Source organism: Hyperoodon ampullatus, assembly GCF_949752795.1.
Source record: "Hyperoodon ampullatus genome assembly, chromosome: 3".
Taxonomy (NCBI): domain Eukaryota; kingdom Metazoa; phylum Chordata; class Mammalia; order Artiodactyla; family Ziphiidae; genus Hyperoodon; species Hyperoodon ampullatus.
The window spans coordinates 117,575,247-118,625,576 of NC_136916.1; the positions used below are offsets into that span (position 1 = coordinate 117,575,247).

A 1,050,330-nucleotide genomic window follows, 5' to 3' on the forward strand; every position below is an offset into this window, starting at 1 on the left:
GTATCTGTTTTTGTTTTCATTAAAGCATCATCCTTTTGGTGAGTCCACATTTGTTTTCTGAACCTCAGGTTCTAAAGTATGGGATCCCAATTCTCTAAATTCTCTCAGGAGGACCCTCCTTCTGGGATCCCAGCTAGTTTTATGTTCAAAAACTATAGTCCCTCTTCATGTACATTTTTAGCTAAATGGACCAACTTAACCAAAAGTAATTTACAACTCCAGTGGCCATTATGGGGAACTTTCAACATCCCAAAACTTGTTTTTCTCAGAAATAAATTAGAAGACTGCAGCTATAAAATTAAACAGATGGGAATAAAGACACAGACCTACTAGAGAATGGACTTGAGGATATGGGGAGGGGAAGGGTAAGCTGGGACAAAGTGAGAGAGTGGCATGAACATATGCCAAACGTAAAATAGATAGCTAGTGGGAAGCAGCCACACAGCACAGGGAGATCAGTTTGGTGCTTTGTGACCACCTAGAGGGGTGGGATAAGGAGGGTGGGAGGGAGGGAGATGCAAGAGGGAAGAGATATGGGAACATATATATATGTATAACTGATTCACTTTGTTATAAAGTAGAAACTAACACACCTTTGTAAAGCAATTATACTCCAATAAAGATGTTAAAAAAATTAAGTTAAACAGACCGAATGGGATCCCTATTTTAATCAGAAACTGGAGCTTCCAAATGCATTCAAAAATAGAATCTCCTCTTTACAAAATACCATTTCTAAATTAACCAATGTAAGCAAACAATTGAAAGAAAACAAGAAAGCTTCTGAAGCTTCTTTTCCCTCTCCCCCACCCTCTTTGTCTCTGGTGCCATCTTCTTCTTTCCCTTCTGTGCCATCCTCACCTCCTCTATACCCTCTGCTTCCTCATTCTAAATGTCTCATTGAACTTCCATTTTTCTTCAAAGATCTCCCCACTTCCTCCTCCCTTGAATCTATTAAAACCTGTCCCTTTGAAATCAGACTCTCTAAGAATCCAAATGCTAAACCCCTAATTTCTTATGTTTCCTGAACTAAAACTATGAGCCACAGTCAAAATTTTTCCTAAAGTATCTAAGGATCCCCACAGATTTGCTGAGGAATTTAATATAGTCATTCATACATATCAACTTGGTTTCTCTGACTTATATCAGCTAGTTCATATGCTTGTCAGTGAAGGCCAGGCCCAACACTGAATGAAAACTGCTAATTGGGATGATCTCAAGAAGTCTTTAAAATTACAATCTGGAGAAAAATCACCATTGTTTTATTATATGGTCAGGATCAGGGAATTGCCGGGTAACTCCATTTGGCATTCGCTAGGGCTTTCCCAAACCCAGCTGATAGAAACAAAATTCAGGCTTGTCCTCAGAAGCCTAATGAGCTGTGCATGATTATTATGGCCAACTCCAAATTGTCTTTAAAAAATTCTGGTCTTCCTTTGAAAGTTGAATCCGCTCGGGTAGCCTTTAATTTTATGTTAATTAATGAGGTGAACCAGGATCTTTCTCTTCTAGTTAAAAGGATCAGGATAGAATGGAAAACTACACCCTCTCCAGATTTAGTTAATTTAGCCAACCGGCTCACCCACATCCTGGATGATTCAACTAAAGTAAGACCATGAAAATCCTAAATTTTCAACTCTAGCAAATGGAGGCCCCTAAACAAAATTAAAACCCTCTTGGTCTCTGCCATTATTGCAAAAAGCCAGGACATTAGAAGAAAGCCTATTTCAAGCTTAAGTGCCCCAGGTGTCTTCAGTCCTCTAGCCAGTCTTTCCAATGCCCTCCTAACCCCCAATGACAGGACCCTGAGGAACTACAGAGGTTTTCCCAAGCCTTCCCCTTAGTCAACTTGGAGAAACCACTCTCCAGATTGGGAATGGATCTCTCTGTGTTCTTATTGACCCTGGAGCTACACTCTTGGTGCTCAACCCCACTGTTATTAAACAGCTCCTACTTTGGGTATCAAAACTGCCCAAATAGTGGGGTCTCAAATATCCTTCAACAGGCTCCTGTTTCTAAACTTATCTCCTTTTACTTAGGCCCTCTAAGAGACACCCACCATTTTCTCCTTAGTTCTCCTTCTCCTACACATTTACTGGGCCAAGATTTCTTAGAAAAATATCATGCTGGAATTTCTTTCTCCAAAAACGGGGAAATAATTCTAGAATTTGATAGCAGCAAACAAAATGGACAACTAGGCAAAACAAATGATCCTTCAACAGCTTTTATTTGTTCCATCTCTTATGGCACTAGAGCTAATTCTAAAGACACTAGTTATTTGTCTCTATTGATCAGCTACCACCCTCCTTAAGGGCAACATCCTTAACTGACACTGGCACAATCCACAGTGCACCTTCTATTAAGATCCGAAGAGATTCCTCAAAGCCTTTCCTCAGAATTAATAAATACCCTATAAATATGGAGGCCCTCCAGGCCATTAAGTCAATAATAGAATACTAGAAGGTCCTGGGCCTCATTTTCCCCTGCACTAGTCCCGGCAACACCCCTATTTTACCTGTCAAGGAACCCAATGGTTGGTGATGGAGATTTGTCCAAGACCTCTGAGCCATAAACAATATTGTTACCCCTCATCACCTTGTTGTTCTCAATCCCTATACATTACTAGACTCCATCCCCACTGAAAGCTAATTTTTCACTGTGATTCATTTATGTAGTGCCTTCTTTAGCATCCCAGTGGACAAAGAAAGTCAATATCTCTTTGCCTGTATTTGGGAATGACAACAATACACCTGGATGGTAATGCCCAGGGTTTTACCAAAAGTCCTTCTTACTTCTCACAAACCTTAAATGCTGATTTAGATGATATAAAATTTCCTGGAGACTCTTTATTACAATGTGTAGACAATTTGCTTCTCTACCCTGCTTTCCATGTCTCCTTATAGGAAGACAGCATTCACCTGTTAAAACTTTTAGCCTCAAAGGAACATAAAATTTCTAAGGAGAAACTGCAGTTTTTTCAGACCCAAGTTTGTTTTTTGGGGCCTGCTCTCAGAACAAGGGCTGAACCTAGATCTAGATAGGCTTCATGGGATCCTGAATTTCCCAAAACCCCAAATCAAACCCCAACTACAAGTTTTCTCAGATTGGCTGGCTACTGGTAGAACCAAATTTTGAACTTTTCTCTCATGGCCCAGTCTTTATATGCATTACTAAAGAACACCAAACCTGACCCTATTGCTTGAAAAGATCAGGATGACCTAGCCTTTAATACCAGAAAGGAAAGCTTGATAAATTCCCCTGCCCTTGGTCACCTTAATTATCAACTTCCCTTTTTCCTCTTCATATATGAGGATGGAAGCACTCTTGGAGTACTTACCTAAAAACATGGGGATCATTATTGCCCCATAGAGTACTACAGTCAGCAGTTAAGTACTGCTGTTAAGTACACTGTTAAGTACTACAGTTTAGCATTGGTTCAAGGATACCCTCCTCACTTCAGAGCCATTCCTGCCACTGTCCTTTTAGTTAAGGCCACTGGAGAAATAGCCATGGGATCCCCTCTAACCATCTTTGTACACCATGCAGTAGAAGCCCTCCTGAATTCTCAGCACACTCAACACCTTTCAGCCAGTTGTCTCACCTCTTGCTAACTGCTCCTTATATAGCTCTTTCTCACTGTAATAACCTTAGCCCTGCCATCCTTCTTCCCTCCTATAAAAATGATACTCCTCACGACTGTTAGACTTTGACAGATCACTTTTTGACCACTCGCAATGATTTACAGGAAACTTGGCTAACCAATGCTGAGTCCTCATGGTTTACCAATGCTTCTTATTTAGAGGATGAAAATGGTAAACTTTGTCCTGGGTATGCAGTGCAACTCCTTTTGAAGTCATGGAGGCAGTATCTTTACCTTTGGCTACCTTGGCCCAACAGGCTGAATTATGTGCTCTTACTTGAGCTTGTACTCTAGCCCAGGGCAAAGCCACATTTATACCAGTAGTCAGTATGCCTTCGGAGTAGACATAACTTCAGAATGCTATGGAAACAAAGAGGTTTCCTTATCTCTAATGGAGATAAAATGAAAGAATGCACTTATGTCCAAAATTTATTAGATGCCATACTCCTACTAGCCATTTTGACTATTATTAAGATCTCTGGGCATTCCAAACTTGACTCCCTGGAAGCGAAAGGAAACCACCTCACTGATATTTCCACCAAGAATACTGCTCTCAAAGGAACCAACAACCAAATTCTGTTATGGTCCAAATTATCTAGATTTTCTAGATAATCTAGAAAATTTGACTAGATATGCCCAAAAATAAGCCCCAGCAAAGGAAAAACAATATTGGAAATCTAATAAAAAGAGAACCCTGGCTTGAGGCAAATACTAATCTAGTCCTTCCAGAGACTCTAAAATTCCCATTTCCGACCACTGCACATGCATTAAACCATTAGTCTGTGGATAAAGTGATAACGTTTATGAATCAATACTGGTGGGGAAATATTAATAAGGCTGAAAGAAGTGCCTACTTTGCTAGCCCTACCTGCCCAAAATATAATCCAGGGAAACCAGTCCCCACTGCTCCTGGACACTTTATTTATTTATTTATTTTTTTATTTTTTCGGGTATGCGGGCCTCTCACTGACGTGGCCTCTCCCATTGCAGAGCACAGGCTCCGGACACGCAGGCTCAGCGGCCATGGCTCATGGACCCAGCCGCTCCGCAGCATGTGGGATCTTCCCAGACCGGGGCACGAACCCGCGTCCCCTGCATCGGCAGGCGGACTCTTAACCACTGCACCACCAGGGAAGCCCCTGGACACTTTAAATTGCCAAATGGACCATTTGAAGTTTGGCAAATGGATTTTATTCAGCTTCTTTGTCTCAGGGATATAAATATATGTTTTAGCCATGGTTTGTTTTGTTTTTCCACTTGGTCTAAACCTTTCCATGTAGATAAGCTGCTGCCACTTCAGTGGCTAAAATACTATTATAAAAGATTATTCCTACCTGGGGAATCCCTCTTGAGCTCCACAGTGACTGGGGAATCCATTTTACTAGTCGAAGGGTAAGCTGGGACGAAGTGAGAGAGTGGCATTGACATATATGCACTACCAAATGTAAAATAGATAGCTAGTGGGAAGCAGCCGCATAGCACAGGGAGATCAGCTCCGTGCTTTGTGACGACCTAGAAGGGTGGGATAGGGAGGGTGGGAGGGAAACACAAGAGGGAGGAGATATGGGGATATATGTATACATAGAGCTGATTCACTTTGTTATACAGCAGAAACTAACACAACATTGTAAAGCAATTATACTCCAATAAAGATGTTAAAAACATTAAAAAGTCTGCACTGTTTGGCCAGTCTTATAGCATTTTCACTGTGCTTATCATCATCCTCAAATTAATCTTTAGGACTAGTTGAAAGAACTAACGATGTCATCAAAACCCAATTGGCAAAATTTGTGGAAACCCTCCAAATACCTTGGCTAAAGGCATTGCTGTTGGCCCTTCTAAATCTCAAATCCACCCCCTTTGTAACTAATAAACTACCACCCTTTGAGATAATTGCTGGGTGCCCCATGCATCTAGCTCCTGTCTCTTTTGGTCCACAAATAATAAAGAGCATACTTCAATATTGCAAAAGTCTAATTACATCCAGTGAAAATAACCATGCTTTAGTATTACAATCTTTTCACAGCATGCTTCCAAGAGATGAAGACCTCAAACACCAAACTTTGCAGCCTAGAGATTTCATCTATTGGAGAAGATATCTCCAGAAAGACTCTCTTCAGCCCCATTGAAAAGACCCCTATCAGGTACTGTTAACCAATCCTTGTGCTGCCACACTCCTAGGAGTAGACTCTTGGATTCATGTGTCACATCTAAAGAAAGCACCAAACCTTGACTGAGCCTGTACACCAACTGCTGACCTGAAAATAAAGATTTCCAGAAATTAAAGCAGACAACAGATGAAGGAGATGGCTTTTCCAAGATGACTGGACCAGACCTGTATACCTTCTTCTCACTGTTGCTTCTTAGCTTATTTTCTCTCTTTCTTTCTTGGAAAGGCTATGCTCTTATCCGCATTTCCCAATCTACTGCAAAAGGGGGAAAACTTTCTGAATGTTAGATCTGTCACCAGAAACTCCAATCTGTTCACTATGTCATAGACTGCTTGGTCTTACCTGTAGCCAATTTCTCTTTAGTCCCAAATGCCACTGCTGTGAGCCTATGAATGTTAGCTATTGGGTTAGACTGTTATGACCATACCTTGTTTCAATCTTTCCCCAGTCAAAACCGTACTAGTTCAGCTAAGCACCTCCATCCTCATTAATTATATGACCGTCACTCCCCCACATTCTTTTCCTTATCTAAACATGATATGTCCCCTGTATCCAAGGGAAATACAAACAGGCTAACTCCTATTTGCAAGGCTTTCAGAAAGGACTCTTCTAGGATGGAATGACACATTACAGAATGTCATCCCAATCCCTCTGATCTTTGGCTTAAAAATGTCAATCAGGAAATTCCAGCTAATGGATCTATCAATAACTAGATCTCAGCTAGAGTTCTCTGCACTCCACCTGCTTTCCTTTTTGTCTTCAGTGAACAGCATTTCCCATGGGGATATGAATGTTTAGATAGCTGGCGAATTGGAAGTCAATGCTTATTGGGACATTTAATTGTTCCTGTTAACATACATAACAAACCAGAAGTCTCCCATTAAGCTTTTGTGGCTGCCTTAAATGGAAACTTCTAGGAGGTATACATGACTCCAGGTTTGCCTCCATAGGGAGAGCATTTCTCCCTTGGGTTGGAGTATGTGCCAGTGAATACATTATCAGAAGTATTTCCCTACCATTAGGAGGGCTATCCAATTCCCCAGCCAAGGCAGTAGTGACCCAACAAAAATTACTTGACTTGTTGGCAAAAGTATTTTTAGACAGTCACACAGCTCTGGATTACCTGCTTTGTGAACAAGGAAGCATTCATGCAATAACAAATACCACCTGTTGCACATGTATAGATGCTCCTGGAGAGGCAGAAACTCAGTTACATAAGATCAGGGAACAGTGCACTGGTTAACACAAATATAACCCGACTCTCCATGGCCCTTTGACTTTTTCAGTTGGTTACCTTCAAGTCTAGAGTCCTGGTTTAGAACCATGATACAATCTGGATTTGTCATATAACTTTAAATTTTGCTTTGCATAATTATTTTTAAGTTTTGTACCTATTGCCTGTCAACCCCTTGTAGAAACAATGTACTGATAAAGTGATGCTAGCTCAATGCCTCAAGATGATCTCCAACACTTACGACCTTGATAAGATATAGAATTTAGATGAGAAATGCCTGAGAGTTCTCTCTCCTACCCTTCCTTTTTACTCAAGTGTGGCTTCAATGGTTTCCAATCTGTATACTTTCCCTCCAGTGTGGGACATGACAACCAGGAAAGGTTCTTCCTGGCATCAAAGGGATAAAACCACTAAATATGGGAAAACTGACTCTTGATCAGTGATGCTTTAGAGGAAAGATCTTGATCAAAAGGGTGAAATGTGAAAATGAATAAAGGGAAACCTCATTCAAAATTGAGTCAGGAAGTCCTGAAGGGGAGCTCTCACAAACATACCACTCATTGCAGCATACCTCAACAGGAAGCTTACTTTACATACCCTAGCAGAAAGAAGGAAGATATTCTCCTTGCCAGCAACAGCCAGCCAATGAAATCCCCTGCAACTCAACCAATAAGAAGCTGCCACAACCCTGAACTCTCATTCTCCTCCAATGAACTTTAACTCAAAACAGCCCCTCCCATCTTCCTCCTTTCCTATATAAAAGAGCACTCCTTTTCTTTGTTCTCTGGACTTGCCTATGAATTGGCATGGTTTGCATGTCCCAAATAGCAATTCCTCTGTTACTCCCAAAAAAAGTTGATTTTGCTAGCTAAACCACTTACCTTTTTGTTTTAAAGGTTGACATTATTTTAATATCTTTGTCTGTTAGTTACATCATCTCTTATTTCTGGGTCTGTTCCTACTGAATGATTTTTGTTATGGTTATGGGTCATATTTCCTGATTTTTTGATTGCCAGACACTGTAACTTTTACATTGCTGGTTTCTGGATTTTGAAGCATTCGTTAATTAGGGTTTTATTTTGATATGCAGTTAATTTACATATAATAAGGTTTATGTTTTTGAGGCTTGTCTTTAAGCTCTGTCTTGGCATGTCCAGAGCAGCCGTAGGCCAGGGCTAATTTAGTCCCACAACTAAGGTGATACCCATCCTGAGTATTCTAATCAATGCCCCTTATATCGCAAGAGCTTTCCACTCGTGTTGGTGAGAACACAAACTATTTACATTCCTGTGTGAGCACTGGTAATTGTACTGCCTGTTACTTTAGAAACTGCCTGTTACTTTAGAAACTGCCTGTTACTTTAGTTTTCTTTCACATGTACCTGGATCAATACTCAGCCAAAGATCTGCAGATCTCCAGAACTCCCCTTCTCTGCAGAGCTCCCTTTTCTCTGGTTCTCTGTCCCACAAACCCTAGCTGCCTTGCCTCCCCAAACTCTGATCACTGTCTCTTCAACCCAGTGAGACAAACAGACTTTATTCGCATTCCACCTCCCTGAGCTGCCAGTAAACTGGCACAATTGTAGGGCTCAACTTGTTTGCTTCCTTTCAGGGATCACAGTCCTATGATTCCTACTGTCCAATGTCTGAAAGCATTTGCTTATTTTATCTGTTTTTTATTTTTATTTTTTTTCTAGTTGTTTACTTGGCAGGATAGATCTGAATCCTGTTACTCCATCTTGGTCAGAAGTAGAGATCTATCATGGCTTTTATTGACCTTTTAGTTCTCTTAGGGGTCATGCAGTGGTTGTGACACTCTCCAAAGCAACATTCTCCAGAACTGAGAAAGCTAAATTCCTGCTAAGCCAATAGTACCAGCCAGGCTACATTTTCATATGGGCAGGAAGAGGGTGCTGGGCAAAGCACAGATGTCCCAGACAATGACTTTACCTCTAATTTTCTACTGTTCCGAAAAGTTCATTCCCTGACTTTGAAGCAAGTTTGCTTGAAGAACTACAATTGCAAATCCACTTCTCCAAACATCTTAAAGCAAGGATCTGTGGGTATTAAAGTTTCTATGTTCTTATGTATCTGAAAATGTGTTTGTCATCACTCTTCACTGATAGTTTGACTTGTTAGGTTTTTTCTTAGAACCTTGTTAGGTTCTAAGGTTGTTTTTTGTTTTTTTTCCTGCCGTACTTTGAAAGTATTTTTCTGACTTTTTTTCTAGAACTATTGTTACTGATGAGAAATCTAATGACAATAGTTTCTCATTCCTTATAGTGTTCTGTGTCTTCTTTATGGAAGCTTAATGATTTATTTTACTTTTCACAAGTTTCATCATGGGTTTAGACATGAGTTTTAAAAAATTAATGTTGATTAGCATTTGATAAGCTTTTAAAATCTGAAGACATTGGTCTTTAAAATTTTTTTTCTGCCAAATTTTTAGTCAATTTCTCTTAAGATATTGCCCATCCACCATTCTATTTTTTCCTCCTGAAAATATGTATCCCAAGTGTCTCTTAAAATTTCTTTTATATTTTATGTCTTTTAATAGCTTGGTTCTGGGAGTTTTCCTCAGTTCCATCTTCCTGTTCATTAATTTGCTTTTCATCTGTATTTTGTCTGCTATTTAGCCCATCAGCTGAGGTTTTAAAATTTCAAATATAGTCTTTATTTCTAAGATGTCTAATTGGTTACTTTTCTTAACTACTAGGTTAATGTGTGTGTCTCATCAACTCTTTTTGTTTTTATTGATTTTCTCCTTTTTCTCTTTCAAAATATTAAATGTATTTATTTAATATTTCTAACCCAGACTTCTTTTTTTTTTTTTTTATTAGTTTCTGCTTTATAACAAAGTGAATCAGTCATACATATACATCTGTTCCCACATCCCCTCCCTCATGCATCTCCCTCCCTCCCACCCTCCCCATCCCACCCCTCCAGGCGGTCACAAAGCACCGAGCTGATCTCCCTGTGCTCTGCGGCTGCTTCCCACTATCTATCTACCTTACGTTTGGTAGTGTATATATGTCCATGCCTCTCTTTCCCTTTGTCACAGCTTACCCTTCCCCTTCCCCATATCCTCAAGTCCATTCTCAAGTAGGTCTGTGTCTTTATTCCCGTTTTACCCCTAGGTTCTTCATGACATTTTTTTTTTTTAATTCCATATATATGTGTTAGCATACGGTATTTGTCTTTCTCTTTCTGACTTACTTCACTCTGTATGACAGACTCTAGGTCTATCCACCTCGTTACAAATAGCTCAGTTTCGTTTCTTTTTATGGCTGAGTAATATTCCATTGTATATATGTGCCACATCTTCTTTATCCATTCATCCGATGATGGACACTTAGGTTGTTTCCAGCTCCGGGCTATTGTGAATAGAGCTGCAATGAACATTTTGGTACATGTCTCTTTTTGAATTATGGTTTTCTCAGGGTATATGCCTAGTAGTGGGATTGCTGGGTCATATGGTAGTTCTATTTTTAGTTTTTTAAGGAACCTCCATACTGTTCTCCATAGTGGCTGTACCAATTCACATTCCCACCAGCAGTGCAAGAGTGTTCCCTTTTCTCCACACCCTCTCCAGCATTTATTGTTTCTAGATTTCTTGATGATGGCCATTCTGACTGGTGTGAGATGATATCTCATTGTAGTTTTGATTTGCATTTCTCTAATGATTAATGATGTTGAGCATTCTTTCATGTGTTTGTTGGCAGTCTGTATATCTTCTTTGGAGAAATGCCTATTTAAGTCTTCTGCCCATTTTTGGATTGGGTTGTTTGTTTTTTTGCTATTGAGCTGCATGAGCTGTTTATAAATTTTGGAGATTAATCCTTTGTCAGTTGCTTCATTTGCAAATATTTTCTCCCATTCTGAGGGTTGTCTTTTGGTCTTGTTTATGGTTTCCTTTGCTGTGCAAAAGCTTTGAAGTTTCATTAGGTCCCATTTGTTTATCTTTGTTTTTAGTTCCATTTCTCTAGGAGGTGGGTCCAAAAGGATCTTGCTGTGATTTATGTCATAGAGTGTTCTACCTATGTTTTCCTCTAAGAGTTTGAGAGTTTCTGGCCTTACATTTAGGTCTTTAATCCATTTTGAGCTTATTTTTGTGTATGGTGTTAGGGAGTGATCTAATCTCATACTTTTACATGTCCCTGTCCAGTTTTCCCAGCACCACTTATTGAAGAGGCTGTCCTTTCTCCACTGTACATTCCTGCCTCCTTTATCAAAGATAAGTTGGCCATATGTGCCTGGGTTTATCTCTGGGCTTTCTATCCTGATCCACTGATCTATCTTTCTGTTTTTATGCCAGTACCACACTGTCTTAATTACTGTAGCTTTGTAGTATAGTCTGAAGTCAGGGAGCCTGATTCCTCCAGCTCCGTTTTTCGTTCTCAAGATTGCTTTGGCTATTCGGGGTCTTTTGTTTTTCCAAACAAATTTTGAAATTTTTTGTTCTACTTCTGTGAAAAATGCCAGTGGTAGTTTGATAGGGATTGCATTGAATCTGTAGATTGCTTTGGGTAGTAGAGTCATTTTCACAATATTGATTCTTCCAATCCAGGAGCATGGTATATCTCTCCATCTATTTATATCATCTTTAATTTCTTTCATCAGTGTCTTATAATTTTCTGCATACAGGTCTTTTGTCTCCTTAGGTAGGTTTATTCCTAGATATTTTATTCTTTGTGTTGCAATGGTAAATGGGAGTGTTTTCTTGATTTCATTTTCAGATTTTTCATCATTAGTGTACAGGAATGCCAGAGATTTCTGTGCATTAATTTTGTATCCTGCTACTTTACCAAATTCATTGATTAGCTCTAGTAGTTTTTCGGTAGCATCTTTAGGATTCTCTATGTATAGTATCATGTCATCTGCAAACAGTGACAGCTTTACTTCTTCTTTTCCAATTTGGATTCCTTTTATTTCCTTTTCTTCTCTGATTGCTGTGGCTAAAACTTCCAAAACTATGTTGAATAAGAGTGGTGAGAGTGGGCAGCCTTGTCTTGTTCCTGATCTTAGTGGAAATGGTTTCAGTTTTTCACCATTGAGGACAATGTTGGCTGTGGGTTTGTCATATATGGCCTTTATTATGTTGAGGAAAGTTCCCTCTATGCCTACTTTCTGCAGGGTTTTTATCATAAATGGGTGTTGAATTTTGTCGAAAGCTTTCTCTGCATCTATTGAGATGATCATATGGTTTTTCTCCTTCAACTTGTTAATATGGTGTATCACATTGATTGATTTGCGTATATTGAAGAATCCTTGCATTCCTGGAATAAACCCCACTTGATCATGGTGTATGATCCTTTTAATGTGCTGTTGGATTCTGTTTGCTAGTATTTTGTTGAGGATTTTTGCATCTATGTTCATCAGTGATATTGGCCTGTAGTTTTCTTTCTTTGTGACATCCTTGCCTGGTTTTGGTATCAAGGTGATGGTGGCCTCGTAGAATGAGTTTGGGAGTGTTCCTTCCTCTGATATTGTTTGGAAGAGTTTGAGAAGGATGGGTGTTAGCTCTTCTCTAAATGTTTGATAGAATTCGCCTGTGAAGCCATCTGGTCCTGGGCTTTTGTTTGATGGAAGATTTTTAATCACAGTTTCAATTTCAGTGCTTGTGATTGGTCTATTCATATTTTCTATTTCTTCCTGAGTCAGTCTTGGTAGGTTGTGCATTTCTAAGAATTTGTCCATTTCTTCCAGGTTGTCCATTTTATTGGCATAGAGTTGCTTATAGTAATCTCTCATGATCTTTTGTATTTCTGCAGTGTCAGTTGTTACTTCTCCTTTTTCATTTCTAATTCTACTGATTTGAGTCTTCTCCCTTCTTTTCTTGATGAGTCTGGCTAATGGTTTGTCAATTTTGTTTATCTTCTCAAAGAACCAGCTTTTAGTTTGGTTGATCTTTGCTATCGTTTCCTTCATTTCTTTTTCATTTATTTCTGATCTGATCTTTATGATTTCTTTCCTTCTGCTAACTTTGGGGGTTTTTTGTTCTTCTTTCTCTAATTGCTTTAGGTGCAGGGTCAGGTTGTTTACTCGAAATGTTTCCTGTTTCTTAAGGTGGGATTGTATTGCTATAAACTTCCCCCTTAGAACTGCTTTTGCTGCGTCCCATAGGTTTTGGGTCGTCGTGTCTCCATTGTCATTTGTTTCTAAGTATTTCTTAATTTCCTCTTTGATTTCTTCAGTGATCACTTCATTATTGAGTAGTGTATTGTTTAGCCTCCATGTGTTTGTATTTTTTACAGATCTTTTCCTGTAATTGATGTCTAGTCTCATAGCATTGTGGTCAGAAAAGATACTTGATACAATTTCAATTTTCTTAAATTTACCAAGGCTTGATTTGTGACCCAAGATATGATCTATCCTGGAGAATGTTCCATGAGCACTTGAGAAAAATGTGTATTCTGTTGTTTTTGGGTGGAATGTCCTATAAATATCAATTAAGTCCATCTTGTTTAATGTATCATTTAAAGCTTGTGTTTCCTTATTTATTTTCATTTTGGATGATCTGTCCATTGGTGAAAGTGGGGTGTTAAAGTCCCCTACTATGATTGTGTTACTGTCGATTTCCCCTTCTATGGCTGTTAGTATTTGCCTTATGTATTGAGGTGCTCCTATGTTGGGTGCATAAATATTTACAATTGTTATATCTTCTTCTTGGATCGATCCCTTTATCGTTATGTAGTGTCCTTCTTTGTCTCTTCTAATAGTCTTTATTTTAAAGTCTATTTTGTCTGATATAAGAATTGCTACTCCAGCTTTCTTTTGATTTCCATTTGCATGGAATATCTTTTTCCATCCCCTTACTTTCAATCTGTATGTGTCTCTAGGTCTGAAGTGGGTCTCTTGTAGACAGCATATATATGGGTCTTGTTTTTGTATCCATTCAGCCACTCTGTGTCTTTTGGTGGGAGCATTTAGTCCATTTACATTTAAGGTAATTATTGATATGTATGTTCCTATTCCCATTTCCTTAATGGCTTTGGGTTCGTTAATGTAGGTATAGTCCTTCTGTTGTGTTTCTTGCCTAGAGAAGTTCCTTTAGCATTTGTTGTAAAGCTGGTTTGGTGGTGCTGAACTCTCTCAGCTTTTGCTTGTCTGTAAAGGTTTTAATTTCTCCATCAAATCTGAATGAGATCCTTGCTGGGTAGAGTCATCTTGGTTGCAGGTTTCTCTCCTTCATCACTTTAATTATGTCCTGCCACTCCCTTCTGGCTTGTAGAGTTTCTGCTGAGAGATCAGCTGTTAACCTGATGGGGATTCCCTTGTGTGTTATTTGTTGTTTTTCCCTTGCTGCTTTTAATATGATTTCTTTGTGTTTAATTTTTGACAGTTTGATTAATATGTGTCTTGGCGTATTTCTTCTTGGATTTATTCTGTATGGGACTCTCTGTGCCTCCTGGACTTGATTAACTATTTCCTTTCCCATATTAGGGAAGTTTTCAACTATAATCTCTTCAAATATTTTCTCAGTCCCTTTCTTTTTCTCTTCTTCTTCTGGAACCCCTATAATTCGAATGTTGGTGCGTTTAATGTTGTCCCAGAGGTCTCTGAGACTGTCCTCTGTTCTTTTCATTCTTTTTTCTTTATTTTTCTCTGCATCAGTTATTTCCACTATTTTATCTTCCACCTCACTTATCCGTTCTTCTGCCTCAGTTATTCTGCTATTGATCCCATCTAGAGTATTTTTCATTTCATTTATTGTGTTTTTAATCGATGCTTGATTCATCTTTAGTTCTTCTAGGTCCTTGTTAACTGTTTCTTGCATATTGTCTATTCTATTTCCAAGATTTTGGATCTGGGAAATAGAATCTTGGATCAGCTTTACTATCATTATTCTGAATTCTTTTTCAGGTAGACTGCCTATTACCTCTTCATTTGTTAGGTCTGGTAGGTTTTTATCTTGCTCCTTCACCTGCTGTGTGTTTTTCTGCTTTCTCATTTTGCTTATGTTACTGTGTTTGGGGTCTCCTTTTTGCAGGCTGCAGATTCGTAGTTCCCGTTGTTTTTGGTGTCTGTCCCCAGTGGCTAAGGTTGTTTCAGTAGGTTGTGTAGGCTTCCTGGTGGGGGGGACTAATGCCTGTGTTCTGGTGGTTGAAGCTCGATCTTGTCTTTCTGGTGGACAGGTCCACGTCTGGTGGTGTGTTTTGGGGTGCCTGTGGCCTTATTATGTTTTTAGGTAGCCTCTCTGCTAATGGGTGGGGTTGTGTTCCTGCCTTGCTAGTTGCTTGGCATAGGGTGACCAGCACTGTAGCTTGCTGGTCGTTGACTGAAGCTGGGTGCTGGTGTTGAGATGGAGATCCCTGGGAGATTTTTGCTGCTTGATATTATGTGGAGCTGGGAGGTCTCTTGTGGACCCGTGTCCTGAAGTTGGCTCTCCCACTTCAGAGGCACAGCACTAACTCCTGGCTGCAGCACCAAGAGCCTTTCATCCACCCGGCTCAGAATAACAGTGAGAAAAAGTAGAAAGAAATAATTAGTAGAAGAAAGAAAGAGAGATTGAAAGAAAGGAAGAAGGGAAGTAAGGAAGGAAGGAAGGAAGAAAGAAAGAAAGGAGGGAGGGAGGAAGGATGGAAAGAAAGGAGGGAGGGAGGGAGGAATGAAAGCAAAAGGAAGAGTGAATGGAAGAAGAGAGGGAGGGAGGGAGGAAGGAAAGAAAGAAAGAAAGACAGAAGGGAGGGAGGGAGGGAGGAAGGAAAGAAAAAGAAAGTGGAAAGAAGAAGGGTGGGAGGGAGGGAGGGATGGAGGAAAGAAAAAGAAAGAAGGAAAGGAGGAGCGGAGGGAGGGAGGGAGGGAGGAAGGGAAGGGAGGAAAAAAAGAAAGAGCAGGTAAAGTAAAATAGAATAAAGTATGAAATATAGTAGCGTTATTAAAATTAAAAAGTAATTATTGAAAAAAAACACGGACCGAAAGAACCCTGGGACATATGGTGGAAGCAAAGCTATACAGAGAGAATCTTACACAGAAGATTACACATACACATTCACAAAAAGAGAGCAGGGGGAAAAATAAAAAATCTTGCTCTCCAAGTCCACCTCCTCGATTTGGGATAATTCGTTGTAAAAAGAGGAAAAGGGCGAAAAGTCTGAAATCTTGCTAAGTCCACCTCCTTAATTTGAGATAATTCGTTGTAAAAAGAGGAAAAAAAAGGGGGGGAAAGTCTTAAATCTTGTCCTCAAGGTCCACTTCCTCAATTTGGGATGATTCGCTGTCCATTCATGCACTCCACAGACGCAGGGCACATCAAATGGACCGTGGAGCTTTAATCCGCTGCCTCGGAGGCTGCACAGAGAGATTTCCCTGTCTCTGCTCTCACAGCTCCCGGGTCTCAGCCTTGGACCTAGCCCCGCCTCTGCGCGTAGGTCGCCGGAGGGCGTCCGTTCTTCGCTCAGACAGGACGGGTTTAAAGGAGCCGCTGATTCGGGGTCTCTGGCTCACTCAGGCAGAGGGGAGGGAGGGGAATGCCCTCTCCTCGCGCACCAGGCAACAAAAGGGAAAAAAGTCTCTTGCCTCTCCGGTAGCTCCAGACCCTTTCCCCGGACTCCCTCCGGGCTAGCACTAACCCCTTCAGGCTCTCTTCCTGCCGCCAGCCCCAGACCTCTCCCTGCGCTCCGACTGAAAGCCGATACCCGAGCCTCAGCTCCCAGCCCCGCCCGCCCTGGCGGCCGAGCAGACAAGTCTCTCGGGCTGGTGTGTGCCTGAGGGCACCGATCCTCTGTGCCAAAATCTCTCTGCTTTGCCCTCCACACCCCTGTTGCTGTGCTCTCCTCCGCTACTCCGAAGCTTTCCCCCTCCGCCACCTGCAGTCTCCGCCCTCGAAGGGGCTTGTAGTGTGTAGAAACCTTCCCTCCTTCACGGCTCCCTCCCACTGGTGCAGGTCCCGTCCATATCCTATTGTCTCTGTTTATTCTTTTTTTCTTTTGACCTACCCAGGTATGTGGGGAGTTTCTTGCCTTTTGGGGGGTCTGAGGTCTTCTGTCAGCGTTCAGTAGGTGTTCTGTTGGAGTTGTTCCACGTGTAGATGAATTTCTGATGTATCTGTGGGGAGGAAGGTGATCTCCGCGTCTTACTCTTCCGCCATCTTCCTCCGGCTCCTAACCCAGACTTCTATACTCTGTCAAGCATTTGCTGGTCGGTTTCTCCCTTGGATTGTGTGGGGATAATTTCACCCACTTTATAGAGTTGCGAGCATAAAATTAGGAAATATAAAAATTTTCTCAGATCAGTGGCTAACACATACAATCGGGCTACTATGTTCTTTTAAACACTTTTCTCAAGTTATTTGACTATATTCCTTTCTTTGATTCTCACTGGTATTCCCATCCTAACCCTTCTATTTTCAGCCATATATTACTTTATAAAGAAAGAAATGAAAAGTACACATGTCACTCATTCCTTCTCCCAATTGTTTTCCTCTCCCATTTTTAATGGCCTCTGAGAGGTTCTACAACATTCCTCAAGATGAGAAAGTGTCTATTGGTATATCTACTGGTTGACTAGCAGCAGTTTTTCTTATATTCTACATTTATTTAAGGGAAACCTAAACCTACTTCCTGCGTTGATAAATTGGCTCACCACGCCTAGTTGTTGAGGTGAATTACTCTTCATCTTCTTTCTCAATCATGCAATTATCTTTATTGAGTTAATGCATGTAAAATGCTAGAACATGGTGCCATGCACATAGTGAGTTCTCAGTAAAGTTGGCTGCTATCATTATTACCATCTTTATCTTTTTAAAGAGAATGATCATTAAAATTAATAATATTCTTTAACTATCTTATTCTACTAAGATAACAACTAGATGTTTTCTTTCTTCACCAGAGAACATAATGAGAAGAGTGATCTGAGGGTTTCTGTCTCTAACACTTAAGAGAGATGCAAAGAAAAATTTCTATAGATTTTTAAGGATTATAAAAATAAATAGAATTTTTCTCAAAGGCAATAAGATTAACTACATAAAATCAAATCCCTTCTGATCCTATGGCTGCTTCTAGTATTTGGTAAATATAATCTTGTAATCTACCCTAAGAAAGTATTCTGAAACACAAAAAGTGTTTTGAGCATAAAGATATCCAAAATATATTTCTATTTATACATGTTTAAAAATTAGAATTATCTTATGCAGTTATTCAAATGATATTTAAAGACTCAAACAAAATGGGAAAATGCCTGTTATAATGTCAAAAGAAAAAGATGGTGTAATAAACTGTATAGAGTGTTAGCTTAAATACTGGAATTGTACATAGAAAAAAAGACTGAAAGGAAATTCACCAAAATATTGACTGTGATTGGTTTAGAGTGATCTTTTTCTATATATTTTCCTGTATTTAAATTCTCTACAATGACTATGAATTGCTTGAATAATCAAGGAAATAGAAAAAAATCAATGGGCTAGTACTAGCTGCATTACTTAAGTTGCTCAAATCAGTTGAAATAGAGTATGTGAAAGTATGTTGTAAACTAAATACTAAAGTAGTAAGGTAAATTATTGTTATTATCAATAACTGAAGGGTAATATAATTCATCTTTTGAACTCTCATATGGAGAGCTCTCTTTTCAGTCAATTTCATCTAATTTATTTTTATCAATACAAATTGGGTTCCAAAACACTTGGAAAATCTCCCTGAGGATAATAAAAATGGTATTACCTGTTTAGTTATTGCTTTAAACTATTACAGTGATGATAATAAACAAAACCCTTTAACCTGGTTTTACCTCCTGTTCTTACACTCAGGCAGCAGCATTATCCCCCTAAAAAGAAAAGCTAAAACTATTAAGATTTAAAATATAATTTTACAACAGCTTTCTCTGAAAGATGAGTTAGTTAAATCATGGGCAAAGAAAATACCAAAATTTACACGAAGACATATATGCCTATTAAGCAACACATTAACTGCAAGTGATTTCATATGTAGATTACCTATAATTTGAATGCAATTTTCTAAATTTTTTTAATGTGAGTAGTTCCAGAAGTTCTTTGGTGTTTAATAACATGTGCTATTATTAAGACAGTTGTTAAAGTGCAGATGTTTTGTTCAGTGCCTGATCCATTAAGATACTGCCTAAGAGAATGTTATTACTTGAAATTGAAGGTAACTATTTCTGGATCTCCTGGCTTCCTTCCTTTTCAACACCAATTATATGTCAGATACTTTGGTAGGTAATGGAGATGCAGCTGTGAACAAGCCAGATACAGACCCATCCTTGGGTTGCATGGAGACTAGTCACACAATATTTGAGTGTCTGGTATGAATCCAGTCCTATCCTGAGAATTTGAGGGTTCCCAATGGAAGGATACTCCATATACTTGAAGAGTTCTTGAGTTCTTATCCTCTTGAATGTTATTTTCTTGACCACTACATAACAGTTTATATTGACCACCTACCTGGCTTTCTAAAGAGAGAAATTGAGAACAACCAGAGTCAGTCAGCTTCTTTCCATCTAAGACTAAGAACCCATCTAAACAGAGGAAAATCCAGGTGTCAGAAAATTGGTTTAAAATACAAGATACTAATTCTGCCATGGAGTTTAGAGCAGTGATGTATTCAATCATATCATTTTTGAATAAGCTAATGCCATTTTGTCATATTTTCTTATAGTCGTTTCAAATATGCAGACACATGGGATATGTAAATTTGACTAGATGACAAGCAGCATAAATGAACATGATAGTAACTAAATCAGTAGAGGCTGTTCTTTAATTTGTGCAGATTTAATGTCCTCTGAAAGTGTCTCCAATTTATTCAAAAAAAGATTTTACAGGATTTATAGTATGGGATTTCCAAAATCTCACAATGAAAAAGTAAATATTTATTTAATATTAATTTTATAACATCTTGCATTCAACATTTGTATAGTTTTATGAAACCTTAAGATATGAGTCTATCATAAAAGGACACTTCTGTGGACATTCTGATACAAATAAAACAATTCTAAAACAGGTTTATTGATGGTATAACTATTTCAGAAGTCATGTTGGAATGCAATTTTAGAATAGTCAGTTTAGAATAAAGTAATTAATTTTTATGGGTTAAGAACATAACGGAAATATCACATAACACCAAATCAAGTTGTTTGGGGGACAGAGGGCTTGCCTTCAGTGAAAGGAGAAACTCTACTTTGCATTCATTAAACCTCTATCTTTCTGCCACACCAATCCTCACCTTCAGTCACCACCCTACCTCTATGTGGTTCCCTGATCATTTTCCTGTACTATAGAGAATTTTGTTAAAATTATATTCTTGGAGAAAGTCATACCACTACGTGTACCCCTGGCCCACTGCAAAATCAATCTGTCCTACTCCAACTGGGTTCTCATTGCTGCTTGACAGTCTTGATATTGATCTCCCATTTATTCCCCAGCACACTTCCCTTATAGCAAGTGCTTCAGACCTCTCTGCTCACACATCTAATTCACTACTTACCCTTTCCATTATCACCAGATAATAACCATCCTACTTTACAGAGAAATTCACAGATAACTGGTTGTGCCTTCTCATTTTTCCTTATTTCTACCTTAAAGCAGCAAAATTTTATTGAGTATCAACCATATTCCTGGCACAGTGCTTGGGCAATGGTATGCCAGAAATGATGTAGCTGGCAGATCTTTGTATGCACCATGCCCAGCACAGTTCCTGGCACACAGTAGGTGCTCAATAAATGTTGAAATGAATGTATGCACTGACGAAAAGATAGGTCTAAAGGCTAAGATACTTTAGGAGGTATTTCCTAAAGAAAATACTATTCAAGAAGAGGGGGAAAGTATGGAATAGATATTATGACCTTAGATAATCTTTCTTAGTAAAGAAGGATGATTCCTATCTCAAAGGAAGAGGTGTTTTTTATTTCCAAGTCTAAATTCCTCATACCATTGCTTTCTGCTTCCTCTGTGAACTTGATTCGACTCTCTGAGAGGAAGACAACTTCACTATACCTAAACACACCTCTCCCCACCGAAACCTTCATCACCATCGTTAACAAAAACTAAATTCTGACTCTGCTGACTACAAACATCCTATTTTCATACTTAATGAAGTGGTCCGAAATTACTACAGTATACTCATTTCCTTGCCACCCATATTGCTCTCTTGCATTCATTTTGTCTGTTTTACTATTTTTATCTATACCAACTGAAATCTCACCTATCTTTCAAGACTCAGCTTAAGACTCACCTTTCTCATCAAGCCTTCTCTGGGCCCTGTAACTGGTAGCTTCCTTGAGCAAGCCAGCATTGTCTGTGCTGATCCTATGACATATATCCTAACCTGCCCCCCACTTCTGTGCAATGCCATGGGTTTCATTTCCCTAACACAGTCTGGGTTCAATAAATATTGGTTGAATGAGCATTGATAAATAGAATAGCTTAAAAGGGAGATGGCAAAAGAAAAAAATGGTTAAAGTTATCTTTTTACAAAAGAAACTTTTTCTATAATCATTTTAATAAACAATTCATTTCAAATGCTATTTCTATTCATGTCTTGCTACTCAAGTGAATGAAATGATCAGCAATTTGGCTAGCTTCAATCTGTAGCTAGCAGGATATTGTTAGAAATGGTGATGGTGATATAGCCTTAGATCCCTTCCTCTACTATGGGAGGAAACTAATGCATTAATATCATATGTGTTACTAAAGTCTCGATTTCTCCAATGAAACATCAAGGGAATTGCAAGACACCTCTGAAAGACTGGTTTCTAAGCCAATTCCAAGGAGGATTACTTAGACTACAAATGGGGATTTCTGGTTTGCTTTTAAATGGTTCTGATATTTTTCATTTTGCATGCATTTCAGCTGGTACTGGTTATCACTGTATTTATCAAATAGCATCCCCATTTCAACTGAGAATGAAGAGGTTCTTAGATAAAGAATTTGTAAAAGTCAGGTATATAATAAAGTCATGGATGGTTCTTGGAACTTGCTAAAATGAAATGCTGCATCTAAGTGCAATATAAGTGCAACATCTTAGCCATATAAGATCATTATCATAAAGTAATCATCATGATTAAAAAAACTCTAATTGAATCATTATTCTTTCCAAAAGATCGGAATTCTAAGAATACTTCTCAGAAGCTCTCAAACTTAATATGGAGCAGGAAATATTGCAATGAGTCCTCAAGAGTGAGAAATAAAAAACTGTTGTGCTCTTCTTTCATTATACTTTTTAATCATTTCATTATTCATAACTATACAGTCCTTATGTGTGGTGAAGAATGTATTCATAGGGGAATGTATCTGTCAGCATGCTGGTATATAAAAAAGAATAAAAGTAAAAACAAAATAAGCAGACTTAGTAGGTTCTCATATTTCATATTTGAAACTTTATATGTTTCTTTTTTGAAACAAATATAAGAAAACAATAAATATTTTAAAATGTGTATTTAGGCCATAAGTAGGTGAAAGCAACTCTTAAGTAGATTAGTAAAGCCAGATCTGTGATTTCTTATTTTGACTCCCTGGACAGTACCAACAGCAAAATAATGCCAAAATATGCATATTATTTTGCAGCTGGACCTACAAGGACACAAATGATATTTTAATATTCAATCAGAAATATTACATATATAAACATTATAGCAATCTACCACTAAACTTTGTGGTGATTAAGATTTTAGTGGAGTCTGTGATCACTATAAAATTTCAAAATTTCAAAATTTCAAAATAATGTGCAGAGTTTGAAGGTGAAATGGATACCAAAGAGGAGGAAGGAAGGAAACTGTAAACAACTCAACAACAAGATGTTTGAAGGATCTATTGAGCTTGATTCTTCACCCATCAGTTTAAGAAATGAAATAACTAATCTTACATACTTCTGGTTCCTATTTGAAGATGCTTTAATTTAGCCACTCATTCTGTTCTTTCAGTCTCCTTATAATTTGACATTCTGAGCCCCATCTTGACCTTAGTAAGCTATTATACCAGGCAGCATAGGATAGGCTATGCTGCAGTAATAAAACTTAGTTGGTTAAAACAAGTGTGTTTATTTCTCTTGTTACATGTACAGCATGAGCTGGCTAGGGACTCTGCTGTATATTATCCTCATTTAGGGACCTTGGCTGAGGAAAGGGCTCCACCTCCATTCTTCCACAATTACTGCAGAAAAGAAAAAGTAAAATGGCAAATAGCACAAACTATTAACGCTTCTCCTTAGAAGTGATATTTGTCACTTCTGATCACATTTGTTGACCAAAGCAAATCATACGGTCATGCTAACCTCAAATGGGGTCATGGGTAATCCTCTCATGTGCCCAGTAGGAGAAAGCCAAAAATATTTAGTGCACAGCTACCGAGAAAAGATTGGAGATGGTAACTCTTCTAACTCATTCTCTGTTCAAGCCAGATTGGACTGTGGATTCCTTTTCTAGTTGTAGAAGTAGAAAGATATCAATGGATGATAACTCTTCCAGTACCAAGTGTGAGAGAATATTATACGGAGCATTAGGATAAACTGTTTTACTCTTCATTCATTTGTCTATGGATTCATGGTCTTCTTTTGCCCCCAAGGAGGCTATCGTTTGGTGGAAAAAGGAAAAAAATTATAGGTTTAGGCTCCATGAAACAACTCAAGGATGAGGCAAACTATCATATCATTCAAGTGAATGGTGATAATCCACATAATAAAGTAATAGGGGCAGATGAAATTAACTTAAAGATCAGTGTTGAGTGCAGTGAGTTAAGAAAATTTCTTTGGAGAATGTCTAACATTAGATGGACATAGAATGTTAGGTTTAGATTGACAGAAAGAAGGAAAGAGGGTATGTCTAGTAAGAAACAGAGCAACTAAGAGGCCAGATATGGGAATGAGCAAGGAAGAAGGAGAGGTGAGATTTGCTCAGCTGGAGTGAAGGGTGAGATTAGGGGTTGAAGAAGCAGTTAGGATCAGTTTTCTATGAACTTGAACACCAAGCTAAAACATTTATATTTGACCTGATGGGCAGCAGTGAGAAACTGTGGCTTCAACCGAAGAATAAAAGTGATTTATGTTGTTGGAATTTTTAGGATACAGATAAAGAAGAAATTCCTAAGAGGTTATGTTTTGTCACAAAGAAATCTTGAGAAAGCTGACAATCGACAGGGTTCATCTTAGACCTTAAGGAATTTCCATCTGGTTGGGGAGATAGACTATGCCTATGAGGTAAAAGTAGTCTTTGGTTAAATTTTTCAAGTATAACTTTGGTCACTGATGGAAACTCTTTCCCTAAATAATACAATAAATAAAACTCTAATTCAACTATCTAAAAAAGTTTTGGTGTTTCTACCTGGAGACAAGAGGTTGATTTAACTTACATTACAATGATTAAACACATACATACATATATAATAAAATAAAAATATGTATATATACTACCTAATAAAAGAGAATATTGTGTTTTCAAATCATGAATAAATAAAAATGTATTGTGTTCTACTAGTTAAAAACATGAATCAGGGTTTCATAGGCAAAGCATGGTCTTTAGAAAGAGACAGATCTGTGTTCAAATTCAAGCTCTACAACTTTTAGAGAAGTACAGAAGGTAAACTATTGTATCTTGCAGCCTCAGTTTCCTCACCTGTAAAATGGTGAAAATTATTGTAGAGAGAGAGTTATGAAAATTAAACAATTAAACCATAAAACATATATAATGCCCCTAGCACATTATAGGCATGATAGCAATAATGGCAATGATTACATATAAGCAATTACTAAATACTGAACTGTATTAAGTTTAAGGAAAGTTTCCTGTCTTTACATTGTAAGGATTATAAATTAATAAATCAATGCATTAACTATTAACTAAAGCCAACCTCATAATTTTATTTTTATTCTAGAAATAAATAAAAAGAAGAAATAAAGAAGAAAATAAATTTTAATTCAGAGAATGCAGTGTTATATTTCTAAAGTGTTCATTATCCTTGGTTCATTTCATTCCACTTAGCAGATGTTCTCTCTTCTTACCTCAAGGGCAGAAACTTTCAACAATGACTACTTCCCCAAACTGGGGTGAGCAATGTGTTCTATTTTACAGATGAGGAAGCTATACAAAATGAAGTAGCACTCAAGTAGTTGAAAAATTGGTACTTTAACTCAAGGCATTTTCTTTATAGATCCTGTTGTTTCCCAGTAGTTTTACAGTACTTGGCCTTTTGGCTGAAAAGTTATGGTTACAAGTATGTCAATCTTCAAATTGTATCCCAAGGACCATATTTAGTCAATCTTAGGTCCCTGAGGATTTAATTACTTTGCCAAATTGTGTTCCTGGTTCTTTCCTCATATCTGCTCCATACTTTGAGTATAGGAGATCTGAGAGTATGAAAATAAGTAAAATGAAATGAGAAAATAAAATAGAAATTCATAGTTAGCAACTTTAATGTAATCATAAAATTTTAATTTGAAAATGTCTTACTAAATTTTAATTTAATTTTTAAATGTCCTATATATATATGCTAATGGGGCTATTGGAATACTGAGGTCTGATACTTCCTCTGACTGGGTAGATCAGCAGAGTGTGAAATTAATGTTCTTAGTCTAAGCAATTATGAAGAAATGAACAATGGTAATCATTCTCCTGAAGTATTTATCTTAGTGGTTTCTCAGGAGATGGTCTAGAGTTTCTGCTTTACTGGAGAATCATCACCCAATAACAATTTTCACATTATTGATCACAGATATTGAAATGGAATGTGTGTGTGTGTGTGTGTGTGTGTGTGTGTGTGTGTGTAGAAAAAATCTGCTTACAGTGACAAAGTAAATTCTTTGTGACTCGGTTGTACCAGGTAAGTATTTCAGTGTTAAAGTGTGAAGGGGTTTTCACACAAATATATATGATAAGCCACTGATGAAAAAAGACCTTTGTAATTAGACATGAGTGCTGCTATGTCGTACAAACAAACAAAAAAATCTACGTCTCCCCCCCAAAAAAAATCAAGAGGAAAGGAAAGGGAAAAAACACCACAGCTTAAATGACAGGTTTTGTAAATGTTCTGCTGTTTTATATTTTTCAGTTGAAACTACAGTTTCCTTTTTCTTCTTTCTACTTTTATTACACAGCCCAGAAGATGGACATTTGGCAAGCCATAATAGACTGCTCCTTTCCCAGGTATCTCCTGCTTGTTTCCTTTATCTATGAATAGGAAATGGCTTAAAGGCACCTGTGTGATGAAGGTCCCGGGGGCAGCTGCCTGACTAGTGAATGCCTGATTCTGTGTTAACATGCTTTGTCAGATATTGGCAGAATCTGTTCTCTTCTTTTGCCTTTTCAGCCAGGGTACCATTGACAGCCTGGCTACCCATTTATAGAAATGTTGTCCATCAAACTGTGAGGAAGGACAATAGTGTTTTTCTGTGGCCAGTGACTGTGGGAAACTTTTCTTTGGCTATTCAGGCAATTTTTGTTGCTTGCTCTGAAGAGGAGAGACTGATGAGTGCAAAAAGTACAATTAAGCAAAGCCAGACTTCAATTGAAGGCTCTAGTGTAGTCTGCTGTTCTCGTTTTTTTTTTTTTTTTTTTTTTTTTTAGAGGGGGGAAAAAACCCTATGGGTTTTCACGTTGCTGTGTGGCATTCAGCAGGGGGCTATTACAATCCTAAATTTTTTTTCTAGACCACCTAATTCTAAGTTAAAATTAAATGTAATGAGAGCCACTTGGAGTTCTGAATATTTTAAAGCATAATTCCCACAGAAGGGATTCGACCTAAACTGCAGTGAGCATCAGTTGGCTAATTATAGCTCCATTTTATATTACAGCAGGTGTCAGATGCAGTCATCTCAATAAAGTCCACATAATACTCTGGGAAATAACAAAGACTTTTCTTTGAATGTGGGTACTAATTTCTGCTAGGTGTCATATGAGCCTTGATACTTCTTGGCATTAATAAGAGCACTGCAGCACTCAGAAATGCTCTTTGCTTGGGATGAATTGATACTGTAAAGCACTTACCAGTCAGACTTGGCAGATGTCAGTAGTTAATACTTATGTTGCAGAGGTCGGAATATAATGCAAAGAGTCTTATGTAAATACTCTCAGATGATGGGCTGGTTTTGAGAAAGCGCCAGAGCACCGCACCAACTCACTTAATGAAAGTTAAATAGATAGCAGTGGGGTATCTGCATTTACTATGGCTCCTGCTTTATTGCAAGTCCTCCAGAAGTGAAGGGCAGATGGTAAGGCAGTAAACTAGGTGAACAAAATACACTGGACTTGGATAAGGACTTGTTATGTTCACAGTACTTTCCTTGAATTCATGTGGGTGATTCAAATTACTGAAGTGATAGGGCAAAAGCATGCCTGAGGATAAGGACTCCTGTACATATCCAACAGATAAAAAATAATTTTAATTTAGAAAATATGTCCACCTTTGAAATATAATTGGACAATAGGATAGGCCAAAGGGATGTCACTTTAAAATCATGACAATTGTCCTGCACTTTTCCATTCTTCTAGGAGATTTAGAGTTCATCCAATCTTTTGTTGTCACATTGGATCAGAGCAAATGAGATCAAAATGGAGGACCTATTAAAATCTTATTATGAAATACCAAGTAGAATATGACAAATGTGAATGCTTTACATGCATTCCACTCCGGAATCAACAGTGTTTACTTTAAATCTAATTCAGAGCTAACAAAGCAAAGGCAGTGTCCTTAATTATAATCCCCCAAATCAGCTCTGGGTTCTCATTTTGGCATGTTATGGTTTATGTACATCTCATAGCAAACCCTGTAGGGTGCTGTCGGCAATTAGGCAGGACTTCAGGGAGTTTAACATTCATTCAACATTGATTCAATCAAAAATTGAGCACTGGTGTGAACAAAGCACTGTTAAGCCTAGCATTGGAATCTACAATGGGAAAGAGGACACAGAGTCTGTCCCCAGAGTGCTGACCATCTACTCACAAAAACAACATCTCTCCAGGCTCTTTTGAAGATTTCTGCTAATTTTCATTTAGATTAGATATATCCATGGATTTTGATATAGTCCAGGACAAAATTGTGAAGTAGTGTGAAAAGTCACACAGAAATCACTAAAAGGAGCACAAGTAATCTGCTAATGACAATTGTTTTCTTATAGTACTCAATAAAGTCTCAATTAATTTCTTTTTTCTCTTACAATAAATATAGTGTTTTTTTATTACAGAAAATTTAGGAAACACATATAAGATAGAAAAAAGAAAATAATCCATAATTCTACTGCCTCTTAGACAACATTATTAATATTTTAGTGTGTATAAAGTTTATTCTTCATTCTTCATTTATATACATGTAAAATGTATATGTCCATTTTAAATTATGGGATTAGACTATTTGGTAAATATATTTTAAAGCAAACCTTATGATATATTTAGAATATCTTTTTGTATTATAATATATTCTTCCAAAACATAATTTTTACTGATTACATAATAGTCTAGTACATGGATATGCCATACTTTATTTTTAAATTTTATATTATTGTACCTTTAGCTTATTTCCAATTTTTTGCTGGTATAAACCATGCTGTAGTGAACACTCTTGTAGCTAGATTTTTTTTCTAAATCCATGATAATTTGCTTATTCCTCGTAGTGGAAATGCTGGATCAAGTGCAGTTTTAATTAAAGATATAGATTTTAAGACACTTGTAATAAAAAAGAAAAATATATTTCATAGGAAATTCTTTATTGCTTTCCATCTAGGTATGAGATTTTAATTGTTGAGAGAATTTAAAGTAAAAAAAGCAAGAGCTTAGTTTAAAACACTAAATTGTGAATAAAACAAGGTATTTCCATCTAACTAGGAAATTGATCAGCTATTATCTGATTAAGAAACAGGCAGCCATAGGTAGCTTCTGTAAGCCATAAGATTTTCAGTATAAACAGGATCTACACAATGAACTATAAATACGCAGTGCCTGGCAGCACAGTGTGAATAGCCAAGGTACTGGGGCCATTATTTAAACTTTTATGTGGAAAGAGTTCTGCTATATGTTTAAACATTATATATACATAGAAAGAGAGTTCTGGTGCACACTGAAATATTATGTATATATACATTAATTGGTAGTGTGGCTATAATATCATGAATTTAAATAAGGAGTTAAAAGGCCATTGCTCTTGCACTGCTTCCAATTTAAGCCATCCAATTTTAATTGGCCTTCATAGTGGCTTAGAAATCTTTTGGTACATCAATGTTTACCATGCTTCACATAATGATTATTCCAAGCCTTCATCCTCCCCCAGGCTAATCCAAGAAAACTCAGAAGAACCAGAGAAAGACTAAAGGCACTAAATTGTATGTTTTGCATTGATAGCAAAATAATGTATATTTTACTTTAATAGAAAATTAGGGACAGTTAGTGATCTTGGAAACACTGTTAGGCTTTAACTGTTTTCCAAGTAGAGTACTGTAACTGTAGTCATTGAACCTAAAGAAGTGGGAGAAGTTAGATGATCATATTAATCCTTCATCTAATCCTCACTGAGAGCTGAGAGTATTCCTGCTTTGGAATATTTTGTTAAGTGTCTATGTCCTACCTTAGTGGTGCATTCCGTAATTTAATAGAGTCTCTTAAGTCCCTTAAGTGTTTTCACACAGTAGACACAAATTGGTATAGTTGCCTAATATTTGTCATTGCTACAGCAGCCTGTCTGGGCTACCTGTCTACCTGCTTTTGGGAGACCAGTTCTCTTCCACTCCTAGACATTAGTGGATTTTAATAGCTGGGTGTAGTCATGGAAAGAGTAACTCTGGGCATACCCTGAGATACGGTCCCTAAGGAGTAGCATCAGAGGCTTCACACTGTTGGGGAATATAAACTTTACTAAAATAATCCAGCCAGTCCAAATAAACAAGCAAATAACAATAACAGACTCCAGAGAGGGAGACCATTACCTGTATTATGTAATCCTCCTTCCTAGACATGATGAGTGATTCAGGGAAAAATACCCAAGCAGGACCCCAGAAAGCCATCCCTGGTATGTTTTATAATGGGAGATATTGGATAAGATTTCTCTCCTCTCTGAGAAGATTTGAAGATGTGACCTTAGGCTGCTGGCAGCCATGCCCCCTATCCTACACAGAAACTGCCTGCAATGGGAGAGAACAAAGCCAACATGGAAGAGAGAAAGAGAACAAGAGGCAAAGAGTAAGGGGTAAGATCAAGAGAGGGAATGCATGTGAGAAACAGCTGGGCAGACAGACTGACTCACCTGATTCTAGGTATCCTGAAGGCCAGCTTTAGTGCCTCTCCTCTTGTGGTATAGTTATATAAGCACTTAACATCTTCTTTTTTTTTCTTTTACATGAACTAATTAGAATTGGGGTTCTATTACTTTTGTAACAGAGCAGGACCCTATGGGGCCTTCCCAGGACAGAAAGACCCTCCCCATGCCCTCTGCCTGCCTCCTGTCTGTAGAAAAACTTTAGCTAAAAATAAATTTAATCAGAGAAGTGAGAAAATGCAGAAGCAAAGAAAAGCAGTCAAACAAGACAAAATAATAATAGTTTAGCCATTAAACAAAATCAAGGACCTTTAGTTCCTCCTCAAGGGTATTCTGAGGCATATCTGTTGAGCAGATTTGCAGATACTGAAACCCTCACAAGGTGGAAGAATTTAACTACATGATGACCAGATTGTAGCTATGACCTAAGCTGCTCCATCTTACACAATTCCAAGAACTGTCCTCAAAGACATAGGAACACACCAAGCCTGGAAATGAAGATTGATTGTACTAAAAAAAACCAAGATGACACTGATCAGACCACTGCATGACCAATTTCAAGATGACTGTCAGAGCTGACTGTGCCATTCTACACATAGCCCCCTCCATCTGCCTATATGTCCCTAAAAGCTCTGGCCCCCTGGCTGGCAGTGGGGAGTTGGCTTTTGGACATGAGTCTGCCTTCTCCCCAGGTTCCAGGCCTCCTGAATAAAACAAGCTTTCCTTTCCTACCAACACTTCTCTCTTGAGTATTGGCTTTCCAGCAGCAAGCAGCTTAACCTAAGTCCAGAACACTTTCATACAGAGTCCTCGCTAAAACACATTCTAAATTTGTTTCTTACTTGTGTACCCTCAGTAAAATCTCTAGAGTTTACAATGAAAAATTAGAAATGGATTCCTCTCCCCAGAGCTCTTAGTAGGGAACTGAAGAGAAATATTGACAAAAAGTTTACACTTGATAGTCCAAAAAACCTTCTAGTTTTTGTTTTAGTCACTATATAGTCCTCATTTAAATTTTAGTTTTCAGATTAATTAATCCTGTTATGCATTCTATAATCACTTATTGATGTTTTTCTATGTGCACAAGGTAGTCATAAGTACTGTAGCTCCCCAACCTTGAAGAGGCTTCCAACTTGGTAATAATCATGATAGCAAATACTTACATAACTGGGAATTGTTCTAAGTGGTTGACACATTTAATCCACACCATAACCCTATGAAACAGGAGTTATTATTGCCTCCGTTTTATGGATAAGGAGGCTGAATCACAGAGGCTATGAGTAGCTTGTCCACTGTCTCACAGCTACTAAGTGATAGAGCTGGGGTTTGAACCTGAGCTGTGCAGCCCGAGCCCAAGCTCTTAATCTCTACTCTGCCACCTCTTCTAGTAGTAAAGACTAAAACTTTATAACAAGACGTCTTTACATAAGAAAGTAAGGTAGAGTCATCCAGTCATATTCTTTATATAGTAAATTTCAGCTGCAACAGATCTTAATTGTGCTGGCATAAAATGAATGTATAAGTTAAAGTATTTACATATGCAGAAACATCCATAACATGTAGATAAACAGCTTTATTTACATGTTTAGCAATTAAACCTTCTCCTTATGAACACAAGCTTCTCTAGTGTTTTCTAACATTTAACCACTTATCTTCTGATTCCAAAAAGGATGCATTTATTTTAAATATATAGAAAATACAGAAAATCTTTAAAATCACCCAGAATTTCACCACCAATATATACCCAGTGATAACATTTATTATTTAGTTCATGGTATAATCTTATAATTTTTATTTCTGTTAGGTAGGACAGTAATACTAGTGAGTGCTATTTCTTTATTTCACCAAGTATGAGAATGTTGGTTCTAATACATATCATGAAGTTTCTATTCCAATTTGGCTTTAAAGGGATGCTTTTCAGTATAGGGTTTTTTGATAATTTGCATTGAGATTGGTTGATGTAACACCCAGCTGCATTAACATAATTCCTAGAAATTAAGAGTGTGCACTAACTGTACATTTCACAGCTGTTATACCTCATTTAATTCAGTGCATGTTGCCCATAAGCAAGGCAAATAGGCCACTCCTTATTTGAGAAGCACCAAATTTCTTTAAGAAATAATTCTCTCTACCTTTTGTTAGAAATATTACTTTTTTAAAAGCCTGAAGGCATTTGATTTTTAAGACTTCATTATTAAAACGTGAGTATTATAGAATCTTAATAATCCTAACTAGTGTCAACAAATGTCTTTTTAACATGTTAACTGGAATTAGTTGAGTTAGTGCTCTGGAAAGGAAACCAGTATCTGGGAGTGAGAAGAATGGAAATTTAATCTAACAGTGAAGTGGCTTGGGTTCAAATTCAGCCTCTACTATCCTGATTGCATTCAACTTCTCTGTACCTAGTTTCCATGTCTAGAGAGTAGGAAGCATTGTTATTAGTTATTAACTATTATTACTATTTTTGATCATAGATCTACATTAGATGATTTAACACATGTAAGGTGCCAAGAATATTATTTTAACAAAAATTTTTAGTGCAGGACACTTAAGGTACTGAAGATTCAGCAGTGAACAAAAGAGATTTTTTTTTAAAGTCCCTGATCAAAAAAAATAATGCAAAAGGTGGATACGTTTGGGGGTGGAGAATTCAGTGTTAAGTAGGGTGGTGAAAGAAAGTCTTGCTAAAAAGATGATTCTTGAGCAATCATCTGAATGAGGAGAGGGAGTAAACCATGCAAATATCTGGGGAAAGGGAGTTCTTTCTAGGCAGAGGGAACAGATAGTACAAAAGTCCTGGGAAAAGTTGCAATTATGGATAATGTAAAAGAACTCTGATATGTAGAAGCTCAGAAATGTATATGGGCTATGGGTCATGCTTATTAAAAAAATGCAGCTAAGCAGTTAAGAAGTTAAAATTTTAGTTTAAAATTTTAAAATTTTGTGAGATTAATTTCTGGTGTGACAGCATGAGAAGCTCTGTTGACTTGCTCTCCAGTGAAATGGTCAAAACTGGTCAAAATTATTATTTAAAACTGGTCAAAATTACAAACAACAAAGAAACAAACAAAAATAGACCATTCAAAGCCTCTGGAAATGGTCTTAAGGGCAAATGGCAAATGAAAAAAACATTTATTCAAGAAAATCTAGGTTAAAAAAAATTAGATAAGAAAGACAAGTCTGCAGTATTTGAAAGAGACCACACTCTTCCTCTCTCCTCCCAAATCAGTGAGGCAAAGACTCCACTCCAGCCCAGAGGACAGGGCTTCCTCTCCTCCCAGCTCCCAGATGGAGGACTTTCTTCCTGGGACTAGCAGGACTTCAGCATTTTTCACTCTGCCCCTAACTGCCTGTTGCTGAGGCTAAGTCCTGAGTCTGTGCAGTCAAGAGGTGAGGGATCCCTTCTGCCCAACCCGCAGCTGTGGAACACAGGCTCTACCTTCAGAGTGGCATGCTGGAAAATGCTAGGGCCCTCATAACTCTTCCCCCAGTTCCTGAGGTGATGGTTCCATACCAGAAGAAGCAAGTTAAGAGGACCTCATTGTCCCTATGCCCAGGCCCAGAGCCCTGGCTCAGAGAGTTTGCCTCAGGGGGTCGGGGGGAGAGGCAGGCCATGAACCAGATAGCTCCTAATCTCTTCCCAAAGGAACAGAATTCATTTGCCACAGAAAGTGGAAAAGTTAAGCCTAAGGGTGCTCTTAGGAATAGTAGAGGGGTAATGGAAGGCAATTGGGAGGAGATCTGATTTATGAATCTAATGAAGATACAGCCAAGACTGAGGCTGGCTAGTGTGCAGGGGAGAAAGGAGAATAAAACAGCTGGAAGGAGCCCTCCTGGAGTCAGAACAAATATCAAACACTGACATCAGAAACTACTCCTTCAAAGGAGCCACAATTTGATTGTATTCATTTGTACAGGAATTAATTCCCCAGGGCATTGTTGAAAACAGTAGAGTAATCAGCTAGCAATTAGTGAAGTATAACAGCTGGGTGTACTCAGAGAAAGAGGGGCTGTGAGCATCCCCAAAGTTGTACTTCCTTGAGAAGCAACATCAGCAGCTTAACACTGTGGGATGAAAACAGATTTCACTAAAATAATCAGCCTACCAATAAACAAAGAAATAAGCAAATAACAAGCACTAACAAGCCCACTGGGTGGGGGAAGGGGGGACGAACAGTACCCAGAGTTGCTGCAATATGTTATCTAAAATTTACAGTTTCAAAAAAAAATTGTGAGGCAGGGAGAGATACAGGAAAACATAACTCATACACCAAGAAAAAGAAGCAGGAGCCATAAACTATGTGTAAAAGTGACTAGATATCAGATTTAATAGAAAAATATTTCAAAGTAGCCATTACATATACATTCACAGAACTAAAGGAAAGAATGACTAAAGAAGTAAAGGAAGGTATGATGACAGTGCTTATTGCTATTTCATATTTGATACCAAATATTTCATATTTGATACAATATGGTATCAAATATGAAATAGCAATAAGCGAAATTATAAAAACAAGAACCAAATGGAAATTCTGAAGTTGAAAACTAAAATAACTGAAATAAAATATTCACTAAAGGGGCTGTAAAGAATTGAATTGGCAGAAGTAAGAATTAGTGACCTTGAGGATAGACTGATAGAGATTATGAAGCTGAAGAACAGAGAGAAAAAAGCATGAAGAGAAATGAATAGAACCTCCAAGATGTGAGACACCATTAGATGTGCCAACATACAAGTAATGGGAGTATCAGAACGAGAGGAGAGAAAAGAGAAGAAAAAAATTCAAAAAATAATGACTGAAAACTTCCCAAATTTATTGGAAAACAATAACCTACACATCCAGGAAGCTCAACAAACTCCAAGTAGGATAAACTCAAAGAAACCCACAGATACAGCACAGTAAAAATGCTTAAAGTCAAAGACAAGGAGAAAATCTTGAAAGCAGCAAGATAAAAGAGATGAGTCAGTTGTAAGGGAACATCAATAACATTATCACTAACTTCTCAGCAGAAACAAAGGAGGCCAGAAGGCAGTGAGATAAATAGGTAAAGTACTAAAAGATTAAAAAAAACAAAAAAAGGATCAACCAAGATGCCTATATCTAGCAATGCTACCTTTCAAAAATGAAGGTAAAATAAAGACTTTCTCAAATAAACAAAAACTGAGAGAACTTGCTGCCAGCAGACCCACCTTACAAGAAATACTAAAGGAAGTTCTTCAGGTTGAGAGCAAGTGACCCCAGACAGTTATTTGAATCCACACAAAGAGCATTGGTAAAGAACTCCTTGGAGTAATGGCTGATTTCAGCATTTGTGCCAAGGAAAGTACATGAGTCTTGATATCTTATTGTGTCAGAAAGGAAGAAAGTGCTCAAAGAATGATGGAGACATATTAAAAGAACACACAAGCCAACTCGAAGGAACTTGCACTGGATAAATCTGGGGCAATTTGAGTACCAGAACAAATAATTTTAGTAATTATTTATAACATATTGATTTAAATAGTAAACCATGAGTCCACAGTGATTAAATAAATAACTGAATTATTAAATTTAGTTATTAAATAAGTTGATTGATTGAAAGTGAGATGAGGAATGGGATATTTACATAATTTTAAAGCATCTCTCCACAAAACACTTATTAATCCCACAACAGAAAAGAGTAACTTTACAGTGAAGAAGCCCTGGCAGATATTACTTAATTCAAATGATCAATGTGAATATCAATAATAGGGCAAACATAAATCATGAGACACCAAGCAATGTGAAGAGTTCAACATCTCTGTTATTCTGGAAGAAGATTCCTTACCTGATCATGATTGAATCATAAGGGAACATTGGACAAATCCAAACTGAGGAACATTTTATAAAAACCCAACATGAGGAATATTCCATAAAGTAATTTTCAAAAGTGTCAAGGTCATTGTCATGGACACAACCTAAGGTGAACCCCCCTCCATGATCCCCCTCCTTTGGTGTTCACACTTTTGTGTAATCTCCTCCCTTTCAGTTTGAAAGGGCTATGACTTGCTTCTAACCAATAGGATATGGCAAAGGTGATGGATGTCACTCCACAATTACATATGATGTATATAAGATTCCATCTTATTAGCAGAGGTGCTGGAGACATTTCCCCTTATTGTCCCTGAAGTAAGTTGCTGTGAAGCAAGTGGCCATGTTGGAGAAGCTCACATGGCCAGAACTGTGGACAGCCTCTAGGAGCTAAGAGTGGTTTCCAGAAACTAAAGCCTCAATCCTGAAGCAGCAAGGAAACGAATTCTGCTAACAATCTGAGGGAGCTTGGAAGCAGATATTTCTCTGATTGGACCATAGCACTGGCTGACACATAGAATCCAGCCTGGTGAGACCCTTAAGCATAGAACTCAGTTAAACTGGACTGGATCCACATAACTTTGAAATTTTAAATTAGTAGAGTTTCAAGCTGCTAAGTTTGTGGCAATTGCTACACAGTGTAGAAAACTAATATAGTTATGAAAGTCAATTAAAGACTGAGAAACTGTTCCGGATTAAGGGGGACTAAGGTAATAGACAACTAAAAGCATTGCATGATTCTGACCTGGACTCTTCAGACAATTGGGAAAACTTTAAAGGCAACTAAGAATTAGATAGTAGTGGTATATCAATGTTATTTTCCTGATTTTGATGGCTATTTTGCAGTTAGGTAGGAGAAAACATGGTAGGAAATAAACATTGAAGTATTGAAGTGTGAAAAAAATTAGTTAATGAAGGTGTTTTTTCTTCACTTTGCCTAACAAGATTGACCATTTTTTCTCCTTAATTAAAGAAAGGAAGCATTGTGTCCTTCTACCTTTCTCCCAATGGTTAGGGAAGGGGATAAAATAGGGGGAATTAATATTTGGTGATCAATTACTAGGTACCACAATGGTAATATTCACTTCACACAAATTCTCTAATTTAATCCTTATGACATCAAATATCCGTAAATATCATTATCCCTACTTTATATAACAGGTAGATTGGATTATCATTCTTAATTCTTCACTGCCTCCCTCTGCCATGTGACTTTTCAACACCTCCCACAAAAGTAGGTAGGGTATATTTCCTCACCCCATTCACATGGAGATTAGTTGATGCAACTTACTTTGACCAAGGATATGTGGGCAGAAGTGAACCAAGAATTAAATGTGCTTTGTGTGAGTTGGTTTCTTTCTTGTGCTTCTACTATTCACCATGAAAAGAACCTGCTACTATTCCAAGGAAAATAAGGAGAAACTAAAGTAAACCTGAACCTAACTTCAAGTCTGGAGCCAAACCAAGCCAATCCTGGCTGAGCCCAGTAGAATCATAATCTGTCCAAAGACTTTGTGAACAAGAAATATATGTGTAAACCATTGAAATCTTGGGGCTATTTGTTACATAACACTATTGCAGCAATAGCTGACTGACACACTGGCTCATATTCAAACTCTCAGTTAATGGGTTTGTCTGATTCTAAAACCTATCCTCATTATTACTTACTATATTACTACAACTCAACTAATAATATATTCGTGGGGGAAAAAAACCAACCTACTAGTGTTAATTGAAATCTTTTCAAAGTGCCTTCATAAACTTATTTTTGCTTCCTACATTACAAATGTGTACTTTTTTTTTTTTTTTTTTTTTTTTTTTTTTTGCGGTACACGGGCCTCTCACTGTTGTGGCCTCTCCCGTTACGGAGCACAGGCTCCGGATGCGCAGGCTCAGTGGCCATGGCTCACGGGCCTGGCCGCTCTGCGGCATGTGGGATCTTCCCAGACCGGGGCACGAACCCATGTCCCCTGCATCGGCAGGCGGACTCCCAACCACTGCGCCACCAGGGAAGCCCCAAATGTATACTTTTTAACCATCATCTTTTAATAGTGTCCATGGGCATTTGTCACAAAGTCGAATAAACTTGATATATCTAAAGTGATAACTTTAGGACTGAGCTATCTTGGTATAGACTATATTGGTCACAGTTCTTAAATGGGAAGTTTTTAAATGATTAGAATCTATACTGTTGAAAGTATGTTATGATTAGGATATATACTTAGATTAGTTAATATATTTTAGGATAGTGCCAAAGAGTTATGATCCAAAGAATTAAATCTTCAGGTGGTCCGTGGGGATTTTAAAATTCTTCAGGTAAATTTCAATAGGTAGAAGAGAAGCCTGTGGTGCCCTGTGTTGCATACCCTCAGCCTACCTCTGGTTATAACCATGGCTATGGCGGACAGTAGATGCAAGTTCAGACTCATATTTCTCACTTCAGCATGCACTGTGTTTCATCTTTCTGCTCCATTGTCTTCTCCAAAAATACAGGAGGTTCCTGGACTGATCTGCAAAGGCAGTCCAGAAGTGGGGGGAGCTAATTCCTCCAGGGCATTCTCAACCAATGGGGGCAAGGGCAGTGGATAAATGCTCTAGCCTTCTGCCTTTGGGATGGACAATTCTGGAAAGCATTCTGTATATTTCTCAAAGATCCAGGTGTAATGGATCTACATTTGCCCAGCAACCATCTTGATAACACATCTTTTACTGCCATCTTCTCCTCAGTCCCACTCTCACCATTCCTTTACTCTTTCCTAGAATCATCTCCCAAGTAAACTACCTGCACCCAAATTCTTGTCTTATCTGGGGGGAACCCAAACTAAAACAAAGGCATTTCCCGGAAACTAAGGATCAAATACTCCTCCCCCAAACCAGTATGAGTTTGCATAGGGCAGGGGAGATTAGAAAGGCAAGATTAGAGCTCAGTGGGTGCGACTCCCGTATTTTGTTACTTGGGTCACGTTGCCAGATCGCCAGTTGGCACCAAGAATGCACTAGTTTCACACACTGATCTTGAAAAGCTCCCTGGCTACATTTCCACTTATTGGCACCTACTTGCCTCTGTTTTTATTGTGTGGACATACGGCTATGACCCCTTACAGTACTAAGGAGGAATGACCTCTAATGCTCAAATCCTCACTCTGTGACTCACTAGATAATTTTGGACCTGCCACGAAGCCTCAGTTTCCACATCTGGAGAGAGAGGATAATAATTCCAACCTCATTAATTTATTTAAAGACAAAATGAACATCATGTAAGTAAAAGTGCTTTATAGATTGTAAAAGACTTAAAAAAAAAAGAAAACACTGGAGCTGGCATAGTATATTCATTAAGAGTAATAGGAGTAAAACTACCTGAGTCCAACTTACTAGTTGTGTAAGTTTGTGCAAATGACTCTTTGTGCCTCAGATTCCTCATCACTTAATGGGGACAATAACAATACCTACTCCAGAGGGTTCTTGAGAAGATAAAATGAGGTGATGCAATGTAAAGAATTAACACAGCACCTGAATCACAGTAGTTAATAAATGTTAAATATTAGTATTGTTATTACTAGATACTTGTATAATTAAACAAGTTATTAAGCGTCTAAAATAAGCAAAGCTCTGCACAGGAAACAATATTGTGTTATTGTATTATATTATAAGCAGCTAATGTTACATATCCTGATGAATACAGCCATGTACTCAGATATGCACGATACCAAACAGTATGTATAGAATGTTGGTGGAGGGCTAGAGTTGAACTGGGCGGGCATTGAGGGGTGGTTACTATCTTGGTATATGAGATGGGGGGCTGAGTGTTTTAGTCAGTGAGAGGTGTATAAGCAAAGCCAAAGATGTGGGAGTGTCGTGGGATTTAAGGCTAGACTAACGTGTTGGGTTCAGGTTGTGAAGAGCCCAGAATGGCAGGCCCTAGGGTCTGGATTCTCTCTGGAGAGAGCCACTGAAGGACTTCTGAGAAAAGTGATGAACAGAGCACCATGTTAGGGAAATTAATTTGGTGGTGGTTTGTGTAAACGAACAACAGTGAGCAGGCTTAGATACCAAGACATCATTGGGAAGAAAAGTGCGGTACTCCAGTAGTGAAGGGATAAGGGCCTGAATCAAAGCAGAGCAGTGGAACCAGAAAAGTCAAGACAGATGTGAGAGGCACGTTGTGGAACAAGAGGGTTAGGTGTCCTTTACCTTTTACTCGTAGAAAAGAGCTTACCTACCTGATTCACCTCAACACATAGCAACCAATATACAAATAACCAGAGATTTGTACACAGCTATGCAGTACATTTATCCCTATGGTACACTTTTGTGGGGTTTGCAAAAGGTCACCTTTCCACTGTAAGGCTGACGCTTTATCATTCTGAAGTGCTTTGAAAGGTGACTCAGAAACATAAACAGTGAGTTAATAATAGATAGTGGCATGTGTACACATTCCTTGAGAAGTAACTACTACTTCTGAACTATCCATGAAGGTAGATTGACCCTGTAACCATTACTGCAGAATTGCCTGTGAGAAGTATTATTATCCCTGTTTTACAGATGAGAACATAAAGGCACAAGATGAGAATTTTACGAATCCTGTCCATCCTTCCAGTCTTAGCTTGAATGTCATCTCTCCCTGAGGACTTTTCAGAGCCGAGAAGCAATCTGAACTCCTAAACACTTGTTTAGAGTCTTTTATGATATTTAGAGTTTGTATTAGATTCATTTATGTACATGTTTGATCTCATTTATTGGATCATAAGTTTTTTTAAGATAGAGGCTATTGTCTTCATCTCTGTATTCCCCGTAGAGCATAGTCCTAGTGTCTGACACATAGTAGGGGGCTCAATAAATGTTTGTTGAATTGATTGAAGTATGAACACTAATCAGGCCTTGTCTGCTATGGGTATGGTTATTTGAATGTGTAATTGGTAGCTTCCCCATGGATCCCTTCAAGAGCGTGTTGATACCTTAGCAGCTCTTTGAAGTTCTGGTGCATTTAATTAAATGTGTAATCTTTTTAGAGTTCTTATACCAAGAAGATAGATTGCATATTATAATGTATTCACTGTTCATTCCAAAAAAGACCTATGCATTTATTTAAGTATTCAGTTAACAAAGACACTAAAGATGAGAAATAACTGAGCTTCAAAGTATTAACCAATTCCAGTCTCCCTAAAATTAGATATTTTAAGATCTTCTCTGATCTATTTCACATTCCCTTTTTCCCCCGTTTTGGTCAGAAAGGATCCCTTCCTAGGTAATTCCACATGATTCTATTTTTTTTGTTTGTTTTTACTTTGTGTAAGAATTTTTTTTTTCTTTTAATGCTTGGGTCTGGTTCTCTGGACCATGGTTTATCGAGAAGATCTGTTTTAAGCCAAGGAGAGTTTACTTATGTGGGATGGAGCCAGGAGGCGGAGTGTGTCTTGCAGACAATAGTGCAGCTCCAGCCTCATGGACTGATGTTGCTGTTGGGGCTCTAGGCTCCCAGCCCTCTTTAAGGGTAAATCTTCTGTACCTTCCATCATACGGCCTTCCAGCTGCCAGAATTTTCTAGGCTTTGGGATACAGTAAAACTGGTTTCCTAAAAGGCATTGTGGTATTAGGGCACTGTTTCTCAAACAAGGCTGATCAGAAGACTGACTTAAGAGTGCTTGTAAAAAATTGTATTCTCAGGCTCCATCCTCCAATCTACTTCCTAGAAGCTTCAGAGGAGGAGCCTGGAATATCTGTTTTTTAACCAAACACCTCAAATTTAATCTTGTGATCAGGCAAATTGGGACACTTTCATGTAGTGACTGAAAATAACTGGCTCTAGTAGCTTTCACTTACTGGCTATGGGACTCTTAAGGAAGATACTTTTCCTCTCTGATTTGGTTTCCTCAACTGTAAAATGGGGATAATTATAGTATCTACCTATTATTAGAGAGGATTAAAATAAATGATAACGTATATTAAAGGTTTAGCATAGTATCTGGGACATAGCAAGCACTCAATAAATGTCAGCTATGTAGTAATAAACCTTTCTCTCCTTTTATTATAGGCAATCTTTTTTTTCATTTTTCCAGCTTTACTGACATATGATTGACATACAACACTGTACAAGTTTATGGTGTACAGCATAATGACTTATGTATATTGTGAAATAATTACCAAAATAACTTTAGTTTACACCCATCATCTCATATAGACACACAAAAATTTTTTTTAATTTTTTCCTTATGATGAGAACTGTATCTACTCTCAACAATTTTCAAATATTTCATACAGCAGTGCTAAATATATTTCATCATGTTGTACATGAAACCTCTAGTACTTATCTATCTTATAACTGGAAGTTTGTACCTTTTGACCATATTCATGCAATTTCCCCTCCCCCCCATTCCCTGCCTATTGTAACCACAAATCTGATTACTTTTCCTATGAATTTTGTTTGTTTTTTAGTTTTTACATATAAATGAGATTGTACAGTATTGTCTTGCTCTACGTGATTTATTTCACTTAGCATAATGTCCTCGAGGTTCACCCATGTTGTTGCAAATAGCAGGATTTCCTTCTTTTCATGGTTTAATAATATTCCATTCTTATTATAGGCAATCTTGCTTTCGAGAGGATGTTGTACATCCCTAGGTCACTTTATCCAGGAAATCTTTCCCGTCTAATTAGAAGAGACTCTCTCAAGTTCCATCCTTACTAAACCTGCAGTATCTCTCCTAGGAGACCATAGTATTTTAGAATTGGAAAGGACTTAGAGATGTACTATCTTATACCCTAATGTCATTTGCTTATTTCTCATCCATTTCTTAATCATTTTCAGTGAACTGCCTATTTATGTGTTGCTGTAAATTACCCTTCTAGGGACATCTCCCGCCTACTTTCCACTTAGACTGGGAGACCTGAGTGACCTCCACACCCAGAAAATGCCTCGATCTGCTTGTTCCTTTTATGGTTATAGGGTTTGCCCCTCCACTAACATCTTTTCATGGTAGCTTTGCCTCCCCTGCCCAAAGAGACGTGTATCCTGAACTTTAAACCAACACGTTTTCCTCATTACTAGTAATGTGAGAGTCAACGTTAATAAACTTTTGTTATATGTTTGCCTAGTTTTCTGTCTATTCATCTAAATCAATGTTGCCTCTATTAGACTGTATATTCCTGAAAGTCAGGGATTTTCATTTTTTCACATTGTCTTATGGAAAAATGCCACACAGCTGCATATTAAATGCACAAAAAATATGATCTGATGTTGGAGACATGGAGTTGGAGTTGACTTAGACTATGATATTGTCTTTGTTTCAGTAAAATTCTCTTGATCCTAAAGTATAGTTGCCTGATTCCTTTTCACTTTAAAAACAATTTAATGCACAATCTTTGTCTCTGCATTTCTCTAATTTTAAGAACTTTGGGTGTGCTAATTTGTCAAGCAAAACTGTAACAAACATCTCCTGGAAATTTAGAACACAGAATTTTGAGGCATTCATTTGCTTTTCTTGGCATTTACTTCCTTAAAGAAGTCAAGAAATTATTGAAGCATGACTTTTTCATTCCAGAGACTCTATTGGCTATCCTTAATCAAGCTGTGCTTTTCTCAGTGTTCCCCATTTAATCTCCTAAAATACTTCCTAAGACTTTGCCCCCTACAATGGAATCAAAACTAAATGGTCTGTAATTTCCTCAAGTGTTCCCAGATCCTGTTGTAAATAATGACATTGTGCTGGCCACTTTCCAGTCTGAATGAAGTGACCTTGTGAAAATGTCTGCTCACTCTTCTAAAATGTCTTTTTCTACTTTCTGTAGGGCTCTTGGATACAGCTTGGCAAACAATACCTATTCCAAGAAACACCATTCTTCACCTCAGTCATGTTATTTCCTTCACATAGACAGTACTGTATCCAGAGCTAAAGGACTTATGTTTAAAAGTTAATTAATATTTTAAAATAAGGAATTATAGGTGCACTGTGGCAGAAGGCCAGACCAGACGACCTCTGAATATCTGAATTAACAGAAAGAAAATCTATTGTTGTTTTGTAAACTCTAAGAAGATGTGAACTTCCATCCAGTCAGGTAGTTTTTATTGTAATCATGTTCAATACCACATTTTTTTAAGGAAAGAAACCATTTCCTACTTTATAATACAAAAACATTTAAAATTATTTATTTCAGGCTGACACAAAAGGAGTATTTCACCTTACTGGTAAAGATAGATCTTTCTGAGCAATTATGTTGCACTCAAATGAGAAATATGTGATGTTCTGGATGTCCCGATGCTTGCCCTCTGCACCCCGCCACAGGTCAAAAAAAAAAAAAAAAAAAAAGAATTAGGACATCTGGCAAGGCTCAAGGAAAAGCAGCTAAACTCACTGAAGGGACAGGGTACTTCTCACATGCAGACAGACTAAAAATACAAAAACCTATTAGTGTGAAATAACAAAAGCTGAAAGGAGAGAAGTAACTGGGACCTCTGCTGAATTCCCAGCTATGCGGGACCACCGGCTTGACGAGCTAATTAAAATTAGAAACCCCATTTTTGTTTATGGCCTACATGTGTATACAAGTTTTATAAGTTAGATACAAGTGCTGCAACTAAGAGTAGTTTAACAGATGGAGATATTGGGAGTTTTCAACCAGATGGCAGTGATTTTATTATTTTCTTTAAGAAAAACCAAGGGGTAATAAACTTGGGAGAGTGTTTTGAACTTCAGAAATCAAATCAAAATTTAATGACATTTTTGGGGGAGTTTGTAAAACTAGCTAACAAGCCGGCAAAGTTTTTTCCTCATAAAATAGGAGCAAAATAACAATTTAAAAAAAAATTTGGTTGTTTGTTTCCGATTTTGAGGAAAGCAATTGCTTCTGCTTGTGCTTTCATAACTATAAACATCACATGCATTAGTGGCGGGTCAGTGTGCACTCATTTACCTTCCCTCAGCACTGTACAGCTCTAGCAAACACCTACAACACAGTATGCTCCATTGTAGGAGACTGGCAGCAAGGTCCTATTTAATTAACTAATTAAATGACTACACCTAAATTAGCATTATTAGGTCTTTTATAATGACTGTCGAAGCATTGTAAATTAATTTTCTTACTGGCTATGACCATCATTTGCTGCTATCACAGTATTAAGAGATAATGCCATGCACAGTAGGAAATCTCTATCGGCAGAAAATGAACATGGTCATCCTTGGATCACCAATTAGGAAACCTATTGTGTAGCAAAAACATCATGTCTAGGCTGTAATATGATCAAATAACCATTAATTACCTTCACTAGCGAGAATTACCTTCTTTGTTGAAGAAATATTGCATTCCATATTATAGTTCAAAAATGTCGGGAGAAACCAGCAACAAAAACATCAATTTCTAAAAATGATACATGTAATCCAAATCACATTAACCTAACATGCTCCATGTCAGGTTAAATTAACATAAGCTTTGTTACTGAGCCCCAATAATATAACTTACGTCTTAGCCTTTAGATGTATTGATTAAATGGGTCATCCTCGCCTGCCTACACATACAAATATAATCCAACTGTACTGTTCTCTAGGGAACCAAATGGTAAAAATCCCTGATAAATATCCAATCCAGATTCATGATAACTGAGAGCCTGTTTCCTTGACTAATACAGAGATGACAGAATGAAGATAAGCAAGTCCCTGGATCCCGTGTACGTGTGCGTGTCTGTGTGTGTGTGTGTGTATCCATGTGTGTGAATATGCATGCTTCCTATGACCAGGGTCCAGGAACTTTCATGAGATCCTCAGGCCATCTGTGACAGAAACCCCTCCCCCTCTCCCTCCAAAGGGGCGTTGGAAGGCTCACGTGCACTCACTGTGGAGCAGAGGAGTTGTGCACGACTGCACTGTTTAGCAGCCATGAATGAACCTGAGTGCCAACGTGAGGCCTCAGCCTTGATCAGCATGGCCGTTACAGTTCCACTGGGCAGGGGTATGGTGTAATGGTCAGGAGAGGGGGCCCTGGATTAGGTTGCCAGGGTTGGTCCCAAGTCCTACCCTTTACAAGCTGTATCCCCTTAGATAAAGTACCCGAACTTCTCTGTGGCTCAGTTTTGCTCATCTTTAAAATATTACCCACCTCGGGGGGACGGAGGAAGATGGCGGAAGAGTAAGACGCGGAGATCACCTTCCTCCCCACAGATACATCAGAAATTCATCTACACGTGGAACAACTCCTACAGAACACCTACTGAACGCTGACAGAAGACCTCAGACCCCCCAAAAGGCAAGAAACTCCCCACAGACCTGGGTAGGTCAAAAGAAAAAAGAATAAACAGAGACAAAAGGATAGGGACGGGACCTGCACCAGTGGGAGGGAGCCGTGAAGGAGGAAAGGTTTCCACACACTACAAGTCCCTTCGCGGGCGGAGACTGCGGGTGGCGGAGGGGGAAAGCTTCGGAGTAGCGGAGGAGAGCACAGCAACAGGGGTGTGGAGGGCAAAGCAGAGAGATTCCGGCACAGAGGATCAGTGCCCTCAGGCACACACCAGCCCGAGAGGCTTGTCTGCTCGGCCACCGGGGCGGGCGGGGCTGGGAGCTGAGGCTCGGGTATCGGCTTTCAGTCGGAGCGCAGGGAGAGGACTGGGGCTGGCGGCAGGAAGAGAGCCTGAAGGGGTTAGTGCACCACGGCTAGCCCGGAGGGAATCTGGGGAAAAAGTCTGGAGCTGCCGAAGAGGCAAGAGACTTTTTCTTCCCTTTAGTTTCCTGGTGCGCGAGGAGAGCGCATTAAGAGAGCTGCTTAAAGAAGCTCCAGAGACGGGCGCGAGCCGCGGCTAAAGGCGCGGACCCCGGAGACGGGCGTGGGACGCTGGGGCTGCTGCTGCCGCCGCCGCCACAAGGCCTGTGTGCGAGCGCAGGTCACTGTCCCCCCGCCCTTCCGGGGAGCCTGTGCAGCCCGCCACTGCCGGGGTCCCGGGACCCAGGGACGGCTTCCCCGGGAAAGCGCACGGAGCGCCTCGGGCTGGTGCAACGTCACGCCGGCCTCTGCCGCCGCAGGCACGCCCCGCACTGCGTGCCCCTCCCTCCCCTCGGCCTGAGTGAGCCAGAGACCCCGAATCAGCGGCTCCTTTAAACCCGTCCTGTCTGAGCGAAGAACGGACGCCCTCCGGCGACCTACGCGCAGAGGCGGGGCCGGGTCCAAGGCTGAGACCCGGGAGCTGTGAGAGCAGAAAAGAGACAGGGAAATCTCTCTGTGCAGCCTCGGAGGCAGCGGATTAAAGCTCCACGGTCCGCTTGATGTGCCCTGCATCTGTGGAGTGCATGAATGGGCAGCGAATCATCCCAAATTGAGGAGGTGGACTTTGAGGACAAGATTTAAGATTTTTTCCCCTTTTCCTCTTTTTACAACGAATTATCCCAAATTAAGGAGGTGGACTCTGAGAGCAAGATTTCAGACTTCTCGCCCTTTTCCTCTTTTTACAAGGAATTATCCCAAATTGAGGAGGTGGACTTTGAGAGCAAGATTTTCGATTTTTTTCCCCCTGTTCTCTTTTTGTGACTGTGTATGTGTATGCTTCTGTGTGAGATTTTCTCTGTATAGCTTTGCTTCCACCATATGTCCCAGGGTTCTATCTGTCCGTTTTTTTTCAATAATTACTTTTTTATTTTAATAATGCTACTATATTTTATACTTTATTCTATCTTACTTTATCTTCTCTCTTTTTTTCCTACCTTCCCTTCCTCCCTCCCTCCCTTTGCCCCTCCCTTCTTTCTTTCTCTCTTTCTTTCCTTCCTCCCTCCCTCCCTCCTGTCTTTCTTTCCTTCTTTCTTTCTTTCTTTTTTCTTTCTTCCTTTCTTTCTTTCCTTCCTTCCTCCCTCCCTCCCTCCTGTCTTTCTTCCTTCCTTCCTTCCTTCCTTTCTTTCCTTCTTCCTTTCTTTCTCTATCTCTTTCTTTCTTCTACTAATTCTTTCTTTCTACTTTTTCTCCCTTTTATTCTGAGCCGGGTAGATGAAAGGCCATTGGTGCTGCAGCCAGGAGTCAGTGCTGTGCCTCTGAAGTGGGAGAGCCAACTTCAGGACATGGGTCCACAAGAGACCTCCCAGCTCCACATAATATCAAGCGGCGAAAATCTCCCACAGATCTCCATCTCAACACCAGCACCCAGCTTCAGTCAACGACCAGCAAGCTACAGTGCTGGTCACCCTATGCCAAGCAACTAGCAAGACAGGAACACAACCCCACCCATTAGCAGAGAGGCTGCCTAAAAACATAATAAGGTCACAGGCACCCCAAAACACACCACCAGACGTGGACCTGTCCACCAGAAAGACAAGATCGACCCTCAACCACCAGAACAGAGGCACTAGTCCCCCCCACCAGGAAGCCTACACAACCTACTGAAACAACCTTAGCCACTGGGGACAGACACCAAAAACAACGGGAACTACGAATCTGAAGCCTGCAAAAAGGAGACCCCAAACACAATAAGATAAGCAAAATGAGAAGACAGAAAAACACACAGCAGGTGAAGGAGCAAGATAAAAACCTACCAGACCTAACAAATGAAGAGGTAATAGGCAGTCTACCTGAAAAAGAATTCAGAATAATGATAGTAAAGATGATCCAAGATTCTATTTCCAAGATCCAAAATCTTGGAAATAGAATAGACAAAATGTAAGAAACAGTTAACAAGGACCTAGAAGAACTAAAGATGAATCAAGCATCGATTAAAAACACAATAAATGAAATGAAAAATACTCTAGATGGAATCAATAGCAGAATAACTGAGGCAGAAGAACGGATAAGTGAGGTGGAAGATAAAATAGTGGAAATAACTGATGCAGAGCAAAATAAAGAAAAAAGAATGAAAAGAACAGAGGACAGTCTCAGAGACCTCTGGGACAACATTAAACGCACCAACATTCGAATTATAGGGGTTCTGGAGGAAGAAGAGAAAAAGAAAGGGACTGAGAAAATATTTGAAGAGATTATAGTTGAAAATTTCCATAATATGGGAAAGGAAATAGTTAATCAAGTCCAGGAGGCACAGAGAGTCCCATACAGAATAAATCCAAGGAGAAATATGCCAAGACACATATTAATCAAACTGTCAAAAATTAAACACAAAGAAATCATGTTAAAAGCAGCAAGGGAAAAACAACAAATAACACACAAGGGAATCCCCAACAGGTTAACAGCTGATCTCTCAGCAGAAACTCTACAAGCCAGAAGGGAGTGGCAGGACAAAATTAAAGTGATGAAGGAGAAAAACCTGCAACCAAGATGACTCTACCCAGCAAGGATCTCATTCAGATTTGATGGAGAAATTAAAACCTTTACAGACAAGCAAAAGCTGAGAGAGTTCAGCACCACCAAACCAGCTTTACAACAAATGCTAAAGGAACTTCTCTAGGCAAGAAACACAAGACAAGGAAAATACCTACAATAATGAACCCAAAACAATTAAGGAAATGGGAATAGGAACATACATATCAATAATTACCTTAAATGTAAATGGACTAAATGCTCCCACCAAAAGACACAGATTGGCTGAATGGATACAAAAACAAGACCCATATATATGCTGTCTACAAGAGACCCACTTCAGACCTAGAGACACATACAGACTGAAAGTAAGGGGATGGAAAAAGATATTCCATGCAAATGGAAATCAAAAGAAAGCTGGAGTAGCAATTCTTATATCAGACAAAATAGACTTTAAAATAAAGACTATTAGAAGAGACAAAGAAGGACACTACATAATGATCAAGGGATCGATCCAAGAAGAAGATATAACAATTGTAAATATTTATGCACCCAACATAGGAGCACCTCAATACATAAGGCAAATACTAACAGCCATAAAAGGGGAAATCGACAGTAACACACTCATAGTAGGGGACTTTAACACCCCACTTTCACCAATGGACAGATCATCCAAAATGAAAATAAATAAGGAAACACAAGCTTTAAATGATACATTAAACAAGATGGACTTAATTGATATTTATAGGACATTCCATCCAAAAACAACAGAATACACATTTTTCTCAAGTGCTCATGGAATATTCTCCAGGATAGATCATATCTTGGGTCACAAATCAAGCCTTGGTAAGTTTAAGAAAATTGAAATCATATCAAGTATCTTTTCCGACCACAATGCTATGAGACTAGACATCAATTACAGGAAAAGATCTGTAAAAAATACAAACACATGGAGGCTAAACAATACACTACTCAATAACGAAGTGATCACTGAAGAAATCAAAGAGGAAATTAAAAAATACCTAGAAACAAATGACACTGGAGACACGACGACCGAAAACCTATGGGACGCAGCAAAAGCAGTTCTAAGGGGGAAGTTTATAGCAATACAATCCCACCTTAAGAAACAGGAAACATCTCAAGTAAACAACCTGACCCTGCACCTAAAGCAATTAAAGAAAGAAGAACAAAAAACCCCCAAAGTTAGCAGAAGGAAAGAAATCATAAAGATCAGATCAGAAATAAATGAAAAAGAAATGAAGGAAACAATAGCAAAGATCAATAAAACTAAAAGCTGGTTCTTTGAGAAGATAAACAAAATTGATAAACCATTAGCCAGACTCATCAAGAAAAAAAGGGAGAAGACTCAAATCAATAGAATTAGAAATGAAAAAGGAGAAGTAACAACTGACACTGCAGAAATACAAAAGATCATGAGAGATTACTACAAGCAACTTTATGCCAATAAAATGGACAACCTGGAAGAAATGGACAAATTCTTAGAAATGCACAACATGCCAAGACTGAATCAGGAAGAAATAGAAAATATAAACAGACCAATCACAAGCACTGAAATTGAAACTGTGATTAAAAATCTTCCAACAAACAAAAGCCCAGGACCAGATGGCTTCACAGGCCAATTCTATCAAACATTTAGAGAAGAGCTAACACCTCTCCTTCTCAAACTCTTCCAAAATATAGCAGAGGGAGGAGCACTCCCAAACTCATTCTATGAGGCCACCATCACCTTGATACCAAAACCAGACAAGGATGTCACAAAGAAAGAAAACTACAGGCCAATATCACTGATGAACATAGATGCAAAAATCCTCAACAAAATACTAGCAAACAGAATCCAACAGCACATTAAAAGGATCATACACCATGATCAAGTGGGGTTTATTCCAGGAATGCAAGGATTCTTCAATATACGCAAATCAATCAATGTGATACACCATATTAACAAGTTGAAGGAGGAAAACCATATGATCATCTCAATAGATGCAGAGAAAGCTTTCGACAAAATTCAACACCCATTTATGATAAAAACCCTGCAGAAAGTAGGCATAGAGGGAACTTTCCTCAACATAATAAAGGCCATATATGACAAACCCACAGCCAGCATTGTCCTCAATGGTGAAAAACTGAAACCATTTCCACTAAGATCAGGAACAAGACAAGGCTGTCCACTCTCACCACTCTTATTCAACTTAGTTTTGGAAGTTTTAGCCACAGCAATCAGAGAAGAAAAGGAAATAAAAGGAATCCAAATTGGAAAAGAAGAAGTAAAGCTGTCACTGTTCACTGATGACATGATACAATACATAGAGAATCCTAAAGATGCTACCAGAAAACTACTAGAGCTCATCAATGAATTTGGTAAAGTAGCAGGATACAAAATTAATGCACAGAAATCTCTGGCATTCCTGTACTCTAAGGATGAAAAATCTGAAAATGAAATCAAGAAAACACTCCCATTTACCATTGCAACAAAAAGAATAAAGTATCTAGGAATAAACCTACCTAAGGAGACAAAAGACCTGTATGCAGAAAATTATAAGACACTGATGAAAGAAATTAAAGATGATACAAATAGATGGAGAGATATACCATGCTCCTGGATTGGAAGAATCAATATTGTGAAAATGACTCTACTACCCAAAGCAATCTACAGATTCAGTGCAATCCCTATCAAACTACCACTGCCATTTTTCACAGAACTAGAACAAAAAATTTCAAAATTTGTTTGGAAAAACAAAAGACCCCGAATAGCCAAAGCAATCTTGAGAACGAAAAACGGAGCTGGAGGAATCAGGCTCCCTGACTTCAGACTATACTACAAAGCTACAGTAATCAAGACAGTGTGCTACTGGCACAAAAACAGAAAGATAGATCAATGGAGCAGGATAGAAAGCCCAGAGATAAACCCACGCACATATGGCCAACTTATCTTTGATAAAGGAGGCAGGAATGTACAGTGGAGAAAGGACAGCCTCTTCAATAAGTGGTGCTGGGAAAACTGGACAGGGACATGTAAAAGTTTGAGAGTAGATCATTCCCTAACACCATAAACAAAAATAAGCTCAAAATGGATTAAAGACCTAAATGTAAGGCCAGAAACTATCAAACTCTTAGAGGAAAACATAGGCCGAACACTCTATGACATAAATCACAGCAAGATCCTTTTGGACCCACCTCCTAGAGAAATGGAACTTAAAACAAAGATAAACACATGGGACCTAATGAAACTTCAAAGCTTTTGCACAGCAAAGGAAACCATAAACAAGACCAAAAGACAACCCTCAGAATGGGAGAAAATATTTGCAAATGAAGCAACTGACAAAGGATTAATCTCCAAAATTTATAAGCAGCTCATGCAGCTCAATAGTAAAAAAACAAACAACCCAATCCAAAAATGGGCAGAAGACTTAAATAGGCATTTCTCCAAAGAAGATATACAGACTGCCAACAAACACATGAAAGAATGCTCAACATCATTAATCATTAGAGAAATGCAAATCAAAACTACAATGAGATATCATCTCACACCAGTCAGAATGGCCATCATCAAGAAATCTAGAAACAATAAATGCTGGAGAGGGTGTGGAGAAAAGGGAACACTCTTGCACTGCTGGTGGGAATGTGAATTGGTACAGCCACTATGGAGAACAGTATGGAGGTTCCTTAAAAAACTAAAAATAGAACTACCATATGATCCAGCAATCCCACTACTAGGCATATACCCTGAGAAAACCATAATTCAAAAAGAGACATGTACCAAAATGTTCATTGCAGCTCTATTCACAATAGCCTGGAGCTGGAAACAACCTAAGTGTCCATCATCGGATGAATGGATAAAGAAGATGTGGCACATATATACAATGGAATATTACTCAGCCATAAAAAGAAACGAAACTGAGCTATTTGTAATGAGGTGGATAGACCTAGAGTCTGTCATACAGAGTGAAGTAACTCAGAAAGAGAAAGACAAATACCGTATGCTAACACATATATATGGAATTTAAAAAAAAATGTCATGAAGAGCCTAGGGGTAAAACGGGAATAAAGACACAGACCTACTTGAGAATGGACTTGAGGATATGGGGAGGGGGAAGGGTAAGCTGTGACAAAGCGAAAGAGAGGCATGGACATATATACACTACCAAACGCAAGGGAGATGGATAGTGGGAAGCAGCCGCAGAGCACAGGGAGATCAGCTCGGTGCTTTGTGACCGCCTGGAGGGGTGGGATGGCGAGGGTGGGAGGGAGGGAGACGCAAGAGGGAAGGGATGTGGGAACAGATGTATATGTATGACTGATTCACTTTGTTATAAAGCAGAAACCAATTAAAATATATATATATTACCCACCTCAAAGGTTTGCTGTGATTATATATATTCTCAGGGAGTTTCTGGTGATCTACACAACAGAAACCATAAAATGAAAGACTAATAAATTTGTCTATGCAAAAATTAAAGTCACTGCAGGACTAAATTATCAAAACATAAAATGACATATTTATTTAAAAATAATCCAGCAAGGGGCTTCCCTGGTGGTGCAGTGGTTGAGAATCCGCCTGCCATTGCAGGGGACACAGGTTCGAGCCCTGGTCTGGGAAGATCCCATATGCCACGGAGCAACTGGGCCCGTGAGCCACAATTACTGAGCCTGCGCGTCTGGAGTCTGTGCTCCGCAACAAGAGAGGCCGCGACAGTGAGAGGCCCGTGCACCGCAATGAAGAGTGGCCCCTGCTCGCCGCAACTAGAGAAAGCCCTCACACAGAAACGAAGACTCAACACAGCCAAAAATAAATAAATTAATTAATTAATTTATTAAATAATAATAATAATAATAATAATCCAGCAGGGCACAGGGATAGAAGTAATGCAGGGAGGGGTGATAGTAAATGAATTGTTTGTGTACATATTGATAATGCTGGGTATTTGACCCATAAAAATTTGTTAATCTATTCTATTTTTGTATATGTTTGAAATTTTCTGAGATAAAACATTAAAAAAATAAAAACATAAAAATACCATAGATAATATCAGAAAAATATGACGAATTAAGGGAAAAATGTTTGTAAGACATATAATACTAACGGGCTAATTCCCCTAATATATAAAGGGGTCAAACAAATTGATTTAAAAAGTCAAGAAAAACCAACATAGAAATAGAACCAGAACAGAAAATAAACACAATTATAGAAAAAAGGAAAATTATATATAATAATAATATATAAAATATATTATTTTATCTTTATAAAATATTTTATATTATTTATTTTAAACTATATTTAAACTTTAAATTAAATTTTAACTAATTTAAATATTATAAATTTTATTTATATTTTATGAAATAAAATTTGATTATATTTAAAATATATCAAGTAATGCTCATTATAAATTAAAACAACAGTGAAAATCCATTTTTGACCTATCAAATTGGCAAAGGTCAGAAAGTTTGATAATACATTGTGGGTAAAAATATAAAGTAGAATAACTTCTTTGGAGAGCAATTTTACAAAATCTGTGAAAAGTTAAAATGCACATTCCATTCAATCCATCAATTCTACTTCTAGAAATTAGCTTACAGATACACTCACACATGAGTTGAAAGCAAAACATGTAAGGATATTAAATATAGGTGACTGTAATGGCAAAAGATTTACAACACCCTAAACGTCTATTGGGAAGGAACTGGTTAAATAGATTATAGCACATCCATATAATGGAATACTAAGAAGCAGTTTAAAAGAATGAGGCAGCTCCAGAATATGAGATGATCTCTAACACATTGAAAATGGACAAAAAATCCAGGAGTAGAACAGTATATTAGTACATGACCATCGGTGTAAAAAGAGTATATATAACATATATATATATACATGTTTATATATATATATATATATATATATATATATATATACTTCCATATACATAGAATAGGACTCTCTAGAAGGATATACAAAAAAACAGTAGCAATGGTTGCTTCAGGAGAGGGAAACGAGGTAGAGGAAAATATAGGCAGGGGAAGGAGTCCTACTCTTCACTGTATACCCTTCTGTTTCTTTAAACTTTGTTACCATGGGCATGTACTAGCTATTTATATATGTATTTTTCACATTTAAGTGTTTAGAACTGTGTTGGCATGTACTGAATGCTCAATAAATGTTATCTACTCTTATTATTGTTACTTCACTGTTACTCCAGCCTCCATTTCAGGCCTTCCACTACACCATGGCACATACCTTTTTACAATACCAAAGTCGACAATAACCAACCCCCAAATATGCCCCATGCTTTGCTATTTCCATACTTAAATTCATGTGCTTACCTCCTCTTTGAAGTTCCCTTGTGCACCTGTTGAAATTCTACTTACCCTTCAAGGCCCAATTCAAATACTGCCTCCTCCTGAATTATATAATAGCTGTGTAATCTTGAGAAATTTATGTAACTGCTTAAGCCTCGGTTTTCACATCTGTTAAATGGAAGGTAACCATAGAAACTGTAAGGATTAAATGTGATAAGACAAGTAAATCTACTCATGCATTTATCCAACATCTAGTTCTTGATCACCTATTTTGTGCAGGCGCTGTGATATGCTTTAGGGCTAGAACCAGGAAAAAACTGACAATATCTCTGCCCTCATGAAGCTCACAGTCTAGAAGGGAAATTTCCACTCTTGATAGATGCTATGGCACAGGGTGTGAAAGTACAGAGGAGGGGTACCTATCCAAGAAAGACAAATCCTCGGGGGAGAAAGAGTTGAGTTGGAAGGAAAGTCAGAAACAAAAATCTTCTTTTAGGGCTTCCCTGGTGGCGCAGTGGTTGAGAGTCCGCCTGCCGATGCAGGGAACACGGGTTCGTGCCCCGGTCTGGGAAGATCCCACATGCCGCGGAGCGGCTGGGCCCGTGAGCCATGGCCACTGAGCCTGCATGTCCGGAGCCTGTGCTCCGCAACGGGAGAGGCCACAACAGTGAGACGCCCGTGTACCGCAAAAAAAAAAAATCTTCTTTTAACTTTGAGCGACCCCAAAGAAGTTATAAGCAGGGAGGAGCAGAGAATTTAGAAAGATTAGTCTCGGCACCGCTCATGTTTGTGACCGTCTTGGGTCATTGGTCTCTATGCTTCTGGTAAACGAAAACTATCCACAGATTGGAGACAGTGTTCCTCCTGCCCTTAGCCCTGAACTCTCAAGGAAATAGTCCTCCTGCTGCCCCAAGCCTACAAGCCTCCATGAAACCAAGCCCTCCAGACCACAACACAGAAAAATTAAGTTCTTAACTGAAGAATCAGGCAGTTCTCCAAATGGTGCCGCAGGAAGAAATAAAAGCTTAATTTAGAGCTTCCCTTGTCACCACCAAGGGACACTGCCTTCAAGAATTAAGAGTCCCAAAGGGTAGTGCCTCCCACCCCTCCCACCGGCCGCTCCTGCCAGAGGTGCACTCCCCGCCTGAGTTCTCTCTCCTCGCTCTGGTCACCCCACCACAACCCCATCTCCAACCTCTCTTCAAGTCTTTCAGCTGCATGATCCCCACTGCTCTCTCTGGGGCCAATCCTCCCTTACCTTTCAGGAAGAAGCTTCTTCCTCTGGCTCCTTACGGCACTTGAAACTCATCAAGCAAGGCCTCAGGCGTGACCCAGGTGTGAGTTGAAGTTCACCACTCAGTCCGTAGCATTTAGAGGAGTATTTTTGTTCCCTGAAGAAAATAGAATGACAGTGTCGTCTCCCCACTGGTGCGAGATGTGTCATCGATGAAGTCAGGTGTGGCTTGTAATAACAATCACTCACTTTCTTAGGCTAATTCTCCATAAAGGAAATAATATTTCTCCTATCAGCCAGGTTTTGGCTTTGATCTTCAAGGACCACCACTACCGTCAACCCCGGCTATCATTATGCTGAGAAACATGTTCTTACAACTGAGGCCTGACAGCTGTACGAAAGCAACCACTTGAACTAGTTGGAAGTATGGATGCTAGTTCCAATAAAAGCCAATAAGATCCTTTTGACTCTAGATATCTTTCTGATGGAGGTAAAGAGAAAGGTTTGCCAGTTCACACAGCCACAAATTGAATAACATCTCTTTCAAGAATTTAATTTTGGTTTGCCTTTTTTTTTTTTTGAGGGAAAGTCAAACACACACACACCAAAGATAAAAAGTAAACGAATAAACAAAATACCCACCTTTGAGCCAAAAATGAAACTGTGACTCTCCAGAGAATCCTAGAGTAAGCACAGGGGTCTCCACCTGATGTCTACAACCATGCCCAGCTGAAACAAGAGAGACTTTTTGATCAAGTAGTACGAACTGGAGATATGATCAGTTTTCACAGCACACAGAATCATGTGTTGTCACAGTGATACCTGCCTGGGTAGGTGGGGAGAGCCACACCCAGAAGCACCGGTCTGTCTTTAGAGGTGGGGAAAACCCAAAGCCTCTCTGAGCATGTGCAAGGCAACAGATTTATGCTGCCCTCTGCTGGTGAGCAGCTCTACTGCAAAGCTTTTACAGGGGAACAGGGCCTGGGTAGGCTGACTACTGCCCCATTCCCAGCCCCATTTCCCAGCAGCCTCAAAGAGAAATAACCTGCTAACCTTAGAAGATGAGGAGGGTGGGGCTGAGGTGAGAGTGGAGTGGGGGATGATATAGGCCAGGAGAAGCAGAAAGACCACACACCAGGGATATGTCATTATTAGAATCCAATTTAGCCCACAGGGTTATCTTTGCTTTGTATTTGCTTTGTGGAGGGAAATTTTCATTCGGACTCTCTTGTGACATTCGAGTTACTTAGTACTGAATGCATTCTGTGATGTACTCAGAGAATGCATTTCACTAATGCTTCCCTAATTCATGAGGGCTGCTGTTTTACCAGTCACCATGATCCTTAATCAGTGGAGTTGTATAGCATGTAGATAGTTTGTAAAAGTGCTTAATAAAAATCATTTAATTCTAAATGACATGAGTGCACTTAACCCTAAAGATATTAAAACTGATTGTTTCATGTATTGCCATGAGTAAGTAGAAATTCAAAAATAAAAGCTTCCTGCACTTAAATCAAAGAGCACCAAGCTCATAGCCACTCGCTACCAGCACATGCATCAGTGTCATGAAGCTGGGCTATGATAAATTAACCCATTTCAAGCTTTTAAACTGTAAATATGAAGTACTTGAATTTGATCAGTGATGAGATACATAAGTGAGTTTTTCCAAGCAAAGTACTGTGTGTGACCTGAGAGCCTATTGGAACCCTGTAGAGATCACCTATTGCTTATTTGCAGAGTTGGTGAGGGCAGCGGTAGGGCCAGCCACTGGCGTTTGGCAGGGCCAGTATGAGATGCTTGTCCAGACTCTAGACTAGAGGCAGGTCTAGTCTGAGCCAATAGGAAGGCAGGTATTTTCATTGACTGCACTTTTCCCCTTGGGATTTCACCGTAACTACATTCACACTTGCTTGACGCCTTTAGTATAGCCCTCAGCACAAGACCATGTCTGTAAGGAAACTTAATTATGGGCTTGATTACAGATCGAAATAAATTTTGGAGGAATATGCCTGTCAAATTTGCATTTGTCTTAACTAATCCTCCAACAATTTGCTAATTTTTTCTCAAATTGCCTGGTTAATATGATGCCATCAATACAGTGAATCCATATGATGTTCTGTGGAATATCCTCATTTTCTAGGTACCTTCGGATTATATTATGACAGAGGGTGGGAGAGTTAGCATAAGTCTTGGCCAAGAAGGTAAACGTATGCCATTATCTGTCCCATGCAACGCGCACCACTTTGATCCCACTCGCCAGGTCACTGGCTTCCTACCATGTACAAGGCTGTGCTAATTTCCCCTAGCAAGGATACTACACCAGACGTAGCAGCTGCAGTTGATACTACTATTTGATTGAGTTTGTCATAGTCCACTGTCATCTTCTAGAATTCACCTACTTTTTGTATTGAGCCAGACTTGGGAATTAAATGGAGATATGATGAGGGCCACTGCCCCTGCATCCTTTACATCTCTAAGGGTGACATTAATCTCTGCCATTCACCCCAGGATGTGGTAATGCTGTTGATTAATAGCTTGGTAGGGGAGGAAGCAGGTTCAGAGGCTTCCACTTGGCCTTTCCAACTATGATATATCTTATTCCACAGAAGAATGAACCAAAAAGAAGGTTCTTCCAACTCCCAAAGATGTTCATTACAAATAAACATTCAGTGACTAGCAAAATGACCACTGGTTAGATCTCAGTTCCTGCTCAGGACCCCATTCTTCGTCTGGTTTTTACACATTCCCCATTAATAAGAGGGTTATTCAAACACTTCAGGTCACCAGGTATTGGTATCAATTGAAACCCCGTGTCCAACTGTCATCAAAATGTCTGGGTGTTCTGCATTATCCACACTACATTTACCTTAGTAAATGGTCATAGGTCCCACTAGAGAAGGCCTAGGGGGATCATTACTCTATATACCAGCCATGATGATACAGGGTCATAACCTCGAATTCAGTGAATGGATTCAGGATCTGAGAACCAGCTCAGGTCCAGAAAACAGGCAGAGAATCACTGTTTTTTGTTTTTTTTTATTAGGGTGGCTGCTCTTAGCATCTTGATTATTTATCCTTGATTTCTTTTGAGTGTATAAATTAAGAAGTATCTTTGTCAGCTGTCCATCCAGCCAGCCCCTGGGAACACCACGTGCTATGAACCATCTCTATCACTCTCTGAATGTCAGACCATGCTGGCTGCCACTCCAATCTGACTGCTCATTACAAGAACTGTGTTCATCTTGCTTCTGACAGTTAAGTGCCAACATCCTGCCTCAGGATACTATCAGCCCCATTCTACTATGACCAGTTTTGTAAGAAATTTTCTACTATGAGCTGTGGCCTACAGAGGACAGCCATCCCTGAGCTTCTCAGTAATGCTAATGGCCTCCCCACCAGCACATTCCTTATCATTTTGGTAAATAGAGTGTCCTCCAGACCCTATCCATCAGTGCTTATTTCCAGTCTTACAGAGAATATCTGTTCTGGAATGCCCATTTCTCTGTGTGTTTTGTTTCCACCTGTCCTGGACTTATTTAAATGTGGGCTCTTGCTTTTTTCAAGCTTCCTAGAGCACACGAGCACTGTCTCCTGGGGTCCTTGCCAGGAATAAAATAATCTGTGTCCCAGGCAAGTGTTCTTCTACTGAGAAACTCTTCTTTATCCAACTTAACATTCCACCCCCATTTTATCCAGAATCTTTAGGCTCCAGTCTCATAATACCATACTGGCTTCTGTCAATACATTTTGGCTAGGTCCCAAAGATCCTTCTGCATCTAATTCCTTTCCTCCCTTATAGGTCCATCACTTCCCCAGCTGGGTTATGTTCGTGACTTGATCCTAGTGATTGGTCTGATGGCCAGGAGGGAAGGTGAGCATAGATCCTGAGCAGGACCTGTGTGATCTATTGAGCAGAGACCTCTGAGTCATCTTTAGGGGGTGGGAAGGGACACTAGCCTTTAGCAGGGAGGAGTGGCTCTCTTATGTAGGTCTAAAGGGTTCAAATTTGTCTGTGTTTTGAAAGTTCTTTAGTGCAGTGACCCAGGTGTCCCCATCTCAAGTCCCAGGATCCCACTCCTTCTCAATCAGGGCCCTGATGTTGGTGTAGGAGATTTGTTGGGGTTAAGAAGTCAGCCTTCATCTTTTACACTTAAAATTAAGTCCTGGTTCTGATCCTCAGCACTGTCTGCCCTGCAGCTGTGGGAACAGCCAAGGAGGCCCTCCGACTTTCACATTTTGCCCTTAACTGATGATTAATTATCCCTCTACCTTTCATTGTCTTTCTCAAAAATATTGATAACAACCGGCAATAGTCAACAGATTCCACAGTCCTTAGAGGAGTACTTTTCCTGTTCCTCGCAAACACCTGAGAGTTTGTACCTGTCAGTACATTCCCTTCCACTGGCACCTTCTCCAGTTCACTCCCGGTAAAAGTTCTAACAATTGCATTGATATAGCATGCCAGGCTTATCAGTCCTTCGCTTAGCACCAATCATGGGGTCCTAATTACCAGCTGGACACTGCATAAACCAGCCTCAAAATCCTATTGTACAGTCAGTTTCCTGGACCATTCCTGGTACCAACTGTCTTAGGTTCCTGAGAAATAAACCCTGAGCTAGAGATTTGCTTGCAAGATGTTTATTGGGGAATTTATTGAAACAACACCTGTAAGAAAGTGAGGGAATCAGGACTGGGCAGAAGAAAAATTGAACTGCAATGTAGGTGCCACAGAGACTTCAGTCCACAGTTATCCCAAAATGAGGCAAAGGGGCCAGGGTTTTGTAGCACTGCACTGGACGTGGACTGGCACTGGGCAGGGGGTATAACATTAGACGAGACAGCTTCCCTTGGCTAGGTCAGGATTTCTCCACAGTGGCACTATTATCATTTTGGACCAGATAATTTCTTGTTGGGGCAAAGAGCTGTCCTGTGCATTATAGGATGGTTAGCAACATCTCTGGCCTCCACTTACTAAATGCCAGTAGCACTCCCCTCCTCACCACCAGCTAATCAAAATGGCTCCAGATATTGCCAGTGGCTCCTGGGGGTATAACTGCCCCCAGATGAGAGCCACTGAGCTGAGGGCATTTCACACAAGGAATGCAGCTGTGAGCCATTAGCAGTCAACAGCCCCAGGAGCCAGAGGAACAGTGCCTGCATCCTGGCATCCACTACATGCCCCAAGCTAAATCAATCAATCAATAAATGTAAGAGGAAAATATATATTTTAAATAATGTAAGGTTTCAATACTTTAATACTTAAATTTTTAATCTTTTTGGAATTTATTTTGGGTGTGATGTGAGGTAGGACACTAATTTCATTTTTATCAAAAATTACAATTCATTGTGTAATATTTTTAATTAAATATTGTTTCCTTGCTAGTTTGAAATGCCTCTCATCATACTGTAATTTCCAATATACACATGGGTCTGTTTTTGGACTTCTCATTCAGTTCTGAAGATCCATGTATCTATTTTGATACCAATACCCTGCTATTCTGAAATTATGAAGTTATTTTTCTTTTCAATGTATTTTTCTTCCTCAGAATTTCTTGACTGTTATCACCCATTTATTCTTACAGATAAAACTTAACATTAACTAATAAATCCCCTAATCTCCAAAAACAATGATTTGGACGTTTATTAAAATTATATTACATTTACAGACTATTTCAGAGAGTGTTGATATATTTACAATATGAAGTTTTTCCTTCTAGGAACCTGGTATTTCTCTCCAATTATTCAATTTTTATTTCATGTACTTTAGTAAAGTTCTGTAGTTTTCTTCAGTACAGATTCTGAAGTCCATTTTTGCACGTGTATGGGGGCTATTGTGTGTGAGTTTTTTTCTCATGTACAATAGCCCCCCATGTATTTTTGGACATTTTGACATTTTTGATGTTTTACCAGAAAATGATTGATTTTTATGCTTTTATTGTTTGTTCCTCTTACTGAATTTATTAGTCTAATTGCTTTTAGATGATTCTTTTAGACTAAATAAAAATATCATCCTTCCCTCTGCAAACTTTATGCATCTTTTTAAATTTTTTTTCTTGTGTGTTGCCTGGACTCTCCAGAAGAGCGCCACCTTCCTGACTTTAAAAGGAAGGCCTCTAATGTTTTCTATCGTTAAGTTTGATGTTTGTAGTCCCTTTCTGATAAATACGCTGTATCATTTGATCAACATTTTCTTCTCTTTCTAGTTTATTAGGGTTTTTAATTAAAATGCATGTTAAATTTGATCAATTGCCATTGGGATATTAATAAATTCATTACTGACCTAGAAGGTGGCTGGCAGAGTACCATTCATCTGGGGGAAGAAGTATACTGAGCATTGCATTGGGAAAGTAATTATCTCTGTCTTTCTCAAATGCCTACCATATATAAAGCCCCAAATATGAAAGGACATGTACTCCAACGTGAATGCTAGTGGGAACAAACTTTTAAGGAACACACTTGGGAAGGTTGGAGAAAATCCACTGTGCAACCACAGCCCTGTCTGAGGGCAAAGGAACCCCAAGAGGTACAGGCAGCAATGGGAGCAGCCCAAGATGAAGAAAAAGGGCCAAGTTGCAAGAATATTCTTTTGTAAGTACACTGGGTGCCTGGCCAGAGAAAGGGCTCTGGGACTAGTGGGGAGAGAACCTGCATGCATTTATCATGGTATTAGATGTAACCATGGCAGCCACATATAGAGCAAGTCCCCAAATAACTGGTAAGTTTCAAAACTCCAGTTCCTCTCCTTAGTGTCAGAGTCCATTGCCTGGAGAAAACAAACTTAGAAATTGAGATCAAAGACAGCCCTCTCAAGGAAATAGCAAATAGAGGGCTTCCCTGGTGGCACAGTGGTTGAAAGTCTGCCTGCCGATGCAGGGGACACAGGTTCGTGTCCCGGTCCAGGAAGATCCCACATGCCACAGAGTGGCTAGGCCTGTGAGCCATGGCTGCTGAGCCTGCACATCTGGAGCCTGTGCTCCACAACGGGAGAGGCCACAGCAGTGAGAGGCCAGCATACAGGAAAAAAAAAAAAAAAAAAAAGCAAATAGAAAGTGAACTTTCAAGAAAACAAAATAAATAAAATATATGTGGGCATGATTAAAGTATCCTTGGTTGAAGTCCACTTGAAACTCAGGTCTTTATTATCTTGCTAACATTTCCATTTACTGTTTATATCATGTGTCAGTACTTAATAAGCTTGTATCTTTCTATGACTAGGTTATGCGGGCATATGAATTTCCACCAAATAAATAAATAAATAAAAGCTGTTATGTATAGGGCTTATATATATATATATATAAGCCCTATACTACCCAAAGCAGTCTACAGATTCAGTGCAATCCCCATTAAATTACCAGTGGCATTTTTCACAACATTAGAACAAAAAGTTACAATTTGTATGCAAACACAAAAGACCCTGAATAGCCAAAGTAATGTTGAGAAAGAAAAACAGAGCTGGAGGAATCAAGCTCCCTGACTTCAGATTATACTACAAAGCTACAGTAATCAAAACGATAAGTTACTGGCACAGAAACAAAATATAGTTCAATGGAACAGGATTGAAAGCCCAGAGATAAACCCACACACCAATGGGCACCTAATCTATGACAAAGGAGGCAAGAATATACAGTGGAGAAAAACAGTATCTTCAATAAGTGGTGCTGGGAAAACTGGACAGCTACATGTAAAAGAATGAAATTAGAACACTCCCTAACATCATACACAAAAATAAACTCAAAATGGATTAAAGACCTAAGTGTAAGGCCATATACTATAAAATTCTTAGAGAAAAACATAGGGAAAACACTCTGACATAAATCACAGCAGTATCTTTTTTTTTAAGCAGTCATGTTGCTTTTTTTCTTTTATTTATTTTTTTATGCAGCAGGTTCTTATTAGTCATCAATTTTATACACATCAGTGTATACATGTCAATCCCCATCTCCCAATTCATCACACCACCAACAAAAACCCCTGCTGCTTTCCCCCCTTGGTGTCCATACGTTTGTTCTCTACATCTGTGTCTCTATTTCTGCCCTGCAAACCGGTTCATCTGAACCATTTTTCTATGTTCCACATATATGCGTTAATATACGATATTTGTTTTTCTCTTTCTGACTTACTTCACTCTGTATGACAGTCTCTAGATCCATCCAAGTCTCTACAAATGACCCAATTTCATTCCTTTTCATAGCTGAGTAATATTCCATTGTATATATCTTCTTTATCCACATCTTCTTTATCCATTATCTGTCGATGGGCATTTAGGTTGCTTCCATGACCTGGCTATTGTAAATAGTGCTGCAATGAACATTGGAGTGCATGTGTCTTTTTGAATTATGGTTTTCTCTGGGTATATGCCCAGTGGTGGGTTGGCTGGGTCATATGGCAATTCTATTTTTAGTTTCTTAAGGAACCTCCATACTGTTCTCCAGAGTGGCTCTATCAATTTACATCCCCACCAACAGTGCAAGAGGGTTCCCTTTTCTCCACACCCTCTCCAACATTCGCTGTTTGTAGATTTTCTGAGGATGCCCATTCTGACTGCTGTGAGGTGATACCTCATTGTATTTTGATTTGCATTTCTCTAATAATTAGTGATGCTGAATAGCTTTTCATGTGCTTCTTGGCCATGTGTATGTCTTCTTTGGAGAAAAGTCTATTTAGGTTTGCCCATTTGGGCATTGGGTTGTTTGTTTTTTTTAAATTGAGCTGTTTATATATTTTGGACATTAATCCTTTGTCCGTTGATTTGTTTGCAAATATTTTCTCCCATTCTAAGGGTTGTCTTTTCAGCTTGTTTATGGTTTTCTTTGCTGTGCAAAAACTTTTAAGTTTCATTAGGTCCCATTTGTTTACTTTTGTTTTTATTTCCATTACTCTAGGAGGTGGATCAAAAAAGATCTTGCGGGCTTCCCTGGTGGCGCAGTGGTTGAGAGTCCGCCTGCCGATGCAGGGGACACGGGTTCGTGCCCCGGTCTGGGAAGATCCCACATGCCGCGGAGCGGCTGGGCCCGTGAGCCATGGCCGTTGAGCCTGCGCGTCCGGAGCCTGTGCTCCGCAACGGGAGAGGCCACAACAGTGAGAGGCCCACATACCGCAAAAAAAAAAAAAAAAGATCTTGCTGGGCTTCCTTGGTGGTGCACTGGTTGAGAGTCTGCCGGCCAATGCAGGGGGCACAGGTTCATGCCCCAGTCCAGGAAGATCCCACATGCCATGGAGTGTCTGGGCCCGTGAGCCATGGCCGCTGAGCCTGCGCATCCAGAGCCTGTGTTCCACAATGGGAGAGGCCACAACAGTGAGAGGCCCACATACTGCAAAAAAAAAAAAAAAAAAAAAAAGACCTTGCTGTGATTTATGTCAGAGTGTTCTTCCTATGTTTTCCTCTAAGAGTTTTATAGCGTCTGGTGTTAGATTTAGGTCTCTAATCCATTTTGAGTTTATTTTTCTGTATGGTGTTAGGGAGTGATCTAATTTTATTCTTCTACGTGTAGCTGTCCAGTTTTCCCAGCACCACTTATTGAAGAGACTGTCTTTTCTCCATTGTATATCCTTGCCTCCTTTGTCATAGATTAGTTGACCATAGGTGCGTGGGTTTATCTCTGGGCTTTCTATCCTGTTCCATTGATCTATATTTTTGTTTTTCTGCCAGTACCATATTGTCTTGATTACTGTAGTTTTGTAGTATAGTCTGAAGTCAGGGAGCCTGATTCCTCCAGCTCCATTTTTTTCCCTCAAGACTGCTTTGGCTATTCGGGGTCTTTTTTGTCTCCATACAAATTTTAAGATTTTTTGTTCTAGGTCTGTAAAAAATGCCATTGGTAATGTGATAGGGATTGCATTGAATCTGTAGATTGCTTTGGGTAGTAGTCATTTTCACAATATTGATTCTTCCAATCCAAGAACATGGTATATCTCTCCATCTGTTTGTATTATCTTTAATTTCTTTCATCAGTGTCTTACAGTTTTCTACATACAGATCTTTTTTCTCCCTAGGTAGGTTTATTCCTAGGTATTTTATTCTTTTTGTTGCAATGGTAAGTGGGAGTGTTTCCTTAATTTCTCTTTCAGATTTTTCATCATTAGTGTATAGGAATGCAAGAGATTTCTGTGCATTAATTTTGTATCCTGCTACTTTACCAAATTCATTGATTAGCTCTAGTAGTTTTCTGGTGGCATTTTTAGGATTCTCTACATATAGTATCATGTCATCTGCAAACAGTGACAGTTTTACTTCTTCTTTTCCGATTTGTATTCCTTTTATTTGTTTTTCTTCTCTGATTGCTGTGGCTAAAACTTCCAATACTATGTAGAATAATAGTGGTGAGAGTGGACAGCCTTGTCTTGTTCTTGATCTTAGAGGAAATGCTTTCAGTTTTTCACCATTGAGAATGATGTTTGCTGCGGGTTTGTCATATATGGCCTTTATTATGTTGAGGTAGTTTCCCTTTATGCCCACTTTCTGTAGAGTTTTATCATAAATGGGTGTTTAATTCTGTCAAAAGCTTTTTCTGTATCTATTGAGATGATCATATGGTTTTTCTTCTTCAATTTGTTAATATGGTATATCACATTGATTGATTCACATATACTGAAGAATCCTTGCATCCCTGGGATAAATCCCAATTGATCATGCTGTATGATCCTTTTAATGTGTTGTTGGATTCTTTTTGCTAGCATTTTGGTGAGGATTTTTGCATCTATATTCATCAGTGATATTGGTCTATAATATTCCTTTTTTGTAGTATCTTTGTCTGGTTTTGGTATCAGTGTGATGGTGGCCTCATAGAATGAGTTTGGGAGTGTTCTGTTCTCTGCAAATTTTTGGAAGAGTTTCAGAAGGATGGGTGTTAGCTCTTCTCTAAATGTTTGATAAAATTTGCCTGTGAAGCCATCTGGTCCTGGACTTTTGTTTGTTGGAAGATTTTTTATCACAGTTTCAATTTCATTACTTGTGATTGGTCTGTTCATATTTTCTATTTCTTCCTGGTTCAGTCTTGGAAGGTTATACTTCTCTACAAATTTGTCCATTTCTTCCAGGTTGTCCATTTTATTGGCATAGAGTTGCTTGTAGTAGTCTCTTAGGATGCTTTGTATTTCTGTAGTGTCTGTTGTAACTTCTCCTTTTTCATTTCTAATTTTACTGATTTGAGTCCTCTCCCTCTTTTTCTTGGTGAGTCTGGCTAATGGTTTATCAATTTTGTTTATCTTCTCAAAGAACCAGCTTTTAGTTTTATTGATCTTTGTTCTTGTTTTCTTTGTTTCTATTTCACTTATTTCTGCTCTGATCTTTATGATTCCTCTCCTTCTGTTAACTCTGAGTTTTGTTTGTTCTTCTTTCTCTAGTTCCTTTAGGTGTAAGGTTAGATTATTTATTTGAGATTTTTCTTGTTTCTTGAGGTAGGCTTGTATATCTATAAACTTCCCTCTTAGAACTGCTTTTGCTGTATCCCATAGGTTTTGGATCATTGTGTTTCCATTGTCATTTGTCTCTAGGTATTTTTGCTTTCCTCTTTGATTTCTTCAGTGATCTCTTGGTTATTTAGTAACGTATTGTTTACCCTCCATGTGTTTGTGTTTTTTACATTTTTTCCTTGTAATTCATTTCTAATCTCATAGCATTGTGGTCAGAAAAGTTGCCTGATATGATTTCAATTTTCTTAAATTTACTGAGGCTTGGTTTGTGACCCAAGATGTGATCTATCCTGGAGAATGCTCCGTGCGCACTTGAGAAGAAAGTGTAGTCTGCTCTTTTTGGATGGAATGTCCTATAAATATCAATTAAATCTATCTGGTCTATTGTGTCATTTAAAGCTTGTGTTTCCTTATTAATTTTCTGTTTGGATGATCTGTCCTTTGGTGTAAGTGAGGTGTTAAAATCCCCCACTATTTTTGTGTTACTGTCAATTTCCTCTTATATAGCTGTTAGCAGTTGCCTTATGTAGTGACATGCTCCTATGTTGGGTGCATATATATTTATCATTGTTATATCTTCTTTTTGGATTGATCCCTTGATCATTATGTAGTGTCCTTCCTTGTCTCTTCTAACATTCTTTATTTTAAAGTCTATTTTATCTGATATGAGTATTGCTACTCCAACTTTCTTTTCATTTCCATTTGCATGGAATATCTTTTTCCATCCCCTCACTTTCAGTCTGTATGTGTCCCTAGGTCTGAAGTGGGTCTCTTGTAGACAGCATAACATGGGTCTTGTTTTTGTATCCATTCAGCAAGCCTGTGTCTTTTGGTTGGAGCATTCAATCCACTCATGTTTAAAGTAATTATCAATATGTATGTTCCTATTACCATTTTCTTAATTGTTTTGGGTTTGGTTTTGTAGGTCTTTTTCTTCTCTTGTGTTTCCCACTCAGAGAAGTTCCTTCAGACTTTGTTGTAGAGCTAGTTTTGTGGTGCTGAATTCTCTTAGCTTTTGCTTGGCTGTAGAGCTATTGATTTCTCCATCAAATCTGAATGACATCCTTGCTGAATAGAGTAATCTTGGTTGTAGCTTCTTCCCTTTCATCACTTTAAGTATATCATGCCACTCCCTTCTGGCTTATAGAGTTTCTGCTGAAAAATCAGCTGTTAACCTTATGGGAGTTCCCTTGTATATTATTTGTCATTTTTCCCTTGCTGCTTTCAATAATTTTTCTTTGTCTTTAATTTTTGCCAATTTGATTACTATGTGTCTTGGCACATTTCTCCTTGGGTTTATCCTGTATGGGACTCTCTACACTTCCTGGACTTGGGTGGTATTTCCTTTCCCATGTTAGGGAAGTTTTCAACTATAATCTCTTCAATATTTTCTCAGGTCCTTTCTCTCTCTCTTCTCCTTCTGGGACCCCTATAATGCGAATGTTGTTGCATATAATGTTGTCCCAGAGGTCTCTTAGGCTGTCTTCATTTCTTTTCATTCTTTTTTCTTTATTCTGTTCCGCAGCAGTGAATTCCACCATTCTGTCTTCCAGGTCACTTATCCGTTCTTCTGCCTCAGTTATTCTGCTATTGATTCCTTCTAGTGTAGTTTTCATTTCAGTTATTGTATTGTTCATCTCTCTATGTTTGTTCTTTAATTCTTCTAGATCTTTGTTAAACATTTCTTGCATCTTCTCGACCTTTGCCTCCATTCTTTTTCTGAGGTCCTGGATCATCTTCACTATCATTATTCTGAATTCTTTTTCTGGAAGGTTGCCTATCTCCACTTCATTTAGTTGTTTTTCTGGGGTTTTATCTTGTTACTTCATCTGGTACATAGCCCTCTGCCTTTTCATCTTGTCTTTCCGTGAATGTGGTTTTTTTTTTTTTTTTGACAAAGGATCCTTTTTCACTTGTTTCCTCTATATTTATTTATTTATTTATTTATTTCGGTACGCGGGCCTCTTACTGCTGTGGCCTCTCCCGTTGCGGAGCACAGGCTCCGGACGCGCAGGTTCAACGGCCATGGCTCACGGGCCCAGCCGCTCCGCGGCATGTGGGATCTTCCCGGACCGGGGCACGAACCTGCGTCCCCTTCATCGGCAGGCGGACTCTCAACCACTGCGCCACCAGGGAAGCCCTGAATGTGGTTTTTGTTCCACAGGTTGCAGGGTTGTATTTCTTCTTGCTTCTGCTGTCTGCCCTCTGGTGGCTGAGGCTATATAAGAGGCTTGTGCAAGTTTCCTGATGGGAGGGACTGGTGGTGGGTAGAGCTGGATGTTGCTCTGGTGAGCAGGGCTCAGTAAAACTTTAATCCACTTGTCTGCTGATGGGTGGGGCTGGGTTCCCTCCTTGTTGGTTGTTTGGCCTGAGGTGACCCAACACTGGAGCCTACCTGGGCTCTTTTGTGGGGCTAATGGTGGACTCTGGGAAGGCTCAGGCCAAGAAGTACTTCCCAGAACTTCTGCTGCCAGTGTCCCTGTCCTCATGGTGAGACAGAGCCACCCCCGCCTCTGCACGAGACCCTCCGACACTAGCAGGTAGGTCTGGTTCAGTCTCCTATGGGGTCACTGCTCCTTCCCCTAGGTCCCAATGTGCCACTACTTTGTGTGTGCCCACCAAGAGTGGAGTCTCTGTTTTCCCCAGTCCTGCCAAAGTCCTGCAATCAAATCCTGCTAGCCTTCAATGTCTGATTCTCTAGGAATTCCTCCTCTCATTGACGGACCCCCAGGTTGGGAAGCCTACCATGGGGCTCAGAAACTTCACTCCAGTGGGTGGACTTCTGTGGTATAAGTGTTCTACAGTTTGTGAGTCACCCATCCAGCAGTTACGGGATTTGATTTTGTTGTGATTGTGCCCATCCTACCGTCTCATTGTGGCTTCTCCTTTGTCTTTGGATATGGGGTATCTTTTTTGGTGAGTTCCAGTGTCTTCCTGTCAATGAATGTTCAGCAGTTAGTTGTGATTCTGGTGTTCGCACAAGAGAGAGTGAGAGCACGTCCTTCTACTCTGCCATCTTGAACCAATCTCAGCAATATCTTTTTTGATCCACCTCTTAAGAGTAATGAAAATAAAAACAAACAAAAAAAATTGGACCTAATTAAACTTAAAAGCTTTGGCACAGCAAAGGAAACCATAAACAAGATGAAAAGACAACCCACAGAATGGGAGAAAACATTTGCAAACAAAGTGACCAACAGGGATTAATCTCCAAAATATACAAATAGCTCATGCAGCTCAATATAAAAAAAAACCAACCCAATTAAAAAATGGATGAAAGATCTAAATAGACACTTCTCCAAAGAAGACATACAGATAGCCAATAGGCACGTGAAAAGATGCTCAACATCAGTAATTATTAGAGAAATGCAAATCAAAACTACAATGAGGTATCCCCTCACACCAGTCAGAATGGTCATCATCAAAAAATCTACAAATAATAAATGCTGGAGAGGGTGTGGAGAAAAAGGAACCCTCCTACTCTGTTGATGGGAATGTAAATTGGTACAACCATTATGGAGAACAGTATGGAGGTTCCTTAAAAAACTAAAAATAGAACTACCATGTGACCCAGCAATCCCACTCCTGGGCATATATCCAGAGAAAACCATAATTCGAAAAGATGCATGCACTCAGTGTTCATTGCAGCACTATTTACAATAGCCAAGACATGGAAGCAACCTAAATGTCCATCAACAGAGGAATGGATAAAGAAGATGTGGTACCTATATAAAATGGACTATTACTCAGCCATAAAAAAGAACAAAATAATGTCATCTGAAGCAACATGGATGGACCTAAAGATTACCATACTAAGTGAAGTAAGTCAGAAAGACAAATATCATATGATATCACTTATATGTGGAATCTAAAAAAAAATAGTACAAACAAAGTTATTTACAAAATAGAAATCAAGTCACAGATGTAGAAAATAAACTCAGGGTTACCAAAGGCGAGGGGGGTGCGAGGGATAAATTAGGAGACTGGGATTAACATATACACACTACTATATATAAAATAGATAACTAATAAGAACCTACTGTACAGCACAGGGAACTCTACTCAATATTCTGTAATAACCTGTATGGGAAAAGAATCTAAAAAAGAATGGATATGTGTATACAGTAAGTCCCCTACATAAGAATGAGTTCCGTTCCGAGAGCACAATCATAAGTCCAATTTGTTCTTAAGTCCAACAAAATTAGCCTAGGTACCCAACTAACACAATCAGCTACACAGTACTGTACTATAATAGGTTTATAATACTTTTCACATAAATAATACATAAAAAACAAACACAAAAAATAAACATTTTTAACCTTACAGTACAGTACCTTGAAAAGTACAGTAGTAGAGTACAGCAGCTGGCATACAGGGGCTGGCATTGAGTGAACAGACAAGAAGAGTTACTGACCGGAGGAGGGAGAGGAGGTGGGAGATGGTAGAGCTGAAGGATTGTCAGCAATAGGAGACGGAGGGCAAGCTGCAGTTTCACTCATGCCTGATGGTGATGGCACAGGTTCTGGTTCCTTGCTGGATTCAATTCTATCTACCCTCTTGAAAAAACGATCCAGGGACGTCTGGGTTGTAGCTCTTTTTTTCTTGTCATAGATGACACAGTAGCACTGGATTGCATTTTGAACGGCTGCTGCAACCTTCCTGTACAGTTCTACACTCGGGTCCTGAGCCTCAAAAACTCACAGTGCCTCCTCAAATAAAGAAAATCCCCTTGCCATTTCCTGCATCGTGAATCTCTTCAGTTCTTCAGTTACTTCTTCTTCCTCTTGTCTCTCTTCATCCTTTCTCTGGGTCTCCAATTCCTGCTGCTTCTTAGCAGTACCAGCTACGTCACCGCTGCTTTTACGCTTGCTTCCGCACATCCTGGGCTTGAAATAAAGATACTGTACTACTGTACTCTATACAGTACTGTACAGTAGAGTACACAAAAGCACAACCAACCACTTGTAGAGGATGCACGCATGTGACAATGTACACCAGATACGTGAACTAACTTACTTGATTGGACACGTGAGAGCACATTTGCATCTTTGAAAGTTCGCAACTTGAAGGTTCATATGTAGGGGACTTACTGTATGTATAACTGATTCACTTTGCTGTACACCTGAAACTAACACAACATTGTAAATCAACTATACTCCAATTAAAAAAAAATGTAAGCCAGCCTCGTCTTTTCTTCACTTGGTGAGGAGTCAAGGCAGCCGGGAAGCTCTGGGAAGGCTGGGACACCTCCACTTGGTTCTGTTCATTTTACGCAGCTGTGGTCAGGAGTACAAGAGGGAACTTAGAAAAGGTGTTAGAGGTAGGTATGCTTTAGATCCCCTAAAAATGCCTTTATAATAGGAAACTGAAGCCTCTCAGAAACTGAACCCTCTCTCAACTCCTTTTTGGAAGTTCTCACTAAGAAGACTTTTGTGTTCGAAAGTGAGGGATAATAAGCAAACAACAAAACCAGTGCTCAGATGTGATACTGGGGCAAGAAACAAGGGCACATGGAAGGACCAAGTCAGTCAGCGAGGCCTGATAGTTTGACTCTCTAAATATCTCTGGCAATCATCTTCCCTTCCCGTTTGAATTTCCACCACTCTACTTCAGACCCTCCTTACTTCTCACCTTGAAGTTGAACAGCCAACACTCTACAGGCTCAGGAGAACTTTCCCTGTCCACCTGCCTTGTGTTCTCTGAGTATCTTCCTTAAATGCAGGCATGATCACATCACCGCTTAACAAACACCTCCCCACTTAACTGCAGTAGCATTTTCCAGAGTGGGGTCTGCATTAGTCATCAAGGGGGCTGCTGATTTTAAAATGCTGATTCCAAGGCCTAACGCAGCAGGGTCAAAGTCTCTCTGTGTGTGACATTTTCAAAACTCCCCAAGTAATTCTTCAGCGCATCACGATGAGAGAATTCCTGAGCCACAGTCTAAGTGTAGACTCCTCAGGGCAGGAGAGACCTATCAGAACCTGAAGGCTTGGCCTGTCTTCACAGCTTCCTCTCCTCCACTCACCCATTTTTTGTTACAGCTACACACAACTGAATCATATGTGTTGTGTTGAAACAGGGCAGGCATGCCCGCCATCTGTGCCTCTTCACGTCATTGCCTTCTTTTCCTCTGATTGCTAAAAGCCCTGTGTATCCCACTCCCTCCTCCTTGAAGCCTTCCCTGATAATGCTCTCCACCAGGGTGTCTTTCTTTCCTTGGGGTTCCCACAGCACTGTGCACACTCTCCTCTTCTAGCACTCACCCCAGGCTATGACTCTATAAATACCTGCCTCTCCCCTAGACTGGGAGTGTCTGAGAGCAGAGTCTGGGTCTTATCTATTTCAGCACGTTAGCTGCTCACGGAGTAGGAAGGTACTCACTCCAGACCAGTGCTGTCCAATCGAAATATACGTGTGGGCATGTATATAATTTTTAATTTTCTAGTAACCATAGTAAAAAAAGATTTAAAAGTGAAATTAATTCTCATGATATTTTCATTTAACTCAATCTATTTAAAAGATTACCATGTTAACATGTAATCCATATAAAAAACTATTGAGATAGTTTACACTTTTTTCTCATACTGTGTCTTTGAAACGTCAGTGTGTATTTTACACTTACACGTCTCAAACCAGTCTAGCCACATTTCAAGCATTTCATAGCACATGTGGCCAGCGGTTACCATATTGGGCAGCACGGTTCTAGACTAGAGAGGATGCTTATCCAGGTCTACGTGGGAACCTCTGCACATAAAGAAAGCTACAGTCTAGTCCAGGGTTCATCCTTCATGGTTACATGGCCCTGGAATGGCTTTTACCAAGACCTTGTTACCCTTGGTCTCCCTGTGCACTGCACAGAGCTGTGAGGCCAGATCTGGCTGGGAGGGTCCTGCCTGTGAGCTGTGCCCGTCCAGCAAGGAGGCTTCAGCACTGTAGGCAGTGAACAAACCTTCGCTACCAGGCATTTGGAGCTGACATGCACAGATATGCTGCTACCTCTCTAGGGAACATTACAAGTCTTAAGTGAGAATGCTGCATTCTTTGGCATGCAAAGCCACACCTTCCATGTCATCATCATGGAGGCTCCCGTCACCAAAAGAAAAAGCCACAGAAGAGTAAATACAGCTCATTTGTAGATGCTTTGGTAAAGGTAAGTTCCAGATATCCACGCCCTCTAGGGACATCATTCCATCTGAGGGAGGAGATTTTTTTAAAATGCCTTAAGCAGGAAACTTAGAACACTTCCAAGACATGAGCTGTTTGTCTTGCTCAGGCCTGTCTGCTGGCTTCTTCTAACTCAGACAGCAGTGAGTGTTTGCTGGGCCCAACCTCTACTCTCTTAGGTCAGAAATAAGAAAAGAAAACGAGTCTCTGTCTCCTGGCCCCGTACTCTGGTGACCTCAGTTGAGAAGCCTGGCGCCAGCTGGCACCAAGTACAGGGTAAAGCCAAGTCGACTTGGCACCCTCAGCCTGGCATCCTCTTAGCGGGCAGTAACCCAAAGCAGTCTTTCCCTCTGTTCTCCCTCCCCTAGGCCCCATTTTCAATTAAAACAGTCAGGTACACAAATTAGCATCAGAACCAAAATGGTTTCCTGGGAAACTAATGACAAAAATCCCAGTTTTAAAACATTTTCTTTGCAACCTAGAGAGCAAAGCCATGCCTTTCACGAGGACAAAAGCCCTGAGCCAAAGAACTCCATCTCATATAAAGAAATGTCATTGACCAAAGACTCTGGAATAGATGAAAAGTGCTATTTGAGGCTGTCAGGACATGCTTTATGTATTTTCCTATACCTTGCTCCCATATAATCTTTGCCTACCATTCACTCATGCCTGTTTTCACTGAACTGAAACATTTCCTTGTTAATTTCTTTTCCCAGCAGTCCTCCTTCTTGCAAGAAGTTGAACTCTTTAGAATGCAAGCAGATAGAGGATGGGTCAGACATTTTTGCCATTGTCAGGGAGAGAAGACACAATATCATACCTGCACCCATTAAAATATACCCCTCGAGTAGATGGACCTAGAGTCTGTCATACAGAGTGAAGTAAGTCAGAAAGAGAAAAACAAATACTGTATGCTAACACATATATATGGACTCTAAAAAAATAAAAGTTCTGATGAACCTAGGGACAGGACAGGAATAAAGACGCAGACATAGAGAATGGACTTGAGGACACAGGGAGGGGGAAGGGTAAGCTGGGACGAAGTGAGAGAGTGGCATGGACATATATATATTACCAAATGTAAAATAGATAGCTAGTGGGAAGCAGCCGCATAGCACAGGGAGATCAGCTTGGTGCTTTGTGACCACCTAGAGGGGTGGGATAGGGAGGGTGGGAGGGAGACGCAAGAGGGAGGAGATATGGGGATATATGTATACATACAGCTGATTCACTTTGTAATACAGCAGAAACTAACACACCTTTGTAAAGCAATTATACTCCAATAAAGATGTTAAAATAAACAAATAAATAAAATAAAAGGGCATGTATTATGAAAATGTTAGAACAAGAGGAACCTAATAAAAATCATTTACATTTGCTTGTTATATATATATATATATATATATATATATATATATATATATATATACCCCTCCAAAATTATCTGAGAAAAATAATTTGCCAGTAACAATAATCATGTGCATTTGTGTAGTAATTAATAGTTTACAAAATGCCTTCACATATATTTCCTCAATTCAACTTCACAATAGTTGCAGTAGAAACAACAGGTTCAGCCTTTATGTGATGACTTTCCTAGGAGCGTTCATTCAACGAATGAACATACTGAGAGCCCTCTGTGTGCAGCATTGTGGAATGCACTGGGGAACAGAGCTGTCAATACATGGTTCTTTCTAGGAGGAGCTGAGTCTTTGGGGCAAATAGGAAATAGACAATTAAAATCAATATAAACCATCTGACACAGGTATACAGCATGCTGTGGGAACACATAAGAAGGGTCCTTAGTGCAGAATTTTAATATTAGATAATCCCTTAACCTGAAGAAATTAAAACACTTAATAATGGAATATCTGGCATCCTAACAAGCCAGTAAGGGAGGTATTGGCAGAGAGGCCTACCCAAGGACCCCCGAATCGCACAGCACTGGCTGTCTTACCTAGAAGGTATAACTATAGTATGCATGTAATATGTATGTATGTATTGTATATGTAGTGATAGTATGAAACTAGAGTAGTGTAGTAGTCATAACATTAGGTATGGCTTCATATGGGCAGGCTTGATTCTTTCACAATATACCAGGATCCATATGCTCTCCAAACGAGCATTGGACTCCCAAAGCCAAGCAGTAACTTCTGAATGTAGCCATTGCTTAAAATATTTTATAATTCCCTTTTACTGGCCTTTTCTTCAGAATCTGGAGGTAATAACCCCCTCACCCCTCTTTTTCTCTTGTTTTCTAACTACAAAAGTAATACCTGTACATACTCATGGTAAACAATTCAATATTACACAAATATGCAATTAAAAAATGAAAGTCTCCCACAACCACCAACCACCAAATACTGTTACTTTGAGGCATATCCTTCCAAGGTTTTTTAAATATATGTGTTTACATACATATTTTAACAGGAAGGGGACCATATTATACACAGTATTCAACAACTTGCTTGAGAAATAGCTCTCTTAGGTATCTTTCCATGTTGGCATAGACTTAGCATTCATCTATAACTGCATAGCCATTCACTGTATAGACGCACCATAATTTATTTAAGCTACCTTCTACTGACAAACACTGGGCTGTTTTTATAATTTTTCAGTCTTATGAGCAATCTATAACTGATATCCTTATAAATATTAATTTGTACATTGTTTGAGTATTTCTAGAAAGTGGAATTGATAGCATATTCTTTACAGATCCTCAAAAAGGCAAAGATTTAACATTTAAGAATGATAAATAAGTTGCCTGAAAATATTTTTGGTCAGAATAAAACCTTACAATAAGTGAGGAGGAGAAGGAAGATTTATTGAGCAGCTGCCAACTATGTGCCAACCACAGTGATAAAAACTTGCATTATCTCATCACTCCTAGAAATTCTGAATATTTTGACATTATTATTCCCATTTGAGAGATGAGAAAGGTGCAATAGAGAGGCTAAACTTTTTCAAGGTTACATAGTTAGCAAATGGCAGAGCCAGGATTGGAACTTGGGTCTTTCTGATTCTTTCTACTATACCACTGCCTCTAAGTAGTGTAATATCACATTGCTGGTTTCTTGGTTTAAACTCCAACTGACTCTAAGGAAAATCTCAAAAACATTTTGAGCAGTTTCAGAAATGCTAAAATAAATATATACCTTCTCAAACTTATGTATCAAAGACACTACTCATCTGAAATATACAAATTTTACTATGTTAATTATAAAATGTCTCATTAATTTAGTCTCCTCCCTTTTCTTACTGAATAACAGAGCTCTATATAAAATTAATGCATCCAAAATACATACATTTCTTTGTTCATAAATACTTCTGCTCTGGGTTTATGCAAATTCTATTATTTAAAATAATAGTAAGGAAGCAAGCTCATTATGAAGTCTATTTGTCTACATGCTTCATTGTACTCTAAAGAGTCTATTCCTAGCTTATCAATTAATCACCTCTTTCCTTTTAACCTGCTTTTGAAAACCCACCAATTCTATACTATTTTAAAGGGTTTTTTGCTGGGCCAGTTTCCTCTGGAAACAAAATACAGAAACCATGACACAAGATGTGTGGGGAAAAAAGTGAAACCAGGAGGCCAAAAGAATAATATTCAGGTACTTCTACCTCTGCTCTGAAAGGTTGTGTCTCAGTTGCTTCTTTTTGGATGGTCAACTCACCATAAGGCAATACTTATATTTTCCAACGAAATGTTTTACTCATAAATGATTTGCTCATCAGCAAATGAGCTTGACCTTTGTTCTAGAGTCTTTTCTGGCACCATTCTTCTGTACTCCCATAGCACATTCTGCATACTCCCATCACATCACTTGTCACACTGTTTCTTATCCTTCTTCCTGATTAGACTGAGAGTTTTTTGATAACAAAGACCACATTTCTGTTAACATTGTGCATAGCACCCAGCACAGCACATGGAAGTGCTCAGTAAATATCTGTTGCTTGAATGAATAGCCTCAAGGGCATTGCTTCCCCTAAACCTTCTACCTGATGCACCTTCAGTCAAAGAAGCAGACTCTCAAGGTGGCCTGATTTAAGGCATGGATGTACAGTCACAACAGAGAATCTCAGGAAACTCAATGACAGCTTCCCCAGATGCAGTCTCTGTTTTCACCTTTCACCAATATTAACAAAGAGCTCAGCACTTTACATTCCCCCTAAAGAGATTCATTCACAACCCAGGCATAAGTGGGCAGTGCTGATTTCCACAAAGATTTTGTAGCAATATTAGGGAAGGGTAGACTACTTAGCATTCCTGATCAGACACATTTACTCCCTGAGGTTCTTTCTTCCCCAGTGTGCTTCAACCTCACAAGCTTCCTCCCTATATCACACAGAACAATTTAGCCATTCCCTGGCTTATTTCTCCAAACTTCCATGCTCACACCTATCAGGGCCCATAGTAGACACAAGCCTTTCAAAGATGGTGGGTGAGTGTATGTGTTAAAAATAACATTTTCCTCTTACATCAGCGTTTGCAGTTGTTAGTATTTAAATTCGATTTTCAAACAGTTTTAAGCAATCTAACATAAGCAAAAATCATGCCTCTTCCAAACAAACCATTTTTAAAGTTGTCCTCTACCTCGCCATCCCAAGGAAGAACTAGTCGTTTCTTGTTGGTGACTTCCATCTCATGGTTCAAGTAAGGTCCTTCCTGCTTGGCCCTCAGGCTGTACTCACCCCATCACCTCTTGGTGCTTCACGGTTCCTAGTCCTTGGAGAAGGGACTTCCTCACCCAAGGCCCTGAGGTCATCACTCCAGCTGAGGCAGAAACTTTTCTCACCTGACAGCTGGTTTCTCCCCACTCTGTGGTCTCTAGGAAATCTTCTTCTCCCTTACTAACCTTAATAATTATAATGCAACTGCAAATTTATGGATCCACTACTATGTGCCAGGAGCTGTAGGAAGCACTTTTTTGCCTGTTACCTCATTTAATCTCTAGGACCACCCTATAAGTGGTTATTATAGTATTTTCATTTCACAGAGAAGAAAGCTTAGGTTAAGGGAAGTTAAGTCATTTGTCTAAAGGTGCTGAACTCACATGGGGTTTGAATGCAACTCTGATTCTAAAGCCTATACATCAGCTTTGTTCCCACGCTCTCTAATTATGGATCCAGCGTTACCTCCTTGTGATTGAGGCAATCCGAACATCCCCTTCTCCCTTGCTCTCTTGTGTTGACCTCAGGTTACTCAGAGGCCTTAACCTTACTCTTGCCCTACAGGCCACCTATGCCCCGGTCGACTGTCTTGCTCTTAACTCAGGCTGTCCACATTCCCAACGCTAGTCTTGGAGAACAGATAACCTGCCCCAACCCAGCCCCACAGAGCTCCCAACACAAGTGACTTGAGAAAAGTTGGAACCAGTTCTCAGGGAATCTGAGAACTTTGCTAGCTTTGTCACCTTAAGCACATCCTAGGGTAGAATAAATCCCCAAGGGCATCCCTAGAAGTGGCCGGCCTTCTCAGTTTTCTTTGGCTTGGAGATGACCAAGGGTTGACACTCCCTGTCCCCCACCCTGAGATCAGAATGGATTGGACATGACTTTAGGCCTTCTAGACATTCAGATCCATTTACTTGGCATCCTGGGAGCTGGGTAAATGGCAGCTCTTGTAGCAGATGGGATTTCATCTAGAGAATATTTTAAGCCTGATTTTAGAAAGCTTAAAGTGGCTAAAAATGATAGGAGCAATGTGAAACTAACGATCAGCTTTCACCAATTCTAAGAGTTGTAGACAAATTCCAGTGGATTCGCTGAGTCCCAGGTTATTCCTGACTAGGATCACGGCAGCTGCCAACGGATAGCTAGGCCCTTTCATTCCAGGAGCCTAAATCTGAGCTAGTCATTATAATGTCTGTTCAGTAATCTGAATTTTTATGTTTTTCTTTTAAGACAGACTTTAAACATTAAAAAAAAGATCTTCTAAATCTACCTTAGGTTGCATGCAGGTAGTTTATTTGGAGAATGTGATCAGTAACAAAACCTGTAAGGGAGTGAGGGAGGCTGGATAGGGCAGAAGGAGAGTTTGAACTTAATTCAGTCACAGCAGACTTGAGCAGATCCCCTGGGGAGCTTTGAACCTGGAGTGGCTATTCCAAGCATTCCAGAACTGAGACAGAGGGTGGGCCTTCTATCCCTGCACAGACCAATCACTGGATAAGGACTACCAGAGGGAAGGGCTGTGACCTGTCTGAGGTGCCTTCCTTAGGCTGACGGCAACTCCTGGGGAGGGACTCAGCTACGGATCTTCAGCAGGGAACAGTCCTGGCAGCTGAGAGAATAACTACCTCGGACCTCAAGGGGGACCTGGGCAGTGCACAGTAGCACCTCCTACATAATCAAACACCAAAATTAATACCAAACAAATACATCACAGCTCTGAAAGTAGCGTGCAGTGAGCCCAGGGAATAGGGTACTATAAAATTTGATGGAGCCTTGTCCTGGCTGAATTCGTTAGGAAAGTTCTTGAAGCCATAACTGTCTGTGTATGATTACCTTTTGACTCTGAAATTGCCAGTTCAGTAAGCAAAAGGAGGCTGATTAAAAGTCATATGTTTTCTAAAACCCTCAGAGGCAGGGCCTACTCAGGGCCAATTCAAATGGAGAATTCTTACTACAGATTCTTCCACATTTTTTCCATTTCTGTGTATTCCCTGAGCAGGTGGCCACTACCTGCAGCTGATAATTATAGGCTTCATATATGCTGCACTATGAAAGGAACTTGTCTGTGGTGCCAGGGCTGACGGGGAAGTATACAGCATAGGTTTGACCCTGTAAAAGGGGGAAAATATCCTTTTGTTATGGGCTACAGGGTTTTCAAGGCTGCTATCCATGGCAAATGTTCACCATGCTTAAAGGCTAAGGGCCAAGCATACAACCTTTTAAGAGCTTGTTAGCGGAAAGTCCATTCATTGAAAGCCTTGGCTGTCCTACGCAGTTGGCAGGGAATCAGAGCCATATTGTGTTCCTCCCTTTGTAAAAAGGTAAAAGTTCTATCGCTTCCACTGCTGAAAACATTTAATATTGCACCTTTAATTTTCAATAATAATAATATTAATAATAATAATAGAGAAAATGTTGCTGTGGACTTTGTAGATAAAGATTGATATTTTGATCTTTGGTGAAACATTTTCTCTTCTGGGATGGAGCAAGGCAGCCATTTGGGCAATACCTACAAAAATGACAGTGCAGTTCTGGGCAGGAATATTGCAGAAGCTCCACTGGAATTACAAAAACAACTGAGACAAGGGATTGGACCCAACCTGGGTGATTATGCCCTCTCCTCTCTCTCTCCACTCCCAATTCACATCCACTGACAGCTGCCAAACAGATGTTAATTTGATGATTATGGGTATTGAACCATACTGCATCATTATATTACTATTAGAATTTTTATTCACTATTAATAGTCCCTTAGATAATTTATAACAAGATGCTCATAATCTAAATTAAGTCACAAAGTGATAATAAGAAAAAGTGGAGTGAATGTTTTCCATTACGATAGCAATAATTTTGATCTTTCTAATTTCAAAAATGATTACTTGAGGATACTCTAAAAAAACATATTATTTGTTCAATCATATGAATATTTTGGTATTAGAGACAAAACTGTAGAATTAGAGGTTACCCCTGAGGTTAATGGGTACAAGTCCACCTTTTACAAATGAGGAGAGAGGCCCAGAGAGATGGAATTGCCCAGGATCTTACCTTCAGAACAAAGATCCAGGTCTCCTGAATCTCTGGCAGTCTTCTTTCCACTAGAAGAAATATATGCTCTGGTTACTATTATATGTATATGTAAGTGGTAAATTTTTATTAGCTAAAAGAAAAGGAAGGCCTAGATGTCTTTTGACTAGACCAGATTCAAGATTGTTTCCTATGTCCCAGAGAAAACTAGATTTGATACTGTGAACCCCAACTTGATTTGAGCTGATTACTTATCAGCTTATGAAGCTTGTTGGCATATAACCACCCAGGCTGGGAGTTTCAGCATTTTGAGCTTTAATATCACTGTGCCCAGAACATGTGCAGACCTTAGAGGGTGGTATGACAGCAGTACCCAGTGAGATTTCTAAAACCCCTAATAGATACTGATACACTTGTGGTTTCCAGTGTCCCATTTTGTTCAGATTCCCACATAATGGCACACATTCACAAATCGATGGCTTGGAGACATTCTCCTACAAAGAAGAGCTGAATCATTGTGTTCTGCTAAGACTAACCCTACAGGTCTGGCCCTACATACTCCAAGGTCTTAGAAGAGTGGAAAAAGCAGCTACAGAGGTCAGAAGGCAAGTCACTTGTGTGAAAAAGCTCCAATCTTTATAATGTAGCCTTGCAAGTGGTATAGAGATTTTCAAAATAAAGCACCAACCTTTCTTACTTTTATTTCACCAGGCTTTTCCATGACTGCTAATTCCTGGGGATGGAAATCTATTTCCCAATTCTCTACATGTCTTGAAAATTTCAGTTTGGGTGATGGAGGTGTGCATGAAGATCAGACCTCTCCTCTAGAATGACACACAGCCCATCCTAACTAGTCCAATGCAGGATATTGATATATGCTGATTTGTAAGCAATGTGTTTATTTCTTTAAATGAGAGTGTCGCAGATCTGTGTTGCTGGAGACAGATGCCAGGACCTACCAGCTGATGGCTGGCACAATACCAGTTGAGTTCGTGTTAAGTATGAAAATACTGCCTTCACATGCACCTCCTTTCTGAAAGGCTGTAGACCCTCACAAATTTCCTTTCTTTTCCCTTCCCATCTTGCTTAGAGATATTCTTCATGATGGGTCTCCATCATGGAAAGGAGGGGTCCCTGAGAGAGTTTTATGACTTGGAAGTGTGATTCACAGCCCCAGACCTTTCAGCCATACCTAAGTTGGGGACGGAGTTGGGATCTTGGCATTAGGTTTTGTATTAGTTATCTGTGCCTACTGTAACAAAGCACCACATGCTAGGTGGCTTAAACAACAGAAATTAATTGTTTCACAGTTCTTGTCGGCAGGATCGGTTCCGTCTGAGGGCTGTGAGGGAGAAATTGTTCCATGGCTCTCTCCCAGCTTCTGCTGGGTTGCTGGCCATCTTTGGCTTTCCTTGGTTTGTAGGTACATCACCCCAATCTCTGCTTTCATGTTCGTGTGGAGTTCTCTTTGTATGTGTCTGTCTCTGGGTCTAAATTTCCCATTTGTAAAGCACAAAGTCATACTGGATTGGGGCTTACTCTGATAACCTCATTCTTACTTGATTATATGCAAAGACCCTATTTTCAAATAAGGTCACATTCACAGGTACTGAGGACCAGGACTTTAACATCTTTGGGGAGGGATACAAGTCAACTCATGATAGGGCTTCAAATGTAGATACCAGCATTGTATTGGGCAGATATAGCACTAATCTCTCCCCTGCTTTCCTGCCCCACTGGGTGCTTCTTCATTCTCCAGCCCTGCCTAACATTCCCCTGGTTGGGCTTTCTTTTGGAAAGCCTAGCCCTATTGGCCTAGGATGGAGAGGAGCTTCCCTCTGTCTACTGAGGTCTTGGGCCTGTTACTCAGATTGTAGGCCTGGATTTCAGTGCTTCTAATACCCAGAATCTGCTTGGGCTTCTGATCCCTAGGAGCATAGACAAATTGTCTGTGCTCCTGGTCCTTTTCATGTAAATTAGTAGATGAGGCAATATTATATAAGGGTTAAGAACACAGACTCTGAAGCCAGACTCAGCTCTGAAACTTAGATGTGTCTCCTGGACAAGCTGCTTAAACTGTGTGTGCCTGCTTCCTTATCTATAAACCCATCACTCAAAGAGTTGTTAAGATGATAACATGAAATAATTCATGTAAAGCACTTAGAACAGTGCATGGCACATAGTAAACGTTCACAAAAGTTAGCTGCCATTATTATTAGCATTTCCCTGGCACAACGAGCTAGTCCTGATTCTTGGAGAGACAGGCAGGGCAAGGGTGATGGGTGAACTGACAGATTGGGAACTGGGCTCCAGGGACAAGCAATGGAGGAAACAAGCCCCTATAGGGAAAACATCTACAGTGGGGATGGGAGGAAGCCAGGACTCATCAATAAAGGAGTAGATAAGAGGGAACCAAGGGGTCAGGAATTATCTGGGCAGCACACCCTTAGAGGCAGTCAAGCAAAGAATCTGGAGAAATATTTCAGGGCCTTTTGTCTGCATCCTCCCTGGAAGCAGAATGATTTTAGAATGTGGGCAAGCTTGAGCCTCAGCAGGCACACAGGGAGGTAGACCAGTAGTACAGGGGTGTGTGTGTGTGTGTGTGTGTGTGTGTGTGTGTGTGTGTGTGTGTGTGTGTGTGTGTGTGTGTGTGTGTGTGTGTGTGTGTGTGTGTGTGTGTGTGTGTGTGTGTGTGTGTGTGTGTGTGTGTGTGTGTGTGTGTGTGTGTGTGTGTGTGTGTGTGTGTGTGTGTAGAAGTCACCAGGAAGTTCTTGGCTCCACTGCACTATTCCCTAAACTACTGCACTATATTCTAAACATACAGTCTAAGAAGACTTTGGGGACCATCCTCGCCCTCACCCTTCAAGCCTCCCCTCTGGTTTCTCAGTGTCCATGCCTTTCATCCAGAACAGCGGCCACCCTGGGCTGCTGCTGCCAGCAGAGGTGCTCTGCTTGCAAAATTCTGTTTGGTTGTCACTGTTTGGCTATTACCCCACTGCAAAGGAACAACTCAACAAATGAGTTTAAACTATTCCCTTTTCAAATATTAGGTTAAGGCTATCTGAAGTTTGATCAAGATACGGTGGATAAGAAATCACTGCCCCTCCTAAAAATTTAGGTTATGATTCAAGTGCTGTTTCAAGAAGCCTTTCAGAATGTTGACTGTATGCATTATCCCAGTGCCCAGCAACCGTGGCATAACTACATTTCGTCAGTCTTTAGTGATGAAAGATATATATGGGTGAAGCATTTGGTCATTCAAAACAGCATCAACCTTCTCCTGACCCTGCTATTCCTTTAAGGAACCACCCTACCTCTTGCTTTCCCTCTACTCCCCAAATTGTTAAGAAGCTAGCCCATACTTGTTTCTACTGCTTCACCACCCAAATCACATTGGATTGTATAATACTTAGCTCTTTGCATCCTCACCACTCAGCTAAAATTGCTCTTTGGAGGTTGTCATTGCCTTTCACATCACCAAATCCAATGGCTGCATAACAACTTTTAACCTTCCTGGATTCTCTGTAGCATCGGATACATTTAAGAATTTTCTCGTCCCAAGGCTTCCATGACCCTGAGCCACTCTGGGCTTCCTGTCTCTGTGATGGCTACTCCTCTGGATCCTTCTTTAATCTTCCTTCTTCCCCCTAAATGCAGGTATGTCCAAAATGTGTGTCTTCTTCTCCCTCCTTTACTCTCTCTTTGGCTATGTCTAGTTCATTGGATATGGAAGGGCCTCCAGACAGTGGGTTGTTGGAAACAGAATATCCAAGGCTAGGTATGTTTAGCAATGGGACTTTGCAGAATCTCCCACCAGGAAATGAGGGCAGGCATTGGCCCAAGCACCAAAACAGGAGGGACCAGCTTAGCAATGAAGCACTAGGGTTCCACACTTGTATGCAAGGTAGGATAGGGGATGGGCACCAAGGTGTTTGACCACAGGATAAAGGAAGGGTTCAAAGCAGTTTGTAGGCCAACATGCTTGAAGAAACTTATTTCTGATGGTTGTATGTAGTATCTTTAACGGTGTTTCTGATCTCTCCACGGGGGTTAGATATCCCTCTTATACTTCCCATCAAGTCCTTATCACATTGGATATGGTGTGTTGTATATTTACTAGTCTATATCCACCTGTAGACTGTAAGATCTCAAGAGCAAAGACCATAGATATCATTTTTACCATTGTATTTCTAACACCAAGACCCGTGCTTGTCCCATAAAAGGGGCTAAATAAATATTTGTTGAAAAAAGTGAATGAACTGTATTTTTCAATTTGGAAATCAACTAAGTGGAAATTATGGGGAAGAAATCATATGTAAAGCAAGATAAAATCTGTACAAGGTACATACCATAGAGTCATGTAGCATTGTTCAAGGTGGGCTGCAAATTTCACTCTGAACTCCCTAGCAGTCAAAGCAAAGGAAAAAACTCAGTTACAAAATTGATAGTGCCTATAGGATTTAAAAAGAAAAGTTACTCAGATGAAGCACAACCATCCCTGTGTTGGCTTAAAAGAAATGTCTCTAAGCAGTCTCATAAAGAGTTCCTGGCTGGGCTACAGACAACATGTTCCAGGATTTCCCTGTAATAGATATAACAGTAGGTTCTGTAGGTCTATTTTTTATAATGTCCTTCAATATAGGCTAATCACATACAGTAAATTTAAAGTAATTCTGTGACAGGGAGACCAGAATAATAGCCAAGTACCCAGAATTCTGATGAACTGATTTGATCCAAGGATAAAATTTAGAATATCTAGAATAAGGTGTGTTCTGAGGAACATGATTACTCCCTGTGATATGATCTAAAACAAAGATCTCTGTGGTCAAGTACATTTGGGAAATATTGCATACTCATATTAGACCTATCTTTTTTGGCTATTTATATATACATTAACATATACTAAGTGCTCTAAGAAGTCCTTCAGTAAAGAAATTGTAACCCAGAATTTTACCAAAATAATAATTTGATCCTTTCATCATATAATAGCTGTTTACATTTAAGGGAAATTTAAAGATGACACTTTGGGAAACAATCATCTAGGGAAACTATGTACTGTATATCTTCAGGCAACTGTATGTGAATATTGTTTTTCATTAAAAATTTTTTAAATTTATTCTATTGAAGTATAGTTGATTTACAATGTTATGTTAACTTCTGCTGTACAGCAAAAGGATTCAGTTATACATATACATATGTACTCTTTTTCATATTCTTTTCCATTATGGTTTATCACAGGATATTGAATATAGTTCCCTGTACTATACAGTAGGACCTTGTTGTTTATCCATTCTATATATACTAGTTTTCATCTGATAATCCCAAACTCCCAAGCCATCCCTCTCCCAAGCCCCCTCACCCTCGGCAACCATGACTTTCTCTATGTCTGTGAGTCTGTTTCATAGATAAGTTCATTTGTGTCATACTTTAGATTCCACATGTAAGTGATATAATATGGTATTTGTCTTTCCCTTTCTGACTTACTTCACTTAGTATGAAAATCTCTAGGTTGATCCATGTTGCTGCAAATGACATTATTTCATTGTTTTTTATGCCTGAGTAGTATTCCATTGTATATATATACCACATCTTCTTTATCCATTCATCTGTCGATGGACATTTAGGTTGTTTCCATGTCTTGGCTATTGTGAATAGTGCTGTTGTGAACATAGGGGTGCATGTATCTTTTTGAATTAGAGTTTTCTCTGGATATATGCCCAGGAGTGGGATTGCTGGATCATATGGTAACTCTGTTTTTAGTTTTTTAAGGAACCTCCATACTGTTCTCCATAGTGGCTGTATCAATTTACACTTCCACCAATAGCTAGGAGGGTTCCCTTTTTTCCACATCCCCTCCAGCATTTGTTATTTGTAGATTTTTTAATGATGGCAATTCTGACTTGTGTGAGGTGATACCTCACTGTAGTTTTTATTTGCATTTCTCTAATAATTAGTGATGTTGAGCATCTTTTCATGTCCCTGTTGGCCATCCGTATATCTTTTTTGGAGAAATGTCTACTTAGGTCTTCTGCCCATTTTTGATTGTGTTGTTTTTTTTGTTATGAATATTGTTTTTATGAACAATAAAGTTTAAGTTCTTAATAAGAATCTGTCCACTGAGTGTTCCAAGTTACTTCCTTTAGCAAGAACTTGGAGTAAGGATATTCTGTTCTGTCAAATACAAATACACCTTTTGCTTTGACAGTGAACTGAATCTCAAGGCAGGTCATCTCAGAAAAGTAAAAGCTCCTAATCAATCTCTGTGTCCACACCCTCCCCAGGGAGGACACAGAGTCAGGACAAATATTGTCCTTGGAAACAGTCATGACTTCAGTCTATTTGAACCCAGTGATACAATCTGAATCAACTTAGTGTAAAGCAATCTGAAAAATCAAAGTTAGTGTGAACTGTAGTAATGGGATTCTTCCCAAGAACTTCTAGGTGATTGTAGAAGTGGTGAGGAACAGAATGCTATTGTTATTGAAAATAACATCTATAGATTATCTTCCCAATGACTCTACTCTCTATAGGTTAACATGCCAATAATTCTGGCTGCTTGATTTTCTCCACTGAAACTTAAGATTTAAATCACCAGATAATAAAAGAATCATACAATGCACATTCTATCTGGGCAGGCATGCTTCAGCCTAACAATAGTGGGTAAATGTAATTTCTGTGCCAAGAGGGAGCATAAAAGAAGTTTGTGTCCTGGTATATTCCTTCTAACCAAATGAAGACTTCCCTTTGTAGTATGTCAGAAAAATATTAACTACATGAGGGACTAGAGACACTCAGAGTCCAAATCAGGAAGGCTAAATGAGAGAGAGTCCTAAGAAGGAAAAGGAAGACAAAACTTTTGTTTCTTTTTCTGTTACTAAAAAAGAAATCCCTAAAATATTTCCCACCCTAACTTACCAGGTTTTGTAGAATCAAGAAAGATAAAAGCATCATATAAACCTATCAGATAAGTGAGCTAATATCAATTTCACATTTCATTCTGGAGTTCATTTTATTTTTGGCAGCAAGTTTGTCTTCCTAATTATATTTTACTTAGGTTGAAATTAATTTTAAACGGCGTTCTCTGTGAACACACTGAATAGGAAGCAGGAAAATCTTCCTGAGATTAAAAATTGACCTTGAACAATCCAAAATTCACACTCACCAGGGATGACCTCATGCATGCCATGAATTTACCTGTCTCTGATGCTTTGAGGGCTTCCAAGTCAACATCTCTCCTCCAACCTCTCTAGGCACTGACTCCCACTGACTCCTGGGCAACACAGGTCTGTGACATGTGCAACATGAGTTCATCTTCTTTCCTACCATCTGTCACCTCTGCTCCCTCCTCCCCATCATCCCAACCTCAGTGATTGGAACTACCTTCCACCCAACCGTCCAACCAAAAATCTGGAAGCCACTCCAGACTCCTTATTCTCATCACCGTCTTTCTTGGGACTAAAATCCAAATTCCTTGGCATGACTTTGAAGGTCCTTCACGATCTAGCCTAGTGTTTCTCAATGAAGGCCCTATTGGCATTGGGACAAAACATTTTTCTTCTTTGTGCACAATGTCCTTCTTATTCCTAGTCCCACTTACTAAATGCCAGTAACGATGCCTAATAACCATTAAAAAAAAAAAAAGATTTCCTAATGCTCCTTGTGGGGTAACACTGCCTTGAGCCGAGAATCACAAATCTCACCCTCCCTAACTTTCCAGCCTCATTTCTCACTATGCTTCTCCACAGACCTGGCATTTCAGCCACACAGGACAATTCGCTCTTCCCCAGAATGCTGTGCTTTCTCAAGCCAAGTCTCTGTGCCTTTGCATGCACTGTTTCCTCTGTCTATAACACCCCCCTTTCAGCCTTCTCCTTCCTAGGCCAGCTAAAATCTATACATCAAGATGCAATCCAGGGACTTCCCTGGTGTCTCAGTGGTTAAGAATCCGCCTGCCAATGCAGGGGACACAGGTTCCAGCCCTGTTCCCAGAAGGTCCCACATGCCGCAGAGCAACTAAGCCCATGCACCACAACTACTGAAGCCCACAACTACTGAGCCTGCTCTCTAGAGCCTGCGAGCCACAGCTACTGAGCCCATGTGCCACAACTACTGAAGCCCGCGCACCTAGAGCCCGTGTTCCACAACAAGAGAAGCCACCGCAATGAGAACAAAGAGTAGCCCCAACTTGCCGCAACTAGAGAAAGCCTGCGTGCAGCAACAAAGACCCAACACAACCAAAAATAAAAAAACGATCCAGGAAGGTTCCCCTGGTGGCGCAGGTGTGCTGCAACTACTGAAGCCCGTGCGCCTGGAGCCTGTGTTCCACAACAAGAGAAGCCACGCAGTGAGAAACACGCGCACCGCAATGACGAGTAGCCCCCGCTCGCCACAACTAGAGAAAGCCCATGCGCAGCAACAAAGACCCAACACTGCCAAAAATAAATAAATTAATTTAAAAAAATCCAAACCAAACTCCTTTGTCCTTGTGAAGTCTCCCAGCCCCACCTCAACCAGAATGACCCCTCATCCCTGTAAACTTAGTGGTAATTACTATAAGTCTCTCTCCTTTGGACAGGTCTAGACAGACCACATCTCAAAATACCTGCCATACCTACATCCCACTTTGAGAAAAACTGCCCTCCCCATAGCCCTGCCCTAGGGAGATTTGTTCTTCATAGATCCTATGATTATCTCACAACTGATGGACCAGCAGTGGCACCTAGTCCAAGGCAGCCCACTCATATCAGTAATCCATGATATGTTCCTGTTTAAAAAAGACAAACTACATAGCAGCACTATTTACAATAGGCAAGACATGGTCCAACCTAAGTGTCCATCGACAGATGAATGAATACAGGAGATGTATACACACACACACACAGGAATATTACTCAGCCATAAAAAAGAATGAAATAATGTCATTTGCAGCAACATGGATGGACCTAGAGATTATCATACTAAGTGAAGTAAGTCAGACAGAGAAAGACAAATATCATATGATATCACTTACATGCAGAATCTTAAAAAAAATTATACAAATGAACTTATTTACATAGAGAAATAGAGTCACAGACATAGAAAACAAACTTATGGTTACCAAAGGGGAAAGATTTGTGGGGGGCAATAAATTAGGTGTTTGGGATTAGCAGATACATGCTACTATGTATAAAATAGGTAAACAAGGTCCTACTGTACAGCACAGGGAACTATATTCGATATCTTATAATAAACTATAATAGAAAAGAATATAAAAAAAAATATATGTATAACAGAATCACTTTGCTGTATAGCAGAAGTTAACACAACATTGTATTGATAAGTCAACTATACTTCAATAAAAAAAAAGATGAACTAGGCTCATTAGATTCTCTCTCTCTCTCTCAAATTTATAGTAAGAAATACAAATAGAATGAGCTGTTTTGTATTGTCAGGAGCTGATATCACTGAAAAGGCACAAGGGAGAGATGACCCGAGGAAAAGGTCAGAGTAAAGTCTGTGTGGACCATGAGAGGGATGGTGAGAACAGCAGAGTCACAGAGGTGGCATGTGGCCTGGGCTCCTCTCCACCATCAACCCACCAGTCCTGGCAGCACAGGCAACAGCACTGGGGAACCTCAAGAAGAAGCACAGAGAGAAAGCAGGGCACCAGGAGAGCTGAGCAACAAAGTGACCCCTATGGCAGAGGCAATGCGTGTCGCTGATCTGCCTCCAAAGAGCCTCACAAACCCAAATGTGATAGGTCTTTTTTTTTTTTTGCACCACACTGACGGAAAGGGAAAAGCAGCCCAAAGGGAAAGGCTGCTTCTTAGATCTGCCTCCACTGATCACAATCCCCATGGCCTCGGGCAAGTGTTTCTGGAGCACTTTTTCTCATCTGTATGAGGGAGATTTTAGTATCTACCCTGCCTGAGATCCTGCTCAATGATTAATTAACTGTATGACCTTGGGCAAGTCATTCGGCCTCTCCGAGCCCAGTTCTCCCAATTTTAAAACAAAGTCAATAAAACCTATTTCACAGGACTTCCCTGGTGGCGCAGTGGTTAAGAATCCACCTTCCAATGCAGGGGACATAGGTTCGATCCCTGGTCCGGGAAGACCCCACATGCCGCACAGCAACTAAGCCCGTGCACCACAACTACTGAGCCTGCGCTCTAGAGCCAGTGAGCCACAACTACTGAAGCCCATGAGCCTAGAGCCCGTGCTCCACAACAAGATAAGCCACTGCAATAAGAAGCCCGTGCACTGCAACGAAGAGTAGCCCCCGCTCGCCACAACTAGAGAAAACCTGCGCACAGCAATGAAGACCTAACACAGCCAATAAATAAATAAATAAATAAAAGAAAATTTAACAATAAAATAAAATAAAACCTATTTCACAAAGAGGACACAATAATCAAAATAGATAATAAATGTAGAAAGTATCTTGTAAACTGATAACTGCCACTTATATATGGCTATTATTATTATTTCCTTTTTCCAAGCCTTGCAAGTATCACAGAAGACATTTTATTGGTATTTATAATTATACATATAGATATAACATATTCATTGGCATTATTCTAAAATCTTACTCAATTCTACTCACTTAAATCTTAAACCCCCTTTTACACTATTTTGTAACTGAAGCTTACTTAAGTTCAGCAATCTCAATCAAATAAGGGATTGCTGTCCTTCTAAAAACCATTTATCACTTGCCTTCTATCACCACACCTTTTTTTCTGTTCTCTAGGAATTTATTCAGAATTTGAGTACAGTAAGCATTAGGGGAACTACAAAATCTGCTGGACACGTTTTGTAAACCATTTCAGAATAAAGTGTATCACCACGCTTTGCATTTAGATTCCTTGAGACCCAACCATAAAATAATAACAAATGTTATGGTTCTGAGCAGAAATGCCATGAAGTGATGTGAATGCAAATTAATGATTTATTGTCAACCAGTACCTCACACCTGACATTTTGCTGTATAGTGTATAAAGAAAAACACAAGAGCATGATACAGCAGCTGTCTTAGGTTACTCGCATGATCTGAGAAGCCTGCTTGCCTTCACTCTGGTAGGAAACCACTTCAATGGTAAATTCCAGAGGTGTATTGTAAGAGATATTCTTACTGAAATGTCAAGTTTCTCACATTAGTTCTGAAGTCATCAGCAGCATGAACCCTGTTTATTTTAAGTATACCTTACTTGTTCTAAGAAATAATTTGAGGTGATAGACATATGTATGCCCCAAGATCAAAAGTAAAATAAATAAGGAAGTAGAAGCAAAGGGATAACAAGGGTAGAAAAATAAGATGAAGCTGCGAGTGAGCGATTACGTTGTTTCCAATGTCTTCAGTTTCACTGCTGTTGGGCAGAATGCAATTTTTATATGTGTATTAGGGAGATTTGTTATTATTTCTACACTATGCATACCCTCATTTTAAAAAAATAACTCTAGAATTTATCCATATTTTTTCTCTAATTTTCTTTCTAAGGTCCTAAAAGTGGACCCTAGCTGATTCTACTGTCAGTATCTGGGTCATTAGGAGTAAATATTCTTTTAAATTCTTCTATATTTAATAAATACAGTTAATAAATTTAACACTGATAATAGTCTCAGTCACCTGAATGACATTCCCTGGTAAGGGTAGAAAAAAATGTGACCCTGTCAGCCAAACAGTTTGATTCTCCCGACAAAACTCCACAGCTCACAAATCCTGCCATGTGGGTATGGCCCTCTGCGGAGCAAACGCCTCTGTGCTGCCCACAGTGTAGCTTCCCAGGCTAACTTTCCTAACCCACCATGGCTCAAAATTGTGGCCAGGTTTAAGGCACCCATAATGGCAATATCCTAGGAAGCCACTAGGTGGAAGGGATATTTTTCTTATTTCACAAAACCTTTGTTTTCTCAAATCAAAACTATACCCCAAGTGGAGTGGACAAGCGTTTTAAATTATTTGTCTTCATTTTTTGTCGCTGCATCTTCCAGGTAAGTTTGTTGTTGTTTTCTCTTACAAAGAGACTTATTTTAAAGGGCACATCGTCACATTCTCCCCAGTTACCTGAAAGTGCAAACGTTATATTTGAAGTGAGAAGGGGTAATTATTCAGATCTGTTTCTCATGTGTTGGAGCTGTGGTCAGGAGGGTCTGTGTTGGGTTAAAGATCAGCAAGCAGGTGTGTATGTGTGACCTGGAGAAGGTGGCATCCTCATGGTCACGGAACCAGGAAGCAGTATCCTAGAAACAGTGGAAAATTGCTTCAGAGTACTTATTACCAGTGTGTTCAAGAACCTTGATTGATGTGAATAGTATTAAATAGCAACATGAGGACAAAGCAAGAGCAAGTAACAAAAGTAGTTACTCTTCAGCGCAGGAAGGGAGAAAAGAAAGATGTTGCCCATCCCCCATGCCCCCTTCCCCACCAACATTAAGAACCCTGAGGCAGCAGCTAGGTTTTAGGGTAACTGTATTGGATTGTATGATTTGGTTCAGTGTTTAACCCCCAGTCTAAGGAAGCTTCATCTAACTGGTTCAGAATACAGACCTTTTCCCCAAAGTCCTGCTCTACATCCTTACTTTTTACATTAATGGTGGTCAACCTACCTCTTTAAAAAAAGGGGGATGAGGACCGGGAGTTAGTGAAGAGTTAATGGAGAAAGAATGGCAAGGCTGAGAAATGTTTAACGATTTTTGCAACCTGCTGAAAGCTGTTGACACTTTCCTTAAAAATTCACAGCCTCCCAGTTTACCTGATTGAATCAGAAATGACTGGGTAGTGGACTTTTGTTATTCTTTTTAAAATTATTTATTTATTTATTTAGTAACATCTTTATTAGAGTATAATTGCTTTACGATGGTGTGTTAGTTTCTGCTTTACATCAAAGTGAATCAGCTATACATATACATATATCCCCATATCCCCTCCCTCTTGCATCTCCCTCCCACCCTCCCTATCCCACCCCTCTAGGTGGTCACAAAGCACCGAGCTGATCTCCCTGTGCTCTGCGGCTGCTTCCCACTAGCTATCTATTTTACATTTGGTAGTGTATATAAGTCGATGTTAAGTCACGTCATAAAAATAGAGAACATACTCTTCTTTTTAACATTTGACAAGCTGAGTGCATCTAGCAGGGTACTTGAAGATCAGTTTGAGATGATTTCATAGAATAATTTAGTTTTAAAAATTAAGACAAGATATGAGAGACAAAGGGCAGATTATTATTCCCCTCTGGCCCCAACAAGTGTCCTGACAACTACTCCCTGCCTCCCTTCCATTTCTGTAAAATAAGGGAATCATGTGCCTACCTTACAGAGTACCGTGAAGTTTTATTGACTTTGGAACACTAGTAAGTAGCAGCCTGAGCTGGTTCCTTGGAGAAAGGTGGTGTTATCATTACTAAGACCCCAAAGTCCTGAAAGACCAACATGAAGGGCTGAGGTAGGAAGAAGTCCACTTCTTTCTTCAAGGAAAGCAGTAGAGAGGATTAAAATTGTGGCTGGTGTGAACAGAGTACCCTAGCCAACCCAGACAGACTTGGGGCTGAGGTTTATCCAAAAGTCTGATACCACGTAGAAAGCTGCCCCAAAGCCCTTACTGAATCAGAGAATCCTGAGTCCTGTCGAATTCAGGGGTGTGACAAATCAAATGAGCTCAGATACCAAGTCTAATGAGGCTCGCTTTGTATGAATGTCCTGTGGGTAGCAGAAAACAATCTCCTTTCTTTCTCCTTCTCCTTCCAAGTATGGGAAGTGAATTTGGCTAAGAAACAGGAAGGAAGTGGAGGAGGGGGGAGAGAGTGGATGGGAGCCTCCCCTGCAGCGAGGCCTGTGCAGGGAATAGCTCGAACTGTGCTGCTGCAGGCTTTTCCACCACTGCCTGCATCTGGCTGGTGTGCTCTGTCTTTCTCTGCTTCACCTCAGAGGGGTACAGGGCTCCTATGTTCTCACAGGCCAGGGGAAGTGGGGGGGCATCCAAAAGCTGACCAAAAGCACCCAAGAGCTCACTCTAGTCAGGGCCTGCAGGCCACTGTCCTCACAAGAGCATCACATATATATGGAATTAAAAAAAAAAAAAAAGTCATAAAGAACCTAGGGGTAAAACGGGAATAAAGACACAGACCTACTTGAGAACGGACTTGAGGATATGGGGAGGGTGAAGGGTAAGCTGTGACAAAGTGAGAGAGAGGCATGGACACATATACACTACCAAACGTAAGGTGGATAGATAGTGGGAAGCAGCCGCAGAGCACAGGGAGATCAGCTCGGTGCTTTGTGACCGCCTGGAGGGGTGGGATAGGGAGGGTGGGAGGGAGGGAGACGCAATAGGGAAGGGATGTGGGAACAGATGTGTATGTATGACTGATTCACTTTGTTATAAAGCAGAAACTAATAAAAAAATAAATAAATAAATTAAAAAAAAAAAAAAAAAAAAGAGCATCAGCTGTTCTGGCTTACGTTCACCAAACTTTAGAGAGATACAGAGGTAGCCTAAGGCAAAATGCTTGCTCTGTAGGAGTTACAATCCAGCTAGTGATGCGGGGTATGGCAGAGACCACAATCTAGGACCACGTAAAGTTAATGCAAACAGTGCAGGCAGGCTAGTCCATACATGCAAACATGACATGAAGTTAATCACAGGAAAGTTTCTTTGAAGGTGTGAGTCTGAGCTATGCTTTGGGGGAGGACTCAGATGGGAGCAGGGAACTTCTTGGGGCCCAAATGGACATTGCCAGCATCAAATAGAGGAAAGGTGGGGGGTGGTTCATTCGGCCATGGCACAGAGCAACTGTTTCTGGGGTGGAGTCAAAATGGGCCCTAGAAACAAAGCTCCAGCCCTGTTGACCACAGCCATGCAAGTTCAAGGGAGAAGTAGGAAGGATACCAAGGTCTAGGCAGAGTATCGTCCTGCATTAAGCATAAATAAGAGTTCTTGGCCTGGTGAGGAGGGAGAGATGTCTATGTCGAGGAGCAATAAAAAATGGTGGTCACTGTGAGGGTTAGAAGGCTGGCCTGGATAGATGAATTTAGATCTAAAATGATTGACAGCAGGAAGCCCCTGGAAGTTCCTGAGAGAGAAGTGACATGATGCAAAGGGGTTCAAAGAAGCCAATTCTGAAGATCGTGTCTGGTGAATTGAAGAGGAGAGACTATGTGCGTGTGGGACTGGGTGACGGGGACACCAGTGGCTCACAACTGGGCTGTGTCTGTGTGATGCTAAAGCAAGTTGGCTGATGTGGGACTAAACCACAGGATTAATCTTCCTGGTCTATTATAGTAGGCATCACCTTTTCAAGTTAAAAAAAAATTGATGCCGTCTATTAAGCTCTTGTCTCAAGAAATAGTTCATGATCAAACAAACAACAAGAACAACAAAAATCACTGAAATTGTGGCCTCTCAGATGTCTCCATTATGTCAAATGAAATGTTTTTATAGGGCCCGAGCTATCCAGAGGAGCTAAATGACCTCACAAAGAGATTAAATGCATTACTTAAGACAGAGTTCTACCTTTGCTGGTGTTAGCAGTATTTTGGTCAAAAGTAGCACTATTTTAGGAATAAACCCTGAGCAGAGAATTTACAGACCCAAGAAAGTGATGACTATACTCTATATATGCAATCAACCTGTCCGACACCTTGTCACTACAGTTCGGCATGCAGCTGATTGACACTCAGCAGGGTACAAAAACCACAAAAGCCAAAGATATTATGATGAGGGCCTCCAGTGCCTGTTTTTGCTTAGACTAGTGATTCTCAGCCTCACTGGGCATCCTAATCTCCTGGGGAGCTTTTCAAAGAGGAAGGATGCAAGGCTCTCACCAGGATCTGAATCTCAAAGGATGGAGCCTACATTTATTTGTATCTATATCACTTTTTTCTTAGGTTCCCTGGATACTCCAGATACTTCTCAGATACTACAGTTGTGAGCCACTGGTTCAGATCTTGAAGCTGAAATGGTCTCTCTCTCTCTCTCTCTCTCTCACACTCACACACACACACACACACACACACACACACACACACTTCTGTGATAGCCAGTCAAGCTTGCCCATTTTTTCTTTCAGACAGAGGTGTAAGAATATTCACAGATATTCTGGGATTATTGGGGTCTCAGAATCTCTAAATTCTTCAGTCAGTCTCCAGGGTTTTCTTAAATCTGGTACTATTGCATTATAGTACTTTCCCAACTACCATGGCATTCTTAAAAAGCAGTTTTCCTAAGTGAAGATGAGCCCTCACTCACCACCCTGTGGGACAGCTGGAAACTCTTCCCCTTGCAGTCCTCATTTTAAAGCCAACCCTTCATTTGTGTTCCGTCCTCCACCCAGCAGTATTCGCTGAGATCCACATTCCTCGTTGATCCCTCTTCCAAGAAATAAGAAGGGGGGAAGGGAATCATTTCTGGAACCCATGGGGAAGAATTAGCCTCCCAGGAACAAAGTCACAGAAGAGCCCCTGAATTCCCTGAGGTAATCTCCATTGAATCAAAACACAAAGAGGGAGGCTAATTCAATTAGCAAGTGATGCCTTGTCCTAGAATAAACTTCTTGGACTAGAAAGGGCAGGGGACCCTTAAGGACTGGTGCCCAGACTGCCAACAGGGAAAATATTGGCAATGCTTGGAGCCTGCCACACAAGGGACAATGGCTGTTCACTTGAGAATTACTTATTGAAAAAGTAACAAAGTGTTAGGCTCTTTAGGACACAGAGTTGTGTTCACAAGATAAAGTACACTGATAAAACATGGAGAAAGGGGAGAGATAAAAATATTCTTCAGGGAAATGGGGGTCTAAAGTACAAAAGTTAAGAGCTTTGGGGGAACATTTCACGTTCTGACTTTTAAGTGAATTGAAAACACAATTCTTGAAAGACATGCATCTTGAGAGTGCACTCAGCGTAGAGCAGGGAGTTCGTATAAGACAATTTTGGGGGGAAGGGGAGGTTATATATTCAATCTCCAATGTGGTGTCTTACATGTAATAGCACCAGAGAAATGTTTACTGGATAGAACATTATTTCGGTATAGACTGGGGTCATATTTTCACTCTCTCGAATTTAAAAAAGATACTCAGAATATTAGAGCTGATGCTTTGATCTTGACATTGTCAAACATCTTATCCAGAGTCCCAGTATTACTCTATTTAGATGGGGTGAGCAGCTCATGGTGAGTCCGGGTTCTGTTGCTAGGCCCTTCCTCTGTAGTGGCCCCTGAGCAATCTTGAAGAAACCCAAGGGCTTGGGGTGCATGGTTTGGAAGCCTCCAGTCTAGCACCTCTGTTTTTATAGGTGAGGAAACTCAAATTCAAAGAGTGTGGGAGTCAGAGCCCAGTGCTCTTTCCACCACACCGAGGTGAGGTCCTACGAGGAGGTGTTCCTGTCCATTTCTTTTCCATGCCTGTGAATGTTTTGTCCCGGGCCCGTGATGTACAGTGAAAGATCATGGGACTGGAGGTCAGACAGACCTGGGTCTGAATGCTGGCTCTACACTTATTTGCCTTGTATTCTTGGCAGATTACTTAATTTCACTGAGCTTCCGCTTCCCTTACCAAGTGGGGATAAAATGCACATTTTAGATCTTAGCAATGTACGGAAAGTGCCTGGTATGTGTCTTGGGCTCAGTATATGTTAGTGCCCTCTTTCAGGCAAGCAATCGAATATTTGAATACAGAGACAAGAGAGGTAGAGGGCACTATCAGAATAATAATAATAATAATAATAATGGTACATAGCACTTACTACTTGCCACATTCCATACTTGGCACATCACATATGTTAACTCATTTAATCCTTAGAATAACTCCATGCAGGAGGTGCTGTGTTTTATCCCCATTTTACAGGGAAGGAATCGAAGGCACAGATGGGTGAAATAAGCTGTTCAAGGTCGCAAAGCTAACAAGTAGGGAAGTTGGGGTGTAAATCCCAATGACATGATTCAGAATCATGCTCTTAATCAACATACCATTACTGCACAGGATAGGAGGCAGGGGAGGACCAGAGTGGAGGGATATGGGAGGGGCTCGTTGGTTTGGGTAAGAGGACCATGAAGATCTGGCATTAAGGGGTGTGTTTACATGGACAGAGATATCTAGGAGAAGGCATCTCAAGGTTCTAGAGCGAGAAACTGAGGTCTCTCTCCCTCTTTATATATAAAGAGGGAAAGAGGGAGAGAGATCTTTATATATACATATATATATGTAAAGTTTGGGCTATTGCATATATATATATATATGTGTATATATATATGTGTGTGTGTATATATACACACACACACACACACACACACACACACTCACACACACACTTTCATGCATTATCTTATTTAATCTCCACAATAGCATCCTATGAGACAGGGCTGTTATCCAGAAAGTAAAAGAACTTGCTCACAGCCATATGCTTTTTAAATCATGGTGCTAGTAAGTGAAACAGCTGGTGAGCCTTTACTGCTGCATGGGTCCCCAAGCGTTTTTTCCTACACCAATTATAAAACTACTTTTCATAACCCTTCCCTACCTTCAAAGGATTTTTACCCACCAGCACTAAAGTCATCTATAGATGTCAATGGTTATGTAATTCTTCACTTGTGGCCTTTCAGGGCTCTTTTCTAAGTTCACAAACGACATCTTAGTATTTTCCTCTGCAGGGAGAACCTCTCCTAGGGAGCCACAGCGACAACCCTCTTTAAACATATGACCTCTGCCCTATTGTCACTCTTTCGTATAGCACCACAGTGGTTCAAATCCTCTCGGCTGTCCATAAACAACTGCACTTGTGAGGCAGAAATGACTACTAAAAAGAGTAGTAGAGACCCCCTGTTGAGAGCTCTAATAGGCTCAGCCAGGGACGAGGGAACATTCCTATCCCATCCATATGTGTCCTCTTACAGGGTCAGCTGCATGGTAACAGGCATAATAACAGCTTCAGACAAAAGCCGGGGATGATATTGAACTCACTTTCCCAGGAGAAGCCTTTCTCAGAAGGCCACCACGTTCTTGATTATGGACAGCAAGCCTAAGGGGAGGAATGGATTTGAGATTTTCTTTCCATTTATAAAACTAGTGAAAAAATTTTGTATACACTCCCCCGGGGATCTTTTTTTTGTTTGGTTAAACTGGGCCTTTAATTTGGAGGCGCAAAGTGAGAGGATCATCATTACGCACAAAGCCTGTTCCTTTCACTGCAAAGAATATAGCAGAAAGTGTTCTTGCTATGTATTGTCTGAACGAGGCAGGCAAGCTAAAAGCCCTGTGTGTTTTTGACTTGAGTGATCAGATCCCAGGTTTCCAAAAAGTTTTTGAAAGATAAAGCAAATTTTTTGCACCCTGGTTAAAAATGAGTATTTGTTATACGCTTAGGATGTTAATGGTGACAAACAGACTTAGGATGACTTAGGATGTTAATGATGACAAATAGACACCCTGGTGACATCTCCATTTCTATGGAACACTTGAAGCAGTTCCACAAGGGCATTTTCTCTGTGGATCCAGTTTTCTTTTCTGTTGCCAATGAGTGTAATTTTAGTGGTAGTGTGTCAAAGTTTATACTCTTGCTTTAAAGCATCTCTTCAACTTGAACGGCATAAGTGAAATCACCCAAGTGTATGGCCTCACTGGTAATATGGCTTTTAAAATATAAGCCCTTCTCCTTTATACCCCTTGTCATTAACTGGTAAATTACTAATTTATTTCCTATTAGAATTTATATAGTTTTCAGCAATTAAGAAGAAAGGCATAATTGCTGACAAACCCAGGGCACTATTTAAATCACTTCCTTGTTGACAACATATTTCTCTTTCCTCAAACTGAATGCCACTGAAATCTGATTTGTGCAGAACCCTTGTGGACGAGCACGCTGCACCTGTCACCTGGGCGCTAGCATTCTGCTGAGGATCAATTTACATAACCTCATTTAATGGTTCATAAATCATACCCATTAAGCCCAGCTAACAGGAACCGAGGGTTCTAATTTATGCTGCCTTTCATAGCAGAAAATTGGGAGGCTGGAGCCTGTGGATAAAGAACCCAGGTCTTGCCTTTGATTGTTGATTGTGATGGTAAATGTATGGATGATGAGAACAGATTTTCACTTTATTGATTTCCTGCCAAAGCACAGCATGCTTTATTGTGAAAAGGCGCCTTTTGGCAGCAATGCTAAAAGTGGCAGTTGTTTAGGAGCCCTTTGCCAAGATGAGGTCTAAGACAATACAGAGTGGTAAATACTAAAATAATATCAAGCTGAAATGTTATTCTTTGAAAGAAAAAAAGAATCTCTAACCTTTTGGAAATCAGTGACCTTTTCTCCTCAGGAGCACCTCCTCCGATTACCCCCCCCACCCCAAAGCACGTGAAGCCAAGAATCGGGACAAGATATTTTTAAGAAATGAAAAAAAACAATGCTTTTCCTCCCCGCTCTACGTCACTTGCTGATGGAGGCTCATGCAAAATAATGCAGATGTCTAGAATCCTTCAGATAATGACATTTCAGCCAGTGCACTCTACTGGGCCAAGTTTGCAGCTTCTGAACTCTCTCTTCTGCCATGTACTGCTTTTTGGTTGAAAACCCGGAAATACCATTTTTCTATTTCATTTTTCCCCCTGTAGGTCAAGATATTGTATCCAACTATATATAGTTCTCTGCAAAATGCAATATATAAAGGTCATCTTCTCACAAGTGCTTGGGCTGGATTTCAAAATAGCAAAAGTGGTCCTAAGATCATTTTCCAGACGAAAAACATCTCTTAAGTATTGCTGAGGCATATTGATTCCCTTCTCTCATCTCAGTTCTGCCCTATAATGGACATTGTATATTCTCATTTTACCTTGTTCTCAAAATCTTTGTTAAACATGGTGATTTTTTTTCCAATAAAATGTAGTTTCTCCCCACTCCGCAGCCCCTACCCCCAACTCTCTCCTTAAGGCAGGGCTTTCTGAAACACCACTTTTATTTCAGGTTGTGGATGTTGCTGTGGAGGCTTATTTAACAAGCACTACAGATACCGTGGACCCTTCCCACCCCCATCTTTAAATTCTAAAGCTGACATGTGGAAAGCCAGTTGGAGCTAGGCAAGAGAATCAAAAATCTTGGCAATCATTCTGTCTGCTTTTCCATCCGACATGACATGTCTTCTCCTTTGTTACTGATCCTTCTTCATAAGGGAAAAATCAATGGTATCTGTGTCTTTTCTACTATCTGGGAGGGTTTGTCCACAGTCAGATACACAGTGCTACTAACAGAACGTAACTGGACATGTTGGGTGTAAGCCTATCTGGAACACATTACCTCTGCTCTCCTGGTAACAGAACTCTCCTTTCCCAGGGGCACCCAGCCCATATGATGATGGGGTTAACCCTGCTCCCAACTCTATCCAAAGGGATAGGCCCACAATGTGGGCCTGGCCAGTAGGAGGATAACCATGTCCCTTGTCCAGCAATCGGTTCAGCAATGGTCACTGGACACAATCCCAGGAGTTGTCTGGAATTGCTGTCAGAAGAGACTATCTCTGTTCTCTGGAGATATTAACCTGGTAGTGGATAGAGTGTCCAAGAAATGGAGAGAGAGTGACAGAGCTTCAAAGATGTCATTTGAGCCCCTAGATCCAGCCATGTCTGAAATCAGATGTACCTTTGGGCTTGTACCACATGATTGTGGTGTCCCAGTATTGTGATGTACCAGAATACTGGCCATATTTTTCAATCTATTATAGGTAGGGTGGCCAGAGAAGGCCCCATTGAAAAGATGATCTTTATGTAAAGACCTGAGGGCCTGAGGGAACAAGCCATGTGTGTATCTGGGCGAAGAACATTCCAAACAGAGAGAAGAAGGGTAAAGACCCTGAGGCGGCAGAAGGAGGAAACTCAGGGAGCAGAAGGAAGGGGCCCTTGTGGCTGAAGTGGAATGAGTGTGTGGAGAGCAGGAGCAGGTGAGCCCAAAGCCATCATGGGCAGCTGGGCCTTGGAGAGGGTTTTAAGGCCTCTGGCTTTCACCCCGAGTCAAAGGAGGGGCCACTGGGGGGTGGGGCAGCTTGAGCAGAGGAGTGACATAATTTCACTTACAGACTAGATCGGGATCACGCTAATTGCTGAGTTTTGAAAAGACTAAAGGGTCAAGAGTAGAAGGGAGGTGAGTAAGAAATAAGCTCAGAAGATAGTCTGTGAAAGACCTAGAATGCCAAACAGTGGGTTGGGGTAGTAGTGGGTTCCTCCAGATGGGTATCCAGGATTTCTTATCATCCACAGAGGAAGTAAAGGAGGAAAGGAAATGGGGACTAGTTTCAGCCTGTGAACTATATTCACTGTTCCAGAAAGTTTAACTAAAACATTAAGCTTCTTTGCTTTTGTTTAGAAGCACATACCCTCTTCCTTAGGGAAACCTTGGTTAGACCATACTGATAAGAAACTTGGCTTGACTGTCGCTGGTATCATAGGCATTTCTGGGATGTGGTTAGGATACCTGGCTCTGTTTTCAGACCTATAGGCCAGGCAGGCACTGCACAGAGACCATTTCACAAAGACATGTGATTGTGTGGCAACCAAAATTATGGGATACCTATGAACAAACTGTATTTAACTATACTTTCTTAACTTCATTCCTTTTTCACACTGTAAATTATTGATCTTGAAATATTATTGTGCAACCCTTATAACCATTGATTACTGATGAAAACTCAATATTGAAGTGGAAATTATGCTAACACTTACAAAATGCTATTTGTTTGGTACATAGGTGCTTTCAAAATATGCTTTCCATAGGCAGGCTGTATGTTGATTGCTTTCAGTTTAAAAGTACTAATGAAAGATATAGGCCTTTTATTGTAATTCTTTTTGGACATGGATTGGGCACAAGTTGTAAATAATAATGTCCTATATTTTGATTTTTTTTTAGTTGATATGTAGTTTTGGTATCACAGGGGAAAAAAAAGAGGGAGAAAAAAGTTTTCCTGATTTTTAATTTTGAACTTTGCTATGACCTGTTTCTTAGAGTCATTAATCTGGAATTAGTTTTCAAGCAACTGAAATCTTCAAAGGTCATAAATATTCAACAATCAGAGATTAGTTGATATATTATGGAACATCTGTAAATGGAATATTATATAGCCATTAAAAATGATATTATAAAACATTTATTGAGTGAACAAATTTAAACTGTAAAACTATGGACATGACATGATTACATTTTTTAAAATGTGTGTGTGTATGTGTATATACACATATGTGCTTAGTAAAAAACAAGAACATAGACAAAATCTTTTAAGTTATTTCAGTGTGGTGAAACATGGGGTCTGTAATCTAAAAGTGCATCTATATTTTATATAATTAGTATGCAATTGTTTGCATGACTTTTACTGCTTGACACAAGAATTAAAGGATACATAAATATGGCAAAGTTGGGCTTCCCTGGTGGCGCAGTGGTTGAGAGTCCATCTGCCGATGCAGGGGACGCGGGTTCGTGCCCCGGTCTGGGAGGATCCCGTGTGCCACGGAGCGGCTGGGCCCGTGGGCCATGGCCACTGAGCCTGTGCGTCCAGAGCCTGTGCTCCGCAATGGGAGAGGGCACAGCAGTGAGAGGCCCGCGTACCGCAAAAAAAAATGTATATATATATATATATATGGCAAAGTTACTTTTTATACCAGACATACTAACTTTGGCTCATCAGACAAGATGGGTTTTTGCAAAAGGCAGTCTGAGACCCTTCCAAGAGTTTCCTTGAATAACTTTTTCTGTTGGGTGTTTGAGGGATATCTTTTGGTCATACTGGGTCTTACATTGAACTCTTTTTCATGGAACACCAATTAACGTCATCAAGGACTGAGGTTCCAAGAAATCCAATTTGTGAAACCTGATCTAGACATTTTCAAAATTACAAATCACAGCCATCATTAAGAACCTTCTAGAAAGTGTCTTTTTCACAATTCAAAACATTGGAGTGGGCAGAGAAGGACTGACAGAGGTGAAGGAGATGAGGAATTGTTAATGGAAATTATAAATGAGCAACTTGAGAAATAGAAACCCTTTTCTTTTTTGTTCTGATCTTATATCTTGTAAAACAATGAAACAACATGTCAATAAAAAGATTTGGTTGCATCTGTTAGATTGAACTCTTCAAAACTTTTATTTGGGAGGACTTTTAATAATAAGAATTCACTTATATCCCATGCTTTTGGATTGGAAGAATTAATATAGTTAGAATGGCCATACTACCCAAAGCAATCTACAGACTTAATGCAATCTCTATTAAATTACCCATGACATTTTTCACAGAACTAGAACAAATAACCCTAAAAGTTATATGGAACCACAAAAGACTCAGAATTTCCAAAGCAATCCTGAGGAAAAAGAACAAAGCTAGAGGCATAACCCCCGCAGACTTCAGAAAATACTACAAAGGTACAGTAATCAAAACAACGTGGTATTGGCATGAACCCAGACATATAGATCAGTTGAACAGGATAAAGTACCAGAAATAAACCCACACACCTATGCTCAATTAATCTTTGACAAAGCAAGAATATATAATGGATAAAAGACAGTCTCTTCAGCAAGTGGTGTTGGGAAAGCTGGACAGCTGCATGTAAACCAATGAAGTTAGAACACTCCTTCACACCATATACCAAAATAAATTCAAAATGGCTTAAAGACTTAAATATAAGACATGACACCATAAAACTCCTAGAAGAGATCATAGGCAAAACAGTCTCTGACATAAATTGTACCAGTGTTTTCTTAAGTCAGTCTCCCAAGTAAATAGAAATAAAAGCAAAAATAAACAAATTGGACCTAATCAAACTTATAAGTTTTTGCACAGCAAAGGAAATCATCTACAAAACTAAAAAATAACTTCTGGACTGGGAGAAAATATTTGCAAACGATGTGACCAACAAGGGATTAATTTCCAAAACACACAAACAGCCCCTACAACTCTATAACAAAAAACCAAACAACCCAATCAAAAAATAGGCAGAAGACCTAAATAGACATTTCTCCAGAGAAGACATCCAGATGGCCAATAGACACATGAAAGGATGCCCAACATCACTTTATTAGAGAAATGTAAATGAAAACTACAATGAGGTACCACCTCACACCGATCAGAGTGGCTATCATTAAAAAGTCTACAAATAATAAATGCTGGAGAGGGTGTGGAGAAAAGGGAACACTTCTATGCTGTTGGTGGGAATGTAAATTGGTACAGCCACTATGGAGAACAGTATGGAGATTCCTTTAAAACTTAAAATAGAGTTACCATATGATCCAGCAATCCCACTCCTGGGCATACATCTGGAGGAACCTCTAATTCTAAGAGATACATGCACACCAATGTTCACAGCAGCACTATTTACAATAGCCAAGACGTGGAAGCAACCTAGGTGTCCAAAAGGAATGGATAAAGATGTGGTGTGTGTGTGTATATACACATATACACACACACACACACACACACACACACAATGGAATATTACTCAGCCATAAAAAATAATGAAATAATGCTATTTGCAGCAACATGGATGGACCTAGAGATTACCATACTAAGTGAAGTAAGTCAGACGAAGAAAGACAAATATGTGATATCACTTATGTGTAGAATCTAAAAAAATAGTACAAATGAACTTATTTACAAAACAGAAACAAACTCACAGACACAGAAAACAAACTTACAGTTACCAAAGGGGAAGGGTGGGAGGGATAAATTAGAAGTATGGGATTAACAGATACACACTACCTTATATACAAGAGATAAACAACAAGGATTTACTGTATAGCATAGAGAACTATAGTCAATATCTTGTAATAACCTATAATGAAAAAGAATTTTAAAAGAATATATATATATATGTATAACTGAATCACTTTGCTGTACACCTGAAACTAACACGATATTGTAAATCAACTATACTTCAATACAAATAAAATAAGAATTTACTTCTCTCTCCCTTTACAATAGAAGCACATTCTTAGATTTAGACTTACTGATGACCCTCTTTATTCATGACCCTGTTCTGTTGCTATCTATGAAATCTGGAGAGTATAGTTATGGGTTCCTCTGAGTCAAGAGGCTGAAGAAGCTCCTGTAGGCCTGAGGGGTTGAGTCGCATTTCAGGAACAATGCGGAAATAAGTTTCATATGCTTCACCTTTACTCTCGTGGCTTTCACTTAGAGCATTAGCACTATGTTTGATATTATCAAATAAATAACATTCTATATCAGTACAGATGTTATTTCATTAATGTCGATTTTCCTTGATCATGGAAAATGCATTCTTTCTCTTTAGGGAAGGATTTTTGGTCAGCTGATCTTGTGAGAATGTAGAGATTTGAGAACACTGAGTTGTCTGTATTTCTTCTTTTAAATAAAGTAGCCCTGATATCATTTAGCAGTTGGATTATATGAAAAATCCCAACACAGCATAGCTCTTCTATTGAAATTGGATTGATTTCTTTAGAGAGCATCTGATCTCAAAAGCAGTCTGTAAAAAATCCTCTGGACCTTGAAAGAAACTAAAATTAATGGACTTTTAAAAAATCTAAGCTCTCAGTGTTTGGAGCATGAAGATTCCTTCTCCCAGTAATTTGCATCTAAAAACAAAAATGAAATTGTGCGTGTCTGTACATATACAAAAACCTAGTACTCCATTCTTGTGCTGAACTTTCTGATTTCTCTATTTACTAAAGAGAATTACCATATTTTCAAACATGCTAAAATTTTCTTTGAAATATCTCATCAACCCATAAACCCAAAGTTCTCCAGACTGCATACACTGTTTTAAAATGTGCATAGTTTTTAAAAAAGGAATTGTAATGCGCTTCCCATGTTTATGAGCAGAAACTCATTAGCTCTCTCTCCAATACTGTGTTACGGTTCTCAACTGGAATACATATGTCTTTCTCTTGAAGCAACTTGAAGCCAAAACATGAAATTTTGAGATCTTTACAGTAATGAATAATTATATTATGGCGATGATTCAGTTATGAAAAGATTCATTTTAGGGTTTTTTAAATTAGTGACTTTCTCTAAAAGTTTTAAAGCAATTTATTTTGAAAACATTTTGTACTTTTTTAGAAATACCTATATTGTATGGAGCAACATTTCCCAAATCTTGGTCTTTTGTATACCACATTTTTTGCCTTATCTGCACATCAACTGTTCATTATTCACTTTACGGTTCTCTTTAAAAGGACATTAAATCAAATTACATTAGTTATTGTTTTTTATCTTAAAACTCATCCTAAGAAACAATATTCATGTTTAATATATTGATCATTAATTTTTCTGATACAAAATAAAGTTATAGCCATTGAAATAAATATCTTTATGCACATACCCTCAAAGACCAGTGGTAAACATATCCCAGTTTGGGAATATTGGCATCAAGAAGTTATTACAATATCTCTTTGATAGTTGATTGTATATGTCAACTTGACTGGGCTAAGGGATGCCCAGATTACTAGTAAAACACTATTTCTGAGTATATCTGTGAGAGTGTTTAGGCAAAGTAAAGAAGATCTCGCTTACCAAGGCAGGTAGGCATCATCCAATCCACTGGGGACCTAAATAGAACAAAAAGGTGGAGGAAAGGTAAATTCTCTTTCTTTTCTTGAGCTGGGACAACCGTCTTCTCCTGCTCTCAGGCGTTAGACATCAGAGCTCCCGGTTCTAGGCTTTCAGACTAGGACTTATACTAGCAGCCCCCTGCTTCTCACGTTTTTGGCCTCGGACTGAGTTATACCACCAGCTTTCCTGCTTCCCCAGGGTGGACAGAGATGAAGCTATGAGCAAGTCCTCTCAAGGAATATATTTTTACATAATTTTGATTTTTGAACTATATGACTGTACTGTCTACTCAAAATGAATAAAATCCAGCCAGAGATTAAGGGAAAAATAAGAAGATTGTCTCTTTGAGGGGGATGAGGGACAGGAGGCAGGAGGACTTGCAGGTGGCACAGTATCAGTCATTTCATCACAAGGTGAGGGAATTATCAGACAGCTAATTTGATGGACAGGATGTGGCCACTTAGGGTCTGGAGGTCAATCTCAAAATTTGATGAGACCTTATTTGGTATCTTACCAGATGCTGACCCTTGTTCCCAGCCAGGCATTTGAGACTAGAGAAGACATTTAGCACCTGGGATACAGTCTACTGATCTGCAGCTCTGGGATGCATAGAACCTGGGGCCTGGCTAAAGCAGAGCATCTGTAGCTGGACCCAGAGAACAGTTCTATATTAAGTGGCCATGACCTGTGGCTTTCCCTGCTAATTCAACAGCCTCTGGGGGACCTGCTACTACTAACGTGTCTTATGTACTAATGCATTTATAGGCATAACGGGATTGGAAAATATGACTCATATATCTGTAGGTATATGGGTTATGGATACACTCAATTCTTGATTATCCACAAGTGGAATTGTCCAGCTGGCAAGGATGGGCTCAGTCAGAAGGCTGGGGCTGGGTACAGAAAATTTGGATATGTGCACACAAAGGACAAAAAGTGAGTATACAGAGAAAGGAGAGAGGAAGAGCGCCAAAAACAATAGGAAGTGTTCTGCCTCTCTTTCCACTAACCTGGATATGGAGAGGTCAAGCAGAGGCCGTGAAATTTTAGGGCTCAGAATGACATTAGAAATAAGTTAGTGGAACTGCTTCTATTTACAAACAAGAAAACTGAATATAAAGCCTCGGGGTGGTAGGTGGAGGGAGGTGCATATACTCACACAGACATAACATGCATGTGTTATCTACACACACAAAGATACATCTTGGAATTCTTTTGTACTTCTCGGGCTTAATTTAATTCAGTTTCCTTTAAAATATTATTATTAGCTCATTCTCATTGCTAAAATGAGTCATGAACATAAGGCGTCTATGTCCATTTATTATTTTGAAGCAACCACTGTGAAAATGATTCCATTTACCTCCAGAATTTGCCCGAAAAAAAAAAAAAATCCAATGATGACTGAAACCAGTAATGACTATTTTCTGTTTTCTTTTCCCTAAGTAATTGACCATTAATTATAATATCAATAGGCAGTGGGTAAGGAAAGCAGACCCACGTTAGAGCTATATTTCATTTGTAACTGTTTTGTATATATCATAAATCTCTAATATTGGGCTATTGTCACCCATGATGAATTATTGTAAGCATGTCAGCACATGGTGGAAGTCAAGTACATTCAAATACTACTCAGTCAGAATTGAATTTGGCATGATAGTCTCATAAAAGGGGACTCAATTGAGAGTTTCCACTTGCCTGCTCTAAACTTGTCACTTGTAGGTGCTAAAGAGCTTGTTGTGTTGGTTTAATTAGTCAACAAATCGGTCCTTACTTGATTGCGTGGTCGTATCACATATGTTAACACTTCAGTGTTTGATGGAGATATTAACAAGTGACAAGAGTCTCTTGGTCTGTGGACTTTAAAGAAGAGAAGCTCTTCTATATTATTTCATTTGGCCCTGCCAATATTTATTAGATCATGCAGCCCGCAGGCTGCCAGTTAAAGAAAGACAACACAAACATTTTTCAGGGTTATGCTCATCTGTATCCCAAAGAAGGGTCACTGAACAATCGATGGGAGAAGAGCATAAGTAAGATAAGTGTTTTCTTCCACCGCTTACAGATTCATTATTTGATACAGTTTGCTGCAGACCTCTTTTGAGCTTTTTTCACTTAAAGGTAATTTATGACAAGAACAGAGAGGTTCTTGAAAATGCTATAGCAACTGAAGCTGAATGATACCATGCTGGTGCAAGACGCCGAGTCACCAGAGGCGGGTAAAAAGGATGTTTGCATTTGTATGAAAAACTGTATTAGTTAACATTCATCCATGGTGGATAAAATTCTCATATTAATGGTCAATAAGACATTCAAGGAAAAAGATTCAAAAACCAAAATGATTATTCCAAGGAGTGGGGGAAGGAGATAAAAATTTGGTACCCTGAAAGTTTGCAAAAGACCCGTCTATTCACTTTTTCTATAGCAGAACAAACAAAGGGCCGTACTTGCTTTGAAGGACAGGCTTCATTTGTTCTGTCACCATTCCGTTATGGCTTTTATCTGTGCACTAGCAAGAATCAGGTCTCCATGCCATGTGCAGGAATGATGTAAAGCCCATGAACCAGAGCCATCAGATAGTTCATTTTGGTTGGACATTGCTTTGAAAAAACATTTAAATAACTGTTACCAATTCAAAAATTCCCAGCAGTGACTTAACCAGTGAATATGGCAGGATGTAAAATTATGAGTGAAAGGTTTTCTGTCAAGACTCTCTAGTGGGGACTTCTATAATCTAATTGATTTTTATCTTTCTTAGGAAACTGAAAACCCCCAAAATCCTTGTCTCTTTGCCTCACAAAGGATAAAAGTTGCCATTTCTCTTCTTAGAAGAGCTCACATTGATTTATTCAGTATCTAATTATGTGGTGGTCACCATCTTGTTAGCCAGAGACCAACCCTTGTCTCTTCCTTAGCTACCACTGCCAGCTGAAGCCCTGTGGGGCCGGCCTAAGTATTCAACTACCGACCAGCTGACAATGGTCTTGAAGTTATGGCAAAGCAAGCGGGGGGTGGTGCACATGAAGAGTTGCAAATTCGGAGAGCATAAATAGCCATGGGTTAAGGAAGATTTAATCTGAATAATTAAAAATACTCTTCAGATAGTTATAGCAGCTTCCTTCCCGAGGCCACTCCAGTTTTAGCCAAGCCCTGGGACTGAAGCAGCCGCAGTGTCCATGACAAAGCCGTTTCCACTCTAAGGTCAGCAGAGAGAGCTGAAGACGAGGAATGTACTCTTTCTTGTTTACTTTCACCTCAGCTTTTGCTTAGCCTAAGCACCGAACGAAATCACCTTTGGATGATGATCCAACTTCATAACTTCCTCATCCTATCCCCCACCATCATAAATGCTATTCATTCGAGTTACAAATCAACTCCCAGAACCAGCCAATCAGGTTTTGCTGGCAAGCAGGCCTTCAATGAATGCTCGTTGATGAATTGATTGACTGACTAGAGTAAATTATGAGTGTTGGTCTACCCAACAGAAACAAAAAATAATTTGACTGAATCACAGTGCTAATAGTGCAAGGTTAAAGGGGGCAAGATGGGGTGTCCTGTGGGGTAGCACAAATTTACCTTCAGAATGTGAAAGCTTTGACAGACTATTTTCTTTTGAGGAGTAGGAGGTGGGAAATGGGTTGGTTGGCTTGCAAAAGATATGGGTGCTCTCAGGGCAAGAATTTTCCTGCCTGAACTCTGAAGAAAAAAAAAAAAGAAGAAAGGGAAAGGATGCAGAGAATGAAAAGCCAATTGATGTGAGGTGAAGAGGGAGGATAGGAGGAGGGGAGGGCGAGTAAAAGCTGTTATAAGGGAAGCAAAGGAAGGATGAAGGGAAACAGCAACATGTGTGACTTAATTTAAGGCTCAAACTCCCAGAGCTTCCAAGTTTTCACTACTACCACAATGCTATAAAGAACATCCTTTGGAAACTTATTGGGAGGAATGGAAATACAAGGACCTTCCTTCCTACATTTTTAAATTCTGTAATGTTGGAATTTCATATAATCAAAATGGATTGATTTTATAGTCAGAAAAAAATAATTCAGAAACATAAAATGAAAAAACAATTCTTGGAGCTGTGACTATTTTCAAAGAGAAGAAAATATCAGCCTATGAGGTTTAGTGATTTAATAACAAGTTATGAGTATTAAGTGTTTTTCAGTTCATTTAAGAATATTTTCCTCAGCTTTTTTCAGTTCATTTAAGAATATTTTCCTCAGCTTCCAGAAATGGTTTGATCTCCTTAAGCATTATCTACTTTCCAAAAAGCTGTAATCTTATTTTTCAGTTCTCAGAGATTACTTGCCGTCCCAGTCGTATAAAACCATTTTTTCCTGTACTGGTAGAAAAACCTTATTTCAATTATTTTTCCAGTCCCGTACTTCCACAGGATGGGAAACTGTTTTTAAAAGTGAAATGGGTTGACAGAAAGCAGATCCATGTTGCCTGGGGCCAGGGATGAAGGGCGGGGACCTCCTGCAAAAGGGAACCTGGGAACTTATTGGGGTGATAGAAATGTTCCATATCATTTTTGCAGGGGGACCTTCGTTGCAGTGCGCGGGCTTCTCACTGTGGTGGCTTCTCTTGTTGCGGAGCACGGGCTCTAGGCGCGCGGGCTTCAGTAGTTGCGGTGCGTGGGCTCAGTAGTTGTGGCTCGCGGGCTCTAGAGCACAGGCTCAGTAGTTGTGACGCACGGGCTTAGTTGCTCTGCGGCATGTGGGATCGAACTCGTGTCCCCTGCAATGGCAGGCGGATTCTTAACCATTGCACCACCAGGGAAGTCCCGAAATGGTCTATATCTTGATTGAGGTGGTGGTTACATGACTGTATACATTTGTCAAAATTCATCAAGTGTACATTTTAAATGGGTGAATTTTATTGTATGTAAAACATACCTCAATAAAGCTATTTTTTAAAATAGCTTTACAAATAAAGTGAACTGGTACTTTTTTATGTGATCATTTACAAGAATATTCCAAATTCTTGGAAGGTTTCAGGAGGTTTCTCTTTTCAAAAGTCCTAGAACTAGTATCAAGTTTTAAGTTAAAGAGCTAAAAAGACTTTACATATTTAAATGTCATTTTTATCTACTTTAGGCTAGCATAAAAAGAAGAAATACATTTTTTAACCACAGATTCTTATTCAGTAATTCTTGTAGCTCTTTTCTCCTTTAATTTCCCTTGGGGGGAGGTATTGTCATTTTGGTATTGATATTTTGATTAAGACAAATATCCACCCGTTCATTAAAAGTTTCTGTCATATAAAGGAATTCAAAATTTTTTTTGATTGGTGCTAGACTCACAGACAGACAGAAATAAGCTGTCCTTCTTCCATTTGATAGCCAGACGCTGCCAGTTGTAGCCAGGGCAGTCATGCTGTTAAATTAGGTCTAATGAAGGAGTAATTGCTTTAGATATAGTGAACCATTTCAAAGAAAACAAGGATTCTAATTGATTTGCAATTTGTTTGGCACATTGCATTGTCTGCGGCTATTGATTAGTCTTCTGGATTTCACACTGCATGTGTTTCCCTTTATTAAGGGAATAACAGGTTGCTGATTACTTTCTTTCTGGGTTTAATGTAGCGGTTAATGTCTACTTTGTTCTTGTGTCATGTCACAGGCGAGGAAGGAATAATAGGCAAGTGGGTGGCCCTTTGCTAAGCAACTTCCCTGCTGTGCTGAGCTGTGTGCTCCGAGACAGGCTGAAAAGCAGATCAAGAGAAAGGGTTAGAATAGCAGGACTCACAAGTTAGGGCCTGAGTCAGGCTAGACCTGGCTCGAAACTTGGCTTTCCCCTTCCAGTCAAAGCATAGCATGGGACGAAGCAGCTGGTGGTAGATTTGTTCTTGTATCATTCGATTATTTGTAGACAGGATATGAATCTATGCCCATCGTTTTCTTTAATAGGTATGTATACTAAATGGACGCAAAAGAAGAATATTTGAGGTTGAGTCCTTTGGGTCCATTTAACCCTTTGAAGAGTGACATTTAGTTGGCACCTGGGAAGCAACTTGTTGCCGAAGTGTCGATATGATCAAAATGGCTCTTATGTTTATACCAACTGCAGGGGAGGGAGAAAAAGTTCTCAGGGCTGCAGTCATTTCATTGCCCTCAAAGCACAGCGGGAATTATTAGCTTACCCCGGCGTGCCCCTTTGTTTTCCTAGGGCTTTGCTCCTCCAGCAGATACTCATTTAAGGCGAATCCACTGCTTTCTGAAATGTGTTTAGCAGTGGTGCACAGAACAGGCTCTCACTTAGCGGATCTAATCCTTTCACAGCTCAGCTTGTTAATGTAGCAAACTGCTGAAAATGGGAAATGGATTCTTTAATGAGACTGGTTCCTTCGTGGCTTTATTCTCCCAGTTCAACCCTCAGGCATTCATTCGTGTCCCCCCACCCCGCCCCGCTGCCCCTCCAAGCCACGATCGGGCACCCCCGCTTCCCACCCAGCAAGCCACCCATTTTCCAGCACACAGTCCCCCATCTCTAGGCCCCTCGCCTCCTCTCAACCTTCCCAGAGCCCTCGGACGGAAGCTCACAAATAACAAAGAGGTGTGGGCAGCAAAGGCTCCCTTTTCTCTGCATCGGTTCCCTCTTTCCTAAGCCGGAGCCCATCTTTTCCTGAGCTCCCAAGCTCACCAACAAGGCGGTAGAGAGGAGTTGCAGTCAAGGGCACAAATGCCCAGGGATTGCATCTAAATGTATCAAATAAACACAATTTTGCTCTCCTACCCAACATATTTCTATATTTAATATTTTTATGTCCTATAGTTTTTGTGCCATATTGGCTTTTATAGTGATCCTAATTACAAAGCGTTTGAAAATGGAGCCAAGAAGTGAAGGCAACCTTGGGCTCTGATCTTAATTCTTTTTCTTTTACCATTTATAATCCCCTGAAAGACTTTGTACTTCTCCTCCAGAAATCACACTCCCTTGAAAAAATTCTAAGCAGGTAAAATTCAGGTTAAGAGGAATATTAAAAGCAACTTGGAATTCATAACAAGGCAGTCTTCAGTGGGTAGTATGCATTTGGAAGAGAAAATGAGGAGAGTTTGGCCCATTTTGCTTTGGAGACAATGGATTTGGGAAAGTAAATTATATCTACATGAGCTCAGATCTTCTTTTAGTCCAAATTCATAACTTTTTCTTCTGTGTGTGCCCTCTGGCAGTCTGATGAAGCCTGTGGACCTCTTCTCAGAATGTCTTTTTTTTGGGGGGGGGATACACAGGCCTCTCACTGTTGTGGCCTCTCCCGTTGCGGAGCACAGGCTCCGGACGCGCAGGCTCAGCGGCCATGGCTCACGGGCTCAGCCGCTCCGCGGCATGTGGGATCTTCCCGGAACGGGGCACGAACTCATGTCCCCTGCATCGGCAGGCGGACTCTCAACCACTGCGCCACCAGGGAAGCCCTCAGAATGTCTTTAAATGCATAAAATAAAATACCCAGGATGACAAAGAAAACCAATTATACTGAAATAAAGTTATCAAAACATTTAAAAAGCAAATTTATATATACGCGATTTTATGATGATTTATTGTTAGTGAATTTAATACTTTAAATAATAAGATCTATGGACAAATCTGGCAGCTCCTGCAATTTTGAAGTCTTATGGAGTAATTAAATTTTGAATATCCGTAATAACCTTAATGTGTTATTACAGACACAAAGTCCTGTGATCTTCCTTGGTGGCACAGTCCCAGGTACTGATAGTCATCGTTTTGATTGCCTGCAGCCCTGAAAGGTGTTATAAACATAAAGATGTATTTTTTCCCATCCAAATTCATGGACCCCTATAGGACCCCTGCTTCCTGCAGTAGTGGCCTCCCCCAGTGCCCCATCAGGTGCCTAGCAGCCTGGCACTGCAGCCCTAGGCAGGGGAAAGAGAGGAGGAATGGGCCCAGTTGGTGGTGCCCGGATCTGACCCCACCACACATAGGACCACATTGAATTTCGTGAAGCACAGATGTCCTGCATGCCTTCCTCAATTCTGGCTCCTCCCCATGGCCCATCTACAAAACTCATGTCTGTATCGGTCAAGGCCATACACCTGGGACACATGCAAAGCGGAGAGCCCGGCAAAAGCAAAGCAGAACAAGCATGCAAATGCTCTTTGCATTATACGAGTCTGATTATAGACAGATACGTTTATAAGACGTACTATTCAAGAAATAAAATCTGGGGAGTGGTAAGCTGTGAAAGTAACAAAGTCAAGATATTATCAAGGAGAACTTAGATCACATTTAGTTAACTAGGGTTGCCAGATTGAGCAAATGAAAATACAAATATTACGTAGAACATACTTAGACTAGAAACTTATTTCTTGTTTATCTGAAATTCAGATTTAGCTGGTTCTGTATTTTAGCTGGAAATCCTGAATCAAGGTCTTGTCTAAGGCAAATAAATCCAAATGTAGATTATAATTAAGTGATGGGAAAGAACTTCTGCTTTTACTGGTCAAGTAATTTGAACTAAACTCAGAAGTGGCAAGTTTTCAGATCAAAGAGGATTTTCAGGATTGAAAGGGGAGTGAAGAGAAGGAAGGAATTCCGTGGCAGTCCAGTGGTTAGGACTTAACCCTTTCACTGCCGGGGCCTGGGTGGGGGAACTAAGATCTCTCAAGCTGAGTGACGCAGCCAAAAAAATAATTAAAAAAAAAGAAAGAGAGAGAAGAGAAGAAGTTAAGAGGTGAGGAGGAGGAGTGAGACGAGTAGAAGGCAGGAGGCAGTGCAGAGTTATCCTGGCTGAGAATCCAGGGCCAGTGGGCTTCTAGCAGGACCTTACTCAGTGACTTCTTCCCCTCTCTGTTCTGACTCCTTTGAAATGGATGAAGCCAACACAGCTTGGGCTTGGGCCTCATCCTCATAAGGCATAAATGAACCAAAGCTCAGGGAGGTTAAGCAGCTTGCTGATAGCTGTAGAGCTGTGGCTCAAATCCAGGGCTGACACACCAAAGACCTCATGCTCCCCACCAGAGCCCGCCACCTCTAGCCATTAATACCCCAGGATCTGCTTCTCCCTGCTCCTCTGTCACCACCTCTCCTGTTTCCGACAGAGGACTGAAACTGTCAGGGCCAGTAGGTTTGTGTTGTATGTCAAAAACCATGAAAGCCCCACTCTCTGGGGGCCTTTCCATTGTCCAAGCGAGAGCAGGTAAATGAACCAGCTAGAAAGCGCACTTCCTGAGAAGGAAAAAACAAGCTCAGTCTAGTTCCTTATTAGCAACAGCAATGGCAGCAACAACAAGCAGAGCCCCAGCATGACAGTATATCCCAGCCTTTCCTTTCGTCCCTGGTCATGGGAATTTAGACTTGGAGTTTTTAAATTGAGGAGGGCACATTCAGACCCCAATAGCTGCCTGGGGACCCAAGTGCTCTGAAATGACTCATCTCTCCCAGGCTGGTCCTACATCCCAGAAATGTCTGGGGTGCCACATTCTAGAGGCCCGAGATAAAGAGCCTTTACACAAGAAGGTGTTATTTTATGAATTCTTTTTATGCTGCAGAGCGCAGGGGCAAAGGCAGCCACAGGCAAACTTCAGACACTCTCTTTGGAAGTCCAGACTTGCTATAAGTCACCTGAGATGGTGATGCCATGTCAGCCCAGCCAGGGCCCTGCCACTCTCGCCAGGCAGCATGCCTGTGTTTAAAGCTGCTCCACTTCCCTGAGTGAAGTCTCAACCATCAACCCCTGGAAACCCAGGAGCCCACCATCCCATGTCGATATTCAGATATTTCCCCCCCTTTTGCAAAGGTGTTTTCTCGTGCTTTATCAAAGTGGTATCAATAGATGATTTATATTTTGAACTCTGCTAAAAAGAGGATTATACCAGGACATTTAATTTTAGTTAAGAAAATATAGAAATTACTCCCATGTATGAAAAGCAGTGCTTTAAAATGAAAGAAAATAGTTCACTTCTCGCTGTCACAGCAGTAGCACTGGTAAGTACTTCTAAATTGCTCCACTTTCCTATTGTCTGAGGTCCTTGATAAGCATTCTGCATTTTAAGCTTTATCTATTTCTCATCATTAAAAAGCTCATTAGTTAGTCAGCATACTGGTATTTTCTTTACAGTTCATAAATTCAGATTATAACCTTGTGGGCTATAAATGGTGCCACTCATCAGATCATCCAAAACACTAGTGTGGAGACATTTAATGGGTAAAATTTTAAATTAGATTTCTACATTTAGAAGTCTCAATAAAATACCCAGACTCCCTAAAGGTTTTAATGAGAAACATAAAATTAATAGCATTTTATTGTATGACAGGACTCTGCTTCTCACTGAGCTATTGCAGTGATTAGATTAGATAGCCTGCTATCAACACTGCCCATATAGTACTTAAATTAGGACATATGGACTTAGTGCACCTAAGCGTCAATTTTTTTTTTTTTTTTTTTATGGTGGTACGCGGGCCTCTCACTGTTGTGCCTCTCCCGTTGCGGAGCACAGGCTCCGGACGCACAGGCTCAGCGGCCATGGCTCACGGGCCCAGCCGCTCAGCGGCATGTGGGATCTTCCCGGACTGGGGCACAAACCCGTGTCCCCTGCATCGGCAGGCGGACTCTCAACCACTGCGCCACCAGGGAAGCCCCCAAGCATCAATTTTTGATGCCAAGTTCTTCTTTTCCCGATCTAACATAAGTACCATTTCCTGTTTCCACAGTTGGTAAAGCTTTGCAGGGATGTCCCTTCTGATATGGCTTTATTGTGAAGTGAATGTATCTTCATTTGAACCCGGGATCCTGAACACTATTTGCACAGTCTATACACTAGAAACAGCCCACTAGTCACAGACTGCCAAGTCACGGGTCAGATAAGAAACCAATGACCTCCACGCCCAGGTAACCTCAAGATGTGGAGAACCTTCCTAAGGATATGGCACAATGCTGGATATCTTGATCTGAGAGCAGTAATTGGGAGGAAGAGGAGAAAGTGGCAAAGTGTGTTGGAAAAGTGGAATCCATACACAAGACATTGTTCTGTCATCCTGGCTTCAACAAAGGAGCAAATGCAATCTTACCAAACTATGTTCTAAACGGAAGCAGAGGAAACTAAGCGCCAATAAAAACTGGGAACGACACCAAATGAAAAAAGAACCAAGAGCAAGCATTTCTGAGGGTCCCTAGAAAACACAGACACACCCCACTACAGCCTCTTCTGTGTTATTTTTTTTTTTACCGTTGAAAAAATATTTATTCAAATATAACATGCACATATACACAAATTATAGTCATTTAGGCCGATGAATTTTCACAAATTGAACATCTTCAAGAAAACCAAAATTCGGATCATGAAACAACACTGCCAGCATCCCAGAATTCCACTTTGTCTACTTCTAGTCACTGTTCCAAAAATAAAACCCACTGTCCTGTCTTCTACCAGTATATGAGTTTACCTGTGTTGTAAATATATATACTGTGTTATGATTCTTTCCACTTGATATTTTGCCCTGGACTGAATACCGTTGATCTGAATGGACCCATTATACATTCATACTGCTATCTTTCCCCAAGGTGACCCACCCAACTTCCAATGCCTCTCTGGGTGTTGTAATAGTGAACTATCTCCTGGTGCAGAGGGTGAGAGAATGAGGCTGAAGGGTGATAGCAGAGCAGTTTGGAGGTGGGGGGCAAAGGTGGGCTTTGTTCTCCTTGCATATCTGTGAGGCGTGGCATTACCCAGTTAAATGCTCTAGGCTGGGTCTGAAGTCTCTTATGCTGGAGAACTTTAGGAATTATGCTTCCTGTCCTGTGCTGCACTTGACAAGTAGGCACGTTAAGTAAGTTTAGCAAAAACACGCTGGACTCTTTGCTCCACTTACAAAAACTATCTAGATTGAGGAGAGTGGTCTCTTTCCTGGCTACTTAGCCCCTTGCTCCTCCATTTTCTTTGTAGTGGCTTTTTACAATTTCCCTTTCCTCAGCCATCCCTGACCACAACGTAGCATCTGGTTCAGTAATTTTTATTCACTGAAGCCTTTTTTTTATTGGAGTATAATTGCTTTACAATGGTGTGTTAGTTTCTGCTTTATAACAAAGTGAATCAGTTATACGTATACATATGTTCCCATATCTCTTCCCTCTTGCGTCTCCCTCCCTCCCACCCTCCCTATCCCACCCCTCTAGGTGGGAAGCCTGTCTTTGAGAATCTTCCGTGATGCCCAACACCTGAGGTTGCATGGGCCCTTGCTCCTGAAGAAGCATATATGACTCATAGTTTTCTCAATACCAGCCTCGCCCTCTCCCGCGCCGTTCCCGCCTGCCCACCCCCGCACCTTCCATGTCCATACCCCCCTACCTTCCGCACTCCACTCTCTCACCCACACTGTGCACACACAGCCCCAAAACAACAGCATCAAGAGCACGATTCAGGAATTCTAGGTTCTATTCCCAACTTTACCAGGCCTGCCTCTAGGAACTTAAACTATTTTCTAACACCGTGTGTCTTGGCATCTGTAAATCAAAAAGATAATGACCTAAATACTAAATACTGTTTTAAGAAGCCAGAAGTGAAGAAAAAGTGCAGGTCATAGAGAAAGAAGGTGGTACTCATGCTCTAAGCCAGCATATTTCCTCCATGGAAGCTACAGCTGTTCTTAAAGTGAGACAAAGACAATCCTCTGGTGAGATGCCTCCTTCTTAGAACACATTTTCCCTTAAACATATTGCCATCATTCTGATGACCTTGCCGCACCACTGAAAACGTCATCCCTTTATCTTGACCGGCCTCTTGAGTTGAGGCAAACACCTTGAAATTTTTAGCAAAGCATTTTAATCCTTTGGCTCCAAATTTCCCTTGGTCCACGTTTTTCAAGAGCTTTAGCTTGTGTGCTTGGCACACTTTATACAACAGATATACCGTTGGGGGTGGACAGTACATTTTTTTTGTGGCTAGGATCCTGTTTAAGATACATGCAAGGAGCTCACTATATCAACAAACCAATTGGATGAATTATTTTGTAAAGCAAAAAATACAACGCATTTCTATTTTAAAGAGTAGAGTTTCTTAAGACAAGGCACACCTGAATACGCCCATCTCTTCTGCTGCCTGATCAGGAACACCTGCGACTATGTGAGGTCTCACCTTAGTTCAACTTGGTAGCAATTTGTTCTCTGGATGTTTGACTCCTGCCTGCTCAACTCTTCTGGGCAGACTCTGCTCATTCCAGTTTCCTCCCACTTAAACAAACAGTACGTTGCTACGTTTTACCACCGCAAGTCTGGCCCCGGCCTCTGCCGTGGCTCACCTCCCTGACCTCTCCTTCTGAGCCAGGCCCTCCTCAGCCTCTGCAGCCCACAGCCTGTCCAAAGGCCCAATTCCCCAGGCTTATCCTCATCTCTGCAGAAGCCTTTCTGAGCCCTGACAATCACCTCGCACCCTACACAGACAAGGTCTCAGCACCTCTCAGGAATCCAGCTGCTGGGCTGCACCCCTCAGGCCTACAAGGCCTGTGCTTGTCCAGCTCCAAGACCAAAGAAAGAGCTCAGAGTCAGCGACAGGGACATCTGGGGTTTAACGGGCAGCAGGGGCTTACATGTCAGAAGCAGGTCCTGGAGCAACACCCCACTATGTGCGTCAGGCGGCAGGCAGGACATGGCGGCTGTGCTTGCTCCCAGGGCAGGGGGAGGTTACCAGTTAAGGGGATTGATATCAGGTTGGCTCATCGGTTACCAGGGAAACCAGCAGAGTGGCACGCCCCTCACCACCCCTTGATAAACATAGCGAAGAGCTCTGATCTAAAGCTAGAACAATCATCAGCTGGGGCAGGGGCAAGTAGGTAGGAAGGTCAGTCAGGTGAGTAGGGTGTAGGTGAAGCAGGCACTGGTTAAGTGGGGGGGATGTACAGAGAGCAAGGGAACAGCCACCTTGGGTGGCCTGACCATACACCAGCACTTTGCCTCTCCCATCGCTGCATTTTATAATTCAGGGCTGCAGTGGGTGGTGCTTCTTGATGTAATTCAGAGTTTCTGTGGACAGCAATCTGTTTCACTCATTCACACAGTAAACCAGCATGCTACAGCCCAACACCGTAATAAAGCACAGTACACATGATGATAGCTCTTAGCCAGGCCAAGCCTGCACTCTAAGAGGCAGCCCTCTTACTAAGAGGCTGAAAAGGCCCTCCAAACTCAGGAGCCTGGGAGAGAGGGACAGGACAAAGCCTGGCCTACACTGGCTCTGTGCATTAGTTAAGACACCTAGCATGGAAGGGCCAATACAGAGTTACTATCTATGAAAGCCACGGAGATCCACTGCCCCCGGCCCCCAATCTCCACCAGTCCTCAAGAGTCCGATTCCCTGACACTAAATGTGTGATGACTCACAACTGTAGAGAAACACAAATTTACCATATGTACATATTTCATTGGTGTGTGTGATAGGCAGAATAATGGCCCTCCAAAGATGTCCTTGTCCTAATCCCTGGAACCTGTGGATATGTTACCTTACACGGCAAAAGAGATGTTGTGATTAAGTCAAGGATTTGCGATGGGGAGAGTATCCTGGATTATCCAGGTGGGCCCAATGTCATCGCATAGGTCCTTAAAATTGGAGAATCTCTCCCAGCTGTGGTCAAAGGGAGACATGACTAAGGCTGGACAGTGAGAGGGGGAAATATTGCCGGCTCTGAAGGGTCACAAGCCAAGGAGTATGGGCAGACTCTAGAAGCTGGAAAAGACAAGGAAAGGAATGCAGCCCTGGTGACACCTTGATTTTAGCCCAGTGAGACCCATTTCAGACTTCTGACCTCCAGAACTGTATGAAAATAAAATTGTATCGTTTATATCCCTATGTCTGTGGTGATTTGTTGGCCAGCATAGGAAACGAGTACAATCTGGAATAGCAGTTTGCTAAAGTTGTGGCCACAGTTTATCTTACTTAAATGCTGTAAGAGCTTTCATCACATCTCTCCCTCCCAGAGGTTTTCTGGAAACAAATTACTCCCTTGCCATTTAATTTTTCTTTTTCTTTTTTCTTTCACACATAGGCTGAGGCTTCACCAGGCTTATTCCACTGGAAGGCTCTAGCGATATTATCCCAGAGTATAGTCCCTGACCAGAACAATCCACACAGTATGCTGCATTTTCTCCCTCAGTAAGGGGAGGAGGAGTGTGGAGGTTATTGTGTGAGGACAGTGAATGCATTAACCAAAGACACACTCCAGGGAAGAAGAATGAAAAGAAGATGTTTTGACCGGCTTGACTATGGCACTTCAGCCCTGGAGTCGTTCCCTCGAGTCTAAATTGCCGCTGACTGGGCAGTTTTCCCTGTAAAAGCTTCAGGATGACCAAGTGTGCTGCGCTGGGGGAAGGCCCGAGGGGAGAAGACAATAGCTGTGAAAGAATCAGAGATCTTATCCCTATAACCATACCCTCCCCAACTATGAAAAGTTAAGATAAACCACCAAATGTGGCCTCAGAAAAATGCCTAGTCAAGCAGTTGTTTTGCCCCTGCCTGTTGAACATTTGGGTCGCCCAATGCAAATGTTAAAGCTGTGTTCAAACCATAAAAAATAAAAATAATAAGCTGTCAGAATAATTACTAAGAACATGCAAGGATTATACAAAGTAAACTGCAGCCTGCAAAAAAGAGAATTGCATGTTAGCTAATTGTTAATTTTAGCAATCGCTGTGGCTAATTACCACGGCTCACATTGACTATTAGCTTGATGCCCCAGCACCTGCTTTCTCCAATGAACAGATTTCTTCATCGCTAGCACAGGAGCAAAATGTGTAATTATTGGCCATCATTGGGGCGATTTTTCAGTGATTCTTTTGTGCGATGTGAATAAAGCATAATGACATATTTTATTAGAGGGCAAATAGCTGTTTGTTAATGGAAATGATTTGAAATCCAAAAAACTAGAAGCTAGGAGCATGTTTTCGGTATCAGCGTGAATTCAAATGTATTTTTCTTTTAACTCTTTATAAAAGGAGCATAGAAATCAAATCTAAACTGAGTATAATATATTTAATGATATGTACAAACACAGCATTGATTAATTACCTCAAATGCTTTCACTGGTACACCATTTATTTTGTTTCAGTCATGTGTTAAATTTTAGTATTTCATATTTAAATTCTTATTTCTTGGTCCGAGAGTCTTGGTGAAGCTGGCCTGCGTCACACCTCACTTCCTGCAGATCTCTCTTTTTATTGGTATACGTGGCACTTTCGGAGAACGCTCTGAAAACCCAGGCTCATTGCTTTGAGCGCTGGGCACACCAGCGTTCACTGAAGAGACAGGCATGAATTAGGTTATCAACAGCCAACTGTCAGTCACTGGGTGGATTGTACATTGTAAAGAAGGTGCCCTGAGGACAAGACTGGAGCTCTTTCAGGCTTGGAAATGACCTTCTTTTCTCTTTCATGACAAAATTGATAGATCTACTACAGAAACCTATCAAAGAATCAAAGTAATGTCCATCTTCATCTAAGGGATAGAAATGATCATATATGTGTGTGTGTGTGTGTGTGTGTGTGTGTTTCTCTACTGGAAAACAGTACTTCCATTGGCAATGATGCAACATAGCAATAGGGTCTTTTCTTTCAACTTTGTCCCTGACAAGGTTCTCAAACCTCTGTCTACAGCCTCCATTTTCTTCTCCCACCCCCACCCCACCCAGTCTTTGTATTCTTATAATGGGATAATAGTTCTAAATATGGTGCTATGGAGTTGGAGTGTAAAACCCTCTGGAACTCTCAAATGCAAAAACATCCATTTAAGAATGGATTAATGAAGAATTAATACTAACATGATCAACATATCCCTGTTGTTTTGATCCAGCTCAGGGGTAAAAAGCTGGTTTGAAGACAGTGTTTAATTCCGCCACATATTTATACCTTATTTGTGTGTCTAACTCTGAACACTCTGTGCTGAAGTCTTCCTAAACCATGACACAAGAAAAGGCGCCTCTTGTTCTCCACAGCAAAGATTAAAGGGCTGTGCTTGAGATGTGTGTTTGCTGAGCTTTCGTCACTCCATTCCACTCAGGTTGGGTTATGAAAGTTGTGTATTTTCAAAGGTCACTGGAAGGCAAGCCCTTTCTGTCTTCTGAGTGTGGAGAACTGGCTCCTAATTGCCAGGCTTATTGTTTTATTACCACTGTTTACAAACAGGGAGAAACTCCCTTTCTTCCCACAAGCCTCCCCACTAGTTTAAGATGTAGATAAGTTCAGTATTCAGGTTCACTGTTTGACCCATTAAACTGGTATTGAGGTATAATTTGTGTGTTTTCCCAGTACCGTTGCACATAGAATGGGGTTCATTTCCACACGTTTGAATAAATTTATCCAGTTCAGTGAACCTGTTGTGAAGCTCAGCAAAACTCAGTAGGTGGCTTTAAAGTCCTGTAATTAGCCCATTACAGAAAATCTGTACTTTGGATTTTTGCACGTTGGTTAATAAGCATAACATGTTTCATATATAAATAACATTACATTAAATGATGTAATATAAAGGAATTAAAGGCCAATGGAGTTAAACAAAATACTTGAAAGAGACCTCAAATTAGCATGTTTAATTCCAACTCACTGCACAGGAAAAGCCCCTGGCTCTTACTGTACCAGTTCCCCAAGAGCTCAGGATACCGCAGGCAGTGCGCAAGGGGCCGGGCTCTCCGTTTGCACGTCCTACCTGTCATCTGTCGACTTTGTGAAGCTTGGGATGGGTTTACATTTACCTCATTTCCTTTCGTTTCTGATCATGGACAAGGAGACGAGTTGAAGGGGTAGACAAAAAAAAGAAAAGAAAAAAAGACTTCAGCCCAGCTGTGACTTCCTGGGATGGGATTTGTGTGAGCACTTCCTCCATGATGAATGGGGGGTGCAGGGTGGGGGAGAGGACTGGCTGGCTCTTCCTTCCTCTCTGCTTGCTTTTCTCTCTCTCTCCCTCTCTCTCTCTCTCTCTTGCATCTGTTTGACAATCACTTCAGAATGAAGTGCTGTGCGAATGTCACGTAGACGGAATTTACCTTTAGAGTTTCAATCATTTTATCAGAAATTGTACTGCCAAACAAGGCTGTGTAATATTGCCTCACTCTGGCCTATTTGAAAAAGTTTTTCACCTTTCTATGGAATGAAGTTCTATTTCCATTTAAATACCAAATGTAGTGTAACGGTACAGTAAACCTGCCCCTATGAATCAAGAACCAGTACAACACGAAGATGAAGTCGCTCTACAGTTATATAAAGATTATAACCGAAAAGAGTTGAACTATACCACTCAGTGGAGAATGTAAGCTTCACGAAGCCAAGAACCCTGATGGTCTTATTTGCCTTTATATTCCCCTGCCCCAGCACAGTTCATCCATTCATTTATTCATCCACTGTTTATCAAGCATCTTCTGCATACCAGGCACTGCAACAGGTTTTGGAGATGGTAAATAAAAGAAACTTTGAAGAAAGAAACTGGCTAATTGGCCAAAAATCAACCCTCCAAAATGAATGCATCAAATGGTCGATTACTGAATCACTAATTTGTCAGATTTACCAAATGTAACTATCAAAAACAAGTTTAACTATACAATTTACAATTTTTACAGGATGGTCTTAGTCAGTTTTTTTTTTTTTTTTTTAGTTTTTGTTTTTTATAGCAGCATTTTGAAGAACTATAATTTGTCAAAAGCTATGGATAGTTTACTCTTCTTATGGATAAATTTTATATTCATGAAATATTTCATATGTTACCCCAAATTTGTTATTTTTCTTAGAAATATTCAGTCTGAAACAGATTTCTTTTTTAAAGCCATTTACAGTTTTGTCAACTCTTTAGCACTTAAAGGATTATTTTTTACCATTTTTCTAAGAGAATAATGGCCTCAGTATATGATGTTGTTGCTTCATTATTTCCTATTATTATATTTCCTTATAATAATTATTACATTTCCTTCATTTTTTATTTTACCTATCTTTTTAGCATTTTTAGAATTTTTAACTAATCTTTTAAATTATTTTTTGTAAATTTTAGTTTTATGGTAATATGTAAGTCAAATTTAAACTTTTGTCATTCATTTAATCATGCCAACCCCTCACGAGCCTCCTTACTTCCTTAATGTATCATTGAACACATTTGCCCTTTTATTTCAAATTTTTTGGTGCACTACAATTATGTAAAAGTACCTCAATTTCTCCTTGCTAGAAAATAAAAATTGAATCTTCGGCTACTTCTAATTTCTGTAATTGTCTAATATTTTCAAATTATAACCATGATTAATTAATATTCTTTTTACAATTGCTTGGTGGCATGGTGGACTTAACTTTTGTTTCTGGCAATTAAATTTTTAAATTACAGCATTATACATGGAATGAGATTGTTTCAACTGACTTAGTTTCCCCATCTTTCTGAATGCCACTTAGGATTTCTCTTTAAGCATTTTTACATTCTTTCACCAATGCCTCAAATGGCATATCAGCCTTGATTTTATATGACTAGCAGTTAGCGTCTAAAACCCCTGTGTTTCATGCTAATTTAGTTACTCTGAATCCCTCTTTAGCAATTTCATACTTAAGGGAATGAATGTCAGAATTAGGGTTCTAATCTTTAAGTTTTGGTCACTGGTTACTAAATACCCTTTCCTGAATATTTAATATATACTCTAAAAGGCTAAACCATTCTATGATCCTTAGCTGTTAACAATCAAACTTTCCTTAAAATGCTTTATGAAGACAAAATTAAAACCAATGAACTAAACCTTCATAGACATCATCAAAAGCTGTTAAAACATTCTCTTTAATACAATTTGCTGTATAATTTATAACAGCAAAATAATCCACTCTGTTAAACTGGTACATTGCTAAGTGCAGCAGTCATTCTGAAAACTGGATTTCAGCAAATTATTTTTGCTGAAACCCAGTGACTCAGAGATAAAAATATTAAAAAATAAAAGTAAAATAACATGGCCCCTGCCCTCATGGAGCTTACAAATGAGAGAGACAGGCCTGAATCAAGGAATCCCATTTCCCAGGTTAATGATAACATGAGGGCCTATCCTGGGGGAACTGGCCTCATTAGGGAGGCCAGGTCTGGAAAGAGAAAATTAACTAGGCGAAGCTGGGGGATATCGGCCTCCCCGGAAGAGAGAAAAGCATGTGCAAGTCCCAGGCCTACCGCGTGGATACATAAGAGGCCCCTACAACTGTCGAATGAATGAAAGATCTGTTGTTCGAGACTTCAGATTCGCTGAGCCCTCCCTCAGAAGATGATCCTCCTTGAAGCTTAGGGGTCCCTTGACCTGCCTCCTGCAGAGTGCCTGGGAGGCCTGCCCAGCTAAGACCAGCAGGGGCACAGGTGCTCCCTCTCACCCACACAGGGACAGCTTCTCTGCCCCTCACCCCACCCTCAGTCCTGTCTCAAAGTTTTCCTAGAACAAGTTTTCCTTGTTGAAGGAGAACAGGAAACTTTCTGGCAGTAGCTGAAGGCACTGTCAGCCGTCACCAGCTCTCCAAAGACAGCATTCCTGGAGAATGTTATTAATAAGCTTCATCCTAAATAACCCCACAGAACGTCAGCTCTCAGAGCACTTGCCTACATTTCAGACTTGTTTTCTTAGAATTTACTTCTCTGATGAGGAACACGAGAATCTCTTTGGATGTGGTCTAAAATTCAGAGCCCAGGAGCTCACCCTAAACCCACAGAATCAGAATTTTAGGGGAAAGGATCTGGGCCTATTCATTTTAACAATCCCCCCAACCCCAGGTAATTTTACATCCTAAAATTTGAGAACCACTAGTATAAATGCTGAATAAATAAAACCTGAAGAAAATATTCTGGCAGGGTTTATCAGATGGGTTTTTACCTTTTTCTTTGAGTAAATGTTTGGTTTTTCTCTCACCTGTGTCGGAAAATTTGTATTGGATGAAGGGCATTGCTGTTCTTTCTCTCCTAACACCAAGCAGAAGGTTTCTCCAGGACCTCTGTTCTGGCTCCATGTATCAGCATGGATTTGCCTTGCAAACACTGGGGCTTGGGGTATCTGGACCTTGGTGTATCCCAGGCTGACAGCCACAGCTCCCAGGTGGGCTAGGGGATCATCTCTTTCACACCTAAACGCACCTCCCTGGTATAAACCCATTTCCATGCTCAGCTGTGTGAGAGCACCTTCCCTACAAGTGAAGAGAAACGTTTGTCTTTACTCAGCCTCCTTTCATTTCCTAACTGCACCCCAAACCGCCCATACCATATAGAATTAGGTAGAAATGGGATTTTCAGTAAATTATTTTCGGTTGAAGGTGGGTGTTTTTGCTGGACACACAGAGCATCATTGTCTAGAGCCCCTAGAGTTGGGTTTGCTCTGGGTAAGCAGTTCCCACAAAAGTGTACAAATAACCCCTGAGTTCAACTGTTCCATGGGAAGTTCACTGAGGAGAGGGGGTGAAGAAAACTGTGAAGCTGGAAAAAAGGAAGAAGAAGGATTAAGACCGCAGATCATGGATGTAAACAGACCTGAGTCCTGCTTCTGCTCTTTCCCAGAATCGTAGTATAACTGGGAAAGACATCCAGCCGCTCAGCGCAGTTCCCTCCCAGTGATGTGTGGGTAATAATAGCTTCTCCCTCATGTCTGGTTGTGAGGCTCAAATGAGACAACGTTTATAAAGTCCTCAGTACATCTCCTGGCACACAACCCTCAAAAAATGTCAGCTTTTATCATTTTTTAAAATAAACTATTTCTGCTTGATAACCTGAACAGCAAATAGGCATCCAGGAAAGAGGCCAGGGTTGATTAGAGTTTATCTTTAACCAGACAAGGGGACAAAGTGAGAAATCCCATGATGTCACCCATTTTGCACACAACTTTTTTTTGCCATAGGAGGAGGGGGACTGTTGGAATCTGGTCATTTCTCAAGGAATGAGGCACAACAGAAGCACAATGGACTTTCTGTATGTGTACCTGAAGGGTTTTGGATTCTATGTTTGGAACTCTTTGCCATCATAATGATGGATCAATGACCAGAATCCTCTTGGTAAAATTTATTCACTCGAGATATTTATTGAATACTCACAATGCGTAAGGCACTAGAATTGGTTCAGACTGGATCCTACTCCCAAGATGACTACAGTTAAGCAGGGGTGATGAAATGTATATAAACAACTGAGAGGTAGAGAGACAAATTGCTTTCATAGTTCAGAAGAGGGAGAGATTCCTTCTCAGTAGGACAGTAGAGAAAGCTTCATGGAGGAGAGAGCATTCGACTTAGGCCTTGAACCAGGAAAAGGAATTGGACAACCAGATTCGGGAGTGAGGAGATCCCCAAAGAGAAGGCCCACCCCCAGTAAAAGCGGGATGTAGGAGAACAGATATGGAAAACGGGGAGTCATCTAGTTTGAGTGAACTACAATGAGGCCCTCTTCGTTGAAGTTTCCCAAGGAAACTAGGAGTTTACTTGGGAGTTTCCTTGGGAAACAGGAAAAGAAAGTTTCTTTCTTAATGTAGACACTTAAAACAGGAAACATCCCCTACATAGGTATTCTACTCAATTTTTGAAAGAGAAAGGTTATTTCTTGGTAAATATTCCGGGTGAAAATATTGTCACTAGATTTTTATGGCAATGATATAAAACCTCCAATGATGCAGAGACTAACAGTTCAACATACAACAGATCTTCACATTTGTGCCATCCTTTTTTTTTCTTTCTTTTTTAAATTAACTATAAAGACCCCTGCTTACCTCTCAGGATGTGGTGAAGATTTGTTAGTTGATCACAATGACAGGAAATAGCTTAAGAAAAGAATTATCCAGCAGTGTGCTCAGCGGTCCCCCAGATCTGTCTCTTGCTTCAACAGTGTTTGGACAGAACAGACCTAGGTACGCCCCTTGCTCCAGACTCTGACCACCCTCCAACCTTTTTTCCAGTTGCAACCTTCGGAATCAGCCATCAGCTATCCTAGGCCACCGGGACCAGCCAACACTGTTTTTTTCTTTGTTTTTTTTTTTTTTTTTTTTTTTTTTTTGCGGTACGCGGGCCTCTCACTGTTGCGGCCTCTCACTGTTGCGGCCTCTCCGGTTGCAGAGCACAGGCTCCGGACGCGCAGGCTCAGCGGCCATGGCTCACGGGCACAGCCGCTCCGCGGCATGTGGGATCTTCTTGGACCGGGGCACGAACCCGTATCTCCTGCATCGGCAGGCAGACTCTCAACCACTGCGCCACCAGGCAAGCCCGCCAACACTGCTTTTTGAGCTTAGCTCCTTATTACTGATCAACCATATGCTCCCAGATCATCAGAATTATTCCACCGATGTGGAGGCCGAAATCAACCACCCAGTTAACATGCACCTGTGGGGCCTCCCACACCTACCTCTCTCTGGGCGTCTATTTCCACCTCGACGATGTGGCTCTGGAGAGCGTGGGCCATTGTTTCCACGAATTGGCCAAGGAGAAGCGCAGGGGCGCCAAGCGTCTCTTGAAAATGCAAAACCAGGGCTGCGGAGGCGCAGAAACCACCTCAAGATGAGTGGGGTAAAACCCAGGACGCTGTGGAAGCCGGCATTCTCAGGGAGAAGAACCTGAACCCGCCCCTTTTGGATCTGCATGCCCTGGGTTCTGTCCACGCAGAGCCCCAACTCTATGACTTCCTGGAGAGCCACTTCCTAGAAGAGCAGGTGAAACTCATCAAGTAAATGGGCGACCACGTGATCAACCTCCGCAGGCTGGCTGCTCCCCGGGCGGGGCTGGGCGAGTATCTCTTCCAAAGGCTCACCCTCAAGCACGACTAGGAGCCTCCGAAGCCCAGCCGCCTTTGAGGAGCCCCTCTGGTGTCAGGGCTTCTGCCTGAAGCCCCGCTCTGCAGCCACCAGGCAGCTTTTTAACCACCCTGGGGCCCTCTCCCAAGTCTTGGAGCAAATGGAAACAATTAAGCTTTTTGCAGAAAAAAAAAGAAAAATTAGCCAGGTGATCACCATGACCAGAGCATTTTTAATAACAGTTAATATGAAAACGCAGTTGACATTCTCTCTGTTCTCACACACCAGTATCTTTACTTATACAGTTATTTATACAACACTTGCCTGTACCACACAAAGACAGGAATGAAATCTTACCCTTAGTCCACCACATTCTCCTTCTTTGGAAAGTCTCAGGAGGAACATTTCAGGAAGGGATAATTAGAAAAGTGTTATAACTCACATTCTTGGGTTTACTGTGAATCATTTCAAATGGTAAAACTCTAATTGTGACTTCTTATTTGTTCTATCGGTTTAAAAAAAATCATGAGGAGCTAAAATAGGACAGAAATCACGTACAATTCTTTCTGGGCAGTGGCTATGCAGTTTGTTAAAGTTCTTAGGCATGAGCACTGGGCAAAGGCAGTAATACAATGACCCAGCACCCTCCCTGGGGCTTGTTGTGAGGGAGTGTAGCAAACAAGCCTTGTTTGTAGAGTGACAGAGGACTGCTATCTGCTTGCTATGCGAGAACATCATTTACCCAGATTAGACTAACAGTAACGAGCTGGGGCTGTTTCCAACTCTGCAGTGTCACAGGCTGGATTTAACAGATGAGCTGTGTCATTTGCTAATGAGTTGCCTTCATTAGAGCGTTTGGCAGAGGAATTTTGGGTGTCACTCGATGGTCTGAATAAAAAGTTGCATGTGCTTAGGTCTCAGGTAAAAAAATAATTAGGATAGACTGTTCTTTCATTTCGCTAAAAAATAATCCCAAAACATAATTTTAAAGACTAAAAAAAAGTTCTTGAGCTAGAAAAGTTGCCTAGGAAAAAATAAAATGCTTGAAACAAGATATGTAAAATACATATAATTAGAGTATGCCAGTAAAATGCGTGAAGGACGGTAATGAGAAGAAAGGACTTAAAAGTGTGGGAAGAGAACATGTAAGAGACCTGCTAAAGTAGTTACCTCTGGTCAGAGAACTTTGCATGGTGGTCAGTGGGTGAAAGGAAATTTCTTCTTTGACTGTTTGAATAGTGAGCCTTTAAACGACTATATATTACCTTAAAATTAAAAAAAAAATAACTTTCAACATGTTAGTCAAGCGTTCTTAGTATCTGTAGTGTTTGCTTTATTATTATTATTATTATTCACTCTGAGCTTACCGCAAATCAATTTTTTCACGTTGTTGCATTACAAATAAGTGAAAAAATAAATACATAAAACCCCATGAGAAAGCAGTTGGGGTGGGGAGGGCTGAGGGAGATTAAAACAAAGCACTTCATTGCTCTGACTTTTACTCATTCCTTTCTTATATTCTACCTTCTAAACCTCATAGAATCTCTCTGCAGACTTCATAATTTCAGTTTTACCCAACTCATCCACCTTACAATTATGAATATATGGACATAATTAACTGAATCACTTTGAGAGAAGAAAAAAGATACCCTAGTTAAGGCTAATTGGATGAATCATGAACGCCTGGAAGAATGCATTTCAATAAGGTGAAAAACTTTGGATAAAAATTTAATGAAGTTTCCAATTGCATTTGACCACAGAGAACATTGATAAACATTCATTCCATGCAGATTATTAAACTGTATTGATTTAGAAACTCAAAGTCGCAACACCGCCATTGCCTCCAGAGGAGACCTGATTGCACTTATATGTCACATTCATAAAAAACATGATGCACTAATTGGGAGTCTCCCGCCATCTGCACACTGCTTCCAGGCGCACATGAAATGATCAATGGGAAAGCAGGGTCAGTCCAGGCAGACTGTGAGTGAAATTAAAATAATAAAATGTCTAAACATTTAACTGCAAATAGGAAATCTTTATACCCACCCACACCCTATTCTGTAGCATAAAGCTAAGGCACAATTATTCATATACCTCAAGTAATTTGCAGGCTCCATACAAAATCTCATTTAAAATAAGAAATTGCTATTTCTGCACATTTATTCTACCAAATGCCAGCTAATTGCTGCAATGGCCATTATAAAGAATAATTTTCGCTTAGTGAAAAAAAAAAGGAATGAAGAGAACATTTTCTGGTTTTGTTCCACTGCGAAGGCTCTATTCAGTGAATACTGAATGCACAGCGTTTCACTGCTACATTTATTATGCTGAGAGGTCAAGTATTACACAGCATCTTGTATTACGCTTTGCATGCTAAGTATTTCACTTCACAAATTGACCCTCCGGTGTACTTACTACATAATGCTTTAAAAACCCAGCTAAAACGCAGGACAATTAGCAATACTTTCACTCCCGGTTAACAATGGGAACACCAATGTAGGTGATTGCATTTACAGTGTAGCTTTCTTCACAAAACATTTTTGACACATTAAGGTACTTTGGAATTGTGCAGTACCAGTCCTCTCTTGTGAATGGCTTTCCAGCATTTGCAGAGAGAAACAGTTACTGTATGTTAACGCTTAATTGAAAAGAATTCAGCCACGGCCTATGAAGCACCAATTAGGGTGATATTATATCATAAAAAGCTGTAATATCCATTTTCAGACTTGTGCATCAGCCAATACAAAGTAGGACACAATTAAAAAGGTATACAGTTTAAACTCTTGAAACTGTTAAATTTAATTAGGAGTTCAGTATGGGGGGAAAAAAGTGGGGGCATGGTACAGAGAAAAGGAAGTTTGATGCAGAGCTGGAGGACCGAACATGCTAGACACACAGGAGGACCACAGAAGATGGTCTTTTCTATTTAAAACACCTTTCGTTTGTAAGTAGAAGGTCTTTGCTTTGCCCCAGCGACCAGTTTCTGAGGTCCGATGAATATTCATGCTGGTCACCAGGAAGTGCTGCTTTCCAGTAATTCTGGCGTCTGCCGATGCCTGCGAGGGAGAGAGGCAAAACCTGCTCTGGGCCAGGGAAGTGGAAACACGGTATTGATGGTCTCTTGCCCGCACAGATCAAACACAATTAAAAGGGAGTTAACTGCATTGCTTTCCACGAAGAAAGTCACAGATAATTGTGAAATAAAACGGACATGGCCAGATTGGTATAAGTGTCTTGGCAGGCTTGGCTCCAAATGTAATGTTTAAATACAGGAACCTGCATGAAATCCCACTTTGAGGTGACAGCCGGCAGGTAATTATCAGTAAAACAACATTATCAAAGTTCTCGTGCATAGCATGTTTGACTGACTGGAGTGCTTCTCCTTACAAATCCCACTAATATCCATTTCAATCTGCTTTAATATGTTCACAAGCTGGGGCTTATTCTGAATTCCACTGGGTAAATGAGGACAGCACACTGAATTTGCATCCTATACATATTTCTTTCATTTATAGAGGGTTTCCAGAGTAATTTTTAAAGGAAACTGCTAACATCCAGAATCCAAAAAAATTCCTCCCCTGTAACTAGAATGAAAATAGAAAGCAGCTCATTTACCTATTTATTCCATTTGAAGCTATACAACAGGTCTATGAAAATGGTCTTTATTATGTCTGAAAAAGAGAAAAGTTATTTTAATAATTTATCAGTGATGATGTAATTTTCTAAGGTTTCAAGGTGTTGAAATGAAAAGTTAATTTATTATTTTTTTAAGTTTGTGTTTGAAAAATGCAAGTGAAAAAGTCCTCATCTCTGATTTGAGAAGGTCTCTCTTCAATCCACAAAGTTACTCCAGGCCTTTTTAAAGTTCCACCTCTTTCCCATCCAACAAATAAGCAGAACTGAAGTGACATTTTATTGATGAGATAAGTTTGGGATGATCTAAAACTAGATATTCCATGCTCCCTTCTTTCTCAACCAACTCTTCGTGACCTTTAAAAAATCAGCAAACAGAAAAGAGGTGTCTCATTAGAAATCCAAGGTTACCTCCCCCTCCCAAACCCACAGTCAGCCCCAGATAATTCAGAAGACACAGTATTGGATATTGGAGCAATATCTGATACTCACCTTGGTTTCTAATACTTTGAATTAAATTAAGACATTAATAAAATATTGATAGGTATTGTGGAAGTCTGCAGTAAGGTGACATTAAATTGTACAGGCTAGTTTTGTTTTATTGGTTGTACATGTAACAAGAGACATATTTTTACTAGAAGATACTGCCTTTGAAAGCTGGGTCGGTCAGCAGATTCTAAGATAGTACTAGTATGAAGATATTTTCTCTTTTAATGAAAATGGAACCAAAATGATGAATGTGATTAACATAAGAGGAATTTTAAGGGATATGATAATGCTCAAGCAATTGCATAGCAATTTTACCTGAACAATCTAGATTCTAGACCTTTTTATCCAACCCATCTTCTGTGTTAGATCCCCCTTCCTAAGTGAACAAGATGGGGAGGTTCAGTTTGTATGTTTTACTGACAATTCAGTAGTTTGTTGTATTAAGATCCTTCTGAGATGACAAGAGATTTTACAAATGTTTTCCTAAGTTCATTTCTGACTAATGGTATTTCTGAAATTCTCACCCTCTGAGGGGGCTGAAAGAATTAATCATCCCATGTGGTCTGGAACTGATTTGATGATGAAAATTGCTGCTGAGGTATTGAAGATCTATTTTTATTTTTTTCTTCAGGAAGAGAAATGTCTCTTCCTCCACTAATCAGTTCTATCAAAAAGATACCAAATGATTTAGGCATCTGTACCTCACGTTTCCTTTCATTGTAGTGTTTTATCTTCTTTGTACCCAGAGTTCACTCCGCCCTACTGCTCAAGAAATAATCAAATTTTCATTCACTATAAATACCCATCGACACCATAGAAGTAGTAGAAGTAGAACTATACCAGTTAACTTGGAGACATCTTCCTGAGGTATTTCCCAGTGAAAGGGGTATATAATATGATCTATTTTTCAAAAAACATGGCCCCCAAAACCCATTCATGGGAATTTATATATATTATTGTGTACATATATATACTTACACAGGATTATATGAACATAGATTAAAAATATGCAAAGATAGAAGCTAGTTTGAAAACAAGGATTGTGGTACAGGTGGGGGTAGAAGGAAGAGAGATGAGGAGGGAAGAAGTTTACAAAAGGAGACTCAAGGAAGCTGCTGAACCTGGTTGCAGCCTAGAAATTTTAATAATAATACAGGAGTCTTGCTGTAGCTACTAAGTGACTGTTTTTCTTTAATTGCAGACTTTGTTACCTCTGCAAACCATTTTCAGCCTCTTGTCAACCATATTGGAAAGAGATACCTTAAAACAATTATTTTTTAAAATTGTTAAAAAACTATTTTCAAAAATTTGAAGCTTCCATTCTTAAGTGCAGATATTTAGGTGTCTCTCAAGGTTGCCCAACATTTCAAAGTAGTGGAGATGCCAGAAAAGGAACTCATAGATTTCTGATTTCCATCACTTAGCCCTTACTATTGGCCTAAACTTCCACCGCCAAAGTGGTGAGATGGAGGGAAAACATGACTGAGACTAGTGTCAGCTCTTCAAGCACAGCTTAGTGACCTGAGGCTACTTTCTCTCCCTACAGCCTGGTGTTCTCATGTATTCTCTAATATATGACCTCAGAGAAGCATATTCTTATACTTAAGAGCACTTCTAAAAATGTGTAGTTATATTCTTACGTGTTTGATTATTTGTTTAATTGACCGTGTCCTCCACTAAAACATAACCTCTTTACAGATAGGACAGTATATATTACCCCAACACCCAGCATAGTAGCTAACACATTTCATAAAAATTTACTGATTTAATTGATGAGTGAACACATAAAATGAGGAAAGTGATCTCAAGGTATCCTCCCAACTTTTATAGTGTATGATCCTCTAAATGCAAGAGACTTTGATTTTTAAAATTAGGCCATAACTCTGTCATTCTGTCCAAACATCACCTAGTAGATTAAGTGCCTAAGTGAGCTTGGCTCACTGCATAGTTGCTCTGAAAAAAAAGAAAAAATTAGACCTATTCACCATAGCCCCAATCTCTGTCGGGGTCTTCAAGATGCCATTTTATCCACAGCTTTGCATCTTAGCAGAACTACAATTCATACAAGATAGATATTTGTTGTGTGTCCTAAAAAATCTTCAACCTCCCTTGCTATTTTGTTTTTGGATCTTAAAATTCTAACAATAATCAAAGAATTACTAGAAGGAAGGAATTCATAGAAGGAAGAGGACTTAGAATTGTCTAGTTTGGTGATTTTCAAACTATATTTGAGCAGTGAGACCCTATTTTTCAAAAAGAAATTGTCTACAGAAACTCAGTATTTCTATGTGTTAATTTATATCTATGTAAATAGATATAAATTTTGGAATGAAGGACGAGAGAGAGAGAAAAGAAAGAGAGAGAGAGAAAGGAAGGAAAAGAGGAAGGAGGGGAAAAAATGCTCTGTCCAGGTTGAAGTGAGAAAGGGAACTGCAGAGCCCTCCCCCGCAGCTTTGCCTCCACCTTCACGTTTGGGCTGCTGCTCCACGACCCTCTCTGCCCTCTCCACCTGCCCTGCTGGTCCATAATGACCCTTAGGTACCATTAAGACCAGACATTACAAATAGTTCGAAAGTCACCAGTTTGAACGAACATCTCCTTTTAACAAACAAGGAAACTAAGACTTGATGACCAAGTCACATTCTTCTTTAGTGTTCCAAATCCTTCTTTCTAAAAGTAAACCCATTTTTTTGTTTCTTGTTAGTAGATTACTCTGTATAGTTTTCTCCAAGATAATTTTGTATGACTCCAGATCATCATTGTTCAGCATATTCTTCCTTTACTTAAACCACCATAATTTAATTTTACTCATATAATTTTTATTTCAATGAAACAATTTTTGAAAATATAAAAACCTCATACGTACTGCTTTCCTGTTACAAAAATATAAAATTTGTTTTAAAATAAAAAATAATATTGACCATTATAATCACAAATCTAAATTTGTCTCATGTTTATGATGAAGATACAGAGGAGAATTAAAATAATAAACATTGTCAAATGAAACAAAGATCTCCTTATCCAAATGGAGAGGATGTAGATATGGTTACTTAACATAAAGCAAAAGCAATGTCTACCAAAGCACAGACGTGAAGTTATTGATCTGGATTTGGCACAATGACAAACTACTCTCAAATATTCCCCTTCCCAATTAAGGTGTCTCTCTTGAACTGATTGAAAGCTGTTTGATAAGTATACTTTTTTCAAGATAGTGTGCTCAGTTGGGGGTCTTTTTATTAAACTGAAATTCCATCATTACCTTCGACTAGCACCAGCTGCTGTATAAATTCTGTATTGATGTAGACCTCCACTGGTATTCTAAATATTGCAGGTGAATCTCTGACTCCAAAATCCTCAGTCATGCAGTATGAATAATTAACATCTGATAAATGCGGAATAGAAAGAGCTCTCATTAGAAGACACAGTAGTAGGTTCATAATCCCATCTCAGCTCCTCAGAACACTGAACCAAACAGGACTTTAGGTGTGGCATTTCAACATCTCTCCACTTCCTAATATTTCCCTATGCCCGATCAGAAATTAGGACACAAGATGATATGTCTTAATTTTGCAGCAAAGTTAAAGACAGAATCCAAGATTTAGAACGGTCCAACTAATGTTTACTTGAGCATTCTAATTGCAGACAAATTCCCAAGGATTTTGGGCTCATACCAGCCATAATTGTTCGCCCTTCTAAATAGTTTACAGTTCATCATTACTTTAACACAAGAGAGAAACTTTTGTATTCATGAATCTAATATTATATCTATGAGATATATGGTAATAATGCAGCACAAAAGAGTTTTAGGAAAGTTCCTTGTAATGTTGAATTTTTAAAAATATCTACTTTATATACCAGGGGTACCTAGTAAGACTTTTCCTAAAAATAGTTGGTATGTTCAGGAGATAAGTTTTAAATCATGATAAACTTGAATCCATGAAATAATAAAATATATTAAAATGAAACATGCCATCACAGTACAGTGGTCGAGAGCAGAATGTTCTGGAGTTCAATTTCTGAGCCTCAGTTTCCTCATCAATAAAATGGGAATAATATTAATATCAGGCTCATGGGGTTACTTCAAGCACTGAGAGAGTACATGCATGGTAGCTAGCATAGCACAGTATATTCATGATTATGTGATTCATGCACAGGAAACATAATTAGTAAAATAAAGTTGAAAAAAGTTTAGATCTAATATGGATGGAGAGAGGACTTACAAACAAAATAATTTAAAGTATCAACCCATAATTTGTGGGGTTTTTTGATGTCTAATTTCTTTTTTCTTTTTACTGAAATATACTTTATTTACAATATTAGTTTCAGATGTACTGCATAGTGATTCAGTATTTTTATAGATTATACTCTATTAAAAGTTATTACAAGATAATGGCTATAATTCCCTGTGCTGTACAATATGTCCTTGTTGCTATAATTTGTGTTTTACTAGCTGATCATTCTGAGAGTAAGCAGTAAAATAAATTGCATTACTATTATTCACCAAACAACTGCCATAACTTGTAACTCCCCGTCAGCGGATGAATATTTGGTGATAATTACCTCTTAGTTAGTCAGTGGTAAGGATGACTGCATACCCAGATAATCAAAAAACTTATTTTCAGACCATAAGTTCGTATTAGCATGAAGCCAACATGGGGGGGGGAAGCTTTTTAAAGTTCTTTCTAATTTACTTCTACTATACTCATAGCTGAAACACAGTAAAAACAGATACAGATTAGACTCAGGAAGAACAAGAAAACTAGGTAAAGGGATCAGTTGCTTCACAGGAAAAGCATCTGCCCAAGAATGAAGTCAGTGCCTTTCTTTTAGTGAATATTCTTCTTAACAACACCTTGGCTTCTGATGACCCCTTTCGTTGTGACTAGTCACTGGAAGCAGCAGGAAAGCACCATTCCTGGACTTGGCACAGAAGCAGCAAGACAGGTAGGGGTTTTGCTTTTCCCTCTCCCTTGGGCCTGTTCTGGGTAGACAGGCGTATTAGCTTTAATGCCAGTGATACTGTGCTAATATATTTGTCCACATGTGTCACCAGATCTCTTCAGGAGTAACTTATAGCATGTCTCTTGTCATGGCCAGGAATGGAAGGACCAAAACAATTAAAGGAATAATAATAAGCACTCACTAAATGTTTTTTGTTGCTATTAGTGTTATTTTTATCTTCGGTGGGAATGAGGCAGACAAGGGAGGATTTGTTCCTAGAATCTAGACTGGGCTCTCGTGTCAGGGAGGGCGGCACTCATAGGACACCTGCAGCAGAGGGTGGTAAGAGGAGGCCCAGACCCATGAGCACAGTACCTGAAGCTGATGATGACAGACAGGCAGCAGATGGTGTCTGGGAGGGCTGACAGCCACGGTCAGGACCTGTGCTTTCCAAACACAACTCCAGGCTGACAGGAGAACCGGTAAGCTCTTCAAACCAGTGCCACCCGCCACCCCTGCTGATAAAGGGCAGGAGTAGTCTGGGACCTGAGGCTGGGAGACAGAAAGGTGACATGGGAAAGGTAGGTCAAGAGGGAAAGGGGAGAGGAAGTTAAAGGCCAAGCAGGTGATGGTTACAGTACATTTCTGAGAGCAGCCACTTGGTATTATGCACCGGAAGAGAGAAGTAGGTTACAACAGAGACTTTTAGGGGGAATGAGCAGGCTACACATGTGGTCCAAGTGAGCGCTGGGTGTCCCAGCCAGTCCCCACTGATCTCTTCCCCCTAAGTCTATGTAATAAATGTCCTTTGGTCTTGATCCTTTAAATGTGATTGCCCTAGACACACTTGGAGGTCCATCCATGATGTAGTTTTAACAGTTTCTGTCTGATTCTGGTGAATCTTAAGGATGCCTGCCTGCATGGGTATGTCTCGCTTAGACTGTAAACTTTTAGAATGTAAGGATCAAATCTATACAATTCCCTCTGAACAGTGTGTAACACTATAGACAAATAGATGATTAATATTTTTAAGATGAAAGAAGATGATGCTACTAACAAAATATAAAAGATGAATGAGATTCATAAAGCCCCCTTTTTCTGGTGATAATATCAACAGGACTTGAAAAGATAGTACTTTTCAAGTACGAAAAAGATAGTCCTGTGAGAAAACAGCAGTATCACTTCCAATCCTTAATATGAAACTAGCTTTCTATTCCCCTTAAAATGTTTACTGTTGTAATCTCACTTCTAGAAGCCTAGTGTAGAGAAATAGTCAGCAATATGAACAAAGATTTGTTTGTAAACACATGAGCACCTAGATGCTAACTACAGAAAAACGGCCAAGTGAAGCTTGGTACATCTGTAAGATGGGAATATCTAGCAGTCATCAAAAATCATAGTTAATAATAATAACAGAAAAATGCTCACATTAAAATAGCAAGTGAAAAGAGCACATACAGTATGTTTTCAACTGTGTTTTTCTAAAGCATAGAAATATTGGAGAGAAATACACCAAAATGCTACAAAAAAAAAAAAAAAAGAAAAGAAAAGAAAGAAAATGTAGAGAATTCCCTGGCAGTCCAGTAGTTAGGACATGGTACTTTCACTGCCGGGACCTGGCTTCAATCTCTGGTTGGGGAACTAAGATCCCACAAGCCACCTGGCGCAGCCAAAAAAAAAAAAAAAGTAGGAGACTGAGAGGAGAGGAGGTGACAGCAGAGGAATGGCTTGAAGGCAAGCAGTGAGGAAACAGATACTAGGTAAAGGGAAACTAAATTTTTTAACACCTACTCTGTGCTGATCCAGCTTTAGAGTCACATGTCTAGCCACTCAATGGACATCCCACAGCTTCTTTGAACCTCAAATTCAATATGTTCAAAGATGTACTCATCTTCCCCCCAAACTACTCAAGTTTCATGTGCTCTATGTTGGTAAACGGCACCACCACCAAAGCCAGAAACATTTGAACTTTAACCAGGTCTTTCCTCTCTCCCTCACCCCCAAAGCACTCTCCCTTGCCCCCTATAGCACTACATTCAGTTGAGATGCTACCATGGCTCACCTGTATCACCATCCCTCTGCTGCCCCACCACCATCTCTAATCTATCCTTTGGAATGCAGTCCAAGGAATCTTTCTAATATGCAAGTCTAGTTATGTCAGTCCTCCTTAAGACTTTTCCATGGATTTCTACTGTCCCTAAAATAAAGTCTAAACTTCTTAATGTGGCTTGCAAGATCCTCTTCAAGCTTCGTTTTCAACACATGCCCTTCTGCACACCACAGCCCAGCCATACTTCCTGCTCTTCCTCTACTGTAGGTGCTCTCTTTTCTCTCTGGGTGTTTGCAGTGCTTGAAACACCATCTCCTAGCTTTCTGGTTAGATCATTCCAAACCTTTAGATCTCAGCTTATAATTACTTCCCCAAGTTCAGGTTAACATCCTTCTTACGGGCATCCATGTACTGTAAATGCTCTCAGAACTGACCTCCACATAACCAACTCACTTGATACACATCATTTCCCCTGTAAAACATAGTGACTATAGCCCTGGCCTCACCACTGATCAAACATGGTAAACTACTCTCTAGTACACCCATCTAACTCTGCTGCCACTAGTTGAATTGAATTGTATGCCTAACAAGAGCCAGATGTGTTTGTTCCAAACTTATACCTGTTTTATTTGTTGTTATATTATTCAATGAAATATTAGGTAAATTCATAAAATATGAGTACAGAAGGAAAGTTGTTTTTCTATGAAAAATAATGTAGAAAGACACAAATGTGAGATGCTAAAAAAATGCTGTCACTTTATATGTGTATGTAAAATCTGTAAATGAGAAAAATCATAAATCTAAACAGACTCTCAGATAGATTTTCAGGTATTTATTTTTTTTACTTTTATTTTTATTTTATATTGGAGTATAGTTGATTAATAATGTTGTCAGGTATTTAAGTTCTTGTCCCAATTTAAAGAAACTAAAACTGGAAATCAAAATATATATGTTATGGGAGTAGTTTATGCCAGGAAGATGACCTGGGACTTCAGTTATTGGACATATACCTAAAGAAAAGTCCTTAGCCCTATTTCAAAAGGTTGGCAAAAATAAGGTACATTTAGGGCTTCCCTGGTGGTGCAGTGGTTGAGAGTCTGCCTGCCGATGCAGGGGACACGGGTTCGTGCCCCGGTCCAGGAAGATCCCACATGCCGCGGAGCGGCTGGGCCCGTGAGCCATGGCCACTGAGCCTGCGCGTCCAGAGCCTGGGCTCCGCAACGGGAGAGGCCACAGCAGTGAGAGGCCCGCGTATAGCACACACACACAAAATAATAATAATAATAATAATAATAATAATAAGGTACATTTATATGCTTTTTTAAAATTGAGGTGAAATTCACATAACATACAATTAACCATTTTAAAGTATACAATTCAGTGGCACTTAGTGCATTCACAATGATGCACAACCACCACCTCTCTCTCGTTTCAAAACTTTCTCATCACCCCAGAAAAACCCTGTACCCTTTCAGTAATCACTCCCTGATCCCCTTCTCCTGTCCCCTGGAAACCTCTAATCTGCTTAAGTTGAAATAGAACATTTAATGCACGTAGATCATATTTTTTATAATTCTCTACTTTACTGACTTGTTGGATTAATCTATTAACTACTGATCCAACTCAAGGTGGAAAAATGTGCTTTCCTTACAGTTCTGTATTATTATTTATTTAGCTGCCTCTCCCCAGTCCCCAGGCACTGAGTGCTTGGCAGGCAGTATCCATGTTTGAGCTGTTCTCCATGGGTCTGCAGCACCTGGCACAATGTCTGGCACAAAACGTACTCCAGATTTGTGGGGTTAATTCACATTACCAAGAAGTTAATTAATTTGTTCAAGAACATATAGCTAGTACATGGTGAGTCACAATTTAAACCTAAGTCTCTCACAGAGCACCAAGCAGAAAATGGGGCCTGTTTGGGAGGTGAATTTAGACAGTAATCATGCTAGAGTTGATACTGAGGAGGGCTTACCTTTGCCCAGTGTTGTTCTAAGCCCTTTCCAAGTATTACGTTGTCTAATCCTCCAACAACCCTACAAGATAAATAGTACCATTAGCCCAGAAATTCTGGAGTGGGAGACAGAGAGGCCTAAGCCCAATCCAAGAATCACAGAAAACTAGAGGAAGGTTGTGAGTACAGGAGTAGTTTAGTCAAATACCAGGAAAGGACCATCATTTTATCACTTTAGTAACAAGTTTTAGGACTGGTTTTAGGGAAGAAGAAGTTGGGTAAGATGGCTGAGATGGAGCCTTCTCTAGAGTTTGCCCTCATACACATATATACACTCACACACACACACATACATGCACAGGTCTTGGGTTGTGTCTCACATGTGCTTGGTTAAATAATTCTTGTGGAAGATGCCACTTTTATGCTTTTTGCTCTGTTGAGTACCACTGCATCTTGCAGGTACAGTCACATCTACTGTACACTGGAGGATAGAATTAGGGATGATTGTCTCCTTTTTGCTTATCCATATTCTCTAGTTTTCTGTAACACATATATATTGATCATGAAGTTAAAAATGAAGTAAAATTAAGCAAGGATAAATATTCTTCAATCAGAGTTGGTACCCAGTGCCCTGATGGCTCAGTCCTCCTGAAATGTTCACCCTTCTTGAGCATAGGATGGAAGTGCTAAAAGGGAATCAGGGGACCTCTGGTCCCATCTGTTCTTTTGCTCTCTCTGCTTTATCTCTCAGCAGATGGATACACTCAACACCTAATGAAAGATTCCTCTGTGCATCAAAGACTCCAACCTGTAATGTTAAATAGTAATAACAATAACAACAGCAACAGAAACAATAATAATGTGTCTGAGGCTTGTACAAAATAAATAGGTTGGTTGTTGAATGAGTATTGACACAAAATAGAAGGCTTTAAACAAAATGTTTCTTAGACTGTCGCTCCATTATCCATTTTTCAATGTGATGCCACATAAATAAATTATACTCTAAAAATCCCACTTGTCACCATATACAAAAATAAACTAAAAATGGATTAAATACCTAAATGTAAGACCTGAAACCATAAAACTCCTAGAAGAGAACATAAGTGGAACAGTCTTTGACATAAATCGTAGCAATATTTTTTTGGCTGTGTCTCCTCAGTCAAGGGACAGAAAAGCAAAAATAAACAAATGGGACCTAATTAAACCTAAAAGCTTTTGCACAGCAAAGGGAACCATTGACAGAGCAAAAAGACAGCCTACAGAATGGGAGAAAACATTTGCAAATGATATGACTAACAAGGGGTTAATATCCAAAATACATAAACAGCTCATAGAACTCAGTATTAAAAAAATCTCAATTAAAAAATGTGCAGAAGACCTGAATAAACATTTTTCCAAAGAAGACGTACAAATGGCCAATAGGCACATGAAAAGATGCTCAACATTGCTAATTATTAGAGAAATGCAAATCAGAACAAAAATATCACCTAACACCTGTAAGAATGGCTATCATCAAAACATCTACAGATAACAAATGTTAGAGAGGATGTGAAGAAAAGGGAACCCTCCTACACTGTTGTTGGGGATATAAATTGGTGCAGCTACTATGGAAAACAGTACGGAGGCTCCTCAAAAAATAAAATAAGAGCTACCATATGATCCAGCAATTCTACTCCTGGGTATATATCTGGAAAAAATGAAAACTCTAATTTGAAAAGATACATGTACCCCAATATTCATAGCAGCACTATTTACAATAGCCAAGATATAGAAGCAACCCAAATTCCCATCAACAGATGAATGGATAAAGAAGATGTGGTATATGTACTTGCAATAGACTATTACTCTGCCATAAAAAAAAATGAAATTCTGCCATTTGAAACAACATGGATGGACCTAGAGAATATTGCTTAGTGAAATAAGTTAGATAGAGAAAAACAAATACTGTTTGATATCACATATATGTGGAATCTAAAAAATAATACAAATGAATATATATGCAAAACAGAAACAGACATACAAATATAGAAAACAAGCTAATGTTTACCAAAGAGGAGAGGGAAGGGGGAGGAACAAATTACAGGTATGGGATTAAGATGTACAAACTAGTATGTATAAAATAGATAAGCAACAAGGATATATTGTATAGCACAGGAGATTACACCTATTATCTTGTAATAACTTTTAATGGAGTATAATTTTAAAATACTGAATCACTATGCTATACATCTGAAACTAACATATATTTTAAATCAACTATACTTCAATTTTTTTTTTTTTTGCGGTACGCTGGCCTCTCACTGCTGTGGCCTCTCCCGTCGCGGAGCACAGGCTCCGGACGTGCAGGCTCAGCGGCCATGGCTCACAGGCCCAGCCGCTCCGCGGCATGTGGGATCTTCCCGGACCGGGGCACGAACCCGTGTCCCCTGCATTGGCAGGCGGACTCTCAACCACTGCACCACCAGGGAAGCCCTATACTTCAATTTTTTTAAATCCCCTTTTTAGACACAAAAGATTTTAGTAAGCTTTCTTCTAAAAGCGTATGGAATTGGGTTTTTTTTTTCTTTCCCAAACCATATAAGAACTATACTCTTGTGCATATAAATCCTGTGATCTGAGTAGGTATTAACATTTTTAGGGTCTGAATTAAAATCTCTCTTTAATAAATGACTTCCTGTAATGTCTCTTTATGTCTTGGCCGTCATCTTCATCATCATCATCACTACAAACATCTAGATTGGACTTGAAGTTTACAAATCATTTTTATACACAGTATCTCTCTCCATAGTTCACCATCTCTCCCTCCATTCATCGGTTTATTTAATTGCTTCCCCGCCCCCTGCCCCGACCCATATCATTTAGTCTCTCAGGTGGTCTCAAATCAGTCCTGTGGTAAAGGATCTGAAAAATCCTGGTGACTTGGGAACAATGATTATGGTCACTTCATTTCTCCACTATCCCCATTTTTATTGAGAAGGAAACTCAGGTTCATGGAGGCTGAAGGACTTGCTTAGGATCTCACAGCTGGTTCAGGTACAGAGCCAGGCCTCAATCTCAAATCTGACAGCCCTCCATCTGTTGTTCTTTATTCTACCACACTGCTGTTCATTTCCTTAGCTGCTGGATTTTAATAGTGGTGGCATTTGGCTTGACCTAGAAATTTTAAAATTAAACCTTTGAGTAGCTACCTTTACCACAACCCCTAGAAACCAACCCAGGTGTACAAACTTAGTCTGAAAGGAACCCTCCTATCTTATTCCATATCTGCCCACCCTTTTAAATCTAGCACTAAACCTTAAGGACTTGCCTTTGAAAAATCAAAATTGGCAGACAGAGAGAGAAAAGAAAGTAGGTTTTAGTGTTTTCTCTGTAGTACAACTGGTGGGAAGGCAACGATGTCTCTCTCCAATCACTAATGTTTAAAAAATTCTTTGAAAATATGCAGTATGAACAAAATGTTCTACTAGGAAGATGCAAGGTTAGGCAATAGAGGGTGAGGGAAGTACACAATAAGAGAACCAAGACTATGGTGCTAGATTGAAGTTCTGGATTTGGGGGTTTCAAACCTGTGAGGCATCTTGCCTCAGAGAGTAAGCACATCAGAGCTACAGCATATGTCTGCCTAAGTATGTCGCATGCAATGTTTGGGACATATTTATACTAAAAATTATTCATTGTTTACCTGAAATTAAATGTAACTGGGCATCTTGTATTTATCTAGGCACCCTACCCAGGCGCTGATTCCCTAGGGCAGCCTTGGGCCAGGTGCAGAGAATGCTTGTTTGGAGACATTCCTGATAAGCCAAGAGCTAGAGCTGAGCTGATATGAGACATCTGAATTAAGTCCTTGGTTGTATATATACATCTATTTTGTGTGTTTCCTCATCCTCTTGGGCCTTTTGTCTTTGATTGAAAGTCTCTGTAAACTGTGCCTGAATACCATGGCGTTAATCACAAACCTCCTGAAGTATTTTCATATTGTGTGTAATAAATGCCCATATACTTAGGATCTCAAGTAAGAAATACTCACCACAATATTTAGTGAAAATTACAAAGGGAGTACAAATTAAGCATCGTTTTGTTAAAGTGTATATTGTAAGTCTTATTTAATTTCCCCATGTTCTTACATGTGTGTTTGTATAACTGTCGTGTCAAGACTTTCACTGATAAAGTATTTCAATTAGCTGCTAAAAGAAACACATTTACGGAGTTACAACTGATGTACATTTGGGCTAAATACCTATAATCAAAGTTGTTTCTCACCTGAGTCCCTCTTACTGATGCTATGTAACAAGTAGCCCTGATTGCTGGCAATAGCTGCTTAACGTGTTCACATTTGTGTGGGAATCGCATAAAAATGGTGAGTCACTAGTACTTTGAAAAAGAACCTGATACTAGGTTTAGGCTGAATACATTATATGGTCACTTTATCATATCTGGAAGCCTTGTTCCCAGGTCACCAGGATTATTCAGATCCTTTACCACAGGACTGATTTGAGACCAACTGAGAGACTAAATGATATGGGTCGGGGGAGCGATTAAATAAACTGGTGAATGGAAAGTGCTGAGTCACCTACCTTCATGCTCACCCTCCTCCATGTTTCCAGCCTTGCCACTAGCTCCCTGGGTAACCAGGGCTTATCACTTGGGTGTAGTCCTATGGATAAAAATGGCTAAAATGAGCTGAAAAGGTAGGAGCAGCAGCAGCAGTAGCAGCTGTAGTAGTAGTAGTAGTAGTAGTAGTAGAAGTAGTAGTGAGGAGATTCAGTGCAGAAACATACAAGGAAGTAAAATCCCCCTCATCCACCAGCAGTCTTTTCTGTCCCTGTGTGGTTTGTGTGATGCTTATATCACTCTTCAACAATCTCCTAACACTGTCTTTTATTATTATGAAATTATCATCAACATTTTTTTCTCACAAGCTATTTATTCTCTACCTCCTTTTTTCATAACCTCATAATCTCAGTTCATGGAAGTGACCAAAGAATTCTCAAGACCTAATTCTATCCTATTATTTTTCCCCAAATCACCTTAATGTGGTGTTCTGAGAAATTTAGGGAACACATCCTTGTCAAAGAAAAGTAGCATTTCTGCATAAGACCTTTATTTAAAAGTTAAAGAAGAAAATTTCCACATTGCTCAATTTCATGACTTAAGCAGGTCAACTCAAGATATGGGCAAATCATGCCTTTCTTACAAAGCCATCATGGGAAACCTGAGGTGGCCACTCTGAACTGCCTGGCCTATAGGACGTTTAAAGAATGAAATCTACTCCATGTCTTACATATGTCCTGTTTATAAGAAATCTTATCTCTGAGAACTTTGCAGAGAACCTTCCTCCTAGCTCTGCTGAAAATAATTTCAGTGAGATAGTGGGTCTAAGACTATAGTATGAAAAACTCAGTGGTCTCTAAAAAGGCTTCTTTCTCTTGTTCAGTCTCCTTGTCCAGTCCCATGTAATGATCTTTATCCCAAATCAATGCAGCTAAGCACTCCCAAATACCTCAGAGAATACAGAGCTTTGAGAGGGGGGAGTTTTATCTTACAGTGTAAATTTACTTAATATAATTTTTGAATAGACAATACATTCACATTGTTCAAAAACTAAAATGACATAAAAAGGCATGCATTGAGAAGCTGTGCTTCACCCCCTTTTCCCATCCACCCTACTAATCCCTGATGCCCCCTAGAGGTGAGCACTTGCATTCGTTTCTTTTGGGGTCTTACAATGTTTTTATGCATATACAAGCAAACATTAATTTTCCTATATTTCCTATCTCATTTTCCTATATTTCATATACAAAAGGCAACATATACTATACATGTTCTGCAGCTTGCTTCTTTCATAGAGAAATATATCCTAGAGATCACTTCCTATCAATACATAGAGAGCGTTTATTAAAACCACGTAAAGTGTCCTTGTCGACAGACACTCAAAATGTTCCTTAACATCACAAACAACACTGCAGTGAACAATTGGTCTACGTGTCCTTTTGTACATATACAGATATATCTGTAGGATGCATTTCCAGAAGTGGGACTTCATAGAACTTTTATTAAATACCTCAGGCTTAACACTTATCAAAGAGTAGCCTGTACTTTAGTTTGTGCTGTCTCTTCACTATTTTATGAGGTTCTGGAAGGCATGAACTCTGTTTCATTCATCTTTGCATCCACAGCCCCTACATAGCACCTAGCATGTTAATGCTGAATACAAACTAAACTTCCTTGTGTGACTATAACCTTGAGAAGATTTAAAGTAACCCTCAACTTAAAAGGCTGAAATCTAGGGTGTAAATTAAGAGGCACTTCCAAGTTTCTATTTAAGGATAAAAATGGGACTCATGAGATAACCAGGCCAAACGAAAATATTGAATAAGGAGTAGAAGTTTCAAGGATGAGGATGTCTCTTCAAATCCAGTGATTGGGACATGTCATGTAAATGTTCTGGGTTTTTTGAACACAGAGAAGCTGAATAGTAAAATGGAGAGGAAGCCTGGAGGACTCCTACCTGATGAAGATCAGCCATGAGTGACTGAGAACAGCACTTCCTTAGAAGCCTGGCCCAAGTTGGGAAAAAAAGGTTAACCACACACCTGGATAAGAATCTGAGCAGATAAAGAAACTATACTCCAATAAAAAATAATTTAAAAAAAAAGAATCTGAGCAGAAAGAGAGGTTGTGCGAGAATGTGTATGTGTGTGTGTGTGTGTGTGTGTGTGTGTGTGTGTGTCTCACATGGTCCTAATTCTCCTCCATCTCCATTCTCATAATAGCCTGTGGGAATGACTCCTGATCTGCTCTGCAGCCCTCACATTTGCCAGGAAGGCTGCTAGCAAGTCATGGTGAAAACTCAGACCCGGTCCTAAACTGAGGCAGCTGTACTTCCCAGCTGGTTCCCTCACCGTCCCAGGGCTGCCCCCATCCAGCCATCGCTGCTACCCTAGCACATAGGCCACAGAAGGGTTCTCTTTCTCCACTAGGCCATCAGAAATCACCCCAGATGCCACTGAACTATGTTAAGCCAAGCCTGAAGAGATAGAATAGCAGGCGGATGTGTCACACACAGAACTCACCTCAGCGCCTGTTGAAATACCTGCCTCTCAATCGTAAAGTAAATTGATACAACCTCTTTTGTTGTATCAATAATATGACAGTATCATTCAAAAACTGTAACTGTGTTTTTACCTAGCAATTTCACTTCAAGCAATTAATTCTACAAATACATTTATAAAAGTACACAAAATACATGTTTGTTGCAGTATTATTTGAAAAAGCAAAAAGTCTTAAAAACTCTAAATATTAATCAATATGGGGATCATTATATCCATACTATCTTATTATCTGATACCCTGTGCAGCTGCTAGAAGAATGAAATAGACCCATGTATAAGGCAATATGTAGCCAAAATATATTGCTAAGTGAATAAAAATAAGTTTCAAATAGTAAGTATATGTGTGATGTTATTTGAGATTTAAAAGAGGATGCACTTGCTTATGAATAAAAATGTCTGTTAAAATATATGAGAGGGAGTTCCCTAGTGGTCCAGTGGTTAGGAATCAGCGTTTTCACTCCTGGGGCCGGGTTCAATCCCTGGTCGCGGAACTAAGATCCCACAAGATGCCAGCGTGGCCAAAAAAAATTTATATATATATATATGGGATTGAGGGGCTAGGGGAAAAGAAAGGAAGGTTTTTTAACTTTATATCCTGTTTGTATTGCTTTTATAATTAAAAAGTTCACTCACAGCCAATCTATTATTTCTTAGGTTTCTATGGTGTATAGATTATATGGTGTTTAGTGATTATTTTTGACATTTTGGTTATAGTGAATAACCACCACTTTAAAGATCCTCCAAAAGAGTTCCTTATGGCTGAGGGAAGAGCTATGGTTGATCTTGTGGATCACAAACGCTACTGCAACTTTATGGACATACACTCAAAACCCAACTCATGCAGAGAGGTTAATAAAATTTCCTGTGATTATAAAAATCAGTGTGTTGAGCCTTCAGACTGTTGATGAGGTTATCGATAATTTTAATATCACTCTTGACCATCCCCAAACTTACACTTGACACTTACCTGCACACATCTTTCAAGGAATGCATTTTAGTATTTATATTGTATTTGCAGCAAGATTTCACATGAAGTAGACTTTAAAAATTATGAAAAAAATTATATCACATTTTACAAGATCAGGGAGAAGTGAAGAAGAAAAGATGCTCCTATATTATGCAAGTGTCCTGTTGCTAAAGAATAGATTGCTCAGGGCAGACTTAAACCAAGTGGTAGATTCTGATTTTAGGTTTTCGAATCCTGATCAGCTGAGCCACTCAGTCAGTTAATGTGTCTGATTCTGAAGAAAGAAAACCTGAGACAAGAAGCAAGGAAAAGAGAAAATGTCAAAGCAAGAAAAAAAATTGGCAATACAATTGGCAGTAGACCGAAGTATAGGTTCCCTTGAGGCAAGGCTTTAATCAAGAAGTTTGAAAGTAGCAAAATTTCATTTGGAACATCAATTTCAGAGTCACCTACCTTTTCCAAGATTTCCTGTTGCTAAAATGATGATATCTTTGGTTACTAATCTAACCAAGTTTTCCAGTGTCAAAAGTTTTAGCAATGCCTTTCTCTCTGCAACACAGAAAAAAAAAAGTTGTGGGGTATACAACATTAATTTTAATGCCTTATATGATTCCTTTTCTCTCTGGAATAGTATTCTGTGTTTGCAAATGTAGAGAAACCTACATTCTCTTGGTACTAAGATGGTAGGTCTAGACTAGAAGCTAATAGACAAACATACCAAGCAAATAGACAATTTATCTTGCTGTAATTATAACCGGGTCTTGTTTATGGAAGTAATCCAAGCCTGAAATTCATAAACAATCTTAAGAGATCTTCAGAACCAAAGCATACTTTTGAGGTTAGCCCCAAAACTTTTGAGAACTTCCATTTTACGACTGAATGCTAAAGCACAATAACGCTTGAGATAAGGAAAAGAGAGGTTAAAAGACCAGCAATTGAGGAAGAAGTAACAGAAATTAAGAGAAAAATAAAGAAAGCAGTAAATGTATGAATAATTGTACCTTTATTTGCCTAATTCACTTATTACCAAGCAATTAATCCTCAATTGCAAAAATGAGTGTAACTGTTTAAGAAATGTTTGCTTCCACAAAGTAAATAGGTTCTAAGCATGTTTGGTAATTTTAAATATATGTTGTTGTATTTTGTGTTTTTAAGGCACTGGCCTCCAATATTTAGATCCAGGAATCTAGAACTGAATTATCTTGTCAACTAATATTAAGTCCAAATGCACATTGCCCCAATTTTTGAAATGATATGGGTGAAAGTATATTTTTGAACTCAATTAGCCAGATAACTTGCACATAAATATCCAACCAAAGTCCACAGAGTTGGGAATGCCTCTCCAAATTCGTTTTGGTATACAGTGTTTTCTCCTTTGAACCACTAATCACGTTTATTATGTGCAGTTTCTATAATACAAGTCTATTTGCCCCAAAGTCTTAGCATCATAGAACCCTCTCATCAGAATATTGGTTAGATTCCCTAGTGTGAATCACTTATCCAGTTGCTTGCCTGATTATTCATATGTTTTTGAGATTTGTGAAATGTGGCAGATAAACAGGTTTATGCTGTGTGCAGCTTGGAGGGCAGCCAATGTCTGTCTGACTATACAGTGTATTGACTCTCCTGCCTCAAATCTCTCTCCCATACAGAGAAGCTGTATTTTAAGACTAAAATCAGTGTAAAATGCAATCCAGTAATGTCACTGCAGAAAACAGCAGGTGCTCATCCACTCATTTGTGGTGATTCTTGCAGTGAAGAAAGTTAATCAATGATTCACCCAATGGACAAAGGAACGTCACAGTGAATATTTGAAAAAGTCAAACGCGGGAAAGGAATATTCTCATCTAAAAATGTGCTCTTATTTTCGAAAAGAAAACCTTCCACAAGAAAATCAGGAATTTTGTTGAAGTGCTCTGATTGTACCTGCAGTAAGCAATAGCATGTTCCCTTCTCCCTGCTTTTCCTGTTTTATTGCTTTTGTGTTGTACTTCTAAAATAAATATCAATAAATCATTGCAGTTAGATACTCTAATATAGAGAGAAATGTACTTGACACCCTACAGTCATTACAATTGGAGGGGACTCTGATTAGGATGCTTTACTTAATTAAGTGATATCGTCTAAAGAGAGTTCTTCCCTCCATTTTCTGTTTAACAGTCTTATAAAACACCAACACAGGAAATTCATTCTGTTGTTTGCTTTCCTTATTGTAAATGGTTTCTTCTCATTCATAGTTTACAGAAGATGTTGTGTTAATGAAATGGCTAATAAGCCAAAGACTGTGGTTCAGCTATACACACAGCCTTTTTCAAATCAGCCCAAACCACACTAGACTTGAGAACATTTTCTCTCTCTGCCCTAAAAATGTATTTTAAAATTTATTTTTACAACATCTGTAACCTAAAATTAAGATGATCCAAAGGAAATTTTTTTTCTGAGAAATCGTGCTTCATCTAGTTTATGTATGGTTCAGCAGAGACCTTAAAAATCTGTTTCTTTGGAAAAATAGAGAAAATGGGCAAAGAATAAGCAATCCTTATGCATAAGATGCTATTTGTGAGGCACTTTAATTTTACTGAAAGAAGTCATTAAATTTGGATTGCCAATACAAATATGATTATATATGTTTTCTAAATAAAATGTTATTATGTTGCAACTGAACTCATCCATTTATTGTTTGTTTACCTAATGCTCAAACACATGTTTTATTCATAGATGTCTGGGAGAAAAAAATTTTGCTTGATAATCACACCAAGCATATTTAACAAAAGCGATTCTCCTTTTATTAGTGAACAAGTTTAAGCAGAATGATTTCATTTTTTTTTCCATTTGGTTAATTCAGACTTGCAGAATCCTCGGTATACAGCTTTTGTTTCTCCCCATGCTGCCTTTTATGCCTTTAATGTATGCATGCCTATCCACTGATGGGAAAATATCATTTCCTGCAAGTCTTCCTTTTTCCTTCTTGACTATCCTCTCAGTTGATTTCTGGTTTTGGTTAGTTAGTTTTCACTAGCTAGTTCTGTCAAATCATGTACATGACAGACAAACTGAAGCCAAGTAAATAGTTCACTATCCTGTTGGAGATTTTAAACTCTCTTTCATTAAAGTGAATTTGAGTTCTAAATATATTTACTCATTCCTTTGAAGATAAATATTTTTATTTTAAAATAAATTAAAAATTGATAGAAAGTCAAGAAAGGGAAGATTTATTAATATCTATGGAATTGTTTTCATTAAAAAATAAAACATTTTAACAAATGTTTTTACATTTAGCAACTTTCCATTAAAAAGCAACATAAGAGTAAACACTCTCTTAAATGAACTCAATCAGTTTACAATAGATTTTTTTTTGCCTTAACACAACATGCAGCTAAAATCATTTAATGATCTTAAATTTTTAAATTCATTTGAGTCTCAAAATATAAATATGAATATTAATGAAGCATATGTAAGGGGCTTTTAATTAACTGCTAACCTATCAAAAGAACTTTAAACCATTGCTAGGAACGTGAAATTCCTGGCTTGGTCATTTTTCAAGCAAAATAATAATAGCAGTAATAATAATCCATAACTGATAAATGAGTTAATTAATGTTATATGACTCTAAGGTTTTTGTTTTTGTTTTTAATTGCATAAAACTAGTCCTTCATAAAACCAGTCCAGCATAAAACAACTACCTGAAAACATTCTGAAGTTACATAGGTTTTCTTAACTCCCAAATTAAATCAGCTCTACCATAGAAAACCATAGAAAAACAGTAAATGTGCCCCCTGGACATGTTACCCAAAATGAACTCCAGAAGTTGCTTGCAATTGCTTTTATTTTTTTTAAGAATGTTCTTTATTAAAGATTAACTTTATATTAGTTCTAAAGTTCATTAGATATTAGTTATTTTCTAATCTGTAATGTAGATAATTTTTATAACCAAAAGCTTAGTTAGCCTACTTTCTATTAAACGAACTTCTTTATAGATTTTCTTTAAGCTCTTCATTTAAAAAGGTGTCTTTGTCCTGAAACTAAACATATGACATTCCTGTCCCCTAGGAAAATGTTTAAAGAATTGAATAACAGCAAGTAAAGAGATTTTATTCCATTCTCCTGCATTTGTTTACTTCTTTAAAAATAATTTTTAAAAATAAAGAACGTGGCTTTTTTCTTAAGACTTCAAGATGAATGAGAATTGCATCTAATGAAGTACCACTGAAGTTAGAGTAGCTGCTGAATCATTATCTGGCAGAAGAATGTGAGTCCCATTTTACGCGAACCAATTATTTTTATCAAATGACTTTTCTATTTAAATTGTTTTCTTTTAAAAATAGTGATGTTAGAGATACGCAGAGTTATTTTAATATGAATTTTAGAGCATTATTACTCTAATTCCTATAAACCAAACTAACTGCAACACAGCCCATTTCAGGCTGTTATTTATTGAAACTGCTTTTCATGGAGCAGTGAACATTTGTAGCAACTGCTCCAATCCTGACAGGCAAATGGATCAGATTTTTTTAATGTTACAAATATTACTATGCATTTAATAGGCTCTATAGTCAGAAAAAAAATTTACATCCTAACAGTCTTTTCTGTACTTGTAAGATGAGCATTCTAAAGTATTTGCCATTAAAGCTATTTGTCTCCGTAAAGCAATAGAAAGAGTAAATTTCCTAGAGAGAACCCAGCTAAGAGACACCCTCCTGCAATGAAGTAGATCAAATCTGTGACAAGAAGAGTACAAAGAAAAAAGTTTGGTTCTGAAGAGAAGATAGTTCTTTGAAACTATTATTTTTTTCTTTCTACAGAAATATACAATGAGTGCTCAACAAAGAAAATATTCAGCAGAAAGCTTTTTTGGGGAGCAGAGAGAGAAAAAAACATCTTGTGTGATATGATAGGAGAAAACATAGAGATTAAAACAAAACAAACAAACAAAACCCAAAAATGGTCAAAAGCAGGCTGTATTTGTTTTCTTCTAAAGCACGTCTCTTTTCCGCAAGAGATGACTGCAGTCTGAAGAGTAAATTACTGCCGTCAGCGAGTTGTACTTTATAAATATAGGAGACCGGATCATCTACTCGTTTGGAAGACAATTCTCTTATTAATAGCACCAGTTTCAGAGCTATTTTTGCCTCTAAAAAAGGCACCTGCTAGACATTCACAAATTAACTTTTATAAGGGAGAAAAACTTATAAGCTATTGTCAAGATGTATATATTTCTGATTCAAGTTAAACATTTTTAACAAGCCATCTTATGAATCTGTTTTGAAGCACCTCAGTGGCCCAGAGGGAGCTCTACCTTTAATGTGAGAAGACAACAAAGCATCTGTCTCACTCACACACACACACACACATACACACACACACACACAATAACATTATAAAATAAAATCAAATATAGGATGCAGGGGGCAAAGAAAAGGAAAACAAATGTTGTTTATAATGAACAAACTATGAACTTCATGAAAATATGGCAAAAGCCCTATTTTTGCCCTCGTAGAACAATTCCTGATGTATAATAAATGAAACTAAAGTAAAACTTCTGAGTAGAACCAAGCATTGAATAAACTGTAGAAATATAATAGTGTTAAGTATTGTGTATTCTTTTAAGACATATATGATATAAATGTTAATGCAATTAACTTAGTTCAGTATCCTGTTAATGATGTAGTACTTCATTATTTGTAATTAATCACTTAAAATATAATGGCTCAACAGTCCAGGAAAAGCTCGGTTATCTTTCAAAAGTACAGTAATCATACATAAATCATATAAAAACTCAAATTCATGCTTTAAGTTTTATTTTCAAAATTTGATATTTTTTTTCTCATGTTCAAACACATATAAAATTAAAACCAAAAAAATGTAACTAAGATTATCCCCCTAAAACATATAGAAAAACATGTGGGGATTTTCAAAATCTTACTTTCATAACAATGACCTAAAAATAATTATTGAAAAAAGCAATTGAAATACATCATATATTTTAATGACTCAAATATTTATTTCTAGTCCTTTTTGCATCAAGGCTGTGGGAAATTCGTATTATGAAGATCAGATGGTGCACTGATGTGAGAAATGTTGCAAAGCATCCTGTTGATTGGTTCTAATTAACTGCAATGCTCTTGTGTTCTCAGTTTTAGCCAGCACACACTACACAATGCCTTTTATTTTGCTTTGAATGGATTTTTACTTAAAAACAGCTGATCTCAATATCAAAAGCATTTTGGCTTTTTTTATCTCTTAAAATTTTCTTGCAATATTTTCTTTTCAATTTTAAAAGATAAATTTGAAAATATTTCTAAAGCATAAAGTATAATCAGTTAAATTAACAGCACTCGTGTGGTCTTTCACATGTATTTTGCATGTTCTATAGTACGTGATTACATTCTCAAACCACATTTCAATTCCTCTTTAAAAGTTATACATCTGAGTGACGGTTTAAGCAGGAAATTCTGAAAAGCAATTTAGAGCATGCTGCTAATTTTTTTTTTTTTCGTAATCAGTCTACTAAATAGAACAGAACTAAAACGTGGGATCACAAGGAATGGGAAGGATTCCAGAATTTAAAGTATTAAATAAAATTCTTTACACTCACCTTTCTCTGATGACTTAAACTCAAGCAGCCCTGACAGAGAGAAGTCATGAATTTTCATCAACTTCACACATGTCATACATTTAAAAACATTTTGATTTGCCCTGGGACCCCTGCACGTCTCTGAAGCACAGAAACAGTGCTGTGCTGTTTTGTAGGTACAAACCCTATGAACTCCCAGAGCTCTGGAAGATATATTACTAATGTAAACAGGCCCTTAAGTGAAAAAAAAGAGCAATAACAGAAAGTTTCCAAGGAAATGAGGAATTTAAAATAAGGAAAGTATTATTAGAAGCAGTACATTTTCTATAATTTTAAGGGCCACGATTTTATCCATACATTAGTTTTCTGACAATATACAATTATCTGACCCGAGAAACAAATCATTTTGGAAAGGAAAGTCCACAACCTAAAAATTAGAGCTAAATTATCAACTTAACCTAGTAGACGTTGAAAGTGATTAAATAGTCATCTTTTTGTTCATATGAGGATAAAAAGTGACTCATTTGAGCAGAAAGGCCACAGTTTCAAAACGGCTACCAATATCCCGCTACTTCCAGGAGGAAGGCTAATTGTGTTAAAAGTAGTGCAATAAAAACAGAATTTTGGGGGTTCCCTGGTGGCGCAGTGGTTGAGAGTCCGCCTGCCGATGCAGGAGACACGGGTTCTTGTCCCAGTCCGGGAGGATCCCACATGCCACGGAGCGGCTGGGCCCGTGAGCCATGGCCGCTGAGCCTGCGTGTCCGGAGCCTGTGCTCCGCAACGGGAGAGGCCACAACAGTGAGAGGCACGCATACCGCAAAAAAAAACAAAAAACAAACAAACAAAAAAAATAGAATTTTGCCCTAAATAACACATCTGGAATTATCTTCCAAACATTTCTGTCTCTCTTAAAATTGTGAAAAAACATTCAGATGAAGTAAGAAATAAACATTAGGAGAGGTTAGTAAGTGCAAACAGAGTCACAAGTCATAGAACAATATAAATAAAGTGGCATTACAAACAACTTATGCTGTGCCCCTCACTTTATGACTAAGAAAACTGAGACCCAAAGAGGTAAAGTGACACCCCCAACGTCTTACGAAGACTAGGAGGTAAAGCTAAACTAGAGACACAATTGGTAGCACAAATTCTACAACCCCACCCAGTCTTCCAACACAGTAACAGAAATGGCAGCTCAGATGGATGCCAATCACACAACTAAGTAAAACAATGAGCAACATATCCTTGACCCTAAAAGGTATACACAGGGCATACAAAATTAACCAACGACCTTTACCCAGTGTCAATAGTCATTTTTCTTTAAAAGATGCCTCTTTGGAAGCTATCTTTATGCCTTTATTCTTGCCAGGGTTTGAGGATTTGTATCTATTTAGTGAAAGGTAGTTCTCTTTAGCACTCATACCAAGCAGGCAGGTAAAAACAACCACCATATATTCTCACTGTCGCCAATTTGTCCCCACTTCCAATCCATTGTCCAGTCTGCTGACAACATGGTCTTTCTAAAATGCACATCTGATTATGTTTGAATTTTTTCTATGGCTTTCCATGTGCTACAAGATAAATCTACAGTTCTTAGTCTGGCCTTCAAGGGTCTTCAAAACATTTAGCCAGTACCACCCCTTCAGTTTCACTCCTAACCCTCTCTTTACACTTTCTGCTTCGAGACTACAAACTGAGTATGACTCCCTAAACACAGTATGCTCCTCATTGCCTCCAGACCTTTGCACATGCTGCTTCCTCCACCTGGAATGCCTGACAAACTCTGCTCTTCCTTCAGAAGTCAGGGCATTACTTTTTCTCCTCCTGCCAAATATACACGCTTCTTCCCGTGGGATACTGCTGCATTTTGCACAGAGCTCACGTTACTCCACTCATGGCATTGAACTCTGCCTATATACATGACTGTTTCCCCAAACACATTGTTTCTGAGGTCAGAGGCACTGCTTTTTCTCCATGCCTAGTACTTTGCCTGGTGTAAGCACTCAGTGAATGTTTACTGACTGAATGAAAAAAATCAATAAATAGACCACCATATTTTTTTCCTTATCACAAAATCTTTAAGTCTTAGGGTGATATCCCCTAGTTCTTCTATATAATGTCTAAACTGGATGTACACTGACAACAGGATATTTGAGTCAACCTCTGTTTTTGGTTTCTATCAACTGTTTGCTCTAAGCACAATTTTATAATCACCCTCTCACCGTAGAAAGTTGACTTTGGCATGAAGGTGGTGATGAAATTCCAACTCCTATCTAACTGGGAATCAAGAGGAGAATGCTTGGATAAAGAGTGGGTCACCATTATTCCAGACATGGTATAGAACAGTTGGTAAAGAACTGTTCCTTTTGTGACTCTGTTTCTCATTAGAAACACAAGTTGAAGGATAACCTGTAACCCACTAAAAATGTAAATGCTTGTTTGGATATAAACTGGAAGTAATATCAGTATCTTCATGCCAAGTGAGTGCTTTAAAAGAGGATTTTTAGTCTGAAACAAATGGAATTTAGATTTAAGGGTCAGCTTATTTGGGGTTCTATTATGGTTTAACTCCTTCCAGTTTTCCTCATCTTGCTGAGAAAATGCTGCCGACATGCAAATGTCTTCTAGGACAGCTCAGCTGAAGCGGGGGATGTCCTTGGTACATAAACACACATTTTCCTCTTGAAATAATACCCTCACAGTCATTGATGAAAGGCTCCATATTCAAAATAGAGAAGAATTTGCCAGTACAGTCTTCCCTTAACGTGTATATCATCTTGAGCAGGCCCCAAATCAATGAAGAGAAGCTCTAGTAGCTGCTCGGGCCAATAAAAGTCACAGGGCCTCCCAACTCTGAAGCTACTTCCAATCTTTTGATTATCCCTCCCCGAATGACATCACTCCAAGGTTCCACTTTGCCCCAAAGCTACAGTCCCTACACAAATGTGAGGGGTGCTCACTAAAGAAAGAAGTGGGGAATACAGCAATAGTAGCCATTGCACCTGCATCATGGATTCCTCTTGGCCATCAACGACCTTCCATAGAGCAGCCCTCTGCAGCATTATTATTAAAAATCAACACGATTTCTAGTAGGTGAGACCACACTGGCACTTTCCTATCCCCACCCTTTAACAAATGATAGGATTTGTGACCTCCTGGTCCCCTCACCACTTCAGAAGATGGCTACCCTTTAGAATTTTAAAGGTCTTGAATGGTGGGTGTGCCATAGAAAGTTTAAATCTGGAATGTAAAAAAGAGATTAACTCTGTGGATTTTCCAAGTCATTAATTTTTAGGGTTCATTTTGTGCTACATCTAAGCTTTGGGGGGTTTTGTTTGTTTTAAACATTACAGCATTACCTAAAACAGTTTTCATTTGAATAGGCAGAGAAATGTGAGTCAGAGATTCCTCTCTTGTTAACTGACATAGAATGGGGACACTTTTCTGTCATTCTGAGTCAAACCCACATAGAACTTTAACAATTTTTTGTTCACATTTTTGAAAAGAAAAATGTTAATAATACTCCTTTATCTTTACATTTTCATATATCAGAAAAAATTACAGTCAGGGAAATAGTGAGTTTCATAAATTTATTCATTCAGCAAACTTACTGAACAACTATTATGCGCCAGTCACTACACAGGTATTGACTAACAGCAGATATACAAAAGGAAAATAAAACAATATGGTTCTTTACAGCTCTAAATTTAAGAATGTAAAATGTGACTACTATCAAATCACAGAGGCTTGAAATCTCCTTTTGTCCACTTGATATCTGTTTTCTTGAGAGAAAAACTTCTCTGGCAGGAAGTGTTAGTCAAGATGGAAAATGTTCATCAGCATAAATTCCAACTTTTAACTTAAAAAGCAGGAAAAAATATATCTACGTCTTCAACTTGGGTGGGACCAGTTGAAAGTTCCTCATAAACTTATAAAAAGACATAGTCTTTGGTTTTCTTGAGGGTCTGAAATGAATCCATTACATTAAAATGGCTCTTAGTAGCAAGAGCAAGTAATGATTTGCATTATAAGCTAATAAAATGAGGGATTAGGCATATCGGTACAATAAGATCTTTTTTATTCACTTTTATAGAGGTTCTCTCCCTATTCCTGCTTAAATGAACTTGGAAGATTGTTCACCATTCAGTATTGTTTAAATTATAAGGCTGGTCTGTCATCTGGTTTTTAAATATTTTTCCCCTTTGGTAATGTAGATGAGTAACGTCTATCTCCATTCTTTAAGAATACGCTAATGTAATGATAGTCTAATTTTGAAAAAAATTAGTTTTTTAAATATCTTACATCTAGAGACCACCTGACATATTAGAAATATAATATTCTTCCAAAAATACACTTTTCTAGCCATCCTGAACACTCATACTTCAATGAATTGTACTTTTCTTTCCTGTTCAAAAAGTGCTATAAGTCCTCTCACACAAACAAATCCCCTGGAGAAGACTTCATTATGAAGTCAGTTTACTTCTCATGGTACCCACTGGCAAAAGTGATGGCTTTATCGTCAGTCATGATAGTTCATTCTAGATCCCAGAGCCACTTCCAATGTAAGAGTATGAGAAAATGGCCTATCCTGCCTACAAAGGGAACTTAGAAAGTCTTGTTTCACGCTTATGATTCTTTCATGTTATATACTCCTAGATTTTACATCTTCAAGGAAAGAATGCTAATACTAGTGAGAGATGTATTTTGCTTTTGCAATGTTCTTGTATGCCAAATACCTGCTTGTTTCAGTTTAAGATAGGAAAAAATTATTTTTATATATTTCAATTCCACATTTCCCTGAAAGTTGAGTACCTAAATCTTATCAAATTAGCACCAATTTCTCTATTAAAGCAAATGTGAACAGCCAGAGGTTTGTTCTATGGACAGGAAGTGATAATCCTCCAGATTTCATTAAAAGCTCTTAATTTTTCCCTACTCCTATCTGATAAGGGACACTTTTCCTGATTGTTGCTCCCTGTTAGCAATGAAAATCGTATTTCTGTTTGTGGCAGTTTTCAAAACTGGAGCTATCAAGTAATGCACTTACAACTTACTATCCAAAGAAACTGCTTGAGAGTTCCCGTACCTAAGTCACTTCTTATCATTCCCCTCCCTGACCTTCCTATGAGTGAATTCCCCAGAGTAATTTATTACATATATGAAGTGAAGAATTTAGAAACAGCGCTGATAGGTGGATCCGCCTGCTGCCACTAAAGTTTTCCTGGTACCTTCTAGCTACTGCAGGCTTACAGGACTGATTCACCCCTCTCCTTGTCTCCTGGCAGCTAAATGGGAATATTGGAGAGCTGCCAGAAGGGTAGGTAGCCAACCTGCTTGCCCTTGATTGCGCCTGCCAGCTTTTTAATAACAGAAGTAGGGTCAAGTAAGTGAAATCACAAACTGAGGAGAGTATTCTGAGTGCAAAGGCAGTTAATGTCCTTCCTAAGCCTCAGATGGCGGGCAACCCTTGGCAGAGTAATCTATGATTTGTGGCACCTGACCCTTCCACTGCGACTGTTATCTGTGTATTCACTAGAAACATATTTACAGAATCTCTCCATTAGCAAAGATGCCTTGTGTGTGATTACCCAATTGTCATGGTTGCACTAGGATTTTGATACAGTCCCTATTCACAAATGAAAAACTGCACTAAACTGCACACAGGAGTCATTTAGAGCAGCGATCCTCAATCAGTAGATCAAGACTTCTCCTGGTAGATCTCAAAGAGATTATCACAGTCTTGCTCCCCCTTCCTCCCCACCCCCAAGACCACATTCCCACCTCCCCCCATCCAACGGCAAGACAGAATCTCCTTTATTCCTTTGAACCCTTAAGAATTCTTAATAAAGTTAAGAATAATTAGCTATAAGAATTATCCAAAGAGATGAGCCTCTTTAAAATAGACTCCACCGCAGAAAATACTGGAAGAGAACACCACTTGCTTAAAGCAGCTAGCACTGCTCACATTTATATAAGTAGTGTCAGCAAAGTACTTTCTCCTCATTTAAAATGTTTTAGTTACAAAGGCAGAATTAGGTTGTAGGCTGGCTTCCTTCCTGTGGAATCAAGTACAAAGAACATCTTAATTTTTTTTTTTCTGCCTGAGACAAGTGACAATGAGAGCACTTGCTATTAAAAAGTTTATTGGGAAGTTTCAAAAGTGGTATCTCCCTCTTCCCCCCGCAAATATATGGCATTGAGGTCCTCCATGCTAGAAATTTTTTGTTTACATCGTTGGCTCGCTCGATAGTGCTAAGAAAGGTGAAGCAGTCAGGGAACCGAATCAGACTCACTGGGAGCAAATAAGTGGTTGTGAATCAAAGTAGAAAAATCCCGATAACCCGGAGTCATTGTCATGTGTCTCCCAAATGAGATGTTCTGAGGAAATAAAGTGACAAAGTCGCATTGGATAAATAAACGAAGGCGATAAAGTCACCACAGATCAAGAAATGCTACGAAGGTGACCTGATTTGACAGTAACTGCAGGTGACCCTTTGGGAACCGCGGCGGGGTGAAATGCCCTGCGAATCGCTGAGAGCCTGACGGCCCGGCAGGGGGACGCCCGGAGCCCCGCGCTCTGGGCCGGGGCCCGGCGAGGAGAGGCTGGAGGCCGCCCCGGGCGCTTCGGGCCTAGACATTGGCCTCAGCCAGGCCGCGAGGCCCCACGCCCGCCGGGCCGGTAGAGGCGCGGAGGAGACCACCCTCCCTCCCCCCACGTCCTGGCGCCGAGGGACCGCAGTGGGTCCCGGGGGCAGCTCCGGACCCACGCGGCGGTCGCAGTAAGCGCGCCGCCTCGCAGTCGCCGTGCGGCCGAGCGGGCGCCGGGCGCCTTAGAAGCGTCTGCTCCGCCGCGGGAAGCCGGACCCCCGACCCGACCAGCGCCGGCTGCACGGAGCTCACGCGGGGACCAGCCCGCCAGCCAGAGAGGGTGGGCAAGCTCCGCGCTCCAGCGGGACGGAGGAGCCCAGTCGGGGACTTGGGGACGCCGGAGTTTGGGCGCCCCTGGAAGCAGGGAGTCATCTCCAAGCGGTTCTTCCCAGGCGACCTGAATTCAGTCCCCGAGAAGATGCTCCGGGCATTAGCGTGGCCACAGGGGAAGAAAGAAGAGTTATTTAAATGGGGGAGGGGCGGGCGGGAGGACTGGGAGGAAACCGTACCGAAAAGAAATCCCCATCGCCACCAAAACCGTTTCTAAGAAGTCCTGAGGTTTTACGCCTGGAAATTTCACTTTAAAAGCTGAAGGAAAAAATGTATATATATATTCCACTACTTTTAACTGAAGTAAACAATGTGCAACAAATCCTAACTCAAATATGATTGCAGTGAGATTAGGGTCTAATTGCTTAGAGTTCAGGTGGAATCTGCGGGCTAAATCCTACAGGGCCAATCTGAATTTCACAATCATTCTGTCAAAAGGAGAGCGATGAGAGCCCACACGCTTCCTAACAAGTCATTTTTAACAGTTACAAGCTTCGCACAAAGACCACACAGGGCGTCTAAGAGATGCAAATCTAATCCCTGGTCATTCTACAGGCCTTCAACAAAGATGTGCTAAACCCTAATAGAAAAGAAATCAGTTCTCTGTCACCAGCCCCTGGTAAAAATCTATTAGAGAATGGATAGAGCCGCATCTACAGCAGTTGCTGCAAAGGTTAAGGACAAGTACAAATAAGAGGGACCCAGTTTTGTTTTCCGTGTGAAATATCGGGAGAAGCTAACCCCAAATGAGTGACGGGATTCGATCCGTGGCTTCGCATTCATTTGAATGCTAGAAAGAAAACTAAACACGTACATTAAGACTTTTGAAGACTCCGTTTCTGAATTTAGGAGAGATGAAACGAATTCCCCCCAAACTTGGACATCTTTGCCTCCGAAATTAATGAAGAACATTAACGGGGGAGGGAGGCCGAGCGCGCGGGTCCAGGAGGGAGGACCTGGGAGTCTGGAGCCGGCTTGCCTGCCTTTGCTCTGCGGTGCCTCATCCTTCCCGGAAAAAGCCCCGACGGCGGAGTCGCCGAGGGGCCGGGGACCGAGATGCGGGACGCCTCTGGCCGCTGGGGCCGAGCGGTGGGCGCCAACGGCGGGAAGGCTAGGCGGCCGCCCTCCGCCCCGACGGGCCGCTGCTCGGCCTGGGTCCCTCTCCTCGGCCTCACGGGTGGGGAGGGGAGCCTATGCCTCAATGGCGGGGAAGAGTCTCAAATGTGCCCTTCCGCGGTTACCAACCACATGAGGTCCTCACTAAGAGTGTCATGCTAGGGTATTAAAAGGGTTAATATGTTGCAGCTAAAATATATCACAGTGTGCACGAGACCCTTCAAAAGGAAGGGCCCCGGGGATTCAGACCCCTGGGAGAAGGCTGCAAGCAGGCTGGGCGAGGGTAGGAGGGGATGACTGGTCGGTCGTTGAAAGTTGGGGGGTGGGGATTTCCTCCCCCTCTTCCCAGGGGCAGAGACCCCGGCGGCGGGGCAAGCCCTGGCCTCCTCCCGGGCCGCGGCTCAGAGGCTGCGAGCGCCCCACAGAGCCGGGCGGGCCCGGGGAGGGCGTGAGGAGCGCGCCCGGCTCTGCGAAGGGATCTCCAGCACCGACGCGGTTCTGCCCGCAGCGCGTCCTCCAGGGTCGCGGGGAACCGGCCGCCCCCTGGGGACCCGCCTTCCACCAGAGGAAGCGGCTCAGGACCCGAAGGTGAGGGCTGCGGGGCGGGCTCGGCTCCGAGTCCCAGCGGAATCGCCCTGCCTTTTTCCCAGGCGGCTGGGACTCCCTCCACGTGGCGCCTCCTTCGAGGCCGCGCCGACAGGGACGAAAGGGGGCGCTGTCCAACAGTCAGGGTCGGCAAAGACCAATCTTTCTAAAGTCCCTTCTCCAACTGCAGAGAGGAGGGTTGGGGCACTTGTGTGAAGGAACGGGTTTTTGTATGTTTCCACGGAAGTTTCCAGAAGCCACTATTTCCTCACCGGGTGGTTCCGCCCTCTACCACCATCCTCCCCCCGCCGCCATCAGGTTCCCAGGAATTCGCTCCTCCCCGGGGTAAGCCCGGAGCTGGCCAGGCTGGAATTTGGGAGGCGAACTCCAGTCCCTGGTCCCTCAGCTCCATAACCCTTTAATTGTCTCTGGCATAAAGTCCCTTTTCTTAAGGTCTGGCAGGAGGGAAGGAAGGGGTGGCTAGATTCGCCCCTCAGCTCAAAGACGGACCACCATACACAGACATGTTTCCTCTTCAGCCCGTTCTCTGCCTGCCCAGGCCAGGCGTACGCCTTAGGTCGGGGCTGTATTCCTTCCTTCCCATCTACTGACATTAATTGAATTTCTCTGCGCTGCTGCCTCTCTTTGCTTTCCTCATTTTTCTCGCTAGTCCTCTGATAGGCTGACCTTGGCGGTTCTCTGGTCTTCTTACCCCCCAACTGGCCTCCCATATGGGCCTTGCTGGCTTTCATTCTCTATGGCTTAGCGCATCCACTTTATCTGCTTTTCCTTTTAGTTCTGACATTAGGAAAATGATACCGAATTGCCTACAAAGTAATACTGCAGCTATGAGGCTGGAATTGGACAAGTAAGCAAGTAAAATGTAGGCATTGAAATGAAAAAATAGAAAATGAGGAGGATGAGGAAACAAGTGAAAAGTAGTTAATGAAGTCACTTCGGGCTATAAATACAAGAATATGATGCTTCCGCAGGTGATCTTTGGGTCCTAATGAGGGTCTCCCCCATCAGCCTTGGGAGCCAGGGACAGAACTTCCTGAGTAAGGCAGGTTGAAGTTTCTTCCCCCAGACTAGGATTGCTGCTGAAGGCGGGCCAGCAATCCTAAACCTGTGAATGCTTGGTCCCCAGAGAGGTCCACGAGGGTGGGAAGGAATCAGCACAATTCAACCGGCACTCCTAGAAATGGTTATGTAGTCACCGTATCGCTATGGGGCTGTCAGGTGGCTGAAACTTCCTGCCTGGGAGCCTGCTCTGGCTCTCTGATTCTTTGCGGGACACATTCCTGTGCACCCCCTCTGACTACCCAGACGAGCCTAGGCTGGGGCCCTGCCCTCAGGTGGACGAGCTAGCTCCCCTACGCCCGAGCAGATTGGGTCCTACTGGTCCAGCCTCACCCTCACCTCCTGTCAGTTGTTGGAGTTCCGTCCTCCAGCTTTGCAGAAATAGGGAGTGTGGAGGCTCCCCGTTGTAGGAGGCCTGACCTGCTCCCACCCCTTGGCTCAGGGTGGACCTGTGCCTCAGGACCACTCTTGCTTATCCACAAAACGGGTCCTAGAGAGGAAAACAAACAAACTAGAGAGTTTACAGCTGGTGTGTGTATGCGTGAAGGATGTCTTTAGATCTTTGTGGTCCCTGTAATTTGACATCTGTTAAAAAGAACACCAGGGCTTTTAGGACGAGTTTTGCAGAAAACTGAGTAAGCCAGCAGGAGCTGTGCAGCATCTCCCCCACTTGCCCCCGCTCCATCTATTGGTTCTCCTGAGATCTTCCCAGAGGCGAAAATGCTTTGCAAGGACGTCCAAAACCACAACACCTGCCTAAGAGGCACTAACTTGAGGAGGTTAATAAAGTATCTCCTTTCGAAATAAAAACGGAATCGACATTAAGCACATGCTATTATTAGATTGAGTTTCAGCCTACTAGAAAGTTCGTTTGATGTTGGTATCTGGGCAGAGACGGAATCTCTTTTCCTTAGGAACACTCATCAGGGAAAACAGCAGCAGTTCGCTGGCTTTGTTTGATTTTATTTGTTCAAAGAAAGGTTGTGTTTTAAGGTCGTTTAAAAAATCCCTTCAGGTTAGGGTTTGGATCATCGTCGTGACCCAGTGAACTAATATATTCACTATATAATCTGGGGTCAAAATTCACGGGAAATTTCTTCTCAGCCACACACCAGACTTCTTGGGGAGGTTTCCAGAAGGGGCTGGAGGCCGGGTGGGCAGGCAGCGCGGAGCGGAGGTTGCTCCTTTCCCCAGCTAGGAACCCGGTGGAGAGTCACCGCTGGTTTGGGGGTGGTGGGGGATGAGGCTGGGTGGAAGGAGAAACTGAGGCCTCGGACCCGGGTTGGAGGGGAGGCCGAGGGGGTGGGGAGAGCTGAGGCCGCCGGCGGGAATGGGGAGGTCGCGGACAGTTGCTTCTCTTGATCCTGGAAACCAAAACTTTCTACGAGAGACCTTAAAATAGATCGAGATTTTAAGTGCCCACACTTTAGCTGAGACCCCTGACAGCCAATATGAAACCGCGAGGCCGGGAGGGGGTCTCAGGCCTCTGGCGGTGAGGCTGGAGGCCGCGGAGCAGCCCCCTGGGCTTCGGTGGCAGCTCACCGCCCCCGCCCCGCAGACGCCCCGCTGGCCCCCGCCGCACCCGCGCAGGGCTTCACGGCTCTAACCCTCGAATTTTAGCCCCAGACAACCTCTTCTGGCGGCCCTAACTTTAAAAACAAGCTTGAATTTTTCATCAAATCTTTTTATCCGTGTACTCTTCACTAAATAACTGTTAAGCAGCACCTGGGAAAAGAACTAACACGGTTTCTCTCACCTTTCTTGCCGGCTTTTTCCCCCTCCAATCATTGAGTCTCGATTTTCTAAGCAATTAAGTTATATATTCAACAGGAATATTCGATTGAAAATACATTGGAACTGAAGGTTGATGCATAAGGTCTGAGGCTAGAAGAAAATATTTAGTGCTTGCCTGCAGATTCTGTCACCCATCATCTGCTCGGAAAACGCTCTGAATCTTTCAGCGTGTCCAGCTCTTATGATTGCAAATGGCCCTGTTTTCAAATGGAAATAAGACTTGCAAACTGATTATGTGTATTGAATCGGAATCACTTGCTAGATCCTCTTGTTTAAAATGTATTGAAAAAAGGATGGTGGCTGCAGACCTCTGTAACCAGCTCCCTCTCTTCTCAGGGAGGTCATCTATTTTGCAACTTTTTGCCATTTGAACATGTTTAAGCTGGATAATTACATTGCCACTGTGTTACTGGCCCAGCGCAAAGACATGGTACACACGCTTCCTCCCATGCTGCCCCCCAGCCCTCCTTACTAGCATCACCCCTAAAGACCAGACACCATACACTCACTCATCCACCCGGCCCCAACGCTTCGACCCAAAGACCAGCTCTAACCGGGGAGACTCAGCTGTCACAAACAACAACAGAACCTCACACACTTCCACTGGGCACAGTTGTTCCTCTCCTCTTCCCTCTCCTCTTTTCCACTCTCCTCTCTTTTCCTCTCTTGTCTTACCAGTGAACAGAACAACAAACACACAAACCCCCAGCTTCCACAGACACCCAACCAACAGAATCTAAGTATTCAGCCATGTCGAGAATTTTCAACAACTAATTTGGGGTTGGCGTGGCATTGTAGTTGTTAGAAAACAGTTCACACTGGAAGGTTAATGTCAACTGTTACGGATGCATGATGGTCCTTGTATGGCACCATCCTTGTCAAAGATTTTCTCTTTACCCCCCACCCTGTGCTAGATTATGGCTGTGGGTAAGTTGGCTTTTGTTAAATATTTCCAACGGCTCTCCCATTTGATTTCAACATGAAGCCAAAGTGACATGCAGACAGCTATCTGAGTTTTACCAGCTGTGTGAGTTGTAGGTATGATACACTGCAGCACTTCCAAAATTTACTACACTCTGGCGCCAGCCTCAGCAGTCCTGCCAGGGAGCAGTAACCAACATTTCGGTGACTATTGCAGGTTGTGAGTAGTAATGAACTGGCTACAACTTCTGTTTGCCCTGGCCAGAGGCAGGGATGTATGCTCTGTGCACACCCGTGGTGCAAGAGTTGCAATTCTATCTGAAGCACACTCACAAGGGAAGGAAGACACCACCACTGGCCAGAACCACCGACCCCCTTAGACTCCACCCAGAAAACAGTGCCTTGCAGACCCCAAGGCACCATTGAGTGGCCAGAAGGGGAGAGAGAGGTTTAATCCTCTAGGCTTCAGAGTCTCCTCTGAAAAAGTCTGTTTAGAAACCTGGTGCTCTGCGGGCACCTGAAGGGACCCTAAATTGCGGTGTTCCCTCTATACACATAGCCAGATTTGTTAAACCGTTGACCTGGTCTCCTAGGTTAGAGGAGCCAGCTCTTAGTCGTCTTTGCGTCATTAAGGTAATTCCCAGGTTTACATCTGCGAGGCCCGCACTCAGCCTTGTGTGTGCCTGTGAGATCAGGTAAATCAGTCACACTCAGACCAAATAAACCCTTGTTTTCCTAGAGCTTTGGACACCTTCACACAGCAACATTGGGAGGGAGAATTCTAGGTAAGGTGGAGGCCAGGCCGTTCTGAGTGATTTTCCACAGAATTGCTCCAGGACATAGCAACTGGAAAAGGGTATCCAAGTACACTTTTCAGGCCCCGACATCTTTTGTAGAAATGACATTGTCAACAATCACCAGAAACCCTAGAAATGCAATGTTTAACACTCCACCGACAGCCTGGCGTTACTGACAATTTCATGTAGCAATCAAAGACAGGATTCCGGAAAATGTACAAAATGCGGGGAAGGAAGAGAGAAAGTTTGTCTTTTTCTTGTTGTCAGACTACACTGAGACCTGCCCTTTTATTTCCACTACTCTGTGAAGGCCAGAATAGGGGGGACACTTGCTACAAACAAGGGGCAGCAACACTTCCATTTGTTTTTGTTAGCTGGAAACGGTGTTCATACTAACGAGTTCTACTAGTGGGTAATGTAGGTGCAGCACATGACAATTTTTGTTGTAGATTGCTTCAAGAAGTCTCATCTACAGCTGTGTGTCTCAGGCAACAAGTTCATTTTCTTTAAGGACAAATTTTAATATTTTCCCCAAACATAATTAGTTCTCTGGAGTTTCATATGAAAATAAATTAATATTCCAATTTAAAGTGGGAAAAACTAAAGAAGGTTTTCGTTTACTTGATTTTCTTAAGGAAAACTCGGTTTCATGTGACATCTTACTTGAGGCAGTAAATGCATTCAACTTTCTTGCATCTAACAGGTTCTGTAAGATCCCCTACTAAGAGAATCCTATATTAATTTTTTTCTTTTTGACTATCTTAATAAAATAGATATATTAGATACATATGTGTATATATTTCTATAATACACACACAGACAGGTGTCTGTATGCAACCACTTACACCTACATACAGAGTGGGCAGAATCAGATGTGAATATTGTATTGGAAAAAAGAGCCCTCTTTAACAAAGCCTTTTATTGCTTGTGATTTTTTTTATGTTGGTTCTCATTTCAAGCAGAACATTAATGGTGACCAATTTACATTGCAGTGTCCTGCAAATAACTAAAAAAGAAATAAAACAGGAAAGTCAATTTAAATCTCACCCTTTCCAAAACTTTGTTACAACTCAACTAATAACAAACATCTTACATGTTTAGGAAGCAGAGACAAAATGGGAAACATTATCAAATGAGGATCCTGGGGCTGTGCCTAGATGCCCTCCAAGTAGGGCATTAGGTCACTATCAGAGAGAAGTACAGCCAGCCACTTCAGCTGTGGCTTCAGATGAGGCAGAAGCTGTGCTCTCGAGATGCTGAGCCTGTCCTTCCTCCGTTTCTTTGAGAACCATCGAGGAAAGTTTAGAAATACAACTACATGGAGGGGAGGTGACATTCAGACCTTGGCTCTCCCCTTCAATAAAAAGTTCTTTCCTCTACTCCCATCAACACCCAATTCCTTCAGCCACTTGGATGAAGAGGCTTGCCACAGAAGGTGATTGGGGGATAGGATGCTTTTTCCTGAAGCTACTGGCCAAAGAGGCACCAGGAAACTTTCTGTGCTCCAAGTTGAGGCATAAGACCAAATTGGGCCCCACAGAGGGTGGCCCGAAGTCACAGAACACAATTGCACAACCACAAGCACACCAGTCAGGAAGGCAGGGAGGGCCAGAGGAAGGTGGTACCCAGCATCTCCTAATAGGAACCGATCAAGGAACACGTTCAGGCTCATCGCTCCCAATACTCAAGTCTGTTGCTTTCCATCCATTATAAAAGACAGCAGCATTTGAAACAAACAAGCCAGCAAACCATGCCTAAGAGCCATATCATCTTAGATTCACATTTCCCAACCGGCTTTCTAGTTCTCCGCAAACAATATCCTCCATCACCTGGCTCCGCACTCCACACACACACCAATAATTGCGGGGGGGTAGGGAGAGCGATGTCTAGAGAGATTGGGGACGTTAGATCAGAAGTCAAGGCAGCTTCTCACAGCTCTCTTGTTTAAAGAAAATGAATGTCTGCCTGGCTTGCTTTTAGTTCAGGAAAGGGGTCAGTCTTATCAGCATGGTTCACACAGATCCTGGATTTCCACCCCCCACCCTTATCTTAAATTGACCCGCTTTTAAGATAAAGCCATAATAGAGAAAGCATTGACCTTACCTGGTCCCTAATGAGTTGGAAGTCAGAAAAACCCGCTCTCCTTTCCTCTTATCCCGGGTCGCCTGAGAAGAGACTCGCGCTACCTTTTGTGCACTCGCGCCCGGAGAAAGCCCCTCACCGGCGCCCAAACGCCCGCGAGCGCGCTCGGAGAGTGTGCGGCCTCTAAAGTATGAGAATTCTTCCCTGAGGTCTCAAAATCGGGGACCTCAAGCCCAGACCTAGGCCTACCCCTGCCCCAGGACGATTAAAATCCCCTGGAAAGCTCCCGAGACAGTCTTGTCCTTAGAAAGGCCAAGCCCTAAGCAGTGGGAAGAAGAGCTGCCTCCTGCGAGGCCCTTGGACTGGAGCGCGCGGGGCCGCCCCCGCCTCCAGGAGTAAGTGCCCTGAGCGCTTCTCGCCGAGCCGGCTCCGGCCTGCCTCTGATTTCGCTCGTGGGCCCCCAGCTACTTCCCACCGTGCCGGCCCGGTCCCAGAGCCGGTGCCCTGGCTGGTGACGCATCCCCTGCCCCCACCCACCTCCTGGGCTTGAGGACTGCAGCTGTACCCGCTTCTGTTTCTGTTGGGGGCGGCGGCAACCCGGGCTCCCTTCTTTCCGGCTCGGAGCATCTCTTTCCCGATCTTGTCGCCTCCCATAAGCCCGGCCCAGTCCCTGGCCCGGCCAGCTGAGAGGGCAGCTTTCCTGCCTCTCCGACCCACATCTCCGGGTTCCCAGGCTGGGGCGGGGTTGGGGAGCCGCTTTGGGATGCTAAACATCAAACAAGCCAAGCCTGGGGTTTCAGGCCCTGAAGCCACTAGAGCCGCTCTCCAAGGCTCTCGAGAAAGTCCTCGTGTTTACATGGCGGGGTTGGAGGTGGGGAAGAGGAGGAAGGGGGGGGATGCTGTCTGCAAAATCTCCCCCACTTCCCGAAGCCATCGGGGCCTAGGGATGGATGGGGTGCTTAGGTGGCGGCGTTCAGCTGCTCCTGGACCTCGGGGCGAACTGCACTGCCCCCGCGCGTGGAGAAGCTTCTGGCTCTTCCAGGCACTTCAGCGTCAGGGACATCACCAGAAGTCTTTCTCCATCAGAGGAGACCAGAACCTCCCTGGGCCAGAGATGCTGAAGACTTAGGGGAGGTCCACTGCTGGAGAAGACAAAGATCGAAGAGGCTGACCGGGATGTGGGGATGAAGTGTGTCTCCGTCTTTGGTCTTTCGCTGCACCCAGCGCGCACCCTTTTCCCTACCAGGACGCTTCGGATTGCCTTCCAGGGCCGCTTCCTGCAGCTACAGCGATGTGCGGCCAGGGACCGGAGCTGGTGGACCCCGTGTGATGGATGGAGAGAAGGGGCCAAGGCCCTGTTTGTCTCGGTCCCATCTGCAGACCCGGCTGAATTCACCTTTTCTCGGGACCAGTAAACAGACTTCAAAATTAAGCCAACTCTAGACGGCAGGGTGAAGAATGTATTTGGTAGAAACTCCAGCCAGTGCAAGGGTGATAAGACTGAGGGTACCACAGCTCACTAAAATTGCTACTCTCCGGGGCCGGGGCCGATCCGGGCGAGATGGGTTGGGGGGACAGCCCCCCTGGCCATTGTCAGGCACCTCCCGCCCAGCCCCTCCCTTGTGTCAGGCATGGGGGCAGATGGAGCGGAAGCTCCCACCCCACAGAATGCAGACCTTAGCATTAACATCTCCCCTGCCAAGCCGGGCCTGAGCTGGGTGACTTAACTACCTACACACACTGTCCCAGGACCACTGCTGCCCATTCCAATACAAGTGTTCAGACTTCCCGGGTTTTTTCTTGTTTTTCAAAACGTGAGGCCTGCTGAGACTTCCCCCAGCTAGCACACTCTCTAGATCTAACCAACTGCCCTCTCGAAATCTCCGAGTCTCTTTTAGATACTGAAAACAGTATCTCAGCAGCCAGACCCGAGGGAGGAAGTCCGTCCTAGTCCCCAGTCAGGGCGCCACGGAGAAGAGCCCCCAGGAAGTCAACAGAGAGGACTGCTGGTGCCAGCACACACCCCCTCCGCGCCCCCCCCCCTCATTTTCCTTACACATTTCTGGGGGGTGAGGGTGGAGGTCTGGGAAGAGAGAGATGGAGTCAGAATGAGCTGCAAAGAAGAGGAAGAAAAGGTGGTGACAGGCAAGAAGGGAAAAAAGAAAGTTGAAATTCCAGGCGATAAATGAGTACATGCCAAATATGAATCAATCCTCCACAATCAAACACTTTCAGGCCTAGAGAAAAGGGCTGGGAGGGGCATCTGTCCACAACCCACCCGGCCACTTTTCCTGTAGGTTTGTCAGAGGTGACACGGAAGGGGCAACAGCCCATCAAGGGACGACAATTTCTCTCTGTCCACAACCACTCCTTCTTCCTCGCCTCCCCGGGGCAATTAAGACTTCCCCAACAACTATATCTGTGTACCAAAGAGACCAAGAAATTCAAGGTAGCGAGAGAGGTCAAAGTTTTTTGTTTGTTTGTTTGTTTTGTTTTCTGTTTTTGCTGGGATGGGGGCGGGGGAGCGCGGGGAGAGGTGGGGAGTTGGAGACGGGAGAAAGATTCCTTCCTACAAAGATTTAGGAGACCAGGAGCCCAGAGACGGAAACCTTGGACCAAAGAGCAGAAAGGCCAGCTTCCAAAGTCCTGCCAGGGGTGTCCCCAAGGCCAGCAGCCCAGTCGCGGAACACCTCCCAAGGCCGGAGGAGCCATGAGAAGCCGTCGGCCAGCCTGTGCGGGGATAACTGTTTTAGAGCAGAAACGAAACCCCTAACAACTTCCTCGCTTTTGAAAACAGCCTCCCACTGAATTCTAGTCCCAAGGAGGCTCCGCCGAGGATTAGAAAGAAAGAATTAATGTTGAAATCTACAGGCATGATCCATCTAGTAAAAATAATCGTTCATTCAGGGTTATTTAAAATGAATGTCCGAGGCCGGCTGCTTTAAAACACTGGCTCAGCTGTATAAGATCACGGTAGATACTTCTGAGGTTTTAAGAAACAGAAGCCTGGCTTTGAAAACTAGTCCTTTGGTCTCTTTCTCTTCTTTTCTCCCTTTCCTCCTGGTGGAAGGAGTTTAGCTTTTCTACTCTCTATTGCCAAGTCCCAGGACTGCTCAAGGTTTGGTTCTACTTAATTCAGAGGCAGAACAAAACTCCCTCTTCCCGTGGGGCAAAGACTCTGCGCCCGGCCTCCTTAACTGGTTCAGGATCCTTTGAGCCCCCAAACAATTCGAATCTCATCAGGCCAATGTTGAGCCACACCCCCTACCACCAAAAAAGCCAAATCAAAACCAAACAAAAGATGGGTTTTTTAATCAGAAAAAGAATCTTTTTAATTTGTATAATTTATTAGAAGCTTCTTAGGAACTATACTCAAGCCAGATATCTACATAAGTTACAACAGAAAAAGACTGACGCTGCAAATACCAAACTGCCAAATAATATACACAGATTTGTCAAGGCCCATAAAAAATATGATGGGCTGGGGACGGGGACTGGTTTTTTGTTTTTGTTTTTTACAACAAAATGTACAGATTACTAAAACTAAGCATTTAGTCCAACTTTTGACAGCGTTTTACAGCTACAAGTTCACATCAAACATAAAACAATTTTAACCAGGGCCTGTCTCAGCTGAGCCTGGGTGGCCAGAGGGGGCCAGGAGGGGGCATTTCCTTTGTGTCAGTGGCAAGCGGAATCTGTCGAGGAGTCTTTTCCTCTCCCCAGTCCCCGTCGCCCCTTCAAAGAAATCCTGGTATTTACAGGCAAGTCCACTTTGCTGGCACAGTGTACCCAGAGTGAAGTTTTCGAGTTTTAGAGTCCAGAGGCATGTCAGCGTAGAGCCCTCTCCAAACTGCGCCCCACCCGAGCGTGGGAAACCCATCGGAATCACCCAAAAGACATCCCCAGAGCGGTTCTTGTTATGTCCTTCTCGGTTTAAGACTCCTTAAAGAATTGGATCGCTTGGTTGTTTTATTTTCTTTTTTAAAAAAAAAATCCTGCAAATTTTAGAAAACGAAAAGAAAAGAAAAGAAATACGTCCAGCAGTTTGGTCGTTGTGTTTTTTCCCTTGGTCTTATTGGGACAGGTTCTTTAGAAAAGTCGAAGCGCACGGTGTAGTGGGTGGTTGGTGGTGTGTAGCGGGCAGTAGGGGAAGCGATGAGGCAGAGCGCTGGGCTAGGCCCGGCCCGGCGTCCTCTCACCAGGTCCGACCATATAGCAAGGTGGAGCAGGACATGGTGCCGTAGTCCGAGCCCGAGGAGTTCAGGTGGGACAGGCTGGAGACCTGGCCCTGCAGCGCCGCGGGACTGGTGGCGTGGTGCGCCAGGTCCGGAGACTGGCCCGCGCTGCCCGGCTGGTGGCCCGGGTGCGCGCCGAGGCCGGGGCCGCCGCTGCCCACTGAGATAGCTGCTGCCGCCGCCTGAGCGGCCTGCGCTTGCTGCTGCGCCTGCTGCTGCGCGTGGCCTTGCAGGCTGGCGGCGCCCGGCGCAGGGGCGCCCGCCTGGCAGGGTTTGCCGTCTTTCACGAGGACCGGCACAGCCACGCGGCGCGGTGACTGCTGCTGCGCTTGCTGCTGCTGGCACCCGGCGCCCCCGCCGCCGCTATCCTGCTGCAGTTGCTGCTGCGCCGCCTTGTCCTTGGCTTGGCGCTTCATCTTGTAGCGGTGGTTCTGGAACCAGATCTTGACCTGCGTGGGCGTCAGGTGGATCATGCTGGCCAGGTGCTCGCGCTCGGGCGCGGACAGGTACTTCTGTTGTTTGAAGCGTCGCTCCAGCTCGTACACCTGCGCCTGGGAGAAGAGCACCCGGCGCTTCCGGCGCGGTGCGCTTGGTAGTGGGGCCATGTTCTTGCTCACGTCCCCCAGAGAGCCCAGGCCGCCCATGCCGCTCATGTTCATGCCGCTCGCCGGGCCCATGAAGCGGGAGACTGTAAGCGACAAACGCACAGCGTCGGCAGGGGCCGGGCCAGACCACCTCTGCGTTCTGCGCGCTTGGCCGGCCCGGCCCCTGCCCCGACGGCGCACTCCTCACCTAGGCCGCCTCTACCCTGAGAGGCCCAGCCGCGGGATCGCCAGCGCCTGCCCCAGGCCGTGCCGTCGAGGGGTTTACTGCAGAGCTCCCCGCCTCAACCCCGGCTACCTCCCTCAGTCTCTGTGCTTCACCCAAAAAGCAGAGCGGAGAAAGACTGTTCCTCCTGTTCCTTTCGTGCCCAGCCCACCAGATTCGTTCGGTTAGTGGGCCACGGGCAGCAAACTGGGCCCAGGCCAGGAACTGGGGTCTAGCTGTAGGCTCCAGCTTTGGGAGCTTAGGAGAGGGAGGTGTTCGCTTTCGAAAAGCTAGAGACCCCGAGACCCCAGACTCTTTGCCTCTTGGCCGCTCTCTCCGGTCAGCCCCAATGAGGGCACTCGTTCGGCCCATTTAGAACCCCCTCTGGAGCCACAAGCCCTCCCTCCAGCCTAGACTGGAGAGTGGGCCAGGCCAGGGGCCTGAGCGCATCATCCCAGCAGGGCAACCTCCCTCCCGGCCAGGCCGCGCCTCTCCGCGCTCTGCTCGTCCCGGCTCTCTTAGTTAGGGGGCCACCTCCCTCCGCATTCCGAGGTCTCCCGCGCGGAGCAGAGCGGCCACTTGGCCGCATCTGGCAGACGCCAAATACCAGCTCCTGCCCTCAGGACCCCAGAGCTCCCAAGTGCCTCTTCTTGGACCCCTCAGCTCAACAAGGGAAGACTCCCCAGCTCCTGCGCCCGACTCGTTGGCGCCACTGCCCGGCCGCCCACCCTGATGATGCCCAGAGCGCAGCCGGCAGGCGCCGCGCCTTCCCGGCGGCTCTCCCCGCGCCTCCGGCGCTCAACCCGCGGCCCTGCAGTGGGGCGGCCTCACTTACTGGCCGGGAAGCGCGGGTCCGGGTTGGCGCCGTACCATCCGGGGCCCGAGGTGCTGTTCCGCATGGTGTCCTGGTACGGCGGCAGCTCGCTCATGTTGCCCAGGTTGCCGTTGCAGTAGCCCCCCACGGCGGAGTGCGAGAGCTGGGGCACCCCCGCAGCCGTCATGTGGTAGGCGGCAGTGACGGCGCCGTGGTGCCCCACGGCGTGCTGCTGCATGGCGGCGGCCGGCGGTGCCGCCTGGCCCTGCCTGTAAGCCGCCAGCGGAGCCCCGAGGCCGCCGCCCTCCATGCCCACTTTCTTGTAGCTTTCCTCCAGGGGACTCAAGATGTCAGACACTGAGAACGGAGTCGTGTGCTTTGGACTCATCGACATGATTCGGCGGCGGCTGGAGGAGGAAGGAAGAGGAGGAAAAAAAAGGGAGAGGGGGAAGGCGAAGCCTCGCTGCTTTTTTTTTTCTCCCTTTGCCAAATATTCTGGTGTTACCTTAACGCCGATCTTGTTGGATGTACACGTAACCGAGTGGACCGAGTCCGCCTTAATTGGCTTGAGTGGAGGCTCGGGGGCTGCCTCGCGTTTGTTTTAGCCCGGCGCCAGGTTTTAGGCAGCCACCAGAGGCGGGGCGTAAGCGCTAAAGCAACAAGACAATAGAAGCCTACATCTTGCCCGAGATAATTAGCTTACATGCTGATGACAAGGTAAACACCTTTAAGTTTCACTTGTCAGGATTTTTAGGTCTCAAAGAGGGTGAGAGAGAGAGAGAGAGACAGAGAGAGAGACGGAGAGAGAGAGGCAGAGACGCGACCCAAAGCATTTCTTTCCCCCTCCCCCGGAACCCCTACCCCCATTTTTGTGGGGTGCGGTGGCGCGCGGAGGTGGGGGAGGCGGGGGGGGAGGGAAAGGAGGAGGGAACCGAGAGAGGGGAGGGCAAGAGGTGGGATGGGGAGTAGCCGAGGAGGAGGGATGTTGGGGAGGAAGGAAGGTGAACGCCGCTTTGCAACCAACTTGCGGAGTTACAAAGTGAACCACTTTCCAGTTCGGTCGGGGTTCCCCGGGCGGGGACGGGGAGTGGGCCGAGGGGCGGGTGGGTTTTCACCTGAGCCTGCCGGGGCTGGTCCTCCCTCCCGCCGCGGCCTCCCAGCCCCGCGCCTTCCCACCGCCTCCGGACCACATCTGGCTTCGCAGCGCCGAGCCCCAGTCGCCACCAAAGGAGCTCGGGAGTCAGGGGACGAACCCTGGGGCTCCACTGTTGGTCTGCGTGTCTGTCAGTCTGTCTGCCTCTTCTGCCGCCGTCAGAAGGACACCTCTGCTCCCCGCCCCCTTTCCCCCTTCCCGAGAGAGAATCCCAGCGGGCGGAGGAGGCGCTGAGCAGGGGATCGGCTGCCGCCGAGAGGCTGTCCCAGATCCCCGCGCCGCCCTCCCCCCAGCTCAGGGTCTTCCCAGAGGGCTAGGGCCCCCTGCTTCACGCCCCCCCCCCAACCCACACTCGGCTACCCTTCCCCACCCCCATCCCCTGCTAAGGCAAGGACACCGCTGGCCGCCCGAGCTGAGAAGCTGGGGGGATTAACGCGAAGGGCCATCGCTGAAGTTGCTCCACCTCGAACAAACCTGGTGTCCCCGACCCTCGCCCATCGCCCGGACACGCGGGGTTCTGGGACTGGAGCTGACTTTCCGAGGACATCACAGCCCCAGCACCCGAGCCCAGGGTCACGCTGTTTTCCCCCCTGATGCTTCAGGGAGGGCTCGGGCAGGGAGCGTCGTGAGTGCCCGCCCGCCTGTTGCCGGGTGGAACTGAGCCTGAACCCCGGCGGGACGAGCTGGCCGGGAGGGGGCGAGTCCCCGGGCGTGAGCAGCCGAGCGGGCGGGAGGCTGGGTTGAGGCTTGCCTCCACCTGGAGCTCAGCCATGCAAAAGTGCACTTGCTCCCCCGGCAGTAACCAAATATCTTTGTTTAAAGCGCCGGCATAAATGGCCAGTCGCTTTGTGGCCACTCTGGATACTAGTAGGTGAGGATCATTCTGCTTCAGTTGGGCGCCTCTCATCCGGGTGGCAAGAAACTGCTTAGGAGGAAGTGGGTTTCCTGTCTGCGCGTTCTCAGGCTTCAAGTGTGAGCCCCGCGCCTTGAGGGTCCTTGGGCGCCTGGAGAGGAGAAACTGTGGGCTGTGCTCCCCAGCCCGGCCGGAGGCATCCGCTGCGCTGCTCCGGCCAGGCCCGGGCCTCCAGCAGAGTGGACTACGGAGCTGAGCCCTGTGCGGTGCAGATCCGGAGACCCACTCCGACTTTTCCCCTTGGATATTAAACGTTTTGTTGTTGTTTTGTTTTCTCTTTAGCTGTTTTAGCCTCCTCTCCGCGCCGGGGGCTGGGAGGGAGGAGTGCTCTTAGGTCGGGCAGGGGCCTCCAAGACACTGCGGGGGCCGGTTAAGGAGGCTTCTCTATTTTGGTTTTGTTTTCACATTTTCTTTCCCCTCCTTGTAGAGGAGCTCCCGATGATGAACGGGCTCTTTCGAACGATTTAATTCAGCAGGTTAGGCGCCTTTTCCATTAATAGCAATCGTTGTAGGGAAAGTTGTTTTGTTCATTGGCTTTTTATTTCAAGATTTCAATCCTCCCCTTGAGAAGTGCTCGGCACTCCCTCAATACAAAGCCAACTTACATACTACATTCAGTTTCCTCACCACCTATGCCCCTTAAGAGGGGAGAGAAAGCTCAGGGCACGCCCATCTCCTGCCTACCGCACGGGCCCATGTTTCTGGGCCCGCTTGTTGGCTTTCGGGCAGGCAAACCTGTGTATGAGCGCCGAGATGCACTCATCGGTCGTGCTTCGAAAGACGGGCGCCAGGTCGCTCATTGCCTTCCTTCCAAGGGACTTCTCTGGGGGGCGCTCTCAGGAAGGACTCAGACCCCCATCAACTGCGCCTTGGTCAATGCGATGCCTAAGTCCTGGGAGCGAGGAGGGAAGAGGACGACGCTGGGCTCAAGTGAACGGACAAAGGACAAAACTGAGGAGAGCGGACAAAACTGAATACAGATCTTGTTTGCAGTTGGGCCCCCAGCCCGGGGCCTGCGTCTCATCTGGGGTCTTAATGCCAAGGCGGGATGGGTCTCCCAATCTCCCATCTTCTTTCTCTCTCTCCCTCTCCATTATTTTATATTATCAGTAAATGTAAGAAACACTCGGTGTAGAACGTTGTACGTCTCTCCCAGTCTCAGTGCCATTTAGAAATAGAGGTAATTCTTCACACGGTTTTTGCAAGATTCAAATAAAATCGGGCACATGAAAGTGCTTTGAAAGCTTTGGAAATACTTAAAGTTCGGTGCCAGCGCTCGAGATTTCTGTATTGTTATTATTAGCAAATCCCTCTTCCTCGCGTTAAAGCCCTGAATCTGAGTGAAGGGAAGAGTTGGGTGAATCTTCCGCAGTCCTTGAGCCATGCCTCCTCGGCCTTGGTCCCTCGGAAGCTTTCAGCTCCGAAGCAGGCACGTGGCTGGCAGCTCCCCGCCCCCAGCCCAGGCTTGCGGACGGGACGAGGACCCGGAGCCACGCAGGCAGCTGGCAGGCGTTGGGTTGGGGCCCTAAGCAGCAGCGGGAGCTCGAAGTAGGGGGGGTGGAGGGCAAGGGCTCCTGCTGCACGCCCCCTCCCCTCCGCAACCAAGATTGTGCTCCATGCTCCCCCAGCACGGCACACGCCAGCACCTGCTCTTCTCTGGACCTCGTCTGGGCCACTGTTGCACCTTGAGGCACCTGCCCCTGCGCCTCTTCCGCTTCTGCCCCTTCACACAGGCACCGCTCCGCACCTTTTCCCAGATGCGCTGCACTGCCAAGAATAAGCCCGAAGACCAAAGCACCTTTTGGGGAAAAGGTGGCTACCCGTATCTCCGGGCTGGTCCAAGCAAAGGCCTTGAGAGTCCCTCTCCTGGGTCCAACACCTCTTCCGGACCAAAGTGTCCTTTCTTCTAGCCCCGCCCTCCCCACCCACCCACCCACCGCCGACTCATCTTAAATGGGGCAGACCCCAGTTAAACCAGTAGTTTCTCCATGATTGCAGGGGATTCTTGGGAAGCCCAAGTCCACCCTATGGGGCCCGCGCATCTTCCCTTAGCTGTCAGCCAGCTCGCTCCCGGGCGAGGTGGCGCGGTGGGGCGGCCGCAGAGCGAGGTCCAGCTCAGGCCTCTCAAGGAGTTTTCCCGGGCACGGTCTCCCACACCCGCCTCAATCTCGGCCACGCTCTGCTTTGCTGGCTGTGGCTTGGCACGGAATCTAGGAGCCCGGGAGGTGCAGGCCCAGGCCGGGTCCGAGACACGCGGAGCTGTCATCAGCCTTTGCTCACCACCCTCCCGGCCAAAGGGAAATGACCTTCTTTCCCTTCTGGACCACTTCTTTGAGAACTTAGAAGGCTCATACGGAAGGCTAATTCGGGGCTATAGCTCGGACCAGGTGGGGGATGATGAAATGGGAAAGCCTATCTTCTCCCCTCCCCCCATTTTTCTAATTCCCTTTATGGTCCTTCACACTCTCTAGGGAAGGGAGCGACCTGTTTCCTGGTGGTGTTATTTTGCTCTGAGTTATTGCAATTTGTGATTCATTCAACAAATATTTATTAAGTGTGGGATCTGTGCCAGGCGCCGAGCTAGGCTTGAAAATTCAGCCTTAAATAAGCTAGATGAGGCTCCTACCTATGTGAAGCTTACAAATTAGCAACAAATCCCTCAGATAATATGTAGCTTGTGACAAATGTTAACTTCAGGCTTCAACCGAGATAGAGAGGGTCGTAATGAAGGTTTGTGTGTTTATGCACCATTTCCTGATCTTCAAGAGGTCAGGGGTTGTGGGCAAGGCTCTTGAATGTAAGTCAGAAGTCCCGGTTCCAGCCCCAGCTTTGCCACTTTTCAGCCACGTCGTATAGCTCTTGTGGACGCCTGTCACAGTCTGGAGCCGCTACCCTTACGGCCAGAGTAAACTAGGGTGTTATTTTCAGCCCTCCCTACCCCCTCCTCCAAGAGCTAGTCCTTGCTTTATTTATCCTCGAATCCTCCATTGCCTCAAGAAATATTGAATTAAGGAAACAAAGTCTCTTAGCACCTGTTTCCTGGGCTGCAAAAATGATCCTAACCTGTCCGGTGTACCTCCCAGGTTGTGCTAGGGATGTACATGAGTTTGTAAATCATAAAATTCGCTAGCACATGGAAGGGGTTATTACTTCTGGCTCTGTATCTTGGGTTTATAGAAACTGTGAATCCAGGCCTCTTACTCTGCATGAAGCTCTTTGCCCCCTCGGAGGCTCCCGCGCCCAGGCCAGAGGCAGGCGAGTCTTCCTCAGCCAGGCGCAGACTCCCGAGCCAGGCTGAGCTGGGTTTCCGGGTGCCTTCGAGGCAACCCCGCCCAGGGAGCAGAAAGCAGGAACGCAGCTGGGCGCTGGGGGTCGCTGGTCTCCAATCCCGAGATGCAAGGAACTGAGAGAGTACCCGGAGCCCCCTCTGGAGGGCGTCTTCCTCTCCCTGAAGGATCTCACAGGACCCCTCTGTGCCCTTTTCCCAGGCACCAAAATTGAGAACCTCTCGAGAAGCGAAGCCCCAGGGAATACAGTCTGGCAGCTTTCCGGAGGAGGATTTCGCAGACGCGGGGCAAAGAAGAGATTTGGAGATTCCTCTAACTGCTCTCCATCTCACCTTGATCATCTAGGGTCTTTGAGGGTGGCCTTTCTTTGGGGGATGCTCTCCTCAAACCGTGGCCTCTGGGCAGGTCCTGAGAGCAGGACCGAGGAGAGGGATGACACTAGGACGTCCCGGCGCGGCTCCTGTGCAGCCCTCTCCCTGCACTCCACTCGGGACTCTGGGGTTGGAATGAGAGGCGAGATTGTGCATGTGAAGGCCAGCATCCTCCAGGAAAAGAGGAGACTCCCACCCTCAGCTCTTTGGTGTCAAAGAAACGTGTCCTGTCAGGTCAAGCCCTCCAGAAGTCGACACCTGTGGTCTTGAAACCCTCCTATTTTCATGTCACACAGCCTAGATTCAACTCATCCCAAGTTATAGTCAGAACCCTTACCCTCTCCACTAACTCCAGAGGCGCCCCCTGGCAGGAAGGGGCTTAGGGTAAGGAGAGAATTTGGGGACTGGGTTACAAAGCAGAGAGAAGGGGGACTCAGTGCTAGCAGCACCCTTTGAAATGGGGAAAACCGAGATTTGGTGGGTGGGAAGTGGGGGACGCGGGCCTGCAGCTGCTCGGAGACTCAGCAAGGCCGATGTGGGGCGACGCAGGAGACAGATGCAGGATCCGAGCCTGAGCTTCACAGCGAATCGGCTTCTGTTTCTTCCCAGTTCTTCATTACTGTTAAAATTAAGAGCCTCTAAACAGGCGAGAGAGTGCATAGTGGTGATTCCACCATGCTCAGGACAGATACGGGAAGCCCCCATGCTAAGGAGTAGCGGCACCCGCGCAGGCGCCCTGGGGCGCGGGCAGCTCGCAGGAAAGTTTTGTAGCTGCTGCTGAGACCTGAGGCCTAAAAGACAGATTCGGGAAGGATCCTTGTGGCGGCACCGCTGTTTCGCCCCAGGGTCCGTATGCGGCCGCATTCAGCTTTAGACCGCCGAAACCCGCAGCTCTTTCTACCTTCTTTCAGCAAACCACAGCCCCAGCAGTCTGCTCCCATGGGTTTTCAGCGTTCGCGTTTCCCGCGGAGTCAGCAACAGCGCTGGGCTTTCTTCCTCTGCTCCTTTCTCCTCTCCAACCTCCCACCATTCCCCCGCCCCCAACACTTGGCCCGGGCAGTTTCAGGTAGCCGCAGTTCCAACCCCAGGAGCTCTCTGGGAGATGTCTGCAGCTCTGGGGTTTCCGGGACGTGACCACGGCTAGCTTCCCCTTCGCGGCCCAGGACTCTGTCGCTGACAGCTGCAGATCGAGACTATCCGCAGCGCCCTCTTCCGGCCATCTGGAGAACTGCACCCTCAGGGCGGCCCTGGAGAAGCTTTAATTAGTTCCCCGGGCGACGGGTCCTGTCCGTAGTGGTTCGTCCGCCACGAATTTGTCCATCTAACTATTCACCGTATTATCCATCCGGCCACATATCTACTTGCCAAACCCATTGCAATATAGGTTATAATGGACTCTTGGGATCACCCAGCCTCACACACCCACTATTTGAAAGGGCCACGGAAGGTGCTGTGATACCTAAAGCCCTCTTCTAATTATGCTTCGCCTTGGAATCTCGTTATGAAAGTTCTCCCCACATGCATGACGGCAACTGTACTCGTATTTGGTAGCCAGTGAAGCAGCTTGTACTTTCTGCATATCCGAAACCTGCAGAAAGCAGTGACCCTACTTGCTCGACATGAGAAGGCTCTACTCGATGTTGCAGCTGTAGGTGCTGGAGCAAGAATACTTCTGAGACTAGCTATACTAGGGTGGGCACCCCACAGTCTTCTAATCTCTGGCACCAACTCACCCATCCAGGCTTTCTCCCCAATTATTCTCCCCTCCTTGGACTCCTGTCAAGACTGGATCCTCTCCATCTCGTCCCATATACCTAAATTACTCTGCTTTTGTTCTTTTCCACTTCACCAGAATATCATTATTTGCGTCCCCATAATTCAGTCACACCCTTCTTTTTAAAAAGCCCAAGTGGAATATTACTCAGCCATAAAAAGAAACAAAATGGAGTTATTTGTAGTGAGGTGGATGGACCTAGAGTCTGTCATACAGAGTGAAGTAAGTCAGAAAGAGAAAGACAAATACCGTATGCTAACACATATATATGGAATCTAAGAAAAAAAAGCAACGGTCATGAAGAACCTAGCGGCAAGATGGGAATAAAGACACAGACCTACTAGAGAACGGACTTGAGGATATGGAGAGGGGGAAGGGTAAGCTGTGACAAAGTGAGAGAGTGGCATGGACACATATACACTACCAAACGTAAAACAGATAGCTAGTGGGAAACAACCGCATAGCATAGGGAGATCAGCTTGGTGCTTTGTGACCACCTAGAGGGGTGGGATAGGGAGGGTGGGAGGGAGGGAGGGAGATGCAAGAGGGAAGAGATATGGGAACATATGTATATGTATAACTGATTCACTTTGTTATAAAGTGAATATCTCCAGATATCTCCAGATATCTCCCTATCTCCAGATACAGAAACTAACACACCATTGTAAAGCAGTTATACTCCAATAAAGATGTTAAAAAAATAATAATAATAAAATAAATAAAAAGCCCAAGTGCCTCATCCAGCAACTAAACATCAGATACACAGTAGGAGCTCAACACATTTGTAGAATGAATGGACAAATCTTTATTGCACTTCTCTGTCACACTAATAAGACAATTTACCCTAGCTGAATGATTTCCTAATTGTTTCATATGCATTTGTATTCTCTTTTCATCTAGACTGTAGGGTCCTTGATGCCAAACACTTAACATGTCCCTAGAAACATGTCCCTAGATACATGTCCCCGTGTGCTGCAGCATTTGATACTGTTAATCAACTCTTTTCAAAATTCTCTCATTGGTTTCAGAATCATCACTCAGTAATGGTTCTTCTCCTCTGTCTCTGGCCATTTCTTCTCTATTGCTGGACTTTCCTCCCCAACTATATACCCATCTCCATGGTTTCAACTGCCACTGATTGCTGATGGTTCCCAAATATGTGCCTCCAGCCAATCTCTCTCCAGAGCTTCAGACCTATGCTTCCAATTGTTTACGTCCTCATGTGAATGTCCACCAAACATAACATATCCCAGTCTGAACTCAAAACACTGCTGTGACTTGCTTCACCTTCTGTGTTCTTGATCTAGGTGAGTGGCATGAACGTATCCACACCCCTCCCCCGACCCAACTACCCCCCAAAAGCTTGTGTTAGTCTTCTTAGGCTGCCATAACAAATACCATAGACTGAGTGGCTTAAACAACAGAAATTAATTTTCTCACAGTTCTGGAAGCTGCAAAGTCCAAGATCAAGGTCCTGCAGGGCTCAGTTTCAGGGGAAGATGATTTCTGGCTTGCACACAGTTCCTCCTCACCATGTCTTCACATGATAAAGAGAGATTTCTATTTCTTCCTCATCTCATAAGCCTACAGTCCTATTGGGTTAGCGCCCACCTGTACAACCTCATTAACATACTTAACATTAATTACCTCCTAAATACCCTATCTCCAGATACAGTCACATTGAAGGTTAGGGGTTCAACATATGAATTTGGGGGAGCAAAATTCAGTCTAAAGCAGCTTCCAAGCCAGATATCTGAGTATCAGATATCTGATAAGACCAGCTGGTCATAAAGCAATATCAATTCCACATCTTAGATGTCTCCCAGATCCAGCTCCACTTCTTCATAACCAGTTCTTCTCTCCTTTCACTGCCTTCGTCAATGCAGTATATCACCTATTGCCTAATCACTTAGTTCTTGTTTCTACCATTAGGCTTTCTCTAGTCTAGTCCATGATCCTGTCCACAGGACAGGCTCCCACCTATCTCTTCAAACTAATTTCTCCCTGCCTTCCTACCTTCCCCTTTACACTCTAGCCCCCCTAAACTTCTCACAATTTTGTTCATTTTATATAGATTTATTGAAGTATAACTGACATACAATAAACTGCACATGTATTCAGCATTAAATGTTCTGATGCATGTATACACCCATGAAACCATAATCACAATCGAGATAATAAACACGTATAACACCCCAAAAGTTTCTCATGACGCTTAGAGTAAGCCCTCTCTCTTATTCCTCTCTGTACTCATCCTGATTACTAGGCAATCAGACTAGTGGCTTTCAGTCCCTATAGACTAGTTATCATTCTCTAGAATTACACATAAATGGAATCAAACAGTATCCACTCTATTTTATCCGGCTTTTTGTACTTAGCATAATTACTTTGAGATTCATCAATGTTGTCACATGCATCTATAGGTTGGTTTATTATTATTGTTGTTGTTATCATTGCTGAATAGTACTCAATCGTATGGATATACCAAATGTGCTTTATCCATTCACCTGTGGATGAACATTTGGGTTATTTCCAGTTTGGGGCTATTACAAATAAAGATGCTATAAACATTTATGTTATACATAATGCTTTCATTTGTCTTGGGTAAATACCTAGGAGCAGAATAGCTGGGTGAGATGTTACATGTATGGCTATCAAAGCATTCAATCTTTTGTCTTAAGCATGATGTTAGCCATAGGCTTTATGTAGATGGCCATTTAACAGTTTGAAGGAGTTCCCTTCTATTCCTGTTTACTGGAGAGTTTATGTCAGGAATAGATGTTGGATTTTGTCCAGTGATTTTACTGCATCTCTTGAGATATGACCACTTGATTTTTCAATTTTGGTCTGTTAATTTGTTGCATTACATTAATTGATTTTTTAAAATTTATTTATTTTATTTGTTATTATGTTGGGTCTTCGCTGCGGCGTGCGGGCTTTTCTCTAGTTGCGGCGAGCGGGGGCTACTCTTCCTTGTGGTGCATCAGCTTCTCACTGTGGTGGCTTCTCTTGTTGCGGAGCATGGGCTCTAGGCATGTGGGCTTCAGTAGTTGTGGCACACAGGCTCAGTAGTTGTGGCTCACGGGATCTAGAGCACAGGCTCAGTAGTTGTGGCACACGAGCTTAGTTGCTCCGCGGCATGTAGGATTTCCCGGACCAGGGCTCAAACCCATGTCCCCTGCATTGGCAGGCGGATTTGCAACCACTGAGCCACCAGGGAAGCCCACATTAATTGATTTTTGAATGTTAAACCAATCTGGCCTTTCTGAGATAAACTCTACTTGGTCATCATTTGTTACTCATTTTATATACATTGTTGTATTTAATTTGTTAAAGGTTACTTAAGAACTTTTGTATCTATGTTCATGAGCACGTTAATCTGTAATTTTCTTTCTTGTAATGGCTTTGTCTATTTCTGGTATCAGAGGCTGGCTATACAGAATGAGTTGAGAAATATTCCTACCTCTTCAGTTTTCTGGAAGAGTTTGTGAAAAATTTGTATGTCTTCGGCAAATGCTTGAATGTCTGGTAGACTTTGCCAGTGAAGCCATCTGGCCTGGAGTTTCCTTTCTGGAAAGATTATATATTTATGAATATAGATATTCAGATTATCTATTTCTTCCTGAGTGAGCTTTGGTAGTTTGTGTCTTTCAATGAATTTGTCCATTTCATCTTAGTTGTTGAAATAAAAGTATTCATATAAGCTATATCCTTATTATCCTTTTAATACCTGTAGGGTCTAGAGTTATGGCATCAACTCTTCTATTGTTGATATCAGTAACTTGTATCTTCCCTCTGACTCTCTTTTTTGAGAAGTCTAGCTAGAGATTTATCAATTTTATTGATCTCTTCAAAGACTCAACTTTTGGTTTCATTGATTTTCTTGTATTGATTTTTTGCTTTCCACTTCAATGATTTCTGTTCCCATCTTTATTATTTCTTTTATTCTGCTAACAGTGTGCTTAATTTGCACTTCTTTTTTTAGTATTTAACATGGAAAATGAGGTCACTGATTTGAGACTATATGAGTTTCCTGTGGTTGCTGTAACAAATCACTAAAAACTTGGAGGCTTAACACAGAAACTTATACTCTCACAGTTCTGGAGGCCCGAAGTTGGAAATCAAGGTGTCAGCAGGTTTGCATTCTTTCCGGGTCTCTAGGGGAGATTCCGTTCCTTGCCTCTTCCAGCTTCTGATGGCCGTTGGCATTCCTTGGCTTGTCAATACATTACTCCAATCTCTGTCTCCGTTTCACATGGTCTTTCCTTCTGTGTGTGTTTCTCTTTGCCACTCTCTTATAAAGATGCTTGTGATGGCACGTACAGCTTACCCGGATAATGACGATATCCTCATCTCAAGATCCTTGATGATAACTCCAAAGACTCTTTTTCCAAATAAGGTAACATTAACACGGTCTTGGGGCTAGGATGTGGACATATCTTTTTGGAAGTCACAATTCAGCACACTATAGAGAACTTCTTTTCTAAATAGGCATTTAGTGCTACTAATTTCCCTTATAAGCACTGCTTTAGCTGTATCCTGTACATTTTGATAGGTTGTGTTTTCACTTTTATTTGCAAATCAGTTAAAATATTTTCTAATTTGTTTTGAATTCTTTTTGACTCTTGGGTTACACAGATTTATGTTTTTTAATTTCCAGAAGTTTGGGGATTTCCCAGACATCTTGCTGTTATTGATTTCTCTTGTGATGTATTGTGATTCTGTCGTACTCTTGATTCTACTGTGATCAGAGTACTTACTGTACTTACTTTGTGCGGCTCAAATATTTTTATTGAGACTTGTTTAATAGCTCAGAATATGGTTTCTCTTGGTAAATCTATGAGTACATTTGAAAAGAATTTTTACTCTGCTAAAGCTGAGTGGAGTGTTCTATAAATGTCAATTAGGGCAACTTTCTTCATAGTGTTATTCAAGTCTTCTGTGCTCTTATTGTTATTCTGTCTACTTGTTCTATCAAATGTTGAGAGAGAGATATTGAAATCTTCAACTATAATTGTAGGTTTCTCTATTTCTTCTTACAGGTATATCAGCTTTTGCTTCATGTATTTTGAAGCTCTGTTACTAGGTTCATAAACATTTTGGATTGTTATGTCCTCTTGAATTCAACACTTTACCCTTATGAAATGACTCCTTTTATTTCTGGTATTATTCCATGTTCTGATCTCTTCTTTTTCTGATATTAATATGGCTTTACTTTGATTAGTATTAGCATCATATATCTATTTTCTTTCTTTTACTTTTAGCCTATTTGTGTCTTTATAGTTAATGTGGTTTCTTGTAAGCAGCATATAGTTGGGTCTTGCTTTTAGTCCAACTCTACAATTTTTGCCTTTAATTGGGATATTTAGAGCAGTTGCATTTAATGTGATTATTGCTATTGTTGGGGCTAAATTGACCATCTTACTATTTGTATTCTATTTGAGACTGTTCCTTTGTTCCCCTTTCCCTCTTTTTTGGTCTTCTTTTGTATTAAATGAGTATTCTCTCTGATTCCATTTTACCTCCTTCTTTTGGCTTATTAGCTATATTTTTTTGTTGTGTTATTTCAGTAGCGGCTTTAAGATTTAATTTAACTTATTGCAGTTTACCTTCAAATGATGTACCACTTTATGTGTAGTATAAGAACCTCACAAATGCATACTTCCAACTCTTTGCCTTCTGTCCTTTGTACTATTGTTGTCATACATTTTATTTCTAAATATATTATAACCTCCACAGTAAATGTTTAGTACCTTTGTTTTACATAGTCAGTTATCTTTTAATGAAATCTAAATACTAAGGGAAAAAGACTTTTCTATTTCACACATAGTTACTATTTCCAGTGCTCTTCAGTAGATCCATATTTCCACCTGGTATTACTTTCCTTCTGCCTAAAGAATTTATTTTAAATATTTTTTGTAGTGCAGACCTGATGGTGATAAATTCTTTCAGCTTTTGCATATCTGAAAGTCTTTATTTTAATCTCCATTTTCCAAAGATAGTTTCATTGGGTACAGAATTATAGGTGTTCAGTATTTTTTTTTCTTGCAATATTTTAAAGATGTTGTTCCACTGCCTTCTGGCTTACATTGTTACCAGGGACAGCACAAAGTGAGAAGCATTGAGACGGCTTCACCTCTTCCCCAACAAACTCTAAAAATTCCCTCCAGCCTCTGATATGGAAAGTTTATTTTTATTACCTTGTGTAAGCACAGTTTCAAGGCCCTGCTTACCATCTGCCTGAAGGCACACAAGATTGTCACCTCTCACTGTATCCTATATGAAAATTATAGAACTACCACTGATTGCTCCCAGAACAGCAGGCAGTATATTTATAAATGGAGATATCAGAGTTAGACATTCTATAATCATTAGTTTAAGCCCTTTCTGGGATGTAATTGTCATTATCATGGTTATTCTTCTCTTGACTAAGCCTCTTATAAATTATCCATCAAGTTGCATTCTTTTGGGAAAATGAGCAGGAAACTATAAGTTTTCAAAAGGTTCCCTTGTGTTTAAGTTGAAGTTGTTCATTGAAACCTTGCCCCCTTTAAAAACAAGGTATTGGGAGAAGATAGACTGAATCCAAACCAATCATCAGAAATGAATTTGCCTGGGTCTTTTGAGAACAAAGCTTGGGGAATACTCTTAGATAAAGGGAAAGTCTGGGACCCTCCCTTCTGACATGTCCTAGGAAATGTTCCAGGCATTTTCGCATTCATATTACAAAAGAAGGGTTCCCAATTTTTATAGATGAGGAAACCAAGACTCAGAAAGGTTAAGCAAATTGCTGAAGATTACATAGCTACTAAGTAGTAGAACTAAGTTTTGATTGTCAGCATGGCCTATTCCAAAACACAAGAGAAGTCATAGCCTAGAAAAACAGGGACGTTTTGTGTTTTTTTTAATATCTTTATTGGAGTATAATTGCTTTACAATGGTGTGTTAGTTTCTGCTTTATAACAAAGTGAATCAGCTATATATATATATATATATTCCCATATCTCCTCCCTCTTGCATCTCCCTCCCACCCTCCCTATCCCACCCCTCTAGGTGGTCACAAAGCACTGAGCTGATCTCCCTGTGCTATGTGGCTGCTTCCCATTAGCTATCTATTTTACATTTGGTAGTGTATATATGTCCATGCCACTCTCTCACTTTGTCCCAGCTTACCCTCCCCCCTCCCCGTGTCCTCAAGTACATTCTCTACGTCTGTATCTTTATTCCTGTCCTGCCCCTAGATTCATCAGAACCATTTTTTAATTTTTAGATTCCATATATATGTGTTAGCATATGGTATTTGTTTTTCTCTTTCTGACTTACTTCACTCTGTATGACAGACTCTAGGTCCATCCACCTCACTACAAATAACTCCATTTCATTTCTTTTTATGGCTGAGTAATATTCCATTGTATATATGTGCCACATCTTCTTTATCCATTCATCTGTCGATGGACACTAGGTTGCTTCCATGTCCTGGCTGTTGTAAATAGAGCTGCAATGAACATTGTGGTACATGACTCTTTGAATTATGGTTTTCTCAGGGTATATACCCAGTAGTGAGATTGCTGGGTCGTATGGTAGTTCTACTTTTAGTTTTTTAAGGAACCTCCATACTGTTCTTCATAGTGGCTGTATCAATTTACATTCCCACCAACAGTGTAAGAAGGTTCCCTTTTCTCCACACCCTCTCCAGCACTTATTGTTTGTAGACCTTTTATTTTTTTCATTTGTCCTTTTTTTTTTTGCGGTACGTGGGTCTCTCACTGTTGTGGCCTCTCCCGTTGCAGAGCACAGGCTCTGGACGGGCAGGCTCAGCGGCCATGGCTCACGGGCCCAGCCGCTCTGCAGCATGTGGGATCTTCCCGGACTGGGGCACGAACCCGTGTCCCCTGCATTCTTACCATTAGATTGGTTATAGCATTCAAGAGGTCCAATAACTCTGCCAACAGTATGGCAAGCACCTCACCAGCATAATCAGTCCATTAATTTATGGATGCCTTGATTAAGCTTCAACAAAACAACACACTTCTGGACAAAGTGTCTCAGCAGAGTTTCTTCTACCTGTCTCACCAGCTAACCAAACACAGGTCATTATTGTTTGGCTTGACTTCTCCCTCCAGCAGAATATTTATCAGAGCCTTTGTTAAATAGCTGTATGTTCCTCTTTTTTCCAGGGGATTGGAGAGAGTGTTGTAAAAGAAAACCGTATCGTCTTTTTTTTTCAACTTCCTTTAGTTGAATCTCATATTTTTGAAATTAATGAAATGCTTCTTTTACTAGTTTGTCTAGATCTACTTTTTGTCTTGAAAGTCTGGCTGAAGATTTCTTTCAAGTATGATGGGTACAGCCATTAATAACTCCACGATGATCTCTCTGTTCTTTGGCTAGTTGCTCTTTTCCAATATGTCTTCAAGAAGGAGAAAGAAATTCCTCTCATACATGATCATGTCTGACAAATTGGTTGCTATGGCAAATGCCTCTTAGGTGCAATGATACCATTCAGTGTCTTTTGCAGGGTCTGCAATGCTTGGTCAGAGAACCCAGTTGAAGTTCTATTCAAAGACTCATTGATCTGATGCCTGCTTAGTCAACGTCTTCCATGCTGTTGAGGCTGCAAAACATCCAACAGAAGTTGCTTAAGTTCACTGGGCATGGGTTGAGTCTTGTTTAAACTGCTGAACTTTAACATCATGGTGCATGTAGCAGTAGAAAATACCTCTCATACATTTTTTAGCCAAGCTCATAGATCTTTCTTTTGTCACAATCAGTGTGACTACATGTAAGGTTTAAAGGCCCAAGCTTCAGAAGCATAGTGTAGGCTATACCAGATCTTGGTATTCTAGTCATCATTACACCTTTTAGTGAAAAAGAGACCCATTGTTGGACCTTGAAACAGCAGCAACATTAACTTGACAATTCTGTAATAATGATTTGATTTATCCCACAGGGCTTAATTATCAGATCTTAGAATATTAATACTTTTAAGAGGTTCATAAACTGAGAGGAACCTTAAGAAATTGGATGAAAAGGACAGGACTGCATCAGGTGAACTTGCAATTGCAAATTATTGATTCTAATTATAAGCATCACAAGCCAAACTTAATACTTGGCCTGGACTTTCTCTGCCCCAGCGCTTTCCAGCTCACTTTGTCCATGAGCCCACAACCTTACCATGTGCTCAAGCTGCTGCCTTGTCATTTGGCTCTTATTTATAGTTTCTATTTGTTCATTTATTATAAGCATATTAATTTATTACAAGCATATATCATTGAGCATAGCTATAATAGTTGCATTAAAATCCTTGCCTGCTAATTTCAACATTTGGGTCATCCTAGGGTTGGTATCCACTGATTATCTTTTGTGTATGAGTCTCATTTTCTTTTTTCTTCATAGTAATGTTGGATTTTGTCCACTGTGAATGATTCATTGTAGAGGCTCTGTAGGCTTCTGAGTTTTATTTTCCACTGTGGACTCTCTCTAAGAAAAAAGCCATAAAAGTCTGAAACTCCTCCAACGATGTCCTCTTCATCCAAATGTTAACTCCCTTCTAGATTCTGCCTGCTTTTGTTACTCTCCGGGACTTTTAGGTAGTTGTTTTTATATTTTGTCTAGAATTTATAGTTATCTGTTGAACATTCAGTTAAATAGAAGCTATGTTGCCATTACAAGAAGCAGAGCCCCATTTTTTTTACTTTTGATCTATTTGTGACTTTATATAACTCTTTTTCTTGTAGACAGCATGTAGTTGGATCTTGCTTTTTTATCCAGACTGATGATTTCTGCCTTTTTTTTTTTTTTTTTTTTTTTGCGGTATGCCTCTCACTGTTGTGGCCTCTCCCATTGCAGAGCACAGGCTCCGGACGCGCAGGCTCAGCGGCCATGGCTCACAGGCCCAGCTGCTCCGCGGCATGTGGGATCTTCCCGGACCAGGGCATGAACCTGTGTCCCCTGCATCAGCAGGCAGACTCACAACCACTGCGCCACCAGGGAAGCCCTGATTTCTGCCTTTTTATTGGGATGTTTAGACCATATCTAGCTGAAGTAATTTTTAATATGTTTGGTTTAATTTTACCATACTGCTATTAGTCTAATACTTGTTCTCTCTATTCTTTGTTCTTTTTCCCCCCTCTTTTTTCAGCCTTCTTTTGGTAGTTGAGTATGTTTTAGTATTTCATTTTAAAATCACAATTGTTTTATCTATTTTAATTCTTTAAAAAATGGTTTCCCTAAAAAAAAAAAATGGTTTCCCTAGAGTTCATAACTTATAAATAAGTATAATGCATATTTAATTTACCATAGTTTACTTTCACATATTATAACACATCATACATAGTGTAAAGAACTTACAGCAACATAATTCAATTTTTTCTTTATGTTATTTCTGCTATTGTCATACATTTTACTTCCATATATTGTAAACAGTGTATTATTTAAAATATAAAATTTAAAACCAAGGAAATTATCTTTTATATATACTCATATGATTACCATTTCCGGAACTCTCTATTCTTTTGTGTAGGTCCTATTTTCCATCTAGTATTATTTTCCTTCAACGTGAAGAACTTCCTTTAACATTTTTTTGTAGTGTTAAGTCTGCTGGCAATGAGTCTGTCATTTTTTTATTGGTCTGAAAATGTTTTATTTTGCTTTCTTTTTTGAAGAAATTTTTGATATGGAATTATAGGTTGATAATCTCTTTTTAAACCATTTTATTGAGTTATAATTGTCATTACAAAAAAACTGTACATATTTAATGTATCCATTTAATGAAACAATTTCTTTCCTTTCAGCATTTAAAAGATGTTATTCCATTGTTTTTTGCCTTGCATTAATTTTAATGAGAAGTCTCCTACTTAAGTGAGTTTATCTGATACATAGTCTTTTTTTTCCCTTTGTTTAAAAAAGGTGACCACAATTCCATCATCACACCTAATAAGACGAATACCTCCTTAGTACATCTAATACCCAGACCATATTCAAATTTCCTCAATTGTCTCAACAATTATTTCTTCAAGTACTTGTCTTATCTAGTCAGAAACCAAACCAGATCCACACATTGCCTTTAAGTAATATGTCCATAATGAACTGAACCAACCCCAAAGGAAACCAAATTAGTAATATGGAGAAAATATTTGAGAAGCTTGCTAAAATTACAAAGAAAAGGATTTAGAGATGAAAATGACAAGCAAGAAGCTAGTAATAGTGGAAGACAGAGCAGAGAGAGCCTACATATGGATGGTGCACTTGGAATGGAGGCAATAAAGCTATAACAATGAAAAATAATTTTAATAAGCTAAATAAAGAACTGTATCTGCAGATGGAGAGGGTAAACTGAAAGTTAATGAAAATATACCAATACTCAAGCCAGGGATTCTTAACTTGATGTTCTCCATGGATGAGTTTCTGGTTGTTAATGAAATTTTTAAATCAGAGCAAAAAAATGTGTGATCATATTTAATCTACCACATCTTGACACTAAAAATTTTATTGGGATATATTAAGATCAGAGGTTCTTAATCTTTTTTGTAGGCCTTATATCCTTATAAGGATTTAATTAAAATTATTCATTCTCTCCCCAGGAAACTGTACATATATTTACTATTTACCAAATGCCATATGATTTTGTTACAACAGCACCCCACTTCCAGGTATCAATTTTTCTTTTAGTTAAATATCACTGTATAAGAACTGAACAAAATTTTTTAAGATTTATATGGAAACACAAAAGACCCTGAATAGCCAAAACAATCTTGAGAAAGAAGAATGGAGCTGGAGGAATCATGCTCCCTGATCTCAGACTATACTACAAAGCTACAGTAATTAAAACAGAATGGTACTGGCACAAAAACAGACACATAGATCAATGGAACAGGATAGAAAGTCCAGAAATAAACCCATGAACTTATGGTCAATTAAACTACAACAAAGGAGGCAAGAGTATACAATGGAGAAAAGACAGTCTCTTCAATAAGTAGTACTGGGAAAACTGGGCAGCTACATGTAAACGAATGAAATTAGAACATTCTCTAACACCATATACAAAAATAAATTCAAAATGGATTAAAGACCTAAATAGTAAGACTGGATACTATAAACCTCCTAGAGGAAAACTTAGGCAAAACACTCTTTGACATAAATCACAGCAATATTTTCTTGGATCCGACTCCTAAAGCAATGCAAACAAAAGCAAAAATAAACAAATGGGACCTAATTAAACTTAAAAGCTTTTGCACAGCAAAGGAAACCATAAACAAACCAAAAAGACAACCTACAGAATGGGAGAAAATATTTGCAAATGATGTGACCTACCAGGGATTAATTTCCCAAAATATACAAACAGCTTATACAGCTCAATATCAAAAAACCAAACAACACAATCAAAAAATGGGCAGAAGACCTAAATAGACATTTCTCCAAGGAAGACATCCAGATGGCCAACAGGCACATGAAAAGATGCTCAACATCGTGAATTTTTAGAGAAATGCAAACCAAAACTACAAGGAGGTATCACTTCATACCAACGAGAATGGCCATCATCAAAAAGTTTAGTCTACAAATAACAAATGCTGGAGAGAAGGTGGAGACAAAGGAACCCTCTTACCCTGTTGGTGGGAATGTAAATTGGTGCAGCCACTATGGAGACAGTATTGAGGTTACTTACAAAACTAAAAATAGAACTATCATATGACCCAGCAATCCCACTCCTGGGCATATATCCAGAAGAGACAAAAACTATAATTCAAAAGGATACATGCACCCCAACATTCATAGCAGCATTGTTTACAATAGCCAAGATATGGAAGCAACCCAAATGCCCATCAACATACGAATAAATAAAGAAGATGTGATATATATATATATGAATATTACTCAGCCATAAAAGAGAATGAAATAATGCCATTTGCAGCAACATGAATGGACCTAGAGATTATCACACTACGTGAAGTAAGTCAGACAGAAAAAGAAAAATATCATATGATATCATTTATATGTGGAATCTAAAAAAATGATACAAAGGAACTTATTTACAAAACAGAAATAGAGTCACAGAGGTAGAAAACAAACGTATAGTTACCAAAGGGTAAAGGAGGGGGAGGGATAAATTAGGGATTTGGAATTAACAGATACACACTATTATATATAAAATAGATAAACAACAAGGACCTACTGTAGATCACAGGGAACAATATTTAATACCTTGTAATAACCTATAATGGAAAAGAATCTGAAAAAGTATATATATATATATATATATATTATTTTTTTCCAGCTTTATTGGAATGTAAAAAAAATATATTACTGTGTAATGAAATGTCCAAAACTTAGTGGATTAAAAAAACAGCAATTAATTATTTATCATGATTTTGTGGGTTGGCTGGGAAGTTCCTTGTTGGTTTCACGTGGGCTAAGTCAGTAAGAGGGCTGGCTGGACTGAAAGGGCACAAATCATCTCACTCTTATGTCAGACAGTTGGTTTAGATTGTTGGCTGGGGTACCTCAGTTTTCCTCTGTGGGGCCTCTCATCCTCTAATTCAGGGGTGGGCAAACTGTGACCCATGGGCTAAAGCCATTCCATAGCCCGTTTTTGTAAATACCACACTTATTGGAACACAGCCACACTCATCGTATACATGTTATCTATGGCTACTTTCACACTACAACGACAGAATTGAATAGTCACAACAGAGGCTAAATGGCCAACAAAGCCAAAAATATTTACTAAGGGGATCTTTACAGAAATCGTTTTTGGATTTCTGTTTTAGTTCACTAATCTTTAGATCATGGGTTGCCATATGGGAGGAACCTTATCCATATCTGAACTAGATGCAGATAATGAAATATTGCATCTGATGCTATAGTTCTATCAAATTTTTGGAGGTCTTAGGAGGAGATAAGTGTCTTATGCATGGGGGAGGAATGTAAATAATTATGTGGCTAGAGGGTAAATATAGCCACAAATTCTTGGAAGCATCTTCCATCAAGAAGTGTCGTCTATTTCCCTACCCCTTCAATCTGGGTGTGTCTTATAATGACCAATAGAACATGATGGAAGTGATGCTCTGTGAGTTCTGGAGCCTAGGCCTTAAGAGGGAACCCAGCCATGAAAAGAATCCAGTCTAATCTAATGGGGGAATGAGAGGCCACATGGAGGAAAACTGAGACTCCACAACTGACAGCCAGGACCAACTGCCAGACACAGGAGTAATGTCATTGTGCATCTGTCAGTCCAGCTGCCCATCCAGATGAATGCAGTTGTACAACAGTGCCACATGAAACCAGCAGAGAAACTGCCTAGCTCCCCTTATAGAATCATGACAAATAATAATTGGTTGCATCTTTAAGCTACTATATTTAACCAATAATAATTTGTTGCATCTTTAAGCTAAATATAAAATATTTGCTAAATATAAAACATAAACAAAAATTCTAGAAGTATCTAGATAGAATAATTAAGTTGTCTTTACAGAAATAAAAATCATGTTATTCCCAGATATAAAATATCAGAGTGATAGCTCCACAATTTAGTGGAAAATAGTAAATGTTAAAATGTAAAAAATTTTAAGAATGTATCTTAGAATCAATGAAACACAGCAAGTCTGTGAAAAGCAGGATCCACTCAGCTCTGAGAATATAAGAAGTAAATGTTTAAGGACTTTCTCCCTGGGGTCTTGTAATTTGAATATCAGGATATTCTTGTTGTCTAAGAGAAACATACATGCCCCTGTTAACTTAGGGACATATAAGATAAAAAATAAAAATGTATTCTTTAAGGATGATGAACAGCTTCAAAGCAGTATAGTGCATGCTGGCAAGATTTAAAGTTAAAGAAAATAAAAAAAGGAAGTTTCATTGTGAATATATTCTTCCTACATGCTTTATACAGTATATAATATTCTAAAAGCTAGTGATATTTTTAAAAGATGGCAATGAAATCTAACAGTTCTAATGGTTTTAATATTTTGCTTTTCGTTTTTGGACATTTAAGAATGTTTCTGTTTTCATTTTTTAAATGCCTCCAACACATCAAACAGATTATAAGTGATAAAGTAATAGTTAATATCAAGATTAATAAAGTTAAGAAAACTTGTTTTAGTCAATATAAAAGGTTTATTTGTAAACCCACTGAGTTTTTCTTAAAGGAGCATTGTATTAGAGACATATAATAAAAGCTTAATTAACCTGATGGTTTTGAGATAAACAATTAATTTTATTATCTTCCTACTTTAATAGTATTTTATTAAGGTAATTCTTGACAGTTCATTTTTAGACAGTCTCAAACACGGTGCCATATTTTTGTTTTGAGAAATTTTATATCATACTGGTACATAGCTCTGTGAGAACATTCCTTGTTTGAACCAGAAATATAGCCCATCAATTATTAATTCTTAGCCTGCAAAAGTATCAAAAACTGAAAACATTATACAAAACCATAAAGGTATTGTATCAGTCAAAATACATTATGCAGTGGTAACAAGCAACCCCCATAACTCAGGGGCTTAAAACATGATCAGCAGGGGGCTCTGCTCATTGTAATCACTCAGGGATCCAGGCTATGAGCAGGCATGTCCCTGACATAGCCCATCTCCATGCCAGAGGACAATTAAGTACTGGGCTGAGAAGTATCCCAGTTCGTTTCAGCTCACATTTCACAGGCCAGAACTAGACACATGACCACACCAAACCAGAAAGGGGCCAGGATGGACATTCCTAACATATTTCAAGAAGTGTGGAAATATTTGATGAACAGCATTAACGAGTACAACAGACATTCTTTCCTGTAGGCTTGGGATAGAACTTCAACTTAAAAACACAGCTCTTATTTCATTCAGGCCCAGTTCTACTCCATCAGGGACAGATGAATAGTAGAGACTGCGGAACCCCAAGAGTTGCCTGGAAGACTGTAGCGAAAAGCAACTCAGATCTGTACATGGCAGACAAAACATTCAGTCACAAAGCTTACTCATCACTTTGACTCCTACTTTTCTCCTGGAATAAAAATGGGGATAAAACTTAAGGCTATAGAGGATGAGCTTTAAAGACTTTGGCCTGGATGTTAATTCACCAGATTGATTAACCAGAGACCTAGCTTTTCCGATGGTAAGCAGACTCTGAAAGCTTAACACAATGAATGCATAAGACAAAGCAATGACAGTTTCCTGGTGGTTCATTGTTTTATTTCATTGCCCTTATCCTTCTCACTTCCTTAAGTTTTTTATCCTTTGCTTCTGCCATCCTGCCTCCCCAGACTCCAGAGAATTTCTCCCTCTCCCAGATATACCAGCTAAAACTCTCATCAGTGAAGCCAGAAGGAAAGTAGGCTACAGGGGATGAGGGTGGTCTGTAGAGAGAGGCACCATGACCATTTACATGGGAGGGCAGTCAGAGCCAATAAAAGACTCCAGGTCCACTATTTGCCTGTATAGCACTTTTGTACAAATTGGAAAAAGACACTTACTTCCTCCTTCTTCCAGGATAGATGTAGCTTCATATTCAAGGTACAGAAAATTCTTGTGACTCTGCAATGGGAAAGAAAGGGTTAATAACAAGTCTATGAGTCAACTCTCTGTGTTCAAATAAGGTGGGATACAGTAAAGCACAGAGTTGTCTAAGTTCATTCTCAGTGGATTACTTAATCACTTTGAGCCTCAGTTTCCATATGTGTAAAACGGGAATAATAATATCTTGGTTTGGAAAGCTGCTGTGATGATAAAATGAGATAATATGTGTGAAACTTCTTATCTTCATATCCTTCAGGCACCATAGTAAGAATTCAATAAAATGTTAGTTTTTCCTTTCTTTTTTTCCCAGAGAAGCCCTAATGCTAATGCTGCAGCAGCTGGGCCCATTGTCTTTAGGAATGCAAGAGATCCTTAAGAGGGAGGAGACACCACTTAAATGACCTCCAAACCGATTCCTCCAGGCACTCTAAACCCGTTAAAGTGGTTGTTTTTCAGGGTCATCCTTGTGGGAACCATGACTCAACAAAATGTATCCAGTTGGTTTGCTATTGCCTGAAACATCTTTAACAAGAGATATTTGTTTTATGAATAGCAGGGTAAAGGTAGAAAGATGTAGAGATAGAACTACTCAATATTGGAAACAATGCCAGACTAGTCTAATGACCTTGAGCAAGTCACTTATTCTTTTCTTTTATGTAGAGTAAAACCCACTCTTTTTGGCACACAGTTCTATAAGTTTTGACAAAGTATGTATAGTCATGTAACCACCACTAGAACCAAGATGTGGTACAGTTTTGTTGTCTCAAAGACTCCCTTGTGCTGCTCTTTTGCAGTCAACCCTTGTCACCCCTGGCCTCTGGCAACAAAGGATCTGTTTTCTGTCCCTATAACTTTACCTTTTCCAGAATTCCATATAAATGGAATCATATAATATATAGCCTTTTGAGGGTGGCTTCATTTACTTAGCATAGTGTGTTTGAAATTTATCAATTTCGTTGCATGTATCAGTAGTTCCTTTCTATTGTTGAGGAGCAGTCCACTGTATGGATGCACCATGATTTGTTTATTCATTCACCAGTTGAAAAGCATGTTGTTCTATGTCTGGGGGCTTTTGTTTTTGTTTTTGCAATTAGGAATAAAGCTACTAAATGCATGCAAATAGACTTTTTGTGTATGAACATGTGTTCATTTCTCTTAGGTAAATCTCTAGGTGTGGGATTGCATGCTGAATCATATGATAGGTTTATGTTTAGCTCCATAAGAAATTGCCAAGTTGTTTTCCAGAGTGCCTGTACCATCTTGGATTCCCACCATCAGCATGTGAGAGTTCCATTTGCTCTGTAACCTTGCCAACAACTCTTCAAACCTCAGTTTCTAATCTTTGCAATGGGAAGAATAAATAAAAGAATATAGTGACAATAAAAGTGAAGAGTAATGGGACTTCCCTAGTGGCACAGTGGTTAAGAATCCACCTGCCAATGCAGGGGACAAGGGTTCGAGCCCTAGTCCAGGAAGATTCCACATGCCACGGAGCAACTAAGCCTGTGCCCCACAACCACTGAGCTTGTGCTCTAGAGCCTGCGAGCCACAACTACTAAGCCCGTGTGCCACTACTGAAGCCCGCACGCCTAGAGCCTGTGATCTGCAACAAGAGAAGCCACCACAGTGAGAAGCCCACACACCACAACAAACAGTAGCCCCTGCTCGCCACAACTAGAGAAAGCCCACGTGCAGCAATGAAGACCCAATGCAGCCAAAAATAAATAAATAAAATAAATAAATTTATTTTAAAAAAAGTGAAGAGTAGTGGTAAAATGTTTTGAAACTTATAAAAGCACTATATATATGGAATCTAGAAAAATGGTACAGATGAACTGGTTTACAAGGCAGAAATAGAGACACAGATGTAGAGAACAAACATATGGACACCAAAGCGAGAACGGGGGCGAGTGTAGGATGAATTGGGAGATTGGGATTGACATATATACACTAATATTTATAAAATAGATAACTAATAAGAACCTGCTGTATAACACAGAGAACTCTACTTTGCTGTACAGTAGAAACTAACACAGCATTGTAAAACAAATATATCCCAATTTTTAAAAAAGTACTATATAAATATGTATAGATATATGGTGATATTTTTAAGGTAAGTAATTGGATGAATATATAAATATATGAATCAATTCCTAAATAATTTTTTAATTTTAATAATTACAATCCAAAAAAGGTTAAAAGTAGTCAGTAGAAGATAAAAATCATCTATAATTCCATCACTCAAATTCAATTATTGATAGTGCTTGAAAGTAAATTTTTTAGTCTTTTATTCTTATAAATATTTTTACTTCATAGTAACTATAACTGACAAAGAATTTTATGTCTTTATCTTTCCAATTTACATTAAATCATAAGCATTTCAGAATGTTATTTCATGATATTAAAAACAATGACTGGGACTTCCCTGGTGGCACAGTGGTTAAGAATCTGCCTGTCAATGCCGGGGACACGGGTTCGAGCCCTGGTCCAGGAAGATCCCACATGCCGTGGAGCAACTAAGCCCATGCGCCACAACTACTGAGACTGTGCTCTAGAGCCCGTGCTCCGCAACAAGAGAAGCAGCCGCAATGAGAAGCCCTCGCACCACAATAAAGAGTAGCCCCCGCTTGCCGCAACTAGAGAAAGCCTGCACGCAGCAACAAAGACCCAACACAGAAAAAAACTAGATAAATAAATAAATAAATAAATAAATAAAAACAATGACTGTATAATATTCTGTAAAGGAAATAAACCTCTATTTAACCACTCCTTTCTGGATATTTTCCCATTCTCCTCAATTTTTTACTATTATAAAAATTGTTGTAATAATCACATCCATGCCTACAGATTTTGGGTTTTGTTTTTTATAGTTTTTTTCCTTAGGATAGATTCTTAGAGGCAGGATTACTGGTTTTAAAGGATTTTTAATATTTTAGTGGATTCTAATGCATATTTATAGATTGCTTTCCAAAACGTATCAATTTACGTTTGCTCCCAATAAAGCATGTTTCATCATACCTTGGCAATTGCTGGATGTTATAATTTTTAAAACTTTAATAATATAAACAATTTAAATGATACTTTGTTATTTTAGTTTGTGTTTGATTATTAGTGAGGTTGGATATTGTGGTAGGCAGCCTGTAAAGTGGTCCCCAATGATCTCCACCTTCTGATAGTACTTATTCCCTTGTATAAGCTCCTCCTCATGAGGGTTGGCTGGACTTACTGACTTACTTAGTCTAATGAGAGAATATGGCAGATATGATGTGGTAGATATCTACCATAGAACAGGCTTCTTTCAGTTCAGGATAATTTGAATCAGCCCTTTTGTAACAAAAAATATATAAATTAAACTTTTTACCAAATTTTAGATAAAACTGTGAGTTTTTTAAAAGTCTGACTGCAGAAGCTGCCTACCTTTGGTGGATTGCTCCCTTGACAGGCTGGAGAATTATTTGCTTGTGTTCTAAGTAAAAATTTAAAATAGACTGACTAACTCATAATTCAAATTATTGGAGGCCTGGTTTTAGCCATGGAAGCCTGACTACACGGTATTCGTCAGACCACAAAGTTTGGTTCAGGTTCAAGGATGGGCAAGAACAGTAACTTAGACTTGGTTCAGGTTTGCTTCTACTTTAAGTTACTCCTAAAGCAGTCGATAAGCATATGAAGTTTACGCACATGATAGAGATGCAAGTAGATAGATGTGGCTTCCCACTGTCTCCCTCACATCTCGGCGGGGGGACGCTCAAGCGTAATGCATCTTGTCAGCCTGCCCAGAGTCAGGTATTCCACCCACCACACCCCCGCTGGAGAAGCGAGGACCTTTACACCTCCAGCCACACCAGCACACTGTTTTCCACCACATAGAAGGATAGTTCAGCTACATCCTCCATGCCTAATGTCTAAGTTCCAGGCCTTGAAGTTCTTTTTACGAGGACACTGGGGGCAATCCCCTTATTAATCCTTGTTCTTCTGTCCATCAAGTCTGTTGGGCAAATCTAGCCCTAGGCTACCCCATTCACCCTGTCCCACCCTGTCTGTCTCCCCCAGCTGACAGTGAGCAGCTTAAAGTGACCACAGATCAAGTCTTTTTCTGGACTCTCTTGGGATACTTCTACCCATTTAATGTATATGAGAGTGCTTTTTAATTAAAAAAAAAAATTCAGAAAGCACGTAGTGCTGTTGTTGTTGTTATACATAGTTATTTTAAGTTATCCTAGTTCTGATACTGATTTGGATAAATCTCTTCTTTGTACCTCAGCCTCTTCTGAAGGACTGGGAAAATCCGACTAGATTTTAATATTATGTGTAATTCTTAATCATTTGGAAAATAAATTGAAACCAGTCTATGAACATTACTTGTTTTGAATTTCCTGTACATGAAGGATTATTGCAGTCGTTTCCTTTATAATCCAGTCCAATGGCACAGATTTTAATGGCCTCATCACATCCTAGATTCAGCAGAGTTAAGTGTTACTTAGTTTATTTTTGTAGCCAAAAACCCTGTTAGTTTGAATGACAGTCTTTCCTCAAATCACACCCCTAAGTTCAGAAGCTCATTTCATTCACTGATCTTTTTATTTTTTTGTAACATTATTTAAATTTAACAAATTGCTGCATGTGATTTATTTTGAATTTAATTACAGAGCCAAACTGCCACATATAATTATGGATATAAGTAGCAGTCAATTCTTTACCCTGATGGCTTGAGAAAGGCTGAAAAGTGTAGCATAGTCTTTCTACATAATCTCCTATGAGGCTTCTCTCTCTGCCATTGAATCAGTGCTGACAAATAAAGTATCAGAATAGCAACTAATAAGAGGTCATGCTTTTGTGCTGAGCCCACCCCTCACTCCTCATTCATGATGATGCTAATGGGATGCTATTTAACACAGCTCAGGAAAATTCATAAAATCAGACTGCTTGGGAAGAACCTTTGATCCAACATGGACACATCGCAGCACTCCAGGGGTTAGTTTAAACTAAGTTGTAATATGACACACTTCCCTTTCTCATGGGTTAAACCTCTATCGTGCATTTTTATACTTTGGGGAAGAGGCTCAGCAATTTGGAAAAGAACAGGCAAATATGAAGAAAACAACTGCCTCATTGATGATAAAACCAGTCTCAATTCTATACCATACAACTGTGGCTTCCAAAATGGACAAGTAATTTTCTGGGGTTCTTTACTCCATGAAAGGTCTGATATCTTCTTAACATTACATATATGGAGATTAGTTTATAGCTCTGAGACCTTGGGCAGGTTATATAACTTCTCTGAGTCTCAGTTTCTCTATTTGTATTTTAGAAATAGGATTGTTGTGTGGATTAATTGAATGTGTGTAAAGCACTTAGCACAGTGCCTGGTGCATAGTGATGGCCAATAACGGCAGTTGTTATTATTAATTTACATTTGGCTTTCCTCTACTGCTTCTGTTTCACTTCAGATCCTGCAGGCAGACAAATAATATATGTTTAGGGACTGCTTATGTAGCCAAAATTTTGATATTGGCAGCAACTTTGTCCCAGTGGCTGTGGACCCTGGGGAACTCTGGCTCTGCTGACCCTAGTACTCCCACTCAGCAGCTGTCTGAGTTCAGGCTGCTATAACCAATACACCATAGGCTGGGTGGCTTAAACAACAGGTATTCGCTTCTCAGCCTCAGTTCTGGAGGCTGCAGTGTCCAACATCAAAGTGCTGACAGATCTGGCATCCAGTGAGGTCTGCTTCCTGGTCTGCAGATAGCCATCTTAGCATCATATCCTCACATGGCAGAGAGAGAGGAAGCAGGCTCTCTTGTGACTCATCTTATAAGGGCACTAACCCCATTCATGAATGCTCCACCCTCATGACCTAATTACCTCCCAAAGGCCCCACTTCCTAATACTATCACATTAGGGATTAGGGTTCAACATATGAATTTAGGGAGGACACATTCAGTCCACAACAGCAGCCCTATTTTGGGACAGCTCCTTCTCTAACCCTGCCTAGGTATTTTCCATAAAACAAGTAAACTTTCATAAGAGCTTAAATAAACATTTCATACATATAGGCATATTTAAAATTTATGAGGCAAATTTGCCAATTTAAAGAAACTAGGGAAGATTTCATAAAACAAATCAAAATTTTATACTTTAATAATTGTCTCTGCTCAGATTTTTTATGTATTTAATGCATATCTTTTAAAAGAAAATTTGAGATGTTCTTGGTTCTAAAGTAACAGGATATGTTTTAGAAGGCTACTCTAGAATGAATAAAAATAGAAAGTGAGTAATAAAAAATTAAAATTAAAAAAAATAGAAAGTGACAAAAAGAGATGTGAAAAAGACAGGAAACTGGAATTAAGATGTATATGTTCAACAGAGGATCATATCTGTTGATTTTATTTTGTAAAACCACTTGAGATATAATTTTCATACCATAAATTTCTCATTGTAAATTATAACTCAATAATTTTAGAATATTTACAGAGTTGTACAGCCATCACAACAATGCAATTTAGAACATTTTCATCAGCTCAGAAAGAAACCTCCTGTCCATTAGTAGTAACACCCCATTCCTCATCCTCATCAATCATTAATCTACTTTCTGTCTCTATAGATTTGTCTATTCTGGACATTTCATATGAATCGAACCATACAATATGTGATCTTTTGTATCTAGCTTCTTTCACTTATCATAATGTTTTTGACCTTTGTCCATGTTGGAACATGTATCATTGATTTTTTAAAAGAACAGTTTATAATTTTATTTTATATTCAGGTGAAACTTCTGATTTTAGTCTCTGCTGAGAAATGTAAAACATAAGATACAGTTACTTATAAAAGAATAACTTATAAAATCTGCACACTAGTGCATTTCAATCAAGCCCTAGTGACTTGTATAAAAAGGAGAAATAGTTTCAAACAGACAGTAGAATTACCATTAAAGGGTAAATAGGGTTGTTTGGCACTAACATTAGTTGAGAAAAAATACCCTGGAGAGAGGAATCAGAAAAGGTAAAGGACAGAGAATCTTTCATTGGAGAGTTAAAACAGAGCTTAGGGAAACGAAGTCCTCCTTGTGCGTGCTACATAGTGAAATCAATGCTGAGAGTTTCCAAGGACTCTTGAAAGAAATACGATGAATCAACAACTAATATAAGATGTAGCTACAATCTACCCAAGGAAGAATGATGGGCAAATATGTCAAGGGAACAACCCAATGTTCCTTTAAAAAAAATAAACTTTACCTTTTAGAGCAGTTTTAGATTCACAGCAAAATTGAGGGTAAGATCCAGAGATTTCCCATACATCCCCTGCCTCTACACTTAGTGCTTAGCCTTCCCCATTATCAACACCCCCCATATGAGTGGTACATTTGTTAGAATTGATAAACCTACACTGATACACTGACACATCATTAGCACCCAAAGTCCATAGCTTATATTAGGGTTCACAGTTGGTGCCCACTCATTCTATGTGTTTGAACAAATTTATTATGACATATATCTACCATTATTCTATCATACACAGTAGTTTCATTGTGTCCAAATTCATCTGTACTCTGCCTATTCATCCTTACCACCCCCCAACATCTGGCAACCACTAATCTTTTTAGTATCTCCATAGTTTTACCTTTTCCAGGAGGTCATAGAGTTGGAACCCTACAGTAGGTAGCCTTTTCAGATCGGCTTCTTTCACTTTGTAATATGCATTTAAGTTTTCTCCATATCTTTTCATGGCTTGATAGCTCATTTCTTTTTAACACTGAATTTTATTCCATTGTCTGGGCGTACCACAGTTTATCCACTGACCTACTGAAGGACAGACATCTTGATTGCTTCCCAGTTTTGGCAATTATGAATAAAGCTGCTATCAACATCTACATGCAGGTTTTGTGTGAACATAAGTTTTCAACTCCTTTGGGTAAACACCAAGAAGCTTGATTGCTGAATCATATGGTAAAACAATTTAATTTTGTCATGTTTTACATTTAGTACCTTTAGTGGCACTGTTTTCCTGCTTTTGGAATGAAGTGTCCAGCATTTTTGCACTGGGCCCTGCTAATTACGTAGCTGCCCTGCCAGGAACTCACTTAAGGGGCAAGGAACTGGGCTGGTGGCTAGGAGCCATACCTTGGTTGGAAGGGAACAAAAAGCTAAATAAAGGCCAGGCTTGGAAGTCATGATGCCTAAATGATGGATGTAGGAAGCAAAACTTGTGGGAGGTGAGCTGATGTGTGGACATGAACTTACAGGAGGGTTAATATTCCTGGGAACACAGCATCACATGGGTGGGGAGTCCTTTCTTTACTTTGAGGGTGTATTTTATTTCACTTTACTTTTTGCAACTAAAAGATTTTTTAAAAAGTTAACAAAGGTACACAAGGATAAATTATTCCCATTTTACAGATGAGGAAGCTGAAAGTCACAGTTATTAAGTATGTATTTCAAGGTCAAGGTTAGAAAGTGACAAGTTTGGCCTTAATCCAAATATTGATGCCTGATTCAGTGGTATTTCTAACTGCCTCTTAGCACCATCCATTTTGTTTGCCACTGTTAATCATGATGTGTAACATTATTAGTTCCTGATAATCTTCCACTTGCCAGGTGGTTTGTCTACGATGTCATCTGATTCTCGGGCAATTCATTCAGATGGTTGGTTTTATACACATTTTATAAAGGAAGAAACTAGAATCAGAGAAGCTAAGTAATTTACCCAAGATCACACAACCAGTAAATCTGTCTGACTCCAAAATGCAAACTCTTTTTACTCCACCACAGCTGGGCTTCAATTTGATAATTCAAAGGGAGAAGGAATCTGTTTTAAAGTCTATGATAATGTATATGAATTTTTCAGATTTTTAAGAACAAACCTTCTCATAATTTTTTACTTACATTAATACTATTTAATATATGTTATCAAAAATTAAGTAGATAAAAACTAGAGACAGAAAATGGAATTTTTTTTTAACTCAAGGTAAAGATTTGGCATAGATTGATCTATCACTCAACTAGCTAGTTAGCTAGTTAGCTTCTAGCTAGTTGACAGCTAATGTGCACAGAGATGGGAAAATCAATGAATATACTAAACTTGGTTATTGATCAGATAATTATCATTTGTTTTATATCTTCGCCTGTCACATATCCCTGTCAGTTAAGATGGCAATTTCATGCATATACTTTACTGATTTTTCTCTACAGGGACCCAGACTCAATATTTCACACAGTGTTGCCTATAATTAAAAGTATTAGAAATTCCTCAAGATGATAATGCTTCTTCATATTAAAGGCCTCTTCAAAGTTATGGCTCAATAATTTCACCTTTGTTTTTTTTTACTATTACTGCTATAGTTTGTCATAGCTTATAAAAAAGAAGATCTTTTGCAGGATGACCAACTGTCCAGTTGCCCAGGACTAAGGGATTCCCTGACATTCAGGACTTTTCAGTGCTAAAACCAGACAGGAGGAAATTTTAAAACAATAAAGTGTTGCATAATTGAGTATTGAATTTTTAAAATCTGGGCTCTAGACTCATTTTTGTCCGCAATTATCCATGTTATTTAGAATAAGATAATTTAACAATTCACCTAAAAAGTGAGAATATTAGTGTCTATCTTTTATATCTTTTTAATAAGATATAAATATTTATTTTTTAAGGGAAAGAGAGGTTTCAACTAGCAACCTTATACAGAAGATTCTCCTAGCCCTGACCTCTCTTGCTACAATCTATATATTAAAAAGCGAAACACTGAAATTGGGGATTCCCAGTGATTACTGAGAATTAGTAAAAATAACCCTAGACAAATTTGAAAAATTTTTGCAGGGTGTGTGATAAAGACCTAACTTCATTTTCTTCTACATGGGAGATGATTTTTGCTGGGACCATATATTAAACTACTCTTTTCTCACTGAATTGAAATGACACATTTATCATATGAACTTAGATCCATGGTTAACTTTCTAATGAGTTCTTTGCCTATTCTAGCTATGCATCATTATCATACTGTTTCCATTCAAGAAAGCAGGAGTCTTAGGATTGAAGCCAAGCAAAGATGGAATGTGGGAAGAGGTAAGAATGGCCAGAAAAAGGAAAGGGAGCCCTCAATTCCCTGCAGAGTGAACAGATAAGGACTGTGGTTTGGGTAATTACGGCTTTTGATGGCTAAAGAGGAAAACAAGCAGTATAAGGGCAGTGGGATCAGAAAGGAACCAAATATATCAGTAAACTCCATTTTAGGGAGCACGATTTAAGAGAGGTTAAAAAGGCCAACGTCTTTCCTTTTTAATCTAATATAAGGATGCCAGGTTACCTAAACTTTATGGAGGCAGCTGTGTGTGGTTGTGTGTCAGCAAAGGGGTGGAGGGAGAATCAGCATTTCTCTTCTAGTCAAGAAAAGACTTGTCTTGACTTTAGTGCAGATGTTGGCCAAGCTGTATCATCTCTTAATAGACATAATACAACTTGAGACCATCATCCTTCCTGAAGAATGCTTCCTGGCCTGCCTAGGGACCTAGGATATTCCGTTACTCATGTCAGACAACAAAAGTGTAGTGTTTTAAACCACTTTCACCGTCCTGTCAGTGTCCTGCTAAATAACATAAAACACTTGATATCGGTGAACTGTGAACATCAATCAATATAATAATTAGTCCCTGAATTCTATATTATTCCATCCTGTAACACCTAGAGAATTTGCATGTTACTTTAAGTGGTCGTGTTAGCATCAAAATATGTGTAGAATCCTGAAATAGCTACACCATAGGGGAAAAAAAAAACCACCCACCTTACTAATAAGTTGAGCTCTGTGTCCTGCAGATGACAGCCCCCTCCACCAGGGGTCTCTAGCTCACTGACATTATCTGAATCCAACTCTTCTTTGGGATGTACAATACTACAATACTAAACCCGTGTTGTCCAATATTATAGCCAAGAATAAATAATGAATAAATAAAATATAAAATTTAAAATTCAGCTCCTCAGTTGCACTAACGACATTTTTAGTGCTCAATATCCACACGTGGCTAGTGATTTCCATATGGGACAATACAGATAGCTAACACTGCAGAAAGTTCTAGTGGACAGTACTGTATGAAATCCTGTACGTATAATTCATCAATGTAGAAATACAAGTTCAGGATCACACTGTTAAAAGGACAAAGAGGCAGCACCTCTCCTGACAGCCCCAGCTAAGTCTTCAGTATGGTGTTTGAATTGTCCCTTTATCCAAGTGGGGTCCTGGGTGGATGATGAAAACATTCTTCATGTTCACATTCAACTTACTCTCCCTGCACAGCCAGCATATTCTACCTCTTTAATAATTCATAGATATCACTCCATTTTTTTCTCTTACGGAGAATATCAGGGCCAGCAAATTGTAAGAAACAGTTGTGGCTAAAAAAAAAAAAAAAAAAAAAAAAAAAAAGTCCCCACCTCTGCCCTTAACAGCTAAACAGAGTTGCTGAACTTCTCTGGGCCTGCATATGCTCCTGCATAAAATGAGTGGGGCGACCAGATGTTCTCTAAGACCTAAGACACTCAAGTGCAGCAGGATTATAATGTGTAAAACTAATCTCTGGCCCATACAAGAGATTTCAATATGCTTAGACTGTGTGAGCAGCTTCTGCCACATGTCACAGATGAGTTTTAAAGTCACAGAATGGTGTGGCTTCAGAACCGTTTTGGTAAATAGCATTAGCTAAATGTTTAGACCATAGAAGGATAACTATTACTTTTAGTACAAATAGCATTTTTCCTTTTATTTAAGATGAGATTGTGACTTTAAGATAACTGTGACCTCAAGAGATGTTTATTCCATTCTTTATTGTGAAGTATCATGAGTACTTTGCTAGTCAGTGAGAATACAGTATTTCAAAATAATCATGTACTTTATTCCAAGGATCTCAATGATAGACTTAATCTAATGTTGTGGTCATTAAAGAAATAATCGTTCCTAGGTGGCTCCCTGAATTATTCCTCTCTGTAAGATGCCACTCTTTTAATAGATAAAAGATATCACTCTTTTAATAGAAACATATACACGGGCTCTATTCTTTGTTCTATACACTCACATTTTGAACAAGCGGTTCAAAAATTTTTTTATTTTAAAGAAAAACATGAGCTTCTTTTCAGGTTTAATGTTGCCACTTCTCTCAAACTCGAGATGAAAATATGTTTGTACCTGGAGTTTCTCTTGCAGGTGGCATTCAGCCTTCAGTGCATGGGCCAAACCCTCACCCATTTGTATGTAGTTCATTGCTTATCATGTCTATAATTCATAGTGGGTTGAATATGGGGAAAATCAGTGATAAAATGGAGTTTAAGGAGAGAAAATAGTGGGCAGGAGGAAGCAGTGATTAAAATGGAAATGGTGGTCAGGAGCTTCAGTTGTTTTCTCCAGGTGCTTTGTTGCCAGAAATTAAAAAAAAAAAACTTTTCTATCAAACTCCACCTGAATTCTTTCAACTACAATGATGCAAAGAAAATACACGCTAATTATGAGCAGGAACATTATCTATTAATATGTTAATGAAGCAGGTTTGCTAATGGTGAAAGACCTGAATTTTAATAAAATTTTAAGAGCTTCTTGATTACCTGTTTGTTAGTCGATATGATCATTTAAAATTATCTCTAGGCGGCTTTACATGGAATAAAACCTACATTAGAACTGTATTCTAAACAGGCCTTAATGAAGCAGGTGAGGATACCATCTGTGACATAAACACTGTCAGCCAGAAATTCACTTCAAAAGAAATGTAAACTAGTTAACAAGAAACATGTTATCATACCTGCCAGTAACAGCTTTCAATGTAGGTAATTTATTTATGCATTTACTTGCTAATTTTTTCAAACATATTTGCTTATGAAAATAATGGTCGATTGAATTAATGGATACTGCCTTTTAATACTGGAAGGGTTATTTTTAATTAAAAAAACAATTCTAGTGTCCTGTTTTGACAACATCCCATACATAGATGAAAACTGTTTTAGCCACCCAAAACCAGACATTGAGAAAAAAACGGAGTCACCCAAAATCCAAAGTCAAACCAGAATCAGTATAGAAACCTCACTGACGTGTCTTTATGAATAGGAGAAATTGCGTTACCTGTTATCCAAGACGATTTTGGCATCAAAATGGCGGCTAATCCCCATCTGCCTCTCCAGAACGCAGGTGAAGGTGCTTGGCATCAATCTCCATTCGGCACATTGGAAGCCTGAGGACCCTGATTAGAGGTTGGGCCTGGATTACAAGCCAGGGCTTCTGAAGAGGGCGCGCCCGAGGAGGCCGCGTGGAGCCCAAGATGCACAGCTCCAATTCGATTCGCCGGGGCGGAGCCGCCGGGAGTGTCTGAAGGGTGTGGGCCGTGGGCCTGTTTATATCGCTGGGGGGGGTTGTGGTCTGGGTGTGGGCGGGGCCTGCGTCTTCCCACTGTGTCTGAGGCAGTGATGAAGCTATCAGTGAGGGAAGGCGAAATTTAATCCTAGAATCCTCGGAAGGGCGGCTAAGAACCGCGTCTCAAGTGCTTGAAGCGCCCTTAACGCTGCATGGGCCAAGAATGAAGGAAAGCAAAGAGATTAGGTGGGTGGGATGAGGGAGAGCAGAGACCCCTTACTCTCCCCTTGTCCCTCGGAGACACTTTGAAGAGAGAATGCAGCGGAGAGGTTATTACAGGAAATCACTTCCTAAGAAGCAACCCCGTCTTAGAAACTGGAGGTGCTTCCTCCCGAGCAGAGTTCCTTTAGTAAATGTGGCGGGGATTCAACCACATTTCTTAATTTCCCAGGGTCTGTATTGTGATGGTGTCAATGGAACATATTTCTGTGGTAGTTATTGGAAATTGATAATATTCTCCTAAGTTCTTGATAGGGTTTCTAATGAGATTTTCAAGGGTCTCTTTTAAGGTTGATAAGAAACAATTCAAGAAGGCAATTGGCCATTTCCAGGGCTTCTAATTGGGCCCTGGGTGAGTTTCTTTGAGTGCATGCTGCCCTCTAGGGGTTGAAGCACTTGGCATAGAGGAGGATTTCAGAGTTTTAAGAGCCTTATTTGTTTGAGGGAATGAAGTGCTTTCCTAGAGTTTTGATAAAAATGATTCACCCTTTTCATCCAATTGTATTTAACCTCTAGAAATATTTTATTTCACAGAAAGTATCACCTATTCTAAAGGCTATTCTAAATAAAGCAGTATTAGATTCAATATAGTACTTTCTCTTTTTTCAAGAGTCGGTATTTGCCATGATGTGGGGTACGTGGGGACAAAGAGAAAATGTATAGGCATTTTAAAACCATAATACTCCAATTCCTGATTATTCAGTGCAAAAGTCTCTTAGCCTTTACAGGTGGCTCCTCTCAGTAGGGCCTTCCACGTGCAGCCACATTAAACTCAGACTTCAATTTTACTGAGTTGTTAATGGCCAGAAGTCAAGAAACAGCAGAAACTCTATTTGAACCCAAGTTTTCCAATTCCAAAATCAGTGCATTTCTCATTTTGCCACCAGAGAAAATACAACTGGCTATTGCTTAACTTTTAAACAACTTGTAATTTGACACTTTTCTTTTTATGCTCCTCTGATCTTGTACAATAATCATGGCTTTCGTTTTAAATGAAAGGATTTACAGATAGGTGAGTAAATATGTGACAACCATACATTTTATCATTTGGCAATACATTCATCCAAAACCTCAGTGTTGCTAACATAGCCTAGAAAGAAAACCAAATATGAAAATTAGCGTTGTGGTATAGGCCAGGGGCCAGAGAGAAAGGCAGGTCCTAAAGACTTAGGGAGTGGGCCAGAGAAACTTAAAATAACAATAGAAAACAAAACTAGAGGCACAGGGTAAATGATAAGAAAAATGGCATAAAATAGTTAAACAGTAGAATTCTGACCTCCTATAGCTGGGGTGCTTCATACATCACAGGAGGACCACTCAGAGAATCACAGGCCTTTCCAGGTGGGATATGCGCTCCCTCTCTGGGGGTTGCTCCCAACTGGACACTTCTCTCCCTTTCCCTGCCTCACCACGCCTCCCACACTAAACACCACCAACAACAAAAAGGTCAGGGCAGGCTGTAAAACCATTCTTGCTGCTACAGATTCTGTGTTAGCGGAGGGGGAGTTTGTGGAGTGGAAAGCCACAGCACAGAGAAGGGTAATTCTCAGAGTTATAAACAGCTGCAGATGGCACTTTACACACAGTATGCCCTGTATACACACACACACACGAATAAATAATAGCATCACATCATAAATTTGAAAAGGACTTTACCAATTGGTTTTCTAACCCAATTACCTAAAATGCACAAATCCTCATCTGAGCTTCCCTACTAATCCTCTAAGTTTTAGCAGGTCCTTTTTTTTTTTTTTTGCGATACGCGGGCCTCTCACTGTTGTGGCCCCTCCCGCTGCGGAGCACAGGCTCTGGACGCGCAGGCTCAGCGGCCATGGCTCATGGGCCCAGCCGCTCCGCGACATGTGAGATCTTTCCAGACCGGGACATGAACCCGTGTCCCCTGCATCGGCAGGCGGACTCTCAACCACTGCACCACCAGGGAAGCCCAGCAGGTCATTTTAAATTACATTCATTTAAATCTGCCTTCATCTTGAAATCCACTAGTCCTAGCTCTGGTGGTGCTGGTGAATTTGATAGCAAATATTTACAGTCACTTACATCTTTCCAAACTTCTGGCTCAATATACATAATAGCAAGGAAGAACCCCACCCCACTCCCACTCTTGGTGACCACGCCCTGCCCCATTCCCACCATCTATTCCTAATATATTGTACAGAGTGCATACATACCAGCGTGGTTGCTTTTCTAATGATGGTGTTGATGTTATCAGTGATTTTCACTCTTTTTTCATAACTTCTGAAAATGACTCCTTGAAGTGGAATAAAACAACGCTGACAAGGCTCTAAACAAAAGAAATCAAACTGTGTACGGTCCTCTTCTTTCACAAAAGGAACTACTACAGAGGGAGGGGAAAAATCTGTTGTTTAATGCTTGAAGTTGCCTTAGAAAGCAGTCTGGCATAACCTTTTCTTTTTTAAAAGGAGCTTCTTTAAACAACTAGGTATAAATTGATCTGCGTGTGTGTGTGTGTGTGTGTGTGTGTGTGTGTGTGTGTAGAGAAAGAGAGACACTCAATTGCTCACTTTCCCTGCTGTCTAACTTAATGCATCCTGCTACAATTGCAGCCAGTTCCTCTAGTCCAGACCTCAATCAAATGGACCACAGCTACTCAACACCTCCCCACCCTCCTCCTCATCTCTTTTTCCTTGGTGGGCATTTGAGTAACTTCTTTTTCTATAGAAAGGTTTCTTTAGCTTTGGGGATTTCTTTCTCAAATCTTTTATGAGCTTAATTATCTTTCTCTGGAAAACATGGCTTAAGTTATAGGTTCAGAAAAATAGAGATGTAATATTCATCACCTCTCTCTAATGCTGAAATTAAAGAGGATTCTCACAAGGTTTAAAATTTTTATTGTTTCTTAACAATAATGGGTTGCTCATGACTCACCTTCTTTTGTCAAGTATAGTCATCCCTGTCCTCATTTTAAACCAGCTTAAGATCACAGCACTCACTGTTACTGATGGATGGATTAACTTGTTTGGGCAAAAAGAACTAAGTGACCCCGAGTGAACTTACTGAGAAGAAATTTCCCAAGAAAATGCTGTACTTCCTCTTCCCTCTTCCCCTGGAGACCAGTTTGGTTCCAATTCAGGGTCAGGAATGAAGGTTTCCGATCTCCCCAACCAGTCATCTCAGCAGAAAAAGTGTTAGAAGCCTGGGGCACTTCTCAAACCGATGTCTCAGCTCAGATGCCTCAATTGAGGAGGAGCTCAATACTTAGAGCTCCTCCTTGCCCCACCCAGGCCTGGTCCCAGAGCGCTGCTGATTCATTCATCCATACACATTTACGTGGATTTCCTGAAAGACTATCATGTACCAAGCACCATACTAAGTGCTGGTACTACAGAGGTGAACACAATTTATATGGTCCTCCTCTTCATACCAAGTGAAGAAGTAAGTAGGCAGTTATAGAAGTGTGGCTAGGGCTGTGATGGGGAAGCAGAGAGTGCCACGTGAAGACGGAGCAGGTCCCTGAAGCTGACCTATATTGGAGGACAGATAGGAAAAACCTCTCTGAGGAGGGTACACTTGAATCAAAGTCAGAAGGGTCCTCTGATGACAGAACAAGAAGGAATAAGTGTGAAGAACAAGAAAGAAGAGCTTGATGTCTTTAAAGAACTGGATGAATTAAGTATAATTGCCTATACTGTGTGTGGCGTGAGGTGAGGTGGGAGGATTTGGTGAATGAGTACAGGGCATTAGAAGGCAGGAGTGGTTCACAGCAAGAAATGAGACTTTGAGGCTTCCCTGGTGGCACAGTGGTTGAGAGTCCGCCTGCCGATGCAGGGGACACGGGTTCATGCCCCGGTCCGGGAAGATCCCACATGCCGCAGAGCGGCTGGGCCCGTGCGCCATGGCCGCTGAGCCTGCGCGTCCGGAGCCTGTGCGCCGCAACAGGAGAGGCCACAACAGTGTGAGGCCCGCGTACCTCAAAAAAAAAAAAAAAAGAAAGAAAGAAATGAGACTTAATAATAGCTATATCCCATGTTAAGAAGTTCAGGCTTGATTCCACAAGTAGTGGGTAGCCACTGCAGGGTGTTAAGCAGATGAGCAAACATGATCACACGTGCATCATATAAACATCACTGAATACAGTGTGGAGGAAAAAAAGCAAAGCAAGATGCAAGGAGGAGACTGCAGGAACTCAGGTGAGAGAAGATGGTGGTCCATACATTGCAATGGCTCTGCTGCCTGGCCCCTGGACCCAGGACTGGACCAGAGTCTCCATGAATCACTATATCTCCCCTTTCTCATTCCCTGATGAAGAAAAATCACTGTGAGGTGGGTTGGTTTGTTATTGTCGTGTATTAATAACGTCTTTTATGATTTGTATTTTATGATGCTTTGATATCTTGGGGCCTTGTGGACAGAGGAAGGAAAGTCCCTCCCAGGGTTAGCGAATTCCTAGAGATAGCAAGCAACTTGCCTATGAGCATGCCTTCCATATGCAAACTAACCAATCCAGTGCCCATACTCCAAGCTACCTTCCCTATCTGACTTTTACACTCTTGGAGGCAACATTCCTCTGCTCTAATCACCCCACAGCCAGGTACTGGATGACTAGGGACCACCCCTATAGCCCAGAGCCCACTGAAATTATTCAAACTATGCAGGCCTATGATCAGCTGCCTACCCTGCCTTGCTCATTTCTTCCCACAAAAAATAAAAATAAAAAATAAAGGCCTTTGCTCATGCTTTCCCCTCACTCCTTCTGCCTCCTGACTGACCCTGGTGCTTCCCCATGTGGCCCTGTGTGGTGTGGCATGCCCTGCCTCCTTGGAAACAGTAATTAACAAACTATATTTTCAATAGCAATTGTCTCCTGTTCTGTTGTCCTCACCAAACCTGAATAAGAACAAAATCTCAGGTACATTTTAAAACAAGTCGCATTTCACCTAGGTTCTGGAGGAGAGTTAACAGTCTTTTGTGAATCTTAAATACAAGTAATATTAGATTTAGCAACCTGGAAATCATTGGAGGCCTTAATGTAAAGAGTTTCAGCAGAATGGTGCAGCAAAAGCTTATTAGACTAAGTTTACAGGAAACTGGGGGATTTCTCCTTTGGCCATGAAGAATTAGCGGCAATAGGAATTACCTTTCAACTGTAAACAACTATAAACTTGATAAAATAGATGAAACAATAGTTTTCAGACATTGGACAGTAGGTAGCGTAGGACTGTGTTCACTGAGAGAAGGGAAACAAATGAGATGAGCTTTAGGATTTCCCAGCTTACCGTTTGGAGCCAGCGTCAGGCCACACTGCAGGGGAGGGGAGCCCAAAGAACCTAACACTCCTACTGAGCTGAAGAGAATAAAATCAAAGTTTGTGGATACCAAGATGGCTAGAATTTATAAGGCAAAGTACTGAAAAGAAGAGTGCTTCACAGAGAAAAAGCTCTGAAGATCATTAGATGAGTCCTCTTGAGTCTTTGGCTGAGTACTGATTTGCACATAAATGAGAGAAAATTCCCCAAGGCTGGGAAGAGTAGCCAGAACAATTCCCAGAGATCACACAATGCTAGAAGGAGTTCTTGTCCTGAACCAAAATGGAGAGATCCCAGAACACATTGGTTAGAGTTCTCAGAAGGATCATGCCTTAGTGATGGAACTAAATTAGTTCCCTCCACCAAAAAAAGGCTGCTCTGGACTCAACCTAACAAAGCTTAAAATCAAGCCTCAAAAGGATCAAAATGATGTACAAGTACCTTAACTGGATGGTAGGGAAAAAATCAATAATCTTTAAAGGCATACAACAAAATCCAGTAGCAAATAAAACAAATTCACAATTCTGAATCCAATTAAAAATTACCAGGACTTCAAAGAAGCAAATAAATAGGACCCATAAGCAGAATAAAAAGCAATTAATAGAGATGGAACCAAAAATGACAGAGATCATGGAATTCATAAACAAGGACCTTAAAACAAGTATTATAAATCTTACAAATATGCTCAAGGATTTCAAGAGAAATATAAATTTGATGAGGAAAGAAGGAAGATATATATATGTTTTAAAGACCCAAATAAAACTTCTGGAGATTAAAAAATATAATACTAGGAAAGATAAGTGAATTTGAAGACACTGAAAAAGAAACAAACCAACATGAAGCACAGAGAGAAAAAAAAAAGAACATTGAAAAAAAGAGAAACAAAATCTTAATGAGCTATGGGACTAATCAAAGTATCTAATATATCAGTAACTGGAGTCCCAGGAGAGGAGACTTAGGGAAGAGAAGGGGACATAAAATATAATTGAAGAAATAAGAACCAAAAAAATCCAAATTTGTTGAAAATTATAAACCCATATAACCAAAAAAGATCAAGAAACCCCAAAAGAATAAACATATTTAAACCACTGTAGGCACATCATAATCAAATTGTTGAAATCCAGTGATAAGGAGAAAAATCTTTAAAGCAGCCAAGGGAAAGAGGCATTACATAAAGAGGAATAAAGATAAAGAATGACAGCAGACTTATTATCAGAAACCACACAGGCCAGAAGACAACATAACAACATCTTTAAAGTGCTTAAAGAAAAAATCCTTCAACCCAGAACCCTATATCCAGTGAAAATATCTTCCAAACAAAAGGGTGATCTATAAGTTCAAAGTAATCCCAACCAAAATCCTAGCAGGCTTGTAAAAAAAAATACAAGTTGATAAGCTGACTCTAAAATGTACTTGAAAATGCAAATTACCTAGAATAGCCAAAACAATTTTGAGCAAACAAAAACAAAAGCAAAGTTTTAGGATTCACACTACCACACTTCATGACTTACTATAAAACTACAGTAATCAAAAGAGTGTGGTATTGATCTAAGTATAGATATAAATCAACTGATGTTTAACAAAGGTATCAAAGTAATTCAAAAGGAAAGGATAGTTTTTAACCATGGTGCTGGGACCATTCATCTATGGTAACAGTTGGGAATACAGAGTATAAGGAAACACTTATACTGATAAAGGAACTAAACATCTAGATGGAAAAAAATGAACCTTGACCCTTACCTCTCAACAAAAATTAACTTTAAATGAATCACAGACTTAAACTTAAGAGCTAAAAGTATGAAGCTTCTAGAAGAAAAGCTTCTAGAAAAAAAATATTCATGACCTTGGGTTAATAAAGATTTCTTAGAGCAAATAAGCTTGAATCAAAAAAAAAGAATCAATAGGGCTTCCCTGGTGGAGCAGTGGTTGAGAGTCCGCCTGCTGATGCAGGGGACACGGGTTTGTGCCCCGGTCCGGGAAGATCCCACATGCCGCGGAGCGGCTAGGCCCGTGAGCCATGGCCGCTGAGCCTGTGCGTCCAGAGCCTGTGCTCTGCAACGGGAAAGGCCACAACAGTGGGAGGCCCGTGTACCGCAAAAAAAAAAAAAAAAAAAAAAAAGAATCAATAGATTGGACTTCATCAAGTCTAAACTTTCATTCTTCAAAAAATATCATTAAAAAATAAAAGTGCAAGTCACTGACCAAAAGAAAACATTTGCAAAACCCACATCTGATAGAATAGAGACTTCTGTCCAGAATACATAAAGAACTCTTATAACACAACAAGAAGACAAACAACCTGGTTTATTTTTTTAAGTGGGCAAAGGATTTGAAGAGCCACTTCACCAAAGAAGATATTTATGATGGCAAATAAGCACATGAAAAGATGTTCAACACCACGAGTCATTAAGTGAATGCAAATAAAAGCATCACGAGATACCTCCACAACTCACTAGAATGACTAAAATGTAAAAAGACTGACAAACCCGGTGCTGTTGAACATGTGGAGCAATTAGAACCCTCATTCTAGTTGTTACTGAGAATGCAAAGTGCTACAGCCCGTTTGGAAAATAGTTCAGCAGTTTCTTTTATGGTTCAATATATACTTCTATATGACTCAACAATTGAATTTGTAAGTATTTTCCCAAGGAAAATGAAGACTTGTAAATGTAAAATCAAAGACTTGTTCCTGAACAACAAGGTCCTACTGTGTAGCACAGGGAACTATATTCAATATCCTGTGATAAACCATAATGGAAAAGAATATGAAAGAGAATACATATATGTACAACTGAATCACTTCGCTGTACAGCTGAAATTAACGTAACATTGTAAATCAACTATACTTCAACAAAATATATTTTTAAAAAGCCATTTTTTAAATAAATAGAGCCTTAAAAGGACTTGTTCATGAATGGTCATAACAGTTTTATTTGTAATAGTAAAAAATTGGTAGTGAATCATATGCCCATCAACTGGTAAACTGGTAAACAAATACTGTGATATATCAATATAGTGGAATAATACTCAGCAATTAAAAGAAAAAATATACATAGATCAATCACAAAGTATTATGCTAATTGAATGAAGTCTTACAAAAAGGCTGCATACTTTAGGATTACATTTATATAAAATTATAGAAAAGCAAAATAATCATTACAGAAAGCTGATCAGTGGTTCCCAGAGGTTGGAGGTGAGGGTGGGGAACTGACTACAAAGAGGCAGTGAGAACATTTTTGGAGTGATGGAAATGTTCTCTATCTTAATTGTGGTGGTTGTTACATGACTGTTTACATTTGTCAAAACTTGATGTCAAATAGATAAATGTTATTGTATGCAAATTCTATCTCGATGATTATAACAAGAGTGAATGGAAGGAGAGAAACTGAAGATTGTGAGTTTAGGCAAGTGTCCTAGGAGTTTTGCTAAAACGGATAATAGTTGGCAAGGGAAGGAGGGTCAAGAGAAAATACTTTCATTGTTAACCTGGGGGAGATAGCAGGATGTTTGTATGCTGATGGGAATGATGCAGGAGAGAGAAAAAGATTGATAATGTAGAAGCAAGAGAGCAAAATCACTGGCGTGATATTCTTGAGAAGATCAAAGCAGGGGCTGCTCATCTATGGTAACAGTAGGGAAGACACAGCATAAGAGAGCACTTGCTTTCAAGGCAATGATGTGGTGGCAGACGTCTATGGATGATCTCTCTTCTGGTTACTTCAGTTTTCACAGTGAAGCAGGAACCCGAGCGTAAGGACGAGGGAGGAGGTGGGAAGTTGAAGAGAAACAAAATGGTATGAAACAGTCAAGGAGGATAATGGGAGGATGAATGGTCTAGAGACATCTAGCATGATGGCCTGGCAACATTAAGGGCTCATTTGAGGTTAATGGTCATAAATTTAAAGTCAGACCAGTCAATGTGGTTGTGTGTTTTTCTACAGCCATACTGTGCTGCCTGGGTACAGGTGCAGACCAGAAGGAGAGTTAGATTTAACAAGAGTTATAGTTTTGCCTTGTGTACAATGAAATGAGAGAAGGTCAAGGGGTTGAGGGTATGTTCAAAGGAATGATTATAATGATTGTTCATGGTAGGGTAAGGAGGGAAGTGAGGGCATCAAAGAACTGGGCAATAGTGAAGGGTGGTAGGACCAATGGCTTGGAATAAAAAGCCTTAAAGATGTGCATACCACTTCGGTAAATGATCCATATTAGGAATTTACCCTTGAGAAATACTGAGGTAGATGCACAATGCCTGAAAGAATGTTCATTTCAGTATTTTACATAACAGTAAAAATTATACTATGTATAATACAATTATATAAATATTGAGAATTGGTTAAATAAATTATGGTCCTAAGTTAAAAACAGGTTTTGTGTGATTGTGTGTTTACCTGTCAGGTAATATGTGAGGCTATGCTGTGGATTTATCTGGAAGTTGGACTGAGAAACTTATAATCTGACACTTCAAATAACTGTTGTTTGTCCTTCCATTATTCTGATATCCAAATAAGTGGACTTCCTGGAATAATCAGTAATAAAGTAAATGAAAATGCAACTGGTCCTTGCAGAGGTTTTTTATCACCTACAGATGAGTCATGGCAGAAGAGTCTCCATAGGAATAACCTCACACTAAGCAGTTAAACACTGTGTCCTGATGATCACTGCTCATGGTGTCTTCAGATGCCCCCCTACCTGCCTGTAAATTTGGATGTTGACCGTTCTCCCAAATGTCACCAAGAGCATGTGGCACAGGTACTGTTCAAAGTAATGGGAACAGGCATACTTCCTACTCTTCTGAAGACTGTGGTATAAAATATACTTTATGGTATCAAATATCACATTGTGATATTTCTTCTGAAAGTTTAAAGGAATAATTAACATTGTAAGCATGTATAACATGTGGTCATAAATTAAACATTTAAGAAGAACACAAATGTAGTAGATTGTATTATTATTCAAAATATCCACCTTCCCTCCTGCTCAGTTGGTATTAAGCTTGATCATGTGACTTTGCTTTAGCCAATTAAATGCAAGAAGTGATATAGACCTTTTCAACCAGAAGCTTTAACAGCCATGGTATGTCCTCTTTCTCCTCTGAAACGTCCTATATAGGGGATTGTTCCTTCTGCCTAGGTCTCAGGATGAAAATGAAATGGTGCAGGCTGCAGGGACATGGCACACAGATAAGAAACAAACCTTTGTAGCTTAAACACTGAGATGTTGGGCTTGTGTGTTTTGTAAACAAAACTTAGTCCTAGCTGACTGCTATGATAAACTAAAACAAACTGAACATAACATTGGATGCATGTCTGTAGAATGGAGTAGGGACTACGTTCATGCACTGCCAACTAGCAGGCGTTATTCATGCATTTAACACTCATGTTAATCAAGTGTGGTAGGTGGTATTAGCTCTAGATGATGGTCTAAGGGACTGAGGTGAAAAATAATTTTATACAATTAATGTGACAACCAACATTCAGTTCTCTCTTTCCACATCAAGGATTGCTCAATTCTCAAGTCCATGTTCTTTCCACTCTATCCTACTGCACTCAGAATGAAGGAGTCCTGAGTTTGTTGCAGCTGTACATAGGATGGACCCAGGTGACTTATATTCCAATCAGTTAGGGAAAGCTTTACAGACAAGGAAGGAGCTCTGCAACTGTAACCATGTGCAGAAAGAAAAAGAGGTAGTGACTTGTAGACTAGGGCATTTCTGAGCAAAACATTAGTCTAAAAAAAGTTCTAAGGCAGGAGGACGACGGCTGGATGATGAAGCACAGTGGGCTTCCCTGAGACAATAAGAGGGCTCAAAGCCTTAGTGTGCAAAGAGATGTGGGAAGCAAGGAGGTCTTGGTGAAGACCTCCTAGAAAGAGGATGAAGGAAAGTCTTCAATAAGTCATGAGGTTATGGGAAAGAAGAGCCTTGTTAAAGCAGCCATAGATAGCTATGTTCATAGGGGTAAGGGTCAATTTAAAGAGAATTAATTTGGATTTTTGGTAGACATTTTGGCTTTTGTCTTCTTTATATGCAATGATGTGCTGTTATCACATCTGTGCAGAATTGGGCCCCAGAGTCCCCATGGAGTCCTTAGTTGGTAAGAAGTTAGAGTTCTCACCATCCTGGGAATCCCCACACCTAGATGCCTAAGATTAGACAAGTTTCGCAGCCTCCCTCTGTTGTCTGAAAATTAGCTGGCTGAGGCATCATATAGTGGCAATGAAGGAAGAAAGTTAATGTTAAACTGCAAAAGTGCCTTTTCAGAGGGATTGGAGGCAACTAAAAATTCTAAAATCAATTGATAATTTCTCTACCTTCTAAGGCTTCACAGACATGGGTTTTGGGTAGTGGAGTTTTCAGAAGTCCATGATTTACCAGAAGCTGGTGAATTACATCTCCCCTGGAAACCGTATTGCCCTGTTTGAACTCATATCAAGTAAGAAACAGCCAGCTCCTCCTGTCTATGTCCTTTTGAACCACTTCACAGTCTGGTTTTTACCTTGTTAAAGGCAGAAATGGTATGATTCCCAGTGCATGACTCTTGGTACAGGAAACAATCTGAGGCTGCAAAGAAGAGGAAACTAAAGGATAGAGGACAATTGTTCTTTCCAAGCCAGTATGATCTGGGTTCTCTTTGTGGTTGTAATTTGCAGTGATACAAATGAGATGTATCCCTGCACTTTCAATAGCTTACCTCAATCTCCTAATCATCATATCACTACTATAATCATGAGAAACCAAATGTCATATGAAAATAAGTGTCCTTAAGACCATAGCTTATTTATACATTCCTGTATTTTCCATATTATTTTACAAAGAAAATATTTTTAGATTGAGAATAACGAACTATCCATCCTACCTGGGTCTGACAAGTAAGACTATAAATTAGAGGTTTTCTTTCTCATTAAAAGAACTGAACATTTCCAAAATCTGCTTCTATCCCACTTATATGTATATTATATGCATGTATAGAATATTTACATATTTAAAGATAAAGGGACTGTTGTGGAATCAGGTTGCTCAACTGTTAGGCACACCTGAAGGAATCTGAGCACATGTTCACTTTCCTCTCAATCAGTGACAAGTTAGGTGAAGAAGATTCTTGTAATGTTTTCTGGAAAACAAAATTCTGGGAGCTCCATTTCATTCTGTTGGTTGCCTCTGCTCCCACACACCCCCAAACTGATAAAATGATTAACATTACCTAAGATAATATTTCATCCCCAAATATGGAAAATAAGAAAATCCTACTCTATCTCTATGTTTTGACTTGAGTTAAATACAAAACGTCCCTACAGTGAATTAGGAGCACCGTTGAACACCTGGCCAGATAGATGACTGAATCCATCAGTGTGATTAGGCAGGAAAAACAGTTTCTCAGAAAAGCAGTCACTTTCTCAGAAAAGCAGAAACTAAACCAGGTTTCTTTTGTCTTTTCCTGGTGTTTTGTGTCTCTTGCTCTGAATTTCAGTTTTGTTGTTAAAAAAAAAACCCAATGTTTCCTGTAATTTCACTGATGCTTGTTTGACTGTCAGACCCTGATATGTTACAATGACTCAGGGTTGCCTCTGGTTGAGAATTTACCTCCCAAGAGGTAATTTAAACCTAAACAGATAACTTCTTTAGGAGGAAGCACTGCTTAAAACACTAGCGTTGAGCAAAGCGGGAGAAGATGGGTATAACAGACGTCTCAGGTGAGAGATTCAAGGGCCCTTTTAATGGATTGTTGGGCACTTTAGTCTCTGGTTTAATTTGTGAACAGCCTCCACTCCTCTTCCTAGTGAATTCTGCCAAGTGTCCTGTCCAGCCCCTAGGAAAGGAGAAGGAGGGGGTAGATGGTACTGCAAGAAGAGAAAAGGGACGGTCCAGTTCAGAGCTTGTAGCTGGGGAAGTGCATTTGAAAACCTGCTGACTCATAAAGGACCACCCAGTCAGAATGCAAGGGGAAATGAAGCATGACCAAGGTCCCCTTAACATGTTCTTTCCATAACACCCTACTCACAGAAACTATACTGAAACTATGGCAGCTTTTGAAATGGCATGACCTAAATAAAGACCTAGGGATTTTTATTGGTCCATAGGGCAGGGTACTGAAGAGAATATGATCTTCTGCCTCTAAAATCTGATGTTACTTTTCTGGATAAACAACAGGAACTCTCTGCTAGACATACTTGGGAAAACTGAGAACCCCTATGCTTAAAATTTGGGGGAGGATGTGTGACTGTTTAATAGCCTAACTGATTCTTCCTGGTTAAAACACTGCTCTATGGATCAGCATTGAAGGGAATACTGTTCACATCTTCAGTGAGCTTATAGACTGAGTAACACGAACGTTGGGAATACAGGAGAAAGGGGAATGTCACATACCTTTGGTTATTAGTCTGGGCAGGGGCACTGGAGGGGAGTTAGGGGCAGAATTGGACTTCTGAAAATAAATCCACTACCAGAAATGATGGTGAGTGACCTGGAGGGATACAATTTCTCATGCAAATTTTGAATACTAAGTGATACAATCATATCCATAGAAATGATCATGCCCTGTGGTAGGGACAGTACTTCCTTAGCCTTCCAAAAGCTCTTTTGACTGTCTGTTATTCATTGAACAGATAACCTGCCTAGACTGGTTAACTGAAACACCCAGAACAGGTAAACATGGTTAACAAACAATTTAACCATGCCGAGTCCATAGTTATCCTGCCTGGGCATTCTATTCCGAAGTCTAAAACGTTTTAAAGGTAGTGAAGTGCGTGGGGGTTGAAGAGGCAACAATTAATTGTGTTAATGCAGGAGAATAATAAACAACTAAACACCATTGTCAGAAGGGAAGGTATAGGTTAAGCTGAGCTCAAATAACTTCCAACCCATCAGTAGCACATTATCTAAGATTCTAAAGTGCTAAATTGGTCAGATAAGAGATGTGCTAAGATGTAAGATCCTCTGAACAATGAAGAAAATTGAAGTGAAAATTGCTATCTCCACCCACAAGAGACTTAAGTGAGATGAAGTAAAAATGTTTACAATAGAAGAAGAGAGAGAAAATATGAAGAGGATGATATTTAATAATAAAGATAACACTAGAGACATAGGAAGGAAAAAGATGACTGGGGAAAGGGCTAGGGAAGCCAAAGTCATAAAGTTCCCCAGGGATCTGGGCCTTTCCCCAGGGATCTGGGCCTGGGGGTTGGGAAAGCTTAGAGGAGCTTATCAGAGTCAGCAGCAACCAAACGCTCAGTGGACAATTGGTGTCAACAGAGTGTCAGCAGATGCTTTTCTGGAAGAAGAATGGTGGAATGATAGTCACAGGAAAATATTGTGACCTGCAGACAAGAGCTGTGTTTCATTGAGAGCTGAACAAGCATGCACACAAACAGACATAGGGGAAACACAGAGGCTGTGTCCAAAAGCTGGAGGTTTGGTAGATGGAGAAGGAGGGAGGGAGGAGAGAAGGGCAGAGAGAGACTAAGAGACACAAAGATGCTAAAAACATGTCTCTCTGCCAACAAACACATGAAAAGATGCTCAACATCACTAATCATTAGAGAAACGCAAATCAAAACTACAGTGAGGTATCACCTCACACTGGTCAGAATGGCCATCATCCAAAAATCTAGAAACAATAAATGCTGGAGAGGGTGTGGAGAAAAGGGAACCCTCCTGCACTGTTGGTAGGAATGTAAATTGATACAGCCACTATGGAGAACAGTATGGAGGTTCCTTAAAAAACTAAGAAGAGAACTACCGTATGACCCAGCAATACCACTACTGGGCATATACCCTGAGAAAACCATAATTCAAAAACAGCCATCTACCACAATGTTCATTGCAGCACTATTTACAATAGCCAGGACATGAAAGCAACCTAAATGTCCATCGACAGGTGAATGGATAAAGATGTGGCACATATATACAATGTAATATTACTCATAAAAAGGAACGAAATTGAGTTATTTGTAATGAGGTGGATGGACCTAGACTCTGCCATACAGAGTGAAGTAAGTCAGAAAGAGAAAATCAAATACCGTATGCTAACACACATATATGGAATCTAAAAAAAAAAATACTGATGAACCTAGTGGCAGGGCAGGAATAAAGACACAGACATAGACAACGGACTTGAGGACACAGTGGGGGAAGGGGAAGCTGGGACCAAGTGAGAGAGTAGCACTGACATATATACACTACCAAATGTAAAATGGATGGCTAGTGGAAAGCTGTTGCATAGCACAGGGAGATCAGCTCAGTGCTTTGTGACAACCTAGAGGGGTGGGATAGGGAGGGTGGCTCAAGGGGGAGGGGATATGGGGATATATGTATACATATAGCTGATTCACTTTGTTTGTTGTACAGAAGAAACTAACACAACATTGTAAAGCAATTATACTCCAATAAAGATATATATATATATATAAAAGAAAGCTGGAGTATCTATCTATACCACTATGAACATAAAGTTAGGAAGGATTCCTAGAAATAAAGGGAAATATTTCATAAGAATAAAGGGTCAATTTATCCAGAAGATATTTTTTTAAGATTTTTTTTTGATGTGGACCATTTTTAAAGTTTTTATTGAACTTGTTACAATATTGTTTCTGTTTTGGTTTTTTGGCCCCGAGGCATGTGGGATCTTGCTCCCCAACCAGGGATTGAACCTGCACCCCCTGCATTGGAAGGTGAAGTCTTAACCACTGGACCACCAGGGACATCCCCAGAAGATATTTTTAAAAATCTAAATTTATATAATCCTTTAATAACATTGCTCTAAAAAAACAAAACAAAACATGTCTCTTACAGAAGTGTCTATAAGGTAACCAAGACTGTCAACTGGGAGAAATAAAACAAAGAATGGGAAATAATTCCCACCATGTGGTTAAAGGCATGAGATCTAGAGCTAGACTGCTTGGGTTCAGATCATCTCTGTCACTTACTAGCTGTGTGATCCTGGACAAGTTACTTATAACCTCTCTGGCCTTCAGTTTCCTCATCTGTAAAGTGGTAACAGTAGTACCATCTTATGGGGTTGTTGTGAAGATCGAATGAGTTAATATAATTAAATAATTTAGAATATTGCCTCATACTCAGGAACATCAATAATGTTAGCAACTACTGTGATATCCCGTTATCAGTTTCTGTGAGCGGCCTTAAGCCATGTACGGTACTTTTAGCATGCTTTCCCATCCTTCCAGACCATCCATAAGACAAGCTTATGATGGCTGGGTAGTATACGTGCTGTCGCCACATCAAGATTCCAACTGTCCGCTTTAATGGCAGTTTACAGGGCGGCTTAAATGTAGGCAGCCGAGGACAATGATAACATTCTGTGAGGTTTACAACTGCTTTGCACAAGTCACTCCTACACATTGAGCCTCAGTTTCTTATCTGCAAAATGGGTGTATTATATATGCCATGCATAAGGTTTCTGCGAGATCAGCTGTGAAAGTGCCTAGGACAATGCCTGGAACACAGTAAGTTTCAATAAAAGTTTACTGAGTGTGAATCTGCCTTGTGATATTGGTGATGGGTGACAGGTATGAAATAGTCTCATCTGGGGAGGGAGATTCTAACAGTTCTCACAGCTGCTGGGAGAGGCCTTGGGTTTAGCTTCTCTCATCAGAGCCCTGGAGGAACTGATCTTTTAGATCAGAAAGGAAGTTGACATTTATTATTTCTAGCTTATCACAGGTGTGAACAGAAGATAAATGACAGCCTGAGTCTCTAAAATGGGTGGGTGGTCATGGCAGTACATTAATAACTCTCCCCTATGGCTTTTCCTCTCTAAAGGAAGGAGCCTAAAGGAAAAGGAGCAAAAGGAAGTGGGTAACAGTGTAGACATGAGGGATCCTGATGCTAATGCCATAAGAAATGTCTGCCCTTCTCCTGCACAGGACACAGGCTGGATTGCTATGGCTGTGACCACCTCTCTGGGAAGCAAAAAAATGGTCTTTCATATTGGTTAGACCTCTGGGTGAATTTGGTTGAGGACATGCTCTCCCAAAGAGCCTCCTGAGAAGAGTCTCTCCATAGTCCAGATCCCTTAGTTCTATGGGCCTCATATTTAATAGACTCTCCCTGCTTTGCATACCCAAAGTCCTACTTTCTCTGGAGCTCCAGGAAAGAAGAGGCCAGAAACTGAACAGGTGGTGATTTTGCACTTTCTCTCCAATAATATTCAGGTCTTTGTCACCACCAATAGCAGAGAACGAGCTACAAATCTTTACCTTCATTCTTGGAGAAACACCCCTTCAGGAGGAAGAGCAAGGAAGAGCCAAGCCAGCTAACAGAAGGGACACATTCTGAGCCCGGACTTCTTCAGAAATCTTTCCCTCCTTTTCTTTCCCATCTGCTCTGCCAGGGCTAACTGGGAAGTCCCCAGGGCAGTTTCCAATATATGTCTTACAACATCCAGGCTCCCACACCAGCAATCATTTATTAGAAAGAGGTTTTATGATACAAATTTGATAATCTCCCAGGCACACTGGCACTGTTCTAATTGAAGTTGTAAGCCCATGAAATTCAAGCCCTTTGTCTTCCTGAAGGCCACAAGGTTTAAAAAGATACTATTGTCCACCCTAACACCCACTACATTGTCACCAGGGACTGATTAAACAGAGTCCTGAATCGGAACAGTGCGGATTTTGTCTAGGTCCTTTTCAGGGCTGACAATGCCCTTTTCAGCTCCCAAGACAAAAGGAGGTTTAAGGATCGAGATTCTTCTAAGATAACCGCATCCATATGGAAGGCAAGGTGGCCAGCAGCTGAGACCCAAACACCCCTCTCCCTTCCCCCTCTGCCCTCCTTTCTCTCTCCACCCCCCAAAATCCCAGGTGATAACACTGCCTCAGCTACCCACCCCCTACCTCCTCCTCCATTACCTCCTGGGCCCAGAAAGCTAAAGCCCCCCAAAAGACCCAGTGCCTACTCCTCATAGACCTCATCGAGCCCTTACTCCCTCCCCTGGATCTGATACCCAAGACTGCTCTTTTCACTCGACTCTCCCTTCAGTGGCTGGCAGAGAGGAAGGTCCTCACTTCTCTGAGAGAGTGACCACTGCACTGCATGGGAGGCCCTGCGGCTACTGATACCGAGGGGATACCCAAGCGAAGAGCAGTTACAAACCCGAAGAGTAGAACACTAGGTCCCCCACCCGGGTGTACATTGGGACCCTGGGTGAAATGAGACCGACCAGCGGATCCCACACCTATGTCAGGCCCCCAGGGCTGTCCTCCCTCCGCTGGCAGCCCTGAACTGGGTCATTCCCCGCCGCCTTTTAATTTCTTCACCACGTCATCCACTCCCCATCCCACCCTGGCCGGGTGTTACACCAAGAAGAAGCAGAAAATCACAGCTGCCAAGTGAGGCACGCGCAGGCTCCACTGGGGGTTACAAGATCCCCGCATACTCCTCGGATCCCTGAGACCTCGCTGCCGCACTCCGGAAACGAGTGGCTAGCAGTCAGGCCTGGGCTGCTCCCCGGCGCAGCACGCTCAGCCCGGGCCCCGCTGGCACTTCTCCGGAGAATCCTAAGGGAGAAGCTCATTACGCCCTCTCGTTATGCCCTGTCGTGGCCGACTCGGTTGACCTTTGGTGTTAGAAGCTCCAGCAGCTCCGGGAGCCCAGAGGGGCCTCCGTCTCGCTTCGGGGGCAGAGCCACCTCCCGCTAACAGGTACTCCAGAGGTGCCTCTGCTTTCCCTTCCCCCCTTCCCCCAGTATCTTCCTAAAGCCGTGTGGGGACTGCGATCTGCCCTTCGGCCCAGCTCGGAGTGGGCCTTAACTTGGCCGGTCAAGGAGTGGGCCGGCGCCCCGAACTCCGGTCGGGAGAGCACAGCTCCCACCTACGTTCCCGGCAGGTACGCAGGGGGACCCAACCCTACACATTTTATTCTCGCACCACAAAGAGGAAAAATACTCTATTTCTTTTAAAATACGTCGCTCCCCATACAAATAGCTATTTTTAAATGTACAAATAAGGTTCAAGCAATAAAATCTAGCTCTGGGTCTGGCGGTCGAGGGAAGAGGAGAGGGGATATCTTGGCGAGAGTTCCGGGTGCGCTGGCTGATGAGGGCGGGGCAGGGGACCCCCGCGTCGAAGGAGGAGGGGCCCGGGACGCGCTCCAAGTCTCCGCTCCAGCCCTGCTCCGGCCGCAGAGCGCACCCCAAGTCCGGCATAGCCCCAGATGCCCGCGCCCCGCGGCTGCCTCACCAGTTCCAGGAGACCAGGGCGGGGGGCGCTAAGTGCTGGTAGGCGGGGAAGAGGCCGAACGCCGAGCCGGGACTGAAGGCGGTGTAGCCTGGCAGAGGGCAGGAGGCTGCGGGGGGGGCGCCGCTCTTGTCCCGGGCGTCGGCCGTGCCCACTTCGCCGCTCCCGACGCACGGTTGCCCGTCGCGCACCAGCACGGGCACCACCACGTGGCGCAGCAGGCCGGGCGCGGCGCGCACCTCGGCCGCCGCTGCCAAGTCGGGCGCCTCCGCGGCTCCCGGCGCGCGCGCGCGCTTCAGCTTGTAGCGATGGTTCTGGAACCAGATTTTGACCTGCGTGGGCGTGAGGCGCAGCACGCGCGCCAGCTGCTCGCGCTCTGGCGCTGACAGGTAGCGCTGCTGCCGGAAGCGCCGCTCCAACTCCAGCGTCTGCGCCTTGGAGAACAGCACCCGCCGCTTCTTCCTCTTCTCGGCGTCCGAGCCCGGAGACGCAGGCCGAGCGGACGGCCGCTGCGACGAGTCCCGCGGGCTGGCCTCTGGGCTGCTCTCGTCCGAGGCTAGGGACGCAAAGGAGACACGGCCTGGTGAGACGCCGGCCCCTCTGCGGGCCGGCCGTCTCTCGCGTGCGGGCGCCGACCCACTCGCCCGCGGCTTTTGGGATGAGGCCGTTTCCTTCCCTGGGCCCATATCTGAACACCCACCTCTCCGAATTCGATAACCTTTTACACCACAACCTGGGACCGCGCCCCCAAAGAAACCCACCCCGGGTTAAAACAACTCGGCCCTGGTCGCTGCGCTGGCAGACGCATTCACTACAAGCTGCCTCACCAAAACGGGCCACTTCCAGGTCGACTGCACTGCGGTTTGCCGAGGTTTGCAAAGCCCTGAATCCAGGCTCGCCAGTACTGCCCATCCCAAACCGAGGCCGGGAGAACGTAGCCACTGTTTCAGGCACTTAAGGGCGGTGTCTTAAATATTTAAATATTCTGACCCCTAGAAACAGAAACCCAAACCCCGGGCGTTAGTGCTAGGAGCAGGGATCTGATCTCAAGATGTGCCAACTGGCATAGGGGTTCGAAGAGGACAGAGCCTCTGGGACCGACCGACACTGAGGAAACCCAGACCCTGGGCTGGGGGTTCCGCTTCCCAGCCCCGCGAGGGCCGGGGGCTTGGCTCTGCGCTCCCCACTTCCCTCGCCTCCACCCCTGCCGCCGTCCACCGCTCACTCACAGGGGTAGTGGCCGCGCTCCGATTCCAGCCAGGTGGCGTAGGGGCCGGGGGCGCGTAGCTCGGGCTCCCGCCTCCGCAGGTGCTGCGCGTCCTGCTCCGGTAAGTCCAGGAGCCTGCGCACGGTGAAGCCGAGGCGTCCAGAGGTAGCCATGGCCGAGGAGGGGAAGGAGGCGGGGGCAGGGCAGTCTGGGAACCGAGGGGCGGCCGGGGACGCCGCTCCTATGGGTGGGCGTGAGAGGCGCACGCCATGCACTGGCTGCCGAGATATTAGGGCATCTACCGTGGAATCCCTGTTTATATAAACAGCTCTTCCCACCCGGGCGAGGTCCGGGACTCCCGAGTGTCAAGTACCTGAATGCGTGCGGGACCAAAGCCCCGGCGAGCCCGGAAGGTGCCACCTCCGCCCCCCGCCCCGCCCCGTCCCCCGCCCCTCGGACGCCCCGTTACCTCCCAGAGGCGGCAGGAAGCAGCCCTCCGCATTAGCGATTCTGTCTGATTAGCCCAAAGTGGGGACAGATAATGGGGATTGTTGCCAAAGAATAACATCTTGGGTGGCGAGCGGTGGCCACCGACCGCCGGCCCCAGCTTCCTCCTCCTCCAGGGCTGACATCGGGCCTGGCCCCGCGGGGGCGCTGGGAAGGGTGGGGGCGGCATGGGTGGGTTTATGAGCACCCAGGAATTTATTCCCTGTTTGCTTTATTCCTCGAGCTTGTTTGCTGGAGCGTTCGTTTCCCGCAATTATCCGGAAAGTGATTTACAAGACGGCGTTAAACTCTGGCGGGCTCTCTTTTTCTTTTTGGTTGGGCCCGTCTGAGGATTCAGAGGCGAGAAGTTTCAGGCGGGCACAGAGGAGTGGCTTGGCCCCGCCGGCGTCTGTGCCGAGGGTTTTGAAGGCCGCTAGGAACCTCCCACACCCCAAACGTCTCCCACAACTTCAGGGGTGCTGGGGAAGTGCTGGCAGCATCCGGGGGGCCCCAGCTCGGCGCCGGTTGCTCCAGACCAGCAAAATGGAGACGGAATTAGGCCACACTGTTCTCCTCCCAAGTGCTAGCCTCGTTTTCCTCCTCCCGCCAGGTGGCTGGCCTTTGCGGGGCCAGGCCCCCCTCTAGGCCCCATGGGCGGCGGCGTTTCCAAGGGCGGCCTACGAGGGCGTCGCTGCCTCCTTGGCGTCGCCAGGTCCCCTGGCGCCCCTTGTGCGCCTGGGTTCCATGGCCTCAGCGTTAGGCTGGGGGCTGGAGATGCAGGCCTCGGGTGACTTGGGCTCTCTGCTCCGCCAAAGCTGCCCGGCCTGGTCTGGTAAGGGACCGATTGCCGGAATTAGGACTGCGCCCGCCGGGCAGAAAAGACTGCCCGGGGTTTCCCGACATCTTCTAGTTCCCCACCCGAAGAAATGACCCGGGTAGAAGGTGCCAGGAGCCGGTCAGGGCATGGATACGTTTTGTTGGCCCATGGCTTCGTGGTGGCCACGCCTCAGACGAGGGCTGAGAGAGCGCGCTTCCAGAGGCCTCCCCTCCTGCAGCCAGTGGTTCGGGTAGTAGGTTGTTTAATTTCGGTGAGGGCCGCAGCACTTTGGTGGCCGCCCCTGAAATCCTGGCTCCACCTGAGCCGAACTCGGACCTGGCTCCCGTGCAGTTGCTGCTGCCCCGCCCGACCCGGCGCACCCTCCCCAGCAGCCTCCCTGTCAAGCGTGCCCGAGGCGCCCGGGGCTGTGCTGCGCGCTGGGTGGTCGGGCGGAGGCAACCCCAATACAGGCCAACTGCTAGGCCGCGGACAAAGGGGAAATGGAGCTCGACGTCCCGGACCTGTTGGAAGCATTTGTTCCAGTCAAGATTTTGCATTTGTTCAGTGCGAAATAATGCGTGATTGACGCCTGCTCACAATGCGCTTTAGCGCTCCGGAATAAATCGGAGCTTGTCCTGTGTTGTCATGGTTTTCAATGGGGTTCAATGGGATTGGGAGCACGATCGACTCTGCTGGCCGTCTCTCCGCGGTCTCGGGAATAGATTTATTAGTTATGTCTTTTTTTTTTTTTTTTTGCGGTACGCGGGCCTGTCACTGTTGTGGCCTCTCCCATTGCGGAGCACAGGCTCCGGACGCGCAGGCTCAGCGGCCAGGGCTCACGGGCCCAGCCGCTCCGCGGCATGTGGGATCTTCCTGGACCGGGACACGAACCAGTGTCCCCTGCATCGGCAGGCGGACTCTCAATCACTGCGCCACCAGGGAAGCCCTAGTTATGTCTTTTTAAAGAAGATTAAATTGAAATGACTTGGTTGTCCTCTCTGAGATGGGGCGGAGGAGGGAGCAGGAAGTAGATGGGGAACGGCAGAAGCCAGAAACCCGGTGCCCACAGTGCCCAGCACCCAAGCTCCAGCGTCCTAGAGTTGGGCAGGTCACAGACAGGCGCAGGGCCTCGTGGACTTCTCTCTGGATGGTGCCCGATGCCTGGCAACCTCTGCCAGCTCGTCTCCTGTGAGACGTGGAAGGAAGGCACCGACAGAGACTGTCCTAGGCAAGTATTAGGACAGACTCCCAAATTTGGGACTGAACTCGAGGCTGCCTCAGGTAAGAAGGAGCTCTGGCCTGGGAGTCACTTGGCATCCCCGCTCGGTCCCTAACTAGCTCTAATCACCTCATCACTCTGAGGCTCTTTTTTTTCATCTGAAACAGAAGAGATTTACTAACTTCTAAGGACCCTACCAGTTTCATGATTACATCTCTCTGGAATTTTTCTAAAACCATCTTCATTGTATTAACCAGCAGAGTTTGGTCTCCCTCTTCCCTCCCCTTCTAGACCTCTCATCCCCAGGACTCTGGCTCCACACTCTCCAGAATGTTCTAGAAGAGGATGTGACTGACATCTTTTGAGTTTCCGAAGGACCCTCCACAAGAGTGGTGAGGGGTAGATAATTTTGGAAAGAGAACCAAGTCAGGAGAAGCAAAAGAAGCGTCTTTCCTGGAATGACTGACCTCTCTTAGCCTTTTAATCTATTTAACATCCTAAGCCCACACTGATGTGTAGAAATAAGTAAATGGCACTCTTCAGTTCTTCAGCATCAAATATTTGCAGAGCTCTTCAGTATCAAATATTTGCTTTTACTCTTAGTATTTGGCTACCAAAGAGGAGATACATCCCCCATCTAGCAGTCGTGCTCTAGGAAGGACCTGTGTCTGGGATTAGCTCCAAATATTACTTCTGGCCTCACCTTCCCCAATCTGGGAACAGTGTTCCTGGGCCCCAGTCTGTGTTTTGAATGTCCCAGGGAAACTCTGTACCTTCTGGTTCTGGAAAGCACTGCAACTTCCCTGCTTCATCGTGGACTCTACCCTCGTCCAATCTTCCTCTCAACTCTGCTCTGGGACTGTACCTAAATTATCTCCAAGAGCTAGAGCCTGGGGACTCCAGGAGCTAGTTCCATTTAAACCATGCCCTCTGAAGAAATGCAGGAAAGAAGGCGGGAGAGCCAGAACTATTAGACAAAGGTGCTTTTTTAAAAAATTGCTTCTTCACATTGAATAAGCTCAAAGACATAGGAGGAGAAAATTATTTTGATGTTGAGTCAATAGAAAAAAGGTAGTCAAGATATTAAGTTTTATACACATTAGAAATATGCCTATGAATTGCCTCCAAATCACAGGTAAACATCTGACTGGATATTCTTTCCAGGTTTTAAAATATTGTTTGGTGCTCTGGACACTTGAACTTATTTTGAAACATAGCTTGTGAATATTATTATCTAATTAGATAAGTATTTGTTTCCCTGTAATTGGATGTAGTGTATCTCAATTCCAGTAAGAGTTTTTAATCTTAAGGCATCTGTGCCATAGTGAATATATTTAAGCAGTCTGCACTAATCACCCTTTCAAAAGTATTATCCAAGATGATCATCACTGCTGCGTGATTGAGAATTTAAGACTAGAAAATTCTGAAATAAAACTAAAGTATCTTGATTTTTTAAAAAATGATTGCATCTATATCTTGCATTCTGCTTTTAAATCCTTCCATTTTGGTTAAGTGTTTCACAAAATCCTGCAAATCTATACAGTCTTGAAGAGAGGCAACATTGCAAATTCCCCTTGATAGATGGAGGGCCCTCAACTGCCAGGACATTTTTCTTTGCCTCACAGCAACTGCTCTCCCCTTTTTATCAGTATTCTGGTTAAAATAGCAAAAGGAAAATAAAAATGTGCTTTTGACATTTCCAAGAAGAAGTGAATGATCTTCATTGGCCTTAGGATGGAAAGAAAAGGCAGCATTTAAAATCAGACCTCTTTGCCTTTCCTTCTGAAAACTACTTGCCATGAATAAGTAAACATTTCCCTTTTAATGGTTAATAATCAATTGCTTGTCGGTGGTCCAGGCCTGGCTGCAATTCTTTCTTAGTTGTACTGATGATATATATACATGGGACAGGGAACAGCAATTACTTTCAGACTGGGAATTTAGTACATCTTTGAAATGGGCTTTAGATTTTATTGTTTAATGTCAAATGACAAGATTTGAAAGATGCCACCTTAAATTCCTTAAAATATTGACTTTACGTGGACTTTTTTGTTGTTGTGCTTGATCTCTAGGAGAAAAGTTTTTCTGTCCAAATGTTTATCTAGTTGTTTAGTTATATACATAAAAAAATGTAGGGGGTAAAATGGTTCAATGAATTAAAAAATAAATGTATTTAATTAAATATCTATAGTCTCCATTTCTTAAAGAGCTAGCAAATAACTTTTTTATTTTTCAGCTAGTTTATTAGGTTATTAAATATGTCTGGTCTTTCCCATGCCTTTCCATGGTATAAGAGTAGCATGGAGTGTAAATTGTCAGAATAAAAATAATAATACACTTCGGGGAGGGTGCCAAGTCTTATTTGTCCAGAGCTGCACTTCTCATTTTTATCTAGTCTTTTCTTTTTAAAAAGGTAACAACTTATACTCCTTTGCTTGACTGATATAGTTATAATTTATACAATACAGAACCCTTACTGTGTTTAAGGGTCCAGGCCCTAAGTCACATTCAATGTCACACCCAGACACTGACAAAGTAGACTAACCCCAGGAACATATTTTCTGATACTTGCCCCAGTACCTCACAGAGGCCTGCCTGCAGGGCATGCTTATAACCAGCAGCACTTCAGTTCAAGCCCGTTGTTATTATTTTTCCTTACATTATCCAAGCATTATCATGAGGTCTTTTTTTTTTTTTTTTTTTTTTCAAGAGTTTCTAGAATTTGGCTTTTCTTCTTTTCTTTTAAATTTATTTATTTATTTTTGCTGTGTTGGGTCTTCGTTTCTGTGTGAGGGCTTTCTCTAGTTGTGGCAAGTGGGGGCCACTCTTCATCGCGGTGCGCGGGCCCCCCACTATCGCGGCCTCTCTTGCTGCGGAGCACAGGCTCCAGACGCGCAGGCTCAGCAGCCGTGGCTCACGGGCCCAGTCGCTCCGCGGCATGCGGGACCCTCCCAGACCAGGGCTCGAACCCGCGTCCCCTGCACTAGCAGGCAGACTCGCAACCACTGCGCCACCAGGGAAGCCCGAGGTCTCTTTTTTAATATACCTTTACTTTGTCTGAGATTAGCTTTGGGATTTTAAAAGGGTTGCATTATTAAGATGAGATACTATTTGTCTTATTTGACAGCAATTTGAACATTAAATCAATTATTATTCTGGAGGAGTATCTGTTAATATTTGCTGAAAACAAGGACCACAGTTTCTCAGAGGGCTAAAGAATCAAATACTCCATTTTCTTATCAGTGATAATGATACATTAGTAAGAAAATATCACTTTTTGTTTTATACATTTGAGAATGTTTACCGTGTGCACTCACCATGGTTATCACATCCTGAGTCAGGACAGATTACCTAGAAGAAGCAAAGCTTAAGGAGAAACTTGAAGGCAGACAGACTGTGATATCCCTAGAACTGAAGAAATTAGAGAGGAGAATGAAGAGGGCCTAAAGAAGAGAAAGAGAGTCTATTGTAATAGAAGGTGTTAGAAAAGAATGATTAAAAGGTGAAAGAGAAAGAGAGCCTGTGCTAGCTTAGAGCTATGGGTTCAATTTGATCTCATGAGCTCAAAGAGAAAAAAATGCCTGAACCAGAAAGTCCCAATCAATAGTGGCTTATATATTCTTCCCCAAAGTCTTTATATTTCTAAAAATTAATGACAATAGCTTCCAGTTTAAGATGAATGAATCCTGAGAATGTAATGTACAACGTGGAGACTATAGTTAACAGTACTGTTTTGTATATTTGAGAGTTGCTAAGAGAATAGCTCTTAAAAGTTCTTACCTCAAGAAAAAAAAAATCTGTAAGTGTGGTGATGGTTGTTAACTAAACTTATTCTGGTAGTTCTTTTGCAATATATACATATATCAAATCATTATGTTGTACACCTAAAACTAATACAATGTTATATGTCAATTATATATTTTTTTAAATGACAATAGATAAATGTCAGCTTTTAAAGCATTTCAAGTTTTTCCAGGTTCGATTTATGAAATGTTCCTTTGGAAAACATCTTTTTCCTCTTCTAAGAGGAGGCAAAAGTGCGCAACAGGAGCATGAAATGACAACCTCACAGGAATTTCCTCATGAAAAAAGGAAAAGAGCTATATATGTTTACTGCAGTCTCTGGAAATCCCTTAGCTAGCAAAGGTGGCTGTCTTTGTATTCTTGATTAAATGGGTATTTGCACTGAAGTCAAATACCACACAAAGGAAACAAAACAAAATAAAAATGTCCTTCGTGTTCTGTTTTTCAATCATTTGTGTGAAGGAGGTTCTTGGCCTTTATCACTGTCAGTGAAAAGTTCTTTACTGGAAGGAGACATTCCACTCACCCTGCTTCTTGTACACAGGGAGCTTACCATGGAAACTACCTCTGGAGCCATCAGACAAATATACAAATGACAAAGCTCAACACTGGGCATTTTAGGTTTGGCTTTATCTCAACAACAGGATACGAGGAAGGGTGCTTAGAATTTCTTGAGAAATTTATTGCTCTATTTGTCTTTCTCTGAATCTTAAAACCCATAAATTGGACTTATTCAAGTTAGGAAACAACTAAGAAATGACTTTATCTAAGGGATTCTGATACTAAAATATGTATGCTGTATATTTAACATAACTATGTATAGTAAAGCTGCACTTTTTTACAAGATTATTTAATGACAGCTTGAGTATCCCCAAGATAGGAACTTCATCTTTAATATATGTTTATATTTTTTAATTGCTTATGACCTTTAATTAACTGAAAGGAAAAAATTTCTTCTACTGAACAAGATTTTTTTTGGTTGTTTAACAAGATCTATCCTGAACTGTTGTTGATTTATCCCTAAAATATAACATTTTGCTCTGTAATGTGGACCTGAAGAAATTTTTTAAAACAGTGCTTCACAAAAATTATATTGTATTTTTTAAAATTCCATCTGCTTGTCAAGTTCTCATTTAATTTAGAACCAATCCCAGGTCATTCCCTTACAGTTTCCATCAAGTCTGTTTCCAGCTTCCCTCAGTCCATGGTCCACGTGAACCAACTGTAAAGACCATCTGTGGCTGACGGTGTGTTTCCATTGCTTGTTTTCTTTACCAGCTCTTCACATCAAATCAAGGCAGTTCACAAAAACTAGCTTGATATATATTCCTGGATGGCTATGGCATCAGGAGCTGCACATTTCTTTGGATATGTAATTGGAACTCAGTTCTTGCCTTAGGCAATGGAGCAGGTGTGTGTTTGGGTGGTTTGTGGTGTGAGAAAGAAATGGATGTAGAGCACAGGGAACTCTGCTCAATACTCTGTAACAACCAAATTGGGAAAAGAATTTGAAAAAGAATAGATACGTGTATATGTATAACTGAAATAACTGAATCACTTTGTTGTACAACTGAAACTAACACAACACTGTTAATCAACTATACTCCAATATAAAATAAAAAGTTAAAAAAAATAAAGTTAACTTCGAGAAAGAAAAGAAAAAAAAGACTGGATAGGACCACCGGAGGGAAAATAAAGAAATGGATGCCTACACATTGGATTTTAGTTACTTCTTTGGCTTTGGCTACTTTTAAAAAAAGAAAGAAGGAAAAAAAAAAACGAACCTTTTTTCCTTAAGCAAAAGGATTGGGCTGTAAAACAAATTTAGAGGGGGGAAATCAAAGAAATAATATTTATGCCTAAAGTTAGACATTCTATTTCTTACATATTATTAAAATGACTATTAAAAGTGATGAACTTTGTGAAACCTCAGATGCCAGAATGCAGGGGGTTATACAATACAACTGGCAGGTCACCTCTGCTGAATTTAGTCCTCTGGTTTCTTCTATAGTAAAAATAAAATAAAAGCCACCCAGGCTTCAGGAATTATCATCTTAATCATTTCTTTTATAGAACCACTAGGAAAAGTACATGAATATCTCTTTTTATCACGTACACTCATTTTTCCATTATTGACATTTTCTATTATGCAAATCCTAGAGAAGCCAAATCCTAGAGATTTTCTATTATTCCAGTCCTAGTAGGTTCCTGATTCCCCCACCAGCTGATTGGTCACAAGAACATTCCCAAAGGGCAGGCAGCATAGAGGAGAAACTGCTTGAGTCTAAAAGTGAATCGAGATGTTTGCTGTGAATGGAGGTGGAAGCAGCTGGGCAAAGGGAGGAGAAAGTGAGAGTGAGTGCCTGTGTCAGCTTGGTGATCGCCCATCTCCAACCAGCCCTGGCTTCTACCAGCTGGAGGTTGGTAAAGGGCAGGCCAGTGGCAGGGAGTGGGTTTTATCACCTCTGGAGCAGCACACGGGGACCTGTAGAGGAGAAAGGGTGGTTTTGTCCAGATGCCAATTAAGGGACCCAAAGGCCTGCAGCATTTCAAAAGTCCTTGTAGGGAACAGAGACTAATTTCTAGGAATCCTCTGTGATTTGTTTTTCAGCAGCATCTCAGTGACTAGCAGAGTGTGATTTCATCTTGTCTAAGTTGTATTTGTTTCCAAACCGCTTAACCATGGTAACTGGGGGCACCGACACTCTTTGCAAGTTGCATTTTTTGAAAAAGATAACTCATCCTAGCAAGGGACATAGATTGAAAACCAGTTAAAAGCCAGTGAGAACAAATGGGCCTTAAATCGAGGATGGAACAAAGGGAAGGTGGGGACACATCCCCTAATGTCAACAGGGAGAAAGCCGCACGTGCATAATGGGCAAGGGAGCGACCACCCAAGGGGATCCGAGTCACTTCCAGAGACAGACAGAGACCTGGAGCCAGAGGCCAGGCCAGCCACCCAGAGTCTTGCTCAGGAGGGAGCTGAGGTGGCCGGAATTGTCTTATTCCTGTTCCATGCCCCACGTTTACCCACAGCCAGTTTTCTTCCTCCAAATATAACCCAAAGGCAGGAGGTAGGCACTCTGGCAGCTGTGGTCAGCAGCCACGCTCCTGGTGGTCCAGAGGCCGTTAATGCGGGTGAGCACTAACTAGAGTCAATTGAATCACACAAATATATAACCCCTCCCGTTCCCCACCGAAAGGCTGCCCACCCAGTCAGCTTTATGATCATGCAAGGCCCTCAGGAGGCAGAAATTTTGTGAAAGTTGTAATCCACAAATATACAGCGGTCTATATCATGAGCACCAGGCACTGAGCTAGTGCTGAGGCTGATCTGGGCAAGCAGAAGGCCTAGCGCAGGAGAAGCAACCTGATTTTTCTTTCCAACATGCACCAGATTTGGGGGTTAGAGAGACAGAACCAGACCTGGGTTTGAAGTCTGGCTCTCCCAGTAAGACCTGAGTGACCCAGGTCAAGTATAATTTCTTGGTGCTTCCGTTTCCTCATCTGTAAAATGGAAGTGACAATTTCTTTGTGTGTTGTGATGACAGATACTTTGTGTGAAGCACTCGGCACAGTGCTTACCCACAGTTAGTAGGTGCTCAATTAATAGTGGCAGTTATTGCTGTGATGATACTACATCTTGGGGAGGTGGGATACACGTGGAGAGGCTGGGTTTTAACCTCATATAGCCAATGGGAGCAGTCCTATAAGTTTAGGATCATCAGTCACAGAACTGAAGCGAACTTTATCTAGTTCACAGAAGAAGAAACTGAGGCACAGAGAGAGACTGGGTGACTTGCCCAGTGTCTCACAGAGTCTGCCTTGGAGCCCAGATTTTCCTCATCTAAGGTTCTTTCTACTTCAGCACATCCTGCATTACTAGTCCCTGAAGTAGCTTTTCTTCTCCTAACAGTTAGGAAAAAACTGCCTATAGAAGAGATTTCCTTAAGCTCAGCAGCATTACCCAGACCCTCCAGTTTCAGATTTTTGGCCTCAGGCCTACTTGCTGCTGTGGCTTTCACATCTCCGCTGGAGATGCAAAGGCTCTCATTGCACTTAATGGAAGGATAGAGGCTCAGCCTCCCAAGTCCTAATGTTGTCCTTGCTGGGTGCTTCTATAGCTGCCTCAGGTGTTTTCCCCCCAGTCTCTATGCTTCATTCTTCCCAGTGTGTGAATCCCTGAAGTAGCATTTGAGTCCTCTCAATTCAGCCAGAGCATCTTGTAGTAAAAATTCACTCTCTTCAGCACATGTGAAACACCATGTAAGAGAATCAGATGAATCAGAAACAAATGCATTTGCCGGGAGAGGACCAGAAACAGGGCAAATGTTGACTGCTTTAAGAAAGCAAAGGGAAATGCATTAAGATTTTTAAAAAGGGAGTGGGCGTAGAATTCTTCTCCTACTGGGAAAAACAGAGGAGAGAATGGCACTTCACAACAAGGCTATGTCTCTCACATCAGGCCCTTGGATTTCCCTGTGGGCCTGCGAGTGAACACGGTTGGGAAGACAAAGTTGTGTGTTGGACTCTGCAGGTCCTGCCTTCCTCATCTCTGGCTGCCTTACAGAGGTGGGACAGTCCTCACTCTGCAGAGAGGAGTGAGTTAGCCCCCAGAGTCCTCAAAACCCAGGCCACCCCACCCCAAGCTGTATGTCCTCCTGCCTTCTTTTCTTTTCTAAGCTCCTTTAGCTCTTACAGTCAACACCATCTGCTTTTCCTCTTAATTGCTTTCTGAACATTTCAGATGTGCTCTTTTCATCTTCTTAATCTGATTGTCAGCCTCTTCAGGACAGGCACTGTACTCTGTAGTTCTTCTGTATTTTCAAAAGAAATACTTGCTTTTCTTGATCGACATAAGAATACATTGCTAACTATGAGACAACTGGACTTTTTAGGTTTAAAAACATTTCATTAGAAGGAACGTGTTTCTTCTTTGCCAAAGGTGTATCTAATCAGTTAATAATCTGAGTCAGGATTAATTTCCCACCCAACCAAAGTGATATAAAATCATTTCCTGCTTGAGGTATTGTGGAATGCCACAGGCCAGGGGTATGTCGGGAGAGGTCACCCTTATTTGACAGAACTGGTAATGCTTCTGATCTCAGAACAGATTAAAAGGGATTTTACTGTTTGTATGAAAAGTTCTCTTTCCTTGGTCTGTATAAGACACAATAGATAACAGCTGATTCAAAACAGTTATACTCTAGTGTATAAATATGTAAACATGGGTAAGTATGTATTTAGACAATTTAAAAGTGTGTCTCATTTACCCAGTTATAAACAGCTGTCTGAGAGCAATTATGATTTATCATGTAAATGCTTATTTGCATAATTCAAAATATGAATATTATTTGCTCCATAAAGACTGTAAATAAAAGGCAACCTGAACTTTCTCATGCTTAGAGTTTTATGCTAAGTTTTATGCTAAGTTTTTACCTTACAGGAGACAAAAGCATTTTGTTCAAAATGGCACTTAAGTTTGTTAATTCTAGCAGGTCCAGATAATAGCTAATTTAATAAGAAAAGAGCAAGAGTTTTAAAGTAAAGGTGAGTGGCTGAGAAATAATGAGAGAAGTCACACTACTCTGCTATTTTTACTCCTGAAAATTTACTATGTAGGGATGATGAATTGCCTTACAACTGTTTTCACTGAATATGAATGTTTAATGGTGAATTCTTTCATGGTATTTAGCATATTATTTTATGTACTACAATTTGATATATACATAATTTTTCAGTAATATATCATTTTTTTTAAGTGTAAGATTATCTAATGAGTATGCTTCCAAGTGGACTAAAGTTCATTTCTCCTTAAAATATAACTTCTACTTTTATGTGTACAAGTAATAAAATGTGGACATCAAAACTTCTGCTCAGGTATTGCCTGATATATTAGTTTTCTAGGGTTGCCATAACCAATTACCACAAACTCAGTGGTTTATAACAACAAAATTTTTTGTCTCCCCACTACCCTCAGAGAAAACTAATATGCAAAGTAATGTCTCTCAGCACTAAAGGATCCTAATACTATCTGAATTATCCTTCCTTTAAGAGTGATTTGTATGTTGCATGGTTTTGACATTATAGACAGTATATTATTTGAAAAACTGGGAATTCATATGTGACATATACTATATTATTATATAGTATATTCAAGGAATATTTATTGAGTTTCCATTATGTGAAGAACAATGTGATGAGAACTCTCTCTTAACCAGATTACTCAGTTAACCAGAACATCGCATTCTTCCACTATTTTTGACAAGGAAAACCTCATGATCTTTCCTTGATATTAAGCTTCTTTGCAAGGACCTTATTGCTATTATTGTACCACTAATTGTGGACAAATCTTCCCAGATGGATTAAGTCTCTCTCTGCAACTCTCCTTCAAGTGGAGGGGTCAATCCCTGCCTCCTTTATGCAATTCTTTTCATGCTTCCAGGAAGGAAGTGTGCCAAGCAGAGTGCTAAACATTTTATAAAAGGCAGCTCATTCGGATCTCATAGTCCTGGGAGTTATGTTTCATGACATTCCCATATTACAGATATCAATACTGATACTCGGATGGGGTCCAAGATCAAACAGCCGTTAAGTGACAGAACCAGGATACAAATCTGAACATTACTGTCTCTAATGCTTGTACCTTTGCCGTAGATCTTTGGAGGATGTCACAGTGTGCCTGGCTGCATGCTGTCACTTCCTTGGCTCTCTCACACTCCCAGACCTGTCCAGGAATGCTTTTTGTGCTGCTTCAGCTCTGCTGGTGTTGCCATGTTTCTACAACTCTAATAAGTGGCTTCTCATTCCTAGGAGGATGCATTGCCCAAGTGGCTGGGTTAAGAACTTGGAAACTGGGGACTTCCCTGGTAGTGCAGTGGTTAAGAATTCGCCTGCCAATGCAGGGGACACAGGTTCGATCCCTGGTCCGGGAAGATCCCACATGCCGGCAACTAAGCCTGTGCGCCGCAACTACCGAGCCTGCACTCTAGAGCCCGCGAGCCACAACTACTGAGCCCGCGCACCACAACTACTGAAGCCGGCGCACCCTAGAGTCCATGCTCTGCAACAAGAGAAGCCACCGCAATGAGAAGCCCATGCACTGCAACGAAGAGTAGCCCCAGCTCGCTGCAATTAGAGAAAGCCTGTGCGCAGCACAAAAATAAATAAATAAATAAAGTGGACAATAAGGTTTCTTATTTTTTTAAAAAAAGAACTTGGAAACTTACACTGATCAGGAGAGGGAAGAATAGATCATCTCTTAAAAGACCCTTATCATGGGCCCCCTGAAAAAAATCAAAGCAAGAGAAATCAGGGCACCACAGCAGTTCCGGTGTGAGAAAACAAGCCCTAGAATCCAAGCACAGGCACAGAAGTTGGTTATAGACTTCCTTGAACAAGACCAAAAATTTGAATGAGATAATCAGAGCTGAGATGAAGTGGCAGGCAAGGGGCCTGTCCCAGCCCAGGGGCTGTCTAATGATACTCATCCGGTAGGAAAGGACTACTGAAAATATCTCATGCTTAAATTTGCAACTATCATGGCCCCAAAGCATTACACCTTCTCTCGCTTGTTTGGGTAAGAGCAATGGAATGGCTGTCATCTCCACCTTATGTCACTACCTCTCTTCTTACGTCTGTGTCCTGTCAGCCCAATTAGACAGCAAGCTTACTGAGGAAAGAGTCTTCCTCTCTTGCCCTCCTTGTGTTACCAACAGTAACCTCATCCAATCTCCAGTTCTTGACATTCAGAGAGGAGCATGTCTGATAAACATAAATAAATGGGAAATCCAGTCATTGACAAGCTGGCTGAATTTTAATTCTTCCAAGTTAAAAATTTTGCTTCTAAAAGGAAAGGCATGCTTTTCTCACACCGAATATCCCGTCACTCAATGAAAGATCCCATAGCCTTTATAATTTCTGTGGTGGCTCAGCTGCCACAAAATGCTAGGTGACTTGTTCAGGACCAATTCCAGTGTTAGGAGAAATATGCAGAATCATTATTTAGTGCTATTTATTTGAGATTCCTGCCTTTTTGTCAGAATCTACTTTTTTTTTTTTCTTTTTAGTTCCGGTTACTGAAAATCAAACCTGATGACGGAAGTCGGACCTCTCTGCTTCCAAAATCATACATACACACACAGGCTGAAAACAAATTCACTTCTATGCTTTGTTTTCTAATTGTACTTTCTATTTCCAGTCAGAAAAAATGATCAATTCACATTTCATGGTGCCTATTAGTGGTGAAAAAGTTAGGTCATAAAAGTGCACCCAGGGGGCTTCCCTGGTGGCGCAGTGGTTGAGAGTCCGCCTGCCGATGCAGGGGACATGGGTTCGTGCCCCGGTCCGGGAAGATCCCACATGCCGCGGAGCGGCTGGGCCCGTGAGCCATGGCCGCTGAGCCTGCGCATCCGGAGCCTGTGCTCTGCAACGGGAGAGGCCACAACAGTGAGAGGCCCGCGTACTGCAAAAAAAAAAAAAAAAAAAAAAAAGTGCACCCAGGCAGAGGAATTTCCACACTGGCATAAACAATCAACTTCTTTGGGTCCTAAACTGCTCCTAAGTTAAACAAGAATCAAGAAATCCAGTTTGAATCACCAGCCTAGCTCAGTACTGTGTAAAAGTTATGACCTTTACCAGAAAACCAGGTATAGTAGGTCTTGCCTCTCTAATCACCGGTCAGTCCTGAAGTTACAGAAAGGGCCAGCTTGTACGGACCTGCTTCCTTGTGTCACCTTCAGCCATTCTTCAGTCTCATTTACCACTCACCCTAATATGTTTCAATTATTTATTTCCTTGCTAGTTCTCATACCATGCCTATGGGAGACGTTCGTTTTGCTATCTTATCTATAGATCACCTTCAAGGTAGGATTATAAATCAGTTTTGATTGCTAAGTGTAGCATTCCAATTTTTTTAACATCTTTATTGGAGTATAATTGCTTTACAATGGTGTGTTAGTTTCTGCTTTATAACAAAGTGAATTAGCTATACATATACATATATCCCCATATCTCCTCCCTCTTGTGTCTCCCTCCCTCCCTCCCTATCTCACCCTCCCTATCCCACCCCTCTAGTTGGTGTAGCATTCCAATTTAAGGAGAATCGATCCTTTCCCCACTGAGGTTTGAGGTTTGCTAACGTATTACCACAGGTTTATTCATTCTGTTCCTTCAACTAACAAGCACTTAGAAATGCTTACTATGTGACAAAAGCTGTGTTAATTTCTAGAAAATTACATTTGCATAATGTTTTACAATTTCCAGAATGTAAAATCACTATTTCCTTTTATTTGTCTGCAGTTCTAGAAGCAGTGTTATCTCCAATTTACAGATCATTAAAAAACTGAGGTTCAGATTCTAGGGCCTTTACAAGGGCAGGACAGTCATCCGAGGTAAAACTATGGAGAGTACAGAAGACTATCAGATGCCTCTCCTTGGCACTGTCCTGGAGATTTAATAATAAAAAATGACCCAGTCCCTGGCTTTGAGAAGCTAAATGTTTAATATACATGTGACCATAGAATTTGCATATAATTTATTATCCAAACAGGACATTTTTGAGAGGAAAAAGAGGCACTGTGATAATTATGCCAGGACAACCAGTGCAAACTGGGAACGATGGTATTCCCTTTCTCCCAGCCTGTCTGTCCAAGGAGAAGACAGTGCATCTCTGGAGACATACTTGCTCTTAAATTCCCAAGATCTGTTTCAGAAAAAAAAAAATTTGTCTGGTTTTTTTTTAATACACTCCCACTCCCAGGAATTTATTCTCTAACTAAATAGTTCTATGTTATTAAAAGAATTGTTCCCACTGGGTGGATGTTAATCATTAAAAGCCCCAAAAGGCAAGAAAGATGCCTTCCTTTGGTTATTGACACGAAGCTAAGTGGAAGGGGTTGTGTTACTTGAGACTGTGTGCCTAGGATTGAGACTGCTTTTGTTGGTTCTCAGGTGGGAATCATGTCTCAGAGCTGGAAGGAACCTGAGGAGATTATCCATTCAGCCTCCTGCTTCCGACAGTTAACTCCGAACACCTCCAAGGGAATTATGGCTGTCAGGGTAAAGTATGTCCCATCCAGAACATTATAAAGGGCTTTCGTGCACTGACCCTTCTGCCAGTCTGACATTTCCCACCACTTCCTCATCTGGACTCGGTGCTTCTGCTGTGATGATGATGGTGGTGATGATATCTGACATCTCTGGAGCTCTAACGATGCACTGAGCAGTTTTCTTAGCACCTTACCTGTGTTATCTCAGTTGTTCTTCGCAGCCCTTTGAAGCAGTTTATATTAGTAGTATTTTTATAGATGAGGAATCTGAGGTACAGAGAAGTAAAGTAACTGTCCCAAGGTCACAAGTCTCCAAAGGTGACTCTACCGTGTGCAGTTCGCTTCAGGATGTTCCCTCTGTGTAGACTGTTGACATCTCAGGTCTTCTGTCTGGCACCTTCTTCGCCCTTGAAGATACAGTTTAAGTGCCATGTCTTCTTAAAAGCTGCCTGTGTCTGCAGAGGCTGAGTTCCATGTGCCTGGGCTGGGCTGCACACAGCCTGTGCAGACATCTACTGCAGCAGCATCCATCACTCTGTACCCCCTGCTGGCTTCCGTGACTGTCTCCCCCTCTACACGGAGAACAAATTGAGGCTAGAAACTCGGTCTTTTACCTCTGCTCTCGAGCACATGGCCCACTGTCTGTCACTTAGTAGGCTTTCAGATACATTTAACACAGTAAAATATACATAGTCAGAAAGCGGCTGACTTCCTTTTGCAGTGCCAGGGTGGGCATGTGGCTGACCCATATGGAGCACCAACAATCTAAAGAAACATAGTCACAGAGGGGGCTGGGAGTCCAGTTTGCAATTTTAATTTAGAACTGGTGTTCGGCAGCAGCTACTTTAGACCATGGACTAGTCAAGACTGAATTGACGAAAAAAATGAGATACATTTTTTAGAAAAATACTCTAAAAAGTACTGTGAAGCCTGTTGGTAGGTGTGTCAGTTGGCATAACCTACCTGAAAAGCAACTGGATAAAATGTATCAAGGGCCTTAAAAATGTAAATAGGTTTTGATCCACTTCTAGGAATTTTTTTCAAGGAAAGATCAGAAATATATATAGAAATATGTACGCATAGGTATTATTTATTGCAACATTGCCTTAAAAAGTGGAAAGTTGGGATGGAACCTAGATGCCCAGGGTTAGGGGCATGGTTAAGAGCACTGTGTTACCGTCAAAGGTGGGCCACAAGGAGCTGCTCATATCACGTACAAAGAATTTGTAATGACAAGGTAAAGGCTTATGATATGTTAAACAAGCAAACAAGAAATCTTAGAATACAAAACTCTGTAAACAGCATGATTTCAACAATGTAAGAAGTATATGAGAACTAGAGGGAAATATACTAAAACATTAGCAATGATTTATCTCCAATTGGTGAAATTGGGTAATTTTTTTTTTCTTTATAGGTTCCTTTACTTCTCAAGTTTTACACTTTGAGCATGTATTACTTTAATATTTAGGGGGGAAATTAGGGTTTTTTTTAAAACACTGCGTGAGACATAACATGTTTTATAAATAAAGTTGAGAGATAACATGTAATTTCTTAATTAAATGACAAATATGCCTTTATTTCTAAAATTTAAAAAATGTTTAGAACTAGACAAATATCATTAAAATGGAGTTGTAATAAGTAGAAGCTGAATGGTTTCATGGGGGAGAAAAAGCACTTTGGATGGCAGAAGATCTGGTTAATAGTATTTGTGTCAGAAATTGTATAACCCAGGAGAGTCATTTAACCTCCTAAGTTTCTTCATTTGTAAAAATGAATTGTTTGAATCAGATGATTTCCACATTCCCTCCTGGCTCTAAAAAGCCTATGGCCTTTATCCATTGATTGATCCACTGTTTATCTCATATGTACAAAAATCCACATTTATGGGTGATTTGACTGCACTAGATGAGGTGCTGAGTGCAAATCCATGGAAACCTCCCCTTGTCAGCAGAAAGTTGGTGACTAATTCCTGAGATTAGAGTCAGTGTGGCTGTAAGGACCAGGGAGTAAAAAGGAGGAAAACGCGGTAGAGAAAGAATGGTGGGAAAGGCATGGAGGTGCTGGGAGAGGCCAGATGGGTTGAGGAGGAAGATTCCTGTTTTGACAGAGTCAGCGAGGGCTGCATGGTAGGCAGTCTGCCGTCTGGGTTGATTGATCAATGGTTGAGAGGCTGCCTGACAACTCACCAAAGGAAGAACAGGGGCTGGAGAAGGGGATGACCTTTCACCCTCAGTTTCCCAGCACAAATTCCCCGGGAGACCCAGTGTCTTATCACCCTGTGGAGTTAGAAGTGAATGACTGAAAACAAAGTTCCACCCAGGAGATGGACAGAGGGTAGGTTTTTGACTTGTGGTTAAAAACTAGTGAAAGACATGCTTTTAACCAGAAAGAAAGCAAGCATTGGCCCAAAATGTAAAAGAGGGGTAAAGAGAAAGGAGGACTACTGTGGAATTCAAAAGGCCTGTGTCCTAATCCTGGCTTTGCTGTGGTCTTGCTGGGTGGCCAGTGAGCCATTCACCCTTTCCTGCCTCACTTTCTCTCAGAAAATGGAGCCGGCAAGCCCTGTTCCCAGCATCATGGAGGGTGTTAGGAGAATCACAGATGCCAAGAGTGATGGTGCTGTGTAAATACAGTGTCCAAAGTCCTGTTTTTCTTTCTCTTTGGACCAAGTGAATCTGTCAGGGACTAGAGGGGAAGAGACAGAGACAAAGTAACAGAGAAGAGAGGCTCAGTCTCCTCTCAGCCTAAGGGAGCATCCCTCTAATTGCTGCTTAAAAAAACAGCAGATGTTACATAATGGAAATCCTACAACCTAAACTGTGCCCCAAATTATCTAAGCTCTTCTGAGTCAAAGAGCATTGAAATTCTAGGAGAAACACTGAATACTTGGAACATTCACATGACTCGTACGTGTGGCAAATAGTAATGCTATTTATTTCCTTCTAATGTTATTTTTATCTGCAACTGCTATTAGTCACTGTTGCATTTTGTTTTGCCTATAAAGCCTTCTAGTTTAGTGCTTTAAACGTTGGTGTAGCGCAGTCATATTTGATTAACACGGCCTCAAGGGTAGAGGCTATGTCTTCCGCTCCCCTTGTACTTTTAGAAGGGCAAAACAGATATTCAAGTTCATGTTTCACCTGAAACCCAGTGCTTCCCTTCCCATGACGGTTACTCCCAGCATCTGCATTTAGCTGTGCCCCTTCCGGTGCAGCAAGCCTGTCTGTCACTCCTGCATGACCCAGGAGTCGGCCAGGTGAAGGTGTTGGTGTATCATTTTAGGATTAATAATGGCAGCTCATTTCTATTTATCTATTTGATGGATTCTAATCCAGAAGCTCTGAAATCACATTGATGCTGTGCCAAGTACTTCCCATGAAGGAAGACCTCTGTCAGTCACCCAGCAGAGGAGATGAGTGCCCAAGTGTTTCTGATTTTATGGAGCCCTCTAATCCAATCACTTTCAGAGAGCTTTACTTCCCCTGAGCCCTGCATGGATTAATTCTACAAGAGCACCTTTTCCATTAAAGAAACTGATTGCAAACTTCCCTTCTAACTGTGAAAATGCCCATCTTCTCCAAGTAAACAGTTCTGGAAAGATACCTTCATTCTGCTTCAGTTAGTGGGCTGAGGAGAGTGGAGTTTCAACAGAAATTTAAGAAGTTAAAATTCAACACCCATCCTCACTCTCCGAGCAATGTGTGCCTAAGGTGAGTGCAGAAACTACAAAATGACCTTGATCCCATCAAGCACTTTTCAAGGACCTCAATTATCTGGTTTTTTTTTTTTTTTTTTTTTTTTTTTTTTTTTTTTTTTGTGGTACGCGGGCCTCTCACTGTTGTGGCCTCTCCCGTTGCGGAGCACAGGCTCCGGATGCGCAGGCTCAGCAGCCATGGCTCACGGGCCCAGCCGCTCCGCGGCATATGGGATCCTCCCAGACCGGGGCACGAACCCGTATCCCCTGCATCGGCAGGCGGACTCTCAACCACTGCGCCACCAGGGAGGCCCAATTATCTGGTTTTGACAACAACAAGAACAAAAATCCCTAAGTAAGGGAGCAGTGGGAATGATGAGTGTAAGCAGCTGTTGAGACGATCATTAAAAAGGAACAATTATCAAAAATTGAAAACCTAAATAGCCAGCAATTGGAACACTATTAATTTTAGTATATTTAATGCTGCAATGCTATGAATAATTAAAATCATGTTTTCTGAAGAACGTATAATGAGACGGAAAAATATTTACCACCTATGTGAGATGGAAAAAGCAGTATGCAAAATTGTATGTACAATTTTTTGAGAATCCCTAGTCCTAGAGAAAAGACTATGCCCTGAAGCAGTTCAAAAGGACAAAATGGATCTAAATTTACTAACATGGAAAGATTCCTAAAATCTGACATCACCTCATGAAAGCACATTTCAAAACAATGTAGAGCACAATCCTACTTGGGAGGGATTTTGGATTAGGAAGGTTAAAGGGGACTTTAATGTCATCCGTATAATTTGAATATCTGTAACGAGAGTACATTTATTTATTATGAAATTTAAAATCATAGTTTTGAAATTTAAAGTGGGGGAAGAAAATGAGAAAAAGTACAGGAAGAAAATACTCCTGAAATGTTATTAGTTGGCTATCTCCAAATGGTGTGATTGTAGCTAATTGATGAAACTGAAGCCCTTGCAGGATAAATCACTCAACAACTGATCCAAGATTCAACCTTGGTTCTCTGTGACTCCAAAGTTCATGTTCTTTTCATTCCACATCACCTTTCCAGTTATGTGTCCTTAGGTGCTACTGAGTCAGATTACTGTTAGGGGAAAAGAAGGGATGAGCAGGCACTGGGAAATGGGGGGCTACCTTTATTCTTGAACTTTAAGGCTCCAAGTTCAGCAGTGAAAATCAGGCACCAGGCCAGTAAACCAGAGGCAGCAAAAGAGATGGAAATGGCGCCACCAGCTGCTCAACAAACCCCACAAAACCCAAAAAAACGACAGCTTCCTTGCAGCTGTGGCTCACAGCACAGTCTACTCAGGAGCTAACAGACAAGTTCCAGGATCCATCCCCAGAGATTGTGACCTAGCAGGTCCCGAGTGTGGCCCAGGAGTTCTGCATTTTCCCAAGTATCCCACGTGGTTCTTAGACCATTTCTTGAGAAACCCTACTTTAGAGATGTTATAGATCCAGAAAACAAATGCATGAAGTGCCACTCTCTCTCCATTCCCAACTTAGACCATCCTCTGAACCCTTTTTTCTTTCAGAACAGTCCCTTATGCCCATTTAAAGCTGATTCCACTGAGTTAAAATATTGGGTAGGGCACCAGGGTGAGAGAAGGGGGCAGGTGTGGCTGGGCTGAGGAGAACAGGGAGGGGTTGCTCAGTGAAGAGGAGGTGCAGGAGCCACATGAATGCTATGAAGTTTACAAATCAATAAAATGCTCGAATCTCTAGATATGACCCTGCCAAACAGATGACATAATAGAGTATGACCTGTTAAATAACTCATTGTCAGAGGATTATAACGAAAATAATTATAGCATCTAAAAAGTGAGCATCCAAGCCCTGATCATCAGCTTAGCCAAGAGAAAATGCCATTAGTCCACCAGGGTCAAGAAGGGCCGCAATAATAAGGTTTCTTCCTCAAAGATTTGTCCAGATTGCTGCCGCTCCTGGAAATCAAAACAAAAGTCCTATGTTGCCACCTAGAGTCCAAAGCCTAGAAGTATGGGCTGAGGAAATTTGAATTGATCTGGTTCTTTGGAGAAATCTCTCTGTCCATGTTTAATTACCACCAGCTTCAGACTTAGGAATGCCCATCAGTCCTTTTTTTAACAGGACTTGAATATGTGTTTGAACTCAAGCCTCCAAATGACCAAAAAATTTCAGAATGGATTTCTAGAACCTTGATTAAATGTTAGAGAGAGCATGCCTGTGAGTGTGCGAGGGTGGGGGAACAGGCTTAACTGCCACTGTCTAACTAGATGGCCTGGGGAAAATCACTTTACCCCTCGGGGCCAAGTTCCTCTTAGGTAAAATAAGAGGACTGAACACACTTCACAATACTGCAGGCCTTTTAAGGCCTGAATTTCCATATTTCTTTAATAGTCTAGACTCTATTTAAACCCAGACTTCAGTCAAACCACAAATTACATCCTGCCACCCCCATCTCCTTCAGTAGCACTTCTGAACGCTTCAGAGACAAAGACTCCAGGAATTTGTCTGGGGACAGACAGAGCTTTGCTCATGTTGATCTCCTGGATTTAGCTAGCATTCTGCTCTAGAGAGCAAAGAGAGCTTGGAGGTGTCTCTTAGTGTCCTGCCTTGGAAGGGTCCATTGTTCTACCTGCCAGACTCATTCTCTCAGGATGAGTCCACCCTTCTACCCATCCTAGGCTTCATCCAGCCAGCCATCCCTGAGCTGGGTTGTTGTGTCGTGGATAAAGAGCCGTGGGGCTGGAAGGGTCTTGGTGCTCCGGCCGGGTGTCAAGCCTGAGCCTCGGAGGTGGCAGAGCTGAGTTCAGGACACTGGACCACCAGAGACCTCCCGGCTCCACGTAATATCAATCGGCAAGAGCTCTCCCAGAGATCTCCGTCTCAACGCTAAGACCGAGCTCCACTCAACAACCAGCAAGTTTCAGTGCTGGACACTCCATGCCAAACAACTATCAAGAAAGGAACTCAACCCCACCCATTAGCAGAGAGGCTGCCTAAAATCATACTAAGCTCACAGACACCCCAAAACACACCAGTGGACACGGTCCTGCCCACCAGAAAGACAAGATACGACCTCATCCACCAGAACACAGGCACCAGTCCCCTCCACCAGGAAGCCTACAAAACCGACTGAACCAACTTTACCCAATAGGGGCAGACACCAGAAACAACGGAAACTACGAACCTGCAGCCTGCGAAAAGGAGACCTCAAACACAGTAAATTTAAGCACAATGAGAAGACAGAGAAATAGCAGCAGATGAAGGAGCAAGGTAAAAACCCACCAGACTAAACAAATGAAGAGGAAATAGGCAGACTACCTGAAAAAGAATTCAGAGTAATGATAGTAAAGATGATCCAAAATCTTAGAAAAAGAATGGAGAAAATACAAGAAAAGTTTAACAAGGACCTAGAAGAACTAAAGAGCAAACAAACAATGATGAGCAACACAATAAATGAAATTAAAAATTCTCTAGAAGGAAACAATAGCAGAATAACGAAGGCAGAAGAACGGATAAGTGACCTGGAAGATAAAATAGTGTAAATAACTACCACAGAGCAGAATAAAGAAAAAAGAATGAAAAGAATTGAGGACAGTCTCAGAGACCTCTGGGACAACATTAAATGCACCAACATTCGAATTATACGGGTCCCACAAGAAGAAGAGAAAAAGAAAGGGACTGAGAAAATATTTGAAGAGATTATAGTTGAAAGCTTCCCTAATACGGGAAAGGAAATATCAAGTCCAGGAAGCGCAGAGAGTCCCATAAAGGATAAATCCAAGGAGAGAAACACACCAAGAAACATATTAATCAAACTATCAAAAATTAAATACAAAGAAAAAATATTAAAAGCACCAAGAGAAAAGCAACAAATAACATACAAGGGAATCCCCAAAAGGTTAACAGCTGGTCTTTCAGCACAAACTCTGCAAGGCAGAAGGGACTGGCAGGACATATTTAAAGTGATGAAAGGGAAAACCTACAACCAAGATTACTCTACACAGCAAGGATATCATTCAGATTCGATGGAGAAATTAAAACCTTTACAGACAAGCAAAAGCTAAGAGAATTCAGCACCACCAAACCAGCTTTACAACAAATGCTAAAGTAACTTCTCTATGCAGGAAACACAAGGGAAGGAAAAGACCTACAATAGCAAACCCAAAACAGTTAAGAAAATGGTAATAAGAACATACATATCGATAATTACCTTAAATGTAAATGGATTAAATGCTCCAATCAAAAGACATAGACTGGCTGAATGGATACAAAAACAAGACCCATACATATGCTGTCTACAACAGACCCACTTCAGACCTAGGGACACATACAGACTGAAAGTGAGGGGATGGAAATAGATATTCTATGCAAATGGAAATCAAAAGAAAGCTGGAATAGCAATTCTCATATCAGGCAAAATAGACTTTAAAATAAAGACTACTACAAGAGACAAAGAAGGACACTACATAATGATCAAGGGATCAATCCAAGAAGAAGATATAACAATTATAAATATTTATGCACCCAACATAGGAGCACCTGAATACATAAGGCAAATGCTAACAGACATAAAAGGGGAAATAGACAGTAACACAATAATAGTAGGGGACTTTTTTTTTAATTTATTTATTTATTTTTTATTAGTTTCTGCTTTATAACAAAGTGAATCAGTCATACATACACATCTGTTCCCACATCCCTTCCCTATTGCGTCTCCCTCCCTCCCACCCTCCCTATCCCACCCCAATAGTAGGGGACTTTTAACACCCCACTCTCACCAATGGACACATCAACCAAAATGAAAATAAATAAGGAAAAACAAGCTTTAAATGACACATTAAACAAGATGGACTTAATTGATATATATAGGACATTTCATCCAAAAACAACGAATACACTTTCTTCTCAAGTGCTCATGGAACATTTTCCAGGATACATCATATCTTGGGTCACAAATCAAGCCTTGGTAAATTAAGGAAAATTGAAATCGTATCAAGTATCTCTTCCGACCACAATGCTATGAGACTAGATATCAATCACAGGAAAAAAAACTGTAAAAAATACAAACACATGGAGGCTAAATAATACACTACTAAATAACCAACAGATCACTGAAGAAATCCAAAAGGAAATCAAAAAATACCTAGAAACAAATGACAATGAAAACACGATGGCCCAAAACCTATGGGATGCAGCAAAAGCAGTTCTAAGAGGGAAGTATATAGCAATACAATCCTACATCAAGAAACAAGAAAAGTCTCAAATAAACAACCTAATGTTACACCTAAAGCAGTTAGAGAAAGAAGAACAAAAAACCCCCTAAAGTTAGCAGAAGGAAAGAAATCATAAAGATCAGATCAGAAATAAAGGAAAAAGAAATGAAGGAAACAATAGCAAAGATCAATAAAAGTAAAAGCTGATTCTTTGAGAAGATAAACAAAATTGATAAACCATTATCCAGACTCATCAAGAAAAACAGAGAAGACTCAAATCAACAGAATTAGAAATGAAAAAGGAGAAGTAACAACTGACATTGCAGAAATACAAAGGATCATGAGAGATTACTACAAGCAACTATATGCCAATAAAATGGACAACCTGGAAGAAATGGACAAATTCTCAAAAAAGAACAAACTTCCAAGACTGAAGCAGGAAGAAATAGAAAATATTAACAGATCAATCACAAGCACTGAAACTGAAACTGTGATTTAAAAATCTTCCAACAAACAAAAGCCCAGGACCAGATGGATTCACAGGCGAATTCTATCAAACATTTAGAGAAGATCTAACACCTATCCTTCTCAAACTCTTCCAAAATATAACAGAGGGAAGAACACTCCCTCATTCTACAAGGCCACCATCACTCTGATACCAAAAACAGACAAAGATGTCACAAAAAACAAAAACTACAGGCCGATATCACTGATGAACATAGATGTGAAAATCCTCAACAAAATACTAGCAAACAGAATCCAGCAGCACATTAAAAGGATCATACACCATGATCAAGTGGGGTTTATCCAGGAATGCAAGGATTCATCAATGTATGCAAATCAATCAATGTGATACACCATATTAACAAATTGAAGAATAAAAACCATATGATCATCTCAATAGATGCAGAAAAAGCTTTCAACAAAATTCAACAGCGATTTATGAGAAAAGCCCTCCAGAAAGTAGGCATAGAGGGAACTTACCTCAACATAATAAAGGCTATATATGACAAACCCACAGCCAACATCGTTTTCAATGGTGAAAAACAAACCACTTCCACTAAGATCAGGAACAAGACAAGATTGCCCACTCTCACCACTATTATTCAACATAGTTTTGGAAGTTTTAGCCACAGCACTCAGAGACGAAAAAGAAATAAAAGGAATCCAAATCAGAAAAGAAGAAGTAAAACTGTCACTGTTTGCAGATGACATGACACTATACATAGAGAATCCTAAAGATGCTGCCAGAAAACTACTAGAGCTAATCAATGAATATGGTAAAGTAGCAGGGTACAAAATAAATGCACAGAAATCTCTTGCATTCCTATACACTAATGATGAAAAATCTGAAAGAGAAATTAAGGAAACAATCCCATTTACCATTGCAAGAGAAAGAATAGAATATATAGGAAGAAACCTACCTAAGGAGACAAAAGACCTGCATGCAGAAAACTATGACACTGATGAAAGAAATTAAAGATGATACAAACAGATGGAGAGATATAGCATGTTCTTGGATTGGAAGAATCAACATTGTGAAAATGACTATACTACCCAAACCAATCTACAGATTCAATGCAACCCCTATCAAACTACCAGTGGGGGCTTCCTTGGTGTCACAGTGGTTGAGAATCTGCCTGCCAATGCAGGGGACACGGGTTCGAGCCCTGGTCTGAAAAGATCCCACATGCCACAGAGCAACTAGGCCTGTGAGCCACAACTACTGAGCGCATCTGCAGCCTGTGCTCCGCGACAACGGAGGCCGCGACAGTGAAAGGCCTGCACACCGCGATGCAGAGTGGCCCCCACTCGCTGCAACTAGAGAAAGCCCTCGCACAGAAACGAAGACCCAACACAGCCAAAAATAAATAAATTGATTAATTAAAAAAAAAAACTACAAGTGGCATTTTTCACAGAACTAGAACAAAAAATTTCACAATTTGTATGGAAACACAAAAGACCCCGAATAGCCAAAGCAATCTTGAGAAAGAAAAACAGAGCCAGAGGAATCAGGCTCCCTGACTTCAGACTATACTGCAAAGCTACAGTGATCAAGACAGTGTGGTACTGGCACAAAAACAGAAATATAGATCAGTGGAACAGGATAGAAAGGCCAGAGATAAACCCACGCACAAATGGTCACTTTATCTTTGATAAAAGTGTTAGGAGTAAACAATGGAGAAAAGAAAGCCTCTTCAATAAGTGGTGCTGGGAAAACTGGACAGCTACATGTAAAAGAATGAAATTAGAACACTCCCTAACACCATACACAAAAATAAACTCAAAATGGATTAAAGACCTAAATGTAAGGCCATACACTATAAAACTCCTAGAGGAAAACATAGGCATAACACTCTATGACATAAATCACAGCAAGATCCTTTTTGACCTAGAGAAACGGAAATAAAAACAAAAATAAACAAATGGGACCTAATGAAACTTAAAAACTTTTGCACAGCAAAGGGAACCATAAACAAGACAAAAAGACAACCCTCAGAATGGGAGAAAATATTTGCAAATGAAGCAACTGACCAAGAATTAATCTCCAAAATATACAAGCAGCTCATGCAGCTCAATATCAAAAAACAAACAACCCAATCCAAAAATGGGCAGAAGACCAAATAGACATTTCCCCAAAGGAGATATACAGATTGCTAACAAACACATGAAAGGATGCTCAACATCACTAATCATTAGAGAAATGCAAATCAAAACTACAATGAGGTATCACCTCACACCGTCAGAATGGCCATCATCAAAAGGTCTACAAACAATAAATGCTGGAGAGGGTGTGGAGAAAAGGGAACCCTTTTGCACTGTTGGTGGGAATGTAAATTGATACAGCTGCTATGGAGAGCAGTATGGAGGTTCCTTAAAAAACTAAAAATAGAACTACCATACGACCCAGCAATCCCACTACTGGGCATATACCCTGAAAAAACCATAATTCAAAGAGTCATGTGCCCCAATGTTCACTGCAGCACTATTTACAATAGCTAGGACATGGAAGCAATATAAGTGTCCATTGACAGATGAATGGATAAAGAAGATGTGGCACATATACACAATGGAATATTACTCAGCCATAAAAAGAAACAAAATTGAGTTATTTGTAGTGAGGTGGATGGACCTAGAGCCTGTCATACAGAGTGAAGTCAGTCAGAAAGAGAAAAACAAATACTGTATGCTAACACATATATATGGAATCTAAAAAAAGAAAACGGTTCTGAAGAACCTAGGGGCAGGACAGGAATAAAGACACACACATAGAGAATGGACTTGAGGACACGGGGAGAGGGAAGGATAAGCTGGCAAGAAGCGAGAGAGTGGTATTGCCATATATACACTACCAAATGTAAAACAGATAGCTAGTGGGAAGCAGCCTCATAGCACAGGGAGATCAGCTCGATGCTTTGTGACCACCTAGAGGGGTGGAATAGGGAGGGTGGGAAGGAGGGAGACGCAAGAGGGAGGGGATATGGGGATATATGTATACGTATAGTTGATTCACTTTGTTATACAGCAGAAACTAACAGAACACTGTAAAGCAATTATACTCCAATAAAGATGTTAAAAAAAATTGGCCATCATATGCAAAAAATGTCAGCACCCTCCTTTTTTTTTTTTTTTGTTTGCAGTACGCGGGCCTCTCACTGTTGTGGCCTCTCCCGTTGCGGAACACAGGCTCTGGATGCGCAGGCTCAGTAGCCATGGCTCACGGGCCCAGCCGCTCCGCGGCATGTGGGATCTTCCCGGACCGGGACACGAACCCGTGTTCCCTGCATCGGCAGGTGGACTCTCAACCACTGCGCCACCAGGGAAGCCTGGTACCCTTCATTTTTTAATGTGACCTTCTTCATCAAGGAAACCATACCTCTACTGTCCTTTACAGCTCTGCCTGAAATCTCCATGAATTTAATGCAAAAATCCCACCAAATGGGGGCGGGGCCTGCTTGAGATTTAGAACCTGGCAGATCCCTACAGTCCCAAGCACTTTTTTTTCTCTTTTTTGCAACATATTATTCATTCTTTCCATTCTTGTTTCATACATCTTCTGACACAATTCAGTTCCATCCAACCGTTTACTCCAGAATTCTTTTCCAACTCTTCCTATTTATGGCTTTTGGCTGTTGGAAGTGAAACCCACATTATTTACTTGGAAGAAGGGGCCAATTTTTCGAGAGGATTCTCCACTCCGTTATGTGTGTCTCCTCTGAGTAGGTTGTACAGTGGCACCAGGGAGGATTATCTGTTCTAGTTTCTGGAGTCAATGCTTCTAAAAGTAATCTCAGGCTCTTTTCTTGTGTGACTTCCAAGAAACCTGTGAACCAAGACCTCCACTGAGCTGACAACATGAGAATCCTGCTACCGAACAGCCAAGGAAACACAGGGCTGCTGAGTGGACAGTCTGCAGCCAAGTCAGCAGAGGACCCCCGTTTTCAGTCTTGTTTGGAATTATAATTCAGTTCTGAATCTTTCCAGAACTACAGGCAATCTCTGATCCTTGCAATCTGCTAGTTGGTGGGCTGTGCATAAAGGACAGCTTAGAGAAAAGTGGAAACAATGCCTCTTACCAGCTGTATCTTAACACCGGCAAAATCTCCATTAAAGGCAAGAACATTCCAGTTCAGTTGAGATTTTTACCCTGAGTGGGACTCCCGCTGTTGATAGAACAGGAAAGATATATTTCAAAATTTATGCCAGAAGTTGAAGTGTTGATAGTGACCTATTATAAACTCAAATACTCCATGAAGCCAGTTCTAGGAACCTAGAGGTTATTCAATGGCCCTTTCAGGGTTACTGCTGCAGAGGAGACCCAAGACCCCTCCTCACTTGATCTACAGCCTTGTTCAAAGTCTAATCCACTCCAGAGTCCAGACCTCTGCGGGGTGTGAAGTGAGGCACAGTAGAGAATCCACAAAGCTTTTTAGGCACTACTGTATCAGGAAGTGGATGAAGCATTGGGGAGAGATTTGCAGAGCTGCAAATGTTCTTCACTGTTCAGAGTCGTAAAGGAATTCCCAGTGGTTAATCTTAAGGGATTATTAATACTTGTTATAACTCTAAAGGGACTGTCCACAAATTTGGCTTTTCTAGTTACCTGTAAAGCAGCAACTGGAACAACCTAGCAACATAGCAGTTTCCATTGTTTAGCCAAGGCACAGCATTCTTAAATCCCCAGGGAGCAGAGAATAGTAAATAACCTAGTCTGTTCAAAAGAACCTGCTCTCTGTTGCTGGCCATCTGCTCTGCTTTTAAGCTCCTGGAGCCCCGCCCCGCCCCCACCAAAGACCTGCCCCCTTTGCCCTGGCATGGTCCATGGGGCATCCTTCATTCTACCCACATAGACCATGATGACTGGGGAGGACCGAGTGGAGGGGTAATCAAACCACAGAGGCTCCAGAAGAGGTTCCATACACTCAGAAATAAAGGGTCAAATGAGAACCCTCTGTTTACTATATCTTCTCATTGTACATGACCTAAAACCTTGTCCCAAGTGTCAGGAAATGTAGGTTTGTAGCAGAATTGAGAAAGGAGGTAGAGATACCTTATGATGGGCATTAACGCTGCTCACTCATTTTTCTAAGCCCCTCTTCTTCCGCATGCTCAGGAGGACTGTCCCTTCTGACTCCCTCAAAGTAAGGGACCCTGTGACTTGCTTTGGCCAGTGAAATGTGAGAGGAAGTGAAGACTAGCATCACTTCCATGTGGGAACATTTGAACCATGTGAAAATCCCCATGCCCCCCATCCCCTGCATGGAAGCACATGTCAATGTCACAATGCCACAAGACCAAAGTCACCTGGCATGTTGAACCAACATACAGAGAGCAGCTGCCTAGGGAATTGACTGAACCTACAAAGGACTTTACGTGAGTGAGAATTAAACCTTTGTTGTTTCACCCACTGATTTTTTTGGCGTTGTTTGTTACTGCAGCATATCCAGGCTTTCCTGCTGGTACATGCCTCTGTGCTACTGTAAATTCAGTCTTTTCAGTCTGCATGTCATTCTCCTTAACGAGGGAGACAGACGCAATCAGAAGTTCATATTTCTCTCTGATCCCCATAAACATGACAACAACAAGCTATATATTTGGCCTACCCCGCCTTACTCTTTCTTGCTCTAAAACTAATTTCCTTACTCTAAACATTAATTTCCCTTTTAGCTATCTTTAGTACTTTTTGCAAGACTTGCCTCACTTGGGACATCAACTTTTCTAGCCCTGTCATTGCACATCTGTGCCACTCTCCTAAGTTGTTTGTACTTAATATTATGTCTCCCCCCTTACCCTGCCCACACACATACTTTCCATCATTGGTGCATGTTGTTTTTCAGTCTGGACTTAGTTGGGTTTCTTTGTGAACTTCCCTTTATCCTTCCACACCAGGATCATGTAAAATTGCATTTTTGAGAGTTCTCAGCAGTCTTAATGGTCTTCCCCTCTAGAGCTTCTTGTGATGGAACTGTGTCTCTTTTGCCTTGTGCTTTAAAATCAGTTTTCCACAAGTCTAAGACCATGGTTCCCCAACTGTGTGCTGGGGTACCCTGGACACTACAGCAAACTTACAGGCTTGCTGCAAAATATTTTCAACTTCTGAGGAAAACACAAGGATACCCAACGTCTCTCAGACATCATATGAACTACTAGCTCAAGATTGTTTATAATTTCACCATTATATCACATCACATTCCTTTGTGGACATCATATTTTTGCAAAGTTGGATTTTCAGTGGATACTGTAATTAAAAGCAAGTACCATGAAAAAAAAATCAATATAGAACAGGAAAGGAAGGTGGCAGTGTCCTATCTGATTCCAGAGTTTGAAAAGTTGTGCAGTGCCAAACAGGTATACGCATTTAGTATTTGTCGGTTATTTAAGAATGAAATAAAAATATTGTCTTTCTTTCAATTAATGTGTAATATGTTTGCAAACAGCTACTAAGTTGTTAGAACAGAAATACTTCTGAAGGTTTTGGCCCTAAACATTTCTAATACATTAAACTGTTACATATTTCTTTTGGCCTAAGAGCACCACGAAAAAATTACTGAGACATCGAGGGCATCATGAACTGAGAAAATGTGGGAACCTCTGGCCTAGGAACACACACAACCATACTCAACATCTTGTTACAGCCTCGAAAAGACATGGTCCATTTTCTTCAACAAATGGTGCTGGGATAACTGGATATTCACATGAAAAAGAATGATGCTGGACCATTACCTCACAAACATTAACTCAAAATGGATCAAAGACGTAAAATTAAGAGCTAAAACTATAAAACGCTCTGAAGAAAATGTAATGGTAAATCTTCATGACCTTAGATTTAGGAATGGTTTGTTAGATATGACACCAAAAGCACAAGCAAAAAAAAAAAAAAAGATAAGTTGGACTTTGTCAAAATTTTGTGCATTAAAGGACACTATCAAGATAGTGAAAAGACAACCCACAGAATGAGAGAGAATATTTGCAAACCATATATCTGATAAGGGTCTGGTACCCAGAATATATAAAGAGTTCCTACTACTCAGCAACAAAAAGACAAACAACCCAATTTAAAAATGGGGGCTTCCCTGGTGGCGCAGTGGTTGAGAGTCTGCCTGCCGATGCAGGGGACACGGGTTCTTGCCCCGGTCCGGGAAGATCCCACATGCCGTGGAGCGGCTAGGCCCGTGAGCCATGGCCACTGAGCCTGCGCATCCGGAGCCTGTGCTCTGCAACGGGAGAGGCCACAATAGTGAGAGGCCCGCGTACCGCAAAAAAAAAAAAAGGTCAGAGGACTTAATCAGACATTTCCCCCAAAATATACAAGTAGCCCACAAGCACAAGAAAAGATGCTCAATATCATTAGTCATTAGGAAAATTCAAATCAAAACCCAGTGAAATACCACTTCACATCCACAGGTTGGCCATAATGAAAAACAGAAAATAACAAGTTTTGGCCAAGATATTGAGAAATTGGAACCCTCGTTCACGGCTGGTAGGCATTTAAAATATGCAGCCATGGTGGAAAACAGTTAAGCAGTCCCTCAACAAGTTAAACATAGAGTTACCAAGTGATCCAATAATTCTACTCCTAGATATATATCCAAAAGAAAACAAGTATTCAAACAAATACTTGTACACAAATATTCATAGTAGTACTATTCACATAATATTCACAAAAGCCATAAACAATGCAAATGTCCATCAACAGATGAATGGATAAACAAATATGGTGTATCCATACAGTGGCATATTATTCAGACGTAGAAAGGAATGAAGTACTGACACATGATACGATATATATAAATCTTGAAAACATCATGTTATATGAAATAAGCCACACACAAAAGATCACATATTGTATGATTCCATTTATAGGGAATATCCAGAATAGCTATATCTATAAAGACACAAAGCAGTCCAGTGGTTGCCAGGGGCTGAGGAAGAAGGACTAGGAAGTGACTGCTTTATGGAAACAGGGTTTACTTCTGGGGTAATAAAAATTTCTTGTAACTAGATAGAGGTGATGGTTATACAATATCATGAGCGTATTAATTGCCACTGAATTGTACACTTTGAAATGGCTTAAGGTTAATTTTATGTTACATGAATTTTATATGTCTCAATTACATACATATAGTACATGTGTATACATATATTTAAAAGCATGGTCTTATGCCAAGGTTTCTGTAACTTCTGCTCTGCTGGTGATTCCCACTTGCTTGTAGAATTAGGGTCATCTTATCTCAGTCATCCTTCTACCTTGTAGGACAGCGGTTCTTAACCTTTAGTTCACCTTCAGGGGGTCAAAGGATGCCTCAAAACTCTATATGAAATTTGGTGTCCATGTGTGAAGGGAGAAGGTGAACGGCAAGGCAGTTGCCACAGAGGTCTCAGCCAGTCCCACTGGGAGTTGTGAAGCTGGGATGGTCTTCAGGTATACCACAGGGTCCAGCAGTGCTTATAAAGGAAGTTGGGCCCAGGCTGCTTCCAGGGAGAGGACAAAATCTTCTGCCAAGAGCAATTTCAGGGGAAGGACTCAAATGTGAGTTGGGGAATGAGTGCCTTGGTCCTGAAAGAGGGATCTGAGAGCACACACCCACATCCACAACAATTGTTACAGTTGCAATAGGACATTAGCACCATCTGGGTGTGGGAGATTCCAAATGCTATTTGCTTCTCTTGCCTGGGGCTTCTTGATTCTTGATCATCACTGGGAATCTCGACTTGGGTGATACTTCCTCCAGCTAAAGTTGCCTGACAACTTTCCTTTCAGCTCCCAGTTTCAGGTGCGTGTCTCTGTTGGGGTCTCCTCGCCCCTCCAGGTAGCCTTCTTGGGCTGAGCCCCTCTCAAGTGACCCAGTCCAGCTCCCTTGCAGAGACTTTCCTAGCATATTCTAGAAGTGGTCTCAAAAAATTTTTTTTGATCTTGCTATCTAAATGTTACCAGAAGGAAAGATCAACTTTTCCAAACCAAATTCATTATCCTTGGCAGATGTGCTCTGTGTTTCGTGTGGCTTGTATCCAACAGTTCCCTACAACTGGTCAAATCATTTCACTATCTAAGAATATGATTTGCAACTAATTCATCTTGAAGTGTTTGACCAGAACCTACACTGCTTAAAACTAGAAATGCTACGTGTATTTTATTGAGATTTTTTTCAGTGCCCGTGGTGGGTGATTGCTAACATCTGCTTTGAAATTTTTCCAGACTAAAATCATTATGGCCTTACACTATAGCTTAGAACTTTGGATCTCGATTGCCTGTTCCTCAATGCGTCAGAGCAGGCTCTGGGACTGTTTCTTAGGAGTATTTTTTACCCTGCCCATAGTTTGTCCCTCATCCCACTGCCATGCAGAGGTGGATTTCGGTTAGACTCTTTAATTTTCAAAGGATCTTAACTCTACTCTTAGCCAGTGACAGTCTTTTCCTTTCATTAACAATTCAAAATATTCACCCTTCAAATTCTTGCCAGAAATTACAATTTTGAACTCTCTGCTCTCCAACACTTATCAAAAATTTCAAGAACTATTTATGGGGGCTGGCTTGAAAAGACATGCAAACATTCCTTTAGATAGTTAAAATTTTTACCTTAGGATTATAACAAACCATGTGAGTCTCATGCTTTTTGTAGAGGTGTAGATCTGTGCTTTGGCCTACACTGAGGGATTTTATAAGGAACTCACTTCTGAATTTATGGGGGCTGTGGTTGAGAAACCATCCACTTCATGACTGTGCTTCCTCTGTATGAGGTCTCTTGGGTGTAAGAAAAATATGTATTTCTCCTCATGACCTAGCTCGTTGGTAGCTAGTGGAAAGTCTGAATCTTGAAGCTAAGCATATCTTCCTTTTTACATTGAATTATCAAAAATTTCAAAGCCGAATTTGTGACTCATCCCTAGCAACTACCAGCACCTTAGGACAGGCATTTTCCTCACAACCTAGCTTGTTTGTAGCTGGTGGAAAGTATGAATCTTGAAACTCAGCATATCTTCTTCTTTACATTGAATTATCATAAAATTTCAAAGCCAAATTGTGTGACTCACCCATAGCAGCTATCAAGATCTTCAGATATGCATTTCTTGGTATTGCTATTACTATTTTTCTGCCATTTCCTTGTCATAGGCTCCTTCAATTATTTATTTTTATCCTTTTATTTGTATATAATTTGCCTTAAATCCTTCATAGAACAAGGCTTGGTTATAAATAAAATGAAATAGCCATCTCAATTTCAGTTTGACCTCTTCCTTGCCCAACCACATATTTCATTTGATTTTTTTACAGCACTCTTTATCAAGCCTAATTAAATAATTAATAATAATGATGATAACAACTGTTGGCTGAGAAATTCTATATGCTAGATTCTTGACATGTTAATAAAGGTCTCATTTAATGTTTACAGCCACCTCCCAAGCTGGGTATTATGTCTCTATTTTACAGAAAAGGAAACCAAGACTCAGGAGGTTTGAAGTATTTGCTCAAAGCTAAGATCAGTAAGTGACAGATCCAGGACTGGAATACTCTGAAGCCCCTATTCTTTTCTCTGAGCTAGTCTGCCCGCTCTGTGGGATGATGTTTTACTTTTCATGAGTCATCATTCTTTGGGTTTGAGCTGATACAATGACAGGTACCAAAAAAACAAACAAACAAAAAACCCAATGGTTCATTTCTCCAATGGGGATGGGAAAGTGAGGGCGGGTGTGATCTCTTAACCATTTAACATTATTGTCCTGCCTAGCGAAGTCAGTGAGCAGAGCTCCACCATCATTTTCTCTACCCTTTGAAGGAAGTGGAGGCTAGAGCTTAGACCAGAGGTGGAGATGGAAGTGGAAGAAGGAAGAGACAAGAGCTAAAGAGAAATGTTTTACTGGATCTCCAACATGGACTAAAGAAGGAGAAAGGAACTGGGGGTTGGGTTTTCATTAGCTTGTAAGAGTAGTCAATTTGGCTAGATTTTAGTTGAGTAACAAGCAGAAACCTGTATTTTATTATTTTGATAAAGTTAGATTTATTGAGGAATAGTTTATATACAATAAAATGTATGCTTTTAAGTGTACAGTTGGATGAGTTTTGATAAATGTGTACAGTCATGCAGCCACCATCATGATCAAGATGCAGAATATTTCCATCACCCCCCAAAATTTTCCTCCTGCTCCTTTGCAGTCAGTCTCTTCCTTCTGACCCCTTAACTGCTGGCAACTACATAGTATTGCCTTTTCTGGAATATCATATAAATGGAATTTTTCAGTATGTAGTCTTTTGTATCATCTTCTTTGACTTAGCACAATGCTTTTGGAATTCATCTATGTTGTTACATGTATCAATAGCTCATTCCTTCTTTTTGTTGATTAGTATTCCATTGTGAATGGAAGTCACGTAAGTGGATGAGGTACCAAAACTCATTTACCCACTCACCAGTTTATGAACATTTGGTTTGTGGCTTTTATGAATAAAGCTGCTATGAACATTTGCCTGCAAGTGTTTGTGGGGAAATACCCAGGAATGGGATTGTTAGATTGTATGGTAAATAGAAGTTTGACTGTATAAGAAACTACCAAACTGTTTTTCAAAGTGGTCATACCATTTTGCATTTACACCAGCAATGGATGAGATTTTTAATGGTACCACATTCTGTGTACACTTGCTACTGTCAATCTTTTAAATTTTAGGCATTCTAGTGGGTATGAAGTAGTATCTTATTGTGATTTTAATTTGTTTCCCTAAACACTAGTGATGTTGAGCACCTCTTCATGTACTTATTTGCTATTCATATCTCTTCCTTGGGTAAAGTGTGTGTTAAAATCTTTGGCATTTTTTATGGGTAATTCATCTTTTAATTATTGACTTGTAAGTGCTCTATATTTTTGGGATACAAGTCCTTCAAAAGATAAGTTTTTGAAAATACTTCCTCCTAGTTTGTAGTTTTCCTTTTCTTTAGTGGTGTCTTTTAAAAGGGCGTTTCTAATTTTAATGAAGTCATAATTTTTGCACTTAAATTTAGTGCTTTCATCCATTTCAAGTTGGTTTTTGTATGTGCTACAAGGTAAGGGTTGAGATTCGTTTGTGTTTTTTTGCATGTGGATGCCCAATTGTTCCAGTTGTCCAGCATCATTTTCTAAAATGTCAGTACTTTTTACATTCAATTACCTTAGCACCTTTGCCAAAATTCAACTCACTACATATGTGTGGATCTATTTCTAACTCTCTATTGATATGTGTATCCGTTCTTACACCAATACCATCCTGTCTTTATTACCATAACTTTATATTAAGTCTTGAACTCAAATATTATTAACCCCACATCTTTGTTCCTCTTTTTCAAAATTGTTCTTGCTATTCTAGATCTTTTGCATTTCCATACAAATTTTAGAATCTGCTTTTCTAAAAAAGAGTAGCTTCCTGGGATATTCACTGAGGTTTGTTCAATCTGTTGATCAATTTGGGGAAGAACTGATATCTCAACAATATTGAGAATTCCAATCCAAAAGCACAGTGTATAGGTCTATTTATATAGATTTTCTCTGATTTTTCTCAGCAAGGTACAGGTATTGTACATAGTTTTTAAATTTATCTCTGAACATTTCTTTTTCATGCTATCATAAATTGTATATTTTACTTCAGCTTCCAATAACTCATTGATAATACAGAGAAATATAATTCATCTTTTATATTGACTTTGTGTTGTCTCAACTCACTAAACTCACATAGCAGTTCAGTAATTGTTATGATTCCTTGAGATTTTTTAATGTAGATAATCATATTACCTGCTAATAAAGATAGTTTTACTTTTTCCTTTCCAAGATATATGACTCATTTACTTTTCTTGCCTTATTACTGGCTAGGACCGCCAGGATGACTTTGACTAGAAGTGGTGAGAGTAGACATCCCCACTGTGTTCCCAGCCTTCAGGCTAAAGCATTCAGTCTTTTACCATTAAGTATCATGTTAACTGCAGGCTTTTGTTGATTCCCTTTTTCAGGTTTGGATCTTTCCTTCTATTGCTAGTTTATATAAAGTTTCTATTATGAATGGATTTTGGACTTTATAAAATGCTTTTTTCCCCTGCATTGTTTCAGGTGATAATATGATTTTTCTTTTGGGCTTACTGATATGGTGAATTACATTGAATGATTTTCAAATGTTGAAGCAATCTTGTACTTCTGTGATAAATCTCCCTTTATTGATGGTCCTGATTATTATTTTTATATATGACTGAATTTGATTTACCAGTATTTTGTTAAGGATTTTACATATACATTTATGAGGATTATTGTTCAGTAGTTTTCTTGTAATGTTCTTGTCTAGTTTAGGAATCAGGGTAATACTGGCTTAATAAAATGGGTTGGAAAGTATTTGTTCCTCTTCTATTTTCTGGAAGAGCTTGTGAAACCTGCATTTTTTTTTTTTTTTTTTTTTTTGCAGTACGCGGGCCTCTCACTGTTGTGGCCTCTCCCATTGCGGAGCACAGGCTCCGGACACGCAGGCTCAGTGGCCATGGCTCACGGGCCCAGCTGCTCTGCAGCATGTGGGATCTTCCTGGACCAGGGAACGAACCCGTGTCCCCTGCATCGGCAGGCGGACTTTCAACCACTGCGCCACCAGGGAAACTCAAAACCTGCATTTTTAAACTCGTCTGTTTCTATTCCTTTTACCCCTGACCCTCTATCCTCACCTCAGGGTCTTTGTACATGATTATTTGAAGTACTTTAAAGCTGTCTTTATTGAACTAAGAAGGCAAGGATTTTCTACACACAGGAGAGGTTCAAAGGCCCTGAAAAGGCCAAGTGTGTATGTGTTCCTATGCTTCTTCCCAAGAATTATTGTACAACATGAAAGAAAAATAGGGAAGAGTGTTTTAAACCTCGAGGAAACTAACATAAGGCCCATGTGTCACAGCCTCACATGGACCATGGCTACTAATCAGAGGGGAAGGACATTATATCAAAATCCACTCCTTCAAGCAAGCGAGGGTGAACAATGCCGAAGCAAAAACCTTCTCTCTAAGTGTGGTTCCCTCCACTCATATTACCCTCCAGAGCCTTCTGCCTTGAAATCCAAAACCTTCCAGTGAGCCCAAACCCTTCAGGCCTAGAACAAACCTACATTTGAACATGGGTTAAACACACAGGGCAGTTCTTTGAGAATCCATATGTTTTTGCTAATGTCTCATAATCTGCCAGAAGGTAGACAAGTGACAGAAAGCCATCGAAGAGGACGAAAGGAAAGGGCCTCGTGCAAGCCTGTGATTTTACCCTCTTTCATCTTCCAGCCTTTCTCACCTGGTGGGGAGGGGACTCCTGGAGGGTCTGGGCCCATCTGTTCCCTCTGGCATGGTGAGTGTGGCTCCCCTCTGCACACAGCAGTCTAGGTCCCAATCCTGGCCGATTTCCTCACTGCTCCCCAGGAAAGGCAGCCCTGTTCTTGGAGCTCTGGTTAGGGAAGGATAGCTGTATCAGTCAAGGTTCTTGCAGGAAACAGCTGGCACCCTCAAATGAGGATAATTGAGAGTTTAATAAGCACACTCTTTGCAAAGGTGTGGGCAGTAATGGACTAGTAATGACAGGGCTCCGTTATTGCTCCATGTCTGAAGGGAAGAGAGGAGGACCCAGTTTCCATAATCTGAATGGAGCAAGCTGTATGAAGAGGGTCTCCTGACAAGAGCTGCAACCCCAGGGGATGCGGGCCAGGGAATGATACCCTCACCTCAGTCTCCTACTGCTGTTCCACACCGGCCAAACCCCAAGGGAAAGCAGAGAACCAGGGAGCAGGTTGCTGTGGTCCACACAGATGAGCCTCGTCGGGTCCAGAGCAGGGAGGAGGAGGGTAAAGAGTGAATCCACATGGACACAGAGACATCCAGGGAGTATCTGTGTACCTGAGAGCCTTTCCTGTATTCTCAGCCCCTCATCACGGGGCCGATGTACTTATCCACGCCCTACATGACATCTCAGCCCTGGGAGGAAAAGCTTCACCGTCTTTGGAATGGAACCAGGGGCCTAGCACTGGGATCTGGCTCTTGCCGCTGGGCCACCAGGTGGGGCAGACTGGAAGGGGCGAGAGCCGTGCCCATTCCCTCCCCCAAGGAGAAGAATCAGGCCCCCGGAAAAGGCTAACTGGTTGTGAGCAAAGTTCAACGCTACTCATTCCTGTTATCCTCTGGCAGCCAGGGGCACTGAAAGGAGGCAGAAGTCAGGAAAATTCCAAGAAACTTTTACTAAAAATAAAGTAAATAGCCATTTCTTACAAGATGCCCAGCCACTAATTAGCCACAGTACTTCTGTATGAGGAGAGGCCCTTTGGCTACAGAATATGAATTTTAAAACTACACTTCATCCAAAGTGGCAATTAAGGGCTTTATCCAATCATAATAAACCTTGGTCTTCCTTTCCTAAGCAAGCTCTGCATCTTGCTGCCAGAGCAAACCCATAAGCTCATTCCTGGTTTCCTTCTTAAAACAGAGCAGAGCCATGACACTCCACAGAGCAAATGTTCTTGGACTGCTCTCTCCGGGCTCCCCGTGTCACCAGAGCAGCTTCCAGGGTCCCTTCACAGTGTTGACATGGGTGCAGCCGACCCCAAGTGTCCTTCAGCCCCTGGCCTCAGCCCAGACCCACAGGACACCTTCCACAAAGGCCATGCTGCCTGGTGGTGAAGGACACAGGCTTTGCGGTCACTGTCATGGTGTTGGCAGGAACTGAGCAAGAACCTAGACTTTTCCTTCACGGCATTTATCAAAGTTTGTAATTTTACATATAACGGTGACAAACATTTTTACCCTGTGTGTATTCTCTGCCTCTTTCCCTCCCTCCACTCTGCCTCCTAAAGAAAATCATGGCCTTGTCCACTTGGCATACTCCTTTCTCTTCCATCTTGGGATCAGTGCAGGGAGCTGGGCGTGAAGCTAGAACAGGAGACACAGAATGAAACGCGGGCAGGGCAGGGATGCAGGGGGTGAGAGGGCGGTGTAAAAGCAGCAGAATTGGGGCCTGTGAAGCAAAAGCAGGTGAGGCGCTGCCAGGTGCTGGCCAGCTGCTGCCAGGCCAGAAGGAAGCCCCCTTGTGGTCAGATCTAACCCTTTCTCAAGTCAACCCAAATTTGGATTTTTGTATAAAATTTCTTGATTGTTGTAGAAGCCAAACAAGACAACCCACAGGCGGTGTGGCCCTACATGCCTGCCAGTGTGTGACTCCTGGACAAGAAGATGTCCATCAGAAAGGAGTAGGAATGAGGGTGAGGGGTGGGGTAAAAAGCTGGTTTTAAAGGGTCCTAAATCAGGAGTTGGGAGGGAATTAGGAGGAGCAGCTGCCAGTAGTGAGGAGGAATTTGAGAGTGGCTGAAATTGAGAGAGGTGATTTCAAAGATGTTTTGCTAGGCATTAAGAATGGACTCGTGCAGCCACTATGGAAAACAGTACGGAGGTTCCTCAAAAAAATGAAAAACTGGGCTTCCCTGGTGGCACGGTGGTTGAGAGTCCGCCTGCTGATGCAGGGGACATGGGTTCGTGCCCCGGTCCGGGAAGATCCCACATGCCGTGGAGCCGCTGGGCCCGTGAGCCATGGCTGCTGAGCCTGCGTGTCCAGAGCCTGTGCTCCGCAACGGGAGGGGCCACAACAGTGAGAGGCCCGCGTACCTCAAAAAAAAAAAATGAAAAAAATGAAAAACTGAATTGACGTATGATCCAGCAGTCCCACTACTGGGCATATATCTGGAAAAAACTATAACTCGAAAAGTTACATGCACCCCTATGTTCACAGAAGGACTATTTACAATAGCTAAGACATGGAAACAACTATGTCATGTCCATTGACAGATGGATGGATAAAGATGTGGTACATAAATACGATGGAATATTACTCAGCCATGAAAAGAATGAAATAATGCCATTTGTAGCAATATGGATGGACCTAGAGATTATCATACTAAGTAAGCCAGAAAGAGAAAGACAAATACCATATGATATCACTTATATGTGGAATTTAAAATATGGCACAAATGAACTTATCTATGAAACAGAAACAGACTCACGGATATAGAGAACAGACTTGTGGTTGTCAAGGGAGAGGGATGGATTGGGAGTTTGGGATTAGCAGATGCAAACTATTATATATATGTATAATGGAATCACTTTGCTGTATGCCAGAAACTAAGACACATTGTAAATCAACTATACTTCAGTAAAGTAAATTTAAAATAAAACTGAAACCTTGGGCTAGTCATCTAGATGAGTGTAAGTTGCCTATAAAATGGGACTCCTAATAATATCTGCTTTAAATACCTTGGAGCTGTGAATTTCAAATATGATAAAATTATTTGAATCCTCAAAAAAAATAAAAAAGAATGGACTCCCCACTTGGATGTTACCTCGAGAGACTGAATAAGGTTTTAATTCTTTGAGGTTATTCTTTGGTTGGCAGACTGTGTTGTGTTGAGCTGACTCTACATCATGCAGGGTCACACGGCTGTAGGCCTTCCCTAAGGTAACTCACACCTGCATATTTGGGGCTGTGACCGCCATCACACTGTGAGCCACCTGAGGGCAGGATGAGGGTCTGTTAAGCTTCTCACAGTTTGCTGAGTGAACTCCTCTCCAGGCCTTAGACCTGGTTCCTTTTTCAAGAGGTACAAATTTAGTTCAAACTCACTTTCACTTTCTCCTGGGCCAATCAGCATAATCAAATGCTGATATAATAAGCAGGCTGGGGGAAGCTGAGCCATTCACCCATTAGCAAAGATAGAGTGGACTGCTCCTGAAGCTGCATCCTGGCTCCAGCTGGGCTGGTGTTCCAGTGACAGGAAATGGCCTGAAGAAAATATTTTGTGCCCCACTCTTTGGACCAATGTTCTCTGTCAGCTCTCCCAGAGGTTACTCACAGAGTGCAGGCTTTACTCTCCTCCCTTTACCCTTAGGAATTATATTAGTTATCTGTGCTGTGTAAAAAAACTACTCCAAAGCTTAGTGATCTAAAGCTACAAACAATTATTATCTGAGTTTCTAATTGTCAGGAATCCAGAAACAGCTTAGTGGGGTACCTCCGACTTAAGTTCTCTCACAAGGCTGTAGTCAAGGTGTCAGCTGGGGCTGCAGCCGTCTCAGTGCTCAACTTGGGGAGGATCCACTTCCAAGCTGGCTTTCCTGGCTGTTGGCCAGAAACATCACTTCCTGGCCAAGTGGGTCTCTCCATAGGGCAGCTCACAGCATGGCAGCAGGCTTCCTTCACAGCCAACCAGTGAGAGAACGAGTCTTTTGTGGCCTAATCTCAGTAGTGACAGCCCATCAATTTTGCTCTATTTATTAGAAAAAATCACTAAGTTTATTCCACACTCAAGGGGAAGGGAATCCACAGGGCTTGAATGCCAGAAAGTAGGGATCCTTGGAAGTTTTAATCCAGCCTTGTTATTCAGGGTTCATAATGGGTACAAGCAGTGATGTAATGGTCATATCCCTCAGACGTAACTCTGCTCATCTCTTTGAATAAGCTGGGATATACACATAACTGTCTACATCAACCAACCTTGCTAAGAAAGTCAAGCACTGATGTAGTTATGCACATGCACCATGGACATAAACCATATACAGATCCTGGGGAGAGTTGTTATACTGTAGTTTGTTGAGGAGAGTGAGCCTGAAACATAAATACAGCATATTTTTTCCACATTCTCCTGTGACCCCTGGGTTTGAGTTCTGGTTCTACCTTTTACTAGCTGTGTGACTCTGGGCAAGAAACTTCCCTGAAGCTCCATTTCTTCATCCCTAAACTGAGGGGTAATAATAGAATTCATGCCACTGGGTTTGGGGTAGGATTAAATAAAAACAATTACATATGTAAAGACCTAGCATTGTGCCTGGCACATTATAGGTACCAAAGAAATCATGAGGCTTATGATCATCATTATTATTCCATTACTATTCTTTAATCTAATGTATTTTGTTTCAAACTTTCTGCTCTTAAAGCTTGGCTTGCCTCCCCTTAGGATTAATAAAACTAGTCAATGCTAAAAACTCATGGACAGTTTTTTATGACACCAATATGTGTAAGTTATAATCACAACCTTTGGATATCTGATGCTGGTAGTCAGCATCAAAATAAAGCATCTCAAAATTAGAGCACGTTATTGCAGAAGTTTGCAGAAAACCAAACATTATAGATTGGGAGAAACAGAGATGAATCTTCACATTTCACCTCTTTGATCTCACCCATATTTTGAATGGGTGATTTCTGGGTGAACCTCCACAGAGAAGGGAACTATGGTCTCATATCTTGTGGCTGGGGTCAAAAGCCCCAAGTGTTTCAGAAGGAAGATGGCCCACAGGTGCCCTGCTTACTGAAGTTATATTCTGGAGTTGAACAGAGTAGATTGTCTTTTACTGCTTGCCTGAGGCAATGCCAGTTGCATTCCAAAAGTTTAGAAATACATAGGTAGACACATGATCTATGAAATAACTGTTGACTTTTCCATGTACTTTGGGCAGGGGCTAAGGAAGACAAAGGCACTTTTTTCCCTTTCTCTCTCAACTTTTTTTTTTTCTCTGAGAAGCCGCAGAATCTTGACCCACTTCACATCTGCCTCCTGCCTCTGGTTTTGAAATCTGCAGCCTGATGGCTTGTTTGCCTGTTAGCATGAAAGGCTTGCTCTGGGTCTGTGCTTGCTTGTTAGTAAAGAACCAACAAGCGTTGCAGTCCAAAGGTAATCACAGCCTGAAATCACTTCCAGATGCCAAACCCCACTCCTGATGGTGAAAGCAGACTTTACAATTGCATGAACCAGGTACTCAGTGGCTCTCACCCAATCCTGTTAGGGCTTTGAACATGCACATGTGTTCTCCTCCTCCTTTTCTTTCCCTCCCCTCGCTCCCTCTTTTCTCCTTCTCTACCATTCCTTGCTTTCCTCAACATGGATCAATTTTAATCTGAAGAGCAAAATCAAAGCCAGATATAACCCCGTCTCAATTCTGCCACGAGCATCTGAACTGCTGTTACTCTGGGATCTGTTAGGTGATGATAGCTCCCTGTTAGAGCTGCAGCCACCAGGGAGATGAGTGGCTCTTTCCTCCAGCCCCATCCTCGCAGGATTCTAGAAAGCCTATCCCAGGCAGGGTGCAAATATGGAGAATACTGTTCCTTGGGCAGTTGGTAAAGTTGGTACCAGAGGGATTATCCTACCTCCAGAAAAAAGATTACTGCCCATACGCAACTCAGAATTGGCACAGAAATGAGACTGGCTGACAGAGCTGGAACTCACACTGGTAGAATACGCAGGATTCAGCAGTGACTCGGAAGACTGTGATTTCGATCCCGACATGCTGAGATATATGAGAGCTTCCCACAGAGAGTCTGAGAAAAGAAAGAAGGTAGAGAAGGAGAGAGGGAGAAAGCAAGGCTAAAGGAAGAAAAGGACGTAGTACTAACAGAACATTTTTAGAGTTACGTAATTAAAGTACTGAAGTCTGAGAAAATAGAATCAAGAAGACTTTCAAAAGAGGAACTCATCATAGACATACAGTAAGTCCCCTACATGTGAACGAGTTTCATTCTGAGAGCATGTTCATAAGTCCAATTTGTTCCTAAGTCCAACAAAGTTCGCCTAGGTACCCAACTAACACAATCAGCTACCATTCTACATTCGGGTCCTGAGCCTCAAAAACTCACAGTGCCTCCTCAAATAAAGAAAATCCCCTTGCCATTTCCTGCGTCGTGAATCTCTTCAGTTCTTCAATTACTTCTTCTTCCTCTTGTCTCTCTTCATCCTTTCTCTGGGCCTCCAATTCCATCAGGTCTTTATTAGTAAGCTCCATGTTCTCATCTTTGAAAGTTCACAACTTGAAGGTTTGTATGTAGGGGACTTATTGTATTGACTTTCTCCCCTCAAAAAGTGAGTATCATCGAATCCAATTTCAAGTTCCATCTCAGTCTACCCACTGAAAGGACTTAAGTGGCAGAATCTTACCTTCATTCACTAATTACTCTCATGCTCCAGGTAGACCTGGCCATTTATGAAAACAAGAATCTGTATGATTTGATTATATGCGTGTAGATAAAACACAAATGAAACATTTGTATACAGCCAGTAGAAGAGGTTTTTTTTTTCAATCTCTAATTTTGGCTTATGTGTAGTTAGTATACTTAAGTTATTACTTCCCTTATGAATAATTCATTAAATTTTAAATGTAATACAAATGTATTTCTTCCCAGGCAAAATACCATATAGCTCGCACTCAACCACTTATTCCCAGATGTTTATACCAACAGGGTCCAAGAACTCCATAAAACTAAGATAATAGCACATTGAAAATATCTGGCCACAACTCATAAAAGAACGTGCATGATAAAACTGCTCCCAACGCCCCCATCCTCCCTCCAATGCAAAATTTCCAAATGTTTCAAAGTAATTTTCCAAAGGTGTAGTGGAAGTGGACCCCCCAAATCCAATATTCTCATATTACTGACATCTGAGTTCAAGATCAAATTGAATAAAATAAGTACATGTATTCAACCCCTTTAAAAAGAATCTCTTAAAAATGAACCCTGGGGCTTCCCTGGTGGCTTCTTTATTGGAGTATAATTGCTTTACAGTGGTGTGTTAGTTTCTGCGGTATAACAAAGTGAATCAGCTATATATATACATACATCCCTGTATCTCCTCCCTCTTGTGTCTCCCTCCCACCCTCCCTACTCCACCCCTCTAGGTGGACACAAAGCACCGAGCTGATCTCCCCGTGCTATGAGGCTGCTTCCCACTAGCTATCTATTTTACATTTGGTAGTGTATATATGTCCATGCCACTCTCTCACTTCATCCCACTTACCCTCCCCCCTCTCCATGTCCTCAAGTCCATTTTCTACGTCTGCATCTTTATTCCTGTCCTGCCCCTAGGTTCTTCAGAACCATTTAAAAACAATTTTTTTAGATTCCATATATATGTGTTAGCATATGGTATTTGTTTTTCTCTTTCTGACTTACTTCACTCTGTATGACAGACTCTAGGTCCATCCACCTCACTACAAATAACTCAGTTTCGTTCCTTTTCATGGCTGAGTAATATTCCATTGTATATATGTGCCACATCTTCTTTATCCATTCATCCGTCAATGGACACATAGGTTGCTTCCATGTCCTGGCTATTGTAAATAGAGCTGCAGTGAACATTGTGGTACATGACTCTTTTTGAATTATGGTTTTCTCAGGGTATATGCCCAGTAGTGGGACTGCTGGGTTGTATGGTAGTTCTATTTTTTAGTTTTTTAAGGAACCTCCATACTGTCCTCCATAGTGAATGGCTGTATCAATTTACATTCCCACCAACAGTGCAAGAGGGTTCCTTTTTCTCCACACCCTCTCCAGCATTTATTGTTCGTAGATTTTTTGATGATGGCCATTCTGATTGGTGTGAGGTGATACCTCATTTTAGTTTTGATTTGCATTTCTCTAATGATTAGTGATGTTGAGCATCCTTTCATGTGTTTGTTGGCAATCTTCAACAGACATTCTTGAGCATTAAACTATACCAGATTCTGCCACATTCTACGAATACTGTGGTGAATAAGACAGATCTGACCTTGTGCTCATAAGACTTATAGTCAAGTTTGTTAAGCAAATGACCTGCAAAATGAAATAGGTAAGCCCAGTTTTTGAAACCACAAATATTTACAATATTCCACTTCACGTACCCTTAAACACAAAAACACAGAGTCAAGAATGTTTAGTAGAAAAATAACTAGACAAGAAATTAGGAGATGAGGATTTGGTTTCAGATCTTCAAAGGTACATTACTCAAACTCTTTGCATCCCGTTTTTCCATCAATAGTATTGGGCTAGTACAGGTTCTATGTGCTTCAAAGGCATTCTCTTAAGTGGGTAGGTGCCCTTATTCCAAATCTGATAGATTAAAAAACTATTGCAAGATAGACTACTGGACAACTTATCTAATTTCTTTACCAAGTCAGTGGCATGAAGAAAAAAGAGCAAGGGTATCAAAGGATACTTGAGAGATATAACAACGAACTAATGTGTAAATTTTAAACAGCCACCTGTAACAGATATTTTTGAAATAATTGTGAAAATTTGAACATTGCCTGAGTTTTGGATGATACAACAGAAATATCAGTAATTTTTGTTAGGTATGATAACAGCAGTATGCGTTTATAAGAAATGTCCTATGGGGCTTCCCTGGTGGCGCGGTGATTGAGAGTCTGCCTGCCGATGCAGGGGACACGGGTTCGTGCCCTGGTCCGGGAAGATCCCACATGCCGCGGAGCGGCTGGGCCCGTGAGCCATGGCCGCTGAGCCTGCATGTCCGGAGCCTGTGCTCCGCAATGGGAGAGGCCACAACAGTGAGAGGCCCGCGTACCGCAAAAAAAAAAAAAAAAAGAAATGTCCTATGATTTTTGGCATGTGTAAGAATGAAATGGCTTAACGCCTGGACTGCTATAAAATACTAAATACTCGAAAGGTTAATTATATAGCAAAAGAAAAGAAATTGAAGTCTTCCACAAACATGTGTGTATATAGGCACATCTTACAGCCATATCTTAAAGCCAGCATTACTCATTTTTTTCCCTCTCATCTGATACATAAAATATATTATAAAACTCACCGAGGTGGAAACACTTTCCTAATTATTTGAGTTAATTCTGGAGTGGGGAAAGAACATAGGAAGGAAAGTTTCCAAACTTATTTCTTTGCAATAAGATTTCATTAAATTCATGGATGCTAGACTTGAACTCGGTAAGTGAGAAACTTGGGTGCTTCTAGCACTGCACCTGGCTTTGATATGTTTGCAAAGCTGTGGGTGGAGAGGGATATAGGTAGTCAAATTCTTCCACAAATGTTCTTCTGACTCAGTAGATCTAAATCAGTAAGGCATTTTTTTTTAGTTTGTATATTTAAGCCAGGCGTTTGTATGTCTTTGCTTATCTAGGGCCAACTGGCTGCTGAAATAGAGTAATTTGCAATGTCTTAGACCCTCACTACTCAAAGTGTACTCCTCTCACCAGCAATGTTGGCATCACCTGGGAGCTTGTTAGAACTGCAATACGTCTGACTCCACCCCAGAGTTATTGAATCAGAATCTACATTTTATATCAAAAAAACAACTCAATTAAAAAATGGGCAGAAGACCTGAATAGACTGTTTTCCAAAGAAGACATACAGATGGACAACAGGCACATGGAAAGATGCTCAACATCACTATCATAGAGAAATGTAAATCAAAACCACAAGGAGAGGGCTTCCCTGGTGGCACAGTGGTTGAGAGTCTGCCTGCTGATGCAGGGGACATGGGTTCGTGCCCCGGTCTGGGAAGATCCCACATGCTGCGGAGCAGCTGGGCCCGTGAGCCATGGCTGCTAAGCCTGCGCGTCCGGAGCCTGTGCTCCGCAACGGGAGAGGCCACAACAGTGAGAGGCCTGTGTACTGCAAAAAAAACAAAACAAAACAAAACAAAAAAAACACAAGGAGATATCACCTCATACCTGTCAAAATGACTCTCATCAAAAGACTACAAATAACAAATGTTGACAAGGATGTGGAGAAAAGGGAACCCTCCTACGCTGTTGGTGGGAATGTAAATTGGTGTAGCCACTGTGGAAAACAGTATGGAGGTTCCTCAAAAAACAAAAAATTGGGGACTTCACTGGTGGCACAGTGGTTGAGAATCCACCTGCCAATGCAGGAGACACAGGTTCGGATCCCTGGTCTGGGAGGATCCCACATGCTGTGGAGCAACTAAGCCTGTGAGCCACAACTACTGAGCCTGAGTGCCACAGCTACTGAAGCCCGCATACCTAGAGCCTGTGTTCCACAACAAGAGAAGTCACTGCAAGGAGAAGCCCGTGCACCACAATGAAGAGCAGTCCCCTGCTCTCCGCAACTAGAGAAAACCCGCGTGCAGCACCAAAGACCCAACACAGCCAAAAAATAAATAAAATTAAAAAAAAAATTGAATTGACATATGATCCAGCAATTCCACTCCTGGGCATATATCTCAAGAAAGCAAAAACACTAATTTGAAAAGATACATGCACCCCAACGTTCAGAGCAGCATTATTTACAGTAGCCAAGCTATGGAAACAACCTAAATGTCCACCAACAGATGAATGGGTAAAGAAGATGTGGTACATATACAATGGAATATTACTCAGCCATAAAAAGAATGAAATTTTGCCATTTGCAACAACATGGATGGATCTAGAGGGTACTATGCTTAGTGGAATAAGTCAGACAGAGAAAGACAAATAGTGTACATTACCAGTTATATGTGGAATCTAAAAAATAAAACAGATGAATGAATATAACAAAACAGAAGCAGACTCACAGATATAGGGAACAAACTAGTGGTTACCAGTGGGGAGAGGGAAGGGGGAGGGGCAAGATAGGGGTAGAGGATTAAAAGGTACAAACGACTATGTATAAAATAAATGTTACGAGGATATAGTATACAGCACAGGGAGTATAGCCAATATTTTATAACTTTAAATGGAGTATAATCTTTAAATTTTTTGAATCACTATGTTGTATACCTGAAACTAATATAATGTTATAAATCAACCATACCTCAATTTTTAAAAAAAAAGAATCTACGTTTCAACAAGATCTCCAGTTGACTTATATGGTAATTAAAGTTTGAGAAGCTTTGTCTTAGAATCTAAGCCTTAGAAAATTATCAGAAAGAAGACAAAGAACCATGTCATTATTGTTATTTGTGTGAAAGTAAGGAGAAATGACACAGCTTTCAACAGAATCATTTCAAAATAGCTTTTGGTTTTGAAACAGTGCAAGCGCGAAAGAGTTTACCATATATGCAGTTTCATAAAATCATCCACGCATATTTATGGATGTAGCTGCTGTCTGTGGTCTCCCTGCCCGCCGAATACCAAACCACTTCAGCATTCATTACTTCCACCCCAGGTGTCTTTCTTTCTTTTTAATGTCTGAAATCACCGACTCCTCTGAGAATTTAAAGGCACGAGCACCCACAGTCTCTCAAAGCCTCATCTCTTTGTAAACTTAGAATTTCCCCCAGAAGTGTTCTTAAAATATCCTGATCTTGATTTATTCAACCTTTTCAGTGACTGAAGTTGTGTTCCTTATGGATTTTTTTCTGCACTACTGCAGCCTGAGAGCCTGTGGGAAGGGGCTGCTGTTGCCATGCGCTCAGCAATGATGCCTCCACCTCAACACTGTCGTCACTTTCTCCTTCACCCACCACCTCTGGGCATTTTGTATATTGCTCCCCTCCACCTACAGCCCCTCCCTGACCTTCCAAAGGGTGTAGCTGTGACAATCCCCCAGACTTGATGCCCTGAAGGGAGGGTCCTCTCTGCACCCCACCAGCTTACCAGATCTCACGTACCCTGCTACGCTCCATTGTGCAAGCTCTACATGTTATTCTTTGTCTGGTGACATTTATTAAGTGAACCATATAGCTACCAGCCCCTTAACTCCACTTAAGGCCTTCTCCAGTTCTGTCTCTCCATATTAAAATGGATGAAGCATACTATAAGTAGGCCTAATGCCAAGAGTTCAAAACTGGCTGACAACAATGCAAGCCTGATCATTTGTGTTATAGGGAAAAGCACACCCCCCTTTTAAAATACCACAGGTCTTTTGTTTTCTGTGGTCCTGGAAATCTGGAGGTTTGAATGGTGAGTATAACAGGAACATCCTAGGCGCCATAACAGCCCCATAAATATCTCCTCAGCAGAGCTGTGCATCTCCCGCTGGACTCCGAGAGCTTTCTTTGAAGTCACAGGGCAGAAGTTGTGCACGTGGAAGAGGTATGCAACTTATTATTATCATTATTCGCCATTGCTTTAGAAGCTTTTAAGTAATACTAGATTTATCACATTTTTCTTACAGCAAATTTTAGTTTCATCTAGTGTTTCTTCTGAAGCCTGAACCAATAAACTGGTTTGTCTTTGTAATTGATCTGCCACAGTAGTTCCCATATTCTTCTGCCAAGAAGCCCTTTTGGAATCCTATTAAATGGGTAACATGACATTTATGGTCTCAGAAATTAGAACACCTGGAAGGAGGCCCAGAATTTACCCGGTCTCTTGGGGGATCTTCTAGTACAAAGCAGACTGGACCTTGTTGGATGGATCTAACTCGGAGCTGGCCTTTTGCTACTGTCTTCTGAGGTCCACCCTCATCTGAAGCAGCCCCGTTAGGTTGCATTGCCTAGCATTGGACAAAGTGCGCAGTAAATAGCTCATATTCTTGATTTGATTTTGCTGAGGGGCTGACATAAAGTTAGTGTGCATGTAAATAGCTTGGATCGCATTGTAGGGGAGGAGAAGGATACTTACACACCAGCTGAAAACCTCCCTTCCTGTGTAGGTTTATACCCTTGAGCTCTATCTGTATTTGACAAAGCCATCATTTCCTTCTTCACACACACACACACACACACACACACCTTGTTTTATCATTACAAAAGTAAATCATGCTCACTGTTACAAAACTTAATAAAAATAAATAAGCATTTTCCTACGACCGAATAACCACCGTTATGTTTTAACCACACTATTGTTCCAATATTTCTCTGTATGTGTGTGCATATATGTACACACTCTTCTGTACTTTTTGGTCTACAATGTGTCTTGCATTTACACATCTACCCACTCTATCCCCAAAGAACCCATTGAAATGGTAAAAAGGTTATTTTAAAAATTTAAACCATTACAGCAATGAAAAACAAGAAAACAAGACCAAGAGTCTTCAATTAGCCACAAAGTTTGAAGGATTCTCATCAATAGAAAAGAAAAGGCAAATGGTAAGTGGAGGAGTTACAGTAGAGGCAATAAAAGCCCAAACTCCAGAGACAAAAGCTGACTTTTGCAGGGCAGTCCCTCAGGTGATTCTAGCTCCGAATTGACAGGTTAGTCTGGGATGTTAAAGAACTGCATTTGGGACAGCTGGGATGCATGGGGCTTGCTCTCTCTCCCTCTCTAAATAGAACGGCTAATGAGACTGCTTTTGTCTTCCAGAGGACTAGGGAATATGTCTGGAAGGGCTACTGGTGAACGAGTTGGGGGCTAAGAAAAGCAACACGATGTTGGAGATAAATCTGTACTCCCATAACAGCTCAGTAAAAGAGGCAGAGCCACCAAGGAGTAGATAACGCTGAAGACCTTCACCCTGGAGAAAAGCCCACCTGCCCTTTGGCAATTGTCAAGGAACCACAGCCAAACAGCAGACTCGCACTCGCCTCATGGAGCTCCAGACAGCTATGGAGCAGCGTCTCCAAAGTTCTCAGGGGAAACTATTTTGAACCTACTTTTCTACACTCAGCGAAGTTTCAAGTGTGAAGGCTAAAGAAAGGCACTTGCAGGTACGTAAGAATTCAGCACATTTAGTAATCACACAGCCAGGAAGAAAAAAATTACTTCTGAAGCAACCCAGAAAAATCTAAAAATAAGCCAAGAAAGAAGAAAACATGAGATACAAGAAGCCGCAGCTACCTGATATGATCCAAGAAGATTTATAGATGTGAAAAAGAAAATTAAAGGCAATCCTTTAGACAAGGGTGTGTAGAAGATTCTTGTTTGAGTGACAAAAATGTTCAAAACTGGGGATTACATTTTATTCTCTAGAAAGATTTGTATTCCTGTACTCATTTTACAAATGTTTCACATTGGTTTTTTAATATCTTTATTGGAATATAATCGCTTTACAATGTTGTGTTAGTTTCTGCTGCACAACAAAGTGAATCAGCTATACATATACATATATCCCCATATCTCCTCCCTCTTGAGCCTCCCTCCCACCCTCCCTATCCCACCCCTTTGTGGTAAGAGCATCATAAAGCATCGAGCTGATCTCCCTGTGCTATGCAGCAGCTTCCCACTAACTATCTATTTTATGTTTGGTAGTGTATATATGTCAATGTTACTCTCTCACTTCATCCCAGCTTCCCCTTCCTGCGCTGTGTCCTCAAGTCCATTCTCTATGTCCGCGTCTTTATACCTGCCCTGCCACTAGGTTCATCAGTACCATTTTTTTAGATTCCAAATATGTGCATTAGTATACAGTATTTGTTTTTCTCTTTCTTACTTCACTCTGTATGGCAGACTCTAGGTCCATCCACCTCACTACAAATAACTCAGTTTCATTCCTTTTTATGGCTGAGTAATATTCCATTGTATATATGCGCCACATCTTCTTTATCCATTCATCTGTTGATGGACATTTAGGTTGCTTCCATGTCCTCACTATTGTAAATAGTGCTGCAATGAACATTGTGATACATGACTGGCTATTGTAAATAGTGCTGTAATCAACATTGTGGTACCTGACTCTTTGAATTATGGTTTTCTCAGGGTGTATGTCCAGTAGTGGGATTGCTGTGTCGTATGGTAGTTCTATATTTAGTTTTTTAAGGAACCTCCATACTGTTCTCCATAGTGGCTGTATCCATTTACATTCCCACCAACAGTGCAGGAGGGTTCCCTTTTCTCCACACCCTCTCCAGCATTTATTGTTTCTAGATTTTTTGATGATGGCCATTCTGACCAGTGTGAGGTGATACCTCATTGTTTTGATTTGCTTTTCTCTAATGATTAGTGATGTTGAGCATCTTTTCATGTGTTTGTTGGCAATCTGTATGTCTTCTTTGGATAAATGTCTATTTAGGTCTTCCACCCCTTTTCGGATTGGGTTGTTTGTTTTTCTGATATTGAGCTGCATGAGCTGCTTGTATATTTTGGAGATTAATCCTTTGTCAGTTGCTTCGTTTGCAAATATTTTCTCCCATTCTGAGGGTTGTCTTTTCATCTTGTTTATGGTTTCCTTTGCTATGCAAAAGCTTTTAAGTTTCATTAGGTTCCATTTGTTTATTTTTGTTTTTATTTCCATTACTCTAGGAGGTGGGTCAAAAAGGATCTTGCTATGGTTTATGTCATAGAGTGTTCTGCCTATGTTTTCCTCTAAGAGTTTTATAGTGTCTGGCTTTACACTTAGGTCTTTAATGCATTTTGAGTTTATTTTTTCACATTGGTTTTTAATTATTATAATCAACCTTTAGACAAAGGATAGAAGACTAAGTTATGGTTTAAGAATCTTGTAATCACTATAAATACTAATGCAATTTTAAAATAGGAGTTAAACAGAAGGAGAGATGAGAAGACATTCAAGTTCCAAATTCCTCACACTTTGTACCTAGAGGCCAGTGTATAATGCCCGAATTTGATAAAAATAAGAAATATAAGAATAATTATATATTTTAAAATTACAGTGATAACTGTTAGAAGCAGAAACAGACATTGTTGGCAGGATGGAAGGACACCGGGGATTAAGGAAAGGGAGATTTTACTTTTTATTTTATATGCCTATACAGTGTCATTTTTTAGAAAGCCTTGTGGGGCTTCCCTGATGGCACAGTGGTTAAGAATCTGCCTAAAGCCACAGGTGGGAAGGAGATCAGCCAGGGAGGATGTGTAACATTAAAAGAGGAATGTGGGGACTTCCCTGGTGGCACAGTGGTTAAGAATCTACCTGCCAATGCAGGAGACATGGGTTTGAGCCCTGGTCTCAGAAGATCCCACATGCCACGGAGCAATTAAGCCCGTGTGCCACAACTACTGAGCCTGTGCTCTAGAGCCCGTGAGCCACAACTACTGAGCCTGTGCTCTAGAGCCCATGAGCCACAGCTACTGAAGCCCGTGCACCTAGAGCCCGTGCTCCCCAACAAGGGAAGCCACCACAATGAGAAGCCCGCGCACTGCAACAAAGAGTAGCCCCTGCTCTCAGCAACTAGAGAAAACCCGCGTGCAACAGCAAAGACCCAATGCAGCCAAAAATTAAATAAATGAATAAATAAATATTAAAAAAATAAAAATAAATAAAAAACCATGTGCATGCATTACCTTTATGGTTATATATCTTGAAATCTTTCCAGGTGTAACCCAAATGTTACCAGCCTGTGGATATAACTGAGATCACATTTATATTTTTGCTCAAATTGTAATGGTCCTAAGTCTCCATTTGCCCATTTGGGAAGTTAGCTCCTATTAGTATCTCCCTATTATTTCTGGGAACTTCCAAAAGGATACCTCTCACATGACCAGAGTAAAATCTTTCAGCTCCAGTCACCACGATCCCTTTATTGTGTGCTTTCTCTCCTATTTCTTGGCACTTGATATATTCTTGAATATCATTCTTAATGACAGTGTTTTCTTGATCTTCACAAAATCTCAGGTATTTGTTGTCTCCCATTCCAAACCTTCAAATCAAAATCAAACTTCCAACTTAGAGGAGACATAGAGGTAGAGGAACAGGCTAAACAACCTCATGAGGAAACAGCCAAACACAACCAGTAAGTCCAACAGTTTGCAGGACCACTGGCTTAGTCTCTGTAATCAGTCTGTATTGTAGCTCTGCTGCATTCAAATTGAGGCTTAAGGGACACAGCCAGATGCTAGAGGGGTACTGGGGGTACCTCCTGTAAAGAACATTTGGAGTCACTGGGAAATTTGAATTAGATCTAGTTATTTTATGAGAGGAAAACTGAGAACACCCTAACATGGAAAAGCAGAGATTATTGACTAAAAAAGCAAGTACACTGTGATCTCATTTAGCAAACACACACACATACACACACTCACATACATATACAGAAAGACATCTGGAAGAATATACACTGAAAATTAACAGTGGTTGTCTCTGGTTGGTAGGAATATGTTTTAATATTTGTTAATTGAAATATAGTTGATTTACAATATTGTGTTACTTTCAAGTGTACAGCAAAGTGATTCAGTTATATATATATATATTTCAGATTATTTTCATTATAGGTTATTATTAGATATCGAATATAGTTCCCTGTGCTATATAGTAAATCATTGTTGCTTACCTATTTTGTGTATAGTGTTTTAATTTTTTAAATGTATGTTTGTTTTCATTTTCTAATTTGCTACCATATGTACCGCTTTTGTATTGTAATAATGAGACTTGATTTTAGAAACTCTTGTCTCTATTTCCTTTGCCTAGATCTTGGATCCCTTCCTTTTCTATCAACATCTAACCCTTGAACAACAGAATGGCTCCTCCCCTCCGTCAATATTTTCCCTTCTCTCCATTAACAGTTTACTCTTGGAAATACAGAGGTGGTATAGATAAGTAACCTGGGTAATTAAGGCTGGTGAGTCACACCACTGGGAGTCCCGAAATTCACCCTGGTCTGGGTAGACTCAGATGTGCACACCTTGTGTTTCTAATTTCTCAACCTCACCATGGGAGATGAACGAATATCTGAGGGTCAAGACACAGCACATTCATCCCTTGGATTATAACAATGCACCCAAGTTAAGATGGACTTTAACATCTCTGTGGTATTGCTGACAAATAGCTGATCGAAACCTTAAGGCTTCCTCTTTAGGAGAAAGTAACACTAGTGCTGAATGGCACGTGAAACTTAGCAAGAGGTCCTTCTCACCTCACAATGTGAGCTGCATGTGTGCACCCACACTCGACTCTGACCCCTAAGCATTTCCAACACCATGGATCTTAAGGGTATGCTTTTCTGAAACAGCTCTTTCCCAGGTATTCACAAAAGACAGAAAGAACAATGGTGTATTTATAACTCTGTGAAACCAATGAGAGTTCCACATGGCGAGAAAAAGGGGGGAAGTCACAGAATTAATCAGAAACCTTTTATATTATGCACACAAATGTTTGGTCTTCTGGGAATATGTGTAAGTGAAGTCCCATAGCTGAAAGCAGCAACACATAATAAATCCTGGAAGATGTGTGCTGGATGGTGGGGAGGCTGGGAGGGACAGAAAGGGTAAGAATGATTAAAGAATTTTAAGAAAATTTAGGTCTAAGTGAAAATAGACATTCCATATGAGAAAAATAATAGTAAGAGAAAAACACTTAATAGACAGGTTTTCCGAATCCTCACATTTAAAGAACTCCTACAGCATAGCCCTCCTCTGCAAAGGTAATGTACAATTCCAAAGAATTAAGACCGAGTTGAAATACAGGTAACCATGGGATTCTTTTATAGCATCCCTTGTCTTACCATGATTCAGGTACATCCTGATTCAGGCTATTACAGCTAGAACCAAAAAAGATTTTTGATAGAACAGCTAAGCAATAGCATGGAGAGCATGATCTCCAACATCTCCATATTTTCCTCCATTCTCAACATAAGTAGTCAAATCTAGGGAACTTACAGGATAAAAATGTCTCTCAATTCAAACCTTCCTTTTCCCACATCTTTCTCTCAAGATAATCTCACAGCATTGGAGCTTAGAGGACGCTTATGGATCATTTATTTAAGCCTCAGATTTTATAGATGATCCAGAGAGGGAAAACGGCTTCCCAAAGTAACTGGTGACAAAACCCAGACCTGTATCCAGATCTCTTAAATCCCAAGTCCAGAGCTATTTACAATGAACCCCACACACTTCATGACCACTTACAGATAGGACATCTTACACTGTGCTTAATTTAGTCCTCTTTTCAGTAAAGCAATGCAAAGCAAAACAAAAATGAACAAAAAAATCCCAAGAACCTCCCCCCCAAACCCTTCCCTTAAGAACAGCCCTAGGACTCTGCCACAAGTATCTGTAACCAACAAATACTTAAACCTGAGAATATCCTTAGATTTATGTACAGATTCCTTTTATTTTAGCCTGTCAGCATTAATCATGTCCTATACTCTCTCACATAAACATTTAGCATATTGTTTGTCTCTTCAAGATAAACACTGCATTCTATATTACCCTAAAGGTTTGCACTCATCATTGCATTATTTCTAATTAGTTGTTTGCATGGCTATTCTTTCCATGTGTTGTAAGACCTCGAATAGCAGGCATCTCTCAAATTCATCTCTTTGCCCTCTTACACCCTGCACATAGGAGAAAGAGTGAACAAATTAGATCAATGAGTAAACTGGCACAGTCACATCTTTTGGGTGGCTCTTCTTTCCCTTTCAAGAAGACAATCTATTGTAGTCATCAAGACATTATGTTATACACAACTCTAATTTAGAACCTTATGTTTTTGCCACTAAATATTTCTAAAATAGGTGAGATTTAGTAGAAATTTTGCTACTACTGGCATTAAAAAAATAGAGGATGTAATTACTTGTCAACTGCAAGTCTTTTCTATCTTGTGGATTGTAAAATGTTTTTTAAACCACCTGAATTTAACTTTTACTCTGCCTGGCTTCTAGCAAAGAGTAGGAGTTCAAAATGCTGAGGTAACACATTAGCTTTTTTTTATAGCCAATAAGTAATCAAGCCATGATTCCAATCAGGTTGTCTGTTGCCAGAAACCACACTTCTAAAATATTTTTTCACTTCATCTTTCCTTAGGTTCCTCAGGTCCTGTGCTTATAGCATTGGGCCTAGAAGTCTACGCAGTGGTGTGCTGGTCAATGTTAACAACTGGCTGTCTGTGGGGGAAAGGCCCTGTTTAGAGCAACTGCTGGTTTCTGCGGTGTCAATATTCCACTATAGCAAATTTAAAGCTACCAATGTGATGTCACTGAACACAGAATTGGAGAGAGATAAATAGTAGCATGCCATTACATTAATATAAGTTATTTTTATGGTATTTCTACCATATGCACATAGGAGACACAGATAACTGCCCAAACAGTGATAACAGTAAAATGTAGAAATATAATTAGGAAGTAATGAATTTTAAATATTTATTACCTTGTTTTAAAACAATTTACTTAATTTTAAATTTATATAATTTGGTGGTAAATAATGGCTGAGTTTAACAACTGCCTCATTAGATTCCTAAAAATGTAATAACTGTCTCTCCTAAGCCTACAGCACACAATTAGGTCTACGCCCAAAGTGCCAAAATGTGTTGTGTGTGGACTTGGATAAGCTATTTGATCTTTCTTGCCTCTGTTTCTTCACTTGTAAAATGGGACTAATAATACCTACTTTGTAGGGGTTTTGTGAGGATTAAATACATAAAGTGCTCAGAATTGTGCCTGGCATAAGGTAAGGACTGCATAAGAGCTATCTATTACTGCTATTATTCTTATTAGTAATAAGCCAAAGGTACAGCTTTTAGGATTCAGAAGACTAAGGGCAGTTTGGCTGTCTTAAGACCACTGACACTGTGTGATGATGGCCCAGACAGAAAAACAGATACAAAATGTGATGAGCCTGGATATTACTTCACCACATCTAACACTTTCTGGCCAGAATTACATATTACGGAATGTATCTTCTCGAGGGAGCTGGATCACCAAGAAGTCTGAGTAACTGGAACCAACTGAAATAAAATATGAACTCTACTATGTAAAAATATCTTTTAACAACAATAAATTTTTAAATAAAAATAAAATAATGGCTTAAAAACAAGTTGCACTCCTTTGGTTTGCATCTCTCTGTGATGCCAGCATCAGCCAAGAATAAGAAACAAGTTATCTTCACCTGGTAATGAAGACACTTTGAATTATTAGTTCACCACATAACACCTATGTGACCTCAAACAAGTTACTTAGCTTTCCTGCATCTGAGTTTCCTCATCTGTAGAATGAGGATCATAATAGCCTGTCCCTCATGGCTTTGTTTTGAGGATTTAATAATAAATGTTATGTGCTTAGCACAATGCCTGGCACAGAGGACACCCTAATTATATTCGCTTTTATTACAATTATCACCTGTGTGTCTTCTCACTGAGATAGTTACACGGCATTTAAGCAATTGTTCTGATAACTAATTCTGTGCATTGGGGGAGACGGGAAGGAGAGAACAACAAAATATTTCACTCTCAGCAAAGTGAGCTAATGATGTCTTTTCCTGCTCTCCCTCAATTCTAATGTTAATCCTCAAACATTTTAAGTTGCTCCATAGAAAGCAAATGTTACTGCTTTAGGGGGCAGACAATGGAGGAGCTGATGTCTGACACATTTCTTGACCTTGGTAGGATGGAGAAATTAAGTGAGCATTCTAAAGTCTGGAATTTGGCATCCCTTGACAAACAAGGAACATTCCTCATCACCTCTCCTCTGACTTCATGAGCATAAGAACTAGCAAGCCTCCAAGATATGCTGGCCAACTGCAACATATCTAGTTTAAGGGAGATGCTATTTGCTAAAACTCTGAATAAAGACCAGTAGAGAGAAAGCAGCAACATATAGCTGATGAGTAAAAAATCAGCATTTGGGGTTTGATAAGAGCTAGAAGTTCATTCCACCGAAACTGAACTTCCTTTCCAAACAAGTGAGTGCTGGTTGAAATTAAAAATCTGAATCATGCATCTGTAGTTATATTGATGATCCTAATTAATAGCCAAATTAGTTGACTTCATTTGTCACCCAACTTTACACTTTGGCCCCTGAGTCTCACGTGTGTCCTTTGGAGCCACATGGAATAATTCATTCATTTGTTCCTACAACAAAATTTCTTTGGCTGCCCTCTAGGGCAAGGGATTGGAGTTATCAAGTGAACAAGACAGGCATGGTCCCTATTCATGGAGTATCTACCAGGAAAGGTCTGTCAAGCTCATAGAGGATGGCTTGCTCCATCAACTTCTGGATTACCAACTGAGAAAACCTTGACTGCATTCCTTTGACAGAATAAGTTCAACATCTTTTCTGTATGAGAGTCTTTCTGGTATTTGAGGACAGCTATGCCGTCCTTCCTGAGTCTTCTGGTCTCTATCAACAATCCCAGTTCCATAAGCCATTGCTAGACTTGGCTTAGGGTCTTTCCCCATTCCAGTGGCATCCCCTACACATACACTCCCATTGTCAACCTCCCTCTTAAATGTGTGGAGCCCAGAACTGAGACATGTTCCAACCTCACTGGAGCTGAATGATCACCCTTATGCTGGATACTCTACTTCTTTAGCACAAACCAAGAACATTAACATTCTAGGCTCATGTCAAGCTTGCAACTAACAATTAATATAAGCCTTGAGGGGACGAGGGAAAGATGGCGGAAGAGTAAGACGTGGAGATCACCTTCCTCCCCACAGATACACCATTAATACATCTACACGTGGAACAACTCCTACAAAACACCTACTGAACACTGGCAGAAGACCTCAGACCTCTCAAAAGGCAAGAAACTCCCCATGTACCTGGGTAGGGCAAAAGAAAAAAGAAAAAACAGAGACAAAAGAATAGGGACGGGACCTGCACCAGTGGGAGGGAGCCGTGAAGGAGTAAAGGTTTCCACACACTAGGAAGCCCCTTCGCGGGCGGAGACTGCGGGTGGCGGAGGGGGAAAGCTTCGGAGCCGCGGAGGAGAGCACAGCAACAGGGGTGTGGAGGGCAAAGCGGAGAGGTTCCCACACAGAGGATCGGTGCCGACCGGCACTTACAAGCCCGAGAGGCTTGTCTGCTCACCAGCCAGGGCGGGCGGGGCCTGGGAGCTGAGGCTCGGGCTTCGGTCAGAGCGCAGGGCGAGGACTGGGGTTGGCGGCATGAACACAGCCTGAAGGGGGTTAAAGCGCCACAGCTAGCCAGGAGGGAGTCCGGGAAAAGGTCTGGAACTGCCGAAGAGACAAAAGACTTTTTCTTACCTTTGTTTCCTGGTGCGCGAGGAGAGAGGATTAAGAGCGCCACTTAAAGGAGCTCCAGAGACGGGCACGAGCCGCGGCTAACAGCGCGGACCCCAGAGACGGGCATAAGGTGCTAAGGCTGCTGCTGCCACCGCCAAGAAGCCTGTGTGCGAGCACAGGTCACTATCCACACCGCCCCTCCCGGAAGCCAGTGCAGCCCGCCACCGCCAGGGTCCCCGGACCCAGGGACACCTTCCCCGGGAGAACGCACGGCGCGCCTCAGGCTGGTGCAACGTCACGCTGGCCTCTGCCTACGCAGGCTCCGTAACCCTCCCTCCCCAGGGCCTGAGTGAGCCACAGCTCCTGAATCAGCGGCTCCTTTAACCCCGTCCTGTCTGAGCGAAGAACAGACGCCCTCAGGCGAACTACACGCAGAGGCGGGGCCACATCCAAAGCTGAGCCCCAGGAGCTGTGCGAACACAGAAGAGAAAGGGAAATCTCTCCCAGCAGCCTCAGAAGCAGCGGATTAAAGCTCCACAATCAACTTGATGTACCCTGCATCTGTGCAATACCTGAATAGACAACGAATCATCCCAAATTGAGGAGGTGGACTTTGAGAGCAAGATTTATGATTTTTTCCCCTTTTCTCTTTTTGTGAGTGGGTATGTGTATGCTTCTGTGTGAGATTTTGTCTGTATAGCTTTGCTTCCACCATTTGTCCTAGGGTTCTATCCGTCCATTTTGTTTGTTTTATTTTTATTCTTTTTCTTAAAAATTATTTTTTAATTTAATAACTTTATTTTATTTTATCTTACTTTATTTTATTTTACTTTATCTTCTTTCTTTTTTTCCTTCCTTCCCTCCTACCTTCCCCCCTCCCTCCTTTCTTTCTTCTTCTACTAATTCTTTCTTTCTACTTTTTCTCCCTTTTACTCTGAGCTGTGTAGATGAAAGGCTCTTGGTGCTGCAGCCAGGAGTCAGTGCTGTGCCTCTGAGGTGGGAGAGCCAACTTCAGGACACTGGTCCACAAGAGACCTTCCAGCTCCACGTAATATCAAATGGCGAAAATCTCCCAGAGATCTCTGTCTCAACACCAACACCCAGCTTCACTCAACGACCAGCAAGCTACAGTGCTGGACACCCTATGCCAAACAACAAGCAAGACAGGAACACAACCCCACCCATTAGCAGAGAGGCTGCCTAAAATCATAATAAGTCCACAGGCACCCCAAAACACACCACCAAATGTGGACCTGCCCACCAGAAAGACAAGATCCAGCCTCATCCACCAGAACACAGGCACTAGTCCCCTCCACCAGGAAGCCTACACAACCCACTGAACCAACCTTAGCCACTGGGGACAGACACCAAAAACAACGGGAACTACGAACCTGCAGCCTGCAAAAGGGAGACCCCAAACACAGTAAGATAAGCAAAATGAGAAGACAGAAAAACACACAGCAGATGAAGGAGCAAGATAAAAACCCACCAGACCTAACAAATGAAGAGGAAATAGGCAGTCTACCTGAAAAAGAATTCAGAATAATGATAGTAAAGATGATCCAAAATCTTGGAAATAGGGAAAATGCAAGAAACATTTAACAAGGACCTAGAAGAACTAAAGATGAAACAAGCAATGATGAACAACACAATAAATGAAATTAAAAATACTCTAGATGGGATCAATAGCAGAATAACTGAGGCAGAAGAACGGATAAGTGATGTGGAAGATAAAATAGTGGAAATAACTACTGCAGAGCAGAATAAAGAAAAAAGAATGAAAAGAACTGAGGACAGTCTCAGAGACCTCTAGGACAACATTAAATGCACCAACATTCGAATTATAGGGGTTGCAGAAGAAGAGAAAAAGAAAAGGACTGAGAAAATATTTGAAGAGATTATAGTTGAAAACTTCCCTAATATGGGAAAGGAAAGAGCTAATCAAGTCCAGGAAGCACAGAGAGTCCCATACAGGATAAATCCAAGGAGAAATACACCAAGACACATATTAATCAAACTGTCAAAAATTAAATACAAAGAAAACATATTAAAAGCAGCAAGGGAAAAATAACAAATAACACACAAGGGAATCCCCATAAGGTTAACAGCTGATCTTTCAGCAGAAACTCTGCAAGCCAGAAGGGACTGGCAGGACATATTTAAAGTGATGAAGGAGAAAAAACTGCAACCAAGATTACTGTACCCAGCAAGGATCTCATTCAGATTTGATGGAGAAATTAAATCCTTTACTGACAAGCAAAGGCTGAGAGAGCTCAGCACCACCAAACGAGCTTTACAACAAATGCTAAAGGAACTTCTCTAGGCAAGAAACACAACAGAAGGAAAAGACCTACAATAACGAACCCAAAACAATTAAGGAAATGGGAATAGGAACATACATATCGATAATTACCTTAAATGTAAATGGACTAGGTGCTCCCACCAAAAGCCACAGATTGGCTGGATACAAAAACAAGACCCATATATATGCTGTCTACAAGAGACCCACTTCAGACCTAGGGACACATACAGACTGAAAGTAAGGGGATGGAAAAAGATATTCCATGCAAATGGAAACCAGAGAAAGCTGGAGTAGCAATTCTCATATCAGACAAAATAGACTTTAAAATAAAGACTATTACAAGAGACAAAGAAGGACACTACATAATGATCAAGGGATCGATCCAAGAAGAAGATATAACAATTGTACATATTTAGGCACCCAACATAGGAGCACCTCAATACATAAGGCAAATACTAACAGCCATAAAAGGGGAAATCGACAGTAACACATTCATAGTAGGGGACTTTAACACCCCACGTTCACCAATGGACAGATCATCCAAAATGAAAATAAATAAGGAAACACAAGCTTTAAATGATACATTAAACAAGATGGACTTAATTGATATTTATAGGACATTCCATCCAAAAACAAGAGAATACACATTTTACTCAAGTACTCATGGAACATTCTCCAGGACAGATCATATCTTGGGTCACAAATCAAGCCTTGGTAAATTTAAGAAAACTGAAATTGTATCAAGTATCTTTTCTGACCACAATGCTATGAGACTAGATGTCAATTACAGGAAAAGATCTGTAAAAAATACAAACACATGGAGGCTAAACAATACACTACTTAATAACGAAGTGATCACTGAAGAAATCAAAGAAGAAATTTAAAAAACCCAGAAACAAATGACAATGGAGACATGATGACCCAAAACCTATGGGATGCAGCAAAAGCAGTTCTAAGAGGGAAGTTTATAGCGATACAATCCTACCTTAAGAAACAGGAAACATCTCGAATAAACAACCTAACCTTGCACCTAAAGCAGTTAGAGAAAGAAGAATGAAAAATCCCCAAAGTTAGCAGAAGGAAAGAAATCATAAAAATCAGATCAGAAATAAATGAAAAAGAAAAGAAGGAAACGATAACAAAGATCAATAAAACTAAAAGCTGGTTCTTTCAGAAGATAAACAAAATTGATAAACCATTAGCCAGACTCATCAAGAAAAAAAGGGAGAAGACTCAAATCAATAGAATTAGAAATGAAAAAGGAGAAGTAACAACTGACACTGCAGAAATACAAAAGATCATGAGAGGTTACTACAAGCAATGCTATGCCAATAAAATGGACAACCTGGAAGAAATGGACAAATTCTTAGAAATGCACAACCTGCCAAGACTGAATCAGGAAGAAATAGAAAATATAAACAGACCAATCACAAGCACTGAAATTGAAACTGTGATTAAAAATCTTCCAACAAACAAAAGCCCAGGACTAGATGGCTTCACAGGCGAATTCTATCAAACATTTAGAGAAGAGCTAACACCTGTCCTTCTCAAACTCTTCCAAAATATAGCAGAGGGAGGAACACTCCCAAACTCATTCTATGAGGCCACCATCACCCTGATACCAAAACCAGACAAGGATGTCACAAAGAAAGAAAACTACAAGCCAATATCACTGATGAACATAGATGCAAAAATCCTCAACAAGATACTAGCAAACAGAATCCAACAGCACATTAAAAGGATCATACACCATGATGAAGTGGGGTTTATTCCAGGGATGCAAGGATTCTTCAATATACGCAAATCAATCAACGTTATACACCATATTAACAAATTGAAGGAGAAAAACCATATGATCATCTCAATAGATGCAGGGAAAGCTTTCGACAAAATTCAACACCCATTTATGATAAAATCCCTGCAGAAAGTAGGCATAGAGGGAACTTTCCTCAACATAATAAAGGCCATATATGACAAAGCCACAGCAACATCGTCCTCAATGGTGAAAAACTGGAAGCATTTCCACTAAGATCAGGAACAAGACAAGGTTGCCCACTCTCACCACTCTTATTCAACATAGTTTTGGAAGTTTTAGCCACAGCAATCAGAGAATAAAAGGAAATAAAGGGAATCCAAATTGGAAAAGAAGAAGTAAAGCTGTCACTGTTTGCAGATGACATGATACTATACATAGAGAATCCTAAAGATGCTACCAGAAAACTACTAGAGCTAATCAATGAATTTGGTAAAGTAGCAGGATACAAAATTAATGCACAGAAATCTCTTGCATTCCTATACACTAATGATGAAAAATCTGAAAGTGAAATCAAGAAAACACTCCCATTTACCATTGCAACCAAAAGAATAAAATATCTAGGAATAAACCTACCTAAGGAGACAAAAGACCTGTATGCAGAAAATTATAAGACACTGATCAAAGAAATTAAAAATGATACAAATAGATGGAGAGATATACCATGTTCTTGGATTGGAAGAATCAACATTGTGAAAATGATTATACTACCCAAGGCAATGTACAGATTCAGTGCAATTCCTATCAAACTACCACTGGCATTTTTCACAGAACTAGCACAAAAAATTTCACAATTTGTATGGAAACACAAAAGACCCCGAATAGCCAAAGCAATCTTGAGAACAAAAAACGGAGCTGGAGGAATCAGGCTCCCTGACTTCAGACTCTACTACAAAGCTACAGTAATCAAGACAGTATGGTACTGGCACAAAAACAGAAAGATAGATCAATGGAACAGGATAGAAAGCCCAGAGATAAACCCATGCACATATGGCCACCTTAGCTTTGATAAAGGAGGCAGGAATGTACAGTGGAGAAAGGACAGCCTCTTCAATAAGTGGTGCTGGGAAAACTGGACAGGGACATATAAAAGTATGAGATTAGATCACTCCCTAACACCATACACAAAAATAAGCTCAAAATGGATTAAAGACCTAAATGTAAGGCCAGACACTATCAAACTCTTAGTGGAAAACATAAGCAGAACACTCTATGACATAAATCACAGCAAGATCCTTTTTGACCCACCTCCCAGAGAAATGGAAATAAAAACAAAAATAAACAAATGGGACCTAATGAAACTTCAAAGCTTTTGCACAGCAAAGGAAACAAGACCAAAAGACAACCCTCAGAATGGGAGAAAATATTTGCAAATGAAGCAACTGACAAAGGATTAATCTCCAAAATTTATAAGCAGCTCATGCAGCTCAATGACAAAAAAACAAACAACCCAATCCAAAAATGGGCAGAAGACCTAAATAGACATTTCTCCAAAGAAGATATACAGATTGCCAACAAACTCATGAAAGAATGCTCAGCATCATTAATCATTAGAGAAATGCAAATTCAGAATGGCCATCATTAAAAAATCTACAAACAATAAATACTGGAAAGGGTGTGGAAAAAAGGGAACACTCTTGTACTGCTGGTGGGAATGTGAATTGGTCCAGCCACTATGGAGAACAGTATGGAGGTTCCTTAAAAAAGTACAAATAGAACTACCATATGACCCAGCAATACCACTACTGGGCATATACCCTGAGAAAACCATAATTCAAAAAGAGTCATGTACCAAAATGTTCATTGCAGCTCTATTTACAATAGCCAGGAGATGGAAACAACCTAAGTATCTATCATCAGATGAATGGATAAAGAAGATGTGGCACATATATACAATGGAATATTACTCAGCCATAAAATGAAACGAAATTGAGCTATTTGTAATGAGGTGGATAGACCTAGAGTTTGTCATACAGAGTGAAGTAAGTCAGAAGGAGAAAGAGAAATACCATATGCTAACACATATATATGGAATTTAAGAAAAAAAAATGTCATGAAGAACCTAGGGGTAAGACAGGAATAAAGACACAGACTTACTAGAGAATGGACTTGAGGATATGGGGAGGGGGAAGGGTAAGCTCTGACAAAGCGAGAGAGAGGCATGGACATATATATACTACCAAACATAATGTAGATAGCTAGTGGGAAGCAGCCGCATAGCGCAGGGAGATCAGCTCAGTGCTTTGTGACCGCATGGAGGGGTGGGATAGGGAGGGTGGGAGGGAGGGAGGGAGGGAGACGCAAGAGGGAAGAGATATGGGAACATATGTATATGTATAACTGATTCACTTTGTTATAAAGCAGAAACTAACATACGGTTGTAAAGCAATTATACTCCATTAAAGATGTAAAAAAAAATACAGATGACACTGACAACAATTTAAAATATATATATATATATAGGCCTTGAGTTTAACTATGCTGCCATCCATGACCATCCCTTCATACATTCATGCAATTATTTTGTATCTGAACGTAGAATTTTATACTTACCTTACATTTATTAGTCTTAGTTATGGTCAATTATTCCTATCTACATAAGGTATTTTTGTATACTGATTGTGTCTCCTTTCAAATTTCTTATCCTTTGTAAGTGTCATGATTTTCCACAAATATGAGAGCAGGCCAACAGTCCTGAAGATCAGCTTTGGTGCCTTCTTGCATTCCCATAGCATTTTATGTCTAACTCCACTGCAACATCATATTATTGCCTATTATATTTTGACATGTCTCTTTCTTCACTTAACTGTGAGCTCCCCAAAGACAGTGTCTCCTTTGTCTTTATATTTCCAGTACTGAGTCCAGCTCCTGACATATAGATCCAGCTCCTGACATATAAAAGATGCTTAAAAGAAAACTCTTGGTTTTGAAGAATGAATGAGTGAATGATACATTCAACCAATTATATCACCAAGGTCATATTTCTCTATCTTAGCCCCAGGGCTGCCATAAAGAACTTTGTCAAGTGCCTTACTGAAATACAAATCTATAGCTGTTCCAGTTCTGCTACCTTCCATTTTGGATAAAAGTCACCGTGTTTCTCTGAGCCTCAGATTCCCCACGTGTAGATTATCAAAGTTTATCAAGATTAATAAATGAAATATTATGTGTAAAAGTGCTTTACAAAACTGCACAATGTGCAAATGTCAGATGTAAGCATTCCCTCATTCTAGCAGCCTTATCAAAAAAGGAAATTATGTTTATTGACCTTGCAAGAGCTTGTGGCTTGTGGCTTCCATTTAGGGGCAGGAAGTGAGGCCTCTTAAAAGACTGGCAGGGAAAGGTTCAAAGGATGAAGTCTGGAGTCAAATTCACCACAACCCTCTGGTTCCCTGTGGAGGAGGGCTCTGAGAGAAAGCTGATGCCTCTTGTCCAAAGCCTTCCCTCTTGGCTGGTCTTAGGGGGTTGTCCAAATTCCATGCTGAAGGGTCCAGAGAAGGTCTCCTGCAGATCTTTGTTTGGGTGGGCCTGTGAAAAATCTTTAGTAAGCTATCAAAGTTTACACCACGTGAATAGGGGAATGGTCCTTTGCCCTAGCAAGGAAGGAAGGGAGAAAAGCTGGGAGATGAGCAGGGAGGTGCTCCTGCTCTGCTGAGTGGATACCAGCACATGCAGGTTTTTCTCTGTTACAACAGGATATCGTGAGGAAACAGCTGTGCGCCACTGTTTTGGGGTATCTCTTTTTCTGTCTGGGCATTTCACTGCCTTTGATATTATTGTCTTACCTAAGCTATTAAAAAGACCACATCGTGTTGGGTGAATCATCCAAATAAGGAGCAGGTCCTCAGCCACCTGGGTTCTGGAATTTGGAAGCTAGGCTTCAGCTTGGCTGGAGAATCCACTTGTCTTGTGGCCTCCCTCTCCTTGACTTACAAAGAGGAAAATTGTATTTGAGGACACTTGAAGATGGAAAAAAAATGCCTTTGCCAGGAGAAAAGAGCCAGCCCTATAGAGAATCCCAAACTGAGAGCAGTATTTTATCAGCCAAATGGTCCAGCTATGAGGCCTTGTCTTTCTTCTTTGTCATTGTACCCCTGGCACCTAGCACAGTGCCTGGCATATAGCAGCTGCTCAATAAATATGTGTTGAATACATGTGTGCCATTCTACATTAATGAGGATAGGTACCTGTGGTCCCTTGGCCAGAGCTTTAAAAGGGCAGCAACACCTCCCCAGGCCAGTGTTAAGATGGCAAGATCATTACAGCAAGAACATGACCCAGAGCAGTTCACCAGAGAGCTTGGACAGGAGGATTCAGCTCCTGGATTCCACCTTGAGATTCTCCCTTCACAGCCATCCTTGGTTGATTTTAATAAGGTGGGCTTACAGTAGCTAATTGCTAATGTATAAAGAGAAATGACCACTGCTCTGCTGTAGTTCTGCTCAAGTGACCAGTGCTCACAAACAGAGAAGCCCACGTTTTTAAAATGAGACAAGGATGAAGCCATAGAAGGGAACTCAGGAATAGTGTGCCCCTGAAAGGCGAGGCGTGGCGAGGCGAGGCGAGGCAGGGCGGGGCGGGGCGGGGGATAGGCAGGGGGGACTGTAATTGACGTCAGAAACGTAACTCTGAAAAATGTTCTTTCTGTATTTCTCAACGTTCTGTTCCCACCTTCTGACTTAATCTCTTTTTTAAAACGTTACTTTCAAAAATTTCTAACCGAGTTGGTAGATATGGAAAGGAAAGGCTTTCTTCCCGTGGTGGTGCAGGAGAGGCTGGGTACGTCTCCGGGGAGGGTGTGGAAGTGACCGCAGACAGGCTGGCTCTGCTCAAGTCCGCTGAGCAGAGCTGGATCCCTTCCAGATGGCTGGACCCCACTGCAACCTGGAGCCTGCCTTGCGGGGCCACAAACACCCGCAACCTCCAGTCATCTCCTCCTACTTCTTCTTGCTGGAGTCTTGAGGACCTGGCTCTCATGCACTTGAGGAGGGTCCTATATCCCGTAGTAGCTGATACAAGGCAGTCGCGTCCAGGGAAGGCTGCAGGCTTCTGTGCCTTCCCCAGGCAGGGGCATAGGAGCCGGGGCGCCTGCGTGGGAGTGTGCAGATCATCCCCGGGAGCTAGGACCTTCCTTTCACCGCTTGCGGAGGATATCCACCGACGGCTTAGTAATTGTTACCGCAGGCGTTTCTGGAGGCATTTCGGGCCGTTATTGGGGGAAATCTCGCGGACTGGGAGTCGGGGACACTCGCGCTACCGCCAGCAGCAGCGGCGCGGGCCACCCGGGGAGCCGCACTTCCTGCGACGTTTCCTCGGGAGGTGGCGCCACAGCCCGTCGCTGCGCCGCAGCAGCAAGCCTTTCCCCAGCGGAACTCTGGCAGCGCAAACACCAGCTGGAGCGAGTCGGTGGCCCCAGCCTGAGCCGCGGCCGGACCCCAGCAGCGCGGCTTCTCCGGCTCTCTGAGCTTTGGCGCGTGGCGATCGGAACCCCACCCCGCGGCTCTCCAAGGCACAGAGGGCGCACGGGGCGCGGGACCTGGGAGCCCTCGACTTGGGCCAGCTCCGCCGTGATGACCCAGGAGCCACTTGTTAGGCCACGGCTGCTCTTGGTGCCTTAGTGGGAGCGCCCAGGGGAGGACCTCGGCTGGTGACGAGGAACCAATTCCCCCACGACATCCCTCTGCCGTGGGGAGCCCCGAGTCCGCTCGCGATGGCCACCGAACAATATAAAGAAACTCTTTTCTTTAGAGATTCGGAGCGGGCAGTTCTTAAGTCCTAAAATGTCTATGAAGTTTCCCGCTTGCGGCGCACTCAGCCGTCTGGCCCGGCCGCGACTGAGATGCTCGAAAAGCAGAGCAGGGTTCGGGGCGCGTTGCACAGGAAGGAAAGTCGCGTGTGGCCGCGATCTCTCCGCGGCCAAGCTATGGGTTCCAGCAGGAGCTCGGGCCCTCTTAGCCTCGCAGACCTGGCTCAGGGCCCGGGTCCGGGATCCGACGCTCTGGAGTCCTCGGCCCGCGGGAAGAGGACTCGCAGCCCGCGCGGTTGCATTGGGCTGGAGGTCCCCCGTCGCTGCGCCTGCGGGACGCCGAGCCTAAGGAGGAGCGGATTCAGCGCGCTGGAGAGAGTTTCCCGAGAGCCGGGAGAGGGCGATATTCACCAATCCCTTCCCCCCACATCAACAGTGCAAAATGGGGATGACTCGGGGTGGAGGATCTGCACGTGTCGGTAACGAAAAAGTCAGGAGCCGAGGGCCTTCCCACTCGGGGGCCTGCTAGACACAGGTCTGGGAATGGGACAAGTGCGTGCGGCCACTTTTTTCCAGGTTTCGTATTGCCTCTCCTTCTCCTGTCACCATTCTGACAAAACTCCTGCCACTCTCTCCCAGGGTCACAACCCTCACCCTAGTCTATAAAGGAGTATAGCTGTCTGAAGAGCGCATTACAGCAGAGGCTTCGTTTTGCTCAACTTTTCGTTACAGCTCTCTTCATCCAAATCGCAGGCCATTATTCTCGGCTTCATTTCCACATAACAGTTGACAGCAGACAAGGAAGCACTGGTGTAGGTGAACTTGAACCTGAACCTGAGAGGTGACGCTGTTAATTAGACATTTGGAGTTCTTGGTTCAACCCTCAGGAGCGTTTCTGGGAATGTGTTTGGGGACAGTCCCGCAAGCAAGAGTCCCGGTTCAATCCTTTCCCTCCTTTGGCACAGTTCAGGGTAGGATGAAATGTAAGGTCTCCTAAATCGTTAAGATTCTCTGGTCTGCTAGAGGAGCCTTAAGTCACTTGTTACTTTGTCTTTGAGAACCATTATCCATCCCTAATCACCTATTTAATGTCTGCTCTCTGGGGTATGCAGATATCCATAGCCTAGCATTCAAAGACTTGTTTCTGGAGTAAACTATTGTCAGACACCCCCCCACACACACACACACACCCCACTGTCATTTATTTTATCAAGTCTAGTTTAAAATCTAATTTTTAGAAGTCTTATTATATATTCTTGCAAGTTTAGTCCCATATATCATTTAATCATGAATAAATAATTTCCATGTAGTCCTTGAATTGCCAACTGATGGGGGAGAACAGACTTCAGGACTTTTCAACCTTCAATCAAAGGAGGAGGACTTTACATCTGGGGTGAAAAGGGGCTGGGGAGCTGAGCCAATGGGGCAGCCGGCCTTTACAGTGTGCAAAAGCATTCAGACACATGGAGACCCTTTTGCAATAAAACTTTATTGATGATCGTTTGAAAGTTATGGCAACTCCAAGGTTATAAAACTTGTCATAAAATACCAAGCAGTCATTAGTTTACCTGACCTCATTTCAATATAAACTTCCACAAAACATTTTATTTTGTTCCTTCCTATATGTGGGGAAAAGAAGTTGAGGCAAGATACAGTGGCACATTACTGAGGATCCAAGATCTGCAGTTTGACACTCTCTGACCTTCATCCGTGCAAACAGAGCAGTGAAATTCACATTCTGTTCTTTCTTGTAAATATTATTGTAGAAAAGATGATAATAGCAATGTTTTTGTTCAATCATCCATTTTTAGCACATATCCAGGTTCAAGTTAGAATGGAGTGTTGTTCCTCTTTGGAAGATCTTGTGAGATACCTTTAACAGTTGTTAAAGTGTATTTGCTCCCTAACCTATGCATAAGAAGCCTAAGAAGGGCAGCCCCTATGGAAAGCAATATGGAGGGTCCTCGAAAAAATTAAAAATAGAAATACCACACCTTCCAGCTATTCTGTCTGGCTATTTTTCCCCAAAAAACCCAAAAACGCTATTTGAAAAGATATATGGGCCACTATGTTCATTGCAGCATTATTCACAATAGCCAATAGCCATATGGAAGCAACATAAATGTCCATTGATAGATTAAACAAGATGTGAGATATACATATCTCACATTTTATCTAAAATATTCCATTATATATATGCATATATATAATGGCATATTACTCAGCCATAAAAAAGAAGGAAATCTTGCCATTTGCAACAACATGGACAGACCTAGAGGGTATTATGCTAAGTCAGAAAAAGACAAATACTGTATGCTTTGACTCATATGTGGAACCAAAAAAATTAAAAAACCCAAATGAACAAACAAAACACAGAAACAGACTCTTTGATACAGAGAACAAATTGGTGGTTGCCAGAGGGTGGCCGGGCGGGGCGGTGGATAGGCAAAACTGGTGAAGAAGATTAAGATGTGCAAAATTCCAGTCATAAAATCAATAAGTCACAGGGATGTAATGTACAGCATGGGGAACACAGTCAATAAAATTGTAATAACTTTCTATGGTGACAGAAGGTAACTTTACTTATCATGGTGATGAATTAGTAATGTACAAAATATTGAATCACTATGTTGTATACCTAAAATTAACATAACATTGTAAGTTAGTTAAAATTCAATTTAAAGAAACAATTTGTGTCTTCCCCCAAATAGTTCCACACTGAGGGCACAGATCAGGCTGCTGTTGCTGTTTTACAAATAGCATTCTAGAGACACAAGGAGTAGTAGCTGAAGAAGAGGGAAGAGGAGGATGGGGGGGTGGGGCGCGGGAGGGAAGAGAAGCAGGAAAGAGCCACACTTTATTTGGCATGTGACCTGAGGAGTGCATTGTGTGAAATAATCAATTTGTATTTAGAGTTATTGAGAGGCCAGATGAATAATTAATCCCCCACCACAAAATCATGAGCTTAAAAAAACGCAGCTGCCTTAATTAAGATCAGCACTTAGAATTGTGCTGCAGAAAAGAACCCAAACTGGTGTTGCAAGAAAGCTCCAGGAGATAACTAGCCTGAGCTCTGTCATCATTGTTTCTGGTACAACTGTATATGTGAACTTATACCACTGATCAGAGAAAGAACCAGCCACAAAACAGTGATAATTTTGAATAGCTTCTCATCTGCCCAAACTCCACTTTGGATTGACTGAAGCCCATATTCTCCTAATGCTGTATAACTAAGGTCAATCTACCAGCTTTTAGGGCGAAGAGATTTGTGAGCAAGTACAGATGGCAAAGGTTGGCCTTGTGTTAGCTGTGTGCTAATTTACCCCAAACATGTAAAAGTCTGGATATACTTTTCACGGATTGTTTAAAATATAAGCTTCAAGATAGATCCAGGCATACATGCATTTATGGTGGTTTAGGAATCTAATATGTAAAACGCTAACTGCTTTATGACCTCACTGAAACTCATCTTGGTAATGTTATGCTTAGTTTCCTGGTGTGCCTTAAAATATTTCAGGGATTTCATGGAATTTTAACTAGAAAAGAACATTTTAAAAATCAAAATCTTATGTAAAATGCTGCTTTCTTCTAGAGAGTGTATCGGTGTGTGTGTGTGTGTGTGTGTTTGCGAGAGAGAAAAATAGTATATCAGAGAAAGGGAAAGAGATTGAGCTCAAGGGAAAGAGAAGTACAGGATACAGTACTAATTAAAGGGCAAACTCTCCTGGTGTCCATAGCTTTCCTTAGTTGGTGAGTACGAGTTCCAGTAATTTGAGTTACCATTTCATAGTCCCAGGCACAGTGGTGCCACGCACCAAAACAAAGATTCTGTTTCCCCAGTTTAGCACTGACTTCCAGGAAGGATAGGAGAAAATGGGCTGTGGATCTACAAAGCGGCCGACACGCTGAACACAATGTCTTTATTGGACTTTAGAAGCAAATAAGAGATCTAAATTCAGATCTTTGAGGTTAGGACATTTTCAAAGAGCTCATGCATTTATAAGAGATAACTTATTTGGAGATAAGTTGGCAAATTGTTCTTATAATTGAGCTCATTAAATTTATTTGTTGAGACACACACATACACAAATGTATTATCAATATATGTTGTAGCAACAATAGCAATGACTTTAATCAATAATGTTTGTATCTCTCTGCTATTGTATTAATCTCATTATTCATTGTGCTTTTCCTAGATACCTTAAAAGGGTGATATAAAGGAGAAAAGTATCTATTTTAATCAGCTATAAAAATATTTCACTCTTATTCTATCTTCCTTCTCAAAATAACTATTCTTCACCCAAAAAAAGGTCATTTAGACTTTCTATGGTGATGTTCACTATCTTTCACATTCACACAAATGATCCCCACTCAGCTCTATTTAAGCATATTTACCAGGGAGGCTTGGTTACCAAGGAAGCATCCATTTGGATTCACCTTTCTGAGCTCTCCCTTATACCATATTCTGGGAAAGGCATGGGAATTACCCAAGTGGATTTTTAAATAGTTTTCACGTCAAAAAAATGTAAAAGGACAGCACATCATGCACACACTTCTTTTTCTTATATTCTCCTCTGTTTAGAGATGCGCAGGTCATTAGAAAACGTTCCCAAGACTCTATGTGCTCCTTCAAATTTCACCCACACTTGTTTTCCTAGGTGATCTGGTTTATTAAGGCTTAGCTACATAATGAGAAATATGTCTTCAATGGTGTGGGGGGTTTATAAATATATTTTTTGAAGTTTTTTTGGACAGCTGGGTGATAGGATTGTGAAATCCCAAATTATGCCTTGAGTTCTGTACAGATGACATGTACAGACTGCATAGCTTTGCCCTCATCATTTCTGTCGACACAAGAAACTTTCCTTCATGAGGAAAAAAAAATGCAGCTTTTATGTAGCATCATCCAAATGTACGTTACTCATTCCTCTTATATAATTCAATATATACCTTACCCCAAGGGTATCTTTTCCCCAATGAGACTAATTTGCTCTAATAGGAATAATAATGCCTCCAAGTACCTAATACCTTTATCCCAAAAAACCCTCATGTGACTTAGCAGTTCCATGATAAAACACATAGATCATGTGCACGTGTGGCCAGAAGCTGTGGTTCATCTTACACAGAACTGTACAAAGTTAACCCTCTAGTTTCTGTTTGCCTTATTTTGGTCCTCTTTGACATAGGGAGCCCCTGAGAAAGAGAAAGTCTTTTTTGTTTCACGGCTAAAATACAAAAAAGTCTGATTCCAAAGGAAAACTCATGCACACTTTTTGTTCACCCTTCACTGAAAGAGGACAATTTGGAGGAGACTCTGGAAGTCATAATTCATACATAACTTAGCAATGACTGAAATTCCAGCACAGAACTTAAATAACACATCTTTCTACTGTATATTCTCTTGGGGAAAAATGTAGATGGACACACACATTTAGTTCTAAAATAAAAATTGAGGAAATGATGAGGAAGATACAACGTACTCATATCAGTTCCCATTTGAGGACTTCATTTTATGTCAGAGTTGGAGAAATGCAGGCTGGTTTTGAATGATAAAACTCTCTGGATTTAGTATCTGGGAGACCTGAGAGGCATGTAAACATTTAAAGCCTGTCTCTCTCGTTTTGAGTTGGCTTTTTGTTACCTACAAGTTGATTTGCTTTCTTTAATCTTTAAACCCATTTACCAATACATACATGCAGTACTTCCACCTACCAAGTAACCACTGAAATCTACTGGTGTGAAACATTAAAACTGCAAATGGAAAATCTACCCCAGTCAAGTACAGCACTCTCCCTTTAAACACAGCAGTGGCAGTGCCTGGTTGACCTCGCTGGGGAGGCTTGTAAGAGTACCCTGTATTATACAGCCTGCGCAGCGAGGGTGATTTAATCTAACTAAAAGAATTTTAACTTTTCTATTTCCGGACTTTCAGGGGTTTAAATTTTTAGCCTTATACTGTCATTTTTGAAGGTTTTTTACATTGAGTAATGGGATCATTATTTCTCCCCCCACTGAAAGGGATGTATCCAAGAACAGAACCATGCAGCTGGGCAGAATGCAATCCCAAAGGGAACTGTATAGGAATCGCTCAGGCAATAAAAACTGCTAAGGGAATTTGTGCTGTCAGCTCGCCAGAACGTCAGATTCACACCTCTGGTCCTGCAAGAAGGTGCTAGGGGGCTTTTTAAAGGTCCCCTCTTGCCGTGACCTTGGCTTTCTATCCTTCTAAGAAGTGGCTCCCAGGCCAGCCACTGTCATAGGCTCCCATCTTGATCCTGCAGAAAATGGAACCAGCCTGTTCTCCCAATCCTCTACACCCTGGGAGTCCATCAAGAATGGCAGCTGCACTGTTGTAACCTCCAGGTCATACACGAGACCCTGGTCCAGCATTTCTGGTGCTAATCTCTGGTTGGTGCAATCCTCTCCCCTGCCCCCCAACCCCCACAGACATTAAACCTAGACGCTGGATGTGATTTAGCAACAGAACCAAAATTGTAATGCCTTTATACGTAAGAACAGAAATAACACAAAATCATAGGAAGTGCGATAAAATACAATGGGTTGGTATTGTCTAAAAACCCTTTTTTATTTTCCTAAATTCTCCCCTCAAGAAGTTTCTTTCTCCTTTGTTTTCCCTATGCCCATCCTTACTAATTATAATGATTTTTGTTAAAAGCTCTACCAAAAAAATGATTTTTTATTAAGTGCACTAGCAAAATAAATCTACATAATTAAGATATGCACTTAAACATCTTTGCACACATTTTAAAGTGTGAGTAGCTTTTAAATGTGCAAATTCCTTACAGCATTAAAAAAAACCTTAAATTTTTTTCACATTTGCACAAAGGATATACGTGTACAATAGCACTTACTTGGGTTTTCCTGAAAAAAGAATTGGACTAATTTATATGAATTTTAAAACGTTTCATTTGAATGAAAAAGAAAGTCAACCATATAAAGACAGTGATTTTTCCCCCCTCCTTGTCTTCTTAGAAAAAAAAAATTGAAATTCGTTTACTCTGCAAAGATGTACTATGTTTTATCTCTCTTGGCTTAGAAAAGAGATGCTTTTGAGAGGTTAGGTTTATTTCTTTTTTACATTTCTCTTCCTTAGTCTCTATGTACTCACTGAAAACCACATTGTTACCTCCCTCCTCAATTTCCCCAGAACTATTTTCCAGTCGTGTCTGCGAAGTGGTTACCCTGTGTTCCCACTGACTCGGCACAAAACTTGTCTCAAATGCCACTGCGGAGGAGGTGGGAGGCCAGCTCTTTCGCTGGCCGCGGGGAGGGTAGAGTTTTTAGACTGACGGGACGCTATGCTGGCAGACGGAGGAAGAGCGAGCTGAGGAGCCTACCTGAGCCTAACCAGCGGGGAGGACGGGCACAGCCAGGAAGATTTGTGGCGTAGGACCTTCGCGCCCCACGCCGAAGATTCCTGGAATACCGGCTCTTGCTGCAAGAATAGAGTCAGGCTCCTTCTGGCCTGCAGAGCTCTGGTGACCCTAGCAAAGACAGATCCTGGTGTGGATTGCAGTTTCTTTCCAAAACCTGAAAGCACCAGCTTGGGATTTCAAAGTCCAGGTCCTTGACTGACTGGGAGGCGTCCGCCTAGCACATGGCCCCCCAACCTCCGCTCCGCCGTGCCCAATACCCACTCAGTGGACAAAGAGCGAATTCTGTGTGGGCCACGGCTAGAGAGCATTTCCGCAACTACTAGAAATGACCCCTGCCCATAACAACCTGGCGGCTTTCTCTTCTGGTTACCATCTCTCCCAGGGTGCGCTGAAATCCCTTTATCACTATGGTTTTTTTAAATGAAATGATTGATTTCTCCGCTGTACCTAAGATGATGAAAACAGTTGAGCCGGACTTCAAGATGCACTCCAGAGCAAGGGAAACCTAATTGTAACCCAGACTCCTGCGAGAAAGCCAGTCTAGCTACCACCTGTAATTCCGACGCACTTGGGCCCAACTAGCTGTGATCATTACGAGTTCTAATTTTATTGCATCTCGGCTCCTCCCGGTTTGTCCCCCACTATAGTGGTCTTAAAAAGAAACACCCACAGGCACACACCAGAATGAATTCCCAAGAAAGGTAAACGTGGATTTCTCTGCCTGTAGACTGATTTGAAAGCGCACGGGGAGCCAGATGGGCACGTCCTGGCAGCCGGGGAACAAATCTCAGCGAAGAGCAGCTTCCCATTCTTCCAGGTCCTCGCGGTGCCCCTCTCCCTGCGGTTCCGCCGCGGCGTTCCAAGGGGACGCTGCGGATCCCCGCGGTCGCTGCAGCTCCCGCTTCCATACCCTGGGGTAGCCTGGGCCGGTGCGGGGTTGAGAACAGTGCACGCAGCGGACCCTGATCCAGGTCTCCCGCCCTCGCCCCGTCAGTCCCGACCTCCTCGGCGGGCGTGGAGTCTGTACCCACAGTGAGGAGACATCGCGTGCGCGTCCTCTTTGCCGCAGGCTCTCAGTGCGGCCTTACGCGGGTTTGTCTCCTCCAGGTAGTGGAGGGGGGAAGGGGAATGTCCACTATACGTGCAGACACCTACGGTAAAGGGGCTTCTCTTGGGGCTTCAACGTGAGCTGTCCTTGCAGAATAGGGAAATTCGGAGAGCGACACTGGGGACACAGTTGGGTTCATACACAGTGTGATCTCACTTAATCTAAGTGTCTTGTGTGCTCTTATTTAATCTAAGTCTCTGATTTACCTGTTGTTTGAAACGGGAAAGACAATACCTCCTTTGAAAGTTTGTTGTGAATGCTTGGACGTTGGGAGCCCTCAGCAAATGGTAGGATGAGCTGGTGAAGGGTGGGCCCATCACTCCCCTTCCAGGCGCGGAGCCTTTTGCAGTTTCAGGCTTTCCCCCCAGCGCAGGAACCGTTCATAGCCCAGGGCTCTGAGTACCTCCTGGGGACCGCGAGAGGATCCAGCGCGGCATCCCGTGGAAGACGGGCTTTTGGTGAATCATGAAAAGACTGATGCTCAGGTTCGCCTTGGAGCATGGTGGGAAAAGGTACGGAGGTTTGGAACCCAGTGGAGAGTTGAGGCTGGAGGAGGAATTGGAAGAGAGAACTAAAAATTTCGGGCTATAAATTTCTGCGGATTTTCAATCTTCCCCAACCTTGGCAAAAATTACTAGGGGAGCGCGATCAAACCTGCACCTGTAGGTGGCGCTATGACGAGGTGACTGCGGGGAGAGAGGTAGCCAGGGACTCAAAGACCGCGGGAAAATTTCCGTGAATCCGACCCTAACTACCTGCTCCCAAACCCGGATTCCTGTTTTCGGAGAGACAGCGGAGGACAGTGCATCACGAGTCTCCGTCCTTGGGGTCAGCGTGGGGCTGGTTGGTGGAATTAGGCCGGAGAAGGCGACAGGTTGGAAATTCTGCACCTCGAAGGCAGCGCGCCAGCCGGTCCCACCACCATGTCCATTGCCCGGGTGCGAGGACTCACGGAGCTGCGCAGGACCCGAGGCGATTCATGGGGACACTGTGCCAGCTGCAATCCGAGGGGACTGCGAAGTGAGCGAATCCCGGTTCTCGGCCTCACTGAAAACGAAGGGAACGCCGATGCTTAGCACCAAGACTCCAGTCCGCACGTTGATTCCAGCCCCTTGAAGCCTGCAGGCAACCCCAATCACGCTGCGTTCAACAGAACCTGGACCATGTTGGGGGACCCGAAGGGTCTGTGTTTGCTTGAGACCAGAAACCTAGTCTTATAGGCAAGGCCTGGCTCTCGTTTCTCTTTTCTGGGAGCCTTTAGGCCAACTGGGTCTTCAGTAGGAAGCAGCCCCACTGCCCGCACATGGACCCTGAGGGCAGAATCTTTAAGAACCCCAAAGCCTGCTTTTCCCACATGCAGCAGCAATTCTCTTGAGTCACCGCAGCTCAGGGCTGTAGAGTGACCGCGGACAGTGCCCTTCTCTCGTCACCGAGCTATGTGCCTTCCACAAATGCTTCGAACTAGGCAGGTCGAAGTCCCCCCTCCCTTTGGCTGGACGCTCAGCCTGGCATCCCTGCAGGGCTCCTCCCTGCCCGGGTCCTCCCTGCCCCTGCCCCCGCCCCCAGCCGGGATCCGACCCTTGATCGCACTTGCCGTTCTGCAGCCTAGAGTTTTGCCCCTTGCCCCAAAAATGTGTTCTCTTTCATTTGTGGATTTAATAAACAAATATAACCATATCACATGGGGCACCACGCCGTCCTTCTGAAAGCAATTCCGCTGTTGAAAACTGAAAAATGGGTGTAATTTGCGTTCAGAAAGTGATGTTAGGGTCACAGCAATTTCCCGGGCCGTTATTTATTTTTACTTTAAAGTCTTTAGGGAAGATTTGCTTATATACTCGGGAACCTTCCACTGCGAGGGTACCAATAATCCCGCTTGCCTTCAAAGCGGGGGGGGGGGGGAGGGGGAGGGGTGGAGAACAATTACTGAGTGACGCTAATATGGGGAAACTGAAAAGAAATGTGGATTGTTTTTATTGTAACAGAAGGAGTGTGCAAACAGAAAAACCAACCCTGGGTGATCGGAAACAGGCAGGCGGAGAATTAAAAGTGGGTTTCAGGCGGCAACAAGCCCCTCCCCTGCCCTCGGAAGGAGAAAGAGGGTGAGGAGCGCTCGCACCCCCAGGGCGGATCCCACGGCCAGCAGCGAGATTTCCGCGCTCTGGCAGGACCCCGCGAGCTGCTGCCCTCTGGGGAAAGGGTCTTGAATCGTGAGCACCCCCAGCCGGAAGGCAGAGAGGACGCGGAGAGGCCTTAGAGGCTTTCGGAGAATTTTCCAGGCTCCTCTTGGGGGCCCCAGCGGCCTCTACTTGGGCTGGTGGGTCCCGCTGCGTCCGCAGCCCAGCGAAGTACAGGCTGGCAGGTCAGTGTCTGGACACTCCCTCCCCCGCTATCACCCTCCCCCCGCCCCCCCGGCCTGGCTGAGGCTGAGGGCCCGTGCGGGCTGTTTCTCCCACACCGCCTGGCTCTTCCCTGTAGCTGCCGCCTCCGACCTCGCCCGCGGCTCCACGCGCAGACAGAGTCCAGCCCGCAGCTCAGGGTGGACCTTCCCTCTCTTTAGGCACCGGGTGCGCCTCCGGCTGCCACATGCTGCAGCAGACGCTGGGAGGTCCAGTGGGCAGAGGGCGGCTGCTGACCCTACCGGGCCGGGACTTAGCATTGGGCCGATCCGGGTTGGAACCCGCGGCCCGGGCTTTAGCAGCACGGTTTGGCGAGGACTGGAGAAGTCTGGCCTCTTTTTCCTCTCTACGCGGCGCGCAATCCTTCACTTACCCTGGAAGAGACACTCCCGTGGGGGAACAGGATCGGAGGTCTTGCCTCTACCATATTCTCCCTCAGACGACTGGAAGAAGGAACTGTGCTCTCAAAACCCCGTCCGGGAGCTCAGACTCTGGCTACTTTCGATCCCCGGAACTCCCCGGGCAGGGCGAGAGGCGGCCGTCGTCGCCTGGGCCTCTCCCTCGGTCCTGTCTTTTCCCGACAGAGGGGCAAGCTGGAGGAATCTGCTTCTTAATATTCTCCTCGGCCAACTCTAGTCTTCCTAAAAGCGACTGGAAACAGCAGGACCCCTCTCCCGCGCATACACACGCCCCTCTCTCGCTATACCCCCTCCCGCCCCCCGCCCCCCGTCCCGTCTGCAGTCGTAGCTGACCTGCGGGACGCGGGAAGCAGGCGCCCGGCGGAGCAGCCCAGGACATCGCTCCGCGCTGGAGGGCGGAGGCTCCCCACTCCCTGCACAGCCTGTTGCTCTCGGGTCCAACATCGGCATTCCCCGGGCGCCGTCTGCCGGGTCGCGCTGGGGCGGCCTCGGAAGGAGCTAGACTCCTGTTCCTTCTCCGCACCTCTCCTCAGACCCCGCTGGTGCCGGGAGGGAAGGGGGTGGGGCGCAGGTGACCTCCCGCAGCACTGGGACCGCTGACAGATTTATGAAGACTTTACAGCATCTGGCCTGGGCCCGCAGGGGCAGGGAAGGAGTCCAGCCAAAGAGGTGCAAGGCAGGCTAAAGTTCCCCAGCCGAGACCCCGAACCCGGCCGCCTCTGGGGTCCCGGGCCCCGTCTGCCCTCGGGCCGGTGTACACGTCTGTCCCCGCCAGTGTCGAGCGTACGGATTCTCTCCACCTCGTGTAGCCCCCTCCTTCACACCCTCCCGCCCTGCCAGCTTCCAGTCTCCCACTGAGTAAATATTTACCCGGAGAACGGGTCGCTCCTCAGAGGAGGCCTAGACAGCGCCCTGGGAAGGGCTTTTGGCTTCTCCCCGGCCTGTGTCAGCTGCAGACCTTACTGGTTGTGTTTTGGTTTTGGTCTTAAATTTCTTTAGTCGAAATTCTTCCGATCTCTGTGTGATCTCCCGGGTTCAGAGCAGGCAGTAACCAGGGGGCGCTGACCTCAACTGACCCTTGCTTTTTCTCTGCATCCCTACGCCCATCGTTCGTCGAGGCTTACTGGCCCTTACTGTTTCTCTCTCTCTCCCTCCCCCCCATCCCTCTCCCCCTCCCCCATCCCTCTCCCCCCCCAACCAATCCCTCTTTTCCCCCCACCAATCCCTCTTTCCCCCCCTACCAATCCCTCTTCCTCCTCTACCAATCCCTCTTCCTCCCCCTTCAGGTCACTTGTCTCTCATCAGGTCGCCAGCTCATCGGGTGTCGAACTACCTGGCCACAGCACTCAGTGTGCGTCCTGGGAGGGTTCTGCATCAGCCCCTTCCTCTAGGGTTGGGCGCCTCTGTCTGTCCCCTGAAGCTACGACTCCTTTTGCCCCTGGAGCCCGGGCCTCAGGTTGCTGCGGATACACAGTGTCCCCAAACAAGATCCTTTGCCTGCTCTCGGGAATGCGCTGAGCTCACCGGCGTAAAGAGGGCCTGCTGGGCCCTGAGGGGCGCGGAGCAGGGGATCCACCCAGACAAGACCGCGTGCTACCACAGATGGAAATGGAGAGGCATCAGCAAACCTGTGCGGGAAATATGAGGCAACTGAGGGAGTTGGGGGCGAACGAGAGGGAGTTGTGTGTTAGGTCCTCCTAGCCAGATCTCCAAACAATACGAGTCTCTGGATCACTCCAGGCTGGTGCTGGTGCTAAAGCCCTCACAGAGCACATAGAAACACATCACAGCACTGGGTCTTGCCAGTCAGAAGGCGAACAGCCTTTTATCAACTTCGCAGCCCTGCATAGTCTGAGAAGCGATCACTGGGCACCCAACAGCTGGGAACAGAGTCCGCGCAGGGGTCGCTACTCAGTGTGTCAGCGAGGGGGAAGAGGGGTCGGGGGACTCTTGATCAAGATGTCCAGCACGTTCATTCCTTCGCACAAGCCTCAGGCAAAATCGTATACTCCCCTCAGATACCTCAGACTCAACTAAATTGCCCCAAGAAGGAGCTGCTGCTTTTAAAATCTGGGATCCACAAAGGACCTCCGAGTTGTAGAGCACCAGGGGGTGCCACACAACAGGTACTGCGGGTCAGACCGGGGTGAAATCGCTGTCAAGTCAAACTTCGAGATTTTAAACAAATGAAACAGCAACAACAACCAAAAAGGCAGATAAGTTCAAGTATATCTAGTTGTGGGACTTTCCACAAGAACCTGATTGTAAAGAATTAAGGATGGTTAACTTCATAGTTCCTTTATCTTTCAAATCTTTCCTACCTGTAAATTTCAACTTAGAGGGCACCCCCGCCATAGAAACCTGAGGATCTGGAGATTACTGTTCGTTTCAAAAAGCGCAGCTGATCATGAGTTTTTCCTGGGCTCTTGTCACTTACTGGCCCGGATCGGGGCCCAGTCAGCTTCCCTATGTGTAAACCAGAGCCCATCCCTCGGGATTGTGGGACAATCAGCCCGAAACCTGTGTGCACAAGAAAGAGCTAACGTATGACTGTCAAGTAGCTGTATCAGTATCATCGACCAGAAGCAGTACAAACTCCCAAGTTCATTAAAAATGTTCCCCATCTTGCTTTTGATTTTGATTAGCATTCTCCATAACCGGTACTCAAAATGTGAATAACTTTGACTGCCAAAAAGAATACTGTACACTTTGGATTAGACTTAGCGTGAATGAAAGTGAAAATTCAGAAGGTAGGCTGAACTGCAGGGCCTCTGGCAGCTAGTCAGAAGACGTGAGAATCACACACATGTGCAGGCTCAGTGTTCACCTCCTTGGAACCAAGTCTTTCTCATATTTAAACAAAAGCCCTTTGCAGTGGTTCACTGGTGGGGGAAAACCGGAGGACCTCGGCCGACACCAAGGGCCAGCGGACCAGCAACACGGTTGAGCCCTGCGGCGCGCTGGCTTCCGCAGAGAGTGCCCCATGCGCTGGCAATTGATCGACGTTGGCTGTGTGCTTGCTTTAGCCGCGCGTGGGCCGCGTGTGGCTACGTTCCTGCTTGGAGTCTAGGCTAGGGTTTTGCCCCGCGCTCCTGGATGAACTCCCTAGAGACTGTTGCGGGGCGTTAGTCATGAGGCCGGGGGAGAGGTCTCCACCTGGTGGAAACAAAGGCCTCCATCTCTGGCTTGGTCTCCCCTAATTCTCCTCGTCTCTCCGACGGGCCTACCTTCTCACACCTGGGCTCTGGCCACCTGGCGTAGGCTGGAGTGCTGTAAGACCCGCCGGTAACAGCCATCCTCTCCTGATATCCCCTCGAGGCTTACAGGACAGGCTATTCTAAGAACGCTCACCATCACCACCATCAAAGACGGTGGCGCTCACCTCCCACCTAGAGTTTGAAGTTAAATTCTGAGATGTCCGTCTTTCCCCCAAAGAAGTATTCTCAGCCCCTTCTCCCTTCGAGTCTCTCATATTCAGACCAATCGCTTTCATTTGCTTATTCAGCATTTTTAACAGCCTGACTTTGCTGTCTGTTTGCGCTGCCCCCGGGAAGGTGTCAAACACCTCTTTTCATTGTATTTAGTCACCCAGGTGCAGAGCAAGATTGAAAGAGACAGCGGAAGGACTTTCCCGGACTGTGCTGTCGCTCAACGGACCAAACCAATCATCATGCAGCTTGCCTTCGGGCCCTCCTCTTTGGGGGCGTGTCCCTAGTGAGTGATAGACGGAGCCGCCCGGCCCCGCTCAGCCCAGCCCACGTTGCTGCTTAGATTGAAATGCAGAACTCAAGCCTCTTTCATCGGGGCACAGACTTCCTTTTACTCCTTCCTTTTGCACTCTCGCCGCCTCCTCCCGGGGAGAAGCGGAGGCACCAGCGGCCCGGGGGAGCGACACACCGGGCCACTGAGGCCACGCGAAAAGTTTCTTTCTGGGAGTGCGGAACTGGGGCCCGGCTGGTGTACTGCTCGGAGCAATGGGTGAGTGGCGGCGGGGGACGCTGTCAGAACCGGGAAGGGAGGGAGGGCGAGGGAGGGAGGGAGGGCGCGCGAGGGCGCGCACCACTGAGCGCTCACACTCTCCTTATTGACTTTGCTCGTGTTCCTACAACTTGTAGGAACACGCTAAGGGTCAGCGACGCACAGCAGCTCAGTCTGAACGCGGGCTACTGGGTTGCTGCTGTTGATGCCATTTTCTGATTTCAAGAGTAGGGAGCGGTTGCATCAGCAAGCCCCGCGGTCCCAGTTGCGGACCAAATTTTGTTTCACATACACGCAGACACGGGGGGGGGCGGAAAAACGCCAACCAGAAAAAAAAGACTAGACTTTGTCTAATTGCGCAGGTCCCAAGGCGGGGCGCTGGGGATCAAGGGGGAGCGGCACAAGGACCTTAGCGCCGAGTGGGCGAGAAGGAGCCGCTTGCAGGCGTCGAGACCGATTTCCCCGCCTGCTTCGGAGACTTTTGAGCACTCGGAGAGGCCCTGCGTCTCACCACCACATTTGCGTGTAGCGGCCGCAGGCACTACCGGAATGAGGGAGGAGGGTCTGACTCGACCGCGGTGATTTGCGGCCGTTCCTCAAGGCTCGGGGACCTTACGGTTTGGTGAAAGCCCGGGTCCTTAGTCCGAGGCGGGTGTATCCGCCTTGTCCCATGACGCGCGCGGAGGCCGAGTGGCAAGCGCTTGTCCCAAACTGCGGATGCGCGTCCCCGCGCGCCATGTGTTCGTTTTGCAGAGCCAGCCTTCGGGGAGGTGAACCAGCTGGGAGGAGTATTCGTGAACGGGAGGCCGCTGCCCAACGCCATCCGGCTTCGCATAGTGGAGCTGGCCCAACTGGGCATCCGACCGTGTGACATCAGCCGCCAGCTACGGGTCTCGCACGGCTGCGTCAGCAAGATCCTGGCGCGCTACAATGAGACAGGCTCGATCTTGCCAGGGGCCATTGGGGGCAGCAAGCCTCGGGTCACCACCCCCACTGTGGTTAAGCACATCCGGACCTACAAGCAGAGGGACCCCGGCATCTTCGCCTGGGAGATACGGGACCGCCTACTGGCGGACGGCGTGTGTGACAAGTACAACGTGCCCTCGGTGAGCTCTATCAGCCGCATCCTGCGCAACAAGATCGGCAATTTGGCCCAACAGGGCCATTACGACTCATACAAGCAGCACCAGCCGGCGCCGCAGCCGGCGCTGCCCTATAACCACATCTACTCGTACCCCAGCCCCATCACAGCGGCCGCGGCTAAGGTGCCCACGCCGCCCGGCGTGCCCGCCATCCCCGGCTCAGTGGCCATGCCGCGCACCTGGCCCTCCTCCCACTCCGTCACCGACATCCTGGGCATTCGCTCCATCACCGACCAAGGTAAGGGCTCGGGGACCGGATGTGTGGATGTGCAGAGCTTCCCTCCGCACCCTCTCTGGGGTCTCTGTATCTGAGGCCTCCGGGGGGGCCCGCGTCTATCCCACCGCCTGAGGCTTCTTCCTTTGGGAACGTAAGGGGCCCTCCCATGGGGTGTCCTGATCTCATTAACGTGAAATTCATGCCCTTCGTTTCCTTGCCACACGCAGTCTACTGCCTCATCTCAAACGACCAGACCCACAGCATCCCCCCATCCCCGACACATGGTTCGCATTTTCCACCCTCCCCCGCCTCGCGCGCCGCCGCAGCCTCAGACCAGCTCGCTCACTTGGAGAGCGCCGCCGGGGCCGGACTTGGGGCGCAGCCGGAGAGGCCAGAGCAGGCGTGGGGCTGCCGGCTGCAGACACTGCTGCGGGCAGCTTGTTTGGGGATCAGATGCGGCCGCGAGGAGTCGGGCACACTGTGGAAACTGCAGTGTTCTTCTTGCATTCTGGCAATCAGACCAAATTTGCTCAGGCAGGAAGTTCAAATGTCACCTAATTGGTTTCATTCTTATGCTTCACTTCATTTTCCTCGGAAACGGAGGTCCTGAAGTTACTACTAGTAACTTGCGTGTTACAGCATTGCTCATTCTGGGACTAATTTTCTGCTTTATTTCTCTCTTTGTCCTCCCCCTCCGCCCCCCTCCTCCTCCCCCCACCCCCGACACTTTTTACCTTAACAGATTTCACTACATATATGTCTTAGGAAGTGGCACCAACCACCGCTGTGACGAAGAGAAAATTCACGGCGATTCCGTGCTGTCCTCTTTTCTGTTCTTTCCCGTTTTTCCCGCGCCTGCCGCTTCCCTTTAGGGTCCCCCAGTCCCCGGGAATGTGAGTGGACATCTAGTCCCTGCACGTTTTCAGTGGTGCCTTTCCTTTCTCACCCTTGACCTTGCGTGTGGTGAGTGTCTTTTCTGCTTGCTAAGAATGATTCCTCGAGCCCTTGTGCTTAGTCGGGCTTCCGCAGGAGACCCGAGGTTGTTTTCTTTTACTGCGTTGTTAAAACGGGAGAAAACAAAACAAAAACAGCGTTAACTTCTTCCTCGGTAGGGAGAAAAAAAAGTAAAAAACGCCCTAGACGCAGAATTTAAATAATGCAGAGATAAAGAGCCTACCTTCTTAATTTCTCAGCCAGAAGTTTAAAAAGAGCAGAGGAAAAATTAAATAGGAAAAGGGGAAATAGTTCCTTTAATTGTTTCCTGCCTTTCTCGGTTGCCACCACATTGGCACAATTATCTTTTTAAATAATTAAAGCATAGCCCTGATTTCTCATCTTCTTGTTTTCTGACTGTGACTTTACAAGATCCTTCTAAGAGCCTGGTTTTGTCTTGTTCGGAGCTGGTTGGAGCTTTAGTTGGAGAGAGTTTGCCCTTGATTTATAGGATAAACTGACCTCACTGACACTTAAAGGAAGCCCCGGTTCATGGGAAAGTGTGAGATCAGCAGAAATGGGGGCGCGCAGGGGGATCTCAATTTCTTAAGATAACTTCAGGCTTGTGCCCACCGATTGCCTTTTGTCTGGGAAGGCAAGAAGAGACTGGCAGTTCTGGGCCAAAATACAGTTTCCTGGTGCAAATTGGAACACAATCTAATTCTTTGGAGAGGGGGGGGCATAGTGAAAAAAAGACTGACAGAGTTGAAAAGAAAACTTTTCTTCCCTAGGGAGCCTACAATCAGACCAAATGTCAGTTGAAAAAGTATTAGATTATGGAGAGGAGCAACTCTTCATTCTACATGTTGTTGATTCTGGATGCCAGCTTTTAACAACCTGTTTTCTGACAAATCCGTGAATATAAAATGATTAGTTCTACCAATGATCGTTTCTACAAAATGATTGCCCCTTGGAAGCACTGTATCAGATGGAAGTATTTAAAATCAAGTCGTAGTAGCGTTGTCAAACTTCATTCAGTCCTCCACCCATGGGTCCCAAAGACCAACTGCTCATAGTTTTCAAATATCTTCTCTTTAAAATTCTACTTGCTCACTTAAAGGTGCCAGTGATTCAATATGTACACCTCTAGGTATCGTGGTAATCAGTTTACGCCCGTATAATTTTCTTTGCATCTCTATTAAAAACATAAAGGATAGCTGATGGCTTTACTTCTTTTCCAAAATACTTATACTTTAATTATCCTAACCTTTTGTTTCATTGAAAAAGAAAACCTATAACCTTACCTCTGACACTGGTGGCATTTACAGTGGTAACTGTAGTATTTATTTTTTAAGTCATATGCACATAACCTCATGTATTTAATGTGTAGAGATAGAGCATCAAGGGTAGTCTCACACAAGGTAGGCACATACGGAAGGCAGAAACCTGTGCACCTATGTTTTGCATGTATATTGTGGGCATCCTTTAGTTATTTGTTTGCAAAGGACCTTGCAGGGTTTTTGTTCCGTCTGCTGACCTAAGTACTAGATCTCCACCGCACAGTGAGCACTTTTCTGGATGTCTCTCAGAGCCAGCATAGGCGCGGTTAGGCCTGGGAGACCCTCTCTCCCTTTTCAGTTAGCACCAGTCTCAGAATTTTGTCGAACCCCAGTCGACCCTGGGTCAGGATTGGGACCGTGGCTTAGGAATGGGGAGAACGGTGCATCCAGTTTCACGGGTTCTTTCCCCGATTTGGGAAACCTGGGGGGAAATTCTCAGATTCCTTCCACTCGTTTCCCCGGGGGAGCGAGGAGGGGAGGAGGTAATCAAAAGCCGGATGAAAAAGAAAAACGTATCTTCCCGCGGGCGTGGGGGGAGAGGGCGGGGAGAGGCCTACTTCGAGGCGAGTCACCCTTGGCCGGGCCCTGGGCTCCCGGCCTGAGGGGCCGTTCCCGCACCCCTGGGAGGCGGAGGGCAGGGGGCCGGCAGAGGTCGCAGCCCTCGCGCTCGCGGGTCGCGGGTTCGCAGCCGGTCTCAGGAGGGGGCGCGCGGTTGGCCCTCCAGCCTGACGCCCTCTCCTCCTCCCCAGGAGTGAGCGACAGCTCCCCCTACCACAGCCCCAAGGTGGAGGAGTGGAGCAGCCTGGGCCGCAGCAACTTCCCCGCCGCCGCCCCGCACGCGGTGAACGGGCTGGAGAAGGGGGCCTTGGAGCAGGAAGCCAAGTACGCTCAGGTGAGAAGGCGAGGGCCCCGCCGGGTGGGCCGCTGGGGTTCGGGCGACGGAGGCCCCGGGCCCCTCTCGGAGCCTCGACCGAGGAGAGGCCCAGGTCCACTCCCCGTGGCGGCCACGAGCCCCAGGCCGGGGTGATGGGGGCGGGACGGAGGCCCGGACCCGCGAGGGCGTAGTGAGGCCTCGACCCCCGCGGCCCTGGAAACGCCTCCGGGCCTGCTCGGCCGCTGGAGGCGCGGGGAGGTCGCGCCAGAAGCCCTTTCCGAGGCTCGCGTCGGGGTACACTTACCCGGGAAGGCGCCTCCGAGGGGCCGGGAGAGCGTCCGTGGGTTCCCAGCTGCGCGCGGGACGAGCGGTCTGCACGCCCCTGGGCGCGCGCCGCTGCGGCTCCTCCCGCGCGGGCGGTCCGCGCCTCCCAGAGAACGGGCGCGCGTGGCTGGTCCTGCGACGGCGAGGAGAGGGCAAGCAGATGAACTGCGTAAAGTTACCATTTCCCGATTAAAGGTCACGTCGTAATCTCCCCAGGGAGGTTAGTGAGAAAACCTCAAATTATACGGACCGGCTGTGGACCGTTTAATTTTTCTTTCCCTCTCTCCCTCCCCCGACTCTCCAAAAGAAAAATTAAAACACCCGTGTTTTTTTTTTTTCCTTTGAGAAAAACTAAGCAACCACAACAACAAAAGCCCAAGAGTTTTGAGTCTATATTCATCACCACGGTAGAGTCAGGAGTTCAAAGCTCTCAAAACAAACAACAACAACAAAAACAAACCTGGACCTTAAAACAGCTTAAGGTTTCTTTGAGCAGACCTGTGTAGGTTTGCAAATTTAGTCATACTAAACTCCAATTCCAAAGCCTCAAAGTACCCAGTTTTCATTTTATTATTTTGAAATCTTAAAATTTTTAATGTTTTCTTATCTGTTAAAATAAACTTTTTAAGCGCAATGGAACTTGCAACGTTTATTCAATTGGGAAAAAAAATCCTAGTCTTTATTTTCCCTAACAAACCCCATTTTCAGTTCCTCTTCCCTCCCTTATTTTGTTAAAACAGAATCCCATATATATTAGTAGCTCTCCCATGACAAATATCACAGAAAATAGCAGCAAGGAAGGAGGGTCCCTTTCCTGAATCTCCTTCTACTGTAAAGAATGCCAAAGAGAAATTGTAAGAAAGAACAATTGTAAGAAAGAATTACCTTCCACAGAAGAGCAGGTAATTCGTAAAGAAGAGGCATTATGTACAATGGCACCATTGCCACTTACTCAAGTTATTAACCTTTTAGAGCCTCCATTTTTTTCATCTATAAAACAGGGAAATAATAGGGCCAACCTCAAGAGATGTGAAATTTCAATGAGATAATGCAACCATAGGGCACATAGTAGGCATTCATTAAATATTACTATGATAGAAATGGCGTTAGAGATTGACTCAAAAAACAAGAAATTTTTTCTTTTGTCAGAATATACTTTGGTCAGCCAGCTCATAGTCAAAAAGTGTCAAGGTATTTTGTTACAAACAAAAGAGCATCTATAAAGCACCTAGCGTACAGAGTAGTAAGCATTTAATTGGTGCTCAGTAATGTTTATTAGGTCTTCATTTCCTGGAATAACATTGTGAAGTACAGAGTTGAAAATAAAGGTGTCTAATTCCCACATGTAGTTGATGAACCCAGTTTATATATAAAGCAGTGTCATAATCCAAAAACCTTTATGATTACTTTTATTTTTACTCCCTTGAATTACAGACCTAGTGTATTATCTTGTTTAGAAATGGTTAGTTAATACATACACTTCAAAATGAAACTAATCAATTTAAAATAAAAATAGAACACTGTGTCAAGTAATCTATCCTGTATATTCTGAACATTAAAAATCTATTACATTTTATACAGTGAATATCAAGTCATTTAATTATCAGATTTATAAGGGTAAGTAACTTAAATAAATGGCCAAATAATTATTGTTCTAAGTGCTTGAGGACAAGTTAAAATTTTTTTGCAGAAAGACATTTGTATCAAACTTTCATTTGGAAAGTTCTTAATGACAATATGCTAATCTTCTGCATTGCCATGTAGCAAGATAATACAAATGATGTAAAATATCAAAACTTGAAAAATTTCTGTGCATAATTAAATCAGCAGCTACTCTATTATAATTATCAAAATAGTGCTTAATGCTGAAGGTGTGCTAAGTAGACACATACACTTAGACTGTGTCATTTTGTGAGCAGTTTTGAAATTTAGATGTTGATTTCCTTGGGGGTAACATTATACATTAAAACTTGCTCATAAACAAACATGCAAATGTAAGGTGTGTTGTGTGTGTGTATTCCATACATATATGCATTTCTCCTACAAATATTCAAAGGGTAGTTTTATTTTTTTTAAAGTTATTTTTCAAAATGTTATCAGCATATGTACATTTCCACAACCCTAGTGTAAACTTAGGTAAAACTTTTCTCTATTTGTATTATAAACAAAAATTGAAAGTCTTTGGCAAAAAAAATTCTCAACATTTTTGCACATAATACTTTTAGTGCATTTATGGTTGTTATTAAATAGTGTAGTATTATATAATCTCAGTTTCATTTTAGTATATAAAGGAGGAAATCAAGGGTTCAGGATTATAGGATTTAGAGCATAATCCTTTGTCAGAATATACCTGTAAAATTACCAGAGGGGCTGACTTGACAACTGATCATAGGTTCTATTGATTACTGTAATCTAGAGTTTCTATTTTCAGCTTAAACTGCAAAGAAAGATGCCCGATTGCTAGTAATTAGAACCTTATGCACACATCTATCTTGTTTTTAAAACATTAGTTTAGAATATACAAACTGTACACTTTAATATTACACTGCAATTGATATTTTATAGTGCCATTCTGAAGTCCTTATTGTCTATCTTTGAGGATAGAAGAAAAAGGATATTTATTTTGGCTTTTTTCACCCATATTTAATATTGAGCTAGAACTCTTTAATCTCATCTAACTCTGAATGACAATAATGTACTCTGGTTCCTAATCGCTGGTCCTTTTCTGTGGAAAGTGTAAAACCTCTCTTGAATGCAACTGCATGGCAAAAAAATAAAAACAAAAACATACAGAGAAACATGAGGTTGGAATAGATCTACCCTTATACATGGTACTTAGTGAATTAATGCCTCATTCTAACAGTTTATAAACAGTTGTATAGTTCTTGAAATTTTCTTTGTATAATTGGGCATGCTTTCTCAGAAAAAAATGAATATCTGGTACTCTAATTAAAGTAATCTGAATGGTAGATTTATAATCTTTGGGTATCTTCATTTTGGGGTAGTATACATCAACTCAGACAGCAAGTTTAATATAAAATTAGCTACAAATTGAGATTTCAGGAATGGAGAATAGTCTATAAATACTTGAATTTATGAAAAAGTTCAGAGTTAAATGAGATGCAAAAAGAGTTTAATTTGGAGACATAAATTAATCTGAAATTCTTATGAAACATTCATTTGTACGTTGTATTTGAAATAAAGATAGTATTTCAGCATCCTGAATATAATTTTCTAGTGCATTATTTAACAGACTGGCTGTCCTTGCAGACACACTGTTCTTGTGAAAATATAACTGAAGTTGCCATGGATTTTTCTTCATATCAAACAAAGTTAACTTTGTGTTAAATAATTTATAATTTTGTAGAGAATGCAATTTTAGGCAAATGCCAGTAGTCTTTGAAATTCATGTTATTTATTATGAAAAATATTCTTTGACCTGATTAACTTTTAACTATGTTTTAAAACAAAATTAATGATTATGTATTGCTAAAATGTGTCATATAAAATACAAAAAAAAGCGATTTAAATTTTTTTCAAGGCTACATCAATTTTAATAACATTTTGGAAAAATAAAGTTTAGAAAAACATTTTAAATAGCAGCTTTCCATTACCTAGAGACATTTAGATCTGCAATTATCCATAATTAAGATCCTTTTGGATGAATGTTGAAACCATATTTACAACCGTCATTTCATTTTGTCAGATTTATTTTACTAGGTTATCGAATAACGAATTAAGAAGGGTAGAACAGCAGTCAGAAAAATGATTTTACCAAAAAAGAGAGAGAATCTTGTTTATTTTCAGATATGAAGCTTTTTCTTATATCGAGGTTGAAATTCTAGGTGAAGCACATCTCTATTTGTGGGTGAACCTACTTTATTATAAGGCCAAGGTAAACTGATTTTGTCATAAGGGAAGAACCAGGTAGAACTGATGAGTGGATGAAAGACTGTGGATAGAAGACTTGGCACTGCTATTTGCATTTTCTTCAGGAGAAAAAATGTTGAGTAGACAACTACCAGCATCTAAAGAATAGTCTATAACATCTAATTGCCAGATAGTTGTCATACCAGTTTTTCACGGTCACAAGTGTTTGGATACTAATGCATTTCCATTTTCTCTGGGGGTGGGGGTGGGGAATAAATGGAATGACCATAAATCAAATAATGAAATAGCTAGGTTACTTTTATTTACCTTTTCACCAGCTTTACTCATTTTGCTTACTTAAAGTGTAATGCTTGTTCTGTGATAAAGGGTGCCCAGTTTTGTTTTTTTTTTCTTGTTGTTTTTTAAAAGCAAGAGCAACACATCTTTTGCTTTGAAAAGGCTGCACTAACTTAAGTATACAAATGATTATGAAACGCCTATAATGTGTCCCATTTTGTGGGGATATGAGATGATTAAAGATAAGTCCCTGTCCTCAAATTGTTTACAGTCTAGCTCTCTGCCACTATAGCTTCTCGACATATTCACTTAGGAATATTTTTGAAAACTAGCAAATCTGTATTTCTAACATTTTAGGGCAAATGCAATGAAAACTCATACTTGCATTCTCTCTTGTGATGACCTTAACTAGACTACATTGCATCTTATGTATTTTTTCCAGACTCTCGTTTAATGTCAGTGGGATAAAAATCCATCTTTTTCTAGAAACATTCAACAGAGCAAAGAACTTACTTTTTCCAGGGTATACAATTTGGTCTATTTTATTTTGTATTAGTAAATCTCGTTCTCAGCATTAGGTAGAAGATAGTTTGCCTTAGGGAGGACCCTTGTACAGTTCTTTAGAGGAAAGGATTCTCAGGGCTTTCATGGAAGACCCACATGAAAAAGGGGTTGATGGATTGAGGTTTTATTTATGGAATCTTTAGGTAAAGTCATTTTCAAAAATGAGATTTCCATTACATGCCCATTGCTGGGGTTTCATTTGGAAAATTTGTTTACTCTTCCCTGGGGATTCCATATGTTGGTCAATTTATAAATCATATTTACAATCCAATTAAATAGAGTAATTTAGCATGTTTGCTCCCACTATATTTATGGTGTACATTTGGTAATCTCTACTCAGCCTAACTAGCTTTTCAGATTAATTACATGCCCTTCACTGAAAACATTAAACAGATTTGGGAAGTTTAAGTCATACACTCTTTTATTGGAAAGAATAAACAAACATCAATGCTACCTGTAGTTGTTTTCCTTTGTGGTGGAAAATTTTACTCTTTCAGTGATTGCATCATAAATAACAGTTACTTTACCTGGTAGAGATTTATACCTGTTACTAATGTCCTGTTTCAAAATTAATAGTGAGAAAACTGATGTGTTTATTGAGTTACTAGAATGAATGAATAGTGAAGGTGGCAGGTACGTTTTAGTTAAAGCATGTTTGTTCTCTTGCTCATGCCATTTTAAAAAATTTCTAAATCTGAACTTTGAAAGTAAAAAGGGAAATTAAGACAAAACTTTTCCACCCCAAGTCTAGGTCATAATTTAACCTGAGGGAAAGCTAAGAGCTATTTTTAAACTGTTTAAGTTTAAAGATTTCTTTTTTCTTTTTTTTTTTTTTTTGTGGTACGTGGGCCTCTCACTGCTGTGGCCTCTCCCGTTGTGGAGCACAGGCTCCGGACGTGCAGGCTCAGCGGCCATGGCTCACGGGTCCAGCCGCCTCGCGGGATGTGGGATCTTCCCGGACTGGGGCACGAACCCATGTCCCCTGCATCAGTAGGCAGACTCTAAACCACTGCGCCACCAGGGAAGCCCTCTTTTTTCTTTTAAGCATACACTTTATTAGCCTCCCCTTGCCTTTTTCTACAAGACGAGGATGTCAAACCTCTCTGAGCTTCCCTTCCCAACTTTCCTTTCTGCAGTACACAGGGGCCCACATCACTAAAATGACTGTAAATATATTGCAGATTTTAGAGAACTTTGAAATATTTCATACTAATAGGACTAATAGCATAAAAAACAAGTTTGCCTTAATAGAAAATGGACAAATCTGGAAAGAACTCTTAGTGTTTTTTACACCTGACAAACAAATGTAGTTATGGAGTAAGTAAGGCACCTGAAGGTAACAGGGGCCTAAATCCAACATTTTCCCTCCCCCCAAATCCTAGGAGCATTATCTAAAATGAGAGTCCAGTCCAGCCTGGCTTCTCAGGGAGAACATCTCTGCGCAAAAAGAAGTGGACCCATGTAAGGGATTGTGGACATTACATCAGAATGGCTGAAGAGCCCCAAATAAAGGGGTCACATCAGGGAGCAGTGGTTACAAGGGCAAGGGTGTAAGGAAGGGAAAGGCACTATAACAAAGCAAGTATTTCAGAGAGAAATGTAATGTTGAATGATAGAAAAATTATAAAGAAAACAGAAGGAGTAAGAAAAACTTGGCTGTGATGAAAAATAGAACTCACCAATACATTTTTTTCTGCTAGTGTATTACTAAACAATACGCTGTTTCTGTATTATACTAAATAATCTAACCTATGTACTTGGAAAATGTTAAGCAAAGGTTTTCATTGTTTTAAAAGTAATTTCAACCTTAACATTCTTATTTTATGATTCTTGGTGCACATGGGCACAAATAGTATAAAATATTAATTAATGCTAGAATGGAAGAGGCCAAATATAGATGCAAACACCTTTCCATAACTGAATTGGATCAATCCCTTTCCAAACTAATTTCTCTTAGGTTATTGGGAAAATTCTAGATAGTAATGATCAGAAATAAAATCTCTATGCAATGCTAAATTTCTTCTGCAATTTGACAGTTGTCTATCTTCATATTCATCTGTTGAGAGCCTTGAAGTGTATCTTTTTTGAGCCATTTTCTAATGAGCCATTTTCAGAAAGAAGGAAAAACAGTTTCTTTTAGAAGTTAAGAAACAGAATTAGGATCTAAGAATGAGAATCAGGTTCTAGAAGAGGAAAGAGTCTTTTACCAGAAAAGATGCTCTAGTTTGAAATTAAATTGTATCTATCTTTTAATTGTCTGGGAGAGTAGCATGATTTGCTACAGAGGATCCTGCAGCAGACAGGGATGATAATTTCTTTTAACACATGGCCATGGACTTGCTGATTGGCCTAGGGTAAATGGCTAAACTCCTTAATCTATATTCTTTTGTATAAAAAGGGGATAATATTTCATTTATATTCAACAGGGATGTGCAATGGCTTCTTTGTTAAAAAAGCATCATCCTTTGTAATACATTTTAATTTCAATTGAACATCGCATTGTACTCATTATAAATTATCTTGTAATTATTATAAACTCAATAGGTTAAAATGAGATACAATTTGTCAGTTCCAATTATTCGATAAAATATGTTGGATATTTCTTAGTGCTTGGGACATAGGACAGATTCAGGAAACCTCAGTTTCCTTTCCTCTTCCCCATTTTTCAAATAACAAGCACTCTGACAAAAAGAACATGAGGTGTGTCTTCTTATAGAACTACGCAAAGTTAACTCCTCTTTTATTCTTATTTTGTCAGAAATCTACAAGTAGTGTTAAATCACATTCATGTATATATTCTACTCCATGCATTACTCTAAATTGAGAAAATCATTTTTGAGACCCTACTGTTACATTCTCATAGATGTGGAAGTGAAAATAGTAACCAAATGAATTAAATTAGAAAACAATTTCTGTGTTGCAATTGAATTGGAAAAAGTATCCAACATATGTCTGCTTTTCTTACCTCTAATGCTTAAATTGGTTTTATTAATAATATTTCTATTATTTACATTATAGTTTCATTAGGAAATATGGTGATATGTTTATTTATTCACATCACTGCCAGGAAACAAGATTTTCTTTATTTCTAAACAATGTAGAAATGTTTTAAAATTTTTAATTAATTTTTGGCTGCATCGGGCCTTCGCTGCTGTGCGGGCTTTCTCTAGTTGTGGTGCACGGGCTTCTCCTTGTGGTGGCTTCTCTTGTTGCAGAGCACGGGCTCTAGGCGCGCGGGCTTCAGTAGTTGTGGCACGCGGGCTCAGTAATTGTGGCCCGTAGGCTCTATAGCGCAGGCTCAGTAGTTGTGGTGCATGGACTTAGTTGCTCTGCCAGGTGTGGGATCTTCCCGGACCAGGGCTCAAACCTGTGTCCCCTGCATTGGCAGGCGGATTCTTAACCACTGAGCCACCAGGGAAGCCCCAACAATGTAGAAATTCAGGGGGAAAAATGAAGTTAGTTGAAGAAGGATGCCGAGTATTCATGCCAGAATGAGGATTAGAAATCAGGGTGTTTTTGGTGTTGTTAATAGTAACGATACCAACAATAATTTATTGGTTGCCAAGAGAACACTGGCTTCTAGGCAGACTTGCCTGCCAGCGTTGCTGCATTTTGTGTGCAAACTAACATTTTACATTTAAATTCATTTCAAGAGATTTATCCATGTGGCTTCTAAAAATTCAGATCACAGGGCCCTAAAACTTAGCAAGCAAATTTTCCAATTTCAAAACCATGCATATGCGATTCTTTTATATTCTGACAGTTTCTTTTTTGATAAAATAGCTCTGGAAAATATACCCCCAATTGTCATTAAAAAACCCTTCTAGACAAACTGCCTGATTTTGCATGTCCTTTGTCCAACAAGCATTTTCAACATGGTGTTTTAAAATATGGCCCACGTTTTACTTAACAAAGGTCATGCTCATTTTGAGTTTCTAAAGTGACAGCCCATACTCTGCCCTTCTTTACTGGAAATGAAAGCTATACCAACCAGGCCCTTCACAAATGCCTCAACAAAAGAGTCAAACAAAACTGAAGTATGGGGAGGGTTGACAAAGGCAGATAGAGAGCTGAATGGATTCTAAGAGTACTTAATCACAATTAATTCTTTTCTCACCCTGCATTTCCTTCCTATAATTCCAAGTAGCAAAAGCAAATACTGTGAATTTTCTGGTTGTAGCCTCCTCAAAATCTTTGTGGAAAGAATATGTTTAAGTAGCAAGACTGTAAATGCATTTAGAATATAAAAAGAGTCAAGTCTAAACAACAACAACAACAAATCAGAAAGTAGGGTCAGAATATTGTTAGTTACTACTCAGAACTGACATTCTGCTTCTTTCTGAGAACTCGTGAAATGTCAACCGCTCTAATGTGATTATTTTCACCTCTTCTCTTTTCCTACTCCTCTTAGGCACCAAATGGTCTCCCAGCTGTAAGCAGTTTTGTGTCAGCATCCAGCATGGCTCCTTATCCTACCCCAGCCCAAGTGTCGCCTTACATGACCTACAGCGCTGCTCCTTCTGGTTATGTTGCTGGACACGGGTGGCAACATGCCAGTGGCACCCCACTTTCCCCCCACAACTGTGACATTCCCGCGTCGCTGGCGTTCAAGGGAATGCAGGCAGCCCGAGAAGGTAGCCACTCTGTCACGGCTTCTGCACTCTGATGGGAGATTACGTCTGCCGCAGCTTCACCCGAGTCCCCCCGCCCCATCTCGGCACACCCTCCCCTTCTTCCCTGGTCTCGGATCCCACCCCTCTGCCCTCCAACCTCGAAAGGTTGGCTTTACGGACTCACATCCTCTGTGCTGATGACCCTTAAATATCTCTTACCGTAACTTCTCTCTCACAGAACACCTGACATGACTGTAGGAGTTAAAAACAAAAGCAATGTTAAGGACTGAACGAGACGTTTGTGTTGGCCACACACTGTTTTAACGTAGTGAAGAAACCTGCACCCCTCAAAGGGCTTAAGGAACTTTTAAAACTAGTCTTTGGTGAAACCACATGTATATATTTATTCTAAATCAACCTGAACTTCTGAAACGTGCAATTGTTGAGATTTTGCAAAATCAATAAAAGAAAATAGGTATAGAAAAAGTTATGCTACGCCCTCTAATCAAATAAGGTAACAAAATCATCCTTAATTCCTCATTAGGAAACCAATCAATAATTGACTTGAGTGATCCGTTGTTTATTTTTAACAGATGGCATATTTTGTTGGAAAATATATGTATAACTTAAGCAATATCTGAATTTAGCTCCTCCTGGTGTTTTGACTTGGTTCCAAATACAATAATGTTTATACTTTCTATTAGTTTGTAAATATGGACTCTGGTGCATTTGTGTTTTCATTCCATGGGATAGGCCCCTCCTCTTCCCCCACCCCTCTCTATTTTTTTCCTTTCTTTTTGCAAAGGTGACTTTCCGGCAATGTCTTTGTCTCTGTTTGGTGGTGGGCTGCTCAGGCTCCTGGACCTGGACTTGCCCCAGATTTTGTGTGTGCAGTGAAGGCTTCGACATCTCATGAAGGACATTTTCTTTCTACAGCAGAGGACTCAAAACACAGATAAAACAAGCCAGTCTCCCATTTTGTATCCCAATCAAACAACACACATGCCAAGCATATAAAGACAAGAGGGTGGAAAATATCTGAACAAGGCTCTACAGGAAGTCACTTAGAAACTTAAGTTTAATGTGAAATGCTTTGCAAAGACACTTAAAATGAACTTTATGTTAAGAAAACCACTGTGAAACTAAATTGTACTGTTATTGTTGGCTTACCTGTGTGTTCAGCAATCTCAGCCCAAAATTACATTGTAATTTAAAGACAATGGAAAATTCTGCTCTAATGAATGTAAAAATGGCTTGCTGTGAAGTTTACATTGTTGTACAGAAGCATGTTTCACGTGTAGGTAAACTGGTGGTGGTATTAGAAATACAAATGCTATTTAATTTTTAAAAATTCCCTTTATTCATTTCTGGAGTTACAGGACACAGTTTAACTGATGGATCTTTCTAAACCAATTTGTTTTTCACTTTAGTGTTAATCATAGAGCTGAGAGGGGTGTGTGTGTGTGTGTGTGTGTGTGTGTGTGTGAGAGAGAGAGTATGTGGTTATGTGTTGTATTTTAAAACAGTTGATTTTCTTGGGCAAAATTCTACAGTTTTAATTGCTTCTGTTTAGAAAGTTCTTCCTGCTTGGCAATATAGGCTTGAAAATACGTTTTTAAAACATTGGTACAATTCATTTATTGGAAAATTAATATATTGCGCGTTTTTTGGTATTAATTCTGTGCAATAACTAACAGGGCACATCACTAGATATGGATGTTAAAGATGCGTTCGTTAGGTGATTTTGATTTCTTCCGTTCTGTGCTGTGCACAGCCCACATGGCAATCCAGTTCTGTCACATCGGTTTCATGGCCTCATCTAAAACTCAGATGGCTAGATTAGCTAGGTTTTCAAATCACCAGGATATAAACAGTAAGCAGATTTCTGACACACAAGCTATGTTCGAGGAACTGCTTTTTTCAAGCAGCAGATATCTCGTAGAGAGCTTTGGACTGCATTTATTTCTAAGGCAACCGAAATTCAGTGCTGCAAACAGAGGATTATAACTTCAGGAGAAGAATAAGCAGAATGAGCAGATGAACTCTCAGGGCCGTAGTCTTCCTTTGATCTTGTAAAGCTCCTATTGACATCTGGAGTTCCCAGTCTGGTGAGAAAATAGACTATAAACCAAATGGAACAAAATACCAGTCCAATATTTTGGTGGAGACTTTAAAACCACACTGTACAGGGACTCTCCTGCCATGCAGAAAAACTGACATAAGGTACAGAATTATTCCTTATCAGATGTTTTTAGGCGGCTATTAGGAGTCTTTAAAAAATATCAATTGTTTGTATGGAAACATAACTAAATGTTATTTTCTTTATCTAAATTAAGAAATCTCTTGTTATTATGCTATTTATATATTTTTTCCGGTTCTTGTATCTTTAAAAATCTAATATTAATAGTGTCAAAGTTTTCCTTTTCTTTTTTCCCTAGGTTTTAGCAACAGTGAATTCACATGGAGTAAATTGAAAAAGAGAAAGCCCCAATACAATTGGCTATTTAAAGCACATTATGATTTAAAGCTACTTTTAAAAATGAGAGAAGAAAAGTGGGATGGGATATGGGGTTGTTTGATTTTTAAAACATTATTATTATTGGTTACTGTTGACATGTTTCCTCTGATTCTTAGGGGGTAAAAGTGTTTTTAACCTGGCAAATGCACTCTTCAGAGATCCTTTTCCATCCCATCCACATGGAGAGGTTAAAGGTTCAATTTCATGGCCTCTATGCAGGCAGTGCTCTCTTTCACAGAAGGCAAGAGTATTACCTGAAGGATAGAATGCAGTTGGACAACAGACACATTCTTATTTCTCTTGTTTTGTCCTACTTTTAACGACCCTCATTAAATACTGGGCTGAAATATAAATTAAAAAACACGTTGGAAAGGATGTACAACCGAAGGCTGTGTATGTATATACAGTATGTCAAAAAGCCTTTATTTTTATACTTTAAATGCTCTAAATTAATAAAAAGTAATAATTACTATGTTATCTTTCATTTTTTATTTTCAAAATGTTTTAGTGACACAGCTTCATGGTAGAAATATCTTGTAGTAGTTAAGAACAGGTGCCATCTAGAACATGCAGATATTTTTGTTGACTCTAGCTACTGAAGTAGCATCATTTCAGGATGCATATATAAAATTAAGTTTGGTTATATCAATGCCAAGGAGATAATTTTTGGAGTGCATGTTAGTACAGGAATCTTTGGAAATGCTAAGAATGTACTTCTCCTTTGAAACATTTTCCCCTTCATAATACATATTTTAACACTGCAGTTAGTCGACTTCACACCTGAAATCGTCACTTAAAACTAATAACCTAGAAATGTAGTTTTATTCTAAACATCATTTTTACGAATGGCATAGGTAAGAGTTCTGAACAAAGGTATTTGATGCAAATACAGATAGCACAAACGGGCCCAAGGAGTGGTTCGAATTTGTGATTTAGCATGAAAATATTTCAGCGTTAAAACTTGTTTTCAAAGGGAGAGTAGTTTAATATAATTTCATGTTTTATATTTGTCATAAAAGACTTCAAATATGATTTTAAAATATTAACCAATAGTGCAAAATATAAAGTAGATTTAGGAAAATATAGCTGAGATGAGTATTATTACTTAAAGAAACAAATTCACATTTTAACATAAAATTTTAAAAGGTCATTTTAATACACTTTAGAAATATTTTCCTTGTATATGATTAAATACTATTTATGGAAGAATTTAATTCCTTATAAAAACTTTAAATTTTGGCTTAATTTTTTTTCACTTTTAAGCACTTCTTGACCTTTTGGGAAAAAATAATCATCAACACAATGAATTTTCCTTGTGAAGCCGTGTAAGAGGAACATAGGTCATAAAATTTATATTGCTCTTATGAAATATATCTGATTTCATGCTATTTTTCTATATTCAGTTTATATACCTCATTGCTTCATAGTAGTAATTTTCTTCTCACAGTTTTATGGATATGACCAAAACGACAGTTTCTAATTGTCTAGAGATCATTTTTGAAGTATCAAAATAGGTTTTGTTCTTGAACAAACTGTTTTGCCCTCTATAATTGTGTATAATTGTATAATTATAATTTATCATTGTATCAGCTCAGCTGATCGATATTCTCTTCTTCTCATGGTGCTGTATAATGAATATCCATTATCACAAGGGGGAAAAATACTCTGTAGGCAATCACCAGTTCTCCTGAAGCCATGAATAGGTGTATTCATAAACCAGCAGCATCACTGCACCACCTAGAAAAGAAAAGAGCTGGTTTTTATCCCAAGTCCTGTGAACTTGTGCTGTCTGTCCCACTGGGTTTCTGAATCCCTGGAGTCCGATGCAGCCTTTCAGGCAGAAGCCATTCAGAATCATCAGTTCTCAAGCTCCAACACACAGAAAACTACTGTGGAAAATTCTCAGAGCGAAATCAAGACCATCTTGAGTCTCTAAATACATTTTTTCCCCATGAGTTTCTGTAACTTTCATCATTTCTCATCAGATTCTTTTTCAGGCACTTTTAATTTTTAAAAGTAAGTAAATACAGACACATTTAGTCATGTAAGGGCATGTGGCTTTCCCGCGAACAGAAACCTTCAGATTTGTCATATGTAGGGAAAGGATTTATCTTTTTCAGTTTATAATTAGCATTGCTGTAGTTGCATTCAAGAAGGAAATCTCTAAGATGGTGCTTGATGGATGAGCCTGGTTTTCTCTTACAGCTTTCAAACTGGATTACAATGTGAAAAATAGCTTCTGAGTACTTTTAAAATCTGTATTTCAAAACTTAGATAGCTTTCAACCTCCTTTTGTTGCCTTCATTCCTTTCATCTGCCTCAGATATATACGGATTGCACTTGAAAATTTGGTAGTCTGGGTTGAGTGTCATAAGACCATCATTTATCTTGGAAGAGAAGAGTTATATAACTGGCTGCAAAAGAGCTTGCTATGTAATATGTCAACAGGACTATGATATGGAAAACAAGCACTGAGGCTGCTGAATACTTAGACATCGGGAGAAGCATTTGCATGTGGATGATTTTGTGTTCTGTCTGATGCAGTAAATAGCACATATTCTGTGCCAAGATATTCTCTATCCTTTCATGTCTATGTGAACAATATTACAAAATCAAAGTGTGGACAAACAGCAGAAACTAACACAACATGGTAAAGCCCAATTTTTAAAAATGTGGACAAATATCCAGAGTACAACTTAGAGAACACTTGGCTGCATGAACAGAAGACTGACTTCTGACAGAAAGAAACAGAACTTGATTTTGATCTTATTTTGTACACACTACCATATGCTTTTTTAAAAAATCTACAGGCTGCACATGTTTGTGTAACCTTATACTAAAGATAATTATCTGCCTGTAATTTTCATTTTTAACCCCTGAAGATACTCTAATAGCCCCCTCTCAGCTGCTGTAGCCCTCTTGGCTCTGGCAAACAAAAAGGGATGCACTACAGAGGGTTGTTAATATGTATGTAATTGCTCTGTTTACTCTTATTAACTGTTCACCATATAAGACAAGAACACGCAGAATCGGGTTAGTTTGCAGCCTAGTGATATTTGGAGTTTAAACCACAGACTTCAAGATTCTTCTTTCATGGGAGGTGCTGATCATTAGCCACATAGAGCTGCTAAGGCTGTTATAAAAATAAGATGGGGGCTTCCCAGGTGGCGCAGTGGTTGAGAGTCCGCCCGCCGATGCAGGGGACACGGGTTCGTGCCCGGGTCCGGGAAGATCCCACATGCCACGGAGCGGCTGGGCCCGTGAGCCATGGCCGCTGAGCCTGCGCGTCCGGAGCCTGTGCTCTGCAACGGGAGAGGCCACAACAGTGAGAGGCCCGCGTACCGCAAAAAAATAAGATGGGATGCTTCTCTAGAATGAAGAATGAAAATGCCAGGTTCACCCTTCTTTTCTTTTTTACTGTCTCTCGCTCTCCCTCTTTCTCTCTCTCGAAAAAATCTTATCCTTAACTCAAAAGTCTTACCTTTCTCTCTACACCTTTCTTTCCTTTGAGGTTGCTAGGACCTGTATGTTTGGGATGAGAGTGAAGGCCAGGTCCTTGAATGAGATTTCCAGTTATTCACAATTTTGTTCAGCCTGGACAGTATGTTCACAAGAACCCTTTTCATTGGATTTAACGCCACAGCAACTCAGGACACCTCATGCAAAAAACACTTAAAAAGCCAACCAAACATTTGCAAGCCTCTAACAAAACTTCGGGTCAGATTATTTAAGAGTTTTGGATTAAGGTTTCAGTCAATTACCGTTTTAGCTAAACTCTCCCTGATCGCTCTCCCTTTTCAGGCCCATGCCGTCCTGAGGAAGCTGGATTAGGGCCAGTCCTATGATTTTCTCTAATACTAGGTCTACTAGCAGGTTTTTACTGTGTGGTGAAGGAAAAACACCACATTCTTGAAGAGAGAGTGGCACAAAATCACCAATATTCTTTATCATTGGGTTCGTGTTGACACACGGGCCAATAACAAATAGAAGGCAGGTCTGAATCTCAAATGTGAAGCAAAAATCCATGCTTAAATGCCTAGAAAGGCTGGGATAGATGGATTGGGAACTGTGGAAGTGTTTTCAAAATATACAAAAGTATGAACTGTTCACTAGCTTCAATTTACAGACTGCTGTTCTATATCTCAGGTTGGCAGAAATGCTCGTTCACTGGGCTGAGATTTAAAGGTAAATGTGCATGTGTGTGAGTGTGGCAGGGGAAGGGGACATCAGTGTTCAAAGGGAGGATTGGGAAAGGGAGAAAGGGTAGGAGTAGGAGACAGTTCTGGGGAAGATTTCCAGGATGTCTAAGAAGGTGAGTGTAGCCTGGTTAAATAATATGTGTGGTCCTAGTGCATACTTCTGTACTTATTCACAAGGTTGCTTATAATCCAAGACTATTTGCCCAGGTGGTTGAGTCTGCAGCAGTTGCCTTCTTATCTATTTACACAGAGGTAGCTGACTCTCCCTGTGGGAATGACAGCCGGCTTTTTGTGGGCTGGCATCCTGAGGTAAGGCCCTGAGCCAGGAGCCTCCACCATCATGCTGACAGGAGCTAGGAAGGTGAGCGCCAGGCTGCAGCTTCTCCATTCTTGCTCCCCAGAGGCGACAGTGGGGAGAGTGGCTCTGGCGGTTCATGGAGACTAGCTGTCCTCCTTTTCTCTTTCTGAAGCGAAGCGGAGGCAGGAGCAAGAATGAACTAGAAGCACCAGGGAAAGTTTTATTGGGCTGGTCCCTCACTCAGTGAAAAATCCTCCCTTTCAGCCAGAAGCGACTCAAACTCCGACTGGCTGTGCATCCTTTCCTATTGACTTAAGGTGGGCTTTGGCTTCTATCAGCCTCCAGTAAGGCCACAAATAGTACCTTATAAACAAAGGTAGAACATTTCTAATGGATGCCTTTAGTGTCTTGAATACTCCTAGACAACTTTTATATCCTTAAGGTTTCCATGTTTCACAGTGTGACAAACTTTAGTTGTGTTACATATAGACACAAATAAGAAAAAAGAGATACTAGAGAAATAAGGAAGGAAGGATATAAGTAATGAAAACATTATTACCTGGTCCAAGCCTCATAATCTTGGGAAGCAGGCCTTTATACAAAGCTAAAATGCTAGAACCGGAAGGGAAAGAGCAACATTCTTATTCTGAAAACAAAATGGAGTTGTACCTCAGCTTTACTGAGATGCTGACCCAGCATTTACCCAAAAAGTCATTTGAGAAAAATTTTCAAATCCCAAAACAGACAGTATCGGGCTAAGTATTCTCTGCAGCAAATTGGATGAGAGGAAAGAATTAATTCTTTAATACCCAAGCTATGCTGACCTTGTCCCATCACAAATAGGACTTTCATCAGCGAGATGGTTTTTGCTATCCAGACAAGCCTTACTTTCAAGACAGCTGTGTATATGGACAAAATGACTCTTGTAATTGAGTTTAAAAGACCATAAACTCAGTCCTCACAGAAGGAAACACGATGCAGTTTAGATCAAAATAATAAAATACTACTTGCTTACTTGAGAATAAGACCTGCTGAGGAGGGATGAAGAGACAAAAATAAGACTTAAAAAAAACCAAAAAACAGTATAAAAAGGCACATACTTTAAATTCTTAAAAGAAAACTACCTTCACAGAACTCTCATGTTTAATTCTCTCAGGAGAATATAATTAGGTGACATTTTGATTAGATGTATAGTCAGAAGACAATTACTCTCCTGCCCACGTGGCAACAGGGCATATTATATGCAATAGCATACAGTGCAAACTGACAAGCAAAAAGTTCACCTTGGCATTCTAGGACAAACACACAGTATATTGAATGATCGTGGCTCATATTTCTTGATGGCGTAAGAAGGTTTTGCCAACATCTCATTACTGTGTTATCTCACAAAGTTTCTCATCTATTCCCTAGAGCTTCTCAGACACACACCCAATTCAGGAGGGCTTAATGGCTCTCATCAAAATGGAAGTACAACATGGTTTTAGCAATGCTTTAGTCTTGCACATTTATTAAAATAAGAATGTGTTACCCTTCTTCCTGATAGACCGTGGCCATTGTTTTAAAACAGGTTCTGTACTTGATCTCTCCAGGAACTGGCTGAGGCCCTTGAATCCTACTTTTGGCAACATCAAAAGGGATGTTAATGACTGAGGCTATTGTGCCCGAGAGAAGACCAACCCCAAATTTTCTCAGAAACTCCAAGGTTGGATCCTAAAAGAAAAGAAGAATAAAATAACAGAAAGGGAAGCGTAAGCCCCTAAGTCGGTTAAACACTATAAAGCAATATGTATTTAAGCAGAGCGTTGCACTCCCCGGCACCCTCCTGTTATTCCAGCGGAACACATTAGGATTTCCTAGGCTGGAACTTGTTTTCTTGACAATCCCATTGGCTATGTTTTTACACATGGTCTAAATTGCTGAAGTACACATTTCCTCACACAGGATTTATAAACACAGTTCATAAAGAAAGACTGGTATGGCATATGGGGATGATTTGTATAATTGGGCTTCACAATGTACTTAGTATTACTGTATCAAAACAGGAGAAATCCAAGCACACTATTAGCTAATTGGCCAGAATATTTTACAAATGACAGCAACTTCCACCATGAAGCCTACTAAAATGCTCATTTGTGTGTGGACCCCCAAATGTTAAATTAAATCAAGGCTACTCTCGGTCTGCTGCTATTCCCCTCCAGGTTTTTTGCATTTATTTTCACGTGTAGCTGATCCACTGTACTGAGAAGTGCTAGCTTCCTGTTATTAACAAACCAACTTGGGAAGGCTGCAAAACAGCCTGTGACATTCTGTGCATTTTAAACGGTAGTAAGTCACTGGACTGTTGGCTGAAGAATTTTCAACCCATTGTTCCTGAATCTTATTCTTCCTTCAATGGCAAAGGAAGAAAAGGAGAGAGACAGAGACAGAAGAGAGGCAGGGAGAGAGAGACACACGCACACAGAAAGGGAGGAAGAAAAAGAGAGAAAAATATTTCTTCTTTCCATTTGAATTTGGGTCCTTCCCTTTGGTCTGATTTGATTTTCCACCCCTCCCTGCTCTGCTTCTGACATCAAAGTATTTAATTAGGTCTTATGTGGAAGTCACTTTCCTTTTGCCTATTTTTGTGCCTAGTGAGCTCACATTATGCTTTGTTATAATGAATTTGCTGGAAAGTTCTCATTTTGCTGTCAACCTCAGTTCTTGCCCTGAAGAGAGGTCATCTCACAAACCGTAAGTTGCTGACGGAGACCTCCCCTATCCTTCCCCTGGCCTCTCTTTTGGTCAATATTTCAGAGGGATCTTCACAGAGGAACAATACAGGGTAGTGCCATGATGCTATTTTTATCCAGCAGGAGAAGTAAATGTGGGAACTATTCTCTGCCTAATTAAAAAAAAAAATCAGTTCTGAGCATTGCATGCTTATAGCTTTGATGGAAGAAGAAAAATTCTGGAAGCTCTGAAATTTTCAACTGAACCAAGAGCCAGATACCATCACAGAACTCCTATGTGGTTAAATATAAAAAGTGAGGGGTTCGGTAATAATTCTTGGATCTGGGCCATACAGGTGTCGGGTAGGTTTAAAGGGATTTAAAAACCAACAGGGTGTTTCAACAGGAAAAACAATGCAGTGATTGCAGTATGAGTGAGGTGTGTTTAAATAATTTCCCCTCCCCCCATTTTTTTCTCTTTTACAAGGAGAGAAAAATGCCTTTATGTTACCCGTCTCCATTCTGGCACAGAAGCAGAACTGGAGCTCGGGAGGATGGCAGATTCAGGACCAGCTCTGGTTGTCTGACCTTGCACGAGTCACTGAATCCCATGGAGCCCAGCGTGTAGAAGGGATGTTTTTAACACCCACCTTAACTTTGTACTGCATGGTTTTTCTGAGAAATAAAAACAATAATAGTAGTAAAAGTGCTATGAATATTGTACAAGCCTGGAGAAAATGGGTAGTATTTTTATGTAACCTGTTTTCTAAAGTCTCAAAACACCTGTGACGAGACCCTCTCATGGTGCTCCTGCGACACAGCCAAGGACAAGGGTGAAAGTGATGACTTGTATGCACAATGACCTTTTGGGAAGTTCAGGGGACACTGTCAATCACACAGCTTCTCCCACCTCCTGATGTGTTTGCTGAGGATTGGAGTTGGGGAGGGAGGAGCAGCTAAGACACTCAATGAAGGTCATTATGTTTGAGATGCTGTTGGGGACCAAATCCTAAACTCTTCAAGCCATCATAGTGTTTGCTAGCACAAGCATACATCGAACCCATGTTTTCTATACATTTCCCAGCTCAACAGTAAGATCCCACAGTAGTTCCCAAATCCAGTTGTGCATCAGAGTCACCTGGGAGCTTTACAACATATGGATGCCCAGCCCCACCTCAGACCCACCTTAGGTTCCCAGATCAGAATCACCTGGGAAAGTACCTAAAAGTTGTTTTAAAATAAGCCCACGCACATATGGTCACCTTATCTTTGATAAAGGAGGCAAGAATATACAGTGGAGAAAAGACAGCTTCTTCAATAAGTGGTGCTGGGAAAATTGGACAGGTACATATAAAAGTATGAAATTAGAACACTCTGTAACACCATACACAAAAATAAACTCAAAATGGATTAAAGACCTAAATGTAAGGCCAGACAGTATCAAACTCTTAGAGGAAAACATAGGCAGAACTCTCTATGACATAAATCACAGCAAGATCCTTTTTGACCCACCTCCTAGAGAAATCAAAATAAAAACAGAAATAAACAAATGGGACCTAATGAAACTTCAAAGCCTTTGCACAGCAAAGGAAACCACAAACAAGACCAAAAGACAACCCTCAGAATGGGAGAAGATATTTGCAAATGAAGCAACTGACAAAGGATTAATCTCCAAAATATACAAGCAGCTCATGCAGCTCAATATCAAAAAAACAAAAAACCCAATCCAAAAATGGGCAGAAGACCTAAATAGACATTTCTCCAAAGAAGATATACAGATTGCCAACAAACAAATGAAAGAATGCTCAGCATCATTAATCATTAGAGAAATGCAAATCAAAACTACAATGAGATATCATCTCACACCAGTCAGAATGGCCATCATCAAAAAATCTACAAACAATAAATGCTGGAGAGGGTGTGGAGAAAAGGGAACCCTCTTGCACTGTTGGTGGGAATGTAAATTGATACAGCCACTATGGAGAACAGTATGGAGTTTCCTTAAAAAACTAAAAATAGAAATACCATATGACCCAGCAATCCCACTACTGGGCATATACCCTGAGAAAACCATAATTCAAAAAGAGTCATGCACCAAAATGTTCATTGTAGCTCTATTTACAATAGCCAGGACATGGAAGCAATGTAAGTGTCCATCAACAGATGAATGGATAAAGAAGATGTGGCACATATATACAATGGAATATTACTCAGCCATAAAAGAAACAAAATGGAGTTATTTGTAGTGAGGTGGATGGACCTAGAGTCTGTCATACAGAGTGAAGTAAGTCAGAAAGAGAAAAACAAATACTGTATGCTAACACATATATATGGAATCTGAAAAAAAGAAAAAAAAAGGTCATGAAGAAACTAGGGGCAAGACGGGAATAAAGACACAGACCTACTAGAGAATGGACTTGAGGATATGGGGAGGGGGAAGGGTAAGCTGTGAGAAAGAGAGTGGCATGGACATATGTACACTACGAAATGTAAAATAGCTAGCTAGTGGGAAGCAGCCACATAGCACAGGGAGAAAAGGTTGGTGCTTTGTGACCACCTAGTGGGGTGGGATAGGGAGGGTGGGAGGGAGGGAGACGCAAGAGGGAAGAGATATGGGAACATATGTGTATGTATAACTGATTCACTTTGTTATAAAGCAGAAACTAACACACCATTGTAAAGCAATTATACTCCAATAAAGATATTAAAAAAAAAAAAAAAAGAACTTCAGGACTTCTGACATTGCCAGGCTGAGGGCCCATTTCTGGGAATCACTGATTTTGATATTCCAGGCAGGCAAAGCAGATGGTCAATTGCTACCCCTCTGGGCACTCTAGGGAGGAGAAAAGTCTTTTGGGGATGGCCAAGAGCTATCCCTCACCACTCGGCCTCTGGGCCCCTTTTCAGCCTCTTCCTCTGAGTCCATGGTCTGCTCTAGGCAGCAACCCAGACTGGGATCGGATGCACCAAGGAGAGCCCTGCCAGCTCACCTCTGCTTTCTTTGCTGCATGTCATCAACCACCCTCGGAAGAACGCAGTCCCTCAAATGCCCCTCCCCTTCTTCCCCCTCCGGCTGCTCTTGCTACTTCTCTGGCTTTAGCTCAGGTTCCCATTACTTTCACCAAGTCTTGCTTGCTTCTTGCTTCTATCATCTGTTCTTCACAGTGGCACCAGGGTTTTTTTTTTTATTATAAAAACATATCTGCTTCTGGCGCCTCCCTACTCAAAGACCCTCAACCCTTCCCCACGGCACGGAGAGTAAAGCTAAAGCTCCTCATTGGCCTTTGGTTTGTTTCCCACGATACGCTTTCAACCTACGTTTCTAGTCTCAAAATTCTACACCTCTACCCCCAAGCCAAACTACACTCATGCTGGTTAAATCATAATCATGCACATTTCTACCGAACATTTTTCTAAGTCCATGTTTTTTTTCAAACAATTCCCACAACCTAGAGTGTCATTCTCCATCAAATTCACAGATAGCAGCCCCACTCTTTACGGTCCAGCTTAAATCCCACTTTGCCCAAGAGACTTCCGTGGATCCCCATCACAATTGATTTCTCCCTCTTGGGCACTCCTGAAACACTGATCCGCGATCATTGTCCTTGCTCTGGCTCTCTTTGTGTCTGGTTTATTTTTGTGTGTATCCATCTTCCCTGCTGGAATGTGAGCTGGCACAGAACAGGAGCATGTGTTATTCCTCTTTGTTTCACCTACTACACACTGTGCACAGTAAGTGCTAAATAAATGTCTGCGGATTGGCCTATCACTGTAGTTTATCTTTGTAGAAACAATGAGAATCAGGCTTTGACCTTAATCACTATTTCTCAAAACTCAGTATCTTCTACCCTGTAAATGAACCCCTATTAGAACTTTATGTTTCTGTCTTTCTGCCAGGAGGCGTTAACATGGGGACATGACAAGGCATAGGACATTTGCAAAGTGGAGTATTTCCAGGCAAATGAATTGAGACTCTCAGGTCATAGAGCCAGGCCTGGGCTTGCCAGACCCCATTACTCAGGGACTCACAGAAAAAAACATGATATGGCATCCTGTGACCAGATTTTAGCAAAAGAATGCAGTGGGCACAGAGTAAAGTCTTGAAATACTACTCTTTGGGCTGGCTCTTCTTTCTTACACTTCCTGATCTTTCCCCTAGTAGGGAGAGGCGTCCACTCGCCTCAAGAATGAGGATTGCTGTAGCAGGACTATAAAGAGAGAGCAAAAGGTAATATTTAGTGTTTCTGGTTTTCAAATTAGGCTCTTCAGTGTATTATATCAGTTAATCTTCACAGTCTTTGAGGTAAGAACTATTATTTTTATTCCTATTTTACAAATGAGTGAACTGAAAGCTTAGGTGTAAGAAGGGAATTTTTGTTACATCCAAGTGAACCCATGACTTTGCCTTAGGGGATAGTTTTTCTACTGATACTCCTAAGGGTTGGTGGGTGGGCTGTTGGGGTAGGTGCCTGAGAACCTCCTGAAATTATAAGCAATGGTTCTGGGTATGTGCAGATGGGCTTTTCAGGAGAAAATGTCTATAGATTTTATCAGGCTCATAGAAGCTTAAAAATATCTTCATCAAATCATTTCCCCTGCCAATAAATTTATAAAGTAAAAAAAGGACAGTGCAGTGTTGAAAACATTGGGGCTGAAAACAGAAAGCCCTTATTTTCATGGGTGTTATCAGGCAATTCACCTTAGTGAAAAGATTTCTGCAAATATTTCCACTCTGGACTCAGGTTACTCATACCTCAACCATATCTATGAATTCAATGGTTCTCAAAGTGTGGTCCCTGAACCACCATCATCAGTATCATGTGAGAACTTAGTAGAAATGAAAATTGGGGTTTTACCCTAGGCCTACAGAACCCAAAACTCGGGATGGAGCACAACAATCTGTCTAAACAAGTCTTCCAAATTATCCTGATGGATGCTTGTCTGAGAACCACTGCTAAACTGAAGCTTATGGTTCATCTTTTTGGATACTTGGACTGGATAAGTGATGCTCTAAGAGGATCTGGATGTGCTGGGAAGCATTTTAAAGCCTTCTTTGGTGGAAGCAGAGCTTTGTTTTTTAAGGCTGCAGAACTGAACACAATACTATTAACTTTGTTCACCTTTTCCTACCCCAGGTCCATCCAAAGCAAGAATGCACATCTGTGAGGTTGTTGGGTCTGAGTGAAACCTATCACGTAGTTTGAATGGGTCATGCTGTACTGGCAATCAGTGAATCATGCCAGCATTTCTGTCAATACCATAATAACAAATAACAATAAAACTAATAGTAAAAGTAAGAGAAGTAATAAAATAATGTACATGGTATGATATTTGTGCTATTTTTCATAATTTTCATTAAGAAAGTTAATGGTACTGTTAATAATACTTATTGATAGACAATTTTATATGCAAAAAACATGTACAAAACCTATATATAATATAAGAACCCTATGAATTAAGTACATAACACCATTTTACAGATAAGGACATGGAACTTAAAGAGTTAAGTCACTTGATCAAGATCACACTGCTGGGCTTCCCTGGTGGCGCAGTGGTTGGGAGTCCGCCTGCCGATGCAGGGGACACGGGTTCGTGCCCCGGTCTGGGAAGATCCCACATGCCGCGGAGCGGCTGGGCCCGTGAGCCATGGCTGCTGAGCCTGCGCGTCCGGAGCCTGTGCTCCGCAATGGGAGAGGCCACAACAGTGAGAGGCCCATGTACCGCAAAAAAAAAAAAAAAAAAAAAAAAAAAAAAAAAAAAAAAAAAAAAAGATCACACTGCTTATAGGAGGTGGACCTTGGATTTGAACTCAAGTTCTTCAGACTTCCAACCATTGTTATATTATATCCCATTCATTAGGTTATATTCCTTCTCATTCACAATTCATCTGTCATATATTCATCCAACATACATTTATTGTATGTCTACAAATGCCTGGTCCTACAGTGGGTGCTAGAATTGAGTGTGAGGGTAAATGGTCCAGAGAGGGGATAGGGTGGCTTTATAATGAAGTATCATAGTACAATGTGATGAGTACTGAAATGGGGGTGTGAACAAAGTGCAGGGGTAAACATGCAGTAAAGAGAAGGGAGTTACTTCTGGACTTTCACTATCAAAGTTCAATGAGATAGTACCTAACTTCTGCCTCTTAAAAACTCAGTCACTTGTTGGGTTTTATGAACTCAACGGAAGACATCTCATTATTACAAGTCACCATGCATTAGCTGAATGGTTAGCCTTCTGGCTTGATTATCATATTACTTGGAATGTCATTTTGCCCTTTCCATTAGTTTATTTTAAAAACTGGAAAAAGATGATGATGATAATGATAAGACACAATGTGCTAGGCACTGTGTTAAGCACTTTCTGTATATTTAAGCCTCACAATATTGCTGAGCAGATGAGGTATCTGAAGCTTACAGAAATTGTCTACCTTACAAAGGAATATAATTTTATTATTTATTTATTTATTTAAAGTCTTATAAGTATAAAAGGTTTTTTTCAAATTTTATTTTATTTTTTTATACAGCAGGTTCTTATTAGTTATCTATTTTATACATATTAGTGCATATATGTCAACCTCAATCTCTCAATTCATCCCACCACCACCACCCCACCCCACGCTTCTCCCCTTGGTGTCTGTACGTTTGTTCTCTATATCTGTGTCTCTATTTCTGCCTTGCAGACCGGTTCATCTGTGCCATTTTTCTAGATTCCACATATATGCGTTAATATACAATATTTGTTTTTCTCTTTCTGACTTACTTCACTCTGTATGACAGTCTCTAGATCCATCCACATCTCTACAAATGACCCAATTTCGCTCCTTTTTATGGCTGAGTAATATTCCATTGTATATATGTAGCACATCTTCTTTATCCATTCATCTGTCGATGGGCATTTAGGTTGCTTCCATGAACTGGTTATTGTAAATAGTGCTGCAATGAATATTGGGGTGCATGTGTCTTTTTGAACTATGGTTTTCTCGGGGTATATGCCCAGTAGTGGGGTTGCTGGGTCATATGGTAGTTCTATTTTTAGTTTTTTAAGGAACCTCCATACTGTTCTCCATAGTGGCTGTATCAATTTACATTCAGACCAACATTGCAAGAGGGTTCCCTTTTCTCCACACCCTCTCCAGAAGTTGTTGTTTGTAGATTTTCTGATGATGCCCATTCTAACCAGGATGAGGTAATACCTCACTGTAGTTGTGATTTGCATTTCTCTAATAATTAGTGATGTTGAGCAGCTTTTCATATGCCTCTTGGCCATCTGTGTGTCATCTTTGGAGAAATGTCTATTTAGGTCTTCTGCCCATTTTTTGATTGGGTTGTTTTCTTAATATTGAGCTGCATGAGCTGTTTGTATATTTTGGAGATTAATCCTTTGTCCATTGATTCATTTGCAAATATTTTCTCACATTCTGAGGCTTGTCTTATTGTTTTGTTTATAGTTTCCTTTGCTGTGCAAAAGTTTTTAAGTTTCATTAGGTCCCATTTGTTTATTTTTGTTTTTATTTCTATTACTCTAGGAGGTGGGTGAAAAAAGATCTTGGTGTGATTTATGTCAAAGAGTGTTCTTCCTATGTTCTCCTCTATGAGTTTTATAATGTCCGGTCTTACATTTAGGTCTTTAATCCATTTTGAGTTTATTTTTGTGTATGGTGTTAGGGAGTGTTCTGATTTCATTCTTTTACATTTAGCTGTCCACTTTTCCCAGCATCACTTATTGGAGAGGCTGTCTTTTCCCCATTGTATATCCCTGCCTCCTTTGTCATAGATTAGTTGACTATAGGTGCGTGGGTTTACCTCTGCGCTTTCTATCCTGTTCCATTGATCTATATTTCTGTTTTTGTGCCAGTACCCTATTATCTTGATTACTGTAGCTTTGTAGTATAGTCTGAAGTCAGGGAGTCTGATTCCTCCAGCTCCATTTTTTTTCCCCTCAAGATTGCTTTGGATATTTGGGGTCTTTTGTGTCTCCCTACAAATTTTAAGATTTTTTGTTCTAGTTCTGTAAAAAATGCCATTGGTAATTTGATAGAGGTTGCATTGGATCTGTAGATTGCTTTGGGTAGTATAGTCATTTTCACAATATTGATTCTTCCAATCCAAGAACATGGTATATCTCTCCAACTGTCTGTGTCATCTTTGATTTCTTTCAGCAGTGTCTTATAGTTTTCTGAGTACAGGTCTTTAACCTCCTTAGGTAGGTTTATTCCTAGGTATTTTATTCTTTTTGTTGCAGTGGTGAATGGGATTGTTTCCTTAATTTCTCTTTCTGATTCTTCATTGTTAGTGTATAGGAATGCAAGCGATTTCTGTGCATTAATTTTGTATCCTGAAACTTTACCAAATTCATTGATTAGCTCTACTAGTTTTCTGGTGGCATCTTTAGGATTATTTATGTATAGTATCATGTCATCTGCAAACAGTGACAGTGTTACTTCTTCTTTTCCGATTTAGATTCCTTTTATTTCTTTTTCTTCTCTGATTGCAGTGGCTAGGACTTCCAAAACTATGTTGAATAACAGTGGTGAGAGTAGACATCCTTGTCTTGTTCCTGATCTTAGAGGAAATACTTTGATTTTCACCACTGAGAATGATGTTTGCTGTGGTTTTGTCGTACATGGCCTTTATTGTGTTGAGGTAAGTTCCCTCTATGCCCACTTTCTGGAGAGTTATTTTTATCATAAATTGGTATTGAATTTTGCCAAAAGCTTTTCCTGCATCTATTGAGATGATCATATGGTTTTTGTTCTTCAATTTGTTAATATGGTGTATCACATTGATTGATTTGTGTGCACTGAAGAATCCTTGCATCCCTGGGATAAATCACACTTGATCATGGTGTATGATCCTTTTAATGTGTTGTTGGATTCTGTTTGCTAGTATTTTGTTGAGGATTTTTCATCTATATTCATCAGTGATATTGGTCTGTAATTTTCTTTTTTTGTAGTATCTTTGTCTGGTTTTGGTATCAGGGTGATGGTGGCCTTGTAGAATGAGTTTGGGAGTGTTCCTTCCTCTGCAATTTTTTGGAAGAGTTTGAGGAAGATGGGTGTTAACTCTTCTCTAAATGTTTCATAGAATTCACCTGTGAAGCCATGTGGTCCTGGACTTTTGTTTGTTGGAAGATTTTTAATCACAATTTCAATTTCATTACTTGTGATTGGTCTGTTCGTATTTTCTATTTCTTCATGGTTCAGTCTTGGAAGGTTATACCTTTCTAAGAATTTTTCCATTTCTTCCAGGTTGTCCATTTTATTGGCATAGTGCTGCTTGTAGTAGTCTCTTATGATGCTTTGTATTTCTGTGGTGTCTGTTGTAGCTTCTCCTTTTTCATTTCTAATTTTATTGATTTGAGCTCTCTCCCTCTTTTACTTAATGAGTCTGGCTAAAGGTTTATCAATTTTATTTATCCTCTCAAAGAACCAGCTTTTAGTTTTATTGATCTTTGCTATTGTTTTCTTTGTTTCTATTTCATTTATTTCTGCTCTGATCTTTATGATTTCTTTCCTTCTACTAACTTTGGGTTTTATTTGTTCTTCTCTAGTTCCTTTAGGTGTAAGGTTAGATTGTTCGTTTGAGATTTTTCTTGTTTCTTGAGGTCGGATTTTATCGCTATAAACTTCCCTCTTAGAACTGCTTTTGCTGCATCCCATAGGCTTTGGATCATCGTGTTTTCATTGTCACTTGTTCCCTAGGTATTTTTTGATTTCCTCTTCGATTTTTTCAGTGATCTTTTGGTTATTTAGTAACGTATTGTTTAGCCTCCATGTGTTTCTGTTTTTTACGTTTTTTTCCCTGTAATTGATTTCTAATCTCATAGCATTGTGGTCAGAAAAGATGCTTGATGTGATTTCAATTTTCTTAAATTTACTGAAGCTTGATTTGTGACCCAAGATATGATCTTGATGATCATGATGATATGAACATCCTGGAGAATGTTCCATGTGCACTTGAGAAGAAAGTGTAATCTGCTGTTTTTGGATGGAATGTCCGATATATATCAATGAAATCTATCTTGTCTATTGTGTTATTTAAAGCTTGTGTTGTCTTATTAATTTTCTGTCTGGATGATCTGTCCACTGGTGTAAGTAAGGTGTTAAATTCCCCCACTATTATTGTGTTACTGTCGATTTCCTCTTTTATAGCTGTTAGCGGTTGCCTTATGTATTGAGGTGGTCCTATGTTGGGTGCATATATATTTATAATGTTAAATCTTCTTCTTGGATTGATCCCTTGATCATTATGTAGTGTCCTCCCTTGTCTCTTGTAATATTCTTTATTTTAAAGTCCATTTTATCTGTTATGAGTATTGCTACTCCAGCTTTCTTTTGATTTCCATTTGCATGGAATTTCTTTTTCCATCCCCTCACTGCCAGTCTGTATGTGTCCCTAGGTCTGAAATGGGTCTCTTGTAGACAGCATATATATGGGTCTTATTTTTGTATCCATTCAGCGAACCTGTGCCTTTTGGTTGGAGCATTTAATCCATTCACTTTTAAGGTAATTATCGGTATGTATGTTCCTATTACGATTTTCTTAATTGTTTTGGGTTTGTTTTTGTAGGTCCTTTTCTATTCTTGTTTCCCACTTGAGAATTTTCTTTAGCATTTGTTGTAGAGCTCGTTTGGTGGTGCTGAATTCTCTTAGCTTTTACTTGTCTGTAAAGCTTTTGATTTCTCCGTAGAATCTGAATGAGATCCTTGCTGGGTAGAGTAATCTTGGTTGTAGGTTCTTCCCTTTCATCACTTTAAATATATTGTGCCACTCCCTCCTGGATTGTAGAGTTTCTGCTGAGAAATCAGCTTTTAACCTTATGGGAGTTCCCTTGTATGTTATTTGTCATCTTTCCCTTGTTGGTTTTAATAATTTTTCTTTGTCTTTAATTTTTGTCAATTTGATTACTATGTGTCTTGGTGTGTTTCCCTTGGATTTATCCTGCCTGGGACTCTCTGCACTTCCTAGACTTGGGTGGCTAATTCCTTTCCCATGTTAGGGAAGTTTTTGACTATAATCTCTTCAAATATTTTCTTGGGTCTTCTCTCTCTCTTCTCCTTCTGGGACCTCTATAATGCGAATGTTGGTGTGTTTAATGTTGTCCCAGAGGTCTCTTAGGCTGTCTTCATTTCTTTTCATTCTTTTTTCTTTTTTCTGTTCTGCAGCAGTGAATTCCACCATTCTGTCTTCCAGGTCACTTATCCGTTCTCCTGCCTCAGTTATTCTGCTATTGATGCCTTCTAGTGTATTTTCCATTGCAGTTATTGTATTGTTCATCTCTGTTTGTTTGTTCTTTAATTCTTCTAGGTGTTTGTTCTTTAATTCTTCTAGGTCATTGTTAAACATTTCTTGCATCTTCTCAATCTTTGCCTCCATTCTTTTTCCGAGGTTCTGGCTCATCTTCACTATCATTATTCTGAATTCTTTTTCTGGAAGGTTGCCTATCTCCACTTCACTTAATTGTTTTTCTGGGGTTTTATCTTGTTCCTTCGTCTGGTACATAGCCCTCTGCCTTTTCATCTTGTCTATCTTTCTGTGAATGTGTTTTTCGTTGCACAGGCTGCAGGACTGTAGTTCTTCTTGCTTCTGCTGTCTGACCTCTGATGGATGAGGCTATCTAAGAGGCTTGTGCGAGCTTCCTGATGGGAGACACTGGTGGTGGGTAGAGCTGGGTGTTGCTCTGGTGGGCAGAGCTCAGTAAAACTTTAATCCGCTTGCCTGCTGATGGGTGGGGCTGAGTTCCCTCTCTGTTGGTTGTTTGGCCTGAGGTGACCCAGCACTGGAGGCTACAGGCTCTTTGGTGGGGCTAATGGCGGACTCCAGGAGAGCTCATGCCAAGGAATACTACCTAGAACTACTGCTGCCAGTGTCCTTGTCCCTATGGTGAGCCACAGCCACTCCCCACCTCTGCAAGAGACCCTCCAACACTAGCAGGTAGGTCTGGTTCAGTCTCCTGTGGGGTCACTGCTCCTTCCCCCGGGTCCTGATGTGCACACTACTTTGTGTGTGCCCTCTAAGAGTGGAGTCTCTGTTTCCCCCAGTCCTGTAGAAGTCCTACAATCAAATCCTGCTAGGCGTCAAAGTCTGATTTTCTGGGAATCCCTCCTCCCATTGCTGGACCCCCAGGTTGGGAAGCCTGACATGGGGCTCAAAACCTTCACTCCAGTGGGTGGACTTCTGTGGTATAATTGTTCTCCAGTTTGTAAGTCACCCACCCAGTGGTTATGGGATTTGATTTTATGTGATTGCGCCCCTCCTACCATCTCATCGTGGCTTCTCCTTTGTCTTTGGATGTGGAGTATCTTTTTTCATGAGTTCCAGTGTCTTCCTATCGATGACTGTTCAGCAGTTAGTTGTGATTCTGGAGCTTTTGCAAGAGGGAGTGAGCGCACATCCTTCTACTCTGCCATCTTGAACCAATTTCCCCATCTTGAACCAATCTCCTATAATTTTAAATTAGCCAAAAGAGAGCCAAGATTCTATTATTTGGAAGTGAAGATGCCAAAATACTGAGAAGCTCTGAGACTGTCAGGTGTCACCAGCAGAATTAGAGATATACACTTGCCTCTCAGGACTGTACTCCAATTCAACATTCAAGGAGATCACATCTCAGTCCAAGCAAAGACTTAAATGGTAGAGAATGAAATCTTAGAATCACAAGACTGGAAGTAAACTCAGAATGTCGCCTAACCTAAAGAGTGACATCAGCAAGGTGGCAGAGTAGGAAGCCTTGGATCCTCCTTTCTCCCACAAATACAATTCATGGACAAATTCTCTGCATGAGAAATCTAGAAATTGGTGGAAAGTCTTCTGCACCCTGGGTGAACATTAACAGACTTACAGAATTCAGTAGGGAGATTCAGCACAACCTCCCACCAGAGTGCCTGCCCCAAGTGTTTCACCATATAATCAGGAAGACTCCCTCACTTCCAGCTTCTCCCAGGTTTGGGTGGGGAGAAGGAATTGGTTTGCATGTCCAACTTCTCTGGGACTTCCCAAGGAACTGGTATATTCCTTGCCAGTCTTGGAGTTCTGATGGGTCCTGCAGAGTCTAGCCATCTGGGGGAGAACTGAGATGGAGGTATGGACTGGTAGAAGCAATATCTCTCCTCTTGCTCAGTATAGAGTGAGCAGAAAAAAATGACAGCTGCCTACTTTTCCCTGAGGAGGGAAAGAGTTGGTACAGGTCCCCTGAATCTCTAGTCAGACTGAATCATGGGCGTCTTCTCCTGCATAAGGCCAGTCCATGAAGACTGCCTTGTCTAATGTACAGACACCAACACAGAGAGTCAAGGAAAATTAAGAATCAGGCAAAGATGTTCCTAACAAAGGAACAAGATGCAGCTCCACAAACTGACTATAATGAAAGAGAATTACATGATTTACCTGATATAGAATTCAAAATAACTCTCATAAAGATGCTCACTGAGGTCAGGGGAACAATGCATGAACAAAATGAGAATTTCAATGAAGAGAATTTTAATGAAGAGTTAGAAAATGTAAAAAATTACCAGACAGAAATCATGGAGCTGAAGAACACAATAATTGAACCAAAAAATTCACTAGAGGAATTCAGCAGCAGACTAGATCAAACAGAAGAAGGGTTTAGCATACCCAAAGACAGATCATTGGAAGTAATTCTGTCAGAGGAGCAAAAAGAAAAAGGAAGGAAAAAGAGTGAAGCTAGTCTAAGAGATTATCAGATAGTACAAAGCTCCAAATAAGCATTATGTGAGTCCCATAAGGAGAAGAGAGAGAGAAAGGACCAGAAAGCTTATTCAAAGAAGTAATGGCTAATAACTTCCTAGATCTGGGGAAGAACATGGACATCCAGATCTAAGAAGCCCAAGAGAAACCATGTAAGATGAACTCAAAGAAATCCACACTGAGACACATTACAATCAAATTGCCTAAAGTTAAAGAGAGGATTTTGAAAGTATCGAGAGAAAACTGACTTGTCATACACATGGGAAACCCCAAAAACTATCAGCAAATTTTTCAGCAGAAATCTTGCAGGTTGGAAGGAAATGGGATAATATATTTAAAGTGCTGAAAGAAAAAAAAAAGCTAACAAATAATACTATCCCCAGCAAAATGTTCCTTCAAAAATGAAGGTGAGATAAAGGCTTCTGAGATAAACAAAAGCTGAGGGAGTTCATCACCACTGGACCTGTGTCACAAGAAATGCTGAAAGGAGTTCTTCAACTTAAAAGGATGTTTGTTGACAGCAACATGATAGCATAAGAAAGTATGAAATTCACTGGTAAAGATAAACATATAGACAAATCAGAACACTGTATTACTGCAATGTGGTGGGTAAATCACTTTTAAATCTAGGATAAAAGTTAAAAAACAAAAATATTAAAACTATAACTAAAAAAGAGGTTAAAAGATATACAATATGAATATATGTAAACTGTAACAACAATAACATAAAGTATGGGGAGAGAGAAGTTAATGTGTACACTTTTTGTATGCAATTAAACTTAAGTTTTTATCAGCTTAAAATAGACTGTTATAATTATAAGATATTTTATGTAAGCCCCCCTCCAACAAAAGTACCTATAGAAGTTATACAAAAGAAAAAAATACAGGAATCAAAGTATATCAGTACAAAAAAATACAAAAAAAATTTTTGTATCAACAAAATACAAAGGAAGACAGCAAGAGAGAAAAAAACAGAAAAAAAGATCTGCAAGCCTAACAAAGAACAATTAACAAAATGGCAATAGTAAATTCTTCCCTAATTAATTACTTTAAGTATAAATTGACTCAATTTGCCAATCAAAAGACATACAGTGGCTGAACGAGAAAAAAAAAAAAGACCCAACTATACATTGTCTACAAGAAACTCACTTTAGATTTAAGGACATAAATAGGTTAAAAGTGAAGGGATGGAAAAAGATATTCCATGCAAATGGTAACCAAAAGAGAGCAGAGGCAGCTATACCTATTTCAGACAAAACAGACTTTAAGTCAAAAACTGTCACAAGGGACAAAGAAGGACATTATATAATGATAAAAGGGTCAATCAACCAAGGTAACAATTATATATGATTTCAACATCAGAGCACCTTAATATACAATGCAAAGATTGACAGAACTAAAGGGAGCAAAACAATCATAGGAGAATTTAATACCCTACTTTCAGTAATGAATAGAACAGCCAGACAGAGCCAACAGGGAGAGAGAGGACCTGAACAACACTAAAGACCAAATGAACCTAAAAGACATATACAGAACAGTCCACCCCAAAGCATCAGATTACATATTCTTCTCAAGCACACATTGATTTTTCTCCAGGATACATCACATATTAGGTCACAAAACAAGTCTTAAGTTTAAGATGACTGAAATCATTCCAAGTATCTTTCTAAACCACAATCGAATTAAACTAGAAATTAATAGCAGAAGGAAAATGGAAAAATTCACAAATATGTGGAAATTAAACAACACACTCTTTTTTTTTTTTTTGCTGTACGCGGGCCTCTCACTGTTGTGGCCTCTCCCGTTGTGGAGCACAGGCTCTGGACACGCAGGCTCAGCGGCCATGGCTCAGGGGCCCAGCTGCTCTGCGGCATGTGGGATCTTCCCGGACTGGGGCACGAACCCATGTCCCCTGCATCGGCAGGCAGACTCTCAACCACTGCGCCACCAGGGAAGCCCAGCACACTCTTGAATTACCATGAGTCAAAGAAGAAATAAAAAAGGAAATTAGGAAATACCTCAACACATATACACTAATATGTATAAAATGGATAACTAATAAGGACCTGCTGTATAAAAAATAAATAAGTAAATAAAAAGTAAAAAAAAAAAGAAAATACCTCAAGTGAAAGGAAAAGAAAACACCACATACCCAAATGTATGGGATGCAGCACAAGGAGTACTAAGAGGGAGGCTCATAGTGATAAACACCTATACTAAAAAAGAAGAAAGATCTCAAATAAACAATTTAACTTTACAGCTCAAGGAGCTAGAAAAAGGAGAGTAAACTTAGCCCAAAGTTAGCAGGAGGAAGGAAGTACTAAGATTAGAGCAGAAATAAATAAAACAGAGACGAGAAAAACAATGGGAAAAAAATGAAACTGAGTGGGGTTTTTAAAAAGATAAAACTGGGCTTCCCTGGCGGCGCAGTGGTTGAGAGTTTGCCTGCCGATGTAGGGGACACGGGTTCGTGCCCTGGTCCGGGAAGATCCCACATGCTGCCAAGCAGCTGGGCCTGTGAGCCATGGACGCTGAGCCTGCGCATCTGGAGCCTGTGCTCCGCAAAGGGAGAGGCCACAACAGTGAGAGGCCCGTGTACCGCAAAAAAAAAAAAAAAAAAAGATAAAACTGACAAACCCTTAGCAAGACTCATTAAGAAAAAAAAGAGAGAAGACTCAAAGTCAGAAATAAAAGAAGAGACATTATAACTGACATTATAACTGATGCCACAAAACTAAAAAGGATCATAAGGGGCTATTATGAACAATTAGGTACAAACTCACTGGATAGTCTAGAAGAAATGGATAAATTCCTAGAAATAAACAACCTACCAAGCCTAAATCACAAAGAAATAGAAAGTCTCAACAGACCTATAACTAGTATGGAGATTAAATCAACAATCAAAAACCTCCCAACAAAGGAAAGCCCAGGACCAGATAGTTTCATTGGTGAATCCTACCAACCATTTAAAGAAGAATTAACACCAATGCTTCTTAAATTCTTACAAAAAATTGAAGAGGAGGGAACACATCCAACTCGTTTTATGAGGCCAGCATTACCTTGATACCAAAGCCTGACAAAGACACCATAAGAAAAGAAGACCACAGGAAAAGATCCCTGATGAATATGGAATGTAAAATTTCTCAAAAAATACTAGCAAATCAAATCCAACAGCACATTAAAAGGATCATACATTATGACAAAGTGGGATTTATCCCTGGGATAAAAGGATGGTTTGACATATGACAATCAATTAATGTGTTAGAGCACATTAAGAGAATGAAGGATAAAAAGAAAAATTACATGATTATCTCAATATTTGTAGAAAATGCATTTGACAAAATTCAACATGTTTTCATGATAAACACTCAGAAAGAAAATACCTCAACATAATAAAGTCCATATAAGAAAAGCCCACAGCTATAACATCATACTCACTGGTGAAAAACTGAAAGCTTTTTCATGAATATCTAACAAACAAGTAATAAATAACTTGTCAAAGATACCTACTCTCTCATAATAACATAGTAACAGGAATCCTAGTCAGAGCAATTATGCAAGAAAAAAAAATAAAAGGCAACAAAGTCAGAAGAAATAGCACCTCAATACAGAAGGCAAATGCTAACAGCCATAAAAGGGGAAATTGACAGTAACACAATCATAGTAGGGGACTTTAAAACACCACTTTCACCAAAGGAAAGATATTCCAAAATGAAAATAAATAGGGAAACACAAGTTTTAAGTGACATATTAAACAGATGGACTTAATTGATATTTATAGGACATTCCATCCCAAAACAACAGAATACACTTTCTTCTCAAGTGCTCATGGAATATTCTCCAGGATAGATCATATCTTGGGTCACAAATCAAGCCTTGGTAAATTTAAGAAAATTGAAATCATATCAAGTATCTTTTCCAACCACAATGCTATGAGAGTAGATGTCAATTACAGGAAAAAATCTGTAAAAAATGCTAACACATGGAGGCTAAACAATACACTACTTAATAACCAAGAGATCACTGAAGAAATCAAAGAAATAAAAAAATAACTAGAAACAAATGACAATGAAAACACGATGACCCAAAACCTATGGGATGCACAAAGGCAGTTCTAATAGGGAAGTTTATAACAATACGATCCTACCTCATGAAACAAGAAACATCTCAAATAAACAACATAACCTTACACCTAAAGCGATTAGAGAAAGAAGAAAAAAAAACCCCAAAAGTTAGCAGAAGGAAAGAAATAAAAAAGATCAGATTGGAAATAAATGAAAAAGAAATGAAGGAAACAATAGCAAAGATGAATAAAATTAAAAGCTGGCTCTTTGAGAAGATAAACAAAATTGATAAAACATTAGCCAGACTCATCAAGAAAAATAGGGAGAAGACTCAAATCAATACAATTAGAAATGAAAAAGGAGAAGTAACAACTGACACTGCAGAAATACAAAGGATCATGAGAGATTACTACAAGCAACTATATGCCAATAAAAGGGACAACCTGGAAGAAATGGACAAATTCTTAGAAAAGCACAACCTTCTGAGACTGAAGCAGGAAGAAAGAGAAAATATGAACAGACCAATCACAAGCACTGAAATTGAGACTGTGATTAAAAATCTTCCAACAAACAAAAGCCCAGGACCAGAGGGCTTCACAGGCGAATTCTATCAAACATGTAGAGAAGAGCTAACACCTATCCTTCTCAAACTCTTCCAAAATATAGCAGAGGGAGGAACACTCCCAAACTCATTCTATGAGGCCACCATCACCCTGAAACCAAAACCAGAAAAAGAGGTCACAAAGAAAGAAAATACAGGCTAATATCACTGATGAACATAGATGCCAAATCCTCAAAAAAACACTAGCAAACAGAACCCAGCAGCACATTAAAAGGATCATACACCATGATCAAGTGGGGTTTATCTCAGGAATGCAAGGGTTCTTCAATATACGCAAATCAACCAATGTGATACACCATACTAACAAACTGAAGAACAAAAACCATATGATCATCGCAATAGATGCAGAAAGGTTTTCAAAAAAATTCAACACCCATTTATGATAAAAACCTTCCAGAAAGTAGGAATAGAGGGAACTTACCTCAACATAATAAAGGCCATATATGAAAAACCCACAGCCAACATCATTCTTAATGGTGAAAAAATGCAACAATTTCCACTAATATCAGGAACAAGACAAGGTTGCCACTCTCACCACTATTATTCAACATAGTATTGGAAGTTTTAGCCACAACAATCAGAGAAGAAAAAGAAATAAAAGGAATCAAAATCAGAAAAGAAGATGTAAAGGTGTCACTGTTTGCAGATGACATGATACTATACATAGAGAATCCTAAAGAGGCTACCAGAAAACTACTAGAACTAGTCAATGAATTTGGTAAAGTAGCAGGATACAAAATTAATGCACAGAGATCTCTTGCATTCCTATACACAAATGATGAAAAATCTGAAAGAGAAATTAAGGAAACACACCCATTTACCACTGCAACAAAAAGAATAAAATACCTAGGAATAAATCTACCTAAGGAGACAAAAGACCTGTATGTAGAAAACTATAAGACAATGATGAAAGAAATTAAAGATGATACAAACAGATGGAGAGCTATACCATGTTCTTGGACTGCAAGAATCAACATTGTGAAAATGACTATACTACCCAAAGCAACCTACAGATTCAATGCAATCCCTATCAAACTACCAATGGCATTTTTCAGAGAACTAGAACAAAAAAATTCACAATTTGTATAGAAACACAAAAGACCCCAAATAGCCAAAACAATCTTAAGAAAGAAAGACGGAGCTGGAGGAATCAGGCTCTTGGACTTCAGACTATACTACAAAGCTACAGTAATCAAGACAGTATGGTAGTGGTACAAAAACAGAAATATAGATCAATGGAACAGGATAGAAAGCCCAGAGATAAACCCACACACATATGGTCACCTTATTTTTGATAAAGGAGGCAAGAATATACAATGGAGAAAAGACAGCCTCTTCAATAAGTGATGCTGGACAGCTACATGTAAAAGAATGAAATCAGAACACTCCCTAACACCATACACAAAAATAAACTCAAAATGGATTAAAGACCTAAATGTGAGGCTAGATACTATAAAACTCTTAGAGGAAAACATAGGCAGAACTCTCTATGACATAAATCACAGCAAGATCCTTTTTGACCCACCTCCTAGAGAAATCGAAATAAAAACAGAAATAAACAAATGGGACCTAATGAAACTTCAAAGCTTTTGCACAGCAAAGGAAACTATAAAGAAGATGAAAAGACAGCCCTCAGAATGGGAGAAAATATTTGCAAATGTATCAACTGACAAAGGACTAATCTCCAAAATTTACAAGCAGCTCATGCAGCTCAATATCAAAAAAACAAACAACCCAATCCAAAAATGGGCAGAAGACCTAAATACACATTTCTCCAAAGAAGATATACAGATTGCCAACAAACACATGAAAGAATGCTCAACAACATTAATCATTAGAGAAATGCAAATCAAAACTACAATGAGATATCATCTCACACCAGTCAGAATGGCCATCATCAAAAAATCTACAAACAATAAATGCTGGAGAAGGTGTTGAGAAAAGGGAACCCTCTTGCACTGTTGGTGGGAATGTAAATTGATACAGCCACTATGGAGAACAGTATGGAAGTTCCTTAAAAAACTAAAAATAGAAATACCATATGACCCAGCAATCCCACTACTGGGCATATACCCTGAGAAAACCATAATTCAAAAAGAGTCATGTACCACAATGTTCATTGCAGCTCTATTTACAATACCTAGGACATGGAAGCAACCTAAGTGTCCATCCACAGATGAATGGATAAAGAATATGTAGCACATATATACAAAGGAATATTACTCAGCCATAAAAAGAAATGAAATTGAGTTATTTGTAGTGATTGTATGGACCTAGTGACTCTCATATAGAGTGAAGTAAGTCAGAAAGAGAAATACAAATACCATATGCTAACACATATATATGGAATCTAAAAAAGAAAAAAAATGGTTCTGAAGAACCTAGGGGCAGGACAAGAATAAAGACGCAGACGTAGAGAATGGACTTGAGGACATGGGGAGGGGGAAGGGTAAGCTGGGACAAAGTGAGAGAGTGGCATGGACTTATATAAACTACCAACTGTAAAACAGATAGCTAGTGGGAAGCAGCCTCATAGCACAGGGAGATCAGCTTGGTGCTTTGTGACCACCTAGAGGGGTGGGATACGGAGGGTTGGAGGGAGATGTCAGAGGCAGGATATATGGGGATATATGTATATGTATAGCTGATTCACTTTGTTATAAAGCAGAAACTAACACACCAATGTAAAGCAATTATACTCCAATAAAGATGTTAAAAAAAAAAGTCAGAAGAAATAAAATTGTCCCTGTTACATATGACATGGTCTTATATGTAGAAAAACCTAAAGACTCCATAACAAACCATTTAGAACTAATAAACTACTTTAGTAAAGCTGCAGGATACAAAGTCATCATATGAAAATCACTCGTGTTTCTACACTGTAACAGTGAACTATCTGAAAAGGAAATTAGGAGAACAATCCCATTTACAATAGCACCAACAAAAATAAAAATACTCAGTAATAAACTGAACTAAGGAGGTGAAAGACTTGTATACTGAAAACTCCAAAACATTGGTGAAAAAATTTAAAAAGAGAAACAAACACAAAGACATTCCATGTTCATGTATTAGAAGACTTAGTGTTGTTGAAATTTCCATACTACCCCAAATGATCTTCAGATTCAATGCAATCCTTGTAAAAATTTCAATAACATTTTTCATAGAAAGTAAAAATATATATAATTCATATGGAATCACAAAAGACCACAAGTAGCCAAATTAACCCTGAGAAAGATGAATAAAGTTGGAGGCATCACACTTCCTGATTTCAAAATATATTGCAAAATATATTACAAAGCTACAGTAATTATAACAGTATGGTACTGACATAAAGCCAGACATACAGACCAATGTAACAGAATAGTAAGCCCAGAAATAAATCCAAGCATATATGGTCAACCAATCTTCAACAAAGGTACCAAAAACCCACACTAGGAAAAGGACAATCTTCAACAAATGGTGCTGGGAAAACTAGGTATCCACTTACAAAGGAATGAAAATGAACCCTTATACCATACACAAAAATCAACTCAAAATGAATTAAAGACTTAAAATAAGACCTGAAACCATAAACCTCCTAGAAGAAAACATATGGGAAAAGTTTTATGTTATTGGCCTTAGCAGTGATTTCATGGATATGACACCAAAAGCACAGGCAATAAAAATGAAAGTAAACATGTGGGACTATGCCAAACTAAAAACTTCTGAACAGCAAAGGAAACAAAAGTGTAAAAAGGAAACTTATGGAGAAACTTATGGGAGAAAATATTTGCAAACCATATATCTGATGAGGGGTTAATATTAAAATATATAAGGATCTCCTACAATTCAATACAAAGAAAACTAATAAACCGATTTAAAAATGGGCAAAAGACTTGAATAGACATTCTCCAAAGAAGACTTACAAACGGCCAACAGGTATATGGAAAAATGCTGAATGTCATGAATAACCTGGGAAATGTAAATCAAAACCACAGAGAAGGGGCTTCCCTGGTGGCGCAGTGGTTGAGAGTCCGCCTGCCGATGCAGGGGACGTGGGTTCGTGCCCCGGTCTGGGAGGACCCCACATGCCGCAGAGTGGCTGGGCCCGTGAGCCATGGCCGCTGAGCCTGCGCATCCGGAGCCTGTGCTCCGCAACGGGAGAGGCCACAGCAGTGAGAGGCCTGCGCACTGCAAAAAAAACAAAAACAAAAACAAAAAACAACCACAGAGAAATATCACTTCATATCTGTGAGGATGACTATTATTAAAAAAAAAAAAGACAAGTGTTGGCAAGGATGTGGAGAAATTGGAACCCTTGTACACTGTTGATAGGAATGCAAAATGGTGTAGGCTTTATGGGAAATAGTATAGAGGTTTCTTAAAGATTAAAAATAGAACTATTATATAATCCAGCAATCCCACTTCTTAGTAGTTCTCCAAAAGACATGAAATCAGAATCTCAAAGTGATATTAGCACTCTTATATTCATCACAGCACTATTCACAACAGCCAAGATATGGAAACAACCTAAATGTACATTGACAGATGAATGGATAAGAAACGTGGTATATACATACAATGGAATACCATTCATCTTTACAAAGAAGGAAATTCTGCAATATGTAACAACATGGATGAACCTTGAAGACACATGTAAAGTGAAATAAGCCAGTCACAGAAGGATAAATACTGCACGATTCCACTTATATTGATGTATATAAAATATTCAAATTCATAGAATCAAAGAATGGAACAGTGGTTGCCAAGGGTTGGGAGAGGGGGAAATGAGTTACTAATCAACAGGCATAACAATTCAGCTAAGCAAGATGAATAAGCTCTAGAGATCTGATGTACAACACTGTACCTACGGACAACAATGATGTATTGTGCACTTAAAAATTTGTTGTGTGTAGATCTCATGTCATATGTTTTTACCACAATAAAATAAAAATTAAAAAAATTGATTGGTAAAAAAGGTCACCCAGCCTAAGTAAAATATTTTTGATGGATCACACCTTAATTATGTAAATAGATATTAATGTTGATAAAAAATCTATTGTTATTAAACACTTCCAACTAACTTCCATAATTTGCTCCAACTGTAATCAATCAGGGAACTTCCTTTGTTCCTGACCCACATTCCTCATGCATATGCCTGAACTATTTTACTCCAGTTTTTTGCTCACTTGCAAGGGTAATCAACTGTCACCATTCATCATGATTTAAAAACCATTATTGCAATAATCTTTTCTTCCTCGTGCTTAAAAATCACAGTTCCTTTTAAATATTTATTTTGAGTAGTAGTGTGTATTATCTCCCTATCTACAGATGAGTTTTATTCTTGTCCCCTAAATATTTTCTAGTTTTTCTCATAAAATATGGGACTTTAAACTGGAGCTGAGTAGCTTTAAGTATTAGAGGCTATTACATGAATTGACCTTATTTTGCAATAGCAATTCAAAATCCAACATTCATAATTTTTAAAATTATTCAATTTTCCTGCAAACATTTTAAGGATGCTGTTAGCATTTTCATTTTACAAATGAGAAAACTGAGACAGAGAGACAGGTATAATTTGTCAAAGAGACATGGCTAACTAGTAAGTATCAGAATTGAGATTTAACATCAGGTCTCTTACTAGAACTCTCTGGCTGTTTCTATCACATTGCAATCTTTGTGTGAGTGCAGAGCTAAAGAGATGTGTTTACCAGCCCTTCTTTGGGAAGATCAATGAATTTCCTGACAGGACATATTGTTTATCGACTCTACAGCTTAACAAGAGACACTAATAAGTGATCCTAAAACACTGGCGGCAGTGATGTTCCACAACCTCCAAAAATTCAACAAAAGGCACCAAGTCCTCAGAAGTGGGAACATATGACTTAAAATAGTTAACAATCAACACACTACATATTTGTAACTAATTTAAGCATCCAATCCAAACATTATACAGCAGCTAAAGACTGCACCAATAGTTTAAAGCAATGGCACTTAAGGAGTTAATATGCAGAGAGGCAAAATATCTTCATCAAAAGAAGCATGTGCCTCCCTTTTTACCTTCCCTGGCATGGACTTTGATGTCTTGGTTAGTGACTGGCCAGCTGGCTGCTAGCTTGATAAACAGAGAACCTTTGCCCATCGCACAGGCCTTTGTGATTAGGGTCTGGCATCTTTAAGAAGACATTCCACACAGAGGTATGCCAGAAGGAGGGGGTTAAGGAAGAGGGGGAAAGCAGGATTTGTTGGCTAGTGAGAGGTAGGGGTGGTGAGGGAGACCGGCCAGGAAGCCTGCTGCTCCTCACAAGGTTAGGCTGAGCAAATTGCAGTGATGGGCTTCTCATTTAAGGGAGCTCAGCATGAATGTACACATTAAAGTCTACTCTTAGAATCTTCCTACCTCATGTCAACCCAAATCACATTTCTTTTGCTGCAATTCACTCATCCTTTAATTCCTCTTGGTACCACACCAAATCTGAGATCCTCTCTGATTTTAGCTTTGAGTCATTTTAACAGAGTTCCTAATGACCCAACTTGAAGTCAGTATATCCTGCTTCCTCAGACAACATTAAAATGAGCACACTGAGAGGACTGTTCAGGATTGTTCAATCTCTGCTCAGGATTGGCCTTGGATGATTCTAGAGTGGATTTCATGTTCCTTGTCAAAAATTGCTAAAATGGGTTTGCCATTTGAAGAACTAAAGTTATTGTTTAGAAGTGACTAAAAGAGACTGCCATAAAATGCTTCGGATAAGAAAATTAAAGACAATATGGTGGTTGTACAAGGAGTCACATGATTTTCAGGGTATTGCAAAGTATTTCTTTGCAGAACTCTTCTTTTCAGCTCCCTCCCCCGACCAGCAGGTAAGTAAATTGTTTGATAATGAGAATGTTATGACCATAACAAGGGTAACTAAAAAAGAATCGAACATTTTAGCAAATCAATTAATTAGTAATTAGATGATATATAAACATGTGGTCAAAACCAATTTCAATAGGATCTATCACAGTTATTTCCATAATTTTACAAATGGTCAGTTTGGGCTATTAGCATACATCAATTCTATACTTAATCCATTCCATCCCTTTTGTAGCACATCATCATCAATAGTTGAAGGGGTGGTCATGATACAGTCCTTCATTTCTCAAGGCTGCAAGTAAGAGGTGATACAAGCATAAAGTTCATGATTATCCCCATGTGATGAAATTGCAGAAAACCCAGTCTAGTAATAAATGTCACTCCAAAGCCCAGAGCCTCTTAAAGGAAGGGGCTGTGCCATGTCACATTCATCCCTGTAGGTATACCGGTCCTGACACATCACAGGTGTTTAATAAATGCTGTATCTCTCCTTTATAAAGACATAATACACAAAGAACCAAGGTCTAAGAAGCAAATTGCAAAGGAGGTAAATACACACACTGGTTAAGCACTTGGTGGCAACCGCAAGGCAAATAATGCAGCTTAGCATTGCCTTCCCCACAGCTGACCATGCTTGTCATGAAAATGATGTGGTGTGTTGAAATTATAGTTGCCTCCTGGTAACTGAACAAGGAGGCAGCTTGAGGTGAGAGTGAACTGCCTTTTTGTTTTTTAAAAGAAGAAATTTGCATTTTAGATATTGTTAGTTTTAGTGGATCCAAGTCAACTAGGAGTAAATTCAGCTCTCAGTGTGCACCTTTCATTTTCTCTAATCTTGGCTCTCTTTTGTTGTTTTGATCATAAACTTTGACAAAAACATTTTTCCCCTGACGTTATGGTATCATGCTGTCTTGTTCCCCAATGAAAATACCTACTATTGGAGCTTAATTAAAAGTTAAATTGTTTCCACTTCACAGCTATCAGTAGAATCTATTACAGTGTTTGTTTTTTCTTCATGTGAGATAATTTGGGGAAATGCTAGGTCCTCACTCCACAGAAGGTCACTAACTAAAATGAGATGGTTTAGTTGATAAGCATTCTTTAAGGAATGTGGAGTGTTCCCAAGATCCTATCCTTGTAGGGCTCTGGGCTCTGGAATGAAATCAAAGTCTTGTTAAAAGCTCAGCATCTAAATGTAGCCATTCAGAAAATAGGCATGAAAATTCCTTTCCCCTTCTAAGATATCTGTTCTTTAAAGGGTTGTGAAATATAAAATAATTTTAAAGGTCTTACCCACTTAGCTCAAATTATAAAATACATGCAATGTCAAAATGGGCTAGGATTTAAGCCTAACAGTTATCACTTGATTATTTCATATACGTATATATATATGCACACACCCCTCTCTATATCTAATATTTGTAAGTATCTCTCTACAAATAAATAAATAAATATAGATAGGTAGATAATACCTTCTGAGAGTCACTTATATCACTGAGTGTTATCAGACAAAATGCAGGAAAGTATTAATATATTTTCTTGGGAACCCAGTAGGATTTTTCTGTTTTTGTGTACTCTATTCCTTGCCTTAATAAAGGCACTGACCCCAAGGAAAACTAACAAACCAGGATCCCAGAACAAAATCCTAAATGTTGAGAACTCAGGACAAGGACACACTGAGATGCTTTGATGTGGGGGTCGGCAGATGATCAAGAAGAAGTCTTTGAACCATGTTTATTTCATGAGCCTCCACCTCTGGACTTCTATAAATGAAACTTTCCCATGCCCATTTAGTTCCACTTATGTGATACGTTTGTTGGACATGCCCCTCAGTTAAATCATTTAAGGGGAATCAACTGCCTTAAACATGCCTAAAACATTCTGGCCCAGCTACCCCCTGCAGCCTCCACTGCCTCCTGTCCCCGCACCCGTTCACCATACACCAGCTACCCTCGTTCTTTATCTTTTCCGAGGTTCCCCAAGCCTCCTTCTGCCTCTGTGCACTCACACATCCTGTTCTCTCTGGTCTCTGCTCATCCTCTTCATCTTGGCCTGGCTAAGCCTCATCCTTGAGCTCCAGCCTAAACATCTTTTTTAAAGGAAAGCCTTTCCTATATCCCCACCATGCCCTGCTGTGGGTCTAATTAGGGTCTTTGGTTAAAACTTCCCACAGCTTCACAGTTTTCTTTCATGGCACTTATCACGATTCAGTTCCCTGTGTAATGACTTGTTTATTGTCTGTCTCCTCGACTAGACTGTAAACCCCATTAAGGCAGGAGCAGTGCTGACACTTAGTGAGATGGTGCCCGACCTATGATAGATGTGCCATGAACACTTCAGGAATGAATAAATAGAAGGCACCCACTAAGAATCTAAAGCCACTTGCACCTCATTTCCATCCACTTGGGTGGTACCTGACTGGAAACTTTTGGCCTGAAGTTTATTTAAGAAAGTGTCTGAACCCCTGTCTCGCTTCCCTCTGCCCTCCCCCATGCCCTCCTCTCCTGAAACACACACACACACCCCAGGGAGTCTGTGAAAACTGCCAATGAAAGATACCACTTTTTACCGCAGAATCTTGTCACATGTCCTGGAATTTTATAGATAATATATACTTGTTGTTTTACCCCAGTGGTTACCAGAAAGGAGACTTGTTCTTAATGAAACTTTAATGCTCTTGCCCTTCCCATTACCGGATGATTGGTAAGACTAATGATCAAGTAAGAGAGAATCAGAAAAATAAATGGTCATAAATTAAATCCTACTATGATCTAATTCTACTGAGATTCTTCTTTTCAAAATATAAACAGCTCTGTCTAAGTTCTCCACTGGAACCCAAAGGTGCATTTTTCATTCAGCCCAGTGCACACCTTAGGGAAGGATAGAGTTCTAAATCATGAAACTAACATATTTCCACATTTCTTCTGATAAACTGAAGTGCATCTGGCACCACCCTCAGACTTTCTACAGAATTTACAAAACAAAGATAATATTAAAAATCAAAAGTAAAAGAAAAACATTTGCATTTCTAAAAGGCAATCTTTTATGGATATTACCTTAGGAGAAAATAAAATGTTTGACTTAATACCGTCTGTAGTAAAATGACCACAGGGACAGGTCTAAATGGTTTATTAAGTAAGAAGGATTGAACCTATGAAAAATTGTTCTCTCCTAGAATATTTCTAACCCACACATGTGATTTATATCATGGCAGAATTCAACACAAAAGGTCTATTGTTTTTGGCAAAATAACCTGCAAACATGCTTAATTAGGATGCAAAGTGAAAGCACAGTTTAATACTGTTGACAGCCATGAACATTAGACATCAATTTCTACTATTATTATTGTAATTATTTTACTTATGGAAATATAGGAAAAGCAGTAAATATGGAACTAGAAGACAGAGTTATCAAAGAGATGTAACATTTAAATCTTACCATTCTCATTTGTGTGTCAACATCACAAATAAAATGCTCTGAACACCCTACCTTGGAATGGAAATGAAAGAAATCGGTTTTGCAATCAAAGCTTACCTTCATTGATATTTGAAAAAGATGTCAGCATTTAAGTTAATCAATATCTATTTCTAGAAGGCTTTACTTTAAGAAGTGATGGCCTCTTTCTGGGGAGAAGGGATAATTCTTTATACTGACATTCCATTCCATTTACTGCAAGATGAAAATGAATGCCACCATTAAATGAATTCCATGGTCAGTTAATATTCAAAGCAAACTTTTCTATTGTAACCACTTATTCACCATTCTATAGGAATATTTAGATTCTAAAAATATGTCTGCAAGAATATAACACAGCCCCATTTTCAAACTGGTAATGCCCAGCTCTTCCAGGGTCATGTCTCATAATCCTTTGTTTCTATGGATCAGAGATTAAGGATGTGAAAAGGGAAGACCAGGTTCCAGGTCTGAATGAGGCAAAAGCAGAATCTGGTTACACTGTCTGGATATTGTAGCCAGTTCACTTATTTAAATTTTAGTAATCATTTTAAAGTGACAATTTATGTGTGACAAAAGACAAGGTAAGATGTAGAGTTAAAGCATTACATGGTATAGCAGAAAGAGTTCTGGCCTCTGGTTCTTTCCTTCCCACTGCTGTATACCTGCAGATAAATTATGTCAGTAACTTTCAGTTCTGGGCCTTTACTTCCTGTTTTTCTTTCCTTATCTGAAAATGACAGTTATTGTGACAAGGATCAGGCAAAATCATGAAGTCTACAAAAATGGTTTTAATAGTACAAAATGGCACAGGTCAGGATATTTCTGTGAAGCTTGAAAAATGTATCTACCAGAGATCACCAATCTGAAGAGTTAAAGTTAAAAACTTCAGGGTGGGTATCTGACCTGAGTTATCCGAACTTACTGTTTCAAGTTCTATTTTACCTCTGTAGACATAGTCTTAGAGTTAAGTAAAGTGTTAAAAAGTTAACTAGGTAGTCTATTTTATAAGATTCTATTAAAATTTTCACGGATTTATTTCCCATTTATAAAATTAATACATGCTTGTTGTAGAAGCTTCCAACAGCTCAGGATGCTGTAAAGAAAAAGTACTTTCCCTCCACTGCTCCCTGCTTTTTCCTGCTCTCCCCACCGCTCCACACAAACACACACGCATAGGACTCTCCATTTCCACTTCTCAGACATGATCATTATGGACAGTTTCTTGTAAAATTAAATACTTTGAAAATGGAAAATGCTGGTAGACAATTTATCAATTTTAAAAATGTTAAATTAAAGAAAAATCTAGAATTATCCCATGCCAGTCAGAGTTGTTGAAATCTCAAATTCCCTTGGGACAACAGAATGACCAATTGCTGGGTGAGGGAATAGAAACAATAACCCTGTAAACAAACTGTCTGGAGCGTATGGCTAGAGCCAGCCTAGAGCAAAGATGGAAAAAAGCCTTCAAGGAACACCACCTCCTCCTCGTGGTTAACAACTTGATGACGTTCTTCAACATGTTTTAATGATTATCATATCTTCCTCTTCACAAAGGACTGATTTATTATGGTTTAAATTTAAAGAATACTGGTTTCCCAGTTTTGGATCAGGCTTAGATTACAGAACACATAAGATCAATGACTTTCTTCTAGGCAAAAAACCCCTGAAAGCAAAACCCACAACTAACCCCACAGCGTTCATTTAAGTGCAGAAGGAACAGTCCTGGGGAAAAGTTCTTCACACAGTTCTAGATGCTAACTGCTTCCACCACCCTCCATGCCATCTCTACTCCTCCTCCCATACCTGTCATTAGCACCTCCACACTTAACACTTCCATGTCACCTTAAATGCACAAGCAACTTCATGTATTATTTATCTTAATCCTCAAAACCATTTTGTCAGGTAGAAAGGACAATCTTAGCTTTTCAATTTACAGATTAAAAACACTGAAGCTCAGAGCAGTAAAGTGATTGGCCCATGATCATTCTCCAGTAAAAGTATGTTCGCCCGGGTATACTACTGCTGTCTAGATGTCTATCTCCATTTCAGAGCTCTCCTCTCAAGATCCCACGTGCAATCACTGATTCAACATCTGCACTTCAGAGTCCAAATGTGGTTAAACTCAGTTTTCCAGGCTCAGCCCATAATATTCTCCCCCAAACTTGTTCATTCTCAATGAATGGCACCATTATCCTTTCAGTTGTTCAAGCTCCAAACCTAGATACCATCCCTCCCCACTACCCCTTTTATCAACATGCATGTAGACTCGATCACCACATCCTATAGATTTTGTCTTCTCAACATTTCTCAAATCTGTCCACTTCTCCTTGTCTTCACCATGAACACTGTAGTCCAAGACCCCAGCATTGCACATAACAATCATTTCCATGTTACACTCTGTCTTTTGCACACCACCCCCATTCCACCCATTCTCCACGCTGCAGCCAGAATGATCAGGTAATTCCTCGGCTTAAAATCTTTTGTTGGCTTCCCAGTGCTCTTCAGATAAACAGAAGAAACCTTAGTGTGGCCTATAAGGGCCAATATAATCTGACCCTTGTAAGCTGGCAAGATAAGTGAGCTCTTTCCATAATTTCAGAATACTATGATGTCTTTTAAGTAATAAATAAATACTTAAGCTTTTTTTTCATAATGCATAACATTTAAAACTTAAGTGTATTGATTAATTGTAGAATGAAGTTTGCATTCGTGGATTTTTTTAAGCATTAGTAACACGATCATATATAAATCTTATTGATCTTTCTGAAATTCTTCTTTAAATATAACCAAGTTCATATTATTGTAATAACATATGCATTAAAATACATGCACAAATATATATAATAAAATATATATTATTTATATGATATTTGTAAATTATATCATTCATTTCATTGTGTGTAATTTCTGTCTGCTGCAAGCCTTTGGATAGCTGGAGAGATAGAGGCATGGACATTTCTCCCACGTTGTATAAATCACTCATCTCAGAGTTTAAAAAACATCAGCTTCATGGGTGTGTGACTTGTGCAGTTGCCCAGAGCCTGCACTTAGAGGAGCCCCATGCTTGGTTTATTGCTCTACAGTTGCTGTCTTGAAATTCTTAATTTTTGAACATTTTCATTTCACCCAGGGCTCCAAAGATTATTAAACTGTTCCTGCTAAAAACATTTTTTTAATGTATGTAGAGTTGAACTCTGTCATGTCATCCACAACCAAAGTGTTTATTGTACTCTACTTCTGTATTTCAAGAACTCAACAGGAGAAGAGCTCTGAGGACCACCAGAGTCAGAATTGTCAGTCAGTGGGGGGATCTATATATTCTGTGGCCATTCATAGATTTCAGACCAACAAAACATGAGGTTATACTCAGAAAGTGAGGTTTCTAAATAGAGTGAAACCTGGTTAACAATTTTGGCGAGTGAGGCAATGTCAACAGATGGTTAAATAGGGAACATGCCTTGGATTTAGCTGTTACTTGAGATAAGTACTGGCCTAGGTTACAGGGGATAGCTGGAAAAAGGCAACTGTAACCAACATTACCTTATAGAATCAGGTGATAGCCATATTAGAAATATTTTTATTCTTTATAAAAAGTTCTTCAATACTTTTGTACTAAGCAAAATGAAGAACTGAATCCCTGTGGGAAACTGCCTGCATGTGAAAAATGTTTCCCCAGCTGGTGCTTTCAGAATTGCAATTTTGATTGCAGGCAAGCAGTATGATGGTGGGAGAAAATTCTGTGATGCTCTAGTAAAAGATGCTCATTTTAAAACACATCATGTGTTACTTTTATCTTGTCAAAGTTGAAAGGCTGCTGACATCTGTAAGTTACCATTAAAAATTATTATTATTATTTTATATCAAAAGTGAATGATCCTAGAAGAGTTGATTTACTACTTACCCTAATTAACTTAGGTGAATTTAAAAATTACTATCTGGGTAAAATTTAAATTTTAGGCTGATAATTTTCCCTCATGAACTCAAAATTTATTTACACTATGAAAATTTCAACTTTCTTGAGAAAGTTATGCTTCTGAGATAAAAATTAAGTAATAACAGTTTCTAGAAATTCCTATTAGTGATAAATGTGAAGCATTCAGGTGTAATGGTGCATTCTTCAAGAAGATGAGTTTTGGTGTCAGACTCGGGTTCAAGGCTCTGCTTTGCTCTTTATTATGTGACTCTGAGCAATTTACTTTATCTTTCTAAGCCTTTGTTTCTGAATTCAAAATAGGGATCACAACGCTCAATAAACAAGGCTGATGTGGAGATCAACTTAGATAAGAGACATAAGAGTTCAGCACAGTGACTTGGAAGGATAAATACTCTACAAATGCAACTATCATCATTGATAGGATTTTTCCTCCAGTATTTTAATCTATTAAACAGTTACCTTATTGACAGGAATAATGTTTTTGACATTGTAGTAGAAGCCGAAATAAACCATGTTGAAAACTCCGTGACGTCCCAAAGTTGCTGTAAATCCTTTGTTGAGGCCCTGGAGTCCCAAGCCTTCCTTCTTAATGATGTGTCTTGCATAACTCATGGTGGATGGTTGCTGCACGAGAGAGAAGAAAGGTCATCTTTGGGACCGTGAAACAGAATAAATTACTGTTTTAACTTCCCTTCAAGCCCAAAATTATTAGGGACTTATTTTTCCCCAAAGATGAATAATCATGCCTAGATTCATGCTTTTTAAAATTAGGAAACCCCCAAAGTAAACAAAATTGCATGCATAACAACAGGCCTTAAAGGGAAGATTGTTGGCAAAGAAAAAATATCTTTGATGGAATTAGTGAAACTAATGTCATATAATAACTAACATCATTTTCAACATGTCAATAGTTGCATCCAATCCTGGATCATCCACACTAATAGAGGGGATTAACCATATAGATAAGCTAGTAATCCATACTGGTAATCCATAACTGTGCATAATCCAGAAGGAATGTATATTTGGCTCCTGAATATTTACCTTTCTAATTATGTTTTTCTAAAGTGAATGTTACAATTAGTCCCGATTCCATTGCCTCAATAGTATAAACTGGTGTTAGGTTAGAAATCGGCTGTGGATAAATAGCAGTTGATTGTAGACTTCCTCAAGAAAGTGGGCAATCAGTGTGTGTAACACTTGCTATGATAAATGATAAATCAATGGTGTTGAGAGTACTGGGTTACCTTTAATTTATTTCTTTCCAGCCCTTTGATTGATTACCCAAGGTTGAAATACCTTGACTGCTGGAATCCAGTCAGTGCTACTTTTGGAACTTGCTAAAGAAATCACTGTAGTTTGCCCTGAGTTTTATAATTCATTACAGTACAATTACAACAATTCATTGTGGGTTTTTAAATAAGGTTGAGTGACTGTTTCCTTTTTGGAGGTACAGCACAAAGGATCTCTCTCCCTCTTAAAATTTGAATACTGAATAATAAATAAGGGGAAACGTTCAGCATTTAATTTTTTTCCCATAAGGCAAGCACTGACATGACGCTTGTTTGAAATTTCACAGGAGAAGGTTGCTGGAGTGATCATGGCAGTCTGATGCACTCACTGACTAAAAGTGTTTTCTTATCATGTGCAATTAAGGCTGTGTCAGCAGAACAGAACAAATCCAATCAAGGCTTTTCATCCAACTTTGTAGCCATGTAATTAACCTGATACATTTAAATGAGCTTGTTTAGAGAGTAAACCCTATAGCTTTTACTGATAAATGTTTTAAAAACTCTAGCTACAATTCTACACTCAATTCATCTTTTCATTTAAGAGGATTAATTACAATAAATTACATTAATCCCAAGAAAACCCTTTTTTTGTGACATGAAAGAAACACATGGGAACGTACCTTAAAACCATAAAAGACATGTCATATCGGAAAACCAAAAATTCTCAGAAGGTTAAAGTTCACTCTCTCTGCTACAAAATGGGATTTTTTTGTTTCTGTTATGGCACATTGACTATTAACCCCAGTTATTTATTTTGGTTTTCAAAAGAGACTTGAGGACAAGTTGAGCAGAAGTTCATTTCTGTTGGAAAGACTCTGAAAGTGCTGAGCAAACTCCTAGGCACTGCTCTTTTGTTGTGAGGAAGGCAGCCTAGAAGGCAAAGCAAGGAAAGGAGGCAGCTCTCCTGGGGATGAAAGAAACTAGGCTGCCTGGGTCCAGACTGACCAACACCAGTCCTCCCTGCTTCTAGCCCAAGCTTTCTCTCCATCCTCACCCACTCTGAAGCCCTGAGGGCAGGAGAGATGGGGAGGCCAGAGGCCATCTAGATTCTTCAGCAACAGAGGAACCAATGACTTTGAATGAAAGTGCAGATTAGCATGGCTTTCCCTAAATAAAACAGGTATAAAGATGTGTCTATCATTTAAAAATCTAGTGTGCTAAATCATCAAAATTTAAAGAGAGGACTTCTATTAGATCTTTTTTAAAATGAATTTTTATTGGAGTACAGTTGATTTACAATGTTGTGTTAGTTTCTGCTGTACAGCAAAGTGAATCAGTTATACATATACATATATCCCCTCTTTTTTAGATTCTTTTCCCATATAGGTCATTACAGAGTATTGAGTAGAGTTCCCTGTGCTATACAGTAGGTTCTTATTAGTTATCTATTTTATATATAGTAGTGTGTATATGTCAATGCAAATAGCATTTACTGATGGCCCATTGCCTAATTTCTATCAGCTTGGATGTTAGGTAGGTACAAAGAAATGTAACACATGGCTTTTTGACTCAAGTGCCTTGTTGAGTTTGAACTCAGCTGTGAATAATTAAGCAAATCAGGGGGTAGTACAGTAGTTAGAAATAGGGGGTCAGAGCCAGACAGTCCCAAGCTTTGAATCCCAGCAATACCACTTGCTAGCTTAAGCCGGTATTTTATCCTCTGATTTATCCTCACTTTACTCATCTGTAAAATAAGGATAATAACAGAATCTTCCTCATAGGATTGTTGTTGTGATGATAAATAAGTCAATGAACTTTGCCCTCTGTAAGCATTTACTATACATTAGCTGTTAATAATAATGGCAATTATGATGATAATAAAACTAGTTATAATAGTAAAATAACAGGTAATTTCTTTGGTAGTTGAAGGCAATGACAATCAAAAGGTGGAGGCTGATTTGAGGGGGAGGAAGGACATGAATAACTAGCCTCTTCCTGCTCATTCCTTTTGGCTGTGGTTTCCTTTTCCCAGAGCCCTGGACCCTTGTGACATGATCCTTCCTACAGAAATGCATCCAGAGTGCAAGATCATAGGTCTGCTTTTTCTGGGAGCCAACCATATCCAACTCCTGGGCTAGAGATCTCCTAGGTCATCACCCCAGGGCTTTCCTCTCAGGAGCAGTAGATCCTGTAAAATGGTCTCTTCCCTACTGCTTGGTAAACATCCTCGGTAAGAACTCTTCACTTGACGGGTCTATGGACTGTAGAAGCAAGGCCACCATGCGGGAGCAAAGGTTGGGAAAGGAAAAGCACACTAACCAGGCCTCCACCTGACACAGTTTATTTATACCCTAGAGAGCATATACATGCATGTTACCAGGTACCTGAGACACAGGAAGTGCTCATCAATGTTAGTCATTATCATAGATACTTGGTACTTCACATACATCTTCTTACTTAAGCCTCTGAACAAGTGTGTGGGATGGGTATTATCTTTATCCCCATTTGACAGATGAGGAAACTAAAGTTAAGTTACTTGCTCAATATCACAGAGTTAGTGGAAGGTCCAGAGCTCAAACTGAGGCCCCTCAGACTCCAAGTTCATGCTTTTATACTCTGCATGGTTCTGCCATCCTATCATATCTGATTGCCTCTCTCAACAACCTGTAATATGGACAGCAGGTACATTATCCTCATTTTACAGGTGAGGAAACCAAGGATTAAGTAATATTCCTAAGGGAAAAGTACTGGAAAATGGCTTAAGCAGAATTCTACATCTCATCCAGTGGTGCTCTCATGCTTGTTGACTCATTCTTGTTATACACATGCTATAAGATTTTCAGAGTTTGATAATCCAACTGATACAGGTAACAGATAAATAAATATATTTTTCTGGCAACTTGGGGCCTTGAGACAAAGAAAAACCTAAACTCTAATTCCCATAAGAATTAGAAGTGTCCTTTTTGCTTCATTCAGAGACATTGTATCACACACATGTAAGCAAATATTTAATTAGAAAGGCAAAACATGACTTCCACTAGGAAAATACAGAATCATTTTGACTAGATCTCTGTAAACACAAGTTTTACTAAACTTATTTGATTACTGGGCTTCCATTTCAAAACGAAATGGTGACTGATTAGCATCATCAGCCAAATGATTCCAATACTATCCAACCCAGCAGGTCACCCACAAATTCAGTTTCCTTTCAATATTTAGATTCACTCCAATTTTCATATTTAGTTACCAGCTGTGGACCAAATTGCATTCTAACTTTCCTAGATATACCTTTCATTGACTGCACCAGAGCTGCAAGCATGGAAGAATAAGTGGGTTGGAATGGAGCTAATATTGCAATATCACACTGCTCTCCACGTTGATTTAGAAAAATCTTCAGTTCACTGGTACCTGCCAGAAGTATTTCCATTGGAAGGAACTCAAAGTCTACTTTAACTCTGATGTCAGCTATTGCCAATTGTTAATTCTGGGAACTCCATGTTCTTTTTTGCATTTATTTATTCAACAAACACCTATTGAGCCCTACTAGGTGCCATGCACTGTGTTAACTATCTAGTACGATACTTTGTTCATATTCGAGAAACATAAAAATACTTTTGCTTTGCTTTTTATTTGGAGAGATATACTGAAAAATTTTATATCTACCCATGAGAATATTCTATAATGTTTATGAAACATGAAATCAAATTTCTGTAATTGATGAAGCCACTATGGAAAACAGTATGGATGTTCCTCAAAAAACTAAAAATAGAACTACCATATGACCCAGCAATTCCACTCCTGGGCATATATCCAAAAAAAATGAAAAAAAAATTTAAAAGATACATGCACTCTAATGTTCATAGCAGCACTATTTATAATAGCCAAGATATGGAAGCAATCCGTGTCCATCAACAGACTAATGGATAAAGAAGATGTGGTATACAATGAGAAATCACCTCACGCCTGTCAGAATGGCTAACATCAAAAAACCCCACAAATAACAAATGTTGGAGAGGATGTGGAGAAAAAGGAACACTCATAAACTGTTGGTGGGAATATAAATTGGTGCAGCCACTATGGAAAACAATATGGATGTTTCTCAAAAAACTAAAAATTGAACTACCATATGACCTAGCAATTCCACAGCTGAGTATATATCTGAGAAAAACTAAAACACTAATTCGAACAGATACATGCACCCCATGTACATAGCAGCATTACTTAGAATTGCCAAGATATGGAAGCAATCTAAGTGTCCATCAACAGATGAATGCATAAAGAAGATGTGGTGTATATATACAATGGAATAATACTCATCCATAAAAAAGAATGAAAGCTGATATCACTTATATGTGAAATCTAAAAAATAAAGCAAAATAGTGAATATAGCAAAAGAGAAACAGGCTTGTACAGAGAACAATCTAGTGGTTACCAGTGGGGAGAGGGAAGGAGGGAGGGGCAAGATAGAGGTAGGGGATTAAGAAGAACAAGCTATTATGTATAAAGTAAATAAGCTACAAGGATATACTGTACAACACAGGGAATATAGTCAATGTTTTATAATGATTATAAATGGAGTATAACCTTTAAAAATTGTGGATCACTATGTTTTATACCTGTACTTTATATTGTACATCAACTATACCTCAATTTAAAATAAATGATGTGCTATATATACACAATGGAATATTACTCAGCCATAAAAAAGAATGACATTCTGCCATTTGCAGCCACGTGGATGGACCTAGAAATTATCATGCTTAGTGAAATAAGTCAGACAGAGAAAGATAAATACTGTATGATATTACTTGTATGTGGAATTTAAAAAATAATACAAATGTATGTGTATAACAAAACAAACAGATTCACAGATATAGGGAACAAACAAGTGGGTACCAGTGGGGAGAGGGAAGGGGGAGGGGTGCGTTAGGGGTATGGGATTAAGAGATACAAACTACTGTGTATAAAATACATAAGCAGCAAGGATATACTGTACAGTACAGGGAATTATAGCCATTATCTTGTAATAACTTTTAATGGAATATAAACTGTAAAAATACTAAATCTCTATGCTGCCTACCTAAAACATAATATTATAAATCAACACACTTCAATAAAAAATTCTTTAAAAAATTAAAAGTCCTGGGCTTCCCTGGTGGCGCTGTGGTTGAGAGTCCGCCTGCCGATGCAGGGGACACGGGTTCGTGCCCCAGTCCGGGAAGATCTCACATGCAGTGGAGGGGCTGGGCCCGTGAGCCATGGCTGCTGAGCCTGCATGTACAGAGCCTGTGAGAGGCCCGTGTGCCGGGGAAAAAAAAAAAAAATTAAAAGTCCTTAAGAGGCTTAAATAAAAGAGAAGATCCATTGCCTACACAATGCTCCCAGGCACCACTCTGGGACACTGATTCCTTACTCTCTGAGAGCCCAGAATTACCAACAAATCACCGAGATGACTTATGGCAGCCTCAGCTATTTTTTCTGGAGCTCTTCCATCCAACTACTGACCATAGCTGGTTCTGATTACCTTGTGAGATCATGGACAGAGGTTTTAGGCATTGTTCCTTGGGTAAATAGCTATCAGAGCATGGCCGGTAGGCACAAGCGTGGGGTATGTGTCAGTGGATTTCCTCTCTCTCTAAAGCGAGAGAAGAGCTCTAGGCACACCATGTCCAAAGACAGCACGCTCCACATGCGTCCCTTTACTTGCTTCCCATGGCAAGGGGAACTTGGGTGCATTTTAGAGCCAATGGAATAAGGTGTTGCACTGGATTTCATCACATGACTGGAAAGCCAACCGGATGAGACCTTTATACAGTGAAGTGAGTGTCCATATCTGGGCCTTAAGAAAAATACTGCTTTGTTAAGAGGATATCCAGTTGCTACACTTAGGAAGGAAAATACCCTTGCTCATTAGGAGATAGATCACTTAAGCTCTTCATTCCTCGAAGTCCTGAAGCATTTTCATAAATTTGAAAAAAGAAGAAAACTTTTCCGTTTATTTGAGAACAAAATGTAAGTGAAAGAAGAGGAATCGGGCTCAAAATTCCACAGTTACACATCTCTTTTAGCTTAGGTATTTCACTAATTTGTCGTTGCAGTTTATTTTACTAAGGCATGATTAGGGACAAAAAGACATCCAAAATATAATTATATTCTTTCTAGAATTTACATTTGATGAGCAGGCCTATTTTTAAACAATCTGTGAGTGGAAAATAATTTGCTTTAAACAAACTCTTTCAGATGCTGAGCCACAAAGCTATGTCAACACCAAGTTGCTGTCCAATAACCGCCTGGAGGAACACGGGGCCTCGGGGTGATGGGACGAGACGCTGACCCTGTGCTTTGCCCCCGCACTGCTGGCAGAGCAGGAGGGAAGGTGACTGCGCTGTGGACACAGGGGTGACTACTCAGAGGGGACTGGCAACATGGAAGGAGCCTTTGCTTCTTCATGGTTCCAGAAACACAACGATTTTCCCTTAAGCGTCTTCATTACCCACTTTTCTTTATCCCAGTGAAAACAGTGTGGTTTCTATAAAGAGGCCTCTATGTTAATGCTCAGTTCCTTAGAGCTAATAACTGCATTAGGTTTTATTTCCCCTATCCATAACATAGAGATAGAGCCACTGACCTTATAGGGATAATGGGAGGATTAGGTATCAGGTGCGCGTGAGCACTGTAAAAGGTAGAAGGAGACAGAGCAGTTACCAGAGCGATGCGATTGCAGGGCGGTAGTGGCAGCAATCACCAATTATTTTTTCTTTACGTAGCCCTGTACTACCTGATTTGTGAAAATAATTATTTTTTAATTTACAAAAACGATATAACTTTAAAAAATCAAATAAAGGAAAAAACATGTAAGGCATCTTGCACAGTATCTGACCTATAGTGGATGTTCTGTAAATGGTAGCTATTATCATTACTTCAAAGTCTCAATTCTGAAAGCAAAAATCTAGGGTTTCTGGCACAGCTGAGTGGAAGACTGAAGTCTATTTTCTGTAAATGATAATAGAGAGGCGACTTGGCTGCTGCCTTAGGTACTGTTGAAAGGTAACTATAGGAATGGATTCATACACATAATTCACTTTTCTGCCTACAAGAATCACAGACTGGAAAGAAATAATTTAGGTACTGAACAGCTTCCTGGCAGGATTTCACATGGTAATGCAGGAAAAATTTGAACTTAACTCAGTACGTCATAATGAATGTTGACATGCCCTTGAAGCTAGCTTCTCACACGTTCTGAAAACAGAGCCACACATTCACTCCCTATATAACTCAACTTCTCTTCTTCTGGAAAGAGAGGATCGCAAAGTACCGTCATATTCACTTTGTGTTGTCTCTACATAATATAACTAAGTTTAAGCATTTTTTAATTGCCTATGGAGAAAATAATCACTAAGCTTTGTGATACTGTACATGATCTACCTGGTCTCTATTAGATTATTAAGTTCCCAGGATAGAGTGTGTAGAGCTATATTTAGTGGTGTTATCCAAAACGAGAATCAAACCCTGAACTAATTTTTTAAAAATTCCTATCTTTAAAGATTCTACCATCGATGATACATTTGCTATCAGTTCATTGATCCTTAAGTTTTAATCATAGAGCATAGGTGGGAGACTATTCCCTTCTTGGGCTGAACATCTTTAAAGATTAAATAGAGGTGAAACAGGCTTTTGCAATTTCCTAAAGGTTTAGTTTCATATTTGGGGGTGAGAATGATTATGTTCATATGTAACGTGGATAAAAATGACAGAGTAGAAGGATAACCTGTGCCCCATCCACACATCAGAGGCAAATCCTATAGACCTCAAGGGAAGGAAAACATAAGCCGTTAGCCAAATAATAACTTTGAAGTAGATTTCAAAGTGGAGAGAAAAACTGGGAAACAATTCATACAAGATTTTGCTCCTGGAGAGAAATTCACATTTTCCAGGCTAGCAGAGAGCATGCCAGCAAAACACCACTTGGCTTAGCATAATTGATAGGGGACTTCTCATTCTTATAAGTGTACAGAAAAAAACGATGCACCTAGTTAGAAGGGAGCAGGGTCTTATAAGGACGACAAGTTACAAAGTCACACTTTTGGCAAGACCGGGTATACACACCATCTCCAATGGAGAAATCCTTGGGCAAGCCTAGTCCTAAGCCAAAGAGACTACAAACCAGAACAACACTTTGCTTGGGTTTAGTTTGAAGGATGAGGGGAAATTTGGATCTATCCTGATTTTATCTGAACATGTTTTTATACCCACTGAACCAAACCAGAGCATGACAAAGCTGTGATTACTTTGCTCCCCACAGAAGGTCAAGCGTATTTAAATTAGAGACCGGTTTTCTTTATTCACTGTGAATTTTAAGATGCTGGCCAAGATTCTGGTATTGGAATTGAAGGAAGTGTGGCAGGGATTATAGTCTTTGACTGATATGGTGGTAATTTTAAAAGTGGAGGCAAGACAAGTACACCTATTGAAATACTTTATACAGAAGCTGGAAGGATATAAGGGAAGTATCAATAACCAAATTAACCACAATTCCCTTTACATTTCTAGCATAGTTTAGGGCTAACTGGGAGGGAAGGCATATTTTATGGATAACATACCTCTGACTGGCTAGAAAATCAGTCCTAGACCACAGAGGGGGAGAACACAGGCAGCTGGAGCCAGCAGCGTACCTGCCATTCCTGGGAAATCCTGTCAGGAATTTCACTGAGGGCCCCAAGAACATAGCATACACAGCCTCTGCTCTCAGCCAGTACTGCCCTTGGATCCCAGCTAGAGGGGCGCCTTTCCTGGACCCCATGCTTCAGAGGGCCCCATTCTGGCCCTTTGCCAGCCATTCCCTCCCCACAGGGCCAAATGGACATCTACCTACATTCCACAACCTCCTTCTAGACCATGCTCTGTGCACCTGGGACCATGGCAGTCCTTTTGTTCCATCTTTATCACTCTACCACCGCCTCCAAGACTTTAAGTGTAATATTAAGAGTCTTTTTTTTTTTTTTTTTTGCGGTACGCGGGCCTCTCACTGTTGTGGCCTCTCCCGTTGCGGAGCACAGGCTCCGGACGCGCAGGCTCAGCAGCCATGGCTCACGGGCCCAGCCGCTCCGCGGCATGTGGGATCTTCCCGACTGGGGCACGAACCCGTGTCCCCTGCATCGGCAGGCGGACTCTCAACCACTGCACCACCAGGGAAGGCCCTTAAGAGTCATATTGACTACTGTTACCCTAGGCTGTCTTCCACTACAGATAACTTCTTGGGAAATTTTCATGTTTAAAGGACCATGCAGACTTACCTCCTCAGGCTGATGAAATAGGAAAATCCACAATTACTGTGTATGAATCCGTGGTGGTTCAAATCTAAGGCAGGAAGGTAGAAAGGCTGAGCCACAGACCTGGGGCCTGAGAAACTTATACTATTGGCGGAGCAGCAAGAGTTATCTCCCTGCAAAATAAGCCTCTGGGGAAACTGCTCTGCTTTTCGTAAAGGTGTTGTTAAGCCATCTGGCCATTCTGCATGCAGCCCATCTAGTTAGCGTTTCACCACAGCTGGAAGCTGTAATTGACTGAAAAGGCTGAAAATGAGCTTAGTTCACAGCCTCCAGGTGAAGTGGCCCCGAAGGCTTGATCAAGAATCCACGTTCAATTTATATGACTATTCTGGAGGAAGAATATCTTGATTGTGGTAGAACTCTTTCCAAAGTGGCTTCAAATGTTTTTAGCTTCCTCTTGAACTTCTGCTGCTATATGCAAGTTATTTATAGCAAACAGGTACCCAACTACTATTGTTTATGATAACAGACCTGCATCTAAGTTTAAAGATCTTGTCAATAGGCACTGTAACTAGGCTGCCAGCCCTTAAGCCCTGATTAAGAATTCAGGCTGAATGGATTGCATTGGTAGTTGGGAACGACCTAAGGTGAACCATTGTTCAGTAAGCTGTTTTTGAGCCCACAACTGGGAGTCAGGTGTGACTGTTCATTGCAGCAATATCTCAAGATAGATCTGTCTCTAGTCAACCTTAAGGATTTATAAGATCAATTTGCATCTAGAAATAGTTACCATTGGTTGAGTGCCTATCATGTCGCAGGCTCTGTGTTAAGACCTTTGGGTATACTATCACTTTTAAATTCTCATAAAAAGCCCGTCGTAATAATAACTACTAACACTTATTAAACCACCACTACATGACAGACTGTATTGACAGCTTTATATGCATGTCTCAACTAACCCTATTACACCATTTGATGTGGCCATTACTATTATCTTTCCCTAACAAAAGAGGAAACTGGGCTATGGTCAGAGTAGGAAGCAGGGGGCTGTCACAAAGTCAGTAACTTAGATGGCCCTGTGGGGCTTGTGTTTCTATCTCCTTATAGAAATACCTTGTTGTAATGTAGTTGGACTGATCACCATCATTTTACCACAGAGGGAACTGCAAGTAACTTGTTCAAGGCCATACTGTTAGGAAATGGTAAAGAGCTTGATGGGTATATCTCTCCGCAAACTCTTATGGGTTTTTGCTCCCCAAACCAATTGCCTTTCTGTTCTAGACAGCTTTGTTTATATATGTTCTTTGATAATTTGCACATAAGGTTTAAGCTCTTTAAGAAATTATAGAGCAGGAAAAAATGGGGGTTCCTGCTACTATAAATGAAGTACTAGAACCGGAATTACACAAGGTTGAGTCCTAAGATGGGTCAGCAAGTCATTCCCACCTGAATTAGCTGAGAAGATTCTCCCTGAAGTGGGTTTGACCCGGCAGAGCCATTAGAACATTTCTTTTGGATTACTTACTTTTCTTTATACGGTTCTGTATTTTCTAAATTTTCTATAGTGAGCAAGTGTTACCTTCTAATGTAAATGTTCACAGATAATACTGGATACATTCTCATGTTAAACATTCAAATGCACCAAGCTCTTCCCTTAAGCTCTTATCTTCCTCTCCCCCCTTCCAGTCTCCTTTCCAGAGGCAGCCACAGTGAGAAGTTTGTATGAATTCCTCCAGACCTGCACTGTCTTCTAAGGACATCACCATCGACATGAGGCTACTGAGTGCTTGAAATGTCCTAGTTTAAACTGGAACGTGCTTATAAGCATAAAATACACACTAGATTTGAATATCCAGTATGAAAAAAGAGTGTAAAATATCTCATATAATTTGTTTATTGATTACATTTTGAAATGATAATATTTTGGATATACTGGGTTAAATAATATATAATTTAATTTCATCTGTTTCTTTTTACCTTTTTACATTTAGGTGGCACATGTTATATTTCTATTTTTGGACAGCACTGCTTGAGAGTCTAGATCATTTTTAGTACATCTGTACACTTATATGTACATACAGAAATATGTAGTTTTTTGGTGTCTCCTAACATAAATATGCATTATCTATACATAATTAAAACTTTATACCAGAATTAAAACTTTTTTTCTTAAAAAAGGAAGCATAATCTTTAAATGCTTTAGGCATTAAATTAATTCCTAAAAAAAAAAATTAATTCCTTTCTTCCTCCCTTTCTCTTCCTCTTCCTCTCCCCGCACCACCCCCCATAGTTCTTGACAACCTACAAAGCCTCAGAGTGAAGAAAGTAATAATTATTCTTCGCCATACAGATGCTGAAGTGAGCGCACCTAACATTGTTTTGGATTAATTCAACACAGGTACAGATTAACAAAAGGGTATCACTTGTTGGATAAAAGGACATGCTAGTCAATAGACGAAGGCTTTGGAGTTAATGAGTCCTCGACAAAAGAAAACAGCTGCACTTGCCCCAAATGACTGGTAGGTTTTTTAAAATGTCTAGATCTGAAATTTGCTATTCTTTTTTTCTTTTTTAAACATCTTTATTGGAGTATAATTTCTTTACAGTGGTGTGTTAGTTTCTGCTTTATAACAAAGTGAATCAGCTATACACATACATATATCCCCATATCTCCTCCCCCCTGCATCTCCCTCCCGCCCTCCCTATCCCACCCCTCTAGGTGGTCACAAAGCTGATCTCCCTGTGCTACGCAGTTGCTTCCCACTAGCTATCTATTTTACGTTTGGTAGTGTATATATGTCCATGCCACTCTCTTACTTTGTCCCAGCTTACCCTTCCCCCTCCCCATGTCCTCAAGTCCATTCTCTATGTCTATGTCTGTGTCTTTATTCATGTCCTGCCCCTAGGTTCTTCAGAAACATTTTTTTTTTTAGATTCCATATATATGTGTTAGCATATGGTATTTGTTTTTCTCTTTCTGACTTACTTCACTCTGTATGACAGTCTCTAGGTCCATCCACCTCACTACAAATAACTCAATTTCATTTCTTTTTATGGCTGAGTAATATTCCATTGTATATATGTGCCACATCTTCTTTATCCTTTCATCTGCTGATGGACACTTAGGTTGCTTCCATGGCCTGGCTATTGTAAATAGAGCTGCAATGAACATTGTGGCACATGACTCTTTTTGAATTATTTTTCAGGGTATTTTCAGGGTATACACCCAGTAATGGGATTGCTGGGTCATATGGTAGTTCTAATTTTAGTTTTTTGAGGAACCTCCATACTGTTCTCCATAGTGGCTGTATCGATTTACATTCCCACCAACAGTGCAAGAGGGTTCCTTTTTCTCCACACCCTCTCCAGCATTTACTGTTTGTAGATTTTTTGATGATGGCCATTCTTACTGGTGTGAGGTGATACCTCATTGTGGTTTTGATTTGCATTTCTCTAATGATTAGTGATGTTGAGCATCCTTTCATGTGTTTGTTGGCAATCTGTATATCTTCCTTGGAGAAATGTCTATTTAGGTCTTCTGCCCATTTTTGGATTGGGTTGTTTGTTTTTTTGATATTGAGCTGCATGAGCTGCTTGTATATTTTGGAGATTAATCCTTTGTCAGTGTGAAATTTGCTATTCTTATCACGTCATTCCTTTCACTCAGATTTTTTTTGCAATAGGCATAGTCCCATGACCTTATGTTGGGTGACTGACTATGCACTAACTCCTTTTCAGTTTGATCAGTATTGGCACCTTTGACCAATAACGTGCCACCTCTGATCAGCTACTGAATCCTGATAGTTGCTGGAAACAAAATGCTGACATGTGTGACCTATGTGATCTCTGTTTTACCAAGTTCTGACTAGTTGAAGTAATATGACAAATATTTTATAGGGTACCTAATAGATTTTATTTTGTCTAAGTAAATATCTGACAATGAATCCAGTTCAGTGGATTCTGCAAAAGAAACGACCTCAAACAAGTTCCCCATCCTCCCCCACTTAGAAAAATGGCTGTATATACATAAACTATTTACACAGACCACACTCGTGTCAATGAACTAGGAGCACGTGCACATGTAGCATTCTTGTGTTGGGCTGGAAGGGTGTTTACCATGTTCTAGCAAGGCCTCAGCATGTGCAAAACATTAGCAGCTCTTACGTGGCCTCAGTGTAGAACCTCCCTGAGGGCAGAGGAGAGAAAAAGAACATTAGGCATGAGCAGGGGTGCTGTGATACTTCGTTCTTTTCATTCCTGTGAGTGCTTCTTGGTGCTCTGTCCCATTTGTGTTCCTCTGCTTACATGCTGTCTTGATAAAGGACTGCAGTTCAAAGGCCTGTGTATTCTTTTGCTCACTCCTTGCTGCCCTGAGACAAGCTTCCCAATGGGTAAAAATGGGACACTGAATTGGGAGCCCCAAGTTTTCTTCTAGCTGGTAATTCTCCCAGCCAAATTTTCCTTGAGCAGATTCCATGGGGGCTGTCTTTAATGCTCCATATTGACAGGACATTTGAAAAGTGTTTCTTTTTATTTCTTCCTGGTCCTTGCCATCTTTACCCATCATTCAAGGAAGAATAGAGAAAAAGCAAAACAGAAACAGAGACTAGGGCAATACAGGAATTTTCAACCTTTTCTGAAGTGCTATATATCTCTGCAATTAAGACAATCTTTTGAAACTTAAAACAAAAAAATCTTCCTTAATTAGGATTGACGTCCTCTGAGTAGATACCATCTGCTGTAGCAGCCCAACCCTGTCCTCCGCAGCTCTTGGCAGTTACAGGTGAGTAGAGGCCCCTTCTCTGTTCCCACACCCCTGCTCAAGAAGCTGACAGGGAGCTCTCAGGCAGTAGCAGCAGGCAGGAAGTGGGGTGGGAGTGAGGGGGGTCTCCACCCATTAGCAGATGCTTAAGAAGTAGGCAGGGGAACTTTTCTATGGAGAAATTCAGGTCAGCAGATACTCCAAACCAATTTATACCATGTGCTACCCAGTTGTGGAAGCAAATTCAAATGCTAAGAAAGGACCTGGACTGCCAATCCCCTTATTTTTTCCGTACCTTGGGCTTGGCACCCAAAAGAATAAAACAAGAACAGTTGGACTTGGTGGTTTAAAGGGAATTATTCGGCAACTTCAAGGAAGTGAAGGCAACACAGACCAAGGCAAGCTGTCTTCATGGAACATCATGTACCAGTGACTAAATGTCAAGACCCATCATTGTCCAAGTGGTGATGTCTACACAGGTTTAGTAGTATGCTTATCCAGATTTAACCAAAAGACAAGCATGACAGATTATCAGAATCTTTGGGGGAGGGCAGTGTGTGGAGTCAGGGAAAGTGTGAGGTAATTTTACAAATGACTTCATAATTTTTTTTTAAAAGCACAGCAATATTATCATCCTAGTGGTTTTTGCTATAGTCTATTCTAGTAAAATGTGAAATAGAAGTTCTGCCAAAAGTACAGAAAACATTTCCAAACAAGTCATTATAGATTACATTACAACTCTAAAATAAAAATGTCTAAACATGTGTTTGTCTATTAGACTTTTTTTTAAATTAATTTTTATTGGAGTATGGTTGCTTTACGGTGTCCATCAGACTTTAGTGCATTTTTGTTAACGCTTTCCTTGTGGAAGAAATTTGACTTTTTCTTATGCTACTTCCTTAACAACAAGTTACTATGGCTTTAACAAGTGGCTATGGGCTGGGTTCATAATTTGACGTTATATTCTGAAAAATAATTTTTATATTCCATCAACAACAGGAAAACATTAAATGATTACCTCTGTAAATTTGTTCCGATTGGCTTGCAAGCCAACTTTTACTACCTCAAAAGGGTTGACCACAATGGCTTCTGTTAGTCCAGATCCCAATCCAGCAATGATAAAGGTCTAGAAAAATTAAGTCAATCAATACTTTAAAACAAGTCATCATGTGTATGGGGTTAAACATCCTACTCATTACACTATGCAGCTGAATGTTATAATGAGAATGGAGAAACTCACATAAATGCACCATATACCATTACTAAACAGTTTTAGATCTTGATTAGATGCTGACAATTCATGAAGAAGAAATTACAGAAGCCACAAACCACATCCTAACAATTCAAAATAAAATGTCAAAGCCCCATCAACAATGACTTTGTCCTTTAATGAAAAGAAAGGTTGTTTTACTTATTTAAGGTGGATACTAAAACATCTGCACATGTAACAACTAAAAGAGAGTTTGACTCAAAAAAGGAGAGCTTCATTTTTAAACATCTACTTAAATACATTTATTGAGCATATAAGAAATTCAAGGAGGAGAACCACAAATAAAATGCTTATAAAAAGCTAAATTTCAGGTAACCAAACAGTATAGCCAAAAATATTTAAATGTATAGCCATATTCTTAGAGTCATTATTCTAGGAAATTAAGAAACAAAAAAAACAGTTTAAAATTAATCCTTTATCTGTCTTTTTAAACTGATAATTGCCCTATTCTTCTAGACCTAGAAGCTGAGGAATAAAAGTTGAGGTCAGAGATAAACAGGTTGTCTTAAAGGGCTCAGATAAAATCTAGCACATTTATCAAAAGGTGGCTGTGTATCAGATTCTTATTTGTTATCTGTTAAGAACTTCTGCAGTAGGAAAGAACAATTTTCTAGAATTTTCCACTGAGTAGAATGCTTAAAGGATTTTCAGAAACTTTGAATCAAAAATAACCACAGGGCTTCTCTGGTGATGCAGTGGTTGAGAGTCTGCCTGCCGATGCAGGGGACACGGGTTCGTGCCCCGGTCCGGGAAGATCCCACATGCCGCAGAGCGGTGAGGCCCGTGAGCCATGGCTGCTGAGCCTGCGCGTCCGGAGCCTGTGCTCCGCAACGGGAGAGGCCACAACAGTGAGAGGCCCGCGTACCACAAACAAAACAAAACAAAACAAAACCCACAACTATTAAAACACACACACACACACACACACACACAAACACACACAGCAGAAAAACAAAATGAAACAAAGCCTCAAACCTTCAAAACAGATGCTGAAAAAAATAATTCTTTGGTGCTGAAGCTCTAATTCCAGGGGAAGAGGTAATACTGTATACAACTAGGGGGGAAAAAAAGTCAATGAAGAGTAAAGAAGAGAAGCTCTTATTCGGAGTCTCTAATTTATTCAGAGTAGGAGACTAAAAGAGAAAAGGGAGAAATGAATGTTCTATAACCTTAGAAGGGGAGGCAATGTGGAAGCAGGGCAGGATCCAGAGCCAGGAGGTCTGGGTTTAGGTTCTGGTTTTGCCACTTTATTGGCTGTGTGACCAGAGATGCCATGTACAGTAGTTTGGGCACAAAGGTGCATGTGGAGGCTGAAATCAGCCTGCACCCTACTTGCCAAGCCAGAAAGGCATCAGTCAGGAGAAAGGGGCACCTTTTCATAATCCACACATAAACGCCGTGTGTGTTAGCTGCAGCTCTGTGTTTAAATCACTGACTCTTTTAAAGAAGATGTGGTACATATATTCAATGGAATGTTACTCAGATATTAAAAAGAATGAAATAATGTCATTTGTAGCAACATGGATGGACATGGAGACTATCATACTAAGTGAAGTAAGTCAGACAGAGAAAGACAAATATCATATGATATCACTTACACACAGAATCTTAAAAAAATGATACAAATGAACTTATTTACAAAACAGACTCACAGACTTAGAGAACGAATTTATGGTTATGGGGGGGAGGTTAGGGGAGGGGGATAGATTGGGAGTTTGGGATTGACATGTACACACTGCTATACTTAAAATAAAATGCCTTTCCATGAAAAAAAAATCACTGTATCTTTTATAAGCCACTGTTTTCTCATCTGTAAAATGGAGACAACAATATCTAATCTTTGATTTAATAAGGTTATTATGAGGATCAAAATAATGTGTGAAGGCCTTTTGTAAAGTGCTGTACAAAACCATTGTAACTGTTGCATGACGAGGAAGAATGGGATTGTATATAGATTCTAGGAGAGAGGGAATAACTAATGATGCTTTCCTTTCATGCCCCTTTATTACAATTTTAAACATATTTGTATAGGGTAACAGACAAAATATTTTATTCATTTACCTCAGACTTCCATCATGGAATCCAAAGGCAGAAAAAAAAAATACTAGTCCCAAACTCTTCTGACTGAAAAAGCTAAAATCCAGATGTTCAAGTTTTTATTACTATATGCAATCTTCCAAGTAATTCACTTTTTTGTTCTTCTATAAAACTCAGCTACATTTGCTGTCAGAACTAGTGTTCAGCAGTCCCTTGTCAAAAGAATTGATCAGCTATCAGCAGATCATGTTACTCAGATTGTTCCAGAGACCTGTGGTAACTGTTGGGTCCCCAGCCTCCCAGGCTTTTCACGTGAGAGCACCAGGGGACATTTAATGGCTGTTTAAGTGTCTAGCTGTATCAAAAAGAAACTGTAATAAATGAGTTCAAGAAAAGAGAAAAACTGTATACAGTTTGCATGAATTCGGTGAGAGGAGCTGAAGTAGCCAAATGCTTTTCTGTTTGAATTCTCAAGACAGAAGTGCAGTCTCTCACATGGTACCAATGCTTGACACAGGATCAGCCACGGCCCTCTGGAAACTGTATTTTACTGTCCTTTGCTAGGAAGTTTTTTTTTTAGAATTGGCTTCTTCTTTTTTTTTATTTGTTTTTTTATTTTTGGCTGCATTGAGTCTCTGTTGCTACGCGCGGGATTTCTCTAGTTGCAGAGATGGGCTACTCTTCATTGCAGTGCACGGGCTTCTCATTGTGGTGGCTTCTCTTGCTGCAGAGCATGGGCTCTAGGCGCACGGGCTTCAGTAGTTGTGGCTCGCAGGCTCTAGAGCACAGGCTCAGTAGCTGTGGCGCACATGCTTAGTTGCTCCGCAGCATGCGGGATCTTCCTGGACCAGGGCTTGAACCCGTGTCCCCTGCATTGGCAGGCGGATTCTTAACCAGTGCGCCACCGGGGAAGCCCTGCTAGGAAGTTTTTAATCCTCTTTTTTTTTTTTTTGCGGTACGCGGGCCTCTCACTGTTGTGGCCTCTCCCGTTGCGGAGCACAGGCTCCGGACGCGCAGGCTCAGCGGCCATGGCTCACAGGCCCAGCTGCTCTGCGGCATGTGGGATCCTCCCGGACCGGGGCACGAACCTGTGTCCCCTGCATCGGCAGGCGGACTCTCAACCACTGCACCACCAGGGAAGCCCTAATCCTCTTTTTAACAAGATGTTTTCAAAGTAAAGGGAGACAGTCGGGGAAGACACTGAGGAATTAAAAAAAAGTCTCAGCTAATTTCAGGACTCGTGCTACCACTTCTCCTTCCATGAGAGGCCGCTTCACAGCCCCCCTGTTTAAGCAGGAGGCTGGACCAGAGGTTTCTTTGTCACAAAACAAAGTGACACTATTAGGTTTCTTAACTGGATCCTTCCTAGAAAGGGAGTATGTATGATTTTTTAAATAGCAGCTACTTCTTCTTAATGAATCTTTAGAAATAAAGTAATGAAAGAGTTGAAGCTCAGAACTCTGCCCCTCTGGCTGAGTTCTAAGGTGCATTCCAGCAGGTAAACTGGGGGATTTTCCTGGACGTTGGAAGGCACATTGCCAATTGGAGGGCCAATACAGATTTAGTTTAGTTTAGTTTTGTTTTGCTTTGCAGGTTTGGGGGAGAAATTAGTGCATTGGCTCTCTCTGGGGCTCTCGCTGCACGCATATTGATAGAACCTATTTGGTCAATATTATTTAACTTGTTTTGTGAAAAGCAGCGAAATCACGAAGAAGGAAAGGAGTGGCATCGGCAAATGTTCAAATCAGCAAATGACTTTCATGTAATAGTTGAGATGTATCATTGTAAGATCACTGTTCTCCCCAACTATAAAAGGCCCCTCAGCCTGCATCTGACCACAGGGTGACCTGAGGTCCTATACTTAATACAGCTTGAGCAAAAGCTGCAAAAGTGACCTGTTAGGAAATAATTTTAGGTACAGTGACTTTCACATAAATAGATATGTGCAGTATGTATGTAAACATACGCATGTTTTGGCTTCAAAAGAGTCTTTGACAAATGTACTCTTTATATTCTTGACCATATCTCATATGGGCCTTTCCACACATATCATTATTATCATAAATTCATCACTGGGAGCTATAAAATGGCCAAATTGTGAGTTATTAGGAAGATGGCTTTCAACAAGTAGCTGAACATTGAATAACTCGAATTCATATTTTAGTAGCTGAGCCTGGGGAATCAAAAGGGTTTTTGTTTCCAGATTTTGCTGTATGAAATAACACACACACTTAAGTATAATAAATACTCTCACTTACCAATGCTGGTGACAGTGACACATATCCTAGCAATTTCTTGTACTGCTCAAAGGTGAAAAACTGTGAAACAAAACCAAACCCAGAGATTTATAACAATTTCCTTCAACAAACCTTTTAATTGACTCAAATTTCTTTAGTAAATCATTATATTCACCAGCATTCTAAAAAATGATAAACCATCAAACACAGTTTTTAATCCAGTCTTGGGTAGTTGCTATGGAATCTTACTTGAACATTCACATTTTCAAATGCAGCTATAATAACCTACAGAAGAGCTGATGGAATCCTTTATAGCAGTAAATGAACCATACAGCTTCCATTTACCATGACCATTTTCAGTTTCCCCAGACATCAATAGACTCCTTTTTTATGGCAGCGATTCAAAATTATAGGCATAGAGACCTGAAATCTTTGGTCTCCTATGTTTTCTCTATGGCCTGCTTTCCCAGTGAATGCCCAATTTTCTAACCCATTTGTAAAAGACATACATTTCTCAGCTTTAACTCGCATTTATACTGCTGTGTATCTCTACTGTTCCATGGGATTTCTAAACACTCAGTGATGATGAAGATGCCATGATAAACTAGGGAAGGACCCAACAAGGACATCTAGTCCATCCCCTGCCTGAAAGTAAGACTGTCCTCAACCTCAGTGAAGAAAGAGAGCTGCTTATTCCTCCCTTAAAAATCTGATGATGATGAAGATTTTGTTGGTTCCTTCAGCAGATGATGTTTAATATAATTTTCTCTGTAAATGGATTTCAATGGAGGCAAATCTAATCAATCACTTTGTATAATATGTTCCAAATAACGTTTTCTCCTCTCTTTCTATATTATACATTTTGGACAACGATCTGCTTGAACATGATGGTTTGCTCCTGGGGTACTCTGTTAGGTAGCTACCAACATCACTGATAAAACACACTCTTAGGTCCTGCTGGGGTCTGATTCTCAAGACCTCAGAAACGGCTTGGGTATTTTATGGTCTTGTATGTCTTCTACTTTATTACTTTATAACCCAGTACTATGGGGCAAGAAATAAATATACATTTGAGAGCCAAATAATATTCTGTTGTTAGAAAGAGGTAGTTCCATGTAAACATGGCTCTCATGAGTCTTTGGGCAGTTCCAGAGTCATTGCATCACCAGATAGATTGATTCTCTTGAAGACTCAGGAACTATTTTTGTGCTATGTTCCTTTAGACCAACTATGGATGTAGATTTCTGTAGAACAGGAATTCATTCATTCACTCATTCAACAAATATTTATTGGTTCTATGCACTGGGGATGCAGCAGTAAACAAAGAGAAACCCCTGCCTTCTTGGTCTAACATTCCAGTGGTTGGTGATAACCCTGAAACTATCCTAGTGTTCAAATAATACCACCAGGAGCCACAACACGTTTGATGAGAGATGCACTAGAAACGATTAAAAGGAAAAGGGTTACGATCTTGGGTTTAAAAAATAATTTATTTTTTCTTCTTTTTCATGGTCATCATCGTAATTATTCTTTGATAATCACCCTGTGTGGATTTTGACACAAGCAGCCCTAGGTTTGAATCCTGACTTAGCTATGGAGGCATAGCTTAACCTTTCTAACCCTGAAGAACACAAAACTTCTAGAGTAGTCCTTAAATAAGAGAACTTGAGTAAGATTTCTTGACATTCCTGGCACATAGGAGACTTTCAGAAAATCTTAGTTTCCATTTCCTTTCTTCACTTTGGATACTAAAGGAACCATTGATCCCTTATGTACATGTATCATTCATGAGAGCTTGCTGTGGTCTAGGAAACATGCTAAGGCCTTTGGATGTGCTACTGCATTTAATCCATACATCACCAGGTAACAGGTTAGAGTACAACCATGATTCCCACTTGTAGATACCTGTCCTGCAGCTAATGAATGGAAGGATTGAGATTTCTCCCTAAGTCTAACTCCAAAGCCTGGGTATGCTCTTAACCACTACACTACACTGTACTGCTCACTGCTGAGCCATGATTTTTAGTGGTTTGGGAAGAGGTTCTCTGTGCTAGAGTTTTCTTTCTGCTGAGGTCTTCTTGCCTTCCCTGACCTCGGAAGCTGAGTCCCTTAAGGCAGAAGATTTCAAACTTTTCTGACCACAATCTACTATTTACCATATTTACCATAATCTATTTACCCAGCACAGGTGCACATGCACATGTAGTACACACTCATATTTATAACTGAAACAAAACATTGCTGTAAAACAATGTTTAGCTCTTCACTATGTGTAATGCATTCTGTTTCTACTCTATTTCATCAAAAAATTTTCTGGTGAACCACTACATCTAGTGACCCATCAAATTGATTTCAGGACTCACAGGTCATGACCCATACTTTGGAAACACTGCTCTAAGGGGTCTATGTGGGTTCGGGAAAGTTCTGGGAGATGATGGACCTCACAGAATCCCTCACTACCTTGTTCCTTTCCAGTGTGAGGATGCATTTTTTTTTCCTTCCATGACTTTCTGTCATGACATAGAATTAAGGAACAAACTGAGATCTCAAAGGAGAAGTGTGGGACATAGACTTGATCTGTCACTCTAAGCAATTCTCACAGGCAATTCCAAGTCTACACTTTGGGGCAATTCTAGGCTTTTCATTTCCCTATCTCTAAAACTGTTTAAAAAAAACTACCACCAGCTGGTTGGTACTCAACAGCAGTCTGGCTGGAAGATTCTGGTAAATGGCTAGGATGAAGTGATTCAGGTTCCTGGAAATAAAGAAGCCTCACAGATCAGAGATAAGTTGCTAATGTATTAAATTCAAAACTAATGAACAGGGACTCCCCTGGTGGCGCAGTGGATAAGACTATGCGCTCCCAATGCAGGGGGCCTGGGTTCGATCCCTGGTCCGGGAGCTAGATCCCACACGCATGCTACCACTAGGAGTTTGCATGCCACAACTGAGGAGCCCGTGAGGTGCAACTAAGGAGCCCGCCTGCTGCAACTAACACCCAGTGCAACCAAATAAATAAATAAATATTAAAGAAAAGTAGTGAACAATTTATATTACATATTCTAATAAGCAAATAGTGCTTCAAACTAAAAATTAAAAAATCTTGTTTTAATTTCTACCTTTGCAACCAAAGTCTAATTTACTGAATATAAAATAAAATATTATCTCAAGAAATGAAATAGTAAAATCTTTTAAAATGGATTTTCAATAATAGTAAATAACATAATGTCATTATAGTTTGAAACCAATATTAAATAAAAATATTCATTCATTCAACAAATATTTACTGGATGCCTCCCATGTGCAAAGCTTAGAAGACATTATATTACAACTATATTCTTAAGAACTAGTAGATTAGTTGTTACTTTAATTCCTTTCTATACAGCACTACTCCTCTTTTACTTCCTTCATGATATTTCTTTTTTTTTTCGGTACGCGGGCCTCTCACTGTTGTGGCCTCTTCTGTTGCGGAGCACAGGCTCTGGATGCGCAGGCTCAGTGGCCATGGCTCACGGGCCCAGCCGCTCCGCGGCACGTGGGATCTTCCTGGACCAGGGCTCGAATTTGTGTCCCCTGCATCAGCAGGCGGGCTCTCTCTCAACCACTGTGCCACCAGGGAAGCCCCCTTCATGATATTTCCTAATATTTCTCATCCACAACACTAGTTAGTGCAGAGATGTGATAAAGGTACCCTATCACATAAGACATGAGGTTACACTCTAAGGATGAAATTAGGTGGGTCAACGTGTAATAATGTTACCTACCTAGAGTCATGCAAATGTGTGACTAATGAGGTTTGAAAACATTCGTAGTCAGTCAAGGCTTTGGGAATCTTGAATACCAAATTAATATGCTATATATAACCTATAAAGTGGAACCTTGAAATTGGTAGTCTGGTTGGATTTATCCCAGGAAGAGGGGCTGGACCTCGGGGACAGGCTGTATGGTCCCTGGAGAAGTGTCAAGTTGTGCTTCGGCAGGGGAGGTGGGTACAGTTTGCCTGGGTGACCCAGCCCTCCGGACGGCACTTACCCCTTTGCTTTCATCCATGCTCACTAAGCAGTCTGATCACTAAACTGACCACCCAGATCGTCTATTCTGGGAGGCAGTTAAATTACGTGGAAACAGTTTGATCCATTTGGGTTTTACTTTTAACAAGTGGGACCTGAGCAGTGCTCAGACTAGGGTTAACTATTCTGCAATACAGAGGCAAACACCTTCTGGGTACCCCTCTCAATACCTGTGCATTTCTTCTCTTTTGTTTTGCATTACAATTTTTTTTAAACATCTTTATTGGAATATAATTGCTTTACAATGGGGTGTTAGTTTCTGCTTTATAACAAAGTGAATTAGCTATACGTATACATAAATTCCCATATCCCCTCCCTCTTGCGTCTCCTTCCCACTCTCCCTATCGCACCCCTACAGGTGGTCACAAAGCACTTAGTTGATCTCCCTGTGCTATGTGGCTGCTTCCCACTAGCTATCTAGTTTACATTTGGTAGTATATATAAGTCGATGCCACTCTCTCACTTCATCCCAGCTTCCCCTTCCCCTTCCTCGTGTCCTCAAGTCCATTCTCTATGTCTGCATCTTTATCCCTGTCCTGCCCCTAGATTCTTCATAAACTTTTTTTTCTTTTTGAGATTCCATATATATGTATTAGCATACGGTATTTGTTTTTCTCTTTCTGACTTACTTCACTCTGTATGACAGACTCTAGATCCACCCATCTCACTAGAAATAACTCAATTTCATTTCTTTTTATGGCTGAGTAATATTCCATTGTATATATGTGCCACATCTTTTTTACCCATTCATCTATTGATGGACACTTATGTTGCTTCCATGTCCTGGTTATTGTAAATAGAGCTGCAATGAACATTGTGGTACATGACTCTTTTTGAATTATGGATTTCTCAGGGTATATGCCCAGTAGTGGGACTGTTGGGTCATATGGTAGTTCTATTTTTAGTTTTTTAAGGACCCTCCATACTGTTCCCCATAATGGCTGTACCAATTTACATTCCCACCAAGAGTGCAAGAGGGTTCCTTTTTCTCCACACCCTCTCCAGCATTTATTGTTTCTAGATTTTTTCATGACGGCCATTCTGACTGGTGTGAGGTGATACCTCATTGTAGTTTTGATTTGAATTTCTCTAATTATTAGTGATGTTGAGCATTCTTTCATATGTTTTTTGGCAATCTGTATATCTTCTTTGGAGAAATGTGTATTTAGGTCTTCTGCCCATTTTTGGATTGGGTTGTTTGCTTTTTTGATATTGAGCTGCATGAGCTGCTTGTTTATTTTGGAGATTAATCCTTTGTCAGTTGCTTCATTTGCAAATATTTTCTCCCATTCTGAGGGTTGTCTTTTCGTCTTGTTTATGGTTTCCTTTGCTGTGCAAAAGCTTTTAAGTTTCATTAGGTCCCATTTGTTCATTTTTGTTTCTATTTCCATTTCTCTAGGAGGTGGGTCAAAAAGGATCTTGCTGTGATTTATGTCATAGAGTGTTCTGCCTATGTTTTCCTCTAAGAGTTTGATAGTGTCTGGCCTTACATTTAGGTCTTTAATCCATTTTGAGTTCATTTTTGTGTATGGTGTTAGGGAGTGTTCTAATTTCATTCTTTTACATGTAGCTGTCTGGTTTTCCCAGCACCACTTATTGAAGAGGCTGTCTTTTCTCCATTGTATATTCTTGCCTCCTTTATTAAAGATAAGGTGACCATATGTGTGTGGGTTTATCTCTAGGCTTTGTATCCTGTTCCATTGATCTATATTTTTCTTTTTGTACCAGTACCATACTGTCTTGATTACTGTAGCTTTGTAGCATAGTCTGAAGTCAGGAAGCCTGATTCCTCCAGCTCTGTTTTTCTTTCTCAAGATTGCTTTGGCTATTCGGGGTCTTTTGTGTCTCCATACAAATAGTGAAACTTTTTGTTCTAGTTCTGTGAAAAATGCAACTGGTAGTTTGATAGGGATTGCATTGAATCTGTAGATTGCTTTTTTTTTTTTTTTTTTTTTTTGTGGTACTTGGGCCTCTCACTGTTGTGGCCTCTCCCATTGTGGAGCACAGGCTCCGGACGTGCAGGCTCAGCGGCCATGGCTCACGGGCCTAGCCGCTCCGCGGCATGTGGGATCTTCCCTGACCGGGGCACGAACCCATGTCCCCTGCATCGGAAGGCAGACTGTCAACCACTGGGCCACCAGGGAAGCCCTGTAGATTGCTTTGGGTAGTACAGTCATTTGCACAATGTTGATTCTTCCAATCCAAGAACATGGTATATCTCTCCATCTGTTTGTATCATCTTTAATATCTTTCATCAGTGTCATAGTTTTCTGCATGCAGGTCTTTTGTCTCCTTAGGTAGGTTTCTTCCTATATATTTTATTCTTTTTTTTGCAATGGTGAATGGGAGCGTTTCCTTAATTTCTCTTTCAGATTTTTCATCATTAGTATATAGGAATGTAAGAGAGTGCATTAATTTTGTATCCTGCTACTTTACCAAATTTATTGATTAGCTCTAGTAGTTTTCTGGTAGCATCTTTAGGATTCTCTATGTATAGTATCATGTCATCTGCAAACAGTGACAGCTTTACTTCTTCTTTTCCTATTTGGATTCCTTTTATTTCTTTTTCTTCTCTGATTCTGTGGCTAAAACTTCCAAAACTACATTGAATAATAGTGGTGAGAGTGGGCAACCTTGTCTTCTTCCTGACCTTAGTGGAAATTTTTTCAGTTTTTCACCATTGAGAACGAAGTTGCTGTGGCTTTGTCATATATGGCCTTTATTTTGTTGAGGTAAGTTCCCTCTATGCCTACTTTCTGGAGGGTTTTTATCATAAATGGGTGTTGAATTTTGTCAAAAGCTTTCTCTGCATCTACTGAGATGATCATATGGTTTTTATCCTTCAATTTGTTAATATGGTTTATCACATTGCTTGATTTGCATATATTGAAGAATCCTTTCATTCCTGGGATAAACCCCACTTGATCGTGGTATGTGATCCTTTAAATGTGCTCTTGGATTCTGTTTGCTAGTATTTTGTTGAGGATTTTCGCATCTATGTTCATCAGTGTTATTGGCCTGTAGTTTTCTTTCTTTGTGACATCTTCATCTGGTTTTGGTATCAGGGTGATGGTGGCCTCGTAGAATGACTTTGGGAATGTTCCTCCCTCTGCTATATTTTGGAAGAGTTTGAGAAGGATAGGTGTTAGCTCTTCTCTAAATGTTTGATAGAATTCACCTGTGAAGCCGTCTGGTCCTGGGTGGTTTGTTGGAAGATTTTTAAATCATAGTTTCAATTTCAGTGCTTGTGATTGGTCTGTTTATACTTTCTATTTCTTCATGCTTCAGTCTCGGAAGGTTGTGCTTTTCTAAGAATGTGTCCATTTCTTCTAGGTTGTCCATTTCATTGGCATATAGTTGCTTGTAGTAATCTCTCATGATCCTTTGTATTTCTTCAGTGTCAGTTGTTATTTCTCCTTTTTCATTTCTAATTCTACTGATTTGAGTCTTCTCTGTTTTTTCTTGATGAGTCTGGCTAATGGTTAATCAATTTTGATTATTTTCTCAAAGAACTAGCTTTTAGCTTTACTGATCTTTGCTATCATTTCCTTCATTTCTTTTTCATTTATTTCTGATCTGATCTGTATGATTTCTTTCCTTCTGCTAACTTTGGGGGTTTTGTTCTTCTTTCTTTAAGTGCTTTAGGTGTAAGGTTAGGTTGTTTATCTGAGATGTTTTTTGTTTCTTGAGGTAGGATTGTATTGCTATAAACTTCCCTCTTCGAACTGCTTTTGCTGCATCCCATAGGTTTTGGATTGTCGTGTTTTTTTTTTTTTTTTTTTTTTTTTTTTTTTGTGGTACGCAGGCCTCTCACTGTTGTGGCCTCTCCCGTTGCGGAGCACAGACTCCGGACGCGCAGGCTCAGCGGCCATGGCTCACGGGCCCAGTCGCTCCGCGGCATGCGGGATCTTCCCGGACCGGGGCACGAACCCGTGTCCCCTGCCTCGGCAGGCGGACTCTCAACCACTGCGCCACCAGGGAAGCCCAAGATTGTCGTGTTTTATTGTCATTTGCTTCTAGGTATTTTTTGATTTCCTCTTTGATTTCTTCAGTGATCTCTTGGTTATAAAGTAGTGTATCGTTTAGCCTAAATGTGTTTGTATTTTTTACAGATTTTTTCCTGTAATTGATATCTAGTCTCATAGCATTGTGGTCACAAAAGATACTTGATACAATTTCAATTTTCTGAAATTTACCAAGGCTTAATTTATGACCAAAGATATGATCTATCCTGGAGAATGTTCCATGAGCACTTGAGAAGAAAGTGTATTCTGTTGTTTTTGGATGGAAAGTCCTATATATATCAATTAAGTCCATCTTGTTTAATGTATCATTTAAAGCTTGTGTTTCCTTATTTATTTTCATTTTGGATGATCTGTCCATTGGTGAAAGTGGGGTGTTAAAGTCCCCTACTATGATTGTGTTACTGTCGATTTCCCCTTTTATGGCTGTTAGCATTTGCCTTATATATTGAGGTGTTCCTATGTTGGGTGTATAAATATTTACAATTGTTATATCTTCTTCTTGGATTGATCCCTTGATCATTATGTGGTGTCCTTCTTTCTCTCTTGTAATAGTCTTTATTTTAAAGTCTATTTTGTCTTATATGAGAATTGCTACTCCAGCTTTCTTTCGATTTCCATTTGCATGGAATATCTTTTTCCATCCCCTCACTTCCAGTCTGTATGTGTCCCTAGGTCTGAAGTGGGTCTCTGTAGACAGCATATGTACGGGTCTTGTTTTTGTATCCATTCAGCCACTCTAGGTCTTTGGTTGGAGCATTTAATCCATTTACATTTAAGGTAATTATCGATATGTATGTTCCTATTACCATTTTCTTAATTGTTTTGGGTTTTTTTATTGTAGGTCTTTTCCTTCTCTTGTGTTTCCTGCGTAGAGAAGTTACTTTAGCATTTGTTGTAAAGCTGGTTTGGTGGTGCTGAATTATCTTAGCTTTTGCTTGTCTGTAAAGGTTTTAAGTTCTCTGTCAAATCTGAATGAGATCCTTGCTGGGTAGAATACTCTTGGTTGTAGGTTTTTCCCTTTCATCACTTTAAACATGTCCTGCCACTCCCTTCTGGCTTACAGAGTTTCTGCTGAAAGATCAGCTGTTAACCTTATGGGGATTCTCTTGTATGTTATTTGTTGCTTTTCCCTTGCTGCTTTTAATATTTTTCCTTTGTATTTAATTTTTGATAGTTTGATTAATATGTGTCTTGGCATGTTTCTCCTTGGATTTATTCTGTATGGGACTCTCTGCATTTCCTGGACTTGATTAACCATTTCCTTTCCCATTATAGGGAAGTTTTCAACTAAAATCTCTTCAAATATTTTCTCAGTCCCTTTCTTTTTCTCTTCTTCTTGTGGGACCCATATAATTCAAATGTTGGTGCATTTAATGTTGTCCCAGAGGTCTCTGAGACTGTCCTCAATTCTTTTCATTCTTTTTTCTTTATTCTGCTCTGTTGTAATTATTTCCACTATTTCACTGACCCTTTCTTCTGCCTCAGTTATTCTGCTACTGATTCCTTCTAGAGAATTTTTAATTTCATTTATTGTGTTGTTCATCATTGTTTGTTTCCTCTTTAGTTCTTCTAGGTCCTTTGTAAACGTTTCTTGTACTTTCTCCATTCTATTTCCAAGATTTTGGATCATCTTTACTATCATTACTCTGAATTGTTTTTCAGGTAGACTGCCTATTTCCTCTTCATTTGTTTGGTCTGGTGGGTTTTTACCTTGCTCCTTCATCTGCTGTGTGTCTCTCTGTCTTCTCATTTTGCTTATCTCACTGTGTTTGGGGTCTCCTTTTCGCAGACTGGAGGTTTGTAGTTCCCGTTGTTTTTGGTGTCTGACCCCAGTGGCTAAGGTTGGTTCAGTGGGTTGTGTAGGCTTTCTGGTGGCAGGGACTAGTGCGTGTTCTGGTGGATGAGGCTGGATCTTGTCTTTCTGGTGGGTAGGACTGCGTCCATTGGTGTGTTTTGGGATGTCTGTGACCTTATTATGATTTTAGGCAGCCTCTCTGCTAATGGGTGGGGTTGTGTTCCTGTGTTGTTAGTTGTTTGGCATAGGGTGTCCTGCACTGTAGCTTGCTGATCGTTGAGTGGAGCTGGGTCTTAGCACTGAGATGGAGATCTCTGGGAGAGCTTTCACTGTTTGATATTATGTGGAGCCGGGTGGTCTCTGGTGAACCAATGTCCTGAACTCGGCTCCCCCACCTCAGAGGCACAGACCTGACACCAGGCTGGAGCACCAAGACCCTGTCAGCCACACGTCTCAGAAGAAAAGGGAGGGGAAAAAAATAATAAAATAAAATAAAGTTATTAAAATAAAGAATAATTATTAAAAATTGAAAAGCAATAAAAAAAGAAAAAAAACGAAAGAAAGAAGAGAGCAACCAAGCCAAAAAACAAATCCACCAATGATAACAAGCCCTAAAAAGTATAGTAAAAAAACAAAACAAAACAAAAAAAACAACACAGACAGACAGGACCTAGGACAAATGGTAAAAGCAAAGCTATACAGACAGAACCACACAATGAAGCATACACATTCACACTCACAAAAAGACAAAAAGGAAAAAACATATATATCGTTGCTCCCAAAGTCCACTGCCTTAATTTTGGGATGATTCGTTGTCTGTTCAGGTATTCCACAGATGCAGGGTACATCAAGTTGATTGTGGAGATTTAATCCGCTGCTCCTGAGGCTGCTGGGAGAGATTTCCCTTTCTCTTCTTCATTTGCACATCTCCTGGGGTTCAGCTTTGCATTGGCCCCACCTCTCTGTGTAGGTCGCCTGAGAGCGTCTGTTCCTGCCCAGACAGGATGGGGTTAAGTAGCAGCTGATTAGGGGGATTTGTTCACTCAGGCTGGGGGGAGGGAGGGGTACGGAATGTGGGGCGAGCCTGCAGCGGCAGAGGCTGGCGTGACGTTGCACCAGCCTGAGGCCCGCCATGTGTTCTCCTGGGGAAGTTGTCCCTGGATCGCGGGACCCTGGCAGTGGCAGGCTGCACAGGCTCCCAGGAGGGGAGGTGTGGACAGTGATCTGTGCTTGTACACAGGCTTCTTGGTGGCTGCAGTAGCAGGCTCAGCATATCATGCCTGTCTCTGGGGTCCGCACTGATAGCCACAGCCCGCGCCCATCTCTGGAGCTCATTTAGGCGGTGTTCTGAATCCTCTCTCCTCGTGCACCCTGAAACAATGGTCTCTTGCCTCTTAGGCAAGTCTAGACTTTTCCCGGACTCCCTCACGGCTAGCTGTGGCGCACTAGCCCCCTTCAGTTCACGCAGCCAACCCCAGTCCTCTCCATGGGACCTGACCTCTGAAGCCTGAGCCTCATCTCCCAGCCCCCGACCACCCCAGCAGGTGAGCAAACAAGCCTCTCGGGCTGGTGAGTGCTGGTAGGCACCGATCCTCCGTGCGGAAATCTCTCCACTTTGCCCTCTGCTCCCCTGTTGCTGCGCTCTCCTCCGTGGCTCCGAAGCTTCCCCCTCGCCACTCCCCATCTCCGCCAGTGAAGGGGCTTCCTAGTGTGTGGAAACCTTTCCTCCTTCACAGCTCCCTCCCACTGGTGCAGGTCCCGTCCCTATTCTTTGTCTCTGTTTTTTCTTTTTTCTTTTGCCCTACCAAGGTACTTGGGGAGTTTCTTGCCTTTTGGGAAGTCTGAGGTCTTCTGCCAGCGTTCAGTAGGTGTTCTGTAGGAGTTGTTCCACATGTAGATGTATTTCTGATGTATTTGTGGGGAGGAAGGTGATCTCCATGTCTTACTCTTCTGCCATCTTGAAGATCTCTTCCACCCTGTGCATTTTGAGGCCTCCCAGTTTGGCTGGTGGGAACAGACACTGCTCCCAGCCCCACATGACTGCCCAGCGCTGATCCCTTGAATCCTTTGGACGGCTGTTTCCAGCCCTTGCTCGTTTCCTCATATGTGCTCAGGTCAGCTGAATACTTGAGGCGTCCCTCTGCAGACCTTAGGTGTCTCTCTCTGTGCAGCTCTCTCCTTCTCTGGTGCCATGGCCTGCGAACTCTAGGTGCCTTGCCCTCCCTGGCCTCTCACCTCCTTCTCAACCCAGGGAGTCCACTTGTTGAGGGAGTCAACTGGACTTCTCCTGTGTGTCCCTGGAAACTCTCTCAAGCCAGTGAGCTGGGGCAATCCATAGGGCTCATCTCATTTGTTTTCCATCTCAGGTATGACTCTCCCTCCTTGTCTTATGTCCAGTGTCTTAAAAATTGTGGTTTCATATATGTTGTTCATTTTCTGTTCTTGCTGTTTCAGGCAGGAGAGAAAATCTGGTCCCTGTGACTTCATCTTGGCTGGAAATACAGTGGTGAACAAATAGACTTCACAGTAAATCAGTATAATCTTTCATGAGTTTGGTTAGCATTAAGCAGTCCTTGAGAATCTGACCATGGAATAATGGTGTTCCTGGACCTGTGAAGCTCAAGACTAGACCCTGGAACCTGGCACGTTGTTCCTGCCATCCCTGAGTAAACAGCTGGTCTCTTTCTGAGGTCTTCATTTCCTTTTGCTAACTACAATACTAATTCTGTCTTCATTTGTGAAAGGGGAAGTTTCACTTATTTAGCATAAATGAATCTTATTATTTTAATGATGAATCTCATTTCAAAGAATAAAGTACAGAAAAAACAACATTATCTGTTTCTAGGCATTGTCTGTTTATATACACACACACACATAATATTCAGAGAGCATATATACATATGTATGTGTATGTATATATCTATGGTCTCTAAATATTTTTTCAAAGTAAACTTCCATGACATACAATGAAGCAGTTTATGATGTATGAAACGGTTGCAATCAGATGATCATTTTCCTCACAAATCCTAAGATAAAGTATCTATAAAATGAGTGTTTTCATAAATTGTATTGAAAAACTAGTGCTAGCCATCTGGCAAAGATACACTAAACTCGAAGTTATACTTAAAAAGCCAATGTACTTACCATATGTCTCAATAATTTTAAGGTAAAATCTACTTGAAACAACATGTCCGGGACACATACACCATATCCAGTTGCCCAAAAGTTCATCTGTTAACCATTGTTCTGGCAGGGAGCATTGCTTTTTTTAAGTAGAGACTAATTCAGTTTTGTAAAGCTCAAGTTTTTTTTTTTTCTTCTGTAAAAGACTGTTCAACATTGATAAACCTTAATCCTCTTAAAGTTTAAATTGTCTCCAACATACAGTATTAAGAAAAAATATTCCATGGAAAACTAATTATAGTTTACTTTATTTATACACGTAAAACTGAACAAATGAATATATTATTCCATGGAGACAAAGTGACTTTCCCTTTGAACAGGAACTGTGCTCTGTTTGTTTACTTGGGCAATCTTTTATCAAGTGAAGCCATTTCATAATTCAACTCAGCCCTCTTGTGTACTTTGGTGAACTTTTTCCAGATTGTCTATTGCGATTCAGATCCTTTTCTTTTTTTTTTTTTTGATTCAGATCCTTATAATCAAATTTGTATTGAAGTAATAATATAAAATCACAAAAACTATGGCAATGAAGAGGATGAATTTACAGAGAAAACATGTTTTAAAGCTTTGCTTTCTGAATTCTAGACCTGAATTAAATCCTATTAAAATCACCATTTTCACAGGATGTAAAAGTTTGGTGTCTGTGTATATACGTTGGGGTTTTTTTAATCATAATTTTTAACTCAGTCACCCTCTTAATTAACTGATATAAGTATATAAGCTGTTTTTCTTACCTTTCAGGAATGTTGGGAATACAAATTGAGTAATGTATGTGAAAAAAGCTTTATGTCATTAGCTGGAAAGGAAGTCTTTCAGTCGAAGTTTATGTTATCCTTATTATGGAAAGACAAAGCCATATTTGGTGATGTCAGTAGTGTGGGGGGAGGGGCAATGCCAGTCAGAGCCACTGGGATCAGGACTTTTGTCTGAAAGAACTTATAAAAGCGCAATCAGATTTAGTTCTTTCTCCCCGGAGGTCCTGCTAGATCTCCATGTTCTTATCCAGATACTGAACCAGCAGGTAGTACATAAACGTCCATAGTTATAAGATTATGTAGAAGCCCCATAGCACAGGGAGATCAGCTCGGTGACCACCTAGAGGGGTGGGATAGGGAGGGTGGGAGGGAGACGCAAGAGGGAGGAGATATGGGGATATATGTATATGTATAGCTGATTCATTTTGTTATACAGCAGAAACTAACACCCCATTGTAAAGCAATTATACTCCAATAAAGATGTTTAAAAAAAAAAAAGAATGGAAATCAGTGTAGTGGAAGTAATGATTTTGTGAAAACCAGAATAGAGAATTTTAACAGAGGAGACCAGGGGGAAAAATGAAGTTAGCACACCAAATAAATGTGCTATATGAGAATCATACACAAAGAAATATAATGTCTTAGTGTGCTCTGTTCATAAAATGAGACTGATTTAAGGAGAAAGGCTTTTCTACCTCGCCTCTCTCCTCTCCTCTCCCTCTCTCTTTCTTTAATAATTATTGCTCCAAAGGTAAAGTTATAAATTGCCTTGAGAAAAAGTCCAAGCTCTTTTGTGGCTGCTGTGGTTTGATTACATGAATTTCATTCACCACTGTGCTTTTTGTATAATTTCCCCATTAGAAGGGAATGCCTTTACCTGGAAAAAAAATCCACAAATCAATATAGCAATATTTGAGAGACTGACCAAGTATAATTATGATAAAAATTGTTACAATTTAAAAAATTTAAGATTTTTTAAAATTTTAGAAGTTTTAGGATTTTATGTTTAATTTCCATTAAGTCCCATAGTTTACGGTGGGATGTGTTGATGCTGAAGCTCTTACTACAGTCTATTTTCAGTTGGTGGGAAGGCAAACAATGTTTACCTTCACTGCTCTTTTTGGTGTTTCAGCCAAGATGGGTGGCAGAATTCCCTTGTAAAAACCGAACAACCTATTGGAGAAATAAAAAGATTTATATAAGTAAGGGAATTAGGAAACAGGTGATTGTGCCATTGTTTATGGATAAAGCAACTAATCTTAAAGTATTCCCAATTATTCAATGTAGCACATCAGTCATGAAATCTTCCTTTGTTTTAATTCTAAAGTGAAGAGATTATGAATTCTACATCTATATACTATGACAGTCAGAAGAGGAATAAATGATACTGAGACTGGAACCCCTTAGGTAAGTTGCTAAACATAATCATGAGTTGTACGTTAAAGCTAAAGTCAGCCCTCCTTAATCTAAGGAATCTTGAATTTATTTTCCCAGTTGTGTGGTTGGTAGTAACCTCAAGCTGTCTACCATCTTGCATCTCCTCCCTGTGGTCACCAAATGAGGTTAGTGCTATACCTAAGCCCACTAGACTGAAACTTCTGAGGCTAACCAGGTGATGAAAACCTCAATTTTAGGTTTACTAACACAGGGGAACTAACAAACTCTATGGCTGTGGAACTAGGGCACCCAGCTCTGTCCTGAATTAGTCATAATTTTTTTAACTTCCTTGGTGGAGATGGAAGGAGGTCAGGGAGGGCTAATTACAGGGACATATGTTGCTGACAGAAGAAATGTCAAACTCCCCTGCTGATATGCAATCTCACAGGGCATGGGACAGCTATTGTTGCCAATATTGAGAGACTCATGGTTACATATTCAGACATTTTTAGGAAAAAAAAGAATGAGTGCCATATGCTTATGATAAGTTTTATAAAAAGTCACCACTTACTTCTCATTAAAATTTAAGATTCAAAATTTTATATTTGTCTGCCCTGGAATCTTTACATATATATATGCTATACCCTCATTTAAACCTGAAAATATTTCAACAGAAGAGAATATTCTGCATAATTTTCTGAGATAATCAGTTTCCCTGGTGAACCCATAGGTGGCTACAGATAAAGGCAGGACTCAACGTGTTCCTATTTTAGGATATACATATAATATCCTAGAGAAAGCTGGAGCTTCTCTGATTGACCCATCAAACTTCACTCCAGCTCCCTTATTTGGGTTCTGCTTCTAGCTGAGCTTCTGGAACAATAACATTAAGAATTTATTCAGATTAACCCACTGTGCCACCCAATCCAACATGGTGACCTCTTGCTCTTCCTCGATTCACTGGCTTACACAGCACCCTTCAGTGAGGGAAGCAAAAGGATTTTCTTACAGCTTCTAATTGTTAGTTCCTTGAGGGCTAGGTGTGCACTACAGTGCTTATCCCAGAGTGTGTGTGTGTGTGTGTGTGTGTGTGTGTACGCATGTGTATGTAACCAGGACACAAATATTTGTTAAGATTATGGATTTTATGAAGAGGAATCAAATGATCCCCTGATGTGGGCTTATTTTGCCCACTATTTTCAACCTGATGAATAGTACTAGCATTTGTATATAGGAAGTAAAGCAGAATCTGCTTTGAAGAACTATGGGAATTCATGAACTCCCCCCACCTCCTTTCCATTCCAACTACTGATGCCTGAAATTCACTTGTAAAACGTAAATACTCTTTGTCATTTAAATTTCATTATAAATTAATTATTATATAATTTTCAGCATGAGAGTGACTAAGCATAGGTTTGGTCTTCCTAAAAGATAAATGTGATTTTCCTGAATAGAAGTTCTATATTTATAATAAAAGACATTATTAGTTCTGTTCTTCTTGGGCTGATTTTTTCACATCTGGAAGATTATGTCTTGTTATAGGGGGGAAACAAAGAAGAACATTTAAGTAAGTAAAGCTTTTAGGACAGAGTGTCCTGATTAATAGAGGTACTTGAAATCCCATACAATGGAGAACAGATATAGGTCGAACAGTTGCTCAGCCTGGAGAAGAAAGAGCTTAGGGACAAACATGATGAACATGATGGATCTTTTGAAAAATGAGCATGTAGGAAAGAGATTAGACTTTTCTCTTTGTTTCCAGGTGGTAGAACTAGGACCAACAGGTTCAAGCAACAAGGAAAGACACATTTTTGGCTCAGTGGGAGCTTAATACAAGGAAGTACTTCTAATAATCTGAACTATCTGAAGATAGAATGGACTCTTGAAAAGTGTGAGTTCCTTTTGGTATGTGGTCAAGTGGTCTGGATGGCCACTCATCATGGATGCCAGAAATGGACACAGCAATGAAAGGATTTGAGGGACCTCAAGCTTGGTTTACTCCAATCCTCAGATTTTGTTATTCTAAGAAAAAGAACAAGAAGACATGGGAAAGCACTTTTCTGAAGAGACAAACTCTGCATTACTTTAAACTTTTGCCTAACGTGGAGCACTGCTTCTCTGGAGGAGGACAGAAGTCTTATAAGCAACACAGAAGGTCTTCATTTTAAAAATGATGAGAGAAAATATTAAAAAGAGGTGTAAGGCAGGAGGGAAGAAAGGCAGCTGGGAGAACCATAAGGATTTAATCTGAAAAGAGCTGGGAGGTCCAGAGCCCTCTGCTTCATGTTGGCGATGCTTCCTTGATGCGTCCTCTTTCTCCTCTCTCTGCTCTGCTCCTTTCATGTGCAAGCATCTTCCCCTCCCCCACCAGCTCCAGCCATCCCACCATCCTGAACTCTCTAATGAGGACTGAAGAGCTTTAAAGGGAGATTCTCAAGGACCATGGGCAGCGTTTGCTGGCAAATGGGAAGCTAGAACTATGTATTTCCTTGCATTATTTTTACAGTATATCCATGCAATATTGGGCAACTATGGAATAGCCAGGCTGGCACCTCTTCTGCTGAGAATTGCCCCACCCAATTTTTTTTAAACCACTGGAACCAATGTATTAGTACAATATGATACTGCTTGTAGGCAGTGGTTGACTGGGCATCTCGCTAAATGGATCCAAGTGGTATTCTGCCTCTGTGCCCCAGTTAATCTGACCCAAGCAGTGCTTTTCTCCAGGATTTTAGCATTGGAATTGAAAAGGTCAGCCTCACTCTGTATGGTTGAAGCTCTAAGATATAAAGCTAGAATATCAACAGCAGTCATGTTTTCTGTCAATCTGCAGTGATAAGAAAGAAGGAAGCCATCGTTCAGGGAAACAAAGAAGAAAGATAGAGAAGTTCTGATACTGTGAGTGTGATCCCGATGCCAGGATTTCTTTAAGCCTAGTTACACCTTGACGCTTCTTAAATACTGACATTTCCCTTTGCTTTTGATCCTTTGAGATACCCAGTAACATTTATAATAAATTCCTTTATCTCCTTACAACCCAAAGTCCCAGATCAGGAAATTGGTCCCTACAGCAAAAGTGGCTGCTGCTGTACCTCTGTACCATGCCCTCTTCCTTGAAAAGCCTTTGGTCAGGTAAGAGTGGCACTTGGGCCAATCCAAAGAGTCACACCCAAAATGTGAGCAAGAATGCAAATCAAAACTACAATGAGGTACCACCTCACACCAGTCAGAATGGACATAATTAAAAAGTCTACAAATAATAAGTGTTGGAGAGTGTGTGAAGAAAAGGGAACCCTCTTACACTGTTGGTGGGAATGTAAATTGGTGGAGTTATTATGGAAAACAGTATGGAGGTTCCTCAAAAAACTAAAAATAGAGTTGCCGTATGATCCAGCAATCCCACTCCTGGGTATATACCCAGACAAAGCTATAATTTGAAAACATACATGCACCCCTATGTTCATAGCAGCACTATTTATAATAGCTAGGGCATGGAAACAACCTAAATGTCCATTGATAGATGAATGGATAAAGAAGATGTGGTATATATGTACAATGGAGTACTACTCAGCTATAAAAAAGAATGAAATAATGCTGTTTGCAGCTACATGTATGGACATAGAGATTATCATGTAGCGAAGTAGTCAGAAGGAGAAAGACAAATACCATACATCACTCATATGTGGAATCTAAAATATGACATGAACATATCTATGAAACAGAAACAGACTCATAGGCAGAGAATGGACTTGTGGTTGCCAAGGGGGAGAGGGGGTGAGGGAGGGAAGAATTGGGAGCTTGCAATTAGCAAACTACTATTTATAGGATGGATAAACAACAAGGTGCTACTGTATAGCAAAGGGAACTATATTCAATATCCTGTGATAAACCAGAATGGAAAAGAATATGAAAACAAATATATATTGATATATGCATAACTGAATCACTATGCTGTACGGCAGAAATCAATACAACATTGTAAATGTAAATCAACTATACTTCAACAAAATTTTTTTAAAAATGTGAGCAAGAGAATGTGGGTAAGGCCTCAAGCTGATGACATATTTTTCTGACTTGGTCAGAAAATTACTGGAAGTTTTCCTAATGTAAAGTAGGATATACAGATTCTAAAAAACCAAAAGAACTTGTTATGTTTTATGAAGAAGATACTTCTTTTTTTGGCTAAAGAACTGATGTTTGTACTCACATGCACTGTTCATTCTGCCAATTTTTTCTGTGTTCATGTAATTTTGGCTTGAAATACAGAGCATATAGCTTACCAGGACAATAAACAGGGAAGTTAAGAGATTTGTGACACCCATATCAACATGCTTTATCCTGCTTACTTCCCAGGACATTCAGTCGACTCCCTGAATGAATGGAAAGTGAGACGCTAATGTCTACTGGAAAGACAGTAAAACCACCACAGTGTTTTTTTGTTTGTTTGTTTGTTTGTTTTGCGGTACGCGGGCCTCTCACTGTTGTGGCCTCTCCCGTTGCGGAGCACAGGCTCCGGACGCGCAGGCTCAGCGGCCATGGCTCACGGGCCCAGCCACTCCACGGTGTGTGGGATCTTCCCAGACCAGGGCACGAACCCGTGTCCCCTGCATCGGCAGGCAGACTCTCAACCACTGCGCCACCAGGGAAGCCCCATCACAGTGGTTTTAAGTTTTGACCCACATCAAGCCAACCGGAGAACTCTTTGGAAGACACAGAAGAACCAATGCAAGACCTCCCATAAAACTGTTGTATGAACTGTATGGAAGCCCTCATATCATTTCTCAGAGTTGTTTCTTCTAAAAGTTGTGAGTTCGATTTTAACTATCCTGTGTAGGGAAATGTTAATTTGGATGTGTATAGACTTTTGTTGACATTGTTATAAGTAAAAATAGTCAAATTTGTTGAATGCTTAATATGCACTAGCCACTCTGTTAAGAATAAATATATGAAGGCATATGGACATATTTAATCTCATCCAACTCTCACAACAATCCTTTGAGGTAGCAATAATTATTTTCTTCATTTTGCAGGTGAAGTCTGTGAGCCTATCACTACCGAACAGGGGACGGCGACTCAAATCAAGTTCCACTGTCCTCACAGTCTCTTTCCTTGACCACTGAGCTGTAAAGGTATTGTAGTTTTTCTTAAAATAAAATCATTTTTACAAACACCTTTGAAAAGTCAAGTTATTTCTGTTGCAAAAATATTTTGTCATTTCTTATTTTAGGAGGAAGCAGAAGAAGCAATTAAAAATCAGGTTTCTAGTCCATTTCCATTCAATTCTCTTTTAAAGTAATATACCACACTACCTGCATAACTGATAGATCTGGGCTGAGATGAACAGGATCATTTTCTGGGAAAACTTTTGGGTTGTTTATTAAATATTTTCTAGGTGGATCAGATGAGAAAAAAAAAGTAGGCCCTAGGATCAACTTTTTTTCCCCATAGGATAAAGTTTTGCCCTTAAGAGAGACACCAGGATAATTCTGTCAGTGTGGGAAAAAGTCAATGCATAGTTCAGTAATATAATAAAACACAGAAATATTAATACTAAATATTAAAATAAAAACTGTTGTTATCCAAAAAGTCAGTGGGGAGCACCTTTGGCTGTTGACTTAACAGACACCCTCCTCACCCCTCCTTGTTCCTTGAGGCGCAGGTATTCACTGTCCCTTTCTCCAGTCCAGGGGGTGAAGCAGAGTTCTTCAAACCTATCATGGTGGTCCCATTCCCTTACTAGTGAGTGGGTTGAGTATGGACATATGACCCAAGCCTAGCCCACTGTACCAGCAAAGAGGGAGGGATGCATGCTGCAAGTCTTGGATTTCTAGCCTAAGGAAAAGAGCACATAGGAAGAAAAGCCCCTCTTTTCCACTAGAGGTTGTCCTCACTGCATGAGATCCCTGTGTACCATGGCCAAGTGAGATATCATTGCCCACAAGCTGAGCATGGCCATCAGAGGCAAATAAGACCTGGACCTTGATCACATCACTGGGCTGCTCAATTAACCAATCCTGGCATCCTACATCCAGATTTCTGGTTATGTGAAATTAAAAATAAACCTTTACTATTTGAGCTGCTTTCAGTTACATCTTCTGTTAACCTACAGCTAAAAGCATTCTGATACAAACAGCTTTAACACCACCATTTCTGAAAAAGTCTTAAATTGTAATTCTTAAATCATAATCATGGTGAAGATAGTTGTTAAATGTTAAGCAAAGCACTTAGAAGGAGACTGTGAAAACCATTTTGAAAATGTTTTTAGATTATTTCTTTCCGGAGCCTATCACGCATCAAAACGCTATCCCATTCAGATGATTACTTGTGAAAGAGCCCCTACCCTGCAGATGGAATGTGGAGAAGTTCACAGGCAAAAATGAGGACGGAGCTCCAGGTCTCCAAAGCCATTCGATCACGATGGTTCCCATACTGATTGAGAGTTGTTATTCAGGAATATCGGTGACAAAGAGTATTACAATACTGGATCACATTTGTTTTTAATTGTATGATCAAAACAGGCCTTGTATTACTTATGTACATCTATAAAATGAAGATCAAAACTGCATTGCACGTGTTCTTCTCAAAGACGCAGCTCACACATAGCTTATGTGAAATACAGATTTATGCCAAAACCCGCAAAATAATTTTACCCCTCATTTCCCCCCCATCCGCCTTTTGAAAGTGTGAAGCTATTTAACGTATTGGGTAGCTCCAAGGTCATACACCAACCAGTAAAAAAAATGTTGGGCTTCCCTGGTGGCGCAGTGGTTGAGAGACCGCCTGCCGATGCAGGGGACTCGGGTTCGTGCCCCAGTCCGGGAGGATCCCACGTGCTGCGGAGTGGCTGGGCCCGTGAGCCATGGCCGCTGAGCCTGCGCGTCCAGAGCCTGTGCTCCACAGCGGGAGAGGCCACAACAGTGAGAGGCCCGCGTACCAGAAAAAAAAAAAAAAAATGTTGATTGTACAAAGCAAGGAGATGTGCAATTTTCTTTGAGCTTCAGTTGGTGGTTCATTTACAAACCCTGGAAGAAGCCTTCCTGCTGTCTCTCATTAATAGGGACCAATTTTAGGTTACCTTGTCTAAGGCCCAAACTTTAGACCCCCTCAAGAAACCAGACAGATCCTTAATGAAATATCTTGTACCTGACAACACCTTTAGACCATTTGGAAGGCTGAAAAAAAGTTACCTGCTTTAAGTCAACTACTGAAATCTGAAGACTTTGTGGTAAATAGTGGGTAGAAAGGAGAGGGCTTAACTTTCTCAAAATTTGACTCAGGTAAAGAAACCAAAACGGAGTAGATAAATCACATGTCCCATCTGCCCCCTCCTTTTTTCCCTCTGAGTCACCTCCTTGTTGGTTTTGCTGTTATTTTTCCAATTTAGTATGTAGAAAATGTTTGTTTGGAAGTCATTTGTACTGTAGAGTTGGACTGCTCCTACAGGTGGGCTGGGAAATTTCCGAAGTTGCTAGGCTGGTAAGCAGGGTTTTGGCCTTAGGAGCCACAACATGGAATCTATTCTTCTTTGCAGCTCCCAAGGAGAAAGGGAAAGACTGCAGCTGCTTCACACGTGAGCTTTAGGGGGAGTCATACCTGTTGTCCATCAGAAAGGTTATCATAAAACTCAACTGATAGATTCCTGAGAAATGAGTGTGAGGAAACTGTGAATAAATTATTTCCCTCTTAAGGGAGGAAAAGATCAATGTACACATCTGCTGCCTGTGGAAACCAAGGCTTTCCCTAGTTGTTGGAGATGAAGGGTTCTGGGGCTCAAACTGCTGAGATTCATAACCTGGGTCCAGCAACCATCACACACCAGGATGGAGGTGCACATCATCCAAGCATGAAAAGGTCAATTAAAGAAATGATTTCCAAGTTGAAAAGCCGTTTTCACAGCCACCTGCAGCACACTCACATGCAGTATGAGATGGATGTTTTCACCTGGATCCCACTTCTTTGCCAAAAACCTGGCATTCAGTAAAAGTCCAGAGCAGCAATAACTCTCACCACTGAAGCATGAAATAGGAGCAACAGGGAAAGTGACACCAGATCCCCAGTTGGGGAAATTGGAAAACATTAACATGTCTGTGTACCTAACAGAGCACAATTACTACGTTTTATTTTGTTTCAACAGTCAGGACCTAAATGAACATCACCATTCAGTTCTGTTCTGGGCAATGATCCAAGCTCATCTTTGGTACAGTTGATTTTGAAGCCTTATAGTCAATCATATCTTCACAATTTGTTCTACTTTCAGGCTTCAGGCACCCTCCTGATTTCCATTTCTTGTTTGGAAGCCTTGAGTCATCTGTTCTGGCAACATGACCAACCCAAATCAGTCATTTTCTCCAAATTATATTGAAATAGGGATCTTGCTAGTTTGTTTACTTCCTCCTTCTTTCTTTCACATAATTTTCCCTTTAAGGATCTCCTAATACAAGCTGATTGAAGGCATACAATATCCTCTTTCTTCTGCTGTTGTCAAATCCAAATTTCTTACCCACATGCTGTAGCTCTGTAATTAAAACAATGAGGGTGGCACTCAGCCCTGGGTTATGAGTGTATGGCTCCCATTGCTCGATGGGTCCTGTATCCCAGGTTAGAATTCTGGCCTTGACACGACACCTTTAGGGCATAATTCTGACATCATTTACACTCCACAAGTCTTAGCGGCTCACAGAATCCAAACGAAAGAGCGCAGTTCCATGGCTCTATTATTTGAATTATGTAGAATCTGCAATCTGAAGTTCTCAAAATTGCACACATCTTGGGGCCATTTTCATTTAGGCAAAGGAAAACTAGATATCCTTCAACGGAGAGGAAAAACAGCTTACAGAGAGTAAGTGACACAGGTTCTTCTTTTAAAAGCAGTGACTGAGCTTCAAGAAAGGGCAACATAAGGAAAATTTCAGCTAAGATTCTAACATAAAACTAACAAAAGTTCTCCCTGCTTCAACTCATATCAGGTCTCCAGGCACAAACAATACAGTTATTATTTTTCATTACAGAGAATTAATTGAATTGAGTTTCTGCATATGGACCTTGGATATATTTGTTACCCCAAACCCTACCACTTTCATTACATGCTGTATGGAGGAATTCTTTAAAGTTCTCCTCAACACACTTTTTAACTGAACTTTCAGTATGCTTTTACCACCACAATTAAACTTTGTTGATGTGTCTAAAATAAAATAGAACTTTGATTTTCTAAGATACAAAAAATTAGTCTAGCTGTCAGTATCATTTAGGAGGTAGGTCCATGGCTCCATTCGCTGGAAAGTTGGCAGAATGCTCAACGCACCAAAGATGTTGCATAGCTCAGCCCAAGAAAGGCATTAGCGTGATATAAGAACCAGAACCCTGACGGAAAACGCTAAGGAAAGAAAAAGCAAAAGAGATATTTGAGAAGCAACTCACATGGTAAATAATATGGGTAGAATGTGGTGTTAATTGCTCCATGAATCTATAAGTGAAGAGACACATTTAGAACTGACCATGCAAGAAGTGTAGTAATTTTCAGTTACAGCAGATTACCTTGCTTATAAAGATGAACATGTTTCCATTAGGGAATAAGAATCATGTAAGGGAAGTCTTTCGCTCATGTGGATGGTAACTCTGAGGAAAAAGATTCAAAAAAAAAAAAAGCAACCAAAACAACTCTATTTCTTAGACTGGGACTGAAAACCAGGAAAAAAGGACCTGACTGTGGAGTCAGAAAGTCCTTTGCCAGCCAGCTTCCAGCTCTCTGCTAAATAAGTCCTGCTGAAGAAATTCCTTGCTCCATTCTAGTCACCCCCATCCTCTCACCAATCCCCTTTTTTTGTACTTCCTCTGTTTTCAATGTCTGCCCTCCCCATTTGTGAAGTCATCATTCATTTATTCACTCACTTATTCTTTCAGTATATTTTGTTCCAAGCACTAAGCTAAACACCTTTTTCTAGGGTCAAATGTTGATAGAGTAGTTCTGTTGTCCCCAAATCAACTAAGACCTTAATTTTCTCCAGGAAGCTTTCTCTGGGATGTAGACAAATATCTTGATATTGCTCCTGCTTGCAATATTTGACCAAGATGTTGCCTTTCATGTTACACTATGTGCTTGGCACTTGGTAACACTCAGATATTATATTGAATACACTGATATTCAAATAAGAAATGTATATACTTATGCATATATGTCTATACATATGCATATGTATGTATATAGTCCATATACATAGATATGACATGGTATCCATATTAAAAGTCTGAATGACTTGTATATTTTTAACTGAGTAGGGTATGTATTATTCACATGATTACCATATTTAATCCAGATTATAAATTGCTTTTTAAAAAAATATGTATTTATTTGGCTGCGCTGGGTCTTAGTTGCAGCATGTGGGATGCGGGATCTAGTTCCCTGACCAGGGATCGAACCCGGGTCCCCTGTATTGGGAGCATGGAGTCTTAACCATTGGAGTCTTAACCACTGGACCACCAGGGAAGTCCCTATAAACTGCTTGACAATGGCCACTCCTGTTCTTTATCACCACCCTCTAGCATTTAATATTCATTTGATTCTACCTGTCAGTAAAGGCAATATGATGTAGTGGAATGTACGCTCTGGAGCAACCCTCCTTGGGTTGGAATTCTAGCTCAACCGTGTGTTAGCTGCTTACCTAGCATGAAAAACTGTTGGCACAAAAGGTGAGCAAATTAATTCCAAAAGATTACTGCCAGAATAGAGATGTTTTTTATGCCAGCTCTCTCTACAAGTGCTTATGGAAATGAGTTAGTACATTGTTGTAAGTTGCCTGATTTTATAGCTTGACCTAGCTGCAGGGCTGTATACGACCACAGCTGGGTCAGAAAGCCTCAGTATTCAGAGATGTCCTTTACAAATGGAACCTTACCTAAGTGTGTGACCCAGTGCCTTAGGAATTCACACCCCATTGTGGAATTCTGCTACAACCAAGTCATACATGTTTGAGACCAAAGATGTGCACTAAGTAGGCTACTCCCAAAGTATAAGTCACATTTGGAAATGTATTAACTCTTTATGACCACCAGTTGTTACAGTAGGCTCCAAATTAATTTCTTGAAGTGCCCCCTAGTGGTACCAGAGTTCAATGCAACTCAACAACTGTCCCAACCCTGCCAAAGAACAAAGCTTTGGACCAGGGCATTTTGTAGGTTACAGATTACAGTCTGATTTAGCAGACTTTCAATTCACTAAATTAGGCTCCAAAGGAACAGTATTATAACAGCTTGGACTTCTACTGGAATTGAGATTACTGAGAGAAACTTTAGAAGGAAAACCATCAATCACTGTGCTTAATGCTTTACAACTATTATCTCATTCAACTTTTACAGGAAATAGATTGTACTCTTTCCATTTCATAGACAAGGACAAGAGTCCATGAAGTTAAGCAACTTTCCTACTGGTCAAACAGCTTGTAAGTGGTGTAGTTGTGATAAGGACGAAAGTCTACTTGACTCTAAAACTTCTACCCTTGAATGCTGTGCTTGACTCCCGCGTCCTCAGGGAGAGAGAATCAGGTCACTGAGAAATGTCATTCCACCTCCTGGCTCTAGTGCTCCTTCTGTGCCTGTGTCTCCAGTACTTGGGCCCCAGGTTCTGCTTGGTTTCTGGGAGGGGCTAAAATGCTGGATTTTGAACGGAAGAACAGCTGAGCCAGGGTTTGTAGCCCCTCTTGTCATCCAAGTCCTCTGCATCAGTTTTTTAAGCACCTGAGTTCTTAGTTAATTGATTTAAACACAAGATAAACGGGTAGTCACCGAGCTTTCTGGATTTAATAAATCAAAGTCTATCTGTACTCTATGGATTTCTGGATGTGCACAGTCTTCCAGATCGCTCTGAAAAATTGTTTCCTTCATATCACATTATTATCAATGAATAATTAAGGGTTAACTGTTTTCCTAACGAACTCTTTCAGTCAGCGTTCTAGAAAACTACAAGTTGGATAAACTACATAGAATTCAAGACATCTGAAAAACAATGCAGAAGCCAACCCTAGGGCTCCGTTTCTGGACCGCATCTATCTCTCCCTGGTGATTTCATCCAGTCATATGACTTTAATTATCATCCTCATGCTGTTAACTGTCATCCATCTCCAGTTCACCCAGTCATCTACTCAACACCTCCACTTGGATATTTAGGAGGCAACTCATAATTAGCATGTTCAAAAGAAACTCCTGATTCTTCCACCACAAACTTGCTCCACCCACAATATTCTCCGAACCTCTTAATGGTAAGTCCATCTTTCCAGGCACGCAGGCCAGAAACTCTGAAAGTATACTTGAGTTCTGTCTTTCTCGTATTCATCTCTATCACCCTGGCCCAAGCCCTAATCATATTGCACTTGAACCTTTGTGCTAGTCTCCTAACTAGTTTCTCTACGATCTATTCCCAAAGCAGTGACAGAATAGTCCCGTTAAGATGAAAGGCAGATCATATCGCTCCTTCGATCCCAATCTGCCAGCGTCCTCCCATCTCCCTCAGAACAAAACCAAAATCCCTTCAAAGGCCCCAGGCAATCTGCTTCCACACACTGCATCATACCTTCCCCCTCATCTCCTATTAGGCCTTCCTTGGTTCACAGCCCTCCAGTCCACTGACCTTGTTCTCATTCTTTGGAGCAGGCACGCTCCCACCCCAGGGCCTTGACACTTAGGGCATCTTGCCTGGGATCCTCCCCGCCACTTATCCCCATTGTCTCACTCCTCACCTCCTTAAACTGCACAAACGTTACCTTCTCAGTGAGGCCTGACCTCACCTCTCTTCTACTTAAAATTGCAACACCCTCACCTGAGCACTACCTATCCTTTCTGCCTGCTTTATTTTTCTTTATAGAACTTATCCCCTTCAAACATGTTTGTAGTTTACCTGCTTGCTTTATTGCCTGTTGCCCCCACTAGGATGCCAGATTCATGAGGACAGGGCAGGAGTTTTTGTCCATTTTATTTACTGATGTATTCCCCTGGCTAAATATGGGAACTGACACATAATAGGTGTTTGGTAAATTCTTGCTGAATGAAAGAATAGATGCATTATATTCCCACTGATCCAGTGTGATGGTGTTGTGAATAGAAAATTGTACCTAGCATTTTGAACTATTCCAAGATCAATCTCTTACACTTTCCTACCAAATGTCAATTCTTCCTGGTTTCTTTGGAATCACCTAGACGTCACCAAAATGGCTATCAAAGAGGAAAGTTTCGGGCATTTGATCTAGTGCACAGGAGTGGAATTCAAGAAATAGCAACTGAGGAAGCTTAGACTTTGTGTGAGTTATTATCCCCCATCAGCTGGCAAGCCATGATAGCAAATGGCATTTTTACCCACCAAACCCACCCATCCCTTCTCCCTGCTGGCAGAATCTAATTCTAGTGTTCACACCTTTGACGCCATGTGCTCTGGAAAGGGAACTCTCTCCAGCCCTGGTGTGATGGAGTAAATCATCTGGTCTTATTCTCCTGGCTCATAATAGAATGAGACATGAGCATGCAACTTAATTCTAGCCAATAAAACTTGAGGGGGCTTTTGAGAGAGGATTTTTCCTCCTCCTAAAAAAATAGGATTCTTGTGCCTCACCTCTAGAAATTTGGATTTGGTAGGTCTGAGTGGAGGTTCGGGAATTTGCATTTTTAATACCACCCCCAATTCTGATGTGGAAAGTCCAGGAACTGCATATCGAAAAATAGAAAACAAAACAAAACAAAAAAACCTTCCCTATAAGTTTAGTGACCTGAAGCTGCTCTTACCCAGATGTCTATCTGTTAGGAAGCAGGCCAAATACTCAGTGCCATTATCAGGTAATTCCTCCAGGAAGGTCATGAAATTATTCTCACTTTCCTCCACTTTCTAGTCTAGAATGTACTCACTTTTTGAGCCAAAGACTGCTAATTGAAGGTGTGCTCCATCCTGGCCTCCAAGACCAGGAAGGTACAGGTATTCTTACCATCAGTCACTACTAAATAGGGGACCAGGTTGCATGCCCCCAAGACATGCTGGTTAGAGGTACTTTGTTCCTACCTCTTGGTTTCCTCTTTGGTTTATTTAGGAACAACACTGAGACATGCAAAAAACAGATTATTATCTTACCCACATCTTTTCAGAAGAGGTTAATATTTCATTCCACCTCCCACAAGAGTAGCAGAAATCTTGGTTGGCATGAAGCACATTTTTACTGTTTGAATATAAGAACAAAATTCAGATGAGGGTACTTTTCCTTCATTCCTAAATAGTCGTGCATTTTGCAGAACAGGTACAACAGGAAGTAGCCCCTGGTGTAAAGCAAGCAGGACCACACCTATGGCTGTTTAAGCTGAAGAATAGGAAAATGCTTTCCTTATGCTATAGGGAGTGAACCAACAAAGAAGTCAGGCTTCTCTAGGGTTCTGCAGGGGACTGATTTTTAGAGAGGCGGTCTTGCATGGGGAGTGTGGCTACAGATTTAGCTTCTAAGGTAATTACTTATTTGAAGAAAAATGACCTCTGAATTACCCACTACTCTTGATGCTTAGACCTCCCACCAAAGCCACTAAGTGTCTGGGGCTCTTTTGTTCCAAGGAGTTCCACATCTCTTACATACAGTCTGTATTTTTAGTTACCATTTTGTTACCATTTTCAAGAACATTTACTTATTTATCAGCAAGTATTTCTTGAGCACCTACTATATACCTAGTACTAATTATCAACAGTACATTAAATTTGGTCATTGAAATAGCAAACATGCTATAATTTTGTCAAGTATCAAGTCCATAAGCTAGAGAGATCCAGCCACAGTATTCTATTAACCTGTGTAGTTTGTCCATGAGGCAGGAAAGGCACAAGTATATTTTTCTCCCATTTTTCAAGGAACACTGAGTCATGGAAAGGTTATATTTACTTATCATCTCGGGCAAAAAGTTGAGTGTTTGAAGATTAATCTAGATTCCATATATGGAGTTTGAATATTTCTCCCTAGTAAATCTATCTATTCATTCATTCAACAAATAATTGAGTGTCTGTTACATTCCAGTCACGGCTCTCTGGGTTAGAGATAAGGCAGTGAACAAGTCAGACACAATTCTCAGACTCACAGAGCCTGTGTCCTGTTCAGGGAGCCAGACAATGAACAGGCAAAAAACAAATGAATAAAATGATGTCAGATCAACACCACTAATCATTAGAGAAATGCAAATCAAAACCACAGTGAGATACCGCTTCACACCCATTAGGATGTCTATTATGAAAAAGGCCGGAATATGACAAGTGTTAGGGAGGATGCGTAGTAACTGGAACTTTTATGCATTGCTGATGGGAATGTAAAACGGTGAAGCTGCAGAAAACGGTATGGTGGTTCTTCATAAAAGCTAACCATAGATTTGTCTTATGATCCAGCAATTCCACTTCTAGATATATACCCAAATGAACTGCAAGCAGAGGCGCAGCTATTTGTATACCATGTTCACAGCGGCATTATTTACAGTGGCCCAAATATCCATCAACAAATGAATGGATAAACGAAATGTAGTATATATACATAATGGAATATAATTCAACCTTATAAAGGAAGGAAATTCTGATACATGAGACAACATGGATGAATCTTGAAGACATTATTATGCTAAGTGAAGTAAGCCAGACACAAAAGGACAAGTATTGCTATGATTCCACTTAAATGAAGTACATAGAATAGAAAAATTCATAAAGACAGAAAGACAAATTCACAGAGACAGAAAGTAGAGGGGTAGTTGCCCAGGGCTGGGGGAAGGGGGGAATAGGGAGTTAGTATTTAATGGGCACAGAGTTTTAGTTTTGCAAGATAAAAAGAGTTCTGGAGGGCTTCCCTGGTGGCGCAGTGGTTGAGAACCTGCCTGCTAATGTAAGGGACATGGGTTCGAGCCCTGGTCTGGGAGGATCCCACATGCCGCGGAGCAACTAGGCCCGTGAGCTGCAACTACTGAGCCTGCACGTCTGGAGTCTGTGCTCCGCAACAAGAGAGGCCACGACAGTGAGAGGCCCGCTCACCGCGATGAAGTGTGGCCCCTGCTTGCCGCAACTAGAGAAAGCCCTCGCACAGAAACAAAGACCCAACACAGCAAAAATAAATAAATAAATTATAAATGTCATAGTCTTAAAAAAAAAAAAACGAGTTCTGGAGATGGATGGTGGTGATGGTTGTCCAACAATGTGAATGTACTTAATGTCACTGAACTGTACACTTAAATATGGTTAAAATGGTAAACATTATATTGTGGATATTTTACCACAATAAAAAAAATAAAACAGGAGGATACCTGGTTGCTATATGGAAAGGAAGAAGGCTACAGATTCTGATCGGTCCTCCAGGGAAGGCCTCATTGAGAAGACACCTGCTGAGCTAAGAGGGTTTCTATTTAGCAGGGGTACAATCTACTGGAAGGGGAGAGAAATTTTTAGAAATGGAGAGCTTTAGGAAAAAAATCACTATATCCTGGGAGAATCTAAGGCGGCAGTTTATAAGCTTTTGCTTTACTCTTCATGTAATCATGGAAGAAACCATGATTTCCAAGGTAGTCTCTTGGGATGTTCTAAAAACTAATTTTAAAAATAGTTCCTGTGCTTTAGATTCATTCTTATCCCTATAGGGAACTTAACTCATTAGTCCTCTCTTCTGAAGTTTGAGTTCTCTCTACAATGTCCCTGCCAAGTTATCACCCAGCTTCTGATTAGGCACCTCTAGATGCCAGGATCCTATATCCTTTCAGAGTGTCCATCTGATCCTGGGATGATTTTGTAGTTGGAAAGAGAGACCCTCCTGCTTTGAGCCCAGTTCTATTTTCAGGTGACCTTCAGCTGATTCTACTCAGCAGGTGAGATGGTTAATTTTACGTGTAACTTGACTGGGCCAGGAATAGATTGAGTAAAGCGGATTGCCCTCCATTATATGGGCAGGCCTCATTCAATCAGTTGAAGGACTAAAGAGAACAAAAGGCTGACCCCTTCCCAAGTAAGAGAGAGTTCTTCTGCTTGATGGCCTTTAAACCGAGACATCAGCTCTTCCTGGTTCCAGCCTTTGGACTCAAAGTGGGACATCAGCTCTGCAGTTTTGGACTTGCCAGCCTCTATAATCTTGTGAGCCAATTCCTTAAAATAAATCTATCTAACTATCTATCTGTCTATCCATCTATCTATCCATCCATCCATCCATCCATCCTATTGATTCTGTTTTTCTGGAGAACCCTGACTAACATACCAGGCCACACAAAATAAGTTTAAGGCCAGTCCTCTTGAGGAACTTCAAAATATTTGAACGTGGTTATTGAGCACCCTGATGCCTCTCTTCCATAAGTAAAACTCTTCAGCTCTTTATATAACAGGGTCCCTGACCTCTCATCAATCCACCTCGGATTCCCTGGACCAAAATCCACATTTAATGTGGGCTGATCTGAGCACAGGAGAGCAAGACCATTACCTCCTTGTTCTACATGTTATATTCATGTGACCAAAGACCAATTGAGCTTGATTTCATCCATGCCATTCTGTTGTGTATATGTGTAACACACACACACACGTACTACCTGCTGCTGTAAACTTACCCCTCTTCCACTTCCTTAAGGCCATGATAGAAGGAAAGGTGGATGAGTAAGGATAAATATGTTCTAAGTACATTAAAGGGGAGGGAAATAAGATTTAACAAGAGTTGCTTGACATACATAATCTTTTTTCTCTTTATTGACAGATGCAGGGAAAAAAAGACTCTTGGAGCCTAAGTAACTTATCCACATCCTCATAGTTAGGAAGTAATTAAGATGGGATTGAAGTCCAGGGCTTTCTGATCCTGAAACCCATGGTCTGTCCACTGCCCCACACCATACAGCATGCACACTGTGGGCACTTAAAATAATTTCCAGAGTAACATAAGGTGATGGTATGAAAATATGAGAGAAAGACAGTGCCCAAAAGAGGAAAAAGGAAGATAAGAAAAATGCAAGGAAAAATTAAATTTAATAGCAAAGGTATTATTAATCCATCTATTAGTTCTTTGTATACCTCCCTACAGAATTCAAGAATTTTCATAGAAAAATTCTTATCACCAGTAGCAGAATATGTGGCAAAGGAGGAATAATTATATGTTTTTCAGGTGAGCTAAGGGATGAGGAAATGGAATTAAAAAATACACACTCAATAATCATGACTGTTAACTTTAAAACTGGTATTTATGATGGAAACTATAAGTGCTGGCAGAACAACAGTGTAGGAAAATAAAAGTTTTAAATTAAAATAATACAAACTCCTATCTACATTTCTAAAATAAAGAGAAAAAAAAGGAAATAAAATAGAGAATGTCATTTAGTCTTGACCCTTGAAAATCATAGTAAAAAACATACCCCATTTATATTAAGCAATAATGAATGGGGATAAATCTGCTATCTGACTACCTTTTAGAAAAATCTGACACTGAACAGTTTTCATCCAGCCATAGGCATGGAAGTTCCCTATTCGCTGAAGGAAGCAACAGTGTAATACCTGAGAAGAATTCAGTTACCACCCATCATGAAAAACCAAAATCATATTCAGAAAGTGGGCATTTTGCACATAGAACAATACCATGAATCACATGTATGCACACATAGGCACACTCACATACGTGGGGGGCTTTTCTCTCCATCTCTATCAGTGCCCTGTTGTGATGATCACTGAACACTATGTGTCCCACTCCCACGTAGGCTGGCAACACATCTATGCTACAGAGTTACCAGTTGATGTTCCTGGTAACAGCCTCAGAGCTGTCCCTCTCTCCCTGGAGACCAACTGGATTCCATCTAGAGGCCTGGCTTCTCTACCAGGACAGCAAATGAGAGCCTGGGACTCAGGGCTGAAAGTGGATTTCCTGCACAACTGAGCCAAGAGCTTCCAACCGTCCAGCCAGATGTTTCTCTATATGGTCCTGGCAGCGATGGCTTGGGACAGAGCCAGAATTTGGCCTGATTTCTACACTGAAAAGCTTTTTGGAATGCTGGGGTGGTGCCATCCCATAATAAAAGGGGTGGTCCTTCAGATTGGCACACCATTCCCATTTGCTTTGGGAGTCTCTCCAAAAGGAAGAGGTGCTGGAATAAAAGTGGGTGTGTCCACCCAATCCATGCCAGGGCCTGGGCAGAGGAGGGGAGGGCAGGGGCTGGGAAGGTGGATGAAGTAAAGTTCTGAGAGATTGGAAGTCGGTGACAGATGGAGCTGTAAGATGGCTCTTTGCCACCTTCCTCTGCACATGTGTGGCCACCAGGGGATTGCCTGGCTATGCACGCTGCTTCACATCTGTCAGCTAAATCAAAGATGCATAATTGAAGATGCAAATCGAGAAACATTACGTGGTTCACAAGGCTCCCCGGAGGATTTTGGATCTGTAATCCCGTGAGGAGATTTTAATGAGACATGAGCCTAGTGCTTTCATCTGTGAGAGAGGATCTCACTTCAGCTGTGTTCATGGATGTGGAAAACTTCTTTTGCAAAATACAGGCAGTCTGTCTTGATTGGTCACTGCCTGCCCATTTCTCCTAGAACCCTTTGGCCTTTCTGCCAAAGAAATGCTTCTTTTGAAGCTTGGGTAATTTCTGAATATAAGGAAGGCTCGAGAGATGCTATGATTGAGGCTTTAGGACAAATATGTCAAGGAGGGCTCTGCTAGATAAGACCACGGACCTGGTGTAATTTCTTAGACCCAAATTTAAACATTTCCAAATGTTTAATCATAAAAGTAATTCAAGGCTTGAATTTTTTACTCAAACAATACATAACTATGGAAAGTGTGAAGCAAAAGTGTAAGTAGGATTTCTTGCTCACATTCCTAGAACAGTGCTCCCCAGATGTTCTGAGGTAAAGGAATAAATGTTCCTTATCTCCAATCCTCATGGACCAGTACTTTTGTAAAATACAATAAAAATGAATTACTAGAACAATTACAAAAAAGCACCTAAAGGCATACAAAATACAAACCCATCCAAAAAAAGTTTAAGTTCAACAGATCACACACTTGGATGTAGTAAAAATATCAAATTGCTGTAACATTTCTAAACACTCTCAATTTCTGTACTTATTGTGGGCCACACATTGACTACTCATTTTCCACTGGAGATTTTTAAAAAATTTCTACACATATCAAACATATGTACATACAGATACATTTTTTTAAACATAAGAGGAATCATAGTATACGTATTGGTCTATAACTTGTCTTTTGTACTTAATATATTCTTACATCTTTCACATTAGTTCTTAAAAATCCACCTCATTCTTTTCTTCTGGCTGCCAGGTATTCAACATTATGAATATAGTACAATTATTTTTATTTAGCCTCAATATTTATGGACATGCAGATGGTATCTAGATTTTGTTTATAGTCCAAATTTGATGGCATGACCTCTAGAAACGGAGTGGTATTAAATCCATATGCCTTGTGATGCCAAAGTCACCATAAGCACTTGTTAGAACTTAGACTTTGTGAGCAAAAGCAAAATGTCTTGCAGTCCAAAGGTTCTTTTCCTTCAAACCAGCTTGTTGAGCTCTCAGAGTCACAATGGTGGTGAAATGATTGGAATAAGCATTTGTCACCACGCATGGCATAAGGCACCTCCTCCTTCAGAGGCTGTAAGACTGAAGGAGGTGGGGATGAATACTTTAATGGACAGGCTTTGCCTTTTCCATTGAGTAGCAGAGAAGTGAATATGCAACCAGAATACAGGCTGCGCGGGGGTCCCGCACGCCACCACCACTCAGCCAACGCTCAGCTCTTAACTTGGTGGCTCAGACTTTACCAGACAGCCTGCATGAAGGGGAGGTCTGCCTGGTGACTAATCTCAGGCTAGTGCCCAGGTCCTCTCTGGCAGTCTTTTTGCTGAATTTGGGGCTCTACATGATTGCCTGCGTGAGTTTTCACATTACTGCTCGGGCTTCAAGTGGCCCATTGAGGGAGCAGTCAGCTTTGTGTGGGTAAACCACACTCCCAGGCAGGCAGGTCTAGTCAAGATGAACCTGAGCATTTGGCTCCGATACTCTCACTCCAGGCACAGGGCATGACCCAGGGAGGGGTGTAGTGTTTCTGATGTTTATATTGTGGATGTCTCCAACACAGCCAATTATGTTAGGTCTCCAGGCACGTATGGAGATCCTGGAAAGGATTTTGTGTTGAAGGCAAAACTGCTCAGGCAGAAAGATGAGTTTTCCTTTCTCCTGGGTTAGCCAGGTCAAAAGGAAAAAGAGGTTCTAGGTTTGTACCATGAAGTTCATCAACTTGGGTTTGGTTAACCCAGATGGGGGAAATCCAGCAATAACTTCCCTCTGCATTTACAATTGAGAAGAAAAATGATTTTGGATACCCCGAAGGCTCACAAGACCTGAAATTCTCTTGCATGAGAACTAAACGCATACTGAAAGGCAGTGAGGGGAACTAATTCTTTGGTCTTGCTAAAACCTCAAGTGGTCCTGAAGAGAGCAGCCCTGAGTGAAAGCATCCAGGCTAACAACCGAGTTTAAGTTACATGGAGAATGGATGTGTTTCACCAAAGGCTGATTCAGTTTCACTTCTGGAGCGAGCATTACCCACGTCAAAGGAGGCTGAAGAGAGGTTTGGTAACAACCCAGAGATGAGGGAGCATTTTCATTATGAATCTCCTGCTCAGTCTGGGCTCTGACATGGCACCCTGAGTCCCAGGCATTGCCTGAACTGGGAGAGGACTCAGGGCTTGGCATTTCATCAGTGACCTGCCAGCTTCTAATGCAGCTCCTGTAGGATTTTTTTAAAACCCTGCAAAGATCCCTTTGAATGGAAACCTGCCCCAGCAGGCCTGCTTTACTCATCCCTTCTGAAATGTTTTCTTTTTCCTCTGAATATGCTCTTTTGAGTGGGCAGCCTTCCCGCTCTCAGCCTCTTTTATATGAAAGTGAGGTTGCCATCTAAATCCAGGGAAAGTATTTTTTAAATGTGTATCTAGTTTTCTTCTCAGAAAGCCAGAAGACACTTTCTCTGTAAACATCATCTCCATTTCAAAGTTCTAAGAGGGACATTTTGTTATGCTGACATGGAAATGCTTATTCTTGTCTTCAAACTCCCTCATTGTCCAAGACTCTGTGCAGATAGGCTCTAAATGTTTTGCGTTGCTGACATAATCCCTTGGCTACAAGTGAGCCCTCATAGCCCTCATGTTCTCTCACTGCTGTTTGGCCTAAGATGACCTCGTTTATGTCTTACAGAGGAGAAAACCACGTCCCAAAGGGGGAAAGGCCAGGATCAAAGAGTAACTCGGTTAATATGGGTAGAAAAAGATCGCCCATCTCTCCCTCACAGCATATAGCTCTCATCTCCAGATAATAATGACTAAAGCAGTTACAAAAGTAAACTGCTAAGTTCCTGGGCAATTTTTTCCTTACGTTATTTCAGTAAACAATTAGTTGACATCTTCCCGGGCATGTGTTCAATCTGGATGAGTGAGGAGAGAACCTGGCTGTTCACTGGCAGCTTACTGAGGACTCATACTCCTGGGATGTACCCAAGAGATGTGGACCCTATAATCCAGGGGCAGCAAGGTCTGCCTCCCCTGTGATGGACACTTCGCAGTGCTTTGTTCTGCATCATCACAAGCCATGGCAGAGTCAGTCCAAGTCACATTTTACTAGGTGTGACTAAATAATTACTGTGACATTATTACCATGCTAGGGGGAAAAAAGACCTTGTAGATGATAATATCTGGAGAAGAAACTCTACAATTTTTTTTCTTGCATTGTCTTACGAAGGCAAGGAGAAGCTTGGTCCCAATGAAATCCTCTCAAATTTGCTAGGAGTGAAAAATTAAAATTAAACACAAAACTAAGCACATTCCCTGCCTGTCACAGGGAAGGAACTGTCAGCTCCACACCGGCACACCCACAGTTTGTCTAAGCACCCACGACTTTTCTGTGCTAAAGGGAATGGCTTAGCCAGAGATGTCTGAGAGCAAAAAGCTACTTTCATTGATTTTTTTAACCGTCTGGGAAATTTATTGAATTTATAGATTAATTTTGGTAGAGTTGATATCTTCCCAGGATTGTCTTTATTTATCTAAGTCATCTTTAATTTCTCTTAATATCTTATAGTTTTCAGTGTAGAAATCTTGCACAGCTTTCTTTAGTTAGGTTTTTTACTAGAAATTTAATGTTTTCTTTGATGTTACTATAAATGCCATAATTTTTAAAGCTTAATTTTCTGATTATTGCTGCTACACAGAGATACAATTGAATTTTAAAAAATAAATTTAATTATTTTATTTATTTTATTTTTGGCTGCATTGGGTCTTCGTTGCTGCGTACCGGCTTTCTCTAGTTGCGGCGAGCAGGGTCTACTCTTCGTTGCGGTGTGCGGGCTTCTCATTGCGGTGGCTTCTCTTGTGGAGCACGGGCTCTAGAGCGCAGGCTCAGTAGTTGTGGCTCGCAGGCTCTAGAGCGCAGGCTCAGTAGTTGTGGCACACGGACTTAGTTGCTCCGCGGCATGTGGGATCTTCCCAGACCAGGGCTCTAACTCGTGTCCCCTGTACTGGCAGGCGGATTCTTAACCACTGCACTACCAGGGAAGCCCTGAGTTTTTACCATATTGATTTTATATCCAGCACTGATTTATTTCATGCTAAATTAACCTTTCATTAGGTTCATGATGTGTGATCTTATTTATAAGCCACTGGTTCAGTTGGCTAATATTTTATCTAAACCTTTTGCATCTAATTACACCAGTTATTTAGAATAGTGTTTTTAAATTGTTAAAATATCTACGTTTGTGGATTTATCTATTTCTCCTTTAAGGTCTGTCAATTTATGCTTTATGTATTTTGAGGCTATGTTACCAACCCATTTAAACCTTATTAATTTTTGAAAATGGTTTCACCTCCTGCCTAACTCCCTCACTGATTTCCGTACCTACTAATGACATGGACTGCCAGTGTGTGTGTTGAGAATATCCTGCAGGAGAATACTTGGCTCCTTCCCAAAGAGAGAGGGAAAGAGGAAGGGAGGAAAGATGATCACAAGATAAGAGAAAGAAGGGATAAAAAAAAGAAGAAGAGAATGGAAAGAAAGGAAAAGAAAGAAGAGGGTATCAAATGGTTTCTGCCTCATTATTTCTCATTGCTGCCAAAGTTGCTGGCAGATTCTTAGAGACTGCAGAGCCTGTTCCTTGAAAACCAACTGGATGTATAGACCAGGCTTAAAGGCATCTCTTTAATTACAGCCACAGACATGTTCCTCTTCCCTTTCATCTCAGGCCTTTCTGGGGCTCGGCTCTGGCCCTCGCCATTATCTCCCAAAAGGTTATACGTGCCATGTCACCATTCAGTTTGTGCATCCAAACAGAAGACTTGAAGCATTTTTCTCTTGCTTAGGTTGGCAAGGCCAGGCCGCGGGGTGTGACTTTGCTACTCTCCCTCGCCCTGTTTTTGTTCTCCTCTTGAGCACACATCACATTAGTGTCCTGCCCTGTGCCAGACATGTCCTTATGACAGCATTCACTTCAGACAGCTTTCTTGAAGGGGCAGCAACCACGCGCCTCTCTCTTAAAAGATGCAGATCAGGAAAATATCTGCCACTCTCTTTATAGAGTTGGCTCATTTTAAAGCTGACCCAATCAAGTTGCAGAGCCTGCTAATGAGCATTTTAAAATGATTTGCAACAATTACTGAAAGTCAGTTCATCTGCACAAATTTTCATGGAGGATCATAAGCTGTATTTTGTAAATAAATTAACAAGCCAATAATCTTGACTTCTCAGAGGTCACACAGCCAGTTGGAAAAGAGCCGGCTTAAAAGCTCAGTTTGTGAATCACTCTTCTGGTCTACTGACATTAGGATATATCTGCATAGAAGCAACTTAAGAATTAAAATGGGGTTGATCTATAGCAACAAAAAATGATACATGAAAATGCGGACTATTATATAGCATTTAGTAGTTTGATCAGATTATCAAGTCAACCACAAAGATATGCAAATTGATACATAATAGATCCGGATTCAAGGACATGGTGAATTCTGGTTATTAGGTGCTAATTATTCATCTTGTATAGATAAGATCTGGGGTCTATTTTTAGTTTTTGTTCTTTGTATCTTTCCTGCTGCCAGATTTCTGTTTAAACTCTCACTTAAAAATGGGGTATAGACAAGAGAGGAGAAATTGTATAGCTCAACTCTGCTCACTTTTATTGTCAAAATCTTTCAAAATGTAGGTACCATAAGGGATTATAGGTAGATTTGAATAACACGAGCTATATTTGCATGTGTAAGATGGTATCATGAGTGACACTTAGCAAAGGCAACACCACCAATGCTAGTTAGACCTCTTACAGAACGGAGGTGCTCTCTCCGCCAGGGATGGTTCAGAAGAAATCCGTTATGTATTCAGGAAACTTTGATCTCAACAGTAAAAATGATCATATCAATACCAGTTCATGTTGGGGGGCTGATTACCTATCAGACACTGAGTTAGTTATTTTATACATATTATGTCATCTAATTCTCATGATAAGACATTAGATTTTCTTTTTTCTTTCTTTCTTTTTTTTTTTTTTTTTTTGCGGTACGCGGGCCTCTCACTGTTGTGGCCTCTCCCGTTGCGGAGCACAGGCTCCGGACACGCAGGCTCAGGAGCCATGGCTCACGGGCCCAGCCGCTCCGCGGCATGTGGGATCTTCCCGGACCAAGGCACGAACCCGTGTCCCCTGCATCGGCAGGCGGACTCTCAACCACTGCGCCACCAGGGAAGCCCTAGATTTTCTTAATTCCATTTTTTCCAGCGGAGGAAACTGAGCTAACAGTGCCAGCAGCGGGGGGTGTGGGTGGGCGCAGGGGAGCCTGGGTCAGCGCGCTGCCTTTCACTGCTCGCCTGGCCCCGCCCTCAATGGAAACTGTGTCTTCATTCTGGGAAGGGCAGCTCTGAGGCTTGTCCAGAGTCACATAGATAGCAAGAATGTGAAACTACGTGTGTCACATCAGAATCATGGGGTATTTAGGAAGCTCAGACTTCCCTGAATGTTGCAAACTCATCTGAGTTTGAAAATGTAAACCATAATCAATTCTAGTGTAACATGTGGTTATCAAGCATTTAAAATCTGGAATTGGATCCTAGTTCAAATCCTAGCTCTGACACTTCGCAGCTGTGTAACCTTGACATGGATCTCTCTAAGCTTTAGTTTCTTCATCTGTAAAATGAGACATTATGCAGGTCTCTTTGAGTTGGTATGGTGATTGAGATAATGTCTGTACAGAGCTTACACCTTTGCCTGGTGCATAGTAAGCCCTTAATAAATGTTAGTATTATTGTATCTCTGTAGCATAAAGTAGAGTTTAAGAATATGTCATTGAATTAATCCAACGTACTTAGACAATTTAGCCAAAATAAACCCATTACCTAAATTACACAGACCCTGGTAGTTATGTGAACGCAGGAGCTTATAACTTACTGTAAGGTGAACATCATGTGATAATTATCTTCATCTAAGTTTAAAGAGCCTGCATTAAACCACGCAAAGCAAAGAGATTAGATCTTGAAATTTCAAAAAGTAACACTGTAATTTTACAGAACAAGTGAGACATGCTAATTAAATTATATTCCATGTAGGCTTCCAAACACCAAATAAAAAAATGGACATACTGATTCTAGGATGGGATTGAATTAGTACTGCAGAGGCCCAGACCTGGGTTTTTCTCTGGAAGGATTTAGGACAGAAGAGAACATTCATTTGTTTTTTTTGCTCATTCATTCAGTCATTCTTTTGTTCATGTGACAAATATTTATTGAGTGTTACTAAGTTGTGCTCGGGTGGTGCTGGAAATACTGGGGTGAATCACAGGAGCTTTCCCCCTGTCCTTGTAGAGTTTATAGTCCATTGGGAGGGAGAGGATATTCTCATTAACAAATAACTGATTTATTAGAAAGGTGATGAATGCTTTCAATGAGAACTACACGTCTCTTAGTCATTCCCCACTGGATGTGAGACCAGGAAGAAATTTGAGCTGCTTGTGCTGGATAAGAAATGCTTGCTAGCCTACCTCAGGTATTTGGGTAGGAGTGGTGAGCTTGAAATAACATATTTTCACTGTTGGGGTGTGGTCCCTGCTTGATTCAGAGTGGTACTCACATAGGAGTCAGACAGTGGAGCACATTGAGAAGATCAGAAAAAGAAGCCACATCAGGTTCACTACAATAGACACTGCGTAGCCTCTCAGGACTAAATGCATCCCAAGTGAGGAGCCATCTAGGAATCTTCACTTGATCCAATAACAATGCCCCAGCCCTGGGTCAGTGCTGTGTTTCAATGAGATTGCTCCCCAGGTCCAGCCCCCAGTAGGCACTAGGGCTGAGTCCTGGGGACTCCTATTAAAAATGGAAACAATGGAGAAAAAAGTTAGTCCAAGAAGAGTGTTTTTCATATACAATGTCCGTGAGACTTTAAAGAACAAGCTGCATTGCCTGGAGACCAAGGTAATAGTACCAAAAGTGATTTTACATGCGGGCGTGTGTGCGCATGCACACACACTCTTCTGGCATAGGACCCAGCATGGCTTTGATGTATCTGGAGCTCCAATAGTTGATGCAGTGGCCCAACATGAAGCATTCCACCAGCAGGGGAAGCAGTGACCAGAGCTTTCTCAGTAATTGGAGACAACACCGTTAAAGTGTTGTTTTGATGGCAGGCCCCCTAGCAGGGTCCGTGACAAGCCATCCCACATGGCTTCACATGTTGCAGGAGCCCTTCTACACAGGGGACCTGAACCCAGAGGAAGAACACAGTGGACCACAAAATAACTCGCCAGCTTGCTCTTGAGCACATCTGAGACCCTTTGTGCAGACTTCGGGAACTAGTTGAGTAGGAGAATCTGTGTCCCTTCTATTTAAATCTGGGTGGGCTCTGTGACTACTTTGACCGATAGAATGTGGTAGAAGTGATGTTGGACCAATTTTGGAGCTCAGGCCTTATGCAAACAGAAGCTTCCACTTCTTGTGTGTTGAAATGGTTGCTCTTGGTGCCCTGAGCTGCCGCATCATAAGTCTGACTACCTTGAGGCTGCCATGCTCTAAGAAGAGGCCCTGGAGGATGAGATCCCACGTGGAGAGAGATAAATGCCAAGGAGCCTGAGGTACCAGACCTGTCAATGAAGAAACCATCTTAGAAGGGATCATTTTGCTCCCACTGCCCCAGCTGACGAAGTGGACCCTTCCCAAATTCCTGACCCACAAAAGGTTGAAGTAAATATTGTGGTTGTTTTAAGCCCCAATGTTTTGGGGGTAGTTTGTTACACAGCAGATGACTAGAACCTGAGGCCTGAAGGAAAAGTACAAATACCAATGATTTTGCTGTCGGATGTGAGAGTAGAAGCCAACTTTGTTCATCATTTTTTACTGTTTGGGGCCAGTCTGCTGTGGCCTGTCAAAACTCAAGTTGTACTAGAAAAGATGAAAAATTAAAACAGGAATAAGTTACACACTGTGGTGTCTGGGTTTTCTTCCTGTGTTTTGGTTTTTCTGGCTCCTCTTGTGTGTCCTTTTCCTCTACTACACCCCAAACATATGTGTTCAAAAGGATCTGTCCTTGGACTTCTCCCTTCTCTCACTTGGATATTATTTACTCTCTTCAACTTCAACTACTCCTCTGTACAGATGGCCATACACAATATTCAATACACACTACTCAATACAGAACACTCAGTACAGAATACTCTAGTCCCAAAGTTTCTTCTGGCCTACAGGTTCTTACTCAACTGCCTGCTTGATACCTCTTGGAACCTGAAACTGTCTTCTTGGAACCCGAAACTCAGCATATCCAAAATCAAACTCTCATCCCACACAAAGCCAGTTCCTCCATCCATCTTTCCAACTTCTGTTAATGGCCGTCAGCCTGGAGACTCTTGAACTGCCAAGTCATTCCCTTCTGAAATATCTTTTTTATGTTCCCCTCCCGTTTCCCTGGACCTAGCCTCCACTCTTGCCAGAATCTAGAATTGGTTTCCCCACCTCGTTCCATCTCTCCCAACTATGATCTAAACCACTGTTTTTCCTACTGTGGGTTGAAACCCGTGGCTGAGTTATGAAAATCAATTACAACTAGTACTATTAAAAAAATAAAAACAGAAATAGAATATAATACAACAGAATAGAAAGTATCCGTATTCTGCATACAGTAGAAGTATCTTACACAATTTTTGTTTCAATTAAAAACATGTTTTAAATATGCATGCACTAGGTTGCAATGCCAAATGTATTTCTTTTTCTTTTTTTTTTTTTTTTTTTTGCGGTACGCGGGCTTCTCACTGTTGTGGCCTCTCCCGTTGCGGAGCACAGGCTCCGGATGCGCAGGCTCAGCGGCCATGGCTCACAGGCCCAGCCACTCCGCGGCATGTGGGATCTTCCCAGACCAGGGCACGAACCCGTGTCCTCTGCATCAGCAGGCGGACTCTCAACCACTGCGCCACCAGGGAAGCCCCCAAATGTATTTCTTATCGTGGGTTGTGATCAAAGAAAAGTGAGAAAACACTGGTCTGAACTGTATATTCCTTTCAGACTAATGTTCCTAAAGTACAGTTCTGGTCATATTGCTCTCCTGCTCAAACGCTTTTGATGGCTAACTATTGCTGACCAAAGGAAGTGCCACTCTCACTCTGGGTTCCACAACCTTCCCGACTTGGCCTAAGCCCCTTTGTAGCTTATCTCCTACTACTTGTCTTCATAAGCTCCATCCCAGAGTGGGCTGTGATCTGTTTCCTGAATATACTCCAGGCTTTCTGTCCTCTGAGTCTTTGCTTCTGCTGCTCCCTTTGCCTGCCCTGGTCTCTCCAACATCTCCACATGTTGACTACATTTCAGTGGGTCCACATTTCAGTGGTGTCTGGTGGAAAGGGACAGGCCTTGGAGTCACACCAACCAGAAATTGATTCCAGGCTCTGTCACTTACTCTGTGGACAAGTTATATAATCTTGAGACCAGATTTCCTCATCTCTAAGAGGGACCTTGTAGGATTGGCATGAGGATTACATGAGATAAAGCACATAACGCATTCAGCACAGTGTGTAGCAGCTGGTAGGTATCTATGAATGTCTCCAACATGCCAATATTGTGTGATGATATTTATGCTTCTAATGAAATATAGCTACCACTTACATTGTTATACGTGTAAACAAATATAACAAAATATCAGGCATATTGGAGACACTCAACTATTAGTTCTTTTTTTGTTTGTTTGTTTCACTCCAAGCGTTCTTCCTAATTTTATTCTGTTTTAAATTCAGTGATTCTCGCACTTGTTAATCTTTCAGCGGACTTAATACTCCTAGATTAGGGATAAAAAAAACTATCTGCTGTATCTCATAGTGCTTAGTAAAATGGATTTTATATAAGTAGTGTTAAAAAAAAATGGAATGGAATTAGAAACAGAAACGCTACCACGCTGTATTCTAGCCAGAGAAAAGTTCTACATCTGTGGGCCCTGTATAAACGAACCGAGAGTGAATCCTGACTCCTTATTCTGATTTTGTTCTGAACTCACAGGATGGTTGCATACATATAAAACTTAAAGTCTATATACATGAGGACCTCTTCTTAGAGTAAAGAATAGATTGTGGTATTACGTTTTGCCTTAGAGAGAGGCTATGACGATCAAGTCTATAAATTCTGTGTGGTACTTTGGGAAAGTCCGTATAAAAGTAAAAACTGTGAGAATCTGAAACTAGTTTTTTAAGGAGAAAAAGGAGCCATCAAATCTTGAAAAGTTGGAGTGCGTCAAACACACCAAAGATCAAATGTGTAAATCCCAGGACTGCACCTACTCACTTCTTGTATTGAATGCTCTTTTCCTCCTAATCCATTATGCTAATACATATGCCACATTTTATGAGGCCAAGGTGAAAACTAATCAGGCTCTATTGTAACTAAGCCTGTTTAGCTGACACATGACACCCAAAAGGATTTCTAGCCCAGCAAATCAAGCCCACTGGTATCTGCTGGGAGGTGATGAATAGTGAGGTAATCACAAAGGATTGTCTCACCAGGGCACTTTGTGAGGAGGTGGCAAAACAGGCTTCAGATCTGAAGTTTTAACCCTTTTTTACTGGACATCTGGTGCTGCAAATACTGCTGTGACGAGGCTGCTGTAATCCTGACACACATCTGGGCCCACTCCGGCGGCACTGTTTCACTGAAATTTGCAGTGTGGAAAAACATGTAGCAGCCCACAGAGCTGCACTCTAAGAATTTTCAGGATTCCAACTGACTCTTCACATTTCTGTGGCCCTGGAATCACCCATTAGCAATAGCCTTTGTTTAATGGCTTCAGTGCATTTGGGATGGGCTTGGTATTGTAAGTATCAAAGAAGGAGGGGCCCAGTAAGTTCCTGACCTAGAGAAGGTGTTGGAAGGGAGCCAGCTACAGTTTGAGAACCAGCAAGAGAGATGCACCTAACATCAGTGTCAGGGGCAAAATGATCAAGGAGAGAAGCAATTGTGTCACTTTCTATTAGTGCTGACAGCCTTAAAAGAGAGAGAAAACCCAATCAGTAAACTGACAATGACTGAGGCTTAACTACCAATTAATTTATTTTTAATAAATTAATGATTAAAATTATTTTAGTGTCCATCCCCCCCCACCTTTTTTTTTTTGCGGTACGCGGGCCTCTCACCGTCGCGGCCTCTCCCGTTGCGGAGGACAGGCTCCAGACGTGCAGGCCCAGCGGCCATGGCTCACGGGCCCAGCCGCTCCGCGGCATGTGGGATCCTCCCAGACCGGGGCACAAACCCGTGTCCCCTGCATCGGCAGGCGGACTTCCAACCACTGCGCCACTGGGGAAGCCCCATCCCCTTTTTTAGGAGTAGCATTGCATGTCTCTCGTATTCTGACACTGCTTCTGACTTACCCAGGCTTTCTAGCTGTGGCTATAGCATCCTTACGACTTCCCTAATCCCTCTGGCTAAGGCAATAAGACACAAATTGCTTTCAGCTGACCAAAAGTTGCTTTCAGACAGACCTGGGTTTAAATCTCTCCAGATTCTATGACAATGGGAAGGTTACTTAACTGCTCTAAATCTTAGCTTCTATGTCTGTAAAATGGGATAGTAGTAGAAGCCATATTTTAGGGTTATTTAGAAGATAAAATGGGTAATGCATGTTCAAGCCAGCACCATGCCTGGGGACATACCCAATAAATAGTAGCTACTATTATAATTGCTCAAGGTGATAAAAATCCATGTGCAAGATATTCTTTATACTCCTTCACACAGCAATATGATATCACTTAATGCAATGTCACCTGGTATTGTTGCAGTCAAAGATAAGGGGAACATGATGATGGGCCATTACTAAATGTCTGTGGATAAAACAGATTTGTCTGGAAGTGTAATAATGGGGTTCTTCTCAAGTTTCCTCTGTCTTTGTTTTCTATCTTGGTTCTAGTTAACATTTCTATCACACTTCCAACAATTACAAATTTTTCCTCTCTCTGGGAATTGTCAGGCAGGCATACATTCTCCCTCTCTCTTCAATATCCTCATGAATGGAAGAGCTTGTTTTTGAAGGAGTTTTGTTTTCTCATTTCTTTTTTTAAACCACTTTATTGAGGTATGATTGACATACAGAAAGCTGTACATATTTGATGAGTTTGGAGATAAGTACACACCCATGAAACCATCTCTACTATCTATGCCATAAACATATCCATCACCTCCAAAAGTGTCCTCCTGCTCTCTTTGTTTGTTATTATTATTTTTAAAGGAGTTTTCCACAGCCCTTCAAGTATTACTGGTTTTAGAAACTATATACATTTTGAAGGTCATTCATAATTTGGAAAGTTTTCATCTATCAACATTGGAAGAGTATTTTAAAATAAAATACCAGTGATTACAAAACAGAGCTAAATTTCTAAAAATCCCAAGGAGAACTACTCTCATCACATTATTTCCATATTATCTAAATGCTTAACAAGGATGGCAATTTATCTTTGGATGACCCATGTTTACATATTTCTTTTCCCAAGGGTATATTAAAAATTTTAAACTTTTCTTAGTTGCTTAAAATTCTTTTTAAAATACGTAGACCCATGTTTTTCCTACAAAAATATTAATTCATAACAAAGAAACCGAACACATCTCTCAATAGGAAACCTCAAGTGGCACAGAACTACTTAAATTGCTGCGTCATCTCCATGTTTACATTTCTTTAATGGAGACTTCTTACTCTTAGACTCCTTCTGGGGCCACCATTGTCTTCTACCTTATTTAGTATTGCATCCTCACAGGGCGTGGCTTGGTGCCTTGTTTGAAGAATGAAAAATCCACATTTCCTGGCAGGTCAGAGACTGGCATCTTTGAACACAGCAGCTACATGTGTTCAGAGAGCTGTCTAGAATTCATCCTCATCCAAGTTAAGAGGCTCCAGTCTAGACAGAGCTTGTCTCTAAGACTGGAACCTGAAGGATTGCCCAGCTTGGTTTATATCTATTTCAGAAAGCATTACACTATGTATACATAGCATTTGTTGTTGATTATTTATGATTTCTGGTGATTTCTAGAAAACTTTAGACATCATGCTCTTGGTGAGGCATATAATCCCCTATTATAACAGTTTCTATGAGGAAATCAGATTTGACTTATGTCTTTTTTTACTTACATTCCCTTTACTGGGAGTGTACGTAGATTTGGAGACTGCCTGTACTTCATTTTGCCATATGTAATTACGTTATATATATAATCAGTCTTAAAAATTTGTTGGCTATATTCTATTTCTCTTGTAACCCTCTTGACTTTCTGCATATCTGTTTCACTTAGATGTTGTTTAACTTATGCTCTGCTGTCCACCTTACACTCAAGTCTAAATTTAAAGGCCCTTCCTGGGGATCAGGTCTAAGGTGCAGAATTCTGACTCCACAGAGCAGTAACTGATATGTCAACATTCCACTATGATAAACAACAGGTGAAGATGTAGGTCTTCAAGAATAATCTCTTGTTAGCTCGAGTTTTGTTATCTGACAGCCCATCTGGTCTTTAGTCTGCTGCTAAATTTAAATCTTTAATATGCTTTTTAAAAAATTACTGCCTAAAATTTTGCTTAATTTGTAAATCTCACCATTCCTCAAGTACTGTATGAGTCCTACAAAAACAGAAAGACTATAACCAAAAGAAAAAAAAAAGGAAACAAAAGATACAAAAATAAATCATTGATTCAATCTTATCTTTTGCAATTGTCATTTTTGGATGATAGCCAAGGATGGATTTTTTTTTGATGCGGCTTATGAATTCAAACTCCTTCCATTGTTATCAGAACAAAGATCACTTACTTTGAATGGCTCAAGATATGTAAACACAGCTGGTCTAATAGCTTGAGTGGCAATGAAACACACTGCCACAGAAGAGCTGGGTTCAGGTGTGACCCGAGGACTCAGATGCTCTTGTGCAAAAAGCCCAGAGGCCATACATACTGTGTCTATTCCTGATTGAGAGGAAAAACCTGTGCTCTCTACAGAAGTTTCCTCCTTGCTTAACCTTAGAATCTTAGAACTAGATAGAGCCTTTTGGATTTCCCAGATAAGTAAAATTTCAAAAAACGTTGGGGGACTTCCATAAAATTGCCAACTTTTAATCATGCTAAGTAAGAAACAAACAAACAAAAAACCCTACCATCTACCATCTCTATCATCTTATTAAAAAGGACATTTTAACATAAAAATATTAATAAAGAATGGCCTTTTATAATTGAATATATTTAAGCTTTACCAAAAAACCCTGTCTTCTTATTCTGCGGGGTGTGAGAGAACAGTTTGTTACACACAGCATGGTATTTGGGCCCAGTGGCCTCGCCCCTGTCTGATAAGTGCTGATTACAGATGCTCAGATGTCTGACTCCACAAGCACCATCAGGTGGGGCAGCACTTTCCTCAGGGCCAGGCGATGGGAGAGCTTGTCAACCCTAAGATTTCCAATTCCCAGAATGTGCCACCTCAAGGCCACACTTTGGCCACAAAGCACTGCTCTCATGCTGCCTGGGCTCCTTCAGGAGCAAGTCATGCCACTGAGAGCCTTTGTGGGCAGTGAAAAGAGAACTCTTGTAGCCTGGCACTAGGCACTCATATTTCAGCTTTACCAGAAGCAAAGCAAGGGAAATTTTTTATTATTTTAAAATCTTATCTAGATCCTCCAAGCTACATGTTTGGAAATCCTTGATATTTGCAAGGGATAAATCCTGAGACACACAAAAAATCTCCAAATCTGTGAAGATGGAGATATTTTCACAGGCTCCTCATGCTTTAAAAAATTAGTTTGGGTTTTTTTTTTTGAAGACATATGTATTCCCAAAGTATATCATCTTCTGAAACCAGGCAAATGTTTTTGAAAGATTTACTCATCTTATCTTTCATAAGATGACTATTTCTCTTTTTCACTGAAACCAAGGTTTTAATCACCCAAGAGTTACTGCCTAGGTCAGGAGTGGAGGAGAAAAAAGTCTGATTGGAGAGGACTGCTGAGTGGCTGAGACGAGGCTTACTTACTAGCTCCTCAATCACCCCCAACACTAACTTCAAAGTACATGTGATTCGAATTTGAACCTCAGCAAAACTGCCAATTAACACATCACAAACCTTCATGGTCCATTGCAAATATTCAAAACCTAGAGTGTTAAATCTGTGGATTCCAAGGGTCTCCTGCATAGTTCTCTGGCAGTTCAGTGTTATATAATTTGGGGTGAGAAACCCAGGCTGCTGTTGGAATGGTAACGATCACTAACAACATCATCTTTTGTTGCAATTCAAAGCACAATAGAATACAAGCAAAATATATTTTTAAAAACTAACACACTAATTGCTGACATGAGCTTCTCTTGTTTTCACTATGCACTGGCATGGCGGTAAATGGGTATTATGAATTAAGAAACTGGGAGATAGCTGAACACTGTTCAGGAGGAAAAGCTGGTTAAAGGTTTCTTTAGTGCCGAGGTACTATGTTAAAGAAAAAATATCTCACATTTACCAGCATTCTTGAGGATTTCATGTTCTTTCAAAATAAACTTAAAATACTTTGCCTGGTTGCATGCATGATGACAGATTTTGAGAAGAAAAAAAGTCACCTACCAGCCACTGGATGGCTAAACAACAGTGTGGTATGTTTATGTCTTTTCAGCTGTGAGTGATGAGTTAGTCCTCCCAGACACTCCTGTGATATAGGGCTCACCATCTAAGGCGCCCATGTCACCAAAGGCCACATCAATTCACGTTCATCTGGAAAGGCCCCTAATCGGCATATAAGTGATAAGTCAGAAATAGAATATGTGATGGAAAAAGACTCCCTGTTTGGCTCATCCTCAGATTTCATCAGTCTCAGAGGGATTATGTTCAAAAGTTTAAAAGTCCAAGCAACATACATCTATTAAGTATTTATTCAAAATCTAGAGCTGTTCTGAATAACTTATAAAAGAAGAAAAATTAACAGTCCCTGTCCTAAAGGAGCTCCAAATCTCATTGTGTTGACAAGAAACAGCATACTAAGAGCAAATATAACAGTGCCATTTACTGAACGCTTACCAGATGGCTGCTGCTGTGCAGTTTCATTTAATTGTCATGATAATCCTATATGGAAAGTTCTAAGTTTGTCAACAGGGTGTAGATGAGAAAACTGAGGCTTAGAGAAGTTAAATGATTTACCCAATCAGGTCTCTCTGACTCCAAAGCACATGCTTTTAACCACTACATGATTTACACATACATACATACATACTTACACACTCACACACACACACCAGTGGGGAAAAATAGAATTGTTACAAGGTGAAGAGTCAGTGGTGTTCATTGATGGTTTCTGTAATGAATAAACATGAACTATATTAAATGTCCATCTGATGGCCATTGGTAGATGTCTTGGATTACTATGCCTACCTCTGCTAAGCAGGTGAGGGGAACACCTAGATACCAGCTCAAATTCCTCCTTTCCTCCGTGGGAGACCTTCTAGGAGTCTTTCCTCATCCTCCCTTAATAATGCATGTCACTCTTTTGCCATTTATTATAGTGATTTATGTATTTATTATAATTCTGTACTAGACTGTAAGCTCTTGAATAAAAAGGATTTGGTTGCCTTCTTAACAGGTAGCAAGTGTTTTATATATGGTAGGAACTTGACATTTGTAAATTCTAACAGTTTCATCAATTACTCAGCAGGTATAGGGAATAGTTACCTCTATATGCTCTCGATTGCTTATATTGTTAGTTTCTACAAAGTGCTTTAGCTTGCAAGTTAGCAGATATTATTCCAAGTGATGTTGGAAAAATACTTTAAAAGCAAACAAAAATAAGATGTTTTTTCAGTTATTTTTCTTTTCTTGAGATTACTTCAGGTAAAGCCGGTAAAAGGAAAAGAACTGATAGCTTGCTAGATAGATTATGATAACAATATATTCTGGATTCCAAGTTCTAAGATGAACAGAAGGATCTATATCCATCTTATTAACAAAAGTTGAGTTTTTTAAAAGCCTAGTTTTAAATGGAAAATAAAAAGGTACAGTAAGAACTCACATTATCTGTTGCTCTTTGAGGACGTTGACTAACTCTAGAAACCTTTCTTTCCTTAATAGTATAAATTTCCTCAACTATCCTGTCATCTTATTTAAGCAAATTGTTGCAAGTTAAAGGGAAAAGCTGATGTTTCTATTTCAGAAATCACCACTACTTAAAATATTTTCATAAAAATTTAAGTAATTTAAAATTGATCCCAACGGTACTGATGTGCACTATTATTTTAATCACCTTTGCTATACTAATAAATACAACCACAGTAATCACATACTTCATTCTAATCATTCATAAGATTTTACTCCCCTCACTCAAGAGTTGCCTATGGAACATTCTGTAATTGCTCATTTCCAACTAACTGTTTGAATAGAAATTAATTCCCATAGGACTTGTAAGAAGAAGTAAGTCAGCTTTAGTGAAAGGTAAACGATTGCCATTGAGGAAATCAACAGCAGAAGAGGGGAAGAGTAGAAACTCAGTACCACATTTCAGTTTGGTTCCCAGAATACTTAGATAGATTTACTCTTAGAAGCTACACATAAGAATGATTGAAAGGAACCAGGGATGTGAAGTTTGTACAGAGCTCTGGAAAAGATCTATTCCCAGCTAATTTGTATAATTTTACAAATTGTCAAATATTTAAGGGCTTTGCAAGTCAAAAACAGTCAACTCTGGTTGTGTAAAAAGAAATATTGGTTTCAGTGTTGGGTTGCAGGGAGGGCAGAATATTTAGCTAAGCAAGGGGTTCTGCACTGCTGAAGTCGCAGCATAGACACTGAAAGCAAGGTTTGGAAGACTGGATGTGTATAAAACCCACTGAGGGCTTCCCTGGTGGCGCAGTGGTTAAGAGTCCGCCTGCCGATGCAGGGGACACGGGTTCGTGCCCCGGTCCGGGAAGATCCCATATGCTGCAGAGCAGCTGGGCCCGTGAGCCATGGCCGCTGAGCCTGCGCGTCTGGAGCCTGTGCTCCGCAACGGGAGAGGCCACAACAGTGAGAGGCCCGCGTACCACAAAAAAAAAAAAAAAAAAAAAAAACCACTGAAAGAGAAAGAACCTTCTATACTCCATAATCAAGCAACCAATAAATAACTGTTTCTTGACTGTCCGCAAGCAGAGGGGTGCTCATTCTGCTTTCTCCATTGTTTAGGGCTGGGAGTGACCTTTGTTCCAGGGGCCCACATTCAGTGAGGATTGAAGTTCTTTTACTTTGCACTCATTAATACTAGCCATCACACTGAACAGTTCCCTCACCCCTACCCAAACGCCCTAGCCTAATATTTCCTTGACTTCCTCATTTCAAAATTTTTTTTTTACCACCACCTCATTTTAGCAACCTGTTCCCAAGGCCTGGAATGGAGATAACATTACATCACCTGGAATGGAGATATTCTGTGCCACCAGCCCATTTTTCTATCCTTGCCCTGCCCCTCTCACTGTCTTGGTTCAGTAATACCTGCCTTTCAACCTCATCTGGACTTGCTCCTTTCATCTCTCCCACTCATCCCAGTCTAATGGAACTTTTCTTGTGTTCTCCTCTTTCCTTATTCTTGGTATGTTCTTTTCCTTTTTTCAATCACACTCAATCTATCATTTCTTAAAAACTTCCAACAAGTGCTTTCTTTGCCCCTATCTTCAGGTTCTAGCATCACTGGAGAATATCACATGATCTGAAAATTGGTGCCACCCCAAATGTATGGTGCCCCATGTCAACTGGGAACTCAATGACTCAATTCTGCTATGAGTTCCTGGTCTTTTCTCTTTTCTATTCTCACAGGTGCTATTTCTAACCCTCACACCACTTTTCTCAAGTTCCCTCTTCACTAACAGCAGATAATCTTGCCTTCCATTTCACAGAGTAAATAGTGGTTATCAGGGAGGATATCTGTCAACATCCAGCTCCCCACCTTTAACGCTATTTACCTTCACACATCCTGTCTCGGAGAATTGGAGACAGCTCATCCTGTTAGAGTATATTTCTCTACCAGCATCATCAACTCCTGCCTCCTTAGAGATTTAGATCTGGAAATTACCTCATTCTCGCATAAAACCTAGAATAAATCCCTCTCATCTTAAAAAAATGACCTCTGTAGTGGATTGAATAGTGGTCCCAAGAGGTATGTCCAAATCTTAATACCCAGTACCTGTGAATGTGACCTTATTTGGAAATAGGGTCTTTGCAGATATACTTAAGGATCTTGAGACGACATCATCCTGGGTTAGAGTGGGTCCTAAATCCAATGATGGATGTTCTTAGAAAAGACAGAAGAGGAGAAGACGCACAGAGGAGAAAGCCATCTGAGGAGGAAGCAGAGAGTGGAGTTATGCAGCCACAAGCCAAGGACTGCCGGCAGCTGCCAGGAGCCAGGGGAGCGGCACGGAATGGATTCTCCCTCAGAGCCTCCAGAAGGAACTGACTCCAGATACCTTGATTTGGGCCTTCTGGCTCCCAGAGTGTGAGAGAATAAATGTCTGTTGTTTTAAGCCATGCAGGCAGCTTATGGTAATTTTTACAGCAGCCCTAGGAAACAAATATATCCTCCATTCTACAAGCCCTGCTACTTATCAACGATTTCATTATCTTTATTCCCTTCTAAGAGAAGAGTCTATACTTATTATACTCTGTCTCTTACCCTGCCTGTGACACAGGAAGTGTGCTCCCCAAAGGCATTATCTTCCACCACCCGCATCTAATGGGAACTCCCAGTCCTTCCCTCACTGAGCTCTCTGGTGCATCCCATACTGTTTGTGGTCCCTTCCTTCATTCTTCACAACCCACTTCTCCCAAGCCTTCCATGATACCTCCTACCCCTGGAGTACTTCCTACTTTTTGGTTGTTCCTTCAAGGTCCCTTCAGTGCACTTGTTTTTTATCTTAAATTTCAGCTTCTTCCTTGGCCCTCTTCTCACTCTCCAGAGCATTCTGGCTCCATCTCCTACACATACTTCATATTGAATCTTTCTAATATGGTCAGAAGAGGATGGTGTGCAGAAAGATTCATATGCACAAATCTCTCTGAGCTTCAGTTTCCTCCTTTATATTATGATGAGGCCACCAACTTGTAGGGCTGCACCCAGGACATGAAAAGTATGTAGTACAAGTGATTACTCAACATAGATTAGCTCCTTCCCCTGTCCATCTCCTTAGCTCAAGTTCATTCACTAACTCATTCACTCCAGAAATACTTACTGAGCACTACCATGAACAGGCCTGTTCTGGTAAGATAGACAAGGTAACTTACATACTAGTGGAAGAAAAAGAAAATGAACAAATAAACACAAAGGAACATTTCAGATAGCAATGACTTCCATAAAGGATAAAAAAAAAACCCAGACTGATATATTAAAGAATGACCAGGAAGTGGGGTATTTTAGCTAGGGTGGTCAGGGAGTATCTCTCTGAAAGGCTACATTTGAGCTGAATGCTGAGTGATGAGAGGCCAGCCTTGCAAAGAGCTGGAAGAAGGAACATTCTGGGTAGAAGGAACTTCAAGTACAAAGGAATAAGGTATGAATGAGCTTGGTGGGGTTGAGAAGAGGAAGGAGGCCACAGCATCTGGAGAATAGTGAGCAAGGAAAGGCCACAATCTCTCATCTGGATCATTGCAATTGCTTCTGAAAGGAGCTGGTCCCTGTGAGTCTCTTCCCACTTTGAATCCTTCCTTTTGTTGCCAGAGTGATCTTTTAAAAATAGTAATAATAGGGGCTTCCCTGGTGGCGCAGTGGTTGAGAGTCCGCCTGCCGATGCAGGGGACGCGGGTTCGTGCCCCGGTCCGGGAGGATCCCACGTGCCGCAGAGCGGCTGGGCCCATGAGCCATGGCCGCTGAGCCTGCGCGTCCGGAGCCTGTGCTCCGCAACGGGAGAGGCCACAACAGCGAGAGGCCCGCGTCCGCAAAAAAAAAAAAAAAAAAAAAAAAAAGTAATAATAGATAACCTTATGGAACATATCAAATGTATCAGACACTGAGTGCCTTACACATAGCGAACAATTTAATCACATCACAGCAACCCTCTGAAGGTAGGTATTATTATTATCTATTTTCTCCATTTAACAGATGGGAAAATGAGACACAAAGAGATTAAGTACCTTTTGTGAGTCCCACAGACAGTGAGTGATGGAGCCAGGATTTGAATCCAAGAAATAGGGTTTGAACATAAATCTGAATGTGTCACTCTCCTGCCTTAAATCCCTCAGCGGCTCCCCAGGACTTTCAGGATTAGAGTGTGAGCTATTTCATCATCTGCCCCTGCCCCCCTCCCCAGCTTTGGTTTCCTCTGCATACACCTTGTACTCTGGATACACCAGATCACTTACTGTCCCGGAACATGCCATGTATTCCCATATGTCATGCCTTTGCACGTGGTCTTCTCTCTGCCTAGAACACTCTTTCTCCTCTTCTCACCTGGCTATTTCAACCATTTGGTCAAGACTCAGCTCAGGTGTAATCTACTCCTTCATAGTTCACCCAACTTTCCTGTGGACACAGCTATCATAACACGCATCATTAAGTTATGTATCATTTCCCTGATTAGACTGGGAATGACTTAGAGGTGAACACTGTCAGATTTACATTTTTATCTCAGCACTTAACATAGTAGCAGACACATAGATGACTCTCATTAAAACACTGTTGAATGGATGAATGGGGTCAGTGAGGGATGTACCATATTTTGAGCACTTTGTGCCAGGAACTGAGCTAAGCTTTTTACATACTGTTATGGACTGAATGTTTATGCCCCCCCCTCCATATCCATATGTTGAAGCTCTAGCCCCCAATGTGATGATATTTGAAGACAGGGCCTTTAGGTAAGTAATTAAGGTTAATGAAATCATAAGGGTGGGACCTAATCTGATGGGATTAGTGTCCTTTTAAGAGGAGGAAAGACCAGGGAGTTCTCTGTCTGCCTGTGCACAGAGGAAAGGCCATGTGAGCACACAGAGAGAAGGTGGCCATCTGCAAACCAGGAAGAGAGCTCTCACAAGAAACCAACCATACTGGCACCTCGATCTTGGACTTCCAGATTCCAGAAATGCAAGAAAATTAACTTCAGTTGTTTTGTAATAGGGATGAACATTTTGTATTCTATTACAAGTTAATCACTAAAGGGATGTTGCCTATAAGCTTAAATTATACATAATGGCCCATCTCTGGGAACCCTGCTTCCCAGGTAATGAGCATTAAGCTAAAATACCTTTGTTTAGGTCACAGGAAACATCCTGACCAGGCCCACCTGTGAATGACTGCAGGGAGGAAGAAATTAACACATCCCCTCCAGAGGCTGATGGGAACCAGGAAGTGTTTGACTTTACTCCCTCCCCTTTTAGTATAAAAGGAGCCTGAATTATAACTCAGGCAAGATGGTTCTTTAGGGCACGAGCCCACAATTTTCCTGGTTAGCTGGCTTTCTGAATAAAGTCACTATTCCTGGCCCCAAGAATTTGTCTCTCGATTATTGGCCTGTCGTGCAGCGAGCAGTATGAGCTTAGACTCGGTAACAATTTAAGCCACGCAATCTGTGTACTTTGTTTGGCAACCCAAGCAGACAAACACACACATACTGTTCAATCTGATGTTTACAGTCACCTGATAAGATAGGTACCCCACCCTTCAGAGAGAAAAATGGAGCCTTAGAGAGAATAACATACTTTTGATCGCACACAGTCGTAGAGCCATGATTTGGATTCCCTGAGCCCAATGCTAAGGAACAAGAAAAGTAAAAGAGTCTGTTCATCAAGACCTTAAAAAATTAGCTTTAGGTCATACCTAAACCACCTGAGCAAGACGATATGGGCAATGCCCAAATCTGTCCCTTAATTTCCTGTTTTGTGCTTCTCATGACCCAGAGGACATGTCCACTTTTAATGTCTCCTTTCCCCCCAGCTCAATCTAACACCGCTCTCTCCCAAAAGTTTTCTTTGCTCTTTAATGACACTGTATCTCTCTTTGTTGCCCCAGTAGAAGCCCTTGGGATCACAAAGCTGATTCATTTCTGTCTTTTATCACTTCACTCCTGTTAACTGTCCCCCTACAAGCCCCATAATTTCTTCCTTCCTGATGTTCCTTCATCAGGTCCCTCTTCTCCACTCTCCCAGCACCCACATCCACTGTGGCCCACATGACCTCTCTCCTGAGTTACTGCAGAAGCCTCCAAAATGTAGCTCTGCCCTTAGCTCCCCCCAGTCAAGCACTAAATTATAACTCTATTCAACTGTTCCATGTGGGGTTATGTTTAGCTTTCATTAAGACTCCAGCAGCACCAAGGGCAGTGGCTGCACCCGACCATTTCCTTCATATCTCCTAACAGCAGTAGTGCTTCTAACATTATTTTTTTTTCCATCCTATAAGGACTATTTTGAGATTCTTCCTTTAGAAATGAAGACAATGGACTCTCCCCAGAAAAACACGTGTACACACAAAAATTGGCTGACACCATCACACCTGTTGAGGTCTATGAACCCTAAGTTAAAAAATCCCTGCTCAATGAACATTGATCACCAGGCTGGTCAGTCAGCACATGTGCACTCCACTTCCTGCTCTCAACCTGGGTGAATGTAACTGAAAAGCTACTTTGTGTATGAAGGTTAGTGAGGGAAGAAGCCATTTGGCAAGGCTCAGTTAAGGTGGGGCTTGATCTAGATTTTCAGGTATGGTTAGGATTGAGTAAGCAGAGGGAAAAGGGTATTCAAGGCAGGGGGAAAGGCATGAAAAAAGGCATGATGTGGAGGACATCAAGGTGACCCACTTGAGGAGATGTTAGAGCAAGCTTGAGCAGAGCAAAGGACGTAAGAGGATAAGGTAGCATCAAATCTGACCTGGCGCAGAGAAAGCAATGAGGAGCTGGTATAAATTTCTGAGCAGAGGAAACCTGATGCTAGTGATGTTCAGAAAGTGGACACAGAAGAGAAGAGCAAGGGGGACAGGAAGCAGAAAGGCTGGCAGAAGTGGCTACAATGGTAACAGTGGGAATGGAGAGGCAGAGGAGAATCATTTCAGAAGCACAGCCAGGATTTGGCAAGGGATGGATTAAGGAATCTAGAGTTGGAAAGAGACTGGTAGATGGGAGGACCAGTGGAGCCGGGGGCAAAACCATCGGTGATATCTTCCTCACAGGATAGTGTGGGTGCACCAAACTAAAACCAGCACAGTTGTTCCCTTTACCAACTTAGAGTCTAAACCAGAAACCAAGGTATGGATCCAACAGGCTTTCCAGAAAACTTGCAGTCAGTTCTACCAAATTTTATTAAGTGAAATAAATACATGGGTAATGTTTCCAGGATGTACATCAAAATGCCCACATTGAAAACATCTCAGAGAACCATCTCTTTTTAGCACATGGTCCTGCATGGAATGTGCTTTTAATGCAACAGCATCTCATCATTAGTCATGTTTCCATTCTGCTCCCTAAAGCATTCTCAACAACAGCAGCATTAATAATGCCCACTGGCATTTCTATTGGCCTTGCAGAGCTCCGAGGGTTTCTGATCTTGGCATCATCTAAAGATGCTCTCACAGGAGACAGTCGCTTGTCACAAGCCTTTGCATAGGCACAAAAGTGTGTTTAAGCAGTAGCACTGCTCATCTGGTTTCCCCACACACATCAAAACTGCCCTTCAGGGCCAAGCTCTGTGTGTGTGTGAGTGTGTGATTGATAACAGTTAAAAGTAGAAATTAAGTGATTAGGTAACTTTATTGACTCTAGGATGATGCAAACTATTTCAGTGTCTAAATCATTCTCCATTGTACTCAATCATTTTAAGTTAAATTGAGCATGAACTTAAATTGGGGGCAGGAGGTGGGTGGGGAGATCAATTCACCATGGCTGTGAAATAATGAGTTCTAATTGTTCAGAGAAGACCAGATTCAATAAAGACACATACAAAGCAAGGTTGGAGGGGAGGGTGCAGCCTTACCATTAGAATGGAGGCTCAAGGGAGCACAGAACTAGTCCCAGACTGAGGGAGGAATTAACACAAAGCAGGAACTACCTCCTGGGTTCTGCTCTCCACCTCCCACCCCGAGAGCATTCACCAGTCAGTGAGGCACACTGCCCAAACCTGTATTGTGCTCCTGGGATGAGTAAATTAAAAAAAACTTTTAAAACTCAAAATATGAAAGAAAGTTTAAGGGCTTAGACCTTCTTTTCACCGTTTTTTTTGGTGGAAAGTCTCCCTGCACTGCCCAAAATGATTACTCAGGTTGCCAGATACTTTGTTGATGAAAGTTACTAGTCCTTAGCAGAGGAGCCCAGGCACCATAGATGTGCTCTTAGTGACAGATTTGAATGTTTAAGTCAAGCTGTGGGGCATTTTCCAGCACAGAATTCAGGAGACAGATTTGATCTCCACAACTATTAGCACAAGAGATAGTGTTTTAAATTAGGCTTGTTATGCAAGGAAGTCAATAGTTCCCAATAGAAAGGTATTACTTTCATGCAGTCTGGATGATCCATGTGCCACCAGAACATTGGCCCTGGTTTTTCCTATTGTCTGGGTTGGAGAGTTCTTAAGAGTTAGCTCATTGGTGGCAATAGTTCTATGTGAGAGAGGTCTGGGACCTCCCCTAAGAAGAAAGCTGTCTTTTCTAGAACTAACCTCACCCTCCCCAGTCAGCTTTAGGGCCAACCATAATCTCTTTCAGGGTTTGAGTGAGCTAGACTGGGTTAGTAACCTCAGGTGTCCCCAGATAGGAGCATATCCCTTCCTTTTGGAAACAGACCTATAAGCTAAGGCCAGCCAGACAACATCTGGAGACAAGAGCAAGAGTAGCAGAATAAGGGGCTGAACTGGATGAGTTCAGCTCTGTGTCTCTCTCCTGCACAAGAGCAGAAGAGAGGTGGGGATGGAAACATCACTGAGTACTTACAGGTGTCACTTGCTATCTTACCCCAAGAGCTGGCTATCTCCATTCCCACTTTATAGATAAGAAAACAGAGTTCCAGTATATAGAATACGCTTGCTATGCTATCTATGTTTGGCAGTTTGCTTTTAAAAGCTGTTTTATATCGGAAGCAAAGGGGTGTGACATTGGAACAGAAAGCTAAAATGAACTCTTGGATGTTTTGGAAGTGACCTCTATCATTACTATTCCTTGGCCTGAGCGGCTCTCAGAAAGGGTGGTAGCCAAGGAAGGATGGTCCAACACAGTGTCTCAATGAGTTTCTGTTCCCTCATGGGATGCAAAATTGACTCAAGAATATGTGGTCAGTCCTCTTACAGGAATGGATCAGGGAAAGTCATTTAAGACCTGACCATTCCTCTCTGGCATGAAGGTCAGTGCTCATGAAGGGAGCAGAGACAATCACATGCTCTCGGGCTGCATTGTTCTTTCCCGTGAAATTTATTCCATTTGACCACCAAACCAAACCAAACCAAATCAACTTGCAAACAAACAAACACACAAAAACATGTCTGTTGGATTCATCAACACCCAGTTAATAGTCCGACATGTCCCTCTGCCTGTCATCTAGAGAGTAACCTTGCTGTGCTAGACTTTCTCCATGTGGAAAGTGGAGATGTATACATTTTCCCTCATCTACCCCAGGAATGGAGAGAGGTTTACTGAGGCAATAACCATAAAGCCATTTGAGCTTCTTACCAAAAGGTGCTACTGGGATACAAATTATTATTAGCATTACCATTGTTATGTGGTTTAAAACTACAATATGAAAAGCAAGGTCTTTAGATCAGTGTGTCAGCATCCTGCATAATTTAAGTTCAATTTGAAGTTGGTTGTCTTTGCACGCTCAGGTCGCATATTAAAGCATTCTTTTGATGAAAGTACATTTAAGGGGCCAGATGTAGTCACCCTGCAAGAAGAATAATGAAGATGCAAGAACAGACATGCACAGGTAACACCTGTGCAAAATGGATGTTTGAACTCTCATGTCTTTAATGCATGTTTATATTACAAAGTCCCACTGCAGTGAAGTTGGGAGACTCTTACAAGTCTTTATTAAGTGCTTAATGTACAGATTATGTGACCTGAGAACAGCTGGAAACAGATACTGAAATTTTGCTTTGATAAGTGAAGAATTTTTTTTTTTTTTTTTTTTTTTTTTTTTTTTTTGCGTTACATGGGCCTCTCACTGTCGCGGCCTCTCCCGCCGCGGAGCACAGGCTCCGGACGCGCAGGCCCAATGGCCATGGCCCACGGGCCCAGCCGCTCCGCGGCATGTGGGATCCTCCCAGACCGGGGCATGAACCCGCGTCCCCTGCATCGGCAGGCGGACTCCCAACCACTGCGCCACCAGGGAAGCCCAAGTGAAGAATTTTGATAGAAACTAAAGATGTGGTATCACAGAACATTCATCTTGGGGACAAATGTGAGTTTTCTAGTCATTTAAGACCCTGCCCATTGGTTTGATCCTCAGGAGGCACCCTGGTGTACAGGCAAGAGCATGGGCTCTGGAATCAGACGCGCCTGGATTTATTTATTAGCTGTGGGACCTCAGGCACCTTGGTTTCCACCTATAAAATGGGGACAATAAATCTACCTCAAAGATCACATATTGTAATGTGTATAAAGAATCCAGAACCACAGTAGACACTCGTTAAAGATTATTCCTGTTCCCTGCTGTTTAGCACGTTTCAAGCATCTATATTGTTCTTCAAATATAATCGATATACTGGCATGTAAAAAATACCTAGTTTTGAATACCTGAATCTAAATGCTGAGCAACCCAGAGGTGCTTTTCTTTTCTATAGATAACTCATTAAAAAAGATGTTCTGCAGTATTTCTGCAATTAGGACAGGCCCATTCAGAACAGGCTGATTAGAACAGACCCATATGGAAAGTAATCACAAGAATTGCCACTAAATGAATTCCAGGAGATTCCTAATTTGTGTTTAAATTGCCAGAGACATCATTCTCCAGGCAGAGTCTAAATTCTTAGACAGTTTAATCCTCCAACAGCGTCTATGCAAAGTTCTTCCTCTGAGTCCTGAGATGACTCCAATTCTATTCTCTTGGACCACAGAGGTCCTGTACAATTTTTGCTCCCTTCATCCTACTGGATGGCCCTGCACTTTAAAATGCCTTTTAAGGGCCATCTAGAAAAGCAGGAAAAAAATGTCATGAAAATGAGGGTGGGGTGGGGAAACCTTGAAAGAGTACGGGCATATCGCCCTGGGCCATGCCGTGGGCCTCAGTAGAGGCCCCCAGGCTTTCACAGCAATTACAGCTGTCGGAGGTGAGGCCCCTCACCTCTCTGACAATTATGAGTCTGTGGTAATAAAATAAACACATGCAGCCACTGTCCTCTATATGTTTTCTTGCTCGAGGGTTGCAGAATCAACACGGAGAGTCTTGATAATGAAAGATGTCAGGGCTGGGGCTGGGACGGTGTTCTTTAACATTTACTCAGTGGCCCTGATGAGAGGGATTCACACATAACTCCAGGCACCTTCTCGCAGTGAGGTGAAGGAGTTTTGCGTAAGTTGGCAAAAGCAGTGGGGGGGAGAGTGGCCATCAAAACAGAGTCAAGGAAATAGCCCTCCAAATACACTCTGCTGAGAATAGCCTGAGATGCCATGAATACCATGGTGGGGTGGGAGAGAGTCATGGATTCTAATCCTGCCTGGGTTCTCATTTATTATAGCATTACCTCAGGACTGTCACCAATAACTTTCCTTTTCTTTACAAAGTTGCCAATGGCATTTTCCAAAAACTTTACAGAAATGATAGATAAGAACACAAAGGTTTTTAAAGCATACTTAGCATGCCAGTTCTAGAATTTAATTTCTGGATATTTTCAAAAAGGACAAACTTTCTTGAAGAATCTCAAAAATTAATGGTGTGGGCTTCCCTGGTGGCGCAGTGGTTGAGAGTCCACCTGCCGATGCAGGGGACACGGGCTCGTGCCCTGGTCCGGGAAGATCCCACATGCCGCAGAGCGGCTGGGCCCGTGAGCCATGGCCGCTGAGCCTGTGCATCTGGAGCCTGTGCTCCGCAATGGGAGAGGCCACAACAGTGAGAGGCCCGCGTACCGCAAACAAACAAACAAACAAACAAAATTAATGGTGAAATTGACACTAATTTAGAAAAGATGAAAAGAGTGAAAACACTGCCCATTTCATAGTAAACAGAAGTCACATCATTCCAAATAACTGTATACATATATTAACAAGACAGATGCAAATGTTGTATACAAAATAATATTAAATACAAATATCATTTTCTAGAAAGTTTTTCTTCTTGAAATATATCAAGAAGTTTTAAAAAATTATTCTTTCTGTGATGCAGAAACATGTCTGCCTAACAGAGGAATAACTAAGATGGAGAACTGCTTTGGCCTCATGCTCTTTTTAACACCTAAGTTCCCTGTTTGGGTTTTTTCATGCAGGAACAAATGGTTTCTTTGACTAGTTCTTTGTAAGCATGCCTGTTTTAATCAGAATGCTGTACAACGCATAAACTTAGCTGTATCAAATCAAGGTGAAACACCATGCAGACACTCTGAGAGTAATTTGTTTGATGTGGACCCTAGGTAGCTACAAACACTAACTTAAAGTGCATTGCTCTCTGTACTTTGAAAGGAAAAGACTAGCAGTTCTGGGGTACTCAGCCTTTATTTCTAGAAATGGAAGAAATAGAGCAGCCATTTTTATAAGTTTAGACATATTTACAACGTTGCTTTATTTTCTTAAAGCATAACAGCATCCATTCATCACTTGAGAGTAACAAAGCAGAAACCTGATATATGACAAATATTACGAGCTTAATGGCTGATGTCCATTACTGATGGGTCCCGCTCACTCTTTGCAGGAGATTGGCACTGAAGGATTACTGAGCAAACAGAGCACCTGAAAAAACTTGCACTCCACAGTCTGTCATCAGGGGCCCGGATCGGGGGCATTACCTGAGAATAGCGGCTCTTATCTGAAGCTGCAAACTGCTGCCATTGCCAACAATTCTCAACAAAGAGTGGCGGTCATGGAAGGCTGAGCCACCGAGGCAGGGGCCCAGGGACACTGCCTCCCCATAGCCCACCCCCTTTATGGATCACTTGAGCCCAAGCACGGCACCACGCTTTAATTGTGGATGACCACAGCAATTGAGGACAGGCATCCCACATCTGTACGTGTTGAAAAACAAAAAGGCTCCAAACATTCTCTTGTAACACTATAAAATATTTAGTGTTTTAACTGCATCTTTAATTTCACAACCAACTAAGGAATGAGTCTGTGCATATGTTTAAAATTCTGATGGAAATCTTTGGATTCTATCAATATTGAAAGTATGTGCTTTGCTGTCATCTATCATTCTTCTCCTTTCCTAAGAGGACCTCATATTCCTGAGAACTAAACTTGTCTTACTGGTTTGGCCCTCAAGAAAAGTAAGTCACTGCTTTCTCTCTAGTTATTTTACTTACCTAGAAAAGATCAATTTTCCAACCATAAGGGTTTATGGTTTAATGGACTTTTCAAATTTATAAATTTCAGGTGAAAATAGGGTTTTTGTAGATTTGATTTTACGCATTTTATTGCTCCTGCAACCAAACAAAATATCTACAGATTTCCCAGAAAAGGGTATTTACCTAATGTTTCTTTGTTGCTTTTGTACGTGTATTTTATTTCAGTCATGTATTAACATTTGACTTCTTTGTTTATTTTCAATAAATTTCATTTATGAGCTGATAAGTATAATACATGCAAACATTAACTTTATGACAGAAATAAAAAGTACTAACTTTATAAGAGAAGTTTTAAAAACTCTATAGGAAGCTGAATTATTTGGAGTTAATACTGACATTGCATTACTATGATAATCTCTCATAAATAATTAAATTCAGTGAAATGAGTAGAAGTCCTTTGAATTTCTGCTACCGGCAATCTGTTTTCCTTAAAGTATTTTATATTTTTTTGGGGGGATGGTGGTGGGAGGAGAAGGAAGCAAGTATCTTCAGGGAAGAAAGGAAGAGTATTAGAGTGAAGAAAGAACCTGCCATTTTGTTTTGAGAAAACCATTGGGAGTTTGATATACCTATGCTGTGCTTTTGTTTTACTAACAACTTTCCTTCCTGAAAAAATTTAATTCTTTCAATCTTCATCAAGGAAACCAGGCAACACTCACTACACCCTGCGTCTGTCATTTGGCACAAACACATATGAGGCAGGGTCAGATAAAAATACAACGTTTAAGAAAATATATAGAAAACTAAAATGTAAGCAGGAAAAAAATGTTCATCTTGTTCATATAAGAATTCATCTTCTTACTAGAGTTAGGTTTATATACATATTTTTTCTAGTAGAGAAAAGCAGTCCACCTAAATTAATAGTTGATAAAAAGAGAAAGGTAGGTACAAAGTACTGTTTAGGAGCATTCAAGGTGAGATCCACGGCTTCATGGGGTGGCATTTAACATCTGTTGGCCCCAGGATCTAGAAGTGTTTTTGTTAAGGTTAATTTTTCTTTCTAAAGTGTGGCAGCATCTTAGGATAGAAATATATTTACAGTGATAATTCAAAGGTAATAAGTAGAATAATAATTATTAACTATCTCAAAGGAAATTTCCAATCCAAAATAAATCATCACCATCAAAGTTTCTGATCTGTGCAAAAATTTCAATTATTTCTAAACCTAATTTTTGAGGGTTGGTGCCATATTCTGTTTAAATCTATAAATTGTCTGTCTATATCTCTCCTCCTGCCTTTGAAGTTTTACCACATCTGCTCTTGCCAAGTAAAGTGCTGAATTTATTCTACTTTAGCTCATTAAAAAAAAGAACTATGTATTTCATGTTGTGAATTCATAAAATTCTTTTGTTGATGAACCTATATTGTATACTCAAGATGGTCTCTGCTCGGCTCATATTTAAACAGATCACTAAATTATGGATTATTGAGAAATGCTCTTCTCTAAAAAAGCCTGCAACACTTTTGAGGGTGTAAAAATAAGTCCTGTGTTAGAAAAGCCACAAAATAATGGGATTTGGGAAATCTGGTTTAAGATGAAAGGTTAGTGAGCACACACAATTGCATGGTGATGACTGCCTTACGTTTTGAAAAATAAACTTTTGAAAGCAGGAATTTGGGAAGGTTGGGCTATTATAAAATTACACATATAATGGCATCACAGTACTGGAAACAAGGGGATGTGTATAACCAAAATCTATATCACATCTTCCAAAGAAAGTATTTCAGCAATAAAAGGAACATGCTATATATCAATTGTCATTTAATAATAGAGTTCAAAATTAAATGCAGCAAAAAAAAAAAACCACCACCAAAAGATTTGTCCTTCCTTTTTGAAAATTTCAAAATAAATAGCAAGAAGTTAGTGAAAATAAGCAAATGACTACAGGCTTCAAAACTACTGTTTATGCTTATAGTAGAATGGTTAATGTAATTAAACTACAGTATATTTCTAAAAGGATCCTCTCAGAATTATTTATATCTAAAAAATTTTAAAGAGAAAGTTATGCTAGAAGTTGCTAATTAATAAGTACGCATCTTATTTCAAACTGAAGTATTCCTGTGAGGCAACATTTTATAAATGCATGCGTTATTTTGAATTTAACTTAAAACTATACCACTAAATCACCTTTCACGGGGAAACGTTCTGCCCTTTCCAATAATATTCTTATTCATTAATTATTACTTCCTCCCTCTAAACAAAAACACTTTACCTGCCTTTGAAAGTCTAGAAATTTCTTTGACAAATCTCAGTGAAAATCTCTAGGTTTTAGCAACTAATGTCTATGGAGAAAAACCTGGCTTAATTATAGTTAGCTCCACGAGCAGCCATTTTAAGCAGAAACTGGTTTAGTTGTGTTGACAATCACATTTTAAACTGATTCTTTCCAGATGAAAAGATACTTTTTCAAACAATGTAATAAAAATGTAAACTCAGCTGTTTCACAGACATAAAAGTGATTTATATCACATGTACTGTGCTCATGGAGTTTTTCTCCTTACACAATGGGAGTTTTATTTTAAGGAAAAGTTAATAATTAACAGCTAGGAAAATCCCACAATGCAAAGAAGTCAGCTATAGGGGATTAACCACCCCCCTTTGCTCTCCCACAAAAATCAGCCAATAAACCTGGTGAGAAAACGATGTGATATTTGAAAATTGAAAAGAGTCAACATCGGGATGGTCCTTACCTTTTGGGGGTGGGGTGCAACAGTGAACAGAGGGAGACACCCAGGAGGCTTCTGGGAGCTGAAAATATTCTGTTTTTTGATCTGAGCGCTGGATACGTGGGTATCTAGCTTGTGAGAATTCACTGAAACTAGACACATATACTTGCTGTATTACACTATACTTCAATGAAAAGTTTTAAAAAGAGATTGCATACTTTCTGTTTTAATGATAGTATGAAAAAAAATTAGTGTAACTAGATAAGTACTCTTTTTTTGTACTCTGAGGTATAGTTGGACCATCAACTCTTCTGCTACAAAACTGTGTTACTAGAACTAAAAATTATGCCAGTGGCTTATGTGATGCATACCATGCTAGCCCTAAAGAAGCAGAGAATAGGGTAATATTTTACATTTTAGGAGACAAAAATACGTGTGAGAGAGAAAGAGTGTGTATCAGAGGTCTCATATATGAAATCTCCACAAAAACATGATCTTTTTGAAAAAACTTTAACAGAGGCTTATAAATTTCATATTTCTAGCAGAATTTTTCTATGGCTGTGAACCTGTATTCTGTACATCCAGTTTCCAATTATTCTTGTTAATGGGAGGCAGGCCACATGGGTAATTGAAACCCACAGTCAAGAGTTGGAATATCCTCCTCCCCCATCCAACTAGGGGCCCAAGTATTACATAAATAGAAAAATTGGTCTGTGTTTGAGTTGCTAATAAACTGTGAAATGTCCAAAGTTTAGGCAACTGTAGGGCAAGTAAAGAACACCATCCAGCTGATGATCCCCTGAAAAACTCTAGAACTAGACACATTAAGTAGATACTTTTATGTAGCAAAAGCTTAATTTGCACATTTGCTCTATTGTGAATTTTGGTATTTAAGACTCTAAGGTTTAGTCCATCAGCATAAAAATATTTACTACTTCCATTTTTTCAATGTAATATTTCTTCTCTGATTAAAAAATTAAAAACAACGTGTAGGATTGATTTTTGGTATTGTGCATGCTGAAGTAGTGCCCAGTTGCCCAACACAGCCAGGACTTGTCTGAAGGAGAAATATTTTTACCCCTATCACAGAGCCTACTCTACCTTACACCCCACATCCTAAAGGCAGTCCTCTCTGGTTCTCTCTTCCTAAAACTCCTCTTTCATGTTCTTATTTGCTAATCCTTGTCTTCCTGTAGTGCTCTTACCCTCTGAAATGGGGTCTTATACTGGCTTGACTTTTGCGTTTTTGTTCAAATCTGAGTAAAATAAAAATATCATCTTTAAACATACATGCATGTACACAAGATGTGGATGCAAATAGGCAACGTATAGGCAAAGATACTGTGGTCTGATTGCCTCTCTACACTGTGTGGGGAATGCAAAAAGAGAAGTTCCTCATAATTTAAAACCTCCTAACAGCTATTTACTGAGAGAAAACAGAAGTAGGGTTGGGGGGGTGGTGAATGGGGATAGAAGAGGTAGGTAGGCAAATTGTTTTTGATTCTGGCAAAGTTACTAATTGGAAAATTTGAACAAATCGAACAAGTGGGGAAACTCGGGTTCTTACTTCTAAGCAACAAGGAAGCTAACACATTATTCTGTACCTCTCAGTCATCCTGAAGGAGAAGAAGCCTCTTCCCACATTGCTTTACCCTCTGCTGCCTCCTCTGCCCCAAAAGACACACACAAAAATCCCCCAGCATGAATACCTTGATGGTCTCATCCACATCATGCTAGGAGTTAAGGAGAAGGACAAGCATACGTATGCGACAAACCCAAAGTTCAGGGATCAATTGTTTTCAGAGTTACTCGTGTACCCCAGGGTCAAATTCAACCCTCAAAAGGCCACGTGCAGTTTCCATAGAAATAAGTATAAACATCAAGCAGGGGAAAAGAGCCGCAGTCAGTCTCTCTCTGTATTGACATGTGGCCTTTATTCTCTTCTGGTTTTATCTTGTGAGTGGCAAGTTTTGGCTTGGTTTTATTTATACAATGGGACTTCATCAACTCACACACATCTTCAAGAGAACCAGAGTAAAATACTCATTGTGAAGTTCAGTAAAGAAGTAGAAAAAACTTGGCAAGAAGAAGCAAATCAAAGAAGTTCATGAAACACATTTATCTTATTGGGCTATGAAAAAAATACAGACTTGGAAAGTGAATATGATATAACCTCAAAGGCAAATAAATAGTTAATAGAGATGAAGGTGTCAATCAACAAGCATAAAGCATCCAGGCAAATGCATAAAAATAAAGGTCTTCCAAAAAAAAAAAAAAAAAAAAAAAAAAAAAAAAAAAAAAAATAAAGGTCTTCAGCTAAGGCTAGTGGAGATAAAATACCACGCGGTAATGATCACGTACAACCAGGGGCAGGTGCATGGAGTGTTAACAGGGGTGTAGGACAGAGTAAGAAGTGTTTCCTAGTTAGTGATGTTCACTTTTTAATTTCTCCACAAGAATGGTTTTATTTCCTCTAAAGAAGAAAATAATTAACCCTTACCTTTAATAAAATAATAAAATAAATTGCAACGACTCTTTTAACAGACACACAACGCCAGTATCTAATATGCTTGCTTCAGACTGAAACAGGGTTAGAAAATATGATTATGGAATGAATCAAAAATCTAACTGTAGACCTGGTTATTGATGATGTATTATAAACATACTAGTAAAATAAGGGTCTTGACCAAGTAGTAAAAACTAAAGGTATGTTTATGTCAGTAGCTCAGTGCCTAAAATTGACTCAAAAATCAACAATATAAAAATCTCATAAATTTCAAATAATCTAAGTTTTACTTGCAGCATGAATTTATGCATTCACTATATTTGTTTTTACCATACATCATGCTTATATTATTGGAGGCCACTAGACCATTATGGTGAAGACTTTATTTATTACAACTTCGTGAATCAAAGGGAAAAGAGGGAATTCCCAGGTCACCCTATATGACTATAACTTATTATAATAACCTTAAAGATACAATAACAAAATAATCTATTTAAATTGCCCTTTTTGTTATGGGGGCTTTTGGGGAAACTGCTTTAAAAAAAAAACAAAACTAGAACATGATTTTAAAATGCTGCTGAGTGATATACAGCTTGGAAATGATTTTAACTTTGTTATTGTCCTAGGGATCATAAATAAAGTGGTCAGTTTGGTCAATTTGTTACAGGCAAACCGATCCATTCTGAGCACAGCTTTGTTTGGAGCAGGATTTTGTTGTGTTCCATGGTTCCTTAGGTTGATTTCTGAAGTCCAGCTTCTTGTAGTGAGAGTATAGCACACCTGGCACCACAATTCTGTTTGCCTGGCAGATTCTAACAAGGGTCCAGATATCTTCAAGAAAGTGTAAAATAAAACGCAAATCACTTAGACTTAGCATGTTGCTAGAGGTTTTTGGTTTGGGTTTTAAAGGAAGAATAGATTTACAAGTGGTTATGGTAATCTCTAGGTTTCTAATCATAGAAGCCCAAGACTGAGGAAGAATTTATTTCTAAAACTGGGGCTAGTGTGGATATAAGACTGAGTGTGGGTGTGTGAAGCATCTGTTCAGTGTGACTCACATGCCCTAATGAAGCCCATCAGTCCTTCTTGGGACGACACGTAGTAGCTGACTGTTTGCCAAGCTAAGATTCTTGTCACCAACCCAGAGGAGGAACCAAACTCACAGAATGAGTTAGAGAACCATGGCGGTACCATAAGCAGGGCCTGAAAAGTAATAGGCAGTTCATGCAGACTGATCCGGAGGGCGTGGGGAAGAGGAACAGAATTCAATACATGCAACATAGCATGTACATAATCTCCTCAGATCAAGCACAAGCTAAATGCCAAGGAGTTGTTCCAGTGCATCAGAGTCATGGGAAATGTGACAAAGGACAACAGTGTGTCTGATCAAGGGAGGAGATGCCCTCCCTCATTTATTAAGAAAGTGAAATGTTTCACAGTGTAAATCAAAAGAAGGGCCCACAAGCCTCTAAGCCTCATGTTAATGCTCTGGAAATGAAATGAAAATTCCACAGACACCATAACTAGCAACTTATAACTTCTGCATGACAAGACATTATAATGCTTTAAAATGTAGGCAGTCATCACCACCATGGAGATGAGGCAGAAAGGAATTAAGAATAAATTAAACCTATTGAGGAATAAATTATGTGTTCTACTTAGTAAATTTTATTTTTTTTAAAAGATTTTTTCCCGGGCTTCCCTGGTGGTACAGCGGTTGAGAGTCTGCCTGCCGATGCAGGGGACACGGGTTCGTGTCCTGGTCCGGGAAGATCCCACATGCCGCAGAGCGGCTAGGCCCGTGAGCCATGGCCGCTGAGCCTGCGCGTCCGGAGCCTGTGCTCTGCAATGGGAGAGGCCACAACAGTGAGAGGCCCGCGTACGGCAAAAAAAAAAAAAAAAAATTTCCCCTTTTGTTTTTAATTAATTTATTTTATTTCTGGCTGCACTGAGTGTTCGTTGCTGCGTGTGGGCTTTTCTCTACTTGCGGCGAACGGGGGCTACACTTTGTTGCGGTAGGCGGGCTTCTCACTGTGGTGTCTTCTGTTGCTGCCGAGCATGGGCCCTAGGCACGTGGGCTTCAGTAGTTGTGGCTTGCGGGCTTAGCTGCTCCACAGCATCTGGGATCTTCCCAGATCGGGGATCGAATCCGTGTCCCCTGCATTGGCAGGCAGATTCTTAACCACTGCGCCACCAGGGAAGTCCCCCACTTAGTAAATTTTTAAAAATAGTAGGTTCTTTTCTTTTTTTTTTTTTTTAGAAAGGCCAAATCTATCTTTAAACAGACCTAAAAATTTAATACGGTTTAGTTGAGTTAAACAAACATTGGTTGAATTCCATCTCTGATTCGGGTCCCAGGGACATCAAGATAGTTTGATAGGATCCTGACCCTTGAACACCTCATACTGCCTAGAGGTGATGTGCTAATTAGCTTTAGATGCATACTTGGTATAAGATTCCTTGAAAAAACTTCGTCTCAACTGCTGGAAGATTCTGACATTCCCAGAATCTCTTTGGTCTATTCGCATGTATGATACACAGCACACTTGTCCCAAAACCTGCCCATATCTGTGGGGACGTTTAGTTCCGGTGATAAAGTTGAAAACTGAGCCATTTTAATGTTCACATATCAGCCTTGTCAGGAGATAAGTAGATTTTTCAAAGGGAAAAAGCTGAAGCACTTTAATTACCCTGGGGCTCTGGACTCAGCTAGTAAACCTGGTTTCCATTTCCAGCTCTGCAGCCACTCCTTAGCAAGCGACCTTTAACAAGCTGCCTAATTTTTCTCTCCCTTTTATTTTCCTCAACGTAAAATGGGATCAGGAGAGGGTAAGGGTCGGGGAGCACAGTGAAGAGAGGAGTAGTAAGAGCCGACCTCAACACTGCTAGGGGAGTTGGATGAGTATAAAATTCTTAATTTTCGAAGGAAAGATGTTAGGAAAAGAGATATTAATAGTAATTATAATTAACATCAAATTAAAAAACTAAAGTCAAGCATTGTTAATCTAATAATAGCTTGATGAACTACTTTAAATTAAATAAATTATTTCCAAATGGGTAATATTTCCACTAACAGAAAGAATAATTTATTTTTAAAACATTTCAAAAAGCTCATTTAAAATAAAGATAACAATCTAATGCTGCTGATACTCGGCTAAAGGCAAAACTGAAAACAAACAACTCCTTAACAGTTTAAAACCAGTTTTGAAACAGTTTAAAGCTATTTCTGTTCCCCTTCCCCACCTACAAGTATTAAAAATAACAAAACAGGGCTTCCCTGGTGGCGCAGTGGTTGAGAGTCTGCCTGACGATGCAGGGGAAACAGGTTCGTGCCCCGGTCCGGGAAGATCCCACATGCCGTGGAGCGGCTGGGCCCGTGAGCCATGGCCGCTGAGCCTGCACGTCCGGAGCCTGTGCTCCGCAACGGGAGAGGCCACAACAGTGAGAGGCCCGCGTACTGCAAAAAATAATAATAATAATAACAAAAACAAAAAAATGTAAGAACTCTTACTATAAGTAAGCTATAGGAAACAGTAGGAAAAGACAGTTTATATTATGAGCAATGTGGTTTAGATTTTGCTTTACTGTTATCTAGCAAGTTTGCATGGCTCATGTAAATTCTACAGCAAAGAATCTATGAACGGTAGCATCTTCCCTTTCAAAGTTTTACTCAATTCAAAACCCCTGTCGTAAAACATCATTTGAGGTAGCGAAGTGGAGGGGAGTGAGTAGTGGGACAAATCAAGGGAAGAGCATTAAAGAAATTAACACAAAAAGTTTTTATGTAGTTGATCCCAAACCTTATTTGAAAAGTCTGAATAGGATGAATATGTTTTCTCTATTCGGTAGTTTCACTTAATCCTCCGTCCAAACATTTGCCCCAATAAACATTAGATTATTTTTATGTTAGCCATAAAGCTGTCAGTCCTCAATAAACAGATACACTCCTGGTGGTTTTACCTTTGCTGTCAAAGAATTGTCAATATGCATACTGGCTCTTAAATTAAAACAAACACACAGGAAGAGAAATGTAAAATAGAATCACGCAGCAGAGTTTAACGGGAGGCTGTTGAAATCCTAAATAGTTGGTGGTGACTAGAAGTTCAATATACTGTGATATAAAGTAGTCAGTGCGTGTTAGCGCCTTGCTGTCTCCTTAATGGAATGCTGTGACCTCTCCTATTCAGGTAAGCCAGGTCTTACTTTAGTGTGTCTCAATTAAATTTTATGTCTGATGTGTCCATTTGTTGTAAGAAAAGAAACAAGTCCAATGACAGGGACACTTTGAAAATTTTTATTTCCTATTAGGACAGTTTACTTCTGTCTGGAAAGTCCCTATGCAGTTTTCGTGCGTCTTTTCCCTGTGATTGAGAATGGTTTTGTAAGAGTGTTAAGAGATACGGAGGTATTGAAAATGCAAATCTATTTTCCAACTGGTCAAATCTCTACCTGTTGCTTTCGGAAAACTTTTATCACAAAGGTTAATAGAGTCATGTGACTGAAATAAGAATTTTTGCTCATTACAGTCACTGCATTGCAGAATTAAGCTTTTAGAAGGCCAAAGCTGTGTCTCTTTTATATACTCTGTGCTGCCTAACAGAGGGCTGTGTATACATGAACAGCCACTAAATACTATTAGCTTGGTGGGTTACAAGTGTTCCTCTAAGCTGGCAAAGAAACAGCATAAATATAGAAAAGATGTAGATATCTGTTCTTAGCTTGCATAATGTTCATTGCCTATATAAAAAAGCTTTGTAAACTTTAGGGAATTGGCCCTCACACCAGAGAGGAATAAGGGATACTTAATAATATGATTGTCTAATATCACAAAAAAGAGTTGTTTTTAAAATTTTATTTACTTTAATTCTGTCTGAAATGAGTAGCTCTTTTTCCAAGAAAGAAAAGAAAGAAAGAAAAGAAAGAAGGAAGGAAGGAGGGAAGAGAGGAAGAAAGAAAGGGAGGAAGAGAGGAAGAAAGAAAGGGAGAGAGATAAAGAAAAGATCTTTTATATTGGAGGGTCCAAAAGAAGAGATCCAAATAGGATGCAGGACACTTAGAACTGTAACCTGGATGAACAAAGAGTCTGAGGAAAAGAGAGCTGAAGGCAAATATATCGGGACTCTTAAGGTCCTGATGAATACTCCCTTTGTTCTGTGTACTAAGTGTATGATCTTCCCTGCCAAGGCTGAAAGAAAATGGATTTCCCCAAGGAATGTCCCATCATTGGAGAAGACATCTGCCATCAAAAGCCAACATGCTCTGAGGTGGTACAGCAAAAAGATTAAACATTTAAGACAGATGATGGGGTAGAGAGAGGAGTGAAGACAGGGATGTAGAAAAGGTAAAATGTCAGCATCCTGCAAATGAGATCCACAAACATGAAAGGAGGAAATTGAGAGCGTCAACTTTAAACCCACAGTTTGTATCTTATGGCCCTGAGCAATTTGGAGTTTCAGGAGAAAGAAGGGACATTCTGTTCATTATCGTGGTGTTTCTTATATGTCAAACATGCATAACAGAGCCCATGCCAAAATACATTAAGTAGTGCCCTGTTGTCCAGAAGAAACATCTGAAAAAATGTAAAGGTCATATTACAAAAAGAGTTTAGTGCCCTAGCAGATGTCACTATGCAATCTGGTGTCTCAATTTTCCGTTTATTTTCTAAAATTTGCACCTAGCTAGTCAGCCAAAGCAGAACAAACTATGTTTCTTTAAAAAAATTCTTTTTAAATAATGTAGAGGTAAAGATCTGGATCCAGATCACGTGGGTTCAAATTTCTTCAAGCTATGAAACATTAGACAAGTTACACAAACTTTTGGGCCTTGGTTGACTCATCAATAAAATGGGAAGAATAACAGTTCCTCCCTATAGGTTGTGAGAACTAACCGAGTTAGTGCATGCTGAGTTAGTCACTTAGCAAAGTGACTGGCCTCTGGTAAATTTTAATTTTTTTTTGGTTGCTTAAAATGAGTTTTTAAAAAATTTTGTGATTTCCCTCATCAAAAATATATGTATAATTATTATTACTCCTGTACTTATTCAATCAAGTAATTGTAATAATGAGTACCTACCACTGCACACTGGTAGGATAAAACACAGTCCCTAATATTTAAGAACTTATCAAACAGTTAACAAGTTACATGCTGACAATATAACATGTGGGTTGAAAACCCACCTACTGCATTCTTATTTTCTGTTAACAGTATTTTTCAAGATTTCCATTTGTCTTTTTTTAAAAACAGATTTCAAATCTCTGGTGAAATTCTCCATCTTTTCTTTTACTTTTCTGAACATATTTATTACATCTTTAAAAGTCTCTATTAAACATAGAACTACCAAATGATCCAGCAATTTCACTTCTGCATATATACCCAAAAGAATTGAAAGGAAGGATGTTGTTATGAACATGGGTATACAAATATTTCTTCAAATCCTTGACAATAGTCAAAAGGTGAAAACAACCCAGTGTCCATTGACATATGAATGGATAAACAAAATGGGATCTGTACATACAATGGGATATTATTCAGACATAGAAAGGAAGGAAATTCTGACACATGCTCCCATGGTCGAATCTTAAAAGACTTCATGCTAAGTGAAATAAGTCAATCACACAAAAGACAAATGTGATATGAATCAAATGTACGATTCCACTTATATGAAATACCTAGAGTAGTCACATTCATAGCCACAGAGAGTAGAATGGTGCTTGCCAGGGCCTGGGGGGAGGGAAAAAGGAGGAGCTACTGTTTAATTGTTACAGAGTTCAATTTGGGAAGATGAAAAAATTCTAGAGATGGATAGTGGCAATGGTTTCAACACCAATGTGAACGTACTTAATGCCACTGAACTGTATACTTCAACATGGTTAAAATGGCAAATTTTATGTTATGTATATTTTACCACAGTAAAAATTAGATTAAATTTAAAAATTCCTGTCTGATAATTCCAAAATTTGAGTCACTTACTGTCTTTGTTTCTCTTGCTATTTGGTTATTTGGTCTTTTTTCCCCTAAGATCCTGTAATTTTTTAACTGAATACAGGACACTGTGCATAAAAAAAAATCAAAGAGCCTCTGGATGGTGCTATCTCCCCCCAAACAGGAATAATTTTCTCTTAGTAAGTAGATCACCTTAATCTTGCTGAGGGCTGGATTTAGGCTTTATAGGGACAATGATTCCTAAGGCATAGCCCTTATCTGAGGAGTGGACATTCTGGGTCTCAACTGAAAACTCAGAGTGTTTACCAGAACTCTTCCACCTGGTTGGGCTTGAACGCCACACCTTGTCTCCCCAGCATCATGGGGCTGCTGAAATCTCTGCTCATCTCTAAGCTTCTCAACTTCTGGGGCTTTTTGTTGTTGTTGTTTTTGGGTTTTTTTTGTTAGTCTGTTGTTTGTTTGTTTGGTTGTTTGTTTGTTTTGTGGTACGCGGGTCTCTCACTGTTGTGGCCTCTCCCGTTGTGGAGCACAGGCTCCGGACGCGCAGGCTCAGCGGCCATGGCTCACAGACCCAGCCACTCCGCGGCATGTGGGATCTTCCTGGACCAGGGCACGAACCCGTGTCCCCTGCATCGGCAGGCGGACTCTCAACCGCTGAGCCACCAGGGAAGCCCCTATTTGTTTGTTTGTTATTGCTGGGTTTCTTGGAGTTTCTTCCTGCTCACAGGCAGCTTAGGAGTTAGCAAATGCCTCAAGGGGAAATTGCTTATAGATCTTTGGGTTCACTCCTCTGCAGTTTCCCTCTTCTCTGCGATTTTTGCTTCTTAGGTCCCAGCTGTTTGCCAGCCCTGAACGCCAGCCTCCAACTCATCTCTCTCCTCAACTAAGACTTGATCTCATCTTCCTCCCCCAACCTTTCCTGTAAGACTTAGCAAAGCTTTTACAGAAAAAGCCAGAGTGAATGTAGAGCTCACTGAAATGGGCTTCTTTCCCTCAGGTCTTGTAGCCCCTCACAAGTTCGGCCTGGTTTGGTGGCTCTCTATTGCCTTAAAAAAGTAGTTTGTATATTTTGTCCAATGTTTATAATTGTTTTCAGCAAGCTCTGAGAAAATGATACAAGCTACTATGGCTGTTGGAACCGAAAGTCTGTTAATATTGTCTTTTAAAATTCTAACTCTTGATTCGCCTCTCATTCTGTTTCAAACACTCTTTTGCTTTCATTTTAATTCATCTTTTTATTGACCTGAGTATTTGGTTTTTATTTGTACTGTTTTAGCTTCCTGGGCTTACTAAACGCCAGTCAGGCAGTGTCGTAAGTTCAGTGGTGAAGACGGAACACATTCTAAGCAATGGGAGTAAATTGTTTGTCCTTGACTTGGGTCATCAGCCCTTCCAATTTCCCTAACTAAATCCCCCAATACCACCCAGCAACACTTGTGAATGGTGAGTCCCCTGAATCTAAAACCCACATGCCAAAATCCAACCCCCTACCTTCAGCCACCACATGGCCATTAAAAATATTCTACTGTCTTCCCAAGGCTGTTAAAAGAGGTTACTCTGGAGATAGAGACAAATTATAATCTTTAGAATCTTGGTCTTAATGATATTACCAGAGCCATAAATTTTTCTTGGTATTTGCTTTGATTTGACCATATTTATTTTCTATATTAATGTGGCCAGAAGAGTATAAGAAAATAGCAATCATTCAATTAAATTCAGCAAACATAAGCTGGATGATGATTATATACAAAGAACTGTGTGATATATTTTAGAAGTCCCAAAGATGATTTCATCAGAGTTCCACACATTTAAATAATTGTGAATAGTTACAAATAATTAGCTATAATATAAGGAACTAATAATGGAACTAGCTAACAATGATTGTGTGCATATTTATATACCTACACTTAGTGCTGGCAACATAGTAAAGTAGATATTACTATCTCCATGTTACAAATAAAGAAACTGGAGTATAATGAGATTAAGTAATCTGCCTGAGGTCCCAAAACTTATATATAGGGTTCGAATCCAGGTTTCTCTGACTCTGAAGGGAAATGTTACAGTAGAAAAAAAGTGCCATAAGAGAACAGATGGAGAAAACTGTTTCCATTTTGGATGATGAGAAAAAGTATCAAAGAGAAAGTAGCATATGAGCTGGGCATTTATGGATGACCAGAATATCCATAGCTGGACAAAAGGCGAAATGCCATTCTGGCTGATAAATGTGCATGAGAAAAACAAAGAAAATTGTTTCAGCAGTTATAATTGGTCCACAGGGCTTGAACATAAGATGCATGTGATGACACTAGATAAGATAAAGTTTGAAAGGAGGGCCCCAAATAAAAATCATAACAAGTATTTTGGATTTGCTTTTGTGTATTGTGTTAACTTTTTCTGTGTAACAAATTTCCCCAGAACTTCGTGGTAAAATTTATTGTCACACACTTTCTGTGGGTCAGGAACATGTGCCTCTGAGTCAAGGTCTCTTAAGGGGTTGCAGACACACTGTCAGCTGGGCTGGAGGTCTTATCTGAAGACTTCACTGGTGAAAGATTCATTTCCAAGCTCATTCATGTTCTTGGTAGCACTCAGTTCCTTCCAGGTTGTTGTTGAACTGAGGGCCTCAGTTCCTCACTGGCTATTGGCCAGAGGTACCTTTAATTCCTTGACACATGGGCTCCTCCATAGGGCAGTGACCTCAAGGCAATAGATAGGCAAGAAACCAAAAGAGCAGCAAGAATAAGAAAGGGGTACCATGATGGAAGCCAGTTTTCTTATACGCTAATCTCAAAGGTGACATCTCATCACTTCTGCCATATTCACTTCATTGAAAGAGAGTCAATAAGCCTAGTCCATGCTCAAAAGAAGGATATTATACAAGGACATAAATACAAGGAGGCAGGGTCATTGGGGCCATCTTAGTGATGGCCTACCACATGGATCAACGGGAAATCATAAAAGATTTCTGAATGTGCAAATGACATAACTTGGCTATCACCAGTCATCCATGCTCAAAACTAGGAAGTCATTCAAAATTTCTCCTTCTCATTCAACACCCATATCCCTTGTCACATCACTCCAAGGAGTTTAATGGTCAGCATTTTTTCTTTCTAATGGTACATAAAATAATAGCACATCTAACGATCATTAGTGTCTCAGATTCTATGGAAGAGGATACGGGTCCCGTCGTGGCTTCTGAGAGAGCAGTTTGTAAACATGGGTATCGACAGAAGCCAGATCATGAGGATTAAGGAGTGAACAAGCAGTTAAGAAACATTCTGTAATCTAACACATATTCTATTTTACACATGAAGCCAGATCTTTAGTAACTGATATGTCTTATTGCTTAGTGGATTACATTGAAATACACTTTTAATTTAGGTTCCTTTATAAATAGTGCCAACTTCTGGGAATTTTATTTAAATTTTGAAATTCATGTTGACCTGTTCACTGAAAACTTGAAGGATACAAAATGGTAATGACAGCAGAGAATGGCCTTTTCTCTTATTGTGGTTCTTGATTCTTCTAATTTAGGAAAAGCTTTATGTAAGGAAATCAAAGAACTCATTCACTTAACACAAACTTACAAACTCTCTTTAACAGTTTCCAAAACTCATCCCATACTTTATCTCATTTTTTGTTACTACTGAGACTGTGCCTACATTAGAATTCCTGGTACCTATGGCTTTGTTTTCCCATGAGTTCTCTGTGGCCAGAGAAGAATTATGAACATAATGTTTATCAGCAGGAGAACTAGGCCACTGCATATGGCTGTCATCTGCTCTAGGTTTTGGTGACCACATATTTCAACATATATTGCAATCATATGATGATTTCCACCCCATCTGACAAGTCATCCAAGGAACTTTGGTTACATGCCTTATCTCGTGTTTCATGAGGTTTTCCTGGTTATTACCCAATATTCAAGTTGAGTTAGGCAAAGGCGTCAACAGGTCAAATAACTGAGTTAGTTCATGCAGTGAGCCTTAACCTTAAACTGCATCCTGTAACTTCCTTTTGGAGAGGGCTCTGTCCTAAGGATCAAGAGCCTCTACCTTGGTTTCATGAGATGATGGTGCCACACTTTAGAATATATATTTTTTCTAATTTCATTTGCCTAAGATGCCATTAAAAAAATTAAACCTTTGTATTCTTTGCATGCTGATCTTAGGATCCAATCTCTTATTCTGGGAATCTCAATAGATTACTTTCTGCTGAAATTTTCTGATTTGTAGAATGTAACCAACCATACCATCTCTTCTCTACCTCTCCCAGATGCTATTCAGCCAAGTGAGATAAGATCTGTGGCAATGCTTTGAACCCACAATGGGAACAGTGTAAATCTGAGATGTTGCTTCTATTATTACCAATACTACTATTAAGTTATTGACAGAATGGGGAGCATGACATAGAATGCAGAAGACCCTGGATGAATGCCTGCCCCAACAAACAATAGCTATGAGCTGCTGGGCAAGGCCTTTAACATCTCTTATCAGTTTCCTGACCAGAAAACTAAAGATCATACTCCCCACCTTTTTACCTGCCAGGGTTCTTGTGAGCATCAAGTGAAGTAAGATATGTGGACACATTTCACAAAAGGGCCAAAATGGCAAACATTGATTGGAATATAATCACTATTATGAAAACAGCATCTGAACCTTCTCCTTTATTCCAGTTTCAAACCACCTGAAAGAGCTGGAGGAGAGGTACAGCTAGAGTCATGAGACTAGACAAAAAATTCATGGGCTGCTGATGAAAGCATTGTAACTGGGTAACTAAACAGATTCCTAAGCAGGAACTGAGTAGAAGCTTATCTAAGTCACACTCATGGATGCTCCAATGGCACTTGACTCGTGGGATTTACAGAGAAAATGTAGCAATCTAAACCATAAGCAATTAAATTTAGTTTAAATGCATGTATGCGTGCATATGTATGTATGTATCTTGCCAATGCTTTTACCTTCTTAACAGTGCTCTAGAATATTAAAAATCCATGTGACCTTTTTCTTTCTGAGGAAAATAAAATGAGATCAAATATGCATACGGCCAGGAATAGAAGACTTCCTACCAAAAAAGATAGTATATTGCAAGATGTAATTCTACAAAGTCAGAGACACTAGCTGAAATCAATGATGAAGATAAAATATTAACTCCTTTAGCCTTGTCTATGTCAAATCATCCCTAAGTTATTTTCTACAATAAGAGAATCAGACAAAGGTAGAAGAGTTTTTGGAGATTTTCTTTCTCATTCTCATCAGAAAATGTTCAGTTCAACAACCTCAAAAAAGGATTCTGGTTTTTGTAAACACATTTTCCCTCCCAAGATGACTATGCATCCAGCCCATCAGAAATCCAGAATAAGTTAAAATAAAGGCCTGGAAATATTTTCAAATGGACATCTCCCACTGAGATGTGAAATCCCCTCACCCCCCATTAACAGTCTATAAAAACATGAAGAATATCTGCTCAGGCTCTGAATCGAGACACCAACCTTCCCAAAAGACAACTACTTCCACCCAAACAACTGGTCCTCCCTTCCTTCTTGTCAGCGCTGCTCGCTGAGAGAGGCCGTGTTTGGTCTCTTAATCAGACCTTGCTGACGGGCTGACATCACTGCAAACGTTTTCACTTACTCTCTGGCAACACTTAAATCCTTGCCAAAGGCCAGTCAGTTAAGTCAGAAAGCATTGTTAGTGTGAGGCTGGGGGAGTGTGAGTGTGACTGTCAGCTAGCAATCTGTGGTGATGACAGGAGGGAAATCTAGGAGCTGAAACCATTTTAAAGGTCACTCTGTGGGCAGAACAAAAGACCTCTAATTTAGAAAAGGAAACAGAACTCTGGGACATGGAAGCACCAGGATGCTGCTATTTGAGCACTCTGAAAATTCATTATCCACTCCCTGATTGTAAAGACTACTTTACAACCCAATACAGCTTAAACCAACAACTATTTGCTTTAGTAGCAGTATAAAATAATTTGGTAAAATAGAAATGCTAAATAATGTACTAGTGGGTTCAACTGCCTGTTTTTTAATTTATTTTTTATTGAGGTAACATTGATGTTAATGATAATTACGTAAGTGTCCTGGGTACAACATTATATTTCACTTCTTATACACTATAGCATGCCCACCACCAAAAATTTCGTTCCCATCCATCACCATACAGTTGATCCCCTCTACCCATTTCATCTTCCCCCCATCCCTTCCTTTCTGGTAACCACTATTCTGTTGTCTGTGTCTACATGTTTGTTTTTGTTTGGATTGGTTTGTTCATTTATTTTCTTTGTTTGTTTTTTATATTCCACATATGAGTGAGATCATACAGTATTTGTCTTTCTCTGTCTGACTTAGTTCACTTAGCGTAATACCTTCAAGGTCCATCTGTGTTGTTGCAAATGGCAATAATTCATCTTTTTAAATGACTGAGTAGTATCCCATTGAATATATATATATATATATATATATATATATATATATATATATATCACATCTTCTTTATTTTAAAAAAATGTTCTTCTTTAGTATTTTTTTTCTCCTTACTCTGAATTTTTAAAAAGTTTTCAACCTTGAATTGCTAAATAGTGTTTAAAATTCTTAGCATAGCTTTCCGTGAAAAGCTGTTACATATACTTTATGACTAAAATTTTAAGAGTATAATATACTAAAGTATTGATAAATGATTTTTAAAAGGAACACAGATCATCAGAGAATAATAATAGTAGGCCCATGCCTGGATTGAGATCATCTCTTTTCTGTCTTTCTAAAACTGGAGAAAGCTTGGGAGAAGACAATGGCTTCAGTCTATTGAACACCGTATTCTGGACCTGGGTCCATCACTTATAAGATTTGCCAGATGGATTTGCTATAGTTTCATTCTCCAAACTCTCACCTGCTATGTTTTTTTTTTTTTTTCTTGTTTTCCTTTTTTCCTAACTAAAGAGGACGTTTGTTCTGCCATCGTTAAGAAGCCCAGGCAGTCCAGGGCTGAACTCCGCAGTGTGGGAGCAAGAGCAGCGGGGACTGTCTGCTTTCCTTCTCATCACCACTTAAAAACAAGGGAGCAGGGATGTAATGTACAGCATGGCGACTACAGCTAAAAAGACTGCACTGTACCCTTGAAAGTTGCTAGGAGAGTAGACCTGAACGTTCTCACTGCACACAAAAGTGGTAATTACGTGAGGTGATGGGTGTGTTAACTAGCCCTACCGTGGTGATTATTTTGCAATAGATGAATGTATCATACCATCATGTTGTGCACTTTAAACTTACATAAAGTTATATGCCAATTACACTTCAATAAAGCTGGAAACAAAAGAAAACAAAACAAGGGAGTACTCAAGGGAGGTCCAGTAGGTACCAGGAAGGGCCTCTTTGGAAAAGTAAAAAGGAGAGGAGAGAAGGTACTCAAGGCACCAGGAAACTCATCACAGAAGGCACACTGCACATCTGGCACCCACCAAAGATCAAATTCATTTGGGTAAACCAAGCTTGCAAACCCAGTCAATACCCAGTGATCTATACATAATTGATTTATACTGTGGATTATCTGCTTAGGGCTCTGGGGTATGGTCTGTAATTATTCATCTGAGTAAAAATTCTGCATTCATTAAGTGGCAGTGAATCCTCCACTGGATCTGTTGTCAGATAAGAGGGACCAGCCCGAGGATCCAGGGATCGGTGATGCCAAGAATCACCTGCTCCACTCCAACTTGGCAACACTGGGTAGATGAGTGGGTTTCTGTTGGATGAGAAGTCGGGTCGAAAGGAGAGAGAAAAAGTAGCAGCAACTACTGGGCCTTGTGAAGTTGGAACTTGATTTAGGTGGTGAGGCTGCTGATTGCTCAAATAACAATTCCTGGTAGTGGGAAGAGTTATCTCCTCCACTGTCTCTTCAAATCCAATGCTTGCCCTCACTTCCATGTGAGAGTGAGAGACAGTTTCCAGACACTACTTTACTTAGGGAGGGTTTCTAGAAGAGCAGGGCTTTCTATTTACAGAGGTTGCTTTAAAATTACCTGGCCCTGTTAGACTAGGTAAACCACTTTTTAAAGGGCAGACCCACCTAGACACCAAATTAAGCTAAAGATCTTGGAGTGAGTCCACCTGTAAAAAGAAAAATGTCCAAATCTTAACCAAGTTGTTGATTTTTGAGTCGTAGATGCCCCGCTTCATTTGTCTGTGTCACAAGCCACTCATTCCCCTTCTTAATGAAAACAAGAGGGAGTGATTATACCTCCTGGGGCTGTGCCATTTATGCCGTCTGAAAGGCACTTAAACGAGTGGCACATTATCTCACACATCTGGAGTTTACCAAATTAGCCAATTACTCTGGAGCTCATAAAACGAGGCCTTAAATGTCATTTAACTAGAAAATATTATAATCACCAAGTGGTCTGATTGTAAGATGATACTTGGGGCAGCATCAGTGGTTACAGAAAACAAATCGTGAAACAAAACACAGTTCGAATGCCCCCCAAATGCAACCACATATTTTCTACAGTAATACTTTCTGAAGAATACCATATTTCCGAAGGCACCAGCAATCAACATGTTTCTCATTTGAAACTAAGTTTAATCTGACCTCCTGTTTCCTAGTTATTTGCCTTGGGCAAACCAATGCCCAAGAATTTTCCTCATAAGAAACCTAAGGAACAAGCAGGATGAGAGCAGACTGATGTAAAACCATGAATTCATCAGAGATATGGAGCTCTCTGCAAGAGATGGAACAATGGTTGGATTAAGAGTCTGGAGTTGTCAGAGGTTTGTGGTGCTGCCTCAGAATCGACAGGATTTGGTTGACTGACCATATACTGGTCTCCCATACTTTACTTGAAGGAAGAGATAAAAGCTGCTTTAAATTAGTATGTGATTTGAGGGTAGGAATACCAAAGGTTTTAGAATAGCTATTTAAAAATTAGAGGTTTACAGCCACTACTTCCACATTGTCTTCTTTTCATTTAATAAACAACAAAATTTGGTGTTTAATGAAAGGTGATACAGTGTAATGGAAAAACCATGGTATGTCACTAATACCTGTTTGACTTTGGGGAAGTTGTTTAACTTCTCTGATCATCCGTTACCTCACACAAAATACAGACATACATAATGATGCTGAGCTGTGTTGAGACTAGTGCCGTGCTGAAATGAAAAAGTCCCTAGCACAGTGCCTGGTACGCTGAAGAAAATAAATATTAGTTTCATATCTTTCTTTACCTATGTCACCAGAATATCTTAAGTTCTGTTTAACTCTTTGTTTTCTCTTCATTTCAGAAAGAATGGCCACTAGATATTTTCAGAGAACGGAGAGTGAGGAGGTGGGCAGTCCTGGTTTTATTTTAGCATAATTTATAATACCCTCACCCATCTGTGAACATCTCAATCACTCTCTTTAAAGGAATGATAAGTACAAAAGAGACTAGAAGAACTCTCATGAGATACTCTGAAGCAAAAGGAAATTAGGTGTGATGCATGAACGCATGGTAAATAGAGATACCAGCTGCTATTTGCCAGGGGAGTTTACAAAATGAAGCTTACTGGTTTTGAAGGCACCTAGTCAACTAGGCTAAATCTTCATGTCTTCTGGGCTCATGATTATAGTAGATGGACCTGTTAGTGTATTTTGTCAAACCAGAGAAAGATGAAGAATCATGGTGACGATGGAGGTACTCTCAACAGTGACAAATTCCTTCCCTGTCAGTTTTCTGCAATGACGACCTTTTTGGTAAAAGCTAAGTAAATATGACAATTCCATATAACAGAAATCCTTACTCAGAATTTGGAAGGCCTGGCTTTAAAAACTTAAGTTAATTTCACCTCTGTAAAGCTGGGTTGAAAAACTATGTCCTTAATAACAGCACAATGTATCTATGCTTTTAAGAAGAAAAAAAGTCTTAGAAGCAGTAAAGGGATTCAGACCCATGTGACTGAGCTCTTGTCTCTTAGAAATGTGAATTCTGGGCTGAGAGGTGGGGAACTGCATCTCTAAGAATGGTGAAAATACCACTTCACTTTCTTACAGTGAGGAAATGGGAGCTCTGTGCAAATTCTAAGTGTATTAACAGACTTTAATGTTTTTAAACAACAGAAAAGGACTAGCTTTCAAAACCTTTAACTTGCGGGGCTGGGGGAGTTAGATAAGAAGAACCAGGAGAGATGAGCTCTCTTAATTGTTACTAGTCAAACTGACTAGCGCTACCCTCCCTGCAGGCAACAGAGCAAACTGGCCTCTATGCACCTGAGTGAAAAACCATCTTTGGAAGCAGAGTATACTCTAAAAGCTAACTAAGAAAATCATAAGGAACTGTTTTGCTAGGAAAAAAATTCAACACAGCATGTGTTAAAAGGTATTTTTTTTCTTTTTCTTCCTCTTTTTTTTGTTTTTTTAAACTTAAGGCTATGAAATGCCCTTGCTCTGTATAAAAAATAACAGGCAGCTTTTTCTTTTGTATTTTTACAAATATTTCCATCTTTAAGACTGGAGCTTTCTGACTTTTGCTAACAACATGTCCAGATCTAAAGGCATTACAGAAAGAATGTCAATTTGCTTTAGAAGCAATTAAACATACAGTCGAGGAAAAGGCCAATTTTACTATGCAGGGACCACACATACTGTATGTTTGCTACATTACTTGATATCAAAGCAGAAACATCAAATTCTTCCTAGAACACACTTGAAATGAAGAGTCTGGCTAAGGAACTCCCACATCCAATTCAGAGATATCTGTTACAGTTTACAGAACTTGGCAATGCTGACACTATTGTTTTACTGGAAAGAGATAATTTATTGACTATATAATACACTATGGTTTCTTTACTTTTATATATATGTACTGGGTAAAATGAACATGATTTTGATCCCAACTGCCATAAATGCGGGCATATTATCAATGACACTTAGGTACCACATCACCAGAGGAATAGCAAGAATTTGCTGATTCTGTGTCACTAGATGACCTCAAAATATTTAATCAGCCTTCGGGATCATTATCATAGCTTCAGAGGGAGTGGTCTATAGCAAGAATTATCATCTTTCTTTTTCATTTTGCATCATCATGATGTTGGTGTGATGACTTTCATTCATTTGTTCAACATGCATTTACTGAGTATCTCTACTCAGTGCCAAACACAGGGATACGGAAAACAGAGGGAAATGAGACGTGCACCTCAGGGAAATGTATTCTTGGGGCGGGAGAGGGGAGATAGACAGAAAACAAGCTCAATAAATCAGAGTGGTGCACGCTATATAACAGATCTGTGCACGGGGAATGAGCCTGGAGAAGCAAGGGCTGTCCTAGGAAGGGCTCTGTACACCTGATAAGGAATTTAGACTTTATACTGCAGGCCATATTTTTACATATTCCTGAAACACTCTAAAGATAAAATAATTAAAACAGTATGGTACTGGCATAGAGATAGATAAATTAATGAAACAGAATAGGAAATAGAGAAACTGAATAGAAAATTTAGCTGATATATATGTGGAAGTTTAATACACAAAAAAGCTAGCATTTCCAATTAGTGAGTAAGGAATGGATTTTTTCACCAGTGGTGTTTCGACAACTGGATAACCATTTGAAAATAAAATTTAATTCCTATATGCCATACTGCACATTAAAAAAAGAAATCACAGATGGATTAAAGATTCAAACGTAAATGTTTATAGTCTTGGGGTTAGAGGATGTCCTTCTTTTTTAATGTGTCATCAAGGTCAGATATCACAAAGGAAAAGATAAATATAATCACAAAATCACAATCTTCAAAACTCACAAACTTCTGAAAGGTGTAAGACACTATAGTTGTAAGACAACTGACAAGTTGGGGAAAATATCTGTAATTTATGTAATAGTTAAAGGATTAGTACCTATAATATATACAGAACTCCTACAAATTAATAAAAAAATCTAACCTAAGAGAAATGGGCGAGAGACACAAAATAAGCAATTCATGAAAGAAACAATACCTAATGATATAAAAGTATGCTCAACCCCAGTTACAATCAAAGGAATACTATTAAGACACTTTTATTTTTTACCTATTAGATTATAAACAGGAGATGCATATGAGTGACAGATATATCAAATAATGATTGATAATGTCCAGTGTTTGAGAGGGTGTGGAGAAGTGAGAACTCTCAAATACTAAGGATATAAGTCAGTACATACTTTTTGGAAGATAATTTGGCAACATCTATGATATAAAATGTGCATATCATTTGATCTTATAAGTCCATTGCTAGCAACTTTTAAAAACAGAAATATATATATATATATATACATACACACATAAATGCAAAAAAATAGTATGAGAATATATACTGTTTTATTGTTTATAATAGTGAAAATATGGAAACAACCTAATGGGCCACCAAAGGGATTAATTTAATAAACTGCAGTATGTAGATAAATAAATTACTATGCTGTTGTTAAAAAGAATCTATTGGCATGGAACAACATCAATGATATATGTTTAATTAGCAAAATAGTAGCCCCAGTATAATCTGCTAAGAGAGGTAATGAACTACAGAGGTTAGGAGCATGGGCTTTGGGGTCAAGCTCACTGGATTTGAGTCCCAGCTTCAAGATTTACCAGATATGTGAAAATTACTAACTTTTCTGAGTCTTGGTTTCTTCATCTGTCCAACATGAATGGATCCTAACAGAACCTACCTCAAAGAGTTATATGGAGTATTCCTAGTACATACTAGAGGCTAAACACGTACTAGTTGTTATTATTACTGTTATCTTTTTGGTATAATTATTATTTTCAACCAATTCTCTTATGAAAACAACTTCAAAAAGCACATCTAATATCCTTTGGAAAATTATGCTCGATAGAGGCTTTAACTGAATCTATACATCAAAGACAATTTTAGTTTATGTAACAAAAATATTCTATTTATCTGATCATCTAATAGGATGATGAACTTGACACATCAATTTTTGATAAAGATATGTTTTGATTGAATATTCATAAACCAGAATGCAAACAAGGAACCCATTTGGGCGCTATATTTAAGAATCAAAATAAAGAACTATCACATTTAGATATCCCCAGTTATAAGAACTTTAAAAAGCCTCAATAGCACAAAATAAAAATTGTCCTCTAGTCATCAAACTATTATTAATAAAGGATATTATTAACATCCTTTTTGTGGTAGTTTCTATCATATACATATTTAATTTTTAACTGCATTATCAGGAAAAACACACACAAAAATAGGAAGACACCCTTTTAAATATTTTTCCCTACTAAGACTAGGAAAAGAAATCATTCAAAATGAGAAAACATGTTACGTAGTAATATATTAAAATGCCCACATCAACATAGAGACTATATATAAAGAACCATACATACCCTTCTGTGCGGAAAATCATTCGAAAGCTGTCTCCTAAGCTTTTGTAACTGTTTGGATCAGTTGCACATCTCTGAATCTGGAACCTAGAAACAAAATCAAACAAACAAACAAAAATCCAAGTTAAGGATTTTGCCAAATGGCTTTTCTCATTTTTCAAAGTCTTAGGAGTCTCAGCCTTTTCAGATTAATCTAAAATATTCTGGGTTTTGCTACAGATTTTACTGATTTATTTGTCTTGTATAATCTTTACCTTATTTTTGTAGCCTTTAAAATTATGATATTTCTCTGTACTTTAATAGAACTGCAGAAAGAGTTTTTTTCATCTGTTTCTTAGCTAGGCAGATGCACCCTGAGGCATTTATGCTTTTTTCTTTTGCGAAAAGCACACACAGATGTCATAGATTGTTTTAATGCATAATTCAGAAATCTGAAGATGCATATGAAACAAATAAGTAGCTCTATTTCTTATCTTAATTAGTGCTCTTTGATGGTAATTTAATACAAAGTTTAAAAATACAGAGCAGCTAATATGGCCTAACTTTGATCCTGATTATGAATTTGGAATTCATTCTGGCAGACAGGAGCCTGCGTTTAGAGCAAGAATTCGGGTCGTACCGTGATACAATTTATTATCAGTACTTCATGATAGAGCAGAGTTGGTCACTAGGGGTAGTTCAGGTTACCTGGACCTTCACAGAAGCACAGTGCTCTGCATGTAGTTTGTGCGCAATAAAAATGTATCCCATTTTAGAAAGCCAAATTCTTTTTTTTCTTCTTCTTCTTTGCTATGATCATGCATCTCAGAACTCTAACCTTCAAAATGTGGAAGTTCCCAGTATGAGGGTCTTACGTATTTTGTATCTTATCCTGGGGTCTGTTTGTAATGAGATTTATGACAAGTATTGTCATTTCCCTACACCCCAGTTCTCCAGTTTCGCTTTTCTTTAGGCTGCCTACTCCTTGTGTTTAACCTTCTTGTCCCAATTCTAAGTTAAGCCCTTTCTTCCTTCTGTACTTCCCTCCACAGTTTTAGCAAGCCTTTCAGAATAGAAATTCTCAGAAACACCTCTAATATTGTCTACTCTAAGATGCTTTTCTCAGATTGTTAGATTTATGACATGAACACAACTTCTAATTCTGAGAATGATTTATTTTATAGTTCTAGGCCCCAGGGAATTATGCTGAAAACTAACACATATATCACAGAGAAGTGTGAACATTTTGCTTTGATTGAAGTGATTGGGCATATGAACAGAATAAGTAGACTGTAAGACTGAAAAGTGAGGCTGGATTACATTTGACTTTGTAAAGTGGAGAGGTGCCGAACCTGATTGGGCAGGAGAGTAGCCATCCTGAGATGAAGGAGTTGATTCTTCCAGTAGAGTACTTGAAACATACAAATTCCTAATAAAATATTTATTGTCTGATTGGGTGGATTAGAATGGGAGTATGGAGGGCAGAATAATGACGAAGGCAATTATGATAGTCTGGGTGAAGATAATGATGCCAGAATATGAATGGAGGAAACAGAAATGTAATAAAAGAGGTGTGCTTGCTGGGTGATCATTTTTCTCTTTAAATCAATGGGTTTTTTTTAATGATACATTCAACATGATCCTCTCTTGATCCTCATCAACCCAACAAGTAATATTCCACTGCCCTAGACTTACTATTGCCAAAGTTTAAAATGTCATAAATATTCATAATGTTTTTGCTTGTCAAACTTACATCTCTATTGGCATGGTCATTTTTAGGAGGTTAGTTTCTAGGCAAGAACTATATTCCTAAAATTTAAATTGCATGGAGTTTATCAGAAGATCATGAAGCATTACAACTAACTCATTTAAACTGTTCTGGATCCAGAGGTGCATTTGGTGTGTGTATAACCACTGGCCTAGAAGACTCAGTAAGCAGTTCTGTCTAGAATCGAGAACATGATTTGATGGTCAGGTAGGTGGACCACATTTGGTATTTCTGGACTACTGTATGTAGATGAGATAATGTTGGACTTGGGATACAAATGAATTAACTAATGCTAAACACAAAATAGTACAATGGAATAACTACAGGTAAGTTTATACAACAAATAATTTTGGAACATAGAGAGCGATTTCCAAAATACGACTTTGATTCTAATTCAAAAAAGAATCTCCATCTCTGCATTTGCATATTTGTAACCTATATTCATTGCTGAGTATGAAAATTTTCTTATGTCTAACTTTCAAGAGAATAACTTAAAATAGTTTTATATATTATAAAAACATTACATGCTTATAGATTTTTCTCATAATATCTTTCATTAAGTTCATTTCCCTCTGTCAAATTCCTTTCTGGATACTTTTCTCCCAAATGACCAAGTATTTTTAAAATATTTGCCATATGAAATAAGATGCTATAGGTTTTACAAAAACCAAGGGCATTATCCCCACTCTCAAGAAACACAATAAATAAATGAGAAAAAAATTTTTACAATAAAAGGGAAAATATCCAAAATGTCAAGTAGCATCAGCACAAGTTGCCCAGGTGTTCATCAGAAGGAGCCATTACTGCTTTCTGCAGAGGATCAGGAAGGATCTCAGGAAGGAGAAGGGATTTAAGCTGGTCCTATAGGACTCAGAGAGGCAAAAAGAGTAAGCCAGGAGGAAGCATTTCAGGTGGGGAATTGAGAGAGGGAAAGATGTCTTTTTAATAGAAGTGAAAGAAAAGATCTCCCACCATGACAACCTCCAGTGTTTCGTTCAGGATGGATGTTACAGCACCCTGCTGGTGGCATTCAGCTGCTCAGGGTGGGTGGAGACCTGAGCGGGTTAGAGGAGGGTGTTTATGAGATAAAGTCAATGACCAATATAGAGCCTTTGGCCTTTTCCTGCTCCTCAGAGGAGCATTTCAGATTAACTCTGTGGCCATCTCACAGTCATGTGACCCGTTCCTAGAAGGAACTGTGAGTCACCAGAGGGACCAAAGCAAGTGAATTCTAATGGCAAGAAAATTGACCTTAGCTCCTCTTTTACTGGTGGGGTTAGAGACATCAGCTTTGTCTATGATGTCTGCATGTTTCAGTAATACCAAGGTGGGTCCTCTGTCAGCTTACACAAAAATGAATACAGAGTACAATTACTTCTTAATTAACTAGTTATCTAACTTGGCTATTGGAAGTCTAGGCACTTCACTCATTAGTTGCAATTTCTTTCTTTTTTCAGAATCAGATGATAATATTTCCAATCCACTATTCTCAGTTATTGAGTTCTTGAATACTTACTATGTATTAGGTACTCCACTAGTTGGGGCATTACGAAGAAATAAGATATAATCCTGCCCTTTAGAAGCTTATAGTTATGTGAAGGAGATGTACAAATAGATGATTACCATATGCAAGGAATAATGTTTAGGAACAGTATTTCAGAGTATCAGATGTCAGCCAATGAGTTTTACTGGCACTGAATAAACACTAGTATTACTTTTACTGGAGATGATCTTATCTATGGCTGACAGAAAATAGTATCAATATAATGCAGTGACATTAGAGGGAAGAGGGAAAACGGGAAGGATATATTTGGGCTAAATATCTGTGATTAAACTTTACCCTCCCACTTTAAAACAGGCAGCAAGGACAGTCAGTGGAATCTTTGAGGAGTGTTCCATTTAGAAGCTGACTGTCTGATGAGTGATGCCGTGTTCATTAAAAACAGGAGCGGCAACATCAAACAGCATCACACGAGGAGAGTCCACAAGCCGTGTTGCAGAGCAATGCAAAAGGATGGGCAGGCATGGTACATACTAATTCCTCTGTAAAGCCTCCCACCATTCCTTACTATCCTAAAGCAGCTAGAGGTCCCATTAAACAGGCTAAGGCAAGTACAGCTGTCTCTTCTACTGCACATCTCACTTACGGTGTGTCTGCACTCTGCAGAGAAAGTCCATGCTGTATTTAGTTCCACTACACATGACTTATTCTGATCACAGAGTTATCAGTTCTGCTAAGGAATCTGTTTCAAGTTGATATAATTACAGTGCATTTTGGTCAATCATGTAAAACAGCAATTTCCTTCTTCGTCTCCATTACATTTCAGCAACTTAAAAGGTTTCTCTCGAATTGAGGCTTTACATCAGCATTTTCCAAGGTGCGTTCTGTGCTAACAAATTCTCTCTATGCTCGAGGAGACAATTTTCCAGTTACGTAATAGAACTCTTTGTAAAATTACAAAGGCAAAGCCACACTACTCTAAATACAATCAAGATATCTAGAAGAAAAGATTGGACTTTCCCATTGTCCTAATAAAAGCAGTTTAGCCACATCTGGAATCTCCATCTGAGGAACTTCTTTTATTAGAATGAAAACTTGCTGCCAAATGGGCAAATTGGACAATGGAGTAATACTTAAGAAATATTCGGTGCCTAATATCAGGTCAGAAAGAAACACAGGGAAAGGAGTGTGGCTCAAACCCTATGCTCCATTGCCCAGCAGCCAGTGGTCCCATCTGCCATGGAGCCAGGGAGCCTGGTACTACACACTCTTAAAATTGGGAGGGAACAGCCCTACCATCCACCACACCATAAATATGAAGCAAGTTATTGCGGTTACGACAGGGCAAGGAAGAGCTGCTCAATGTTCATAAGCAAATGTACAAGCATATTTTTAGAAGCAAAAGAATGTTCTCACTCACTGAAATATTTTTCTTTAAACTGGTCAAGACCATTACTGCACTATTTCCTCCGACTTGATTGTGTGCTTAGTCAGTGATACCAAAGTCTGTTGTTGACTCTTAGCACTGTTAGAAATGTCACTTTAGGCATTCAGCTTGTCTGAGCACTTCCTAAGATATCATAAGAATGATACGTGTTGAGAAATACAATGACTTTATTACAGCCTTAAAAGCTGTAGAATGAGGTTGTATGAAAATTCCTAAATCTCACATTTATGCAATGCCTTTATTTTCCAAAGTAGATTTTACATCTATCATCTTCATCTACTGTTGGCTGATGGAGTCTATACTGGGAAGTGGAGGCTTTAGGGCACACACACATGCACATATATATAGGTATATATACATGTATATGTATATGTAATCTATATATTTATATGAAGGGCAGCAATTGAGTTGCAAAGAGTCCGATTGGGGTAGGTGATAAGATTTGTCCTGAAGCTATATTTGCATAGCACATGCTCTGCTTTTTAGTTAGATCATATGATTATTTGCGATGCTTTAGGGTTGGGAACTGATGGAGATTTGGGAATGGGGGCAAAAGCCATCCTAACCCATCCCTTTGGCATTGTCACCAATCCTAAGCAAAGCAGTGAGATAGGTGGGTTTTATTTCTAGCATCATCTCCAGATCATTTTCCAGCCCAAGAGTATTCTCATGCTCTCTCTTACCTTCCCCTATTCAACCCTGCTCTCAGAAAAGCATTCACACCAATCATTTATCCTTATCGTGGCTTTTAATTTGATACGCCGTCTTCCAGAACTTGTCCCCTGTTAAAGGGATTTCAGCTCTCAAGTAGGTGGCACAAAGCTCTGGTTTTGTTTAGGGTGGGGATGCAGGGGTACCTTTACCACCAGAGACAGCCCTCAGTGGTTCTTTTTTTCCTGAGTGGAATTTTATGCTACCATAATGCACTGCTACATAAAAATTACACCTTTGTGTCAAAGGAGGTGAGGCACTTGGGAAACTGAGACATTGACTAGGAGCCACCAGTTTCAGCTCCAGTGCTGTCACCGATAAATAGTGTAAGCTGGTGAGAACTGTAATTTAACCCGTCTTTGCCTTTCTCCTCAGCGGTAAAATGGCACCACAGACATTAGAGGACACTGATTTTGAAGGGATGGTGACACACTGACTTAATATTTGAGTTTGTTAGCCATAACAAATGTCTCTTCTCTTGAAGAGACATTTCATTGTGTTTTGTAAAGCTCCAAATTCCATATTTTATAAGGGTGGGAGACCGTTAATAAAAATTGTACACTGACAATAACTGGTGATGAGCCTAATGAAACTCCCTGCAGAGATCTTTGTAAATGTGCTATGAACAAAGATTATTAGTAATTACCAGAATGTTACATGTGCTCCTTAATAAACACTTATGAAACCCACCAATGAATCAGAGATTAACAGACTAAAGGTTTGCAATTACAGAACACATTAAAAGGATAACTGTAGGAAGATTAAATAAAGATTTTAATTCACTGTAATTAGTCTATCTTACTGAAATAAGATGTTGCTCCTACAGAGTATTTTTGCTTGCTTACTGGTTCATTGAGCATGGGCAAAGTCACTGAACACGCAAAGACACGTTTGAGCCTTTGAAATTTAGGTGTACACGCCTATGTTACAAACTTTGGAAAAAGGCTCTAGAAAGCACATCTTTAGAAAAATTCCCATCATGTATATTTGTTTCTTGTACTCTGAAAAATCACCTTATACTGAGGCTGCCCCAAGAGAAGAAATACCCCCTTCCCATGAAAGGCTAACTACTGAACTGAAGGGGGAAGGAGGCTTTGTATTTGTCATCCTTGTAGAAAGAGCATCGGATGGTGGGGAGTTGACACTGCTGTTGTGGGAGATGATTCTATCAGTTTTCTTTAGCAAGTAAGTGCTGGGGAGAAAGCTGGGGAGAAACATTTTTCTATATCCATAGCTTTCTTGTTCTAATTTTAAGTCCCTGGTGATTGTGAATGGTAATTAAAAAAAAAATCTTAGCTATGGGTATTTTGTTTTACTCCAGATTAAATATAACAAAAATCCATATAATGTTGCCTTAGCCCTGATAAGCACAAGAGTCCTTTAATCATGTTAGAAGGGTGTGGTTTACAGTTCTAGATGCAGATTTCTGTCTCAACATTTCCTGAGATACCCATCTGCACAAGGGGCAAGGTTAAGAGTTCTGGAGACCCAACAATGAAACAGGTGGGGGGCAGGGAAATGTTAGTAATTAATTATAAAATAAGGCAGAACACAAGTATTAAATAGAGATTGTAGGAATTTAGTTTATCTGCAATTTAAGCATTGCCTTTGCTTGGGTTCACAGTCTAAGCCTGGCATCAATTAACACCCTAAAATAATGTTAACAAATCCACAAGGGTCATGAGTTTGGCTCTGCCTCAGCAGTGATCACTGACTGAAGTTCAAAAGCTGTACTCACATATTTGGCTACTCATCAAATTATTCTGAAAATTCATGGAAAAGAAATATACTTTTCCTGATTGTTGCTCAGTCATTTCCCTAGGAGAGTCTCTTTATAAAAGAAATAGGTACCTTTACCTGGTAAAAATTAAGATAAGATGTCCTTTGTCTGTTTAAAAGTCTGAATGTCTTTACTAGGAGTAGGTGGGCTGGGCTATGCTTTGGCTTAGCGTTTATGATGTTGTAAAGAAGACCAATAAATTTCTCTATGTTATTATAGAACAGTTTATAATTTGAAGAAATATGTAACCTGGAGTGCTCAGTCAGCCTAGATAATTACTACAGATAAGGTAATAACATCTTGGCAAGGCCACAAAAGCAAGGGAAATCTTCTGTGCCATGTAATTTCGAACACATTTTTGAACAGAGCCGCAAAAATATTATCTCTCTGAACTATCAGATCAACCCAGATAGCCTGATTATACTTTTGGTAATTTCCTGTGATCCTAGACACATCTAATTGCAGTCTCATTTCACAAGCCAAGAAGATTTAAAACCTGATAGTCTGTGACTGTACATTTTACAGTTCACACTTTAACAGTGCACTTAAATATCCTGTAAATGGTTCATCATTTTGCTAACCACAAATTTTGTTACAATAAACATTTACCTACTTGTCCCGAATAGTGTGATGAAATAGATCTAGTTTTGTACATCTTAACACAATTATAAGACATATAGTATTCCTAGTATTTAGAACCTGGGTAAAATTTGACATTGTAAAATGAATCATGATAAGAGAGTTTATGCTACCATCTGGCACAAGTTCTTCCAGTTGTTTATATTACTTAAGGGATAATAACTAAGTACACTGACAGTATAATTCTACAATTTATTTTAATGACGATATGCTAGTTAACAAGTCAGAGACAAATGATCAGTAGATATAACAACCTAAATCTAATAATGTTAAACCACAAGCAATAAAACAGGTTAATTGACAGAGCTGTATGATTAAAATGTTCCAAGCATAAACTGGTCTCAATTAAACAAAAGCTTGACTAGCATGTCTTTCAGTCATTTTGCTTTGTAAAATACCAGTCACGTTATAAAACTAAGCTTAATATCAGATTATATGCTGCCACTCTTTGAAAATACATATGTGTGTATGTATGCCTACATTTTTTTTTTTTTGCGGTACGCGGGCCTCTCACTGTTGTGGCCTCTCCCGTTGCGGAGCACAGGCTCCGGATGCGCAGGCTCAGCGGCCATGGCTCACAGGCCTAGCCGCTCTGCGGCATGTGGGATCTTCCCGGACCGGGGCATGAACCTGTGTCCCCTGCATCGGCAGCTGGACTCTCAACCACTGCGCCACCAGGGAAGCCTTGTATGCCTACATTTAATTAAAATTCACATTTAATGTCAACAAATGACCTCACACCCCGATACACCCATCTACATTTTCCCAAGTACACTAACCTAGGCTGGCCATTAGACTGGTTGATTAGCATGAATCCAACTCATACTTGGGAAATGAGGGAAGGATGGATCACAGATTGGAAATAAAACCCATTACCAAGGTGATGAAAATAGAGAGGGCTAAATCAACGTCAGCAATCAAATATTAAAATAACCACAGCCGGGCTTCCCTGGTGGCACAGTGGTTGAGAGTCTGCCTGCCGATGCAGGGGACACGGGTTCGTGCCCCGGTCCGGGAAGATCCCACATGCCTCGGAGCAGCTGGGCCCGTGAGCCATGGCCGCTGAGTCTGCGCGTCCGGAGCCTGTGCTCTGCAACGAGAGAGGCCACAACAGTGAGAGGCCCGCGTACCGCAAAAAAAAAAACCAAACAGAGTCATGACAAGTATCATAGTTTTCCCATATTCCCAAAATAATAACAGTTTTTCAAAATTTAACCCCCCTAAAAAAAGTTAACTATGTTCTTTCTCTCTCTGATCCTCCCTTTCTTGCCCCCACCAACTTGGGTTCACAACTTTCCCTAACGTTCACCAATAGCACCTACTATCTCATGACAGAGGACCATATGGCATCATTCTTACCTGTTGAACCTCAGCTCATTGCTCTGGATGAGACTCAAATTCTTGGTTTCTTGTCTCCATAAAAGATTTCCAGAACAGGGGATTCAAAAGCAGTCAAATCTACCCGAATCTTACTTGCCCTGGGAACTGAGCCACTTGACAAAAATTAATTATGCACTAGAGACCATAAGCCTGGGTCCCAGTGAGGGGAAATGTCAGGCAAGACAGAGTCTCTGGAGACCTAATATATACAATCCATCTTATTTTAACTGATCAAATGTGCCTATTTTATAGTTTATTTAGTACTGATAAGAAAGGACGCTTTTCAATAATGTCAAAGAAAGAAAGATGAAAAGAGCGGGTGGTTTCTTTGTATTCATAAGCATAAATGCTTATTCTAGAAAAAAATTTGAAGAATGGAGATAATAAACTTGGCTATTAAGGAAGTAAACATGCTTATGCTTATCAGAGTTGAGGAAAATTTCAAGGGAAGTTTATTTTTTTATTCCAAGATTGACCTCATATGTTACCAAGATTTGGGTGAGTTATCGGATCCAAGTGAGAACACAGTTTTCAAAAGCATTTCATAGGTGGACAGGACCTGAAAATGACCCCAAAATGGTAATAATCCTGCTGATTTGTAAATCACTTTTAACTTAGATTGCATTTTTACATTTTTCATCTCATCTCAGGGTACCCCTTAGTTTAACAGTTCCTTCTATTTGTAGGGTTAAAATCACTTAAAAAAGAAAAAGTAGCAGCTTGGAGCTAGAAAGGCAGCAGACTGGAGGGAGTAGGTTTCCCTGAAGTCTCCCAGTTGTACCAGAAATTTGTCTCTCGAGTTCAGTGAAGGACCAGTAAAATCACTATTCTGAAGCCAAGCTTTTTCATTTGTTAACAAGGGAATAATGTTACTTACACATCACCAAATGAACGGCAATTGTGTTCATTTAATATGCTCTCTCCCTGTTGGGGTATACACTATGGATGGAGAGAGATCTCTGCATGGGGAAGGTGGGCAGGACATCTTTGGTAGAAGAATTTAGATGCAATGTTTTTTGAAGAGCAAAAGACATCATGTGATTCCTTTCAGCCCTCTCATTGTAGACAGTTGGATTGATACATTCTGGACCAAAAAAGCACATTTCTGTATTTACCTAGCATCTATGCTGTGGGACTTCTTTTCGAGAATTTTTTTTTTCACATCTTTATTGGAGTATAAATGCTTTACAGTGTTGTGTTAGTTTCTGCTATACAACAAAGTGAATCAGCTATATGTATACATATATCCTCATATCCCCTCCCTCTTGAGCCTCTCTCCCACCCTCCCTATCCCATCCCTTTAGGTCGTCACAAAGCACCCTGTGCTATGCAGCAGCTTCCCACTAGCCATCCATTGTACATTGGGTAGTGTATATACGTTAATGTTACTCTCTCACTTCATCCCAGCTTCCCCTCCCCCCCGCCCCCCACCCCGTGCCCTCAAGCCCGTTCTCTACATCTGAGTTATTCCATATTCCAAGTGTTTTAAGTGCCTACTGTGTGCCTGGGGAATATTGTCAAGGCCACCATCTAATAACTCTGTAAATTCTTTTGCTCGCTCTCTTTCTCTCAACTAAATACTTTTAATAATGACTATACCATTATGTCATGAACCCACACTCGAGACAGCCCCAGTGGAAGGGTGTGGTTTCATTATTATCATCAAATAACATGCTAAAAATAATTAAAAATCACTTAGAACACTGGCAACAGAAAAGATGTGTGAATTAGTCCCACCCAGGAGCAGGCCTAACTTGTCCACAGAACTTGTATAGGAATCTATGCTTCACTAATTAACCAAATGTTTAATAAAAGACAACTAATGTTTTTGGCTGAATTATAGATGGGTACTTTGGCAGCTAACAAAGCACTTCAAGACAGTTCAAGTCATTTAATTTTATAAAATGCTCATCTAATTCCAACCAGCAGCTTTCACATAAATGTAACTTTGCATTTTAAAACAATTAGTTTTTTAAATAATAGCTCTCTGTTCTACAATTTAAGATACAGATAATCGGATATCTTGGTTAACCTAGGCTCCCTAAAATCTTAAGGACTAAACATGACATTCGTATAAAATGACACCCAAGCAAGAAACCTATAGTAAATACATGAGTTTAAAACCCCTCCTTCAGGGCTTCCCTGGTGGTGCAGTGGTTGAGAGTCCGCCTGCCGATGCAGGGGACACGGGTTTGTACCCCAGTCCGGGAGTGTCCCACATGCTGCGGAGCGGCTGGGCCCGTGAGCAATGACCCTTAGTAGGGACTGGAGGGGCCAGACTATGAGTCAGGTCCATGAACATCAGAGCCTTCCCTGCACACCATGCAATTTGGCTGTCCAGAGACCATTTTTGCATGTGTTTTGTTTCTCAGCTCTGCGCTAGAGCTGAGCTTCTGATATAAGTGGCCTCTGGCTGAGTTTGAACTTTCCTTGAAAATGGGTTGTCCTGAGAGGAGGAAGGGGCAGGCAGCCTCCAATGTCCTTTGGTATTGTCTCCCCTGGTACTGTGGTCATGGTGAGGTAGAGCACCTCAGGCAGGTACAGTCTCTCCTCCTGGTGGGAGGATGGCCCTGCTGCCATGTGCCTATCTCTCTGGGATTCCTTCACTTTGAGGGCTTAATAAGGAGCCCTATTGCTCCTGGAAGCCAAACAAGAACTAATATTAACATGATGAGGATGATGAGGACACATAGCACAGCTGACCCCAGCCATAACGATCCCTTCTTCGTTCTGTTCCCCTATTTATTTTGTGGATTTAGTTTCTGTTTGTTTCTTGAAATAAAATGCCCTTCTTGTTTTCTTGTGTTTGATTTCCACTTCTGCATTATGGACTAGTGGTAAGTGTCTGTTATTTAGATTCTCATAGATGCATGTTTAGTTTGAAAACTTTGAGAAAATATGAAAATTTCTTTTGAAAAATGTATATATTTTCAGAAATCTGGCCAAATCACTGTGGCTTTCTGTTGGCTCTGGTGGTACTACACTAGCCCTTTTGGAGGAGGAAAGAAAGAAAGGAAGGAAGGGAGGCAGGGAGGGAGGGAAGGGGGGAGGAAAGAAAGAAAGAAAGGGAAGAACCACTGTAAAACACTCTACTTCCCAGTACAAATACTTTTGGAACTCTTACTCATGCGTGTTAGGTCAAATTCTGGCAGAAATCGCAGGACAGCTGCAATTCCATACTCTGAAATGTCTATTAAAAGAAATCTTGATATAATTTATAGAAGAGTTAGAAGGTATTCCTTGTTTTTTTCATTCCCTTGAATATAGACAACTTTTGAAATAAAAGAAGGAGAGAAATGAGTATTTTTTATGATGAAGTGAGTATATTCACAACTTTAAATATACGATGCCAAGAGAACTTTCTGCAATGAAGATTGGTTCAAATATATACATATATATGTATATATTAATATTACTTGTGTCAGGTTGAGTTTCAGCTAACTATCATGAGAATTAAAAAGCTGTACAATTTCTGAAAGTTTTCATGTATACAGATAAACAAGTACACAATTCAAGACACCACACTTTTTTGGGCCTCTCACCGTTGCGGCCTCTCCCATTGTGGAGCACAGGCTCCGGACGCGCAGGCCCAGCAGCCACGGCTCATGGGCCCAGCCGCTCCGCGGCACGCGGGATCCTCCCGGACCGGGGCACGAACCCGCGTCCCCTGCATCAGCAGGCAGACTCCCAACCACTGCGCCACCAGGGAAGCCCAAGATACCACACTTTTATATACAAATAAGATAAACAAAATTTTCTTTAAAATCCCAAGTTTAAACATTCTAGAAATTTGAAGGCATAAACAGATGCCTTTTTTTATGTTGGCTTCACCGAGGGCTTTGGTTGCTAGCACTGCCATGTGACATGTGTCATATCGGGGGGGGGGGGTTATTGCAGAGACCATGTGTGACAAGTAGGTGTAATGAGGTCTCCTGGTCTCCTGGGAACTGGGACTGGGACATAGGAATCAACCAGGGACTGTTGCAGAAGTGATTCCTTGTGTAAAGTTGATGCTGGGAGATACCCACACAGCCAGATAGTAAGTGCATCCCCAGCCCCCTGTACAGCCAGGTGTAGGTCATGTGACTAGTTCTTTTCTGTGGAATCTAAGCAAAGTAATGTATGTTACTTCCAGACTGAGGTTGTTTTTCTTTGCTTTGTTTTTGTTTGTTTTTTATACATCTTTATTGGAGTATAATGGCTTTACAATGGTGTGTTAGTTTCTGCTGCATAACAAAGTGAATCAGCTATACGTATACATATATCCCCATATCCCCTCCCTCTTGCATCTCTCTCCCACCCTCCCTCTAGGTGGTCACAAAACACCGAGCTGATCTCCCTGTGCAATGCGGCTGCTTCCCACCAGCCATCTATTTTACATTTGGTAGTGTATATCAGTCTGAGGTGTTAAAGAAGTGAGTGGGGCTCCTCCATTCTCTCTCTTGTTGCTCCTGCGAGAGGTACTTTGCAAGATACCTTTATAGCAGAGACTAGCTGCATCTTACATCAAATCTGTATCACCTGCGAGAAGAAAGCAGAGGACTCCAGAGCTCTAGTGGGTGCAGAGCCACTAGACGGAAGGAGCCTGGATCACTAAATCACACACTGAGGAGAACCTCCTACCACCTGGTAATACTCACATTGTACTATTATATGAGTATATTTGATTGGGGGTAAACCACTGAAATTTAGGGGTTTACCTGTTACTGCAGCTCGATTTGCCTTAACTGACCAAGGATCAACCCTGTACTGTATCTGTCTCTCTCCATGTCCTCTCTGTACACCAGCTCATGCTTCCTGCTCCTCCACAGCACTGACCTTGACAGGGCAACCCCAGCCCTGGTGCAATATGACACAAAACCAGTGCCCACCACTTACTCCTTTCTGCCCCTACATGTGCCAAATACCTTTCATTTGCTCCTGCGGATCCACTCTCTACTCTTCTCCACCCTGTTTGCTGCCCCGAAAGGCCATCTGAACTGATTACATCAAAGACTACTATGTTCTCTGCCTTCCAGTTGGATTTGGTCAATGAGAAGCCATGGCAGTGACAAGAAGAAGGGAGGAAAATGCATTGGGGATATTTATCTGTCTGGTTCCTCCCTGTGAGGCTTCCTCAGGCTTGTCTCTATCAACAGAAGTTCACTGCTCCTCTCAAGGAGCCCTTTCTTTGTGACTTTCATCTTTCAAGTTTTGCTAACCTTGCCCTTCACATACACCTTTGAGCTTAGGCATAGGAGTGGCTTTACTTCCTTTTGCTGGTAGCCCCAGGATCCTGAGTTCTTTCTTGTAATTTCCTTACACCCTGCCCATACTCTTATAATGAATCCATTTATAAACCCTCTTCAAATTATCCTAATTTGAGAGTGCTTTCTGTCTCCGGTTGGTTTTCTCACTGCAAAAATCACATCACAATTGAAATTCTCTAGGGAGTCAGCTATCTATCCCTGGCTCACTTAGCCACGTCCAGGGAATGGAGTCATTGTGCAAACATGGACGGCAAGCCCACCCTTTCAGCAAACCCTCTGAATGATGGCAACTTGCAGAGCAGGAACTTGCAGGTGCCTCAAAACATGTCTACCAAATAGTACACCTTCATTCCTTACAGTAACAGCTTCCCTTCTTTTCACTCCTCTTCAGCTATATGATTGCCATCACATGTTGTTGCATTTTTTCCCCTGTGGATTGCTTCACTGCTGAGAGAACACATTATTGCTTTTCATAGGATAGTACACTGTGAATAGTGCATATTCCTAGTACACCATTTAGAATCTAAGTCTTTACATTTAAAAATGCAAATGTTGGGCTTCCCTGGTGGCGCAGTGGTTGAGAGTCCGCCTGCCAATGCAGGGGATGCGGGTTCATGCCCCGGTCCGGGAAGATCCCACATGCCGCGGAGCGGCTGGACCCGTGAGCCATGGCCGCTGAGCCTGCGCGTCCGGAGCCTGTGCTCCCCAACGGGAGAGGCCACAACAGTGAGAGGCCCGCATACCGCAAAAAAAAAAAAAAAATGCAAACGTTCATAAAAACTAAAAGGGAGAAACAGGTAGAAATCACCACAGAATCATGCATTGCCATGTTATTTCTTAGGGCAAAAAAAAACACTCTTTGTTAACAACCTGGATATGCTATGAATATGTCATACAGAATTTGCATCCAAGGAACGAATCACAGTTTTCTCTTTCACATTTTTCTGGTATCATTCACGTTCTTTTACTGCCATTAGTTCCCAGCAAAAGATGCTACACAAGCACCAAATCGAATGGGAAATTATTAATATTATTAAACCAAACATCTCATCACTTCCATTCAGTGTGAAAAGTGCCTCACATGTGGGGCGGGGAGACAGGTAGTTTCAGTAAAGTATGTAACCTGAGGCATTATGAAAATTGTGTGAATATCCAGGTACAGAATCCATACATTCCCTTTTAAGGGCTTATTTTTCTCTAAATATTTTATTCTAGGATACTAGTAAGACTTTGGTGATAACAGTTGTATCCTTTTTCTTATTTCAGGAAATAGGGAACTAGAAAGCACTCACACTCCTCCTCTGGGAGAAGACAAAATGGGAGAAAATATGTATTTTCACTCTACTTAGTTTTAAAGTAGCATGTCTTATACAAGGCGAAAAAAGGTTAATATTGCAAGATAGTTATTTTTCCAAGTTAATATATTCTTAAGGAATATTACCACTGACCTTCACCATACATATGAAAACCCACACCATTCCCTCCTCAGTATCCTATGTCATCAATTTCATGACTTGGGATGTAAGTGAAAGCTTAGATTTACTAGAATTTCATGATGGGTTTCGAAGTGGGAGATGGTTATCTGGTTTTAAAAGTCATAGATTGGGCTTCCCTGGTGGCGCAGTGGTTGAGAGTCCGCCTGCCGATACAGGGGACATGGGTTCGTGCCCCGGTCCGGCAAGATCCCACATGCTGCGGAGCGGCTGGGCCAGTGAGCCATGGCTGCTGAGCCTGCGCGTCCGGAGCCTGTGCTCCGCAACGGGAGAGGCCACAACAGTGAGAGGCCCGCGTACCGCAAAAAAAAAAAAAAAAAAAAAAAAAAAAAAAAAAAAAAAAAAAGTCATAGATTGATAACATGGCCACAATTTCTATCCCTCTATCCCCACAAACCTCCCAGTACACATGTGCAGTGTATAACTAAAATAATGGGAAATAAGTGTGCTTAGAAGTCAGTCCAGCACAAAAGAATTTTATTTACGTTGATTTCTAGTGGATCTATAGAAAGCAGGTTATCTTTGTTTTATCATGTTTCTTCTAAACAGTAACTACATACAAAAAGACCATTAAAATAGCACTAGAATTTTGGCTTAAAACTGCATTGTCCAATATGGTAGTCACTAGTCACATGTAGCTACTGAGCAGCTGAAATGTGGCTAGTGCAGCTCAGGAAATGAGTTTATTTTATTTTAATTAATTTAGATTTAAATTTAAGAGCTCAAGAAGTATAAAATATTTTCCCATTAATCATAACTTCATCATTTTGCTAGGACTATGCTTTAACCATTGGATCCCATAAGATATATTGTAGTAAGAATGTACTTTTTACTTTTTAAAATGTGGCTAATAGCAAATTTTGAATTATATGTATGGCTCACATTATATTTCTATTAGAAAGCTTTGGCTGAAAAGCTAAGATTTAAGGCTAAAATGCTAGTTTATCTTTTGCACACAGCGGCACCCAAATATATGTAGCAGTATCAGAGTTCATGGGGGAACATCTCTAGTACATACAGTAGGTATAAAATGAGGAAAAAATCCTGAATTTTAAATTCAACTCTCCTCTTATAAGCTTAGTATTACTTGTTGTATATAGCCCCTCCTTACTTCAGTTGTTTATCTAGGTTTAAAGTAAAATGAGTTTCCACCACAAGATAAATTTATTATGCCAGTTTTGAACTGATTAAAGATGTCTCTTTGGTACTTCTCGAACAATCTTTCATGAGATGCATCAACCCTTAGAATGAAGCCACGGTGCCCATAAGGCTGGCAAAAATGTTTTCTGAGAAATCTAAACTGGAATCTACTGAATTAAATTCCAAACCAAATTAGAAACATTGAAAAGACTCTTAAATACACAATGTACTTTTCCTTCAAGCTATTTGAGTCCCAGCTGAAGATAGCAGTGTAGTCTTTTCCAAGTATAAAATTTGAGAAAGATCAATACATAGATATGCTCAACTAATTTTCATGCTGTGTCTTTGCTAGTTTGATAAAAAATTAAACAGAATCTTTTAAATTTAAGGGATTGTCAGTATAGTCTTAAAGAAAACCAAATCCCTCACTCAAAAACAGAAATAGCCAGTTTCTCAGGACAGTGCTGGAGAGAAGCTGGAGCTATTTATGGAGAGACAGTGACTTGAAAATCACCAGAGTATAATGAAAATTAAAAGTGCTTTTTTCTTCCAAATCAACCGACTGACTCTATAAAATAATGCACTTATCTTCATTACAAGTCATAACAATGATTTGAGATCTTCCAATTTAAATTTTATGCCTCTTTGTTTTTCCTCAGGCAGGACAAGAGACGAAAACTGGAAAGTTTGGGTCGTATGGATCATGGCAGCACTGCTATGTCTGGAATTTTCTTATAAATATCCTATTGCTTTGAGGCTCACAGGCCTGGCTAAAACAGCAGGGACAATCTCATTTGCACTTTTATAGTTGTAGAGGGATTTTCAAGAGTTAAAACAATTTTCCATAATATTCTGTATTAACTTAATGGATATGAAGTGTGATTATTACAACTTTTCATGCTTTTCTGCAGGCTGACAGTTTGGAAGTAATTTTAGAAAAACAAACAAAGTTATAAACAAATGCCAAGAGGAAGGCATTCTTGGGTACTCAAAAGAATCTATCTACAACAAATTTTTACTGCCTATTTTCAGATTTATGCCTTTTTAAGTTTTTTTTTTAATACTATAAATGACTGTTTCTACCCTTAAGAAAATCATCACTTCAAAGGAACATCTTGTGGTACTCTACAATGATGAAACAAATTTCAGAAAACAAAGCAGACGCCACCCCTTTTTGTGTGATTAAACAACAAAGAACATTTTATCAGAATCTATAAACTTTACTAAATACTCATTTAACAGAGTTTGAATAATTTTGCTTTGCTTAAAATTAGAAAAAAATACTAATTTCATTAAAAAGTAAAACTTCCATATAAGTCCATCAAAGTTAATTTTTCAGTCCATCTATAAAGTGCATAGCAAACTATACCAGCCATAAGAACACAAAGGTGAGATGCAAGGAAGTTTGAAAATCAGAGTCAGTGAGAAGGGAATTCAAAGTAAATATACAGCACTATTAAAATAAATTTTATACGCACACACAGAATATAAATAAACACTTAAAGGAGATAGGTTATACAAATTGAGTTGATGGATTGGAGAAAATATGGGGTTAAATGGAGAAAACTTATTTGAAGCAGTTAACTTGTGAAGCCAGGAAGGACAGTTCTGGGGCAGTGAGCACAGTGTTTTCCTGGGTAAATGGGAAGTTAAACCACCACAGAAAAGAGCCTGGCAGAGAGTTTTAAAAGGAGGTACGGGTACATCGGAAAGGACTCATAACTTTTTCCTAAGAACTAAACTTATGATTTTTGAAAGCTTAGGAGGAATGTTCTAAAAGTTTACGAAAAGGAATATTTAGAGTCAGAAAGAAGTAAGTACCTAAACAATAAGCTGAAATGGGAGTAAATTAGTAAATCAAAGAGTTGATTTGTGTCTACTCAGGAAAGGGCATTGGCTTCCACTGAACTTGGCTCTATGAAGGGAAAATTGTGCCAGACCAATTTAATTTCCTTCCACAGCAGAGTGATAGGCAATGTCAACCAACAGGAAGCAACAGCAAAAAAGGATGTTAAAATAGGCCAGGCACGAGGGAACCAATATCTGGAACACTAATTTGATACGGGTTTGGCAAAGTAAGGATACACACAGGGACAGCTGTAATTCTTTTAAAAGTCCACCTTCCCTATGTAAAAATCATTTAAAATTGTGGAGGTAGATAATGAAGCAACAGTAGACTTCTAATAAATGTGCATTTCCTGGATTAAAATAGCATGTCAGATGTAGTTCCTAATTTCAGGAGACCCTCGATTTCTTTGAAATATCTAGGAATAAAGAATTCTGTGAATTCTAGGGTACACTTAGCCCACACCCTTGAGCTTTTTGGGCATTTATCTCACAACCACTTTTTAAAGTGTTAGGAGTGAAGGTATGAACTAATTTTGTAATAATGCAGTATATGGAACTATGAGCAACCTATAAATATGGTAAAAATAAGTCATCATGTTGCATTAAAAGAAAACACAAATTAGCACAGAGGAACATTAATATTCTACACTGCAACTAGGTAAATTTCAAGGATCTCTTGCATTTTGGGGGGAAAAAGACTGAATTTCAATCAGGCAAGGTTTCATTGATTTTCCAAATCTTTGATCTTTTCATTGATTTTCCAAATCTTTGATCTTTTCATTGATTTTTCAAATCTTTGATCTTTTCATTGATTTTCCAGATCTTTGATCTTTTCTTAGGTTCTGTGATACAGTGGAAATAGAAAAGACTTTGGAGTTGCACAGACCTGTATTCAAATCCTGACTATGTCACTTACCCACTGTACAAACCCCAGCAGGGAATTTAAAACTTTCTGTTTCTTTATCTGAAAAAGTGATACCTACCTTGCCATTTGCAGTGAGGATTAAGTAAGACAATGTGTGTAAAATGCTTGGTATGTATATTTCTCAGTAAATATTGGCTCCTTTCCACCACTTCTCAGTCCTAATCTTTCCTTCCTCTCTCTCCCTAACAGGTACATACACCTTGGAAAGAAAGATATACGAAAAGGCTAAGAATAAAGCCCTGTCTTGTGAAACAGGAAAAGGGACACAGCCTTACTTCCTTTTACTCTTAAACACTTGTTAAAGGTTTCCTGACCCCACAAGGAACCATTCACACTTATTTGGCATTCTCCCGGTGTTTCCCAGTTTTTCCATGTCAAATGTCAATAAGCTGAATGAAAGTCTCCTTGTCAAGTGATTTTTATTTTTTTAATTCTTTATTCCTGTACATATTAGGGAAAACATAGAGCAAACATGAGTATGATCACCAACAAATGGTAACTCTATTAGTGCTTAAAATATAGCCATCCCACCATGTCAGGTTTACAACTGCAACCTTGAACTGGGAAATCAGTCTCCTTGTTCTTATAGATTTGTCCAGTTTTCTCAAGTAAACAAAAATCAACTTCCTAGTGTGCTCTATAACATCTTGATAACAATTTAGCACCTACGCAATAAAGAGAGAGTCAGGGATTATAAAATCACTTAGAATGTATTAGTTTTAGCCTGAGCTAAAGGCATAAGTCTTTGAGGATTAATTTCATGCTGAGGGTTAAATTTCACTTTCACGATAGGCTAACCACTGCCTGGGGCTGCACAGATAATGAACCTGCCAAGGGATTAGTAAGGAAACACTTGTGTTATTATAAAGCGGGTACACTTCCCTTTCTAACCAAGTTCATCCTACATGACATTAACAAATTACTCCCTCTCTCTGTCCACATTTCAATATAATGTGAGCCAGCAAGTGACCCTGAACCAATAGGACACAAGATAAGATCTTCTCAGTGCATGAATGGCTATTACACTTGCCTGAGAGAGCTAGACCCCCTGCAGGGAAACATAAGGCATTTTATCTCCATAGGGCCCCTGACTCCCTGCAGAAGCCTTTCTTTGGTCATAAAGCCTCTAAATGGACACAGTGTCATGAGGTAGGAGCCCACAAGAAAGGCACTCTCCAGAAAACACAAATGACACAATTCAATTTTGACAAACTCACAAGGACCTATTATCTTCTAAGTACAAATTTAATAGGTTAGCATTTGTGAAAATACATGTTCAGAGAGATTTCTGATTTTTCAGATAAAAGCCTCCTTTTCTCAACAGAGCCTTTCTTAAATAACAGGTATGGTTTGTTCATAGACATCAAATCTGTTGGCTTTTTCTCAGTCTTCATTTGCAGAGGACCATCTTCTCCTGCTGGGGGTTAGAGTGGGGCCCCCCTCCTTTGGAGTGGTCCCTGCCTCCTCTGAATAGCACTCACTATTTCCTCTCTCCAGTTGTGGTCTCCAGGTACTTGTCCTGTTTCTACTACTTGACTGTAAGCTCCCTGAGGGTGGGGAGTTCATCTTAATTTACCTTTGCATCCTCTCCCTCCAGAGTCTGACCAAATATCTTCACAGAGTAGACACTCAGCTTCTTTTGGCGAAATTGAATCTAACCAGTCTCTACATTTGACCATATCCCGATTCCCTTGTACAATGTTTGGAGAAAATAAAATATAATGGATCTGCAGAACATGTGGTCCCTGTTATCTATGAAGTTAAAATTTAGGAGTGTTTAGCATAAATTAAGAGCGCTTTTGTTAGGAAGCTGTTCTGTTATTTAATGGACCAACTTCTGCCAAAGTGAGACTGGCTACTTCTGTAACTTGCTAATAAACAGCAGGAGGAGAAAATGTGGAATGCTTAGGACATCCATCGGTATTTGCTACAACCCAACTTGGTTCAAACCATGAATCTTATGGGAAAACACAATATAGTCTTCTTATGATGTATCAGTATGCCTCTGTTCACAATATTGTCTTGTGAACAGTAGATAATGTTTCTATACATTCACATTCTTATTTGCCAGCTTGAAGGCTTTAGAATTGGGCCCATAATGATCCTGTTGCATTTCATGTGTATTCTTAGACCAGTAGGGTAGGTACCTCTTAAACACAGGTGTGTTGAGGGCCAACAAGGAAGCTTTATATAATGGAGATGGAGGGATCTAAGCTTTGACCCTCGAGCTCTGCTGGAGTGAAACGCTACAAGAGCCACGTTTGAGAAGGCGGCTTCTGTAGAATGGTGGAGGTGGGCATCAGAGTAGCTGCGTAAGGAAATGAGCAGGTGGCGGAGAAAAACAGATATAGACAATATTCTTCGTCAAAAAGTTTGGTAACTTAGAAAAAGAGAGAGAGGACAACAGCAAGAGGAACCAATAGGAATTTTCTTTTAAAGGATGGGGGAGATGAGCATATTTGTAGTTAGAGGGGGAAACTGAAGAAGCAAAAGAAAGAGGGATAAAGTAAATTCTAGAGGAGGAGTAGAATCAGGAGGAACTAATCTTAGAAAAGAGGCCAGATACTTCCTCTTTAGAAATAAGAATAAAGAGAAACAGCCCAGGTGAAAGGCCAAGTAGAGGAATTTAGAAGGAAGTCATGTCAGATGTTCCCAGTTTCCTCAGGAGAAAGGAAGGCAAGTTCACCTGCAGAGTGGTGGGGAACGACTGCAGGCTTATGCAGTGGGAGGGGGCATGGAGATGCTGCTGTGGGGATGAGATGGGGACTTAGAAAGAAACTAGTCAGAAGTGACTAGTGACTCCCCCATATAGCTAAAGCTTGCCAAGTTGCAGTAGGACCAGAAAACATGGAGCTGGGGTTACATTTGGCTGAAAAGGCCAGCTATGGGCATCCAGATTGACAGCCAAGTGAAGTCAGAAGGGAATGGAAGATACGGGGAAGAAGAAGGAGTTGAAGGGCATCCTGAACAGGATGAAGAGGAGGTGCAGGGGCTTCCCTGGTGGCGCAGTGGTTGAGAGTCCGCCTGCCGATGCAGGGGACGCGGGTTCGCGTCCCGGTCCGGGAAGATCCCACATGCCGCCGAACGGCTGGGCCCGTGAGCCGTGGCTGCTGAGCCTGCGCGTCCGGAGCCTGTGCTCCACAACGAGAGAGGCCACAGCAGTGAGAGGCCCGCGTACTGCAAAAAAAAAAAAAGTGGGGGGAGTTGCAGCACACACAAGAGAGCAGAGCAGTGGAAGAGCAAGAAGAGGGAATATTTCAGATCTGACATTAGGGAGGTGAGTTTCCTGTCACCGCCTTGCATGGAGAGTAAGGCGAGGGTTGGTGCAGGAACTGTGAGGACTGAGGTTCAATGCTCGGTAGCACTGAAGTTGATGCTACCAGGGAACAGGCTCTGGAGTCCTGGAGGTTGTGGAGTCATGTCCAGGCATCTGGTAAATGACCAGGGAATGAAAGAGATGTTGACTGAGGGTCAAGAACAATGGCAGGTGAGGAACATGCCAGCCCCTTGTGTGAACTGAGGAGAGAAGGAGCCTCTTCTGAAGAGTTGGGAGGAGAATTAGAGAGAATCAGGCCAAGAGGTAGAAAGAGGGGGTAGGAAGCAGCAGCTAGAGGTGGAGCAAGTTCAGGGTGACCTAGGGCTGGCCTAGTCTGGAATCCAAGAGCATGGGGACACCCTGGCTTTGTAGTTCCTTGGGTTTCTCAGCTGCAGTGCCCTCTGTCTCCTCATGTCACTCCCGTGACCCTCCCCATATAGCTAAAGCTTGACCTCATCACACTGGGAGACTTTCCACTACCATGATCTCAGACATCGACTTGTTGCTGTCTTGTCCTTCCGATTTTTCTGGGGAATGAGCTCTTCATTCCCGGGACCCAGTGCCTGTTACTATCTCCCCCACCCCATCCCTGGGCAGCAGGGCCTGCACATGGGCTCCAGGTTTGCACTAGCAACAAGCACCAGGAACCAAGTCATCACCCCAGAGTCAATGAAGGGATTAGAGCTCCAGGTGTGCCTCAGCTTTCCCCATGGAAGGTTGACATGGGCAAGCAGTTTTATGATCATGGTCCTCAAACTAAACTGGTACCACAAACACCAAGGTTACTCATTCAGGGAATTAAGTCAGAATCAAGAGGCGGGACTGTGAAGAAACTGAGACGGCCAGAGATGGGCAAAGTGCTCATGGCTGCCAGGGCTCTCAATCAGCTTTCTCCTATGGGTGAGGATTTGGGCTTGCTGATGTGGAGTTCAGATGGAAAACAGAGGGGCCCAGATGACTATAAAGATGTGCTACCTGCTTCAGGAAGAGTGAAACAAGTGCAAATTATAAGAGAGCTGTAGTACAGCATACTGGTACCTTCTCAAACACTGGTACTGGCAGCTGCACAGCCCCATTGAGGTCTTTGGGCAGCTACACTGGGACACGCTGCACCTGCTCTGGCTGGCCACCTAGCTTCTACCGGATCATGTAGCTTTTTCTCAATAAATCAGGACTGTAATACAGACTCACAGAGCATGATTGTATGTCTCTTCCTGACAAGCTACAGCCTACTTGAGGTAATGTAGGTGGGGTGTAAAGAACAGGACATGACATCATAAACCTGACATCCCAGAAAGATGGCCTAGTCTTCAGAAAATCAATTTTACAGATGGGAAAAAGTAAATTTCAGGAGGGCTGGAAGATGGGGAAAGATCATTGTCAGAAGCAATTTACATTACTTGGACTGATATTCTAGGCTACAGTGTTAGGGAGATATTATTTGACACATTAGCCAGCGTTTTGTTCATGGTAGCGTGAAACAGTGATGCTGGGCTTCCCTGGTGGCGCAGTGGTTGGGAGTCCGCCTGCCGATGCAGGGAACACGGGTTCGTGCCCTGGTCTGGGAAGATCCCACATGCCACGGAGCGGCTGGGCCCGTGAGCCATGGCCACTGGACCTGCACGTCCGGAGCCTGTGCTCCGCAGCAGGAGAGGCCACAGCGGGAGAGGCCACAGCAGTGAGAGGCCCGCGTACCGCAAAATAAAAAACAAAAAAAAACCAGTGATGCTTACCTCTAGACTTGAGTGGGAAGCCTTATTCATTTGTGAGTAGTCAGTAGTTGCCAGAAGAAACACACCTTTCCCTTTTAATAAGCATTTTAATTGGCTAAGTACATTATACCCAGTACATCTACTAGTCTCTGAATGGAAACCTCAAGCTGTTACAAGGCTGGTACCTTCTTCAACATCTCACTTGCTAGGGAGTGTGCATTCTACAATCTGCCAAAAAGCATGAAGCTGAATGAGGTTCTTTAATCTACATAATTGCTACATAAAATATATTTGCTATATTTTTATTTGATGTTCCCTTTAAAGGAGTCACTGGAGTTTATCCAAGATCACTTTCTTATAGTAATTTTCCATTTTCTGAAGGTTATTAAACGTTAATTAAAATGCATTTACAGTCAACCGTGAGACTCTCAGGTTTGTCTTTCCCCTCATTCAAATTATATTGACAAATTTTACTATAAATCCCCACGGTCTTAACACATTAACTCATTTCTCAAACCAAATTCTGGAAACAGATAGCATTTGCATTTGTATGTACTAGGGTAAATTTAATAAACTTTTATTGGGTATTTACTATGATGTGGATGTTTTTTTCCAGGGAACACAAAACTGGGAATGAAAACAACCAGTTTCGTTTAAATAGCAACTGGCAGGTAAATCATCCCCATTGCTTAAATGGAACTGACCAAAGGGAACTAAATTAACTTTCCTATAGCTCAGTTTAGTAAAAGGCCACACTGTAAGTCTAAATTGCTCTGAAACATTAATGTGACATATCTGAAACAAATTTCCCTATCTGCTCAAATCCAGTCAAACGTTGACAATTATAACTGGGACACAAAGCTCCTAAGCAAAAGAAGCTCCTAAGCAAAAGAGATTTAGAGGATCTAGCTCACTTCTGGGAGATGGTCAAAAGTGGGTGAGAAATGGACTGTGACTTGAGGGGAAAGAGGTGACTCATGCCCTAACTGTCCCACAGCACCACAGAGGTGAGCTTCAAGGAGGGAAACTGGGGTTCACAGAGCTAACTCCACAAGAGCATTCTTTGATAGGCTTCACTGCCACATGTCAGAGTAAAACTGAATTTACAGAGTCAAAACAAGAGTTTTTAAAGAAAAATTATTAGCCAAGAAGTCACTGGGGAAAACTCAGGAGAGTCAATCCTCAGTGATTAGAGGTAAGAAACTTTTCTAATGGACGATGAAAGGAAGAGTTTATTTCAACCACAAATATATTTGTTTGTCTTTATCTTTTGAATTTCTCAAGCAAAAGAACTGTTATGCTATCCCTACTTAAAATTATCTTTTATCTTTTATCTACCAAATATTTCCGTGTTCTCAACAACATTAAAAAAATAAGGTCTCCAAATGAGTAACTTGAGCAAATTCCTTACTTAGCCTCACTAACAACAACAAAAGAATCCATTTGTTTTGGACAGACTTTACCCGGATAAACTTTCTTGAAATGTATTGTCTTTCAAATGGCTTGACAGCATCGATCTCCTTAGCTTAGGCTGTGAACAACCAAATGTTGCTATTTGAAAGTTCTTCCACTGAATATTATAAAATGAACTGTGTAACACATAAGGTATTCACAATCTTTCTAAATTTTAATAAGCTGTGACTTCCAGAAATCGTAGATGAGTAATTTTTCAATAGATCTGCAATCTGATGCGCCAGAAAGAAGGAAGGAGTAACTAAGAAGACAAGCAGGACAGTATGGAAAAGAGTGAGTGGCAGCTTCGACATTAGTATTTTGGGGTTTGAATGCTAGTTCCACCACTTAGCTGTGTGACCGAGGACAGCACTTACCTGCTCTGAGTCTAAAAATAAGCATGTTGGAGGTTGAAATGAAATTATGTCTGGCAAAGTGTTAAATGTTAATTTATATTTTAGTTTATTATTATTATAGCACAAATTAATGAGATTTCCTTTTTGTGAAGAATTAACATAGTAAGCCTTGCATTTTTTGAAGCATATCCAAAGTATCAACACAACCTTAGTTTGCCTACTATATGGAGTACATAAGGATTTCAAAAATGGTAGTGGTGGGCTTCCCTGGTGGCGCAGTGGTTGAGGGTCCGCCTGCCGATGCAGGGGACACGGGTTTGTGCCCCGGTCCGGGAGGATCCCACGTGCCGCGGAGCGGCTGGGCCCGTGAGCCATGGCCGCTGAGTCTGCACGTCTGGAGCCTGTGCTCCGCAACGGGAGAGGCCACAACAGTGAGAGGCCCACATACCGCAAAAAAAAAAAAAAAGGTAGTGGTCTCTCTCATGAAAACTTTACCCTTAAAAAAAAAACAAAAACACAAACTACTGGATATGTTCTAACTAGAAATACACATAGGTAAACACAAGAGCATAGTTCAGGTCTCAATTAACTCAATAGAAATACATTTGGGACTTTCAACTGTATAAGAATTACTTAATGACCTTTGTTATATCTCTTCTATCCACTCTTTACAGTTCTTCCTCAAATGTACAAAGTCTTCCAGAGTTCACAACTATCCCCTTTGGCCAAAGGCTCCACTAATCTCCCAGGCTAGGAACCTCAGAATCATCTTGTATTTTTTTCCTTTCCTCCATTCCTTGAGCATCATTCTACCTCAATTTTTCTTTCAAACATCTTGCAGGTTTGTCGTTTCCTCTCCATTTCCGTTGATTTCTTCACACAAGGTCTATATTAAATCACAACTGCACTCATTTATTAACTCCAGCCTCTACCTACTTTTATTTGCAACTAGCAGTCTTCCTAAAAATATCACTTTCACTTCATTAATATCCCGCTCAAGAACCTACAATGGCTCCCTAGTGCCTAGTCCATCAGGGCCAAACACATGTCTTGGGTTCAATCACCTCCATAATCCATCCCCATTCCACCTGTCATTTTAGTTTCTGCTTTTCTCCAAACCATCCCCTCCATCCAGTAATGAGGCCAAGGCACTGAACTCCGACTAGTCTGACCATTTCTTCTTCTGTGCTTTGCTTCTGTGTTCTTGCTTTCCCTTGGAAATTCTCTTACCAAATCTCTCATCTAAATCTTATGCAAATTCAGAAACTTTGCCTGAAGACTTTGGCTCTCTTTTCTCTGAGTTCCATTTAGATTAGCACCAAATTTTCTTCTAATTTTTCCACACCTTTTGCCTCCTCTAATAACTATAAGCTTCCAAGGGATTAGGTGGTATGGGAGACGTCTCCTATTTTTTATGCATCCCCCCTCAGCCCAAAGTCTATACTCAAACGTCTGACTCAATGAATGACACCCTAAAAGATGCTGGAACACCAGGTTGCTAGCTGCCTAGCCAGTGTTCTTTCTCCTCTTCTTTCTAATAGATTTTCTGATTTTAGTTGGGGCAGCAATGTGCCCAGGGGAAAGACTACATTTCTCAACCTTCCGTGCTACTTGGCAAAGTGCTGGCAGAAATTATTAGGTAAGACTCCCAGGAAACTACTTTGAACAGGGCTGACTCAGCTGGGAAGCATGCTCTTTTTGCCTGGAAGCTGGACATATAGGTGGAGTTCTGGCAGCTATTTTGTCCTATGAAGTGACTGCAAAAATGATGGAAGGTACAAAAAAGAGAGGAGCCATAGACAGAAGGAGCTTGGGTCCCAGATGATATTGTAGGACTACAGTCCTGATTCATTTGGGAAAGAGGGCTTCCTATTACTTACAGCTAAGTACAATTCCTAACTTATTTGGGGCCAATAAAGGAGAAAGAGGCTTGGGTGTAAGGTATTATAAAGTGAGGAGAAAATCACAATCCTTGGTATTAGCAGGAAAAGAATAAAGCAGAAAAGGTTTAAAAACTGGGTAGAAAAACATGGCGTATCAAGAGGTCCACCCACATGGCACTCCATCCCGATGCTACAGAAGTGGAAACCTGGGCTGAGGAAGGCAGCCAAAGGGGGTTAAGGGACCAATGCACCAGGGTCCATTATTCTAAGAGGGCTGACCCTGCGGTATTAAACGGAAAGAAATTGCCAGGGGACATGTTTGGTACCATAAGGGTTTGAGCCTGGCTAATATTATAAAGAACCTTGGTTAAAAATTCATATGTCAAGTAAGACATTCACAATAGCTGTCAATCAGTCTGAGAATTCTAATCAGGGAGGATATTGCATGATAGAAACTCGACGGCTGACATAAGGAAGGTGAGGCTATCAAGACTTTACTGTTAACACCACTAGAAATAGTAGCAGAGACCAGTCATTTTGCTAATCAGTGTGCTAATCATCTTGCTTACATAATTTTTAATTATTAAAACAGTTCTATGAGGTAAATATTATATACCTCATTTGTAAAACTCATCTAGATTTATCCGTTTTCAATATTTTGCCACACATTTTTTTTCTCTCCCTCTCTCTCTCCATATGTGTGTGTCAATAGATATAGACTTATAACAGGAATATTTTGCTGAATCACTTGATATTAAGCTGAAGACATCATGCCACTTCACCCCTAAATACTTCACAACGTATCTCCTAAGAACAAGGACATTCTCCAACGTAACCAAATGCTATCATTTCATTCACAAAACCTAGCATTGGTACAATAATATTATCTAATATTCAATCAACATTCAAATTTCCCAGTTGTCCCAATAACATCATTTGTAGTTTGTTTGCTTGTTGCATCCAGTATCACAAATTATATTCAATTGTCATGTCTCTTTAATATTCCTTAATCTAAGAAAGTTCCCTGACCTTTTATTTGGTCTTTCAAGACATAGACCTTTTAGAATATAGACCAGCTATTTGTAAAATGTCCCATAATTTGAATTTGACTGACTGGTTCCTTACAGATTTTTAGGTTAAACATATCATTTTTGATAAAAATACAAATTAGGTGATGTTCTGCCCTTTTCATATGTCACATAAGGAGGCACACAATGCCAGTTTGTTCTATTAGAAGTGGGCAAAGCTACAGATTTTAATGCTGTACAATACTAAAGAAGTCAGCTATTTCAAAGGCATCTAACTTATTAGGATGCTAATCCAGCATTAACCAGGTTACTAACAATTTACTCAGCACTCATTTTCTCATCACACCTTAAGAACACATCCTTCCTAATTTACAACCCCCCTTTCATTAGAGACAAGAGTGTTTTCCTATTTCTGACAAGCATTCTTTCAAGGAGAATTGTGTCCTGCTCCTGTGGACACAGCGTCACTCACTGTTTCCGTTCCATGTACCCTTACTAGTAGCTGGCAACAGACGGGTACCAGCAACGTCAGCAGCACACAGGGGGAGAGCCCAGCAAACCAGATCATGTAAAACTGTGTTGCCCAGAGAAGGTGTGAGGAAGAGACAAAGCCAAATCTGAAATACGATCCCTGAGTACTCATTTTCACTTTATTTTACCTAATGAGGCAGGAGTTTAAATGCTGGCCTGATCAGAGTCAGATGGAAGCCTTAGAGGAGTGGGAACCCCACTGCCCTCCTGTCCCGACGCTCTTTGTTACCTCCAAGTGAGCTGAGACCAGGCTGTGAACCATGTAAATGGAAGGCTTCCAGGTTAATGAAAAGCTTCAGCACCATTCAAAAATCTGGACAGAGGGTCATGCCGTCTCCCAATCCAGAGAAACTTCATGCAGCTCAGCAATAAAGTTTAATGAACGCTGGTCATTTTGAATCATGAGCCTGAGAGACTGGCCAAAGGCTAATAGTTTCCTTATAGAATCTCTGCTTTAGCTGGGATACAGCAAGTACTCAAAAAATGCTTGGGAAGACAGAGTCGCACATGAAAGGTAATATTCCGTATGCCCAAGTCCAAGGGGAAGTTTCTGAAAAGGGCAGTAAACATTTCTCACAAGCTGATGTTTTTATTAGGTGATGGCATGCTTTGTGCTGCATTTCATTAATTATCTGCAAAAGGAACTTTCTTTCAACGCCATGTCAGATTTGACCTACTGCAATCATGTAGCATTGTAGAAAGCCAGCTTCCAAATTAGCTACTCCATCTTTCTAGGGGCATAAGCACATAAGGCAAACTAACAATTTCACTAAAACTGACCCTAGAAAAATTCACATCTCCCAGAGAATCAAGCGTGGATTCATTTTACATTATTTTTAAAATCTGTCTTAATTGCTTAGAATTGCAACACAGAAATGACTGGCTTTCTGAAAAAAAGCATTATCATTTTCAGAGTGCAAGAAAAAGCCATACAGAAAAATGTAAAGATCAAATGCCACTTTCATGTGGATGGATGCAAACCTTATATCCTTTAGATTTATTTTAAAATATAGTAGCACTTATATTCCAGTTACCTAGTACATGGACTTAGATATGCCATAAGTCAAATCATATTCTAAAAATGTTCTTGCTTACACACAGCAGAAGCCTAAAACATGCCAAGCCATGTATGAGGCAGTGGGATTTTCAGGAATGCAGAGAACATTTACACATTTTAAAGAGCCTTAAATTGAACTATTTCAAGTAAAACTTCCGTAGAAGTATATGATTCAATTGATGGCCAAATTATTGTATTTGCCTCAAACTCCTCTTTCAAGAAATAGGTCTTGCTATTAGTTTCCACCTATTCTTGCAAAACAATTAGCCAGAATTTTAGGCATTCTCTTGCCAGGCAAGTCTGGGAATTCAATGTAAATAATGAATTTGAAGATTTATGGGGCGGGATATTGTGATCGCACACCGGCGCTTCTCCAGTTTTCCAGAGATCATAATTCCTGCCTCTGTTTATTATTCAGTTTATGGTTGGAGCATAACAGATGATTCATTTTTAATGTGATAAATGTTTGGGGGTTTGTTTGAGGGAAATAAAAGTTTATAGTTCAGCACTGGACATGGATAGTAAACTGGAGAGTAAGGCAATATATTTCTAAAACATGGTGATTAGGATATTTATTTGCTTCTTTATACCCAGGGCTCCAGTGAAGAGTGACTGATAGTGTTTACTTTTAAACCCCTAAACCTCATTACTCTGTTTTGTAACTTAGTGAACTTTCTAGAAGGAATTTTAATTTTCTCAAAAAATCCAAACTACCACTTTCTAGTTGTGAAAGGAATTTATAATTCCTTATACGTAGGCAACACTAACTAAATCTATACAAAGAAACAGAGAACAAGATGTGGTCAAAATGAAGTATGCTGACCCACAAGAACTCACAGTCCATGAAAAAAAATGCATAGAAATACACAGTAGTTTCCATTCTTTGGATTATATCTATATTAAGCTAGGCTTTTGTCTAATTCATATATTCATCTACTCATCCATTCATTCAACAAAAATTTATTGAGCACATACTAGACGTCAGAAACAGTCCTAGAACTAGAGATACAGGAGTGAACAAGACAAAGTCTGTGGCCCCAATGAGTTTATAATCCAGGGAAGGAGATGAACAATAAACAAATAGGCAAATTCGTAAACAGGTCCTAATCCCTTCCACTATTCCCAAATCCAAATGCTCAAAACATTTTAAAAAACACATTTTTCCCCCGAGTTTGTGGCAAACTCATTTAGTGGCAAAACCTCACCTAAAAAGAAGTGAGGCTATCTGTAGTTTTTCTGCCATTCGGTATGAACAGTTATATGGTAAGCTGCAGAATTATTGTATTTGATTATGGAGTGCTGCCCCAGACCCTACCGGGGCATTTGTAGGACACATGATAAGTAAGTGCACCATATTACTTTTACAAAATACAAAAATTTCTGAGTTCCAAAACATATGTGTCCCCAAGAGTTTTTTTAAAGACACTTTTATTGAGGTATAATTGATCTACAAAGAACTGCACATATTTAACGTTTACAGCTTGATAAATTTGGACATATGTAAACCTGTGATATCATCAGCGCAATCAAGGTAATAGATGTAGACAACACCTCTGAGAGTTTCCTTGTGTACCTGTGTTTTTGTTTTTGTGATAAGAACACAACATGAGATCTACCCTCTTGAATTTTGAAACGCAAAATTGTTACCGTGTTGTTAACTACAGGCACCATGTTGTACAGCAGATCTCTAGAATTTATTCATCTAGCAAACTGAAGCTTTATTCTTATTGGACAACTCCTCACTGCCCCCACCCCCTAACCCCTGGCAACCACTATTGTAGTCTTTGATCCTGAACTTGACTCTTTTAGATACCTCATATAGATGGAATCATGCAGTATTTGTTCTTCTGTGACTGGCTTATTTCCCTTAGCATAATACCCTTCAGGTCCATCCATGTTTTTTCAAATGGCAGGATTTCCTTCTTTTTCAATGCTGATAATAGTCCGCTGTATGTATATACCACATTTTCTTTAGCCATTCATCTGTTGGTAGACATTTGGGTTGTTTCTGTATCTTAGCTATTGTGAATACTGCTGCAAAGAACATGGGAGTGCCCATAACTCATCAAGATCCTGATTTCAATTCTCTTGGATATTTACTCAGAAATGCAATTGGTGGATCATATGGTAGTTCTATTTTTAATTTTTGATGAGCCTCCATACTGTTTTCCATAGTGACTCCACCATTTTACATTTCCACCAACAGTGTGCAAGAGTTTTGGTTAAGGAATTTGGTTAAGAAATTTAGATCTGTAAACCACAACATCTGGAAGTGAATGAATAGATGCATAGATGAATGGATGAATAAATAGATGTTTAGAATTGTTTTTTTCAGGTGAATCTGATAATGCAATTAAAATACTTAGGCATCAGCAGATTTATACATTTTGCAATGTCTACAACCTAAACCCAGGTTATTTGGTATTTACTGGCCCTAATTTTACTGGTTCAGTTATTACACCTACTTGGTTTGCTGAGGAGACTAAAATGAATGAGGCATAGTCTTTGTCTTTGTGAACTATAATCCAGTAAGGGAAATAGATATAAAAACAGAAGAATGTCACACACTGTGATAAATGCCACAATCACCTTATTTTGCCTGGGAGGACTGGACAGAGGAGGTGACATCTAAGGAGCGTTGAAAGATGAGTAGCTGTTTTCCAGGCAGAGGTGAGAGAGGACCCTCCAGGAGGTGGATTTCTATGTTCAAAGGCTCACAGAATTCGAGAAGCATAAGGCATGTTTGAGGAAAAGGTGAGAAGGTCACTGTGGTGGTAGCAGAGGGTGCACAGGGTAGACAGCTCCAAGGTGGAAAAGACTGGAGGAAGGCCTGTCTGGGGCTTTGCAAAGGGGCAGAGATGTTTTTTTTACAGGATATTTTACAGGCATGGAGGTAAGTAAAATGCTCAGCTTTTTGCTTTGTTTCATTTATTGTTTCAGGAAGATCACTCTGTGAGCAGTATGAAGGTTAGGTTTGATAGGGACCAATACTGGAAGGTAGGCCCTGGGGAAGAGGAGATAAAGGCTGAACCAAGGCAAGGGCAGTGAGGGCAGGAGGGTAGATGTAGGAGACATTTCCAAGGCAGGCCCAAAAGGGTGCGGTGACCAATGGATGTGTGCAGGGAGGGAGAGGGAAGAGTCAGGGTGTTTAACCTGGAACGCTAGTGAGAAAAACAGCATAAATTAAGATGCTCTTAAGGGCTTGCTATGCATTATCCATCAACACCCAGATGTTGTCCTTTTTATCACCCTACCTTGAAAGGTCAATTATATTCTGTTTTACACCACTGTGGGTCCTATTCATAAGGCACAATAAGATTAAAAAATTTTTTCTTGTACTTGGGGACTTTCTAGTGGAACAAGCAGAAGAATGAGACATTAAGTATATTCTCCATACTGTCAAGGCCCAGATTCATTTCCAGTGTCATAAATCATCATAATTAACAACCTTTCAACCGAATGGATCCCAAAGCACTTTCCAAATTATGCAACTCTGGAGGTGAACTGCCTCAGCTGCCCAACAGCTGTCAGCAGCACTCTGCCACGGGGACAGAACAAGAGAGAAGAGGCACAGTCTCCATGGGGCTCCCCGCAGCATTTAGGTTTGTGGAACGCAATTCCCCAAAATGGAACTTGGCCCAAACAGAGTCTCATCTACTTTTAGTAGAAGCGCAGCAGAAATGCATTCTTATCCCCAAATGGTCAACAGATTTCTTTTCTTACAAAAAAATACCTGTGAATGGAATCAATACCAGTCTTTTGCCTAAGAAAATCAGTTACATTATATATTTCAAATTACATTTCTTATTTTGGAAATGACTTCCTTAATAGTTGATCAGGACATGGTGGCTTCAGGTGGAACCTCATTTCTTTTTCACATATTAAAGAGATCAATAAACAACTGTGGGGCTTCCCTGGTGGCGCAGTGGTTGAGAGTCCGCCTGCCGATGCAGGGTACACGGGTTCGTGCCCCGGTCCGGGAAGATCCCACATGCCATGGAGCGGCTGGGCCCGTGAGCCATGGCCACTGAGCCTGTGCGTCCGGAGCCTGTGCTCCGCAACGGGAGGCCACAACAGTGAGAGGCCCGCGTACTGCAAAAACCCCCCCAAAAAAACAAAAAACAACAACTGTGGAATTGAACTGAATCAGGCTGTTTGGAATCTCATGTGCTCAAATCCACTGTTTTTTCATCTAAGTTTGGATTTTTTGAGGGGTCACTTTTGCAACCCAATCAAATCCTAACTTTTCATCTCTCTTCCTGTTAGCTCAGGCCCAGCTGATCATAGTAAACCCCCTAAAATATTCTCATAATTCTGTGCTTTTCCAACTAAGGAAGGCAGGGGATTTGCAAAGTCATAAAATCAACATAGTGAATACGCTTGGAGCTTCTAATTTATTCTAAGATTTGGGATAAATACCAAAATTGATATACTGTGAAGTGTAATGTAACATTAAAAGTTTTAAAGATAAAATATGGGAATTTGAGTTTGCTGTGTACTACTCAGGTACATCCCTAGACAGTTCTCTTATTCCTCCTGTCCCTATCTGCCCATCTGTATTTGTTCCCCTTTCATTTGATATGGAGAGGAATCTGGGGAGTAATTTTATGAGACAATGCCATAATAAGTACTTCTATTTTAAAGTATGGCTCTTCTGGATAACAGGAGGATAAAATACATTTTGAAATGACTCCCCAGTTCAGCAAATCTGACGTTAAGGAAATAACGGTGATGTAAAGGGCTTATATGTTTCATAATAAACAAAAACTATTACTACCAGTCTGAGAATAATTCAAAACAATCTAACTCCAGTTGACATAAATTATTTTACCAATACCATTCTAAGGGGAGAAGTAAGAAGGTGGTTCTTTTCATATCAATTCAATGAAATAAAAATTTCTGTGTACAAATAACTCTAAGTGATACAAAATGCAATGAAATGGAGATGGAATTTCTAAAGCTTTGGGCTATGCTAATATTTAGAAAAGTCTATCTCTGGTGGATCTTGAAAATCAGTTGCCCAGAGATTATTTCCTGCTAAAATTCATGCCAGAACTGTAATGGATTCATTAGGATCTGTTATCATGCTCAGTTAATTTTTCAGAATCAAAGGCTTAAGCTTTTTTTTTTTAAATTAATTTATTTATTTAGTTAGTTAGTTTTGGTAGTGTTGGGTCTTTGTTGCTGTGTGCGGGCTTTCTCTAGTTGTGGTGAGTGGGGGCTACTCTTCGCTGTGGTATGCAGGCTTCTTGTTGTGGTGGCTTCTCCTGTTGCGGAGCACGGGCTCTAGGCGCACAGGCTTCAGTAGTTGCGGCACGCGGGCTCAGTAGTTGTGGCTCGCGGACTCTAGAGCGCAGGCTCAGTAGTTGTGGCGCACGGGCTTAGCTGCTCCGTGGCATGTGGGATCCTCCCGGACCAGGGCTTGAACCCATGTCCCCTGCATTGGCAGGCAGATTCTTAACCACTGTGCCACCAGGGAAGTCCTAGACTTCTAAAAAGTTGCACTTATTTTACTTCTAATTATTTGTTAATTGACCAGTTACTTAATTAATTCATCTACTCATTATTTCAAACCTTGTTTGTTCTCCAGCAATGTGCCAATCTCTGGGGATCAGTGGATGATGTACAGCTCCCACAGCCACAGAACTTTCAGTCTCAGGTGGATACAGGTAAGTGACCAGGTAATTGGCAATACTTTGCATATGAAGTGTGGTGATGGGGGCGTGGGGACAGTAGCAGATGGGTACCTGACCCTAACATCTCAGGGGGAGAAGGCCTTCAAGTGGAAGTGATGTGTAAACAAAGACCTAAAGGATGAGGCGTTTATCCAGGGGGAGGGGAAGGAATGCAGTGGTGGGAGAAGAGTGTTCGAGACAGAGGAACCAGCATCCGCAATGGCGGAGTGAAACAAGAGTGTGGTGTTTGGAGCAAAGAGTTCAGGATGGGAGAATGGCAGGACAGGAGGAGGAAAAAGACACAGGGGCTAGATTTGACAGCCCTGTAAGTAGTGCTGAGGAGTGTGGGCTTTATCTGAGGGTAAGGGGGATCAGAGCCCCAAAGATCAGAGAGGAGCCTGAACTTTATCTAAACAGAGTTATCCTGACTCCCTGCTTACAAAGCAAACAAGATATTCATGCAGGCTTCCAATCACACCAATCCGTGTTTGCAGAGAAGTAATGACTGCTACCAGTGACTGACTCTTTAGCAGAAATTGCACGGCATTTTACATATTTCATAGCATCTAATACAACTATTTCATTAGATGGGTATCATGATTTCTATTTTGCAGATTAGAAAACTGGGGATCAGTTAAGTAATCGGTCAAGTCACGCTGTTAGTAAGCTGTAGTCAGGATTCAAACCCAGGCCTGTCTTGCTCTAAAACTCAAATTCTTTCCATACCTTAGCTTGCCAGCTACAAAAAGCAGTAGAAGAAGATGAAAAGAAAGGCCCCACGTGCAGTCTCTGTTAAGAAAAAGGCTCATGATTACAGAAAGCTATTTAATCAGAACTCAGATCTGACTACCTTTTTTTTTTTCAATCTCTCAAAAATGATGTTCACCAGAGTACTTTGTAACCACCTTGGAAAATTGGCTGATAATTCATTGCTTTGTTACAACATATTACTTTCTCCGTATTACCTGTAATTTCCAGGCATCTAATAGGGCCATAGCACAGGGCACAAAAGCCTACTAAAGACTCTGAATGGATTTCAACACCATTCAGTGAAAAAGGAGAGTGGGGATTTAGCATCTATTTAGGAAGCAATATTTTGGTCTTGATTATGCTCCATGGGACTCCTTCATTCACTACTAGAAATTCAGATTTAATGCATAATACAGGCAGTTCACAGGGCAACCATAGCAGATGACAGAGAATCGTGTTTTCTACCTATTCCTTCCCTCTACTAAACATGTAGTGGTAAAAATGGTGATTAAAGATTTTGACATTCTATAGTCCTCTTTAAATAAGAGATACAATTTAAGATTTTAAAGGATAACGTATGTTCAGTACAGGGAATTGCTTGATATCTCTATTTAAAGGAAAATATTCTAATTATGAACAAGCTCACAGATGCTGGAGTCATTATTAGTTTATTAAACGTACTCTTTACTATGCACAAAGTAAAGTGTGCATGATAACCTGGGAGCCATATGCGTCACATGATTTGTTAGGGCCCAATCACACCTAATTTCAGTGGCTGAAGAAAAAGAGGTAAGCAATTAAGGGAGAGTTTGGTCAGCTTCTGTTCAACCAAGGACGGAAACCTGCACAGCTGGAGACAATTCTGAGCAAATTGATCAGAATTCCTTTACCTTAACTAGAGCCTGGCTAACAAGTTGATACCCCTGAGTTTCTACAATCAAGCAGCAAGAATTTAAGAACCCAGAAAGGCAAGTCACCTCAGAATATTCAATAGCTCTAAGCCATGTTACTTCAAGGAGCTGGGACACCTGTTAGCTTGGGATAAGGCAGACTGTTTTTCATGAATAATATCATTTTCTGGGTAACAACATGCTCACTCTGGGTGTCAGGAGAATTAATAGTTGATCGTGGCTGATTATAAAATAAATTGGTAAACTAGACAAAAAATGGGGACTAGAAAAACAATGGAAATTATTACTCTCAATGGCATAATATCTGGGTATTCAAAATGCTGTGTCTCCTATTACAAAAAAGAGAGAGAGAGACTTACATTTTAATGTATGTTCTCCTGAGCAGCTAAGTGCCTTCTCTGAGTTAATCCCCAGAACCTCACGAAGTGTTGTTTTATATATACTAACGTTTGCTTGCTCGCTTGTTTGCCAATATGATGACCACATCTAAAAACAAAGTCTTTTCCTGGGACAGATCAGCTACTTTAAGGAGGTTTCCCTAATTCTTAAATAATGAACATGGTATTCTGGAAGGATACCAAGGACATTAAACATTTGGAAGAGTTAGTGAAAACAGTTACATATTTTTTTAATAATAAAATAGATTTACCTCCCCTCAACCTTATGATTATTTTTGCAGTTGCAGACTAACTCAAAGCCAAAAAGTACTGGAAACACACTCGTTGCTATCCAAATGAGTGTGCTATGGACCCTTTCCTCTACTGCGTGGAGCAGGAAGAACCTACCAAGCAAAACCACCTACATACAGAACAACAACAAAGATAAGGTCCAATCTGTTACCACTAGCCAGCAAAAGTGAACCTGGTTAGTTTGCTTTAGCGCTGAAATACTCTTCTTGGATTCTAATCTTTTCTTAAATATACAGTTGCTATTTGGGAAAAAACAAAACACACCTGGTTAAAGTATCCTGCGCTCTGTTCACACTTCACAGTGTATCTTAAAGTGACAGCATATTAAAATGTCAATGCAATTCCTGTGCATTATGTGGCTAAAACTGCTGAAAGTACAGTTAGAGTTCCTAGCATTATGTAACTGAACTTGACCCTTTTGGAGTGCCAAAAAATCATATATTATGTGAAATACGTAATTTTCACAAGATTATAAAAACCTAGAGAAATTGAAGTCTACCTTCACATAAATTTATAAATTCCTACTGGCTTTTTTGTTTGTGCATCTAGAGCATGGTCATAGCATTCTTTGGGAGTCTACCATCATGTGTTAGGCATAATACAGGAAATTCTGGATAACAAAATTGTCATTCGAATATTTCCAAGACAAACACACAGCTAACCATATTCAGCTTTAAATACATATATTAAAAAACCATACAGGAAACACTCCTAAAATCTTACATGGAAACCAAATATACCAAATTTGAATATAACGAATATCATAAACATGAAATGGGATCAAATTGCTTCCATGCACTGAAAAAGGAAAATTGTAAATCTGTTAGAACATATATCCCTGGTAATAAATTGTGACATTCTTATTGTGAAAACCAGGAGTGCAGCAAAGTACTTATACTGTATGATTGTTTCAGTAGCCAAAATAAAATAGAATATTACAAAGGAATTTGGCACAAAATGACAGTTGTTCAGGGGGAAACAGTATAATTAAATTGTTCTTTTGAAAATGGTAATGATAAGATATGAATCACATATTCCAGATAAATGTTTTGGCAGGTCTCTGCTTCCATTAAAATCTCCCAAGGACAACCCCAAAACTGCAAAATCTGAGATCCAACCAAGTAAATATTGTACTCAAGTAAAGCATTTCACAGCAGATTGTCTGAACACTTCTCAGCATAACACTCCATACTTCAATTTATTAATCTCTTATAAACAAAGAGCCCTCTCTGAAGTGCGGTGTGGCTACGGCACACTGTTTTTTATATCTAAGCATTCATTTCTAACTTCTAGAAATCATTTCCTAATATGCCAAGCAGTGCCAGGGCCATCTTAATTCCTCACCTCCCAAGACTCCTGCTTGCAGCCCAAGTCATCAGCACCCAGTTCCTAGGCAGGGCCTGCCTGCTATCTCACTCCTCCGAAGCCCTTCCTCTGCCCATGCGGACATGCAAACTAGCACTTACTCCAATAAATAACTGGTTATAACGGGGAGACGTGCTTTGACGGCTGCAGTTGCTCCAGCTTGGCTACTCCTGGTTCTGCTGGACCAGTGACGAATGCCACAGCTTTTTATTTTTTTATTTTTATTTTTTTACATCTTTATTGGAGTATAACTGCTTTTCAACAGTGTGTTAGTTTCTGCTTTATAACAAAGTGAATCAGTTATACATATACATATGTCCCCATATCTCTTCCCTCTTGTGTCTCCCTCCCTCCCACCCTCCTTATCCCACCCCTCTAGGTGGTCACAAAGCACCGAGCTGATCTCCCTGTGCTATGCGGCTGCTTCCCACTAGCTATCTATTTTAAGTTTGGTAGTGTATATATGTCCATGCCACTCTCTCACTTTGTCACAGCTTGCCACAGCTTTTTAATGGTCTGATCCCTGGGACTTTCATCAGCCAACACCCTATTTTTCAGAGGTCTTAGGTGTCCTCTGAGACCCTCCAACAAACACTGCTGCATTATGCATCCAGTGCTTTTGTTCCACTTGGATTAGAGAGCACAGTTCATATATGGTCTTATTTTTTCCCTCTTTTATACAAGACTGCGTAGGGTGAAATCTTTTAAACTATAGAAACCAGAAATATATGTTTCAGTCTTCACTTCAACTCATGTTTGACAATGGGTAGATTGATGTGGACTGTGTACACTGAAAGCGGTATTTAAAGTTGGGATATATCATTCCTTTACTTACTCATTCACTCCTTCAGTTAGCACATATATCATATCTATACAGTACCAGGCACAATGTTGGATGCTAGAAGTACAAATATAAATGTGACATGATCTCATATTTTAACAGAGGGGACTACAAAAATCTATTAATGCTATGATATGAAACGTGCATATTATATATACTGTAGACACACATGCACATGGCACATGTGCCCTCATACATACATATACACACGTACAGAGCTTTATTCAGTGTCAGAGAAAGGAATGGTTCATTCCATTTGGAGATGTAGAAGAGGATTCATGGAAGTAGTTATACTTGAGTCACGTTTTGAAAGGATGACAGAATTTGCCCAAGGAGAAGCTGGGTGAGAGTAATCATTGCAAATATAAATAGTGCGTACAGTGCTTAACACAGAAAATTAAAGATGAGAGAAAGAATGCTTAAAACAGTATACTGTCCTCATCTGTAGCTACCTCACCATTGGCAGGTAGAGTACCAATCCAGAAAGGTCCAATGTATAGAGTCAGATTGCCTGGGTTCAAATCCTGACTCCCTTCTTTACTCATTTCTTTTTTTTTTTTTTTTTTTTTCGCGGTACGTGGGCCTCTCACTGTTGTGGCCTCTTCCGTTGCAGAGTACAGGCTCCGGACGCGCAGGCTCAGCGGCCATGGCTCACGGGCCCAGCCGCTCCATGGCATGTGGGATCCTCCCGGACCGGGGCACGAACTCGTGTCCCCTGCATCGGCAGGCGGACTCTCAACCACTGCGCCACCAGGGAAGCCCATTTACTCATTTCTTGACCTAAGTTCCAGGTTCCTATCGGTAAAATGGGTATAATACTTCACAGGCTTGCTGGAAGGATTAAAATAGACAACATGGTAAAGAACGGTACATAGCACACAGGAAATGTTCAATAAGGTAGTTGCTAATTATTTTTACTACTATTATCACTATTATGTGTAGTTACAGGCCATGTTTGGGGAAGAATAAATGATAGGCTGGTGCAGATAGTAGGTATATGGATCAGAGTCAGTGACTACAGTGGATTCTGAAAAAGGTAAGTTGGGGTCTTCCACAAAGGGCCTCATATGTCATGCTAAGGAGTCTGGATTTGATCTCATCAACAAAGGGGAATGATGAATGGTCACAGAGTTCAGTAAAGCACCTGCTAAGAAACCTACAGCATACAGAAACCTCTAGTGCAGGAAGAGTAATTGGTGTCTTTTATACTTTTCTAGGGCATGAGGCTGGGGAGGTGTTTTGCTGTCCTTGGAAACTACCAAGGGGAAGTGATGACAGCCGTCTGCCTGGGGTGCAGACAATAAGGAGGTGCGCTGTCTGTACAGAATTTTGAAAAAATAATAAATTTTGGTTTGCTTTTTATTATCACCATGCCCTGGCAATTATGAACAATGTCAGTGATAAAATACATCCTTCTCTGCTGGGCAAGCCACCTTCTTGGTATGCCACGGCTTGGTAGTGTGTTTTGTGAAATCTGAGGAGGATTAACAAGCACCCAGAAGTGTCCATCAGTACTTCCTGACACGTTAAGTATGGGCTAATTCAAGAGCAGGAAGTAGACCTGAGGAACAAACAGCCAAACTGAAAGTTCTAGCTAGCCAAGTAGTTGGGAAAAATTGGGGGCATCTTCCAAGGAAAAATGGTCAAAGGGGGAAGCACCATCAAGTAGAGCCTGGGAGAAAGAAGTCATGTGATACCGGACGGTGGGTGACGAAGAGGAAGATACAGACACAGAGAAGGCTGCAAACAATGTAGCTTCCTCATCTGTAGCTACCTCACCGTTGATAGGTCAAGGGCCAATCCAGAAAGGTCCAGCCCTGTGGTTTTCAGGCGCACCAACATCAGCATCCTTGGAAGGGTGCTGGGAAGGAAAGGCAGGCAAATTACTGGCTCCCACCCAGACCAGCTGAATCAGTAACGCTGGGCTGGAGTTAAGGCGTCTGTGTTTTCACCAGCCCTCCAGGTGACTCTGACACATACTGAAGTTTGAGAATCACTGCTCTTCCTGTCTGCCGAACAACTCCCGAAGTACAGTACTGCATGTTCTGGGTTATAACATTGTACATATTCTGATGCCTCACTGGTATTTGTCACATATCGATATTTAAGCCTATCACGCATGAGACCAATGAACTCGATCCTTTGTTTAACCCAATGGCTCTCAAAGGGGGTAGAGGGTGATTTTTGTCCCAAATACCAAGCGGTATTTGGCAATGTCTGAAGACATTTTTGGATGTCAGACTGGGAAAAAGGTGCTTCCTGCATCTAGTGAGTAGAGGCTGTGGATGCTACTAAAACATTCTACTAATGCCCAGGGCAGAGCCCCCTACTACAAAGAATTAACCAGCCCACAGTGTCAGAAGAGCTGAGATTGAGAAACCCAGGTTAACCTTACAAAGAAAGAAGTTTATTTAGGATCCCTATTACGTTGGGGGAAGGGAAAAGCAAGGTGGGGAAGTCGGCGTCCAATCTGGTGTCTTTGAACACAAATCCCCACTCGTGTGTGAGGAATGTTTACTGATTGGTGACTGACTCTGTTTATTGTTGGTCTGTAAAGGAAGTAGGAGCTTTATGACCCTAACCAGGAACTGCCGGCTTTGTTTGCTCTCCCTCTCTTGAGCTTGTCCTTCTGTATATTGTTTCTACCCTGACTTCATTCTTTGATTCCAAAGCCGTCAGGCCAGTCCTGATCTGGATCTCAGCCTTGAGTCCTGGCTGCTCAGACATGGCTTGTAAAAAGAGAGGGGGGGATTCTGGAGACTGGCAGTTCCGGTAGTGGGTGCTGGGGGGACAAGCTCCCTGAACTGCTGACGCCAAGACTCCCTCCCTTCTTAAGTCAGGAGAAGCCAGTGGAAAGGGGGCCACTAGCACCATTTTGGAGAGATCGGGAGCTGGCTAGGGCTGTGCCAGACACAGAGGGTGATCCATATGTGGAAGAAGCCCTGGGTTCCCCACACCTTGGCACATGTCTGGTACAGTAGAGGAGGGCACACAGGGCCACTTACTGAGTGAATTTGGCTAGAATCTGAACGAGGCAGGAATTGCGCTTAATTGTGGGACAGAGGGGCAGGAAGGAGACAGATCTGTGGAGACTGAAAGCTGGACGCTGGAAACATGTCCCACACAAAAAATGTGGAATCAGAACGAGCATCACAAATACTTGGCTTGTTTTTTCATGTAATCTGGGGGAGGCTTTTCTGCTGTGCGGTCCAAGGAAGCTTGCCCCTGGTGCAAAAGGCCATTAAATTCCTGCGAACAACTCTTGGCTTCTTTTTTCACAATGATTTTTACAGCCCTCACATTGCCACGGGTTCTTTTCACATTTATTACTGTTTGACGACTCTATAATCCACTCCAGTAGCAAATGGGATACAGTTCTATTTTAATTTTAAAGGTAATTCTTTGTATTTAGAGTCTAAAGCGTGCTTTATCTTAGACCTGGGGTCTGAATCTGCCTGGGTTGGGTCTCCAGATTTCTTATCATCAACTGCAGTGCAGATGGGCAGTACGAAGACTCCTCGGGAGGCAGGACCCACACAGGAAGGCTCACTTCCTAAAAGACAGCTAGCGAGGCAGCGAGAGGCCCGAGGATGGAAACACCTTTCAGGCAACTCTCTGGGAGTCTATTTAAACAGGTGACCTTGCAGAGAGAGGCTCCAGATCCCATTACCGACTTGCCGGCTGAGAGGCAGATTTGTTTTTATGAGCTCTCAAGGCACACACTGGGGGCCAGGAGTAAATATGGAAGAAACTTGCTGAGATCTTGCTCCTTTTACACACAATGGAAAGAAAAGAAAATTATGCAAAGGCTTTTTTTGAGCACGACAGCCTACCAGTAAACGGCCAGTGAGCAAATTGGTCATCGTTCAATTAAAGTTTTAAATTTACGTTATGCAAGAGGGATTAAAAAAAAAAGAGTATCAGTTATTTCAGCCCTCTTGCTTCCTTCAGGGAATGGTGAAAAGAGGAAAACAGCTGCTTGTATATGAAGGAGTTTAAGGGTCAAATATTGTGCCCAGCGGTGCTGACATCTCTTAACTCTCCCCAGGAGAAGGGCACTGGCATCACTTGCTCAGCTGGCCGGCTGCAGGCCTGAAGATGGGCCGCTGCAGCTCCCATTTTGTTTCTCATTGAGCACCTGCAGGGTCAACAACTGCAAATGAATATTGCAATTAGATTCTAAAACTTTGTTTTTATTGGCTTTTGGGGACAAAAAAATTTTTTTTCACTATTTATGAAAACACAATGTAGCCAGTAAGTTACAATGTAACTGTGAGTTTCAAACTTTGCATAGTCATTAGGCTAATCATTAGTCATTTGTGGTTGACAAGGAGGGTTATAATTTGACACCTGGCAAAAATCAAGCAGATTTCAGAGAATTTGGAGCTGGGAAATGAGATGGAAAAAACACCCTCTTTTTTCCTAGGAGGTCCCATGAAGTAACGTTTGCAATCCTCTTTTCTCTCCATAGAAGTGAATTGCCCATGATTCAGGGCTGTGATGTCTCTCCATCTCTGATTGTTGGACCCCCGCCCCGCCAAGAGCCTTGTAAGCACTGGCCAAAGAATCGCCTCAGAAGGTTCCCAGAAGTGAACCTCTGGGAGTTACGAGAAAGAGATAAATAATTCCTCAACCTGACGCTTAAGCAACAAGAGACCACCAGAAAGTTTCAGTGTCAATTCTGAAAATATTTTTTGAAACATCATAGAGTCATGGGAGAAAGGAGTTTTAGAACGGCAGAGTCCTTAGTTCCTAACTTCTCCATAAAATTCCAGATTTTCTTCTGTCCACTATCTATGACCATTTTCTTTTGTGTAATGTGATCAAAATAGCAAACCCTGAGTTTGTCTTTTCTGACCCCCGACCTCTCACAGGTGTTCTGGCTCATTTCCTGAGAGTTATGTTTGATTTGGGAATGCTTCCCTCTTTTCTCCTGCTCCCTTGTTACAGTTTGAAACCTGGAACACCCGCATACAAGACCCTGACTATCTCCCTGTGCTCCCCAAAAACACTCTTAAGTGTTCTCTGAGAACTTGGCAAGCATCTGGACAGGGACAGTTTTCTCACACTCTGGGAAATCAAAATGTAAAACAATAGTTCTTTTCCAATTCTTCAACCTGAGGATAAATTTCGAGGTCATTTCTTTTTCTTTTTTTCCTATTTAACCTAAAAGTTTCTCTGTTTTTGTACTAAAAGGAAGTCAGATAAATAATCTACTTAAGTTTTCAGTATGTAACAAGGAAACAGAAATGCTAATTTGAGATTCTTTAGGACCAAGCATAGCAAAAAGCCAAAAATTATTCCAAGATTATTACTTCACAAGCAACGATTAACATTTTCTTAATAAATCTCTCCCTCTCCCTCTTCCTCCACGCACCCCCCCCCCACCTCTGCCTCTCTCAGATTCCAGGAGAAGAGACTAGAAAATATTACTTTTGGAAGTCATGCATTATTTTTGTTTTGAAATGGAGCTAGAGCCCTGCTTGACACTACTACTCTATTAATCCTGGTTGCTTTGAAAAAGAAAAGGCTTAAGATCCCTAGCAAATCCTGATCAAAGAGAGATTTCTATATTTTTTAATTCAATAAGAGGTAAGGCCAATCTACTGAGCAGTGCAATAGTCTCTCCCTACTCCATCTGGCATTATTCATTAGAAACAAGCAAACAAAAAACTAGCCTCATAAGTTGTGCAAGTAAAAATAAGATAACTGTGTGCACTAAAAACACTTCCTTAAGGAGTGTCCAGGCTGGCCTCAGGAAGCCCACCAGTCCCTAGAATCATGCCCACCAGTCCTCGCATCACCCACGAGAGTGAGTCCTTCTCTTTCCACTGTAGTGGGTAGGGGTCGTCCCTGCACTGCACCGGAAAAAAAGAGCCTTGAACCTTGTCAGAGAAGAATGGACAGGACTGAGAGAGACACAACTATCCTGCATCTAGATGAAAATTTCGCAGTGTCAGGAGTAGTAAAGGAGCGTCTGGTGCAGAGGTCTTGGAAAATTCACTGACACAGAGCGAATATATGAATATCATTTCTAATTCTCTGTGGTATAAAGCTATAAACCACAAGTTGAGCACTGAAGAAAATACAACATGTGCTGTATAAAATGCCCAGGCTACGAAGCCAAAAGAAATATGTGAATTGCATAAAGTATGTGAATTGTGTGAAGCTTGGCTCATGACTGGAGCAAAAGACAACCTTAGTGTTTTTGTTTGTTTTATTTTTCCAAATATATAATTTAAAAATATACATGCATCAATTTTTAAACTACCTTCATTCAGTAAGTACTTATCGAGCACCTACTTTGTGCCAACACTCTTCTAGACACTGCATACATACATCAGTGAACAAGAGAAAGAAGGTCCCAGCCTACGCTCCAGGGGAGGTGGACAAACAATTAATGAGTACACAGAAATCAACGTGATGAGATCAGAAGACTAGAGCAAAAAGATCAACAGGGTAATGAGAAAGAGAGAAACACAAGAGGCCACTTTGGATGAGGCGGCCAGGGAAGATTCTCAGAGGAGATGACAAGTGAGCCGAGGTCTGAAGGTTGAGAAGGAGCCAGTCATTCCAGAAGACGGGATACCAAGCACACAGGTTCTGAGACAGGAGAAAGCTTGGCAGGTTCAACAGAGAAATCCCACTGCTGGACATGTACTAAGATCACGTTATTTTTGAGCAATGAAAAGGTGGCTTTGGAAACATAGAATATCAAACTGGAAGAAGACTCTGAGATCATTTAGGAGAACAGCCTCCATTTCCAGGTGAAGAATCAAGTCCCAGAGCGTTCCATTGACTCCCATCACTGGAGCCGACAGCATTGAACCAGAATGCTGGGCTCCTGCGTTCATCTTCCTGCTTGATTAGATGTCTCTCGGAGTTAATGTGTTAATGACATTCTCGCTTGACACTTAAAGCCTGTCTACAAAGGGATCATTTCTGCTAACCTGTTCTTTTGGAAGGAAAATGGGTCAGAATTCTAACCAGATCCCACTTTAGAACATCTGAAAAAAAAATTTTTTTTAAGTATACTGGTTACTGGTTACTTTTCAGAATTTAAAAGGACACAAATACAGAGATAATTTAAATTCTAAAGGCTTTTTTTTCTTGAGAATTTAACAGTACTGAATTAGATCTGATAGACATTTGCCGTATGTTGTGTTTCTTCATAAAAAAGAGAAATGCATATCCCAGATAGAGTTTGATTACCAAAAATTGAGGATAGTCAGTTTAATTTTGGATTGTTTTTGCTATGAAAGTATGTAACCTATTCAGTACTTGCAAAAGTTTCACTGGAGAAAATATTATTCAATAAGCCCCAAATGGGAAAATTTTATTCTGTAGGAATTTGGCCCAGAGCACGTAGAGTTGCATCCAGAGAATATACAGCTCTATTTATCATCTTGCAAACTTCTTCATTATGTCAAAACTAAATCTCAGCTGTGCCCTGACTGCAAAGCAAAAGCAATACAGGCAATTTAAGCCATCTCAACAAGAATATTTTGAGAATTAATCGATTTTCCAGGAATGTTCAAACAACTTTTATCAATTTTGGTCAAGGTTCACAGTTATGGTATTACATTATCAGCCTTGGATTTATGTTTGTCTAAAGAAATTTATGATTTTTATTCTTGCTTCACAAAAAGGAAAAACAATCTTCTAGCATGCCCATGATAACCATAGTTTTCAGCTGTGCTACAATCCCAGCAATTCCGATTTCATTCGGCATCATTCCCACTATATGCTCAACTCAAAAGCAGCTCTCCCATGGGCAGGGCCCGAGGTTCCAAGGGTCAGCTCACAGTTGTGCTTTCTCTTCTCAAGCAGCTCCTTTCTCAACACTTTTGGTTCTCTGGTGATACAGGAAGCACCCAAGTAAGTAACCTAAAGCGTTTCCTGCACGGCACATGACTTTTAAGGAATATTCCAGCTCTTTGAGACAGGCTCTTTATAAATGCAGATGAGGAGCAAACACCTCTGATAAGACAATTTTATTTTCACTGGTGACACTGCTTAGAGTTTAACTAGAAATCATTTAAAATAAAATAAGTGTTATAGCCAAATAAACAGCAAACATTTTGAACTTTACTTCTTGAATTTAGAGCTAGAGCTTATCTCAAAATAGACATGGTTATTAGTTTCAGATTCTCTCTTTCCCCCAAAACCTGTACTTAAAATAGATGATTATCTGAGAAAAGTTTATGACTGCATTAAAAAACACTTAAAAATATCCCATTTGTTTTTTAATTCAAAATAAGCCCAAATCAGTTTATTTTATTCCTATATTTTATAGGCATATTCTATTCTAATAATCCAAAATTGGAATCTAAGCCATGGTTAAGGCAAAATATCTCATTATAGGGGAACCTGTGATGGGCATTCGCTAAATGAAGTTGCTGAAATTTTTAAAGCAATTGGGATAAAACCCTGGATGGGGATGGGGAGGTGGGGGGAACAGAGGAAGTAGTCTTCATGCTGACACTCACTTTAGAAGTAAAGAAAGCCATTTAAGAATTATTTACCTTTCAGCTTAAAAAAAAAAAAGGACGTCTGGAGAAGCCCATTGGCAGGCATGAAGAGTGGACAGATGCTTCTCTTCATCCTCCAGGCTGGGCTCCTCTAGAAGGAGAAGCCTTTGCAGTTAAGCAGAAGGAAGACAGAAGTGTCAAAATAGAACACGCCTTACTTATTAGCTAAGGGAGAATCTTCTAAGCCCATTTCATTAGTTGAGCAATAATAGCTACTGCCCTTTAAACAAACACCAAATCTGTATTTTAAAAATTTAGACAAAAACACAAATTAAGGAGAGAGGAAACATTTTACAAAGGTTCCACAATGTGAGTCATAAAAATAGTATGCTCCTCTAGGAAGTAATTTTAAAAAGAACTCCATTTACAAAAAAGAGAAAAGAAAAGAAAGGAAAGAAAGAAAGAAGGAAGGAAGGAAGGGAGGAAAGAAAAAGAAAGAAAGAAAGAAGGAAAGAAAGAAAGAGGAAGAAAGGAAGGAAGGAAGAAAGGAAGGAAGAAAGAGAAAGTAAGAAAGAAAAAGAAAGACAAAGAAAGAAAGATTAGAAATATTTCAAGATTATAAAGTGAATTACAGTTGATTTAACCTAATAGAACTATGTTATTTTATGTAGGGAGAACTGGCTGGATTTTTTTTTAAAAGAAAAGTTGTTTTCCTTATTAAGAAATTTGAAAAATAATTTTAGTCTATGGTAGCAAGATTATTCTGCATAAGATCTTTGGGACCAATATTTTCTCCAGTGCCTCAGAGCAACAGGTCCTTAGATGTCCTCTCTTTCTATCTCCTCCTTATTATTGGGCCACTGGAGAAATGATTAAAACTGTTCGGTAGCAGCAAAGGCCCATGTACATGGAGGGTTTCCTATGGATCAGGAAGCTTTTGCAACCAGCCCCGCCAATGGCCTGGGTTTATGTTCAGTGGGCTGTCTACTGTGGGCCCCTCTGAGTTTTCCACAGTGTGAATATAACCCTCGTTTCCCAAAGAGGCAAAAGATTGTCAAAGTAAGAATCCCAGGAGTAATATTAATGAAATCTCTTCATGGGGTTATGGTCTCTCATCCCCAAACCTTCTGTCTTTCCCCAGAAAGTCACGTATCTAGAACGTCATGCAGCATTCTTAACACTGCACAAAATAGGATTATTTTCTCTTGTTTTAGGGTCAAGCTTAGATTATATTAGTCTTTTTAATTAAATCACTATACAAATGTGGGACCTTTTAAAGTTTGCATGAATTCATTGGCAATGATGAATTTAATTTGTAATAAAGAACTTAGGTGGGAGCAAATGGCATTTTAAAGCACACATTTATTCACTTAACACATATTCACTGCAGCCCTACAATATGCCAAGGAGAGCAGAGTTAATTGTCACCTCTACCCCTTCCAAATATATTATCCATCCTGTGCACCATTTTTATTTGATTATGTTAATAAATAAAATCTTTAATGATGACTACATGGAAAGAATGACATACTCAATCAATGCAGAGCTGCAGTGTGCCCACCACCCAGGACTTCCTTGCTTTGGCTCAGTAAGTACAGAAAGACATTTCAATTAAATAAAACAAATCCCAGAGAAACCCAGATATGGTCATGCAACTTCAAAAGCAAAGTTGAAGTTACACCAACGTTTTTTGGGATTCTGTAACCATTTTATACTATTATGAGTTGCCATTGATTGATTTAGCTAAATGACAAAGACGCAACAAAAATATAGTTTATAAAAATGTGGTTCTACTCCTTGCTTGCTTTACTTCAGTCACATTCTCTCCATGGTTAGAAACAAGCCATGACAGTGATCTAGCCCTGGATTTCTATGCACGGTGAGAAATCAGGCATAACCATGGTCTAACCCTGAATGTGATCTCAATGTTTTATACCACGGACAAATCGTTAACATATGGAAATAACCCTCTCAGCTGCTCTGTAATTTTTTTTAATCCTATAGACTCTACTGCCTTGACTTTATACTCCATCCTGAACTTTTTCCGCTGTTCTCTCCCCATTATAAAAGGATTTTTTTTCTTTTCTTTTCTTTTTAAAGGATCTACTGGGGGGAAAAAAAAAGTTTTGTTCCTTGTTTCCACCCTGCTGTTCTGTTGGCCCCAGTGGTTGCTCAATGTCCCCTCTCCAACCTCTAAATTAAGTGTTCATTTTCAAGTTCACTGCTGTGCTCCCCTCCCCCTGTAAAGGGAGCCTGTGGATGCTCCCCAGCCCCAGGTCCTCGCTCTCTGCTGGGCTCCCCACAAAGCAGCCTCTCACCATAGCCTGTCCTCAGATTTCTCTTTTTAATAAAGTTTGTGGTGGGCTTATGCCTCTAAATCATTTTCACCCATCAGAGCCATTTACGTTCCCTCTGTAACAACCAACGCTCACTCCTCTCCCATCGCCTGGCACTGATTTTTTGCCCCGGTAACCTCACTCAGTATGACAGAATGTGTTTTCTCTGGCTGTAGATAATATATTCCCATATCACTCTCACAAACCACAGAATGATCTCCACAGGGAAACCTCTGCCCTTCCACTTCCCATCATTGCTAACAAAGCGGTATACAGAAAAAAACCCCAATGAGAACCACAGGTTAATGAGATGTTTAACACACACACAAAAAGAATTCTCTGCATGAAGACTTTTTACATAACTGCCTATGGGGTATTCAGCCATGGTTCCCAAAGGCTGACACAGTGACCAGTCAGGCTTAAGATTCACCCAGGAGGTTGTTACACGTAAATATCCATAGCCCCCACCCCCAGAGTTTCAGATTCAGCAGGTCTGGGGTTTGGGAGCCACTGAGAGAGAGTGTGTAAATCAATCTCAACAGCTTCAGTAAAAGCCCCATAAGCAATTATATAATGACATGTGGATGCCAAATTTTCAAACCATGTGAGTCTTTAGAATTCACACAGTAATTAACATGTTTGGAGAGAAGTATGATAAGACTTCTTTCTCAGTGCAAGTTAAGTCCTAATGTGAGGAAGGATGAAAGCCAAGGTGTGTATTGGCCTGTCCACTCACCAGCAGCCTATAACTGCATCTGTAAGGAGCTGTGAGGACAATCCTCACCCCCACCTCTCCCCGCCTTCCCCAGCATCCACCAAAAAGAGTGCCTCACAGCTCTTTGACAGGACAGGCTTTTAAAAGTTCAGTCTTTACAGGATGGGTAATTTAGTTCATTTGCACCTGATTTATGCTCCATTCAAAAATGAAACAAAACAAAAATGATGGGGCTTCCCTGGTGGCGCAGTGGTTGAGAGTCCGCCTGCCGATGCAGGGGACACGGGTTCATGCCCCGGTCCGGGAGAATCCCACATGCCGCGGAGCGGCTGGGCCCGTGAGCCATGGCCGCTGAGCCTGCGCATCCGGAGCCTGTGCTCCACAACAGGAGAGGCCACAACAGTGAGAGGCCCACGTACCGCAAAAAAAAAAAAAAAAAAAGATGAAAAATGACTCTGGGCCAAAGAGAATGAACACCTCAGTAATTCCGTCTTCCTGAAGCACAATGAGCTATTTCCCTTCCTGGGAATAAAAGTGTGAAGGGGATGTAAGCTAAAACCCCCTTGGACTGTGACTTTCATAAATCTGTGGGGTTTTGAATACCACTCTCTACACACCAGTACAGACCATCAAATGCATATGCAGTAAAATTCCCTCCCACCTAGGACCTTGCTTATTTGCAACTGTCAACCCATTTTAAGCAACAGTATTTTTCTTACTAAGGAGCCACTGGACCACCTCTCTTTCCCCTTAAAGAAGTCCTTTCCCCATTGCACTCTAGGCTTGTGTTGTCTAATCCCATAACCACTAACCCATGTGGCTACTGAGCATTTGAAATGTGACGATCAATATGTAGATGTGCTCTAAGTGTAAAATAGGCACCAGATTTCAAGGACTGAGTATGAAAAAAAATAATGCAAAATATCTCAATAATTTTTATATTGATTAACATGTTGCTATGACAGTGCTTTAGATAAATGAGCTCAAATGAGATATATTGTTAAAAGTAATTGTATAAAAAGTTTCTTTTTACTTTAGAAACTGTGGCTATTAGAAAACCTAAATTTATGTATGTGTCATGCATTGTATTTCAATTAGCCAGTGCTGTCCTAGATGAAGTCCAGCATTTTGCTTTTCATCTCCAAGCTTGTCACTCGTGCTGACTCCGTACCTTCAATGCCGTGTGCAGGTTCATTCCACCCAACTTTCATCTTGACACGCCTACTGGAAACACTCTCATCTCACTCTTCCCCAGTCCAGTCTCCAAAACTCCACCAAAAGTTTGAAATGTTTTTGCCCACCATCCTATCAAGTCATTTCTCCCTTTTCATTTCAACAGATTCTCACTTCCCATCTCTTTCATGAAATCTTAAGTTTTTCAATGAAGACAACACAGCTGCATATTACTCATTTTCTAGACATTCCAATTTGGCCATAGAACTCATAGGGCTATTATTTCTGATTGTTTCCCAATACTCATTTATTCATTTGTTCAACAGCATTCACTGGGCACCTCCTGGAGGCCAGGCACTGTGCTTGCCACGGGGGTTACCTAAAAACATCAGCACACAGCCCTAAAATGATGTGTGGAATGATGTCAACAGGAACACACAGATGAAACTGATGCTCTCCTGCCCTCAGAACCAGAAGGACTCTCTAGTTGCAAACACCCTTCTGAGGAAGGATTTAAATGCAGTGCTCACATAACACAAGTCTTCCAGCTTGGAAAGTTGAAACCTTCTGACTCCATATTAAATACTTCCCCTCTCTCACACTTTGTATTCTCCCTCATGTTTCCCTGACTACCTTATAAACTCCATTTGTCTTTGTAGTTCCCATTTCCTTTGCTGACACAGTATTAAACACCATGCTTTCATATAAATATATATACATATATAGGTATGTATGTGTGTGTGTATATATATATATATAACTATATATATGTAACTATATATATATAACTATATATATATGCATAGTCATTTATTTCCTACAATAATGTAGGTACCACATTATTCCTATTTGAAGATGAGAAAAACTGAGGCACAGGGAAGTTAAGTAACTTCCCTGTAGCTGCTGTTACATGGATGATAAAGAAGCAGAATTTGAACCCAGGCAGCCTAACTCTAGAGCCAGGGTTCTTAAATACTAGGTAATCCTGTCTCAGAGAGAATACAAACACACACCAAGGACCATGTAAGCTTGAAGCTGCTAAGGCCACCTGCTGCCAAGTGAGAGAAGCCATGCCAAAACTGAAGCCCATGTAGGGAAAGGAAAGCTGAAGGGAAAGGGAGAGAGACAGAGAGACAGGGAAAGAGACAGAGAGACAATATGAGAGATGTATGAGATATTACTGATTATTTAATATGAATCTCTGGAGGATATAAAGTGAGAAACTAAACTACCTTTGGTCTTCATAGTTGTACAAGTGAACAGTCTTTTGTCATTTGTAGGTATGGGTTCTTAACTGGGGGTCCAACGGAACTGCACACAAAGTTCTTGGTGTATAAACAGAACTATAAAACAGTGTATATGCATGTCTCTGGGGAGAATCTCAAAGGAGATTCTACCTAACTACCATGTTTACGGCATCTTAGCCAAATCTCTTCTGCAAAATCAGGTGGGGACATTTAGAACAAGGCTGTTGTCATGTGGTTAGCCTATGCTCACATTAAGTCTATCCCTAGAGCCACACTCACATGGAGGAGAATAAGATATTTCTTATCAGTTACAACTTCTAATCATCTTTTAAAATGCAAAGTGAGTTCCTGTTAAACATGCTGAATTGAAAATGCATGCTTGTAACCTAAGTGTCCATCAGTGGATGATGAATAAATAGAGAAAATGTGATATATCATATACATACAGTAGAATGCTATTCAGACATAAAAAGAAGGAAATTTGCAACAACATGGATGGAATTTGAGGGCATTAGGCTAAGTGAAATAAATCAGGCAGAGATAGACAAATACCCATATGATCTCACTTATATGTGGAATCTAAAAAAAAATCAAACTCATAGATGCTGAGTACAAATTGGTAGTTGCCAGGGGATGGGGATGGGGAAAATGGATGAAGATGGTCAAAAGGTACAAATTTCCAGTTATAAAATAAGTAAGTCCTGGGGATGTAATGTATGGTTAATAATATTATATTGTATATTTGAAAGATGCTAAGAGAGTAGATCTTAAAAGTTTTCATCACAAGAAAAAGAAATTCGTGGTTATGTGCTGTGATGGATGCTAATTAGACTTACTGTGGTGATCATTTTGCAATATATACAAACATTGCATCATTATGTTGTATACCTGAAACTAATATAATGTTATATGTCAATTATGTCTCAATTTAAAAAAAGAAAATGCATGTTTATGTCAGCTCTTTCTCCAAATCCCACTAAAATAACAGTGTGGCAGTTCTGTTTGTTTGTCTTCAGACCATTTCTCACTCTTCCCTTGTCCTGCTCTGTTCTGTTATGCAGAGGGACAGCCCTCTGCCAGGCTGGGCCTCCCAGTCTTCATTGGGTTCAGCATATAGGAGCACTGATCGGAGACTAAAGGGTAGAGAAAAGAGAGAAACCAGAGGATTTCCCCTCTCCCTGTCTGCCTCAGGCAGGAAATCTGGCAGTGGCTGGGGTTCCTCTGAGACCAGCTACCACTCGACAGATCTACTGTGGTTCTGGCTTTCACCAGGTAGTCCTGGTGCCTGGGCTTAGGTAACACCACCACCTCCCCTCTCCCTCGAGCCGGGTGTAACAGAATCGGTAATTTAAAGAGTGCAAAAAAAATGATGAAAGAAAAATTCCTGTGAAGAAAGAATCTGGAAGTACACTTTTAGAATCTATTTTCTTTCCTTCCGCAGAGAAAAGGATTAGGCACAAATAGAACCCCAAAAGACTAGACTTATTGATTTTGCCATACTCCAGCACATGAGATGTTGTGGGAAATAAGCCATTTCCATTCTCAGATTAATTCATTGTCCCATTCTTCAAGGAAAATATCCAAAGAGAGGCTAAAACAGCCCACAGAAAACTGAAGCAAGTGAGGTCATGGGGCTCATGGCCTGGTGTATCTCATGCCCCACTTTGACAATGCCTGCTACAACTTAGAACCCAATGCCCTTGGACGTCATTAAGCAAAGTAACCTGCTAAAATCACTAATGTTACATGGTTTCATGAATTATCCTTTATGGTTTACAGTTTGTCTTATTTAGAAACGTGGTCATCTCCGGTACTATAATAGTGAAGATTTCGGCAATAATTTAGTCTGTCCTGTCCACTCCCTACCACCTGTGCGTTAGTGCCCAGTGATAAATGCTACCAATCTTGCATATTCTACTTCTGATTCAGCCAACTGCAAAAGTTTGGGGCTTTCAGTTTATTCTATGATTGTGAGTCTTTATTCAATACAGTTTTTATTGTTATGCAGGTCAAATACCATCCACCATCCAGTTGCCTTCTCCTTCAGGGTCCCTGGAAGGATTGTACTTTTCCCTCTCCCTTGAAGTTAGGTAAGGGTGTGTGACTAATTCTAATCAATGAATGCCCTTTTCATAAAAATATCTATATAACAAAGAAGACATAAAGCCCCAATAACCTGGCACATCCATTTCAAGAAATATCTGATTCATATCCAGTACCATGAAATGATATTGTTTTTGAAATTCATTGTGATGAGATTCCTATTAACTCATCAGATTGTGAGCTCTCTGAGGGCAGAGCTAACCTAGAACCCACACGCACTAGGTGCTCAATACATGTTGCTAAATGAATGAATGAAGGATTGAGGGAATGAATGAGTAACCGTAATGTCAATATTGTCTTGTTTAAATCATTCTTATTTCTCCTTGCTCATTTGAACACTGCACTAATTTAGGAAATTACCATTAAATGAAAAAGACAATTTATTCCTCAGAGAGATTAACAATAATCTGGCTTTTCAAAGAAGGTTAATATGGAAACTAAGAAGGAAAGGCCAGTGAGTTTTGCTTTCTGTTTCTGAACTCTATATAAAAGATGCTCCAGGAAGTACACCCACCTTACATTTGAATATAATTTTGGATTTCCTTCTTTCTCTGTTTGGGTTTGGCGACTTGAGGCTGCTATGGACTGAATGTTTGTGGCCCCTCAAATTCATATATTGAAACCCTAACCCCCAGTATGATGGCCTTTGGTGGTGGGGGGTTGATTAGGTTTAGATGAGGTCATGAGGGTAGAGCCCCATGACGGGATTAGTGTTCTTTATAAGAAGAAAGAGAGACATCAGAGCTTCCTCTCTCCATCACCACATGAGGATACAGCAAGAAGGTGACTGTCTACAAGTCAGGAAGAGGGCTCTCAACAAGAACCAAATTGACTGGCACCTTGACCTTGGACTTCCCAGCCTCCAGAACTGTAATAAATGTCTGTTGCTTAAGCCACCCAGTCTATGAAATTTTGTTATAGCTTCCCAAGCTGACTAAGAAAGAAGCCAAATTCTCATCTTCTCTATCTCTATCAGAAATGTAATATTATTTGCATGTCACAGACACCTTCCCTTGCTTTCAGCAACCAGCCTAACTAAGATTCTATTGCCTCTGTAGGTAAATTAAGCAACATGTCCCTTCAATGACCAGCCTGACTCATCAAATATTTCCTAACTGTGGCAGTAAGGGCTTGTTTGACCATCACTGTTGCATGGCACTTTTTGCTGTTAAGCTCCAACCTAGGTAGGGTGTTGTTGGATTTTACACAATGCAAATAAATGGAAACTTTCACTATACTTTCAGAGCCTTTAATATGAAAAAATAGAGTTCAGTAATTTAGCCATGGATTTAACTTTTAAAAAACTGCTCTAGATCATATTAAAACCCACAAGATTTTTTTTTCTCTTGGTAAACAGGTTTAATACATTGCCCTGATTTTAAGGCATTTAAGAGCAAAGGCATTTTCCAGGAAATATGGCACTTTGTATTGGCAAACAGTTGTAGGAATAAATTCTTTAAGTACCATTTAAGAAGTTTACTTGAAATTTTGGAGTTTCACATCAAAATGCTCACTATTAAATAGCAATCTGTTATATGCTATATAACATATATGTTATATGCAATGCCAAATGAAAGTCTGCTGTCATAATTCACTAGATAGAGTTTAGTTTTTACATCACTTTGATAAATTTCCCTTGCTTACCAGTTTAGTCACAAATTATACCTTACGGTTGTCATGTGAAGGCAGTAAACTATTATATACTTTCGGATGACCTGTATCCAGAAATGCTTTTCACTGCTTACATTTTATCTGTCAAATAGTATTTTCTTTAAGAAGTAAATATAAATGCCATTATTGGGAGAAGCTACCGGCCTAGGACAAGTTCTAGCATTTAGTGTTCTGACAGATCTTAATTTGGATATCAGCCAAAGTCAATAAAACTTGTTCATGCAGAACCTTACCTGGTTTTCACCACATCGAGAGGGTGCATCAGGCAAATTTCTACAAGACCTGGAAGATGATAAAGAAAAGTCCAATAAACACTTATGTAAACACTGGTTCTTATTTCCTTGACCCTATTGGTTTCTCAAGTATGAACCTTCAAATTAAAAACTCGGGACTTTGGACATGACAGGTAATAGAGGCTAATAGCAAAAGACTAATGAATAACATGATTTTATTTCTATGGGAGCAAGATACATGAGTGATTACTTCTTTATAAGTGCTCTGGCACAAACGGAGATTTTAAACAGAGGAATGATATTAACTTCTATTAATATGTTCTCCCAACAATCTAATCATCCGTCCATTAACCCTCCCACTGCTCCCAATCACATTTATTAACATGAAAACACATGAGCAGTGATGCTCCAACCCTCTCTCCTTTGGTAGATGCACCATCTCTCTCATCACAGCATGGATGTACTGGTGTCACAAGCACCTCTAAGTCTGAAAGACTTCTTCAACTAGAAGAAGCGCACAAATACTATCATCTGAGGAGAACAGTTTCTTTTCAGTGTTCAATTCCCTGAGCTTTTCCTTCTCTTTGGAATGTTGTCCTCCTGTGAGGATACACACACATACACTTCTTCTGAGAATCCTACTTACCTTCAGATCTCAATTTGGGCAACTATTTTCCCAGAAGTCCTGGGGCAGAGACTGTTAGTTGCCCCCTAGTATTCATCCCCTTTTCTTCCTGGTTGCTCAGAATAAATACTACATTTCCCAGCCTTCCTTGCTGCTAGGTCACATGTGACCAAGTTCTGGCCAATGGGAGGTGAGTACAAGTGGCTCGAGCAATTTCTAGGAAGTCTTTTAAAGTTAAGGAGGCTGCTCCTCTCTTTCCTTTTCCTACTTCCTTCTGGTGGAATGTGGACCTAGGGCAGGAGAAGCCATTTTGCACAATGAAGTGATTTTGGGCATGGAGGTCACATGTAGCACAGCAACAAGACAGAAGTAGTCCCTGACATCATGGAGTTCTGGTCTACCTCCAGACATTCATGTTGAAGAAAATTTTCATTTCGTTTAAACTACTGCTATTTGGGTTTTCTGCCACTTGTACCTGAACCTAATTCTGATACAGGTACCCTTTGATGTGCTCCCACAGTACCCTGGACTTGTGTTATTACATGGCACTGTAACTGTTTTCTTGTCTAAAAGCTCCACAAGGACAGAGATTCCACCTGCTTTATTCACCTTTATATCCCCATCACTTTGCACAATAGCTGGCAGTCAGCTCAATAAAAATTTGTTGAATAAATAAATTAATGCTGATTAGGGTTACTGCACATGCCACTATGTCAGCTAATTCTCTAGATGAACTGGCAGCAATTTATTCTACATTTATTTCATTAGTTTGAACATAACCCAAATAAGCAAGCAAGGACAGAGAAATGCTGGTAAATATGATATGAAATAAAGCACAGGAAGTACTTGAATGCAGAATTGCAATATTGTTGATCACATATCCAGATGTTCAGCAGCTATGTAAATGTGAGAAAGTGACTAATGATTCAACACCTAATAGACTGACAAATGATTCTTGAGAGGGGTGTGCATGCAGGGTATTGTATTCAGTGCTGGGACATAGCCTGATGCAGTATCAAAGGTGCCTGAAAGAACGAAGAATTTCAAAAGTGGGCACAGAAGTGACACACTGAGAACAACCTTACATGTAAAGGGAAAACAATGAAAAGAGAACAGCAATATGCATAAAACTAAGTTTTAGGTCCAGTGATTTAGTGTTGCTATTTACAGTGTGAAATGTTGCTATTTATGCTCTGTACCAATTCTAGTCTTGCATAACAGTTTACTTTTATTGTCAAATTGTCAACTGTCTTCAAGGAACTATGCCATGGTTCTCATAAAATGAATGACAGAAAATACAAATATTTACAATTTTTAAGTAAAATTTTAATTCAGCTGTGGCCTGGGTGTGCTTTATATTTGAGATTATTCATCCTAGGACACAAGGCTGATTTTTGTAAGGTAAAGACCTTGCAAAAAATTTTTAAACATATATATATATATATATATATATATATATATATATATATATATATAGAGAGAGAGAGAGAGAGAGAGAGAGAGAGAGAGAGAGAGAGAGAGAGAGAGAGAGAGAGAGAGAGAATATATATATTTCACCAGGAAGCGTTTTCTACAATTTTCACCTACTTTGCCAATAACCACTGGTTGAGGACTCAAGGGTATCCTTAAAGTTGGGAATAGAAAGTCACATTAAAGGCATCACACTTCACAGAATGGATGGTGGGTGGGATGGCTGTCTTTTTATTTTGGAGATTTAGAATGCTTACAATGTAAAGCAGAAGACCCTTTTTTTTTTTCCAAACTATCCCTTTACAACCTAAGCCACAGAAAAGAGACAATGGAAGGTACAGGACCACATTGATGGACTGACCATGGGACACACCACCCCTGCTAACTCCTAACAGAATCCTCAAGTATAGAAACCTAGAATGCTGTTGTCATTCCTGTGCCTTCCTTCCTGGTCCACCTTCACCCATGAACAGTGCTGCAATGGCTTCAGTAACCTTTTTAGCAATAAAATGGGGGAATGCAGAAGACAAACTAGATGTCCAAAGGTAGACTTGAATATAGGTTATTAAAGGACAATGTCAAGTGATCCTTCAGTTCAGGTCTTAATTTTGATTTTAACTATACACAATGCTATTATACATTAATCTGTTCTAAGATAAATTACTTGAGAACAGAGTCTTCTAAATTTACTGACTTCTTATCACTGAGTCAATTCACATTTCCTTTCTCTACAATTCCATGACATATACCAGTTATATTACATTTTACATTACCAATATTATATTACAATTCCATTACATATATCAAGAATAGCATTTATCACACCATACTATGACCAGTAATATACAGAAATATATAACTGTCTCTCCACACCACTCCCCCCATCCCCATACTGGCCATTTCAATATTCATCTCCAGACACTGTAGTCTACGTGAATGGCATCTCCTGCACTTGTGAAAATGTGTAGTCAAATACAAACCATGAGTTCTTAGAGAAGAGGGAGTATTTAACTTTATCGGCCCACTGAGTAAATAACGCTAAATATATGAAATTAACTCAGGAAGGTCTCTATCTACACTCACTCCCTTGGTGATCTCATTCCAGCCCATGGTTTTAATTACCATCTATATGGTAACAACTTGCCAATTTACATTTCCAGTCCAGACTTCTCTTTCAAAGTCTAGACAAATATCTCATTGCCTATTTGACATCTCTACTTGGATATCTAACAGGCATCTCAAAATTCACATGTTTAAAACGGGACTCCTGAGTGTCTTCACCAACACCCCTACTCAAAAAACAAAACAAAACAAAATAAAACAAAAACCAAACCAAAACAAAAGCCAACCTGTTCAACCTTAGAGTCACCCTGGACTCCTCTTTCTCTCAAAATCCTCTTCCAATCTATTGGCTCTACTTCGAAATATAACCAGACTTCTACCATCTCTTACTTCCTTTACTGCCTGTGCCCTCGCTCCCTTTCTGGTTAAGTCATGGTCACCGTTTCTCAGCTGATTAACTGCACCTCATTAACACGTCTCCCTTCATCCACCTTTGACTCCTTCCATCTATTCTCACCCAACAGCTCAAGTGATCCTTTTTAAGATGTAAGTCATTTCATGTCATTCCTCTGGTCAGCAATGACTCCCCATCTCACTCAAAGAAAAGCCATACATAATACGGGCCTGCATTACTTCTCTCACCAACTAACTCTCTTACTATTCTCCCCCTCACTGATTCTACTCTGGCCACAGTGGCCTCTGCTGTCTCCCAAATATGCCAGGATTATCTCAGCTTTTGGCCTTAGTGCTAGCCATTTCCTCTGCCTGGAATGCCCCTCCCCCAGATTCTACTTGGCCAACTTCCTTCACATGGTCAACAAGTAGTCTGACCAGTCTAACACAGAGGTCTGCTCCTCCCCACCCCAGCACCAAAAAAAATCCTCATGCTGCTCTGCTTTTTCCTTTTTCCATGGTACTTATCAACTTCTAACATGCTACATTATTTACTTCTTTTTTATGTTTATTGTTTCCTGTCTCTCCCAGTAGAATATAAGCTTCACCAGGGCAGAGATCTTTGTCTGTATTGTCCACCAATATGCACTAAGTACCCAGAATACTCCTGACACCTAATAGTTGCTCAATAAATGTTTGTTGAAAAAAGAAATGGAATGATATAAAATAACGAACCTGACACAATAATGGGATTCCTTTACAGTGGTATGTAGAAGATGAAGTTTTAAGAATTTAGTGTACACAAAGAGAATTCACCCAGTCATTCAAGGAATCCATGATAATGTCTAATATAGGGAGTAAGTCGACTGAAATGTTATGAGTTCATTTGTAGAATGAATGGATTATTCCAAAGATAATTTTGTTAAGTAACATTTTACAAATCAGAGAACATCTCAACATCTCCGTGAAGACACAATGGAATAGCAGTGCAGACAGAGAATTGAGGCATTCAAGCATCCCCAAGATATCAGTTACAAGTAAGACCTATATTTTCCTTTTATCAAACCAAAAATTTTTGCACTGTACTATAGCCCCTTCCTTGGCATTTTCAAATTAAACCTAAGACTTCTCATTTGTTCTCTGAAATTCACACTATCCTGTTACCTTAACTGATTTCGTGTGACATGTTTAACTCTTTAAAACTAGAACTCTTTAAAATATAAAAGAATCTTTTTATATTTTAAAGAGAACCACAGAGGGAATAAATGGTTTCAAACTGTGTAAATCTGAAATTCAAAAATAGAACAGCTACAGACAGAACTGATATTTTTTCATCTACTCTACTAGTCAAGCAAATCATTACAACATCCTATTTGATAGCCTGCCCAGAAAATGTGGTAGCCCTACTGAATTACAAGCAATGTGAGACTCATAAATGGAAATCAAATATATTATACTTTCCCCTAATAATAGTTAAAGTGCACTACCTTTGCGGCACAGTAAATTAATATTATGCACACTGAATTGGCTAAATAGGCAATGTGATTTGGCAGGCTTGAAAGATGTTGTTAAATGTTATGCTTTGGGGCAAGCCACAGCCTTCCTTGAAAATTCTGAAGCAAATATTTTCATGGAAGTTTACTGTTAGCATGTATTTTTCTAAAGAAACTAACCCTAAGCAATGGACGCTAGCATGAATCTAAAAGGAGTGCAGTAATTTTCCTGGTGCATACTTCTTGCTCTCATAGAGTTTATTATCTCATTGACTTAAGAATTTAGGAAAATACATTTCAGTTATAAACATATGCATACATTATGGTCTAGAAATCATGGTAGATAGAGCATGTACAAGGGAGGAAGAAAAGTTTAGGCAGAGTTTAAAACTAAGTGAGTTTTTTTTTGGTACGTGGGCCTCTCACTGTTTTGGCCTCTCCCGTTGTGGAGCACAGGCTCCGGACGCGCAGGCTCAGTGGCCATGGCTCACGGGCCCAGCCGCTCCGCGGCATGTGGGATCTTCCTGGACCAGGGCACGAACCCGTGTCCCCTGCATCGGCAGGCGGACTCTCAATCACTGCGCCACCAGGGAAGCCCAAAACTAAGTGAGTTTTTAAAATCACACTTTGAATGCAGAGACAGAAAGTTTGAAAATGATTAAACTAATGAAAATGTCACTTGTAAGCAAAGTTTGTATATATTTTTTAAACTCAATTTCACCTCAGTGTAATACACACACACACACCACACATATATTTTTTTTTGGCCATGCCATGTGGCATGCAGGATCTTAGCTCCCAACCAGGGATCGAACCCGTGCCCCCTGCATTGGGAGCACAGAATCTTAACCACTGGACTGTCAGGTAAGCCCCAATGTAATGTATTTTAAAATTGTTGTTTGCTATTTTAATTCAATGGAAGTTATCCTTTTATTTTCCTTTTTTGTTATTAAACTTTATATTAGACTCCAAGTAAGCTCCAAGTGCACTTAGTTAAGTGGTCCGATTTTCAGATATGTTGGTCTTTTATGGAAAGTTAACTGCTATATATGGGCCTTAACACAATCAGTAATGCAATGAGAAACACCAGGGGAAAAATAAGCTGTGGATTAGGTTGGCAGATGGTAAAATACCTTTAGAAATGTATAAAATGCTTTAAAGGAAATGTGAAGAGAGAGAAAGAGACTTATCACTTGTTTTACAGATTATATGTGTGTATAATACATATACATTCACAAAAAGTTTGCATTGCATTTTGTTTATCTTGAGTGAAACAAATGTTCAAGCTGACCAGCATTTCAGCATTGGAAGTTTATCAAAATGCAGAAGGGCAGCTGAAGAAGGGATTAGGAATCTATGGTACGTCTGCCAAGTACCAGGACCTCTCTTTCCAACTCAGCAGAAGACTTGCCCAATTCTGGGGACTTCTCTATCAACCAGAAAGGAAAAGACATTTGCTCTGCCTCAGGATTTCTTTTTTTTTTTAATTGAAATATATTTGACATATAACATTATGTAAACTTAAGGTGTCAACATGATTTAATACATTTATGTATTGTAATATGATCGCCACTGTAGCAATAATTAGCACTTCTATCACATCACATAATTATCTTTTCTTTTTAGTGGTTGGAATAATTAAATTCCACTCTCTTCAAAAGTTTGATAGCTTTTTACAGGATTGGTCTTCCTTTCTTCTTTTATTGAATTGCCTGGAAAGAAGGATCCCTCTACTTTTCACAAGACTCAGGAACAGAACACAGTCCCTCCCTGCCCACCCCTCCAGTCCTGCGCAGAAGCTGGCTCTCACAGGCCAGACACTATGCTTCTCTTCCCAACGATGCCTTCAGCGGCATCATGTTCGTAGCTTGAAATTGGCCATGCTGGGAGTATTTACACTAAGGAAAATGGCAAAGGCTACAAATCAGAGATTTTGTTTATTTGTTTGTTTTCCAGACAGCCATGTTAAACATTTACTAGCACAACGCTGCCCAAATCTAACCACAAATTCTGTTGCCTATCCTATTAGGTTCAAATAATTTTAAAAGTATAGTACATGGAGAGTTTTAAATTTCCAGTAGTTCTTTAACTCTGCTTGTCACGAATTTCCAAAGGTGCCATAAATTAATCTTTGGCTTATATTCTCTGTTCATGACAATTTAACAATAAGAATTATGATCCTACCCCAGAATTTTAAAGAAATCCTTAGGAACTGATACCCAAGAAAACCAACCAACCCACCAAACTACCAACCACACCTATGATTTGCTGTGCTGTTGTGCAGATGCTTCTATTCTCTAGACCACATAGAGGTTTGGTAATGAGCGCAACAGTCTTCCACTTCTCAGGAAAACAGCTTCTTGCCCCTGCCCTCCTCCAAGAGCGTGAGCACCTTAGAAGAGAGGAGAGGAAATGTGACTACGAAGCCAGCTTCGCCTTAGTCACCGGACAGAAGTCCAGAAACAGGAAGAAGGCCTTGGGCAAATAACACAGCATCTTGCTAAATGAAGAATTCAGGTTTTTAGGTCACAAGTAGCCAGTTCTTCCTTAGAAAATAAAGTCACTAGTACCAATTACCATCAAAGAAAAAGAAGGATGGGATTATAATGTTTTTCTCCCTATTCTAAATAGTACTACTTCTTGCAATCATATTGTTCATCTTGACAGAGTTAAAAATTTAGAACTTTTATAATATTTGCCACCATTGCCTTAATTAATATATAGCCAAGTTTTCTGCACTTAATCACACTGCTTTACTACTTGCCTTTAGGTGATAGCTCTTAATTTTTTATTTGCCATGACCTAGAGCCATAGTTACACAAATTCTTATTTTTGAACGGTTATTCCACACCAGCCTCTGTACCATGCTCCCAGGAAATCCAGCTTACTGAGTCAAGTATTCTAGGTAAATCCCAATACACCATATGCTTTATCAAGGTCTGGCTTATGGGGAAAAAAAAGAAGAAAGCTGATTCATTTTCAGCCATACAGTTTAATCACAAAGAATTACTACTAAGTATGGATTAAGCTAATCTTTATTTCCACATGAAAAACTTGCAAAAATGAAACTGCACTTCAAGTAAAATAAGTACCAGCTGAAAAACAATATTTGGATACTAAAGTGTGAGACATTACATAAACACAATGGCAGGTAGATTTCATAACACAAATATTTAGCTGTAATAGCATTGAATATATTACTACTCACAGAAACATTATCTAAATAATAATCAATGTTTGATTTCAGTTAATATTCTGAAATTACTAACTCACTAGAAACAATATTTGCCTCCATGGCTTCCATCCCAACAAGCACCATGGTATGTGTCTTTGCTGCTGTGTAACATTAAATGTACTTAATCTCAGTTTTCTAGGTGTTGGACAAGTACATGTCCAGAAGGGTTTTCATTCACCAATTTTTTTTGAGTGCCTACTGGGTACCTAGTTATTCCAGCATATTTCTAGATGTTGGTTCTCTTCTGCTTGCTTCCATTTTCCATTTTCTCAGAAAGCAAGGTCATCAATTGAGAGTGATGATGAGAAAGAGGATGTTAGAGAGAGCAGAGAGAAGGTATGAAACAGTTGTCAGTAGGAGGGAGGGAGGCGATGGATCAGGGAAACGTAGTATGATTAGTAGGTTGCACTGAGGGTCCGCTTGAGGCCAGCAGTCATGAATATAACGTCATTTTCTGTAGCCACGTTCAGCTGTGTGCGTGCAGGCAGAGTAGGCAGGATAATATTTAACCAGGATGAGGTTTTGCCAAACGAATATGAGGAAGTGACAGAGGGCAACGAAAAGAATGTGTGCCAGAAAGTGATTATAATGGTTGACTACGGAAGCTAGGAAGGAGGGAAGTGAGGACAAATGGGGATGAGGACATGGTGGTAAGAGCAGAGGCTTGCTGGTCCTGTTGGAGACAAGATACTAGAGGAGAGAGCTGGAAAGCTAAGAGGTGGAGGTAACATTGAGATGACTACTAAGTTCCATTTTTATTAATACATAGTAACTAAAGCTTGGTTTTTGTTTTTCTCTTTATCTCCAGTATCTAGCACAAGGTATGGTACATCATCTATATACTGAATGAAAGTGTTGAATGAACAAAATGTTGATCCTATTATTGAGTAATACCAGGTATGTGAAGAACAAACACACTGATGGACATTCACCATTCCCTGAACTAGATTCAGCAGATATTCTCTTTGTTTCGTTTTGATCTTCAAGGTTTCTTTGAGTTTATGGTTTGACAAATATTTAACTAAGATCCTTATAATGACCAGAATGTGTACACCTTAAGCAGTTAATATACTTAATAGCCAATGTACATCATATAGAAATGTAGAAAATTTGAAACATCGACTAAAATAATTATACAAATAAACACAGGCCTCTAAAGATGGGTCAAGAACCCAAACAAAACTACTTTAAGAGATTTTGAATCTACAGTATTAAGTCCTCAAAAGTAAAAGGACACATTCATATTTATATTCTGAAGCAAGGTTAGATAGTAATAAATGAAACATTGTAAATGAATTAATCATCTTTTCTAGGGAAGGCAGCCCTAACTTTCTGTCAAGCAACTTAAGACGCATCCTCACTAGAAGAATCTCTTGATGGATGAAATTTAAAACTATGACAGTCTACCCTGGAAATCTACAGGGTGCCTACAAAGTCTGAAAATATAGACAAATAAAATTTCTTCATGTGCTACTTTGATGCTCCAAGGATCAATGTCTTCATTTTTTTCCTATGCACTAAAGTAATATAGGGGACATATGAAACAATGGCAGAAACTAAAAGGGTACTATAATTCTGGGAACAACACCAGAGCTCCACCAAAATCCATTTTCTCTTTCTTCCATGATCCATGATATCTCAGAAGGATGGCATTTCCCAGCATATCTTGTGTGTGACCATGTGACTAAGTTCTCACCCACAGAATGTGAGTGGCATAGAGCTTAAGACCGTGAGTATGCCTCTTTACTACCCACTTTCCCCTTCCCACTAACTGGAACTTCAGCGTGGTAGTAACTCAAGTTATGCCTTACAGATGACAAAACAGTGCCCTAGGGGATGGTGGAGCAACAACTGGAAGGGACCCATGTCCCAGAGTGACTATGAGGAGCAGAGATTTCATGATGAACTGAACTATCACCATCAGAACTGTCACATGGGGGATTCCCTGCTGGCGCAGTGGTTAAGAATCTGCCTGCTAGTGCAGGGGACACGGGTTCGAGCCCTGGTCTGGGAGGATCCCACATGCCGTGGAGCAACAAAGCCCGTACACTACAACTACTGAGCCTGTGCTCTAGAGCCCGCGAGCCAAAACTACTGAGCCCACATGTCACAACTACTGAAGCCCGTGCACCTAGAGCCTGTGCTCCACAACAAGAGAAGCCACCACAATGAGAAGCCCGTGCACCGAAATGAAGAATAGACCCTGCTCCCCGCAATTAGAGGAAGCCCGCGTACAGCAACAAAGACCCAATGCAGCCAAAAATAAATAAATTTATATAAAAAATTTTTTTTAAAGTACTGTCACATGAAAGAAAAATAAACTTTTTTCTTTAAGCCACTGTATGGTTGGGTCTCTTTGATACAGCAGTTACAAATGCCAAATCAATTAGCACCATCACACAGTTGCTAGCTGTATTATGAATTCATAAATGGCACCTTTTCTGAACTAAATTCAACTTATGACCATGGAGGAGAGAGGATTCCTCTGTCTCCCAAGAAGAAGAAGAGTGACATTATGAAGTGTGCTGAGACCAGGGCTGTGAAATTACAGTGGGTTCACTCAAGCTGCACCTACGGCTTTCTCTTGCCTTGGAATGGGTTTTGGAGCACTAGTAGTTGAAACTGAATTTAAGAACGTGAGACTTAAAGTTGATATGAAAGATATGGCTCAAGTTGGACCATAATACAATTATTAAAATGAGCAAAGAGTCTAAAATGTCATTGTCTAAAAAATGAAACAATACTGTTTTTTCCATTGCAGAGTTTAATTTATTCAGTATTTGTTTCACACAGCTTGAAAGATATGCCTACAAGGAGCTGTTTGTGTTTTAAAATGGTGTTTTCCAGAATGAACACATATTCCACGTTTTCTGTTTTATCTTACCAATGAAAAGCTGGAGGAGTTGGTATGAGAGAAACAATGCTTTCTTATTCATGCAGGTAGTCAATTCCAACAAAAATCATTTGTCAGGGCTCTTTTGGTTGTTTAACTCAAAACTCAACACAAATCAGCTTAAACACAAAAAGGGAATTTGTTGGCTCATAATTGAAATGATGGAATTGGCAGCGATGCTTGGCTCCAAGGCCTTCTCTCCCCTTCCCTCATGGGCTTGTCTCTGCTTGTCTTTATTCACTCCTGCTACAGAGGTTTCCTAACACAGAGAGGTAAACTGCCTCTGAGAACCCCTGATTCCCATCCTGTCATCTTTCAGGTGCAAGAGGCAAGCAGGACTCTTCTCTGAGGGCTCCAACAGAAAAATCCTGGGAGGGCTTTGATAGATCTCACTTTGGTCACATGTGAATCCTTGGGCCAATCACTGTGGGAAGGAGGTTGTGGACATCTGATTGGCGGGGATTTGGTCACATGTGTACCCCTGGATGGAAGGCTATAGAAAATAAAATTTCAGAGTTTTTAAATCTCTTTGTAACATCTTTTTCCTTGTACTTTGGAAAATAAGACTGGGTTTGGAATACTTAAACAACACTCTAGCTGCTTCCTTATCTAAATAATAAAGTTTTCATACTAATTAACTGACCTCTTTTCCACACTGCTAACCATCCAATGACAATGGTACTGGGATTAATTAATTGCACTTCATTTCAAAAAACACTTTTCTACTAGGAGCCCTAGTTTATGGTTTGGTTATTCTATATTCCTGTGAGATGAGCAAACTTGGAAAGAAAATGAAATGTCTCAGGTTTTAAATATACATATATTTCATAAGATGTTATGTTCACTTATGGATAAGGCCCGGCTCACCTAAACTTGTCATGTATAAAGTATTTATTGTATCAGGAAAGGTGTGCAGAAACAGGGAAGACATAATCGCTGCTTGAAAGGTGGCAATCCCTGCTTGCAACGGCTTCCATAATAACTCTGGAAGCCATTGCAATAGGGTATCATGGTTATTAAAACTGTACACTGCTTCCTGGAGGGGCAACAGAGGTAACTTTGGCTGCATGTTACAATCCACAATTCAGTTTGGCATAGCATCTTGCACGAAAGTGTATCCCAAACCACTTTACAGAAGTGAAATTTCCATTCTCAAGCCAATATATGCTATATATTACAGAGCAGCTGTGTGCAAACATTGCGTCATGGAAAAAAAGAAAAAAACCTAAGGCATTAGGTCATGAGATAGAAATCCAAAGAAAAACTTAGGAGGCATGGACCACTAGGGCAGGAAGGAGGGAGAAGAGGAAAGAATGATGAGGAAGGAAACAGGTTAATTTGCAAGTTTTAGAAATGGATCTGTAATAAGCTAAAGACACATCACACAATTTTTTCCCCAGAAAAAGTTGAGAGTGAGACAATATTTTATATGATCCAAAGGAGTAGTAGCAGAAGTTAAATAAACATAAAAAGTAAGAAGTGAGGGCTGACAAACTTTCAAAGTAGTGGTATAATTATACAAGATTAGTAATCTCAACTAATATGGGATAAAGGCAATACAATGACATATTTTGAGCTAACTTGAATTATGGTAAACTATTATCTAGAAAGGTTAGGGGGTGAGAAGTACTGTGAAAACTAATTTCATAAGCATAAGCGTCATACATAATTGTGCATTTAAAAATAGAGTTTTATAAAATATTACTAATACAATAATACTAAGACAAACCAAATAGAACACATACTTTTAGAATCTCACCTGGTTTTAAGAAACCATAAAATATCCATTTTTATTTTATTTTTGAGTCCTAGAGTACCAGTTAATGGGGAATTGTATTTAACAACTGACAACAAAGAGTTTGCTTTACTTAAACTGGATTCCCAATATAAAATCTTGTTTTTAAACCTAAATAACTTTTTAAGTGGAAATTACTCCCAAGAATATAGAGCGACCAAAAACTTTGACTCTTTATTTACATTTCCCATCATATAAATAACAGTAAAATATTTTTTAAAATTCAAATTCTCCATTTTAGATGTTCACTTGAAGCTTAAGTTTCTATTTTGAGTATTATCCACATAGCAAATTAATCTTCTATACACTGTGTGCATAACAAATATTATTCTAGTTCCATAAACTCCAAGATTATCCATTTATCAAGGGGTTTATAGAACTCATTAAAAGTTATGCACTTCTTTTAAGGGGATATACTCTTGGGTACTGAAGTTTTCCACATAAAAATATGATTAATTCTGTATCTTGTCTAAGTTATTCATGTTTGGCATCTGCTCATTTTAATTTGGCAAGTATCCCATTTTACATGACTCATATAACACTATACATGAAAAGTGAAGAAATTAAATCCATAATGTATTATTTCCCCAAATGTTTAGAAATACTGGATACTCAGTTGCATTGTAAATGAATTTGGTATCACTGGCCTTTAAGGGACACTGAAGATTACATAGATTATCACTGATTTTGACAGCTTAACAAGGGTTTAGCAATGCCGGATATATATACATGAAAATTCCCACCAGACTAGGTACAATTAAAGTTTTTCCTTTACCTTCTTAAATGCACAGTATTTTTTGTTTAAACCCATGCTATCTGAAAAAAAAATCACTGTGTCTTAAAAGGAAAAACAACTTTTCAGGAATTTTTGTACTATCATATATCTTAAGAATGATGACAGAATAAAGGATCCTCCCCTGCACCTTCCTCTCCCTCATATGCTCACTCTACAATGAAAAACAGTATAGCAGAGTGGTTATTGGTGTCAGATCGAGTCAGGATGATAATCTTGGTTTAGCAGTTTCTTCTCTGTGTGATGGAGGTAAAAACTGTACTGACTTTAGCACTCAGCACAATGCCTGGCATATTAAAACATGGGAAAAATAGTGGCTACTTTTACTGTTGCTACTACTATTTGTAACTCTGAGACTTCTTAGACAACCCTAAGAAGGTTTCCAGAGACTACAGTGATGAGGGTTCCAGCTGCACTGCTGATGTCGTCCTCCCCAGTCCCAGCCTCATCTCAGAGTCCAGACATTCCAGCAGTGGTGGCACTGGTGGGACTGCAAATGATTCTTCAGCCTGGGAAGGCTCTACTCTGGTGCCTGCTGTCTCAACTATACCCTTCTCTAAGGAGGGAAGAATCAGGTAGTAGAAAAAGACATACAAACACACACACACAGGGCTCTGAAAACCTCAGTTTGAGTTCTGTATGAAGTTTCACAGATCACTTATTCCAAGGTTCTTAGCCTGTAGTTGGACTTTGGAATGAGGAAGGTGTCCACGAACTCCCAGAAATTTTATGTTAAATTTTGATTTTAATGTCCAATTTTATGGCAAGAGTAGTCTGTGACTTGCAACAATTTCTACACAGATTCTGCATCCTTAAAATGATCAAGAACCTCTCATTGAGCTTCAATTTCCTCCTCTGTAAAACAGGAATAAAATAATAGTCCTACTGGTCCCACAGAGTTGTCCTTAGGACTCCTTTAAACAGAATATGAAAGCACACTGTAAGTCATCACCGTACAAGCGTTTGTTATTCCTAACTTTGCTGTATTTCTTTTATCAGTTTCTATGAACATTTCTGATTACTCAGAGTCACCCACAAGGACCTCAAAATCTTCCATCTACTTTTTGCAAGCATGTCATAGCTTGCCCAAGCAGTAAGCATTGAAAAGAAGATTGAGGCACTACCTCCAGAAAATAGTCTATAGATGTGTTTTGTTCAGTTCACATAGCATTCTTTTTAAAATGAATTAGTTGTCAACATTTAGCAATCAGAAGTTTTCATATTAAAAAAATCAGATTTCCCGGTTATTTGAAAACTGAAATATCTGGCAGCCCTGAGTCATCTTCCTGCAGCCAGCACTGAGTACAGGGACATGTGCCACACCCCCTCTCACCCCCCCACAGTTGAATCTAGTTCTCCTGTTCCTGTCCTTTGACTAACTAGGCACATAAGGGTCCCTATCCTATAGATGTCAATTCTAAATCTTACCTGAGTATAATCATTCTGCTTTGAAAATATATAAGGTGCCACCTCCCCCTTTTTTGTTCTTAGAAAGTCCTTTCAAACTGCAAATATAGAATAGTCAGCATAGACATTCAGGCAATTGAGGACAAAGTATCTATATTTTCCATATACATTGCTTTTTCTATTAGTGAATTCTTGTCCTTTGAAAGAACGTCCTCTAACAGGAATATTGAAGGGCAAGACCCATGATGTGATTAAAAGATCCAAAAAAGAGGCATGTGATGCGATTGAGGAAAAGCCATTTTAGCCAAGGGGAAGTTCTGACCATGACTCATAATTTGACCATGCACAAGTCAATAGGTACAGAGAAATAGGCAGACTGCTGACATATCATTTGGGAGAACTCGAAGTGAATCAGCAACTCAAAGGGCCTCCTAGTTTTATCCTCAGCAAAAATGTGACTTTCAAGGATAAGAAAATTTTGAAATATAGGATGGTGTTCCTTTCTCTTAAATTTCATAGGTTACAAGAGATTGCATAAGACTGACTTTTCTCTGGAACTTATGAGGAGGAAGAGCCACTATAAAAACTGAACATGCACAGTGAAAAATGAAGGGTTAGGAAGTACCCGGTCTTCCTTTTCAAATCAGATGTTCTCTCATGTTATTAAGGGTCCCCAAATAATGATGCTATGGGTTATAATAAAGAAGAAAAAATGACAACAGGAAACCCACTTAGATATGGTTAGAATGGACTCCTTTCCAAAATAGTTCTTAAGCTCTAGTTCAAGATTATTTGCTCTAAGAAACACTCTATGTTTTAAAAATTGGTGATATTGGCATTGGAATTTTAATTCAAATGAAGATTATATCAGTTAGCTTGACTTGTGAAAGATTTCAAGATTTATACAGTCATTACCAAAGTAAAATTTATGTTGGATCATGTACTACATAGTAGATGCTTCAGCAAAAACGATATGGTGTAAAAGAGGCCATCCATTCCAGCAGTATAGACCACAGGAAGTTTTTTTAAACCTAATAGCAGGGGCCATTTGGGTTAGAGCAAGGTTGCACTGTAAATCTGCCATTCTTAGAGGGCCAACTTTCTCAATGCATATTGAACCAATATTCCTGCTATGAAACTGTGTAAGCTAGATTCTGTGCCACTGTAGTAAAATGCTCTTCAATAAACTTGTTTTCACAAGAAGTTTGCCCACTCATGCGTCCCAAAGCTGTTGTAATCTTCATTGTTGAGGCTGATCTAACAGCAGGAACATTATTCTATTTCTTGACATGTTTAAAATTCTCTAATGAATAAAGCTAACAGCTTATGGCTGCTTCAACTGTCACTTGATTACCCCAGAGGGATTTTCTTTTCTTTTTCTTTTTCTTACTTTTTTTTTGTCTTTAAAATGGCCTCCTAGTTTGTTTTTAACTACCTTGTGCGCAGAGGTCTGAAGGGGAAAGCAGATCAAAGATCAGCTTGCAACATAAAAAGCAGCTGTAGTTAATTAAGGGCAAATGAAGGACATCTGACCAGATTCTTTATGAGCCGCCTTGTCACACATTCAACAGTCTATAATCTCTGTGACCTTGTCCCTTGGTCCTGAACTGTCGCCAAACCTGAGAAATGGATACGTCTCAAATTATATACAAATGGAAAAAAGGGAGGAATGTTCAGGGTGTGGCTTAAGAAAGAGGAAGTGCTGTGGAAGAAGAATGCAAATGACAGTGAAGTTAACTGGAATATGTAGAAGTCACCTGGAGTTTCCATTGGAAAGCAGTGAGTCTTTCCTCACATTAAAAATACAATGGTTTGTTATAAAGAGGTAGTGGTAGATAATCAGATTATAAAAGGTAACATTTGAGAGGTGATAGTTATTCTGCTATGATTTGAAAGAAAATGAACTAAAAATACTCTTATGTAGTATTTATATTTTTTAAAAACTTACAATTGTTCTGATTTTTTTTAATGTTATTAAATCTAAATCTCCCAAGTGAAACAATAACTTCTTATAATTTTAAAAGCAATGCATACTCATTCTAAATACTTGAAAAATCCCAGAGACATGGAAGAAAGAAAATGAAATTCTCCCAAAACACAGCCTCTGGGAGAATCTCGTTAGGGTTTATATTTAAATCAAGAGAAGAAATTTGATTACTACTAACAAAAACACCCAGTGAAATTGCACAGTACCTATGTCTGTAGATGGCCAAGATGGCTACAAAGCATGGATGATGGAGCAAAAAGTCTGGTTTTTGGCAAGTCATTAACCCCTATCAACACCAGAAAAATGGCTGTCAGGGTCTTCACTGATCTCTTAAAAGTACACCTCCAGCATGGATAAAAGAAAAGCCACTGTATAATCCCCAAAGTGACTGGATAGCTCTTAGGTCTGCCTGTTAGCTTACTTGTTATAGGCCCAGAATGGCAAGCTCCATACCCTGACTTCCACTTTCTCTTGACTGAAGATTAAAGATCACAGGAAAAAAGTCTACTTCACAGGACTTTCGAAAGAAATAGGAGATCGTATCTCTGGGAATGCTTTGGAAACTGCAAAGTATTCATTAATTAATTAACTATTATTAGCAGTAATTGAGGTGCTGTGGAAGACACTAAAAATGAGTAAGAACTTACTTTCAAGGAGTTTTTTATCATGTACTTACAGGTACAATATATAAACAAATAATATATTAATTAAAATTTGAAAATAGGTTCAAATTACAATGCAAGCAGTGTGCCAGATAACCATCAAATGAACTGTAAAAATTTGAGAAGGGATGATAAAGTATAGGTTTTTATTTGTTCCTAAACACACATATCAGAACTAACCAACAAAAATGAGTGTTACCCTTTTCGAAGTCATCACCTTCGCCATCCACAAGCATACTAAAAAGGTATTGTTGGGGCTTCCCTGGTGGCACAGTGGCTAAGAATCTGCCTGCCAATGCAGGGTACCCGGGTTCGAGCCCTGGTCCAGGAAGATCTCACATGCCATGGAGCAACTAAGTCTGTGTGCTGCAACTACTGAGCCTGCACCCTAGAGCCTGTGCTCTGCAACAAGAGAAGCCACCGCAATGAGAAGTCTGTGCACCACAAAGATGAGTAGCCCCTGCTCGCCGCAACTAGAGAAAGCCCTCATGCAGCAATGAAGACCCAATGCAGCCAAAAATAAAATAAATTAAATAAATAAATTTATAAAGAAAAAAAAGGTATTGCCATTTTTGAAACATTTTTGAAGTTTATGGGATTGCCTGAGCCTATGGTATATAGTTTTTAAAAATCTAAAGTGATAATTTTGAAGATAGATTCAGTTTCTGGAAAGAACCAAGCATCAGATGGAACCAAGAGTGGTGAACGCAGAGGCTAATCAGACTGGATCATACTACCTTAGATAGCAGAAACATGTGGCCACAGAATAATGAAATTAATCATTGTACATAAGACATATTATTTCTGAAGAGTATTCTCCAACAGTGGGTATCCCAAAAATACTTTGATTAAGGCAGTGCCTTAAAATAAGCTATTGGTTACAAGGGCAATATTAAATGGAGTGAATAAATTCTGATTTCTTCTTTATTTAAAAAAGAACTAGTTACTTTATATTCATACTCTGTAATTACACAGGACTTTAGAGGAGGGAGATATGGGAAAGCTTTACAATCTAATTTGGGTTTGATGTTACTGAAGGATAGACAAGATAGGGTTGGGAGAGCAGACAAAGAGTGGATTTCAGGGAGGTGGAATGGTGTGTAAAAATCAATGGTGGGCTTTGTGTCCACCTAGAGAGGTGGGATAGGGAGGGTGGGAGGGAGACGCAAGAGGGAGGAGAAAGGGAATATATGTATATGTATAGCTGATTCACTTTGTTATACAGCAGAAACTAACACACCATTGTAAAGCAATTATACTCCAATAAAGGTGTTAAAAAAAAAATCAATGGTGGAGCACAGAGGATTTTTGTGGCAGTGAAACTATTCCTTATAATACTTCAGTGATGGATACATGTCCTTATACATTTGTCAAAACCCATAGATGTATACCACCTAATATAAATATGGACTTTGGATGATGATAATGTATCAATATAGGTTAACCAATCATAACAAATACACCACCCCGGTGGGGGATGTTGATAAGTGAGAGATGTTGTGTGTGTGCAGGGGCAGAAGGCCTATGGGAATCCTATGTACTTTCTCCTCATTTATACTCTAAAAAATAAAGTCTACTTAAGAAAATGATGGTGGGAAAGCACAAGGCATTAATGGGGAGTGTGAGGAAATAAGAATTAGAAAGCATTCCAGGAAAAGGATAAAAGACTATAAATGAGAAAAGAAGGCAAAGTTCCAGGAAACAAAAGGATTACAGTATGCATACTACTATCCAACAGAACTTTCTGCAATGATGGAAATATTTTATAATCTGGGCAGTCGAATATGGTAGCCACTAGCCTCATGTAGCTACTGAGCACATGAAATGTGGCTAGTATGACTGAAGAAATGATATTTTGTTTTTATTTGTTTTTAATTAATTTAAATCTAAATAACCATATGTGGGTAACAGATACCATACTGAATAGGGTAGGATAGAGCATGGATTTGCAGTGAGCCTGCACTCTAGAGCCCGCAAGCCACAACTACTGAGCCCAGGTGCCATAACTACTGAAGCTTACGCACCTAGAGCCCAAGCTCCACAACAAGAGAGGCCACCACAATGAGAAGGCCGCGCACCATAACGAAGAACAGCCCTGCTTATCGCAACTAGAGAAAGCCTGCACGCAGCAATGACAACCCAATGCAGCCAAAAATAAATAAATAAATAAATTTATGGAAAAAAAGAAAGGCTATTGATAGAAATGCAGATTACTGTAAAAAGGAACTAGAAACTACAAAGGGGAGCCAATTAAAATTAGAAAACTCATTTGCCAAGATGAAAGCTGAGCTAAAGGCAATAGTTAGCAAACTGAATAATGCAGAAGAACGAATAAGTGATCTGGAAGATAGAATAATGGAAATCACCCAATCAGAACAGCAGACAGAAAGACAAATGAAAAAAATGAAAATAATATAGGAGACCAATGGGATAATATAAAGCATGCCAATCTACACATAATAGGGATCCCAGAAGGAGAAGAAAGAGAAAAGGGTATCAAAATGTATTTAAAGAAATTATGGCTGAATACTTCCCAAACCTAAAGAAAGAAACAGATATCCAGGTATAGGAAGCACAGAGGGTCCCAAACAAGATGAACCCAAACAGACCTATACCAAGACATATTATAACTAAAATGGCAAAAGTTAAAGAGCGGATTCTAAAGGCAGCAAGACAAAAACAAAGAGTTAGTTACCAGGGAACCCCCATAAGGTTATCAGCTAATTGCTCTACAGAAACGTTGCAGGCCAGAAGTGAGTGGCAAGATATATTCAAAGCCCTAAAAGGTAAAAACCTGCAACCTAGGATACTCTACCCAGCAAGATTATCATTTAGAATAGAAAGAGACATAAAGAATTTCTCAGACAAGAAAAACCAAAAGAACACAATACTAAACCTATCCTAAAAGAAATATTGAAAGGTCGTCTCTAAATAGAAAAGAAGCAAGAATCTATAGCAAAGAGAAAAACCACAACTGGAAAGTAAATCACTTAAATAAGCCAGTACACAGATAATAGTAATATAAAAATTTCTTGTGAAAGTGATGATAACTACAATGAACAGCAAAAGGATAAACATGAAGATGTAAAAGAGGACATCAAAATCATAAAATGTGGGGGAGGAGAGTAAGGAAATGTAGATTTTTTTTTTTAGAATGTGTTTATGCCTATGTGACTATCAGTCTAAAGCAAGTAGATATAGTAATGGGTTAACATACTTGAAAAATAGGGTAACCACAAATCAAAAACATACAATAGGTTCACAAAAACCAAAAAGAAGGGAACACAAGCACAAGACAAAAGAAACCCATCAAACCACAAAAGAAAAAAACAATAAGAAAAAGTAAGGAACAAGGAAGAAATACAAAATCAACTGGAAAACAAGGTTTAAAATGGCAATAAATATCTATGAATAATTACCTTAAATGTTAATGGATTAAATGCTCTAATCAAAAGACAGAGAGTGGTAGTTAGATAATAAAACAAGAGCCTACAATATGCTACCTAGTTAGATAATAAAACAAGAGCCTACAATATGCTCCTACAAGAGACCCACTTCAGGGTGAAGGACACAGATTAAAAGTGAGGGGATGGAAAGAAATATTTCATGCAAATGGAAATGACAAAAAAGCGAGGGTAGCAATACTCATATCAGACAAAATATACTTTAAAACAAAATCCATAAAGAAAGATAAGAAGGCCACTATAAAAATGATAAAAGGATCAATATGAGATGAAGATATTATACCCATTAACATATATACACCCAATATACGAGCACCTAAATACATAAAAAAAAAATACTAACAGACATAAAGGGAGAAATTGATAGGAATACAATATTAGTAGGAGACTTTAACACCCCACTGACACCAATGAACGGATCTTCCAGACAGAAAATCAATAAGGCAACAGAGATCCTAAATGACACAACAGAACAATTAGACTTAATTGATATTTTCAGGACAGTACATCCAAAAAACCAGAGTACACATTCTTTTCAAGTGGTTGCACAGCACTGTGTATATACTTAATGCCACTGAATTGTACACTTAAATATAGTTAAAATGATAAATTTTATGCTACGTATATTTTACCACAATTTAAAAATAGCCCCCTAGGGCTTCCCTGGTGGCGCAGCAGTTGAGAGTCCGCCTGCCGATGCAGGGGACACGGGTTCGTGCCCAGGTCCGGGAAGATCCCACATGCCGCAGAGCGGCTAGGCCCGTGAGCCATGGCCGCTGAGCCTGCGCGTCCAGAGCCTGTGCTCCGCAGTGGGAGAGGCCACAACAGTGAGAGGCCTGCGTACCGCAAAAACAAACAAACAAACAAAAAATAAATAAAAAAATAAAAATAGCCCCCTAAATGTTTGATAGCTATAACGAGTATGTTAAAGCAGAAAGAAAAATTGACTTAAAAATAAGTAAATAAAATTTAGAAAAAGTAAAAGTGGAAGCATAATACAAACTCTCCTAGATAAATACAAACAACAATGATACCATTACAGACAACTATACTATGCTTTGCTTTATCAACAGTTTTTATTATGCAAATAAGAGCCTTAAGAGAGGGTGCCACTTCTCCTACATAAAACTTGTAATCATGCAGGATAGGGGACTTCCCTGGTGGTCCAGTGGTTGGGACTTTGCTTTCCAGTGCAGGGCGTGCTGGTTCCATCCCTGGTCAGGGAGCTAGGATCCCACATGCCTCGAGGCCAAAAAACCAAAACATAAAACAGAAGCAATATTGTAACAAATTCAATAAAGACTTTAAAAATGGTCCACATCAAAAAAAAAATCTTAAAAAAAAATCATGCAGGGTAAAGGTATGTAAGTACTATTTTCAATTATGTAGGTGGATCAGACTGTGAAATGCTCTTATTTGGGGAAGCACAGCTAATGTATTAACTGAGACATTATTTATTGCACCTCAAATATTCATAAAAACTATCAAGCAATGCAAATATAAATCTAGGGACTATTAATGGGTCATTCTTATTTCAAGAATCCAACTGACACATAAATAGATCATGATAGACCCTATGTTGGGCTATTTTATTTCACAATCTCTTATTAAGCATTTACTAAGTATCAAATTATAGAGGATTTGAGCATTATGTTGAGCAGTTTGGACTTCATAGGTATGAGAAAAGAAGGCATCAGAGTGTTGGGAGATGAGACATAGTGTGGTAGTGACAGGATCTCATCTATGTCTTCAAAGAGAGAACACTGGGAGCAGAATTAGTGCAGAGAGACTGGCCTCATGAGCCTCCTAAATGGAGGCTTTTACATTAACTTTGATGAGAAAAGATTAGTGCCTGAAATTGGAAAGCGGTAGTGGGGATGGAGAGAAAGGGATTAATCAGAAAGATATTTAGAAGTTTGGAAATTGAGAAATAATTCCGAGGTTATTATCTGGGAGGATTGGGTAGACATTTTTGATCTCAGGAGGTGTCTCTAAAGATATTAATTATTTCTCAGCCTCTATTTGTGGTACTCCCCTAGAAATACCATGGAAGTGCTAAGCACTCATTAGTGGCTTATTTTGGAATTTTAGCTATTTCTTCACTGAACAGCCCTGTCAAGAAGTTAATGATCTGTAAAACTCTTAACTGAACCAGGAAGAGGTCTTTAAATTAATTCTTTAAATCAAAGATCCTTTTATTGGATTTTCTATATTCTGATTTGCTTCTCTAAATCAATTGTACCTATCTTTCAGTGTGTGTTTTCTATTCCCTGAACTGTGAGGAAAATTTCATTAGTCTTTAATATTATCAAATGGAAACTCAACCTGTTAGTTTTCTAAGCATCAACATACCATAGACATTTAAAGCTCTAGTAAAATTAAATCAGCAGCTGTCATGAAGACTCTATTCCTAAGATGATATTTCTTCTATACTACTATTACTGCTACTACTAATAATAATGCTACTATTACTCTTACCATAACTACTACTATCATGATCATCACTACTAAAACTGGCTTACTTTAAGTGCTTTTATGTACCAGAAACTGTTCCATGTCTTTTCCGTGTATTAATTCATTAGTAAGTCAGCTTAATTAGTAAGCTGACTTACTAGTATTCACAACAGCACTCTATGGAAAGTACCGCTATTTCCCCTATTTGATTAATAAGAAGATTGAGCCACAGGGTAGAGAAATAACTTGCCCAAGGTCACATAGTTATTAAGGGGCAACCCTGTTGGAGACTATTGCTTAGGTGGTCACCAATAAACCACTCCTCCGGGGATTCCTGCCCTGGTGGAATGCCCTCTAGCACTGAGGCCAAGCTTGGTCACATGACTTGCTCTCAACAATGAGGCATTAGCATGTGTTAGCAAGCAAGGTCTTATAAGTTGCTTGCACATTGGTGTTTGCTCAGCTGGTACACTTCTTTTGGGGACCCAGTTGCCATGTGCTGAAAAACCCAGCCACTTGGAGGACGCTAGAGGCCCTCCAGTCCCAGCCAACAGCCTGAACCAACTGCCAGCTGTGTGAGGGAGTCATCCCAGCCACTAGAGTCCCAGCCACCACAGTCCCAGCCACCATCTGACTGTAACTACATGAAAGACTCCAATCAAGACCAGCAGAACTGCCCATGTGAGTCCAAGCAACCCACGGAATCGTGAGAGATAATAAAAATGGTTGTTGTTTTAAGCTACTAAATTTTAGGGTGACTTATTATACAGAAATAGAAAAACAAAACAAAACCCAATCAAGTTTGGCTCCAAATCTGTGCTCTTAACCACTCTGCTATCCTGAGCTGAAGATACCTTCCTAAATAATCATTTAAAATATATAAATATATATAAATAATCACTTAAAATATATTTAAATATATATAAAATACATATATATGTAAATAAGTTAATGAGTATTTATTTACTGTATACTTATCATAACTACTTATTTTAAATTTATATTTATAAAATTTGTCTTTTCTGTGTGGTATACTATATTACTTATTATAAATTTCTACTGTAAATCCAAAATGTAACCTGGGAATTAAAACTAACAAACTTCCTATCCATTGCCAAGCACGTTCAGTTTAACCACAAGAACCAATCTGCAGAAAGGATTACATCTCTTTCACTAACTCTGCTAAGAATTTATAACAATAATATTCATTCACTTACTCAATCATTCAACAAATAATTAACATTTATTGCACAAATACTATGTGCTGGTAACCACGCTAAGCAGTCTACATACATTTGCTCCTCACAGCCACGAGGTTGTCCAAGAACTGGGGATGTACCAGGAACTATGCCTGAGGTCACAGCTGGTAAGTGGCAGAGCCTGGGTCAAGGCTCAAGTCCGTCTAACTTTCGAGTCCAAGCCTTTCCCTCACATGCTGCTGCACTTGATGCTGCCATACAGGCACTGTAAATTATGACAGCTAAGAATCTGACTGAAAGCATCACTGAATACCTAGTCTCATTAAAAAGCATTCAGGACTTCTCTGGCAGTCCAATGGTTAAGACTCCGTGCTTCCACTGCAGGGGGCTCACAGGTTCCATCCCTGGTTGGGGAAGATCCCGCATGCCACGCAGCATGGCCAAGGGGGGGGGGAAAAAGCACTCCAAGCGCCTATTCCTAGTTTTCACTTAAACTGATATAGTCTACAATTTAAGATGTCTATAGATTATCTTCAAATTAATATACAAACACAAATTAGTGTTTGATGCATAAAACTCTTTTTCATGGATAACAGTTTACCCACACGTTAATTTGCAAAGATTTTAAGACTTTGCCTAGCTAAAGTCAGTGCTTAAATTATTAGTTCAATCTTCTACTCCAGGTAACTGACCAACCTGGACTACCCCAGTCTAGTTAGATGCAATCTTAACTCATGCAATGTATCACAGTGAATTCTAATGTTCTAGTCACCAATCTACTTCCTAATTCTTTCCCACTCATACTGGACTGAGAAGACTTTGAGAACAAGAAATATATATTTTTAAAATCTATGTTATTGCAGCATCTTTGGCAAAAGAATAAATCCTAGGGTAGAAGGAGGCCTCCCTCCAACTTTTCTCCTTCCTCTCCCAGCAGCCACCCACTTGGGCTGCCCTTCCACTGGCCAGTGGCTGAGAAAATCTGTTCATCCTACTGAGAAATAACAGTAATAACATAACTTTAAGTTATAATGAACAAAGTTTTCATTATTTTAAGTCATTTTTTTTCTTTCCATTGTGAAAGACTTTTAACTTACATGGTATGGGTTTAAGACTCGGAAGATGATATAAAAAGAAAGGAAACTTCCTAACACAAGGGCTACTGTATGATCCTCTGTTAAAATCCAAAATTAAAATCCAAAACATATCCTGGGAAGGAAAACACCTTAAGGTAGAGGTAGAAATAGTGATGTCTGAACTGAATTTTGAAGGACAAGAATGAGTTAGTTGTATGAGTAGATGTTTACAATCCCTTCCACCATTAACGGTAGAAGAACAAGGGTTAAGAAGTCTAAGTGAAGAGATTTCTTAGTCTATAGTAAATCATATATTGTCAAAAGAACCTTTTATGGATCATTTCATTGTCATCAGAGTAAACTAATCACAGCAAATGTTAAACATTAATTTTCTTAAATACCAAGTTAAATATTTAAACATAAATGGAAAGTGCCACATGAGTATGCCTTTGATAAACATGGAAATTTGGAATCAGATAAATCAGAATACTTTGAATTATCACAATAAAGCAAGGCTTGAGGAGTCTTCTAAGAAGGATCAAAAGACTCCTAGAGGGGCTTCCCTGGTGGCGCAGTGGTTGAGAGTCCGCCTGCCGATGCAGGGGATACGGGTGCCCCGGTCCAGGAAGATCCCACAAGCCGCGGAGCGGCTAGGCCCATGAGCCACGGCCGCTGAGCCTGTGCGTCCGGAGCCTGTGCTCCGCAACGGGAGAGGCCACAGCAGTAAGAGGCCCACGTACCGCAAAAAAAAAAAAAAAAAAGACTCCAAGAAATATTAGGCTTTTACAACGTGATTATGCAGAATGTTACTAAGTTGCATAATAACAAGTCATAATAATATGATACAATTGCAATTATATAAGGATTCCCCTTAACAAGCAACTTTTCCAAGGCAGATTTTCTACCTATAAGCTAAATACATTAATATCGGTGGAAGGTGAACAAGAACAAATGAACATAAACATAAAAATCAGGAAGAGTTTAAGGAAATCATCCAACTTAGAATAAATATGCATTTAATTTGCTTCCAGATTCCCTTATACCTGAGTGGTTTTAATCACCACAATGAAAATTAATAAATGATTTGTCAGTGCTTTAGGAGACAGTATAGTCTCCATCTGGTATACCCAAGGCTTGTGAAAACATTTTCCAGCACTACCCAGTGACAGAAAACATTGGTAAGGTAAGCTCTTACAGCTGAAATGCAGCAGTTGATTGCCAATGGAAGCTACAGGAAAGGATGATTAATATAAACAGGTTTATGCCCGTGCTTCACAGCAACATTACATAAAGCAGTGCTATTTCAGGAGACTTTTATATTTTAATTTCCAAGAGTCCATAGGGTAATGGATTTTTTTTTCTTCATCTTGTTTGATCTTTGATATTTAAGACCAACTCCTGTGTTTTGTTTATTTTTTCTTTGCATTGGAAAAAGAACATAAAGTGAGTGACAACACATAATCAGGGCTAATTGGTATTTTTCAGAGAAAAAAAGAAGACACCTTTTATGATGAGCCAAATGCAAACATTTTACAAATAGGGTATCTTGCACCAAATAATCATGTCAGAAAAAAAAAGTGGTTATGTTGCATGCATGGAAGTATTTGTTAGTTTCAGATTTAATCACAGCAAGTGGTTTTAATTTATATTTCCCTAAAATTTGGCTATTACACAAAGCAAGAACTTTAAAGGACTAAATGATTGTCTTTTCCCTGAAGGAAAGAAACTGAAAGTTGATTTCAAACTGCAAGGAGTAATAGAGACAAAGCATTTTAAATAAAAATAAATAAAGTGGGGTAAGTAAACCATCCGATGGCCAGCTTGTTTCATACAAGATGATTTCGTTTCCTTTTTTAAAAAAAACTTACTATTTTTGCACTCGATAAAAAGATCAGGATGATGCAAGCTAACTATTCCTCCTTAAAATATTATCAAATATGTAGGGGTCTTCTTGTTGCATTTTTGGTAAGATCTGTGTTGTCGAAACAGGTGATGACAGCAGTACTATTTTGTGTTATTTTAGCCGTCACTAGCCTTCCTAGTATTTTTCACCACTCCCACTCGCTGGCAGTATATCATGGCACAGTTTCAACAGAATTCTACTCTGAGCTGTAAGCTAACTGGGAAATGTCAACATGTAAAGCCATGTCTAGAATTAACCTGTCTTTAACAGGGGCAAACTCCCACATACTTTCTTCTCTCTCAAAACTTAATTACAGCAGAAGTACAGCAAAAAGGAGTGGAGAGAGTTGGATGAGGAGAGGCTAGAGACAACTCTACAACCAAAAGGTAAAATAATCATGCAAAATCCACCATGAACATTTAACTATGGAACTGGAAAACAATACTGTTTGTCTTGTCAGGGAACAAACTCTTCTAATTAAGAACCACATGGCCGTCTGAGTGAGAGTCGCGATCCCTCCAAAGTGAAAGGATCATGCCCTTCAGCTTATTGTGATGCATGCCACATCCCTTCCTCTGTGGAACATCTGACTCTAATTGAACAGCTATTGAGGTTCCTGCTGTGACATCCTAGAGGCATCATCACACTTTGAGGCATCAGCCTTGGCCGTGATCTGCCCCATGTCCCTTTTAATGACAAGAGGTCAACATTCTATCCTTAGCCAAGTTACGCATTATCTGATGGCTTCTCTTAGCACTGCCCCATGCCTGTTGACCTTGAAAAATGACCAGCAACCACAGGACAAATCGGCCAAGCCCCTGAAGGTCATGGCCCCCATGTAACCTAATCAGCATCTCTAAATAATTTGTCAGAGTCAAGTTGAGAGGCATACACTGGAGGGACATTGCTGCCCACATACCTGAAACCTTTCTCAGATAAGTGGATCCATAAGGATTTATGTGGAAAGACCATGGAAACAAAAAAGAAATGTTCAAAACTTTTGGTAAGATTTGAGAAAACAGAGAAGTAAAAGGTGATTTTCAGATTAAAAAAATTGATTAAAGCATTTCTTGGATTCTCAACAATATGAGAAAATTTCACTGAGAAAAGAACAGAGATCTAAAGATCTGGACTGTCTTCAATACAAATGGCCTCTGACCATGCTAATAGCATCCTGGGGATCATAAAATGACATGAAAAAGAGCTCAGATGTTGTCTGTTGAGGAGCTCACTTCTCATTTGGGCTATTTATCCTGTGTTCCCTCAAAAATTAATTTGTTTTATACCCCACTGTCAAGGAGAATAAATATTTCTCATTCTCTCTTGTGCATACATAGTCCAAAGCTACTCATACTGTTCCAGCACAAAACAAAACAAAACACAATGTATTTCCAATCTAGTTTTGATTGAGGTTTCATTTAAATCGACTTTTTAACAACTGTGGATAATGTGAATATGCTGGTGGGGTCCACTGAAACATCAGAAAAATGCTATCTAATTGTAGGCCACATGGTGTAAATTGTTGATTTTGTTTCAATAGTACAGATTTAGAGTTAAATTAATTTAGAAAAATGGACACGGACCCTGACAGAATTATAGGAATTATTAAAGTAATTAGCTTATAACTACTGCCTTCGAACTGTTGACTTTCAGATCTGTATTATCTAGATTGGATTTCTCTAAGGCCCAGACCCGGCTTTTGAATTGTCTCCTGGGCAGCTCCACCTAGATGTCTCAGGAGCCCCCGAATCTCCATGTGACCAGAACACATCTCTCAGCTCTCTTCCCAGCCCACCATCAACCTGCTCCTCCTTTGGCTTTTTCCACACACTCTACATGCAATAATTCAAATCAGAAACTGGACTTCATCCTAGATGCCTTTACCCCTCACTTCCAAGCAGTCTCTAAATTCTGGTATTTATAACACCTTGACTTCTCTCAAATCTCTTCCCCTCTCTCCATTTCTACTATCCTTATCAAATGTCAGGCCTTCATTATTTCTTGACTGGACTTTTTTGTTTTCGTTTTTGGTTTTTTTGGCTGCATTGGGTCTTCGTTGTTGCATGTGGGTTTTCTCTAGTTGCGGCAAGTGGGGGCTACTCTTCGTTGAGGTGCGTGGGCTTTTCATTATGGTGGCTTCTCTTGTTGCAGTGCGCAGGCTCTAGGGCATGCGGGCTTCAGCAGTTGTGGCGTGCGGGCTCAGTAGTCATGGCTCATGGGCTCTAGAGTGCCGGCTCAGTACTTGTGGTGCACAGGCTTAGTTGCTCTGTGGCATGTGGGATCTTCCTGGACCAGGGCTCAAACCCATGTCCCCTGCATTGGCAGGCAGATTCTTAACCACTGTGCCACCAGGGAAGTCCCTTGACTGGACTTTAACAATATCCTCTACTATGGCTCTTTCTGCTTCAAGTTTCTCTTCACTCTTCATGCATCTCTAATATTACTACTCCATTACCTCAGTGGTTACCCACCACCCACAGGACAAAGACTCATCCAAATGCCATCTCTTTATCCAGGACTTCACCTATAACCTTCAACTCTCTCTCCTTGGTGGGCCTCCTGTTTTCTGGCCCTAGAAAAGTAACTGCAGGTCCTGTTTGACCCTGGCCCTCTGGACACCAGGGGTTGGAATGCCCTGAGTCCCTTGTCTGCCTTCTGAATGCCACTTGGGTACCTCCAAACAGAGTGAAGTCCCTTTTCCATAGTTCCATGTTTATACCCTGTTTCTTATAATTTTATACATATCTATTCCCTTTCCCACCAAACTGTGAGCTCCTCAAAAAACAGAATCCATGTGCTGTCCATATTTCTGTCTTAGCATCTATCACAATGCATGGTGTATAGGAGGAAACTTAATAATGTTGAGTAGATAAATAAATGAACCAATCAAGCACTGAAAGATGCTTCAACTCTTAGATTCAAAGCCACATAAATAAGGCAGAAAATATAGAGGCAAAACTGATGGCATCTACAGTTTGAATAGTCCCTAATCAAACATTAGTGAAATATTATTTATAAGGAAGAAAATTAAGTCCCTGAGAAACATAATGCTAATTATATAAAAATCCAGGAGGTGCCTTGCATTTGTATTATAACATTAGTAGAAAAGAGTAAAAACACTTACAGATAAAGGTGAAATTTCAGGAAATCTGAATTTTATTTTCAGTCAATTACAACCTAAGGGCAAATTAAATGTTCTCATCTGAAAAACTAAAAATGACATCATAATCCTATTACTTTTTACCATTTCATGATTATACAGTGTTATCAGAGTCTGAGGTGTGTGGTTTAGCATCACTTTTTTTGTATGAATATCTAGAGTGATCAAGGCACTAGACCTCGGGGAAGAGACAAAGACTTCTTAAGTGACTGTGATGTAGAAGTACACTCTCTAAAAAGGAATATAAAATGGAAAGCCCCATAAGTTCCTTAGCTCAGGCCAGCTTTCTTATTGCATAAGATTTACTATAAAGATTGAGCTGAAAAGTTGCAAAAAATCTTAACATCAGTATAGCAGATGTTAGACATACTTTGAGCTCCAGATGTCCACAAATAGCCTTGCTACACTGAGTCAGACCCATGGGTCACCCATCCCAGAATCACATGTCTTTATAGAGATCAAGGGATGATTGTGGGTTGCCATGATTTTCCACCAAAATGCCAAACTCAACATGATAAGCAAGTATTTCTCAAATATCCTCAGTTTCCTAAATAAATTATTGAAAAGCTATCATCCTCAAGTTGATTTAAATCCTTCCTGAAAAACAAAATTTACTACATACTCCCGATCTGGACCTAGGGAATTGGCTGGACTTGAATCAGAATTGTTCTCAGAATTGCAGGATGAGAAAGTCCAACACAGAGGGCTTTAAAGGGATTTCACCAAGGGCAGGGAAATACTGTCCACAATAACTGTGTAAATCTAGAGCCATTTTTAGAAGTTGCCTTCAATTTAATATAAATTTCATGTTTTCTCATTGTAAATGATCAGAAACCAACACAACTGTAAATGTAGAAAAAAATGCAGAAGCTATAACTTTGTCACACATCTTTATTACCTTTAAAAATAACTAATGAAAAACACTCACACACACACACACACAAAAATCAAATGGGGGGAAAAAAGAGAGAAGCTGTAAAAGGAAAAGCCCAGAAGATCCTTTTAAGTGTAAGGCACATAAATTTTTCTTTCTCTCTTTTTTTTAACAGCCCTCCTCTGTGGGAACAAAAAAAAAAAAAAAAAAAAAAAAAGGTTTTATGTGATCAGTCAGAACTTCTAGATAGTAACTAAAACAGAGAGAAACAGACACTAAAAAGAGTTAGGTCCAACCTTGGAGACCGAAACAGAGTTCATGTTCTTCCCATCGCTCCTAGAAATATTCACCTCAAAAAGATAAATAAGATACATTTATTCTTATAACCTCAGATGCTAAAGTCCTCTCTAAATCTTCTGAAACCAAAATTCTTTACCAAATCCACTTTAGCATCAGGTATAATACTTTATTTTAAACTGCTTCACAATGAGATTTAAACAGCTATTTCCATGCTGGGAACTAGGAAATTGCTTATTAGGTTATATCTTCATTAGGTTTGTTTATCCATGTTTGAACATGATTTCTTTATGGAGTCATCTTTTTGGGTAAAAACTCCTAATCCATCTTTAAAAGCACTGAATTATTTCTAAGTACAGTTTAATCTTTGTATGAATACTTGCTAAGAGGTATAGCAAATTGACGTTGGTATAATATATGACTCTAGAATTAGAACTTCATAATGGCACTTCCTATGTCCAAAGAAATTTCTCTATCTCCTGAAATGAAAAAGTTTCTCCTTGATATTCCTTTCATGGAATGGGAGAAATATATGTGTGTGTATGTATATGTATATATATCAGCCCAAAGACTTGAAATGTCCAAGGGCTGAATTTTTGGTAATTATTCAGGAGAACAGATAGTAGGAATTTTGATTGAATCAGAGGTATACACTCACTTGATTTGCAATCAAAATGTTTCCTTAGTAAAGACCACAGACCACATTATTATATCACATACTTAAACACGAAGACAAATAATGGTGATGAATGAAAGTAAAGATCTTGCCAATGAATTTCATTCTCTGTAAGTGAAATTACACCACCATAAAAAGCTCTTATTCTGTATACATGTCCTGAAGATATTTTGTTTTGTCAGTTCTCCAACCTTTTCTTTTCTGATTACTAATCTCAACTCTGGAAATCAGTCAAATAAATAAAAACAAACACACAAAATGTAGTCGAAGAGGCAAGTTTTGAAGTTTTTCTGCATTGGGCAAGTAAACCAGTTAACCTTTCTTCTAGATACTGTGTTAATCTTAAGAACTTTTTCTCCTACTTACATTTATGGAAGGGCAAAATGTTCTTTAAACAATGTATCTATCCTCTTACAGAGACACATATGTGAGAAAACTATTGATTCAGGTAAAATAATTCTTGGTATCAATTATAGTTTTATTTCCATAGAAAATTTAGAATTATAAAACAGGCTCCCGTTAAAATTTTATGTTCACACACAGGTGGTAGGAATGTGATATAATTTTTTAAAATATGGATTTAAGTCAGTTTAACTATGTTTATATTTACATCATTTTAAAATCATGGCAGGTTAAATATTCTTTATAATCAGGACAGCTACCACCTAACAGAATCTCTAAACAAACTAATGTAAATATTATTTGAGAGGCTCCACATGCTGAGAAGGTATCATGTGTCTTAAAAAAAAATTGGGCCATTCCCAAGTAGAAACTTTTCATCATACCTCCTTTAACTGTCCCTGGAAGAAGTGTCACGAGAGAAAGAAGACAAACGTGTTTTATGTAGTAATGCTACACTGAATGAAAATTTTAATATTTTTACTTCCATTTTTGCAGTCTGGGTTTCACAGTTAATTATAGTAGATTAAAGTTACAAAAACAGAAAAGGAAAAGCCCTAGCAATTCCATAGATCTCATGGGAACTGTTATGGCACTTAACCAAAAAGGAATTCTAAAATTAACCAAAGTTAATTCACTCATTTTTGTTCAATAAATATTGGTCACATACTACTTGTGTATTAGGAAAACAAATTACATTGATAATTACTGATTCATGATTTACAATCAATCATATGGGAAAGTGGATCTGTTTGCTTTCAACGGTTACATAAAACAACTTTTAGATTTTTAGGTCTAATGCATTCTTTTTTTTTTTTTTTTTGTGGTACGCAGGCCTCTCACTGTTGTGGCCTCTCCCGTTGCAGAGCACAGGCTCCGGACACGCAGGCTCAGCGGCCATGGCTCACGGGCCCAGCCGCTCCACGGCATGTGGGATCCTCCCAGACCAGGGCACGAACCCGTGTCCCCTGCATCAGCAGGCGGACTCCCAACCACTGCGCCACCAGGGAAGCCCCTCTAATGCATTCTTAAAAATTGAGTCCTCCTTTAAGATTGTTTAGATACTAACAAACAAGCTAGAAATTTTAGCCCAGTAAACTTTGCCCTAGACTGACAGTGAATTGTCCTTGTTTCTATGTGAAATTCACTGAGTCATAACTGGTGAATTTGTACCATATCTGTACCATACTCAAAGGAGATCTGTACCATACTCAAAGGAGATAACAGTAGTACCAATGATTTTTCCATTAAAGAGGATAATATTTCATTTGTTCATTCAATGAACATACATTGAGCACTTTTTACATGCAAGGCACATACTGGGTTCTAAAGATACAAAAATGGAGTCCTTTACCCTCAGTGAAATGACAATATAATAGAAAAAATTACAGTATGTTTATGGAAATTGACAAGCTAATTCTTCTCATTAAAATGCAAAATGCAAAAGCTAAGGTTAGTTATGTCTATCGTGATAAGGCACAAAGTTAGAGGGCTTACACTACCACATATCAAGATGCATGATAAAGCTATAGTAAGATAATGTGATATTGGCATACGAATAAACAAATATATCAATGGAATAGAATTTTAAAATCCACAAGTAAGTCTATGCGTATAGGATCACAGGATATATAGCTAATGCACCACTGAAGAACTATAAGGAAAGGAAGGTCTTTTTAATAAATGGTACTAGGACAACTGGATATCCATATAGGAAAAAAAAGAAATCTTGACTCTTATACCACATTATATACAAAAATCAAGACCAGATGGATTGTACATCTAAACATCAAAAGTAAAACAATAAAACTTTAAAGAGAAAACATAGAATATAATTTTCAGATATTTGGGATGGATAAAGATTTATTAAACAGGTTACAGAAAGTGCTATATAAAAGAAAAAATAAATTCGGTTACATTAATTTAAAAAATATTTTCACCAAAAGAATAATTACAAGAGTGAAAAAGAAAGCCACAGGGTGGGGGAAGATATTTGCAATATGTATATTGACAAATGACTTTTCTCCTGAACATGTAAATGACTCTCAGAAATCAATACGAGAAAAGGGGTACAAGTCTTAAAGTCATTTCATATAAGTAAATATAAGAAAAAGTTCTCCAATGAATTAGCCATCATGGAAATGCAAATTAGACCCACAATGCAATATCACAATACACCCATCAGAATGGCTGAAATGAACAAACACACACACACACACATTACCAAGTGTCATTGAGAATGTGGAACAACTGAAACTCCCATATATTGCTAGACTATAAATTGGTAAAATTAGTTTGGAAAACTTACAGGATCTCCTATAGTCCACTCTTGCCACTATTATTCAACAACAGTTTTGGAAGTCCTAGCCACAGCAATCAAGGAAGAAAAGTAAATAAAAGGAATCCAAGTTGGAAAAGAAGTAAAATTGCCAGTTTGCAGATGACATGATACTATACATAGAAAATCCTAACGATGCCACCAGAAAATGAGAGCTCATCAATGAATTTGGTAAAGTTGCAGGATATAAAATTAATACACAGAAATCTCTTGCATTCCTATACACTAACAAGGAAAGATCAGAAAGAGAAATTAAGGAAACAATCCCATTTACCACTGCAACAAAAAGACTAAAATACCTAGGAATAAACCTACCTAAGGAGGCAAAAGACCCGTACTCAGAAAACTATAAGATACTGATGAAAGCAATCAAAGACGACAAACACAGATGGAGACATATACCATGCCCTTGGACTACAAGAATCAATATTGTGATAATGACTATACTACACAAAGCAATCTACAGATTGAATACAATCCCTATCAAACTACCAATGGCATTTTTCACAGAATTAGAACAAAAAAATTTACAATTTGTATGGAAACACAAAAGACCATAAATAGCCACAGCAATGTTAAGAAAGAAAAATGGAGCTGGAGGAATCAGGCTAGCTGACTTCAGACTATACTACAAAGCTACAGTAATCAAGACAGTATGGTACTGGCACAAAAACAGAAATATAGATCAGTGGAACAGGATAGAAAGCTAGAGATAAACCCATGCTCATAAGGCCACCTAATCTATGACAAAGGAGGCAGGACTATACCATGGAGAAAAGACAGTCTATTCAATGTGTGGTGCTGTGAAAAGTGGACAGCTACATGTAAAAGAATGAAATTAGAACACTCCCTAACACTATACACAAGAGTAAATTCAAAATGGACTAAAGACTTAAATTTAGGCCAGACACTATAAAACTCTTAGAGGAAAACATAGGCAGAACACTCTGACATAAATCACAGCAAGATCTTTTTTGACCCACCTCCTAGAATAATGAAAATAAAAACAAAAATAAACAAATGGGACCTAATTAAGCTTAAAAGTTTTTGCACAACAAAGGAAACCAGAAACAAGATGAAAAGACAACCCTCAGAATGGGAGAAAATATTTGCAAATGAAGCAACTGATGAGGGATTAATCTCCAAAATATACAAATAGCTCATGGAGCTGAATATTAAAAAATCAAACAACCCAATCAAAAAAATGGGTGGAAGACCTAAATAGACATTTCTCTAAAGAACACAAACAGATGGCCAAAAAACATATGAAAAGATGGTCAACGTCACTAATTATTAGAGAAACGCAAATCAAAACTACTATGAGGTATCACCTCCTACCGGTCAGGATGCCCATCACCAAAAAAAATCTACAACCAATAAATGCTGGAGAGGGTGTGGAGAAAAGGAAACCCTACTGCACTGTTGGTGGGAATGTAAATTGGTACAGCCATACTGGAGAATGGTACGGAGGTTCCTTAAAAAACTAAAAATAGAACTACCATATGACCCAGCAATCCCACTACTGGGCATATACCCTGAGAAAACCATAATTCAAAAAGATACATGCACCCCAATGTTCATTGCAGCACTTTTACAATAGCCAGGACATGGAAGCAACCTAAATGTCCATCAACAGAGGAATGGATAAAGAAGATGTGGTACATACATACAAAGGAATATTACTCATCCATAAAAAGGAACGAAATAGTGACATTTGCAGAGATGTGGATGGACCTTGAGACTGTCAAACAGAGTGAAGTAAGTCAGAAAGAGAAAAAGAAATGTCATATAATATTGCTTATATGTGGAATCTAGAAAAATGGTATAGATGAACTTATCTGCAAAGCAGAAATAGAGACACAGATGCAGAGAACAAACATATGGATACCAAAGTGGGAAAGGCGAGGTCGGATGAATTGGGATACTGGGATTGACATATATACACTACTATATATAAAATGGATAACTAATAAAAACCTACTGTATAGCACAGGGAACTGTACTCAGTGCTCTGTGGTGACCTAAATGGGAAGGAAATCCAAAAATGAGGGATATATGTATATGTATAGCTAATTTACTTTGCTGTACAGCAGAAACTAACACAATATTGTAAAGCAACTATACTTCAATAAAAATGAATAATAAAAAAATGGCTAAAATGAAGAACATACAAACACACACACACACTTATACACACACACAAACATTACCAAGTATCATTGAGGATGTGGAACAACTGAAACTCCCATATATTACTGGACTATAAATTGGTAAAATTAGTTTGGAAAACTGACAGGATCTGCTATAGCCAAATATGCACATACCTTATGACACAACAGTTCCATTCTAGGAATATTTCCAACAGAAAGATATCTATTCACCACAAGATATGTATAAGAATGTTCATAAATGTATCAATAGTATCTTCAAATTAGATCATTAGGAGTAAAACAAATAAATTATTTTACTGTAATACTATACTGAAGTTAAAGTGAATGAACTATAGCTACATAGAACAAAATGGATAAATCTTCTAAATATATTCAATTAAAGATTACAGACCCACACACACTATATGATTCCACTTCAGTAAAGTTCAAAGGAAGGCAAAACTAATCTAGGGTGGTATTTTTTGGGAATAGTGGTTACCCTTCCTTGGAAGAAAGTAATATCTTGAAGGGGAAAAAAGGGGACTTCTTGGGCGCTGATTATGTTCTGTGATGTTAGTTTAGATAGGTGTGTTCACTTTGTGAACATTTTGTTAGGTTGAACATTTACCGATTTGTGCACTTTTTATATGTATGCTATACTTTAAAAGTCACTTTAAAAATTACAGTATGAAAACTTTCAATTCTGGCCGTGATTTTGTCTCCCACTGTAAACAAATGAACTTGCCCTCCCACCAAAAAACAACAAGAAAACTGGACAAAATACAAAGCAGCTCTTTTCAGAAAATGGATAAGCAGCAGTGCAGGGCTGTTTTCCCTAAAAGAAGGGAAACAAATGAAATTATCTCTATGATCGCCTCTGCATTTCTCCTGGAAATAATTTCTAGACTGTAGTGCAGGAAGGGGCAGTCCAACCAAAGTACAGTGGTCTGTTCAATTAGGAGACAGATTAGAACTCAGGAAGGCCAAGGCAGCTCTAATTTGGAAGACAGAATACCAGAGAGGAATCAGCTATGCAGAGAAGGAGCTCCAGAAATCTTCATGAGGGCGTCTTGGTTTTTTGCTAAATGTAGGATGCACATGTATATAATAAAATTCTACAAGACCAAGTGAACAACTATGAGGGAATTGGAGCTAAAATATTCTCAGAGCTCACATAGAGCTGGAAGACATTCACATGTTTTAAACAGCCAGAGTAGAGAGATACCATTGAAAACATGGAACATTCAGTAGAGACTGCAGAACGGTCACAACTTTGTAGCAGGGTTAAAGTAGTGGTGAAATAAGAGATACTCTAGATCCATCCTAAATAACTTAAAAACAAGCTTTGAAAGAATCACCATGATCCAAAAGTAACTTAACTACTTGAAAGACAAACTAAAAACACTTTAAAGTGGAACAGTGATATCCAGACATTCAACAATGTAACATTTACAATGTCCAATGTCCCATCAAAAATAACAAAGATGGGCTTCCTTTGTGGCGCAGTGGTTGAGAGTCCGCCTGCCGATGCAGGGGACGCAAGTTCGTGCCCCTGTCCGGGAAGATCCCACATACCGCAGAGCAGCTGGGCCCGTGAGCCATGGCTGCTGAACCTGCGCGTCTGGAGCCTGTGCTCCGCAACGGGAGAGGCCACAATGGTGAGAGGCCCGCGTACCGCAAAAAAAAAAAAATAAAAAAAAATAAATAACAAAGATGCTGGGAAACATGACCCATATCCAGGAGAAAAATCAATCCACAGAAACAGACCCACAAATGACAGAGATAATGAAATTAGCAAAGATTTTAAAGCAGCTATAGCAAATATATCAAGAGTTTAAAGGAAAACTATGAATTATATATTTAATAAGCACAAAAAATCTCAAGTAGAATAAAGAAAAAGACCATTCAAAGCTAAATTATATTCAAATTGCTGTAAGCAATGATAAAGAGAAAATCTTAATTTCAGCCACCAAAAAAAGATATTATGTACAGAAGAACAAAGATAAAAAATGACAGTGGAATTATTATCAGAAAATTATTAGACAAACATTTTTAAAGTAATGATAGAAAAAAATGGACTTGGGCAGGGAATCCTGCTAGGCTCCCACATCAGGACCCCCACCTGCAAAAGCCCACTCCAGCCTGTGGATCCTGGGGGGTGTAGGAGGGAGGCCTGGGGAGAGCAAGAGAGGCAGGCAGGAGGGGTCCTCTAGGACCAGGGGAGTGGGAGAGGAACAGAGGGTGTTTGCCCCGCCCACTTGGGCCCAGGAATCCTGATGGGCTCCCAGGTGGGGTCGCCCACCCTGTGAGACCAGAGGCACAAGGCACAGCTGGGCCCCTTCTATTCCTGCTGAGCCTAAGCCCAACACTCCACCCTGCCCCCCAGGGCCTTTTCCAGCCTTGTGGGTCCTAAGCATAGGCTCCGCCCTCCACAGCCAAGGCCTTTACCATCTTTTTTTTTCTTCTTCTTCTTCTTCTCTTTTTTACTACGGTGGTTCTGTTTTACCTTCCAGTTCTTGTTTCATCTCTATTTTTACTTTTATATTTTTTCTAACATATCTGTTAGTTTCCTAATGTAATTTTATTTTTTACTCTTTGCTATTATTCCCCCCCCCCTTTTTTTTTTGGCTACCCCAGGTGGCTTGCAGGATCTTGATTCATGAGCCAGGGGGTGGGTGGAAGCTCCTGCAATGGGAGCTCCAAGTCCGAACCACTGGACTAACAGAGAACCTCAGACCCCAAGGAATATTTATCAGAGTGAGGTCTCCCAGAGTTCTTCATCTCTGCACCAAGACCCAGCTCTACCCAACAGCCTACAAACTCCAGTGTTGGAAGCCTCAGGCCAAACAACCAGTAAGACAGGAACTCAATCTCACCCATTCAAAAAAAAAAAAAAATGAGATTTAAAAAAAATATGTCACAGATGAAGAAGCAAGGTAAAAACCTACAAGACCAAATAAATGAACAGAAAATAGGCAATCTACCTGAAAAAGAATTCAGAGTAATGATAGTAAAGATGATCCAGAATCTTAGAAATAGAATGGAGGCACAGATTGAGAAAATACAACAAATATTTAACAAAGATCTGAAAGAACTAAAGAACAAACAAAGAGAGATGATGAACAGAATAACTGAAATAAAAAATACACTAGAAGGAATCAATAACAGAATAACTGAGGCAGAAGAATGAATAAGTGAGCTGGAAGACAAACTGGCGGAAATAACTGCCAAGGAGCAGAATAAAGAAAAAAGAATGAAAAATTTGAAGACAGTATCAGAGACCTCTGGGACAACACTAAACGTACCAACATTCAAATTATAGGGGTCCCAGAGGAAGAAGAGGAAAAGAATGGGTCTGAGAAAATATTTGAAGAGATTATAGTTGAAAACTTTCTAACATGGGAAAGGAAATAGTCACCAAAGTCAAGGAAACAGAAAATAAATAAGGAAACACAAGTTTTAAATGACACAATAGACCAAATAGATTTAATTGATATTTATAGAACATTCCACCCGAAAGTGGCAGCATACACTTTCTTCACAAGTACACATGGAATATTCTCCAGGATAGATCGTATCTTGGTTCACAAATCAAGCCTTGGCAAATTTAAGAAAATTGAAATCATATCAAACATCTTTTCTGGTTTTTCCACAGAGCTGGAACTCCTGGCTCAGGGTCTCTTCCCTCTGCCATCACAGAACTGCCCCAGAGCCTGAGGGGAGGGTGGCCTCACTGAGGCTGCCGGCTCTGGAGGGGCCCTGGCAGCTGAAGCCATGACAGTCCTGGGGATCACAGGCTGGAGATATATCAATAAATACTTTTTAAGAGTAGTTGAGGAAGATGGCAGAAGAGTAAGATGCGGAGATCACATTCCTCCCCACAGATACATCAGAAATACATTTACACGTGGAGTTGCTTCTATAGAACACCCACTGAATGCTGGTAGAAGACCTCAGACCTCCCAAAAGCCATGTGGATAAAAGGCTCTTGGTGCTCCAGCCAGGAGTCAGTGCTGTGCCTCTGAGGTGGGAGAGCCAACTTCAGGACACTGGCCACAGGAGACCTCCCAGGTCCACGTAATATCAAATGGTGAAAATCTCCCAGAGACCTCCATCTCAACACTAAGACCCAGCTTCACTCAACGACCAGCAAGCTACAGTGCAGGACACCCTATGCCAAACAACTAGCAATACAGGAACACAATGCCACCCATTAGCAGAGAGCCTACCTAAAATCATAATAAGGCCACAGACAGCCCGAAACACACCACCAGATAAGGACCTGCCCACCAGAAAGACAAGATCCAGCCTCATCCACCAAAACACAGGCACTAGTCCCCTCTACCAGGAAACCTACACAACCCACTGAACCAACTTTGGCCACTGGGGACAGACACCAACAAAATGGGAACTACGAACATGCAGCCTGCAAAAAGGGGACCCCAAACACAGTAAGATAAGCAAAATGAGAAGACACAAAAACACACAGCAGATGAAGGAGCAAGATAAAAACCCACCAGACCTAACAAATGAAGAGGAAATAGGCAGTCTACCTGAAACAGAATTCAGAATAATGATAGTAAAGATGATCCTAAATCTTGGAAATAGAATAGAGAAAATACAAGAAACATTTAACAAGGACCTAGAAGAACTAAAGAGGAAACAAGCAATGATGAACAACACAATAAATGAAATTAAAAATACTCTAGAAGGGATCAATAGCAGAATAACTGAGGCAGAAGAATGGATAAGTGACCTGGAAGATAAAATAGTGGAAATAACTACCACAGAGCAGAATAAATAAAAAAGAATGAAAAGAGCTGAGGACAGTCTCAGAGACATCTGGGACAACATTAAATGCACCAACATTTGAATTATAGGGGCCCCAGATGAAGAAGAGAAAAAGAAAGGGACTGAGAAAATTTTGAAGAGATTATAGTTGAAAACTTCCCTAACATGGGAAAGGGAATAGTTAATCAAGTCCAGGAAGCACAGAGAGTCCCATACAGGATAAATCCAAGAAGAAATACACCAAGACACATATTAATCAAACTATCAAAAATTAAATACAAAGAAAACATATTAAAAGCAGCAAGAGAAAAACAACAAATAACACACAAGGGACTCCCCATAAGGTTAACAGCTGATCTTTCAGCAGAAACTCTGCAAGACAAAAGGGAGTGGCAGGACATATTTAAAGTGATGAAGGAGAAAAAACTACATCCAAGATTATTCTACCCAGCAAGGATCTCATTCAGATTTGATGGAGAAATTAAAATCTTTACAAACAAGCAAAAGCTGAGAGAGTTCAGCACCACCAAACCAGCTTTACTATAAATGCTAAAGGAACATCGCTAGGCAGGAAACACAAGAGAAGGAAATGACCTACAATAACAAACCCAAAACAATTAAGAAAATGGTATTAGGAACATGAATGTCGATAATAACCTTGAATGTAAATGGATTAAATGCCCCAACCAAAAGACACAGACTGGCTGAATGCATGCAAAAACAAGACCCATATAGATGCTGTCTACAAGAGACCCACTTCAGACCTAGGGACACATACAGACTGAAAGTGAGGGGATGGAAAAAGATATTCCATGCAAATGGAAATCAAAAGAAAGCTGGAGTAGCAATTCTCATATCAGACAAAATAGACTTTAAAATAAACACTACTACAAGAGTCAAAGAAGGATACTACATAATGATCAAGGAATAGATCCAAGAAGAAGATTTAACAATTGTAAATATTTATGTACCCAACATAGGAGCACCTCAATACATAAGGCAAATACTAACAGTCATAAAAGGGGAAATCGACAGTAACACATTCATAGTAGGGGACTTTAACACCCCACGTTCACCAATGGACAGATCATCCAAAATGAAAATAAATAAAGAAACACAAGCTTTAAATGATACATTAAACAAGATGGACTTAATTGATATTTATAGGACATTCCATCCAAAAACAACAGAATACACATTTTTCTCAAGTGCTCATGGAACATTCTCCAGGATAGATCATATCTTGGGTCACAAATCAAGCCTTGATAAATTTAAGAAAATTGAAATCGTATCAAGTAACTTTTCCAACCACAACACTATGAGACTAGATATCAATTACAGAAAAAGATCTGTAAAAACTACAAACACATGGAGGTTAAACAATACACTACTTAATAACGAAGTGATCATTGAAGAAATCAAAGAGGAAATCAAAAAATACCTAGAAACAAATGACAATGGAGACACGACGACCCAAAACCTATGGGATGCAGCAAAAGCAGTTCTAAGAGGGAAGTTTATAGCAATACGATCGATCCTACCTTAAGAAACAGGAAACATCTCAAACAAACAACCTAACCCTGCACCTAAAGCAATTAGAGAAATAAGAACATAAAAACCCCAAAGTTAGAAGAAGGAAAGAAATCATACAGATCAGATCAGAAATAAATGAAAAAGAAATGAAGGAAAACATTGCAAAGATCAATAAAACTAAACGCTGGTTCTTTCAGAAGATAAACAAAATTGATAAACCTTTAGCCAGACTTGTCAAGAAGATAAGGGAGAAGACTCAAATCAATAGAATTAGAAATGAAAATGGAGAAGTAACAACTGACACTGTAGAAATACAAAGGATCATGAGAGATTACTCAAGCAACTCTATGCCAATAAAATGGACAATCTGGTAGAAATGGACAAATTCTTAGAAATGCGAAACCTGCTGAGACTGAACCAGGAAGAAATAGAAAATATGAACAGACCAATCACAAGCACTGAAATTGAAACTGTGATTACAAATCTTCCAACAAACAAAAGCCCAGGACCAGATGGCTTCACAGGCGAATTCTATCAAACATTTAGAGAAGAGCTAACACCTATCCTTCTCAAACTCTTCCAAAATACAGCAGAGGGAGGAACACTCCCAAATTCATTCTACGAAGCCACCATCACCCTGATACGAAAACCAGACAAAGATGTCACAACGAAAGAAAAGTACAGGCCAATATCACTGATGAACACAGATGCAAAAATCCTCAACAAAATACTAGCAAACCGAATCCAAAAGCACATTAAAAGGATCATACACTGTGATCAAGTGGGGTTTATTCCAGGAAAGCAAGGATTCTTCAATATACACAAATCAATCAACGTGATACACCATATTAACAAATTGAAGGAGAAAAGCCATATGATCATCTCAATAGATGCAGAGAAAGCTGTTGACAAAATTCAACACCGATTTATGATAAAAACTCTGCTGAAAGTAGGCATAGAGGGAAGTTTCCTCAACATAATAGAGGCCATATATGACAAACCCACAGCCAACATTGTCCTCAATGGTGAAAAACTGAAAGCATTTCCACTAAAATCAGGAACAAGACAAGGTTGCCCACTCTCACCACTCTTATTCAACATCGTTTTGGAAGTTTTAGCCCAGCAATCAGAGAAGAAAAAGGAATCCAAATCGGAAAAGAGGAAGTAAAGCTGTCACTGTTTGCAGATGACATGATACTATACATGGAGAATCCTAAAGATGCTACCAGAAAATTACTAGAGCTAATCAATGAATTTGGTAAAGTAGCAGGATACAAAATTAATGCACAGAAATCTCTGGCATTCCTATACACTAATGATGAAAAATATGAAAGTGAAATTAAGAAAACACTCCCATTTAACATTGCAACAAAATGAATAAAATATCTAGGAATAAACCTACCTAAGGAGACAAAAGACCTGTATGCAGAAAATTATGAGATACTGATGAAAGAAATTAAAGATGATACAAATAGATGGAGAGATATACCATGTTCCTGGATTGGAAGAGTCAACATTGTGCAAATGACTGTACTACCCAAAGCAATCTACAGATTCAATGCAATCCCTATCAAACTACCAATGGCATTTTTCACAGAACTAGAACACAAAATTCCACAATTTGTATGGAAACACAAAAGACACCGAATAGCGAAAGCAATCTTGAGAACGAAAAATGGAGCTGGAGGAATCAGGTTCCCTGACTTCAGACTATACTACAAAGCTACAGTAATCAAGACAGTATGGTACTGGCACAAAAACAGAAATATAGATCAATGGAACAGGATAGAAAGCCCAGAGATAAACCCACGCACATATGGTCACCTTATCTTTGATAAAGGAGGCAAGAATATACAGTGGAGAAAAGACAGCTTCTTCAATAAGTGGTGCTGGGAAAACTGGACAGCTACATGTAAAAGTATGAAATTAGAACACTCTGTAACACCATACACAAAAATAAACTCAAAATGGATTAAAGATCTAAATGTAAGGCCATACACTATCAAACTCTTAGAGGAAAACATAGGCAGAATGCTCCATGACACAAATCACAGAAAGGTCCTTTTTGACCCACCTCCTAGAGAAATGGTAATAAAACCAAAAATAAACAAATGGGACCTAATGAAACTTAAAAGCTTTTGCACAGCAAAGGAAACCATAAACAAGACGAAGAGACAACCCTCAGAATGGGAGAAAATATTTGCAAATGAAGCAATTGACAAAGGATTAATCTCCAAAATTTACAATCAGCTCATGCAGCTCAATATCAAAAAAACAAACAACCCAATCCAAAAATGGGCAGAAGACCTAAATAGACATTTCTCCAAAGAAGATATACAGATTGCCAACAAACAAATGAAAGAATGCTCAGCATCATTAATCATTAGAGAAATGCAAATCAAAACTACAATGAGATATCATCTCACACCAGTCAGAATGGCCATCATCAAAAAATCTAGAAACAGTAAATGCTGGAGAGGGTGTGGAGAAAAGGGAACACTCTCGCAGTGTTGGTGGGAATGTAAATTGATACAGCCACTATGGAGAATAGTATGGAGGTTCCTTAAAAAACTACAAATGGAACTACATACGACCTAGCAATCCCACTACTGGGCATATACCCTGAGAAAACTATAATTCAAAAAGAGTCATGTGCCAAAATGTTCACTGTAGCTCTATTTACAATAGCCAGGACATGGAAGCAACCTAAGTGTCCATCAACAGATGAATGGATAAAGATATGGCACATATATACAATGGAATATTACTCAGCCATAAAAAGAAATGAAATGGAGTTATTTGTAGTGAGGTGGATGGACCTAGAGTGTGTCATACAGAATGAAGTAAGTCAGAAAGAGAAAAACAAATACTGTATGCTAACACATATATATGGAATCTAAGGAAAAAAAAAAGGTCATGAAGTACTTAGAGGTATGACGGGAATAAAGACACAGACGTACTAGAGCATGGACTTGAGGATATGGGGAGGGGGAAGGGTAAGCTGTGACAAAGTGAGAGAGTGGCATGGACATATATACACTACCAAATGTAAAATAGATAGCTAGTGCGAAGCAGCCACATAGCACAGGGAGATCAGCTAGGTGGTTTGTGAACACCTAGAGGGGTGGGATAGGGAGGGTGGGAGGGAGGGAGACGCAAGAGGGAAGAGATATGGGAACATATGTATATGTATAACTGATTTGCTTTGTTTATAAAGCAGAAACTAACACACCATTGTAAAGCAATTATACTCCAATAAAGACATTAGAAAAAATAAAAAATCTTTTCTGACCAAAATGCTATGAAACTGGAAATCAATTACAGGAAAAAGACTGTAAAAAACACAAATCCATGGAGGTTAAACAGTGCGCTAATAAATACCGAAGAGATCACTGAAGAAATCAAAGAAGAAATTAAAAAATACATAGAAACAAATGACAATGAAAACATGATGACTGAAAACCTATGGGATGCAGCAAAAGCAGTTCTGAGAGGGTAGTTTATAGCCATTCAACCTCACCTCAAGAAACAAGAAAAATCTCAAATAAAGAATCTAACCCTACACCTAATGCAACCAGAGAAAGAAGGACAATGAAAACCCAAAGCCTGTAGAAGGAAAGAAATCATAAAGATCAGAGCAGAAATAAATGAAATAGAAACGAAGAAAACAGTAGCAAAGATCAATAAAACTAAAAGCTGGTTCTTTGAGAAGATAAAAAAAAATTGCTAAACCCTGAGGCAGACTCATCAAGAAATAAAGGGAGAGGATGCAAATCAATGAAATTAGAAATAAAAAAGGAGAAATCACAACTGACACCATAGAAATATGAAGGATTATAAGAGACTACTACAAACAAGTATATGTCAAGAAAATGGACAACCAAGAAGCAATGCACAAATTCTTAGAATGGTATAATTTTCCAAGAGTGAACCAGGAAGAATTAGAAAATATAACCAGACCTATCACAAGTAATGAAATTGAAACTGTAATTAAAAATCTTCCAACAAATAAAAGTCCAGGACCAGATGGCTTCACAGGCGAATTCTATCAAACATTTAGAGTAGAGCTAACACCGATCCTTCTCAAAATCTTCCAAAAAATTGCAGAGGGAGGAACACTCCCAAATCTATTCTACGAAGCCACCATCACCCTGATACCAAAACCAGAAAAAGGTACCACAAAAAAAGAAAATTATAGAGCAATATCACTGATGAACATAGATGCAAAAATCCTGAACAAAATACTAGCAAAACAGAATCCAACAACATATTAAAAGGGTCATACAGGATGATCAAGTGGGATTTATCCCAGGGATGCAAGGATTCTTCCATATATGCAAATCAATCAATGTGATACACCACATTAACAAATTAAGGAATAAAACCATATGATCATCTCAATAGATGAAGAAAAGCTTTTGACAAAATTCAACACCCATTTATGACAAAAGCTCTCCAGAAAATGGGCATAGAGGCAACCTACCTTAAAAAAATAAAGGCCATATATGACAAACCCACAGCAAACATCATACTTAATGGTGAAAAACTGAAAGCATTTCCTCTAAGATCAGGAACAAGACAAGGATGTCCACTCTCACCACTCTTATTAAACATAGTGTTGGAAGTCCTAGCCATGGCAATCAGAGAAGAAAAAGAAATAAAAGGAATACAAATTGGAAAAGAAGAAGTAAAACTGCCACTGTTTTCAGATGACATGATACTATACATAGAAAATCCTAATGATGCCAGCAGAAAACTCCTAGAACTAATCAATGAATTTGGTAAGGTTGCAGGACAAAAAATTAATGCATAGAAATCTCTTGCATTCCTGTACACTAACGATGAAAAATCAGAAAGAGAAATTAAGGAAATAATCCCATTTACCATCACAACAAAAAGAATAAAATACCTAGGAATAAACCTACCTAAGGAGACGAAAGACTTGTACTCAGAAAACTATAAAACACTGATAAAAGAAATCAAAGATGACATAAACAGATGGAGATATATACCGTGTTCTTGGGGTGTAAGAATCAATCTTGTGAAAATGACTATACTACCCAAAGCAATCTACAGATTCAGTGCAATCCCCATCAAACTACCAATGGCATTCTTCACAGAATTAGAACAAAAACTTTTACAATTCGTATGGAAACACAAAAGACCCCAAATAGCCAAAGCAATCTTGAGAAAGAAAAACGGAGCTGGAGGAATCAGGTCCCCGACCTCAAACTATACTACAAAGCTACAGTAATCAAGACAGTATGGTACTGAAAGAAAAACAGAAATATAGATCAATGGTACAGGATCAAAAGCCCAGAGATAAACCCACACACATATAGTCACCTAATTTATGACAAAGGAGGCAAGAACATACAATGGAGAAAAGACAGCCTCTTCAATAAGTGGTGTTGGGAAAACTGGACAGCTACATATAAAAGACTGAAATTAGAACACTCCCTAACACCATACACAAAAATAAACTCCAAATGGATTAAAGACCTAAATATAAGACCAGACTCTTAGAGGAAAACATAGGAAAAACACTCTTTGACATAAACCACAGCAAGATCTTTTTTGACCCACCTCCTAGAATAATGAAAATAAAAACAAAAATAAACAAATGGGACCTAGTGAAACTTAAAAGCTTTCGCACAGCAAAACATAAACATAAACAAAACATAAACAAGACGAAAAGACAACCCTCAGAATGGGAGAAAATATTTGCAAATGAAACAACGGACAACGGATTAATCTCCAAAATATGCAAACAGCTCATGGAGCTCAATATCAAAAAAACAAGTAACCCAATTAAAAAATGGGCAGAAGACCTAAATAGACATTTCACCAAGGAAGACATACAGATGGCCAAGAGGCACATGAAAAGATGGTCAACATCACTAATTGTTAGAGAAATGCAAATCAAAACTACAATTAGCTATCACCTCACAGTGGTCAGAATGGCCATTATCAAAAAATCTAGAAACAATAAATGCTGGAAAGGGTATAGTGAAAAGGGAACCCTTCTGCACAGCTGGTGGGAATGTAAATTGATACAACCACTATGGAGAATGGTATGGAGGTTCCTTAAAAACCTAAAAATAGAAGTACCATATAACCCAGCAATCTCACTACTGGGCATATACCCTGAAAAAACCATAATTCAAAAAGAGTCATGTTCATTGCAGCACTATTTACAATGGCCAGGACATGGAAGCAACCTACATGTCCATCGACAGATGAATGGATAAAGAAGATGTGGCACATATATACAATGGAATATTACTCAGCTATAAAAAGAAATGAAATTGGGGGCTTCCCTGGTGGCGCAGTGGTTGAGAGTCCGCCTGCCGATGCAGGAGACACGGGTTCGTGCCCCGGTCCGGGAAGATCCCACATGCCGCGGAGCGGCTGGGCCCGTAAGCCATGGCCGCTGAGCCTGTGCGTCCGGAGCCTGTGCTCCGCAATGGGAGAGGCCACAACAGTGAGAGGCCCGCATACCGCAAAAAAAAAAAAAAAAGAAATGAAATTGATTTATTTGTAGTGAGGTGGATGGACATAGCATCTGTCATACACAGGGAAGTAAGTCAGAAAGAGAAAAGCAAATACTGTACGCTAACACATATATATGGAATCTAAAAAAAAAAAAAAAAAAGAATGGTCATCAAGAACCTAGGGGCAAGATGGGAATAAAGACACAGACCTACTAGAGAATGGACTTTAGGATACAGGAAGGGGGAAGGGTAAGCTGGAACAAAGTGAGACAGTGGCATGGACATATATATACTACCAAATGTAAAATAGATAGCTAGTGGGAAGCAGCTGCATAGCTCAGGGAGGTCAGCTCAGTGCTTTGCGATGACCCAGAGGGATGGGATATGGAGGGTGGGAGGGAATCTCAAGAGGGAGGGTATATCGGGATATATGTATGCATATGGCTGATTCACTTTGTTGTACAAGAGAAACTAACACAGTATTGTGAAGCAATTATACTCCAATATTAAAAAATTAAAATTTAAATATTAAGAAGAAGAAAAAAAGAAAAAAATGACAACCTAGTTTTCGATATCCAGAAAAAAAATCTTTAAAAAATGACAGTAAAATAAATATTTTTTCCACACAAAATTTGAGACCATTCATTGCCTGTACCTCCTTTTACTATAAGAAATATTAAAGGAAGTCCTATAGGCAGGAGGAAAATGATACCAGATGGAAATTTGGATCACCCACAAGGAAATGAAGAACATCAGAAATGATGTGTGAGTAAATGTAAAATAATTTTTCTTATTTTTAAATTTATTTAAACAACAGTAGATTGCTTAAAGCAAGAAAATAATAACATGTATTGTGGGGTTTATAACATATGCAGAAGTAAGACGCATGACAGCAATAACACAAAGAACAGGATGCAAAAAGTGGAAACATTCTGTGGTGAAGTTATTACATAATATGGAATGTGGTACAATATTAGTTTAAGGTAGACTAAATTAAAGTAAGAATACATATTGTAAACCCTTAAGCAAGCACTTAAAAATAAAGCAAATTCATAAACACAGGATATCTTTTTATTTATCTGTGTCTTGTTAATTTCTTTCATCAATGTATTGTAGTTTTCAGTGTGCAAGTCTTTCACCTTTTTTGTTAAGTTTATTCCTAAGTATTTTATTCTTTTTGATGCTATTGTAAATGGGATTGTTTTCTCAATTTCCTTTTCATATAGTTCATTGTTAATGTATAGAAATGCAACTGATGTTTATATGTTGATTTTGTATCCTGAAGCTTTGCTGAATTTGTTTATTAGTTCTAACAGTTTTTTGGTGGAGTCTTTAGAGTTTGCTTGTAAAAGATCATGTCAACTGCAAACAGAGTGTTTACTTCTATCTTTCAGGTCTGGATGGCTTTTCTTTTTCTTGCCTAATTGCTCTGGCTATTACTTCCAGTACTATGTGTAATAAAAGTGACAAAAGTGAGCATCCTTTTTTGTTCCTGATTTAGAGAAAAATCCTTCAGTTTTTCACCATTTTAGCTGTAGGTTTGTCATGTATTACCTTTATTATGTTGAGGGACATTCCTTCTACAGCTAATTTGTTCAGCATTTTTTATCAAGAAAGGTATTAAATTTTGTCAGATGCATTTTATGCATCTATTGAAATAATTATATGATTTTTATCCTTCATTCTGTTAATGTGATATATCACATTTATTGATTTGTGTATCTTAAACCATTCTAGCATCCCAGGATTAAAGCGTTCTTGATCATGATGTATGATGCTTTTAATGTATTGTTGAATTTGGTTTGCTAATATTTTGGTAAGGATTTTTGTATCTATATTCATCAGAAATATTGGCTTGTAATTTTCTTTTTTTGTACTGTCCTTATCTAGCTTTGGATTGATGAAAGAAATTAAAGAAGACACAAATAAATGTAAAGACATCCCATGTTCATGAATTGGAAGACTTAATACTGTTAAAATGTCCATACTGCTTGAAACAATCTACAAATTCAATGCTATTCCCATCAAAATCCCAATGACATTTTTTACAGAAATAGCCAAAAAAGAATCCTGAAATTCATATGGAACAACAAAAGATCCAGTGGTCTTTAGAAAGAGGACCAAAACTGGAAGCACCACACATCCTAATTTCAAAATATATTACAAAGTTATAGTCATTAAAAATTATGGTATTGGCATAAAGACAGACATACTGACCAATGGAACAGAATAGAGAGCTGAGAAATAAACTCATTCATACATGTCAACTAAACTTCAACAAAGATGTCAAGGATACACAATGAGGAAAAGACAGTTTCTTCAACAAATGCAAAAGGATGAAATGGAACAATTATCTTACACCATACACAAAAATCAACTAAAAATGGATTAAAGACTTAAATAAAAGACTTGAAATTGTAAAACTCCTAAAAGAAAACATAGTGGAAAATCTTTATCACATTGGTGTTGGCAATGATTTCATGTATATGACACCAAAAGCACAGCAACAAAAGGCAAAAATAGTCAAGTGGGACTATATCAAACTGAAAAGATTCTGCACAACCAAGAACCATTAACATAGTGCAAGACAACCTATAGAATGGGAGAAAATATTTGTAAACCATGTATCTGATAAGGGGTTAATTTCCAAAATATATAAGGAACTCTTACAATTCATGAGCCCAAAAAACAAATAACCCAATTTAAAAATGAGCAAAGGAGGGGACTTCCCTGGTGGTCCAGTGGTAAAGAATCTGCCTTCGAATGCAGGGGATGCAGGTACAATCCTTGGTCGAGGAACTAAGATCCACATGCCGTGGGGCAACTAAGCTTGCACACCACAACTAGAAAGAGAAAACCCATACACCACAACTAGAGAGAAGCCCACGTACTACAGCTAGAGAGAAGCCCACGTGCTGGAACAAAGAGCCTGTGTGCTGCAACTAAGACCCGATGCAGGCAAAAATAATAAAATAAAAATGAGCAAAGGACTTTGAATAGACATTTCTCCAAAGAAGACATGCAAATGGCCAATAGGTATATGAAAAGGTGCTCAAAATCACTAATCATGAGGGAATGCAAATCAAAACCATAATGAGATATCACTTTCCACCTGTTAGAATGGCTATTATCAAAAAAACAAAAGATAACAAGTGTTGCCGAGGTTGTAGAGAAATTGGATCCTTTATACACTGTTGGTGGGAATGTAAAATGGTGCAGCAGCTATGGAAAATGGTATGGAGTTTCCTCAAAAAATTAAAAATAGCACTACCATATGATCCAGCAATCGCACTTCTGAGTACATATCCACAAGAATTGAAATCAGGACCTCAAAGAGATCACCTGCACTTGCATATTCATTCTACCATTATGCACAATAGCCAAGATATGCAAACAACACAAATGTCCATCAACAGACAAATGAATAAAGAAAATGCAGTATATACATACAATGGGATATTATTCTGCCTTCAAAAAGAAGAAAACCTACCATCTGTGAGAACATGCATGGAACTGGAAGACATTATGCTAAGTGAAACAGGTCAGTCACAGAAGGACAAATAATGCATGATCCACTAAAATAGTCAAAGTATCTAAAATATCTAAAAAGTCTCTTTTCCTTACAGAAACAGAAAATAGTTTGGTGGTTGCCAGGGAATGGGGGGAGGGGGAAGTGGTGAGTTGTTCAATGGGTATAAAGTTTCAGTTATGGTAGATATAAGTTCTAGATATGTGCTGTATAACCTAGTGCCTATAGTTAACAATGTGGTATTGTGCACTTAGAAATTTGTTCATAGTGTAGATCTCATGTTAAGTGTTCTTACTACACACACACAAGGAAACTTTTGGAGGTGTTGGATATGTTTATTACCTTGACTGTGGTGATGCTACCATGGGTGTATGTATATGTCCAAATGCATCAAATTGTATACATTAAATATGTGGTTTCTGTATATCAATTAAAACCAAATAAAGCTATAAAAAGTAAAAATGTAAAAGCTAATGAGGTGATAAAGATGGTAAAATACAACAGTAAAAAATAATCCTGGGACTTCCCTGGTGGCACAGTGGTTAAGAATCCGCCTACCAATGCAAGGGACATGGGTTCGATCCCTGGTCCCAGAAGATCCCACATGCCAAGGAGCGACTAAGCCCATGTGCCACAACTACTGAGCCTGTGCTCTAGAGCCTGTGAGCCACAACTACTGAAGCCCACGTGCCTAGAGCCCGTGTTCCTCAACAATTGAGAAGCCACTGCAATGAGAAAGCCCGTGCACCCCAACGAAGAGTAGTCCCTGCTTGCCACAACAAGAGAAAACCCGTGTGCAGCAACAAAGACCCAATGCAGCCAAAAATAAATAAACAAATTCATTAATTAAAAAAAATAATGATCCTAATGAAAGCAAGGATAGAGAGATAAGGGAACAAATTAAAGTGGAACAAAAAGAAAACAATGAGCAGAATAGTAATCTTCAACCCAACTATATCAATAATTATATTAAATGTGAAAGGTTTAAACCATTACATGGCAGATTTTATCCAGTTAGATTAAATTAAAACATAAGCCCCAATTATATGCTATCTAGTAGATATCCACTTTAAATATAACAACACTGATAGGCTAAAAAAAACAAAAAAGATATATTGTACAAACACTAATTATTAAAAAAACCAGAAATGACTATGTTAATATTAGACAATGTAGACTTAAGAATAAGAATATTATCAGAATAAAGAAAGACATTTTATGATGATAAAAGGGTAAACTCATCAAAAAACCCCACAATAATCCTAAATATGCATTCACCTAATAACAGAGCTTCAAAATACATAAAGCAATGACAGACAGAACTGAAAAAAGAAATAGACAAATTCACAAATGTAGTTATTAGCTGAAGACAGAAAATCAGTTAGTATAAAGAAGAGGTGAATATCATCAACCAACTTGACCATACTGACATTTATAAACCCCTCCATTCAAGAACTGCAGGATATATAGTCTTTCAAGTGTATGAGAAACATTAACAAAACAGACTATATGCTGGGCCATAAAACTAGTTTCAATAAATTTGATGAAATTGAAATCAAAAAGAGTATATTTTCTGACCATGACTGAATTAAATTAAAAATCAATAATTGACAAATATCCAGAAAATCCCTAATTATTTGGAATTAAAGAACACAATTCAAAATAACTCCTGTCACAAAGAAGAAATTATAACAGAAATTAGAAATATATTTAGCTGAATGATAACAAAAACACAGTGTATCAAAACTTGCCCTTGGGGTAGGCAACAATCTTTTAGCAGGGCACAAAAAGCATTAATCATAAAAGAAAACAAAAGTAATAAATTTAACCAAAGACATTTGAGGGAGAACAGAAGAAGAAGACCCTTGGAAGAGGGAGAAGAAAGATAAGTCAGTTGCAGTAGGGAACTTCTCAGAACTATCTAAGGATACAGGTGGAATGACATTTATCTTAAGATGCCAAATAACAAAACCAAGAAGTCAGGTAAAAGAGAAAGCAGAGAGGGCAACATAGGTAATGAAACACATTAGGATTAGTACGTGAAAGAGCACCTGGGTGAGGATCAGCTTGGTGGATTTAGAAGAGATCATGGCTTAGAACACTGACTCCTACAGTAGTTTGGATATTTAACTACACTGGCACTCATATATTAAATACTTTGGAATACATTCATAATGTTTGTATGGTGCCCCATCCCCCCCCCAAAAAAAAGAATTGTAAAGACTATCTGCTGTTTCCAACTAAATCTAAAGATGGCATTGTGTACTAATTCCATACCACTTGAAAAGTTATAATAACCAAGCCCTTGTAGAATATGTCTCATTTCTTCATTTTGGCACATTAGAGAAATTTCTAGGTTGTACTGATGCCACTAATGACTTTTTTTTAAAGCACGAAAAATTATTGAATTCATAAAATGATATTTTAGACATTTGAATAAATCAGAACGTTTTCAACACATCTTTAGGTAACTCAATCCAGAAATAGCCTGAACCTATTCTTTATCACTTATTCTCTCTACCAAGAGTCATCTCTATGTTTGGAGTTCTAAAGATTGAAAGGTGAAACGACAGAGGGGCTTCTTTCTATTTCATTTTCCTGGACAATGCTAAGGAAATTGACAGCTCTGCAGCAGGGCTAGGAATTTCCCATGGGAGTCTGTAGCAACACTATGCATTTGAAATGTTTGACTGTGTCCCTATTTTACTCGATATAGATTCTGATGCTAACTCTAGCTAGATGACCAGGAAATAAGCAACTCTAGTAGTATGGAGAACCAGCCCAGTATATAGTTTGTGTGGGGAAAAACTTTATCTTTTATAGCAAATTCATTATATCCACAGTGCCCTTGCCTTATCCAAGCATGGAAATAGCAACCAAAACTGACTTGAATCCAGCTTTGTACATGTCCCCAAAAATATGAATAATGAACTCTGTGGTGTCTGAAATCACAGATTCAACAGCTAATAGCCTCAGCAGTAGACTATAAGCAACTATTTGGGGGAAAAAAATCTTCCTATTCCCTTTACTGTGTAGAAACCAGCCTTCATTAGGAATTCTTGGGACCTAGAATAAAACCTGAGGCAATGGAAGCTAGGGCCCTAAAACACTGGCTCCTTTAATGATACCTCAGAGGCCCAGAAGCATTAATGCTGACTTCCTAAAGCATCTAATCTTTCCCAGGGAGTGGTTTTGCCTCCTGGTATAGTTTGCCTCATTATGACAACATCGAGTTGATACCCTTATCTTTAAAACAACTCAGAATAATTCATAAGTCCTGGCAATAGTCACAGCATAAGAATTTATAATAGTCACATGTGAAAAATAAACAGATACTCCAAAGAGGACTAATTTACTTAAGGAATAATGCCAGAAACATTAAACGTGATAGTTTTGCGTTTAAATAAAATGTGGTTAATTTGATTACTATTTATTTTATTTTTTGCCGGATTTCAATCAATTTTTATGGTAGGATTAAGCTTCTGAGTGTTGTGTTTTTAAAAAAATAATGGAAGCACTTTTCCAAACTTTACCACGGTTAACTAATGGGAGGTTAATGTTGTACGTTATGGATCCATGTTTATCCTCCGATGTATTTATCCACAATGCATGCACATTTAGGTCTCGGTTAGAATGAGTAGGTATGTGTATTGCAGGCTCTCATTAATTCATAACAGCTTACATTGTGATTTTTATTTGGCATCCTACTGTGGAACCCAGTTGAGAATGCCGAACTACTCAGCTAAACATTTTCAAATCCGTGACTCTCCATCTGGTTATGCAATCAGAACAAAATCCCTGCAAAGAAAATCCTCTTCCTAAAATGTACCCCATTTTCCATTTTCCTGTCTAAGAATCATTCTGGAGAAATGTGAACAGTTTACTCAGTTGTTCAAGGAGTTTATCTGCAGGAAAAACTAACACTATAAATATCAACAGCACTTAAATGGAAGTGAAGAAAGAACTCCCTCATCCTGCATAATGGCGGGCTTGTTAGAAATAACTACACAGAGAAAATGGAAATGGAATTTATTATTTTGGAGCATTTTTTCAAAACTTGAAGTCACTATAAAACAATCTCATATGACTCCATTGACATATAAGGAATAGCTACATTAATAGCATGCTATTTTATAAAAAGTTCAAAGTAATGGTAATTTAGTACCTAACACCATGTAAGGCCTCCATAAAAAATAAAATCTGCTCTAAACAAGCAAGCATATTCTTGTAAAACTAAACAACTCTAGCAAGCAAGATGCTTGGACACAGTCATCTATAATAAATATGTGTCAAATGAATACTGAAATATCTCACTCACAGTTCGTGGGACTTTTGTTCCTATCAAAACGGTAGAGAATTAGATTCCCATCTTAAGTAGTTTTTAACAGGGGCTTTTATAGAGATACTCTATTATGTTTTAAATGTGTTTTTCATTGCTTTAGTTCATTGACTATCCCTGTCTTGGAGAAGAATGGGAAAAGTAGACCTTGCAATTATTTTTTTCTTCTTAAAAGATAAGTCTGTTTCCAATTAGAGACTGTTAGATAAGAGAAGATTTGGGGGGTGTGACCAAGGAAAAGTGATAGGAATTGTATGGGTTAGAATTAGAAGGCTTGGCTATAATGCTAAATAGAATAAACATCGTGTAAACATTGGATGTTGGAAAACATCTTGAGTTTCTAAATAAAAAGTGGTTCTGTAATTCTTTTACCATTAGGATAGAGAAAAAAGTATTTAAGGGGAAAGGATGAAAGTCACCTTGATTGACTTAAAAAGAATTATGACAAGAGGTTATAATATAGCTTTTCTCCAAGATGCTTACCATTAATTCTTTCCTTCCATGTATGTACAATCATTCCTCCTTTGAAAGCTAGAATCTATTCTACGCTCGTGAATCTAGGCTGGTCTAGAACTACCATGATCAATAGAACATGACACCGTATAACATCCCAGATTAGGTTATAAGAACACTTGTAGCTTCCACCTGGCTTCTTGGAACACTCACTTCTGGGGGAAGCAACCACTATGTAAGAAGTCCAACTACTCTAAGACTACCATGTCGTGAGAAAACCCAAGACAGCCACATGCAGAGGCCCCTTGAGAGAGAAATGTCCAACCAGTCCTTATAGCCTGGAATGTGAGTTAAGAAGTCTTTGGATGACTGTAGCCCTACCTGCATCTAGCTGCACCCCAATTGAGAACCACCTTGCTGAGTTTATCAACCCCCCAAAACAAGAGACATATTAATAAATTGTTGTCTTAAGCCATTAAGTTTTGGCAAGCGAAAGAAGACCACACAAAACCACCATCAGTCAGGTTTTTCAGAATAACATTGAACATTATTCTATTGCTGAACATTAAAAAAAAACAGTGAGATTTTAGAATAATATAAAGTAGAAACCAAACTAATGTTCACCATTCTACAACTTGCTAAAATCAGAAGACTGAGAGTCATGATAAACTCTTCCCTTTCATTCAGTCCCCTCCTCTAGTCACCAAGTTCTCCAGTTAACCTTGTTAATATCACTTGATTTTCTGTACTCTTCCTCATCCACATTGCCATTGCCTTATATAACATTTGAACGTCTCGTTTAAATTACACAACTAATATTCCTTCTTTCAGACCATCTAAACCCTCTGCAAACCCCTGCTCTACCATTCATAACACAACCTCATGTCTATCTATCCTTCACATTACTACCCTAATAATGTTTTCACAGCAAATTCCTCTCACCTTTCTACCTAAAATCCTTCAATGGCTCTCAATAACGGTTACAATGAGTTTTAACTTCCTCAGTCTAACACATGAGGGCCTTCATGATCGGGCATCCTCCTGCCTCTCAAGTCTTGTCCTCTACCATCTCCTCCCCATACGCACATCCTACCATATCAAACTCCTTGTAGCCATCTGAGGGAGTCAGGTACCTCTGCAATGATTTACCCAAATGCTCTGCATTCTGCTGACGACACCCATCCCTCTGCTTTTTGATCTTACTCCTACTTGTTCTTCAAAATTCAGCTCAAAAATCACCTCTTTTAGGAAGGTTTCCCTGAATTGATCTATCTAATTTTGACACCTCTCCTTCAGACTCCCATGGACTCATTTGCTTTTCCACTTGTAAGTTCAGTGCACCCTGAGATAGTTTCCTGAGTCCCTTATTTAAAGTATGGGAGACTGCGATCATACCTGACACATATCTGGCCTCAGTAAACATTCCTTGAGGGAATAAATGGACTATTGAAAGCCATGATATTTTCATTTACACAGTGAAAATCATAAATATTACTTCCAACTGTGAGTATAAAATCGTTTCTCTGAGGAGGGGCACGCGATTCAAACTAGAGGTAAATGAGAAGCTTCTCAGAGGTCACTGTAACAAGGATGAGGATAACTTGCCAGACAGAGTGGAGAGCAAAAGTGTCCTAGCAGAAGGAGAAGGCTTCACAAAAATGTAGAAGTAGATTAACAGAGTTCAGGAAGCATAAATAGATCAGTGTGGCGAATGTTTGTGAGGCTGGTACGATGGGCAGAAGCCAGAAGATGGGGGGTTGGGGCAGGGGGGGTGCTCTGAGAAGGACATTATACATTATTATGTTGGCAAGGGGAAGCCAATATAAGATTTAAACCAGAAGAGAAACATTGGGGTTACATGTTAGAAAGCTTAGTTGTGGCAAATTGATTCAAGGAGGGATATAGAGAGCAGAGAGGTGTGGTTAAGAGTCTAATTCAGTAATTCAGGTAAATTTAAAAGACATGGAATTAGAATTCACAAGATTTGTTAACTGTATATAAGGGAGGGGCAACTATAAGTCTTCTCAGAATTTTGCTCTGTGTCATTTTGTGGTTGGTGATGTCAAATTTAAATAAAGTTAATTTTCAAGGATTTTTGAGAATTTAGTCATGTATTTTGAGCTAATTAGAGATGTTTTGTAATATGAAGCATGATGTTTTGAAAGGGATGTTTCTGACACTAGTGTCCATTTGCTATGAAATAGTCATGAAATATAATTCTTTTGGATTATGCCATGGATTCTCTGTGTGATCCCAAAGAGTCATTAAACTTTCTGCACCTCAATCTTGCAAAATTTTCCGTATAAGTAAGAAAAAATATATGCCTCCCAGATAATTCAATGAAACAATTTAAAAGTAAATTTGCCCGTGTGGTAATTTCTGTTTCCAAAAGGCAAAATGAAATACAATCTCAATTTCCTCCTCTATTAAAACTTTTTTTTTTGAAGAGAAGGCTTAAATGATTTCAAACGGCCCTTTCAGCTCTAAGATCAATAACTCCATAAGTCAAAACACTTGGTTGGAGCTACAGTCTACCCAGATCAGCGGCTGATCCTCAACAAGAACCAAGGGATTTATGGTGGAGGTAGGTTGTCCTATTTAAGCACTTCCTGCTGAGTGAAGTAGTACTTCCTTTTATTTGTCTTAATAGTCTAGCTCTTTATCGTGCTACTTTTCAATGAGGTGTTTTCATTTGTTTAACAAATATTTATTGAGTGCCTACTATGTGCCAGGCACCACATTAGTTGCTAGAGAAACAAAACGAAATGAGACATGCTCCCTTTTGTTACATTTTTAAACTGTAAACCATGTTCAAGCCAAAATCCATCATCTTATAAAGTAATATTTATCATGTACATGATCCTGCTCTAGGAACCATGCCAGGCTACCCCATTAAACTTGATGGGCCTGAGAATAGTAAAACTATACACTGTATAATGTATTTATAGTATATAGCAAGGCAACAAGGTCCCCTGAGAAGGGAAGGCAGCAAAACTGAAAAATCATCATGAGTGTACTAGGAACTCATAGAACATTCACAAACTCCCTTACTACTTTGTGACTCCATTTCTTTACCTATAAAATGGAGATAATAAGGCCTACTTCTAATATTCCTCACAGGATATTTTAAGGATTAAATAAGTAAAAGCACATTAACTACTTCAAGCCTTAAGAAAAAACACTAAATAAATATTAGGTATTGTTGTTTGGTAGCATTACATAAAATTACATTAAAGTTAAAAGCCTATTGTAGTTATTCTAATGGAAGTTTATGTCCCAAGATGAAAGCATGGTTAGTTGAATAAGTAAAATCAGGACACACCCCAATCAGATCTAGTTAAAAACTAAAATTAAAACTGGAATTCACTGCATGACTAAAAGATGGTTCCTCACATAGGACAGAACTTACAAGATGTGTAGTTTGTGTCTATAAAGTTGGGAAGGCGAGCATGAGCCCCACCTGGGTTGACCACTCTTGGATTTTAAAAATGAATCTTCATCTGGTTGCAGCTTTCATAGAGAAACTCAGCTGGTGGGGATCATGCCTCCATTGAAGATTATGCTACCAGCTCTCCAGTGCCAAAACAGGGACACCTCCAAACCAGGGTATTTGATGTATGTCAACTTCAATAGCCGAATCATTTGTTAACCTTGAGAGGTTGACTGTAATGGAAATCAATGGTCTTTGCTCAAAAACTTTACTTAGGTTTTGTTCAAAAGCTCTATTATAAAATATCCAGGCTCCAGAAGAAGACAATTTCTCATGAAGTTTTTCTGGCTAATATACCCAGAGCTAAGGCAGACACTAACACCAAACAGAGAAGCTAAACTAATAAAACCTCCACCCACCTCCACATTAGACCTATCTCTAAGCTCAGTAAGAGTAATCATAAAGCTATTTAGTGCCCTCCTCAAGTCCATCCTGGGATGGAAAGCTTACTGATTAGGGAAACAACGGACTTAGCAATATCATGGTATCTCTCTCTCTTTTTGCTTCTGTGCTGTAACTAGGAGGATAAAAAAGAGCAGGGTGGGGTTTCTTTTTTTTTTTTTTTTTCATCTTACTCACAATTCTTCTTTTAGTTACCGAAAGAGGAAATGAATAGAAGAGATGGGCGAGAAGACATTTGGAACCTAAGATTTTAGCAGCATAAAGTTCTGTGATGCTAAGCATGGCTGAAAGATTAAAGCAAATCTTCAGAAATGGCTTCTGACTACAAGCTAGTATTCAGGGAAAGTAAATAAAGGGAAAACATTAGTTAGAAAAACACAAAACTTTAACTAGATTCTTTAAACTTCAAAATAGTGTTTTTAAAATTCCTATTTGTTTAAACCCAAATTGTTTTAAAAAGAGGCTTATTTGGACAAGTGGAAATTACATTATTATTAATCTTTTAGGACATGAGTTAAGAACTACTGTCTAAATCTCAGGCAAAACTATGCCTTTTCTATTCATTATAATCCAGGGAACCTCACACAGTTTTTTTGAAAGGTGAATAAATCCCTTACAAAAGGTGAATCTCTAATAATTAAAGTATCTAAGCAAAAGCAAGCCCACAAATTCTTGAGTTCCACAACTTTCTGAGCAACACATTCCAGAGTCTCAAAATTCTTAGACTCAAATTCTCCCTTACACCAAATCTGTATCTGTTTTATCTTGGGAGATAAAAAAATTAAAAATATAAAATCCCTTGGGAATTAACTCTTCACTTATATTAAAGCTATAAATCACCAGCCACCAACCACTGACTGAAATTAATGATACTAGTTCTTATGCCATTTCCACTTAACTTCTAATTCTCCAGGACTTACAGGGTGAAAAGAAGGTAATAGAACTCTCTGCTTTTAGTTTACAAAATACAATTGTGGAAATTCTCACTCTTGGTCTCTAATTAGATTTTACACACACACAAAGTAGAGGAGCTGAGATTTTGAAACTTTTTATATGCTTAGTGTCTTTTATTCCCAAAACTTTAAGATTTATTTATTAACATTTATTAAGCACCTACTATGTTTTCTAGGCGCTATCTCCATCTTAGTAGCCTCAAATTTTCACTTTTATGAGTTTCACTCCACAAGATACTTCAAACAGTCTACCCAGCACTACCCCTGACAAATGAATGAATTACTTAATGAATCAATATCCAGCAGCTAAAACCTCACGGTTCCTCCCCTTTCTCCTGAGAGCCATCACCAGGACTCTCAGTAATCTGTGAGCATATTTTAAATAGGGAAATCCAGTCTAAATTCCCTATTTTGCCACTGACACCTACAAAGAACTCTTCAGGATCCTAAAGCCTTGAGCTAGTGTAGACTTTCTAGCTGCCTAGACAGTATGCAGAATGCTGTTTTAGCTAAGTCCCTTAATGTTCCACAGGGATCTCCTAACAGGATAATTCAGAATCATAGTTAAATTTCTTCATTCCACATCTTTCCATTTCAACTTGTCCTGGCATGGAGCAAGCTGTTGACAAACAGGGGGTTGACCCAGAGCTTGACTTAAGAGGTCCCCCTATTCCCCAGCCCCACCTCTAATATGGTAACTGTTTTCAAGGTATTCTCTCACCTGGACTATGTGAAAGATGATGTCACTGTGCACACTATGATTCTCTTTCTGAGAACTAAAAATTTTGTAGAAGCAAACAGGATCATATGGGAGCCACCTAGCATCTACATTCATCACTACGTCTTAGTGGAATAGATGCACATTATTTCATTATTGTCACTCTTTAACACTGATTAGATGATTTAACTCCAAGTTTTCCTCACTGCCATCTCCTTGAATATATCAGATTATAGTATATTTGATACACAATAAAACACTGTTTGCAAAGCTAGCAAAGAAACCTGGAAGTGGGGGTGGGCACCCTTCAAGTACCATCAGGATAAATGTTGTTTGTATCTATTTTGAGATTCTGCCACCCACCTCCCCAAAAAAGGTGATAGATTTTTCATCTTCTCCATTTTAAGTTTCAGCGTCTGTAAAATAACATTTTTAAGCTTTTCTTTTAAAAGACAAATATATCTGGATCCTCTATTTTTAAAAAGGCCACCTTAGAGAGTCCTAAGAGTTTAATGAGTAGAATTCTGCACGGTGTGGATGTCAAGAAAGAAACAGTTTGTCTCTAAATGATGGGATAGTTACTCTAGGGTAAATTATTCCACACTTCCTTCCACTACTGGTACTAGGTTTTTATCTGTCAATACCATCAGTTTTGCAAACCTCAGGCCAACAGTCAACAGAAGTTGAGAGAACCCCATCAGGGGAAATCAATCCTAGTCAGGCTAAAGAAATCTTTAGCACCTACATTTCTTCCAAGCTGAATCACAAACAGTCCACACCCATCATGATCCCTCTTCAAATAATTTCTTCATTTGTCTGTGTGGCACTTCCTGAAAGTAAGGAATGGGCTTGACTGGATGAGCTATTATCTCATTAGGATTTGTGAAGGACCCAAACAGACTGGAATGCTTTTCAGGAGCCCCCCTCCCACATCCCGTCTCCATTTCCCATACCCTGGCCACCGTTTGTCCTGTTTGCCTTTTCTCAGTTTCTGTGTTGCTCAAGGCAGACAGATAAGCCTTTAAATGATTACTACCACCCTGCATTAGCTTTCAAAGCCTCTGACAATTTTTCCATGTTTGGTAACTGATTTGTGATAGAAGTGTTGACAATGCAAAGCGATAACTCAATCACACACCAGAACTTCTCAGAATAAATGGAAATCACGCAAAGGCTCTCTGGAAATCTTTTCCTAAGGATTTCACCCACAGATCTGTTCAAAGCACATGTGGAAGGCAAGATCTATTTTCATTGCTGTTTAATCTGCAGGAATACCAGGAATAGTAATAAAGGTATACATACTGGGTTTTTTTTGGGCGGGGGTCAATATAATAGTTTTAAAATTGCTTTTATTTTTTCCACTTTCTCCTTTTAGATTATCCAGAAGAAAATCATACAATTTCTCAATCTGATACCCTAGAAGAATTACAAACTTTGATTTTCATTTAGAAACATAATAAATGCTTAAATGAAGGGAGATCAAAGCATAACACTTCCCCTCCACCCGAGGTTCAATAATAGTATAACTCAGGGATCCCCAACCCCCAGGTCGCGGACTGGTACCGGTCCACAGCCTGTTAGGAACCGGGCCGCACAGCAGGAGGTGAGCGGCGGGCAAGCAAGCAAAGCTTCATCTGCCGCTTCGCATCACTCTCATTACTGCCTGAACCTCCCCCTGCTGCCCGTGGAAAATTTTCCTTCCACAAAACCGGTCCCTGATGCCAGAAAGGTTGGGGACCAATGGTGTAACTGGAAGTACAAGGACACAGCCAGAACTCTTTCTATGGTACGATGAGGACAGAGAGATACTACATTTCAGCTTGAGAGACAAAGAAAAAAAAAGGGCACAAGAGTTTACTAAATATTTGCTTCCTTCTCAGACCACTGCTAAGTTTTTTTTTGCTAGTTGATTGAATGCCTGTCTCTGAACAAAAACCTGAAGTTGCATTGTAGAAACTGCTGTCTGACTAAACTGGAGCGATGCTGAAGGGCATGTTGTCCCACATTGCCCCACATTGTCCCACAGTGTCTGGGGGCCCTAGGAAGAACAGGGCCACCGAACACCCCCCAGAAGTGGGATTCCCACTTGGGCTAATTTGGAGTGGACAGGTGTGGAAAGTAGGAAAAAATAAAGGAAACCATGTCAATATAATTTTGGATCATGAAGGAAACAAACAAAAAAAATGACATGATAGAGTAATGGGGCAACGAGAGGACGGACTATTATAGATAAAATACTCTATCAAATGGAAAAAGAGTTAGCCATGCAATGAGCCAGAAGAGCAATCCAGGCACAGAATAAAGCAAATACAAAGTCCATAAGGTAAGAAAGAATACAAAATGCTCAAAAACTCATGGTACAGAGGAAAAAAGTTTTTTTTTGTTGTTTTGATGATTGAGTTTCTAATGGATAGCTAAGAAATAAACAAAAGTATATAATAAACAAGCATGGATTAACTAAATATGTTTACTTTTAAAATTAATCTATTATTTCAGACATTTTCTGGAGAGAACACTTTATTATTATTGTTGTTGTTGTTGTTATTATTATTATTTTACTTATTTTTTTTCCAGGGACTAAATATGTTTGGCTTGTTTTTTCCTTTGAGAGCCCAGGAAAATACTGTGATAAGGCCTGAGCAATCTATATTTCTACTCTTGATTTAGATTATTTTCTCAAATACCCCTGAAAACATGTTGTTAAGCTATAAATACAGGTCCCACTGTTGAATTTTTTTTTTTTTTTTTTTTTGCTTTATCTTTCTTAGAGAAGCCTTCTCCTGGCAACACCTAGAAGTTTATTTAAACTGAATGATGGATGGCAACAAATCTGGTCCCCATGGCACAGGGTGGATGGTGCCCTGGGCTTTGACCAAGACTCCACAGGAGTCTACTGATGTAGGACTCTCATTAGTCAAGTTTACTTGATGCCGGATGACACAGCTCTTCACAAGGCCAAGGCCACCTTGTTTGTACGTTGGGGAAAAGTACTGTTGGAGACTATCAGGCTCTGGACAGTGTTAGAGGAGCAAGAAGGTTGGGATCCTTGGCACCTCTGTGTCAGCCCCTTCTATTCTGCACCCCACTCGGCTTTTGTCTAAATGCAGGATCAAAAAGGCTTTCTTCTGCTTGATGGATTTTAATTTTTCAATACATAATAATAAACGATTGCCAAACAATCAATGGGATCATTGCACAGCCAATCCAATTTAATCACCAAGATCACATCTGGTTATTTTACTCATTTTAATGACCAAACAGGATCAACCATGAAGAAATTTTGGCTCTTTAAGCAATCAGTTAATCTCATAAACTTCTAAACAAGAACCTGATGAAAAACAGTCAAGTTGGGTTGTGTGTGTGTGTGTGTGTGTATGTATGGCTTATGTGATGAGTAAAACATAAATTTATTTAAATAATAAATTATTTCTTTCATTGCATCATGGAAATAGATTAATCTGTATTACATTCAGATTGAATGCTCTTGTGCTTAGATAATAACAGATTTGTTCACTTCTTTCAGCTTGCATTTCTGAAAAGTTTTATGTAAACCAAATTTTTGCAAATCTAATCATGCTTTAAATATATTAACAGAATTTACTACTTAAATTATGAATCTGTGTATAATCAATGAATTTCCCTCAAACACGTCTCTTGTGTAGAGCTGGAATTTCATATGACAGATTTTGCTTAATAGTGAGTTTTGTTGCAAAATTCTGTGTTTCCCAGATAACTTGTAACAATTTTTAGTAAATCTAAATTTGTGGTCAGACTCATTTATGGAAAAATACAAGAAAGTCATGTTTCTCTGTTTCAAAGAAGTGAGGGTGGGGATAGCTTGTTTTTTCCTAATCCAGTAAGTTGGAACCAGAGGGGGGAAATGTAAATATGAATTCTCTATCATGCATATTTCCTTCTGTGAGGGGTTTCACTGCAATATGATTGAAAAGAATATATTCACATGCATTGCTTGTTAAGATAGCATTTTTGTTAAATGGTTCTGTCAAGTAAACATAACTTATGCCTCTCTTTCTCATACCCATAATCTTCTTGTTGTCCACCTAAACCTTCCTGACATACCATCTCCAGGTTACCTGAGTTTTCTCAAATCTCCCACAACCCAGTCTCTCTCCTTTCTCTCACTTTCACAATAATCTGCCTCCTGTTGTCCTATGCGAAGAAACCTTTTTAAGAAAATGTATTTTATATCAAATAGATCAATGGGTTCTTTGAGGGGTAAATATTCAATATGTACATACACATGTAAATAAGTTGTATACGTACAGTTTTACTTACATTTTATTAATCTTACAAAAGGGAAAAAACAGATTCAGAAGACACAGGGAAATTTAAAGGATCAGCACCATTAGCAACACTTAGCTAGAATCGTAAATGAATGAACAGAAAACATGGACACTTTTAGTGACTAAGAATGTGAACTATAAGAAATAAGGAAATCTAGTTCCTGATTATTGTGCTTCTCTTTTTTATGCTCAGTGTTCTTTTTCACTTCAGACTTTCCTAAAGAGATCTGGGTCACCAATAGCTATCCACAGGGTACAGAAGTAGACGTTAAAAATCACCTTAGCTCTCTCTGTACATACCTACTTTCCCACATGGTTTTATAGAAAGGGAATCTAAGAAGAAATTTTAAAATGTATACTCTAAAATGCTTATTGCAAAAGTTTCATAATTATACTTAAATTCAGCCAACTTTAAAAAACTACTATCGACAGTCTCTTTGATTGAATATGTTAAAACGTATTTTCCCACACAACTAAGCTAGTTTGGAGTTGAAAAAGAACAAAAATGCATTCAAAACCACTGACAGTTTTTTCATTTGGTTTCTTCCAAATTTAAAATGATGAAACTACATAGATTTCAAGTTTTTAGTAAAATTTTCTCTCAGATTAAAAAAAGAAATATACTAATCTGAGTGTAGGTTTTTTGTTTGTTTAACAGTTGAGTTATAAACCAAAACTCCTAAAAACAGGAGTTTATGGTGGAAATGACAGCATTTTAACTATAAAGGCATGAGTGGTGTCCTTTTTCAGACGCCTAAATCAAACACAGAAAAAAAGTGATGTGTTGCCAGGACATTCAGTGCACTTTCCTTTAATTGCCATATATAGTTAATAGCCTGACTTTTTTTTAAGAAAATAAATTGCAAAGATGGAAGCAATGCATAATGTCTTCCCATGCAACATATCAAAAACAATGAATTTAATCATTCTGTGGTCTGGGTTGAATTCAACACTGAAATCTTTTATTGAACTTCACAGCAACAAAGAATTTCAAACTTACAGATGACCATTTTGAAGTTGGAGAGAATGCTGACCATACTATAATGGTCTGATACTAAAAATGGACAAAGTACAGAATACAGTATTCCAACCAGGATTTGGGCTGATCTGAGAAATTCAAGAAAAGTACTGTGAAAGAATTACAGATATAGAATGACTGGATAGGTCATTTGATCTTGCTTCTGAGACTGAACTTAAAAACCTCTGTTTCAGATTAAACAGTACTTCATTGCTTTCCTTTTTCTTTTTTTCTTAACACAAAATTACTTCTACAGATTAAAAGAAACAATCAGAATGGAGTAACAGAATTATGCAGGATGTATTATACCTACATAGGTCCAGAAGGTTCCTGAAATTTTAATAAGCCGAGCTTTACTCAAAATATTGACACTAAGTAGTATCAAACCAAACTCTGGGAGCACACAGTGGTCTTTTCTACAATGTGTGTGATCAGTAACAGCAGTGACCCTATCCCATAATATACCATAAAACAGGGGAAAGAAATCGTCTCACATTTTTAGAAATGAAACTGCCCTATTAGCCTAAATATACAGTGTAGGCAGTCAACATTTTATGGCTTTCATCATTTTCAAACATTACGTTGCACAAAATTGTACAGAGAATGTTTTAACTATATATTTGACATTTAAAAAAAATAGGAATGATGGCAACAATAGTACTGACTATAGCTTTAACTTACATTATTAAGATAACTACATCAAATAAATTTGAAATTCATATAATTTTGATATATATCTTGAATTTTACAGTTCCCACCATTTAAGTAAATATTTTTACCAGGTTAATTTGCGTTTTGTAGTAAACAACAAGGACCTACTGTATAGCACAAGAAACTATACTCAATATTTTGTAATAACCTATAAGGGAAAAGAATCTGAAAAAGAATACACATATTATGATATACATATATTTATCTACATATATAACTGAATCATTTTGCTGTACACCTGAAACTAACACAACATTGTAAGTCAACTATACTTCAATTTAAAAAAAAGATAAAATTTTTTTAAATTTGCATTTTTGATCATATTTTCTAGGTAGAAGATCTGCAGTATATACTTAGTTATGGCATGGACTTTTTTATTGTGCTTTCTTATATAGCTTAGGATATACAAAATTAAATATACCTATGCTTTCGTTCAGAGAATAATTTTACATGCTAATATTCATTTGTAGTCAAAATATTAACTTCTAATTATTGAAAAATTCAAAGTTTTTATTTTTTAAAAATTAGTTTAAGAATAATGAAACCTGTGAGAGTAGGTGAACTACGAAGTGCTTAAATACATAATTTTAGAGCTTGTTACATACATAGAATACTATAACAAGTAAAAGACTGAGTGCAAATATGGTAGTGTTATCTTCATTTTGAAATGTATAAGAATTCTCTCAAATAAATTTAAAACATGTAATTGAATGAAGCAAAACAAATGATACATCAAATTACATATACAACACTGAAAGAGGAATAATTATATCAAGTTGAAAAACTAATTCTTGAATAACAAAACTGGTAAACATCTAAAATTTTGTTCTTATTACTTTAGAAATACACTGCACCACTTCAGAATTATTTATATTACACAATTGTTTAGTTTTCAATTATTTTGACTATCAGTTATTCTTTCACAATTAATACTGAGCTTGAAGGCAAGAGTTCAGACTAAAAATAAAAGATCTTGCTGCTTGTATCGACCTATATTCATCATACTTTGAATAGTTTTTGAACATGAAATTCTTAGTGATTAGAAAACCAATCTAATGAAACACTTTTTGGTTAAATTTAGCCAAAATTACCAAACCAAACCAACCAAACAAAAATACACCGTACACGCAAAGTCCATGTTTTTAAGGAGTCTGAAATAACCATCTGCAGAAATGAACAAAAGCAGGGAGCAGTGCTGTGCTGGCACCTAGTGGACAAGGCAGTAGAAGAGTCATTACCTTGGGTCTCAGAGTCATGCTGGGAAAAGGACACATTTTAATTATGAAAAATCTATGCTTTCTATCACACACATCTGAAAAGAAGACAAATGAAAAGTATCTGTGGTAATTCACCTTAAGTATGCAACCAAATGTTATGATTTTAATTTTCTGTAAAGACAAAAAGAAAATTTGGAGGGATGAGGGTGATAGAGAGGAACGTGACTAGCTATGGTGAAAAATAAAACATAGTAGAGACTGTCAGGGTGAAGTGAGTCAGAAAGAGAAAAACAAATATCGTATATTAACGCATATATGTGGAATCTAGAAAAATGGTACAGATGAACCGGTTTCCAAGGCAGAAATAGACACACAGATGTAGAGAAAAAACATACGGACACCAAGGGGGGAAAGCGGTGGGGCGGGGGCCGGTGGGATGAATTGGGAGATTGGGATTGACATGTATACACTAATACGCATAAAATAGATAACTAATAAGGACCTGCTATATTAAAAAAATAAAATAAAATTCAAAAAATAAATTATTTAATGTAAAAAAAAAGAAAAAGAAAACATAGTAAAAGAAAAACTTGTGCAATTTTCTTTTCCCTTGATAAATTCTGCCAAACCTGGTCACACTAGTCTATTCTCCGTCAAGCAAAGAATTTTTATGAAATCAACTGACAGGCTGTTTGTGAAGATCTGTCTGTACTGGGGACATACGTCACCAAACATTACTTAACACACACCTCTTAACATTAAATTCGGAATTTTCAAATGTCAGTATTACATGCAGAGGTATAGTTATTTTTCCTTCACAGCATTTTTAGGAGAAGGACACATTTTAAGTTGAGCCCTGCCTCCTCTGTCTTTTGGGACTGGGGACAGGTATGTTTCTGGTGGAGAGCTTCTGCCTCAGAAGGCAATGTAGTCCCCAATCCAACGAGAGCAAGTAAAGGCAGAATTACTACAACTTGCCGGGGGGAAATCATACAACTAAACTTGAGTTTAGTTCCTCAAGTGCCTCTACAATCTCTTCCAATTGGGAGACTCTATGATTTCCAAAAGAAAACTTATATTTTTCTACACTAGGAAATGGATTTTAGTTCACTGTCCCTATTAGTGTCCCAAGGACTGCATCTATCTCCTTATTTCTTGTTATTCTTGGAATGGTTGGTAATTATTTTATGATAGAGACACAGAAGGATCAAATCATACTAAAGTCAAACCAAGACTGTCTTATGGTAGGTTAGGAGTCAAGTTTTCCATAACTGCATAACTTAGGTTACTAAAATACAATTACCCCATTATTTACTCCAAGTCTCCTTTGCTGTATCAAGCAGTTACGTTGTTTTAGGAAGCTAGTTTAATTTTTAACTAATATATACATGATGAGAGAAGTTTACATACACAGTCTTTTCTATTAATAACCTTTTCCTCATTTTTAATCATGGAGAGCAACCTGTTTTCATCCTGTTGTATTAACCTGATATCTCACACCTAATCATGTGCCTAAGGCTTTATCCTATATATGTTACTGATGCTTGACTTTAAAAACTGATATTTTAGCTAATATAATTGGTTTGTTTCATGTAATGTTTTAGACATCTAGAAATTCATTTCAGAGCACATGGATCACGGGTCCCCAACCCCCGGGCTGCGTACCAGTAGCGGTCCACAGCCTGTTAGGAACCGGGCCGCACAGCAGGAGGTGAGTGGGGGCGAGCGAGCGAAGCTTCATGTGCCGCTCCCCATCACTCGCATTACCACCTGAACCTCCCCCTGCCACCCACTGTTCGTGGAAAAACTGTCTTCCACGAAACCGGCCCCTGGTGGAGGAGCTACTCCGAGTACCACACCATTCCCAGGGCTGGTTCTGCCCTCGCGGCCACTGCTTTGCTGTAACATGAGACAACAAGATCAACTGTCCCTTGTGACTTTGGTTCTCCTGAAATTGCAGGGAACTGTCGGACAGCCCACATTCACAGCAGCATAACTCCTCTGGCTCCATACAGCTGATATCGTACCTAACCTCAAAGCTCTGCCAGGTCAGGTCAGAATTATTTCTCAAAACTTAGAACAGGACTCGTGTCCTAGGCCACCTGACTATGCCTTCCAGTTGGCAAGTATCCTTTGGCTGGCTAGTAAGCCTCCTCGTGACAAGCATGACTGGGAAAATATACAGCAACTGACTTTTTATATGAAGTTTGACATTATCACACTAAATTTATGAGAAAAAATAAGAAATTTATAAGAGAAAAGAATTTTTTTTGCAGGTAGACAAAAGTTTATTGGCAGAGCTGCAGCAGAGTCCTCCCTCTCTCTGGGATAGCCAAGGGCACAGCGCCAACAGAGTGACGGACAGACAGACCCCAAATGGACACATGGATGGTCCTAGTTCACTGGCAAGAGAAAGCTCCCTGCAAAGACACCCGAATTCCCTCTGAAATCCCCAATTCACACAAATATAACCTCTTCCCTAACCCCACTCCAATCACATCACAGAACCATGGTCTTCTGGCCACGTTCCTACTTTTTCAGGTGACCTTGCCTAAGAGTGACCAGAGGTAAACGATTCTGTCCCCAGAAGGCCAGTTGTTAGGATCATGTCCTGAAGCCTGTCTGCATTTGGGACCTTGACCCAACTGTGGGACAAGGAGAAGATGAAAGAGCTAGAGCCTGCCATGAGTGGGAGGGAAGGACATGTGGACAAGTGGCAGAAAAAAGCGATAGCCACAGTGGGCTCAGATAGACTGTTATGGGAATTCAGAGGAAGGGACCTGCCTGCAGCTCAAGGAGGGGATTTGGGGATGATGGGATCAAAGAAGATTTCCCAAAGGAGGTGGCTAAGACATGAGACATGGTTAGGACTTGGGAAACCATCACACTGTGTATGAGGATACACTGCAGATGGTGACAGGATCTCCTCTCCCCCTCAGCCAGACAACCTGAGGAGAAAGCCATCTGCTCCAGCGTCAGAAGGGTGGAGGTCCCAGCAGCCAGCCTGGGCATAGGCATGAACAAGTGACTACGACTGCCCTAGTTAGTCCACAAGAAAACCACTGCACCTTTGTGGAGTATTTCTAAGCCCATTGAGTTTACCCATGGCCTCAACAGCAATGATAAATTCCACTTTTCTCTTTTTCTCCCAGCCCTTTCCATCTCCTGTCATTTTTAAAGTATAATGAGCATTACTTCAGAAACCAAACCAACAAAACAGAGAACCAAGACTGAGTGCCCAAAATTAGGTCCACAGCCTGCAGCTGATTATCCCATCGTAGTTCATTTTTGTTGTGTGAATCAATTCTAATTTTTGAATTGAAATATATCATGCTTTGTCATCATTTTGTCCTTTTCATAAAAGCCCTGGAAGAGTTGCTAAGGACATGTCAAATCATGTTTCTTTCTCCAGAAGTGCCCTTACCAGCCAAAGTTCTCAGGACAACCAAAATCAAACCAAACAATAAACCTTCTTTCCTCTGATCCAGATTATTATTTTTAATTATTAAGGACTGACTACCTGTGAGTGTAAGAGGACGTAATTATTCATTCTGCCTCTAAAATGTTCCCATAATCATCTCAAAACTATCAGGCAAGGAGCAAAGTTATCTTCATTTAATGAAGAAAGTGAGACATTGAAGTTAAGAACACTGCTACAAAGTAAAAAACATGCACCCAAATGATATATCTTATTTTTAGCCTATTTAAAACGAATTTCAACCATATGACCCAGTTAATACACCTCTGGGCATTGGCCCAGAAAAACTGAAAGCAGGGAGTAGAAGAAATATTTGTACACTCATGTTCATAGCAGCACTATTCACAATAGCCAAAAGGTGGAAGCAACCCAAGTGTTCATCAACAGATGAATGGATAAACAAAATGTAGTATATACATACAATGGCATTTTATTCAGCCTTAAAGAGGAAGCAAATTCTGACACATGTTACAACATAGACGCACCTTGAGGACACTGTGCTAAATGAAACAAGCCAGGCACAAAAGGACAAATGATATATGATTCCACTTATATGAGGTACCTAGAGTAGTCATAGAGATAGAAAGCAGAATGGTGGTTGCCCAGGGCTGGGAGGAGGGGAAATGAAGAATAATTGTTTAATGGGTACGGAGTTTCAGTTTTGCAAGATGAGAAGAATTCTAGAGATGAATGGTGGTGATGATTGCACAACAATGCAAATATAATTAATGCTGCTGAACTGTACACTTAAACATGGTTAAGAGGGTAAATTTTATGATATATGTATTTTATCATAATAAAGAACATACCTAATATTATTCAATAAAGAAAAAAGCTGGAAAAAACATATCTCACTGTTCAAACTATAGGAGTTTGAACATATGAATGTAAGCAAGCTAGCAACATACTCTCTAATCCTATGATGCACCTATGATGTGAATGATGCTCATGCTTCTGTTAGTACAAGATAAAGACATCCAATAAATTAGTGAATACCTCAAGAATGTTGTGAATATAAAAATAATATTAGATTCAGAACAAGAAACCAGCAGAATGATGATATCAATTATGAATAATACATGAAACAAGTTTGCAAGTGCCAATTTACTTCCTTGTTTTGCACTGTACTAATATAGTAAAAGTTTATTATTAAAATACAATGTTAAAAGCTTCAAACAGGGTTTGGGATCTCACAAACTATAGGTGCATTCAAGGATTAAGTCCTCTTTCTTCTAAATAATTTCTGTATTTACTAGCCACTAGCCATTATCAAAGCAGGAGAAAGAAGTGTGTGTGGTTACTTTAAATGTAATTCATTGAGTTTAACCAAGCATATCATAAATAAACTCCTATTTTGTCAGCTATTAATGCCAATAAATATATAACCCCATCGGTAAATAATAGCAATTTCAACAAAAGCTTAGTGTCTGTGTTTTTAAATCTTTCAATAACATGAACATGTGCCCCCTTAAACTTCTATTTTATACTGCATCTGCCTGCCTGATATAATCAGCATTAAGAAAAAGACCTGCTAAATACTGAGTAGGTGAAATTTTTCTTCCATAAATCATTACTTCAAAAGTGTTGTCACAATTCTCAAAAGTCCAATTAATTAAAATCCAAGTAACAGTTGGTTTTGCTCAACAACTGTCCAGCCTAGCAGTCCTATGAAAGATGGCCACCCCTATAATCTTACTAATACCTCCAGGCTGTCAGCCTGTCATGGCCTGAGCATGAAATCTAACTTGACAGATAATGGAAATGAGCTATTAACACAAACCAACCTGTGCTCAGACCACGTTTTAGTATTTTATATGTGTTTATTTGGCATAACATTACGACTTTTCTTCAGTGTGTCTTATAGTAACCCCATTCTGGAAACGATTTCTCTTTTGTAACAATTTTTTTTTTTTAATGCTGAGAAATTTCTTAAATCTGTATCCTCCAACCCTTCTTGCCCCACCCCACATGCTCAGCAAAAGTTAAAATTTATTTAGTTTTTTACTCTTAGGCTGTTTCAACTCTGGCCTTTTGAAACAGCCCATAAGTGATAATGAAATGCATAAAGGAATGAGAAAGAGAATCCAATTACATCTACCTGCATAGCTCAGCTGCACACCAAGTAACAATAAACAGGCATTCTTAAGTCACAGCATTTCACTGGAAATGGGGCAGAACTTGTGTATTTTAACAACTTTTTACAACTAGTAACCACTACAGCATTTATTTTACTTTCTCAAAGAAAACCAGAGAAGGTTCATAGTTTAAACTAAAGGGTCTTTTCAGCCTCGAAGACAAAAAGCACTTCTGCTTAGCACCTGAGTAATAATGTGGGATGTGTACAGGTGAATTAAGAAGACTGGACTCAAAGATAGTTTGTCTTTGGCCAGTCTGAAACATATGACTCCTTTCCAGTCCTGCAATCATTTATTATCCAGCAAAGAAAGGCTGGGTTTTTGCTCCACAAACACAGTGGTGGTCCTCAGCTTATGATGATTTACCATGTCTGCTCTGAAATCCATGACACAGACTGTTCCAAAAAGGTCTCTCTCATATACAGACACACACATCTGATGATATTTCAGTTCTGATTTACTTTTATGCCACTAAAACCAGAGAGTTTTGGTCACCTGCACACATTTTCCCTCTCAAACGTGACACTCAAAACAAATTTTAGGGTGTACTTAATTTTAAATGATATATATCTGAACATATATAGCAAAAGCATCTCAGGTTTTATTGGGTTAGTAACCTGAGATTCATTTTTCCTCTTAGAAGGGACTATTTTTAAGACTTAGAAGTACTGCACCCAAAACACATTTTAGGCATTACTCTATTTTAAATGATGTGTATGTGGAAATAAATAGCAAAAGCTTCTCAGGGAATGTTGGATTAGTAACTAGATATTTATTTTTCTTCTAAGAAGGGACCATCATTACTCCAAAGTATGAATATTTTATAAGAGCACAGAAAAATATATAGTATTAATAAGAAGGAGCTTTAGTGCTGATGGAAGTTTGGACACATCAGTTTAGAAATGCATTCCTAAGTGTGCAATTGTGACTTTACATCTACATCATGCATACATTCAACTATAGACACAGCTATAAGTACTGCCTTATGTATGACATACATAGGTGTGCAGAATATGTAAGTTAAAGGCTCCAGTTTTTAAAAATTGCCACCCTAGTTAGCTGGTATAATAACACAAGTCAGAAAACAATAAATTTTTAAAGTTAGCTGGTATATAGATTTATATACTTTCCTTAGATATACATGGAAGCATGAGTTCAGATGCTAAATTAGAATATGAATGGATTCAGTTAGGCTTGTTATGCTCAGCAGGGAAGAGTTACAAATCCATCACAGTTTGGCATAAATGACAAGTCTGCACTCAAAGAAAACTGTTCCATCATGAAAAACGAAAAAGAGGCAGGAAAAAACTAATAAGGAATCATTTAATGAAAATCTGCTTGAAGATAATGGAAGTAACTAGACATCTAGTAGTATATAATAAAATAATCAACATTGAAAAGCAGAATAAAGTTACTTTCTTTACCAAATACTGATGAAAAGTTTGTCTTTCTAATGCTCTGAGTCTAAAGCTGCACAGCCAAATACGAGAGCCACGAGGCCTAAGTGGCAACTGAGCACATGATATATGGCTAGTCTGAACTGAGATGTGCTGTAGGTGTAAAATACACATCGACTTCAAAGACTCAGTATTAAAAACAGAATGTAAAATCTCATTAACATATTAAATGGATTCCATGTTGATAGGTTAATATTTCAATTAATTATATTAAAATAATATAATCAATTTCACCAGTTTCTTTCTACTTTTTAAAAATGTGGCTACGCGGGCTTCCCTGGTGGTGCAGTGGTTGAGAGTCCGCCTGCCGATGCAGGGGACACGGGTTCGTGCCCCGGTCTGGGAAGATCCCACATGCCTCGGAGCGGCTGGGCCCGTGAGCCATGGCCGCTGAGCCTGCGCGTCCGGAGCCTGTGCTCCGCAACGGGAGAGGCTGCAGCAGTGAGAGGCCCGCGTACAGCAAAAAAAAAAAAAAAAAAAAAAAAAAAAATGTGGCTACGCAAAAATTTGAACTTACATGTGGGGTTTGCAACCCTTGATCTAAAGGATAAAGTTACAGAATGTGAAAACCGGCTGAGAACTTACAAATCATATTGTTCAACCCCCCCCCCCCCCCATTTTACAAACAAAAAAACCAAGGCTTAGATAAAATGATGGATTCTGGTTAAGCCCAGAATGAGCTATAGATTCTTTCAGAGGCCAGTGTCTATCAATCCACCTTTCTTTCTGTGAGAGTATCGTGAAGGAGGGATAACGATTCATCTCTCAATCAAAGGGACTCTACTTTCAGGAAGTTTCAAAACCCTTCTCTCATCTTTTGAGCTGTAATGTAAGAAACTTTGATCTTGACTTACAGTCATCTATGCAATTGTCTTCATTCTCTGCTTGACTCCGGTGGTGGACACTTACCCCAAGATGTGTCTTTTACGTACCATTAACATTATTTGTATGTATTTCACTGAAGATTTTTAATTCATGTCATAAACTAAGATTAATTAGAAGATGAACAAGTTTGTAAACCAAACCAATTTAAAATATGCTTTCAACTTGTCTTTAAAGCACAAGAAAGGCTAAGTCACCTTTCACATGAGCTCCATTTTCTATCTAAGGAATTTTCCACCGGCTCCCCCTCCCCCTCTACCATCCCTCGCTCGCTCCATGCCCCACGCCCATACAAAGGGTTTCTCCTTTCCACAATTATTTCCATATCTAAGAGATTTTTATTTATTTATTTATTTTTGGCTGCATCCGGTGTTAGTTGCAGCATGCGGGATCTTTCCTTGTGGCGCACGGGCTCTTTGCTGCGGTGCGCAGGCTCCAGAGCATGTGGGCTCTGTAGTTGCAGTGCCTGGGCTTAGTCGCCCCGCGGCATGTGGGAATCTTAGTTCCCCAACCAGGGATCGAACCCACGTCCCCTGCATTGGAAGGCGGATTCTCAACCACTGGACCAGTGGGGAAGTCCCGAGATAATTTTTTTTTTTAATCTCAGTAAAACAACTTTTATTTTTATTGTTCTTGCCATGATACCAAGTTTAAATATTAATGTCCATTTCTAGATTCCAATTTCCTGAGAGTCTGGGGTTGAGGTGAAATGGTAAATAGAAAACAGGATGGACCAGAGATCTCCATTTGCCTCTCCCCTCCCACCTCTGAGCCTAAGGATATTACCCTTCAGCATGGTTTGAAGCATTTTTCAAAGTGGGCAATAAACAGCAACAGGTTTCAAAAAAAAATTGGAGGGAAGGTTCTGTATCCAATATGTGGGAGGAAACCCTGGGCTAAATACAGTTAAATGGTTTCTTTTCTGAAGTACACATCACACACTTTACTATGCTAATGTGTCATCTGACTCTCCAAGAGAGGGATATAGCTACAGAGTTCTCCAAACCTATTTAAACCACGTAAATCCTATTTTCAGAGAGCATCTTGAGAGACTAGTATCCCATAGAACACATTTGGGGAAACCCTGGACCGTGGAATTTGCTGCAAGATACTTTATAAAATTACATATCACCCTTAACCTTTATATTATTGCTGAATAACTACCATTTATTTTATCAATTCATGTATCCAATAAACTTTTATTAGCTTGTTATGGATTGAATTACATACACACTCACACACACACACACACCTGCCCCTGCCCAAATTCATATGTTGAAGCCTAACCCCCAGTGTGATTGTATTTGGAGACAGGGCTTTTAAGGAGTAGTTAAGGTTAAACGAGGTCATGGGGGGGGGGTCCCTAATCTGATGCAACTAATGTCCTTATAAAAAGAATAAGAGATACCAGAGATCTTTCTCTTTCCAAAGGCCATGTGAGGACACAGCGAGGAGACAGCTGTCTACAAGGGGGGAAGAGACATCCCACCAGAAACCAGCTCTGCTGCACTTTGTTCAGGAACTTCTGGCCTCTAGAACTGTAGAAAATAAATTTCTATTGCTTAAGCCACCCAGTCTGTGGTATTTTGTTACTGCCACCTTAGCAGACTAATCATAGCTCGTATCATGTTTTAGAGGAGGCACATGGTGAATAAACAGAAATGGTCCCTGGCCACTAGGAGTCTGCATTCTATTTCAAGGGCAGTGTGGGAAACATCGAGTGACCTTCTGGTGTTAGACTAGTCAATTACTTGACTTGGAATCAGCAACAACTTGCCCCACAGCTCAACCTCCAACTTACATTCTCATTTCAAGGGATAATCAAATGATTTGTTTTGTAAGTTCTTACTTGAAGGAGAAATGGGCCGATTGGACCTCTTGCCTCCCTCTCATTTTCAGGAAAAACCTGGAATCCCAAGAATCAAAGCCTGGGTCCCTTCACCCTTGTTTTAGAGTGTGGAAGGATATTCCAACCAGCCAGCAATATACATTCCATGTTCCCCACCTCACACCCCAACAGCTCTACAGGAGCCCAAACGCTAGGCTCCATATCTTAACCCCAAGATTTCCTCTGCTATGGTGCTGAAACCACACCGTGGACACCCTCTGCCCTGAATCTACAAAAGAAAAAAGGCGGCAATCTGAAGCCAGCCCCATCCACCGTACCTCACAGATGCAGCCTCTTCTATGTGTCTCAGCGACAAGGTTTTAGTAACCAAGCCACACACCATGAACTATATGCCTCTCCTTTAAAATTACACAAAAACAGCAATAATTTGACTTCTCTCTTGCCATTATATAAAAAAACAAACAAACAAAAAACAAACCTAGTTATTACCAAGACAAATACCCTATTTTTAAGCAATCAATAATTGTGTTCAGAAACATGGTGTAAACAATATAATAACTTAAAATAGTAATAACGTTTAAAAATATATAACTTAGGGAATTTGGGGACTACTGATTAGTTACATTATTTCTACTACTTTTTCCACTGTGCTATCTCTGAATCATTGCAACTCTCTGTATCTCAAATGCCAAACTCCCTACTAAGCAATGCACAGACCTTGTCAATTCCTCTAGTTATGTCACTGGAGCAAATAAAAGAAATGGGGCTTTCCTTAGTCACACACCTGTCCATTAGACAGAGTTAATTATTTTGTCTAAGTATTTGTTCAAGAAATAGATTTTTTTTCAAAGAATTGTTTTGCAAAAGTATAAACAAACAATTAAAATGTAGTAACATTCAAACAATTCCAGTGGTATTAAGATGATCTAGTTTAGATCTGGCTATCCCATCTTGAAAAAGTCACTTACCCTCTCTGAACCTGCTTCCTCAAACTCAAAATGAAGGGAAAAGTTTATTTGATCTCTAAAATATCCCTAAATGCCGTTATTGAATAAAAAATGATTTCTTGAAAAAAATTGACTGCAGAACTATCTTTAAAACTCCATTCCTGGGCCTCCCTGGTGGCGCAGTGGTTGAGAGTCCGCCTGCTGATGCAGGGGATACGGGTTCGTGCCCCGGTCTGGGAGGATCCCATATGCCGCGGAGCGGCTGGGCCCGTGAGCCATGGCCGCTGAGCCTGCGCATCCGGAGCCTGTGCTCCGCAACGGGAGAGGCCACAACAGTGAGAGGCCCGCGTACCGCAAAAAAAAAAAAAAAAAAAAAAAAACTCCATTCCTTTTATATTTTGCAACTCTAAAGTTTAGTCAACTCATGATCCACTAAGAAAATAGGCTAGTTCTATTTAACTTTTCGCCGTTGCAAAACTACAGTTGAGATGTGGTTTTTATTTAAATAGCAAGAAAAAGCAAAACAATGCCAACTGTGTGCTGCTATTTTTTGTCTAGAAATAGAGACAAGGCCAATCTCTTGGAAGGAATGAATATGAGATTTGTACAAATTAATTACGTGTGTGCTTGTATAAAAACAGTTAATATATTTTTGTATACCATTGTACACACTCACATTGTTTTAAATACTCTGCCTTGTGATCGAGTAACAATTGGCAATTTAGTATCAATGCAGACAGAGTAAAATCATTTCCTTCAGGACATATTTATTGCTCTTAATCCCTGTTCTTTACTGGACATGCCCAGGACCCAGAGGAAGTGGGGCTCTGGGGCCTGGCCCTTCTGTTCGGGCATTTACTATCTGCACAAACCAGGGCTGTGGATGTGAGGCTCATAAGCATTTGGTTGTGTCTCCAGAGTTCTGCCAGGGGTGCAGATCACAGTGAGGAAAACTCTTGACTTTTCAGATAGGTGGTAGATGTTAGGAAATCTCATTCAATTCAGTGGTTCCTTATCAATGAAGCAGACAAATTTGGAGTTTTTTATAGTTATAGTGGAAGCACAAACATGTCCACTTATTACAGGACTATATCTCACTGAAGCAGACACTGGTCCATGCTACAGAATTTTCTGTCTCTGATGTTGAACCAGGGTCAATTTTGTGGTAACGCATAGCTGACCAACATGAGTTCACAAAGAGGACGAGAAAAGGAACACTTGCCAAAAGCTTATTCACTGATGACTTTGCCTCTTAAAAACTGTCCGTGAGGACACTTTATGCTCTTTAAAACTAATTATCTTTTCAGATTGTCTTACTCTTCAAAAAAATAATATTCTTGGATTTACTAGTTACTAACTATTGTCAGGATTTGGAAAATTGGTAAACCTAAGCAAAAGCTGACTTCAAATACTGTCTACATGGTTCTTAAATTACCAGATTTCACAGACCAGTAAAATTTTTTTAAAAAATCTTGAGTAATAACAGAGTTGCCAATTTTTATTTTGCCAAGCAAGAAAATTTTTTAGATTACTATCATCTACTCTCACCATTGTTTCACAAAAAAAGGACATTTTAATAGCACAGAAGTAGAAAGAACAGAATCTTTAAAATGACAGTTCCTTAAATTGATTAAAATTAATTTTACTTTTCTTATTTCACAAACCAGCGAAGACTCTATTATGAACAGGCATGAATTAGGGAACAATATTTGGGAATCACTGATTTATACTGTAAAGCCTTTCCTTAATCCTACCCTATCAGGGTATTTTCTCTCTCCATTTCCCTTAAGAATTTGCTCATATTAGTCCTATTATAGAAGTGATCACATTGTATCATATAGTTGTTCATTTGTGTGTGTCCCAGTAGACGAGGTTAAGGATTATTTTATTCATCTTCTGACTTCAATGCCTAATCTAATAAATTCTGAATATTTTTTTATGAATGAATGAATGAGAGAATGAATAAGAGAATAAATCAGTGAAAGAATAACCAAATGAATGAATGAAATCCAGGCACAGCAAAAACACTTACTCAATTCCACTGGTTAGCCTGTTTTTCCCTACTGGGAAAATAGATGGCTGAGGGATCCTGATATTTCCTACAAAGAAAGTACATCGCTAAGAGATCAGGCTTGATCTGCCATCGTGGATGTACAGTACAGTTCTACCCACATACATAACATCAATTCAGAGCTTCTGATTACAAAGTTTTGGGTGTTATCTAGAGATTTCACCAGGTAAGACTTTGCATTCTGGAACCCCAAAGAATGATTCACTGGTTACACACACCCTAGGCAGGGGAGTCCTGAAATGGCTTCATTTTTGCTCATGCTTCAGGTACAGCGAATGCAGGGTAAACTTGAACCAAAAAAAGGGGGATCACAGTGGAATGAACAATTTTCTTCCTTTCAGTTCTTGGCAGTACGGGTATTGAAGCAGGAAATAGAGTGTCAATTTTTTTTGGTGGGGGGTGGTCTATTATTTGATGTTCTTAAAGATTCCTATATTTACATATCTCTATGACTATTATTGTCTCTGTGGATACGTTTCTTAAAAAGTGGAACTCTTTTCTTAACTTTATTACTATATTATCACATGCCAACATTCACAGTGAACTAAATAGTTCACTGAATAAATGTTCACTAAATAAATACTCAGTACCAGAAGTGACATCAGGATTAGAAGCAAATCATAGACCAAAGAAGTCTAGACTCAAAAGGTCCCACCATTTTCCTGATACTTAGAGTTCAAACTGACAGTTCTTGGGAATTCTGTGCTATAATAATTAAGGGTAAAAATAAAACAAAACAAAAAAACCAGTGATGGCTTAATGTTATAACAATAAATCCTAAAAAGACAAATCTCCAAAGTATAATACAAATAAACCCCATTTTTATCCAGTCCACAAGACTATGGTCTTGGGCAAAAAGACTACACCTTCTAGAATTTGGGCTCAGTCTCCAAGTTGTCATGTTTCAGGTATTAAGAACGGGATATTCAAGAAGACTTCTCTCAAATGACTGGGTATTTACAGAACATTTAGATCTGGTTACTCATCTATCAACAAGCTGTGGCCACCCAGTGCTCTCTGAATCCTTCAGCGGTGTTGTGGAATTTGATTTTTATCATTTTGCTATTCTATCTCCACCTCTACTTATTTAGTTTTGAAGTATCAATTGCCTGCATTATGGTCCATGTCTAAACACTGCTTTTGGTTATAAGGGGTTGAATGTCAGAAAATATTTGGTTAATGATAACATGACATACTACATATAAACTATTACTAATCAGCAATGTGCTTGAACTTTAAGATGTTTCTTAATCATCGACTTTTGAATTTAATGTAAATACAGTGGGATACTTTTGGGCTACTTTGTGTAAATGGCAGGCTGGGCTAAATAACAAAGATTGCATTAATATTTATATTTTGTAACCCATAAGATTTACATTGTTCATAACATGAAAATAGCATAAACAGCTGGAAAAATCAAATCAGAAATCTTAAAGCATATATAAAGTCAGGGATATGGAATACCAAGGAAAAATCAAAACAGAACAAAATAGGATATAAAAATTTATAAGTGGTTAGCTCCAAACTGAAAAATGTAAATCCATGCCTACTAAAATTAATATTCAATAGATGGTAAAACTAATAGAGGTAAAAACTTTTGGATATTTTCTTTATTTGTATTGCAAGCAAATGGCTGGCAGTGTCTTTTACTGGAAGAAACTAATATTGGCACCAAGTCTTTTGGTATAAAATTTTTCTCAGCATAAGGCCACATATTTCAAATACTGTGATTTGTATTAACTGGGAAAAGAAGGCATAAATCTATCATTTTGCAAATTATCACAATAAGAAAGAAATTTATTCAAAAATATTTATTTACTATTATTCATTTTAACCACTCTTATGGCTAAGAAATAAAACTTATTAGATATTTAACACATGCTTAAGTGTATTCTACATAACAGGCACTGTGAAGAGAGAAAATAAATTGTGACTTGCCTGATTTTCCAGCTGTCTACTGGACATCTTCATATGAGGTAATTTGTTTGTCAAGTAACATTCCAACTTTATTCAGCATCCACACTTTGTTAGAAATTGGGAATTCAAAGATATATATGCATATAATATGATTCTGTAGAACCAGGTTATCATACTGGTGTCCAGAAATTAACTTGGCATTCCATCCCTTCTAAACCTGCCCCATTTTTACTGACTTTCCCAGTCACTCAGCTGAAACCTTGATGCATCAGCCTCCCAAACATGTCTCTGACCCTCTGATGTGACCTCTGCCTCATGTTTCCACTCCACTGCCCCCCTCTTTCTCTCCATATTCTTTTACAGGAATTCTCTCCCTCTCATCAAACTTGCCTCCTCACCTTTGGTCTCCTTATCCTCCACCCCATTCTAGAGAACACTTTCCTAAGCACAGTGCTAATCAAGTCTGTTTCTGCTAGACTTTCAATTCTCCCTCCTGACTAGGGAAGAAGGCCTGAAATCCTTATGTTCATCTCTCAAGGTCCCTGGTGATCTGGCTCCATCTTCTGTTTCCATTATTCTTTGGTTAATCCACTTCTCCCTTCCTTCCCTTCCTCTGTGCCTTTATTCATTTTCCTTGTGCCTTCAGTGGTTTTCCTCTACTTCATCCTGTTCTCTGGAGGTGCAAATTCTAGGCACCCTTTAAAGCCCACCTCAAATACTGTCACTTCTAGGAAGTCTTTCCAGAGCCCTCCAGCAAGAACTAATGATCATGCTGTGGAGCAACAAAGCCCATGCACCACAACTACTGAGCCTGTGCTCTAGAGCCCACGAGCCACAACTACTAGCCCGTGGGCCACAACTACTGAGCCCACACACTGCAACTACTGAAGCCCACGAGCTCTAGGGCCCGCATGCCACAACTACTGAGCCCGCATGCTGCAACTACTGAAGCCCGCGTGCCTAGAGCCTGCGCTCCGCAACAAGAGAAGCCACTGCAGTGAGAAGCCCGCGCACCGCAATGAAGAGTAGCCCCCACTCGCCACAACATTGCCCGTGCGCAGCAATGAAGACCCAAGACAGCCAAAAATAAAAATAAATAAATAAATTTAATTTAAAAATCTAAAAAATTAAAGGAAAAGAACTAATGGTCATCCCTGCATCTTCACCTCCCAATGCTATCTGTAACTTTCTAAGGACATGTATCACATTCTACCTCATATTTGGGGCATTTTTGCACCTGTTTTATTTACTCTACTACCTTTTTTATATATATATAAATTTATTTATTTTCCTTTATTTATTTTTGGCTGAGTTGTGTCCTGGTTACTGCGCGCGGGCTTTCTCTAGTTGCAGTGAGCGGGGTCTACTCTTTGTTGTGGTGCGCAGGCTTCTTATTGAGGTGGCTTCTCTTGTTGCGGATCACGGGCCTTACGTTTGCAGGCTTCATTAGTTGTGGCTCACGGGCTCTAGAGCGCATCCTCAGTAGTTGTAGCGCACGGGCTTAGTTGCTCCGCCGCATGTGGGATCTTCCCGGACCAGGGCTCGAATCCGGTCCCCTGCATTGGCAGGTGGATTCTTAACCATTGCACCACCAGGGAAGCCCTACTCTACTACTTTTTTTTTTTTTTTTTTTTGCGGTACGCGGGCCTCTCACTGTTGTGGCCTCTCCCGTTGCGGAGCACAGGCTCCGGATGCGCAGGCTCAGCGGCCATGGCTCATGGGCCCAGCCGCTCCGCGGCATATGGGATCCTCCCGGACCGGGGCACGAACCCATATCCCCTGCATCGGCAGGCGGACTCTCAACTACTGCGCCACCAGGGAGGCCCCTCTACTACTTTTTAAACCACTGAAAGTTCCTTGTCTGAGGCATTTTTGCCTCCTCCTAAAAACCTGGCACAGTGTAGCCTTTAGAAATATTTATTGAATAAAATGAATAAGTAAAAGAATGAACAAATGAGCAAACAAACTAAAAGTGACTAAAGACGGTCATGGTAAACTTAACTTGAAAGGTGTAACCATTGAGAAAAAAGAATGTACAGCATTGCTCAAGAGGTTATAATAACTAGATATGATGGCTGACATTATGAAAGAAATAATTTATGCTAAGTACTTGGAAAATTTTCCCAAAGGAATTATTTTTGTATAGTGATAAGTTCCTACTTAGTGGTGAAAGGAAATTATCACTTGGACTGATTCGAAAAGTTTTTCCTATTTTTTATTCTAACTCTGTGTCCATCCACACGGGAAAGGGCACCATGGGGACAAGTCTATGCTGTCATTGAAATGGCTTGGTTGACTTGTTGGTCTCTTATATTTGTAGACTTCGTGATTTTATCTACAGGCATTCTCAGTAGCAATTCACCATTAACCATGGGAATTTTAACCATAGACACATTAGAGATGACAAACCAAGATTCAAGATGTATGATAAATGTGTTAAAAACCTTCTGTGATTAATTTTTCATATTTACCCATCAAAAATTGCACCTTTGGTAATGAATACTTAGGCCTAAGATATATTTTTTAAAAGAGTAATCCATCTTGTGGAATGATATCTGTGAAACAACTTAAGAACTGTTGCCTGTGAGGGGGTGGGATACAGAAAACAGTTTCCACAAAAAGAAAAAAGTAGACACTGTTCAAATCCCAGCTTGGTCCTACCCTTTGGTGCTGGTCAATAAACCCGGTACCAGATATAAACAAAACATTCCATTCAACATTATGTCAACCTTCAGCAAAAAGTTCATCCATCACTGTACATTAATGTTCTGAGCACCTGTAAAATCCGATGTACATTCTTTCAGGCCATTTTTTTTCAACTTTGTGTCTGTCAGAGATACCCCCCACCATATACATATTATTTATGTTGGGAGTAGCTTTCTAAATGTCACCCAAATGAATTAGTATCACGCTGAGCCTTGGAGTTAAGAGAGTTGCCATGTGCATTTATGTGTTTTCTCTCCCTGAATACTGACACATTTATATCCTTTCCCCGTCTGCTCTGGCTTTGGCAGGGATGCATAGTACAAGCAGTTTATTTTACTATGACATGGTGACAAAATAGAACTTTATTTATGTGAAGCTGGTTAAAAATGCCCTGGCCAAAAAATATGACACCAGTTAAGGAAATCTAATAAAACCTCTTGTAGAAATGGTATAAAGTATAGAGTTTTATTTGGAACTTAATGAGGTTAGTAATGCATACTGTACCTTACTGTGTCTACTAAATAACATCAGTTGCCAAATGTTTTTTTAAAGCAGCCCAATCTGTGTTAATTTAGCCAGCCACTTTTAGCTCCCTAGCATTCCCTCATTCATTCATTCATTCTTTCAACAAAGAGAATATTTATCACATACCTACCTTATGTAGCTGGAGGGGAATTATGTTATTTTTTATATATATGGAAACTCAAACAATTTTTATCAATATTTATGTGTTCCCCTAAGGGTCTCAGCAGAAGTAACTCACTAAACACAGGGATATCCATCAAAGCTGAAAGGAAAAACCCTGAAATTTATAAAATTTCTGTGCTAAATGCCTTATCATCTAACAATTATTTTTAGAGTGACAAAAATAGACACCTTCATTTACATATGATGTCACATGGTTTGGTCATGGTCGTAAGGAGAATGTACAAATAATGCAAAAAAGTTCTTAGGTACCCCTAAGTTCATGTCTCTGCATGCATACAAACAGAAATGGAATCAGAGTTTTTCATCCAAATTTCTATTGTTTTTGAAAGGCACCACACTGAAAGGCTGGATGCATATTCAAATGATGCTATCAGCTGCTCAAAGCATTTTTGGCCCTTGTCTTGAATTTGGCCATCAGAGACACTTTGCAGTCACCAGAGAAAGTCTATCTTATTATTTTAGAAATCAGGACACTCTTCCATGGTCATCACCTCCTTTCTTCTTTTCTCCTCTTACTTCTTGCTTCCTCCTCATTCCTGGGCCTGGTGCTGCTGGTGGCAGAGATCCAGAGACTCAAAGAAGGGCAGCAACCTGGTGAGTCTAGGGAGTAAGAGGTGTCTTCCTCAGTGTTCACCAGGATGCCTATGGGAAGCATTCAAAGCTGATGCAGGGGTGAACCAGGCTGACCGTGGCTGGAACCCTGTGTTCCCGTCCTGGTCCACTCACTAACATGCTACTTTAATAAGGGAACCCAACTCAGTGGATTTTAATTTCCTCACTTACAAGATAAGGTGGTTGGGTGTGGGGATGGGGGTACCACAGGTAATCTCTATAGATCCTTCCTGCTTTTACAGTCTTATGACCCCCTCCCAGACAACCACCAAAGATCAGAAAGCATCTTGCATCAGCCACAACTAAAATGGCATAAAACCCCCAAATCTGAGAAACCAATCACATTGCCTGAACAAAATTTAACTTTGATTAGGATTTCAAATGCAGCTGCCAGTATAAATACCAACTGAAACAGCAATATTTCTGTTGAGAAAAATGTACCTGCTAAACTATTTCTCTTTCAATGTAATGCATTATGTCTACCTTAACAATCAGCATTAGTAGAGACTTCTGGCCAGGTCAGGAAAATGGTTTTATTATACAAAACTTGTTCTTTAATGATATTCATTTATATTCAATTTTGCTTAGGTTTCATTGTTAATATATCTCTCTTTTCTGGGTTACTCTAGGTAAGAGTCTAATCTTTCCACTGGAAGTGATAAAATATAATGTTGACTAACTTGAACATATATAATAACATAGGGCATGACTGGGTTACATGTTAGCAGAGAATAAACGAAGAATGTCTTCAGACATTACTTTTTAAGGGCTTCCCTGGTGGCGCAGTGGTTGAGAGTCTGCCTGCCGATGCAGAGGACATGGGTTCGTGCCCCGGTCTGGGAAGATCCCACATGCTGCAGAGCGGCTAGGCCCATGAGCCATGGCCACTGAGCCTGCGCATCTGGAGCCTGTGCTCTGCAATGGGAGAGGCCACAACAGTGAGAGGCCCGTGTACAGCAAAAAAAAAAAAAAAAGAAAAAAAAAGAAATTACTCTTTAAGGCTCATTTTTTCACTCAGCCATTAGGCCATTATCATACACATAAACAGCTACTGAGGATAATGCAACTAGGCATTTCCAGATGTGTTTGCCCAGAACAGCCTAACTGTCAAAACACCTCCATTATCCTACTTTGACTAACTGCCTGTGTGCCATAGGTACAAGCAAGTAACCACACCTACCTCCCTGGGCCCTCCTGCTTAAGACAGACAACTCTCAGAAGCACAGACAACTACAGCTCTGGCAACGTTCAATTTTATATTTTGTCTCATTTAATCAGCACACACATTTATTCCACATAATGAAATATAAAATGAGTCTGAACAAAGTTTCATAATTAAGAAACCATTCAACCTTTTAGGAATCTCCAAGATTAAACTCCTTTGAAGTCTTCCTGTAGGTATGTTTCATTATGGTCCTTTATGCAATGAACACCCAGCACTAGTTCAGAAGCAAGGTTCCTGACATCAGAGATATTAAGAGTTATTAACTGTGCCCTGTGGAAATTGGCCTTGTCACCAGGTATTAAGGCCTTACCCAGATATGGGAGACTGGCAATCTCCGCCCACATAACACTGTCAAGTTCATACATGCATGTGCATGGACACACATGCACACGCGCGTGTACAAAGGAGCCAGAGGGAAGAGGACACTGAGTGAAGCCACTTGTTTTTCAAGAGTTTACACGGGGCTGCCACACAAATGAATCAGAACAGAGTGGAAAGAGCCAAACTCACCAAAAGATGCCTCTAGAAACAAGACCATGCTCCAAATCTGTCTTCTGCAACCAGCTTCTTGGTAGATTTGACAATATACTGCTTCAGGCTTCTTTGTTTAAACTTTATTGCTAGACTGTGCATATTGACTCCACAAACTCTTAGCCCTTTAGCTGCCCAGTAAATAAATGAATCTGCCATACACAAACATGGAGGGGGGAAAACGCTGTCATGTACTTCTTTTTTTTTTTTTCATATCAACTCTTTTTTAGATTCTTTTCCATATAGGTCATTACAGAGTATTGTGTAGAGTTCCCTGTGCTATACAGTAGGTCCTTATTAGTTATCTATTTTATATATAGTAGTGTATATATGTCAATCCCAATCTCCCAATTCATCCCACCCTCCCTTCCCCCCATGGTATCCACAAGTTTGTTCTCTACATCTGTGTCTCTATTTCTGCTTTGCAAATAAGTTCATCTGTACCATTTTTCTAGATTCCACATACAAGCGATATTATACGATATTTGTTTTTCTCTTTCTGACTTCACTCAGTAGGACAGTCTCTAGGTCCATCCACATCTCTGCAAATGTCACTGTTTCATTCCTTTTTATGGCTGAGTAATATTCCATTGTATGAATGTACCACATCTTCTTTATCCATTCCTCTATTGATGGACATTTAGGTTGCTTCCATGTCCTGGCTATTGTAAATAGTTCAGTGCTGCAATGAACATTGGGGTGCATGACTCTTTTTGAATTATGGTTTTCTCAGGGTATATGCCCAGTAGTGGGATTGCTGGGTCTTATGGTAGTTCTATTTTTAGTTTTTTAAGGAACCTCCATACTATTCTCCATAGTGGCTGTATCAATTTACATTCCCACCAACAGCGTAGGAGGGTTCTCTTTTCTACACAGCCTCTCTTTTTGGCCGTGCTATGTGGCATGTGGGATCTTAGTTCCCTGAGCAGGGATCAAACCTGCACCCCCTTCAGTGGAAGCGAGGAGTCTTAACCACCGGACTGCCAGGGAAGTCCTGTCATGTGCTTCTTGTGGTTGCTTTGACTATAAGTTGAAAATGTCTTATGAGGGTGTTCAGAGTGTGTGGCACGAATTCAAGGCTCAGTTTGCTTTCAGTGGGTGTCGCTGCCACAACAAATGTGCCCCACTCTTCCAGGGCACACGGCCTGAGGGCAGCTGACTCACTGCTTCCTCCTCCAACTGCCCCACTCTCCTCCCTTTCTCCCCTCCATCAGGAATCCTATGATGGAGTGAGGGCAAGTGGAGCTGACTGGTTTGATTGCTAGATCCCAAGCCCTTTGTATCTGATCCTACTCACTCAAACCAGGACATTCTTCTCTCTACTGTCTCTAAAAACAAACCCCAAGAAATGTCTTTAAATATTCTAATCCCCTATAATCCCCCACTGACTGCAGGTGGAGGAGGTGATGCTTCACCTGCTTTTACAACCTGACAAATAAGGTCTCCAAACCCAAGCGTGCCCAGTTTTGCCCATGTTTCTAAGGGCCCTTAGAAAGGGAGGCTCTCCACAAAGCCAAAGAGATGGAGAAGAAAGGGCTCAGGCCACCAACTGACCTGAGACACCTATAGAAAAAAATGAAAGTAAGGAAGGGCAACCCAAGTTTTGGTTCATTTCCACCTTCACATTTTTGTTTGAATTTCCTAAATCTAGACTGCACAATTTAGACCACAATTCCTCTGTCTTATCCCAGTAAACAGACCAACACATGATGGATGTTCCAGTACCTATTTAGTAATAATTTAATCAGTGACCAATAAGCAGTCTGAACATCTATCTTTTCCTGGAATATTAAGAGAAAAGGAAGCACATGGAAGGATCATTGAACTCGGAGCCAAAAGAAATGGACTTGAGTCCTCCTTATGTTACTTGCTGATCATAAAATGTCCAACAGGTCACATAAGCTCTCTGGCTGTTAGGTTCTCCATCTGTACAATTAGGGCAAGAATTCACTTCCCGTTTCTCTGCAGACTGTTCAGAGCATCAAATGAGATGAGGTGGGTGTGAAACCCACAAAAGTCTAATGTGGAGAGCTCCACAAGTGTCTTTTTTTGTTTTTTTAATTTAGAAGGGAAAATGGGAATCTAATCATTTAATCCAAAATATACCAAAATACACCAAGGTGTTTATATAACCATAAGCTATTTTCACTGGCCAATTTATGTCATCCCTATTTCTAGTCTTGTGAATCCTATTCCTATCGAATTCCACCTTTTTCATTTCAGTAGTTTGACCACTTAACCACACAAAGACATATGTTTGTGACTGAGAAAGCTATGTGGAATTTCTAGGATAACAATAGTGAATAAGCCAGGGTTGAGAAAATTTGCTTTCACAAAACAGAGCTAGATTTTCATGTTCGGGGTTTCATGTTATGAGGAGTAGAGAGAGAAGAGGATAGGTAGAGATAATATTAAACTGCTACGTTTTTCAAATCATAAAAATATCAATAATTATTTCTATTCTCAAGAATGGCTTTTCCATGTAAATTTCCTACCTTACAGTGCAGACTCTGTGCTGGTGTCATGCTCTTGCCATCTCTTTTCTTTTGTTCTTTTTCCTCCTTGCCCCAACCTGCCACCTCAGTCCTTTCCTTCCCTCCCTTCTCTGATCCACTCTCCCTGAATATGGCCTCACCATTATTCTCTGGTTTCTTTGCTGGCCTGTATCCTTACAGCAAATCCCTCCTGAGTGAGAAATGTAAAGCTATGGGCTGTAGTTCTATGCACAGCCCTGCTCAGCAGCACCAAACACAGTTACAGCCAAAACAAGCAAGAAAGTTCGTGGGAACACCTATCTAAACAGCAGTGGTGATTCCGCTCTCCAAGCCACCCCAAGTAATGGAGCCACTCTCATTAGATGTAACTCTTGCTTTTTGCCAATAATCAGAAAAAGGAAGGTTCACACAATATAGAACACAACAGCCTAACTGCTCAAATGGAATTCTGACAGCAATAACACTGTCATCACTGTACTAGTTTTTAAACTAATCACAATCTGATAAGGTGAGGAGGTTTAAGACAATGGTTCTCAAACTTTCATGTGTGGAACTGAGTGAGCTTGTAAAAACCCACCCCCTGAGAGTCTGTTTCTGAAGGTTTGGGGTAAGACCTGGGAATCTATAGCTTTAGCAAGCCTTCCCCAGGCATTCTGATAAAGAACATCCAAGGGCCACACTTTGAGAAACATTGCTCTAAGGTTTTGCTGAGAAAGTGGCCACTATTATATAAGGCCTGAAAATCTTCTAAGGTGGCATGGTCCCAAGAGGGTCACTTTGGCACCAGGCCTAGTGTTTACCCCTTACTATCCTTAGCCTCAGTCTTGACCCACAAGCTCAGGGGCCATTCCTCTTCCTGCCATCCCTGCTCCATTGCCGGTGAGGGGCAGAGGGCAGCTGGGCTCTCCAGTTGACTCCCAAAGCTACAGGCTATGCAGGGGAAGAGCAAAGGAAATACAGGCCCTTCCAGAGTGATGAAAAAGTGCCTTACAAATGCCCTTAGCACACAAATGTTGCATCAGAAGTAGAGAGGCACGTCCCCTCTCTGGAGTGGGGGAGGTAAGAAGTATTCGCTGAACCCCTACTCTAAACTCCTTGAGTCTACTAGATGCTGAAGCAGTTGTGAGAGCTCCCTCCAGGACAGACATGTTCCCTCTTTCCTGTATGTCTTAAGACATAATTTCCCATACAAACAAGAAAGAAGGAGAATTAGAGCCCCAGGCCAGCCTATGAACAATGCCACCTCTTGGAAGTATTTCAACTGCAGCTCCACAGTCCCGGTGTGAGAACTCCTCATCTTTGTCTGGATAATTGCAGCTACTTTCAAGGTGGCTCACTGCCTCCACTCTCTTCTACCACTTGTCCTTTCTCTATTCTTCTACCAAAGTTATTTTTCTCACATATAAATTGTTATTAGTGTTAATATTCTTGCTTCTGTCTATTAGGCTCCATGCTATTCCTTGGTGTAATGTTTTTAAAACACAATCAAATAGCATCAAATTTAAGTAAGTAGCTGAAATATCTGGAAAACAACTGCAAAGGGTATTAATAGTGTATGTTTCTCCAGAAAGGAATCAAGAAATTTTTCAAAAGTTGAATTAAAGGTCATAGAATGCCATGTAACAATCCAGTCTTTCTTGCCTCTAAGGATAACAGTCTCATTTAGGGGTTAGACATACAAACACAATGAAATTCACTTCTAAAAATTTATAATTTTACTGCTTTCCTTGATTCTAGAATTTGAGGTGGAGGTAGTAGATATGTAGTTTTGGTTGAGCCAGAAATTTTCTTTTTGGTAGTGGGGTAGAACTATTAATATGAATAGCAGTAATTTTAGTTTTTGGCAGAAAAGTTATTGTGAGACCTGAGTTGGCAGCCTTCAAGCTTTTATTTTATTATTCCATATTTCTTTTGAGTCATTTAAGAGGTTGAAAGAAAGTCAAAATGTTCCAGAAATATTTTCCACTTTCTTTTGGTTACAAAATAGGCCCCCCTTTCTACCAAAGGTTAGTACATATCCCCCCATAGTATATTAAAGTGGTTAAAGAAAAGATAAGTGAAAAAGCCATTAAGCTTATTCTATTTTTAAAATTCCCCCCTTTTTCCTGTTTTATTCCCCAAAGCCATGCAAAAATGCTGCTTAGATCATGTGAACAGAGGATATAAAATGGCCCTTCCCCAGATTATGGTGATCCTGAACAGCATGTTAGCAAAGAAGGTATTTATGGCTGACAGAGTAAAGGGAAAATTTATATTTGAAAATAATAGATTATTCATGCAGGGACCATAATAATAATCACTCTATCCGCCTTCAACACAGAGAGATACAAGACCATGCATGGGGTTGTGATCAAAATAAACAGTTGAATCAATGTGCATGACCAAGCAGGCTATTCTTGCTGGTATTCTGCACCCACTTGTAGAAGCCATGTTTTAACTCTTCACCAATGGAAAATGGAGTTGCTACAACCTTTAACCCTGCCTGCAAAATGGGCTGCCAAAGGTACATGCACAGAAGTGCATCTACCCTCATTCCAAGCCAGGCCAGTCTTGCTCCAACTTTGCAAGCCTGCTCAAAGAGTGCCAGGAGCACCTGGCGACCTCTCATTACATGGCAAAATCCAAAAGAATCACAGATAGAACATCACTGTTTTTTGTTTGTGAAGAAAGTTGTTAACTGAAGCGGAGGGACACTCAAAAGTCTCAGTGAAAAATGGCTTTTTCTGTCTACCAGGATTGCTGTATTCACAATTCCACAATACTCTTCTCCATCTCTCCCTTGAAACCTCTTTTAGAAATTGCACTTTTGCTATATTTGCAAAGGCTATTTAGTGCTTTCATTTTCCAGGACTTCTTATGTATATATACAATTTCCTAGTCTAAACTCATGAAAAGCCAAAATGAGTAAATATGTTTTTAACTTAATATAGTTTTACTACCTTCTCATTAATACTAATTATCATGGACTCAAACCAAATACCAATAAAATGTTTCTAAGTATATGCATCTTAATTTATGAATCAATAGCTTGTTTATAGTCAGCATATTGAGTCTAAGTCAGTACAGATGAAATGCTTGGCAATCTTTCGATGCAGCAAGTTAATCATTTTTTCTCTGTATTTCTATTACTTTGTTTGCTCAGCAACCCTTTTCTGTATGGACTCTGCACAGTGGATCCCTCATGCATTGTTCACAAATTCTTAATTTAATGGGGTCCACATGACCATACTCTGGGTGAAAGCCATCACAGAATGCCTCCTTCAAGTGTTAATCTCGAGGGTGGAACAGTCAAGCCCTGGAATCAGGAGCGGCTTTGTAGCAACATTAGAGACTTGGTTTGCAGCCTTTGAACAAGTTACTTATATCCATGGGAAGCAGTTTCCTCAGTTATAAAACAGGAAGAATAATCCTGGGAATAACACACTAATGTGAGTAAAGCTCTTAAACATCCTCTCATGAGAGGTGCAGTAAAAGGACAAAGTAACATTTTTGGTACCTTGTCAACACTCAAACAATACGCTTAGGTATTAAGCAAAAGTGAATATAAATATAAGTCGCATCAGTGCCTGCAGTATAATCACACAATCCCACCCAGTGTGCTCACCCAGAACTATAATTTGGTTATGCATTTCAAGAAGATAAACTATTTAACATGGACATATCTATTCTAATATCGGAATTACAGACTTGCTTGTGATGGGGAGGGTAACAATTTCCTTATATCTGTCTTATCAGTTTAGTTCTGATTTGTGTGATTAGATGAGTTTGTTTTTTCTACCCATGTGGATGTTTCTAAGATTGAGAAAAGGCTTTTCTAAGTTAAAGGAATGGTTGTGGTTGGGATCTGACTTTGTCTTCCAATTACCTACTTCATGTTCAGTCAGTTTTAAATGTTTGTGGTTCCTTTCAAAGGATAGGGATCAATTGGCTAGCAGATGTGCTAATTTGATTTTTTTAAAAATATTTGCTAGCTTTGTTTCTCTTTTGGAATCCTCAGAACTGATCAAATTGAAGGTGAAAATGCTGCCTTTTGATCCTGACCTATGGAATAGATTTATGCTTTAATCAAAGGACATCATTATTTCATATCACAATCATCATGACTTTCCACGTAAACATAATAAATTCACAATTCTACAGCTATTATCCATCTTTTCCACTCCACTAAATTTAAAATCTTAGGCTATATTCTTTTAAAAATGAATCTCCCCTCAACCAGATCAGTGACTTTTGGTTATGATTTTGGATAATTTAAGATTCAAATGTTTATTATTTTTGAGGATTGTCAATAGACCTTTAAATTTCTTAATTTTTAACAAAGAACAAAGACCCCATGAGACTGAAATTTACAGAGAATTTTATAATATCTAACATTCCAATGTTTGAATAATCTCACTTGGTTTTGGTATATAAATATACACACACTATATATAGACATACTTTCCAAGTAAGAACTATAGCATTCCTATTTATTCCTATCAAAAATAAAAGTAAAATATTCTGGAGCAAGTCCAATAATTTTTAGAGTATACTAGACAAGAAATATTTTCCTTCTGAGTTTATTCCCCACTCTCTTACTCTAACAGATTCTCATTAAATTATGACAAATAATTTTCATATTCCTATGAAATATTGTATTTTTATTTAATATATTTTCATTTAGTTTAATATAATTTATTTTAGTTAATATAATATTTTAATATGATACTTAAACATAAAAATAAATCATAGCCTCTAAGAGAGCCCTAATTGTCTGACAACAATTGTAAACATACTTTTGGTTTGGGATAGCAACTACATAGAACATAAGAAAGTGGATGGCTCAGAGGTGTCACAGTCATGAGAAACAGCTGAATCTCCATTTTCTCTTTCCTCTGCTCTTCTGCCTCATTTGCTATCTCTAAAGAAACGTTTCAAGTATCCAAAAAAGGGAAGAGGGGGAGTTTCCCATCAGCACAGCGATCTATGACTTCCCAGACATTCCAACAACTCCCATTTCCACCATAGAGAATGAACCTCTAAGCAACGCGAGGCATGTTAGAGGAAATTCCCGAGTTGATCAAAGGAATTGCTCAAGAGTCTCTTTCTACTCAATTCAGATACCTCAAAGAAGAGCCCTTGTGTGTGCTGGAGTAGATTCAGCACAGCCTGACCTAAAGTCCTCACTGATCAGTGGATCAGTGTTACGATCTTATCAATTCCTTGCTTTTCTTATAGGACATGTGACTACGTCTCTCTTTGTCTACATATTATACTCACACCTCCCAGCTTACTAACATTCTTGTCCTCCAACATTCAATTCACTGACTACTGTCATTTGCCCTGCGCAAGAATTCTTGAATTCTGCAGTTTAAACAAAAGTTAGCGAATCATGGCAGCAGAACTCTTTCTTCTAATGAGATTCTAAAATTCTAAAATGGAGGTTTCAACACAAAGCCCTTCTGGTTGGAGGACTGGGGGGACCAGACCTTTATCCCTTGCATTCCTCCTTTCCTGACCTCTCCTTTAGAAGCTCCTGCAGGGATTTCACAGGGAATGAAAAGCCTCTAAATCATACAGCAAGAGGAAACCTCTGTGTGAATTTTCATTTCCCTAAATACTTAACTCCTTAGCTCTGGCTAAATACAAATGTCAACAAAATGCACCTGCTGCCACCCCCAAAATCTTTTAAGGAATCTTGACTTTTTTTCCTTCTGAATATTGGGTTAATTTTAGAATGAAATGACAAGATTTATGGGTTGTAGGTCTATATAAATCACCACTAACCAAGGGTCAGTCACATTTTTATCTTTCTTGAGTCCACAGATCTGACCCTGTAGAAGGAGCGAGAAACTTTCCTCTCCTTCATGTTTGTGATTCTCTCACATTCCCACAAGTGAACACTTTCTTCTCTGGTCTTTATCTGATGTTTCCTATTTAGATGATAAGCCTCAGGAGGGCAGGGATTTTATCTAGGTTAGTCATCTCCATACAACAGCAAAGGACTGTCCTAAACAATAACCAGCACTTGGTAACCGTTATTTGATAAGGTCAGTAAGAGAGAACTTTATTTGAAATATGTACCTCATACCATGAATGTTGTGTTATCTGTTTATGCCTGTGGAAAGGATATAATGCCAAGTTTCTGCTTTCCCAATGACAGAGAAATTATCTGTATAATTTCACTGTATCCAGCCACAACAAACATGCATTGAGTAGTGGGCAATGGAAGTAAAAATGATGGAGACTGGCAGCCACCATCCCTGTCCTTGAGGAACCTGAAGTTGGGGCAGAGAGGACAGGCATTGTGCAATGGTGGGGGGGCCAGGCGGGGAGAGAGAGAGAAACAGACAGACAGACACATAGTACTTAATAACATAGAGAGTGAGAAAGACATCCATTGAATGGTCACTGAAACTCTGCGGCCAAGGAAGGGACATTGTCCTATGGACATCTTGAGCTGGGAGCTCTGACCTAAGCAAGAAGTGGGCGGGGAGGAGGGATTCTCTCATAATCTGAGAATGGAAAGATGAGTAGAAGTTAAGAAAGCAAAGCAAGGAGGGAAAAGCATGCATAGTCAAGGGAACAGCCTGTACAAAATCTTTGTGGTAGGAGTGAGCTTGGCAATTACCAGGGCCTGAGAGAAGGCCAGGGAGGAATAATTTCTTTGCATGAGGTAAAGTGAAAATGCGTCTGAAGGCAAAGGAGGTCAAGCAAACGCTGAAGCCACTTCTTCTTCTGTTATTTGACCATATGCAACCTGATTCTTTTCCCTCACAGAGCTTCTCCCCTGCACAGACAGCACAGCTAAGCCCCTTGTCTGAGAGTGGGAGGTCCTGCTGATTGACAAGCAGTCACTGGTAAGTCACAGTCAGTCATTCCTGAAAAATCCAGGTTATTATTAAATGTAGTGGAGCAGTGAATTCAATGGTTAGAAACGGAACGGAGAGAGCCTGAGAAACACAGTGAGGCAGCCTTAGAGGAAAGCCACCTCTGTGGAACAGGAAGTCTTTTCTCTTTTCAGAGCATCATCCATCATGCTGGGGGAAACGGCAGGAACGTAACCTACTACTTCTTAATAGGCTTCTGCACAGAGAGTGGCTTTGAAGCAGCAGCTGCCCACAGTAAATTTCACTGACCCTTAGAGCCTTTCCCCAAGTTTTCCAACTGTTTTGTCTCCTGAGCTGCAGCTCAGTGTTGGGTCCAAGTTACAGCACCTGACAAAACTAAGGAGGCTCCGCTGAATGAGAATGGATAGCGTTCAGTGATGTTGTCCTTTCTGTGCTACCCCAGCAGTGAGACATGATGCCATTCCATCTGGCCATAAAGTGTATTCTTTCCCAGGGAGAAGAAGCCCAGCAAGGGATTTTATTTTAGGGTCTGGTATTTTACTGTACATATATCAAAGAAAATATAGTGAAATATATCCTGATCCCAAGATAATGCAACCACAGTGTCAAGTCTTCTCAATAAAGCAGGATTAATAAATCTAATATGAACAAAGGCCTTTAGAGTTCATTCAGCCTTGATTTTTTAAAATTACGAAGTTGCAGAGACATAAAAATCAAAGGATGGCATCAGAAAAAGTATAAAATTTAAGAAAGTATATTGGAAAATTTAGCTTTTTCCTCTTCTGAATAATCTCATAACAATCACAATTAAATTGTGGAAAACATGACTTATGTACAAAGCAGAAACTAATTAATTAAATAAATAAATATGTGGTCTTTCACGCCCAAGGTTGGTGTTCCAGGGTCCTGCTCTAGAGCTTGCGGGCTAAGCTGCTTTTCCAGGAGTGGGAATAGGTTTGTTTAGCTTTTGCTATCTTGTCTCACAATCTGGTTTCCTCTGTGGGCTACGGAAGACCTTTGTGAAATGAGGGGCTGGACCACAGTGAATCTACTTGACACCTGGGGGCCTGAAATCACACTCTAGTTTTTATTACCACCAACCAAGCTCAGTATTAGAGTCCAAAGAAGCCCTAGACACTCACTTCTGTACTTCAAATCTTCTATCCCAAGCAGGCGACAGAGGCAGATGCAAGCAGGACCGTTTTGGTGGTACAGGTTTTGAGCCTTGCTCTCACAGGGGAAATACTTCTCAGGTGCTTTAGTACCCAGCAGGGGAAGAGCAGAAAGAGGGAAGAGGCTCCAGATCCCATTGTCTCTGCATACCTTGAGCAAAGATCCAAATGAATTCCTATAAAGTTGTCACAATTGAGCATTTACTTAATGACACCCCCTCTAGATTCTTCTCACTCTCCTTAGTCATGAAAATGTCAGAAGGAAAAAAAAAAGTAAAACAATAATCTTAGCAATTCTTAAAATATAGCTAACTATCAGTTGGGTTTGTGACCACCATCACAATAACGATTATCACAGCGACTGTCAGTTGAGCAAAGATCGTAGGCCAGGCACTTTTCATACCATCTCTCTCTGAGGCCAGGAGCCCTATGTTGTTTGAGGTGGTATGCCCAGAGTAGGTGCTCAAGAAACACTTGCTGATGGAATCGTCAATGAATGGATGAGCTTAAGAGAATAATTCACCAACATGCATGAAAGTTACTGAGTCAGAGTCATGACATGGCATGTATATACCTTTAGGCCAACATCAAAGAAAAGGAAATACTCAATTAATTTTCTATTCTAATTACTGGTGTAATAAAACCAACTAATTATGAACTAATATGAACCTATAACTGCAGGCAATTAAGCCAATAATTATCAGTAATGACTAACAAGTAGCATTATTAATTAGCATTTTGTCTCTATAGGCTGAGTCAAAAGTAAAATAACAAACCAGTTTAGGGAGAAGAAAGAACCAGATGTACACAGATCCAAAGTACAAACATTAAGTTCTAGAGATTCAAGACTGATCCCACTCCATGCCTCCATAGGTCGAGCCATGTGAAATTGCTGTTTTTGTTAAAATGCTCAAACATCATCAGTTTCATATAGTTTAACCTAATATTTTCATGCAGGTATCCTTGTGCTGAACTAAAAATAAAGGTAATAAATTACTACAGATTAGTCATATGACTAATCTCTTACTCTTCAAAGAGCTCTTAAAAGAAGTTATGTTAAAATGTCCAGCTTCTTTTACATTTATACAGTCTATATTTATACATTCATTTGTATATCCAACATTTACACATTGAATATATTCAATCATTCCCTGCCTGTGAGGATTCAAAGACTTTTTGGCAGAGGAGATAAATATATAAGCAAATAAAGCTCTTCAAGATTTTTAAAGTTCAGGTAAATATGTAGGCTCACCAGGCAAGGCAAACTGAAATGAACTTTCTGAGTTCCTTTCTGAGCATTTCCTCATTAATCCAAATGCGATAATAACAGGCTTTTGAAGGATTCTTTCCCACTTTCTTGTGCAAAGTGTAAGAACTGGTTGGGAAGGGGAGGTCCTGAGTCTTGGAGTGTTGCAAAAGTAAAGGAACACTAGGTGTGAGTATTATGTAAAAAAAAAGTAACAAATAAGTGAAGATATTGGAGATTAATATTTAATTATATACATATTATATATGTAAATATATATATATATTTTTTCAACATATACATATTTATGAAGTACCAAGCATGTATTAGGCTTTATGCTGGGCCTCATGAAGGAATATTTAAGGCAATGGTTGTCACCTTCATGGATCTTAAATTCTAGCCAAAAAGAAAGAAGGAAAGCAATACAATAAGCTATAACAGGAGATAGAGGTTGACAGACTAGGAAAGAGGAACAAGTAAAGTGAGATGGCCAGCAGGCTTGGGAAGCAATATGGCAGAACCAAGGATGGCTTCCTGGAGCAGGTCTTGAAGAATGATCAGTGTCCTTGCAGGTAGTGATTGTGGAGGGAGGTAGTAGGCAGCAGAGAGGCACTGAAGGATTTGGGGCAGAAATAAACAACTATTAGAGCCACATTTTAGGAAGAAAAATCTGGTGGCTCTGTGTATCTTGGATCGGCAGTGGCAGGAGGCAAGGAAGCTGAGGGTGGAACATGTGTGGGATGGTGGTAATGGCAGGGGGATGAGTTGTAAGTCGGGAACAATGGAGAAGGAGAAAAGTGGTGAGGGGTTGAATGAATTCAGTGACATAAGTGTGGAACTGAGCACATCAATGAGAGAAACACACTGGAAGCTGACTTAAGGATGTGGTGACCAGTTGAATGTGGAACAAGAAGAGGAAGCATAAGGGGGAGAAAACACCAAATCTGCTGGCTACGATAACTGAGCGGTTCCATTACCAAACACGGGGACATGATGAGTTTATAGCATTGGAGGGATACCAATGTAACTGATGTTCAGTAGCAGATGAGGAAGACAGATTCGAGTTCAGGAGAGAGGCAGGGCCAATTTTGGAGTTAACCTCGAGTGGAAAACTGACCAATTTACTGATTCAGGAAAGACTACATAACTAGTAAGAGGAACGGTTTTTACCATGAGAATTAAACTGAAAGTATAATAAATTATAACATGTTAATATTAATCAGTTAAATTGATCCAATGGATTGTAAAATAGTTGTAAAGATTGAAAGAAACAAAGTAAATGGAGAAATGAACTGAAAGCTCTCAGGGGAAAGGGGAAAGGAAACAGCACAAGAGCATTCATTTAAAGGATAAAGATCAGGCCTAACTGGGGCAGGAGAAGGAAGTGTGGCAAATCGAATTTTCAAATCAAAATTTTCAAGGACAAAGTCAAATGTGGTACTAAATTAAGAAAGAAGTTAGCTAAGAATGGGTAAACCTCTTTTGGGGACAGCCTTATTCCTAAGGCTACACATGAGGGGAAAAAAAGAGCAACATTTGAATAAGAAGATTTGACAAATTCCAAAAGAGTTGAGTGGAAGTGAAATAAAAGAACACTGGGATGGGCTCACCAGAAATATTTGTTTTGAAAGATAGAAGGAGATTTGTTTTTCCAGTGTTACGTAAACTAATCACCAGTATGTAAAGTTTACTGACTCTTGGTAATCCCAACTTCTAGAATGACTTAAACGTGCTCCTACATTGTTTCCACACAAAGTTGGTGACTGCCTTTTCTTGTTAAAATTATGACTCATACTTCTCTTAAATATGCCCTCTACTCCTCCCTTTTTATTTGCTAATATAATTCTGAAAGAGTGGCATGTACCAAGACCTTCATTTTGACAACTCTTCTACATTTGAGAACTTGTCTTAAAAAACAGTAGGCGCACATATTATTTCTTTTCTCTAATCACTTCAGGCAGCTGCCAAATATTCTAAAAGTTTATATTTTCTAAGCCTCCAAATACTTTGCTATGAAAAATTACATACCCTAAAAACTGGGCCATTTTGAAGTCTGATTTGTAAGAATATAACTGACATTAGTAGCTGCATAAAACTTAAATTGAATGGAGCTACCATAGCCGGGCCACCAGATACACAAGAAGCAATCAACGTGTGTACATGCCTGCCATTTTTAAAAGGAATATGTATGTATTTATTTATTTTGGCTGTGCCTGGTCTTAGTTGCGGCAAGTGGGCTTCTTAGTTGCAGCATGCAGACTCTTAGTTGCGGCATGCATGTGGGATCTAGTTCCCCGACCAGGGTTCAAACCTCTGCATTAGGAGCACAGAGTCTTACCCACTGGACCAGCAGGGAAGTCCCATGCTTGCCATTTTGAATCATCACAGGCTGTACAGATCAGAGGGGCTGGAACTCTGAGGAGAGAGTAGCAAACTGAGAATACATGGAAAGGCATGGACTCTCTCTGCAGCATGTTTCAATGTATTTCAATCTCCCTGTGAGGGTTTAACTGTATGGCTGTAGTTTTTTTCTTTTGCTAAAAACCAAAGGCAAAGATTAGAATAAAACTTTAAATGTGATAAATTACTATATTATGTTAAAGTCATAAGTATGAACCTGGGATTCTTGAGCCAGAAAGCTATAATATTTATATCAAGTAAGACCAAAAACATTTCAAGAACTGTATCTGAGTATAGTTCTCTAGGGATATAAAAAAATTAATGCAGAGCTGGAATACATAAAACAAGAAATCAAGTAGTATACTAAAAGGCAATCAAACTTGGACTTATGGTGAAAAAGAAGTGATAATAATAGTGCCCAACATTTCAGAGGGAAATGATCAAGCTGCGTCTTCTGACTCCTTGACCTACTAATGATGGAATGATGATGAAGAATAAGATGATGATGACTGCCACTTTGAAAGCACTCCCTAGGCACACATTATCTCATTTAATCCTCACAACAATTCTATAAGGAAAATAATTATCTCCATTTAACAGATGAGGAAATTGAAGCTTCCTAGAACTCTTGGCAGAATATATAAGACTAGGAAGAAGAAGTAAAGACATACATAAAGGTCTTGACTGATGACATCAAAGAAGAAACACCCCTACCAAAGAAAGATGCTAGAGAATGAAGAAGCACAACAGATGACTAAAGGTTATATTCCAATGAAATATCCATTGAAAATCCAATATAACTAGGAAAAAATGTAAGATTTTTTTTCTTCCAACACACTAACACTCCAACTAGAAAACAAAGTTGAAGAAACTTCTTTGTATATTTGCAACATTTGTAAAGATAACAGTTGTTCAATGGGTAACAGATTTAAAGGAACACAAACATTAAAGCTTTACAAATCCAACCGTTAAAAGGTAATTTTAAGATGGTCTTGTGAACTACCATATGACCCAGCAATCCCGCTACTGGGCATATACTCTGAGAAAACCATAATTCAAAAAGATACATGTACCACAATGCTCATTGCAGCACTATTTACAATAGCCAGGAAATGGAAGCGACCTAAGTGTCCATCAACAGATGAATGGATAAAGAAGATGTGGCACATATATACAACGGAATATTACTCAGCCATAAAAAGGAACGAAATTGAGTTATTTGTAATGAGGTGGATGGACCTAGAGTCTGTCATACAGAGGGAAGTAAGTCAGAAAGAGAAAAATAAACACCATATGCTAACACACATATATGGAATCTAAAAAAAACGGTACTGATGAAGCTAGTGGCAGGGCAGGAATAAAGATGCAGACATAGAGAATGGACTTGAGGACACAGTGGGGGAAGGGGAAGCTGGGACAGAGTGAGAGAGTGTCATGGACATATATACACTACCAAATGTAAAATAGATGGCTGGTGGGAAGCAGCCTCATCGCACAGGGTGATCAGCTCGGTGCTTTGTGACCACCTAGATGGGTGGGATAGGGAGGTTGGGAGGGAGACGCAAGAGGGAGGGGATATGGGGATATATGTATACATATAGCTGATTCACTTTGTTATACAGCAGAAACTAACACGCCATTGTAAAGCAATTATACTCCAATAAAGATGTTAAAAAAAAAAAAAAGATGGTCTTGTTTGGCTTAACAAGCACCTAGAAAAAGCTTGGTGGTTCAGCTATTTCCCAGATAACCTTGTTTAGTCCATGGCACATACATACCCAGTGTCCAAATCCTGAGGTGACCCAGACTGACAGTTCCGTCTCCTCTTTGGCAACAGGAGTAGAACCCCAACAGGTGACAAATGGGAAGAAACCTGGGAACTATGACTGATACCAGTGAGGTGATCAGGCAACAATCACAGAAAGAAGAGTTAAAGTTCAAGACACCCTGCAGAAGTAGAGTCCCAGGAAGAAACAAACTAAAAATGAGAGATGCAGAGAAAACATCTGTAAGCAGTGCTACTGTTGGGGGAAGCAGACCCTCAGGCAGTCCCTTACCAGGCAGCGTCAATGTAAACCAACACCTTAGCCATGGGAATTTTTGCTCCAGATCAAAAGGACAGCAGCAATGCCATCTGCTGTTTGCTTAGAAAAATGGTAAGAGCAGATGTTTCCATGTGCTGACCTGCCATCCCTTGACTAAGAGGCCACTTGAAAAATAATCATGAAATAGCACAGGAGAACATCTGCACAGTGTACAGCAGACCACCAATCATGCAGCATAGGAGAGAAGGAACGTGCAAGGAGCCCATGAAATGATTGTAGGCAGGTCCCCAACAAGTGGTGGGGGGCCCCTTGTGTAAATGTCACACGAGAATATAAACGTGAGATCAGTATTGGGCAAGGAGTGGTTGGAATGTCCCCCAGGGACCTGAGAAACTTCAGTGGGCAAACCCTAACCTATTTCGAGCATCTTCACAAGGCTCAAACTACATAGTTACCTCTCAGACTTCTCTCTGTTGTTGCCTATAATATCATTTGATTTTGTTTAGCCCACATTTTAGGCATCACTGAAATTAAATGACTAGCAGTTCCTTAAGAACAAGCCATGGTCTGTAGATGAAAAAAACTCAAATGCGAAGTGCCTCTGAAAAGGGGGGGTCAGGATATGGTGAGAGGATTTGCATCTCACCTCTCCTGCTATCCCAAGCTCCAGAAGGATCTCACCCTCAGGCTGAGGCTGATTCAAACAGGGGTTCTTGGAAATTGCTGAGTCGCTCACCAGGCAACAGGTGGGACAGCAGAGGCTCGGCTTCAGAAGGAACCAAGTTTCAATTAGGATTTGCACCTCAGGTGTGCTCTCCTTGCTTTGTTGCCACACCTGCTACCTATGCAAGTTAATCCTCTTTTTTTGAGAGCCTTGTGTGAAAAGCACTAGTCATCTCTTCCAGCCTCCCTGCTGGATGCAAGGCCTTGGGCCCCATTTCCCACCAGCTAATCATCACCACAGCCTCTCAAATCTTTTTCTCAGCCAGATCACATGTACTCTGGAGTAAATGTTATTCAGAATTTTTCAAAATCGTTAAGTTTTCCCTTTGTGCACATGGAGGACAAAATGTTTACATGACCTGTATTTCCTCTTAAACATGTTACACTTCTCTATTTAGGACTTTGCTTTCAAGGCACTACTTTTTTTCTACCTTCATTTAATTATTTGTTCCATCCTCTTTCCTTAGTTTATTTTTCTGACCTAGTGATCAATTGCCTAATTTGTCCTCAACAGTTTAGATTTGGGTTTTGTAATTTGGGGAGAAGGAGATTTAGCTCATTTTTAAATGAACCCTTTCTCTCTTTTTCTTGATATAAATAAGGCATTTTGATTGATCAGAGAGGGAGGACTGTCTTATTTTCTTTGCTTTGCAGACCCACTGGCACAGAGTAAATGCTGAGTGTTTTAATAAATAAAAAATTCTCCCAAGTTCTTGAGAAAACAGAATGTTTGTTGATACTTCTCTCTTACAGCGAGACGGCCTTTGGAGGAAAACGTTACCACACAATTTTCTATATGTTCTAATGCAAGTGGGATCTTTTAATAAAGTTTGTTGTCTTAGACACTATCAATTATGTAGTATAATCTATGGCAGTATTATTTATACCACACATCATTCCCAAAGAGGAAAAGAAGATATTGCTTAAAAGATAAAGATATTACTTAATTTTCAAAACTGAAACAGGTTTTGTCTCCTTCAAAGTTGTGGTCTTGTTAAGGCAAATGCATATCAGGAACATTCTCTTTGCACAAGACACTTTAGGAATTCTTTTGGAAATGTCCTCAGAGCTTTTCTCTCCTTCTCCTTTTTTAATTTGCATATTCCCCTCGGTGGTCATGAAGTTTTTCTTTGGGGAATTAATTTGAATTTTGTAAATATCCAAATTTGGAGGCAACCATCGGCAAGAACATGATCAAGCTGGATACCATTTGGTTAAAATCAAGGTGTGATTGTAAAGTACTATATGAGTGATTCTTTGTTTTTTTCCGCAATTCAACTCAGCTCTAAGACAAAAACTTTTGAGCAGTGGCAGAACTGCAGCAACAATTCTCAGATGACAAGTTTGATGGATAATACTTATCTACATATAGATAACTGTATATACATGTATATGAATAAATACATGTATCTGTATTTAGGCACAACCTAAAAGTTGAGAATTATGTTTTATTCGGCGGACAAAACTGAGGACTTAAGCCTGGAAGACAGTTTCTCAGATCGCTCTGAGGGGCTGCTCTGAAGAGGTAAGGGAGGAGCCAGGATATATAGGAGCTTTGCAACAAAAGCCAGGTAGTCAGAACATCAAAAGATTACTATTAATTTAAGAAAACCAGACATCTCAAGTTCATGAATTTAGTGCTTTTCTCTGTATGGGAAGATGCAATAGTCTGGGCTCATTGAAATCACTCCTTTGATATGCACCTTAACTATCTAGGACCAGTATCCTGCTTTTCTTCATACTGAATCCCCTCAGGGTACACAACTGGGGGTGGCTACAGTGGCTGATGGCTTGATGGCCACAGCATCCTTTGTTTACTGATATGGCAGGAGGCTTTTTTCATCCACATAAATAAATAAATAAGTAAATTCTATTTCATGATGATAACTCATGCCTCAAAGTAGAGTATAAAATCTAATGTAATATAAAAGTATAAAATATAATACCCACATACTTTCAGTATGCGCTAGAATACTACAATTATTTGGCTTGGAAGATTGAGCTTTGCGTATTGTACATCATTTTCTATTTAGACTTAGTTATTCTCAACTAGATTGAAAGTGAATGTCCTTTCTCCAGAGAGTTAGATGATGTCAGTGCCTACGCCATTCATCAACGTTGCTAGGATCACTGCTTTGTTAGCTAGCTGACTGATCACTGCTATTAAGCAGCTATTCTTAGTCTTTAAAAGACAGTTTCCCATAAGAGGACAATATGCTGTAACCGGTTAGAAACCATGATGCTGGTACTTTCGAAACCCAAGTATTTGCCAAGTACCTGGTCCTTTGAGGTATTCGAACTAAGTATAATATGGAGTCTTTCACCTTAGAGCTTATATTACTATTTTGGAAAACAAGTCAGCCAAAAATTTCAGTGAAAATTAATATAGAAGATTGTGAGGTAATCTAAACAACCAGCTGGGGTAGTATGTTTTAAAACTTGCTTATGCTGTCTAAAAATAATCTTTTCATTGGTTAAATAAATAACAGATCATGGAGAAAAGGCCAAGCTCTCAAAACCCAATTGAAAAGTTTTTGTGTGTAAATTAGATACAGTGCTAACATCTTCATTTTTGACTCTCTGTACAGAGAGAGGAGAATCTTGTGCAGGGCAAAGGATCTGCAGACCCATAATCCAGCAAGCTCTAAGGCCAGAGAGATTCAAATAGAGAGAATAAAAATTCCTAACCTGTTGTCTGGAAGCTCTTTCTCCACTAAACAATGAGATTTCCTTTTCAAAGATAGCCCCTATAAAATCCTGGAGAGCAGAGACAGTGTATCCTCTGATTATATCCCCCCTGGACCTAGTCCAATGCTTTAACTCAACAGCATTATCTACAGGGCAACCTAAGGTCACTGGCATTTTTTTCTGGCTTGCAGGATGAGACCATCACAGAAGAAGAGGTCGTTCCTTACCTTTTATTTATTTCCTAAAGTGTAGGCTGGGTATATACGGTGACAACTACTTAAAAAAAAAACAACACTGTTTGCTTCACTTGATACCCAATAGGCTTGTTTATTAATTGAATTCACTCTTTGCACTTTTACTTAACTGAATGATTGTTTTGGTGTCATGAAAGCAATACTCTGAGTTTTCTACGGGCCATCCCTTATAATTTTATGCCTTTTGGGGTAATATAGTCAAATATTCTAGAAAGTGCTTGTAAAACATGGAGAATGTCTGTTACTGTCAACATTATGTGATCCTAGTGCTTATAGGTGGCAGTAAAAGTTCAGCACCAACTGAATGTAGAACTGATTTTGGAATCTTCTAAACTCATTTTGAAAGAATGTATGTCATATAGGAAGATCTTTTAAAATACACCATTACAGGGACTTCCTCAGTGGTCCAGTGTTTGAGACTCCACGCTTCCAGTGTAGGGGGCACGTGTTCGATCCCTGGTTGGGAACTAAGATCCCATGTGCCACGTGACATGGCCAAAAAAAAAAAAAGAAAAAAGAAAGAAAGAAAAGAGAAAAGAAAATGTACCACCACAGAAAGTGTGACTCATTTAAGAATTTAAATTATTCATTGTGTATTATTCATAGTATCATTCTTAGTGTGAACACTCTTTAATGAATAACCTTGTAGTGTCCCAAAATAGTAAAATATTATTCAAAAATCACAAAACAGTAACCTTATTTTCATTCTGTTGGGCTTGCACACATGAAACAAAGAGTAAAAAATAAATAAATAAATAAATAAATAAATAAATAAAATAAGCACGGAGGGGAAAAAACTAACCACACATACAAAAAAAGGCACAGGAATACATGAATAATAGCATTCGTAACCATCAAAGATTCTAGTATATTTTTTAGTAGATTGATATTTTTAATTGGCTAATGTAGATATACTTTACTAAATAACATCCCCCTTATTTAAGGAAACATACTCACTTCCTTTTCTAAGCCTACATTAAAGACACTAATTTCTTTTGAATTTTCTTCAAAATAGGCCAAGTAGGCCATTTTGGGGTGCCTACTATATACCAGGCATGGGGATAGGTGTTAATATATAGCAGTAAACAAAACAGACAAAAAAAACCCTATCCTCATAGGTTTATATTACCTCTGCCTTTCTTACCCCATGTATTTAAGGGTAATACATTCCAAGTAACCTCAGAATAGTGAGTGGCAAAATTAATTGGATTCTGTAGAATCTATTGTCTCTTCTTCGTTTGCCCCATCAAGGCTGTTTAAGGGACAATGTTGTAAACAAAGAACTGCAATTACTCTGGTATTATGTGAAACTGCTTATGATATTGTTTGAAAGAGACTAACGGAAGAGTATGAAATAATGTACCCCAAAAAGGAGGGTATTGTTACATTTTAGAATTTCCTTTCCTTTCTGGGTTCTCACTGGGGCTACCCAGACATTTTAACACCTACACCAACAAGTGATGAATATGGAGTTAAAACATGGGTGAATGTCCTTATATACTCAAAGAAGCCATGCTTGCCTGTACCCAATTGCAACTTGTCCAGTGGAAATGATCCCATTTACTTCCTTTACATTTAATAGTCAGCATTCTATTATAAAAAAGAACTTTCTCTTATCTCCATGTATTTATTCATTCATTTATTTTTATATCAGTGAAGACTCTGGCTTCCTATTCTATTCAATGTGATAGAATTCATTAGTATCATTATTTTAATGCTCAAATTGTCCCAGATTTGGCCAGTGAGAGCCCCTTCAAACTGTTTTATATGTCCTTTTCACAACCCCATCATTCTTTGAGTATGTCCTTACTTTCTGATATAAGACATTCTAATCTTATCTTATACTATCCCTGCCCCAGCCCTGAAATCCACCATTTCTCCAAAGAGCCCTCTCCTTTTAGTGGAGAGTGGTGTTTAGAAACCAAGATTTAGGTATTAGGTGTGCTCTTTACTACTGAGATCTCTCAGACACTCTCAAGTGGACAGAGCAACAGAATACATGCATGCACACACATATCTATATACATACATTTTTTAGATTTGTATTTATTTCTATGTCTATCAACATATATTGAAATTCATGAGTTCACACCAATACTTGCAATTCTAATTCAATACCACAAGGTTTTACTCTGTATTCCCCCTTTTCATATTAGTAACATCCATCTTCAAAAGCAAGAAATTTTATTCCCATTATTCTCAATCCATCCACTTGTGTGCTCATTCCCTCTTACGTAGCCAATGTCCTGACCCTGCTGGGCCTCCACCCCCACTTATCTGCTTGGTTGATTCTTATAATCTCATAGCTAACTGGACTTAGTCTGTGGGAGTCCTAAAGGCCTACAGTGAGGTTGCTTTCCTACAAAGAGGATTTGGGTTTGCCTCTACCAGGAGGCTAAGGCACAATCAGTGTGAGATCATGTAAACTCCCCTACAGAGAATCCTAGCGAATTCAGAAGTTTTGGGTTAGCAATCTCATATTACAGCAAGCCTCAAAGTCTCCTTATCCCACCATTTACTGCTCTCCTTTCCAATTTCAGTTCTCTGAGTGTTTGGGGGAAGAATTTTTTTGGAGGGTAGGGTACTCTTTGTTGTTTTGTTTTGTTATTTTTTGTTTTGTTATTGTGTTGTTTTTTGTTTGTTTGTGTATTCTTTGTTTCATTTTTTGTTTTTGCCCTTAAAGACTTCCACTGGCTTCTTGCAATCCCAGGAATGCTGTGAAAGTTAGCTTTCTAATTTATCCAGATTCAGTTGTACTAAGTAGTGGAGCCCTTCAGAGTTTCTAACAAGCCATAATTTGTCTTTATGTGTCTATATGCTTATCTGGATTGATCTTTCCTATGTCACAAAACTTGGTGTCCTTGAAACACCATGAGAATCTCTGCTACAGCCTGATTACTGTTTCAAGGCAGAAAAAAAAGTGAGACTAGAGAAATTATTGGGTAACACTTCTATTTTGTTCTTATCAGAAAATAGAGATTCTTTATAACAAGGTTGTGATAAGATAAAGTCTTTTTTAAACATGAAAGATCATTAACGTTACTTTGATCCATTCCCCTAATTTGACACAAGGAGAAAATGTAGCCCAAATAGAGAGGAAGGATTTCTACCAAAATAAATGGCATTTTGATGAGTTTGCTTAGATTTATTTGGAACTCAGGTCTCTGGTCTACTATCCTTAATTTATTTCTGTCCAATCTTTTTTTAACCAAACTCTATGATTATTTTTATAAGTATATTTTAATGTGTTTCCCAGTTATTAAAATAATACATGATCATTTTAGAAAATAATTAAATGTATTAGAAGTATTTAAAAATAAACCTTATTTATAATCCTACTACCTGGAGATAACTACTGTTAACATTTTGGGGTTTTAATGCTTACATCCTTTGTTTTCATAGCTGAGATCATACCATATAGTTTTGCATCTTTTTTTCACATAATATCATTAAAATTTCCTCACCTCATTAAAATCTCTTCATAAGCATTATTTTTGATGCTACATAATATTTCATCATATGGATGCACTTAAGTATAGTGAACTATTCACCTTCACTAAATATTTAGATTGTCCACTTTTTTCCTATTATACATAATGTTCTAAAGAACATTATTTTTATTCAATATTAGTTCACACCAATAATTATTCCCTAAAAACAGATTCATAGAAGCACACATTCTAGGCCAAAGGATGTGGATGTAATTAAGAGTCCTGATATATACTGCAAATTACTTTTCAAAAAGATAGTAACAATTTGTGCTACAAATTATGGGTTTATGAAAGCTGGTCTTACCATGTCCTTACCATGGTTCTTCCATATGGGCTGGACCATTCTCAAGTATTCCTTTTAATTATTCTTCTAAAGTTCCAAGTTAAAGGACTCTTGAATTATGGACTGGAGCCTGGGGGATACCATGGATATCCCTCCAACTAGACATACCTGTGTAAGAATGATCATAGGAATACCTGAAAAGCCCTGTTTATGCAGAATGGACTTCTTCCCTTCTTAGCAGCAACATGGCCTTGTGGGAAGATCACAGCCTCTGGAGTCAGACATACCTGTCCCAGTCCTACCACCTATTACCTGTGTAATCTTGAGTAAGAGAGGTAAAACCTCACTGAGACTTATTTTCCTTATCTGTAGAATGAACTACCGATGCCTATCTGATTACGAGGATTAAATGTAAAATTGCCTGATACTTCTTTATCCCCTAATTATGCCTCCATATCAGATTTGAATATCTGCCCTTAAGACAATTTCATGAGCTAGATAAAACAGAACATGCTTCTTACACAGGTCACAGTTAGTATACACACATCAGTTAGTATATACCCCATTCTACCATATACATGACAGGTGAGTTCATATATTGGATGCTTATATTTTGCAATGTGGCAGCATGAAAGCATGGGACTTTCAAAGGACTGGCCTAGGGGAAAGGGCATCTAGGATATAGAAGCCACAATGAAACGGATGCATAAGATATTTCATCATGTTTCAATTGATCAGATCGGGGTGCTCTATCTAGGAACACAGAAGGACCTGGCAAGGAGTTAACTATTTATTGCAATCTCACCCCTAGCTGTATATCTACTTTTTTGATGCTTTTAAAAGCTTCACCCAGTCATACCAAATTGGAACTTCTGTGAGATGGGGCCCAGGTATCTGTATTTTTTAAAGCTCCCTAGCTGATTCTGATTCACTGCCAAATTTGAGGTTTAATGAATAATGTGGTTCATAGATTCTGGAGTGAAAGAACTGGAGACGGTCATCTAAACCTTCACCCTTTATTTATAGATTAGGAAATAAGGCCTACAGAGGTTCAATTACTTGCTAAATATCACATAGTTTGGTAATAACAGGACGAAAACCTAGAATTCTAGCCCACTGCCAGAATGTCTTAAAGAAGCTTATTAGATAGAAGACAAACATCTCATAAACTGCAAAAATCAATTTTTTGAAAGCAATTACTGCCATTTGGCAAGGGGTCACTACTGCCCTCATTTTAAAATTATCATATTTCATATAGTATGTATGTGCAGGATGAAGAAATTAGATCTCAGTTCTCACCTGGATGAAGAGCCCAAAAATGCTTGCTTTGCCATTTGCTCTCCCCCGGGAAGTGAGCAACTGTTGCTGCAATGCAGAATCTTTGTTAGTTCTCCTCAGTACATTAAGTTCTCTTAACTCTTGGTTTTCAAAAACTGTTTAAAAGTGCAGTGGTTGAGGTGTAGATGTTGTCAGAAAGGTTCTCCATGGGCTGCCATTTCCAAAACTCTTTTAAATTTCTAAAATGTAATTATTATTATTGCCATGAACATTTGTGAAGACCCCCTCTCTTAACATATACTGTTTCTTCTTTAGATATTGGGGAAGGGGTGAATGTTGAATGTTGCTTAGGTCAGCAATAGCAGAGGTATGATGATCTTAAAGACCTCCGGTGGTAAAAGGCCTTAAACAAAACAGTTTTTAACAGTTTAATTTTGACTCTGGACAGCCTGCTAATGAACTTTTAATCATGTCTTTTATGAAGTCTTAACTACAGGTTTGTTTTAACTTTAAACAGTTTCCAGAAAAAAATATCTAACCATCCAAAAATGCCTTGCTAATTTTTATTCATCTGGGGCCATGTTGGGAAGAGCTGTGTCCTAAAATGTCGCTTAAAGGCACTGAGTTCACAGCTGACACGTTCTTAACATTTATAGTGATTCTAGAGACCCTTGGTATCTAGTGCTACAGTTCCTTCTCTCAGTGTTTTTCTTGGATTGGATTTACAGCCAACTGGTTGTAATTGACCCCCTACTGGGACAAGTTAGGATATGAGCATATGACTCTCCTTTAAAAAAAAAAAAAAAGACCAAGAGAGAGTGACCAAGAAAAAAAATCACCGTTGATATTTATCTTAAACTTCCTTCATTTCCAGCTTCTCTGGCAGCAAGTCAAGCTGCTGTCATAAAATAGAACTCTCAGTGAAAGGGGTTCTTAAAGGACACAGTACTGAACACAGAACCACATAGGAGAAAGTATAATAGAAAAGACAAGCAGTTTCTGTCCGTTAGGGCACACACAGCCCCTTAGTCTTACCACAGAAGTGGGATCTGCTACCTGAGATTCCAGGCTGGCACTTCCCCACAGGAAAATTGTTCATAAGCTGTCTAAGGACACTGAAAATCTCAGCTCTTCAAGAGAAGCAAAGGCCTATCAACCTACACAAGCTGTCCCCAGTCCCAACTGCACTGTTCCCAGCTCTCTGCATGGAACTGCCCCCAGCCCCCTCCATGGGGCTGCCCCCAGCCCCCTCCATGGGACTGCCCCCAGCTCCTGCCATGGAACTGCCCTCAGCTCCCTCCATGGGATTGCCCCCAGCTCCCTCCATGGGACTGCCCCCAGCTCCCTCCATGGGGCTGCCCCCAGCCCCCTCCATGGGACTGCCCCCGGCTCCCTCCATGGAGCTGTCCCCAGCTCCCTCCATGGGACTGCCCCCAGCTCCTGCCATGGAACTGCCCTCAGCTCCCTCCATGGGACTGCCCCCAGCTCCCTCCATGGGATTGCCCCCAGCTCCCTCCATGGGACTGATCCCAGCTCCCTCCATGGGACTGCCCCCAGCTCCCTCCATGGGACTGCCCCCAGCTCCCGCCATGGAACTGCCCTCAGCTCCCTCCATGGGACTGCCCCCAGCTCCCTCCATGGGATTGCCCCCAGCTCCCTCCATGGGACTGATCCCAGCTCCCTCCATGGGACTGCCCCCAGCTCCCTCCATGGAACTGATCCCAGCTCTCTCCATGGAACTAATCTGTGGATCCTCTTCCACTTACTCATTTAGTAGGCCACCTTCCCAAAGAAAGAAAAACAAATTAAGGTTTTACACACTAAATGAGAGCCAGAAATTTTTTTTCTGTTTAACCTATCATGGTTGGTTTTGAGGAAAGAGAAAAAAATAAATAGAAAGAATTCTGTATGTGGTGCACGATATACTTACAGATTCATCCCCCAAAGAAATCTTCCCTACCATGGCCAGTATACAAACTGCAAAGTACAGATTTGCAAGAATCTAATTCTATGACTCTAAAATCAGCCATGTCCCAGGCAGTAGGATTGGAGTTCCTGTCCCCATGTGCTGGGAAACAAATCAGTGTAAATTACTCTATTCAACAGCATACAGTTTTCCCTTCAAACAGACTCTTTTAAAAAGTTAACTCCATCTGAAGCCTGTTTTATGTAAAAGTCCTAATAATGTAAATAGTCAAATGGAGCATTTTTAGTCATTAGCACTGAAAGAACATCACACACCCTCCAGCTTTACCTGGGTATGAGCAAGGAGGGCTGCTTTCTGTACAGAGCAGTTGATCACAGTGGGAGATGGGTCATCTGTCAGACAGCTGAATAACACTGACCAGAAGTGGGAGGACTGTTAATGGGGACCATTTGACGCAATGCTTCAGCTCATCTTGGTCTGTCTCCTCAGCTTCACACCAGTTTTACACTCTGCCAGACTGAAGCAGGCAAGAGGTGGCCCTGATACAAGGCATTAAAACTTATGAACTTGGCTGCTGGTTTAGAGAAGGGTACGTGGAAGCAACCCCTTGGCAACACTGACTTCAAAAAGCATTTAAGCACTATGCTCCATTATGAGAATTTTCACCCTCTAGTAATAAGAAGAAGAGCCTAGAATTTTTGAGTACTTAATTATGCCAAGGCCTTACCAGCATTACTTCCATTAATTCCTCACAACACCCTAGGAGGGAGGTAATACTATTATTCCCGTTTTACAGAGGAAGAAACTAAGGTTTGAAAACGTTAAGTAACATGCCCAAGATCACGCAGCCAGTAGGCCCAAATTTAAAACTGGGCCTACCTGATTCCAAAGTCCGTGTTCCTCACCACCACACAGTACAAGGAAATTAATGATCTCTTCAAGCTGCTGTCTCCTAACCTGGGCTCTTCCCTCATACAGCAGAAACACTGAGGGAGAAAGATGCCCACTCAGGAGAGACAGAAAGGATCAACTGCTTTGGGGGTTGTTTCAGGTAACATCAGTGTCTAGGATGTTAAGGCATCAGCATACCTTAAGTGGGACCTATGCTTGACTTGACAAGATCCTTAAGATTTGGGCAACATATCACATTTCTAGAGGTAGCATAGTAGTTGGGTGTTCTATCAGTGGCTTCTCCGTTTCTCATTTAGCAAGAGCTCAAGTGATTCTCTTTTTCACATAAAGCAATATGAAAACAACATTGATGATTTATTAAGTCTCTATATGTGTGAGGCCTTAGGCTGGGGGCCATTGAAATGGTGTCAGTAATTACATGATCCCCGCAAACTTAACTACGTGTGGGTGGAACCATTTGCCCTTCCCATGGATAAAACCCCTATGTTGATGGGCTGGAGAGGTCATATCACTACCTCAACTCACAGGATATTAAGAATAGCTCTGTTCCTTGGTCACTTACTCTGAGAAAGGAGCCTTTTTACATCTGGTTCAAGTCCTGAGTCAGCAACTGGCTACATAAGCTCAAGGTATACTAAGGAGAAACAATTAACCATGCAAACTAGCCCCAAATGGCTTTTCTGATTATTTGCTAGCATGCAGGTGGCTTGGAGAAGAGGACTGCAGTTCTAGAATGTTAGTTTTTGTGGTATGAGAAAATCATAACTTTTTTTCCAGGAACTTGTTTTGCCACAGATTTAAGGCAGTAATTTGTTACAGGCAAGACATTTCCAGGGGCTGCGTTATCGAAGCTAGAATCATCAAGAAATTCTATCAGAAGACACAATGTTTAAGTATAGGTCTAATTACCGCAATCATTTCTTTTTTGTTTCCTTTGCAGAGATCCACTTAATCCCATCTCTTAGTGTGGGCACAAGCTGACAGTTGCATGACAAGGAATGTTTCCCTTTGTAAAAAACCCACTTCCTTTCTATGTAGTTTTAGCCTAATTGAAATGTTTCCTATTAAGCTCAATCAAGGCAGCAATTATCTAATTACTCACTTATGCTTTTCCAGCCAAAAATTTGCCTATGCTGGTATATCAGAATGAGGGAGAACATACTTATTATTGCTTTTACATTTTCCTGTTTGGCTTCAGACAACAATCAGAAACATTTACTTCTAGCTCACCAGAATATATCTAATTAATACTGCTATTTTCTATAAACTTGTATCACTGAAAGCTACAGCCCAGTGCCAAATGTGGCCCTGGCTACGAAATGTGCTTTAAAAGACTTGTGGTTACGCTACATGAATGGTGTCATTGGAGAAGGGTAATAAGGAAAGAGGCTAGTGAAAACAAATCACAAACATATATTCAATCATTTCAAAGCCACGAGTTTTATGGCTTTACAAAATAAAAAGTGAATCACTTAGATTCAATTGAGAAAATAATTTTTATAGCATCACTTTAAAGAAACATGTATCCTGCATGTCTGGATTTTCTCTTGATACAAATCCCTTAGGTCTCAAGATGATCACAACCAGTCAACAACACAGGTGGTCCACACTTTTTAGGTATAAATTAGAGATATATATCATTAAAACCAGAATTAATTTTAGAGTTAGTGACCCTCTGAGGTCATTCCTGATTAACTCCATTTTTTTTTCTTTTTTTTTTTTTTTTGCGGTATGTGGGCCTCTCACTGTTGTGGCCTCTCCCGTTGCGGAGCACAGGCTCCGGACACGCAGGCTCAGCAGCCATGGCTCACAGGCCCAGCCGCTCCGCGGCATGTGGGATCTTCCCAGACCGGGGCATGAACCCGTGTCCCCTGCATCGGCAGGCGGACCCTCAACCACTGCGCCACCAGGGAAGCCCTGATTAACTCCATTTTGATTGAGGTTATATCAAAGCACAATGGACAAACTGGGTATGAGAGATTGATAATTTCATTTCCAGACAATAAATTTTATCATTTTCATCATAAATATTAACTAATATGGGGCTAATACAGCTCTCTGCATGGAAAAAATATCCCTAGAAAACTTGTGTACCTTGGGGTGAATTTGTAAGGAAGGAATGGAACACTTCATAAATCCCCCAAATGTGGCCACTTGACAATCTTTCACCTAAGTTTACCTTAAACCCAGAAAATGACTACATTCCATGAGAAAAACAACAACAAAATAAGTCTACAAGGAAAGCATTCCATTTACTGGAAGCAGATGAGAGTTTTTACATTGCACTGGGTAAAGAGAAGAGCTTCTTTTCACATACACATAATGATGAATGAGCTATACACACTACTGGTAACCTCAGAGATAACAAGCTCTGTACAAAGAAGACAACTAACTTTCTAATAACTGATTTCTCTCAGGTATAACCTGAGTGATGACTGATTAATAAATTAAACCTGAGTGGTCAGACAATGGGGGTGGGGGAGATGTTGTTGTCCAAACCACAGTATGTTACCTGTTTCTCAGGTTGGAAAGAAGTCTAGAAAACAAAAATGCATAGTATCTTAAAGGTGGTCCCAAAGATTCTTACATCCTGTTCTGTTTATTTCCTTCAGGAGAAGAGGGAAGCACAAAAGGTACAGAACAGGAGAGGAATCAATTTCTTTGGAGGAGAGGGAAAATAAAGTAATCAGATATTTCCCTTTCACTATCCTTATTTAGGAACTTGGAAGTTTGTGAAGTATTCAATAAAATGGCTGGGAAATGGATTTTGTTCCTTCATGTGAATGTTCTCTGAAGAGGACAAGTTTCCACATTCTGTCTGCAGTTGATTCATCCCCACTGTTCTCTGTCCAAGCAGCTTTACACACTCTACACAGGGGTGTAAATCCATTTTACAACAGGCAGAATATGAGTCTGGGGTATAAGGTGAACCTAGCATCGTCTGAGAACAAACACATAGACCAGCACTATCGCCCATCTGTCTAGATCTGCCTGCAGCTGACCCTGAGCAGTACCAGGTCAGTGAAGGCAGGTACACTGAACCTACAGCACCTCTTCCATAAACCCATGGACCTCCTGCTTAGTGCCCAGTGATAAACAAAAGGAAACAAGCCATTAAACCAAGTGGTCCTTGTGTTCAACATTATTTAGCTCTTGAAAATTTCAAGTTGAGTCACCATTGCCTTTATTTCCCCTCTTACTTTGTACCAGTTCTCATATTTCTATCCTTCCTCCACTGCAATAATTCAATAGAACTAATTATGTCTTTAAAAATAGTTAAATAAGCAAAGGACTGAGGTTCTCTTTCCGTTTTTCCTGATGCTGGGTCAAATGGCTACTCAAGTTTGTCTGAAATGATACCCTCGAAGGTCTGTCCTGAGTCTTCTATTGGGATTTTTTTTTTTTGATGTCTCATTATACTTCCCAAAGTGTGTTGAAGTGGTGCTGTTTTATTCAACTTAAAGTCATACTGGCTAGCAAATCTTAAGATCATAGAAATTTAACACCAACTTTTACTAAAAATTAAATATCCCACAATTTCTTAATTGCACTTGTGGATTATGAATATGTTAATTCTAAGTTTTCCATTTGTCAATTATTTTTCTATTTGTGCAATTTAAATATCTAATTGTTCTGTTAGTTATTTTGCTTTTAAGGCCTATAATGTTAAGCTTTTCAGGTTTTTATAATACTAAAGGCTTTGGCAGAGAGAATATGAACAAAATCATTATTTACCCGCTATTTTTCTAAAAATGCAAATTAATCATTGGTGCCTTTAAGTCTTTGACTATAGGTCATGGGTTGCTGCTGATAAATTAAACTATAATGCTTTTCATCAGTTTATTAGGATCTTACAAATCAAAGTTGTTAAAGACAAAGAGCACCTACTACAGAAAAGTCTAATATTAAAAGCTTTTCACTTGTCATTGCCCAAGTTAAAATTAAGCCACACAATTTAAGGCTTATAAAACATCACAACCCTGGCTACATGCTGGAATCACCTGGAAGCTTTTTAAAACCACTGATGGGTCCCAGGCCCAGCGATTCTGATTTAATTGGTATGTGCTGTGCCTGGGTATCAGGACTTGAAAACATGCCCCAGGTGATTCTAACGTTAAGTCCAAAGTTGAGAACCACTGCTTTAGAGTGAAAGTGTACAAACACACACATGCATAGTTAATGAAGTTGTAATTTTTCCTTTAAGTGTCCTACCATTAGTTTGAAGTGAAAGAGAGCCTCCTCGTCATTGATTCACTCGTTTGACATCAATATCATTTACAGTGAACACTGTATAGGCCACAAAATGCCACCTCTTTCATTACCTACCTGGTCACAAAAACAAACAAAACACCCTCTTGCAAAAAAAAAAAAAAAAAAAAAAAAAATAGAGAGAGAGAAAGAGAGAAATTTAGGAAGAAAAGCTAGTTTGGAGGGAAAAATAGTACAGTAGCAAAATAATGGCCCCCAAAGATGTGCCATCCTAACCCCTGAAGCCTAATATATTTCTTTACATGGCAAAAGGAATTAAATTAAGGACCTTGAGATGGAGACAGTAGCCTGGATTATCCAGGTGGGCCCAATCTAATCACAAGGATCCTTAAAATCAGAGAGAACGGGGCTTCCCTGGTGGCGCAGTGGTTGAGAATCTGCCTGCTAATGCAGGGGACACGGGTTCGAGCCCTGGTCTGGGAGGATCCCACATGCCACGGAGCGGCTGGGCCTAGTAAGCCATGGCCGCTGAGCCTGTGCGTCTGGAGCCTGTGCTCCACAACAAGAGAGGCCGCAACAGTGAGAGGCCCGCGCGCTGCGATGAAGAGTGGCCCCCACTTGCCACAACTAAAGAAAGCCCTCGCACAGAAATGAAGACCCAACATAGCCAAAAATTAATTAATTAATTAATTAATTTTTAAAAAATCAGAGAGAACATTTCCCGGCTGTGGTCAGAGGAAGTCCTGACTACTGAATAAAGGCACAGAAAGATGCAACATTGGTGCCTTTGAAGATGGGAGAATGAGGCTAAGAGCCAGGGAAGGCTTATGAAAAAGGCAAGGAAACATATTCTTCCCCAGAGCTACCAGAAAGGGATACAGCCCTGCTGACACCTTTACTTTGGCCCAGTGACACCCATGCTGGACTTCTGACCTACAGAACTGTAAGGTAAACATTTGTGTTGTTTTAAACCACCAAGTTGGTTGCAGTTTCTTACAAGAGCAATAGGAGACTAGCACAGATACGGATGTTGATTTTGAATCTTCAGTCATCAGGCAGAGGAAGGGGGATGAGGAATGTTATGCGAAGTCAGGAGATGCACCTCACAGACCCTCCAACTCCCAGAAGCATAAATGACCTCAGGCCCCAGCTGCTGCTCTGCACTCCACCTTGGTGTCTGTGCAGAGACCGTGTGTCCCACAGCTGCTCCCAGCTCGGGACTGAGCCAGCGGCCATGCTGAGACAGGCGGGTTCCAGGAGACACCAAGCTCTTCTGACTGCCTATCTCGGGGCCCCATTTCATGATAGCCTTGAGGAATATTCCTTAGACTGCACTGCAGGCTAGGACACTTCCAACCACCTTCCCTTCCTCCCACCTCCACTCAGGGTCAGATCTGCAGAGAGGCCAGACAAAACTGCTCTGTCTCTCCTGCCTTCCCATTTCCTTTCACGGGAGTTTCCTCCAGGACCAAACACATAATCTGAGTGCAAAATTAAAATGTGGGGCCCTCTGTTCAAAAATCATTAAGAATTTTAAGACTGGGAGAACAGAGCGTTAAACCCATTGTTCTAAATGCAGGGCCTTGTGCAACTGCACAGGTAGCTCACCCCTAAGGCTGGCCCTGGTATCTTCCAGTAAAATCCTTGCATATATAATCCCAGTTTGGTGTCTGCTCAGAGGACGCTGACTAAGAGGACATTCTAGTGCAATTCCCCTAAAGTTAGTTCCTTTGGGCATCAAACCTGGCTACGATCAAGTGAGTGAAAGTCACAGAGTTTCACCCTGCCCTTCCAAGCCTCTGATACGGTTTTTAAATTAATTATATGGGTTCAAGCTAGTTTTTTTCTTAGTGTTGAGGTTTCCCTTTTCTCCAAAAAATAACATATAATGTTTAAGAAGTAGTGTGGGGTTTTGGGCCAAGCTCATTGGGGAAAAAATATGTAGTGAGAATTATAGTTGTGATTGCAACATTTTACTTGAAATAAACACCACGGCAAAATGCAGGCAGTAAAAGTCAGAAACACATTCTTTCATTTCATATTTAAAGAAAAGGAGCTGGAAACAACTAAAGGGCTACTTAGGGGAAAGGAATAAAACTCTCTCCTTCTCCCATTTGCAATTCCAATTGTTTTTTTGTTTTTTTTTTTTTGAGAAAGTGTTTTCCAAACATTCAGCAATTTTAAATATCAGGGCAAAGCTCTGTGTCCTTTAGCAACTTCTCTAGGCCTCAGTGTACTAAGCAAATTGAACTCAGATATTCTTTTCAGCAATAAAATTCTTTGAATTTGTGAAAAACATCTGCTCTAGTTAAGTCTGTGAGTTTTTGTAACATTATAATATATTTTTCCTCAGTATATATTCTACCTGGAAGTGTATGTCTTTTCAGGGTTTTTTCAAAGAAACTGATTTGCTTAGTACTCCTGTCATTAGGATTTAAGGCATTATAAGTAAGATAAAGAAACTGAAATGAAAAAATGCAGTTGATGAAATGTTTAGATGATTAGCCCAAATGCCCAGTGTTGGTTAGGGATACACTCTGGACTGGAACCTGAGTCTCTTGACTATTCATCATATTTTCTTGTCTTTGTGAGGCTTCCTTCTCATAATTTGTCATAATGAAGAGCCAAGCTGTTAGATTTTACATTTTTGCAATATCAATAGATGAACATTTTTCTGTTTAATATATGCCCTTAGATAGTGCACAGCTCTGACCAAGACACTGGATTCCCAAGGCAGGCTAATAATTTGGCTGCTTCAAGCTGATGTTATTTATTCACCTAACACTGTTGTGAAATAACTGTGGGGGGGTGAGGGGAGAGGAAGTGGGGGAGGGAGGACCACCATATCCCTATTTATACACCAAGGCCTAGATAACAGGACCCACTGAACTTGGAAGCCATATGGCAACTGCCTGTCACTATTGTTGTATACCTTTTGTGGTCCCCCACCTAAGCAACTCATTCATAGAGGTGACCACATTACTACATACAGTAATGTGCTGATGCCCTGAATAACTAACTGCCCCTGCTCTTAATACAGCTTTGATATTTTAAACAATTTTTCCTTCAAGTCCAGTTCATTTTTATAATTTGAGTCAACAAGTAGGGATGAAATGATGGCTCTTACATCATAAGCCCACTGTGAAATTTGAAAACCTCTATTTCAGGTTTTACTCTTTATCCACATAATTTGTTATCTCAGAGGTTTAGATATGGAGAGAACTCATACATCTCTGTGAGCAAAAAAATCTCAGGCCAAAGGCAAACCAGAGCCATATACAGTATTGAAAGACTTGTATTTATTGAGTTGAAGCCTACAGAAGGAATATGTCTTAAATATCAGATTTTGAGACTATTTGGTATTGCCTGGAACAAGAATACTAACAGGAACACAGGACACTTCATCTTATGTAGGGTCCATGCCAGCCACTACAAACTGTGCCAAACCTCTTTCTTCCTCATCGGGAACTAAGATGCTTTATTTGCTTGTGATCCTGTCCCAAACTTGCCAAGTATATCAGAAAATTGTATAGAGACTCTAAACACTTGAAAGAATCTTTAAGAAAGCAATATATGATATAGAGTCAACATGTTGTTCAGATCTTGGAACAGTCAGCCACTGCATTTTGAGCATCATGGTAGGTAGGCCACCTACAAAGTCAGCTAAAACTGGCAAAGCCTGGTTTCCAACTTATGCCTCAAAAGTTCTCAACCTTTCTGCTGTACCATCTCGCTAACTACTCGTTGCTTCTGTGATTGCCATAACTGGCTTCCACTCTCCCTGCCCTCATAGTCTATCACATCCCTTGTGTCATCTCTTGGTTAATGTCTTCATTAACGTCAGAAATTTTTGTACCTAGCATTCTTGTTCAGCTAACTTCCACTTCCTGGTCCACCAAATCTTCATCATCTTAGTTCTCTGTGCTTCACTTGATCATAATATCGAAGCCACACTAGCCAGCCTCAGTCAGGTCCTCACAGATGCTCAGCATCAGATATTAATGACTTCCTACTGTATATGGTAATAGTATAATACAGTGGTTAAAAGAAAGGCCTCTGGAGCCAGATGTCCAGGTTTCAAAGCCTGGATTCTCTACTTTCTGGCTTGGGCAAGTTACTTAACCTTTTTGTGACTCCATTTCCTCATCATCCAAATGGGGATAATAATACATTGTTGTGAGCAGCGAACAGAAGTTGTTGATTAATCACATTGGCTATGTACTCCTATTCATTCTCCTTTATACTGTTTGAATGTTTGCTCTCCTCTCCTTAATTTCCCACAGCCTGCTGCCTGTATGAGGAAATGGCATAATAGAAAACTTAAAAGCAATAAAACCAAAACAATTAGGTGAAGAAATAAAGGAGAAAACAGTGGGATAAAGAGGGAGAATGATGTCAGGAATTACCCAGGAAGTCAACATTTTCTTAAGACTCACAGGTGAAATGACAAAGCCATGGGCTCTGTCTCCTCCAAGAGTCTTCAAACAGAAATGTGGTGACCAATACAGAGTATATGAAATGCAGACAAAATAAAGAGGTTCAAAATGAAGAGCTATTAATTCAAAAGAAAGAAGGAAGCCTTGGAGTTGTTCCCACTTCTACTGATTAGTGTTTGAATTCACTAAGGGAAAAGAAGGAATGAGAGAAGAAACAGCCCAAATCCCGGTAGGAAAGCAGGGAGTGCCCTGAACCACAGGACAATTTGTTCTCAGAACTAGAACCAAAGCAAAGTCAGTGAAGGATTATGTTGTGGGAATCCTGATGATAAACACACTCAAGATGAAGGAAAGAGAGCACCCCTCCCCCAATTTTGTGGGTACCATAATTGAAAACAGGATGATATAATTCTTAAAAATGGAACAATCTAGGATTCAGCTCAATATTAATTGAACCCCTGCTCTGGGCCAGGTACTGAAGATATGGTCTGTGCCCTTGCAGAGATACATACCAGAGGAGAGGCAGACTTTCTCAATGAATGAAAAAAGGAGTAAAGGGGAGAAATGAGAGGAGGCCAAATTGAGGATGACTTCGTGTAGGAGGAGACAGTTTACACTTAGCTGTGGGATCACAAGTACAAATTAGACCGTTGGTAAAAGAAACTTAACTTGGCAATAAAATTACTATGTAAGTTAAGAATAAATATTACTTCAGAATATGCATGAGATGGAAATTAAATGCTTGAAGAGACACAAAAAGTAAGATTTAAAACTGTTTTATTTAAACTTGTAGAAGGTGCTTTCATTCATGTTTTATACACTTAGAGCTACTGAGTGAAACCTAAAGTAAGCCTAGGAGAGCCTGTTATTATCACCATTTTACAAATGGGAAATCTAGGGAACAGAGAGGTTAACTGCCTGTCTAAGGTTACACAAACAAAGCCAGCCTCAACACTGGAACACATTTTTCTGGATTTCTTGCCTATGATGCTGTCGACCACTCAGCATTTTCCCAAAGTCGAGCTCTGAAACACTAGTTCTATAGAAGGTGAGCAAGTTTCTATTTTATAGTAAAGTAAGTGTCGGACATGCTGAGTAAACAGTTAAATAATTTCTTACTCTGAGACTTCTCAGAGCCTTAAAAATGATCATGTACAATGTGGGTTTCCAAATAGGTGATGCAGAATGTGGCTTTTATTAAAATTATTTGATCACAGAACACTTTTCTCATGGTCTATCTCTTGGACTTAGAGTAATATGGAACACACTGAAAAATGCTGCACCAATGTGGACTGACATGAGCAAGAAGCTAGACAGGTTTTGAGTGTGAGCAGAGATATAAATTTGATGTAGAATAATTATGACAAGATGATTCTGGAATAAATTATCTACTTGGAACAACTTACCATTAAGCAGAAAGGAGCTGGTGTCCCTAAACTAGACCACCACACATCCATAAATATCTAGGCAATACTAAGTCTGGATGAGTGTGCATGTGTGTATTTCATTATGGAGAATTCAGATACAAATAATGTTAGAGACAGCAATTGGTATGAATTGTGTGACCAAAAACAGAACCTATTTATTGCATCTGAACAGGGATGAGGAGAAAAATCCAATTGGAAGAAAGCATCATCAGACACAACAGAAAAGGTTGTGGTCCAACACCTTTAGAAGCAAACTGAGAGCTCACCAGGGGACTGAGGTAGTAATGGCAAATTCACTTATGTATTATTTATAATACTTACATATTTATTATTATCTTCCCCTACTTGAATGAAAACTTCTAAAGAGCAGAGATTTTTTTTAACTTTTTTCCCACTGATCTACCCCAAGTGTCTAGAACAGTGCCTGGCAATGGCACCCAGAGATCAATAACAGTGAATAAATAAATGAATAAAAGAAACTTATAGTCAAATCAGACTCTTTGATCTCTCCTCCACCCACTCCCAGCACCCAGAAGAAATCTTCCTCATCTTTTCCATCTTAGTTAATGACAACTCCAGTTGACCTAGTTCCTTGGGCCAAAAATCTTGGAATTTACTTTCATTCCTCTTTCCCTCTCACCCTCCTACAATCAAATAGCAAACCAAATCAAGTCTACATTTATCTGTATCCCAATTCTGATCTCTTCTTCCCATTTCCACTACTATCACCCTAGTCTAAGCCATCATCAACTCTTGTCTGGCCTATTTTAATAGCCTCCTAATTGTTCTCCCTGTTCCCTCTAATACCCTGCTAGCATCTCTTCTCCACATAGCAGCCAGAATTGTCCTTTACAATTATAAATCAGGTTCCATTGGTCCCATGCCCAAGACCTTCCAAGGCGATGATATAGCCCCATCTCCATCTCACTCATTGCTGTTCGAGGCTCACTGGACCCCTTGGTGTCCCTGGTTACCTCCAGGACACTCCACACTGCAAGGCCTTACACTCACTGCTTCTCCACGTGGGGATCTTCCCTCGTTTCTCTATTCCTGCTTCCTTCAGGTCTCTCTTGGAGGCCACCTCACCCAAGAAACCTAAAAGAGCAGCCTCACCACCATGATTCTCTCCATGCTTTTATCCTTATTTTTTTCATAGCTTGCCACTCTCTGATTTTGTACGGCTATTTGTTCTCTGTCTCTGTACCCTATTAGAATGCAAGCTCCATAAAACTAGAGACTTTATTTTGCTAAATTCTGTAGCTTCAGCATACAGAATAGTACCTGGCACATTGTAGCCCTGATAAAAATGTGCTAAATAAATTAATTGTTGATGTTTGTCAAGTGCTTATTATACACTAAGACTTTTAAATGCACTATTTCGTGATCCTTAAGAGTCATTTAGGGACTTCCCTGGTGGTCCAGTGGGTAAGACTCCGTGCTCCCAATGCAGGGTGCCTGGGTTCAATTCCTGGTCAGGGAACTAGATCCCACATGCATGCCGCAACTAACAGTTCACATGCCACAACTATGAGCCCGAATGCCTCAATTAAAAGATCCCACATGCCGCAATGAAGATCTCGCGTGCCACAACTAAGACCCAGCGTAGCCTAAATAAATAAATAAAAAGAGTCAGTTAATATTATTAATTCACTTTACAGATGAAGCAATTGATGCCCAGAGAAGTTAAGTAACTTGCTCAAGGGCATACATCTAGCCAGTAAAGAAGTCAAGATTTAAACCCAAGGAGGCCAGCTCTGGCTCTGAACCTCTATGCTCTATATTCTGCTTACATTGCTATGGTGAACATGTATCAGTCATTCCAATAGTCTTATTTTCATGACAGTTCCCAGATATGTATTTTCTCTCTTCCTTTCTTCCTCTTTTTCCTCCTTTCTTCCTATTGTTCTTTCATTCTTTCTTTCATGTGCCCACATGTTAAGCACTGTGATTGGCTCTGGGGATACAAATATAAATGAGACATGTTCCCCATTCACAAAGAGCTGCCCTATCTAGAGGGAAGGCAGACATATAAACAAATAATTCCAAGATGTGTATTTATTTTCCCTCAGAAAATAGAAATCATTTTACGCAACATATTGTATACTTTGCATTAAACTGCAAGAAATTTTAGTCAGTCATTGCCTAAATGCTGTAATCTGCTTATCTCAATTGCCACAAAATATGTAAAGACCATGTTTTGTATTTTTTCCCCTTGCGAGTTGTTTCTCGTTCTCTGGAAAGTAGATTCAGTATAAATAGTAAATGACATAAAATGTTAAGTATTTCATTGTTCCTTAAACAATTACTTATTGATACTTATCATCAAGGCACAGCATTAGGCACCCTGAGGGATTAAAAATGACTATGACATGGCACCTGCTCCTCAGTGAGTTCACGGTCAGGCAGAGGGACACAGAAGAAATAACTGCAGTGCAAGACTCCAGCAGAAAGCATCACAAGGGAAGTGCAGGGTCCCATGTGTTTTCTACAGAGAACTAGAATCTCTGGGCGGGCTGTTGAGGATTTAAATGCAGAGAGCTCAGTTCCGGGGCCTGTATTCTTAACCATGGCTCTCTACTGTGCTCACTGAGGTTGATATGGGTTTAGCATTGGTAAACATTATAAGGTAGACAATTTTCATCTTGGATATTTTAACATAAATTATCCAAATGCTTTGTCTTCTGCAGAATTATTAAGGGCTCTGCTGACCTTATAAGCTTTCTCTGCATATAGGTCTGGTCTTCAGAATTATACCTGGTCAGACTTATAAAGATCTTGTTTTAAAAGATCTTACATGTAAAGAAGGAGTACACATTCTTCCCTACTTCCTACTATGTAACTTTGAGAAAGCTGCTTGTCTGTACCTCATCTGTAAAGTGAGGTTAATAGGAGTATCTACAACACAGTGATGGTACAAACATGGTAAAAAGCAAGAAGGAAACTGAGAGCAGTTAGTTAGATAAAATGCAGTAATATTCAGGTAGAACTATTACAAATTGTACATAATAGCACTAGTAAATATAGTGCATAAAGTGAATATAGTATATGTCCATGTATAAACATGTGTATGTATTAGAGATAAGGCTAGTCCATAATCTGCTGGTGCAGTCCTTCCATCAAGTCTACAGTTCAGAAACCATGGTGTAGCAAGAAAGCTTCAGTGATTATTTGCATTTTAAAATGGTAATAGATATGATGAAAAACTGGGAGTACCTACTAAACATTTCTATGATTCTTAGTAATACCCCCTCATCATTATATACCCAACAGAAATGCTCATATGTTCACCAAAAGACATTTATAAGCATATTCACAGTGGCACCATTTATAACCAGTAAAAACTGGAAACTACCCATATACTCATCAACATAAACTGTAGTATATTCATTCAACACTAGACAGCAGTTATAATGAACAAATCACAATGGAAGGCAACAACACAGATGAATTTCACAGATACAATGTTGAACAAAACAGCCAGATACAAAAGTAAACATGCTCTTTGAATCAAAATCAAGTTCAAAAACAGCAAAACTAATCTATGATATTAGAAGTTAGGACAATGGTTTCTTAGGGGTATAGCAACTGGAAGGAGTTACAAGGGGGGCTTTTAATGTTCTCGTAACATCTGTTTCTTGCTCCTAGTCAGGTGGTCATAGGGAGTTGCTAAGAATTCATCAAATGTACTTTTCTTAATGTATGTTATTTTTCAACAAAACACCCCCACAAAATGTTATCTTCCCCTCACAATCCCAACACCCAGGCCACGTGTTTCTTAGCTTTGTGTGTCACTCTACCAAAGGCCAGATGCTCTGAGAACCCACCCAATCTAAGCGTTAATAATCTTTCCCTCTGTAAGCATAATGGGAGTAGAGAGTATTCCTGCAAACCACTCTTAGAATCAATGTTTTCTTTGACTATGATTAGCTCACTGGTGCCACATGTTCTATGGGGCATTAAAACCTTTTTAAAATGGCAAATGAAAGAGTCATTTGATGGTAAAGTAAGTAAATAGCTTGTCTTTATTTCCCCAAAACAACCTGCAGCCGCCCACCAAATTCTATTTCGAAATGTCATCAATGCCTGGAGAAAAAACTATTGACTGACAACTATTATTTACACAAGACCCTATAAAGGGTATTAAAGATGTCAAGAGTGTTTTATCTACTAACCTGAAACCTGACCACAGAGTCAACACATGCATTTCATGTTAGTGCTGAATTTGAGGGCACCTGGGCCAAGGTTATGTGTTAAGTCAGTGAAAATGTGTAATTCACGGGGTAACTGAAAAAGCCACTAGACAGGAAGATGGATGGACTGAACATTTTCTGTGCCACCAAATGGCTAATGATCAGGTAAACACCTCTGAGAAAAACAAGATCCAGAATTGTTCCAGCCGTTCTCTGACCACCTCTTGCCTCTGGCGTGAGCAGCCATCAGCCGGCTGAGGGCTCCTTCAGAAGAGGGACCAGCTGCTGAGCCCTGGGAGGTCACATCCTCCCTCCCTCCCTTCAGAGCCCAGTAAATAGCTCATTAGTCAGAGGCACCTGCTATGGAAAACTGGTGTGGGGCAGAGCCAGGGCTCACACCAAATCTGCTGCTTCCCAGGCCCAATTTCATAACTATTATGCTATACTGCTTCCTCATTTTAAAGCACCTCCTACCTCCTTTTGCCCTCATTCTAGTAAGTGGAATAAGAATAGAGGCCAGGCCAAGGAATAATTATGATCCATACCCACCCCTTCAGATCCCTGCTCTGGGTTTCAACCAGCCATTTGTTGGGAGGCAGTGCTCCATGTGACACATACTTATGTGGAATCACCAAATCCCCTAAGGATACTGCTCTCTAGAATACTACCTTCCAAATTATTCCATCTAAGTAGCCATCCTTTGTACATCTGCACCTCACGCACATGTGTGTGCACGCGCACAAACACGTCATGACAAAAAGAATTCTGGAGACAGCAGAGGTCAGAGAAGCAAGTCTTCACGTTCAATCTCATTTTGACTGACTTCCACAGGAAGCTCAGGAAGCTCTTCAAAATTAACCTCTTGTTTTTGGTTCTCAGTTCCCATCTGCAGCCAACATGGTATCTTGTTTGGTTTCTCTTATTTGTACTCTAAGAACTATGTCAATATCCATCCATTATATTTTATTAAAGAGCCATGATTGGATAGTAGAATGATACACAAAAGTTTTTTTTTAAAGTTTGTTACAAACTATGAAACATAATACAGCATCTGTTAAGAATTGAGTTCAAAAAAAAAAAAAGAATTGAGTTCACTTACCTAGTGATCATACATTTTAGTTTTTAAATACGGCACTTATGGATTAGATTTGTTTTATGTATATTCTGTAATTTACTTTCCCCTATAAATCAATATACTGTATACCTTTCATATATATATATATATATCTGCATGTGATTCAAAAGTTAAGACTTTTCAAAGCTATACATACAAAATCAGTACATGTGGAATTAAAGTACATTACACACAAACTGAAAAGAACTATAGCATAAAACATGGATAGCATGTTCCTTGCCTATATAAAATAAAGTATATGGCCATTGTTTCCCTAGAGTATTTTTTCCTTTTTTTTTTTTTCTTAAAAAATAAAGCCCATTATCCACTTGTTGAGTAAATAACAATGCAGTTTTCTTTTTAAAAAAATACTGCTAGGTAATGGTAAATGTACTGTGATCTTGGCTTTAGCCCACCAATTATTCCAAAGATATTTAATTTTAAAAAATACCATTATATGAAATACAATGTAAACTGTTTGGATTAACATGTTTATGTTTAAATAACTGAATGACATACATAGTATTACATTTGCAAAGTGTGAGCTTTTCCCATTGTTGTCTCACTAATGATAAAGAACAGTCATTGGCCTCCTTTTCTAAACTTTTTATAGTATTTTCAAATGTTCATGAAAAATTTCCTGTATTAGTTTTAGCATTTTATTTTGAAGTATAATATCCCTATTTTTCTCTCCTTACCGCAAATCATACCCAATCTTAAAATATTATATATATGTAAAACAGCATGCATATTCATATATTTATTAAACAACTTGCTAAAATAAGACCCCTGTGAAAAGATTTACCAAAATTGTGCAAAAGCAGGATTGACAAGAAGGGAATCTCTAGCACAGCCTTTCAACAATTTGTTATATTGGCTGGAAAAAGAAGAGAGCCTGAAAAATTCCATACTGTCCAAGTTTATCAACAGTTAATTTCCTAAAACACTGTGCCAGGATCTCAGAGAAATCTTAGCCAACATTATTTCCTTAATTTCCTTAATTCCTATTTTTCCCTATATTTTAATGTTTCTAAAATTGGGATTATCTTACAAAGAACATATACATTTTATGTTAGTTCTCCTTTTAAAAAAGAAAGAACTATACTAACTTGATGTCAGATATGATAAGAGATAAAGATTCAGAATCATAGAAATATAGTAAATATAGTATTACTCACCAAGGGTAACTCTAAGTTAAGTACTCTTTAATTTGACATTTCTTCCAGTAATACTTGCTAAAGTTACAACTCACCCTACCCAAAATGGAGCCCTCACAATCTCCTAAAACAAAGAAATGGCATAATCCTGGAACCAATCAATTTTTTTTAATTTTTTTTTTTCTACAATGGCAACTAATGCCAAGTCATTTTATCACTTACCAAAGTGAAGACACCAGAGAGTGATTTAGAGATTAGAAAAATAGATAATAGAGACCAAAACTTACTGAAAAATAATAAGGTTAGTTGCCAAATTGTCAGTATGAAGTATCTGTTGTAGAGGGACTCTCTTATGAGATGACACGTTGTTATTCCAAGAACTGGCCATTACACTAGCTTGGCCAGACTACATGCAGTACTTCCAAGAACTACTCATGCAAAAGCCTTGGCTACAAATTACCTCTGATGGTCTGGAACTTATTTTGGTATTAAAAGGCCAGAATTTTCAGACCACTCACTATGACTTGCCCAAGAAATCTGTTTCTCTTGGTAAGAAAGAAAAAAACAAAGCTTGTTCATCTATCTTGATTTTACTGGCACACTTTAAGGGAAAGATTAGCAATAGTTAATTCATTTGTACATTCATTCATCTTTTCAACCAAAGTATGATAGGCACACTTTAAAATATACCAAATTCCATTTAAAACCTCTACCATCTCAAAATTTCTGCATTTACTTCTGATTATTTTAAAGAACCTGTCTATATGATTGCTACTCAAACTCCCAACGTCATTTCTCACTCAGCACATGCAAGTAAACCATCAGGCTGAAAGGACTGTACAGATTTTCAGACTGCCCGAAGCTGATTGCTGGAAGAGACTATCAAACCAATTGCCAGGCTACTCATTGCTCCAAATATTGCATGTATTCTTTGCTCCAAAACAAGAGCTTATTCTGCTTAATTACTGAACAGAATTCTAGACACTTGCATCAACTATCTTTATCCATATTTGTGTGAAAATGTTACAGGTTAGATATATAGTCATGATGCTGCTCCGTCCTTATAGAACCTGACAAAGGAGGTTGGGTTGGGGGGCGGTGGGGGAGTTTCAGCCATTGCAATACATGTGGTGCCCCAAAGCTCACACATCTCCTGCAGCAACTGGAACCACATCAATATAAAGGCACCTCCTCTGCCATTGTTTTTCTTTTTTTCCATTTTATATAATCCAAAGATATTTGTATAGAAAGATAACATTTGTAAAGGAGCAATCTGCTATAGTTTTACCCAAATTGGTGTTTCTAGTCTGAAAGCAAAGCAATGGAAATCAAGCTTGAACCTTTTACATGTAAACCTGATTTTTCTGTTCTGCCATTGAGTTTTAAACTATATTTTATGATGACTCACCACATCCACCCACTCTACCTGCTAGAGCAGCACCCCATAATTTTAACTAGCTGGTGTAATGCAGAGGTGGCCTGACAAAGAGTTACAGCTCATCACCAATTAGGAGATGATGCTGGAGAAGGAAGAGAGGCTTTCATTAAATGCTAATGTTTTGTCCCTTCTTTAAAGTTTTTCCCTCAGAGTTTTTTGTCTCAATTATTTTATGGTCAAGTTAAAGGACTGTTTACAACAAAAAACAATTTTATATCAAGAGGCTGCAAATATATTTTCCTGCTTCTAATACAACATCCGTGTAACCAAAGGAATCCAGCAAACAAGTCCAAATGGAAGACAATCTTAGTCCGTGAGAATAATTCTTTATAGACAGAGGTGCAAGGAGGTAAAATGTGTGGGAGGAACCCAGGGCCCAGGTGAAGGCATGAGTGCAGCAAGGCAAACATAAGCTTTCTTTTAGTTCTCTTCTCCCCTCCCATACCTGTTCTTGCTTCTCTCTTTCCTTTCTTAATCTCACTCCATCAGAGCCAATATATATTGATTTACCTCAATGACAGGCTTAGTGCTTTTCCTTGGAACTAAGGAATACTAAGGAATAAAGAACTTAGTTTAGTTTTATAAGGAAAATCTTAATTCAGAAAAATCTGGAGAAGAGAAGAAACAAAAGGAGGCTTCCATTTGTCCCTAAATGTTATCTTAGCATCACTGGTGACATCTCTGAATTAGTGTTGGTGTCTAAACATAATGAAAATCCTGACTCATCTGTCACCCTCTAAGCAACTTTTTCCCCCATAAGAGCAACAACCTAGCTAAAGAATGCTCAATGAAAGTTATGGATAGATTGATGTCTTGACATTATCCTCTCAGTGGTCCTACTAGTTCAGGAGTTAATGCTTATAAGACAGGATAGGACAGGCAAAATCAAGGATAAATTCACATTATAGATAGCAGGGAGAGGCAGGGCTCAGGAAATATATCATAACTTTGTAAGCTTTAACAACTTAAGACATTTTGACATAGTGTGAAGAATATCTCTAGAGCTCAAATAATTGCCTAGTCTAGGTGAGTAAGAATTAAAACTTGGTTTGAACAGAATGGTGGGGAGAAAACTCCACTTAGAGTCAGAACATCTGGTTCAAATTTTACTCTGCCATTTATTACCTGTGACTTTGGAGACACCGCCTCTCTTAGCCTTAATTTACTTATCTGAAAATAGGGAAAATACAACTCCATACAGGATAGGATTGTCAGGAGGATTTAATATGATGAAACATGAGAATCAATAGCATAGTACTTGAAATGCAGTAGATACTCAATAAACATTTTACAAAAACAACTTTCCTTCACTGCAGCTGTGTGCTATCAATTCATAACTTAAAACCTTTTTCTGGGGGATAGGGAGAAACTTATATTCTTCCTGATATGGTCACTGCCTGGCATCTGCATTGCTTGAAATATTAGGTCTCTCTTATCTCCTTTTGTCATATGTGAAATGATTTGAGGTTCATTCATATATTTAGTGAGGACCTATTTTCTTCCTCAACAAGCTTGCAGTAAGAGAGAAATGCAAATTATTACAACCCAGGGTGTAACTGCCACAACAAGGCAGATGGTGGTTCACTGGCAGCATTGGGGAAAAGAGGAGTTCAGGAGCCTGAGGGGAGCCTGGGAGGCTTCGGCAGGAAGCAGGACTTGGACTCAGGCTTAGGGATCAGGAAAGGAATCTGCCAAGCATCCGAGAGAGTGGGGAAGTCTTCCAGACAGAACCTAAAGAAAGATATCCAAACTCTAAAATATTTTCAAATGTTTAAAACGCTCCTTTTGAAGGTGCCTAAATTCTAAATTTTCATGGCTTATGTGTCCATATTAAACCATTCATAATTGTACCCATTTTTCCCCAGTGACTCTAATTGAGATAATTTTAAAAGTAATATAGATAGTTATGTTTTTGAGATTCATGAGAACTTCTAAAGGAATAAACAGTGATGGGAATAAACTGATAAAACCACACCAAACATTCTACTTTTACACACTTGTTATTAACTGGGAGACAACACAGCAGACCCTTGATATTTGATGTATGGAAATGCCTACAGAGGTCCTTGGTTTTCTCTCAAATCACAGTCTCATCCAGAATTACATCACCATCACCATAGCAGCTAATACTTGCATGGTTTTTATGTGCTAAATACTGGCTCAAGTACTTGACAGATAGGAACCCATTCATTCCCCCAAATGGTGAGCATGTTATCATATCAAAAGTCAATGGCCTTTACAATTTTGCTAAAAAAATTCTTATTTGATGAGCAATTCTTACACTGGCTACAGCATTCCCAGAACAGATTTATAAATCATTTCTTATTTCTCTGTGGAGCATATAATAAGCTCAATTCATACACCTAAATCATGGTGAAATAAATAAACATCATTTTTCATAGGTTTTTACCTTCTCACTTCATATCATACTCACCACTTAGCTCTTAGCTTTTTTTCCTCTGGACTACTTTTCACAGATAAACCAAATCATTACTCTTCACAAGAACTACAATATAGCAATGACCAAATCGGAACAACTAAGTTGCTCTGAGAAGTTCTTGCAGAGTAGTGGGCTGGGCTTACTCTGTAACCACAGTGATTTGCTCCTACCCAGTACAAGCAATTCAAGCCATGTTTCAGCAAGGTGACAAGTTAGTACCCTGTCAGGACTTTGGGACCATGCATGAAGAGTGAAATCAAGAATATTAAATCCAAAGGCCTATTATTGTGTATGATCGCTGAAGTTAGGAGACAGCATGATGTATAAACTACATAATGAGACTACATAATGAGAACACAGCTGTAATATTTAGGAATAAAGTTTAAAAGCTGCTGCTATCAAATGTCTTTTTTATGTTACCTTGCTGTGTACTTTTTACATGTAATTCATATATTTCATCGCACTTGCAATTAACCTACTAAAAGAAAACTTTAGGGCTTCCCTGGTGGCGCAGTGGTTGAGAGTCCGCCTGTCGATGCAGGGGACACGGGTTCGTGTCCCGGTCCGGGAAGATCCCACATGCCGCGGAGTGGCTAGGCCCGTGAGCCATGGCCGCTGAGCCTGCATGTCCGGAGCCTGTGCTCCGCAACGGGACAGGCCACAACACTGAGAGGCCCATGCACCGCAAAAAAAAAAAAAAAAAAAAAGAAAAAAGAAAAAAGAAAACTTTAGTACTGTGACTTCTGCCTCTACCACCCTTAAAGTGAGATTAGGAAATTAGAAGCTAAAATTATATGTCTGAGTAATATCATGCCCACAAATAGTATAAACTGTACATGCAGAAAGTAGTAAATAACTCTCAATTGTCACTGAAAAGTTAACCTCAGTTTCAAGGCATTAACAGAAGTTTAATATTTTCTTTAGTTTCGATAAACATTAGTCAAATTCTGACTCTTATTTATTTCATGATTCCATCATTTAATACACTGTTTTTAGAACAGTGTCTGCATGTGTGTGGTAGCCAAATTTCCCAATTTTAATAATAGTTATTTGGCTTAAAGGACTCAATTTTCATAATAGACCAACCACTTAGGACATTCAGTGTAAAATAACTGCTCTTGAAGTTAGGGGTCACCACAAAAAATCCACAGTGCTGGACTATGTTTAACTTGTCATTCCTACTGTTGAAATGACAAAACTGATTTGATCATAAATAGTCTCCAAAGAAGGCCAGTGTACTCTGGGGACATGCCAACTTGGTCCAACCACCGTGAACCTGGAACTCCTGAGGGCACAGTATCAGACTTCTTGGGGAGATAGTGGTAGAATGTAGGGCTTAGAGTCTAGTTAAACAACAGTTAAATTGCTTTGTAATTAAAAATATGTACTCCAAGAACCCTAATAATTGGAGTAGTATTTGAAAATAATAGTTTAACAAATATGATTTTTAAAGACTTCTTGCCATTCAGAGCTGCTGTTCTATGGGTGTGAAATAAAACACCAGGCTTTATCCCACTGAAATCTGAGAGGCAAGGAGCTCATTTTAACTATTTGTATGTCTGTGTTGGCTTTACAGATAAAGATCAATTCAATGGCATTTTAGAAAATTAGTTGTGTCTAATCCCCAGTGTCCTAGTCGACATTTCCTTTATTAACAGAACAGGATACACATGGCTGTGGGTGACCTCTTGCTGGTTTTGCTATGACTGTTGTAGCAGCCTGCAAAGAACAGCTACTCTATGAAGTACACTTGGCTACTCCAAGGGAAAAAATACTTCACTAGGCTCCTTGTTAACTTTCTCTATTTTAACCATCAAAGTTTCTTGAGCATTTGCAGATTTGTTTTCAAGTCTCTTAATATATAGGTAACTAAAACAGACATTAAAACATTGATTTCTAAAATGCCTTCCAAAACCTACCTTTAATATTTTGTTAATGTACAACTTTTATACACAGAAGCATAACTGGTGATTTTTGTAAAGTATTTAGCCCTCCCCCCACCAACCACTCTTAAAAATTCTAAGTCATCCAATAACAAACAAATAAGCAAATAGTAATTAGGTCTCCACTTCTTTCTTTTAAGTTTTCCTATTACCTTCCTTCCTTCTTTTCTTCCTTCATTTTTTAACTTCTCATTTTATTTCTCTTAAATATCTGAATTTTATTTTCCTTTTTCATTTCTAGAATCGTTTCATATCTTTTTTACATAAAACCAAAAAATGGAATAGCTAATAAACATAACAAAAGATGTTCAGCAACATGGATCACAAGAAGGTAAAGTAAAATAACACTGAGATTGCATTTTCCCCTTCAGATTGTAAAGCATAATATAAATTGACAGAGTCCAAAGTTAGGGAAATTGGCACTCTAATACATGGTTAATGGTGCCGTTCCTTTCAAAGGTGGCAGTTTCTAACTGGATTCAAAATGTGCACACCTTTTGATCCAGAAATTCTACTTTTTGAAATCTATCCTATAGAAATACTTGTAAAATTATGTAATGATATATAATAACGACCATATATGTAAATTTTGATTATAGTACAGCTATACTATCATGCAACCTTAAAAAACAGTAACGTAATTCTATATTAGATGTGGAAAAATTCCCATAATTTGGTTTTAATGAAAAAAACCAAACAGAATATTTATAGTATGTTATTTCTTTAATTTATAAATACTTACATGTATATTACTTTTAGATCCATATATTTAGCTGTCTACTTAAAAAAATCTCTATTTAGGCACACGTCTCAAATTTAATGTCTCCAAAATTGAACTACTGATCTTTCCCCCAACACTGTCCCCTATCTTACTAAATGATACCTCTATCCACTTGTTCATTCAAGAAACCAGGGACATCTTCGATCTCTTTCGTATTTCCCACCTCCAATCCAGTCCTAAACACTTCAAATCTGTCTACTCCCTGCCATCTCCGTTGCCATTACCCTATACCTCCATCATACTTCCCCTGATTTTTACAACAGCCTCTATCTTATTTGTTGTCTTCTACTTTTGCAATTTTCTAATCCACTTTTTATACCCTTTTAAAAATTTTGGAGCATGTCACTCCATGCCTAAAACATTCCATGGAGTCATTCTGTACTTAGAGAAAATCTACTCTCTTTTCCTTGGCCTACACCAACTGCATTATCTCAACACTGACTACTTCTCCAACGAATGGCATTATTATTGCAAGAGCAATAATGATATTGTCAAATAATTCCTCACTTAGGTTTCAAAAGAACTTTTAAGAAATATATAGTTGACCCTTGAACAGGCAAAAATCCATGTATCTTTACATTCAGCCCTCCATATCTGTGGTTCTGCGTCCTCAAACTCAACCAATAGCAGATCATGTAGTACTGCAGTACATAATAACTGAAAATAATCCGAGTGTAAGTGGACCCACGTAGCTGAAACCCATGTTGTTCAAGGGTCAACTGTAACTAGCAGTAACTACTCTGAAGGTAGCAGTGGGTTCATCTCAGGATCAACCTTTTGAAAGTTATCTCTTGCCCAGACCTGTGCAATTGTCTCCTTACTGGCTTCCCTGAGATGCTTGCTCCCCTCCAATCTATTCTACATACAGCATCAAAAGAGGTAATATATTCATGACATTCTTTGCTTAAAAGCCTCCAATGCTGTAGACCGACCTGATCTAGCCCCCATTTAGCTCTCCAACCTTATCTCATGCCATCATCCCCTTGACTACTACACTTGAGGCAAGTGGCCTCTTCTCAGTTGCTCAATACACCAATCTCTTCATCTTGGAGTTTTGTATGTGCCTCTCTGCCTGAAACATTTTTCCTTCCACATTTTATACAGCTGGATCCTTCTTATATTTTCAGTCTCAGCTTAAATATCACTTTTTCAGAGAGTCTTTCCTTGACCAGTAAGTAGCCTACTCCTACTTTTATTTCTCATATTACCATATTCATTCCCTTTATATCACTTGACACAAACTGAAATTGTTTGTTTACTTGTCTGTCAGCTGTCTTCCCAACATTCTGGACATTCTGTGCAACACAGCCATGATAGAGGCATTGGTAGGGGGAAGCTGTGAGTCATGGAAGACCTCTTAGAATATGACATTAAGTCCTGAACTTAAGGGAATGTGCTAAGAAAGGAAATGAGGAAGGTTATTCCAGGTCAAGGGGACAATTGGTGAAGCTGGGCAAAAGCATGTAAATTCCTAAAGACTATATCTGGGGCCTAAGAAGGAAAGTGAGGAATACGGCATTGAGGCTGAAAAGATAGGTGCAACCAGATGCTGAAGGACTAAGGAGCCTCTTCTTGTCCTATACACACTGGGGAGCCACAGGAAGCTTAAAAGAAAGAGAGGGAAATATTAGATTTATGATTTAGATGCAGTAAAAGGAGAAAAGACTAGAGACTATCCTCTAAAAAATAAATCTATAGCTTCAACTCTCCTCATTAACAAAATTAAGATCTGTAATACAAATCTAAAACATGAGAGATGAAATAAGTATAGTTTTAAATTAAAGTTGAATATATAAGAAAAATTAAATGTAAATTTTTGGTATAAATTCAAATATATTTTAAAAAGTTAACTTTTTAAAAGTAATGCAGTTTGGGGAAGGTCAGCTAATTTTCCAAAGGAGCCAGTGCCAAAACTGTGCTGGATAAAAGTCAGTCAATGTAGCTAGTTTATAAGAACAGGAGCAGAGTAATTTGCCCTAATTTAAAAAGAAAAAAATTTTGAGGATTATAATCCATGTATCACTTTGGTAAACCTTATATGGTAAGGTTGCTGGACTTACAGAAAAACAAACAATGTCAAATATTTGTACATAAACGAAAAGTCATTAAATTAAAAACAATTTAATTGGAAAATACATGAAACAGTAGTTTCCATTTAGAGATTCATCCAGTAATCTAGGGGGAAAAAACCTAGTAAATATGAAAAAAGTCAAATCACAGAGTTTAGATATGACCTGATTTGACCCCAAATTCCACTGGACATTCTGCTACAAAGTAATTAGAAATACAAAATGTACTTGTTCGATTTGTTTGTACTATGTAAAATTGATTTTTTTCTTTAATACTAAAATTTGGTCCATCTGTTGGGAGGACAGAAAATGTTCTAAATATATACAAAGAGTGGAAACGCTTCATTCCACTGGCTGTATCCTGTGGTATATGCATTTTCATCAGTATGTTTGTTTTGCAGACAAAATGAATATCAGATGGTGGTTTTGAAAAAGGGCAGACCTAACATGAGGTGATTAGTTTCAAAAACAGATTTTTATTCTTGATAAATTATTACCAAATACAATCATCTGTTGATTGAGGATATAAAACAGATTGGTCATACTACAACCCACAGGTTAAATGAAAAACGGAAATAATAAGTTTATTTAACATGGTCTTGCATTAGGTTCCCAGCAGTGCAAATCTAAGGCAAATAATTAGATTTCCAATTTAAAGATATACATTTGTTAAGCCAGACATTTCCTGAGGTCATCTATTTCTCTGTTGGTTAGTGTCACTGCACTGGCAATGTGTTTAGGACATTTTCACTTAGAACTTTATATCGCTACACCTTCTACATTACCCTGATCAAACCCGTATTATAGTTTGATTCAGGGATAATGCAGAGAGGGCAAAGGGCTGATTGTGATGACTTCTGGCTGTAAATCAGATTCAAATACACAGTCACATAGACTTAAAGAAAATGAATGCCTTAAAAATAAATTCCAGGAGGAAAAAAAGAGAATTTACTAAGAGACCACTGGTAAACCAAACAAATCAAAACATCTTATACTAAGTAAACGGGACAACAAATACAGCACACTCAATTTCTTAAATATCCACTCTTCCTTTTCTCACGACAACCACTTAATTTTATGGTGGAAAAGAAAAAGTTAAAGACAACTGCTCTGATCAATAGTATAACCTATTTTTACTGAGCATACTCCTCCTCCCTCCCCTTCCTCCTCCTCTATTTCTTCAGTAATTTACAGCTCTGCTGTGTAATGTCTCTCCAGGGAGCAAAGAATCCCATTACAGATGATTCCTCTGTGCAGGCTTCAGCTCTGTAAATCAAAGGCTGAGCTCTCTAACAGATTTTAAATCCCTGCTTGAGTTAGGCTGGGACAACTTGCAAATTGGTTGGGCCGGAAGTAGGGGGAGGAAGGAGAGTCTGGTACCAGAATAAGTTCCAGGAAAAGAGCTTATAACACAACTTGTACTTTTGTTAATTTCTCCAGTAACTATTGTGCCTTGACACAGAACACAGGTGGTCCAGAAATACTAGGGATTGAAAAAGAATATCCAAAGGAGATTCTCTCCCCAGAGCACTCTCAGGGGATTCTTACAAGCCCAACAGAGTGTATCAGAAGCATAACGTAAGCTGGACTAATGCCTCCTTGGAGTTAAGATTTCTAAATGGAATAGAGCACCTTAAAAAGATAGAGTGAAGTTGTATGACAAAGGTGGCGGTGGAGGATTATTTCTAAAATAAACCTCTGAGAATTAGATGGCTCATAGGGAATTTATTTTCCTATAAGCCTTCAGTTGCCTTTATTACTCAAAAATCCTCTAGAAATCCATTGATGACGTGGAAGACACTCGAGAGACTGCCATTATTTTTTGTATAGTGTAGGTCTCACTTAAAATAATGGTTAATAACTATAACAACTAGGGTGTAAAGCATAGCTAATTATATAAAAACTTACTTCATAATAAGAATATTTTACACATATTATACCAACACTGATCACATTAGGAAATAGACTCTAGGATATTTTCATTAAAAATCCAACATGATGTGGTTTTAAACGTTCCTATTAAAAAAAAACACTACATTAAAGTTGAACCAAGTGTTTATTGAAATAGAACAACAGTGAGAATAGGGACAAGGAAGGCAGTTCAATATTCCAAACCAAATTGTTTCTGAAGGTCAACACCATACAAGACCCCATCACTTCAGCTTAACGGACTCTTTTATTGTTATCAATACATAAGATAGATCTCTTCCTCTCTGCCCCTCTCTCTCTCTCTCTCTCTCTCTCTCTCTTACTCTTTCCTTTAATCTCTCAGCAAATCTTTTCCCAATTGGCCCTAACCAACACTTCTCCCCTTTTCTCCTCAAATTGTTTTCACTTTTTACCTTTTCCACTTGGCCGTTTCTGTGACCAGCATTCCAACTCTACACCTTATTCCATTTACATTCCATTGTTACTTAATCTTGTCCGTCCTTCCTTTTGTATTTCTCTTATTTTGTTTTTTACCTGTTTTTTCTACCACCATCATCCTAGTACCAGATCTCATCACCTCTACCTTAGATTACTACTATTTCATTCTGTCCAAACTTTTTTGCTTTGAGTTTTTATCAGATCTTCAGCTTCTGCACACATTTCCAATTAATCCTCCTAAAATGTTACTCTAATCATGAGTTAATAAAATCTGGAACCTGAGATACTTGCCTAACTTAGTTCTGTGGTGGCAGGCAACAACCTTTGATTATGCCCAATTATGCTGAAATTTAATGTCATCTCTAAAGGAATAAGAAAACAATTGGATTGGGACAAATCACTTCTAGACAAACTACTCCAAGCAAATGCCTTTGTTAGTCAACATTTCCCTCCTAGCATAAAAACTATAGCATATAATTATTAAAGCAGAAGAGGTTATTTTTTAAAAGTTATTTTATTTTTATTTTTTATTTTTTGGCTGCACCACACAGCTTGTGGGATCTTAGTTCCCTGACCAGGGATTGAACCTGCACCCTCGGCAGTGAAAGTATGGAGTCCTAATCACTGGACCACCAGGGAATTCCCTGGAAGAGGTTTTAAAAGATAATGTAATGGAACCCTTGGTGTAGGCATGATTATCAACTTAAGGTAATTTCCTACAGGGTCCTTTTCCTTTTCCAGTATCACTTCTCCAGGTCACCATCCCAGCTCTCAAACACTGCCTCTGATTGCTGTGATCACCAACAGGCTGAACACACCTCCAGCATGGTTTTGCTCCTCCGGTGAAAACCTGAGTGACATTCTATAATAATCTTTGCTTCTGTTGGCTTTCTGGAAGGGATCTCTCTGTCAATCTTTATTCCAGAAGTGTTCCAAAAGTCAACCTTTCCCTTAACATGGATTATTATCTAGGGACTTTTCTGTGCTGCCAGGAAACTTCAGACTGAACTTTTAAATGGAAGTAAAAGCCTTAGGGCACACAGTTGGGCACCCATGTTCTGCTTTAAGAATGGTGTGTTTGTTTTAAATTGGTGCTCCATCTCTAAAGTTCAAGAGGGACCTTAAAAAATCTTTAAAACGATCCAATTTCCCTGCACCTTTGGTCAAGAGTTCATAATTACTTCCTCTGTTAGAAGGAGCACTAACTTACCTTAACAATAGCAAAGAAATGGAAAACCAATGGATTCCCTTTTCTCCATCTATTGATCGATCAGTAAATTAACTTTCTCCTAAAACTATCTTTGCCTTTGTGCGCAAGAACTTTAATTCTCTGCTTATTTGGCATTTACAATCTCAAATGTAAATAATAAGAATGTTCTTCCAAATACTCTGTAATCCTGCTTACACTTACTCCAAACAGTACTTCCTCGACTTTTGATTAACGATTCTCCTACGTGTGCTCTCACAGAAAAGTCTCTCCCCACCTGCATCACTAACACAGCACTTACCACATTGTATTACAATGGTGATGTGGGTTTGCTTCCTCCCTGCTAGCATAGTCTGTGAACTCCTGAGAGACAGGACCACGTTTTAGCCACCTTTGAATTTCAAAACATAGCATAGTAATTAACATATACTAGGTGCTCCATAAATGTATTTGCCGAATTGAACTGGATTGACAAATTGTAATTCAGGCCATGTTAATTACTGGTTAAGGCCAGGCTTCCACAAACAGAGGACAGCAGTGAAATGAAGTAATTATCCAGATCACTAAGGACAAAAAATGTGCTAATTTGGGCAAAGTAAGTAAGCAAGATTTTGCCTAACTGATCTAATCCATCATTTCATTCCAATGCTTAGCTTTGCTAATGGAAATCTGACCTCTGTGGGGCAGTCCTATTCTCTCCTGTGCTTTGTGTTATAACTGAGTCACCTGTTTTATATTGATGCTGAACATACCCTACACTTCTTGTGCACAGGACAAAAATAACATCCTAATCCCTGTCAATGTCTCATGGGAGTGTCATTGGTTCCAAGCAGGGTCAGTTGAGCGCAGAGTGTAGATAGTTCCGTGAAACTCACGACTGAACCCACACTTTAAAGACCACATCCCAGGGCCTCCCTGGTGGCGCAGTGGTTGAGAGTCCGCCTGCCGATGCAGGGGATACGGGTTCGTGCCCCGGTCTGGGAGGATCCCATATGCCGCGGAGCGGCTGGGCCCGTGAGCCATGGCTGCTGAGCCTGCGCATCCGGAGCCTGTGCTCCGCAACGGGAGAGGCCACAACAGTGAGAGGCCCGCATACCACAAAAAAAAAAAAAAAGACCACATCCCACTAATATAGTGAGTCACTGGTACCGACTTTATATATCAAAGCTAGCAAGTTATACAACTAATTCAACTTTTAGCACATGGATTCTCCAAATGAAGTCTGCATAATCCTCTAGACAAAAAGTAAGGTGGGTCTCTCAACACGTTTAACTTTGGGGATGAAGATAAATCTTTACTGGATTTGAAGGATTGTTAGAGGAAGAAAATAATGTAGCTTTTTAAACAGACCAACAGCTTTGTTACTTATACTGTATATATTTGTTGGCATCTTTCCTTTCCCAGATAGTTTGTATTTGATCTAAGCAGGAAAAGCAAAGTTACTCAAACAACTAAGCAACAGATTGAAACTGAAACACTTCATCTTTTGTCATTCTGTGCCTGTAATTAATTTCCTTATGTACACATGTCTAGCTTCAGAAATGGGGAAAAAGCTTTTATGTGTTTCATGAGGAAGCATAATTTTCAGAAAACACTTTGCATTGGTAAATTTAAATCTTTCAATTTATAAGCAGTTATTTACTTTGCAAATAGCTGAAAAAAACTACACTGAAAACATAACTATATTTGACATCAACACTGTCAAACTTACAGGACTTTTTTCTTATACCCTAAAGATTTAAAAGCAGGATAAGTACTTTTTTAAATTAGTGGCAAACAAAATATTTAATGAAAACTACAATAAGACAGAACTACACTACTTTAGGCAGTATAGAGAAGTAGAAAGAACTGGATGTCAGAAAAATCCTAGTTTGAATCTCATTTTGCCAGTCATAAATTTCATGACATTGGGCAAGTCAGTGAAAGTTTCTGAACCTCACTTTGCTCATTTCTAAAATAGAAATAATAGTTCCACACTTATCTAATTCTTCAGGTTGTTTTGAGAACATAACATAAATGGAAGTAATTTTAAAACTATGGAAAGCTATACAATATAAAGACATCATTTTTATTATTTTGGCATGTGGATATTGATGGTGGTGATGGTAGTAATGGCCTGACATTTGCCATCAGGTGTATCGTTAATGCTCTGGTGTTAGTTATCTAATTATCATGACAGCAAATTAATTTTGTTCAGATTCAGCCATCTGCAAGGCTGAATTATTTGTTTCAACGCCAACTGAAAACAACTTATAGTAGTTTAAATAGAGAGTAATAAGCAAACACATATACTACATAGCTCTGTTAGAAAAAGACTATAGTTCATGTTTCTTCAAACTGAAGAGTCCTTTTCTTATGTGGCTTCCTCCTCACTCTTGTAGAACAAACTTGTTAGCACATATCAATCATATTTTATTAAACTGACTGTGAAAAGAGTAAACTTCAGATGGAGATTTGTAGCCCTCGGCTTCCTTGATTTGCTTGTCGCAAATGCAATTTCAGCAACTCCTGTACAAGCTTCTTTTAAAAAATAAGAAAGAAAAGAAAAAGGAGAAAGAAAGAAAAAGAGGGAAAGAAGAAGTGAGATAAAGAGACTAGTGCATAAATTCAAACTGGTGTGGACAAAACTGGGTGGTAAACATCAGAACCTGCGGTGAAGGAAAGAAGCCCTAGCGAGCGTGCGGTCGTTTACATTTCACCATGGGAGTCAGGAGCTATCCCAGACATAATCCTCTATGTCTTAGATAACAGGAAAGCATCAGAGGATACCAGCCCTCTTCCTAAAGACTAGACTTCCTAAATAAAGAAGCAATCTTCAACTAGCTTTTCCTCTTTGTGAAGTACTAACATCTAAGATGCAATCCATGGCTCTCTGTAAAGATTCTGTTGCACCACAGGAAATAATCTTTGTTTTTCTACATATCATCAGTTCTCAATTATTTTCAATAAGACTCTTCCCCAACACTAACTATTATGACTTGGCTAGAAAAAGGTTGAGGCATCACTGTAGTTCTCTGGGTTTTGTCAAAATGATTACCCTTTAATAAAGGTACTTATGAAGAGCCTTGACCAAGCTAGTAATCTCCCAAGGGTCTTTCTTAGCTAGCAGCAGCAAGACCTCCAAATTATGTTGTTATTAAAAAAATAAGCACCAAAAAGATCTCCTTGTCTCCACCAACTTTAAATTCCACATATTTTTGCATTTGAAGGAATAATTGTATTAGAGAATATCTATATAGCATATGCCCCTTGGCAAACTAGTGTCCAAAGTAAAACTGTTTTGTGGGATATTATGGTGTCATGTGAAAAAAAAAAGTCTTTCATACTCAAGTAAGTTTGGGAAACACTGAATTAAACTAGGTTTAAAAGATTTTTTTCTCTGCTGGATTTCTCAGAGCTACAATATGCTATCATGTATTGTGATATTCTAAGGAAGTGTTTACAAAATTTATTTGACCATGAAAGTCTTTTAAAGGGAACTCTAAAAAATCTGGAATAGACATGGTTAAGAAATGCAGGTCTGTAATATGGCAGAAATATGTCAAAGAGTTCATCACAACCATCAGATAGTTGTCTTTGTGTGGTTGACTCTATTTATGCCAATCTGTGTAGCCACAGAGAACCTATTGTCTTGCCAGGTTCTGTTTATTTAAGAAGTAGATACAGATTTGCTTTGAGGAAAAGGAAAAACATTTAATCAGCATCAACAATTCCAAGGATTTTTTTTCCCCCAAGTGACAGCAATCTTAAGAAATGGTTTAAGCTATCTTTTCCATGAAGTCACAAGGTCCCAATACTGTTTCACCTTATTTTCACTGGGGAGCGCGGGGACAACACGTTTATGGAATTACAAACACCAAGATACAAACCACAAGATATTGGTGCATCCTCGTGTTTAGAAATTATAGGAAAACTGGTTTCACAATTTAAAAGAGGACATACTACAGCATATAAGGGATCAGTTTTAGGGGTAATGACTTAATACCTAATATATCTGAATCTAGCTCCAAGTAACTCATTTGAATTCAAATATCTTATCTCTGTGTCTCCGGAACATTCCTTTCCTTAGTTTCCAAGATAGATGAGCTATGACACAGTTACTACAGGAACTCAAATCAGATATTCATTCCTAAAGGCTTCTCTTATAGTCAGAATAATGATGACCAGTTTTGTTTTGCTTCATTTTTTTAAAGGGCAGCGGGAAGCACCTAGATGTTATCTCTTTTCATGAAGTTCTTCTTTCCCCAAGCTGAAGTGCAGCCTCCCCGCAGCACTACAGTAGCTCCGGAGCGTGTTCAGCGGCTGTGGCAGCTCAACCATGCAATTTTACAGCAGGCAGCAAACAAGGCAGAGAATTCAGGGTTAAAAACTCAAGGGAAGTTTTGTCTTCTACAGTAATGAAAGCTGACTAAAAGAGTAAATCAAATGGATCTCCTAACAAAATGAAAACAGCTGTTTGGCCTGGCTTGGTCTCTGATTTAGGTTAAGTAATTATTGCTCTAGTGTGGTTCAAGGTTGTTCTGTATTAGTGAAATAGGATATCACATGAAAATCATCCAACTTTTTAATTTACTGTAGCATCAGAAATTCCACTGTATAAAAAATTCCAGAAACGTAATCTTCTAAAAACTTTACCTATAAACCTTTTCAAATACCAATTGATTAAATCTTCCAAGACATAATTACACAATATGTAATTACATTACAGTAATAACTTTCAGTATCTATGCTGAGAAAATATTTTAATATTTTAACTTTAAAACACTAAGTTTTTCAAGTTTTACTGAAGTGATATATCCCCATTCTCAAATAACTGTAAAGATCATTTTTGCATAGAGATTTTATGACGAGTAACCAATGAATAGCTACTTCTTGAGCCCCCAAACAAGTCTATTTTAATAGTGTAAATCTTTTTATTTTTTTAATTCAACCTTGGCATACCAATAGTGGTCGGGAAGAAAAACAATTATAATGAAGAATCACAGCAAAGGAAGATTCTTGAAGAAGAGGCTTTTGGGTTTAACACTATTCAGAGTAAGATAAATTACCCAAGTCATTTCAAATTCCATTTCTTTCTTGTGGACTTTTGCTTTTCCTTCATCTATTACCATCACCAATGCTATTCCTCTCTTATTTAAATGCTTTATTTCTGCTTTAGCTTGTCTATGATAACAAAGGACAAATCACTGGTAGGTTGTTGGTAGTTTTTTAAATGATGCTCCAGTAATTATTTTTAAATGGTTAAAAAAATTTTAAATAGTGTCTAACGCAAGACATTAAGTTCTTGAAGAAAACAAGGACTGAAGTCTTGGCCACTATTAATTTTTAAGTCAATCTCCATTATATCACTGAATGGATACTTAAATGTATGAATAAACAATAACAAATATATTTTCTAATACTAACAACTATTTAAATTATTTCTTCAATAAAGTGACATCTTTAGAGCACTGAAATTCATTTAGATACATTTAATTTGGTTGCCAACAAAAAAAAACAGAGAGAGGGAAAGAGAAACGATTGCATCAGAAAATTAATATTTTGAAGAAAATTACTTAAGTGGTGTAAAGCCCAGGGAAAAGTCTCAGATGTTCTTGTTATAATTATTATTGCTGGACTCAAAACATGACATATTTACCTTTCCAGTGGGCTAGTTTTATAACTTTCCTAAGGCTAAACAGTATTTCTTGCTGGCCCTTGCCAATTATTCTTACTATTGTTTGCCAGCACATCAGAACAACAGAAACAACAGAGTTACATGTGTTATTTCCACATTCTGATCCTTCTTTGGGGTCAATATTCCTTAAATAGGAGAATATATCATGTTTGGGGTTTCCATTCAGAAAATGTGCCGTGGAACTAGATCAACAGTGTACAATTTACCTAAGGATTAGAGAGGAACTCAGTGAAAAGCAATATTTAAAAGGAAGGTTTAATTTTTCCCTTTCAGACAGTTAATGTAAATTCTACTAACTGAGATCTTCAAAAATGATAGGGCACAAGAAGCCAGTCTACATTCTTAGCTGTCTGCAATCCGAGGAGGGTAACATGGAGGAATGGTCCCACCACTTTTCATAGTCAGTGTTTTCTTTTCAAGAAACACAAAGCCTGCTCTTGTTACTGCGTAAATCCTAGCGAATAGGCAAATGTCATTAACTCAAATTTATAAAGAAAATGGGGCACAGTCAGAGCTACTTAAACAGTATATCTTTAACTGCACTGCTAAGTCAAATATAAGGTCAAACTCCATTCAGTTTTCCTTAGACAGGTTTCCACAAGCAGTGTCAGAGCAGTACCTCCAGATAGAATCCCTATGCTGAAAAGAGAATCTCCCTCCCTGAAAATCACTTATCTTACGCTCAAATACTTCTTTTGAGTCCCTGATCTTTCCCTAGCTCTTAGTTACTCCTGATATTCTTTTCTACTTCCTTTGCTTCTTTGATCATTCACATCTACTCTGAAGATGAGCAGGACACCACTGTTCAAAGGAAATGGATTTTGCAAAGATTGGCATTCTCTAAGCTCCTCCCTTTGCCTTCTTCTTCCTTTTCCTCAGGACTCTAACAAGAGCACTTCACAACAACCCAGAGCCTTCCAAGGCAGCAAGCCTTTCTGGGCATGCTTGTTAAAAAACTACCCTGAAGAACATGCACACTTGAATGGTGAACAGTATTTCTTACAATCACACAGCTTACACCCTTCCAGCCAAGCATTTCAAAGCATGTTTCCCACAGATTCTTCCTTTTCCTCTTAGATTCCCTAATGAAAATATTCCTCTTTTAAAAAATTCCTTGGTTCAAAGTAACCAAGTAGCCCCTTAGTTCAAATTATTTCATTATAGATTATTTTCATTTTAAGTTTTAAAAATTTAGAATATAAAATGGGTATAGAATATAAAATACTATTTATCATATCAACTTCAATAAAACTTTCATAGATCTTACAAAGATGTCTTGGCAACTATTCCACACTAACTTACAGGTTACCTTGAATCACAGGTATTTTTTCACTTGATTTTTGGCTGAGATATGAGACGATATCCCAACTTACATAGCCTGTGAATAGTGGCAACCACATCAAAAGCTAGGGCCTTTACTAGAGTAAATTCAGCCATGAATTTAATCAACTGAAATATTCTGTAGTAAAATATTCACTCCTAGTCTCAAATCATAGGATTCTTAAATTAGAAAAGACCTTAGCAACTATTCTTTCCAAAGCCATCATTTTACATATTGAAGGTATTAAGGTCCCTGAAAGATGAAGCAAATCACCCAAGGTCACATGGCTGGTGGGTGGATGAACCCAGACTAGTTCTTTCTTCTTCTCTGGGCAGGAATAGTAAAACAACACATTTAAAAAAAAAAAAAAAGATTTTATCTCATATTATATTCAGAAGAAACAAAGATGTTCTCTTTAAAGAATTCCCAATTCCTAAAATTAAACATTTTAGTCCTCTACTCTTTAGCACTTCCAAAGCAGGACCAAATTCAGTCATGAGGGTTTGATCATTCCCATTCAACATTCCTATTCCTGTAATCACAGACGTTCCCCACAGTCTTTCCTATACAGCTATCTGAATTTTATATTTGAGAAATTAAGGTACGATAGAAAATATTACATCTAAATCACAAATATTATTTTTATGTGACAAAATCTTAAACAATACACTCTGAGTTTCTGAAATAAGTGCCAAGTCTGTAAGTAAAAATTAATCTATTCATTGTTTCAAAATATTCCAGGGGAAAAAAAGGTGGAAAAATAGATGAAACAAGATTGGCAAAATCACAGTTGTAATTATAATTGAATTATAATTGTTGTAAAATTACCATTGGTAATAGATATATGTGGTTGATTATACTATTCTATTCAGTGAATATTTGAAGTTTTTCATAATATATTATTTATTTTAAAAATTAATCCACATAATACCCTTTGGGAGAACTTAAACAATTACCAAGTCCCAATGTATACCAGTGGACTGTTGTAATCAACAGTAAAAAGGGGGGCTTCCCAGGTGGCGCAGTGGTTAAGAATCTGCCTGCCAATGCAAGGGACACGGATTCAAGCCCTGGCCTGGGAAGATCCCACATGCCACGGAGCAACTAAGCCCGTGCGCCACAACTACTGAGCCTGAGCTCTAGAGCCCACAAGCCACAACTACTGAGCCCACATGCCACAACTACTGAAGCATGTGCGCCTAGAGCCCGTGCTCTGCAACAAGAGAAGCCACGACACCGAGAAGACCTCTAACCGCAACAAAGAGTAGCCCCCGCTTACCGCAACTAGAGAAAGCCTGTGCACAGCAGCGAAGACCCAATACAGCCAAAAATAAATAAATAAATAATTTTTTAAAAAAACAGTGAAAAGGTAAAGGAGAATAAAACCAGTGTCTTCCTCTTTTCTTTTAATTGTGTTAAAAAAATAATAACATGAAGTTAAACATCTTAACCATTTTTAAGTGATCTTTAATAGTGTTAAGTATATTGACATTGTTGAACAATGGATCTCCAGAACTTTTTCATCTTGCAAAACTGGAACTCTATACCCACTAAACAGCAGCTCCCCATTTCCCCTTCCCTCAGCCCTTGAAAACTACTACTTTCTATTTCTAGGTATTTGACTACTTTAGATATCTAGAGTAAGTGGAATCATACAGTATTTGTCTCTTTGTGACTGGCTTATTTCACTTAGCATAATGTCCTCAAGGTTCATCCATGTTATAGCATGTGACAGGATTTTCTTCCTCTTTAAAGCTGAATAATATTCCATTGTATGTATATGCTACATTTTATTTCTTGTCCACTCACCTGTCGATGGACATTTGGGTTACTTCCACCTCAAAGTTTTCATCTTAATATATTTTCTGAGGAAACTGAAATAAAATATGCTGTGAGAAAAATTCAACTAAGCAACAAGGAGAAAGAATGGTTATTCAATTACTGGAACAAAGTCTAGCCACTTGATATTCATCACTCCAGGGACTATAAGAAACTGGGCACACCTGATGGAAATTACTCAGTGGGTCTATAAGAAACTAAATTTATTATTTATCTACTTCTGTTTTCTACTGCCCTCTTATTTTGGTATTCTTTCTTGATGGAACTATTCAGGGGATGCTGATGGATATAAATATATTTTTAGTCCCTTAGTCTAGGGGTATAGCTGTAAGAGATGTAGCTCAACTGAGAAAAAAGTACCACAAATGGATGGATGAAGACTGGGAGAGTGCCAAACTTTTCAGATTAAAACTTCTTCTGATTAACAAAAATTACATTTAAATCCTGAATTTTTCAAAGAAAATTTGTGTTACAGGTATTCCATGGTTTATTTTGATGATGAATTTGATAAACCATTTGATGTCTAAAAGGCTGAGCACTGTGCTCCATTTAGCAACTTAGAAAAGTTTCCGGAATGACACTGTGATATCATGGGGGGGATAATTATTTTATTATCTATTAGAGAAAATGAACCTACCATACAGGACATAGCTCTTCAGATGATTGTACTCCACCTGATTCCACAAGGATAAAGTCCATCCAAAATCACTTGAATTTCTTGGGCACTGAAAACCCACTGCCATCTTATGTGGAGCCACTTTTGTATTTTATATTTTGCCTCTAGTTCACTTTCTCAGTTCCCACTCCAAGGGGTCATGGATCCCTTGGGCTCAATAAATTTCTGGCTTGGATTATGTGGAGTGATTAATGGTGGTGGGTCTGATACATGTTGAGGTCAGGGTGCTGAGCATCCTGTATGTCAGCGACAAATACAGCAGTGTGCATCCACTAAGTCACTTTTCCCCTTTGCAGCTGTTATTTATTCATCCCAGAGAACACTAGACCATCTGCTATTTATTTTGTTTTCTTTAAGCATTATTCCCCTCGATTGGCTAAGCTAGGGCACAGGTGAAAAGTGGTAAGAAGCAAAGGGAAGTTGCTGTTGTTGGACACAGGAGGGGTGAATTGAGCTCCCCTGGAGGAAGAGCATTCAGCTCCACAGAAAAGGCCTAACTGTATTGTTGAATACTGAAATCCCTCTCTAATAAGAGCATCTGGGCCAGGCCCAATCATAACTAGCTAAGGCTAGACCCTTGGAGTGAGAGTGTAAAGCTGGGGAATTTTAAGCATCCTTAATAGTAGCCTTGTAATAAACTGATGCACTGAATCTTTGCTAGAGTATATACAAGACGGCTATAAATTTTACATTTGGCTAAGTCACTCATAAAGAAACACCCACCTGATTTCAGACATGCATTTTTGGCAGTCAGGGCACTGGTTAAATTAGCTATGGTTCTATTTTTAGCTGCTTTCTTTCTCTGCTTAAAATACAATGATTCTATCTGTACAGTTTTACAGCTATGCCCTCCTTTACTGCTTATTAAGACTGCCTCTTGGACTGGGAGGTTGCTTCTTTTTTTAAATGCCCAAAACATGGGAATAAATTTTATTTTTTATTTTATCTATAAGCTTCTGGCCCTATGAGCTGTTTTTTATGAGAGTAACTATAATAAATAATTTATCGAAATGCATTTCAGCTTACTTGCACTCTAACAATCTCTGTTATTACAGAGTGATAAAAACATAAAAACATTTTTTCTTCAGGAAGAGTTGAAGTGTCTCTTGTCTGGGGAGGTCCAGTGTTGACTTGAGGAACTTTGGTCAAGCTGGTATTTGACCTTTGGCAGGAGGCTGCCCTGGGTCTTATATTCTCAACAAACTGGGCCCAAGACAATAGTGTGCTTTATAGCCCAGAGACCGATCAGTGTGTTTCTCCAAGGAAGACCTCAAGCTGAAAAGCCAACATGCCTGACAAGCACCGTCAAGGTACCAAGGGCATAAGCACTAGACATTGGAAAACAAATGGGAAAGCACACACAGCTACATCTGGAATCCTAATGGGCCGCCAATGGTTCCCAGCTAAAGGAAGAATTACCCATGTTATTTTATCATCCCTTGCGCTAACTTCGCTGTTTATGTACAGCAATAAGTGATTTTTTAAAAACATATTTGGGTCATTATGTCATATACCACCAGTAAGTAAGGTTGTTTTATTGTACTTGGAGTCAAAATACACTGCTGTACCCAGATGTACGGGAAGTTTAAAATCTCTTGTCTTTCTGTATTCATTCCTCCTGGACAAATGAGTTAAGTTTTTAAAAGGGAAATTGAGAATTTTTATGGCTTCTATTCCCACATCGCCAGTAAAATTTGCACCAGTATTTTTCTACCCAGCAAAGGTGCTTGGCCAATGATAACACTAAATAGTAATGCAGAAAGCCAAACAGCTTCCAACCAACAGGAAATGCCAGAGATTTTCTTTTTTTGGAACACTTTTAGCAAGTTGAATTCTTATGCCAAGGCTGTGCTATAATCAAAAAGTAACTGCAGATCAGGAACATGGAGTGAAATCCAGAGGCTTAAGCCGACTCTTCCCATGCAATATGTGGATTTCTACCCGCCTTTCTGTTTGCTGCAGGCAGTTTTAAAATACACCTGCTCTGTTATCATACATACCCAACATTTACCAACAAGATGAAATCTTTTCTTAGTTAAAAAAAAATCCAAAATTCCTATCTCTTTATAATGTATTCTTTTGCATATGCTCTTTAATCAGTGGATCTGGTTGGTTTCTTTTTCTACCCCTTCCCAGACTTTCCAAAATTTTAAAGCTCAAGTCATCTAAACCTGCTTCCATTGCATTATTAATAAAGGGAACTTTTTTTTCACAAGACTTTCTACATCGAGGGAGGCAAAAGGAGAGGAAGGCTAAGAAAAGCAGATGTTCAGATATGACTAACCCACCTATCCAGAGAATCAGTCCTTGTGTGTGTTTGGTTTCTGAAGCAGAGGATGCTGGCTTTCCTGTTTACTTAGCTAGCCCTGTCACTGGTTTACAGGTGGCCTGGAAAGAAGATTTAGGAAATGTTTTCTCTTTCCATAAAGGAACATCAAATTATTTTACAATGTGCCCTGGTACATGCATCATGACAGGTTAGAAGCCAAAGATAATCTCAAAAGGGGAGGAAGAAGGGGGAAAGCGGGACGGGGAGCTGAGTGTTGGTTGGGGGGAGTCTGTGAGGGGCTTGGCTTCGGAGTTCTTGGTGAAACAAAATTATTTATAAATTGTCAAATGTTTTGCTAACAGATAAGTCATTTTGCTCTTTAACCTGGTACACCTTCCTTTCCTAGTCCCCCTCTTTGGCAGGATTTCTAAGTTCTAACCATTCTTGCAATGTAACAGACTTGGATTTTTCAGAAGATCCCCTTTAGTATGCAGTACTGAGTTCCTTGAACCATCACACCATGATCTTACTTTTGCTACTAATGATCAGTCTTTTTTTAAAAAAAAAAGCAGTTAACTTGATTTTGAATTTTATCTGAATCCTCTACACAAGGGAAGCCTAAAATCGCCAGCATTGCTTCCATATGGAAGAAGCCATTACCTGACAATTTATCAACTAAGGCTAGAGTTCCATCTCTTTTTTTCTCCCTTTTCATGCTACTTCATCTTCTTCTTTTGCCCCATTACTTAACAATTTTTTCCACCAAACTTCAGAGGTGATTTTGGTGATTCCTTCCCTTCTTTCTTGCTTATGTTCAACCCTGTCCCCCTGACACATTTCTAGCTTACATTTTAACAGTATCTGATTCTCGTCATTTTTCACATTTCAAGAGAATTTTAGCCTCTTGCTCCTACCTCTACATTCCCCCAGCCCAGAAGTCTTCACAGATCATCTTTGTCAATGTACATCCCTCCTCCTTCAGAATGCTGCCAGGAATCATCTCTTAAACTAACCCGGTAGGGATCTGCTCAACCAATTCACTTCAACAATCCTGTTTGCACAACGACAGAAGTTGCTTAGAAAGATGTTTCTATATTCTGCAGATGTTTATATTTTTCCTATGATTCTTCTGCTTCTGTTCTTTTGTTCTTTCATTTGCATATATCTTCTCGTCCTTATTGAAACGTAAAGCTCCTTGTAAGTACGGAATGATCTTATAACCAAATACTTTTTGTGTGTTTCTAAAGTTCTCCACTCAGTGCTCACTGTATTATAATGGAGGAAAATCAAGAAATATGGTTACCTGACTGAACTGAAGTCTGAAATTGCTTTTCTGGCAGTTGTGCTTTTTGGTCTGTGATAGTGAAGCATACCTTAAATGACCATTCACTCACTGTCCTTTGTTATCATGTAGGCTTATTAGTAACATCCTCTGGACTCAAGATTTCTGAGGTTACACAGCATATAGCCACCTTCTATTTGTCGGTACAAAATTGAAGAATAATGGAGCTGGCAAAGTAATAACATCTGAAAAATGTGTCTTTTGCCTCTAGTCTCCCCTTCAGTATCTTTGAGAGTCCTCTCTCCTTTATCAACCTCACGTATTAAGTGCCTTCTCAATTTCTAACTTCTCCAAATAAAAACAGCAAGATGTAATATTTTTTATACTTTACCTAAAATTGATTATCACAAATATATTCACTCTTTTAAGAATTTTCAATTTTAAGCCTCATTTCCTGTTATGCAATAAAAGTATCTCCTGAGAGAGGAGTTTAGAGAACATTCAGGAAGTGAGAAGAATGAAATAGGGGGAGAAGGGTGTAGAACAGTCTTCTCTTTGGCCCTAAAATCTGTGCTGCATTTAATTCTGGGCTTAGCGAGAGACTAGCAGACTATCTGCCTTTCCGTTTTCCTTAATACACAGATTCCTGTGCCTTAAGACGTACAAATGCCGGCGGTCTTATGCCCTCAACCTGGCCTGGGTTTTCCAGCATCACTGCCATTCACACACCTCCCCCAGCCCACCACCACAGGGACAAGGGATATGCCTTTCCCCAGCCCCCACTGTGCTTCTTCTAGAATATAATCCATAATCCCATGATCCAAAGCTTTAGTTACTTCCAATACCCCCAAACAATTGAGTATGACACTGCCTTAGAAGTAGGGAACAGTTACTAAGCAGTCATCAGGTGAGGTGCAATGACAGTAAGGTGGGGGTGGAACCCATCCGCCCAAGCACACTGTGGGGTGCCACCGCCAGAGCACCATGGTTATCAGCAGACATGATCCTGTCTCTTTGTCAAGTCCCTGACTGCATATCCCAATAAATTTTAAAGGCAGGCATTGACACATTCATTCCTCTGTCTTGCTGGTGTTGTTTTTAACTAAGGTATAATTGACATGCAATAAATTGTATATATTGAAAATGTACAATTTGATAATTTTTGACATTTGTATACATCTGTGAAACTATTACCATAATTCAAGATACTAATGGATATATTCATCACCCCCAAGAGTGTCCTCATCCCCCTTTGTTATCCCTCCCTCCCATTCCTGCCTCTCTAACTACTGATCTGTTTTTTGTCACTATAGATTAATTTTCATTTTCTAGAATTTTACTTAAGTGGAACCATATAGTACGTGTTCCTTTTTGTCTGGCTTCTTTCACTCAGCATGATTATTTGGAGATTCCTCCATGTTGTCATATGTATCATTAGCATGTTTATTTTAATTGCTGAGTAGCCTTTCATTGTAAGGATATGCCTATCTGAAAGGCATTTATTGAGCCTCTTCTTTGTGGCAGGTAGTGTGCTAGACACTGGACTATACAGTCACTAAAGGCTAGGTCTCAGCCTTTAAGGATCTAATTTGGTGTCTAATATATAAACAGATAAAAAACTTTTGATCTATGCTGCAAGGGAGGTAAATACAGGGCTTTTGAAGCCTCAGCAAAGACCCTGTAAATTAGACTTGGGGAGGAGAGGTTCAGCAAAGCCTCCTGGAGTAACTAGTATTTGAGGTGGGTTTTGGTGGATATGCAGAAATTTGTTACAGAGTGAGGTCAAAGAGTTACAAGTAGTTCTATATGCCTGGCATGATGGGGGCAGAGGAAGCTAGTTAGAAGGACCTTTTTATGCTGGGTAAGAAGCTTAAATTAATATCAAGGTTTATTAAAGACATTTAAATAGCAATTGAATGACATAATTAAATATACTTCTTACTATGTACAATGAACTGGAAGAAAACAAGACCAGAGGTAGGAAGACCAGTTAAGAGGGTATCAAAGTAGCCCCCCAGATGAGAGGGGATAGAGGTGTAGGCTCATATGGTGGATGCAGGGACTGGAGGAAGTGGAAAGACCACAAAGAAACTGAAAGAGACAAAGGAAATAGAAGTCTAAGTACTTGTTGACTGATTAAATGCATAGGGAAGAGTTAAGTAAAGTCCCATATTTAAGGCTTGAGCAACTAGGTAAATAGACAAGGGATTAAGAAGTGAAAGTAGGGTTTGGGAGGATGATAAAATTCAAAGGGAGAAGTCTAAAACTTAGATGGATATAAATATGGGTTTAGATTGTGCAGGAGTTTGGAGATGGAGATAGATTTCCTCATATTTACAGGCTTGAAGGAGGAAGGAGATAAAGAATGAAAGAACAAAAGGCTTAAAATGCGGCTCTTGGAAACACTGTCTTTGTGGGGAAAACGTAGCTCATGTATCTCATATATTTATTTTTGCTCCTTAATTAGTTTGGAAATTCCTAAAGGAACAGGCTTGGCCTTAAACTTTTCAGTAACTCAGTGCCTGTGACCAAGAAGGGGTTCAAAACTCACTCATTATTTGCCTATTTGTAAATTGGAAATATGGTCAGTCTGGGTCTATAACTAGCTGTCTCTGAGAAATCAATCCATGTGGCATACTAAAATGCTAAAACAACTATTTAATGGTGCCAGGGCAGGAGCTATCACCACCACATAGATGTAATCTATTTCTGTAGAGTAGGAACAGAAATTGTAGTTACAGAATTTTCTGATATTTAACCAAATATGTAAAAGGATAAAGTGCTTCCAGGTTCAAATCTAGTAATGTGACTTTAGCCAAACCATGACAGTCAGGTCCAGCAGTGGGCTTACATATACAGCTAAAAAAAAAAAAATTCAGATAACACAATGAACATCGCTTTTGCCATTTTTTTCACATCATGCAGTACTTAGCAGGTGACAAGTTGGATATATTTTTGCATAAATGATTAAGAATCCCAATTCTCTCAACAACACCCTCACCAAAACTGGGAAAGTCTTCCTAATCCAAATTAAATCTAAGATTGTAAATATTATTGTATCTTTAAACTAGATCAACTCAAGGTAAATGAGTGTAAGGAGGTCAGGAAAACTTCAGTGAATCAGTCCTCATTTTTCTCACCACATCAAATGGAGAAGCTGTGATTTAGGCAATTTCTGCTAGGGAAAGTGCTTCCCCTGTAACTTTTTTCCTCCATGATCTCTTCCCCATAATACAATAAGGAGTAACCTTTACTTGCCATAGAAAAACAGACATGTGAATTTGATACTCTGAGTTTGTTGACATGTTTTTAAAGCTGGCGAGCAAATAGAGTGCAGAATGTGAAATTTTTTTGCTTCAACTGCCACATGGCTAGCTGGAAGCCAATTTCAGGACATAGCAAAGCGTCCATTCTGATTTCCAAGAACAGCAAAAATATTATGTTATGTTGAGGGAGAAAAATTCTTATTCTTGATATTATCAAACTTATTACCAAAATACCCTCCAATTTCTTCTAGGTGGAAAGCCTTACAAATGAAATAAAAACAACAAACTTAATTTTACCATCTCCAAAAGATGTCTAACAATTTTCAAAGGAATTTCTCAGACTCTTATTTTTCTGAAGTTTCTTTTTTGAAAGTAGAAAACAACATTGGTTTGAGTTCTAGGTACATTTCCTAACTCTTTACAGAATGATTGTTTATATATAACTTGATTTAAGAAAATTTATGAAGAAGATAAATTAGGAGGATATTAATTGTATTAAAGAGCATTCTTCACATTTCAAGATTCATTAATATATTAATCTTTTCAGATAACTTAAAAATTAATTTATAAAAGTTTTGTTCACACAGCCTTTGGGGAAACACATTTATTGTGTAATCCAAGGCATGTGTGAATTTTTTTTATAACAATGGGTCTATGATACTCAGGCTATTATTCTCTTCTGTTTCCCTTTACATAGTCAATTTCCTCCTAACATGCCAGAACTTACCAACTCTGTACCACCAGGTTAAATACTTTTCCTGCACCCCAGACGCATAGATTAAACTCCTTATGAGACATCTCCACTTGTTTAACCCATGGAAATCCAAATCCAATGCATTTAGGACTGACAGCATCACTCCATCTTCCTGATTCCCTTCTAATTCCTTACTTCAGGTAACTGCTGAACCAGCCACCTGCAGGCCTAGCCAGGACCCTGGGGACATTCTCAAATCTTCCCCACATTTAATGACAGATCCAACTCAAGTCCATTGGTTTCCACCTTCTTAATATCACTGATATGCATTCATTTCTCTCCCTCTCCACTTTTCACCTTGGTTCAGACCAACTCCACTCCCCTTACACAAATGTACAGACAGCCGTCTAGTGGGACCCTACTCTAATCCATTCCTCATATCACAGTCAATTATCTTTTAAAACGACAAATCTAAGTAAATCACTCCTGCTTAAATGCTTAAAGAATTTCCCAGGATAAGGCCTAACTCCTTAGCATGGCATAAACGACCATTCAAGATATACCTCTTTCCATTCCTCCCCACATTCTGGTCTGAACTCCAAATCCACACAGCTACCTGCAGTCCCCTGTGTGCCCCCTCACTGGCACTTCATTTGTTCTGCCTAACGTGAGTTTGCAACCCTCTTAAACTCTTTCCGAATTACCTTTGTTTACTTGCCTTTAACATCTCATTTCAGGATATTATCTTCCCAGGAAGCTTCCCCTGACCAGTCTCCACCCCTTAACATATAGAAGACAGTGCCCCTCCTATATGTTCTGGAAGTTCCCTGTACTTACCCAGACTTAAGCACTTATCACTCTTTATTGTAACTGCTTATTCACTTGCCTGTCTTCTCTTCTAGACTGTAAGTGTCTTGAGGGCAGGGACTATGCCTTACTTTCCACCCCCAGTGCTAAAAACAAAGTCTAGCACATAGTAGACACTCAGCAGAGAGAGGAATGAATAAAAGTATGTAAAGAAACATAAGCCGAGGACTAAAAACATCTTTCCCATTTTGTAATTAATGATATTTTAACTTTTAATGTGTTTAGCTCTCCTTTTTTTTAACCGTATGCTCTTAGTTTCACAATATATAAAAAATGAAAACAAAAATACAAAATTTTACTTTGTCTTATTTATTTAAATGTAAAATTGAGCATGTTTCTTCTGAAAACAAATAGTAGACTATTATTTTAAACTAAAGGTACACTCATCTATTCTACAGAAATTTCAATGCAAGTATACTTTGATATATAACATAAAGGAGATCCTGAAAGATTACCAGTAAGCAAGTTTTAGAAATAGTATCAGTTTTGGATGTACCATTGGAACTTTTGCATTGTTATTACAGGAACACTGGCTTTGTGTAATGTGACGAGTCATTCTCTTTAGTTTTAGAAACTTGAATTTCTATATACAGTATTGGGTTTTCTTAAGGTAAGGTACAGTTGTGAAGCACTAAATACCTAGAAAGACTTCAGGCTTGTGAAAAAAGGAAAAGTAAATCTTGAAATTACATAATGAATAATGCTCTCCTAACCTTGTCTTGACTTAAATTAAGGACTGACCTGCAATTTTTTTTGCTGTTTTTAAATCTGTGGCAAAATCCTCAAACCTGAAGATTAAGGTATTTACTTGCCATTTGTTTCCTCCTGGGCAAAATGAGAAAACTGGCCTAGATCAATGTTTCCCAAACATGATTCCAACTGAGAAATCTTTTCTTTCTTTAAAATAAATATTATGGATATGACCAATACATAAAACATTTACAAAATTTAGTTGGGGGAAATAAAAACGTGAGAAACCCTTGCTCCCTACACCCTCTGCCCCACAGCGTGCTGCTTCTAAAGTGCCAAGAGTTAAACGGAGCACAGCTTTAAAGCCACTGTCTGTGAGATCTCTAAAGACCCCTTTCAAATCTGAAGTCACATGATTCTGAAGTTTACAAACATTTCTGTGTATGCAGTTATCTAGAGAAGAGAGACTAAATAATCAAATCTCTATACTGGGACTTTCTAGGGAATATGAAATATAGGTGTAATTTAAATTACTACAATTATGAAGGAAAGCTCTCTGGAAATCATTATCATAGAATTAATGAATTCTATAATGTTTCTTTAATTATTTTTTTAATCTAATACTTTCCATCATTTAAAGGAGTCTGTGAGGGCATGTACACTTGAATGAAAAGACAAACTGCTGGAGAAAAAAAACTTCACTAATATTTCAAAATTGGAAAGTGAAAAGAGTGGGTTTCATCATCGGGAACCACAAAATAATGACAGGAACTCAGTTTGAAGAAACCCCAAGACATCCAGAGACTCAAAGTAATGAGTTTAATTCCCCAAGGTCGAAAGCAGTTTCACCCCAGGGTAACAAAAACAAGACCTCATGTTTGTTTGTTTTGGAGTCTCCATTTGGACCTGGAAGGTCAGGCTCTGAACAGAGGAGCCATTGTTCAATATCATTCATCCTGATCGTGGTCCAGCACCTCACTAGGAATTAGGAAACCTGGGTTCTCTATCTGATTCTGTGATTGACTCACCCCCAGGGTTTTTGAAGAGTCACAATTTCTCCCCACTAGAGTATCTGTGAAATAATCTTTTCCCTCTGGATGAAGGAGGAATTATAGAGATTATATTGTCTCCTAGCCCTTGGAAATATGCTAAACAAGGTTATGCTAATACTTTATTACCAATGTTTTTCATTTCAATACTAAAAACACCAGTTAGCACCTTTCTGAGGGATTATTCTGTGCCAGGACCTGTTCTAAATTCTTTACATAAATTAACTCACTTAATTCTCACAACAACCCTATTAGTTAGGTGTACCATAATCCTCATTTTGCAAATGAGACAGCAAAATTATAAAGAAGTTGAGTAACTTGCCTAAAGTCACACAGCTAGTAAGTGGCGGGACCAGAGCTCTAATATAGGCAGCTTGGCTCTATGGTCCTTGCTCTTCATGCTGCACCACCTCTTCTCCAAAGAAGCTGCTGGGTTTTCCCAGACCTGTTGCTATGAACAGGAAGGCTAGAGCATATCTCATCTCTTAATTGCCTGTCTAATCATATTAACTAGGTTTTCTCTCACACAATCATAGTCTATGACATACATTGGCTTTATACTGTTTTCTCCCTACAGAAGGATTTTATTGCTTTGCAGGATGCAGGCAGTTGGGGGAGGGGGAGGGTTAAATAACTTCAAAATGGCATTTTAACGGAATTGGACTATCTCTCAATATGTATGTATTTAGAACAGAAAAGGATTTGAAAATGTTGTTAAATATTACTCCCTACAGTCATTTTAATAATAATGGCAAATCCTGAACTTTCTGTTAGAGACACTTTGCAATTAATATCAAATTACAAACAAGATAACAGCTTGTAAAGTGAAAACTGTTGCAGATCAAGTTTCCATGAAGCAGATGTTAGATGGACTTTGTAAAGTCTGTATACATTCATGATTGTGTTCTGCCTTTACTGCCCCCCACCATTAGAACTTCTATCATCAGATTGTACAGGATAGGGGATTCTTAGGTCCCAGCAGAAATGAGAAAACAACTGAAAGTGTATTGGGCTGATGAACACAGCTGCAAATGTTGAACTATTTCTGCCCCATGAAACGCCCCTGGTTCCTACTCCCCCAAGATTCCTTGGGTCTGTCTTCAGTAGAAGCCAAACAGGACAATGGTATCCGAAACATTTGGCCTCACTGTAGTTTGTTTTAAGACATTACAGTTCAAAAGCCTCTAAGTAACTACTGAGTCGCACTAATCACAAAGAAATCTCTCGTACAGGAACTATGAAATAATTTAACTAGAGTCTTCCTTCCAAGACTTCAGTAACTTCTAAAAGTCACAATGAGTCAAAGGATTTGGAAAGTCATTGAGGCTAAGGAAACGCATACTGGGGAGGCTGTATTAACCCTAAACCAATCTGGAAATCGATTCATGTGAGATTAAGAAGAGCACACTGCAGGCTAAAGGAAATGAAGCCTGGGTGTCAAGTCCAGACCCTTGGAACATGTAACTAAGACACTTCGTCTAGGTAACTGAGACATATTTTGAAGTGTACATTTTGTGCACTAACACAAAGATAACCAATACTAATCAACTGCTGTGAAACCAGAACAAAGTCAGAAGTATGGGACCAATAAGCAAAACATGACCTTAAGTGGCGATGTAGCAAAGAGCAGACCATGGTCCATTGCTGAAACTTCGCTAAGAGGCAAAAGCAGGACGCTCTGGATCTCACCAAACCCAGATGGCAATGCAAAAATAAATGAATGAATGCTGAGTAATTATTTATAAAACAGCATGATCATTCCAGGAACACAGAAAATGTGTAACATAACAAGAACTATTAAATCAGTCCCAGCAGAGTTTTGAAATGGGGCAGTAAAGAAGTTCATATTGATTAAAAACCAAAATATGATATCCATATGTGGTGACAGAAAGCAAAACCTTTCCTGAATTTCATGCAAAGTAGATGTGGTGTTCAATGTTTCACCCACTCCATGTCAGGCTTTCAATTACCTTTATCAGGCTTATCAGGAAAAACAATAAGCATATATTAATAGCACAGAATTGTAGGTGCTGGATTTCATACCACTCCTAAAAGAAATGTGTGTGTGTGTGTGTGTGTGTATATATATATATATATATATATATATATATATGTTTGTCCTTTCTTTGGGTAAAAAAAAAAAAAAGCAAATTTTAAAATTAATGTGGAACTGACCACAATCACCCAAAGAATGAAGACTTTTTTAGACAGAAAATTATTCTTTAAAAACTTCTTTCCAGGTCCATTCACAAAGTTCTTCCATTGTTTACAATGTTTGTGTACCTATTTAGGCTATTTTGAAAAATGACCACTACTTCCATTCCTTCCTCAATGTAATATCTCAAAGGAAGCCAAGGAAAACCTGCGGGAAAAAATGCTGTCTCCTAAGAGCTCATGAGAACAGTAACACATTCTGATTTTGCAAGATTAAGGTAGACCACAGGGAGGAGCTTCAAGATGGCGGAAGAGTAAGACACCACCCCACAAATACATCAGAAATACATCTACATGTGGAACAACTCCTACAGAACACCTATTGAACGCCGGCAGAAGACCTCAGACCTCCCAAAAGGCAAGAAACTCCCCACGTACCTGGGTAGGGCAAAAGAAAAAAGAAAAAACAGAGACAAAAGAATAGGGACAGGACATGCACCAGTGGGAGGGAGCTGTGAAGGAGGAAAGGTTTCCACACACTAGGAAGCCCCTTCGCGGGTGGAGACTGCGGGTGGCGGAGGGGGGAAGCTTCGGAGCCGCGGAGGAGAGCGCAGCAACAGGGGTGCGGAGGGCAAAGCAGTGAGATTCCCACACAGAGGATCGGATCGGTGCCGACCAGCACTCACCACCCCGAGAGGCTTGTCTGCTCACCCGCCGGGGCGGCAGGGGCTGGGAGCTGAGTCTCGGGCTTCGGTCGGATCCCAGGGAGAGGGCTGGGGTTGGCGGCGTGAACACAGCCTGAAGGGGGCTAGTGCGCCACGGATAGCAGAGAGGGAGTCCGGGGAAAATGTCTGGACCTGCTGAAGAGGCTAGAGACTTTTTCTTCCCTCTTTGTTTCCTGCTGCACGAGGCGAGAGGATTAAGAGCGCCTCTTAAAGGAACTCCAGAGACAGGCGCGAGCCGCGGCTATCAGCGTAGACCCCAGAGGCAGACATGAGATGCTAAGGCTGCTGCTGCAGCCACCAAGAAGCCTGTGTGCCAGCACAGGTCACTATCCATACGTCCCCTCCCAGGAGCCCGCCACTGCCAGGGTCCCGTGATCCACGGACAACTTCCCTGGGAGAACGCACGGTGCGCCTCAGGCTGGTGCAACGTCACACAGGCCTCTGCCACCGCAGGCTCACCCCACATCCGTACCTCTCCCTCCCCAGGCCTGAGTGAGCCAGAGCCCCCAAATCAGCTGCTCCTTTAACCCCATCCTGTCTGAGCAAAGAACAGACGCCCTCAGGCAACCTACATGCAGAGGCGGGACCAAATCCAAAGCTGAACCCCAGGAGCTGTGCGAACAAAGAAGAGAAAGGGAAATCTCTCCCAGCAGCCTCAGGAGCAGAAGATTAAATATCTACAATAAACTTGATGTACCCTGCATCTGTGGAATACCTGAATAGACAACGAATCATCCCAAACTGAGGAGGTGGACTTTGGGAGCAATTATATATATATATATATTTCCCTTTTTCTCTTTTTGAGTGTGTATGCGTATGCTTCTGTGTGTTATTTTGTATGTATAGCTTTGCTTTTACCATTTGTCCTAGGGTTCTCTCTGTCCTCCTTTTTTTCTTTTTTTTAGTATGGTTTTCAGCATTTGTTATCATTGGTGAATTTGTTTCTTGGTTTGGATGTTCTCTTCTTTCTTTCCTTCTTTCTTTGTTAATTACTTTACAATTTTTTTATAATTATTTTTTGTTTTATATTTTAATAACTTCTTTGTTTTATTTTAATTTATTTTATTTTATCTTTTTCTTTCTTTCTTTCCTTCTTTCCTTCCTTCCTTCCTCCTTTCCTTCTTTCTTTCTTTCTTTCCTTCCTTCCTCCCTCCCTCCCTCCTTCCTTTCTTCCTTTCTTTCTTCCTTCCTTCCTTCCTTCCTTCCTTCCTTTCTTTCTTTCTTTCCTCCCTTTTATTCTGAGCCACATGGATGACAGGCTCTTGGGGATCCAGAGGGTGTCAGGGCTGTGCCTCTGAGGTGTGAGAACCAACTTCAGGACACTGATCCACCAGAGACCTCCCAGCTCCACATAATATCAAATGGCGAAAATCTGCCAGAGATCTCCATCTCAACGCCAAGATCCAGCTCCACTCAATGAGCAGCAAGCTACAGTGCTGGACACCGCATGCCAAACAACTAGCAAGACAGGAACACAACCACACCCATTAGCAGAGAGGCTGCCTAAAATCATAATAAGGCAACAGACACCCCAAAACACACCAACAGACGTGGACCTGCCCATCAGAAAGACAAGATCCAGCCTCATCGACCAGAACACGGGCACTAGTCACCTCCACCAGGAAGCCTACACAACCCACTGAACCAACCTTAGCCACTGGGGGCAGACACCAAAAACAACGGGAACTACGAACCTGCAGCCTGCAAAAAGGGGACCCCAAACACACTAAGTTAAGTAAAATAAGAAGACACAGAAATACACAGCAGATGAAGGGGCAAGGTAAAAACCCACCAGACCTAACAAATGAAGAGGAAATAGGCAGTATACCTGAAAAAGAATCCAGAATAATGATAGTAAAGATGATCCAAAATCTTGGAAATAGAATGGAGAAAATACAAGAAACATTTAACAAGGACCTACAAGAAATAAAGAGCAAACAAACAGTAATAAACAACACAATAAATAAAATTTAAAATTCTCTAGAAGGGATCCATAGCAGAATAACTGAGGCAGAAGAACAGAAAAGTGACCTGGAAGATAAAATAGTGGAAATAACTAATGCAGAGCAGAATAAAGAAAACACAATGAGAAGAACTGAGGACAGTCTCAGAGACCTCTGGGACAATAATAAATGCACCAAAATTTGAATTATAGGGACCCAGAAGAAGAAGAGAAAAAGAAAGGGACTGAGAAAATATTTGAAGAGATTAAATCTGAAAACTTCCCTAATATGGGAAAGTAAACAGTAAATCAACTCCAGGAAGCACAGAGGGTCCCATGCAGGATAAATCCGAGGAGAAACATGCCAAGACACATATTAATCAAACTATCAAAAATTAAATACAAAGAAAAAATATTAAACACAACAAGGGAAAAACAACAAAATACAAGGGAATCCCCATAAGGTTAACAGCTGATCTTTCAGCAGAAACTCTGTAAGCCAGAAGGGAGTGGCAGGACATATTTAAAGTGATGAAAGGGAAAAACCTACAACCAACATTACTCAAGCTAACAAGGATCTCGTTCAGATTTGACGGAGAAATTAAAACCTTTACAGACAAGCAAAAGCTAAGAGAATTCAGCACAAACAAACCAGCTTTACAACAAATGCTAAAGGAACTTCTCTAGGCAGGAAACACAAGAGAGGGAAAAGATCTACAATAACAAACCCAAAAAAATTAAGAAAATGGTAATAGGAACATACATATCAATAATTACCTTAAATGTAAATGTATTAATTGCTCCAACCAAAAGACACAGACTAGCTGAATGCATACAAAAGCAAGACCCGTATATATGCTGTCTACAAGAGACTCACTTCAGACCTAGGGACACATACAGACTGAAAGTGAGGGGATGGAAAAAGTTATTCCATACAAATGCAAATCAAAAGAAAGCTGGAGTAGCAATTCTCATATCAGACAAAATAGACTTTAAAACAAGACTATTACGAGAGACAAAGAAGGATACTACATAATGATCAAGGGATCAATCCAAGAAGAATGTATAACAATTGTAAATATTTATGAACCCAACACAGGAGCACCTTAACACATAAGGCAGATACTAACAGCCATAAAAGGGGAAATTGACAGTAACACAATCATAGTAGGGGACTTTAACACCCCACATTCACCAATGAACTGATCAACCAAAATGAAAATAAATAAGGAAACACAAGCTTTAAATGACACAACAGACTAGATAGATTTAATTGATATTTACAGGACATTCCATCCAAAAGCAACAGAATACACTTTCTTCTCAAGTGCTCATGGAACATTCTCCAGGAAAGATCATATCTTGGGTCACAAATCGAGCCTTGGTAAATTTAAGAAAATTGAAATCGTATCTTGTATCTTTTCTGACCACAAAGCTATGAGACTAGATATCAATTACAGTAAAAAATACAAACACATGGAGGCTAAACAATACACCACTTAATAACCAAGAGATCACTGAAGAAATCAAAGAGGAAATCAAAAAATACCTAGAGACAAATGGCAATGAAAGCATGACGACCCAAAAGCTATGGGATGCAGCAAAAACAGTTCTAAGAGGGAGGATTATAACAATACATTCTTATCTTAAAAAATAAGAAACATCTCAAGTAAAGAACCAACCTTACACCTAAAGCAATTAGAGAAAGAAGAACAAAAAACCCCCAAAGTTAGCAGAAGGAAAGAAATCATAAAGATCAGATCAGAAATGAATGAAAAAGAAATGAAGGAAACAATAGCAAAGATCAGTAAAACTAAAAGCTGGTTCTTTGAGAAGATAAACAAAATTGATAAACCGTTAGCCAGACTCATCAAGAAAAAAAAGGGAGAAGACTCAAATCAATAGAATTAGAAGTGAAAAAGGGGAAGTAACAACTGACACTGCAGAAATACAAAGGATCATGAGAGATAACTACAAGCAATTACATGCCAGTAAAATGAACAACCTGGTAGAAATGGACACATTCTTAGAAAAGCACAACCTACTGAGACTGAACCAGGAAGAAATAGAAAATATGAACAGACTGATCACAAGCACTGAAATTGAAACTGTGATTAAAAATCTTCCAAGAAACAAAAGCCCAGGACCACATGGCTTCACAGGCGAATTCTATCAAACATTTAGAGAAGAGCTAACACCTATACTTCTCAAACTCTTCCAAAATACAGCAGAGGGAGGAACACTCCCAAACTCATTTTACGAGGCCACCATCACCCTGATACCAAAAAAAGACAAAGATGTCACAAGAAAAGAAAACTACAGACCAATATCACTGATGAACATAGATGCAAAAATCCTCAACAAAATACTAGCAAAGAGACTCCAACAGCACATTAAAAGGATCATACACCATGATCAAGTGGGGTTTATCCCAGGAATGCAAGGATTCTTCAATATATACAAATCAATCAATGTGATACACCATATTAACAAATTGAATGAGAAAAACCATATGATCATCTCAATAGATGCAGAGAAAGCTTTTGACAAAATTCAACACCCATTTATGATAAAAACCCTCCAGAAAGTAGGCAGAGAGGGAACTTACTTCAACATAATAAAGGCCACATATGACAAACCCACAGTCAACCTCGTCCTCAATGGTGAAAAACTGAAACCATTTCCACTAAGATCAGGAACAAGACAATGTTGCCCACTCTCACCACTAATATTCAACATAGTTTTGGAAGTTTTAGCCACAGCAATCAAAGAGGAAAAAGAAATAAAAGGAATCCAAATCAGAAAAGAAGAAGTAAAGCTGTCACTGTTTGCAGATGACATGATACTATACATAGAGAATCCTAAAGATGCTACCAGAAAACTACTAGAGCTAATCAATGAATTAGGTAAAGTAACAGGATACAAAATTAATGCACAGAAATCTCTTGTATTCCTGTACACTAATGGTGGAAAATCTGAAAGTGAAATTAAGAAAACACTCCCATTTATCACTGCAACAAAAACAATAAAATACCTAGGAATAAACCTACCTATGGAGACAAAAGATCTGTATGCAGAAAATTATAAGGCACTGATGAAAGAAATTAAAGATGATACAAATAGATGGAGAGAAATACCATGCTCTTGGATTGGAAGAATCAACATTGTGAAAATGACTCTACTACCCAAAGCAATCTACAGTTCAATGCAATCCCTATGAAACTACCACTGGCATTTTTTGCAGAACTAGAACAAAAAATTTCACAATTTGTATGGAAACACAAAAGACCCTGAATAGCCAAAGCAATCTTGACAAAGAAAAACGGAGCTGGAAGAATCAGGCTCCTGGACTTCAGACTATACTACGAAGCTACAGTAATCAAGACAGTATGGTACTGGCACAAAAACAGAAATATAGATCAATGGAACAAGATAGAAAGCCCAGACATAAACCCACGCACATATGGTCACCTTATCTTTGATAAAGGAGGCAGGAATATACAATGGAGAAAAGACAGCCTCTTCAATAAGTGGTGCTGGGAAAACTGGACAGCTACATGTAAAAGAATGAAATTAGAACACTCCCTAGCACCATACACAAAAATAAACGCAAAATGGATTAAAGACCTAAATGTAAGGCCAGACACTATAAAACTCTTAGAGGAAAACATAGGAAGAACACTCTATAACATAAATCACAGCAAGATCCTTTTTGACCCACCTCCTAGAGGAATGGAAATAAAAACAAAAATAAACAAATGGGACCTAATGAAACTTAAAAGATTTTGCACAGCAAAGGAAACCATAAACAAGACCAAAAGACAGTCCTCAGAATGGGAGAAAATATTTGCAAATGAAGCAACTGACAAAGGATTAATCTCCAAAATTTACAATCAGCTCATGCAGCTCAATATCAAAAGGAGAAATAACCCAATCCTAAAATGGGCAGAAGACCTAAATACACATTTCTCCAAAGAAGATATACAGATTGCCAACAAACACATGAACGAATGCTCAACATCATTAATCATTAGAGAAATGCAAATCAGAACTACAATGTAGGGCTTCCCTGGTGGTGCAGTGGTTGAGAGTCCGCCTGCCGATGCAGGGGACACGGGTTCGTGCCCCGGTCCGGGAAGATCCTACATGCCTCGGAGTGGCTGGGCCCGTGAGCCATGGCCACTGAGCCTGCGCGTCCGGAGCCTGTGCTCCGCAACGGGAGAGGCCACAACAGTGAGAGGCCCGCATACCGCAAAAAAAAAAAAAAAACTACAATGCAATATCATCTCACACCGATCAGAACGGCCATCATCAAAAAAATCTACAAACAATAAATGATGGAGAGGGTGTGGAGAAAAGGGAACCCTCATACACTGTTGGTGGGAATGTAAATTGATAGAGCCACTATGGAGAACAGTATGGAGGGTCCTTAAAAAACTAAAAATAGAACTACCATATGACCCAGCAATCCCACTACTGGGCATATACCCTGAGAAAACCATAATTCAAAAGGAGTCATATATCACAATGTTCATTGCAGCACTATTTACAATAGCCAGGACATGGAAGCAACCTAAGTGTCCATCAACAGATGAATGGATAAAGAAGATGTGGCTCATATATACAATGGAATGTTACCCAGCCATAAAAAGAAACGAAATTGAGTTATTTGTAGTGAAGTGGATCGATCTAGAGTCTGTCATACAGAGTGAAGTAAGTCAGAAAGAGAAAAACAAATACTGTATGCTAACACATATATATGGAATCTTAAAAAAAAAAAAGGTGATGAAGAACCTAGGGACAAGAGGGAATTAAGATGCAAACCTACTAGAGAATGGACTTGAGGACACGGGGAGGGGGAAGGGTAAGTTGGGACAAAGTGAGAGAGTGGTAGCGTATATATGGATATATATACACTACCAAATGTAAAATAGCTAGTGGGAAGCAGTCGCATAGCACAGGGAGATCAGCTCGGTGCTTTGTGACCAGCTAGAAGGGTGGGATAGGGAGGGTGGGAGGGAGGGAGACAGGGAGACGTAAGGGGGATGAGATATGGGGATATATGTATATGTATATCTGATTCACTTTGTTATAAAGCAGAAACTAACACACCATTGTAAAGCAATTATACTCCAATAAAAATGTTAAAAAAAAAAAAAGGGTAGACCATACAAATTCTCCCAGTGGCCATGTCATTTTTCACATGCTAAAGCACCACTTTCTAAGAACATACAGGTAGGAAACTACTGTCATCATAACCTGGGTCACATATCTCAAGCAACTACTACCTAAGGAAAGTTACGGGATCGGGAGAAGGGAAGAGGCAGAACTAAATTTCTGTATCTTCCTGGTTTTGCAGTGAGTAAAAAGTGTACCTCTGCACTTAAACAAGAAGGTGCCCCAGCCTAAATAGATCTACCTTGTTCAACAGACTCAAAAATGCAAAGCTTGTCTGTAACCACAGAGATGTCAGTGACTACTTGCCTCTGACATCTGACAGGTGAGAGGCACCTATTATAAATCTCCATAGAAAGGTCCAAAACTTCACTCTGGAATTTGAATGAGAAAGTACTTGTCTAACCTCTCTGAGTCTCAGCTTCACGTCTGTGAAACACAGGTTGGGCATATGTGCCTCACACTCAGAGTTCTTCAGAGGATCAAAGGAGCTAATGTATGGTGAGCACTCAAACCTTTGCAGGCTTGAATCTCGGTGGGAACCTTGGGCTTAGCCACTCAGACACATAAGGAGCGCAGCTACACCTTCTAGTTTACCCTGGCAGCCTTGACTTCAAATACTGTATTTTGTCGTAGCCTCATAAACTAGCTATTCTCAACTCTCACTCTAGGGGGGTTTGTTTTCATTTTTGTTTTTTAAAATATATGCCGCATCACTCCTCCTCCCACCCCCCCAAACAACCTTCTGAATCAGAAACTGCAGGGGTAGGGTTAAGGTAATCTTTATTTATTTGTTTTTAATCTCCATACAGGTTATAAAGCAAGCAGAGTTAAAAACCACTAACAATTGCCAAATGTTCTTGAATTTCCAAAGTTTCCACAATAGTAACTGAATAAATCGGTCACTAAATCTTGCCCCAAAAAAAAAAATCATGAATGGAAAAAAGATCGAGAGCCATCACATCTTTCAAAGAATCCACAAATTATTAAAATAAGAATTAAAAGGTACACACTTTAGACCAATGTTGTGCAATAGATAGGTAATAAGCCACGACTGTAAGTCATATGTGTACTTTCTAATTTTCTAGTAGCCACATTGAAAATAAATGAAATTAATTCTAATATCATATTTATTTAACACCATATACCCCAAATACTATCATTTCAGCAAGTAATCAACATAAAAATTATTAATAAAATATTTCTTTTTTTGGTACAAAGTCTTTTTTTACATTTTTTATACAGCAGGTTCTTATTAGTTATCTATTTCATACATATTAGTGTATATATGTCAATCCCAATCTCCCAATTCATCCCACCACCATCACTCCCCACCCCCATAAAGTCTTTCAAATCTTGTGTTTGCTTTACACTGAGAACACAGCTTATTCAGATAAGCAACATTTCCAGTGTTCAAGAGCCACATGTGGCTAGTGGCTGCTGTACTGGACAACACAGCTGTAGACTGTAATACATACGTCTGTGACTGTAAACTGATATAATTCCTTTCACAACATGTAAAAACACTACACTAGTTTTCACACCTGTATGACAGCAATGTGGATCGGCTGTCATAGAAAGTAATAAAGTCGATGACTATTTCCAGTAGCTACTGGGCAGGATTACTTTACCTATAGTGAGAAGTGTGTTCAAAATAATTTATAATATTAGTGAAAAAATATATAATAAGAAGAGTAAAAAAGTGTACCTCGAATGAAGTTTTTCAAAAATAATGTCCTTTAGAAGCATTGCTCCTCCTAGGAAATCAGACATCTTTCATGTATACTCATGGATATATGAAGTAACTCCATGTAATTATCCGGGGATGCAGCACATAGAGTTGAGCGGTTTCTACACTGAACAAAGATTCACAACAAGGAGGGCAAGTAGAAATTGAAAGCCAGCTCTCCCTCTGTTTACCAATGGCAGAGGTGCCTTGCATTCTTCTTCAATTCATCAGCCTAGAGGGGCACACCTTTTTTCTAACACAGCGAAACAGAACCATATATTCTAGTGGTTGTCCTAAGTCTTGGAAGCACCAGGAGCTTTATTAGAATTAATTCATTTGGGTAGAAGTAGATGACAAATCTGGCCCATCTTCTACACCTTCCAAGCCAAAGTCATCTCTTCCTTGCTAAAACTCAATAATGCAAAGCTGAAGTGGCAACCAAGTAGTTCTGAGATCCAAGGTAGCTTCCTATGAAAATATTAACCTGCAGCCTCTACTAGTAAGAAGTTTGAATGGCCCACTCTCTGGGCATAAGGCAAATCAGAATTTTAGTTTCCTAGCAAAATATCAGGTTAGCCACCTACGTGCCTGGTTTTCAAGTATTTTGACCTTATTTCAGACAATAACACAGAATATCTACTCTTCAGGCTTCTCCATCTAAAATAACTGCTTCCTACACCCCACCTACTATATATCAATTTAGCCTATTCCATCTTTTTCCACTGGATTTAGAACTGTCTTAATTACCGTGTTCATGTATTTGTTCACCTCTTTAATATTAAGGACCTCCAGTAGTATACAGGCTCTATGAGGAAAGGAACTTTTTCGTTCACTACTTTATTCCCACTCCATGAATCTAGGCAGCCCGTAAATATTCTTTAAAATACCTTTTGAAGAAATATTCTAGGGTTCTTAATCTCAAAATGCCAGCTATCAAAGACCACCTGAGGAAAATGGGGCAGCAAAAATACTGTGTTATGATGACTTGGGGGCTTGGAATAGCATGGCTGGTTCCAGAACTACAAATAGGAAATATTATTGATGAATGCAAGACAATACTAGAAATGGCCCAACATTTACAAAAGGCTTTTCCTTCAAGTTAATTCACCTACACTGAACTCCTGAACCACGATGACCTGTGATTCAGTCAGGATAGGTATGAAACAGATGGCAAGTGAAAACTGGATGATTTAAGAAGAGTTTAATAAAGGGACTATTTACAAATAGGTAGGCAGGTTTAAGGAAACGAACAATAGGTACTTCAGTACCCGGGAATAAATGAAACCATTCCCACCCCAGAACCTAAAAGGACTAGGGGGGCTAGACCCTGAGAAGATAGCTGCATGGAAAGGGCTATCCACAGCTGATAGGAGCTGCAGTCTCTGTCCTGGGGACACAGCCCAACCAGGTAGCGAGGGAGATAGTGGATAAATACTATAACCTCATTCTCACTTTATGCTGCCTGGTCTCCCACCAGGGCCTCCCATTAGCTAAATTCAACAAGAAGCCAGAGGACAAGGGAGCCCACTGAGCAGTCCAGAGGCCAGTTCTCCAGTTTCAGAGCACGTTGGAGAGGAGTGAAGAGTGGATATGAAGGGTACCCAGGAGACCCTGTGAAATGCAACCTGAAAGGGAGATTTGTTTTATATCACTTCATGTTTCACTATTAGGTTAAAACCATTATTTCAATTATTTAAACATAAAATTGTTGTCACTGCATCTAAAAAGTCAAGTTATATACTTAACATGTTTCCCTTAATATGATAGAAGTCTAATTCACAGCATTAAAGTATAGTTCTGTTAAAGCATTTAACTGAAGAACTAAAGAGATGTGTTTTTTTTAATTTTTGAAATTTATTTTATTTATTTTTTATACAGCAGGTTCCTACTAGTCATCCATTTTATACACATCAATGTATACATGTCAATCCCCACCTCCCAATTCATCACACCACCACCAACAACCCCTGCTGCTTTCCCCCCCTTGGTGTCCATACATTTGTTCTCTACATCTGTGTCTCAATTTCTTCCCTGCAAACTGGTTCATCTGTACCATTTTTCTAGGTTCCACATACATGCGTTAATAAACAATATTTGTTCTTCTCTTTCTGAGTTACTCCACTCAGTATGACAGTCTCTAGATCCACTCACGTTTCTAAAAATGACCCAATTTCATTCCTTTTTACGGCTGAGTAATATTCCATTGTATATATGTACCACATCTTCTTTATCCAGTCGTCTGTTGATGGGCATTTAGGTTGCTTCCATGACTTGGCTATTGTAAATAGTGCTGCGATGAACATTGGGGTGCATGTGTCTTTTTGAATTATGGTTTTCTCTGGGTATATGCCCAGTAGTGCGATTGCTGGGTTGTATGGTAGTTCTATTTATAGTTTTTTAAGGAACCTCCATACTGTTCTCCATAGTGGCTCTATCAATTTACATTCCCACCAACAGTGCAAGAGGGTTCCCTTTTCTCCACACCCTCTCCAGCATCTGTGGTTTGTATATTTTCTGATGATGCCCATTCTAACTGGTATGAGGTAATACCTCATTGTAGTTTTGATTTGCATTTCTCTAATAATTAGTGATATTGAGCAGCTTTTCATGTGCTGCTTGGTCGGTAATCTGTATGCCTTCTTTGGAGAAATGTCTATGTAGGTCTTCTGCCCATTATTGGATTGGGTTGTTTGTTTCTTTAATATTGAGCTGCATGAGCTGTTTATATACTTTGGAGATTAATTCTTTGTCCGTTGATTCGTTTGCAAATATTTTCTCCCATTCAGAGGGTTGTCTTTTTGTCTTGTTTATGGTTTCCTTTGCTGTGCAAAAGCATTTAAGTTTCATTAGGTTCCATTTGTTTATTTTTGTTTTTATTTCCATTACTCTAGGAGGTGGATCAAAAAAGATCTTGCTGTGATATATGTCAAAGAGTGTTCTTCCTATGTTTTCCTCTAAGAGTTGTATAGTTCCCGGTCTTACATTTAGGTCTCTAACCCATTTTGAGTTTATTTTTGTGTATAGTGTTAGGGAGTGTTCTAATTTCATTCTTTTACATGTAGCTGTCCAGTTTTTCCAGCACCACTTACTGAAGAGACTGTCTTTTCTCCATTGCATATCCTTGCCTCCTTTGTCATAGACTAGTTGACTATAGGTGCGTGGGTTTATGTCTGGGCTTTCTAATTTGTTCCATTGATCTATATTTCTGATTTTCTGCCAGTACCATATTGTCTTGATGACTATAGCTTTGTAGTATAGTCTGAAGTCAGGGAGTCTGATTCCTCCAGCTCCGCTTTTTTCCCTCAAGACTACTTTGGCTATTTGGGGTCTTTTCTGTCTCCATACAAATTTTAAGATTTTTTGTTCTAGTTCTGTAAAAAAGGCCATTGGTAATTTGATAGGGATTGCATTGAATCTGTAGATTGCTTTGGGTAGTAAAGTCATTTTCACAATACTGAGTCTTCCAATCCAAGAACATGGTATATCTCCCCATCTGTTGGTATCATCGTTAATTTCTTTCCTCAGTGTCTTATAGTTTTCTGCATACAGGTCTTTTGTCTCCCTAGGTAGGTTTATTCTTGGGTATTTTATTCTTTTTGTTGCAATGGTAAATGGGAGTGTTTCCTTAATTTCCCTTTCAGATTTTCCTATCATTAGTATATAGGAATAAAAGAGATTTCTGTGCATTAATTTTGTATCCTGCAGCTTTACCAAATTCATTGATTAGCTCTAGTAGTTATCTAGTGGCATCATTAGGATTCTCTAGGTATAGTATCACATCATCTGCAAAGAGTGACACTTTTACTTCTTCTTTTCCAACTTATATTCCTTTTATTTCTTTTTCTTCTCTGATTGCCATGGCTAGGACTTCCAAAACTATGTTGAATAATGGTTGCAACAGTGGACATCCTTGTCTTGTTCCTCATCTTAGAGGAAATGCTTTCAGTTTTTCACCATTGGGAATGATGTTCGCCGGGGGGTTTGTCATATATGGCATCTATTATGTTGAGGTAGGTTCCCTCTATGCTCACTTTCTGGAGAGTTTTTATCACAAATGGGTGTTGAATTTTGTCAAAATCTTTTCCTGCATCTATTGAGATGATCATATGGTTGTTCTTCTTCAATTTGTTAATATGGCGTATCACATTGATTGATTTGCGTATATTGAAGAATCCTGGCATCCCTGGGATAAATCACACTTGATCATGGTGTATGATCCTTGTAATGTGTGGTTGGATTCTGTTTGCTAGTATTTTGTTGAGGATTTTTGCATCTATATTCATCAGTGATGTTGGTCTGTAATTTTCTTTATTTGTAGTATCTTTGTCTAGTTTTGGTATCAGGGTGATGGTGGCCTCATAGAATGAGTTTGGGAGTGTTCTTTCCTCTGGAATTTTTTGGAAGAGTTTGAGAAGGATGGGTGTTAACTCTTCTCTAAATGTCTGATAGAATTCACCTTTGAAGCCATCTGTTCCTGGACTTTTGTTTCTTGGAAGATTTTTAATCGCAGTTTCACTTTCATTACTTGTGATTGGTCTGTTCATATTTTCTATTTCTTCCTGGTTCAGTCTTGGGAGGTTATACCTTTCTAAGAATTTGTCCATTTCTTCCAGGTTGTCCATTTTATTGGCATAGGGTCGCTTGTAGTAGTCTCTCGTGATGCTTTGTATTTCTGTGGTGTCCATTGTAACTTCTCCTTTTTCATTTCTAATTTTATTGATTTGAGTCCTCTCCCTCTTTTTCTTGATGAGTCTGGCTAATGGTTTATCAATTTTGCTTATCTCCTCAAAGAACCAGCTTTTAGTTTTATTGATCTTTGCTAATGTTTTCTTTGTTTCTATTTCATTTATTTCTGCTCTGATCTTTATGATTTCTGTCCTTCTGCTATCTTTGGGTTTTGTTTGTTCTTCTTTCTCTAGTTCCTTCAGGTGTAAGGTTAGATTGTTTATTTGAGACTTTTCTTGTTTTTGAGGTAGGCTTGTATAGCTATAAACTTCCCTGCTTTTGCTGCATCCCACAGATTTTGGATCGTCGTGTTTCACTGTCATTTGTCTCTAGGCATTTTTTGATTTCCTCTTTGATTTCTTCACTGATCTCTTGGTTATTTAGTAACGTATTGTTTAGCCTCCATGTGTTTGTGTCTTCTACGTTTTTTTCCCTGGAATTCATTTCTATTCTCATAGAGTTGTGGTCAGAAAAGATGCTTGATATGATTTAAATTTTCTTAAATTTACTGAGGCTTGATTTGTGACCCAAGATGTGATCTATCCTGGAGAATGTTCCATGCGCACTTGAGAAGAAAGTGTAATATGCTGTTTTGGATGCAATGTCCTATAAAGATCAATTAAATCTATCTGGTCTATTGTGTCATTTAAAGCTTCTGTTTCCTTATTTATTTTCATTTTGGATGATCTGTCCATTGATGTAAGTGAGGTGTTAAAGTCCCCCACTATTATTGTGTTACTGTTGATTTTCTCTTTTATAGCTGTTACCAGTTGCCTTATGTATTGAGGTGCTCCTATGTTGGGTGCATATATATTTATAATTGTTATATCTTCTTCTTAGATTGATCCCTTGATCATTATGTAGTGTCCTTCCTCGTCTCTTGTAACATTCTTTATTTTAAAGTCTATTTTATCCGATATGAGAATTGCTACTCCAGCTTTCTTTTGATTTCCATTTGCATGGAATATCTTTTTCCATCCCCTCATTTTCAGTCTGTATGTGTCCCTAGGTCTGAAGTGGGTCTCTTGTAGACAGCATATATATGGGTCCTGTTTTTTTGTATCCATTCAGCAAGACTGTGTCTTTTGGTTGGAACATTTAATCCATTTACATTTAAGGTAATTATCGATATGTATGTTCCTATGACCATTTTCTTAGTTGTTCTGGATTTGTTTTTGTAGGTCCTTTTCTTCTCTTGTGTTTCCCACTTAGAGAAGTTCCTTTAGCATTTGTTGTAGAGCTGGTTTGGTGGTGCTGAATTCTCTTAGCTTTTGCTTGTCTGTAAAGCTTTTGATTTCTCCATTGAATCTGAATGAGATCCTTGTTGGGTAGAGTAATCTTGCTTGTAGGTTCTTCCCTTTCATCACTTTAAGTATATCATGCCACTCCCTTCTGGCCTGTAGAGTTTTTTGCTGAGAAATCAGCTGTTAACCTCATGGGAGTTCCCTTGTATGTTTTTTGTTGTTTTTCCCTTGCTGCTTTCAATAATTTTTCATTGTCTTTAATTTTTGCCAATTTGATTACTATGTGTCTCGGAGTGTTCTCCTTGGGCTTACCCTGTATGGGACTCTGCGCTTCCTGGCCTTGGGTGGCTATTTCCTTTCCCATGTTAGGGAAGTTTTCAACTATAATCTCTTCAAATATTTTCTCGTGTCCTTTCTCTCTCTCTTCTCCCTCTGGGACCCCTATAATACGAATGTTGTTGCATTTAATGTTGGCCCAGAGGTCTCTTAGGCTGTCTTCATTTCCTTTCATTCTTTTTTCTTTATTCTGTTCTGCAGCAGTGAATTCCACCAATTCTGTCTTCCAGGTCACTTATCCGTTCTTCTGCCTCAGTTATTCTGCGATTGATTCCTTCTAGTGTAGTTTTCATTTCAGTTTTTGCATTGTTCATCTCTATTTGTTTGTTCTTTAATTCTTCTAGGTCTTTGTTAAACAATTCTTGCAGCTTCTCGATCTTTGCCTCCATTCTTTTTCCGAGGTACTGGATCATCTCCACCATCATTATTCTAAATTCTTTTTCTAGAAGGTTGCCTATCTCCACTCCATTTAGTTTTTTTTTCTGGGGCTTTATCTTGTTCCTTCATCTGGTACATAGCCCTTTGCCTTTTCATCTTGTCTATCTTTCTGTGAATGTGTTTTTTGTTCCATAAGCTGCAGGATTGTAGTTCTTCTTGCTTCTGCTGTCTGCCCTCTTGTGTATGAGGCTATCTAGGAGGCTTGTGCAAGTTTCCTGATTGGGGGGACTGGTGGTGGGTAGAGCTGGCTGTTGCTCTGGTGGGCAGAGCTCAGTAAAACTTTAATCCACTTGACTGCTGATGGGTGGGGCTGGGTTCCCTCCCTGTTGGTTGTTTGGCCTAAGACGACCCAACACTGGCACCTACCCAGGCTCTTTGGTGAGGCTAATGGCGGATTCTGGGAGGGCTCACGCCAAGGAGTACTTCCCAGAACTTCTGTTGCCAGTGTCCTTGTCCTCACGGTGGGACAGAGCCACCCCCCACCTCTGCAAGAGACCCTCCAACACTAGCAGGTAGGTCTGGTTCAGTCTCCTATGGGGTCACTGCTCCTTCCCCTGGGTCCCAATGCACACACTACTTTGTGTGTGCCCTCCAAGAGTGGAGTCTCTGTTTCCCCCAGTCCTGTCAAAGTCCTGAAATCAAATCCGACTAGCCTTCAAAGTCTTATTCTCTAGGAATTCCTCCTTCCGTTGTCGGAACCCCAGGTTGGGAAGCCTGACGTGGGGCTCAGAACCTTCACTCCAGTGGGTGGACTTCTGTGGTATAAGTGTTCTCCAGTTTGTGAGTCACCCACCAAGCAGTTATGGGATTTGATTTTATTGTGATTGCACCCCTGTTACCGTCTCATTGCAGCTTTTCCTTTGTCTTTGGATGTGGGGTATCTTTTTTGGTGAATTCCAGTGACTTCCTCTTGATGATTGTTCAGCAGTTAGTTGTGATTCCGGTGTTCTCCTAAAGAGATGTGTTTTTGATCATATAACTTCATGCAAAGACAGGGCTATAGAACATTGAAGAATGATACTGTGAACTTTTGGCCAATGGTTCCAAACATGACAATGCATCAGAATCACCTGAAGAGGGAGTTCCCTGGTGATCTAATGGTTAGGATTCTGGGCTTTCAGTTCTGGGGTCCGGGTTCAATCCCTGGTCCGGGAAGATTCCACGTGCCACGGAGCAACTAAGCCCGTGTGACACAACTACTGAGCCTGTGCTCTAGAGCCCATGAGCCGCAACTACTGAGCTCATGCACCTAGAGCCCATGCTCCACAACAAGAGAAGCCACTGCAATGAGAAGCCCATGCACCACAATGAAGAGTAGCCCCAGCTCGCTGCAACTAGAGAAAGCCCACGTGCAGCGACAGAGACCCAATGCAGCCAAAAATAAATAAATAAATAACTTAATTTTTTTAAAAAAGTATGCAATGGCTACATACTCTAGCAATGTAAATACAGTACAACTATTTTTACAAATGAAGGAAATGGGGGAAAGCATGCAGAAAAATAATTTTCTTAACTGTTTTCATAATCCTTTTGGTGGGACCATACAATTTGTGGTCTTAAAATACTATTGATATTTCCCACTACAAGGTACCAGGACTTCTTAGATAAATGGCTGACTCTAGGTTTAGGGAAGAAATGTAAAGCCTGAAACATTTTGACATACCAGATAATGAGGAAGTATCACATGCTATTAGGACCAGGTCAAAAGAATGCAGACGTCAACTTGAGGAGGCTCATATTAGTCAAAAATAAGACAATTTGATCATCAATAAAAAAAATAATAGCTTCAATGGATTGAAGCACATCAAATATATTTATCCATGAATTGATAATCCTTTTTTTTAACATCTTTATTGGAGTTCAATTGCTTTACAGTGTTGTGTTAGTTTCTGTTGTATAACAAAGTGAATCAGCTATATGCATAATTATATCCCCATATCTCCTCCCACTTGTGTCTCCCTCCCACCCTGCTTATCCCACACCTCTAGGTGGTCACTATAGCCACTATGGAGAACAGTATGGAGGGTCCTTAAAAAACTAAAAATAGAACTACCATATGACCCAGCAATCCCACTGCTGGGCATATACCCTGAGAAAACCATAATTCAAAAAGAGTCATGTACCACAATGTTCATTGCAGCACTATTTACAACAGCCAAGACATAGAAGCAACCTAAGTGTCCATCAACAGATGAATTGTTAAAGAAGATGTGGCACATATATACAATGGAATATTACTCAGCAATAAAAAGAAATGAAATTGAGTTATTTGTAGTGAGGTGGATTGACCTAAAGTCTGTCATACAGAGTGAATGATCCATTTTTTAAGAAGTTAATCTTAGGGCCTCCCTGGTGGCGCAGTGGTTGAGAGTCCGCCTGCCGATGCAGGGGATACGGGTTCGTGCCCCGGTCCGGGAGGATCCCATATGCCGCGGAGCGGCTGGGCCCGTGAGCCACGGCCGCTAAGCCTGCGCATCCGGAGCCTGTGCCCCGCAACGGGAGAGGCCACAACAGTGAGAGGCCCGCGTACCGCAAAAAAAAAAAAAAAAAAAAAAAAGAAGTTAATCTTAGAATAATAATAAGTGTGGTAGATTAAGATGACCACAAATTCTTTGTTATTCTTCCCAGTTAGAAGTGAAATCTAATTCTCTTCCCTTGGTATGGGCTGGCTTTAGCAACTTGCCTGTGAGATAGAATGCAGTGGAAATTACATTCTGGGACTTCAAAGCCTAGGTCAAAATAAGATTTACAGCTTTCATCTTGTCCTCTTAGAACATTCTCTGGGAGCCCTGAGTTGTCACTAATAAGACAGTTCTAGTTGACAGTCCTAGCTGAGCCTAGCCTCCAAGCCATCCTGACTATCATCAGACATGTACTCATATACACAGCACCCTGGATCTCTCAAACCAGCTCATCTACAGCTGAATACCACCAAGTGACCTTAGTTGATGCCACATGGAGCAAAAGAATCACACAGCCAAAACCTGCTCAAATTCCTGACCTACAAAATCATGTGATATAATAAAATAGCTTGTTATGCATAACCGGAACATATTTTTACACCTGGAAAGTAGAGTTCTGCAGTAACAAAAACCTAAAATATGTAAAAACATTGGTTTTGGGATTAGGTGGTGGGAAGAAGCTGGAAGAGCTTCAAGGGGACTAGCAGTGACAGCTAAAGGGTCTGGGAAGACTGTAGGTGAGGACTTAAAGGAGAGTGAGAAAAACGCTAATGGAGTTTGGAAAAGGGGGGGACCCTTATATGATGGCAGAAAGTTTGACAATATTATAGCCTTCAGTAATTTGGAATATAGAAGAAAAAGGAACTAAAAGAAGAACTGTTTGGTTTTTAAGAAGAATTTAGTGGGCAAAAAAAGATCTAGGACTTTCTATGTTTAAATAAAACTGTTTCTCATCTCTAATCTCTCCCAGCAAAATATTCTCAAGTTAGACATGGCTTCAGGGCAAAAATCAGATCTGGAGCCCTACAAGTAAAGCATGGCCTCAATAAAGATGTCAATTGTGGCTCCAAAATTCTTTGGTGAGACCTCCAAAACATTTAAGGGTATGCCTAGTAGAGTCTCTAGGAATCATACAGGTATGCCTCTTAGACCCTCTCTGCTAGACAATCTGGTCTCCAGGAATCTTAAGGGTGTGCCTCATAGCAATTTTCAGCTAAATAACAGGCTTCTATTTTAAAGTCACTGTCCCACAGCACCCAGATATTCAGCTCAACATTGAGAAGGGCAAATTTTTGGAATAAAATGGGGACATTTCTTTTGTCTAATTAAGTGGATTGTAATTTGATACACAGGAAGCCCACAAATTGCTTTAAGAAAGTGTATCAGCTTCAAATAAAAGGTGCAAAGACAATCCAAAAGAAAAAGAGGAATTTGATTACCAAACTTCTACTAGCAGGAATCAGACTGGGAAGGTTGTTACTTTGCAAATAAAAAGGAAAAGAAAGAATGACTCAGTGTGAAAACAAAAGCCCAGAGGTCCATGCCAAGAACTACAGAGAATCATTTCTAGGGAAAAGGATTGAGCGGTGATCACTGAACTGGTGACATCTGCCCAGCTGGAATTCAGAATTGCCATAGACTTTCTTGGCTATGCACTCCCTGTTTTACCCCTTTGTGAATGGAAATGTATATTGTAGGTATCTTATACCTTTGCTACCATCATATGTTAGGTATATGGGGAGGGGTTAAGGGTGGGGGAAGGTTAGATAAACTTGTCTCTAATTCACAGAACTTCAGATCGAAAGGAACTATGCTACACCTGAGAAATCACACGCAAGTAACTTCATTAGCATCTGGATCTGATTTAGATAACGTCTTAGTTCAGGCTGTTATAGCAAATTACCATATACTGGGTGGCTTAAACAACAAACATTTATTTCGCACAGTTCTGGAGGCTACGAAGTCTAAGATCAAGGTGCTGGCAGATTTGGTTCTCATAAGAACCCACTTTCTGGTTTGTAGATGGCCGTCTTCTAGCTGTTTCATAACATGGCAGAGAGCCGAGAGAGAAAAGGCAAGCTCTCTAGTGCCTCTTCTTATAAGGGCATGAATCCCATTCATGAGGGCTCCACCCTCATGACCTAATTACCCCCCAAAGGCCCACATCCTAATACCATCACATTGGGGGATAGGATTTCAGCATAAGAATTTCAGAGGGAACACAAACATTCAGTCCATAACAGACAATGAGTATTAGGATTCAAAGAAGAGGCCATAATGAGATGAGAGTTTGTGGGAACTGGGAAGAAGATAACTCTCTTTTGCACCTAGTAGAAATGTAGGAATGTAGCCTGAAGTAAATTATGTGTAGCCACAAACTCTTCACTGCCTCTGACATTGAAAGGTGGCATCTCCAACTGGGGTAAGATGGCGGAAGAGTAAGACGCGGAGATCACCTTCCTCCTCACGGATACACCAGAAATACAGCTACACGTGGAACAACTCCTACAGAACACCTACTGAACGCTGGCAGAAGACCCCAGACCTCCCAAAAGGCAAGAAACTCCCCACATACCTGGGTAGGGCAAAGCGGAGAGATTCCCGCACAGAGGATCGGTGCCGAGCGGCACTCACCAGCCCGAGAGGCTTGTCTGCTCGCCCGCCGGGGCGGGCGGCGCTGGAAGCTGAGGCTCGGGCTTCGGTCAGAGCGCAGGGAGAGGACTGGGGCTGGCGGCGAGAACTCAGCCTGAAGGGGGCTAATGTGCCACAGCTAGCCGGGAGGGAGTCCGGGAAAACTCTGGAGCTGCCGAAGAGGCAAGAGACTTGTTCTTCCCTCTTGGTTTCCTGCTGCGCGAGGAGAGGGGATTAAGAGCGCTGCTTAAAGGGGCTCCACAGACGGGCGCGAGTCGCGACTGAAAGCGCGGAGCCCAGTGACGGGCGTGGGACGCTGGGGCTGCTGCTGCCGCCGCCAAGAAGCCCGTGTGCGAGCGCAGGTCACTGTCCACACCGCCCTTCCGGGAGCCTGAGCAGCCCGCCACTGCCGGGGTCCCGGGATCCAGGGGCGGCTTCCCTGGGAGAACGCACGGCGCGCCTCGGGCTGGTGCAACGTCACGCCGACCTCTGCCGCTGCAGGCTCGCCCCGCACTCCGTGCCCCTCCCTCCCGCCCGGCCTGAGTGAGCCAGAGTTCCCGAAGAGGCTGCTCCTTTAACCCTTTCCTGTCTGAGCGAAGAACAGACGCCCTCCGGCGACCTACACGCAGAGGCGGGGCCAAATCCAAAGCTGAGACCCGGGAGCTGTGAGAACAAAGAAGAGAAAGGGAAACCTCTCCCAGCAGCCTCAGAAGCAGCGGATTAAAGCTCCACAATCAACTTGATGTACCCTGCATCTGTGGAATACATGAATAGACAACAAATCATCCCAAATTGAGGAGCCAGGAGTCAGTACTGTGCCTCTGAGGTGGGAGAGCCAACTTCAGGACACTGGTCCACAAGAGACCTCCCAGCTCCACATAATATCAAACGGCGAAAATCTTCCAGAGATCTCCATCTCAACACCAGCACCCAGCTTCACTCAACGACCAGCAAGCTACAGTGCTGGACACCCTATGCCAAACAACTAGCAAGACAGGAACACAACGCCACCCATTAGCAGAGAGGTGGCCTAAAATCATAAAAAGTCTGCAGACACCCCAAAACACACCACCAGACGTGGACCTGCCCACCAGAAAGACAAGATCCAGCCTCATCCACCAGAACACAGGCACTAGTCCCCTCGACCAGGAAACCTACACAACCCACTAAACCAACCTTAGCCACTGGGGACAGACACCAAAAACAACAGGAACTACGAACCTGCAGCCGGCAAAAAGGAGACCCCAAACACAGTAACATAAGCAAAATGAGAAGACAGAAAAACACACAGCAGGAGAAGGAGCAAGATAAAAACCCACCAGACCTAACAAATGAAGAGGTAATAGGCAGTCTATCTGGAAAAGAATTCAGAATAATGATAGTAAAGATGATCCAAAATCTTGGAAATAGAATAGACAAAATGCAAGAAACAGTTAACAAGGACCTAGTAGAACTAAAGATGAATCAAGCATCGATTAAAAACACAATAAATGAAATGAAAAATACTCTAGATGGGATCAATAGCAGAATAACTGAGGCAGAAGAACGGATAAGTGAGGTGGAAGATAAAATAGTGGAAATAACTAATGCAGAGCAAAATAAAGAGAAAAGAATGAAAAGAACAGAGGACAATATCAGAGACCTCTGGGACAACATTAAACGCACCAACATTCGAATTATAGGGGTTCCAGAAGAAGAAGAGAAAAAGAAAGGGACTGAGAAAATATTTGAAGAGATTATAGTTGAAAACTTCCCTAATATGGGAAAGGAAATAGTTAATCAAGTCCAAGAAGCACAGAGAGTCCCATACAGAATAAATCCAAGGAGAAATACACCAAGACATATATTAATCAAACTGTCAAAAATTAAACACAAAGAAATCATATTAAAAGCAGCAAGGCAAAAACAACAAATAACACACAAGGGAATCCCCATCAGGATAACAGCTGATCTCTCAGCAGAAACTCTACAAGCCAGAAGGGAGTGGCAGGACATAATTAAAGTGATGAAGGAGAGAAACCTGCAACCAAGATTACTCTACCCAGCAAGGATCTCATTCAGATTTGATGGAGAAATTAAAACGTTTACAGACAAGCAAAAGCTGAGAGAGTTCAGCACCACCAAACCAGCTTTACAACAAATGCTAAAGGAACTTCTCTAGGCAAGAAACACAACAGAAGGAAAAGACCTACAATAACGAACCCAAAACAATTAAGAAAATGGGAATAGGAACATACATATCGATAATTACCTTAAATGTAAATGGACTAAACGCTCCCACCAAAAGACACAGATTGGCTGAATGGATACAAAAACAAGACCCATATATATGCTGTCTACAAGAGACCCACTTCAGACCTAGAGACACATACAGACTGAAAGTAAGGGGATGGAAAAAGATATTCCATGCAAATGGAAACCAAAAGAAAGCTGGAGTAGCAATTCTCATATCAGACAAAATAGACTTTAAAATAAAGACTACTAGAAGAGACAAAGAAGGACACTACATAATGATCAAGGGATCGATCCAAGAAGAAGATATAACAATTGTAAATATTTATGCACCCAACATAGGAGCACCTCAATACATAAGGCAAACACTAACAGCCATAAAAGGAGAAATCGACAGTAACACAATCATAGTAGGGGACTTTAACACCCCACTTTCACCAATGGACAGATCATCCAAAATGAAAATAAATAAGGAAACACAAGCTTTAAATGATACATTAAACAAGATGGACTTAATTGATATTTATAGGACATTCCATCCAAAAACAACAGAATACACATTTTTCTCAAGTGCTCATGGAACATTCTCCAGGATAGATCATATCTTGGGTCACAAATCAAGCCTTGGTAAATTTAAGAAAATTGAAATTGTATCAAGTATCTTTTCCGACCACAATGCTATGAGACTAGATATCAATTACAGGAAAAGAGCTATAAAAAATACAAACACATGGAGGCTAAACAATACATTACTTAATAACGAAGTGATCACTGAAGAAATCAAAGAGGAAATAAAAAAATACCTAGAAACAAATGACAATGGAGACACGACGACCCAAAACCTATGGGATGCAGCAAAAGCAGTTCTAAGAGGGAAGTTTATAGCAATACAATCCCACCTTAAGAAACAGGAAATATCTCGACTAAACAACCTAACCTTGCACCTAAAGCAATTAGAGAAAGAAGAACAAAAACATCCCAAAGTTAGCAGAAGGAAAGAAATCATAAAAATCAGATCAGAAATAAATGAAAAAGAAATGAAGGAAACAATAGCAAAGATCAATAAAACTAAAAGCTGGTTCTTTGAGAAGATAAACAAAATTGATAAACCATTAGCCAGACTCATCAAGAAAAAAAGGGAGAAGACTCAAATCAATAGAATTAGAAATGAAAAAGGAGAAGTAACAACTGACACTGCAGAAATACAAAAGATCGTGAGAGATTACTATAAGCAACTCTATGCCAATAAAATGGACAACCTGGAAGAAATGGACAAATTCTTAGAAATGCACAACCTGCCAAGACTGAATCAGGAAGAAATAGAACATATGAACAGACCAATCACAAGCACTGAAATTGAAACTGTGATAAAAAATCTTCCAACAAACAAAAGCCCAGGACCAGATGGCTTCACAGGCGAATTCTATCAAGCATTTAGAGAAGAGCTAACGCCTATCCTTCTCAAACTCTTCCAAAATATAGCAGAGGGAGGAACACTCCCAAACTCATTCTACGAGGCCACCATCACCTTGATACCAAAACCAGACAAGGATGTCACAAAGAAAGAAAACTACAGGCCAATATCACTGATGAACATAGATGCAAAAATCCTCAACAAAATACTAGCAAACAGAATCCAACAGCACATTAAAAGGATCATACACCATGATCAAGTGGGGTTTATCCCAGGAATGCAAGGATTCTTCAATATACGCAAATCAATCAACGTGATACACCATATTAACAAATTGAAGGAGAAAAACCATATGATCATCTCAATAGATGCAGAGAAAGCTTTCGACAAAATTCAACACCCGTTCATGATAAAAACCCTGCAGAAAGTAGGCATAGAGGGAACTTTCCTCAACATAATAAAGGCCATATATGACAAACCCACAGCCAGCATCGTCCTCAATGGTGAAAAACTGAAACCATTTCCACTAAGATCAGGAACAAGACAAGGTTGCCCACTCTCACCACTCTTATTCAACATAGTTTTGGAAGTTTTAGCCACAGCAATCAGAGAAGAAAAGCAAATAAAAGGAATCCAAATTGGAAAAGAAGAAGTAAAGCTGTCACTGTTTGCAGATGACATGACACTATACATAGAGAATCCTAAAGATGCTACCAGAAAACTACTAGAGCTAATCAATGAATTTGGTAAAGTTGCAGGATACAAAATTAATGCACAGAAATCTCTGGCATTCCTATATACTAATGATGAAAAATCTGAAAGTGAAATCAAGGAAACACTCCCATTTACCATTGCAACAAAAAGAATAAAATATCTAGGAATAAACCTACCTAAGGAGACAAAAGACCTGTATGCAGAAAATTATAAGACACTGATGAAAGAAATTAAAGATGATACAAATAGATGGAGAGATGTACCATGTTCTTGGATTGGAAGAATCAACATTGTGAAAATGACTCTACTACCCAAAGCAATCTACAGATTCAATGCAATCCCTATCAAAATACCACTGGCATTTTTCACAGAACTAGAACAAAAAATTTCACAATTTGTATGGAAACACAAAAGACCCCGAATAGCCAAAGCAATCTTGAGAACGAAAAATGGAGCTGGAGGAATCAGGCTCCCTGACTTCAGACTATACTACAAAGCTGCAGTAATCAAGACAGTATGGTACTGGCACAGAAACAGAAAGATAGATCAATGGAACAGGATAGAAAGCCCAGAGATAAACCCACGGACATATGGTCACCTTATCTTTGATAAAGGAGGCAGGAATGTACAGTGGAGAAAGGACAGTCTCTTCAATAAGTGGTGTTGGGAAAACTGGAGAGGGACATGTAAAAGTATGAGATTCGATCACTCCCTAACACCATACACAAAAATAAGCTCAAAATGGATTAAAGACCTAAATGTAAGGCCAGACACTATCAAACTCTTAGAGGACAACATAGGCAGAACACTCTATGACATAAATCACAGCAAGATCCTTTTTGACCCACCTCCTAGAGAAATGGAAATAAAGACAAAAATAAACACATGGGACCTAATGAAACTTAAAAGCTTTTGCACAGCAAAGGAAACCATAAACAAGACCAAAAGAGAACCCTCAGAATGGGAGAAAATATTTGCAAATGAAGCAACTGACAAAGGATTAATCTCCAAAATTTATAAGCAGCTCATGCAGCTCAATAACAAAAAAACTTCCCTCCGTGGAAGCATTTAAATAAATTTCCACACACTAAGAGTTGGATTTTTTAACCATATCTCAAGAGAAAGTAAAAGACCATTTAAGACAGATTTCACAAATTCATTATTTTTTTAATTGAGATTTAATGTAAATACTCCTCTAAATTGTTACCATTATATCTAAAGTAACGCAATACCATTTTCTTCCCTTTGGATTTAGAACTTTCAAATATGTATACATGGCTACAATAACCTCTCTTTAGTCATGGGCTCCCTAACTATTTGTAGCTTTTTCAGTCTTGACATTCTTCAGCCCAGCTCATTTTTTAAAAAACAATTTTGTTTTGCTTTCATCTGTGATACAATGACAGTTGGAAACTAAAGCAGTATTCCAGGTGTGTCCTGAGTTAGTTGTCCTTTATAAAGTATTTTTTTCTTCTGGCCAGTCAATTTTATGATAAATTTAAGTTAGGAAAGTTTCAGCAAGTTCAGCTAGAAAAAGGAAAAATTGTTATAAATGGAGGATATTCATACAAACTGTGCAGTTTCCTTTGATTTTTCTAGCTCCCTTTTCATAGCCTCAGCCAAAAAGTTACTGGATCTGAAAATCTTGTTAAATTCTCCCAGTTAAATCAATAGACATTAGCAACAATAAGATAAAATATAATAATCCTTTAAAAATAAAAGGCTTACATGGGCCTCCCTGGTGGCGCAGTGGTTGGGAGTCCGCCTGCCGATGCAGGGGATACGGGTTCGTGCCCCGGTCTGGGAGGATCCCATATGCCGCGGAGCGGCTGGGCCTGTGAGCCATGGCTGCTGGGCCTGCGCGTCCGGAGCCTGTGCTCCGCAGCGGGAGAGGCCACGGCAGTGAGAGGCCCGCGTACCACAAAAAAAAAAAAATAAATAAAAAATAAAATAAAATAAAAGGCTTACAGCATTGACTGATTCTAGTGAATACTTATGGACAATTGGAAGTAAACCCAATCTTACTCTCCTTTTTTCTTTCTAATGATGATTACATTGTTGTCACTTTTTATGTAAACTTGAGTTTTCATACAAGTAAAAGCTTTCCTTTGGTAAAATATTTTATTCCTGGATTTTTAGTTCTATCTTGTTAGTGGATGCTTCCTTCAGTATTTTGAGTGCATTTTCCATTTTAACAACATATGCATATTAAGATCTAGAACACTGATATCTTAACAAATTAACATTGAGGACCCAGATACCCATACAGATTGCACAGATGAACCTTCAGCCTAACCCTCATAGTGCCTGGAATGGTTTCATTTTTATGTTTGGCATATGAACAGCTTTCTACCCACACAGCAATGATCATATCCATGCAATTTTGAATTTGGAATGTGTTCATGAGATCCTATAGCCAGAACTTTCCCATATTCAAAGCACAGTAGAACTACAGTCTATTCATATAAAACTTTCAAAATGTTATTAAATTATTTGAAAAATGATTAAAGCATAAAAATGGCAAATTATTCTCCATACTTACTGTTCAATTAAATCTGTTGAAATCAATTCAGCAAGTAAGTATTAAATGCCAGAAATTTAATGATGAAAAACACAATCCTTAGTACCTAACGAAGCCCTTATATCTTTACTACCATTAGGGTGATCCCCACTCTTTCGGTAGACTTTAAATTGGCAAAGATATAACTCATTTGACCAACTTGTGTATGCAACTGTTAAAGCAGACCTTCAGTGGCAATCTTTGTTTTATATCACTTATGTGAAATAATATGAAATAATAAAGGCATCTCAATACTTACTTTGGGTCCAGGCATGTCAGATATGGTAATCAATCATTTTATAAAGGTTACTTTTCCTTCATGAGTTTTAATATTCTCAGCTGTAAGAGGAAGGGATTGGGCCAGATGATGTCTAAGACCGCTTCCAGTTTTAGGGTACTTGGATTCTGTTTGTCTGGTAAGAAGGAGCATTACCTGGACTAGATAGATGCTCTGTGCATTGTAACAATATCTGAAATACTGATTGGATTTGGGGGACATCAGAGTTTAAAGGCCATAGCAAGATCTTTTGAGGGCCTGTCACATTTGTGGTCAAGTTTTGCTAAAGCTGATAGTTGATCTGGGAGACTGATTCTTTTCCACTCAGAGGAATGTACAGACTGGCACCAGTTGTCAGTCTGCTCCTGAGAGCCTTGCTTGGCCTTGCACTCTTGGGTCAGACCAATGTACATGGTATCTGAACTGGTGGCAACTCCTTCCCTGTCCCTAAAATTCTTCTCTCAAGAAAGGTTAAATATCTCCATGAAGCCTTCCATGACCTCTCCAGATAGGAGTCCCTCCCTCCCTGATCACTATTCTAACTTCAATGTATCTGTGGTTACGCTCATACTATATTACCATTATTTATTATATTCTCATATATTAAACCATCAGCTTCTTCAGGGTAAGGATCATGTCTTATTTATCTTTGTATCTGACACAAGAGCCTATCACACAGGAGATGTTCAAATAACAGTAACAGCCAACATTTATAGAGTATTTATTAAGTGGCAGACATTTTATAAATAACAGCTTTTAACCCTAGGAGAGCAACCCTATGAAGTATATACTGTTACTATCATCACTACATTACAGATGAAGAAACTGAGTCAAAAGGTTAAGTAACTTGTCCACAGCTACACACAGCTAGACAGTGACAGATATGAATATGAATCCAAAGAGTCTGGCTCCAAAGTCTGTGCTATTAACTATTATGTAGTGGTTAACTATTACATGATAGTATCTTTCAGTATGTTACTGTGATATATATTATCACTCAAATTATTCTTCCCCTCCTTCTAAGACAAGGCTTATTGTTTCTAGGCTGGGCCTCCAGATGACATATGGAAGTTACATATAGAATTATATGAAGTAGAATCACATTTTTTTTTTTCGGCTGCACTGCACAGCTTGTGGGATCTTAGTTCCCTAACCAGGGATTGAACCCGGGCCCTAGGCCCCTAGACAGTGAAAGCAAAGAGTCCTAACCCCTGGACCGCCAGGGAATTCCCAGAACTGTATTTTTAAAAATAGCTACAACTCCATTTGGGATAGGTTAACTGAAACAAACAAAATAGCAAAAAGACAAAGCACGAGGAATAGATTTTTTGGTGCTTGCTACTGGGAGAAAATGACCACAAAGGCAGAACCTGCAAGCATCATCTTCTATAATGGAAGTATTCACAGAGTTGACAAACATAAACAGGGTCCCGTGTGGATGGAACATGACATCTTCCAATACTGCCACCCCAAGGTATAGCCATTAACTAGTCTGGGATATCCAGGTAAGGGCACTGGCAGAGTCCCAGTCAAAACTAGAGGAGCACCAAGCAACAGTTCTGGATCCATACTTGGGGCCAACACCTAGGAAGCTCCACTCCAGCAAGGCCTAAGGAGTGGTCACAAAGTCAATGCTTTTAAGGGGATAGGGAAGCTAACAAGATTGAAGGATATCTTGTTAGGAAAACATTTAAAAACACTGGGATAAAAGAAAATATTTCATTTCTCTCTTAACTCCACTACCTTAAAAAATAATAATAACCGTGAGAAAAAGAGGAAACGGTGGGAACTACGGGGAACTAATGGGAGAAACATACACCGTTCCAGGCATTAGTTGCCAAATCTTTCAATTTTTCATGGGACATCAGAAATCCAGATTTTAACATGAAAGCTTTCAATTCTGAAAATATTAGCAACTGATTCAAATAAAACACACACACGATGCCAATAAACTCTAGATGTGGCAAACAAAACATAAATGCAGGTCAGGCTTGGCCCATGGCCCACCAGTTTGCAACCTTGGAATAGAGGTTCTGAGTTCCCCGACATTTAGAAAACAGGAAACAACTACATGGGCAAATATGGTTACTTGTGGTCAGAAATAAAAACAGAGAATAGAATTCAGCAAGTTAGACAAGGTGAGGAGAAGCAAAGGAATCCTGGACATGAAAGAGGGAGAGAGCCCAGAAGCTAGGAAGTTCAGTGGGTTAAGACAATGGTACCAGAAATCCAAACCACAAAGAGCAACCTGAGCCAGGGGATGTTTTGCCCAATAGAGCCCCTACTTCTTGCTGTAAGCTGAAGCTGGGAGAGGGTGGTAACCATCTCTGGAACCACAGTTCGCACAAGGAAGTGAATGCAGGTGGCTGGAAGAGAAGCCCTCTCCCTGCAGGTGCGCTCTGATGCTTCTGGAATAGGGACAGTCCGGTTGGGATTCCAGGGAGATTCTTCGGGTAAGGGTCCCTGAACTTTCCATTCTAAATACGAAGCACACCTCAGAGACAAGAAGGTTAAGCCCTCCTGTATTTCAGAGCCTCCCTTGTCTGCCAGGGCTCCTCGAGTGTTCGACAAATAAAGCACATTTCGCTATGACACCAATGAACAGCGCTGGTCCCAAGCAACAACATTCAGGCCGATTCCTCAAATGTCAGTTTGCACAATCTGCCCTCTTTCTTGTAGACCACCCAGTCTTCTTATAATGATTCTACATTGTCTCATTTATTTTCTTCATGGCAGCAGAGATCCCAATTTCCTTAGTTAAATTTCATTCCCTCCCTTATGCAACTGCTGACTTATTTGTAATTCCCTGGCTCTCTATTAGTTCAGGACAAATTTTTAAATCTCTAATCATCTGAGAAATACAGTAGAAGTGATAAACTCTTACTTTTCTATTCAGAGAAAAGTGAGAAGCAAAAAAAAAAAAGAAAAGGGAGAGAAAAAATTAAGTACAAAGAGATTAGAGGGGAAAAGAAGGGAGATGCTACATATAGGTAGTTCATAGTTCATAGTGTCCTTTTTGCTGAGTGTTTTGAAAGAAATGGACAAGAAAACAGTCTTAATGAATTTACCCTATCATTTGGTGCAGCCCATGTTATTGCATTATTGTAATGAAAAACACATCAGAATATGTCTAGACACATGACATACTCCTGGTAGAGAGTTCCCTGAACTTCAAAAAAATTGTGGTTCAATTTCCTTCTGGGAAACGCTCCAATGGCAACATTTCAGGTTCTTGAAAGGCTCTTCAGAATGACCGCCTAAGGGGAGGCCACCTCCACAAGAAGACTTAAAGCACCAGGGCACAGTAAGGGCTGGCAGAGCCTTCCATGGGAAAATGGTCCGAACACCATGGCCCCCCTGTAGAAACCCCATGTACAATAATCCACTGATAGCTCTTGCCATGTACAGAGTAGCTGTGACAGTCTAAATAAAACACTAAAAAGAACCTGTAAACAGAACAGAAGTAATGAAACACTTTGTTTTGGTGATTCTTTAATTTTAACTACATATGGATTAAACAAATCCAATTGGTATAACTTTCACCAATGTGTTGATTTAAACCAAATTCTATAGACACTGAAAGTCAGGAAAGGAAAACAATACCACATCCCCATGGTACACTACCTATTATAGGGTAAATGATGCTATGCCTGTGTTCTCACAGAAAAGTCAGGAGAATAAGTCCTAAACGGCAGTCATCATTCTTATACTATAATTCCAGCTGTGCCACTCCCAAACTTAAATCTCTAAATGCCTAAAGCTGAGCAAACCACATAATCTACTCTCATATATTTGTAAAACAAAGATTATAAAACAAAACAAAAAGGACCCTCTATTCAATCCAACTCCTAGAATTTTCTGGGATGTTTCTCTGGATGTTATCACATACAGGACAGAGGATTTGAGAGGTATGGGGATGCTCCCTGTCTATACTCAACAGGTCAAAAAGTATTTCTTGAGAAATGAATGGCCCACCAGGGTGAATACAATAGTCTTTAAGGAGTCAACAATCAAGATTGGGAAAGAGGAGTAACCCTTGTGAAATAATCAAGAAGCATGACAAAACTGAATATAATTAAATGCAGAATGTTGAGGGTTCAGATAAGTTTATAGGAGTCTAGTCAATGGGCTGGATAATAGAGAGGGTAGCTAAGCAGAGGTGGAATTTTAGTTGGGCCTTGAACCCTGAGTAGATACAAAGAAAGGCATACTGGAATGGGAAAATTTGTGCAAAGGCACAAATTGGGGAATTTGTTATGTAGGGAGGGCTAGGAGCAGCAATTACTCCTAGGATTTTGGGACACTTCAGCTCTACTGGCACTTATTGGAAAGGTGACAGATGAATCAGGCTAGAAGGAGCCAAATTCTGAAGTCTTAAAAGCAGGCCTGGTGAAAGTAAAATCTTTCTCCAGAGAATTTAGTCCTCGATGCAATAGCTAACCCAAAAGAAGTTTGCCTTACCCTAAAGAGCAGCCCATGTGTTGCTCAATACACACAAGAGTCACATACAACAATCAAGTCTCAAGACCAGAATGCAAGCCAACGAAGACCTTTCCTGAAACCACCTCCACTTGTGCCATTAAGAGTCACCACCTAACTTTCTAGTACTGGAGTTGTTTGAACTATGACTTCTATCTGGATCTTCTTCCCTAGCCTGTATCTCTGAACAACTGTGAATTATAAATCCCCAAACATTCCAAATTTGCTTCTGTTTGGCTAGATAAACCAGATTGTATCCTTTCAGGACTCACAGTATTTCTACCACCATTGCTACCACCATCACCAACACCCCATTCTATGAATTAACCTGCTTGGGTACCCTGACCTAGTATACTAGTATACTGCACTGGTCATTCTGTCCCATAGCCTATCTCAATTCCAGGGTGACAAAAAAGTTCTGTCAACAAATAGTTATTAGACACCTACTATGTGACAGACACTATACTAAGCACTGGGAACACAAAGACAAATAAGACACACCAGTTCTCAAAGAGTACGGTCCAGAGGAAAGTTGGATCTGCTTTCATTCACTCATTTGACAAACATCTATTATGGGCCTATTATCTACCAGTCACAATACGAGGTCCTGAGGATACAAAAATGAACAAGATATGGTACCTGCTCCCAAAGAACTCATAGTCTCTTTGGGAAAGACAGACAGGAAGGCAAACTGGAGTAAGAGAATAATCTATTGTAGCTTGGGAGAGGGATTTGTTCAGGGAAGTCTTTATGAAGGAGGTGACACTTGAACTGATGAAGAAAAACACTCAATGTAGAGATTATAGCATGGGGGAATATTGCAGCTTAGGTTATTCAAACCAGTCTTCCCACTGAAAACAATATTAGATAATGCAGAAAAACATCTTAAACCCATTAAAAAGCTGATGAGTATACAATAACCAGGCTAAAATCTAAGTGAAGCAGGACTCGGAGAGGTGAGCAGAGCTCTGGAGTTGCTTTTGCTCCAGGACATTTGTCAATTAGGTAACTCTGAGTTTTTATTTGTAGACCTCTTGGGGTGAGGAGAAATGAAATCAAAGCTCAGGTCCTTTAAGGTGGGGAGACAAATCAAAGAAATGCCTACATTCTGCTGTTTCCCCAAATGGCTATATCCTCAAAGGAAAGGGTGAACTACAAGTAAATGTACCCTATCCCATCCCCAACCCCAGAGGACTATAAAGAAACATGTCTTTGCTGAGCAGACTGGGGGGAAAGTCCCTGAGAAGTTGCAACCATAAGATGGCCCTTGAATAAATGTGAAGACCAAATTCACATCACTTAAAGAAAGGTACCATGAGCAAGAACCAGCAGAAACAGTAAAGTGCAAAAATAGATTTTCAAAGACTTTAGACATTAAATCATTGGACATATATTATAAAACAGTTATTCCTACTAGTATATTGAAAGAAATAAGGAAAATGTAGAATAAAGTTTAAAAGGGAAAGGAAAATATCAAAATGTACCCTTAGAAAATTTGAAAAGAATAGATCTTTTACTATTGAAAAATAAAATTAATTTAAAATGTTTTTGCAACAATTGCAGTAAAGATTAGATCAGGCAAGAATCATTAGTGATTGCTAAATCTAGGGGGAGATTTTGATAAAAAGCAATCTATTTGGGTTTACTGTTTTTGTCTGTTTTTGCATGCACAGCTAACTTATTTACTTGATTGTATTATCTTCTCCAGACATAGGGTTTAGTTTTTAATTGATGTTAGAACACTTAACATGAGATTTACCCTCTTAATTTTTAAGTCTACAATATGATATAATTAGCTGTAGGCACAATGTTGTACAGCAGATCTCTAGAACTTATTAATCCTGCATAACTTAAATCTTATACCCACTGAACAGCAACTCCCCATTTACCCCTCCCAGAGGGAGGATATTTGTATGATCTTAAAGTGTTACCCCACAAACTACTTATTAGTTGCAAGAGAGGGAAAAAAGTAATTATACAGTGGAGAAATCAGATAAATTAACTGATTGATCAAAATTACTATCACCACCTACAGATATGATACCCTGAGAAAGACACAGCATCACAGATGTAGTATTCTTGCCAAGAATGCATAACCTGACTCTAATCATGAGGGAACATCAGACAAACCCCAAGTTAGGAATACTCTATAAAAGGTGGGCATGGGGCTATAGTCTTCTAAAATATAAATATCATAAAAGACAAAGAAAGGCTAAGGAAATGTTCCAGGTTAAAGGAGGCTTAACAGACATGACAAGTGAATACAATACCTGACTCTAGACTGAACACTAAAGTGGAGGGGGAAAAAATGCTATAAAAAAACACTCTAGAGTCAACTGAAAAATGTAATACAGCAGGAGATTAGACAAAAGCCCTGTACCAATACTTTCTAATTGTTGAATTTAAATTAACCATGTAAAAATTTATTGAAATTGATAACTTTACTATAGTTACATGAAAACACCCTTATTCTTCATAAATAAACAGTGAAGTAATTGGGGTAAAGGCCCATGATGAATGTAACTTACCCCCAAATGCTTCAGAAAAAAATTATTTACATATATACACATACATATATGTATATATGTATAACTGTATAAAAATTATTACCTATAATTTATATAATATATAAAATTATACATAAACAGAGCACAAATGATGAAACAAATGGAGTAAAATCTTGATAATAAGCCTGTCTGGGCAAAGAGTTTACAGATGTTCTTTGCACTGTTTTTATTCTTTCAACTTATTCATATGTTTTAAATGTTTGAAGGTTATTTCTAAATGAAAAGGTTAAAAATGAATCTCAGTGAATGGATACAACTGCAATCTAGACATAGATAAGGGGAAAATTAGTACACTAGAAAGTAGGGAAAAGGAAATTTTTCAGAATGCATCATAGTGGAAAAAAATGGAACTATAAGAGAGGTTAGGATACATGGGCTAAGGAATAAGGGCAAACATATGTTTAACTGGAGTTCCAGAAAGACAGGAGAAAAATAATGAGGCAGGAACAGGGACAAAATTGAAGAAGTAATGACTGACATTTTTTTAGAAGTGATAAAAGCCACCAATCCAAATTCATGAATCACAATGAATAAAATAAAATAAAATAAAATACACCTAAAGGAACATCATAGTAAAACTGCATTACACCAAAAAAGTGAAAGTAGACAGAGGAAAAAAGAACAGATTACTTCCAAAAGAGCAGCAATTTGACAGCTGACTTCACAAAAACAAAACTGAAATTCAAAAGACAGTGGAATTACAATACAACTTCAATGTGTTGAGAGAAAAGCCCCAAAATAGAATTCTATATACAGCAAAAGTATCTTTATTATAAAGATGTTTTCAGGCAAATAAAGAGATTTTTTCCTCCAGTAGACCAAAGATAAAGGAATTTTAAAAGAATATACTTCAAGGAAAGTAATCTTAGAGGGCATTTGTTTGCATATAACCTATGACTGATTTCATGCTACAACAATAGTTGTATAGCCCATGACGTCTAAAACATTTGCTACCTGGTGCCTTACAGAAAAAGTTTCCAAACCTTTGGCTTGAACATGGGCAGGCACAGGAGAGGCACAGGCTCATAAGTCACTACGCTGTGGACAGAAACATACAGACAATGCAAAGTCTTCAAAGGATTTTAAGCAGGAGAAAGGTCACTCTAGCTGACATGTGGTAAAAGGAATAGAGGAGATCAGACATTAGGAGATTTTTTTTTTTGGTGTACACGGGCCTCTCACTGTTGTGGCCTCTCCCGTTGTGGAGCACAGGCTCCGGACGCGCAGGCTCAGCGGCCATGGCTCACGGGCCCAGCTGCTCCGCGGCATGTGGAATCTTCCCGGACCGGGGCACGAACCCGTGTCCCCTGCATCGGCAGGCGGACTCTCAACCGCTGCGCCACCAGGGAAGCCCAGGAGATTTTTTTTGTGATGTTGATTAAAGTGCTTTCTCTGAGACCAGTTTCCTTGTCTATAAAGTAGGAGTGATAATTCACACAGAGTTCTTTGTGGGCCAAATAAAATAATGTGTAATAAAGTATGTCTTAAACTGTAAAAGCACTATAACAAATTAAGATATGATGATTTTACCTGCAGTAGATTTTCATTAAATGAATGTGTCAGAAAGAGTTATATATGTTTTGCTCTTTCAGTTTTGGTTGCATTCTTTGATATTAATATATCTTGTATATTTGTATCACATAGCTATACTGAAATCATTTAGTACTATCAAATTTTAGATGTGATTTAACTGTGTTAATTGATTTAAAGTCATTAGTCACTTGCCTGGAAAAATGCTTCCAGATGCTAATATTCACTGTAATTTATTTGCCTGTTCAGTTACAAATGATGGTCCTCAGTTGAAAAATATATTGGATAGGCATTGACTTCTTATTGACACCTAACAGGTATACCCCATGTAAAAGACATAAAAAGGCCATAACGAAATAGTACAGCCGAAAAAGAGCTATAAACACAGTGTTACATTTTCCTATAATTTTTGAGACTACCAAAACATTAGGAGCTAAATCAAGCAATTCAAGTCTTTAAAAAAAAACTTAAGGTACTTCTCATATAACTTTTTATAATACTTAACTGTATGATCATATTAGTTGATCATTTTTTGAGACTCAAGGATATGGTTTTCAAGAGCATCTATATTTATCCATCATCTCATAAGATAAAGTGCTGAGAGCATAACTTGGTTGTGAGTATCAGTGGCAATAATAGATTATACCCTCATAATTTTTATATGCCTCTGTCCCTCATGCGTGTACAAATATGTGCTTATGAACACATGTGGAGATGTCCTTTTAAAACATGCCAGCAAATTGGTAAAAGAAAAAATACATTATTATCATCAATGAAGATAGAAGGTGAGAAACAGTACCACATGCATCCTAATAGAACTGCAGGCTGTTTTAATTTAAATTGGTTTCAGCCTTCTTTGTTGAAAACAGAAGTAAATCATGTAAGGAACTAATTCATACTGGGAGAGACAACAAAGAAGGCCAATAAAATTTATTTGCAAAAAAATTACTACAAAAATATTTCTACCACATTTCCAGTTTTGTTTTAAATAAAAGAATAGAGGCCCCCTTCCAGGAACATTTTAAAAGGATAGAGCTTAAAGGAAATTTTCACTTCTTTTTTTATATATATAGCTGGGTCTCATTTATTATGCATTAATTGCAGACAAAACCTTGGTTCTCTGCAGAAAGAGGCTTGACACAAGCAACATGGTGGTCTATGAAACAGAAGGTTACATGATCCCTAATTCTGCCTGTGTCCAACATATGCACATTATTGTTCGCTCCTCTGATAACAAAGATCAGATGCTCCTAGTGTACAAAGTATACTCTTTCACAGAGGCTTTCCACCACTAATGTCCTAGAATTCACATGCAGTTATTTTATTTACATGTCTTTGGAACCTGGATAATTTAATGAGTCCAGTTTTTCCCACATTTTTGCAGTTGTCTTACCTGCCTAATCCAACTGTAATATATATCTTCCCCACGGCCCATTCAGCATGATATTCCTTCTTGATGGGCATACCAAGGGACGTATAATAGAAGAGTATGTCTGATCTCCTTCAAGAGTTGTGGACATACCCCAAAGTGTCATTGTTTCCCCAATCTGTTATTCATGAGCTTATCTAAACTTTTAATAAATCTGTTTATATTTTCAATCTGCACCACATCCTCGGATAATGCTTTCCACAAGTTTCTACTCATTGTAGACCTCTTTTAAGTTTCTGAGAGTGCTCTGAGTTCTAGTATACCAGAATTCAATAAATGAGAAAGCATAGCTTTCATAATTTTATAGATTTTAATCATATCCTCTATCTCAACCTTCTTCCTTTGTAAATAGAGCCCTCCTCCTTTTATGCTACACACAGAAAAATATTGAGTGAATGAATTCACCAATTTAAGCTAATTAATCAATATAGAAGCCTACTCTTTCACCCATGTTAGTTAACTTTCTCTGGACCTGCTCACTTTAATCATGTCTTTGTTGAGGGCTGCTGACCAGAACTGCACACCATGTTCCTGGTACAGTGCATAATGAGGTACAAAGAGAGATTGTTTATTCTAAAACAATTTATAAGCACGCCTGGAAATGATTAAGACACTTGTGGAATCACCACATACCACCACACTGGAATCAAGAAGGGCTTTGGGTGAAATGGTGTTTGTCAGTGAAGATAGGGTGCAGAGGTGAGAAGCAAGATGCCCTTGTCAGGTTCACCTCCTCTTAATTCTGGGCTACCTTCCTCACTGGACAAGCTGTCACATCAATTTTTCCAGGATAAGGCCTCTTCACATAAGGCTCTGAAACAGCAAGAGTTTCCTTGAAAGCACAATTTTCAAATAATTTTATAAGACAAGCTAAAGTACAGTGACCATACAAAAGAGAAAGAAGAAAGATACTAGGATATTTGCCCATTTGTGCTCATATTAAGCCACATTCCAAAGTGATTACCCATTTATAAAACATCCAATAGATCTTCAAGGGCATAAATCCCCTGGAAAGCTAATTCAGAAGGTTTCTTGGCAAGTATAGAATAAAAGCAAAGATGTTTACATGGTATTGATGAAAATGTAAAAGTATTCTAAATTAATCCTACTGCATAATATATCACTATCATTACAGTGATACAGACAACTTGTGTCCATCAGATACTATTTTTCAGAGACCTGGACAATGCCAGACAAACAGTTATAAGTTAGCAATTTCCAATTCCCTTTTAAATATAAACTCCAGGTAGACAATTCCTTTCCAATTACTTTATACAAAAGAAGATAAATGCCTGGCTCACATGCAGCCATCTTTCTATCCCCTACCCATTAAAGTCCTTATAAATGGAACAGACTGTGAGTCAGAATGCAGCTTCAGAATGTTTCTTAATTCAGTATTTTTGGTAATCGTTGCAAAATTATTACTAGGTTACTAGTAATTAACTAGGTTTCTGCCTTTTTCGGTTATATTCTAGTGCCAGAGATACATTCCCATCACTCAAGATAGAGAAATACCCCAATTATTTTTACAGACATCCTTTCAAGGTTCAGTTTTTCAAAGACTCTAAGAGTCCATCAATCATCGAATGCACCATTGTTTTATGCGGCAGCAGGAAAATGCAATTATAAAATACACCCGGGTTTCAGAGATGTTAAAGTGTAGGGGGGAATAATGTATGTTAAAATCTGTGAAATATAGTATTTTCATTTTCATATTTTTCTCAGACCAATCCCAAATTCTGAGAACACTCTTCATCCAGGCCCCATGCTCTGATTTCCACAGGCTGTCCTAAAGGCAGCTTCAAATTAGTGAATTTTGGGAAATTGCATCACTGTCAGCAGCCTCCCACACTCGGTCAGAAGTAGGGGACAAGCAGGGTTTTATTTGAGGTAAGGCTTCTGGTTGACTGCAAACCAAAGAGCAAGAGTCATAAGGAGAACAGTTTCTGGAAATATCACTTAAAATAAGAAGTCAGGAGACTGTCTAGCAGGCTTAAAAGAACCACTGCTTATGAAGTAGTCCTTTCAGTCACACATTCATGTGTAGAAAGCACACTCACCATCAGATATATTGTCTTTCAATACCAAAAATAATAACAATAATAATAAAAAACATATACACATGTGACAACTTAGTCCTGGGACAAGGCACTACCCTTGAGCTTGGTTCCAAGGTTGATTCTGTACAGCCTGCCCCTGCTACCCAGGCTCTCTCCTGGCATTGTTCCTGAAGCCAACAGGATCTCTTAGTGTCCAGGTTAAATGCTCTGTTACTGTGCACTCTGGCATCAGTTCAAGATTAAGTGCTGACCTGTCTGATTTGAGCATAACCCAGGGTGGCCTCCCGGGAACACATCAATCATTGGTTGACCATGGAACTTAATCATTTCTCTAGACTTATATACTCTTGAAAAACATCTGTAGTGTCCAAATCACCTCCTGCCTTTCTTCCACTTAAAAAAAAAAAAAAAAAAAAAAAACCCTTTGTGCATCTGAGATACAAAAGCCCCAGAAAGCTCTAGAAAGAGGCTCAGAAATCTACTCTTCAATTCTCTTGAGAACCAGTCTCCTTATCTCCCCAGTTCACCTCTGTCCAAATCAGTCAGGCAGCATCTTACTTTAGAAAATAAGAAAAGTTCACCTCAGTCCAAATCAGTCAGGCAGCATCTTACATTAGAAAAAAAGGAAAGAAGAAAGAAATATTACTCCAAAGACAACTTAATACTTAATGGATCAATCTTTAATGTTTTCTGTAGCATTGCCAAAAATAAACTATCTCAAACGCATCAAAAAGAAAAAGTGTTTTCTACAACAAAGATGGTTGTTTCTAATGTCTTGGTACTCTTTTCTAGGGTTGAAATCAATGTTTTCTCTATTTCCTAACATATGCTTTATATCCGTTATTGAATGAAATTGGACAGCTCTCCATAGTGGAATTAGAAATCAGGATCCTCAGTTGTGCTAGATATTCTTCATTTGCCCCTCTACATCCTCTCTTCTCCACCTTTTTCCCAGGAGACTAATTTCTAAGGACTGCATCAACTGTACTCCCTTTTTGCCTTCTGGCATCCAGTTAGGTTCAACTAAAGGGAGGTACCTACAAGAATTCAAAGGCAAGAGGGGAGAGAGGGTTGAATATTTCTTTCCCCAGCTCTCTCCTCTCCAAACCTGGCTTAGAATTGTTTCTGTTGGTTAAGGCCACAGATCCTCTAAAGCAGCCTTCTCCTCCTGCTTCAGCTATGGCCAGGGCTGGTAATGGTTTCCCACTGTTGCCAGGCCCTGGTGCAGCACTCTCCCCTGTTGGTTCCTTAAATGTACCCAACTTTTTCAATAGTTCTTCTGTTAATCTCTCTTCAATTATGCCTTTTAAGTGTGCCATTTCATGCTGAGACCTAATGGAGACATCAGAGTTTACAACAATACATGTTACCTAATGCTTCACGTGGCTCTGTCCTTCAGTCTAAAGTGAAGGATATCTCTTCCTCAGATACTTGCTAATAATCTCAATTTTGAAGAATTAAAAGAACTTTAACCATTCTGTTACTGTCAAATCCTGCCTGAAACATCTGATAGTCAAGAGGATGGTATATGTTAACCACTCAAGCGCCCAAGTGTTATACTTATTTTAGGCCAGATCACAAGGAAGCTATACCTCAACCGTGTCTCTCTGTACACATCCTGCAGCACTGTGTTGCCTGTAAAGGATTTTGACTCCCCCATTTCCTTGGTCTGCATTAGCAATGCTTCCTATGGGCTCTCACAGCATCCTGAACTTAACTATTTGATTATCTACATTGTAGCTGTTTTTTTTATTTTACTTATCTATCTGCCCCACTTGATTACAAGCTCTGTGAGAGCACAAACTGTCTTAAACAGTTCAGTATTTACAGCTCCTAAAACTGTGCCACTAGGCACTCGATAATACTTGTTTAAAAAAAAAAGAATGCACTGAACATTATGCTTTTGAATTTAATGGGTGATGAGACAATAACAAAGAACAATCATAGGTGGAACACATGTGCATTATAAATAAACTGCTAACAAGTACTGTGGTCACTCTCTCATTGCTTCATTCACTGCTTCATTCATTTATTGTTGTGTAAAATGTGTTTAGGGTCTGCTATTGGACAGCATGGTGCTAGGTCCTAGAAACACAAAGTTCTGTGAGGCACTGTCCCTACCTGAAAGTAGCACTGTTAATCACATAGACCCTGTGAGGATCATGTTTTGACCATAGATGGATTCCTATGCAAATTCCTCTCAAAGGAACTGGTTTCCTTTTGCATCCCAGTAAGAACTGGGAAGACCACTTTGAAACCTTGTGCAATGTTTTTTATCAAACAGTACAGCTTTCTACCACTCCAACTTCTTGACTTAACATTCCCCTTTTCTCTGAATATTTCTCCTTTCTTTCTCTAATTCACACTTTATGAATGGTTCTTGGTTGTATTTTCCTTTGCCCTAGTTTGTATTGTAAGCTGTTTCAAATGCTTCTTGAAAAAAGTTGAAGCATAAATAACAAAACAAACAAAATTGCTTTATTTTTCCCCCTTAAATTTTATCTACCTTTGAAGTTTTTTTATTGATTGATCCTAATTTTCCACTTAAATTAATTTTAAAAGGCCAAAATTGCATTAGCAAAGTATTAACAATAGAAAGTTCCATTAATGATTAAGTGGTTGATACATACCAAACTGTTAATAATACATGTCAAGTGATGGGGAGGAGGGGAGGCCACCACTGGAGATTTTAGCTTTTTATATTATATAATTTTCAAAATTTTACAGGCATTTTACTTATATATACAGAGAAAACACATTTAAAAGAAACAAAATAAAGAGAACAGCCTAAATTATTTTTGTTTTCCCATGTCCATATGGTGGTCAAATGAACGTACAGATTTAAGATATATAGGGTGGTAATTTGATTATTGAGTCATATGTGACCCAGCTGAATGGGTAATAACAGACAGATGACGGTTTATGTCGTTGATAGAAACTGATTTCCCTCGTTCCATATTTTAGCAGCCAGTGAGTTCCAGAATTGGCTTAGACCCTGAAAATATCCTCAGCAGGGATGCTGTTTTGAGCCTGGGACATGCTCTAACAGCTGAAAGACATTCAGTGACTCCAAATGATGAGGGCCAGCAGGAGCGTGTGAAGATGGGCACCTGTCCTGGAACTTCCCTGATCTGGCAAACACCTTGCTCTGGCAATGAGCTCTCCCCTGGGCTCTTTTAGGTATTAAGTTTTAGAAGCAAATCTGAAAAATGACAGTTCATTTGAAATGGCCTTCATATCTAGAGACCACATTGTAAGACTTTTTTTTTTGTGGTACGTGGGCCTCTCACTGTTGTGGCCTCTCCCGTTGCGGAGCACAGGCTCCGGACATGCAGGCTCAGCGGCCATGGCTCACGGGCCTAGCTGCTCCGCGGCATGTGGGATCCTCCCGGACCGGGGCATGAACCCATGTGCCCTGCATCGGCAGGCGGACTCTCAACCACTGCGCCACCAGAGAGGCCCCACATTGTAAGACTTTTAAAAGTTGAATAAGAGTCTGCATTAGAGAATAGTAGAAAGGAGGAGAGTGGCATAAATAGCCTTATTTTCAAATTCCTAGCCCACCTTCTTCAGAATAATTCCAAAGATTCATAGAGTAGGTTCTCTCTATTACAGAGTAAAATAAAGTCTTCATAAAATATAAAATTAAATGTAAACTGTATGAATAATGAAATATTGGGGTTCCATGTTTGTGCTCTGATAGCAACATATCTGAGCTGTTTAACATTAAACCTCAAAGATCTAATCAACAATATATCTAAGTGACTCAGACATTGTAAGTAATTTCAGCATTGCAGCATTGTATTTGCCAGGAGATACAGTCAGTTCTTTCACCAACTGAGATATCATTTAGTCTATAACTTAAACAAGCATTGATAAAGTTTTTTTACAAAAGATGCTATCAGCAAAACAAACAGAGGACTTTGTATTACTTCAAAGCTTATTTATAATATGTTTAGAAAAAATTCAATGGAAACAGGAAAATAATGTCTTGATTTTCTAAACTTTACAACATCTGCTTTTACTTACTTTTCAGCATTGTAAAGGTCTGTGGATTTCAAGTGAATTACTTTGCTTTCCCTTTGTCTATTCCTTTACTTGACTATCTTCACACTACGTTACACACCCAGGCACAATCTATGAACCCATGGAAATTTCTGTGGAATGAATAACAAAGGAATTTTTGAACATGTAACACAGTACATGGAAATATGCCTCAGAAGAAAGACCAGGTGTACAAGGAGCAGATCCCTCTATAAAAATACTCAAAACCTGGTATTATTCTTTCTCATACCATCCAACACTGGTTATTTACATGCCATTCACAATCTTTGCTGGATAGTATTAAAAATATTTCCTAAAGGAAAAGAAAGTACTTTTACATATGTGTGTATATTTGAGTATGTTTGTGTGTTTTGCCCAAATCTAAATGAAAGTATTAATGTAATATTCAGTTAAATATACAGGTTTTGACCAAAAAAAAAAAAACCACTAAAATCTGCCGGGAACAACACCCTCAATGTTAATCTACTCCACCGGGCTTTGCTTTCCTTCTTCCCAAATTAAAAGAACTTAAATCCAAAGACATTTTAGAAATGTTTTCTAAATTTTTTAAAGAAAGATATTTCTCTATACTCAGTGAGAGTTGCCCATAAAACACACTAATATCCAATTATTTTGGAGGGCGTGTAAGTCTCTCAGTCCTTGACCTTTCCCTGTCCAACTAAGCATTCATTTATTTCATTTAAAAGTAGTTACTTTAGAGAAATACAACCATTCCTTCTGCTACATTTCCTGATTTCTTAAAATTTGAGATTTCAGAAAATTTTGCATCAACAGGAGACCATGGGTAAAAAAAAAAAGAAAGCTGACACATTGCTCATCATACAAACACAATTTCATTCAAGACTTTCTTGGAAACCTTGTTGAGATGGTTTAAACATTTATTGGTGGCTTCTTGTGAAGCTGATTTGAAGGCTATGGGTTATTTGTGGTTAATATACAAAAGGGAAAAAAGAAAAACAGGGAGAAATGGGCTTTATGGAGCACGCTCCTGAGGTTTCACCGCTGGGTTAGCTGACATTCTTTCCTTCACTTCCCCAGTTGGGCTGACCTCAACATTCTTGGTGTCCAGGAGTTCTGAAAGAATGTAAACCACATTATCTTCCCCAGGGGGGGAAACAGAAACAAAGTTGCATGATATGTCAGGATAAGGAATAGGTCCACCATGTGTTTAAGAAGGAGGAAGAGTTCCACTACAATCTTACCAAAAATCAAAGTTTTGTGGACATGGGTTTGTCCACATAAAAAGAAAGAGTGGCTTTGCCAATTACTCAAAGGTCCTTTACAAGCAGTTAAAGAGCAGGTTGGGAGCCATTATTCTTGGTTTCAGCCACACACCTGTGAGATCAAGATGGGAGAGAATACAAAGAGATCCAAATCTCTAAAGGATTTTAAAAATGGAAAGATACTGCATGTCAGCAGTGAAAAAAGGGAAAGGAAGCAAGGTCCTTCTTTGGCCCTCACTGAATATTGGCAACACTGCTTTTTATGGTTGCTTTGATTATGCGCTAAATTCAAAAGTTTTAGCCATGGATAATTTGATGTTTTGGTTTTCCTTTATTCCTCATTTTTTTCATTGCATGTTTTAAAATGGTTTGTGTTCAAGAATCAATTTAACCACAACAGAAGAGACTCTGATTTGGAATTTGTATGACTTCACTTGAGGTGCAAGTAAACGGGAAATCAGTTCTGAAAAAGAAAGGCAACTCTCAGGCTTGCAAGCCTTCCTCTTTTCTTTAAAAACATTTTTAAGATGTTCTCATCTAATATTATCTTTAAATCATCACTTTGAAAAAGATCCTTTCAATGTCAGTGTTTCTCTGAGGGCTCAGTCACAGGCCCTCTGTTCTCATTCCAGGCACTTTGAGTAACTGTATTGACTTGCAGAGCCTCAGTTAGCATCCATGTACTGGTCACCCTCATATTTTATCTCAGTCCAGATCTGCTGCTCTTTGGACCCGCTTATCTAACTGCCTAATGAACAACAGCCTACTTGGTATCTCATAAGCCCTCCAGTGCATCACGTTCAGAAGTGAACTGACTGCCCTTCTTTCTTCTCTAAGTTTTCCTCTGCATTCCTTGACTTTAGTGTCTACCCAGGTAGCCCAAATAATTAATCCAAGGATCTCTTTGACTCTTCTGTCTCCTCTAACTAATGATCACATCCCGTCAATCTGCCTCCCCAATATCACTTTAATATCCTTTATCTCCATCTCTACCATCATCCTAAGTCATTGTTATCTCTGACGAATTTTCCTGAAACAGCATCCTAACCGGTCTCCTTACCACTAACCTTACTCCTATCCGATTCATTTACCCTCCACACAGCCCTCGGGGTAATCCTTCTTGAAATGATCCTCATCAAACACAAATCCGATCATGACACGCCAGACATAAAATCCATCAATAATTTCTCATTATCCTTCCAGTCAAGTCTAAACATCTTAACTTGAAAGACTCTTACTGTCTAGCCTACGCCTACTTCTCCACTGATGAGGTTTCACTTCCCCTTCCAGTCACACTGAGCATCTTTTAGTCCCTAGAACCTGCCATGCTTTCAGTTGGAACATGCAGTTCTCACTGCCTATCCTTAACCCAAATGTCAATTTCTTAGGGACACACTTCTTTGATCTAAAATAGATTAAGGTCCCAGCTGTGCTTGTAAAACACCCAAACTTCTAGTGCAATACTCATCGCATACTATTTAATTGTGTGCATGTCTCCTCCACATTACTGTACTCTCCGTGAGGACAGGGACCACGTTTGTCTTATTAATTACTACTCAGCACCTGGTACTTGGGAGGTATTTAATAAATACTCTTTGAACAAATGAATGTACTTATGTATATATTTCTTTCTTTACTGGCACAACAGGCCACATGACCTGCTATATACTTATCAGTGACTGGTTCATTCACCACAGAGGAAGTATGAGCCATCCCAGATAGAAATTAAGATTCAGGATGCTCCATAATCAAGACATCTCTTAGAATTTATAGGCATCACTTGCCCCACATTTTGCCTAGTTAACAGGATAGTAGCAGGGTCATCTAAGCTTAGCCAGACCCAAAGACATGTTTGCCTTTGGCTAATCCAAAAGTTGTGAGGAAAATAAACAAATAAAGTGGTTAAATGGTTATTTACTACCTCCATTTATTCTCCTTCATCCTGTCACCTAGTTTAGAGAAAGGTGGGGGGTTATTCAAGATGCTATTAAGCTGGAGGAATATTTTAGCCATCCCCAGAGTCTAATTGATAGTAACTACCAATGACACACTGAGACCCTGACCATGTTGCCAGTAAGGTGCTTTTGTGAACTTTTTCAACCTTGAGAACATGAGAAAAATCATGGGTTTATACAGGCATTACAATGATACCTAAATTAGAAGGGTTTTTTTTTTTTTAAGGGCCATTTTAACTCTCTCTAACCCTTGGGTATGTTTCCTCCTGATGTTAGATAAAACATCAGATATAACCTCTTACAATAGTTTAACTGACAGAAGATGCAATGTTAGTGATACAGCGTGCAAAATGACACAATTGTGCCAAAGTTGGGTCAGAAGACATGATCCAAACAAAAGGCATGCCAGCTGCAGTGGTCTTGCCTCACGACCAGCACTCAGTCCACTTATAATGTTCTGCTCCTTGTTGCTGTCTATCAATATGAGCATCTCCAAATAAATGGTCCCTGTCTCCCAAGTGTTACATCAAACAGGAATTTCTTATTGTCTTATTTATTCTTAAGACTTACTGATAGAAGACTACATTATGAAGCCAAAATCACTACTGGCTTAACAGTTTTGTAACTATATTGCTTACGTGATGAAATATAGTAACAATTAAAAATTAAAACATTTTCAGTGGTCTCCTTAATTCTGAACTTCAACGACAGATGGTTCAAATCCCAGCATTGTAAATTATATAAAGTAAGATACTGTATAGAAAACTATGGAATGAATTAGATCAACGCTGGCTAAACATAAAGGCTTATCAAGAATAATCCTATTCAATTACCATACTAGAATCTCTTCAGTATCTAAGGTTGTTAGTAACGAGCCAGGAAACTATGACAATGCAGCAACTTTTCTGGAAAACCACATAGCGACTTTCTATATAAGTGCCCTTTCCAAAGGTAGTGGTAAAAAAAGAGAATGGGTTTTATAGGGACACCTGGACAAGAAATTTGGCCCACTTATTTCTCTTTTTTGTCTTTTTAAAGCTTCAGTCCTCAGAAGTGAAAAGAGAGTGATGATACCTGCCTCGCATGATGGTTCTGAGCCACAAATTAGTACATGCATATCTCCTAGCACATAAGTACCTAGCCCATAATAGGTATTCAAAAATTTTAGTTCCCTTCCTTCTTCCTTTCCCCACCCACACTCAAGTACCTACTTCGTGCTGTGGCAATCACACAGCCACTGGACAAAACAGAAACCATTCATATCTGATATTAGTAGGTCCCGTTCTGTAGGCCTCTCTTTACAGTAATTTGGTCTATTATTTTTCCTATAGAAATTAGTGTTGTCATTTTTTGAAGTATTTCTTCTGTGGTAGTGAATAAAGTGCATTTTGTAACTCTGTGTTTAACTCAGCAATAATTTGGCACAACAACCTAAATAAAACTAATTTTAAAGTATATAATTCTACAACTACCTCTATTTGAAGATAGTCTAATAAGTTTAAAGTTCATTGTATACCCAAACACCAGGAAACTCCCAATGTAACTGTCTCATCAATTTCAAGTTTAAATCTATCCTAACTGGCTTAATACATCAAATTGTTTGCAGCTGTGAGGCAGGATTTTCTTATGCTTATGTTTTCTTATTTTCTTATGCTTATGTTTCTTATTCTTATACTTATCAGCAGGTAAGGTAGGCTCTAAGAGTAAAAGAGGTGTAACAGGATGGAAATCAGTCTTTCAGTCCACACAGTACTATTAAGTGGATTCAAAATTCGCTTATTCAGTCAACAAGTATTAAGAGCCTGCTACATGCCAGGCACTGATACACTGTTCTAGGGTATACAGTTGTAGGTATATACTTCTAGAGCTGATTCACAATGCAGCACCTAAAACACGTTCATAGTTTTATCTAATGAGAATTATCTTCTTCCTAACTATAATAATAACATATGCTAAGTGCTTATCATACTGCTAGACACAATGCAAGTGCTTTATCCCATTAACTCTTCACAACACTCATATGAAGCAGGGATTATTATAATCCTTATTTTACTAGATGAAGAAAAGAGCTACGGAAAGAATATTTAACTTGCCAAGCTCACCTTGTTGGTAGCCAAGAAATCTGAAATTCAAACCAAGTCAAAAATCCCATTAATTAACAGTAGTCATGATATAATTAACAGTGGCCTCGTTCACTCTCAGAAGTGCTACAGGTCAGACCACAAGTCACATGGTAGTCCCAGCAATAAGATACTACTTGCCCTGGCTGCCAGTCTCTCCAACCTCACATGCTCTACCACTCACCCCCACTTCTATTCTTTAGCTACAATAATGGCCTTCTTTCAGTTCCTTAAAGATCTCAAACTCATTCAAGGCCTTAACGTTTCTGTTCCCCCTTCCAGGGCAGCTCTTCCTCTAGATCTCAGAATGATTTGCTCCTCCTCAGTAGCATCCCAAGTGTGGGCTGGTGGAGCACAGCATACAGGCAATTTTGAGAATTTTAAAATAACAGTAAAGCCAACTAAAAGTCAGTCTACTTTTTATGTATCACCATGCACCAGCGATTTTAAACAATGTTAGTGATAAAATACTGCTCCCACCCAAAATATTTTGTTACTTGTCCTTTAATAAACATTGTATTCTACAGAGAAGTTAATATGGAGAACTCTCAGGTATACAGGTGGCCCCCAACAGACACAAACACAGATATTCAGCTTGCATTCATCTGAAGAGTAAATTCCCAACAGTTTCAGAATAGTCATAGTTTATTTGGGATAAACTATGTGTTACTACACAACCCCTTTATATGTTACTACATATTTGTAGTAACTACATATTTTTAACGTTTGTTACTACAAACATTTGTTTGCTTGTACTACATATTTCTTAATTTAAACAGTAGATTTGAAATAAATTGTGGAAGTGACTGTAAAGATGAAGACATAGAACTTGACTTACTTCAATTCTGTCATCTTATTTGCCTTCTTGGAATTTTGATTTGTAGTAAAGATTTTAAACATAGGGAAATTCAAGGGGGCCAGGGCAGCCAAAACAGTCTTCAAAAAGAAGAACAGTTGGAAGATCACATTTCTCAACTTAAAAACTCACTGCAAAGATACAGTAATCAAGGCAGTGTGGTACTGGCATAAAGACAGTCACATATGTCAGTGGAATATAATTGAGAGTCCAGAAATAAATGCTCACGTTTACAATCAATTAATTTTCAACAAAATTGCCAAAACAATTCAATGGGGGGAAAAAGTCTTTTCAACACATGGTGTTAGGACAACTGGATATCCACATGCAAAAGAATAAAGTTGGACCCCCATCTCATATCAACTCAAAATGTACCAAAGACCCAAATGTAAGACCTGAAACTATAAGACTTTCAGAAAAAGAAATAGATGTAAATCTTTGTGATCTTGGATTAGGCCATAGTTTTTAGATAATACCAACAGCACAAACAACAAAAGAAAAATAGAAATTGGACTTTATCAAAATTAAAAACTTTTGTGCTTCAAAGGAAACCATCAAGAAAATGAAAAGATGGGACTTCCCTGCTGGTCCAGTAGTTAAGAATCCGCCTTCCAATGCAGGGGACGCGGATTCCATCCCTGGTCAGTGAACTAAAATACCACACGCTAGGGGGCAACTAAGCCCGTGTGCCACAACTACTGAGCATGCATGCCACAACTAGAGAGCCCATGCACCACAACTACTGAGCCTGCACACTCTGGAGCCCGTGCGCCACAACTAGAGAGCTCACATCCCACAACTACTGAGTCCATGTGCTCTGAAGCCCATGCACCACAACTAGAGAGAAGCCCATGTGCCACAACTAAGACCCGAAACAGCCAAAAAGAAAAAGAAAAAAAAAGAAAATGAAAAGACAAGCCGTAGCATGTGAGAAAATATTTGCAAATCATAAATCTAATAAAGGACATATGTAGAATATATAAAGAATTCTTACAACTAAATAATAAAAAGACAAAGCAACAAAAAATGGGCAAAGAACTGTGGAAAACAGTTCTTTTTCTATGGAGGTTTCTCAAAAAACTAAAAATATAACTACCATATGACCCAGCAATTCCACTCCTGGGTATATATCCAAAAAAAGCAAAAACACCAATTCAAAAAGATACATGCATCCCAAATGTTCCTAGCAGCATTATTTACAATTGCCAAGATATGGAAGCTACCTAAGTGTCCATCAACAGATGAATGGATAAAGATGCGGTATACATATGCAATGGAATACCACTCAGCCATAAAAAAGAACAAAATCTAGCCATTCATACCAACATGGATGGACTTGGAAGGTTTATGCTAAGTGAAATAAGTCAGACAGAGAAAGACAAATACTATATGATATCACTTATGTGTGGAATCTAAAAAAATACAACAAACTAGTGAATATAATAAAAAAGAAGCAGACTCACAGATATAGAAAACAAACTAGTGGTTACCAGTGTGGGGAGAGGGCAATTAGGAGTGGGAAGTAAAAGGTACAAACTATTGGGTGTAAGATAGGCTCTAGGATGTGTTGCACAACATGGGGAATATAGCTAATATTCTGTAATAACTATAAATGGAAAGTAACCTTTAAAATTATATTAAATTTTTTAAAATAAATTTTAAAAAATTTTTAATGGGCAAAGAAAATATACACATAGCCAATAAGAAAATGAAAAGATGTTTAGCATCATTAGCCATCAGGGAAATGCAAATCAAAATCACCATAAACCACCACCTCACACCCACAAAGATGGACAGAATCAAAATTTTAGATAATAACATGCATTGGCAAGGAGTGTTGGAGAAGTTAGACCCTTCATACATTACTGCTGGGGATGTAAAATGATGCAGCCACTTTGGAAAACAGTCTGATGGTTCTTCAGAAGATTTAACATAGAATTGTCATATGACCTGGTAATTGCACTGCTAGGAATATAACCCCCAAAATATAAACATATGTTCAAATAAAATCTTGCACAGTGTTCATAACAACATTATTCATAATAGAAAAACTGTAGATACAACCCAAATGTCCACCAACTGATGAATAGATAAATAAAATATGGTATATCCATGCAACGGAATATTATTCAGCAATAAAGGAATGAAGTATTGATAAATGCTATGACACAGATGAACATTAAAAACATGATGCAAAATAAAAGAAACTGGGCACAAATGAGAACATATTTATGATTCCATTTATATGAAATGTCCAAAACAAGCAAATCTATAGACCCAGAAAGTGGATTCGTCATTTCCTAGCACTGGGGGGAAGGAGTGGTCATATGGGGAAACAAGAGGTGATTGATAAAGAGTGTGGGGTTTTTCTTTTGGGGTGATGAAAATGTTCTAAAATTGATTGTGATGATAACTGCACAACTCTATGTGTTTACTAAAAACCACTGAATTATACAATTTAAATAGGTGAATTTTACAGCATGTGTATCTCAATAAAGCTGTTCCAAAAAAAAAGATTTAAAATAGTGAAACAGTGCAAACCGCATATGATGTAATTATGTTATTTTCCCCTTTTTATAAAAAAAATGATGTGATAAAAAGTACTAATCAATTACTTCCACCCCCTTTTTTGTACAGTATGTTTATTCTATTTTTTAAAATAATTTTGTTACTGGCATGATAATACCTGAAGTTCAGTAACTTTTTTTCATTGTTGTTTTTTTCTGGCCATTATTATCATTCTTTCATTGCAAGAATATTACTGAAAACAATTTTGTCTAAAGAGGAGAGAAATGTTAAATTATTTATCCCAGGTGACAAATATACTAGAAATGCCACTGTTGCTCTGTATTATTGTTTAGATTTTTGTTCAAAAGGAATCTCAGGGAAGCCTTCCCTAACCACTCTATTTAAAATAGAAACCGCTCCATGTCCCCAAATGACATCACTTTCTATCCCCTTATTCAGCTTTACATTCTTTATAACTCTTATGATTATCTGACATTATATTACTTATTTATTCCTGTCTCCTTTGCTAGAACGTTAGTGCCCCTCTGTCTTGCTCACTCCTGTATACTCAATCCACAGAACACATTCAATCAGTTTTGGTGAATATATAAACACTAAAAATTTTATCTACTGCTTAAATTTCTTCAAATAAGTTTTATCTTTGTGCACACTTTCTGTTTTTTTACTTTGAGATGAAAATGTTGATTCTCACCCGTTTCCTCATCAGAGTATTTCCTATATGGACATTGTATTCTGCTAGATAATTCAGAGATGTCTGGACGATCAAAATCTCTTTGTCTAGGAGTTTGAAATCCAAAAAAAAATTATGCACTGTATTTTATACCTTTGAATTCTCTTCAACGAGGTTTATGAGCTGTAATTCACTCAACTTTGCAATGTCACTTTCTTAAAGTTACAAAAAAAACCCCATAATTTTTTAACACTTAATCAGCTTAGATTATCCCAGAATTCATTACTCCACTCCAGTGATAAAAACCAGCCTCCTTTATTGAAACTAAATATTGCTGGACTTTGTTAAACAGACTTCAAAACACTTACTTCTGAAAACTTGACAAATTTTTATAGAAACTGCTTCTTGGAGACTAGTTTTTTTTTTTTTACTGTTGTTTCTTTATCTCCTTTTCAAAATAATGGTTGTGTTTTAAAATAATGCAGAACGCTGTTATGATATGGCTCAATATTACAACTGCTTGGGTAGGCCATAGGTCAAATCCTGTCCCTCCCAAAATGCGACAACCACAAGTGGTATAAACTTGACCACACTTTTAAGCCTATAGCCCTTTTGTTAGTCATGTGCCAGGATACGAAAGTTAAGAAAAAAGGATATTACTATGTGCATAGGTATATTAACATAATATTCCTTCTAGAAGAGGTTTCTAAACTAATGAAATATTCTTTGGAATACCATTCCAAAAGTCTTTTGAATAATAAATTTGGTGAATTTAGATGTTTATGTATAGATTTCAGCTACTTAAACAAACTAAGGACTGCATTGCAGAGTGGTTAAGAGCCTTGAATCTGGAGTCAGGATGCCTCTGTTCAAATCCCCAATCTACCGTTTACTAGCTGTGTGACATTGTCCAAGTTACTTATCCTCTCTATACCTCAGTTTAATAACCTTTAAAGTGAAGATAATAATAGCACCCAACTCAAGGGGCTGTGAGGACTAAATGTTAACCATGTGGGGTACTTAGAACTGGGCTTGTTACATAGGAACCATCAATAAGTGCTAATTATTGTTTTTAGGCTGAAAGGAAAAAGCACTTAAAATTAAAGTCTTAGTTACCACTTACATATCAAGTAAAAGTTTAAAACATAATTTCACACATTTTAATATAAAATTAGTAGGAAGACTTTACTTTAGCTTCAGGCTTTCCATGTAAAATTATATTTTATTTGTGCAGCTAAAGTAATGACTTTCTGAAGTGAAAATTTATGCAGAAGTCTAAAAGATGGAAGACTATTTTCTAATACTGTTGCAGCCTGGTAGGAAAAGGATCCATGGCCCTCCTGCTAAATTTAGACTAGACGCTTTTCTTAAACAGTCACATATTTCCTCATTAAACTGTTTTTAATGACTGCCAGTTTCCTTCACAATAAAAGAAGTTTTGACCTGTGAATTCATTTTTTTAATCTAGTAATAACTGTGAATACATTAACTGAACATCGTGGACCAAAAAGGGAGCCAATTACTTGTATTTTCCATCATCTGAATGAAATACAAATGAATCAACTTCATCACTAAACTTAAAAGGCTGTCTTTATTGGCAAAGAAGTCTAACTATTTTCTGCTACCTCAAGTTCCTTTTAGAGAATAAGGAAAGTTGAATTATCTGTGACCTGAAAACAACCAAGTTTCATTTTCCCTCTCCCTCTGAGAACACCAGTCAAGTGACCTAGTACAGTTTTACAGTAGCACTCCCCATAAAATTACTTTAAGAGCCCATTACTTAGAGAGCTGCCTGTAAATTATGACCCAGCATGGTCTTCATTTTCATAAATAGATGCTGTTTATTTTTCCTTCCTCATTCATTCTTTATTTTCCTTTCTCACTCATCTAGATATTGGGACAACGTGATGAATGCACCTACTCATCAAGCCTCCATCTTCGGTAAACAGACCTCACAGATAATCACCTCATCAACTAGTTATAACAAGTCTGAAAAAAGACAACCATGAGTGAGTCTGAAATCCTAGTGCAAAACTCTCCAACCATGTTTGCTTTTTGTAAAAGCACATCCTTTCTCCTCAAGTGTTTAGTTTTTATAGTTATCAACTGAAAATATTTCAAAATGCACACACCAAACACCACATCACCATTCTGTGCCTCTCCAGATAGTGTGAGAGGGGGATATCAAGCCTAGAGGAAATACGGTTTGTCTCACCAATGCATATTGGAAAAGATCCTCGTTTTCAGCATTTTCATGTGTACTTTCTTTGGAGTTTCAAAAGAGAAAGTGAAATACCAGTTTTAACTTTAAACGTGTCATCACAGCTTTGGGGATTTTCATGTTGTAAAAGTAAAAACACAATTGGACGTATTGGTTATTCACAATCAAATGTTTAAATGCATGTATAATGCGTTTTTTCTCTTGAAAATGTATCTTTAAATTCAGATGGCCTTTTGTTTTCCTAATTATTTCCTAATTATTTGCTTACATTGTTGCTAAAATATCATAATACATACAAGCTCTAATTTTAAATACCCTGGTTTGAAAATATTTCTACAGCTGTTGCTTTTGTAGGACTCACTTATTTTTTAAGTAGAGGAATAATGCAGTTAATGAAATAAAGATAATTAATAAACCATTTTATGTTTAAAAGCAATTCATTAACTGGGCAGCTAACTAAAGAGAGTACAAAAACCTTACTTTCAATAGTCACGGGTTCTTATTTTGAATATTTGTTCTCTTGCATACTTTTCTGTCAGGCAAAGTCTCCGAGTTGGGAATGGGTCCCTGCCAAGTCTCTGAAAATCAATTGTTCAAAAAGCTTAATTATAAGAAAGTAAACAAAGAGCGGGTTGAAGCAGTGCAGAGTTCTAATGAGTTAATGTAAGAAAACTCGGCAAAGTCAACTCTCTTCAAAGCCAGCAGGGTCGGCTCTGACAGTCATCCATCAAACTGAAGGTCTCCTTAATAAATGCCAATTATAGGGCATATATGCACAAACATGGTTAGCATAGCCCTAGGATCATTTCCTTCCGAGAAAACTAGTGACCAAGAAAACACCCAGGCAGTACAAGCAACTAGCCCACCGACAGTAAGGTTTGCTCCTGATCAGAATAATAACCAGCATTATTTCTCTCTTTTTTTTCAACTTTGTAAAGTTCAGAACCACACAGAATTTTGTTTGGGGTTATACAAATTCCTTCACAATTTGTATAGAAGTCTAACATAACTTTTTAAAAGCCATGACATGCCCATAATGTATACAGAGTCTCCGACTTCCGCCGTAAGCGAGGCTTTTTCCTAACTTAATCATACTCAAATTTCACCCCTTTTAAAGATCCTGATTCAAAAATGTTCACTCATTCTCCACAGTCCACAAATTTATACCATCTCTTCCTGTGGTATTTTATGTGCATAAATTAAAAAAGAATGGCCTCCAATGAGGATTAAAAGGTTGAAAAAAATCACAGGCTTTTCTAAATTTAGTTTCATTTTTTCTTATTTTAACTCTCAAAATGTGTGTTAACAAAACATATATATTTTCCTACACTCTTACAAAATAATCCATTTATGTTAACCTTATTACCCAGAGGAAATGCTGGATCAACTCAGATAGGAAGTTACATCATAGGCTTAGCATCATATCACTGTGTAACCCAGCATACATGAGAAATAAATATATGAGAACTCTTCAGAAATAATGAAAATATTCCCCCACTTGTACATTAGCTCTTACTGGGGAATTCATACTATTATATGAATCCCAAGTTTCAAAAATGTTTCTCTGCTGCCTTTTTCATTATCTACCTGGGCAGGCACTGAGTCCACCATCAAACAGGTTTCTTAGAGGCATTTGATGACATCGGGGTGGGGGGGAGGGGGGGTACTTTCTTAGCGAGATGGCCACAGATCTTTTGTCCATAAGCCTGAGCCCAAATTTTATAACACAGCACTACCTCTTTAATGGACATAGATGGATTTTCAAAAAGAAGGACTATATCCTCCTATGATGACAGAGATAATTAATGGAGTAAATGAAAACGTTCATGTTTGATATTTTTATGCAAATGGATTAGACTAGTCTGCATTAGCCCCAAGTTGATGTCTTATCTAATTGCCCTTTAAAGTGACATCTTCCATTACACATGCAGACCCGTGCTAAATTCATTTATTTCCATCTTGCCTGAAATTATGATGAATGGTCTGAGCTCCATTCAATTATTTAAAATGTGCAAAGAAACAGAAACAATGAAACTGGCAAAGCCCTCTACATTCTTAGGAACAATTTAGGCTAATTAGCATCAACTTCTCCCCCATTCATCATACCCCTTTAGAAATATAAACAAACTGTCAGCTCTAACCTAACAAACAGATCACTGAGCTACTTAACACAAATTATTCTTACATGAAAAGCTCCTTCTCAGGCAATATTCTCCTTTAGGGCATCTGGGAAGCTGAGCTATTAAAATTGAAGACATATGTTCTAGTCAAACTCAACTCCCAGATTGTAATGATCGCTGTTGTGACAGTTTTCAGTCAGCATACTTGCTGCTGGCAACACAGCCCCAAGCTTGAGCGAAACAAAAGTCAAATGGAATGATGCAAGCAGAGCCCTAGATGCAGAAGACACCTCCTCACCCTACCCATCACGATTTACTTAGTGGGTCTCAACTCACGATCTCCTGGGGCAGCTCAAAGTTTTGTGACATTTGGTTTGGGGGCATTAGGGAGAGGAAGATAACAAATGTGGTCTTTGACAAGACAGCAGATTTCACCACATGTTATTGTTTATTACATCCTGTGAATGAGGCTGAAGCTATAGTCAGCTGAAGCCTGTAAGTCATGGCCTATCATTTCAGAGAAGGTAGAGAGGAGGTAGGTGGAAGAGTCCAGGTGGAGAGAAATGTAACTTGCAGATAGATTGGATATGCCTCCTCAAATGGACTACTTAGAAACTCTGAACTCTTTCCTTTTAACTAACAGGAATTAAAAATAAAGGATTTATCCCTTTACATACTAGAATTCTGTGGTTGAATCCTTGCCTGGATATAGCACCAAGATATTTTCTTCATTTGTTTGAATGCAGTCACACATATACAGTCGATTCTCATTACTTGCAGAAGTTATATTCTATAAAGTCGCTGTGAACACCGAATTAGTGAATACCAAACCCATTGCTCCTAGGGAAATAAGAAGGCTGAGTTCCTGAGAGCCTCTGGTCACATCCTTTTCATCAACCAATCAGTACCTAACTTTATTTTATGTGTGTCTCAGTTTAAAGACACCTTATTTTAATACATAGTTGATTTATTAATAATGAACTCACAACCAACAGCATTATAACTCAGTCCTGAACACAGATTACCTAACAGATGTATTTTCTCATAAGGCACATCACAGCCTTCTTGCATTTAGATACACTGGACAGCACTTCAGCACTGTGCTTGGGGGCCATTTTAAACAGTGAAATCACCAACAAAAGGCATGAAAATGTGAAGAACGTGGCACTAAATAGACTGTGAAAGGGACACATGTTTACAGCATGAGAGCTGAAACAGGAAGGCAGAGCATCGTCTCATTCGACCCCAGCTGGGAACGTGGGCTTCAGATGACTCAAATTTTTCACCACTCTGCACATGTCTGCAAATGACCGTGAAAGCACCACGAGTACTGATTTTGAGGTTCCAAATAAATTTTAGCAAGTAGACAAATTCACAAATACTAAATCTGCAAATAATGAGGATCAACTGTGTATACATTCATACATTTTTTTCTCCCTTCAGATTTCTCACTGAAGGTCTCAGAGTTTTTTCTCTCCATAAACAAGGGTCATAGCCTAAAAGTCAAGCAAAGCCTCCATGAGCTAACTGATAAAGTAGGTGGCCACAGAATTCCTAATAACATGGTAAGCTACAAAGTCCTTCAAATATGCTCTGTTCTTTAGCATCCTAGGAACATGCACATTGATGACACCTATAACTACTGCAGTAATAGTGCCAACCCACACCCAGCTCACCTTACACAGTACTCTGTACTGTGCTCCTACCTTATTGCAGCACTTGAATTATTGTTATTTGCTGTAGTGGACAGTTTTTGTTACTAGCATCGATCTCCCTCCTCCTCCTACCTACCTAGGTCTCAGATTTTCCACTCACGCTGTTTAAATGGAGTTGTCTCTAGAACTAGGCTACTGGCCTTTAAGTCAATTAGTGCATCCATCCCCTTGGCCACACCGATTCATTTAGGAACAAGTACATGACTCAGTCTGGGTTAATGACACACAAGGAGATATTTGCTCAGTTCATCTGGGAAAAACAGTTCCTCTCTGTAAGAGCCATGGTGGGAACCAGCCTCAGGGAACCAGGATGAAGCAGGCACTACGGAAAGCAGAGCAGAGAAATGCAAAGAATCTGGGTCCCTTGGTGACAGTGTTGTGCTCCTGGAAAAAAGTCTCACATTTATCCCACTTTATTTTTTAATATTTCAATTCAATAACTAATAAATACTAAGAAATATCCTTCATTGTTTAAGGCAACTTGGGTGAGATTCTGTTTTTCCTGTACCCAAGAGAATCCTGATATATTTACATGCTAGTTTTTACTCTCCTGCTCCTAACATACACACATACACCACACACACACACAAACATTAATTACCTGATTTATCTTTTGTTCATCTTTTTATATACTCTTTACTTCCTGGCATTATGACTGATAATAGCAGCCATTGATAAATATATAAAATTTAATCAGTAGAATGGAGAATACCTTCTGTGGATGTAATCATAACAGTAAATCAAGTTAACCACACAATGGTTAACCAAAATGGCTGCTATCACATTGCTGCTCAGCCATGAGAACAAAGTTCTTGTTATGCTTACCTTAAACATAAAGTGATTCATTTTACATTACATACATCTGTACGATAGAAGGTTAAAATCTTAATATAACTGATCAAGAATTATTTTTTTACTTTATCAAGTAAAATTACAAAGAAAACATGATCATATCTCCAGCCCACCTCTCCAAGTAGGACAACTTTGGAATACATTTTCTTCAGTATCCCTAATTTCAGTTTCTGTGGATTGGGATAAAATGAATAGGGCTGAATGTTACCCAAGCCTCATTCATAAATGTAAAGCATTATGCTAACTTTTTAAAAGTTTCTGTCCACCTTTTCTTTCTCCATGGGTGGTTTTAACAGCCAGGGTTATTTGTGGATGCAAAACTGTGCGTATAATAAATTGCAACTGCAATTGACTAACTTCAGAACGACTGACAAGTGACTAATTACTCCCACAGGTGGCCAACTGCTTTGGCAATTAGCCCATTGTGGGCAAAATTCATTGCATGTAAGAAAGAGGCTTCCTTTTCAAAATATCCACACCTACTTTTTGGAAGATGAGTGGAGGGGAGAGGACTTACAGGAAAAAACAGGGGGGAGAGGGGATGAAGGGATAAGGGATAAATGGAAAAATTATATATGCACCCAACAAAGGAGCACCTCAATACATAAGGCAACTGCCAACAGCTATAAAAGAGGAAATCGACAGTAACACAATAATAGTGGGGGACTTTAACACCTCACTTACACCAATGGACAGATCATCCAAAATGAAAATAAATAAAGAAACAGAAGCTTTAAATGACACAATAGACCAGAAAGATTTAATTGATATTTATAGGGCATTCCATCCAAAAACAGCAGATTACACTTTCTTCTCAAGTGCGCAAGGAGCATTCTCCAGGATAGATCACATCTTGAGACACAGATGAAGCCTCAGTAAATTTAAGAAAATTTAAATCATATCAAGCATCTTTTCTGACCACAACTCTATGAGAATAGAAATGAATTACAGAGAAAAAAATGTAAAAAACACAAACACATGGAGGCTAAACAATGCATTACTAAATAACCAAGAGATCACTGAAAAAATCACAGAGGAAATCAAAAAATACCTAGAGACAAATGACAATGAAAACACGATGATCCAAAATCTGTGGGATGCAGCAAAAGTAGTTCTAAGAGAGAAGTTTATAGCTATACAAGCCTACCTCAAGAAACAAGAAAAATCTCAAATAAACAATCTAACCTTACACCTAAAAGAACTAGAGAAAGAAGAACAAACAAAACCCAAAGATAGCAGAAGGAAAGAAATCATAAAGATCAGATCAGAAATAAATGAAATACAAACAAAGAAAACAATAGCAAAGATCAATAAAACTAGAAGGTGGTTCTTTGAGAAGATAAACAAGGTTGATAAACCATTAGCCAGACTCATCAAGAAAAAGAGGGAGAGGACTCAAATCAATAAAATTAGAAATGAAAAAGGAGAAGGTACAACAGACACTGCAGAAATACAAAGCATCCTAAGAGACTACTACAAGCAACTCTATGCCAATAACATGGACAACCTGGAAGAAATGGACAAATTCTTAGAAAGGTATAACCTTCCAAGACTGAACCAGGAGGAAATAGAAAATATGAACAGACCAATCACAAATAATGAAATTGAAACTGTGATTTAAAATCTTCCAACAAACAAAAGCCCAGGACCAGATGGCTTCACAGGTGAACTCTATCAAACATTTAGAGAAGAGTTAACACCTAGCCTTCTCAAGCTCTTCCAAAATATATCAGAGAGAGGAACACTCCCAAACACATTCTATGAGGGCACCATCACCCTGACACCAAAACCAGACAAAGATGTCACAAAGAAAGAAAACTACAGGCCAATGTCACTGATGAACATAGATGCGAAAATCCTCAACAAAATACTAGCAAACAGAATCCAACAGCACATTAAAAGGATCATACACCATGATCAAGTGGAATTTATCCCAGGGATGCAAGGATTCTTCAATATGCGCAAATCAATCAATGTGATACACCATATTAACAAACTGAAGAATAAAAACCATACAATCATCTCAATAGATGCAGAAAAAGCTTTTGACAAAATTCAACACCAATTATGATAAAAACTCTCCGGAAAGTGGGCATAGAGGGAACCTACCTCAACATAATAAAGGCCATATATGACAAACCCACAGCAAACATCATTCTCAATGGTGAAAAACTGAAAGCATTTCCTCTAAGATGAGGAACAAGACGGATGTCCACTGTCACCACTGTTATTCAACATAGTTTTGGAAGTCCTAGCCATGGCAATCAGAAAAGAAAAAGAAATAAAAGGAATACAAATTGGAAAAGAAGTAAAACTGTCACTGTTTGCAGATGACGTGATACTATACATAGAGAATCCTAAAAATTCCACCAGAAAACTACTAGAGCTAATCAATGAATCTGGTAAAGTTGCAGGATACAAAATTCATGCACAGAAATCTCTTGCATTCCTATACACTAATGATGAAAAATCTGAAAGAGAAATTAAGGAAACACTCCCATTTACCTTTGAAACAAAAAGAATAAAATACCTAGGGATAAACCTACCTAGGGAGACAAAAGACCTGTATGCAGAAAACTATAAGACACTGAGGAAAGAAATTAAAGATGATACCAACAGATGGAGAGATATACCATGTTCTTGGATTGGAAGAATCAATATTGCGAAAATGACTATACTACCCAAAGCAATCTACAGATTCAATGCAATCCCTATCAAATTACCAATGGCCTTTTTTACAGAACTAGAACAAAAAACCTTAAAATTTGTATGGAGACACAAAAGACCCCGAATAGCCAAAGCAGTCTTGAGGGAAAAAAACAGAGCTGGAGGAATCAGACTCCCTGGCTTCAGACTATACTACAAAGCTACAGCAATCAAGACAATATGGTACTGGCACAAAAACAGATACATAGATCAATGGAACAAGATAGAAAGCCCAGAGATAAACCCACGCACCTATGGTCAACTAATCTATGACAAAGGAGGCTAGGATATACAACGGAGAAAAGACAGTCTCTTCAATAAGGGGTGCTGGGAAAACTGGACAGCTACATGTAAAAGACTGAAATTAGAACACTCCCTAACACCATACACAAAAATAAACTCAAAATGGTTAAGAGACCTAAATGTAAGACCGGACATTATAAAACTCTTAGAGGAAAACATAGGAAGAACACTCTTTGGCATAAATCACAGCAAGATCTTTTTTGATCTACCTCCTAGAGTAATGCAAATAAAAACAAAAGTAAACAAATAGGACCTAATGAAACTTCAAAGCTTTTGCACAGCAAAGGAAACCATAAACAAGATGAAAAGACAACCCTCAGAATGGGAGAAAATATTTGCAAACGAATCAATGGACAAAGGATTAATCTCCAAAATATATAAACAGCTCATGCAGCTCAATATTAAGGAAACGAACAACCCAATCCCTAAATGGGCAGAAGACCTAAACAGACATTTCTCCGAAGAAGACATATAGATGGCCAAGAAGCACATGAAAAGCTGCTCAACGTCACTAATTATTAGAGAAATGCAAATCAAAACTACAATGAGGTATCACCTCACACCAGTTAGAATGGGCATCATCAGAAAATCTACAAACAACAAACGCTGGAGAGCGTGTGGAAAAAGGGAACCCTCTTGCATTGTTGGTGAGAATGTGAATTGATACATCCACTATGGAGAACAGTATGGAGGTTCCTTAAAACACTAAAAATAGAATTACCATATGATCCAGCAATCCCACTACTGGGCATATACCCAGAGAAAACCATAATTCAAAAAGACATATGCACCCCAATGTTCAATGCAGCACTATTTACAATAGCCAGGTCATGTAAGCAACGTAAATCCCCATCGACAGATGAATGGATAAAGAAGATGTGGTACATATATAAAATGGAATATTACTCAGCCATAAAAAGGAACGAAATTGGGTCACTTGTTGAGACATGGATGGATCTAGAGACTGTCATACAGAGTTAAGTAAGTCAGAAAGAGAAAAACCAATATCGTATATTAACGCATGTATGTGCAACCTAGAAAAATGGTACAGATGAACCGGTTTGCAGGGCAGAAGTTGAGACACAGATGTAGAGGACAAACATATGGACACCAAGGGGGGAAAGCTGCAGTGGGGGGGTGGGGTGTGATGAATTGGGCGAGTGGGGTTGACATGTATACACTGATGTGTATTAAATTGATGACTAATAGAAACCTACTGTATAAAAAAGTAAATAAAGTAAAATTCAAAAATTCAAAAAAAAAATGGGCAAAGGACCTGAATAGACATTTCTCAAAAGAAGATATACAGGTATATGAAAAGATGCTCAAAATCACTAGTCATCAGAGGAGTGCAAATCAAAACCACAATGAGATATGACTTCACACCTGTTAGAATGGCTATTATCAAAAAAACAAAAGGTAACAAGTGTTGGTGAGGTTGCAGAGAAACTATAACCCTTGTACACTGTTGGTGGGAATGTAAAATGATGCTGCTATGGAAAGCAGTATGGTGGTTCCTCAAAAAATTAAAAACAGAACTACCATATGGTCAAGCAATCCCACTACTGGGTACATATCCAAAGGAAAGGAAATCAGTATCTTGAAGAGATATCTGCAAACCCATGTTCACTGCAGCATTATTCAAATAGCCAAGAAAAGGAAACAACCTAAGCATCCATCAATGGATGAATGGATAAAGAAAATGTGATATGTACATATATGTACATATATATGGTTGGCCAAAAAGTTCATTCGGTTTTTAAGTAAAAATAAAAGACACATTTTTCATGTTCACCAAGAACTTTATTGAACAACATATTCACTCTTTTGTTCCATTATCTTCTGCCATTTTTCAGGCAACTTCATAATTCCATCTTCCCAAAACTTTTTGAGCAAAGAACTGTTCCAGGTGCCTTTTACAGTCTTCCAGGGAACTGAAATTTTTTCCATTAAGAGAATTTTGTAAGGACTGAAATAAATGGAAATACGAAGGTGCAGTGTCTGGTGAATACAGCAAATGAATCAGAATTTCCCAGCCAAGCTGTAACAGATTTTTTGCCTGATCATCAAAGAAACATGTGATCTTGTTTATCCTGATGGAAGATTATGCGATTTCTGTTGACTAACTCTGGATGCTTTTCGTCGAGTGATGCTTTCATTTGGTCTAACTGGGAGCAGTACTTGTTGGAATTAATCGTTTAGTTTTCCAGAAGGAGCTCATAATAGACGACTCCCTTCCAATCCCACCATATACACAACATCACCTTCTTTTGATGAAGACCGGCCTTTGGTGTGGTTGGTGGTGGTTCATTTCGCTTGCCCCATAATCTCTTCTGTTCCACATTATCACACAGTATCCACTTTTCATCACCTATCACAATTTGTTTTAAAAATGGAAAGTTTTCATTATGTTTAAGTAGAGAATCGCATGCGGAAATATGGTCAAGAAGGTTTTTTTCACTTAACTTACGTGGAACCCAAATATCAAAGCAATTAACATAACCAAGCTGGTGCAAATGATTTTCAATGCTTGATTTGGATATTTTGAGTATGCTGGCTATCTCCCACGTGGTATAACATTCATTGTTCTCAACTAATGTCTCGATTTGATCACTATCAACTTCAACTGGTCTACTCGACTGTGGAGCAACGTCCAGAGAGAAATCTCCAGCACGAAACTTTGCAAACCACTTTTGACACGTTCGATCAGTCACAGCACCTTCTCCATACACTGCACAAATCTTTTTTTGCATTTCAGTTGTGTTTTTACCTTTCTTGAAATAATAAAGCACAGTATGCTGAAAATGTTGCTATTTTTTTTTTACATCTTCAATATTAAAATGGCTACACAGGGCTTCCCTGGTGGCGCAGTGGTTGAGAGTCCGCCTGCCGATGCAGGGGACACGTGTTCGTGCCCCGGTCCGGGAAGGTCCCACGTGCCACGGAGTGGCTGGGCCCGTGAGCCATGGCCGCTGAGCCTGCGCGTCCGGAGCCTGTGCTCCGCAACGGGAGAGGCCACAACAGTGAGAGGCCCGCATATTGGAAAAAAAAAAAAAAAAAGTCTACACAAAAATTCACCAATTTGGTAAGTTTTTTTTTTTTAATGCACGCTGATATATGACAGCTGTCACGATACAATCTAACAAAATTGTTTTGAATGAAGTTAAAGACAACTAAGTGCTACTAGAGCCATCTTATGGAAAAAAAACCAATGAACCTTTTGGCCAACCCTATGTGTGTGTGTGTGTGTGTGTGTATATATATGTATATATACATATATACATATATATATATATATATATATATACACAATGGAATAATATTCAGCCTTAAATAAAGAAGAAATCTTGTCATTTGTGACAACATGTATGTACCTGGAGCCAGATTCAGAAAGACAAATACTTCATGTTCTCACTTATAGGTGGAATCTAAAAAAGTCCAACTCTTAGAAGTAGAGTAGAATGGTGATTTCCAGGGACTACAGGATGGGGGAAATGGGGAAATGTTGTTCAAAAAGTACAAAGCTTCAGATACACAAGATAAAGAAGTTTGGGAGTTCCTATGTACAACATGGTGACTACAGTTAACAATATTGTACTGTATACTTGAAATGTGCTAAGAGAGTAGATTTCAATTGTTCTCACACACAAATAAGGAAACTATGTGAGGTGATGGATGTGGTCATTAGCTTGACTGTGGTAACCATTCACATATACCAAAACATTACATCGTATATCTTAAATACATACTATTTTTGTCAATTATACTTCAGTAAAGCTGGAAGAAGAAAATAATTAGGCATTTTTTCCTAAAGATATAAGTAGCCACCCTGTGATCAGTCTCTCCATTCACCAGAGGTGGGTCTTGGGGAGGACAAGACGAGTAGCACTGCAACAATCAAACAAAACCGGGCACTTTACATGCCAGACCTGGAAAAAGCTGGACTATCCAGCTAAAATGATCCCAGTTAGTATGGAAAAGAATAAACCTTTGACAATGCCCAGTGAGGATTGGGAGAAATAAGCACTGTACTGAGGACAAAATATACTGTACTGAAAACAAAAACTAGAGGGAAATGGTAGCATCTATCAGAATGTAAAAACCAAATTTGTTTGATTCATAAATTCTTTCTTTTAGGGAATTATTCCACAGATAAACAAGTTTATACACACACATACATACTTGCTAAAACATTCACACATATCCACAAATACAAACATTCATACATACACACAGATATACAAACCTACACACATGCACCTAGAGGAATATATCACATTGCAGGATGCTTATGGTAGCATGGCTGGTAATAGCAAAAAAAAAAAAAAAGGTGGAAACAAGTAAAATGTCATCAGTGGTGACTGGTTGAGTAAACTATGGTACATAAATACAATAAAGTAGAAAACTAGTATCCAGTTTTTTAAAAACTGTAATAGCTCTACATATGGGAATACAAAATATATGTCCAAAATAACATGTAAGCTCTGTAAGAGCAGGAATTTCGCCTGTTTTGACCTCTGCTATATCACCAAGGTCTAGAACAGTGTTTGGCACATATGCACTCCATAAATATTGTTGAATTGAAATAACTATGTTATTCAGTAAAAACATATGGAAGAAAGGGCATGAATAAAAATGGTATCTATAAACAACACCTTAATTGGCATCACAAATGAGGTGCATATGAATATGTTTGCCTCTGATATCCTAAAAGAACACCATATCTCTTATATAGTATTCCACCCAAGAATGTATAGCCAGTAACTAACTGGCTGATGAAGAAATATCAGACAAACCCAAAATGAAAATCTATTAAATTCTTCAAAAATGTCAATGTTATAGATAAAAAAGAACAGCTGAAGAATTATTCCAGATTGACAGGGACTCATGAGATATAACAACTAAGTGCAATGCAAGATCCTAAACTAGACCTGAAGCTGATGGGGGAAAAACACTATAATATATATTGTTGGATCAATCTGATAGAAGTATTGTATCAATGACAAATTTATTGAAGTTGATGACTGTATTATGCTTATGAATATCCTAATTCTTAGGAAATACACACTGAAATATTTAGGGGTTATTACAGACTGAACGATTATGTCCCCCAAAAATTCATATGTTGAATCCTAATGCCTGATATGATGGTATTTAGAGATGGGCCTCTGGGAGGTGATTAGGTCATGAGGATGGAGCTCTCATGAATGGGATTAGTGCCCTTACAAAATAGACCAGAGGACTCCCTCACCCCTTCTGCTCTGTGAGGACAGAGCGAGAAGACAGACAGCCATTTGAGAATCAGGAATCAGGCCCTCACCAAGACATTGAATCAGCAGATGCCTTGATTTTGGACTTCCCAGCTCCAGAGTTGTGAGAAATAAATTTTTGTTATTTATAAGCCATCCAGTGTACAGTATTCTGTTATAACAGCCCAATGGACTAAGACAGAAATTAAAGGGCCACAGTGTTAACTATTTACTCTCAACTGGTTCGGACAAAAATATCGATGTATGGATGGATGGATAGATAGATAGGTAGAGAGATATACAGACAGACAGAGAGGCAGCTATAGAGAATAAATGATAAAGCAACTGGGCCAAAATGTGAACAGTACTGAATCTGGATAAAAGTTTCTTTCTATCATTCTTGCAACTTTTTTGCAAGTTTGAGCTTTTCTCCAAATAAAAGCTTTTAAAAAAGACACACACAGTTTCTGAAAGTAAATACTAAAAAATGTTTACAGTATTTACCTCTAGGAAATGAAAACAGGGCTTTGGCGGGGGGCAGAGGGGATAGGATCATTGAGAGGCAGGAGGACTCAGTTTTCACTTAATATCCTTCTCTACTGTCATAATGTAATATGAACATATGCTACCTTTGCCAAAAGGATGCCTCATTAATCTAAAGCAGCAGTGTGGAGTCGTAGAAAGTGGGTGGCCTCTGGAGCTAGACAGATCTTGGTTGAAATTTCCTCAGTGCCCATTTTACCTAGGGTGTGGCCTTGATGAAGTCAAGTAATTTTCTTGAGTGTGAAATTCCTTAGATTACCTTGTTTCTTGTTGCAGCTCTGTCACGAACTCATTGGGGAGTGTTAGGCAGGTCATTTCACCTACTTGGGCCTCAAGTCTCTTGTCTATAAAAGGATAGAACAACCATATTTCTTTTCAAGTCCATTTCTGCTACAAAGGAGGTTTGGTTTTCCAGGATATTACAGTTAACCCACGCTTTTCAAAAGTTCTCTATACTTGTCTTCACTGTTATCAAAGACCTACTTTAGTACCTGTTTTCATTAACTGAAAGAAATCCAAAGATTTTTGCTTTTAGGCAAAAAAGGTGAAAAGCGAAAATAGTGTTCAGCATTTGTTTTGCAGGGAGTGTAACAGCACTCCCGAGTGGCGAGAATGGCGGCAAGAATGTCACCGCCAAGCTCCTTCCCGGGAAACTACACTCAGCATCTCAGCATCAAGCCACCACAGCTTTGAACTGTTGTGTCTGTGAGCATCTGAGCCTTATCTCAATTTTTTTTGTGCATCTGTTAGCAAGATGTGTCCTAAGGTAACTGCTTCTTTCACTTCACACCACTTATGAAAGGTTTCATAGGAACTCTCTGCTTTTGGGTGTCTGGCAAATCCTCTATCTTCTTTTACAGGAAGAGTTCTGAAATTTACCATTCACATGAAGAAAAGATGATCTACCACTTTCTGGGACGACGGCTATTACCTAAACTCCTAATAGGACTTAGAATGTTTTTCAAGCCTTTGGAGTCGAGGTCACACTGATTTGTAATCATTTGGACTTTACCAAAGTTGGGGCCGAGGGTATGATGTCCTTCCCTGCTCCTTCTCCTCCTGACCTTCCCCAGGGAGCATTTCTCAGCCTTTGCTCTGTGAGTCCACCTAAAACCCTCCTGAGGCAAACATCAGAGAGTTCCTAACCCAGGAGGGGCTCTGTTCTCGCATCTCTTTCTCGTTAATGTTGAAACCCATGCATTGCTGAAAGGAAATTTAATCAATATGCTTCTGAGTAATTTACACTTAACACATCAAAATATTCTGATGTAACAGTCATTTGTTGTCCCAAGAATCCTCTCGAGTCTTTTTAAGGCCTTTTATTCTTAGCAGTCTCCATTTAGCAGTCATAAATGGAATTTGAACTCCAGAAGGACAGTGTTTTATCCTTATTATTCTGCACTTATTTGGTAGACCTTGCCAGGCTTCTTTCTCCTCCCCTTAGGTAAGAAAGTCTTTGTTCTAAGATGCTTTTCACATTCTTTTAGTTACATAATTGGGGTGTTAATAATTAGTATTTGCTGGGCATCAACAATGACAGGCTCTATACTAGGAACTCTATATCTTCTTTAACCTTCGTGTTGAGGTAAGCATATTTTTTCCTACTTTTCCAGATTCAGAATCCTAAACTCTGAAAGACTAATTTGCGTAAAACCATATGGTTGGTAAGAACCTAGGTGTGACTAACTCCAAATGCTGCACTGCACTCCTTCTTAATTAATTTAAAAACGAACAACAGGTGGTGCTCCAACTTCCATAGCTGGAGGCTCTGCTAGCAGGCCCTCTCACCCCTGTCTCCCTGGCAATCTTTATTCCCCCCAGTTCAAATGTCACTTCCTCCCTGAAGGTTTCACTCTTCTTCGCTGTCTTATACATCCCTCTTTGTCATACCACACTGTAATCTAATCATATTTTTCATGTCCATTTTCCTTTTAGACTATGAGCTTCTTTAGTTCAGGATCATGTCTTATTCATCTTTGTCTTCCCAGGGCCCAACCCAGAGTAGATACTTAATAGATGTCTGTCAAATTTGATATATCTCTTACTTAAGACTGAGGTGGAAATGGCACCCATTGATTCATTATTCATTCTAGGCACTGGAGATATGGCCAGTTAAAACAAGCAGATGACCTACTCCTCCCGACACCACTCAGGTTGGGAGCCTACTTCTCCACTCCCTATTGACTGTATCCAGATATACCCTGTGGAGCACAATCAGTAGAGTAGAGCTGTACAATGGAGACAGTATAATACAGTGGTCAAGTGAAGGGACTCTGGAGTCAGCACACCTGACTTTGGGCAATTTATGTAACTTCAGTTTCCACAGTAATGAAATGAGGAAAATAACCTACCAGGTTGGGTGGCTGCAGAACACAATTTATATTGTAGACATTATATGTAAACTTAGAATACTGCCTAAAACATAGAGTTCAATAAATATTAGCTATTACTATCATTCCCTGGGTCATCCAGCTCATTTGTTCCTCTTTCACTGTTAGCCAACTTAATTAGCCATTAAAAATTAAGAAATTAAATAAAATGATCTAATATAATTATTTCACAAAGAAGCCTCGTGAAAGGCCTTTATCATGTATTGCAAAGTAATGTATTAATCTTATCTAAAAATGCCTACACCAAACAGGTGTGAGGATTTTTAAACAAAGCACAATTATTAACTGACCAGACATTCTCTCACTTGTACAATTTCTCCCAACACAGATATACCTCCTGTTTTCCACCTCTAAAACTTCCACTACTTAAACTCTACATTTCTATGTTTATTTTTCTTCTTTCTTACTTCCTCTAAGTCTGCTTGTCTGACCCTGTGTGAACACACAAATGCTGATGTGGTCAAGGTCATAAACTCACTCCTTTTGTAAATCAGCTTGTTCCCTTTTTGATGGCTATAGAATCTACCGTGAATATTAGCCAATGTTACTGATGAAAATCATTTATCACAAGAGATGCCAGTGGGTAAAGATACCACCCTATGCTTTAAAAACCTCAACTATCTATTAAAATGTAATAACTAGGTACATGAAAACTACTCACATGCAAAGACATTCATTATAATGTTATCATATTTTTAATTGTTAAAAATTTGAAAAAAGTAAATGTTCAATAATAGAAGAATGGTCTAACAAACTTTATAGTCATGCAATGGATTTTAAATTATGATTTGCCAAGGGGATCCCCTGGCTGTCCAGTGGTTAGGACTTGGAGCTTTCACTGCTGTGGCCTGGGTTCAATTCCTGGTGGGAGAACTAAGATCCCTAAAGCTGTGTGGCGTGGCAAAAAAAAAAAAAAGATTTGCCAAGATTTTTAAGTGACATTACGATATAAGAATAACTTTAAAAAGCAGAATACAGAAATTCAGTTAATTATGTTAAATTACACATTTAAATATCTTTATACAAATACCCATATATGTATAGAAAAAGCAAAAGAAAGACAATGCACTAAAATGTTAACAGTGGTTTTATTTGGGTAACGAGATGAACTATGGGTGATTTTATTTTCTTCTTTATCATTAATAGTTCCAGTTTTGACTTTCATAGACTGTGTTAAATGTCTTATGTGAGTTCCCTCACATTTCAGTTTCTTCATCGGTAAGAAGAGGACAACGAGAATATCTGTTTCACAAATATTATAATGCAGCAGATGAGATAACAGACATAAAAATAATTGACAAGTTTTAAAAGTAATGATTAAATATTAAATTATTGGAAAACAATATAACTTTATTATATGTATGCATTACAGCAGTTAGGACTGGAAATTTTACTTTCTTTAAAAAATGTTTTAAAAAATGTAATGTATGGGACTTCCCTAGCGGTCCAGTGGTTAAGACTCCACGCTTCCACTTCAGGGGGCACGGGTTCGATCCCTGGTCGGGAAACTAAGATCCTGCATGCTGTGCCGCGCAGTCAAAAAAAAAAAAAAAAAAAAAGTAATGTATGTGCAGGTCTTTTTTCTGGGACTTTGTCCAGCTACCTAGGATTTCCTGCTCCTTTACCTCCCCTAGCTATGGCATTGTTATCACTGGGAAGGCAGAGAAAATATTAAGAAGGATGGTAGTTTAAGGGAGGAGATAGAAAAGGGATCGAATAAAAAATTCAGAACTGGATGCCACCATTTTTCCCAAATAATGGAGAATAAAGTCAAATTTTGAAGCACAGGAAAGAGTTAGATTTGGACTCACTCATGCACCAAATAAAACAGATAGTGAATATCTCAGTGTTGTGGACATCAAATCAGTGATGGCTTTAGTCAGAGGTGGTCTGACTGAAAAGGTGCAAGCCTAAAGGGTTAAAGGAAAATGAGGTGTCCAATCCTGAATCCAAAACAGAAGCCCACCAGGTCCTGGGGTGCTGGAGGTGTGGGTCTTTTTCCTCAGGGCCAAATCACCACAATGCAAAACTGCAGGGGAAATGCCTTTCTGTGCGTTTCCTATCTTAAACTGTGCTTTTTAATTTTATTTTCAATTTTAAGAAAGAAAGAGGAGAGTCAGTGTGGGGATAAATCAAGGCTATCCATTCCAAAAGGGAAAAAAACCAGATATCCTGAGTTAGTAAAATGAAGAAACCGAGTGATCTCAACTATAACAGATTACTTAGCTTAAAGAAAGACATAAAGGTCTATTAGTAGAATAGAATAGAATTAATAGAATTCTATTAGCAAAATTCAAGAAATGGTAGATTATTATTAAATCTCATTTCATTACAAATCCAAAATGCTCCAAGATGAGAATTAGCTTGCTAATGCTATCTTACCATGTACATGTTAATAGTGCTACATACTAACATGATAGTAAGATCATGTTCCTTGAAAGCATTAGTATAGACATTAGTAATTTCAGGTATAGATATTCAAAGTACACCAAAAGTAGACAATATTCCAAGAATTTATTCAGAAAATATGCTCTGGGATAAAAAGAATGTTCTTAGCTAAAGAGCTTCTAACTTTTCCTTTAAAAAGTAGTTATCAGGGTCAATATTCAAATTTTTATTTATCAAGTACATAGTGCTTACTAAGTGTTAGTCACTATGCCAAGAATTTTACTCATTCAAGCCATATAACATCCCTATAATGTGAGTATTATTATTATTATCACCCCCATTTCATTGAGAAACTGAAGTAGAGAAAGGTTAAGGCGCTCGACGTGTGCCCAGAGCCCACAGCTAATAAGTGAAGTTCAAACCCAGTCATTCCCTCTCATAATATATTATATTTATTTGTACATACTTAGCAAGAACAGACGGGAAGTCTGAGAACCACTGAGAAATGGAGATATGTAAGAATCAGTTGTGGATCCTAGTAAAAGTGACAATAGGTCTCAGTCTCCCTGAGACAGTCCAAAATCATAACTGTTGTCCCAATAATTATTAATAGTATCCCTTTCACTCTCAATACTGTCCAAGTTTGGGCAATAAATTACAGGGTCAACCTTTTAGAAAAGGCCTATTCTGCTACCATGGGCAAGGCTCTTAAGCTTTGTTACCCATAATTTCCCCATCTGTAAAATGGGAATACTAATGTTTGCTCTCTTTCTACCTCCCAAGATGATATTATTGTGGCATTATAAAGAAGAGTATAAATGTAAGATATTTTGCAATATTACAAATGTCAGAGAGCTGCACAGGAAGCTTCTATAACTGCTGATCTCCCATCATGCACAACGCATGAAGGTGGATGCTTTACGTTTGTTAGTGGACTCATTGCCCTTGAGTATATAATGCCTTTTTAAAAAAATTATTTAATTAATTTATTTATTTGTGGCTGTGTTGGGCCTTCGTTTCTGTGTGAGGGCTTTCTCTAGTTGCGGCAAGCGGGGGCCACTCTTCATTGTGGTGCGTGGGCCTCTCACTATCGCGGCCTCTCGTTGTGGAGCACAAGCTCCAGATGCGCAGGCTCAGTAGTTGTGGCTCACGGGCCTAGTTGCTCCATGGCATGTGGGATCTTCTCAGACCAGGGCTCGAACCCGTGTCCCCTGCATTGGCAGGCAGATTCTCAACCACTGCGCCACCAGGGAAGCCCCTATAATGCCTTTTTTATTCTTACAAAACAAACATTTGTGATAGACACCTTGGTGTCAGGATAGAGTACAAACAAACAAATCATTAAGTCACTCTTAACCATTATTACTGAACCAGAAACTATGTCAAGAAACTTGAAAAGGAAGCTTTGCTAATTTCATTATATAATATCCACTTTATGGTTGGCTCATTATTTCCATATAGGCAAGAAAAATGAGCAGAATGAAAAGAATAAACTGTTTTGTTATTTAAAATTACAGTTTAAAAGGCTAGTACTGCTAAGTAATTCATCAGAAAGAAAAGCTATAGTTTTTTTAAAAAGAAAACGTATAATGAGACCTTGCTGCTATAGAAATGAGTTGAAATTCAGGAAAATAACATACATATTAGGAATTAAAAGGTGTGAGTTCTATCATGGGGTGTAACTGTGTGTGTGTGTGTAAGTGTGTGTGAGAGAGAGAAGAGAGAGAGAGAGAGAGGGACTATTCCTTTGTGTTCTGGCTTTTTGGTATGGAAATTCACAAATACAGGAAGAAGAAGATCATCTAAACTGGATAAAGGTATTATATCCTTTTTATCTTTTTGTATCTCTCCTCCGCTTTCAAGTTTTTGTTCCCTGATTTCTATCCATTCACTTCGCCACACTCTACTTTCTGACATATTGGCCATTATATCACAGTCTATCACTTCCTTTGCTCCTCTTTGATTTACTATCTCACCAAATGCACTCATCTCTTTGAAAATAAGGGAAGAAATCTAAGTATATTCCTTGCATTTTTTTCTTACATTTTGTCCTACGTTGCAAAAGCAGAGCTTAGGTTAAAGTTTCCTTACCTATAAATTAAGAAGTTTCATTCAGTTGATCACCATGAAATTCACAGCTTTGTAGATCACAATATATTGTGTGAGTGGGGGAGAGCTTTTAATAAATGCTTCAAACTGAGACAAGGATCGAAATTATGATGGTGTTAATTATTCTATCTTCCTTTGGAAAGAAAAATTGCCGTAACAACTAACTCTGCTTCAATTAAGCAATAAATCTCTGCTCAAATAGAAGAAGAAAGGATCAAGGAAGGAAAAGTGGGAAAGAAGGAAAGGAGGAAGGAAGAGAGGATAGGAGAGAGGGAAGGAGGGAAGGAAAAAACCTTTTGGTACATAAAAACATGGGTCAAATTTGTGGCATTCCTTTAATTTTTTGCTCCAGTGAAATCTGATCAGTTAGTCATTAGAATGTGAAATACGAAGCCAAGATACATAAATGCAATTTTGGCTTTTTGAAAAATCGTTTTGTCTTTACCTGTCATAAAGAGTGGTTGTGAAAGTAAACGATGTCATGCAGTCAGGAGACTCATATGCTAGCCTTAGCTCTACTTCTAACTAACTGCCCAAGAGCAAGCAAGTCACTTGGTTTTCATAGGCCTGGATTCTGTCATGGTTCCTGAGGCATTTCTCAGAATGGAAAATAATGGTAGGGATTATACCTTCAGTGCTTCACAACTTTTTTCACATTGCAAAACTGCCATATAGTTGACTAATTCTTTTTTACAGATAATCTGAGGTCTTTATGAAAGAAAATAAAAACAGAAATTTAATAAATAATATTTTGCCAGTTAGATTTCTCACAGAGATGTGAAAATTATTAACATTGCATGTCTAAAACCAAAACAGCTTAAACATATATAATGAAACTAATACAATATTATTAAAATATTTTATGAGTATTCTTTATAACATCATAGTATTCCAAGAACCAGTGCTTCTGACTTTAAGTTGACCCATGCTTTCCATGAAGAACATTTTCATACTTGTGAAAAAAAATGTATAATTGCTATAAAACAATAGTTTATGAACACTACTTCAGACTTTCTAACCATGCTCTAGGGTATCCATTAGCTCATTTCCTCTGAACTTCTATTACTTTTGTTTTATGTTAAGAGTTTGTATTGGTTTGCAAAGGCATTTCTTAGCCAGAAAACTAGTCCCTAGAGAACTTGCTTCATTATTAAATGCAAAATAAGATAGTAAATAGCAGGATGAAGGCAACTTTCACATTTACCAAAATCATCTAATAGGCATACAGAGGACAGGTGAGTATCATTCAATTCTGAAGTATTAAGAACATCCATTTGAAATATGGCATACACAGGCCCTTCTAAGCAGGAAGGAATCTTCAACTTTTATTTCTCAGAACTGAAAACACAGGATGTACAGACTTAATTTTTTATGATAAAGATACAAGGAAGGTACCTGCTGCCTGGGTTGAAGAATGCAGAAGAGAAGGTGATGGGGTCACTTGTGTCTCTTCAGGCCAGTCCCTGTGCTGGGCCTGGGTCATCCCCACCCAAAAAACCTCCCCAGCACCATGATTAAGTTATGTAAGGGACCCCACCATACTGCACTCAGTAATTGTCAGTTAAAGCCATGGCAATGAAAGTATTTCATTCCCAAACTATTTATCAATAATAATAATTGATAATATAATACTCACAATGGGGGAACAACCTGTTTGAATCAATACTTATCATACATGTTATTTGGTTTTTAAGAGACTATAAACTATTGGAAGAACTTGGTTTCCTATTTTATGCCAAACCTCACTAGATAATCCCAAAAAAGATAAGTACTCATTTTTTTTTTTTTTTTTTTTTTTTTTTTTTTTTTTTTTTTTGCATTACGTGGGCTTCTCACTGCTGTGGCCTCTCCCGTTGCGGAGCACAGGCTCTGGACATGCAGGCCCAGCAGCCATGGCTCACGGGCCTAGCCGCTCTGCGGCATGTGGGATCTTCCCAGACCGGGGCACGAACCCGTGTCCCCTGCATCGGCAGGCGGACTCTCAACCACTGCGCCACCAGGGAAGCCCAGTACTCATTTTTTGAACAACAATGCTAAATCACTGATATAAGGATGCTTGGGAACCAGTGCATGCACAGTGTAGCAGGAAGATATCCAGCCCAGGAGATACAAATTCTGGACCAGGCTCTGCCTTTGAAATCTTTGAAAAATTACTTCTCTCTAGACCTCAGTGTTTTCAACTATAAATTAAGGAAGTTGAGTTCAATGGAAGGATTCTAAACTTTTGTTAGAATAAGAACCCCTTTTTTTCAACAAAAATTACTAATGAACCCAACCTGTTAAAATGATAAGAGTGAACCTGCTCTGGTTGAAAAGAGGGCAGGAAACCGGATTTTCACCAATCACTTTCCTGTCAAAGGAGAGCCAAATTATGTTTAAGGTATAGGTTGCCTCCTGGGCACTTGCTCTTTTACATAATAATTCTATGTCAACCATCCCTTAGAGAAACAACTAATTATAATGTTATTCAAAGATGAAATCCAAACTAAAAACAAAGTTAAGTCTGTTGGGGCTTCCCTCGTGGCACAGTGGTTAAGAATCCGCCTGCCAATGCAGGGGACACAGGTTCGTGCCCTGGTCCAGGAAGATCCCACGTGCCGCGGAGCAACTAAGCCCATGCACCACGACTACAGAGCCTGCGCTCTAGAGCCCGTGAGCCACAACTACTGAGCCCTCATGCCACAACTACTGAGGCCCGCATGCCTACAGCCCATGCTCTGCAACAAGAGAAGCTACTGCAGTGGGAAGCCCACGCACTGCAATGAAGATCCAATGTAGCCAAAAATAAATAAATAAAACAAATAAAAATAAAACAAAAAAAGTTACATCTGTTATTATGAGGCAGTTTGAGAATTTGCAGATAGCAAATTCCTACTACTTTGCACTCAGGAAAGATTTTTCTAATGGAGAACTAGTACCTATGTTGGATGAGCTGAAAGTTTGAAACAAACTTGAAGACAAATAGTGAGATGGAAAAATAAATCCATTCATTCATTCATTTAACAAATATTATTTGGGTACGAACAATGAGCTGGGCAATATTCTAGATGGTGGAGATACAGCTGTGAACAAAACAGACAAAAATCCCTGCCTTCCTAAGGCTTATAGTCTTATTTCATTTCCTTCATTTTCTTTCTTTCCCTTTCCCCTTCTTTCTTTCTTTTTCTCTCGTTCTTTCTTTCCTTCCTTATTTCTTTCTTCCTTTCTTGCTCTTTTCCTCCTTTCTCTCTCTCACTTTCACTCTTTTGTTTCTTTCTTTTTCTACCTACTTCCTACAGGGCACAGGCCACTGATGAACACTAGCTATTTACGCTGAATATTATCATTGTCATTACTACAGTATAAAATAAGGGAAAGGAAGCAATAAGCAAAGAAGAATAAGAATAAAGAGGGAGAAAGGAGAGTAAAGGGAAGAGAAATAAAGAAAATCAGGAATTTGAATTAGAGAAGATCACAACTGTTAGAGACCATTCTGGCAGAGACCACTCCAATACTCATTCCACTCTTCTTTCCTTTTGGTAATAGAAAACCCCACCATTACCACTTACTTTTAGCTGAACACATAATTGCCTACACTTCCCAGAGTCCTTTGCAGCTAGGAGTGGCCATATGACTAAGTTCCAGCCAATGGGATGTTAAAGAAAGTGATGTAAGCAATTTCAGGTCATATCTTTATTAAGGAAGTTGCTTCTCCTCCTTACTTATGACCACACCACCACCATTTCAGGCTGGGATGACACAGTGATGGTAATCCAGCTTTTACTATGCAGAAAGGGATCATACTCTAGGGAAATCAGGGAAAAATAGAAGTAACCTATATTCCTTGACCTTACAGAACAGAAACTCCTGTATGCCTTCTTCCTTTTTTGAGTCTCTGTATTTTAAGATCTCTTTATTATGGCATCTTAGATTATATTCTAATTAACATAAGTTCCTTCTACCTTATTATGATTAAAAAATGGAAACAAAAATATAGGGATAGATGCAAAGAGACAACACCCAATAAGCGGCTCTGCCTCGATGTTATGAGGGCTAAAATCACCGGGGAGTCTTAACTTAGCTCAGTTCCTACAGAGTCAAGTCACACTAAGAAAGCTTCATAAAGTGACTCTGAGGGTTTCCATAGACACTTCAGCTAGGTTCAGATTTCAACAGACCAAAAGAAATTTCAGCAGGAGGCTGAAATCATTCACCATGCTCCTATGTTCACCATGGCTGTCTACTAGTTTCCTATTACATGGAGCTTAAAAATACACCTTTTTTCCCCTATCACACAAACATCTCTACCTTTCCATTTTGTTTTGAGGGATGGATTTGGGGTGGAACTGACTAAATATTTCTAGCCTCTTAATTCTTTAATTTCATTCCTCATGACAATAAAACAGAGAGTGATAGGGAGTGTACACAAATCGGGCAAATACAGACACAGCACCCAGAATATATGCAGGCACAAAACCAATTATATGTTATTTTATCACTGACATTGCCTTCTTTCCTCAGAGCCTTTTCTTAAGTTACTTGGAGAATACCATATATAATTATTGAAACTTTTGCTTTGAAATAATAATGCTAAACTTCTCTCTTCCATTCAATATATTTTATACCTGCTTGAATATTTGCTATTAAGATATATGAAAGCTATTTTTGAGTCCAACATGAGAAGGTATTTATATATTTTTTAATAATCCAGGTAATAAAGCATTAAAAGTGGTAGAGAAAAATAGGTTGAACATGGTGATGTAATAAAAATGTTTAGCATGTCGACATTCCATTTTTCCTCAGACTCTTTATTGTTTGCTTTTCCTCCTATGTACGATAATAAAACATAGAGTTACAATCAACGTGTGATGACAAATGGTCTCAGGGTTGGGTTTGCATTCCTCTAAATATATTGGCATTTGTAAGCGGGAAAAGATAGATGTAATCAACCACCCTCAGACAAAAGTAGGATGACTGTTCTGGCAAAATGCTCAAACCACATTAAGCCCTAATTTGAAATGATGTTTAAAAGAAAGCAATGCAACTAGGACCAATTTATTTGTACAGCAACTAAAAACTGAACTCACTAGACATATTTAAGAGATGGAAACAATTAAATGTATTTGTTTTCTAAACAGACCAAGTATATTGGAAGGTTAAAAAAATCCAATTTTACTAGACGCTATTATTTGTTGCTGCGCAATACTTAAATCATTTTCTTTAATGGTCCTCTGAGGTTGTTCTAATAAAACATGCTATTTTTAAGAGTGAGTAAACAATCTGTTTAATTTCACATTATCAATATATCGCAGAGCTTCATTCTAATTAGCAGCACATGGAAGGAAGTAGATGTGAGGAAGTGTGGGACAACTTAAACAGAATGTCATTTTATTGGGGCGGGGGGGTATTGCTGGTTTTCACTTTTGTTTTTCAGAAAAGCTGAATCTTGATGCTTTCTCCTTTGTATTCAAATCAAGTTTCTATGGTATTCTGGTAAAATTATGTCAAGTGAGTTCTTTTGGGTACATATCTAGACACAATAGGCACTTCAGCTGAAGATAACAATTGTTCTGGCTCCAAAGAGATTGAAATAATGACATTTCTATCCAGAATAATATCCTGCTCCAAATGCGGGATGGCCAGATACCAGCATATCATCAAGCCTTTGGCTAATATATGTGCCCTGACCACTCAATCAAGGAGTTTCTTTAAGAACAAGTATCCTAGACTCTCTGGCGTCTTCTCCCTTGGGCTATATCCTGACAAGCCTGGCTAAGAGAGGTGGCTCTTTACACACCATAATGAAGCACACGTTGGGGAGGGCAGCACTGCCAAGGCCCCACTGAAGTTTGCCAGGAATTGATGCTACAGAGTATTGAAAACAGGACAGGGCCATTTTTAGTTCTCCTCCTCTGCATCACTAGTTTATGGAAGAGTCTGATGAACATTTGAATGAATAAACATCAAGGGGATTTTTTTAATAAGGATCACACATCACTAGCAAAAGAATATAAGGCCTGCCCCTGTGTGGAAGACACAGGAAGGACTGATGGGAAAGGGAGAACACGCACCAATTTCTTCACCGCATTACTACATAACTCCAAAGTACTGAAAGGCTCTCCTCAGGGCTTCTTCACTTTATGTAGAAACACTAACAATTCTAGTGCACAGCATTTTCCTAACACTTGTTCCTCCTAGAAATCCATCTAGGGTTAGGAGAGTGTATTTAACTTTGACATTGTACCTATTCAGGTTGCTGAGAAAAGTTAAGGGGATTCTGCTGATAACAGCATTCAGCCTCAAAGATATTTAAAAGGTTAAAATACTGGTGAGACAACTAAAGCATGACTGAAACATCACGTTCAGTGAATTGCTTCATTCTATACCAGCATAAGATATCATATCTAGCAAGTGTAAAGCACATTCTAATTGAGGTAAAAAACAATGAATGCTTCAGATACTGTGATTGTAACTATTCAGCACTTCAACTAAAATATTTAACTATTTCAAGTGTTTCTTCTACTTAACAACTACATTAAGAATTAAAATATAAAGGGAATTCCCTGGTGGTCCAGTAGTTAGGACTCCGTGCTCTCACTGCTGAGGGCCCAGGTTCAATCCCTGGTCACGGAACTAAGATCCCACAAGCCATGCAGCATGGCCAAAAAAATAAAATAAAATACAAAAATACATGTAGTAGAAGTATATTTTAAAGAAATTCACATCATAGACTTATTTATTTAAAATAGAACTTGTACAGAAAAACAATCTTACTCTAACACAAAGGCTAAGAAAGTTCTAAATGATTTTTTAAAGGATGAGCTGTTTTTTAAAAAACAGAGTTGAAATTATTGAGCAAGGATAGTCATAAAATTTAAATCAGCCAGAATATATTAAGTGAACACATAAGACACTGTTTCAAGCATCATGGCACACAATATACAATCTCTCACTTCTACCCACCTCACAGGATGGGCTTAGTACTGAATGTATATACCTTTGTCCCACCCAAAGTAACGAATATGTAAGTAGGCTACTCTTTTTTTTTTTTTTTTTTTTTTTTTGCTGTACGCAGGCCTCTCACTGTTGTGGCCTCTCCTGTTGCAGAGCACAGGCTCCGGACACGCAGACTCGGCGGCCATGGCTCACGGGCCCAGCCGCTCCGCAGCATGTGGGATCTTCCCGGACCGGGGCACGAACCCATGTCCCCTGCATCGGCAGGCAGACTCTCAACCACTGCGCCACCAGGGAAGCCCAGTAGGCTACTCTTAATTGGAGTTCTGAGAGTAGTATAAACTTTCTTACCAGGCCCGTGCATTCGCCATGTGTGCATCTTACAACACACAAGACACACTGGTACCAAAGCCATATGTTACATCCTCTAACTTCAGCATTACATTTTAAGTCCTTAGACATGCTATTGGAAGCCTTTACTAAGCAGACCTTTCCAAACTAACCAGAACATATCCTTTTAATAAAAAATAATAGCTATGTTCTCATTTTCAAAGTTTGCGATTAAAACCTACAGTGAAAGAATCCAGCTGAGAAGAAATTTCCTTTTGGTTCAAAAAAATAATAATGTCATTAAATTTATCAGAACAATATGAAATGAAGATGTTGTTGTTGGGTCCTTCACTTATAATGGAAACCAAATAGGCCTGCTGTCTTAGTTAAATCCATAAATTATTCATCACGTAACATTTCAACAATAATTTTAAACATATAAAAATTAAGGCACAAAAGAAAATCCCACTATCAATGATAATCAAACTAAACAATTACACATCTTTTTGCATGTGGTTTAATTGCCCAGATTTCAAAGAAACCCACATAATCTCACGTGTTAAAATATTGCTTTTACATATTTTAAGCATGGTAGGACAGCTTTTCAAAATATAACTTGTAGTATTAGGTGCCATTCCAACTGCTGTTTCATATCATTTGACATGGCAGCTTAGTTTGCTAATCTTGGCTTACACTTTTAAAAACAATTTATTACAACTTTACATGGTAGCATTCTATCTTTCTCAAAGTTTATAACCTAAAAATGCACTGTTAAATTGCTTTTGGTATTGACAAAGGGCACTGTTACTCATTTTATTTTTCAACATAGAGCTAAAAGGTATATGAATCATCCTTTTGAAACTTGGAATGCAGGCAAAACAGTGGATGTGAATGGAGACTAAGTAAATAATTCCTCTCATCATCTAAACTTTTTTTCAGGGCATCAGCCCTGGAAAAAGTCATTTTCTTAGCAGTAGCCTACTGCCCTAAAGAAAAGAAAAATTTATTCGCAGAGAGCAGTTTATTTACCATAAGACATGGCTCAGCAAAGGTTTTGTGTTTTGGAAATGTAAAGTTAATTCTTCCTGTCAAAGCCTTAGGAAAACAGGCACATTGTAAACATATTTTTACACTTAAGAGCTGGCCCTCATTTTATTTCGGAAGAGGGTTATTTCTATGCGTCCCATAAATCGGCGTTCTTAGATGTGCAGAAATAAGAATAAGTAATTTGATAGTATCTTTGTATGACAGATCTAATATAACATATATTAGAGCACTCTTTCATTCTCCATATGGAATTACAAAGCAGAGTGAGGGTAGAAAATGAAATCCCAAGAGATGGAACTGAATTTAGCTCAAGTGATACTTCTTATGAAGAATTTTAAACTCCTTCAGATAGTGTCAAGTGAGAGGAAAGGCTCAATACTGCCATCTCCTTCTTAAATGATGAAATACAAGGAGCAATCTTAGGATAAAAATACAGGATAACAAAGCAAAAGGAAGTAGCTACTGGACACATAAAATTCACCAAACACGTAATTTTTATGTTTGTCATTTTGGAGGAAAGATTCAATTACTAAATATAGTATATATGCTTTACTAAATTAACAAATATTTTATTTTATTTTTATTTATTTATTTATTTTTTTTTGCGGTATGTGGGCCTCGCGCTGTTGTGGCCTCTCCCGTTGCGGAGCACAGGCTCTGGACGCGCAGGCTCAACGGCCATGGCTCACGGGCCCAGCCGCTCCGGGCATGTGGGATCTTCCCAGACCGGGGCACGAACCCGTGTCCCCTGCATCGGCAGGCGGGCTCTCAACCACTGCGCCACCAGGGAAGCCCTTAACAAATATTTTAAACTACAAAATGACTAATTTTTTTGTGGATTCCCCCCTCCCAAAAAGGCAATATATACAGTTAATTTATTCATCCTATTATTGATGACAATACAACTTATTTTTCTTATTTTGAAGATAAGGATTGAAACAACTACTAATGAGTCAATAAAGCCAGCCTCAAACTTAGGCAGAGTAGGGCTTCCCTGGTGGCGCAGTGGTTGAGAGTCCGCCTGCCGATGCAGGGGACACAGGTTCGTGCCCTCGTTCGGGAAGATCCCACATGCCGTGGAGCGGCTAGGCCCGTGAGCCATGGACCCTGAGCCTGCGCATCCAGAGCCTGTGCTCTGCAACGGGAGAGGCCACAACAGTGAGAGGCCTGCGTACCGCAAAAAAAAAAAAAAAAAAAAAAATTTAGGCAGAGTAATTCACTGAACTATATTTTAGGGCTTTTCTACTTATTCTTTGACTCTAATAGTCTCCTTACCTAGAAAATGATATCTGAAAATCCATCATTAGGATGCTTTTTTTTTAACTTAAAGATTTGAGCTCTATTAAAATGCAAAGAGCTCACTGAGAGGTACATTTGTAATGTATTATCAAGTACGTAGACCTTATTGTGCATGAGCCCACAGTGTGACAGTAAGTTCCTGGACAGTGCCAGTTGATACCTCTTGTCCTAGAATAATTATTTAAAATTCTGCTTTATCAATCTTGATAAATTATATGATTATCCTAGTCTTAGGTCCTTCTTGAGGGCAGGATTTATCAGAAGAGAGGAGGCCACTGTGGCAAATGGGGGGCCACTACCAAAGTGAGTGGGTGGAGAGTAAGTAGAATGGGAAGGTTCAAGGTAAGAGGGCTTCTCTGGGAATTATTTAGGTATTACATTTATAGGACTTAAGAGGCAAAATCCATGTACTATGAAATGCAACACATTCTTAATTTAAAATAGTAAAGGATTATTTAGTTAAAATAAATGTTAAAGCACCAGTTTGTTTTATCACTAACTTCTTGAGCAATTTATCTTTTCCAAAAGAATAAAAATGCTAATTTAGAATCTCTCACTCCTAAACTGAATAGATTGCTTATGACTGCAGCCATGTCTCAGATCCAAAGCACAGAGGAATACAACAGAATCAGCCTGAGAGAATCAGCGGCTCAGAGGAGGCACAGTTCCATCACATGTACTCCTACCCTGTTTAGCGAAACACCTTTTCTCCCCCGGTATATCAGATCTATGAAAGACGTCTAGAAGGAACAAGGTAAATTTACCATCTTGTTAGCTGTTAGACAGGCTACTCATTGACAAAACACCTCTGCTGCCCTGGCTGACACACCAAAACCCCACATCCTTAAAGGTGGGGTTCAAGCTCAAGAAGGGCCATTGACCCAAGGGGGAAAAAGAAGATGTGCTCATTCTTACAGAAGTAGTCATAAAGGACCAATGCTCTAACAACATGAGTGGTAGAAGGTGATTCAGTGTTCAGACTTTAGAAATAGAAAGTAGAAAATAAGGGGAATTCCCTGGCGGTCCAGTGGTTAGGACCCTGCACTTTCACTGCTGAGGGTGTGGGTCTAATCCCCGGTTGGGGAACTAAGATCCCGCAAGCTGCACGGTGTGGCCAAAAAAAAGAAAAAATTAGAAAGTAGAAAATAAGATAGAAACATTTTTGTGAATCTATCCAATGAAGAACACACTTCATATAAGCTATAAGAATTATAGTAAAATTTAACTACAAAAATATAATAATAGACGTTTTTACACCTTATAAATTTAATAACTCAAAACTTCAAGAAAGTTGTTCTTTAAGTAAACTGACTATGAAATGAATCAGAATTAAGAGACTTTTCCTCTTCCTCTAATAACTTCGAAGTTTTATATAAAAGTTAGTGGAGCAAATTATCTCCTCATCCACCACCTCCACGTTCAATCGATCTGTGTTTTAAACAATTGGGCTTTGGCCTTTTTTTTTTTTTTTTTTGGTTGCACTGGGTCTTAGTTGCAGCAGGCGTGCTCCTTAGTTGCAGCTCACAGGCTCCTTAGTTGTGGCATGTGAACTCTTAGTTGCGGCATGCATGTGGGATCTAGTTCCCTGACCAGGGATTGAACCCGGGCTCCCTGCATTGGGAGCACGGAGTCTTAACCACTGTGCCACCAGGGAAGTCCCAGGCTTTAGACCTTTTGATAAGAGGCATATATTTTACATGCATTTAATGAAAGAAAATGTCTTGAAAAGTTATTATAAAATGTGTTACAGAAAGTAAAAATCACAAATGTTTTTAAATGATCAAAAGGGATTTCATGTTTATCAATATTGCCTTCAGTTCTCTGAGAATGCAATGCCAATTTTAAGTCCTCTCTGACTTTCATCCAGAGTTAGAAACAAAGGCCACCAAGCATAGCTGCCAACTCTGTACTGCAGAGGACGTAGGTGAGGCCACTGATTCAGCACAAGGAAAACCATCACTGACCACTTCACCTTGGTCCGTTGAATAAAAAGATGCTGCACACTACAGTAGGTCTGCCATCCTTCAAGTATCACTACCAGGCATGTTGGCTCAATTTGGGGGATAAAAAAAAATTGTCAAGGAAAAGACCTGGGATGTTTTTTCTAAGGTCCTCTTCTTGGCGTTAATAAGTGGCAGCATTTCCAGCAGGCCCAGCAACGAGAGAACACTATGCAGAAGTTTTCCATATATTTTATATAAGTAGAAAAAATATATTCGACACCTTGAGGAGTAAAAATGTCCTAATTGGTATAAGCACTACCAGCCTCATCCGTTTATTATTTCCTCTTATAAAGGGAAAATTGAGAGAGCTGTCCTGGGTGTTACAGAGCTGAGGTCACTCGTTAAAGGAGGTCAGGACAGTCTGAAGCTAATAAAAGGGCCAAATAAACATTTTTTTTGCAAAAAGTATGGTGGCCAAGGTCTTTTAACCTTGGTGACTTCAGTAAACACCCCAAGGGCATAGCAGGTGGCCACGCACCCTTTATAAGTAATTTTCAAGCTTTTTCAGAACTCCAGACCACTTGCGCTGAGCAAAAAGTTTAATAACCCCACTTGCTCTTAGATAAAGCTCAAGAAAATTATTGAAGACTAACCTCGATTTTCATGATATCCTTACTGGAGTGATCATGTGTTCAGTTATTTGGTCCTTTCTTTTGGCTGATTACCTGATGGGGCATGATTTTGACCTTGAGGTAAGTTGTGTGAATGTGAGCTCAATTAATTCAATGTTCTTAATCTCACTGACATTTTGGGTGGGAATAAAATGGCACATAAATGCAAATGAGGGGAGGGAAGTGTAAAAAAGAGTGAGAGGCACATAATAATTTAGCAATATATGGATACAAGCACACGATCTGTTTTAACTAAAAAAGTGCTGACTTCATTAAACACCATGAGTGGGGAATTCATGCTGGAGAAGCTGACACCCTTCCTTATACCCCATCTCCTCTCATGCTCCAATCTTTCTCTCTTTCAAAAACCAGCTCGAAAGTCATATCCTTCATCATGTTCCCTAATGCCCAGAGACAGCAGTAACCTCTTCTGATCTCTACTGACAATAGTCTCTCTATCCCCCTTGTCATGCTCTATTATGCTACATTTTTCTTTCCTTTTTTCTCCCGTTTTGTTGAGGTACAGTTGACAGGTAACACTGTATTAGTTTAAGGTGTACAACATAATGATTTGATATATGTATATATCATGAAATGATTGCCACAGTAAGTTTAGTTAACAACCATCATCTCATGGTAAGAATTTTTTTTTTTTCTCATGATGAGAACATTTTTCTTTCTTGAGGAACTTAACCATCTTGGTTATCTCCAGGACAACTAGGATGATGCCTTGCCCTAATAGGTCTTCAAACTCCTTCCTAGCATTTCTGAGAATGTCTCTTGTGACAAGGAATAATTATTTTTTTCTTGTTGAATTCCTCTAATTGTTTACAAGCCCTTCCTTATGTTAAACCACTTTGTAACTCTTACTCATAAATCTAAATTATACATTCTAGAGTCATGCAGAAGCCTAATCTAACTTTTATAGTATAATCCTTCATTATGTTTTATTTTCTGGACTAAACACACACCCCCCCCATAAGAAATGACTTCTAGACCCTTCATCATCTTCATCATCCATTTAAATGTATCTCCCATTTCATCAATATCCTTAAAATCTTCCCATCAGAAATAAGCCAAAAAGATATATATGAGAAAATTAATATGAGGACAAATGTATGAAATAAAATACTATAGAAGCACAGTGGAAGAAACAATCATGTGAGAAGTCATCAATTAATAATCAGTAAAACAACTGAATAAGACTAAACCAAGGTCAGAGAATCCTATAGCACCCCCTCAAACACCTATCTGTGAGTCACTGTTTTCCAAAGTGTACAGCAAATAGTAAACAAATAACAGTTAACATTACTTGAGCATATAGCATGTAGATGGCATTGTCCATGCACTTTTTATGTATTAGGTCATTTCATCCTCACAATAATCCTGTAAGGTAGATAAATGCACCCAGGCTGAGTGAGCCAGCTTTGGACAAATTGCCCTTCCAATTCCTCACTTTCAATCATCAACAACTAAATGAAAACAAGCACATATAACAAACAAGATAAGAATGTTCAGGTATACAGAAAGTAAAGAATGTGATTTTCCTTGTTATGGAGCAATCTTTAAAAACTAAAAGAAAAACAAAACAAAACACACTCTGCAAATCAACATGCCACTTAATTCTGTTGCCCCACCAGACACTCCCTCTGACTAGGCTTTCAAATTTTCCTATTTAATACAATGATGTGTTTTTTAAAGAGTGAAAAACTGGAAAGAACATGTAGTCAACAGCAGGGAATTGATTAAATAAATTGTGGAATACCTACATTAAAAAGTGGTGTTTACATTCACAAAATGACAAAAATATTCTTACAATGTAATTAAAAATATGATACTTTATAAAATGAATCATGAGGATCCTATATATACGTTTATAAACACATAAAGACCAGAAAGAAATATATCAAAATAACCATGATTATCACTGGGTGGGAGAGTTATTAGCGATTTTCACTTTCTTCATTATGCTTTTCTATATTTTCCAAATTCCCCAAATTAAGCTGTGTTGGTTTTAAAAGAGAGAAAAAATAATATCCTCTTAAAGGTACTTCCTTCTCATTTTATTTTTCCTTCAGGGGCACTGATTTAGGACCTTGAATAATAACAGAATTTTCTATTTCTTATCACCTTTGCCCAAGGACATCTGTCAACAACCCTGTAAATAAAGTATCCAGTTTAAAGACTGCAGACCTGCGATTAATACCTAGGGTTACATCATAGGGCATACACAACACTAAGCAGATTTTCCCAGTATATTATTGTTACCTGTAGCAAAGATAAAAATCAATTCCTGAGCATATGGCCATGTTATAATGGTTCTTTTCTTAAGCTGGAGGGTTTGATTTCCAAGGCTACAATTATCAGTAAGACCTTTTTTGGTTATAGATGTCACTTACACGCAAATATAGGGTAAACTGTGAATGGGACCTGGATAGATGGCCACCCAACAGAAAGAGCTGTGCACTAGGTAAAAGTCAGGACACCAAGGCTCTTGTCCTGGTTATGCTACTAAAAAGCTGTGTGACCTTGGACAAATTACAACTTCTTTAAGTGTCAGTTTCCAAATGTGTAAAATTGGGGAATTAGACAATTTACTTGTTCAAGGAAGGACCCTGTTAAAAAGAGGGCTTCAAATGCCTAAACACTGGAGAGTCACATACAGAATGGGGTGATACTTAGGTCAATGTAAACAGCTATGAGAAGATTCTCCAAGGGTCCAGAATCTATAATCTACAAGCCCCTGGTCTGCCATTAGTTAGCTGTATGATTTTCTGAAAATCATATGATCTCTTTAGGCCACTATAAAACAAAGGTGAGTGGACTAGGTGATCTCTAAGTTCCATTCTACCTCTAAAATCTATCATTTGGATTTCAAATATGCACCTAGAGAGGACAAAGGGAAACAAGGTAAAAAAGGATTGAAAGTCTCTAACTTCCTTGTTTCTACACTGGGTTAGATTTTCTTTAATTGTTATTTGGTGAAAGGATAAGTGGGAGTAACATACATTCTAGTTGATGGTAAGAGAGCAATTATTTTTAAAAACAAAACATAACAATTATGATTAGATTAAGAGGCAGAAAATCAGTTACCCAAATGCTAACTTATTAGTTCACATATAATAATTAGCTTCAGAAGGCAGGAAGATCTAGTACTTTTTAGCGACTAGAAAGTACTTTATAAATATCTACCTTATGAGTTACAATTACTATTGTTCTATTTGAGTGAAGATAGACTAGAAACAGGCAGTCTTCAATGGAGGATTTGGTGTTTAGAAATCCCTTTCCTTTCTGTTTCAAAGGACTCCCAAGTCTTTGGACCCATTAAATATCCATTATGTGCTTATGGTCTAGCACAGTGAGAAGAAGTCAACTGAGATATACAGTATTTCAGTTACTTTGAAGGCTGTCCAAATATTGCAGCAAGATCTCATTGTATCGAGTAAGTGTCAAAAGGAATGCAAGGTACCTAACAATTGAAAAGAAATATTCTTTTGGGCTTCCCTGGTGGTGCAGTGGTTGAGAGTCCGCCTGCCGATGCAGGGGACACAGGTTCGTGCCTTGGTCCGGGAAGATCCCACATGCCGCGGAGCGGCTGGGCCCGTGAGCCATGGCCGCTGAGCCTGCGCATCCGGAGCCTGTGCTCCACAACGGGAGAGGCCACAACAGTGAGAGGCCCGCGTACCGCAAAAACAAACAAAAAAAGTAAATATTCTTTCTTCATATAAATAAGGAGCAGTTACATTTTTCAACCTATAATCTGACAAATGATATCATAATTTTCAACAAAATGGATAATATATAAAGATGTGGTCCTAAGTCTCTCATCACATCTCTTTTTATCCAACACACAACTTAGGTTAAAAATACTATCTATATTTTTATTTTAATCATAAGTCAGGGCATTGCTCCACTATGGACTGGCTGATGGCTTTCTTCCCTACACACCTGCTATGTGTATACTACAATCAGGAGTTATACAGCTTTGTCATCAATAAGGACTGAACTGAGCACTAGTTGTGCTGACTGTCACAGAACTGTTAGTTCACTAACACTGGCTCAACAAGACACCATTACAAAACCATCAGCCAAAGTTTGGCAGCACTGGTGCTTTACTGGAACCACTGAAATGGAACTTGACCAATAACAATGCCCTTATCATTGTATACCTAAATTAAGGAAGGAAAACTCATTTGTAGAATTTATTTAATACTACCTATAGTATTTATCCTTCACTTCCTATTTGTGATGCCAGATTACTACTGTAAATGTACATTTCACATACAAGTTATTGAGACTACAAAAAAGAATGTTTAGCAAGGAAGAATGTACATGTGTATAATTTTATGTTTTTGGCAAAATTATACGACACATGTAATGAAACGTAAAAAATATTTGTCACCACACTGATTTCCATAAACTCAACATGATAGTTCAATTACAGCAAAAAGTTTACATGAACATGTCTGTCTGACTCAATTTAACAAACATGTACAAAGTGGCTGCTAGATTCAGGGCACAAAGGGACATTCAAGATGCGTTCATCACCTCCCTACCTTCAAGGAGCTTACAAGGACATTTTAGTCTCCCTTATAAAGAAAGTCCTAGAAAATCAATGGTTCTTTTTTTTCTGTAATAGAGTTCCCAGGAAGATGTTTTTCTGGAAGTTAATGAATTATATTTTTGCTACAGGCCTGTGCTTGGGAAGATGCAACTGATATGACTTGAAAGAAAATAGCAGGGTCTACTGGAAATTCCTGAAACAATGTTTCTACAATACTAATATTAAAGAGATACTGCTTGCCCACCCTTGTTCTGAAAACACCAGGTTCCACTAAGGTAAAACTGAAAAGGAAAACAAGAGAGTGAGGACTTCCCTAGTGGTCCAGTGGTTAAGACTCTGGGCTTCCACTGCAGGGGTTGTGGGTTCGATCCCTAGTCAGGGAACTAAGATCCCACATGTTGTGCAGCACAGCCAAATAATAATAATAATAATAAATTAAAAAACTAAAAAAAGAAAACAATAGAGTGATGGGGTAGCACTTTTATAATAATACAGCCCTGGGTTAGGCAGGATTAATAATAACTACCATTTATTAAGTGCCAACCAAGCCCCAAGCACATTGCAAACATTATCCTATTAACCTTGCAAAGTGGGCAGTTTTACCTTTGTTTTACAAACGGAGAAACTGAGGCTCAAAGGGCTTCAGAAATTTGCCTGAGGTCACACAGCTAGGAGTAGCAGAACCAGGATTCTAAGCCAGGAATGTCTCACTCCAAACACCAGGAATTTCCACTCATCAGCTGCCTCTACAGAGGGATACCTGTATAGATACCTACATGGATACCTACCATTTGGCCAAAACAAATTTCTTTGACTTGAACTTTAATTAAATGTTGCACATGAGGTATCACCTCACACCAGTCAGAATGGCCATCATCAAAAAAATCTACAAACAATAAATGCTGGAGAGGGTGTGCAGAAAAGGCAACCCTCTTGCACTGTTGGTGGGAATGTAAATTGATATAGCCACTATGGAGAACAGTATGCAGGTTCCTTAAAAATCTAAAAATAGAACTACCATACAACCCAGCAATCCCACTACAGGGCATATACCCTGAGAAAACCATAATTCAAAAAGAGTCATGTACCACAATGTTCACTGCAGCTCTAATTACAACAGCCAGGACGTGGAAGCAACCTAAGTGCCCATCGACAGATGAATGGATAAAGAAGATGGGGCACATATATACAATGGAATATTACTCAGCCATAAAAAGAAACGAAATTGAGTTATTTGTAGTGAGGTGGATGGACCTAGAGTCTGTCATACAGAGTGAAGTCAGAAAGAGAAAAACAAATACTGTATGCTAACACATATATATGGAATCTAAAAAATAAAAAAATGGTTCTGATGAACCTAGAGGCAGGACAGGAATAAAGACGTAGATGTAGAGAATGGACTTGAGGACACGGGGAGGGGGAAGGGTAAGCTGGGATGAAGTGAGAGAGTGGCATGGACATATATACACTACCAAATGTAAAATAGATAGCTAGTGGGAAGCAGCCACACAGCACAAGGAGATCAGCTCAGTGCTTTGTGACCACCTAGAGGGGTGGGATAGGGAGGGTGGGAGGGAGACGCAAGAGGGAGGGGATATGAGGATATATGTATACGTATAGCTGATTCACTTTGTTATAAAGCAGAAACTAACACACCATTGTGAAGCAATTATACCCCAATAAAGATGTTAAAAAAAAATACTACACAATGCATTTCCAGCACCCTCTCAGTTTTTACCTCCTCTGCAGCTAGATCTTTGACTTCTAGTGCTTTTCTGCCTTTTTTTCTCTCAATGAAGAAAGCCTGAAAGAGGGTGTGGCAATTACTAACTTGGCACAGAGTCAGAATGGGTCACAAATTGTTCTTTTTTACTTATATAAACCTAAAATCCAATATCTTCATTGATCAAATGCAAAGTAAAGTTTCAAGAGCAAAAAGGCCAGTTCTCTAGCTGCTACATTCAATCATCTTGTCTCAAATAATACACACTGGCATATGGAAAACTCAAAACTAGAGACCTGGTTAGGAAGCTGGAAGTGGACTAAAACCAACATAATTTCTTATTCCAGTTTTAAATGGTGGTGGAATTATTCTGGTAAAGATGGGACAGATTGACACTTGGTAAAGGCAATGACAAGCTGTCAAAAAAGAGACTGTTAAAATTTTTAAAGACTAGGAGAAACCAAATATTTTGCTATCGATCAAAAAGCTATGAGAATGTGACTCTAAGATAAGGGACCTATGAATTCAAAAAGCAACTTACCAAGAAAAAATTATGTTACGATCGATCTATACTTAACAGTTGGAAGCTAGTTTTCTTGTCTGTTGCATGCTAAACACAGCCATTCCTATAAAAACAGAAAAGCCCATTCCACATCTCCTTATTTTCATGTGAACAGGCATTCATCTTTAAGAAATGCCCACACTACAGTGGTTTAAAAAACATTATGTTATTTGAGCCAAGGAATGCCTAGCACTATCAGCAACCACGAGAAGCTAGGAGAGAGAGGCTAGATTCTCCCTCACTGCCTGCAGAAGGAACCAACCCTGCTGACACATTGATTTTGGACTTCTAGCCTCCAGAACTATAAGACAGTAAGTATCTTTTCTTTTAAGCCGAATAACATTATATTGTTTAGGAAGAATTTTATCTCTTAAAGTGAAGCATAAGTTAGATTGAATTATGTTATTCTGATGTATTAACACAAAAGAATCTCCCCACTTCAATGTAAATACACAGGTCAATACGGTCCATTCTTTTACATTTTAAACATTATTTCTTGGTTTGCACAAATCCATAATCTAAATGGTGCTGTCCAATACAGTAGCTACTAGCCATATATAACCATTTAAACATAAATTAATTATAATTAAATAAAATTAAAAATTAATTTCTTCAATCCCACTGGCCACATTTCAAGTGCTCAACAGTCACCTGTGGCTAGTAGCTACTGTATTGGACAGCACAGATATAGAACATTTCCTCAATGCAGAAAGATCTACTTGAACGTGCCGGTAAAGAAGGACACGACAGAGAGTAGAGAACTACTGCTACAGCCGCTGCTTCTATTTCAAGAAATATCTGGCTTCTGATCCAACACTGATTTCATAGCACTCATACAATGACAGCTATACCCCACAGTCCCATAAATATCACCTTCTTGGATTTACATCCTAGAGAAACCCAACAACTGGCACTTTATTATGCACAGTGGCAGGTCAACATCTAGTTTGGAGATGCTATTGTCCTGACCTTTCTGTTGGCAAGAGTTATCAGTGCAGTTCCACTTGTCTGGATTAGGACACAGTTGGGTGAGAAAATGGAAAACATGATGCTCCCCCTTCAGCAATGACCCAGACCCACATAGTGTTCCTTTCAGGATTGTTCCTAAGTGACTATCACGTACATTTACACCAGCAACAATCCTGTACTTTTCAAAAACCATAATAAGCCCTCAAGATAATAAAAGGATTGATCTTGGAGAGAGGAAAGCTGGGCATTTCCCCAGGTCCCATATTCTATCATTGAGATAGGAACACTGTATTAAATGCATTTTACATAAGAGTGCTCAAAACAGTCCACTCAGAAGGCAGACAATCAATATTCCATAGTGTGCTCACATGTAGCTTTCAAAATAAGTTTACAGTCTTTTCTAATTATATTATACGGTTTCAAAGTTCTTATAAATATAATTAAGGAATCTATATTTATTTCTTGTCTGAATTAAAGTCTCCAAATACAGTTGAAAATTATCTCAATAATTTTTCTCAAGACCACTGTCTTTGGCATTATCCAAAACTTTTAAAAGTCTTTTTTTAAAAACAAGGACTCAATAACCACAGTGTCCTATTAGAATGACAAAGAATAAAAATAGAGCTGAGTCCTGCTATTAAGGCAGCCTAGATCCATTTTGTAACAGATTGTCCCCACTAAGAGAAAGCCATGGCTGGTGTGAGTCCGCAGAGATATCATGATATAGATCCTGAGATAGCAGCAAGACATTTGCTCTGCATTAACATGTAAACTGGATCTATCTTCCTATTATTTTTAACTTTGCTACTTATAACAAGCATATGCAGTATGTTATGTTGCTTAAAGCCTAAATCTAGAGAAAAATAATAAAGTGCATTACTACAACTACAAATATGATAGGAACTATGACCTAAGCAAAAATTAAAGAAAAAAAAATTTTTAAATTCACAGCAGTTCATGTGCACGGCATGGCTCTTTTGAAAAGCATGGGTCCTGAAAGAGACTTATAGCCAAAGAAGATTTGGTGGTTTCTCATTAAGCCCCTGGCAGTGAGTATTTCAGAAAATTAAGTAGTTTATGGAGCACATACTCTTGAGACATTCCCTCACTTGATTAGATGAAGCAACAATACAATGTGGACGTGAATTCTAAACAGATGGGGAAAATAATCATAGAAAAAAAGCTGCTGGCTTTGGCCAGACTGTAAAAAGGTTCTCCTAATGGGCAAGGAAAACACACCTCATTGAGAAAGAAGTCTGAGGGGATCTAGCCACTAAAAAGGAAAAGCCAAAGTTAAATACCCTACCATTGCTGGGGAGGAAGAAGGTAATAATTGGAGGGAGGAGTAAGGGGAGCTTCTAGGTTGCTGGTAATATTCTATTTCTTGACTAGGGTGGTGGCTACACAAGTTTGTACACTTTGAATGATTCATTTTAACTCTATAGTTAAAATTGGTATATTTTTATGTGTGTTACACAAAATTTTTTTTAAATGTAAAGAAGTTAAAACATGTCCCCTCCTCAACAGAGAGTCATTACAGACTAACCTCAGAATCTTTGTGGGTTTCTAAGAAAGCAGCAACAAAAGGAATTTGTTTAATGTAACACTAGGGCATTTCATTGAGTCAGACACATGTTGTGATGACATTTCATCTTATGAGGTCCCTTTGTGAACATTCCGGTGTGGCATCAGTCCAAGCTCACTGGTGCATACTCAACAAGATGTTTCATGTTTGACTGGTACTAACCAATGCAGTTGTCAGCCAGCAGATACATGCAGAAGACCTCATAGATGGATAGCACTGCCTACACTGGTAAGAGAAGTATTATGCCCACAGTGAAATAAAAATGACTGACCTTTTTTTCCTGTAAGTAACATATCAGCAAGTTGCTGATTCACACTTAGATTTTAAGTGTTAAAGGGAGAATGACTAATCATTTAGATTAATCAAAGATCTCCAAGAATAACTAGTTTAGAGCGATGATCTTAACCTTGGCTGCTCAATGGAATCACCTGGGGAAATTTTAAAAGCACTGATGCTTCAGTTCCACCTCCAGAGATTCTGATTTAATTAGTCTTGGGAGTGACCTGGCCATGGGTTTGGTTTGGTTTTATTTTAACTCTCCAGATGATTCTAATGTGAAGCCAAGAATGAAAACTACTGCTTAGGCTGGGACTTAGGTTGATAGCCCATTGCAAAGCCATTTCAGGTAAGAGTAACATCACATAGAGAAACATGAGAATGAATAGGAAGGTCCTATGGTTAGGAACAGCTAGCAAGCTTAACCAGAGGCAAAGGTTCATATTGAAAGATCAGGTTAGATCAGTGGTTCACAAAGTCTCGGGCAGTTTCCACCCTAGGGTAACAAAAAACAAGAATTCACTTTTGTTTCTTTTGGTCTCCATTTAGGCTTAGGAAGACCAGCATCATTCATCCTGGTCATAGCTATCTGTATCTATGATCTGTGATTTCTGAGGAGGAAAATCACAATTTTAGTCCAGAATGGCCCTTATATTCTCTTCCCCACCTTGAATGATGGAGATATTATATTGCTAGTGAAGTACTCTGAAACATGCTAAGGGTACTTAGGACAGTACTGTACTACCAATGTTTTTAGGTTCAACACATAAAAATAATTGAGTCAGGCACATTACTTGCATTAACCCATGTAACCTCCACAGCAACCCTATGAGACTGATAAGTTTTATTAATCCCAAAATGCAAAAACTGAACCATGGTGAAGTAGAACTTGACAAGGTCACCTGTTAATAAATGGAGAAGCTGGGATTCAAAGCCAGACAGTCTGATTGTCTTCCATTCCACTATACTCACAGGTAAGTTGGGAGAGAACAGCATGGGTAGGAGGTACAAATTTAAAGGTGGAAATTTTAAACACCAGGGCACAGAATTTTAACTTGCTGGTGACAGATGCACATGGGGCAAAAGGTAGAAGAAAGGTTTTACAGGCAACTATTTTTGGACGGATTGGAAGAGCATTTGACACTACTTTTTTTTTTTTTTTTGGCTGCGTTGGGTCTTTGTAGCTGTGCGTGGGCTTTCTCTAGTTGCAGTGAGCGGGGGCTACTCTTTGTTGCAGTGCGCAGGCTTCTCATTGCAGTGGCTTCCCTTGTTGCGGTGCACCGGCTCTAGGCATGCGGGCTCAGTAGTTGTGGCTCATGGGCTCTAGAGTGCAGGCTCAGTACTTGTGGCGCACGGGCTTACTTGCTCCACGGCATGTGGGATCTTCCCGGACCAGGGCTCGAACCCGTGTCCCCTGCATTGGCAGGCGGATTCTTAACCACTGCACCACCAGGGAAGTCCCTTGACACTATTGACTTCCTTGAAAAGGTCTTTAGCTTACAGAGCACTCTTTTCTGATTCTCTATCCATCTCTCAGGTGATTCATTTTTGAGACTCGTTTAATGCAGCTGCTGCCTCTTCTCTCCTCGTCTACTTTGATTTCTGAGTGTACTGCTCTTCTGCCCTTCTGGCTTCTCTAGTAGCTGTGATTCTTAATAGGGCTGCAGAGGGTGTGGAGAGGGGAATGTTTAAGTATCTCAGGTAGAGATGTACTTTTTAATCACCTCGGGTGGTCCTGATACACATAACCTATCCCAACATACACACAATGTAAGAATCACTAATAAATATGCTGATGACTCTCAAAACTTCATAGACAGCCCATCTATTTTCCAACCACGTACTGAATAATTCAAACCTCACATACATGAAACATAGCTCACTATTGCTGAGCTCCTCTTCTAATACTCCTTATCATGCTCAAAGGCATCAGACATCAGCTTCACCCAGTCTATAACCGTGAGGCTTTTTCTCACTCGACTTCCCATTCCAATCCACCACTAAGTCCATTTGATTCTTCAAGCTTCCATGCCACTGCAACTGATACATCCTCTGCCTAGAACGTCCTTGTTCACTCAGAAAACTCCTACTCACCTTTCAATACCCAACACAATTATTTACTTCATCAGTAAAATTGTTCCTGGCTCCCTCTTTTGGGTCTCACAGTACAGGTGGACTCCTCCGGGCCCAGGACCCACTTTATTCCGTGTTGTCTTCTCATGTCCAAGCTTAGCACCTGGCACCAGGCAGATACTCAATACACTCAATGTTTATTAAGACCTGAGAAATTTGACCCAGGAAGCTAAATAATTCTTGAGGTCATCTGGCCAAGAAACTATAAGAAACCAAAACAATGGTGGTCAAAATAGAGAGAAGGAGGTAGGCCAGAGAGATGAGTGACAGTTTTGATGAGGGGTACACAAAGCAGAATAAAGATCAAAATAACCCAATGTTTTTGTGCTTGGGAGATTTGAAGATTGATGTTTCATAGGTAGTACTAGAAAAATTAAAAGATGAAATAGGGCTTCCCTGGTGGCACAGTGGTTGAGAGTCCGCCTGCCGATGCAGGGGACGCGGGTTCGTGCCCCAGTCCGGGAAGATCCCACATGCCACGGAGCAGCTGGGCCCATGAGCCATGGACACTGAGCCTGTGCGTCCGGAGCCTGTGCTCCACAACGGGAGAGACCACAACAGTGAGAGGCCCACGTACCACACACACACACACACAAAAAGTATGAAATAAACTTTATTCCCTGTGATGGGTTTCACACCAAATCCAACTTTAATTTATGTGAAAAAATGTTCAAGTTTTAAAATTTTCAAATTCCAGTCCTAGAATTAAGAGGGCCCTTAGGTAAAATAATTTTCCTGAGGTCCTCAATGGCAGAATTATTACTAAAAATCAAGCATCCTGACATTCAGAACTTCCACTGTAGCACACTGACTCTTTAGATTACTCTTTATGTTCTGAGCTTGAAAACTGAATAGTCCAGAAAAAATATCTAAGTACAGGGAGTTACCAAATAATTCCCTTGAAAGGGAGATTCATAATCAAGTTTTATATTATGGAAGAGACAGATTTCTCTTCCATAATTCCTGTCCTTTTGTCCCTTGGCAAATTTACTCAACATCATTTTTATTGGATCTCCTCTATCCCAGTTGAAAGTCTTCTCCAAGTTTGAATCTTATAGCACCCTCTTCACTGATCCAAAAAGTATACTTAACTCTTTCTGCACATAATTTAATAATTTAGTTTAATAGGTAAAATAGTAATGTTTTATGCTTTTGAGTGAGAGCTCTGGAACCAGACCATCTGGGTTTGCATTCCAGTGCTGCCACTTACAACATGAGCAAGTGTTACTTAACTTTCTCTCTTCCTCAGTTTCCTTATTTTTAAAATGAAGTTGTTGACAGATCCCACAAAACCTGGTTCTGCTCTAGTCTCAGAACAGTACCTGGCACATAGTAAGTGCTCACTAAATGTTAGGCACTATGATAATAACTATTGTTATATCATTTATATAGTTGTGATAGTTCAATGACTAGTCCATCTTGAATATCTGTATTGATATTATCTGCCATAGCTTAAAAAGTCCTTGGTTGTTCAGGGGAAGTAGAAGGATGTATATCTAACCAAAGGTTTTGAATGATACCTAGCACAGGACCAAATTCTAGTACAACTAACTTAGAAACAGACCTTCAAACAAACCTAGGGAGACACTGCAATCTCCTGACTGTATTCTAGTAGTCATCTTTTACATGCTATGTTTTCTACTGTCTTTGAAATGACCCATCCTTGAGTATCACCTGTAATGGTCTTATCAAATTATGAGTTTATCTCACCTTGAAATCTCATCAAAAATAAACAAACATGGATTTGAATACCTTTTCATGCCTATGTATACTATATAGGAAGAAACAGAAGGTGAATATTTATTTATCTAGAATTCAACTGTATGAATCCAGGAAACATATTTTTGCCTCTCCTACTATTATCTAAAGATATATATATCCTTCCTCAATGTTCATAGCAGCATATTTACAATAGCCAAGACATGGAAGCAACCCAAGTGCCCATCAACAGATGAATGGATAAAGAAGATGTGTGTGTGTATATATATATATATATATATATATATATATGTATATATGTACCACAATGGAATATTACTCAACCATAAAAAAGAATGAAATAATGCTATTTGCAGCAACATGGATGCACCTAGAGATTACCATACTAAGTGAAGACAGGGAAAGACAAATATCATATGATATCACTTATATGTAGAATCTAAAAAAAAATGATACAAAGGAACTTATTTACAAAACAGAAATACACTCACCAACATAGAAAACAAACTTATGATTACCAAGGGTAGGGGATAAATTGGGATTAACAGATACACACTACTACATATAAAATAGATAAACAATAAGGACCTACTGTATAGCACAGGAGACTATATTCAATATCTTGTAATGACCTAAATGGAAAAGAATTTTTTAAAAAGAATATATATGTGTATAACTGAATCACTTTGCTATACAACTGAAACATTGTAAATCAACTATATTTCAATAAAAAATAATTTTTAAAAAATTAATTACTTAATTTAATTAAAAATAAAAATAAAGATACGGATATTCTTATATACCAGAGACATTGTTACAGTTAAATTCATTTAAAAATATTTCAATGATTCAGAAATCACACTCCTAGGTATTTAACCCAAATGAGTTGAAAACTTATATCCACAGAAATCTGCACACAATTATTTACAGCAGCTTTGGGACTTCCCTGGTGGTCTAGTGGTTAAGACTCCACGCTTCCAATGCAGGGGGCATGGGTTCCATCCCTGGCTGGGGAACTAAGATCCTGCAGGCCACACGCCAGAGTCAAAAATAAATAAATAAATACAACAGTGGCTATGTACATCAACCATATTTTAATAAAAAATAAAAATATTTACAGGAGCTTTATTCATAATTGTTAAAACTTGAAAGCAACCAAGATGTCCTTCAATAGGTAAACTGACAAATTGTGGTACTGAATACATCCCATACAATGGAATGGTATCCAGCCATGAAAAGACATGGGAAACCTTAAATGTATATTGCTTAGTGAAAGAAGCCAGTCTGAAAAGTCTACATACTGTATGATTCCAACTACAAGACATTCTGGAAAAGGAAAAACTATAGAGACAGTAAAAAGGTCATGGTTGTCAGGTGCTGTGGTGGAACACAAGGGATTTTTAGGTCAGTGAAACTATCTGTATAATTCTGTAATAGTGGATACATGACATTAAGCATTTGGCAAAAATCAATATGGCATGAATTTTTAAATACCAGTATTAAAATGTTACATTTATGTTTAAGTATTACTATTCACTCATCTGTATCATTTACATTTCTTTCCAAAATTAAATTTTGCCCATAGACAAAAAAAAATCCCAATTTTAGTTTCTTGTTACAGGCATAGATATCAGCTGATTTTCTTTAAAACGTTCTTACTATTTATGTCAAGTGTGTGAAGATATTAGGCTGAAATATAAGTAAATAAGAAAACCTCTTTTAATGGCTCTCAAATGCATCTTCATTTGAGATGCCAGCTGCCTGATTCTTATACATCACTACATTACAGAATCACAAATAAAGCCGAAAAGAATGGGATGATGTGATATAAGCCAACACTACCATGTAGTCTGCCTTATCTAGGAAGTGGCAATTATATCTGCTCTTCTCAAAAGCAAAGGATATATCATTAAAGGGTACACAGGCATTGACCCTTCTTTAAAACTTATAGTCTACTACCATTTAGCATGTCTATATGCAAATGAATTCATTGTACGGGTATTCATTAACTACTGACGCTCAATAGAATATGTAGAAAACAATTCAAGTATGATAAAGATGAATCCTCCATTATTTTTCCATGGACATTATTCATCAATGTCAATATAGTAGTCTTTTATTTTTAAGTGCTTTTACTTATGTTGCTTGCATTCCTAGATTCTTCTTGCCTTCATTTTGCCCAAAAACTTGTTTCTTAAAATAGTTTGCAAAGGGACTTCCCTGGTGGTCCGGTGGTTAAGAATCTGCCTGCCAATGCAGGGAACACGGGTTCGAGCCCTGGTCAGGGAAGATCCCACATGCCATGGAGCAACTAAGCCTGTGTGCCACAACTACTGAAGCCCTTATGCCTGGAGCCCATGCTCCGCAACAAGAGAAGCCACCGCAATGAGAAGTCCATGCACCACAACGAAGAATAACCCCCACTCACCGCAACTAGAGAAAGCCCGTGCGCAGCAACAAAGACCCAACACAGCCATAAATAAATAAATAAATAAATAAATAAATAAGTGTATAAAATAGTTTGCACATATTCCATTTGCTCTCTCTCGAGTGATTATCAACCATTTAGGGAATTAACAGCCACTCTGTTATAGTGACAACAGAACCAGATGTAATATCCCCCCCACAAACACAAAAAGGCATTTATTCCCCATGTGATTTTTAAAAAGCTACTGAAGAAACATGATCTCAATGACAGAAAACTGAGACAAGCATAAAAACAATAGAAGAGATAAAGAAAAAGAAACAAACAATAGTTCTCCTAGAAGTTTTAACTCATGAACTACCCCAAGTAAATTATGTACTTTGGCATTCAAAGGAGTCATATTCAAAATTCATATGATAAGACCTTTAAATCTTATTTAACTGTATGTAAAATAATTTCCAAAATAAATAATTCTTAATGACTGTTTAAAATTTGAGGGGAAATGTAAAGGTTTTCACTGCAGACCATGTTTTTTAAATTATAATTTCCACAGCAATGTGACTTCCAGGATAACATGCTAGCTGCTGATGAAAATGACAATATGCTTATACCTAAACAGCTCTGCCTTAAACATATTTGTCACACACATTACTTTATTGTCTTTCAACAATATCTCTTATCTTTTATCTATTTCACTCTACTCAATAGTCTATACATTCCTAATAGCTCCCTCTGCTAATTTCTCTTCATTGAAATGTTAAATATTGTTTATGAGTTCCTTCAAAACCTTCCCAAAATACTAGCTACATATTATAGGTATATTGATTTTCATAAGTATTCAATATAATTTTGATTTTGAAAAAGGAAAAACTATTTTAAATGTTTATATAATATTCTACAAAACAGTCTTCAACTGAATTTTTTTTGGTAAACTATTGTTGCAGTCTTTTACCAATGTTCCTTGGTTCAGTATAAATGATATGGTAAATTTGCATTCAAATTCATGGAACTTTTCAAATCTGTTTCCCATTTAGCTGACCAGCCAAAAACAGTATTTTCATTTGTAAACAGCTGTTTCATAATCAGCTCTTTTGCACTATGTGGAATTCCATAAAAGATAGAAAATTTTATTTAAAATACAGGAACTGCATTAATCCATTGCAAATCATTGATTAGTTTTTGTATACTACCACACAGTTTAACTTATAAGGAAAGATTTTAAGGAAAATTTAATCTTGTGTCCAAATATAACATTACTTTAAACATGAGGTCATCTAAACATCTGTCTCCAATATATCACTGGGGATTTAAATCAAAAGTCTGCTAAACATGTACAATCATTTTGAAAATAAATAACAGGACAAATTTTGTCTTGATTATGATTATCATGCATTTTAAAAGGAAACATTTATTCTAATAAGAAAAGTCTGAACTAATTTAAACTTTATTGACATTAAGTTAAAATAGTTTCTTACAAGAGTAAGAGGTGTATTTCATTTATTTGCTGTTTAACAATACTTATATTTTAACTTTTCAACATTATACACTATTCCTTTATCTCTTCATGTATTTTTAATTGCAAAATATTCAAGGAAAACTTTCAAGACAAAATGTTTCCACTCAGTAACTGTAAAACTAACAATATTCTTCTGAACTTTTCTTCCTTTAGGGCAACTATGAATCCTCCACAAGGACTAAAATAGTTCTATCCATTTAATTGACTCATGCTTTATGGCTTAAAATAAAATGAACATGGCTAATTACAAAAGACAGTTAAGGCAATAATTTCCCTTCAAGACTTTATAATTAGCAAAAAATTGATGTATTTTAAAGACAGTTTAATTAAAACAAACTCTATACCTTACTGCAGAATTTGTTTCTAGTAAGAGTATTTTAATTCAGCAACAGGATTACTTCAAAAACCAGCTAAATACTTGAGATGAATTAGCATTAAAAATAAACCAAAATGCTTCATCTTCAAAACAGTTTCTGCCAAAACTAAAATAAACGTTAGGAGTCGAAAAGCTGGAGAAGGCAAATTAAAGCATCACTGAATAATACATTCTTAGAAAAACACTGTAGCATTCCCTAATGTAGCAGAAATCACCAGAAAATTCAGGCACAAGGGATATAAGGGATATTAATGTCCAGGCTGATCTTGCATCTAATAGGCTGTGACAAAATCTAACTGTAGAAGGTGGTAGTTATGGATTTTAGAACTCCCACAATTCTTTTCTTCTTCCTGCCTACGTCTCAGAAGAACTGATAGCTTTGGCCATGGTAATTTCAGGTCATGTATTCTGCCTTGATAGCTACCGGCTAAGAACTTTAAAATGCATTTGTGACACTGTGTATGGAACGCCTTAAAAGCAAGAAGTGTGTCTTACTCATCTTGGATGCCCACTGCCTAGAGCTGCATAAGACACATACCTACAGCTTGATAATGCTTGGTCAATGCATGAATTAGTTAATGAAAGGAACATCTAAAAAACCAAGAATTTGTACCCTGGTTCAATTGAAACAGCCTACTAATAAACTGTCTTAGTTTTCCCACCTATGAAATGAGGATAATTCTTAACCTGCACCCTCACTGAAGTATTGTGAAAACTGAACGAGAACATACATAAAAAAGTATCCCAGAAACTAACAGTAGTAAACAAGTGTAATTATTATGATGATTCTCAACAATATATGTAGGTTAAAACTGTATACACAGAGAAACAGATACTGAATGTGAGACAAAGTATCTATTAAAAGACATTCTTTTGAAGAAGGTTAAAATTAAGATAATTTGTTTACCAAAATAACGTGATATGTCAAAATAAAGAGAAATTCACTTTGGAAGTACAGTTTAAAAACTGGGGGCTAAGAAATCCCTTGGGAAAATTTGTATTGTATCATTTTGTTTAACTTTATAAGATGTTGAAAACTTATTAATGTCTTTTCAATTACCGGGAAAAAATTCAGGCTTCTTATATAGTTAATACAAATGAGTTTATCCTGGATATTAGCCTTCCCATTCCAAAAGGTCTGATACTATAATAGATGCCTAAAGATGTTGACTCAGCATAAGCAGTGATAAAAGTTATGATTCTTCTATTGCCAGTGGTTTTCCCCAAGATTTAAACAAACACAAATATGACCTAAGTGGGAATTTATACTGACCTCTGTGTTAAAATAGCACAGATTTATCTTTATGATCATTGCTGTCAGTTAATTCAATTTTTTAAAAAACACTGAAATATAAAAATAATTTTGCTTTACTATAGTTTCCATTTGTATAACTTTCTCACATTCAAACTTTGGGTTCCTACATATTTTATAAGTTTCCATTTCTTTCTTTGTAGATTTGCTCTACTATGATGTTGATAGTAAGTGGCTCCTTGAAAAATCATTTGATTTGGCTTTTCCCTATTCAGTTACTCAAAATATGCAAAGTACTATGTGTCCCTTTTTTTTCTTCTAGATCATACTGATTTTTATTTTTTAAAATATCCACATAAGCAAGATTTTCATACATATTCATCTGAGTGCTTTAATATGACACAGTCCCCATCTTCAGGGACAGTATTTCTCAATTTTGGCTGCACATTGGAATCAGCTGAAGCAATTTTTAAAATGCTAAGTCCTGGACCCAACCCCCAAAGATGCTAATTTAGTCGATCTTGGGTGTGGCCCTGGCATCAGAGATTTTAAAGTTACGCAGGTGACTCTAATGTGCACTCAAGGCTGAGAATCACTGCTTTGGAAGTTTATAGTCTTGTAGGGGAGATTACTAATAACAGCAACAAACACCAAATTACGGGGTGCTTCCTTGTGCCAAGTAGCAGGCGAAGCCTTTATGTGCATTATCTCATTTAACTCACAACAACCTTATGGGGAAAGATTCTGTTATTGATTCCTACTTTATGAATAAGGACATGAAGATTAAAAAGATTAAGAAGCTCTCCCAAGGTTCTACCACTGTTAATTGGCTGACAGAGGACTCAAAGACAGCTCTCTCCACCTCCAAGTCCAGAGAAGGAGCTACCCTCATGGTGGAAACCACGCCATAAACCAGATCTTTTAAAGGGGCAAGTCAGAGTGCTAGTGAACAGAAATAACCGAAGAATTACCTGCAGGGATATAAAAACACTAAACTTAACAAGATATTGAAAATGTCCATTTTTCTCCTTAGCTTGATTGTCAGAATAAATTGCAAACTTTCTCAAAATTGTAGTATTTGAGGCAAAAACAAACAAACAAAAAAACCAAACAAACAAACAAAAACACTCCCAGGCAGTGTCCTGATCTGCTGCATATCTCTCAGTTGTCATGGACACAGGAAGGAACAATGAAATCATTATTTGACTATTATTTTTCAGTTGCTAGTCAGCATATGATTCCGTCTGTAAACTGCATCTCTGCATTCCCTACAGATCAGGGGAGCTGTCCCTCCTGGTATTGATAGAATAACCACAAACAAAACAATCCTTCTCAGGGGAAAGCCATCTTTATCTGTCAGTATTAGTCAGTTGAGAAACAGAGCTGAAGGCAGCTGAAAAAACAGTTTGACTATTTTAAGTTTACAGGTGGCCTTATAATGGAAAGTTTTACACACTGAAATTCCTTTTTCAAGTTAAAAAAGTTTGGATAAAAAGGGACAAAATTTGGCAGTATTTTTATGCAATTCTTCTAACCAGCTTGCAAAAGCAAAATATCAAATTTTAGTGAAGCTTGGTGAACTAAGCACCGGCCTTTTGGCAAATGGACTCAGTTAACTGTTACCACCCTTTCTATGCTGCACATTCCTCATAGTTAAAATCAAATCAGCCACATGTACCTGTTATCACAGGGCCTGGTATATATAAGAAATATTTTCTGAATGAATTCATGAACATTGGGGAGAACTAATTCAAAAAATATTTTTGAAAAGCAGACTGTATACACAGTAAATAATAATAATGTCAGTGTGTAAATAATAGAACAACTGCTTAAAGCCCAGCTAGAAAGTATTTTGATGTGCATGTTCATTTGCATGTGTGTGTGTGTGTGTGTTGTTTTTTGGAAGAAACCAGGTTGAAAAGAGAAGGCATTTGACTGATAATTTCATAACCATTAGTATCAAGGATCAGATACTTGGGGTTCCATGAAAGGCACCTTCTATGCTTTCTCCAACACTTGGGGTGAAAAAGCAGATGGGGTGGGTTTATTTTATAGGTGGATCAAAACCTTTTTCCTGCTTGGCCTACCATAAGTTAAATGTTTTCGGGGTGAAAGGCGCAGTTTGGAGACTATCCCATGGAACAAAGTACAATTAATTAAATTTATCAATTTAGCTACTAGAATAAAATTTTCCTAGAATAAAATCAGGGTTTTAAAAAGTCAGATTAAGCCACTATTGATGAGAGTCAAAAAACATGGGGCCTTTGGTGGGAAGCCCTGGACAGGCCCTGAATGAGAGCACTGAACCTTGGAGTTGAGTGATTGGAAAAAGATACAGAAACTAATGAGAAGAGGACAGACAGTTAATTACAAACTTGGGTAATAATTTTGCCTGGGAAAAAGACTAACAGAACCTAGTTAACCTATAAATCAGTAGCTGTTGATCAGGTGGTCTCTTTATCTCTGGGTGGGATATAGAAATAACTACACTAAAGACAAGGTCTTTATTACTTGTCTTGATTAATGATGCTTGATAAAATTTACTCCAAACGTTACTATACAATTTTAAGATACGAAAAGTTATTACGAATGAAAAATATAATAGAATAACTACAAAAATATAAATGCCCTTCTCCTTTAAAAAAGTAAGTCTTGGGATAAGGGCATACCCCAAGTTATTTGACAGGGTGACCACTGGGCTGTGAATTGAGAATCACTCCTCTAGGCTCACTGTGGAATACTGGAAAAAAGATTTCCAGAAGCAACCTAACGACTCCATTTGGGGAATAAAAAGACCACTTCATCTGATGAAAAATAGGATTATAGTAATGATATCCAGGTTTGAGAACAAAACAAGACTCTACCACCCCAAATCAGTCAAGTTAAGCAAAAATAAGATTAGGTTTCAAAAAGGTAAACAGAAAAATAGAGTTTACATTATAAATTGTAGAACAGAATTACAGTTACCTTATATGCATATAATGTGTCACTCATCTATGAAGATTTTCTAAAATGCTTGGAATATGCCTAAATACTTCTATGTATTCCCTCTCCATCAATAACAACTACACTTACTAGGCACATTTACAAGCACTTTATACATATCAACCCATCTGACCCTTCCAACAGCCTTATGAAGCAGATTGCAATGTCTCCATATTTTATGGAGGAAGCACAGACATGTTAAACTGCCTGCCCATGGTAACACATCTAGTGAGCATCTGAGTTGGGATCTAATGCCAGGTGGTAAAGCATCAGAATCCCCACAGGACACCACCTTCTGGTACTACCTCTACTCTCTTTGTAAGGTAAAGTTCACTATTAAAACATGGATGCCTCTTGATGGGATGTCCTATTTTCTAATTTGTTGATCTCAGTTGTACCTGTTTCATTGCTTAGCTCCCAAGGTGCACTCAAAAGTTTGCCATCTGTGTAACTATCTTTGGAAAACAATGTAATTCCAAAACAAAGATCCAATAACAAAAGTACGGTAGATCAATGTTTTCATATATATAAATATATTTCATATACAGACACACACACACACACACACACACACACGAATGTGTTAAATAACTCTTTGGGATACCAGAGTAGAAACTTAATAGACCAGAAGAGAAAATAAAGATTAGGTTGCTCTGACCCCACTAAAGAAGTCCCCTGTCATGTAACTACATGCATCTCTCTGTGTCTGCAATGATGGTGGGGGTGACTTGGCAGTTCTTGAGGGAACATGGGACAAGCAGAAAGACTGACTGGAAGAAAACACAACTAACACACAGGGCTTTGAGTTTGAGAAAATAAACCAACATCCAAATAGTAAACAACTCAACAATCAGTCTACCCTTGTTATAATCATTCCTGAGAAACCAGGTATTGGGAAGAAACAGGTCTACACCCATGCACAGTCAAGATCCAGACACACATCCATTCGCAGAATCAATGGGATTTACAGTATTTAGGATTAAAATCCCTCCAAGATTGACTCCTACTTAGAACAATCAGGGCAGGAAAACTAAGCCTCTTTGGATTTTCTTTTTCTTCCTTTGCAGCTGTTAGGAATAAAATGGAATAGTGCAACTTAAGCAGTACGTGGTTCCTGGGGTAATGTCTCACTTTGGTGGCAGGAGAGCAGCAATGATTCTCCTCAGCATCAATGACATGTACTGGGCCTGGCGGGAACTGGACCAACTCCTTCAGGTCATTTAGGAGGCAATATATGCTCTAGTGTCTCCATGAAAGGTTTAGAATTTTTCAAATTAATTAACATTCAAAATTGAAAACCAAAATAAATGTGACATTCATTCATTCAGTCATCTATTCATTCAGCAAATGTTTACTGAGTACCTATCCTGTACCAGATTTTGTTTTAGGCCCTCGGGATATAGCAGGATACCAAACAGTCCAAGATTCTTATCCTCAGGGAGCTTATTGTCTACTGAGAGAAATAAGAACATGTTTTAGTATCTGTCATTGTTCTACATCAAGCTTATTTAACGATTAGTATTATGAATTCTTACATTTAAATAAACATGTCAATGTTACAGATCAATAAAATATAAAAACTAGGATTCTTCTTTTAATTTAATATATGGCTATTTTTCCGGCTATGCAATGTTAATAAAGTATATATTAAAAGTATGACTTCCCTCACGTTCATTCAAATGCAAGAATACATAAGTTCATATAGACTGCACAAATCATAACAAAAAATGCAGACATTTTCCAATGCAGAAATAATTAATTTCCTAACAACTTATACATACTAATGACCACCACAACCCTCATTTTCTCCAACCTTGATGCTTCCTATATTACAGTTCTTTGGTTTGTACTTCCCCTTTGGTCCTCCTCTGCTGTCTGACTATTCAAAATCCATCCATCCATCCATTTATTCATTGCACAAATATGTCCAGAAATAACTGGAGTGAGAACCTCTAGAACCCATTTGCCCTTGTCCCTTAAGACCACAGTTTCAGGGCTTCCCTGGTGGCGCAGTGGTTGGGAGTCCGCCTGCCGATGCAGGGGACACGGGTTCGTGCCCCGGTCTGGGAAGATCCCGCGTGCCGCGGAGCGGCTGGGCCCGTGAGCCATGGCTGCTGAGCCTGCGCGTCCGGAGCCTGTGCTCCGCAATGGGAGAGGCCACAACAGTGAGAGGCCCATGTACCGCAAAAAAAAAAAAAAAAAAAAAAAAAAAAGACCACAGTTTCTCAGAGGTTGAAAGAGACCTAAGATCTTCCTTTTTTTTTGAGACTCAATTTCCTCTATTAAAAAGTAAAGAAATGCCAACTAACAGAGTTATTAACATGTAGCTTATTTTAAATGCCTAAATTTCACATAGTAATGCTTTTAAAACACACAGTTGCAATGACAAAAGCTATGACTTTATGTCTAGCTTTATTTGAAAGAAGTGCCAAAAGTTTAAATTTACAAGGTCCTCTGTGAATGTGAAGCCGCATTCAAAGGGCCCTCCTTATCCTGCTGGCACCCTTTCCCTCTTGGCTGCTGGCACATTTCTGTCTCATTGCTAAGGAGATGCCACCAGGCTATCTCCACATATAAATGTCTCACTCTCACTCCCCATTGCTTACAGCCCTTGAACCCTCCAAGGAAGCTAACCTCAGAAGGGCACAGGATCCTATACTTGGTCTTAAGAGTCCTAAATGTCCTGGGAGTTCAGGGCTCCTATTAGTGATATTTCACACTTAATACAGGTTAAAAAAAAGATTTTTGCAGCTCACCTACAAATTTCATAACATTGTTCTAGAAGAAAATGCACCCTGATTGCAAAAACTTAACCTGAAACTACAAATTTTTGGAACATGACCTACACATTTAAGGTATTACATGAAACTCTATATTTTCTCAAACATGATAACTGCATTCCTCTTTTTTCTTATATATTTGTCTTATATGTTCTTCCATACATGGTAACTGTCTTTTTTTAAAATTTTTAACTTGCCCACAAAAAAACTTGTCATCCATTTATAACTTATGTAAATAATGGAAAGTAACAGACTTCCTTGTTGAGTTTACAATATAAAATATTTCTGTGTATAGCTGCACATAAGCAGCAACTGTGCATCTTACATTGATTAGATGTCAAATATCCCATTATAGACAATCATACTGTTTAGCATAGGACCATTTTCATTTAGACACCTTTGATCAAAATATAAAAGTCTTATTTTCAGTGCTGTTCTGAGAAACTATCACTCCTACAAGGAACATTCCCTCACCACTGGCAAAACAAGGTGCTACGAAAAAATTCAAAGTACTTGGCTTCTAAACTAAAAGGTCTTTTCTGCCACACTGAGGGCTGGTTAGGCAGGGGCACAAAAGCAAAATAGGTCTCAGCAGAACTGTATTGCTTTGCGGCAAATGCAATTTAAATAAAAATAGATTTACTGAGTGGCTACTACATTCTAAGCACTGTGCTGGGCCTAGAGATACAAAATAAATAAGACTTGTTCTCCACCTACAAGGGGCTCACTCTTCACAAGATTTAAAAAACAAGAGATAGGGGCTTCCCTGGTGGCGCAGTGGTTGAGAGTCCGCCTGCCGATGCAGGGGACATGGGTTCGTGCCCCAGTCCGGGAAGATCCCACATGCCGCGGAGCGGCTAGGCCCGTGAGCCATGGCCACTGAGCCTGCACGTCTGGAGCCTGTGCTCCACAACGGGAGAGGCCACAACAGTGAGAGGCCCGAGTACTGCAAAAATAAAATAAAATAATAAAAAATAAAAAACAAGAGATAGATCCAGTGTAATCTTTTAAATTAATCACAAAAATTAAAAAAATACTAAAGTAATTGTGAAAAGCATCCATGTAGAGTGAAATGTAATACTATGTAATATATAAACATACCAATAAAAACATTAAAAATACAGATACTACTGGATAATGGCTATTTAAATACCCAATGCTGAATGGAAAGATGATAACATTTTTAAACCACAGAATATATAAATCCAGCAAGGGTCACTAGACTTCATCACCGCTGGCAGGTTTTTTGTTTTTTTTTTTTTAATAACTTAGGTGCCAGTATCTCTACTTTTCTTTCTTTTCTTTCCTTTCTTTGCTTCTCTGTTGGCCTTCTAATCTCCAGCATATGTGTTCTTGAAAGAATAGAAGGTACAGGCCAAGGCAGATCTTCATGAAAACATGAAGGATACAAAAAAGTCTTATCATTTCTTGATGCATTATCAGGCAAACACAAGACTATGTTGCACTGTAAAGGAAAGTTGCTGATATGCCTTACAATTTTGATATCATCACATTCCTACTTTCAACTTAAAAGAATATAAAATAAACATGTTTAGTGCAATGAAAACTGCTCAGTCAAAAAAAATCGCTAGAGTCTTTGCTACTTCTAATATTCATCTTCTTTATTTTTTTCCTAAAATTTCATAATTGTATACATTTCTCATTAAAAATAATTTGTTTAATTTAGTAATCATTTTAGAAATAGCTTAAAAGACATGGGAAAGTTATACTGCCATCTTGTGGTTAAAGGTTCACTTACAGCAAACTCCACAACACACTGTATACTATTATTCTAAAGAAAGATAATTTCCTGTTTGGAAGTTATGTTTAAGAAAAATATAGGGGCTTCCCTGGTGGCGCAGTGGTTAAGAATCCACCTACCAATGCAGGGGACATGGGTTAAAGCCCTGGTCCTGAAAGATCCCACATGCCACGGAGCAGCTAAACCCATGTGCCATAACTACTGAGCCTGTGCTCTAGAGTCTGCGAGCCACAAGTACTGAGCCTGCGTGCCTAAAGCCTGTGCTTCGCAACAAGAGAAGCCACTGCAATGAGAAGCCCGCGCACCGCAACAAAGAGTAGCCCCCGCTCACCACAGCTAGAGAAAGCCCGCACACAGCAACGAAGAACCAGTGCAGCCAAAAATAAATAAATAAAAGTTTTAAATTAAAAAAAAAAGAAAACTATATTCTTCATACATCTCTCTCACTTTTTCACGTTAAATCCCATTAGATTAAAACAAGAAACGGCATTTTGAGTGGCAGCCTCAGATAGATAAATAAAAACAACTATGCATTTGGCACTCTAGATCCTGCTCACAGAAGCTTATCATTTACTTTTAGTGTAACACACACTCTAACCCTGAGAATTTAGAGAAACAGAATTATGGAATCTAGGAGTTCTGTTTTCGCAAGGTAATCTCCAAGACCTACAAGCAACTAATATGACATTTATGTTAAGCTTATCAACAATAGTTATTTGATCGAGGACCCTAAATTCAAAAGCACATTATGGCAATAGATGGAAGCACTACTTTCTTCCACCCCTCTTATATATAGCAACCTACTTTTCCATATATAGCTAAGAACTATAATTAAATGGAAAAATTAATTCTGAAAGTACAGTCCTCTACATTTTTCAAGTGTGTAATCCTCTATAATCTATGTAAGGCACCCGTTCCAAATGTTTTACAATGGTGGAATCTAATTAAAAGTCAAGACACTTCTACATCTAACTGTCATCAGAAAGCTTTTCCCTTTTTTTTTTTCTTGAGCAAATCACCAAAATTATAGGAAGACAGCACCATCTATAGGTCTGCCCAAGTACAAAATGAAGTTCTTAGATGTTACTGCCCACTGTGATACAGTAGCTAACCAAATGTACTAGCCTAGAAGAAAGTTCCAGAATAATCCTGTTCATTCTTAAATCTCTCCAAAGCATTTTACTCTATCTCTACAACCATTCTCCAAAATAATGATTGCAATAATAACAACAACAGCCACAGGAACAAGAACTAAAACCAAAGTTTCACATAATTGCATTATTCTGATTTGGGTAGACTTGATGATTCATAAATATAGGTCACTTTTCAAGAAATATTAGGACATTGGCATGTCTTCTCTCTCTCTCACATACACACACAATGTAAAACTTTTTGGTCACAATTCTATTTTAGGTGTCATTCAATCCTATTGAAACATATATTTAATTATTCTTTCTCCAAAGTTATATCTTCTCCCTACAATAGTCCATTCTAGTTTTTACAGACATTCAACTCAATTCACCCTTGCATCTAACCTAAAGCTACCAGACTCATACAAATTAAAAGGCTCAAGACAAATCAATTTTTTATGCAACTTAAATGTCCTCCTTTGTCACAGATTAGCTTGTCCAGTCGGCTCAGTGAGTCATTCCAGTGCCTTACCTAATTGTATAAGGGTTCAATGAACAATCACCTGAGGACTGAGGCTCAGGTTGTTCATAATCAATTGCCTGTAGGGGCCGGCAGAAAAGATGTAGCCCTGTAGATGCTGACAGAGCCCCCTGCTGGGTAATATGGAGAATTTCATACCAGTGCTGTGGCTGGCACTTAAAGATCTGGCAAAAACAAGAAATGGCCAGTTGCACCAAGGGTAGACCCTGTTTGTTCATCAGTACTCAAGTTTCCAGAGCAGCTACAATATTTAACCTAACCAGAAAAAAAAGAGGTCTTACAAGGGCGGTATTCTGTATGGGGGCTGCTAACCTGATACATCATTCTGCATACTATTATACAAGGCAAGGTGGGATAGTGGGTAAGAGTAAAGCTTTGAAAGCAAAGAGAACAGAGTTTGAGCCCAGGCTCTGTCACTGACCTCGAGCAAGTTACTTAATTTCTCTAAGCTTCACTTTCCTCATCCTCAAGAAATTACAAATTAATATTGATGATATAAGCAAAGTAAGGTGCTTTACACATAGTAGTCATTCAATAAGTGTTAGCACTTAAGATTTATCTTATCATTTCCTGTTGTCTTATTGTAATTATTGACTAAATAATTGGGTAGGATCCACCCAACCCAAACAAACACCCAGAGAAGTTCATATGCAACTTCTTAAGATAACAAAAAGAATGAATGAGAAAAACTGAACTCAAAATAAGGATGAGCACAGCTATGTAACAAAGAGAAACTGGTATCTGAGGATCTAACATCAGTTTCAAAATTTACCTCCGAAATATTTTTTTAAATCATTAGAATCCACATGACTCTTGATTTCCACATAATTTTTACTGTATAATTTAGAAATTCAAGTCTTCGGGGCACAGAAAAGTTGGAAATATAGATCGGGGAGTTACCTGCACGTGGATAATACTGAAGCCAGAGAGCACAGAGACAGCAGAGTGGGGATGGGTAGAGAACTTGGAACCCTGCAGAACATCAATTTTTAAGGGAAGGGAAAGAAGAAGAACCAGCAAAGAAGACAGTAAAAGAGTGATCATACATGGAGAAGGGGGTGAAAATCAACAGCAGAGACAACTTTAAAGAGAAAAATTGGTTACAGATGTGAAATTTCACCAAGATTAGGTAAAATTAGGAATGAAAACCAGTAGTTAACAGTTTCAGCAAAAAGGTAAAGGCAGATATGCCAATTAGAGTAGGTTGAAAACTGAGTGAGGAACTTTTCACAAAGGTTGACAATGAAAGGAAGAGAAACACAGGACCATAGCTTGAGATATGGACTGTGAATTTGAGAAACACAATATGAAGAGAAAAATAAAATGAAGTGCCTGTTGTGTGTTGAATTGTATCCCCCACAAAATATATGTACAAGTCCTAAGCCCTGGTACCTGAGAATGTGACCTTATTTGGAAATAGGGTCTTTGCAAACATAATCAAGTTAAGATGAGGTCATACCAGACTGGAGTGGGCCCTAATCCAATGAGCAGTGTTCTTATAAGAAGAGGGAAACTTGGATACAGACACAGAGGCAAATAGGGAGAGAAAGCCATGTGATAACAGCCAAAGAACACAAGGATTGTGGGCAACTGCCAGAAGCTAGGTGAGAAGCATACAACAGATTTGGAAGGAACCAGCCCTGCCCACACTTTGATTTCAGACTTCTAACCTCCAGAACTGTGAGACAATGAATTCCTGTTGTTTTATGCCACCCAGTTTGTGGTACATTGTTCAGACAGCCCTAACAAACTAATATACAGGGACTGTCAATAACATTCAAAAGATACAGACCTACTAGAATATCTACAAGGTGACAGAACTACCATATGACCCAGCAATCCCACTCCTGGGCATATACCCAGAGAAAGCCATCATTCAAAAAGACACACGCACCGCAATGTTCATTGTAGCACTATTTATAACAGCCAGGACATGGAAGTAATCTAAATGTCCATCAACAGAGGAATGGATAAAGCAGATGTGATACATATATACAATGGAATATTACTCAGCCATAAAAAGGAACAAAAGTGGGTCATTTGTAGAGACATGGATGGACCTAGAGATTGTAGTACAGAGTGAAGCAAGTCAGAAAGAGAAAAACAAATTATCATATATTAATGCATATATGTGGAATCTAGAAAAATAGTATAGATGATCTTATAGGCAAAGCAGAAATAGAGACACAGACGTAGAGAACAAACATATGGAAACCAAGGGGGAAAGGTGGGGGTGGGATGAATTGGGAGACTGGGATTGATATATATACACTATTGATACTATATATAAAATAGATCACTAATGAGAACTTACTGTATAGCACAGGGAACTCTACTCAATGCTCTGTGGTGACTAAATGGGAAGGAAATCCAAAAAAGAGGGGATATATGTATATGTATAGCTGATTCACTTTGCTGTACAGTAGAAATTAACACAACATTGTAAAGGAACTATACTCCAATAAATTTTTTTTAAAAAAAATAATATTTACAAGGTGTATAAACCATGATCACATCAAAGTATGGAAATAATTGACAAACATAATAATTTAAAAGCAAAAGGAAAAGAAAATTGGTAAGAAAAATGAGTTAAAGTCTGGAACAATTATAAAGAATCCTGTAGAAGTCCCTTAACCTGGTTTCATTCATTGTCATTTTAAGATACCACATACGTAAATCATAAAGATGTTTGAAAATGATTGGTGCATCTCTTTTCAGTTTGGGGTCCTGGAACGAAAGATGATACATAAATTTTAAAAGTGATCATGGGCCTCTCACTCAGAAGGTGGCAGAGATTACAGACTTGAATGTTTTCACATCATTTCTTAAATGATTACAATAAAATAAAACATTGTTGAAGGAAAATATTGTTGCAAGTATCAGTTGTCTGATGACTAGAACCCCAGAGTACTTTTCTTTCTTCAGAGTAGGACCCTAAGAATAATATTCTGTGGGTTGGACTTCTGCTATTTATTCATTAGTACAGTCAACAAACATTTCTGAGCACCTATTGTGCTATACCTAAAACACCAGATTCTCAATGGTCTGAGATGTTGTAGTCAAGACAGTGGTGGGGCACAGGGCCAGAGAGTAGGGAAGTGAGGAAGGGCTGGTTGAACAAGGTGTTCCTAAAATGTGTAAAAGTTGTTTTATGTTCTTATATCAGTTGAATCATGTGCCCACATACTATATTTACACTTTTAAAACATGTTTCAGTGAAGGACAGTAAAATAAATCCTTTGACATGTCCTTATTTAATTCATATTTTATTTGTTCTTAAATTCATATTTTTCAGAACTAGATTTTGAGAGAAGCAAGACTATATTTCAATTAAAACACATCCTTTAAAGGTATTTCATAATTAATTTGATCAATAGAGTTGCTTCCTCCTATGGGGTTGAAATAAAGGGAATTTTTCCTCCCTAATTACCTAGATGATGGGTTCCAGCCTCCCTTTGATGTGTCATAAAGGCTCACCTGTTTCACTACAACCTGCTATTTATTATCAAACAAATGCAGTTTGCCAAATCCTGAATTTCCAAAGGTGCCATTTATCTAAATCACGTGCATGTCCCCTTTGCACGCATTCTGAAAAAGAATTTTCCTTGATCAAAATTTTAACCTTGATTACCCCCCGGTGCATCAGCCTTTTATTACCAAGTCCAAATTAAAATCCAGAGAACTACTGGCATACATTCTGCCTATTAATGCATTTCTTTTAACTGTACTTTAACTATTTTGGGTTAGAGTAAGAAAAGGTAGAAATCTTGTGAAAATAAAGTGACATAAGATATATAAGATCAGGAGTTTAGAAAATAAGATTTAAAATTATCCTATACCTTTTTAATGACCTTTTTAGGTTGAAAGCCTTGGACTCTCTCCCATCAATATAATGTACATTTTACATGTACTCTCAATAGTTAATCTCCCAGCAGCCTATCCATTAATCCCAAGTTTTCCTCCTCCAGAAAGTCTTTCATTTCACTTTCTCATTTGATCCCTTGAAGATGATTAATGAGATAAACTATACAAAGCAATTGAACTGCGTTTAGTGCAAAACTGGAAAACTTTTCAGAATACTTTGACTAAACAATTTGACTAAGACATCTCCAGCCAGATGGACAAAATAAAAACAGCGATTGAAGATGTGGTAGGGTGTTTGCCTACAAGATACGGGGGATTAGGATGGGGCTGGAGAGGAAGAAACAACGGCCTGGAAATTTTGGGAAATAAATCAGTGTCCTGCCAGCATGGTGATCATGTATAAGACAGATGGAGAAGAAATGCCCTAAGAAGAATTCTGAGTGGGACTTGCAGACATCAAGGAATATGAGTGCAAGATTTTGGGAGGCAGGAGGGGGAGGGTCCTAGCGATGCCACTGTGGAGAAAATTCCACGTGGACAGGGCCTAGGTGTGCCCTCGGGAGGGAGCCTGACAGGACTGGGCAAAAGCAGCGTCTCTCAGGGGGTCAAGGGGACTTCGTCAGAGACCCAGGGAGATTTCTGAAGTTGAGTGCCAGAGCCCTATGAGAACTTGGGGAGAATACCCATTTGCGCGGGCCTAAGAGGCTCCTACATGACATGGGAAATAAGAACCCCGTGAGCTTTGGAAACACATGGAAGAGCCCAAATTGGTCATTAGGGAGAATGGGAGGGTCTGAGGTGGAGCCATGCTCCTGGCTAAAGGAAGAGATGTGCATAAAAGGGAAACCTCTGGGAGCCAGAGCCAGAGCCCCACTGAGAGCAGACAACAAAATGATGTGGGACCTGGAGGATACTGAGGCCCAGGGATCTTGGGAGCTCTAGCAAGCTTGGGGGAATTCTGTCAGTGTTGCTGCCAATCCATTTAGTGTCTTTTCAAGAAGTAGAAAAAGGTTTCCCTTCTCCCCAAGGTGGACTCATCTCTGCTCTAGGATACATAGATTATGAATCAGTGCATGGACTAGATTTCAGCTCCCACTTGCTCAAGTGGCCAGAGCCCTTTTTCAGTTCACAATCTGCCCAACTGTACATAGAGGCGCTAAATGGATTGAGAATTTCCTTTTCACTAAATGCAAATATTGTGCCCACACATGGAATTATCTGGAGAGAGCAAGATACTATTATGCAAAAAGACCATAAGGGGGGCTTCCCTGGTGGCGCAGTGGTTAAGAGTCCGTCTGCCGATGCAGAGGACACGGGTTCGTGCCCCGGTTCGGGAGGATCCCACATGCCGCGGAGCGGCTGGGCCCGTGAGCCATGGCCGCTGGGCCTGTGCGTCCGGAGCCTGTGCTCCGCAACGGGAGGCCACAACAGTGAGAGGCCCGCATACCAAAAAAAAAAAAAAAAAAAAAAAAAAAAAGACCATAAGGATTGTATTTGTAGATAAAAGTTGTTTTAAGGGATGTAAACTAATAAAAGATAGAGAGATGGTAAAGGATAGTAGACTTGATCTCTCCAACTTCTAAAAATATCTGCCAATGGGAATAATATTTTCCTAGTCCCTCTTGTAGCCTGTTCCTATATAAATGATTGCATGCTTGTGCAACCACAGGCAAGTTCATTAGGCCCTCTGGGTATCAGTTTCTTCATCCTGGAGGTGTGGTGAGGAATTAAAATGTTGATACATGTAAAGCTTAGAACTGGGTATGGCACTTAGTATTTACTCCATAAATGTCAGTTATTTTTATTACTTGTATCATTCAGTGTTAATGAGAATGTTAAAGCTGGTGTGTCTGTAGAGGCGATCTGGGAGCATTTATGCAGAAAATGGTTTTCAAGTCAGGCCTTGAAAATGGGCATGGTTTCAAAAGGTAGAGAAAATTAGGGGAAGACAGTCTAGGCATTGGGAATAAAGGTAGAAAGGCACAGGCAACATTCCAGTATAGTGAGCATATCTATTGAGCAGAAACTGAATGGAATGTATGGCAGAGGACAGGAAAATAAGTCTGAAAGCTAAATTGAGGGCATGCAATTAAGGAGTACAGAATTCATTCTTCTCTCTCTGGTCAGCAATGAAAGCCAAGAAAGATTTAACTTGCAACCTTCTGCAATCTGGCTCCCACTCTATGGAATCTCTTTTCTCAAAGGTCTTCTAATTCAGTGCTTCTAAAACTTGAAAGTACAAACCAGTGACTTGGGGACCTTCCTAAAATGCAGGTTCTGATATGGTAGGTCTAGAGTAAACTTAGCCTGAGATCCTATATTCTTAACAAGCTTCCAGGCGCTACCATGCCCCTCCCTGCTGCTCATCCATGGACCAACTTTGAGTACTAATCCAATGGCCTCTTCTCCATCTCATCCTTACCGCCTCTGCAGTATTAGGCCTTGTTGATCTTCCTGATGCTCTCATCATTGGCTTCTACTCACTCACCTGAATTTTATGCTATTACTTGAAGCTAAGAATGCAGACTAGGAGCCTGCTCTATAAAACTCCAGTACAGGGCTTCCCTGGTGGTGCAGTGGTTGAGAGTCCGCCTGCCGATGCAAGGGACGCGGGTTCGTGCCCCGGTCCGGGAGGATCCCACGTGCCGTGGAGCGGCTGGGCCCGTGAGCCATGGCCGCTGGGCCTGCGCGTCCGGAGCCTGTGCTCTGCAACGGGAGAGGCCACAACACTGAGAGGCCCGCGTACCGCAAAAAAAAAAAACAAAAAAAAAAACTCCAGTACATATTGTCTTCTCTTGAGCACAGCTTTCATCATATAAAGCAAAGTTGCCATTGATAACAATATCTATATATAATAGTTATAGCTACAAACTTAAGGTTAGTCTTTAGATGTGTATTGCCCAAGCAACTATCAGTGCATCATTTGGTCTCTTAAATGCAAATATTACAAACCATCTTTTAACAAAAGACACATATATATCGTTATAAAAGACACCAACTGCCCATCTCATGAAGTGTTTAAGCTTCTTTGGAAAATAATCTCCCCTGAGATCCTCACCCCTCCCTGTGGGCACTGGCTACAACTGATTGGTGCAGAGGTGGGCCCCTGACCAATACTGTGTTATTTTGAGTCCTTCCCCAGCATTTTACACCGGGACTGAAAAAAAAGCAAGTTAGTCTCTTGTTTTTTTTACAGAAGTCAAGAGCATGTAAGCTCAGAAGCTATTAGGGACAACATTCTGACACATGAACTGAAGAGCAGAAAACAGCAGTCATCTGTGAGAAAGAAAACTGATGAAGATACCAGGAAGGAACAGGGAAATATCTCCAAAGCTTGGCACCCTGACATCCTTGCTCATCTCCACGTAGACCATGTAGGCAAGGCTTGACCACAGTCTGACCTGAGTCTTAGCAGAATGCCCTGTGATTTCTTCTAACATAAGGGAAGATAAACAGCCTGGTGAGGAGCTGTTGGGAGGCTGTTTCTCCCGTTATCCTGTGGAAGACTGACACAAGGCCATTTCTCATCCATCTCCCTAGTTTCAGTTCAGCACAAGACTTTCCACCTCATTCCCACTTAGGGTAAAGCTGCAGACTTCAGCATAAGTCTATAAAACTGCTTGGCTGTGGTTCTGACGTGGCTCCTCAACAACAGAGTGACCCATCATTCTTACCATCTGTTATCTGGCTTCTTCAGTTCAGTGTTGTCTACAGAACAAGGGGCACAGGGAACTGATACCACAATGACTTGCTTTTGCTGTCTGTGTAAGTAATTAACTGTCTGAATCCATTTGGTCATGTTTACTCCTCACTGGGCAAATCTATGGAAGTATGACAAGCCATTCTAATGGCTACAGAAGTATTACTTGGGACCCAGTTATTAGCCACCACCTTGCTGCCTTGGAAATGCTTAACCATTTGGCCAAGGGAAGAAGTAAGAAAGGCAAGAGTTCACTTCCTGAGATCTCCTCAGTGCTCTGGCTCCTGATTATACTCAGTTCTCAGCAATGCATTTCAGACTTTGAATTCCAGGAGATACTCTAGTATTTCTCCAGTAAACCTCTCCAGCTTCTTTTTTTTTTACACTTAAGAAAGCTAGAATGTATTTTTTATTACTTTTTATTGGAGTATAGTTGCTTTACAATGTTGTGTTAGCTTCTGCTGTACAGTCATAGAAAGTATTTCTAACCTTTACCATCGAAAGGTCATATAATACATACACACACTGGTGTTGCATTTGATGACAATATCAGTAATCAGAACTTCAGTGTTAGCAATTCAAATGTATTTTCTGTTTTTATTAAAATTCTGCCTCTCGTATATTAATTTATTTTTGGCCCTTGACGTAGTATATGTAACGTGATTAGCCTGTCTTATAAAAGTCCAATAAATATAAAGTTTTATGAAAATGTTATTGGCCAAGTGGGGAAAAAATGACTCTTTTTCACTATGATGAAAGTATAAATTACTCTCATCATTTATTAATTGTAACTTCATAGTACTAAATATGTAAGTCAACTATGCTATGTTTAATTTATCTTATAAATGTACTGATTTTCATTCATATTAGTTACAATTGTAAGAACATGATGGAAAAACACATTATATTAATGCCAAATATGTATCATCCAACAAAACAGTGTAAGTAGGATTAGAGTTTGATCTACTTTTAATATCCCTTGAGTTTAGCTGTGTCTAATACCCAGAATGATCATCCAAGCCAATATACAGATACTTATGAATCGCTAGTCATTGGTTAGGATGTTCACCAATTAGCTTCATTTCCCTACTGGGCCAGCTGAGTTTTATTTGATCAGGGTCATGGACTCTGAATCAAGCCAAGTCAGGGACAGCTGGCAGAGTCTTGGACATTGTGGAAATTTGACCAAAATGGTGTATAAATTGGTGCAAATTCATCATCACTACTGGGAAACAACTAAAAAAGTAGAAAGTGGGGTCACTGACATCATAACAACAAATAGACATAGCACAATTACATATAAGAAATGAATGCCTTGATTGCCATATTAATGAGACGTCATCTTTAGGAAAGTGTAGAGATTGTTAAGTGATATATCTGGCTGCTTGTGGTACTCCTAGATGCAAGGAGTTTGTGACATGATGATAACTAGTCATAATTTTTCCAAATTTGTTTGAAAATAAAATTTACTAGTCAAAGTTAAACATTAGACATCTAGTCATCTTAATATGATTTACTAGTGTTACCATAATAATTTATTAAGAGAATAGTTACATTTATAAAAATGTTTTATGGTGATGAGTGAATTATAGTAATTATTTTATATATTCATAATAAAAAATGCATCACAGTATGTAAGATTAAATTTTCAATCAACTCATAATTTATATTTTAAAATATCTTTAAAATACGTTCACATAACATAATCCTGTGGGTAACTTTCTCTAGCCACTTAGTCATTATTTCCATGATTAGTTATAACAGATTTCTTCCTAAAGGTTTTTTTCCCCCACAGCATAACTCTCCATAAATTAATGTGAACCTATCATATCAAAGGTGTTTACATGTGTTAATATATTCATTTAATTTTAATATGCTTACTAAGGCACGAATAGCTACAAGCAAGCTAGCATAGCATGCAATAAGAAAACCTGTGGAGTCCTGAGGTAACATACTTTAACGAGGGAGGTAGGAATTACATAATATCTGAGTTAGCCGGGAAAAAAAGAGGCTACAACTGATAGCACAACTAAGTCTGAACGCCAACTGGATCATTTCAAATAAAACAGCCAGCCAGGCAAAAAGGCCTCCTCCAAGTCGCAGGCCTTGGGGCTGCCTGCCTTGCTTTACAGGCTAGGAACACAGAAGGCGGGGAACCCGAGAGCGGCCAGCGCGGGCGCTGCGGCGACTTGACCTGGGACACCCGCCGCCCGCCGCCCGCTCCCGGCCTCCTTTGCTCGCGCGCTCCGCGGGCTCGGGCTCGGCAGACTCTGCCCCAGGAGCGCGGAAGGCAGAGGAAAAAGGCAAAACTTCGGTGGGGAGACTTGTCTGAGAAACGTTTTCGGAACACGCAAAGAGAAAAACGACTAGCCCCCGGCGGGGCGGACTTACCAGCGGAACCACCGGCCAGGATCTGCCGAGAAGCCTCGTTCACGAAGCCGACAGCGGGCTTGGCCGACATCTTCGCAAGCCAGACGACCACTACTTGGGCTGAGATGCGCGGGCGAGCTCGCCAGCCTGAATGCCGGCCTGCAGAGCCTCTCCTGAGCGAGAGTGCCGGGGCTGGGTTAGTCCTTGGGCCGAGTGGCTCCCTGTGGGGCGGCAATCCGGCGACTGCTCGGAGGCGGCGGGCGGTTTGGGCCACAGACTCGCGCGTGACCTCCGGCGGGTCGGGACCTGCCTGTTGCGCTGCTTCAGGTGCTCCCTCTCGACCCCGCTTTGCTCCCTGGGCTCCGGGAGGGACCCTGAAGGAGAAAAGACCCGCAGATGGGATTGGGTTGGTCGACCGCCGCAGGTCGGTTTGGTCTCCTAGATTGGCGCCCACGGGTTTCCCTATCAGGAGCCTTCTGCAGAGTTTGTCCAGCTGGCCGCTCTGCCTCTGATAACGCAAGTAAAAAAGTGATCCTGGCCTAGAACTCCAGCGGCAGGGCCCAGGCGACCCTTGCCCTCTGGAAAGCCAGAGCACAATGCATTTCTAAAGAAGAGACAGGTGAATAAATTCCTTGGAGTTAGCTGTCCTGAAATTGTGGACTATAGCAACTAAGTCAAAATAAATCCAATTTACAGGTATCTTACAATTGAGCTACTGTATATAGTACTTCTCTAAGAAATGGTTTTGGCTTAAGGGAATATATCTCATACCTCATCAACTTGAGTTTTATTTACTGAAAGACCAAAAAAAGAAGGCCTTATTACAAATAAGTCTCTTCTATCTATACCCCACGTCCGTGGGCATCAGCGTAATGTGTGCGTTTGTAAGAAAAGTAAATTCATGTTCCAGCCCTGACCTACTGAATCTGAATCTCTGGATATAGGGCTCAGAAACCTGTGTTTTAATAAGTTCTCCAGTGATTGTTATGAATGTTAAAGTTTGCGAACCACTGACCCAAATAATCAAGGAACATTAAGTAACTACCAATATATTCTTCTCTGTAAAACGTTTAGTTATTCATACTAGCCCTTTAGGATAGTTAGCAAAACAAAAATACTAGTTTATACTATTTTTAAACCACAAGTTGCAAAAACTCTGTAGGAGGGACACAAGATTCTCAAATTTTAGAAAAATACCTGCCACACCCCTAACAGGCAGGAAATGATAGGAGTAAAAGGGAGAATGAGACGCTTTGGAACCCTTATTATCATATTATTTCTTAAACACGGTATTTAATACTAAACATATTCAGTTTGAACCATATAAAATTGCCATTTTTGAAGGCCATTGAATATCAGCGATATGTAATAAGGTTCAACTTAATATATATGATTTCCAATTAAATGTACTAAATACAATAATTGGTTTTATACTTTGTTTTAATTTCTTAGGCTGAGCTATTAAAAGCTGGCAATGATAATCTGACTGGCAAAATTATTTAAAGTGAGGAATTGGAGAGACTTGCTACTTATGTGATCAGATACGCAAAAACAAATTTTCTCATATTTGATTAAAATTACTAAGTTTGAAATGTTTACCAAGAAATAGTTTCAAGAAATTTTTGCTATTTAGATATAGTAAAAGCTTTTGAGCTATGTTTCAGTCTTTTACTAATTAAATATGAGGTCTTGAGTACAATATAAAATCACTTATTCATTCAAAAAATACTAGAACCTATTATATACTAAGCACTAAAATCAGAATTTCAGAGCTCATAGAAAATGTTTCCCTAATTTTCCACTGAAGAAACTAAGTTTCCCAAGATCACACCATAAGTTAATGGTATAGCCAGGATTCCCTCTTCTAATAGCCGTGGGATTATAGATTTAAATATTAACTACAGGCCAAATTACATTCGGTCACACTGAAACCTAAAATAATTAAATGCTACCAAAATTAATTTCATTTACTCATATGTAAGTAGAGAATTCTTTAAAGTTAAAGAAATTTGTTGGATTATTAAATACTATTAAACCCCAAGGCACACACTGAACCAAATTCTACATTCATTCATTGAGAGTTTACTGACTGTCAGCATTATGAGCTGGCAATGTGACAGTTAAAATCCCCCTTTGGAGCATATAATCTAATGGAAGAGATCATACCATGTTGCAATGTAAGTAAATTTTTGCCTTCCCTAGATTATTTCAGGAAATACAATAATACTCCCAGGTCAAGATTTAAAGACAGCCTTTTGACATCATCCATTATTTCCACGGATATCTTTTTTTTTCATAAATATCTTAATCTCTGAATATTTTAACCTGAGGAGGTGGGTGCAAGTTTGTGGTCTCACTAAGACCTCAATCTCTCAGGATCCCTACAGATTCAGTCAGAAGTCTCTCCCAGACATCTTTCCAAATAGCCTGTTGGAAAATTGCTACCTCTTTTTTTTTTTTTTTTTTTGCGGTACGCGGGCTTCTCACTGTTGTGGCCTCTCCCGTTGCGGAGCACAGGTTCCGGACGTGCAGGCTCAGCGGCCATGGCTCACGGGCCCAGCCGCTCCGTGGTATGTGGGATCTTCCCGGACCGGGGCATGAACTCACGTCCCCTGCATTGGCAGGCGGACTCTGCTACCCCTTTTTAACCTCTCTGCACTAGAACAGATTTCTTTGAGTAAAAAAAGCAAGGCCTGATATTACAGGTAGTCTAGTCCTACATCTCCAGATTAGCTGAGGAGATAGGGCCTAAGTATAAGAACATTCTGGAGCTTGGGAGTCTGGAGTCAACAAGTACACACTGTGCTAAGAGCTCTGATTATGGGGCATAGCTCTTATCTGCAGCCAAATTTGCCCATGGCCAGTATTGGAATGCTGGGAGGTTTAGCACTAGGAAAAGTAAAATTTACTTGACCTACTAGTTCAGATTCCTTAGACACAATCCATCACATTACTCTTTCTATTATTATTTTACATAATGCTGTGATGTCCTGATATTAGAGCATAACTGCTCTAGTATCAAGCTTATATTTTTTAATTATTGATTTACTGTATTTAGCTGATCTTGGTTGAGAACTACATAATTAAATTATTGATTTATGAGTTTGCAAAGTGACTAGAAACTAAACCTTTGGGAACCTTAAAATACTTACTGAACTTAAGTATCTGACCATTTCTTTAATGTCTTTTTGGAATAAAGTTTTTGTATTGGGCCATTGGATCAGCTGCTGTTCAAGACCAAAATAATAGTGACTTAAACAAGATAGAACTTTATTTCCCCCTCATGTAATGACACAATTGTAAGCCACAAATAAAGCTCGGGCCAGCAGAGAGGAAGGAAGGTAAGAAGGGTAAAGAAAGCCCTGGAAATTACATAAATCTCATTGGTTAGAAAGGTAGTATTTTGCCGGGTGACAATGTGTCCATAAAAAATATATATACCATTATGGAAAAAGGGAAAAACATATTGGGAAACAGCTAGCAGTGTCAACCATGGTTTGGGAAAAGGTTTAGGAACAAAAAGCTATACTTTAAAATTATAGTATTTGCTCATTTTGAAAGATTTTGTTTTCCTCAAGTCTAAAGTTTATCTTCATCAGTTTCTAACTGGAAAATGCTATATAATCCCATGGTACTCAATGTACTATAATTGGGAGTCACATTTTAAAATACCATTCCCTGAAAGATACATAGCCATTGTAGGCTACAGACTCTCTTCTTTAGATGTCAAAACACACTCTCTAGGGCTTTCCTCGCAGTGCAGTGGTTAAGAATCTGCCTGCCAATGCAGGGGACGTGGGTTTGAGCCCTGGTCCAGGAAGATTCCACATGCCACGGAGCAACTAATCCCATGCACCACAACTACTAAGCCAGTGCTCTAGAGCCTGCGAGCCACAACTACTGAGCCCACGTGCCACAACTACGGGAGCCCGTGTGCCTAGAGCCCATGCTTCGCAACAAGAGAAGCCACCACAATGAGAAGCCCATGCACCGCATCGAAGAGGGGCCCCCACTCGCCGCAACTAGAGAAAGCCCGCACGCAGCAAAGAAGACCCAACACAGCCAAAAATAAATAGATAATTTTAAAAAAAGATTATTCACTAAAACATTTAAAAAAAAAACCACTATCTGTATACACCCAGACACACAAATGCAGAATTTAGCACACATGGAGCCCATCCATGGAATACGGTGGGAAGTTGGGAAGAGTGGCCTGTGGATACCAGATTAAGAAATCTTGACCAATAGAAGAGATTATAACTCTTGAACTATTCAAAAGACCTATTATTCTAGAATATTCTTATGCAGAAGTATTAGAAGTATTAAAGAAATGCTGTTTGCAAATGAAAGACTCTTATGTGCTTTAAAATCTGCAGGTCTGAGTATCACTGCTCTAAGCTCTCAGTGATTTATAACTTACAGATACCAAGGCATCATATCATTTAGGACAGATCTGATGCATTAGATTATCCTATCACCTAACAGAGCACTTCTAAGTTCCAAGGGACTTTAACTGGGCAGTATGGACAAAATAATTACTTGGGAAGCTTTTTTCAATATATTATTGTGATATAAGAACAACACTTAGAGGCCATTTATATTACAGAGTTCTGTTATTTGAGATGTAACTGTGAATCTAGGAGTTAAGGCCTCTGAGCTGTCAACATGCAGAAATCCATGCACTTCCCTCCTAGGAGCTTCCCAGGTTCACTTAGAACTAATTTTAGACCCAATTCTAAAAAGGTTGATAGGGTGGATATCTAATATCTTGGTTCACAGCAGATTAGAAAAACCAAACTAAGAGAATAGGGCAGGGATCTTCCTGGCAGCAAAGTGCTTAAGACTCTGCGCTCCCAATGCAGGGGGCCCAGGTTCGATCCCCCGTCAGGGAGTTAGATCCCACATGCCACAACTAAGGAGCCAGTGAGCCGCCACTAAGAAGCCCATCTGCCGCAACTAAGGAGCACACCTGCCACAACTAAGAAGCATGCCTGCCACAACCAAGACCTGATACGACCAAATAAATAAAATAAATAAATATTTAAAAAAGAGAATAGGGCAGAGGGAAATCAGAGAGATTATAGAAAAGTGAAGAGCAATCTGCAACCTTCAGGCCATATTCAGCCTGTCTTGCAAATTGTAATAACTACAATATTCATGTAATGCTTACTTATGCAAGGCACTGGACTAAGAATTTCATTACCCGTTATCTCATTCATAGTATCATAGAGATATTCTTATTCTCATCTTACAAATGAGGAAATTCTGGCACAGAGGTTAAGTAACTCTTGCCTGAAGTCACACTGAATATTTGAGATATTATTTGAACCTAAGTATATATAATTTAGGAGGACTATTTCTGAATCACTAGCTATATTGTTTTTATGGTCTAATTTTTATTTCAGCTTTTCTACCCATACAGAAAAGATGTACAATTATTCAGAGTAAATAGCTTGTGGTAAAGTCAAAGGACTTTCATAAACAATGACTTGATAATATGTACCAGGAACTTTATATGCCTGAAGTTAGAAAAATACTAACTTCAGTGCCATAAATTTTATTATGTGTAAATAGTGTGAATTTTCTATTTATCAAGTCAGGGTTTCTTGACAACAGCATCATTGACATTGTGGGCCAGATAATTCTTTGTTATAGGAGGGTGTCCTGTGCAATGCAGGATATTTAGCAGCATCCCTAGTCTCTACCCACTAGCTGCCAGTAGCAACTCCTTCCCCATTTGTGACAACCAAAAATGTCTCCAGACATGGCCAGATGTCGCCTGCAGGGCAAAAATGCCCTTAGCTGAGAATCACTGGTTTAAGTAAAAGAACTAATATAATAGTGAAGCCTATTTTAAATTTCGACAATCATGGAATGACAGATCTGGAAGCGACTTTAATCGATTTCTTATTTGACAGTTCAGGAGATTGAGATGTGAAGAGACTGAGGGCCTTGGCTAAATTACCAAACTATTTAGGGGAAGAGTTGGGTGGGAAAGCCTGACATTTCCTGACTTCAGAACTGATAATCTAGGCATTGATGTCTGGGATATTCCCCATAAATTGAATTGAATATTGTGGTTACAGTAGCCAGAGTGATCCTTTTAAAGCATATTTCAGATATTACTCACCTGTTCTAAGCCATCCAGTGGTTTCCTGTCATCCTTAGAATAGAATCCAATGTCTTAGCCATAGCCCAAAAGATCCTATGTAATTTGGCTTAGGGCTACCTCCTCAGACTCTTTTCCTAATCCTTTTCTCTTTCACCCTGCTCTTGTCACACTGATTTTGGGGGGCCTTCCTTTGAACATTCCCAAGCATGCTCCCCCTCTTTGCATTTTGCTTTTCCTTATGCCAGGAAGGTTCTTTTCCTAGACATTCCCATGACTTATTTCTTCACTTCTTTCAGGCAATCAACACAAATATTACTTTGACAGGCAGGCTTTACCTGTGTAAAATTGTACTTCTCCTTAATCTTTTCACACTTTATCTAGCCTATTTTTCTTCATTACAATTTTCAACACCTAGATATATTCTGAATTTTGGGTTTATTCTTAGTCTTTTCCTCCTTCTGAATGTAAAGTCCATGAAAAAGTGACTGTAATACTACCTGGCACATAGTAGGCATGTAATAAATATTAATTCAGTATATGAATCATAGTCATGCCAGAAGAACACCTCATACCCTTTAAGTAATCACTCCTCATTTACCCCTTTCCCAGCTTCTGGCAACCACTGATATACTTTCTGTCTCTATGGATTGGCCTATTCTGAATGTTTCATATGAAAGAAATCATACAATATGTAAACATTCATGTCTGACTTCTTTCACTTAGCACCATATTTTAGAAATGCATCCAAGTTGTAGGATGTATCAGTACTCCATTCCTTTTTATGACTGAATAATATTCCATTGTATGTTGCATATTTTGTTTATCCATTCATTTGTTGATAGACATTTGGATTGTTTCCACCTTTAGACTATTATGAATAATGCTGCTATAAACATTTGTGTACAAGTCTCATTTCTCTTAGGTATATACATAGGAGTGGAATTACTGGAACTACCAACTGTTTTCCACAGTGGCTTTACCATTTTACACTTCCACAGCAATTTACAAAGCTTCCTGTGCCTCTGCATTCCCCCTCAAACTTGTTATTTTCCATTTAAAAAAATTATAGCCATCATTGTTGGTTGGAGGATGTGAAGTGGTATCACATTGTGGCTTTGATTTGCATTTCCTCAATGACCAATGAAGTTAGCCATCTTTTTCATGTGCTTTTTGGCCATTTGTATATCTTCTTTGGAAAAATGTCTATTAAAGCCCATTCATTGCTCATTTTTTAATTGGGTTGTTTGTCTTTTTGCTATTGAGCTGTAAGAGTTCTTTGTACATTCTGGATATTAAACTCTATCAGATATATGATTTGCAAATGTTTCTTCCATTCTTTATTTTCTTGATAATGTCCTTTGATGCACAAGTTTTTAATTCTCATGAACTCCAAAAGCTGAATAGTCTATTCTTTTCCCACTGAATGGCCCTGGGACCCTTGTCAAAAACCAATTGGCCATAGATACTTGGGTTTCTTTCTGGGCTCTCTATTCTTTCCGTTGGTCAATATGTCTATCCTTATGCCTCTACCTCACTATTTTGATTAATATAGCTTTGAAAACTTTGAAATCAGAACATGTAAGTTTTCCAGCTTTTTCTTTTTCAATATTGTCTTGACTATTTGGGGGCCCTTGCAATTCCATATGAACTTGAGGATCAGCTTGTTGATTTATGCAAGAAAGGCCCCTGGAATTTTGATAGGGATTGGACTGAAGCTGCAGGTCACTTTGCACAGTAGTACCATCTTAACAATTTTAACAATATTAAGTCTTCTAATCTATGAATATGGACTGCCTTTCCATTTAATTATCTTTAATTTCTTTCAACTTGCTTTGTAGTTTTTAGTATACAAACCTTTCACTTCCTTGGTTAAATTTATTACTAGGTATTTTATTATTTTGGGTGCTGTAGTAAGTGAATTTTTAAAAATTTCTTTTTGGATAATTCATTGCTGGTATATGGAAACACAACTGATTTTTGTGTATTGATCTTGTAACCTGTAACTCTGCTGAATTCATGTATTAATTTTTTTTGTGGATTCTTTGTGATTTTTTTCTACATAGAATCATTCCCTTTGCAAATAGGGATAGTTTTACTTCTCTTCCAGTTTGGAGAGAATAACTGAATAATTGCTTGAATAATTGCTCTCTCTAGGACTTCCAGTACAATGCTGAATAGCAGTGATGAAATTAGGTGTTCTTGTCTTGCTCCTGACATTAAATATGATGTTACCTGTGGATTTTTCATAAATGCTTTTTATCATGTTAAGGAGGTTTCCTTCTATTCCTATTTTGCTGAGTGTTTTAACATGAAAGGAGGTTGAATTTTGTCAAATGCTTTTTCTACATCTATTGAGATAATCATGTAGGTATTTTTCCTTTGTTACATTAATATGATGCACTACATGGATTGATTCTATTATGTCAAAACACCTTTTTATTCCTCAAAAGTGGGATAAATCTTACTTGTTCATGGAGTGTAATCCTTTTAATGTGCTTTTGAATTTGGTTTGCTAGTATATTTGCATTGTAAGGGATATTGGTCTGTAGTTTTCTTGTGATATCTTTTTCTAGCTTTGGTAGCAGGGAAATGCTGGTCTCATAGAATGTATTAGGAAGTATTTCCTCCTATTTTTTGAAAAAGTTTGAGGAGAATCAGTGTTAATTCTTTAAATGTTTGGTAGAATTCATCTGTGAAACCATCTGGTCTTGAACTTGTTTTTATTGGAATGGTTTTAATTACTGATTCAATCTCTATACTTGTAGGTCTGTTGAGATTTTCTATTCTAGAGTAAGTTTGGGTAGTGTGTATTTTGAGGAATGTGTCCATTTCATCTAAATTATTTAATTTGTTGGCATACAACTGTACATAATATTCTCTTATAATTCTTTCAAATTCTGTAAGGCCAGTAGTAATGTCCCCACTTTCAGTTCTCATTTTATTAACATCTTCTCTCTTTTTCTTAGTCAATATAGCTAAAGTTTTGAAAAATTTAAAACATTTTTGAAGAACCAACTTTTGGTTTAGTTAATTTTATTTTTTCCCCTATTCTCTATTTCATTCATCTCAGCTGTAATCTTCTTTCTTTCCTTCTGCTGGTTGTTTTCTCCATTTTGTAATTCCTTAAAGTGTAAAGTTAAGCTATTGATTTGAGATGTCTTCTTTCTTAATATAGTCATCTACAGCTATGAATTTCCCTCTGAGCACTGCTTTGTTGCATCCCATAACCTTGGTATGTTGTGTTTTCATTTTCGTGTTTCTCAAGTTATGGATATGGGTTGAATTGTGTCCTCTAAAAAAGATTAGTTGAAGTCCTAATCCCCAGTACCTCAGAATATGACCTACTTGGAAATAGGGTATTTACAGAGTAATCAAATTAAAATGAGGTCATTAGGGTGACCCTAGTCCAATATGATTTATCCTTATAAAAAGGGGAAATTTAGACACAGGCAGACATGCACAGAGGGAAGACTATGTGAAGAGACATGGAAAATGCCACTTAATTACAGCTGTCTGTAGTATGTTTTGAATTCAGGAAGTGTGAGGCCTCCACTTTGTTCTTCTTTCTCAAGACTGCTTCAGCTATTCAGAGGGTTTTGTGGCTCCATATGAATTTTAGGATTTTTTTCTATTTCTGTACAAAATGTCATTGGGATTTTGATAGGGATTGCACTGAATCTGTAGATCACTTTGGGTAGTATGGACATTTTAAAAATATTGTCTTCCAATTTAAAAGCATGAATGTCTTTCCATTTATCTGTACCTTCTTTGATTTCTTTTAAAAATGTTTTATAGTTTTCAGTGTACAAGTCTTTCACTTCCTTAGCTAAGTTTATTGCTAATTATTTTATCCTTTTTCATGCTATAGTAAGTGCAATCATTTTCTTAATTTCCTTTTCAGGTTGGTCATTGTTAGTGTACAGAAACATAACTGATTTCTGTGCCTTGATTTTTATATCCTAAAACCTTGCTGAAATTGTTTATTAGTTGTAGTAGCTTCATTGTGGAACCTTTAGGATTTTCAAAGTATAAAATAATATCATCTGCAAAGAGAGCTAATTTTACTTCTTTATTTCCAATTTGGATGTCTTTTATTAGTTTTTCTTGCTTGATTGATCTGACTAGGAATCCCTGTTTTATGTTGAATAGTAATGGTGAGAGTGGGCATACTTGCCTTGTTCCTGATCTTAGGGGAAAAGCTTTCAGACTTTCACCACTGAGCATGATGTTTGCTATAGGGTTTTTATTATGTTGAGGTAGTTTCCTTCTATTCTTATTTTTGTTGAGTCTTTTTTTTTAATTTCTAAAAAATACTAATTAATTAATTAATTAATTTTGGCTGCGCTGGGTCTTAGTTGTGGCATGCAGGATCTTCATTACAGCATGTGAGATCTTTAGTTGCGGTATGCAGACTTCTTAGTGGCAGCATGTGGGCTTCTTTGTTGGGGCATGTGGGCTTCTTAGTTGCAGCATGCAGAATTCTTAGTTGTGGCATGCGGACTCTTAGTTGTGGCATGCATGTGGGATCTAGTTCCCTGACCAGGGATCAAACCTGGGCCCCCTGCATTGGGAGCGTGGAGTCTTACCCTCTGGAACACGAGGAAAGTCCCTGTTTCATGTAATCATTAAAGAGTGTTGAGTTTTGTCAAATTCTTTCTGTTTCAATTGAGATGGTTATGTGGTTTTTGTACTTTGTTTTGTTAATGTAGTATATATTATATTGATTGATTTCTGTATGTTGAAAAATCCTTGCATTCCAGGTAAAAATCCCACTTGGTGATGGTAGATAATCATTTTAATGTGCTGTTGGATTCAATAAGGGAGTATTCTGTTGAGATTTTATCATCATTGTTCATCAGAGATGTTGGTCTGTAGTTTTCTCTTTTTGTGTCTTTGTCTGGTTTTGGTATCAAAGTATGCTGGCCTCATAGGATGAGTTTGAAAGTGTCCTTTCCTCTTCAATTCTTTGGAAGTCTGAGGAGGACTGGTGTTAATTCTTAAATGTTTAGTAGAATTCTCCAGTGAAGCCATCTGGTCCAGAACTTTTCTTTGTTGGGAGGTTTTTGATTACTGCTTCAATCTTCTTACTAGTTATAGGTCTGTTCAGATTTTATATTTCTCCATAATTCAATCTGGGTAGGTTGTGTGTTTCTAGGAATTTATCAACTTCTTCTAGGTTATATATTTTGTTGGCATATAATCATTTATAGTTGTCTCTTGTGGTCCTTTTTAATTCCGTGACATCAATGATAATATCTCCTATTTCATTTCTAATTTAATTATGAGTCTTATTTTTTCTTAGTCTACATAATGGCTTATCAATTTTGTTGATCTTTAAAAAAATCAACTTTGGGCTTCCCTGGTGGCGCAGTGGTTGTGAATCCGCCTGCCAATGAAGGGGACACGGGTTCGAACCCTGGTCTGGGAAGATCCCACATGCCGCAGAGCAACTAGGCCCGTGAGCCACAACTACTGAGCCTGCACATCTGGAGCCTGTGCTCCACAACAAGAGAGGTCGTGACAGTGAGAGGCCCGTGCACCGCCATGAAGAGTGGCCCCTGCTCGCCGCAACTAGAGAAAGCCCTTGCACAGAAACGAAGACCCAACACAGCCAAAAAATAAAAATAAATTAAAAAAAATAAAAATTAAAAAAAAATCAACTTTGGCTTCGTTGATTTTTTAAATTGTTTTTCTATTCTATTTCATTTATCTCTGCTCTAATCTTTATTATTTCTGCCTTTCTTTTAATTTTGGGTTTCCTTTGGTCTCCTTTTCCTAGTTCCTTGAGGTCTAAAGTTAGGTTGTTGACTTGAGATCTTTTTTTTTAATGTAAGCATTTACTACTATAAACTTCCCAATTAGTATTCCTTTTGCTTCATCCCCTAGTTTTGGTATGTTGTAGTTTTATTTTGATTTGTCTCCAGAGAGTTGCTAAATTCTTTTGTGATTTCTTCTTTGACCTATTGGTTATTTAATAGTGAGTTATTTAATTTCCATATATTTGTAGATTTTTCCATTTTCCTTGTTGTTGATTTCTAGTTTCATTTCACTGTGATTGGAGAAGGTACTTTACATTATTTCAAACTTCTTAAATGTGTTAAGACTTGTTTTCTGGCCTAACATATGTTGGAAATGTTCCATGTGTGCTCAAGAATGTGTATTCTGCTATTGTTGGGTGTAGTGTTGTTTATATGTCTGTTAGGTTGAACTGGTCTATAGTGTTGTTCAAGTTTTCTGTTTCCTTATTTGACCTTCTGTTTTGCTATTCTACCTCTAATTGAAAGTTGGGTATTAAAGTCTCCTATTATTATATTGTAATCTATTTCTCCCTTCAGTTCTGTCAATGTTTGCTTCATATATTTAGGAGTTCTAATGTTAGGTGCATGTATTTTTATAAATTGTGACATCTTGCTGGTGAATTGACAGTTTTATCATTATACAATATCCATCTTTGTCTCCTGTGACAGTTTCTATCTTAAAGTCTATTTTATCTGGGACTTCCCTGGTGGCACAGTGGTTAAGAATCTGCCTGCCAATGCAGGGGACATGGGTTCGAGCCCTGGTCCCGGAAGGTCCCACATGCCATGGAGCAACTAAGCCCATGGGCAACAACTACTGAGCCTGCGCTCTAGAGCCTGCAAGCCACAACTACTGAAGCCCGTGTGCCTAGAGCCCGTGCTCCACAACAAGAGAAGCCAATGCAATGAGAAGCCCGCACACCGCAATGAAGAGTAGCCCCCACTTGCTGCAACTAGAGAAAGCCCACATGCAGCACAAAGACCCAACACAGCCAAAAATTTTAAAAATAAAAATAAAAATAAATAAAAAGTCTATTTTATCTGATTCAAGCATGGCCATTCCTGCTCTTTGCAAGTTCTGATTGTATGGAATATCTTTTTTCATCCTTTCACTTTTAACCTGTGTTTCCTTAGATCTAAAGGGAGTCTCTTGTAGGCAACACATAGTTGATCTTGTTTCCTCATCCATTTAGTCAATGTACATATTTGAATTGGGGTGTTTAATACATTTACATTTAAAGTAATTACTAATAGGGAAGGACTTCCTATTGTAGTTTCCTTTTTTTTTAAAGATTTAATTTAATTTTTATTTTTTTGGCTGCGTTGGGTCTTTGTTGCTTCATGCGGGCTTTCTCTAGTTGTGGTGAGTGGGGGTTACTCTTCCTTGTGGTGCGCGGGCCTCTCATTGCAGTGGCTTCTCTTGTTGCGGAGCACGGGCTCTATGCACGTGGGCTTCAGTAGTTGCAGCACACGGGCTCAGTAGTTGAGGCTTGTGGGCTCTAGAGAGCAGGCTCCGTAGTTGTGATGCATGGGCTTAGTTGCTCCACAGCATGGGGGATCTTCCTGGATCCATGTCCCCTGCATTGGCAGGTGGATTCTTATCCACTGTGCCACCAGGGAAGTCCCACCATTTTCTTAATTGCTTTTTGTATGTCTTGTAGTTTTTTTCCTATCCCTTCGTTTATTCTTGTCATTTTAAAATGTCTCATTGATTTTTTTTTTTTTTTTTTTTTTTTTTTTTTGCGGTATGTGGGCTTCGCGCTGTTGTGGCCTCTCCCATTGCGGAGCACAGGCTCCGGACGCGCAGGCTCAACGGCCATGGCTCACGGGCCCAGCCGCTCCGCGGCATGTGGGATCTTCCCGGACCGGGGCACGAACCCGCATCCCCTGCATCGGCAGGCGGACTCTCAACCACTGCGCCACCAGGGAAGCCCTGATTTTTTTTTTATAGTGACATGTTTTGATTCCCTTCTCCTTCCCCATTATGCATATCCTATGTATTTTCCTTGTGGTTACCATTGCAATTACCTATAATATCTTAAAGTTGTAACAATCTACTTTAACCTGATAAAAAATTAATTTCAATTGCATATAAAAACTCTATTCCTTTACATCTCTGTCCCACCCTTTATGTTGACACACACAAAAGATGACTTCTTTTTATGTTGCATATCCATTAACACAGATCTGTAATTACTTCTCATGCTTCCATGTTTTAAATTCTATACCACATTTAAAAGTGATTGATGCATCTACATTACAATACTGTAGGATTCTATATTTGTCTATAAATTTACCTTTACCAGGGAGTTTTATATTTTCATACGGTTTTGTGTTGCTGTTTATCATTCTTTCACTTCAACTTGAATGGTTTCCTTCAGCATCTCTTGTAGGGCAGGACTAGTGGTGATGAACTCCTTCAGATTTTATTTATCTGGGAAAGTCTTTTTCTCCTCTGTTATTCAAAGACATTTTTGCAGAATATAGTATTCTTGATTGGCAGGTTTTTTTTTCCTTCAGCACTTTGAATGCATCATTCCACTCCTTTCTAGCCTGAAAAGTTTCAGCTTAGAAATCTGCTTATAATCTAATAGAAGCTCCTTTGTACAGGACACGTTGTTTTTCTCTTGCCATTGTCAAGATTCACTCTTTGTCTCTGATTTTTGATAGTTTGATTATAATGTATCTCAGTGCATGTCTTTACATTTATCTAGTTGGAGTTTTTGAGCCTCCTGAATTTGTATGTCCATTTCTCTCAGATTTGGTGAGTCTGCAGTCATTATTTCTTCAAATAGGCTCTCTGTCCTCTCTTTTTCTTCTCCTTCTGGGACTCTCATTATGCTTATGTTATTCTACATGATGGTGCCCCACAAGTCCCTTAGCCTCTCTTCATTTCTCTTCATTCTTTTTTCTTCTTGTTCCCCTAAGTGATTTTGAAAGTCCTGTATTCGATTTCACTGATTCTTTCTCTCTCTGGTGAAGAATTCAGTTTCAGAATTTGTTTGTGTCGTCTCCATAGTTTCTACCTCTTTGTTAATGTTCTCATTTGTTAATGTATTGTTTTCCTGACTTCATCAATTATTGATCTGTGCTCTCTTTTAATTCACTGAGCATCCATATGATGGTTATTCTGAATTCTTTGGTAACTCATATATCTCCATTTCTTTAGGGTAGGTATCAAATTTAATTTGTTTCTTTCAATGGGACATGTTTCCCTGTTTCTTTGTATGGCTTGTCATCCTCTGTTGGGACTTTAGCATTTGAAAAATCAGCCACCTCTCCTGTTTTTGTGGTCTGGTTTCATACAGGGAGGACTTTCTACAATCAATCCAGCTAGAGATCCTGGAGACCTCTTAAAGCCTTATCTAGAGATGTGACCACTGTGGGCTTGTGCATGTAATCTAATAATTGAAGAGGTTTGCCAGTTTCTACTCAGGATCTCCCTCTGGCATCTGTCTGCAACACTGTGGCCTCTGTGGTGCAGTAGTAAGCTGTAGTACTGGACTTCCACCTAGCTTCTGTCTGTAGTATGGTGGACTCTGGGGCACATTGATTGCTTTTGTTCTCAGCAGTCCCAAACTGGCCATCCATTCCTGTCAATACTTAGATTCAGGCAAGACAGAAACCAGTCACTCAGGCACTTTCTAGAAAATTCAGATCACTGGACATGTGTTCTACTCCTTTCTCTCCTCAGTGAGAAGATGGGAGTTGAGGGTTTCCTCCCAATCATGTTATATTGGGGGTGGATCACTTGCAAGTGAGTGCCACAAGATTTCCCACTAGGCATTGATGCAGTTAGTTTCACACTAACCTTGGGTGCAGGACCCACTTTACTGGTTTCTGGATTTCTCACAAAGACAACTGGCCCATGTATTATTGTTAAGTTTGTGTTTCCATGGGAGAAGGAGGGTATGGAGTTGCATATTCTGCCATCTTCTAATGTCACTCCTGATTTGAATCGCTTTAAATGAATTTGTATTTATGATATAGATTATGGTCTGTCTTGGAATATTTTATGCAGACCTGAAAAGAAAGTGTATCCTGCTGTTAATAGGTGTTCTATAAACGTCAATTAGGTAAGTTGGTTAATAGAGTTGTGGTTGATAGTGTTGTTCAAGTCTTATATACACTTACTGATTTTCTGTCTGCTTGTTCTATCAATTTTTGAGAGATGAATGTGAAATCTCTGACTATAATTTTATATTAATTGTGAATTTCTCTCTGCGGTGCTAGCACATTTAGCTTTATGTTTGTTTTTTTTTTTTCCAGTACGTGGGCCTCTCACTGCTGTGGCCCCTCCTGCTGCGGAGCACAGGCTCCGGACGTGCAGGCTCAGCAGCCATGGCTCACGGGCCCAGCTGCTCCGCGGCATGTGGGATCCTCCCGGATCGGGGCATGAACCCGCGTCCCCTGCATAGGCAGGAGGACTCCCAACCACTGCACCACCAGGGAAGCCCTGCTTTATGTATTTTGAAGTTCTGTTATTAGGTACATAAGAATGGGAATGGTGGAAGATAAATAGATACTGAGATCAGGAGAGGATTAAGCTCAGAATTGCAAATTAAAACAAGATACCCTTTACAATAAAAATCTATCAATCTATCTAACTAATCTTATAATTTCTGTTTCTCTAGAGAACCCTGACTAATACACACGACATTCTCAGCTACTTGTGTGCATAGTTTTTATTCATTATTTCATTTCCACAACTGATTGGTGTGGCTGGCACATTGTGGGAGGCTGATGATATTTGTAAACTTGACGGTATTCATGATCTGACATTCTTTTGCTCTCTGTAATGCAAAAGAGGTTCATTTTCTTTACCCTCTCATACTTATCCAACTTATAGGAGGGATAAGGACATAGACAACATCTTTGATAATTAACGTGAGAAGAAAAGAAAAGCTCTAAGTGGTGCCTTTCATTCCCTGTAGACTGGCAACTGTTAACAGGATAGAGAATAAAAAATGTACATGTGAGTGGTGGTGGTGGTGGAAGGCGGTTGAGAAAAAATGAGCTCTTGTGGTATGAAAAGTTCAGGAAAAGAACATTAAGGAGTAACCTCAGGTAAGTTGGAGGAAGGACTAAGGAGAAAATGCATAATGTTTGAACTCACTGAATAAAAACAACAGAAGGAAAAACATGTTACCAAAAGGAAAGAAAACATGGATTTTCTCCTTACCCTGGAGACTTCTGGCATCCAGATAATGAGTTTTAAAAAACTAGGGTTAATGTACCTTTACCCCCCAAAAAAATAGTATATGCATGTTCTCTAAATTTAACCTATAAATTCATTATTTGACTTTTCTCAGTGTTGTGGTCACTATCCCCCCTTATTTCTTGTTATTCCTTAACTAGAAAAAGCAACTTTCCCTCCTTTCTTTTACATAAATTTGAGTTGGCCTTAAGCCTTTTCACAAACTATTTTTCCTGATTAGGGTACCCTTGCCATCTACTCTGACAAACTATATCACTCCTCTTCTGCCTCATATATTTTTATGGTACTTTTTGTCCATAAATATCTGATTCAGACCTTGACTGAAGTAAAGAAAAATGCATTTCAAAGCTGAATCTAAAAACAAAAAACCTCTTCAGAACACTGTGCATTCATTACAATATAATAAGCAAGAGTTTGTTAATATTATAACCTATTTTCTTCCAACTAATTTACATCCAGTTTTTTCATGTTTTCTTTTTTTTTTTTCACTCCTCTTTTTTACTAAAGTGTAAGTTCCTTTCATTAACTTTAACCACTAACTTGGGAAACTGTCAACACTTCATATTATGCCTGTTCTTCGGGGATGTGTAAGAAATCATCATTATTGCTTATTATGCAAACCCAGAGAGTCCCTGGCACATAGTACGTGCTCAATAACTATGTGGTGTCTTAAGGAGTTAACGTGACATTTGTAAAAGAAATACTGATCTGTAGTGCAAGAAAACCACAGTTGAATTACTATCAGCTATAGTCCTTTCTTGTTTCAACAGGGAGGTACACGAATTGAGGACTTAATTTTTTTTTTTTTTTTTTTGCAGTACACGGGCCTCTCACTGTTGTGGCCTCTCCCGTTGCGGAGCACAGGCTCCGGACGCGCAGGCTCAGCGGCCATGGCTCACGGGCCTAGCCGCTCCGCTGCATGTGGGATCCTCCCAGACCGGGGCATGAACTCACGTCCCCTGCATCGGCAGGCGGACTCTCAACCACTGCGCCACCAGGGAGGCCCCGAGGACTTAATTTTTTAATTCTGGAAGGCAATTTTTTAATTCTGGAAGGCTCAACATTTTGTCTTAAAGAATCCATATATTGAACGTTAAGTATCCATATCTCTTTCTTAAGTACTTAAATCAAAAGTTAACCATCTCCAAGTTTTAGTCTGAAGCACTCTTTGTCTAGGAGCTAGGTATTGCTTTTTGCTCATCCAACTGGAGTCCAACTGCGGCCTTTTTCATTCAACCATCCCTTCCCAGCACGGCCCTCTTATCTCCCTGGGGTCCCATCCCCACTGTCCCTCTCACCTCAAAAACACACACAAACAAAACCGGAAACCACAATTCCGCCTGCTCCTGTGGAGACTCGACAACGCTCAAGTCGAGGCCACAAGACACGTTTTTAAGCACGCCGTTTCCCTCCTCTAACCACATTAGATTTTTTCCAGAGAATAGTTTACTCTCACAGAATGCGTCCGTCGTCTCAGACCTGACAACCGTAGCGCCCTGCGGAGCAGCCGAGGGGAGACTACTAACACCGCCTTCTTACTTCCCGAAACTCCAGCGAAGACTTCCCAAGCTCGCTCTGTTACCCAGAGGCCCCGCCCCCGCCCCCGCCCCCGCCCCACGTCCCTAGTGGTGCGGCACGCGCATGCCCGGTGCACGCCGCCTGCCCCCGCCCGGCGCCCGCTCCAGCCTCTGCTCCCCTTGGGCCCCCTCGCGCGGCTGGCGGCTGGCTCGCTCCCGGGTCGCGGCCCGTGGGGACGTTCGCAGACGAGCGCACCTCCCCGCGCGGAAGAGCCCCGGCTGGGAGGCTCCGAGCGAGCGTCGATTGGTTGACGTGGTGCCTGCGCGTCGGGCCTGAGAAAGTCTGGGCGAGCGCGCAGAGTCGGCTCCTGTGGCGGTGCGGGGCGCGTCTCAGGTAAACGGGCAGGGTGGGACGTTTGGGCGACCGGAGAAAAGGAGTGGGTTGAGGCCAGACCTGGAATTTCCGGCCGTAGCCTCCTTGGAGAAGGGGCCGCGCAGAAACTGGACCCGGTGAAGGTTGGCCCCGTGCGGCCGGGAGTGATGGGGCTCCCTCGAAGGTCAGCATCGTGGGGTCCTCCGGTCTTCTTTCTGGGCATGATTTCGGCATCTTCTCCTGTTTCCTATTACAAGAGTTCTGCAGCTGAGCATATATTCAAGGGTGTAGGTTTTTGTTAGTTTGCTTTTCCTAAGAGGCAGTGAATTGGAGGGTTCAGGTCCTGGCTCAACCTATGATTGACTCTGCCCTTGAGAGTCACTCATTCGCTTTGTATTTCAGGTCTCACACTTATAAGTTTCGGCAAAGAATGTGTGCTTCTTTAGGCACGCTGAGCCATGCTGTACAAAGGTACTGTTAGAATTTTGGGGGGTTCACAATGTCTCTGGGCCCACATTTCGCTGACTGGAAGGTGACACCACCCGACAGTCATTTGTGAAGTACTTTAAGCTCCATGGATGAAAGGAACTGGATAAGCACAAGATAACAGCATTATTAGACAGGATGTCGTAGAAAGAAAAAACTTTCCACAAGAACAGGCTTTTTGAAAAGCTCCTTTGAACATTTTATGCAGATTAAATCACAGTGGTAGTAGACAAAGGTGAGCCAAAACAAAGGGCCAAACAAAACAACATTTTAAGGAGGTTTTTTTTTTTTTTTTTCCCTTACCCAGATAACTTTCACGATAACAAGTTACTGGCTTTTCAGAGTTTCTCCTTGGGATCTAGTGTGGAACTAACCTAAAATGACGGTTACATAAATGTGGGTATCCTGTGCAATAGTATACCAAGAGAATTAATTAAAACAAAGCTCCTTTCTATATAAGGTAACAGGAATTAAGATATCTCATTGGGGACAGGTAATGATGGCAAATCCGAAAAGTGAACGAGAGATGTACACAGTTTTCCTTCAGAGGCATAGAGTTTGTAGATATGTTTCTAGTGTGTTAATTATTAAAGCGTAATAGACACACAGAAAAGTGCATGAATCATAAGTGTACAGCTCATTGAATTTTCACAAAGTGTGCATATCCAAGAAAAAACATTACTTGCATCCTAGAAGCCTCACTTTGTGTCCCCTTTCCAAAGGTAACCGTTATCTCAATTTCTGACATCATCAATGAATTTACTTATTATTGATTTTATATAAACAGAATCATACAGTTTATAGTCCTTTGTGTCTCACTTTTGCTCAGTATTATATTCATGAGATTTATACAAGTTATGTAGCAGTATTCCATCCATTTTTGGGGTATTACCAGTAGGGCTGCTATGAACATTTTTTGTAAGTACTTTGGTGAACATATGTATACATTTCTGTTGGATGTATACCTACTGGTGAAATGGCTATATTATAGGATGCGCAAATATGTATTTCTGGTATACACTACCAAAAAGTTGTTCAAATTAGTTGTCAGTTAACACTCCTGTTATCAGTGTTTGAGAATTTTGGCTCCTGCACATGTTTGCAACATTTAGCATTGTCCTTTTCATTTTACCCATTCTGGTGGGTAGTGATATCACATTGGGGTTTTTCCCTAATTCCCGTAATGACTAATGATATTTAACACCTCTTCATATGTCTACGTATTAGCCATTTGGATATATCCATTGGCAGGGGTTATCAAATTTTCTGTAAAGGGCTGAATAGTTAGTATAGGCAGTCTTGCTTTGAAGAGTTTCAGTTAAAGCAGTCCTAGCTAGGACTGCCTGTATTTTAGGCTTTGCAGGCCATATACAGTCTCTTGTATTTTCTTTCTTCCTTCATTTCTTTTTGCCTGCCTGTTTGCTTGCTTCCCTGCCTACCTTCCCTCCTTTCCTCCCTCCCTCCCTTTCTGTTTTCTTTAACTTCCTTCCTTCCTTCCTTCCTTCATTTCATCCTTTGCTAACCACTACTATGTTGAAAAATGACTGTTCATAAATGACCATTTGATTTTCTGCTCATTGTTGGTGACATCATTAGATGGGGCTATGTTGGAAAAGTATAAATACATAATAGTACTAAGTAATGTGTGCTGTAGTGTTTTGGTGTTAAATTTCAAATCTCTAAACATACTTCCTTTGCTTTTTATCAGTTTTACCTTGAGATTAATTAGAGACCTGTTTGAGACTTCTCTAAATTGTTCTTATTGCTCCTACTATCCCCCATCCCTTTAAAGCTGACAAATAAAAAAGAGGTTAAGAAGCAAGAAAGGAAATACAACCCTTTGTTGATTTGCATAAAAGGCTAAGAAAGAGATGAATATGCAGGCAGTAGTCGACACTGAGTAAAAGTATAAAAAAGCATACCTACTTTTTGCAATACTTTGAGTTGGATATTGTCTTTTGAGCGGTTCCATCATGGGATGGCTTGGTTGAAATTTATATCTACCCAATTGAGTATGCTCATAATATAGGAAGTAACAGTCAATGGCTTGGGCCATGAAACTCAACTGTGGCACCCCTGCCCAAGTTGGAGGTACTCTCTTCCTTAAATACCCCATTGGGCTGTCCAGTTCATCTTCTCTTACTTTTGGTCCCCTGCCTTTCACTCAGCACCAAAAGTACCAAAAAAACTTTTGAAAATATGTTAACATTTTTAGCTAACACTTTCTTTTTTTTAGATGGCTTATAGAAGTGAATTTAGGTATATACATAGATATATGCTAATACTAATGAGAGGCTTGGGGCAGTCTCCATCAATGTGATGTTTTCTTTGATATGGATGATCTTACTTGATTGTTATGCAGATTTAAGATAACCACTGGGCCCCAGTTTCCACCACCAACCCACTAGGGTCATTAAGCCTTTCTTATATAGAAATTTTGGATCCAGTTATGCATTGATTTATGTGTGTATATATACACACACATATTTTGACTAATACAAATACCTTTCTGCTTTATAATTGCCACACACAACAGTTGTACTTATATGCAATGTTTTCACTGCACTATTTGCACCAGAGTTTTTTTTGTTTTGTTTTGTTTTTTGGTTTTTTTGTGTGTGGTACTTGGACCCCTCACTGTTGTGGCGTCTGCCGTTGCGGAGCACAGGCTCCGTATGCGCAGGCTCAGCGTCCATGGCTCACGGGCTCAGCCGCTCCGCGGCATGTGGGATCTTCCCGGACCGGGGCACGAACCCGCATCCCCTGCATCGGCAGGCGGATTCTCAACCACTGCGCCACCAGGGAAGCCCTGCACCAGAGTTTGAGTCATTACAAATTATTATGTCTGGTAAAGGGTTTATACTGGTGGAGGGGATTCTCTGACAAGTGAAAACCGCCTCCCACCCCTACCTGATATAGGAGCAAATAGGGTATTTATGTAGTAGAAATGTGTAATGATACTAGATCCTGAATGATGCTTCTCTGTTCATAAGGATATATCTGTCAGTTCAGTTATTGTCATTAGCTTCCTCGAGTACCTGCTCCCATGGACGTTGCCTTCATTGCGTGCATTGCCATTGTTGACCTCTGGGACTGTCCATTTTCCAGGATTCCAGTGGGGACAAACCTTGCCCTTTCTGGTTGCAGTTTCTATTTTTAGATACTTCATTTAAGTTATACTTAATTTTGTTTACTTTGTTTAAGGTGACTGTATTTCTCTGCTATGATCTATTATCTGTTGCTTTCATACTTTCCTTCCAGCAAATACCCTTATTACTAATATGTCCAGATACCTGGGACTGGGGATGAGCAGAGTATAGTTCAGTTTCATCTCACATGCCACCTACAGAGATAGCTTTAGGGTTTGATGAGAGAGAAAGATATCTTGCACAACATTATCCAATTCTGGCTGCTCTTGTTAGTACTATTATTCTCTCTTCCTTTTGAATTTATTGGATTTTGAGACTGTTATAAAGAAAGGATAGGGCCTCCCTGGTGGCGCAGTGGTTGAGAGTCCGCCTGCCGATGCAGGGGATACGGGTTCGTGCCCCGGTCTGGGAGGATCCCATATGCCGCGGAGCGGCTGGGCCCGTGAGCCATGGCTGCTGAGCCTGCGCATCCGGAGCCTGTGCTCCGCAACGGGAGAGGCCACAACAGTGAGAGGCCCGCATACCACAAAAAAAAAAAAAAAAAAAGAAAGGATAGTGTTGTTTTAGGGCATTAATTGCGAAGGGAATACGTTACAGTGCAAAGAGCACTGAGCATAAGAGCAGAATGAGTGTGGTTTACTACCTGTCTGTGTTAACCCTTCCTGCAACTCAGCTCTCTTTTGTAAAATGAGGCATTTTGACCAAGTATCTCTAACTTGGTAATCCTTTCCAAAAGACACAGTAGAGAAATACAGGATTTAGAATTTAAGCAACGCTTGAGGTTGTTTAGGCTGCCCTCTCAGTTTTTTTCAGTGAAAATATTAAGGCCTTGAGAGATTGTGTATAGTCCCATAGTTACTAGGATCCAGTTCTAACTTTTTATTCCAGTTGCTTTTTCCATTATGCTGCTTATGATAGGCAGCCTTCTAAGATAACCCTGTATCTGTGTAGTCAGTCTTGTGTAATCCCTTTCCCTTGACTGTAGACAAGACCTTGTATTAGAATATGGCGAAAGTGGTGGGATGTCACTTATGAGATTAGATTATAAAAGACTATAATTTCCTTTTTTCTGGCGCACTCTTGCTTGCTCACTTTGATGAAGCCAGCTGCCATATCATGAGTTGACCTATAGATAGCCTCACCCGTCAAGGAATTGAGGGGAGCCTTTGGCCAGTAGCCTGTGCAGACCAACAACCCCTTAGGAACTGAATCCTGCCAACAACCACTGATGGAAGTTGGGAGATAGTGTCCGAGTTAAGCTTTGAGATGGCTGTCGCCCTGGCTGACACTGTGGCCGCAACCTTGTGAGAGACTCTGAACTGAGAACCTAACTGAGCAACACCCAATTCCTCAGAAACTGAGATAACAAATGTGCATTGTTTTAAGCTGCTAAGTTTTGGGGTGGTTTATTAGGTAGCAATAGCTAACCAATAAAGTGCTCTTACTAATTTCAGAAAATTTTTAGTAAAAGGAATAATTCTCCTTGAAGTTTTTTATAAACATAGCTTCAGTATGTTTTTATCATCTTAAACATATTTGAGGATATTATTTTTACCTTTGTGCAAAGAAAAATATTAACCATTTAACTATTCTATGTTTGTTTTAACTTAATTTCTAGGTATTTGTTTTTCTCAAAAATGGCAACATAAAGAGATGATTACTTTGAAGGTTGGTTTGGTTTGGCATTTCATTAAATTGGGTAATCATGGGACAAACTTACCATAGAACTGCTTTTGGCAATTGGTACGAGCACCTTTGATTCAGATATTGTCTGTATTGAAGGTCTTTTTAATTTAGATTTTATACTGCTTGGGATGTAGATAGCCAGGTAGTCTGCTCTTATTTATCTGTAGTTTTACATTAAGGTGATTTGAGTATGTATAGATATTATTTTGAGAATCGCCTTTAGTATCCCTTGATTTATAAGTTTTGGAAGCTACTAGAGTACAACAGGGATGATTTTACTGGAACCCTTGATCCTGAATCTTGTTTTATTTTTCTGTTGGAGCTTACCAACTTCTCATCTTCATAGTTTCATCTTGAGGTTTTTGCTACTGTGGAACAAGTTTTGAAAAACTGAAAAAATAAATGAATGAGTATATAAATAAATAATATAGATCAGTTAACTTTTAAATATCTTTATTGTGAAATTCAATACATGTAAAAAAGAAGTATATAAATATATGTGGACAGTTCAATGAATAAATAAAAAGTTAATACCCATGTAACTACCATCAGATATTTTCAATTGAATAATCATTGAAATGAGCTTTGTATCTGGCTTTTTAAAAAATGTTGTATGAGTATGACTCTGTGTGTGTGTGTGTGTATGTGTGATGTAACTTCTGCAGTTGATGGGTACAGTGCTTTATATGTGACTAGTAGGTGAAGTTTGTTAACACTGTTGTTAAAATCTTCTCTTTCCTTACTGATTGTGTGTGTGTGTGTGTGTGTGTGTGTGTGTGTGTGTGTGTGTGCGCGCGCGCGCGCACCTGTGCTTGATTGTCAGTTACTGACAATTTACTATGTGTTAAATCTCGCTGTGTAATTTTGGATTCTATTTCTCCCTAGGAGATTTCTGTCCATTTTTGACTTATTTATTTTGAAGTCATGTTATTAGAAGTGTAGTCAACTTTCTAATTAGTCTATCTTCCTATGAATTGAACCTTTGTTCCATGAAGAAGTGTTCCTTTTTATCTCTAGTAATGCTGTTTGTTTTAATGTCTAATCTGATTTTTTTAAAACTATTTTGAAATAATTTTAGACTTCCTGAAAAGTTGCAAAAATAGTACAGATAGTTCCTGTAAACCTTTCTCCTTGTTTCTAATGTTAACACAATGTGTAATCATAGTACAATTATCAAAACCAAGAAATTAATATTGTTACAATACTAGTCACTATACATTTTATCAACAGTTTTCCCGTTACAGTAGTGTTCTTTTTCTGTTCTAGGACTCAATCCCGATCCCACATTGTATTTAGTTGTCATGTTTCCTGAGTCTTCTCCAATCTGTGACCTCTTTCTGATTTTGGTATAGCTGTATCAGCCTTCTTTTGATTAATGTGTACATAGAATTGGATTTTTAAAAATCCAGTGGGACATCTTTATCTTAAAATTGGAGCATTTGGTAGTTGGATCATTTCCTCCATTCATATTTTGTATTATTCCATTTTTTACCCTCTTCTATTTCAGAAATTATACATGCTTTGTAATTCTTTCAGTGGCTATTGTAGAAACTGTAGAATCCTGGAATGAATGCTTTCAGACCTTTCTTTATGCATTTCCTTATGTGTATATATGTATCCAAACACACGGTTTTGGTTTGCTTGCTTTTTTCTTAATATAACAGTGGTCATACTGTATTATTTTACAACTACCTCTTTTCACTTATTAAGAAAATAATAAATGCATAACCATTATACACTCTTTTAAGCAACATAAATAAATAAAAAGTTGACAGCAAAACATTGCCCCAAATTCCATCACCCCAACGAAAATAACCTTCATTAAAAACCAGGTGTACCGCATTCTGTTTCTTTTCCTAAGAGTATTCAATTTAAAAAAATAAAAAAGCCTAGCCATAGGCACATGTTTGTGAAATTTCACAGCACTCAGAATAAAAAAAAAAAAAAAAAGAAAGAAATCGGAAGGTTTCCAGAGAGAAAACCTAAAAAGAAAAAAGAATTGAATATATCAGTGTCTGTCTTCTTGACCAGCAGTATGGCTAGTTAACAATCAGTGAAGTATGGGAGTTAGAACAAAGATATTTTCACACCTGAAAAGCCTCAGAAGTTGTGCTCTAGCAAAATAAAGAAGTGAAAGAAAGACCTGGAGTGTAGGAAATAGTAAATTCAACCCAGGAAAACAGTGAAATGATGTCCTAAGAAGGACAGTTATATAGCAGGCCTAGAGAGCAGATGGTCCAGATTTGAGAGAAGCCTCCTCAGGAAGGAGGTTTCCAGGAAAGAAAGAGGATTAAGAGACCTTATATCCTCTGGGGCTGTAGTTTTCTCTGTGGAAGGTTTTTAAATCTATGAATTCAATTTCTTTAATAGATGTAGGGCTATTCTGGTTATCTATTCTTACTGAGTTAGCTTTGGTAGATTGTATTTTTCAAGGAGTTTGTCAGATTTATAGGTGTGAAGTTATTTGTAATATTCCCTTTTTATCTTTTTAATGTCTATGGGATTGTTTTAATATCCTCCTCTTCTTCCTGATATTGGCAATATATGTCGTCTTTATTTTTATCTTGGTCAGTCTGGCCAAGAGGGTATCAATTTCATTGCTCTTTTCAAAGAACCAGCTTTTGGTTTCATTGATTTTTCTGTTTTCACATTTTCAGTTTCATTGATTTTTGCTCTGTACCATTTCCATCCTTCTGTTTACTCCGAGTTTAATTTTCTCTTAATTTTGTATTTTTTTTAAAGGCAGAAGCTTGAGTACTAATGAGAGGCTGTCCTCCTCCCCACCTTTTTAAAAGATTTTTATGGGAATATAGTTGATTTACAATGTTGTATTAGTTTTAGGCGTACAGCAAAGTAAATCAGTTATACATATACATATATCCACTCTTTTTTTTTTTTAGATTCTTTTCCCATATAGGCCATTACAGAGTATTGAATAGAGTTCCCTGTGCTATACAGCAGGTTCTTACTAGTTATCTATTTTATATGTAGTAGTGTGTATATGTCAGTTCCAATCTCCCAGTTTATCCCTACCCCCACTTATCCCCCCGTAACCATAAGTTTGTTTTCTACATCCATGACTCTGCTTCTGTTTTGTAAATAAGTTCATTTGTACTTTAAAAAATATATATATATTTATTTATTTATTTGGCTGCAACGGGTTTTAGTTGCAGCACGTGGGATCTTCGTCACTGCATGCAGGTTCTTCAGTTGCGACATGTGGGATCTTTAGTTGCATGGCATGCGGGATCATTTAAGTTGTGGCATGGGAACTCTTAGTTGCGGCACATAGGATCTAGTTCCCTGCCCAGGGATTGAACCTGGGCCCCCTGCATTGGAAGCGTGGAGTCTTAGCCACTGGACCACCAGGGAAGTCCCTTTTTTTTTAGATTCCACATGTAAGCGATATCATACGATACTTGTCTTTCTGTGTCTGACTTACTTCATTCAGTATGATAATCTCTAGGTCCATCCATGTTGCTGCAGATGGCATTATTTTGTTCTTTTTTATGGCTGAGTAATATTCCATTGTATATACGTACCACATCTTCTTTATCCATTCCTCTGTTAATGGACATTTAGGTTGCTTCCATGTCCTGGCTGTTGTAAATAGTGCTGCAGTGAACAGTGAGGTACATGCATCTTTTCGAATTATGGTTTTCTCCTCATATATGCCGAGGAGTGGGATTGCTGGGTCATATGATAGTTCTATTTTTAGTTTTTTAAGGAACCTACATACTGTCCTCTATAGTGGCTGCACCAATTTACATTCCCACCAACATTTGCAAATGAAGCAACTGACAAGGGATTAATCTCCAAAATATACAAACAACTCATGCAGCTCAATATCAAAAAAACAAATAACCCAATCAGAAAATGGGCGGAAGATCTAAATAGACATTTCTCCACAGAAGACATATATATGGCCAAAAAGCACATGAAAAGATGCTCAACATCACTAAGTATTAGGGAAATGCAAGTGAAAACTACAGTGAGGTATCACGTCACACTGGTCAGAATGGCCATCATCAAAAAATCTATAAACAATAAATGCTGAAGAGGATGTGGAGAGAAGGGAACCCTCCTCTCTTTTTTAATACATGTGTTTTAATACTATAAATTCCTTCTAAGCACTGATCTAGCCATATCCCACAAATTTTTGTTATGTTGTGTTTCCATTTTTATACAGTTTGAAATATTTAAAAATTTCCCTTTACTCTTCCTTTTGAACCATGTGTTACTTAGAAGTGTTTGGGGATTCTTGAGATACCTTTTTGTTAATGATTTCTAGTTTATTTTGTGGTAAGATAACATCATTTGTATGATTTCAGTTCTTATCCATGTGTTGAGGTCTTTTTTTATGGACCAGAATAGGGTCTTTTTTGGTAAATGTGCCATGTGTACTTGAAAAGATTGTGTATTCTCCTATGCTGGGTAGAGCTGTCTGTAAATATCAAATAGGTCAAGTTGGTTGATAATGCTGAGTCCTCTCTATCTTTGCTAATTTTCTGAGTACTTATTCTCTGAATTACTAAGAGAGGTATGGTGAAGTTTCCAGCTGTAATCAAAGATATGTCTGTTGTTCCTTTCATCAATTTTCGCCTCTTGTATTTTGACATTTTGTTGTGAAGTGCTTACATATTTAGGATTATTTATGTCTTGTCAGTGATTTAAACCCTTCAATGTCCTTAGTCTTGGTAATGTTTCTTGTTTCACTTTGTCTAATATTAATATAGCCACTTTGCTTTCTTTTGATTAGTATTTGCTTGTTTTTTTCACTGTGCTCTATGATCCTAAATAATATATAGTTAGGAAAGGGTAATTTGTAGGATATTTTCATTTTGTGTTGACAGGGTTCAGAACACGCTACCCCAAAATATGATACCTTGGCATATTGAGTATTTTAAAGCTGAAGGATTTTGAGAAACGGCAGGTGCAGGAAGGACTCTCAGACCTCCCCTTTCCTCAAGCAGGTCATAAGACCCTCATGTGAGAGGTGCCCTCCCTCTATCTGGAGGAAAGGAACATCCTTATCTTCAAAGATGGAGGATACCAAAAGGAATCTGAAGGAACAGGCCTTGCTAAGTTTTCACCAGTTTACTACCCTTGGCTCATACCCTTTTGTCCTATAACGTTTTTCCATGACTTTCCACTCTTCATCATAAACCTAGTGTAAAAATGCTCGGGCTTGTTTTCTTCACATCTGCATTTCCTTTTGAAGGCTCCCATGTCATGTAAAACTTACATTAAATAAACTTGTCTGCTTTTCTCTTGTTAATCTGTCTTTGTCAGTTTACTATTCAGGCCCAGCCAGGGATCCCAAGAGGATCAAGGAAAAGTTTTTCACCCCTACAGTGTGCATTTTGTTACTTATGTATTTATTTTAAATAATGTTTTGATTTTAGGAAGTAATGTCTTACCAAGTATGACCTAAGAGCATGTAATTTTATGTTAGGGTACAAGGATATAAGTGTTCATAACATAATTAGAAAAAAAATTTGCATTATTGCTCTACTTCTTGGATGGAATTTGAATGGTAATTTCTTACAGATACTATTTGTATTTGGGTGTTGAAATGCTGTTTTGCATTGTCTCAATCATATATATAAAACCTAAAGTTTTAAAAAATATTTAAATTCATTTTTTTTAATGGCGTTTTCTGAAGTATGGCAGACCTCTTCTTTAAGCAGCATGTCTTGAAACTAATTAGTAGTTTAATACTCTTATTATCTTTTAAATTTAATGTAAATTGAAGCTCTTTCCTTAATTTATGTCAAACAGCTTGTTACCAGCATGGAAGCTGCAGATATTGTGTGATATAGCTTAAGATCTCCCAAAGTAGAACATTTTATTCAGTGGCATGAGCTGGCACAGTGGGCAAGATTTTTCTAATTCATTTCGGTAGGTGAACTGTAACTTAGGAAGTTCATATACAAAAACTCATTGTCTGAGTTTCCTTGTGATTCTTTACTGGTTAAGAAACTCACCTTAGGATTTCAGTGGCTTAGTTTCTATTGCCTTTATTTCTTGCAGGTGATTAATTTTCATTTTAGTTTAAATTAAAAACTTCATACCCATCTTTAAAATGCCTATAGTTTTGTTTGTTAGCCATTTTAGAAGTAAAATCTCATTTAAAGTATTTTGTCACATGATTAATAGCTGGTTCTGGAAGCTTTTGGTCTACATGTAAATATACCTTAAAAATTAGAGAAATTATTTTCTTCACTGAAGTTTTTTTGAATCAGTTTTCTTCTAAAACATGCTCTTAATTTTAGGAATTACTTTATGAAAAACAAAAGACTGTATTATTTGCCCGTCAGTGGATAAAAATTTAGACTACTCTTTAACATTGCCACATTTAATATTAATGAGATTTTTAAGAGCTGCCAAAACGATCTTCCTTCTAGTGATATTCATAACAGGAAACAATGATATTGCCATCCAATTGAATATTAAACAACCATTGAAGTGGTCTGAAGAAAAATGCTTATTATATAATATTGTGAAAAAAGTCAAGTATGTGTAGACATTGGTTGCACATATATAAATATGTAAAACAAAAGTGGCAAAGGAAGCACACTAAGATTTTAAGAGTATTTCATATTTTGGTGGTGAATGTAAGCGATGATCTTTTTTTCTTTCTTCCTACTTTTGTTTTAGTGTATTCTGGATTATTTTCTATGGGATATGGTCATTTGGGCACTGCCTAGAATTTCTATCTCTAATTTTTTTTTCTATCAGTGATTTCTGCCAAATCAAGAATCCAGCATCATTTGACATTACTATTGGATTTGCTCTGAGTTCTAATGATTATAGTTGATTGTAACGAGTATATTTGTTTTAAGAATATAAAGATTTTTAAGCCCTTTGAAATTTTCTAAATGAGTTGTGAAAATTTTTTAAAGTAATTATTTTAGAAAAATAATTAATTATTTTTAAAAGTAAGTAATTATTTAGTAATTATTTAGAAGTAATTATTTATTCCCTTCTCTAGCATTTGTCTGGACTTTTTTTTTGAAGCTGATTTTTGTGTGTTGTCCATATTCTCTTTATTTTATTTTACTTTATTTTTTTAATTAAAAAATTTTTTTTTGGCCATGCGGTGTGTCTTGTGGGCTTTTAGTTCCCTGATGGGGATGAACCTGGGCCCTCAGAAGTGAGAGTGCAGAGTCCTAACCACTGGACTGCCAGGGAATTTCCTGGACTTCGTTTTTATGTTTTTATTTTGTCCATATTGTGTCTTCCCTACTGAATTTCGACTGTTTTCAGTTTCTCCGCAATGTACAAGAAACTTTGTCCAAATGTTTTGAGAGTTCATAAGGCTTTGACTGCTCCAGCCCCTTCACTTCAGGCCTTGTTGAGGACCTTTGTTTGCTGTGAACATACCTGCTGCTTATAGAGATTCTTGTGGCTCTCAGATACCTCTTTGCTCCCTGGTGTTCCCCTCTCCTCTTTCCTGCTCAGATGTTGGATATCATGCAGGTCTTATAGTTGTTGGTGTTGTATTTTTGTGTTTACCTAGTTTTGTGTTTGATATTTTGTTTATGGGTTTGTTTTTACTATCCTGGTCTCTCTTTTTTGTGGAGATATTTGGGGACATTCACAAATTATGCAGCTTCTACCATGGTCTTCCCAGAATGTTCTTGGCTTTTGCACAAAGTTAAATTTATTCAATTTAAACGGTTGTCTTTTTTGAAGATATATTCTGCTAAAATGTTCTTTATTTTATAAAGTAATAGCCTATCAACAAGTTTTGTTTTGGAAATTTTACTAGTTTTTGTGAAATGTAAAATTTTTAGTCACCACTTATTTCCTCAGTTCCCTAGAACAGAAAAAAATAAGTGACTTGCCAAAGGCTACAGCATTAATAAGTGACAGCATCAGTGTCTAAATATTCATTTTATGACTCTGCAATAATCAGCCCTAAACTAGTTACAGGAAGTGACTGAATGAAAGTGAACTCTGGTTAGAAAGTGTTTTATCCTTCAGCTAATATGTGGCTATGCTGAGTTAGGATTCTCTTCTGAATAGTATGAGAAATAACTCTTCTAGGGAGAGTGGAGATATGCCTTTTGGCAGGCTCCTGATCATCAAGGACACAATATCCAGTTGATTCATGACTGTGATCCCTCTTTTATTTTAAATTTCTTCTGTAAGAGAGGCTAAAAACGTTTCTTAACATAGGTGGTATGAGAGCTGGAAAACTCACAAGACATATGTATTAGTTTCCTATTGCTGCTGCAATAGCTGTAACAAATCACCACAAATCTAGTGGCTAAAACAACACAAATTTATTATCTTACAGTTCTGGAGGTTAGAAATCTGAAATGATTCCCACTGTGCTAAAGTGATATTAGTAGGACTGTGTTCCTTTGTAGACTCTCTAAGGGAGGTTCTCTTTTCTTGTCTTTTCCTGCTTTAGAGGCAGTCTGCTTTTCAACTTTATGGTACATTTCCCCAAGGAGGTAATCAGTTAACATTTTATAGCCTCTTCATGTTTTTGGTTCTTTGAACTTATTTAGTACAGTTTATTTCATTTAACCAGCACACAGCCACTGTCTACTATGTCTCCCCATATCTGGGGTTTGGAAATGGAGCTGAACAGGTATATCCAAGGTCTAAAAAATGAAATGTGTGTGAGAGGGAGAGTGAGTGTATTTTCAGAAGAGGCGATGGGGTGAGCTTGCAGTTAAAGAGTTTCAGGTACCATAGAATCACTGTTGACATTTGTTGGTACCTAATACAACACAAGTTTATTTCTCACCCATACAGAGCTTGGCTTAGAGATCGAGGTTCCTTCTGTATTGTGAGGCCACCATCTCAAATGTGGTTTTCCAGGTTGTTGCAGGAGGGGAAGAGAAGGCTAGAGGATCTCATAGAATATCTTTAAGGATGAGTTGTGAAATTGGCTTGTATCTCTTCTGCCTACACTGCTTTGGCTACAACTCAGTTACATGACCCAAATGTAAAGAAGACTAGGAAGGGACTTTTCTGGCAGCACAGTGGTAAAGAATCTGCCTGCCATTGCAGGGGACACGGGTTCAATCCCTGGTCCAGGAACATCCCACATGCTGTGGAGGAACTAAGTCCCTGCGCCGCAACTACTGAACCTGCGCATCCTGGAGCCCGTGCTCCACCACAAGAGAAGCCACCACAAGGAGAAGCCCGTGCACCACAATGAAGAGTAGCCCCCACTCGCTGCAATTAGAGGAAGCCCACGCGCGGCAATGAAGACCCAACGGAGCGAAGAATAAATAAATAAAATAAATAAATAAATTTTAAAAAGGCGGCTAAGAAATGCAGTTTTCCTGTACATTCAGGAACAGGAATTGCTATGGTTTATAGTCCAACCAGTCTGGGGTTTGCAAGGGGAGAAGGTAAAAAATTAAATGATGGTTAGATCTTGTTATGAACTGAATGTTTATGTCTCCTCCAAATTCATATGTTGAAACCTTTGGTGTGCCAGGTGGGGACTTAGGAGGTAATTAGGATTCAATAGGTCATGAGGGCAGAACCCTCATGAATGGGATTAGTTCCCTTACAAGAGTCACTAGGGGGACTTCCCTGGTGGTCCAGTGGTTAGGAATTTGTCTTCCAGCACAGGCAACACGGGTTCAATCCCTGGTTGCAGGACTAAGATCCCACATTCTGCAGGGCAACCAAGCCCACCTGCCACAACTACTGAGCCCGCGCACTCTAGAGCCCCCATGCCACAGCTAGAGAGCCCGTGTGCCACAGCTACTGAGCCCGCACCACAACTGCTGAGTCTGCATGCTCTGGAGCCCACGCACCGCAACGAAGACCCCACACGCGTACCACAACTAAGACGCAACACAGCCAAATGAATAATTAATTAATTAAAAAAAAAGTTTCAGCTTATATCCTCCAAATGAGCTGACATTTTAAAAAAATTTGTTTTTAATTAAAAAAAAAAAGAGTCACTAGAGAGTTTGCTTCCCAGCTCTGCTCTCTGCCATGTGAGAGTACAATGAGAAGTTGGTAGTCTGAAGCACAAAAGAGGACTCTCACCAGAACTTGACCATGCTGGCACTCTTATCTCAGACTTCCAGCCTCTAGAACTGTGAGAAGTAAATTTCTGTTGTTTGTGAGCCATCCAGTCTGTGGTATTTTTGTTAGAGCAGCCCAAATGGATTAAGACAGATCTCATATCTTTTCCTCACCCAGTAGGATTTTTGCCCTGCCTTATTACCCCATGGCACTTGCAGCTTGGGTTATTGCTCTTGATTTCTGTGTTGGTGGGACAGACAAGAATTGTTCTAATGCAACATGGGGGAGGTTAGAGCCAGGCAAATTTTTCTCTCACCTCTTCTTTCTGCATAATCAGTGTCTGCTGTTCACCCAAGGCTATAGTCCTCCTCTTCCCCAGTCCTCTTTCAAAGCAGCTGACACATGGATTTCTTGAAGTTTTTGGTTGGTTCTTCAGGTCCGTGATTCCCTCTCACTTATCAAGTTTCTCAAGGTTGATTTTGGGGGAGAGAGCCAGCAATCTTTATAGTTTACTGTCTTGACCCTTCCTAGTTTCTGAATAACTGGAAGCCTTCCTAATTTCTGAATAAAACATCCTTAGGAGGGACTTCCCTGGTGGCGCATTGGTTAAGAATCCACTTGCCAATGCAGGGGACACGGGTTTGAGCCCTGGTCCAGGAAGATCCCACATGCCACGGAGCAACTAAGCCCGTATGCCACAACTACTGAGCCTGCATGCCACAACTACTGAGCCCATGCATCACAACTACTGAGCCTGCACTCTAGAGCTCACAGGCCACAACTACAGAAGCCTGTGCGCCTAGAGCCTGTGTTCCACAACAAGAGAAGACACCACAATGAGAAGCCTGTGCACCGCAATGAAGAGTAGCCCCCGCTCGCCGCAACTAGAGAAAGCCCACGCACAGCAACGCAGCCAAAAATAAATAAATTTATAAAAAATCATCCTTAGGAAAAAACTCCAACCTTGTCTTAACTGAGAAGGAAACAGTTTCATTTTTTGTCCTTATAAATAGAGTAAACAATTTATTCCTTGCATCTAAGCAAGAGGGTAATTTTGATAAACCAGTAACTTTCTATGGAAAAGTTTATCAGATGATAGTGACCAAGGACAGCAGAAAACTTTGTGTTGGGTTATTTGTGGATATGATTCTTGTTTTAGCAAGTGGATTCTCTTTCTTCCAACTGTTGATACTATCCTTGCCCACCCCCTCAGGTCAGGTTGAAGATCTGAAATAATAATTTAAAAGCCCATTTATCAAAGCAAGTTCCTTGCTTCAAATTTTTAGTCTCTTATGATATCTAAAAGGTAGAAAAATTTAAAACAATTTGATTTGATAAAATAAGCACCCTGACCAATAAAGAAAAGTTGTAAGGTTGAAAATGTTGTTAAAGTTCCCCAAAATAAGCCAACAGTTTCATAAAAAAGTCTTTATGTTGGATTGTTCATTTAAAATATATGTACTCTTCTGCTAGGTGCTGTGCTCAATAGGCACCAGAGATATGAATTAGTGTAGAATTAAATCCTTAAACATTATTAAAAGATTAGGGTTTGCTAACCCTATTATTCATATGAATTAACATCTCAGAGTAGTGGACTAAGCAACAATTTTAATTAAATTGACAACATAAAGAGAAATACACTTAAATTCTATAATGAGTTTATACAGAAATGTGGAAATGAGTATTAGATTTGTAATTACTACTGTTTGTATACCTCTTCATGCCTGGTGCCTGATTTTAATCAGCTTTTATATTAAGTTAAATTTATATACATTGCATCATGATTCAGAAATAATTGAGTTTGATTTGAGTTTAGTTACATTAATGGTTAGAATGTTTTTATAGTTTTAAAATATGTGTATTTAAAGTAGTTTTAAAGGGGGAATTTTTCAGAGTCTTTAAAGGCTGCTGTAACATTTAAGTTTTGCATCAAAATTTTAAAAATATAAAAGTTTTTTATTATGTTATTTAATAGTGAAGAAAGGTCAAAAAAGTGTTTAGAAACCTTGCTTGTGTTTTGTCCGTATCTCCCTAGCTGTTTGTTATTATGACCTTAGGAACTTTGAAGAGCATTTTACGTTAGTATTTGCCTACAGAATATTACTCCATACTTGTATGTTTGTGTAGTGACTTTTGTCACAATACACTTTTGTGCATCTTATTCTCTTCTTTAAAGGAACAGTGAGTTCTAAGTTTTTCCTTTGCCAAATCAATTGTTACTGTTCTTTGTTCCTACAGAAAAGTTCATTACAAGATATTGAGGAAATCCCGAATATTCATAAATATCACTGATCAAATGCAAAATGTTGGCTAGAATATTGATTAGGAAAAAACTTGTAATTACTTGTTATGAGTGAAAGGTGGGCTTTTTAAAAGTCAGTTTTGTTAGGTTTGCTGTGAAAGTAGTTAAAAGGACTGAAACAGAGGTGTTGGAAATGTTTGTCTATTTTTCCACTAGGTGGCGACGTATACTTGTTCTTTCTCTAGCAAACAAGGCCATTTATCTGATGAGGTAATACTAAGGTTAAACTTCTGTAACCCGTATATTAATAGAAATAAATAATAAATAACTAAAGATAAAATATAACTTTATTTCTTATATATAAAAATTTTATTTGCCAGTCATCTGTGGGGAATGTGTAATTTTGATTTTTTTGGTAGGATTGCTAATTCCGATGGTCTCTTAATGGCCAAAAATATTTTAAAAATTCAGTATACAGTTGAAATTATCTTAAATGGCTTCCACTTAATGATTTTCCAGAATAACTAAAGTTCTTCATTTCCTTTGGTATAAACATACCAACTGATGCCTGTGGTATGCTTAATGTTCAGGCTAGTATTGATCTCTTGTAGATGTTTCTGCTCCTACTAGTTCAGTTGATTTATTTACATACCAAGAATGACTTGTGTTTGTCCCCAAACCTGTTTACACCAGTTGTATCTGTGTCATATAATTTAAATCAATCTAGATGAGCTAATAGAAATATCTTTATGAAAAGTGTTCTTCTTGTGAAAGCTAAGGTGATGTTTAGCAACAGTCAGGTGAATGGCTAAAAAAATTTACTATCAAAGTAGGTGTGACAAAGCTGTGGAAAAAACCTAGATTATGCACTTGTTTATGAGGCAGAAAAATGCTTGGAATTCTGTTAATTCTGTACAAAAGGTGCTTTTATTTAACAGAGCGATTACGCATGTACAAGTTTCACATTTTGATGCTTATAACTGAGAGATAACTCTCCACAAAATTTATGTTGAAGATGCTGAATGTCCTGGATGAAAGTTATTTAAAGTTAAAGCATTTACTTAAGTGCTTAGTAATTTAAAGTTTGTTTCTCTCTTAATATTACTTTCTTGCTATAGTTCATATGCTTGTTTTAACTGATTATTATTTAGAGGAAATCTAAATAAAAATTATTAGTAGAAAAAAATGTATTTAGGTAGAAGAAAATTAATACTTTATCAAAGGCTCCAGAAAGTTTAGCAAATAACATAGGCTTTTTCAGTCTTGTTGTTGAGTAAATGTAATGATTTTTATCTTTTTATGATTCCAGATTTCATGATTTGTTGCTGAATTGTTTTTTTAGCCAAAAGTTTGAATTTTGGTCCTTAGGTTCTCTGGCCTCTTCATGTTTAACTAGCAAGGGATTGTCTTCCTCCACATATACAAGACGGGCAATTTTTGTTCAGTAGTGAGTTAGTTCCTCTCTAGTAGGAGTTTCTCTTCCCCACTATAATCCTCTGAGAGCAATTTCATTACTAAGAAAAGGTAGAAGATTTTTTGACTAGGAGTCAGAAGGTCTAGGTTTTAGTCCTAGAATTTAGGCCCTAGAACAATAAATATTTGCTCAGTACAGAAATGAATGAGTAGCTTTGCTCCATATTAGTTGTGAGACTCTAACCTGGTCAATTAACTTCTCTTAGAACCTTATCTATAAAACGTGATTTTATTAATTCAACACACACTTCTTCAGTGTTATGAGTGAGGCACAACAATGAGAAATATAAGCCTCCTTTCAATCAGGTTGCTTAATTGAGAGGAGCACATAAGTAAATAATATGCACTTTGACAAGTGCTTTGGTGAAGTTTTGTATAGATAGAACTGGACAGGGGCAAGTGGATAGCCCCTTTAAATCTGTAGATATTGTTTGGACATTTACTTAGTGGGAGTAGGGAAAACTGATTTTATTATCTTGAAATTATTATACAGAACAGTAAAACATTAACTTTCACTAGTTGAAGAAAAACATTTCTGAAAAAGATTTTGCAAAATATTTTTCAATGTTCTGTAGCTCTTGTTTTCACTTCTGAACCAACAGTTTCTTGGGAAGCATATTTATGAGTTTCAAAATTGGATAAGGTAGGTCACCAGAAAAGTGCCATTTGAATTTTAACTCAGTACAACTGCATATATAGTAGGTCTTGTCAAGGAATGTTATAAAATTTCCAGAGAAGAGTGACATATAGAAACCTTAGTTAACTGACATCATACTTCTAATTCATTCCAGTGAGGTTTTAGTGGCCTTTATAGCCATTCACTCTGCCCTTCAATCCTAACTGGCTTGCCTGCATTCAGTTTGAACAGAATTGGCACTTCATAATTTTAAGTTTTCCAGTCCATGACCATAGTAAATATCTCCATTTATTCAGGTTTCCTTTATATCTCTCAATAAAGTTGTATTATTTTCTCCCTCAGGGTTTTGCATTGTTGTAATGGCAAGGACCTTAAGTAGACGTTGAAAGAAGTGTGAATAGCCAAGATTCTTGATTTGTTCCACTATCAAGGGAACAATTTTTAATGTTTCACCATTCTTAGAGGATTTTTTTCTTGCTTGTTGTTTAAGACACCTGTTATCAGATTATTATATTTTTAGAATGCAAAGAGTTTTTTTTAAAGAAATGCGTGTTGAATTTTACCAGATGCTTCATCTATAGATGTTTATCTATACTTTGATGTTAGTAATGAATGCATTAATTTCTTTTCAAATATTGAATAAACCTATAATGAGATAAACACAACTTAGTCACAGTACATGATTGCTTTTCCTATATTGTTGGTTTCTGCTTACTAATATTTTGTTTATAATTTTTACATCTGTGTTCATTAATGAGGTTTGCCTCTTTCTTATACTATTCTTATATGGGTTTGGTATCAAGATTTCTGCTGTCCTTGTAAGATTTTGCTGTCTTTTACTTGCTGATAATTTTAAAGTAAGATTGGAATAATTCCACATAAGATTGGAATCATAATAATTTCTGAAATACGTTACCTCCCAGGAATATTTTCCACTCCTGATTAATTTCTTTGAAAATTATAGGATTAGTCAGATGTTTTATATCTACTGAGTCAGTTTTGGAAATTATTTTTTTCTGGGTATTTGCTGCATCTAAATTTTCAAATATGTTGCCATAAAGATGTTAATAATATTCTTCTTTTTTTTGAAGCATAGTTGATTTACAGTGTTATGTTATACATATATATTATTAATCCTGATATTGATTGTTTTTGTATTTTCTCCTTTCTTCTTGATCAGTTTTACAGGAGTTGTCAAGTTTTTTTACTCTCTTCAAAGAACCAACTTTTGGCTTTGTTAATTCTCTCAGTGATATATTTATTTCCTATTTAATTTCTGCTTTTAATTCTTTCCTTCTAATGTCTTTGAGCGTATTTTGCTTTAGTGCTAATTCCTTTTGATAGATTCTTAGCTCAAACTCATTAATTTTCAGTCTCCTTTCCTAATACGTGTATTTTAAGATATAAAGTTGCCTCCAAGTAGTACTTAAGTTGTATCTCACAAGTTTTGCTTTGTGGAATTTGTTATTGTAGGGTTCAAAATAGTTTATAAATGTAATCATGACTTTTTCATTGACTTATTTATTAATTTCTGAACATATGGGAACTTTATTGATTTCTGAATATGTGAGAATTTAAATTTCTAAACATAGGATCTTCTTTTTGTTATCTGTATCTAACCTTATACTGTGATTAGAGAAGATGCTCTATCAAGTTTTTTTCTTGTACTATTTTTTTTTTTAATATTTTTATTTATTTATTTATTTATTTATTTATTTATTTAGGCTGCACCAGGTCTTAGTTGCGGCACGTGGGATTTTTAGTTGTGGCATGCGGACTTCTTAGTTGTGGCTTGTGCACTCTTCGTTGTGGCATGCATGTGGGATCTAGTTCCGCCACCAGGGTTAGAACCCGGGCCCCTTGCATTGGGAGCATGGAGTCTTACCCACTGGACCACCAGGGAAGTCCCTCTATCAAGCTTTAATTCTTTGAAATTTGATTCTACTTGCTCCCGGAATATGGTCAATATTATATGTACTTAACAAGAGTGTGTATTCTGGATGCTAGGTAGAGCATTAATTTATGTTCAGATTTGTTAGGTCAAGTTTGTTAGTGACATTTGTAAATCTTCCATATTCTTACTGAGTTTTTGGTCTTGTTCCATCATTGTGGATTTATCCACTTTCTCCTGAAAGTTCTGTTAGTTTCTGTGTTACATATGTAGAGGCTATGTTATTAGGCTTGTATACATTTAGAATTTTTATTTCCTTGCAAATTGAAACTTATTATGAAGGGACCCTCTTTCTGCCTTAAAATCAATTTTGCCTCATATTATAGCAGCTTAACGTCTTTTGCTTAATATTTATATGGTATATCTTTTCACATCATTTTGTTGTTGTTCAACTTTTCTGATCCCTTTCATTTTGGGGTGAGTCTGTTGTAAACATAAAGATAGATTATAAAAAATCAAGTCTGACAATTTCTATTTAACTTTACATTTTAAATTATTATGTAATGACTTCTTTTTCATTTGGTGTCTGTTACTATGAATTTTTTTTTATTGTGGTAAAGTGTAGGGATTCCCTGGCAGTCCAGTGGTTAGGATTCGGTGCTTTCACTGCCAAGGCCCCAGGTTCAATCCCTGGTCAGGGAACTAAGATCCCACAAGACATGCAACCAAAAAAAAAAAAGTGTGCGTAACATAAGATTTTATCATTTTAACCATTTTTAAGTGGACAATATAGTGGCATGGACTGCATTCACAGTGTGCCCCATTACCACTATCCATCTCTATAACTTTTTCCTTGTTCCAAACAGAACCTTTATACTCACTAAACAGTAACTCATTATTTTTCCGTCCCCCAGCCCCTGGTAATCACTGTTCTACTTTCTTTCTCTATGAATTTGAATATTCTAGGTATCTTGTACAAGTGGAACTATATAGTATTTGTCCTTTTGTGTCTGGCTTGTTTCACTTAGCATAATATTTTCAAGATTCAACCATGTTGTAGCCTGTATCAGGATTTCATTCCTTTTTAAGACTGAATAATATTCTCTTGTATCAATGTTATAGTCTAGCAGTTTTGATCATATTGTGTTTTACATTTAAGTCTGTGATCTGCTTTGAGTTAATTTTTGTGAAAGATATACAGTCTAGACTCATTTTTGCATGTGGATGTCCAGTTCTAGTACCACTTGTTGAAAAGACTGTTCTTCCTCCATTGAATTGTCTTTAGTCCTTTGTCAGAGATCAGTTGACTCTGTTTATGTGGGTCTATTTCTGGGCCCATTTCCATTGACTTGTTTGTCTCTGCTTTCATTAATACCACACTGTCTTGATTACAATAGCTTTATATTGAGTCTTGAAATTGTGTAGTGTCAATATTCTGACTTTGTTCTTCTCCTTCAGTATTGTGTTGGCTCTTCTGGATCTTTTGTCTCTAAATTTTAGAATTAGTTTATTAGTATCAACAGCAAAACTTGCTCAGGTTTTGATTGGAATCACATTGAACCTATAGATCAAGTTGGGAAGAACTGATATCTTGACAATATTGAGTCTTCCTTTCCACATGCATGTAATATCTATCCATTTATTTAGATCTTTGATTTTTTTTTAACCACAGATACAGTTGTTCATTGCTGCTGTATTTGGTCTTATGTTTCTTCTAAAACTTTTAAAGATTTACTGCCTTTTTTTTTTTTTGGCCACGCCGTGAGGCATGTGGGATCTTAGCTCCCTGACCAGGGATCGAACCCGCTCCCCCTGCGTTAGGAGTACAGAGTCTTAACCACTGGATCACCAGGGAAGTCCCTACTGCTTTCATTTAGATCTATGACCCATTTTAATTAATCTCTGCAAATAATGTAAAGTTTAGTTTATGGTTTTCTTTTCTTTTAAACATCTGGGCATTCCAACAGTGCTTATTGCAAATTAGCCTTTCTTGAATTGTTTCTGCACCTTTGGTAGGTAGAGATCAAGTGGACATGTTTATTTGGGTTTATCTCTGGACTCCCTAGTTTGTTCCTTTGATTTAGGTACCTTTCTCTTTGCTGATACCATGCTATCACCATTACTTTAGCTTTATAGTAAATCTTGAAGTTGGGTAGTGTGCTTTTTCCAGCTTTGTTCTTTCTCTTAAAAATTGTTTTGGCAATTCTCATTCCTTTGAGTTTTCATTTAATTTTTAGAATCACTTGGTATCTATAAAATATCCTACTGTGATTTTGATTGGTATTGCATAAAATGTATCGATTACTTTGGGGGAAAATTGGTATCTTTACTATGTTGAATCTTCTTTCATGATCGTGATATGCCTCACCATTTATTTAGACCTTGATTTCTTTCATCAGTGTTTGTTTTCAGCACATAGATCCTGTATTACCTAAATTTCTTTTAGCTATTACATATGGTATTATTTCTTTAATTTCCTTTTCAAATTGTTCATTGCTTGTGTACAAAAATATGATTGATTTTTGTGTGTTGACCTTATATCCTGCAATCTTGTAAAACTCACGTATTCTAAGAGTGTGTGTATGTGTGTGTGTGTGTGTGTGTGTGTGTGTGTGTATAGATTTCCTGGGATTTCCTTCATGGATAATCATGTTGTCTACAACTCTGGTTAAGACTTCTAGTACTCTGATGAATAAGAGAGGTGAGAGTGGACATCCTTGCTTAGTTTCTGAGCTTGGGGGAAAGTTCCAGTCTCTCACCATTAAGTATGATGTTAGCTTTAGGATTTTTGTAGATGCTGTTTGTTAAGTGGAGAAAGTTTCTTTTATTCATAGTTTGCTGAGAGTTTTCCTATATTTTAGGATGCACTTTTTCTGCATCTTTTCATATGACCATGTTTTTTATTATCTATTACTGTGGTGGATTACATTGATTGATTTTTCAATATTGGACTAACTTGAGAAGTCTTTATTTCGCTTTTTTTGAAACATGTTTTTCCAACTGTAGAATTCTAGATCCACAGTTTTTTCCTTCAGTATTTTAAAGACGTTGCCCCACTGTCTTCTGCTTTGCATTGTTTTTGGCAAGAAATCTGACGTCATCTTTATCTTTGTTTCTCAGTATGTAACATGTCCTTTTTTCAGGACTGCTTTTTAATGTTTTGTCCCTCACACGGGTTTTGAACAGTTTAATTATCATGTGCTGTCATGCAGTTTTCTTCTGGTTTTTGCTGCTTGGAGTTTCTTGAACTTCCTGGATCTGTGGGTTTATAGTTTTCATGTACTTTGGGTACTGTTTCTTTGCGCGTCAAAAAATTCTGTTTTATTCTTTTAAAGGTTGGTATTCTTGTTGGTTTTCCCTTGGAGGCAGTTATGTTGTTTAAACACAAATTACAAACTCTGAATTTCAACATTGCATTAGCTGCTATCTGTGTTTAGTTCTCAATCTTTCACATGCTGCTTTTTTTCTCTTAGCCTCATTCTCTGGTGTGCCAGTATAGTTTGGTGGTCCGCCAAGGATTTAGGTAGCACTTATCAGATTTGGAGGCTTACAATTTTTTTATTTGCCTTGTTTCTGAGGATCGTTCCCTTAATTTTCCACTGTTCTCCTTATCTTGGGCTTTGTTCTCTAATACCTCAGGCCTCAGCTCTCTGTTGCCCTTGCTGCCTGTTGTTTGGGGAATACACTCAGCAAAAGTTTAAGGAATAGAACAACAGAGTCTTTCAAGGGTAGACCTTTTCTGTCATGTTTTTGTTTTTGTTTTTTTTGGTGGACATGCTGCGTTTTTCCCTGACCATGCCCAGTTTTGTGGTCCATCAGAGATTTGAGCAGAGTTTATACGCAGATTTTGGGTTTTACTGTCTGATTCTCTTGTAGCCAGTTTTACCCTTAGATTTCCAGTTGGTCTTCTAGTCCTGATCTCTGTCCTCTGCCGTCTTAAGCCAGCTATGATCATTTTTCTGTTGAGGTAATTGCGAGGATTGGAGAATTTTCTTTCTTTCCTTTCTTTCTTTCTTTCTTTCTTTCTTTCTTTTTCTTTCCTTCCTTCCTTCCTTCCTTCCTGTCTTCTTTCTTTTCTTTTCTTTTCTTTTTGGCTGTGTTCGGTCTTCGTTGCTGTGCACAGGCTTTCTCTAGTTGCGGGGAGCAGGGGCTACTCTTTGTTGCAGTGCGTGGGCTTCTTATTGCAGTGGCTTCTCTTGTTGCGGAGCACGGGCTCTAGGCATGCAGGCTTCAGTAGTTGTGGCACATGGGCTCAATAGTTGGGTCACGGGCTCCAGAGCGTAGGCTCAGTAGTTGTGGCACATGGGCTTAGTTGCTCTGCAGCATGTGGGATGGGATCTTCCTGGACCAGGGCTCGAACCCCTGTCCGCTGCATGGGCAGGCAGATTCTTAACCACTGTGCTACCAGGGAAGCCCCTGGGGAATTTTCTTGGACAAATAAGCCATAACCTCATAAATCTTACTTCTTGAAGTTCCAGTTTTTCAAGAAGAAATTCTTGTCTTTTTTCTGCTTTGGGATGCTTTCCATTGCCTTAATTTTGTCTAAATTTTGTAATTATTCTGTAAGAAGGTTCATTCAACCACTTTACCCTGTCGCCATTACTGGAAGTTACCACACGTTAAATTTTACATTCCAGTTGTTACATTGTATTTATAGAAATTTCATTTATTTCCTTTTAATATATGTTAGTTCAGTTTTTATCACTTCATGTTCTCTGCAGATATTTTAAGTCTGTTCTTATTTCCTTAAACACAGTATGAACGGTTTTATTGTTTATATCTGATAACAGCCCCAAAAGCTGAATTACTTGTGACTTGTGCAACTTCTTCTTTTTTTTTTTTTTTCTTTTGGTTCTTTATTTTAGTGCATTATTTCTTTGTGTGCTTGGATATTTTTGACTGCGTGATACTCATTATATTTTAAAAGTTCTGTTTTTTTGTTTTTGTTTTTCTGTGGTACTTCTTGGATGACTGGAATAAAGATTTCTTTTCTTGAGAGAAAATTTGCTTTTTTGTGCCAGGTGCCAAAGGGCCCTACCACTCTGCGTCCATTTGAAACTAAATTCAAGTTTGACATTTTTTGGATCACCCAGTTGATGTGAATTTGAGTTGCAGACCTTTGAGAGAACTGGTGAAAATTTCTTTAAGACCTCTTTTTCCTGCTCTGGACAATACCATGGAAGATTTTGCTGCAGTCCTATAAGTGTGGGTGTGATGGGTGGAGTTTATTTCTTTGGTGTCTGTACACTCTCCTTCTTTGGTACCTTCATAACCTTTGGGGCCACATCTGTATAAGAGGAATGTTCTAGTAGACTGTACCTTGGGACACGTTCTGGGATATATCTTCTTTTATAGATCCTCAGAAGACCAGGAAATCCAGCAGCTCAATTAGTTATGTTTGGCTAATAGTCTTAGGCTAAATCAGATTCTGTGTTTAGCTTCTTTCATAGATTAGATTTCCTATGAAACAAACTTTGAGATTGTTTTGGAGGAATACTGTCAGGAACAACATCTGTGAGGAATGAGAGAAGCAGGAGTGGGCAGAGGGAGAAAGTTGAACTACAGTCGATTGCAAGAAAGACTTTAGTTGATCCTTCAGATGGCCCTTTAGAGATACCTCATCTTGAGGCAAGAGGCTCGCTTTTGTACCCCCAGATAGACCCCCAGACTGCACGCAGGCTGCTCTGATGGAGGAGGCATGGTCCTGGGCGAGGTGGCTCTCTCTGTCTGAGGGCTGTTCCTGGTAAGTCTTAGCTGAAAGCCATCAGTAGCTACACTCTTAGCAGCTGCGGGAGTTGTATCCTTGGTACTGAAAGAGATCTGGGTTTTGTACCACAGCATCTACTGTAGTTTGCCCTCTGAGTTCTTGCTTTAGCTATTTGTTGGCCTAATAATTTCTTACTATATTTTTCAGATCGTAGGTCACTTTATTTATTACAGTTTATCCAATATTTTTGTTGTTTTCAGGAAGGTTGGTCCAAATAACCTGGTTTGTTGTATTGAGAATAACTCAAATTAACTTTTTACTTAAGGTAGAACTTTTGGGACATCCCTGGCAGTGCAGTGGTTAAGACTTCACCTTCCAGTGCAGGGGGTGTGGGTTCGATCCCTAGTCAGGGAGCTAAGATCCCACATGCCTCGTGGCCAAAAAACGAAAACATAAAACAGAAGTAATATTGTAACAAATTCAATAAAGACAAAAAAAAAATGGTCCACATCAAAAAAAATTTTTTTTTAATTAAAAAAATATAAGGCATGAAAAAAAAAGATAGAACTCTTTTTTTCCTCAGCTTTGCTCTATTATATTGTAAATCACATTTTCCAGCTTTATTGATAATATAGTTAACTAATAAGGATTGTATATATTTATGTTGTACAACGTGGTGATTTAATATACATATATATTGTGAAATAAGGTAGAACTTCTTAATAGATACCACTTTACCACTGATTATTAATTCTTTGACTTAAACTTTTTGTTCTGTTTCTCCTAACGGTCAACCATAAACTTGTGAAATTATTCTGAAAAATATTAATTAGTTTAGAAAGAAACCCAGTAATGTAGTTTTTATAAAAGCATAAGTTATTAAATTCTCAAAGAAGTACATTTTTAAAATAGAAAATGAGCAATATTTTACTTTAGATTATCTCTCTTCATATGAAAATGATATAAACTGGATGATTGTCATAAGGAATTGGAAGGAATTTAGCATGTTTAAAGTAAGGGAAAACTCACAATCAGAACATTGTAGATAAGTTCTTGTTTATAATAACTGATAGTCTGTCAGATATAGCCACTGTCAGTCATTAAATTCTCTAAGCTGTGTATTTTCATTCAAGATTGTACCTTTTCTTGCTAAGCAACCAAGAACCCAATAGCTTGTCTCTCTAACATGTAGTTATACCACCAGTTACAGTGTATAATTTTTTAAACCTTTCTTCTCTTTAGCAATATTGCTCTCAATTCAATTTCCCCCCACCTGGGCCTCTGAGATTTCATGTGGGATAGGACGGAGGCAAAGGTATCAGCAGATATTTTTCTTTTCCACAGAACTTCAAGCACCTGAGAGAATTTCACTTCATCTTTTGCAATTAATAATTGTAATATTTTGATTATGCATTAACATTTATGTACCACTGTACATAGCATCTTGTTTTGTGTTATGAAGTGTATCAAGTATTCAGAAAAGCATAGAGAATAATAGATGTGTATTGAGCTACCCAGATTTGTCACATTTTAAATGTTTTGCATTTTATCTACTGTCAATCTCATTTCTCTTTTCTATGTTAACCACTGTTAAAAGTAGCTGGGTATTTTACCAGACCAATTTCTATGTTTTCAATTGTACAAACACACATACAGATGTCAGTATATGTGTATAGTTTTTAGTTTAAAAAAAATAAATGCAGTCACGTTATGCATATTTTTCTGATATTTCTTTCATTTTTCATTATATTGTAGATATCTTTTTGTGTCAGTACATATTAATCTACATAATTTAGTGAATGACTTTTAAAATCTGTTTTACATTAGTACATTACCTTTTATATAGTAAGCACTCAGAAAATATGAGCCATGATTGTGCTGTTATAATGATGTGCTCTGGTTGTTCCAAACTTTATTTAGCCACTTAATTATAGAGTGACCTTTAGATAGTTTCTAGCATTCTGGTCTAATCTTTGCCTCTTCTTTTAGGATATTTCTTATAGGTTAACTTTTTTTCAGTCACAGGTCTCTTGATTTTTAGATAAATTATGAGTAAATGAAGGACCCTTTGAAATAATAATTTGATAAATAAAGTCATTTAATTAATGTCTCTGTCTTCAGAGTCAACAGATTTATTTTCTCTGGGATCTTTTAACTTTTCTAGGAGGATTACAGTATGGACAACCTTCCTTATTTCCGTATTTACTGGGAGCCACATTTTTTTTAGTATCTGAGTCAAGTCTTTAATCAGGAGTTGGCAAATTATGGCCCATCAGAAAAACTTGCCTGCTGTCTGTTTTTGTAAATAAAATTTTGCTGGAACACAGCCATGCACATTTATTATGTGTTGTTTGTGGCTACTTTATTGCTATAGTGGCATAGTTGCAACTGAGACCATGTGGCCCATAAAGACTACAACATTCACTCTCTCACTCTTTTTTTTTTGTATTTTATTTATTTTTTTATACAGTAGGTTCTTATTAGTTTTCCATTTTATACATATTAGTGTATATATGTCAATCCCAATCTCTCTCACTCTTTATAGAAACAGTTTGCTGACCACTGCTTTAGATCAGTATTAGACGTTGGCCAATAGCTGATACAGTACTCAGAATACTGAACTTAGGAGTTCTAATGTACCTTTGACTTTGTTTCTTTGACTGTGGAGGAAATTGCTTTATCTTCCTAAACCCTACGTTTCTTCCTCTGTGAGAAGGAATATCACTAAATGATTTTTTGAGGTCCTTTCCAGCTCTGAGGTTCTGAGGAACTTTGTAACATAAAGTTTTTAAAAGGCATTTGGAATAAATATAGATAAATATAGATCAATCAATCTATCAATCTATCTCTATATAATATAGACATAGAATAGGTATAAAATAAATGTGCAAATGGACCAGAAAATAGAGAAGATACATAGATTTTTTTTCCTAGGGTTTTATAAATATAGCAATCTTTATTGTGCAAATATAATCCCATTGTGAAAGTGTATTAAATAGTGAATTTTCTGATACTGGGAGGACCTGTGTTCCATTGTGTTAAATGGAAAAAGTAATAAAGTGTTATGAACCCATCCCCAAACCCTAACCAGAAATTTTCTAAAGTTTCACTGAAACACTCTTCCACATCTATATAATCATATATAGATGTTATCATGGTATGACATTTAAAATACTTACACCTAATTATATAATTCGTAATGAACTCATTAGTGGATATGTAATAATTGGTGTATAATTACACTTTCTTTGTACAATGTACCTAACGTGTAGCTTTTGTAATACATCATGAATGCAGTTAATACTTAGAAAATAAGTAAAACAGTTAAAAGAAAAAGTTACTTACTGATTAGAGATTTATGTTTCAGCTAATAAATTCCATCCATCATGGTTTATAAGAAGTTTTGGTTAAAGTCATAACCACCTCAGGCATTTCTTAGGAGGGAGGAGCCAAGTCATGTATCAGCTTAACTCCTTCATTCCGTCTACTACCTGTCCCTTATCAGTATCTCCTTGCCACATATTTCTCAGTCATCTTTTCAAAATTTGCTTTGAAAATATGCAATCTTTTATATAAAAGGGGAAACATACTAATATCCTGATATTGCCGGGAGAGCCATCCAATGGGAAATGAGAATTTCTTCTGCAAGATGTATTAATCGCAGCTGTATCCCTTCACAAGTCTTTTAAATATACTCTCGCCATTTTGACTGTTCTTTTTCCTCCTCCATCAACAGATACTTGTACCTTTTTATATTTGTTGATGGAGGCATTTACTTGCATGTGTAATTTTTCTAAAGTCAAATTCCTTTTTTTTTCTTAGTCCATTTTCCATAAGTATCATATCAAATGAGGACCTTAAATCAGTCTCCTTAATTTTTTTTTTATCCTGGAGATCAAATAAGTTTGATTTTCATTTAATTCTGTTAATGAACCTATAATCTCATTGTTACATCATACTGCCATGGCAGAAAGATTAAAATCTGATGGCCGATTTAAAACTGCCAGATTCCATGGTGATTAAAATATTCAATAGTCCTTCCTGGGTAAGCGTATAAGCCTTCTCTAGTATAGCTGAGTTGTATACTGTTTTACTGGCTTAGTGAGGCATTGGATTCACTCATGTATAGCTTCATCTTTCTAAACTGACTGCTAGTCTTGACCAGTCTTCTGGAATAAAGCACCCTCTAGTGTCCCTATTTGAGGTAACAAGTATATTTTATCCTGATGAAGTGCTTCTCGGAACACCTTTTTGGGCTTGGTTCAATAATCCGAGTTTATCCCTAAGGCTCCCCAGTGGCTTCTTGATTGTTGGGGCCAGTGTTGATAGAGCCACCATAAAACCTGTTGGCATTGAGTACTTGTGGCCTGAGTGTGATTTAAATATAATATACACACCCAAATATATTTTGTGCCCCAAGAAATAGTCAATTAGGGGTATTCCACTTTCAGGTAAAGTTTAGTCTTTGTAAACCACAAGGTTTAATACAGTAGCCCTTTACTGAATTCCAGGGGTAAATCTATGAGTGATAAGTAGCCATCATGTTGTATCAGATTCACTCTTTTAGAGACCACTTTAATCCTGTGAATGCTATTTCATTTGTATTCATGCCTTTTATGACCAAAGGGACAAAGCAGCAGGCTTTTCACACAGTGACTAAGCTGCAGCAATACTTTTGCCTTCATATACCCCAGTAATTTTCTCAGGAGGGAGTGATCTTGATTGGTGGCAATACAATACACCAATTGTCTGCTACCTGTTACGATTCATCCCACCTGATTGAAAGGTAGAATTTTTTATTAAGCACTGCAAAGGAACCAATGTGATAAATATAACCAACAAAAATTACTTAAATGATGATTCTAATTTATTCCCATTTAAGTGAGTCATTAAGGGGATTTTCTTTGGTATCCTTTCTCCAAATCACTTGAGGTAGTTGTCATAAGTCAGCATTAGTTCAGTTCTTCTAGAGATAATGGGTTAACTGCTTTTTCCCAGCCTCAGTCATTCTTATTTTCTTGCTCTGAAAAGTTCTTGTGGAAAAAGAATAATAGCATTCTTTCTTGTGTCATAGCCCATTTCTCTACTCCTTTATTATTAGCCACTATTTATTTTGGTTTCCATTTATTATTCATTTTAATCTCTACTTTTCCTCCTCTGGTGCAATGCTCTGATTTGGCCACACTGCCTGTCCACATGGTAGGCAGTTACAGCAGCCTTGCCAGAACCTCTGCTTTTGTTTCTTCCTAAGAAAATTTTGTACAATTTGACAAGTAAAGAGTTAAAGGACTGTCTCCTGCTTAGTAATGAAGCAGCACTTACAGTTAATTTAGCTACATGGAGTGAAGTCAAAAGTTCCTTTAGGAATATGTACGGCCAGATTGTATGTTATGGATAATGTGTCCTGTGCAGCAGTATCTTCCTCTGCTGGCACTGCTATCCTGGTCTTGGCGCAGCTGGGTCTTACAAGATGAAAGAAAAATTTCTGAGGTGGGAAAGATAGAAAATTGTGAATTGCATTACCACCATCCCCTTAACTGCCACTTTAGTTGCTAGAAACCTTTCTGGTGGGGTCCCCTCTTACTTCTTCTCATATTTAATTTTTTAACTCAGTGGCCCAGTTGAGTTAGCCAGCCCTCAATGCCCTATCTCCTATCATTTTAAGTAACAAATGTTTTAATTGTCAGTTCCAATTTTGAGATCATTACTTTGAGAGTGGTAAGGAATGTGTTATGTCCATGTACTATTTTATTTCTTTGCCTATTTTTGTACATAGGTAACAGTCAGAGGAAACATATTCAGGTGGTTCAAATTAATAAGCAGTTTTCTGTTCCAGACCTTTAATTGAATCTTGGTGGTTTAATACTTTTATTAAAGTGTAAGCAAATTCTAGAATAAAATAGGTGTCAATTCCAGTCACTACTCGTTTATAGGTCTCTGCAGTACTGGTAGAGCTCTAGTATGGTCCACCTACTTCATTCTTAAAGCAGAAGTTCCTCAACATTTTTTTATGATGCCCTTAGTGTCTTAGTGATATTTTCATGGTGCTTTTAAGCTGCCCTCCTCTTGCTCCACATTGATTTGTGCACAATACTTGCTCTTTATCCCAGCAATGCAAAGATATGAAATCATTGAAAGAATGTAGTGAGATTTAATGTTCTAACAATGAACCTCCTTGAACTAGTAGTTCATGTGGTGTTCAAAAGATGTTGCTCTTTCCTTTGAAAATTTAAAATATACATGGAACCCCACGATGTTTGCTGCAGTGTTTTGGGATACCTTGCCACAGTTTGGGAATAATAGGTCTTAGACCATTTTTAACCCATTAACATTGACTTCGTGTATGTGCATATTATAATTAGAGGACTGTTTATTAATCATAGATAGCATCCATTCTACTTTGTATGTGTATATGTTAAAATATACGTAACAAAATTTAACATTTTAACCATTTTTCAGTAGACATTTCAGTGGCACTAAGTATATTCACAATGTTGTGTAACTATTGCCATTACCCATTTCCAGAACTTTCATCATCCCAAATAGAAAGAAACTCTGTACCCATTAAACAATAACTCCCCATTCTCTCCTCCTCCAACCCCTGATAACCTCTATTCTACTTTTTGTCTCTATGAATTTGCCTATTTCAGGTACCTTATATAAGTGGAATCATAAGGTATTTGTCCTTTGGTGTTTGGCTTATTTTACATAGCATAATGCTTTCCAGATTCATCCATATTGTAGCATGTTTCAGAATTTTCTTCTTTTTAAGGTTGAAAATTACTCCATTGTATGTATATGCCGCATTTTGCTTATTCATTCATCTGTCAATAGGCACTTGGGTTGTTTCCATCTTTTGGCTATTGTAAATAATGCTGCTATGAACATTCACTTACAGGTATTTGTTTGAGTCCCTGATGTCAATTCTTTGGGGTATATACCTAGCAGTGGGGTTGCCGAACCATGGGTAATTCTATGTTTAACTTTTTGAGGAGCCGCCAAACTGTTTTCTATAGCATCTGCATCATTTTTACATTTCTACCAACAGTGCACAAGGGTTCCATTTCCCCCACATCCTTGCCAACTTTGGTATTTTCAGTTTTTTGATACCAGCCATCCTATTGGGTGCGAAGTGGTTTTGATTTGGATTTTCCTAATGGCTAGTGATGTCGAGCATCTTTTCATGTATTTGTTGGCCATTTGTTTATCTTCTTTGAAGAAATACCTGTTCGAATTCTTTGTCCTATTTTTTTTTAACTATTGAAGGCTGTAGTAGTTTGTTTTGAGACTTTTCCAAATTATTTTTGCAGACTCTTCCTCATTGTGTGTGATCACTGAAATCTCTGTTCCTTTAGTTCATGCTTACCTAATATATTTACAGAGACTTCCTTGAATGCCAACTCTTCCAGTCTTTGCAGATTACCCCTGTGGTTAAGCACTCCTTCAGCCCTTAACTAGGCTTGCTCTGAGCCTAGGGATCAGCCTGAGGTAAAAGCTTAGGTCTTCTCAGGTCTTTTCTGAGCATGCAGTTGACACTTTTAATTCTCCCATATGCTTAGCTACTTTTGCGTGTGTGAATTTCCCAGATTCTCCCCCTAGCTTCTCTTCCAGGCCTTAGATGGTCATAGTGTCTGTCTCTGTTTTTCTTGCCCTGTGTATCTGTGGGTGTGTGGTTTTCTTGCAGCTTTTCCAAGCACTGACTGCCTTTTTACCCACCTAATTTCCAAATTAGGTGGCAGTCCTTCAGATACCCCCCAGACAGGTTAGAAAAGACTTGCACAATAATTTTCATATCAAGTCTTCTCAATTCTCTCTGGTAGAAGGAGGAAACTGGGAACTGGGCTGCTGTTGCTTCAGGAACAAGACCATCATTGTATTGCATTGCATCATTGCATTGCATTGCATCATTGCATTGCATTGCATCATTGCATTGCATTGCATCATTGCATTGCATTGCATCATTGCACTGGGTGGGGGAACAGTGAGGGGAAACACCGCAAAACTCTCCTACCACTTTAAAGGTAGCTTTTTCTTGACTTGGTGTTTGCGTGGCTGCTATTATCTTTCACTGTTTTCCAGAGCTCCAACAAAATTGGCTTCGGCTGTTTCTGCTTTTTTTTTTTTTTTTTTATTGCTCTGCAGTAATGAGAGCTTGACGCTTTCTAGCCTGCCATGTTGCTGACATTCCTCTTATTGACTTGTTTTTGTTTTTGTTTTTTGGCCGCGTGGTACAGCCTGCAGGATCCTAGTTAGTTCCTTGACTAGGGATTGAACCTGTGCCCTCTGTGTTGGGAGCTTGGAGTCCCAACCCCTGGACCGCCAGGGAAGTCGCCTCCTATTGACTTATAATACAGTTTTATTCAATGCAGAGGAAATACCTTGTCATTTGTTCTATCTTTGTATTACTTGTGTGACCCAGTGCTTGCTCATTTCATGAACTTGGGAGTTTAGTTCTAGAGTCTAACTAGGGCATTTGCCTCAGCATTCCAACCCCACCCGCCAGAACCAGCACTTTAGTTTTTTTTAATAAATGTTCACAGGGAGTTCTATAGCTGGACACTTCTTAAGGGATTGTTTTTTTATTGCCCAATCATCCAAGGCCTTTTTGCCAGACAGTACTGGAGTGACCCAAGATTTTGTGAATATCTAGATCTTTCCCCAAAGGTCCATTGTGCAGATTTACCTTTCCTGCCTTCCACCATGGTTTTACTGCCTGTAAGCCATATATGACTGATTTTCAAAAACATCACAACTCTTAGGCAGTGGTATGCTGGTAAATGATAAAGTATAGGCTCTCTGGCCAAAAAAAAAGAAAGAAAAAGAAAAGAAAGAAAAAAGCTCTTATTTGTCACATTTGTTGTTTTTTGTGGTGTACATACTCATACTGTGGCCGATATCAAGCTCAGAACATGGCACCACTGATCTTGAAGTTGGCAAAAGATACAAATGCCTCTTGGCAGGCTGGCTTTAGCACTCCATTACAATTAGGGAACTCCTATTGCTAAAACAAATGAAATGTTTTGCTTTGGCTGAGAATCATAGGGTTCACATCATACAGCAATTCACACTGGGAGGTCCTGAGAGGGTATTTCTATTAGTGGCTTCAAAGGTGGTGAATGGGCCTGTGTGTGTATGCAATGAACTCCTCCTGAACTTACCCCTGCAGAACACCTCTTGCATGTGACATTTCTGTGTTATCAGTGAGCTCTCCCGAGCAGCCTTCTCCTTATTTGAGTGATTCTTTGTCATCATCCAGCACGTGATGGGTGTTTCTTACCTCAGGATTATTTGATGACCTTCAGTGATAGGTGCTGTCTCTACTAATACCCAATAACAAGTTAGCTGTAGTCTAAAGGGCTATATTGAACACATGAGGAAGGTTTCCAAACTCTACTCATCTCCTGAAATGTACTGAGGTGTAATAATCGATTTCTGCCCAAGGCTCTTGCCTTCCTTCTTGTGTCAGCATTGAAGATATTCTAAAATAATTTGAGCATTGAGGTCATAATGTCTTAGACTAAAGGACCTAGAGGCACTGCCTGGGAGACAATCCTTTGTAAATCTTTTATTGGTTATTTTGGCTTAGGGCCCTATTCAAATTCAGGTTTCTTTGTCTTAACTTTATTAATAGGCTTAGCAGCATCCTTAGGTGGAAGATATGGCTTTGCCAAAACTCAAATAGTCCCACTAGTCTGGGTTGTCTGTCTAGGGAGAGGTCATAAGGGATACTAAATTATTTTTCAAAGATTAAGGATGTCTTTGATGTTTCTGGCACACATCATTCTCCAGAGTTTCCTAGATTGGACCAGAGCTTGAGTTTTAGTTAGGTTTTTTCAGCCAGAATTTATATCACATGAATAAGATAGAATGCAAGAATTTCTGTTGTTTCACATCTTTTCCACCAGTTTGCCTTGTCAGAACTTTTAGTTGTAGCTACACTGGTATATGTGTAATGTGTCTTTAATTATACTTCTCTGATGACCAGTGATTCTGGGGATCCTCTTACATGTTTATTAGCCTTTTTTTTTTTTAACTCTTTTGTCAAATGGAAGTTTATTTTCCCATTTAAAAAAGTTGTGTTGTCTTTCTTGTAAGATTTGGAGGAGCTTTTTAAAATATTTTTTGAATATGAGTCTTTTATCAGTTAAACATGTTGCAAATATCTTCTTCCAGTCTCTTGCTTGCCTTTTCATTCTCATAATGGCATTTTTTTATGAACATAAAATCTTAATTTTAATAAAGTCCAATTTGTCAATCTTTTTTTTTTTTTTTTTTTGCAGTACGCGGGCCTCTCACCGCTGTGGCCTCTCCCGTTGCGGAGCACAGGCTCCGGACGCGCAGGCTCAGCGGCCATGGCTCACGGGCCCAGCCACTCCGTGGCATGTGGGATCTTCCCGGAACGGGGCACGAACCCGTGCCCCCTGCATCGGCAGGCGGACTCTTAACCACTGCGCCACCAGGGAAGCCCCAATTTGTCAATCTTTTATAGTTAGTGTTTAATGTATCCCTTTTAAGAAATCTTTGTCCATCCCAAGGTTAATAAGATATTCTTCCTTAGTTTTCTTCTAGAAGCTTGATGGCTTTAGGTTCTACTTTTAGATCTATCATCTAGCTCAGATTAAGTTTTCAGTATGGTACGAAGTAGGAATGGAGAGTAATTTTTTTTATATGGATATCCAGTTGATGCTGCATCATTTATTGAAAAGACCAACTTTTCCTCACTGCAGTGGATCATTCGCCATAAATCAGGTGTGTATGCATGTGTGTGTGAGGGTCTGTTTGTGAACTCTTTATTCCATTGGTCTATTTCTATATCCTTGCACCAGTACCACACTGTCTTAATTACTTGGCTTTGTAGAATTAAAGGCATATGGACTGTGAACAAAGAAGTAAAAATGTCTTTCTTAGCAAAGGACATGATTCCATATGTAGAAAATCCTAAAGTCTCTAAAATAAAGTGAGCAGAACTTATAAGTGAATTTAGTGAGGTTTTAAGAGTCAAAGTTCGTATAAAAAAATCAACTGTATTTCTATGTTTAGCTAAGAACGTTGAAAAACAAAACAGTTACATTTACAATAGCATTATAAAACATTAAATACTTGGAGTAACCTGTATAAAGTATGTGCAAGACCTTTACACTGAAAACTATGAAACACTGAGAGAAATTAGAGAAGACAAAATAAGAGGTGTACCATGTTCATGGATTGGATGGTTAAGCTTTTAATTCTTTCTTAATACATCTATCTCCATAAAAATTCCAGCATGCTTTTTAGAAAGAAATTTACTGATACAAGCCCATGCCAGTATTTATGTGGAAATGCTCAGGGCCTAGAATGTAATATTTTAAAAGAATAATAAAGTTGTAGGACTTACACTACCTAATTTCAAGACTTACTGCAAAGCTCATGTAATGAAGACGGATTGGTATTATTGAAAAGGTAGACATGGAACACAAAGAGCCCAAACATGAGACCCACACATATAGAGTCAACTCATCTTCAGTATGGGTGCCAAGGTAGCTCAACGGAGAAAAGGTAATCTTTTCACCAAATGGTGCTGGAATAACTGTATATCTGTATGGGGGAAAAAAATGAACATTGACCCTTGCCTCATAACCATATACAAAATTTGAAATGAAACATTGATCTAAATGTGAAGCCTAAAACTGCAAAACTTGTGGGAGAAAACATAAAAGAAAATTGCTGTGATCTTGGGATTGGTAAATATCTCTTAGAACACAAAAAATATTAAGCTCAAAAGAAAAAAATAGCGGTAAATTGTACTTCATTAAAATAAAAATATTTCCTCAAATGACACCATTGAGTAATTGAACAGGCAGCCCACAGACTGGGAGAAAATATTTACAGTACATATATCTGATAGAGGACTTGTTTTCAGAATATATAAAGAACTCCAACCACTTACTAATAGGACAAGCGACTCAAAAAAAAAAAAAAAGGCAAAAGAGTTGAGCAGACACTTCACACAAGAAAATCTGTGAATGGCCAGTAAGCATTTGAAAATGCATATTATCATTAAGCAGGTTATGCAAATTAAAATCATAAGATACAACTGCATATACAAGAAAATGAATAAAATTAAAAAGAATGAAATAAATCATGGAGATGTAATGTACAGCATGGTCACAAGTTAGTGATACTGTGTTGCATAATTGAAAGTTGCTTAAGAGAATAGATCTTAGAAGTTCCCATCACAAGAAAAAAATTTTTTGTTAACTATGTATGGTGACGGATGTTAACTAGACTTACTACGGTGATGATGTTGCAATATATACAAATACTGAATCATATTGTACACCTGAAACTAATGTCATATGTCAATTATATCAATATGAAAAACCTGATAAAGCAAAATATATTGTGTTTTGTCTGTTCTAGGTTGTAATATTACAATCTGTAATATTGTAATATTAGCTACAGTGATTAATAAAAGCTACAATAAATAATAAAAATATATATGTATACATATGTGTGTATATGTATCTATCTATTTTGTGGAGCATCTGGAACTCACACGTGGCTGGTAGATGTGTAAAATGGTGCAACTACTTGAGGAAACAATTTGGCAGTTTCTTATACAGTTAATATGACCCAGCAATTCCACTATGGATATTTATCCAAGAGAATCGAAAACATATGTCTGCAAAAAGGCTTGTATCAGCACATTCATTACTGTTTTATTCAGAATAGCAAACAACTAGGAACAAGCATTCATTAACAGGTGAATGGATAAACAAATTGCAGTATCTTTAAACAATACAATGGAATGTTACTGAGCAATAGGAACAGTCTACTCTTTTATACAACAACATACATGAATCTCATAAACTTTATTCTCGATGAAAAAATTCAGATACAGCAGAGTATTGTCAGGGCTCAGCTGAGCTGGAGAGAGCTGATCAGCCAGGTGTCAGAATTGAAGATTAAAACAATAAGCCAAAATGAAATTAATAGTCAGGGCTTTAATCACTTACTATGATAGCATAAGCAAGAGGCTAAACCAGAGAAAGCACTACCTCCCTGCTGTTCCATTTTTCCCCCATGGATGTGTGGATGCACCTAGTTGAGGGTCAGGTGTTAGTACTTCTTTTTTGGCCGAGCCGTGCAGCATGTGGGATCTTAGTTCCCGACTAGGGATCGAACCCTTACCCCCTGCGGTGGAAGCTTGGAGTCTTAACCACTGGACCACCAGGGAAGCTTGAGGGTCAGGTGAATCAGCACAAACATGGGGGTCATCTCACTACTTGGGGAACCCCTAACAAAAAGTTGCTGCATTATTTTGGACCTAGGTTGGGGGAAGTGCAGGGAGGAGGGAGAGAGAAAAGGACTAGGAATGGGAAAGTGCTGTTTACTGACTCAAAGTTCAGAAAAGTGTCCTCCCCCCCCCCCTTAAGGAGGTCTGCTTCTGAAGGAGGCTCTAGATAAAGAGACCTCTGAATGGCTAGGAATGCAGATATATGTAAGAGTTGTCCAGAGGGGGGGGGCCTGAGTCTTTGACTGCAACTCACTTTAGAGACTGCAAATACATTGGTTGTGCAAAGTCTGGTGTGGGGAGGGCAGCTTCTTCCTGTGACACCTGCCAGGTAAAGCTTTTGTAATTGCTTATGGTTGAGTTTGAAAAATCACACACAGGAAGGAGCTGGACTACTGAAGTGTTCATTGTTTGAGCCCATTTATACAGAACTCTAGAAGTAGCATCAAATTTATATAGTAAAGGAACACATATTAATGGTTGCCTAGGATTGGGAAGTGGGTTAGATTCATTGCAAAGGGGCATGAGCAACGTTTTTTTTTTAATTAATTTTATTTATTTATTTTTGGCTGCATTGGGTCTTCGTTGCTTTGCGTGGGCTTTCTCTAGTTGCAGTGATGTGGGGCTACTCTTCGTTGCAGTGAGCAGGCTTCTCATTGCGGTGGCTTCTCTTGTTGCGTGCAGAGCATGGGCTCTAGTTGCGTGGGCTTCAGTAGTTGTGGCTCGCGGGCTCTAGAACACAGGCTCAGTAGTTGTGGTGCACGGACTTAGTTGGTCCGCGGCATGTGGGATCTTCCCGGACCAGTGCTCGAACCCATGTCCCCTGCATTGGCAGGCGGATTCTTAACCACTGCGTCACCAGGGAAGCCCAATGAGCAACTTTTTAATGGTGGTGTTTTTTTTTTTATTAAACCATTTTAGACAATTGTCAAAACTTATCAAGTATACACTTGAAATGGATGCATTTTTACATGATGTAAATTTTATCTCGAAGTTGATTTTTAAAGTAAAGAAAATAAAGTTTTAGTTGAATCCTAAGTGTAGTGGTGAAAATACTAATGTGCTTACTGCAACTCAAAATTTTCAACTATATATTATGAACAGGATTGTAGTGTAAATACAAAATGTGAAACTGTATGGGTTCGGTCAAGTTAGGTGGATTTTATGTATGATTTTATCCAAGCAGCTGAAAAGAAAGTGATAGTTGAAAGAGTCATGATTACTCTCTAAATTACTATCTAAAATAAGTAGAATAGCTGGGTCATATGGTAGTTCTATTTGTAATTTTTTGAGGAATCTCCATACTGTTTTCCATAGTGGCTGCACCAATTTACAGTCCCACCAGCAGTATTATGAGGGTTCCCTTTTCTCCACATCTTCTCCAACATTTTGTTATTTCTTGTCTTTTCAATAATAACCATTCTAACAGGTGTGAGATAATATCTCATTTTGGTTTTGATTTGCATTTCCCTCATAAATATTGATTTCTAACATCTTTTCTGTTTATTTTCCCATCTGTATGTCTTCTCTGGAAAATGTCTACTCAGATCCTCTGCCCACTTTTTAAATCAGGTTGTTTGTTTTGTTGTTGTTGTTTTTATATATTTTGGATACGAACCCTTTACTGGATATATAATTTACAAATATCTTCTTCCATTCAGTAGGTTGCCTTTTCATTTTGATTATGGTTTTCTTTGCTGTGCAGAAGCTTTTTAGTTTGATGTAGTCCCATTTATTTATTTTTGCTTTTGTTTCCCTTTGCCTTTGGGGTTAGATCCACAAAAACATTGCCTCAGGCCAATGTCAGTAAGATTACTGCCTATGTTTTCTATTAGGAATTTTATGATTTCAGGTCTTACATTCAAGTCTAATTCCTTTTGAGTTAATATTTGTATATGGTGTAAGGTAGTGCTCTAGTCTCATTCTTTTACATGTGGCTGTCCAGTTTCCCCAAACTACTGATTTAGGAGACTGTCCTTTCTCCACTGTATGTTCTTTGCTCCTTTGTTGTAGATTAATTTTCCATATATGTATGGCTTTATTTCTGGGCTCTCAGTTGCTTTTCATTCATCTCTGTACTGTTTTTGCACCCAAACCATACTGTTGATTACTTCATAGTATACAGATGATCCTTGGACAACACGGGTTTGAACTGAGTGTGTCCATTATACACAGAGTTTTTTCAATAAAAATATACTACAGTACTACAGTATCCACAGTTGGTTGAATCTGAAGATGCAGACCCTTGGATATGGAGGGCCAACTGTAAGGTTATATGTTATTTTTAGCTGCATGGGGGGTCAGTACTCCTAACCCCTGAGTTGTTCAAGGATTAACTGTAGTTCGAAGTCAGAGAGTGTGATACCTATGGTTTTGTTCCTCTTCCTCAAGATTGTTTTGGCTATTCAGGATCTTTTGTGGTTCCATACAAATTTTAGAATTATATGTTCAAGTTCTGTTAAATATGTCATTGGAATTTTGATAGGGATTGCATTGAATCTGTAGATTGCTTTGGGAAGTATGGACATTTAAACAATATTAATTCTTCCAGTCCATCAGTACAGAATATCTTTCCATTTTTTTGTGTCTTCTTCAATTTCTTTCATCAATATCTTATAGTTTTTAGTGTACAGGTTTCCATCTCCTTGGTTAAATTTATTTCTAGGTATTTTAGGCTTTTTGATGCAGTTGTAAATGAGATTTTTTTAATTTGCCTTCTCTGATAGTTTATTATTAGTGTATAGAAATTCCACAGATTTCTGTATATTGATTTTGTATCCTGCAACTTTACTGTATTCATTTATTAGTTCTAACCATTTTGGGTATTTTTTTTTGGTGGAATCTTTATGAATTTCTCTATATAGTATCATGTCATCTGCAAATAGTGACAGTTTTACTTCTTTCTTTCTGATTTGGATGCGTTTTATTTCTTTTTCTTGCCTGTTTGCTGTGGATAGGTATGTTCAATACTCTGTTGAATGAAAGTGGTGAGAGTGAGCATCCTTGTCTTGTGCCTGGTCTTAGAGGAAAAGCTTTCAGTTTTTAACCATTCAGCTGTGGGTTTGTCATATATAGCCTTTATTATGTTGAGGTATGTTCCCTCTATACCCACTTTGTTGAGAATTTTTATCATAAATAGATGTTGAATTTTGTCAAATACATTTTCTGCATCCATTGAGATAATCATGATTTTTATTTTTCATTTTTTAAAAATGTGATGTATCATGTAGATTGATTTGCAGATGTTGAATCATCCTTGATTCCCTGGAATAAATCCCACTTGATTGTAGTGTATGATCATTTTAATGTGTCATTGGATTCAGTTTAGTAGTGTTTTGTTGAGAATTTTTGCGCTGATGATCATCAAGGATGTTAGCCTCTTATTTTTTCTTTTTGTGGTGTCCTTGTCTGGTTTTGGTATCAGGGTAATGCTGGTTTCATAAAATGTGTTTGGAAGATTTCCCTCTTCAGATGGAAGAGCTTGAAAAGGTTAAGTATTAAATCTTCTTTGAATGTTTTGTAGAATTTGCCAGTGAAGCCATCTGGTTTTGGGCTTTTGTTTTTTGGGAGATTTTTGATTATGGTTTCAATCTCCGTACTAGTAATTGGTCTATTCAGATTTTCTGTTTCTTCGTGATTCAGTCTTGGAAGATTATATGTTTCTAAGAATTTATCCATTTCTTCTAAGTTGTCCAATTTATTGGTGTATAATTGTTCACAGTACTCTTATGATTCTTTGTATTTCTGCATTCTTTTATATTGGGGCTGTGACTGCTGGTATGGAGTGTCGGTGGTTGGAGCTGGCTTCAGGGCCTCATGGTGGCTGCTGCAGTGAGCTGATGGGTGCAGTTGTCACCCTTCTGGCTGTGAGACCCAGCAGAGACAGGGGTGGGCAAGGCTCTCAACAGGGTGTGCTCTCTGGTGCTAACAAGCTGGAGGGAGAATTTCAAAATGGCACCCCCCAGCCCCAGCATCTGCAAGGTAGCCTGAGATCACAGAAGTGATTCTCATCAGTATCTCAGACGCCAGGGAGTGTCCCAACTGTTCCTGCCTCACCAGCAGATGTTTCAAGCTTAGTGCATGGAACCCCTTTACTTTCATTCCATGTGCTTTTCAACCAGGTGTTTTCATGTTCGTCTTTGGGTGGTATAAGTCTGTGCTCAAGCCCCTTAGAGCAGGTTTTCCATTTCCTGAAGTTCTGTAGTTTTCCTGGGCATATTCTGCATTGGTTTTCAAAGCCAGCTGTTGGGGGCTTCTCTCTCTTGTGCAGGATCTAGGGGTTGGGGTGCCTGATGTGGAGCTTGAATCGTCCCCTCCCAGGGGAAATAACCATACCTTTGTAGTCTTCCCTGTCTGTGGATTGCTGAAGCTGGGTTGTGTTTTTTTGCTTGGGGAGACCATCTCTGCCTCTCCTACCTGCCTCGAGGTTGTCCTTTTACCCTTTGTCGTGGAGACTCTGTTCATCCAGTTTTTAGTTGCCTTTCAGGGAGAGTTATTCCACATGTATTTGTAGCTTTGTTGTGGCCATGGGAGGAAGTGAGTCAGGATTTTCCTATGTCATCATCTTGAATCATATCTCCTGAAATATTTCTGTATAGCATGCTTATATGCCAGCTTCTTGATCCTCCTTACCCTAGTTTTATAGTAATTAATGGACTTACTGCTTTCAAAGATGGGGAGGATATCAGTCACATTATAGAAGGGGTCCCCAACCCTCAGGCCCCGTACCGGTACCAGTCCTTGGCCTGTTAGGAACTGGGCCCCACAGCAGGAGGTGAGCGGCAGGCAAGCGAGTGAGCGAAGCTTCATCTGTCACTCCCCATCACTCGCATTACTGCCTGAACCATACACCTCCCCCAGTCCATGGAAAAATCATCTTTCACGAAACCAGTCCCTGGTGCCAAAAAGGTTGCGGACCGCTGCATTATAGGACAGAAGGAACAAAAAACAAAATAAAGCAAAATAAAAACCCCAAAACAACAACTCTAGGTATTTCGAGCAAAAGGTCCTTTATATAGGGAATTAACAGCTTACAAAATTATTCCAGGTGCTGGAACAGAAGTCAGGGACTATCTCTAGACAGTCGTTCAGGGTTGTGATATTGTTGCAATCTAGAAGCCAGAAAGCTGCTGCTGCCGCTGACACCACAGGTGGCTGTCTTATCTAGGAGGCTCATGCTCAACATTAGACTGCAGAGTCTCTGCCACCAGAAACAATCGTAGCTGCCTGACCTTACATGCTGAAAGCAGAGAGATGACCTTTGCTTCACTTTCTGCTTCCGTATCTTGCTAGAGAACATTTGCTTGGTAGAACTTTTTTTTTAATGTTCAGACCATGAGCTACAAAGAGGCTGGGAAGTATAATTTTTAGCTGTTAACCTCTTTCAAATAGAAAGGAAGAATGAAAGTTGGGAGAGTTGATCCTGGTAACTAAGACAAGGATATAGGTCTCTTCGATACCTCTGCCCCAGTACACATGTTCACTTTCTGTTATAATATAGTTATAATTTTGTATAGAAAAAATATATAGCATTTACATTATTATGGTCATGTAGACGCTATTCACAACTAATACATGTAGTATATTTTGATTATTTTCCCTTCCCCCTCCCCTGCATAGTTTTTTGCTATTTTATTTACTTGTTGCTTGGTTTTCTGTGTATTTATTATTGATTCAACCCCAAACTCTCTTATCATTTATTTGAATCTCTTCTCAAACTCCTATTTCTTGAACAAATTGCTCCTGGAGTTTTGTTAATGCTGTCAACTTTGAATGGTTTTTCTGTATGTCTGGTGTATAGCTATTATCCTTTGATTTTTCTCACCATGACCTTGGGTGTTCTTTTCACCTCTTTCATACTTTACTCCCACGTTTTGGTGGAGCACATTCTCTACTAGCTTCCTGAGAAAGAACGTAGATGTGGGTCCAGGTGATTTTTTTTTTTTTTGAGTCCTATTTTTATTTCTGTGTATATAAAGAAAAACTTTGTAGAACGTTGCTAATACATATTTTTCCTATGCTCCAAGAGCTGTAATATGATCTTAGCTTGTGAGAACTAAGACTGCAGACTGTACTATATGCTCTCAGCCTTTAAGTATGGCTTTGCATTCTGCCATTTATTTTGATCTTTGGCAAACAGTTTTATTTTTTTTATTTTTATTTTTATTTTTATTTTGTGGTACACGGGCCTCCCAGTGCTGCGGTCTCTCCCGCCGCGGTGCACAGGCCCCGGACACGCAGGCCCAGCAGCCACGGCTCACGGGCCCAGCTGTTGCGCGGCACGTGGGACCCTCCCGGACCGGGGCACAAACCCGTGCCCCCTGCACCGGCAGGCGGACTCCCAACCACCGCGCCACCAGGGAAGCCCGGCAAACAGTTTTGACCAACTTGGTGACAAGAGATGTGCAAGTGATAGTGCTGGACTATAAAAAAATGAAGAAATAGTATCACACTGGATATTAACATGCAGTTATATTGGTGACTGCTTGTGCCTTGATGGAAAGGTTGAGGAAACAGAGGATAAAGATCAACAGGTTTAGCATTTTCAAACATCTCTTGGTATTATGAAGGGCATTATATGCATCACTGTGGTTTGCAGCTAACAAAACAATGTAGATGTGCAGTAGTTTCAGGAAATTTGAAGAAAATGAAAGATCATTGCCAGAATGTATTGCTGGGACTGCATCGCCATGGGAATTATGTGATGTTAATACTGTATAACTCTGATTCAGTTACTCTTTTCCAGGGACACATTTTCTGTCCTAATTAGGGTACATATAATTATTTTGCTTTTCCTTTATTTTTATGGTTCTCCCCTTCTCTAACCCTTATTAGGCATATGTTGGAGCATCTTATTTTATCTTCCATGTTGCTTAACTACTTTTTCTTTTTCTTTTTTTTTTTTTTTTTTTTTGCGGCACGTGGGCCTCTCACTGTTGTGGCTTCTTCCATTGCGGAGCACAGGCTCCAGACGTGCAGGCTCAGCGGCCATGGCTCACGGGCCTAGCCGCTCCGCAGCATGTGGGATCCTCCTGGACCGGGGCACGAACCCGCGTCCCCTGCGTCGGCAGGCGGACTCTCAACCACTGCACCACCAGGGAATCCCCTACTTTTTCATATTTTTAAACTCTATTATTCTGTGCAGCATTCTGAGGAATTTCTTCCCTTCTGCCTCCAAATCATTAATTCTGTGCTCTACTGTTTTCTAGTTTTTACTTCATCTATAGAGTTTCAACCTCAATTAACATTTCTTATTTCTAAATGATTTCTACTTGGTTCATTTTTATATCGATCTATGCTTCTATAAAAACTGCCTGCTCTTATTTAATGGGTTGTGTTGATTTATCAATCTGGCAATTTAAAAATTATACCTATTTTGAAGATTGATTTCAGGTTGCCTAGTTTTCTCTAGTTGTTCAAGTATGAGTCTCCACCTCTCTCTTTTGTATGCCTGTACTACTTCTCCTTATGTTAAATTCTTTCATATATGTTATAGTTTTTTGTGGCTATGAGTTTATTTTCAAAAGAAATTATCTTATAAACGAATCTAGCTCATGACCTACTTCTCCCTCTCTTTTTTTTTTCCTTCCCCCCCCCTTTAAATTTCTGGCTGTACTATATGATCTCAGGTTGCTAACCAGTTTTACATTAATTGATTGGCTTACGTACAAGTTTGGATTCCTTGCCCCACCATGGCAAAGGCTTTTGGTTTTGATCTTAGGTGGTTAACTTTTCCACCTAATTTGGTGGGTGCCTTGTGTCTGGCTCAGATACTGAGCAGGTGGTTGGAAAAAGGGGAAAGTCTGCATAGTTGAACCCTAACCTTTAAGCCTATTTGGTCTCAATCTTCTCGTGTACTACTTGGCTTCAAGTCCTACTCTCTGTTATGGTTTGATTTTGACATGTGGATGTTTCTTGTTCTTCCTTTTGAGCTTATCTGTGTTTTTAAAAATATATTTAAAAATATTTTAGTCAGTATTTCAAAGTTTGCAATGGTAGTTCTCAGGAGACATTTCAGCAAATGCTTAATTATTTAAACTGGAATAGGATTTGAATTTTCAGTTCCTCAAAATGAAGAGATAAAAATGAAAATGGATGTGGGACCTGACCTATGACAAACTATCATTTCACCTTAGTGAAAGATTACAGACATACTTATTTCTTTCACTGATATGAAGAGTTATTTATTAAAATAATTTTTAAACATTGTGGAGAAGTATAAAATTTACCTAAATTTGTTGGTCCAAGCCAGTATAGACTTAGCTATTAAATGGTGAAAGGTGTTGAAATTTTGAGACATGGTAGTATAGTCATTGTCACTATTTCTGCTTATGATTCTTCTAAATCACCATCTTTGTTAACTAAGAGGTAATTATTGTGCATATACAAAGAACTATGACTGTTCTACAAATGAAAAACATCTCTAGCAATGGAAATACATGTCTTTTAAGATTAAATTAGGGAATATTTCAGATTCATATAGTTATGGCTCCAACAAATGATAAGTTTGGTTACTTACATTGCAAGTCTAGCAGTAACTAACTAGGATGTTGCTTCAGGGTTCAGCACATGGCCTCCAAGTGGCTTGGTGAAGAGAATGTTTGCTAAAGGTGACAGAGTATACCTATTCAGTTTCCCATATGCACTAGGTCATTGGTAACAAAAGGTCTTACTTCCAGGAAATGGTTAAATTTAAGGTCAGGGAGTAATTTCAAAGCATTTTAATAAATAAAGTACATATCTCTCAGCGGATAATATTCTCTTTTCGGTTCCTACATACTAAGATGAAATTTTTAGGCTTTTCTCTAAATGACATGCAGTATAGAATCCGTGTGAGGTGTGTGTGTATATATTCGAGGAAGATGTGCAATATTTGTTGTGTGATATGTTGTGCGTATATATGTATCAGACATGAGACTGATGAGATTTTGATAACTTTGTATTATAAAATGGAATACTCATTGCTAGTTCTGTGAAAGTAAATGATAGTGTATATACTCTTTTATTTTATAATATGTATTTTAAACTATTTATTATGGAAAATTGCAAACATAGAAGAGTAGAGAAACAGAATAATGAACCCCTATGTACTCATAACCCAGCTTCAACAATTATCCTTCATAGTTCATGATAGTTAATCTTGATTCATTTACACACCATATTCTGCCTGCCCTGTGAATCCTGCTCTCCTCCCTCCCCCAATCTCTACCCACAACTCCTATCCCAGGATAATATGTTTTATTAGTTATTATTAGTGTTACTTCCACCAGAAGCCTTATAATGTTTGACTGCTCTTTTATAATAGTTTTAATATTTATGACTAGATAAGTTTCAGTTTTTGGTTTCTCTTTATTTTCTACACAGTTTATAATAGGTTTTCTTATACAGTTAGTAGTGTAAAATGTCAGGTTATTCATACAGCCATTTTGCAATAATCATGAATATAGTATAAATCAACACATCATAGAGATGGAATTTCTTAAATAAAATTCTTATTTTTTAAAATGAAAGAACATTGTCTTTTGGAAAATGTCTTAAAAATTTAACAGCACACATTGCTTACTTTAGTACTTTGGAACACTGTACAGTTGTATGACTATTAATTTTGTAAGTAATATTTTTAACTCAGTTGATTTGCCATCTTGAGACTTCTTAAAAAATAACTTTCCTGAAACAGATTTTTAGTGAACATATACTTCTAGATCTTAAGAAAATCTTTATGGTGTGGTGAACAAAAGAGCTAGTATAATACTTATAATTTATAGTTGACATTATCTTATAATTTTAAATGCAGAAAGAATAAAATTGTTTATTGAAGGAAATTTCTCTATCTGGCTGGTTTCTTATATTTTTCCTTTTCATATTATATTCTACATTAGCTATGGATTACCTACTTTAGGATCATATTCTTTTTTTTTTTTTTTTTTTTTGCGGTACGCGGGCCTCTCACTGTTGTGGCCTCTCCCGTTGCGGAGCACAGGCTCCAGACGCGCAAGCTCAGTGGCCATGGCTCACGGGCCCAGCTACTCCGCGGCATGTGGGATCCTCCCGGACCGGGGCACGAACCCGTGTCCCCTGCATTGGCAGGCGGACTCTCAACCACTGAGCCACCAGGGAAGCCCAAGGATCATGTTCTTATTACATACTTTTCACTAAGAAAAACATTTATTAAGAATGACTTAAGAAGTTACATGAGCTTTAGTAGGTCGTCAGATAAATGAAGCTGATGGCTGTGACTTTCTTGATATTGAACAAGAAATTAGATCTGCATAACATTTGTTGTACTTTCTTTTAAGATTTTGTTTCTAGTAATTGTATTTTGCAACCTAGAAGTTGCCTTTAACATTACAATTTAAAAAGTGAAATGCATAGTTTGCATACAGCACACTGTCCATTGGGAATGGTTAGGTACTGTAATTTTAGCAAATTGCATAGATAAACATTATATTTATTATACAATTTATGAATTGCTATTAATTATTCAAAATGAAAACTAACACAACATTGTAAATCAACTATACTTCAATAAAAAAAGAAAAGAATTAATACTAAAAAAAGTATTCAAAATGCAAAAGTATAACTTGTTATTAGAGTATGTTGATGTTATTTGTTAATGTCCCTGTTACAACTTATTATTTAACTATATAAACTATAGAGAATTATTAAACAGTTTTTTTTTTTTTTTTTGCGGTACGCGGGCCTCTCACTGCTGTGATCTCTCCCGTTGCGGAGCACAGGCTCCGGACGCGCAGGTTCAGCGGCCATGGCTCATGGGCCCAGCCGCTCCACAGCATGTGGGATCTTCCCGGACCGGGGAACGAACCCGTGTCCCCTGCATCAGCAGGCGAACTTTCAACCACTGCGCCACCAGGGAAGCCCTAAACAGTTTTTTGATAAAGTCTGTTAGTAAGCATTATGAAATATGATGAATTAATTAAGAACTTATATGATTATTTTAGAAAGACGTTTTCTGACAACTGTTCTTTTATTTGATTTCAAGTGGCTGCTCATACCAGTTGTCATTACAGATCGATTTAAGTTACTCTTAATACTTTTTTACCGTTGATTTGCCAAGAACTTCAGTTGGTTGTGTGGAAATGTAAGCCTTTGTGTGAAGGAGTGTGTCCTTGCATCAGAACTTGGCAATCACATGAATCTTAAGAAAACAGGCTGTTTGTTCCCTAGAGAAACTATTCTATAAGATGACTTTGTTTTTATATTCTGTTCTGTGCTAGATTAAGTGATTTAGTTTAGTTTGGCCTAGGGTAAAACGTTTCAGGATATTTTAGAAAATCCTGTATCCCATTAACCCTCTGAAAATAACACTAGTTTTAAAGTTTTGCTTTCTAAAATTTTATCAGTAGGCCATGCAATACCAGATTCATTCTCAAAGTGTCATTTGTAACTGGCACTGAAAGCTATTGCAGTGTTCCATCTGGTATATGCAGTGTTCCAGGTTTTGAAAATCTGAAAGCCATATACCTTAAACACTAAATATTTATTTCCTCTTAATTTGATGCCCTTCCATGATTTTAAATGATGGGAAGTAGTTCGTCTTTTTTGATAATAATTTCTATTATAAACTTTTAAACGTTAGAATCCTGAACACTAAGACTATTATAATAGTCCCTAATTGAACAAAGCAGTGTGATTGTTTTAAGAAATATATGCTTAATTCTCAGGAAACTCATTCATTTTAAACTTTTCTGTTCTAAAATATTTCTGCCATATATTAGTTAAATTAGAACTTTTCACTCTACATAAACCAAGCAAGCAAGCAAACAGCCATAACAAAGTATAATTATAAAAGTTAATTAGGCAATAATTATTTTTTCAAAGTTTCAAGGGAGTCATAAAGATTACTTTCTTTCTATTCATTTTGAATTTCTTAGATGTAATATTGCTTCTTTCAAAGTTTCTTGTTAAATTCCAAGGTTATTAATAAATATTTGATCATTAAGTTAAAAATAATACATGTACTTGGTAAAAAAAATCAAATTATACAGAGAGATAGATATAAAATGAAACAGAAATACTTCTTTCCCTCAGTCTCTCAGTTTCCCTACCTCAACTCTTTTAGTCCCTTTCTTCAGAGTAACCACTGGTAATAGTTTCCTATGTATATCCTATTCAAGCATGTATAGTTACATATGTAAGTGTAATTTTACATTTTTTTCTGTCTTTAATTTATCCATGTTCTGTACCTGTATTGTTCTAGCTAAAGATTTATTTTGGGTAGGAAATTTGTTTGTCTTACCTATTTATTTTATATTTAACTCCTAGAACAGTTGACTGACACATAATATATAGGTGCTTAGCAAATACTTGTTGAGAGAATCTTCCACATATGTCTATCCACCTGTGTGCCCGTCAAACACATACTGAGTACTTACTGTATGCCAAACACCCTTCTAAGGACACAGATGAAAGAGAAAAGCAAGGGCTGTGTCTGAATGTAATTTCCTTATACATAGTTGGCTGATACATGTCAAAAACAATGAAATAAAACCCAAACGAATGGGTTTCATGAAGGTAGTAGCACAGGTAATGTGATGAGAGTGAGAGAGGAGTTTCTACTTTAGATAGGATGGCCAGGCAATACCTTTTTGAAGAGGTGAATTTTGAGCAAGGCCTAAATGATAAGAAAAAATGGTTTAGAGATCTAGAGAAGAGAATACTAGGCAGAGGGAATAGTAATTATAAAGGTTCTGAGGCAAGAATAAGCTTGGTGAGTTCAAGAACAGAAGGAAGTTCAGTATGACTAAAGCATGAGTATTTTCTCATACAAATAAATACTGCTTCACTGTGTATCTTTGTACATGCTAATATGTTCTACATATTTTAAAAAGACTTTTAGTAGTGGAGGGGTCAAATAGTATATGTATTTAAAATTTTGATAGCTATTGCATGGGGCTACTATCCTTTCTCCCTAAACCTTTTCTTGCTTTTCCAGGCTGTGGGGAACTTGGGTTGTCTGGAGCTTGGTAGGGAGTGGGCTGTGATGTGAAAGTAATTCTTTTTGTGAGAGAATGTGCCAGGAACTGTGGCTATTTGAGAGACTTTTGTCTCATAAGATGAAAATCCAGCAGTAGAAAATATGCATATGTTGTATATGTTGAGTTATATGTTAAAATATCTGGCTCTCAGAAATACAGTGCTCTCCTTTGGCCATTTAATGAAACCATTCCAGTGCAGAAATTATCAACGTTTCTCAATCTAGAAAATCCAAAATTTGGCATGGCTATAGTTAGATATAATTGGAGTTACATATAGTTGGATATGAGGCAGTATTATAAATGATTCCTAGTTTGACACTTTGGATTCACATTACACAAATTTGAGATTAACTAAGGAGGCATTATGAAAAAAAACGCTATTAAACAAAGTCAGCCGATCACCTTGCCCATGTGTGGCTTTTGTGGAGGAAGGTAGAAGGATATCTCCTATTTAAAATAAGTTTTAAAAACTCCTGGATGTTGTTACATTGGGGAATGAAATTCCTTCTTTAAGTGCCTTTCTATCAAAGAAGGATTGTTTAATTTTGAAGGATAAATGTCAGAATTACTTATAATTTTTTAGGCAGATTAGAAATTTTAGACTAGTCAAAGAACAAATTTTGTTTCATCAAGTATTTTACTGCTGAGTAAACAAGGAGAGTCAAGTCCCGTTTGAGAGCATAGAGATGTTTGTTTAATTTTTTTCAATCTCCGTTTTTTGATAGGGTGAAAGTAGGAAATTTAGGTAGATATATTCAGATTCCAGTATATTTAGAGAGAGAAGGGGGTATGTGGTTTCCCTGGCTATTAATTTCTCCTTTTTTCACTTCTTCTGAGAACTAAAAACAACTTGGAGGAGTGAGGTCAGGAATCTGTGATGGAGAAGATTTTAGTTTAACAGATGCTGGTATGGTATGTTCTGTCTGTTATAGTAAAGATTTTATTTTTCTTTTTTAACATGGGTAATTTTTTCTAACACAAAAACGAAGTTTAGTTTGATTTTATTTTGCTGCTTGAACCTGGTGACATTAATAATGATAAAGCAATTAACATTTTGTCTGTGATATAATGATTTAGCACTTCAAGAAGCCTAGTTTATCTGATGTCTACTATAAAAATCATCCCACTGGTTTTAATGTGAATATATAATTTTTGATTGAAAAGTTCTTGATATCAAATATTTAAGGTGAGTGTAAAGAAAGGAATCAGTATTTTAATAGTCTTAATCCTTTGTCCTATAATGAGTAGATGTGTAAAATATGTTGATGTTTACAAAAATCTTCTAGTCCTATTACAATATATAGATATGCAAGTTGTAATTAATTGAATCATTAGAACATCTAATTTTTGCTTGACAATATGCAAATGTGCCATTAAATCTGTTTTTTAAGATTTTTCCAGTTTAATGTCTGAATCCAAATTCATAAAGAGTTGGAAAAATGAGATGTCTGAGCTATAGGATTCACAGGGATTTCATATGAAGCCTATTTAATCAGGATAACACTGTTATTAATATTCATAATGTCAGCTGGAACACAAATGACAGACTTCAGGGCCTAAAATTTTACTTGGTGAATTTATTAAAAGTAGCTTAAAAAATTAATGGAATTTAAGTAAAGTTGGTGAATATGAAAATCTTGTGTTAGCAGAAAAAAATCTCTATTAGAACCTTCTTTAAGACCATTTTGCATTGATGTCTTTTGACAGATTTCATTGGCACTTAAAGAAGAAAGATGCATGAATGGTCATTTAAGAGGATTTAAACACATTGGCACATTAATTTTTACATGAATAATAAGTACTTTCCAAAAGCAATTAACTTACAGTGTACAAGATATGAATTGAAAAATAAGACTATGACATCAAGGGCAAAGCAAATGTGCTGTACATTTTAAACTTAGTGGCAAGACTGTTTAATATTTTGGTTTATTTTTATAGCTTGCATAGGCCGTGACTTAGAATATGGTTATTTTAATGCATTTAAAAGCATAATAGAAAGGAGTAATGTTCCCACCCCCACCAAAAAATATTGGTATGTTAAACATTATCCTCTGCAAGTATCTTTTGTATTTATTGGAGAATTAAACATTTGTTGTGCTATTGGTAATATTTGAGAATATGTTCAATTTTGCAGAAAGTTAAAGGGATGATTCTGAATAGGTTTAATGCTACAAATACATATGTGTTAATACAGACTTACTGATTATAGCATAACTCAAATGTATAATAAATACATTTCTGAAAGTTTAGTCAATAAGCATCGAGTAGTGTTCAAGTAAATTTGTTTTGAATGTTAGCCTAAGAAAGTAAAAATTGGGGAATGGCTTAAGTAAAACTGGGGTGTGTTTTATTTTGTGTACTACCTGCTCTTTATGTTTTAAAACGTGCTTGCAATGATATTATACCTGTGCTCTAGTTTTTATTTTTGTTATTGGAGTTCCTTAAAAACAATTAGTTTTAGACCATTTTGTATAATTACAATAACACCGAGTATTTTGTTTTACATTCGTCAGAGATTATTTTTCTTACAAATTTTAGTACTTACAAAAGCACAGCTTAGTTATTATCTCTAACATGCCAGTTAGGGTTTACCAGTGAAAGAATATAGGTATTGGTCTTGCAGTATAAGAGGGTACTAGAAGTTTTACTTGCAGTCAGTGCTATATATGAATGATTTAGTTTCATTAGATTTATAAGAATTGCGTGGTATGTTTTGGGACTCATATTCAGAACTTGAATGGAAAAAGCGTTAATTACTAGGGTGTGTAGAAATTATCACAGTAAGCCATAAATTAAAATTTTTTGTATAAGGAATGAAATCAAATTGATAAATTGATTTATTGGTTTTTTTGGGTTTTTTTTAGTGTCTTTTTAAAAGTTAGGTTTTGGGTTGGGGGGACATGTTTTGTTTTTGGCTCTGAAATATTCACTTATATGCCCAGGAGAGGGCAGCATTTTACTATATCAGTCTCATAAAAGAATTAGCCCTGCTTAGACTGTCAATGTTTCTTGTAATTACTCCCAGTATATTTGTTGCTTGCTTATGAATTAACTTGCATTTATGGAACTAAATCATTCCAATCATTTAATTACACCTGAGGAGATGAACTATAATTGCTTGCTTCCAGCTAGGATCTGATATGGCTTGAGCAGTATTAATTTGGTGTTTACTTTTCTGAGTGCTAAAAGCATTAAAATGATTGTGCAATGGGATTACATTTTACTAATTGCTGGCATTCATTAGCTGGGTAAATGATGAGGAAGAGTGACTGTATATTGAAGAGGGATAAAATTATGGTTTTAAATAGTATATTACTAAGCACATTAAGACCTGTAAGACATGTTTTAAAATACTCCAGAGGTTATTAAAGGCTGTATTTTCTACATGTCTTGCTATATGAATCTCTTATTAAAAGACCGCAATTATTATTAACCTTTTTGGGCAATATGGAGGGAAGTGGCTTCATTGACTGGAACATATTTCTTTGATATTAATAACTTCCTATATTTTCAACTAATCCAAAAGTAAATGAGGAACTTAGAAAAAGATTGCCAACTCCAGATCAACATATTTAGAGAAAATTGGAAAGGAGAAGCTTACTACAGCTTTATTTGAGGACTTTTTAAAGAACGCAGAGTTCTAGCTGTGAGGTAAATCTAATTTTATTCTCCTTAAAAGCGTGCAAAAAAAAAACCAAAACAAACTTGCATAGCTTTTATCATATTTATTATGAAAACAAATGCAAGAGAAAAAAACCAGTAATTCCACAAGTTAATGATAATCTTTTAAAAAATTAGAATAGTATTTAAAATTACTTTTACAAGTATGAAATGTTTTATATGAAAATATACATTCAAATCAATAAATTTGAAATTTGACAAATAGAGTAAATTTTTAATTTTTTTTTAATTGTTGAAATTGTAGTTGGAAAGACTTAAGTTAAATAAATTAAATGGTTCCCTAACCAAAGGAGCAAGAATGTCTAGAAGCTTAACCTGAACTGTATTTATTAAAATATAGGTGTGAATGAAAGAACTTTTTTCTGAGAAAAAAGATTTAATTTCACGTGTTGAAATACACAGTTAATTGTCCTATTATAAATGTTTTAGAAAACCATTTATCCTGTAAATTCTCTGTTAAACAAAGGTAAGGTTTAGGTGTGTTCTGATATATTGTTTTAAGTTTATTTATCTAGAGTTGGCTTTATTTTAGCTTCAAATCTTGGCGCGGAAACCAGAGACATTGCCAGAGCAAACAGGAACGGGAGTACAAATGGACGACTGGTCAAAAGGTAAGGACTTTTAAGGTATTAATAATACCAAACCCCAGGTGTTGTGCTAGTTTAAGACACTGAATGAAGTGTGTTTGTTCTAACCAATATATTAGAGGCAGACAAGCACAAGTGCACACGCATGCACACACACACGCAAGGAAGGAGGCATACACAAAGAGACCCACATTCTGCAAAAGGGACACAAAGACACATGGAGAAAGAGACATGCACACACAGGGAAAGGGGCACACACAGAGCAAGAGATATTGAGAGAAAAAAGGAAAGCAGACACACAGGAAGAGAGAAACACACACAAAGTGATGGAGGAGATTGAGAGAACGAATGGTAGGGAAATGAATACAGAGAGGTGTACTCAGAGAAAGAAACACAAACAGAGAAAGGAGACAGACATAAGAGGGAGATACTAAACTCAATGAGAAAGACACAGACACATATACAGAGGGGCACACACACAGAGAAAGACACACATGCATAGATACACACAGAAAGAGACACACATACTGAGACTCACAGAGAAGGAGAGATACCAGAGTGAGAGAAACATGGTGAGAAGGAGACAGAGACATACAGTGAGTGAGAGAGAGAGAGAGAGAGGGAGGGAGAGGGAGATGGGGAAGAGACACACTGAGAGAGAGGGGCACAGGTGTACATGCAGACACACTCAGAAAGAGACACACAGAGACAAGAGACACAAAGTTAAAGAGACATGGAAGATACACACATATACAGAGAGAGACAAACATATATGGAGAGGGAGACACATATACACAGAGAAACAGACCAAGACACATACAGGCACAGAGACACATGTAGAGACACATGCATACCAAAAGACACACCCGGAGACACCCACAAAGAAACGGAGTCAGAGGGGGACTCTCCCTGGAGAGTCAGGGCCACAGAGACTTGCAGAGATGTGCAGAGGGAGGCAGGAAAAGGTACTTCAAAACAGAGACAGAGGGGCTTCCCTGGTGGTGCAGTGGTTGATCGCCTGCCGATGCAGGGGACACGGGTTCGTGCCCCGGTCTGGGAAGATCCCACATGCCGCGGAGCGGCTGGGCCCGTGAGCCATGGCCGTTGAGCCTGCGCGTCCAGAGCCTGTGCTCCGCAACGGGAGAGGCCACAACAGTGAGAGGCCCACATACCGCAAAAAAAAAAAAAAAAAAACAGAGACAGAGACATGAAAACAGAGTCAGAGACAAGGAGAGAAACAGAAAAGGATGCACACAGATATGCACAGGCAGAGGGAGAGAACAGTCAGACAGAAATACAGTTTGAAAGACAGGCAGACTGAGAGATGGCCTGAAAAAGGGAGAAATGGTGGATGGGTGGATGGAGGGATGTATGTATGTATGGGTATGTAGGTAGGTAAGTAGAGCACATCTGTCTATGTATAGAGCAAGGTAGAGAGAGGGCCATAAAGACAGAGGTTTAAAAAATGTTAGGTTTTTAATTGAAGTCTTTTACACTAAATCTGGATACAGTTGCAAATCTGAAATACTTGGAAAACAAATCATTCTGAATATAGTATTACATATAATTGAAGACTTCGGCCTTTATGTTCATCATTTTTATTTCCTCTAATTAAAAAAAAATAGAATTATTACCAAAACATTGCACACATCTCTTCTTTTGATTCCCCCTCCTTCAACAGGGCTCTTTCTTTACCATTTATCAACCACACTGTTACCTTTTTCAGAAGGTTAAAGGCCATTTTGGGGAACTGTTCTATCATCATTAAACTAAATCAGTTAATAGCTACACATTCTTTTGAGGAATAGAAAGATGCTATACTGAGTATACCTTTTTCGATTTCTGCATTTGTTTTTGATTTCTACGCTGTTATAAATTTTCTTGTCGTTAATGCCTACCATTAGCAGCATTTCTCCTCTTATTTGTGATTCTAGGCTACTTGTTATGAGTTTAGAATTCAGGTAACTGATTGCATTGTGTATAAAGGAATAGCAGGTAATACCTGAGTAACGTAGTTAAAGGTTTTTAATGCAAAGTTAATAGCTTTAGTGAATGGATTTTGTGGCACTTAATTTTAGTCTACTCTCTTTATATTCAAGTTTGTGATAAGGATGTATTGGTGTGAAGCGGAAAACTGATTTGTTGTAGTTGTTTTTACTCATTTATGCAAATAAGCAAGCAAACACTCTTCTTTTGAAGAACTCAGAGCAGTTCTTACTCAATATATGTACAAAATAAGAAAAGAGGAAGTAAATAATGATGCCCCTGTTGCTTATGTTCCCTATTCAGAGGCCACATTGCTATGAAATCCATGTCGTTCACATTATAGACAAAAGGATCTTTAAGGAGCCAAAGGAATTATTTTTAATATATCTAGAGAATAGGGGCTATAGAGGAAATACTTCTCATAAATGTAAAATAACCAGGAAAGATGTTAAGGAATGGAGCTGCTGAAGCTATAGGACACTTTTGGAAAGGAAGGTTTTAGGGCTAAAGACAGATGCATAAATAGTTTGCAGGAGGCACAGACGTGACTGAAACATCATTAAGAAAATTTGCATTTTTACAGACATTGTTTTGGACATTGGAAATAGGAATAAGACATTCCTTTATATAAAGGGCCTATTAATGAAACATTATTAACAAATAAAGTTAAACAGATAAATGTAGTATCTTTTAGTTTTGTGATAACTGATATGTTTAAACAGTAAAATCTCACATGGTTATTTCTTTTTTTTTTTTTTTTTTTTTTTTTTTGCGTTACGGGGGCCTCTCACTGTTGTGGCCTCTCCCATTGTGGAGCACAGGCTCCGGACGCACAGGCTCAGCGGCCATGGCTCACGGGCCCAGCCGCTCCGCGGCATGTGGGATCTTCCCAGACCGGGGCACGAACCCACGTCCCCTGCATCGGCAGGCGGACTCGCAACCACTGCGCCACCAGGGAAGCCCCACATGGTTATTTCTTTGATATCAGGGTTCATGGGATTTTTTCATAAAGCACAGATTACTTCAAAGCTCTATCTTACAAATATTCATAGGCTGTTCTTGTAAATAGTTATTTTTATTTAAAGTTATCTTATTTTTTTAAGGAAATGGAGCTAATTAAAAACTTCTATTACACTTTGCATCATCTTAGAAGTTTCATTATAAGGAGTGCTGAAGTGGTTATTCTTTTCCTAGCTTTATTTTAGAAACATTGCTGAAATATTTGATGTCAAAGAGTATGAGATAAATAATGTTAACAGGTAAAACAATTACATTTTTCTCAGTTTTTGTCATTATTCTCAGTTTAGAAAATGTAAAGCTGAGGTTGGTAGGTAGGATGAGTGAAGACATCTACAAACTGTCTAGGTTTCTTTATTTAATTAAAAAAAATCCTGAATGAATGAAATTTTAGGTTGATGGAAGCAATAGGTGAGTGAATGAACATGTGTTGTCAAGCAAGCATTGGTAACATCTTCTGGCTTCTTAAGAAGTAAATGATGTTTTGTCCTTTCATAAAAGCTTTCTGTTTTCCAGCATTCTTTTATTTCCCCTGCTTTTTAAGAAAAAAAATGAAATGACACAAAGGACATATGCAAAGTTAACCCTCGGAAAGAGTCAGTTATTATATGATTGTTTAGCCTTTTTTAGCATTTACTTATTTACTTAACTATGTAAGAAAAAACTCATGGGGGTCAGAAATCTCTTACGAATAATTATTTGGAATAGTATGATAAATTTCTGGATAGCTCTTAAATTTTGGTGATTTTTATTAAATTAGCAGAAACATGGTTTAATTGTTTTATAGTACACAACAGGCCATTGGAAATAGCTTAAGTATTATTTATGAATAAACATGTCTGCCATAAGTATACATACTTACAATAATATAGGTAAAAATGAGGTCTGGATGCAAGTTAAATTTAGAATATTGTGAAACTTATTTAAATTTAGAACCTTTAGGGGTCAGTGTTCCCTAAGAAAGGTTAAAGAAGGTTACTGTGCCTACCCAAATTAAACATTGTTTGTTATGTTTTAAATATTGCTTAACAATTGAGGGTAAGAAATGGTAGGAATCATACAGCTTGAAGAAGCTTTAGACAAAAACCTTTCAATTTTATGAGTTTATTTAATATTATTGTTAGGTTTATTATTTTAGGAAATTATATTTAATGTGTTTTATACACAGTAGTTATTTTCACTTATGTATTATCTCAATTTAGATATGAATCATATATTTTTAAACTATTTTCTTTTAAGCTTAAAAAGTGAGCATGATTCTAAATCATCATACTCATTTGAAACTTGAGAGATGAAAAACCTTCTAGAACTGCTTATGTCAATAGATTTCTTACATGTTGCAGTTTATTGGAGGCTAGCAAATATTTTTAAAAATCTTATCTTGCTGATTTAAGTAAAAAGCAGCTGTCTTCTTTATTTCTAAAGAGGATATGATTTTGTTTCCATGATTTTTATGGCTTTTCTATCAAACAAAATAAACAACTAGAACTAAAACTTAGCAAAAAGTAACTTACAAGTGATTTGGTAGTTTCTTCTTGAGTCAGAATACTATTTATTTTTGCTTGGCATTTGGAACCTATGTGCCACCATCAACCTCTTTTATTATTGGTTCATTTATCTTTCTCTCTTTTCACAAAGTATGTGTTCTTTTTACTTTTTGCCCATATATTGTTCTGTAATTGAAGTACATCTAAAACTATTGCATGATTTGCAAGCATTTTATAAGAGTAGACATATATAGAAACACCATGGGAAAACGACTAGGATGCTTTTAAATGTCTTTGATCATTATGACAAAAATAATGGAATCTTATATCATCTTCATAAGCTATTTTATTTTAAAGCAGACAGAAAGGAAATGGCAACTTGCATAGAATGGACATCCATTTCTATCAACAAGATAGCTGGTGGAAAAAAATGATTCCCTAGACATTATGATTAGACCCTCCTTGAAATTCAAGGTTTTGAAAATATCTACATAATTAGTCGTTCTGTATTGAATTATAGGATTTGAATTGTATTCAATAATTGACTTTCTAGTAAGTAATGGTATATTTTCCCTGAATGAGTAACACGATTTGTTTTTGTTTGTTAATTTTATTTTTATTTGTTTAAATTTAAAGGAAAATTGCACTGGAGAACTAATGCACTTAATAATTTCAGTGAAATGTTATAGTAGAAAGAATATAGTTTTTGGAACTAGATAGACCTGGGTTTTAATTTTTCAATCTTCTATTTACTACCTACCTGGACTTGGGCAGAAGTTTCGTAATTACTTTAAGCCGTGGTTTTCTTGTGTGTGGAATAGGGAGATGCTTCCTTTAGGAACATTTTGAAGATTAGAGACTGTGTATGTAAAAGCCCTACTACAATATCTGAAACAGGAAACGAGTTTATTTAATATGGGTTTCACATACCAGAGTAATTATTTTCAATAGTGTGGTGGTGATAATGGTTTTTATAGACGTTTATAAAAAAAAATAGATTGTTGAAGTATTTTACATGGCCTAGATAAGTGGTGGTTGTTGTCATTGTTCTTCCATCCAGCTGTGAAAGGTAGTTTTTGAAACAAAAAAGTTTCAAAATTATTAAGAAACATAAATACTAGTATTTGAAACGGTTATTATTAGTTTTATAGGAAGCTTATTCTCTTCAGATATAATGTTCTCAATATCAGAAACTTGACTTCTTTTAAGTAGTATAGTTTGTATTTACTATATTTATATTTTGTAGAATAGAATGTAAAATCAATTAATATTCATTTAGCATAAAATCTAATTTTGTCTGTATTGAAATCCCAATTGCAATAAAAATCTTCAGACTAGTGATATCACACAATGTGCCTTTTCCTTTTGGCAAGTGTGAATTTAAGAATACATTTTTAATTTTCATTTTGCCATAGAAGGGTTAAAAAAAGAGCATATCGAGGTCTGCTTAAATTTACTATTTATCTCCATAGGACCTAACTTAATAGAGTACTGGTAGTTTCTTACACATGACCATCCAGAATATTTGAGAGAGTAGTTTTAGGACTACTGGAAGTGAGCCAACAAGGATTGATTCATTTCCAGAGGAAATGCTAAGGCTATCCTTAAAAGCATGATGGAGGTTATACTGTTTTAGAAAAAATTAATTTCTCTTTTTTAAAATAAGTTTACAAAATAAATGATATTCTGGGTGTCTATTTTTTAAGCTTGATGTGAATGATTCTGTCCTGACTCTTGGCCTCATTAAGAAAATGTAATGGAAAACCAAAACATTTTTATAAGGGCAACTTAGTTTTCTAGCTGGTTATGAAGTTTGTTAAAAACTGTGTTTTGAGACTCATCATTTCTGATATGAGTAATTCACATTTATGAATTTATGCCATAAATATTTTTTACTTTTATTTTTTGACAGTTTTTTAAAAAGACTTTATTTTGTAGAGCAGTTTTAGGTTCACGGCAAAATTGAACATGAAGTACAGAGTTCCCATTATACCCCTACTTCCTAACCCCACACAAGCACAGCTTCCCCCACTGTCAGCATCCCTCACTGAAGTGGTACCTTTGCTACAGTCAATGAACCTGCCCATAAATTCTTAATAAGGGAAAAGTTTGGGAGGTAATAGGAGTCTTTATTTCTTTTTTTGTTTTTTACTAAATTTAGAGTGTTTTAGGTAGGTCAGTTCAGGCTACACTCTTCACATGGAATTCTTACTACACCTTTGGTCCTTCATTTTATAAAAATGACAATTACTAAGAAGAATAAGCATGAACAATGGTAAATTTCTTTTTTTAATAGGACTACTTCTCCATTTCTATGCTATGATCCTCTCTTTGTACAATTTGTAACTACTTCTTTGGCTTAAGGAAACTCAATTCTACTTTTAATAAGCTCTTTTAAATTCGTTTGTGGCCATGAAAATATAAATATATTTTTTTGAAATAGAAAAGTTACTTGAATTTTTCAAAAGTTTTTTGCTTTATTTTAAGTTCTCCATTCTTAAGTTTCTGAGCTCTTTGATAAAAGTCCTTATCCATTTCTGGTTATGGCCCTTTCATGCCAGAGCACTTCCTGGAACACATAGTTACGACACAAATCTCAATATAATATTATTGAATCTTAAATTTTCTAGAAATTCGAATTTCAGTGTATCATATTTAAGATGATTATTATGGTCTCCATAGTGGCTGCATTTGTCACCTTTAGTGTGATTACTGTAAAGTCCTGAGTGTGCATTGGCATTTTGTTGATTTTGTAGATCTGAATCAATATACAGTGGTGTATAGACTGAATTTATGACCATTTACACAGTTGATTCAGGCTGACTGGCTGTTTGTAGAATAGGACTGATGTGACTACATTTACTCACTATTTTTGGTTATAAATAAATCTGGTAGTTAAAAATTTGGGGTTTAGTACATGTATGTAAGTGTGTTTTAATCAAAACAACCTATCATGTAAGACATTATTATCTTTCGGGAAGAAGTTTCAGATACAAATTTTCTTTGTGTTTTGCCTTTTCTGTTTTTTCTTGGAGAATGACAAACAAATTTAGAACAAATCAGGCTATAAAATTTTGAAATTGGTTACATAGATTATTTCATAGTCTGAATGAATGATTGAATTAAAAATATTCTAATCTGTAGCTTTTGGGTAAAAGTGATAATTTTTGTCAAATGGAATAATTGTGCTGACAAGATGTAAAAGTAATTATTTTAGAAAATTCTATTTGGACTTTATATTTTGAGTGATTTTTGTCTTCACATATTGAAACATTTTGGTACTTTAAAATCAGGGTGCTAGTGGATGAAAAGTTAAAAGTGATCAGTTCACAATGATAAAATTATACTTGTATAGTTACTGAATATGTTAGTTTTTGCTAATTAAATATTTTTTAAATTAAAAATCATGTCCTTTTTAATAGTTTCACTGGCTGTACTTAAGGTAATTTGATGTACTCTAAAACATAGTAACATTCTTTGATTTTGAGCATTTTTAATATAGAAATATAAACAAAGTTAAGCACAAAATACCTTATTTCCTTCCTTAATTAATATCCTGTTTTTTAAAGTTTTACCCCTTCTGTTCAGAATTTTCAGGTTAATGTTGATCCCTAACAGATTAGGATGGGTAGGGTTTATTTAGCCTTAGTTTTCTTGAACCAGCAACACACATTGGAGGAAATATGATAGGAAAAGCAGGACAAATACATCATCCTGAAGGATTCAGGCTTGTATATAAATTCTAACATTTGGACTATGGAATGTATAATATTCTGTATCCTTTCCACAGATTAAAATAAGTGTAGAGGATTTACAATTTGAAAAAATTCCCATTTTAAGTAGATTAGATGATTTCTGAATCATCAAGAAACTAAATGTTGCAGAATTTGTGGAGTCACTAAAACCTTTTATTCAATTGCTTTTAAGAGTCCAAAGTTAAAAAAATAATGATTGCAGTTCAGCAAATCTGATTTTTTCCTTTCAGAAAACTTCATTGCCTATATTTTATAATCAACCCGTATATTTTAACACCAGGATAGTGCTGCATTAGTCCAGGTAAGAAGAGCAAAGACAAAACAAAAATTTTCATTAAAAAGGAAGTCCTTGATCTCCTGAGAATGCAGTAGAGACTAGCATCAGAGGCTTCCTCTGCGCATTTTTAATAGGCCATTGGTCTCTAATAGGTTCTATATTGGTCTTTCATTACCTTTTTCTTTTTTAAAAATCTCTGCCTCTTCCCAGAGTCACTTGAAACGAAAACATTATAATTTTTTCTTTTTTTTTACTTAGGCTTTTTTGTCTCAGGTTTTCAATGCTGTTTTTAAAAGTTAAAAAATGCTACCAACAAGGAGCTGATGATGCTGTGGTGCAACTAACAAGGCACTAGTATAGTAGTCACAGCTGATTAATAAAATGAGAGTCCCTTCCTTTTCCTTTTGTTCCCTCCCCCCAAAACAAATGGTGAATTTGAATAAAACATACAGCATTTGCATAGAAAGTTATGTAATGATGCCATATAGAGTATAATGATTTCCTAAAACCTTGTATTTAAAGTAACCTGAATTACAATGAGAGATAAACAGAATATTTACCTATCCCTTATGAGCTGCTGCTGATATGTAAATTTATTCTTCTACTTTGCACAAATATACTTTTGAGCTACTGCTTAAACACTTTGAGGTCCTTAGTCAAACAGTTTTAATGATGCCTCCAATATTATGAAAGTGTGACATTTGATGAATGTCTCATATAGTTTTGATATCTAGGCACATGTCAACAAAAAAAATTGAACATTGGTTTGTCATGCAACACCTAGATAATTTATAATTTTACTGTTTATATCCATCTTGACATTTTTTATCTGCCAAAGGCAGGTTTCATTTGGAATCTTAATCTGAGATTTATTTGGTGGATCTGGAAATCATAGCTAGGGTTCCCACAGGAAATGGTCCATCTACCAACAGATTAAATGGCAGTCCTGCAGTTGTTAGGGGAGCTCTGCATTTAACACACATGCATACTCATTCAGTCAGCACTGGGGAGAAAAATTAAAGTAGTAACCCAGGTTTAGGAACAATGTAGCTAAAAAGTCCCATATTTGCTGAATGACAAAGGGTTATATAGCAGCATTTCATTTTATTATTCGTGCTTGAATTTCTTGTTTGCTCTGTTGAGTCTGCTGACGAATACTAATAAATGCCTGCAACAATCCAGACGAGAGATGCCTGGCAACAAAGCTATGCAGTGGACCTCCCTGATCTTCTCCAGTTCACAACCTGACCTTTTGAAAAATTGGCTGGGCTAAGCTTCAGAATTTGGGTGTAATGGTTATTGTTAACTCCAGCTTTAGGATTTATTAATTTGTGTGATCAAGACTTACCTATACTTCAAAGTTTCAAAAGACCAAATACAATCATCTATCCATTAGAACTAACATTGTGTTTCCGTGATTTCTACTTGGTATCTGACTGGTGATTCTTCTGTTTTGTTTTCCAAATCTAAAAATGTTCTTAAGTAAAATGAAAGGCACATATAAAGAAATAGGTTTTTTTTCCTCTCTTTACAATTGTTATTGGAAAAGTTATCTTCCATAAATCGTTTATGGAATTGTTGAATTCATAGATAATTAGTATGTGTTCATACTTAGTAAACAAAAAATATATAATTATGAAACCTGTTTTACTTGAAGTGGTAGAAATTTAAGACTTACCTAGTTGATTCATATTTTTAATTACTTTATATAAATTATTCTTATAACGGGAAAATTGAAAAGGTTAGAAATATATAGTAAGTAGCCAAATAGTTCATATCACTGGGGAAAAAGAGAATAAAGAGTACTGTTGTGCTAGTTAACCTAATTTTCGGATAGTTTTCACAATCATTTTAGCTTAAATGATATTTGTAGTGGTTTAAATGGGGTGATATAATTTTTACAAAGCTTTAATTTATGCAATATGTTCTTAAGTTAGTCAGTGTAAGGTTTAGGCAATTACACTATTATACTGTGTTCATGGCCTTCACTTGATGAAAGACATTAAAATTTAGAAGCTGAAACATTACAGTAGAACAGTTCTTGCACAGAAGTGTGTTGAATGAATATTGATGTGTTCATGACTATTTCAGACTTGAAACAAACAAAAACTTATAAAAATTTGGTGTAGTACTACCACTTTAGTTTTTTTAAATAATAAAACAAATAACAAAATTCCAGTCAAGTGATTTCTATGACTAGTCAGTGGATAATTTGTAACATGGTACACTAAGCCTTTGAATTGTCTTAATCACAGATGAAATAACCTCACCAGTTCTTTTTGACATGTTTATTTAGAGATACAACCATGTATGGGAATGTAAAGGATATAGTTTATTTTGAATTCATGTCCAAATGAATAAATTATTGACATTCACAGGTTTCATGATTTTCCAGGTTAACAAATCTTTATCAAGCCTTATTTCAAAATCTTATAGCTATATCCAGGCTTTCCCCCATCACATGTTTTTGACTTCCCCTCAATATATATAATACACCTTATCAGAATCACATAAAACTCTGTATCTGTGCTTTTCAATGAAACAGCCAATGGCCACATGTAGTTTTGGATGCTTGAAATGTGAGCAATGAGGATACAGAACAATGAAAATGAAAGTTATAGTACTTTTTTGCTTCTTCTTCTTATGGCTGGTCAAGCCGAAAAATAAATTGAAAACCCCCTGAGAGAGTATACAGTATCCAGGTAACAAGTTTGCATATTTTAAGCCAAGGATCCAAAAGTTACCTAATTTATTGTAAGTCCTAAATTAGAATCTCTGTAGGATAAGTACCTGTGATCTACTAGCTATGATCCTGATCATATCTAATATCATGTGCCAATATGGTAGTGTTCAAATTATGTTACAGAAACATGTTATTTAAATTTCTTATTTTCCTGCCATGGGATTGAATCTACAGAAATGTACTCTTAATTTTCTTTCTATGCGGTTGAATTTTCTTTCAGGATCTTTCTCTAATGTCAGGATTTCGAATTTTGAAGTTCTGTTACTTTTGTAATTTATTAGTTTTATAATCTTATACAAACTTTATTAAACCATTATGTATTAACTACAAATTTTAACCTTAAGTATTTTCTCTTTTTTGTATGTTTTTCATTGAACAAAGTAGCATTTTATTTATTTTCCATGTTCATGTCTTCTGTTCTTTTAATAAGAAAAATTTTTCTTACTGTATTTTATTCTTATACATTTTAATAAGAAAATCTTTTACTTTTAGCTAATTAGATTCTTGCAAATAATAATAGCTAACATTTATTTAGTGTGTATTCTGTACTGACACTTTTCCAAGAGATTATATAATTTAAATAATTTAATGCTCATAATAACCTTTTGAGGTAGGTGCTTTTATTATGTGCTTTTTACTGATAGGGAAATTGATGAGAGGTTTAGTAATTTGGTAAAGGTCATACAGCTTTGTGGTAGAGCCAGAATTCAAACTCTGCAGTCAGTCTTCAGAGCCCATGCACTGTGGTTCTGCTTGGAAACTCTAAATACGCCAGTATTCTACTTGGAAGGTCTAAACTTTGCTCTTGTACTCACTCATATTAAGTGGAACCACTATGATATGGCAGAAGTTTCTGATGTCCTTCTTTTATGTTTGGGGAGAGAAAAGCCCATATATGCATCTATGTGGAAAACTAACCGCCCCACACACATAAAGGAAGCAAATAGTCGGAAATATTTAGTAAAGGGAATAACGAATATTTATACACACATACAGATAGATAATCTACGTGTAACTCAGTTAAGGAATTGGTTAGGAGCCACTAGCTGATACTGTGTTGAAACTAATGTTTGTTTAGAAAAATTCTTAACCATTGGAAAAAAGACATTTGTTTAAAATGTGGGACTACTATAGTACTTCCATCATGAAATCAAATTTACACTTATTTAATAGCAAAAAGTGTCATATCATTTTGATGTTTTTACATAATGTAGTGATAGACAATATACAAAAGAAGCAGTAAACGTGAGGTTTTTGTTCTTTTTATATTTATAAAATCAGATGCTACGATATAAGTAGTAACCTTTACAAAAAAAGAAAAGATAGAGTGTAAAGAAGTGGTGACCAATTATGTTAGCAAGTGTCAGAGAGCACATTAACAAATTGCTTCCTTTATGGTTCGTTTTAGATACAAGTGCCCCTGAGTAGCACCTGCATCTGAAGGAGAGAGATCCATTTATTCGAATGTACCTGCCTATAGCACCTCCATTCCTCTTTCTCTTTTCTGCCACTGAGCTCTCAGGTACCTGAGATGTTGCTATTCTGAGTAACCCCTGTAGGATCCCTAGAGACAATTCTAGCTCAACCACTCTGAAGAAACAGCTCTGTAAACAGTATTGACCCCACAGGGGACCATCAAATCCATTTACACAGATACCAGTTGTCACAAACTATTTACAAAGCCAGACAGAACAAAATTCCCCAGCCTCTAAGAATCCCTATTTGATTCTAGCCACCTCCTCACTTCTATATAGTAGTTGTGAAGTAACAATTATTTTTGGCCATGAGTTATGATTTTTTGGGTAGCATCAATTTAACTGAGTATATTCAATTAATTCAGTCCATTTAACTGGCATTAATGTATAATTGTCTGGAGAACTGAACTCAAAAGGGATCCTAAAGCTTTCTTTACTAGGTTAGGAAATAGTATAATGCTGTTAATTTTCTAGACTAAGGAACTGAGAATTTAGTAGCAGCGCTAACATTGGGATAGTTGACAATAGTAATACCTCCAGGAGTAAAGGGAGACTTTGTTAGATCATGAAAATGATCCATTGGAAACAGTATGAAAGTCACTAGGGAGATACAGGGTTTTCAAAGCATATAATACAGCTGGCCTAGGCACATGTATTAAGTATTAGGATTCTAAAAAGTCTTTACTAAATTTACCCACTTTGCCCGGATGAATAAACTGTCTCTAACAACAGCAGTAGGTGGCATTTGAGGAATAGTGAGTAATAATCTTCCATAACATCATTTTCAAATGGTCACAGGATAGGTTTACGTGGCAGTGATAGCATTAAATAATAATAGCAAAAATTGGGGAATATATTTGGTTTGAAGTGGTTAAAATTCTTATGTCCAAATAATGCAGTGTGCCTGCAGAAGAGCAAATAAATAAAGGGATTGATAATTGTCATAAAAAATTTCCTGTTATTTGAGAAAAGAAAGTTAGATTTCATAGACTTATGAATTATGAAGAAGAGATTAATAACTTATTCTATAAGTTCCTATGTAGAAATGAATTTAAATAGTATTAATTCTGTTAGTCATAATGATGGAACAATTAACAATGACATTGATTCAACACTGAAATTACTAAAGAAAGTTATAGAGTTTCCATTTCAAACCATATGAGAGAGATAGAGAGCAATCAATAGAATAGTTTTAGTTTAAACTTTCATCTGCTTAGAGATGAATTTGAATCAGAAGTGAATTGTTCTTTAAAACATTTATCTTATCTTTCTATTCAAATAGTGTATGAAACAGACCTATAACTTCACTTTTTGTTGCATTTTATTGGTATATTTCTAATGCAATTTTCTTTCAAGTGATGGGGTAATACAACATCTCAACTAAAGCTTTTAGTGGCATCATTCTGTTATCACTTGATAAAAGTCCTTCTGGGGCTGGAGAGTTTAGGAAAAATAATTGAAGACTGAGTTAGAGTAACTAAATACTATCGTATTCTCTTGGTTGGAGGAGGTACTAACTCAGAAATTGAATTTAAGTTGAGCTGTGAATAAGATAAAGAAAATTTGGTAAAATGAAATATGATACAGCAGTATGTTAAAATTTGACTTGAAAAGTTGAAGTGTATCATGCCAGCAACTTACTCTCAAATGTTTCAGAAAAAATTATGTATGTGTAGGTAGAAAATAAATAATAAAGCAAGCATGGTAAAATGTTAACATTGAGGAATCTGGATGAAGGGTGTATAGTAATTCTTTGTACTATTTTTGCAACTTTTTTATAAGACTGGAATTATTTCAAAGTAAAAAGGTAGAAAGAAATGACTGTTAACTAACATCAGTCAGCTTTCTCATCTGGCTCTGTCTTCTTTAGCATGTTTATGCAGTCAGTGAAGTCTTTTGCTTTTGTCTTTCATTTCTCCTCTCCATTTCTTGCCATTTTTCTGAATGACTTCAGTTTCTTGAAAGATGGCACTCCCTGTACCCTGATACCTTGATGATTTCCTCCTCTCCAAGTACCTTCATCATCAATCTATTTAATCAACACATTCCCAGATCTACCACATCTTGGAATTTGTCTTTACAGTGTTACTCATTTTACAAGTTTTCACTCCTCAACTATAGCATCTTGTCCTTTCAGAACAACAAATGTCTTTGTGTTTTTCCTAAAGCTATTTCTTCTCTTCTGTACTCATTCTTCCTGTTCTCTTTTTTTTTTTTTTTTTTTTTTGCGGTATGCAGGCCTCTCACTGTTGTGGCCTCTCCCGTTGCAGAGCACAGGCTCTGGACGCGCAGGCTCAGCGGCCATGGCTCACGGGCCCAGCCACTCCGCAGCATGTGGGATCTTCCCGGACCGGGGCACGAACCCGTGTCCCCTGCATCGGCAGGCGGACTCTCAACCACTGCGCCACCAGGGAAGCCCAAATTAAGTGTCTTGAAATGTCAACAAATGTCAACAAAATGTCAACAAATAATCTTCAGATACCTATATTTGTTAAAGTTTAAAACAAAATATAATGAAATTTCATAGATATATCACAGTATGTAATTACGATAGCACTTTCTCCCAGTTTATTCCCACAAACACAGAGAAATACAGAGTAATTGACCAAAAATGAATGGTTTCTGATCTAGCATTCAGCCACCAATAAGATAATGTCCAGGACTTGGAGTTTATGACTGGCTCTACCTAATTTCAGCATATATGTAAGCAAAGAATTTCTTCTTAAAGAATGAGTACCTTATTTATGTTTCCCATTTGTTTTTATTCTAAAACTACTCATCTTCTGCCTCAAAGGGGTTTTAAGTTTGGCAAGTTAAAGAAGGCGTCATCAACAAGTAGGTGAGATTCACCTGCTTTTAAAAGTTGAAGAATTATTTCTGTTGGAAATAATAAAAGTCCTAGTTACAATCAGTATTTGTGCCTGTTGATCTGATTTACTGGTTAAAAGAGCTTGTTTTGGTCTTCCCTGGTGGCGCAATGGTTGGGAGTCCGCCTGCCGATGCAGGGGACGCGGGTTCGTGCCCCGGTCCGGGAGGATCCCATGTGCCGCGGAGCGGCTGGACCCGTGAGCCATGGCTGCTGAGCCTGTGCTCCGCAACAGGAGAGGCCACGGCAGTGAGAGGCCCGCGTACCGCAAAAAAAAAAAAAAAAAAAAAAAGTTTGTTTTGTGTACTTGCTTGTGTGTCATTTTCTCCCCAGAATTTCACTATAACATCAGATACACACTCTTCCTTTGAAATAGCTATTATTTACTAGTTACCGCTTAAAATAACTAATATTTATGAGATAGCCAGGCATTACAAAATATAATGTATAATACATATCTGATAAAATGGAAGTTAAAAATAATTCTCCCTATGTTATTTCCATCTTTATATGATGATGATTACAAAAATAATAGCTAACATTTATTGATGTGCCAAACACTAGGCCAGGCACTTTGCATTCATTAATTCTTAATTCAGTTAATCCTTACAACAACTCAAGTAAGTACTATTATGTGTCCATTTTGCAAACCAGAATCTGAGGTATGGAAGGGTAAAGTAATTTCCCCAAGGTTATGTGCTTGGCAAAGCCAGAATTTTAACTCAGTCCAATACCCAAATTCCATGCACATTATTATTTCACTGTAATCAGTTAACTTATTGTATCCAATTTTTCAAAATCTAGGAAAGAAAAGTTAATGTAGAAAATAATAACCTCTAAGTCAGTGGTTCCCACCCTTAATTGTATACTGGAATCATGTGATCACTCCCAGAGATTTTGATTTAATTAGTAGAAGATGCGGCCTGAGCGTGAGGATTTTTAAAAACTCCTCAGCTGATGTGCACTTAAGGTTGTAAACCACTGTCCTAAATGCCTACTGACTGTGGAAATGGAAATATTTGTGGCAAAATCACCCTGTACATGTTTGTCTGATAACAATAGGAGTAAGGTTAGTAAGTGCATGTTTAAAGCTGTGAGAGCTCTTATTTCCACAAAAATATTCATTTGATTGATTTAATATGTGATGATGGTGTTTCATATCTCATATTTTTGTTTTGTTTTAAATGCAGACGTAGCCCATGGTTATCTTGAACAGGAGACCACGGGGAGAAATAAAAGTACACAGCCAGATGAGCAACTGCCTGTGAATTCTAAGGGAAGCATGCATCAGAAATCCAATGAATTAGTTAATGAAGCTACATATGAGGGCATAGAATTGCCAGAGCAGAGATCAAGGAATTTTCAAGTCATCAGTCCTCATCTAGGTGATGAGACAGCTTACTGCACTACAGAAAAGTCCAAGTGAGTGCTAGCAGCCTTAGATTTAGAAAGTAAGAACCGGGAGAACTCTTCCTTCCTTCCTCCCTCTCTCTGTCCCTCCCTTTCTTCTTTTTGATGTGGCCTAAATTTGACATATCATTAACTTATTAGAATTTGAGGAATCTAATACTAGAGTTTTCTACTATTTTCATTACATTGATATAATGTGTCTAAATCACTGAGTGAAAAAGCACAAGATGAGTTTGAATGAAGGTCATGAGGTTTTATATTGTTTTGTTGAATATTATTTTAAGTGACCTTTCATTAAGGATCTGGAAATAGCTGTTAAGTTGATATTAAATGGGATATTATTCATCAGAGCCATAACCTGGCAGCTCCAAGACAAAATAAGCCCAAAGATATGATTTGATTTTGGTCAGCGCTATTCTTCATTTAAATGAATTTGAATGCTTTTAGAAGGGTTGTCTACTCTCCCATTTACCTTCCTTATTATTTTACATTCTGTAGTTTCTACCCATTCACTTTATGTAGCTACCTATTTCATGAAGGGGTTTGAATTTTGACACCTGTGACTTTTACCTATGGGAGAAAAGCACTTTGATAATTAGTCATGTACTATGAAAATACTGCTAAATTTAAAGATTCTCAATGACTAATATAATTTATAACTATACTGAAATATAAATATTATGTTTTCAGTCCAGACAAAAATCATATTTTATGGAATACTTTTTAATGGAGTTTTACATAGGAATAGCTATTTCTATTTACTTAAAAATTATGAAATAGCTATATTAATGAATATTAATATATAATGAAGTAGATATGTTAATATGTTCCACTTTCTTGACAATCAGTTATATTCTTATCAAAGTGCAGTTTGGAGTACATTTTTGGGGAGTAGGGATGAATGAAGAGGTGATAAACTTTATAACCACATGGGAAAAATAAATAATAGAGATTAGGCTAAAGTCATCTCTTTTCCCTTCCCTTCCTTTATAGTACTTGCTAACAAGTTAATATTGTTCTCAAATAGCATACACATCGTAAAAATTTTTTTTTGCTTAAATATTACAGGAATAGGTTTTCATTTTTAATGTTACAAACTTAATAATGAAAATATGATATTCTGTCAATTATAATGAAAAAAATATTTATTGTTCCCATTTTCAGAAAAGTAAGAAATGTATCTAGAGTCCTCACAAGAAGTACAAATTGAATTAATATTCACAAGCCCTAAAAAACTGCATTCTTTAAGTATACTGAACCATGAATCTCTAGACATTACTAAATGCTTTTCACAGATTTAGCTCTCCCTGTGAAATTGATATATTAGCACCTCTGTGATATATTGTATATTAGCACCTCTGTGAAATTACAATGTTTAGTCTTTTTCATCCATAGTATTTTCTTAACAGTGCATAACAAGAAAAAATTTAAATTAAGTAACTTTACATACTTACTGTTAAAATTAAATGTTTCCCCCATTTGAAGTGTAAAATGTATAGATCTTATATAGTTGAAATTATATGTATATTGTTTTAATAGTTTTCTTTATTACAGCATTGTGGAACATAGAAATAATGATTTGCATTACAAATGTATGATTCCTTGTCAAGTTACTTCAGACTTAAATAAAGAGGAGACAGTAGCATTGCTTCTCAAAGAATTGGACATTCTCAAAGCAAGCAATAAAAAGGTACAATATAGAAAGTCTGATGATTGTACAGTATACTTTTAGCTGTTGACCTTCTAAGTTTGCTTTGTCACTCATCATAATTCAGTTTTATTGTGTACTTTAATCCTTTAACAGTAGCTTTATGCTGTTGCCATACCACGCCATTCACGGTATGATTGAGTTGAGACATGAGCTGTGAAAAGCAATTTCTTTGGTTTCCTGCCTTGGTGGCTTGCAATATCACTTCCTTTTTCATAGGTCTGTGGTACCTAAAAAATTCAAATTTTACTTCATTGGTTTCATGTTACTTTCTTAACCTTTTTTTCTTTTTTTTAGTATTATCTGTGCCCTGTATTTCACCTCAATATATGTAAACTTTAAAGTAGCAAGGCTTGGAAATATTGTCATTTACCTTGTGTTATCTTATACTGCTACATTTTGTCCAATCCAATTTGTCATGTCATATTTTATCTTTTCTGACTCTTTTTCTAGTTACATTCCTTTGAGCTTTAAATAATGTTATTAAATAATGTTCATTTTCTATGCTTGCCTTCTTTTTTTTTAACCTCTACATACTTTTCTGATTCTAATATTCTCGTTGTTTGACCTAATCAAACTGAAGCGTGATGTTAAGAATGTTGATCATGTCTGATGGACAACAGCATAAATGACATAAACGGAGGGAGAAATTAAAAAGAAAACATTTGGAGGGATCCTGTATGAAAGCCTGAGATATTTTCTGTATTTTCATTTACCAGCTGTTTATTACATGCCAATTATGAGCCAGGTGCCAATGCCAATTTAAATGGAATATGATGGCATAGCATTCTCAAAGGGAGATTTGTATCAAATATTAAGATTATTATCTTAATTTTGTTTCAAAATATTAGAATTACTAAGAGAAGCTATAATTTGTGCTACCCATTATTTTATTATGATAGACCCTTCCAAGTCTTTTGCTTTAAGACAAAAGAATGGATCAGATTGCTTTTTGCTGCAGTAGTTATTTTTAATAATAATGTTGTTCCTTCTTTAATTTCATTTGCCTATAAACACACATAAATTAAGTGTATATTAAAATGTTTTTATAATTTCTATGTCATTTCAGGTAATTATTATTTTATAAAATATCTTAAAACCTTAAATTTTTTCCCCCCTGGAGTTATGTATTCAGTAAGTTAATACAGTTATTCTATAAGGGTTTAGAGAAAAGCAAAAATTATCTTCAGGATTAATTATATTTCTGCAAGAAATTTATTAGTAAGAATCTATGTTTATTTCAATGTGTTTTAGCTTCAAGAAAAACTGACTAAAGAAGATAAAGAACAGAGAAAACTAAAGCTTAAACTGGAACTCCAAGAAAAAGCAACAGAAGCTCAAATTGCTGAAAAAACAGCAGGTATAGTAGATCAGTATTAACATATGGCATTCAAAATCATACACAAGGTTATTATCTGATGTGGCTTGGTGAATAGTAGCATACTAGCTTATTTGTCAAAGGAGGGAAAGCTCTGTCTTCTTTCTTTCTTTTTTTTTTTTTGCCTGCTAAGAAAATAGGTAGCTTTAACATCCTGGTACTGGTATTAGTGAGAGCTTTACCTGTATTCATACTGATTTGGGCATTAAATGCATTGTTAACACCATGTCAATCCAATCACAAAAAGGTTGTTTGTTTTGTTGGAAGGGCCTGAACAAACAAGGGGAAATAATGATTACCAGTGCCTCTACCTTTCAACCAGCAGTTCACATACCACTTATTGTTTTAGCTTGTTGAGAGGAAATACTTCTCCTTTGTATGATGATAGTCATATATTCATTGCCAGTGAAAACCTACATTTGATTCAAAAATCTGTTTTGTGCAGTTAATTAATTTTCATCTGATGACGTGGATGATGTGATGAAGATAGTTTGCCCTGAAAAGATCTTTCCCTGAAGATAATGTTTTCTGGTAAAAGGTTGCCAGAGTTTAAGATTATAAATGAATGCCTGAAATATGTTTTGGATTCTATCTTCACTCACAGGTCATGGCAAGGAGAAAATTTTTTAAATGTATCTGTGATGTGTTACAGATATGATCAGGTGATTCTCAGTTGTCTCTGATGGACTCTGTCTCTCTCTCTCTACAGTTTATATATTATCCCTGTGACTCTCTTCCTCACACTGTTTTAGTGTGTTAAGAAAAGAGACATTTCATAGAATAGTAGAAATTAGTATTCAGAGGCATTTTATAGATCCCTTATTTTAACATTTTTATATCAATTGGAATGCTTTTAAAAAGTAATTGTATTTTGTGATTAGTTTGAAGTTATAATCATACTTTATAAATCACTTAACCTGGGACTTCGCTGGTGGCACAATGGTTAAAAATCCATCTGCCAATGCAGAGGACACTGGTTCAAGCCCTGGTCCAGGAGGATCCCACATTCCTCGGAGCAACTAAGCCTATGCGCCACAACTACTGAGCCTGTGCTCTAGAGCCCGCGAGCCACAACTACTGAGCCCACGAGCCACAACTACTGAAGCCTGTGTGCCACAGCCACTGAAGCCTGTGCTCCCCAACAAGAGAAGCCACTGCAATGAGAAGCCCATGCACACCAATGAAGAGTAGCCCCCACTCACCTCAACCAGAGATAGCCCACATGCAGCAAGGAAGACCCAATGCAGCCATACATACATACATACATACATAAAAAATTAAAAAAAATAATAAACCACTTAACCTGGTTGCATATGAAAGAATTCTGCTGTTTTAGGTCAGAGACATGATTAACAGATACTGTCTGTCTTCAAAATATTACTGTGCAAAGTGGAACATCACCATGAAAATATGACTAAGATGATCATAAATAAATACTCCAGCCAAATACCAGATGGTTGTTTTTCTGTTATGTTAAACTACTATGAATTTTTTGTTTCTTTTTTAGTGGGAAAATATGAGAGTAATATATTTTAAAGAAAATTAACAGTATGTTAGAAATGAATAATTCAAATATAAATTTAGAACAATTTAGAAGTTTCTTGGCTTTTTATAATCAATTATGTATACTAATTGCTGGAATGGTATTACAAGAAGTACATTTGTTTTAAGATGTTTGCATTATAATTTAACTTTGTATGTGTCTTAACAGATGTAATTTAATAAGATTTAGGCCATTGTGATTTATTGTAAATCATAAATTCATATATCTGCGTAGCTCATTTATCTCTTGGAGGGAAAAGAACATTAAGCATTAATATTTACTCTTTAAACTTTTGTGTAATATAGCTAATCATATAATTTACATATTTATTTATTGGTATATATTTAAGGGTTCCCTATTACTAAACAGTATGAATCACACATGCATAAAATGGAAAGAATTTGATTGCTTTATGATTCTTGTTAACATCAAATTCTTCTCATTAATGACAAAATACTATTTCAATAGATGTTGAATGTTTGAAAGATGTTTAGAATATTTTTATAGCTTCCTAAATTGATGAAAATAGTAGTGCTATATAGTTTGTCTGGAGCTAAGCAATCCTAAAGAAACATGTCCAACCATTTAGTTATAAAAATGGCTCAAAGACTTCCCTGGTGGTGCAGTGGTTAAGAATCCACCTGCCAATGCAGGGGACACGGGTTCGAGCCCTGGTCTGGGAAGATTCCACATGCCGTGGAGCAACTAGGCCCATGCGCCACAACTACTGAGCCTGCGCTCTAGAGCCCGTGAGCCACAACTACTGAGCCCATGTGCCACAGCTACTGAAGCCCGCATGCCTAGAGCCTGTGCTTCACAACAAGAGAAGCCACCACAATGAGAAGCCTGCGCACCGCAACGAAGAGTAGGCCCCACTCGCCGCAGCTAGAGAAAGCCTGTGTGCAGCAACGAAGATTCAATGCAGCCAAAAATAAATAAATTTTAAAAAAAGAAAAAAATGACTCAAAATTTAAATCCCCTAAGTTTTTTAAAGTATAAATTTTCAAAATGTATCTTTACTTTTTAATGTTTTAGTTCTATCTTATTAAAAAACTTGAAGATATTTTACTTTTAACCTTAGAATTATTATTATAATATGTCAAAAGAAAAAAACTGAATTGTTTAAGAAATCCATTGGTTTGAAACTACAGGAAATTTATCAACTGACTCTTGGTAACTCTTGAACTTTTTCATGTTTTCTCATTATACATGAATTTTTTTAAAGTTTATCTTAAAAAAGAAAAGCTAATCTTGAAAAAGCTTATCTCCTACCTGATCAGTAGTAAGTGCAATAAAAAAGCTAAACACAATAACAAAAAAAAGTATGTTACTACCCTCATAGAAAGAGGAATATTATGATACTATGAGTACATGTGATAAATGTTTTATTTAGTCATATGAAAGAACAAAGAATCCACACAAGCATGGATATTTGTTTCTATCACTGCTCATTTTTATATTCAAAATAAAAATATTTGCTAAACTATATTACAAATGTGCATACACATAGAAGTATTATAGTATACTTAAGCAGAATATAAAATGTTTTAAAAATCAAAATATTCCACATTAAAAGAAATACATGCTAAAACATCTGAACATTGGAAATTGCAAATAGGATACAAAATGTATGTCTATAGGTTTTTCAAATAAAATGTTAATTAAAATATGAGGTATTCTAAGGAAATAGCCATTTTCTTTGAGTATATTAAATGTAAAGATTTATATATATATATAAGAATATTCATATCAGTATTAGTTATGATAGCAATAGAATTAGAATCAATCGAATAATAAGGCAATGGTTAAATAAATTCAGGTATCTTTATGGTATGAGACATTGTGCAGTAATTTAAAAACGTTTTTAAAGAATATTTAATGATATGAAAAAAACTTTATGAATTAAAGTTAAGTGAAAGAAGTAGGGGGAAGCTGTATTGATAATTTTTGTTAAAAAACTATATACACATGTATATAATATAAAATGAGAGTCAAATTTTGATAGTGTTAATGGGTGTATAAATGCTTCAATTAACAGGATTTTTTCTGCCTTTTCAGGTTTTCTGCAGTGACTTAGTATTAGAAAAAGTAATGTTACTTTTAAAAGATGTGATTTTTTTTAAGTTACTTGCTCACTAATCTTAAAATAATTCCTGTGATAGGTTTGACATGTAAAGATTACATAAACCAACATCTTGTGAAATCCATGTAATGGCTTTGATCAAATCTTACCATTTTACCTGTGCCACTTTTCTTGTCCTTCAGATTTCTCCCTTTTTTACTTTTATGTCTTTATTATGTAACTTATGTATATGTTAGTCCAACTTGTCTCCCCAGCTGATTGTATAATTTATAAGAATAAGAATCTTGTATAATCAAAACCGCATAAAACAAAATGTTCCTAGTACTTTGTGAGACAGGTTGAAGCAATGGGAAGACTATAAGCCTTGGAATCAGATGCACTAAGGTTCAGGTCAGTCTTGACACTTAATACCGACCATGTGCCTTTGGGCAAGTTACTTATTAGCCTCTCCAGGTTTACTTCCTCCCATGTAAGATGTAAATATTAACTAATTTACCAGATTATTTTAAGGATTAGAGACAATGTATAGAGGCACCTAGGATATAACTGTACTCAGTGAATTATAGCTAATATTAATATTTGATTATTTTTATCTTTATGAAATTCTTAAATCTTTGATAATGTCAGAAGTCATGAAAAAATTTTTGTTCTGTTTAGCTTTTAATTTAAATTCATAGTTCACTGTTAATAGATATTAAAAGGGAAATAAACAGAAAAGTGAAACAAAAATGTTTGAAACGAAGGATTGGATGATGAGAAAAATTACCATTGAGATATATATATTTATTAGCATTTATTACATTTTACTTAAACATGAATCTGAAATAAAAGAAATGGGATGCACAGAATTTGGGTTTTAATCTAATATATACCTATGATAAACCTTCGTGTAGACTGTTACAACAGCTTCCCTGTTAGTTTTACATAATGTGAATACTATCATTATAATGTGATCTCATGAGAGTTGGAAACTCCGTTGTGTCCTACGTCATGATAAAATCTCAAATGGTTGACCTTTTTACCTTCCCCTACTTGTTTGACATCACCATCATCATCATCACTACCACCATTGATACTGTTTTTATTAGATGCTTAATAGGGACTATGCTAACTTCTTTAAAAATTACAGAAATATTTATTGAGGGGTTTTTATGTACTAGGCACTGTGCTAGGAACTGAATATGCATCAGCAAATAAAACAGATTTGGTATTTCAAACATGTCTTTTTGTTTGCAGTCACTTCTCATTCATAATACGCCATTGTAGTAGATAGTGGTTAAATGCTTAGACTTTGGATTCAGACCTTTGTTCTAATCTTTCTACTGCTTATCATGTGCAAGTGACAGCCTCACTAAGATTTGGTTAAAACCTACCTTATAGTTTGGTGACGTTTAAGTGAGATAATGTTTGTGAAGTACTTAACCCATTAGAAAGCACTCAATAAATGGTAATTATGATGATAAGGTGATGATGTCACCATCGTGTTTTCTCAAGACTTCTTGATCTAATGGGGGCATATCAAAGTGTAACTAACATAAATAACGATCTCATAGCTACTTATATATGGTTTTGTTTCACAAATAATTGATATGTACTCCTTGTTAAAAATATTTTTTATTTACTTCATCTTATCCACACAGGTTTTAGTTTTCCTTGACTTTCAGAATTAACCGTATTTAGAAAGTTTGAAAATATGAAAAAAAATTTTACATCTCTACAAAAAAGAAAAGAAAGGAATTTGATAAGTAGGTCTTATTATGTTTTAACTCATTAACTTATATATGTGGATAATATGATTTGTAAATTATTGGCATGTATGACTTTCAAATACTAGGGCATGTTTTAGAGAAGCACAACTGACACATTGTCTCTGTCCTTTAGGTAAATGTCTTTTCTCATCTAAATAAAATGATTAAACCATAAATACTTCAAAAATTCTTTTATTTAAATTAAGTTTGACAGTGAGAGATAGTATTGTATGACCTGATCTGAATCCATTTAATTTAATCACTCTTAGGTGAGTGACGTGGTTATAACTTTTAAAAATAATTTGTTTAATTAAGCCTTTCATTTTTCTGAAACAGTCTCAGTGGGCATTGTCTAGTGTTTAAAGTCTCTTAATTTTTATTAATCTATTGCATTTACAGTATACAGATGTGTAAATTTTTACACAAGAGTATTTATTTAAATAGTTTTTATGTTTTATGATATTTAAAATATTTATATTTCTTTAAAACCTTATATTTCTATTTCTTAAATGCTCACTTTAGAGTCTCTGCTCTATATGTTAGTTATTTTTCTTTCTTGCATGTCATCCATTAAAGATTAGCTTGGAAGCTTGGAGCATGGAGAGATTATGAATGACAGAACAACTCCTGTAGAATAATAATCAGATTTTGGTATTTAATGCTGTTTGACTTTTGCAGACACATTTCTTATTAACCTTTGGTACAGAGAGAAATCCACATTCCTGATATCTCATGGAGAAGATGAATTTGAGATCCTCTTCCAATTAAACTGAAATAAGGCCAATATTGGGTTTTAGTCAAAAGGACTCCTTAGTTCTTTAAGTCTTATATTTATATAAATCAATCTATCTATCTATCTATCTATCTATTTATCTTAGTTACATTTTACATATAATTCAGTGGTTACATAATTTGCTTAGTTAGCATACTGTACTGATTCTGCAAACGTTTAATCTGCTTTTTCTCTTTAAACATAGATTCTTCCCTGGGCACCCATATTTAGACTGACCTGTAAATTAAAAAAATATTGTTAAGCCCTTCTTCTTACAGAGAATGTTCTTTTATTTTTGGTAGAGACGAGATGAGTTTAATGTTATTGTCCAAAGCATCAGAACATAGAATCCCTGAAAAGTATAACTTAAGTTTTTCTATTCAGGTTAACATGTAAATGTTAAAAGCATAGGTATGTAATCTACTGTTACAGCAAATATATTAAGACATCCCAACTAATTAACATGGAAAAATAAAAATTGTTGTGTAATAGAAAATGTTTATATTGTTCTCTTGTAAAAAAAATTATCTGTTACCATATATCATATCTCAAATGATGCTGACCATATAATGATTAAGAAGAACAAGAGTCAGTTAGTTCTATATATCAGAAGAACAGAAAATATCATAATACTTGCTTTTAAGAAATAATGCACAATGGAATCCCATTTTTCTGTATATAAATGGGCATTAATAAAATATGTTAGTCTTTAACACTTAAATGGTGTAACAGTATTAATATAACGGAGCATTACATGTATCTATCTATCTATCTATATTTTTTTAATTTGGAAGTAAAAAGGACTTCAAGAATATAGCTAGTCATTTCAGATAAAAACAAAAAGTCCCATCTCTGTGAAATACAGCAGTTAGGAATGTTGATAGGTAGAATGCTGATTATATTATTATCTTTGGCTGTAGAATCCTATGAGTATGAAAATTATAATGAGTGCCAGGTCAAATAATGCTTACAGGTAGAGTATGGCCAATTTTGTAACATGAGATCACATTATAATGATAGTATTCACATTATGTAAAAACTAACAGGGAAGCAAAGGAAATGCTGTTGTAACAGTCTACGTGGTTTATCATAGGTATATATTAGTTAAAACCCAAATTCTGTGCATCCCATTTCTTTTATTTCAGATTCACGTTTAAGTAAAATGTAATAAATGCTAATAAATATATATATCTCAATGGTAATTTTTCTCATCATCCAATCCTTCGTTTCAAACATTTTTGTTTCACTTTTCTGTTTATTTCCCTTTTAAAATCTATTAGCAGTGAACTATGAATTTAAATTAAAAGCTAAACAGAACATAAACCTTTTCATGACTTCTGACATCAAAGATTTAAGAATTTCATAAAGATAAAAATAATCAAATATTAATATTAGCTACAATTCACTGAGTACCAGTTATATCCTAGGTGCCTCTATACATTGTCTCTAATCCTTAAAATAATCTGGTAAATTAGTTAATATTTACATCTTACATGGGAGGAAGTAAACCTGGAGAGACTTATAAGTAACTTGCCCAAAGGCACATGGTCGGTACTAAGTGTCAAGACTGTGACTTGAACCTTAGTGCATCTGATTCCAAGGCTTATAGTCTTCCCATTGCTTCAGTCTGTCTCACAGAGGAAAAGAGAGAAACCATTATACATAACAATAACCAATTCTAAAGAGGAAATGATCTTGGAAAAAGTTTAGGTAGCAGTTATATTTCACAGAATTTTCATATTGGTATCTGTTAAAATTTAAAGTAGAAACTGTGCAGAAAATAAGTTAAATACCCCCTTAATAGTGTATTTCAAAAGTGCATAAAATTATTGATACTGATTTTAACACTTCAGGGATAAGCTTATCTCTTTTATATTAAAAATTGTAGCTCTAAATGAATTTGGTAAAGTAGCAGGATACAAAATTAATGCACAGAAATCTCTTGCATTCCTATACAATAATGATGAAAAATTTGAACGTGAAATTAAGGAAACACTCCCATTTACCACTGAAACAAAAAGAATAAAATACCTAGGAATAAACCTACCTAAGGAGACAAAAGACCTGTATGCAGAAAACTAAGACACTGATGAAAGGAATGGAAGATGATACAAACAGGTGGAGAGATATACCATGTTCTTGGATGGGAAGAATCAACATTGTGAAAATGACTCTACTACCCAAAGCAATCTGCAGATTCAATGCAATCCCTATCAAACTACCAATGGCATTTTTCACAGAACTAGAACAAAAAATTTCACAATCTGTATGGAAACACAAAACACCCTGAATAGCCAAAGCAATCTTGAGAACGAAAAATGGAGCTGGAGGAATCAGGCTCCCAGACTTCAGACTATACCACAAAGCTACAGTAATCAAGACTGCATGGTACTGGCACAAAAACAGAAATATAGATCAATAGAACAGGATAGAAAGCCCAGAGATGAACCCACACACGTATGGTCACCTTATCTTTGATAAAGGAGGCAAGAATATACAGTGGAGAAAAGACAACCTCTTCAATAAGTGGTGCTGGGAAAACTGGACAGCTACATGTAAAAGAATGAAATTAGAACACTCCCTAGCACCATACACAAAAATAAACCCAAATGGATTAAAGACCTAAATGTAAGGCCAGACACTATCAAACTCTTAGAGGAAAACATAGGCAGAACACTCTATGACATAAGTCACACCAAGATCCTTTTTGACCCACCTCCTAGAGTAATGGAAATAAAAACAAAAATAAACAAATGGGACCTAATGAAACTTAAAAGCTTTTGCACAGCAAAAAAAACCATAAAAAAGACGAAAAGAAAGACAACCCTCAGAGTGGGAAAAAATATTTGCGAATGAAGCAACTGACAAAGGATTAATCTCCAAAATTTACAAGCAGCTCATGCAGCTCAATATCAAAAAAACAACCCAATCCAAAAATGGGCAGAAGACCTAAATAGACATTCCGCCAAAGAAGATACACAGATTGCCAACAAACACGTGAAAGGATGCTCAACGTCACTATCATTAGAGAAATACAAATCAAAACTACAATGAGGTATCACCTCACACCAGTCAGAATGGCCATCATCAAAAAATCTACAAGCAATAAATGCCGGAGAGGTTGTGGAGAAAAGGGAACCCATGGGAATGTAATGGGAATGTAAATTGATACAGCCACTATGGAGAACAATATGGAGGTTCCTTAAAAAACTAAAAATAGAACTACCATAAGACCCAGCAATCCCACTACTGGGCATATACCCTGAGAAAACCAGGATTCAAAAAGAGTCATGTACTACAGTGTTCATTGCAGCACTATTTACAATAGCCAGGACATGGAAGCAACCTAAGTGTCCATCAACAGATGAATGGATAAAGAAGATTTGGCACATATATACAGTAGAATATTACTCAGCCATGAAAGGAAATTGAGTTACTTGTAGTGAGGTGGATGGACCTAGAGTCTGTCATATGGAATGAAGTCAGTCAGAAAGAGAAAAAATACCGTATGCTAACACATATATATGGAATCTAAAAAAAAAAAAAAAGGTTCTGAAGAACCTAGGGGCAGGAGAGGAATAAAGACGCAGACGTAGAGAATGGACCTGAGAACACAGGGAGGGGGAAGGGTAAGCTGGGATGAAGTGAGAGAGTAGCATTGTCATATATACACTACCAAATGTAAAATAGATAGCTAGTGGGAAGCAGCCACATAGCACAGGGAGATCAGCTCGGTGCTTTGTGACCACCTAGAGGGGTGGGATAGGGAGGGTGGAAGGGAAACACAAGAGGGAGGGGGTATGGGTATATATGTGTACATATAGCTGATTCACTTTGTTTTACAGCAGAAAGTAACACAACATTGTAAAGCAATTATACTCCAATAAACATGTAAAAAAATTATAGCTCTAATATCAGATATATTAAAGGTATGAATGTAAAAAGCACATTTTTAGAAAGTGTTCTTATATAGTCTTATATATGTTCTTATATAGTTATCTGTACTCAAGATACGTATATAATGATTGCAAGTTTTGCCAAAAAGTTACAGTTTTATATTTTTGCTACTTAAAGTCACAATTTTGTATAATTTTCTAATCAAGCTTTAGCAATTTCTATACTCTTGGTAAGTATAAATTTGTAGCAGCTTTACAGAGGAAAATTTTAAAACATGTAAAGAGCTTAAAAAACTTTTTTAATGTAATAATCATACTTCTAGGAATTTTCCTTAGTAATTACCTGTGTATATACATAAAGATTTGTGTACAAAGATGTTCATTACAGTGTCGTTTATATAGCGAATAATTGGAAACAGTGTTAAATCTGATTTTAGAAGCATCTTAGTTCAATCAAATATGTCATGTCCAAATGATTAAATTATATTCTATATTATAATTTTGAATACTGAAGAATATCAGAACACATCCTGTTTATTTTAATTATGCACAGGAAGTTACAAAACTATGCAAAACATTTCTGTCCCCACATTTTTACGAGCCTGTATTTTTAATCAGAAAAGGTTATTTACAGAATAATCATGTAAAATGGTGAACATTCAAATCCAGTTTTAGAAATACAATATTCTGGCTTGTAAAAGAAGTTCTGAAGAAATAAGTTGAATCCAGCAATATAATGCCAAGAGTAGAACCATCAAACTACTTGGAATAGGTTGGTTAATTCTCTACTGGTGTGTGGCATTTACCATCTGTGTTTAAATTTATAATAAACAATTTATGCCAAGAAAGAGAAATTATAAATTTTAAGGAAATTAAGACATAGCATAATGTTTGTGGTTCTGGAATATATATGTGGTAGTTTTGTAAAACACTAAATGTTATGTTCGCAAGGAATTCATTTCACATCATGTAAAGCAATAATAGTAAATGCTCAGACAATCTGAAATTCTTATATATATAATAAAGTCTTTTACCGTACTATTATCTATATTTGTTGCGTAGAATTTTGGAAGCTGAATTGTAATCAGTGATTATTTTACATGTTTCAAATTCAAATCCTAATGATTTCTTCTTCCCTCTCCTTAGTTCAGCCTTTTCTGTTTACATAACTACCTTGAAGATGTTAAATGGATTCTTTTTCCTGGGAAATGTCTGTCCTCCAAATTATGTTATTTAGAGAATCATGATTCAGTGTTTAAACTAGAATGTTTTCCAATATACTGTCTCACTGCTACCGTATTTTAAAAGTAGTTTGAGAAGTGTAGAATATGGGCTTGTCAATAGACTTGGGTTCTACTAAGGAAATATGTACTCTGTCTTGATTCAATAAACTCATACTTAGTATGGTTCAGCTTCTTCATATTTACTTTTGCCTATATTAGAAAACAATTAGCTTACTAAACAAATTTGAGTATTTGTGGGTGGGGGGTGGGGGTGATCCTCTCTGAATCTTTCTCATTTGACTAAGAATTATAGGATATTTGATAACCGTGTTTAAAAATGGAGATATCCAAATATTATTGTAAACACCCAATGATTTGTTCTACCTACAATACAAGTATTTTACTGGGTTGGCTTACATAGTAGCTAATAATATTTGTTAATGTAATTTAACTACTGTGAACCTTTACTGAACAAATATTGAAATTTATTCAAGTCAAAGAAAGAGAATCTCTAATGACTTTTGTTAAAGCTTCTATTTAATAGTTAAGGAGAAAAGTTTGTGTGACATACGAGATGCAATTAACAGTAGATTTTACATTTAATAAAAAGAAAGAAGCATATGTATTTGCTTTATTCATTCCATCATAATTTGCATTAGAGCTGTGGGTGTTTAATGAGCAAATTCCAACTAAAATGCTATATTGATTTTCTAGTGAACTTTGTAATAGTCATCTACCTTGGAAAAGCTCAGTGTTTACAATTAAGCTTTCTTTACTGAAAATATTTGAGAGTTGCACATTGATTCTTTAGAAGTACTGAATTCTAGAAAAAGAATCAGGTTTTTCGTAATCAACAAATTTCACATATAACCTAATAGGTGTTAAAAATTATCATTTTGTAATACCTTACTTTTGGAAAACTTCTTAGCATTTATAAAATATATAATCAGATTTTTGTGTGTGTGTATTTTATGGCATTTTAAAATTTAACCTTAGAATACTCCTTTATATACACACATTGTTTATATATTTAGAGTTGATACAGCATTATAGAGGAAAAAATGTTCTCTCTTCATCACACAGGACCAAATATACCCTTGATGTAAAGCATTTGTCTTTAGGCATAGAGTTAACAAGACTTATTAAAGCCCTTGATATTAACAGCCTTACCTTTTCAATCAAGTGTTATTGTATATAAAGTAGAACACAGCTTACATTAAATGTCACTTTATAAAGATCTCATCACACTATACAGAAGTGATAGGAAGCCTGTCGGCATTTAAAGTTTAGTAAATAGTGTTTTAACCTTTCAATATGCCAGAATATTACAGGGCAATATAACATACATGTTAATCTGTACCTAGGTGACTGTTTAGCATCATTTTGCGCATCCTATCTGACCCACAAATTAGAAGTATTTTATAATGTAAAAATTTAAAAATATCTTAGAATATCATATTTTGTACAGACCTATGTCATTATACTGTAGTGTTCTGAATGTGTTCTGAATAATATCTCCTTCAGTTCCCATTTGTAGTTTTTGCATGCCAATGAAAAAGGTAAAAATGAAAAAAAGCAAGAAATGTTGAAATGGCTATAGATATAAATGGTCCAAATTAATCAAAATCACATTTTTACTGTGTGTGGAAATGAAGCCAAATTGTGAGTCTGTGGATTGAGGGTGATGATGGTATTGGTGGCATGGAACTAACGTTTGTTGAGAATCTACTTTATTTGACTAAGAGCTTTTATATATCATCTCATTTAATTTCCCCTAATAAATGTAACTGATGGTATTCTGTGCATTTTATACACCTGAATGGTGACCAACATAATTTAAGAAAAGTATAAAAAAAACAAGTTGCCTAACTTTACTGTGACAATACCTTGGATCTGAATTAAAGCCCATATTCTTCATAATACATCATGTTGTTTTCTCTAAGCTCTTACGAATATCCTTCCTAGGAGATTGTATACAATTAGAAGGGGAAAATAAAACTCATTACTGTGTACTACATTATGGGCAGAAATTTCTTTCAAAACAGCATGATGAATTGATACATAGAAGCAGAATAATGTGGCACAGACAACCACATAGGAGTAATGATACAGCCTTAAAAAATATATGAAAATTGTACTGGAAACTACTGGATCTTCCAAAAGCTGTGTTCATAGCAAGAATTCCTTAACTTTATGTAAACTGTTGATTCAAAGCATTTGGTTTTATACATGAGAAATCCAGTTGTTCTAGCACAATTTGTTACATAGTTTGTTTAACCATTCATCTGTTACTAAAAATTTGGGGTGTTTCTGGGTTTTGGCTATTATAAATAAAGATGCTATGAATATTTGTATTGAAGTCTTTGTATTTAGACATATGCTTTAATTTCTATGCTTTAATTTCTCTTGGATAAATACTTATGAGTGGAGTAGCTGAATCTTGTGGTGGGTGTATGTTTACTTTTTTAAGAAACTGACATAATGTGATTATACTATCTTACATTCCACCAGCAGTGTATGAAAGTTCCAGGTTGTTTTACATCCTTGCCAACATCTTTAATCAGCCTTTCATATAAGTCATTGTAATAGGTTTGTATAGTTAACCCTTGAACAAAACCGATTTAAACTCCACAAGTCCACTTATATGCACATTTTTTTCAATAAATACATACTACTGTACTACATGATAAACGGTTCTGCATCTGTGGATACAGAGGACCAACTGTAAAGTTATACATGGATTTTTGACTGCAGGAGGTGGGGGGGGGTCCACCTCTAACCCCAGTGTTGTTCAAGGGTCAGCTGTGTGTGGTGGCTATCTCATAGTTTTAATTTGCATTTCTGTAATGACTAAAGCTGTTGAGCACCTTTTCTTGTGCTTATTACCATCAATATATCTACTTTGAAAAAAGTGTTCAAGTTTTTTGCCCAATTTTTAATTGGGTTTTTTGTTTCCTTATTATTGAGCTTTGAGCGTTTTTAAAATTATGTTCTAGATACAAGTCTTTTTGTCAGATATATGCTTTGCAATTATTTTCTTCCAGTCTGTGGCTTGTCTTTTCATTTTCTTAGCATCTTTTGAAGAGTGGAAATTTTTAATTGAATTAAATTGAAGTCCTACTTACCAATTTTTTAAAATTGTTTTATGCTTTGCTATTATTATAGTTAGGAAACTTTGCCCACCTAAAGTCAAAGAGGTTTTCCTCCAGAACTTTTATAATTTTAGGTTTTGCATTTGGGACTGTGATTTATTTTGTGGAATGCAAGGTTGGTTTACCATTTAAAAATCTATCAATATTACCAAAGTGACACACCAAGAAAAGAAAAACAATCTGATCATCTTAAGGCCACACTCTGCTTTTATGTTTCAGCTCTTATATCATAAATAAGTGTCCTTTTTGCAGCTTATTTAGTGCTACATTTATTGCATTTTTGTACCTTCTATTGGTGATTGCACTGTTTAAACAGCTCCGTGCTGAAATGCAATCTAATGTTCCTGAAGCACGGAAGACTGTGTTGTGTGTTATGGATAAACTTTGTTCAGGCATGAGTTATTGTCCTGTTGGCCATGAGTTCAGTGCTAATAAATCAACAATATATATTAACTAAGGTGTTTCTAAAAAGAAACATACATGAAACAAGGTTATGTATTAGTTGACAAAATGTTGATAAGTTTTAGCTGATTAAATTTTCTTTATGGGTCCTAATTTTGCTGCTTGATTGCATGTCTCATAATTGGATACCAGACATGATGAACTTTACCATTTTGGGAGCTGGTATTTTTATATTTTTATAAAATATTTTTGAGCTTTGTTCTGAGACATAGTTATGTTTCTTGGAAACAGGTCACTACTTCTGGGTCATGCTTTAAAGATAGGTAGGTTATTACCAGAGCAGTGTTTAATCTAGACTTAATTAATCCCCACTACTGAAGCAAGATCCTTCTGTGTATTCTATGTAGTAGATCATGAATCATGAGTTTTTCCAATCCGGCTAGTGGGAACACGTACTATTTTTGGTTTTGTGGAGCTCAGGGCACTGATGCCTCTGAAACTTTCAGGTGGCTCTTTCCCCTGCATGGGTAGTTTACTCACGTGTGTGTGCTCAGTCCTCAGCTGATTTCTTGAGGAATACCCTCTGCATGTCTCCAAAGCTTTCTCTCTTTGCAGCTGTTTTTTCCTCTGATAGTCTGTCTTGTGAATTCTAGCTGCTTTGTTTTCCTTAGACTCTTCTCTCTTCAAATTGTGGAGTCTGCTGGCTTCCTCCTGGATTCTTCCTTTCCTGTGCCATGTCCAGAAAACTTTCAGTGTATTAAGCTGGGCCAGTCGTAGGGCTCAACTCTTGTCTTCCTCTCTCAGGTCACCGTCTTTGTTTCCTTATCAACTTGAAAGCTGTCATCCCATGCATGTTTTGTCCATTAAAAAAAAATTGTTTTAAGTGGGAATACAAATTTGGATCCTGTTACCCTGTCTTGACCAGAAGGACAAGGCTGTGTTGCTTAAAATTTAATCCTAACATATACTCTCGAAGATTTTATCATATATGCTAACTTTTTCCCTGTTATTCACTTAATGTTTTTCTTTAAAAATCTCACCTTTTTAACTAGATAAATATATATTATAATGGAATTTTTTTAGTTTTAACGTCTGTACCCAAAAAGTGCACAAATAACTGTACAGTTTTATGAATCTCAGAAAGTGAACACACTTGTATATAACCAGCACCCAGATGTAAAAAAACCAAATATTACCAATAGAATATCACCAGATATCACGAAAAGTTCCTCATCCTCCCTTCTAGTACTACCTCCAAAAGTTAGTAACCATTATCCTAAGTTTAATAGCCAGGCCATTCTTTTTTGTTATTAACTTTAAATAAATGAAATAATGGAAAATTACCCTTTTTTGGCATCTACCTCAACAATATGGGTAATTTAAAGAAATTTGAATTTTAATTGGACATTAAATTAAATGCCACTCAGAAATTATAGGTCTGATGTGCTAGTTATGGTTTTCTAATATACATTAAAGTGACATAACTATTAAAAAATGTGTTTCACATCCTATATTTTGTGAAATACTGTTCTAAAGGGAATATGGTGGTAGATGATGCTGGAAGGTAGGCTAGAACTAGACTCCAGTTTTCCTTGAATGCTGGGCTAAGACTTTTTTTTTTTTTTTTTTTTTTTGCCTTGGAATCTATGTGGCAGCAGTAAGGAGAAGAGTAGCCTGGTTACCCCAGAGTTTCATGGAGATTACCTTTTGATAGGTTGAGGGATGCCTTAGTGAAGTCACCTGTCCTATTTTTCTCTCCTCTGAAATTTGGTACATACTTTTTGTTATGAATTGAATCTATTTTCTTTCTCTTTTGTGCTGCCCTTGTCTTAATTCAGGATTTCATTGTTTCTTATGTGGACTTTTAAAATAATCTAATATTGGGTTAAGGGGCATGTACAATCAATCCAACCTGCAACTTTTGGAAATTGATGCAGGTGATCCCTGCATCTTCCACATACTGAATGCTAATCTCTGGGAGTTTCCTTCTGAAACATTGTTCCTATTCTAGAAGTTGATATTTATTTCTAGGTAGCTTAAAGTTTCAGGGAAAGGGTTATTCTTGTGGGTTATTGATGTGAACTCTTGCTTGAACCACTCCTATAGTCTCCCTACTGGAATTTGCTTCCATGTTTGCCCCACCTATGAACTACTTCTCACCTGGAAGCCAGAATTCCTTTTTAAACGTAAATGTGATGCTGTCATTTCCTTGCTCAGAAACCGCCATTGGCTACCATCATATTTAGATGAGATCTTAATTCCTTGCTGTGACTTAACAGTGTGATCTCCCAAAACTCTCACCCTGTCTGTGCTCCAGCCATATTGCTGTTATATCGCTAATACTTCTAGGACCTTTATCTTGGTTTTTCTTCAGCTTAGTCTACTTTCAAATATGAATATGGTTACTCTTTATTTGAATGTGCTGAAATGTCACTTATTTAAAAAGGTCTTTTCTGACCACCCTTTCTAAAATAGTCTGCCCTATTCCCCATCTACCAAATCACTCTTTTCTCTGATACGGCTGTATTTTCCTTCAAAGCAATCTATCTACATACCTACCTACCTAATTTTTGGCCTGTTTTACTCTCTACTGTCTGTTTCCCTGTAGTAGAATGTATACTCCAGGATGACAAGGACTTCTTAGACTGCTATGTTCATATTCCTTAAAACTGGATTGATGACTGCCACAGGAGCTTGATAAATATTTGATGAATTAATTAATTTATTCATCTTCCCTCAGGCTTAGCTTCTTAGAAGTAGTTTTGACTTTTGCTTTGCCATTGCATGTTCCATTTTATACTGTATTATGGAAAAGATACAGTTGCTTTTTTCTCAGGGTTTTCTTTCTTTTCCACTACTTATAATTTAAGTAATATAAAAGTAACTATCTTGATTAACAGTGTATTAATCTATGACAAATCTTAGTGTTTTATGACCTAAAAGAACATTTCAAATGTCTTTCCTAAGTTTATTTTGTGGTTTGACAGTATAAATAAATTTGGTTCAGTGATCCAAGTATTTGAGCCCCTTTCTGTCTAAAATTACAGTGATACTTTTAAAGTTATGTAAGATTTCAAGTAGAAATTAAGTTTGAGAAATGACAATTTCAGGTAACAGAAAAGCTCCCTATATAGTGCTGCAGAAATTTACATGATGTCATTTGTATTATAATTGATATAAATGGTGCCCCTGGAGATGTTCAGTGCTAAACCAACACAACTCTGCCCCCATTTACTGTCCTCTTTTCTCTCCTTCCATCATCTTACTGAGGTAACTACTGTCCTGAATTTGGTGTTTATCATTTCCATGTTTATTTTAATATTTTTTACTAATTGTGTCTATCCACGAATAATAGATTTGCTTTATTTTGCAACTTGCTATTTTTGTCAGATTTTCATTTATGAGATTTGTCCATTTGTCCATAGTTAATTCATTTAAATGCTGCATTTAAATGCATCCATTTTTAATGTATAGTAATTTATTTATTTCTGCTCCAGTTATTGGACAGTTGGGTTATTTGTAAGTTTTTTGCTATTAGATAATGCTGAAATAAACATTTTTATACATTGTTCCTAAGCATTTTTATACATGTTTCCTTGTGTACATGTGCAAGAATTTCTCTAGGCTTCATACCAAAGAGGAGATTTGCCAGGTTATGGACTAGGCACAACTTCAGCATTGCCAAATTGCTCATTAGATGGTTGTCAAAACATATACACCTATCTGCAGTATATTTGAGTGTTTCCTTTGTTTCACACGCTCAATATTTTTTACTATTTGACCTTTTAATTTTTGCTTTTATGGGTATGAAATAGTATCTCAATTTTGCAGTAACTTAAAAAGATAATGTTTTCTCAAGTAAACAAATTAATTGATGCTAACTCAGTTGAATAAAATAATTTTTGCTTTTTATTTTTGCTAAAAGTATACATTTTTATTTTATTTTCACTAATTAATTATGAATTATATATTTTGGTAGCTCTGGTTGAAGAGGTGTATTTTGCACAGAGAGAACGTGATGAAGCTATTATGTCTCGACTGCAGTTAGCCAATGAGGAGAGAGATGAAGCAATTGCACGATCCAAGCATATGGAAATGTCTCTAAAACTGTATGTACACATTTAAAACTACATATGACATTAGGAGCATTTATGAAGTACATGAATTATGTGGTGGTTACATCTTTAAAAATGTTACTGATGCTTATATGTTACAGTGGTAAATTCCATATCCCCACAGTCTTTTTCTAAAACTTTTGGCATGCTAGTCGTTTTCAGTCACTAAAAAAAGAAAAAAGAAAAGAAAAAAATGCACAACACTCTTAGTACAGTTACTTTCTTTATTTCTTCATAGTTCCGTTGTTGATATCCTTACTCTACCTTCCTTTGTGACTCCTCTTTTCTTCCCTCTCCTTATTATCACCTGCTTGATTTATTTCAGCTCTGGGTTCTTTTACTGCTCTCTGCTTACTGTGCTCATTCCTATTCTCCACTACTTTTTACGTCTTTTAGCTGTGGGTTCTAAACTGAAACCTGACACCTGAAATAGGGTAGAGCCTGAGAATCTACATTTTTAGCAAGCGAACCAGGTGATTCTGGTATAGGTAAATAATGTACTGCACTTAGAGAAACAACGCTCTGGAAAGAATTACTTCTCCACTTTTAATGTGTACTCCAGTCACTTGGGGAATATTGTTAAAATGCAGATTCTTATTAGATAACGTCTGGAGTGGAGCCTGAGATTCTGCCTTTTTTCAAGCTCCCAGGTCATGCAAATGATGCTAATCTAAGGAGTCCACTTTGGGTAGAAAGGCCCGAGAGCATCTAGAAATGTTACTTGCAAGATAGATAGAATGTAGTAATCTAATATTTTTATGTTGATCCCTCAATATATTTATCAAATGTTTGCTGTGCCCAATATGGTGCTAGCCTCTGAGGGATCACAATAAAACACTAATTAAAACGTGGTGGGGGGCTTCCCTGGTGGCACAGTGGTTGAGAATCTGCCTGCTAATGCAGGGGTCACGGGTTCGAGCCCTGGTCTGGGAAGATCCCACATGCCACGGAGCAACTGGGCCTGTGAGCCACAACTACTGAGCCTGCGCGTCTGGAGCCTGTGCTCTGCAACAAGAGAGGCCGCAATAGTGAGAGGCCCGCGCACCGCGATGAAGAGTGGCCCCCACTCGCCGCAACTGGAGAAAGCCCTCACACGGAAACGAAGACCCAACACAGCCAAAAATAAATAAATAAATTTATTAAAAAAAAAAAAACAAAAAAAACGTGGTGGGAAACTCCCTGGTGGTCCAGTGGACTCCGCACTTCCTATGCAGGGGGCACGGGTTTGATCCCTGGTTGGAGAACTAAGATCCCACAAGCTGCAGTTCGTTGCCAAAAAACAAACAAACAAAAAGACAAAAAAACCCATGGTGGTTCATTAGACAGAAGCATCAAATAATTAATATTGTAGCGTTCAGGTTGTGACTAGGTAATGTGATTTGGCTTTTGTTTATATTAATGGTTTCATTTTTTTTTTGAAGGCTCATTCAAAAAGTAGATGGAGAGACTCATTATAAAACATTAACTCATTGACAACTAAAAATAAATTTAAAAGTTTAGCTAAATTCCACACTGCCTACTCCCGAATATCTTTATCAATAGGGAAACATTATAACAAACATTTCTCTTTGTTTATATAAACACTACTGTCTGGAAGGATAGATGGTTGATGGTTGAATAGATGCATACATAGAATTAATTTGATAAAAATTCATTTTCTACATTGTGTTTTATTTGAGAGGCATTATATTGTAGAGGTGAAGAGCACAGATTCCAGACACAGGTACCTGCCTTTGAATCTTCACTCTTTTGCTTCCTAGCTGTACAGTCATGGACAGATTATTCAGAGTTTCTGGGACTGTTTTTTGTCTACAAAACAGGGAAATAGTGGCTATTTTATATTGGTTGTTATGAGGACTAAATGATTTAATAAGTATTGAAAAATACTTGACTTGTAGCAAATGCTGTATAAATGTTACTTGAATTGAAGAGTAATAATCAATTGAAGTGAAACTGAAGAAATTTTTGAACTTCAGGCAGTGTTTTCTCTCAGTAAGATACATTAATTCCCTAAAGAACTGTCTAAATTTAAGAGATGGAAAAACATTAAGGTGTTGGAATCTCATCAGTATTTTTTGTGCAGTGTTTTAGTTAAGCAATATTATTTGACTCTCAGCTATGAAATAAATAACAGTTTTAAACTCCTTTTTTTCTTTTTCTTTATGAATTCTACTTTTTAAAGAATTTGTAAAAGCTGTATTGGATTCTATAGCCAAAGTGCCCCCCTTGTTTAACCTTTATTTTATTTATTTATTTATTTATTTTTGCAGTACGCAGGCCTCTCACTGTTGTGGCCTCTCCCGCTGCGGAGCACAGACTCAGGACACGCAGGCTCAGCGGCCATGGCTCACGGGCCAGCCGCTCCGCGGCATGTGGGATCTTCCCAGACCGGGGCACGAACCCGTGTCCCCTGCATTGGCAGGCGGACTCTCAACCACTGCACCAGCAGGGAAGCCCTCAAATAGCTTTTTAAGGAAGGGTTTATAAATACTTTATTCTCTACTTTAACATACTCCAGACTGGCTGTTTGTTATCCTTATATTCAAATTGGTTATGAATAAAATTCTTGGCTCAAGTATTTTTTCATTCTAAACACTGTAAAAATGTTACTGACTTTTCTGACATTGAGTTTGGCTGAAAAGAAGTCTGAGGTCAAGCATATTGCTTTTTTCCTCACTTATAGGTGGTTTAATTTTTTCTTCCTGGGTACTTGAATGATTCTTCATTCTTGAAGTAGAACAACTTAATCAGTATGTTCGTGTTGATCTAATATTTTTAGAATCACAGCATGCCTTTCTAAAGACTATTTGATTCTTCATTTCAGGGAAATTTTACATTTGTTTTTTAGGTTTTCCATTTTAGAGACTTCAGTTATTTTTATAGGGAACTTTTATCCTTATCTATTATCTCTTCATAATTATTTAAATTCCTGTCTTTTTCTCTGCATTCACTGTGATACTCTTAAAGCCTTTCGTTTAGTTAGTAATTCCAATTGTTACTGTCCCATTCCCTGTTCTTTCTAGTTCATTTATTAAATATTTTGTTTGTTTATTTATTCTCAATGTTCCCTTAAGTTTTCTTTCTTTCTTTTATTATATAAGTTTCAGGTCTATCCTTAAGTTTTCAATTTTCCTATTCATCTACTCTTTTGTTTTGGCATCTTCTCTTTGAACTTCTTTTATTGAATTCATATTCTTCTTATGTTTTTCTAGAATGCTAACCACGATAGGACAATTTTCTTCTTTCTCTTGGTTTATGTTATCTTTTATATTATGATCTTTATCTCATTTGCATGATATTTTGTCATGTGTTTGTGGTGAATTCATAGTTGGCATGTCATTTCTCTTCATCTTGCTCATGCTTAAATTGTCAAGAACTTTTCTTTGTTCTGATACAGTGCAAGTGAATTTTCCTTGATAAACATTTCATATTATTTGAAACCTATTTGTCTTCTCCTCTGATTCTTGGCTAGGTATTGCTTCTGGGCCACTTTTCTTCATTGCTGTAAGGCAGTGGGGTAAGAGTAGTAGTTGGGAAGACCTCCTTGGGGCTAGATACTGACTTTGTTTGAAGTTCTGTCCTCTGCTTGTAGGACTTTGTTTGGTGTCTTGCACTGCTCTGACGGCTCACTCTGTCTCATCTTGTGGATATCCTGATTCCATGAAGTATTTCTTTTGGGCTTTATTTGTTCCACCAGTGTAGTAAAAAAAAAAAAAAAAAAAAAAAATGGCCAGCCCTGATGATACTTGCTTCCTCTGTAAAGATTCTTCAGTAATGCAGGAAGATTTTCTTTACTTTTCTCTGGTCTGTCTACTCAACTCATTGGTCTCTCAGGTTATTTCCAAGCTGTGTGGTATTAGTGAAAAATTTCCAGGATTTGGTGAGGTCACTGTCTCTTCTCAATACCTATTTTCATGTGTAAAAAGAGAAGTTAGTTGAATCTGTTCAAAATCATTTTCCACTCTCCACCTTATCCCTACTTTAAAAAATTACTACATAATGTCCTGCTTCCTTTGCTGTTTGATTAATTTTTATCTTCCATTCAAGTGGCATGTGATGGGATACATAGATTTCTGTGTTCAGATTTCACTCCACCATCTTTACTTGACCTTTTTTTTTCAATAAACATTTTATTTTAGAATACTTTCAGATTTACAGAAAAGTTGTGAAGATAGTACAGAGTTCCTATAACCCTCACCCAGTTTCCCTTATTGCTAACATCTTACATTACTATGGTACATATGTCACAGGGGAGAAACCAACATTGTTATACAACTGTTTACTAAAGGCCACACTTTATTCAGATTTCACTACTTTTCCCTGATGTCCTTTTTATTTTCCAAGATCCTATCCAGGATTCCATAGACATTTAGTTACTATGTCTCCGTTGCCTACTCTGCTGGGTGACATTTTCTCAGACTTTCCTTGTTTTTGATGACAGTTCTGGAATATTGGTCAGGTATTTTATAGAATGTTTCTCAATTTCTGTTTTTCTGAAGTTTTTCTCATGATTAGACTGAGGTATTGGTTTTATGGGACAGAGAGTACAGGGGTGAAATGCCATTTTCATCACATCATTTCAAGGTTATCTTCTATCAATATGACTTACAGCCAGTGATGTTAATCTTGGTCACCTGGCCAAGGTAGTACTTGCCATGTTTCTCTTCTGTAAAGTTACCCACATTCCTCTTTCAAACTCTGCTCTTTGAAGCAAATCACTAAAGTGCAGCCCGTACTCAGTGATGGGGCTGGGGAGTGTGGGCTAGGAGGTTAATTGAGTTCTAGCTTCCTCAGAGAATATCTACAGAAATTATTTGTAATTCTTCAGTACAGGACATTTGTATCCCTCATTTTTTTATTTAGTTATATCTGTATGGACTCACTGATATTCATTTAATACTTTGAATTATAATCTAATACTATGTTATTTTGTTGATTGGAGTATTCCAGCTTTTTTTTTAACATCTTTATTGGAGTATAATTGCTTTACAATGGTGTGTTAGTTTCTCCTTTATAACAAAGTGAATCAGCTGTATATATACATATATCCCCATATCTCCTCCATCTTACGTGTCTCTCCCACCCTCCCTATCCCACCCCTCTAGGTGGTCACAAAGCACCGAACTGATCTCCCTGTGCTATGAGGCTGCTTCCCACTAGCTATCTATTTTACATTTGGTAGTGTATATATGTCCATGCCACTCTCTCACTTCGTCCCAGCTTATCCTTCCCCCTCCCCGTGTCCTCAAGTCCATTCTCTACGTCTGCATCTTTATTCCTGTTCTGACCCTAGGTTCTTCAGAACCATTTTTTTTTAAGATTCCATATATGTGTTAGCATACGGTATTTGTTTTTGTCTTACTGACTTACCTCACTCTGTATGACAGTCTCTAGGTCAATCCAGTCACCACAAATAACTCAATTTCATTTCTTTTTATGGCTGAGTAATATTCCATTGTATATATGTGCCACATCTTTATCCATTCATCTGTTGATGGACACTTAGGTTGCTTCCATGTCCTGGTTATTGTAAATAGAGCTGCAATGAACATTGTGGTACATGAGTCTTTTTGAATTATGGTTTTCTCAGGGTATATGCCCAGGAGTGGGATTGCTGAGTTGTATAGTAATTCTATTTTTAGATTTTTAAGGACCTTCCATACTGTTCTCCATAGTGGCTGTATCAATTTACATTCCCATTACATTCTCATGGGTTCCCTTTTCTCCACACCCTCTCCAGCATTTATTGTTTGTAGATTTTTTGATGATGACCATTCTGACCGGTGTGAGATGATATCTCATTGTAGTTTTAATTTGCATTTCTCTAATGATTAATGATATTGAGCATTCTTTCATGTGTTTCTTGGCAATCTATATCTTCTTTGGAGAAATGTCTATTTAGGTCTTCTGCCCATTTTTGGATTGGTTTGTTTGTTTTTTTGATATTGAGCTGCTTGTAAATTTTGGAGATTAATCCTTTGTCAGTTGCTTCATTTGCAAATATTTTCTCCCATTCTGAGGGTTGTCCTTTGGTCTTGTTTATGGTTTCCTTTGCTGTGCAAAAGCTTTGGAGTTTCATTAGGTCCCATTTGTTTATTTTTGTTTTTATTTCCATTTCTCTAGGAGGTGGGTCAAAAAATATCTTGCTGTGATTTATGTCATAGAGTGTTCTGCCTATGTTTTCCTCTAAGAGTTTGATGGTGTCTGGCCTTACATTTAGGTCTTTAATCCATTTTGAGTTTATTTTTTCATATGGTGTTGGGGAGTGTTCTAATTTCATTCTTTTACATGTAGCTGTCCAGTTTTCCGAGCACCACTTATTGAAGAGGCTGTGTTTTCTCCATTGTATATTCTTGCCTCTTTATCAAAGATAAGGTGACCATATGTGCGTGGGTTTATCTCTGGGCTTTCTATCCTGTTCCATTGATCTATATTTCTGTTTTTGTGCCAGTACCATACTGTCTTGATTACTGCAGTTTTGTAGTATAGTCTGAAGTCAGGGAGCCTGATTCCTCCAGCTCCGTTTTTTGTTCTCAAGATTGCTTTGGCTATTCGATGTCTTTTGTGTTTCCATACAAATTGTGGAATTTTGTGTTCTAGTTCTGTGAAAAATGCCATTGGTAGTTTGATAGGGATTGCATTGAATCTATAGATTGCTTTGGGTAGTATAGTCATTTTCACATTGTTGATTCTTCCAATCCAAGAACATGGTATATCTCTCCATCTGTTTGCATCATCTTTAATTCCTTTCATCAGTGTGTTATAGTTTTCTGCATACAGGTCTTTTGTCTCCTTAGGTGGGTTTATTCCTAGGTATTTTATTCTTTTTGTTGCAGTGGTATATGGGAGTGTTTCCTTAATTTCTCTTTCAGATTTTTTGTCATTAGTGTATAGGAATGCCAGAGATTTCTGTGCATTAATTTTGTATCCTGCTACTTTACCAAATTCATTGATTAGCTGTAGTAGTTTTCTGGTAGCATCTTTAGGATTCTCTATGTACAGTATCATGTCATCTGCAAACAGTGACAGCTTTACTTCTTATTTCTGATTTGGATTCCATTTATTTCTTTTTTTCTCTGATTGCTGTGACTAAAACTTCCAAAGCTATGTTGAATAATAGTGTTGAGAGTGGGCAACCTTGTCTTGTTCCTGATCTTAGTGGAAATAGTTTCAGTTTTTCACCATTGAGAATGATGTTGGCTGTGGGTTTGTCATATATGGCCTTTATTATGTTGAGGAAATTTCCCTCTGTGCCTACTTTCTGCAGGGTTTGTTTTTTTTTTTTTTTTTTTTGCGGTACGCGGGCCTCTCGCTGTTGTGGTCTCTCACGTTGCGGAGCACAGGCTCTGGACGCGCAGGATCAGTGGCCATGGCTCATGGGCCCAGCCGCTCCGCGGCATGTGGTATCCTCCCGGACCGGGGCACAAACCCTTGTCCCCTGCATCGGGAGGCGGACTCTCAACCACTGCTCCACCAGGGAAGCCCTCTGCAGGGTTTTTAGCATAAATTGGTGTTGAACTTTGTCAAAAGCTTTTTCTGCATCTGTTGAGATGATTATATGGTTTTTCTCCTTCAGTTTGTTAATATGGTGTATCACATTGATTGATTTGCGCATATTGAAGAATCCTTGCATCCCTGGGATAAATTCCACTTGATCATGGTGTATGATCCTTTTAATGTGCTGTTGGATTCTGTTTGCTAGTATTTTGTTGAGGATTTTTGCATCTATGTTCATCAGTGACATTGGCCTGTAGTTTTCTTTCTTTGTGACATCTTTGTCTGGTTTTGGTGTCAGGGTGATGGTGGCCAAATAGAATGTGTTTGGGAGTGTTCCTCTCTCTGATATATTTTGGAAGAGCTTGAGAAGGCTAGGTGTTAACTCTTCTCTAAATGTTTGATAGAATTCACCTGTGAAGCCATCTGGTCCTGGGCTTTTGTTTGTTGGAAGATTTTAATCACAGTCTCAATTTCAGTGCTTGTGATTGGTCTGTTTTGATTTTCTCTTTCTTCCTGGTTCAGTCTCGGAAGGTTGTGCTGTTCTAAGAATATGTCCATTTCTTCCAGGTTGTCCATTTTATTGGCATATAGTTGCTTGTAGTAATTTCTCATGATCCTTTGTATTTCTGCAGTGTCAGTTGTTACATCTCCTTTTTCATTTCTAATCCTCTTGATTTGAGTCTTCTCCCTTTTTTTCTTGATGAGTCTGGCTAACCGTTTATCAGTTTTGTTTATCTTCTCAAAGTACCAGCTTTTAGTTTTATTGATCTTCGCTATTGTGTAGTATTCCAACTTTGACCATTGGAAACTCTTTTAGGTGGCTCCTACATGCCTTTGACATGTTCCCATCCTTTTGATTTTTTTAATACTTTCTTACTCAATTTGGAATTGCCATTCTTGTTTTGCTTTTTTTCTTATTTTGAACATTAACCATTCTCTAATGACAGATGATATTGAGCTCCTTTTTATATGTTTATTTACCATCTGTATATCTTCTTTGGTAAAATGTCTGTTCAGATATTTGACCAGTTTTTTCAGTTGGGTTGTTTGTTTCCTTTTTGTTAATTTTAAGTGTTCGTTATACATTCTGGATGTAAGTCGTTTTTCAGGTATGTGGTTTTCAAATATTTTCTTCCAGTACATGTTTTGTATTTTTCTTCTCTTAACAGTGTGCTTAGCAGGATATATGTTTTAAATTTTGATAAAATCCAGTTTATTGATTGTTTTTTCTTTCATATTTTGTACTTTTGGTATTGAATCTAAAACTCATCGTCATATGTAAGGTCGCACCAAGTTTTCTCCTATGTTTTCTTCTATGAGTTATAAACTTCGTGTTTCACATTTAGGCCTACAATCTATTTTGAGTTGATTTTTGTGAAAAGTGATACATGGTACATGTAAATGATCTTTTCTTTTTTTTTGCATGTCGACATTTATTTATTCCAGTACCATTTGTTGAAAATGGTATCATTTCTCCACTAATTTCCTTTGCACCTTTGCCAAAAGTTATTTGACTATTCATGTGCGTTAATTTCAGGACTTACTTGTCTGTCCATTGATCTGTGTTTCTATCCCTTTGCCAATACCACACATTCTTGATTACTAAATCTTTTTGTTACATCTTGAAATCAGATAATGTCATTCCTCTAAACTTTGCTCTTTTATTGTAGAATTATTTTGACTATTCTGGTATGTTTGCCTTTCCTTATACCTTTCAGAATCAGTTTGTTTTTATCTACAAAAACAGTTGCTGGGACCAAATGTTTTTAAACATACTCTTCAAAATAGATACCTTTTTTCTTTTTTTCAGTATTGCAGCTATTAATAACTTTAGAAGTTTTCTTTAGGGATTTGCAAGTACTATTACCTTCAATTTGTCAACTGCTGCACAGTACTATACTTAGCATGTAACTTATGACCATAAATTTTTTATGTAGATTGATCACCAATTTTATTCATAAAATTTGCTTCTAAATAGTTTTTACTCTTTTTAGAAATAAAATTCACCCCCAAAAGATAACAAATCAGTTTTTTATACAATGTCACAACTCATTGAGTGATATTCAGGCTTTATAGGTGAAAAAACTTAGAGTGGTTGACTACCTGCCCAAAGAGTCATAGTCAGTCACTTACACATTGTAGGACTTATCTGCCTCAGAGCTATACAGGCATCTCAACCTTAGTATATCCAAAATGGAATTATTAATTTATTTTTAAAACCCGATCCTCCTTAATTCCCTGTACCTATCATCAGCACAACCACCTGCCCACATATCCAAACAAAAACTTCTTCCTCAGAACTCCTATTAAATTGGTCTCTTAGTTTTGTTCATTCTATCTCTTTAAGTGATGGATCTAAATTGAGCCTATCCTTCTTCCCTAAACTTTTAAAACTTCCATTGCCTGTTTACTTTAATCTGTACATATGTTTTGTTATAGTTTTTATTACAATACATGAAAATTAGGGTTCCTTGAGGCAGAGCCTTTTTCATTTTGTTCTTGGTAGCATTCCTGTTGAGGGAGGAATGGGGAATGGAGAAAAGGAAAACAGTCCCATCCCAAGACTTATCTTTTAGTTAATTAGTCCATTCAATAAATATTTATTGAATATTTATTATGTGTCATGTACAGTGCTAGTTGCTAGGAACACAGCATTATGGTCTCAATTTAGTTAAGAAGATCAGCATTAAGTAAATATGAATAATTACATAAATACTTAAAATAGTATCAAGTGATATGAAGAATTATTGGTTCCTAAGGAAAGTTTATAGACAGCTGTATTACAGTCTAGGGGTTCAGGTGATGGGATCAGGAAAAATCATACATAAGAAGCAAGAACGAAGGGGCTTCCCTGGTGGCGCAGTGGTTGAGAGTCCGCCTGCCGATGCAGGGGACGTGGGTTCATGCCCCGGTCAAGGAAGATCCCACATGCCGCGGAGCGGCTAGGCCTGTGAGCCATGGCCGCTGAGCCTGCACGTCCGGAGCCTGTGCATCGCAATGGGAGAGGCCACAACAGTGAGAGGCCCGCGTAACGCAAAAAAAAAAAAAAAGAAGAAGCAAGAACAACAACAACAACAAATAGCATGTCAGTACAGTTTTAAATGGCACTGTGGAGGTTCTTTTCTACTCAGTTGAAGTCTATAGGCTCTGAACTTCAGTAGTGCATTTTAGACTAAATCTTTGTTAAGATAGAACCAATTTATAACTGAGCTTTGCTTGACTGAAAGGCATATTTAGAGGCATTGAGTATAAGATGAAATTATATAAATTACTTCACATCTTTTTTTTTAATTGTATAAATTATTTCACATCTTTTTGTTTTTAATTTTATAAATTATTTCACATCTTTTTGTTTTAATTCCTTACTTCTTCCTATAATCTGGAAATTCCTTCTTTTTTCTCTCATCATCTTTTCCACTTCCAATCTACTTTTCATCTTTCTGTATAATGTTTGTCTTGTCTTATTATTCTGCCACTTCTCTGCTTTCCCTTACCTCTTGAATTTTTAATGCTTTTTTCTTTGTCTCTTTTGCTTTTATCCAAAACTAGGAAAGTAAAAAGGATTCAGGTTAAAATGACTTACATATGCATGCCAATATAGACATGTTTACATAGGTACATTCCAACTTTTGAGACCATGGTATCTATTTTTCAATCTGTTATTGTTGGTGTATTTTTTATATTAAAGGTGGCACTGTGTAAGAAAGGAGACTTAGAGAAAAAAAAAACAATTTAGAATTTTTTGATAAGCTGATGACTAGTTCTTTTTATCATTTGGGTGTCAGAGTTTTGCTTCGTCCCATTGAACAAGGTAAAGGACTATAGGTTCAGAAAGGAAAGATGTGATATTGACTGATTTAGGAATAAATCAAGAAATGTGACATTTCATGCATGAGTCTTTTCACTTAGAGTGCAAGGTTGTCAGTCAGAATTTGCATGGTATAGGAAATCAATTGAAACTTGAACCTATGGACATTTACTTCAGCAATATTCTTACTGATTATCATGACTGTCTAGTTAGACTGCTGTAGGCATAATTTAAAGATTACAAAAGGTTGAAATTCTTTTGTTTAATTGTAAACTTCATATTAATGATACATAATGTATAGTTTGTTGGCTGTATGTCATATAATACCAACTATTACTTTGTCTTTATTAAGCTAGTAAAACTATGTGTTGTACATGCTGCTAGTAAACCTTAAACCTAAAAAGTCATTTTACATAGAAAATTATGTCTTATATAACTGTTTCAAATTGCTTCCTTTTTCTTAAAGGTAAGTTGTTTGTCTAATTTTTGTTTTCTTAAGTGATACAGTAAGTAATGTCCTTATTGTAGGACTGAATTTAATTTTCTGGAAGCCACTATTGTTGATTTTTTATCTTTAACTAGATATTAAATGACCCACCTCAGAAAAATGTGTCAAATATACTGAATTGGCACTTACAGTGTATTAACATCAAAGATCTGATCTCATTTTTCAATACTCTGTATCAGGGATCAGCAAAGTAAGGACCTATGGTGCAAATCCAGCCTTCCACTTGTTTTGTAAATAAAGTTTTATTTGAATACAACGACACCTGTTCATTTACATATTGTCTATGAATAGATTTTCTTCTTCAAAGGCAGAATTTAGTAGCTGCAACAGAGAACATATGGTAAAGCCTAAAATATTATCTGACCCTTTACAAAAAATGTTTGCTCATCCGTACTCTGTATAATCTAGTTGAGACTAAATTACTATGTAGTTGATCTTTGATATCTGTGACAAATACTTCCTGAAACTTCTAAAGAAATGCAAATTTGAACACAACCATACCTGTTCATTTACATATTGTCTATGAATGAGTTTGCACTACAAAGGCAGACTTTAATAGGTGCAAGAGTTTTTCTTTTTAATTATTTTATTTATTTTATTTTTGGCTGCGTTGGGTCCTCGTTGCTGCATGCGGGCTTTCTCTAGTTGTGGTGAGCAAGCGGGGGCTACTCTTTGTTGCGGTGCATGGGCTTCTCATTGCGGTGGCTTCTCTTGTTGCCGAGCACAGGCTCTAGGCATGTGGGCTTCAGTAGTTGTGGCTCACAGGCTCTAGAGCACAGGCTCAGTAGTTGTGGCACACAGGCTTAGTTGCTCCGTGGTATGTGGGATCTTCCCGGACCAGGGCTCAAACCCCATCCCTTGCATGGATTCTTAACCACTCTGCCACCAGGGAAGTCCCTCTTATTTTTTTTAAATAGGCATTTTTATTATTTTTATTGGAGTATAGTTGATTTACAATGCTGTGTTAGTTGCAGGTGTACAGCAAATAAGAACCTGCTGTATAATAAAAGGTTTTAAGTTTTATTTTCCTCTTAGTGACCATTTATCACTATATTTATATCAATTATAAAGGCTAATAATAAAGCAAAATAGAGATTCACATGCCAAGTGGTTGACATGGCTCACTCATGCCCTGCATGTCATACCTGACACACTCACTCACCAAAACATGATTCAGATTCATTTATCAGAAAATGATAAATCACTATATATCATGTACTTTTAAGGGCAATCACATAAGTTATTTATAGTCAGAATGCTAAATTTATGTGCCGAGGACCTAGTATATAACATCTGATAAGAAAATATGATTTTAATTTTTTTAAAATTTTGGTTGTTAGCAGGGAATTTAATATTAGACTAAATACAGTTATCTTAACCATTTCCTATTGAAAGCTGTTAATTTAAAACATTTAAACTCTTCATTTGCTTTTCCTTAAAGTAATAGTACTTCATTTTGCATTGCCTGAAAAAAACATATAAATATTACATAGGAATTTCATGCACTTTTTGTTATGTTGATTATTTGGAATATATGAATTACTTAACCTACCTACACTGTTATTTTCTTTTTGATCATATGTAACTCTTTGAAACAAAAAAAGGGAGTTGCATAATATTGAGAACTAGTTTTTTTTTTAAGTTCCCAGTAATCTGTGAATCTAAATGCTTAATTTCCGTGTATCTTTTTACATTTTAAATGATCAAGTTTAATAAATTGTGAAGTTTATAAAAATTGAAACTTCTTTGGAAACTACCATTAATTGACTCTTAGTTTGATTTCATCTAAAAAGAACATTAAGGTAAATATTCCTTACCACATATGGCTTCCCTAAAAATCATATTTAGCCAACCAATAACTGATGGTTAAATGCCGCTCATGTTCTTCAAATACTTTTACATGATCATAAATAAGTGTAAGAATTTTATCTTATACTTTTCCACTGTTTTTTAATTGAATAAAAATGAAGTGATTATCCTCATAGTTTTTGTAAACTAAGCTTTTATGAAGCAGGATATTTGAAAACTTGATTTATTTTGGGAGAAAAAGATAAGAGTACATATTTGCCCTTATTGGTATGTGAATCCAAGGGGACATTAGTAGTTTGAGATAAACATTAAATATATATAATTCAAAATTACTACACCTACCTGTTGACTTACACCATTTAAATATGGGTAGAAATAGTTTTTTTGATATATGTTCATATTTTTTCCTGTGTAAATGCAATGTTCTAAAATCTATATTTTCTCTCCATGATTATAGCAGTTTGATTGAACTGTGGAGTTTGGAACAATTTTGTAACAAATTTATTAATTGTCTTCTGTAATCTTTTCCTAGTATCCTTTTTTCTATGGTAAATGTTAAATCACAGGAGCACAGAAATGGAGGGGGAAAACTTGAAACACGAATTTGGATATCTAAGCTTTTAAGTACAATTTTTAAATAATTGAAATCATTTTTAAAATCTCCATCATTTCACTGGTACCCATTATAGGTTTTCATTTAATCTACCCAATTTAATGACTGCCTAAATTATATTATATACATTTTCTAAATATGTCATTTAGAACTTCTTTCTTTACTTTAACTGCATTTCTTCAATTTACCAACATCAACAAACATAAACACTATGACTCTTAAAAGACAAAAAGTCCATTTATGAAGGGAACCAGTTTACTTCTTTTGCCTTTAAATTGAATAATTCTATGTTATGCAAAAAAGGAAATAACATTAGTCATTTAAAAATGTGACCAATTTTGGTCAGCCTTTCTATATAGCATATTTATTTCAACAAATAGGTAGCACCAGGAGATTTTCAGGTCAAATTTAGTGGTAGTTATTTGTCATTGCTTTTGAGGGAACATAGTTAAACTTTGTAATAAAAATACTTGCTTTGTTTTATTTGTGATAATGTCCAAAAAGGATAGGAAATACAGTTTCTGGTAAGAATTGAAAGTCTAGAAATAAATATAATGATGAGAATGAGTACTTCTATCACTGGGGAACTTTCCTCATCTAAGCACATATGAACAGTTGATCCTTGTAGTCATATATAGCAGTAAACATTAATAACTTAACAGTCTGAAGTCAGTGCAGAAGATATGGAGCATTATTGAAAGATGGAGTCGAGCAGGTGGCACTTTAATATGTTCAATGTCATGGTTGACTCTAAAGACTAGTCGAATGAAATTACTTGAGGTTCTAAAGATTTAAAAAGCGAACTCATTTTGCTGCACTAAGGAAATGCTACTGATCAGGCTTTCTGTGTCCCTTTTTTCTAGGCTAGAAAATATTAACCCTGAAGAAAATGACATGGTAAGCCATTCTCTGAGGAGATTTCTTGATGTCAGTCTTATATCTTAGAGGCTTAAGTTCAATTGAGTGGGTTTCAAGAACTAAGATGTGGGCAAAAGAAGAATTGACACACTAATAATGTACATCTTTGCTGCAATATGAAAATTCAATAACTTCACTCAGTCAATTTACAATTCACATGTGCCTATTAATTAAAACCCTATATTAAATAAAATATATTAAAACTTCATGTCTGACTAACATATAATGGTGTTGGTAGACATTACAGGAATTACTGAACAGAATAAACAATGCAGACACAGGGATAGCTATTCAGAAGAATGGAGCTATAATTGTGGATAGAATCTACAAGACCAAGGAATGTAAAAAGAGAATAACTGCAGAAGAAATGAATGCAGTGATTGAAGAACGGGATGCTGCTTTGTCTCAGGTAACTGCATGTACAATATCTGTAAAAAACATACACTTACCATTTTCCCCTCTTTCTTTACATGAAAAAATGACTTTTCCCCACATATTCTTAATTCGAATTAGTTTTTAGCTTATAATTAATACCACAATGATTAGCTATGTTAAAATACTCGCATATTTTGTTATATCATTCTTCAAGTATATGCATTCTAATAAAACCTAGCTTGTTATAAAATTTTAGTTATATTCTTTAAAGTAATCACTTTTATATGAGACTTCTTACTTGAGTCACAGTTTTGTGAGGGCTGACATTGTCTTTATTACTGTTTTATTCCCAGTGCCTAATTCAGTGCCTTTTAGTAAACATTGATAAAGGAATCAAATTATTAGGGTATTCCTTTCTGAACATTACTTACACCTTCCTGCTCTAACTGAAACCTGATTACTGCCCTGAGGATACCGCTTCCTCTGCAGTCCTCTCAAATGTGAATATATTCCCTCGCCCAGCAGTCGGACCACTGGGCTTGGAGGCTTGTTCCTCATTAGTGTTTTTAGATCATTGTTCCTTTTTTCTCTCTAAACACCTCCAGCTTTGAGGCCCATTCATCAGATTGTATCACCCATTACACACTCCTGTTGCAGTCGTGTACACACTCCCGTGTCGCTTCCCTCATTTCTTAAAGATTTTAGGATCTATTTCACTGTCTCTTTCTTCAGCCTACTCCTGTCACAGTTCTTGGTGATTTAAATATCTATGTAGGTGATACTTTCAATATCCCTCTCAACTCTTTGAATCTCTCTCCTCCAATAATCCACGTACACTGTACTCTTTCTGCCATCCACCCTATGGTCATACCCTGTTCTTGGTCATTATCAGTCTCAATTTCAAGCATCCCGCTTGATGACCACCATTTGTTATCTTTCCAGCTCACTCTAGAACTCTAACTCCAGCAAATTGTCAACTCTCCTGCCACCTGATTTTATTGATCTTACCACCTCTTTTCCTATCCCTTAATCCCCTCATGTCCTCACTTCCCTCTTTATCTAGTTTGGATTCCGTGGCTCACCATAATTATCACCAACTTGCATGTAATATAACCTCAGTTGTTTTGGCCCTCTCTTCGTTTATCCTGCTCACCTAGCAAAACCTAAGTTTTATAAATTTAACTTTCTGCCTGTTCTACACCTTCACAGCTTTATATGGCAGGAGACTATCACACAAGTTTGCCGACTGAACTTACCTCGAGTTCATGACCACAGTCTTCAAGTAGACCCTTGGTGTTGCCTGGCAACCTTCCACTCACTCTCCCCCTCTGGAGGACTATTTTATCTTTCTCCTTTCTCCTCAAGCATCCAACGTCTGCTTCCCAATAGAAAAAAAGAATTTCTGCTTGTCCCCACCATTTCATTCGCCAGCCTACCTCCATTTGTACCCATATACTCTTCCTTTTCTACTTTCTTTTTTACATGCTTCTGTTTAAGGACAACTTCTCTGTTTCACACTAGTTTACATCTTTTCTTGCCTGCTTAAGGTTATCACTTAACCAATTGTCCCTTTTCTCTCCTACTTCATAAAATGTTTCCTTATTAGTTCATTTCTATCACTGTGAAATTCTTTACTATATCCCATGGAGGCTGGGTGAAAGTTTTGGTAAGTCTTGGTCTGCTTGTGGTTCACCCCTGTACTTTTGCTTCCCACACTGAGAGCAGAGCATTCACTAGGGCTCTACTCCTGGAGAATCCTCTATTCTAGTGTTTGTCTCTTTAGCATTGTAAGACTATGGGAAACTCCATTATTCTTTTCACAGGGCTTAAGGCTTAGCTTTTTAACTTTAAGCCCTATACAGTTTTGAGAGTTAACAAATGATTTGAGATGGAACCAAGTCTCAAATCTCCAATTTTGTCACTTCAGCCCTGCATAACTGCCAGAAGCTTAGATGATTTCTCTGTCCTCCAGCAGGAGCCCTCTGTATAGTCAAAGCCGGATTTCTCAGCCTCTTGCCCATTCTCCGAACCTTTAAAACTCAGGGGGAAAACAATGACTTCAGATCTTCAAATCACCTGTCTCCAGTTAACCCCTCTTCAGAATCCTAGCTGCTCAAGTTATTGTTGCAGCAGCAACCTTCTGATGTCTTAAACAGATATTTTTTAAAAATTTAATCTGTCTTTCCTTGTTCTTGGCTGGACAATTGTTATGCCACAAATGATTCTATCCTATCTCAATGTGGAAATCTGACATTTATCTTCAGATTAAAGTTGGGAAAAGTTCAATTTAACTTTTAAAGTGGGCAGCTGTTTTTAGCATTTTGTGCCCTACCAAGTGTATTCAATCTTGGATCATTCAATATATTGTTGAAGAGATAGCCAAAACTAATTTTATGTTCTTGAAACAATTATAAACTCAAACATTTGATTTTTTTTAGAAATCATCTATTTTGTTAAGTTAACTAAAACACCCATGTACATAGAGAACGTACCACTTTCTTCCTTTATCCCTGCTACATTCCAAGTCTTTATTACAAGGCCTTTGCTTTTGTGTTTTGGATATATTTTATATACCAACCCCCCTGGCCCTTTTGGCAAAAGTCCACATCCCAACCTCCATTCCCATGCCTAACTTATTCAGTGCTCAGAGGCTAGGCCCTTCACCTACTGTATCAGGTACCAGCTGAGGTCCAATAACTGAAAATCTCTGTAATATTATCCTACCGACTACAAGTATCAGTGAGGCCCAAAGCCTCCTGTTGCCAGGCTCTGACCATCTATGCATGTCCTTGGAAATCGAAACTAGCCTAGAACTAGCCTAATTTAGCCAGAACCCCAAGGGATAGTATGATAATTATGTGAAAACTTGACTGGACTACAGGGTGTCCAGATATTTGGTAAAATGTTATTTCGGGGTGTGTCTGTGAGGGTGTTTCTGTATGAGATTAACATCTGAATCTTACATCATTGGCTCTCCTGGTTCTCAGGCCTTCGGACTCAGGCCGGAACTATACCATTTTCTTATGATTGGAGTGAGATTTGGGGTTTTTGGAAAGAATACCACAGAAATTTCACCTTAATTAGCACTATTTTCTCTTTCCCCAGGCTAAGCATCTCAGCATCCTTCAACCCCTTCCCTGAGTTTCCTTTTTTTTTGTTGTCTTGTAGTTGTTAATTTTCCCTTTTGGTCTATCAAGGCTGAATAATTGATCATAAATTTCTATTACCTGAACACCATGCAGAGAATCTTAACTCACCACTATTTTCTGGAAATAAGTCACTCCAAATATCTAAATTCCATATTAATCCTTTTAATTTGTACACTTTTCTTAATTGTGTTTGTCATTGAAAATATTTTTAAAACATTTATGTGCCTCTTTTAACCAAAATATAATTAGCACATCTTTTTTTGATAGTTAATTCATTTTTGTCAAATGCTATAATGAAAACTATAGATCCTGAGATCTTTCAGGTCTAGAGTTGACAAATACAAAAAGCAGGGAGGACCAAGGGGTAATCATCAGGTTAATTAAAGAAATTCAGCTAAACATTTCACTAGTCAGTTTTCTCCTTCTCTATAGCCGCAAGCTATACCATGCACTAAACCCAATAAAATGAAAGATAAACCAAATAAGAGGAAGACGTGTATCCACTCCAATAATACAATGAAGAAAGTTCTAGGAAGGCAGCTGAACAATGTACAAAAAGTACAGTTGGTCTGTTGCTTTATAACTCTTTCTACCTTTAAGCATGTTTTCCCCTCTCACTGACACATGCTTCTGTCCACTTGTTACTTGCTTGTCTACCTACTACTTTAAAGCTAATTTAAATATCATCTCTTCAATAAAGTTCTCTCACATGAAGCAATATTGGTAGATATCTTCTTTTTGCCCACATTTTACTTTACATCCTATTATAGTACTTGTCACACTGCAGTACAGTTAATGGACTTTATGCCTGTCTTCCCACCTAGCATGAAGGTAAGAACTGTTCTTTATCTGTGTCTGTTAGTCCTTAGGACAGTGTAGGCACAAAATATAGGCTTGTTGAATTAATGAACTGATGAGCTTAGCTGTTTTAGATCTATTTCAAGATACATTGAACTAAAAGAAGTTAGTGAAATATTGTTCATTCATCCACATTTTATTGAGGACCTGTTATATGTCTGTGTTGGGGAATTCAGCAATGATCCAAATATAGAAGGCTCTTACTCTTATGGAACTTACATTTTAGTATGGAACTATAGATAGTGAACAAATAAGTGAGTAAAGTATTTTCAGTTAGGGATATAATGAAAATGTAATGGAGAGTGACTGCAATTGGTAGGAGGATTGTCACTTTAAATAGGGTGATCAAGGCAGTCCTTTTGTTTAATTGTTGAATTTTGGTGAATAGTTGAATTGATACTTGAAAGAGGAGAAGGATCCAGCCATGCAAAATCTGTGAAGAGAGCATTCCATCAGAAAAGAATACATCAACAATGCCCTGTGAGAGGGAACAAGCTTAGTGTGTTTAAGGCACTGATGTAAATACTCCAAGCTTAAATATGGTTGAAGTGCAGTGAGCAAGGAAGATAGCAGCAAGTGACGAGGTAGAAGAGATAGGCAGCAGACAAATTTGTAAGGTCTTGTATGCCATGGTAAGGGCTAAAAATTGTGTATAAATGCAGAAGATATTGAGGGAGAAAGGCTGTTGCAACAGTCCAAGTCAAAGATGAAACTGATGGTAGCTCAGTGGGGCAATTGTAGATTTAGAGAAGTAGACAGATTTGGTAAATATTTCAATAGTATAGTGAGTAGACCTTGAAGACAGATTGGTTTGGGGCATAAGGGAGCTGGAAGAATTAGGCTGAGTCTATTTGGGGCTTGAACAGTGTATAGATATTCACTTCCATTTTTGTGATGGGCAAGTTTTGGGGGGAAGATCAACGTATTTCGGAAGGGAATTTACATTTTCTCTGGATGTGGTATATTTGAGATGATTCTTAAAAATCCATATGGAAGTATTGAGCAGGCACTTGGCTATTGCAGTCATCAGCCTATAGATAGTTAAAGCTGTGGGTCTAGATCAAACCAGGGAAAGATAATTGAGAAAGAAAGGGCTTAGGATCAAGCCCTGTGGTCTGTCAATAATTTAGCAGTTGGCCAAAGTAGAAGGAGCGCACAGGGGAGACTAGAAATGATAGCAAATGAGGTAGAAGGAAACTGAAGAGAGTATGGTGTCAGAAAAGGCAAGAAAAGGAAGTGTTTGCAAAAGATGAGAATGATTAGTTCCCTTGAATGGTGTTGAGAGGTCAAGCAAGGTGAAGATGGAATCATTACTTTTAGATTTGATCACATGGGAGATGTTGAGAGCCTTGACAAGAGTTTTGTCCAGGACAGAGGCCACATTGGAGTAGTTAGAGGACAGAATGGAAGGTGAGGAACTGAACCAAGTGAATGTATACAACTTTTATCCCCCTGTAATGGAGATAGAGAAATTGGCAATAGATGGAGAGGGGGCTTATGGTTAGGGTTAGGGTGAGTCGTTGGTGAGTTTTTCTTTCTTTTTTAATGGGAGATTCTAAGGCATGATGTTGTGTTGATGGAAGTGAACCAGAAAAGAAGGAAAGGTGATTTTAAGGGAGAGAAGAGAGTATTGCAGTAGCAAAGTCCTGGAGTAGATAAGTAAATTGAGAGGGGATAGGATCTAGAACATAAGTGGAAGAGTTGTCTTTTGCTAGGGACAGTGAAACTATGTTCATTGTTAACAGAGGAATACCAAGAACTTGGATGGATACAAATGTTGGCAAGTTGATAAATTTAGGAAGTGGGGTGGCCATCCTTTTCTTAATGAAAATGTTAGGTTTATTTAGTTTCTCAGTGTGATAGGTCAGTGGATGGTGGTGGAGATTTATAAAGAGGCAATAGTTTTAAATATAGTCAGCCCTCTGTATCTGTAGGTTTTGAATCCATAGATCCGGAAATCCCGAATATGGAGGGCCAACTGTATACTAATTGAAAAAAAAAAATCCACATGAACCTGTGTAGTTCAAACTGGTGTTTTTCAAGCGTCAACTGTATTCATTATACTACGTCATTTTATATAAGGGACTCGAGCATTTGTGGGGTTCAGTATACGCAGGAATTCCTGGAACCAATCCTCCGTGAATACCCCCAGGATGCCTGTAGTTGTCTTGGTTTGTGTGTAAATGAACATAAAAATAACAAATCTCTCCAAGTAAACCCGGAGTCTTGGCCAGTGATGTAACCATCAAAGGTAACCTTAGCAGAGGAAAACATAACCAAGTTTCTAAATCTCTCCATTGTTAGTGTTGCCTTCACTTTGTATCCTTTGTATTTCACATAGTAGCTAGCACCTAATAGATGCAAAATAATGATTTGTTAAGTTATTAGAAGTTTGACAAAAAACTCATACTTGAAAAGAAAATAAATCATAACATTTAGAGTTTCATTTTTCAAGAAAAGTAGGAAACGTGTTCAACATTCTTTATTATAGTGACTATAAATTTTTATTAATTTTTTCCCCTGTCAGTTTGTTAATTTGCTTTGCTGTCTATCATACAGTTATTTGCCTGTGCATTTTTTTCCAGTCCATCTTGCTGAAATATATTGTTGTTATTTGATCTATTCTGGTAACTTTTCTTTCTTATTATTATAAAATTTTTACAACTTTTTGAAACTATAGATAACTTTGGAAAAGTACAGATAAGCAAGAAGGGAAAACAATCATATACAGATCCTTTGTCTTTTTTTCAATGCATATTATATCATATATACTACTTGATAACCTGATTTTTCACTTTGATTTTATATTTTGTCAGATATTCTTGTATTTTTACAAATGGATATATTGAGATTTATTGAACTCATGCTATTTGGGAGGGTGTTTATGTTTTTTTCTTTTCTTTTGGTAGTGGGAACGTTTTTGTAGCTAAATTTTTATGTACATCCATGTTTATTTCCTTAGGGAGAATTCCTAGAAGTGGAAATACTAGATCAAAGAATATAAACATTTTAAATAAGTATATATTTTCAAATTGCTTCCTAGAAAAATTGTACATAGAAATGTTATTTGAGATTTCATTCAAGGGGACTTCAGAGGAATAAAATGCTAAGGAATTTAGACTTTATTTTATAGGCAATGGGGTCCCCTGAGATGTTTTAGTTTTCTGGTAATATAGAAAGTATGTTCTTGAAGAAGATTTCTGGGCAGCACTGCATAAAGTGAATTGAGTAATACACATCCAAGGCTGAAGAAATAGTTGAGATCCTATTGTAATAATGCAGGCAAGAGAAAATGCGGGTCTAAACAAGAAAAATGATAGAGGAATAGATATGAATAGCTAAACTTTTACTTAAAAAACCAATTTAATGGATGTATAATTTACAGTAAGGAATGCATATCTTAAGTGAAAAATTTGATGAACTTTGACCAATGAATATAGTCTTGTAAGCAGCACCCAGAAGCAGCACTCCAGAGGAACTCCTTCATGTCTCTTCCTAGTCAGGATTCCTTTCCAAGGGTAGTCACTACTCTTACTTACTTACCATAGGTCATTTTACGTGTTTCTAAACTTCATATAAAAGGAATCGTGCTATGTACTCTTTTGTGTCTGATTTCATTCATCCAGTGTTAGTTATGCCAGTATGTTGATGTGTACTGTTACAGTTATCAGTGGTTTATCTTTTTCATTGTGGTGTTATGTTCTATTGTATGAAAATAACAGGTGTTAGAAATGTAGGTTGTTTCTATTTTTGATTTATTATGAATGAAGTACTATGGGTGTTCTTTACATGTCTTTTGGTGGGCATAAGCATTCACTACTTTTGGTACATATACAGGTATACACACAGGAGAAGAATAGCTGTCACAGCTTTATTAGCTTTAGTAGGTAATGCCAAACATTTTCCTGAAGTTGTTATACCAGTTTACACCAGCAATGTAAGAGCGTCTCTCGTTGTGAGAGTTAACACTTGGTATCATTATTTATTTTAATTTCCGTCATTTTGATGGAGATATAGTTGTATTTCATTAGGCTTTAATTTGCATTTCCTTAATCACTAATGATGTTGAGCAACTCTTCATATATTTATTGACCATTTTGATATTCTTTGTGAAATGTCTGTTAGGCTTTTGCCTAATATTAAATTTGTTTTTTTCTTATTGATTTATATAATTTGGATACAAATGCTTATATAGCTTGGGACTTGCATTTTTATTCTCTTAGTTACAATGCTGGTGAAGACTAATTTTGTCATCAAAAGTTCTTAATTTTGGGCTTCCCTGGTGGCGCAGTTGTTGAGAGTCCGCCTGCCGATGCAGGGGATACGGGTTCGTTCCCCGGTCTGGGAAGATCCCACATGCCGCGGAGCGGCTGGGCCCGTGAGCCATGGCCACTGAGCCTGCGCGTCCGGAGCCTGTGCTGCGCAACGGGAGAGGCCACAACAGTGAGAGGCCTGCGTACCGCAAAAAAAAAAAAAAAAAAAAGTTCTTAATTTTAATGAGGTAAATTTTATAATTTTTTTTCTCCTTATAGTTAATACGTTTTGTGTTCTGTTTAAGAAACCCTTGCTTTCCCAGAGTGATGAACACATTCTGCTGTACTTTCTTCTAGAAGCTTGATTATTTTAGCTTTCACATTTAGGTCTTCATCAGTTCCAAATTAATTTTTATATGGTCAAGGTACATCATTTTCTTCCTATGGATATCCAGTTGACTGGACCCACTATCATGTATTAAAAAGATGATCTCCTTTCTTCCTGCCTCCAATGAATTGTAGTATATCAGGTGGCTGTATATGTATGGGTCTGTTTCTGGATTCTTGGTCCTTTGTTCAGCTTGTCATTTTCCACTAAAAAAAAAATTTGCTAGTATTTTTATGGGAATTGCATGCACTCTAAAGATCAATTAGAGGAGGATTGGCCTTTTAGCAATATTGAGTCCAAACCATTGGTATTTTCCTGAAAACTATTAATTTTTCTTTGTATACTGCTTTAGCTGCATACCACAAGTTTTTGAAATGTTGTATTTCATTATTATATACCTTAAAATATTTGTTATTTTCTGCATGTGATTTCTTCTTTAATCCATGAAACATTTAGAAGTGTGTTGCTTAATACTTAAGCATTAGGAGATTTGACGTTACCTTTCTGTCATTGAGTTAGAATTTAATTCCATGGTGGTGAGAAAACAAACTATATGATTTCAGTCCTTAGAACTTTGTTGATACTTTCCTATGACCCCAAGACAGGCTTTATTTGTTAGATGAGCTGTGTACTCTAAAATAGTGTGTATTCTGCAGTTGCCAAATATCATGTTCTTCTCTATATGTCATTTACGCCAAGTAGATTAATCTTTTTTTTTCAGTTCTGTATTCATATTTATTTATTTATTTATTTATTTATTTTTTTATTAGTTTCTGCTTTATAACAAAGTGAATCAGTCATACATACACATCTGTTCCCACATCCCTTCCCTATTGCGTCTCCCTCCCTCCCACCCTCCCTATCCCACCCCTCCAGGTGGTCACAAAGCACCGAGCTGATCTCCCTGTGCTCTGCTTGTTTGTTGTATCTGTTTCTGAGAGAGGTGTTTAAAGTATCAAATGATTATGATGAATTTTTCTCCCTTTAATTCTGTTAACTTTTGTCTTATTTATTTTGAAGCCATGTTGTTAGGTTCTTAAATCTTTAGGATTACTGTATCTTCCTATTCAGTAGACTGATTTATCATTATGAAATGTCCATTGTTATCTTTTTTATAATACTTCTTGCCTTAAAGTCTACTTAAGTATTGAATGTCATATCCTTTTCCATCCTTACTTTCAACCTTTTTCCCCCAACATTTTCTTATGAAATATTTTCGACATATGGCAGACTTGTAGGAATTTTACAGTGAATATCTATTTACTTACCACCTGGAATCTATTGTTAATATTTTGCTAAGCCTGATTTATTACATTATCTCTGTGTTATCCATCCTTTCCTCTGTCAGTTTATCTCACTCACTTAATGCATTTCAGTTAAATGCAGGCATCAGTACTTTGGCCTCTGAATTCTTCAGCATAGCATATTAGTTATCACCCCAGAATTTTCCCTCATGCTCTTTCCAGTTAATCCATGTCCCTACCATTCCCCAATAGCAATCACTAATCTGATATTTTTACATCATTAATTAGTTTTACTTTTTCTAGAAAGTTATATGCTTGAGATCTCAATATACCTAAGATGATCACATTTATTTGTGTCATATTCTTGTGCAGGTAAGAAATATATATTTTTCTAATCTTACATCTTGCTGTTAAGGACTGATGTTTTTTTTTCATAAGATTTTCTTCATCTTTTTGAAGTAGATGTAGGATTTCTGTTATTCTTTTTCTGTGCTAATTCCTGTGGGTCATTCTGTTAGAATGATGACTATGCATTTCAGCATATCAATCCTAAAGATCTACGTATAGTTTTGCCATCTTAAGATATCAAAATCTGAAATTATTTCCCTAAAAATTAGTCTTCACCAGCATTGTAACTAATACTTTAAAAAGTATAATAGACTGTATTAAGTATACAATACCATTTTCTTTGATATATTGTTATTCAGTGTAATAGTAAACCCATCCTTATTTTCCAGAAGAAGCAGTGTTGGGCAAGATTGCAAGGAGTGTGAATTTAAACCATGAGCAGATTTGATAATTAGTAGGAGTCTCTATTAAGGAGCCTGTATTCTAAACTTTTTGGCGTGAAAGCCATCTTTATTCTAAAGGCTGTGAAGTTTTTTGTGTAAGTTATAAATTTATCATTTTTAAATTCTCAAATTTTGTAGTAGTATTCTTGGAAAACTACTTGATAGTTTCATAAACCGCCATTTGGGCACAAAAATTCAAATTGCTGTGGTTTTGTTTCTTCAGTACTTCTCTGATTTCATAAGGAAAGATTTCAGTTAACATCTTGGTGGATTATATTTCTGCTAAATTTTATCTTCAAAAACAATTACATGCAACCAAATATCTAGTAAAATTATCTGACTTGCTTACACAAGTATTGCAGGAGGAACATAAAGATATCTGAATATATCATTCACCACAAAATATATGTCTTTAGTCCAAAGTATCAGGACACTTTAAAATAAAACTTGTATTCTCAACATCAAGGCCTCCACTCTTTTGAAAATGACTCTGTGTCTGTGCTTGTACATTTGCCTAAAGGTTTGTTTGATTAATTGCTACTTGACTCATCTATCATAGTACTAAGCTCTGGGATCACAAAAGATCAGATTCCCAAACCACCTCCTAGAATTAATTTAAATATCTAATGTCGATACTTTGCAATGATTCAGGGGGTAATGGTTTTCATTGTTACTAATAGCCTGTTTCAGTGTTAGAAACCCTTGAAAAAAATTCCAAATTTATATATTAACTCATTGTTAATATTATTTAACCTTTGTGGTAAAAAATTATAATAATGTTATTAGTAGGTGAAAATATATAATAAAATATACTTTTAAATTATAATTTATCTGGAAACTTTTTCAATAAATATTTCTACAAATCATAAATATATTACTAGATCTTCATGAGTGTTATTTTGCTTTAGTGATCATTAGAAATTGAGAGTTTTTCGCTATTAATATGTTTACTTTTTATTTAGTTTTTATTTCAGATAAAATTTACACACAAATGAAATACATAAATATTAAATCACCAATTTGGCAAGTTTTGACAAATACATCCACACGACCACATCCCTATAAAGATATAGAACATTTCCATATCCCAAAAATGTCCCCTCATTTATTTCCCTTCCCTACCAATCACACCTGCCCCACCCAAACAACTTTTCTGTTTTTAACCACAGATTTATTTTGCTTATTCTAGAACTTCATACAAGTGGATTATACAGTGACAGCAAAATATTTATGATATTCATCCATGTAAATTTTTTTTTTTTTTTTTTTTGCGTTACGCGGGCCTCTCACTGTTGTGGCCTCTCCCGCTGCGGAGCACAGGCTCGGGACGCGCAGGCTTAGCAGCCATGGCTCATGGGCCCAGCCGCTCCGCGGCATGTGGAACCCTCCCAGACCAGGGCACGAACCCATGTCCCCTGCATCGGCAGGCGGACTCTCAACCACTGCGCCTCCAGGGAAGCCCCATGTTGTTCTTTGAATCAGTAGTTCTTTCCTTTTTGTTGATAAGTAGTATTCCATTGTGTATAAACTTACATTTCTTATTCATTTTCCTGTTGATGGAACAGGAAACTTGAATTTATCCAGTTTTTGTCCCTTATGACTAAGGCTACTATGAGAATTCTTGTACAAGTCTTTTCGTGGATGTAAATTTTCATTTTCTTGGTTAAAAACCTAAAAGTGGAATTGCTGGGTCGCAAATTGTTCACTGAAGTTGCTGTATCATTTTACAGTCTCAGCAGCAGTTTATGGAAGTTCTGATTGATCCATATACTCACCAACAATTGTCAGTATTTTTAATTATAATTATTTTATTTGGTGTCTAGTAATATATATATCATTGTGGTTCTAATTCACATCTCCCAATGACTAATAATGTTGAACACTTTTTTATGTGCTTATCGATCATTTATATGTTTTCCTTTTTGAACATCCGTTCAAGTCTTTTGCCTATCTTTTAATAGGGTGATTTGACTTTTTATTGATTTGTAGGTGTTCTTTGTATATTCTAGATAAAGTCAGTTGTCAGATATATGTAGTAAAAATATTTTCTCCTAGTCTTTTCTTGCTTATTCATTTTCTTAATTTTATATTCTGATGGACAGTGGTTTTCAATTTTGATGAAGTCTGATATATCAGTATTTTAATGTACCTTGTCTAAGAAATGTTTCCTCACCCCAAGATCACAAAGATATTGTCCTGTGTTTTCCTCTACAAGCTTTATTGTTTTAGCTTTTAATCAGTGATTTACTTTGAGTTAACTGTTGTGTATAGTATAAGATTCAGGATCATTTTCTGAACAAGTTAATATTCAGTTGTTCCAGCACTACTTGTTGAAAAGGTGGTTTTTTACCCCCATTGAATGGCTTTGGTGTCATTTTTTGAAAATTAATTGACCATATATATCTATTTATGGACATACTATTCTATTTTAATGATCTATTTTTCTATGTTTATGCCAATGCCACACTGCATTGATTGCTGTAAATTTTGATGTTGGGCATTGAAAGTCCTCCAACTTTGTTCTTTTTTAAGGTGGTTTTTGTTATTATAGATTCTTTGTATTTTCCTATAAATATTAAAATCAGATTTTCAATTTCTATAAAAAGCCTGGTGGGATTATGATTAGATTGTGTTGAATCAGTAGATCATTGGAGTGGAGGGGGATTGACATCTTAACAGTTTTTAGTTTTTTTTTTTTTTTTTAATCCATGGTATTTCTCACAATCTTCTTGATATTAATAATGCACCACATGGTTTAAATTTAAGAATCTTAAAACAGTAAAATTTCATTTGCCTTCATCCTTTTGATATATTAACATATATTTTTATATTTATTTTGATTCAAATAATAAATTGTGTTTTAAAGAAATTATGAGAATTAAAAATATACTCTTCTATGTTTATCCATCATTGATTTTAGATACTCTCTGTTTCTTCATGTTGGAATGAATTTTCCTTTTTGGTTATTTTCCCTAACTTGAATAACATCTTTTAGCCCCTCCCTCCCTCCCTCCTTCCATCTTTCCTTCCTTCCTTCCTTCCTTCCTTTTTCCTTTCTCTCTCTCTCTCTTTCTCTTCTCCAATACACATGTGCTCTTGTTTAGTTCAGTTCTCATTTATCTGCCTGTATCTTTATTTAACCCTCAGTTTTTAAGGACATAGTCACTAGATATAGATGGATATAATACATAAGATGGCTATGAGATGCCCCAAGGGGTCTCCTGTATTCTAGATATATTCTTCCTTACCTCCATTGTATAGTAGCAACTCTGTTTCCCCTGGGTAGTCAGGATTAGTTACCCCAGCCAGTACATTAACCTTCTTCCTTACATATTGATTCAGAGGCATGAGGAGCCCTAAGTGACCAGGTAACAGTTTCAACTTCCAGTTTAATGGAATTTTTGTTATGTCACTAGGTGGAAGTTTTTCTCCCTTTGGAGCTAAGACCTCTGGATTAACAGAATCTCAGTTTGCAGAGACCGCGAGCAAAAATCTTGCTATTGGATTACTATGGGTAATAATGAATGAAGCCACTCCCATTTCAACCCCTTGATTCCTGGACCTGTGAATATTGGCTGTGGATGAAAAAGTACTATATATTGGATTCTGGTTTAGAGCATATACAATGTCATGGAGAACCTTGTCCTAGCCCCACCAGGTATTGCCACATATCTGGCACTCTAATCAAGTCTTCAAAAATCCATTCCACTGTTTTATTAAGCTAGCTGCATCAGGATGATGAGGAACTTGGTAAGATCAGTGTTCATGAGCATGAGCCCATTGCGACACTTCATGTGCTATGAAGTGAGTTCCTTGATCAGAACAATGCTGTGTGGAATCTCATGGTGATACGTAAGGCATTCTGTAAGTCCATGGGTGGCTGTTTGTGAATAAGCATTGCATTCAGGGAAGCAAATCCATATCCGGACAAAGTGTTTATTCCAGTAAGAACAGTAAAGAGCAGTTTTGGTAAGAAGGTAGGAGAATGAAAGTTGGTGATCCAAGAGCAGAGTTTCAGAGTTAAGGATTAAAGAGGACTAAGGAGAGGATATGGCTGGGGTTATTGTTTGAAGGTAAATTTTATTAGAATAAATGAGTCAAGAAATTGTGAGACTAGAGTGTTGTATTGGTGATTCTTGCTTTTTTGTCTAGAATATTGACAAAAAAATATTTTAATATGGGAAAGTAACCTTTGTTGTCAAATCACAGTGGTACAGATGAGAAGCAAGTCATCCAAATCAGTGCTTCTCAAACTGTCTGTGGTGAAAACCAGTTTAAAAAAACATTTTTCCAATGTGTTATGGACCACTACTTTTATAACATAATAAAAATGACTTATCAAAAAATGAAACGAAGAAATATATAGACATGCAAGATTCAAGCAAACATTCTTTTAATGGGTTCAAAGCCATAAAGTTTGCTCTGTGAAATTCCTATAAAATGTTTAATTGCTTCTTCTGAATTTTAGTACTAGCTTCATGGCAGTATCAGTTTTGGACCACTACTAGCCCGTGGACCACACATTATGAATGGATAACAGAAATTTCAAAATTGAAAAGGTTGTTTAATGAAGGATTAGTGGACTGGAAATGACAGTTGGGAACCAGGAAAAATACATGTCCTTTTTTTCTGCCTCTGAAGTAACAGTATATGAAAGAAGAGTACACTGTACTAGAGAGGGTGCAGACAAAAGTGTCACTGGAAGTAAGGTGGTTTTTTATTGAGCTGAGGAGATAAAGGGATTAAGCTTAAGAATGTATGGAAGTATCTTGGCAATGAAAAAGTACTTCCAAGCTCCATAATGCCAAAAGTACAAGGAGGGTAGGTAAGAGAAAGAGCTAAGCCAGAAGAGAATTCAAGTTTTAGTTGACTTTAGGGAGCTGAATATAATGTAGACTTATTTTTCACTGAGATTGCTCTTAAGTTAATCACTGCTAAATAGTTTGGATGATGTTCCTGGCTTTGCATATACATATTAATAAAACAGTTTCAAGAACATTTAAACATTTTTTAAAAATAGGTGAAATGGGGAATTCCCTGGTGGTCCAGTGGTTAGGACCCTGTGCTTCCACTGCATGGGACATGGGTTTGATCCCTGGTTGGGGAACTAATATCCTGCAAGCCACCTGGTGTAGCCAAATAAATAAATAAAAATAGGTGAAATGATTGACTCCATTGAAAAACTAGGAAGTGTCCTGAGAATTGTCCCAAGTTTCCAAAGCATTTCTTACAGTAGTCAGTAACCAGTCCACAAGTATTTACTGGTTTCCTATGGAGAACACTAGTTATATTTACATATTCAAAGATAATTAGTCTTATCTCTCAAAGAGAATGACTTTTATATAATTTTCAACTTGTTGATACTTTGCTTTATCACACAATTTTTTAGTTTTTATCCTGTTATAATCTTAGAAGTTGGAGTGGCTTCTGCTAGGATTTAACAACGTTTGGACAACACACATTATACAAGAAGAAAATTAAGAATGAGCACTTAAGTAATTGACAGTTCTATTGAGATTACAACATTTATAATAGGAAACAAACAAAGTTTTCAAACCAAGAGGAGGAGGCATCTGTGATTCCAGGAATCCAAAAACTGAAAAAAGAACTTAATAAACTATTAAACTGAGGCTATCATCCCGTGCATACTAATACTATTTCCTGAACTCTGCCTTGTGTTTTACAATAGTATAAGAAGCATCTCTATTATTTTGTGCAATAACTGCCAACTTAACATTTAGGTTATACTGTTATTTGTTTGTGGATTTGGAGAAAATCCATTGAAGTTTACTTAAGAACCAATTCATTACAATGGTATTATTTACTGAATTTTGTTTTCCTGACCATTAGCTAACTACAAGGTTCAGCATTACAAGGTTATAACTGTACAAAAAGGATCACAGTACCATATCCTAGTCGTGGCATTAGCCAGAGAAGTAAAGTCATCATGTTAGAAATAAATGCCTTTGCAGCACTGAAGAGATTATAGAAATTGCATAAGCTAGATTAGATCTCTTTTATGTAGTAATTTTATAGTTTATTTTAATTATTTCAGTTATAAAATATTGTTATACTATTCTTATTTCTGGTTATCCCTATTAAACTAGAAATGCAGTACTTTTTCTGATATAATTCATAACAAAACAAAAATTCAAAGCAGTTCTAGAGTTTTTATTATTGAAATTGAAGAGGAAGTGTTAACTTTGAATTGTAACTTTTAAAATTTATTTATTTATTTATTTATTTATTTATTGGCTGCGTTGGGTCTTCATTGCTGTGTGTGGGCTTTCTCTAGTTGCGGTGAGCGGGGGCTACTCTTTGTTGCAGTGAGCAGGCTTCTCATTATGGTGGCTTTTCTTGTTGTGGAGCATGGGCTCTAGGCACGCGGGCTTCAGTAGTTGTGGCTGGTGGGCTCTGTAGTTGTGGCTCACGGGCTCCAGAATGCAGGCTCAGTAGTTGTGGCGCAGGGGCTTAGTTGCTCCACGGCATGTGGGATCTTCCTGGACCAGGGCTCGAACCCGTGTCCCCTGCATTGGCAGGTGGATTCTTAACCACTGTGCCACCAGGAAGTCCCTGTAACTTTTAATTTAATGACTAGAATTGTAATCTCAAATCTATTTAAGATTTTAGGTGATCATCCTAAAACATCTGGAAAGTATGAACCAACTTTTCTTAAATTTTATATAAACACATTTCTAATTCAACTTTAATGTATTAAGTAATTATGAATCCATATAATTAATAATTATTGACATAAACAATGCATACATTAGATGTGAGATATAATAGCCTCAGTATTAGATTGCCATTTTCTTTTTATTACACCTGAAGGCTACCCCAGCAGATTGAGATCCTGAGAAGTTGTGGGTATGGTGGGAGGGGTGCCTCTTTCCAGCACAGCAGATACTACTGAAATCAAGGGACTCTGTGGCTTTTATTTTTCTGCCTTCTTCATATTTTGGGCAACATGTTTAGCTTACTCCCTTGGGTTTATCAGCCTACTCTTCCCTTTTTTTACTCCCAGAACAATGTGCCATAATACACAGCCAGTTAGAATACACAGCCAGAGAATTAGGATACTGGGCAAGAGAGATCAGAGAGGGGTAGGTTGAATGGACAAATGATAAGTTAGTTTGGGCTTACTTTTCTATTCACAGAAGTATTACTCGCATTTTTTTTTTTTTTTTTTTTTTTTTTTTTTTTTTTTTTTTTTGCTGTACGCGGGCCTCTCACTGCTGTGGCCTCTCCCGTTGCGGAGCACAGGCTCCGGACACACAGGCTCCGCGGCCATGGCTCGCGGGCCCAGCCGCTCCGCGGCATGTGGGATCTTCTGGGATCGGGGCACGAACCCGTGTCCCCTGCATCGGCAGGCGGACTCTCAACCACTGCGCCACCAGGGAAGCCCCGCATTTTTAATCTCTTTTAGTTTCTTACGTTATTAACAGCTCAAATGTTGGTAATCATTTCTGGATATGTTCTAAATAGAATCCAGAAAAGGCAATTTCATAACTCTCCACTTCAGTAATCACATTTGGTAGGTCAGCAGTGTCTAGTTATTAGAAGCTAAGTAAACACTTACTAATTTACTTTTAGTTTACTCATAATTCAGTAATTATTATCATTTATATATTATTGCAAAACCTGGAGGGAAATTTCTACTAAGGAAATGTTTAGGAATTTATGTACCTAATTCCATTTTCTGTTGACTATTATAGAAAATAACCAGTTTTACAGATATTAGGAAAAGATATATTGAAAGTTATAGGAAATTGGAAGGGAAGAACTTCATTGGGTGTTAAGTCAGTTTGAAATAAATGAAAACTTATCATTCCAGTCTGTACTGCAGGAGCCTTTTCCTTATTAGGGAAAAATTGCTTTTGGTCCCTTGAAAAGCAATAGAGACTTCTTGTCATGTCAGGGTAATTATTACCAATCTTGTGTTCCCTCAAAAAACAATTATAAAATTGGAAAAAAATGTGTGAACAACAGGCTGCTCGGGAATGCACAGAGGTGAGCTCAGTGATTTCCCTGGTATTGTGTCTGGGAGTTACTCTTGCTGACTCAGGAAGGTAGAACTCAGAGCAGTGGTCTTGCTGCACTAAAAAAGAAGAAATTTAAGTCCAGGTATTTGAAATAGCCGAAACTTGCAGGAGATGATATTAGATCAGAGGAAACTATGCCCATGTGTTTGGAGGGAGGCTAGAGTGGAAACACAAGGTATCTGTGTGTTTATTCACCTTCAGTCCTTGTCCAAGACTTCTGCAGTGCATGCACAGGGCTTGCACACAAGTGGTTTAAAAGCACTGCCAGAGTGCTGTGAGTTAAAAGAAGTAAGTCCATTGCTGAGAACCTTGATCATTCAATTGATTCTTCCTTGGGTTAAGGACCAAGCCTGAATGCAATGCTGTTTAATAGAACATTCTACAATAATGGAAATGTCTCTGCATTGTTCAGTTTGGTAGCCATGGACTACATTTGGTTCTTGAGCACTTTAAATATGGCTAGTGCAAAAGAATAATTTATTTTAAATTTTATTTAATTTTAATTAATGTATACTTAAATCTTAATAGCCACATGTGCCTTCTGGCTACCATATCAGACAGAGCAGCTCTAGGTTAAGAGTCAGGCCCTAGGATTAAGTTAAAAACTGGAATAGACCTGCTCAAATAAATTATAAAAATAAATTTGATAGGTGCAAAGGAATCCAGCAATAACTTAACTCTTTGCTAGAGGAAAAATCCGCATTCTTCAAATAAAGACAACATAATCTAGGTACCTTACAGTGAACCACCTGCAATGACCAGCATATAATTAAAAATACTAGAAGCAGATAAATGTGACCCACAGTCCAGGGAAAATATAGTCAACAGAAACAAGTCTTGACATACCTCAATATGTTAGAAATTGCAGAAACGTACTTTGAAGAAGTTATTCTAAGTTCCTTGAAAGATTTAAAGGAAAGGTGATCCCAGTGAGTGAACTGATGGTTAATATCAGCAAGGAAATGAGACTCTAGAAAGAGCTTAATTGTAAAGCTAAAATTGTAACACCTGATATGAAAACTTCAGTGGACAAGCTTAATAACAGTTTAAAGACCATATAATGAAAGATTAGTGAACTTGAAGACAGATCTCTAGAATTTATCCAACCTGAAGAAAGGAAAAAATGAAAATAAAAGAATACAACCTCAGTGATCTATGGAACAATATCAAGCAGTCTAACAATGTTTAACCTCCAAATATTTAGGGATATTCTAGATGTCTTATTCTTGTTAATTTCTCATTTAGTCCCCTTGTGAGCAGAAATATACTCTGTGATTTCAGTCTTTTCAAATTTATTGTGATATATTTTAAGGTCCAGCATATAGTCTTTTTTTTACCGTTCCTTTGAGAAGAATGTGTATTCTGCATTCGTTGATTGTTTTATAAATTTCACTTAGGTCAAAGTGAATGAAAAGTCAAGCCTTCTACAATGTTAATGATTTTGTCTAGATTGTTTAGCAGTTCCAGAGAGAACCAGTTATGATTGCTGAATAGTGTAAAAGAATGAAATTAGAGCACTCATGCTATCTGATTTCGAGACTTGCTCTAAAACTACAATAGTCAAGACTGTGCTTTCTGCATACACAAATCAGTGGAACAGTGTAGAGAGCCCAGAAACAGATCTCGTATATAGTCCCTTAATTTTTTTTACATTTTAATAGCTTTATTGAGATTTACATGCTGTTCACACATTTAAAGTTACAATTCAGCATTTTTACTGTATTCACAGAGTTGTACATTCTCACAATTTTAGGATATTTTTATCAGCCCCAAAGAAACTCTACACCCATTATTAGTCATTCCCGGTCATTCCACCGAAACAGCCCTCCACCAGCCCTAGGCAACCAGTAATCTAGTGTCTGTCTCCATAGATTTACCTATTCTAGACATTTTATGTAATGGAATCATACAATATGTGGTCTTTTGTGACTAGCTTCTTTCACTTTGTATAATGCACTTAAAGTTCGTTCATGTGGTAGCATGTATTGGTACTTTTATTGCTAAATTAATCCTTTTTAAATTGCCAAGTAATAATATGGATATACCACATTTTGTTATTCATTTGTCAATTGATGGACATTTATTTCTGCTTTGTGTTTATTACAAGTAATTCTACTCTGAACATACATTTAAAGTTTTTGTGTGGACTTATATTTTCATTTCTCTTGGGAGTATATCTGAAAGTGGAGTTTCTGGGTCATATGGCAACTCTATATTTAACATTTTGATGATTGTATTTGTCTTTTTGTGACTGGCTTATTTCACCTACTTAGCATGGTGTCCTCAATATTGTAGAATGTGTCAGAATTCCTTTATTTTGAAGGCTGAATAATATTCTGTTTTATGTGTATACCACATTATATTTATCTGTTCATCCATCAGTGGACACTTGGGTTGCCTCTACCTTTTGGCTATTGTGAAAAATGCTGCTGTGAACATGGTGTACAAATATATCTTGAGGCCCTGCTTTCAATTCTTTTGAGTATACACCCAGAAGTGGAATTGCTAGATCATACGGTAATTATATTTTTACTTTTTTTAAGAAACTGTCATACTGTTATCCATAGTGGCTGCATCATTTTACATTCCCGTCAACAGTGCACAAGGCTTCCAATTTCCATATACTTACTGACACTTGTTGTTTTCTGGGTTTTTTTGTTTTATAATAGCCATCCTAATAGGTGTAAGGTAGTATATTAGGTGGTTTTGATTTGTATTTCCATAATGATTAGTAAGGGTGAACATCTTTTCATATGTTTATTGGCCATTTTTATATCTTCTTTGGAGAAATGTCTATTCAAGTTCTTTGCCCACTTTTTAATCAGGTTTGGTGTTTTTGTTTTTGAGTTATAGGAGTTATTTATGTATTCTAGATAGTAACCTTTATCAGGTATGTGATTTACAGATATTTTCACCTGTTCCATGGGAGGCATTTTCAGTCTGTTGATTGTGTTCTTTGATGCACAAAAGTTCTTAATTTTGATGTCCAATTTATCTGTTTTGTCTTTTGTTGCCTGTGCTTTTGGTGTCATATCCAGGAAGTCATTGACAAACCCAGTATCCTGAACCTTTTCCCTTATGTTTTCTTCTAGGAGTTGTATAGCTTTACCTCTTACATTTATTTAGGTCTTTGATCCATTTTAAGTTAATTTTGTATATGATGTAAAGTAGAGGTCCAGCTTCATTATTCTGCATGTGTATATCCAGTTTTCTCAGCACCATTTCTTGAAAAGACTGTCTTTTCCTCCATTGGGTGGTCTTGATAACCTTGAGAAAAAAATTTTCACCATGTATACAAGGGTTTATTTCAAGGCTTTCTATTCTAATCCATTGGCCTACATGTCTGTCTTTATGCCAGTGCCACACTCTTTTGATTATTGTAGCTTTGTAATAAGTTTTGAAATTAGGAAGTGTGAAGCCTTCATGTTGTTGTTATGTTTTCTTGGTGGAGTAACCATTTTATCGTATATTGACCTTATTTGTCTTTTGTACCAGGTTTTGACAAAGTCTGTTTCGCTTAATGTTAATATAGCCACCCCTGCTCTCTGTTGGCTACTATTTGCATGGAATATCTTATTGAACCCATGCATGTCTTTAGATCTAAAGTTAGTCTCTTGTAGACAGCATATAGTTGATTCTGGCTTTTTAGTCCATTCTGCCAATCTTGTCTTTTGATTGAGGAATTTAGTCCAGTTACATTTCAAGTAATAACTGATAGAAAAGGACTTACTATTGCCATTTTATTCATTGTTTTTGGTACATCTTATAGCTTCTTTGTCTCTCATTTCAGCCCTTACTGCCTTCCTTTGTTTTCAGTTGATGTTTTATAGTGATGTGCTTTGATTCCCTTCTGATTTCCTTTTGTTTATATTCTGTAAATATTTTCTTTGTGGTTACCATGGGGAAACATAAAATACCCTAAAAGTTATAACAATCTGTTTTAAACTGATAACTTTAATCACATAAAAAACTATACTCCTGGGGCTTCCCTGGTGGCGCAGTGGTTGAGAGTCCACCTGCCAATGCAGGGGACACGGGTTCGTGCCCTGATCCAGTAAGATCCCACATGCCGTGGAGTGGCTGGGCCTGTGAGCCATGGCCACTGAGCCTGTGCATCCGGAGCCTGTGTTCCGCAATGGGAGAGGCCACAACAGTGAGAGTCCTGTGTACCGCAAAAAAAACCCCAAAAAAAACTATACTCCTTTAAAGCTCTATTCCCCCACTTTATGTTATTGTTGTCACAGATTACATCTTTATATATTATGTACTCATTAACATAGATTTCTAAGTATCCTATGCTTTTGTCTTTAAATCATATAAAAGAATAAAAAGTGGGGCGACAAACCAAAATTACAGTAATAAAGATTTTTTATATTTGTTTACTTACCTTTACTGGATAACTTTTGTATTTTCATATGGCTTTTAGCTATTCTGTAGTGTCCTTTCATTTGAACTCAAAGGACTCTCTTTAGCATTTTTTGTTAGAACAGGTTTAATGTTAATGAACTTCCTCAGGTTTTGTTTATCTGAGAATGTCTTAATTTTGCCCTCATTTTTGAAGGATATTTTTGCCAGATATGAAATCCTCATTTGACAGGGTTGTTTGTTTATTTGTTTGTTTGTTTCATTCAGCAATTTAAATATATCATCCCACTCCCTTCTAGCCTGCAAAGTGTCTCCTGAGAAATCAATTGATAATTTTATTGAGGATTCCTTTTATATGAACAGTTGCATTTCTCTTGCTGCTTTCAAGATTATCTGTCTTTGACTTTCAACAGTTTGATTATAATGTATCTTGGTACAAGGCTCTTTATATTTATCCTACTTGGAGGTAGTTGAGTTTTGTGTATTTTTATATCCTGTGTTTCCTCAAGTTTGGGAAGTTTTCAGCCATTATTTCTTTAAATAAGCTCTCTATCCCCCTTCTCTCTCTCTTCACTTTCTTTGAATTTCATAATGTGTGTATTAGTTCACTTGATAGAACCGTAAGTCCCTTAGGCTCTATTTACTTTTCTTTATTATTTTTTCTTTTTTCCTCAGACACTATAATTTCAAATTATCTTTGTTCAGGTTTACTGATTCTTTTTGCTTGTTTGAGTCTGCTGTTGAACCACCCTAGTGAATTTTTCAATTCAGGTATTGTGTTTTCCAGCCCCAAATATCTGTTAGGTTCTTTTTTTTTTTTTTTTTTTTTTTTTTTTGGTACGCGGGCCTCCCACTGCTGTGGCCTCTCCCGTTGCGGAGCACAGGCTCCGGATGCGCAGGCTCAGCAGCCATGGCTCACGGGCCCAGCCACTCCGCGGCATGTGGGATCTTCCCGGACCGGGGCACGAACCCGTGTCCCCTGCATCGGCAGGAGGACTCTCAACCACTGCGCCACCAGGGAAGCCCTGTTAGGTTCTTTTTAAAAATAATTTTTTTTATTTTGTTTATATCCTCATTTTGTTCATGTGTTGTTTTACTGGTACTGTTTAGTTTTCTGTTCATGTTCTCCTTAAGACAGTGGTTTAAACTCTTTGTCTAGTAGATTTGAGACCTGTGTTTCTTTAAGATTGGTTTCTGTGGATTTATTTTGTTCTTTCAGATAGGCTGTGATTCCCTGTTTCTTTGTATGCCTTCTGATTTTTTTGTTGAAAATTGGGCATTTGAGGTAATACCCACATCTCGCATTCTCTGTAGGCTGGCTCTGTGCAGAAGACTTTCACTAATCAGCCTGTTCTGATGACTGAAGATCCTCTTGAGCCTTTTCTGGAGATGTATCTTCCCTGGGCCCATGTGTGCACTTTTATTCCAATTCTTCTGTATACTTGTCTGCTTTTAAATGTCTTATTTCTCTTAGAGTCTCACACTTGCTTCTTCACAAAGCCTGTGGTATGTATTGTAGTCCTCTGCTAATAATCTCTTGACTCCACACAGCACGGCTCTACAGTTCCCCCATAGCTCTCAATCACTGCGGCATTCACTACAGCTTTTGGCAACCTCCAACCTAATATCCAAACCATGCCATCGTTCCCATAAGTACTTCAGGAAAGACAGAAACAAGTGCCTGGGGCAGCCCCTAGACAGACCAGTATGTTGGAAACAAGTGCCTCTCTTTTGTTCCATCCAAAGGAGGAACTGAAAATTGGGTAGCCTCCTCCCAACTGACATCACTATGATGTGCCATGGAGACAGTCCAGGAGGAGCAAGTAAAAATGCTGCAAATTTTCCTACCAATTTGAAAAGTGTCAAATTGGTTGGGGGTTTATTTGCTGCTGATCCTTAATTGTTTTCTAGAATTCCCACAAAGCTTTAATCCATATGCTGTTTACTTTTTTTTCCATTGGGGAGCTAGGGCCTGGAGCTTGTTTGTCCACCATCTTGCAGGTGTCATTCTCATTGTGGTTTTGATTTACATTTCCCTAATGGCTAATGATGTTGACTACCTTTTGTGCTTATTGGCCATTTGTTTATGTACTTTAAAGAAATGTCTATTCTGGTCCTTTGCCCATTGTTTGGTTATGTTGTTATTCTTCTTTTTATTATTGAGTAGTAAGAGTTCTTTATATGTTGTAGATACAAGGTTTTTTTTTTAATCAGATGTATCATTTATGAAATATTTTTCCCTTTCTGTGGGTAATCTTTTCACTTCTTAATGATATCATATGCAACACAAAAGTTTTTCAGTGTGATGAAGTACCATTTATCTTTTTTCTTTTGTCACTTGAAGGCTTAGAAAGTTATGCCGAAGCCAACATCACTAAGATTTACTCCTGTTTTTTCCTAAGATTTTTATAGTTTTATCTCTTACATTTAAATCTGTTATCAAATTTAAGTTAATTTTTCTGTATGTTCTAAGAAAGTTGTCTAACTTCATTCTTTTGCTTGTGATACTCTTGATTTTTGACCAAGGCATCAGATCAGTCCACTGGAGAAAGGTATGTATTTACAACAAATAGTGGTGGAACAGCTGGGTGTCAGTATAGAATTAAAAGGAAACTCGACTCTTCCCTCACACCATACTCAAAAATAAAGTCAAGGTGGATTATAGACCTAAACAAGAAAGCTTAAACCTTAAAGATGTTGTAAGAAACCATGGGTAAATATCTTTATTACTTTGAGGTAGGCAAGGATTTCAGAAAGGACAGAAATAGCTCCAACCATCTCAAAAAAATAGATAAATTTGACTTTAACAAAATTAAAACTAATGCTTGTCAAAAGCCAACTTTAAGAACATGAAAAAGTAAGCCATAACCTAGGAAAAAATATTTGCAATTCATGTATTTGACACAGGACTTGCATTAAGTATATTTAAATAATTCCCACAAATTGATTAAAAAAAGAAACAACCCAAGAAAAAAATTGGCCAAAGACTGGAAAAAAAACTTCACAAATGTCCGATGAACACATGAAAAGATTACTATAACTTGTGAACAGGGAAACACAAATTTAAATGTGATACCATATCACATGCACTGTGGCATCTGAAATTAAAAAGACCAACAACAGCAAATGTTGGCAAGGATGTGCAGCAACTGAAACTCTGATCCATTGCTAATGGGAATGTAAAATGGTACAACTGGATTTGAAAACTGCTTGATAGTTTCTTACACACTTGAGCAATATCTACTTCATGACCTAGCAATTCCATTTATAGGTATTTACCCAAGGAAAATTAAAACATACACATGCTGTAGGAATTTTAGAGCAATGTTTATAGGAGCTCATTCATAATATCCAAATACCAAAAACAACTCAACTGTCATTCTTTAGTGGGAATATGGACAAATTATGGTATATTCATACAGTGAAATATTATTTTGCCTGAAAAGAATGAACCACTCATGCACAGAAAAACATAGATGAATCTCAAATACATATGTTGATTGAAAGAAGTCAAAGGATTACAACTTAAAGGTTTCATTGTTTTTTTTGAAGTTAAAGAACAAGTGAAATAATTCACAAAATTACAAATCAGAACATTGATAGCCTATGGCTATGGGGGCAGATTGGAAGCACCAAGTCCTTTCTAGTGTGATGGAATATTATATATCATCATCAAAACATTTTGCATATTTCTGTACTTAAAAATTAGTTATTTTTGTTTAAGTATAATGTTTTCAGATTTCTGTATTCTTATGCTGCATTTATGCCTATTAATACAGTATATGATAGCCTAAATATTGTCTAGTGGCACATGCCTATAATTTTACAAGGAAATTAATATGAAAAATAAGATTTCTTTAAACAAAATTCACATCATTTATTTATTAAGCATGCATCATATAGCTTCAGCGAACTATGTGCTGTATTTGTCCCTGGGATTGTAGGTGGATGTGACCAAGAATGCTAAGCAGGTGGTTGCAGATGAGAACATAAAGGAAGGGCAGGGAGTCCATAGAAGCAAGGAGGGAATGGTATTCCTCAGGAGGGCTTCCCAGTGGAAAGATGGGGTCTGGTGCTGTGTGGATAAATCATATATATATAAAAACTTGTGCAAAGGCATGCAAGTTGAAAGGAATGTCCATATTTTGGGGACTGTGGATAATTTATCATGTCTGAACTAGAGCAAGTGTATAATTAAGGAGGAATGAGAAAATATGAAATGGGTCTGGCTCATGAAACGCCACTGTCATTCTCCAAAACTTAACTCTGTAAGCAGTGAGAGAACCAATAAAGGATATCAAGATAGGGTAGGTAAGTGTTAGTGTGATCAGAGTTGTATTTTAGAAATAGCTTTCTGGAGTATTTATTAGCTCTGAGATACAGCCTGAAAACACATGCACATACACATACACATACACATTCTTTTTTAAAATTCCCCTGATGATATTGTTTTGCAGCCAGCTTTGAGAACTACCAAAATAGAGGATAGTTTGGAAGGGCTTCAGACTGAAGCCATGACACTTGCCAGTTAATGAGAAACTTAGAGGCTGAATGAAAGATATGACATAGGGGATAGAGAATAAAGCATGTTGAAGGAATAGGACTTACTCCAACTTTAGGATAAAGATAGGAGAAAGCTTAAAATGATTTTCAAGTTTAGCAAGGATGATTGGGTAAATGCCATTTATAAGCAGGGAATACAGTAATGCAATAAATACATATTTAATATCACCTGTGTTTTAGATACCTTGCTATGGGCTCTACCTTCTTGGAGTTTGCAGTTTATATGAAGGAAAAATAGATATTTTGGACATTTTCATGTGAAGGCCTGATGATATCAGGTCTATTTGCATATGCATACATAAATATACATATAAATGTATGTATGTATAATTATGTAGAAATATATGTGTGTTTTTGTATATGCATACATAAGTATATTTGTTAACATACTAATATAGGTGGAAAAATGTGTGTGTGTATATATATGTATACATACATATGTATGTAGCTTTTATAAAGGCCTTCATTTCAAAGAAAATACTTCTAACATTAATAAAATAATAGCAATTTTTTGTTTTATAGTCCTAAAAAGAACATTATGATTTCAGATACTGTGTTAGCCATAAAATGTGCAATTAAAAGGTGAGAAATAATTGCCAAGGTGGTTTTTATTAATTTAGCTTAGACTTGATTAGGTCTGAATGAACTGACTTAAATGTAGTAATCCTGTATACTGGCTAGTTCATATTCCACTCAGATCTATGTTGTGTACTTCCTTATATCAGATTTATATACTACTTTAAAAATTAACTGTATCTCTAAATGCTCAAAGTTCAAATTTTAAAATGTCATCATCAACTTTTTCTGTAGTTCTAGCTATTTCCATTGCTTTTACTATTTTCCTATGTGTGTTCTGTATAAATGTTGATAAACAATTATTCTGCCTGAATTTGAATCCTACTTATTAGTTGCATGACTTTAAAGAAGGTGTGTATTACTCTCTGCTTCTGCTCCCTTCTCTGCCAAACAGGATAATATCTAATTCATAGGGTCCACATGAAGATTGACTGATTTAATACATGTAAAGTTCTTAGAACAGGGCCTGGCACATACTAATTTCTCACTAAGAGTCGATTGACTATCATTAATCATATGTGTTAACCTTTATTTTGAAACAGAGATGTAAACCATGATTTTTTAAATGAATAGCTTTTTTATGAATACTAATGTAATAATCTTAAACAGTATTACAAAAATAGTATTTTAATAGCATAGTATACTAAACAAATACCTACATACATGTTGACACCTTTTAAAATAATTGTCATGTTTACTAATAATACTTTTACTATGCGATTTAAAATGTTTCTTTAATTTTTTTGAACAATTTATTTGTTTAAAATGAATATTAATTACTGTATTTGTTATTAAATCCTTAGTTATTTACTTTCATATGGTGTTTTCAAAATGGTATATGTAAACATAATTAAGATTTCGTATATATAAATATGTAGAAACGTTTTATTTTCTGGCATGTTGCCTGGTAAGTGGTGGTATAATATTGCCTAGTGCATGCTTGATGAGTGTTTACTAAATAATTTGTGTTTCGTCTGTGTGTACATGTGCACACACACTCACATGTGTGTGTATCAGCTGTAGCATATGTGTTTTCAGAGACTTATTCACATAATTATTGTTTTTCTTTTTTAATCTTTGGTTTTTTTAAACTTTAGTATTGTATAAATTATTCATTTAACCAAGTTGTTGATATTTTGCCAGGGCTTTGAAGAAACAAGTTACCATTTTGAATTTGGAAGCTCTTTATTCCAAGTTATTGTAATGTGAGAAAAACATTCTATTTATTATTTTTAAATCTAAAATCAAGTGATTTTTTTAAATTCTTCTAAAGGAAAAGGAAAAAAACTTATATAATCCTATATAAAGGAAAAGGAAAAAAACTTATATAATCTTAAGTGCTTCCAAATGTCTGCAGTTCAAAGTACATAATTTACATTGACACCAAAGTTTAGTTTCTGTTTTGACTGGAAGAGTCTGGTATTATTTTTTGTCTGCAAAGGAAAGAGTTGTATAGCATCCAAGTGGGAAGATGTTTGATTGTAACGCAATCAACATGATTTGTGACTGAAAGGAGATTGTACAGGAGGAGAAACAGCAGCTGTTAAAAACCTAGACAATATTAGAGAGAACTTTTTGTTAAAACTTTTTTTTTTTTTTTTTTTTTTGCCACCCTGTGTGGCTTGCGGGATCTTAATTCCCCAACCAGGGTTTGAACCCAGGCCCTCAGCAGTGAAAGTGCAGAGTCCTAACCACTGGACCACCAGGGAATTCCCTTGTTTTGTTAAAAACTTAAGGCATGTTAATCTTTCAGGAAGTAAACACAAAGTAAAACAGAATCATAACTATATTTTCTGCTTGATACAGTTCTTCAGAATTCACAATAATGAGTAAAAGGAAATTACTGATGAAAACAGATCTTATAGTAAATATGGGTCAAATCCTTTAATAAAAATTTGCCATTAAATTTTGATATATTTTATGTGTTTAGCTCACTCATATTGTAGAATTAGTTTTGTTTGTTTCCAGAGGCAAATTTAATTCTTCTTATTAGTGATCTTACAGAGCACAGAATCATGAACCTATATGATGTTTTCACCCTACTACAACAACTGTCCATCTTTTTTATCTATATGCCCCACTCATTTACTCCTCCTCATTATTATCTTGCAGGGAATCCCAGACATAATGTCCTTTTTATCTATAACTTTTATTGTGTATCTCTTAAAGATGTGGACAGTTGTTTAAAACATAACTACAGTACCATTATCATACCAAAAATATTAACAGTTCTCAAATATTGTGAAATATCCAATTAGTTTTCAAATTCCAATGATCTCATAAATATCCTAACGTTTTCTCTTTGTTTTGAATCTGTATCTAAATAAGAATCACACATTGCAAATGATTGAATTGACTCTTAAGCCTTTTTTAAATTTATAGAGTCCCTTCTGTCTCTCTTTTACCTTGGAATTTATTTTTTTAAACAAAGTATGTCAATTGTAGCATTTCCCAGTTTATTCATTGTATCTCTGTAGTATCATTTAACATGTTCCTCTCTTCTGTCTTTTGTAAGTATGGTGATTTGATCTAGAGGCTTGATCAGATTTAGATTAGTTTTTATTAGCAAGACTATTTTACATGTGGTTTGTGTTGTTTCATCTGGAAACATATGTCGGCTTGTGAAAAAACTATGTTGTTAACAGATCTCAGTGCCTAGATCTCTTAGTATATTAATCTGATGCTCAGATTGTCTTGTCTTTAGCTAGTGGGGGAGATATTCAGTTTAGTTCATGAGTCCTCTCTGAGCTTCTTTGGTACTTCCTTAGATTTGATAGTTAATACAAAACTTCCACCAAGAAAATATGTTCTTGGATCACATTGTACATTTCTTGTCCTAGACTTGGAGTCAACAATATATCCATGAAGTTCTTTATTTTTAGTAAGAAATGGTACTTGGAACCCACAGTGTAGGTGCTAGGGCTACTCATTGCTACTGGGTCTCCTATTGTTTCTAGCCTTTTTCAATGGACAAACTAAACACACACATTTTTTAAAGGTAAAACTTTGTATCTTCATATTTATACTTCCAACTCAAGTTCTGAACTAAAGTGTTTTTAGTTAACTTGTTTTTTATCTGTATATTTTGTCTCTTATGGTGAGAATCCTAGTTCTCAAGGATACTGACAATATACAGATAGCATTTACTTAAATTCAATTTGAGTATTAAAAATTTTTAAGTACAAAAAATAAAACCTCCTAGGTCTTAATTCACACATTAGAACTTTCAAGAACATTAATGTTTGGCAGAATATGAACACAGAAGATATTGTGTTATTATTAATTGTGTCAGTTTAAAACGAAGCCGTCTAAAACTATAGAATAAATTATATATTACTTAATTTAGGGACATTCTTCTTCCATACCATTTGTCTTGATTCTTTTCATTCATTAAATTATGGAAAATCATTTAACACCTGAAAATGTGGCACTTTGGGACACTTTGCCACATTGAGTGGTCCCTGGGCCTTATCTTCTGTCCCTCTTGTACTGCATGGCCATGGAAACTGAGCCCAACTATGCAATGTAGATAAATGTCCTCATCACAAAAATAGCTTTATTAAGCTATATTTATCTCTTTGGTTACAGTATTTCATATAAAAATTGGCCTGCAAGTACCCTCCCCCCGATCTTTTCAGAAGGAATGAAAGAGAAAATCTGTGAAGATTAAAAATTAAGAGGAAACAAACACAAAAGGAAACCTAAAGAGTTACAAACATATCAGTTAACTAGGAATATAAGACCAGATATAGGTCCCAAGGGCTAGGAACTTGGTTTTTATTGCCCTTAAAAGGAATGATGATGGGACCACTTGAGGTGAGAACTGAATGGAAACCCTTGCATGTATATCCAGAACCATAGAACACCCCCACAAGAAGCAAATGCAAAACCAGTCTGGGCGATTCTTCCACACACAGGTTAATATAAAACTTCTACCTAAACAGGATTCTCCACATAAGAAAACAGTCCACTGTGAGACACAATTAAAAGAGACCATCAACAATTTGAGATAATAGGAAAATATGAAAGAGTATAAAATATGTGTATTTAAACAGAGAAATCATTAAATAATACATGTAACAAAGAGCACTGTGAAAAAAAGATGGACAGAATTGAAAAAGAATACAAGGAAATATCTAGAAGTGAAAACTATAGTCATTGAAATTAAAAGATAAGTAAACAGAGGAAGGGATAGACACAGCTGAAGATAGAATCAGGAATCTCAGTTCACTAATGATAGATGCTCAGAATTCACACACATACTGAGAGGTTTAAAATATGAAATAGAGATTAAAAGATATGAAAGGAGGGACTTCGCTGGTGGCGCAGTGGTTAAGAATCCACCTGCCAGTGCAGGGGACACGGGTTCGAGCCCTGGTCCGGGAAGATCCCACATGCCACAGAGCAGCTAAGGCCGTGTGCCACAACTACTAAGCCTGCACTCTAGAGCCTGAGCCACAACTAATGAAGTCCACGCGCCTAGAGCCCGTGCTCTGCAACAAGAGAAGCCACCGCAATGAGAAGCCTGCATACTACAACTAAGAGTAGCCCCCGCTCACTGGAACTAGAGAAAGCCCATGCGCAGCAATGAAGACCCAACACAGCCAAAAATAAATATAAAAAAATAAATTAAAAAATAAAGATATGAAAGGAAGATGAGTAAATCTAATATATGACCTATAAGGGTTTCAAAATGGGAACTAGGTAACATTTCAAAATATAATAGCTGTGAGTTTTCCAGGTTTGGGAAGCATAGAAAGTATCCAGAAGATTAAAATAAATCCACCTCTTGACATATTGTAGAACTGAAGAACTCCAAAGTTAAACTACAGAAGATTTTAAAGCAACCATTGAGAAAAGACAAACCTATAAAAAATGTTATGAGACTAATAGTGACTTCACATTAGCAACAATAGATGCCAGACTGCAATGGAACAGTATCTTCAAAGTGCTGAAGATACAACTTTTGTCATAACTGTTATATCCAGTAAAGAGTGTCACGAGAACAAAATAATCACATTTTTAGGCATAATGTCTCACTGAGAGATCTTTTAAAAGCTGTACCTCTGAAAAGAGGAACTTGAACCCAGAAGGAAAGCTAAGATGGTTTGATAGGGGACTTCTACCAGTTCTTATAAGAATAGATAATTTTATATAAACTGTTTCCAAAAATAAAACACTTTTTATGAGGCTAATCCAACCTTGATAACAAAACTGGAAAGGATAGCACAAAAAAGGAAAAATACAGGTCAGTCTCACTTAGGAACATACCAGCAATCTGATATATAAAATATTTGTAAACCAAATTAAGGTATCTATGTTTCCTACACATATACACATATTCAAATGGATGTAACCAGTGACATCTAACAAAATTCATCTAAATGATTATATGATAGAAGCATTCCTTTTAAACAGGAACAAAAAGAGAAGAATGACCGCCACTTAAAGGGAATTTGGGGAGCTGCATCTTCTAAAATACATCCAAAGTCGGACTGCTGCTCACTACCATCCTAGTCTGAGCTATCTCATCTCTCTCCTGGACTACTCAGTAACCTCTTGGCTAGATTTCCTGCTTCTGCCCTGGTCTTCCTGTAGTCTATTCCTAACATAGCAGGAAGAGTGAACCTATATTAATAGGCAAATCATGGTGCTTCTTTATTCCAAACCCTCCAGCAACTTTCCCACTCAGAGTAAAAGCCATGGTCTGTAAGATCTCAAGGCTCTTCTCACCTCATCTCCCAGCATTCTTCCCTTACTTACTTCATTCCTGCTATTCCCCCTGTTAATACTCAAGCATACCAGCCAAGCTTCCACTTCAGAGCCTTTCACTTATTGTTCCTTTTGCTTGAACCACTGCTTCCAAAGAGCTGAAGACTTACTGCTTTGTCTTCTTAGTGTCTTTATTCAAATATTGTTTTCTCAACTTAAAATTTCTCGTATTTAAAGTTACAAAAGATTTCCGTACCTACTCTTTTGGTACTCCATATGTTTCTAATCTGTTTTTCTCCATAACATTTTCACCTTCTATCATATTATGTATTTCATTTATTTATTTTATTGTCTCTTTTCCCATCTAGAATATGAGTTCCATGGGGACAGAGATTTTTATCTATTTTGTTAAATGCTGTATCCACCACCACTTATATAATTATGCCTAGCACAGAGTAAGTGCTTAACAAATATTGGTTGAATGAAAATGCGCTTCAAAATAGGGGTTCCTTGAGGGAGAAGATGATGGCAATGAGATTGGGTGAAGGAAAAATCTGTGATAAAGTTCTAATATTTTATATTTTAAAAATCTGAAAGAATTATAGCAAATTTATTTTCATTTAGTAAATATTAGTGATCAGTACAACAGTTTCTGTTGTATTATTCCCTGTCTTTTCTTTATATTTAAATGACAATTAAAATTTAAAATTTTAAATATAAAGATGTATAGAGACTAAATTGGTGACAATGTCAAGAAAATTTGAGATGTAAATTAAAGGGTAGGATCTTTATCTACTTTACAAATATTAGGTAAAATCATAAAGTGACAATAATTAATAGAGTGTAGCACTTGGTAATGAAAAAACAGTTCTATCTCTTTGCTTCAGAATAAATTTCAGGGACTTCCCTGGTTGTCCAGCAGTTAAGACTCCACGCTCCCAATGCAGGGTGCCTGGGTTTGATCCCTGGTCAGGGAACTAGATCCCACATGCATGCTGCAACTAAGAGCCTGCATGCTGCAACTAAAGATCCCACGTGCTGCAACTAAGACACAGCACAGCCAAATAAATAAATATTCAAAATAAATTTCAAAGTTAAAGAGTTTGGTTAAAAAAACAAACTAGGAAAAATTACACAGAATATGCAATTTCGGGAATATGTATAAGTCACAAACATGTATTTGACAAGAGCATTTGTGTATGGTTTTATTCAGTTCAAAGTTATTGTTGGCTTGCCACAGCTTGATTCCCAGGTCAGTGTTAAATTTAAACTTTATGAAGAAATGAAAATAAATTCAACATTTATTTCTTGAGCAAGAGTGAGTGAATTTTTCTGTGTGTATCATGTAGAAAGAAAGAAGTTTCTATCTTTGGATCATTTCTGATTTACTTGGAAACACTAAAAAATAGGTGGTCAGACAACTCGTGACCATGCTTTCTCACTTGACCCTTGATATTTCTATCTTCAGTCTTTCTCTCCTATATTCTTCCTCTTTCTCCTCTTTCAGCTTATAAAATTATGTATCCAAAATAAACCCAACTCAGATGTCATCTGCTCCGTGAAATATTTTTTTACTCCCACAACCAAAATTATCTACCCCACCTTTGTAACCTTATAGGTCATATTTAGTCATTCTAAATACTTAGTATGTAATCGTTTGTATTAAAATTAATTGAAAATGTAGATGATTATTCTAATCGAGACTATGTCTAATAGATTGTAATGCTTCTATGTCTTATTCATTTTCATGTCTCATGATTTGTGTCTTCACTAAACACATTTGTATTTTGATTGCATTTGTGACCAGGTATTTTAATTGTTACAAACTAAAAAGGGACAAATACAAATATGTAAATCATGTGTCCCCTCCAGATAAAGTCCAAATGATGTCATCTCACAAAGGTTTTAGGCACATAATTTTTAAAAATGTCATTAATATGTAAACATCACTACATATATAATTTAAGTGAATATCGGGAGTTTGATAAGACTTTTTCTTTTAAACGAATTTGTATATTACTCAAGGTTGGGAAATACTGATACAGATTGCAGAGTAATATTGAGGTCAGAGGCAGAAATCATCATTAGAGCACTAAAAAATGCCAGTTTGGATTATGACTGCATCTTGATTTTGTATCATAATAATGATTTTTGATTCATTATGACAGTTAACCATTTGTCGGGTAATGTAGAAGTAACTTTGTCTAGATCTTGAATCAGTATGTGTACTTACTTATCGGTTGTTAAATATCCTAATTTAAAAATAGATAAATTAAGGAGTGATTTTTTAATATTTTACTGAACGATAGATTTAGTACTTTATTCCTTTGCCAATAACCCTTGTATCTTCATATGGCCCTGATATGCAGCATATCAGTTTATATTCTGTACAATTATTGTGTAAAATGTTTGACATTTATATTAAGATTTTGTTTTCAAATGGCATGACATTTCAATGATTTTTTGAACATAGATGCTTCTATTAGCCCATTTATGCTTTTGTTTATAATGTCTTTTTTACTTACATTTTTATATATTACCAGTAGGTCAAAATGTCATTTCACGTCTTTGTTATCCCTTGTTTTACTTAAAAGTAAGGTTTAGTCAAAACAGGAATTAAAAACACTTGTTTCCTTAGTTGTTTCCTAGTCATGTAGCACTCTGGCTGTTATATTTTTCTCTACTCAACTGTTTCTTTAGATATTTCTAAAAATCTGAAAAATCTCATATATATTTTTATTTTAAAAAATTAATAAGAAGTCATCACAAATATCATATTGTACTTTATTTAGAACCTATTGTGATTTTTAGAAGTATACTTTTATTCAGCCAGCAGATACATAGTGAAAGCCATTTGGCTAATGAAGAAAATAATTTTAAATATAGTTTGATCTTAATTGTATAAGAAATAAGTATTTTTCTAATTTATATGGTAGTATTTAGATTAATAAAAGTCAAACTGAAAATTGCAATTGAATTTGCCAGAGTATTATAAGCAATATTATTTTGTTCATATTCAACATTACTTTTAACTTACTATTCTTATTGCAAAGGATACTCTGTCTTTTAGAGAATACAGTGGTATTATTTACATTAATTCATGTGGGTTGGTGAAAAAAATGCTATAACTCCTTTACTTAATGGGATTCTTCCCCTGTGGCAGTGCAAACGGCTAGAGCAGGAGCTTCATCATCTGAAAGAGCAGAACCAGACTTCAGCAAACAACATGAGACATCTGACTGCTGAAAACAATCAAGAACGTGCTCTGAAGGTAAATCTCCATTCCTTCTTGCAGGCAAATTAAGGTTGTAAGCCCTGGTACCAGCTTTCTGTGCTGCATATATCAGTTGTGTACATTTCAGCAGAAGTGAGCTGTGGTGTTTGCCAACAACCCGTTCTTTAAACACAGATACAGCACCCTTCTGTTATGGTATTATTTTATCTCGTGTATGTGTACATGAAAACAACATATTTTCTGAATTTCAAGTGGTGGTATAATAATAACTTTAGGTTTATGTTCATTCTGTTTCCGATTTCAAAATATGTTGTTACCTTTTGTAGTTAATAAAATGTGGCCACCCTGAAAGAAAAAGAAATTAAATAATGGGCTTTTTCTTTGCATCAATATTTATTACAATAATTTTCTAAATGACTTGTAATATTAGTAACGCACAGAACTGACACTCCTTGAAAGGTATGTGAATATGTTTGGGAATTGAAAGAATACTTAAAATGTTACTTACATCAAAAAAAGAGGAAGAAAATATATTCTACTAAAACTTGTAACAAGTAAAGAGTACATATCATGACAAAAGTTCTGTTTCATTTTAATATAGATCCCGTAATCATGAAAAAGGACATTATTTCAATTCTACTAATTATCTTTTCTTCTTAAGATACTTTTCATTCTCTTTTTTTGTCTTTGCCCCAGTTCCTAGCATAGTGCCTGTGACAGTAGGGGTCCCTGCCCTCAAGGTGCTTATATTCTCATTAATGGGTTAAAAATAAAACATAACATATCCACAGGAAACATAAAAGATTCATCATTGTTGTTATTGTACAGTTAAAAAAAGATGTGCTGGGCTTCCCTGGTGGCGCAGTGGTTAAGAGTCCGCCTGCCGATGCAGGGGACATGGGTTCGTGCCCCGGTCGGGAAGATCCCACATGCCGTGGAGCGGCTGGGCCCGTGAGCCGTGGCCGCTGAGCCTGCGCGTCCGGAGCCTGTGCTCCGCAACGGGAGAGGCCACAACAGTGAGAGGCCCGCGTACTGCAAAAAAAAAAAAAAAAAAAAAAAAAAAAGATGTGCTATCAAGAGGATTGTATTGTACTTTGTTGTCTTAAATTTGTTTTTTGCTGCAGATTATGAAAAAATAGGTCATTAGCAGGGTAACTCATTAAGCCAGAATTATCTACCAATGTTGAGAAAAATGGTGACATTTTGATGTGGAAATAATTTTAACCTGTTTATAAAGTATGAGATACAGTTGAAGTCAGATTTTTCTACAAAATGTATTTAGCTTCATTTTGAAATTCGCAGTGGTGGGTGTGTAATAACTTTGCTATTATTCTTTAATGCACTTTCTCTTTATTTCTCTAGAATTTATATATAGACCAGAATAATAAATGGGAAAGAAAAGAATTGCTGTGATTATTTTTCAGTTACCCTGACGAATTTACTATTGTATGAGTAAAATTAAGTATATAATTATTTAGATGTATATTTGTAAATCAAAGGTAACGTAATCTTTTAAAAACAGCTTCCATTATGAGTGCTAATTTATTACTAGCATTAGGGGACAGATATTATGGGCTCTATATGTTATGGCTATTACTATTTAAAATAGAACCTAAAATAAAAATTCTAGGTTAAGTTACATAATAATTGCATAGTCTTTATTATGGCATTTTTGGTTGTATATTTATGTTAAATTGAATTAAGTGGCAGCTGCTATTTATGAAGAGAAAAAGATGCATATTTCTAAGAGATTATTAAAATTAGAAGGCAAACTGTAGACCAAAAGAAACCTGGAAGTTAACATAGTACTATTATTAGTATCAGTAATAAAAGTAATATAAATAAATAAATTTGAATAGGGTGAGAGCTGAAAATTTTATGTTTTATTTCATTGTATTATGCTATAATTCCTAAAGGAAACAGTCCTAGATATAGGTTTGGAAAAAAATTTGGGCTTCCCTTGTGGCTCAGTGGTTGGGAGTCCGCCTGCCGATGCAGGGGACACGGGTTCGTGCCCCAGTCCGGGAGGATCCCACATGCCGCGGAGCAGCTGGGCCCATGAGCCGTGGCCGCTGGGCCTGCGCATCCGGAGCCTGTGCTCCGCGGCGGGAGAGCCCACAGCAGTGAGGGACCCACGTACCGCAAAAAAAAAAAAAAAAAATCTAAGCTAATGGTCATACATTGCATAGAACTTTCCAAAGTGATGACTATTGCAAATACATGATTATCATACATGGATATACTTTTTAGTAATCTAGTGCTATTTGAATAATAATGTCTTTGTTTATTCTAATAACCAGGAAATTCTTTCTAAATTAATTTTTATGAAAGAGCATAAAATTAGGCTTTTGGTGATCACTTATATGCATTATTTTTGAAGTAGCATGGAATATATACTAGGTAAATCTGCTAGCATGACACTTTCCCTACTTTTATAATATTTGCAATTTTCTCTAATAATAAATAGAGCACAGTGGTACATATAGTATGAGGGGCTGAATTTATACTGATACTAATCTATACCCTGAGAGTTACTTAAATTAAAAGGCAGATTATTTTCTCTTTTAAAATAAATTTTATCCACTTATATTAAGAAATTTGTTTCTTGGTGAACACAATTTTGAACATTTAATGATTTTAAAGTAAATTTAGATTAGCCATAAATATGCAGACATTAGATTTAATAAGAAATGTCATATAAAGTGCCTTTCTTTCCTCTTTTATTTATTTACCTTCCTTATCACACATCTTTAACCTCCTATAATTGGCCTTCAACACTGTAATTCCATTGAAAGACATTCTTTCTTAAATTATAGGTGACCTCTGGTGGTTAAACCTGTAAAACTAATCATTTCATATCCTTCTCAATAACGCAGTCAGCCTAAGAGGAACCCATTTCAATCTTCTTGGCCCCTGCCTTCATGAAATTCTTTCTTGTAGTTCTTTATTTCTATATCCTCATCATTTTTCTTTTCTTTGATCGTTATTCTTTAGCTGGTGCCTCGTTTTCTACCAATTCCTAAGGTATAAATGTTCCCCTGGGTTATGTGATTATTCCCTTAATTTTTCTTTCTGAAAAAAACCCCAAACTTTATTATTTTAGAGCAGTTTTAGCTTCACGGCAAAATCGAGCAAACTACAGAGTTCCCTCATATTCCATGCCCCATACATCCACATGCCTTTAGCATCCAGTGCAAGAGTTGTACATTTGTTACAATACATGAACCTACATCAGTGTAACCCAAAGTCCATAGTTTACATTAGGGTTCACTCTTAGTGTTGTACATTCTGTGGGTTTTGAGAAATATAAATGACAAGTATGTACCATTATAGTATCATACAGAAGAGTTTCACTCTAAAAATCCTTTGTATTCCACCTATTTATCCCTCCTTCCCCCCAACATGTACCAGCCATTGATCTTTTAACTGTCCATAGTTTTGTCTTTTCCAGAATGTCATGTAGTAGTTCTTTCAGATTGGTTTCTTTCACTTAGTAATATGCATTTAAAGGTCATCCATATCTTCTGATGGCTTTATACTTCATTCTTTTTAGTATTGAATAATATTCCATTGTCTGAATGTAGCACAGTTTATTTATTCACCCCCCTAATGAAGGACCTCTTGGTTGCTTCCAAATTTTGGCAATTATGAATAAAGCTGCTGTAAGCATCCACATGCAGGTTTTTCTGTAGTCATAAGTTTTTCAACTCATAGGGGTAAATATCAAGAACTATGATTGCTGAATCGTATGGTAAGAGTATGTTTAGTTTGGTGAGGAACCACCAAACTGTCTTCCAAAGTGGCTATGCCATTTTGCATTCCCACCAGTAATGAATGACAGTTTCTGTTACTCCGTATTCTTGCCAGCATTTGGTGTTTTGTTTATTGTAGGGTTGTCTCTTCTAATTTCATCCGTTCCTATGACATCATCTATCATTTATATCCTAACAGATGCTTTGTCTGCCCTTCCACTTGGATATCTTAGTGACTCCTTAACCTCAATAAACTTAAAACCAAATCCCTAATTCGACTTCCTAAGCCCCCTCTTCAACCTAGGAGGAAGTCAGGACCCGAGCCAAACACTATTGACTGTATAACTTAACATTTATTCTTAGTTATAGTCTCCTTTGTTTGCCTTTACAGCTTTGTAGAAGCTGGAAAAGTTAAACACTTTCTGAGCCTTTCTTTTTGCCAGTGAGACATAAGAGGAATTCTGCAGCAGGGGTGGGAGAAGAAAGAAGAGTGTCTCTGGATAAGTTTTTGTTTTCCTGACATGACAGATGCAGCAGGCACTGTTTCTTCCCTTCTTATTACCTTGAACACTTACTTGCTGCCTGGAACAGCAGCAGCAATTTTATAGCTATGAAGCAAACAGCAAGAGAAGCTGGCCTTTAACATCATTGAGCCCTTTAGCCAGTGAGTCACTTTGAGAACTTTAAGCAACTGTACCCTGACTTATTTTTCTGGTGACATAATGCCCTATATTTTAAATTATTCTTAACAGTTTTCTATTTACTTCCAAATTGATCAGTTAACATCTACTAATTAATGGCACTACCATACTCCTAGACATGTAGGCTAATATAATTGACATAATCTTCATATCCTTTCAAACTTTCACCTACTACAAAGTGATAGAGCATCCAGTCCTGTCAATTCTGCAGCAGTGATTTGTCTCCTTTGTATTATCATACCTCTACCCTACGTCAAGTTCATGATCTAGATGGTAATAGTACCCTCCTAACTAACATTTTTATCCTCAGTTTCTCACCTTTGTAATCAGTTGTCACAGTTCCATTAGCTGTCATTCTAAAACACAGGTGACACTTTTCTACCCCAAAACCTTGACTAAGTCTAACATTTTCAGCAGTGTAAGAAAACAGAGATATCGTGACTTTCCTGATAAGAAAAATAAAAAAGGAGGCTATTATTTTAAGAATATTTTACAACATTATTGAGAAGATAAGGAATCTGAAAAGGCCACTAAAATAAAGTGGAAATAGAAAAAAAATTAAAACATGGGAAATAAGTGATTGCCTGAAGCCATCTTGCATCTTATATTTCTTGTCTCTTTTCCTGATGGGAATAAATGCTCCATGAGGTCAGGGATTTTTGTTTACTTCATATACCTCTGTATCTACTGATGGTATTAAAAATACTTGACAGTCAATAAGTCACAAATATGACCAATCATAACAGATGCCAAATGTTAACAATTTGTATAGCTATACCTTTGTGTGCCAGCTGAAACTAGCTATATATTTATCTCCTGCAAATACCTATAGCAGCCATTGAATAAATATCTGTTGAGTCAATTAATACCACAGGTACAATTTAGTATCCTGCTTTCCCGCTTAGCACTTCATAAGTATTACCCAGTACATTTATTCTATAAATATCATCTTAATATATTACATAATTGCAATCCACAAATGTACCATGATTTTCTTAAATCTTCCCTTAATGTTAAATATTTAGGTTGCTCTCAATTTTGCACTCTTATAAACACTGCTGTGAAAAATATTTTCATGTAAATATTCTATCCCATTTAGCAAACAAAAATTTTATTATTTTTCAAATTTTTATTTTTGATAAAGCACATATTTTTGAAAATGAATGATTACATAAGGGTTTTAATAAAAACATTGTAATCAACATCCTCATCTTACCTCTCCTGGTTTCTCCTCCAGAAAAGAAATCACTTTCAACTCTTAGCAATTTATTCTGTATCTATACTATATTTCTAAATGAAAAGCTTATGCTATTTCTTGATATTTCCTTTTTAGTTATTATTAATTGACTTTCTACTATGAAGATAAGGATTTACCTTTCTCATCTTTTTGTTAGATCAGTGTTTAGTATTTACAGTGTTATTATAATATTCATAGATGACTATATAGTGAAGTACCAGCGTATGTTGGTTTATTGTGCTTTGCTTAATTGCGCTTTGCAGATATTACATTTTTTTTACAAATTGAAGGTTGTGGCAGCCCTGTGTTGTCAGATGATGGTAGCATTTTTTAGCAATAAAGTATTTTTAAATTAAAATATGTACATTTTTTAGACATAATGCTACTGCACACTTAATAGTATAAACATACCTTTTATATGCACTGGGAAACCAAAAAATTCATGTGACTCGCTTTATTGCAATATTCATTTTATTGCAGTGGTCTGGAACCGAACCCACATTATCTCTGAGGTATGCTTATATTACTCAGCAATAAAAAGGAACAGTTTATTGATACATACAACTTGGATGGGTCTCAAGGGCATTATGCTAAATGAGAAAAGCCAATTTCTAACGGTTCTGTTCATATGATTCTACTTATATAACAGTCTCAAAGTAACAAAATCATTGTGATAGAGAACAGATCAGTGGTTTCTAGGAGTTAGGTTGAGGAGCAGGCTATGATTCTTAAAGGGTAACAGGAAGTTTCTTTGTAGTGGTAACAGTTATAATTTTAAAATATTAAAGCGTCATTGAATTATACCAGAAAGTAATGGAGGGAGGATGTAAAAACAGGTAAAATCCATATAAGGTTTATATCCGAGTTAATAGAATTGTTCCAATGTCAATTTCCTGGCTTTGATAATATACTATGGTACATATATGATATCATTGGGAGAAGTTAGATGACGTCTACACAGGAACTCTTCTTACTCTGCAAGTTTTTGTGGGTCTTGAATTATTTCAAAATAATAAATTGTTTAAAAGTTTACATATTCATCATAGCCAGTGAAAACAGTGCTAAGATATATAAAGGAAATTTTAATAATATTCCCTCTCCCCTCTCATAGTTTCTAGACCTGCCAAATTAATCTTGACTAGGAATTATAACAGATACTCTGTTTTACCTGACTTTTACCTAATTTTAGTGAGAATGGATTCTACATTACACCAATTAGTTTTGACACTTACCATGGGATTTTATATTTTCCTTCATAATTTAGAGTCTCAGTTGGATAGTTCCAGTATATGGATCATCTCTGGGTCTGGTTTTGTGATTGCATTGTCTTTTGCAATGTTTGTTGTTCGTTTGTTTTGCTTTTGCTTTTCACGTGTCTCATAATTTTTTTTTGAATGCTGGACCTTGTGGATAGAACAATACTTCTTCCATCAGGCCAGTAGTGTGAGTATTGAGTTGATCCACTCAGGAGTTGATATGGATTTGGGTTTTGTTATTGCTATGGTCACTGTTAGTGCATCCTAAGTTTCAAGTTGCTCTTGGAATGGGTTGCTGTTGCCTTATGCTCAGGATGGAAGCTCAGGTACTGGAAGATTTTTTTCAATGTTCATACTCCACCGTTTTGTTTTCAGTTGATACTGTATACTTACACCTGGAGGGTATCTCACTGTACACTCTTGCCCTTCTCCCAGCATTAGAATGCTGATTTTTATCATCTGGTGTTGGGGGACTGAGGGTTTTCTGCTTCAATCTTATGCAGTCCCTTTGTGCTTGGACTTCAGGGTAGGGCTTCCTCAGGATTCCTCTCCATGGCAGACAAACTCTGACCTGTATGTGGGGCAGGTATTGTATGAAAGACTTTCATTCCCCTCTCTCAGTGTAGAAGCTATCTAACGGTATTGGTATAGGATCCTGTGCCCAGGTCTATTTCCTGCCACTCACCCAGGGATAGAAAGAATTCTTTCTTCTACCATTCCCAAGCAGGAATTTTTTTTTTCTGTGCCCTGAGGGTTACTGCCCCTCTGTTAGCTGTATATGGCTTTTGTTCTGTTCGCAGAAGGAACTGGGACTGGGGTGTGGGGGGGTGGTTTACTCCTTTCTATAGCAACAGCCAGTTCCCTCCCCCGTATCCCCTGCAAGTGTCTATCACTGTAGGAAGGTATCTCTGGTTTTCTACCCTATCTTTGATATTTCTCATTAACACCTGGTGGAGACCTGTGGGGGAAAATCTACCAGTAGGTGCAAACCCCCTTTTGTCAGGAATTTCTGAAGGTTCTGTGTGGTGGCTGACCCTTCTTCTTATGTTCTTTTCTAGGTGAGCTAGTCTGTGTACCCCATTTGCCTTGGATGCTTGTCCCTCCTTGGAATTAAGACTGATTGTCTTCCTGAGCTTAGCTGTCTGATGAGCTCAAGAAAAGTTATGACTTTGTGCCTTATTCAGCTTTTCTTATTGTCAATGTGGAATGACAGCTTGTTCCAGCTTTCTGAGACCTAGGCATAAACATTACATCTACTGTTGGATTTTGATACTGTTTAGTCATATTTAAGTAGTTTCTTTCTAGAATTTTTAAAAAGTTTTTATTAGTAGATGTAACACATTTTATTGAGTTCTTGATGTTGAACAATTTCTTGAATAAATTTTGGATTTGTTTTGTCATTGTTTTCCCGAGAATTTTAAAACTTATAATAGTCTGCCCTCATACAGTACTTACTGAGTGCCAGGAACTGTTACTAATGCTTTACATATAGTATTTAAGTAGTATTTAGACCTCAAAGTGACTCTTTGAGATAGTTGGTACAACTATTTATAATTTTATAGGGTAAGAAACTGAGCAACATGTGTTCATTAACATGTTATGAGTAACAGTAACTGGTGGACCTCAGATCTGAACCAAGGCAACTGATCTCCAAAGTTCACAATCTCAAATATAAATGAAAATTACCTAGAGGGTTTTTTTTTTCTACTGTATCAGGTTTTGTTTTGTTTTACCAAAGTATTTCCCTAATTATTAGTAAGTTTGAATTTTTTTCATATGTTCAAGGGATTGTGTGTGTGAATATAAATAAATAGATGTATTTGTTCATGTTTTTTCCCCATTTTTTTCTGTTGGTTTTTGTTTGCTTTCTCTTGGTCTTTTGTCCATCAGTGGTTTTGTTTTTTGCATTTTACAGCTTTATTGATAAATGTTTCATATACCATAAAATTCACTTATCTACTGTTTACAATTCAGTGTTTTTTGGTATATTCACATATTTGTTCAGCCATCACCACAGTCTAATTTTAGAACATTTTCAACACTCACCTAAAACATCCTGTACACATTAGCTATCATTCCCCATTCCTGCTAACATCCTTCCCCTGGTCCCAAGCAACCGCTAAACTACTTTCTGTCTCTGTAGATTTGCCTTTCTGGATATTTTGTGTAAATGAAATCATAGAATATGTGATCCTTTGTGACAGCCTTTTTTCACTGAGCATAATATTTTCAGGGTTTATTCATGTTGTAGCATACATCAGTACCTCATTCCTTTTTGGTTGATACATAATATTCATTGTATAGATATACTGTATTCTGTTTATCACTTCATTAGCTGATGGATGTTTAGGTTGAACATTTAGATGTTTGACAAATTTTTAGTGAATTTTTAGATACTGTGTAAGGTAGGAGTCCAAATACTTTCTTTACATGTGGATATCCAGTTTTCTCTGCACCATTTGTTGAAAGACTATTTTTCCCCCACGGAATTGTCTTGATACCGTCTCAAAATTCAGTTGGTCATAAATATGAGGGTTTAGCTCTGGACTCTCAGTTCTGTTCCATTTATCTAATATATCTGTCTGTATGCTGGTACCACACTGTTGATCACTGTAGCTTTGTAGTAGGCATGTCATCATGACCTGAGTCCTCCAACTTTGTTCTGGCTTGTTTTGGCCGTATCCGTTTTGATGTTAATGTGAATGACCAAAATTTCTGCCTTCAGCTGTGGTCTTGACAAGTTTAAAATTGCATTAGAATGGGGACTCTCTGGCCGTCCAGTGATTAAGACTCTGCGTTTCCAATGCAGGGGGTGCGGGTTCAGTCCCTCATTGGGGAACTAAGATCCCACATGCCAAGGGGAGTGGCCAAAAAAAAAGTTTAAAAAAATTGCATTAGAATGATCTTGCCTTAAGTATTAAATAGAATCAATTTTTAAAACCATGTATTCTTGGTGCCTTTTTATAACAGAGAATATTTAATTGCCTTTTCAATTGTTTCAGTATATTTATCTAGTTTTTCTGTTTCTTAAGTCAGTCTTATTGGTCTGTATGTTTTGCTAGGAAACACCCTATTCCCTTTAACTTACCAGATTTGGTATGATAGAATTATAGATAATTTTCTTAATTTTTGAATCTCTTCTATTTCTCTGTATTCACTGTCTCGTCTGTATTGTGGCATATATTTGCTTTCTCTTTCTCTTCTTCTCTCTCTCTTTTTTCTTATAAAGTCTTTCCTGGGCTTTATGCATTTTATTTTCTTTTAATTAGTTCTTGGTTTTATTTATCCTTTCAACTTGTTAAATTTTCCATTTCTGTTTACCTTTTCAATCTTTTTATTCTTTTTTGTTCTAATTTTTACAAGTTAATTAGCTTACCTCAGCCTTTTTTTTTTTAAGTAAAATTATAAGGCTACACATTTTACTCTTGACTATAATTCCAACTGTGTCTTATAGTTTTGGGAGGGATCAAATGTTCAAATGTTCACTTTTTTTCACTAGTTCTGTTTTGATTTTTTTGGTTGATCCAGGGTAATTTAGAGAATATAATTTAAATTCCTATATTTTAAAACATATTAATGTTTTATTTCTCACCATGTAAATAGTCCACTTTGAAAGGTATCATCGACTAAATAAATAAAATAGTCTCTATTCACAGAGCATGAGGTTCAATATATATTCAGTTGAACTCAGTTTAAGCTTCCACTATAATTGCATTTTTATAATTTTCTCATATTGCTAGGAATTTCTTGCTTTATACATTTGTCTGCTCTATTCTTTGTTGCATAGTGTTTATGACTACTATATCTTCTTAGGCTATACATGTACATTCCGTCATTATATGATATTCCTCTTCAGACTGCTTACAGCTTCATACCTTTAAGTCTTCTATTTCTGATATATGTATTAGCACTACTCTCTTGGTTCATTCAGACTGCTATAACAAAATATCACAGACTAAGTACCTTATAAGTAGCAGAAATTTATTTCTTACAATTTTGGAGGTTGGGAAGTCCAAGATCAAGGCAGCAGTATGATAATGATCTGGTTAGGGCCCTCTCCCTTTTTAATAGCCGGCACCTTCTCGCCTCATGTGTTAGAAAGGGCAAGGGATCACTGTGGGGTGTCTTTTAAAAGAGCATCAGTACCATGAAGCCTCCATGCTCATGACCTAAGCACCTCCCAAACCAAAGCTCGTACTTCCTAATACCATCATCTTTGGGGGTTAGGATTTCAACATAGAAATTTTGGAGTGATGAAAAAATTCAGACGATAGCAACTGCTTTTTCTTTCTTTGTTTTGTTTTTACATTTACCTAGTATAATGGTGCTGTTCAGCAGTAATTTTGCTACTCAGAGTTTATTCATCTTTCACCCGATTTTTATAACCCTTGTTCTCCTGTAAGAAACAGACTTTCCCTCATTCTCAGATGTGGTTTTGTTGGAGGTGAAATACCTCTGTGGCCTCAGTTCTGACAAATCAGAATGTCAGATTCCCTCGGCCACAGCAGTGGCTCCAGAAACAGGTACCTGTACCACTTGAAGCCAATGATTCCAGGCCTTTTTTCTCTATATTGTTATGGATTTAATTTAAACAAAAATGGAGTAACACTTACTAAATATGTCATAAAGATTTTTCTCTATATATAAATACAAATCTGCATCATCCATCTGTTGGCTCTGTAGATCCCTGTGCTTGATACATAGCATGTAATTTTCTGTCTTCTATTTAGAATATTTTGATTCCAACTGTTCAATATCATAAGCAAAACTTTGAAAAATAGTCTTGCATGTACATCTTTGTCTTAGAGCATGAGTGACCATACAGTGGGAAGTATAGTGGCAGGAAATTACTTGAGAAGGGAGAGGATGATACCAGATCTTGTGCAGGTTGCAGTTCAAATCACTGAAGTGTATGAGAGTATTCAGAGGTCAAATTTACAAGAAAAGAAATAAATGAAACAATAGTGAATTCCAACATTTCTCTATTCGTGCACAAAAATAAGTGGTTCACAAAGGAGACTAAGAAGGAATAGTCAGGACGATAAAAGGATTACAAAGAGATTGTGTTATCGTAGATTCAGAATAGAATAAAGTTCTGTGACGGGGGTAGTTCACAGTGTCAAATGCTACAGAGAAGTCAAATAAAATCACAAGTGTCCATTTGATCTGACAGTTAGGAAGGCAGTGGTAGCTTTGTAGTTGCAGTTTCAGTTCAGTGGTTCCGGTGGTAGCCTTGAATCTAGTAAATTGTGTAGTTAATGAAAAGTTTAAAAGTGGGAGAAAGGTAGATTATTTTTTAGGAGCTTTTCTGTGAAGTAAAAGTGTAAGGGTTAGAGTGTAATGTGAATGTGACCTGGAGGAAGATTTTTTTTTTTCATATATATATATATATATATATATTCTTTTCCATTATGGTTTATCCCAGGATATTGGATATAGTTCCCTGTGCTATACAGTAACACCTTGTTTATTCATTCTATATATAATAGTTTGCATCTGCTAACCCCAAACTCCCAATCCATCCCTCCCCACCTCCTTGACAACCACAAGTCTGTTCTCTATGTCTGTGAGTCTATTGCTGTTTTGTAGATAGGTTCATTTGTTTCATATTTTAGACTCCATGTATAAGTGGTATCATATGGTATTTGTCTTTCTCTTTCTGACTTACTTCACTTAGTGTGATAATCTCTAGTTGCATCCATGTTCTCAGCACCCATTCTGATCTCCCTGAGAGCCCTGCCAGGCTGGAACTGCTAACACATGCCACATGACTTCAAGCTCACGTCTAACTTGTTTGGTTTAGCGGTCTTCTGATGACCCACACTATATCACTAGGGGCCGAGGCCAGCGCTGGAGAGTTCTTTCTCTTCTGCATTTATCTACCATACAACAGTCTCTTCATAGGTGTCACCCTTCTAAGAAAAAGGAGAAAAATTGCTCTCCTAGGACGAGGCATTGTTTTATCAATAATATCACAATAAATCATAGTAGGCTTCGGTCATGGCACTAAAGCAAGAAACGTGTGTTCTTTTATCTTATTTTTAGATGCTCATAAATGCAGCTCCATCCCTAATAAAAAGAGAGACATTTCCTTTAAATCAAGTTCATAATGACTGTTTAGAATCAGTAAAACACTATTAGCTGAAATGACCAATCTCTTTCTCAAACCCTAATGCATCTCTTTTCTTGTTCTTGTGCAAGCCATGCAGAGTCCATTGATGAGACTGGTTTTTTTCTTTTTTTTTAAATTTTTTTTGCTTTATAACAAATTTAATCAGTTATACATATACATATGTTCCCATATCCCCTCCATTTTGCGTCTCCCTCCCACCCTCCCTATCCCACCCCTCCAGGCGGTCACAAAGCACCGAGCTGATCTCCCTGTGCTATGCAGCTGCTTCCCACTAGCTATCTACCTTACGTTTGGTAGTGTATATATGTCCATGCCGCTCTTTCACTTTGTCACAGCTTACCCTTCCCCCTCCCCATATCCTCAAGTCCATTCTCTAGTAGGTCTGTGTCTTTATTCCTGTCTTACCCCTATGTTCTTCATGACAATTTTTTTTCTTAAATTCCATATATATGTGTCAGCATACAGTATTTGTCTTTCTCTTTCTGACTCACTTCACTTTGTATGACAGACTCTAGGTCCATCCACCTCATTACAAATAGCTCAATTTCATTTCTTTTTATGGCTGAGTAATATTCCATTGTATATATGTGCCACATCTTCTTTACCCATTCATCCGATGATGGACACTTACGTTGTTTCCATCTCTGGGCTATTGTAAATAGGGCTGCTATGAACATTTTGGTACATGTCTCTTTTTGAATTATGGTTTTCTCAGGGTATATGCCCAGTAGTGGGATTGCTGGGTCATATGGTAGTTCTATTTGTACTTTTTTAAGGAACCTCCATACCGTTCTTCATAGTGGCTGTACCAATTCACATTCCCACCAGCAGTGCAAGCGTGTTCCCTTTTTTCCACACCCTCTCCAGCATTTATTGTTTCTAGATTTTTTGATGATGGCCATTCTCACTGGTGTGAGATGATATCTCATTGTAGTTTTGATTTGAATTTCTCTAATGAGTAAAGATGTTGAGCATCCTTTCATGTGTTTGTTGGCAGTCTGTATATCTTCTGTGGAGAAATGTCTATTTAGGTCTTCTGCCCATTTTTGGATTGGGCTGTTTTTTTGTTCTTGAGCTGCATGAGCTGCTTATAAATTTTGGAGATTAATCCTTTGTCAGTTGCTTCATTTGCAAATATTTTCTCCCATTCTGAGGGTTGTCTTTTGGTCTTGTTTATGGTTTCCTTTGCTGTGCAAAAGCTGTTAAGTTTCATTAGGTCCCATGTGTTTATTTTTGTCTTTATTTCCATTTCTCTAGGAGGTGGGTCCAAAAGGATCTTGCTGTGATTTATGTCATAGAGTGTTCTGCCTATGTTTTCCTCTAAGAGTTTGATAGTGTCTGGCCTTACATTTAGGTCTTTAATCCATTTTGAGCTTATTTTTGTGTATGGTGTTAGGGAGTGATCTAATCTCATACTTTTACATGTCCCTATCCAGTTTTCCCAGCACCACTTATTGAAGAGACTGTCCTTTCTCCACTGTACATTCCTGCCTCCTTTATCAAAGATAAGGTGACCATATGTCCATGGGTTTATCTCTGGGCTTTCTATCCTGTTCCATTGATCTGTCTTTCTGTTTTTGTGCCAGTACCATACTGTCTTGATTACTGTAGCTTTGTAGTATAGTCTGAAGTCAGGGAGCCTGATTCCTCCAGCTCCATTTTTCGTTCTCAAGATTGCTTTGGCTATTCGGGGTCTTTTGTGTTTCCATACAAATTGTGAAATTTTTTGCTCTAGTTCTGTGAAAAATGCCAGTGGTAGTTTGATAGGGATTGCATTGAATCTGTAGATTGCTTTGGGTAGTAGAGTCATTTTCACAATGTTGATTCTTCCAATCCAAGAACATGGTACATCTCTCCATCTATTTGTATCATCTTTAATTTCTTTCATCAGTGTCTTATAATTTTCTGCATACAGATCTTTTGTCTCCTTAGGTAGGTTTATTCCTAGATATTTTATTCTTTTTGTTGCAATGGTAAATGGGAGTGTTTCCTTGATTTCTCTTTCAGATTTTTCATCATTAGTATATAGGAATGCCAGAGATTTCTGTGCATTAATTTTGTATCCTGCAACTTTACCAAATTCATTGATTAGCTCTAGTAGTTTTCTGGTAGCATCTTTAGGATTCTCTATGTATAGTATCATGTCATCTGCAAACAGTGACAGCTTTACTTCTTCTTTTCCAATTTGGATTCCTTTTATTTCCTTTTCTTCTCTGATTGCTGTGGCTAAAACTTCCAAAACTATGTTGAATAAGAGTGGTGAGAGTGGGCAACCTTGTCTTGTTCCTGATCTTAGTGGAAATGGTTTCAGTTTTTCAACATTGAGGACGATGCTGGCTGTGGGTTTGTCATATATGGCCTTTATTATGTTGAGGAAAGTTCCCTCTATGCCTACTTTCTGCAGGGTTTTTTATCATAAATGGGTGTTGAATTTTGTCGAAAGCTTTCTCTGCATCTATTGAGATGATCATATGTTTTTTCTCCTTCAGTTTGTTAATATGGTATATCACGTTGACTGATTTCCATGTATTGAAGAATCCTTGCATTCCTGGAATAAACCCCACTTGATCATGGTGTATGATCCTTTTAATGTGCTGTTGGATTCTGTTTGCTAGTATTTTGTTGAGGAGTTTTGCATTTATGTTCATCAGTGATATTGGCCTGTAGTTTTCTTTCTTTGTGACATCCTTGTCTGGTTTTGGTATCAAGGTGATGGTGGCCTCGTAGAATGAGTTTGGGAGTGTTCCTCCCTCTGCTATATTTTGGAAGAGTTTGAGAAGGATAGGTGTTAGCTCTTCTCTAAATGCTTGATAGAATTCGCCTGTGAAGCCATCTGGTCCTGGGCTTTTGTTTGTTGGAAGATTTTTTATCACAGTTTCAATTTCAGTGCTTGTGATTGGTCTGTTCATATTTTCTATTTCTTCCTGATTCAGTCTTGGCAGGTTGTGCATTTCTAAGAATTTGTCCATTTCTTCCAGGTTGTCCATTTTATTGGCATAGAGTTGCTCATAGTAATCTCTCATGATCTTTTGTATTTCTGCAGTGTCAGTTGTTACTTCTCCTTTTTCATTTCTAATTCTATTGATTTGAGTCTTCTCCCTTTTTTTCTTGATGAGTCTGGCTTATGGTTTATCAATTTTGTTTATCTTCTCAAAGAACCAGCTTTTAGTTTTATTGATCTTTGCTATCGTTTCCTTCATTTCTTTTTCATTTATTTCTGATCTGATTTTTATGATTTCTTTCCTTCTGCTAACTTTGGGATGTTTTTGTTCTTCTTTCTCTAATTGCTTTAGGTGCAAGGTTAGGTTGTTTATTCGAGATGTTTCCTGTTTCTTAAGGTGGGATTGTATTGCTATAAACTTCCCTCTTAGAACTGCTTTTGCTGCATCCCATAGGTTTTGGGTCGTCGTGTCTCCACTGTCATTTGTTTCTAGGTCTTTTTTAATTTCCTCTTTGATTTCTTCAGTGATCACTTCGTTATTAAGTAGTGTATTGTTTAGCCTCCATGTGTTTGTATTTTTTACAGCTCTTTTCTTATAATTGATATCTAGTCACATAGCATTGTGGTCGGAAAAGATACTTGATACAATTTCAATTTTCTTAAATTTACCAAGGCTTGATTTGTGACCCAAGATATGATCTATCCTGGAAAATGTTCCATGAGCACTTGAGAAAAATGTGTATTCTGTTGTTTTTGGATGGAATGTCCTATAAATATCAATTAAGTCCATCTTGTTTAATGTATCATTTAAAGCTTGTGTTTCCTTATTTATTTTCATTTTAGATGATCTGTCCATTGGTGAAAGTGGGGTGTTAAAGTCCCCTAGTATGATTGTGTTACTGTCGATTTCTCCTTTTATGGCTGTTAGTATTTGCCTTATGTATTGAGGTGCTCTTATGTTTGGTGCATAAATATTTACAATTGTTATATCTTCTTCTTGGATCGACCCCTTGATCATTATGTAGTGTCCTTCTTTGTCTCTTCTAGTAGTCTTTATTTTAAAGTCTATTTTGTCTGATATGAGAATTGCTACTCCAGCTTTCTTTTGGTTTCCATTTGCATGGAATATCTTTTTCCATCCCCTTACTTTCAGTCTGTATGTGTCTCTAGGTCTGAAGTGGGTCTCTTGTAGACAGCATATATATGGGTCTTGTTTTTGTATCCATTCAGCCAATCTGTGTCTTTTGGTGAGAGCATTTAGTCCATTTACATTTAAGGTAATTATTGATATGTATGTTCCTATTCCCATTTTCTTAATTGTTTTGGGTTCGTTATTGTAGGTCTTTTCCTTCTGTTGTGTTTCTTGCCTAGAGAAGTTCCTTTAGGATTTGCTGTAAAGCTGGTTTGGTGGTGCTGAACTCTCTCAGCTTTTGCTTGTCTGTAAACGTTTTAATTTCTCCATCAAATCTGAATGAGATCCTTGCTGGGTAGAGTAGTCTTGGTTGCAGGTTTTTCTCCTTCATCACTTTAATTATGTCCTGCCACTCCCTTCTGGCTTGTAGAGTTTCTGCTGAGAGATCAGCTGTTATCCTGATGGGGATTCCCTTGTGTGTTACTTGTTGTTTTTGCCTTGCTGCTTTTAATATGATTTCTTTGTGTTTAATTTTTGACAGTTTGATTAATATGTGTCTTGGCGTATTTCTCCTTGGATTTATTCTGTATGGGACTCTCTGTGCCTCCTGGACTTGATTAACTATTTCCTTTCCCATATTAGGGAAGTTTTCAACTATAATCTCTTCAAACATTTTCTCAGTCCCTTTCTTTTTCTCTTCTTCTTCTGGAACCCCTATAATTCGAATGTTGGTGTGTTTAATGTTGTCCCAGAGGTCTCTGAGACTGTCCTCTGTTCTTTTCATTCTTTTTTCTTTATTTTGCTCTGCAGCAGTTATTTCCACTATTTTATCTTCCACCTCACTTATCCATTCTTCTGCCTCAGTTATTCTGCTATTGATCCCATCTAGAGTATTTTTTATTTCATTTATTGTGTTTTTAATTGATGCTTGATTCATCTTTAGTTCTTCTAGGTCCTTGTTAACTGTTTCTTGCATTTTGTCTATTCTATTTCCAAGATTTTGGATCTTGGAAATAGAATCTTGTATCATCTTTACCATCATTATTCTGAATTCTTTTTCAGGTAGACTGCCTATTACCTCTTCATTTGTTAGGTCTGGTGGGTTTTTATCTTGCTCCTTCTCCTGCTGTGTGTTTTTCTGTCTTCTCATTTTGCTTATGTTACTGTGTTTGGGGTCTCCTTTTTGTAGGCTGCAGGTTCGTAGTTCCCGTTGTTTTTGGTGTCTGTCCCCAGTGGCTAAGGTTGGTTTAGTGGGTTGTGTAGGCTTCCTGGTGGAGGGGACTAGTGCCTGTGTTCTGGTGGATGAGGCTGGATCTTTTCTTTCTGGTGGGCAGGTCCACATCTGGTGGTGTGTTTTGGGGTGTCTGTGGATTTTTTATGATTTTAGGCCACCTCTCTGCTAATGGGTGGTGTTGTGTTCCTGTCTTGCTAGTTGTTTGGCATAGGGTGTCCATCACTGTAGCTTGCTGGTCGTTGAGTGAAGCTGGGTGCTGGTGTTGAGATGGAGATCTCTGGAAGATTTTCGCCGTTTCATATTATGTGGAGCTGGGAGGTCTCTTGTGGACCAGTGTCCTGAAGTTGGCTCTCCCACCTCAGAGGCACAGCACTGACTCCTGGCTCCTCAATTTGGGATGATTTGTTGTCTATTCATGTATTCCACAGATGCAGGGTACATCAAGTTGATTATGGAGCTTTAATCCGCTGCTTCTGAGGCTGCTGGGAGAGGTTTCCCTTTCTCTTCTTTGTTCTCACAGCTCCTGGGTCTCAGCTTTGGATTTGGCCCCGCCTCTGCGTGTAGGTCGCCGGAGGGCGTCTGTTCTTCGCTCAGACAGGACAGGGTTAAAGGAGCAGCCTCTTCGGGGACTCTGGCTCACTCAGGCCGGGCGGGAGGGAGGGGCACGGAGTGCGGGGCGAGCCTGCAGCGGCAGAGGTCGGCGTGACGTTGCAGCAGCCCGAGGCGCGCCGTGCGTTCTCCCAGGGAGGCCCCCCCTGGATCCCGGGATCCCGGCAGTGGCGGGCTGCACAGGCTCCCGGAAGGGCGGTGTGGACAGTGACCTGCGCTCGCACACAGGCTTCTTGGCGGCGGCAGCAGCAGCCCCAGCGTCCCACGCCCGTCACTGGTCTCCGCGCTTTCAGTCGTGACTCACGCCCGTCTGTGGAGCCCCTTTAAGCAGTGCTCTTAATCCCCTCTCCTCGCGCACCAGGAAACCAAGAGGGAAGAAAAAGTCTCTTGCCTCTTCGGCAGCTCCAGAGTTTTCCCGGACTCCCTTCCGGCTAGCTGTGGCACATTAGCCCCCTTCAGGCTGAGTTCTCGCCGCCAGCCCCAGTCCTCTCCCTGCGCTCTGACCGAAGCCCGAGCTTCAGCTTCCAGCGCCGCCCGCCCCGGCGGGCGAGCAGATAAGCCTCTCGGGCTCGTGAGTGCCGCTCGGCACCAATCCTCTGTGCGGGAATCTCTCCGCTTTGCCCTACCCAGGTATGTGGGGAGTTTCTTGCCTTTTGGGAGGTCTGGGGTCTTCTGCCAGCGTTCAGTAGGTGTTCTGTAGGAGTTGTTCCACGTGTAGCTGTATTTCTGGTGTATCCGTGGGGAGGAAGGTGATCTCCGCGTCTTACTCTTCCGCCATCTTACCCCCTGGAGGAAGATTTTAAGATGGAGAGAATAATAACTAACATATCCTTAACCATTCTCCTTTTATAAGAAATCTGATGCCTGTCTCTCTAGCCCAAAGCTAGCTAGTTATGACCTGTTTAGCCTGGTTCAAAAAGATTGGTAGGTCAGATGATAATTTAATAATTTGGAATTGGGAAACTGAGAGAGAACAGGACAGTGAGCTTTGAATGCTGAACCAAACGATCCCAAGGTAGGCTTAGGGCCAAGTAGACTGCTGTAGGCCGTGGGTACTCTGAAGTTATGAATCAGCCAATTGGAAAAGTTGGGGCCAATATATTAAAAAACACAAAATTCTGAACAAGGGAGATGGAGAGAAATTCTCTCCTGGTTCCTAATACATTCTGTTCCTGTGCCAGGCTTTGTTTTCCACATGATAAATTTTTTCTTTCTTTATAAAAAGCAAGACTCTCAGCTAGACCAGTTTTACAGTCTTTGCATACCAAATGGGGAATTGCTGTGACAGCATTCATTATAGGCTCTCTGAAATGAACAATTACATTAAAGGGTGGCTCTGTGGATTACTGCACCAGGTATAGCCAAATCATCGAAGCCTGTGTAAGTTCATCAAGTACACCAAGATACAATAAAACTGATGAGGTTCAGATGAAACAACTGTGAACTATTACCCCTTACATAAAAGGAATACTGAATTACATGTGGGAAACTTCTATGGAGATTATCAGTGACAAACCCCAAGCGTAATACTTGTGAATACTTACATTTAATTGCTCCTAACATTGGTTACTAATGTTTAATTTTGACTTTCATAGTACTATTTTAGGAATTTAGATATTATTTTGATAAATAATGATAGAAATATAAAATTACATTGCATGCTTCCCTACTGTTTTATACATTTTGTAATAATGCTAAAAAATTAATCAAAATGACTACTTGAATGAAGATGTACACCTTCAATAGGAGACAGTTTTAGGCACACCAGGCAGATTCACCATTATGTGAGCTGACTTTAGATAGATCCTGGAATTTTTCTCCAGTCTTTGTATCATCCGGTCTTTGGACCTAGTATTTCCTCTGACTGAAATGCCCTGCATCATCTGTTGCCTTACTTCCTTTGTCCAGATAATATCTACTCATCCTGCCTTCAGTTTGGCCAGAGTCCTCTTGTCTCTGGCCAAACTGGAGAGGGATTTGTGTTAGAATGAAATTGTTTTAATAACAAAATAAGTACTGATCTGAAAAGAAATGTAATATGTGAGAAACTCTCAGTGCTCCCAGGACTTCTTCCCAAGTCTTTCCTAGGTCTGCCCACATCAGCAGTCCTACCTTCCCCTTGTCTTCTGCTCTCACCTCATTATCTCCTCTCTTTTTTCCTGACCTATTGGTCTTTGGTGTTATGGTGGCCAAGAAGGTGTAAAAGAGCAGAGTCCATGATACATTGTTGGAAATAGTACCCTGGGAACCTTTAAAGACAATAAAGGTCCACTCGATTGGTTGTTAGGTAATGAGTATAGGTTAATGGTTCTTAATAGAGGCATGTATCAGAATCATGAAAAGAATGTTTACAAAATAATAAATCTGGGCCTGACCTAAAGCATACTGAATTGGAATATGTTGCACTGAATTTGGAAACTTACTGGCGTAGACTTGGTGTTTAGACATAAAATAGGGGCAAAATATTTCCCCAACCTTCTTTAGGCCTATGGAATTTTTGTTTCTGAAAATAATAACATTTGTTTTCTACCAGTTGTGCTTTTTAATTTTAGTTCTGTTTAATTTTCTAATTGATTTCTGGATTGGGCTGATATCAGTATTTTTGTGGCATCATCAGTTTTATAAAGTTCTTCGTTGGTATTTTAGGGATAAGCTGGATGAGGCTACACAGGGATTGCTGGCCAAATGAAAATTTTCTCTTTCATTTTTAGCATTTCCAGCAACCAAATTCTACACAAGGTTGTACCTCATAGTGATTTGGAATAAATGACGTATTAAAATCTCTTGTGAACTCCAGTGTAGTAATACTGTGAAAAGTGTAGTGCAAAATCCAGATGGTTTTTTAAAATACTATGAAATTTAATTTGATAGATTTTTTAATATTACATGTTCTTTCTAAAGTAAAATATATTTTTTTAAAAAAACCTTAAATTATCAAATACAATTAATTTACTTTGGCTACTAAGTAAAAGTATTTCTGATTTCAGACATGATGATAGAAAGCAGTCAAGTCCTTCATTAGAGATTACATAAAATTCTCAATAAAAGTAACTATATTTAACAATGTAGTTTTCTGTACCAAGCAAATCCTTATTGTAGTAGCATTTTTGACTTGAGTGGTTTTTAGACACATAGTTTTTAGTAATTCATATACAGAACTTTGGCATATTTAATTTATTTAGAAAACTAACATTTGACATAAATTGACATAGCTATAGTATGTCTTCTGTATCAAAATGACTTCATTCTGTTGTTCAGTGTTGGTTAGTTTTTCTGTTATGTTGATGCATTAAAGCAGATATTAAATTTTATCATTAATTCAGTGCCTGGTCTCTCATCAAATCCCCTTAATTACAAATTGACTCCAAGGATTAGACAGCATGGATTTTAATTTTAACTGAAACAAAAAAGGCATCTTGAAAAATCACTCTTGCCTAGTGACTCGTAGACACATTTTAAAAGATCCTATAATTTATTGCTTAGTATTTAAAGTTCAATACAATACAAAATATACCACCAACATTTTTATTATCTTATATTCATATTAAATACGTGTTTTAAAATATATTTCATAGTCTTGAAAAAACTCTTGAGTATTTTTAGATAAATAGCAGCCTCAGGAGTTCTGATAACTTGTAACCCTTTCTTTAGAAAACGTTAACTTTAAATCTTGCACAACCATAATTGTATCTGAATGACATTTATATTTTCTTGTATTTCTGCTTCCTTAATAATTTCACAAAATCATACAGGGTGATTTTATATACCCCATAGAACTCTTCCCAGTATATTCCAATATTCTATTTCCAGTACTGTATTATTTGCAGTTTATGACTATTTCATTAAATCTTCACTTCCTTTTGATACTTGCTATATTAAGTCCAGAATCATTTTTGTGCATTTTACTCTGAAGATATATGAACTTTTCTATCCTTTCTAAAAGTGCCAGTTTTTAAAATTAATTTTTTTACATAATTATTCATTTTAAATAGTAGAATGACTATTCATTTTTACTAGAATAAGAGGATGATGAAATTAAGTCATGATCACTGATCAAAAAGTACATATGTCCCCTGTATTTTTGTTGCATTATATGGTGATCAGCTTTTAACTCTGAGTTGCCTCTTAAAAAATTCACTTATTCTTCTGAAAAGTTTCTGGAATCTAACTTGTGTTAGTAGTCACTTATGTTGACTTTTATCTAGATCCATAAGTTTTCAAGTAATCACTTTACTTTAGAAAGACAAAGAAATAATTACTAATAAACCCTAAGTATTCTAAGGTAAATCATTTGTTTTTTTAATAAATTCTGTTGTCAATTACCATTACCTTTTGAGAGGTTGTAAAATATAACTAATAATGTTCTTTCCAGTTAAGTGGATATTTTATATCTTATATTTTTATAAATTGATTTTTAAATAGTATTCCATTGTGGGCTTTTGTGCTGTTGCTGTTAAACTGGATTTTTATATGCTGAAAGGTAGCATCCAAATGAGCCCAGCTCATCATGGAAAAAATAAATTGCCTAGAAACAGATTGTTTACGTAATATTAGATGGTAATATAAACCAACAAAAGCAGGAAATTAACTTCTAAGGCTGACACACTGCCCTTTCCTTGCTCCTTTGTGCTTGTAGGTATCATGTATGTGTTGTGATACCAAAGTACAGTGGACTTAGTTCAGAACTGTCAAACATAATTCTAAATTTCTTTACTTTGTTGGTTTATGTCACAACTTAATATTATTATTTTGTCCCTTAATGCTGTATAATGTCCTTCACATGTGAGATGAAGCAATGCATGCGTGAATTGGAACAAGATGGAAAAGTTTATTTGCTTTTCTCTCATTTACAGTTGATTGCCTCTGATTAGCCAATATTGTGCAGCTCTGATGTAGTTCGTTAAATTTTGAAAAAAGGTAATATAAGAAAAAATTATAACATATCTGAGGAAATTTTTGAAAAATGTACGTACTGATTAAAAACGTTATTCACTCTTAATTTTTATTCCTGTTGATTACTTTTTATTGTATCATTTTCTTGTCATCTTGAAAGGCAAGTATCTCTCTTTACAAAAAAACTTCGGGCAATGAGAAACTACCTGTGTTTTATTATGAATACTCAAATACACAAGTATGATTTCACAGAGCAGTTATAATATGAATTGCAGAAAGGAATTATATGTGGAATTCTGAGGGTAGGGCTAAACCTCTCAAAATATCCCCCAAGATTTATTTGGACTGATAGAAACTTGGCCATTCTTTTAACAGCACCTGTTTCTTGATGATTACAGTAAAATGTAAATAATTCATTCACTTGGTTTTTATATTCAGTAGTTATGTAATAGCTCATCAACTGTTAATGAGTGTTATCTTTGCTTTGGGGGGCTCTTTTATAGTATTATGGGGGGACTTTTTATAGTAAGTGATATTTCAGGATTAGACAATTGATTTCTTTTATGAATATGAGTTCCATGTCTGTAGCAGTTTGGAAATTATTTTGCTTTCTATTTTTCTCTGTAAACAATTTCTACCCCTATTTAGGTATTCATTAGGACAGTTTTCTAAAGGAGAATTACATATTTTCAAGCTTTGAATTTTTCTTAATTTAAATCTTTCCTTGCATTGTAACCAAAGGTACTTGACTGCTTTTTCTAAAAAAGATACTTATTTATTTCTTATTTGTATGTTAAACCTTATAGAAGATCAGATACTTTCTGTAAAAATTATACAACAGAACAAGCTATCTAAGTGTGGTCAAACAAAAGATTTTGCTCTCAGAAACTAAAGTACTATAAAATATGGTGGTAGAGGGGGGTGTAAAGTTGGGGGTGGTAGTAATTCTTTACAAAATTCTGCTTTTGTTTTATGCAAGTAGTGTTTAATTGGCTAGATTTAAAAGTAGTGAAAAAGTGATCTATTTGCTAGAGGTTTGCAAAACAATACTTTAAGCTCTTACTTGTTTTGAGGTGTTGAAAGGTGAAACATTTGACATTTTCTTTTCGGGCATTGCTTTAAAAAACAGAGGGCGTGAAAGAGGCGTTGCCACATCAGAGTTAAGGGTGTTTGTGGTTGTCCGTGACAGCAGCTCTAGTTTTAAAACACCTGTGTTTGCTTTCCAGCTTTTCAGTCTGCCTGAAAGTGGCCTAAGAATGGCACAGGCCTTCATGATGGCTGGGGTTTTTTATAATACAGAGAAAGAACTAAACTTTGTACTTCAGTTTTCTGTTGCAATCATTTAATTCATTTATACATTTTATCTCTTCATATACTTACATGTGTACATAAGATAATGCATTATTTACATAATCTATAGATTATAATATATAATTACTTTTATAGATATGTTTTGCTTTTTGTTCACTGATTGGAAAAAGGCTGGTGAAAAGCTCTTCAGTATATTGTACAGATGTATTTTCATTCACAATATAAAGAAGTTACTGAAAAAAATAAAAATGAAAATTCAGTACCTTTTCAGAGAGAAATGAATGTGGTCTAACATGTATTACATTATTTTGTTAATTTATTATCTTTAGTGGTTTGGATATAGGTTAATGTTTCAACTTGCCTATCATTGCTTTGCTGGTCATTGTTTCCAATTTAGGGACATGTGCTTTTTAAATTATTATTTTGTACATTTCTTATTATTTTATAATATTCAAAATGATACCTACATATTGTATAAACTTATTATTCTCAAAATTAAGGTATTCTTACCTATGACAGTTTAGTTTAACAAAGTTTAGTTTTTACTGATTTATTTGTTTCAGTATTTTTTGTTTTCAGACCTCTTAATTATAGACTGAAGCCAGATGTCATATACTCTGG

General features: G+C 38.9%; 5 protein-coding genes across 7 annotated transcripts in view; 2 read left to right on the plus strand and 3 right to left on the minus strand.

Moving 5' to 3' along the window:
• Positions 1-181,548: 181,548 nt before the first annotated feature.
• NKX2-1 (NK2 homeobox 1) lies at positions 181,549-184,860 on the minus strand (the record flags this gene model as incomplete). Of its 3 annotated transcripts, XM_079699982.1 has the most annotated exons (4): positions 184,837-184,860; positions 184,325-184,463; positions 183,231-183,616; positions 181,549-182,276 (listed from the first exon to the last, which is right to left on the minus strand). In XM_079699982.1, exons 2-4 carry the CDS (start codon positions 184,399-184,401, stop codon positions 181,549-181,551), a joined length of 1,191 nt encoding a protein of 396 aa, XP_079556108.1. In that variant the 5' UTR covers positions 184,402-184,463; positions 184,837-184,860. The 3 variants fall into 3 exon arrangements, with proteins under 3 accessions (XP_079556108.1, XP_079556109.1, XP_079556110.1); XM_079699983.1 differs by lacking the exon at positions 184,325-184,463 and having other exon boundaries at positions 184,760-184,860; XM_079699984.1 differs by lacking the exons at positions 184,325-184,463; positions 184,837-184,860 and adding an exon at positions 183,715-183,845.
• A 55,423-nt stretch (positions 184,861-240,283) lies between these two features.
• On the minus strand, positions 240,284-241,664 carry NKX2-8 (NK2 homeobox 8; the record flags this gene model as incomplete). The annotated part of the gene is made up of 2 exons (XM_079700330.1): positions 240,284-240,840; positions 241,514-241,664. The coding sequence occupies 2 exons, from the start codon at positions 241,662-241,664 to the stop codon at positions 240,284-240,286; spliced, it is 708 nt and encodes a 235-aa protein (XP_079556456.1).
• An 88,802-nt stretch (positions 241,665-330,466) lies between these two features.
• On the plus strand, positions 330,467-344,988 carry PAX9 (paired box 9; the record flags this gene model as incomplete). The annotated part of the gene is made up of 5 exons (XM_079699163.1): positions 330,467-330,495; positions 330,603-331,297; positions 334,299-334,441; positions 343,890-344,112; positions 344,897-344,988. The coding sequence occupies 5 exons, from the start codon at positions 330,467-330,469 to the stop codon at positions 344,986-344,988; spliced, it is 1,182 nt and encodes a 393-aa protein (XP_079555289.1).
• A 3,296-nt stretch (positions 344,989-348,284) lies between these two features.
• Positions 348,285-856,028, minus strand: SLC25A21 (solute carrier family 25 member 21; the record flags this gene model as incomplete). The annotated part of the gene is made up of 10 exons (XM_079701358.1): positions 348,285-348,346; positions 351,666-351,718; positions 352,635-352,816; positions 386,900-387,064; positions 402,719-402,826; positions 407,266-407,325; positions 422,179-422,245; positions 498,847-498,930; positions 558,219-558,267; positions 855,959-856,028. 10 exons carry the CDS (start codon positions 856,026-856,028, stop codon positions 348,285-348,287), a joined length of 900 nt encoding a protein of 299 aa, XP_079557484.1.
• A 72,065-nt stretch (positions 856,029-928,093) lies between these two features.
• Positions 928,094-1,050,330, plus strand: part of MIPOL1 (mirror-image polydactyly 1) — a gene marked incomplete at its 5' end in the record, with an annotated part of 262,383 nt that continues 140,146 nt past the window's right edge. Inside the window, 10 exons of the mRNA XM_079699165.1 lie at positions 928,094-928,234; positions 932,139-932,153; positions 932,716-932,794; positions 949,573-949,798; positions 951,341-951,476; positions 952,749-952,854; positions 971,671-971,800; positions 986,905-986,938; positions 987,198-987,368; positions 1,024,439-1,024,546. Coding sequence (XP_079555291.1) covers positions 928,094-928,234; positions 932,139-932,153; positions 932,716-932,794; positions 949,573-949,798; positions 951,341-951,476; positions 952,749-952,854; positions 971,671-971,800; positions 986,905-986,938; positions 987,198-987,368; positions 1,024,439-1,024,546 — 1,146 coding nt within the window. The remainder of the gene's footprint in view (positions 928,235-932,138; positions 932,154-932,715; positions 932,795-949,572; positions 949,799-951,340; positions 951,477-952,748; positions 952,855-971,670; positions 971,801-986,904; positions 986,939-987,197; positions 987,369-1,024,438; positions 1,024,547-1,050,330) is intronic.